General features: G+C 42.2%; 2 protein-coding genes and 2 long non-coding RNA genes across 10 annotated transcripts; 1 reads left to right on the forward strand and 3 right to left on the reverse strand.

Annotated features, from left to right (window-relative positions):
• Nucleotides 1-135,655: 135,655 nt before the first annotated feature.
• Nucleotides 135,656-136,251, reverse strand: LOC126469781 (uncharacterized). The gene is made up of 3 exons (XR_007586076.1): nucleotides 136,118-136,251; nucleotides 135,952-136,018; nucleotides 135,656-135,866 (listed from the first exon to the last, which is right to left on the reverse strand). It is a non-coding gene; the product is annotated as an uncharacterized LOC126469781 (long non-coding RNA).
• A 124,770-nt stretch (nucleotides 136,252-261,021) lies between these two features.
• LOC126469780 (uncharacterized) lies at nucleotides 261,022-266,454 on the forward strand. Of its 2 annotated transcripts, none has more exons than XR_007586075.1 (3): nucleotides 261,022-261,163; nucleotides 264,114-264,231; nucleotides 264,712-266,454. It is a non-coding gene; the product is annotated as an uncharacterized LOC126469780 (long non-coding RNA). The 2 variants fall into 2 exon arrangements; XR_007586074.1 differs by lacking the exon at nucleotides 261,022-261,163 and adding an exon at nucleotides 261,618-261,892.
• Nucleotides 266,455-285,403: 18,949 nt separating this feature from the next.
• LOC126470705 (uncharacterized) lies at nucleotides 285,404-331,739 on the reverse strand. Its single transcript, XM_050098707.1, has 4 exons — nucleotides 331,661-331,739; nucleotides 297,518-297,687; nucleotides 294,922-294,984; nucleotides 285,404-285,598 (listed from the first exon to the last, which is right to left on the reverse strand). Exons 1-4 carry the CDS (start codon nucleotides 331,737-331,739, stop codon nucleotides 285,404-285,406), a joined length of 507 nt encoding a protein of 168 aa, XP_049954664.1.
• A 23,280-nt stretch (nucleotides 331,740-355,019) lies between these two features.
• Nucleotides 355,020-865,528, reverse strand: LOC126469782 (uncharacterized). 6 transcript variants are annotated; one of them, XM_050097021.1, is made up of 20 exons: nucleotides 865,486-865,528; nucleotides 767,532-767,576; nucleotides 634,194-634,229; nucleotides 476,987-477,121; nucleotides 444,391-444,576; nucleotides 433,816-433,958; nucleotides 425,746-425,878; nucleotides 422,697-425,180; nucleotides 414,295-414,666; nucleotides 411,588-411,737; nucleotides 407,898-408,012; nucleotides 397,432-397,670; nucleotides 397,121-397,253; nucleotides 387,232-387,383; nucleotides 369,150-369,475; nucleotides 368,519-368,738; nucleotides 367,553-367,755; nucleotides 359,828-359,982; nucleotides 357,789-357,953; nucleotides 355,020-355,718 (listed from the first exon to the last, which is right to left on the reverse strand). In XM_050097021.1, the coding sequence occupies exons 4-20, from the start codon at nucleotides 477,095-477,097 to the stop codon at nucleotides 355,696-355,698; spliced, it is 5,310 nt and encodes a 1,769-aa protein (XP_049952978.1). In that variant the 5' UTR covers nucleotides 477,098-477,121; nucleotides 634,194-634,229; nucleotides 767,532-767,576; nucleotides 865,486-865,528; the 3' UTR covers nucleotides 355,020-355,695. The 6 variants fall into 6 exon arrangements, with proteins under 6 accessions (XP_049952978.1, XP_049952975.1, XP_049952980.1 ...); XM_050097018.1 differs by having other exon boundaries at nucleotides 444,391-444,585; nucleotides 865,486-865,527; XM_050097023.1 differs by having other exon boundaries at nucleotides 423,744-425,180; nucleotides 444,391-444,585; nucleotides 865,486-865,501.
• Nucleotides 865,529-1,153,433: the final 287,905 nt, after the last annotated feature.

The following is a 1,153,433-nucleotide window of genomic DNA, read 5'->3' on the forward strand; positions in this document are numbered from 1 at the left end:
TGACACTTCAACACGAAAAGTAGTGTACTTCGCATATTTTCATACGCTTATGTCATATGGTATTATTTTTGGGGTAATTCTTCTGATTCAAAAAGGGTATTTTTGGCTCAAAAACGGGCTGTTCGAGCTATATGTGGTGTAAGTTCGAGAACCGCTTGTCGACCCCTATTCAATAGTCTGGGAATTCTGACATTGCCCTCACAGTATATATTTTCTTTAATGTCGTTTGTTGTTAGCAAATATTAGCCTATTCCAAGAGTTAGCAGCTTTCACTCAGTTAATACTAGGCAGAAATCCAATCTGCATGTGGAATGCACTTCCTTGACTCTTGTGCAGAAAGGAGAGCAGTATTCTGCTGCATCCATTTTCAATAAGCTACCACAAGAACTCAAAAATCTTAGCAGTAGCCCAAACTCTTTTAAGTCTAAACTGAAGAGTTTCCTTATGGCTCACTCCTTCTATTCTGTCGAGGAGCTCCTGGAAGAGCTAAAAAATTAAGCAAATTCCAGTGTTACATTGTTGATTTTCTTTATTTAAACTTACGACTTGTCCCCTGAATATGTTTTTTTATATTTCATTTTATCTGTTTCTAATATCGTGTTATAAATTCATGTATTGACTCGTTCCATGACCATGGAGACTTCTCCTTAATTTGGTCCCATGGAACAATAAATAAATAAATAAATAAATAAAAAAGTTGATGGGGCAGCTTTAGTGCCTACTTGTCAACAGGGGACAAAAACACTAAGCTTGCTTGAGTGCTTATTTCAATCAAAATCCTCACCTTTCTCCTTTGTATCTTACCCTTCACAATCACACTATCCATCTCCTCTAAACCTCAGTAATTAATGAGGTTTACTGTTCCTGCTAGAGGTTAGATTTAGTTGCTGCACGTGGCCCCCATCCACTTCTCTGATTCGGTCTCTGATTGCCTCTGTAAATCTGGGAGCTATCCCAGCCACAATTTGCTCTATTTCATGGCTGAGGGCAAATTGCACCCACATGTCCTACTTCTCTGCATTAAGGTAGTATGGAGACAACACCTCTCAGCAGTATGTCCTGCCCATCTACAATGTCTGCAGATAGCTTCATTTGTGAACATTTGTCATGGCTCATTATTGCCTAAAGCGTAAAAATGAATCTCATTGTTGCTTCATGTAACAGTTCTAAGTGAATCACTTCATGTAAAGATGTTGGTAAACCTATCTTGACTTTGCTGGCAATTTGTGGGTTAATTATCCAGGTAAAGGCATTCACTGCTCATGCTTCAGCCTCCTCCAATGGTACTTGATTTCAAGTTGTATCCCTACCAAGGGTGTTGGTCCAACAGAAGATAGTTCTGACCTGATCAGCAAACATCTCAAAATCTTCTCTCAACATCTGTCTGAAGGTAGATAGCTTGTTGTGGTAATAATTGACTCCCCTCTTATCAGACTAGCACTCTGCTAAGCCCTTCATCAGGGTTTCAAATATTTTTGCATTTTTCAGTGCATCAGCTGATTCAATATAACTGAAAAAGTCTCTTGGCATGTTCAGTCATGGCACATTCACTAGAAAACCATCTGGCTACGAGCAAATGTGATCCATGTCACAGAATTTATGCAAAAATTTGTTCACATTTTCATTAGATCTCCCTAAAAAGATGGGATAAATGTAACTGTTGGAAAGCTGCTCAGAATAGCAGATGGTGAGACAGCCACAGTAGCTTCAGCTGTCTTAAGGTCATCAGGAGTGACTTGAACATTTGAATCTGACCTTTGTGCAGCTGATTCTATTTGCAGTTGACAAATGCTTGTCTAACTCCTTATTTTTAATTCTGAGCTTACAAACTTGCTCTTTCAAAGCTCCAACAGAGTCTTTGCTACTGTCATCAGCAGTACCTTTGTGCTGGGAGCATGTCAGAAGCATCATCACAAGCAAAAGGAGGTCTAGAACGTAGCAGTTAACAAAAGTACAATGAATGTGAAAGAAAGAACTGATGACTATGGGGAGTGTAGTTAGCAATCTTTTGTACTGCTCAGCTGGCACAAACTTTTGCTGGAAGATCAGTGACAGGAGACAAAAGGCACACATTAGCAACACTCACATTAGCTGCAACATACAGTGATAGTGACAGCAGTGGCACAACATGACAGACTGAAAGTCATGACTTTCGGCTAGCCCACAGTGCAGCAACTGTGATAATGAGACAGAGATGATCCCAGTGATAATATCTGGCCATCATGATGGCGACAGGAACAGCAGCTAGTGGCAAGGAGAGCAGCCAAACATCAGGCAATAGACTGCCAGCTGGCAGAAAGGAAGCCCATCACCAGCAGGACCTCAGCATGGCCCGTGCCCATGGTAGCTAGTTCAGTTGCATTCCCTTACACCTGTGTGATTGCGCCAGGCTATTGACATAAGTAGGATGTGCCAGATGGCACAGACAAGTTCCATGTCTACAGCGCTGGCTGACACAAGTCAGAGGCAGCTACAGGGCATCCATTGACAGAATTTTTGTTGTGGCATCAAGCTCCAAAATGTTAACTATTACTGGACCAAAAGGTTGGAACAATTCTTCTGTGGTGACACTTGATGTAGAGAATGAGGCAGGTAAGATGTCCATCCATCAGCAGTCCTTACCATGAGAACCTTGCTGAGCCCAGCATCACACCCCAGGACAGTGAACAGACTGCGAGAATGGTCTTTCAACAAACAGCAGACTTCAAGCATAGAAATCAATAGAGAATTAAAATTTTGATTAATTGTTCTTAATCCCTCCAAACAGATGGCTCCTTGTACACACTTATAGTTGGTAGTGACTTCAATTGACCCTTGATATGTTGACAAAAATATGGGTTTAAAGTTGAGTGGTAGGCATAAAAAAACATCTGAAACTGTATTAAATGCTTTACCTGAAAATTAGTTTGAGCAATTAGTTTAGGAGACCACTTGAAGTGTAAAAGGTTGCAATAATATCAGCACAAATAGTTCTGACTGCTTCACTGATTTGTGGATGAAGGGTGACAGTGTCATTGACTGGTGTTGTGTATGTGTTGTTCTTGATGCAACCACACAAAAATAAATCTAATGGAGTGACACTCGGAGAGTGGGGTGGCCATGCAATGAGACCATCATGGCCCATTCGCCTCTCAGTAAATGTGTCATTCTATGCATTAGGCACACAAAATATTAAGCTTTGGGCCATCACAGATGTGCATTGTGTGGATATTTGGAGTCATAAATGTGGAATATTCATTCATATAATAACAGGCCCTTTTCAGGTAGTCACTGTCAGCATCTGTGGTGGAGAGAATGGAGCACGCAAATGCGTACTCCAGAGGATAAGCCTTTGGCTGTAGTGCTTGGACCATTGACATTTTGTATACAAAAAAGGACAACCACTTATGTAACAATTTGTGGTAAATTTATCTTGCTTCCTGCAATTCACGTGATGCAGGATGAACTGACTTCTGGGGGCTGAACTGAAATGCAGCTTACACTCTGTCAACATGTGCTTAAGACACAGGTTGATGTCAATTTGAGAAAAGTCTTTCACTCTACCTCTCTTTAAAGATTTTGAACTACACTGTTACACTTGTCCTGCCCTCAAAAACTGTTATTGATATTTCCGCAGCGTCATTGTTACAGATTTGGATTCTGCATATCAGATGACACATTGCACCTTCTCCTGGTCTGTCACCACTGTGATGCACTCTGAGTCAAGCGTGCAACAAATGTCAAATGGAGAAAAAATCTGAAAGATGCTGAATGTCTTACAACAAAACATGATTCTCTATCTCTAATAGTTTCCAAGTTATGATTTTCTGAAGTGATGTTCAGACATCATGGACACCCTGTACATCAGTAGCAAGACATAATTAATACTTTCACTGGAGGATTGTAATGGTAATTTTACCAATGATAGCACCACTGAAGTGGTGTTACTAAATGTAGTTTGCTGAAGTTCTTTGCCAAAGAAGATGCAGTAACTATCCCAGAATTCAAGTCAAGAACAGCTTTCAAGATGTGTAACTTAGTAATAATAAGCTCAGTGTAGTAAATCAACTTAAGCCACTTAACAAAAGCAAGTCTCTCAGTCCAGATTGAATACCAGTTAGGTTCCTCTCAGAGTACAGTGATGTAACAGCTCCAAATTTAGCAGTCATTTACAACTATGCCCATGACAAAATATCCCTATCTAAGGGCTACCGAGTGAGGAAGTACAATGGTTAGCACACAGGACTCTCATTTGGGAGGATGATGGTTCAAACCCACATCCGGCTGTTTTGATTTGGGTTTTCTGTGATTTCTCTAAATCACTTCAAACAAATGTCAGGATGGTTCCTTTGAAAGGACAAGGGTGACTTCCTTCCTGCTCCTTCCCTAATCCGGTGGGACCAATGACCTCACTGTTTGGTCCCCTCCCCTGAATCAAACAACCAACCTAAGGGCTGCAAAGTTGCTTGGGTCAGACTAATACACAAGAAAGGAAATAACAGTAATCCAGTGAATTATAGACCCATATCACTGACCTTCAGTTTGCAAGAGCACTTTGGAAAAATTCTGTGATTGAACATTACAAAATACCTAGTGAAAGAAAATCTGTGAAGTTATGGCTCCAAATTTTTAATGTGACAATTCTTAAAGCTTTTTAATTAAAACAAACATTATTAACATTGTACATCTTTATTCTTCATATCTACATATTTGCAACCCTCCACTGCTACAGGGCTCTGAATTGTTGGGTGTGACATGGTAGTGTGTAACGTAACTGTCGGTGCTTCAGTAACAGTGCACTGTAATCAACTATTGAATTTGAAGAGTTCATCCCCACATGGAGCATCCTTTCCTTCAGTATGACAATGCCAGACCACACCTGAGCACTGCCACATCTATAACAATCTGACACACTGGGTTCACTGTCATCAATCATCTTCCCTACAGTCCTGACTAGGCCCCATTCGATTTTCTTAGGTTTCCAAAACTTGGAGAACATCTTCAAGGACTTTGCTTTCATAGTGGTGAAGCAGTGCAAGCAGAGGTGAGGTTGTGACTCCATCAACAAATTCAAACATTCTACAGTGAAGATATTAACAAACAGGTCTCTTGTTAGGAGACATGTGTTTGTCACTGGGATGACTATGTTCAGAAATAAATATGTAGATAAGAAAAGTAAAGATACAGAATGTTAATAATGTTTGTTTTAGTTAAAAAGCTTTAAGAGTTTTCACATTAAAAAATCTGGAATCATTACTTTTCACTGACTCTTTATTCACATCAGATAATCATTGCTGTCATTAGGGGATTTCAGATTGTTTCCATATTGTCTTGTCGAAACTACAATCAAGTCAAAATCTGAAGGCATGGTTGTCAATGAAGTACAACACTCAGAACTAATGGTTCAAATGGCTCTGAGCACTATGGGACTCAACTGCTGTGGTCATCAGTCCCCTAGAACTTAGAACTACTTAAACCTAACTAACCTAAGGACATCACACACATCCATGCCCGAGGCAGGATTCGAACCTGCGACCGTAGCAGTCGCACGGTTCCGGACTGCGCGCCTAGAACCGCGAGACCACCGCGGCCGGCCACTCAGAACTGACAGCACATTTAGTTGAAATAAGTGGTTCATGTAATGTTAAAACAACAGCTGATTCCTCAAACTGGGGGGCTATCAAGTACGGGGTCCCACAGGGTTCGGTCTTAGGTCCTTTACTGTTACTGATATACATTAATGACTTACCATTCCCCACTGATAAAGGTGCAAAGTTAGTTCTTTTTGCTGATGATACGAGTATAGTAATAACATCCAAAAACCAAGAACTAAGTGATGTAATTGTAAATGATGTTTTTCACAAAATTATTAAGTGGTTCTCAGCAAAGGGACTCTCTTTAAATTTTGATAAAACACAGTATATACAGTTCCGTACAGTAAATGGTACAACTCCAGTAATAAATATAGACTTTGAACAGAAGTCTGTAGCTAAGGTAGAATTTTCAAAATTTTTAGGTGTGTCCATTGATGAGGGGTTAAACTGGAAGCAACACATTGATGGTCTGCTGAAACGTCTGAGTTCAGTTACGTATGCTATTAGGGTTATTGCAAATTTTGGTGATAAGAATCTCAGTAAATTAGCTTACTCTGCCTACTTTCATTCACTGCTTTCGTATGGCATCATATTCTGGGGTAATTCATCATTGAGTAGAAAAGTATTCATTGCTCAAAAACGTGTAATCATAATAATTGCTGGAGCCCACCCACAGTCATGCTGCAGACATCTATTTAAGCATCTAGCGATCCTCACAGTAACCTCACAGTATATATATATTCACTTATGAAATTTGTTGTTAATAATCCAACCCACTTCAAAAGTAATAGCAGTGTGCATAGCTATAACACCAGGAGAAAGGATGATCTTCTCTATGCAGGGTTAAATCTGACTTTGGCACAGAAAGGGGTAAATTATGCTGCCACAAAAGTCTTTGGTCACCTACCAAACAGCATCAAGAGCCTGACAGATAGCCAACCAAAATTTAAAAATGAATTAAAAGTATTTCTAGATGACAACTCCTTCTACTATTTGGCTGAATTTTTAGATATAAATTAAGGGAGAGGAAAAAAACCAACCTAAACATTGGTGTCATGCAATATTTTGTGTAATGTAATATCTTGTACAGACATCTTTTATTAACCTGACACATTCCACATCATTATATTCATGATTTATGGAATAAGTATTAATCTAATCTAATCTAATCTAATCCCTAATCTAACAGACATCAAAATACAGCCAGAAAAAACTGATGTCCAAGACAGAGTGTGCAGCTACTTATAAAAAAAATTGAATGTCCTAGACTGCTAGTACTTAAACAATCATAAAATATTTCCAATCTACAGACATTACAAAAATAAGATATTTCAAGAAATTTTCAGAAATGATTAATATGTAGTAACAAATAATTGCTCATTGTTGGGTTTGAACCAGTGACACCAACCACTACACAACACTCCATGCATGAGACTTTTCTGCGTTACTCCATCTTCTGGAGAAACAGTGACTTGTTGTTTTGATTGTCCTAGGTGGAGGTGACTACATCACCCAGGATCTAAATCTCATTAATGTTCCTCTGTGTGGTGGCACTGTATGTGTTGCTACATACTCTTCACTATGATGAAAATTGAAGGTCTCCTCTGCCATTGAAGCTTTTCAATGGTTTGTCTACAGTTTCCTTGAAACTTCTGTCACTGATCTGCACCTCTAGTCTATAGTACAGTTTCATATGGCTGACATGGATGATGTCTCTGAACTTTTGTCTTCTTGATGAAGGGTCATAATCATTGACTTCATACATGATTCTCAACAAGTGACAAAGGATGTGATACTACCTGAAGTAGATCTTCAATAACTTTTCAGAGAGTCTCAGTTTCTGCACAGGAGTGAAAACAGGTCTCCTGAGCTGTATCTCACTGGCCAGTGTTAACGCTTTACAGCACTCTTGTTCTTTCTCCTGGGTGTCTACAGTGCCTATGCAAGCCAGCTGCATTGCTTATTGAGTCCTGGTGATGAGGTGTTTGACATAGTCATCCTGAGTATCATACATTTGAAAAGGGAACAATGTGTCCATTGTTTCTGCTCGTGTTGTTATCATGGAGCAGAAAGAACAGTGTGAAGCCTGTAGTGTCTTGCTTTGCAGTTTTGTATGTGAATGTCAAAATGAACAGTATTATATTGCAGTCTCTCTGTTGGACAACATACACAGAGAACACATTTTCCAATGCCTTGTTAATGCATTCTGTGAGGTCATTCATCCGTGGAATGTTTGCAGTTGTAATCCTGTGCATGATGTTGCAATGTGAAATTACATCTGATACTAGTCTCGACTGGAAACTTTTACCTGATCAGAGACCACCACAAGGGATGTGCCATGCTTCAAAATGATGTCTTCTAGAAGTAACTTTGCAATTTCCAGATCTTTGCCAGTCAGCACAGCTACAGTGACACCGTAGTGAGTGAAGTAGTGAGGCAGACTATCATCCGACGATTCTAATTTGTCGACTTCGGGAACATTGCAATGAGGTTTATCCAAATTTTGTGGAATGATGCTGCTGCAGCCAGGATTGGTACCAGATGCACCAGAGGTAATTGCAGCATGTGCTTCCATTGTTGTCATTCTTTACAATGATTTGCATAGGGTTTAAAGGATTTGTAGAGACCTGACTAATGATACCGGCATTTAATTCAGACTACAGTCTTCATGAATCCCAGGGACCAGATGTTGGAATATCTTGGATATACCTGAGGATCACTGGGCACAGATGTGCTGGGATGATGAGCTCCCATTCCTCCCCATTGGATCTTAGATCCTCTTATATAGTGTTCTGTTTATTAATTGAAGTCCTCATTTTTCATGGTTTCTATGATTTTCAGTTATACTGGCTTTTCCTTCTGTTCAGAATCAGTGTTGTTTAATGCAGAAATAATTGACATTTTGTTCACACTGCTGTTTTCCACCAAAGGATTACTTGAAAGGCAATCAGTGTCCTTATGTTTGCTTCCATTTTTATATACCACTGTGATGTACACCTGAAGCATCATAGCTCATCTTGCCAGTCAATCCAATAGATCCTTCAGGCTTGTCAGCCAGCTCAGAGAATGGTGATCTATCACTACAGTGAATGTTCTGTCAAATAAATACTGCCAGAACTTTTTGATCACCACCACAACTGCAAGGCACTCTTTCTCAGTTGTAGAATAGTTCACCTCAGACTTGGAGAGTACTCTGGAAGCATAAGCTATCATCTTTTTGGCACCTTCCTGAATGTGTGATAAAACAGCCCCTATCCAAAAACAGCAAACAACAGTGTGAGATTCTGTCTTAGCATTACCATCGTACTTTGTCAAAGCTGGAGAAGATTTTAGTGTCACTTTAAGGACAAGGAAATATCTTTCTTGCACCTCATTCCAGGAAAATTTAGCATCTCCCTGAAATATTTCTTGCAAGGAATATGCCTTGATATAGATCTCCATTATCAACTGCCAGTAGTAGGCACACTCTCTGAGAAAATGTCTCACATCATGAATATGCTGAGTTGAGAAATCTGACTGATCTTTTATTCTCTGGATTGGAACAGACTCCACCATCATTCATCTACATCTACATCTACATCTACATGGATACTCTGCAAATCTCATTTAAGTAACAGGCAGGCGGTTTGTCAAACCAGCTTCACAATTCTCTATTATTTCAATCTTGTATAGCGTGCAGAGTAAATGAACAACAAAATCTTTCTGTGCGAGCTCTGATGTCCCTTATTTTATTATGGTGATTGTTTCTCCCTATGTAGGTCGGTGTCAACAAAATATTTGTGTATTCAGAGGAGAAAGTTTGCATGAGTAGAATCTGTCACAATGTTTTAATGATATCCACCTCAAATCCTGCATCATTTCAGTGACAGTCTCTCCCCTATTTCATGATAATACAAAACGTACTGCCTTTCTTTGAACTTTTTTGATGTACTCCACCAATCCTATCTGGTAAGAATCCCACACCACACAGCAGTATTCTAAAACAGAATGGACAAGCGTAGTGTAGGCAGTCTGTTTAGTAGATCTGTTACATTTTCTAAGTATCCTGCCAATAAAATTCAGTCTTTGATTAGCCTTCCCCACAACATTGTCTGTGTGTTCCTTCCAATTTAAGTTGTTCGTAATTGATATGTAATTGAATTTATGGCCTTTAGTTCTGACTAGTTTATTGTGTAACCAAAGTTTAATTGATTCCTTTTAGCGCTTATGTGGATGACCTCACAATTTTCATTATTTAGGGTCAATTTCCAATTTTTGTACCATACAGATATCTTTTCCAAAACGTTTTGCAATTTGTTTTATCTTCTTATGACTTAACTATTTGATAAACAACAACATTATCTGCAACAACCTAAGGCAGCTGCTCAGGTTGTCTCCCAAATCATTTATGTAGATGAAGAACAGCAAAGGACCTATGACACAACCTTGGGGAACACCAGAAATCATTTCTGTTTTACTTGATGACTTTCCATCAGTTACTGTAAACTGTGACCTCTCTGACAGGAAATCATGAATCCAGTCACATAACTGAAATGATATTCCATAAGCACACAATTTCACTACAAACCGCTTGTGTGGTACAGTGTCAAAAGCCTTCGAGAAATCTAGAAATATGGAATCAATTTGAAATCCCTTATCAGTAGCATCCAACACTTCATGCGAGTAAAGAACTAGTTGTGTTTCACAAAAACAATGTTTTCTAAATCCGTGTTGACTGTGTGTCAATAGACGGTTTTCTTTGAGGTAATTCATAATGTTCAAACATAATACATGCTCCAAAATCTTGCAGCATATCAATGTTAATGAGATGGGCCTGTAATTTAGTGGATTAGTCCTACTACCTTTCTTGAATATGAGTGTGACCTGTATAATTTTCCAGTCTTTGAGTATGGATCATTTGTTGAGCAAACCAGTGTATATGACTACCGAGGTACGCCAAGAATTTTATTTCTTGGGCAACAAAGAGACAATTCTGCAGATTCAGGTGAAGGCCTGCAGTCTGAAGACACTTCAACATGGTTGTCAGGCATCTTTGATGATCTTTAAATGTCTTCAAAAAAGGAAAAATAAAAATGTCATCCACATATCAAGGACATACCCCCCATTTAATGTTCAAAGCAGGTTTTCCATCATATGTTCAAAAGGTACTGGAGCATAACATAGTCCAAATTGTATAACTCTGAACTCATAGTGCCCATCAGGAGTTAAGAAGACAGTCTCTTCCTGGTCAGCCTCATTAACTTCCATTTGCCAGTAGACATAGCTGAGACATATTTTGTTCCTTTTAAGAAGTCCAGGGTGTCATTAATCCATGGTCATGAATACACTTGGATAGACATCTATATTCATGATTTTGTTCAGTTATCAGTTGAGGATGCAGAAATACAATGTGTGGCTCTTCTTCTTCATAAGGATATACAGAGTGGATCAAGGTCTGCAGGTTGACTGATGTCATCTTGACGTATCTTCTCCACTTTTTCCTGGATTATCCAATGGTCATCCAGCATCACTCCATATGAGTGCTGACTAATTGGTGGATTGTCCTCAGTATTGCTACAGTATTTTATCATTGACCACTTCGTCTGTCTTTCCTCCTGTCCAGACTAGTGTCATCAGTGTTGTTCCTCAGTCAAGCCAGATCCTATTGGAAATTTGATAACAGCTTCCTCCCCTGCATTGCCTGTGGTTGTAGTTTTAGCAGATCACAATTCTTCATTGACGACACTAAGTTGCCCTTCCTAGACTGGTTCAGTTGTCATTACACACATTAATTTAAGGATGAGTTATGTCTGCATGTGACAGTTAGTGATTCAAAGTTCTCCTTGGCTACCCATACTGTTTATAATCATTTTTGGTGTGTAGATTTCTTTTGTGAGCCTGAGCTGCTCTGTACCATCGACAAAGGATTCACATTTTAGCTGTCCATCTTGGTTTGCTACTGGAACATGTCTCATTGATGGTGGTGGTGTAACAATAACAACTGCAAACAACCACCCATATGAGTCTTTGTTATGTATGCTTGTTGGAATAGCTTCTTCAGTATGGGGCTCTGATCTTCCAAAGGCTATTACTGCTTTTTATGTCTGCAAGAAGTTTCATCTGAGTGCCTACATACTGCCTACATACTGTTAAAATGACAATCCTGTTGGCTGGACACATTTCCCATTTATGACCACCAGCACACTCACTTTCATATTGTAGAATGTAGTCTTCTTTTGCTGCTGATGATAAGCATTAAACATTACAGAAAAAGAAGCCATTGAGGCATATAGTGCCTGGACTGGTTGGCCATCAGTGATGATGTCAAGGAGATATCCTGTCATCTTGGAAACTGTCATCCATGGAGTACTTTCATCTGTTGTATTTGGTGACTTTGTCAAATTCTTTCAGTCATTTTGTCAGTGTTTCCAAAAAATACTGATGGATAACTGATGCATAGTTGACTTACTGCTGATTTTGAGTCTATTTGTTTGCTGAATATGTGGATCTTAGGAAGAATCTACTGCTTGTGTATTCCAGTTCCTGTCTGTGTAGACAATGGTTTTTAGGCTGCCTGATTGACACCATGGTGCTGAAGATGTTTTGAAGTACCTAGCCCCTCCACCAAACCATGTCATGTTGTAACCACAATCAAGTCCAAATCTGAAGGCTGGGTCATCATTGAAGTACAAACCCTGAGAACTGAAAACGTGTTTATTACTGAACCAACATACAACCAGAACTGACTTCAGGACAGAGAAAGCAGTTCTTTACACAAAAACATTGAATATTCCAGAGTGCAAGTATTTATAGAGTCATCAAAAATTCCAGATTTACAAATATTACAAGCATAAGATATTTCAAGAATGTTGCAGAAATGGCAAATAAAAATTAATAAATAATTGCTTGTGGCTATGTTTGAACCAGTGGCCTGCAGCATGCCAGCGAATAATGCTTACTACTACACTGCAATGCATGTATGAAAGCTTGTGGCAATATTTCTAGGTTTCCACAAGATTTTTGACACTGTTCCTCCCAAGTGGCTTCTAATCAAGTTGTGGGGCTTATGAAGCATTGTCGCAGTTGTTAGAATGGATTTGTAATTTTCTGTAAGAAATTCACAGTTCATAATAAGCAGCAATAGTGGGCCATACAGAGAATGAGCCCATTCTGTACTGTTGGCAGACTTCTCAAATGTCAAGTGTGAAGGTTGCATTGTTGCCAGATACTACAACCAAGGGTCAACATCATCTCTGGCTCAAGGTGTCCATTATTCTCTACAAGTGAGCCACTTAAAGTATCAATTTTACTAATGATCTGTAACTATTGTTTATTAACCAACTAATGACTTGTCACCATTATTTATTGCTGAATTATAATTATTTATGTCCTAAAAATGACTACCAAGGATTTTACACCAATTGCCATAAGTGAAAATAGCAGGAAATTCGAGGGTGAGTAGTCTCACCAGTTATTACCCAATTATCCTTCTACAATTTAATACTCAAAAAGTGGCTGCCATTTATTTTCCCCTCCTTTATTTCATCAATTTTACACTCATGTCATTTAAATACTCATAACTTGCACCTTTCTTATATATATTTATACGCATTACAACAGTGCTGACTTTTTTATTTGTTTATTTTTATTTTGAGGATTGAAAGTGTTCTTTGAATAAAATCAAGGAAATAGAGCAAAAAATTCATTTACAGTATTTTTATTTTTATTTTATACAATAGGTGCTTGTTTACAATGTTAGAGACACTCAGATTTTAAAATACTTTCTGGCAGCAATTTTTTTTTTACAGGGATACTTTTTATTGTAATAGTAACTTATAGTATACAATTCAACATGTTTGCAATGGAAGCATTTACAGTTAATATTCTTTCTCACTTACTGCAATGGAATTTTTTTTTTTTACAATTCAGTTATTGCAATATCATTTGTTATGCATTTATTGTAATGGAAAAAGATTTTGGTGTTGTAAGGACATACCTAGCATGGGAAATACATTACATTAAAAACTAAAGATTTTGTTGGCTATGCAGTACACACACACACACACACACACACACACACACACACACACACACATACACACACACACACACACACACCATCATCAGACATGTACACAAAATATACAAGATTAGTTAATTAGTTAGTTGGGTTCATGTTTCATGGATCATTTGCACAATAAATCATAATGATGCGGAACAGGTCATTTTACAAAAATGAGTGAATAAATATACTGCGAGCAGCAGTTAGAATGCCCAACACATTAAACAGATATTTACAAGATGATCATAAGTGAGCGCCATAGTTTGTTCTTACAGCACATTTTTGAAGAATAAAGACTTTCTTTCTTTATGAGCTACCTCTGAACATTATTCCATATGAGATTATTGAATGAAAATATGCAAACTTACTGATTTGTCTCTCCACAAGATTTGCAGTGATTCTAAGTGCAAATGTGGCTGAACTGAGTTATTTTGGAGTTCCAAAATTTGTTTTTTTCTTGTTCCAGTTCTCATCAATATTGACCACAAAATTTTTTGACATTTTCTCCCTAGTCATTATTCCTCATTCTCTCCGTCCCCCATGTGTTACATCCCTAGTTGTTGTGAACTGAATATGTTGTATCTTTTTGAAATTGGAGGTGAGACTGTACACAGAAAACTACTCATAATACTTTTAAGAACATTATTGACCATTTCTTCTGTTTCTGTATGTATGCTTGGATGATTACAATGCTCGTGTCATCTGCAAAAAGAACTAATTCTATTTGTTTTATATTAGACGGAAGTCACTTTACATGTATGAGGAACAATAGTGTACATAAGATTGAGCCTTGCAGAAGCACATACATGATTTCTCCCCAGTCATAAGAATTTCCCCTGATTATATTGATTGAATTACTAAGTACAAATTTCTCCATGCATTTGCTTAGCTATGACGTTGTCCATTGGTTGGCTATACCATCAGCGCAATAAAACCTCAGTTTATCTAGGAGAATATTGTGATTCACAGTAAAATGCCTTAGATAGGTCACAGGACATAGTAATTGCTGCTACTTACTTGTGCTGTTTTTTCTATTTAATGCTTCTAAAATTTGGTGAGTGAACATGTAAATGTCACTTTCAGTAGAGCAACTCTCTTGAAAGCTACACTGTTGCTTGCTGAGGATATCATTATCACTCAAGTCAGATACTGTTCTAGAATACATCACCTTCTCAAAAATTTTGGAAAATGATGTCTGCAGTGAAACAAGTGTGTAGTTATTGATATCTCTCCTGTCATGTTGCTTAAAGACAGGTTCAACAACGGTATATTTCAGTCTCTCTGGAAAAATGCCTTGAATCAGTGATGCATTACATACTTCAGATAAGACAGTACCTATTACAGGGGAATAAATCTTTATTACTTTATTGGAAACACCATCAAAATCAGATGAGTTTTTATGTTTGAGAGAAAGTATAATTTTCTTAATTGCAGAAGGAGAAGCTTGTGATACATATACATGACTGAATTTTATGACAGTTGCTTTTTCAGTGTACTGCTTTTGTTTCTCTCTTGAACTGTTTATCCCTCTAATTTCTACTATATTTAAGAAATGATTATTAAATATACACTGATGGAAAAAAGGCAACACGAAGAAGAAGTTGTGTGACATAAACAAATGTTGGTAGGTGTGTTTCTGCATCTGAAAATTAATCTCTATTCTAATTTTGAACCAGTTACTTAAGAGTGGCTCTAGTAGTGCCACTCTGAGGATGCAAATCAGGTTTGCTTTAAACATACACTGTAAAAGTCATGAGTGTCAATTACCTTTGGGATTGGTCAAGTGAGTTGATATTAGCCAAGAATGCCTTTAAGGTGACAAAGATGCCATTGTCAGCACCTCACTGTGTTTGAACAAGGTTGTGTAATAGGGCTACAAGAAGTTGGATGTTCCTTCTGTGATACTGCAGAAAGACTTGGCAGGAATGTAGCCATTGCACATGATTGCTGACAGTGGTGGACACGAGAATGTATGGACACAAGAAGACTGGGCCCTGGACAGTAACATGACTTAACCAAGAGGGAAGACCACTGCATTCAGCATTGTAATATGTCTGTAGTAGCAATTTGAGCAGCAGTTGGCATCATAGAGGCACAGTGAACTGTTACAAATTGGTTACTTCAAGGATAGCTCCAAGCCAGATGCCCCTTATCATGTATTCAACTTACCATATACCACTGCCATATGGGAGTTCAGTTGTGTCAAGCAAGAGCTCATTGCAGGGTAGGTTGGAGGTCTGTTGTATTTTCTGTTGAAGGTTGGGTCTACCTCAGTGTCAATAATGGCTGTGTGTTGGTTAGAATGCCGGTCGAAGTGGCCGTGCGGTTCTAGGCGCTGCAGTCTGGAACCGTGAGACCGCTACGGTCGCAGGCTCAAATCCTGCCTCAGGCATGGATGTGTGTGATGTCCTTAGGCTAGTTAGGTTTAAGTATCTGCAATCCACCTGTTTGTTTGCTAGACACACTAGATCTACTCCCAGATGTATAGTCTATGACAGAAGGAGCACTCTCATAGTTATCCCGTGCACCCTGATTGCTAATTTGTATGTCAGTCTGGTGATTCAACATGTTGTGCTACCATTCATGCACAGCATTCCATGGGGTGTTTTCCAACTTGATAATTCTCACCCACATATTGCTGTTGTAGCCCAACATGCTCTACAGAGTACTGACATGGTGCCTTGGCCTGCTTGATCACCAGAGCTGTCTCCAATTGAGCACATATGGGACATTGTTTGATGACAATTCTAGCCTCATCCACAAACAGCAAACTGTCCATGTATTGCCCTGTATTGACTGACCAAGTGCAACAGGTGTGGAACTCCATCCCACAAACTGATATCCAGCACCTGTACAACAAAATGTATGCACATTTGTATGCTCGCATTCAACATTGTAGCAGTACCACTGGTTGCTAATGTACCAGCATTTCACATTTGCAATTGCTTTTCTTGTGCTTACCACAAACTGTGATGTTGTAATGTTAATTGTGTAAATATGTTACCTAGACAAATGTATATCAGAAATTTCATTACTCTACATTAATTAATTTTTGGTGCTGTGATTCCTTTTCTTTCAGTGAATTTGCTACCTGTGACCCATAATTTATATCCCTTCAATGCAGTTCAGTAGTGATGTTATCACATTCTGTGACTGGTAGTCCTGTCTCTTGTTTCACTGTATTACACACAGCCTTAAGTCTATTGTCATAATTACTGATTTCTGACATTATATGCATATTCCTTGACTTTTTAATACTTTTTATTAGTAATTTTGAATAGTGTTTGTAGTGTGCAGCTACTGCAGGAGCTCTACTTGTTCTTGCCAACAGATACATTTCCCTTTTCCTTTCACAAGATATTTTAATCCCTCTAGTGATCCCATAGTTTTGTATATGGCTGTTTAATGTCCATCTGATTGGCTTATGCAGAAAGCTGTTTTCAAATAATGATATGAACTGATCATGAAATAGATTAAATTTTATGTTAGACTTTGATTCATTATAAATTCCATCCTAGATCATCTCTTGTAAACTATTATTTAAAATAATTGTCATGGAGACATTAATATTATTGTAAGTGATTTCCAGTGAGGAGTATCCATACTGTAACACTCTATTTTATTTATCTTAAATAAGTGTGCATCATCATCAGAGAGAGAGAGCATTTGGTAGTGGGTAAATGGTTAGATTCTTGCTTTGAGCTTCATCAAAGAAAACATTATCAATTACACATCTACTGTCTTCATCCATCTGTGTTGGAAGGTTGATTACTGATATCAAATTGTAGGATCCCAGTAAGATTTCCGGCTTTTCATAAACAGTTCAAAATTTCACAGTGGGGATCTATAAACATTTACAATTAAATGTGAACTATTTTTCAGCATTAATAAACAAGCACACACTTCTATGTGCTGATCACTACATAATCTACTTGTCTCTATGTTTTTGAACATGTGATCTCTCTTAATATATGTAACAACTCTTCCTTATCCCATGCTAGTTCTGCATGTGTAAAATGTGTAACTTATCTAACTCTGTGATTTTGTTGTGCTCAGATAGGCACAGGATGTCTATCTTTTCAGATCTCTCTAAATTTTTGAAACAGACAAGAAGTGCTTCTGCCTTATTACTCAATCCTCTAATATTTTGATGAAAAAAGTTAACATTACTTTTCTGTGCAGTCTTAAGTGTTTTGTGGGGCTCTTCTGTTATTGTGATTTCTTACAAAACAGGGTTCCTTAGTTGTGATTCTAACCTAAAAAAAACTACCTCTCTGACAAAAGTAATCACAGGAAACTTGCCTTTTGCGATTGCGGTTCCCCATACATTTTCTGCAAGAAGCTCACCCAACCTATCTTTCCCTCTCTGATTCAGGTGTAGGCCATGTCTAGTACATCCCCATCTCTCAACTGTAGTAAGAGGCATTGCACTCATATGAGGTTTCATTACAGTCAGCAGCAGGCTGTTCAACTCAGTGTACACATGGCTCCCAGCATCATTAACCCAGGTCGTTAACCACCTCCACAAATCTTACATTTGTGTATAGTTACTACTGATATTTCATCCAGGTCACCCCTCATTCTATAATTACTGTCCTTAGCTAGGCTGTTCCTCATTACACCTACTAAAATAATGTGATCCTCTGTGATGGCTAAGGCCAACACTTGGCTACATAATACCTGTGGCTCGGTACCCTTTCCTAACTTGTCCTGTACCATCTGGCCTACACTACTTCCATGGCTACTACCTAGCAGCAAGACTCTTTTTTTTATTTCCCTACTCTCTTTTGGTACTGAACTACACTTAGATTCCTTGCTAGAAGTTTGCTGCACCCTACTGTAACCTATACTTGGATGAGGTTCTTCCCTTCCTACGTCAGATAACAAGTCAAAATTATTCGATACTGTAAGCTCAAATGTTGAAGAGCTGTTCCCCTTTCCCCCTTCTTTACCCAGTTCCCATGATCTTTTCCTCCCTTCGGCCTATTTACACTACTGGCCATTAAAATTGCTACACCATGAAGATGATGTGCTACAGACGCAAAATTTAACCGACAGGAAGAAGATGCTGTGATATGCAAATGATTAGCTTTTCAGAGCATTCACACAAGGTTGGTGCTGGTGGTGACACCTACAATGTGCTGACATGAAGAAAGTTTCCAACCAATTTCTCATACACAAACAGCAATTGACCGGCGTTGCCTGGTGAAACATTGTTGTGATGTCTCGTGTAAGGAGGAGAAATGTGTACCATCACGTTTCTGACTTTGATGAAGGTTAGATTGTAGCCTATCACAATTGCGGTTTATGGTATCGTGACATTGCTGCTCGCGTTGGTCGAGATCCAATGACTGTTAGCAGAATATGGAATCGGTGGGTTCAGGAGGGTAATACGGAACGCCGTGCTGGATCCCAATGGCCTTGTATTACTAGCAGTTGAGATGACAGGCACCTTATCCGCATGGCTGCAACGGATTGTGCAGCCACGTCTCCATCCCTGAGTCAACAGATGGGGACGTTTGCAAGACAACAACCATCTGCACAAACAGTTGAATGACGTTTGCAGCAGCACGTACTATCAGCTCACAGACCATGGCTGCATTTACCCTTGTTACTGCATCAAGGACAGGAGCGCCTGTGATGGTGTACTCAATGACGAACCTGGGTGTACGAATGGCAAATCATCATTTTTTCAGATGAATCCAGGTTCTGTTTACATATCATGATGGTCGCATCCGTGTTTTGCGACATCGTGGTGAACACACATTGGAAGCGTGTATTTGTCATCGCCATACTGGCGTATCACTTGGCGTGATGGTATGGGGTGCCACTGGTTACACGTCTTGGTCACCTCTTGTTTGCATTGACGGCACTTTGAACAGTGGAAGTTACATTTCAGATGTGTTACGACCCGTGGCTCTACCCTTCATTCGATCCCTGCAAAACCCTACATTTCAGCAGGATAATACACGACCGCATGTTGCAGGTCCTGTACGGGCCTTTCTGGATACAGAAAATGTGTGACTGCTGCCCTGGTCAGCACATTCTCCAGATCTTTCACCAATTGAAAATATCTGGTCAATGGTGGCCGAGCAACTGGCTTGTCGCAATACACCAGTCACTACTCTTGATGAACTGTGGTATCGTGTTGAAGCTGCATGGGCAGCTGTACATGTACAAGCCATCGAAGCTCTGTTTGACTCAATGCCCAGGCATATTAAGGCCATTATTACGGTGGTTGTTCTAGGTACTGATTTCTCAGGATCTATGCACCCAAATTGCGTGAAAATGTAATCACATGTCAGTTCTCGTATAATATTTTTGTCCAATGAATACCCGTTTATCATCTGCATTTCTTCTTGGTGTAGCAATTTTAATGGCCAGTAGTGTAGTTCGAATTTCATATGTTGTAATTCAGCCTGGAGGACACTAATCTTTGCCATCTGTTCAGTTTTTTTTTTATATTTTTATTTTTTCCCCCACAGCCTACATGCAGTACTTCCTCTCTGTCTATACTACAGTAATATCCACTCTTATCACACATTACAACACACATTACATGCTTGAAAATGGAATCATATTGCTTAACACACTTAACACTACAAAATTTTTGTTACATTATGTACATAACGCAAAAATTGGGCCTGCAATCTATTGCTTCAGGTGTATGATCTAATGAAAAAAGTTAATTATTTCTGCTTGCAACAAGAACTCAGACTCATTTGACTGAAGCATCTATTAATTAACAAATTCACTATAGAATGTAGATTTTAATGTAACTTCAATGTGAGTAAACTGCATGTAAGCAAACTACTAGTGTAAAAGTTTCTAGATCAAACAACTTATGATTTACACTAAGCACCTACTTCCCAGAAATTTAACTTCATAATGAATGGACATGCTCTTCTTAAGTTTCTGAAAAAAAAAAAAAAAAAAAAAATTAAAGAGGATTCTCTAAGTTAACTGCACCAAAATGTAGACAGAAATATGATTATTTATTTATTTTGATCCTCTGAATCATACATTGCACAGAAATGCACATCATGATATAGGACAGGTCATTTGATACATATTAGGCATTTATAAGAAGAGGTACATGTCCATGAATCTATAAAATGATTACATATTTATATCACATGTGTAATGTACTTAGGTCTTATATTTATCCTGTACCAGAATTTAGCATTTATAATAATAAAACTTACATTAAGTTATGTTACATAAGGTCAATAGTTTGGGATCCATTATCTGATGTTTTTGTTGAGCAGTTCCTTATAGCAGGTTGTTTTCGAGGAATTCCTGTATGCTGTAGAGGCAGTGTTTAATTAGGAGTGACCGTAGTTTTACTTTAAAATCCTTCACTTATGTAATGTTCTTCACTTCTGGGTGGTGGTGATTAGTGTTTAACATCCCGTCGACAACAAGGTCATTAGAGATGGAGCGCAAGCTCGGGTTAGGGAAGGATTGGGAAGGAAATCGGCTGTGCCCTTTCAAAGGAACCATCCCGGCATTTGCCTGAAATGATTTAGGGAAATCACGGAAAACCTAAATCAGGATGGCTGGAGATGGGATTGAATCGTCGTCCTCCCGAATGCGAGTCCAGTGTGCTAACCACTGCGCCACCTCGCTCGGTCTCCACTTCTATTGGGAGATGACTGAAGAGGTTTACTGCCATATATTTGAAATCTTTACTGTATAGTTTTGTTGAATGGGGAATTACTCATAGAGAGTTCTTTGGCCTTGTATCATGTTGGTGCCAGTTTGAGTTTATACCTAAGTTGCTAATATTTTTCTTGGAGAAACATAGTAGGTCCAGTATGTACTGACATGGGAGGGGTAATATGTTCAGATTCTGGAACAGTGGTTTACAAGATTCTTTCTGCTGTTTCAATAATATTATTCTAACTAGTTTTTCTTTTTTGGAGTTTAAACAGCCTCACTGCTACTGCACTGTGGCCCCAAAAGATAATTCCTTAGCTTAATACAGAGTGGAAAAGAGCATAGTACATTGATGTGAGGGTGGTGGTATTAACAATATTCCTTATTTGTCGAATCATGACACATAATTTACTCAATTTGGTGCAGGTTATATCAATATGCACAACTTAATCATAGCTAACATTTGGTTCAAGGATCATAAAAGAAGGTTGTATACATGGAAGAAGCCTGGAGATACTGACAGGTTTCAGATAGATTATATAATGGCAAGACAGAGATTTAGGAACTGGGTTTTAAATTTTAAGACATTTCCAGGGGCAGATGTGGACTCTGACCACAATCTATTAGTTATGAACTGTACATTAAAACTGAAGAAACTGCAAAAACGTGGGATTTTAAGGAGATGGGATCTGGATAAACTGACTAAACCAGAGGTTGCACAGAATTTCAGGTAGAGCATAAGGGAACAATTGACAGGAATGGGGGAAAGAAATACAGTAGAAGAAGAATGGGTAGCTTTGAGGGATGAAGTAGTGAAGGCAGCAGAGGATCAAGTAGGTAAAAAGACGAGGGTTAGTAGAAATACTTGGGTAACAGAAGAAATATTGAATTTAATTGATGAAATGAGAAAATATAAAAATGCAGTAAATGAAGCAGGCAAAAAGGAATACAAACGTCTCAAAAATGAGATTGACAGGAAGTGCAAAATGGCTAAGCAGACATGGCTAGAGGACAAATGTAAGGATGTAGAGGCTGCTCTCACTGGGGGTAAGATAGATACTGCCTACAGGAAAATTAAAGAGACCTTTGGAGGAAAGAGAACCACTTGTATGAACATCAAGAGCTCAGATGTAAACCCAGTTCGAAGCAAAGAAGGGAAAGCAGAAAGGTGGAAGGAGTATATAGAGGGTCTATACGAGGGCGGTGTACTTGAGGACAATATTATGGAAATGGACGAGGATGTAGATGAAGATGAAATGGGAGATATGATTCTGTGTGAAGAGTTTGACAGAGCACTGAAAGACCTATGTCGAAACAAGAGAACCACTTGTATGAACATCAAGAGCTCAGATGTAAACCCAGTTCGAAGCAAAGAAGGGAAAGCAGAAAGGTGGAAGGAGTATATAGAGGGTCTATACAAGGGCAGTGTACTTGAGGACAATATTATGGAAATGGACGAGGATGTAGATGAAGATGAAATGGGAGATATGATTCTGTGTGAAGAGTTTGACAGAGCACTGAAAGACCTATGTCGAAACAAGGCCTCGGGAGTAGACAACAGTCCCTTAGAACTACTGACAGCCTTGGGAGCGCCAGTCCTGACAAAACTCTACCATTTGGTGAGCAAGAGGTATGAGACAGGTGAAATACCCTCAGACTTCAAGAAGAACATAATAATTCCAATCCCAAAGAAATCAGGTGTTGACAGATGTGAAAATTACCAAACTATCAGTTTAATAAGTCACTGCTGCAAAATACTAACGTGAATTCTTTACAGAATGGAAAAACTAGTAGAAGCTGACCTCGGGGAAGATCAGTTTGGATTCCATGAAAATATTGGAACACGTGAGGCAATACTGACCCTACGACTTATCTTAGAAGCTAGATTAAGGAAAGGCAAACCTACGTTTCTAGAATTTGTAGACTTAGAGAAAGCTTTTGACAATGTTGACTGGAACACTCTCTTTCAAATTCTGAAGGTGGCAGGGGTAAAATACAAGGAGTGAAAGGCTATTTACAATTTGTACAGAAACCAGATGGCAGTTATAAGAGTCGAGGGACATGAAAGGGAAGCAGTGGTTGGGAAGGGAGTGAGACAGGGTTGTAGCCTCTCCCCGATGTTATTCAATCTGTATATTGAGCAAGCAGTGAAGGAAACAAAAGAAAAATTCAGAGTAGGAATTAAAATCCATGGAGAAGAAATTAAAACTTTGAGATTTGCCGATGACATTGTAATTCTGTCAGAGACAGCAAAGGACTTGGAAGAGCAGTTGAACGAAATGGATAGTGTCTTGAAGGGAGGATATAAGATGAACATCAACAAAATCAAAACTAGGATAATGGAATGTAGTGGAATTAAGTCAGGAGATGCTGAGGGAATTAGATTAGGAAATGAGACACTCAAAGTAGTAAAGAGTTTTGCTATTTGGGGAGCAAAATAACTGATGATGGTCAAAGTAGAGAGGATATAAAATGTAGACTGGCAATGGCAAGGAAAGCCTTTCTGAGGACGAGAAATTTTTTAACATCGAGTATAGATTTAAGTGTCAGGAGTTCGTTTCTGAAAGTATTTGTATGGAGTGTAGCCATGTACGGAAGTGAAACATGGACGATAAATAGTTTAGACAAGAAGGGAATAGAAGCTTTTGAAATGTGGTGTTACAGAAGAATGCTGAATATTAGATGGGTAGATCACATAACTAATGAGGAGGTATTGAATAGGATTGGGGAGAAGAGAAGTTTGTGGCTCAACATGACTAGAAGAAGGGATCGGTTGGTAGGACATGTTCTGAGGCATCAAGGGGTCACCATTTTAGTATTGGAGGGCAATGTGGAGGGTAAAAGTCATAGAGGGAGACCAAGAGATGAATACACTAAGCAGATTCAGAAGGATGTAGGTTGCAGTAGGTACTGGGAGATGAAAAAACTTTCACAGGATAGAGTAGCTTGGAGATCTGCATCAAACCAGTCTCAGGACTGAAGACCACAACAACAACAAGAAGTCAATATGACTTTTCCATGTAAGTGTGACAGTAATGGTAACCCCCAAAAATTTGGTTTCCTTTACATAGTTGGTTTTATCATCACTCAGTGATATATTTGGTACTGGTGGGTTTTTATTTTGGACTGTGTGAAAAGTAATACCAGCTGTCTTTTTTATATTTAGGAGTAGTCTGTTTGAATTAAACCATGAGTTTAGTTGTGCTGTGCTCCTTTTTATTGCATCTTGAAGATGTTCATTTGAGTTGGATATCATAATTGTGGTATCATCAGCAAAGAGGAAGGTTCTGTTATTGTGTAAATTTAAGGGTAGGCCATTTATATAAAGTAGGAATAATAAGGTCCCAACACTGAGCCTTGGGGAACTCCATGTAATTTGGGTAGATAACTGTACAGTATTAGCAATTCCTGGTCGATTGGTTACATTCATTTGGACATAATAGTTTCTGTCTTTGAGGTAGCTTTCAAACCAGTCATGACCAGTGCCCCTTATTCCATGGGAATACATTTTTTATTTTGCGATTGACCATATCAAATGCCTTTGTTAGGTCAATAAAATGCCTGTGACTGGAAGCTTCTTGTCTACTAGTGTTAAGGTGTACTCCAGAAGTTGCTGTATTGAGTCAGTCATGGTTTTTCCTCCTTGGAAACCAAACCGAGTAGCTGATATGACTTTTCTTTTTTTCAGAAATGAATTTAGTCTGTCTTCCATAGTATATTCAAATATTTTGCTGAAAACTGAGAGTACTGCTACTGGCCTGTAATTGTTGATATCATCTTTACTTCTTTTTTTATGAATGGGTATGATTTTTGTGGTCTTGAGTTTATTAGGAAATATGCCATTGAGGAATGAGGAGTTTATTATGTGGGACAGTGATTTACTTATGAAGCTGCTGCAGTTATTTGTGCATCTGTTGTTGGTAATAATAACAGCATGTCAGTTCAGTCGTTTTGTTCTAAGTTTGGGAGACGGTTATTTTTAAAGTGGTCTGTGAGACTTTCAACATTTTTAATAAAATATGAGTTAAATTCATCTGCTATTTCTTTTTCGTTTGTGATTGATTTCCCATATATTTCTAGGTTCATGTAACTTACAACTTTTTCATGTTTTCTGGAAAAGATACATAAAGAAAAGTGATACATTTAATAGCAAGTTTAAAAACTCACTAATACATGTATTTAATGAGTAAACTATACTAAACTAACTTTTATTACAATCTTAATTAATTTTCTTTACAGGAACACAAGAACTTAAACGTGTTGCCGGGTGCAGTGCTGCCAACTTTAAAAAGTAATTTTACAAACCTTTGGAACAGGTTCCTTACACCTAAAAAAGAAAAGAGGTTAACATAAACATGTGTCACAAAATACTTTGTTTTTGAGTTATTAATGAAATCTTACAATATAAGTGGTTGGAGCTCATCAACACATTAACTCAAAATAAACACTCAAAATAAAAATCGCTTGATACGGGCAAGTCTTCAATTCCAGATTGTATACCGATTGGATTCCTTTCAGATTATGCTGATACAATAGCTCCCTACTTAGCAATCATATACAACCACTCGCTCACCGATAGATCTGTACCTACAGATTGGAAAATTGTGCAGGTCGCACCAGTGTTTAAGAAGGGTAGTAGGAGTAATCCATCAAACTACAGACCTATATCATTCACGGCGGTTTGCAGTAGGGTTTTGGAGCATATATTTTATTCAAACATTATGAATCACCTCAAAGGGAACGATCTATTGATACGTGATCAGCATGGTTTCAGAAAACATCGTTCTTGTGCAACGCAGCTAGCTCTTTATTCGCACAAAGTAATGGCTGCTATCAACAGGGGATCTCAAGTTGATTCCGTATTTCTAGATTTCCAGAAAGCTTTTGACACCATTCCTCACAAGCGACTTCTAATCAAGCTGCAGGCCTATGGGGTATCGTCTCAGTTGTGCGACTGGATTTGTGATTTCCTGGCAGGAAAGTCGCAGTTTGTAGTAATAGACAGCAAATCATCGAGTAAAACTGAAGTGATATCAGGTGTTCCCCAGGGAAGCATCCTGGGACCTCTGCTGTTCCTGATCTATATAAACGACCTGGGAGACAATCTGAGCAGTTCTCTTAGGTTGTTCGCAGATGATGCTGTAATTTAGCGTCTAGTAAGGTCATCCGAAGACCAGTATCAGTTGCAAAGCGATTTAGAAAAGATTGCTGTATGATGTGGCAGGTGGCAGTTGATGCTAAATAACGAAAAGTGTGAGGTGATCCACATGAGTTCCAAAAGAAATCCATTGGAATTCGATTACTCGATAAATAGCACAATTCTCAAGGCTGTCAATTCAACTAAGTACCTGGGTGGTAAAATTACGAACAACTTCAGTTGGAAAGACCACATAGATAATATTGTGGGGAAGGCGAGCCAAAGGTTGCATTTCATTGGCAGGACACTTATAAGATGCAACAAGTCTACTAAAGAGACAGCTTACACTACACTCGTTCGTCCTCTGTTAGAATATTGCTGCGTGGTGTGGGATCCTTACCAGGTGGGATTGACAGAGGACATCGAAAGGGTGCAAAAAAGGGCCGCTCTTTTTGTATTATCACGTAATAGGGGAGAGAGTGTGGCAGATATGATACGCGAGTTGGGATGGAAGTCATTAAAGCAAAGACATTTTTCGTCGTGGTGAGATCTATTTACGAAATTTCAGTCACCAACTTTCTCTTCCGAATGCGAAAATATTTTGTTGAGCCCAACCTACATAGGTAGGAATATTCATCAAAATAAAATAAGAGAAATCAGAGCTCGAACAGAAAGATTTAGGTGTTCATTTTTCCCGCGCGCTGTTCGGGAGTGGAATGGTCGAGAGATAGTATGATTGTGGTTCGATGAACCCTCTGCCAAGCACTTAAATGTGAATTGCAGAGTAATCATGTAGAAGTAGATGTAGATGTAGATGTAGAATGTCCTCCTATTGCTTCTAAATGTGCAAGAAATTGTTGAATCATGGACTGTTGTACCATTTCAAATATTCCCTGGTAGTTTTGAATGGTTTCACTGGCTGCCACGATACGTTGATAAAGAGTTTCCACACCCGAGTTATCTGCTGCATAGACCAGTTGTTTAAGGTGCCCTCAGGGATAACTATCCAAAGGACTTATGTTGGCAGAATGTGCATGCCAAGGAACTAGCCCTTCTCTACTGTCATGATAGATACTAGCCAGTGCATCTCAGCACTGTACCTGAAATGTGTAGGAGCTTCATCATGCATAAACTGCATGTTTCCTTTTATTTGCAGGAGCACAACTTCTATTAGGTCTTTGGGGTATTCTGAATATAGTGCCTGTAGACAGCACTTGTAAGATGTGCTGGGAGAACATATGGTCCTACTGGACAGTCCTGCTGTTCCAGCCCCAGAATAATCAAGATGCAGCCGGTTATCATGTCCTAATGCTCTAGAGCACACTGTAAATATCACACTTAAATGTTGCCATTTCTCTTCAAATATAAGCTAGAAATTGCATTAAAATTACACCATTTATCTTTAAATGCGTTCTAGTATGCAAACAAAATGGACAGAAATGTATTTTATAGTGCCATCTCCATGATAACTAGAAACCAATGTCAAGTGCTGAAATGATGGTCAGCCATGCTTCAATGAACTCAGAGAAGTGACACAGCTGTGTGCTTTCTATTGTTCATTCTCAGATGTGGTGTCATCCTTTCCAGCACTACAAGCATTACATTGCTCACAGCACCAGGTCAGTATTTGTCTTTGAAACTGCATGTAATGTATCATGCAGTATGAGGGATTATTTAAGTAGTATTGTCAAGGCTCCACTGTAGGTGAGTGGTCTAAACCATAAACTGCTATTTTGCAGACCTGTGTTTGATTTCCACAGATGCCAACTATTTTCCATTTTATTTTGTTCTGCACAAGTTAAAGTATCAATTATATAATTTCATTATATTTAAACAGTTCAATTTGTGAATGTAAGATTAACATATTCAATTTAGTGCTGATTAAGCCCATTGCAAGACAAAAGGCTATGGGTCACCACATTGTAGCGCATTGGTATAACTTTGCACAAGCCACCACTGCATTTATCTTAAATAGATGCTAATGTCTAGCCTGTAGTGTAGCATGAAGATTGTGATTGACCCATATGTGTTGGTTGTGGAAATTGGTAAATGTTGCCTCATTTGTAAACAAAACTGAAGAGACAAACAATGGATTGATAGTTTGTGAAACAAACCATACAAAAAAGGTCTTCCATGATGGGTGATTGGTTGGCATAAGGTCCTGTGCAAGTTGAAGAAATTACAGATGCATGAGTTGCTGGATGAATTATCCTCCATCCTGAACTTGGAGATGTACCCCATACCAGGACTACTTGTCTTGCTCTTCTTCAACAAACCATAGAACATGCTCTTTCTGGTCAGGCATACAAGCAACACATGGCCTTCCTTGATCAATAGTCTGTTGTGCTACAAATCCTGTATCAGCAATGTATCCACAGAAATAAATTCTGGATGATTCCACTGTCTGCAAATGGTGTATGATACAGTCATGCAGCCTCATGTCCATTACCACTCATGTAGCTGTACACTAAAATTATGTCTGCCTGCTCACAAAATGAATATCCTGCCATGCTTGAATGAAGTACTTTCAGTTAACTCATTACTGTAGCAGATGTACACAATTGACAAACTGAAGACAGACGAATGCACGTAACAAGTCTCCCTGGCAACACAACACCATCTAGGATAAAATGAGTCAAGTGGGTGCATGGAAAAGTTGCTCTGTTGGGTTGTGCCTGGAAAGGCATTTTACATCAACTTTCACTAATAACTCTAAAACAAATGATTTTTGGACATATCTTTATATGAATTTTTTTCTTGTTAGGGTATAAGGAATATATACCCAAAGTTTTTAAAAGTATTTCTGGAAAACACTCTAACAGTAGACACACACACACACACACACACACACACACACACACACACAATATGTGCAATCATCCCATTGACACATGCACCTATTTTCACTATGATATGCAGTCTGTACTGTTTCACACACACATATACACTATTTACAAATAAACATATCCACTCCCTTATTATCACCTGAGTGAGTAGTATGAGTATGTGAGCATCTTGATTTCATCCCCACAAATGAGCCATTTGTCATTATGGCATGATACACTGACTTTCAGTTCCAATACAGTGTTTACTTAATGATCTCACAATCGATTGCTTACTTGGTGCACTATATGTGGGGTAGTGTCAACACCACCGAGCAGGCACTCCTTTTAATTAATCATGAGTGCCATTGAGGCAACATGATGTACATCCTTTCTCCGCTTTTGAGTGGCATCTGTATCTGGTCAGTATGATACATTTTTTATCTGAGCCCTACAAACTCCACGATCTGCAACCCATGTGTCTCATCTTATACTAATAATCTTACTGTTTACAGGTATTATGCAATAAGGAGTATCAGCCACCTATCCAGATGTTTCAAATCTGTCAGGATGGTACCTTATTACTTCATCTGGATTGCAAACCTTCATGCAATAGATGAAATTGTCCATATACATACCAGCAGTGATGGCTCACGCAGCATTTATCTACAACTTGGGATGTGAAACCCTGAACATTAGTTACCATATTCTTCTCAATCCTTCTGCCTAACCACACCCTCAGAATTCACAACATGTTCAGATAAAATGGCCAAATATTTGTGACAATGAAGAATACAAATGTTATTGCTGATCCCAGAATCTATTACAAATGGGAAGAAGGAAAAAAACAATGTCAGCATTCAACAGGATGTGAACCTACTTCCTTCAGTTTCATACTCGGTGTCTCCAACCACATAGACATACTGAATACATGCAACCAAGAACAATATTATTGTTTATATTAGGATCTTCCCTATGAGTGCATCATTAACTGACATTTAATTGTAAGAAATCATATCAAAGGTGACATGTTTGTGATAAGTCTTCAATGCACCTAAACCAACATTAGTAATATAAACCTGCACATGGGTGAAACATAGCACTTTTCAACTAGCCTTCCAGTTCCAGCTTTTAATTAGTTGCTTGGTTAGGGCTCAGACAGAATGGTGGGGATATTGACCCCCCCTTGTTATTTCTGTCCTTGCCTCTATTTATTTGGTGCTGTGAGGCTTGTAGCACAGTTAGTGCCAGCTGAGGGGCCATCTGCTGGAACTTGTAAGACCTACAGTGTCCCACACTATGTCTTTCTCTAGGGCCTTGTGTCTGTAGGAATGATGTCACATCAGAGCATGTGCAGTAGCACACAGACATCTGCATCTCTTCTCTGACAAGGAAACATTACCATCTCGACTTTGTATTTTGAGGCGAAGAAAGCACATGTACAAGATAAGAGCCCCAACAATCAATCCTGTGTAAAAATTTGAGCCATTATTCTGACAGTGTACAGTTATGGCCTGAAAGTGCAGCTTTGAAACACACATGCGCATTACTTGTTTGTCATTTTCTCCATCCCACTGTGCCCACTTAATCCTAGATCACTAAACCTTCACAAAATTTGTGTTTGCAGTAGGGTATAAAATAGGTCATTTTACACTTAATTTGGTATGTAACATACCACTGGAGATGTAATAATTGTAATTAACTAATACATAACCTATAAATTATGATTTGCTTTGAATGAAATTTGGAGTAGTACATTTTCTGATGATTTAGTAGCAACGTAACATTTCCCCTCTTTAGTGTTCTAGGGTTAATGCCCAAGTATGAAGTACTGTACGGTGGAGTGACAACCAGAGCCCTCCTATTGAATAACAGCACAGCTCCTGCAGATGTACTTCACTATAACATTGACAGGTTTACAGTCAAAAGAAAATAATGCACAACAGCAATGTTAGTAATTAAACAGTGCTGCACTACTTCTTTAATTACACACTCTTTTCTTTCATTCATTTATACTGTATTAGTGAATGGCAACATAAAAATTTTCAAAATGAAGAGGGCTGCTCTGCCACCAACTACATGTTAGAAACCACACACTTTGACACAATGATCGAGGCATGTTTCCAAAGTATTGCCAGTCCAGGGAGTAAAACAAAAAACGAACTCTTCAAATGCATTTTGTATTTGTTTTGTATATGACATACCATTAGAGACCTTATAATTGTAATTAACATCCAACTGGATGTTCAAAGCTATCTGTCTAGTCAGTGGTGTAGCCACTTTGATACCAAGTGTTCTGGACAACTGGCCAATATTCTGGTGCACATAATTATCAGTAAAGAATAGACTGCATTTGAAGGAACTTGTAGCACTGGCTGAAGTTCATATTGACACTCAGAAGTTACATTGAGTTGGTAAACATGTGGACAAAACCTTGAAATATGTGAAAGCCAAAAACATCCAGAGCTTGACAGTAATTTTTTCTGCCTGGTGGTATTGTCAATATAAAAACTGCAGTGTCTTTTCTACATTCTCTACATTTATTGACAAGCTTCTGTGGCCAGAAAATGAATCTATAATCAATCCTAGATTACAAAACCCTTGTAATACTTACAGTTGCAGTTGGTACCAAACAGAGGTTCCTGACAATTTGGTATTGCCAGTCCAGGGAGTAAAACAAAAAACGAACTCTTCAAATGCATTTTGTATTTGTTTTGTATATGACATACCATTAGAGACCTTATAATTGTAATTAACTAGTGCATAAACTATAAACTATGCCAAAGTTTTAAGGCTTTCATGGCTAATTGATGATAAATTTCCTGTTGGCTTCTGTCTAGAGTTCTTAGCCTGATATCTGTTTGATCATTCTCCTGATGTTTTGCCAGTATGAGTGGCTTGCATTCTAAAAGTTTCTCCGTCCATTGCTGGTGGTGAACTAGAGTTGAGCTCTTGGCTGCAGATTATATATACCTGGAACACCAATGTCCAAGTGGTTTTCTGTTGTCATTTTTCCCCTTGCTACATGTAATGAACATTCACTGCAGCATGGGAATCCAGGATCTATTCACCTTGAGGTTTTCTTCTTTCTTTCTGAAGCTACTGTCATGTTTGTGCATTTTTATAGATTCCCTGAAGAAGTGGGTGTGATAGCTCTTCTCTACAGCAAGAACTTACATGACAGCTTATTTTACTATATGGTCAGTCTCACATGACACCTGCTCTGCCACAATGATTTTTCCATCTGCCCCAACCTGCAATGGCACATATGATTGGTGATTGTGGTGCTGATTGATTGTCAAGTCATTCTGACATAGATTTTTCCACATGCACATGGTATGCACTTTATTACCATGATTGGTGATTGTGGTGCTGATTGATTGTCAAGTCATTCTGACATAGATTTTTCCACATGCACATGGTATGCACTTTATTACCAACTTTGCAAGGGGGTCCCTTTTCTCTTTTGCTGATCTGAGACACTTTTTAACCTTCTTTTTCGGTTTATAAATAGTCTCATTTTTCCAATGTGTCTTTTTGCTGAGTGTTTGATTCTGTGACACTTATTATGGAACTGGTAGAGTACCCACTGCTCCTCAGAACCCTTTCTAGGTGTTAAACTTCCCATATGAAGCGCTGTGGCTCACCTATTCATCTTGCTCATGTTGTGAGTGCAATCCCTCTTTTCTGGCTCAGATGGTTATTTGACAGTTTGTGCAGGTGTTGGTGCTTGTGTGTCAGCTTTCAATACACCTCAAAACCTGGGACACAGCATGTGCATCTTCAGATATTGTTGGCATTATTGTGTAGCTGTGCATCATGTTATTGACAGACATGATTTCTAAATTAAAACTGCTGTGATCCATATTTTACACATCATGTCTACTGACAATTTCCATGAGGACTCTGGTGTTAACGACGAACTTTTCAAAGCATTATGTGATCATCTCATTACCACCTGTTAGGTAAGTGGTCTGGCTAATCAGTGCATACTCCTCTGTTATACACAGGGACAAAGTGGTATCTGACAATATGAAATCTTCATAGCAGGTTTAATCATCACTTACTTTCTTGTTTTCACATCCCCTTTCCATTGTATCAATAACTGTTGTAGAAAGGGCAGCCTCATTATCATCATAGCCGTCCTCTAGCAAATAAGCATTGTTTTGCTCTATATCTAGCAGGTGTTCCTTCATGAAGATGTCTATTACTTCTACAATGAAATTGAATGTAAAAATAATAGCACAATACAAGCTCCATATGCTTTTGTTTGCCTTGTTTAAATATTATGTGGCAGTTCCTCCTGCTTTAATTATTTTGTTTGTTGTTTGTACTTGGTGTCGTCGTACTGGCTGAAATATGGGGTTTGTAATTCCAACACTCACTACTGGCCTCTTCTATTAGTAGACTTGCCTCTTCTAGTGAAGACCTAGATCCTGTTTTCTCCACAACATTTAAAAAATGATTATTGAAAATATTTTCAATTTATGATTGTTTGTTAGTACACTTGTCATTCAGTTTTATGGCACTTAAGTCTTCCTGTGCTCTTGGTTGCCCTGTTTCCCTTTCAATAATATTCCAAATTGCTTTAATTTTATTATCAGAGTTACTGATCTCAGACATGACACACATGCTTCTGGACTTTTTAATAACTTTTCTTAGTACTGCACAATAGTTTTTATAATACTGAACAATTTTGGGGTCAGTACTCCCTCTTGCTATTTGATACAGTTCTCTTTTACGGTTGCAAGATATTCTTATTCCTTTAGTTAGCCAAGGTTTTTTATATGTTTTCTTGGAATTATGTTTAACTATTTTCTTGGGAAAACAATTTTCAAATACCCTTAAAAATGTATCATGAAATAAGTTATATTTCAAGTTTGCATCGGGTTCCTTATACACTTCATCCCAGTCTAGCTGTTGTAGGCTTTCCCTAAAGTTTGCAATATTTATATTGTTAATTGAACACACTGCTTTGAAAGTCTGATTTGATATACTGCATGCAGCTATGTCATGTACTGTAACTAGCTGTGCACCATGATCTGAAAGACCATTCTCAACAGGATAAGCATTTATGTCCTTAAACTTATCTTGGTCTATAAAAAAGTTATCTATCAATGTACTGCTGAGTAATACTACAAGGTCATTCTTCCTATTACACTCTTTCAGGGAATCAACATTGAAATCCCCACAAATGATAATTTGCTTCCCCCTGTCTGACTGATAGCACAACAAAGCATCCAAGTTTTCTAGAATTAGCTGGAAATTCCCTGAGGGGGACCTATACACTGTTGCAATTATGAAAGTGTCATCATTTAGTTTAAGTTCAGTGGCACATGCTTCCATATGTTGCTCTACACAAAATTTTTTAGTTTCTAAATTTTTTACACTGTGGAAGCTATTGACATATATGGCAACTCCTCCTCTCATCATATTATCTCTACTTACATGTGCAGCTAATTTGTACCCATTGATGCTAACCTTTTGCATATCAGTGACAATGTGATGCTCAGACAGGCATAGTACATCTATTACATTCTCAGTTTCTATATCTTCTAAACAAAGCAGAAGCTCATCAATTTTATTTTCAATCCCCCAATATTTTGATGAAATATACTAACATTATTTTTCACTTTACTTTTGTGAGTATCTTGAACTTTTTTAACATCTTTAGTACTTGCCTGGCTGAGTTTCCCACTGGACACTGACCTTACACCAAAAAAGAGTTTCCTCCATGAGATGTAGTTCTTCCCCCCTTTAAATTTCCTGCTATTAGCCCAGCCAGTTTACCCTTCCCTTTCTTGTTGAGGTGTAGGCCATGTCTAGTATAGTCCCACCTACAGAGTGAATCAACAGGAACCACACCAATGTGTGACTCTGCACCAGATTCAAGTAGCCGTTCCAACTCCAAATTAACTCTCCTGAGAGTTCAAATGAGGTCGGTCGTGGCGCTCCAGAACTGACACAAACCCAACACTGGTATGACTCGATGTTGATGCAATCTTTGCCAGGTCACACTCTATGGTGTACCCCGGATCTCTGTCTATACTGTTGCCCAGCCCACCCACAATAACCACAGTATCTTCCTTAGTAAAGCCTCTACATAGTGAACCTAAATCGTCTGTAACCTGCCCCAGTCCAGCACTAGGTTTGAAAAAACTTGTTATCTGGTATTCTGACCCTAATTCATCCTGCAGAAGTTGGCCCACACCCCTAGCATGCGAACTACCTAGCAACAAGCCTTTCTTTCTCTTTGCAGACTTCCCTACATTCTTATTCAATTTGCTGCTGAAAGCTTGTAGAGCCCTGTCTACATCTACTTCTGTGAGAGGCTCATCAGTTTCTGACTGAGGCAACAGGTCAAACCTATTTTGTACATTAATAACGAAGCTGTCAGAAGAATTTCTTGGCCTGTTCCTTATGCCTGTTGCCACTTACCACCCCTGTTTACCCTTCTCCCCCCTTAACCTGGCCAGTTCTCGCCTAGCCTCATTTAACTCAGCCTGAAGGGCAGCAATTTTCCCCTCCTGTTCCTTAATCTTTCTATCTCTACTGCATAGCCTGCAGAACCACTGATGAGTCTCGCTCATTTTCCCAATTCCCACGCCACTACAATCGCCCCAATGAAAAAAGTTACTACATCCATCACACCAGACCCTGGAGCTAACGATTCTACAGCATGTCAGGTACTTTACACTCATGGTACAAATCGATTTTAGTGGCAGAAAGACAATTAAGTTATCGGAAAACAATGAAAATACGTGTACGAAAAATTAGGCCTACTTGAGACTATGTAAACAGTGGTTCAGAAGTGTTTTACTGGAAATTACTTAAGAGATGACGATACTCTACAGATATAAAGGGGCAGAAAACGTATTTAGCACACTAAACTATCAGTAAATGCACTTAAAATTGCGTTATGAAGTTTAATCTGAAAGCTCAAAAGTTCGGCCTGGCCGTGATATGTAAACAAAATGAACTTTACATGATTACTGTGAAAATACATGAGTAAGACAAAAACCTTAAATGGTACGCTTGAAGAGCACTATAATTAACGTAATAAATTAGTTTAAAGTGTTAAAATCAGTTTATTACTACTTAAATTACTTATATTGTACGAGAGCTGTGACTCAGACGTCCATATAGCAGTCCATAGTTCTTGAAGAACAATCAGGTACATATGGAGCAGTCACTGTTATTGGTTTTTACACACAGCCTAATTGTTTAACACTTATTTCACAGTTAAATTGAAGTATTGCTGTTGTTCTAACCAGCACAGGTTACTCGTCTGAAACTTGGCCATGGACTGACTGTCTCATGACCAAACATTGGGTCCTTATATATCATCACAACAATAGGTGCTGAAACTACACATTGTTTAAAGTTAAATTTACAGAAATTACAATTAAAACTTGACTCAGTTAACTGAATACATCAAAAAATTGCGTCTTTTTAACAATTTCTTCTACTACGATGTTTAGGTTTAATTATTTGTTTAAATCATGAAATTAACAAATATAGTTATGCAAACAATACTTTTGACAAAACTGTTAATTACTTTGGAATTAATTAAGGGCTGGCTTTGCTAACATGTTTTCAAAGAGACCCAAATAGATTCTTTAAGATTACTAGTATTTTGTCTTCCAAATGTTTATAATTAGTACAGAATTTATATTTGTTTATATGTTAACAATAGACTTTAAGTTATGAAACGATCACTGATTTTGCTCTATAACAAAAGATACTAATTAAGAGTAGTCAAAATAAATTAGAAAATCAATTACATACATAAAACTAAGCACAGAATTAGGTCTGGTGTTATTTACTTCAAAACTGAGGGCCAATCTTTCTCTTTTATGGAAATGCAGATTCTATTCACATACGTTAATGGTAATTAGTTAAAATTGAAAAATGAATTTTAAGGAGGCAGATGGCAAAACAAAAGGGGAATTAATATTATCCCTGAATGAGATTTTCACTCTGCAGCGGAGTGTGCGCTGATATGAAACTTCCAGGCAGATTAAAACTGTGTGCCCGACCGAGACTCAAACTCGGGACCTTTGCCTTTCGCGGGCAAGTGCTCTACCAACTGAGCTACTGAAGCACGACTCACGCCCGGTACTCACAGCATCACTTCTGCCAGTACCTCGTCTCCTACCTTCCAAACTTTACAGAAGCTCTCCTGCGAACCTTGCAGAACTAGCACTCCTGAAAGAAAGGATATGCGGAGACATGGCTTAGCCACAGCCTGGGGGATGTTTCCAGAATGAGATTTTCACTCTGCAGCAGAGTGTGCGCTGATATGAAACTTCCTGGCAGATTAAAACTGTGTGCCCGACCGAGACTCGAACTCGGGACCTTTGCCTTTCGTGGGCAAGTGCTCTACCAACTGAGCTACCGAAGCACGACTCACGCCCGGTACTCACAGCTCCACTTCTGCCAGTACCTCGTCTCCTACCTTCCAAACTTTACAGAAGCTCTCCTGCGAACCTTGCAGAACTAGCACTCCTGAAAGAAAGGATATGCGGAGACATGGCTTAGCCACAGCCTGGGGGATGTTTCCAGAATGAGATTTTCACTCTGCAGCGGAGTGTGCGCTGATATGAAACTTCCTGGCAGATTAAAACTGTGTGCCCGACTGAGACTCGAACTCGGGACCTTTGCCTTTCGCGGGCAAGTGCTCTACCAACTGAGCTACCGAAGCACGACTCACGCCCGGTACTCACAGCTCCACTTCTGCCAGTACCTCGTCTCCTACCTTCCAAACTTTACAGAAGCTCTCCTGCGAACCTTGCAGAACTAGCACTCCTGAAAGAAAGGATATGCGGAGACATGGCTTAGCCACAGCCTGGGGGATGTTTCCAGAATGAGATTTTCACTCTGCAGCAGAGTGTGCGCTGATATGAAACTTCCTGGCAGATTAAAACTGTGTGCCCGACCGAGACTCGAACTCGGGACCTTTGCCTTTCGCGGGCAAGTGCTCTACCAACTGAGCTACCGAAGCACGACTCACGCCCGGTACTCACAGCATCACTTCTGCCAGTACCTCGTCTCCTACCTTCCAAACTTTACAGAAGCTCTCCTGCAAACCTTGCAGAACTAGCACTCCTGAAAGAAAGGATATGCGGAGACATGGCTTAGCCACAGCCTGGGGGATGTTTCCAGAATGAGATTTTCACTCTGCAGCGAAGTGTGCACTGATATGAAACTTCCTGGCAGATTAAAACTGTGTGCCCGACCGAGACTCGAACTCGGGACCTTTGCCTTTCGCGGGCAAGTGCTCTACCAATTGAGCTACCGAAGCACGACTCACGCCCGGTACTCACAGCTCCACTTCTGCCAGTACCTCGTCTCCTACCTTCCAAACTTTACAGAAGCTCTCCTGCGAACCTTGCAGAACTAGCACTCCTGAAAGAAAGGATATGCGGAGACATGGCTTAGCCACAGCCTGGGGGATGTTTCCAGAATGAGATTTTCACTCTGCAGCGGAGTGTGCGCTGATATGAAACTTCCTGGCAGATTAAAACTGTGTGCCCGACCGAGACTCGAACTCGGGACCTTTGCCTTTCGTGGGCAAGTGCTCTACCAACTGAGCTACCGAAGCACGACTCACGCCCGGTACTCACAGCTCCACTTCTGCCAGTACCTCGTCTCCTACCTTCCAAACTTTACAGAAGCTCTCCTGCGAACCTTGCAGAACTAGCACTCCTGAAAGAAAGGATATGCGGAGACATGGCTTAGCCACAGCCTGGGGGATGTTTCCAGAATGAGATTTTCACTCTGCAGCGGAGTGTGCGCTGATATGAAACTTCCTGGCAGATTAAAACTGTGTGCCCGACTGAGACTCGAACTCAGGACCTTTGCCTTTCGCGGGCAAGTGCTCTACCAACTGAGCTACCGAAGCACGACTCACGCCCGGTACTCACAGCTCCACTTCTGCCAGTACCTCGTCTCCTACCTTCCAAACTTTACAGAAGCTCTCCTGCGAACCTTGCAGAACTAGCACTCCTGAAAGAAAGGATATGCGGAGACATGGCTTAGCCACAGCCTGGGGGATGTTTCCAGAATGAGATTTTCACTCTGCAGCAGAGTGTGCGCTGATATGAAACTTCCTGGCAGATTAAAACTGTGTGCCCGACCGAGACTCGAACTCGGGACCTTTGCCTTTCGCGGGCAAGTGCTCTACCAACTGAGCTACCGAAGCACGACTCACGCCCGGTACTCACAGCATCACTTCTGCCAGTACCTCGTCTCCTACCTTCCAAACTTTACAGAAGCTCTCCTGCGAACCTTGCAGAACTAGCACTCCTGAAAGAAAGGATATGCGGAGACATGGCTTAGCCACAGCCTGGGGGATGTTTCCAGAATGAGATTTTCACTCTGCAGCGAAGTGTGCACTGATATGAAACTTCCTGGCAGATTAAAACTGTGTGCCCGACCGAGACTCGAACTCGGGACCTTTGCCTTTCGCGGGCAAGTGCTCTACCAATTGAGCTACCGAAGCACGACTCACGCCCGGTACTCACAGCTCCACTTCTGCCAGTACCTCGTCTCCTACCTTCCAAACTTTACAGAAGCTCTCCTGCGAACCTTGCAGAACTAGCACTCCTGAAAGAAAGGATATGCGGAGACATGGCTTAGCCACAGCCTGGGGGATGTTTCCAGAATGAGATTTTCACTCTGCAGCGGAGTGTGCGCTGATATGAAACTTCCTGGCTGATTAAAACTGTGTGCCCGACCGAGACTCGAACTCAGGACCTTTGCCTTTCGTGGGCAAGTGCTCTACCAATTGAGATACCGAAGCACGACTCACGCCCGGTACTCACAGCTCCACTTCTGCCAGTACCTCGTCTCCTACCTTCCAAACTTTACAGAAGCTCTCCTGCGAACCTAGCAGAACTAGCACTCCTGAAAGAAAGGATATGCGGAGACATGGCTTAGCCACAGCCTGGGGGATGTTTCCAGAATGAGATTTTCACTCTGCAGCGGAGTGTGCGCTGATATGAAACTTCCAGGCAGATTAAAACTGTGTGCCCGACCGAGACTCGAACTCGGGACCTTTGCCTTTCGTGGGCAAGTGCTCTACCAACTGAGCTACCGAAGCACGACTCACGCCCGGTACTCACAGCTCCACTTCTGCCAGTACCTCATCTCCTACCTTCCAAACTTTACAGAAGCTCTCCTGCGAACCTTGCAGAACTAGCACTCCTGAAAGAAAGGATATGCGGAGACATGGCTTAGCCACAGCCTGGGGGATGTTTCCAGAATGAGATTTTCACTCTGCAGCGGAGTGTGCGCTGATATGAAACTTCCTGGCAGATTAAAACTGTGTGCCCGACTCAGACTCGAACTCGGGACCTTTGCCTTTCGCGGGCAAGTGCTCTACCAACTGAGCTACCGAAGCACGACTCACGCCCGGTACTCACAGCTCCACTTCTGCCAGTACCTCGTCTCCTACCTTCCAAACTTTACAGAAGCTCTCCTGCGATCTTGCAGAACTAGCACTCCTGAAAGAAAGGATATGCGGAGACATGGCTTAGCCACAGCCTGGGGGATGTTTCCAGAATGAGATTTTCACTCTGCAGCAGAGTGTGCGCTGATATGAAACTTCCTGGCAGATTAAAACTGTGTGCCCGACCGAGACTCGAACTCGGGACCTTTGCCTTTCGCGGGCAAGTGCTCTACCAACTGAGCTACCGAAGCACGACTCACGCCCGGTACTCACAGCTCCACTTCTGCCAGTACCTCGTCTCCTGCCTTCCAAACTTTACAGAAGCTCTCCTGCGAACCTTGCAGAACTAGCACTCCTGAAAGAAAGGATATGCGGAGACATGGCTTAGCCACAGCCTGGGGGATGTTTCCAGAATGAGATTTTCACTCTGCAGCAGAGTGTGCGCTGATATGAAACTTCCTGGCAGATTAAAACTGTGTGCCCGACCGAGACTCGAACTCGGGACCTTTGCCTTTCGCGGGCAAGTGCTCTACCAACTGAGCTACCGAAGCACGACTCACGCCCGGTACTCACAGCATCACTTCTGCCAGTACCTCGTCTCCTACCTTCCAAACTTTACAGAAGCTCTCCTGCGAACCTTGCAGAACTAGCACTCCTGAAAGAAAGGATATGCGGAGACATGGCTTAGCCACAGCCTGGGGGATGTTTCCAGAATGAGATTTTCACTCTGCAGCGAAGTGTGCACTGATATGAAACTTCCTGGCAGATTAAAACTGTGTGCCCGACCGAGACTCGAACTCGGGACCTTTGCCTTTCGCGGGCAAGTGCTCTACCAATTGAGCTACCGAAGCACGACTCACGCCCGGTACTCACAGCTCCACTTCTGCCAGTACCTCGTCTCCTACCTTCCAAACTTTACAGAAGCTCTCCTGCGAACCTTGCAGAACTAGCACTCCTGAAAGAAAGGATATGCGGAGACATGGCTTAGCCACAGCCTGGGGGATGTTTCCAGAATGAGATTTTCACTCTGCAGCGGAGTGTGCGCTGATATGAAACTTCCTGGCTGATTAAAACTGTGTGCCCGACCGAGACTCGAACTCAGGACCTTTGCCTTTCGTGGGCAAGTGCTCTACCAATTGAGATACCGAAGCACGACTCACGCCCGGTACTCACAGCTCCACTTCTGCCAGTACCTCGTCTCCTACCTTCCAAACTTTACAGAAGCTCTCCTGCGAACCTAGCAGAACTAGCACTCCTGAAAGAAAGGATATGCGGAGACATGGCTTAGCCACAGCCTGGGGGATGTTTCCAGAATGAGATTTTCACTCTGCAGCGGAGTGTGCGCTGATATGAAACTTCCAGGCAGATTAAAACTGTGTGCCCGACCGAGACTCGAACTCGGGACCTTTGCCTTTCGTGGGCAAGTGCTCTACCAACTGAGCTACCGAAGCACGACTCACGCCCGGTACTCACAGCTCCACTTCTGCCAGTACCTCATCTCCTACCTTCCAAACTTTACAGAAGCTCTCCTGCGAACCTTGCAGAACTAGCACTCCTGAAAGAAAGGATATGCGGAGACATGGCTTAGCCACAGCCTGGGGGATGTTTCCAGAATGAGATTTTCACTCTGCAGCGGAGTGTGCGCTGATATGAAACTTCCTGGCAGATTAAAACTGTGTGCCCGACCGAGACTCGAACTCGGGACCTTTGCCTTTCGTGGGCAAGTGCTCTACCAATTGAGCTACCGAAGCACGACTCACGCCCGGTACTCACAGCTCCACTTCTGCCAGTACCTCGTCTCCTACCTTCCAAACTTTACAGAAGCTCTCCTGCGATCTTGCAGAACTAGCACTCCTGAAAGAAAGGATATGCGGAGACATGACTTAGCCACAGCCTGGGGGATGTTTCCAGAATGAGATTTTCACTCTGCAGCAGAGTGTGCGCTGATATGAAACTTCCTGGCAGATTAAAACTGTGTGCCCGACCGAGACTCGAACTCGGGACCTTTGCCTTTCGCGGGCAAGTGCTCTACCAACTGAGCTACCGATGCACGACTCACGCCCGGTACTCACAGCTCCACTTCTGCCAGTACCTCATCTCCTACCTTCCAAACTTTACAGAAGCTCTCCTGCGAACCTTGCAGAACTAGCACTCCTGAAAGAATGGATATGTGGAGACATGGCTTAGCCAAAGCCTGGGGGATGTTTTCAGAATGAGATTTTCACTCTGCAGCGGAGTGTGCACTGATATGAAACTTCCTGGCAGATTAAAACTGTGTGCCCGACCGAGACTCGAACTCGGGACCTTTGCCTTTCGCGGGCAAGTGCTCTACCAACTGAGCTACCGAAGCACGACTCACGCCCGGTACTCACAGCTCCACTTCTGCCAGTACCTCGTCTCCTACCTTCCAAACTTTACAGAAGCTCTCCTGCGAACCTTGCAGAACTAGCACTCCTGAAAGCGTTTGCAGCAACACTTCTTGGCTTTCGGCGTTGTCAATGCTCCTATGTGTAAGTCGTTATTTCTATATTGGATTTCCCCACGGATCTATCAGCTGCTATCTCAGTTAGCCCCTCTGCAGGAACCTGCCTCTCTGTCCTTCCAAGAAATGTGTGACTTATTGTCTAACTATTACCGAAAAAACACCCACGTCGTTTCCGCCCGCATGGCGTTCTACCGGTGTCGTAAACAGCCCCATCAATATTACTGGGCTTGGGCGGGATGCTATTCTACGGCTTGCTCCTGATAAAGAAGTTTGGCAACGTGCCCTACAACTGCCAAACCTGTCATTGTCGGAAGATCTAAGCATCGCTCAATCCTTTGAAGTGGCTCACGTTGCTGGCACGCAAATAGATGCGTGGTGTGATGTAGGCGCTGTACAGCCAACTTTCGACACGGAGAATTTGCTTGTTTTACATGAGAACGAAGATGTGGCGGCGGTTCACTCGTGTAAACAATGTTGCGTTGGGCTGCAATGCTCGCAGCAAAAACAGCAACCACAGAAGCAGGTTCATTCCGCACTTCCTTCTTGTCCATGTTGTTTCATACAGCATGACAGGGCCGTGTGTCCAAAATGTTGGCCCACATGTAATTCATGTAGGATAAAAGGCCACATTGCTTCTGTGTGTCAGTCCCCTAAAGTTCCTGTCGACGAGGACGAGGCATCGGACATGGATGTTAACTGTGTGCTTTCTCAAACAAATAAGTTGTTTGTTACTGTTTGTGTTCTGGATAAAGACATTTGCATGCAAGTAGACACTGGCTCTGCAGTAACTCTAATTAATTCTCGCACGTATTTGGACTTGGGCTCCCCTCCCTTGTCTCAAGTTACGTGAAATCTGAGAACTTATAATAAACAGAAAATTCCTATCATTGGCCAGTTTGATGCTTCCACTGCCTACAAGTCTGTTGTTAGGCCCCTCACATTTTATGTGGTGGATCATGCAGGCACTGAAAACCTGTTCGGTTATGATGCTTTCCAGTTGTTCGGGTTCTCCATTGATGATGATGTGCACCTCATATCCGAGGATATTCCGTATCAACAGCTGGATGGATTGTGTTCTGAATTTTTGTCCGTGTTCTCTGCTGGTCTGGATCGTGCCAAGGATTCTGAAGCCCACATTACTCTTAAACCTACAGCTTGCCCTATTTCGGTGACATTGCGTGCACCTGTCAAGGATGAGATAGACAGGTTAACAGCTTCAGGGATTCTCCTTCCTGTTACCTCCAGCGAATGGGCATAGCCAATCATGGTGGTTTCTAAAACAAACGGGAATGTGTGATTGTGTGGTGATTTTAAAGCCACTGTCAACGCTCAGAGCCTCATTGACACTTATCCTCTTCCCCATCCTGAGGAGTTATTTACCAAGCTCGCTGGGGCCAGTTCTTTTCCAAACTTGACTTATCGGAGGCATACCATCAGTTGTTGTTGAATGCTTCTTCCAAGGAATTTCTCGTCATCAACACTCCTTGTAGGTTGTATCAGTACCAGCCGTTACCATTTGGCGTCGCAAGGGCGCCGGCCATTTTTCAGCGGTTTTTGGAACAGCTCACGGCTTCCGTTCCCAGCTGCATAAACTATCTGGATGACATTGTTGTCACGGGGGCCTCCACTGAGGAGCACCTTCGCAATTTGCGTTCACTGTTTCAGGTTTTGCATTCGGCTGGGTTGAGGTGCAATCTGGCCAAGTCACAGTTCTTCCAACCCTCCATTGTGTATTTTGGTTTCCACTTGTCACGTGAGGGTATATGTCCTCTACGTCAGCATGTTTCGGCCATTAACGCTCCACCCCGGCCGTCTACAGTCAAAGAACTTCAGGCTTTTCTAGGCAAGATTGCTTATTATCACAAATTCATTCCCTCCGCGGCGGCGGTAGCTCATCCTCTGCATCAGCTGTTACGCAAAAACGCCACTTTCTGTTGGTCCAACGAGTGTGAGCAGGCTTTTGTCTGCCTGAAGGCTCATTTGCAGTCAGCGCCTTGTCTTGCCACATTCTGTCCAGGTCAGCACTTGGTTCTGGCGACTGATGCATCACAGTATGGCCTAGGGGCTGTTCTCGCCCATCGGTATGAGGATGGGTCGGAACGACCCATCACCTATGCTTCCGAGACCCTCAACGATGTGCAACGGCGTTACTCTCAAATCGAAAAGGAGGTGCTCGCTATCATTTATGCTCTAAAAATGTTCAGCATTTTTTTGTATGGTTCTAAGCTGCTGGTCTCTCTGTTCAGCTAATCGGTGTCGATTCCGGATAAGGCAGCTCACCGGCTGCAACGTTGGGCCTTACACTTGTCTTGTTTTCACTATGAGATTCACTATCGTCCCAGGGCCCAGCATGCCAATGCTGACGCATTGTCGCAATTGCCGATGGGCCCCGACCCGGTTTTTGATTGTGATGAATTACTCCGTTTCCACATTGATGAGGAAGAACTTCGTGCGGTCGAGGGTTTTGCACTTACAGGTTCGCAGGTTGCGTCAGCTACTGCGCGGGACCCGGTCCTGCGTCAGGTGATCGGTTTTGTTCAACGGGGTTGGCCGGACAGGACCAAGGGCCGGACATCGGATCCCCTTCGCAACTAGCATGCCTTGCACCTTCGTCTGTCTGTTCGTGATGGTGTTGTTCTTCTGGCCACGGATGGCGCATCTCCATGGGTCGTAGTGCCAGCCTCTCTTCGCAAAGATGTTCTCAAACTGTTGCATGAAGGTCGTTGGGGTATTTCTGGGACTAAGTCCCTGGCCCGCTGGCATGTTTATTGGCCCGGTATTGATTCGGACATCGCCCACATGGTTGCTGCGTGTGGTCAGTGTGCTCAACAACCGGCTGCACCTCGTACAATGCCCTCTCCGTGGCCTGATCCGGCGCAGCCATGGGAACGGGTGCACGCTGACTTTGCCGGCCCCTTCCTCGGTACTTATTGGCTACTGTTCATTGACGTCTTCTCGAAGTTTCCATTTGTTGTTTGATGTCTGTCGCCCACCACTGTGGCAACGATGTTGGCTTTGTCCAAAATCTTTGCGCTAGAAGGTCTTCCATCCATGATCGTCACGGACAATGGCCCTCAGTTCCCTTCGCAGGCCTTCCGTGATTTTTGTACAGGACAAGGGATTCATCATGTTACAGCACCGCCCTTCCATCCGCAATCGAATGGGGAGGTTGAGCGCCTTGTCCCCACTTTCAAAAGCCAGATGAAAAAATTCCATAGTGATTTTTCCACAGATGACGCTCTGCTGCAATTTCTGAGTTCTTATCGCTTCACGCCTCTGGGTGATTGCAGCCCTGCTGAACTCTTGCATGGCCGCCAACCGTGCACTCTACTGCACCTGCTTCACCTTGTCAGGCCTTGTGCTGTGTCCCCTAGTGCGGGAAAATACTTGGTGGGCGCCAGTGTGTGGGCACGAGTGTGTGGATCTTGCCCTAAATGGATTCCAGGGGTGATTAAGGCTCTTCGCGGCCGCGGGCTTTGTGAAATACGTACGGACGACAGCATGGTTGTTCGCCATTATGGCCAGATGCGCCCACGAGTGGTGGCCACGCTGGTGCCACCGCCCCTTCCTTCGCCTCCACCAGCCCGAGAAGCCAGTCCTGTCGCTGACGCCGATCTACCGTACGTGTTGATGCAGCCGACGTCGCTACCGCTTCTGAGTACGCTGGAACTGGCCCCAGTCGCAACGCTACCTTCTCCGGGACCCATGTTGCTGGAGCACACCCCCAGGTCCACGACACCTATGGATGCTGCTCCGGAGTTTTCATCCATCGTCTCGTCCAGGAAGCACGTTCCACGCACGAGCTTCTGTCCTGGACATTTGCGGCCATACTCTCGTGTCTCTCCGCGGGATCTTCTTGGGGTGTCACAAGAGGCCATGGATGTCTCCACACTGTCCATGTCTCCAAGGAAATGAGTGTTTTTTTTTCAAGGGGGGAAAAGTGTTGTGACAGTGCCACGACATTTAACAGTGCCGCGATGACAGTACGCGCAAACGGCGATAGAGGCGGTCCGCAACTCGGCTGAGTGCGGGAGCGCTACCTAGCTACGAACGGCGCCTTCCACATGTCACGGCACGGCAGTCGAATAAGAGATACTGAGTTGTTATCATGTAATGAGCTATTGTTTCTAAGTGAGTGTGTTTGAATATCCACGCAATTATTGGTGATTAAAGGTTATAAAATTAGGTGCATTGTCTCACTCGCATTCAAAGAGAAATGACATAATTTTAGTGCAATATTTACAGTGTGCTGTAGAATGTTAGCACATGGTCACTGGCCACCATTGCATACAAAGTTTGCAAACTCATAATGAAACGGCTACATGTGGAGTTTGATTAGGTCCAATATACACATACCTTTCAAAACCTTAGTTATCTCCAAAGTGCCACAACCCTAATTGAAAATAGTGACTTGTTTGAAGTTTGGACTGGTGATATAATTCCTGCCACATAATGCTGCTTCCAGTAGTGAACTATGTAAATTTCACAATGGTTTCTCCAATTCTCCATTGTCTTTCTGAAAACTACATTATTCACTATATTAAATAATCTTTTTCAAAGTCACAATTTGTTGTAAGCCCTCTTTTCAGTGCTATCATCTACAGTCTATACTCTTTCAACCAGTGTGACTAGTTAAAGGAGATAGAGGAGGAGACTCTAATCAGTTTCATTTTCAAACTGACTTACTACTGGAGGTTTCTGTAGTGCATTATGTATCTCCTCTTATCCTCTAGCTTCATCATCAGCTGAGGGACAGAATTGTTGGGACAGAATTGTTGCATGGTACTAGGTGCTCTGGATATAGATGTAAATCACTGTGCACATAATGCAAACTATTAAGCTATGCAATTTCTGTCTCTATGACATATCCTACATCAGAATTAGCAGCCACATCTGAAAATTTACCTAATCCAACAATTTCTTCATTGGACAGCCATCAAAACCCTCCAGTTAGCAGAGCTTATTATATGACATGTCTGTGCAAGTTATTTACATCCGGGTATAGGATGTAACTAAATCGTTGGATGCACTGAACTCCTATCCTATTTGTGGATTATCTGCCTCAGTGTGCCTCTGCACACACTGGCAAAGTCCGCTGTAAATATAACGTTTGAAAAAGACAGCATGTCGACGCCAGCCAATAGTTCAATGTTGACACAAGTCTTATTCAACATGGCATCCCATGAAAGCACTGATGCTGTGTAATAGATGGCAGGATACAGTATATAGGAGATCATACACACACTCCAGTATTTCCCAAAAATATCCCCAAGTAAGCATATATTGATGTTCATACTGATTCCATATTTCTGGATTTCAAGAAAGCTTTTGATATCATTCCTGACAAGTGGTTTATAATCAGGCTGCATGCCTATAGAGTATTGTCTTAGCTGTGCAACTGGATTTCCTGTCACAAAGATCACAGTTCATAGTAAGTGAAGGAAAGTCATTGAGTAAAAGAGAAGTGATATTTGGCATTCCTCGAGGAAGTGTTATAGGCCCTCTGCTGCTTCTAATCTATATAAATGATTTAGGAGACAACTTTAACAGAATTATTATATTTTGTGTAGATAGTGCTGTCATTTACTGTCTCATAAAGTCATCAGAAGACTGAAACCAATTGCAATATGATAGTCAAAAGATATCTGTATGGTGTGAAAAGTGGCAATTACAAGGAATCTGCTAAATTTCAGTTACATGATAAATCGCACAAATCACCTAAATATGTTGGGACTATAGTCACAAATAGATGAAATTGCAATAGTCACAAAAGATAATGTGGGAAAAGAACCAAAGACTGTGTTTTATTGCCAGAACACTAACAAGGTGGAACAGGTATACTACACTTGTCCATCTTCTTTTGGAGTATTGCAGTGTGGAACGGGATACGCATCAGTTAGGTCTGTCAGAGAACATCATAAAAGTTTATAGAAGGGCAGTTTCTTTTGCATTATCACTAAATAGGGGAAAGGGTGTCACAGATATGACACACAAGTTAGGGTGGTGATCATTAAAGCAAAGACCTTTTTCCATTGAGGGACGATCTTCCTACAAATTTTTGATCACCAGCATCCTACTCTAGATATGAAAATATTTTGTTTGTGTCCTCCTACATAGGGAGGAATGATCATCATAATCAACCACATGAAATCAGAGCTCACATGGAAAGATTTGTGTTAGTTTTTCCTGGGGTTTTAGAGAGTGGAACGGTAGGGAAATAGCTTTGCCAGGCACTTAATTATGAATTGCAGAAGATATAAAGTTATAAAGTTGCATAACCCCCCCCCTTCCTCCATTAGAGATGCTGTGAATTCCTGCCAAACATTCACTGCATGCCCATACTCCACATCCATTATGGCATTACCTTTAAGGTTACTGGCAAATGCGTTTCATTGGAACTTTACATAAAATCCAGATATTTGTATGGGAGGACCCTTTTCTTTATCACAAGCTGAAACTTTGAATAATCATAATATTCAGCTCTAGTCAGGCACATGTCCCCTTGGTGTATTGTCTCAGTGAGCTTCTGAAGTAGAGCATGCATGTACTGAAGTGAGTCAAGGAAGTGGAGCATAATGTTCTTCATGCGAGATGTACTTTTCATTGCTCTCAAGCAAGACACTACCTTCTCATTTCTCAAGCCAAAGTCAGCCAAGTGCTTGTCAAGTAAGTGAGCGTCATACCTGCTCAAATTGTGGAAGAAAATGGCTATATGTCATGGTAGCTGGTAATTCAAGTTGCATTCGTTGTGAGTTACCATGCAGAACCTCCCCGTTCGATGACAGTGGACTCTGCATGGAGTTTCCACATTTCTATTCAACAGGAACCCATAGATATGACAGTTAATTCTGTCTTTGTATAAATCATCATTCTGCTGTGAATTGGTCATGGAAAAGTTGGTGCCATAAATACGATCAACATTCTGTGGAAGTTGCTCAAGCTCCAAGAGCAATCATCTTGCAGGATGAATTGAAATGGTTATGACTAGTCACATTTGCGTACAACTTAATATGCTGCCACATACGATATGCACCACTCTGTGAAGGTACTATGAGAGGCAGTAGGATTACCTCCACAGCATGTCACAGGATCTAGGAGGCACTCAAATTGAGCATATATTTCAACGGGGCACCACTATTGGTGGTGGGCTTTCTTAAACTCTAAAAACTTGGCTGCTTAGGTAGCCAATTCCACATTTACTGGTTCCTGTGCAGAACAATCTGTTAGATTTGCTGCTAAATTCTTATTCATAGAAAATGGGTTGAGACATCAAGGACAGTAATGTCATCCACCATTACGTTTACTTGATTGGCAGGAAAGTAAGTGGGACACACTTTTTATCCATATGTAGCACTGATTCTTCCCCTCAGAGGATAGCAACAAATCTACATGTTTGGGTTGTTGACAGGCTACCTTGGGAAAATAAAGGAGTCCAATGACTATGCTTGACCTCATTATCCAGCATGTTGTGCTCTTGTTGTGGCTTGCTTTCTTCATTCTTCATCAGGCTGTAAACTGTGAATATGCAGGTTATTTTTGCTGTATCATTACCAGTCTGATTGCAGCAATGACCACCCATGGAATCCATTTAGGGCGAGATCCATACCCTCGTGCCCACACGACGGCACCCACCGAGTATTTCCCGCACTAGGGGACACAGCACAAGGCCTGACAGGGTGAAGCAGATGCAGTAGAGTGCGCGGTTGGCGGCCATGCAAGAGTTCAGCAGGGCTGCGATCACCCAGAGGCGTGAAGCGATAAGAACTCAGAAATTGCAGCAGAGCGTCATCTGTGGAAAAATCACTAAGGAATTTTTTCATCTGGCTTTTGAAAGTGGGGACAAGGTGCTCGACCTCCCCATTCGATTGCGGATGGAAGGGCGGTGCTGTAACATGATGAATCCCTTGTCCAGTACAAAAATCACGGAAGGCCTGCGAAGAGAACTGAGGGCCATTGTCCGTGACGATCATGGATGAAAGACCTTCTAGCGCAAAGACTTTGGACAAAGCCAACATCGTCGCTGCAGTGGTGGGCGACAGACATCAAACAACAAATGGAAACTTCGAGAAGACGTCAATGAACAGTAGCCAATAAGTACCGAGGAAGGGGCCGGCAAAGTCAGCGTGCACCCGTTCCCATGGCTGCGCCGGATCAGGCCACGGAGAGGGCATTGTACGAGGTGCAGCCGGTTGTTGAGCACACTGACCACACGCAGCAACCATGTGGGCGATGTCTGAATCAATACCGGGCCAATAAACATGCCTGCGGGCCAGGGACTAAGTCCGAGAAATACCCCAACGACCTTCATGCAACAGTTTGAGAATATCTTTGCGAAGAGAGGCTGGCACTACGACCCATGGAGATGCGCCATCCGTGGCCAGAAGAACAACACCATCACGAACAGACAGACGAAGGCGCAAGGCATGCTAGTTGCGAAGGGGATCCGATGTCCGGCCCTTGGTCCTGTCCGGCCAACCCCGTAGAACATAACCGATCACCAGACGCAGGACCGGGTCCCGCGCAGTAGCCGACGCAACCTGCGAACCTGTAAGTGGAAATCCCCCGATTGCACGAAGTTCTTCCTCATCAATGTGGAAACAGAGTAGTTCATCATGATCGAAAACCAGGTTGGGGTGAACTGCCTTATCCGGAAGCGACGCCGATGGGCTGAACAGAGAGACCAGCGGCTTGTGGTCGGTGATGAGGTGAAACTTAGAACCATACAAAAAAACGCTGAACTTTTTTAGGGCATAAATGATCGTGAGCACCTCCTTTTCGATTTGAGAGTAACGCCGTTGTGCATCGTTGAGGGTCTTGGAAGCATAGGCGATGGGTCGTTCCGACCCATCCTCATACCGATGGGTGAGAACAGCCCCTAGGCCATACTGTGACGCATCAGTCGCCAGAACCAAGTGCTGACCCGGACGGAATGTGGCAAGACAAGGCGCTGACTGCAATTGAGCCTTCAGGTGGACAAAAGCCTGCTCACACTCGTTGGACCAACAGAAAGGGACGTTTATGCGTAACAGCTGATGCAGAGGATGAGCTGCCGCCATCATGGAGGGAATGAACTTGTGATAATAAGCAATCTTGCCTAGAAAAGTCTGAAGTTCTTTGACTGTAGACGGCCGGGGTGGAGTGTTAATGGCCGAAACGTGCTGACGTAGAGGACATATACCCTCACGTGACAAGTGGAAACCAAAATACACAATGGAGGGTTGGAAGAACTGTGACTTGGCCAGATTGCACCTCAACCCAGCCGAATGCAAAACCCGAAACAGTGAACGCAAATTGCGAAGGTGCTCCTCAGTGGAGGCCCCCGTGACAACAATGTCATCCAGATAGTTTATGCAGCCGGGAGCGGAAGCCGTGAGCTGTACCAAAAACTGCTGAAAAATGGCCGGCGCACTAGCGACGCCAAATGGTAACCGCTGGTACTGATACAACCGACAAGGAGTGTTGATGACGAGAAATTCCTCGGGAGAAGCATCCAACGGCAACTGATGGTACGCCTCCGATAAGTCAAGTTTGGAAAAGAACTGGCCCCAGCGAGCTTGGTAAATAACTCCTCAGGACAGGGAAGAGGATAAGTGTCAATGAGGCTCTGAGCATTGACAGTGACTTTAAAATCACCACACAATCACACACTCCCGTTTGGTTTAGAAACCACCATGATTGGCTATGCCCATTCGCTGGAGGTAACAGGAAGGAGAATCCCTGAAGCTGTTAACCTGTCTGCCTCAGCCTTGACAGGTGCACGCAATGCCACCGGAATAGGGCGTGCCTGGAAAAACTTAGTGCAAGCTGTAGGTTTAAGAGTAATGTGGGCTTCAAAATCTTTGGCACGACCCAGACCAGCAGAGAACATGGACAAAAATTCAGAACACAATCCATCCAGCTGTTGATACGGAATATCCTCAGATATGAGTTCCACATCATCATCAATGGAGAACCCGAATAACTGGAAAGCATCATAACCGAACAGGTTTTCAGTGCCCGCATGATCCACCACATAAAATGTGAGGGGCCTAACAACAGACTTGTAGGCAGTGGAAGCATCAAACTGGCCAATGATAGGAATTTTCTGTTTATTATAAGTTCTCAGGTTTCCCGTAACTTGGGACAAGGGAGGGGAGCCCAAGTCCAAATACGTGCGAGAATTAATTAGAGTTACTGCAGAGCCAGTGTCCACTTGCATGCGAATGTCTTTATCCAGAACACGAACAGTAACAAACAACTTATTTGTTTGAGAAAGCACACAGTTAACATCCATGTCCGATGCCTCGTCCTCGTCGACAGGAACTTTAGGGGACTGACACACAGAAGCAATGTGGACTTTTTTCCTACATGAATTACAGGTGGCCTAACATTTTGGACACACGGCCCTGTCATGCTGTATGAAACAATGTGGACAAGAAGGAAGTGCGGAACGGACCTGCTTCTGTGGTTGCTGTTTTCGCTGCACGCATTGCGGCCCAACGCGACGTTGTTCACGTGAGTGAACCGCAGCCACATCTTCGTTCTCCTGTGAAACAGGCAAATTGTCTGTGTCGAAAGTTGACTGTACAGCACCTACATCACACCACGCATCTATTTGCGCGCCAGCAGCATGAGACACTTAAAAGAATTGAGCGATGCTTAGAACTTCCGACAACGGAAGGTTTGGCAGTTGTAGGGCACGTTGCCAAACTTCTTTATCAGGAGCAAGCTGTAGAATAGCATCCCTAACCATTGAATCAGCATAAGACTCATGATGAGTGTCCGTGACAAACTGAAATTTCCTACTCAGACCGCAGTAGTTCTGCCGCCCAAGCCCAGTAATATTGATGGGGCTGTTTACAATACCGGTAGAACGCCACGCGGGTGGCAACGACGTGGGTGTTTTTTCGGTAATAGTTAGACAATAAGTCACACATTTCTTGGAAGGACAGAGAGGCAGGTTCCCACAGAGGGGCTAACTGAGATAGCAGCTGATAGATCCGTGGGGAAATCCAAGATAGAAATAACGACTTACACATAGGAGCATCGACAACGCCGAAAGCCAAGAAGTGTTGCCGCAAACACTTCTCATAATCCTCCCAATCTTCAGCGGCCTTGTTGTAAGGAGGGAATGGAGGCGGAGTAGAGGAAGACAGATGATGAGTAAGCAATGTCGATAACGCCTGAATAGCAGCCGTCAGCTGTGTTTGTTGTTCAATGAGCGCTTGCATAAGCAGTTCCATGCCTGCCCCGTCATGAACACACAAATCCACAATGCAGTGAAAATATCCGACCTCGTCACCAAAAAGTATTATAACCTTTAATCACCAATAATTGCGTGGATATTCAAACACACTCACTTAGAAACAATAGCTCATTACATGATAACAACTCAGTACCTCTTATTCTACTCCCATGCTTTGACATGCGGCCGGCGCCGTTCGTAGCTAGGTGGTGCTCCCGCACTCAGCCGAGTTGCGGAGCGCCTCTATCGCCGTTTGTGCGTACTGTCGTGGTAGCAAAGTTAAATGTCGTGGCACTGTCACAACAGTAAGTAGCAGAACTTTCTTAGCAATTTAAGTATTATGTACTACCAATACATGGAATTGTTCTTTAAGTAACGTTCAAGTTTGTTTGAAACTGTGAAATGTGTGTATTTGTTTGTTTTCTGTTTCATAATGGGGTACAACAACTAAGTCATAGCCAAAGATGATTTTCACCTTTATATGAAATGCTGACATTTCTAGACTTTATCATGATGCGGGCAATAGGGAGCAACAAGATGATTGACACTACCCAAAACTGCACGCACCTGGAATCTCAGTGTCAGTACACACAGCTGGTCTCAAAGACCTCAGCAGTTTCCATCACTTTGAATTTGCATTGTTATATATATTATGGAGGGAAGTGTTAGTAAATGAAGTAGTATCATTGTAAATCATTTTAATGTATCTATTTAAAAGAACAATTTTATATTTTGGTCAAAAGAATTTTAAAAAAATGGACATGTATAGAAATGAGCTGCTATGAAAGTAGTTCATTTATTCAGTGGGATATTTTGTCTTGGTGCACAGTAACAGAATGTTCACGGCAAATTTATTTCTTGCAGTTTTTTTTAAACATGTCCTGTTTTCATATTTTTGCCTTTTTAACCCAGACACCATCTTCATGAGCTCACAGTTGCTTTCACTTCAGAGATTTTTCACACCCCAAAGCTCTCCAGTTCTCTCAGTTACCACCTATGACAAAGTTTTTGACATTAACATTTGCTTAAGATGGTCTTGCAAAAGAAATCTGCCTCAAGAGTTCTCTTCTTCTCAATTGTTCTTGTTTTAATTGTGTTGAACATAATAATTGCATATAATTCTCTCCTCTTCTACCTTGTAAGAATATGCCACAATGCAGTTAGAATACTTACAAGATACTAAAATAAGGCACCAAACAAGGAAGGTCTGTCAAACACTAAACAAATCCAATACTGCATACATTAATGCACAGGAATAATTTAAATGGAGCTAGCAATAAACTGACACCAGTGCACACAACTGTTATGTGATACCCAAGAACTGTTTGTTGTAAGCTAACCAGAAGTGCTATTGTTAAAATACCAAGTACACCACACTAAATTACTCCTATTATGGTCACTTAAATGTACTGAGAAGATAGTTTCTTGGAAGCAATTGTCAGAAATTGTATTAATGTGAAAATATTCTCTGTCATCTCACAGACCACCTGCAAGTACTTACAACTCTGAAGAAAATATGATATGTAACAATGTGTTTTCAGTACTGATTGAACTTTGTATTGGGACGAACTTTTGTGTTTCCACCTGAATGTTGCCGAGCAGCGGGTTTTGGACGAGTTTCCCATTACCGGGGACTGGCTGGTGGCTGCTACGGGTCCAAATCCTACCCTCTCCTGGGTTTTATGCTGTATTCAGAAGGGTTGGCCAGATCGTCTGTCCACTAAGACTTCTGATCCGTTGTGGAACTACTACGCCTTGTGTTACCGCATCACGGCTAGGGATGGTGTTATCCTCCTTTCCACCGACAATGTTTCACCGTAGGTTGTGGTACCTGCATCTTTGCATGCTTCGGTCTTGTGCCTCCTTCACCAAGGGCACTGGGGTGTCTCATGCACAAAATCTTTGGCGCGCCGTCATGTGTACTGTCCCAGCATCGACTCAGAAATCACACACATGGTTCTCACCGTGGCCTTCGCCTGAGAAGCCCTGGGAGCGTATTCATGCTGACTTCGTGGGACCTTTTTTAGGTACTTATTGGCTACTCGTAATTGACACTACTCTTATTTTCTTTTCATTGGCCGTTGCATGTCGCCTACCATCACAGCAACCACAAGTGCTCTAACTCGCATTTTTTCTTTGGAAGGCCTTCCCTCTACTCTTGTTACTGATAATGGTCCGCAATTTGCCTCTTCCAAATTTGTGGATTTTTGTGCTCATCATGGCATCATGCATGTCACGGCCCCTCCATTCCATCCACAATCAAACAGTGAGGCTGAATGACTGGTCCGTACCTTTAAGGCTCAGATGAGGAAACTCCTGACTTCTTCTGCTGCTGATGATGCACTTCTCCAATTTCTGGCTTCTTACCATGTCACCACTATGGGCGACCACTGCCCGGCTGAGCTCTTACTTGGCCGACAGCCCCACACGCTACTTCATCTTCTGCAGCTTTCAACCTCACAGCCGCGGGTGCCTTCGCTTGGCCAGTTCACCGCCGGCGACCTTGTATGGGTACGGGGATACGGCAGGTGGCCAAAATGGAGTCCTGGCCACATCTTACGACACTGTGGGCGACGCCTGTATGAAATCCAGATGGACACGGGTGTTGCAGTGCGTCATTCGGACCAGCTTCGGCCTTGTGTGCCGGCACCGCCTGTTCCAAATGCTGCTACACCACCTTTGGCTCTACCTGATGCTTGTGATCTTGGCATCTCTCATTACTCACAATGCAGCCCTCTCACCATCATCTTGGTGCCAGCACAAGAACGGACGCTACCAGGAGACACGCCCATGCAGGAACCGGATGACCATCATCTGTTGGAGCAACTCTACTCGCCTCCTTTTCCTATGGACACCGACACATCGCCCATGTCTCCTGTTATAACAACTGGACTTGCCGCAATGGGCAGATTGGTGCACGGGGCCCCAGCAGATTCGACCCCTATGTCTCCTGTCATCTCGACCCGTTATCATCGGGGACACTTCCGTCCGTACGGGAAGCCACCTCCTCGAGACTTTATGGCCAGTCAAACAACACCTATGGACATTAGCCATCTACAGGCCACCTCCATCAAGACCAGTGCAAACAATTCAAAGGGGGGAAAAGTGTTGTGACTCGCTGATCTTTCAAAGTGCTGCCGTGCAGTTACGCGTGTCCTATACACGCGGCGCTGTCTGCCAGCCATGCAGCAGCTGCACCACCTAAGCGGCCAGCCAGCCAGTGGCCGCTAGACTTGGACTCAGTGCTGATTTGAATGTTACCGTGTACACATGTCTTACTTTGTCTACTTGCTCTGTGACTTACATGTGTTGTGTCATTTTTTGGAATATATGTGTTCAACTTGACGTTATAACAGTAATTCACTTCAAACAATGAGTGAATGGAGTTTCACAAATTGTTCAGCATGGGCTGGACCTTGCGAAAGGTCAAAGGCACATCAATTCTGTCATCTGTATTTGATGAACCTCATAGACAACATATCCAGATGAAGTTGCATGTATGCCAAGAATAAATCCCTATCTGTACATGTAGAGCAACTTCTTCAACCCTATGGAGGAGGATGGACTGAATAAATAATAACACATCATATTTTTATTAAAAAGTAATTTATTCATCACTCAACTGAAGCACACATAAAATGATTTTCTTCTCCATAGTTCTTCTTCAGCTGTCAGAGGGAAGACAACCCATATGATTTGAATTTCCATTGCATTCTTCTAGATATTATGCATCCATGGATGTCTTCTCACTGCCTTTGGCATAGATGATTGTGTCTTTGTGGGCAAATGTTTGAAGGGATATCACCCAATCTTTGTCAGATATGTCTGAGTGGTCCCTCACACCGGATACTAAAAATATGTTCACCATGATACAGTTCACATCCTTGAAAGCTATCACGAAGTGACATGGATGGATAATGTCATTGCATATCCTCTGTTCGTGAACACAGTAAATGCCATATGCTTAAACATAAACAGTCCACATTCATTGTAGAAGCATTGAGTGTCTATAACAGTGTTCACACTTTCAGGTGTCATCCTGAAAAGCTTTAGATGCGACACAACACTTGTCCATTTATACAACTCATTTCACAATTCCCATGAGCAGTGAGCAGTTAGTTACATGGTCATGCAGTTCTAAAATATAAGCTGTGGTGCCAGATAGGAAATCTGTTGAGGATTTTGAATTCTATTCAGACATTTATCACTCCCAATTTAATTATTTCATTCTGCTTTGAGCAATCTATCACAATTACTGGTGTTAAGTCTCTAAATTTCTGTTGGTTGAGCAGACATCCTTCCTCTTATTTAATGTTCTCATAGTAAGAATGGCATAACCTTGTATATATAATGTATGGTAGACTGTATATTTTGTGAATGTGCCCTAGCAGTAAGTTGTCATATGAAAAGATCCTGAGTTAAAACAGACTTTAGCACTAGTTAAATTAATGTTGTTGTACACAGTAGAATTCTTTCTCAGGTTTCCCTTCCTTATGGTTTGGAATGCTAGTCTAATGAAATGTGGTGTTTCTATTTGCATGGAAGTTTTAATAGCCCAAGTTTGCTTGGATGTGGTTAGTAGCATGGGATATGCAGAGAGCTCTCATGAATGGAAAGTTAAGGGCAGATGTATACCTGCATACAGAACTTTCAGAAGTCTCAAGTATTCCTCGTATGTTACAGTAATGTGGAGAATTTTCCATATTATTTTATCAATGATAATCTCATTTTATTTAGCACCTCAATTGATATGAATTATTATCAGGTGCACTTAATACCAGAACAACTTCCTGGTTAGCATTCATAATAATGTTTTTCATGTCTTCAAAGAATCACATCAAAAGCGTAAGATGTATCCATGCACTAAATCATCTTTACTCCACTATTGTTCTGTTCATCAGTTCATCTATGAACCATCATGCATTTTCTAATCCTATGAAGTCCAAGGCTGATGCAGAAACATATGTTTTAAGGGTTGATGTTATGCCTACATCGTTTGTGGAGTCAATCTCAATCCCATTCAGTTAATTCCTTATTTCCTCAAACAGAAATGCTAAAATGATAGGGTAGTGTATGCTTTGATGTCACTACTGCATCACCATCCTCTTTCCAAAATTTCCCATAGAGGTATAAGAAACTCTTGCAGGGAATGATTAAAGCATCCTCATACTTGATAACAACCCGCATTACAGCATTTTTATCAAGCACTGTCATAGCATAGGGCTTGTGTGAACAGTATTCCTGATGCATAATACAATCACCATATTCTACAGGAGGTGTTATGTAAACCAATGTCATTATGAGGTTTCAAGCCCAGAGATTTAAGGAACTGATAGTTCTTCTGTGTTATCATGTTATATCACTGCTGCAAAGAGGGTCACTGACTGCTGTGTGTGCGGGTTGTATACCGTATGCCTGTGCTGCTTTCAGTGATAAGGTATCAAGATTTCCTTATCGTGAAAATTGACTAGGCACCTGTCTTGGACCACAATACACAACTTGAGATGGTATAGTGCCTGGATAGTCACTGACAGGTATACAGGATTGGTGAGCATCTCAACAATCTTATATCCTGGACTGAATGCAGAAAAGAATCCGTAAATTGTATGAATCAATTTTTTGTAAAGCTATGCATTCATTGCAATACCACACTCAATAAGAATTGTACTGACTGTTGGTATATATAGTGGCTGAGCTGTTTCACAAAATTTATCAGAACCTTTCCCAAAATTTGACATTTTACAAAACCTATTAGTGATCTTACTGAACCTTCATGTCTAAAGTCTGTTGTCACCTGTGCTGTCCTTATTTCCAATTTAAGCATTCTGATTATTGCACATAGCAGAATTCCTTTTACTTACTGTTTTAAAAATGTGTTTAAATTATCAATATTGTGTGCACCAGGTGGTATTTCCACAACTTTTCTTATCATTAGCTTCTAGGTGCAGTTTATTATTTGCCTCAGTGATATTAGGAATGCTAGTTTACATCTCCAGTGCTACCAATATGATATTCCAATCCCCATTGCTTAAATTGATTGATGGAAAATACTCGCATGTAGGACTGACAATCATTCTTTTAAAGTTATAGTGTAAGACATCACATCTCTACCTCAACTGAGGTAGTAGTATGCATGGTGCTTGTTTTTATGCACTTGTCAGGAAGAACATGATGCAAAAATGGTCAACCAGTTTTGGTGGCACCAAAAATTGTAGAACACAAACTTGTTGGTTAAGTATCAGAGTATTTCTTCTGGAGGCCATAAGTCACCAAATAAATTGAAATAGTGTATATTATTACGGTTAACATATACAACCCTGTGAATTACAAGTCCTCCTGCAAACACTAAATTCACAATCCCACATTTTTTAGATTTCCATATAGTCTTGTGGAACATATTCCACACAAACATTCCACAGAATCTTGGACTGTAGAATTCTTTGATGAATTTAAGCAGATCGATATTTGTAAGTACTCTCTCCTCTCTCTCTCTCTCTCTTTCTTTTTTTAAATAGTCTAACACCTTTGCCATGTTGTTTTCAATCAAGTGCCTTTCTGATAGCCACTGATTCCATTATCCTGTTGCAAATTTTTGGCTCATCAAGCTGTTCCAGGGCACTTTTTGCATTTTTGACTGTTCTGGCAGTAACTACTGCTCCTCTGACCAAAGAGCCAATCACTGAAAGGCTTGTCAGTGCAGTAATTACAAATGGAATATTTACACCAGATGTCTTAGGTATTTTTTGAACTCTAGGCATTTTAATCGACCCTCCAGTTCCTATTTTTACTACTTTCTGCTTCAGGATGCTTTTAGCAGCTCACAGCATTATTTCAATCCTATTTTTTAAACATATGTTACTCCGTTGCCAAGGTAGCCCCTGCAGGCCGGCAACACATCTAACACGACACAGGACCGAAGTTGTCAATGCCCAAAGGCATAAGCAATGGTAAACATTGGCTGTTTTGGAAACAGACATTCCATGTACTACTTCCTGCAGAGGGAGTTCGAGATGGCCTGCAGGAAGCATTACTACACCAACATCTGATTGGCTGACCAGTACTATTTAAAGGCTAGAACCAGCACCGGACATCAGTTCACACTGAATACCAACCAGAAGGACGTCTCCACAGAAGACTGTGTCTTTGCCATTGGAATAGGACTTGGAATTAAGTGTATGTGTGTTACAACAGACTCTTGTGGGAAACTTAGAAGTTACCTTTTGTTGCCTCTAGTAGGAAATTCTTACTGGCTTTGTGACTGTGACTTTTCGTTGTTATTCAGTCATTTCCATGTAGACTCACATAAATAAAATTTGTGTTGTAAAAACATTTGAATTGTCTGTCACAACACAAGTGGCTATGAGTTTGTGCCTGTGGGTGTCTTCATCATGATGGAAATGGTGCTTCAGCAGCTGATCCAAAGTGTGCACGACTTATTACGAGGTTTTCATCAGTTTTGCCAGAAATCTCAGGATACACAGGAACATTTCTTTACAGAACTCTTGAGAAACCAACTGGTTCCACCACCCCTGCCGTTTCTCACTTTCAGTGAGGATACTGAAGACTGGGAAACATACGAGAAGCGGCTCCTGCAGCATTTTCACTTCCACCACGTTGTCCAGGAGGCTGCTCATCATTCCTACTTTTTGTCCTGGAACCAGTCCAAGGTGTACGTTCTCTTGATGAAACTACAACCTCGACCTCCAGATTCTTTGACTTTCTCTCAGATTTGAGAGATTCTCGTGGCTTACTACCGATGAAGGTTCCACATGTTGGCTGCCTGGGTCGCATTCTACCAGTGTCACAAGAAGCCAGGCCAATCCTATCACCAATGGGCAGCGGAGCTGCAAGGTCTCAGCCAGAGGTGTCAGTTCAGCACACAGGTCTACAAAGAATCCTATACGGATGAGATGGTCCGCGACCACCTCATTCGGGCTGCCCCTGTTGCGGCTTTTTGACGCGACACCCTCAGACCCGACGATCCTACTCTGGACCAGATCATTGATTTGGCATTCGAGTACAAAGTCTCTATGGCAGCCGACAAGCATTTGAAATCCTGGGCAGAAGTGGCGTCCCTCCATGACCATGATGCCTCGGAGCCTGTCGCATTGCTGGCGGAGGTCAAAGACGTTGCCGCCATCCGATGACCGGCACGGCCACCAGTTTCAGCACAGCGTCAGCAGGGCAGCCACCCTGACCAGGACTTCGCACCCTCGGCCTGCTCCACAGGTCTGTCACGGACGGTCAGTGCAGCACAGAGGCCCCCGAACCCTCACCAGCACCGTCAGCCCATCTGGTTGCCGTCCTGCACAGGATGCTTTCAGAACCATGCACGGGAAGACTGCCCTGACAGGTGGGCATATTTTACAGTGTGTACCATTAACGGATGTCAGTTTGGTCCGCCGTGCTTGGCAGCCTCCTCCTCCTCCTCTTCCTCTTCCTCTGGCCACTGACCGTTGGGGGTGCTACCCATGGATGCCAATCAGGTGCAGTCTTCGGCATCTTCCAAGCTGATGATCAACGTTCAGGTCAATGGTCGGCCATTGCAGATGCAGGTGGATTTCAGAGCAGCGATCTCACTGATCAACTATTGCTCTTATGTGAAGATTGGGGCGTCCAACCCCCCCCCCCCCCTGGAGCCCACACCTCAGTGCCTACTTACTTATAATAAGCAAGCGATCACTCTCTTGGGTTTGCCAGGAAGTTACCTTCCTTGCGGTCAACAATGCAGCCACCGCAGACCTCTTTGGGTTGGATGCCCTCTGTGCCTTTGGCTTCGCCATCAACGACAATGTTAATCTAGTGTCTTCCCAGGTTCTGTTTCCGGCAGTTGATTCCTTGTGCACGGAATTCCAAGACCTCTTCACACTGGGCATTGGCTGTGGTCAAGATTTTCAGGTGTTGCTCCAGCTGAAACCGTCTGCCCACCCGAAGTACTTCCAGGCTTGGCAGTTCCCCCTCGCCCTGCATCTTCCTCTTAAACAGGAACTGAACCAAACAACATGGAGGTAGTTGTCACTCCAGTCCATTACAGTTCATGGGCAACACCCTTGGTTGTCCTCAAGAGACCAGATGGGCGTCTTTGGGTTTGTGGCGACTTCAAGGCTACACTAAACCCTCAGCTACAGGTTGAAGACTATCCCCTTCCCCATCCCCAGGACATGTTCTCCAAGCTCACTGGCGGGCAATTTTTTACGAAGATCGATTTTGCCGAGGCCTACCTCCAAATACCTTTTGATGAGCCTTCTACTCCTTTGGCCATCGTCAACACACCGTTTGGGCTGTTCCAGTTGAACTGCCTCATGTATGGCATCGCTAGTGCACCGGCCATCTTTCAGCGTTACTTGGGACAGCTCTTGCAGGATGTGCCCAGGTGTATCAACTACCTCGATGACATCGTCGTCACTGGCCATACCGCGGATGAACATCTCAGTCAGCTGCGACACTTGTTCCTGTGCCTGTGGACTGCAGGCCTATAATGCAACTTTGTTAAGTGCTCCTTTTTTTCAACCTGTTATTTCCTACCTGGGTGACCCAGGTCATTTCCCACAATGGCATATCGCCTATCTCCTCCCACATCACAGTTATAGCAGCCCTCCCTCATCCGTGTGATGTCTACCAATTGCGGTCTTTCCTGAGTAAAATTTCTTACTATCGAAAGTTCATGCCCTCCACCACCCACATTGCAGCGCCCCTCCATCACCTATGCTGAAAGAATGTGACTTTTCATTGGTCCCTGGCTTGTGAATAGGCTTTCCAAACCTTAAAGCAGAGGTTGCACTCTGTGTAGTGTCTCATGCCATATAACCCCTCTCTTTCTCTCCTCTTGGCTACAGACACCTCAGACTATGGTGTTGGAGCTGTCCTTTCGCACTGTCTACCCGATGGATTGGAATGCCTGGTAGCGTACATATCTAAATCCCTTACCAAGGCCCAATGCAAATACTTTCAATTTGAGAAGGATGCCCTAGCCATCATGTTTGCCTGTACCAAATTCCTCCTGTACCTTTATGACAGGTCTTTTCGCTTAATGACTGACCATAAGCCCCTTGTGGCCTTATTTTCTCCATCAGCCCAGTTACTCATGAAGACTTCCCACCACTTGCAGCGATGGGCACTATTCCTTTCACATTTTAGGTACACCATCCATTTCTAGCCCACCTCCCAGCATGCCAACGCCAATGCTTTGTCTCGGCTTCCCTCCAGCCAGGATTTGGCACTGGATCATCGGACCTCCTAATTTTTCAGGTCGATGACAACATACAGGATGTGTTGGCTGCATTTACAGTCACAACTGAGAGGGTGGCTGCAGCAATGACCGCCGATCCGCTCCTCCAACTGGTGCGCTGCTATGTTCCCCATGGCTCACCGACGCTTAATCCGCCTCACGCCCAGGCTGCCCTCTGATTCTTCTTCTCCATCTGCTATCAACTGGTGGCCATCAATGGGGTGCTCCTCCATGCAGAACATGATACCAATCCACGAGTCATTGTACCAACTTCTCTGCAGTCCCGGATTCTCAACGTCTTACATCAAAGTCACTGGGGTATTGCCAGATGAAAACCCTTGCATGTCGCCTTGTCTTCTGGGTGAGCATGATGGCAGACATGGAGCGCATAGTCCGGGGTTGTCAGCAGTTTACCGAGGCCCTTCCCGCTCCATGCCGGTCCTTCAATCCTGGCTGGCCACTCCCCTCCCATGGGAACGCATTCATGTGGATTTTGCGGGTCCCTTCCTTGGCACTTACTGGTTAGTCATCACAGAGGACTACTGCCACTTCCCTTTCATTGTCTGATGCTCCTCTATTACCACAGAGTCTACTATCATGGCCGTGTCCAAATTATTTTCCATTGAAGGCCTTCCCGTCACCTTGGTCACTGATAACGTCCCGCAATTTTGCAGTCAAGAGTTCGCCAAATTCTGCCACAATAATGGTATCCACTATGTCTTTACCCTGCCTTTCCATCCACAATCCAATGGCAGGGCAGAGCACCTTGTTTGCACATTTAAAACTCAGATGCAGAAGTACAAGGAGGACCGTTCTCCAGAAGACGCTCTTATGTTATTTCTCAGTTCCTACAGGACCACGCTGGTGGGTGCCAAGAGTCCAGCTGAAATGCTCCATGGTCGCCAGCCTTGGACCCTGCTTCCATCTCCTCCCACCACGATTAGCACTTTGCACCCTGTCCAACGCTTCCAGATATTCATCTGGCTCTACAGTGTGGGTGTGCGGTTTTGGGTCCCAGCCCTGCTGGCTGCCGCGGGTCATTCTCGGGCCCTGTGGTCGACAACTGTTCAACATCCGCCTGGACGACAGGGTGGTTTTGCATCACCACAACCAACTCTGTCCTCATTTCCTCAACCAGCTGCATCCCCAAACACCGGCTTCTCTCTCTCTCCCATTGCTGGCCCCTTCCGTGATGCCTATGTTGTTGCCCTCTCCTCAGTTAGTGGGAAATCTTACAGGAAATGGCCAACAGCCACCGGCTGCTAGCCCCATGCCACCGCCTCCACCTCCTCCAACCCTGGGGCAACCCCAGGACCTTCCCCATGCTGCTCCAGCTCTTCCAAGTGGGGAGGGGTGTTATGCCATCACCAAGGTAGCTCCTGCAGGCCGGCAACACGTCTTACATGACACAGGACTGAGGTTGCCTATGCCCAAAGGCGTAAGCCATGGTAAACATCGGCTGTTTTGGAAACAGACATTCCATGTACTACTTCCTGCAGGAGTTGTTCAAGATGGCTTGCATGAAGTATTACTACACCAACATCTGATTGGCTGACCAATACTATTTAAAGGCTAGAAGCAGCACCGGATGTCAGTTCACGCTGAATACCGACCTCAAGGATGTCTCCACAGAAGACTACGTCTTCACCATAGGAATAGGACTTGGAATTAAGTGTATGTGTGTTACAACAGACTCTTGTGGGAAACTTAGAAGTTATCTTTTGTTGCCTCTAGTAGGAAATTTTTACTGACTTTGTGATTGTGACGTTTCGTTGTTATACAGATATTTCCATGTAGACTCTCGTAAATAAAAGTTATGTTGTAAAAATGTTCGAATTGTCAGTCACAACAACATCCTATAGGTTTTTTCATCTTTCTCTTTAGCATATGATGAGAAGTATTCGTAACTTGTAAGTTTATCCCCATACGTAATTTAAGTTTCATGCACATTGTTGTGTCAAGTGCAAACACTGCAGTATGTTCCCCAATGCTGATGTCTCTCCATCTGTGTATTCCTCTAATTTTATTATCTAAAATTATATCTACAACATGATGGTCTGCTAAACCTTTTTTTGTTGCATATGGAATATCGTCTTCCTTGCACACCTCGCGTACACATCATCCAATAGATTAATTCCCTTAGCACCATGCAAAAATTCATTTTTCAAGCTTTGCTCCCAGTCTACAGTAATTATATAGTCAGATTATATGTAGGAATATTCAGTTCCATTGGTAGAATACTGCAACCACCTCCGATGCAGTTCCTACCACTCATCTTACGCTACTGTGCAGTATGAAGTTTGCACGCGCTGTTATATATCAAATCATGGATATTTACCAAACTGTTGTGTGATAATGGGAAGCCAAGTCATGTAATGAAAGCCCTGTTCCATCAACATCCTATGACACATTCTATGATAAAAACCTCTGGTTCAGTAAGTTCTAAGGTTGTGTTCCCTGCACTGTGGAAACTATAAATATCTCTGTTGCCCAGTTCAGTAGGTGGGATTTCTCAAATACCATTTTATACTTTGAAATACATACGTAATCATCTACATTAAATTTCTGCATATGTAGATCCACCATTTTAATATGACTGTGTACTGTATTTAGAAGCTCAGTATCATGAACATCAATTGCTTTCATTTTCATAATATGAATCTTATTTCAGTTATTTTACTCAGTTATTTGTGGATAATATCTAACCATTTGTATGATCTTTGAAAAAAATATTCAGTGCCTTAGAAATAAATCACTAGAACTTGAGGTAGCAATGAATGGTGCAAACATTGACTGCATGTACATCATGGAGCATTGGTGCAGAACTTTTGAAATAAGTATCATTGATATTCATCATATAAGTTGGCAAGTCAGTATTGTAGAAAAAAAAATGCCAAAAACTGAGGTTGTTGTCTGTGGGGATTTCAGTATAAATCTTATGAACGAAAGTAGGCTAAAAAATCAATTCCTAAATCTATTATGTAGTTTCAATCTGTTTCCATGCGCACACAAACCCATAAGAATAACATATAATACAAACAGTCTTATAGATAATATATTTTCAAATGTACAATTCACAGAAGTAGAAGTAACAAATACTGATTTGGGATTATCAGACCATAAGGCTCTTGTCCTCAAAATTCCTTCAATGTCACTGCAAGATAAAAAAGTGTACTTCATGTATAAAAGAAAATTTTCCACTGAAAACTGTTTAGAATTTACAAATATCTTGACTAGTGAGTCATGGGCAGATGTGCTGTCCCTGACAAATACAGATGATTCATATAACACTTTTTCTTCACTTTTCATGTGATATTTTGAAATGTGCTTTCCAAAGAAGCTGTCAAGAATCACATCACAATACAAAGCCAAGTTCTTGGATCACAGTTGGCATCAAAACTTCTTGTGGAACTCTAAAGAGACTAAATTTAAAACTGAAGACATCTACAGATCCACAGTTTATAGAATATGTTAAGAATTACAAGAGGGCATAGCAAAAAGTAATTGCCAAGGCAAAATTTATGAGTAATGACAGCTTAGTAAGACAGTCTGATAACAAATCAAAAGCCATATGACGTATTGTGAAGACTGAAACAGGAAAGAGATGTGAAGACCATGATACTCTAAAAAACACAGAAAATGTCAATATCAAAAAACAAGATTTGCCAAATTACATCAACTATTATGTCATAAATGCAATGACTTCATTAAGCTCGAAATTTACAAACCAAGAAAAACCTGAATTTCCAAAAGCTGCTTGTAGCATGAGGATAGATCCAACAGATGAACATGAAGTGTTCAAACTAATAAAAAGCTTGAAACCTAAAATGTCAGCAGGAGTAGATGAGGTGCCTGTTTATATAGTAACAGTGACAGCTGCACAAATCACAAGGCCCCTGGCATACATAGCCAACTTATCATTTAGTGAAGGACTGTTCCCAGAAAGGATGAAAATGTCAAAAGTGAAGCTATTATGCAAAAACGGTGACAAGAGTAAGGTAGAAAACTATCAGTGAATATCCCTCCTTCCAGCATTTTGCAAAATAATAGAAAAATCAATGAAGCACAGAATCAACAAGTATCTAAATGACTATAAGTTATTAAATAGAAATCAGCATGGCTTCCATGCAGGTAAAAATACAGAAACAGTACTAATGTACTACACTGAAAAAGTAATAAAAAATCTAGAAAAAGACAACAGTGTAGTAAGAATAAATTTAGATCACTCCAAAGCATTTGACACTGTCAATCATGGCATTCTTTTAGAAAAACTGGATGCATTAGGTATTCATGGGACAGGGAAAAAGTGGTTTGAATCAAACTTACAAAACAGAACACAGATTGTAGGCATGATGTCAGGTTACTCCACCCACAAAATAAATTTAGTATCAGATGCAAAAAAAAAAAAAAAAAAAAAAAAAAAAAAAAAAAAAAAAAAAAAAAAAAAAAAAAAAAAAAAAGTGGAAATGGGGGTGCCGCAAAGCATTATTCTAGGTTTCTTATTGTCCTCATCTACATAAATGACTTTCACACCTTAGATGGAGCAGCAAAGGCCATACTATTCACAGACAACACTAGTATGATAATAGGTGCACCAAAGCAAATTCTGCAAACAACTACTGATCAAGAAATAAAGAATGTCCACACTTGGTTCAGTGCAAACTGGTTGACATTAAATGGAAATAAAACAAATTATATGCAGTTTGGGAAAATATGTCAAAATGTAAATCTTGATCTATTGTTGGGTGATAAGGTCATAGACAGATTGGCATCAACAAAATTGCTGGGGATTCGTGTAGATGAAAATCTTAATTTTAATGATCATGTAATTGAACTTGTGCAGAAACTTAACTCAGCTTGTTTTGCTCTTAGAATTACTGCAAATATTTGTACTGCAGAGGGTGCCAGGATAGCACTTTTAAATCTTAAATGGAAACACCAATTTTTTTTATTGCAGATTCGGATTCTCCATAAAAAAGTAATCAAGTTTTGTCTGAAACATTTTTTTAAACCATTGACAGATGGCACTGAAATCAAGAAAATAGTAGAACTGGGGAAGGACTCTGATTTATTTAGAAATATCCTAGAAAGAGCATCAAATTGATAAAAAATGTGCACCAATTCTTTTGTTATGCCAAATTAAGCTATTTTTGTGCAAAATGTACTGTAGCCTACTTTTAGCGCTACCCAGGAGCAACGACATGGATGTTGTGGAATGATGTTCCAATGGGGTGCTTCATTAGTGTGAGTCCCCTTGCATCTCACATGTTGGAGTGCTTCATTAGTGTGAGTCCCCTTGCCTCTCACAATTTGTGGTGCTTAATTAATGAAATTAGCCATGAAGAAATTGTTCAAAATTATACCCATTTGCTTCAATGCATAAAGTCAATCATCTGCGAAAGTTGTCCACAGTTTTGAGCAGCACATCCCGTGGTATGGTTGTACATGCTCTTCAAATGCATTGCTCCATATCGTTTTGGGCGTGAGCTGTCTTTCATAAACAATATTTTTTAAATAACTCCACAAGAGAAAATCAGGAGATGTTAGGTATGGTGAGCGTGGAGGCCACTGAATTGGTCCACTGTGTCCCATCCACCAACCGGGGTACCATAAATTTAAAATGTTCCACACATTTTTAGCATAATGGGGAGCTGCTCCATCCTGTTGGGACCACATTTGTTGCCTAGTTTCTAAATCAACATCTTCCATTATCTCCAACAAATCATAGCAGAGAAGTTGTAAATAAGATTCCCCAGTAACATTTTGGTCAAAACAATATGGTCCTATCAAGTAACCATTTAAAATTCCACACCAGACCATTAACGACCTTTTGTGCTGATTGTCAACTGGTCTGTGCCAGTGTGGATTGACAGGGGACCAATAATGACCATCATGACGATTTAATTCACCATTGTTTTTGAATGTGGCTTCATCAGTGAACATAACTTATCTAAAAAAATCATTGTTACCTCTTATCATTACCTAGGCCCATTGGCAGAAATACGCGTGTATTTGCATATCTTTTGGTGTTAATGGCTGTGTCAGTGTGATATGGTACTCATGATTTTTATGTGTCTTCAAAATCCTCAAAACAGTTGAATTCAGTGTTCCAGTTTGTCTCTGAATCACATGACAACTCATTCTGGGATCCAGTTGAACACAGGTGAGCATAATTTTCATTGTATTTGCAATGACGAGGTGGATGGTGCATGTATCCATTTCAAGCTCGTTGAGTGCAATTTCGAATAATGTTTTCACATGGGTGTTGTCTGTTTGGGAAACTATCTGCATACATCTGTGCAGCTGCAGCGTAATTGTTATGACACTCACCTAAAATTAACATCATATCAACAATCTCTGTAGGAGGATAGTGAGCCATGTTTTGCTAAAGAATAATTTACTTCCATGAGTTGATGTATACGGTTCACAATCTGAAAGTGAAGGGACGTCTGATCGCATTACACAGACTTTTATACTAACCCATAGTTTGCAGTTTGGCCATGGTAGCATCACAGTTGGGTGAGTAATGCAATTGTGAAGATATCTCTAACAAGATTTTAATACCATTCCACCTTCCTCCATCAAAAACTGTGGTGGGTAGAATACATTTTGTAAAAAAAAAAAAAAATAGCTTGATTTGGTGTAATGAAAGAATTGGTGCACATTTTGTAAAGTTTGGAAGGTAGGAGACGAGGTACTGGCAGAAGTAAAGCTGTGAGTACCAGGCGTGAGTCGTGCTTCGGTAGCTCAGATGGTAGAGCACTTGCCCGTGAAAGGCAAAGGTCCCAAGTTCGAGTCTCGGTCGGGCACACAGTTTTAATCTGCCAGAAAGTTTCGTACTATCTTGTTTGATTGTGATAATAAGAATATGTCTGGCTAAAATAAGTAATCAACTCACATATGATGGCCAAAACAGAAATGTTTATATATTTGAGCCTCGTCCTCCACTGTAACATCATCAAATAACACAAAGTGTTCAACTTTACTCTTCCAGGTGACAGAATATAACTGCTTTTACTGAATGTTGTGTATGTTCCACCACTGATGCCATGCAGTATCTCTCCTAATAGCTGGTATTTGGGCTGAATTAATGTTTTTGAAAATACATGCACATGTTTTAAGTGGATCTTCTTATTCTTCTCCTTCTTCTTCATTTTCTCCTCCTCCTCCTCATCTTCAGTAGTCATGTAGGACTCATCAGTTACTATGAAGTCCTTGTGATGAGGATGTTTTGCCTACTTAGCCATGGTGATGTCTGTATGATGACATTAGCATGCAAGGAGTTTTATAGAGAAATTAAAAACAAAACACAGATGTAATTCTTACGTAAACTCATACACATATTAGGGTATATGAACATCATTAAATGAGGTTCTGTGTGTACATCTGGCAAGGTAGATTCAAATATATTTGTATGTATTGAAGCACAACACCTGCTGCAAAGTTGAGCAACAGTTTCTTCTGTAACATGCAGAGTTTGAAAAACTAATTCAGCGGAATTTCTCATAATAATTTATCTAGAGCATGATGGATTGCATAATTTGCTTACATTAAATTTTTAAATGTGTGCTCTTGCAAGTAAGTGTTAAAAAGTTTAACTATTTGTGGAAAGTCCCCTGCAGTGATCATGCAATTGCCTAATATCACTGAGGGTCCTTGAGCAATTCTTTTGAACATAGCAGAAATTTGGATTTAGGTACCACATAGATGAATCCACTCACTCAAGGATAATATTGCTTTTTGCCACTGTATCATGGGGTTTCAAAAACAGTCAGTGGGTAAAACTCTTGATCTAATATCATTCCCACACTAATGTGTTTACTTTCACTGCTGTTTCAACCACATATTGTATTAAACAGTACTTTTTGGTGGTGGTGGTGGTGGTGGTGGTGGTGGTGGTTGTGGTGGTTGTGATGCCGATGCCGGTGGTAGTTGTGATGATGCCTCTGCCTCACCTACATGATGATGAAAAGAAAATGAGTTACACACATATTTATAACTGCAATCTAAAAATCATCATCATTCTCACTACTACTTACATAATGGATGCATTTAGGATGTCAGTGGCGATACTGCTGCTAATGCTGCCACTGCTCCTGCTACTATGCATTTTGACATTTTCACCCTTTGGGAGTTCTTACTCAACTGGAAGAGAACATTTCTCCAACTAGTGTTAATAATAATCATTCGTAACAGTGTATGCAACTTTTAAAAAATGTATAGTTATATATCATCTTTGCTTTTTGGTATATAAGAGAAAATAAGCTGGACTGTACACTCAGTTCATTGCTATCACTTGTGTCATCATATATTCTGTTGAAAATAACTAAGGTTATGATACTTTATCCTAAACTTGAGAAACAGAGGGTGATAGTACTAGTTGTTAACTGAAGTGAATGTAAACTACAAGTTCTGAATACTGAAGTATCTGCCTGTACATTGAATGCATCCATTAACTCACTGCTAAAGGGGAATGACAGCTGTGTGACAATAGCATAGTCAAAAAATCTGCTAAGCTCAGATATCATGAAGATTATGGAACTAATTATTCCTGAATAATATTAAAAGACAGTCCTAGGTTGCACAATGCACAAGGGATTGGAATAAATTTTATTCCTGAATATGTCACATATGTGCAGTTGTAAGACTATGGATTCAATAAAAGAAGAAGGATGAGAGTGCTACTACATACTACAAGTTTGGGTGCCTCAATAGAAAAATGAGTGCAAGCAATTTCTGAAATCTGTAAGAAACTTACAGAGAGATGTCTTAGTTTGAACACAACTATTATCTGTTTCCTAAAGAACTGGTACAACTGTTGTATGTTATTTGAAATAGCTTTCACTGGCTACCACCAGTGTTTCAGAGTGAGTGTTTATTTCTAAGTATGAACCTTCTTGTAAACATTATGGTTTGATTGTACAATGCCAATTTGATGGACCTCCTCCTATTATACTGCACTGTCAGGATTGTAGAATGAGAACAAGGGAAGTCGTTTTTCATATATACGTTCTTTTTCTTTTTAAAAAAATATGCACAGTTGCTGTAGTTTAGCAAGTTGGTTAGAGGATGGTAATGCCTCTATTACTGTATAAACCTCAGTTTAACAAACACATGCATTACCCACTGAGCTACAGTGTCTGCACATCTTTATAAACTCTTAAGTTACATTAAATGAAGTGATGCAGTAGGGAAAAATAAAATCAATTTTGTAACAAAATATTATTTCATTGTATATTTTCATATACAATTATTCACAATCATCAAATAATGTTATTATCTCTTTTGCTCTCTTATAGCATTCACACTGCAGCATCTCTCAAGTAATAATTTCTTTTATGCTTTAAATTCACACTGTACCACAGTCAAACAGATGGGAGCAACAAAAAACCCACGTGTCCCATCCACAAATGAATCAGTCTAAAACAATGAATGTAGTATTTCAGACCAAGCATAGTGAAAATTATAATATAAATGTTAATATAAATGGAAAGACTATTAAAGAAGTAACCAGCACAAATTTTCTAGGAACTATAATAGACAAACATTTGGCATGGGGGGAGCACATAGATGCACTGTGTAAAAAGATAAACAAACAGATCTTCATCATGCATAAAACAGCTAAGACTGTGGATGATAAAGTCCTCAGATCAATGTATTATGGACTTGTCTTCCCACATTTGTCTTATTCAGTTCATATATGGGGAAATGCACAAGCTGGCTACCTAAAAAGAATATTCACAATTCAGAAAAGGGCAGTGAGATGCATTGCAAAAATACCACCAAGACAGACCTGTAGGCAAGCTTTTGTACACTATAATATTATGACAATATATTCACTGTATATATACCAAAGCATAATGGTGGTAAGGTCAAGTGATAAACACCTCCTAAATAAAGATGTACACAAACACGGTACAAGAGGAAATGAAAATTACTACATGATAATTAGATATCTAAAACTGTCTATGACTGTCCCAGAAGAAGCAGGCAAAAGGTTTTTTAATAAACTCCCCAAAATCATTAAAAAAGAAACAGATCTAAAATGTTTTAAAATCATTTGAAACTATATCTCACAGAGAAATGTATATACAGTTTGAGTGAATACTAAGATGGTGTTTAAATATATCATTACTGAAATGTACCTGTAAAAATTATAATTTCTGTATGTTTTTTTGATTTGTGTGTACGTATAATGTGAAACATGTAAAACCTTTGTACGATTATGGACTATTTCTGTTTAATCATTTGTTTCATTTATATATACACTCCTGGAAGTTGAAATAAGAACACCGTGAATTCATTGTCCCAGGAAGGGGAAACTTTATTGACACATTCCTGGGGTCAGATACATCACATGATCACACTGACAGAACCACAGGCACATAGACACAGGCAACAGAGCATGCACAATGTCGGCACTAGTACAGTGTATATCCACCTTTCGCAGCAATGCAGGCTGCTATTCTCCCATGGAGACGATCGTAGAGATGCTGGATGTAGTCCTGTGGAACGGCTTGCCATGCCATTTCCACCTGGCGCCTCAGTTGGACCAGCGTTCGTGCTGGACGTGCAGACCGCGTGAGATGACGCTTTATCCAGTCCCAAACATGCTCAATGGGGGACAGATCCGGAGATCTTGCTGGCCAGGGTAGTTGACTTACACCTTCTAGAGCATGTTGGGTGGCACGGGATACATGCGGACGTGCATTGTCCTGTTGGAACAGCAAGTTCCCTTGCCGGTCTAGGAATGGTAGAACGATGGGTTCGATGACGGTTTGGATGTACCGTGCACTATTCAGTGTCCCCTCGACGATCACCAGTGGTGTACGGCCAGTGTAGGAGATCGCTCCCCACACCATGATGCCGGGTGTTGGCCCTGTGTGCCTCGGTCGTATGCAGTCCTGATTGTGGCGCTCACCTGCACGGCGCCAAACACGCATACGACCATCATTGGCACCAAGGCAGAAGTGACTCTCATCGCTGAAGACGACACGTCTCCATTCGTCCCTCCATTCACGCCTGTCGCGACACCACTGGAGGCGGGCTGCACGAAGTTGGGGCATGAGCGGAAGACGGCCTAACGGTGTGCGGGACCGTAGCCCAGCTTCATGGAGACGGTTGCGAATGGTCCTCGCCGATACCCCAGGAGCAACAGTGTCCCTAATTTGCTGGGAAGTGGTGGTGCGGTCCCCTACGGCACTGCGTAGGATCCTACGGTCTTGGCGTGCATCCGTGCGTCGCTGCGGTCCGGTCCCAGGTCGACGGGTACGTGCACCTTCCGCCGACCACTGGCGACAACATCGATGTACTGTGGAGACCTCACGCCCCACGTGTTGAGCAATTCGGCGGTACGTCCACCCGGCCTCCCGCATGCCCACTATACGCCCTCGCTCAAAGTCCGTCAACTGCACATACGGTTCACGTCCACGCTGTCGCGGCATGCTACCAGTGTTAAAGACTGCGATGGAGCTCCGTATGCCACGGCAAACTGGCTGACACTGACGGCGGCGGTGCACAAATGCTGCGCAGCTAGCGCCATTCGACGGCCAACACCGCGGTTCCTGGTGTGTCCGCTGTGCCGTGCGTGTGATCATTGCTTGTACAGCCCTCTCGCAGTGTCCGGAGCAAGTATGGTGGGTCTGACACACCGGTGTCAATGTGTTCCTTTTTCCATTTCCAGGAGTGTATATTGAAATCAAGTTTGATGTTAATAGGCTATTGTATGACACACCCAATACTCTCAGCTGGATTTTCAGCTGGAGTCCATGGGCAAAGAATAAATAAATAAATTCTGCTTATATGGATTTATACAAGTGACAGAAGCTGACTTTGGTACTGTGTGATATAATGAATCCAGTCCTGCTGGAAGTTTTGCTCAATTAATGAGCTGTACAATACCACCTAAATTCTTATCAGAGTTGAACTGGTTTTCCTATGTAAATTACATATTTCATATTTATTTATTTTTTCATGCAGCAAATCTCTACAGATTGTGGGATGTCATCTGCATGTCTCACACACACACACACACACACACACACACACACACACACACACACACACACACACACACATACATACAGGTTACATATAACTTCAAAATTTATTTTAATAGTACAATAAATTCATCATATTTGATCTTGCTTTAGCAGCAGTAGTAGTTTTTGCATATTCTTGCTTCATATCTGTTGTACTTCACATGGTTTAAGAATTCTGTTACTGAATAGAAGCAGTAGTCTAATAAGAATGCCCTTAGCAATTTGTAAAACAGAGGAAATGAAGAAATAACTTTAATTTTATGTGGCAGACTACTGTACATTTGTATTGCACTATTTGTATTGTAGGTTTTAAAGGCTGTTGTCCTTACTGACTAAACATGGAGTTGGTCTTTTTGCCTAGTATTATGTTCATGTATATTAAATTTTTTTATTTATTTCTTTGATACTTTTCCTCACATATATGCAATTTTCTAGAATAAAAAGACAGGGGAGAGGGAGGATGGAAGACCTCTGAAAGAGGGGCCTACATGAGTCAGTCTGCTTTGCATGGGGCACCACTCTTACAGCTCTTTTTTGGGTCTGGAAGATTACTGAGCTAGCAGCTGTGCTACCCTATAATATAAATCCATACTGTAGAATACTGTGGAACTGGGCGAAGTATGCAATTCTAACAGTGTGGAAGCTTGCTTTGTGTGTAAGCAAGCATAGGCTGTAGTATACTTTTTTCAGTGTCATATTCATTTTTTGTTATATGTGCCTGTCGTTTAAAATCATTTTTAAGCCATCTGCCTAAGTTTCCAGTGAGGGTGTAATTCCACTGGTGTTTATTGTCACAAAGTGTTGCAGGCTTCCCCTTTCAAAAGACATTAGGCACCATTGTTTTGGAAGTGTTTTCTATTAGTTTATTTCCTCCAGACCAATCATTTAGCTGGTCTGTAGCTTTATTTATTGTTTCTTGTAGCTGTGTTTGTGTATCCCCTGTAAGAAAGATGCTTGTGTCGTCTGCAAACAAAATATTTAGTTGTGATTCTATGCTTACATCTAGGTCATTTATATATAGAAGGAAAAGAATAGACCCGAGAATGGATCTTTGAGGGACTCCAGTTTTAATTATTCCTGAATCTGAAAAATATGTTCTAGTGCTGTAATTTAGTTCATATGTTATTACTACTTTTTATTTCCAATTTGTCAGGTATGAGGAGAACTTTTTTAATATGGTGCCTCTAATGCCATACTTTTAGAGTTTTTTCAACAAGATTCTGTGGTCCAAAATGTCAAAAGCTTTGCTCACATCTAAGAAAATACCAGCAGCATTTTATTTATTACCCATTGCTTCTAGAGCATTTTGTAAGAAATTATATATAGCACTGATTGTAGATTTATTTTTCTGAAAACCATGTCGGGCATCAGCGAGGATTTTGTTCTTATCCAGAAATTCAATCAATCTGTTATACATGATTCTTTCAATGAGTTTGGCAAAAACTGACAATAATCGGACTAGTCTATAGTTTTCCAAATTTGCAATTTTAAGACAGTCAGGAAAGGTTCCAGTTGAGAAAGATGAGTTGATTATCTCTGCAAGGGGTGTTGCAATGTTTATAATACATTCCTTTCTGATGAAGTCTGGAATACCATCAATTCCTAAGGACATGTTTCTGAAGGTTTTCAATACGTGAATGATTTCATTCGGGGTGTGTCATAGAGATAGATTGAGTGGAGGCAAGATCTTACTTTATTATGTTGGTTAATTGGGCTATCTTTCTTATTATTAATTATTAGGTTTTTTTATTGTCTTCATAGTACTGCCTGAAAAGATTTGCAATCTGCTGTGGGTCAGTAATTCTCTTGTTGTCACAGTTCAGTGTGATATTTTCCTTTTTACTATTTCCTTCCTGCTTTATTACTTTCCAGATTGCTTTGCTTGTATTTCCTGACTCTGATATGAACTTATCATTGGCCATTATTTTTGCCTGATGTGTGACTTTTTTGTATACCTGAATGCATTTTGTGGTACATATGTTGTGGTCTTTTCTGTAACTGAGCAATTTTCTTTTTATGTTGATTGAGACTTTTATGCCACTTTTCATCCATGACCTTTCTTTTAGATTTGTGTTCCTTAACACCTGTGTTTTGAGAGGAAATACTGTTTCAAAATAATAGTTGAAGATGTCAAAGAACTTTTCAAAATTTTTGTTGGTGTCATGCAACTGAGAAACTTCTTCCCACCTTTCTCTGATAACAGGTGATTGGATGTTTCTATGCTTTGTGTGTTGAAACTTCTTGCAGTCACAGTCCTTTTATGGTTTTTTCTGGGTAGTAAACAGTCTGAGGGGGCTACCACATAAGCTTCATGATCACTAAAATTTACACATTTTGCAGTATAGGGTGTGTTAACAAGTATCTGGTCTACAGTAGTGGCAGAAGTTTTTGTAATTCTTGTCAGGGGTTGTAGTTGTTTGTCGTTTTTCCTACTCATTGCAAGAAAGTCAGTGTTGAAATGCCCACACAGTACTACCGATTTCTTGCCTACATGTATCCTATTTAGTAATGTTTCAAGTTTATTGATAAATATCTCAAAGTTCCGATTTGGAGTGATAAATACACATAACAACTGTTTTTGTACCAATGATTTCTACAAAAGTTGCTTCAAAGTCTCTTTCTGTATTGAGCCACTGAAAACTATCAATAGTTTTGAATTTCAACTCACTTTTAATAAAAATAGCAGTGCCTTGATTTTTGTATTTTCTTCTACAGAAGTAGCTTGCAAGTGTGTAGCCTGGTATTGTAAATGAAGCAATCTGATCCCCCTTTAACCAGTGTTCTGAGAAACATAGAACACTGACAAAATGCAGTGTAGTGTTTAGAAAAACCTCAACATCTGAAACCTTATTTGTGACTGACTGAACATTCTGGTGGTATATGAAGAGACACTTTCCACTGCAATTCATTTGTCTACTAGATTTTAAATTAACATCCAAATTTCCTAAGGTCATTATTATTACATCACTTACCTCAGTTTTGTTTGGAAGGATTCTGTCCATAAAGAATCATCAGCGCAGGTGCTTAGAGTCTTCTTTTGTCTCCTTGACTTCCGAATGCTTTCTGCTCCTGAGATGTTCATCCATGTGGCTGTCTCTTTAGTGATGCTGTTGTTAGCTGCTTGCAGCCCATCATTTCCGCAGAGTTTCCTAGCTTGCTCAGACTCGTTGGCTGCTTCCATTTGATGGTTTTCTGTCTCATCTGGCACAGAGATAAATGGTCCACTTCCAGCCTTGAGAGGTGCCACTTCTGTTTCCACACACTTTGTATTTATAGAATTAGACACAACACATTTGTCATTGAGAGGTATGGCTACCCAGATATCCTGCTTCAGGTATAATTTCTAACCTACTATTTCTGAAATCTTGTAAATAATGAATTTCTTTCCCACTCTGTTGATATGGAGACCGTGATTAGTGTGGAATCTTCTTCCAGGTCTACTTAGATCCAAGAATGTTGCATTTTTAAACTTTCTGCAGATATTTTTAATATCTTTGTTTGCTTTCCATACCTCTTCATTTACACAGGGACAGTTTGGTAGGTCACAGCAATGTGCAAGTGAGAAAACAATCTCATTTGTGTTTCAGGACTCAAGCAATCTTCGCTTAAGAGAAATCATGAGTTCTTTGCTATGTCATATGTTCCAGTGAGGGAAACAGAGAAATCATTTGTGATCAGTTCCCATACTTTTTCACGACTTACTGCAGTCACAGATTTAAAATTGGCACCTGGTTTCACAACGGCATTGATTTTGTAAGTACATCTATTACTTAATTTGGTGACTATTCCTCATCCTTGACTATCTGTAAACAGATCAATTTTAGTTGTGTTATGCTTTCTTTTGAACTAGTCCCCTTGATCATTTTTCCTATGGGATATTGTGTGTATGTTCCTATAGTCTTCTTATTTTTCCTTAAATATAATTTTCCATTTCTATATTGATATAGTCTCACAATTTGATCTTACATTGTGAAAATTAGTCAGCAAATAATTAACAGAAAATACTCTAAAACTAATCTACGTTTTTTTCAATTTTTTGCCATTCAGTTTTAAATGCAGATAATGCATATATTTCTACCTAAATTAATAGCTATTTTACTATTTATATGTAAATGATATAGCACCATAACAGGAAGTTTCCAGTTTTTATATTTACACATTTTGTAATGTTTGTTATCAGATAATATTACTTCAAATGACATTCCATAAACTAAATCTGACATATAACCAGAAAAACAGAACTTATCTTAACATTATTGCGGTTGATAGTATGTTCTGGAGTGTTCTAGAATAAATTACTTGTCTTGTATTATGTTTTCATGGCACCAATTGCATCAGATTGTTTTTCAGTTCAGTAGGGTTCAGATATATATTGTGTTTAACTTGGCTTGAGTTAACACCCACAGAAACTCTTTCAAATTCATGATGAGCTCTAAGTTTTCTGTTTTGATTTTTACTTGTGGCATTTTGGAAACTTGTGTGAAATGCAAACAGTTAATGAGACAAAAGAACTATTATGTCCATGCCAAGTCATTTCAAACCCTAGTCATTAAATTGGATATTATAGAACACCTTTTCACCACAGAACACTGACTCCTTCTCAAAGAGGAGCAAATCTCCAAGGTCATGGAATGTGTCAGTACATGAACTTACAACATAAAAGTAATAACAGATAAAAATAAATGTTCATGAACCCGAAAGAAAATCAGTCCATAAGTTTAAGCAAAAGCTATCAGCAATACAATGAGAATCAGTTTAATTTTTCAAGGAACTCCTCGACAGAATAGAAGGAGTGACCCATGAGGAAACTCTTCAGTTTCGATTTGAAAGTGCGTGGATTACTGCTAAGATTTTTGAATTCAAGTGGCAGCTCATTGAATATGGATGCAGCAGTATACTGCACACCTTTTTGCACAAGAGTTAAGGAAGTCCGATCCAAATGGAGGTTTGATTTCTGCCGAGTATTAACCGAGTGAAAGCTTCTTATTCTAGGAAATAAACTAATATTGGTAACAAGAAACGACAATAAGGAATATACATATTGAGAGGCCAATTTCAAAATACCCAGACTCGTGAACAGAGGTCGACAAGAAGTTCGTGAACTCACACCACTTATTGCCCGAACCGCCCATTTCTGAGCCAAAAATATCCTTCTAGAATGGGAAGAGTTACCCCAAAACATAATACCATATGACATAAGTGAATGGAAATAAGCAAAGTAGACTAATTTACATGTCAAAGTATCACTCACTTTCGATGCCGTTCGAATAGTGAAAATGGCAGTATTGAGTCTTTGGACAACATCCTGAATGTGGGCTTTCCACGACAGCTTACTATCTATCTGAACACCTAAGAATTTGAACTGTTCAGTTTCACTAATCATATGCCCGTTCTGTGAGATTAAAACGTCAGGTTTTGTTGAATTGTGTGTTAGAAACTGTAAAAACTAAGTCTTACTGTGATTTAATGTTAGTTTATTTTCTACAAGCCATGAACTGAGGTCATGTACTGCACTACTTGAAGCCGAGTCAATGTTGCACACAACATCCTTTACTATCAAGCTAGTGTCATCAGCAAACAGAAATATTTTAGAGTTACCCATAATACTAGAGGGCATATCATTTATATAAAGAAGGAACAGGAGCGGCCCCAACACTGATCCCTGGGGCACCCCCGACTTGACAGTACCCCACTCAGACACCACATCACAGCCGTTATCAACATTGTGAATAATGACCTTTTGCTGCCTGTTGCTAAAGTAAGAGGTGAACCAATTGTGAGCTACTCCCCTTATTCTGTAATGGTCCAACTTCTGGAGCAATATTGTGAGATCAACACAGTCAAATGCCTTTGTTAAATCAAAAAATATGCCAAGCGTTCGAAACTTTTTGTTTAGCCCATCCAGCACCTCACAGAGAAAAGAGAATATAGCATTTTCAGTTGTCAAATGACTTCTAAAGCCGAACTGTACATTTGATAGCAAATCGTGTGATGTAAAATGATCAATTAACCTTACATACACAGCCTTTTCGATAACTTTTGCAAACACTGATGGCATAGAAATAGGTCTAAAATTATCTGCATTCTCCCTTTCTCCATTTTTATAAAGTGGTTTTACTACTGAGTACTTTAATCGCTCAGGAAACTGACCATTCCCAAAGGAAAAATTACAAATATGGCTAAATACAGGGCTAACATGTGCAGCACAGTACTTTAATATTCTACTAGACACTCCATCATAACCATGAGAGTCCTTAGTCTACAGTGATTTAATTATTGACTCAATCTCCCTCTTGTCTGTATCACAGAGGAGTATTTCAGATGCCAATCTCGGTAAGGCATTTGCTAAGAAATTTATATAATTTCCTGTAGAAACTAAATTTTTATTTAATTCACCAGCAATGCTCAGAAAATGGTTGTTAAATACTGTACACATATCTGATTTATCAGTAACAGAAATATTATTACTGCGAACTGACTTTATATCATCAACCTTGTGCTGCTGACCAGACACTTCCTTCACAACTGACCATATGGCTTTAATTTTATTCTGTAACTGTAAAATTTTTACCATGAGTGTAAAGTGTGGGCTCTGTCATAGGTTTGTGAGTAGTGGATTATGGTGTGGGATTTGTTCAAAGTATTTTCAATGGGGGGAATGCAGTGGGGAAGCCAGTGGACATTTTAGGGAGATCCTCTCCTGGGAATGTAGAATCTGTAGTAGAAACAAGTTAATAGAGGAGCAGGAGCATAAGATCTTGCCCTTCAGGTGCAGTTACAATGCGCAAAGGAGGAACTAGATAGGTTGAGGAGGGTGAAGGGTGGTGGGGAATGGGAACTGGCAGTTGGCAAGAAGGTAGCTAGGAAGAGGAGGTATTCAGACAGTTTTACTTTGCATACATGCAATAGATACGACCAACTGTCAGAATTGAGTGGAGAGGAGCCTCGTGTAGCTGTAGATGTAGGTAACTTGCAGCAGTCCTCAGCAATTAGGAGGCCTAGGTTAGTTGCAAAGTCTAGCAGAAAAAAGGTTCTGCTGATAGGTAGTTCCCACGGTAGAGGTGTGGGCCAGCAGTTTCAGGAAGTGTTGGGGAGTGAGTACCAGGTCACCAGCATTGTGAAGCCAAGTGCAGGATTGGCTCAGGTGACTGAAAGCATAGGGGAGTTATGTAAGAATTTTACGAAAGAGGATCAGGTAGTGATAGTGGGTGGAGCAGGGAACAGTCTCGATAGGGACGGGGAATATGATGTCAGTGGTGACTTGGTTAAGATAGCTACTCAAACTGGTAGCACTAATGTGCATTTCGTGCAACTGTTTCAGCGTCATGATCAGCCTCACCTTAATGCAGCGGTTAGGTGCATTAATATGGGGCTGGGGAGGGCACTGATGGTGGAGGGTGTGGATCACATCTCAGTGGTGTCAGTTGTGTCTATCAGTAGATGGTGTACGGGAAGGGGAGGCTGGCTAAGCTTATAGGTGACAGTGTAGTGGGTGGTGGTGGTGGTGGTAGTGGTATCACTCATGGAAAAATTCCTGTACCAGTTGGTGTTAGAGCTGCACCTTTTTTAGACTGAAGTCAGCTGATAGGTATAGCTGCTTAAAGGAAGTGCCTCTAACTAAGGGCTCACCTCCAGAGGATGTAATTTTTCGAAGAAGAGAAGGAATTAGCATATTTCATCAAAATATAAGAGGTATTAGAGATAAAGTTAGTGAACTGCTAATAGATGTTAACTCTGAAATTATTGGTATATCAGAGCACCACTTAAATAATTTGATAATTCAGAGGCTTCCTTTACCAGGCTACAGATTAGCTGGCTGTTTCTCAAGGAGTTCCTTGCGGGGTGGGGGAGAGGCTCTGTACGTAAAAAACAGTATTTCATTTGAGTACATAGACGTATCACGACACTGCACTGAACAGATATTTGAAAGTTGTGCAGCATTAGTTGAATTTAGTGAAACTAAACTTCTAATTGCTGTTGTTTATAGGTCCCCTAACTCCGACTTCAGAGCATTTTTGCTTAAGCTAGAGAGTGTTCTTGATTCACTTTGTAGGAAGTACCAGAAAGTAGTTATATGTGGTGACTTCGATATTAATTTTGTACATGATTGTGCAAGAAAAAGGATGTTGGTAGATCTCCTAAATTCATATGATCTGATGCAAACTGTGTTTTTTCCAACTAGGGTGCAGGGGAACATTAGCACAGTCTTAGACAATATTTTTATTCATTCTTCATTACTAGATGGGCATTCTGTTAGTAAAAGGGTCAATGGCCTTTCAGACCATGTGCACAACTTTTAACATTAAAAGGTTTTTGTACTCAAACCAACGTCATATTTAATTACAAACTACATAGGAAAGTTAATCCAACAGCAATAGAGAGTTTTTAAAAACTTGTCAAGGAACAAGAGTGGCAAGATGTTTATAGTGCCAATAATATAGACGATAAATACAATGCTAGGCTAGATGAGCAATGGCACAGCATATACGTGTACGTCTTGTTCCAACATATCAGCTAGTGCTGCACTGGGGTGCTGTTGCACAGTTGAAAAAAGAAAAATTGTAAGTACTTCCAAAATTACACACATACCCAATGATTAATGCAAGTGTAGTTGGTTAATACCTACATGTCAGGTTTCCTCCCTTATTTCGCCTCATAGCAAATCTCTGATGCTGATGCTTCATGATACTCTCACTGCTGTAAATAGACCACATGTGATACACAAGTACCCTAGAGGTGGAAGGGGAGGAAGAGGGGGTAGGAATGAGGGAAGGGAGGGGGAAGGAGGGGAGAGAGATTGACATTGAAGCTAAGGAGGGCATTGACTCTTTAGTGAAGTTCTGACAACAATGCAGCCTTGAACTTTGACCTTTTGGAGATCTGGTTGCAATGCAGAGTGGGCACATTCTCTCTTTCATCCACCGACTAATGATGTAGGAGATAATCTGAGCAGCTCTCTTACATTGTTAGCAGATGGCATTGTCATTTACTATCTAGTAAAGTCACCAAATCCAACTGCAGATCGTTTTGGACAGAATATCTGTATGCCACAAAAAGTGGCAATTGGCCCTCAACAACAAAAAGTGTCAGGTCCTCCACACAGATACTAAAAGGACAATCAATCACTCAAATATTGCACCAACACCCTTTCTAGTAGACTTCAGAATCTGAGGCCAAGCAGGCCAGCTTACTATCTATGAAATTCCGCTGCTAGGGCCAGAATGGTACCGGGGCAGCGTGGTGCAAGACAACAGCCTGGCGCTGTGGCAAGGGAGGTTATCTCATGCAACACTGTGAGATACCACTGACTCGGCCACTCTACATGACCAGAAGTGGTGCCTTGCTATAACAGAACAGAGCAGAGAGAGAATAAATATTAGCCATTCCAGCCTAACAGGATCAGTTTTCGGCTGCTGCCTATGCCGAGAATTTCTCCACACCAGCTACTGGCGCAATGTGGATCACCCAGTCTCCTGTAAAACTAGCTGCCACCTTCTCTATCTGCTGGTCTGTGTGCTGCTTGTAGACATGATGCTGCTGGTGCCTGAAACAGTTGGGGTCTCCTCCAGACTATCATCAACTGCCTCCTCTCCCATGGGATCCAGGATGTGCAGCCTAAACCCTGGTGCACCTTGTCGCTGACCTATTGCCACTAGCTTCTGGCAACCACCAATACATGCTTCACTGCTGGTGGAACGCCTGATGCAGCCACATGTTGCAAAACTTGCCCACCAACCTGAGACAACCATCCTGGTGCTAACAGAACTATCACCCCATCACAATTGGTGCTGGAAGAGCCAGTGACATCAAGCAATAACATGAGTTGGCCTAAAGAATTGTCATCACAGTGTGCTAAGTGAAGACAAACATTTTTTCTCCTTTCCATCCTTGAAATTTGCAATGACTGAACACACAGACTGGAGAGCTGGTTTTAAAGTTCGGTTCATCAAAGTTGACTAAGGTACAGATTTGATCAAATTTATAGAAACATCAGAGAGAAATATGGGAGTATGCACCCAGTTAGCTGTACACAATGTAATCTTCTGGGGAGTAATGCCCCCTTGTGTGTAGCCATCAAGAGCAATTTGTTTTATGTGTAGAAAACCTAGGCATTATATCAGAGAATACTTTGAGTGTGTGTGATTGGTGCTCAGGGGTAAAAGATTAAGTAGTGTTGAAAAAGTGTTACTGTGTTCAGAATGAGATTTTCACTCTGCAGCGGAGTGGGCTGATATGAAACTTCCTGGCAGATTAAAACTGTGTGCCCAACTGAGACTCGAACTCGGGACCTTTGCCTTTCGCGGGCAAGTGCTCTACCAACTGAGCCACCGAAGCACGACTCACGCCCGGTACTCACAGCTTTACTTCTGCCAGTACCTCGTCTCCTACCTTCCAAACTTTACAGAAGCTCTCCTGCGAAACTTGCAGAACTAGCACTCCTGAAAGAAAGGATATTGCGGAGACATGGCTTAGCCACAGCCTGGGGGATGTTTCCAGAATGAGATTTTCACTCTGCAGCGGAGAGCTTCTGTAAAGTTTGGAAGGTAGGAGACGAGGTACTGGCAGAAGTAAAGCTGTGAGTACCGGGCGTGAGTCGTGCTTCGGTGGCTCAGTTGGTAGAGTACTTGCCCGCGAAAGGCAAAGGTCCCGAGTTCGAGTCTCGGTCGGGCACACAGTTTTAATCTGCCAGGAAGTTTTTGTTACTGTGTTTTTAATGTGAAATGTTTACCTATGTTTGTCCTGTAGTCTTTCCAATGGGTAAATCAGGAGAACATGTAGTCACCATTCCAGAAGTGCTTCAATCTTTATTAGACCAAGTGTCTCAGATGCAGTCACATAATATAGACTTGCAGTTAGATACTTTGAAAGAAGGCAGATGCTCATGTAGTTTGTCAGTACTCATCCTAGATGCTAGTACCACTAGTTGATCTGTTTTTGGTAAAACAGGAGAGGATGCATTAAAGTTTGTGGATCATTTGTTAACACCCACAAAACTGGTTTTTTTTTGCCAGAGTTGTTACATATGGCCAAACCACATTTGGTAGGAGATGTAAAAATATACATGATGTACCCTGAGGACCTAAAAATGCTCAAACATTTGAAGTGCTGAGGAATGGCTTAATACACTGGTACAGAAGAAAGAGCAGTTGTAGATATTATTTGGAGCAGTTACCTGGTGTGTCACAAAGGTATGATAAGGAAACTCAGTGTCAATAATAAGGTTCTTCTGTAGGAAGCAAAGCAGAGGAATTACACACACGTTATAGGGATTAGTACCCACCATTTCCAGAAAACTACAGACACCATTTCCTAAGGACTTAACTGGAGTCATAGGAATGGCAATGGTTTTTCAAGGAGTATGCAATAAGTAATACAACCCATTTTTTTTCTAAAAGCAGCTTGATTTCGTTTAGGATTCTAATACGCCATATTATTCCCCACTCTTTGACTACAAAACCCCATTTTACACATAATCACAATCCAATGTGATAGCGTTAACCACCTTACTGGGAAGGCCTGTATGCCTGCATGGTACCACCCTACCATTTGACATTGGGGCCAATGTTTTGCTGCATCAGTAATCTCCCCATCATCCACATACTGCTTCCCATGGTGTGCAACCTTCCTTGAGCTGAACAGATGGAAGTGGGAAGGTGTGAGATATGGGCTGTAGGCTAGGTGAGGGAGAAGAGTCTGATGAAGTTTTGTGAGCTCCTCTCAGGTGTGCAGGCTTGTATGAGGCCTTGTGTTGTCATGGGGGAGGAGAAATTCGCTTGCATTTGTGTGGTAACAAACATGCTGAAGTTGTTTCTTCAATTTCCTGAAGGCAACACAGTACACTTTAGAGCTGACCATTGCACCCTGAGGGTGGTCATCAAACAGAATAACCCATTCAAAGTCCCAGAAGGTCATTGCCGCGACTTTACCAACTGAGGGTGTGGCTTTAAACTTTTCTTTGGGTGGGAGGCGATGAGGCACCACTCCATAGATTACCAATTTGCTTCTGACTTGAGATGATGAACCTATCTTTCATTGACTGTGATGATATTTGACAAAAAATTGTCACAATCAGCCCCATAATGTGCAATAAATTCTGCACAGGTGACCCCTTGTTTCTCTTTATGGTCTTCTGTTAGGCAGCAAGGGATCCAGTGGGCCCCCACCTCTGAGTACCCAAACTGGTGAACAACTGTATCAGATTGATTGATTGATTGTTGATTGATTGACTGAAGGGGGTTATGGGACCAAACAGTGAGGTCATCAGTCCCACAATTCAAAAGATACGTTTGCAAGTGGCATCTGCGAAAAGTAGTTGTATTCAGTTAGTGGAGTCAAACTACAAAGTGAGGAGTCTAAATCATACACAATAGAAAGGATAAAACAGTAGGCTAAATCTAAAATCTGGGGAACAGAGGGATAAAAGAGCAGCCTTTGCATGCAGGAGTGGTCATGGGTCTCAGACCCAGAAAACGCAAAGAGTGGCCCTGACCACAACCACCCTTCCCCCTGCTCCAGGTAGAAAGCAAAAACTCATAACTGAAAATAAAAACCACTTTCACGAGGGAAACTGAAGACCAGTTCAGACATCTGTAAATTGTCCACTAATATTATAGGCAAGGAATTTGGAAGGCCATACTTAGTATGAAGTGCCAAAAGAAGGGGACATTCCACCAGTATATGGGATCCATCAACCTAGCTCCACAACCACATCATGGTGGTGGCTCATTATGCAAGAGAAAAGAATGGGTGAGCCTAGTATGACCGATACATAGATGGCATACCACAGTAGACTCCTTCTGAGAGGGGCGGAAGAAAGAGCACTAAACTGCAGTAGTCTCCTTGATTGTGCAGAGTTTATTACTGAGAGCAGCAGTGCACCAAATGTCATTCCACTTTTGGGCAAAAAGAGATTTGATGTGAATCTGGATATTGGCACCTGGAATCCTGAAAGAGAATGGGGGGTAAGTATCTGCCTATCTAGTCAAACGGTCAGCCAGATCATTCCCTGGGATGCCCGCATGACTTGGGACCCAGAGAAAGGCAACTGAGCAGGTGCCACAGCCAAGGGCAGAGAGAAGCTCACGGATATTAGGGACCAAAAGGCAATGAGAGTAGCATTGGTCTATAGCCTGCAAGCTGCTCATTATGTCAGTACATATTAAAACACTGTGCAGGGAGGCCTAGGTAACAAAATGGAGGGCCCTGTTAACAGCTGGCCACACTGCTGTGAACAGGCTACATGATATTAGCAATAAATCGCATTCCATGTCAGTAGGAGTTGCTGAACAGCCAAGCAACTGAATTCCCCTTTCAGGAAAATATGTAGCCCTAATAGTACTAAAGGCAGTACGTCCAATGAGACTTCCATACAGCAAGCCAATACCACCTCCAATGTGCTGTACATACGCTCTGCTACCCTGTTACTGGCAGGATGACAGCTTGTGGTTTGAATATATTTGCAACTGCACATTCTCAGAGCTCTCTGAACAGTAGGCTCTCAAATTGCTACTCCTGTCTGTGGTAATGGCCTGGGTGAAAGAGACTGACACCTTTTGTACCTCTCTGCCATAGTCAGCAAAATTGAAATCCATTGGTCTGGGTGATGCGACCTTACCCATCTTGTCGTGTTCTGTGACCTTCTATAAACTATTCTGCACGCACCCATTGCACTGCCTAAACACTTGGTCCTATATGAGCAGCAATTTCCCAGATGGATGCATCACATTCTCTCATGCCAATAATGCGCCCTCTTTCAAACACACTGATTTGATGGTACAGTTCGTGCATACATCTGTGAGGCATCCTGCACATCCGCTCAAGTCACATTGATCCATTACCTTTGGTTTATAATTATAAAGAGATGCGCAAGCACATTCTACCAGTGGATGGTGTTGCGCCATGATATCGGTGTTGGCCTCGAACCCACGGACCAATGTGTTTCAAATGGTAATCATTTCTGCAGAACATACTAATTTACAAGTCTTGTGAATATGTACGTCCCACCTCGTTCAAGGTGTACTGTTTTTTTCTGACCATGAATATACCTCAGCAAAATGTAGCAAGTGTCACCTATAATAGTTCAAAATTCCAAGAAATCATCTATGGCCTTTAAATGTTGGAGTCAAGAGGCATCTGCACATTATTGTTGACCTTCTCAGGAAGAGGTGAAATGCCCATGAGAAAGGCTGCACAGTCGAGAAACTGTACCTCCTCCCAAGCAAGGACACAATTTTTCAAATTAACCATGACTGCATAGCACTCCAGCCTATATGTAAATGCCTGAAGTGCTCCTGTTTGGTTTTAGAAAATACCAAGATATTGTCCATGTAGCACTTCAAGCTTAAAACACTGTCAAGTCTGGGCAGCATTTCTTAGTCCGGAAGGCCTTGTGTTATGATCGAAGAGCCCAAAGAGGATTGTCACTGCAGTTTTATGCTCATCGTTTTGAGGTATGGGGATTTGTGAGAAAGCCCTTGCACAATCTATTATGCTAAAAAAACACAAATGTCCGCCACACTGTTGTTACATTTGGCAACATGGGAACCAGGTATCTGCCTGGAATGGTGCAAGCATTTAAGCCCCTATAATTGCCACACATTCTTCATGAGCTATCCTTATTCTGTACCATCTGTGAGATTGTGTCACATATCCATTAGAAATCACCTTCTCGAACTCAAATTGTGCAGCATGCAACTTATTGGAATTAACCACCGAGGTCTGGCAGTGTCCAGTTGCCCTGGTGCTGTTAAGATATGGTGATGAGTTGTATGGCTTCTTTTGCTCTTCACTAATAACTGTGTCCATTAGCACTGGGAAATATTGCAGCAGCTGTTGGCCAAGGTCATCACCCACATTTGCCATGATGTTGGGGGCAGTAGTATGGGTAGCCACATGGTTCCGGTCTCCTGAAGTAGCAGTGAAGTGTAAGTGTCGTAACAGCTCAAGTGTTATGTTCAACTCGTTATGATTAGACACTTCCCTCTTCAGTTCAGAACTGCTATCTTGTAATATGTTATGATGAATTACTCCTCAGCACATAACACATTAACTTCACATATCTTTGCATTAAGTACCTTCCAGGCCTCTCAGCTCTGAAGCTTCCATGAGTTCACACAATGTAGAATGTGCAATCTTCTCACATAAAGCTGATGTGTGTTTTCTACATTTAGGCAATTGCAACACCGAGACTTCTACACCCGGCATGGAAGACACAGACAGCCCAAAAGTTTTCACAAGATGCTCACCAGCACTATCGTGCAATGCATGGCCTAATGTGGTAGAGAAGAGAGGAGAGAGACACATTTTGATCAAGCAACTGTTTAATAGGCCCAGCATCAAAGAAATTTAAACTAGAACAGTGTATTAATCCCTGATTTATCCAGTGTTAAAGGTTATAAGTGTTGAGCTTGTAACTATAAAATCAGTAGATGGGGAATTTATTGACTGAATACCTATGTATTTTGTGACTCCTGCAGGCCTGAATATGATTCAAGCTGAATTTAAGGCATATAGAAAGTAATTATTGACTAAATGTTTCAGAATAAAGATGATGTGACTTACCAAACGAAAGCGCTGGCAGGTCGATAGACACACAAACAAACACAAACATACACACAAAATTCAAGCTTTCGCAACCAACGGTTGTTTCATCAGGAAAGAGGGAAGGAGAGGGAAAGACGAAAGGATGTGGGTTTTAAGGGAGAGGGTAAGGAGTCATTCCAATCCCGGGAGCGGAAAGACTTACCTTAGGGGGAAAAAAGGACAGGTATACACTCGCACACACACCCATATCCAACTGCACATACACAGACACAAGTAGACATTTGACATTGTCAAATGTCTACTTGTGTCTGTGTATGTGCGGTTGGATATGGCTGTGTGTGCGAGTGTATACCTGTCCTTTTCCCCCCCTAAGGTACGTCTTTCCACCCCCCCCCCCCCCCCCCACACACACACACTGAGAAATGAATGAATGTATTGAATTGCTAATCCCATACTACCATAGTACTCAAAGCTTATTTATAAGTGTTCTGTGGTTTACCATGTCAACAGTTTTAGTTAAATCTAAAAATACACCTGCTGTTTTTCATCAATGGCTTTTAAAACAGTGGTTATATGTTCGTCGATTACCATCTTACTTGATTTCTTACTTTGCAAACCATACTGAGGACAGGCTAATAATCCATTTTTGTTTATAAACTGTATTAACTTAATGTACATTATTTTCCTAATACTTTTGAAAAACAAGCTGTTAATGTAATGGGGCAACAGTTTATCACTTTATGTTTGCCAGTAACTTTGCGAATTGGAATCATTTTGGATGTTGTTAGCTGATCAGGAAAGATGCCTGTCTGTAATGAGAAGTTGCATAATAAGTGACAGGGGTCAGTAATATTTGGCAGGAAGAACCGCAAGTTTCTGCTGGGTATGCCATCAACTCCTGCTAGCTTGACTGTATCTTCCCTGCTTACATGATCCACAAACACTGATAATTTACAGCTGTTGATCTTTTTTTCTGTTGGCCACTCGATAACCACACAGTATGTGTTAGTAACTACCTGAGCACGATGGAATACTGACGAGTGCAATTAGCATATTCAACAAAATGGTGAAATATATTAACATAAGCTACTTTGACATTAAATTGTGTGGTTGAATTGCTAGTAAGTAAGGCAGAAGACTTCAATATATTCGATACAAGGCATGGCACTGCTTGTAAATACACACACTTCCATTCTGAGATGTATAAGTAAATACGATATCGTAAAATATTCTGAAAAAAGTGGTGGTAAATATTGTGTGGTATATCCCCATATCCCACATTAATCAAATAACAGACTAAAACCAATATATAGGTACTAAGTACACATTATTGGTGTGTGTGATGTCTTATAAGGTTGACCGCGGTATCTCCGTAAGTAACGATGGAGAAACCCAAATAAAATAACCACAGACTTTCAAACTTTTGCAGATCACATGGCATTAATTACTGACTCACTAGATAGTGCCCAAGAACAAATCACAGAACTACAGACAGAAGCAGGCAAAATAGGGCTAAAGTATCATATGAAAAAATACACTTCATGAAAAACATCAATGATACCATTCCACATCTTAATTCATCACAACACAACATCTAAAACAAACTTCTTTAAATACCAGTATCTAGGAGAACTGATAACAAGCAGTACAAAAGGAAAGATACCATGGAAAGCAGAGTATCGTATATAAAATAGTAAGGGCATTCCAAATGACAAAAAATATATATAACTATAAATAGCTCTATTTGAAAGTGGAAATGCTAATTGATGTGATGAGGAAAAGAAGATTACAATTTTATGGGCACATATACCGAATGGATACTAAGAGACCAACGAAGCAGGTCTTCAACTTACTAACCAGCTACAAATCCAAACCTACACTGTTCACTGAAATTGACAATGATATGAAATACACTGGACTTAGAATGAACGTAATAGATAACAGAATACTTCTTAGGGAAGCAATAATAGATAACAGAATACTTCTTAGGGAAGCAACCCAAAAGGCAGAATCTCATGGGAAAAAAGATGAGGTCTGCAATTGGAAGAAAGTGGACTCAGGAAGAAATGGAATAACAATCTGGAAGGATGAAGGAAGTCTGGAAGTAACGAAAATTAACACAAAGAAGCTGTTGACATTGATTTCCTTGAAGAATCTGCTTGAAAGTCCCAATTAGTAAATTTAATGATGTCATTCAACTTAAATATGAAAGTTATATGTCCTACGAGATTAAACAGCTGTCTTGATCAGGTTGCTACTAACACTGATTGCACAGTAAAAATTATAAATGTTGGTTTTTCAGATCACAGTGCACTAACAATATATTTTAATCCACCATTCAATGTACTCCCATCAGGAGAAACAGTTATTAAATGTAGAAGTTATAGTGATAGCAACATAAACAACTTTGTACTTAGCTTAGAGAAAGAAGACTGGCAAAGTGTATTTACTTCCTCAACAACAAATGAAAAATATGACAATTTTCTGCAGATATTTGAATATTACTTTAATTGCCATTTCCCAGAGAAAACAAAGACTATCACTAACAAAAAACAGAATGCTTGGGTCACAAAAGGTATTAAAACTTTATCAGAAAAGATGAGGCTGCTGCAGAGACTTAGCAAACTCGACAGTGGCAAATCCAAAGAGTTCAAGGTATACTATAAAAATTACAAAAACACATACAGGAGATTTATAAAATGTGCTAAAAAAGCTCATAATGATAAAACAATTAGGTGCTCTTCCAACAAATGTTGGAAGAGCACCTAATTATTTTATCATTATGAGCTTTTTTAGTGCATCTGGGGTATAATAAATGAACAGACTGGTAGAAAGTTAAGGATAGAGGATAAAATCACACTAAATATAGAAGGACAAAAGACTGAAAATGGACATAAAATTGCCAATAAATTCAACTGCTATTTTTCAGAAAGTTTCACAAATCTCCTAACCAACTCTTTACATACTGTTCACTCTCCTCTGACAAATCTCCTGACTAACTCTCCAATCACTGCACAGTCTTGTCTCAAAAATAATACTCCTCTGAACTCCTTTCTCCTATCTCCTACAACACCACATGAAATTGAAGATATTATTAAAAAAAGAGTCAAAAAGATTTATTCTGCAGGGCATGATTTGATACCCTGCTTCTTACTTCATAAGTGTTCAAATTACATCAGTGGACCCCTGTCAAATATCATAAATACCTCATTTCTAGAGGGAACATTTCCAGACCAGCTAAAACTTGCTACAATTATACCTCTCTACAAGAAGGGAGAGAAAACGGACGTGACAAACAATAGGCCAATTGCTATACTATATGCCTTGTCAAAAATATTTGACTACTGTATGTTAACTAGATTAGAAATATGTTTAAATTCTAACAACATAATCACATCTTTCCAACACGGATTTTGGAAAAATAGGTCCACCACACATGTTCTGTATGCATTTCTAGAAAAGTGCTCAAGTTTCGTTGACCATAAACAACCTGCTGTCTGTATATTTCTTGATAAGTCCAAGGCCTTTGATATGGTCGACCACAAGCTGCTGCTTATGAAACTCCATAAGACCATAAGTATGGGATTAGAGGTGTAGTCCACAATTGGCTCCATAGCTACCTTAGTCAAAGAAAGCAATATGTAGAAATAAGAAAATCATAGACATTCAGGCACTGCAGGTCAGATATACTACATACAACAAATGGCGTCTCTCAGGGATCTGTCCCTGCCCTGTTCTTTTCATATTGTTCATAAGTGATCTCCCAGAACACATACCAAATGCCAGTTCCTTTCTGTATGCGGACGACACAAATATCCTGATAACCAGTAGAGGTGACACACTGCAAGATGCAGTTAATGAAACTACTTGTCATTTACAATCGTGGTTTGAAGCAAATAGACTACTCATAAATACTCAAAAAACTGTAAGTATGAACTTTCATACTAGACAAAATAAAACCCCCTTCAATGCAGTTATAGTTATCGGCAATGATGACATTATGAACAGGCAGGTCACCAAATTTCTTGGACTTACCATCAGTAACACACTAAGTTGGAAACCACATACTGAGTCATTGTCACAAAAGCTTAGTAAAACCTGCTATTTATTACGATCATTAAAAGACACAGCCATTGTAGATACCTTGAAGCTGGTGTACCATGCCCTGTATGAGTCTGTCTTGATCTATGGCCTAATCTTCTGGGGAAAGAGCTCTGAGTCTCTCACAGTTTTCAAGTTACAAAAACAGGTAGTAAGAATAATGAAATGTAAAAAAAAGAACTGAACACTGTAAACCACTATTTCAACAGCCAAAAATCCTGCCACTGCCATGCCCTTATATATTGGAACTAGCTTGTTTTACAGTACAGCACTTGGATGCCCTCGACAGAAATGCAGACCGCCACACGCATGACACCAGAAACAAAACACAGTTACAAATTATAGCCCACAACACAAAATTATATGCGAATGGGGTTAAATGTATGGGCATTAAAATATACAACCACCTCCCAACAGACATAAAAACAAGCAAAAACCCAGAAATAATGAGAATTAAATTAAGGAAATTGCTACTAAATCACTGTTTCTATTCCGTACATGAATTTCTTGAAACAAAATTTTAATTACTTGCAATAAGCTGTTTATTCAGTTGTAGATGTTTCTACTTAGTAAAATAATTTAATTATTGTATCTTATCTATATTCTGTCTGTATCTCATATATGTATTCTGCTATGTGAACTAAGTACCACAATATTTTAATTACCGATACTTGTAATAAGCTGTATATTCACTTGTAGATATTTCTACTTCGTAAGATAATTTAATTATTGTTTGTCACTCATATTCTGTCTGTATCTCATATGTATTCTGCTATGTGAAGTATGCACCACCGTCATCTCTTCATCACACACCACCTTTTTTATATTTTGTCTATGTATCCTATATGTATTCCGCTATGTGAGTTACGTACCACTAATGTCATCTCTCGTCGTGTACCATCTTAACATAATTTTTCAAATTGACTTGTCCTATATCATGATGTGCTTTGCTGTACAAATTGTATGATCTACAGGACCAATAAAAAATCAATCAAATCAAATCAAATCAGTCCATTTATCGTATCCTCAAGGAGGGCTATTCGTGCATATAAATAAATAATAAAAAGGCAAACAGAAAAATTTGCTGGACGTGTTCAGTGATTCTTGTCTTTGCGTTTCATCTGGACGGACATTTATTTAAAAGATGTAAATATCCTGAAATTCGATGAGCTCCGCGAAAATATATTTGTACCACAGACGTACATTACGTCTGCTAGTCAGTGATCTCTATACTATGGAGATCCAGATCACTGCTGCTAGTGTCAGAGATAGAGGATACTCGTGCTGCCATCTCGTGCAGACGTTACGAAACACGTAGTAACGAGTGCTTGCTGAGCTGTTTTACGTGTCATTGTAAAATTTTATTAAACTACTGAAGTACCACACTATGTCTGTAGAAAAATTAAGACAAAAAATAAATTATTTATGCCAGGAACTGCTACCGTTACGCCCACAGGAATAAAAGAGCAATAAATTTCATTGCATTGGTTCCACACTCGTTTGTCTCGGCATTCTTTCTCCTTTAAATCTCCGACTCTGTACCTCACGCACTTTGAGAGAGAGAAATTTAAATAGAGAATGATAATTACAATACAAAGCTGCGTTATCTTTGTTATGCGTAATGATAAATGGTTGTTAACCCCCTTTAACTCCGCCTGCAGCTTCTGTACAGTGAGTTGAGTATATTTGCGGAAGCTGTTGCCGGTCCCAAGCCCGGATAAAGGAGGAGGGTTGGCCATTAAAGAAAGCTGTAAAAGGGATGACTCAAGTTGTTTAGGGACTGATTTTGCGAGGGGAAGGTTGTAAGCAGTCATTGCCGCAACCATGGCTGCAGTATAGTTATAAAATTTAGAATTTAATAAGCAGCCAGCCACAATTATGGTTCAAAAACGTTTATTGAAATCAAACCATCTCCGATTTCGGATTTATTACAAATCCGTGTAAGATGGCGCCTACAGATTTTCTTACTTTCCTGCTAGGGCCTCGTTTCGCAGTGTACATTTTCTGCCCTAAAATTAAAAGTTCTTCATTCGAAATCCGATTAACTGGGAAGAGAATTTTTTTCATTATAAGCTACATATAAACAAATGGAATGATATTAAGTTAAATAAAGCATGCAATGTGCCGAAAACTTACGCACACCAAGTATGTTTTCGATATATTTCATGTTTTATTTTACTTTACGGTCATGTCTTGTGTGTTCCTATTACGGTTAAAAAGAAAAAAAATCTGTTGAAAGTTCACAAATACAAAACGATTTGTTTATAGTGGTGCGCAATAACGATTGCAGAACGAAGCGATAGCAGAAAAGCAATAAAATCTTTCACAGATATCGTAATATGGAATTGTGACAAATCCAAACCGGCATTGATGTGCTTTAAATAACATTCTTTAAATTATGCGTGTGGCTGGTATCTGTTTTAAATAATAAACCGTATAATTAACAGAGGCATCCTCTAAGACTCGGTACCATAATGAGATCGTTTACATTTGATTATCCCACTCATCTTCAGCTTAGGAGCATGGTGGAAACCTTCGCAAATAAAGCATCTACACAGCCCCACAGCGGTGATAGCTATATGGAAATCGCGAATCAACTTGTGTGGTTTCCTTTTGTTTCTTTAAATACGACTGATGTGTCATCAACAGTTGTTTCTAGTGAATGTAGTAAGGAATTTTGCGTCTTTCAGAATAATCCACTCAAGAAATTGACGTTGAATACTAATATAAATTCCGGGGTTTTTCATCTGCATGTTACGTAGGTTAAATGGAGAAAGTTAACAATATGTATTTCTACAGATTTCCAAGACGAACTAAAGAGTTCCATCTGATGTGGAGTAGTCCTTGTAAGCTGTGAAGGCGGAGGGAGTTTTGGCTAGTGGAGTTTCAAAAGCAGACTTAAGACTCAGATAATCGAAAAAGTCCAAGATTCATAGGAATGCTTTAACAGGGCTACCAGAACTTAAAACAAAGCTACATCATGGGAAAAATGAATGAAAACCGCTTAAAGCTTTGTACGATAGCAGCAACAAGAGCTAGGTAATGGACATACGAAGACAAGGTATTTGCTCTGTCCTTATGCAAGCAAAACCCTTGCCCATACAGGTATTTGTTAGTTCATTTTTGCCTTCCTTCTGTGACTCATAGGAAACCTCTGTTGTGTGTTGCACCTTCCAAGCCAGGATTGAGTCCTGCAGTGATGAATGTAATAAAAGCAGAAGCCAAGGCAGTGCACAACAATGATAAATATTTTGCTTTGTTCCTTGAGGAAGTGTCTTTGGAGACAATTTTTTATTATGATGTGAATAAGCAGCAAATCAGTGGGTTTCACGATATAAGAAGGGCAAATATATGTGCAGACCATGATGTGTTGGTAGTCTGGTCAGAGGCATATGCAAAATTTGGAGGCAGGTAGCCGCATATCTCTTCACTCAGAGCTCAGTTCTAGGTACTACTTTAAAAGTTCTTATTATCTATGTTATAAGCAACTGCAAATAGAGCTGATGGCAGTTCATACAATTTGTCATCAGAGTGCAGCCAACCGGGGAGCACTGAAGGGACTCTGCAGTCAGTAAACAAGTGAATTCAGTCCATTTCATTTTTTACCTATTGCAGTCATTTATGATGTCCCACACCTATTAAAGTATACTAGAAATACTCAACTAGAAATAAAATTCAGTTTGGGTTTAAAAAGGAGGCCAGTTTTGAATTTATTCAGAGGACTTTTCTTCTGCATCAGGACAAAATGTTTAAGACTTGCCAAAATTGCAGAAGAGTCATTTTGACTTTAAGGATTCTTTTACTAAAATGGAAGTTATGACACATGCAGCCCAGCTTAGTTAGAATTGCTGCTGTTATTGAGACCTATGTAGCATTTAATATTTTACCTGCAGATGTTAATATACACTGCACAATTTGTTGAAAAGATAGATTGCCTGTTCAATTCACTAGACAGCTCCCATTATTATCCACAAGGTATTAAATTTTGTAAGCGTGCCCTCTCTCCAGGGGCACCACATACTGAAATGTGGTACAGTGTATTAAAGGAATTGGATAAATAGAAAGTGTTACAGTTAGGAACAGGGAGAGGCAAGACAAAATGTCCAGTTTCATAAGTGGGTGGCAAACTACAATAATCACTGATGTTCATTTAGTGCAGATTTTTTTTAATGGCTTCAATTTTTTAAGTATGAGGACCTTTAATCAAGACCCACTGGAGAATGTTTTCTGTAGTATGAGGCAACACGGTGTTTCAAACACCATCCCAACCTGCCTTCAGTCCGTAGCAACACTGAAAACAGTTACAAACAATTACTTATCCTTACCTATAAATTCATTACATAATTGTGAATATGTTAGTTGTATGCCATTATGCAATTTAAGGCAATTACATGACAGCTTTCTAGACTCCAGAAAAGATGTTTTCATAACTGATGAAAATGTTTTATATAGTGTCCTTGCTGATAATGCAGCAGTGGTGTCAGTGATGGTGAAGAGGCTGATGTAAGCAATGACAGACAAGCATTAACGTATGTAGCTGATTACATTTTGCAAAACATGGGAGGAATACCTGAAATCAACTGTGATGACTGTAAAACAACTGTTTTCATCAGCAATCACAGAGGATCACGTATTTAAAAATTTCTGGGCATCTGATACCTTAAACATAAAATTATTGTGTGGAAGTGGCAGCCCGATATCCTTTTTAACAGATGTCCACAGTCACTTGTATGCATTTTTAGTGGACAACCAGAAAAATTGGAATACAAATTCTATTCACTGTCTTGATTTCCAGAAGGGATAACAATTTGTAAAGCCCACTTTTCTGAACAGTGTATATTAAGTAAATTTGCACCAATTTTGATTTACATGTATCTCAAAAATTGAAAACAGACTATCTGTACTAAAAGAATAAATGTGGTTAAGGAGAAATTGAAGAACAAGTTTAAAGCTGTTTGACAGTTCAGAGATCAATTTTGCTGTGTACTTCGAAAACAAAAAATGTAGAAGTCAATGTTTGTCTTTATTAATTGCTGTTACCCCCATTTACTATCTGTGATACTTCTCTCTCAATCTTGATGTTGTATCTGCTATTGTGTTGAAGCATTTACTCTCCTTTTATGTAGGAACATTTTAGAGGAAGTCAGTTATTAAATAATGCAAGTTACCTAAAATAGGCCTACAGTTGTGAAAAATATTTGATAACACGTAGGTCTACATGCTTTGCCCACTTCTACTGGAAAGCTATAATAATCCTTGTGATTTTCCAGATGCAGTTCCCTCCGTGTCTAAGTATCTACGTTACCTGGGAGAGAACATCCTGTAGACGTAGATTGTAGGGAATGCCTGAGTAGGCATACTCTGTTTAAAACAGCGATAACTTGAAGCATAAGTATTCAAAGTGATTGTGAGTATCTGAACTCGAGTTGCCAATGTGATCTGAGAGAGATTATAGATAATGTTTTGCGTTACTTGTTCTGGTAATGAAAATTCTATTTGTCTTGTGAAACATATACAATCCCACAAAATCTTATGGCTTGTAGTAATTAGTAATGATTTCCTTATATGTGGTTGTAGATGTAGTAGATGCATTAAGACTGATTACATCCAGTCAGATGTATATCTAGATGTGTTGAGGTTGATTAGGTGCAAGGAAGAGAGTGGGATTTACAGATATTCCAGTTAAAAATTTGACAATTTGTATATTATGTTAGCTGAAGTGTAGGCCTAATACTTGAGGATATATTTAAAAAGTTTAGCTGTACAATTGGTTGTAATATTGAAGAAAATATCTTTCTTGGAAGTACTTTAGTGCAATAAATTTCATTGCAACTGCAGGTAAATAAGTTTGGGTAAAACTTCTTGCAGGTAAGACTGGCGCACTGAACTGCTGCAGAAACAAAGCGATGTATAGATGTCAGATGATAATCTTGTGTTCATCATCAAAATGAAAGTTGTAACACACTCAGGAAATGAGCACAGGAGAGCAGATGTAGGAATCAAGTGTCACTGCACTCGGTGAGGTTGTAATGGAGTTGGTTTGCGGTAGGATGAAACCCAGTGCTGGTCCATGGGCCTACTGTTCTCAAAAAGTACGTTGCGGCTGCTGAGCTCAACTCTAAATCTGAAGAACAGAAAGTGTCACATGCCTTCACATCAAGAGACAGTGTAAGAAGGTACAAATGTAATCCAGGACATTAGCGCAAAATGTGATCACGAACTTTACGCCATCACCTCTCATCCCTTTGTCACCCAAATACTGGCATTGAAAATTTTCCACCACCAGGATGACTTGCATCCAAGCTGAGAGCCACCACACAGAACTTTGTTAGCAACCTTGGTTATGAAGATGGGGCCATCTCACCACAATCGTAGAAATTTCAAAGCAATAGGCCTACTGCTGTGTTAACATTGCCAAGTTCTGTAAACATTCTCCTGTTTGTTTTTACCCCAAATGTCATATAAGAGTGGGATCCAACACACTCTCTACATCATTTGTCCACTAAATTCAAATGGTCGGTGGAGGAAAGATGTTTGTTTATGTTCATCCATAAATAAACATTTATTTGCACTCAATGTCATCAAGATTAAAGCTGATAACTGAAGATCTAGCTGAAGCCTCTTCAAGCTTCTTATACTTAAATGCCAATACACATATTCCCTAACGGTATTTGTGGACAACAGAAACTTTTATGAACTTGGCAATTCACAACCACAGTACTACAGGTAGAAATAATTTACTTCTCATGGTTTAAAAGGGAGTTTTAAATTCTGGTGCAAAAGATTGTAACAGGTGGACTGTAGAAAAGAAACTAAACATTCCCACCCATCCATATAAACGGCAAGTTGACATATCCTGAGCATGTGAATTTGTTGAAAACAAGTGACCAGTCAGTGTGTAAAAAAGAGTCGAGCTAAGACACTAAAAGTAAGTTGTCAGTCAGTGTGTGAAAATAATCAAGCTATATACGGAAAAAAAGAGGAAGTATCCAGTCTATGTGTGAAAGCAAACAAGCTACTGCATGTTTGTTTTGCTTCACAATTGCTAAATATGTATGGGAATTGGACATACATCCTAATCTCCTTCTCCCCTACCTTTCTGTTTCCTCCTGTCGCCTACCATCTCCTTCCCCCTCTCTCTGTCCATCTCCTCCTCTGCCCTCTCTATAGCCATTTCTTCCCTCCCTGCCAATGGCCATCTCTTCTCTCCCCCTTCTCTCTCTGAGCTTGAGCCTAGCTTGTTATTACAATTTTAGTTTCCATAGTAGTATTCTAATCATAAACCATAAATACAATGTTCCTGTTTCCTGTGAAAACAGACTGCAAGGAATAAAACAAAACAGTATAGTTTTGTGTTTACAGTTTGCATTTAAAATATATATAATGAGGTAGAACATATATGGAAGAAATAATTTGTCTAGCAGTTTAAGTGCCCAGCTATCATAATTGAAACTGATTGTGAGAAAGAAAACAAAACTATACATTTTCACAGCAGAGCATGGCAAACATTTTCTTTGGCACAGTCAGTTTTAACAGAAAACTGGTAGTTGGTCTTCAAAAGAATATATGGCCTGTGTCTCTCTGAATGTTTATAAAGGTATCATGTAAAAATTTGAAATAAATTGGTCAAGACCTTTTTGAGTTTCTGCTAACAGTGTTTCCCATTACCATATACAATTTAAAAAATGTAGCCTATATCCATCTAAGCATTTATTAGGGTATTGTGCAAACATTTCAAGTAAATCAGTCAAGTACATTTCCAGATTTGTCTTTTTACAGTAATATAGATTAATGAACACTGGGCAAGCGAATATCAATTGCAGTTATAATTATGTACAACCAGTGTTTGACTTAATAATAGTTTACTGTAGATGGATACAAAACTGTGAAAAGGGGGTGGGGGTGGGGGGGGGGGGGGGGGGGGAGTGCTCAGTGTATGTTAGTAGTGGCATAGACTTGCATTGCAGTGCCCTTGCTGTGTATGATTACTGTACAGAAAATTTACTGGAAACGGTAGTGTTGTTCTGTCAATGTAAAATCTTACAATTGTACGTGTATAACTGCACAACAGATAGTGATATTGGTATATCTGTGCAGGTTACAGAAACTGATTGTACACTTTGAGAAATGGCCTAAATATACAATTTTAATTTTTGGTGGCTTGAGTACTGATACAAGACTAAGGACACATACACATTAACCTACTCAGTATGCTATGATCACATGACCTGTTCTGTATTAACGATCACTTGACAAGACAAACTGCTTGCCTTGACAATGTAATTACTAATGTTGATACAAATCAGTTATCAAGTAGGGTTGTTCAATACACATTATATCAGTGCATAAAGGTGTTCAGTTAAATTAAATACTAAAAAGTCTATATCTGATTCCAGTGAAATTAAGTCCAGAACCTGGCTAAAGACAACAAACTGGAATGGCATTCTGCTTGGAAGCAGGCCTACTCACATTGAAAATGCATTTACATTAACTGTCAGTGCACTGTCAGATACATTTAAAACTAATTGCCCTAAAGTAGTGAGAAAAAATAAGGGAACTGACAGGATATATGGTCTCACATCTGTGCATTACCGGTTCACACACTATCTACGTAAGCTATTAACTTTGTTAATAATTTCCTATGACAAATCAAGGGATAGTGGAGCAGAAAGAGCAAGCCACATATAGTTAAAGAACAAATATAAGGCAGAAATCAGTCAGATTAAGCAAGTGCAATGTTAATGACGTTTATATTAATAAGTTGCAAAATAAATGTAAAGTAGCCTGAATTGTTGTCAGGACTTATGTGGGCAGAAGTAAAGATATCAGCAAAAATAATTCCTGTGATGCTGGTATCACACCAGATGATTTCAACACATTCTTTGTTCATGCTGGCAGTATGAATAACACTGCTGCAGCTGAACACAATCGTAAATATGACAACATCCATGACTCAAAACATGAAAACTCTTTTCCTACAAAATATTGAAGATTTAGTTCCTGGCACTAAAAGATAAGAGGTAAAAGTAACCAATAATAAAAGTGCAATAGCAAAACTAAGTTACTCAAAATCAGAAGACATTTATGGACTCTCTATTTTCGAGAGAAAAAAACTGAGGATATAATAGCACATCCATTAAATTCTCTTATAAACTGGATGTTTGTTAGTGGTTGTTTCCCTATATCCTTAAAAATAACAGTCATTACTTTTCTGCTAAAAAATTTATCGTGTTTTGTTCTAATACTTACTGCCCAACCTGTGTTGCACCCATCCTTTTTTTCTTTCTGCATGACTGTGTGTGTAAGCGTACTAATTACCAGATTTGCAGAAAACTATGACTTTTTAAACCTTGTGTGTGTGAAACATAGTAATAAGATGAAATGTGATGTCAAGTTATGTTTGTGGTCCCAAAAATGGATCTATTGCAAATGTTTAAATACCTTAGAAGAGAGAAACATAATCCGTGACTGTGGAAATGTGCACTGCAATTTTCATGATATTCTATGTTTGCAACAGGAATACCGAGAGGAAAGTGTGACTGCCTTATTAAAATATGGTATATTAGTTATGCTGTAGTCTGATAAAGTAACAGAAGACTATTCAGAGTGTAGTGAAATTGTCATAACCGAACAAAATGATAACTTCATTAGGCCCAAAAAGTTCCATCGTGCTAATCGTAATGATAACAACACTAGTCTGCCAATAGCAAATAATTTTGCACTTTTAACGTGTTATGAATCAAAAGATGTGAAAATAGTCATATCAACTAAGTACTCTCGCCATACTTGCACTGTACTTGCTTGAGCACTGTCCTGCAAAATGATGGTCAGGTCCCGCAGAAAGTGTCATTACTTCTGTCTGTAAGCTGGTCAAAGGTTGTGTTCCAAAAACAAACAGCACAGAGACAGAAGTGATGACACTTGATGCAGGACCTGACCATCATTTTGCAGGACAATGCTCAAGCACGTACAGTTCAAGCTGTTACTGATTTCTTTGACTGATGGGGCTGCTAAGTGCTATACCACCTACTGCACTCCCCTGACTTAAGCCCTCATAAGTTCAACTCAATTTCTAAACTGAAAACACTTCACAGCATTTGCTTCAGAACTGCTACAAATTTGTTGGGCAATAGACCGTGCCGCTCGAACGGTCAACACAACTGGCACTGCTAAGAGTATCCTACAACTTCCACATCATTGGCAATGGGTTATGCACAATGCTGGTGACGACTTTGAAGGCCAGTAAAACTTTGAAACACGTATCTATTTTGTACGTGCTGTAAATAAATAGTTGCCAGCATTAAAGTTCCAACCCTTGTATGTAGTTCTATAATGGAAAACGTTATAAGACCATTCAACAATCTCTGGTGGCTTCTGATGTTTACCTGCTTAAGAGCTCTCGAAATCCCTAAATATATTTAAAACAGTTACTGTACAAGACAAGATACCGAGCAGAAAGCTGGGCAGTTATAGGTGAGCTGGTGCATTACCAAACTCTTCCCTCTTGGGACTGAACTGTATCCCCCTGTTGACATTGCTGGACAGGAATTGTAATGTAGACACAATTGCCACATATGAAGACACATACTGGATGTGGTCACAGGAAACACAAGAGAAAAGCTGGAGGCAAAAACAACAAATGTTATTTTGCTGATTAATGCAGATTCTTAGGTATTCTTGTGGATAATTAACTGAAATGGAAAAAACATATTAATGATGTCTGTAAGAAACTGAGCTCTGTCATATTCTTAATGATGCAGCTATCACAGTATTCAGACAAGAACCTTCTGTGTACAGTGTATCATGGACTTTTCGAACCATACTTACAGTATGGAGTGACTGTGTGGGGAAACTCAAACAAACAAGAGACAAAACGAGTGTTCACATTACAAAAAAAAAAAGCAATTAGGACCATTTTAAGAAGAAAGACCTCTGAAACGTGCAGAAACTGTTTCAAGAATTTAGGTATCTTAACTTTTTCATCGTTGTATATATACAAAACAATAATGTACATCACAAAAGGTAGTGAGGACTGGATTACAAATGCTAGTGTACACACCCACAATACAAGAAGGAAGAATGAAGTACGGAGCATACCCCACCGACTGGCAATGCTAGAAAAAGGACCCCAGTACTCTGGTATCAGACTACTAAGAAGTCTGTCCAAAAACATGCAAGATAGTGTACTTCATAATGACTGTCCAAAAAATTTAAAGGCTATCTCATTGAAAAAGAGTTTTACAGTGTTGCAAAATACTTATGCCATTAAATTTGTATATATTGTTACTCATTATCAGTGATGTAAAAATGTAAGCTAAAGGTGTAGAAAAATAAGTGATAAAGAATGTTAATACTTTGACATGTCCTATACTACATGTACATTTACTGTACACAATGTAATCTTACAGGATCAAATAAAATTCAATTCAATTCAATTCAACAGAAGCTGTGCACAATATAACCTACTTACTACTGCTGGAGAGCTAGTCCCAAACAATAAATCCTACCACTAAAGTAGGAGGAATTTCAATTTGCTGGTGCCATGTGTGTTAATATTTTGGTCTATACTTTAACAAGAAAATTATTGTTTTATTATTCAAGTAAAGTAACTAAGAAAACTTGCAAAACTGTGTATGAGGTAGCTCAGACTGAAATTGACATGAACTATCAATTCCAGTGAAAAGATTATATAGTAGCGCCATTGCTGTATTTGCAGCAAACATGCGGGCCAAACAGTTGCACAGTGATCATGCAAAAGGACACCTTGGACATATGCAGAGAGATGTGCTTCTAAAACTAACTGTAGCATTGGAACTACATCAGCAAAAGCATTATTAGTAACTTATTGTTGTTTTCTTTATATGATAACTTTAGACAACAGAAATATACTACATTAGTGGAACATCAAATATGAGGAAATTGAAGAGGTTGCATTTCACATGGACATCGTACTTTAATTCTATCAAATTCCACAAAAACAATGCATCATACAGATGATAAAACAAAAAAGAAAAGCAAGTTATGAACCACAAAGTATGTGCCAAGACTGTAGTTTTTCTGAGGCCAGCATAAAACCAGAGGACACTAGTGTTCAAGTTCATAGATGATGAAGGCTTGTACAAGGTGATTAGAAACAGTCTGAAAAGCTTGTAATGGTGTTTTAGTGCAGGTTGTGCTGAGAAATAATTTTTAAGAAAAAAATTCAATATGTTGTGCCACTTCAAAGTTAAATAGCACTGAGGTTAGCCAATCAAGGCATCATGCATGAAAATTCAAGCAGTCCACCAGTTACAATTAGTGTCAGTTGTTCCCAGAGTGCAGCTGATAGTGAATGTGACTGCTCAGCCTTTGGTTTGGGTTCAATCCTTACTACCATCCCATTTCCAATTTTTGTAAAGCTCTCTAGTTTGGTTTGGGGAAACCAAATGAAGAACATATTTTGTGACACCATCTCTGGTGGGCCACTTGAATTTGCACATGCAACAGCCTGATTGGCTAACTTCAATACTAATTAACTAGGAAACAGTGCAACACACAGAATTTTTTCCTTAATAATTATTTCTCAGCACAACCTATCCTGGGACACCCTGCAAGCTTTTCAGACTGTTTCTGACCATCCTCTGTATATTATATTTGAACATGTTTTTGTATTTTTAGAAATGTATTTACATTTTTATACTTTTATATTATGCTGAAAAAATTAGAAAAATTGTCAATGTAATATGGCATCTGTTATACAGAGTGATTATAATTAAACTTCCAAGTACAAAAAGTTGTAGAAAAAAAAAAGGACCAGTGCTTGGAAAGACGTCAAATTTGAACAGAATATTATTAAAGGAGGATGAAATGTTATGGAAAAAAAAATCTGAACGAAAATTTTACCACTATGTGTCACAGTAAGCAGCAGAATATGCAAAATAAAAGATGGGAGGTATACAGCTGTTCCCCAGTTCGTATCTGAGATGCTCTGCATGACTCTCAATGCAGGATCGTTTGCTGCTGGTAAAGCTCTTTTGTGACTGACCGTACACCAGTAGTTCTGCAGAAACTTCAGGCACTCAAGGGTATGAAAAAAAGGTGCAGGTCCAATGTCTGCCAAGGATGTGGAGAATATGATTGCCAAATTCATAAAGATAGGTTTGCTTGAACTGCAGTTTGCAACAGGGAGGAAAACAATTGATCCAACATCAGTAGAAGGTGTGGCCACAACATTGCAGGAGGGGTCGAGAAGTGGTGTGAAAATATGCAGTGCACAGGGAATTGCCCAAACTCTGGACATGCCTTTGAGCATGGTGCATGAAATTCTTCGATACTTCCTGCATTGCTATACAAAATTACTCACGTTCAGGAGTTGTTTCATACTGACCTGGCAGTAAGACACATGTTTGTTCTAGAATTTCTTACTTGCATGGAAGTGGACAATGAATGACTATGGAACATTCTGTGGACAGATGAAGCCCATTTCCGCTTCTAAGGACGTGTCAGTACACAGAACTGCAGAAAATGGTCAGTGGAAAATCTGCTCCCACATCAGCTGGCATCTCTTTATTCTGCAAAGTGAACAGTATGGTGCAGGTTGACAGCATTGTTTACATAGGACTGTATTTTTCTGAGGAGATGGGTTGTGGAGGTCCTGTTACCTGTACCATCACTGGCAAATTTCATTATGTCTCTAAGTTTGTCATCAAATATGTGAAGTCCAGGAATCCTACTCAGTTCACTAGAAAAACAATTCAAACAAATCATATTAATGAGTTTTATTACAAAAAATTAAAAGACAATACTTAAATCTGACAATTACACAGATGTGTCACAAGCAAAGAGTGACATACAAAATAAGCAATTTCTTCAGTATAACAGTTCCCATGTCTGTGTTACATAGAGTGTACAAGCAAAGTAATGAGCACTGCCACTTCTATCCAGCCGCTGGTCGTGAAGTGGCTATTCAACTGGAGCACCACCAGTCAGTCACGGCACTTATGTCCTCTTCACATAGGGGCTGCTGTTGTCTTGTAGTCTTCCTGGAGAGGGGTCAATCAGCGTGCGACTGGCTGACGTCTTCTCACAGCCACCTCTTTTCTATCATTCCCAAATAGCATGCTGGTGCTTGACTTTATGCCGTTACATTGCTCCCCACCAAGGTGATGGACTGTCATTGTATATGGAGCACGAAAACAGTGGGGGAGGCAGCAGGGTGGACACACTAATGGACTGGAAGCTGTGGCTGCAGGGGACATGAGACTTCCAGTCATACCCCACTATCTGGCCTGTGCACTGGTGGAAATGTCCCCCGGAAGACATCCAGAAGGGTACATGTCCACCTCCTGAGGCCCATACCACAATGTAGAAGGCGTTGGCTACTGCGGCATTTGTGGGTCCAGCTCCATTGGTAGAACGAGAGCTGGCAGAGGCGGCAAAGGCTCCATCTGGATGAGGTTGTCCTGTGGTGTTGTGATGACACCTTCTGGCAACTGCTGTGGCCACACTGTCCTCGGGATCTGTGAATCTGGGGGAAGAGATACAGAAGGATAACTATGCACATGGCAGTGGCGAATTTTATTGTGATGTCGGTGCTGCAATCCGTCTGGGTCTGAAATGAGATACATGCATAGGCCAATTCGACAAAGGATCTCGCCTTGCACCCACCATCTGCTGCTGCTAAAAACCCCGTAAAACACAAAATCATGCAGTTCGAAGCGATACTTCCAACCTTCTTTTGATTCTCATAAAATGTTCCACTTCACAGTTCGACTGTGGATGGAATGGTGCACTAGTTAGGTGCTGTATGCCATTCATTCTGTATTCACAGAATGATTCAAATTCATTTGATGTGAACTGAGAACCATTGTCCAACACTATGAGTTTAGGCAAATCTTCAAAGGAAACAATTGAGGACAACACCTAAAAAGTGCTATGTGACGTCGTTGAGTTCACTGGCACAGCAAAAGGAAACTTGCTATAAAAGTCAACCCAATCAACCAACGAGTGTTCCAAAAAGATCCCGCAAAGTCTATGTGCACACATTGCCATGATGATTGTGACTTAGGCCAAGCAGAAAACATTTGTGGCTGAGCAAACTGATTTTCAACACATGCATGGCACTGTGACATAATTTGTTCTATTTGGGTGTCCATACCCAGCCAAGTGCAGTGTCGACATACTAACTGTGTCATACAAACAATCCCCAGTGTCCTTGGTGAAGTAACTGCAATACTTCTTTTTGCAAAGCTTTGGGGATCAGCACATGTGACTGTCCACTGTCATTTTGAACAAGAATCACTCCTTTCTGTATAGCGAGGCTATGCCGACATGCAAAGTATCAGCGCGCTACTGCAATGAGTCAGGCCAAGATGTGCGAATATATTTTAGCAAAATGTTCAAATTTGAATGAGCTTCCATGGCCTGAGAAATTTTCCTATAATTCAGAGGAAATGACTGAAGCAATTCAGAATTGTGAGCATTGATGTGACAACAAGATGCAGCAGAAGCATCAAAGTCTGTATCAGGGTCAATCAGAAGACGTGAAAGTGCATTTGCATTACCATGTCGAGCTGTTGGACGATACACTCTCTCATATTGTTATTGAGACAACAACAAAGGCCATCTTTACAATTTTTGGACAGTTTGTACAGGAACCAGCTTCATTGGATAAAACGAGGACTGCAGTGGCTTGTGATCCATTTACTAAGTAGAATTTTCTGCCATACTAATAGAAGTGGAATTTGGTGACACCATACACAATAGCCAATCTTTCTCTATTTGTGAATAGTTACACTGAGATCTGGACAGCACTTTTGATGCAAAAGCAATATGCCTGTCTTTATCACCAAATCTGTGCAAAAGCACTGCACCATTTCCATAGCACTGCACCATTTCCATAAGCGGAAGCGTCAACTTGCAACACAACAGGTAGGTCAAGATAAAAGTGTATCACTGAGAAATACATCTTTATATTTTTTAAAAGTTTCTTGGCGCTCATCTATCCAAACAAAGGGGATGTTCTTACGATGAAATTGATGCAATGGAGCTGCGATTTGTGTAGCATTTGATATGAACTGAACATAATAGTTCATTTTCCCTAAGACTGACTGCAATTCTGTGACGTTGTGAGGAACTGGCAGGTCCTGTATGGCTAACAAATGTGACTAAAGAGGATGTACAGCTTGACTGTTTATGACATGACCAAGATACTGCAACTCAGGTTTAAAACTGTCACACTTGTCCAGTGTACACTCTAGTCCTGCATCAGATAACACACGAAACAAACTACACAAATTTTCAGTGTGTTCTTCAGGTGTATGACCTGCTACAACAGTATCATCCAAATAGTTTGAGCAGTTTGGTACTTGAGCAGTCAGCTGTTCCAAATACTGTTGGAAAATGGTGGGTGCAGAAGCACTGCCAAAAGGCAAATGCAAATATTTAAAAAAGTCCAAATGAATGTTCACGACACATGTTTTGAGATGCTTCGTCTACTAGTATTTGAAGATAGGCATCGCGCAAATCAATTTTTGAAAAGTAATGACCAGTGCCTAATCCATTCGTGAGATCCTCTGGGGTGGCAATGGATAATTATCAATCACGGTTTGTAGGATGACTGTAGATTTAAAGTCAACACAGAGGCGAATGTGAGCTGAAGGTTTGGGGAGCAAAACCAGTGGACTTGCCCATTGACTAGCTTGTATGGGCGCAATAGCTCCACTATCTTGCAATTCTTTAAGTTCAGTGGACACTTTGTCCCATAATGCAATGGGAACAGTTCTGCCCAGCAAAATTTCGGCTGAGCATTGTCTTTCATAGTAATATGTGCAATAAAATAACAAAATTGTTAGCCTTGAATAAAGCTTCAGAAAAAGTTCAGGGAATTTTTTCAGCAAGCTACCTACACTGTCTTTGGCACTGAATGCAGTCATTGACAACAGTGTTTCCTGAATGTTAACACCAAAAAAATAAAATAAATCAAGGCCAAATATGTTCTCACAATCGCATGATTGTAACACATGAAAGTCATAGTTTGCGTACACAAGTGATACATGGCAGGCAAAGTACATTTTCTGAGAACAGGGATGACTTGTCTATTATAAGCTGTGAGGTGTGTGCTACTTTTAGAAAGGTGTGGGGAGCCTAACAGTTCATATGTGTCACGATTCAGCAATGTAACAGAGGCACTCATGTCCAACTGAAATTTCACATGCTTCCCACTTATATGCAATTGAACAAAAAGTTTGTTGGACTGGCATAGCACTGAAGAAAGTGTTTGCTTGCTAGTTTTGCTAATGACTGCAGCAGGCTTTGAATACACTGCATTGATTACGTGAGTGGGCAGAATTCTTTTGTTTGTTCCGTTGCAAACATACGGATTGTACGTGACCTTTCTTGCTCCAAGTGCAACACTGTGCTTGTCTGGGTGGGCAGTCTTGGCATTTGTGCCACGAATAGCACCGAAGGTATGACTTAATTCTATTTGCCAGGTTGGTTGGTTAGTTTAAAAGAGAGGGGAAGGACGAAACTGCTAGGTCATTGATCCCTTGTTCCAAATAAAACAATGCCACAAGAATGAGAATAAAACAAGCGAGACTGACAACACAAAACGAAGAGAAAGGAAAAACCACAAGGATGAACAAAGGGTGACAAACACTTAAATGGACAAAAGGGGACAAGAAAACCACAGAAACACAATAAATAGGTAGAAGATATTAAAACGACAAAGCAGATTACGAGATGCCAGCCACTCTGCAGCACATTAAAACCTCCACCCTAAGAGCACTAGGGTGGAGGACACAGAGGGACAAAGGACATGCGCTAAAACTTAGATCAAATGATAAAACCCACCCTCAGGTATAAAAAGTATAATTAAATCACCCGATAAGGCATTGTCAGATAAAATAAGTGGCAACGAGTCCGGTAACCGAAGATTTCGTCACAGGGCAGTCAAAGTGGAACAGTGCACCAGAATATGGGCCACTGTCAACCGGGTGCCGCACTGACACTGAGGCAGGCCTTCATGGTGCAGGAGGTAGTTGTGCCCAAGCATGGCCCATGTGGAGCCAGCATAGAACCACAGAGTCCCTGTGATAGGCCCGCATGGAGGACTGCCACACATTCGTAGTCTCCTTAATGACACACAGTTTTATGTGGTTACTAAGACTATGCCATTCCGTCTCCCAAAGCCGGAAAACCTGGTGGCACAAAAACAAACGCAGGTCAGTAATTGGAATGCCAATCTCCATAAGTGGTTTCCGTGTAGCCTGTTTGGCCAGCCTGTCAGCAAGTTCATTGCCTCCGATTCCGACATGTCCTGGGGTCCACACAAACACCACTGAACGACTGGACTGTTCCAGGGCATAGATGGACTCCTGCATGGTTGCTGCCAGAGGATGATGAGGTTAGCACTGGTCGATAGCTTGTAGGCTGCTCAAGGGGTCAGTACACAGAAGAAATGACTCCCCAGGGCCTGAACAGATGTGCTCAGGAACACGAGATATAGCCATCAGCTCTGTAGTGAAAACACTGCAGCCATTGGGCAGGAATGCTGTTGAATATGTCCTCCATGGACATATGCAAAGCCGACGTGACCATCAGCCATCAAGCCATCGGTGTAAACCCCTTCATTGCCTCGGTACATGTCAAGAATCGAGAGGAAGTGACAGTGGAGATCTGCGGGGTGAACTGAGTCCTATGGGCCGTGCGAAAGGTCCAGGCAAAGCTGCGGCCTGGGTGTAAACCATGGAGATGTATGTGAATGGACCTTGCGTATAGGTGGTAAAGGCAAGGACTCCAGTTCAGACAGAAGGGATTGGACGCGAACTGCAATTGTAAGCCCTGACCTGGGCTGCCGATGCGGGAGATGAACCACCATTTGTGGGAAAAGGAGATGGTAATTTGGTTGAGCAGGAGAACTACAAACGTGTGCAACGTAACTGGCGAGCAGTTGCGCATGCCTGACCTGCAATAGAGGGACACCAGCCTCTGACAGGACGCTGGTCACCAGACTCGTCCTAAAAGCTCCCACCACTAGTCGAACGCCACAGTGGTGCACTGGCTCGAGTATACACAATGCTGAGGGCGCCGCCAAATCATAAACCAGACTCCCATAGTCACGGCAGAATTGAACAAGGGCTCTCAGAGCTGCAGCAGCATACAGTGGTCTGCACCCCAGTTGGTGTTCCTCAGGCAGCGGAGGTGCTGCCAGCACTTCCGCTTAAGCTGGCGAAGGAGAGGAATCCAAGTTAATTAGGAATCGAAAACCAGTCCTAAAAATTGATATGTCTCCACTACAGTGAGGGAATCATCAGTAAGGTAGAGTTCTGGTTCCGGATGAAAGGTACAACGCCGACAGAAGTGCATAAAACATGACTTTGTGGCTGAAAACTGGAAGCCATGGGCTAGAGTCCATGACTGTGCCTTGTAGATGGGTCCCTGTAGGCACCTCTCAGCAACACCAGTACCGGATGGAGCAGTACGAAATGCACAAGTCGTCTGCATACAGAGAGGGTGAGACGGATGGCCCTACAGCTGCTGCTAGACTGTTAATGGCCACTAAAAATAGAGATATACTCAATACAGAGACCTGCAGGACCCCATTCTCCAGGATATGGGGGGGGGGGGGGGGGAGGGGGACTATGGGAGGCGCCAACTTGGACACGGAAAGTACGAAGCGACAGGAAATTCTGGATAAAAATCGGAAGCGGGCACCGGAGACACCACTCGCATAATGTGGCAAGGATACGATGTCGCCAGGTGGTGTCATATGCTTTTCGTAAATCAAAAATGACGGTAACAAGGTACTGGCGTTCGATGGCGGACTCGAGGGACACAAGATTATCAGTGGTACAGCGACCCAGGCGGAAACAGCCCTGGCATGAAGCCAGTAGGCCACGTGACTCCAGGACCCAAACCAACCATTGACACACCATACATTCCAACAGCTTACAAAGAACATTGGTGAGGCTGATGGGCTGATAGCAGTCCAAATCAAGCAGGTTTTGGCCGGGTTCGGGGACTGGTATTATTATGGTGCTCTCCCGTCAGTGCAAGGGAAAGATGCCATCGCACCAGATCCAGTTGAAGATCACAAGATGTCGCTTGTAGTCAGATGAGAGATGTTTAATCATCTGACTGTGAATCTGATCTGGCCCAGGAACTATGTCAGGGGAATGTCCAAGGGCACTGAGGAGCTCCCACTCTGTAAATGGGGCATTATTGGGTTCACTGTGGCGTGTAGTGAACAAGAGGACTTTCCCTTCCATCCATAGTTTGAGAGTGCAAAAGGCTGGGGAGGGGGGAGGGTGTAATTCTCCAACGCAGAGGCACGAGCACAGCGCTCAGCAAAGTGCTCAGCAATCGCGTTTATGTTGGAAGATAACACGCCATTTATGTTGACACTGGGAACACCTGTTTGGGTCTGGTACCCAAAAACTCGTTTGATCTTTTCCCAGACTTGGGAAGGTGACACTCCTGTTTCTGTCTTTTGATAAGCTGGCAAATGTGGGACCAAAGCTGTTTAAAGTCTATGATGTGCTCCAGGGAATGGTGTCGCTTATGCCTCTGTAGAGCTCTCTGATGCTCCTCAATTGCCTCAGCGACTTCCGGTGACCACCAATGGACTGTCTTTTGCCGGGGGCACCCTGAAGAATGAGGGATCATGTTTTCCGCCGCAGAAATGATCATTGTAGTTATCTGCTCAACCACCACATTGATGTTACCATGTGGGGGAGATTCAGCGGTGACAGCACAGGTGAACGCATCCCAGTCTGTCTTGTTTAAAGGCCATCTGTGCAGTCATCTGTGGGCCTGACGCTGGAGCAGTGACAGGAAGATGGGGAAGTGGTCACTACAACACAGCTCGTCATGTGCTCTCCAGTGGATAGATGGGAGAAGGCCAGGACTGCAAACCGAGAGATCAATGGCCGAATATGTGCCATGTGCCACACTGAAATGTGTGGGGGGCACCTGTATTTAAAAGGCAGAGGTCGAGTTGTGACAGTAAATTTTCGACATCTCTGCCTTGACCAGCAAGCACGGTACCACCCCACAAGGGGTTATGAGCGTTAAAATCTCCCAAAAGTAGGAAAGGCTTAGGGACTTGATGAATCAGTGCAGCCAATGCATTCAGGGGTACTGCACCATATGGAGGAAGGTATACGTCTCAGACAGTCATTTCCTGTGTCATCCTTATCCTGGCAGCCACAGCTTCAGGAAGGATTTGAAGTGGCACAGGTTCACTGCATATTGAGTTCAGGACATAGACACGAACTCCACCTGACACTCTGTTATAGTCGCTATGGTTCTTGTAATGCTGGGGACCAGATTTCCTGGGAGGCATTGCAGAAAGCAGACGTAAAGCTTAAGAGTTGCTGTAGCTCAGCCAGGTGGTGGAAGAAACCGCTGCAATTCCAATGAAAGATGATTTTATAGTCAGGCTGGGAAGGCATGAAGAGCGCAAGGAGGCAGGTTATGTCTCAGGGTCACCTACTGCCACCAATTGTGTATTTGTAGCCATTGTGATGGTGGATGAGGTGTCAGTGAGATCCAGGTCCACAGGGGATGCTAAGATCTCCACTGCATCCTCAGATGCAGAATTGATAGGGAGTGGTGGTGCTGCGGCCACCAGAGAGTCCTGTTTCTTAGCAAACTTCTTCTTAGTTTGCTTGCTGTCTCGCTTCCCTTTAGGAGTTTGCTGGAAAGCTGTCTCCAAAGCAGCTTTAGGCACGGAGGAAGACCATGAAGCTCTTCATTCAGCAGCTTTTGGCTCCTTGAGCCACTGGCGAGTGTCCGTCGTGGCACAATTGGAGACCTTGGGAGAGAGGGCCCCATGGGACCCCTTCTGCACAACACAAGAGGAGCCGAAGGAGGCTGTTGCTTCTCTGGCAGGGGGGAAGAGACCGATATCCCCTGCGTTCAGGGGGGCCTTGATCCCGAAGTAGGTGCTTTGGGAGCAATGGAGGAAGATTTGCCTCCTACCACAAAGGGGGCAGATGTATTCTGGTGGCTTAGAGGGCCCACTGTTCGTGGCACAGAGTGAGGAACCACTGGCACTTGGGATAGCAATGGTGATGTAGCTGCAGCATATGTTGACATCAGCTGAATGGGGTGTAATCTTTCAAATTTACGTTAAACCTCTGTGTAAGTCAACCGGTCCAGGGTCTTGTACTCCATAATTTTCCAGTCCTTTTGGAGTACTGGTCAGTCTGGTGAGCAGGGAGAGTGGTGCTCTCCACAGTTGATGAAAGTGGGAGGAGGCGCACATGGAGTACGTGGGTGCAGTGGACATCCGCAGTCTCGACATGTGGCACTGGAAGTGCAGCGGGAAGACATGTGCCTGAACTTCCAGCACTTAAAGCACTGCACAGGCGGAGGGGCATATGGCTTAACATCACAGCAGTAAACCATCAACTTGACCTTTTCATGCAATGAATCACCCTCAAAGGCCAAGATGAAGGCACCGGTAGCAACCCTGTTGTCTTTGGATCCCCTGTAAATGCGCCAGGTGAAATGAACACCCCACCACTCTAAATTGATGTGGACTCATTGTCAGACTGCAAGAGGAGATCGCAATGGAAAATGATCCCGTGGACCATGTTGAGGCTTTTATGGGAAGTGATGGAAACAGGAATATCACCCAGCATGTCACAGGCGAGTAATACTCGGGATTGGGGTGGGGATGCTGTCTGATTCACAACTGAACTGTTTTGAACCTTGGACAGTGCTATCACTTCTCAAAACTTATCCTCAAGGTGTTCAATGAAAAATTGAGGCTTCATAGGTAGAAAGGAGACCCCATCAGTTCTGCTCCAGACTAAAAACCGAGACGAATATGGCTCTGTCCGTTCTGTAGCCCTACGTTCTTCCCATGATATAGTGAGGGAGGGAAACGATTTAGGGTGATACCTGTTGGCACTGTACTCAACCCTGCCCTTCTCAGAGACTGCTGGGGCCATATGGTCACCAGCAAGAAATGACTTAGTCCACTTCACTGGGGGTCATCCACCCTGATGCCACCCACTCTGATCAGGGGCTCTCCCCACAGGCACCACCCAGCCACAGCAAAGGCTAACTGGCATGATGGCCATTGCCGGGAGTCCTGATGCCCCAGGAAGGCAGGCATCTACTCCTCAGCATACATAGGGAGTTTACAGCTCAGGCATCAGCAGTGTGATCCCTCTGTTGTTAGAAGGCTACCACCAAATGGGTAAATGACAGCCTCACCACAATGGACTGGCTACCATGCTGGATATTGGGTGCAGAGAAATCCAATATTGTTACAGGGTGAAAGAGGACAGGAGACAATGGAAGAAGATGACATACTCCGGACAGTGTCCACACCCAAATAGTTGAATCGCTGGTGGAGATGCAAAGCCATGACAAGAGATTCAGGAGATCGAATCTAAGGGCACTATGGATAACTCATGCACCACATAAGGCATCATTCCTCATATGGCCTGCACTTTGTAGAATTTTGAAAGTGGCTGGTCAAACTATAGAAAGGGACCTCAACTCATAGGGCCGAAAAGTGAGAGACTCCTTTTAGTCACTTCTTATGACAGGTAGAAATACCTCGGGCCTATTCTCACCCCCAGACCCACAGGGGATCTATTAACCTGTTTAGAGAGCTGTTTACATGGCATGGTGCACATGAACTGTTTCTGCCTAAAGAGCCAGTCACGAGCAAGGGACGACTCAACCTGGCTGCTCAAATTTATCAGCAAACACGGTACCTGAATCATACTCATCTTGTATTTGCATGTGTTGAAATGATGGATATGAGTGTTTCAAAATCTGTTCTCTAAGTCTGACATCAGTTACATTGTACACGATCGCATCACATAACATAACATCAGAATATAAAGCACCACAAGCACATTTGAATTTGCATTTCTTTGTCATACCCATCAAATCTGTTACACACTGACGATAAGTTTTTTCTGACCTTTTCTTGTAATGAAAGAATGGTACCTAGCTGCCACTACATTCACTTGTTGGTCATAATACTTAGAGAATCTACAACTTGATCATAGGAAAGTTTACTCAGAGTGGCCTTAGGGAACAATTTCTGAATGAAGCAAAAAACTGCGCTTCCTACTGTTGGTAAAAAGTAATGTAGTTTCACAGTAACTGGTACTTTCGTCTCTGTGGCAATTTCAAAGCCACTGTAAATGCTCAATGCCTTATCGACACTTACCCTATGCCTCGACCTGAAGAATTGTTCACTAAACTTGCTGGAGGCCAGTATTTTTCTAAACTTGACCTGTCAGAAGCTTATCATCAACTTCCTCTCGACGCTGCTTCCCGGCAGTTTCTGGTCCTTAACACGCCTTTCGGCCTCTATCAATACCAACGATTGCCATTCGGGGTTGCCAGCGCCCCTGCTTTCTTTCAGCGATTCTTGGAACAATTATTGTTCACTGTCCTTGGGTGTATAAATTACCAGGACGACATTGTTGTCACTGGCTCCACCACTGACGAACATCTTCAAAATCTCCGCACACTTTTTCATGTCTTAGAGACAGCCGGTCTTAAGTGTAATCTTCAGAAATCAAAATTTTTTCAGGCATCTATCACGTACTTGGGGTTTCAACTCTCTCGGGATGGTATTCATCCGCTTCAGCAAACTGTCGCTGCGATTGATGCTTTTCCTCGCCCTACATCTGTTAAGGAACTGCAGGCCTTCTTAGGGAAAACAGCATACTATCACAGGTTTTCACCGTCTGCTGCTTCGGTGGCTCAGCCGTTGCATTGCCTGTTGCATAAAAACATGCCTTTTCACTGGTCCTCGCCATGCGATGTGGCTTTCCAGAAATTGAAGACTATGCTGAAACAGGCCTCGTGCCTGGCTGCTTATCGACCTGGCCAACATCTTGTTCTTGCCACGAACGCCTCTCAATACGGGGTTGGTGCAGTCCTTGCGCACTGTTTTTCTGACGGTTCTGAACAACCCATTGCTTATGCCTCCAAAATGCTCACGGATGCCCAACAAAAGTATTCTCATATTGAAAAAGAAGCTTTGGCCATTATTTATGCTCTTCATAAGTTTGGTGTTTTTCTCTATGGATCCAAATTTCATCTTGTTACGGATCACAAACCACTTGTTTCCTTGTTTCATCCATCAACATCACTTCCTGACAAGGCTGCACACCGCCTCCAGCGTTAGGCTCTTTACTTGTCTCGTTGTAATTATGAGATTCATTTCCAGTTGACGGCTCAACATGCGAATGCTGATGCACTGTCTCGCCTTCTCATGGGTCCTGATCTGGCATTTGATAGGGACGAACTTTTGTGTTTCCACCTGGATGTTGCCAAGCAGCGGGTTGTGGATGGATTCCCCATCACTGGGGACCGGCTGGTGGCTGCTACGGGTTCTGACCTTACCCTCTCCCGGGTTTTACGCTGTATTCAGAAGTGGTGGCCAGATCATCCATCCGCTAAGACTTCTGATCTTGCGGAACTACTACACTTTGCGTTACTGCCTCACGGCTAGGGATGGTGTTATCCTCCTTTCCACCGAAAATGCTTCTCCGTGTGTTGTGGTACCTGCGTCTTTGCGTGCTTCGGTCTTGCGCCTCCTTCACCAAGGGCACTGGGGTCTCTCTCACAGAAAATTTCTGGCGCGCCGTCATGTGTACTGGCCCAGCATCGACTCTGAAATTGCACACATGGTTGCTGCCTGCGGCCCTTGTGAGTCACAGGCCACCACCCTGAAGTCATCTTTGTCACTGTGGCCTTCGCCTGAGAAGCCCTGGGAGCGTATTCATGCTGACTTCGCGGGACCTTTTTAGGTACACCTACTCTAACTTTCCTTTCATTGTCCGTTGCACGTCGCCTACCACCGCAGCAACCACCAATGCCATAGCTCGCATTTTCTCTTTGGAAGGCCTTCCCTCTACTCTTGTCACTGATAATGGTCCACAATTTGCCTCTTCCGATTTTTCGGATTTTTGTGCCCGTCATGGCGTCATGCATGTCACGGCCCCTCCGTTCCATCCACAGTCAAACAGTGAGGCTGAATGACTGTTCACACATTTAAAGCTCAGATGAGGAAACTCCTGACTTCTTCTGCTGCTGATGATGCCCTTCTCCAATTTCTGGCTTCTTACCGTTTCACCCCCATGGGCGACCACAGCCCGGCTGCGCTCTTACACAGCCGACAGCCATGCACGCTACTTCATATTCTGCGGTCTTCCACTTCACGTCTGCGGGGGCCTTTGCTTGACCGGTTCACCGCAAGCTACCTTGTATGGGTATGGGGATATGGCAGGCGGCAAAAATGGAGTCCTGGCCGCATCTTACGACATCGTGGCCGACGCCTGTATGAAATCCAGACGGACACGGGTGTTGCAGTGCGTCATTCGGACCAGCTTCAGCCTCGTGTGCCGACAACGCCTGTTCCGGATGCCACTACACCACCATTGGCTCTACCTGACGCTCGGGATCCTGGAATCTCTCATTGCTCACAACGCAGTCCTCTCACCATCATATCGGTGCCAGCATAAGAACTGACGCCAACAGGAGACATGCCCATGCAGGAACCAGATGACCATCATCTGTCGGAGCAACGCTACTCGCCTCCTTCTTCCACGGACGCGGACACATCACCCACGTCTCCTGTTATAACAACCGGACTTGCCGCAATGGGCAGATTGGTGCACGGGGCCCCAGCAGATTCGACCCCCACGTCTCCTGTCATCTCGACCCGTTATCATTGGGGACACTTCCGTCCGTACGGGAAGCCTCCTCCTCAAGAATTTACGGCCAGTCAAACAACACCTATGTACGTTAGCAATCTACGGGCCACCTCCATCAAGACCTGTGCAAAAACTTCAAAGGGGGGGAAAGTGTTGTGACTCGCCGATCTTTCAAAGTGCCACTGTGCAGTTACGCACCTCCTCTACACACGGTGCCGTCTGTCAGCCATGAAGCAGCAGTGCCACCTAAGCGGCCAGCCAGCCAGCGGCCACTAGACTCGGACTCAGTTTATGATTTGACTGTTAAAGTGACACACGTATTACTCTGTTTACTTGATCTGTGACTTTCATGTATTGCGTCGTCCTTGAAATATATTTGTTCAACTTGAAGTTATAACACGATGCCTCACATGGTTCCATTGCTAGCAGTTATCTTTGCAGACATGTACAGCTGTGCCTGCTGTAATAAAAGAAGTGATGATTGACATAGATCAGCATATGAATCCTCTTCTGCTACATCTACATCTACATCTACATTTATACTCCGCAAGCCACCCAACGGTGTGTGGCGGAGGGCACTTTATGTGCCACTGTCATTACCTCCCTTTCCTGTTCCAGTCGCGTATGGTTCGCGGGAAGAACGACTGTCTGAAAGCCTCCATGCGCGCTCTAATCTCTCTAATTTTACATTCGTAATCTCCTCGGGAGGTATAAGTAGGGGGAAGCAATATATTCGATACCTCATCCAGAAACGCACCATCTCGAAACCTGGACAGCTAGCTACACCGCGATGCAGAGCGCCTCTCTTGCAGAGTCTGCCACTTGAGTTTGTTAAACATCTCCGTAACACTATCACGGTTACCAAATAACCCTGTGACGAAACGCGCCGCTCTTCTTTGGATCTTCTCTATCTCCTCCAACAAACCGATCTGGTACGGATCCCACACTGATGAGCAATACTCAAGTATAGGTCGAACGAGTGTTTTGTAAGCCACATCCTTTGTTGATGGACTACATTTTCTAAGGACTCTCCCAATGAATCTCAACGTGGCACCCGCTTTACCAACAATTAATTTTATATGATCATTCCACTTCAAATCGTTCCGCACGCATACTCCCAGATATTTTACAGAAGTAACTGCTATCAGTGTTTGTTCCGCTATCATATAATCATACAATAAAGGATCCTTCTTTCTATGTATTTGCAATACATTACATTTGTCTATGTTAAGGGTCAGTTGCCACTCCCTGCACCAAGTGCCTATCCGCTGCGGATCTTCCTGCATTTCGCTACAATTTTCTAATGCTGCAACTTCTCTGTATACTACAGCATCATCCGCGAAAAGCCGCATGGAACTTCCGACACTATCTACTAGGTCATTTATATATATTGTGAAAAGCAATGGTCCCATAACACTCCCCTGTGGCACGCCAGAGGTTACTTTAACGTCTGTAGACGTCTCTCCATTGATAACAACATGCTGTGTTCTGTTTGCTAAAAACTCTTCAATCCAGCCACACAGCTGGTTTGATATTCTGTAGGCTCTTACTTTGTTTATCAGGCGACAGTGCAGGACTGTATCGAACGCCTTCCGGAAGTCAAGAAAAATAGCATCTACCTGGGAGCCTGTATCTAATATTTTCTGGGTCTCATGAACAAATAAAGCGAGTTGGGTCTCACATGATCGCTGTTTCCGGAATCCATGTTGATTCCTACATAGTAGATTCTGGGTTTCCAAAAACGACATGATACTCGAGCAAAAAACATGTTCCAAAATTCTACAACAGATCGACGTCAGACATATAGGTCTATAGTTTTGCGCATCTGCTTGACGACCCTTCTTGAAGACTGGGACTATCTGTGCTCTTTTCCAATCATTTGGAACCCTCCGTTCCTCTAGAGACTTGCGGTACACGGCTGTTAGAAGGGGGGCAAGTTCTTTTGCGTACTCTGTGTAGAATCGAATTGGTATCCCATCAGGTCCAGTGGACTTTCCTCTATTGAGTGATTCCAGTTGCTTTTCTATTCCTTGGACACTTATTTCGATGTCAGCCATTTTTTCGTTTGTGCGAGTATTTAGAGAAGGAACTGCAGTGCGGTCTTCCTCTGTGAAACAGCTTTGGAAAAAGGTGTTTAGTATTTCAGCTTTACGCGTGTCATCCTCTATTTCAATGCCATCATCATCCCGTAGTGTCTGGATATGCTGTTTCGAGCCACTTACTGATTTAACGTAAGACCAGAACTTCCTAGGATTTTCTGTCAAGTCGGTACATAGAATTTTACTTTCGAATTCACTGAAAGCTTCACGCATAGCCCTCCTTACGCTAACTTTGACATAGTTTAGCTTCTGTTTGTCTGAGAGGTTTTGGCTGCGTTTAAACTTGGAGTGGAGCTCTCTTTGCTTTCGCAGTAGTTTCCTAACTTTGTTGTTGTACCACGGTGGGTTTTTCCCGTCCCTCACAGTTTTACTCGGCACGTACCTGTCTAAAACGCATTTTACGATTGCCTTGAACTTTTTCCATAAACACTCAACACTGTCAGTGTCGGAACAGAAATTTTCGTTTTGATCTGTTAGGTAGTCTGAAATCTGCCTTCTATTACTCTTGCTAAACAGATAAACCTTCCTCCCTTTTTTCATATTCCTATTAACTTCCATATTCAGGGATGCTGCAATGGCCTTATGATCACTGATTCCCTGTTCTGTACATACAGAGTCGAAAAGTTCGGGTCTGTTTGTTATCAGTAGGTCCAAGATGTTATCTCCACGAGTCGGTTCTCTGTTTAATTGCTCGAGGTAATTTTCGGATAGTGCACCCAGTATAATGTCACTCGATGCTCTGTCCCTACCACCCGTCCTAAACATCTGAGTGTCCCAGTCTATATCTGGTAAATTGAAATCTCCACCTAAGACTATAACATGCTGAGAAAATTTATGTGTGTCTTCATCTAAACTTGTGTCATGTACATAATTATCATCTTCATCAGTGAAGTCAATTTCCAATTCAACTTCATAATTTTCTTTGTTTTCCACTTACTGTGTCTAATGTTTGCTGTAATCTGTCATTATAACCACATATGTGTAATGCAAACATGGAATATTACTTTAGTATGATTGACTGCTTTAATACTACCTATGTATATATTGTTTACTGACACACTCTATACCCTCATGAGTTTGTCACACTTGGATCAATGAAGTAAGAAATAAATAAATAAGAGATGTAACACTTTTTCATCAGAAAGTCTACGCTGATGACACATGTTCGAAAACGTGCTTTGTGGACAAAAAAGATATAAACTATGGTTGACTGGAATTTCCATGTGCCAAATTGCAACACTGAGAAGCAAATGCGCTGCATAACTGCTGACTGTTGCCACTCCATTGTTGGATTATCTACATACATTAAAAAAGGAAATTACAGTGGGTTCGAATTGACCCCTTCCGCCATTCTAGGTATATTGAATGAAATGTTGAAAAAAATATAAGTATTCTGCAAATCCTAATACAAGACTGCAAAGAGGAGAAAAAAATTAGGAAAATTCATTTGATTTTGTTAATGAAGTAAATAAATCAGATACGACAATGAAGGAAAAAATATGACAGATGTCTTTTGACCACTTTCACTGTTTTACTGTCAAATGCCACACTGCACAGTACAGTTGGTTCAATGTGGAACTCACACCATAGCTATCATATTGCAATTATTTTGTAATTTGTAGCTGAATCCATTTACGTTATGACATTTTCAGCACCATATAGTGGGAAAATTTTCACAAATTTTTATTGTTTCCATCACATTTCTGTAATAACTTCAAGTTGAACAAATATATTTCAAGGAAGACGCAATACATGAAAGTCACAGATCAAGTAAACAGAGTAAGACGTGTGTACACTTTAACAGTCAAATCATAACTGAGTCCAAATCAGGCGGTCGCTGGCTGGTTGGCTGCTTAGGTGGCACTGCTGCTGCATGGCTGGCAGACAGCGCCGCATGTAGAGGAGGTGCGTAACTGCGTGGCGGCACTTTGAAAGATGCAACAGGTGATGCAACAGCTGAGCCACCGAAGCAGCAGATGGTGAAAACCTGTGATAGTATGCTATTTTCCCCAAGAAGGCCTGCAGTTCCTTAACAGATGTAGGGCAAGGAAGAGCATTGATCGCATTGACAGTTTGCTGAAGCGGATGAATACCATCCCGAGAGAGTTGAAACCCCAAGTACGTGATAGATGCCTGAAAAAATTTTGATTTCTGAAGATTACACTTAAGACCGGCTGTCTCTAAGACATGAAAAAGTGTGCGGAGATTTTGAAGATGTTCGTCAGTGGTGGAGCCAGTGACAACAATGTCGTCCTGGTAATTTATACACCCAGGGACAGTGAGCAATAATGGTTCCAAGAATCGCTGAAAGAAAGCAGGGGTGCTGGCAACCCCGAATGGCAATCGTTGGTATTGATAGAGGCCGAAAGGCGTGTTAAGGACCAGAAACTGCCGGGAAGCAGCGTCAAGAGGAAGTTGATGATAAGCTTCTGACAGGTCAAGTTTAGAAAAATACTGGCCTCCAGCAAGTTTAGTGAACAATTCTTCAGGTCGAGGCATAGGGTAAGTGTCGATAAGGCATTGAGCATTTACAGTGGCTTTGAAATCGCCACAGAGACGAATATCACCATTTGGCTTAGCAACGAAAATGACAGGAGAGGACCACTCACTGGAAGTGACAGGAAGCAAGACCCCTGAAGCAGTGAGACAATCCAGCTCCCGTTTGACCTGATCACGAAGGGCCACAGGAATGGGTCAAGCCCAAAAAAACTTAGGCCGAGCAGTGGGTTTGAGCGTGATATGAGCTTCAAAGTCGTTTGCATGGCCTAACCCAGGACAAAAAAGGGACGACAATGTCGTCAACAAGGAATCCAGTTGAGAATAAGGAATAGCATCAGAGATGATATTGACAGAGTCATCTATGGAGAACCCAAAAACACGAAAGGCATCGAAACCAAAAAGATTCTCCGTGTTACTATGGTCGACCACAAATATGGGAACAGTGCGAACAACAGATTTGTAAGATACCTCAGCATCAAATTGTCCCAAGAGAGAAATCTTCTGTTTATTGTAAGTCCGTAATTGCTTAGTGACAGGTGACAGGATTGGACAACCCAACTGAAGATACGTCTGAGAATTGATGATAGTGGCAGCAGAACCAGTATCCACCTGCATGCGAACATCTTGACCAAGTATTTGGACAGTGAGGAATAACTTCCCTGAAAGGGAAGAAGTACAATTGACAGACAACACAGAATCAGAATCAGTGTCATGTTCATGAACATCATATATGCGGTCGCATTTGCAAATGGATGACACATGACCCCTTTTTTTTGCATTTGTGACACACGGCCCAACATTGTGGACAATCTTCTCGTGAATGTTTCGTAAAACACCACGGACATGAAGGAAGTTGCCGTGGGTTTTGCTGTAGTTTCTTAGAGGTTTGTTTACGGTTAGGCCGAGGCTGCGCTTGGGAGCATACTGCGGCCATGTCGGCCGGCGGGGACACGCCACACGCTTCGTCAACAGTGCACAGAGGTTGTATTCCCCCAACGTCACCCCAGGCCTCTATTTGCGCTCCAGCAATGCGAGGAATTTCAAAAGACTGAGCGATGGATAGGACTTCATCTAGAGTCGGATTTGCCAACTGAAGGCACGTTGCCAAACTTCTATGTCGGGCGCCGATCGGATAATAGCATCCCGTGCCATGGAATCGGTGTAGGACTCTTTGTGAAATTCAGTAACAAATTGACACTTTCTACTGAGGCCGTGAAGTTCAGCAACCCAAGTGCGATAGGATTGATTTGGTAGTTTTTGACAACGATAAAAGGCAACACGAGAGGCTACCACATGCGTATGCTTTTGAAAATAGGCGGACAGAAGTGAGCACATTTCAGCAAAGGACAAAGACGCAGGATCTTTCAAAGGAGCCGATTGCGACAACAACCGATACATTTTAAGTGAAATCCATTAAACGAACAGATACTTACAAGTTTGTTTGTCCGCGACATGAAATGCCAAGAAGTGCTGTCAAAGACGTTTTTCGTAATCAGACCAGTCTGCCGCCATCTCGTCGTAAGGAGGAAAAGTAGGTAGAGACAACGGCGAGAGACGCACCGCATTTGATGCCGCGACGAAATCACGAATCGCATTTGTGAGAAGCGTTTGCTGTTCTGTAAGACCTAGCAATAGTTGCTCTAAAGTAGCCATGGAAACATGTGGATCAATGATGGAAAAGAAAAATCACTACCTCATCACCAATTGTAATAACTTCAAGTTGAACAAATATATTTCAAGGAAGACGCAATACATGAAAGTCACAGATCAAGTAAACAGAGTAAGACGTGTGTAAACTTTAACAGTCAAATCATAACTGAGTCCAAATCTAGCGGTCGCTGGCTGGTTGGCCGCTTAGGTGGCGCTGCTGCTGCATGGTTGGCAGACAGCACCACATGTAGAGGACGCGCGTAACTGCGCGGTGGCACTTTGAAAGATCAGTGAGTCACAACAATTTCCCATTTCTTTGATAATATTCCATTCAAATTTGACATCGTTCTGAGTAGCTATTCTTTTTTTATGGCATTTTGAACCTGGAACTTTAATTATAATCAACCTGTTGTATGAAAATAAACATAAGTCTGATATGACCTGCTGATGACAAAAAGGGAAGAGGACACATACTTTCATAGGGCCAATCCACAGAACAACTTATAGGAAGCTACAGTGAGCATACTGTTACCTTCTCATAAACATGTATAATGAGTGAAATTGTTTGCAAATCTGTGATGAGGAGAACAAGTAAGACATGATGTTCATCACTTTATTAATAAAGGTATTACCTAACCAGGTAGCTGAGCATATTAAAGCAGCCCTTCTGGGATGTGAGGTGGTGAGCTTGATCCAGATTTAATCTGACTTGTGGATTAATGATGAGGGCTGCTGAGTAGGCCAGACAGGATGTGGTTTTTAGACTGTTTCCCACATCCAACGAGGTAAATGCTGGTCTGGTATGCACATTCTGCCTCAGCTACATGCTATGCAAACTTTTAGCAAACATTCTTACACTTGAACATAAATCTAGATGCAGGTGGTAGGTGGGGTACACCAATTCTATCTTGGTTGGGGGGGGGGGGGCATTTGGAAGGGCATCTGGCCAACACTTACCACTAACATTGCTCAAACACTTATAAATACTGACCCTGTAGAAGAAATGTGTAAAGGGAAAAGAAGAAGAACAAGAAAAGTAAAGCTATTAACCCTTTAACAGCTCTCTTGTAAGTAAGTTAATCCTTTTTTGTGGATGGTGTAAACACTCTCCACAGGAGTGTTGCAATACATCTCTTTTAGACAAATGCAAGGAGATTTTACCTGCATTTGTATCCTCGCTCCTTCCATATGGATCTCGATCCTGTTCGTGTTCAACGGTAACACTGGAACAATCTTATTAATGTAGTCTAGGTATCATTCTCCCCTTTACTTTGTGCTTAGGAACCTGTTGCAGTTGGGGGAGGAATTTGCACAACTCTTAAGAGATTTCTAGGAAACCTCTAAAGCCATTCAACTTGTATTTATATAACTGTGTTCAGCATATGGTAAAACCTCAATTCTGCAATTGCACAATTTATGCCCTGGTCTCTTTGAAGTACCTTTCTACAATTTTAAGCTCTTTCATAGTTGACTGTTTATTTCTAGATGGGAACACACTGTTTTATATCATTCATGTGATAGTGGAGGAATTTGCACAGTTTTATTTTGCTCAACATTTTATTGGAGAAGATAGAGTTCTTTCAATGGATACATATTTTGTTACTATATGTACATATTTTACTACTCAATCCAGAATACTCTGTATTGTTGAATTCAATGTGGAAGACTGTACCTTATAATTCCTTTTCATGTGCACTTTGATGGGTAAGTTTTACCTCTTTCATCTTCTGCCTTACAATATAAAACAACTATCCAATTAAAATCACTATCTCTACTTTACACTGTTAATTACTTGGACAGTTAAAACAAGTAAGCTACGTTCTCTTCTATATTTATGTAGGAATATACTGTATTTACTTGACGCTGCATGTCAAGACAATATGGTCACTGAGCTAGAACAGTTTGTCGTAATACAAGCACAGAAGAAACAGGCACCAACAGATGACACATGAAATTAATATAAAGGGAAAAAGTGCAAGTACTAAGACTGGTTGCTTACAGGCAGAATAGAATAAAATGCAAAAGAATGAATGGGAGATCGAAATAGTAGTAATTGTTCCCTGTCACTCAAGGAGAAGAAGGCTAACGCAAAACAAGGAGATGATATAAATAAGAAAAAAGAAGTGAAGATTAGGTTTTAACATCCCATTGATGACCATAAAGAAGGATAATGTCTGGGGAAGAAACAAAGTATGAAGACGAAAATATAAGAAAGAATTCTGTAAAAATTCAGATGGCAGTAATCACATCAACAAAGAGTCTAAAACACAGTATGCATCTGCTAAACATTTTAAAAATGTAGGAAACCTCAAGTACGCAGCTGGGATGTTCAACAGAAAGTAAGCAATTCAGTAGACATTAGAGGAGGTCTGAAGGAATAAGCGCAGACGGAAATATGGAAGCATCTGATCCTGCCCGTCTGCTTTGACCCATGACGTCACAAATATGGCGGAAACGACCATAAACCACGATTCCAATATGGCGCATATAAAGTAGTTACGTACACATTATGAGGACGAAAATACATCGAAAAGCAAACATACACACATTCCACAAAAAGTCTGACACTAACGGGACAGGCGCGGGAAATATGGGGTTTCTGGGTGGGGACAAACTAAATATAAACAAATTTAGACACCCACACCCATACAAAACCACGCAAAACGAGGAAAAAAACCAACATCACAAAACTCCCCAAATACCACTAAACACAATATTATCTGGAATCGGACACTTCCCTTGACCTATATTGCTCAACAGCAGGTCCCGATCTCATAAATTAGGACCTAACACTTCCCTTGACCTATCTAGCTCAAAAACATCTCCCGATACCAAAACCAACATTCCCAGCCACACATTGGGATCGAACACTTCCCTTGACCTGTTATCCTTACAACATCTCCACATACAGCCGTTCCTAGTCCGAGACGCCGGAACTTTAAGTAAGCCTCATTTCTTCACAGCATACCGAACACTTCACGACTTCATTCAAAAATCCGAATAGTTGAAGAAATTTTATTAGAGACAACGCACTGTCCCCCATCGTAGCTGACAACCAAAAACTGTTGACCCTGTCAGTCATATCCATACCTACCAAAGACATAAAAAAGCAATTTACCAAAATTCACACGATGCCACACTCGCAAACTAAACCAAAAACATCACCTAACACACCACCAGAGAGCACCACCGATCGCATCAAAACGACACCTACAAACACGCCACTCTCACTAACTAAATTCCGCGCCATCGTGACGTCATACACAACAACAGCCTTATGTCACAGGTCAAAGCCGACGGGTGGGATTGGACGCTTCAGTCAACTCGCACAGACTGGTAAATCATGATTCATGGAGTTACAAATTTCTTGATAGTAATTAAAGCACCGATTGTATGAGACAGCATGTCACATTAGTAAAAATGCATCACTTGCTGACAAGATAGAAGAGGACAAACCATTCCATCCAGCTAAATGTCAAAAAACTAATTGAGACTCTTGCTGTCTCAGAGTAATGCTTGTAGTATGTGTGACTACATACTGGTGTGACTGTGCTATAAAGAGTAGTTTATAAACAAAAGTGAAATTTTATAAACTTTATTTATTTGTGTAGTCAGACCACATTGGACTACTGCAGCATTGGAAGACCTAGTGACAGGAACAACCAAATGAAAAAACAATTGATTCAGTTGGTTACTGGAAAACAGTCATCTAATTTGGTTGTAGTTTCACGTGTCAGCAGAATTATTCATTCATTATTTTGAGCAAAACTACTCTATGTGAGCAAACAAATGAAAACAATTTAATCAGTCGGTTGTAGCTTTACGAATTGATTGGACTAAACATTCAGTCTTTTGAGTGAAACCAGTATGTGGGAGCAACCAAATGAAAACCGTCAATGCAGACCAGCATATTCAGTTCTGAGCAGACACATTCAATCAATTTGCCATTGTTAAAGCATTATTGTTGTGTTGTACCCTGATGGAGGTTGCAACATACATACATGAATCCCTCAGTTAGACAGCAAGTGGTGTGGGATTTTTCAGATCCACCAATGCTTTGGCACACTACAGGCTTCATGCAAAGGAATAAGTTGACAACAGGGTTCAGGGTTTAGCTGAAGTTTATCAGGTCTCTATGGTTGGAGACAGCATACAAACTCGGGTATAAGGCTAGGGAGGTACAAATGAAGAAATGAGCTTCTGGTTTGGTACCTTGGTCTGAATTTATTGCTTCTTCCTGAGCTTACGTGAACATGCTGAAGAGCACAGTCACTGGGTCACAATTTTAATGAGTGGAGAACATAGATGAGGCTTACTAGACACTCAAATTACCAGAACAAATAGCCTGCCTGCCCTATCACTTAGACTAGAATCATGAAAGGGAGCCAGTTTCTTATTGCTCAAATTGAACCCTCAGGTCCTGTATACATCACACTGTAAATGACAATAGTCATAGCTAGAAGTAAGCCATGATAGACAAACTACCCACAGATACGTACAGGCAAGAATGCAAGTCTTTCTTAGGGGACAAGCTTAATTGAATACACGTATTTCCCTTGCATAATTCTCTGCTGTCAGTTGATGGTCACCCAAGACTCATCTGCTGTCAGGAACTCTTGAATCAACTCCGTCCTGCTCGTCAACTGGTGGCATCTTTATACTGTGTTGTGGTTGTTTGCTTATAGCTGGTACGTGATCATGTCACATTTTTACCCACAATTTGCAACCAGCCAGCTTGAAATTATTGGTTTCTTAATGCTCGTCACCTCATACTGATATCGCTAAAGTTTCAAGCACTGTACATCTCTGCCTAGGTTTCCAGACTGTAATTGTTAAAATTGTTACCAAGATGACTTTTTTGCTGGGAATCCTTTCATGATTTAGTCATTACTCATTTCTTAATGCTTGTGACCTCATATTTGTCTGATGAAAGCATTAAGCCCGATACATCTCCATCTAGGTTTCCAGGCTTTCCTTGTTAAAATTCTTACCCAGACAACTTATTATATTTTTGTTGATCATCCCTCTATGAGTCGGTTATTAGTTGACTGAACTCTGTTATTGCCTCACACACACACACAGGATTTAACTTTTACAAGCTTTCGGGGCCAGTGGCTCCATTTTCTGGCAGAAGAGTTGAAGAGGAAGGAAGAGGGGTGAAGGGAAAGGACTGCAGAGATGTAGGGAAACGGGTATAGTTCAGAAAAGTCACCCAGAACCTCGGGTCAGGGTAGACTTACAGGACGTGATGAGAAAGAAAGACTGATTGTTGGGGACTGTAACGGGCAAGATTTGAAAATCTGGGAGCTTAAAGATGGAAGACAGGGTAATACACAAGACAGAGGTTACTATGAAAACATCATGCATGCCTTAACAAAAGTGAAAAGCTAAGTGCATTGTATGTAACAGAGGTGGCAGGCAGGACAGCAAAAAATAAACAAGCCAGAAAATCGAAGATGTAGAAAACTAAAATGGAGTGAAGAAAGGACAAGTTACAGGAAAGAAATGCTGAGATGGAAGGAATTAATGTAAATTAAGGCCAGGTGGGTCGCGACAACCAAGGACATGTACTGCTAGTTCCCACCTGTGGAGTTCTGAGAAACTGGTACCTGTGTGGTGCAACAGGCGCAGAGATCACAACTGTCATGTTGTACAGCACACTCTGCAACAGGATATTGTTTGTTGCCTGTATACACCCTCTGCCTGTGTCTATTCATCCTGACTGAAAACTGCGTAGTAGTCATGCCACTGTATAAGGCTGAAGAGTGTTTAAACAACATCTGGTATATGAGATGTGTTGTTTCACAGGTGGCTCGCCCTGTGATAGTATATTTTTGCCAGTTACATGGTGGGAATAGGTGGTGGTAGGAGGGTGCATAGGGCAAATCGTGCAGCGGGGACAGTCACAGGAGTAGGAGCCACAGACCAGGTGATGAAAAGCTATTCTAGGTGTGGCTGGCAAAATCTCACACAGAATGGATCACACTTCAGTCCATGATTTTAGGAAGTCATGGCCTTGGCGAAGAAGCTGATTGATACATTCAAGACCAGGATAATACTGGGTGACAAGTGGAGTGTTCCAAAGTGTGACATACAGTATTTGCAAGGATGATTCATATTATGAAACTATATTAACTAAAAAAATTCAAAGAAAATTAATTAATGATGAAACATTTTTCTTGCTAAGAAAATACTTCCAATAAGTTACAGTATATGGTTTAAAAGCAAGTGAGTAAATCACTAAACAATTAAAAAAATGTATCTTATATGATTTGTCCTCATGTCACCTCAGCATTACCAAAATAGAATTATCGGTGGTGGGTGTAAACCAACAGGAAAAGGAGAAGAGCTTCAATAAATTTAAACAGAAAAGTAATTTTTAATTTATTTAAACATAGATTTATAATGTAGTACCAATTACTAAGCTCTTTTAAAAAGTCCCAATTGATTGAAAGTAGAATGAAAAAGTCATATCTATCTTTGGTTTGCAGCTCCTTGTATTGGCCGTGTTTGCAGTTAACATTTTTGGGATTTGAGGTCCGCCTGTTACGCAAAACACCGTTTTTCTCAGTACCCAAACATGTTTCGGCACCACTGTGCCATCATCTGTGGGTTTTCGTTTTTATTTATTCTGCAATGTGAACATTTTTGTTACATGATTATAAAATTAAGTGCATTTTTAGTTCAAACAACAGATCGTTTCTTTTTGTAAATACCTTTACATTTGGTGAGCATGAATTTACTGGACCACTCTTGCGTTAATTATTACAGGTAGCTTGTCATCTGCAACCAAACCATGTTGATGAGAAAGTTTTTTGCTGAGAGTTAACCTATATTCTAGAGTGTAATTTAGTTTTTCGCGTCTACTTTCGATTTACTTACGTTTTCGTGTGACAAGCACTTCCATTCTCCGCATCATGCTGAGATGTTGTGATGCATACGTAACTATAGCAAGTATTTTTCACAAATTACGTAGTAAAACGCTTTTCACTACACCAGAACACAGTGTGATTGTGTTTTGTTGTGTGTCCCAGCCCAGTCAGTGTTCATTTGTTTTCCAGAGAGTTTGGCGCCAAATTTGAATTTTATTTGCATTTTATCTTTGTGTGTGTTTCTTAGCTGTCCTTGTTGTCTTTTATATGGTATTCCTATTTGTGTGCAAATGGTGCGTCTTTGCAGATTTTAGTGTATTTATTTTTCGTACGTGTGTGTGTGTGTGTGTGTGTGTGTGTGTGTGTGTGTGTGTGTGTGTGTGTGTGTGTGTGTGTGTGTGTGTGTAGGCTCTATCTGTTTGTGCTGTTTTCATTTGTAAAGTTCCTTTTAATGTGTTAAATAGTGTGCCCTTGCAGAGTGTAGTGTATTCGTTTAAGACCTGTTTTCCTTCCACTATTGCCTTCTTTATATGGAAGTTTTCCTCAATGGTCAGTTTGCTGTATAGGCTGTGGCTGGGTTTTAGCATTCTAAGTCTGTTTCTATTGTGGTTGTTGGCTATAAGGTGGTCAGCAAATGTGCTATGGGAGCTGTTGCTTTTTAAAGCTCTGAGATGTTCTGAATATCTTGTTTTGAAGTATCTGCATGTTTGTCCTATGTATACTGACTGGCAAGTGTTGCATGTGAGTTCATATATTCCTGACCTGTTAAATTTATCCAGGGGTGTTTCTTGTGTTCTGGTCTTTTTCTGTCTTGTGTTCTCCATCCGGTATCCTATTTGGAGTCCCTGTTTCTTTAATATGTTGCCTATTCTGTGAACAATCTTGTTATTGTAGGTGAGTATGTGCCATTTTGTTTTGTGTGTGTGTTGTTGCTCTTTTGTGGCTTGTATGTGGTCATTGTTTGTGTTTTGTGTTGTTCTGTGCTGGGTAAGGATTTGTGTGTGTGTGTGGTGGGTTCATTTTTGTACTGTTTGCATGTTTTTGGTTTAACTTGCCTACCATATGGGTAGTGTAATCATTTTCTACTGCTATTTGTTTTTTTGTGTTTAGTTCTTGTGTTCATGCAGGCGATGGCGTGATGAACCATCCCTGTTTCTTCTTCTCTTCCTAGCAAATCTATTCATCAAGAATCAGCAACATTAGTGGCCATGGGTCCCTTTGAAGTAAAATATTCCGGAGGTAAACTAGGTTCCCATTCGGATCTCCGGGCAGAACCTACTTCAAAGAGATTCAGGCCGAAATGAACTTTCAGGTTGGGAACATGGAACGTTAAAAGTTTGAACAGGCCAGGAAGATTCCAGACATTAGACGAATTAGATAGATATGATGTAGACATTACAGCTATTCAAGAAACTCGGTGGCAGGAGGCGGGTAGCATAAAGAGGGGTAACTATACATTTTTCTATAGAGGTGCGGAAGCTCACAGTTTTGGAACAGGTTTCGCAATACAGGGAAAAGTGCTTCACGCAATCAGAGATATAAGGTTCATTAGTGACCAACTATCAGTTATAGTGTTGTCCGGCAGGTGGAATAGTCTAGTAGTAATTAATGTACACGCACCAACGGAGGACACTGAAGAGGTTGTTAAAGACAGCTTTTATGAAGAACTAGATCAACTGTGGGATGAGTTCTCCTTGTATGATACAAAATTAATCTTAGGTGATTTTAATGCGAAGATAAGGAAGGAGGAAGCATTCCGGCCTACAATTGGGAAAGAAAGTTTGCATAACATTTCGAATGATAATGGCACAAGGGTGGTTAATTTTGCTGTTTCAAAAGACATGATTGTTGAGAACACATATTTCAAGAGGAAGGACATTCATAAAGCAACTTGGGTCTCTCCTGATGAACACACCCGAAACCAAATTGATCATGTTCTTGTAGATCGGAGATGGCACACTAGTATAGAAAATGTTAGGACTTTCAGGGGAGCAGACTGTGATTCTGATCATTTTCTTGTAGTTGCCAAAGTTCACCAATGGCTATCTACAGCAACATCAAGGTGTCACAATGCAGAACTTGTTAGGTTTGACACTGACAAGCTAAATGATGAAAACTTTAGAAGAAGGTACATGGTAGAAATTACAAAAAGGTTTGATGCTCTCAGGACACACGAAGATCAAGACGAGGATGTAAATAAACAGTGGATCACTGTGAGGAATAATATCAAAGAGGCAGCGAAGGTCACAATAGGTAAAATTAAGAAGAACAGGAGGAAACCGTGGTTTGATGAGGAAAGCAAGAAATTGGTAGAGGAAAGGAGAAAAGCGCGATTAGATTGGGATAGAATGGGAGACAGAAAATGAGAGGAGTTCTTGAACTTGAGAAGGGAAGTTGGTCGTAGGCTACAGGCAAAGAAGAAGGATTATTTGAACAATCAAGTTACAAAAATGGAAACAAACAGTAAAACAAAAAACATTAGGGAACTTTACCTGGACATAAATGGGTATAGGAAGGGCTTCAAGGCCTTTGGTGGAAGTAGTTCACAAAGTGCTAACTAAAGTATGGAACTCAGAGATGGTACCTGAAGAGTGGCAGGAGTTGATTCTGATCCCAATTTTTAAGAAAGGTGGCAAATTGGATTGTAGTAATTATACAGGGATATCGCTATTACCAGTATGTTCCAAAATTTTCTCGAATATTCTGCTAAGCAGCCTTACACCATATGCAGATGAAATTGTGTGGGATTACCAAGCCGGCTTTCGGAGGAACAGATCAACTATAGACCAAATATTCACCCTGCGTCAAATTTTGGAAAAGAAATGAGAATACAATAAACCAGTTCATAATCACTTCATAGATTTTACAAAAGCATATGATTCAGTATTTCAGTCAAAATTGTACCAAATTCTTTTGGAACTTGGAATACCAAAGAAGTATGTTAGACTTATAGAAGCGAGCTTGAAAAACACAAAAGGTAGAGTACACATGGGGAAATTGAAGTCAGAAGAATTTGTAATAAAGAACGGACTTAAGCAGGGAGATGCCCTGTCTCCGCTACTTTTTAATTTAGTCCTAGAATATATTGTACGAATGGCAGCAGATAATTCAGAGGGTGTGGAGTTAAATGGAAATATTAAGATATTAGGATATGCAGATGATCTAAACATCATTAGCGATAGGAAAGAATCTGTAACAGCAAATGCGAATGCGTTAAACAAGGCTAGTGAAGATGTAGGTCTAAGGATAAGTAAAGACAAAACTAAATACCTGGTTACTACTAGAATGCCAACAGCAGTAGATCAGGAAACGTTAAGAGTTGGAGACATGCAGTTTGAAAAAGTGAACACATTTAAGTATCTAGGCGTGGACATCACTGTGAGAAATGAGATTGAATCCGAACTGAAGAAGAGATTACGGGCGGGAAATGCGTGCTACTTCTCACTGAATAGATCACTTTCATCACGGATATTGTCTAGGAATTTAAAGATTAGAATATACAAAACTATTATTCTACCAGTTATGCTGTATGGGTGTGAGACTTGGTCTCTCACTGTGCAAAATGAAAAGCCATTTCGAGTATTTGAAAACAAAATTTTGAGGAAAATTTTTGGAGCAAAAAGGGGTGGCATTAGCGGAGAGTGGCGAAAACTGCATAACGAAGAGGTTCACGAACTCTATTCAAGCCCTGACATAATCAGTATTATTAAATCACGTAGGCTGCGATGGGCGGGTCACGTAGCTCGAATGGATGAGGGCAGGGCAGCGCGCAGAGTACTGGTAGGGCAGCTAGAAGGAAAACGTGCTGTGGGGAGACTGAGGCGTAGATGGGAGGAAAATGTGAAGGCTGATTTGAAGAGCCTAGGTATTGAAGGTGAATGGAAGGAAATAGCCCAAGACAGGGACAGATGGCGAAAATACGTTGCTGCAGTAATGGACTCTCGAGTCCGGTATGACCAGTGAGTAAGTAAGCAAGTAAGTAAGTGAGACAAGATGGTCAATGCCTTCATGGAAAAGTGTTTGCAGTTGTCTACAGAAGTGTGATTGTACCAAGGAGTTCACCTCTTCAAGCTAAACAAAGTGGTAGCCACAAATGTCTTTCTTCAGGGCTCCAAAATTATGAAAATTGCATGAGGAAAGGACAGGACTGTAAGGAGGACATGTAACTTCTAAGCAAAACTTCTGAAGCATAGTCAGAACAACCTCAATAACAAGTGAGTAGGCCCACATGTTGCCAAGGTTGTTTTGACTTCACTGCAGAAGTTTTGCTGGGAAGCCATTACACATCCTCAGTTCAGCCCCAGTCTCTTCCCATGTGATCCCCATATTTTTGGAGCCCAGAAGAAAGGCATTTATGGCCATTGATTTGCTTCTGTTGAAGAGGTGCACACCTGGTTACAATCATGGTTCCACACACAACTGCAAATATGTTTAAATGAAGGCATTTACCATGTTGTACTACAGTGGAATAAATGTATTAACAGTTATGTTGATTATTTTTGAAATAATAAACAGTTCACGTACTTTTTCCATCTCTCTCATTTTCATTTGACTGCCCTTTACATGAAAAATGCAGATAGGTTTAGCCAACCTTCAGTGAAACAGACGATTATTTGTACCATAATATTCAGACACATGTTCAGAATTATATCAGTGTATGCAGAGTATTAAAAACATAACACAGAATTGACTTTGACACAGTGCAGGTATCCAGGTTAATGTAACCATTTGCTGGTGTTCACAGTAAACAAATGAAAACACAAGGAAAATGTATACTGGTTATTCAGTCCAATTTATCTTGACCACCTCAAGTGAGCTGCATTTTTATCTTCTATTAGCTGGTGTACACTCAGGCAAGCTTACAACTGGAAATGGTTGACTGAATGATCAGTGTGTATTTCCTTTGCGTTTCCATTTGTTTTCTGTAAAAACTGTGTGCTAGTACAGAAAAGTAATAGTTTTAGATTATTTTTAATACTGTCATGTTTAAGGAGTGGTACACTCTGATACATTTTTAAGTAGGTCTTGAGTAGAGAAATTGGAGTACTGAATACAAAATGTACAGAAGTACTTCTGTTTATATCTTTGTAACATACAAAGTTAGAAGACAGTTCATCACACTGGTTAATGTCTCACTGGTAACTAAACAACATTTGCTTGATATGATTATTTTTTCTTTTGAACAAAAAGTTGTGTGGGCTTGTCAAAACAAATAGAACACCCTGTATATTTGTTGCAATCACATCTTCGCCTGTAAGGTTTTTCAAGGAAAAGAGGTATATTTATACAAACATCTTCTTCATACTGGGCACTGCAGCCATAAATTCATTAAATGACAGAGAAATCAAACAATCAGAAGACCAGTTTGGTATATCAACAATATTATGAAAAGGATAGATTGCTACTCACCATAAGGATGACACATCACGTTGCAGATAGGCACGAAGAAAAGATATTTACAGATTGAGCTTTTTGCCAAGCCTTCTTTGGAAATAAAGGAAAATACACACACAATCATACAAGCAGGCCACTCTGGCCAGAGACAGCAGTCATTGTTGTTGTAACTGCTGTCTGCTTCACATCTGCTGTACAGCAAACTACGTAAATTTAAGTATTAACTGTGTTTTTCTTAGTTGTCACTTCTTTTTCTGTGTGTTTTTTTCTTTTAGGAAGCTTTAATTTTCGAGTACTAATAATAGTGTTCCATAGATTTCATGTTTGTTTTGAACACACTCCAGAGACAGGTACTGCTTATTTTCATTGTTTCCAACATGAAGTGTCTAGTAACCAAAATTCAGTCTGCTAGCAGCTGCCTTTAGTGAATTAGCCATCTAGTTAAAAGTTGATTATCTCTATACAGTGAATTGTTGATTTCTTAGGATGGATAGGATGTGTGACTGCTGTGTATGGATGCAGGAGGAGCTGGCCACTGTTCACGAACAGCTGAATGTGTTGATGGCTGTGATCAGCCATCTTCAGGGTGCTGCCTTGGAGTATTTGAAACAGTTAATGCAGAACAGGGAATCAGCAATCATAAAGTGGTTACTGCATTGATGATTTCAGCCATAAATAGAAATATTAAAAAAGGTAGGAAGATTTTTCTGTTTAGCAGGTTTCAGAGTACTTGATGGCTCAACACAAAAGTTTAGTCTCAAGTACAGATAGTGTTGAGGATCAGCAGACAAAGTTCAAAACCATTGTACAATATGCATTAGATAAGTATGTGCCAAGCAAGATCATAAGAGATGGAAAAGAGTCACCGTGGTACAACAACCGAGTTAGGAAACTGCTGCAGAAGGAAAGGGAACTTCACAGAAAACATAAACATAGCCAAAGACTTGCAGACAAACAAAAATTACACGAAGTGAAATGTAGTGTGAGGAGGGCTATGCGAGAAGCATTCAGTGAATTCGAAAGTAAAGTTCTATGTACTGACTTGGCAGAAAATTTTAAGAAATTTTGGTCTGATGTCAAAGTGGTAGGTGTATCAAAACAAAATGTCCAGATGCTCTGTGACCAAAATGGTACTGAAACAGAGGATGACAGACTAAAGGCCAAAATACTAAATGTCTTTTTCCAAAGCTGTTTCACAGAGGAAGACTGCACTGTAGTTCCTTCTCTTGATTGTCGCACAGATGACAAAATGGTAGATATCAAAATAGATGATAGTTGAGAGTTGCTTTCCGTTAGAACATTCTAAATGGGGCACTAGCAGTAATGGGAAGCCTGGGTGGCTGACTAGTGGGATAAGGATAATGTAGAACAAAGTGGGAATTATATCAGAATGTTAGAAGTAGTCACACTCAAGCTACAGTAGCCCATTGCAAACAGTATTGTAAGGTGCTTAAAAATGCTATCAGGAAGGAAAGAGTATGTGGTATGAAAATAGAATAGCTAATTCACAGGATAAAATTAAAACCATATGATCAGTTGTGAAGGAAGTGTCAGGTCAGCAGCACAAGGTCGACGATATAAAGTGAATTTGCAGTAAAAACATTTCTGTTACTGATAAGTCAGATATACAGGGTTATTACAAATGATTGAAGCGATTTCACAGCTCTACAATAACTTTATTATTTGACATATTTTCACAATGCTTTGCACACACATACAAAAACTCAAAAAGTTTTTTTAGGCATTCTCAAATGTTCGATATGCGCCCCTTTAGTGATTCAGCAGACATCAAGCCGATAATCAAGTTCCTCCCACACTCAGCGCAGCATGTCCCCATCAATGAGTTCAAAAGCATCGTTGATGCAAGCTCGCAGTTCTGGCACGTTTCTTGGTAGAGGAGGTTTAAACACTGAATCTTTCACATAACCCCACAGAAAGAAATTGCATGGGGTTAAGTTGGGAGAGCATGGAGGCCATGACATGAATTGCTGATCATGATCTCCACCACGACCGATCCATCGGTTTTCCAATCTCCTGTTTAAGAAATGCCGAACATCATGATGGAAGTGCGATGGAGCACCATCCTGTTGAAAGATGAAGTCGGCGCTGTCGGTCTCCAGTTGTGGCATGAGTCAATTTTCCAGCATGTCCAGATACACGTGTCCTGTAACGTTTTTTTTGCAGAAGAAAAAGGGGCCATAAACTTTAAACCGTGGGATTGCACAAAACACGTTAACTTTTGGTGAATTGTGAATTTGCTGCACGAATGCGTGAGGATTCTCTACCGCCCAGATTCGCACATTGTGTTTGTTCACTTCACCATTAAGAAAAAATGTTGCTTCATCACTGAAAACAAGTTTCGCACTGAATGCATCCTCTTCCATGAGCTGTTGCAACCGCGCCGAAAATTCAAAGCGTTTGACTTTGTCATCAGGTGTCAGGGCTTGTAGCAATTGTAAACGGTAAGGCTTCTGCTTTAGCTTTTTCCGTAAGATTTTCCAAACCATCGGCTGTGGTACGTTTAGCTCCCTAATTGCTTTATTCGTCGACTTCCGCGGGCTCGCGTGAAACTTGCCCGCACACGTTCAACTGTTTCTTCGCTCACTGCAGGCCGACCCGTTGATTTCCCCTTACAGAGGCATCCAGAAGCTTTAAACAGTGCATACCATCGCCAAATGGAGTTAGCAGTTGGTGGATCTTTGTTGAACTTTGTCCTGAAGTGTCGTTGCACTGTTATGACTGACTGATGTGAGTGCATTTCAAGCACGACATACACTTTCTCAGCTCCTGTCGCCATTTTGTCTCACTGCGCTCTCGAGCGCTCTGGCAGCAGAAACCTGAAGTGCGGCTTCAGCTGAACAAAACTTTATGAGTTTTTCTACATATCTGTAGTGTGTCGTGACCATATGTCAATAAATGGAGCTACAGTGAACTTATGAAATCGCTTCAATCATGTGTAATAGACCTGTATGTACATCATTTAACAATCATTTTCTGAGCATTGCTGGTGAATTAAATAAAAATTTAGTTTCTACAGGAAATCATATAACTTTCTTGGCAAATGCCTTTCCGAGATTGATGTCTGAAATACTCCTCTGTGATTCAGATGAGAGGGAAATTGAGTCAATAATTAAATGACTGAAGATTAAGGACTCTCATGGTTATGATGGAGTGTCTAGCATCTAGCAGAATATTAAAGTACTGTGCTGCACATGTTAGCCCTGTATTTAGCCATATTTGTAATTTTTCCTTTAGGAATGGTCAGTTTCCTGAATGATTAAAGTACTCAGTAATATAGCCACTTTATAAAAAGGGAGAAAGGGATAATGCAGGTAATTTTAGACCTATTTCTATGCCATCAGTGTTTGCAAAAGTTATTGAAAATGCTATGTATGTGAGGATAATTGCTCAGTTTATATCACACGATTTGCTATCAAATGTACAGTTCGGCTTTAGAAGTCGTTTAACAACTGAAAATGATATATTCTCTTATCTCTGTGAGGTACTGGATGGGTTAAACAAAAGGTTTCAAATGCTTGGAATATTTTTTGATTTAACTATGGCATTTGATTGTGTTGATCACAAAATACTGCGCTAGAAGTTGGACCATTACGGAATACGGGGTAGCTCACAATTGGTTCACCTCTTACTTTAGCAACAGGTAGCAAAAGGTCATTATTCACAATGTTGAAAATGGCTGTGATGTGAGGTCTGAGTGGAGTACTGTCAAGTGGGGGGCGCCCCAGGGATCAGTATTGGGGCCACTCCTGTTCCTTATGTGTATATATATACACTCCTGGAAATTGAAATAAGAACACCGTGAATTCATTGTCCCAGGAAGGGGAAACTTTATTGACACATTCCTGGGGTCAGATACATCACATGATCACACTGACAGAACCACAGGCACATAGCCACAGGCAACAGAGCATGCACAATGTCGGCACTAGTACAGTGTATATCCACCTTTCGCAGCAATGCAGGCTGCTATTCTCCCATGGAGACGATCGTAGAGATGCTGGATGTAGTCCTGTGGAACGGCCTGCCATGGCATTTCCACCTGGCGCCTCAGTTGGACCAGCGTTCGTGCTGGACGTGCAGACCGCGTGAGACGACGCTTCATCCAGTCCCAAACATGCTCAATGGGGGACAGATCCGGAGATCTTGCTGGCCAGGGTAGTTGACTTACACCTTCTAGAGCACGTTGGGTGGCACGGGATACATGCGGACGTGCATTGTCCTGTTGGAACAGCAAGTTCCCTTGCCGGTCTAGGAATGGTAGAACGATGGGTTCGATGATGGTTTGGATGTACCGTGCACTATTCAGTGTCCCCTCGATGATCACCAGTGGTGTACGGCCAGTGTAGGAGATCGCTCTCCACACCATGATGCCGGGTGTTGGTCCTGTGTGCCTCGGTCGTATGCAGTCCTGAATGTGGCGCTCACCTGCACGGCGCCAAACACGAAAACGACCATCATTGGCACCAAGGCAGAAGCGACTCTCATCGCTGAAGACGACACGTCTCCATTCGTCCCTCCATTCACGCCTGTCGCGACACCACTGGAGGCGTGCTGCACGATGTTGGGGTGTGAGCGGAAGACGGCCTGACGGTGTGCGGGACCGTAGCCCAGCTTCATGGAGACAGGTGCGAATGGTCCTCGCCGATACCCCAGGAGCAACAGTGTCCCTAATTTGCTGGGAAGTGGCGGTGCGGTCCCCTATGGCACTGCGTAGGATCCTACGGTCTTGGCGTGCATCCGTGCGTCGCTGCGGTCCGGTCCCAGGTCGACGGGCACGTGCACCTTCCGCCGACCACTGGGGACAACATCGATGTACTGTGGAGATCTCATGCCCCACGTGTTGAGCAATTCGGCGGTACGTTTACCCGGCCTCCCGCATGCCCACTATACGCACTCGCTCAAAGTCCGTCAACTGCACATACGGTTCACGTCCACGCTGTCGCGGAATGCTACCAGTGTTAAAGACTGCGATGGAGCTCCGTATGCCACGGCAAACTGGCTGACACTGACGGCGGCGGTGCACAAATGCTGCGCAGCTAGCGCCATTCGACAGCCAACACCGCGGTTCCTGGTGTGTCCGCTGTGCCGTGCGTGTGATCATTGCTTGTACAGCCCTCTCGCAGTGTCCGGAGCAAGTATGGTGGGTCTGACACACCGGTGTCAATGTGTTCTTTTTTCCATTTCCGTATATATATATATGCCCTCTAGTATTATGGGTAACAATAAAATATTTCTGTTTGCTGATGACACTAGCTTGGTAGTAAAGGCTGTTGTGTGCAGCACTGGCTCTGTTTCAAATAGTGCAGTACACGACCTCAATTCATGGCTTGTAGAAAATAAACTAACGCTAAATCACAGTAAGACTCAGTTTTTACAGTTTATAACACACAATTCAACCAAACCGGACTTTTAATTTCACAGAATGGGCGTATGATTAGTGAAACTGAACAGTTCAAATTTCTAGGTGTTCAGATAGATAGCAAGCTGTTGTGGAAAGCCCACATTCGGGATATTGTTCAAAGACTTAATACTGGCATTTTTACTATTTGAATGGTATCAGAAGTGAGTGATCGTTTGACACAAAAATTAGTCTACTATGCTTATTTTCATTCACTATTGGCATACAATATTATATTTTGGGGTAACTCTTCTCATTCTAAAAGGATATTTTTTTCTCAGAAATGGGCGGTTTGGGCAATAAGTGGTGTTAGTTCATGAACCTCTTGTTGACCTCTATTCACGAATCTGGGTATTTTGACATTGGCCTCTCCATATGTATATTCCTTATTGTTGTTTCTTGTTACCAATATTAGTTTATTCCCAAGAATAAGCAGCTTTCACTTGGTTAATACGCGGCAGAAATCAAATCTGCATTTGGATCGGACTTCCTTAACTCTTGTGCAAAAAGATGTGCAGTATACTGCTGCATCCATTTTCAAAAAGCTGCCACTCGAAGTCAAACATCTTACAAGGTAACCTCCCCATCGCACCCCCCCCCCCTCCCACCCCCCCAGATTTAGTTATAACTTGGCACAGTGGATAGGCCCTGAAAAACTGAACACAGATCAATTGAGAAAACAGGAAGAAGTTGTGTGGAACTATGAAAAAAATAAGCAAAATATACAAACTGAGTAGTCCATGGCAAGATAGGCAACATCAAGGATAGTGGGAGCTCAGGAGCATAAGAGATTGTCAGATACTAATTGTCTGAAAATAAAAGATTAAGCTATTCACTCGAGGGAAGACCTGAACCAAGCACCTCTCGCTCCGCAGCTGCTCACGCTAACCACGGGACCATGGCGCTCCTGAGCTCCCACTATCCTTGGTGTTGCCTATCTTGCCATGGACTACTCAGTTTGTATATTTTGCTTATTTTTTTCATAGTTCCACACAACTTCTTCCTGTTTTCTCGATTGATCTGTGTTCAGTTTTTCAAGGCCTATCCACTGTACCAACTTATAACTAAATCTGAGGGGGGTGCGATGGGGAGGTTCCCTTGTTAGAAGTAATCCACACACTTTCAAATCAAATGTGAAGAGATTCCTCATGGGTCACTTCTTCTATTCTGTCAAGGAGTTCCTTGAAAAATTAAGCTAATTTTTATTGTATCGCTGATAGTGTTTACTTAAACTTATGGACTGACTTTTTTAAGGCTCATGAACATTTATTTTTATCTGTTGTTAGGTTTATGTTGTAATTTCATGTACTGACAAGTTCCATGGCCTTGGAGATTTGCTCCTAAATTTGGTCCTATGGAACTTGATGAGTAAATAAATCAATAAATAAATAATGACAGAGGGATAGAAAAACAATTAAAATCACTCAAGAGAGGAAAGGCCGCTGGGCCTGATGGGATACCTGTTTGATTTTACACAGAGCATGTGAAGGAACTTGCCTCCCTTCTTGCAGCATAGTGTTCCAAAAATTGGAAAAGGGAACAGGTCCTCCTCGTTTTCAAGAAGGGACGTCGAACAGATGTGCAGAACTATAGACCTATATCTCTAACGTTGATCAGTTGTAGAACTTTGGAACACATATTATGTTTGAGTATAATGACTTTTCTGGAGACTAGAAATCCACTCTGTAGGAATCAGCATGGGTTTCGAAAGAGACGGTCGTGTGAAACCCAGCTCGCGCTATTCAGCCACGAGACTCAGAGGGCCATAGACACGGTTCCCAGGTAGATGCCGTGTTTCTTGACTTCTGCAAGGCATTTGATACAGTTCCCCACAGTCGTTTAATGAACAAAGTAAGAGCATACAGACTATCAGACCAATTGTGTGATTGGATTGAAGAGTTCCTAGATAACAGAATGCAGCATGTCATTCTCAATGGAGAGAAGTCTTCCAAAGTATGAGTGATTTCAGGTGTGCTGCAGTGGTGTGTCATAGGACTGTTGCTAATCACAATATACATGAATGACCTTGTGGATAACATCGGAAGTTCACTGAGGCTTTTTGCAAATGATGCTGTAGTATATCGAGAGGTTGTAACAATGGAAAATTGTACTGAAATGCTGCAGTATCTGCAACGAATTGACACATGGTGCAGGGAATGGCAATTGAATGTCAATGCAGACAAATGTAATGTGCTGCGAATACATTGAAAGAAAGATCCTTTATCATTTAGCTACAATATAGCAGGTCAGCAACTGGAATCAGTTAATTCCATACATTATCTGGGAGTAGGCATTAGGAATGATTTAAAATGGAATGAGAATATAAAATTAATCATCGGTAAAGCAGATGCCAGACTGAGATTCATTGGAAGAATGCTAAGGAAATGCAATCCGAAAACAAAGGGAGTAGGTTACATTACACTTGTTCGCCCACTGCTTGAATACTGCTCACCAGTGTGGGATCCATACCAAATAGGGTTGATAGAAGAGATTGAGAAGTTCTAACAGAGAGCAGCGCACTTCATTACAGGATCATTTAGTAATTGCTAAAGCATTACAGAGATGATAGATAAACCCAGTGGAATACTCTGCAAGAGAGATGCTCAGTTGCTCAGTACGGGCTTTTGTTGAAGTTTCGAGAACACACCTTCACCGAGGAGTCACGCAGTATTTTGCTCCCTCCTACGTATGTCTCATGAAGAGACCATGAGGATACAATCAGAGAGATTAGAGCCCACACAGAGACATACCGACAATCTTTCTTTCCATGAACAACACAAGACTGGAGCAGAAGAAAGAACCGATAGAGGTACTCAAAGTACCCTCCCCCACGCGCCATCAGGTGGCTTGCAGAGTATGGATGTAGATGTAGATGTAGATTGGTGCATGAGGGGTGCCTTCTTGTGTGAATGTGTGTGTTTTTTCTTTTATTTCCAAAGAAGGCTTTGGTTGAAAGCTCAGTGTGTAACAGTCTTTTCATTGCACCTGTCTGCAACTCATCTTGCCCTCTTTATGGTGAGCAAGAATCTATCCTTTTCATAACATAGTTAAATAAAGGTGATTTATTTTCACCAATACTCTAAATTTCATTAGGATCTCATTTGGTTATGTCATATATAAACATCTAGTTTCAGCTTCTGCAGCTGTTTTCAAGTGTAAACACGTTGCAAATACAATGTAAACACAAAAAATTGAATAGAATGGCAGTTGCAATCAACTGTTACAGGAAATTAGAAATATAACAACATACATAAATGTGGATAAAATGTGACAATGACGGTTAACATATTTACAATGTGCAACCATTCATGATGATTTAAAACTGACAGTGGGCTTTGAGTAGCTATGCATATTGTCAATGCATTTTGAGCAGCTGTGAATATTTCACACGGCCAACAACATGTTTGAATAAAATTTGCAACATTGGAGGATAAATGGTGCCTCCATTGAAGATTTATTCAAGTTAAGGGTTGGGGTTGTTTTGGGGGAAGAGACCAAATAGTGAGGTCATCGGTCTCATCGGATTAGGGAAGGATGGGGAAGGAAGTCGGCCGTGCCCTTTCAAAGGAACCATCCCAGCATTTTCCTGGGGCAATTGAGGGAAATCATGGAAAATCTAAATGAGGATGGCCAGATGTGGGATTGAACCATCGTCCTCCTGAATGAGAGTCCAGTGTGCTAACGACTGTGCCACCTTGCTTGGTATTCAAGTTAAGGTTTCAGAAAAATATGGCTGTGTGACAGGACAGGAATTTGGTAAGGTCACTATTGGGGCAAATTTTCCACCTATACACTAGAAGTTTCTCATTATAATGACTTTTTTCTTTATCATTTGCTTCAAATGTGTGGGGACTACAATTCCTGCATGTAAAAAGGCTTCATGGATATTTACACCTTTAAAATTCTTCATTGCCCTCTCATCTGCAACTTCTCATCTAACGTACATCTTTGAAATGCCAGACTACACTATTATTACCACTCACTCACCTCACTGCTTTTTTTAAATGTACAGTCACAAGAAACAAATCTACAGTTACCTCTCCACATGAAAAAAAGCCTGTTGAGATGTAAAATAATTACAAACTTAGCCAAATTGCCATTTATACAAAGAATATCCTCAGATATGCTCCAGCTCTAGAACTGATAAATGCATGAAATTGAAGCAATGTATTGTGGTGCTTTAATGTCAGAGCAGGGCAGAAAAATCATTATGTGAGACAAGATACAACAAAAGACCGGAAAATATTTAAACTGCAGACTTGCTGCACACTTTGATTTATTGCACTGGACAGCACACATATAGCCTATTGTGAATTGTGAATTGCAATTTATTAGTCTCATAACATACACTTACAAATCATGTGATTATGGTACCTTACTAATGTATGTTTTAAATAAAAGTAATGACAAAAGATTAATAATGTTTTTTAAATTATATCAGGAGAAATATCACTTGTTTATCTATTCTTCTGAATTGCCTGTTTAAAAATTTTGGATGAAATGTGTTCTGTTAAAAACAAAGGAAGTACAGAAGGTGGACAAAAATATGGAAGCATCACATACACAACACATTGCAATGCCTAATACAGTGTAGGCAGATTTCTGGAATTCAAAACAGCTTCCAGTCATCTGAGAATGGTTAAATACAGCTCCTATATAGTTTTCAAGAGAATCTTATACCATTCTTCCTGCAAAATTGTGGCAAGTTCAAGTAATGATAATAGATGTAGATAGTGATCACGCACCCTTCCCTGCAAAGTAGACCACAAAGACTCAATACTATTGAGATCTGGTGACCATGGTGGTTAGTGGGAAGTCAACAGTTCATCTTTGTGCACAGGAAGCCAGTCCTGGGTGATTTGAGCTGTGTGAAGAGGGACTCTGTCATCTTCAAAGAAAGAATCACCATTGGGGAGCAAACATTGTACCATGGGATGGACCTGATCAGCTACAATGATTACATAATCCTTAGCAGTAATGTGATCTTGCAGAGTAACCATGGTGCCCATAGGATACTATAACATGGCTGCTAGAATCAACACTGAACCCTGCCATGTTTCTGTCTTGGGATTGAGCAGCATATCATTTACTAATTCAGTGCTGGAAAGGAATAGGTAGTGAGATGCCATACTGTACAGAACCATCTTTTTGCCCCATATCAGCACTTCTACACATTACGTGTTATGTAGCACAGATGTTAGCACCATTATCATTTGATGCTCAAAGGATGGGAGAAGTTTGCCTGGGCTGAAGTGCCACATGGTGACATCGGGTGATGAGTTTACAACCTGACAAGGTGACACATCTGGGCGCTGTTCAAGTAAGAGACACCAGTATGCCCATGTGAATGATGTTCACAGGGAATCAAATGGGGCCAATCATACACTAAAGTGCCAAGGAAACTGGTATAGGCATGCATATTCAAGTACAAAGATATGTAAGCAGTCAGGATGTGGCACTGTGGTCAGCAATGCCTATATAAGACAACAAGCGTCTGGTGCAGTTGTTAGATCAGATACTGCTGCTACAATGGCAGGTTATCAAGATTTAAGTGAGTCTGAATGTGGTGTTATAGTTGGTGCATGAGCGATGGGACACAGCATCTCCCCAGTAGTGATGAAGTTTGTATTTTCCTGTACAGCCATTTCATGAATGTACTGTGAATATCAGGAATCTGCTAAAACATCAAATCTCTGACATCACTGTGGCTGGAAAAAGATGGTGCAAGAACAAGACCAACAAGGACAGAAGAGAATTGTTAAAAGTGACAGAAAGCAACCCTTCCACAAATTGCTGCAGATTTCAATGGTGAGCCATCAGCAAGTGTCAGGGCATGAACCATTCAATGAAACATCATTGATATGGGCTTTTGGAGCTGAAAACCCACTCATGTACCCCTGATGACTGCATGACACAAAGAATTACGCCTTGCCTGCACACATCAACACTGACATTGTAGTGTTGATGACTGGAAACATGTTGCCAGGTCAGACAAGTTTTGTTTCAAATTGTATTGAGTGGATGGATGTGTACGGGTATGGGAACAACCTCATGAATCCATGGATGCTGCATGTCAGCAGGGGATTGTTCAAGCTGGTGGAAGCTCTGCAATGGTGTGGGGCATGTGCAGTTGGAGTGATATGGGAACCCTGATACATCTAGAATTACTCTGACAGACGACATGTACACATCGTGTCAGATCACCTGCATCCATTCATGTCCATTGTGTATTCTGACAGACTTGGGCAATTCCAGCAGGGCACTGACACTCCACACTTACAGAATTGCTACAGACTGGATCCAGGAACACTCCTCCTAGTTTAAACACTTCCACTGACCACCAAACTCCCCAGACATGAACATTATTGAGCATATCTGCGCTGCCTTGCAATGAGATGTTCAGAATAGATCACCATTTATGGAGAGCCTTGCAGGATTCATGATGTCAATTCCCTCCAGCACTACTTCAGACATTGGTTGAGTCCATGTCACATCATGCTGTGCCACTTCTGCATGCTGACAGGGGCTCTACACGATATTAGGCTGATGTACCAGTTTGTTTGGCTCTTTGGTGTATATCTACCATTGTCTCCCATCTGTGAACAACACAGAAACCTCCATATTTGACCATGTTCATCCATTTTATGGGCTACAGCATCTTATAGGTGCTCTGTAGTTCCAGCTAGATAATATACCATTGTATTACTCCATAATTAGGCCAGAATTGTTCGAAGAGCTCTCCAAGTCTTTGAGGGAGCTGGGGTTATGCTACAAATCACTTGACATCAGCCCTAATGAGCACATCTGAGATATCATCAACCAAAATGTGCTCTCCTTAGACTAAGCTCTGACAAGTTTCTATGTCTTCTGGGTGGAAATTGAGTAATCATATAATAGAATGGATTCCCAATGCTTTCAAGTGGTCATGAGGTCCATTCCATGTCATATCACTCATGTAACCAGCATGAAGTGGGCTCCCCACCAAATAAAATTAAAGTATCCTCTCTTTCAAGTTCTGAACTCTTCTTGTGTATATATTTGGCTGTTTTCATCCAGACAGTGTCATACTTTGGCAAGCTGACTTGTTTTCATCCTCATGTAATTATGATGACTGATTGACTTCTGTTGGGTGTTGCCTGTATACCGCTCCTTTATAAAATGACAGCCCTCTGGGCTATTCACAAAAGTGTGTGTGTAATTGGAGTCTACATCTACATCTACATCTACATTCATACTCTGCAAGCCACCTGATGGTGTGTGGCGGAGGTTACCTTGAGTACCTCTATTAGTTCTCCCTTCTATTCCAGTCTCGTATAGTTTGTGGAAAGAGGGATTGTCGGTATGCTTCTGTGTGGGCTCTAATCTCTCGGATTTTATCCTCATGGTCTCTTCACGAGACATACGTAGGAGGGAGCAAAATACTGAGTGACTCCTCGGTGAAGGTATGTTCTCGAAACTTCAACAAAAGCCCATACCAAGCTACTGAGTGTCTCTCCTGCAGAGTCTTCCACTGGAGTTTATCTATCATCTCCATAACGCTTTCACGATTACTAAATGATCCTGTAACTAAGCGCGCTGCTCTCCATTGGATCTTCTCTATCTCTTCTATCAACCCTATCTGGTACAGATCCCACACTGCTGAGCAGTATTCAAGCAGTGGGTGAACAAGTGTAATGTAACCTACTCCCTTTGTTTTCGGATTGCATTTCCTTAGGATTCTTCCAATGAATATCAGTCTGGCATCTGCTTTATCGATGATTAATTTTATGTGGTCATTCCATTTTAAATCATTCCTAATCCCTACTCCCAGATAATGTATGGAATTAACTGCTTCCAGTTGCTGACCTGCTATATTGTAGCTAAATGATAAAGGATTTTTCTTTCTATGTATTCGCAGCACATTACACTTGTCTGCATTGAGATTCAATTGCCATTCCCTGCACCATGTGTCAATTTGTTGCAGATACTGCTGCATTTCAGTACAATTTTCCATTGTTACAACCTCTTGATACACCACAGCATCATCCACAAAAAGCCTCAGTGAACTTCTGATGTTATCCACAAGGTCATTTATGTATATTGTGAATAGCAACAGTCCTATGACACTCCCCTGCAGCACACCTGAAATCACTCATACTTTGGAAGACTTCTCTCCATTGAGAATGACATGCTGTGTTTTGTTATCTAGGAACTCTTCAATCCAATCACACAATTGGTCTAATAGTCCATATGCTCTTACTTTGTTCATTAAACGACTGTGGGGAACTGTATCGAACGCCTTGCGGAAGTCAAGAAACAAGGCATCTACCTGGGAACCCGTGTCTATGGCCCTCTGAGTCTCGTGGCTGAATAGCGCAAGCTGGGTTTCACACGACCGTCTCTTTCGAAACCCATGCTGATTCCTACAGAGTAGATTTCTAGTCTCCAGAAAAGTCATTATACTCGAACATAATACGCATTCAAAAATTCTACAACTGATCGACGTTAGAGATATAGGTCTATAGTTCTGCACATATGTTCGACGTCCCTTCTTGAAAACAGGGATGACCTGTTCCCTTTTCCAATCTTTTGGAACGCTACACTCTTCTAGAGACCTATGGTACACCGCTGCAAGAATGGGGGCAAGTTCCTTCGCGTACTCTGTGTAAAATTGAACTGGTATCCCATCAGGTCCAGCGGCCTCCCTCTTTTGAGCAATTTTAATTGTTTCTCTATCCCTCTGTCATCTGTTTCAATATCAACCATTTTGTCATCTGTGCGACAATCTAGAGAAGGAACTACAGTGCAGTCTCCCTCTGTGAAACAGCTTTGGAAAAAGACATTTAGTATTTTGGCCTTTAGTCTGTCATCCTCTGTTTCAGTACCATTTTGGTCACAGAGTGTCTGGACGTTTTGTTTTGATCCACCTACCGCTTTGACATAAGACTAAAATTTCTTAGGATTTTCTGCCAAGTCAGTACATAGAACTTTACTTTGGAATTCATTGAATGCCTCTGTCCAAGAGAGGGGAGTGTGTGGCAATGCATGGGAACATCTGACAGTTAGTAAAAAATAATAGTGAGGAGGTGGCTGCAATGAAAACTGCAGGCAATAAGACCTCTCTTGTGTCTGTCTAAAATGAAGAGCAGACAACCAAACCAACTGAGATAGGTGGTCAGCTTCAGTTGTAAGTGACCGATATTCCTGTGGGACATATCTGGACCATGTTCCCTGTCCTGGCTTGGTCCCATGGACATTAAGAAATCACCAGTCACAAATTAAGAAAGCACTAGTTACAAAATAAATACAGTTCAATGATAGTATATTACTCATGGAAAGATCTCAGAGAGACAACTAGACCTAGGATACGCTGTAAATGATAGCACAATTTGTTCAGAAGTTGCAAAACATCAGAGAAAGATGGAAAATCATAAAGTGAATGAGGTGGCACAGTGCTTATCACAATGGACTCACGTTTGGGAGGACAATGGTTTAAACCCACATCCAGCTATCTAGATTAAGATTTTCCATGATTTCCGTAAGTCACTTCAGTCAAACACCAGGTTGGTTCCTTTAAAAGGGCATGGCTGACTTTCTTCCCCAACCTTCCCTAATTTGATGGGACTGATGACCTCGCTGTTTGGTACCCTTCCCAAAATAAATCAATCAAAATCATAAATATAGAAAATTTATCACTTTCTATACAAAAGCCAAATGTATCTGAGCAGTAGACCATTTTCAAAGATAGTTTGATGTAGATTTTGAATCCAGTTGCAGTACATTATTTTTTAATCAATATTGTGAATATCTTGTACTACCTTGGTATGTGTTTAAAAATTATAGTTAGATAACATTAATATGGAAAATCCTGATACAGCAAAAGAAATTACAGTAAGACAAAGTAATGGATGTGCCACATGATGTAGTGCATTCAATTGTGCCTGAAAAATTGGCATTTTGCCAGTTCAAAAAAGTATGGAGAAGACAGTCCCAGTATTAGACACCATGTGAAAGGCGGTGCTCTGAACAGTCACACATCGAAATTAAGCTTGCTTTTTTGTGCACTACCTTATAAAGCAAAAAAAGGTTCAATTTATTTAAAATTATGTAAATACCTTTGCTTGTGTCAAAATTCTGGAAGCCTAGCCAGATGGAAAAATGATGTCAATTGACTTGCAACATGGCCATGTTTTGTGTGACAGATTCAAATAAGTAACAAAAATGCAACTTTTATGGCTATTTGCAGTGGTATTCATATGATCCTTCACTACATATGGGCAACACAGAGTAAACAGTGTTGTGCAAGAGCTCCTAGTGAGAGGGCAGTCTTTATTTTTTTTGTAGCAGTTGCTTCATTGGTATATGTGGCACAATAGTTGCACAGTTTAGACTGTGAATAATTTTTGTGTAATTTGGATACCAGATATTTTGAGGACAGTTTAGACTTAGTTTATTTTGCTCACCATTGAACTTCATTTATTTTGTACAGATGTACAGTGTGAGCAGCAGTCTGCAGCTGTTCGCTGATGATGCTGTGGTGTATGGAATGGTGTCATTGTTGGTTGCCTCTAGGAGTATACAAGATGACATAGACAAAATTTCTGGTTGGTGTGGTGATTGGACAATCCCATAACATTCAAAGACAGCATTAGTAGCGTACTGCTTGACACAATCATGTCAATTAGATTCCTAGTTATAATGCTGCAAAGCAGTATACAATGGAATGAGCATATCATGTTAGTAACGGGGAAGACTAATGGCAGACTTTGTTTTATTGGGAGAATTGTAAGAAAAAGTGGTTCATCTGTTAAGGAGACCATGTGTAGAACACTGCTGTGACCCATTCTTGAGTACTGCTTGAGTGTTTGGGACCACTGCTTGGTGAAGTTAAAGGAAGACACTGAAGCAATTTAGAGGTGGCTATTAGGTTTGTTACCAGTAGTTCTGATCAACATGAGAGTATTACAGGAATGCTTTGGAAACTTGAGTGGGAATCTGTGGAGGGAAGAGAACATCCTTTCTGTGCAACACTACTGAGAAAATTTAGAGAACTGGCATTTGGAGCTGACTGCAGAATGATTCTGCTGGTGCCAACATACATCTCTAAGAATGGAAGAATGAGTGGAAGAGGAACGGACAGCAATTGCATAAGAAACCAGAAGCTGGGGCTGCCGAACAGAAAAGGGGGGGGGGGGGGATCCCAGCTTCAACCAGGAGACTATCAACAGGGCTAGTAGGGAATGCACCGGTGGCCAAACGGATACCATGATGGTAGACCGGATCTAGGAGATGCAGTGTGGAAGGAGCAGCCAAACCATAAACTTGACAACCATAGTCCGAGACAGTACTAAAGCCCGATAATGGCGGAGAAGGATGGAGCGGTCCGCACCCCAAGAGGTGTGGGTAAGGAAGCGAAGGACATTGAGTTTACGGAAACGTCCTACCTTCAGAAGTCTGATATGGGGCAGCCAGGCGAGCTTGTTGTCGAGAAGAAGACCCAGTAAACGAAACTATGGGACCACAGGTAATAGTTTTGCATCGAGATAGAGCTCCGGATCAGGGTGGATCATAGTACGGCGACAGAAGTGGACCACCTACGATTTTAAAGGAGAGAATTGAAACCCATGTGAGAGGGTCCATGCAGAGGCACACCAACAGTTCCCTGGAGCTGCCGCTCTGCAGAGGCCATAGAAGAGGAACTAACCCAAATGCAGAAAACATCCACATACAGAGCAAGGGTGACCAAAGGACCGACAGAGGCCAGGAAAAGAAGTACACTTAATACAGAACCCTGTGGGATGCCATTCTCCTAGGTACATGGAGAACAAAAAACAGTACCAACCCAAACCCTGAATGACTGATGGAACAGGAACTGATGGATAAAAATTTGGAGTGGGCCCCGAAGACCCCACTGATCAAGTGTAAGATGTGATAGCACCAAGCCGTGTCGTAGGCCTCGCGAAGGTCGAAAAATACTGCAACCAAATGGCGGCGCTGGGAAAAAGCCTGCCAAACTGCGGATTCCAGGTGAAGTAAATGATTGATCGGAGACCATCCCAATTGAGCCGAAGAGCTACCATCCATTCAAGTAACTTGCAAACAACATTTGTCAGACTAATTGGCTGATAGCTTTCGACAAACAGGGGGTTCTTACCAGGCTTAAGGACAGGAACCACGATGCTATCCCTCCACTGAGAAGGGAAGTCACCCTGGAGCCAAATATGGCTAAACACCCTGAGAAGATGTTGCCGTTGTGGAGCACTGAGATGTTGAAGTAGTTGGTTATGAATGGAGTCTGGGCCAGGGGCCATATCATGAGAAGAAGAAAGTGCGGAAAGAAGTTCCCATTCAGTAAAGATTCTGACTGACAAGGGGTAAAACATATGGCGGAAGCTTCGGCCCACTGTTTCTGGTGAAGGAAAGTAGCCGGATAGGAGGCTGATGTTGATGCTGTTGCAAAATGGGCCGCACGATGTTCCGCGATAAACAAAGGATCCGTGCAAAGGCCATCCGGGAGGTGAAGGCCCGGGAGGGTAGACTGTCGATGGCAACCTTGGAGAGAGCGAAGTGTAGCCCATACCTGTGACATAGGGACAATAGAACCGAGGGAAGAAACAAAGCTTTCCCAACACATCCGTTTGCTCTGTTTGATAACGGGCTTTAGCATGAAGGCGTTTAAAGGCAATAAGGTTGGCAACGGATGGGTGCCTCTTAAGGTGTTGAAAAGCTCAACGGCAATCATGGATGGCAATGGAAATGGCCGTACTCCAGCATGGGACTTGTCGGTGGCGAAATGGTCCAGATGAGCATGGTACTCCAAGGCTAGCAGCATGAACAATCGTGTCAGACACGTCACATAGGACATCATTAATACAACCCCACAAAGAGAGAGAAAAAACGACCTGTGCAGTATATAGAGGCCAATCGGCATGTTGGAAAGACCAATGAGGTAACCTGTCCATCGGGGAGCGGGAAGGGAGTGAGAGAATCAATGGGAAGTGGTCACAGGACAGCTTGTGGCGACCAGTGTAATGAAAGGAGGAGGGAGGGAGAAGAAAGAGAAAGATCAATGGCAGAAAAGGTACCATGACTGGCACTGAAATGAGTAGGGGAGCCATCATTAAGAAGGCACAAGTCGTGGTCTGCAAGAAACTGGTCTATGAGAAGACCCCAATTAGATGGAAATCCACTGCCCCACAAGGGATGATGAGCATTAAAATCCCCAAGAAGGAGGAAGAGGGGAGGAAGTTGCTGAAGAAGGGCAGTTAAGGAAGTAGGTGTAAGAGTCCTGTCAGGAGGGAGATAAAGATTGCAAACCATGACCTCAGAGTCCGGGTGGACCCTAACAGCAACCGCTTCCAATGTAGTTTGAAGAGGAATCCACGTGCTAGCAACGTCCATACGGACCAACGTACAAATGCCACCAGAGGCCTGCAGGGGGCTGACCCGATTTTGAAAGAAAACACGGAACCCACAGAGGGTTGTTGAGTGATCATCAGTAAAATGAGATTCCTGCAGAACCACACAAGCTGCAGAGTAAGACAAAATAAGGGATTTCAACTCCGGAAGGTGACGGTAATATCCATTACAATTCCATTGGATAACCAGTCATGCTGCCGGGTCACTACCCGCCACCGGCAAGGAGGGGGCGACATCCATGAACAACAGGTCAGAATCAGGTTACAAAGGTGGGGATGGGACCTCTGGGGACACCAGAGGCTCCTTGTCCCGGGTCTTATGTTTCTTCTTCTTTTCCATTTCAGATCGGGAGATGCTGCAGCAAGATCAGGAACAGAAAGATTGGGTGACCTGGGGGCCCACAGACCGTGGTTCTCACAGTCGTCATATGGTAGCAGACCTTTGGCATGGAAGGTGCCGGGAAGGAGTATCCTGGGAGGGGCGCCCTTGACCGGCAGATGCTGAAGAAGTGGGACACTTCTCCGGCTAGGAAGGGGGAACAGTGCCTGGAGTGGAGGGTGTGGGAGCCGCAGGGGAGGGGGGGGAGGAGAGGGGTTTGGGACTAGGGTAAGAGGGGAGGAAGAGGAGAAGATGTAACTAAAGCATAGCTAGATGTCATGGACACAGAGTGAAGACGTGCATACTTCTTACTAGCCTCAGTGTAGGTTACACGATCAAGGGACTTATACTCCTGTATCTCCTTTTCCTTCTTATAAACTGGGCAATCTGGTGAACATGGGGAATGATTGCCATGACAATTAACACACACAGGAGGGGGAACACAGGAACTCCTCTCATGGAGTGAACGTCCACAGTCACCACAGAGAGGGGCCTGCGAACAGCGGGAAGACGTGTCCAAAACGCAAACACTTGAAACATCTCATAGGTGGTGGGATGTATGGCTTCACGTCACATTGATAAACCATAACCTTTACTTTCTCAGGAAGCGTATCCCCTTCAAAGGCCAGGATAAAGGCACCAGTATCAATGTGATTGTCTTTTGGACCCTTCTGAACACGCTGAACAAAGTGAACGCCCCGGCATCCGAAATTGTCTCACAGTTCATCATCAGTTTGAAGGATGAGGTCCCTGTGAAGAATCACACTTTGAACCATATTCAGAGAGTGGTGGGGGGTTATGGACACAGGAATTGTGCCAAGATGCTTACAGGTACAAAGGGCTGCAGACTGGGCAGCTGAAGCAGTTTTAATCAACAACGAACCTGACCACATCTTGCTCAGAGAGTCCACTTTGCCAAACTTGTCTTCAATGTGTTCCACAAAAAATAAAGGTTTGATATTGGTGAAAGTATCCCCATCAGTTCTGGTGCAAACCAGATAGCGGGGTAAAGGTTTCGCCCCTAGCCGACGAGCCTGACTCTCCTCCCAGGGGTAGCCATGGATGGGAAGGCAAAAGGGGCAGAAGAAGCAGCCCTAAAAAAATCTGATCCATGCAGAGAGATGGCCGCAGAAGAACGGCCAGAGTTCTGGACCCATATGCATTTCATTTGCATAGTGTCTGCCCTGATACCACCCACTCTGATCAGGGGCTCTCCCCAAGTGTGCCGCCCAGCCACAGCAGGAGCCGTCTGGCATGGCAGCTATTGCCGGGAGTTCTGATGCTTCACGACAACAAGCAACCACTCCTAGGCTTACATGAGGAGGACACAGCTCAGGTATCAGAAGTGTGATCCCTGTGTTTTCAACCAAAAGGGGACAAAGCGACCCCACCACATGGGCTGGCTACCATGCTGGCTATGCACTCTAGCATCAGACAACAACGTGAAGGAAAAGGTGGAATGAACTAGGAGGGCACACGTCGGAGACACTAGGTAAGGTGCTCTTTCCCAAATGGCTCACACTATGGAATATAAATTTAGTAATGAAGGTCAAACCCCAGAGGTGGACTAGGGAATGCCAAAAGCATGAGGTGATTATGCAACAAAACCAAATTGCACGGCCAACAAACCAGGAGGATAGCAGGGCCAAATCAAACAAGGACACCAAGAGAGGGAGAGGAGAGGGTGAAGGGGAAGAAGCAAGGAGAGGAGAGGAAACGAGGGGAAGGGCAAGGAAATACAGCCCTGGAAAGAAGGAAGGCTGCAATAGCTCGGGGCCCAGTGCTCGCCATGCATGTACTCACGAAACGACCGTGAGCCCCCTGTGGGGAAAGGTGATGGTGCAAAGTTCCTGACCATCAGTCTTTATGCCAATCTCCTGGATTAGATTCCATAGCTTCTCACTGTGTCTCATGATCTGAGGGCACATGACACTGTCTGTTTGTTGGATGGGGAGTGAAGCTCAGTGGCTCCCTCGGTGCTATCTGGGAGGAGTAGGCTGTGTGGTGCCCACACCAGGTTTCACCCTCTCGCTTTTCTTCGTCCTTAAAAACATAAACCCAGCACTACACTGTACATGTTATAGTCAAAGTCATTCACACAACACTGATACATACTTGACACTTTGTTACAGGTCAGAGGAAGACAAAAGCAGACCATCTCCATTACAACCTCACCAAGAACAGCAACACAGGAATCCTACATCTGCTCCCCTGTGCTCAGTTCCTGAGTATGGGACTACTTTCACTTTGATGGTGAAATGGAGTGAAGCAACAAACACAAGATTATCATCTCAAATGTATACATTGCTCTATTACTGCAGCAGTTTAGTGAGCTAATCTTTCCTGCAAGGAGTTTTGCTCAAGCTTATTTACCTGGCAGTTGCAGTTAAATTTATTGCAATAAAGTATTTCCAAGAAAGATATTTTCTTCAATATTAAAACCAATTGTTCATCTAAACTTTTTATATGTTTTCTTAATTACTATGCCTGCACTTCACCATACATAATACATAAATTTTCAACTTTTTAACTGGAAGATCTGTAATTCCCACTCTCTTCACTTCCATATAATCAACCTCAACACATCTACATATACATCTACTTGGATGTAATCAGTCTTATTGCATCTACATATGCAACCACACATGAAGAAGTCATTACCAATAACTACAAGGCATAAGATTTTGCATGATGGTATGTGTTGCACAAGACAAACAGAATTTTCATTATTCAGAACAAATGACCCACAACATGTTACATAATTATTTATCACCTCTCTCAGATCAAATGACAACTGGAGTTCAAATACTCACAATCAAATTGAATACTTATGCTTCAAGCTATAGCAATTTTAAACAGAGCAGGCCTACTCCAGGCACTGCCAACAATCTACATCTACAGGATGTTCTCTTCCAGATGATGTAGATACATAGATGCGGAGGGCAGCCAGGCACCTGAGTGGGAACTGCATCTTGAAAATCACAATGATTATTATAGCTTTCATCTGTTATTGTTAATATCAATGTTCATTTTAGTTTAAGGCCGTGATTTTTTCCACCAATAAGAGGAGTTGAGAGGGCAGTTATTCCATAACACTTGCAATCCTCAGTAAGCTCACTCGTAAACTAGAAAACAAACTTTTCTTCAGACATGTATGGTATAAGAGACTAATTTACTACAGTTTTGATATCAGTGACTCACTGAATTCTTTCTGTGCCATGTTACTTAAAATGTAGTTGAGGCACCTGTAAACATAGAAAAGAGACTGGAAATCATATTCCAAAGACAAACCCACACAGTCATAATGAACTTTGTGGTAGTTTATGATTCTCATCACCACCTAAAATATCAGTTTTACACTTTTCCCATTAGACCTACTATAAATTTAAAGCACAAGAGAAGAATTCTAATTAACAGTGTCAATGGACTGTTTCATTGAGATGAAAATTTCTCTGTGAACCAAACATGTCAATATTTTCTCAATTTGGAACCGATCATATTAACAAACAACTAAGTTCTTTTACGTGACACATTTTCTCTCCCACATGCCTATTGGTAACAGTTTGTGAAACTCTCTTAGTATGCATTTGTCACCAAGTGCAAAAAATGTAATCTACCATACAATACAATAGTAACTGTGGTATAAATAGCTGATTTTTTTATGACTGACAGCCTGCAGGTGCATGATTTTCCCAACTGACTGACATCACAGTAGTAATTACAAAAAAAAAAAAACTCAGGATATACCAACAGCAGTATTACCCTCCGAATGACTTTCACTTTGATGATTAGAATTTCTATACTACCACCAACAAAATGGTACCATCTATTCCATGCCTAGCTACTATGTCATCAGGAGAAGTGGGCGAAGCCTGTAGGCCTACTTGTTATCTAAAATTTGTCAAAACTGTAGGCATATTTCATGAAATTTGCATTATTAACCATTAACTTCCTTTAAAATGGTCCTACATCTTAAATGAAGAGTAAATGCTTCAACACAAAAGCACATACATCAACATTAAAAGAGAAGGACCACGGGTAGGAAATGGGGATAAAAGCAGTTAACTGAAAACAAAAACTAATTACTACATTATTACTATTATTATTTAAGCAAACAGCAGAATTTCTCTCTGAACTGTCAAACAGCTTTAAACTTTATCTTCAATTTCTCCTAAACCACATTCATTCTTTTATTACAGATGGTGTGTTTCCAATCTCTGACATATTTGTAAATCAAAATTGCCCACTAAAAATGCATATGACTGACTGGACTTTAGTTAAAAAGAACACTAGGCTGTCACTTCCATACAATAATTGTGTGTTTAAGGTATCAGATTCTCTTAAACTTGTAAGTAAATGATCCTCTGTGGGTGTTGGAGAAAACAAATGTTTTACAGTCATTACAGTTGATCTCAGGTTTTCCACCAATGTTTCACAGGCTGTGACCAGCTACAAATGTCAATCCTTGTCTGTCATTACCTACATCAGCTTCCCCACCATCACTGTCACCATTGCAAGCTGCATTACCAGCAAGGACACTGATAAATCATTGTTGTCAATTATGCAATTATCTTTTCTGGAGTCAAGAAAGCTGTCATTATGAGATCCGTGTAATTGCCTTAAATTTCTTAATGGCATACAACTATCATCCTCATAATTACCTAATGTACTTATAGATAGGGATATGTTATTGATTATAATTTTTTCAGTGCTGCTACAGACTGAAAGCAGGCTGGGTTGGTGTTGGAAACACCATGTTGCTTCACATGGTAAAAAACATTCTCCAGTAGGCCTTCATTGAAGGCCCTCATGCTTAAAAAATTGAAGTCTTTTTTTTTTAATCTGTCCAATTCACATCAATGATATTATTGTAGTTTGCCACCCACTTATGAAATTAGACATTTTTGTCTTATCTCCCCTTGTTCCTAGTTGCAACTCTTTCCAGTTTTCAATTTCCTTTAATGTACTGTACCACATTTCAGTATGTGGTGACCCTGGAGAGAGGGCACACTTACAAGATTTACCATCTTGTGGATGATGACGAGTGCTGTTTTGTGAATCTAAGAGGTAATCTGTCTTCTCAACAAATTCTGCAAAGTATATTGACTCTGCAGGTAAAATCAACTGTATGACTAAGCTGGGCTGCATCTACCGTAACTTTCATTTTAATAAAAGAATCCTTAAAGTCAAAACGACTCCTCTGTAATTTTTGCGAGTCGTAAACATCTTCTGCTGATGCAGAAGAAAAGTCCTCATTCAAATTCAAGACTGGCCTTTTTTTTTAAGCCCAAACTGCATTTTGTTTCTAGTCAATTATTAATAGCATTCTTTAATACGTAGGTGTGGGACGTCACAAATCACAGCAATACATAAAAAATTAAATTGGACTGGATTCACTGGATTTCTCACTAGGTAGTCCCTTCAGTGCTCTCTGATTGGTTGTACCCTGCTAACAAGCTGTAAAACCTATCTTCAGCTCTGAAAATTCCTGGAAGATTAAAACTGTGTGCTGGACCAACACCTGAACTCAAGACCTTTGCCTTTCGCTGGCAAGCGCTCTACCATCTGAGCTACCCAAGCACGACTCATGCCCCATCCTCACAGCTTCACTTCTGTCAGTACCTCGTCTCCTACCTTCCCAACTTTACAGAAGTTCTCCTGTGAACCTTGCAGAACTAGCACTCCTGAAAGAAAGGATATTGCAGAGACATGGCTTAGCCACAGCCTGGGGGATGTTTCCAGAATGAGATTTTCACTCTGCAGTGGGGTGTATGCTGATATGAAACTTCCTGGCAGATTAAAACTGTGTGCCAGACTGAGACTCGAACTCTCATTCTGGAAACATCCCCCAGGCTGTGGCTAAGCCATGTCCCCACAATATCCTTTCTATCAGTAGAGTTAGTTCTGCAAAGTTCACAGGAGAGCTTCTGTAAAGTTAGGAAGGTAAGAGACGAGGTACTGGCAGAAGTAAAGCTGTGAGGATGGGGCGTGACTTGTGCTTGGGTAGCTCAGATGGTGGAGCACTTGCCTACGAAAGGCAAAGGTCCCAAGTTTGAGTCTCGGTCCAGCACACAGGTTTAATCTGCCAGGAAGTTTCAGATGCCTCACAGAAGGAAGGGAAAAATGAACTGACAGATACTTGTATAGGCAAGGAGTTGCTTATATAAGGACAGAGCAAATGCCTTGTCGTCAGATGTCCATTGCCTAGTATTTGCTGGTTGATGGCAGTTCCTTAATTGGCTGTTAATGAAATCTCTGGCAACAGAATTGAAATTGTTTTCTGTGAAAAAAGAAACATTGCTATCATACAAATCTTTGAGTGTTATAGTTCATTTTTCCCATGATGTGGCTTTGCTTCTGGTAGCCTTGTTAAGGCATTCCTAAGAATCTTAGACATTTTAGATCTTCTGGGACTTAAGTCTGCTTTTGAAACTCCACTACACACAACTCCACTTTCCTCATTAAAAGATGTGTCAGCTAAGCATGTATACCCCTTATCTGTGGATTAATTTTGAGAGGAAACAAAATTTATGAAGTGTACCACTCAAAGAATTACACAGATCAGTGCAACTAGTGCTTGGTAATCCACTAATAATATTTTCACTTCTTGTACTAACAGCTGTAGAATAAACACTTGCCACAGCATAGCTAATGCTTGGTAACTCACTTAACACCTGTTTCACATGATCCACTTCTGATATTTGCAACTACATAATGAACACTTGGCAGGTGTTTTGGGAACACGTGTTGAACCTACGTAATATTGAAATGAACAGCTTGGGAATTTATAGGAGTATTTCAAGGTCAATTTTTTTGTATGGAATATTCTGAAAAACACAAAATTATTTACTGCATTCACAAGAAACAACTGTTAATAACTCATCAATCTTATTCAAATAAACAAACGGAAACCACACATCTTAATTCATGATTTCCATATAGCTTTCACTGCTGTAGGGTGGAGTAGTTGCTTTATTTGCAAATGCTTCCAACATGCTGCTAAGTTAAAGATGTGTAAGATACTAGAATGTAAACGATCTTTTTATTACAACTATGGTACCAAACTTTAGAGGTTGCTTCTTCTCTAATTATAGGGTCTATAATTTAAAACAGCTACCAGCCACACGTATTGTTTGAAAAAGATAATTTAAAGCAAATCATTACTGTTTTCAGTTTTTTAAAAATCCACATTCTGATGTCTCTAAAGGATTTTATTCCTTTCCTGCTACATCTCGTTTTATAGTCGTTACTTTTTTGTTTTAAATTAGTAAACTTACGAGAGATGCTTTTTTTTTTTTAACCGTAATAGAAACATACAAGACTACCGTAAAGTAAATAAGACATGAAATTTGTCGAAATCTTACCTGGTTTACACAAGTTTTTGGCACATTTGATGCTTCACTTAACTTAATATCACTGCATTTGTTTATATGAAGGTTGAAAAAAAAATCTCTGCCCAGTTAACCGAATTTTAAACAGAAAACTTGTAATCTTAGTTCACAAAATTACAAGTTTTCTGTTAAAAATTCGGTTAACTGGGCAGAGATTTTTTTTTTTTTTATTAGTTCACAAAAAGTGGTGTAAGGCTAGTTCACGTCCGTAGTAGAATACTACATGCGCACCCTGGGTAACGCTAAATGAACTAGCACTAAAGGCAACCAGATAATCCAGATAATCCTGTGCTGGATCTCCTGGTAAACACATCATGAAAGATACCGACCAAATGAACAATGAAGAATTGACTAGAGCACTCGGACCGTGCCTCCGAGTCTGCCACCTAAACATTGAAGGCATAAGTAGGAGCAAATGTGAATTTCTCCAGAGAGTTCTCACTCAGAACAAAATCGACGTAGTCGCGATACAAGAGACTCATGCGGAAAACATAGATCTGCTGGCCTCTAGAGGAAAAATCCCTGGATTTGAGATACTGGGAGCCACCTATCACCGCAATTACGGCGTGGCAACCTACATACAAAATAAGATAGAAAATGCTTCCCTGTGTAAGATATCTACAGACAACAACATACATGAAGTTGCTGTCAAAATTGGCGAGACCACTATAGTTAACATCTATAAGCCTCCCGGCTGTCCATGGCCTCCAGAAGTACTCCAAGAATATCCCCACCCTGCTATCTACGTAGGAGACTTTAATAGTCACCATGAGAACTGGAAGCACGCACGAAACGACCAGAACGGTGAATCCCTGATGAGCTGGAGTGAGGAGACTAACACCCACCTGATTTTCGACGCCAAGGACCGCGGAACATTTCTATCAGCAGCATGGAGACGAGATTATAACCCTGATTTATGTTTTGTCACTAAAAACAAAAACAACCAACCGCTAGCCGCAACTCGTGAAGTCCTGTCTGATTTCCCACATAGCCAGCATCGCCCTGTTATCTTAAAAGTCGGAATTAACATCCCAATCATAAAATCCTTTCCTCGCCCACGATGGAATTTCCAGAAGGCAGACTGGGCCTCCTTTGCAGAAAACCTTGACAAGTGTCTAGGTTGGATACCCCCGACTAGGGACAACTATGACAGATTTGTGGGAGCAGTCATCGCCACGGCTAAGAGGAATGTACCCAGAGGCTACCGGAAAGAGTACATCCCTGGCTGGAATGAGGGATGCGAAGACCTGTACCAGGAATTTACAGAAACCAACAACTAAGAAATCGTGGACGAACTGTTGCACAGCTTAGACGCAGCTCGACGGGAAAAATGGATGGACAACGTGGAGAATCTAGATTTCACTAAATCCAGTAGGCAAGCATGGACCCTACTCCGTAACCTGGGAGGCAGTAAACATAAAATAAAAGACACCCACCCGATAACCCCTAACAATGTGGCTGCACACATAGTTAGAACCTCAAGAGCACCAAGGGACAGAACACACACCACGACCGTCAAACGTGAATTAAGATTCTTAAAACAAAGGCCATCGCCTACCTCCGAATTTTCCCAGCCTATCACAGCGGAAGAAGTTGCAGCAGCCTTGTCAAAAATCAAAAGTGGCAAGGCTCCCGGCTTCGATGGCATCCACCCGGAACTCCTACTTCACTGTGGAAAATGTACTAGAACATGGCTCGCAAACTTCTTAACAGATATTTTAGAATTGGGTAATATCCCACACCAGCTTAAACGAGCAAAGATTATAGCAATACTAAAGCCAGGCAAACCTAATGACATGCCCCAAAACTACTGCCCTATCGCTCTGCTGAACTGTGTCTATAAGCTGTTGGAACGTATCATCTACAATAGAATAGGCGGAAAAATTCTTGAAGTGGTACCGATTGAACAGGCAGGTTTTCGACCCAACCGCAGTTGCACCGACCAGATCCTCTCCCTAGCAACTCATATAGAGGCGAGCTTTCAGAAAAAACTCAAAACATCAGTAGCCTTTATTGGCCTATCAGCCGCTTATGATACCGTTTGGCGACAAGGTCTGATATTTAAGTTGCTGCGGGTCATACCATGTAATAAGCTGGCCAACCTCATTGATAACATGCTCACAGATAGAAGTTTCAGAGTCATAATGGGTGACTTAAAAAGTGACCAAATGAAGCTCAACAATGGTTTACCACAAGGCTCCGTTCTGGCGCCATTGATGTTTAACCTCTACATATCTGACTTACCTGAAACCACTTCTCAAAAATTCGGATATGCCGACGACTGGGCAATAGCTGTAAGAGGCAGATCAATGGAGGCAACAGAAAACACATTAACTGCGGATCTAACAAAGCTGGGAGATTACTTCCGAAGGTGGAGATTACGGCCAAACGCGACAAAAACGGAGGTGACATGCTTTCATCTCGACAATGCCCAAGCAAAAAGAAAGCTCAACGTTCATTTCGAAAACAGGCAGCTAAACCATAATAATTACCCCAGATATCTAGGCGTCACCTTTGACAGAACCCTAACATTCAAGGAACACCTACGTAATACAGCCGCAAAACTTAAAACTCAAAATAATATCATACAGAAGCTATGTGGGACCACGTGGGGCTCTTCCGCGGCTGTACTGAGATCTTTGGCTCTGGGACTTGTCTACACAACAGCAGAATATGCCGCACCGGTATGGCTAAACAGTAAACACACAGGCTTGATCGATGCTCAACTAAACTACACAATGAGGATGATATCAGGAACAATAAAGCCAACGCCTTTACACTGGCTACCTATACTGTGCAACATTCCCCCACCGGACCTGCGCAGAGAGAACGCTCTCTTACGCGAGTATGGAAAAGTGCTGAACAACGAGAAACTGCCAATCCATAAGGATGTTCCTGCCCTGGAGATGAACAGATTGCGCTCAAGACACCCCTCTTTAAAAAAGGCAAAAAATACGCATCCTCTCAACCCGGATTATGGCAACCTCTGGAAAATGCGGTGGAGAGAATCTGTGCCCCAAAACCTGCAGAATATGCCATGCATCAATGTCCAACCACCAGGATTCAATTTGCCAAGGAAAACTTGGACGACCCTGAATCGAATTCGGACAAATAACAGCAGATGTGCAGACAGCCTCCACAGGTGGGGTAAAATCACCACCCCGAGATGTGACTGCGGTGCGGACCGGCAGACGATTCGTCACATCGTGGAAGACTGCCCTCTGAGACGTTTTGCAGGAGACCCCAATGAGTTTCTGACCGCGACTGAAAGCGCAATAGACTATGTCACAAATCTGGATGTTTGTTTGTGAACTTTTGTTTATTATATACACTACTTTTAAACACTTTTATATCTACAACAATATGTTACACACTGTGACTACTCTTTATTTCTGTGTCTTATGATTTTTATGTCTTTTCTATATGATGTGTTATATGCCATAAGCTAAATAAATAAATAAATAAAATAAGTTCACAAAATCTATGGCTACGAAACGAAGCCTTAGCGGGAAAATAACAAAATCTGTAGGTGCCATCTAAGATGGATTTGTAATAAATCTGAAGCCGGTGATGGTTTGATTTAAATAAACTTTTTTGAACCATACTTCCAGCTAGTCGCTGTTTTACATTCTAAATTTTATAACTGTACTGCAGCCAAGCTTCCTGCAATAGCTCCTTCTAACTTTCCCTAACAAAAACAGTCTCGAAGTAATTTGTATCCACCATTTTACGGCCTCCTTAAGTGGCCAACCCTCCTCCTTTATCCGGTCTTGGGACCGCCAACAGCATCTGCAGAGGTACTCAACTCACTCTACTGAAGCTGCAGGTGCAGTTAAAGGTGTTACCACCCAGAAACGATTAATTCACACTTTAATTTACAGTGTACTAAGAACAAAAGAAGTTTTCATTTATGTTGCAATCATCACTTCGGACTCAAACCAGAATGTAATTTATACGTTGAGAGAATGTCAGTACGTACGAGCGTGGAACCACTACAGTGAAATATATCAGTCTTTTGTTTCTGTGAGTGCACCGATAGCATATCTTGAATCAGATTTTTTATTTTATGTCTCAGTTTCATAGATAAATAATGTGGCACATCAATGGTTTAATAAACTAGTACAAGTACAGGCACCTACAACAGCTTACCAATCAGCCGATACGTAGTGTTTCTTAACTTCTAAACGAGATGGCACCACATCTATTCTATATCTCTGATGTAAACGACGGCATGCACGCGACACATGTGGCTCAACTCTCTGCAGCTCACTTCATTACTGTCGCTCATGCACGCCAATGCCACTAGCCAACCCCATGCCGAGGAGTAGGAATGGATTAAGAGGCAAGATTGCTGCTACTGTTGAGCTCCTGTTAAATGCAGTCAGGAGCAACGGTTGTGGCAACAAGAAGAAGAAGTGGAAGCCTGTGGCACAATTACAGTGCTATAAGTGCCAAAAGCTGGGACATATAGCCAGGGAATGCGACGGCATGGTTGCGTGTGTTAAGTGCAGGCAACCGCACGACACACGGAACTGCACCAAACCAAGAGGTACTGCAGCAGCGTGCATAAATTGCGGGGGCTCGCACACCGCAAACGCAAGCAGCTGCAGCTATCTGAAGATGTGGAAGCAGTGGAAGTTGGCCACCACATACGTAGAGGTGGCCCAACATGAAGAAAAGGTGGACACCCTGCCCTCCGACCTTAGTAGGGAAAGCGGGCTGCGCCATCAAGATGACGTGGACGCCATCCGCCAAGCGCTGCGGGAAGCCAACAAGGACTCAATCACCGTGCTCAAATCTGCCATGGCAGAGGAGAGAGTGGCCCTGAGAGCAGAACTAGAAGAGATGCGTCAGGAGGTGACTCAACTAAGGGTCGCCTTGTACCTCGCGTACCGCATGATGCCGGATGCGGCACCAACCCCCACCAGTACAAGGCTAGACACAGCAACACAAACGACCACCTCCCTGGTCGACGCGGCAACGCAGGTTGCTAGGGAGGTGGTCATGCAGTCGGGGAAAACCACCAACAACAAGGAGACGGCCCCCACGGAAGCAGTCATCACTCCTGTCTCTGCGGAAACGAGTGCCAATGGAGACCAAGGGAAAAGAAGAAAACGAGCTGTTTGAGTGCCTCCCCTTCACCAACAAGAACTGTGTGAGGGAGGTGCTCACCAAGATCACAGATTCCCTGCGCGACGGTAGCTACCCCCATCATGATCATCCTTACCCTTTCACGGTAGATAACATCCCTCCCCTTCCTCATAAACCTTATCCGTTCCACTGGGGGTGCAAACCCTTGAACCAGAAGCTGAACAGGAGGGAACTCGTCAGGCGTGGAGATCTGGAGCTAATAAACAAACACCCGATCTTCACTGATGAGGACTGGCTGTACATGACTGAGCAAGCAGTCATGTACATCCAGCAACAGACGCCGCCAGTGGACTTCTCCCGCCTGAAGAAAATAGAATTCGGGCAGCCAGGAAGCAGTAAGAAGAAGAAGAAGAAGAAGAAGAAGAAGAAGAAGAAGCCGCCGGAATCAGCCGGCAGATAAATTTCTGCATCCACAGAAACCAGAGGCCAATCCAACACATGAAGAAAAAACATTCCCAACAGAGAGGACTTCAGGAGGAACAGCTCAACCAGCTTAAACTCCTTACCTCTGGCCAAGGCAGGCCCGTCAGTATAGTGAGTGTGTGAGTGAGTGAGTGAGTGAGTGGCAACCTCAAGGTTAAGTGCCATGGAGGTATACCTGTAAGCAGCTCAATTGACATAAGTGATGTCATTACCTGTTGGCCACAGCATTTATACAGACCTGCTCTCAGCTGTTATTTTGACCGTCAAGTCAATACAGATTGCTTGAATGAAGCCTCCATTATGAGAATTAAATGTACAAACAAGGCTCGAATGTGAATAATCTCGATTATGGTGACATACTAATCCGTAGCGTTGTCATAGTTACACAGATAAGGGTCATACGTGATGGACTTACACCAATTGATTAAGAATTATTAGTTGAATGGCAGAGTGATTTATAGTATAACATATATTACGCCTTCAGAACAATGTCTCTAAATGCTTTTTAACATATTAAGTGCAGCTTATTAATGAACTACCACTCAGATGTTGGCAGTACAAATTTGTTTTTGCACCCATACCAGTAGTAACAAATGCGGAAAAACGAATCAAAGATGGTAAAAGATACGCAGTGGAATGCCCCTTGCATTTTTCCAGTTTGTGTACGGTATCTGTCCGTAATATGCATGTGTATGGTGCATGGTGGAGAGTACCTTGTATATAAATCATTTCCTTTCCTGTCCCCCTCGCAAATAGAGTGAGATAAGAAAGACTATCAATATGTCCCCATAAGAGCCCTGATTCCTTATATCTTCTAAATTTTCTCATTAGTGTACTACAAAAAGAACATTGTCTTTCCTCCAGGTATTCTCATATGAGTTTGCCAAACTTATTCATAATACTTGCACATTGTTTGAACCTACTGGTAACCTATCTAGCAGTCCACCTCTGAGTCACTTGAATGTATTGGCTTAATCTGACCTGGTGGGGATCTCAAACGCTGAAGCAGTACTCATGAATGAGTCACCCAAGTGTTCTACATGAGTGGTCTAAGTGATGTCTCCCTCACTCCCAATCTTGCAAACCATATCCATCTTCCCAGAGGATGTAATGAATGGTCCTGAAAGCTAAAAATAGTTTTTTGTTCACGTTCTGTTTTTATCATATACTTTATACAAAGCATTTCGTAATTGTACAAAGAGTACTGTCAGCCTTACATATAACAGTAACATTAAAATTCTATTTAAATCGAACCTTAGTGTTAAACAGCATATGCATCCTTGAGTCAAAACATTATGCTTGTTATAATTAATTATAGAAGGAGAAGCTAATAAGATAATTTTTTACATTGTATTTCTTTAATATCTTAGGATTTCCAGTTTTCTGCCTGATGTCTAGCAGCACCTGTTACAGACTTTTGTATCAGAATGTGAAATTCCATTATGAATCATAGGCAGAGATGCACAGTCTACATGGACATTATTTTTACTTCCAGTATTTTGCAAGTTCATTTCACTGAACATAGTAAATTTACCCCTATTGTTAACAACAAGTATTATTAGGGAGTAAATATATTGACATGTAAGTCTAAGACTTCCAAGGACCCTGAAGAGTTTTTGTAAGATGCTGAGCTATTAGTTTTACACAATAACTTTACTCACATGGCCAAAAATTTCTGTTAACTTGTCACATCAAATTTGTATAAAATCCAAAGCTTTTCATAACAGCCTCCATCACCATATGGCATATGCTAATGTGACGTTCTCTGCATTCGTAGGCTATATTTGTGTTGCTGTCCAACATAGCTTGCAGCACCATCACTCATATCAGATGATGAATATCATACAGAATAGGTATGCAGATATATGAGTGGTTTGAAGACTTCTTAAGTAACAGAACCCAGTACATTGTCAACGATGGCGAGTATTCATCAGAGACAGGGGTATCATCAGGAGTGCCCCATGGAAGTGTGATAGGACTGCTATTATTCTCTGTGTATGTAAATGATCTGACAGACAAGGTGAACAGCAATTTGCAGCTGTTTGTTGATGATGCTGTGGTGTATGGGAAGGTGTCTTTGTTGAGTGACCTTAGGAGGATACAAGACAAATTAGACAAAGTTTCTAGTTGGTGTGATGAATGGCAGCTAGCTCTAATGTAGAAAAACATATGTAATGCAGGTGAGTTGGAAAAACAATTGTGTTATGTTCAAAATATAGCATTACAGTTATAGTGTTTAAATATCTTGGCATAATGTAGCAAAACAATATGAAATGGAACGGGGATGTAAGGGTAGTAGTACATAAGGTATTAACGGTTGACTTTGGTTTATTGGGAGAGTTTTGGAAAAGTGTAGTTCATCAGTAAAGGACTCTGCACATAGGACACTAGTGCAACACATACTTGAGTACTGCTAGAGTGTTTGGGATCCCCACCAGGATTAAAGGAAAACGCTGAAACAATTCAGAGGTGGGCTGCTAGATTTGTTACTGGTAGTTTTGAACAGTGTGCAAGTGCTATGGAGATGCTTTGGGAACTCAAATGGGAATCCCTGGAGGGAGAGCAATGTTTGTTTTGAGGAACACTGTTGGGAAAATTTAGAGAATTGTCATTTGAAGCTGACTGCAGAACGATTTTACTGCCACTAATGTACATTTAACGTAAGGTCCACATGGATAAGGTGAGAGAAATTAGGGCTCATATGGAGGCATTTAGACAGTCATTTTCCCCTCTCTCTATGTGTGACTGGAACAGGAAAGGAAATGAATAAAATCTTGGTTTTCAAGCCATGTCAATTTGAAAACTCCAAGAAAACAAAATGACTAGTAGTGGTCCAAGATACCCTCTGCCACACTACACATGGTGGCTTGCAGAGTATGTGTGTAGATATAGAAATATATAAAGTTTTCCTCTGCAATATTTCTTTCTCAAGTGAATTGCTTTAGTTATACTACTTAATTTGAATTTTTCAAAAATATGTTTATATTCATATATATTAAATTATGTGTGGCATTTGATCTGTTCTTGTATCTAGCTAAGCCTAAAAAAGACAGTAAACAAATAAATAAATTGCTAAGTGCTTTACCAGTGTCTCTTGAAGTTGCAGCCATACAGTCTAATTTCTACTGCTTCCCTAATCGCAGACACCCAACAGTTGGAATAATGTGCCTGAATCCTTGTCTGTACAGACAGTCTTCTGTTTCTTCATTAGACTGTTCTTGGGAACTGCTGTTTTTAGTGTTTCTGTATTTAAGGTGGCAATGTTCAACACAGCAATTAGCAACAGTCTGTATAGACTCCCCTACATAACAGATGCTGCACTTGCAAAGAATGTTATAAATCTCCGGTACTCTGAGGCTGAGAGTATTTTTGACAGATCATGTTTCTTTAATTTTCCTGGTTGGCTAGAAGAGCGGTCTGATTCCTTGGCCAGTTTAGACTCTACTCATCTTACTCATTGTTACACCACAGAATGAAAGTTGTTCTATGTGCTAGACCACATGGGTTGGTTGAATCGTATCAGGCCTTGGTTTCCTTGGCAGATTTGACCTAATCACACAGTGCATTAGGGTGGGGGTGGGGATGGGTTGGATTTTGCATGAGTAATGAAAAGGTGAGCAGGCATGGGCAAGGGAAGAACTAAGCTAAATAGGAAATAAAGGGGTGAGGGTGAGGGCTTGGGGTGATGAGGTGTTCAAAGCCATAGTAGATAATATCACAATATTATGATAACACTGCGGACCACATGTCCTAATGCATAACTGCAATTTTTATAGCAGTGTACTTTATGAATTAATAGCAAGCCTGCTTTCATCTGGTAATTTGTTAGATAGCCAATATATATATTACATATTATCTCAAAGAATTCAAACATTACAAACAATCTCATGCTTGGCTGAATATGCAAACACATACAACATTTCATTAATACTCCATGAAGATAAAAAAATAAGTCATTAATTATACACAACAGTAAACAATATCCAAATACAGGGAGAAAACAGAAAGCCTTCACCTGACTGCAAAACCACAGGGCAGATTGGTTTCACAAAGACCATATTACTGCAGCCAGCACCTAATGACTATCAACACCAGTCATTATAAGATGGCATCTACATTTACTTGTTAGTGTTGGCATTTGCAGTCACCAGTACCAGGAACAGTAAAATGGTGTCTGTCTGGCCTGTGGTTCCACAATCAAATGAAGGTACCATTCCCTTCTGCCCTTGTTTCATGTGCCTCCCTGTGCTAAGTCCCTCTCTCCCCTTTCCTCCCATAGCTTAAGTTTAATTTATTTTCAATTTATGTCTTCCTTTGATCATGCATGGTCACTTTCCATTTAATCATGCACAATCAACTCCACCTTTTTTCCTTCCTCCCCCCCCCCCCCCCCCTCCTCTCCCCTGTGCATCCCACAAGTAATCATTGTAAAAATAAACTGACGTGGTGTTTTTTAACCACTGACAGAATATATGATTTCTTAGTAAATATGAAAAACAGTACTATAATTTTATTGCTATTCATGGCGTATTCAAACACATGTCATTTTCCTACATTTAATGGTGCTGTACATGATCCCTTCTAAGGCCTGGTGAACACTATTGCTGCTCTTCATTGCATTTTTGGTGTTTGTAAATTTTAAGATATTTTATTGTACTATGATTTTGTTAGTGCAGTGGCATTATAAGTCAATAAAGATAAATTTTCTGAGTGCCCTATGCTTCTCCACAATCCTCCTACCCATTCCAGAGTGTATCCACCCATGCTTCTTCAAATTCCGACTTACTCATCGATTGTAAATAATATTACCGAGCGAGGTGGCACAGTGGTTAGCACACTCGACTCGCATTTGGGAGGATGATGGTTCAAACTCATGTCTGACCATCCTGATTTAGGTTTTCTTTGATTTCTCTAAATCGCTTCAGGCAAATGCCGGGATGGTTTCCATGAAAGGGCACAGCCGATTTCCTGGCCCATCCTTCTCTAATCTGAGCTTGTGCTCCGTCTCTAATGACCTCATTGTCATTGGGACGTTAAACACTAATCTCCTCCCTGTAATTAATATTATATGGAATACATTACCTGCTCACATATATACAGCTGCAATAATTTAATCACTTTTCCCTTATTATGTGTTTCTGCAACATCTAAAGACTTACAGTAGGTCTCCCTTCCATATTTTAAGTTTGCCAATGCTGGCTGTCATTTATATAACCTGCAATTATTTTATACTCATCCCACTGTGTCTCTCTTGTCCTCCTTTCCTTCCCTTCCCTTCCCTTCCCACCCCATCATCCCTTGCTCATACTACATGTATCAATTGATGAATGTTTGTTTGAATGTGATCTTTCGCACTTTTATGATTCTTAGTTTTCATAAAGGAAAAAAAAAAAACATTTATCATGGTTTACAGTTATTTTATGGTTTTATAGTTGATTTTGCTAACAACTGTCCATCAAAATTTGACATAATATCCCAGCATCCCTACAATAATACTAGCTAGTGGTATGTTATGATAGCTAATTTTGTAATGGCATAGCACTTCAATTGAGCACCAGTGTTACAGTACATAATATTTGACATGATATTCTGAAGTAAGGTTTTTCTGTGGTATGTCGACTTGTTTGTTGATGAACCTGTATGTGTCATACATAATTTGCACTCGTTTGGCAGCTGTGATGTTTTCTGACAGATACTCTGAAGATGGGCATTGCCTGAAATGCATTAATAAGAAAGTTTCAATAACAATTGTTTCAATTTTTACTTTTTTAAATTGAATAATTTTATAATTTTTTGCTATCTTTAGTGTACTTAAAAATACGTAGCAGATGATTCATACAAGCCATTGAAATATTAAAGAGTTTAGTCACAGCGCTCCCAGAAATTCTATGGACTGAGTTAATACTGTGGTTACGATCACTTTACAGAGAACTCTCAAAACAAACATGTTTTACATATATGAGCTATTGCATGTATGTGTCCACATAGCATGAAACTGGTTACAGTTGTGACACACCCATCACTAACATTATAATTTGAAATTGCTGAAAGACTGAAACTGGCCAGTAATGCAATAAAGGCATCTTCCATGATAAAACAGACAACCTACAGTGATTTTTCAAAATGCTTTCATCATTTAGAAATGTGACATTGGATAACAGGTTCCCTTCAATAACAATTATAATTATAATAATGACAAGAACTTTACTCAGCTTCATACGATACAAGGATCATTCTGCTGAATTTGTCAGTTCATAATAAAAGGCTACACATATGTACATTTTTTAAAACAAACTGTGAGACAGTAGGGCACACAGGTCTACAAGTAATTTAGTTATAGATCAGGCTTTATTTGAAGGGAGAGAGCATTTCCCCTTAGCAGCTAAGATCTGTATCAACAATATAAGGAGAAGATAGATTACTAGTCACTGTATATGTCATGTTCTGTTACAGAGAGGTCAGGCATAATGAAAGGACACTTTAAACCAAAGCCTTTTTTAAAAAAAAAGAAAAGAAAATGTGTGTGTGTGTGTGTGTGTGTGTGTGTGTGTGTGTGGTATGTAGAGGCTTTGGCAGGAAGATAATGTTCATTTATTGTGCCTGTCTGCAACTCAATGTATTACCTTTATGGTGAGCAGCACTCTATTTTTTCCTTATATTGTTGATATTCCAACCTGGAGTTTTCATGTTTGATTTCAACTAAGATCTATTTTAGATTAGTTAGTTAAGAAATAATTTAAAATTGGATGATAAAGCATTTATGTTAAATGATGCTAAACATACATAATGAAGCCTATAAGAAATTGCCTTTATTCTGTGCAAAACAGAAATACTCATCTATTGGTTAATATGGGCTAGCAATAAATATTATTTTTGGTTCGGCTTTAAATTTTGGAGTGGGGAGTGATTTACTGAAGTCTCTAATGAATTGACAAGTGCCAATCCTGCATATAGTACATTTCTCTGATAAAGTGCAGTTCAGTGGCTTATGAGATGAAACAGATCTATGTTTCTGCTATTCTGTTTGTTCAGGTCAGAGTTTACATTTAGATTAAGTGCTTGGGCAACATAATCAGTTTAAAAATTTACATTGATCAACCAGAACATTATGATCACTGACCTACTACCAATATAAACCCATCCAGGCAATAGAAGCGTCACCTGGTGAGGAATGACTGCTATTCAGACACACTCATGGTGCATTGTAGTATCAGTGAGAAAGCTGTCCGTATGTAGGATGGAGAAGGCGCATAATCTGTCTGAGTTTGACCAATTCAGATAGTGATGGCCCAGAGGCTCAAGTTGAGCATTTCAGAAACTACACGACTTGTTGGGTGTTCGAGGAGTGCTGTGGTGAGTGTCTTCAACATGTGGCGAAACCAAGTCTAGATGTCATAGGGTTGGGCAGCCACCCCCAGTAGTACAGAAGTCGAACATTGTAGTCTGGGTAGACTGGTAAAACAGGACAGGTGGCAAACTGGCAGAACAAACATCAGACTTTAATTCTGGGCAGAGTGTGAGTTTCTCTGAACACACAGTACACCAAACACATTTAATGACGGGCCACCGCAGCTGATCACCCGTGCATGTGGCGATGCTGACACCATGACATTAGCAACTGCAACTCAAATGGGCATGTGACCATTGGCACCAAAAATTAGTGCACTGGCGGAACATTGCATGGTCTGATGAATTCTGATACATTCGTCATGTTGATGGGAGGGTGCAAATCTGTCGTCCTCCAGGGGAACAGTCCTTGATACCTGTCCTGTGGGATGCAGACAAGCTGGCAGCAGCTCCATTATGCTCCGTAGAACATCCACATGGGCATCCATAGGTCCAGTGGAGCTCGTGCAAGGCACCCTGATGGCCAAGGAGTATCGTACACTGGTTGCACACATGCACCCCTTCATGACAATCATGTTTCCCAATGGTAGAGGCACTTTTCAACAAGATAATGCATCATGTCACAACACTGGGAGTGTGATGGAGTGTTTCAAGGAACACAGTGATGAGTGCCAATTGTTGTGCTGGCCCCTAACTAGCCAAATCTGAACCTGACTGAATATATATGGGATGTGGTTAAATGAGGTATCAGAGCACATAGAACCCCACCCCCACCCCCTGGGAATTGGGTGACTTGTGGGTGTGCATGTGTGGTGGCAACTCCCTCCAGTGACCCACCAATGGCTCATTGCTTCCATATCATGATGCGTTGCCCCTGTTACCTGTGCCAAAGGCGACCATACGGGGTGTTAGGTAGGTGGTCATAATGTTCTGGCTGATCAGTGTACATATTTATAAAGTTAATATACCAACTTCAGGGAAGGACACAATATGAGTCTCTTGGTTTTGCACCACAAATTATTCTTACAGCCTTTTTCTGTAACTTTAAAAGCTTATGAAGATTTGCTTGTGTTGTGGCATTGAATACTTCTATTCTGTAGTTTATACTAGAACACATTGACATATGATAAGCAGCCTGTAGTACATGGGTATTTGTTTAAATATTTGATTGAAAATATATTTTAAGCCAGTTTGCTTGCCAAAGAGTGAACATGCGTATCCCAGCATTGTTATTCCCAGAATTTTTATGTACCAGATGGCTATAATTAAACTTTCCCTATTTAACTTGTTATAACACGGAAAATAATTACTGTATGAGTACCAAACTTGGTAGCATTAACATCCAAAGTATGGGGCGTATGATTTCCATGAGTCACAGTGCCACAGTCTGGTTTCAACTATGGCCACCAGGTGCCATGATCAGTCATCGTGATTCATAGTCTCACACATGTTGCCAATCGCAGTGCATCAACATGAGCTTGGACAAAAGGAGCAGGGCATTATTGGTGAAGCTCTATTATCAAAACAACAGTAATGCTATAGCTGTACTTTGAGAATATACCTGGCTGAAAGGATTACAGAAGGGTCCTCTTTCTCCACCTGCTGCACGGAGCATAATGAAGAAGTTCAAATCAACTGGAGAAATGGGTGTCACTCCAGGAAGAGGCTGATGACCAGTTGCAACACAGGTGGTTGATGAAATTACTGTTGCTATGGCAGACAATGCTGCACACAATTCTCGATCATCAGGCAGTGCACGTGCTGTGTCATGACAGGTGAACATCCCATGATCCACCGTATGGAAGGTGCTTTGAATCATTCTCAAATGGGAGCCATACAAGATACACATCACATAGCAACTTGCACCACAGGATGCACAATAACATGTTAACATTGTTCTCCACTTTCTCGCAAGAACTGTCCATCATATGGACAGATGAAGCTCATTTTTCTCTGACAGGTGAGGTGAACACACAGAATTGCCAAGTGTGGGGATCTTCACCTCCAGCCTCTGTGCAGGAAGTTCCTCTGTATGGTGAATGTGTCACCGTGTGGTGTGGCATTACGGTTACATTCACCACTGGCCCATTCTTTTTTGAACAGATTGATGCTCAAGGACCAAAGACGTGCCAACATTACTGGGATGTGCTTCACCAACATGTCATACCCACCCTACAGGAGAGAGACGCATTGAACTCAACAGTTTTCATTCAAGATAGGGTCCCACCACACACAGCACGTGAAGTTCACCTGCCTCTCCGAAACACACTTCGAAACGATCAAATTATCAGCCAATCATTTCCAAATGCTTGGCTAGCATGATCACCTGATCTCACTCCTTGTGATTTCTGGTTGTGGGGCTACCTGAAGGACAAGGTTTACCAGGGAACATCTACACATTTGCTGATGTGAAGTGCAGCAGCATATCAAGAGAGGTAGCCAGCATAAATACTTTCAGTTGAATTAATTCTGCATTACTTCTCTTCCCCATGTCCTTGATGTTAATGCTACCATGTTTGGTTCTCATACAGTAATTAGTTGCCATGTTATAATGTGTTAAATATAGAAAGTTTAATTATAACCACCCGGCCCCCCTGTGGGCTCAGGTGTTAGAATAGGCCCGCAGTATTCCTGCCCGTCGTAAGAGGTGACTAAAAGGAGTCTCAATCGTTTCGACCTTATGTGATGGTCCCCTGTTGGGTTTGAGCCCGATATCTCAAAATTTTTCCGAAGAGCGAGCCGACTGGGGAAGGGCGCCTTACTTGGTGCATTGTGTCCATCTTGCGTTGAGAACTTTCGCCAGCTTATTCGTCATTGCATTGCAGTCCTGCCTGCTCTCCATCTCTTGGGCACGGATACGTTACTGCGTGCACTTTCCGCTATGCACTGTGCAGTGCCACTTTCTGCAGTGATGGCGACCATGGCCTACATCTCACCTAAAATCCAGCATGGTAGCCAGTCCATTGTGGTGGGGCCACCGTGTACCCTGTCGGTTGTAGCCCCCTGACAACACAGGGATCGCTCTACTGATGCCTGCGCCATTAACTCCCCACGTATGCCAAGGAGTAGATGCCCATCTCCCTAGGGCATCTGGACTCGCGGCAATGGCCATCCTGCCAGGTGGCCTTTGCCATGGCTGGGTGGCACCCGTGGGGAGGGCCCTTGGTCGGAGTAGGTGGCATCAGGGTGGATGACACGCAATGAAGCATGGCACATCTTCTCTTACTGGTGGCCAGCCACCAGCAGTCTCTAAGCGTTTAAAAGCTCACTTTAAGGCTAATGTGTATGACCCCAAATTGTTCCCCTCCCTGGCCACACCATGGGAGGAACGAAAGGCTATGAATGACAGTGAAACGTATTCGCCCTGGCATCTCGTCTGTACCAGAACTGAGGGGGAATCCTTTGTGTCCGTGAAGCCTCAATTCTTTGTAGAATGGTGCCTTCATCTTGGCCTTCGAGGGTGATACATTACCTGAGAAGGTCAAGGTGATGGTTTACTGTTGTGATGCCAAGCCATACATCCCTCCCCCAACGCGGTGCTTCAAGTGTTGGAAGTTCGGCCATATGTCTTCTCGCTGTGCTTCCAGCCTCATATGTCACAATTGTGGTCGACCATCCCATCCTGATACTCCATGTGCCCCGCCTCCCATCTGTGTCAACTGCGGAGAGCACCATTCCCCTTGCTTGCCGGACTGTAAGATACTACAGAAGGAACAGAAAATAATGGAATACAAGACCCTGGATAGACTGACCTACACTGAGGCTAAGTGGAAATTTGAACGGCTTCATCCCGTGTGCATGATATCATCTTATGCCGCCACTGTCACTCCTGCTCCAGCTCCATCAGCTGCACCACATACAGTCAGCTCTCAGAGTCAGAGGACCTCACCTGCCTCCTTGACGATGGGGGCCACTTCTCTTGCTGTTGCTCCCACACCACCTACCTCGGGAGCAGCACCCCCTCAACCACCGGGAACACCAGTCCCCACTTCTAAGCCGGAGAAGCGTAAGTCTTCTTCGGCTTCTCTCACTCGGAAGGGATCCCTTGGGTCACTCCCTTCCCAGGTTCCTACCAGCGGCACAGCAGACGCCCACCAGTGGCTGAAGAAGCCACAGGCTGCTGGTCATCGAGCTTCGCGATCATCTTCGGTCCCGGAGACTGACTCCAATAAGCCCTCCCAGCAATGGTAACCAAAGGAACAGCAAGAGAAAATGACATTAAAGACCCGTAAGACCAAGGCACCTGCGGTGGCACCTACTCCACCGCTACTTACAAGCTCTGTGTCTGAGGATGAGGTGGAGATTCTTGCGTCCACTGAGGACCGCAATCTCCATGGTCCCTCAGACGCAATGGATAGCACTTGCACAGGTGCTCCATCAGAGGCAGCAGGTGACCCAGCGGCGTAATCTGCATCCCCAGTCCCTTCACGCCTTTCTCAGCCATGGACAATACCATCCTCCAGTGGAACTGCGTCGGCTTCTTCCACCATCTTCCTGAGCTCCGACAACTTCTCAGCCTTCACCCTTTCTTCTGCATTGCTCTTCAAGAAACTTGGTTTCTGGCAATGCGAACCCCCACCCTCTGTGGCTATCGGGGTTATTATAAGAACTGGGCAGCTTATGAAAGGGTGTCTGGTGGCGTCTGCATCTATGACCTTCACTCTCTTCACAGCGAGTCTGTTCCTCTACAAACACCTTTAGAGGCTGTCGCTGTTCGGGTGTGGACGCCACAGGCTGTTACCGTCTGCAGTCTCTATCTTCCACCGGATGATGATGTCTTGCAGCATGTCCTGGCGGCGCTGATAGCCCAATTGCCGCCACCTTTCCTGTTACTGGGCGACTTTAACGCCCATAACCTCTGTGGGGTTGGTCAGTGGCAACAGGTCGAGGTGCCACCATTGAGAAAGTATTGGCACAGCTCGACCTCTCCCTTTTAAACGATGGTGCCTTCACACATTTCATTGTGGCACATGGCACGTACTCCGCCATCAACCTTTCGATCTGCAGCCCTAGCCTCTTACCATCTGTCCAATGGAGTGTACATGATGACCTGTGTGGTAGTGACCACTTTCCAATCTTTCTGTCACTGCCACAGCGTCACTCATCTGGGCACCCTTGCAGATGGGCTATGAATAAGGCTGACTGGGTCTTGTTCTCCTCCATGGCCTCTATTGCGCCTCTTTCTAATGACGCCGTTGATGAGGTGGTTCACTCGGTCACCACCGTCATTGTTACTGCCGCAGAATCTGCTATTCCCCGTTCTTCTGGGTCCCCTCGGCGGAGGATTGTGCCTTGGTGGTCGCCAGGGATCGCCGAGGCAATTAAAGATCACAGGCGGGTGCTCCAGCATCACAAGCGGCATCCATCTTTAGAAAATCTCGTCGCCTTTAAACGGCTCCGTGCGCAGGCCAGCCACATCATTCACCAACACAAGCAGGAGTGCTGGGACTGGTATGTTTCCACCATTGGCCTCCATGCCTCTCCATCACAGGTATGGGCAAAGATTAGACGCCTTTGTCGCTATCGGACCCCTGTCAGTGTCCCTGCGCTGTCACTGAATGGGGAAATTTGTACTGACTCCGACATATTTGCCAACCGTTTAGCAGACCAGGTTGCTCTCAGTTCCACATCTGTGAATTACCCACTGGCTTTCCGCTCCATTAAAGAGCGGTTGGAACATTGGAGCCTTTCATTTCACACCCACCATCCTGAATCCTACAATGTCCCATTCACTGAGTGGGAATTCCGCAATGCCCTAGCTGCTTGCCCTGATACAGCTCCCGGGTCAGATCGCATTCACTGTCAGATGCTGAAACACCTCTCAGTGGACTGCCAGCGACGCCTCCTCGATCTTTACAACCGAATGTGGGTCGAGGGTGAGTTTCCATCGCAATGGCGGGAAAGCATTGTTATCCCCATTTTGAAACCTGGCAAGAACCCATTGGAGGTGGACAGCTACCGCCCCATTAGCCTCACAAACGTTCTGTGCAAGTTGCTCGAACGCATGGTGAGCCGGCGGTTAAGTTGGGTGCTCGAGTCTCGGGGCCTTCTGGCTCCATCTCAGGGTGGTTCCGTAAAGGTCGCTCTGCCGCCAACAATTTGGTGAGCCTGGAGTCAGCCATCCGTATGGCCTTTACCCACTGTCAGCACCTCGTCGCTGTCTTTTTCGACATGTGGAAGGCGTATAATATGACATGGCGCCATCACATCCTCTCTACGCTTCATGGTTGGGGTCTTCAGGATCCACTGCCGATTTTCTTCCGAAATTTTCTGTCGCACCAAACCTTCCACGTGCAAGTCACGGCCTCCCATAGTTCCTCCCGAGTTCAGGAGAACGGGGTACCACAGGGATCTGTTTTAAGTGTCTGCCTGTTTTTAATTGCAATTAACAGGCCCGCTGTGGCAGTGGGAACGTCTGTCTCAGCGTCTTTGTATGCTGACGACTTCTGCCTCTACTATAGCTCCATTGTCATTGCAGCTGCTGAACGTCAGCTGCAGGGCGCTATCTGTAAGCTGCAGTCTTGGGGTGTAGTGCATGGCTTCCAGTTTTCGGCTGCCAAGACCTGCGTTATGCATTTCTGCCGGCGACGAACAGTTCACCCGGAGCCCCAGCTTTATCTTGCCGACGAACTTCTTGCTGTGGTGGAGGCACATCGCTTTTTCAGCAGCTTAAGCAGATGTGTTGGTGGCATCTTAATGCTCTGCGATGCTTGAGCCACACCAGCTTGGGCACCGACCACTCTATCCTCTTACCAGGCATTAATCCAGTCCCGTCTGGATTATGGGAGCCTGGCTTATGGTTCAGCATCCCCATGTGCATTGCGGGTGCTGGACCCAATCCTCCACAGCAGAATCTGACTTACCACTGATGCTTTCCAGACCAGCCCTGTGGACAGCATACTTGTGGAGGCAGGGGTCCCTCCATTGTGGTTACGGCGCCAATGTTTACTGGCCGCTTATGCTACACATGTCTGTAGTTTGCCCGAGCATCCTAATTATCATCTCCTGTTCCCGCAGTCGGTCGTCCATCTCCCAGAACGTCGGCCCCGGTCAGGTTGTACAATCGCGGTCTGCGTCAGAGAGCTTCTCTCTGGGCTTTGGGTTTTCCCTCTTCCACCTCCTTTCCGGGCAACTCTGCATACACCCCCATGGTGTATGCCACGCCCTTGCCTTCAGCTCGAATTGGCACAGGGCCCGAAGGACTCAGTCAATCCGGAGGCCTTCCGCCGCCACTTTCTTTCCATCCTCGCCATGTATCAGGGCTCTAGCGTTGATGACACTGATGGTTCGATGGTTGCTGGTCGTGTCGGTTATGCTCTGTCTCTAGGAGACCATTACGAACAATATTCATTGCCGGCTGGCTGCAGCATTTTCACTGCTGAGCTGGTTGCCATCTTTTGTGCCCTAGAGTATGTCCGCTCCTGCTCAGGTGAGTCCTTCGTTATCTGTAGCGACTCCCTGAGCAGTTTACAAGCTATCGACCAGTGCTTCCCTCGCTCTCGTCTGGTGATGGTTGTCCAGGAGTCCCTCCATATTCTTGCCCGCTGCGGTCGCTCTGTGGTCTTTGTGTGGACCCCGGGCAATGTTGGGATACCCGGCAATGAACATGTTGACAGCCTGGCCAAACAGGCCACCAGTAAACCATCTCTGGACATTGGCCTCCCGGAGACTGATTTGCGAGTGATCTTACGCCGCAAAGTTTTTGAACTTTGGGACGCTGAATGGTGCGATCTGCCCACACCCAATAAACTCCATGGTATCAAGGAGATGATGACTGTGTGGTGGTCATCCATGTGAGCCACTCGCAGAGACTCAGTTGTCCTTTGTCGGCTCCGCATTGGCCACATCCGGCTGACACATAGTTATTTACTGCATCGTGAGGACCCGCCTCTTTGTCGCTGTGGGGTGGCCTTGACGTTGGTCCACATTTTGTTGGCCTGTACAGTTTTATCTGTGGTCAGGCAGACATTTGCACTGCCTGATACGCTCCCTGCCCCTTTAACAGATAACACTGCCATGACAGGCTTAGTTTTGCGTTTTATTCAGGCAGGGGGCTTTTATCATTTAATCTAAGTGTTTGTCCTTTTATGTGTTGAGTCTGGCCTTTCACCTACAATTTTAGACTGAGTTTTTAATGTGTCTCTCGGTGGTTGGCCTTCCCCTTTTTGTCGGCCAACCACTGTCACACTCTGTGTGATTTTAATTTCTTTTGTCTGGTCTCTGTCTAAGTCTTCCTTGACCTGTGTCATCTGTCGTCTTTTCCATTGTTTGTTTTTTTTTTTTATTCTGTGTGTGTGTTTGAAAGTTTGGAACAAGGGACCGATGACCGTAGCAGTCTGGTCCCTTTAAATCCCCCCAAACCAACCAAACAACTTATAACCACCCGGTAGTTTTTTTTTTATGGCAATATCAGTTCCAGTGGGCAACTGAATGTCTTGTGGGGTTAAAATCCATTACTGCTGTTATCTTAGTGCTCATAATGAGATGACTTTCATTGGAGTTCAGCATTATTTCATTTGTAATACAGTTTCTTAGTATTTGTAGTTGCCTACGATCTCTATGCTTGTGCACAGTAGATGTAGCACCAGCATACGGAACTATTTTTGAATTTGGGATGCAGTATTTTAAGTCATTTACATAAATCAAGAAAAGAAGGCATCCCAGAACAGAGCCCTGGGTACCCTGTATTACGTATCAGCAATGTTAGATCTGTGTGTGCCACTCACCATTTTACCAGTAAAAATTGATTCCTGTTAGATAAGATTAGACCATGAACAATTATCAGCATATTTACCCAGCCATTTTCCTAGAGTATTTACTATCTCTCTACAAGCAATTGATAGAGATTAGCTAAAAAATATCTATACTCACAGATGGAGGTCTATCTATATCCAAAATTATGTTTTCTTTCCCATCTATAGTTTATTGCATAAAGTTCAGTGACACCTTCAACACTTAAAGAACTTACATCTTTGGGGCACTAATTATTACCACTTTTTGCAAATATTGAAACATCACCATAAGGCTTTATCTCCCTACTGAAAGATAAGCAGATATTCTTTGTTAATGGGTGCATAATAAGCTTATTCTTTGGTATACCAGTGCTCAGTAATAACTGAAACATCTGGTTTATCAATACATGCCATGACGTCCAAATCATTGTACTTATTTCCTAGGATTGTAAAGTTTGGTGGATAATCTTGAAACTGTATTTGGATTCATGGATCATATCTACAGATTTAATTCCAACCTGTGTATTAACTAAGTTTGCAGGTTGCATTGTCACCACATTTTTTTTTTTCTTTTTTTGCTTGAAGCCATAAATATCCTCATCTCATTAAGTAAAGCAGATGTACTTGTCAAACTAGTGAGAGGACACAAAAAGGCCATGCATGCAAAAAATAAAATAAAATAAATTAAAAGGACAGATTCCAAGTGTGTTCCTGGCATCTGAATGTAAAACTTATTTGTTTTTGGAGATATTACTTATTTATCTCTTTCAACCAAAAACGTACGAAGTCTGTTAGTTTAGTGTCTTTAATGCATAATGCTAATTTCCTTTATCTCATCATAAACTTCTTCAATCTCTTCGTCATCTGTGGAGCTAGTTGGCATATAAACTTGTACTACTGTGGTAGTTGTGGACTTCATGTCTATCTTTGCTACAATATTGTGTTCACTATGCTGTTCATAGTAGCTTACTAGCACTCCTATTTTTTAATTCATTATTAAACCTGCTCCTGCATTACCCCTATTTGATTTTATATTTATAACCCTGTATTCACCTGACCAGAAGTCTTGTTCCTCCTGCCACTGAGCTTCACTAATTCCCACTATATCTAGCTTTAACCTATCCAATTCCCTTTTTAAATTTTCTAACCTACCTGCCCAATTAGGGGATCTGATATTCTATGCTCCGATCCATAGAGTGCCAGTTTTCTTTCTCCTGATAATGATGTCCTCCTGAATAGTCCCCATCAGGAGATCCAAATGGGGGACTATTTTACTTCCAGAATATTTTACCCAAGAGGATGCTATCATCATTTAACCATACAGCCCTCAGGAAAAATTAGGGCTTGCTTTTGGCCAATCACAGTACCAACACAGCAAGGCCGTTTTGGTTAATATTACAAGGCCATATCAGTCAATCATCCAGACCGTTGCCCCTGCAACTACTGAAAAGGCTGCATAAGTGCTCTCAAATTAGCCAAGATGTTGAAAGAAAACTGCAGTCATCCTGCAGGCACTTCATCATACCTTCCGTATTTGGCTCTATATAAACACACTAGGAAAAGTGCATGATACGAAGTTTTCTGTAACTGAAATGCTTTATCTCACATAAAAGACAAAATCCGCCATTATACATACACCCACAACACACAAGCCATCACCACAGAAATGCTTGGCTCAAAGAATAGCCATGGTTTGAAAACTACCAGAGATATTGGCTAGCGTGAGACAACATCATGATATGATATGACATCATGATTCCTCGGGGTCCGAGAGCCACATCACCTCAAGGTAGTTATTCCAACCTCCTTGGTGCAACTATATTTTATCCATAGACCATTTGTTATCTATGATTTTCATGTTGCTTATTGGATTTTGGTATTTTTATCACATCTCTTAATAAATGTATGCTGAGATAAAATGAAAATCAAGACATACTGCACATGTCAAGCAAGTTTTTGACTTTCTGCTTTATTTACTTATTTATTTATTGATGAGAATAAACCTTTTGTTGGGTATGATAAATCAGCATTGGATTTACTTCTTTGTGTTTAATTTTTGTCACTTTCAGAGTTCTTTTATTCTCCAAGAGTGTCGTTCCTTCTCTCCCACGGTCCACTTTCTTCCTTTTTCAGACTTCTTTCTTTCCTGAAAGTCTGCCTTTTGTGTTGCTTCTCTAAAACGTATTCTGTTATCTATTCAACATGCTTTTATTTCAGCCTTTTTTATGTCTTTTTCATTTTCGGTGAATCACATGGGTTCAGATTTGTAACTGTTCAGTAAGTTGAAGCCCGGCGTGCTTAGTCTGTCACTACCCATTCGGCATATGTGCCCATTGAACTAGTCTTCTTTTCCTCATTACGGGTTTCTGTTTTCTAATAGAACTCTGTGTTTTATCTTAATTTGTATTTTACATAACTATTACTTCTAGGTCCCAATATTTTCCTTAGAATTCCTCTTTCAACTATTTTCCAGTTTTTCTATCTCCCCAAGCCTTGTTAGTTTAAATGTTTTTTTTTTTTTTTTTTTTTTTTTTTTGCTATAATGTTTTTTGTAATTTGAAGTGCCCTTTCCATTTTATGCATTTTATGTAAGGTACTCTGCTTTCTATGGCTATCTTGCCTGTTTCATTGCTTGTTATCCATTTTCCTTGGTACTGGTATTTAAAACAGTTTGTTTTAGATATTGTGTTGTTATTAATTTTAAGATCTGGAGGGGCGTCATTGGTATTTCTCATGAAGTGTGTTTTTCCAAATGATATTTTTAACCTTGTTTTGCCTGCTTGTTTCTGTAGTTATGTGATTTGTTCTTTGCTGCTATCCAGTGAGTCAGTAACTAATGCCATATCAGCTGCAAAAGCCAGACAATCTATAGTGATTTTACTCAGGTTTCTCCATCATTTATCTACAATAATACTAGAGGCAAACTTATATGACATCACATACACTGATAATGTATACTTGGTACCGGTAATAACTGGTTGTAGTGTGTTACTTGTTTAACATACGATAGGTGTCTATTTGTTATGTTCATTTTTGCAGATTATACCATGGAATATCTACCACCACTTTCCAGCACTTCACATCCATACTTGCAGAGAATACTGTACATAGCAAAGGAGTACTGTGGTATAAGCATAGGTTACAGATAGATGACAGCGACTATTTCTCAATCCTTGCAAACCACAATATATGTATTCAAAGTTCATCACAAGATTATGACATCGCTTCTGGTTATGAATGCTAAAATTATAATATGTAACATTACTACTTTTAAGTCCACATTACATGATTGGGGAATATCATGTTGTCACTCATGATTCACCTAGAGGATTAACATTTTTGAACACTTTGCAGAATATGTTATGACATCTTATGTATTTATATATTCCAGAATGGAAGTGTGGGTATTTACAAGCAGTGCCATGCTTTGTAATGAATATGTTGTAGTCTTGTGCCTTACTTACTAGCAACTCAACCACATACTGTAATGTTAAAGTATCTTATGTCAATATTTATCATCATTTTGCAGAATATGCTAACTGCAAATGTCAGTCTTCCAGTTGTGCTTAGGTAGTCACCAATGAATACTGTGTGGTTATCAAGTGGCCAACAGAAAAAAAGATCAACAGCTGTAAGTTATCAGTGTTTGTGGATCATGAAAGCAGTGAGGATATAGTCAAGGCTGTTACAGATCTAAAAACAAGATGTGGTTCAGAGCAGGAGTTGCTAGCATACCCACCAGAATCTTACAGCTCTCCCCCCAAAATATTACCCACCCCATCATTCATTATGTAACTGCTCATTAGAGATGGGCATCTTTACTAATTAGCAAAAAGCATCTAAAGTTATTCCAATATTCAAAACTGGTGGCAAAGTTGAAGTGATTAACTGTCGCTCCATTACATTACATCCTGTTTTTCAAAAGTATTGGAAAAAATGATGTATAAAAAGTTAATAAACTATATAAACAAAACTGGTTCTCAACATGGTTTCCAAAGTAAGAAATCAACGAAGACAGTAATCCATGAATCCATAACCACTGTTTTATTTTGATGAAAAACAGAAAACAACAGGTATATTTTTAGACTTAAATAAAGCTGTCAACATGTTAAGCCACAGAACTCTTCTAAATAAGCTTGAGTACTATGGCATTACAGGATTATGAAATGGGTATATTTGTTCATTTCTCAGTAACCCCAAGAAAAAAGTGAGCATTAGACATGTAGATGAAAAAGGAAGAATACCTGTCAGAGGAAGATCCAGCCACTTGTGTGGTACCTCAAGTGTTAGTAATGGGAACTGTTCTTTACCTGAAATATATTGTTGTTCTGAATGTCCATGTTGAATCAGACAAAATAATTCAATTTGCTGATGACACAATTATATTAGTAAAAACAGCAGCAATGATGATATTCAACATGAAGTAAACTCTGTTACAAATCAAGAAAGTAAATGGTCAACAATGAACCAGCTTATAATAAACAACAGGAAAATATTAGCATTAAATTTCCAATACTCTCAAAACACCACCCTGCATTATCCAGATATCATCATCAATAAATAAATAAATAAAATAAATAAAGAAGTAACAACATTTCTTGGCATTTGAAATCAAAGTGACGTAAAATTGGACAAACATACTGAACACATTAATGCCAAGCAGAGTACAGGCTGCCATCTTTTAAGGTCTCTAAAAGAATACATAAATGAATAGACTCCAATATCTGCATATTATACATATTTTAATGCACATCTAAAAAAATATGGACTCATATTCTGAAGGAATTGACCAGCAGTTTTGGGGACGATCAGACTCCCCCCCTCCCAAAGAGAGAGAGAGAGAGAGATGTAAACTGATATTTAAAATACTGAAAGTGCTACCACTAGCAATCATGTTTATTCTTGACACACTAATTTATATTAATAAATTTAATTGGAAATGATATCAGTCCTAGAAAAAAAATGTGATTTTCATAATCACAACACCAGATTAAAAGGTAGCTTGCATTTATATAAAGCCCATACAAGTTTGTATCAGAAGGTTACATGCTACATGGAATAAAACTATTCAATAAGTTGCCAAATGATATACAGAGTGTTTGACTTAAAAGGGGCCCCATCTTTCATTAGTTTATATTGAATGAATATTGTTTTTGAAATGCATATATTGGAGATGGGTGAAATAGTGTTCATATTGTTGGTATGATTGAAGCTAGAGCAGAAGGGTTATTTTTTGCTTGCACGCTTAAGTTGAAAAAGTGATTGTTGAGGACTAGCTTTTGAACAAGGTTGTGTAATCATGTATGATGTTTCTTAAACTGCACTTAACTGTCAAGGAATGTGTACTTGTGATTGAAACTTCTTCTGTGATGAAATCTTGTTATGTGAGATTTGTAGTTAATAGAATATTATTGTTATTGCCCAGATAAATTTTGTAAAAATATTGTAAACAACCATGAATGAGAAGTGTTTGAGCTGCCATAGGAAAGTCATTTCTGGGGTTCTGTGCAGCTGTTGCAGCAGATGGTTACATTGGGTTGAATGTAGTGGCATGGGAATCAGGGAAGTAAATGGGTCTCTTCCATGGTACTACAGATTATGTTCAAGGGATAGGAAAATATTGGAACAGAAAGGGAAGATTAGAGCCCTTCAGGCTGAACTGGATAGTGCTAGGGAGGAACTAATGAGGTTAAGGGGGAAGAATGGTGAAGACAGGTGGGAAATGGTAGCAAGGAACAGAGGCCACAGAAAGAGAACAGTATATGACAGTTTCATCATTGGCACAAACAATAGATTTGCCTTCCTACCTCAGTCAACTAAGGAAGAGGCTCAAGTATGTAGATGTAAGTGTATTCAGCACTCAAGAGACTTTCACTAGGACACCAACTGTTGCAAAAAAGTAGAAAGTAGGAGGAAAGTTCTGTTGTTAGGTAGTAGCCATGGAAGAGGTGTGGGCTGGATCTTGCAGGAAAAATTAGGTGACAGGTACCAGGGCACAAGTATTTTCAAGTCCAGTGCACGTCTTAGCCAAGTGACAGAGGATGCAGGATCATTGTGCAAGGGTTTTACAAAGCTGGATCATGTTGTGATAGTGGGTGGAGCGGGAAACAGTATTGATAGGGATCAGGGCTACAATATTGAGCATGACCTTGTAAAAATAGCATCTGCAATGAACCATACAAATGTTGGCTTGGTTCCTGCTTTCATGCGGTATGATCGGCCCCAATTGAACAGCTCTGTCAGGAGGGTCAATATGGAGCTAGATCAGCTGCTTAGGGCGGCTACTTTGTCAGGCATAGGTTTGGTTCCTGTTGATGGTATTGATAGGTTGGACTTCACAAGACTTGGCCTGCATCTCAATAGGAAAGGTAAGGTTAAACTGGATGGGATGATAGCAAAATCTTTAAGGGGGAGGGGGGCACTGAAACTAAGATCAGTGTCCAATCATCATACATTGATTGAAATTAAGCTTAATGAGAACTTCAGAGGGGCAGGTACTAGAGATGTTAAAATATCACAAGATTCTCATAACAGTACAGTGAAAAATAATGTTAGTATGTCACAAGATTAACATAAAACCACAGTGAAAAATAATGTTAGTATATTGCATCAGAATATCAGGGGGATTAAAAAACAAAGTAGATGAGCTTCTTGTTTGTTTAGAAGATTTAGAAACTAAGGGTGGCATAGGTCTACTATGCCTGTCTGAACATCATATAGTCACGGGTATGGAAATGGTAAATGTAGGTGGATATAAGCTTTCAGCACATGTAAGTAGAGACACTATGGAGAGAGGAGGAATTACATATGTTAAAATCTGTCATAGTGTGAGAAATTTGGAAACTCAAAAATTTTGCATAGAGCAACATATAGAAGCATGTGCATGTGTGCTTAAACTAAATAATGGCAATTTTAGCTGTGTATAGGTCCCCATTGGGAAATTTTGAACTAATTTTGAAAAACTCAGATTCTTTGTTGTGCTATCTGTCAGACTGAAGAAAGCAAATTATTGTTTGTGTGGATTTCTATGTAGATTTTCTGAAAGAGTCTGATGGAAAGCTTGACTTTGAAGTATTACTTGGTTCTTTCAATTTGACATCAGTTATTGATTTTCCTACTTGGGTGGTACTGGAAAGCAGCACACTGATAGATAAAGCTTTCATAGACCAAGATAAATTTAATCAAATTAAAACTTTTCCTGTTAAGAATGGTCTGTCTGATCATGATGCACAACTAGTTACAGTATGAGATATAGCTCCATACATTAATGCAAAACAGTCCTCCAAAATAGTGCATTCAATTAACGATTTAACAATTCAAAATTTTAGGGAAAGCTTGCAACAGTTAGACTGGGATAAAGTGTACAGGGAACATGATGCTAATTTAAAATTTAACCTATATCATGATACCTTTGTGAGTAAATTTGAAAACAGTTTCCCTAAGAAAACAGTGAAATATAATTGTAAGAAATCATGTAAAAAGCCATGGCTTACTAAAGGGATAATAATATCTTGGAAACAGAAAAGGAAAATGTATCTTTTAGCTAGAAGGAGTAATGACTCCAAAATAGTGAAACATTATAAAAACTGCTGCACTGTATTAAGAAAAGTTATTAAAAAGTCCAGAAGTATGTGCATTATGTCTGAGATTAGCACATCTGATAATAAAATTAAGACAATTTGGAAAATTAATAAAAGGGAAACAGGGCAACCGACAGCACAAGAAGACTGTATTTCTATCAAAAACAATGAAAAGTTTGTTAACAAGAAGTCAGAAGTAGAAAACATTTTAATAACCATTTTAAATGTTGTAGAGAAAATAGGATCCAGCTATTCATTAGAAAATGCAAGGCAGTATACGGAAGAGGCAGTTTCTATGCAATTTGATAAAATTGAAATTCAACCCACCTCTCCTACTGAAATTAGGAAAATAATAAATTCACTCAAAAGTAAAAGCTCACATGGAATTGATGGCATTTCCAACAGAGTGCTAAAAGCTTGTTCTCAACAACTCAGCCACAAAAGTAGTAGCTCACTGAAACAGAGAATTTTTCCAGATAGACTGAAATACACTATTGTTAAACCATTGCATAAAAAAGAAGATAGGTCAGATGCTAACAGTTACTGCCCAATCTTACTTCTGACAGCTTTATTCAAAATTCTTGAAAAAGTAATGTATTCAAGAGTAGCATCACATATTTGTAAAAATGAAATACTAACAAAATGTCAATTTGGTTTTCAGAAAGACTTTTCAACAGAAAATGCTATACATGCTTTCACTGATCACATATTAAATGCATTGAATAACTGAACATCACCCATTGGGATATTTTGAGATCCCTCAAAAGCTTTTGATTGTGTGAATAATGAAATTCTTCTAGATAAGCTTAAGACTTGTAGTATGAGTGGGACAGTGCACATATGGTTTGATTCATACTTAACTGGAAAAATGCAGAAGGTTGAAATTAACAGTACAGATAGACTGCAAAAATCAGCAGAGTCCTCTAACTGGGGAAGTATCAAGAATGGTGTCACACAGGGTTCAGTCTTGGGTCCCTTATTGTTCTTATTATGTATTAACGACTTGCCACTCTATTTTCATTAAGATGCAAAACTAGTTCTTTTTACTGATGATACAAGTATAGTAATCACACCCAACAAGGAAGAATCACCTGAGCAAATTGAAATAATGTCTTTCAGAAAATTATTAAGTGGTTCTCTGCAAATGGACTCTCATTAAATTTTGAGAAAACACATTACATACAATTCTGTACAGTAAATGGCATAACACCACTGATAAATCTAGGCTACAAACAGAAGTCCGTTGCTAATGCAGAATACTCAAAATTTCTGGGCGTGTGCACTGATGAGAAATTGATTTGGAAGAAACACATTGATGATCTGCTGAAATGGTTAGGTTCAGCTATTTATGCTATTAGGGTTATTGCAAATTTTGGTGATATACATATCAGTAAATTAGCCTACTGTACCTATTTTCATTCACTGCTTTCATATGGCATCATTTTGGGGTGATTGATCATTAAGAGAGAAATTACTCATTGCACAAAAGCGTGTAATCAGAATAATAGCTGGAGCCTACCCAAGATCACCTTCCAGACATTTATTTAAGGAACTCGGGATATTTACAGTACCTTTGCAATACGTATATTCACTTATGAAATTTGTCATTAATAACCCATCCCAATTCAAAAATAACAGCAAAGTGCATAGCTGCAACACTATAAGAAAGGATGATCTTCACTATTCTGGATTAAATCTCACTTTGGCACAGAAAGGAGCGAATTATGCTGCCACAAAAATCTTTGGTCATTTACCAAATAGTATTAAAAGTCTGACAGATAGCCAACATACATTTAAAAGCAAATTAAAATAATTTCTGAATTACATCTCCTTCTACTCAATAGATGAATTCGTAAATATAACGTAGTAACTGTAAAAAATAAAAAATAAAAAAAGAAAAAAGAAAAAAATTAGTTAATTATTTTGTGTAAAGAAAACTTATGTTAAAGTGACATATTCCACATCATTACAAAATGTCACATTCATGACCTATGGAACAAAGATTAATTTGTGTGTGTGTGTGTGTGTAAGATTAATTTGTGTGTGTGTGTGTGTGTGTGTGTGTGTGTGTGTGTGTGTGTGTCAGTGAAAGTTCATGGAGAAATCTGAAAAGGAAGCACCAGTGGAAAGTGTTATTTAGAAATTTCGTGAAACAAGTTCAGTGTTCAACAAGAAAGGTGTTAGACAAAGGTCTGTTTTCATGATCCAGGTCATTAAGGATATTAAAGCAGCAGTTACAACATTTCCCTGTATATCTTTGTGTAAAGTAAGCCAGGGAAAGAATATTTCAATTGGTTCAGCCCACATTGCAGTGAGAAGAATACTGAAATGTTATGCATTCCACATGGAGGTTTTCCATGAGCTCAATAATGCTGATTATGTCAGAATTGTTCACTGCTGTCAATGGTTCAGGACCTTTATTAGAGGGAACATCGTCATTTTAGAACAAGAGTTTTTAACAAACAAAGCTTGGTTTCGTCTTGTTGGGTATGTTAATAGCCAGAACTACCAGACCTGGGGTACTGCCACCCCCTACACTTTCACTGAGTCTCCCCTACACCCACAAAAATTGGTGTCTGAAGTGTTATTTCAATGTGATGAACAACAGGAATTTTTTAAAACATCTGTGGATGCTGCCATCCATAAAGACATTATCCAACAATTCATATCCTTAGCGCAAGAGGATAAGTGTGACTGCTGCTGCAGCTTGTCAGCACTACATGCCATGGAGCTTGCTCTACTAAGGAGATACTACAGAATTTTTTTGGTGAAAGAATCATTTCAACACGATTGTGCCCACCATGATCTTAGTAGTCCAGACTTCTTTCTGATGGGCTACTTAAAAGATATTGTTTACAGGAGCAATCCACATACCCTGCAGGAATTAAAGACAAATATCACAAAAGCCATCAACAAAATTGACATTGTAAGGCTAACAAGAGTAGCCAGGAGCATAGTCAACTGTGTCCACAAGTGCATAGAAATGGATGGACAACATTTCAAACACAGGCTGCAATTTATACTAACTTAATATGTAAGTCTGCCAATAAAAATATTTCTTATAGAATAAAATAAGTCACGTAACCTCTTTTAAGCTGAACACACTGTAAAATATACAGGGTGGTCCATTGATAGTTACCGGGCCAAATATCTCATAAAATAAGTATCAAACGAAAAAACTACAAGAACGAAACTCATCTAGCTTGAAGGGGGAAACCAGATGGCGCTATGGTTGGCCCACTAGATGGCACTGTCATAGGTCAAACGGATATCAACTGCGTTTTTTTTAAATAGGAACTCCCATTTTTTATTACATATTCGTGTAGTACATAAAGAAATATGAATGTTTTAGTTGGACCACTTTTTTCGATTTGTGATAGATGGTGCTGTAATAGTCACAAATGTATGAGTATGTGGTATCATGTAACATTCCACTAGTGCGGACAGTATTTGCTTTGTGATAGATTACCCGTGTTAAAATGGACTGTTTACCAATTGCGGAAAAGGTTGATATTGTGTTGATGTATGGCTATTGTGATCAAAATGCCCAATGGGCATGTGCTATGTATGTATGCTGCTCGGTATCCTAGATGACATCATCCAAGTGTCCAGACCGTTCGCCGGATAGTTACATTATTGTAGGAAACAGGAAGTGTTCAGCCACATGTGAAATGTCAACCGTGGCCTGCAACAAATGATGATGCCCAAGTACGTGTTTTAGCTGCTGTCACAGCTAATCTGCACATCAGTAGCAGACAAAGGGCTCGAGAATCGGGAATCTCAAAAACATTGGTGTTGAGAATGCTACATCAACATCGATTGCACCCGTGCCATATTTCTATGCACCAGGAATTGCGTGGCGACAACTTCAAATGTCATGTACAGTTCTGCTACTGGGCACAAGAGAAATTACGGGATGTTCGATTTAGCAACGAAGCATCATTCACCAACAGCGGTAATGTAAACCGACATAATATGCACTATTAGGTAACGGAAAATCCATGATGGCTGTGGCAAGTGTAACATCAGCGACGTTGGCGGGTTAATGTATGGTGTGGCATTATGGGAGGAAGGATAATTGGCCCCCATTTTATCGATGGCAATCTAAATGGTGCAATGTATGCTGATTTCATATGTAATGTTCTACCGATGTTACTACAAGATGTTTCACTGCATGATAGAATGATGATGTACTTCCAACATGATGGATGTCCGGCAAAAAGCTCACGTGCGGTTGAAGTGGTATTGAATAGCATATTTCATGACAGGTGGATTGGTCGTCGAAGCACCATACGTTCACCGGATCTGACGTCCTTGGATTTCTTTCAGTGGGGAAAGTTAAAGGATATTTGCTATCGTGAACCACTGACAACCCCTGACAACATGCATCAATGCATTGTCAATGCATGTGCGAACATTAGGGAAGGCGAACTACTCGCTGTTAAGAGGAATGTCATTAGATGTATTGCTAAATGCACTGAGGTTGATGGACATCATTTTGAGCATTTATTGCATTAATGTGGTATTTACAGGTAATCACGCTGTAACAGGATGCATTCTCAGAAATGATAAGTTCACAAAGTTACATGTATCACATGGCACAACCAAAATAAAATGTTCAAACGTATCTACATTCTGTATTTTAATTTAAAAAACCTTCCTGTTACCAACTGTTCATCTAAAATTGTGAGCCATATGTTTGTGGCTATTACAGCGCCATCTATCACAAAGCAAAAAAAGTGGTCCAACTAAAACATTCATATTTCTTTACATACTACATGAATATGTAATAAAAAATAGGGGTTTCTATTTTAAAAAAAAAACGCAGTTTATATTCGTTTGACCTATGGCAGCACCATCTAGCGGGCCAACCATAGCGCCATCTGGTTTCCCCCTTCAAGCTAGACAATTTTCGTTCTTTGTAGTTTTTCATTTGACACTTATTTCATGAGATATTTGGCCCAGTCATGATCAATGGACCACCCTGTATACTAGAAGTTAATGCTTTTGAAAGAACTGTTTGAGAATATGTACAGCCCAATTGCTTCTTTTCAGTAATTGAATACTTGAACTGCAATAACTGTATAGATCTGCAACTTTTGTAATGTATAACATGTAGAACTATATATAATCTTGAAAACTGTTATCTGTAATGACTAGACGTAAGTCCAATATCATCTTGCACGTCATACTACATATGATCAAAGGACTAAATAAATAAACACAGAAGACATTTGACTGTTCCACATTGCACATATATATTTGAGAAATACTGAGATAATATACATCATTTATAGTGTGAAAGCATTGCATTCAGACTGTTGTATTGAGGATCTTCAATCCTTTTCTGCTGTGTTGAAGCCATAATCTGAGGATAAACATACAACCATATGCATTTAGATTTTATGTTATACAGAATAACCTCACCTTAATAGTCAAGATATGCCATTGTAGAGGTTTCAAATGTGATGCTGACATTGATGACAACAGCAGCTCAGTATTCAGAAACAGCAGCTTTATACCAGGTAGACCATCACTTTGCTGTAGTGTAGCTATTCACCAACTGCATTTTGTGATTTGGTAGTTAAAGTATGTTCTGTAGGCTGTTATCTGTTATTCATAGTAATAGTTTTAAGTCCTGCAGCATGCTTGTTGTCGAGCCTTGTTTTTTTGTGCATGTGACTTTGGAATAGTATGGAGAAAACAAATAGGTAAAATATTGTAAATATCAATGTGTACTATGTGAAAATACTCCAGTTTGCCATTGTTTATTATACTAAGGCAATGTTATAGTGACACCACACTAATGAAGTGAGGATAATATGGACACGATACACATTTCTTGCTAAATGATGCATAGCAGCATTTCCTAAACATTCAAGTATCTTATTTTATGTATGTGTTTTGGAATACTGGGCCGTGGTCATGATTTGTAATGCTTACAGAAAATTACATGACATCATTAGATTCTGATATAAGTTATTGCTATGTGAGAGGCATCAGCGACCATGTAGGCAAGGTTCTGTATCACGCAGGAATGAGACCTACATATCAGAGTGGTCGCAAGATTTGTTGACACCCACTAAGGATCCCGTGAATGCTCTCCTCATTGCACATGTGTATGAACTTTGGTGTGAATGCCACAAAATCTATGTTGGTGAAACCAGGAGACCCATTAACACTCCCATTTTCTAGCATGAAAGTTACATATGACTGGGACAGATTAACAAGTCAGCTGAAGTGGAACATCATTAGCAATGCGGCCATCCTACCAAGTTTCAAGAACCTTGCGTGCTTCCTCACCAGCTGTGTTTGCAGCAATGGAAAATAAGAGAGGCTACTGAAATAATTAAACATACTAACAACATGAACAGAGAGTACGGTTACAAGTTACCTGGGGTCTGGCTGCCAGCGATTCCAGCCCAGTGGATCATGTGTGTTCACTGGCCAGCGGCACCATTTGGCTGGGGTTTGGCAGTGTAGACAGCAACCGTGAGAGAACTGCCATGCAGCCATAAAACCTCACTGCAGGAAAACACCATTCCCTGGAAACAAGCTGCCGATTTGCTATTGCATTCCAACCACCAACAAGGGTTGCTGACCAATCATTACCAGAGTGGCACAGGTAACAGAAAACTGATACAGTCATCTCTACTAGAGTTGCCTTCCGGCATAGGCAATAGTGTACCATACAGCCACTGCCATAACAATCTCTTTAAATTGTCCAATGACATCACAGATATGAGACATTGGTAGCCACTAGATAACTGAAAATAACAGTATGTAAAGAAAGACATTCACCAGTATACAGCAGTGAACCACCCGGAAGAGGACTGCCGCAAGTCATTTGAAATATCGGCAAGTTAGCTGTTTTAGTAGTTACAATGTTGAGGCCCAATACCCAAAATTATTTTATCCAAAACACAGTAATTCTGTTGATAGGACAACATGCTTGGTTTTACACACACTAGTAATGTAGGGGTGATGCAGATGTGACATGTAGCAGGAGTTTATTTGTTTAAATATTGTGTTGTGGTAGGTTAATTGTACTTAAGGATCTTTTTAAGTCTGCCAGAGAGCACTGGCTGACATACTCTTCACTTACTGGTTTACACACACCAGTAAACATATCTCATATTAATGTTTGGACACTTGGATCATATACAGTTTATGTGATTTGCATCTTGCTAAAATGGAAGCATATTGTTGAATAACAACACTGCTGCACAGTGTGAAAAAGAAAACTGCAGTAGTCACCAAGAGACCAGCTGAGACTTTCATAATCTTATCTGGGGAGCAGGCACACTGCTGACGCATGTGTGTGCGGTACTTCAGTAGCGAGCCGAGGACGCATTATGCTGTGGCGTCGATCCATGGATCGATAGGCCAGAACATCATTTGTGTACTATGTCTTCGAGTTGAGCTTTGTTTTGTATACTTCCGGGACCTCAGTTCCAACCTAGTCTTCAACCTGTACGTTTGTCGTGTAATAAAAGTATTGATGATTAGAAGAGAGAACTGTGTCATTACCTTACCATTTTGATATCTCCTTCAGTGGTGACCCCGAAGTTCGAATAATCCGACAAACCGAGTACAAAGTGACTACCACACCGGCTTCCACGTTCCGCATCGACCTTTGTCCACTACACAATGGCCTTCTACAACACGCCACTGCCGCCCGGTTTTCACCAGCAACAGCAACTAAATTCAAGCGCACCAGCTGTAGTCAGTGCCCAACATGAATTTCCGCAGTCCTATAGCCTCGAGAACCCAGGGACCTCGTCAGGTGCAGTGGTTTTGAACATGACGCCAGCGGTCTCCAACTCCAGCTTTGTTAGCCCTGAAGTGCTTCAGTTTTCACCGCACAGCAGTACAAGAAACCACTACACACTGATACCGAACTTTAATGCAAGTACTGTAAATAGTGGGGAGCATAGTTTTCATATTGTGCCACAACAGGACACCTTTTTGAATGTGCAAGCTCCACATGTGTATCACTCCACGCCAGTTGAACACTATGTGAATGACATTCGCCAGCCTGTTACTCCGAGTGTTCATCAGTGCAGTAATCTGAGCGCGTCACGTTCCACCAAGCTCATCAGTGATTCTGTGAGGGACAATTTCGCTGCAGATGTGGAGGACCAGTTGCATAATAACCTGTCAAGCAACTGCCGTGACCACTTTGACCTTCCGTCGCAACAACCGGTCCTGCTTCACTACACGCTGGGCTTCCTGCTAACAGATTTCGCTTCCCCTCCAGCTACCATGAAAACAGCCGGCACGTCTGCTTCCTCTCTACCGCCCTCATGACGCAGAGTTAACTTTGACTTGCCTACTCCAGCGTCTGTGAGCAGCAGCCCGCATTCTTCGAGCACCAGTTCGTTGAATCTACCAAAACTTCTGGCATTCGAACCTGCTCACCCGGAATTCTGGTTCAACCTGGTCGAGCAAACTTTCAGTGTCTGTGCACTTGATGACAATGCCCGTTTCACATGCCTCACGAACCACCTCCACGACCGTGTCGACTTAATTTATGACCTGGTTAAGTCACCTCCTCCGAACGAGAAGTATGCTACAGCTAAACAAGCAATACTGGAACGTGTCTCCAAGACAAGAAGAGAAAACGTTCGACAGCTTGTCTATGAAGAATGCCTTGGCGACAGATCTCTGTCCCAGCTGTGGCGATGCCTTCGACTTCTCACCGATGAATGTGACATGCCAGACGCCATGCTCACTGAGATTTGGACAGAAAAGCTGCATCTGTCTGTTCAAACGGCCATCTCTGCCTATAAAGATAGACCAAATAGCGAATGCTTGCACGCCACCGGCTGAGCTTACTCCGCTCTACTACGTGAACGCCTTGCCCAGCAGTCCGGCAGCTACGCCAGTTTTCAACCACAACCATGGCCCCAACGTGGACGTCCCACTAAAACTAAGTCTGTCAACAACAGCATATCTGACTCTGTGGAAGATTCTGGGCTGCCTCCATCTGACCACTCGCAGGAGCAGACACCCGCCCATAAATACTGTTTCTTCCATGCAAAATTAGGGGAACAAGCACGAAATTGTAAACCGCCGTGCTCCTACCCAAACTTCATCTGCAGGTAGGCAGCGGTGCCACCTCCTGCGACGTAAACAACAGGCGCCGTATCACGCTCCATTCTGTGTCCAACACTAATGCTTCGAATGGACGAGTCTACATCCGCAACTTCAACTCTGGCATAAACTTTCTCATCGACAAGGGTGCAGATGTTTCCCTACTTCCATCTCGAATTGCTGTCGAAAAGATCATACTACACAAAACTGTCCTACGTGCTGTAAACTCATCTAGTTTGTCATGCTTAGGTTCTACTTCATATGCAGTGTCCCTCTCGCCTGAGTGCAACCTGAAGTGGTCCTTCCTGGTGGCTGACATCAACGATCCTATTTTGGGCATCGACTTTCTACGACACCACAAACTGTGGCCTGACCTCATCAAGAATACAGTGTTCTACCACCCTACTCAGGAACACATCCCGTGTGCTTCGTCGAGTGTCAATAGTACTGCTAAACAGGTTCACCTTGCTAGGAAGTGTAATAACCCCTCCTCCGAGCTCTTGTCATGGACCAATAACTGGCTCACGGAGCGTGTCGATACTACACACCTGCGCTTGGAACAACTTGAGCTACACCATCGCCCCAACAACTTAAGTAACGAGTTATCTTCGGCACAGCAGCAACTTGCAGCAGACGACGCCTCGGCAATACACAAGGTTAGTCGGTGCCACTACAGAGTTCTTGCGCCCGAGTGCATTTGTGACTTTGTGCCACATAAACTGTACAGTGTCCACGCTCCCGCCAGCTCTAACTGTGTTAATTCGAGCGCACATTCATCCCCCTCCTCGCTTGGGCAGCTAACTTCCCAGGTGCAGGTTAATGTTTATGATTTACCGCCATCAGCTGTTTATTCGCGCACCGCCCTCACCGAGCTACGGTTTCCCCACCCAACCGGCTCAGCATACCTCTCCGTTAGCAGGCGCCACTTACAAGCTGTCTACCCACATTCATCCTAATGACATTTGTGGTTTGTCTGTCATCGTTAGTGGTGATACCACATTAGTGCTGCTTGCGTGTGACAATTCGTGTAACTCGTTAGGTGGTATGTCACAATGTGTAGTGCAATGTTTCAAAATCTCTCGAAGTGCTACGTGTGGCAACCTACATGCTTACATTAGGCCAAGTGGAAAGGTGATCATTAGGTTCCCTGCCGATGACACCATTCCACACCAGCATCCTTACAATCATTCACTTCTGAAATATTTAGCTAGATATTACTTTCTATACTCCTTAAATCTGGCTTGAATCATATTCAGGCCTACAGGAGCCACATAATACATAGGAACTTAATCCTTAAATTCCCTTCTAGTGATTTTATAGTTAAAAGCTCAACACATCCCACTTTTGGCACTGGATGAATACAGGTATTTATACACTGTTCTGGTTGCCCCATATTTACACTATGCCTGGATACATATTCTACAAAATCATAGAATGCAGCTCCAACATATCAACACCAATGGCTTAGTCTCTTCAAAGTAATCATTAATACACAGCATAGATCATTCAAATTCACAACATCAGAATGTTTTATGTAAATGTATGTGTCCCTGATGTTAATTCAGGTACAGCTTCTCTATATGTATCAACTACTGAAACTTTACTCCCAAACATATGGATGTTGATATGTATATGGGATGGATCATACTCCACCACCATATTATTCACTGTATGCTCTATCATACTGCACAGATGATGACGATGATGATGAGTCCCATACTTCTTTACAGAGCGTAGGGGAGAGACGCGGGAGACCCGCGCCACCTTACTAGGCAAGGTCCTAGTGGAGATGGTTTGCCATTGCCTTCCTCCGACCGTAATGGAGATGAATGATGATGATGAAGACGACACAACACCCAGTCATCTTGAGGCAGGAAAAATCCCTGACCCCGACGGGAATCAAACCTGGGACCCCGTGCTCGGGAAGCGAGAATGCTACTGTGAGACCATGAGCTGTGGACACATAGATACATAGATACATAGACACATAGATAGTCCCATTCATATCACTAATACTGCACTGAAATCAAAATGTGTTGAATGTTTTCTACTTAAATTACTAGATCAAAGTCACTGTCAGGTGTTAGGCCAACATTCACACATTTTAGAGCCAGTGGCAGTCAAATTATATGTACTGGCAAATAGCAGTGTTCTGCTGGCACTTAACTGAGATTCAGCGAGTTGAGGAAGTTCCAGTAGTGTCAAGTGTGGTGGTGGTGGTGGTAGCAGGTCTGATAAATCTGGAAGACTGACTATGGACTCCTGTTTATATAGTGGTGTAGGCAACACTTGCAGTTCTGCTAGTTCTAGATCAGTTACTTATTGCATTGCTGGGAAAAATAACAAAACATAAGTATAGAGAAGTATATTAACAACAGCATTATTATTAATAACTGACAGACATATACTTACTTTCAAACAAAACAGTCTACCTATGTTTTTATTCTGGCCACGGGCAGGGGCTGGACCCTGCTAATAGCACTTTATCCTTTAACTATGATGTACAGACCTGGAATGAGAGGCAATTGGGTTTTAAGAAGGGGAGAGAGGGGAAACTCTGTTCCTATTGGCTGAGAGCATCTTTCATTTACATGGACTGATGTTGAACACAAATCAATTTACGTTGGTTCTATTACAGCTGGATTTGAGTGTTATCGAGCTTTTGGGTGAGGTTTTCCACCAACAGCCATATGTTGTTTTTAAAGAGGCAGTGCTCCACCATTTTATGTTACCACCAGAGTAGCAACTACACAGAATTATTGAAAGTGATCCTTTTACCAGTGGTTCTTCCTCATAAGTACATTGTTTACTGCAAATGCTGGTGACCTGTAAGCTCCTATCTAACTAGAGGATGAAGATTTTTTGTTTACAAACATTGCCCAAAATGTTAGTTCTATTCTATCCATCTTCACGGAGCGTCCTAGTGATGATTTGGTGCACAAGACACATGCTATCGCCATTGCATGTACAGGCAATAATTCTTGTGCAGCAGTTGAAGAGGTTATGCTGTGAGGCACAAAACTTCACATTCTGACACTTGCAGTGGCAAGGAGGCTGGACTCATGCATTGCTTTGCCACAAACGGAAGTGCTGGGGAAAGAGCCATGTATGAACAAGTTAGCTAGGATGAATGCCAGGCTACAGAGACAGGAAAATAACAACCATTTTCAAGCCTTTAATAGTAAATGACAGAATTTAAAATATTGTTGGCCTATTGATGCTTAGGTGAGGCAGAAAGACAATGCACAAGCCCATGTCTCTACCCAAACTCAACTGATGAATGCCAATAGGCACACGCAGTCATGCAGGCCACTCAAAACGTTTGAAGTGCAGCAGAAATGCAATACTGTCAGCAGTTGCAGGCTCATCTCGACTATTTGTAAAGGACAGGAAATCCAGTGACCTATTCTTAATTGATGCTGGGTCTGAGACAAGTGTGCATCCAAAGAGGCACATGTGCACCACTCCTCTATGACAGTTCCACTTCCCAGAGCTGCTAATAATTCGGCAGTTGAGACATTTGTAGCTAAAGAGATAGTCAGTAACAACACATGGACACTTATTCTTTTGCATATCAACAAATCTCTGTATGCACATATGGAAAACACAACAAAGGCAAAATTAGCTCAGGACACCCTAGAAAAATTGTTTGCTGATAAGAATAAAACCAGATGAATGGATCACTGGGATGCTAGGTGGGACACCTTATTATCTGCTTGTAAAGGAAATGGTCAGAATTAGGTTGCCCATATTCTGGATTTAGTCAAAAAAACTATGCAGCATGGGCAAGCCAGTTGATAATGGACTAATTATACACATTCTGTCGAGAGGTTTACCAAAAGTTTATCTGCCTTATTGGATGGGCATAGAATCCAGTACAGCAGATGAAAATTTCACACTGGAAAACACGAAATAAAAGCTGCTAAATGGAAGTGTGAAAGAATAGTTCAACTTGGACAAAGATGGTGGTGAGTGTGCTTCAGTCACAAAGGACTGTAAGAAATCAGAGCAGCAGTTTTCCAAAGACAAGAAATTAAAAAAATAAAATGTTTCAATCGCCTAAATTATGGTCAATTCAGATCATCAAAGAAGGTTCAAAAACGGATCAAATGGCTCAGAGCACTATGGGACTTAACTTCTGAGGTCATCAGTCCCCTAGATCGTAGAACTACTTAAACCTAACTAACCTAAGGACATCACACACATCCATGCCCGAGGCAGGACTCAAACCTGCAACTGTAGCGGTCATGCTGTTTTAGACTGTAGTGCCTAGAACTGCTCGGCCACCCCAGCTGGCGCATACTCAAAGAAGGATTCCAAGGAAGTTAACAAGTCATTGTTTTGTGCACTGTGTGTCAGATTTCAACGAGAAAGAGTGGATCGCTGACTTGACTTCAATAAAGGTGTGGTTTCGAGATTTTGTGCCAGAAAACTGCAAACAAAATATTGTAATGTGCTGATAATGTTTAACTAGTAAGTGAAGGGAAAGGAAATTCTATTGTCAGTTATGTTATTCTTGTCCCTGGCTTTTCCCAGAAATTTTTGTCAGTGTCGCCTTTGGTTAAGAGAGGCGTAAATATTGTTTTTGACAATAATACATGTAAGATGCTCATAAGGGGTGAGCTACTTTGTAGTTGATTGGAGTCCATGAACAAAGAAGGTGGCTTACAAAACACTCGTTCGACCTATACTTGAGTATTGCTCATCAGAGTGGGATCCGTGCCAGATCGGGTTGACGGAGGAGATAGAGAAGATCCAAAGAAGAGTGGCGCGTTTCGTCACAGGGTTATTTGGTAACCGTGATAGGGTTACGCAGATGTTTAACAAACACAAGTGGCAGACTCTGCAAGAGAGGCTCTCTGCATCGCGGTGTAGCTTGCTCGCCAGGTTTCGAGAGGGTGCGTTTCTGGATGAGGTATCGAATATATTGCTTCCCCCTACTCATACCTCCCAAGGAGATCACGAATGTAAAATTAGAGAGATTAGAGCGCACACGGAGGCTTTCAGACAGTCTTTCTTCCCACGAACCATATGGGACTGGAACAGGAAAGGGAGGTAATGACAGTGGCACGTAAAGTGCCCTCCGCCACACACCGTTGGGTGGCTTGCGGAGTATAAATGTAGATGTAGAAGTAGTCAAATGGCATCTATTAACTAAAAATGTTCAGCCTGTGTCAGTTGAGCATGCTCTGGCTGTTAGTAAATTTAGTAACTTCTTAGGATAGAGTACACTTGGTCATGTCAGAGTTGACACAGGACTTAAGTCATGTTTACGGAGTGGAGGCATCAAGTTGAAATGTTGTCCTTCTGACTTTTTGATAAGTGTAACTCATGTGTGCTTGACAATAATATTTTTTTTTTACCATTTAAAAGTATTTGGTTGTCGAGCCCTTATATCAAAATATAAGAGATTAGGAGACCAAGACTAACAGACTTACTTTTTTCGGTTATGGTGAAATGACCAAAAGTTACAGACTAACTGATCCACAGAGCCCCTAGAAAATAGTCAAAGGCAGAAATATTGTTTTTCCGGACGATACCAGGTCATCAGCTCAAAGTAAAGATTACTGTGTGTTTTGGACAAGTGAATGGCTTGCTGGATGGGGTGAGTCAGAGGAAGTATTGGAAGTCATCAATGGTGGGAGTGATACTGCAGACACTGATCAAGACCTGGACTGTACCCAAGGTGCTAAGTCACTGGCAGCCACAGAGAAGACTGAGATGGTGCTGATGGACCCCAATGCTCAGAAGATGATGGACAAATCAGAAGGTCAGTTCACATAAGCAAACTCAAGGAGTACCCACATTATTTCACCTATTTGTAAGTGATTCTTCTAGTTCAGGAGAAGATACTTTCAACCTGGGAAATGCCATGTTAAGGAGTGGCAGTAAAGAATGGATAAAGACCATGGAAGAGGAAATAAAGTGAGTCCAGAACAATGGTGGATCCACCAAAGAGTGGAGGTATAGAAAACAAATGTGTAAGTAAGTTGAAAAGGGGTGCAGATTGCGCAGCACGCTATCATGCTAGACTTGCTGCTAAAGGGATTTACTCAAATGTTTGGTATAGATTATGATGAAACATTTTCATCATTTGTAAGCTAAAGTACTCTTAGATCTCCCCGCAGTTTAGCGGTAAAGCCTGATCTTAAAATTAATCTTTTTTATCCTAAAACTCTTCTCACAAAACAACCAAATGGTTTTGTATGAAAAGGTAATAAAATATCTGAGATCACCTATGGTTTAAAATGGTCAGCTAGACAGTGGAATGAAAAGGCAAAAAGTGTACTTTTAGACCTAGCTAATGTGAATACTCATAAAAGTTGTTCATTCATTTAATGGTCAGGTAAAAATCTTAAAATTGTTGCTTTGCATCATGATGGTTTTTATGTCTTTTGTGATAACACTTTGATGAAAAACAAACTGTTATCAAGACTTAACTGAGCATTTTGAAGTTAATGTTGTAGATGGAGCAAAGTCCCCTCTAGGAATGAGTATAACTATAAACTAGAAAGTAAGTATTCTAGTTTAAAACTTGACAAAGAGTGTTATATCGCAAATGCTTCCATATCTTTGATTGCATTCCCATGGGAACATCAAGAAAGGCTGTATTAAAGCTTTGGGGTGTGCAGGGTGATGAGGTTTAAGTGCCATTTCAGGGATATTTGTTGTATATCAACACATCTTGTGCAGCAAATATTTTAAGACAATATATCTGTCAGTTCAATAATGTGCATTTGGGCGCAGCAAATGAGTAGGCCTACTTCATTATCTGAAGGGATCAAAATTATGTTCAGATGTTTCATAAAACGTGAGAAAATTTCAGTTTTTTCCAAAATATTTAGCAGGATATGCTTTTCACTAGTAGAAATAGTATGTACTACAAAACACTATATGCTATAGGTACCATAAATGTATTTTGAAAGACCTTTTGTTTACTGTAATGCAGACACCACTATTGGTGGGTAAGTGCCTAATACTACATCAACAACAAATGAATAACTGAAAACACAATATGGGAAGCCTCATAGGTCACTTACCACAAGTGGGAAGGAGAAACCTCCCAACCCAAAGGACTGAACATGATTTCCAATACAGAAAGGGTATTCAAACTGCAAAAGATATACAAACTGACATGGAATCTATGCAACAAATGACCAGTATTTCATAAATATAAAATTATGATACTGCAACATGAATGTTTCACCAGATCTCTTACATGTGGCAGAAACCACAGTAATTAGAGGAATGATAAAAATTCATGGCACTGAGAACAAGAACAGAAACATCCATGGCACTATTCCCAGAGACAGAATTTGAGTAAGTCAACCTACAAAGGAACTCTACAAAAATAAGACAACATCTGAGATAAGTTAAGGGAAAGATGCGTACAGTTCTACAGAGACCTATGTATGATGGATGAAAACAGACTTACTAAGAAAAATACTTCCAATATTTACAAACTGCAGAACACACTTCTTCAGGACATTCTTGTATACTTTCCTTACTTTCATTGTATTATATTGTACAGTATTATATTTTGGGGAGATTCTGTGCACTCACCAAGAATATTCCTAGCCCAGAAAAAGACTTATCTGAGGTACCAATTGTAAACTGGGTGTAACGAAAAATGGTATAACTATGTTAATGTACACAAACTGGCAACATCCATACACTTTAATATGTTTACAGATGACTAAAGAAATAAATAGATAAATAAATAAAAAGCTATTGTTCTGGTGTCTCAGAATTCTAACTCTGGCGTCCATGTACATGTATTCCATCATGAGACTTGTTGCTGCTAATAGTGACTCATTCAGAAAACATTGCAACATTCATTCAGTGAATGCTAGACAGAAAAATTATATGCACTTGAATAACACATCCTCAAGCAATGGACAGAAAGATGTGCACCATTTAGCAGGTTTCATTTTCAATAGGCTTCTCTCTATAATACTAAACACCAGGAATTTTACGAGGTGCATTCAAGTTCTAAGGCCTCCGATTTTTTTTGTAATTAACTACTCACCCAAAATCGATGAAACTGGCATTACTTCTCGACGTAATCGCCCTGCAGACGTACATATTTTTCACAACACTGACGCCATGATTCCATGGCAGCGGCGAAGGCTTCTTTAGGAGTCTGTTTCGACCACTGGAAAATCGCTGAGGCAGTAGCAGCATGGCTGGTGAATGTGCGGCCACGGAGAGTGTCTTTCATTGTTGGAAAAAGCCAAAAGTCACTAGGAGCCAGGTCAGGTGAGTAGGGAGCATGAGGAATCACTTCAAAGTTGTTATCACAAAGAAACTGTTGCGTAACGTTAGCTCGATGTGCGGGTGCGTTGTCTTGGTGAAACAGCACACGCGCAAACCTTCCCGGACGTTTTTGTTGCAGTGCAGGAAGGAATTTGTTCTTCAAAACATGTTACCGTAGTGCCCTTTGGAATGCAATGGGTAAGGATTACACCCTCGCTGTCCCAGAACATGGACACCATCATTTTTTCAGCACTGGCGGTTACCCAAAATTTTTTTGGTGGTGGTGAATCTGTGTGCTTCCATTGAGCTGACTGGCGCTTTGTTTCTGGATTGAAAAATGGCATCCACGTCTCATCCATTGTCACAACCGAGAAAAGAAAGTCCCATTCATGCTGTTGTTGCACGTCAACATTGCTTGGCAACATGCCACACGGGCAGCCATGTGGTCGTCCGTCAGCATTCGTGGCACCCACCTGGATGACACTTTTCCCATTTTCAGGTTGTCATGCAGGATTGTGTGCACAGAACCCATAGAAATGCCAACTCTGGAGGCAATCTGTTCAACAGTCATTCGGCGATCCCCCAAAAAAATTCTCTTGACTTTCTCGATCATGTCGTCAAACCGGCTTGTGCGAGCCCGAGGTTGTTTCAGTTTGTTGTCACACGATGTTCTGCCCTCATTAAACTGTTGCACCCACGAACGCACTTTTGACACATCCATAACTCCATCACCACAAGTCTCCTTCAACTGTTGATGAATTTCAATTGGTTTCACACCACGCAAATTCAGAAAACGAATGACTGCACGCTGTTCAAGTAAGGAAAACGTCGCCATTTTAAGTATTTAAAACAGTTCTCATTCTCGCCGCTGGCAGTAAAATTCCATCTGCCGTACAGTGCTGCCATCTCTGGGACGTATTGACAATGAACGCGGCCTCATTTTAAAACAATGCGTATGTTTCTATCTCTTTCCAGTCCCGAGAAAAAAAATCAGAGGCCTTAGAACTTGAATGCACCTCGTAACATGAGGTGGGATTTGCAAATACCTGACACTACAAAGAGTCACCTGCTGGATTTATCTTCTTCAGGGTTACTCCTCATTCATAATAATGACAAATAGAAAATTTTGCAACAAGTTCTGACATTGATTTCAATTGTCAGCTCAGTCACCACAATTAAATAAATGGAAGAAAGTATTAGAATCTTACCTAAAATGCAACAAATTCTACTAATTTGAAGAATTCTTAGGAATTAATTAATTAATAATGTTTTATGCTCATCAGTATAATCTCCATTCAAATGTTATTTCCGCATTTTACTTACTGTGTTCATGGATATATATGATTCAATTACAAAACTTTACACAACAAAATACTTCAATTTAGGTAATTGTTTGGAAAACACTGGAAGATCAATAAATATTTTGCTTATGCAATGTCATGCAACGTGAAAATTATTTAGCATGTGTGACCAGTTTTAGAGAAGAAAATATGGTGGTGAGAAAGGTAACATGAGAACTACCCACAGTAAACTTATAATTTAGTAAAAGAAGAATATGATATTTGTTTCAAGCTCATCAGTGTGGTCATAATTAAACTAATGTGTATGGAATTTGACTGATGACTGACCTGTTGAAGATTGTGTGGTATTCATCTCATAGCATTCATTTTATAGATAATCTGATTGTACTGTACAGGGCACATGTCAATTTTTGTCTTACGATATTGATAGTTACTTAATTCTCTACCATGGTTTTACAAGCACAGTTTTGTATGTAACACAATAATATTATTAAATAGTTTCTCTTATGATGTACCAGTACTTGGCATCTAAATTTGCCACACATTAATTTATAAATACAATATTAAACACTACACTATGATATTAAACAGGAAATTCCTCCACTGAGTAGTAGCATTTTCGACCAGAGGATCATGTATTTTTCTCTTCAGTGAACCTATCTCCATACTCAGATGTCCCCTTGTAGATTTTCAACCATGTATTGTTGTTCCTGTTGGTAGAGTTTTAAGAGGTGTTTTGAAAGCATGAAATTTTATTTTTGCCTAGTGTTGTACATTTGTTTGAAATGATTTTCTTCATTTAGTTTAGGATTACTGTGCAAAAAGATAATAATTTGAAGTACGTACAATGTAGAGATAGGGAAGATTTTAGGTACTTGAATAATGGGCAACAGGACACTCTTGGATGGGCACCACACATTTTCTAATGAGTTGTTTTTGAAATAGCAATATTCATGACATTGAATTCCCCTCAAAAATTAAACCATATCTAATCATGGATTCAAAGTAATGGTGACACACCACATTCCTGCTCTTTAAGAATGTTACCCCAGGTAGTATGTCCACTGCAAAACCAAGGCTGTTAAATTTAGTAGCCACACAATCTATTTGTATGTGTGCTCACCAGCTTAGATTTTGTCTAAGTTTAATCCAAGAATTTGATGTACTGAGCTTCTTTCATAACTTGATTTTTATGTATTGTATTGATTTTTGATTGTTTTGTTTTAAATTGTGAGAACAGTGTCTTTGAAATGTGAATGCTAAGACCATGTTGTTGGTACCATGATTTCAGGTTGTTTATTGTGTTCATGACACTATCCATGATTTATCTTGCATTTTCTTTTTCAATAAGTACTGAAGTATCATTGGTAACCATGACTAACTGAGCACTGATACTGAGACGTAAATCATTTTCGTAAAAGGTAAAAGAGATGGCCCTAAGACTGAGGCTTGAGGGACTCCTTGTAAAATTATGTTCCATTGAGATGCATGATATATAGCATTATATTTTATGATTATCCTTCGCTTCCTGTTTGTCAGGTAAGACTGGTGCCACTGCAGATCACTTTGTCTGATACCGTAGCAGTCTAGTTTATGAAGCAGCATGTGGTGATCCACCCAATCAAATACTTGTGTAAGGTCACTGAACATACCTGCCATTTCATTGTTTTGTGATAAAATTTATTATCTGTTATGCAGCTATTTTTCTCAAATACTTTGGATATGACTGGGAGGACAGGGATAGTATGGTAATTTCTCAGATCCTCTTTTCATTGAATTTCTGGTGCTGTTGAGTTACTAAGCTGGTTCCATGTCTGCTAGGTGGTTGCCCTCATCATGTACAAACTGATACATACATTGTTAACCAATGCACACACTGTTAAGTTCCAAAATTGTTCTCTCCCATTCTTTTCACAAGTGCAAGGAGGCTATGAAAGATTAATTTTTATTAACTCTGGTAGGAGAGCATAGGTGATGTGTTTCAACCTGATTTTAGGCAATAGTAAGGTGGGTACCTAAAAATCAGTAGAGGGTTTTAGTTGAGCATTGCCAGGTAAAGAAGGTGAGTGCCTTTTGTAGAGTCCATTGCTGATAGGCTCCAGCAACAGCAGATAAAGTCTAGCAGGTACAATCAACCACCAAACAGTGGTTGGAGTAAAACTGTAACATAACATGCATTGTACAACACAATATTCTTCTTGACCTATACTCACATTCCATCAAAGTAATCTCAATTAACTTTTTTGTGTGTAGTGCAGAACAATAGCATACTTACTTTTGTTATTAAAATGATTTTTTTGCTGTTCTATAAACTTGTTTGTAAAACTTAAGCATACAGCCATATTTAATTACTAATCATGTTAAACAGCCTGTAAACTGACTTTTACACTTCATATGACATATTATACTAATTATCCACACAAAACTACACAAACTAAACTGAACTAAGACAAACATAACACTACAAATGTTGTTCTCAGGAAATGGACAAGTTAATTTTTGTTTGTGAGCAGCTGTGAATTGCCCTAATTGCTGTCAACTGACTGAAACCTGCAGCAAATGAGTGTCTTGGGCAGGCTACTGAGAGGTGTATACAAGAGATACTAAAGGTACCTCAAGTAATATCTTCTCCCATGGGTACTGTCTGCTCTCCATGAAATACAGGATGTATCACCACTTGTCAGCTTGAGTGTGACTGGCAAGTCAGTGGTAGATTTGCAGGCCCTATTCATAAGAGACAGTGACCTGGTGGAACTCGGGGTACAACACGTAGTCACTTAACCAACAAGTCTTAGGTGCTGTGCCCCACAAAAACTGCTTCAGATATCATACTATAAGCCGCTGTCATATTATTCAGCTTGAACTGGTGACCATTAAATAGCTTTCAGTAAGGTAATCTCAGATCCCATGTTATCAACAATAGACACAGTGACTCCCTCAACAGATGCATCTAAGTCTTTGCACTGTTGCTAATATACTTTTTACATATGAACAACCTACACTTGCACTTCATTCCCCTATGTCTTTTTGTCCTGGAAAGATCTAAGTTCATATACTGAAATGGATACAGATTGTAGCCACTGCAGTATCGTAATGAAGGAGTAGGTTCATTTTCATGAACAGCTAGAAACCATGTTGGCCACTCTTGACCTGCTTCATATTGTGACATCGTAACCACAATCAAGTCCAAATCCAACAGCACAGTCGTCAATGAAGTACAACACTTAGTACTGAAAGCATATAATATAGACACAACAGAACTGCCTCATGAATGCAGGGCTCTGCTATATATAAGAATCTGAAATATTCCAGAAAATACAAACACTAAAAACATAAGAAATTTTGAAAACTTTCTAGGAATGATAAATGCTAAATAACAAATACCTGCTGGTGATCAGATTTTAAATGGTGAGTTGCTGCATGACTCCACTGTGCATGCAGCACAGCTCATAGCAAAATTACTGCAGCAAATTGTGACAGTTATGGAGTGACGGGGCTGGCTCCTGTTGCAAACAAGCCACAGAGTTTGCAAGTCACTTTTTTCCTGACATGGTCAGCATAAAACCATAGTCTGACACAATGAAGTCATCTGATGGTGACTGGGAGGACATGCCACAGTCTGTAGATAAATTGTGAGAATGGTTGTACATGTCAGAGCTGGCAGGTTGGAGTTGTTCTTTGAGAAAGTTTGTACATGTCTAGTGACCAAAAGTCTAGCACCTGTATCTCTAATGAGTGGGTTTGAGGCAGTGCAATCTCTTCAACAGTGTCACTGATGAGAGAGGGATCAGTGACCACTATATGACTACAGCACCATGGGAGTTGGAACAATTATTTTGGACTGTGCCCACATGCTTAGGTCAACCATTCTGATGTCATCAAAGATGTCACAGATTCCACACTTAGAACCATTCGTGTTGGTACCTGTAGGGTGACATCATATCATTACTCAGCTCAGTGGTTTACTCTCTTAGAATGTCTCATGTGAGTAACATGATAAATTTTCATAGCAGAGACTTCTACTGAAGTGGTCTGATAAATCTGAAGTAAATTGAGATGGCGTTTGGACTTTGATGAATTTATCTGAAGTAGGCAACTGAGCAGTGGAGGCTGCATAACATTTCATGCCATATATGTTACATCAAAATACAACATATCAAAATGTCTTCAAACTGTACCAAAATATCCAAAAACACACCCCAACTGTAGCAAAATACTTCCCAAACTACAGCTTTCATGATCGCCGTCAACACTCTCAGTACCACACAGGCATTCCATAGTGTACAGTGCTAGTTACTTGCTATTGTATCTCTTTATAGATCACCAGATGGAAGTCCATTAATATTTTTAGAAAAACCTGAGACTTTACTAAATTTCTTTCTTAGACCTCAGTGGAAGAAATATAGTATAGTGATTGGTGGTGACATCAATGCCACATTTGATGTAAACAAAGACATGCACACTGTAAAAGAATTTAAAAACCTGTTACAATAATTCAGCTTCATTTTATGAACTGCAAACCCACAAGACAGTATGCCTGTCTCGACAACATAATTACAAATGTAAATAGAGAGTTACTGTCTTCAGATGTGGTTGTCTTCGATTTCTCAGACCATGACTCAGTAAAATAGGTAATATGGACTATAAGGAGTTTAAAGAGCCTAAAATAGTCATCACAAGACCAATAACGCAAGAAAAATTGTCTAATTTGATGGTCTCAATCAGTAATTATGACTGGTCACATATGTTTAACAATAATGCTCAGGGCTCTGCCAATACATTGTTCAATAGATTTTTTTCATTCTTTCTTAAATATATTGGAGACCAACTGCCCTCAATGCAAATGTAAAGTTAACCTTAAAAGAAACAGTAATAGGCACAGGGATAAGAATCCATGGTATACTGCTCAACTGGCCAATATGAAAAGGAGGTGGTTGTTGTATAGAGATTCTTACAGACTTCAGAAAACTGATATGACTAAACAAAGGTACTCAAGAGCACAAAAGGAACATAAGTATGCTTTAAATGAGGCCAAAAAATGACGTAACGTAGTCAGCACTGAGTCATCAAAAAATAAATGCAAAAAAGCATGGACTATAATAAATTCAGTGACCAAAAGCAAGCAGAAAGCTGGGGTAGAAATTTCAGTAGATGAATTTAATTACTACTGTATAAAATCTGTTAACCAAATTAGGGAAAGCATTGGGAGGCCTCAAGAAACTGTAACTGATCTAATTAAATATCATAATGTAGACTACAACCTGAAAGATAAATTATTTTTAACAGAGGTCACACCAGATGTTGTTTTAATAATTGTAAATAATTTTAGGACCTCTGATAGTGAAAATATATATGGTATTTCTTGTAGTTGGTTGTTGGGTTGTTTGGGAGAAGACACCAAACAGCGACGTCATCGGTCTCATCGGATTATGGAAGGACGGGGAAGGAAGTCGGCTGTGCCATATCAAAGGAACCATCCCGGCATTTGCCTGGAGTGATTTAGGGAAATCACGGAAAACCTAAATCAGAATGGCCGGATGCGGGATTGAACTGTCGTCCTCCCGTATTTCTTGTAATATGTTAAAAAAGATAATTGGGCACATAGTATATCCTCTTACTAAATGTATAAACAGATGTCTAATTGAAGGAGTATTCCCAGATGCATTAAAATTATCCAGGGTGGTGCCCATTTACAAAAAGGAGACAAAAATTGCCCATCTAGCTATCGCTCAATATCTGTGACACCTATTTTATCTAAAGTTTTGGAATCCATCATCAACTCCCAGTTGTTTGATTATCTGACATGTAATAACATTATTACTGTGGTACAATTTGGCTTTAGGAAGGGAAAATCCACAGTCCATGCCATTGACTCCCTGATTAAAAAAGTACTTAATGCTTATGAACGAAAAAATTTTGCTCAGGCTACATTTTGTGATTTAAGCAAATCCTTCGATTGTGTGGAGCATATTTCACTCCTCAACAAACTAGTTTATTACAGAATCACAAACAGTGAAGTTGACGTCATTTTCAAATCTTTCCTCAGCAAATGCAAAGAAATTGTTTGTATTGGTAAACAGAGATCACAGCTAGCTGAAGTTAAGTGCGATGTGCCACAAGACTCAGTATTAGGACCTCTGCTATTTATCCTAATGACAAACGATCTACCATCTTACATAAATACTCACTCCATTCTCTATGCAGATGATACCACTTTTTTCAATATCAGCTCAGACAAATGTGGCAAATGACACAATATCACAGGCATCAGTATGGTTTCGAGCCAATTGGTTCCTGCTTAATGAGAGTAAAACTCAAAATACTGTATTTAGTTTAAGAGTTCTGCCAGTAGAAGACTTCATGGATAGTGTTAAGTTCTTAGGTATTGTCATAATAGTAAATTGACTTGGGAACCACATATTAAATACATTAGTGCAAGGCTGTCTAGAGTGGTGAATTTGTTAAGGAATATAAAAAACCATGTACCTGCGGCCTATGTAAGATCAGCCTATTTTGCTTTTTTTCAAAGCATTATATCTTATGGGCTTTTAATATGGGGCAATAGTTCACACCTTCAGGACAGTTTGGTACTTCAGAGGAAAGTAATTCGAATTATCACAAACAGTGATAAACAGGCCCACTGCAAACTACTCTTTATCAACTTAAAAATATTAACTGTTATAAACGCAGACACTCAACACATCCTTGTAATTCACTCTCAAATAATTGTCATCTAATGTATAACTACGAGGGCAGTTCAATAAGTAATGCAACACATTTTTTTTCTCGGCTAATTTTGGTTGAAAAAACCGGAAATTTCTTGTGGAATATTTTCAAACATTCCCGCTTTGTCTCGTATAGTTTCATTGACTTCCGACAGGTGGCAGCGCTGTACAGAGCTGTTAAAATGGCGTCTGTAACGGATGTGCGTTGCAAACAACGGGCAGTGATCGAGTTTCTTTTGGCGGAAAACCAGGGCATCTCAGATATTCATAGGCGCTTGCAGAATGTCTATGGTGATCTGGCAGTGGACAAAAACACGGTGAGTTGTTGGGCAAAGCGTGTGTCATCATCGCCGCAAGGTCAAGCAAGACTGTCTGATCTCCCGCGTGCGGGCCGGCCGTGCACAGCTGTGACTCCTGCAATGGCGGAGCGTGGGAACACCCTCGTTCGAGATGATCGACAGATCACCATCAAACAACTCAGTGCTCAATTTGACATCTCTGTTGGTAGTGCTGTCACAATTGTTCACCAGTTGGGATATTCAAAGGTTTGTTCCGGCTGGGTCCCTCGTTGTCTAACCGAACACCATAAAGAGCAAAGGAGAACCATCTGTGCGGAATTGCTTGCTCGTCATGTGGCTGAGGGTGACAATTTCTTGTCAAAGATTGTTACAGGTGATGAAACATGGGTTCATCACTTTGAACCTGAAACAAAACGGCAATCAATGGAGTGGCGCCACACCCACTCCCCGACCAAGAAAAAGTTTAAAGCCATACCCTCAGCCGGTAAAGTCATGGTTACAGTCTTCTGGGACGCTGGAGGGGTTATTCTGTTCGATGTCCTTCCCCATGGTCAAACGATCAACTCTGAAGTGTATTGTGCTACTCTTCAGAAATTGAAGAAACGACTTCAGCATGTTCATAGGCACAAAAATCTGAACGAACTTCTCCTTCTTCATGACAACGCAAGACCTCACACAAGTCTTCGCACCCGAGAGGAGCTCACAAAACTTCAGTGGACTGTTCTTCCTCATGCACCCTACAGCCCCGATCTCGCACCGTCGGATTTTCATATGTTTGGCCCAATGAAGGACGCAATCCGTGGGAGGCACTACGCGGATGATGAAGAAGTTATTGATGCAGTACAACGTTGGCTCCGACATCGACCAGTGGAATGGTACCGTGCAGGCATACAGGCCCTCATTTCAAGGTGGCGTAAGGCCGTAGCATTGAATGGAGATTACATTGAAAAATAGTGTTGTGTAGCTAAAAGATTGGGGAATAACCTGGTGTATTTCAATGCTGAATAAAACAACCCCTGTTTCAGAAAAAAATGTGTTGCATTACTTATTGAACTGCCCTCATATAATGGCTATTTTGCTGCAATAAATCGTTTATTAAAAATATTAAATGTTATAAACATGTATATTTACACTGCTCTACTGCATATAAAGAGCAACTTATCAGAGTACCATCATAGAAGAGATGTACACTCTCACGGAACCAGAAATAGTAGCCATCTCGACATACCTTACTACAGATTATCCAAGTCACTGAACAGCTACGGAGTGGTGGGTATGAAGATGTTTAACAAACTGCCACTAGAATGTGGTAGAAACTCAATTTGATTTATTTAAAGACAAATTATTCAGTTGATTAGGTGCAAATCCTTGCTACTCACTTCAGGAATTTTATTGCTGTAAAATATCATAGTGGTACCAGTTTGGAGAGTGCAGCATAATTTCTTTAACTGAGTGATTCATGGTGCAATGTTTTCATATTATTTCATTTTAAATATTGTATTTTACGGAAAACCAATAGTGACATATTGATCTTGAACACTTGTATATATGCTGTATAACTTGTATATGTGTAACTTAACTTTGTCAATTGCTGTAATAGCTAAATGACAATAAAATTTCATTCATTCATTCATAACAGCCTGTGAGTTCCACCAGTGCAATTGAGTCTTATATCAAGGTGGTCAAGTTGGCCAATATATTCTTGACAGTTAGTAGGGCTGGACGCTACGGCTGAGTGATGGAGATAAATCTGCCGGAAATGTTAAATGTACTATTTACAATGTAAAACACTTATAATTCATGTGAGGAACCACTTAAAAATATAGATGTTGTTTAACATTTTGTTTCCACCAATATCAAATTTACATTGCCATCCTATGATGAAAATCAGTGTTACTTAAAAATAATAATGTCAACCATCGAGATAGTGAGAGTCGCTGTGGTGCAGCTGGCTGAGAATCCTTCTGAATTTACCACTACACTTAGTTAAGAGCCTATTGCAATGCATAGTATGAATCTATAATACCGATTTGCCATGGGGTATACTGTTCGAATCTGTGGAATGATCTACTACTACTAATCTACAGCCACTAGTGTGGTGCTATACCAACTGAGTCAAAGCAACACATATGTCTGTATGAACTATTACAGCACATTTTCCTGTACAAGCACCATTACAATTCACCACAAAGGAGAGGTGTGATGTGCAGTTTCTGATGCGTGGTGTTAAATAATTTGATGTTGTTTCTGCTAATCCCTAAACCTTAAAGTAACAACAATGAATACTCTGCATGCCTGCATATAAGACATTGTGGAGAATATCTTACATCACTGCTAAGTTGGCCCCTTTTGTAATTCCACTTGCATAAGGAGCAATGGGAGAACAGATGTGGACCACTTTCAAGTAACTTTAAGCATTCAAGTGTGTTGAACCTGTGTGACTTGGACTCTTGAGATATGGATCCCTATGGAGATTCTCAGTGTGAGAGGGACGTTTCTTAACCTGCTTTGTGATTACATTGTCAACTATCTGTTGGAAAATAAGATTAGTGTTCCCGACTTCTGCTCAGCATTAAATCCAGGGTGTGCTGTGGACTAGTGTCGCACACTGGTGCCTGTTTTTGATGTTGAAATGTTGTGTTGCAATGTCTTACTCTTGTAAGATATCGCCGTGTCGTCACATACATTTACCATTGCTGACTGTCATTTTATAGGAATAATGTGAATGTACCATAATTTTCAAGTCATAATTGGATGTGGATTTCTACATCTACAACTACATCTACATTTAAGTGCCTGGCAAAGGGTTCATCGAACAACCTTCACAATTCTCTATTATTCCAATCTCGTATAGTGTGCGAAAAGAATGAACACCTGTATCTTTCTGTAAAAGCTCTAATTTCCCTTATTTTATGGTGGTGATCCTTTCTCCCTATGTAGGTCAGTGTCAGCAAAATATTTTTACACTTGGAGGAGAAAGTTGGTGATTGGAATTTCGTGAGAAGATTCCATCACAACATAAAACGCCTTTCTTTTAATGATGTCCTGCCCAAATCCTGTATCATTTCAGTGACACTCTCTCCCATAGTTCACAGTAGTACAAAATGTGCTGTCATTCTTTTAACTTTTTCGATGTACTCTGTCAATCTTATCTGGTAAGGATCCCACACCGTGCAGCAGTAGTCTAAAACAGGACAGATTAGCTTAGTGTAGGCAATCTCGTTAGTAGATCTGTTACATTTTCTAAGTGTCCTGCCAACAAAACACAGTCTTTGGTTAGCCTTCCCCACAACATTTTCTGTGTATGCCTTCCAATTTAAGTTGTTCAATTCCTAAATATTTAGTTGAATTTATGACCTTTAGATTTGACTGATTTATAGTGTAACTGAAGTTTATTGAGTTCCTTTTGCCACTCATGTGGATGAACTCACACTTTTCGTTATTTAGGGTCAACTGCCAATTTTCACACCTTTCAGATATCTTTTCTAAATCATTTTGCAATTTGTTTTGATCTTCTGATGACTTTATTAGTCGATAAACGACAGCATCATCTGGAAACCGACTTTCTGTTAATTACTACAAACTGTGACCTCTCTGACAGGAAATCACAAATCCAGTCACATAACTGAGATGATATTCCATAAGCACACAATTTTACTACAAGTTGCTTGTGTGGTACAGTGTCAAAAGCCAACGGGAAATGTTCATAATGTTTGAACACAATATATGTTCCAGGATCCTGCTGCATATCAATGTTAATGATATGTGCCTGTAATTTAGGGGATTACTCCAACTACCTTTCTTGAATATTGGTGTGACCTGTGAAACTTTCCAGTCTTTGGATTTGGATCTTTCGTTGAGCAAACAGTTGTATATGATTGTTAAATATGAAGCTAATGCATCAGCACACTCTAAAAGGAACCTAATTGGTATACAGTCTGGACCAGAAGACTTGCTTTTATTAAGTGATTTAAGTTGTTTCACTACTCCGAGGATATTTACTTCTGCGTTACTCATGTTGGCAGCTGTGCTTGATTCGAATTCTGGAATATTTACTTCATCTTCTCTTGTGAATGCATTTCGGAAGGCTGTGTTTAGTAACTCTGCTATGGAAGCACTATCTTCGATAGTATCTCCATTGCTATCGCGCAGAGAAGGCATTGATTGTGTCTTGCTGCTAACATACTTCACATGGGACCAGAATCTCTTTGGATTTTCTGCCAGGTTTTGAGGCAAAGTTTCATTGTGAAAACTGTTATAAGCATCTTGCATTTGAGCTTCTGTAGATCGCCAATGTTGGGGATTTTGCGTCTGTTTAAATTAGACATGTTTATTTTGTTGTTTCTGCAACAGTGTTCCGACCCATTTTGTGTACCAAGGAGGATCAGCTCCATCGTTTGTTAATTTATTTGGTATAAATCTCTCAATTGCTGCTGATACTATTTCTCTGAATTCAAGCCACACCTGGTCTACGCGTATATTGTTAATTTGGAATGAGTGGACATTGTCTCTCAGGAAGGTGTCAAGTGAATTTTTATCTGCTTTTTTAAATAGGTTTATTTTTGGGCGATTTGGGGGTTACAATATTCAATCTTGCTATGACAACCCTATGTTCACTAATCCTTGTATCCGTTTTGATGCTCATTATTAACCCACGATTATTTGTTGCTAAGAGGTCAAGTGTGTTTTCACAAACATTTACTATTCGTGTGGGCTCATGAACTAACTACTCAAAATAATTTTCAGAGAATGCATTTAGCACAATTTCGGATGATGTTTTGTGTGTACCTCTGGAATGAAACATGTATTTTCGCCAACATATCGAGGGTAAATTAAAGTCACCATCACCTATAATTGTATGAGTTGGGTACATGTTTGAAATCAAACTCAAGTTTTCCTTGAACCTTTCAGCAACTGTATCATGTGAATTGGGAGGTCAGTATAAGGATCCAATTATTATTTTATTCTGGTTGCCAAGAATGACCTCTGTCCGTACTAACTTACAGGAACTATCTACTTCAATTTTGCAACAAGATAAACTACTTCTAACAGCAACAAACATACCACCGCCAACTGTGTTTAGCCTATCCTTACGAAACACCTTTAGGTTCTTCGCAAAAATTTCGGTTGAGCTTATCTCTGACTTTAGCCAGCTTTCAGTGCCTATAATTATTTAAGCATCAGTGTTTTCTATTAGCACTTAGAGCTCTGGTACTTTCCCAGCACAACTATGACTAGTTACAACTGTTATGCCAATGGTTCCTGTATCTATATTCTTCCTGTGTTCGGCCTGCACCCTTTGTGACTGAAGCCCATGTGTTTTCCCAAGACCCTCTAACCTAAAAAACTGCCCAGTCCATGTTACACAGCCCCTGCTATCCATCTAGCTGCCTCCCGCGTATAGTGGATACCTGACCTATTCAGCAAAACCTGAAACCCAACCACCCTTTGGTGCAAGTTGAGGAATACACAGCCTACATAGTCACAGAACCGTCTGAGCCTCTGATTCAGACCCTCCACTTGGCTCTGTACCAGAGGTCCGCAATCGTTCCTGTTGACTATGCTGCAAATGGTCAGCTCTGCTTTCATCTTGCAAGCAAGTCTGGCAGCCTTTACCACTTCTGTTAGTCATTTGAAACCAGAGAAAATCTCTTCTGATCCAAAGTGAAACACATCGTAGGTACCGATGTGAGCAACCACCTGCAGTTGGGTGCACCCTGTGCTCTTGATGGCATCTGGGAGGACCCGTTCCACATCTAGAACGACACCACCTGGTATGCACACAGAGTGCACATTGGTTTTATTTCCCTTCTTGGCAGCCATGTCCCTAAGGTTCCCCATGACACGCCTAACATTGGAGCTCCCAATTATCAATAATCTCACCCTCTGTGATTGTGTGGATCTTTCAGGCTGAGAGGTTTCCTCTGAAACAGGACAGGCGATAGCATCTGGCTCAGTGACAGTGTCAGCCACAGACAGCACCTGGAACTTGTTTGTCAGAAAAATCGGGGAGGCCTTATGTGCAGCCACCTGGGAAGTCTTTCACTGCCTGGTACACCGCAGGGCGACCTTCCACTCGATCACAGGTAAAGGGTCAACTTCAGTGTGAGTAGTAACTGGGCTGGCCACCAGTAAGAACTGATTGGAGGAGTCAGATGTGCTGGACATCCGTTGGATTCCCACGGCCGGCCCACAAAAGTTGTACCCATCCACTGCAGCCTCAAGCTGTGTAACCAAAGCCATCACAGCCCGAAGCAGAGAGAGAAATGTCATTAACTTGGCTCGCATCAGCACTCAACAATCGCAGTCCCTGTCCATATCAAAGATCATGGAAAACTGAACCATGCAGATAAACAGACTATCGGCATGTGCTGTGCAACTCTACTGCAGACCCTGACAAAAACACAGGAATTGTGCCTAATAAATTAGATTTAATAAGTTACAGCTGCAAAATACTAACAGCTGCAAAATACTAACGTGAATTCTCTACAGACAAATGGAAAAACTGGTAGAAGCTGACCTCGGGGAAGATCAGTTTGGATTCCGTAGAAATGTTGCAACACGTGAGGCAATACTGACCTTACGACTTATCTTAGAAGAAAGATTAAGGAAAGGCAAACCTACGTTTCTAGCATTTGTAGACTTAGAGAAAGCTTTTGACAATGTTGACTGGAATACTCTCATTCAAATTCTAAAGGTGGCAGGCGTAAAATACAGGGCGCGAAAGGCTATTTAAAATTTGTACAGAAACCAGATGGCAGTTAAAAGAGTCGAGAGGCATGAAAGGGAAGCAGTGGTTGGGAAGGGAGTGAGACAGGGTTGTAGCCTCTCCCCGATGTTATTCAATCTGTATATTGAGCAAGCAGTAAAGGAAACAAAAGAGAAATTCGGAGTAGGTATTAAAATCCATGGAGAAGAAATATAAACTTTGAGGTTCGCCGATGACATTGTAATTCTGTCAGAGACAGCAAAGGACTTGGAAGAGCAGTTGAACGGAATGGACAGTGTCTTGAAATGAGAATATAAGATGAACATCAATAAAAGCAAAATGAGGATAATTGAATGTAGTCGAATTAAGTCGGGTGATGCTGAGTGAATTAGATTAGGATATGAGACACTTAAAGTAGTAAAGGAGTTCTGCTATTTGGGGAGCAAAATAACTGATGATGGTCGAAGTAGAGAGGATATAAAATATAGACTGGCAATGGCAAGAAAAGCATTTCCGAATAACAGAAATTTGTTAACATCGAGTATAAATTTAAGTGTCAGGAAGTCATTTCTGAAAGTATTTGTATGGAGTGTAGCCATGTATGGAACTAAAACGTGGATGATAAATAGTTTGGACAAGAAGAGAATAGAAGCTTTCGAAATGTGGTGCTACAGAAGAATGCTGAAGATTAGATGGGTAGATCACATAACTAATGAGGAGGTATTGAAAAGAATTGGGGAGAAGAGGAGTTTGTGGCACAATTTGACAAGAAGAAGGGACCGGTTGGTAGGACATGTTCTGAGGCATCAAGGGATCACAAATTTAGCATTGGAGGGCAGCGTGGAGGGTAAAAATCATAGAGGGAGACCAAGAGATGAATACACTAAGCAGATTCAGAAGGATGTAGGTTGCAGTAAGTACTGGGAGATGAAGAAGCTTCCACAGGATAGAGTAGCATGGAGAACTGCATCAAACCAGTCTCAGGACTGAAGACCACAACAACAACAGCAAATTAGATTAATATGCAGAGATTCAAAAACCTAACTACTGAAGCACTCAGGTGAAACTAAATAATTCGTCCCTGATTAGGAACTTGTAATATGCCACAAAATTGCTTTACTTTCCAATGCAAATGTAAACATGAGAACTGTGGCTATTAGATTTTACATAAACATGCAGAATCTCAAGAAACTAAACTATTAAAGCACACAGATGATATTATAAAATTCTCTCCTGGTTAGGAACTCGTAAAAGTCACAAAATCGGTTACATCCATGTTGCTGCTTGTGTCTCGGGCGGCTACTGCTGCCTAACTTTCATAAACAATTCTCTTTACATGCTTCCAGAAACCTATAAATGACTTGTATCACAGAGTTGCTGTTGTATTTGGTGACCAACATAGTAATTTCACCCTCTTAAAGTCTTTGACCATAGTGTGTGAAACATGCTAGCTGAATGTATGTTTAAGGAGTTTTAGGTAGCAATAAATCATCATCAATACATGTACACTGTGTATGTCTTGTGCTCTCACCTTGTGTGCATACATCTGATTCAGTAGGAAGCGTTTTCATCTGAATATATTTCACTGTAGAAAGAGGAAAAATTGTCTACCAGTTCAAAAATTATACAGCTGACCATATATTTGTACGGAATGTCCAGCTTCCAAGATGTGGTGGATTAGAGTCTGCAGTAGAAATGAGGAACCCTAAACATGATATTTCAATGGATAGTACTAAGACATGTGAGAACTACACCTGTTCTGTGAGTTCCAAGTTACAGCATAAATGTAAAATGTTCTGTGTGAAGTACCACCAAATTCATACATACAAACAAAGGTCGAAATCGCTATTGCTAATCAGATGTTCAGTTTTGGAAAATGTCTTATAGTCATTCTCGAGACTGATTAACAACCCAAAGGGCAGTGTACACACCAATGCCATACTTCTCTATTGATTTTACTTTAACATATGGATCCCGAGGACTGTTGGACGACGATAAATTATCATCAGCATATTCACACCTAGAAGACTGTACAATAAGAAAGCTGCTGCATATGTGGGATGTCCTATGTACAATTTGAAACACTTGTGGTTTTGGTGAGGTCCCATCTTAATATGATTTATTTAATTTAACTGATATTGGCTCTGAGTTGTGTATACATAGCCTGTCACTCTCATTATTGATTATTCTATTTGAATTATTTTAAGGTAGCTTCAATTTAATGAGATAAGTTGTAACATAGCTGCTGTATGCATGTGCTGTCAACTGCTTGCTTGACAGCTTTCTTCTTTTCTTTGTCTTTTCCTGCTGTGTGTGTGTGTGTGTGTGTGTGTGTGTGTGTGTGTGCGTGATTAAGTTCGGGTGCAAGACACTGAGACTTCCAGAGAACTGAAAGGTGGGTCAACAACTAAGTATGTAAACTCATGTACCAGAGAGATGTAGTATCGGTAAGCATGTGAAATTGCGTGAACCATATCAAACTGTTATGATTATGATCATCACAGTTAGAGTTGTGGCATTCTTTGGCTTCGTAAGTTACAGGAGAAGCAGGTGGAACATTTAAAGCTGTTATAACACTAGCACCAGTATTCATCACAAATGTGTGTAGAATACTGTTTCCTAGTTGTTGTGGTTTTGGATCTGGATCTGGCTCCAGATCTGTAGCAGAAATGGGAGTGGTGGACATACCTTGAGGAACACCACTGTCATTAATTCCGTATCAGATGAAGGCTGATTGCTTACTCGACAGGTACTTTGCAATGGCGCCCTTTGTTTCCTGTTAGCTAAGTAAGTCTCGAACCATTTTGCAGCACTGCCAGTGACACCGTAGTACAGGGTGCCCATAAAGTCCCTTTACAACTTCAAAATTTTATTGCAACAGCAGCTGTTGAAATATTTTAACAAAATTTCTTTTATTGTAATCACTGTTTACCAAAGTTTTTATATATACTAAAATTTTGTGTTTCTGGTACTCTGTAGATGGAAGGAACTGAACCTCTACAAAATGGCAACTCTTCAAGGCAAGGTACAATGTGTGTCCTGGTTAACTGAGACTCAATGAAATTTCAGAACGAAGTATGGAAGAGATCCACCACTGCGCCCTTCAATCTGTGCATGGCACAAAAAATTTATGGAGACAGGCACAGTGTTAGATAAAGGGAGGAGCGGGCGACCAAGAACATCTGAGAAAAACATCGATCACGTTTTAAACACTTTCACTCGTTCACCTACGAAGTCTATCTGCACTCCTGCTAGACAGTTGCAACTACCACGTTCAACAATGCATAAGGTCCTCCACAAGAACTTATGGTTGTACACTTACAAAGAGCAACTGTTACAGACACTTGAGCCAAATGATAAGCCAAAATGGACAGAGTTTTCACTCAACATGCTGGAATGCCTTTCAGAGGATGAAGCATTCCTCAAGTGAGTTAGTTTCAGTGATGAGGCAACTTTTCATGTTTCTGGGACATTAAACAGACACAATGTGAAAATCTGGGGATGAACACCCCTATGTGACTAGGGAGCTTCACTGGGATAGTCCAAAAGTGAATGTGTGGTGTGGAATCATGTGCAACCGAATAATTGGTCCATTTTTCTTCAATAAGTCAACAATTACTGCAGATGTTTACCTCGACCTTCTGACCGAATATGAAGCACCACAACTGACTGATTTAAAACCCACTACCATTTTCCAGCAAGATGGTGCACCACCATATTGGGGACTGCATGTTTGTCAGTTCCTCAATGAAACATTTCCAGGCAAATGGATTGGGATGGATGGGCCAATTCCTTGGCCACTACATTCACCAGATATCACTCCCTTGGACTTTTTTTTATGGGGGTATGCAAAAGATATCATGTATCAAACACGGATACGGGACATTGCTGACTTGAAGCAAACGATTCGTAATGCCATTGCCACCATTCATGACACTATGCTACAGCAAACATGGCAAGAAATTGAGTACTGTCCTGATGTGCTTCATGCAACTAAAGGTGCCCATATAGAGGGCTATTAAACACCGTGAAAAAAACTTTTATAAACACTGATTACAATAGAAGGAATGTTGTTAAAATATTTCTACAACTGCCGTTGTAATAAAATTTTGAATTTGTAAAGGAACTTAATGGGCACCCTGTATTCTAATTTACTTAAGGAAATGTTATGATTCATACAGTAAAAGGCTTTTGACAGGTTGCAGAAAATGCCAGCTGACTCTGAATTTTTATCTAATGAATTAAGTACATTCTCACTGTATGTGTAAATAGCCTTCTCTGTATTGGAACCCATAAGGAACTCAGACTGTGATGGGGATATATTATTTACTGTCAGTATATTGAGAAGATGCTTGCACACATCCTTTTCAAATATTTTTGAAAAAGCTGGCAAAAGTGAAAGTGATCAATAGTTTGCCCGTATCTCTTTATCCCTCATCTTGTAAAGAAGCTTAACTTCAGTGTATTTTAGCCAGTCTCGTAATTTTCAACTGATAAGAGACTGAGTACACAAATAACATAAGACAGCACTCAACTCAGATGAACACTCTTTGATTAACTTCATTGATATGTTATCATAATGACTACAGTACTTTGATTTTAACGATTTTATTATAGCTGTTACTTCTTCAGGAGAAGTGAGTGTCATTTCTATTTTAGTGAAGTTATTTGCAATGACTGGCGTCAGATATTCCATTGCACTGTTTACTGAACCTGATAACCCCAAGTTGTCAGTAACATAAACAAAGTACTTGCTTAAGAGGTTAGCAACATTACATCCATATTCAGAAGCCTACTGTACTTCATTTCATTGGAGTCAGACGTTTTAGTTTTTAATTGTAACTGAATACCTGTATGGTATGATAAAATGTGTATTGAACAACCCTGTTTCATACTGATTTGTCTCAACATTAGTAATTACATTATGAAGGCAACCATTTGGCCTCTTTAGTTATCATTAATATGGAACAGGGCATGTGATCTTAGCATACTGAGAAGGTTAAGTTGTTTAAGTGTCATTAGCCTTACATCAGTATTTACATCATCAAAAATTTTAAGTCCTTTATTTAGGACATTTCTCAGGTGTGTAATCATTTTCTGTAAAGCTTGCACAAATACTTCAATATCACAATCTGTTGAGCAGTATACAGACACAATTATAAGTTTGCAACTAACATGCGTTCATGTACTGTTCTGTTTATTTACATGTATATTCATTACTTCTTACAGGGAAAGGAGGAGGATGAATCTGATTACCAGGAAGTCATGATGCAGGTTTAGTTTACTTTACTTGTCCATAAGGTGACTCTGTTGTATCATACTTACATTGTCCCTTGAGAGAACGTGCTGTGAATCAACAACAGATTCATTCATTTCTCAGTGCTATACAGAGATGTACAGTACAATACGATGGAGCAGTACTGGTACAGTATATCCTGGTCACTGGATTGGAAAGGAAGGTACTGTTCTGTGGCCTGCAAGAGCACTTCACCTGAATCCCACTGATCATTTCCTATGGGGATATCTAAAGTCACCTATGTATGAGACCCCAGTCAATACAGAGATGGAATTAGTTTCCAGAATTGTAACTGCTTGTGATGTGATTCGAAACACACCGGAGATACTTGTCAGTGTGTGTCACAATCTTGTCATGCTTGCATTGAGGTTCATGGCCATCAGTTTTAGCACATTTTCTAAGATACATTACAAATGGTACATTCATTGTGTCAATGATGGCTTCTGCAGTTAACAAATGTAAGTAAAAACGTACACAGTAATGTAATTTTATTCCTATTACCTCCTTCAGCTGGCTCTTCTGACCCAAGGTTCCCCACCTCAAATTGTTCACTGGAGCATCTTCTATTTCCTGTTAAATTTTTGCGCGCTCTTATGAGAACACGCTGTATAAAGACAAGTCATCATTTAACATTGCTCCCAAAAATCTGGAAATGTACTTGACCGATTTACTTTGAATATTTGCACAACACTCTAATAAACACTTAGATGGAAAGAGGTTACAAACTTTTTTAATACATGTCATCAGGGGAAACAATGTTAGTAGAAATCTCAAAATGTTCTTCACTGATTTCCTTCAGACTTTTACATATTACTGTAATAAACATTTTCATGTATGTAGGCTAAATATTTTTAATATATAAATGACATACAAATATAATAGGGAAACATTGTTACCAAAAATCTCATGAAGTTCTTTTGTTTAGTTTATTTCAAATTCTGACATGGTACCGTAGTAAACATTTAGACAGTCATAGGCCATATATTCTTTTAAAGATCAACATACTAGTTTTCTGTTAAAATGGACTGTGAGAAAAAAAATGTTTGCTGTGTTCTGCCGTGAAAATGTACAGTTTTGTTTTCATTCTCACTGTTAGATGCACTGTTTCTTCCTTATACTGTGTTTCTCATTATATTCATTTTTAAACACAAATTGTATACACAGCAAAGTACTGTTTTGTTCCTTGCAGTCGGTTTTCACAGGAAACAAGAATGTTGTATTCATGGCTTCTAGGCTTATGAATAGAATACTACTATTCAATCTGAATTTTTAGTAACAAACAAAACTTGAGGTCAGAGAGAAATGGGGAGAGGAGATAGATATGGTGGGATGGGGTAAGTAGGGAGAAGATGAACAGAGAGGAGGGGGCGGAGGAAGGAGATTAGGATCCATATCCAATTCCCATACATGTTTAGGAATTATAAAACATTGCCAGGTTCACTAGTACATAATTTAGTTTATTCCTAACAAAACCCTGAGGTCATCAGTTTTACTTTTCAAGGGCTGATATTTATCTGTACAAATAATGAGTCATCCTCAAAGAGGAGTAGGTCTCGTTTGTTCTATAACAGAACATCAGTTTACTAACTTTGTTTGTACATTCTTCTTTCACTAGCAGATTACATGCTTACATCTGTGTCTAGCTTCTTGATCATACTGGACAGAAATGGCAGTGACAAAGTGATTTCCCCAGTGCCTGCCATAAAAAAATCACTGCTGCTCCTTGGAACTTTACTTGTTCTAAAATACAAATATACAGTAGCTTATTTGCTTTGACACATGTACTGGGTACTTGTAATTTTTTCTTTCACTTTCACTGTTTGATTATTTTCACATACTGACTGACCACTTACTTTTAGTGCCTTATCTCAACTATTTTTACACACTGACTGGTCACTTGCTTTTAAAAGCTCTACGTGGTCTGGATATGTCAACTTTCCATTTATATGGATACATGGGAATGTTCAGTTTTCTTCTTGCTGTCCACTGGCATCCTGTTGCAATCTTTTGCACTTGAATACAAATCTCCATTTTGAACCAAGAGGGAGAAATCATTTCCACTTGTAGTACTGTGGCCGTGAACTGCTAAGTTCATCCTAAACCTATTATTATCCACAAACACCATTTGGGAATACATATATTGACTTTTTTTGTTTATTTTTTGTCTTTTTTTGCATGTAGTCACCAACTGGTGACTTTTGCAAATGTCATAGCATTTTTATACAATTTTTGTACAAACAGTAGGAATTTGCAATTCACATGTACAAGAAGCCTTTTATGGGTGATGCACTTGGCAATATATGGTACACTACTTCATAATGCAACTTACAGTTGTTACATAGTATAGGTATTTGAATTTACAGAATGTTGTTACAAAAATAATATATATTACAATCACCTCAGAATAGTACATCGTATAAATGAAGAGTTAGGCCTACATTTAAGAATAGCTGCATTTTAATATCAGTATTCATTCTATGAGTACAAACATTTGAGAGTTAAGAATTATTTTAATTCCCTTTTGAATACTTTACCTCTGTGGCATCTTATAGCACTTGGCAGTTTGTCAAACCATATCTGGCCATTAATCCAAGGACTATGATCTGTTGTCTTTAGTTTAGTTCTGTTTCTGAAGAAGCAATCTTTTTGTCTTGTGTTATGGGTATGCACATCAGAGCACTTAGTTTCATTATTTTTATGGTCCACAAAGAATGTTATTAATTTGTACAGATACAAGGAATATATTATTAAGATATTTATGTTGTACAAAGGTTTCCCTACACGACTCTCTGTTTCCTAGTCGATGCATGGTCCTGATTGCTCTTTTCTGCAGTGTTAGGACTCTGTTCATGTGTCTATCAGCAGCACATCCCCATACCTCTATTCCATAGTTAATATATGAAAATATTGTCCATAATAAGCAGTTTTAATGTTTGTTCAGAGGCAAATTTTGATAATTTGCTAATTAAGTGCAGTGAACTGCTGATTTTATTGCATACAAAATCGATATAGTCTACCCATCTAAGATTTTTGTCTAGGTATATCCCCAAAAATTTACATTTGTCATTGTCTACTTTTTTGATGCCATTTATATTATCAATACAGGTTTGGTATGAATTACCAAGTTTAAATGGTAATAGCTGGGATTTGCTAATATTGACTTTTAGACCTTGATCATGGAAGTAAGAAGTTATTTGACTTAAGCCATCACTTGCAGCTAATGTCAAGTCATTCATTTGTTTGCAAAAGAACAAAAGTGAGGTATCATCTGCATAACTTACTAACCAGGGGTACAGAGGTGCCTCTAAATCATTAATGTAGACCAGGAAAAGGAAAGGGCCCATTACTGAGCCCTGAGGTACACTTTGTTTTACTGTTTCATAACTGGATTGGAAATGTTTAATCTGATCATTAATTTGATAACTCAGCTTTGTACACTGCTTATGATTGGTTAGATAAGTGATCAGTAGTTGTATGGATGTGGCATTTATATTGTAAGTTTCCAGTTTGCTTAGTAGTAGCTCATGATTCACTGAATCAAATGCTTTAGTAAGGTCTAGAAATATCCCTGCTGTCTGCATTTCCTCATCCACGGCATCATACACCTTGTAGAGAAATTCGGTAATTGCCGTAATGGTACTGTGATGCTTTCTGAAGCCATGCTGTGTTTCTGCTAGTAAATTATTCCTTGTGATATAATCAATAAGATGTGTCAACAAAACAATTTCAAATATTTTACCAAAAGTTGGTATTAGTGATATGGGCCTGAAGTTTGATAGCTCTTCTATCGATCCTTTTTTACGCACAGGTTGAACTGCACTTTTCTTCAATATAATACTACTGTTGATCATACAGGTAACTTTTCCGACTAATTTCTTATTGCATTTTTTAATTATAATACTACTCAGTCCATCCCAGCCAGATGAGGTCTTATTCTTTAAGTTATTTATTATTTTTCCTATTTCCTCCATACTCACTTCCTTAAATTCAAAAGCAGTAGCCAGCCTAGGGTAAGGCTTTACCATCCAAGACAGACCTGTGTTATTAACTGGATTCACAGCTGAAGATATAAAATATTCATTAAATATATTGCAGATTTTATCTGGATCATTAATAAGGTTTCCTTCATGTTGGATTCTGACAATTTGAGCCTCTAACTTGGTGGTGGCTTTGCAATATCTATTTATTATATTCCATGAAGTCTTCCATATATTTGTTGACTGAGCTATTTCCTTACCTAGGATCTGTTTTCTTAAATTTGAGAGTTGTTGCTGAAATTGTTTTTTAACTTGATTGTACTTATCCTTAAATATTTGCAATTTAGTTGACTTATGTAGCACACTTAGATCCTCAATATTTTGCTGAGTTTAATCATGTAAGCTGGAAGAGTCAGTCGTGTTTTTTACATTTTGGTTGTGAGTTACTATTTTCTTAATTTAAGTGTAATAATCTGCACATCACTGAAGAGGCTTCAATCACATGTTCAGTTGTCAGCTTTACTCCTGATGAAATTGACAGAAGTAAATGTTTATAAGTGGATGAAAATAAATAAACACCTTATCTCCACTGAGCATTTCAATTTTGTGGATAAATGATGTAGAAAGTATGTTTGATTCCACTATTACATGACATTTGGGGCAGAATTACTATACTGACAGGAGAATGTTTACAGGAATTGGCAATATTAACACTGCAGTAGGCATACCACGTAGAAATTTCTAGAACTGTGGTGAAATGACCCCATCTCCATACCCAAGGTTGCTAACACACTTCTGTGTGGTCGATTTTTACTTGGATGTGAGTCATTCCGGTGATGGAAAATTTTGACTGCCAGTATTCAGCTGGAAAAGGAATGATAGGTGGTGGCATAAAGTTCCTGATCACATTTTGTGCCAGTGTCCTGGATTAAATTCCATACCTTCTCACAGTGTCTATCGATGTGAGGGCACGTGACACTGTCTGTTCATCAGATGGGGATTTAAGCTCAGCAGCTTCCTCAGTGCAATTTGGGAGGAGTTGGCTGTGTGCCCGCATCAGGTTTCACCCTCTTGCTTCCCTTTGTCCATAAAAACACAAACTCAGCAGTACACTGTACATGTACTCATCAAAGTCATTCACACAACACAGATACATACTTGACACTTTGTTATAGGTCAAAGGAAGACAAAAGCAGACCATGACCAGCGCAACCTCACCAAGTGAAGCAATGTAGGATTGCTGCATCTGCTCCCCTGTGCTCAGTTCCTGAGTATGGGACTACTTTCACTTTGATGGTGAAATGGAATGAAGCAACAAACACAAGATCATCATGTTGAATGTATAAATTGCTCTTTCTACAGCAGTTCAGAGAGCTAATCTTACCTGTAAGATGTTTTACCCAAACTTATTTACCCGGCAGTGCTTCACAATTGCTAAATATGTACAGGGACTCTATCACCCCCTCCCCTCTGTCATCCACCAATGTATGTTAGTAGTGGCATAGACTTGCATTACTGTGAGTGATAACTGTATAGAAAATTTACTGGAAACAGTGGCATTGTCCTGCCCATGTAAAAACTCATAATTGTACCTATATAACTGCACAACAGATAGTGATATTTAAGTATCTGTGCAGGTTTTACAGAAACTGATTGTACACTTTGAGAAATGGCATAAATATAGGATTTTAATTTTTGGTGACTCGAGTATTGATATAAGACTAAGGATACAAACAAATTAACCTACACAGTATGCTACGAGCATGTGACCTGTTCTGTATTAATGATCACTTAACAAGACAAACTACTTGCCTTGACAATGTATTTACTAATGTTGAGACAAATCAGTTATCAAGTGGTGTTGTTCAATACACATTTTATCATCAGGTTACCTTCCATTCAGAAAGTGGGTTCACTCAGTGACTGTTATGTGGTTTATAAATTATACAGTGCAGCAATCAGTCATCCTAATTTTTGCAGGTTTTATTATGCAAAACCAGATTTTGGCTTGTGCTTAGCCATTATCAGTGAACTATTTTCTAATCTCGATGCATGTTAGTTCCCTGTTGTTTGGGCATCAGTCACAGTTCATTGAATACTACCAATTCAAAGAACTGTGACTGACGCCCAAACAACGGGGAACTACCATGCACCGAGATCAGAAATTAGTGCATTAATAATGGCTAGGCACTAGCCAAAATCTGATTTTGCATAATAAAAGCTGCAAAAAAAAGGACAACTGATTGCTGTGCTCTATAATTTATAAATCACATTTTATCAGTCCATAAAGGTGTTTCGTTAAATTAAATACTAAAAATCTGATTACAGTGAAATTAAGTGTAGAACATGGCTAAAGATGACAAACTTGAATGACATTCAGCTTGAAAGTAGGCGTATTCACATTGAAAATGCATTTACATTAACTGTCAGTGCACTGTCAGATACATTTAAAACTAATTGCCCTAAAGTAGTGAGAAAAAATAAGGTAACTGCCAGGATACATGGTCTCACATCTGTGCATTGCCGTTTCACACACTATCTACAAGAGCTTTTAAGTCTGTTAATAATTTCCTATGATAAATCAAGGGATAGTGAAGAAGAAAGAGCAAACCACATATGATTAAAGAAGAAATATAAGGCAGAAATCAGTCAGATTAAGCAAGTGCAATGTTAATGACGTTTATATTAATAAGTTGCAAAATAAATGTAAAGTAGCCTGGACTGTTGTCAGGACTCATCTGGGAAGAAGTAAAGATATTGGCAAAAATAATTCCTGTGATGCTGGTATCACACCAGATGATTTCAACACATACTTTGTTCATGCTGGCAGTATGAATAACACTGCTGCAGCTGAACACAATCGTAAATATGACAACATCCATGACTCAAAGCATGAAAACTCTTTTCCTCCAAAATTTTGAAGATCTAGTTCCTGTCTCTAAATGATAAGAGGTAAAAGTAACCAATAATAAAAGTGCAATAGCAATACTAACTTACTCAAAATCAGAAGACATTTATTGTCTATTCTTGAGAGAAAAAAACTGAGGATATAATAGCACATCCATTATGTCCTCTTATAAACTGAATGTTTGTTAGTGGTTGTTTCCCTGCATCCTTAAAAAATAACAGCGTTTACTTCTCTGCCCAAAAATGTAATGCATTTTGTTTTAATAATTACCACCCAGCCTGTGTTGTCCCCATCCTTTTTTACTTACTGCATTACTGTGTGTGTAAGCGTACTAACTACCAGATTTGCAGAAAACTATGACTTTTTAAACCTTGTGTGTGTGAAACATAGTAAGAAGGTGAAATGTGAAGTCAAGTTATGTCTGTGGTTACAACAATGTTTAAATACATTAGAAGAGAGAAATGTAATTTGTGATTGTGGAAATGTGCACTGCGATTTTCATGATATTCTATGTTTACAAAAGGAATACCAAGAGGACTGTGTGACTGCCGTATTAAAATATGATCTTATGTTAGCTAAACTGTATGTATAGAAACTTGAAAAAGTCATCGAACACTTCTCAGTGTGTAGTGAAACTGTCATAACCGAACAAAATGATAACTTCATTAGGCCTAAAAAGTTCCATCATGCTAATAGTAAAGAGAACACCACTAGTCTCCCAGTAGCAAATAATTTTGGACTTTTAACGTGTGGTGAGTCAAAAAATGTGAAAATGCTAGAACAAATGAAGTACTCCCACAAATGTATTGGCTAAAAATCACTCAGTTACGAAACGCTGTAATAACAAGCAAGGAAATAATAGATAATGCTGGGAACATGCAAACGTAACAATTATCGGTAAGAACAAAGAAGATATTTACATACTTTCAGGCAATCATGGAGAAGGTTTAGCTGACACCATGTCTAACATACAAGCTATGCTCAAAGTTGGTGGAGTAATGAAACCAGGTATCCCTTATGGGTAGTTCTGTGAAAATTTTCTGACTCCTGGAATCAACTGTGTAATAATAGGAGGCGCTAATGATGTTAATAGAAATGAAGATACACTTGTCATAAGAGCGCTAAGAAGTACATTACAGAAAATTACAAACGTTAACTTCTTCCTTGGTAGTACAGTGGAACCTTGCGTAGCGAGCATAATTTGTTCCAGGGCAGTATATGTACTTTATTATCCACTAAACATAATTAATTCTTTTTTACTAGGAAGCTATCTATAGTCATTCGTTTCTGCTAATGCTTCAACACTTGGAGAAATTGCGATACAGCATAATCGTCAAATAAATTTCTAGTGCACGTAGCCACTACTTTAATAGTGTGTTGATTTTCAGTGTACAATGCAACCGATTCCCATGCTTTCAGCATTTCTCTTATTGCATCAGAAGACTGCTGCTTTGCTGTTACTGCCTCCTCCTCCTCCTCCTTCTCGTCCTCCTCCTCTGAAGAACTCCTCTCCACAACATCCTGCTGTGAAACATGCTGCAACTCCATAAGCTCTTCAGTGGTCATTTCTTGGCTGTGATTTTCACAAGCTCATCAGTATCATTACTATCCACTTCTAGTACAATGCTTTTGGCCAAAGCCACAATCTCGTTGAATGCAGGCTTCACAGGTACTGCCTCAAATGCCTGTCACATTCAACAATACACTCCAGCCAAAGCTTCTTCCAAGCAGAAGTGAGAGTTCGCTTGGTAACCCCTTCCCACAACTTTTAGATTATCTTGACACAGGCAATGATGTTGAAGTGATATTACCAAAACTCACTGGAGTGAGATTGATAGCTTCAGTCAGCCCAAAGTAATTTCCAAGAGTGCTTTGGTGCAGAGCTCCTTAAAGTTGGAAATAATCTGCAGGTCCATAGACTGGAGTAACAGAGTGGTGTTGGGAGGCAGAAATTGGATCTTGACGAATTCAAATTCTTCAAGGAGTTGGACTCGTAGGCCTTGAGAATGGGCACGAGCATTGTCCATAACATGCAAGAATTGGGAATGGCAGATTCATCTCAAGCAAATATGTTTTCACCGAAGGACCAGATACTTCATTGATCCAATCACAAAAAAGATCACGTGACACCCAAAACTTGTAGTTGTTTGATCTCCGCATCACATTTAACCTCTTCTGGATTTTGCTCTTCTTGAAGGCTCATGGAGTTTCTGAATGGTAAACAAGCAGTGGTTTACATTTCAAATCGCCTCTTTCATTGGTACAGAATAGCAGAGAGAGCAAAAACCCATACTGCAATATGTAGTACTCCCGGCAGTGGCATATGAACAATGAGGCTAGAGCAATGCAAGTGAATGGAAAAAAAGAGAAAAATAATGGTCATGTCAGTGTATTGAACACCATAGTGACAAATTTTTTTAATTAATAAGCTTGAGGCACTGCTGAGCATCTCACATGATGAGAAATCATCAAGATTTATATGTGGGGACTTTAATGACAATGTGCCAACAGCCTTATCACAGTGGTAACATCGGTTCCCGTCAGATCATCGAAGTTAAGTGCTGTCAGGCTGGGCTAGCACTTGGATCGGTGACCATCCGGTCTGCCGAGCACTGTTGGCAAGTGGGGGTGCACTCAGCCCTTGTGAGGCAAACTGAGGAGCTATTTGATTGACAAGTAGCAGCTCCGGTCTCAGAAACTGACCTATGGCCAGGAGAGCGGTGTGCTGCCCACATGCCCCTTCATATCCCTGTCCAGTGACGCCTACAAGCTGAGAATTACACGGCGGCCAGTCAGTACTGTTGGGCCTTCGTAGCCTGTTCAGGAGGGTCCTTTTTTTTTTGGCCAATGTGTTGGCAAAAAGTCCAATTAAAATTCAGTTCCACAATACACAATATTTTACACAGTTTGAATTTGTATTCAAATTTAAATAACCTTAAAAGGCTAACAAATGCTTCAAAATGTCTCATAGCAAATTTATTTTGAAATATAGAAACCTCAGATAGAGAAGTTTTGAATATTGACCTAGGCATATCTGATCACAATGCACTCATTAAAGTTTTCACAGTTAAGATAAATACAAAAACAGTACATCATATGTACAAACCAATTTTCTCCACTGAAAACTGTAGCCAGTTTGCTATCACACTGTCTAACCAATCCTGAGATGCAGTATTGCTTCATACAATGTTTTCTCTTATCTTTTCATGACAGATTTTGAAATGTTCTTTCCAAAAAGATTAGTTAAAATCAACTCACATAGGCATAGACACAGAAATTCATGGATCACATCTGATATAAAAAATTCTTCCAAGACTCTGAAATGAAAGGTTGTACTGATTCTAATTAAAAAAAAGTAACAAACTACAAAAAGTGTATAGAAGGATAATTAATCTAGCAAAAATACTAAATAATGCTAGATTAATAAGGAAGTCGGCCAATAAATCAAGAACTCCATGAGAAATTGTTCAAAGAGAAATGAAAGAGACAGTAAGCAACAGGATATTGTACTTAAATCTAAAGATAACATAACAATAAAGATGGAAGCCTTGTCTGTCTTTATTTATTTATTTATTTATTTACATCCCAAGATCTTTTATGTACATATATTTTACCCTAGATATTGGACAAAATTTCATAAATTTCAATACTGTTATATCGAGTATTATTTGCTAGGGTCATTTTTATGATGTTTCTCTGAGCATAATTTGCAACAGAAAATTCTTTACTTGGGCATTTTACGTAATTTTCTTTAGTTAAGTGGGATATCTTTCACATATAATGCAATTTGGCACTTTTGCACTCTCATTTTTACAATACTTGTATGTACATATTTTTCAGGAGAGAGCTTCCTGGTATCAGATGTACAGTATATTTACAAATTCAGTTTTGAAGATACTGTGATACTGAGTAAAAACAGTTTTCCATAAGATATAAAGTTACACTAATAATTACTTTCCAAGTGTACCTGAGAAACTAAGCAAGAACTTTATCAAACAAGAGAAAATAACAACAATGAAGTAGTCAGCAGTTTGAGAATAAGTCCCACAGATGAACACGAAATGTTGAAAGTAAGTAATAGTCTGAAATCAAAAATGTCTGCAGGAATGGATGAAGTGCCAGTGTCACAAAAAAAAGTTGCCTCACAGAGTTTAAAACCACTGATAGATATTGCCAGTTTCTCATTCAGTGAAGGTGTGTTCCCCTAGAGGCTGAAAATCTTTCAGGTTAGACGACTATTCAAACATGGAGATGCATGTAAGGTAGGAAACTACAGACCTATATCCTTCCTTCAATCTTTTTCAAAAATATTTGAAAAACTGATAAAAATCCAACTCATAAGCTACCTTGACACCTTCGGTATTCTGAATTATTGCCAGCATATCTTTCAAACAGGTTACAACACAGAAACAGCTATGCAAGCCTATACAGAAGAGTATGTTATGAATTTACACAATAGCAAAAGTGTGGCGGGAATCAATCTAGAGCTTTCCAAGGCCTTTGATACAGTAAACCATCAAATTATACTTGACAAACTGGAGGCAATAGGCACTGGAGGAATTGGGAGGAAATTGTTTGAATCCTGTCTCCAAGATAGAACTTAAGTTGTGGAACTCACCTTAAAATAAGTAAAAATAAAGCATCACATGCTAAGAAAGTGGAAGCAGGTGTCCTGCAGGTTAGAGTTCTTGGCCCACTATTTTTCTTGATCTATATAATGACATTAAAATCCCAAACAGTTCATACAAAATTATGTTACTTGGAGATGACACAAACAAAATTATAAGTGATGACAGAAAATCTTTATTCACTACAGCTGAAAAAGTTCTGAATCATGTGCAACAGTGGTTTAATGCTAATAAGTTAGCACTTAATTTAAACAAAACAAATTGCATGCCAGTACAGTAAAGTAAATGAAAAGGATGACCATTTATTATTGGGTGACCAGGAACACAGAAAGTACAGTCTACAAAAATTTTGGCCATGTATATTGATCATGACTTGAGCTGGAAAGAGCATGTCATATGCATATCCTCAAAACTCAGTTCTGCTCGTTTTGCACTAAGAATAATTCCTCTTGTAGCACATATTTTGCAAGATAGTGCATTTTTTCTTATATCTGCTCTATTGTATCTTACGGAATAATGTTCTGGGGTGTAAAAAAATCTCATTTGAGAAACATTTTTAAATTACAGAAAAGAGCCATTAGAATTATTACACACAGCTCTCCACAAACACACTGCAGGCCCTCATTCATGCAGTTAAAAACACATACAGCACCATATTTGTATGTATTCAAAAGAGTACTATGCACAAGAACACACTTGAGTAGTTTACATATAAATTCAGATTTCCAAAATGATGATATATGTACCAGTAAGAATCTGCAGTAGAAACAGCAAGAAAAACAAAAACTGAAAAACATTTGAGTTTTTATGGAATAAATCTGTATAATGCTCTGCCAATTTGCATCAAGGGAATCGTAGAGGAGGGACAATTTAAGTCTGAAATTAGAAAGTTAACTGTTAAATAAATGTCTTTATAACATGGAGGGATATTTTGTATCCCTAAATCACCAACAGACACTTGTATTTTCTTCATTATCAGTACAATCATGCTGTTCTCATTGTAAATTTTATATTTCATTTGTTTACTCTTTTTACTGTAAATGATGTGATAAATGTGTGTTCTTGAAGTGTACTATATGTATGTCGAATCCTCATTTACTTGTTCAGAGAGGATGTTTAACTCCACTGCATTAGTTCATTGTGTCATTTTTAAAACATTGTAAAATAATAATTTTATATTTTGTTGTATTAATTTGAAGAATTGTGACAGTTCCCATATCACACAAGTGATGCAAAGTATGCTAATAAACTAAACTGAAAACTAAAAAAATTACATAAAGCTCCAAATCGGTCAAAGCTGTCTGTAAAAAATATTCTAAGTGACTCACAATATGGCTCCAAGTCCAGCCTGTCAACAGTAGAAGCAGTTGACAGTATTGTTTCATTTACACTACCGTCATTAGAATCTAGAGAATTTTTTAATGCTATGCCTGCGGATCTCAGTAAGGGATTTGACTCTATCAGTCATAGAATTCCATTAGAAACACTACTGTTACATTTTTAGAGGCTCAGAACTCCCTGATCAGATCCTTCCTGGGTGACAGTAAACAAATTGTGCAGTTCAATAATTTGAAGTTAAATCTCTTGAATATAAGGCAGGGAGTGCCACAAGGTACTGTGTTTGGACATTTACTCTTCATAATACATGTAAATCACTTGCCTTGTATTATGTTGTGTAAATCCATACCCTAGCACTTTTGTTACAGCTCGAAAAGACTTGGAAGCCAAAAAGATCAGATTGATATCAGTCGCTAGATTTAAGAAAGCTCAGGATAATTACAGACAATTGGGGGTTAAAATATTTAACTTGTTGCAGGCACATACTGTGTCACTGAGAATGTTTAGAAACACCACACTGAAATGGCTTAGAGAAAAAGCATTTTGTACAATCAAAGGGCTCAAAATATGGCCTGAAGATGATCTTAAGTACTAATTATAATTTCACTTACAATAAAGGAGATATAATTTCACTTAGACTAAACTTATATATTATGTTGAGTATATCATGCGTAGTATGATGGACAATTTCGTATCTTGACAGACAATAAGGATCTAAAATATCTGTTACACCACATATGTTATTTATGTAGGAGTGTGTGTGTGTGTGTGTGTGTGTGTGTGTGTGTGTGTACACAAAAGACATTTTTTTTTACTGCTTAAAAATGCATAATAAATAAAAAAGTATTAGTTAGTAACTTACATACCCTGTAGATAATTTAACATCTTGTATCAGAATGGCGTGAAATGAGTGAGTTTATGGGATACTTATACATGATTATTGTTAACATTAATCAACACATTGTTTTTTAGTCCTACTCATGCAACTACACTTTGAAAGACGGCTTTTTTCAGGCTGTCAGTTTTTACATCTACATGTACATGATTACTCATCAATTCAAAATCAAGTGCCTAACACTTAACACATCTATACCAGCGGTCATATAATGTCCAGAGAGGTAGATTTTGTCAGCTGGGCTTGATGACTGTGACTCATGAATGGAGATAATTAGTACATTAATTTTACTATTTAGTGCTCGAATATTTTGATGCCGTAAAGATAGCTGATATTCCCCACTGACTGAGTTGAAATTGGGTGGTAATAAAATTTCTGCTGACTGCTAAAAGTTTTGAAACAACAGCTGTTTGTGCTGATGCAATATGCCAGAATTACACTGACCAGCCAGAACATTATGACCATTGACCTACCATCGACATGAACCCATCCAGGTGAAGGCAGCATCACCTGATGAATGAATGCTAGTCAGAAATATGCACGGTGCATGTAGTATCCGTGATTGTGCTGTCTATGTGTAGAATGGGGAAGGTGTGCGATCTTCCTGAGATTGTCCGAGGGCAGATTGTTTTGGGCCAGAGGCTTGGCATGAGCATTTCAAAAACTGAAGGACTTGTCAGGTGTTTGAGGAGTGCTATGGTGAGTGTCTTCAATGTGTGGTGAAACCACATCCAGACTTGTGGGTTTGGGTAACTACTCCTCATTACAGATGTCAGAAGTCATAGGCTGGGGAGACTGGTCAAACAGGACAGGCAGTGAATTGTGGCAGCATTAACATCATAATTTAATGCTGTGCAGAGTACAAGTGTGTTTGAACACACAGTGCACCAAACACTCCTAATGATGGGCCTCTGCAGCCAATGACCCATGCATGTGCCATTGTTAATCACAACATTGGTAACTATGACTGCAATGGGCACATGACCATTGGTACTAAACATTGGAATAGTGACAGATTGTTGCATGGTCAGATGAATCCCAATACCTACTTCATCATGCTGATGGGAGGGTGCGAATTTGTAAACTTTTAGGGGAATATCTCCTTGACACCTATACTATGGGACAGAGACAATCTGACGGCAGCTCCATTGTGCTCTGGGGAACAATCATGTGGGCATCCATGGGTCTAGCGGAGCTTGTACAAGGCACCATGATGCCCAAGGAGTATCACACACTGGTTGCAGCCCATGTAGACCCCTTCATGACAGCCATGTTTCCCAACAGTAGTGGCATTTTTCGACACAATAACGTGCCATTTCACAAGGCCAGGAATGTGATGTAGTGGTTCAAGGAACACAGGGACGAGTTCCAGTTAATGTGCTGCCTCCCAGCTCACCAGATCTGGACCCAGTCAAACACATCTGGGATGTGATTGAACGTAGCATCAGAGCTCATTGCCCCCCCCCCCCTCCAGGAATTTGCAGGATTTATGTGACTTGTGCCTGCAGATGTGGTGCCAGCTCCTTCCAGCGATCTATGAAGCCCTCACTGCTTCCAAACAATGACATGTTGCTGCTGTTATACATACCAAAAGTTGACGTACCAGATTTTTGTTAGGTGGTCATAATGTTCTGACTGATCAGTGTATGTTGTTTGGTTTCTTTCTCAATCTGAAGCTTTGTTTCAATCTTAACCTCTCTTAACATTTGGTTTCTTGCTGTCCTCCCTACCCTTAAAATGCTGCTTTTTTTTTAACCCTGTAGCCACTGACATTTTATCACTCATTTAGTATACCAAGAAGAATTAATGAAAAGGGTAGACAGTTAGGTGTACATATTGATGGAAACATAAAGTGGGAAAACCACATAGTACACCAGCTGAAATGTTTAGTTCAGCTACCTTTGCCATAAAAATAATTGCAAAATTTGGTGATACACAAGTTATTAAGTTAACATATTTTTATTCAATGGGGTAATATTCTGGGGTAGCCCCTCACTTAGGCAAAAAGTGTTCATTGCACACAAGACATTAATGAGAATTATGTATAGGGTTTACAAACATACATCTTCCAGGTGTCTGTTCCAGCAGCTAGGAATATTACCCACAGCCTCCCAGCATATTTATTCACCTACAAAATTTTTTATCAACGGTCCATCTGTGTTTGAGAGTGACAAGATATCCACAAGTGCAACATTAAAAGGAAAATGATCTGCATTACCCTTTAAGGAATATAACTGTGGTGAAGAAGGAGGTGAAATATGCAGCTTAAAAAATCCTCAGCAATCTACCAATAGCAATAAAATGTATGGTGTAGGAGATTTTTTTTTCATGCAAATGCAGATTAAAGATGTTTCTCATATTTCTTGAATAGAAATAATCAGTCATTTATACAGAAAAAACATGTCAATTGCCAGCATACAGTGACATCTATAATTTTTCATGTTTTTCTAAATGTGTGAGTAGCAGGGCAGTGATGATTCAGGCAAGAAAATTGAGGACATTGTGGGAGTAGTTGATTCCATTTCAAATATGTACATGTTTTGTAAGTGATTAACACTTTATATAGATATTAAATACATTCTGCATAGGGCAAAATACCTTGTCAACACAACTAAATGTGATATATATACCACAGGAGAAATTTTATTTTAATATTTGCATTCAACCTTGGTAGGCTCTGTCTATCAAGGTCACCACATCAGCTGCTTTTGGAAAGCTGTGGCTCTTGTGGTCCTGCATCCCATCACAAATTTGACCAGCACAGTTCAACTCCCTAACCTGAAAGGAATTAGAAAACCCAGGAGCTCCTCTAACCAGAAGGTATCTACAGTATACCTACATGCTAGACTGTGCGAATACCACCTCGTTTCCTGAAGAATCTGGAACAGGCATGCATAATCTCACATGTGATGTGTCATGTAGTAAATTTTGTCACTGAGTTACAGTTCTGATGGGTCGCTCACTGCTGTAGACCGATTGTCTTGTGTGTAAGCAGGCTTGAGATGCTCATCAGATACAGTATCCCATTTACCACGCTTATCAATCACAAATGTTTTATCACTGTGGTCTATTACCTTAAAGGAGCCAGTATATTGTGATATTGTGGAGAGAGTAGTGATTTAACAGTGTCATCTCTCAGTCACACAAAATCATACCTGACTAAATCTCAATGGAAGAAAATGTGTCTGTCACAATGTCAGCCTGGATTCTTTGACAAGAGCTGTTGCATGTGCTAGAGCAGTTTATGCAAGAATGCATTGGACTGCCCAATCAATAGCTCATGGTCAGGTGTGGAGGAGAAAATTCACTTAGGACTAATAACTGCTCGCCATAGATTTGCTGAACAGCCAAGCAACTGAATTCCCCTTTCAGGAAAATATGTAGCCCTAATAGTACTAAAGGCAGTACGTCTAATGAGACTTCCATACAGCAAGCCAATACCACCTCCAATGTGCTGTACATACGCTCTGCTACCCTGTTACTGGCAGGATGACAGCTTGTGGTTTGAATATATTTGCAACTGCACATTCTCAGAGCTCTCTGAACAGTAGGCTCTCAAATTGCTACTCCTGTCTGTGGTAATGGCCTGGGTGAAAGAGACTGACACCTTTTGTACCTCTCTGCCATAGTCAGCAAAATTGAAATCCATTGGTCTGGGTGGTGCGATCTTACCCATCTCGTCGTGTTCTGTGACCTTCTATAAACTATTCTGCACGCACCCATTGCACTGCATAAACACTTGGTCCTATATGAGCAGCAATTTCCCAGATGGATGCATCACATTCTCTCATGCCAATAATGCGCCCTCGCCCTCTTTCAAACACACTGATTTGATGGTACAGTTTGTGCAAACATCTGTGAGGCATCCTGCACATCTGCTCAAGTCACATTGATCCATCACCTTCGGTTTATAATTACAAAGAGATGCGCAAGCACATTCTACCAGTGGATGGTGTTGCGCCATGATATCGGTGTTGGCCTCAAACCCACGGACCAATGTGTTTCAAATGGTAATCATTTCTGCAGAACATACTAATGTACAGGTCTTGTGAATATGTATGCCCTACCTCGTTCAAGGTGTACTGTTTTTTTCTGACCATGAATATACCTCAGCAAAATGTAACAAGTGTCACCTATAACAGTTCAAAATTCCAAGATATCATCTATGGCCTTTAAATGTTGGAGTCAAGAGGCATCTGCACATTATTGTTGACCTTCTCAGGAAGAGGTGAAATGCCCATGAGAAAGGCTGCACAGTCTAGAAACTGTACCTCCTCCGAAGCAAAGAGGATTGTCACTGCAGTTTTATGCTCATTGTTTTGAGGCATGGGGATTTGTGAGAAAGCCCTTGCACAATCTGTTATGCTAAAAAAAACACAAGTGTCCGCCACACTGTTGTTACATTTGGCAACATGGGAACCAGGTATCTGCCTGGAATGGTGCAAGCATTTAAGCCCCTATAATTGCCACACATTCTTCATGAGCTATCCTTATTCTGTACCATCTGTGAGATTGTGTCACATATCCATTAGAAATCACCTTCTCGAACTCAAATTGTGCAGCATGTAACTTATTGGGATTAACCACCGAGGTCTGGCAGTGTCCAGTTGCCCTGGTGCTGTTAAGATATGGTGATGAGTTGTATGGCTTCTTTTGCTCTTCGCTAATAACTGGGTCCATTAGCACTGGGAAATATTGCAGCAGCTGTTGGCCAAGGTCATCACCCACATTTGCCATGATGTTGGGGGCAGTAGTATGGGTAGCCACATGGTTCCGGTCTCCTGAAGTAGCAGTGAAGTGTAAGTGTTGTAACAGCTCAAGTGTTATGTTCAACTCGTTATGCTTAGACACTTCCCTCTTCAGTTCAGAACTGCTATCTTGTAATATGTTATGATGAATTACTCCTCAGCACATAACACATTAACTTCACATATCTTTGCATTAAGTACCTTCCAGGTCTCTCAGCTCTGAAGCTTCCATGAGTTCACACAATGTAGAATGTGCATTCTTCTCACATAAAGCTGATGTGTGTTTTCTACATTTAGGCAGTTGCAACACCGAGTATTCTACACCCGGCATGGAAGACACAGACAGCCCAAAAGTTTTCACTGCAATGCATGGCCTAATGTGGTAGAGAAGAGAGGAGAGGAGAGAGACACATTTTGATCAAGCAACCATTTAATAGGCCCAGCATCAAAGAAATTTAAACTAGAACAGTGTATTAATCCCTGATTTATCCAGTGTTAAAGGTTACAAGTGTTGAGCTTGTAACTATAAAATCAGTAGATGGGGAATTTATTGACTGAATACCTATGTATTTTGTGGCTCCTGCAGGCCTGAATATAATTCAAGCTGAATTTAAGGCATATAGAAAGTAATTATTGACAAAATGTTTCAGAATAAAGATGATATGACTTACCAAACGAAAGCGCTGGCAGGTCGATAGACACACAAACAAACACAAACATACACACAAAATTCAAGCTTTCGCAACCAACGGTTGTTTCATCAGGAAAGAGGGAAGGAGAGGGAAAGACGAAAGGATGTGGGTTTTAAGGGAGAGGGTATGGAGTCATTCCAATCCCGGGAGCGGAAAGACTTACCTTAGGGGGAAAAAAGGACAGGTATACACTCGCACACACACCCATATCCAACCGCACATACACAGACACAAGCAGACATTTGACATTTTACAAATGTCTGCTTGTGTCTGTGTATGTGCGGTTGGATATGGGTGTGTGTGCGAGTGTATACCTGTCCTTTTTTCCTCCTAAGGTAAGTCTTTCCGCTCCCGGGATTGGAATGACTCCTTACCCTCTCCCTTAAAACCCACATCCTTTCGTCTTTCCCTCTCCTTCCCCCTTTCCTGATGAGGCAACAGTTTGTTGTGAAAGCTTGAATTTCATGTGTATGTTTGTGTGTCTATCGACCTGCCAGCGCTTTCGTTTGGTAAGTCACATCATCTTTGTTTTTAGATATATTTTTCCCACGTGGAATGTTTCCCTCTACAAAAATTGTCCTTTTTTTGCAACCATATGAAAGTCCTATCAACAAAATGTTGTTTGGTCTATGCTCTGTAGTGAGAAGGTGAACCACAGAGTTATCCAGCCATAATTTATTGTTTAAAATACCCTTGAGGTACCACAAAGTTGACTGGGTGTTCTTCTGACAGGTATTCTTACTTTTCCATCTACATTTCTAATGCACACTTTTTTTTTTTTAGTCTCTGAGAAATGAATAAATGAATTGAATTGCTAATCCCATACTACCATAGTACTCAAAGCTTATTTATAAGTGTTCTGTGGTTTACCATGTCAACAGTTTTAGATAAATCTAAAAATACACCTGCTGTTTGTTGTTTTTCATCAATGGCTTTTAAAACAGTGGTTATATGTTCGTCGATTACCATCTTACTTGATTTCTTACTTTGCAAACCATAATGAGGACTGGCTAATAATCCATTTTTGTTTATAAACTGTATTAACTTAATGTACATTATTTTCCTAATACTTTTGAAAAACAGGCTGTTAATGTAATGGGGCGACAGTTTATCACTTTATGTTTGCCAGTAACTTTGAGAATTGGAATCACTTTGGATGTTGTTAGCTGATCAGGAAAGATGCCTGTCTGTAATGAGGAGTTGCATAATAAGTGACGGGGTCAGCAATATTTGGCAGGAAGAACCGCAAGTTTCTGCTGGGTATGCCATCAACTCCTGCTAGCTTGACTGTATCTTCCCTGCTTACATGATCCACAAACACTGATAATTTACAGCTGTTGATCTTGTTTTCTGTTGGCCACTCGGTAACCACACAGTATGTGTTAGTAACTACCTGAGCACGATGGAATACTGATGAGTGCAATTAGCATATTCAACAAAATGGTGAAATATATTAACATAAGCTACTTTGACATTAAAGTGTGTGGTTGAATTGCTAGTAAGTAAGGCAGAAGACTTCAATATATTCGATACAAGGCATGGCACTGCTTGTAAATACACACACTTCCATTCCGAGATGTATAAGTAAATACGATATCGTAAAATATTCTGAAAAAAGTGGTGATAAATATTGTGTGATATATCCCCATATCCCATGTTAATCAAATAACAGACTAAAACCAATATATAGGTACTAAGTACACATTATTGATGTGTGTGATGTCTTATAAGATTGACCGCGGTATCTCCGTAAATAAACGATGGAGAAACCCAAATAAAATAACCACAGACTTTATAACTTTTGCAGATCACATGGCATTAATTACTGACTCACTAGATAGTGCTAAAGAACAAATCACAGAACTACAGACAGAAGCAGGCAAAATAGGGCTAAAGTATCATATGAAAAAACACACTTCATGAAAAACATCAATGATACCCTTCCACATCTTAACTCATCACAACACAACATCTAAAACAAACTTCTTTAAATACCAGTACCTAGGAGAACTGATAACAAGCAGTACAAAAGGAAAGATACTATGGAAAGCAGAGTATTGTACATAAAATGACAAAAAATATATAGAACTATAAATAGCTCTATTTGAAAGTGGAAATGCTAATTGATGTGATGAGAAAAAGAAGATTACAATTTTATGGGCACATATACCGAATGGATACTAAGAGACCAATGAAGCAGGCCTTCAAGTTACTAACCAGCTACAAATCCAAACCTACACTGTTCACTGAAATTGACAATGATATGAAATACACTGGACTTAGAATGAATGTAATAGATAACAGAATACTTCTTAGGGAAGCAATAATAGATAACATAATACTTCTTAGGGAAGCAACCCAAAAGGCAGAATTTCATGGGAAAAAAGATGAGGTCTGCAATCGGAAGAAAGTGGACTCAGGAATAAATGGAATAACAATCTGGAAGGATGAAGGAAGTCTGGAAGTAACGAAAATTAACACAAAGAAGCTGTCGACATTGATTTCCTTGAAGAATCTGCTTGAAAGTCCCAATTAGTAAATTTAATGATGTCATTCAACTTAAATATGAAAGTTATATGTCCTACAAGATTAAACAGCTGTCTTGATCAGGTTGCTACTAACACTGATTGCACAGTAAAAATTATAAATGTTGGTTTTTCAGATCACAGTGCACTAACAATATATTTTAATCCACCATTCAATGTACTCCCATCAGGAGAAACAGTTATTAAATGTAGAAGTTATAGTGATAGCAACATAAACAACTTTGTACTTAGCTTAGAGAAAGAAGACTGGCAAAGTGTATTTACTTCCTCAACAACAAATGAAAAATATGACAATTTTCTGCAGATATTTGAATATTACTTTAATTGCCATTTCCCAGAGAAAACAAAGACTATCACTAACAAAAAACAGAATGTTTGGGTCACAAAAGGTATTAAAACTTTATCAGAAAAGATGAGGCTGCTGCAGAGACTTAGCAAACTCGACAGTGGCAAATCCAAAGAGTTCAAGGTATACTATAAAAAATACAAAAACACATACAGGAGATTTATAAAATGCGCTAAAAAAGCTCATAATGATAAAACAATTAGGTGCTCTTCCAATAAATGTTGGAAGAGCACCTAATTGTTTTAGCATTATGAGCTTTTTTAGTGCATCTGGGGTATAATAAATGAACAGACTGGTAGAAAGTTAAGGATAGAGGATAAAATCACACTAAATATAGAAGGACAAAAGACTGAAAATGCACATAAAATTGCCAATAAATTCAACTACTATTTTTCAGAAAGTTTCACAAATCTCCTAATCAACTCTTTACATACTGTTCACTCTCCTCCCACAAATCTCCTGACTAACTCTCCAAACACTGCACAGTCTTGTTTCAAAAATAATACTCCTCTGAACTCCTTTTTCCTATCTCCTACAACACCGCATGAAATTGAAGATATTATTAAAAAAAGAGTCAAAAAGATTTATTCTGCAGGGCATGATTTGATACCCTGCTTCTTACTTCATAAGTGTTCAAATTACATCAGTGGACCCCTGTCAAATATCATAAATACCTCATTTCTAGAGGGAACATTTCCAGACCAGCTAAAACTTGCTACAATTATACCTCTCTACAAGAAGGGAGAGAAAACGGACGTGACAAACAATAGGCCAATTGCTATACTATATGCCTTGTCAAAAATATTTGACTACTGTATGTTAACTAGATTACAAATATGTTTAAATTCTAACAACATAATCACATCTTCCCAACACAGATTTCGGAAAAATAGGTCCACCACACATGTTCTGTATGCATTTCTAGAAAAGTGCTCAAGTTTCATTGACCATAAACAACCTGCTGTCTGTATATTTCTTGATCAGTCCAAGGCCTTTGACATGGTCGACCACAAGCTGCTGCTTATGAAACTCCATAAGACCATATGTATGGGATTAGAGGTGTAGTCCACAATTAGCTCCATAGCTACCTTAGTCAAAGAAAGCAATATGTAGAAATAAGAAAATCAGAGACATTCAGGCACTGCAGGTCAGATATACTACATACAACAAATGGCGTCTCTCAGGGATCTGTCCTTGCCCTGTTCTTTTCATATTGTTCATAAGTGATCTCCCAGAACACATACCAAATGCCAGTTCCTTTCTGTATGCGGACGACACAAATATCCTGATAACCAGTAGAGGTGACACATTGCAAGATGCAGTTAATGAAACTACTTGTCATTTACAATCGTGGTTTGAAGCAAATAGACTACTCATAAATACTCAAAAAACTGTAAGTACGAACTTCCATACTAGACAAAATAAAACCCCCTTCAATGCAGTTATAGTTATCGGCAAAGATGACATTATGAACAGGCAGGACACCAAATTTCTTGGACTTACCATCAGTAACACACTAAATTGGAAACCACATATTGAGGCATTGTCACAAAAGCTTAGTAAAACCTGCTATCTATTATGATCATTAAAAGACACAGCCATTGTAGATACCTTGAAGCTGGTGTACCATGCCCTGTATGAGTCTGTCTTGATCTATGGCCTAATCTTCTGGGGAAAGAGCTCTGAGTCTCTCACAGTTTTCAAGTTACAAAAACAAGTAGTAAGAATAATGAAATGTAAAAAAAGAACTGAACATTGTAAACCACTATCTCAACACCTAAAAATCCTGCCACTGCCATGCCCTTATATATTGGAACTAGCTTGTTTTACAGTACAGCACTTGGATGCCCTCGACAGAAATGCAGACCGCCACACGCATGACATCAGAAACAAAACACAGTTACAAATTATAGCCCACAACACACAATTATATGCGAATGGGGTTAAATGTATGGGCATTAAAATATACAACCACCTCCCAACAGACATAAAAACAATCAAAAACCCAGAAATAATGAGAATTAAATTAAGGAAATTGCTACTAAATCAGTTTCTATTCCGTACATGAATTTCTTGAAACAAAATTTTAATTATTTGCAATAAGCTGTTTATTCAGTTGTAGATGTTTCTACTTAGTAAGATAATTTAATTATTGTTTGTCACTCATATTCTGTCTGTATCTCTTATATGTATTCTGCTATGTGAAGTATGCACCACCTTTTTTATATTTTGTCTATATATCCTATATGTATTCTACTATGTGAGTTACGTACCACTACTGTCATCTCTCGTCGTATACCTTCTTAACATAATTTTACAAATTGACTTGTCCTATATCATGATGTGCTTTGTTGTACAAATTGTATGACCTACAGGACCAATAATAAATCGACCAATAATAAATCAATCAAATCAAATCAGTCCATTTATCGTATCCTCAAGGAGGGCTATTCGTGCATATAAATAAATAATAAAAAGGCAAATAGAAAAATTTGCTGGACGTGTCCAGTGGTTCTTGTCTTTGCGTTTCATCTGGACGAACATTTATTTAAAAGATGTGGTAAATATCCTGAAATCCGATGAGCTCCGCGAAAATATAGTTGTACCACAGATGTACATTACGTCTGCTACTCAGTGATCTCTATACTATGGAGATCACTGCTGCTAGTTGTCAGAGATAGAGGATACTCGTGCTGCCATCTCGTGCAGACGTTACGAAACACGTAGTAACGAGTGCTTGCTGAGCTGTCATTGTAAAATTTTATTAAACTACTGAAGTACCACACTATTTCTGTAGAAAACTTGAGACAAAAAGTAAATTATTTATGCCAGGAACTGCTACCGTTACGCCCACAGGAATAAAAGAGCTATAAATTTCATTGCATTGGTTCCACACTCGTTTGTCTCGGCATTCTTTCTCCTTTAAATATCCGACTCTGTATCTCACGCACTTTGAGAGAGAGAAATTTAAATACAGAACGATAATTACAATACAAAGCCGCGTTATCTTTGTTATGCGTAATGATAAATGGTTGTTAACCCCCTTTAACTCCGCCTGCAGCTTCTGTACAGTGAGTTGAGTATATTTGCGGAAGCTGTTGCCGGTCCCAAGCCCGGATAAAGGAGGAGGGTTGGCCATTAAAGAAAGCTGTAAAAGGGATGACTCAAGTTGTTTAGGGACTGATTTTGCGAGGGGAAGGTTGTAAGTAGTCATTGCCGCAACCATGGCTGCAGTATAGTTATAAAATTTAGAATTTAATAAGCAGCCAGCCACAATTATGGTTCAGAAAAGTTTATTGGAATCAAACCATCACCGATTTCGGATTTATTACAAATCCGTGTAAGATGGCGCCTACAGATTTTCTTACTTTCCTGCTAGGGCCTCGTTTCGCAGTGTACATTTTCTGCCATAAAATTAAAAGTTCTTCATTCGAAATCCGATTAACTGGGAAGAGATTTTTTTTCATTTTAAGCTACATATAAACAAATGGAATGATATTAAGTTAAATAAAGCATGCAATGTGCCGAAAACTTACGCACACCAAGTATGTTTACGACATATTTCATGTTTTATTTTACTTTACGGTCATGTCTTGTGTGTTCCTATTACGTTTAAAAAGAAAAAAATCTGTTGAAAGTTCACAAATACAAAACGTTTTGTTTATAGTGGTGCGCAATAACGATTGCAGAACGAAGCGATAGCACAAATCCGTGTAAGATGGCGCCTACAGATTTTCTTACTTTCCTGCTAAGGCCTCGTTTCGCAGTGTACATTTTCTGCCCTAAAATTAAAATTTCTTCATTCGAAATCCGATTAACTGGGAAGAGAATTTTTTTCATTTTAAGCTACATATAAACAAATGGAATGATATTAAGTTAAATAAAGCATGCAGTGTGCCGAAAACTTACGCACACCAAGTATGTTTACGACATATTTCATGTTTTATTTTACTTTACGGTCATGTCTTGTGTGTTCCTATTACGGTTAAAAAGAAAAAAAATCTGTTGAAAGTTCACAAATGCAAAACGTTTTGTTTATAGTGGTACGCAATAACGATTGCAGAACGAAGCGATAGCAGAAAAGTAATAAAATCTTTCACAGACATCGTAATATGGAATTGTGACAAATCCAAACCGGCATTGATGTGCTTTAAATAACATTCTTTAAATTATGCGTGTGGCTGGTATCTGTTTTAAATAATAAACCGTATAATTAACAGAGGCATCCTCTAAGACTCGGTACCATAATGAGATCGTTTACATTTGATTATCCCACCCATCTTCAACTTAGGAGTATGGTGGAAACCTTCGCAAATAAAGCATCTACACAGCCCCACAGCGGTGATAGCTATATGGAAATCGCGAATCAACTTGTGTGGTTTCCTTTTGTTTCTTTAAATACGACTGATATGTCATCAACAGTTGTTTCTAGTGAATGTAGTAAGGAATTTTGCGTCTTTCAGAATAATCCACTCAAGAAATTGACGTTGAATACTACTATAAATTCCGGGGTTTTTCATCTGCATGTTACGTAGGTTAAATGGAGAAAGTTAACAATATGTATTTCTACAGATTTCCAAGACAAACTAAAGAGTTGCATCTGATGTGGAGTAGTCCTTGTAAGCTGTGAAGGCGGAGGGAGTTTTGGCTAGTGGAGTTTCAAAAGCAGACTTAAGACTCAGATAATCGAAAAAGTCCAAGATTAATAGGAATGCTTTAACAGGGCTACCAGAACTTAAAACAAAGCTACATCATGGGAAAAATGAATGAAAACCGCTTAAAGCTTTGTACGATAGCAGCAACAAGAGCTAGGTAATGGACATATGAAGACAAGGTATTTGCTCTGTCCTTATACAAGCAAAACCCTTGCCCATACAGGTATTTGTTAGTTCATTTTTGCCTTCCTTCTGTGACTCATATGAAACCTCTGTTGTGTGTTGCACCTTCCAAGCCAGGATTGAGTCCTGCAGTGATGAATGTAATAAAAGCAGAAGCCAAGGCAGTGCACAACAATGATAAATATTTTGCTTTGTTCCTTGATGAAGTGTCTTTGGAGACAATTTTTTATTATGATGTGAATAAGCAGCAAATCAGTGGGTTTCACGATATAAGAAGGGCAAATATATGTGCAGACCATGATGTGTTGGTAGTCTGGTCAGAGGCATATGCAAAATTTGGAGGCAGGTAGCCGCATATCTCTTCACTCAGAGCTCAGTTCTAGGTACTACTTTAAAAGTTCTTATTATCTATGTTATAAGCAACTGCAAATAGAGCTGATGGCAGTTCATACAATTTGTCATCAGAGTGCAGCCAACCGGGGAGCACTGAAGGGACTATGCAGTCAGTAAACAAGTGAATCCAGTCCATTTCATTTTTTACCTATTGCAGTCATTTATGATGTCCCACACCTATTAAAGTATACTAGAAATACTCAACTAGAAATAAAATTCAGTTTGGGTTTAAAAAGGAGGCCAGTTTTGAATTTATTCAGAGGACTTTTCTTCTGCATCAGGACAAAATGTTTAAGACTTGCCAAAATTGCAGAGGAGTCATTTTGACTTTAAGGATTCTTTTACTAAAATGGAAGTTACGACACATGCAGCCCAGCTTAGTTAGAATTGCTGTTGTTATTGAGACCTATGTAGCATTTAATATTTTACCTGCAGATGTTAATATACACTGCACAATTTGTTGAAAAGATAGATTGCCTGTTCAATTCACTAGACAGCTCCCATTATTATCCACAAGGTATTAAATTTTGTAAGCGTGCCCTCTCTCCAGGGGCACCACATACTGAAATGTGGTACAGTGTATTAAAGGAATTGGATAAATAGAAAGTGTTGCAGTTAGGAACAGGGAGAGGCAAGACAAAATGTCCAGTTTCATAAGTGGGTGGCAAACTACAATAATCACTGATGTTCATTTAGTGCAGATTTTTTTTAATGGCTTCAATTTTTTAAGTATGAGGACCTTTACTCAAGACCCACTGGAGAATGTTTTCTGTAGTATGAGGCAACACGGTGTTTCAAACACCATCCCAACCTGCCTTCAGTCCGTAGCAACACTGAAAACAGTTACTTATCCTTACCTATAAATTCATTACATAATTGTGAATATGTTAGTTGTATGCCATTATGCAATTTAAGGCAATTACATGACAGCTTTCTTGACTCCAGAAAAGATGTTTTCATAACTGATGAAAATGTTTTATATAGTGTCCTTGCTGATAATGCAGCAGTGGTGTCAGTGATGGTGAAGAGGCCGATGTAAGCAATGACAGACAAGCATTAACGTATGTAGCTGATTACATTTTGCAAAACATGGGAGGAATACCTGAAATCAACTGTGATGACTGTAAAACAACTGTTTTCATCAGCAATCACAGAGGATCACGTATTTAAAAATTTCTGGGCATCTGATACCTTAAACATAAAATTATTGTATGGAAGTGGCAGCCCGATATCCTTTTTAACAGATGTCCACAGTCACTTGTATGCATTTTTAGTGGACAACCAGACAAATTGGAATACAAATTCTATTCACTGTCTTGATTTCCAGAAGGGATAACAATTTGTAAAGCCCACTTTTCTGAACAGTGTATATTAAGTAAATTTGCACCAATTTTGATTTACATGTATCTCAAAAATTGAAAACAGACTATCTGTACTAAAAGAATAAATGTGGTTAAGGAGAAATTGAAGAACAAGTTTAAAGCTGTTTGACAGTTCAGAGATCAATTTTGCTGTGTACTTCGAAAACAAAAAATGTAGAAGTCAATGTTTGTCTTTATTAATTGCTGTTATCCCCATTTACTATCTGTGATACTTCTCTCTCAATCTTGATGTTGTATCTGCTATTGTGTTGAAGCATTTACTCTCCTTTTATGTAGGAACATTTTAGAGGAAGTCAGTGATTAAATAATGCAAGTTACCTGAAATAGGCCTACAGTTGTGAAAAATATTTGATAACACGTAGGTCTACATGCTTTGCCCACTTCTACTGGAAAGCTATAATAATCCTTGTGATTTTCCAGATGCAGTTCCCTCCGTGTCTAAGTATCTACATTACCTGGGAGAGAACATCCTGTAGACGTAGATTGTAGGGAATGCCTGAGTAGGCATACTCTGTTTAAAACAGCGATAACTTGAAGCGTAAGTATTCAAAGTGTTTGTGAGTATCTGAACTCGAGTTGCCAATGTGATCTGAGAGAGATTATAGATAATGTTTTGCGTTACTTGTTCTGGTAATGAAAATTCTATTTGTCTTGTGAAACATATACAATCCCACAAAATCTTATGCCTTGTAGTAATTAGTAATGATTTCCTTATATGTGGTTGTAGATGTAGTAGATGCATTAAGACTGATTACATCCAGTCAGATGTATATCTAGATGTGTTGAGGTTGATTAGGTGCAAGGAAGAGAGTGGGATTTACAGATATTCCAGTTAAAAATTTGACAATTTGTATATTATGTTAGCTGAAGTGTAGGCCTAATACTTGAGGATATATTTAAAAAGTTTAGCTGTACAATTGGTTGTAATATTGAAGAAAATATCTTTCTTGGAAGTACTTTAGTGCAGTAAATTTCATTGCAACTGCAGGTAAATAAGTTTGGGTAAAACTTCTTGCAGGTAAGACTGGCGACTGAACTGCTGCAGAAACAAAGCGATGTATAGATGTCAGATGATAATCTTGTGTTCATCATCAAAATGAAAGTTGTAACACACTCAGGAAATGAGCACAGGAGAGCAGATGTAGGAATCAAGTGTCACTGCACTCGGTGAGGTTGTAATGGAGTTGGTTTGCGGTAGGATGAAACCCAGTGCTGGTCCATGGGCCTACTGTTCTCAAAAAGTACGTTGCGGCTGCTGAGCTCAACTCTAAATCTGAAGAACATAAAGTGTCACATGCCTTCACATCAAGAGACAGTGTAAGAAGGTACAAATGTAATCCAGGACATTAGCGCAAAATGTGATCACGAACGTTACCCCATCACCTCTCATCCCTTTGTCACCCAAATACTGGCATTGAAAATTTTCCACCACCAGGATGACTTGCATCCAAGTTGAGAGCCACCACACAGAACTTTGTTAGCAACCTTGGTTATGAAGATGGGGCCATCTCACCACAATCGTAGAAATTTCAAAGCAATAGGCCTACTGCTGTGTTAACATTGCCAAGTTCTGTAAACATTCTCCTGTTTGTTTTTACCCCAAATGTCATATAAGAGTGGGATCCAACACACTCTCTACATCATTTGTCCACTAAATTCAAATGGTCGGTGGAGGAAAGATGTTTGTTTATGTTCATCCATAAATAAACATTTATTTGCACTCAATGTCATCAAGATTAAAGCTGATAACTGAAGATCTAGCTGAAGCCTCTTCAGGCTTCTTATACTTAAATGCCAATACACATATTCCCTAACGGTATTTGTGGACAACAGAAACTTTAATGAACTCGGCAATTCACAAACACAGTACTACAGGTAGAAATAATTTACTTCTCCTGGTTTAAAAGGGAGTTTTATATTCTGGTGCAAAAGATTGTAACAGGTGGACTGTAGAAAAGAAACTAAACATTCCCACCTATCCATATAAACGGCAAGTTGACATATCCTGAGCATGTGAATTTGTTGAAAACAAGTGACCAGTCAGTGTGTAAAAAAGAGTCGAGCTAAGACACTAAAAGTAAGTTGTCAGTCAGTGTGTGAAAATAATCAAGCTGTATACGGAAAAAAAAGAGGAAGTATCCAGTCTATGTGTGAAAGCAAACAAGCTACTGCATGTTTGTTTTGCTTCACAATTGCTAAATATGTATGGGAATTGGACATACATCCTAATCTCCTTCTCCCCTCCTGTCGCCTACCATCTCCTTTCCCCTCTCTCTGTCCATCTCCTCCTCTGTCCTCTCTATATCCATTTCTTCCCTCCCTGCCAATGGCCATCTCTTCTCTCCCCCTTCTCTCTCTGAGCTTGAGCCTTGCTTGTTATTACAATTTTAGTTTCCATAGTAGTATTCTAATCATAAACCATAAATACAATGTTCCTGTTTCCTGTGAAAACAGACTGCAAGGAATAAAACAAAACAGTATAGTTTTGTGTTTACAGTTTGCATTTAAAATATATATAATGAGGTAGAACATATATGGAAGAAATAATTTGTCTAGCAGTTTAAGTGCCCAGCTATCATAATTGAAACTGATTGTGAGAAAGAAAACAAAACTATACATTTTCACAGCAGAGCATGGCAAACATTTTCTTTGGCACAGTCAGTTTTAACAGAAAACTGGTAGTTGGTCTTTAAAAGAATATATGGCCTGTGTCTCTCTGAATGTTTATAAAGGTATCATGTAAAAATTTGAAATAAATTGGTCAAGACCTTTTTGAGATTTCTGCTAACAGTGTTTCCCATTACCATATACAATTTAAAAAATGTAGCCTATATGCATCTAAGCATTTATTAGGGTATTGTGCAAACATTTCAAGTAAATCAGTCAAGTACATTTCCAGATTTGTCTTTTTACAGTAATATAGATTAATGAACACTGGGCAAGTGAATATCAATTGCAGTTATAATTATGTACAACCAGTGTTTGACTTAATAATAGTTTACTGTAGATGGATACAAAACTGTGAAAAGGGGGGGGGGGGGGGAGTGCTCAGTGTATGTTAGTAGTGGCATAGACTTGCATTGCAGTGCCCTTGCTGTGTATGATTACTGTACAGAAAATTTACTGGAAACAGTAGTGTTGTTCTGTCAATGTAAAATCTTACAATTGTACGTGTATAACTGCACAACAGATAGTGATATTGGTATATCTGTGCAGGTTACAGAAACTGATTGTACACTTTGAGAAATGGCCTAAATATACAATTTTAATTTTTGGTGGCTTGAGTACTGATACAAGACTAAGGACACATACACATTAACCACTCAGTATGCTATGATCACATGACCTGTTCTGTATTAACGATCACTTGACAAGACAAACTGCTTGCCTTGACAATGTAATTACTAATGTTGATACAAATCAGTTATCAAGTAGGGTTGTTCAATACACATTATATCAGTGCATAAAGGTGTTCAGTTAAATTAAATACTAAAAAGTCTATATCTGATTCCAGTGAAATTAAGTCCAGAACCTGGCTAAAGACAACAAACTGGAATGGCATTCTGCTTGGAAGCAGGCCTACTCACATTGAAAATGCATTTACATTAACTGTCAGTGCACTGTCAGATATATTTAAAACTAATTGCCCTAAAGTAGTGAGAAAAAATAAGGGAACTGACAGGATATATGGTCTCACATCTGTGCGTTACCGGTTCACACACTATCTACGAAAGCTATTAACTTTGTTAATAATTTCCTATGACAAATCAAGGGATAGTGGAGCAGAAAGAGCAAGCCACATATAGTTAAAGAACAAATATAAGGCAGAAATCAGTCAGATTAAGCAAGTGCAATGTTAATGACGTTTATATTAATAAGTTGCAAAATAAATGTAAAGTAGCCTGAATTGTTGTCAGGACTTATGTGGGCAGAAGTAAAGATATCAGCAAAAATAATTCCTGTGATGCTGGTATCACACCAGATGATTTCAACACATTCTTTGTTCATGCTGGCAGTATGAATAACACTGCTGCAGCTGAACACAATCGTAAATATGACAACATCCATGACTCAAAACATGAAAACTCTTTTCCTACAAAATATTGAAGATTTAGTTCCTGGCACTAAAAGATAAGAGGTAAAAGTAACCAATAATAAAAGTGCAATAGCAATACTAACTTACTCAAAATCAGAAGACATTTATGGACTCTCTATTTTCGAGAGAAAAAAACTGAGGATATAATAGCACATCCATTAAATTCTCTTATAAACTGGATGTTTGTTAGTGGTTGTTTCCCTATATCCTTAAAAATAACACACATTACTTTTCTGCTAAAAAATTTATCGTGTTTTGTTCTAATTCTTACCGCCCAACCTGTGTTGCACCCATCCTTTTTTTCTTTCTGCATGACCGTGTGTGTAAGCGTACTAATTACCAGATTTGCAGAAAACTATGACTTTTTAAACCTTGTGTGTGTGAAACATAGTAATAAGATGAAATGTGATGTCAAGTTATGTTTGTGGTCCCAAAAATGGATCTATTGCAAATGTTTAAATACCTTAGAAGAGAGAAACATAATCCGTGACTGTGGAAATGTGCACTGCAATTTTCATGTTATTCTATGTTTGCAACAGGAATACCGAGAGGAAAGTGTGACTGCCTTATTAAAATATGGTATATTAGTTGTGCTGTAGTCTGATAAAGTAACAGAAGACTATTCAGAGTGTAGTGAAATTGTCATAACCGAACAAAATGATAACTTCATTAGGCCCAAAAAGTTCCATCGTGCTAATCGTAATGATAACAACACTAGTCTGCCAATAGCAAATAATTTTGCACTTTTAACGTGTTATGAATCAAAAGATGTGAAAATAGTCATATCAACTAAGTACTCTCGCCATACTTGCACTGTACATGCTTGAGCACTGTCCTGCAAAATGATGGTCAGGTCCTGCAGGAAGTGTCATTACTTCTGACTGGTCAAAGGTTGTGTTCCAAAAACGAACAGCACAGAGGCAGAAGTGATGACACTTGATGCAGGACCTGACCATCATTTTGCAGGACAATGCTCAAGCACGTACAGTTCAAGCTGTTACTGATTTCTTTGACTGATGGGGCTGCTAAGTGCTATACCACCTACTGCACTCCCCTGACTTAAGCCCTCATAAGTTCAACTCAATTTCTAAACTGAAAACACTTCACAGCATTTGCTTCAGAACTGCTACAAATTCGTTGGTCAACACAACTGGCACTGCTAAGAGTATCCTACAACTTCCACATCATTGGCAATGGGTTATGCACAATGCTGGTGACGACTTTGAAGGCCAGTAAAACTTTGAAACACGTATCTATTTTGTACGAGCTGTAAATAAATAGTTGCCAGCATTAAAGTTCCAACCCTTGTATGTAGTTCTATAATGGAAAACGTTGTAAGCCCATTCAACAATCTTTGGTGGCTTCTGATGTTTACCTGCTTAAGAGCTCTCGAAATCCCTAAATATATTTAAAACAGTTACTGTACAGGACAAGATACCGAGCAGAAAGCTGGGCAGTTATAGGTGAGCTGGTGCATTACCAAACTCTTCCCTCTTGGGACTGAACTGTATCCCCCTGTTGACATTGCTGGACAGGAATTGTAATGTAGCCACAATTGCCACATATGAAGACACATACTGGATGTGGTCACAGGAAACACAAGAGAAAAGCTGGAGGCAAAAACAACAAATGTTATTTTGCTGATTAATGCAGATTCTTAGGTATTCTTGTGGATAATTAACTGAAATGGAAAAAACGTATTAATAATGTCTGTAAGAACCTGAGCTCTGTCATATTCTTAATGATGCAGCTATCACAGTATTCAGACAAGAACCTTCTGTGTACAGTGTATCATGGACTTTTCGAACCATACTTACAGTATGGAGTGACTGTGTGGGGAAACTCAAACAAACAAGAGACAAAACGAGTGTTCACATTACAAAAAAAAAAAGCAATTAGGACCATTTTAAGAAGAAAGACCTCTGAAACGTGCAGAAACTGTTTCAAGAATTTAGGTATCTTAACTTTTTCATCGTTGTATATATACAAAACAATAATGTACATCACAAAAGGTGGTGAGGACTGGATTACAAATGCTAGTGTACACACCCACAATACAAGAAGGAAGAATGAAGTACGGAGCATACCCCACCGACTGGCAATGCTAGAAAAAGGACCCCAGTACTCTGGTATCAGACTACTAAGAAGTCTGTCCAAAAACATGCAAGATAGTGTACTTCATAATGACTGTCCAAAAAATTTAAAGGCTATCTCATTGAAAAAGAGTTTTACAGTGTTGCAGAATACTTATGCCATTAAATTTGTATATGTTGTTACTCATTATCAGTGATGTAAAAATGTAAGCTAAAGGTGTAGAAAAATAAGTGATAAAGAATGTTAATACTTTGACATGTCCTATACTACACATACATTTACTGTACACAATGTAATCTTACAGGGTCAAATAAAATTCAATTCAATTCAACAGAAGCTGCGCACAATATAACGTACTTACTACTGCTGGAGAGCTAGTCCCAAACAATAAATCCTACCACTAAAGTAGGAGGAATTTCAATTTGCTGGTGCCATGTGTGTTAATATTTTGGTCTATACTTTAACAAGAAAATTATTGTTTTATTATTCAAGTAAAGTAACTAAGAAAGCTTGCAAAACTGTGTATGAGGTAGCTCAGACTGAAATTGACATGAACTATCAATTCCAGTGAAAAGATTATATAGTAGCGCCATTGCTGTATTTGCAGCAAACATGCGGGCCAAACAGTTGCACAGTGATCATGCAAAAGGACACCTTGGACATATGCAGAGAGATGTGCTTCTAAAACTAACTGTAGCATTGGAACTACATCAGCAAAAGCATTATTAGTAACTTATTGTTGTTTTCTTTATATGATAACTTTAGACAACAGAAATATACTACATTAGTGGAACATCAAATATGAGGAAATTAAAGAGGTCGCATTTCACATGGACATCGTACTTTAATTCTATCAAATTCCACAAAAACAATGCATCATACAGATGATAAAACAAAAAAGAAAAGCAAGTTATGAACCACAAAGTATGTGCCAAGACTGTAGTTTTTCTGAGGCCAGCATAAAACCAGAGGACACTAGTGTTCAAGTTCATAGATGATGAAGGCTTGTACAAGGTGATTAGAAACAGTCTGAAAAGCTTGTAATGGTGTTTTAGTGCAGGTTGTGCTGAGAAATAATTTTTAAGAAAAAAATTCAATATGTTGTGCCACTTCAAAGTTAAATAGCACTGAGGTTAGCCAATCAAGGCATCATGCATGAAAATTCAAGCAGTCCACCAGTTACAATTAGTGTCAGTTGTTCCCAGAGTGCAGCTGATAGTGAATGTGACTGCTCAGCCTTTGGTTTGGGTTCAATCCTTACTACCATCCCATTTCCAATTTTTGTAAAGCTCTCTAGTTTGGTTTGGGGAAACCAAATGAAGAACATATTTTGTGACACCATCTCTGGTGGGCCACTTGAATTTGCACATGCAACAGCCTGATTGGCTAACTTCAATACTAATTAACTAGGAAACAGTGCAACACACAGAATTTTTTCCTTAATAATTATTTCTCAGCACAACCTATCCTGGGACACCCTGCAAGCTTTTCAGACTGTTTCTGACCATCCTCTGTATATTATATTTGAACATGTTTTTGTATTTTTAGAAATGTATTTACATTTTTATACTTTTATATTATGCTGAAAAAATTAGAAAAATTGTCAATGTAATATGGCATCTGTTATACAGAGTGATTATAATTAAACTTCCAAGTACAAAAAGTTGTAGAAAAAAAAAAGGACCAGTGCTTGGAAAGACGTCAAATTTGAACGGAATATTATTAAAGGAGGATGAAATGTTATGGAAAAAAAAATCTGAACGAAAATTTTACCACTGTGTGTCACAGTAAGCAGCAGAATATGCAAAATAAAAGATGGGAGGTATACAGCTGTTCCCCAGTTCGTATCTGAGATGCTCTGCATGACTCTCAATGCAGGATCGTTTGCTGCTGGTAAAGCTCTTTTGTGACTGACCGTACACCAGTAGTTCTGCAGAAACTTCAGGCACTCAAGGGTATGAAAAAAAGGTGCAGGTCCAATGTCTGCCAAGGATGTGGAGAATATGATTGCCAAATTCATAAAGATAGGTTTGCTTGAACTGCAGTTTGCAACAGGGAGGAAAACAATTGATCCAACATCAGTAGAAGGTGTGGCCACAACATTGCAGGAGGGGTCGAGAAGTGGTGTGAAAATATGCAGTGCACAGGGAATTGCCCAAACTCTGGACATGCCTTTGAGCATGGTGCATGAAATTCTTCGATACTTCCTGCATTGCTATACAAAATTACTCATGTTCAGGAGTTGTTTCATACTGACCTGGCAGTAAGACAAATGTTTGTTCTAGAATTTCTTACTTGCATGGAAGTGGACAATGAATGACTATGGTACATTCTGTGGACAGATGAAGCCCATTTCCGCTTCTAAGGACGTGTCAGTACACAGAACTGCAGAATATGGTCAGTGGAAAATCTGCTCCCACATCAGCCGGCATCTCTTTATTCTGCAAAGTGAACAGTATGGTGCAGGTTGATAGCATTGTTTACATAGGACTGTATTTTTCTGAGGAGATGGGTTGTGGAGGTCCTGTTACCTGTACCATCACTGGCAAATTTCATTATGTCTCTAAGTTTGTCATCAAATATGTGAAGTCCAGGAATCCTACTCAGTTCACTAGAAAAACAATTCAAACAAATCATATTAATGAGTTTTATTACAAAAAATTAAAAGACAATACTTAAATCTGACAATTACACAGATGTGTCACAAGCAAAGAGTGACATACAAAATAAGCAATTTCTTCAGTATAACAGTTCCCATGTCTGTGTTACATAGAGTGTACAAGCAAAGTAATGAGCACTGACACTTCTATCCAGCTGCTGGTCGTGAAGTGGCTATTCAACTGGAGCATCACCAGTCAGTCACGGCACTTATGTCCTCTTCACATAGGGCCTGCTATTGTCTTGTAGTCATCCTGGAGAGGGGTCAGTCAGCGTGCGACTGGCTGACGTCTTCTCACAGCCACCTCTTTTCTATCATTCCCAAATAGCATGCTGGTGCTTGACTTTATGCCGTTACATTGCTCCCCACCAAGGTGATGGACTGTCACTGTATATGGAGCACGAAAACAGTGGGGGAGGCAGCAGGGTGGACACACTAATGGACTGGAAGCTGTGGCTGCAGGGGACGTGAGACTTCCAGTCATACCCCACTATCTGGCCTGTGCACTGGTGGCAATGTCCCCCGGAAGACATCCAGAAGGGTACATGTCCACCTCCTGAGGCCCATACCACAATGTAGAAGGCGTTGGCTACTGCGGCATTTGTGGGTCCAGCTCCATTGGTAGGACGAGAGCAGGCAGAGGTGGCAAAGGCTCCATCTGGATGAGGTTGTCCTGTGGTGTTGTGATGACACCTTCTGGCAACTGCTGTGGCCACACTGTCCTCGGGATCTGTGAATCTGGGGGAAGAGATACAGAAGGATAACTATGCACATGGCAGTGGCGAATTTTATTGTGATGTCGGTGCTGCAATCCGTCTGGGCCTGAAATGAGATACATGCATAGGCCAATTCGACAAAGGATCTCGCCTTGCACCCACCATCTGCTGCTGCTAAAAACCCCATAAAACACAAAATCATGCAGTTCAAAGCGATACTTCCAGCCTTCTTTTGATTCTGATAAAATGTTCCACTTCACAGTTCGACTGTGGATGGAATGGTGCACTAGTTAGGTGCTGTATGCCATTCATTCTGTATTCACAGAATGATTCAAATTCATTTGATGTGAACTGAGAACCATTGTCCAACACTATGAGTTTAGGCAAATCTTCAAAGGAAACAATTGAGGACAACACCTAAAAAGTGCTATGTGACGTCGTCGAGTTCACTGGCACAGCAAAAGGAAACTTGCTATAAAAGTCAACCCAATCAACCAACGAGTGTTCCAAAAAGATCCCGCAAAGTCTATGTGCACACATTGCCATGATGATTGTGACTTAGGCCAAGCAGAAAACATTTGTGGCTGAGCAAACTGATTTTCAACACATGCATGGCACTGTGACATAATCTGTTCTATTTGGGTGTCCATACCCAGCCAAGTGCAGTGTCGACATACTAACTGTTTCATACAAACAATCCCCCAGTGTCCTTGGTGAAGTAACTGCAATACTTCTTTTTGCAAAGCTTTGGGGATCAGCACATGTGACTGTCCACTGTCATTTTGAACAAGAATCACTCCTTTCTGTATAGCGAGGCTATGCCGACATGCAAAGTATCAGCGCGCTACTGCAATGAGTCAGGCCAAGATGTGCGAATATATTTTAGCAAAATGTTCAAATTTGAATGAGCTTCCATGGCCTGAGAAATTTTCCTATAATTCAGAGGAAATGACTGAAGCAATTCAGAATTGTGAGCATTGATGTGACAACAAGATGCAGCAGAAGCATCAAAGTCTGTATCAGGGTCAATCAGAAGACGTGAAAGTGCATTTGCATTACCATGTCGAGCTGTTGGAAGATACACTCTCTCATATTGTTATTGAGACAACAACAAAGGCCATCTTTACAATTTTTGGACAGTTTGTGCAGGAACCAGCTTCATTGGATAAAACGAGGACTGCAGTGGCTTGTGATCCATTTACTAAGTAGAATTTTCTGCCATACAAATAGTGGTGGAATTTGGTGACACCATACACAATAGCCAATCTTTCTCTATTTGTGAATAGTTACACTGAGATCTGGACAGCACTTTTGATGCAAAAGCAATATGCCTGTCTTTATCACCAAATCTGTGCAAAAGCACTGCACCATTTCCATAGCACTGCACCATTTCCATAAGCGGAAGCGTCAACTTGCAACACAACAGGTAGGTCAAGATAAAAGTGTATCACTGAGAAATACATCTTTATATTTTTTAAAAGTTTCTTGGCGCTCATCTATCCAAACAAAGGGGATGTTCTTACGATGAAATTGATGCAATGGAGCTGCGATTTGTGTAGCATTTGATATGAACTGAACATAATAGTTCATTTTCCCTAAGACTGACTGCAATTCTGTGACGTTGTGAGGAACTGGCAGGTCCTGTATGGCTAACAAATGTGACTAAAGAGGATGTACACCTTGACTGTTTATGACATGACCAAGATACTGCAACTCAGGTTTAAAACTGTCACACTTGTCCAGTGTACACTCTAGTCCTGCATCAGATAACACACGAAACAAACTACACAAATTTTCAGTGTGTTCTTCAGGTGTATGACCTGCTACAACAGTATCATCCAAATAGTTTGAGCAGTTTGGTACTTGAGCAGTCAGCTGTTCCAAATACTGTTGGAAAATGGTGGGTGCAGAAGCACTGCCAAAAGGCAAATGCAAATATTTAAAAAAGCCCAAATGAATGTTCACGACACATGTTTTGAGATGCTTCGTCTACTAGTATTTGAAGATAGGCATCGCGCAAATCAATTTTTGAAAAGTAATGACCAGTGCCTAATCCATTCGTGAGATCCTCTGGGGTGGCAATGGATAATTATCAATCACGGTTTGTAGGATGACTGTAGATTTAAAGTCAACACAGAGGCGAATGTGAGCTGAAGGTTTGGGGAGCAAAACCAGTGGACTTGCTCATTGACTAGCTTGTATGGGCGCAATAGCTCCACTATCTTGCAATTCTTTAAGTTCAGTGGACACTTTGTCCCATAATGCAATGGGAACAGTTCTGCCCAGCAAAATTTCGGCTGAGCATTGTCTTTCATAGTAATATGTGCAATAAAATAACAAAATTGTTAGCCTTGAATAAAGCTTCAGAAAAACTTCAGGGAATTTTTTCAGCAAGCTACCTACACTGTCTTTGGCACTGAATGCAGTCATTGACAACAGTGTTTCCTGAATGTTAACACCAAAAAAATAAAATAAATCAAGGCCAAATATGTTCTCACAATCGCATGATTGTAGCACATGAAAGTCATAGTTTGCGTACACAAGTGATACATGGCAGGCAAAGTACATTTTCTGAGAACAGGGATGACTTGTCTATTATAAGCTGTGAGGTGTGTGCTACTTTTAGAAAGGTGTGGGGAGCCTAACAGTTCATATGTGTCACGATTCAGCAATGTAACAGAGGCACTCATGTCCAACTGAAATTTCACAAGCTTCCCACTTATATGCAATTGAACAAAAAGTTTGTTGGACTGGCATAGCACTGAAGAAAGTGTTTGCTTGCTAGTTTTGCTAATGACTGCAGCAGGCTTTGAATACACTGCATTGATTACGTGAGTGGGCAGAATTCTTTTGTTTGTTCCGTTGCAAACATACGGATTGTACGTGACCTTTCTTGCTCCAAGTGCAACACTGTGCTTGTCTGGGTGGGCAGTCTTGGCATTTGTGCCACGAATAGCACCAAAGGTATGACTTAATTCTATTTGCCAGGTTGGTTGGTTAGTTTAAAAGAGAGGGGAAGGACGAAACTGCTAGGTCATTGAGCCCTTGTTCCAAATAAAACAATGCCACAAGAATGAGAATAAAACAAGCGAGACTGACAACACAAAACGAAGAGAAAGGAAAAACCACAAGGATGAACAAAGGGCGACAAACACTTAAATGGACAAAAGGGGACAAGAAAACCACAGAAACACAATAAATAGGTAGAAGATATTAAAACGACAAAGCAGATTACGAGATGCCAGCCACTCTGCAGCACATTAAAACCTCCACCCTAAGAGCACTAGGGTGGAGGACACAGAGGGACAAAGGACATGCGCTAAAACTTAGATCAAATGATAAAACCCACCCTCAGGTATAAAAAGTATAATTAAATCACCCGATAAGTCATTGTCAGATAAAATAAGTGGCAACGAGTCCGGTAACCGAAGATTTCGTCACAGGGCAGTCAAAGTGGAACAGTGCACCAGAATATGGGCCACTGTCAACCGGGTGCCGCACTGACACTGAGGCAGGCCTTCACGGTGCAGGAGGTAGTTGTGCCCAAGCATGGCCCATGTGGAGCCAGCATAGAACCACAGAGTCCCTGTGATAGGCCCGCATGGAGGACTGCCACACATTCGTAGTCTCCTTAATGACACACAGTTTGATGTGGTTACTAAGACTATGCCATTCCGTCTCCCAAAGCCGGAAAACCTGGTGGCACAAAAACAAACGCAGGTCAGTAATTGGAATGCCAATCTCCATAAGTGGTTTCCGTGTAGCCTGTTTGGCCAGCCTGTCAGCAAGTTCATTGCCTGTGATTCCGACATGTCCTGGGGTCCACACAAACACCACTGAACGACCGGACTGTTCCAGGGCATAGATGGACTCCTGCATGGTTGCTGCCAGAGGATGATGAGGTTAGCACTGGTCGATAGCTTGTAGGCTGCTCAAGGGGTCAGTACACAGAAGAAATGACTCCCCAGGGCCTGAACAGATGTGCTCAGGAACACGAGATATAGCCATCAGCTCTGTAGTGAAAACACTGCAGCCATTGGGCAGGAATGCTGTTGAATATGTCCTCCATGGACATATGCAAAGCCGACGTGACCATCAGCCATCAAGCCATCGGTGTAAACCCCTTCATTGCCTCGGTACATGTCAAGAATCGAGAGGAAGTGACAGTGGAGATCTGCGGGGTGAACTGAGTCCTACGGGCCGTGCGAAAGGTCCAGGCAAAGCTGCGGCCTGGGTGTAAACCATGGAGATGTATGTGAATGGTTCTTGGGTATAGGTGGTAAAGGCAAGGACTCCAGTTCAGACAGAAGGGATTGGACGCGAACTGCAATTGTAAGCCCTAACCTGGGCTGCCGATGTGGGAGATGAACCACCATTTGTGGGAAAAGGAGATGGTAATTTGGTTGAGCAGGAGAACTACAAACGTGTGCAACGTAACTGGCGAGCAGTTGGGCATGCCTGACCTGCAATAGAGGGACACCAGCCTCTGCCAGGACGCTGGTCACCAGACTCGTCCTAAAAGCTCCCACCACTAGTCGAACGCCACAGTGGTGCACTGGCTCGAGTATACACAATGCTGATGGCGCCGCCAAATCATAAACCAGACTCCCATAGTCACGGCAGAATTGAACAAGGGCTCTCAGAGCTGCAGCAGCATACAGTGGTCTGCACCCCAGTTGGTGTTCCTCAGGCAGCGGAGGTGCTGCCAGCACTTCCGCTTAAGCTGGCGAAGGAGAGGAATCCAAGTTAATTAGGCGTCAAAAACCAGTCCTAAAAATTGATATGTCTCCACTACAGTGAGGGAATCATCAGTAAGGTAGAGTTCTGGTTCCGGATGAAAGGTACAACGCCGACAGAAGTGCATAAAACATGACTTTGTGGCTGAAAACTGGAAGCCATGGGCTAGAGTCCATGACTGTGCCTTGTAGGACCAAAGACGTGCCAACATTACTGGGATGTGCTTCACCAACATGTCATACCCACCCTACAGGAGAGAGACGCATTGAACTCAACAGTTTTCATTCAAGATAGGGTCCCACCACACACGGAGAAGGGGGAGGTGCGTTTATAGCGATAAGAAGTGCAATAGTATTGAATGAAATTGACGGAGATCCGAAATGTGAAATAATTTGAGTGAAGGTCACAGTTAAAGCAGCCTCAGACATGGTAATTGGATGTCTCTATAGGCCCCCTGGCTCAGCAGCTGTTGTGGCTGAGTACCTGAAGGATAATTTGGAAAATAATTCGAGTAGATTTCCCCACCATGTTATAGTTCTGGGTGGAGATTTTAATTTGCCGGATATAGACTGGGAGACTCAAACTTTCATAACGGGTGGCAGGGACAAAGACTGCAGTGAAATTCTTTTAAATGCTTTATCTGAAAACTACCTTGAACAGTTAAACAGAGACCCGACTCGTGGCAAAAACATATTAGACCTTCTGGTGACAAACAGACCCGAACTATTTGAAACAGTTAACGCAGAACAGGGAATCAGCGATCATAAAGCAGTTACTGCATCGATGATTTCAGCCATAAATAGAAATGTTAAAAAAGGTAGGAAGATTTTTCTGTTTAGCAAAAGTGACTAGAAGCACATTTCAGAGTACCTGATGGCTCAACACAAAAGTTTTGTCTCTAGTACAGATAATGTTGAGGATCAGTGGACAAAGTTCAAAACCATCATACAATATGCATTAGATGAGTATGTGCCAAGCAAGATCGTAAGAGATGGAAAAGAGCCACCGTGGTACAACAACTGAGTTAGAAAACTGCTGCCGAAGCAAAGGGAACTTCACAGCAAACATAAACATAGCCAAAGCCTTGCAGACAAACAAAAATTACACGAAGCGAAATGTAGTGTGAGGAGGGCTATGCGAGAGGCGTTCAATGAATTCGAAAGTAAAGTTCTATGTACTGATTTGGCAGAAAATCCTAAGAAATTTTGGTCTTATGTCAAAGCAGTAGGTGGATCAAAACAAAATGTCCAGACACTCTGTGACCAAAAAAGTACTGAAACAGAGGATGACAGACTAAACGCCGAAATACTAAATGTCTTTTTCCAAAGCTGTTTCACAGAGGAAGACTGCACTGTAGTTCCTTCTCTTGATTGTCACACAGATGACAAAATGGTAGATATCAAAATAGACGACAGAGGGATAGAGAAACAATTAAAATCGCTCAAAAGAGGAAAGGCCGCTGGACTTGATGGGATACCAGTTCGATTTTACACAGAGTACGCGAAGGAACTTGCCCCCCTTCTTGCAGCGGTGTACCATAGGGCTCTAGAAGAATGTAGCATTCCAAAGGATTGGAAAAGGGCACAGGCCATCCTCATTTTCAAGAAGGGACGTTGAACAGATGTGCAGAACTATAGACCTATATCTCTAATGTCGATCAGTTGTAGAATTTTGGAACAAGTATTATGTTCGAGTATAGTGACTTTTATGGAGACTAGAAATCTACTCTGTAGGAATCAGCACGCGTTTCGAAAAAGACAATTGTGTGAAACCCAGCTCACGCTATTCGTCCACGAGACTCAGAGGTCCATAGACACGGGTTCCCAGGTAGATACGGTGTTTCTTGACTTCTGCAAGGCATTCGATACAGTTCCCCACAGACATTTAATGAACAAAGTAAGAGCATATGGACTATCAGACCAATTGTGTGAATGGGTTGAAGAGTTCCTAGATAACAGAATGCAGCATGTCATTCTCAATGGAGAGAAGTCTTCCGAAGTAAGAGTGATTTCAGGTGTGCCACAGGGGAGTGTCGTAGGACTGTTGCTATTCACAATATACATAAATGACCTTGTGGATAACATCAGAAGTTCACTGAGGCTTTTTGCGGATGATGCTGTGATATATCGAGAGGTTGTAACAGTGGAAAATTGTACTGAAATGCAGAAGGATCTGTAGTGAATTGACGCATGGTGCAGGGAATGGCAATTGAATCTCAATGTAGACAAGTGTAATGTGCTGCGAATACATGGAAAGAAAGATCCCTTACCATTTAGCTACAATATAGCAGGTCAGCAACTGGAAGCAGTTAATTACATAAATTATCTGGGAGTACACAGTAGGAGTGATTTAAATTTGAATGATCATATAAAGTTGATCGTCGGTAAAGCAGATGCCAGACTGGGATTCATTGGAAGAATCCTAGGGAAATGCAATCCGAAAACAAAGGAAGTAAGTTACAGTACATTTGTTCGCCCACTGCTTGAATACTGCTCAGCCGTTTGGGATCCGTACCAGATAGGGTTGATAGAAGAGATAGAGAAGATCCAACAGAGATCAGTGCACTTTGTTACAGGATCGTTTAGTAATTGCGAAAGCTTTACAGAGATGATAGATAAACTCCAGTGGAAGATTCTGCAGGAGACACGCTCAGTAGCTCGGTACGGGCTTTTGTTAAAGTTTCGAGAACATACCTTCACCAAGGAGTCACGCAGTATACTGCTCCCTCCTACGTATATCTCGCGAAGAGACCATGAGGATAAAATCAGAGAGATTAGAGCCCACACAGAGGCATACCGACAATCCTTCTTTCCACGAACAATACGAGACTGGAATAGAAGGGAGAACTCAAGGTACCCTCCGCCACACACTGTTAGGTGGCTTGCAGAGTATGGATGCAGATGTAGATGTAGACTCTATGGATGCAGCATCTCATCATCATCTCCTGTCCACAAACTGACCAAACTGTATATATGACAGTTAACAGTAAAATCAATGTTATGCCTTTCTCATTGGTTCGGCTGTTCCTGTTCACATCCTGTTCTTAATCCATTACATATGGAAACATTCCTACATGCTTTTCTTGCATTCACAGTGCCAGACCTGCAACTGATGGCTAAAACTGAAACCAATTTTTTTCCAGTATAAATCATGTCCACATTAATGCATTAGAATATCTATCAAGTTTTTCTGCCACATGATAAATACAGAATACACTGGACCTTTTTAACTGCACTTTAATTATAACCACTCAGTAAACTGTGGAGGCAGATTTGAAGAAGAATGTAATCCAGTCAAGTTTCTCAGCCTTTTAAGAAACTGTAATTAATGACAGGGAATTCACATTCTATAAATTCATATATTTCTCTGCAAGTGGAATATGGCAATGTTTTTGTTATAAAATTTGAATGTAACTCATATAGCACTATATACTTCACCAGACTACCACTGAATATACATTTTAGAAAGATAATTTTGGTACTCTTATAATTGAAAACTCATCTGTCAGCAGAGTAATACATACACTATGTGAGCAAAAGTATCTGGACATCTGGCTCAAAATGACTTACAAGTTCGTGGTGCCTTCTATTGGTAATGCTGGAATTCAATACGGTGTTGGCCCACCCTTAGCCTTCATGACATTCAATCAGGTGCTAGAAGGTTTTTGGGGAATGGCAGCCCATTCTTCATGGACTGCTGCACTGAGGAGAGGTATCAATGTTGGTCGGTGAGGCCTGGCATGAAGTCGGCTTTCCAAAACTTCCCAAAGGTGTTCTACAGGATTCAGATCAGGACTCTGTGCATGCCAGTCGATTACAGGGATGTTATTGTCATGTAACCACTCTGCCACAGGTCTTGCATTATGAACAGGTGCTTGATTGTGTTGAACGAAGCAGTCACCATTCCCGAATTGCTCTTTAACAGTGGGAAGCAAGAAAGTGCTTAAAGCATCAGTGTAGGCCTGTGCTGTGATAGTGCCATGCAAAACAAGAAGGGATGCAAGCCCCCTCCATGAAAAACAACCAGACCATACCACCACTGCCTCCAAATTTTACTGTTGGCATTACATACATTGGCAGATGATGTTCATCGGGCATTTGCCATCCCACACCCTGCCATCAGATCACCACATTGTGTACCATGATTTGTCACTCCGCACAATGTTTCTCCACTGTTCAATCATCCAGTGTTTATGCTCCTTACACCAAGTGAGGCATCGTTTGGCATTTACCGACGTGATGTATGGCTTATGAGCAGCCACTCGACCATGAAGTCCAAGTTTTCTCACCTCCGGCCTAACTGTCATAGTACTTGCAGTGGATCCTGATGCAGTTTGGAATTCCTGTGTGATGGTCTGGATAGATGTCTGCCTATTACCCATTACGACCCTCTTCAACTGTTAGCGTTCTCTGCCAGTCAACAGATGAGGTCGGACTGTATGCTTTCATGCTGTATGTGTCCCTTCAAGTTTCCACTTCACTATCACATTGGAAACAGTGGACCTAGGGGTGTTTAGGAGTGTGGAAATCTCATGTACAGACATATGACACAAGTGACACCCAATCACCTGACCACATTCGAAGTCCATGAGTTCCACGGAGTGCCACATTCTGCTCTCTTATGATGTCTTAATGACTACTGAGATCACTGATATGGAGTACCTTGCAGTAAGTGGCAGCACAATGCACCTAATATGAAAAATGTATGTTTTTGGGGTGTCCGGATACTTTTAGTCACATAGTGTATACATTACACACAATGACTGCTTGATAATAACTTCAAAAAGTTGGTTGAACACTTTAGTCAATGAGACTGTCCAAATCCTGTGTAAATCTACATCTTCATCTACTTAGATACTCTGCAAGCCACTGTATGGTGCACAACAGAGGGTACTGTGTGCCACTACTGGTCATTTTCTTTCCTGTTCCACTTGGAGACAGAGTGAAGGGGTTCTAGGCGCTTCAGTTCGGAGCTGCGCTGCTGCTGCGGTTGCAGGTTCGAATCCTGCCTTGGGCATGGATGTGTGTGATGTCCTTAGGTTAGTTAGGTTTATGTAGTTCTAAGTTCTAGGGGACTGATGACCTCTGATGTTAAGTCCCATAGTGCTCAGAGCCATTTGAACCATTTAAACCAGAGTGAAGGAAAAACAACTGTTTATATGCCTCCGTATGAGCCTTAATTTTTCATATCTTAACTTCATTGTCATTATGTGCAACGTATGTTGGTGGCAGTTGAATCATTTGGCAGTAAGCTTCAAATGCCAAATGCCAGTTCTCTAAATTTTCTCTACAGTTTTCCTCAAAAAAAAAAAAAGAAAAAAAAAAAAAAATCACTTTCCCTCCAGGGATTCCCACTTGAGTTCCCGATGCATCTCCATAACACTTACATGTTGTTCAAACCTACTGGTAACGAACATAGCAGACTGCCTCCGAATTGCTTCAATGTCCTCCTTCAGTCTGACCTGGTACAGATCCCAAACACTTGAGCAGTATTCAGGAATAGGCCACACCCGTGTCCTATGTGCAGTCTACTTTACAGATAAACCCTACTTTCCTAAAATTCTCCCAATAAACTGAAGCTGATCATTTACCTTACCTACCACAGTTCTCACATGCTTGTTTGATTTCATATTGCTTTGCAATGTTACACTCATATATTTAAACGAGGTGACCGGGTCCAGCAGGACACTGCTAATGCTTTATCTGAATATCAAGTCTTTGTTGTTCCTACTCCTCCTCATTAACATAGTTTTTCTACAATCAGAGATACCTGGCATTCATCACACCAACTAGAAATTCTGTCTAAGTCATCTTGTATCCTCTTACAGTCATTCAACTTCAACACCTTACCATACACCACAGCATCATCAGCAAACAACCACAGATAGCTGCCCACCCCATCTGCTAAATCATTTACGTACATAGAGAAGTACAGCAGTCCTATCACACTTCCCTGAGGCACTCCTGACAATATCCTTGTATCTGGTGAACACTCATCATTGAGGACAATATACTGGTTTCTATTACTTAAGAAGTCTTCAAGCCACTCATTATTCATACCTTCATTAACAGCCTGGAATAGGCCACCATGTCAAGTGCTTTTTGGAAATCTAAAAATATGGACTCTCCCCTCTGCCTTTCTTCCATAATTCTCAGTATATCATGTGAGAAAAGGCCAAGCTGAGTTTTGCATGTGTGGTGCTTTCTAAAGCCATGCTGATTTGTGGACATGATCTTCTCAGCCTCAGGAAAATTTATTATATTTGAACTCAGAATATGTTCAAGGATTGTTGGAATAGTTTCCTCCCTCTGTCAGAAGGGCTGTTGCTGGCAATGTTGAGAGGGCAAAGCAGGTCAATGATATCCATCATCCACTGCATGATCATCAAGCTGCAGTCTGTCGATTGAAACTAGAAAGAGCTTCATCACTTGGACACAGCCACTCGAGCAAACACCCGAGTCTAGCTGTATCACCAGTTGAAAGAGCAATCTGCCACTGGATAACCCTGCAGAGGACGAGCTGGCCCCAGGAAATGATATGTTTGGAAATCACACAGTCATCTTAAGGTGGATGTTCCCCAATGACAGACGAAAATGTAAAAATGGGGCATCCTTCCAGGTGGTGGAGACATGCCCCGCAATAGCAGAACAACACAAGATCTGGATCACTTGCTCATATGCCCTCTGCTGGAACAACCTTGCACAATGCAAGACTTGATCAAGGCAAATATCAAGGCCATCAGAATTACTGTGTTCTGGAAATGCCAACTGGACACAGAAATGAATGAATCAGCAATCCCAAAATTTCCTATATAATACTTATATTAGCACTTATAAATGCAATATCATTTAAGATATTTATTCATTTTATAAGATTACATTTACAAATACTTTGACAAAGTAGCAAAAGTGAACTGTAGGAAATGCTGTAATTTTGGTTAGAAAATAAATCCCTTGTTTCTCAAGTATTTCATTTCTGTGGTAAGAGAGATGAAAATTTCAGTGCCAGTGTACTTAATACTTCTTTTAGATTCATAGTACATGTCATTCTTGTATGTGGTGGATATTTCTGGATACAGAACAAAGCACATGAGAGAAAACAAGCAATGGTATGCATCCCCAACTGCTGAAATAATTTGTTACAAGATATTCTTGGACTCAGTCTAACAATGATTCTACTCATTCTTTTCTGGATGATGCAGATTTTTTTGAACAAGAGAAGAGTCCCCCCCCCCCCCCCCCCCCCCCCTCAAAAAAAAAAAGTTTCACATAATGGACAATGTGTATACAAATAAACCTTAAGAATTAATTATATATCTTCTTAAACTCAAAAACCATTTAAAATTTTTTATTTAAGTTTAATAAAATATTACTCAATCAAATACAAAAAATTTAAAATATTGGATAAACTAAAGGAACTCACCCTCCTCCGTTTTGTCTGATGACTGTAGCAAAGCAGAATAGCATGTGCAGGTCTGTGTCTTTTGTGTGTACATACATTCACGTAGAGTTTGGAGCCTACTCATATGTATAACTGTTGTGCTAATGGTCACCACAATACACAGCACACCGCCAACAAAACAACATATCCCACACAGCTTGATCTAAAACAAGACAACAGTTTGTAAATTACAGATTGTATTTCATTATAAGAAAGGATACAACAGGTAGGAGAGGGCTGTTAGGGGACTCCTAAGGGTATAACAAAATGTATTACATTTTTTAACTCTCATATACCTTTCAGCAACAACTCTTTCAGCATACTGACTTCCATTTGTAAATGAAGTAATTCAAGATGTGCAATAACACACACTTAATAACAGCCACAGATAAAAGTATTTGTAAGTAACAATGATAAAAAAACTAAGTATTTATGTGTAGATTTTATCTATTATCATCATTTCAAATGTTTGTGGATCTCAAGTTTGAAGAGTTCAGTGATAGGGTTGTTGTCATCAGATTTGACAGCAAGCCAATGCCAACAGTGGTAGCTCCAGTGCACAAAGCAATGTCACAAGCCACAGATGAAGAGAGAGAGAGAGAAAGTATATGACGATTATGAATGGATAATTCATTAAGTAAAGGAAGATGAAAATCTGATAGTCCAGGGAGATTGGAAAGCAGTCGCAAGGGAAGAAACAGAAGAAATGGTTATGGGAGAATATGGGCTTGGCAGTAGGAATGAGAGAGGATAAAACCAATTGAGTACTGCAATAAATTTCAGTTCATAATAATGAATATTGTGTTCAAAAATCACAAGAGGAAGAGGTATACATGGAAAAGATTCAGAGAAATGGGAAGGTTCCAGCTGGATTATGTCATGGTCAGACCCAAAATTAGATGTTGGACTGTAAGGCATCACTGGGGGAAATGCCTACTCAAGTTGGTGTGTAGAATCTATGAAATTGGCAACATACCATCAGGTTTTCAGAAAATATCATTCACAAAGTGCCAAAGATATCAAGTGCAGATAAGTGCAAGAACTATCACACCATCACACTAACAGCTCATTTTTACAAGCTGCTGACAAGGACATTATGCAGAAGAATGGAAAAGAAAATCAAGTATTCATTATATGATGATCAATTTGGCTTTAAGAATGGTAAAGAAACCACAGAAGCCTTCTGACAGAGCAGTTGATAATGGAAGCAAGGCCAAAGAAAAATCAAGGCATGCTTATAGGGTCATCAATCTAGAAAATGGTGCAATATATTTACAATCCTGAGAAAAACAGGAGTAAGCTTTAGGGAAAGGTGGGTAATACACAGTATGTACAAGAACCAAGGGGGAACATTAAGACTGGAAGAAAATGGTGCAATATATTTACAATTCTGGCAAAAACAGGAGTAAGTCTTAGGGAAAGGTGGGTAATACACAGTATGTACAAGAACCAAGAGGGAAAATTAAGACTGGAAGACCAAGAACGAAGTGCTTGGATTAAAAATGGTGTAAGACAGATATGCAGGTATTAATCTATACAATGAAGAAGCAGTTATAGAAATAAAAGAAAAGATCAAGAGTTGGTTAAAATTAAGCATGAAATGTATCAATGATAAGATTCCCTGATGATATTTCTAGTCTCAATAAAAATGAAGAAAGATTACTGGATCTGTTGAACTCAATGAACAGTTTAATGAGTACAGAATATGGATTAAGAGTAAACCAGGAAAAGACAAAGGTAATGAGATGTAGCAGGAATGAGAATAGCATGAAACTTAACATCAAAATTGATGATCATGAAGTAGATGAAGTTAAGGAATTCTGCTATCTTGGAACCAAAATTAACCAACACAGACAAAACAAGGAAGACATAGGAAGCAGATTAGTACAGGCAAAGAGGGCATACCTGGCCAAGAGAAATCTACTGGTATCAAATATTGAGGAAGAAATTTCTGAGGATGTACATTTGGAGCACAGAATTGTATGGTAGAGAACTATGGGCAGTGGGAAAACCAGAACAGGAGAAAATCAAAGGATTTGAGATGTGGTGCTAGAGTGGACTGTTGAGAATTAGGTGGGCTGATAAAATAAAGAATGAGGAGGTTCTTCACAGAATCAGTGAAGGAAGGAACATATGGAAAACATTGACAAGAATAAGGGACACATCAGCAGGACATGTATTACAACATCAGGAAATAACCTTCATGGTACTAGAGGGAGCTGTAGAGGGTAAAAACTGTAGGGGAAGACAGAGATTTGAATACATCCAACAAATAATTGAGGACATAGGGTGCAAGTGTTAGCCTGATATCAAGAGATTAGTGAAGGATTGGAATCCCTCACAGGCTGCATCAAACCAATCAGAAGACTAACGACTCCAAAAAAATTTCAAAATTGGGTGTGAAGTCTTGTACTTAATTTGTGCCCATTATACTGCACTTTTGTATGAATTTCTTACAACTTTCTTTCAGGCCATTTATTATTTCATCATTTGCTTTTAGTACTGTGCTGTTGTGTTTATGATATTGCTTTTCCTACAGTCTTTGTACATTATTTCCCAGGTTGTTTTACAGACACAACTGGCAGTACTTATGTAACAAGCATATGGTAAATATAATTTTATAACAATCTAGGATAACACCAGGATCAGTGTCTGTCTTACTTTGTATGATGTGAGCTTTGATATAGTCCATCATTTTCTAGTGTACTATTTGCAGACTTTACAAAGCTCAGTTCAACATAAACTGTTATGAAGAGACAGACCATTAGGTTGTGGTTTTGCCTCCTAATGGTTATAATAGTGAATTGTCGGTGTGGATAATCCAGTTTTCAAAGACTATATGAGATTACTTTCTTAGTTGCGGCAAGTTATGACATAGAAAATTCGTAAAAAGGTTTTTATTCATGTTGCTTAATAATATTTGATCACCAACAACTTCCATGTAAAATAGTATTAGTGTTGGAAACTCTTTATAGTGAAATAACTGTGAATCATTCCATAAAGCATGTTCATTAGTAATTAGGAATACAGCAGTCATGTGGTCTGTCCATGAAATTGCTGTGTTTCCTTTGGATTTATGACATGTGAGCACTATTGTTACAGGTCCTTGCATTTTTGTTGCATGTGACAGCAGCCCCAGATCTAGTATATTTCAGAACAGGGCAAAAACTTGATAGTGGCACCCCCCCCCCCCCTCCCCCCTTTCCCCTCGAGTGTTTGAGATAGGACATCAAAATTTAACAAAAATTTGATTTTTCAAAAATATGTTCACTTTGTAGCCCACTTCTTCCTGAAGAGTTTGATGCATAAAACATATATGTTCAAGAAAATGGAAGATGTTATTTGGTCTTAAGTGTGCCAAAGTGCAGTGCTATGCCTCTTCACACAACATTCTTCTATCTCACATCACTGTATTTCACTCTGTGGAATTCAAGCATGTATATTTTGTAATGGAAGCCATGAAACCTATATTCAGGACAGTGGAAATTAAAATGTCCTATAGTGCCTCTCCTGCTCCCATTGACTGGTCTGACATTGTAACCCCCTTAAAAAAAACTAATAATTAATACTGGGTGGGATTATTTGTAACCAGGAGAGTAATAAATCTTCAGAAACTTTGCTTTCTTTATTGTCTGTTAGCTAACAACTTTCTGTTTTGAGTGCCATAAAATTTAGTATATGAGTGTTGCCCACAATGTAATGAACGGATTTTTTTTCTTCAACAATCCTTTATTGAATGTAATGAGAATTACACATATGAAAGAATGATGTTTTATCTACACATTCAATTTTCCCACGTAATCTCCTTCCCATTCTATAGCCTTTCTCGAGCGCAAAACAAGGGCATCTATGCCTTGTCGGTACCAATCCTTGTCCTGGTGTTGGAGCCTGTGCTTCACTGTGTGAATCACCTCCTCATCATCCTCAAAATGTCTTCCACAAATGGCAACCTTTAATGGCCAAAGCAAGTGGAAGCCCAAGGATTTGCAGCAATATGTCAGGTGTGATGGACGTGGATGGTCTCCCCAGCCATTGCAAATTGTGGGGCTCCGACAAACTGCCTTCTGATGATCTCAACCTCATGCCCAGTGACTAACTGTACTTCTGTCAACAGCAGATGCTCCATAGATTTTGCACAAGTGTTTGTGAATATTCCCCACAGTTTCTTTCTCTGCAGTGAGAACTTTAATGATGGCACATTGCTTGTAACATACATCACCTACAGATGCCATTTTGAAACTGTAGCAGCTTCACTATTTGTCAGTAGTGATGAAAACTTGGTCCACTCATTCAGGAGACTTTAAATAAGACATACATAATGTTTTGCATTTCTAGCATCGTTTTTGGGTGAGAAAAAAATGCAGTGTATTACTTCCTGGAAACCCTCATAGGAAAGATTAAACCAGCAAAGACAAGAGACAGGTAAGGCAGTAGACATTTTTTCAATCCTTATGTCCCAGCATTTTCTCTCTCTGTAATCTTGCTACAGCTTTATACAGCATGCTTTCCTTTCTGTGAAAGAACCTCTTATCTCATCAACATTTGTCAAACACTTTTCTACATGAAAAATCAAAATGTCATTGTCTAATACTGAAAAAGCTGTTAATACAAATAGTACCGAAGACTGGTGTGGTTTCTCAATTTGATTATGTCTATTTTCTCAGTGTTGCTAGATAAAATGAAGTAGGCCTTTCTAATATTGCAGCAATTGTAACACATGCCAAATAAGCGAAACTGTTTCAGAAGAAATGGTCATTTTTATCTACCGTATTTACATAAATAACATGATAGAATATAATTCATGAAGTACCAATATCAAATGCTTAATAGACCTACTACAAGCAAAAAGTTTTATGTTAGGAAACAGTTTCAGATTTCATTCATATGCTCCAGTTTATCAAGCATGAGATCAAAAAGTAGTAGTACAAAATTTTATATAAATTTGGAATTGTCATAATTCTTCCATACAATTTGTGTGATTCTGTAATATTCCTGCCATTGTCAAAACTTATTCTCTGGTTAGCTTCACTAACCCTGCCAGAATCACCAGTTTAGTTATCCTGCATTTATTCTCCATTTGTTTTAATTTTTTTTAATATGTGTTCATACAACACATTTCCATGCTATTCTGAGAATAGAACTTAAGTGGCTGCTAACCATGGACTGTATAACTGGGGCCTAGTAGTGTAGCAATCTGGCAAAAATTTTCTGTCAAAATTTCATTTCATATGTAATCTTTCTTAAATCTTAAAATTTCCATTCAGTAGTCTGAATCTATGGATTTCGCTAGTAATTATAGCAATGTTGATCATTCTCATACCCAATCAACCACATAAACAAACAGTGATTAGCATTCACCCATGCAGGTTTATTCAGCTCAGCTCTTATAGACCTGACCCCTTTTGTCTGTAGGAAAGTTTTTATTTCTAGATGCTATGGGGATTCCCTTGGCAGAGATGTCACATAAACTATGCACAAATTCAAAAATTAACTTATGATCTGTTCAGATAGTAACTTAGAATGTGTTCACAGATGTTCAAAATCCAATATGGATGCATTTGAATATCGTATGAACAACTGATAGACCAACATGTGCTAGATGCTAGGCGCTTTGCAAAAAAAGGTTTCTTTTTCTTCAAGAATATTAATTTGGCACCCCCTGAAATTGCTGCCCAGAGCAGATACCTTCGTTTGTGCCCCCCCCTCCCACCCCTCCAGATCTGGGTCGGTATAGCACGTGGCAGCAGTGAAAATGCAGAATTCTGAGAAAATACTGTAATTCTTTGACTGTGGTTGGCCAAGAGATCTGGTGGATGGCTTTCACTTTGTGAGGTAGTGGCAAGGAGCCAGACGGGAAAATATGATGGCCAGGAAAGTCCACTTGCGGTTGACTGAAGATCATTTTATCATGTTCAGTACCACCTCATACTGTTCTAGCCACCTGAATACCTCAACGATATGTTGACAGTGCTGTTCTAGTGAGACTGAAAATATCAGCATGTCATCTAAGTAGGCGAAACAAAAGGAGAGCCCTTGTAACATAGAACTGATGGATCTCTCCCAAGTTTGCATGACTTTCTGGAGGCAAAATATCATGAACTAGCTCTCAAATAGGCTGAACAAGGTTATTATGGCTGTCTTCAGAATATTTGTATGTAGGCCTTGGTGCACACTGTACAGGCAGGTGCCACTCATCACATGGTTGTAGTTGCAGAGTAATGGCACCGGGTCTCAATCTGGCACTGTATGGGCATTGAATGCTCTGTAATCACCATAAAGCTGCCATGGGCCACACTTCTTTGAACCAAATGCAATTAAAAACACTGCATGCCATATGTTGCTATGGAGAAACTGTTGATAACAGTTAGTCAGAACGACATTGGCTGCCTACAACGGCATATCATGGTACGCGGGTGTACAGGAGCAGATGCACAGATTGGACCCTGTGTCCACTAAATATTTCAAACCTGTCCGTTGGGCAGTTTTGAACAGATGCTGCAGCATAGATCAGATGAAGTACCTACATACAGTGGCACACCTGTTTTCCAAATTTACTATGATACCAACAAATTTTTGTTGTGGTTCAGTGACTGGTGCAGAAGTGGTGGAGCATCCTCAGTGACTTGGCCAGCCTCGATCACTACTTGCATCATACTGAGATAATTATTGACTCATGTGCTGGGTCAACACGTCCACTTTAGCTGTCAGTGCATCATAGTCTACACACGATGCAGTTGTTCATGTGCTTGTGCACTGTATGGTTACCATATTGATGGGCGCCGCAGACATAGCATCTTGTACTTTATCCACCAGGTCCACCACTGCATCTGGAGAGATATCTAACTCAGATGCTATAATCCCCTTAATTGGAGACAGCAAACAGATACTCCAAATAGTTCATAGCAGGCTGTCTGGATCTGTACCAGCATTGATCTTACTCTGCAGGTACTGGGATGGTTTGTGGTCCACAATGCCCTCTTGTGTTAAAACCTGATGGAGGCATTCTTCTAGTGAAGCTGATACTTTCTGATTAACTATGTCTTCAGCCAGTCATATGAATTGCTTTCAGGTGGTGTGGTAATAGTAGTAGTAGTAGTTTATTCATCCAGAGACAATTTACATTGCATGGATTTCGTCAAAAAATACATAGTATATATATATATATATATATATATATATATATATATATATATATATATATATATATATATATATATATATATATATATATAGGGTGAACAATACTATACAAAATACAGATGTGCATAGTGGACTACATAACATCAGACCACATTGAAATAGCATGTACAACTTTGATTATTTACATTGATGTATGAGAAAGACTTTTTACATGGAATACACAGTTGACATTTAGATATAACACATACAATTCTAGCACTTTTGTACATATTATTTATTTAGATCATAGCAACAGTCAGATAAAAATTACTATTGGCACAGAGTACATCAATATAGTTGTTTAGGATGAAACTATTCCAGGTATTCTTTTACACTATAATAGCAGTTGGTCATTAAAAATATGAATACTGCTTCTTTAAATGAAGACAATTTTTTTATTTCTTTTATCTTTACCAGTAGTTTGTTATACAATCTGCTTCCTTGTATGTTTGTTTGTTTCTGCGCCAAAGCCTTGTTAACTCTTTTTATATGAATGTCATTGCACTTTCTTGTGTTGTAAGTATGTAGATCCGAGTTGGATTGGAAATTGTTAATATTTCGTTTTACATTAATTACGCTTTTCTGTATATAGAGGCACGGTAGGGGTAGAATATTCAGCTGTTTAAATAATTTCCTTGAAGGAGTTAGCCTTGAACTGTTGGTTCTCCTGCACCTCAGTGACATAGCAGTGGTCGAGTTGACTTGACCAATGTGAACTTCACAGACTCCGCAGTGATACCCAAGTAGAAGAAGCTAGTTTCAACTTGTGTGAATCAGAGGGCTGGATTGTGAGACCAGAAGGGCAGCAATCGAGCTGTGTGTCTTAACACAGGGGGATTCATCACTACCAAGCATTCCATCATCTCACAAATTACCTTTGATAGTAACATGTCAAATTCATGCATTATGCAGGCAGATCATTTTGGGGTCATCACTTTAGCCATTGAGCTGTGATCCTGCCAATCCAACTGTAAATCTCACATAGAGTTATGATTAATTTGTACAAATGACACCTTCATTCTGAAGTAATAATAACTTTGTTCATTGTTGAATCTGGACAAAACAGTGAAACTCGTGAGCATCATGAATGCAGATATATGTGCTAGTCAGGAATGAACAAAACTGCTCTGTTTACCGTAACTAAAATGACCCAAGACAATGATAATTCTTTGTTGAAGAAAGAGTGTACACAAAACATAAAACTTATAGGCCTGAGAATAAACAGAACATAGGAAACATAATAGGAATTCTGCAGTCCTGGAAGCTAGCGCAAAAATTGTTTTAACAGCACAAAGTTTATAAACATAAAAATCACACCACACATGCATCACACTGCACAGACAGCGCTGACAGCCATGATAACTACACATCATAACTACGTAGTATCAAAACTATGGCCCAACTTTTTGCATGGGGTCAACTGCTCGGGGCTGATATCTTGCAGGGGCACTTTTTTCTCCACAAAATATGAGGCCATGTTCCCTTGTCAGTAGTATCATAAAGTTGGAATTTAAATTTATACTGTGTGTAGCTCACAATACAAATGAAGACAACAATGAGAGATTCCCCAGTTATTTAATTATTAGCATTTAAAGACAAATATTTTTTATTAGTACCAGTACTTCACATAGTGGCTACACTTGTTTGTGCATTCCCTATATCATCAATAAATTTCTGCAATAGCCTCTTTAGTTACCTACTCATGTATCCACATCACTAGCATTGCAAATACAATGGGAGCTGTCCATTATTGTTAAACTGAAGCAGAAATGACATGATTTTCGTAGAATTGTCAGAATTTGAAAGGCCACATTTTTTCCACTAGGAAATTCTTGTGGTTAAAAGACTTGATGAAACAATTATAATCATACACATTGTCACAATAACAGAAAACCAGGACGGGATACAAACAATTACAAATTATGTTATGGTGACAACTACTCATCTTTTAGTGAAACATATTAGTAATGGGAAGACCAGTACAAAATGCTGAACAATGTAACTCAAGTTTCCAACTTTCATTCTTATACAGAATGCAGCACACTCACATATAATGCAAATTAGATTTGGGTGAATGTGCTCATGCATACATGCATGTGCCTGCATGTGCACAGGCTCCATTTGTATGTTTGCAATCACTCACAGCTTTAGGCAGATCAATATAAATAATGTACATTTATAAGTACCTTTACGTACACTTAATAATATTCACTAAGTAGTTCTAAAGAGTTTCTAATACAAATAATTGGTGCTAAGGAGGAAAAGTTCCCTGCCATTTAAGGTACTTCAGTGCAGTGTTTTGCTTACCAGGTATTCGTAACGATTCTTCCTACTTGCCAAACACATCACAATTAATCCAGTGACAATGAGCTGGAAAGAAATAAGAGAGGAAGCTTGTTTTAGTTGTATTGCATTATGCATGAAGTGATATTCCTGTTATTTTAAATGTGATGTAACCAGTCACGTAAAATTTAATGAATTATTGTTCTCCACAGTGAAAGAACCTACCAACAAAAATAAACATCAAGAAATTGATGTATGATTGAATCAATACACACTTTCTGTGTGTACTTTCCACTAATCATAATCAAGTGACAAAAATGGTATAAATAAATTATCACTAAATTCTCAGTTCATATGAAAAAATAGCTCAATCTTAATTATATGTTTTGACCATGGACACTTGCAGCCACTACTAAAACATTAGGTTATCTAACAAAAAATAATTAAATCGTTTGCATAAAGAAACATAACTGTAGCCAGTATTTCAGATTATAGGTTCAATCTGCGAAATGTACCAAAAAATAATAACCTAGAAGTTTCTGAGACTTAATTTCTCATCTTATATTCTGTTTCTTTGTCTTTTCTCATGTTATTTAATCATTTTCACATGGAGAGATGTCCCACCTGAAGAATCTCAACTATACTGGTTATTGCAGTATAATACTTTTGGCAGCACTTCAGTTTGCTATCCATAAAAATTTTCCTTTAGTTGTCATCATAGTTTTTGAAAATGTATGTTAAAGCACTGAGTAATTTGCTTTTTGTTAGTGTTAAATACAAGGAAGGCATCTCATTGCAACTGAAGACTTGAAAAACAAGTTAATACGTTTTCCTGTTGTATGGGAACATCCAGCTGTCAAGACATAAGTAATGCTTACTATAATATGTTTTCCAAATAAAATCCCACCAGCAGAACATATTTAAGTGTTAAGATTCTTGTGTTGCTGCAAATAAATAATTCTGTGAAATGCTATGCTTTTGTAATATGCTTCTTCTTTATTTTGTAATGTTTGTCAAAAGAACTGCTCTCAGATCTCATACTATCAAAATAAAATGAGAACAAAAAGGAAAGGCCTAACTAGTTTTGGTAAATGATAAAAATCCAGGACATGTGGAATTAGTACTAAATAAAACAGGACCTCAGAATGTGGTGTGAATACATTGTGTGTTCACTAGTTACAAAAATTGTTCCTCAAAATGTGTTTTCCATGGAACTGCAGATGAACAAGGACATTCAACACTGTTGAGAATATCAAGATTTGAATTTTTAAAAAATTTTTTGTGAACTGAAGTGCCTAACATACACTGAGGTGACAAAATTCATGGGATAGCGACATGTACATATTCAGGTGGTGATAGTGTAATGTACACAAGGTATAAAAGGGTAGTGCATTGGCAGAGATGTCATTTGTACTCAGCTAATTCATGTGAAAAGGCTTCCCATGTCATTATGGCCATGAAACAGGAATTAGCAGACTTTGAACACAGAATGGTAATTGGACCTAGATGGATGGGATATTCCACTTTGGTATTCATTAAGAAATTCAACTTTCTGAGATTCACAGTGTCAACAGTGTGCCAAGAATACCAAATTTCAGGCATTACCTCTGACCATGGACAACACACAGTCCAACAGCCTTCACTTAATGACCAAGAGCAGCAGCACTTTCACAGAATTATCAGTTATTCACACAACACTGTGTGAAAAACCCACAGAAATCAATGTGGGACATATGACAAACTTAGCTGTTAGGACAGTGTGACAAAATTTGCTGTTAATGGGCTATGACAGCAGAAAACTGACACGACATGACATTTCCTGCACTGCCCCACCTCGGTTCATGACCATGTCATTGGACCCTTGATGACTGGAAAACTATGGCCTGGTCAGATGAGTTCCAATTTCAGTTGGTAAGAACTGATGATACAGTTTTGAGTGTGGTACAGACCCTTGACCACAGACCCAAGTTGCCAACAAGGCACTGTATGAGCTGGTGGTGACACTGTAATGGTTTGGACTGTATTTACATGGAATGGACTGGGTCCTCTAGTCCAACTGAGTGAATCATTGACTGGAAATGATTATGTTTGTCTACTAGGAGACCATTCACAGTCACTCATTGACTTCACATTCTCAAACAACAGTTTCATGTCACCAGGTCACAATTGTTTGTGATTGGTTTGGGGAACATTCTGGTCAATTTGAGTGAATGGTTTGACCACCCAGATCATCCAACATGAATACCATCAGTCATTTATGGGACATAATCGAGAGGTCACATTGTGCACATCATCCTGCAATGGCAACACTTTTACAATTATGTATGGCTGTAGAGGTTGCATGGCATAATATATCTGCAGGGAACTTCCAACAACTTGTTGAGTCCATGACACACTGAGCTGCTGCACTACACTGGGCAAAAGGAAATCCATCATGATAATAGGAGGTATCTCATGACTTTTGTCACCTCAGTCTAAATTGTCTCTACAAACTGTGTTCATATGTTATTTTTTAGTTTAAAATTTTATTTATTAGTGAAATTCTTCCACTCATATGTTATGATCAAACTGGAGCCATGTGACAGATAAAAATTTATATACACATTCAATTACATCTTACCATAGTTGCTGGTACATAAGTTGGTACAGTCTCAAAGTAATTCAGTGAAGAAGTGTATGATCGTAGCATGAAGTATACTGTGAGAAACAGTATTCCCAAGAGTACAGACAGTCCTCCACATGCTGTGCAGAGGAAAACATATTTTCGGAGCCAGCAGGAATGTGGCAGAGCTGAAACAGAGCAGAAAATATTTAGCTTTATTCATAGTTGTAAACTACAGAGATGAAGGCATTTAATTGACTATTTAAAATGTGAATGTAATGAAATTGTTTCTCAGTTTATCAATTTTCTCAGCTGACAATTTAAAAACAAATTTTATAATACATAGACATAAATGGAGCCTGTGATCCAATTCTTTCTCTATCCAAATACATCTAAATTAATTCTGGGCCTCCTTATCAACAAGACTGATGAATGACTTGACAGTGGGTTATGATCAGTGATATGACCCATACCACATGCCTCTAAGTTCTGTATAGTGTGAATCCCAATGACCTCACTGGTTATGGTCACTTCACAAATAATCATTACATTTTAGGCTAAGCAAGAATGTAAAATGTTGGAAACTCTGCAATTGATACTAGGTCATACGAATGATACAACATGAGAAGATGCCATTAGATCACAAGTGGCAGCTTGTTACCATTGACACAGTCTGGAAATCAGGCTGATTTTATGTCCTTTTGCCAACCTAATCAACTCATGGTGAACGGAATTCTGTTGTGAGGTATTAACACTTACAGATCCTATACTGGAAGATGTTTAATGTATAGTATCATCAGAGTCTCACAGGGTGCAAGCCTGCAGATGCTAGCTGCCACAGAAGTAGCTGAGGTCAAATCATGGCTTTCGCATTGTTTTGCCTATCTAACAACACTGTTCTCTACAATGGATGGCTCAGAAACTGAATCCCAGTGCAGTTTCCTACCAATGTGTAAGGACTATTTTACATTATGTCAAATTTTGTAGTGTTCCTTGTTAGGCCCACTTTGGGCAAGCCATTTATGAGATGATAGCTTTATTAAGCAGCCAAGGGAGATAATTTACATTAATTATATCTGTTCATTACAAACAGTGCACTAAAATGCAACAAACTGCACACAAGAAAAATAAAGGGTTAGGTGTGGTAGCTGCATGAAAGCAATTAAAGTACATGAATTACCAACTTTGGACCACAGCTAAGTTGATGGTATTGGTAGTGGTTGTTGTTTTGCAGTTGTCACTTCAAGGACAGGTTTGAGGCTTCATCCCACACCAATCTATCCTGTGCAAGGCTCTTCATCTGTGCACAACTACTGCAACTTACAACCATTTGAACCTCCTTGCTGTTGTCAAGCCTTAATACCCATCTAGAATTTTTACCCTCCACAATTCCCTCCATTACCAAACTGACGATTCCATGATACCTATCAAACTGATTCCCTATTTTAGTCAAGCTCTGTCATTTTTTTTCCCTCCCCAATTTCGTTCAGTATCTTCTCATCTAATCTTCAGCACTCCCCTGTTATACCACATTTCACTTTTTTTTTTAGACTGAACTGTTTATCATCCACACTTCACTTCCATACTAGGCTGCACTCCAGACAAATACCTCTAGAAAAGACCTCCTAACATTTATATTTGATTTTAACACATTTCACTTTTTCAGAAATGCTTTCCTTGCTATTGCCAGTTTGGACTTTATATCCTCCCTAATTTGGTCATCATTTGTTATTTTTCTGCACAAATAACAAAACTCACCTACTACTATTAGTGTCTCATTTACTAAAATAATTCCCTCACCATCACCTCATTTAATCTGACTATATTCCATTACGCTTGTTTTGCTTTTGTTCATGTTCATCTTATAACCTTTAACCAAAATGCTGCCTATTCTGTTCAGCTAGTCTTCCAAGGCATTTGCTGTCTCTGACAGGACTTCGTGTTATTGGTAAATCTCAAAATTTTAAATTCCTCTCCCTGAATTTTAAGTCCTGTTACAAATGTCTCCTTGGTTTCCTTCACAGCTTGCTCAATGTACACATCAAATAACGTCAGGCACAGTCTGCAGCCAGTAATAGAAAAAGGTGGATTATTCTCCATGATCTTATACCACTCTTGCTGCTAATATTAATTATTTTTTTCTTTTAGAAACCGTTTTCATTAATAATGCATATAGACACAGCAACGTATAGGGATCTACAGGAAATTACGAAATTTGCATTTCATTAAATTTTGTTATACACAGTATAATTTACAGTCTGTTGATGTCAATAGTGTAAGGAGTTCATACAGGAACATTTTATTTAAAGAAATAATCATCAAAATTCTATCCTGATGGAAATTGTTTTAAAATTGACTTCGTTTATTTGAAAGCTCTTATTCTTCTCATTCAAGCAAATGTTTTACAATTTCTAAAAACTTAATATTCCAAAAGTTACTCATATTCAAAATGTTTGTTTTCCAGAATATCCTGATTTTAAAAAACTTTCCAACATCCACTGGTATAATTTTGTAGCCCTGATTTTTCTACTTCAAAAAATGTATACTCTTATTGAAACAATCTGACAGTTTATAAATTATTCCACTTAGAAAATTTCACTAATGGCAGGCCTTGTCTGGAAAATGCTTGGCAAATCTTGGGAACCCCTGAGCATATTAAAACTTCCCTGTAGTAAAGTAGTACCATTTTTAAATTATACAGATTCTGATTAAATAAATCTATTGTATCTTTGAAACTTTCTCTTTGTCTGTTTTTTTATGTTAATGTCTGAAATTAAATGGTACAGTCCTTTCCCTTCTCAGAATTTCTGTAATATGTGCATCTTTTTATTCCTGGCATATAAGCAACATTGACACAGCTACTGTATAGTAGCAGCTTAAACTGACAACTGTAAACAACAAACGTGCATTAGACCAAGCAGCTTTGGGGATATAGAAGTATGTAAGTTACTATATTTTGCGTATTTTTGTTCACTGATGTCTTATGGGATAATATTGTATGGCAACTCCTCACTTAGGCTAAAAGTATTCATCACACAAAAGAAGATATTATGTGTGGAGTTCATACACATACATCTTGCAGGTGTCCCTCTAATCCTAGAACATTGCTACTAAACTATCATAAAGTTTGCTACTCCGCATTTTATTAAAGGTAGTCAATTTATTGGTTATTTGTTAGCTAATTACCAGTATGAGCGCTCCAAATTAAGAACAAAATGTCGTGTTACACTCTACTGCGTTTGTAAATTTTGTAAGGGTTTAATAATGAGGATTAAGCAGCTTGGAATATTAACCATGGCCTCACAGTACATTTATTCATTTATGTAATCTGTTATCAACAATCCATCTGAGTTTGAGAGTAATAAAGATATTCGTATTTACAGCACTAGAGGGAAAAATGATCTGCATTACCCTTTATTGAATCTAGCTCTGCCACAGAAAGCAACAAATATGCAGTTATTAAACTCTTTGACAATATACCCATGGACATAAAATGTCTGGCAGATAGCAAAAATATCTTCGAATGTAGATTAAAGGGTTTTCTGCTTAACAACTCCTTCTATACCATAGAAGAATTCTTGAGTAGAGATAATTACTTATGACAATACCATAAATGGCCAGTATGCAACAATATAATAATTATTGTTTATTTTTTACTTAGTTGCATATAAGTGTTCTATGTTTGTTCTGTTGACACATTCCACATCATAACATTTATCGTGAATTTGATCTATGGAACAAGTACTATAACTAAGTGACTGAGCAGGCAGCATTCAATATTGGATATGCAGCCACAATATGTCAACAATGTTGTATCACAAATTGCGATGGAGCAATGTCTATAAATCAAGTGCTCAATATATTCTTCAGAATGTTTTGAAGCAGAGAAAGATGTGCGCAAACTTTGACAGGCACACTTTGACTCCAAAACAAAAACAATGATGAATGGATGCCTGCCATGACTTGGCTAAATGCAAGATGTGAGCAACTCTATTCTGTAAAAAAGCATCACAGGTGACAAGACCTGGTGTTATCAACACCAACCTACCAAAGTATGACAAAGTGCAGAAGTTCACATGAAGCATCAATGCTTTGAAGTCATAACTGACATTGAAGCCAATGTGATATGCAAGTTGAACAGTATCCCTAAGAAGGACTTTTCTGACAGTTTCACATGGTGGTATGAATGTTCTGTTTGTTGTAGTCAACTGAGGGGAGACTACATAGAATGTCTAAAATGTTATAGTTGCCATCTTAACTGTTCTCTGTTTTTTCTATTAACCCAGTCCTGAAACTTTTTGGGTCAACTGGGGTTTTCAGACATCATCCATAAAACCACAGTCAGTGGCTAGCAAGCATTCAGTATGTAAAAATCATTTAGTTGTTGTAAGTCGTGATTGTGCAGTTATAGCGTAAAGTGTAGAGATTGGACTAAAAATATTGAAACACAGTGAGAAATGCATCCTTGAACATAAATGCAGATGCTAGCCAAGCCTGCATGTCATGCTGTTGTATTTGTCCATGAATGGCATCTGTGCAAGGCCCTCAATACACTGCAAGTGTCAATCATGGTCAGAACAGTGTTCTGTGTTATTGTCAGTACATTATGTCAGAGCTAAGTAAACTCAAACGTGGGAAAATAGTTGGTGATAGTATGATGAGTGTTTCTGTAACCAAGGGAGCTGGAGTGTTTGGTGTTTCAAGAGACACTGTATCAAAGTTTTATACTGCATAAAGGGCAAGCGGAAATAAATCATCTGCTAAGTCACAGTGAGGACAAAAGCGTGTGTTGAATGATCATGAGGGAAGATGATTGAAGGAGACTGTGGCGAATAGCTCAGGACTGGTTTTGTGAGCACGAAAATGAACTCTCACATCTCCCCTGGGCACCACAGTCACCAGATCTTTGTGGTCTACTTTAGAGAGAAGGGTGCACGATCGCTATTTAGCTTCATCATCACTGCCTAAAGTTGTCACTATTTTTCAGGACAAATGGTACGATATTCTCTTAAAAACCATACAGGACCTGTATTATCCATTCCGAGGTGACTGGAAGCTGTTTCGAATGCCAAGGGTTTTCCTATATGACAACAGGCATGGTAATGTGTTGTGGCTGTGGTGTTCGCATATTTTTGTCCACCTATTGAAGTATGCTACTTCACTGTGTTGCCATTTGAAAAATTGTGTTAAACTGCTCACAGATTATGTGAAGTGCTGACCTGTGAGTATTACAATTGCAAACTGTGTTTTGGTCTTAAGGTAGCATGATTGACTGCGTGCAAGTACCCTATTGTAGTCATCCAGTAAGTGAGAATGGCGACAACGGCCGTACCGCAGAGGTAACACCGGTTCCGGTTAGATTACCGAAGTTAAGCTCTATCACGCTGGGCTAGGGAGCTGGATGTGTGACCATCTGGTCTGCCAAGTGCTGTTGGCAAGCGGGGTGCACTCACTCCTTGTGAGGCAAACTGAGGAGCTACTTGACTGAAAGTAGCGGCGCTGGTCTCGTAAACTGACATACAGCTGGGAGAGTAGTGTGCTGACCACATGCCCCTCCATATGATGCATGTGGGCTGAGGATAACATGGCAGCCAGTCGGTATCACTGAGTCTTCATAATAATAATAATAATAATAATAATAGCTTTATTCAACACAAGACACAAATACAGACATTAGACCATTCTTGCATAGACCGCCAAATAACCCACAAATCGAAACAACAATAAAAACTATCAACACAATGATACACAACAAAATAAATGAAAACACAACTATGGAAAAGTTACAACTACTGGTTTATATAGGAGTACTCACTACACTAAATATACACACTAGGCAGAGATCAGAACCAACCAACACACAGAAGAAACCCACAAAACCAGCATGGCAACACAGGCTACAGATCAGAATAGAAAAACTGAGAAAAGACATCGGACAGCTAACACAATTTATAAGAAATGAAATGTCAGAAAGAAAACGAAAAAGGTTAGGTAGAATCTCACAACAAGAAGTGATAGAGCAATTAGATGAAAAGAAGCAGAAATTACAAGCATTGGCCAAACGACTTAGAAGATACAAAAAAAGTGAAAATAGAAGGAAACAAAACCAAACATTCAACACAAACCAAAAGAAATTTTACCAGACAATAGATAACACACACATTAAAATAGACAATCCACCAAACATAACAGACATGGAACACTTCTGGAGCAACATATGGTCAAACCTGGTACAACATAACAGGCATGCACGGTGGATACAAGCAGAAACAGATACATACAAGATGATACCACAAATGCCTGAAGTGATAATTTTGCAGCATGAAGTCACCCAAGCAATTAATTCTACTCACAATTGGAAAGCCCCTGGGAAAGATAAAATAGCAAATTTCTGGCTAAAGAAATTCACCTCAACACACTCACATCTAACTAAATTATTTAACAGTTACATTGCAGACCCATACACATTCCCTGATACACTTACACATGGAATAACTTATCTGAAACCTAAAGATCAAGCAGACACAGCAAACCAGCTAAATATCGCCCCATAACATGCCTACCAACAATATACAAAATATTAACTTCAGTCATTACACAGAAATTAATGACACATACAACACAGAACAAAATTATAAATGAAGAACAAAAAGGCTGTTGCAAAGGAGCACGAGGATGTAAAGAGCAACTGATAATAGATGCAGAGGTGACATATCAAGCTAAAACTAAACAAAGGTCACTACACTATGCATACATTGATTACCAAAAAGCTTTTGATAGTGTACCCCACTCATGGTTACTACAAATATTGGAAATATACGAAGTAGATCCTAAATTGATACAGTTCCTAAACATAGTAATGAAAAATTGGAAAACCACACTTAATATCCAAACAAATTCAAATAATATCACATCACAGCCAATACAGATTAAGCGTGGAATATACCAAAGAGACTCATTAAGTCCTTTCTGGTTCTGCCTTGCTCTGAACCCACTATCCAACATGCTAAATAATACAAATTATGGATACAATATTACTGGAACATACCCACACAAAATCACACATCTGCTATACATGGATGATCTAAAACTACTGGCAGCAACAAATCAACAATTCAACCAATTACTAAAGATAACAGAAGTATTCAGCAATGATATAAATATGGCTTTTGGAACAGACAAATGTAAGAAAAATAGCATAGTCAAGGGAAAACACACTAAACAAGAAGATTACATATTGGATAACCACAGCGACTGCATAGAAGCGATGGAAAAAACAGATGCCTATAAATATCTAGGATACAGACAAAAAATAGGAATAGATAATACAAATATTAAAGAAGAACTAAAAGAAAAATATAGACAAAGACTAACAAAAATACGGAAAACAGAATTGACAGCAAGAAACATGACAAAAGCTATAAATACTTATGCTATACCAATATTGACCTACTCATTTGGAGTAGTGAAATGGAGTAACACAGACCTAGAAGCACTCAATACACTTACACAATCACAATGCCGCAAATATAGAATACATCACATACATTCAGCAACTGAAAGATTCACTTTAAGCAGAAAGGAAGGAGGAAGGGGATTTATTGACATAAAAAACCTACATTATGGACAGGTAGACAATTTAAGAAAATTCTTTATAGAACGAACAGAAACTAGCAAAATACACAAAGCAATCACTCATATAAATACATCGGCTACACCACTGCAATTTCATAACCACTTCTACAACCCTTTAGATCACATAACATCAACAGATACGAAGAAAGTAAATTGGAAAAAGAAAACACTACATGGCTAGCACCCGTATCATCTAACACAGCCACACATAGATCAAGACACATCCAACACATGGCTAAGAAAAGGCAATATATACAGTGAGATGGAAGGATTCATGATTGCAATACAGGATCAAACAATAAACACCAGATATTACAGCAAGCATATTATTAAAGATACCAATACCACAACAGATAAATGCAGACTTTGCAAACAACAAATAGAAACAGTAGATCACATCACAAGTGGATGTACAATACTAGCAAATACAGAATACCCCAGAAGACATGACAATGTAGCAAAAATAATACATCAACAGCTTGCCTTACAACATAAACTTATAAAACAACATGTTCCCACATACAAGTATGCACCACAAAATGTACTGGAGAATGATGAATACAAATTATACTGGAACAGACCCATTATAACAGATAAAACAACACCACATAACAAACCTGACATCATACTCACCAATAAACAGAAGAAATTAACACAACTAATCGAAATATCCATACCCAATACAACAAATATACAAAAGAAAACAGGAGAAAAAATTGAAAAATACATCCAACTGGCTGAGGAAGTCAAGGACATGTGGCATCAGGATAAAGTTGACATTATACCAATTATACTATCAACTACAGGAGTCATACCACACAATATCCACCAGTACATCAATGCAATACAGCTACATACAAACTTACATATACAACTACAGAAATCTGTAATTATTGACACCTGTTCAATTACCCGAAAGTTCCTAAATGCAATGTAACATATACCATACAGTTAAAAGAAAGTCACGCTTGATCATGGTCCGCGTCACCTTCCATTTTTAACCAGACATAACGTCTGAGACAAGAAAGAAATAATAATAGCTTTATTCAACATCGAATGGTACACTGCACATGTACAAAGAAACAGTAATGATTAAAGTTATTTGTACAATACACAAGACACATTCTTCTGAATACGTCATTAATTTACAACAAAATTACAATAAGATGTTTACTAATTTCTACTCACACGATTTCACAAAGCATTTGTTGTTCTTCATATAAGTATGGTACCCTTCTAATGTGTAGAAAGGGTGTTTTACTAAACATTTCTTAAGCTGATGTTTCAGTTTAATTGTAGGAAGAGCCATGACTGCACTAGGCAGTGCATTAGCTAATTTTATACCTGCATACTGAGGCCCCTTTTCATAAAGTGCTGTTCTGTGGCTGCCAATGTAAAATCTTTCCTTATTTCTAGTATTGTATTGGTGGAAATATGAATAAGTGTTTGGGTGCAGTCTTTTCACAAGCAATATGGCTTTTAGAATGTATGTGTTTATAACAGTTAACACCTCTGTTTTTGGAAACAAGTTGCCACAAGATTCCCTATATTTTGCCCCACAGATTATTCTCACACCCCTTTTTTGAAGAATGAGTAGCTTATCTAGATTAGCTTCGGTTGTTGCCCCCCAAATTTCAATACTGTAGTTCAAGTGAGAGGAGAAAAGAGCATGGTATGCAATTTTTAGGACTACAGTGTCTTTATAGAACTTGTTAATAGTACTGATTGCAAATATATTTTTTGACAACTTAGTTGCTAGGAAGTCAATATGTGTGTCCAATTTCAGGCTGCTTTGGATTGTTACACCAAGGAATTTTACACTAGACTCTTTCTTTACCAATTCGTTGCCAATGTATAATTTAATTTCATTATTCAAACTACTTCTGTTAAACTCCATCAAACATGTTTTACTGGTGCTTACATTTAAGTGGCTTTCATTAAAAAACTGAACAATTTCTTTTGTCACATTTTTACACTTGGCCTCTAGTTCATTACATGATTCCTTTTTACACACAATGGACATGTCATTGGCATAAAGAACAATTTTGGAATTTATAGTACAGTATTTAATATCATTTACATAGATCAAGAACAGAAGGTGGCCCACCACCGAGCCCTGGCGCATGCCATATTTTATGCAAGTGATCCCTGATTTGGAGACACCACTTTCCGTTTTAAGCAGAACAAACTGTTTTCTATTGCTCACATAACACTTTATTAGGTCATAATCAGCGCCTCTAATGCCCATGTTCCATAGCTTGTCTCATAGCATGTCAACATTCACACAATCAAAGGCTTTTTCCAGGTCTAGGTATACACGTGCCACACGTTCCTTGCTTTCGATACCCCCTAACACCTCTTCAATTAGTTGAGCTGCTGCAGTGCTAGTTGATTTACCTTTTAGGAATCCATTTTGATTTTCAAACATCAGGTTGTGTTTGTTAAGAAAGTTTCTAATCCTGTTGTATATAACTATCTCAACTATTTTGGAAAAGACAGGAAGGATTGAGACTGGTCTGTAGTTTTCTATTTTTTTGTTGTCACTTTTCTTAAAAATGGGTGTTACCTGTGCTATTTTTAGTCTGTCTGGAAAGGTGCCTGATTCTATTATATTGCTGACTGCTACAAACAGAGGTACAGACACATTTGGCTACAGGCTTTTAAAACATTAATATTTAGGCCATCATGCCCAGCTGAATTAGAGGGTTTTAGAGAGCTAATGATGCCCATTATTCCTGCACAGTTTGTGGGGGCTAGATATCTACTATAGTCACATGTATTACCTTTAAAACTTTAGTGCATGTTTTTATGTTTGTCATTTATGGCTTCCCCTACAGAAGAAAAATATTCATTAAAAATATTTACAATTTCCAGTCGGTCTTTTGTCTTTTATGAGCATGCCATTGTGGTTAATAGTAAAGTCCATACAGGATTTGTCATTGAAGGTTCTAAAACTGTTTATGACTGCCCAGATGCCAGCAGTTACGTTGTGTGAGTTTTGAAGTTTATTTGCAACATAGTTGCTCCTGGTCTGTGTGACTAAGTCCTTATAGTGTGCTTGATATGTTTTGAAGGCTTCCTTTAGCTCAGGAATCTCTCTATTATTCAGCATTGCACTATGGAGTAGTTTTAATTTTTCCCTAGCTTTACCCAAATATTTTTGTTTATATTTTTTGTTTGTTTCATTTTTGTGATTACAACTGGGCATGTGGTATCAAGGCAGTAATAGAAGTCAGCAGCAAAGCTATCATATGAAAAGCTATTATTTTCAAACCATTTTATATGTGCTAGCATGCAGTTTAGTCTATTTATGTTGTCATTATACATTATTCTTTTAGTTCCAAACTGTTGCTTTGTGGTGACAGTGGGCGCCTCATGGAGCTCCAATTTAAGCTGTACTGCATGACCTGTTCTGGCAGAGTTTAGTTTTAGTAACTGAGAACCAGAGAGCTTAGCGACTTCCAAAAAACTGTACACATAGTACTGAATGCTTATGAAACTTTTTCTCACTGACATCCGCCGTAAAATGATGAAAGAAGTTTATCGCTTACTACATTTTCTCTGTTCATGCCGTGCGACTTTAGCATCAGACATGACGGAAAGTTATTACTTCTTTACTACCGTCTACACTCACAACACAATTTGTAGACAAGTACCACTAAATGTACCTGCAAAATTAAATCACCGTACGATATACAGTTCAGGAGATAGGACGTCATAGATATTTAGACGCGCGAAAACTAGCTTTTGCTTAGAAATAGTGCGCAGTAGAAGTTCAACATCAGGCATGACATTTTAATGTATTACTTCTTTACTGAAAACTCTATTGGCATCTCACTTTGCAGAAAGTATTCCACATATCAGTAAATGTACCTGAAAAATTATATCATTGTGTGACACGTAGTTAAGGAGATGTCACGTCATTAGCAATGAGCTCAGTGGAAAACTGCTTTTGCTTAAAATGGAGTGCAAATTACCCAGACCACATTCATCCAGTATTTCAAATTGAGAGTAGTTAGCGACTTCCAACGAACCTTAAGCATACTTTCAAAGCTTTTCTAAAGCTATCCTCACTTACACGCTTAAGGCCAAATATTTAATACATGAACTCATTTGTAAAGCAGTCAGACCTATGAAACTTTTTTATGCACGGGAGTTCGCTTCTTTACGGTATCGTGGGTTTACTGGTATCTTTCACTCCGTTAGATACCCTTTACAAAATTATATATTACATCTTGCTCTGAAGTGTGTAAACCAGACAATTAATATCCTTTCATCACAAACGTGTTTGAAAAACCATAACACACTACTGGCCATTAAAATTGCTACACCACGAAGATGACGTGCTACAGACGCGAAATTTAACTGACAGGAAGAAGATGCTGTGATATGCAAATGACTTAGCTTTCCAGAGCATCCACACAAAGTTGGTGCCGGTGGCGACACCTACAACGTGCTGACATGAGGGAAGTTTCCAACCGATTTCTCATACACAAACAGCAGCTGACTGGCGTTGCCTGGTGAAACGTTGTTGTAATGCCTCGTGTATGCAGGAGAAATGCGTACCATCACGTTTCCGACTTTGATAAAGGTCGGACTGTAGTCTATCGCGATTGCGGTTTATCGTATCGCGACAGCAGCTGGTCCCGGCGGAGGTTCGAGTCCTCCCTCAGGCATGGGTGTGTGTGTTTGTTCTTAGGATAATTTACATTTCAGCAGGATAATGCACGACCGCATATTGCAGGTCCTGTACGGGCCTTTCTGGATACAGAAAATGTTCGACTGCTGCGCTGGCCAACACATTCTCCAGATCTCTCACCAATTGAAAACGTCTGGTCAATGGTGGCCGAGCAACTGGCTCGTCACAATACGTCAGTCACTACTCATGATGAACTGCGGTATCGTGTTGAAGCTGCATGGGCAGCTGTACCTGTACACTCTATCCAAGCTCTGTTTGACTCAATGCCCAGGCGTATCAAGGCCGTTATCACGGCCAGAGGTGGTTGTTCTGGGTACTGATTTCTCAGGATCTATGCACCCAAATTGCGTGAAAATGTAATCACATGTCAGTTCTAGTATAATATAATTGTCCAATGAATACCCGTTTATCATCTGCATTTCTTCTTGGTGTAGGAATTTTAATGGCCAGTAGTGTATGTCCATTTACTTATTAATCATCCCAGGGTGGTTATCCAGTTACTTATTGACGACTGAGAGGCAAACAGTGCTTGTCTTTACCAGGTTGTGCGTGTCTGGTGTAGTGGTGTCAAGCGACTGTCGGCTTTCAAGCAGTCCACGTGAGACGGCTGCACCTCCACATGCTGGATGTTGCATGCATGTGGCTGGGTTGGTCCGGACCATGCGTTTGATACCAAAACTCTGTCATCACCGGCGAAGTACGTGACCCTACAGCAGGTGTTTAAGTGTCTATCATCAAGCATCACAACGAAATGTCTCCCAGTTGGAGCATACAGAAACTTCTTGTCTCCCCTAAGCTTCTACAAAATTTTGCCCTGGAGGTTTCTTTATTTTTGTTTGGTGAACTCATAACGTCGTGCCACCAATAGAATTATTTGGTAGTAACTTTCCTTGCTCCTGAGTAACGCTTTCTTTTGTCACACCATAAAACACACATTTTCCAATGATTGTTCCCCTTGCACTCTTTACAGAGCAGTCTTTAGTTTGCAGATCCTCCCTCAGTCATGCATACTGTTGGATCGTAATGTCAGTGGGCCCTGGAGTGTCCACTGTGCACTATCTTCGCTGACTTTGTGAAGCTCCAATGCGTAAGGTCACTCTCACAGGTACAGTGGCACATGGTGAGATGCACAGTGCGACCTTGTCTGGCAACGTACATTTTTTCATTGCATCTTAGGGCTTCCTATTCGACAGACTCATGAGGTCAATTGTTCACACTACCAAGAATTCTGTGTAAAATGTGGGCGACAATAGTGCCTTGCTGCTGTGTCATCATAGTTGTGCCCACTCTTATCAATTGACAACTCGCTTGGAACATGTGTAAGTCAATAGTACGAGGGTAATCCCAAAAGTAAGGTCTCCTATTTTTTATAAGTACATGGACCTGTTTATTTCTACAATGGTTTACATCAGTTTTCAGCTTGAACATTTAGATATTTTTCGACATAATCACCATTTCTGTCGATGCATTTTTGTAGAAGCTGTGGCATGTCATTCCAGCTCGCCGCCATGCTGTTCAGAAAGCTATGGACCTGAATGAGATTTTCACTCTGCAGCGGAGTATGCGCTGATATGAAACTTCCTGGCAGATTAAAACTGTGTGCCGGGCCGAGACTCGAACTCGGGACCTTTGCCTTTCACGGGCAAGGCAAAGGTCCCGAGTTCGAGTCTCGGTCCGGCACACAGTTTTAATCTGCCAGGAAGTTTCATATCAGCACACACTCCGCTGTAGAGTGAAAATCTCATTCTGGAAACATCCCCGAGGCTGTGGCTAAGCCATGTCTCCGCAATATCCTTTCTTCCAGGAGTGCTAGTTCTGCAAGGTTCGCAGAAGAGCTTCTGTGAAGTTTGGAAGGTAGGAGACGAGGTACTGGCAGTAGTGGAGCTGTGAGGACGGGGCGTGAGTCGTGCTTGGATAGCTCAGTTGGTAGAGCACTTGCCCGCGAAAGGCAAAGGTCCCGAGTTCCTGTCTCGGTCCGGCACACAGTTGTAATCTGCCAGGAAGTTTCAGTTATGAACCTCTTCTTTCACATCGCCGTCGGAGCTGAATCGCTTTGCGGCCAAATGTTCTGTTAACCTAGGGAACAGGTGATAGTCAATGGGCGCCAAATCAGGACTATAGGGTGCGTGGGTGATTGTGTTCCACTGAAACTGTTGCAGGAGAGCGTTGTCATGGAGAATGTGTACGCCGTTGCCCAACATTCCTCTTCTTCGGTTCTGAATTGCCGGTTTGAGTTTTTTCAGAGTCTCACAGTACCTGTCAGCGTTAATTGTGGTCCCAGTGGGCGTAAAGTCGACCAACAATACCCCTTTCCCATCCCAAAAAACTTTGTCATGACTTTACCGGCAGACTGTGTTTGTTTGAATTTCCGCGGCTTTGGCGAAGAAGGATGCCGCCAATGGCGTGATTGTTGCTTGGTCTCAGGTGTTAAGTTGTATGCCCAGGTTTCGTCACCCGTGACAACTGAGTCCAGAAACAGCATGGCGACGAGCTGGTATGGCTTGGGCATTCAAAAACTGCCACAGCGTCTACAAAAATGCATCGACAGAAGTGGTGATTATATCGAAAAATAACTAAATGTTCGAGCTGTAAACTGATGTAAACCATTGTAGAAATAAACAGATCTATGTACTTATAAAAAAATAGGAGACCTTACTTTTGGGATTACCCTCGTATTAGACCCAGGTAAACCATGCCTAGGTTGTTTTAAATTTGACTGTATGTGATACCAGTACATCAGCCACATTAATTAATATTGTCACCCACCATATTAGTTCCCTGTCATTGTCACAGGCCTTGGGAAAGTTAGTAGAATATAGATATCACCATATTCTGCTGAAGAGAGTCTTCTCAGTATACACCACCTACAAGCATGTTCAAAAATGGTTCAAATGGCTCTGAGCACTATGGGACTTAACATCTGAAGCACAAGCGTGTCTCCCAACAACAGGATATACACTATCTGATGACAAGTTTACGGACACCGTTACATAATGCAGAACTGACCACTAGGCGTCACGTGAGGTGGACTCGCCAGGGCAGTATTGTGTTGTCGGTATCCCACTGCCACCAGTGTACAGCATGGGTCGGTGTCTGACCTGATCCAGTATACATTTTATACAGTAGATATCCCCACAACACCACTGATGAATCTGGCCTTATACGCTGATGACACAGCCTTACGCACCAATAGCCTTAATGCATGGATACCGTAACGAGGAGTTCAGATGCACATAAATCAACTCGGCAGCTAGGCGACACAATGGTGACTAGCTTTCAACCCAAAAAAATGAAGGCCGTCATCATTATGAAATGGGTGGCGCCAGGATCTCTGCCACCGCCATCGTCAGAGGAACAGCCGTGAACCGGGCATCATCTGCCAGATACTTTGGCTTCGCGCCAGACAGACATCTACTTGGCGTCAACACAGGGCCGTTGGACGACTCAGGGACCTATATCCAACTCTCAGCCTACATTCGACGCTACCCTCTCACGCCGGTCTTGATATCTACAAATGCCTCATATGATCTTTCCTCGAATATGCAGTAGCTACTTGGGGCAGTGTTGCAGACACCCACGTCCGACGGCTGCAACAAATTCAGAGCAGGGATAGCGACTGACCCTCCACCTTCCTCAGGATTATCCACAGTACGAACTGCATCTGTTCGCTGATGTACCACGACTGAAAGAACGATATTGAGAAACTGCCAGAAAGTTTTACCAACAGACTGCCAAATCTGCAAACATACACATCAGAAACGCGGCCAACAATGGCAAGTACCGGCTCATTGAACAGTGGCCACAACACATTCGGGACTAGTACTGTGCGATAATTTAAAAAAAAACAACAAAAACTGAATAAATAAAGTAAAACACAAAGTGTTAAAACTTCATCTTAAACTGGGAGTGAAGAGTTTCCAGTGCTGAAGTTCACTTCTTCATCGCAACGACAGAATGGGTTGGTCATAAGAGCTCAGTGACTTCGAAGGTCATCGGATGTCATCTGAGTAACAGAACCATCAGAAACATTTCAACCCTTCTACAGCTGCCAAACGCGACTGTTTGTGACGTGATCGTGAAGTGTGAACGAAAAGAAACAGCCACAGCTATCCCGAGGACCAACCAGAAAACTTGTACTGACGGACAGGGATGGGGAACAATGGTCGAGTAGCTCGTCATACGCCACACATTTCTGTAGTCAATGCTAAGCAACGCTTGACGTGACTTAAAGAGCGTTGCCACTTGACAGTGTGGATGACTGGAAACGAGGGATTTGGTATGATGCGTTATGCTATACCATGTAGCAATCCGCTCGAAGGAAATGGGTTTGGCGAATGCATGGAGAACATTAGCTGCTATCGTGTGTAGTTGGGTTGATATGAGGGGAAGAGACCAAACAGCCGGGTCATCGGTCTCATCGGATTAGGGAAGGATGGGAGAGGAAGTAGGCCCTGCCCTTTCAAAGGCACCATCCCGGCATTTGCCTGAAGCGATTTAGGGAAATCACGGAAAACCCAAATAAGGATGGCCGGACGCGGGATTGAACCGTCGTCCTCTCGAATGCGAGTCCAATGTGCTAACCACTGCGCCACCTCGCTCAGTTATCGTGTGTAGTGCCAACAGTGAAGTATGGAGGAGGTGGTGTAATGGAATGGGGGTGTTCTTCACGGTTGGGGTGAGATCCCCCTGTTGCGCTTAAAAGTGCGAAATGCGGAAGGATAGGAAAACATGTTACAGTATTGTCTACTGCGTACAGTTGAAGAACAGTTCAGAGACGATGACTGTTCGTAGCAGCAGGGCAACGCCCCTTGTTATGAAACAGCATCTCTGAGGAAATGGTTTGTGGACAACAATATTCCTAAAATGGACTGGCATGCCCAGAGACCCGATCTGAACCCAGTGGAACACCTCTGGGGTGAATGAGAACGTCGACTTCACTCAAGATAGCAGTGTCCAACATCATTACCTTTTCTAGTTTTGGTTCTCGGTGAAGAATGGCCTGCCGTTCATTCACAAGCATTCACACACCTCACTGAATGTGTTCCAAGTAGAGTTCGATCCGCCACAACGGTGACGTGTGGACACACCTCATATTAATGACCACTATTAGATATTCGGATACCTTTTATCAAATAGTGTATTCACGTATTGTGAGTTAGAAAGAAGAACTGACTTTTAGGCAGTTCGGACTTGTGCTGCCAGAGAGTATAGGACCATTTTCGGACTTACAATTATTCCAGATGAGTGGCTAGATTAATCAAAAGACTTTGCACATTAAGTAAGATTTCCTTAAGATGTTCATCATCATCATCATCATCATGATCATCATCCAATTGACACACACTGCTGGATACAGTTCTCCTCTGGAAAATTTCCCATGCAATGCTCGCGTCACATATCAGTATACGAATAAACAGTATTGTCTAAGAACGATCTCAGGTTGATACTAGAACAATTACACTGTTGATCATTAAACTGCAACGACAGGAAAGGCAGTAAATAGCGAAATTTTGCTTATTATGTGTTAAACTGTAGAAGAAAGAATGCGCGATTAAATTTGGAGGTGATTTGCGGAGTATAGAGGATGCGAAATTTGGTACACAGAGCTGCCAGCAACTATAGCTCTAACCTGGCTACACATCAAGCTAAACTGAGCTTGGATGGCAGATACAGATACGTCATTCCAAACTACTTCAATGCTAAGCCAGAGCTCATCATTTGCAGTGGCTGGCGAGTGGTTGCATGACAGTTTCCCGGCAACCTGCGTCCAGATCGCGTAATTGGGTGAGAGCTTTGGAGAACATCTACATCTACATCTACATCTACATGGGTACTCTACAAATCACATTTAAGTCCCTGTCGGAGGGTTCATCGAACCACCTTCACAATTCTCTATTATTCCAATCTCGTACAGAGCGCGGAAAGAATGAACACCTATATCTTTCCGTACGAGCTCAGATTTCCTTTATTTTATCTTGGTGATCGTTCCTCCCTATGTAGGTCGGTTTCAACAAAATATTTTCGCATTCGGAGGAGAAAGTTGGTGATAGGAATTTTGTGAGAAGATTCCGTCGCAACGAAAGACGCCTTTCTTTTAATGATGTCCAGCCCAAATCCTGTATCATTTCTCTGACACTCTCTCACATATTTCGCGATGATACAAAATGTGCTGCCTTTCTTTGAACTTTTTCGATGTACTCCGTCAGTCCTATCTGGTAAGGATCCCACATCGCGCAGCAGTACTCTAAAAGAGGATCGACAAGCGTAGTGAAGGCAGTCTCCATAGTAGAACTGTTACATTTTCTAAGTGTCCTGCCAATAAAACGCAGTCTTTGGTTAGCCTTACCCACAATACATTCTATATGTTCCTTCCAATTTAAGTTGTTCGTAATTGTAATACCTAGGTATTTAGTTGAATTTACGGCTTTTAGATAAGACTGATTTGTTGTGTAACCGAAGTTTAACGAGTTACTTTTAGCACTCATGTGAATGACCTCACACTTTCGTTATTTAGAGTCAACTGCCACTTTTCGCACCATTCAGATATCTTTTCTAAATCGTCTTGCAGTTTGTTTTGGTCTTCTGATGACTTTATTAGTCGATAAACGACAGCGTCATCTGCAAAAAACTGAAAACGGCTGCTCAGATTGTCTCCAAAATCGTTAATATAGATAAGGAACAGCAAAGGGCCTATAACCCTACCTTGGGGAACGCCAGAAATCACTTCTGTTCTACTCGATGACTTTCCGTCAATTACTACGAACTGTGACCTCTCTGACAGGAAATCACAAATCCAGTCACATAAATGAGACGATATTTTATAAGCATGCAATTTCACTACGAGCCGCATGAGTGGAACAGTGTCAAAATCCTGCCGGAAATCCAGCAATGCGGAATCGATATGAAACCCCTTGTCAATATCACTCAAAACTGCATGTGAATAAAGAGATAGTTGTGTTTTCTAAACCCATGTTGACTGTGTGTCAATAGACCGTTTTCTTCGAGGTAATTCATAATGTTCGACACACAATATACACTACTGGCCATTAAAATTGCTACACCAAGAAGAAATGAGATGATAAACGGGTATTCATTGGACAAGTATATTATACTGAAACTGACATGTGATTAGATTTTCACGCAATTTGGGCGCATAGATCCTGAGAAATCAGTACCCAGAACAACCACCTCTGGCCATAATAACGGCCTTGATACGCCTGGGCATTGAGTCAAACAGAGCTTGGATGGCGTGTACAGGTACAGCTGCCCTTGCAGCTTCAACACGATACCACAGTTCATCACGAGTAGTGATTGGCGTATTGTGACGAGCCACTTGCTCGACCACCATTGACCAGGCGTTTTCAATTGGTGAGAGATCTGGAGAATGTGCTGGCCAGCGCAGCAGTCGAACATTTTCTGTATCCAGAAAGGCCCGTACAGGACCTGCAACATGCGGTAGTGCATTTTCCTGCTCAAATGTAGGGTTTCGCAGGGACCGAATGAAGGGTAGAGCCACATCTGAAATGTAACGTCCACTGTTCAAAGTGCCGTCAATGCGAAGAAGAAGCGACCGAGACGTGTAACTAATGTCACCCCATACCGTCACGCCAGGTGATAACGCCAGTATGGCGATGACGAATAAACTCTTCCAATGTGCGTTCACCGCGGTCGCCAAACACGGATGCAACCATCATGATGCTGTAAACAGAACCTGGATTCATCCGAAAAAATGACGTTTTGCCTTTCGTGCACCCAGGTTCGTCGTTGAGTACACCATCGCAGTCGCTCCTGTCTGTGATGCAGCGTCAAGGGTAACCGCAGCCATGGTCTCCGAGGTGATAGTCCATGCTGCTGCAAACGTCGTCGAACTGTTCGTGAAGATGGTTGTTGTCTTGCAAACGTCCCCATCTGTTGACTGAGGGATCGAGACGTGGCTGCAGGATCCGTTACAGCCATGTGGATAAGATGCCTGTCGTGTCGACTGCTAGTGATACGAGGCCGTTGGGATCCAGCACGCCGTTCCGTATTACCCTGCTGAACCCACCGATTCCATATTCTGCTAACAGTCATTGGATCTCGACCAACGCGAGCAGCAATGTCGCGATACGATAAACCGTAATCGCGATAGGCTACAATCCGACCTTTATCAAAGTCGGAAACGTGATGGTATACATTTCTCCTCCTTATACAAGGCATGACAACAACGTTTCACCAGGCAACGCCGGTGAACTGCTGTTTGTGTATGACAGATCGGTTGGAAACTTTCCTCATGTCAGCACGTTGTAGGTGTCGCCACCGGCGCCAACCTTGTGTGAATGCTCTGAAAAGCTAATCATTAGCATATCACAGCATCTTCTTCCTGTCGGTTAAATTTCCCGACTGTAGCACTTCATCTTCGTAGTGTAGCAATTTTTATGGCCAGTAGTGTATTTTCTAAAATCCTGCTGCACATCGACGTTAACGATATGGGCCTGTAATTTAGTGGATTACTCCTACTACCTTTCTTGAATATTGGTGCGACCTGTGCAACTTTCCAGTCATTGGGTTCCAATCTTTCGCCGGTCGAACGGTTGTATATGATTGTTTAGTATGAAGGATGCATCAGCATACTCCGAAAGGAACTTAATTGGTAAACAGTCTGGACCAGAAGACTTGCTTTTATTAAGTGATTTAAGTTGCTTCACTACTCCGAGGACATTTACTTCTACGTTACTCATGTTGGCAGCTGTTCTCGATTCAAATTCTCGAATATATACTTCGTCCTCTTTTGTGAAGGCAATTAGGAAGACTGTGTTGATTAACTTTGCTTTGGAAGCGCTGTCTTCGATAGTATCTCCATTGCTATCGTGCAGAGAAGGCATTGATTGTTTCTTGCCGGTAACATTCTTCAGATACGACCAGAATCTCTTTGCATTTTGTGCCAGGTTTCGAGACAAAGTTTCGTTGTGGAAACTGTTATAGGCATCTCGCATTGAAGTCCGCCCTAAATTTCGAGCTTCTGTAAAAGATCGCCAATCTTGGGGATTTTGCGTCTGTTTAAATTTGGCATGTTTATTTCGTTGTTTCTGCAACAGTTTTCTAACCCGTTTTGTGTACCAAGGCAGATCAGTCCGTCGTTTGTTAATTTATTTGGTATAAATCTCTCAATTGCTGCAGATACTATTTCTTTGAATTTAAGGCACATCTTGTCTACACTTATATAATTAATTTGGACTGAGTGGAGATTGTCTCTCAGGAAGGCGTCAAGTGAATTTTTATCTGCTTTTTCGAATTGGTATATTTTTCGCTTATTTTTCGAGGATTTGGGGATTACAGTACTCATACTGACCAGGGCAACGGACCAACACAGACAGAATGGGCAACATATATACTTCCGTTATCTGGTTGGAAGATAACGTCAGAGATCTCGAAAACACAGCGCAGCCATCGGCCTCAACAGTTATAAAGGTAAGTCCTGCTGTCTGAATTACTGGCTGAGTGAACCAGAGGTGATCGTTTTATGTACCCTGTGACACTCCATACACCAGGTGCTTGGCCTGTATTATGAGCATTGAGACATGTGTGTGTCCATTATGATCATGTGTACCAGACTCGATAGGCCGCCATCCTGTACCTGGTGTTGCCATTGGGTGCACCACTATTGGTGTGCTTCTCTCTTTGCTGCCACATCAAGGGAAGCTGTAACAATGGTTGCTGTGCTGACAGTCTATGGTGCTCCAGACATCATTGCACTGTCTGTGTGGATACTTGTCTTGCTGTAAGAAAGCCCATTTCCTGATTCAAGGTGCGCGACGTGCCTGCAAGATCCTACGCTGTTCTCTCAGGCGCTAGTCGCTCGGGCAGCTGATATCCTTTATGACATTGAGTATGGGCCTCCTGAACCCATCGGCTCCACATGCACATCGCTGTCGTGGGATCCAACCAGTGATCTCTGGATCCAACGAATGGGAGCAGCAATAGTACAGAACGACAAACTGCAGTTTCGATAAGCAGCGATTCTGCTGCTGTCGAATTTTGATATGTGCTGGTAAACTTTTCTCCTTTTAACATGAGGCATAACAGTATCTTCTCACAAACAAACAACACTCAAATGCGATTTGTGATTGAAAATCCCACTGAGTAGTCTTTTCTTATATACAAAATATTATTCCTACATCCTTTGTGTGGTTACCCGCTGGGGTAGCCGAGAGCGCTAATGCGCTGCTTCCTGGACTCGGGTAGGCGCGCCAGCTCCAGGTCGAATTCGCCTGGTGGATTACCGACGAGGGCCGGTATGCCGGCCAGCCTGGATGTCGATTTTAGGCGGTTTTCCACATCCCGCTAGGTGAATACCGGACTGGTCCCCACGTTTCGCCTCAGTTACACGACTCGCAGACATTTGAGCCCATTCGCACTATTCCATGGCTTACACTAGACACTGACAGCTGCAGTACACTCATTCTGTCCCAGGGGGTTCGGGGTGGCGGCAGCAAGGGCATCTGGCCACCCTCTGCAACTAACACTGCCAAATCAATAGTAATACGGCCGAACCCGCGTGACGCAGGACCAAGGCCCCAAGAAGGAAATCCTTTGTGTGGTTGTGTGTTGCTTATTCTAGCATGTAGTACACTTAATGCCAATTTTACGTTTATTACACGCCACCTTCCTCGTGTGGCAATGTTAACAGCCACCAGTGTGAATTGCCTAAAACTTGCACTGCATATATTGTGGAAATGGAAAGTGTTATCGATGTGCAGGTTTCACGGCATGGATTGGTAGTCAGGGACTCGTATTGTTAGCCAATCAACAGACTGTAATAACATTTAGGAAGCGCATTTCTGTGCAAATATACGCTTCCTTAAATGGAACAATGGCACATTAAAAATGGGGTAAATTAGAATGCCAGTGGCGTTTGTTGCAGGATTCTTGTGAGAGTCGTTACGGGATATCGTATTTAGAAAAGTTGCGACACTGACACTTGTTTGTGTCATTCAGCCTGCGTAGTTGCTAGGAACGATGTTGTTGTTTGCTTATAGTTTACTTGTGTGTTCCTTGAGTGCACTGCATGTTGCTAGTCAGCGTGTGACAGTTCAAGCAGTAGATCGTGAGTTGACTATGGGATTTACCAATGCAGAAGAAGCCAACATGCTCATAGTGTATGGAGAGGGAGGGTGTAAGAAGAAAGCAGTTCGTTCTTATGTGGTGTGTGCGGCAAGATAACTCAATAGATGTCAATCTTCTCCGCAATTGTTCATCAACCTCTTCAACCAGCTGTATGAAAGTGGTAATATAACACCTAGACAGCTTCACAGAAGGAAACAAGTGACGACAGAAGAGAGAGAAATTAATCTTCTTGTTGCTGTTGCGGTTGATCTGCACGTTAACTCCTGGGCAGTCGCATGAGGCAGTGGTATGAGTCAGGAAAGTGTCCTACACATTGTCCATTGACAAAGGTTCCGTCCCTATCACATCTCTCTCCATCAAGAGCTGCATGGAAATGATTATGAGAATCATGTTAACTTCTGTACTGAGGCATTAAGACAGGCTACTCCAGATGTATGAAGTATCTTGATAGTGATGAAGTCACATTTACCAATCATAGCCAGATAAACCGCCGAAACATGCACTGTTGATCTGTTGACAATCCCCGATGGATTCGTCAGGTGGAATGTCAGCGTCCATGGAATGTAAACGTGTGGTGTGGGATGGTGAACCATCAGCTCGTAGGCCGGATTTTCTTAGACGGAACACTGAATGCGCATATGTATCGCAGTCTTCTAACAGACCATCTTCCACGGATGCTAGAAGACGTTCCTCTGCAGACTAAGAGGAACCTATGGTACCAACATGATGGCGGTCCAGCCCACACTGCACGAAGTACTATAGTATGTTTTGACAAATTTTTTTCAAATCGTCGGATTTGACCCAGAGAATCTGTACCTTGGCCGGCCTGTTCCCCGGATTTGACGCCTGTAGACCTTTTCCTGTGGGGATAGCTGAAAGACGCTGTCTGCAAGATCATGCCAACTACACCCAATGATATACAATGACGTAGTACTGCAGCCTGCTCTTACATCTCGGCTGAAATGCTAGCACGTGTGCAGCAGTCGTTCCATACAAGACAGGAAGCATGTATTGCCGCTGTCAGTGGTTGTTTTGAACACAACCTGTTACGGGCAATTGTTTCGTTACTGGTCAGAATCCACGTAACTTGTGTTGTTATTTAGTGCGTATTACCACACGTATTGTGCAAGTGTTGGTGTGGGAACTTTTCAAAATACAATATCTAGTAAACAACTCGCCCAAGAATACTGCAACAAACACCACTGATACTCTAATTTACCCTAATTTTAGTTTCTTAATGTCAATAGGCATGGTTCCATTTAAAAAGTGTGTGTGTGCACAAAACATACACTTACTGAGTATTGTTACAATCTGTTGATTGGCTAACAATACCAGCTCCTGCCTTCCAATCTATGCTGTGAAAACCGCACATCAATAGCACTTTTCATTTCCGCAATATTTGTGGTACAAATTTTAGTTAATTCACCTGGTAATTCACCATGTATACAGGCTGATTCCGTTACAAACTTTGAGGGATGATGGAGAAGGGTAAACGTATGAATCTGAGGTAAAGGACCCTAGGCAAGAAACTATCGAGTTGAAATATATAAGAGAAACTCTACTCACGTTCCACCTTAATCTTCCGTAGTGCTCAGGCGAAAGACCCGAGCTTCCAAAAGCTGATCATGACGTACAAAATTCTCGTTGAATACTCTTCAAAACCCTCAGATAATTTCCCCTGTTGATAAATTAGTTATGGTGCACGTAACTAGATTCAGAGAGGCCAGAGCATGGATTGGTAGTCAGGGACTCGTATTGTTACGATACAGTAATAACGAATTCCATTTATCTACATAAGTTTCACAAGCCACTTCAATATCAATAGTTGTCCAAAATTGGCGTCCCCAAGCGTTAATGCAGGCATGGCATCGTAGCACATAGTTCTGTCGTACCCTTTCTAATAGCCCTGATGCCATCTGAACAGTGTTGCAGACAGCGAGAATTCTTCCCAGGAGATCCTCTTCGGTCTGGACAGGCGTCTCGTGCACGAGACTTTTCACATGGAACCAAGAAGAAATCAAGTGGTTTGAGAACAGATGAACGTGCTGGCCATCAAACAAGATCTCCTCCAGAATGAGATTTTCACTCTGCAGCGGAGTGTGCACTGATATGAAACTTCCTGGAAGATTAAAACTATGTGCCGGACAGAGACTTGAACTCGGGACCTTTGCCTTTCACGAGCAAGTGCTCTACGAACTTTTTTATAAAATCTCATTTTGTTCGCTTTTGTTCGTTGCATTAGCTCGGGGCGGACGTCGTACGACATCCGTTTAAGTTCGTTGTTGATCGATTAGCTCAGTTTTTTTTATTACAGAGGGTTGCTAACCCTCTGACCGAACACGCTGAGCTACCGTGCCGGCGCCAACTGACCTACCCAAGCACGACTCACGCTGCGTCCTCACAGCTTTGCTTCTGCCAGTACCTCGTCTCCTACCTTCCAAACTTTACAGAAGCTCTCCTGCGAACCTTGCAGAACTAGCAGTCCTGAAAGAAAGGGTATTGCGGAAACATGGCTTAGCCACAGCCTGGGGGATGTTTCCAGAATGAGATTTTCACTCTGCAGCGGAGTGTGCGCTGATATGAAACTTCCTGGCAGATTAAAACTGTGTGCCGGACCGAAACTAGAACTCGGGACCTTTGCCATTCGCGGGCAAGTGCTCTACCACTCCTTTCTTTCAGGAGTGCTAGTTCTGCAAGGTTCGCAGGAGAGCTTCTGTAAAGTTTGGAAGGCAGAACACGAGGTACTGGCAGAAGTAAAGCTGTGAGGACGGGGCGTGAGTCGTGCTTGGGTAGCTCAGTTGGTAGAGCACTTGTCCGCGAAAGGCAAACGTCCCGAGTTCGAGTCTCAGTCCGGCACACAATTTTAATCTGCCAGGAAGTTTCAAGATCTCCTCTGCCTGCCTACTTTTCAGAGAATGTCTGATCCAGGTGCTTACAAACCCTCAGTCGAAAGTGAGATGCGGCTCCATCACGTTGGATCCACATCCGTTCACGAATAGCAAGTCGGATATATTCCAGATGCCTGGGTCTTTGATACACACTATCGGAGGTAGTGGAACGATTTTCGCTCATGGCTTTTGACCCGGCCGTTTCCGGACCAGGGTCCCTTACCTAAAATTGATACATTTACCCTTCTCCATCATCCCTGAAAGTTTGTAACATCATCATGGAATCACTCTGTATAGTGTGAACAGAAACGGACCTATCACACGCCCGACACTACTTACTCTTTTCGCATTTCCTCTTCAATGAGACCTGTTGGGTTTTTCCTGTTAGTAAGATCCCGTTACAAATGGAGCCCGTTATTAGGTATGAACCTTTTTTTAAATTTTAAGTCCTATGTTTCGCAGTGTTTACGGAATCTTGCTGGGGGGGGGCTCAGGTGGCATAAAGGCTGAAACATTGTTATATGTATGTCGAAGGAAACGGCTTCAAATCCCCATCTGATAATCGAGTTTAACGTTTTATGTGGATTCCCAAAAACTATAACAGCTGATGCCAGGATGGTCACTTTCATCCATTTCATCCATATCTGCATCTACACGATTACTCTGCAATTCACACTAAGTGTTTGGCAGAGGGTTCATAAAACCGCTTTCAGACTATTTCTCTACCGTCCCACTCTGGAATAGCGCTTGGAAAAATGAACACCTGAATCTCCCCACACGAACACTGATTTGTCTTATTACGATGACAATTTCTCCATAAGTTGGTGGGAGTCAACAAAATATTTCGGCATTACGAAGCGAAAGCTGATGATTGAAATTTCGTGGAAAGGTTTTGTCTTAACGAAACTCACATTTGTCTTAATGATTGGAGCCGCATCTCACTTATCGCATCCGTGTCATTCGCTCCCCTATTTCGTGATGGTAAAAAAAACGAGCTGCAATTCTTTGAAATTTTCTCTTTCTCATCTTAGTTCAGTCCGAGCGGCATACGCCTTTTTCTACACTGCGCAACAGAATTAAAGGATTACTTTTTCGAATCCACGTAATTGTCTCCCACTGCGACATATAAGTTTGAAATTTGTCTCAAAGGTGTGTACGACCTTCCTTTCTAATGGTGTGAAATCGTGGCGCCCTGCGACGTCACCCTCGGGTTCGACGACGCTTTAAACAGCAAGGAGTCAATACGTGAGACAATAAGACCACAGCTCAGAACTTCATATGACGTGTAAGGTGGGTTAATGATCTTGCACTGGCGCGGAACTCGACCAAAATTCTGCCACACTGGATGGAGCACTTTTATCTGACCATCACCCACCTCCACTCCCCACCCTCGCCGCGCGGGATTAGCCGAACGGTCTCGGGCGCTGCAGTCATGGACTGTGCAGCTGGTCCCGGTGGAGGTTCGAGTCCTCCCTCGGGCATGGGTGTGTGTGTTTGTCCTTAGGACAATTTAGGTTAAGTAGTGTGTAAGCTTAGGGACTGATGACCTTAGCAGTCAAGTCCCATAAGATTTCACACACATTTTTGAACTCCCCACCCTCCGACCTGCCTCTGTGCCTGCCGTCTGCGCCCAGCACCTCCCCCCTCCCCCCCCCCCCAACCATCCCAACCCATTCCTTCCGTCGACATCGTTGCTCCGTCTACGGTTCGCACCCAGATATGCGTGCTGGCGGCGCCTCCGCTGTTCCTCCAACTGCATCTGAAGTCAGTCCGTTGTGGGATATCTCCTTCCTCTTCATAAACAGGCTAATTGTGTGTTTCCAGGCCTTACCAAGGGTGTAGCCACTACCGCGACTGATCAGCGGTTTTCTTACTCTAATCTCGGCAGATTATTTAATAATACCAGAAGTTAGACGTTTGTGTCCGAAACTTAGTATCGTAATCCATTCCTCGTAATCCTAATAGACACAGTTCTGCTACTGCCGACGCGTTATGGTGCTGCAGTCTGGTATGTCATTGACGTTCTCGGCAACGATCTCCGACAGTGCGCACCGTTTGACCAACACATGTCTTGCACATTGGCGAGGTGTCTGACCCCAGATTTCCGTAGTCCGAGGTCGTCTATGGCACTATCAAGCCGTGCCTCTGTTTTAGCTGGTGGGCGATAGACTGTCCTCAGTTGGTGTTTCTGGAGAATTCGTGCTATTTTCCGAATAATGCGCTACAAAAAGAAATAAACGCAATGACCGAATTTTCCTCAGGTTTCACTTCTGTTTTAGCCGGATGTACAGTGGATGTAGGACGTAGGGCTCTCCGAATTTTTGTAGCTGTTCTTCCGAAACCCCGTTCTTTGTTGAGACTTTCATTGTCAGGGAGGTTGCAGCCCAATGCATCAGTTCAAATGGTTCTGAGCACTATGGGACTTAACATCTGAGGTCATCAGTCCCCTAGAACTTAGAACTACTTAAACCTAACTAACCTAAGGACATCACACACATCCATGCCCGAGGCAGGATTCGAACCTGCGGCCGCAGCGGTCGCGCGGCTCCAGACTGTAGCGCCTAGAACCGCTCGGCCACTCCGGCCGGCCCCAATGTACCAGTGTTTGAGCACTCCATTCCTCGGGTGGTGGCGACTGTCCTCGCGTGTTTGTAAGTTGGTGCGCATATTCTTATGATACATACTATAGCTCAATGTGCCCTCCGTTCTCCTTTTTACCAGGGTATCCAGAAAGTGGAGCACTCCATCAGATTAGACGTCCACTGTAAAGCTGATGTTCTGGTATATGCAACTGAGATGTATGAGGAAGTCATTCAGCTTGATTCTTCCATATGCCGTCTACATACTGCAAAAAACACATGGGTTTAGCTTCCTCCTTGAAATCTTCCACATAGAGCGAATCGGAGGAAGATGGTAATCGGTGTATGACGCGTATTTGCTAGTGTTACTTCACTGTGTCAAGAGAGCGCAACACTCAGCCGTCCGCTGCTTCCTCGAGTCCAAGTTTCGAGTGGCTAGCGGTAGCTGCTGTTATAGCGGACATTTTTAGTCCCTGGGAACCAAAAAACTGTGCTATGTGTTAAAATCTACTCCGTAAAATAAAATCAGATATTTTTAAAAACAATAATAGTGATTTCTATACATTTGTAGCAATTCTAACAATAAGTTTATCACGTACTCTGTGTCTTGAACTATGTGTGCGTCCAGTTACGTCCCGTTTGCTGCCATAATGGAACCCGTGTTTCAACTTCCATCTCATCACGATACCTGGGAAATACGCCGTATTTTCCTTCGGATAAGATGGACACACGTAATACCTTTTTGCCACATTTACTTATTTTCAGGCAATGCCTTGAGATTACGCAGAAGCATTCTAAAAGAACCAACATTCTTGGTGGATATGACATCACAGCGCAACACTCCTAATGAATCCATAATTGCAGAAGTTGCATCTAATGCACGTGCTGCAGCTAAAGACTGGATCTCTACTTTATTTGAAAAGATTGCACCGATGCCAATTTCGGAAACACCAGAGAAAAGGAGGAAGAAAACTTTATGGCTGTTGACAGACCAGGAAATGCTACAAACTTTGAAAGCATCGCAACAGAAAAGGACTGGCAAAAAAAAAGTTCACCAACCACCAAACGAGGGAGAGAAGTAAATCCAATTTCTGAAGACAATGACTGTGTTGTGAGTAGAAGAAACTACTACGAAAAAACAGCCCTTAAGTGGACTGGATTCAGGGCATTTACTGTAAGAAGTGGCTTCATAAAACACGCACAGATGAAGCAGATATGTGAAACGACTGTGCTGTGATACAGTAAATATCAACCGTAGAATGGTCGGTAATTGCATTACCAGTTTTTGGTTTGTATTATTTGGCAATAAAATACCTGTATCTAATTAAATTGGTGATAAATTTTACCATCTTACCACGATCTTCTATAGTTCAACCTATAACAAAATTACTACGGGACGTGAAAGTTATGATTTTATCACATACATCTTGAAGAAACCTTGCAAACACGTGTCATCAACTTCGTTTTGAAAATCTCAAAATTCTTGTCATAATTTCATATAGAAGCAAATGGTATGGCACCTTCCCCTAGGTACTTTACATATTGGCGACAGCTGGTAAAAGTGGACTCCCAGTGGCTACTCCTTCCATCTGCTGGTTGTAGCCACGGTCGAAAAGAAATCATTTTGACGCCAAGATATGCAAGACATGCCGACTATAGCTAAACTTGGACAGCTGCCACCACTCGGTGCAGAAGAATGGGATGCTCAAAACATTGATACATACACTACTGGCTATTAAAATTGCTACACCAAGAAGAAATGCAGATGAGAAACGGGTATTCATTGGACAAATATATGATAGTAGAACTGACATGTGACTACATTTTCACGTAATTTGGATGCATAGATCCTGAGAAATCAGTACCCAGAACAACCACCTCTGGCCGTAATAACGGCCTTGATACGCCTGGGCATTGAGTCAAACAGAGCTTGGATGGCGTGTACAGGTACAGCTGCCCATGCAGCTTCAACACGATACCACAGTTCATCAAGAATAGTGACTGGCGTATTGTGACGAGCCAGTTGCTTGGCCACCATTGACCAGAAGTTTTCAATTGATGAGAAAATGTGCTGGCCAGGGCAGCAGGCGAACATTTTCTGTATCCAGAAAGGCCCGTACAGGACCTACAACATGCGGTCGTGCATTATCCTGTTGAAATGTAGGGTTTCGCAGAGATCGAATGAAGGGTGGAGCCACGGGTCGTAACACATCTGAAATGTAACGTCCACTGCTCAAAGTGCCGTGAATGCGAACAAGAGATGACCGAGACGTGTAACCAATGGCACCCCATACCATTACGCCGGGTGATACGCCAGTATGGCGATGACGAATACACGCTTCCAATGTGCGTTCACCGCAATGTCGCCAAACACGGATGCGACCATCATGATGCTGTAAACAGAACCTGGATTCATCCGAAAAAATGACGTTTGCCATTCGTGCACCCAGGTTCGTCGTTGAGTACACCATCGCAGGTGATGCAGCGTCAAGGGCAACCGCAGCCACGGTCTCCGAGCTGATAGTCCATGCTGCTGCAAACGTCGTCGAACTGTTCGTGCAGGTGGTTGTTGTCTTGCAAACGTCCCCATCTGTTGACTCAGGGATCGACACGTGGCTGCACGATCCGTTACAGCCATGCGGATAAGATGCCTGTCGTGTCGACTGCTAGTGATACGAGGCCGTTGGGATCCAGCACGGCGTTCCGTATTACCCTCCTGAACGCACCGATTCCATATTCTGCTAACAGTCACTGGATCTCGACCAACGCGAGCAGCAATGTCGCGATACGATAAACCGCAATCTCGATAGGCTAAAATCCGACCATTATCAAAGTCGGAAACGTGATGGTACGCATTTCTCCTCCTTACACGAGGCATCACAACAACGTTTCATCAGGCAACGCCGGTGAACTGCTGTTTGTGTATGACAGATCGGTTGGAAAGTTTCCTCATGTCAGCACGTTGTACGGCGCCACCATTGTGTGAATGCATATCACAACATCTTTTTCCTGTCGGTTAAATTTGGTGTCTGTAGCACGTCATCTTCGTGGTGTAGCAATTTAATGGCCAGTAGCGTAGCTTCCAAATGAACATTCATCCACCGGTCGTGGATTTAAGCGGATATACACTTGGCAGCACAAAAATTGACCGTCTGATCTGCCAACCCCGTAAGGCTCGGAAGTGTCTGGAAGAATTGTGGTCTTTTGCTCGAGCTGTTATAATGGTGTATCCGTGCGTGGTCTAATGGCAAACGTCGCGCAATATTGACTCAAAGTTGTGAGTTCGAGTTTAGTCCTTCTTTAATTTTTTAAACCTCATTTCGGCTGTCTGCTAAAGGTATCAGACTGATGTAACTCGAAAGATAATTTGCTTCACTTTTTGACCCACCAGTAACAGTAAAAACGTCCAACATCAAGGTCAGAACATCACTGTGCTCGAGAAGTTCCTCTTCCTACAGCGGCGAATGCCGGACATTTGCAACGCCGGACATTTGCCACACTTGCCCCTTCGCCAGGTAGCGATCCCTCAGGTAAGGGACGCCCTTCCTCGTACTTCTTCTGTCCGCTTTCAAACCGCCGTCTCCACATCTCACTCGATACAACCAGTACGTAAGGGTCCTTCTTCTTCGACATCATACAGAGCTTCTTTTCCGAAATCGAAATATTTATAACTTTTGGGAAACGAAAATAATACCGACGATTATGTCAGTATGTAATTAGTTCTGCCAAGTATAAATATAGATTCCTCTGTCTGTACGGTAGCTACCATTCACGCTTACTGATTGCGATAGAAACAGTCCATTGTCATGGGAGCAACAAGAAAGGAACAATGTAAAGAGAATGCGAATGTACGCTAATCATTTCTTTTTTAATCACTGCATTTGTGCCTACTTTAATTACTACAATTGCATGCCCAAAAGACAACAAGGAAAGAAGAAATGGGTATGTGAATGTTTGAAAAGAAGGACATCCTCCATATTAATTTACTCTCTAAAATGCGATTTCCCTTGCGGTGAAACATTAGTTAATAAAGTGTAGCCGGACAATGTTTGAAACATGACTGAAAATACGTTCACTAAATAGAGATAAGAACATCTATGATTGACATGTCATCTAAAGTCGACGTATAATTTTAAAATGTTAGAAATAAGGAAATGAAGTAATACAGAATGCTATGCTTGTAACGTACGTTGTTGTTCTATATTGTTTATCTCTGGTATTTACAGGGTCACAGAGAAAGCATCCTAGGTTTTGGAGGGAAAAGCCGTAATTGTAAAGATCTGCACTACAACAGAAACAAGAAGCACAACTTAAGGGAAAATAATGTAATGTGTGTTCTAGCTCACAAGCGACACTGAAGCAGATAGTTCCTGTGACTTAGTATGGGCAGAGGTCTCATCACAAATAGGTACCCTACTCATACAATTATAGTTGGCAGTGACTTCAATCTACCTTCCGTATGTTGACAAAAATACATTTTCAGACCCTATTGTAGATAGAAAACAACTTCCGTAATTGTTTTAAATGTTTTTTTAAATTATTTTGAAGAATGAGTTCACGAGGCCATTGATATTGTAAACGGTTACGAAAACACACTTGACCTCCTAGCCACCAATAATGCTGAGCATCACGACGGATACAGGGATTAATGAACACAGTCGTAGCGAGGCTCAATTCCGTAACAAAGAACTTCACCAAAACTAAACGCGAAATATATCTGTTTATAAAAGCAACTAAAAATTCGGTTGACGTCTTTCTAAGAGACAGTCTCCAATCCTTCCAAACTATGTAAGTGAAAACCATATGTGGCTTAACTTCAGTGAAATAGTATTAACAGCACTCGAGAGATTCATACTAAATAAATTAATAAGAGACGGAACTGATCCCCCATGGTGCACAAAACACGACAGAAAGGTGCTGCAGGAGCACCGAAAAAGGCAAGTATAATTTAGACGAACGCAAAATCACCAAGATGGGCGAAGTTTTACTTAGGCTCGAAATTTGGTGCGGATTTCAATGCGAGATGCACTTCATAGTTTCCACAACGAAACTCTCTCTAGACATGTGGCGGAAAATCCAAAGAGATTCTGGTTCTATGTTAAGTAAACCAGCGGAAAGGCTCAGTAAGCGATGGGGAGGATGAGGAGGAGGAGGAGGAGGAAACAAGGAACGCAACCCTTTGGAGCAAGTAAAATCGTGGCAAATGTCCGACGTGACAAATGTCCGCACATCACAGCGGCAACCGGCAACAGACTACCTGCCACCGGCAGCTTGACGGCGGCCGCCATCCCACCAGCTGAACATGGCGCATCTGAAGCATGTCTCTGCTCTCGCATTGGTAATCATAAACTTGTTGCTTATTAATCAAAATATCCACGGGTGTACTGCCGGTCTACAGTGTCCGACGGGCACAATATTTCAGCGATCGTACATGTCGCCATCATCAGGTGAACTGACGGACTGAGCTCCAGTGAGCTCAAGAATCACTTGTTGCTTATTGTAGTATGATTTTCCGCGCGAAATAATTTCGATAAACCAAGTGAACACCGTGTAGTTACACAGAATGCATAGGTTATTATGAGTGTATTTATCAGTTACCATTTTCTTATTTGAATTCCTAGTACTTGTCTTGCAGTTACGAATTGTATTTTTCATACTTCAGTCTTATGAACGTTGTTTAAGCGTTATAAAATAGTCACACGTGGGAAAGGTCTAATATTTGCGGCACATTGTTCATTTTGGGTTTAATAGAGAGGTGAAGGCAGCGGACACAGCTTGAAACATTTTATCGTGTGTTGGACGAATGTTATCGGAAAAATCAAATCAAGAAAGAATTTTCTTGTTTCAAGAAAGATCGTTCCTGCATGAGCGATTTTTTACATTCAGAAACTCTCGATAATTGACATATGTGATAAACTGCGACCATTTGACCTTCGTATGACAGTTTCATTCAACAGGCAATGTTCAGAAGTCGAGTGTAAGAATACTACATACTCTAACTCAAAGCAATGAAAATCAAACGTATGTCTATTACTGCATTTTGTTTGAATGTCATCGGTTCTCTCACTGAGCATCCTTTGCAATATTATCACTATTGACGCATTATGATGCCTTTACACTAACTACTCAAGAAGAAGTTAATGGCTGACACCTTATAAAAGACATCTCGTCGAGCAAAAGGCTGTGTCAACAGATAATGTTTTCTAAGATAGTCTCAACAGATAATACTTTGCAACTGGTGGCACAAAAATAGCGTTGCGCACTATAAACTCCTCCCCAGGGATGTGTCCATTACAGATGGATGTGAAAAGGGCTTATGTGGGAGTGCTACTCCACTTGCAGTTTCCTCCAGACAGAGAGGATCCGAAATACTAATGAATTTACCAAGCTCAGCGTGAGGCTGATTTTCTGTGCACCATCTCACAGTCAGCCCAGAGTTTATTAATTATTTATTATTTTTATTATTATTATTTAGTAATAATTAATTGTTAATTTATTTATTAGGCAACGACCTTGCCGCAGTGGCTACACCGGTTCCCGTGAGATCACCGAAGTTAAGCGCTTTCGGGCGTGTTCGGCACTTGGATGGGTGACCATCCAGGCCGTCATGCGCTGTTGCCATTTTTCGGGGTGCACTCAGCCTCGTGATGCCAATTCAGGAGCTACTCGACCGAATAGTAGCGGCTTCGGTCAAGAATACCATCATAACGACCGGGAGAGCGGTGTGCTGACCCCACGCACATCCTATCAGCATCCTCCACTGAGATCACTCGGCGATCTGATGGTCCCGGTAGTTCACTCGTGGCCTGAAGACGGAGTGCTTTTAATTTATTCATAAATTTAATCCCTGATGGTTTCATACGAAAGATGCATCTAATCTACCACAATATTCATATGAGAATTATCAAGGTGTAGTGCAACAGCATAGATGGGCAGACGGTCCTACAATTAGAAAAGAGTATCCTCAAGCTGTTGATTCATGACGCCTAACTAGCACTGCTTTAACAGTGGTCATTGTTAGCCAGATTACAGCATATTTGTGAATTACAGTGCAGTGCCTACCAATTCAAATAACTAACGGTCATTATATTTCAGGACAGTGGAAACAGGATTGCAGCGAGTATATTACTTAACTAAATTTAGCAAATAGAACCTGTGAACTGATGGCCATTTGTGCTGCATAGCAGACGATAATATTTGCTATGCAATTATCTGCAGAATTACAACAGTGAACTGTGTTGTCATTTATGTATCGTTTAGCAGTTCATGAATTGAGGACTACGTTCATTAAATCTGATTATCACGCTACAGATACACTACTGGCCATTAAAATTGCTACACCACAAAGATGACGTGCTACAGACGCGAAATTTAACCGACAGGAAGAAGATGCTGTGATATGCAAATGATTATCTTTTCAGAGCATTCACACAAGGTTGGCGCCGGTGGCGACACCTACAACGTGTTGACATGAGGAAAGTTTCCAAACGATTTCTCATACACAAACAGCTTTGACCGGCGTTGTCTGGTGAAAAGTTTTTGTGATGGTAGCCCGCATCTCGTGGTCGTGCGGTAGCGTTCTCGCTTCCCACGCCCGGGTTCCCGGGTTCGATTCCCGGCGGGGTCAGGAATTTTCTCTGCCTCGTGATGGCTGGGTGTTGTGTGCTGTCCTTAGGTTAGTTAGGTTTAATTAGTTCTAAGTTCTAGGCGACTGATGACCTCAGCAGTTGAGTCGCATAGTGCTCAGAGCCATTTCCTCAACCGCTCCCACTCTTGCGCTTCCTCGTCCGACTGAAACTGACTGTCTTTCTTGAGGTCGCCAAAGGTGTGTAAAGCACACGCTGATAGACCCGACCTGTACGGAGGATGGTTCAGCCTTTGTCAGATTGGCAGTATGGGGTCGGGCGTTATCGTGCAACGAGATGATTCCGTCAGACAGCGTTCCTGGGCAATTGAGCTTACGGCGCGTCGCAGTTTTGAACTCACATTGAGGTCTGGGTCAGAAAAACTGCCTATTCTGAACCTACTGGAACACACATCGGGCGCTAGCTACATGCCCACGAGCCACCATTCCGTAATTTGCAGGATTTACTTGACCTGTGTGTAGATACCTGGTGTCATACTCGTACTTCCGGAGTCCTGCCAAGGACTTGTAGAACCCATACCAAGCAGAATCACTGCTATATTGCGTTTGCATATTAAACCAACACGCTATTGAACAGGTCATAATGTTTTGGCTCATCGCTGTAATATCTTTACTAATAATCAGTGGCGGCTTGTGCAAAATTTTAGCTGAGTGCTAAAATGGAGTGACCCATACTCTTAAAAGGGTGTAATCATAACTAACTTGAATATATTAATTTTATCTGTGCTGCTAGTCCCGGCGGAGGTTCGAGTCTTCCCGCGGGCATGGGTGTGTGTGTGTGTGTGTGTATGTGTGTGTGTGTGTGTGTGTGTGTGTGTGTGTGTGTGTGTGTGTGTGTGTGTGTGTTTGTCTTTCGGATAATTTAGGTTAAGTAGTGTTTAAGCTTAGGGACTGATGACCTTAGCAGTTAAGTTCCATAAGATTTCACACATTAGAACATTATTAATTTTATGTATAGAAATTAAACTTTAAATATAATCAAATTTTATAATTAATAGTTTCACTGAGAGGAATAAAATATAATGAAAAAAAATGTTGGCAATATTAATCTAACCCAAACCGACAAGCCGCCAGTCATGCATTTGACCACTCGGCCGCAATGTTTTACAGCCAGTATGCCTAAAAAAATTCCTCAAACTCCACTCTTGCAGAATAAGTGACATGCACTATCAAAGAAAAATACTGACCTTGTCCTGTGAGCAACTTCAGCTCTCATAGCACAGGAAGGGATGATGTTTCATCAGAGCATGTGCAGTCGAAAACGGACAGCTCCATCCCTACTCTACGTTGATCGTAGTGAGGCTGACCATTATTTCAGCACTCGACACTGGTTTCCAGTTACCGCTGAGAGCGCGCTACAAAACACGTTCTCGTCCGTTTTATTTGCATAACAGCGCACATTCGAAGCGAAATGGCATAACCTGTGACATTTACAGTGTGCCGTAGCACATTAGTACATGACAACCAACCGCCAATGCTAATAAAAAATTGTAAAACTCTTGTCTGTCTGTTTTTGCGTTTGAACACGTCAATCTCCAAAACTACTGGACGAATTTTCATCGTGTTTTCGCAGGTAACTTGAGTGTAGCTTGGGATTACATATAGACTAGATTTCATCGTAATTGGAACACACGAAAGTGACACAGTAATTTAGAGTTTTACCTAAGATCGTCTGTTCAGCTTAGTAGTTTGGATGTTCAATCATCATGGTGTAGTACGTCATAGAACCAAAGTTTCAATGACAGAATTAAGCGCCACAATCTTATTTACGAGTGCAAACTAACAGCGAATGTACTTGGCTAACACACATGAATTTACTGAGTTCGCTATGTGTATTAAAAAATGAACACTGTTTTGCTTCTTTCGACAGGTTTTATTTATATTCTTCGCTAGGGAAAAAGGTCTGGAGTTTGCTTCATGATTTGGGTGCCTACTCATTAAATTTTAATTTCGTTTTGTCAACAAATAAAAATATCTAGAAAACAGTCTCTCTGAACACATCAGATTAGCTGGAAGACTGAGGACTGTGGGGTCTCAAAAATCCAATGACTATCATGAGGTGAGACTTGGTGTGGCTCGAGAAGATCAGGCTTTAACTCGTTCTTTGGAAACTACTTCTGAAAGTGAGGTATGACATAACTCTGACAGAGCATCATGCATTATGTCGTTCCTCACAACCGTTTACTTAGAACTTTTCTCCAACGTAACATCGTAGAGCGGAACTTTTGACTGAAGTGGCGCAGGGGAGCGAGCTATTTACACCCTGAATCGTGCTTATTCCTCAAAATATACCGTTTCTGTATAAATGTGTAAAATTCCCTGTGAGCTTATGTTACGACGCTGCGTGTTGCGGCCATGAACCTCGGAGCAGTCTGTGTATAAAGCAACTGACACCGTGTGGCTGTCTCTCATGTTAGTGAAACAACCAAGCTCCTCAGTCATGTCTCCAAACATACTACCAAACGTTGTATACAAAGAAGCTTTGTAGGAAAAAAAATAAATGCCACGCAAACGAAGTCTTGGGCAAGGCTATAAATAAATACCCGATCAGCGCCGGGTCTCTCAGCTTTTACTTTCAGAATTCGATGAAATTCTTGGCTGACGTTGCTATCTCTTGGCCGAGGGATTGATGACTTCGTCGTTTAGTCAACTAATCAATCCAAAGCTAGCAAGACGAGAAGAGCAGAAGCTGCTTAATGTAGTTCTTCGATCAGCTCAGTAATGTATTTCTTTCGTTACAAATTTTCACTAATATGTGCAGTAAAAATTTAGAGCACTCTAGGCTATTTACTGACTCTTACGTTATTGTAATGCGTGTATTTTTGGTGTTATTACATTCGTTGTACAGAAACTTCGTTTCTTCCCCTACATAATAAGGGGGAGTTCATTTTCAGAGAACCTCTAAATAATTCCTTGAAGTACATGGCCATCAAATGGCTCTGAGCACTATGCGACTTAACTTCTGAGGTTATCAGTCGCCTAGAACTTAGAACTAATTAAACCTAACTAACCTAAGCACAGCACACACATCCATGCCCGAGGCAGGATTCGAACCTGCGACCGTAACGATCGCTCGGTTCCAGACTGTAGCGCCTAGAACCGCACGGCCACTCCGGCCGGCACATGGCCATCAATTTGTTATTTTTTCGCCTCTGACAGGATTAATTATAATGATTTTATTACTTGCCAGAAGTATTAACTCATCTTGATGTACAGGGTGATTCCGTGATGATGCAAATTTTTAGGGATGATTGGAAGAGTAAATTTATCAGTTTGAGGTAAGGGACCCTGCTATAGAAACAACAGTCAAAAGTTGTCTTTTTGGTACATCTGATAGTGAAATTCATGTGCTGGTACTTCAGTTACTGAGATTGTAGGGTAAGCACTCTTCGGAGTTGGTAGTATGGACCAAAACAAAAAAAGTCTAGTAAACATGGCCTTTAAAATGCATACTTCAACAATTGTGAGGTATTCTTCGTCTTCGCTACTGTGAAACACCTCTCTTCAACTGGAAAAAGGTATAGTTCTTATGGTACACGTTTTAGAGCTCATGTTTACTTGGCATTTTTTTTCTTGCCTGGGTTCATACTAACATCTTCGAAGGTTGTCTACCCTACGATCTTAGTAGAAAATGTGCCGGTACACGCATTCCATGGCCGGAGGTATCGGAACGGTTTTCGCTTTAGACTCTGTCGTTTCGGGAGCATGATATCTTATTCCAAACTGATACGTTTTCCCTTCTCCATAATCCCTGCACGTTTGTATCATCATCACGGAATCACCATATATTTTACGTGGAAGGTCATCCACATAAATAAAGTGTAAAACTGTTGTCAAAATTGAATTAGACTCCGTAAGTGATTTCTCTCCAGTCACTAAAATTTCGTCTTTCCAGGCTTGATGAACTATTCATATCAGCCTTCTGCATTCTTTGAATCAGACTTAACAAAAACAACTATTTGTTTATCAAACAATGAATTGCACAAACCTTGAGCTTTTCTAAGAGAAATCGTGATCCACGCGAAGGTTCCTGGGCGGATCACAAGAAATACCAAATGTCAATGTTACTTTATTTAATGTTTGTAATATTTCATGAGAATAAATAGCGTTCTCAGTTGAGCAGTCTTTCTGGAATTCACACTACGGAGTGATAATAAAATTGTTTGTAGTTTGGTTTGACACCGCTCTTGAATACATCACTAGCTCGAATATTTTCTAAAATGAGGTCGGAAAGAAAACTGGATGAGTTATTTTGTACCTGTCTCGCACCTTTCTCATAAACATAGTTGACAGTGGCCTGCTTTTGATATCTGGAAAAAAATGGCAGATGTAGCGATGCATTATATGTACCGCTAAGGACATGAATTATTAAGATGAAATAACTATTCAGAATTGTATATGAAATTGTCTCAAAACAAAATAAACTTTTGTTTTTCAGAACATTTCTTTTCCTAAAGGCTCTTGGTGTACTTATGGTTGCTTAAATTTCTGTGGAATGTGATTTTGTAACATGCTCCCTTGCTTCGAATGAACAATTTGATCCTAGTTTAACTGATACATTTATGAAGTCAAGATTAAAATTACTTACCACTTGTGGTACATCAGTCACAATATATTCATTCAGTTTAGTTGTGATAGTATCTTTTTCACCGACCTGTTGTCTTGTGGAACTGCTGACCGTCCAAATCAATCGAAAGGCAACTTCACTCTTCTCTAAGAGGTTCCAAAGCAGAAGAGTTGTGGTGTGTGTATCCATGTCATTGATGGTGCAGTAACGAAACGATTTGACAGACCCTAAAGTGGGCTGCTACTGAGTGGCAATGTTTAGCTATCGTCCGTGTTAAGTTTTATGCTTCGTAGAGAGGTTGGACGTCGGAGAGACCGGCAGAAAACGTCGGACAGCTAACACAAGGACTGTTGCAAGAGGAATGCAAGACAGTGAACACCATCATGACCCGTGAAACGTTCTCTTGACATTCTGCAGGACCATTAGTTTAAGTGGGAAGCAGTCTCGGCCACTTTGGTTCAGAATCCATCGTCAGAATTCACGCTTGACAGTTCTTTTACTTTGGAAAGACAGCATCATTCATAAAGATAATGCGCCAATGGCTGGAAGGGGCTAATCAAGCCTTGAAACGTACCACACCTTGAGAACCCTTCCATATTCCTTTTCCCCGAGTCTAGTAACACAACAAGATAACCTGAAGAGCGTTCGTCGAGACTGAAAATGTAGGAGTGGGGCAATGTGGGACTTAAGTACTGAGAGGATCTGTGAACCTGCCATGTTGGAAATGCAGCGTTGCTGTTACCCCAGCTGATGAAATTATTCAGTGTGGCAGGTGTATGTGACAAATCTAGTCCTTCTAGTGGACTACTAAGTGATGGATTCCCTCTCCCTCCTCCCCCCCCCCCCCCCCACGTACATATTACATATGTATTTTACTCTATCTCGCTATTGTCTTTGAATGTAATCTTCCAGCTTTTTAGTCATAGCTTCGGCGTCATGAAAGATTTCGCGTGTCATGTGATACTTCTGATCGTCTGTACATAAATATTGGGAATATGTCGAAGTCTGGAAGACGCGTCTGGACTGTAGCGAGCGTAAGGTAGCACTTCTCAGCCGTATAAATGCAGCTTTTCGGTTACAGAATTCTCAGTTGCGGGCTAGTGTTATCACGAAGAAGAAATAGCTGCCATCGAGCAACTACCCGGGTTCGATTCCCGGCCGGATTGGGGATTTTCTCGGACTGGGTGTTCGTGGTTTCCTCGTCATTCAATCATCATTCGTGAAAGTTGCTGGATCGTACTGTGTAAAGATTGGGACTCTGTACGGGCGCTGATGACCGCGCAGTTGAGCGCCCCACAAACCAAACATCATCGAGCAGCTAAGGCAGAGTTTGCCCGCCCGGTTAGCCGTGTGGTCAACGCATTGCTTTCCGGCCGGCACGAGTCCTCCGGCGGATTAGTGTCGAGGTCCGGTGTGCCGGCAAGTCTGTAGATGGTTTTCAAGGCGGTTTTCCATCTGCCTCGGCGAATGCGGACTGGTTCCCTTATTCCGCCTCAGTTACACTATGTCGGCGGTTGCTGTGCAGACACTTTCTCCACGTACGACCATAATTAACATTGTGGTTACACTCGTCTGGTGCTCCGTCGTTTCTAGGTTCTCAGTTCCATACAGTACAATACAATCCAGTCGTATCTGTTCCTGCTCAGAAATAAACCATTAAGGGACATATCCTGCAGTTTTTTGTAGGAGAATTCGGAATGTTGCCGTTTATGAAATCCCTGTGATCTCAAAAGTTCTGCACGTGCTACACGACAATCTTCTTAAAGGGCGTTTGTCACTAGTTTTAAACATAAACCATCTGTATTTTGCTCTCCTGACCATGGCTAATCATGTACACTTCGACGATTAACACGGAAACGAGTAAGCAGGCACGAAATTGTAATGTTGTCTATTGTTAACTCACCGCAGAATTCGCACAAAATGGTGCGGATTTTTGTCTAGTTTTTACCACATAAAATTTAGGTTCTAGTGTATATTCTTTGATCGTCAACTAACATTGCTCGAAATCCGTACAGGCAGAAGTTCAGGCTCCCAGAACTTAAAATCCGAGGACACTGGACAAAAGGAAAAGTTTGCTTCTTCCTAAACTCTTCAACTGATATTGAGCAACGACTACTCCAGTCAATCCTTAGTGTGGTCAACATGTGTGTTTTTCACGAAATGCCTTCATAATGCAACACTTCAAAGTTGGCTAACATGGTAATCAGATAAATACAATGACACATCTTCTCTGTATCACGTATAGGCTCAAAATTATATCCACGGTAGGGGATTCTAAACGGAGTACTTGGAGATCAGGAAACGAAAATTTAGTTATTGATTGTTGTCAACTTACTTCTTGTAGAAAGAACCTATGCTCATAGCAACCGTTCAAAATGACACACTCCCGTTTCGCTTATCGCAAAACAACGTGATGCATTAACTGAACTGAACTTTGTGTTTAAAATAGTTTAGTCACATGAGCTGAAGACTGGTACTCACAACTCTCCTCTTCTCAAGCGTACATTTCATGGCAACGTGACTGTAGCTTATTAACGAATCTTATCAATTATTAGCTCTTCAAATTCTACTGTGCAACAAATAACCTGACAAGAATCTGTCAACCTTCTGTGACTTGAAGACCAATTTCTCCCAAGTTTCCGTCGACATCGATAAAATTCTTGCAATTTCGATTACACCTCTAGAGAAACATTCTTCCGTCTTTCCTGGTACTATTCTCTGCTGCACCACACACTAAACACATGCCTACATATTCATGTAAGGAATAATGCTCAATCTTCGATAACGTGTCACGAACAGCAAACTGCACCGTAGGTCCAGCACAGATGATATTGAATTTCTTTTAAAGGTAGCACCACCACCGTGACAGCGGTAGCCAGTTGTGAAACATGACAAGTTTACAACCACATGCGTGGCAGGATGTCAGGTAAACTGTGCCCAGGGAAGACTGAGGCTACACTAATCCCCTCGTCCGAACTCTGCATTTTGCCCGACATACAGAACAGACAAAGGCTCGCACGTGGTGTATCGATGAAGAGAACTAGATACTCGAACAAGAATTGTTACGCCATAATGTTTGCCATCCGAAGTGGCCATAATTCATTTTTCTATCTGACGGACGCGATCGGGAAACAGAGAACAATCCAGCACAGGATGAGGCGTTATGTGAATAGTGTAACATACATGTCGATGTTTCTGTTCACCTGCCTTCTAAACAATATCAAGCAAATAAAAAACATTAGTGCCTTCACCGATGTCTAACAACATTCACAATGCAAACAGAGATTTTTTTTTTAGGCACTTCAGTGCTGGTATGCTTCTCCAAGTTGAATTTATTATCAAGTTGTTATCCCATGAATTTAACACTATCAACATCTTCTATCTGCTTGTCATCGTACAATATTACAAGTTCTGAGCTGCATATAGTGTGTTTTTTTTAAGGTTTAGTGCCAAAGAACTGAAAATTGATTGTTAGAGTGGCAATCACGTGTAAACTCTCAGTAAAATGTATCTGCAAGAGCAGCAGAATATAATGACAGACTAATGTTGGAGAATGACCTAGAAATTGCTATTTAGTGCCTCAAATGCCTCGAATTCTAAATAATACATCTTCTCACTGTATAGGTGCCTGAATGACAAGGTACCTGAGGCAGGTGAAAACTGAGTTCCACAACACAGTACATGTATAAAACAACTGAACTATAAGTAAGGACAAAGTGATACCACAATAGGTCCTGCATGAACTTGTTCTTGGTTACCATCTGATGACAAGTGCACCAACATGCTGCATTACTGACAAGCCCAGTTATTTCAGTTGTGTCTGCTCGTGACCACATTGTAAGGTAGACAGGAGCAGTGCAGTATGTTTAATTAATCGATATAGTCACACTATCCTTAGCTATGTCACTACTTCATTCATCCTTTTGTAGCCTGTAAATTCTAACCAAAGGTACTTCTGAACACCTTAAACATATCTCCCTCAGACATAGACAAACAGGTCCTATCATTTGTTAGACACTTCAGTTCTCCCATACATATTTTGGACCCAACAACATTCCACTGGAATATGGCAACCACTCTTGGCAAGAATTTTTAAATATATTTTTTAAATTTTCTTTTGAGGTAGACTAAAAGGACTAGCTGATTCCTTTTCATTTGTGTCAACCTTTTCAATTGTACACTCACTCTCCTGGGTTGCTGGTAGCTGTACAGGGTGGCAGCCAGTCAAGGAATATTTTAGGGAATTGGTTTAAGAAATTTATTTCAAAGGCCCAGTCGAACCTTTAAAAGTTTTCTCCCAGAGTAATTCATGCCGTGTCTACGTGACACAAGTCACTTGCCTTTCAAAACCGAGGCGGTTCTGTCCAGTTAAAGCTGCTGACAGGAGACACCCTGAGCCCTCTGCTGCAACTGCTAGCAAATTCACGCCATTGATTTAGCCAATAGTGTGCGCGGGATACCGATCACGTGTGTGGAAACCAGAGCATCCTGAGGAGCAGAACACACTTGCTTCTCTCTCTTGTAATCCAGACCTCGAGCAGAACAGATGTCTTTTTGGAAGGCAGAGCTGGAGGCTCTGCCTTTCGTAACCGGCCATCAACGTAAGTTAACATGAACCACTTCCCCTTCCATTGCCCATTTTAATTAATTATTCGACCTCCTAAACTGGCCTAAACCTGCTAACTTCCAACCATAGGCACACTCTTTGTACTCCGTATATTGAAATATATCCTGCTCATTGTACTTAATTTCCTGTTTTGTCATTTAACAGCAGCCCTGGATGTCCACTATAAAATCCTGACTGCTTGACCTCCTGCACACTGCTGCCACAAGGCATATTTAACAGCCTTCTTCCCCTTCCCTGCCAAGCTATATATTAACATCAGTTGCAGAAGTCCCTCGTAACTTTCCCTAACTTTACATAGCTTTAGGTTTAGGGCATTTCAGCTTCAATTTATTCTTTCTACATTTGTGTGTTTTAAAACTTTTTCCTTTCTGAGAGAAAGCTGGAGCATCATCTGCTACTGACAGTAATGTTAATCTCATTATTGTAATCTCCTGCCGCAAAGCAACTGGAACCTCTGATAAGTTGACAGTGATAGTTAATGGTCTTTACAGGGGAATTATACTTTCCCTGTATAAAATTGTATTAGATACCAAGCTGCACCTGCAATTGTTAGTATTTGCTAAAAAAAGATTATTTGTAAATACAGTTACAAGAGTGTGACCAAATATTTGGCAATTAAATTGCCCCATTGGGTTTTGTATGTATATATGCACCTTGAAACAATAGTGGTTAACCTTGACATATTCAGATAAAACTGATGGAGTAAGTGATGAAACTGTACTTGCAGTATACATTATCAGAGCTATGCCCAGCTGACTGCTGGCTTGCCTCAGCCTGCCATTGCTGTCATGCCATGTTCCTTACAAGCTAGCTACTTGCTTGCCCATTAATATTCCTCTACCTGGGATCCCATACCACAGACAGAGATAACCAATATTGCCCAGTTAATCTAGATCTCAGAAGACCTGGCCAGGCTGAAAAAAAAATTCATCTGCACTAATATAAACCTTATTAATGACAGTAGGCTGAAACATTGATTCTTAAATCTGTTATGTACTTTTAACCTATTTTCTCACATTTATAACCTACAGGGGTAGAACTTGTAGGACCTACTTGTTAAAAGTAGGACCTGTAGAAGTGGAGATAAGAAATACTATCTTAGTGTTATCAGATTACAATGCTCCTTCAATGTCATTGAAAGAAACAAAAATACACTTCATGGAATAAAGAATTTTTCTACAGAAGGTTGTGTAGACCTCACAAATACCCTAAGTACTGAGTGTTGGACAGAAATGCTGTCTCAAACAAATACCAATGAGACAAATGGAAACATACACAAATTTACAGATTACATAATACAATAGGAGACAAAAGTCATGAGATACCTCCTAATATTGTGTTGTACCTCCTTTTGTCTGGTGTAGCGCAGCAACTCAACATGGCATTGACTCAACAAGTTGCTGCTAGTCCCTGCAAAAATACTGAACCGTGCTACCTCTATAGCTGTCCATAATAGCAAAAGTGTTGCAGGTGCAGGATTTTGTGCACAAACTTACCTCTCAATTATGTCCTTTAAATGTTTGATGGTATTTATGTCATGTGGTATGGCTGGCCAAATGACTCACTCAAATTGTACAAAATATTCATCAAACCAGTCTGGAACAATTGGGCTCCGTGACATGGCACATTGTCATGGAAAAATGAAGTCTGTGAATGACTGAAAATGCTCTCCAAGTAGCAGAACATAACCATTTCCAGTCAGTGGTCAGTTCAGTTTGACCAGAGGATCCACTCCAGATCACGTAAACACAGGCCACACCATTATGGAGCCACCACCAGCTTGGGTAGTTTCTTGTTGACAGATTGCGCCCATGGCTTCATGGGGTCTGTGCCACACTCAAACCCTATCAGCTCTTACCAACTGAAACTGGGACTCATCTGACCAGGCCACAGTTTCCCAGTCATCTAGGATCCAATCAATATCATCACAGTCCAAGGAGAGTCACTGCAGGTGATGTTGTGCTGTTAGGAAAGGGACTCTCACCGGTTGTCTGCTGCCATAGCTCATTAACACCAAATTTTGCCACACTGTGTTAAAATGTACATTCATCATATGTCCACATTGATTTCTGAGGTTACTTCAGGAAGCATTGCTTGTCTGTTAGCACTGACAAATCTACACAAACACCACTACTCTCAGTCATTAAGTGAAGGCCATGGGCCACTGTGATGTCTGTGATGCAAGGTAATGCCTGAAACGTGGCATTCTCAGCACACTCTTGACACTGTGGATCTCAGAACAACGAATTCCCTAACAATTTCTGAAATGGAATGTCCTATGTGTTTAGCTCCAACTACCATTTCATGTTCAATGTCTTAATTCTAGTCATGTGGCCATAATCACACGGGAAATTTATTCACAATAATCCCCCAAGTACAAATTTACATCTACATTTACATTTATAATCTGCAAGCCACCCAACGGTGTGTGGCGGAAGGCACTTTACGTTCCACTGTCAATACCTCCCTTTCCTGTTCCAGTCGCGTATGGTTCGCGGGAAGAACGACTGCCAGAAAGCCTCTGTGCATGCTCGAATCTCTCTAATTTTACATTCGTGATCTCCTCGGGAGGTATAAGTAGGGGGAAGCAATATATTCGATACCTCATCCAGAAACGCACCCTCTCGAAAGCTGGACAGCAAGCTACACCGCTATGCAGAGTGCATCTCTTGCAGAGTCTGCCACTTGAGTTTTCTAAACATCTCCGTAACACTATCACGCTTACCAAATAATCCTGTGATGAAACATGCCGCTCTTCTTTGGATCTTCTCTATTTCCTCTGTCGACCCGACCTGGTACGGATCCCACACTGATGAGCAATACTCAAGTATAGGTCGAACGAGTGTTTTGCAAGAAACCTCCTTTGTTGATGGACTACATTTTCTAAGGACTCTTCCAATGAATCTCAACCTGGCACCCGCCTTACCAACAATTAATTTTATATGACCATTCCACTTCAAATCGTTCTGTACGCATACTCCCAGATATTTTACAGAAGTAACAGCTACCAGTGTTTGTTCCACTATCGTATTATCATACAATAAAGGATCTTTCTTTCTATGTATTCACAATACATTACATTTGTCTATGTTAAGGGTCAGTTGCCACTCCCTGCACCAAGTGCCTATTCGCTGCAGACAGCTCTGCAAAGCATTGCCTTTTATACCTTGGTTATGAAATACTATCACCATCTGTAGATGTGCATTTTGCTATCCCATGACTCTTGTCAACTCAGTGTATGTTACGAACTACGAGGAATTGAGTGAGGTGGTGCAGTTGTTAGCACACTGGACTCTCATTCGGGAGGACGATGGTTCAAACCGGCGTCTGGCCATCCTGATTTACTTTTTCCGTGATTTCCCTAAATTGATTCAGGCAAATGCTGGGATGATTCCTTTGAAAGGGCTTGGCTGACTTCCTCCCACATCCTTCCCTAATTTGATGGGATTAATGACCTCACTGTTAGGTCCCTTCCCCCCAAATAAGTCAACCAACCAACCAACCAACCAACCGCAAGAGGGTATAATGAAAAGCAATCACTAAGGCTAAATTTCTTAATAATGACAGATCATCTGAAATTGAATCTTAAGTTATTTTGTGTACTATGAGTACTGGAGCAAGAATAATATGTGAAAAACATTAAAAAACAAAATTTGTAAAATAATACAATTATTTCACTGCTTGTTGCAGCAGCAAAATAATTGTATTATTTTGCAAATTCATTATGCTCGAAGTTCACAAAGCCAGGCAATCTAGAATGCTTAAGAGCTGCTTATAGCATGAACATACATCCAACATATGAACATGAAGTGTTAAAGTGATAAAAAGCTAGAAACATAAATTGTCATCATGAGTAAATAACGTGCTGCTGCATGTTATAATCAATTGGTGAAGCACTGAATCAACAAATATCTAAGTGACCTTAAGCTACTAAACAGTAATCAAAATTGCTCTCAAGCAGGTAAAAACACAGAAACAACAGTAATGTGCTATATCAACAAACAATAAAAAATCATGAAGGGAAAAAACCAATAGTATAATACACTGAAGAGCCAAAGAAACTGGTACACCTGCCTAATGTTGTGTAGGGCCCCCACAAGCATGCAGAAGTGCCACAACACGACATGGCATGGAATCAACTAATGTCTGAAGTAGTGCTGGAGGGAACTGACACCATTAATCCTGCAGGACTGTCCATAAGTTCATAAGAGTACGAGAAGGTGGAGATCTCTTCTGAACAGCACATTGCACGACATCGCAGATATGCTCAATAATGTTCAAATCTGGGGAGTATGGTCGCCAGCAGAAGTGTTTAATCTCAGAAGTGTGTTCCCGGAGCCACTCTGTAGCAATTCTGGACATGTTGGGTGTCGCATTGTCCTGCTGGAATTGCTTAAGTCTGTCGCGATGCACAATGGACATGAATGGATGCAGGCGATCAGACAGGATGCTTACATACGTGTCACCTGTCAGTCATGTCTAGACATGTCAGTGGTCCCATATCACTCTAACTGAACACACTCCACACCATTACAGCGCCTCCATCTGCTTGAACAATCCCCTACTGACATACAGGGTCCATGGATTCATGAGGTCGTCTCCATAACCGTACATGTCCATCTGCTCAATAGAATTTGAAACGAGACTCGTCCAACCAGGCAATATGTTTCCAGTCACCAACAGTCCAATGCTGGTGTTGATGGGCCCAGGTGAGGCATAAAGCTTTTTTTCATGCAGTCATCAAGGGTACACAAGTGGGCCTTCAGCTCTGAAAGCCCATATCAATGACATTTTGTTGAATGGTTCACAGGCTGACACTTGTTGATGGCCCAGCATTGAAATCTGCAGCAATCTGTGGAAGGGTTGCACTTCTGTCACATTGAATGATTCTCATCAGTTGTCATTGGTCCTGTTCTTGCAGGATCCTTTTCTGGCCACAGCAATGTCAGAAATTTGATGTTTTACTGGATTCCTGATAGTCACGGTACACTTGTGAAATGGTTGTACAGGAAAATCCCCACTTCATCGCTACCTTGGAGATGCTGTGTCTCATCACTCGTGCGCCAACTGTAACACCATGTTCATCTCACTTAAATGTTGGTAACCTGCCAGTGTAGCAGCAGTAACCGATCTAAAAATTGTGCCAGACACTTGTTGCCTTATATAGGCATTGCCAAGCAAAGCACCATATTCTGCCTGTTTTCACATCTTTGTTTTTGAATACACATTCCTATGCCAGTTTCTTTGGAATTTCAGTGTAGAAGTTGATTCAGACCTCTCCAAAGCATCTGATACTGTCAATTGTGACATTCTTTTAGATAAACTGGAAGCCCTAGGTATTCAAGAGTGTGGCAAAACGTGATCTGAATATGCATGTAATCTCACAGAGATTGTAGGGCTGATGTATAAATGAATATACAACCTACTTACAGCAGCTAATGTGACACTATAGAAAATGGCTATGTAGACCAATAACATTTACCTGGTAATATTTGTCTTAAGTCAAAACCAAATATATTGTCCTCTTTCCCCTCAACATTTTAACTGTATTTGCATACATAAAGGGCAGCTATTCTTCAATGTAAAACTGTTACTTAATCATTGCTGTATAAAAATATTTGCTATCTGAGGAAGATAAAAGTAAATATCTCTCAAGAACTGTCTATGAGTTTTAATGACAAAACTGTATATGGATATAAATTTGTATTATTTTGTATATCATCTTTGTCTTATATATTGTATGTATGTAATGCATGTCTTACTTTGTGTGTATATTTGGATGCCCCATTTCTTTGTAATGATTTCATGTAAAATTTTTATGTTCATTTGGACAGCATCTATACAGCATTTGCTATCTCTGGCTAGATAATAAAATACATATGTAAGTAAATAAATAAATTCAATGAGAAATAGTTAGAAATGTCTTTCAATTATAAAACTAATTAATAAACAAGTATTGTTCACATTACAGCTTTTAGCAGGAAGCTCAGATTTCTTTTAGCGTGTGTATATTGTGACCATTCTTAATGTATTGACTGCTGTGTGGCCACCAGCAGCCACAGAAAAACTGCTTGCTTGATGCCATGTACCCACCAGTAGCCACAGCAGAACCTCATAACTAACACTGTGGTCTGGTAAGGTGCTGAAAGGTCCGTCACTAAATGTGTGCCAGTCAATGTGTTAAAACAAGTTAATTATTTTTACTGTCATAAATATAATCACAAATATTAATCAGTTTTGGTAGGGCTAAATACTTGGTTTAAGTAAGATGTAATTTATATTTTGTGGAGTGGCTTTACTCCTCTTATTCTGCAACGACAATTCCTATGCAGCTGAAATTGGATTGCGCTGGAGAGCTAGTACTAGGAATGGTTAAAATGCGTTCAAGATGATTCAGTTTTGGAAGGCAGTGTTACTATAATTTCCCTAAGGAAAGCAACTGGGTTTGGTCCCCGCTGTCTGGCTTCCCTGTCATAACCAAGTCATTTCAGCTCAGATGTAGATGAGAATTACCCAAAAGTTACATGGAGGTTCTTAGTTGTGTCACTGTCAGAAATCTAAGGTAGGCCTGGTTATCATGGACACTGTGTCAACAAACAAAGTTGTCGCCAACATCAATTTAAGGAATTAAAATGAAAAATTCCTTCTAATGGTGTGCACTTTGGAGGAAAACAGGAAATGGATAAATTTCCCCTGCACTCATCATTTCAGTTTATCTTTCATTCAGTGGTTTTATATGCTCTAGGACAGGGGTTCCCAACAAAATTTTCTCGAGGATCCCCTCATCGAGCATGATTGGTACCTTATCATATCACAGTATCAAGTACCTAAAAAAGGCCAAATTAAGAGTCTTTTTATATGTTTTCTAGGTGTCAGTTGGTTCTAGGAAGACACTAAACACAGAAGTTAGCATTCGCTAAAGCTCTGCTCATGCAGGAAGCAGCCAAAACAAAAAACAAAAAATCTGTTATCATAAGTAATATATTTATTCTAATAGCATCTTGCGGACCCCTGGGAGTCTGCAGATCACCTGTTGGTAACCACTGCCCTAGGAGAACTCTTACGAGTAATGGAAACTTTCATTTTCCTTAAATAAACTTTTTTTGATCATCAACATCAACTTCATCCCTGTCAAAGTAATGCCCCAGATGTAACACACATGTTCCAGTTCTTTTTACAATCTTGTAAGCACTTCTGGAACTCCCTTTTCACTACAGTGTTCGGCTTCTTCAGAAATTCTGTTTTTATCTCATCAATGGTGGCAAAATGACATTCTTTCATGGTTGTCATTAGCCTTGGGAATAGAAACAAGTGACAGTGGGCCATGACTGCCATATATGGTGCCTGAGGCAACAAATTTTTTTCTTCCCTGTCATCATGCAATGTCCCAAAGTGGTTTTGCCACAATTCTTGTCATTTTCTTCTGAGTGCTTCATGTAAATGGCACATAACTTCCAGGTAGTATTCGTTAGGACCATAAGGCGAGAACTCATGATGCACTATAATCAAAGGAAACAGTGATAAGAACCTCACAAGTGTTCAAAATTGTGCATTTTATTTGTCTTGTGTCTTCAGGTAGTTTCCATTGGGACAAATGGGCCTTTGATTTTTATGTCATATCCATATACCCACCTTTTACAACGACCTTTAGAAGTTCTGCATCTTTGTCAACTTCACTCGGCAATTCTGGAGTGATGTTTATACAGTGCCTTTATTAGTTGAATTTCAATAATTTCTGAACAGACTTTGCTGCTACACTTTTCATGCCCCCAGAAAAAAAATAAAAATAAAAAATTGCTTGGCTTAAGGGAAAGGATATATGCCAACATCATCAGCAACCCCTTTGATGGTGATTCAATTTTCCAGAACCAGTTTCTTTGCGTCTTCCACACTTTCATCCATAACTGATGTGCTAGGGCATCCAGGACAGCCATTGTGTTCATCATCATCATCATCATCATCATCATCATCATCATCATCATCATGACCCTCTTTCAAATATTTATATCAGTCAAACTCTTGTCTTGTACATTCGCCAGAAGCCACAGACAACATTTTGAATATGGTGCTGCACTTGATTCCATTTTTCAAGCAAAATTTACTGAAAATTTTTCGAACCATCTTTTTGAAAGTAAAAATTCACCGAGCACTGACAACCACATACAACCTTTTCAACTATCAACAACAAACTAAATACTCAAAACAGCTGAAAATGCCAACATACATTGAGAACATGTGTACCAAGAAGATTAAAAAAAAATTTGAAAATTGATGTATAAATCCCATGAAATTAAAAAATTACCATTACTTTTTCATCACACCTTGTGTAAATTGCTAAACTACACTATTTTTTTTTTCCTTCTCCTCCTCCAAATTTCTTATACCAAAGCACAGCTGTACCACAACCAAATGTTTATCACTTTCTTCCAATTTATCTTACAGAATGCTTTTGGTCATTTCTGTATTTTTAGTCATACAGAAAGCCTAATCAAATGGTAAGTTAAACATAATTTTAACTAAAATTCTGATGTAGGTTCAGAGCACTTTGTCAACAGTTCAGTTCATAATAACGCATCACCATAAGTGGTATTGTTAAATGTTTCTTGGCTTTTAGATCTTCAATTACCTGTCTAAAGTTAACCAGAAATCTAGTCAAGTTTAGTGCCAATTCTTGCATCCCAGTTATTTTTAAATGCTGAAGATTAAACATTGTGATTTCTTTTAATCAAATTTGCGCTTTAATCGACCACATCCAGCAGCATTCCCTGCCAACTGTGTTCTACACTGTCTCCTTACCAAGGCTTTTAACACACATTCCAGTTCTTTTTAATACATTGACAGCCACATGCATGGTGATGAATGTTCAGCAGGTCTGACCAGGCACACAGTATTACATATGAGATATAAAGCTCTGCTGTGGCTGCTGGCAGGCACTGGCACATGACATCAGGTGTGAGGCTTTGCTGTGGCCAGCAGGGGCCTTGTGGCCATCACGATGTTAATATTGTACTGACAATATTGTTTAGCCACAAAGTAATTGTTAGTGTAGATACAGCTAAAGTTATGTATAAATCTCTACATGCATGCACACTTACTCCTCCAACTCAACTCTGAAATTATCCGATTTCTGAATTTGTGAGCATTCCACCTATTCATACAGTTTTTTTTTTTTTTTTTCCCCCTCTCTTAAGTTAACATGTGACATCTTCCAACATCTCCTGAATGTTTTGAAGAATATGTACTTTTTGACCGTGTTTTGAGGATGTTTTCCAATAAATATTGTAAATGTGCAGCAGCTTTTGATTTATTTCATTTTTTTTCTTTGGCTTATACTTACTGGTAATTTCATCTTCTCCCTCCCTCCCTTCCTTCCTCCCCACGTCAGACCATTTCAGTCACTAATAGATACCAGAATTTCAACCCCGTTACAAATATTTCACCCATACCACACATTTTGTTTTCTGCTTCCTCATTTTCTTGCACTACAAACTTCAGCCTTGCAGTAGTAGGTAGTATTACAAGCTAACCAACCAAAACAGACTATCCCCCTGATTACATAACCCCCCCCCCCCCCCCAAATCCTGGATTGGAAATACTTAAATCATTCCTCTGTCATGGATATCACAATCTTTCTTCATCCTCCAAAATGAAGAATGTACTCCCAAAAATGTTTTCTGCTTCACCCAAAGCAATAGTCTTCTGTCCATTTAATTTACGAAGAGTTCTGGGCCATCCTTCTCAGTACAACACTGTGTAGGGAAGCAGCCTACTCATGCCGTATAAAATTCACATCAGTATTTCCATTGTGTGCCAGCCAGTCCGCTGTAACTAGCTCTGACATCATAAATATTGCGCAATACTTTAAAAATCAAGTAAATAACCTGAAACGCTTCTAGCATGTCAGGAGTAATACTAAATCAATATGTGTTGAATATCAGTTCAATAAATTTAACCATTTTTGAAGTTTGGATTTTTTCTGTAAAAATCATAGGCGCAACAGAAAACAGCTAGAAACTTAAAAATTTATATTAGATTCCTTTTTCATAATAATTTAGTAGAAACAGTATTCTGGATCTCACAAATTAAAATTTTAGTTGAAATTAATGATTTTCTGGTTTTTGTCTTAAAAATTAAGGAAGCAAGATAGATTAAGTAGGTGAATAAATAAGGCTAGGATGTTTAAGTAGAAGGGAGATCCGCTATAATCATAAAGATGTGAGAAGTTTCAACTGAATAACTATAAAACTATAGCGATAGCGTATCTCCAAAGGGCAAGTTCAGAGCTCGTCTACTGCGTGTAGTGTAATTAAATTAATTCTCTCGTCCAAAATATTTGACTTAGCCACGTCAGACTTTTATTATGATTACTTACCTGTGTGCTGATTGCACATTTAAATTGAGAGCTTCATCGGACATCAGCAAAGGAAGCAATGATTTATTCAATAACTTAAAGTGGTGCATTACTAGCCCAGAGGCTAGTCGGGAGAGCGGATTTAATCAGGCGTTCCCTTAGCCGTCCGCACCGCGGCTTTATATATAAGAATTCTGCGTCAGGAAATAAGGCCCCAGTTCTCTCCAGACGCTGATTAGTGCACTACATGTGCCGGGAGTCGTGTCGTGTCGGTATCATTGCTTTAAACAGCCTCGGATGCCGTAATAAGTTACTCGGGATATGCGTAACCATGAAATTGTTTTCGAGTGAAGTGTTAGTTCTGGGATGACTTTAATGATCTATCTTCAGTTTGCATATGTCGTATTTTCACGTGCCGAAACGGGACAGACATTCTACCATTATTTAGCGTGGCATTTGATGAACATTATCATCAAATTATGGCGAGCATTCACTTAAACCTTTAATTTGAACAGTTATAGTTGCATCAGCGCATTAGACTCTAAACTGCTCTGGTAGTTGGATTGTGTGGATTCTTTTTTGGTCTGTGACTTTCAGAATATAGTGAACATTTTAAAGAGAATCGTTTTTGATTATGAATCCCAGACAATCTCCTAATTCCTCAGAGCTATAAGCTGTAGCTATAAGTGTATTTCTCAGATGAAGTGGGCACTAGGAATTCTAATTACAGGCTTCACGTTTTGCTAATCACTTTCTGGTTGCCAATATTGTAGTTAGAGAGCCAGTGTTGAGAACGGCAAACAACAGCATTAAATAAATAATAGGAACACATTACACATATAACAATATTCCACCCGCCGCCCCACAACTGTCAGCTATAATGTACGCTTTATTACGAGTGTCATCTGAATTCCTCCTGTTTTCCTTCAACACATGCTTCTGTGAATGAAGCAGAAGGTAACTGTCTATCCAATACATCCTCCACTCTCATTATCTTCCTGACCTCAATCTCTGAAAGTCCCTGTGCTTAAGTTACCTCTCTCTTCTCCAACGTCTTGCCACTGTTCCCTAACTATTTCCTGCTTCTCCTCACTCCCATATCAAGCTCCATACTACTGTTCATCTCTCATGTTGGTTATTTTTATGGGCTTATGTACCCATCTTACTTTCCTCTCAAGACTGCTTTTCAAATCAAATGTCTGCGACAATTCTGTATTAATTGTTTGTCCTCTTCCATACTATTTCCTCCTCACCAATATCCAATTGACAGTACACACCTGCACTTGTGAAAATTCCTCTGTAATCTAAGGTTATAATTTGTAATATCACTACCTTTAAACACCATATTAACCTCTACAAATACAAAGACATACTCAAAATAGAGCATTGGGTGAAAACACAAATTACTCACATAATAACAAAAAAATTTAACAAACCATTAATATAGTTCTTTTATGTTACAAATTTACAACAGTACTGTACAATTTAGTACAATGAAAACAACTGAGGTGACAAAAGTTAAAGCTAATTTTACTATATCTGTACACTCTCCATATAATACAAAATATTTTTTCACATGTTTAATGCATATTACAATTAGAAGAATGTTTTCCAGACATACTCCAAACAAAATATCAGGCTTGGTAACATCAGTATGTAATGGAAAAAAGTACTTTGACAATATACAACTCAGAAATTTCAATTTACAAAAATATTTCTCAAATATTTGGTGACTGAACTGCAAGAGAACCTAACGACAATAACAGTTTCAGAATATTATACTTTCATTTGGCATAGTCACTTGGATACATAGTTACATATGGCTAATATCACATTTCTGTATTCCAGTTTTGTAGCTTCTACAGTGTTAATATCATCACGACTACACACAAAAATAAAGACTTAACACTCTTCTTACAAGAAGAAAGAGAGGCTGCTTTGTTAACATTAACTTATTTGTGAACATGTACCATAATTTACATAGTGTACAATATAAACATGGTGAAGAAAATGCTGTACAAATTTGTGAATTTACATTATTTGTGATTTACAGGCCTCCCTTACATGAGGAAATACCAAAACTGATCACTGTTTGAAGCTTCTCATACACAGCTGAATTTCACACCTGCAAAATGATGAAAAAAAATCAATTCTTTTATCACTCATACAATGGGGATTTCATGAAATGTGATATACAAAATAATAATGAAATCCATGCTCTAAACTATGTATGACCTAGATCAAATTGGAGAGATTTCATTCACAAACTTGTGCTTTATCTTAAAATATCTTTATGTTAAATTGGTAGTTCTCACCACATTTTTCCCTATTCGCTTTTCGTTAAAATTAATATCACATTGTAAACTTTTATAATTTTACTAAAAAAGGGGTTTTAGTTTTGCTTTTCTTTTGAAACAGTGAAACAGATTATTTTATGAAAGCAACAGGTCTTTGTGTACATTAGAATAGAATAGAACAGAACAGAATATTCAGTATTTTTCATACAATTGGCTTCGTCAAAGTTTACATATGCTGCTAGTAATAATAATAATAATAATAAAAATAAAATAATAAAAATAAAATAATAATAATAAAATAACAATAATAATTTTATTATTATTATTATAATTATAATTGTGGGGCAGAGACACTGTATAAACCTGATTCAAAAGAACAGTATACTTTGTCATATTGTCACTTCGTATTTTGAATAAACCATTGAGGAGTAGAGGGGACCCAAAAATGAAATGTTTAAGTAGTTAATATAGTAGGTGAATGGAACCTTTAAGTGGCAAGAACTATAAACTGAAATAATATATGGTGAAATGAGCAACAATTATTTAAAAAAGGTCAAAATGAAACCTAATAAGATCCATAGGAACATTAAACAAAAATCATTGCATGTCAATGATGACACAATCAAATCTAAATTGCACTTGTAACCAAGTTAAAATTGTCTGAGCTGAAAAGAATATGTTTTGAACAACCACTGTGGCAGGGGTGAACCAAATTCATATTCTGATGCTCAAGTCTGAACATGCAATTTCAGAAAATGATAATGGATCAGTCTAAATTATAAACATAAGCTATTAAGAAAAATTATCTGAATAATTTGAATCTCTATATTTTCTGTCACATCACAACTGTCTCAAATTTTATTTTATTATTTGGGTTGATGTCTAAACAGGAAAAACAGGAAAAAAAGAGCAAACCTGGTCAGAAATTAATAGGCTGGAGAAAGGCGTTTTACCTTGCAAATAAAAATAACTAACATTTGATATTTAATATGAGGTTTTTGGTGGGTAAACTATAAAAAACTTTACCAATACTGCTGTGGGAAGTAAACTTTATGAAAAATGGTGTGTGTTAAACTGGTCGTGAACTAAAAGCTGCATTTACATGTTCTGCTTATGGCAGAATGAACATTCTTTAAAGCATTGAGATCCCTGGAGATGTACACATTGAGGAAGACAAATACAGCTGACAATACACAACTGATTTAATATAAACTGTGCAACTTTGAAAGTAAGCTATATATGGGAGTATGTGAAAATTATACCCATAAAAATTAAATAAGCAATATGATAAATATTTGGAAACAATGATGATGGGTTTCTGAAGGACTGAGATGAATATTAGTAAGGGTAGCACTCTTATCAGGAAAGGTATTATTCATATAATCTGTAAGAAAACAGATATTAACACAGAGTGTATAGTGCCAGAGATCACACTCCACGAGAGATCAGAGTGAAGATTAATGGCAACTGCTTTGACAAATTTAACATTCATTCACTAAGTGACTTGGAGAATTTTTTTAAAAAAAGGAAAACTTTGCACTTGGAAAATGCTCATGAAACACAGATTTTTTTCCCTCAGAAGGCCTGTTAATTTGTATTACTTTACTACATCTGAATTGTACCTTATAGAATTCAGCTACATCTTTGTTAGTTTGTTAGTTTTCAGTAGCTAATTAGGCCATTGATAACAATTCTCTGAATCACTGACAAGTACTATATTTTCAGGAGCAATTCACACAAACCAGTTTTCATTCACCAGACAGCAGGACACCAGAGAGAATCTCAAAAGAAAACTACCACTTTACTCATTGTTAAGAGTTTTCTTTTATTTCATTCCAGGTCACAAATTAACTGATGAACACAGTAACTTAATTCAACACTATATTACCAATACTTACCATCTTCACTGGAATAACAATTATGGCAGTGGAGTTTGTTATTGCGAACTCTGACATCTGTGCCCATAAGTCCATCACCAAGTTGGATGTGGCACACACAGCATTTAAAACAGTCAATGTGATAGAAAAGTCTCAAACTCTCTATGATCATTGCAGCTCCTCTGCCTGAAATTGAATGATCACAAAATCATCAAGAAGTTTAAGATATTGAAAATTTATGACAGGATTACTTTACATTGTATTTTCTCTGAAATTTCTGTTGTATGTGCTTAAATTTCTAAATTACATTAAATATAACATATAATCTGACATAAAATGATAGCATACATTTTGGAATATATCTTCAGTTCTTAAAGAAAAACTTCTTATAAAAAGTGGTATCTAGTCACAGAATGTTTTTCTGAAAACTAGGTTTGTTCCAATGATAATTTTAAAGATAATTGCAGCTTCATTCACTCATTTCACAGAAGTATCACACCAAAATGGAATAAATCAGATCATGTTCCCTATATAACTCCAAGATCAATGTACGTAAATGATAGTAATTTTAAGTAACCTACAATACCCATTAATACACTGCATTTAACTAAAAAATTTGAAGTAAAATGAGTACTTATTACTGACCTAACTGTTACTTTTTAGTATCCCATTTGTTTTTCTGTACCCCACTATCAGAATGATCTTTCATCTACACATCTCTGTACATCCAAGAAAATACTATCTAAAAATAAGTATTTGCAGTCCTGGATTCCAGTATATGAAACACTGATTCTTTAACTGCTCAATCCTCCACAGTTATGTACAATCAAAAATTTATTAGCTGGTGGTAATGTAGTAGTACTAATGTTGTTGTTGTTGTTGTTGTTGTTGTTGTTGTTGGTGGTGGTGGTGGTGGTTATTAAATTCAATCATGCCATCAAATATACACATACTTCTAATGCAAATTTTAATGCTCAGTATATGATTTTCCCCTCTCTCCCCTCTTTGAAATTCTGATGGTAGCAGGGGTATAATACAGGGAGCGAAAGGCTGTTTACAACTTGAGCAGAAACCAGACGGCAGTGTCAATGGGTCTGAAAGGGAAGAAGTGTTTGGAAAGGGTGTGAGACAGAGTTATAGTCTGCCCCCAAGTTAAAGAATCCAAAGAAAAATTTGGAGTAGGAATTAAGGTCCAGTGAAAATAAATAAAAATTTTGGGGTTTTTCGATGACATTGTAACTGTCAGAGGCAGCAAAGGACTTTGAAGAGCAGTTGAAAGGAATAGACGTTGGCTTGAAAGGCGTGTATAAGATGAACATAAACAAAAGCAACACGAGGATAATGGAATGTAGTTAATTTAAATCAGGTAATGTTGAAGGAATGAGATTAGGAAATGAGATACGTAAAGTAGTAGATGAGTTTTGCGATTTGGGCAGCAAAATAACTGATGTGGTCGAAGTAGATAGGATACAAAATGCAGACTGGTAATGGCAAGAAAAGTGTTTTTGAAAATGAGTAATTAATTAACATTGATTAAGATTTAACTGTTTGGATGTTCTTTGTCTAGGCATATGTCTGGAGTGTAGCCATGTATGGAAGTCAGATATGCATGATAAACAGTTTAGATAAGAAGAGAAGAAAAGCTTTTGAAATGTGGTGCTACAGAATAATGCTGAAGATTAGATGGTTAGATCATGTAACTAATGAGGAGGTACTGAACAGAATTGGAGCTGAGAGAAATTTGTGGCACAACCTGACTAGAAGAAGGGATTGATTGGTAGGACATATTCTGAGACATCAAGGGATCACCAGTTTAGTACTGGAGGGAAGTGTGGGGTGTAAAAATCGTAGATGGAGACCAAGAGATGACTACAGTAAGCAGATTGAGAAGGCTGTAGGTTGCAGTAGTTAATCAGAGATGATGAAGCTTGCACAGGATATAATAGCATGGAGACCTGGAGCAAACCAGTATCAGTGTCATTGTTTTAGTGTCATGGAAACATAATGTGTTGGTAAATGGGGATATCCTGCAATTTTGTCATTTGCGTTTAAGCACTCACCTAGTTCCTCTCCACAATGAGAACATTTTTTCTTTCCACTGACACTAAGCATTTTCTCAGTAGTTTGGTCAGAGTTCATTGTTACAGGATTACCATTAGGCCTGAGAATATTATGGTGACCAGCAATCTGCTCTCTGCTTTGGCTGTCTTGTGCCCTAGAAAAACAAACAATTCATATAGAGTTTTAAATGACACAAATGAAACAACAAAAAAAGTAACAGTGTAGATGTAGATACTTTCTTCATGGTGGTTTATCGCAGTGAAAATGGAAGTCCCTGCATGCCGATTAAAAATTCAAAAGTAGTTACAGAAAACCAACCTCTGATGCTCAGATGTCAGCTTCAGAGGTAAGATACTGAGGATGGTATTTATGTTGTTCTTCAACAAGAATCTAGGATAACTAATTTTTAGTTGTTACTTGCTATGGTGTGGAACATGGCGGTAGATGTATCTTGATGAAAATATGGCTACATACAGATTATTGTACTCTACACTATAATTTCATAAATGCTACCCAGCTACAGACATCTATAGAAATTTAGCTATACAAAAGTTGTTATCAAGCAGAAGAGATACCCATTTATTCCTGAAACTGTTTTAATTGGCTGTCAGAACATTTACTCAGAAGTGAGGCAGCCAAAAAGTTTGGTGTAGCATTTGGTCGTCGTCATCATCATCATCATCATCATCATCATCATCAAATGGCATTAACACAGAAATTCCACCACAGATAAGTACAGAAAATATTCCATGCACAGCTATTTTTAAACACTGAAATCAATAGTAAAACCAGAGAATATTTATACTGCTGAAGACTGCCCAAAGAGTAACACAATTTTAATGAAGTTTTTGTGATTACTGAACAGCATATCAAGAGAGTTGAACATGCCAAGACAAGAAACCTGTCTTGAGATGAAGATCATTTCACTCTTCAAAAAGAAAAGTAGTTGAATATGTGAACACCTTTGGAAAATTGTCCTTTGGCATTACCTCAGTTCATTACAGGGAAAATAGCTTATTATGCTGCCCAAAACAAAAACCTGGGTCTTAAGCACAATTAATATATTACCAGTCACTGGAAAATACTAGGTCTCTGGTTTTAAAAGGACAGATCCCAGAACAAGCTTAGGGAAAAAAATCAGTAGCAAGAGTCAATGGAGTTCTGGCTATCAATACATGTGAAGCTGACTTTTTCCAATTCTTACACCACTTTTGAAAAATATCTTTTCAACACAACAAGGATTTACTACCTGAAAAAATAAGCATATTCACAGTAAATGTGAGACCACAAATAAATGTCCACATATAAAATTTGAACAATCTGCCATGTTATACAGGAGACAATCATGTTAGAAAGTGTACAGTGGTGCTGGTGAAGATGATGAACACTTGCAATTCTGAGTACAACTGAAAGATTAGTACCTTCTTGGCAGTCAGCATAACAATGCACCCCCTAAAAATGCCCAAGTAACTGTTCTGCACGTCTCTGAATCACACACCTAGGAAAGGCATTTGATACTGTGAGATGAAGTCAAGAGGGGGAACAGTGGAAGATGATACATTGATGTTTCGATAGTTCATATACTATGTTCATAGGTCAGTATCATTGTCTACAGGCTGCAAAGTAACCATGTAATGGTAGGGTTTGTTATGAATCACACTTAGGGTATATTTTTGGTGCTATTGCATTTATCTGTTTAACCTGCAGAAAATATGGAATTAATGTTAGAAGTATTTGTAGTTTTGAGTAATACATTTTTGATAAATAAAAGGGAACAGAATGTGGTTTCTTTATCACTTAATATTTTGTTCAAAAGCCTCTAACTTCAATGACCATCAGCACACTGCAAGAAGGGAGTTAATGAAGTGCATAATAAATCCTACATTTTTTCCACCTCCTCCTAGACAGCTAAGCTGATGTTTTACAGACAACCAAGGATTTTTGGCATGTAATTAGCCCAACTTTCTCACATGGTCCATTTAATGTGTATATATAAATGGGACAGAAGTCTGGTGCAGGAGGCAGCCAGCTGAGAAAATAAACCCTTTCCTGTACTGAAAACCATTCCTGCATTATTGTTGACATTTGTATTGGAGACAGATTAAGTCCTTCAGAATAGCTGTTGCAATTACAATCATTTCATTACTCGTAATATGGGTATACTTGACACTATCAAGTTTATGATATATCATGTGAAATATTAAGTCCATAGGAACACAAATCTAACTCCATATTGCCATAGGATCTGGCTTCTACAAGACGACTCCTGGATATATTTTGGATTGCAACACACATCTAGCAGCCTATATAGTAATAAAAGACCATTATTTGCTGAGGCAAATACTAATACCAATTTGATGAGTAAAACAATGATTTGGCAAAACTATTATGTTCTGCCAGTCACAGCTTATATCATCCTTGAAGGATGCTAACTGTTTGAGTCCACATTCATCATGAAGCTTCTCCTTAATGGTTGCATGTTTGCTTTGTGGACTGGCCTCCAAAGCTGGAGCCAGATTAAATCTTACCAAACATGGAAACATAGTAGCAAGTTTTAATTGCGCCACTTACGACAAAATATTTTACTGTGACATGTTAATGCTTTTAGACAAGTATTATCACAGACAAGAGTCCAGTTCACACACACCTGCTACATTCTTAATTATCTCAATATTGTCTTACCCACAATCTCACAATATACTCAGGTAAACCATACAGACCCCAGCCTCTGAGGTCACTCTAATGCCATCACACTCCTTTCCTCCACAAGAGGTGCAACAGAGTCATGAATAGCCTGCTGACCAAGTGGCCTGGCCGATGAATCAACTGGTCCAACTATGTGAGGTGGTGCAGATATCTGAGCTTTCATTGGCTAATTTACAATGAATGTTGAGCTTTTAGACATGACTGTGCACACACACACAAATTTGCAATTTGCTAGCTTTTAGGATTTTAATCCTTTTGAGCCAGGGAACACATTCAAATATAGTCAGCATACCACCTCCCCCCTCCAACCCACTAGGTGTTACACCTTATATATTGCATTTTCCTTTGCCATATTGGATTGAACCTGTATTTTACTGCAATGCTGCTAGCCAGTCTTAAATAAATCTCAATCTAACTTAAAAAATGAATGAGCAATATAAAATTCCTACAAATTAGAACACAAAATTTGAGAAGACAAAGGTAAAATGTATATACAGCCAGTGTACTGAGACTGAATGATTTCAGGAAAGTTATATCTTTAATAAAATAATTTTTTGGTTGACAGATTGCAGTGGCAGGGCACAGCCAGGCATACTTGATAAGGTTCTGCATGCACCTACGAAACAGACAAAGACAATACAGTGAACATGTGGGTGCAGATGGACTACAATCTTGCAGATTCGTATTCTACACCATAAAACACCTAGGTTTTAACTGAAACATTTGTTTTCCATTCATGGTGGATGAGATTAATCAGCACAAGAATTACAGTGGCTGTATGAAAGAACACTCCAAAATAAGTCACCACGATGGTGAGATTTGAAGGGACACTATGCAATCAAGCATCCTGATGGTGTGGATAGACACCAAACTCGGTTGCGACGGGAAGAAAAAATGACATTACATTTAATGTAGTTGATTTGCCAGACATTTAAGTGTCTAAATGTGAAGGTTCTACTGTACAATCAAATGTACAAAACTAAATTAAGTTGTTAACAATAATATCTGCTGTTGTGAACAGAAAGTTTAAATTTTTATCAGAACTGTAAAACAGAATCAAGTGAGACTGTTCTTAATTCCAAAAACTAAAAAAATTGAATTTTGTGAAGTACAGCACCATATACCATGAATAGAAATAAATGGTTTCAGATGTATCCTCAGGACTTTTTGGCATAGAATCTAAATCTGCCATAAAAATGGCAATTTGAAAATGAAATGTTGACAGGTTTTCTTACAATTAGTTTCATATGATCATTTCAAATGTTTTACTCCTACATATTTTATAGTTGTTACTATTTCCAGGAACTGATCCGCAACAAAGCATTCTAGCAGTAATTGATGTAGTTAAATATACATTACGTATTTCTCATAAAGAGTTAAGTTCATTGTCAACTGCCTGTCCCTGCACCAATTATCCATCATTTGCAGGTCTCCCTCAGGTTTGATACAGTCTTCTGCCATTGAAAACAATACAAGTATGAAGAGTTTTGCATTTTCTGTCACCAGATTTTTATTGTGCGTTCTGACATCACATTGGCAACATTTCAGAGAATTTTTGCTTAGCTTGATAGTCCTCTTTTTCTCTCAAATAAACTATCTGATCAAAACTATTTGGACACCTATTAGTAGACATAAGTCTGGTATGTGACCACTCCTCACCTTTTTCACGACTAACTCTGCTGCGAATATTTTTAATAAGGTGTCTATGTCTGGAGAAATGGCAGCCCATTTTCCTCGGGAGCCAAAACCAGAGAAGGTAGTAATGTTGAACACCTGGGTCTTAGTGAAGTCCAAGTTCTAACTCATCCCAAACGTCTTACATTAGATTCTGATTGGGACTGGTAAGGTCAGTCTATTTTTGTCCACTGCTTTGCAACAGCACGCATTTTCACGATTACACTAAGTATCATTTTTAAACTGTTTGTCTGCGATACGCAGTACACAATACTATAAAATGTGTTCATATCCTCGATCATTCAGCATTTTCTGAAGTGCAGTAAGGGGACCACACACTAGCCAGAAAGAAGACCCCCATACACCAACATCACTCCCTCCAATCTGCACTGTTGGTACTACCCATGATGGCAGGTAATATTCTCCAGGCATTGACCAAACACAAACACTTCCATTGGAATGCCACGTGGTATAGTATGATCCTTCACTCCAAATCACTCATTTCCAGTCATCCACTGACCAGTGAGATTGCTCTTTACACCATCTCAAGCATCACTTAGCACTGACTACAGAAATGTGTGGCTTATGAGCAGCTGCTTGGCCACTCTACCTCATTCTTTCCAATTCCCTACGGAGAGTCACTGTGATAGCTGGACTGCTGGTATAACTTCAGAATACACAAGCGACTAATTGTGTTGATTTGTAATTTTTTACAACCACCCTCCACAGTCCTCAATGGCCTCTGTACATCGATGCATGTCATCTGCAAGGTCTTTGTTTCACTGAGGTTGTTCTTGGTGTTTCCACTTCACAATCACCAACAGTTGACTCTGACATCTTTAGAAGGTTTGAAATGTCCCTGATGTGTATTTTATTCAGGTGACATCCAAAGACTAGCCCACACTTGAAGTCACCAAGCTCTCCTCACAAAAACAGTCTACTGTTACTATTTCTCTACTGACACCACAACACTTCCCACCTCCTGTTATATAGGCAGTTCTTCCTCTCGTGACATCTAGTGAGCAAGTCCAATTACTTAGGTGTATCTGGATACTTTTGATCAGATAGTGTATTTGTCTTGCTCCATTTGAGATTTTATTAAAATTTACCTTCTTCATACCTGCTTCTCCTTTGGTGTTTGTTTAAGTATCTTTATTAAAAAATTGTCCTTTTTGTTAATATTTGTATAATCTTTGTTTTTTGAGATGTTGAACTTCATATATAATTTTATCTGAATATCTAACTGTTCTTAAATACATTCTTATTACCTCCATTTCTGACTAACTTCCTGAGGAATGGTTGGTTTCTTTCTTGCTTTGAACGTATTTTTACACTTCATCTTAACAGCCTATGATTACCTTATTTTTTAAAATGGTTGAGGACTGTCCTATTGTGTGCCATTTCTTCATTGCTGGTAACATTTAATTCACTTTATTTTTAGTTTCATCTGGTTCTTGTCAAATCACTTTTCCATTTGTTTTCATCTGCAAGCATGTGCATGATAAACATGTTTTCCTTCTCTGCAAAATATAGTAATGGTACCTGCCATTTCTGGTGCAAATATGAAGTTTCCCTGCAGAAGAAGTGTTCTGTACTTTTTGACCTCCTTCCAAATTAAAACTAACATCATTTTGTAATGGGATTTGTCTTAATTTTTTCCAATTTCTGTAACTCTAAGGTCTCCTATCTCTTCTTCAGAATGTGAGCATATTAGAGCATGGGTTTGAAAAATTTTCATGGCATGTTTATTGTCAATTTTTTTTACATACATCTTGCTGTTCTGTGTGATTTAATTTAAGTACTGCAATAACATTTAATTTTCTGTTGTACAACAAAGCCTACATTTAAATTCACTTCTGCTCTGTCGTTCTGTACTGATCAAGATAACCTAATTTTAATTATATTTGATCTTCACGTTTTGACATATTTCTGATGACTTTGCAATGTACCATTATGTCTTATCTAATTCCTCTTTTCACTTCAATAATCTATCTTTGCAAACTGATGTTCTGTAATTAATTAACACTAATTAGAAAAATGGAGGCTATGCTTTATTTCTTAGGTCTATGTTATTGTTTAGTTACCTGAACTTCCTGGAGTAAAGTGCAGGCAGATGCAGAAACAGCTGGGTATATCCCACAACCTACAACTATCACTGGGGGTCTCTCGGTCTACTACTCCCAATATTCTTTTATACTGCACTAACCTGCCAGGACCCAAAGAGGTTGCTGAGAGATGTGAATACTGCTAAGGATCAGTGTAACTATTCCCACAACAGATCTCCGAGTTTTACCTCTGAGAATGGACTCACATAACCACTTCACTTGCTGATCTCTTGCTGTAAGAGCCCTTGATTCATTATGGTCATTTAGTATTCTGTAACTAATAAGTCATTTTTCCTAAGGGGCTTTGGACAATGATTCCTTACAGTGTGAGTAGCTCATACATGATGGGGATCACCACCTTATGGATATTAACAGCTGCACAAAGAGTATCTAGACCATTGCTTATTAATCCTGGTTGATTTCTTCAACTCTCATCATAAATTAAGAGCTCTTCCCTCAGTGCTTAGCTGGGTGACATCATATACTTCCATTTATTTGTTCATTTCTTCATAATCCCATCAAGTGATACATCACCATTTCTTGCCATAGACTAACTCCCCTGTGACATTTACTCCCCTGGCACATTATTTCTACATGCTCTGTCTACATACCATTATCTGGTACTCCTAGTTTCGATGGCAAACAAACACCACCACCTCAGTTGCATCAGTGGTATACTAAGTCATCTACAAAAGGAGAACTAACAGCTTCCTGTTGTCATAGATATTCCATACAGTTTACTGCACCACCATTTACAAGTGTTGTTTCAATGAAGCAATTTAAACGACACTGGAGACTTAATGTTGCACAACTTGTAGCATTTTTCTTAAACCTTTGTGTGACAAAAGGGTTTTTCCAGCAAAACGATGAAAAATGTGTGAGCATGTACTATTTGGGAATAACAATGAATAAATCTACTCAATTTATTATGTAGTTTTATGTCTACCATGAGGTATGGGGTGGCAAACATTTATACCAATGAAGGAGAAGGAAAACTATTACACACAGTTATTTCAGTGGAATAGCAGTGGTGTATTTATATACTAGTTTCACTTTAAGTGTTAATTATCTTACCTAATACAAATTTAACCATGTAGTACGAATTAGTGTGAATCCTCTCTTTATGTGGATTTATTTAAAGAAACATAAAAATTTAAGATTCACGTCTTTCTTATGCAATAGCATACATGAAACAGAGAAAATGTAGGCTGAACATATTAGAACTGTACCAAATCTTACCGTGTTCTGTTCGGATATTTCTTGCTGTCTACTTTGTTCTGAACCCTCTGTGTCAGAGTGTTTATAACAGAATCAGGCAAAGGTTTTTTCTGCTGTGGTTGCTGATGCATCCAGAGCAGGGGCTGAGACAACTGAGATGGCATTTTCTGGGAAGCCATCGCATTTCTCTGTTGTTTTTCAGTGATCCTCCTTTGTTCTGCTTCCTATTAGAAAACAGACAGTTGTGAGTATGATTCAACACCATAGAGAGAGAGAGAGAGAGAGAGAGAGAGAGAGAGAGAGAGAGAGAGAGAGAGAGAGAGAGCGCAAGCTCACTGTGCATCAGGGCATCAGGTGAAAGCATCACAATACAATTTCTTGCTTTAAGGCAAGGCTTACATTGCACTGTTATCCATAGTTTTTCTAAGACTTTCTGAATTGTTTCACAAAATGAATAATTTTGACACATAAAATGTAAATTCAGACATTTTATTAATTCAAACAGGAATCATTTAACCAGGTTACATTCTTTCTACGTTAAGCACCTCAACATCAGGTTCTTCGAGTTAACAAGACATTTAACTCTGATGTTACTAGAGGTAGAGTAGTAACTCCACTGGAAAGAAGGAAAAACGCATTAGCCATAATTTAGTTTACGATCACTGTCAAAAATGTGATGATGCTTGCCAGCATGTTATGAATCCTTGTGCCTCTAATTCTCATAATTAACATAATGAGCAATACCTTTCACTCAACGATTTGTTATTTATTTATTATGATTGTATTTCCATGTATCACTACATCTACAACACCATTTACTGCTGTTAGCCACAGAATACCCAAAGAAACACATTCTCTGGTATAAACAGTTTGGCATGCAATACACTGTTCAGTGTAAGTTATAAAAAATTGAAAACCACCTCTTCCCCATAAAAAATAATAAGCTGCCACAAGAGATGCATGTTACAACAACAAGAAATCTCCTACCTGTATCAGCCAATGTTGACTGTTGAAAGTGCCACGTTTACTTTCTGGTTTCCTCTTTGCTTGTATCCAGTTGTCAGTCGGGATAAGCCGAGGGCGAGGCACAGCACTCAGTGCTTGCAAAGTCTGTCGTGTCATTTGTTGTCCCTGGATATGGTTGGTTCCTGAACTTTGGAAGTCTTTCTGTTGTGTGACAGGACTGAAGACTGGTGTCCAGCTGCTCCTTGAAAGATAAACCATTATGAATTAGAAATCAGTTTCAAACTTCACACAACTTGGATCCATTAATTTCATGTTGAATTTCAAACAACGTTTCCTAAAACAACACAGGACATTTTTAATATGTCATCACACTGAGTATAAATGTGTCAATTATTTTGATTCAGTTTACTGGGCTGTCATGAATTCAGCTTGATGTGTAACCAATTTTAACCTCATTCATTACATGCCAATCTTTAATTATTTTAGTTCATGTGCTTCATTTAGAGACATTTGTAATTATGACATTCACCTCATCAAATTATGAATATAAAATATTTAAATGAGTATAGTACTTCATTTCATAATAGGAAATTTAATGTACATGGTCACCCTGTGAATCAGTGACTGCAGCCACATACATACGATTTATTACCTGCTGTAATTCTCTTTTTCCTGCCAGTCTTGCTGTGCAGGTTGAGAATGATGGGTGGAGACCACCTTTGGTGGATTCTGTTGTTTCCATTCCTGTTCTGGTCGCTTTTGTTGAAGATCCGGCATGGATTGGCAGTGCTCTGGAAGCATGCTCCTGGGAGTAAACTGAGTTATGTTCTTTTGAGGCATGTGTCTCACTGCAGATATGTCCTGTAATGACAGGCGTCCTTTGTTTCCCCATTGTTGTGGTTGTGGTAATTTATCTTTATGCCTTGGAATGATTTCTGCTTCTCTCTCTAATCTCGTTCGTTCCATATGTAGCATGGCCTAAACAAAATAATGTTAACTCAGAGAACTGCAGAATTAATGTTCTAATTTTTTTTTCTATACATGTGTGTTTACTGCCTTATTAGCAGTTGCAAGAGTCCATAAAAATTGGTGAAGATATCAGTTCTGTTAGGTCAACTTTCACTACTACTACTACTACTACTACTACTACTACTACTACTACTAATAATAATAATAATAATGACAATAACGATGTTGTGATGAACACATATCGCTGTTGATTTCCTGCTGATGGATTTCCTTCATCACCATCATGTAAATGTAATTGACATAAAACAGAAAGAAAAAAATTGAAACCAAGCTAGTAACAGGAAGCTCTGTCAACACTTAGAACTGTCAACAGGGCTTTAAATTGTGAGAAAATACTAAGTAAAAATGAATAATTTAAATGAATTACATAAGTGTATCCTTTGTATATATAGTTTAGTGCTGGCATGTTCTGTAGAATGTAGAACACACACATTACATTCTCTCAAACAATCTAGTTTTATTTCTACTGCATATTTTTGGGATAATTAATTTATTGAATCATCCTAATAAATAGATGTAAATTTCTGATACACCAGCTTTATCAATCAGATTGGTATTTCCAGTATATGAATGTCTGTATCATGGGTCCCATGTAATGTTAATTTATGTGAACTCTTTATTTTCCCCAGATGTGTTATATTTAATCTTTATACAAATAGTAAGGTAATTCATTCATGACAACTAAATTAGAAAAGCTGATACAGTCACCCCTGACAGAACTGTCACTGACTTTTAGTAGTACATACATCCAATTGGTATGTTGCTACTCAACCTGTAGCTTGGCCAGGTGAAGTGTTCATGAAGGAAAAGAAAAACCACGCATTTTGGAAAGTCTTTAGATACACCATGTCTAGATGAATGATGTTCCCTATTGTTCTGTATATTTTCCATTCATACATTATTTGCAGTGCACTTTGTCCTTAGCAGATTAATAGTTTCATTTACTTTCCTTCGCAATACAGTAGAGCACAGTGCTGCCCTCATCACCAGGTACACACTTGGCTGGGGTATTTAAAGACAATATGAACACTAAATGCAATTCACAGATATGCGTGAACTGCAGCAGTTCTGATGTCCAACATACAACAAAGAGACATGTTTATAAAAATCTGCGACTGCAGTTAAATGTTGACTACATGGACTATGCTCCACAGTACTTGGGATCTCAATTATTTACTGTGGAATTACGCACAAGAAGAGAATTTATGTCAATTTGTATCCGATTATGCGAAGAGACTGGTCTGAAGATGACAACTTACCAATTAAGAAAAAAGCTGAACTTTAACTGCATGAACCTTGCAGGATATTTACAACATGATATAACAATAAAGGAAGATAAGGATTTAACATCTCAATGATAATGAGGTCATTAGGGATGGAGAACCTCAGATGGGGAAAGGTTGGGGAAGGACATCATCTGCGTCATTTTCAGATGACCCATTCTGGAATTTGCTTCAAGTTATTTAGGGAAGCCACAGAAAACCTAAATCTGGATATTATTAGAAATACAAAACAGCAGCACACATGCTCGTCACTGCATTCTGAATGTTTGAAGGGCTAGTGGCTGAGAGAATGATTTGGAACCTACCAGCCTGTAAATTAACATTGGGAGTACTTTCATACCAGTTTAAAATAATCTAAGGAAACGGTTGTTGAGATCTGCATCACCAGGCAATGAAACTATCATGAAAAATGCAGCAAATGAGAGATGTGACATTGTGACCGGAAAAGTGATAAATTTGTCTGTGCTCTATTGTTTTACAAATCTCATTCTCCACTCTCAATGTGTTGCCCTAATAAAATAGATTCAAACTGTTCCAGTAATAAAGATGAACACCATTACACCAAACACTGTGTAAACATCACTCTCACTTAAGCACTTTACAACGCAGTGTGACTTCTTTTTAGTTTAGTTTCTTTGTCCATAGATCATATTTTACAATGATATTGGACACCACATAATTCAAGTTTTGTATGCAATGAACAAAATTTCTTACTAACTTATCACCAACACATAAAAATATTTTTTTAATAATAATAATAATAATAATAATAATAATAATGCAACATGAAGTCACCCAAGCAATTAATTCTACTCACAATTGGAAAGCCCCTGGAAAAGATAAATTAGCAAATTTCTGGCTAAAGAAATTCACCTCAACACATTCACATCTAACTAAATTATTTAACATATCTAAAAACAAAGATGATGTGACTTACCAAACGAAAGCGCTGGCACGTCGATAGACACACAAACAAACACAAATATACACACAAAATTCTAGCTTTCGTACACAAAATTCTAGCTTTCGTAACCAACGGTTGCTTCGTCAGGAAAGAGGGAAGGAGAGGGAAAGATGAAAGGATGTGGGTTTTAAAGGAGAGGGTAAGGAGTCATTCCAATCCTGGGAGCGGAAAGACTTACCTTAGGGGGGGAAAAAAGGACGGGTATACACTAGCATACACACACATATCCATCCGCACATATACATAGGTCTGTATATGTGTGGCTGGATATGTGTGTATGTGCGTGCTAGTGTATACCGGTCCTTTTTTCCCCCCTAAGGTAAGTCTTTCCGCTCCCGGGATTGGAATGACTCCTTACCCTCTCCTTTAAAACCCACATCCTTTCGTCTTTCCCTCTCCTTCCCTCTTTCCTGACGAAGCAACCGTTTGTTGTGAAAGCTAGAATTTTGTGTGTATATTTGTGTTTGTTTGTGTGTCTATCGACATGCCAGCGCTTTCGTTTGGTAAGTCACATCATCTTTGTTTTTAGATATATTTTTCCCCACGTGGAATGTTTCCCTCTATTATATTAAATTATTTAACAGTTACATTGCAGACCCATACACATTCCCTGATACACTTACACATGGAATAACTTATCTGAAACCTGAAGACCAAGCAGACACAGCAAACCAGCTAAATATCGCCCCATAACATGCCTACCAACAATATACAAAATATTAACTTCAGTCATTACGCAGAAATTAATGACACATATAACACAGAACAAAATTATAAATGAAGAACAAAAAGGCTGTTGCAAAGGAGCACGAGGATGTAAAGAGCAACTGATAATAGATGCAGAGGTGACATATCAAGCTAAAACTAAACAAAGGTCGCTATACTATGCATACATTGATTACCGAAAAGCTTTTGATAGTGTACCCCACCCATGGTTACTACAAATATTGGAAATATACAAAGTAGATCCTAAACTGATACAGTTCCTAAACATAGTAATGAAAAATTGAAAAACCACACTTAATATCCAAACAAATTCAAATAACATCACATCACATCACAGCCAATACAGATTAAGCGTGGAATATACCAAGGAGACTCATTAAGTCCTTTCTGGTTCTGCCTTGCTCTGAACCCACTATCCAACATGCTAAATAATACAAATTATGGATACAATATTACTGGAACATACCCACACAAAATCACACATTTGCTATACATGGATGATCTAAAACTACTGGCAGCAACAAATCAACCAATTACTAAAGATAACAGAAGTATTTAGCAATGATATAAATATGGCTTTTGGAACAGACAAATGTAAGAAAAATAGCATAGTCAAGGGAAAACACACTAAACAAGAAGATTACATATTGGATAACCACAGCAACTGCTTAGAAGCAATGGAAAAAACAGATGCCTATAAATATCTAGGATACAGACAAAAAATAGGAATAGATAATACAAATATTAAAGAAGAACTAAAAGATAAATATAGACAAATACTAACAAAAATACTGCAAACAGAATTGACACCAAGAAACAAGACAAAAGCTATAAATACTTACGCAATATCAATATTGACCTACTCATTTGGAGTAGTGAAATGGAGTAACACAGACCTAGAAGCACTCAATACACCTACACGATCACAATGCCACAAATATAGAATACATCACATACATTCAGCAACTGAAAGATTCACATTAAGCAGAAAGGAAGGAGGAAGGGGATTTATCGACATAAAAAACCAACATTATGGACAGGTAGACAATTTAAGAAAATTCTTTATAGAACGAGCAGAAACTAGCAAAATACACAAAGCAATCACTCATATAAATACATCGGCTACACCACTGCAATTTCATAACCACTTCTACAACCCTTTAGATCACATAACATCAACAGATACGAAGAAAGTAAATTGGAAAAAGAAAACACTACATGGCAAGCACCCGTATCATCTAACACAGCCACACATCGATCAAGACGCATCCAACACATGGCTAAGAAAAGGCAATATATACAGTGAGACAGAAGGATTCATGATTGCAATACAGGATCAAACAATAAACACCAGATATTACAGCAAGTATATTATTAAAGATCCCAATACCACAACAGATAAATGCAGACTTTTCAAACAACAAATAGAAACAGTAGATCACATCACAAGCGAATGTACAATACTAGCAAATACAGAATACCCCAGAAGACATGACACTGTAGCAAAAATAATACATCAACAGCTTGCCTTACAACATAAACTTATGAAACAACATGTTCCCACACACAAGTATGCACCACAAAATGTACTGGAGAACGATGAATACAAAATATACTGGAACAGAACCATTATAACAGATAAAAACAACAACACATAACAAACCTGACATCATACTCACCAATAAAAAGAAGAAATTAACAACTAATCAAAATATCCATACCCAATACAACAAATATACAAAAGAAAACAGGAGAAAAAATTGAAAAATACATCCAACTGGCTGAGGAAGTCAAGGACATGTGGCATCAGGATAAAGTTGACATTATACCAATTATACTATCAACTACAGGAGTCATACCACACAATATCCACCAGCACATCAATGCAATACAGCTACATCCAAACTTATATATACAACTACAGAAATCTGTAATTATTGACACTTGTTCAATTACCCGAAAGTTCCTAAATGCAATGTAACATATACCGTACAATTAAAAGGAAGTCATGCTTGATCAAGGTCCACGTCACCTTCCATTTTTAACCAGACATAACATCTGAGACAAGAAAGAAATAATAATAATGTTATCATCATCACAGGTGAAGACACCATGGACTACGGCAAATATCGCAGCTTCAAAAGCAAAACGGACAGGTGCGTTCCCAAAGGTGTTCCACTACTGGGGATGGCCTTCATGGTTCAAAAGACCATAGTCAAATCCATAAAAGAAATTACACCTATTAACAACCGACTGATGACTATGCGGGTTCAGCGTGTCAACAAAAAGTACACACAGATCAAAGTACACGCCTCACCAACCAGAGTAATGAGAAAGACCCACAGTCTGCAGAACAATTCTGGTCAACCCTCAAGAAAGTGATGTCCAAAGTCCCCAGAGGTGATGTCAAACTCCACCTGGGCAACTTTAATGCACAGATCGGCAGAGAAAAACAACATAGGGAAACAGTCGGACATTATCCATTGCATAAATTTACTAACAAAAATGGCACATGGCTCATAGAACTCTGCCAACAGAACAACCTCAAGCTCATGTTGACATCCCTCTGAAAAGATCCCATAAAACAGAAAACCTGGCACTCACCAGTCCACCAGTTAGGTGACTTCCAAATTGGTCATGTGGCAATCTCGTACCCAGTACAGAAAGAGATCCACAACGTGCAGGTACACAGGGGAGCCAACATTGACTCTGATCATTACCTAACATGTGTAAAAGTCAAATTCTCCCCAAAGAGAACTTTCAGAAAACCCCCTTACCAAAATTTGTCACAAATAAGATTGCAGAAGAAAAGAACACATGAATGACCGGCAAAATTCCCACAGAAAAATCAAAGGAAAAGCACAAGCCCTCATTCCTCCAAAGAAGAACCCTTGGTGGGACACCGACTGCAAGAATGCATCATCACTAGGAAAGTTACATACCAGAAATACAACAGCAAAAAATCCCCAGAAAATTTACAGGCTTTCAACAAAACATGAAAAACAATAACAAAAATTATCAGACAAGCCAAGAGAAAATTCATGAAAGAACAGTTGGACTCCATAGAGGACAACTTCCATATCTACAACACAAGATATTTCTACAGGATGGTTGGTTGGTTGGTTTTGTTTGAAAGAGGGAGGGGAAGGGACCAAACTGCGAGGCCATCGGTCCCCTGTTCCCGGTAAAATAATTACACAAGGGAAAGAAGAAAAGAAAGGAGATGTACAACACAATAAAAGAAGAAAGGAAGAACCAGAAGAATGACAGGAGGACAACCAACACTACTATGGACAAAAAAGGAAAAGAAAACCACACAGAGAAGCAAGAAACAGGTGGAAGGGGCAAAAACAAGATAGCAGATGACAATGGCTGGCTGACCACAAGACTAAAAAGGAAAAGCTAGCCACTCTGCAACACATCAAAACATCCACCCTATAAGCATTAGAGTGGAGAACACAAAGGGATAAAGGACATGCGCTGAAACTTATATAGAATAATAAAACCCACCGTCGCGTATGAAACGTAAAACTAAATTAGCCAATGAGGCGTTATCAGCTAAAATTAATGGCAACAAGTCCGGTAACTGAAGAATCCAAAGCAGGGCAGCCAAAGAAGGACAGCTCACTGAGGTATGGGCCATTGTCAGCCCGGCGCTGCACCAACACTGAGGTGGGTCATCACGGCACAGGAGGCATCAGTGTGTCACCCAAGCGTGGCCAATGTGGAGCTGGCAGAGAACCACAGAGTCCCTGTGAGAGGCCTGCATGGAGGACTGCCACACATTCATAGTCCCCTTAATGGCACACAGTTTGTTGTGCGTGCTGAGGTTATGCCATTTCGTCTCCCAAGGCCGCAAAACCTTGTGGCATAGTACTGAACGCAGGTCAGTTGCAGAGAAGCTGATCCCCGTAAGTGGTTTCCATGTAGCCCATTTGGCCAGCCTGTCAGCAAGTTAATTGCCTGGGATTCCAACGTGACCTGAGGTCCAGACAAACACCACCGAATGACTGGACCATTCCAGGGCATAGATGGACACCTGGATGGTCGCTACCAAAAGATGAAAAGGGTAGCATTGGTCGATAGCTTGTAGGCTGCTCAAGGAGTCAGTACACAGAAGAAACAACTCCCCAGGGCACGAACAATGTGCTCAAGAACACGAGATATAGACACTAGCTTGGCAGTGAAAACACTGCAGCAGTCGGGCGAGGAATGCTGTTCAGTATGTCCTCCATGGACATACGTGAAGCTGACTTGTGCATCAGCCATAGAGCCGTAAGTGTAAACCACTTCGGGGCCTCGGTACATGCCAAGCATCGAGAGGAACTGGCAGTGGAGAGCCGCGGGGTTAACCAGGTACTTAGGGCCATCTGGAAGGTCCAGGCAACGCTGTGGCCAAGGTGTACACCATGGAGGTGTACGTGAATGGACCTCAAGTATAGGTGGTAAAGGCAAGGACTCTAGTTCAGAAAGACGGGATCTAACATGAACTGCAATAGGAAGCCCTGTCCTGGGCCACAAATGTGGGAGATGAACCAGTGTGGGTGGGAAAAGGAGATGGTGAATCAGATGCGCAGGAGAACTATGAATGTGTGCAAAGTAACTGGCCAACAGTTGAGCATGCCTAACCTGCAATGGAGGGACTCTGGCCTCCACAAGGAGGCTGGTCACCAGACTTGTCCTAAAAGCTCCTGTTGCAAGGTGAACACCACAATGGTGCACTGGGTTGAGCAAATGCAATGCTGAGGACACCGCCGAACCATAAATCAGACTCCCACAGTCAAGGTGGGATTGAAGAAAGACTCTGTAGAGCTGCAGCAGTGTACAGCGATCTGCACCCCAATTAGTGTTGCTCAGGCAGTGGAGGACATTGAGGTGCTGCCAGCACTTTGGCTTAAGCTGAAGAAGGTGAGGAAGCCAAGTCAGTTGGGTATCAAAAACCAGTCGTGAGAATCAATGTGTCTCCACTACAGTGAGTGGATCATCATTAAGGCAAAGTTCTAGTTCTGGATGGATGGTATGATTCTGATGGAAGTGCATAACACATGACTTTGTGGCCAAAAACTGGAAACTGTGAGCTATAGCCCCATGACTGTGCCTTGTGGATGGCTCCCTGTAGACGCTGCTCAGCAACACCGGTACTGGTGGAGGAGTACGAAATGCAGAAGTCGTCTGCATACAGAGAAGTTGAGACGGATGGCCCGACAACTGCTGCTAGAGCAGTAATGGCCACTAAAAATACAGAGCCCTGCAGGACCCCATTCTCCACACAAGTGCTCGCAAGTATACTAACCTCTTACAATTTACATCACTCCGTGGAAAAATTGATGACAGTGTTGAAAAACAGGATGTCAGCAGTACTCTTGTACAGCAACTGCTGAAGGCATGAAGAACTAACAGGCTTAAATGAACATTGTTTCTTTATTAATAACGTGGTACCTATGATTAGATCAACTTGTTCAGTAAGCCACTGCAGTGTTCAAACTACTATCTGCTATAATCAGTAATCCATATGAAAGTGAGACTAGACATTTTCCGTGGCAATATACTATTTCTAATACTAGAATAATTACATTTCCTGTAATAAAACAAAACACAATTTTTCTGCTCTATTTTAGAATTTATGCGACACAATTGAGAAATAACCATATGTTTACTTTCGAGGTTTAGATCTTGACAATTGTCCCTGAATGGAATCCATGCTGGTCTTCATCGAGAACTACTAGCAAGATTAGCTGGAGATAAAGAGTTTCTCCAGTATAGATTTAGACAAAATATATTTGAAGCTGCCACTATATGAAGCCTCACAAAGATACTGATAAGAAACATACTATACTGTCCACACCACTGTCTATATCACTACAAGCACTTCCCTTTTGGTGTAGCCAGTGCACTGATGGTGATCTAAAGATATTCATAAAAGCTTACACAAACCATTCTATCCTGCACTAATTACCCAAGAACAAATCACAGATTCTAGGATGCTATTTATTAAGTTGAAGCAAGAGGGTGTAATATGTAGCTTGCAGAAATTCATGTTGAATACTTAAGTCACACGTATAAAAATATTATTAAACTGACTAAATAGCATATTTTTGTTATTAAGCCAACAAAGGTACAAAACATTGCACTTCTTCAATTATTTTTGGGGAAAATCAATTACTATGGAAGGCTCATCTCACCCATAGCAGAATAAAAACAGTCATTAAGTAGGGTGTGAAGAAAGATGTTCTTTCTAAATGGACAGCAGAATATGACAAAGAATCTGAGGCACTTAAGATTAAATTTAGGTTGTTGTCATGTCTGACAACTTTTATTCCTGGGAAACAACTCGTTTTCGCAACTGATACCTTTGAGTACAATATGTGAGCTATATCAGCACACTAAAATGCCCACATGCCAGAGCATCTGATCACATTTGCCACCAAAACTTTAACATCTACACAACAAAACTATTCACAAAATTTTAACGAAGTAACAAATTTCAATTGATCACTGACCTTAAGCTATTATTGGTCTGCACCCATGGCTTTTAGAATAAACAATGCAAAGCACACAAAGTTGGGGCCCTCTTCTGAAGTGCATACCACTATGAGATAATTACAAATAAGCAGTATAACGCATGGACACACTTCCACTGCTGCCACTACTTCCCATGGACCCAGATCCAAACCCAGATTTCGGTATGACAGAAGTAGCATATTTTCAAACAGATATGGAAATACAAGAAAGCTTAGCGAATCTTCCAATTGCATTTTAAAATGTAGTTAGGGCCACATTGGAAAATGATATTCTTCAACAAGTAATGCACTACATGCAAAATGTTTGGCCTAAACTTCTGTCAATCAGAAAGGTTTCGTCATTTTTTTTTTTTTTTTTCCTTCTTACTTAATTGCAGGCTCATGAAGGTACACAGAATGTCACTGTTTGTTACTGACAGACTACCACCATGTAATAATTCACTTGTGTACCCAGTACACAGAGCAACAGGCAGCTGTCCCACAAAGGTTGTGACTGTGGCATCTCCAGGCAGTCCGAGGACCGCAACCACTTACGAACTGACAGTTGAACTACAACAAGTGATCATTACTGAGAACTTCTTACAGTGCATTTTGGCATGCTGTAAAAACTTCCATGGCTGAAATTGAATAAAAAAAAATTATGGTCCGTACCATTTCAGCCACAATTAAACAGTGAAGTAGAGCAGCTAGTGTACACTTCCAAAGACCATATGCAGATGTGTTTGGAGGAGACAACTTCAAAATCTGCAAATACATATAGGATCACATTCACCAACCGGATGAGCCTGGCTGTACTCTCATGGCTGGTAACCCTTCTGGTCCTTGCTGAATGGGTGGCAGGAAGGAGATAGGTGTAAAAACAATGAATGAACGAATACAACACATTGACACTACGTCACAGTCAGCAGTTTTCTGCTACTTCTTTCTGCATTTGGGTTCTTAATTCAGAAAAATGAACATCTGATATAAAATGATGTATGGCTTGAAACTTTGAAAGATATTGGTTGGGAATATTCAAAGTGATTTATTCCCCAATTTTATTTGGATTTTTTGTCTGAAGGCCATATTTCTGTTTTGCTACGTGACTTTGCAATTTTTTTCAGATTCATCACATGTCTCAATGTCTAAGGGATGAGGTAATGACCAAACCTTTGTGTCATATAATCACAGCCAGAACTTTGACCATGCCTTTAATGGTCATTCACAAAGGTAACAGTAAATTAAGACACGTTGCGAGTCTAAAGCATCAAGTAATTCTCATTTAGCAATCTTTTCACATTCTACAGCTCACATGTAAAATTCATTTCATTTACTTCACTGATATGGGGTGAGTACTTTTCACAGACTTGTCAGATGTTTGTTTAAAATATTATTAACTGTTGTTCAGCAACAAAGTGGTGCCACTCAAAGTGTGTAAGCATTTACATGTTTTTGCAGATAGTGACTCAGCAACTTTCCACATTTTCCTTAACAGCTAGTTTATTCCATACCATTCTGCAAAATTACTTGGTAGACAGAATGGTAACTTCATGCCAAGGACACTTGTTAAACATGCTGGTTTTATTTAGCGCACTACAAACAGCTGGCCTGAATAATAATCTACAACAAAGGGGTTCTTCAGTCTAGCACGTAATATTTAGAGTTTATCTTAACATGTTGACTGCTACATGATGTTATAAGGAAATCCCCGTCAGGCCACACCTGCTGCTTAGATGTGCACTGGCAAGGCATTGCTACTTGCTATGGCTATGACAAATGCACTTCTAACATTGACATTTGCTCAATGCATATTTGCAAACATATGTAGTATGTCCAATGCTTTTTTTTACCACAGCTACAATTAAAGATTTATGGGTATTCATTCAACATGCTAAACTTGAAGTCTGTTTTGTCTTGCTTATCATCCGGGTCACTATTTAAGATTTTGTCAAAAATCAGCTTGCTGTCAGGTATCTGTTTAGGTTATCACAAAGCAAAACAAACATTGTAGAACCATTTGACACATATGTTCATTCAGTTCTCTGTGGTTCTTGGTCCAGGGCAAACCAACATCTATCTTCAGCCTTGAACATGAAGATGTCGGTCTAAGAGTGTGAAAGTAACAGTGAAATCTTTAGTGCTAAAAATGGGGTAGAAAGCTGTGTTCTCGTCATCAGAGGAAGAAGAGGAGGAGAAAGTTTACAAATGGCATGATTCAAGATGTAATCAACCAAAGGAGGCACTTGGACAAATGGACAGTGACAAACAAAAGTGAAATAAAATGATTTTTGGACTAATTCTAGGGATGAGGTTGGTTAGACTACCATTCTTAGACTCATATTAGTCCCATGATGCTGCACATATGCAAACATTTCTGAAGGAAATCATATTCAGAAGTAAATTTGAAATATTGAGAATGATACATTTTGCAGACAACAGAGATAGTAACGGTTTCAATCATTTGTCCAAAGTACAGCCACTTCTAGACAGTATAAAAGTTTAGAATTAGTGAATAAATTTAGTGATAAAATATTATTTTACTGGGGACATTACATTCAAACTGACAGGGCAATTTGAGGCAAGTAGTCAAAAACAATGCAACCTGGTAGAGGAAGGAAATGAACTGATTTGACGTCAGTGGAAGCAGTGGCCACAGAAATGCAGGAAGAGACGAATGGTGGCGTGCAAACGTGTAGTGCAAGGAGAATTGCCCGAACATTGGACATGTGTGTGAGCACGGTGCGTAAAATCCTACTAAACATCCTTCTTTGCTATCCATTCAAAATTACCCATGTGCACAAGTTGCTTCCTGTTGACCGGCCAGCAGGAGAGACCTATGCTTTAGAATTTCTTGTTCGCATGGAAGTGGGCAATGACTGGCCATGGAAGATTCTGTAGACAGACAAAGCCCACTTCCATCTGACAGGATATGTCAGTGCACAGAATTGTCGAAAATGGGCAATGGAAAATCCACATGCAGATCAACCAGGACCACTTCATCCTGAAAAGGTCACCGAGTGGTGTGGGTTTATGGCATCAGTTATCATATGGCCATATTTTTCCGGAGAGACGGTTGCTTCCGATCCTGTTACCTGTACAGTCACTGGTAAGCACTACGAGTGTCTTTTGCATGATCACATCATTCCAATTCTCCAACAGCATGGATTGGATCATTTTTATGCAAGATGGCACACCTCCGCACATTGCAAATCCAGTTAAGCAGCTGCTGAAGCGCCATTTCGGAAATGCTAGAATTATCAGTCGCCATTTCCTAACAGCCTGGCTGTCCCAATCACCTGGTCTTAAATCCATGTGACTTCTGGCTGTGTGGCTATCTGAAAGATGTTGTGTTCAGTGTTCTGATTGCAAACTTATCTGCACTGAATGCACACATTGAGCAACACATTCTGAGCATGACCCCAGAAACACTTTGATCAGTTGTGGAACATGCTGTTTCTCATTTCAACTTGTTGCAGAAAATGGTGGACAGCATATTTAACATGTTTTGCACCAGTCACGTGGAAATTAATAATCCAAATTGATTTTAATTGATGCTTTTTATGTGGTTTTTGGCCTCAGGGCAATTAAAAACTGATTTTCCCCATCCGTTGTGATACGAACTTTCTGCGGTGGGTGGGCTTACATAACTAACAGTATCACAACTGTACTCCCATGCACACTGAGTAGTACTATTTGTTTAATGTCAAACATACTCCTTAGGTATTGTTATATGATTTGTCATTTGCAGACTACCACTATTAAATTATGATGCTTACAGCACCATCTATTGCTACATTTTGTAACTATTTATTTTTCTTCTGCCATACATTTTCCCCCTTCTCCGATAATATCCTGTTGTAATTTGATGTCATTCTCACCAGTGGTATTATTTCTACAGCGGTCTGTGTTTAACTTTAATTATAATCACCCTGTACATTTACTGTGCTTCAATAAATTCCACTAAAAGTTTTTGATTATTAAGTATTTACATGCATTAATGATACAATCCTGTAATAAAATTTATTCAAGTTTTACTTAATTTTTATTTAAATAATTCCTTAAAACAGTGTAATTTTTTTAGTTTTATATCATATTTTACACTGTCAGTCACTGGTGACTGCCATGACCTGAACAAAAAGATTAATGCCCGTCACTAATGACTGATATGCACTTAGCATGTTAAGCAAATAGAGCAGAACACTCTCACAGCAACATGTAGAGCTGATACACAAGTCGTCTTGGCCTTCCATCTTAAAATGGTTGTAATTGTTGCGAGTCAAGTCAACATCAGTCCAGCTCACCTACAGTATCAGCTACAAGAAAGGGGAAACATATTTTTGATCCTCTGAATGTGATCAAATTTTCCAACAGATGAAAAAGCAATTAAACTCTCACAACATCTTACCACGTAAATCCCTGGGAAGATGCTTATTTTTGCAACAGATTCACTTCTGCACAGCAAATGGGCCAATCTTTAGAACTAAAAGGTAATTCAGTGTATCTAATAGCCTATAAATTAATAAAATTATTTCCAGATTGAAAAAGAAGTACTGTTATTAGCTATAACTATTCATAGATTTCATTTATATCTCTATGGCACCAAGTCTCTCCGGGTGAGGCATTGTAATGTATTAATACATTTGTTCAGTGTAATCACACAACTGCCAGAAAAGATTGCACAATACTTAGAATAATGCACCTCTTTCTCAATTTATAGAATTATCTAATACTGTATATGGCAAAAAGCCAACACACAAAAGTAAATTCCTTTCAAAACTTCCTGTCTGTCCAGACTTGTTTCTGACTCTTGTGAAGTTATATGCTTCCACCTAAGTGATGAATGGCACAAATGGTTGAAGCAATACCATTCAATATGCCTTTCTTTAGCTCATGGCACATTTCATTTAATACGATGGAACAGGTGACATGCCAACCAATGTTGATCTGGCACTTCACACTGCTAACAGTCTGCACCATAAGATTGGGGAAATGGCATATGATACTGCACCTTAGAACATACCACACAGGGCATTGTGTCATCATTCTTCCACCAATTTTATACCCACATATTAGTGTTACTGCACATCAGTCATCGGGGTGTTATGCTGATGAATCACCATGCTCACTGCCACAAATATTGACTAGGAATAGTTGGAACTGTAACACCTGATCTTTTTGTCAGTACTGCAATCAGCAGCAAGTTGTTTCTCTGCCGTCTTACTCACCATCATTAGTTATGGCAATAACTGTATCTTAACACTGAAGGTATTCTTCCTTAATTTGACTGGCTCATTGTGGTCAATGCATGCTTTAAAATTTCTTTACCTCAAATATAGGATGCTCACAAAAACTGAGGCCACACATCCTAACAAAGATTTTTGTGATTGGAGGCTTACCCAGTAGTATTTTTCTTTTATGGCAGTCCCTCATTTACAGGCCAATATATTTCTTATTTCCATGGAAAAACGGCATTCAGTATTTGTTACTAGACCCATTTCACTCGCAATCACACAGTGAAGTGGGGCACAAGCTACACAGCTTTAGGGGAAACATGTTGCAAAAAGGGGCACTAACAAAGCACTACATGCAAAGCCATGAATATGGATATGGATAAAAATGGTCTAGTGGACATCTTGTATAGACAACAGTACCACACACTTCTGTGTTTCCACACTGTTGGAGCCTGCTGAACACTGCTGTTGTAGATTTAGGCCACATGCCCCTATCTGGGACAGCATATATGGTTACCAGCCCAAAGGGCGTAAGTCAAGAGATTCCACACTTACAGTTGCTGCTTTGATTCAGTTGACATTCAGGACACTTGTAGCTATTACCCCCAGAACCAACTACATCTCCACAGCCAGTAGTTTCCTTTTATGTCACTAGTGTCATTGTAGGCATTTTACAAATCACTGATATGTCAACCTGTCAACTACTACTGGCATCATGTTCATGTATGCAGTAGTGTTCCACTGGTAGCTCCAATAACAGAGCAGATGGAGATGATAACACTCCTGTGGGTGTCGAGACAGAGCCATTAATTTCTCTTCCTCCCCACAAAAGGTAGCACAAAATGAGTGTTTTTAAACTACAACAAATCTGGGAAGAAGGGGGTGGGGTATGTAGAATTCTTTGGATCCATTGATGATACCTCAGCTTGAGTACCCAGCATTTACTTGACATGGAGATTCTGTCCACAACAGCACATTCCCGCAAGTGTTCAACCACCATGAATCACATGAATATACCACATGTTCATTGTGGCTTACGTTAACATTACTAATGTAGTTCACATCAATTATGTCTCTACTGCATTCAGTCTCTTGTTTATCTGATTCAGTCATTATGGTGACGCATATATGCTGTTCTGGACTGTCAGGTTTGTGCATTTTATTATGATACTGCACACCTTTGGCAGTCTGCTTATGACTACTAACTACAGATTTGACCGTCATATTTTTGTGAACGGTAGTGAATGTTACAATACTTGTGACCCAAACATCCGTCTCTGGTTTGAAACTTCCTGGCAGAGTAAAGCCGTGTGCCAGACCAAGACTCAAACCTGGGACATTTGGACTTCACAGGCAAGCGTTCAGTCACCTGAGCTAATCAAGAATGACTCATGACCTGCCCTCACAGCTTTGCTTCTGGCAGCCTAACTTTTACCATGAAGTTGAAAATAAGCACATGCTCCACTGCAGAGTGAAAATTATTTCTGGAAGCAGGCCCCCAGGCTGTGGCAAACCATGCATGGTCAATTACTTTTCTTCCAGGAGTGCAAGTCCTGAAGGTATGAAGGGATACTTCTGTGAAGTTAGGTAGGTAGGAGATGAGGGACTAGAAAAAGTAAATCTGTGAGGAAAGGTAGTGAGTTACGCTCGGATAGCTCAGCTGGCACAGCACACTACCATGAAAGGCAAAGGTCCTATGTTCTGCCACAAAGTTTGAAAATCAGCCCACACACTGGTAGAGAGCGAAAACTCATTTTGGATCCAGCTTTGCTTACAGTTTTGGCTGCCTTCTTCTCAGGAACTGTGCTTAGTGCTGCAACAGTCTAACTGCACTATGGCATTCCCCCAGACCAATAAAGTTTGCTGTCCACACACACACACACACACACACACACACACACACACACACACACACACACACCAATTTGCCTGGTTGTCAAGCCTATGATTTTTGAACTACACAGCTGTGATGCAGCTACTATTTTAGAAGTACAGCTTTGGACCACTTACAGCAGCATACAGTACGAAGACCCTTTAGATGGTGATCAGCACAACAAAATGTTTCTCTAAAGATAAATACAAGCTACAGAGTAACTAACTGATACCAAACAGAAGGACACTGCACACTGTTACACAATTATAATGATTACCATCAGCAAAGGATGTGACTAATGGTAGCTTTTTGTCTACAAAATGTTCAGCGTACCATTATTTTGCATTTGCATCACTAAATCTGACTTGTCTGTAAAGGATATAAATTACTGCTAGTTTCTTGTTTGTGCACCCCATTTAAAGTCCTTCCCATACTGAAAGGAGTGACATGATACAAAACAACCACAACACACCGACCACTGTACAACAAAACTGTAGCTTGAACAGAACTGCATCACTAAACACACCCAACCATTTCCATTTAATATGATAATTGCCATGTATTTGTCACTGATTGGCTGTAGGCAAATTACATTGTGGTTGTTATCGAGGATATGTTGCCCAATTTAACATCCCATACACTACTCTGAACTTAATTTGTTTCAGTGTGGTCATTTGTTTTCATCATTCTGAATAATATTAAGCAGAGCTTTGGCATTTTTAGTTGAAAATATGTGAACTTTCTCAATGTTCATTTTAATCTAGTTGTAATGGCACACAGATGTGAGATGGCATAGAGAATCTGTTTACCCATATTCCTAAAGCGATCCTCCATTGAAGTTGATGGTTATGACAGTCTTGCAGTGCCAAGGGCCAGAATTGTTTCTCCGAATTATTCAGTAACTAATGAAGATACTTAATGAATGCAGCCTCTTAGCATGAAGCTTTAACAGTATCAGCTTCCAGTAACATACATAGAACTGAAATTTTAGTACCACTACAATACTTTTAATAAATTTTTTCCTACTGTATCTACATTATAAAATGTAACTTTTTGCTCAGTATACAAGGTGTATTGGAAGTTATTTAATTTAACATTAATCTTTAAATATGGACAACACACACTTACTTCATGTCGCTGAAATTCTCTCTCCTTCTGTCTCATTTCTTCCTCACGTCTTTGTACAGTCTCTTCCAATTCTCTCCTCTGTGCTTCTTTTTCCCACTCAAGCCTCAAATTGTCTTGTTCTAGTTGCCACAGCTTCTCTGTTAGTTCTTCTCCTGTTCAAGAACAACTTAATTTAATAACTGTGTGTTTTTCAACAGGATATTAGTTATTCTAAGACCCTTGAAAGTGCAATTATCCAATTTCTTCCAAGGTATACACCAAAATGACATGAACAAAAGACCATTTCATGGAGACTGCAGGTGGGGACTGATGTGGTTGGGTGACGCGCGAAATTAAAAGAAGCGCACACATGTGGACAGCCTGGCAGGCTGGGGGGGAATGGGGAGGGGGGGGGGGGGGAGGGGAGAGGAGAGACAAGAGAGAGACCGACCATAAAAGCCTTGGAGGAGGAAATAGTCAAATAAGAATTGTGGAACAGTGTATAAGAGGAAATATGATGCAATGGGGCAGAAATGGTTGATCATCATCCCAGCTCATTATAGCCATTTATGTTGAAGTATTTCCATGATGCTCCAACATCTGATCACCTAGGTTTTATGAAGACTACACAGAATGACACACATCCTACCTCCGGCCAAGCGACTGTATGGAAAGCCAGTGATCAATGCACATGTCACAATTATTTCTGGGCCATGTAATACCAATTCCACCTGCAGCAGCATCATTCTACTGGATTGGGATTCATCTCTTGGGGAGGTTTCCAGAGTCAACCAATGGAAATCAATGGATCATAGTCTGCACTGACCACCTTAGCTGCTATGCTGTTATTGAAGCTGTGGTAACTCCACAGCTCCAAAAACCGCAAGGTTTCTTGTGGATGACACCATTTTTAAACACAGAGCAACCTGTGTGATAATCATTGATCATAGAAATGTTTTCCAGTTGAAACTCGTATCAGAGGTACTTTCATATTGCAAAGTCTCCTACAGGGTGACAAATTCCTTACACTCACAGATGAATGGTCTCTCAGCACACTTTAAGTAGACACTGGCAGATATGCTCTTGATGGATGTTGATGTCAAACAGAGAGATTGGAATACAGTAGTGCCCATTGTGGTGCTCCTAATAACAGCAAAGTATGACACGACAGGCTTCATGCCATTCTTTCTGCTGCACAGCCTTGATGCTGAAATGACAATGGATACACTGTTCCTGTATCAACCAGATGATACTCAGGAAGACTATGTGAAATGTCTAATCACCAGAATCAAAGAAGCAGGACAGCTGACTCATATGGTCAATTAATGCCCAGGAGAAAGATGGAGTGCTGTAATGCCAAGTATGACCAGTGAGGTACACCCCAGGGGACTTGCTATGGATTTTTATGCCTGTCCAGAAAGTGATACTACAGGAAAAATTACTAAAATGCTACTTTGGGCAATATTGTATTCTTTCTTGCTTATCACATATTACATATGCAATTTAGGATTATGACCCTTCATCAAGAAGGTAAAAAGCTAAAAGGCATTATCCATGTCACCCTTATGAAGCCCTATTACTGTCCTGAGAGGGCTCAAAGGCATTTGACAACTGCTCAATCCCAAAGCTTCGACAAGAGGGGGCACCCTTTGATGCTCATGACAGTCAGGAGAATGTGAAATGATCTGAATGAGGAAACCCTCAAGCACTGCCATACAGAGGATCAATGGCAAGCTCTAGATCAAGGATGCTGTAGTCTGCTCCAATGAGAATTTCTGAAGCTGCAAAGGAGCAGCAATGTCACAAGCTCTGCTGCATGCAATGTGGAGTAGTGGTTAGATTCCCTAGATGGTGTGCTGTGGGTCATAAGTTCAAATCCTATCACCAGTAAATATTGGTTGTTTAGTATTTCTCATCCCTAGAAGCTTTTTGGAAATTCTTGTTTGTTATGTTTGTGTGTTCTGGAAATGTTTATATAAACATCAGCATTCTCTGCACAGGAGGCCATTGTGTCCTATCTGTTTGTTGTCATCCATAATAAATGTGCTTTCAGTGCATCACTGATGACCTTGCTTTTTGGTTTGGCCTTTACTGTGGTTACGACATGACAATGCGATTCATTTGCAGCTCAGACAGACAAATTCACATGATGCTTGTGCACTATAATGTAGAAGACTTAGGCAACAAAGTAGATGCTTTTGAATCATTTATTACAGGATTGGCTCCACGTGTGGAAGTTGCCGAACACAAGAAATACTGGGTATCAAATGAAGGAGTCCAATATCTCAAAAACTAAGCTTGACAGACAAAAGCAACAAATGATGAGCTTATTGTGAAAGCTTTCATAATTTTATAAAGAAGTTATGAAATACTTCAAAAAGCTGCTAACAGATGTCACTGTAATCACAATACTCAGTACCTATAAATAGTGCACCATAGCTCAGCAGGACAATTTCCACTGTTGAAATGTGGAAGGAGGTTTGTGTACTGAAGGAAGGAGTTAAATAATTTATTGCATTGAACAATTTGGTTTTCTGGTACTGGAACACCACCTGTTAGGTCACAGAGAATGAAGGGTTGGTGGCCACCCCTCCACCCACCCAGCCAATCAGCATGTTCATTAAGTGGGATACCCACATGGCTTAAAATGTTCCAGGCTGTGATGGTAATCACAAGTGGTGGTGGAAAATGGTTGCGCTCCACCAAGGAACTGGTCGGTGCAAAACAGGGCCCATTGAGCGAGGAATGGCAATGCCAGCAGCACGAATTATCTTGCTCAACAGATCACTAATGACTTCATAAACACAACCTGACAAAGGAGGTTTAAAACTGACCTGGTAGATGTACAGAGGACAATAAGCATGATGGTAAGCCTGGATGGGTAGCCTGGCGATTGGCAGGTGTGATGGGAATGAGAAAATTAACAGCAAGTGGTCACTGTTGCAGAGGTCATCATGTGATGATCAGCAGAAAGACATGGGTCCAAATTGCAAACACTGGAAACACCTCACTGGTGGTAGGATGTATGGCTTCACATGACTGATAGAACATCACCTTGACCTTCTCCAGGATGGTATCTCCTTCAAATGCCAGAATAGAGGTGCTGGTAGTGGTGCAATTTTCCGTACAATCTTTCTAAACACGCTGAACAAAATGAACACACTATTGTTCCAGATTGGTTTGAAGTTTCTCACTAGTTTGAAGGATAAGGTCCCTATGAAAAATGACTCCCTGAATCACATTCAGTGGCTGGTGAGGAGTAACGGACACCAGAATGTAGCCAAGATGGTCAAAAATATGGAGGGCTGCAGTTGGGTGGCAGATGTAGTTTCGATAAACAGTAAACCCGACCACAGCGTACTGAGAGATTCCACTTAGCCAAACTTGTTTTAAATATTTCTCACAAAAATAACTGCTTGGTGGTGGTAAAATGTCACTGTCAGTCCTAGTGCACACTAGGTAGTGTTGAAAGTGTTTCAGACCAAGCTGACGAGTCTGATCTTCCTCCCATGATGTAGGCAGGGAAGGGAAAGCTGCAGGTTCATAAGAAACAGCATTAAATGATTCACTGACAATCAAAAAGCTGGCCGAAGAAGAACAGCCAGTTTTTTGAGGCTTAATGTGTATCATATGCAAAGCACCTGCCCCAATACCACACACTCCAATTGGGGCTCTCTCCATGGGCACCGTCCAGCCACAGCAAGCGCCATCTGGCATGGTGGACATTGCCAGAAGTTCTGATGCTCCAGAATGACAAGCAACCAATGCGCGCGCGCGCGCACACACACACACACACACACACACACACACACACACACATTCAGTAACTGGAAGTGTGATCTCTGTGTTGTCAGGGGGCTCAGCCAGATGGGCACATAACAGCCCTATCACACAGGTTGGCTATCTGTGCTGGTGACCTAGTGGGACAGAGGGGGAGCCACAGTGGGAAAGGATGAGGGGAAGGAAGAGGGAAAGGAATCATGCTAGAGAGGGAGTTCTTCCCCAAGTAGCCAACACAATGGAGAGAAAATTTAAGCCAGGTCAACCTAAGTAAGGAAAACACACACACACACACACACACACACACACGAAAGAGAGAGAGAGAGAGTGAGAGTGAGAGTGAGAGAGAGAGAGAGAGAGAGAGAGAGGAAGGGGGCAGAGGGAATGAGGGAGGGACAGAGGGAGAGGTACAGGAAGGAAACGCAGTCCAGGAAGGAAGAATGGAATGCAGTAGCTCGGGGCTCCGTGTGCACCTTGTGCCAACTCATGAAAGAGCCACGAGCTCCCTGGGGGGACTGCGGAGTATGCACATAGATGTAGATGTACTTGTACCTACTACTACTACTACTACTACTACTACTACTACTACGGTCAATAATAAATGGAATGTTTTCATCTAAGTTCTGGTAGGATGCAAACAGTGTCACCTCATCATAAAAAGTGATGATCATAAAAATCAACCTCTTGAAGTTAATGGTATTTTTAATGATGTTGAGAAAGTGATGTCTGCATGAAACAGTATGTACAGTATACATGTGAAACTATTAGCAAACGGAAGTGCTGTACACTACTTGCAGTAGCCATTGATGATATTCTGTGGATTATTGCTAGCCTCAAACAAGTAATCACTAAGCTCAGATCAAATTTCTCCTTTTCTACTGATGAAATGTAAACCCGAGTTAGTGAAACCATTAGCATGTCTGATAAATTGTATTCCTGAAGAGATGTGTTTTGTGAATAGTTGGAACTGGCTGCAGTCAAATGTTTGCACAAAGAAGGGGAAAAAGAATGTTCGAAACTACAGATCTGCAGTCTGAATCTTAACTTTCTGCAAATGTATTGAGAAACTAGTGTTAAAAAGCATCTTAGAACATTACAGTAGTGATGCAACAGGCTGTTTAATGTATGGCTTCAGGAGTGGTCAGAGTATCATATCATCAGGAGTGCAGGCTCTCCACTACTTGAAAAAATAAACTGAAACAGCAAGAGTATTATTGGATGCCTCAAAGCTTTTGACAGAGTACATCATCATGCACTCCAATCAATATTTGTAATAGGTGGTGTTAGTGAAAAACTTGTGCTATCACTATAAACACGCTTAAAAGGTAGGAAACAGTGTACAAAAATGATTAACTGTTGAGCCAAAGCATTATGACCACCTGCTTGAAAGTGTATTGGTCCACCTTCAGAATGCACTACAGCACAACTCTGCATGGCATCGACTCAATAAATCCTTGGTAGATTTCCGAAGGCATGCAGACACCAAGTATCTATGCACAGGTCGGAAATTCCCATAATTTAGCGGCTGGTGGTTTGTGAGAACATAACTGGCACCACACAGCATCCAAGACTTGTTCCACTGGGTTCAGATCAGCTGAACTTTGTTATCAAGATGTCACTGTTGTGCTCCTCAGTATGCTGGCTGCTTGAAATGAGCACTGCACTGTGGATGCAGGCTGGTGGGACCATTGTTATGCTATGGCAGGTACTGAACTGGACTTCCATGGGACTTGGGGTAACAAAAGCACTATGACAGCTGAATATTATGTGAACATTATTGGATATATCCCACATTCCTTCATGTTTGTCCTCTCTGGCAGTGATGGAATCTTATAGCAGGATAACTGTCCATGTTGAAAAGCCAGAATTTTGCTACAGTGGTTTGAGGAGCACAATAGTGAATGCAATATTTCTTTACTACCAAATTCACTTGATCTGAACCTGATGGTCCACATCTGGGACACTATTTGGCACCAGTTAGCATCCCCACACACCACCTACCCATAATTTATGTGAACTGTGTGACCTGTGGATAGACATCTGATGCCACATACTCTCAGACATCTATGAAGGATCTGTTGAATGTATGTTGCACAAAATTGCTGCTGTAATGCTTTTCAGAGGTGGATCAACATGCTGTTAAGCAATTGGCCATTACATTTTAACTGATCAGTGTAGGTAGTGAATGCAACACACAATGTGAGGAATTTAATATTTTAGTTGGTAACCCTGAAGAGAGTTTTATTCATTGGCTCAATGAACATTTAGATAAACATAATGCCCAAGGGCTTAGTTACAATGATTTGTACACTCTGACAAAGTGTTTTTGAAGAACAGTGTTCAGTGATCCAATTCTTACTTTCAGGAAGTGTATAACTAACAGAAATATTCTCTCATACGAACAAAGAATAGAGAAGTAGTTGCAGGAACCATGTGGTTTTCGATACATGGGTAGTAAAGTTTAAAAGTGGGAGACATACATAACCTCCAGCACCACTATGGGCGACTGGTAGCAGTATCGACCTTGGATTTGCTAGTGTGTTTTGATTCATTTATTGAAGAATATCTATGACTTACAGTTAAGCAAAATGCTGAAATATGTTGACTAAGTGTTGGTGCAGCTCATTCCATCATTCATTCAAAACAAACTGAACTACCATCAGACTTTAGCAAGATGGATTCCCAGGGAGGTTACAGTTCATCACAAGGAACAAAGATTTCCCATTTCCAATTAACCCAAAAATCTTTTCTATAGCAAAAGTGATGCCTCTTTGAACAGGTTTTAATCTTGTGATGGAACTTTGATACATCGGTCTGCACTGGAGACTGAGCCATCAAAGCAAGCAGTGGAAAGACCCTGGATCTTCCGTCCGTAAGAAATTCTAAATGCAATCATCTGCTTGCAGCAGTAACACATGAACAATAGCCTATACTACTCAGGCATGAGTGTGAATGAAATCAAGCCCATGTTGAACAGGAAATGTACAGGATGGTAGAGGAACTGTGTATTTCTTCAAGAGAATGTTCGAACTCATACAGGACAACTGATTCCAGAAACTATTGACAAAGTGGGTTGTGAGGTCCTACCACCTCACGTTCACAGCTCTGCTGTTGCACCTTCAGATTTTTACATTTGGTCTGATGAAAGAGGCTTTGTATGGCATTAAGTTCCATGGGAATGGAAAGATAAAGGAAAAGTACAAAATTGGCTTTGAAATCAATGCAAAACATTTTTTCCCTCTTAAGAATATTGGGAAAGTGTGTAGAAAATGGAACAATAGATCAAAAAGCTGTACTGAATTAATAATCAATTTTTGCTATAAAGTTATTTTCTGTCTGATTACTGAATTACCCTCATATAACTACAAACCATTATGTCAGTGAAAGAAGACACGAAGGTCACAAATAGGAAGATGCAAATTCACAACCATGATATGGGGCACAAAACAGAATTTTTTATGACTATCAGAAGATTAATGTTAACAGGAAAAAACTTATGTCAAAGGAGCTATCTTTCATAATTTCCAACCACATGATCATAAGATGTTGAATGGAGACAATTTTAAAAATGCTGTCTCTTATTCTTAAATGCCCATATAACTTTGAACTAACCAGACTAATAATGTGACACTCCTGTCCTAGCAACAAATGTATTACAAAACTACATATAAAAACAATTCTTACACTATGACATCATTTATTGCCTACCCATATACACTCGTGTTCAGAAAAAAAACTGAACATCTTGAACAACTACAGGTAGGACTTTTATATTCACAGGACGCGTACATCAGTATGTACTGCAGAAATGATTAGCATTTGAACCATTTCAACCTGCAGGTTCAAGGTCAACATTGATATTGCAGCTCAACACCACCTACTGGTAAAATGTGCCTGCAGTCCTCATTGTCACTATGCAGATGCATGCACAAACTGGACCATCAAATCAGTGAATTTGAAAGAGGGCGCATTACTGGCATGAGAGAATGTGATGCATCCATCCATGAAACTGTTGCTTATGTGCAACAAAGTGTTTTGGCAGTGCAGCATGGTTCATGGAAGACCACGGAACATGACAAAATGGATCATGTCGCACCCCCTTCCCAGAGAAGATCGACATCTCATTCGCATGGCATTGCAGGACAGATCTGCATCTTCCTAAGCTTTGACGGAACAGTGTAACACAACGTATACTATCAGGGGTGACAGTCCATCACCATTTATTACAGTGTGGGTCACATGCACTTCATCCACTTCTCCATCTACCTTTAATGAATGTGCAGAAACATGTTAGACGGCAATCGTGTATGGAATGATGACACTAGGGACAAGAATGGCATCAGACTGTGTTTTCAGACGAACCCAGGTTTTGTCTATCTGAAAATGATGGCTTCGTTTTGGTTTGCCACACAGTGGTGGAGCAACATCACAGTGAAGGCATTCATACAAGACACGGTGCCAACTCAAGGTCTTATGGTGTGGAGTGCTTTGAGTACAACCACAAATCACACAGTTGGTGTGTGTTTAGGGCACTGTGACCTGTGTGACATATGTCAATGACATTCTGCAACCTGTAGTCATACCCTTTCTGTGTAACACCATAGATGCCATTTTTAGCAAGACAATGCATGACCACATGTTGCTGCACAAACACATTCCTCCTTGGTGTCACAGGATGTCCACCTTTTCCCTGGCCTTTCAGATAACCAGGCTTGTCGCCAACTGAAAATGTGAGGGATATGGCAAAACAACAGGTGCAGCATTGTGACCCAAATGCCAACCACCACAGATGAACTTGGAAACCAGGTGAATGCAGAGCAGATGGCTATATGACAAGACATCACTCCCGCCTCATATGCATTGATGCCATCATACATGGAAAAGTTATCAGGGCCCATGACAGACCCTGTGCCTACGAGACAACAGGACCCATGCAGAAATGAGGTGACTGAAATGTTTATCATTTCTGTAGAACATACTAATGTACATGTCCTTTGAATATGAACATCATATCTCTGGTCCTCAAGGTCTTCTAAACACAAGTTTAAATTAAATAATTGTACAATACTGTAAAAAAACTTATGTGTGCACAAATAATGCTGTGAACATATATTGTTGATACTCATCTTGAGGTTTAAGCTCTTCTGTCCATGTTTGCTTATGAAGAGATTTATTTATTTATTTATTGGGGATCTACCTTGAGAAAAACACTATTTTTATTCCCCTGGCATGTTTCATTGAAGTTTCAGCATTATCAGTAGGTTCTATTATTGTATTTCTATAAAACAGGAGCAAAGCTTTTTACTACTTGTACACACATAAATTTGAGTTTTTAAGACAGTATTTACATATTTGAAAAATAGACGAAGTTTTGTATATATACCTTGTTGCCGTATGTCGTGGAATTCCTGGATTTTAAGTTATTTAATGGAGTTTTTTTAATTTCACCGTGTCATCTACAACCATATAGAAATTACTGTAGAACAGTTATTTACTTCAAAATTTTACAAATGAAAAGCGGGCATACACGCACACACAATCTTCTACATAGTATTAGTTAATGGTAGGTACAACCATAATGTGCCCATTTGTAAAATTGGAAAGTAAAGGACTGTTCTACAATAAGTTCCATATGGAAGTAGACGACCAACTATGAAACAAAAAAACTGCATCCAGGAAATCCACAACATATAGCAACAAGACATATATACAGAACTTAGTCTCTTTTTTCAAATATATAAATACCGTCTTAAAAACTCGAAGTTTTGTGTGTACAAGTAGTAAAAAGCATTTTTCCTGTTTTACAGCAAGATGATAAAAAACTGATGATGCTGAAACTTCACGGAAACATGTCTGGGAAATTAAAATGAAAATAAAAATTGTGTTTTGCTTTAGATGAACCCTTTCCAAAAATGAACCTGTTGTTGATACTGCCCATGCCAACAGAATGGTGTGCTATGAACAGAAAATAATGGTACCGACAGTTTTGGTATTATGCCCTCGTACATTCAGAAATTTTTTCACCTATTTCTGAATATAGGTTATGATAGGGATAGAATTGCATGGGATTTTATGACACCAATTAAACAGAATTTAACAGAACAAGTAATATGCTTAAGTTGGCACAAACCAATATTCTCTTCATGATTATGCGGACTATGTCCGTGTTGCCATTGCTCTTCTTTTTCCAGAGTTTCTATTATTTCTCTTTCTTTTTTGGCTATTTCATCATCCTCTGAGGCAATACTTGCAGTTCCATAAATCTGAAATAAAATAACAAAATGAAATGTAGTAAATGCAAATGAGGTCTAACTGCATTAACAAATATCTTTGGGGGTTGGGATGGTGGGGTAGGAGGTGGGGGGAGAGGGAGAGGGGGGAGGGGGGAGGGGGGGGGGGAGGGAGAGAGAGAGAGAGAGAGAGAGAGAGAGAGAGACTAACCTCACTATTCTGACGGCTGTGTTCTAATGATAGAACATCAGGTGTTGATGATGGCTTCGGAACCCATATATCATCAGGATTTCCTTTCTCCAGCTCAACCCCAGAATCGCGACTGTCAGTGGTCTCACCAAGGTTTGAGTCTGATTCTGAACAGATTGATTGTCTGTATAGTTGTTTCTGTAGCCGCTGTTCCTCCATCAAAAATGTTGTCATATCTGGAGGTGGTGCAACTTTTAGTTCTGAAACAAAATTTTTGAGGTAAAATTTATGAAGAGAGAATATTTTGTAGAATTTGCAGCTCTAGTCTTGTGCACAATTACTCTCAATTTGTGTAATAAGTATTTAGAATACATGGCCAACTATCTATCCAGATTTCTCTCTTCCTACTGTCCTTGTAGAAGATCTTTAAATTTTGACCTAAAGCCTGTCATACTTTATATAAGACTCACTATATTGTTACAATAGTGGAAATGCATGGCAGTTGGTAGAATGCATTAAATAATTAAGAAAAGCAGTCACAGACCAGGAAAAAGCTTAACTGCGAAGCAGGAAGAAACTTTATTTTACTTAACACAATTTTAACTTTATCCCTTGTGCCTTGAAGAGGAAGAAACAGCAATAAAAATTTAATAGTACATACATAGAAAAAAATTTAAGTGTGAAAGAGACTATCCATGTGGGTTAAATTTAAAAAAGAAACCCCAGATCACAAAAGAAACCAAACCACAGAATGAAAAAGAAATACACAATCTTAGTGTGAAATAAGTTATCAGGAATGATGACAAAAAAGTGAAATTAATAGAGTGTGAACAGAAAAAGAGAAATGTGTGCACATGAATAATAAAGCCTAAATAAAGAACAAAGTTCTCAAAGCAACAGGCAGCAAATGGTTGTTATCACAAAGTCGAGTAAAAACTACTGAAGATAAGAGATGGTACACAGGGAATACTCAGGGTGGAGAAAAAAAGAAGTAAAACATACTGTACTACCAAGTAATGTTATGTTCTGAAAGTCACCAACAGGGTATAGTCAGAAAAAAATATAGCAATAGTAGCTGTGCCTCTCAGGTTATTTAAATATAGTCTGATAAAGTGTAGTGTTATTCAGAATGGTCAAAACAAAAAAAATTGTCCTTTCAAGGTGTGTGTGCCATGATTTGGACTTTAACAGTATAAATATATCTTATCTCCTTTTAACTACAGTGGAATGTTAAGAGACACAACACAGTACCCTTGACAAGTTGCTGTGAATGTCTTAACACTCGCCCATCTGTTGTGTGTTCCTTTTGAGAATTCTTCACTTCAGTAGCAAATCTGCTAGTATGTGGACAACATTTATTTGAAATTAGAAACATTGTTAGCATAGTTTGAAAGACATCCACAGTGAATTTTATTTTTAGCACAAGCTTTTCACTGACTAAAGTTTATTGTATTTTAAAAGGTGTTTATCTTTCAAATGATGCATACGAAGTCAGTTTTTACATTTAAAATCGTTTTTGTCCAGACATCCCTCAAGTTGCACAACCAAGGAACACTCTGCCTGTGCTTTTGTTTTTAGAAACAGGTGTAACACATCAAAATTGCAGGATGTACTGAAGAAAAATTTGGTTTCTCATTCCCTCAACTGAATGGTAACTGGGTGAAATGTGTTGACAACATAATTTCATCTACTCACAAAACTTTTAGAAAATCTGACAGATTAATGAGTCCTAATTATGAGCATGTTCTCTTATATACTGGGAAGTATTTTCCAAATATTCAAAATGTTGTATGACAGAAAGACTCTAGGAAAATTATGCTAATGCATAGATGCACTGTATTCTCAAAACAACATCTCGAAGAAGCCAGATACAGATTCAAACAAACATGGAATCAACCATCACCTTTTGTACCTTGTTCTGTGATTTAAAACAGGAGAAAATATTGAGAAAAATCAGTTATATTGGAAATCTGCTAGTACTATTAAAATTATTGAAATAACAACAACATATAATACACAAAAACCAAACACAGTGAAGCATTTAACTTGATCAATGCCAGTTTGAAATTTATAACAAAACATAAGATGGAAAATACATGTAGTGCACATAAATAGCATTCAGATAATGATTTTGAACCTTCTCAAAAGATGAATTACTGCGACAAGAAGTCCAGGCACTTTTTGTTTCAGGTTCCAAAACAAATATTTTGTGAAAGATACTGAAGTAATTGTCTATTTCTGATAGGAAACAATTCATATATAAACACAAAGTACACAGCTTAACATATTGGCTTTGAAGTTTTCCTATATACAAGTTACTGTGCCCACTTACAGGAAACACACTAGTACATTACTTATTTACTATGCTGACTTATAAATGTTTTAGTTTTGAAAGTGTTCTATGCATTAATTACTGTGCTAGCAGAATGACAGGAAAGTTTCAATATTTCAGATTTTATGGTATTTATTTTGTGGGGTACCTGAAAGAACAAAAACTTGAGCATCACAGCCAGAACTCCAGAAATAATCAGCACAGAAAGACGTTAGAATCTCTGGTAACTCAGTTGCAGACTGTGGTCTGTCTGGGTCACAGGAAGATATTTGAACCAAGCCAGTGTTTGATAAGCTACAGAACAAGATGATGAAAGTTTTGTCACCTTACAGTTTACACAAAGTGTGTGTTATAGATACTTAATGTGTGCTCATCCTGTGACTAAGCACTCCATCTGCTACAGTCTAAGGAACAAAGCTACTGAACAGGTAACATTCATTGGTTATTACTGTGGTTCACAGTGAATGCTGATGTGGTAAAGTAATGTAATATATTGCCTGTTTATCTTTTGCACTGTATGAAACACTAGAATGCTTTGCAGAACAACACAAAGTCCTGTCCCATCACAGCCAGCATCAGAAACACAATTATTTGCACAGTAGTCTATCATGAACCAAAAACTAGCCACATAACTATTAAAACATCTGTTTATTTCTTGAACTACAGCCCTTAGGAATAGACACAGAACAGTAAATTCTACAATTAGATATAAGAGAAAGAATAGTGAACAACTGAAATGATTTGGTGATTACAAATCACTTTCATAACAGGTTATTAAAATTGTGTAGGAAACTGCTAACGAACATATAATTCTTAGTGAAAAAAGTTTTAAGATCTATGAAGGTTCTCCAAAAACTGGTTACTGTAATGTCAAAACCAGAAGGTAAGGAATTAATGGTCTGAACATTTGTTATGAGCTGTGTATTTAGTTTTGTCTCAGCAGTTGCGAAACTCTAATGACAAGCGTAATCACTGCCTGCAGTAGAAAAGATATTCAGAGCTGAGAAAGAACGGCTGCTCAGCTAACTTTGTACCTAGTAATACTAGTAATAGCCTGCACACAAGACACTCTGCACAAGTGGCCCAAAATTGATAATGACAGAACTCAAGACAGCATGCAGCAGCTGCTTCTGCAGCAGTTAATTGGTTAAAAATATCCTAACAGAAGTACTTTGCTTTTCAATAAATAGCCTAAGACTAATGATTCAAACTAGAAAATGATCAAATGAATCACCCATTCAGCCATTCATTGGTTCATTTACCAGCTGTTGTTTATCTAGAAACTATGATAATGTAACACTTTAGACTCTCTCAGTGGATCTGTTGAATATATCAGAAACTACCAAAGGATAATGTATTATGAACAGTATGAGTAGCAGTTTATTTACAAAACTATGTTTACCTAGGTTCATGCACAGAAAGGAAACCGAAGACCTTGCTTCTGCATTGCAACATAATCACTACAGTAATTACAGCTTTTCTCTTGTATGCTCCCATAGAAAATGTTGAATGCACCAAGGTGCATGTGGGTAAATAATGTTTTAGTTCAGCACAACACTGGCACAGTGCACCGACCATCTTTTGTTGTGTACAGCCTCTCACAATATTCCCAGTACTCCACAATTTTATTTGAAATAAGATGGGAATTCTTATATTTCTATACCCACTACAGCAGACAAATGGAGCAAATAATTTTTCTGTCAATATTATGAACTAATTGTTGTAACCATGGGCTCCCTTTAAATTTTGATTAAGGACAATTGTTCTGTTTTGGTACTGTACAAATATATCATCTATAACAGTAGTATGCCCATAGAAAACAGTTAACGATGCAGTCAAGTGCCAGGTTTTGGGGATAGGTAGACCCACTATTGAGAACTTAAAATTGGATTGTCTAATTATGGATGGATGGATGGAAAATGATAAAACCCATCCTCACGAATAAAATGTAAAAATAAATCAGCCGATGAGGCGTTGTCAGATAAAACTGCAGCAACAAGTCGGGTAACCCAAGATTTCATCGTTGGGCAGTCAAAGTGGGCAGTGCACCAGAATATGGTCCACTGTCAACTGGGTGCCACACCGACACTCAGGTAGGTCTTCATGGCGCAGGAGGTAACCGTGGGTCGTCCAAACATGGCCAATGCGGAGCCAGCTGAGGACGACTGATTCCCTGTGAGATGCCTGCATGGAAGACTTCCACACATTCGTAGACTCCTTAATGACGCACTGTTGGTTGTGTGTACCGTTATGCCATGCCGTCTCCCAAAGCCGAAAAATCCTGTGGCAAAAGTCAGAACGCAGGTCAGGTTCAGAGATGCCCATCTCCAGAAATGGTTTCCGCATGGCCTGTTGGGCCAGCCTGTCAGCAAGTTCGTTGCCTGGGATGCCGATGTGTCCTGGGGCTCGCACAAACACGACTGAATGACGGGACCAGTCAAGTGCACAGATGGACTCCTGGATGGAGGCTACCAAAGGATGGCGAGGGTAGCACTGAACGATAGCTTGTAGGCTACTGAAGGAGTCAGTACACAGAAGAAATGATTGCCCGGGGCATGAACGGATATACTGAAGTGCACGAGAGATGGCCACCAGCTCTGCAGTTAATATATTGCAGCCATCAGGCAAGAAATGCTGTTCAAAATGGCCTCTGTGGACGTAGGCAAAGCCAACATGACCATCAGTCATAGAACTGTTGGTGTAAACCACTTCAGAGCCCCAGAACACGTCAAGAATCGAGAGGAAGTAACAGCAGGGAGTAGCAGGAGTAATTGAGTCCTTAGGGTCATGTGAAAGGTCCAGACGAATCTGCAGGCTAGGTGTACACCATGGAGGTGTATGTTGATGGAAATGGATGGGATCTGGTAAAGGGAAGGATTCCAGTTCAGACAGAAGGGATCACATGCGAACCGCAATCATTAGCCCTGACCTGAGCTGCTGATGCGGGAGATGAACTGCTGCAGGTGGAAAAAGGAGACGGTAATTCGGATGCTTAGGAGAACTACGAATGTGTCCAATGCAACTGGCAAACAGTTGCGTATGTTGGATCTGCAATGGAAGGACTCAGGACTCCGGCCTCCACCAGGGCACTGGTCACCGGACTCGTTCTAAAAGCTCCTGTCGCTAGGCGAACTCCACAATGGTGCACTGGGTTGAGTACACGCAACACTGAGGGCACCGCCGAATCATAGATCAGACTCCCATAGACAAAGCAGGATTGAACAAGGTCTTTGTAGAGCTGCAGCAGAGTAGAGCAATCTGTACCCCAATTGGTTTTGCTTAGGCAGTGGAGGGCATTGAGGTGCTGCCAACACATCTGCTTAAGCTGACGAAGGTGAGGTAGCCAAGTCAATCGGGCATCAAAAACCAGTCCTAAGAATCAATATGTCTCCACTACAGTGAGTGGATTGTCATGAAGGTAAAGTTCTGGTTCCGGATGAATGGTATGATGCTGACAGAAGTGCACGACACACGACTTAGTGGCCGGAAACTGGAAGCTGTGGGCGAGAGCCCATGACTGTGCCTTGTGGATGGCTCCCTGTAGGGACCGCTCACCAACACCAGTGCTTGTGGAACAGTATGAAATGCAGAAGGCATCTGCATACAGAGAGGGTGAGATGGACGGCCCTACAGCTGCTGCTGCTGCTGCTGCTGCTGCTGCTGCTAGACCATTAATGGCCACTAAAAATAGTGATACACTCAATACAGAGCCCTGCAGGACCCCATTCTCCTGGATATGGCGGGCACTATGGGAGGCACCAACTTTTGACATGGAAAGTACAGAGCGACAGGAAATTCTGGATAAAAAATCAGGAGCGGGCCTCAGAGACCCCACCCGTATAATTTGGCAAGGATATGACGTCACCAGGTGGTGTCATAAGCTTTGCATGGATCAAAAAAGATGCTAACAAAGTGTTGGCATCTGGAAAAGGCTGTTTGGATGGCAGACCCGAGGGACACAAGATCATCAGTGGTAGAGCAACCCTGGAGGAAGACACACTGACATGGAGTCAGTAGGCCACGGGACTCCAGGACCCAACTCAACCGTTGACATACCATACGTCCAGCAGCTTACAAACAATGTTGTTGAGACTGATGGGCTGATAGCTACCCACATCAAGTGAGTTTTTGATGGGTGTGAGCACCACAATGATGGTGTCCACCCGCCATTGTGATGCAAAGATGCCATTGCACCATATCCGGTTGAAGATGATGAGGATATAGTGCTTGTAGTCAGACAAGAGATGTTTGATCACCTGACTGTGGATCTGATCCAGCCCAGGAGCTGTGTCAGGGCAATGTGCAAGTGCACTGAGGAGACCCCACTCTGTAAATGGGGTGTTATAGAGTTCACTGTGGCATGCAGTGAACAAGAGAACTTTCCTTTCCATCCGCTGTTTGTGGGTGCAAAAGGCTGAGGGAGAGGGGGGTGGGGGGTAGTTCTCTGATGCAGAGGCTCAAGCATAGTGCTCAGCAAAGTGCTTGGCACTCACGTTTGCATCGGTACATAGCACGCCATTGATGGTAATGCCACGGACACCTGTTGGGGTCTGGTACCCAAATAGACATCTGATTTTTGTCCAGACTTTGGAGATGACATATGGCACCCAATGGTCGACACGTACCTCTCCCAACACTCCTGTCTCAGTCGTTTTATAAGCTGGCATTCACAGGGACAGAGCCGCTTAAAAGCTATCAGTTGCTCTAGAACAGGGTGTTGCGTATGTCACTGTACAGCTCACCGATAGTCTGTAATTGCCTCAGCGACTTCTGGCGACCACCAAGGGACTGTCTTTCGCTGGGGGCACCCTAAAGAGCAAGGGATCACATTTTCTGCTACGTAAACAATTGTGGTAGTCACCTGCTCAGCCATCACATCCATGTTACCATGTGGGGCAGAGTCAACGGTGACATCAGAGGTGAAAGTTTCCCAGTCTGCCTTGTTTAAAGTCCATCTGGGCAGGTGTCCATGGGCCTGACACTGGGGCAGTGACAGGAAGATGGGGAAGTGGTCACTATCACACAGGCCACCATGTGCTCTCCAGTGAATAGATGGGAAAAGTCCTGGGCAGCAAGTTGATAAATCAGTGGCCGAGTAACCACCCCAAGACACTGAAATGAGTGGCAGCCCCAGTATCTATGAGGAAGAGGTCGAAGTCGAACTGAGACAGTAAAATTTCGGCATCTTTGCCTCAACCAGTAAGCACAGCGTCACCCCACAAGAGGGTTACCGGCGTTAAAATCTCCCAGAAGTAGGAAAGGTTTAGGGAGTTGATCAATCAGTGCAGCTAATACATTCAGATGTACTGCACCATCCGGAGGAAGATATACATTGCAGACAGTTATTTCCTGCGTCGTCGACATTCTGACAGCCACAGCTCCAGGAGGGGGTTTGAAGAGGCACAGGTTCACTACAGACTGAGTTTAGTACATAAATGCAAACTCCACCTGACACTCAATTATAGTCATCACGGTTTCTGTAATATCCCTTATAGCCCTGGAGGGCATGGGTGCACATTGCCAGGAACCATGTCTCCTGGAGTGCAATGCAGAAAGCAAGTGTAGAGCATAACATTTGCCATAGCTTGGCCAGGCAATGGAAAAAACCGCCGCAATTCCACTGGAGGATGAAATCATCGTGAGACTGGGAAGGCACGGAAAATTCAATGAGGCAGTTTACACCTCAGGGTCACCTGCTGCCACTGACTTTTGCCTGAGCAGTTTATATCCATTGTGTCTGAGGGTTCGGCGAGATCCAGGTCCTCAGCGGATGACAGAATCTGTACCCCATCCTCAGACGCAGAGCTTGTAGGTAGTGGTGGTGTAAGTGTCACTGCAAGTTCCTTGTTCTTAGGGGTTTTCTTTTTCGATTTCTCGTGCTGTTCCTTGGGTGTCCCTGGCTGGGAGGACTTCACTGAATCAGTCTACAGGATGGAGGATGAGCACGAAGCCCTATGACAAGTTGCTTTTGGGCTCATCAGCCGCTGGCAGGTGTCATCTTTCTCGCTAGCAGTAACCTGGGAAGGGAGTGACCCAAGACACCCCTTCCTAGCGAGAGGAGCCAAAGAAGCCTTACACCTCTCTGGGTCAGAAGTGGGGACTGAAATCCTCAATGGTTGGGGGGCTGTTGCTCCTAAAGTAGGTGGTGCGGGAGCAACAAGGAAAGAACTGCCCCCCACCATCAAGGAGACAGGTGTAGTCTCGCAGTTCTGAGAGGCGACAGGAATTCCACGAATTGATGGGGTGAAAATTGTTCTCGTAGCAGTGGCACATAAGGAGGTCATAGCCACAGGATGTACGTGCTCAAATTTCCTCTTAGCCTCAGTGTAGGTCAGTCAGTCCAGGGTCTTATACTCCATGATTTTCCTTTCCTTCTGTAAAATCCTGCAATCTGGAGAGTAAGATGAATGATGCTCTCTACAGTTGATACAAATGGGAGGTGGGATGCATGGGGTGTTGGGATGTGATGGACGTCCACGATCTCGACATGTGACACTGCAAGTACAGCGGGAAGACATATGACCGAAATGCCAGCACTTAAAGCACTGCATCGGGAGAGGGATATATGGCTTGACATCACAGGGGTAGACCATCACCTTGACCTTCTCAGGCAATGTGTCACACTCTAAGGCCAAGATGAAGGCACCGGTGGCAACCTGGTTATCCCTCAGACCCCGATCGATGTGCCAGACAAAATAAACACCTCACCACTCTAAATTGGCATGCAGCGCGTCGCCAGACTGCAAAAGAAGGTCCTTGTGGAATATAATACCCTGGACCATATTTAAGCTCTTATGAGGCGTGATGGTAACAAACATCCAACAACTTGCCAAAAATGAGTAATGCCTGTGACTGGGCAGAGGATGCTGTTTTTATCAAAACTGACGCAGAGCACAGTTTGGACAGGCCCTCCACCTCCCCAAACTTGTCCTCCAAATGCTCCACAAAAAACTGAGGCTTCATGGACATTCCCCATCAACTCTCGTACATACGAGGAACTGGGGCGAATAAGCTTCACTGCCATCCTTAGCCTGGCGTTCCTCCCATGGTGTGGCCAGGGAGGGGAATGACTTGGGGTCATATTTCTTAGCATTGAAGTTAGACTTTGCCTGCTTAGAGACTGCTGGTGGTGGATGACCAGCAAGAGATGATGTACTACGCTTCATGGCGTGTCATCTGCCCTGATGCCACCCACTCTGGCCAGGGGCCCTCTCCACAGGCACCACCCAGCTTCAGCAAAGGCCACCTGGCAGGATGGCCATTCCCGGGAGTCCCAATGCTCCAGGGTGATGGGCATCTACTCCTTGGCATACATGGGGAGTTAATAGTGCAGACACCAGCAGAGCGACACCTGTGTTGTTGGGGGGGCTACAACCAACAGGGTACATGGTGGCCCCACCACAAGGGACTGGCTACCATACTGGATACGAGGTACAAAGAAGTCTATGGTCATCATCAGCACATAAAATGACACTGCATAGTGGGTGGAGGAACACACCCAGGAAGGTGTCCTTGCTCAAGAGATGAGCAGGACTGCAATGCCACGACGAGAATGTGGGCTACAAATCTCAATGCACGATGGATACTGTGCACCATGTAAGGCGCCCTTGCCCAATTGGCTCGCTCTTCGGGAAAATTTTGAAAAATGGACATCAAACCCTACAGGGGATGATCAGAAAGGCCGAAATGTGTGCGGGTCTTTTTAGTCACCTCTTACAACAGGCAGGAATACCTTGGGCCTATTCTTACCCCAGACCCAGAGGGGGGGGGGGGGGGGGGGTTGTCTTATTATGAATCTTCTTTTACCATAAGATAAAGTGTCAACACTGAGGGTACAAAATGTAGTAAATTAGGCATTTACCATGTTTTTATTGCGTAACATCCAATGCAGTAATATTTTGGCATATAATACATCACTGTGATGAACATAAATGTGTTAAGTTTTCGGAATTACAGTCAAGATCCTGATTTCCATTTTGTCAGAGCATTCTTGAGGTAAGAATACTTAATGCAAACTCCATTATATCTTTTTTGTAATGAAATGCTCACTTTAACATCTGCAACAATACATTTTTGCAACTTTTCTATCATTACTATGAATCAAGTGTAAGAAAGATATTCCGATATAAAATTGAGTAACTTAAGTGCTACCTACCTGGCTCCAAGTAACTGTCATCAGCATTCCCCTCAATACCCAAAAAATTGGTGCGTTTTCTTCTGATTTCTTTTTTTATTCTCTTAGTGGAGTCAATCCTCTGAAGCCCTCTGCCCTAGAAATGAACAAAAACGTAAAACTAGCTACATAAAATTTTTAACACTGAGTAAATTTTCACTTAGTCCATGTTACAAAGTAGATAACTTTACAGTGCACCTTTGTTGAATTAGAAGTGTGCTAAGTTCATGGAAGAGCAACTAATCAGTCAACATTTCAAATGGGTGCAGTGTGCAATCCATGTTCAAGTTTTGTTGCTATTTCCTCTTCAACCTATGATCCTAGCCTACACAGAAACAAATCACTAGACATTTGAGTATGCAAGCCGTCGACGTGTCATGTCATCTTTAATAATATGAACTTCATTATGTGTATTCAGAGATATTTCCATGATTTTATACGGTGTACTAAGGTGAAACTGTCTGGTTACTCTAGAATCTTCCTAAATTTGTATGGGATTTTTATGTAAAACTTCATCAGGTTACCCTCCATTCAGAGGCTGTTGCACGCAGTGACTGTTCTGTTAGTTCAGAATTCTGCCGTCACAAAAATACCGGCATCAACTTGATTAATGATCAGGTTGTTGTGAAAAATGCACGGTTCTGGGAGTTGTTTGAGGACTTACTGCTGGGAACTGTTGTAGGGTCTGAGCCAGGGGGAATGAGGTAACACCTACCGTCTTGTCAATATGTAGCAACCATTTGCATTATACTATACGAGTACAATGAGTATAATTCTGAACCAAACAGAACTTCTTCCATGGTATGTCAGGTGAGATGCATAAACAGTATTATTAACAGAAATTCCATATACTGGTTGTTTTACACTTACAAGGAAAATCGGCTTTAAGGAAGAAAGAGGTTAGCACCCTCTATGTCTATAGCGGAATAACCAAATTGTGACAACCATGCATCTGACTGATGTTTGGCGCCATCTACGAACTATTTACTAAATATGACTAACAATATACTTATTATGTTTTAATAAAGGGAGACATAATATAAAAATAAATATGGCTTAAATATATCAACCAATAGATGTATACAGCACGTGTCTTCCAGTGTTTCATAAATTTAAAAAATGTTTTTAAACATTAAAAAATGTTTTACCCACCTGATGTAATTTAAATGTCTTAATAATAATAATGGACTCACAAGGAGTGAACATGGAAATTTTATTACTTGATGATAAATAGGAAATAAGTCAGACAACAATGTAAGAATTTTACTTATGTTCCATTTTATGTAATTAAATTTGAAGTGGTTTACTTCCATTGAAGTTTATATGTAGCTCACACAGATGGCGCCATGTAACCAACCGAGGTGTTCTCCACACAGCCCACCTTCCACAAACATTAGTGTTCAGTTAACTGTGGATGAAGCCTGACCAACAGGCATTACATGCATTGATCAAAAATGATAGTGGTATGTAATATACAAACCATATGAGTTAAGCCATTAATTACAACTTTTTTATGACATCATCTAACTATGTATGTGTTGTAAAATGGTTCAAATGGCTCTGAGCACTATGGGACTCAACTGCTGAGGTCATTAGTCCCCTAGAACTTAGAACTAGTTAAACCTAACTAACCTAAGGACATCACAAACATCCATGCCCGAGGCAGGATTCGAACCTGCGACCGTAGCGGTCTTGCGGTTCCAGACTGCAGCGCCTTTAACCGCACGGCCACTTCGGCCGGCTGTATGTGTTGTATTCTTAGCATTGAGAATGGCTAGTTTCTAGCTGAAATCTACATCTGTCAATAAAATTTCAAAAGGACAACTGGTAGCTGAAATCTATTATTTACATGTAAAACTTCTGTCAAATGCGTTTGGCAACCTAAGCCCATGAAATTTTTTGTTGTTCAAAGACTCAAACTAAGTCAGATTCACCTTTCTGAGCTAAGGTACAAGAACTTTGTGCAGTTAATGATCTTGGCATTTTACTTTATGGCGGAACTTCTCAGAAATTTGGTTTCTTCATTCCACCATATGAAAATTTTTCTTCTACATGCCACATAAAAAATATTAGCAACAAACCTGTACAGTGAAGTATTTCAGCAAGACATTCTAAACATATACCTTTCAGCCATTATCTAGCAAACATAATGATCAGTCTCAAATTTCTCTTCATAACGACGATGGTACACTGCCAAAATATCAGTTGAAGAAATTCCAAATATGTAACTACTATGCAGCAACTTCTTCAAATTTCAAATTTGCTACGAGAACTTTATGTTTCTCATAACATTGCTGATTAAAGTTTGGAACCCATGCTGCTGCAGCATTATAAACTGTTAGAACATAAATATTGCAGTTCTTACTTAGCAATAAAAGTAATTTCAAACATTGATACAAGAGACTGGTACAGCATGTTTACATCATCATATAATATGGCAGGAGTGCACAGAAAAATACAGCGCAGTGCTTTTTGCCCTAATGGATGCCTCTTCATTCAACAAGAAGTTGATGTTCCTAAGTTGAAAACCACGATGAATTGTTACACCGATGGCTCCAGAGATGTGACGACATATGTAGCAGGCATGGACATCTAATACAGACCATTTTGAGCACAGCTGGGATGCTGTGCTAAGCAACATACACACTTTGAACCTTACTCATATTAGTATTCAGGTGATTACTGAATGCCCGTAGATGACCATTGCTACCTGCCACTGTACAGACTTGAGATAATGAATTGCCAATGTGACCTGATGAAGATGGTGGTAAAGATAATTACGGAAGTGCATCTAAATCATATTTCTGATCAATATAAACCATGCTGATAAAAGTTGAACAGAACATAATGAAGTTACAAGGCACCAGTGGTCAACAGAGTGAGTTAATTAAGCAATACAATAAACAGGGTCATAGATCTTCTGTTAACAAGCTCAAGTCAATCTTGGTTAGTTGGCTGTCTGCAATTGTTATCAGAGATAACCGTTTTAACACTCATCAACCGGTCCTGTGTGCCAGTTCTGCTGTAGACAAAAGCAAATATGCATTTGGTAACAATCCTAGTCATAATATGGTAAAATATAGCATGTCTTGTTGAAGAATATTTTAAAATTCAAACAGTTAATTAACAATTGCAAGTATAAAAGGAATACATCTAAAAGCAAGTTACACGTGCTTATATCAGAAGTGTGAACCTAGAGCTAAATGAAATTACAGAATCTTAGTATCTTGAACAAAGCAAATATGTGAGTTATATACTGAATATTAATTGCATCCAGGGGAAAAATTCAGCTGCAGAAACCATGAAATTACCAGTTGAAACCTTTATGTGCGTATCTTTTAATCGTGTGCCTGTAACTTAATGTTTCTTCTTTATAGTAAGTAGCAATCTATCTTTTCCTACATTATTTATATTTCTACCTGGAGTTTCCATTGCTGATTAAAATTACCATACAACAGAAACTCTGGCTAGTACTTACCTTAAGGAGGCAAAATGCTGAGTACTTGCTGAATGAAATACTTTGAAGTAGAGAAATACTGTACCAAGATTTCAGAACATCTTCCTTCTTCAGGAATACAAGAGGATTTTAAGTTGGAAAAGTTTTGAAAGAAGACAAAACAGATAATTAAAGACTCTGATCATTTTTACTATTAAGTATAGTTCACTACTCACTCTCTGTACATGTTCATCATCACTATCAGACTGAGGCGGCGGCGGGGGTGGAGGCTTTTCCTTTGGTGGTTCTGCTGCTGTTACAGGGCCAAGTGGAAACGTGAGACCAGCCACAATTTCAATTTCACTTGAAAGATTTAGTGGTGGAATCTGGTAGGAAAAAAAACTGATATTTAACTCAGACATTAAGTTCTTGTGTGTGTGTGTGTGTGTGTGTGTGTGTGTGTGTGTGTGTGTGTGTGTGTGTGTGTGTGTGTGTGACACACACACATTTGTTTAATAGTGATATGTGGATACAAAAGAGGATACTGAAATTTTCAAATCTTCATGATCTTTCTCCCTGAATTACACACGAAAGGAAACAGAAGAATGAAGAAAATTAGGCAGACACTATAAGTGTGGAAATGCTGGGTTAGAGAATGGGACAAGATGCCACCCAAAAAGGGTGAGAGGGTTGAGTATGGGATAGTCTTCTATCCCACACCACTCCTACTGCCAGATAGCCCACCCTTTCATCTCTTATGGCATGCCAATGTAGCCTGCATCCACATGAGGCCGGGCAAGATAATGACATTACCCCACTTGGACAGCAAATGAGTGGGTCCAGTGTTATCGCAAGCTGCAACAGTCAATTGCATGGATTCAGGGCATTAACACGTGTCACTTTACAGTTTACAGCCCATTGAGTCAGCGGCAGTTCTTCACTGGGCGGCAGGAACTATGAGCCAGAGTTTGTCGAGAGAGATTCTAGAATTCGAGCTTAGCAATAGTCTGAAGACAGCAGCTGCCTGTCTGGATTAAGCCACCTACAGTGAACAGTCCACAAGGATAGGAACTGCACATTTCTTGGAATAGTGTTGTTGATAACAGACTTTGTCTCTGGACAGGTGTACCTCTGGAAGTGACTTGTGTTATGGAACTTAGTTATTAGCCCGGGCAGATTCACGTATGTGAATAACCTGAACTAGATGATATGGTTTACATGTATGCTGCAATAAATAAGTGTTCTATTTCATTGTACTAATTAAACTGTGTAGTGGTGTTCCGGTACATTATCATGACTCAGGTGACTGACACAGTCAGTTTGATATCAAACTGCTATACATTAGATAGAATGAATGCCAGAACAGGTCAGGTAGGGGGGGGGGGGGGAGGGTGGAGGGGGGGGGAGGAGGGGAGGAGGGGAGGGGGCAAGGGAGAGGGGGGGGCTGTTTGTGTAACTAAGACGAAAGGAATCATTATTCTAGTTTATTATTTTGGATAATTACCCTGTTTTAGAGTTGCATTATTTGATTTATACGACCAACAGAACCACATCATATTTTAGTACTGTACACAAATTTGTGGAAGGTAACACGTTTGTGGAAGGTAACACGTTTGTGGAAGGTAACACGTTTGTGGAAGGTAACACGTTTGTGGAAGGTAACACGTTTGTGGAAGGTAACACGTTTGTGGAAGGTAACACGTTTGTGGAAGGTAACACGTTTGTGGAAGGTAACACGTTTGTGGAAGGTAACACGTTTAAGCTGTTTTTCAAATTTTATACGAATATTCAATATTCCTACCACATCAAATCTGAATAAAAACTCAAGCTCTTGATGGCAACAGTTTTCATCTTCATAAAGAACAACCAATCTTAGCATCCCAGCCAGAGAAGGCAAATGACATGATTTTTCAGCTGCCTAAGAAGATAAGAGTGTAGCTGAACTTCATTAATGACAGTCTTACCTCAGGATGCCTAGAATTTACAACACCTCTCCTCAGCATCAGAACAACTATACTGATCAATCCAGTTTGCATCCATTGCAGAATGCCAAATACATTAAAATCACTGATTTACAAAAATCAGTGATATCTGACCACATTCTTAGTCACATAAATGACCATAAAATTATGTTTAATTACACAAAATGTAGTTCTGAACACCATAGTACTGGGACATTGCCCACAGAAGAAGTCTTAACCAGGACAGCAGCCAAAAAATTAGTGGTGCATGGAAACAAGTTCTCAATACTGAGAGGCCACAGAGGAATTCTGTGAGTTGCTTACATTATAGCAGGTGCCACTAGCATCATGGACACTGACAAGATCTCTGGCAGCATAACAGCAGTTGTTCTTTATGAAGAAGGAGGTTACCATACAAAGCTTAAGTCTTTATTCTAATATTGTAGGTCACAAACTCAGAATATTTTACAGAAGGAGGTCAATGCAAAAAACACTGGTCCCAATTATTTTGATTTACTGGCTGTCTATATCTGGACAGGATCCTCCTCTTTACCAGCAAGTAAACAATTTGTCTTTCGCAGTAAAATAACTAGAATAAAATGAACTGTAATGAAATAAACAGGGAGTCTCAACATAGCAATATGTTGCATATTCAGAAGGAGAGGGGAGCTACAATCAAATTGTCCTTGGGTATAGTAATTTTTGATTCTGTGATTCAATAATAATCAGAGTGATTCAGGTGTTCTATGAACATGTTGAGAAACCGTACAATTTCATCAAAATATACAAATATATTTACTGTATCTGCTCAAATATCAAAAGAAGTTAACAACAGGCTATACACAACATTTGCTACAAATATTTTATTTACATTGGCCTTCAACACACTGAAGGTCATTCATATTTCTCTGCAAGCCATCCACATTTTTGAGTGGTTATTTATGCCAAATAAAAAACTGACAAGCAAAACGTTTTCACTCACCTGATGTATTATTTGAGATGTATCTGTAATAGGAGATTCTATCATTTTTTCTGTGGTACTGGCAAAAGACTCAGACTTTTTTTCAGGAGATTCTGACAGCCTTAAATTTTTTAAGTCTTTGGTAACTATTTCTGTTGTAAGAAAACTTTTGACAGGTTCTTCTTGCAAATCTGGTTGCTTCTGAGTTGGATGATCTTCATACACAACATTACTCAGTTCATTAAAAGATGCCACACATACTCTATCATTGAGCATAGTTTCAGCTATTTTATCATTTCTTTGCACGCCAGAAGTGAGGAATTTCTGGTTTTCATGACTGGCATCATCTTTCTGTCCTTCAGCATAACCACAAGCAGGATCCCTCATTTCCTCCTGTGGAAGATTACATGAAAAATAACGAGTAATGTTGATTGTTCCATCACTATAAACATCACATTCTACAACAGAGGAGTACATGTTGCAGGAGCAACTGAGATACTGACAGCAGGCAAGGTAGATCCTTATCATGTTATCACATATTTAAACACAAGAATTTTATCTAATCTCTGATAGTGTAGCTATCTCTGCATAGTAACCAAATAAGCTGCAGTTTTTGCACAGGCAAACGTGTATTTGGTTAATCAGTACAAAAAATTAGTATACAATCTGAGGTTCAAATGCTACAAATTTTTGAAAAATTTGTTTCATCAATCATTTATTTGTTGCTGGAGGCTAGTCACTTATAGTGATATCACAGACTCACATTGAGAGAAGATAAGAATATCCTCACCAGCTTAGAAATCAGTCTCAACTGAATTAGAAACACACTTCCTCTCTTACTTTGTGGTTAATTTTTTATTTCCAAAAGTTTTTCCATATTTTTTTTTACGTACACACACATACAGAAACTAATGTAGTGAGTATTTTTAAGCAAGGTATTACAATTTGCAGTAATAGCTAGCACACAAACATCATGCAAAGGCATAGGCACCATTAAGCTTATGAAAAGTTGCATTCCCCCAACGATCCAGTCATGCTATTAGAGAGAGAGAGAGAGAGAGAGAGAGAGAGAGAGAGAGAGAGGGGGGGGGGGGGGATGATGATGATGGGGAAATAAACAAGATGTTACATGGATTCAATAGATAAAAATTCAGATAAAATTAACTGTTAGAAAGAAAATAATCAGTCCCCCCCCCCCGATGTCCACCTTTTATGGTATATCAGGTCTGTTCTTCATTAACTTAAGATTTTTTGTAGAGACTTTCTGCCAATGACAACTAAAGAGAAAATTATCTTTAAGGATTAAAAGTCTGCATGGCAAAGTCTCCACAGCAGGAATATACTTTTATTCTCCAACCATTTTTGATTTTTATTCCAGTGGTAGTTTCTCTCATATTTACTATACAGCAGTTGCGTCTGAAGTTGGAAAGTCATTTTTTAACACTAAATGGGTTTTACCAACCAGAAAAGCATTTAATTTAACCTCACCAGCACCTACCATAGTGTATTAGTTTAGCATTATTTTACCATAGTTCCTCTAGCCAACTCATTCCCCATGTCACATTGTTACTCTGTTATGTTGGATTAAATAATCAATAACTGGAGAATTAATAAAAATACAAAATTGTACCCATGGCTTTCATCCAATAAAATATACAACCAAACTAAGAGTGCAATCCTAGTAAAGGGGCTCCCACTAAACTTCAAGGATACTGGCTGGCTTTACCAGAATGACAGGGAGAGATAATGCACAAAAAAGCAGTTTCGGTGTGGGTAGCAGTGGGCTGACTTGCTTTGTCTCCCTGTTTAAATCAAATTAAGATTAGAATGAAAAAGCAGTGGTACATTTAGACTGATGGATGGATGGATGGATGGATGGACAAGGAAATTGACCACATCCTTAGCAAAAATTTGTCATAAGGGATTTTGGGAAAATGTGAAAACCTAAATTAGAACTACAAGTCATGGATTTGAACCACTATTCTCCCAAAAGTGATTTCAGTGTTTCAACCACTGTGCCATCTCAGTAAGTCATTCTAACCCAGCCAGAACTCCGTCCTTTAAGCCAAAACACAACTATTGTATATTTTCTATGTGTTTTATCAACATGTCATGTTACAATAATTTTATTAAGAAATTAATTTCAGTTTCAAGCACCTCCTGCTCATACTCATTTGGTTTATGGAGTTTATGCAATGTTTTGTGCTACTGGTGCACTTTGTGGTAAACAGCGGGATAGCCCATTAATGTGGAGACCATGGAGCAAATGTAATGTAACTTTGGATCACCTGAAATATTAAAACTGGTCAAAACTTGTATTGAAACTATTCTCAAGTGATGTTCATAGTTAAATTGACCACAGGTACATAACATTTCACATATTACATTTAAGCATTATCAAACAGTGACCATCTATATGGGAAGCAATTTAAACACCATAAAACCATATGAAAAGGAGAAATTTTCCATAACAATGTGACCAGTATTTCAGTATAGTCAGAGTACCTCCAGCCCAGTTACTGATATTGATTTTTATCTCATCTATTCTTCCTTTGGTTTGTCTGTCTTGTTTTGTTTTGTAAAAACAACTAGTCATACACGCCCAAGTCAAAACTATAGAACACGAAGACAGAGAGGAGTTAAAAAATGACTATATGTCAAGTCCAACTGATGTAAGAAAAAGACAGCTAATAACAGGGACATCGACCAACGACTACAAGACACCATACAGAAATGGAGGTCCAAAGCTAAAAATTAAATGGCCTTCACCATATTACTTTGACGGATAAAAGTACAACACAGTCGACACCCCGCAAGACATTTGCTAAAATGGCTGATAACTCAGACGCCACACTCAAGCAACAATTAAAAAATGGGCATTCCATCAGGAAGTGGCAGACAGTTAAAACTTGGGCACAATGGCTACGAAGTGGTGAGGGAGTGCCACTTATAAAGTGACGATGGCTAAGAAGACAGTGCCCAATATGCAACCTAGTTAAAATGACCTCCTCCTGGCAGGAGGGCCGAGAAGAGGTCATCCAAGCTGCTGGGAGAAGCTTAATACTCCAGAGCTTATTCCCATGACAGGAGGACCAATGGCGATGCCGAAGGGACACCATCTCCTGACAGACGGCAAAATAGGTATCATTAGAGGGAATATGGGTATTAGTGGGCAGAGGGACAAGGACTGCAGCCTTGGCAAAAGTGTCCGCAGCCTCATTTCCTGGCAGACCGACATGACAAGGAACCCACATAAACATCACAGTGGCTCCACCAAGAGTGTGCAAGTGACAGTTTTCCTGGATCCATTGCACTAAGGGATGGGTGATGTACAGCGCACATAGACTTTGAAAGCCACTGAGAGAGTGAGCAGAGGACAAAATTGAAAAGTCTACATCACCAGATCTGCTCCGTGGCCTAATTCAGGGCAAAGAGCTTCGCTCTAAATACTGAGCAGTGTGCTGGAAGCCGATATCCAAGCCAATGATGGAGGCACACCCAACACCGTGATCAGTCTGAGAGCCATCAGTGTACACAAAGGTACTATCGCGAAGTTCCACGTGAAGGTTGTGAAGCTGAAGGCGATAGACTGAGGCTGGAGTAGTGTCCTTAGGAAGCCAATGAAGGCCAATGTTAACATGGGGCCCCTCACAAAGCCAAACTGGTGAAGGGTTCACACCCACCAGAAAAGTTGCAGGTAGTGTGAAGTTAAAGCCGCTAGAGCAAATGCCGAAAGTGGACCCCAGGAGGAATGTGCCCCATACTGCCGATCAAACGAATCATCAAAGAAAGAGGCATATGATGGGTGGCCACACACGGTAGACAAACAGCATGAATACCTGCTGAGGGGGAAGTCATAACAATATGACAGTGGTAGTTCAGCAGCATCAGCAAACAGACTCTAAACCGGGCTAGTTTAAGAGGCTCCAGTGGCCAAATGGATGCCATGATGGTGGATAGAGTTGAGATGGAGTAAGAGGGACAGATGTGCAGATGCATAAACATAGCACCCATAGTCTAGATCAGACAGACAAGGGACCAGTACAAACAGAGGAGGGTGGTTCGATCTGCACCCCAGGAAGTACAATTGAGGACACGTAGGACACAGAGGGTCCGTGTACATTGGGCTGCCAGTAAGACACATGGGAGGACTAAGAGCCCCAAAAATTTCATAGTTTCAACGAAAGGAACAGGCCCAAGGTGTAAAGATGGTGGGAGAAACCAACTGCAGTGCCAGAAATTCATACAGATGGTTTTGTCTGTGGAAAGACGAAATCCATTGTCAATGCTCCAGGAGTAAAAACAATCAAGACATCGCTGAAGATGACACTCAGTGAGACAGGTTCATGGAGAATTGCAATAGATAGCAGAATCGTCAATAAAAATGGAGCCAGAGATGCCCGGTGGGAGAAACGCCACTTTGCTGGATAAAGGTGTCCAACAAGGCAGAATTCACACACATCTTGAAGACTCAGCCTTTTAAGAATTCGTGAAACAAATAGGGCAGGCAGCTAGAAAAACCCCACATGTAAAAAGTACAGAGGATACCAGTTCTCCAGCAAGTGTTGTAGGCCTTCTCCAAATTGAAAAACAGGACCAAAGTCTGGGATTTCTGCAGAAAACGATTCATGACATGGGTGGATGAAGTACCAAGATGATCTCATGCAGAACACCACGCCCAAAATCCACACTGAGCAGCCGTAAGTAAATTGTGAGACTTGATTCACCATACCAGGTATGGATGAATTATACTTTCCATCACCTTGCAAACACAGCTGGTGAGAAAGAGATTGGGTGGTAGCTAGAAGGAAGATTTTTGTCCTTACTGGGCTCACGTATGGGTATGACAGTCATTTCATGCCAACATCCAGAAATGTTGCCCTCTGCCCAGATGCAGTTGTACGTATTAAGCAGAAAGTACTTGCCCATAAAAGAAGAGTGCTGCAACATCTGCATGTGGACAGTATCTGGCCCTGGGGTGGAGGATTGGGATGAACAGAGTATGACCTAGCTCCCTCATACTAAGGCGGCATTGTAGCACTCACAATTTTGAGAAGAGAAAGATATCACCTGAGCTGCCTATGCTCATTTCCAGTGGAGGAAGGCGGGGTGATAGTGGGAACAGCTCGAAATTTCCTCGAAATGGTGGCCCAAGGTGTTGGAGATAGCAACAGGATCCACACTATAAGGCCGGAAATTGGTGAATAGATCTTGGTTCCAGAGAGCCGTCAGAGGATGGCCCACATGACAGAGGAAGGGGTGGAATTGTTAGAAGAATAGTGAATGAAATCCAGCTAGCTTTTTTGCTATACCAGAGAACATGAAGACACTTTGCATGCATCTGTTTATAACGAATGCAGTTTGCCATCATGGGGGGACGGTTAAAAACCTCCCCGTGCACGAACTGCGTCATGGCATGCCTCAGTCCACCAATGGACTGGGACACGGTATGGCAAAGAGGAAGTGCGAGGAATGGAATGGTCTGCAGTAGAAAGGGTAATGTTTGTGCTATTTTCCGCCTGGTCATCACAACCAGGGAAATCTTGTTCTTCGAAGGTCACCAGGGAGGAGTAAATCTGCCAGTCAGCCTTAGTAAGCTGCCATTTGGGTGTCCACACATGTGGGGTAGGTGTCAGCAAATGGGAAATGGTCACTCGTGTAGGTGTCAGAAAGAACGGACCACTCAAGACAATGGGCATGCTGGGCAGTGCAGAAAGATAAGTCTAAGTGGGAATACGTGTATGAGGAGTCAGAAAGGAATGCAAGTGCTCCAGTGTTAAGGTAGAATAGGTTAAGAAGGTCAGCCAGGAGGACACCTGTCTAACAGGTTCTAGGAGAACCCCAAAGGGGATGATGTGCATTAAGGTCAATGAGTAGCAGAAATTGTGGAGATAGCTGCCCAATAAGCTAAAGGAAGTCTCCCCTGGTGACATCGATTGACTGAGGGATATAAATGGTACAGAGGGAAAAAGTCAGGTGAGGAAGGAAAAGGTGAACTGCAACAGCTTGAAGATGGGTAGTCAGGAAGATGGGTTGACTATGAACATCATCCCGTATGAGCAGCACGACATCCCCATGAGATGGAATGCTGACCTTAGGGGGAAGGTCAAAACAAACCAGGAAGAAATGTGAAAGTTCAAAGCAGTTTTGAGGACACAATTTTGTTTCCTGAAGGCAGAGTAAAAGGGGATGCTGTGGTGCTAAAAGCGGCCGTAAATCCTCTTTGTGGGACCGAAGGCCATGAATGTTCCATTGGAGGAGAGTCATGATGAGGAAGAAATGAAGGGGCGTCAACTCGGCAGCTGCGAAGTGACAGCCTGCGGAGATTCACTGGTACAGGGCACAGAAGCAGGAGGATCCTGCTCCACTGGGTCCACAGATACACTGACTTGCTTGTGCTGCTGTTGCTGTTTGGCTGGAGGGAAGCAGGAAGTCTTCACGGGGGTACTACTCCTGTCCTTTCTGGCCTACCGGTTGTGTAGCTGGTGGCTTCACCCCTTGAGGCAAGAGTTTGATGGCTTGATGCACTGCTGGACGGGGGTGGGGATTACGATGATGATCATGATGCCTTGACACTAGGTAATTTCACAACCCACAACCTCAGAGCTGAATTTGAGATCACATGTCTGTGTGACGACATCCTTCATGGAGTGAGAGGTAACAAGAACAGAACTATAAGTGCCAGACAGGAGAACGCAGGGTTTGCAACTAGCCAATAACCTGCGAGCGACTGGGTAAGGCACTTTTTCCTTTACCCTGATCTCCTGGGCAGCCTGTTCATCGAGATACATGGGACAATCCCGAGAGGATATGGCATGACTGCCATTGCAATTGATATAGTGGGGAGAAGGAAGAGGACAATCATCCCCATGTGCATCCCTACTGCACGTTACACATTTCGCTGGGTGTCGACAAGACATTCTAGTGTGGTTGAAACGATGACACTGATAGCAACACATCAGGTTCAGAATGTACGGTCAGATTGTGATAATCTCATAGCCTGCTTTGATCTTTGACAGAAGCACCACCCTATCAAAGGTGAGAAAAACGGTGCCAGTGGGCACTAAGGAGGAATCTACCTTTTTCATCGCCCAATGGATAGAAATGACACCCTGATCAGAGAGGTAAGATAGGATTTCAGCCTCAGTCAGGTCATCAAGCAGCCTAGTGTAAACAACACCGTGGGAAGAATTCAGAATTCTACGGGCCTTGACACAAACAGGATATCGTGGAGATGCAAGGCGGCAAGCAGTAGTTGTGTTTGAGAATCAGAAGTAGTCTCCCAAAGCAAAGTGCATTCCATAAATGAGAGCAGGATTTCACAGGGCCAGCAATGCCATTGACACCTTTCTGAATAATAAATGGATTTACCATTGCAAAGGACTGACTGTTTTCAGTACATGAAACCACGAGGAACCATGGTGCAGCTGGAAGGGTCTTTCGAATTGTCAGCCTCATTCCCATTCCGTTTACGTTTCGTAGATGTTGAGTGTGAAGATGGTTGGCTCATTGCAAGAAAATCCCCCATGACTCCCCACGACTGCCAGCATGTCCGATGGTGTGCTCCTTCCAACTGGGGCCCCCTTCACAAGGGAGCACACCCACCTTAGGTGATTGTTCACACCTCAGGTCACACCTCCCAAACACCTGACAGAGGGGCCAATCGACAATTTGGGAAGGTACCAGCTCAGGCAATTGCCCCTCCCTGGGCCTAGCTCGTACCAAAGGGTACATGCCAACCTCACCTATCAACCCGGGGATGGAAATTACTCGTTACCCAGTCACCTGTTATGAGTCAGACACATGGGCTGGTCGTCAGGGAGGAAGAAGAAAAAGAGGAACCTCTGATGCCAAAGTGGAGGAATGGGAGGAGAAGGGAAACAAAGAAAGGAAAAGGGAACGACAGACAATGGTGAGACTGTTCTTACGTCAATAATGACTGACAATGTGGAAAATTCCCAATAACACCCCAGACATGTTCCCCAGGGGAGGGGAAAAAGAATAGCAAGAGGATAGACATGTAGCATGGAAGGGAAAGGTGCTGCAAAGGCTGCAGCCCCATGGTGGCCAAGCACAAACCTGCCAAAGACTGGTGAGCCCCCTGGGGGGTGGGGGTGGGGAGTCTTCCTTTGGTGCTTAACTTCTTAACTTAAGTATTTCTCCTTTAACATACAATATTGATTGTGGTGGGGCAAATCATACAAGAAGAAGGTGGCAGTAGAAGTCTAAAACAGTCAAATGCCTTTACAAAAATAAATAAATTAATGCAGTGTTACCTTCATTTTTAAACAACATTGGAAGTCATGTAAGGATCAGATTACAGTGCGACAGAAGGTTTTAGACATTTTTCTAGCAAGAAAGTAAGTCTACTGTATAGGATAGAAAGAAAGAAATTTTAGTTTGCAGAAGCAAGCATTTCTAACCTTGGATTCTTTAGTGCCGATAGACGAGTCTTTGGTGCTGATACAGGCAGAAAGAGCAGCACTACATTTTCCATCACCATATTCTAATTCTACATCATTAGCTTCAATTTTCTGTACTAGCACCTCATCCTGCTCCTTTTCATCTTGCTCATTTTTCTGTTCTTCCGTTACTCTTGCAACAGCCACCACCGTATTACTACTGTCAGCATCTATAGCATTAGTATCAAGAAGGGAGTTTCTGTCAGAGGATTCTGTCAAAACATTAATTATCTCTTCTTGTTCCACATCATCAGCTTTTTCATGACATTGTTTACCATTAATTATATTTGGAAGTAGTATATTTTTGTCTGACACAGACATGTTCTCAGAAACACTTTCATCCTCAATACTTTTCAAACAAATTGTTTTTTGTTCTAAGTTAAATTGTGCTAAAGAACTTTGTGTGTGTTCATTATTAAGTTCATCAGATAATGTTTTGTTCACATTTGTATCTCCCTTCTCAGTACAACAAGTATCAGATGATTCTGTAAATTCCACTGGCAAGTGCATGCCTGAACTATCAGACTTCAGTAGGGTTGGAGGAAATTGTTCATGCTTCTGTATTTCCTGATCATTATCTTCTCCATTAGTTATGGGTTGAGCAACCTGTGTCAACACAGCTTTCGTTGATTCCTCAGTTTCATAACTAGGAATTTCTGATGAATTGATGCTAACTTTCATACTGTTTGTCTGTGGATCAAACAATACCATCTCACTTTCCTCACACTCTACAGTGGATTTTGCTAGTTGCATACCCCTTTCTTCTTTACCAGTATCTGACAAAAACTCCTCATCTTTGGCAGAGACAGTGGAGGGATTAGAAATTTCTTTACAGCTGTCAACATCTAACTGTAGCTTTTGAGGACAGTTATACCCATCACCCTTCACAATTTGAGTGCATATAGAGTTGTCATGCAATAACGAATAGTTTCCTGCATCTGTTTGTAAAACAGTGCTGTCAGAATTTTCCATACCACCCAGTGATTGAGAACTTACATCAGTACTCACATGTGACACCAAAACTTCCTCTCTTTCACAAGAAGTATAGGTTTCCAATGATATTCTTGATGTATCTGCAGTCCCATTTGGCTCTTGTGCACCAGATGCGGCAAAATGTGAAAATGCCTGCTCTTCAGCAACACACTTTACATCATGGTCATCAGAATTACCCGCAGTCTTATCTAACAATAAATGAGAGAAAGTATTTGAAATTTCTGCACTTGGATCTCCATACTCTGCAGCTTCATCTGTCTGACTGATAGAACAAGAGACATCTGCTGTGTGAATGCCACTGTCTTCACGATCAGTATCACCACCATTTGAAGAAGAGCCAAGCATTTCTATTGATGATGCTGACAGTGGATAATCTTTGACACTATTACAATGTTCTAAGCCTTCAAAACTTTGAACTCTTTCAAGCAGCTCAGAACCAACATCATCACAATATTTTTTGTCCAAACTGTCTAAAGAACGATGAAATTTTCGTCTGCTATGCTTGGTGTTATCTGACTGAATCCAACATTGCTCTGCATCATCTATAGTTCTTCTATTATCTGAAATATCAGCCTCATATCTGTAATAACCTTCATTTTTCGAGTGAGTATCTGCAATTATTTCAAATTTGTTATTTGTGCTTGCATCTGTAGCAGAATTCAGGGACCTCTCTTTCAGAGAATTATCTGAGTTATTACCATTCATATCATACGAATTCAGACCACTTCCACTCTCTTCTAAAAGTTCAGAATCACTTCTGTAGCACTTTTCTCCAAAATTGTTGTCACCATTTTGTTCAAGTTTGCCATCATCATTAACATTTATGTATGATTCGGATGGCTGTTTTCTAGGATTTTGCAACTGCAGCTGTCTAGATGTTTTTATTTCTGTTTCAGAACTTTTCTTCCTACTGCTCAGCCCAGAAGAATTTATTCCAAGAGATGACAATCTTTCTTTGACTGTTTTAGTATCAATTAATTCTGCTGGTTTGTTCTTTGAGGAATGATCTTTTGAAGTTGAAGATTTTTCAAAGACTTCCCTTCTTTTCAGAACATCTACTTGTGGCAATGATAATTTTCTGGTACTATCAGAAATGCAACCATTACCTTCAGCACCCAAGCTCTTTTTGTCTGTCATAGGAACTTCTGACTTTAATGAATACTTTCTAGGTTTTGGAGCCACAGGAGGTGGCGTTTTTTCTTTCTTTCCATCATCATTAAGTCTCTCTTCACTCCTCAAACTGCAGTTTGCTTCCTTCACTGAATGATGTTCATTTCTGGAACTATTCTTTGACTTAACTCTTGTCTCAGCAAAATTAACATAACCCTGAATTGCTTGCTCATATGTGAATTCTTGAGACTCTTGCGAAGTTAATGAAGTATCCTGCCCATCATTTGCATTGTTTGTTTGGATGGTGGCCCTCTGGGACTCTGCAGCATACTCTTTTCCGGGCTGAAAACCAAGAAAATACAGAAAAATCTTTAAAAATGCAGTAATGAATTGTTTTCTGTAAACAAGTGGACTTTTTTTTTAGAACTTACATCACACATTTATTTACATGCTGCCTAACAATACTTTTAGTTCTTATAATTAAATTTTCCCCGAGATATTTGAGTCATCTTATAGTATTTAACTGTCCTTATTGGTTTCTAATATTTACTAATTCACCTAAACAACAGCATCTAGCTTTATAAGGCCATATTGTTATTATGCTTCATTGCTACTATTACTCTTCCACCTTTTGTTCCTTCACAAGAGGTTTTGGACACATTATTTCTTCAATTTAATCTGATGTGCAATGCTGATAATTAGATTTCCCTCTCTTATGTCACTCTTTCCAAAATTTATAAAAATGTATATACATCTTAAATCACATGAACATTCTGCTAATTATACAGAAAAATCTTTATGAACATGTTTATTTTATTGTACTATACATTTTTCCTTGAATTATTTTCACAGAAACAAGTTATATGACAAAAAATATGTACCTATTTTCATTTAGTAAATAACTCACCATGCTTTGAATCTCACTATCATCACTGTCATTGTTTCTGCTGCCAGAATTTGCTCCAAGGCCCAAATCACTCAAGTCTTTATCATCATCATCTTTGTACACGACAAGACTTACTTTTCGCCCTCGATTAGTTCTGTGGGACAAAAGTGTGCTACATTGAGTTATTTAGACTATGCCAAGGTATGATCTAAACAGCTTTCAATTTAGTTGCATGAAATTCAGAGGACTACCACAGTTTTAGATAGTAATTTGAGTAATTACAATTAGAGTTTTTGTTGGAGATTCAGAGGTAACATGCAGTTACATTAAAGAAAAGCAGAATAAAATAATGGTGGCTACCTCATCGGAGACTTGCCAACAAAGTAGCTACCCTGTTTGATTATGGACTTCGTAATTGTGAATGTTTCTTAATTAGCATTCGTTCGCTCCTTATTATGAACAGACCTTAAGTTTTGGAAGCAAATAAAGGACTGTAGATGGCATCACAGATAAAAATGTCATTCAGTTTATATCCTGTTTCTTCTCTTTGAGGAAAAGTGACGTGTATTTTTTTAACGTTCAAATGGCTCGGAGCACTATGGGACTTAACATCTGAGGTCATCAGTCCCCTATAACTTAGAACTACTTAAATCTAACTAACCAAAGGACATCACACACATCCATGCCCGAGGCAGGATTCGAACCTGCGACCGTAGCAGTCACGCGGTTCCGGACTACAGTGCCTAGAACCGCATGGCCACCGCGGCCGGCTTTTTTAATGTATTTTTGTTGATATTTATCAGAATTTTCTGAACAGTTTTAAGTTTTTTTCTCTTTAAAATTTTTAATTTTCAGTTTCAACCAAACATTATGGGAATGTTAATTGTTTATGAACATTTTCTAGTTTTATTTCATAACTAACTGGGTATGCTGAATTTAATAATATGAGGACAGCATTTCAAATCATTGAATTTAAGTGATGCTATCCCTATTAATAATATGAACATATGCATAGGCATCTATATTGATGAGCATTTAAATTGGAAAAAGTACATTTTGGAACTCTTACGACAGCTTAATTCATCCAAATTTGCATTTAGAATCATTGCAAATCTTGGGGAGAGACAAATGAGTAAGTTGACACATTTTGTATATTTTCATTCAATAAGGTCATATGGAATAATGTACTGGGGTTGCTCATCTTTAAAAAAGGAACTCTTCATTACACAAAAATGTTCTCTAAGAATAATATGCGGTGCTCACCCACAATCAACTTTTAGACCTCTGTTTAAGGAATTGGGTATTCTGACTATGGCTTCACAGTATATTTATTCCCTCATGAAGTTTGTTGTAAATAATCCATTACAGTTCAAGAGAAACAATGAGGTACATAATTACAATACCAGAAGGAAAAATGACTTTCATTACTCCAGTTACGGTTGTCTTTAGCACAAAAAGGGACGCACAATGCTGCAACAAAAATTTTTGATTACTTACTTAGGGATATAAAATGTCTGACAGACTGCAAACTACAATTTGATAACAAACTGAGGAAGTTTCTCCTTGACAACTCTTCCTATCATGTAGAAAAATTTCTATTATGGTAATGTGTAAAAGGTGGTGGGTAGAAATTACCAACTCACATCTATATATAATTTTTGGTAATAATAATAATAATAATAATAATAATAATAATAATAATAATAATAATAATAATAATAACAATAATTAAAAATATAGAGCTTAGAAATGTTCAGAATATAGTGGTATGTAAAAATTAATTTACAATGTAAATGTAAAATGACTTGTTCCACATCATGACAATCTACTGAGTAAAATGATTCATGGAACATGTAACTAACTAGTAACTAACTAACAAATGTATACTATTGAAAAGTGCTTAAAGAAATCAAAGTGAACTACCTGAAAAGTAATGAGTGCATAACTAACAGGTGTTTGAGATGCAACACAATTTGTGTACTTCTTGCAGTCTGACTATTTTCAGACTTACCAAGTAAGTTCAATCAAACTGACAGTTCTAGAATCCAGTCCTCTTGTGTCAGTCAAGTTGTCCAGGATAAATTAACCTGGTAAGTGGAATGGAAAGTCTAGTACTACATGTGGAAATTTCAAAACATATCAAAGGTATTAGTGATTTGATAAAAAGTAGAATCCTGTGTGGAGATTTTGGCAGTAAAAATAGACATCACAAGGAGGTGAGAGAGTACTGGTATGAAGCACTTAACCTCAAAACATAAGTGAACAGTAAAACTAAAGTAATGCATAGTCCAAGTGTACACACTTTAAAGTAAAGACAGACTCCTTAATGAGCATATAAACACATCAAAAAACATTTTGCATCACCTCAGTTCTGAGAGTTCCGTAACCTGTACAGAGATCAACATAAACATCATTTCTGCCCTTTTTATTTCTCATGAAAACCACACATACAGCGAGACCTTCGGAAGTGGTGGTCCAGACTGCTGTACACACCAGTACCTTTAATACCCAGTAGCACGTCCTCTTGCATTGATACATGCCTGTATTTGTCGTGGCATACTACCCACAAGTTCATCAAGCCACTGTTGGTCCAGATTGTTCCACTCCTCAATGGCGATTCGGTGTAGATCCCTCAGAGTGGTTGGTGAGCCATGTCATCCATAAACAGCCCTTTTCAATCTATCCCAGGCATGTTCCATAGGTTTCATGTCTTGAGAACATGCTGGCCATTCTAGTTGAGCGATGTCATTATCCTGAAGGAAGTCATTCACAAGATATGCGTGCTGGAGGTGCAAATTGTCATCCATGAAGACAAATGCCTCACTAATATGCTACCGATATGGTTGCACTATCAGTCAGAGGATGGCATTCACTCATCGCACAGATGTTACGGCGCCTTCCATGACCACTAGCAGCATACGTCGGCCCCACAAATGCCACCCCAAAACAGCAGGGAACTTTTACCTTGCTGCACTCACTGGACAGTGTGTGTAAGGCATTCAGCCTGACCGGGTTGCCTCCAAAAACGTCTCCGACGATTGTCTGGTTCAAGGCATATGTGACACGCATCAGTGAAAAGAACATGATAGCAATCTTGAGATGTCCATTCAGCATGTTGTTGGGCCCATCTGTACCACTCTGCATGGTGTTGTGGTTGCAAACATGGACCTCGTCATGGATGTCGTGGGTGAAGTTGCTCATCATGCAGCCTATTATGCACAGTTTGAGTCATAACACGACGTCCTGTGGCTGCATAAAAAGCATTGTCAAACATGGTGGCATTGCTGTCAGGGTTCCTCCTAGCCATTATCCATAGGTAGCAGTCATCCACTGCAGTAGTAGCCCTTGGGCGCCTGAGTGAGGCATGTCATTTACAATTTCTGTCTCTCTGTATCTCCTCAATGTCCGAACAACATTGCTTTGGTTCACTCCAAGACATCTGGATACATCCATTGTTGAGAGCCCTTCCCGGCACAAAGTAACAATGCGGACATGATCGAACTGCAGTATTGACCATCTAGGCATGGTTGAACTACAGACAACACGAGCCATGTACCTGCTTCCTGATTGAATGACATGAACTGAACTGAACTGCTGTTGAACCCCCTCAGTCTAATAGGCACTGGCCAAAAAAGTTTGTTTACATCTTTGGGTGGGTTTAATGACATCTCTGAACAGTCGAAGGGACTGTGTCTGTGATACGATATCCACAGTCAACGTCTATCTTCAGGAGTTCTGGGAACCCAGGTGATGCAAAACCTGTTTTGATGTGTGTAGTACCAAGTCTGATTGATACATATAAATAAGGAAGTAGATTTCATAGTTATTATCTGCGTAGTGAAATGAAAACATACTTCCATAGTGGCAACTAGTTATTCACAACAATACGAGAGAGTCACATGTTTGCACTTGTCACTGTCCTTCAAAGTAGTCACCAGCGTTGTGTAGAACCCATTGCCAGCAATGTGGAAGGCGTAGTATACCGTTAGCACAGCCTGTTCTGTTGATGGTGTGAATGGAGCGGTCTACTGCCTGCCGAATCTCTGGAACAGTTCTGAAGCGAATGCCATGAAGTGGTTCCTTCATCTTTGGAATAAGATCAAAGTCACAAGGACTTAAGCTCGGGGAGTATGGTGGATGGTACAGTACTTCCCAGTCCCACTGACTGAACAGAATAGCCACAGCTTGCACTGTATGTGCCCATGCATTATCGAGCAAAATGATGGGTGGGTTGGGCGTGCCAGAGGAGCTTACAATTTGCAGTATAATACTCCGAATTTATCAGGACCCTTTCGTTTGGAGCTGAGTGGGCTCTCAACCAGAGGCTCCATTGATTGTGTGACAGTCTTGGCTGCAGATTTCAGGACCTGCATTATGAGGTCGAGAAGTATAGGATTCCCCTTAATAGGGTCAGTAGCATAATAACAGGAAGCAGCCACACTAGTAGGAGAGTACTTCTGAAGTACACCTTTTTTAAGGCTAATTTGAGGTTTGAGGTTGTCCGATGCCCAGCTGACACACACAATGAGTGAAATCAAGTCGCATACAAAATAAAGACACACTGAACATCAAAATTTTAACACTAACCTGCAAAGTATTTGTTTTTCAGTCTCTGAATTTACCACACTCCAGGAAATTTGTTGCACTAAAATTATAGTCTGAAGTGAGACCTGGATGAAACAAAGTATAAAACTGAAATATTTAATGAGGCATGGAACATATACTGAAAAAACAGATTAGATGCCATACGGAGAAGCCCATTCATAGCAATTAACAAAAATTGTGTCTCTATGGAGTTCGAAATTGACTCTGCATGTGAGTAATCAGCCTATGGGAACTCAAGTTAATAATCAGAGGTTTTTGCTGGCCATCTGACTATGCTGTAAGAGTTTCAGAATCTTTCACAGGAAGTCTATGCTCAGGAGTGTGAAAGTACCCTGAACATGCAATCTTACTCAGACGCAATTTCAGCCTACTGAGTATGAACTCTGGTATCGATAGATCCAGTGCAGGTGGTATGGACTGTCAACTGAAGCAGCTCTGGCCACTTTGACAGCTAGTTTCAAACCCACATGCAATTGAAATATTTTAGGCCTTGTCGCTACTAACAGGCCTTACCTTTCTGTCAATGTCAGCACATATACAAGGATTAGTGATTACGATATCATAGCGACAATGGTTATCGAAGTTAATAAATCCATCAAGGAGGCTAAGAGAATTTTTATGCTGGGAAGATCAGGTAAGTAGTTGTCAGCCTCTTACTTAGACAATGGATTGGCATCACTTAGTTGTAACTATTATGGACGCAGAGCAATCATGGGAGTTTTAACAGTGATGTTTGTGCCATGTAAGAGGATTAAGGATAGGGAAGAGCTGCCATAGTTTAATAATAAAATTTAAAATCCTGAGGAAACAGACTGTTTCACTCCTGGTTCACAAAAGAATGCAGAAATGTCGACAGGCAAGAGTTAGGAGACACTGGCGTGTGTATAAAAAAGTTATCTAACAAGCATAGAACAGCTTCCACTGTCACATGTTTGCGAAAGATCTCTTTGCATTTATTGTAAATATCTTGCACAGTACAGGCGATTCCTGTATGTAAAACTGGTGTCATTAACATGAGTTTGTTGCAGAATTCTTGAGCATATTCAACATTTAATCACAATAAATTTCACTGAGAGAGGAGAACTTCTATTCAAAAATTACTACAAACTTACACAGTGTCCAATCACATTAATTTAACCACCAGTCAAAAGCCCAAATACACCTTTTGCAGTGTGGATGTGCAGGAAGCGAGTCGGTGAGTGTCTGGAATGTACTGACAGGGATGTGCAGCTATGCCAACTCCAGTGCCGTGGCCAGCTGCACTACGTCTCTCTGTTGAGGATCCATATTGTTAACAGGCCGATCAAGAGTGTCGCACAGATTCTTGATTGGGTTTAAAGCCGGGGAGTCTGGGGGCCGGGGGACTTTGGTAAACTACCCCTGGCACACTATGAACCATGCACGGACACACAGAACTGTGTGATACGTTCCACTATCCTGCTGGTAGATGCCATCAACCTGAGGAAAAAGAAACTGCATGTGGGGGTGGACATGGCCCCCACGGATAGATGCACACTCGTGTTGAGCCACTGTATCTTCCAAAATTATGTAGTCACTGAGGGAATGCCACAAAAACATTCCCCAGACAGTAACACTCCCTCCTTCACCCTGGACCCTTCCAAAAGTTGTTGTAAGGTGTTTGGTTTCAGTCTGATGGAGCATAAAACATGATTCACCTGGAAAGGCCACCTGTTGCCACTAAGTGGATATCTACTTGTGGTACTGGCATGTAAATCCCAGCCTTCATCCCTGATAAACAGCAGTCAACATGGGTACATGAACCAGGTGCCTGCTGCAGAGGCCCATATGCAGCAACATCTGCTGAACAGTCATTGACGTGACACTGTTCGTAGCTTCTCGATTCATCTGGGCAGTCAGCTGTTCAACAGTTGGATATCTATTTGCATGTAGACACCTCTGCAGCTGTCTTTCATCTGTCACCTGTGGCCTGTGGTGCACCACAGTTGCTGTGGCACCAGTTTTTTATAGTGCTATTCTGCAATTCATAGTTTAGCGTAACCATGGTTGCACATGAACAGTTTAAAAACTTACCCATTTTGGAAATGCTTACACGCTTGGCCTGAATGCCAATGTTCATACCAGATAACGGCTTCATTTCTGGATTACAATGACTGCACTGTTTACTGGGTCTGTCTCTTTATATACCCTCCTCTGCTAGTGCTGCCACCTGTTGTCTGTGAGTGGTTATTGCACGCTGACATTGAATATTGGTAGCAGTCACAGTAATGTGCCTGGACTATGTAGAGAGCACTGCTCTTGTGAAACTTGACTTCCTCTTCTCTCACATGATATCCTTGAATAATGGTTGAAGGTTAGCAGACAGGCTCTATATTTGTAGATTTCTGGAAAGCATCCGACAAAATGCCCCCACAGTGAATTGTTAATGAAGACCTGAGTAAACTGATTAGGTTCTCAGACATCTGAAGGCTCCAAAGACTTCTTCAATAACAGAACACACTATGTTATCCTAGATGCTGAGTGTTTATCAGAGACAAGGGTACCATCGTGAGTGTCCCAGGGAAATGTGATATGACTGATTGATAGACAGGGTGAACAGGAATCTGCAACTGTTTGCTTATGATGCTGTAGTGTACAAGAAGGTTTCATTATCAAGTGACTGTAGGAGGATACAGGATGATTTGGACAGTTTCTATTTGGTATGGTGAATTGCAGCTTGCTCTAAATGTAGAAGAATTCAACTTAATACAGATGAGTAGGAAAAACAATCCTGTGATGTTTAAATACAGTATTAGTGTTGTACTGTTTGACACAATCACAATAGTTAAATTTTGAGGCATAATGTTGCAAAGTGATATGAAATGGTAAAGCGCAAGAGGTCGACTGTAAGGAAGGCAGATGGTCAACTCTGGTTGAAGGGGACATTTCTACTGAAGTGTAAAGGAGACTGTATACAGAATGTTAGTGTAACCTATTCTTGAGTACTGTTTGAGTGTTTAGGATCACCACCAGGCAGGATTCAAGAAGACAAAGCAATTCACAGACCTATTGCTGCATTTGTTACCGTATTTTTCATCAATACACTAGTTTGATGGAAATGCCTCGCAAATCAAATGCGAATACTTGGAAACAAGAAGACGTTCTTTTTGTGCAACACTATTTATACAGTTCGGAGAAGCTGCATCTGTGACTGACTGCTAAATTACTCTACAGTCACTAATGCAGATCTAACTTAAGGACTGTGAATACAAGATAAGAGAAGTTAGGGGGGGCAATACAGATGTTTCTAGAGTGATGTTTTCCCCTTGCTATGTATGTGAGTGGAACAGTAAAGGGAACAACTAGTGGTGATACAAGGTATCCCCCACCATGCATCGCATAGTGGCAATGCAGAGTATGTATGAATGATGTGAAAGTCAGTAATGATTAACTGTGGAAGATATTGTAAACACTATAAGTAATAAAAACACTCTGCTCAACAGAATGACAAGCTTGATATTTACTAACCGTTCTTCCATCATTTCATTGAAAGTTTTACTGCGTTTTCGATTTCGATCGTATTCTTCCAGCTCAAATTTCTTAACTTCTACCACTCTCTCAATAATATGTTCTTGGCGTTTTCTGCGGCTGTTCTTCCAGTTGTCAAGGTTCTGAAATTTAAGCAAGTATGTAATTTATTTCTGTAAACAGTGCCAAACAGTAAATAAGGAAACTAGATATTTCCAAGAGACTTTCAAAATCATGTTAGTTGGTTAAAGCAAATTATTGGTATGAGAATGATTAAAAATGTACATGATCTATGAAGAGCACCAGCATTGAGTTTGGGGGATGAATATGGACTGGGAGGGTAACACATGCTCCAGTGCTGAAATCTTATTTCAGTCTTTCACACAGCACCACCACCACCACCACCACCACCACCACCACCACCACCACCAAAAACACTGAGAATGAGAGTGTTATTCAAGATTTCATGTTTTATCACTAGTCTGACACTTTCCAAGTACTTTGAACTGCATGATGTGTCAGAGGATAATTCATGTAGACCCCAGAAGCAGTGTCTTGAGTCTGACAGATGGATGTTTTATCAGTGCCAATGGTTTTTAAGTGCCCACAAAGATCTTTTGGCAGTGCTATCAGTGTGCCGAGAACCACTGGAGCCACTTTCACTGGTTTATGCCAGAGTGGATGTAGTTTGATTTTCAAGTCCTTCTATATGACTAGTTTTTAAGTCATTTCTTGTCAGTTCAGCTCCCACTTACGATCACAATTTCAATGATCAACACACATTTCCTCCACAATTATGATGTCTGGCATATTGTGTTCCAACATTTGATGTGTCTCAAGTTTGAAGCTCTGTAGTAATTTACCATTCTCATTTTTGACAACTTTTTCTGGCTCGTTGTCCCACCAGTTATTTGCCCACAGCAAATGGTAATTTGGGCACAAGCTAAAGTGTTTAATTTGTGCCATAGTGTCATGCCTTTGCTTGTAATCAGTCTGAGTGAACGAACGGCTCAGTCATTCCGTCGGCTCCTTTGCATAGTATGCACTCTGAATCTTCTTCTGACTATTTAATTCTGGCTTTGATGGCATTAGTTCTGATGATGTGTTTCTTCACAGTAAAAGAAAGTCCTTCAGTTTCCTTCTTTACAGTTCCATTGATCAGCCAAGACTAAGTCTTTGCCATATCTGTTTTGTGTTTGGTCTCCTCGAAAACTCCCCATGCAGTGCTTTATTGCAGGAGCTGTCAATTTGGCACTGGATTGAAAGTGTCTGGTATTAATTCTTGGTCTGATATTCACTGAAGTCAACAACTGAAAGCTGAGTCTTTGCTATGTTTCCCACAGTCTGCTACTGCATGCTTACCTTCTTCCACACACTGCCTCATTTGCAAGAGTCCTCTTTCTTCTGTGTTTGCAGGCTAGTACAGCTTTTTTTTCTCACTGCAAGGCTGAATTGTGAATTATTGTACGTTTTCTTGTTTTCCTGGCCCAATTATTGAGCTGTAGTTTTGTCCAGTTCAAAATGCCTGCAATGTCTTTGGTGACTAATATAGTTAGAATATTGATTCCCTTGACAGTAGCTGTTTTTCTTCTTTCTTGTTTTTCCAGTGTTCAACAGAGTCAGTATTGTTATATGGGTTGAGGGATTGTTAGTGACAAGTGGTGGCTGCATGCCATTCCTGACACCACCACTTCCCCCAGGACGGAATCTGCATAGCTTATCTGTCAACATCTAGAGAAAACCTAATGTTCAAGTGTGAGAACATTTTCCTAATGTTTTCATAGCGTGTATCTGAGAGGGGGTCATGTGAACCTGCTCAGTATTTACCTAAATGGATGTTGGACACTGCCTAAAAACCACATCCAGGCAGTCAGCTCACTGCCCCTGATTGTTAATCCTCGAGATGGATTCGATTCAAGACAGGGTCGTCTCCATGAAGTGGCATGGTAACATGCTCAGCTATGCAGGCAGGCGTTTACTGCCTTGGTACTGTTTCCACCATGTAGTTTGCTTTTCAAAATGTATCTGATGCTTTGCATGTACTCTCTGCTGACCGTATTTTTTTCAAAACGCCGATGCTTCATGTTTTCCAATTCTTAAGCACTTATGCATTTGTAGGCTTCTGGCTGGTGTCACTTGTTGGGTGTCTCATCTGGCATTTCGATGCCTTCACCTTCTGAGATTGTGCCCTTCTTTAGTGTCAGTGTGGCGCATATGTCTAAGCTGAAATCCATGCTGACAATTCAGACTGTATTATTTAGAGGCTGTATTTCAATTTTACATCTTCCATAGAGTTTCAAGTCATCCATGTACAGCTGATGGGATATTATCTGAGAATTTTTCCCTGTCTGATAGCTCAGATTTGCTTTCTGTACAATAGTTGACAGTGGGATCACAGTGATCATTAACAGTACTAGGGACTGTGAGTCCCTGTGGAAAATGCCTCTCTTTATGTTAACTAGTCTGTGACTCATCACCGACGGGTACTACCGTTTTCTAGTGCTCCACAGCATGTTCTGGTTTTTTTTCTGATTTGTTCTGACCCTGAAGGTTTCCACGCATGTTATGATCCAACTGCGTGGCAGTGATCTAAGGTTTTTTTGTAGTCAATTCAGCTTCTAGTTAGATTTGTTTTCCAGCTTTTACAGTTTTCCAGACTAATTTTGTTTATCATATGCTGGTTTCTTGTGCTCCTGCTTCTTTGTTTGTTATCTTTTTGTTCAAGTAGTATGATGTTTTCTTCCAGAAATTCTGTTGCTGTCTGTGATGCCTCTCAGCAATTTTATCATTGTGAGCAGATGTGTTATTGTCGCTTTAGCTGTGTCATCATGTATTAAATACATTTTTATAGCTCTTAGCCATTCACTGACCTTTTTTGTCTGCAACATTATGTTAAACAGTTTGGCCATTTTCACCTGCAGACCTGTTAGGTACTTGAGCCAGTAACTGTGCAGTTGATCATTGTGAGGAGATGTCCTGTTCTTGACTTTAAGTCTTTTAGTTGCTCATTTCTGTTTTTATCTCTAGGTGTTGCAATCTGTTCTTAGAAAATTTCTTCTCTAAGTCCTTTGTTCTCTCTGTAGGTTTGTTGTGCTCTTTTTCAGTTCTACAGACATTTTTCCAGCACTGGGTTGCGGCCACTTCTCTGGTTTTCAATTTGTATATATGCTTGCTGATTAAGTCTCTGTAACAACTGCTCCTTGTTTGATTGGAAACTGCAGCTACTGGATGGTCCTGGTCTATGATCTTCCAATTTCTCTGGCTGTTGCTTCACAATTTCCAAAGCTTCAATTTTTTCTTGTATTCAGCCAGTACTTATTTTAAGATCCCCTTTGTTCTTTTTTCATTCAACTTATGCTCTTTCATGTTCTTCAAGTTGCTTACACGAGCTATCACACTTATTTTTCAGTCCCAGTTCGAGCTTCCACTTTGGTTTTAATTGTTTGGCAAGATTTCATTGCAGTGACCTTACTTGTTCTAGTTTTGTTGGTGCTTTATCATATGTGAGCCGTTTCACTTCTTCACTTACTCACTTACTGTTACTTGAATAACAGAAAGAGCAGCATTAATAGTGTTCAATGGAGCCAGCTGTTTTCTGTGGTCAGTTTGAGCTTTGGAGTTTTGTCCTTTCTGCATTAGATGACACATGGGACTGACTTTTGCCTCTAAGTTCTAGATGTCTTTGAGACAGTGTGATATGCTGTTTATGAATGATTTCTTAGTCTTCCTCAACCTGTATTATTCACCAATTTTCACCAGTTACAACAACAAATTTATTTATCACAACAGAAATTACAATAGTGGCTACAGCTAAGTCTACTCCAAGTTACTTCCAGCTTTCTCAAGAGTAGGTCTGGTGACTTGGCAATTTTAAAATACTTCATCCGAGAGATGGACTGTTCCAAAGAGTACTGTACCTAGTATTTCAGTGTCTTTACTGTGCTCTAGGGTTCTAAGACAAACTGCTCTTTGGGTTACGTAGTACTGATCCAAGAACATCAACGATACAGCTTGTGGTCTAGTGGCTAGTGTTGCTGCCTCTGGATCATGGGGTACCAGGTTCGATTCACAGCCGGGTTGGCGATTTTTCTCTACCTGGGGACCGGGCGTGTGTCGTCGTCATTATCATCATCCATCACACAGAATGGAAGCATCAACTAAGGGGCATGATCTTTTTATTTGGTTGATATACAACAATGTCAGGCTTATTAGCTGCTACCATTCAGTCAGTACATGTTTGTTGATCATGTGGATCAGTATTAAGGCCAGCTGTCTTAGCTGCTTCATACATGGTCATACCATTTGGTTGCGAGATCTGAGTATTTACTAATGACTGTATGAGCACAACTGATTGTGCCTCTAAGTATTCATTCTTCACAAAGATGGAACAGCCTGGTATCATGTGGCCTGTGGGATCAAAGTATATTCCACAAAGTTAACATTTATAATTTTGGGTGCTTTTCCTTATACATTCATCTTTTCTCCTCTTTAAGGACTGATCTTGTGCAACCACTATGAGAGCTTCTGACTCAGCTCTTAATCTTCTTCTTTTGCCACATGTGCATCTTATCTGTCAATATTTCAGTTCTCCAGGGTTTTTTGGTAAACAACATGCAGACCCAGGTTTTGTTTAGCTTATTCTCAGTTTCCATTTTGAGGTTACTTTGTGGGAATGAGCCAGTATGAGTACCTTCTGCATTCTGTTTGAATTCCCTTTCAGCATTCCGTAATCTAGGCAATGATACCTTTTCATTTGCCATGTCAGACTTTATTATTTGTGCATTAGTGCACCATGTATGTGCTGGATTTTATGCCTGACAAATCCAATTATAGCACTGTAATACACATTTATTTGCCTCAGACTTTGTCGTCCTTCCTTAAGTGTCACGTATCCTCTGTCAAGGTCAGCTATTCAGTGAAGTACACCATATACAGTAAGCAACTTTAGCATCTCAAAATAAATAATAATAATAATAATAATAATAATAATAATAATAATAATAATGTCTGATTAGGTGCCCAGCAAATTTTATACAAACATGTTTACAAATCTTTTCTTAGTGTGGTAGCTGATGTGATTGTTCAGCAGATGGTGGTGGTTCCTTTGGAAGATGCTCTTGGCCAGTGGTATTCCTCTATTTCACTGAGACATAGCTTGTTTTCTTCCGCATTGCTACTAAGGCAACAAAATTCTGCTACTTCCTTGAATTGCTCACTTCCTTTTCTCACGTGTCTTACCTCCACCTCCTTTCTTGTCTATAACTGTGACTTTTATCAAGCCAGTATATTTTTAGCTTAGTTATTTCTTTATTCAAGGCCTTAAGCATTTTATTTAGATGCTTCCCCGAGTCTGCCACTATTATAGTGTCACTGGTAAATCTGCTGCAAATTTATACAATTGCTTTTGATTCCAGTCTTATTTTCTTTCACTGTTGTTATTGTCTGCTCGATGAACATATTAAATAAGTAATATAGTAGAGGGCACCCCTGTCTCATTCTCCTTCTGATTTTATGCTTCTTTCTTGCTATCATTAATATGGGTCTATACAAGGGCGATGTACTTGAGGACAATATTATGGAAATGGAAGAGGATGTAGATGAAGATGAAATGGGAGATATGATACTGCGTGAAGAGTTTGACAGAGCACTGAAAGACCTGAGTCGAAACAAGGCCCCCGGAGTAGACAATATTCCATTGGAACTACTGACAGCCGTGGGAGAGCCAGTCCTGACAAAACTCTACCATCTGGTGAGCAAGATGTATGAAACAGGCGAAATACCCTCAGACTTCAAGAAGAATATAATAATTCCAATCCCAAAGAAATCAGGTGTTGACAGATGTGAAAATTACCGAACTATCAGCTTAATAAGTCACAGCTGCAAAATACTAACACGAATTCTTTACAGACGAATGGAAAAACTAGTAGAAGCCAACCTCGGGGAAGATCAGTTTGGATTCCGTAGAAACACTGGAACACGTGAGGCAATACTGACCTTACGACTTATCTTAGAAGAAAGATTAAGGATAGGCAAACCTACGTTTCTAGCATTTGTAGACTTAGAGAAAGCTTTTGACAATGTTGACTGGAATACTCTCTTTCAAATTCTAAAGGTGGCAGGGGTAAAATACAGGGAGCGAAAGGCTATTTACAATTTGTACAGAAACCAGATGGCAGTTATAAGAGTCGAGGAACATGAAAGGGAAGCAGTGGTTGGGAAGGGAGTAAGACAGGGTTGTAGCCTCTCCCCGATGTTGTTCAATCTGTATATTGAGCAAGCAGTAAAGGAAACAAAAGAAAAATTCGGAGTAGGTATTAAAATTCATGGAGAAGAAATAAAAACTTTGAGGTTCGCCGATGACATTGTAATTCTGTCAGAGACAGCAAAGGACTTGGAAGAGCAGTTGAATGGAATGGACAGTGTCTTGAAAGGAGGATATAAGATGAACATCAACAAAAGCAAAACAAGGATAATGGAATGTAGTCTAATTAAGTCGGGTGATGCTGAGGGAATTAGATTAGGAAATGAGGCACTTAAAGTAGTAAAGGAGTTTTGCTATTTGGGGAGCAAAATAACTGATGATGGTCGAAGTAGAAAGGATATAAAATGTAGGCTGGCAATGGCAAGGAAAGCGTTTCTGAAGAAGAGAAATTTGTTAACATCCAGTATAGATTTAAGTGTCAGGAAGTCATTTCTGAAAGTATTCGTATGGAGTGTAGCCATGTATGGAAGTGAAACATGGACGATAAATAGTTTGGACAAGAGAGAATAGAAGATTTCGAAATGTGGTGCTACAGAAGAATGCTGAAGATTAGATGGGTAGATCACATAACTAATGAGGAAGTATTGAATAGGATTGGGGAGAAGAGAAGTTTGTGGCACAACTTGACCAGAAGAAGGGATCGGTTGGTAGGACATGTTCTGAGGCATCAAGGGATCACCAATTTAGTATTGGAGGGCAGCGTGGAGGGTAAAAATCGTAGAGGGAGACCAAGAGATGAATACACTAAGCAGATTCAGAAGGATGTAGGTTGCAGTAGGTACTGGGAGATGATGAAGCTTGCACAGGATAGAGTAGCATGGAGAGCTGCATCAAACCAGTCTCAGGACTGAAGACCACAACACAAACAATATTCAATTCTTTACTTTGACTTTTGTACATGCTCTAAAGTACAATGACCCATCTTTACAGTCAAGTTCTACTTTGCACATCATTTTAAATATAAACTTACAATTAATCATATCAAATGCCATTTCCTGGTCAAGAAGTGGTGAATATGTTTTTCGGTTTCCTTCTAATCTTCTTCAGAAAGTGACATAGTGCCAATATTTCTTCGCTCATTCCTTGTGGTAATTTGAAGCCAAACTGATCATTGGCTAAGTTCCAATTTGTTTTTTTTAATCATCTCTTTAATCATTCACAGTAATACTTTTGATGCACATGACAGAACTTGTACTGTCTGCAACAGTTCTAAGAATTGTGAAGTCTGGTGGGGTACATATCCTCTTTGTAACATTTAGATACCAGGTTAAACAATTTGCTTTTAATGTTGACACTTATTTGCTGTAGGAGCTCTGCAGGGATGTAATGTACACTCATTGCTTCATTTGATTTTCATCTATTTACTGCAAGGAAATTTAGTGTTACTGTACATGTCTTCAATAAACTCTTCACATGTCATGTCACATCTGTGTCAAAAGACAGCTTACCATTTTTATCTGTCACAGAATTACTGTTGGTTCTCTGTCTATGCTGCAACAGTTTAACCTTTAAGTAAGCTTCATCCTGTTAACCATATTTAAAATGGCCACTCACTTCTTTGTTTAATTTTTCCCAGACTTTATTTTCTCTGAATGTCACATTGTTGGTATCTTGTTTCTGATAGTGTTACATTGATCAGGGCTCTCTTTTAGTCTACTCCTTTTGTCAACAAATTCCAATATTTCTGGGGTCATCCAATGTTTTCACCGTCCTAACTACCTAATTCCTAAAGTGTCTGTATTAGTTATATTTGACACCAAAGCATCCCAGCTCCTTTTGACCCTGTGAGATTCCATCGTTGCATGCTTTAATTCCTATGCAGCCTCTGTAACCTTCAATTTATATATTACCTTTCCCTTAGGTATTTCAGCTGGTGCTGCTTAAATCCTACATTGCATTTTGCCACAATATTTGTATGGCCCCTATCTCTATTAGCACCTGGGCAACTGTGAATATTTTACTTGGTTCCTGTACCTTTGCTTTACTATTATATAATCAATCACTTATCTCCCACTATCTCCACATGTAGCACCTTCTCTCTGGAGCTTCAGAATATGTGTTTGTTAAAATCATCTCATGATGTTCACAAAATTCTAAAAATTTCTTAACTCTTGAATTGATTCTTCCCAATCCAAACTTAACAGCATACTTGTAGTTATCTTATATGGGTACCAGTGCATTAAATCTCCCATGAGAATAACATTGTTTTTGATGCATCATTTCCATCAATTCTTCACTGGAGTCATGAATAATTCATATTTGTTAATCATTACTGTTTGTATATATATATTTGAGTTATTTTTATATCAACTGGGCTAGCTTTTACCTTTTCAATTTATATACTACCACTCACACAGTATGTGTTCATTAAATTATGCATCCACTTCTTTGTTAATATAACTGCAACTCCAGTCTCTCTTGACTCTTGTATCTGTTATAAATTACTCTACAATCTTCTGACGTAAAGTGATTATTTCTAGCCCAACTCCTCTCACATAGTTCTAAAATACTCAATTGGCACTTTTTCATAGTCTTTTTGACTTCATCTTGTTTACATATTTAGTAGTATTCACACATTCCATGTACCAATGTTCAATTTATCTTTCTCTTCTTTTTATAGTCTTCCTACTTCTTCTCTGCAAGGATTTCATTCAGTGATGACCTAATAAGCCTCACCATTCCTCCTGCCGGATGATGGGATCTGAAACCCACGTTCAGTAAAGATACATCATTGCTAGAAGTGGGATATCCAGGTGGATCTTTAATGTGGTAGTTTCCTGTTGCTTTTCCTCCATACCACTAACCTTGGTCACTCAGCAATCTTCATGGGTAGTTTTCCATCTTAAGGCAAAGTGGGTACCCTACCTCTTCTATCCACTCATCTTTCCTCCAAGCAGACCACTGGCACTTAACAGAGAATGGCTCCTTTTTCTGAGAGACAGTTGGTCCCAACCTACATTAGCTGCCTGAAGCATGGCCTCCACCACTTGAGGTTGAGGTTTTAGATCGAGTTTTTCCCTTCGTTCAGCAAATTACCAAATAAAATATCATATTGGGTTCAGTCTATCCTACAGCTGTAATTTGGTTTTTTGTTTTCAGTTCAGTTTGTAAGAGCAAATTTCCCCCCTGCAGTGTTCTTGAAATACTGTTTTTCTTCACTGTCTCTTTTGCAATCTAATTACATCCCACTGTACAGATTTCCCATTTAAATGGTTGGCAAAAGACTGTTACTGTAAATACAATGCTTCTGTTTGTTATAAAATAGTTTTTCTGCTGCCACTCATAGTTCTCTTATTTCTTATTTGATGCAACTAGATAAATTCTGTTTCTGAAGTGGAATCATTTCCCAGATGTATCATACAAGAAATAAACAAAAGAAAATCTTGTGAGACAGCAGAAAGTTATATTATAACAAAGTGAATTATTTTCCTCTATCAAAGGTTATTTTAAGTCTCCCCAGACTCTAGGTTTTCAATACTAAGATCTTCATCTAAATGAGTGTGGTCCGCCTTCACAAGTTTCCCCTCTGATCATGTTTACACTTGTCAGTGCCAATCTGCACACGAATATCATTCCATGGTCCTGCAGGAGGAATGGCGAGGCTTATTAGGTCATCACTGAATGAAATCCTTGCAGAGAAGAAGTAGGAAGACTATAAAAAGAAGAGAAAGATAAATTGAACATTGGTACATGGAATGTGCGAATACTATTAAATATGGAAACAAGATGAAGTCAAAAAGACTATGAAAAAGTGCCAAGTTTTAGAACTATGTGAGGAGGTGGGCTGGAAATAGTACTTTACATCAGAAGATTGTAGAGTAATTTATAACGGAAACAAGAGTCAAGAGAGAATGGAGTTGCTGTTCCTATTTTGTGTTAAGCTTTTTCTGTCTACTCCATTTTTATTTGTTTACTGTTAAATTTTTTTACTTTTTCATTGCATTGCCACCACACTGTCAAAGATGTTACTTAATGTATGTTTCTACTTCAATCTAGACGTGTAATTTCTTGACCAATGTTTGCAAACGTTGTAACTTCTTTGGTGACAATACTCAGTAAATGTCTGATACAGGCTTTGTAAGCCGAAAACCGATTAACACAATAAAAGTAATTCTGTAGAACAAAAGCAAACTGGTGCTTCTCATTTCTTACAATGTTTTCTACCAAGAACCGACGAAAGATTCCGTCAACATAAAAATTACTTTTCTAACAACATAAAACCACCTCTTCCAGATAGAAAGCATTTAATATATTAACAAATAATCTGAAACTAAGAATTTGAAAATGATAGTACTGTTTATCCTACAAGTTACCGATTGCCAATCCTCAGCTTCATCTCGCTTTTCCTTTATTTTCTTCACTTCTTCTACTTTTCGAATTTGCTCCTGCGCTGATCGATACAAGTCACAGGGACCAACTTTGATGAACTGAAGTGGATTAGCCGCTGGTTTTGAAGACGTCAGCTTTGGAAGTCGAGTCGGGATCGTCTCCACATGCTCCTGGAAACACTTAAAGCAATTTGAAATAAATTGTAAACATTATAATGGCAAGAACAACATTGAACTAAATCTGGCCGTACGTATGAATCGCCTAAACAAATTTGACACTCGACGCGATGGCTGATGGGAGCGACTGTGAATGGGAAATGCCTTTAGGGTCGCTCCCATCAGCCAGCGTTGCCAATTTAGCGACTTTGTCGCTAGAAATGGCGACTTTTGCCCTCGTCTTAGCGACAAAAAAAAAAAAAACGTTTTAGCGACAAAAATTATTTAGCGACTTATCTGGCGACTTTTGGAGTACTGACGACTCAAAACTATTTTGGGCCAGTATTTTCATTAACAAAACTAAGATTTTAACTATAGAAATTGTCTGAGTCAAGTTTGTCTGAAGAAAATAAAGTTTATTTGAAGAAGAGATGCATTCAGTTTAGCCTGAAACTAATAAAAGAAATTCAACAAAGACTGCCAAGTAAAGTTACGATCCTGAAGAAAATGTCAATGCTGAATGTTAAAGAAACACTAAAAGTGAATAAAAATAATGCTGTAGCGGATGTAGCCAAATAACTGGGTTTTAGTAGCGATTTCATAGACGGTATGCTGCAAGAATGGCATAATATCAACTTCATTAGGTGGAATAACTCTACTAACACTGTTTTATTTTGGAGTGAGGTTTTGCAGAATGAAAATACCGCAGGGGAGAATCCTTTTTCTTTGATTTCACAGCTAGCAATGACTGTTCTATGCCTACCGCATTAAAATGCAGAAATGGAAAGAATATTCAGTTCTATGAACATTATAAAAACTGAACAACGTAACAGATTATAGTTAAAGACAATTAATGCTTTGATCATATTGAGAGACCAGCTGAAGAAACAAAATAAAGATTGTGCATCTTTTGACATACCGTCAGACGTATTGGAGCTTGTTGGAACGAACAAAAGTTACCCTTTTGTGACAAAACCAGTCGAACTGCATCATCTGTTGAGCGACGTTCAACCCTCTACATCAACTACAGTTCTGTCAGAGCATGAAACAGAAGAGTTATTCGATCTTCTGAGTGACGACGATGAATAGCTGACATACCGGTATTTATATATTTTGTAACTTAATTTGTTTTCTTGCTTTCTTTTGTTAGAAATATAGTTGTATATTTCTAGTATATTTGACTACTGTGATTGAAACAACAATTTATGTGTTGCGTCAATTATGATAACAAATTTAATTAAACGTTAGCGTATTTTATATATATATATATATATATATATATATATATATGTTGTTGCAAGCGATGCGTCATTTAATTAAGACAATATAGCAATTACGTATGAGAGTTTTTATAAATATTTTATTCCCCCCCCCCTCCCCCACTGGCTTATTGCACCATTCACAGCACGAAATTTTCAGTACACCCCTAGTAAAATCAGTTTTAGCGACTTTCTAGCGACTTTTGATATTGAATCTAGCGACTCGGGTTTTTTAGAGTTGGCAACACTGCCATCAGCCACAGCGCCTTGTGGCAACTTCGTTTAGGCGTGTAGTACGACTGAGACTTATTATTCTGTTTTGTACTATTCTACACATTCCATGTATCAAAATAGCTGTGAGACTGTTCACATGAGTAAATTAATGAGAAAAACTAAGTGAAGAAAACAATTCTTTTTTGAAGCCATGTCTCCAATAATAGTGAATTTTTCTTTTTTTTCCACTACATGATTAAATTTTCACTGTATATGCTACAAAGGAGATACTTGAACCAAGTAGCTAGCTGGAACACATCGGCTGACTGATCACGATAGAATTTAGGCCTATACACAATGCAGCCTCAGCAAATATCCGAGATGGAAATTTGTTTCATGAGTTCATTCAGATTTGGCTTCCAGCAGTATGATCACTGTTACGTGAACGGATAGCAGTCTAAAGAACAGCTTCTGAAACTCCGTCTACATCCACAACGGTTATCTGCAAATCACACTTAAGTGCCCGGCAGAGGGTTCATCGAACCACCTACACACTAATTCTCTATTATTCCGATCTCTAACAGTGCGCGGAAAAAACAAACACTTGTATCTTTCCGTTTGAGTGTTGATTTTCCTTATTCTATTTTGATGAACGTTACCCCTATGTAAATCCGTGCCAATAAAAAAAAATTTTGAATTCGGAGGAGAAATTTGTGATTGAAATTTCGTGAGAAGATTCTGCAGCAACGAAAAACGCCTTTGTTTTAGTCATGTCCACCCTCAAATCCCGTACCATGTCCGTGACACACTAGGTCCTAGTTCGGAATAATACTAAATCTAACGTTATTTGAATTTTCTCGATGTACTACATCAATCCTATCCGGGAAGGATTCCACACTGAGCAGCGGAACTCCGAAAGAGGACGAACGAGAGTAATGTAGGCAGTCGCTTTAGTAGATATGTTACATTTTCTAAGTGGTCCGCGAATAAACAGCAAGCTTTGGTTTGTTTTCACCGCAACATTTACTATGTATTGTGTAAAATCTTACGGGACTTAACTGCTAAGGTAATCAGTCCCTTAGCTTACACACTACTTAACCTAAATTATCCTAAGGACAAACACACACACCCATGCCCGAGGGAGGACTAACTCCGCCGCGACCAGCCTACTATGTATTCTTTACATTTTAAGTTGTTCGTAATAGCAATGCCTAGGTATGTAGTTGAATTTACGGTCTTGAGATTTGAGTGATTTATCGTGTAATCGACTTGTAACGGATTCCTTTTAGCACTCATGGGGATGACCTCACACTTTTCATTATTTAAGGTCAACTGCCAATTTTCGCATCATACAGATGTCTTTTCTAAATCGGTTTTGCAATTCATTTTGATCTTCTGATTACTTGACAACAGACATAATCATCTTGGCGAATGCCAGAAATAACTTCTGTTTTACTCTATGAGTTCCCGTACATTACTACGAACTGTGACCTCTCCAACAGGAAATCACGATTCCAGTCACATGACAGACGATATTCCGTAAGCACGCAATTTCACTACAAGACGCTTGTGTGTTACAGTGTCTAAAGCCTCCTGGAAATCTAGAAATACGGAATCAATTTCAAGACCCTTGTCAATTGCACTCAACACTTCGTGTGAGTAAAAGAGTTAGTTGTGTTTCACAAGAACGATGTTTTCTTAGTCCGCGTTGACAGAGGTAGTTCATTATGTTTGAGCACAATATTTGTTCCAAAACCCTGTTGCATATCGATGAGCTAAAGGAGGATAACTAGGGTTTAGTGGGAACAAGCACACAGTTTTCATTAACACTTAAGAAACCAAACCGTTTACAAAGTGCGACAAACAATATGGAGCAGTTTAATTATGAGATGATAAAGAGAAAGAGAGAGAGAGAGAGAGAGAGAGAGAGAGAGAGAGAGAGAGAGAGCGACTTCATTTCTCCTCCCACTTGGGTCAACGACCATGTGAAATATGCGCAACAAAGTAATTTGACAAAGTCCCCATATCTTATCGACTTCATTATGGAAGGTGCTCAATATATACAGTTATGAACATGTGTTAAGTGGATAATAATTAGATGTTTGTGTGAAAGTTCAGCATTACGACCAGGCTCAGATTGCGAAGCAGTAAACTTGGAGAATTTATAGGTCGGCGATTTATGTCTGTGAATCGCTTCACTCTTGCAGTGTTGCTTGTGTTTTGTCTAGTATTTTGTGGCATTTGGGATAATACTGTCCACAGAATAAACTCTTCTGAAGGACCGCCAGTCTACCATGAAGCTCCAGCCAAGTTATACGTCGCTAAAGCAGCTACTGAACTATTAAACAGGGTAATGGGTGACCCTCATACAGTACATGGGCCTCATCCATCCACTTAATGTCTAAAAAGAGTTGCGCATGTAGTATGTGCAAGGATTACAGAGCACTAAACCCCCAAACAGTACCAGACAGAAATCCTATACCAAATAATGAGAACTTCAGTATTTAGTGTTATTAATTGTGAAAAGGTGTATCTACAGATCCCAATGGCAATGGAGGACATTTACAAGACTGCCATCATTACTCCTTTCGTATTAAGTGAATACTTGTACAAGCTTCGTGCATTAAAAATCTCTGACCAGATTTGGCAGCATTTTATCAGTATGGCTCTCAGTCACTTCCCGTTCTGTTTCCTATAACTAGACGATACACTGATTTTTTCCTCTTTGCCTGAACAACATGAAGAGTAGCTGCAGATGGTCTTCTGTGCACTGGAAGAATTTGGGATAGTAGTAAACAAGGACAAATGCCAGTTATGCAAGGAGACATTGTGACAAGATGGAATCAGACCAATGCAAGAATGTAAAGGACTCGTTACCTGAATTACCGAGGTTTTGTTCGTGTAATATTGCCTTCACTCTAGGAGGGACGTAGAGAATAGGGAAGAGCGACCAAGGATTTGAAGAATATTTTAAGATTCTGCCTTAAATATTCTATCTGATGAGAAGCATTTGGACACCCATATGACATGCGGAATTGACCACTGGATGTTACAAGAGACAAACCCGCCAATGTGGAAGGAGGCAGGGAGTGTTGTGTTGGCAGCAATGAAGCAGTGACAGTAGAATTGGTCGTTCAGGTGGGCACAATCACTTCAGGCGTGGACTAATCACTCGACGTCACCTGCGTATCAAATCCGTTACGGACATTCAACCCTCCTAAAGCTGTTCAAGTCGACTATTGGTAATGTAACTGAAGTGGAAACACGAAGGAACGACCTCAGATAAACCAAGTACAGGCAGGCCTCACGTACTGACGGAAAGGGAGCTTGGAGCTTTGCAAAGGATGGTTGTAAAAGTTCGCATGAAAACTGCCGAATAAATCACTCGTGAGCTCCGAAGAGCTACTAGCAGTCCAGATAGCATAATGACTGCGTAGAGAGTTAAAGAAAGAAAAGGTACAATAATCGTGCAGCTCCTCATAAGCTGCACGTTTCTGTACCTACTGCTATCTGATGCTCGAGGTGGTGTAATGATCGAATCCACTGGACCGTGGATGACTCTAAACGAGTGACTGGGAGGGATGAATGACGCTATACTTTGTGGCAATCCGATAGAACGATTTGGATACTGTCTGATTAATGTTACCCGTCATCATATGTAAAGCTAACAGTGAAATACAGAGGAGGAGGAGGAGGTGGTGGTGGTGCTGGTGGTGGTATGGTATGGTATGGTATGGTATGGTATGGTATGGTGGTGTTTTTTGAAGTTAGGGTTGGTCTCCTTGTGCTTAAAAAAGCTAAATGTGGAAGGATGTGTGCACAATTTACACCATTGTGTGCTCCGTACGATGGAGGAACAGTCGAGCACTATGGCTGTATGAGCATGTCAAAGCAGCTTGAGAGAGAGAGAGAATGATTTGTGGAAAGTAACTGTCCTGAAATGGACTGACCTGCCCAAAGTCCCTATCTAAACCTAACGTAACTATTTTTGGACGAGTTAAAATGTCGACTTCACTCCAGATGCCACCGGTCAACGTCACTGCTATTTCTCCTCGGACATTCAAACACTTCATTGAAAATATCCCCTGCATGGTTCAAGCTGTAAAAGAAGAATGGTGGAAATACCCTTAGTTAGTACTTGAGAAAATTCCGATTGAACGAGCTGGTTTTCGCCAAGAACGAACTTGTCCAGACCAGATAATGTCACCCACGACCTACATAGAAGCAAGCTTTTAAAAGAATTTAAAAACATCTGCTATATTTTTAGATCTCTTAGCAGCTTATGATATAGTATGGAGACACGGTCTTCTCTAAAAACTCATTCAAATAATCCCATGCAGAAAAACAGTCCAACTTATTAGCATCATGCTTGCTGGAAGGTCATTCCAGGTCGTACTGGGAAATTGGATAAGGTCTTCAAAGACACTAAATGATGGACTATCTCAGGAATCTGTCCTTGCCCCACTCCTGTTTAATCTGTGCATCTCAGACATATCTAAAACTGTACCTCTTCAGCCTGGATACGCCAGTAATTGGGTGCTGGCAGTGGAGCATCGAAATTTTGAATAAAATGAAGCCATCTTAACATCTGATCTTTTTTTTTTTTTTTTTTTTTTTGGTAGGGTTTAAGGGCGCTCAACTGCTGAGGTCATTAGCGCCCAGTCACTGGTGTTAGAGCACAAGGAACCTGCTAAAACTCAAGGGGATGGGGGGACATCAAAAGGACCGGACAAAGATGCAGATGAAATAAGTAAAAAGGTTAAATGTCTTTGGTCAAGCCAGTTAAAGTTATAAAACGCAGAAGACGAGCAGCTGCTCGAGCGTCATCAGCTAAAACATCCGGTAAGGTAGATGGCAGGGACAGGACAACACGAAATTGACTAAAACGGGGACACGACAATAAAACATGGCGCACCGTTAATGCCTGACCACAAGGGCACTGCGGGGCTGGGTCACCAGAGAGCAGGTAGCGGTGGCTAAACCGGCAATGCCCAATCCGCAACCTGGTCAGAAGGACCTCCTCGCGCCGAGATGGTCGGGAGGAAGTTGTCCAAGCAGTTGGGAGCGGTTTTACTGCCTAGAGCTTGTTTCCTTGGAGGGATGACCAAGCATCCCACCACAAGGACACAAGCCGCTTACAGACATCCCCACAAACGTCAGATGACGGGACACAATGGGAGGCTGGCCGAGGCTGGAGGACTGCAGCCTTGGCTGCAGCATCCGCAGCCTCATTCCCAGGCACTCCTACATGTCCGGGGACCCACAGAAAGCTGACAGAACCGCCATTATCAGCGAAACAATGGAGGGACTGCTGTATTCGTTGAATCAAGGGATGGACTGGATAGGGAGCCCCAAGGCTCTGAAGAGCACTGGGTGAGTCAGTGCAGAGGACATACGATGAATGACGGTGGCGGCGGGCATACTGAATGGCCTGATGGAGAGCAAAAAGCTCGGCCGTAAAGCTGGAACATTGGTCAAGGAGCCGGTATTTAAAGGTGGCGGTCCCGACGACAAAGGCACAGCCGACACCATCGTCAGTTTTGGAGCCATCGGTGTAAATAAAGGTGTGACCAGCAAGTCGAGCACGAAGTTCGACAAACCGGGAGCAATACACTGCAGCCGGAGTACCCTCCTTCGGGAGTGAGCTGAGGTCGAGATAAATACGAACCGGAGCCTGGAGCCAAGGTGGTGTCGGGCTCTCACCCTCTCTGAAGGTGGTAGGGAGGGCAAAATCCAATTGTCGAAGCAGGCGACGGAAGCGGACTCCGGGGGGCAGCAGGGCAGACACATATAACCCGTACTGACGGTCGAGAGAATCGGCGAAGAAGGACTTGTAAGAGGGGTGGTCGGGCATAGACAACAGCCGGCAGGCATACCGACACAGCAGTATGTCGCGCCGGTAGGTCAACGGTAACTCGGCAGCTTCAGCGTAAAGACTCTCGACAGGACTAGTGTAGAAGGCTCCAGTCGCAAGACGTATCCCCCGATGGTGGATGGAGTTGAGCCGGCGTAAGAGGGATGGCCGAGCGGACGAGTAGACGAAGCTCCCATAATCCAGCTTCGATCGGACAATGGACCGATACAAGCGAAGCAGGACAGTGCGATCCGCTCCCCAAGATGAACCGCTAAGAACTCTGAGGACATTAAGGGAACGTGTACAACGGGCCGCCAAGTAAGAGACATGTGGAGACCAACACAGTTTCCGGTCCAATGTGAGCCCTAGAAACTTAGTTGTGTCCACGAATGGGAGAACAACGGGACCGAGATGTAAGGATGGCGGAAGGAACGCTTTATATCGCCAAAAGTTGATACAAACCGTCTGCTCTTCAGAGAACCGGAAGCCATTTGCCACGCTCCATGAGTAGAGGCTGTCTAGACAACGCTGGAGGCAGCGCTCCAGGAGGCATGTTCTCTGGGCACTGCAGTAGATCGCGAAGTCATCGACAAAGAGAGAGCCTGAGACATTAGGTGGAATGCAATCCATAATTGGATTGATCGCGATGGCAAAAAGGGCTACGCTCAAGACGGAGCCCTGAGGCACTCCGTTCTCCTGGAGGAAGACGTCGGACAATACGGAACCCACACGTACCCTAAACTTTCGATCCGTTAAAAAGGAATCAATAAAAAGGGGCAGACGACCGCGTAGGCCCCACTTGTGCATAGTGCGGAGGATACCTCCTCTCCAACAGGTATCATAAGCCTTCTCCAAGTCGAAGAACACGGCTACCGTTTGGCGCCTTCGCAAAAAGTTGTTCATGATGAATGTCGACAAGGTCACAAGGTGGTCAACAGCGGAGCGGCGGCGACGAAAGCCGCATTGGACATTAGTAAGTAGTCGTCGAGATTCAAGAATCCAAACTAACCGAGCATTAACCATGCGCTCCATCACCTTACAGACACAGCTTGTAAGAGAAATGGGGCGGTAACTAGAAGGAAGGTGTCTATCCTTCCCGGGTTTGGGTATAGGAACAACAACAGCGTCACGCCAACGCATGGGGACCTGACCTTCGGTCCAGACGCGATTGTAGATACGAAGAAGGAAGCTTTTGCCCGCCGGAGAAAGGTGTGCCAGCATCTGAACGTGAATGGCATCTGGCCCCGGAGCAGAGGACCGGGACAGTGCAAGCGCACGTTCGAGTTCCCGCATAGTAAAGGGGGCATTGTAAGTCTCCAGATTCAGCGAGTGGAAGGAAGGTCGCCGAGCCTCGTCTGCCTCTTTCCTGGGAAGGAAGGCAGGATGGTAATGGGCGGAGCTTGAAACCTCCGCGAAAAAGCGGCCAAAGGCGTTGGAGACAGCCACAGGATCAACAAGGACCTCATTACCTGAGGTCAGGCCAGGTACTGAGGAGTGGGCCTTAATGCCCGACAGCCGGCGCAGGCTACCCCAAACAACGGAAGAGGGAGTAAAACTGGTAAAGGAGCTCGTGAAAGAGGCCCAGCAAGCTTTTTTGCTGTCTTTGATGACTCTACGGCATTGCGCTCGGAGTCGTTTGTATTCAATACAATTCGCCAACGTAGGATGGCGGCGAAAGGTGCGTAAAGCACGTCGTCGAGCACGGATAGCGTCCCTACAAGCCTCGTTCCACCAGGGGACGGAAACGCGACGTGAAGAAGAAGTAGTACGAGGTATGGAACGTTCGGCAGCATTGATAATAACAGCCGTGAGGTATTCGACCTGACTGTCACAACTGGAAAAATCGCGGTCCGGAAAGGTCGCCAGGGAGGAGTAAAGCCCCCAGTCAGCTTTCAGTATGTTCCAGCGCGAAGGACGTGGGGATGGGGTGTGGTGCAGGAGACGAACGACACAGGGGAAGTGGTCGCTCGAATAGGTGTCAGAAAGGACATACCACTCGAACCGACGGGCAAGAGTGGTAGAACAGATCGAGAGGTCCAAGTGGGAGTAGGTATGAGTAGAGTCCGAGAGGAAAGTCGGGGCGCCGGTATTGAGGCAGACAAGATTGAGATGGTTGAAGACATCCGCCAAGAGTGAGCCTCTTTGACAGGATGCAGGAGAGCCCCAAAGGGGATGATGGGCATTGAAGTCGCCAAACAATAAGAACGGCGGGGGAAGCTGATCGATCAGGTGCATCATGTCAGCCCGACTAACAGCAGATGACGGTGGAGTGTAGACGGTACAAACTGAAAAAGTAAAAGCAGAAAGAGTAATGCGGATAGCTATTGCTTGGAGTGGGGTGGTCAATGGGATGGGATGGTAATAGACATCGTCCCGAACGAGCAACATGACCCCACCATGAGCTGGGATACCGTCCACAGGGGTGAGGTCATACCGCTCTGAGGTATAGTGGGAAAAGGCAATACGGTCAGTCGGGCGCAACTTGGTTTCCTGGAGACCAAGGACGAGCGGACAGTGCAGGCGGAGGAGCAGTTGTAATTCCTCCCGATTAGGTCGAATACCTCTTATGTTCCAATGAAACAACGCCATTGCTAGTCAAAAAGTTGGGGGAACGAGACGGGGAAGAGCTGGTCACCTCGATGGCCGCGGAGGGCCAGGTTGCGAGGCAACAACGCTACAACTGACGGCAGGCGGATCCGGTTCCATCGACTCGTCGCCAGCTGCGGCCGCTGTCCCTGATTGTGTAGGAGGGGCCGCATCATTTGCCGACAAAAGGCCGGCGGAACGCCTGGCAGCAGAGCGTCCCGGCGAAACTGAGGACGGCCGGGAGCAGCGACTCACGGATGAAGCGTCAGATGAAACGCGCCGGGGTGGAGAGGGGGATAGAGATTTCTTCTTGGAGGCCTTCTTGGAAGGCCGAGGAGGCACAGGGATGGTGGGCTGGACCCGAAGAAGGTCCTCACGCGCGGGGTCCGTTTTGGAACGCCGGACCTCGGAAGCTGGGGTCCGGAACGTTTCCCCGATGGACGCCTGAGAAGAGGATCGCTTCTCAGGTGGCGTGGGGGGAGGAGGAGGAGGAAGGGTGGCCCCTGGTGCAGGGGGGGTGGGGGCCACGGGGGAGGAGGAGTTGGAAGGGAGGGATTTGGGAGGCGGAGGCAGAGCCCCCTGACGGGCAGAGGAGGCGGAGGGGGGACAGGATAGAGGTGAGGATACAGCGGAAGGAGTGGACACAACGGAGGCAAACGAAGTGGCCAGTGACACGGGATGAAGGCGGTCATACTTCTTCCTGGCCTCAGAATAAGAGAGCCGATCCAAAGTTTTGATTGCTTGTATTTTTTTCTCCTTCTGATAGGCGGGGCAGTCTGGGGACCTAGGCGAGTGGACGCCAGGACAATTAGGGCACCGAGGTGGTGGGGTGCAAGTATGTTCCTCACGAAGAGGACGTCCACAGTCGCCACAAAGGGGCTCAGCCTCACACCGGGACGACATGTGCCCAAAGCGCAAACACCTAAAACAGCGCATAGGAGGCGGGACGTAAGGTCGCACGTCGCACCGGTAGCACATCACCTTTACCTTCTCTGGGAGAACGTCCCCCTCGAAGGCGAGGATAAAGGCCCCGGTGTCGATGCGACGGTCTTTGGGGCCGCGCTGGACTCGCCGGACGAAAAGCACGCCGCGGCGCTCCAGGTTGGCCCTGAGCTCCTCATCAGATTGTAGCAGGAGGTCACGATGAAAAATGACCCCCTGCGTCCTATTTAGTGCCAGATGTGGGACAATGGAGACTGGGATGTCCCCTAGGCGGTCGCACGCCTGGAGTGCCGCCGATTGTGTGGCAGAGGTGGTCTTGATAAGAACGGACCCTGATCGCATCTTGCTGAGAGCCTCGATTTCCCCGAAGACGTCCTCAATGTGTTGAACAAAGAACATGGGCTTGGAGGTGGCGAACGTCCCCCCATCTGTTCGAGAACAGACCAAATAGCGGGGGAAGTACTTCGCCCCAAGCCGGCGGGCCTGTCCCTCCTCCCATGGAGTGGCCAAGGGGGAAAGGGCAGGAGAACCAGAACTAGAAATGGTACCTTTTCTTTTGGAAGACTCGGCCGCAGAGCGACCTGATACGTGTTGACGTTTCATGTGCGAAACGTCCGCCCCGATACCACCCACTCCGACCAGGGGCTCTCCCCACGGGCGCCACCCAGCCGCAGCAAGGGCCACCTGGCAGGATGACCATTGCCGGGAGTCCTGATGCCCCAAGGAGACGGGCATCTACTCCTTGGCCAACGTGGGGAGGGTGCAGCTCAGGTATCGGCAGTACGATCCCTGTGTTGTCAGGGGGCTACAACCTAGAGGGTACATGACGACCCCACCACAACGGGCTGGCTACCGTGCTGGATTTCTGGTGCCATGGAAAGTCCATCATGATCGCTGGTGCAGATGGAGATGCACTATGGGCGTAACTTGGACAACCCATCAGGCGTTTAGGCCCAATTTGAGGAATAATGGGGATGGTGACAACGCCGGTGCAATGCTGAGTGCCAAAGTCTTAGTGCACTTAGGACCAGTGGTACACCATGTAAGGTGTCCTTCCCCAAAAGGCTCGTACTTCTGTAGAATTTTGAAAAATGGAGGTCAAACCCCAAGGGGGACCATCACATTAAGGCCAAAACATTGGAGACTCCTTTTAGTCGCCTCTTACGACAGGCAGGAATACCGCGGGCCTATTCTCGCCCCCGAACCCGCAGGGGGACATCTGATCTGGCGATAACAGGAATACACTTTCGGAGGAGGAGATTGAAACCAAACCCCATTAAAACAGCGACGGCTTGCTTTCATTTATGCAACAGAGCGGCGAATAGACAGTTCCAGGTCTATTTTGGCGACAGATTGCTTCACCATAATCAGCACCCAAAATGTCTAGGGGTTACATTGGACTAGACACTATCACACAAGCAGCATCTGGAAATCACCATGCTAAGATACCAACTAGGATCATCATTCTACATAAGCTGTGTATGACAACCTGGGGCTCCGCTGCTGAAACTCTGCGGCCTCCAGAACTTGGGCGCTCCTGTATGGCGCACTCTAGACGCACAGTTGAACAACAAAATGAGAATTATCAGTGGTACACCAAGATCAACTCCCGGCGAACGGCTGTCCATACTTAGCCACATTCCGCCCGCTGGACTTCGACGAAAATCAGCTCTACTCCGTGAGTTTAAATACATACAAGGCAACCTGTAACTACATCTATAAAGATGTTATCCTACAAAGAAACCAGCTATGGTAAAAAAAATCTATGGAAACAGCAATTTAACTGCACAGTCTCAGGTCGACCCAACAGACCCATGAGAACGAGGCTGGTCAGAGGCTTGCCCTCCACGTTGCCAGAACTTGCCCTGCCTAACAAAGAAACCCCTTGCCTTTGACCACTCATGGAATGGACAAGGTTTAACAGAATATGCACCAATCATTCCACAGGCATGGCCTCTCCTCATAGCTGAGGTAAGGCTCCATCTCCAAACTGCGACTGTGGAGCAGCCAGGCAAACCGTTCATCACATAGTTACAGAATGTCCCAACAGGGCCTGTCGTACTTGCGACGATTTCCTGACGGCAACGAATAATGAAACTCATTAAACTAAAAATTTAGGTGTCTATCTATAAATTAAATGTGTTGTCAGTACTGTGTGTAATATTGTACTTAAATGACCATACAATAGATAAATAAATATCCACTAATAAGTTTCCGGATACTTTTCGTACCTCAGCAATGTCCCAATATAAGCCGGGTTTTATAAGAAGTATTTTTCGTACGAAAATTGCAAGCCAGCGCTGATAAAGTAGCTGTTCTTAAATTTCAGCTATTCTTCTCTACATGTTCATTGTACATTAGAGTGTTTGCTGGGCAAATAAACCCAAACTACCTGCCTAGTACATGGTCATCAGAGGACATACTACACGCCGTAGACTCTCTAAGTCCTCCCGATAAAGCCTATCTGCCTCCTTCCCAGTAGGTGTTGGCGAAGACGCGGGAGTTCTGAACTGGGACTGCGCTCCCTCCCTCCCCAACCTCACGCCTTCTTAACCCGCGAAAAAATTTAATTTAAAGATAAGGCGAAAACTGTCTGAAGCCTGCAGTGTGCTCTGCGTCTACGCTGCGGCGTCGTGTCCAGGAATAACTGGTTGCTCCTGCGGCCAGGATCTGGAAGGCAGCTTCGTTCACATCTGTGTTTGTATCTGCCGTTGCCCTCTGGACGAAAACGAAACAAAGACAGGAATAAAACTTCCCTCCCGACTGACTGACTGTTAAACATCCGAGAACACAACTGTACTGAATTCTTATTTCCTCTCTTCGGTGTTACCATAATCCTACCGAGTCGCGCAGACCACTGAAGCGAATTTTCATATATTTTGCACAGTAAGGGATAGTGGGCGGTCTTTCGGCAACTACACTACGTGACAAAATGTGTATTCTCCTGATGTTGGCACAGTTCAACTCCATAAACGTTCATTCTAGCAGAAGAAGTCGACAAAGTTATGTGAGAAACTTTCTCACAAGTTAAATCGAGGTCACCCGGATCCTGTCATCCGATGCGCAATGTTGTTCTACACTGAGATATCCGGACACAACTTACGGCTCCGCCCTGACAGCTTCCATTCTGAAAATACTCTCCTAAATTCCGCATCTACACAGATACTCCTAAAGCGACTGAAGTGCCTGACAAGGGTACTGTCGATCAATATAAACGATTTTCTGTGCTATTCCATCCGCGTAATGAGCACCGGGAAAATGCTGGTCTATATGCAGTTGCACAAACCCTAACCTTATTCTCACGAATTGTAGGGCGAGGTCTACGGCAACGCCGTTGCCTTTCTTCCAAATATTCCCATTTAAGTTTCCTGAGCATCTCTGTTAAACTTCCGCATGGGATATACTCACCTGTTAATAATTTTCCGTCCGGCGACACCATAGTGGTATCGTGCACCAAACGGCGGTCAACGCCCGGCGACGCCACAGTAGTGTCGTGAGCATGGTGTCGCGCTGTGGCCGGTGACAGCACTTAAGTATCTTTTTCATTCTGTTGGTGTTTTGTTTACGTAACAGTAAGTTACACTTCAAGTTTGTTTGTTTTTATAAGCACTTGCACACTTTCATTATGGCAGACTAAAGAGACGATACGATTATTTACGATGAATGCGCGGACGTCTTGTCTGGCATTCCGGACGACTTGGCCGATTGAGAAGAAGATATTGGATATAAAAAAAAAAAAAATGAAAATGAAGCATGATCGTCGGAAGATAGTGAAATACGTCCAAGAAGAATTCGGCAAACGCTACAGTTGCCAACCGATTCGGATGAATCGGACGAAGAAGACAGACTGAGGACCAATAATAAATTTGAAGGATCTCCGGGTGCACACATAATTCCCAAAGATACACAGAGGGTCGTGGATATCGTAGAATTATATGTTGGGAACGATCTATTTGAATATATTAGCAACGAAGCCCAACAAGCATTCCAAAAAAATTGCAATAGAAGGAAACTGGATAAAAAATGCAAAATTTGTCTATGTTACGGGACCCGAACTTACAAAATGGTTTGGGTTTGCTATCCTTATGGGAATCGTAAAAAAAAGCAAGGCTCGATGATTACTGTTCAACGAATCCGTTGATAGACACACCGATATTTCGCGAAACGATGTCTCGCAACCGATTCAGACAAAAACTATTATTTTTACATTTTTCCAACACCAACAATAAACTGGATAATGCCCACCGGCTTTTCAAAGTGCAATTCGTAACTGATTTTTTTTTTTTTCAAAAAGTTTAAAGAAACGTTTAATCTAAGTCGAAACATCTCAGTTGATGAAGGAATGATACCGTGGCGTGGACAGTAAAATTTAAAGTTTACAATCCGTCGAAAATGACTAAATATGGCATACTCATTCGGACGCTGTGCGATTCGAGTACGGGATACATTTCTCCATTCAAGATATATTCCGGCGCTGGACAACCTATAGCAAAAACAGTGATTGAACTATTGACATCATCTTATGGATGGTTCAAATGGCTCTGAGCACTATGGGACTCAACTTCTGAGGTCATAAGTCCCCTAGAACTTAGAACTACTTAAACCTAACTAACCTAAGGACATCACACACATCCATGCCCGAGGCAGGATTCGAACCTGCGACGTAGCAACAGCGCGGTTGCAGACTGAAGTGCCTAGAACCGTTCGGCCACCGCGGCCGGCCTTGTTATGGAAAGTGGCATCACCTCTACATGGATAATTATTATACCAGTGTAGAACTTGCAGAGAAGTTACTTGAAAAGAAAATTCGAGTTTGTAGAACGATACGGCAAAATAGAGGATATCCGGAAAAATTAAACGCGCAAAAGTCAATGTGTTTGAAGCTTGTCATCAGCGGAAAGGTGACAAGCGGCCGGTGACAAGCCAAGTAATTCGAATTAGCGCTGCCGGCGCCAAGCGAATAAATTTGGAAGAGACGTGCTGACGGCAAAGTGTTGAGATCCCACGACCAGTCCAAAAATTTAAACTTTCCATTCACCTCCCCTTCCAGATACTGTGTATTTTCCTTATTCCATACCGCTTTACATTATTACTCGTAAAGTTTATTACTAACCTTGTAAACAGACACTACTGTGTCTCCCTATTACTGGCGTTACCTTACACCTATCCGCATTTGCAAAGAACTGCCATGCATTACCCTTGAGCAGAAAGTACAGCCCACGCTTTCTATATTCCTTTACCATCGCCCAAGGATTAGACCTTCCTGCAGACAACACCATCGTCAGCAAACATAATAATGCTGTTATGTATCTGACAGTTTCTTTAAATTGCGTACCTTCCTGGTCCCATTACTCTTCTTAGATGCACGTCCGAAACCTGTTTAACATTCTGTTTCTAGTATACAGGGGTTGGGTAAAAATATGAAAACACCGCGACGAATACATGCTTGAACAGAAATGCAGGTGCTGGCCAGGTCTGCAGGTTGCGCTGTTGTATTTGATCACGAACGGCACTTGTCCAATGTCAATACTTTGCAAGTATTAGTCGTTGTCAGTATTATTCTGAGTAGTTGTGAATGTGTTACGTCAGAGTTAAGTGAATTCGAACGCGGGAAAACTGTTGCTCTTGTGGTGGGTAGCCAAAGTTTTTGGCATTTCCAGAGGCACTGTATCGAAGACAGAGAAAGCGGAAGAACATCACCCGCTAAATAACAACGTGAACGAAAGAATGTGTTTAGTGATCGTGACATACGGCCATTGAAGAGGGTTGTAACAAAAGGGAACGACAGTTTCAAACGTCACTCTAGAACTGAATGCCGCACTCGCGAACCCTGACAGCACCAAAACCAGGAGGGAGCTCCACAAGCTGGGAACTGCAGGGCAAGCTGTAATTCCACACCCAGTCATCAATGATGCTTATGTCCCTGACAGGAAAATTTCCTGCCGAAGCCATAAAGGCTGGACTGTGGAGCAATGGAAGAATGTCACTTGGTCGGATGTGTCTTGTTTCATACTGTTCCTAACTCAAGTTTACGTCCCAGAGTGTAACATGGCGGGGGGTTCGGTGATGAGATGGGCAGTCATATCGCGGTATTCCCACGGTTACTCAGCAAGTTCGCATTACTACTAAGAACTATATGACTCTCTTGGCTGGTCAGGTCCTTCCCATGGTACAATGTCTGTTCCCCGATGGTGATGCGGTGTTTCAAGACAACAGGACCCCTCTTGACACAGCTCGCAGCATTCAGGAATGGTTTTGGGAGCACAATGAAGAATTGTTACCCTTGCCACCAATCAGCAGATCTTAATATTATTGAACCTCTGTGATCTACTTTGGAGAGAAGGGTGCGTCATCGCTATCCACCTCCATCATCAGTACCTGAACTTGCCATTATTTTGCAGGAAGAGAGGTGTAAAATTTATTTTTAAGCCATACAGGACTTGCATTTATAAATTTCGAGGCCAGTGTATTCTATTTTGAATGCCAACAGTTTTCCTACGGGTTATTAGGTACGGTAATGTGGTGTGACTTTGTTGTTTCCATATTTTTGACTACACCTTTTAACTTATTAGCTTAGACTTGTCAGAAATTCAAATCAGTCATATATTTGTGGAGAAATCCGTGTGATCCTATCATCATGAGTCGACAATGTCTACAGCGTAATGCCAATCAGATATCTAAACAGACGGAATCCAATTAGTTTCGTGGATCATTTGCACCATAAAAGATTAATTACGTCTAAAGAGTCATTTCACATCGCAAATTAATCTGTAAATACGGCTAAGTCCTGAATATTTATCATCATCATCATAAATACACAGATGTGAGTTAGTAATTCCTATCCACCATCTTTCACGTATTACAGTAACAGAAATTCTTCTATGGAATAGGAGGAGTTGTCAGGGAGAAACTTTTTCAGTTTGTTTTCAAATTTAACTTTGCTATCTATCAGACATTTTATATCACTGGTTAAGTTATCAAAAATTTCAGTTACGGCATTGTCCACCCTTTTTTGTCCTGAAGACAACCTTAACGTGGACCAATGTGTGTCTTTTCCTTCTGCTGTTCTAATTATGTACAACGGTTTTTCCTTTTGAACTGCAGAAGATTGTTTATAACGAACCCCAGTAGGGTAAAATTACTGTGAAGCAGTGGTCAGAATGTCCAACTCTAACAGATGGGCGCAAGATGAGTGAGGGTGAGCATCATATCATATTCTTGCAGCATGTTTTTGCGTGATGAAGACTTACTTTGTTAAAGTTAAGTTATACCAGAACATTATTCCATATGACATTATTGAATGAAAATTTGCAAAATATGTCAACTTACTGATTTGTCTCTACCCAAGATTTGCAATCATCGTTAAGTGCAAATGTGGCTGAGCTATGTTGTTTTAGGAGTTCCAAAACGTGCTGTCTCCAGCTTAAATTCTCCATCAACATGAACACCTAAGAATTTTGAAGTTTCCAACCTATTTATTATTTTACCACCATGCGTTACACTTATCACTGTTGTTGTACCCCTAGATTCGCAAACTTCAATACGTTGTGTTTTTGAAATTTAGTGAGAAACCTTTCGCAGAAAGCTAGTCAATGATACTTTTAAGAAACCTGTTTACTGTTTCTTCTGTTGCTGTATGAATGTTTGGACTGATTACAATACTTGCGTCATCTGCGTAAAGAAATAATCCTGCTTAAGATAGTTTACATGTATGAAGTACAATAGACCGAGCCTTGGGAAACCAAATGCGTGATTTGTCCCCATTCTGAATGATGTTCCCCGATTGCATTGGCTGAATTACGAAGTAAAACTTTCTGCATTCTTTAGGTTGGATATTACAGCTGGTTGGCTATACCGTCAATCCCATAAAACTTCAGTTTATCTAGGAGAACATTGCGATTCACCGAGTAAAATGCCTTAGAGAGATCGTAAAAATGGTGAGTGAACATGTAAATAACATTCTCAGTAGAGCAACTCTTCCTGAATCCAAACTGTAACTTGCTGAGGATATTGTTGCTCAGATGGGATACTATTCTGGAATACATCACCTTCTCAGAAATTTTGGAAAATGTCAGCAGTGGGGCAGATCGGTAGCTATTGACACCTCTCCTATTACCCTTCTTAAAGAGGGGTTTAGTAACAGCGTATTTCGATCTCTCTGAAAAAAAAAGTCGTGAGTTAGTGATACATTACATATTTAAGGTTATGATATGGGAATCAATCTTTAGTATTCTGCTGGAAACACCATCAGAAACTGAGGGAACACAAAGTTTTCTTAACTTCACAATAAAAAATTGGTGATACTGCCATATGATTGAATTTATGAGAGTTGCTTTTTCAACATACTGCTGTTACTTTTCCTCTTTAAGTATTTATCCCTATATTTTCTACTGTAATTAATAGTCATTTGTTAATACATTTGCTACATGTGGCTCATCATTTATATCGCTTCCATTCAATTCAACGGGTATGTTACCCTGCTCTCAGCCCAGTTGTCTTGTCTCTCGTTTCACTACATCTCATATAGACGTGAGTCTGTCGACGGGCTTACTGATTTCTGGCAATGTCTATGTTCCTAGATTTGTTAATAACTCTTCTTAGTAATTTTGAGTAGTTTTTGTAGCGTGGAACTAGTGCAGCATCTCTAATTGTTCTGGTAATTTCCCTTTTCCTTTCGCAATATACTTTAATCCCTCTAATGATCCTTGGTATTTCACATGCCTGTTTAATATTCTTTCTGATTAGCGTATGTGGAAAGCTATTTTCAAATAATGATATTGATTTATCAAGGAGTAGATTAAGTTGTATGTTAGCATTTGGTTCATTAAAAATTTCATCTCAGTTCATCTCTTGTAAACTGTTCTTACAACATTTGTTCTGGAGACAACTACTCTGATTTCTACTGAGGAGTATCCATACTATAAAGCACTGTTATTTATCGTAACTAACTGTGCAGAGACAGCAATTGTTACTGCGTCAACAGTTATTTTCTTGCTTTGGGCTTCACTAAGGTTCAAATGGCTCTGAGCACTATGTGACTTAACATCTGAGGTCATCAGTCCCCTAGAACTTAGAACTACTTAAACCTAACTAACCTAAGGACATCACACACATCTATGCCCGAGGCAGGATTCGAACCTGCGACCATAGCGGTCGCGCGGTTCCGGACTGAAGCGCCTAGAACCGCTCGGCTAGCAGGGCCGGCCTTCACCAAGGAAAACCATCAGTTAGGGTTCTACTGTCTTTATAAAACTATGTTGGGAAGTTACTTATCGAGATTAAATTTTAGGATCGAAACAAGATTTCCAGATTATTTTTCCAATCAGAATCCTTTATAAAATCTACATTTAAGTCACTACAGATTATTAATTGTTTGTTGCTGTGTGACAGATACCATGGTAAGGAATCCATGTTCCCCATAGATAGTTTAAAGTTTCCCAGTGGGGAACTACGTACAGTTAGAACTAGAAGTTAACTATTTTTGAATATTAATTCAAAAGCATTCACTTCTATGTACTAATCACTACAAAATCTACTTGTGTCAATGTTTTTTAACTTGTGTTCTGTCTTAACATACGTAGCAACTCTTTTTTCTGTATTAGTTTTTCAGGGGTAAGTTGCTGGAGTGCAGTCTTTCATTTGTAACTTACCTGTGCCTGTAATATTTGCTATATTTGTTGTGTAATTAAAATAATTCGTGTTTCACGCGACTAGTCTTTGCTGAACATGTGATAATTCTTTTGGGAGAAGCTTACTTTCCTAAATAAGCGTCTTCGTAACTCAATGTAAAATATACTCAAAGGTCTTTCAGGTCGGCACGACTTCTATGACGTTTGTCAATTAGTTGAGAGGTGCAGGCGTAATATAAGCTGATAAAGTATGTCTTAAATGAGAAGTCGAGTCCCGGTGCGCCACACAACTGTAACTTTTCAAGAAGAAAAGAAGATTAGTATTTAACGCACCGCTGGCGACGAAGTCGTTACAGATTGAGCATTTACTCGTAGTAAACGGGGATGGGGAAGGTCAACCGCCGTGTCCTTCCATAGCGACCATGCCGTCATTTTCCATAAGCGATTTAGAGAACGGGGAGGGGAAAGTAACCTGGAAGGTCTAACGAAGGGTTGAACTCCGGTCCTTCCAATTGTGAATCCAGAATCCTACTGCTGCACCATCATGCTCAAGAAATACGAGACGGGGGCGAGGCTACAATTGGTCACCGGATTTGTCTTTTTTGAAATTCGCCCTGAAGTGTATTTGTAGTTAGTTACGTGCTCCATAGAGCATCTCCACGAGCTATGTGTACCTGAACATATTTTGAGTATGGGTACATACTGGCCATTTATAAGTTACTAAATAGCACACTGCCTTAAATTTAATGAGAATGAACTTATCCGTGTCTCATAGTACTCATGTAACAAGTGATATCGCACAATTAAGCAACTATGAAACCTAGGTTTATGACATTTTTCCGTTGATTTAAGGGACAGTAATAGCATCAAACTACATTTTAACACATTTCAGAGGGATCCACTGGACATGTCGCTGTTTTCAAAACTCTTGACTCTTGTTTGGAAAGAGTCAACTTCGAATCCTAGTTCTTTGATCGGAATTTAAGGTTTTCATGGGTTCCCGTAATCATTTCGGAAGAATTCTCTGATGGCTCCATAGCTAAAATGGTTCCTTCGACAAAGCCGTTGCCGATTTTCCTGTCTCATCTTCCTGCAAAATTTATGGCCTAAGATTGAATGAAATTACAAATTCAGATTTCTAGGTGCTCGAGTATCATTCGGCCCTATGATTTTTTAAAATAATTTACCACTTTTGTCGCCTCTAGCTATAATTTGTATTATGAATAACGGGATTTTGCACTCTGGTTCGGAAACAACTTTTTTCACTATGTACGACCTCGTTGATAGCGCCCGTGACGCTTTTCGCCCATAGAGCTGTTATATACAGATAAGTTACAACGTTAGAAAATCGCAGCTACATGCAGGAAGAACTGCGGACGATCTACGCTTGGTACGGGACTTTGTGGTTTACTCAGTATAAACAAATTTAACATATTGCGCAGAAAGAACCTGACTTATGATTACATACTGCGTAGCAATCACTGAAAGCAGTCATATCCATAAAAATCTCTGAGTAAATGTACGGAAAGAGTTGAAGTGTAATGACCACAAACCGTATCGCAGGTAAGGTACATGCCAGACATTCACTGGAACTGGAAGAATTGTCCAGAAATTTAGTCCAGCCACAAAAAGGTTAGTTCACAAAATCCTCGTTCGACCAACTCTTAAATACTGATTGTCCGTCTGGGATCCGTACGAGATATGACCGCTGGAGGAAACACACAATATCCTAAGCAAGAGCAGCGCATCTAGTTTACAGGTTAATTTAGTTCGCGAGAAGGCGTTGCGGAAATGCCCAGCCAACTCCTGTGACAGACTTTCCAAAAGATACGTCGAGCATCACGGTGTGGTTTAGGGTTTAAATTCAGAGTGCGTACGTTCCTAGAGGAGTCCACCGCTATTTTGCTTCCTCTTACGAGTATCTCGTGGAAAGTCCACGAAGGTAAAATTAAAGACATTCGAGCAGACGCGGAGGCTTATCAGCAATCATTGTTCCCTTGGAACATTCGCTACTGGATCAAGGAAGGAAAAGTGACAGTGGTACGCGAAGTGCCCCCCGCCACACACGGAAATATGGCTGCGGAGTACAGATGTAGCCTCTCCTTTCTCCAATGAGATTCAGATCGACCGCCTTAATCTTGTGCAGTAGTTTTTGGAACACACTTTTCCCTCAGCTAGTAAATCCAGTCTATAGGGAAATCATACAGTAGTTCTACTGAGGGGTAATTGTTTCTTGAAATATTCTGGAGGGAGAAAAAACAACTGTTTGCAATACTTGTGTTGAACGTCAGACGAAAATTTCACATACCCGCATTGGAACTGATTTAGTGCAGATTTCACGAGTCCGGCTCCTACCGACTTTAAACGGAGCGTGTTCACACATGTAGGTACATTTCGAAATAAATAATAAAAGATGCAGATCTTAGATGCTGTGCTACTGTCCGTGGAAGCTAATAAACAAGGTTAAGTCTTGGGACCTCAAGTCCAAATAAGCGTGTACGGCAACATACCGGCGTGTTTACGGCGGGTGCGATAGAGACGTGCTCAGTCGTTCACTTCTGCCTTGTTTACTCAGCGGGATCTTTTGATGTAGATTCCCAGAGCATCCTGGGGCACGACCCCGGCCGCTTCAGATGCCCGATAGTCGTCCTGTCCGTTTCATTCCAATTTCCTCTAAAAATCTGTCTGCGACGGAACAATGAACACATCTCAGGCTGAAAGTAATATTCTCTACTTCCCCATCTTCGCGTAGAAGATATTCGTTCATTTCTTTTTTAAAAAAAAATCCGCGTTTGCAGCCCTTCTTACAACTCAACTTCCCACTTCACAACAGCGTTTTGTTGGTGTAATGTAAAATTACACTGGCTCGGGTAAGAAGAAAGCACTATAAGCAAATGATCCGTTATGACAGTCGAGGTAGTCGAACTCACTTGACAACTTATCAGAAAGTGAGGATAAAAGCAGCTTTTCTTATCAATCTGTTCTAATAATGTAGTTAGATTTGTCTTATCACGATGTACGCATACAGTGACTTGAAAATTCGTGCTCTGATTTTCCTCGTGCAACAAGATCCATTTCACAGATTAGAGTCAACACACACACACACACACACACACACACACACACACACACACACACACACACTCTTCATGGACAACAATGCCCGTGCGAATCTAATCGCTCCGATGGATCAGTGTCCCACAGGGAAGCATTCCCCGTATATGGGGCAGAGGTATCCCCTGACAGCAGTCCTACATAGCACTTCTGAAATGCATTAGCGGCTCGTCAGCTGCCAGTAATGCCTCATCCTGATTTCTGAACGGTTCTTTCTGAGAGAACTATCAACTGCCAACATAAATCTAGAAAGTATGTTAAGTTACTGACAAGCATGTGTGGCGGCTCAGAGCTCCTCTTAAAAACTGCTTTAGAAAAAGGTGTCTTCGAGTTTGTTACATATTCAGGAATGTGTCTACGATTTCATATCTTTTCAAATTACATGTTTTGGACAATAAGTCAAATATCAAGTGATTACGCTGTTCTGTAACCCTTCCAACAGTTTGTTCAGGAAATACGCATCCATTTGTTGATTACGCTTAACTTTTAAAAACTAGTGTGGTGCACATAGAAAGGTTAGATCCTTTCTTGGCACAATACGTCGATCAACGATGCAGGTGGTCTCCCCTTGTGCGAGTAATTACATCTGCTCTCTTTGTGATCCACTCCAGAAGTACCAATGGCTCTGAGCACTCTGGGACTCAACATCTTAGGTCATCAGTCCCCCAGAACTTAGAACTACTTAAACCTAACTAACCTAAGGACATCACACACATCCATGCCCGAGGCAGGATTCGAACCTGCGACGGTAGCAGTCCCGCGGCTCCGGACTGCAGCGCCCAGAACCGCACGGCCACCGCGGCCGGCCCAGAAGTACCAGTCCCCATTTAGAGTTGTTAGCAACGCGCAGATACACCGAAAAAACGATTTGTGGTGACTCTGAATCAAGGACACACAGTGATTCTAGAGTGAAATTAGTTGTCAGAAATTGTATTCAAATGCGCGGTTCCAGATTGTAGCGCCTAGAACCGCTCGGCCACACCGGCTGGCCAGAAATTGTGTGTTCCTAATTTCAGTTCATTCACACATCAGTAAATTTCTTGGACAAAATAAATACATCCACTGTAACAGCTGAACCGTGTGCGCTGATGGATAAATTAAAGCACTAGAGTCTTATTACTGTGGTGCGGAATTCAGATCCCCTTCTGACCATGCACGTACTGGTTTTAGACACTTTTCCTAATCCAATTAAGGTGAATGATTGAGTGGTTGCCTTGGAATCCACATAGCTGATTTCCAGGGAAAGAGGAAGTCAAATGAAAACGAGACAGATGGGGAAAAAAGTAAATAAATTACTTACTACTGTAAAAGTGATCGCCGGAACTATCAATATATTTATCCCACTGTGAGGCAATACTGTCAATGCCTTCATGGAAAAATGATGCTGTCGCATGCCAACATGTTGCCAACGTTGTTTCGAGTACACTCCATAAGTTCCGCCGGGAAGCCCCGCACATCCTCCACATAGTCCCCATCCTCCACTTGCGATTTCCATATTTTTGGAGAAGAAAGACATCTCTGGCCGCCGATGTGCTTCGGACGAAGAAATGCACGCCTGGCTACAATCACGATTCTGAAGGCAACCGCAAACATTTTTCCATGAAGGTGTTGACAGTCTTGTCTCTCAGTGGGATAAATGTATTAAACGTTATGGCGATTACTTTTGAAATGGTAAATAGTTTACTTACACTTTTCCATCTGTCTGATTTTCTTTTGACTGCCCCTTATATTTCTCCAATCAGCTCTTGAGCTCCGTCACTAACAATCCCGTATTCGATGAGATTCATTCTTACAACCTCCTTTTTCCCGTAGACAGCATTAAGTTATCCACTTTAACATGAATTGAGGAATGTTACAGAAGGTGGTTTTTTTTTTTTTTTTTACATGTCAATGTTTCGATTTTCTTTGAACAGGATCGCATCGGCAGTCAGTTACACTACATACAAGACCAAACAACATCTCCAGCATAAATTATTCTAGCTTTATAACTTAAAAAAAAACTAAGTGTCAAAAGTAACAAGAATTCATGTCTGATCCTCCGATATATGAACTTGGGGGACAATGTTAGCAGCCGTCTTCGGTCGTTTACAGATGACGCTGTCGTTTATCGACTAATAAAGTCATCAGAAGATCAAAACAAACTGCAAAACGATTTAGAAAAAATATCTGAATGGTGCGAAAAGTGGCAGTTGACCCTAAATAACTAAAAGTGTGAGGTCATCCACAAGAGTGCTGAAAAGAATTCGTTACACTTCGGTTACACGATAAATCAGTCTAATCTAAAAGCCGTAAATTCAACTAAATACCTAGGTATTACAATTACGAACAACTTAAGTTGGAAGGAACACACAGAAAATGTTGTGGGGAAGGCTAACCAAAGGCTGCGTTTTACTGGCAGGACACTTAGAGAAAGTAACAGATCTCCTAAGGAGACTGCCTACACTACGCTTGTCCGTCCTCTTTTAGAATACCACTGCGCGGTGTGGGATGCTTACTAGATAGGACTGACGGAGTACATCGAAAAAGTTCGAAGGAGGGCAGCACGTTTTGTATTATCGCGAAATATGGGAGAGAGTGTCACAGAAATGATACAGGATTTGGGCTGGAAATCATTAAAAGAAAGGCGTTTCTCGTTGCGACGGAATCTTCTCACGAAATTCCAATCACCTACTTTCTCCTCCGAATGCGAAAATATTTTGTTGACACCGACCTACATAGGGAGGAACGATCACCACGATAAACTAAGGGAAATCAGAGCTCGTACGGAAAGATATAGGTGTTCATTCTTTCCGCGCGCTATACGAAATTGAAATAATAGAGAAATGTGAAGGTGGTTCGATGAACCCTCTGCCAGGCACTTAAATGTGATTTGCAGAGTATCCACGTAGATGTAGATGGATGTCAAGTTCGTTATTTGTCATTATATGCTACCAAAATGGTAACTAATATGCGTTCATAATGTCCCCCACCCACAGTAGCATTATTCTTGCCCACCTGCCAGCCAAAAATAAAGCCACTCAGATCCTATCATTGATGAGATCAGACAGAAATAAAAGTCGGAACAAGATGAATGTGAATGAAGCTTTAAGGAACTAATTTTGCACACACTTAATTATGAACCCCGCTTACACGGGCTGAATTAACAGAGCGTTCTGCTGAAAAAAAAAAAAAGATGCCTGTCGTGAAGACTTCAACCAAGGAAGTTTGTAGGTTGCCAGGAAGAACACTGTAACACCGTCAACTTTGAACGATGTCGTATACATTCAGCAACCTGACTTTACTATCAGTGAAGGCTATGAAATTCTCAAATGGACTAGTACGGTAATTCCTATAAAATATACGCAGTCTGCTTAATCTTGCTGCGAGCTCGTAATTTGTCTAGACAATTATTTTATATATTAAAAAAAAAAGGAATCAGTTCTGTGCTACGTTTTGTATTACATTTGCATATATAATTATTAACTACTAAGTCTACAATTTTGCTTCCACAGTTTTTTTCTCGAAGTTTGGGGCTTTATTGTGAAAACCTTACATAAAAAAATATGAGTCATAGTATTGCCCATCGCTGGCCACTACATTCTCCCATCTTTCGGAGAGCATACGAATCCCGTGGCGGAAGAACTAGGCGTCTTTTGTGGAGATCCATGAATCGATTCAATTTTGCACTTGTTTATATGATCGGAAGTACTGGTCAGCCAGACTGTATACCACTGATCGAAAAAGGTGGTAGTCAGACAGAGAGCAACGTATGGAGAATACGGCGGCTGGGTAGGACTTCTCATTTCAACGTTTCCTTGCATATTTTCACGGGTTTTGAGACATGGGGTCGAGCGCTGACCTGCTGCAAAATTACCTTTACGTGTCTATCGCTGTATTGTGGCCGTTTGTGTTTCAGTGCTGGGCTCCAACGCATCAACTGCGCCACACAAACTTGCTTTGGGCCACATTCATCCCGCGGGCCGCGGGTTGGACACGCTTACTCTAAATTGAAATTATCCACCACCTTTATTTCTTAAAGTTGCCTTCGTTAGTTGAAAACATTTAAAGTTTGCCGCTAATGCTTCTAATCCCACTACTGTCCCAGTTTCAAATAAATGAACCCTTCTCTCGCTTTTCCCTCGTCTTCTAATGCAGTTAATAACAGTCTGTTCTTAGTGCGACAGCGAGAGACTGCAGGAAATATTCGACTATGGTGTGCGATGTCAAGTCGATCACCTAGCTCTGTTAAATCTGCGGCACATTTCGGCCGCGAAACAGTCGCATCGGTGTGGAGAACTCTTTAATACTTAGTTGTCCAGAACTTTCATGACGCTCTCTGCGTCAGATGCCCAGATTGATGCCCTGCACACTACAATGTGGTAGCCATTAGACCTTGTCTTTAAGCGGGGAATGTGTGGAGTACATTCTCTCTTGGCATACCGCGTATCTTAACTCGATCACGGATGTGATGCAATGGAAAACGACCAGAACTACTTGTGTGCTGAACAGCCGCATATCCAATAACGTGCAATAAATGTTGTGTATCGTAACATTTGTGCAATCGATTGCAATGTATTCCAACTATAGCTTTACGGTACAGAAAAGCTTCCGACGTACATTGCCTTTGACGAGGTACGGACATCCAACGTTTTGTCTACCAGCAGTACATACGTTATCCGATCACTTACAATAAATTCTAGTAACAGCATGTTTACGGCCGACGTGTTTCGATTTTGCCACGATATTTATTTCCAGCTATCGTACCCTTGGTCACAACCCATTAAATCAGATTTCCCGATTCTCTGTATTCGTAACACCAGCCACACTGAAGTTTCTTTGTAAATTTGGTAGACAACTGCTTTACGATTCCGGACGAAACGAGTTTACTATTCCGAGTCACTATTTCCACAACGCGTTTCGAAGTGTGGATTAATGTGGATTACAATGACATGTTTATGTTGTGTTACGGTTCACATGGCTGTGAGCACTATGGGACTTAACATCTGAGGTCATCAGTCCCCTAGAACTTAGAACTACTTAAACCTAACTAACCTAAGGACATCACACACATCCATGCCCGAGGCAAGACTCTAACCTGCGCGGTTCCGGACTGAAGTGCCTAGAACCGCTCGGCCACAGTGGCCGGCTACTGCGAAGTGAGAGATCCGTAAACGGAACGCAAGAGTCATAACATGTGGTGCTGGTGTAGAAGAAGTAGGAGGTACGTACATCTGAAGGTCCCTTCCTTACACCTCACTGTTGCAAACGGGCGTTACACCACGACACAGACATCCATCTGAATACAGCGAACAGACACGTCAATGACCGGACGGAAAGTTCATAATTTTGTGAGGGGGAAAAAAATATTGCGTGGGGTACGAGGGAGATTCGTACACGGATCTACCCCTTCGCAAGACAACCCGTGACTACACAACAAAGACGCCGCAGCTCTAAGTTCGCATCGTAAGCTTGGACCGTTCACTTTTTCTGTTTTGTCTCTTCTTCAGCATATCTTCTGCCTCTTTCCATGTTCGATTTGCGTTTAGCTTTCGACGGGCTATCCACTGGGCCATCTTACCACTAAACCGCGGGGGGGAGGGGGGGGGGATGGAGAGTTTACCTTGTGAGAGATACTGTTGTGCTGTCGAAAGTTCCCTGGATCAATACCAGCCGTAACACGAAGTGTTCCAGAAAGTTCCCCCACACCACTACGCCAGCAGTAGAACATTGGCAGAATGGGACCCCTCTACAAATCACCATACTGACGATGGTTATTCAGGGTAGTTCAGAAACACTGCCGAGAATGCGATACCATTCATCGCAAGTCCATGCTTTCCGGTCTCGGCACCACTCCAGACGCTGCTGTTTGCTCGAAACAAATTCGCTAATGCTAACATCTTGGCTTCAGCCGTTTTATTCAATGATATACTATACTGCCTATTAGTGACATGATTATCTATGCCGGGACTCGAAGCCATGTTTCCCGCTTATCGCGAGCGGTCGCCTTAACCACTCCGGCTGCCCTTGTGCGCCAGCAGTATAATTCAGCGAGCATAAAATGATCAATGTAAGGTACTATGTAATAAGAATGGAGACAGCGTGATACACAGAATTTTGTGTCGGTCCGAGGGGCGTACAAAAATGGCTGAAGTGGTTAAGTCGACCGCTCGCGATAAGCCCGAAATCCGGGTTCGAGTCCCGATCGGGCACAAATTTTCAGATGTCACTAACAGGCAGTATGCCAACGCCTTATACAGCTGAAGCCAAGATATTCGCATTAGCAAATTTATTTTGAATAATTTCGTGCGGCTGTAGATCGACATTAAGGCCCGATTCTTTCAGACATGCAAAGTAAGCTGTAGTTTGTGTTGTGTTAAAGACAGCCTACGCAGGAGACGGTCATTCTCTAGTCCAGCTGCTCTTAGTTTCCGACCAATGGCGCAGGACGATACAGAACAATGCAGGGAGTCCATTACCTGTTCCCAGTTGGCAGGCGTAGATGTGTATGGCTTGCGATGTGCACAATACTACAATCTCCCTTATAGTCCTCAGACGTGATCGACCGGAACCTGGACGACGGGTACAACTATGCCTTCTCTCACGTCCGTATGAAGTCCATCATCGGGGCACTGTCACATCCGAATGCCCCACTGATCTGCATATTTCCCGATGTGACCAGCTGGCCAAATGGAGCCACACAATACGGCCAATTTCAGACCCTGTCAGGTGCTCGTAACACTGTCCCACGGGAGTAGACAGCATTTCCGTAATCACTGAACAAAGCTGTTATATACCTTACCAGGCTGGTAATAAACACTACAGTGCTCTGGTGGCCGTTCTAGCTGTCACAGAGAATTGCAACTCTGATTCACATACCCCCGACGGCGTGTACGTGTACCAAGTTATATTGACATTCGACCATGTCTTCTGGTGCTTCCCTTTTCTGTCAGACGGCTTATTTTATACGAAGAAGCAGACCCCCTTATAAAATAGTACCAAATTTAGGCGAGTTTTCGTTTAGTATAAACATTCCAAAAAGAATTCTAAAAAAAATGGTTCAAATGGCTCTAACAACTATGGGACTTAACATGTGAGGTCCTCAGTCCCCAAGACGTAGAACTTCTTAAGCCTAACTAACCTAAATACAGCACACACATCCATGCCCGAGGCAGAATTCGAACTTGCGATCGTAGCAGCAGCGCAGTACCGGACTGAAGCGCCTAGAACCGCTCGGCCACAACGGCCGGCAAAGAATTCTATTGCGCACTGAATTCTAATTTAGCCACTTTAATGAAATACATATAACACGACAGCTTTCCGAAAGCCGTATAAAAAAACTACACTACTGGCCATTAAAATTGCTACACCACGAAGATGACGTGATACAGACGCGAAATTTAACCGATAGGAAGAAGATGGTGTGATATGCAAATGATTAGCTTTTCAGAGCATTTACTCCGGTGGCGACACCTACAAGGTGCTGACATGAGGGAAGTTTCCAACCGATTTCTCATACACAGACAGCAGTTGACCGGCGTTGTCTGGTGAAACGTCGTTGTGATGCCTCATGTAAGGAGGAGAAATGCGTACCATCACGTTTCAGACTTTGATAAAGGTCGGATTGTAGCCTATCGCGATTGCGGTTTATCGTATCGCGACATTGTTGCTCGCGTTGGTCGAGATCCAATGACTGTTAGCAGAATATGGAATCGGTGGGTTCAGGAGAGTAATACGGAACACCGTGCTGGATCCCAACGGCCTCGTATCACTAGCAGTCGAGATGACAGGCATCTTATCCGCATGGCTGTAACGGATCGTGCCGCCTCGTCTCGATCCCTGAGTCAACAGATGGGGACGTTTGCGAGACAACAACCATCTGCACGAACAGTTCGACGACGTTTGCAGCAGCATGGACTATCAGCTCGGAGGCCATGGCTGCGGTCACCCTTGACGCTGCATCACAGACAGGAGCGCCTGCGATGGTGTACTTAACGACGAACCTGGGTGCACGAATGGCAAAACGTCATTTTTTCGGATGAATCCAGGTTCTGTTTACAGCCTCATGATGGTCGCATCCGTGTTTGGCGACATCGCGGTGAACGCACATTGGAAGCGCGTATTCGTCATCACCATACTGGCGTATCACCCGGCGTGATGGTATGGGGTGCCATCGGTTACACGTCTCGGTCACCTCTTGTTCGCACTGACGGCACTTTGAACAGTGGACGTTACATTTCAGATGTGTTACGACCCGTGGCTCTACCCTTCAATCGGTCCCTGCGAAACCCTACGTTTCAGCAGGATAATGCACTACCGCATGTTGCAGGTCCTGTACGGGCCTTTCTGGATACTGGAAATGTTCGACTGCTGTCCTGGCCAGCACATTCTCCAGATCTCTCACCAATTGGAAACGTCTGGTCAACGGTGGCCGAGCAACTGGCTCCTCGCAATACGCCAGTCACTACTCTTGATGAACTGTGGTATCGTGTTGAAGCTGCATGGGCAGCTGTACCTGTACACGCCGTCCACGCTCTGTTTGATTCAATGCCCAGGCGTATCAAGGCCTTTATTACGGGCAGAGGTGGTTGTTCTGGGTACTGATTTCTCCGGGTCTAAGAACCCAAATTGCTTGAAAATGTAATCACATGTCAGTTCTAGTATAATATATTTGTCCAATGAATACCCGTTTATCATCTGCATTTCTTCTTGGTGTAGCAATTTTAATGGCCACTAGTGTATTACGAAGAGGAAATTGATGCTTTACTTCAATGTCGCGCAACATACATCAACATGACAAATTTCGTTGACATATAGGCAACGTTTTTTCGAACGCAGAGGAGGGGACTCACCTGTCGGTCCCTGTCGGGCAGCGAGCAGTCGGAAGAGGCGCTGAGCCGGCGAGAGGTGTCCATGCCGCCCGCCACAGCCGAGGACCTGCGTTCGCTTCCCGTGGCCGGCATCTCGCGTCACGCTGCCGTCTGCCTCTGCAACACCCACATCACGCCGTCTTACAATAAAACACACTATCACAGAACAGTCAACTTACTCATAAAGTTGAATCGTGATGTAGTAGAAATTACGTCGACTTAGTGGCTTTATTATAGTCGCCATATTTCATTTCTCTGGAAATTTTAATTAGACCGGGTGATCAAAAAGTCCGTATACATTTGAAAACTTAATAAACCACGGAATAATGTAGACAGAGAGGTAAAAATTGACACACATGCTTGGAATGACATAGGGTTTCATGTGAGAGAGAGAGAGAGAGAGAGAGAGAGAGAGAGAGAGAGAGAGAGAGAGAGAGGAAGTAGGAAAAAACACCCCACATTGCTAGACGCGTGAAAGATCTCTCACGCGCGTCGTTTGGTCATGATCGTGTGCTCAGCCGCCACTTTCGTCACGCTTGGCCTCCCAGGTCCCCAGACCTCAGTCCGTGCAATTATTGGCTTTGGGGTTACCTGAAGTCGCAAGTGTATCGTGATCCACCGACATCTCTAGGGATGCTGAAAGACAACATCCGACGCCAATGCCTCACCATAACTCCGGACATGCTTTACAATGCTATTCACAACATCATTCTTCGACCACAGCTATTGTTGAGGAATGATGGTGGACGTATTGAGCATTTCCTGTAAAGATAATCATCTTTGCTTTGTCTTACGTTGTTATGCTAATTATTGCTATTCTGATCAGATGAAGCGCCATCTGTCGGACATTTTTTGAACATTTGTATTTTTTTGGTTCTAATAAAACCCTATGTCATTCCAAGCATGTATGTAAATTTGTACCTCTCTATCTACATTATTCCGTGATTTATTCAGTTTTCAAATTTATACTGACTTTTTGAACACCCAGTATTTTATAGCATTCATCTTTTAACTATCAGAAATGGTTCACTTTGTGTCGTCGTCGTCATTCCGAAGACAGGTTTGATGCAGCCCTCCATAACAGTCTATTCTGTGCAAGCGACCTACATCAACACCCTCTAAATGAAGGATGCTGCCTGCTTCCATTTAACCTGCTCACTGTAATCTAGTATTAGTTTCTCTCTTCGAAGCGCGTGCTCGCTCTTTCTTCTATTACCAAATTGAGATTCCTCTATGTCTTAAGATATGTCCACAAAATCTCCTTTTCCACAATTCGATTCGGTGTCTGTTCTTTAATAACTATCTACCCAACTAAGCTCCAGCACTATTCTGTAGCACCATGTTTCAAAATCTTCAGTTCTCTTCTTCTCTACCCTGTTTATCGTCCATGCTTGACTTTCGCTCAATGTGAAACTGCACAGATACCTTCATAGAAGCATTCCTAATATTTCAGTTTAAATCCGATGTTAACAAGTTGTTCTTTTCTCAGAAGCACTATTCTTGGTACTCCCAATGTGCATTTTATATCCTCTCTACGGTCCGCCCCCGGTAGCTGAGTGGTTTAGCCGGCACGGTAGCTCAGCGTGTTCGGTCAGAGAGCTGGTTGGCCTCTGTAATAAAAAACTGAGTGAAAGGATCAACAACGAACTTTAACGGATGTCATGTGACGTCCGCAACGACCAAACAACGATCAACAACGAACAAACTGAAAAAAAAATAAAAATAAAAAAGTAGTGGTCAGCGCGACATAATGTCGATCCTAAGGGCCCGGGTTCGATTCCCGGCTGGGTCGGAGATTTTCTCCGCTCAGGGATTGGGTGTTGTTTTCCTAATCATCATCATTTCATCCCCATCGACGCATCATCATTTCATCCCCATCGACGCGCAAGTCGACGAAGTGGCGTAAAATCGAAAGACTTGCACCCGGCGAACGGTCTGCCCGAAGGGAGGCCCTAGTCACACGACATTTTTTATCCTCTCTACTTCTCCCAAATGCTGTCCAAGTAACAAAGCTCATCGCTGCTTTTAATGTAGCACTTCCTAATTTGATTCAGTCAGCATCACCTGATTTAATTTAACTACGTGACATACCCTTATTTTTCTTTTGTCGGTGTTTTTGAAGATACTATCCAGTCAGTTCAACAAATCTTCCTAGTCCTTTGCCGTCAGAAACTGGGTTACTATGTGATTGGGAAACCGGTAGGTTTTCATTTCTTTTGCATGAACCTCAATTCTCTTCCCGAATTTCTCCTTGTTTTCTTCACTGCATGTACAGATTGAGTGAGATCGGGGATCGGTCATATTGCTGTCTCACTTTCTTCTCAGTTATTGCTTCCCTTCATTGTTCTGCAATTCTTAAAGCAAAGACTGGTTTCTATACAAGTTTTAGATAACCTTCCATTCTATGAAACTGTAACTGTAGCTGGGATAAAATACAAGAGTTTGTTCCAGTTACCATTATCAAAAGCAAATGTAGGGGTACTCCTGATATTTGGCTTGTCAGTTCAGTTGCTTTCGGTTCTGGTTCCGTTTGCAGTAATGTCCAGTTTCGTGCAGTGTCAGTCGTCTGGGAATCACCACAGTGCTTGGCAGAGGGTACTTTCTATGGCATCCTTTTTCTGCGTTTCATTCATGGATCGATCATGGGAAGAACTTCTTGGGCGAACTACTACTTGCGTCATTTTATCTGCGCGAGATCTGTGAGATGGATACGTAGGGGCCTCAGGAACATTCGTCTTTTCTGCCGTGAAAGGCGATCCTTGAAATATTCTAAAAGCGAGATGGACAGCGTGCTACTTCCAGTATCTGATGTTTAACGTTGTCTAAGAGATCTGTTGTACTGTCTTACCAGTCTTACAATTCTGTGACACTCCACACCGCCCTTCTTTTGGGTATACTCCTTGTCTCCTTGCTAGTCCGATATGAAATGTATCCTCGCAGTTGAGCAGTGTTGAAGTATGGACCATGTAAGATTTTTGTCAACAACAGTATTTTTAAGCAAACAGAAGTTTCTCACTGTCCTACCGCTGAATCGCAGCCTGTTGAGTTCCTTAATACTTCGCTTAGACAATTAAAAGCGCGCTCTAAAGCGTGGAAGATTCTAGAGCTGAAATGTGTCGGAAACTGAAGCTTAGGAAAATCGCAAGTAAGTCATTGGAGAATACTCTCCAACTTGACGTGATAACGTTATCTAAACTGCAAAAACTAAATCGACCTTTCAGTTCTGCCAGTATTTTTCAGTTTGAAAAATGATGATGGTTTCACCTTACACCTTAGTCTATATTCCACGAAGATTGTAATTCACGCCATAACTAACGAGAAGATGAGTCTTATGTGGAGAAAGGTCTTATCTAAGTAACGTTTGAGACGATTAAAGCGATGGAAATCTAAATGTAGTCATTAGCTTTAGTATACTTTCCACTCGTCTTAACTTCAAAGCTCCTCTTCGGATACACCGAGCGAGGTGGCGCAGTGGTTAGCACACTGGACTCGCATTCGGGAGAACGACGGTTCAATCCCGTCTCCAGCCATCCTGATTTAGGTTTTCCGTGATTTCCCTAAATCGCTCCAGGCAAATGCCGGGATGGTTCCTTTGAAAGGGCACGGCCGACTTCCTTTCCCATCCTTCCCTAATCCGATGAGACCGATGACCTCGCTGTTTGGTCTCTTCCCCCAAAACAACCCAACACAACTCTTCCGACACGAAGTCCGAAATTAACGCGAGAGGGAGAAGTACAGCGAAGGGCGTTGACTGTATCGACATTGTTTCATTATACTGTCATACTTGGTAATTTAAAACGATCGAGCTTGGTAACAAATAGATTTTCTCCTCTTATGAAAAAAAAATTACGTTTTGGACTCCAAAACCAAAGAAAAACAAAAAAGAAGACATTCTCCTCCCACCGTGGCGGCAGTTACTGGAAAATTTTCTAGATCTCCATGTGTGAAATGCGGCAATTTATTGACGTGAGTGACTGATAAAAGGGAAAGAGCTGGAAGCATTGTTAGTGTGGTATACCGTGAGAGTATCACTAACATGCAGGGTGAAGCAGAGCTTCACCGACATACTTTCAAAGGTTGTTCAGGGATACTTTGAGTATTCTGGTTTCATGTACCCACAGTTTCCGACGGGACATTACAGAGTTAATATACACTTCTGGAAATGGAAAAAAGAACACATTGACACCGGTGTGTCAGACCCACCATACTTGCTCCGGACACTGCGAGAGGGCTGTACAAGCAATGATCACACGCACGGCACAGCGGACACACCAGGAACCGCGGTGTTGGCCGTCGAATGGCGCTAGCTGCGCAGCATTTGTGCACCGCCGCCGTCAGTGTCAGCCAGTTTGCCGTGGCATACGGAGCTCCATCGCAGTCTTTAACACTGGTAGCATGCCGCGACAGCGTGGACGTGAACCGTATGTGCAGTTGACGGACTTTGAGCGAGGGCGTATAGTGGGCATGCGGGAGGCCGGGTGGACGTACCGCCGAATTGCTCAACACGTGGGGCGTGAGGTCTCCACAGTACATCGATGTTGTCGCCAGTGGTCGGCGGAAGGTGCACGTGCCCATGGACCTGGGACCGGACCACAGCAACGCACGGATGCACACCAAGACCATAGGATCCTACGCAGTGCCGTAGGGGATCGCACCGCCACTTCCCAGCAAATTAGGGACACTGTTGCTCCTGGGGTATCGGCGAGGACCATTCGCAACCGTCTCCATGAAGCTGGGCTATGGTCCCGCACACCGCTAGGCCGTCTTCCGCTCACGCCCCAACATCGTGCAGCCCGCCTCCAGTGGTGTCGCGACAGGCGTGAATGGAGGGACGAATGGAGACGTGTCGTCTTCAGCGATGAGAGTCGCTTCTGCCTTGGTGCCAATGATGGTCGTATGCGTGTTTGGCGCCGTGCAGGTGAGCGCCACAATCAGGACTGCATACGACCGAGGCACACAGGGCCAACACCCGAAATCATGGTGTGGGGAGCGATCTCCTACACTGGCCGTACGCCACTGGTGATCGTCGAGGGGACACTGAATAGTGCACGGTACACCCAAACCGTCATCGAACCCATCGTTCTACCATTCCTAGACCGGCAAGGGAACTTTCTGTTCCAACAGGACAATGCACGTCCGCATGTATCCCGTGCCACCCAACGTGCTCTAGAAGGTGTAAGTCAACTACCCTGGCCAGCAAGATCTCCGGATCTGTCCCCCATTGAGCATGTTTGGGACTGGATGAAGCGTCGTCTCACGCGGTCTGCACGTCCAGCACGAACGCTGGTCCAACTGAGGCGCCAGGTGGAAATGGCATGGCAAGCCGTTCCACAGGACTACATCCAGCATCTCTACGATCGTCTCCATGGGAGAATAGCAGCCTGCATTGCTGCGAAAGGTGGATATACACTGTACTAGTGCCGACATTGTGCATGCTCTGTTGCCTGTGTCTATGTGCCTGTGGTTCTGTCAGTGTGATCATGTGATGTATCTGACCGCAGGAATGTGTCAATAAAGTTTCCCCTTCCTGGGACAATGAATTCACGGTGTTCTTATTTCAGTTTCCAGGAGTGTATTTCGTTTGGATTGCCACCAATTAGCTTTGTATTCGTAATGCACTGAAAATAGTGCACAACAGTACAAACATCTACGGTAAGCGCAGTGTCTCTGGTTTCTGTTCGATCGCGGTGCCTGCCGTTGATAACAGTAATATGCTATCAAGTTTGCATTCAGTACTGCTCGGCTCTGTCAAGGGTTTTGTTTTCCGGAAGTGTTAGTTGTGCGTTAACAGTAATAAACAGCCGTATTAGTCTACCACAATATTATTGCACTTGCACTTTGGAGTGAGAGCGCTTCGGTCAACTTACCGTGAATTTATAGTCTTTCGGGACGTGCCCATACAGCTATCTTAAGAGTGTAAGATACGAATATAACACAACAATACCCAGTCCCCAAGCGGAGAAAATCTCAGATCCGGTCACGAAACGCAGCAGGGCCCCTTCGTTTAGGAATCTACATTGTGGGTCTTAGAATTAGTCTTTAGTATATGCGCAACTGACCTGAAAATACTGACAGTGCGATGTCTTTTTCCTTAGTCACCACTATATTTATTTGCTGTAATGTCAGCGCGTGTTCGGCCACGGGAGACCTAGTGCAATAATAGCGTTGGCGGTTAGTACTATGGGTAGATTTACTGATGAAGAGATGGCCAATATGCACCAATGGGTTAACTGAATACAATGGAAGAACACTGAGCTGACCCCGCACCGATAGGAACCACATCACAGCACTTTTGCAACCGAGGGTTGTGGTTTTACTCCGTGTTGTGTGTGATGCACGTTTTTTTCTTTTTTTTTCATTGAATATTACAGGTTTCAGAAATTACAGAAACAAGGGTGACTGCGGTAACAAGCCGAATAATCACAATTACACTATTTTGGTACAAGTGACCCACGGTCTCTGGCAGCCCGCTGCAGAGTAATACTCAGAAGGTATCCCTGTAGAACCTCTGAATGATGAGTGGAGTTCTGCTTCATCCTGTATATTAAACATTTAGATACGAAGGGAAATAAGTGTTATGGGTTAAAATTTTAATTAATAAGAGAGGTTAAACACTATATCGTGCGTCGCACACGAACGGAAATGAGTTCATTGGTTCAAGATAGAGAAAACACCAAGCTCATCGAAACATGGAAGACAAAAACAAAACGCAGGCGATGTTGAAAGTTTGAAACCCTAGTGCACAGCCAACATACTCTTAACACCATTCAGCGCTTGCTCTGTTGCGTTACCCCAGGACCCGTAACGAGATTTATTGGTTCCCCTGCGGAACATCCAATTTAGTTCTCAGTGGCGCTTCCATGGCAGGAATGAAATGTAGTCGTAGGCAGCCAGCTTTTACATTACCTAACAGATTTCGCCTTAGTGTCGTGTAGTTATTTGGTTATTAAGAAGGCTCGAAAGACAATGCAGTTTACTATCGAAAACAAAATAAAAACCAATGATATTTTATATATGTTGCATCTTATTAACTCCGCGGCCGTTAATGATAGTTGGTGAATAATGCAACTCGTCTCAAATGCGTTTTAATTATTTTTTTAAAATGGTATAACTGGTTTCGGGCTACCATGCCCGTCTTCAGATGGCTAATATTTTTCGTTACACAGATGTTTTGATCAACAGCATGTCGTCTGCTCCACAATACGTTCCAGTAGATGGCGATTTGTTTCGTTGAGGTCCATGTTGCTTTCTAGCTCGATGTGTATGTTCTTGAATTCCACACAGCACACATACTGTAAACGTCACAGGAATTTTTTTACACTACATATGCTGTTGATCAAAACACCTGTGTAATGAAAAATATTACTCATCTGAAGATGGGTATGGTAGCTCGAAATGGGCTAGGACACTAAAAACATTTAAAAAGTATTTGTGGCTGGTTGCACCCTTCACCAAATAAAAACCGCTTGCGAAGCGTTCTATATAGCTGGTACTTCGTACGCTCTTATGACTACGAAGAAACAACGCACATTTTATGACTGTACAACCAATAAGGGAACGCCTTGCTCCAGAAAAGTACGCTGAAATTTTGTGTTAGTGTGTCCAACTGCATTAAAATAAACCATACATCCAATACTTGCTAATGTTTCAAGGCGTTATCAGTGTGACAAAAGGGTGTCATACAGAATTTTTTTCTCTCAAATGGCTCGGGATCAAACATTCACTTCACTATGATAAGTCTGCGTCTGAAAGGGTGAGGGATCAGAGACATTATATAATGCAGTAGACGTCATCTAAATAAATGCGTGTATGAAGAGAGGCGTGTTGTAATGTAACGTCCCGACGACGTCAAGATCGCTTTGAACCTCACTGCTGCCTATTACGAGTGTTCTGTCCTAACCAGTGTGCCGCCAGGTGTAGCTTCAGCAGTTTTGTTTCGTGAGCATTTCTAACTCTTTGTACGTTATTTGTTAAGTTCGCTGTCACGAGGACAGATGATATTCAGTGCACACTAAACTGATTCTGATATAGTTCAGTGTACAACAGTTTGGAGTTGGGACACAGAATCCATTGAAATCGTTTCAGACAGCGAAGAAGTGACGATTCAAGCTGAATTACGAGAAGAGGTAGTCAAATGGGCTTGTGTATTATCAGCTGATAGGAACTAGAGAAGATCTTACTCTATTTCTTGCTCTTATATTTCAACGACTGAAATACCAAGGCACAGTCGCGGAGATTTGTGAGTGGACAAATATCTGACATGATAAATGACGCACTAAAAACCGATGATGAGTATTTGCCCGAAAGCGTGAGATGTCATGACTTTTCATGGAGACATAGGACTGGAAGATTATTGCGAGTAGACAATTGGACGCATTATAGAATGTGGAAAGAAAGCAAGAACGACGTTATGAGATATTTAGAATGTTACAGGGCTTATGCCTATAAATAAAGTGGATATCCTGACTGACTGACTCATCATCGCCAGCCGGCCACTGTGGCCTTGCGGTTCTAGGCGCTGCAGTCCGGAGCCGCGGGACTGCTACGGCCGCAGGTTCGAATCCTGCCTCGGGCATGGATGTGTGTGATGTCCTTAGGTTAGTTAGGTTTACGTAGTTCTAAGTTCTAGGGGACTGATGACCTAAGATGTTAAGTCCCATAGTGCTCAGAGCCATTTGAACCATTTTTTTCATCATCGCCCAGTCCAAACCGCTAAGAAAAGAAAATTGAAATTTGGAGAGGGTATTGATTTTCCACAGTACGCATCGTTTAAGAAGGATTTTTGCGAAATATGAGACGAAAATTTTAGTGAAAATGTTTTGTTACATTAAAACAATTTTAAAGTTAAATCTATGAAACACTGCATTTGACTTTTACAGATATATGTGGTAGGGGATAAAAGTTTCTTTTGAAGTACCAGAAGCACTCAAAAGGCAAGTTTAACATAGACCAACTATATCTGCCAGAATCGCTTTTTGGCCAGAAGTAAATTTGAAAAAAACCATACTTCTACGGCCGTAATTAGCGTGCAAAGTTTAGAAGACATTTCAGTTTGTGAACAACATAAAAGTTCGATTAAAAAAACTGTGCAGACCATACTGTCAACGCGAGCGAAGCAGTGGGCGAAAAGCTAGTAAGTTTTAAAACTAGCGGTAGCAATACATGTCACAGTACTTCACAGCACTCACCCCACTCTAGAAAGAAGTAACTTTTCCGAAAGTATAGAAGGATTGAAACTCAGAAAGTGATAATTCATCTAATAAGACAGAAAATCCGAAAGTACAATAATAATGGGAATAATGGGCAGAACTTCGTAAAAAGTGTTATAACAGTGTAATGGCAACAGGTGGCAAAATCAGAAACATTTGTAGCAAGTGGGAAGAACAATTCTGTCCAGATTACGGAAGAGCTTTGTACTCAGACAAATTATGAGGCCACGTAAAGTAGGAAAGTGTGTGAGGAGACATTCCTCACAGAGGAAACTACTCCATTTCTTATGTGTATTATTTGAGATTTACACTGAGGTCCACGATTTAATTGAGACGAACCGATAAATTACGCAAATCAAGCGTACAAGGCTTCAGACTGAAAGCCGTTAGTAGCGGTGTTACTCGAAGGGCAGTTTAGGCCGTTAAGTGGAAGGTTTCTAATCTTACGTCGGAAAGCTTCGTGCTTTCCATGTGGGATAATTTTGATGTACCGCAAAGCTACTACTTCAGTTCCCATAGTTGACACTAAGCAACTGGTATTTAGGTACAGGATGGAAGTGACACAGCGGACTGCGTTAAACAATGTCATCCTCATAGATTTGAAAAGACAGTCGTCCTTAATTTCTATGCCTAACTAATTTTGTTGTTAGATTTTCAACACGGCCGTTTTTCATGCGGAGAACAAAGTGACTATCCAAGTCTCGTTGGAATTTTCAGGTCAATCTACTGCGTAGTTTGAATTTACGTGTGTATCACCTGAACAGGAATCTAAGTTCGTTCTGCTTCTTCATAGTCCTAAACTCAGTTTTACGTTTTCCCTATGTAGTCTGTCATATGCTACCCGAGAGTCTATGAAAAGGAGGTAGGTCACCAAATGAGTTCATAGCCTCCGTCACACTTTTGTTTCAGAATGCAGATTTAGTTAAAAACTACGTCCTACATGGGAAGCACCCTGATAAACTACTTATCCATTCAAACACTTAATGCATTCTAGAAGATAGAGAACAATGCAGCAAACATTTAATATCGCTGTGTCATTGCCTATTATCTCTTTCTTGTAGAGAAATCAAGGTCCATACAGCTGTTAGTATTTTATCTCAATTTCATACATTCATTTATTGAATAATAGGCAATGGCCTTGATCTTCAAGACTCCTCAGAAATTTCTCTCTGCCTTGTCCTCTTGCATTTCATGATGTATTTTACGTAATAATGTTCTGTAGGTGACAGGCCTTTTACTCCTCATTCTTTACGTGTTCCTTGAAGTATTTATCACTTTTATGTGATTTGTCTTGTTGCATATGACGGATACATACTTCACGAAAAAATTTTACCGAAGTTTCAGAGAAAACGAGAAACCACCACTATAACATATTGTGACCGAAAGAGGTGGCGCAATTTGACACATTCTGGAAAAGCAGGGTTCAGATCTCCGTCCAGCAAACTTGAGTCAACTTTTCTGTAGCTTTCTTAAATCCTTTACGCTGAATTCAGGGGTGTTTCCTGGAAACATGGAACATCCAATCTCTTCCCCCTCCATTCTAAAAGTGAATTTGTCTACCATATTATCTCTCTGGCAGCAGGACATAAACATTACATTCCTTCAGTACTACGGTGTAAGGAACTGCGCGTACATTCTGATCAAGGCAGTTCGATAACAGTTAAGCTTATCCACGTTTAATTTAGTCCGCGACGTCTTCGGACAACAGAACAACAATATTTGCCAATGACGTGATCCTTATTGTAATGGAAGCTGTGTGCTTAATAATTAGAATTCATAGATGCTTAAGGTGTGGAACGACCTGGTATTCGACTAACTGAGCCCAGAAATGTCGAACCGATGCAGATGACGTTGCATTTATGAGATTGTACAAGTTTATGAAGGTTACTACCTATAGATCATGGGATCCCTCTTTTTATCAGCTCGGGTACTGTATAGTGTGTTATCATTCCATCATTATCGACGCGCAAGTCGCCGAAGCGGCGTTTAATAGAGCCACTTGGCGGCCAAACTACCCCACAGGGAGTCTCCCGACCAATAATGCCGTACATTGCTGCCTGCGGGGACTGACGACAACATACTACACCACACGCAGTAAATTAGACCTTAACACAAAGGAGAAGATACAAGCAAGAGCGACGTTTCTTCAGCATACAGTAAACATAGATCCGATTAAGAGAGAATACAAATCAAAATCTACAAGACTATGGTTCCCTTTAAATGTGGATAAATTTAAGTCATTACGGATGGTTAAGAGAAACAGCCTAATAATATTCGATGATTTTTTAATGGTAGAGTTCTTGAGAGTCACGGCGGTTTATTTATGCGCAACGTTGTTGAAAGACGTCAAATGGAACAATTACGTAAGGTCGTTTCCAGGGAAGGCATATAGTTTACTATCGTTTACTCTGCGAGTTCTGGGGAGATATAGCTCACGTACAAAGGAGACCGCATACAAACGTTTGCGCGACCCATTCTAGAATAGTGCTCCTGTGTTTGGTATCCTCACACGGTCAGATTAAACGGAAGCACCGAAGCAAGTGTGAGACGGTTATGGAAACTGTCTGTAAGCTTTGATCGGAATCTTTCCATGGAGGGGACCGTCTTTCCACGAAATGCTATTGAGAAAGTTTAGCCGACCAGAATTTTGGATGGACTGCACTTGCTTAAACACAAAATAATGGAGAGAACGACTTCTGGGAGGCACACGGCGGTCTGTTCTCTAGAAGCGGTATGAGGAGAATACTTGGATCTGACGAAGATGAGAGAAGCAGAAGGGTGAGAGCACAGAAACTAATGAAAGCACGTTGGCTGGAAATCAGAATATAAATAAGGAGGCGATCAAAAAGCTTCAGTCCGAAGTCCGTATAGGCCAGAATCAGTATGACAATCAGGCAAAATCGCGCGATCATTGGGGCAATCATCCCACTGACACACCAGGTGGAAGATACCCGTTTGATTGAACAATGTCCAGTTGCGTGAAGAAGTCCGTACCTGCCAGCTGCACATCCTCGTCCGACAGGAATCATCGATCTTTAAAGGCCTTTTTTTAAGGAACCGAAGGTGCGATAATCGCATGGGGAGGGATGAGGACTATAGGGTGGGTGCTGAGTGTCTCCCCCTTGAGTTGGCGTAACTCACGCGTTACGTCATTTGCGATACGGGGTCGTATATTAGCATGAAGTAGCAACAACCCCTGTCACAACTTTCCGTCCACAACGGTGGTTTTCGACACACATACTGCCGGTGCTTGCGCTTCGGCCGCCAAGAAAGGAATACAGCACGTTGAACCTGTTTGGACGCATTTGGTAATTATATCGTGAAGCATCCCCAACTCTTGTGGTTCCCTTTTTAGGTACTCCAAGTCGACGTCGGCTCGTAGATACGTATCGTCGGTAGGATTTCCGGCTTTACTTCCCGACGTCACAGCGACGACTCTCCGATGAAGTGCGGGCCTTGTGTTTTGCTATTACTGCGAGCCTTTATTTAGTAATTTGCCCGGCTACAACTCTCCCCTTTTATGATTAAGACAGCCTGCGCCACCTTTCGGAGGGAGTGGGGACGTCGAAGAGTAACGAAAGTTCATATTAAGCAGTCCGTAAAACACGTAAACGTTCACCTCAGTTAGCGTGTTAGTTAATGCCTACGCTTTCCGCTAGATGGTGCTGACTTACTGCTGAATAGCTTTGGTTCCGTAAAACCTTCACTCATTAGTACTAGGTAAATGAAATAAGTACAACACCCTTTTATTTCACTTTCACCCTATATTTAAGGATTAAGATGGTGATTGATGATGGTCTGTTTAAAAGGTTCCTAGCCTGGAGGAATCTAAATAGTCCACAAATGCCGATATGCACGCGCTCTACGTCCAGATTCGCAACTAACGGCACACGACACTTTCAAAAGTCCACACGTTAATATCTGAATACCGGTACCTCTGAATTCACTCTTATCAGCAGATAATTTGAGTTTCTGTCGTCTATATGTCCGTAAAGTTACAATCTAGCACTAAAGTCCTAAAATCCCCTTAATACTCCGTTGCTACCAACAGTCATAGATCGTACACTACATCACTTTTAATCTCCGTAATATTCTAACAGTTTATCGTGAATCTTAACACGATAAAGTCCAATCTAATTATTGTCTCGCTGACTGACGCGGGTTTCCCGCTCTTTAACGAAACACTCAAGGAAAAAAGGCGGCAATGACGATCAGGCCTTTTTATAGGTTTTTCATCACAAGAGTTTAACGTCACTGCCTTCTGACGGAGCTTCCATGGCTTTGCTGTACTTAGACGTCAAACTACTTGCTGATATACTATAATTTTGATCTGCAATTACCGAACTCTATTTTCCCCTCTAAAAATTCTATTCTTAATTTTAAATTATTCTTTCTATAGCTTTTATCACTGTAAACTGAGCCGAGGTGTTACAGTCGCCATAGTTCACGTTTCCCCATTTACCACAAGCACGTCTGACAGTCACGAATACCACTCTAATCCGTTGCCTACATGCTGGAGTCCCGCTACGTTGCATATACGCTGCAGCAACGCCCTGAAACGGAAACTTTTGGCCGCCATTATACATTTCGAGTAGGAAGTGCCTCTAGTGGCATGGTCATGTAGAAGGATGTCTGTAAAGGCGATGCTGAGGGGAGAACAGTAGAATGCGCGTCCCACTGGTAGACTAAGAATACAGGAACTGGAAAGGGGGCCGAATACACCTCAGTGCTCCAGGAGACAAAGGCAGCGACAGTAAATCAGTGGCTATAGAGAAAACTATCAAAAACAGGATGTGGTATTCAGGATATGCGATTGCTGGACGACCACAGGTAACAGCTTAAAATCCACATCGCATGAGCTCTAGCCGAGCTGGTGCCACGCGTAAAGGAATGCAGCTATCCACTTCCCAAATTCTTTTCCGAGGAGGAAAAGAATCTGTTGACACCGACCTGCATAGGGAGGAACGATCACCACGATAAAATAAGGGAAATCAGAGCTCGTACGGAAAGATACAGGTGTTCATTCTTTCCGCGCGCTGTACGAGATTGGAATAATAGAGAATCGTGAAGGTGGTTCGATGATCCCTCTGCCAGGCACTTAAATGTGATATGCGGAGTATCCATGTAGATGTACGTGTAGAAGGGGCTAACTTTGCATTCGAAACCGTTTCAGGTACAATAGTTCCAGGTAGCATGTACTCCTCACCGTTGTGCGACCTTTACCGGAAAAGAGAAATAATGCGCGCAGTGATCATTTCCCACTCGCGCTCCACCTCCCACCGAAGCAGAACTCGCCCCACACTGACGCAGCGATAACAAGCGCGGGGTGGTGGTGGTGCATAGCGCAGTGTGCGGTGTGCGGTTGTTGGCACAGCAGGCATGCAGCCAGCCGGGCGCTAAATAGCGCGCCGCAGGACCTTGCGCTGCCTTAGTCATCTGCGGGATGCGCGCGCCTATTCTTAGTTCCTCATGCCTGCGCGGAAGCTCTCCACAGCTGCCTCGATTTAACCACAACTTTTACAAGCCCGCCATTGTCTCCGCGGCCTCTTTTTACTCAGCCGCTCTTCCTCCTCGCGCAGGTATTTCAGCAGTCAATTTAGAAACCGATGGTGCTTAAAGAGGTGATCAGGGAAGGAGATTTAAACAGACCAAATTAGACACAAGATGGTCACACGTAACGGCTTTTAAGACTGACGCCTGTCGCAGGAGGTATCCTAACAGCGTTCTCACAAACAGGAGTTCCGCTCATTTCCAGAAAACTAATGGTCGTTGTTAACTAGAGCTTATTTTCGTAAGCTGACGAATAAGTGACGCACCGATAGTAAACCGTAGAGGTTAAGATGACTGTAAATCGAACACCTGGTTCAGCTCTTTTGATTTAGGGAAATTCCTAAACATTTGCATCTGAACAGCTAACGCGCGAGAGAGAGAGAGAGGGAGGGAGGGAGGGAGGGAGGGAGAGAGAGAGAGAGAGAGAGAGGAGAGAGAGAGAGAGAGAGAGAGAGAGAGAGAGAGAGAGAGAGAGAGAGAGAGAGAGAGAGGGGGGGGGGGGAGAGAGGGGGGGGGAGAGAGAGAGAGAGGCGGGGAGGGTAATGATCGACGGAGAAAGTGAGGGATAGGGGAAGGCGTTACGGGTAAACAAAATTTAGGCCTCCATCCAGACTGACTTCTAGATAAAAGTGAAGATTCTAGCGTTTCGTCGACATCAGAGATGGCGCTTGGTTGAAGAAGGGTATCGAAAAATGTCCTTCCGAAGGAACCATCCCGACATTTGCTTGAAATGCTCCAAGGTAAAAACGCAGAACTTAAATCAGAATGGCTGGACAGGGCCATGCTGACAAAAAGAGTGAAGCACCCACGAGACAGGGTCGAATGTCAAAGTAGCTTAGTTGGTTGGTTGCTTTTGGGGTTTGATGGGGGCTAAACATCAATCTCATCAGTCCCCAGTTCCAGACATACTTGTAAAAGGCCTATACAGTAAAAGCGTAGCCTCTTCACCCAGAGGGAGGGTACACCAAGGGGTACAGAGCTAAAATGAACACCGCAGTAACACAAAATAGAGGACACTTAAAAGGAGCAGAGCAAATAGTTGACTGGAGTAAAACAGACTACAGTGGTTGATGGGTCAGGTAAAAGGTCAACCACTCAACTACAAACGAAGACCCTCCAGCTGGTAAGTGTTGATAGAGGTACCAACACAACTTGTTATCATAAAAGACACTATTTTGGCATCCACGTGACAATTAAAAGTTGCTGGAGTGGGTGTAGCCTGAGAAATCATGCAAGAGCGCCCACACTAGAGCGAGTGATAAAACCCAGCGGCACGGATAAAACGTAAAACTGAGTCAGCTATACAGGCATCGTCACCATCAGAAGATGGACCACTGTCAGCCCTGCATCACAGCGACACTTGGGCGGGTTCTCACGACGACGGAGATAGCTGTGGGTCAACCGTGTATGTCCAGAGAACAACTCTACGGCAGAGAACAACTGAGTCCCTACGCGTACCCCTCAAGGATGAGTTCCATACGGCCGTGGACGACTTCAAAGTAGCTTAGTACATGTACACACCACCGTCGGGTCTGAGAATCATTGTTGCAATTATCTGTGACTACGGCCACCAGAGAGCCCGCCCGGTTGGCCGTGCGGGCTAACGCACGGCTTTCCGGACTGGAAGGAGCGCCGGTCCCCGGCACGAATCCGCCCGGCAGGTTTGTGTCGAGGTCCGGAGAGCCGGCTAGTCTATGGATGGTTTTAGGCGGTTTTCCATCTGCCTCGGCAAATGCGGGCTGGTTCCCCTTATTCCTCCTCAGCTACACTATGTCGGCTATTGCTGCGCAAACAAGTTCTCCACGTACGCGTACACCACCATTACTCTACCACGCAAACATAGGGGCTACACTAGTCTGGTGTCAGACGTTCCCTGGGGGGGGGGGGGGGGGGGGTCCACCGGGGGCCGAACCGCACAATAACCCTGGTTTCGGTGTGGGGTGGCGGAGGTGTGAAGTGGACTGCGGTAGTCGTCGTGGGGTTGCGGACCACTTCGGCTGCGGTGGGGACGGAGCCTCTCCGTCGTTTCTAGGTCTCCGGTTAACATAACGGCCCCCAGAGTGCAACAGCGTTTTTAGTGCTAATTACCAGACCTGGTAGGATATATAACGAGCATGAACAGCTTCAGATGTGTACTGATCACGGAAATACAGTTTGCTCCGGTGAGACAGAGTTATCGGCACCTGATGCGGTCGGAAATTGGCCTTATAGTGGGGCTCCTTTTCGTCGGCTGGCCACATCGTACAATATCCAGAACTGTGAGGCATTCGGATGTGACAGTGGCCCGATATTGGACTGCATGGAAGCGTGTGAGCAGGCACAGGTCCACTCGTCGCCAAAGTTCCTTTTTATCATGTATAACCACAAGGCAGGACCACCTTACTGCGCACGAAGCTCATATTAACCCCTTTACAAACGCTGCTGCTATCGTAGAACAAGTAATGGACTCCCTGCAACATTCTGTGTCTTCCTACACTATTGGTCGCAGAGTAGCAGCAGCCGGACCAAGGAATTAACGTCCCATGCATAGGCTGGCGTTATCACCACAAGACAAATAGCTGCGTTTGGAGTAATTCTGTGACCAGGAAGCATGGACTTGCATTGTGTTCAGCAATGAATCGTGGTTCTGCACTGTCCCAAATGATCATCGTCGGTGAGTACAGCGTGACCGGGCGACAGGTCCTCTTCTTCGAATGTTCTCGAGGGGCACTGCGGTATTGTTCCTGGCGTCGCGGAGTGGGGATCGGTTTGGTATAGCTGCAGGTCACTACTGATGATGGAGGGTACTAACGGCACACAGTACGTCTCTGACATCGTGCGGCCTCATGGGTTACCTCCAATGCGACAGTATCGACTTGACATTTTTCAGCAGGCAATGATTGTCGACGCATGGCACGTGTGTGTATGAACTGTCTCTGTCATTTTAAGATAGTCCTGTGGTCAGCAAGATCCCCACATCTATCTGAGATACAACATCTTAGTGTCAGTATCTCCAATACCGAGGATCGCTTACAACTGTTGTGCGCCATCTTGCCTCAGGAGAGAGTACAGGGCCTGTATGCACCCTTCCCAACAGAATCAGTGCATCCAAGCCAGATAGTGTGTGCAACGTCATACTGGTAATTGTGCACGTACTGCCAAACTCTTTGAAAATTCAACTCCTTGTTGTAATCCCTAACAACGTCACATACCGTCTCAACCTGTGAAGTTTCATAACATTTCTTGCTTGCCATCTTGGGACTCCACCTCCTTTCTGTGTCAGGCAGTGTATCTTGCCCATCCTGAATACGTGTGCAACGTTTTCAGCTCTCAGATTCCTTGATTACGAGTAGGGCTTACAGAAAATGCTTTTTTCGCCAAATGTCCTCTTTTCCAATGTGCACGGACTTGCCTTACGTTCTAAGTGTGTTTACAGAGCTTTCGGAAAGAAACTGACAATATCTCTGGTGGCAGCTTGAGAATATCTGCTACTCGCCGTAATGCAAAGAACTGGCAGCCTTTTAGCTACTTCCTGCACATACGAAGCACTTTTATGTAGCAAACCAGAAGCTGACGATGATGACATAGTGGATGCTGTAGGACCATTCACTGTACAGTTTTTTGTAACAATATCTCCTCTTCGTACGCACGTCTAAGGGACTGTGCGATGAATTTTTTCTTATTTCGTAAGGGAATTTCGTATTAATTACCCTACATCAGTGGACGTGATATCAAAAGCTGAATTTAACTGGTGCTGGGTAATTATTTACCAGTTTTTAGTAACGGCATGGAAGGATGACACTTATTCTATTACTGTTTGATTCAAAAATGCTATTACGATAACAATGAAGTGATGTAGTGACGTTCGCTTTGACAAACATGCAGAAACATACTTAGTCTGTTTCTCATTTAGCACCGGAATACACATCTAATTTGTTGCGATTAAAATACTATTGCCAATTACTGTATATCGTTTTTCAGAAAGTTTCTTGGAAACAAAGAACTTAGAGCGGAAGTTGACAAGCAGTGTTGAAATGACACATTATCAGTATACATGTTGACTGCGGCGTACACATGTGCAGATTGAAGCTTCCCGACGAAGCTATGCCCCGACAAAGCATTCGCCTTAATCGATTTAGGGAAACCGAAAACTAGATTTCGAACCATCTGATCCCGAATGAGAGTTCAATGTGTGAAACACACCTCTTTGGCAATAACATGGACTGTGAAACGTCTTTATCTGTCCGAGTAGGAGCTCACTTTTAATCTGTCCACAGGTTTCCCAACAGCGAGCGCTTATTTAAAAATTTCCCACAGTAGGTACGTTGTTGGCAATTTTTGTCGCAACAAATAATAGAAGCCACTGTGAAGTGGCGTTATTTCCTAGTACACACGAGAAGTTGGCAAAAACATTGGCGCGCGCGCCTGCCCACCTGTCGCTGTTTTCAATTAAGCGGTCTGCGCGAAGCAGTTAATCGCGACCCGGCTGGCGCGTCTGCAAGTATCCGGGGCGTTTAAGTTGCGAACAATTGCCGAGCGCCGCAACAACAGAAGTCGCGGCGCCACCGCCGGATGTGACGAAACCGAGTGGTCACGCCGGACTAATTCTCTGTGGTGCATTCTGAAATGAATCTCTTTGTTTCTAGGTACAGTTTCGTCATCGGCAACGGCTACGGCGCCAAGGCCGTATTTCAAATGTGTGGCCGTGCTTTCAGATGTCTTCGGCGCACAGGGCTGCGAACAAAATCATCGCAACGTACCAGTTAATGACGTATGCCAGTTTTAGAGCATGTATGCATTACGAACGTAAATAACTGGTACCTCCGAAATGAAACGTATCATGAATTTTACATGAACTAAATGCTGTTTCCTCTCCGAAACGAATTGAGGCTCACTGCGTATGTCGTGTCTATGAAGGTTGTTCAGTCATTCTGTTAACCACTGCTGTCGGCAATGTTTTTTAAAGTAATAAATTCACATCATCATACATCCAACTTTGTTTAGGAAAACCTTAACAGGGACACGGCAGCGTATATGGTATTTGGATAGTTTATATTCCACCCAGTCTTTTTTAATCATCTTTGGGCAGTTCATCACTGTATTTAGTAAACTGTACATCTACAAACAAAGTTCTCTCTTTGTTTTCTTATGTCTCTTCTGTATATATGTGTAAACTTGACAGCAAAACTATGGGCCGGTGGCAATGGCAGACAGTTGAACACTGGTACACCACGGGCATCAATGAAATGCAACATGCCTTATTTTTCTAACTGCCTTGCGAACGAGCTGAGGACAAAATATTACTTCAGAAATTACAGAAAACTGATCTCGACAGTATTCCAGACCTATTCCCAGAATGTAGTTCCATGCGGCTTTTCGCGGATGATGCTGTAGTATACAGAGAAGTTGCTGCATTAGAAAATTGTAGCGAAATACAGGAAGATCTGCAGCGGATAGGCACTTGGTGCAGGGAGTGGCAACTGACCCTTAACATAGACAAATGTAATGTATTGCGAATACATAGAAAGAAGGATCCTTTATTGTATGATTATATGATAGCGGAACAAACACTGGTAGCAGTTACTTCTGTAAAATATCTGGGAGTATGCGTACGGAACGATTTGAAGTGGAATGATCATATAAAACTAATTGTTGGTAAGGCGGGTACCAGGTTGAGATTCATTGGGAGAGTGCTTAGAAAATGTAGTCCATCAACAAAGGAGGTGGCTTACAAAACACTCGTTCGACCTATACTTGAGTATTGCTCATCAGTGTGGGATCCGTACCAGGTCGGGTTGACGGAGGAGATAGAGAGGATCCAAAGAAGAGCGGCGCGTTTCGTCACTGGGTTATTTGGTAACCGTGATAGCGTTACGGAGATGTTTAATAAACTCAAGTGGCAGACTCTGCAAGAGAGGCGCTCTGCATCGCGGTGTAGCTTGCTCGCCAGGTTTCGAGAGGGTGCGTTTCTGGATGAGGTATCGAATATATTGCTTCCCCCTACTTATACTTCCCGAGGAGATCACGAATGTAAAATTAGAGAGATTAGAGCGCGCACGGAGGCTTTCAGACAGTCGTTCTTCCCGCGAACCATACGCGACTGGAACAGGAAAGGGAGGTAATGACAGTGGCACGTAAAGTGCCCTCCGCCACACACCGTTGGGTGGCTTGCGGAATATCAATGTAGATGTAGATGTAGATGTAGATGTACATCTTTTCTGCTAACAGACAATACTGGTATTATCTGTATACATAACGCATGTTAACAGAATATATGTAAGTTCGTAAATGGTCACTGTACCTGAATAAACAACCAGCAGGATTCACATATAAGGTATCAAGTTCTAATCCATGAGACTATCATTTTGTCCCTGAGAGACATTTTTTGTGGCTCAACGCTTTGTTGTCGATGAGGCCTTTCATTGAATTATATGTAGTACATTTTTTGCAGCGGATTTTCCACGGAAGACAGTTCTGGTAGCGGGAAGGCGAATGCTCGACTTCGTTTTGTTGGGAAAATTTTGGGAAAGTGTATGTGATCTATAAAGGAGACGGCGTATACAACGCTAGTGCGACCAATTCTGAGTACTGCTGAACTGTTTGGGATCCCCACAAGGTCGGATTAAAGGAAGACATCGAAACAATTCAGAGGCGTGGGCTACCGGAAGATTGGATCCTCGACAGCCATCATGTAACATGTTTCCAAGTTAGGGAAGTATGAAAAAGCGGAGGTGAGACCACGGTTATTTCTTGGGGAAAAAAGACATTCTTGTGGTCCACGCATGACCACCGTGGTACGTTGGGAACAGCAATCGTTTACGTCCTATAGATTAGATATTAGGGTGAAACTTCTGGCAGATTGAAACTATGTGTCAGACAGACTAACTCTGGACTGTCTCCTTTCGCGCAATTGCTCTACCAATTGGGCTACCAAAGCACGACTCACGACCCTTTCTCACAATTTTACTTCCACCAGTACCTTGCCTGCTACCTTTCGAACTTCGCAGAAGAGAAAGGATACTGCCGGGACATGGCATAGCCAAAGCTTGGGGGATGTTTCCAGTATGAAATTTTCACTCTGCAGTGGAGTGTGCGATGATATGAAGCATCCCCGGCAGATTAAAACTGTGGGCCGGGCCGAGACTCGAACTCAGGACCTTTGTCTTTCGCGTAACAGTGCTCTACCACAGCACACTTCGCTGTAGAGTGAAAATTGCATTCTGTAAACATCACTAAGGCTGTGGATAAGCCATGTCTCTGCAACATCCTTTCTTCCAGGAGTGCTAGTTCTTCAAGTTACGCAAACTATTTCTGTGACGTTTGGAAAGTAGGAGACATAGTACTGGTGGAAGTGAAGTTGTGAGGAGGGGTTGAGAGTCGTACTTAGGGTTTCAGTCGGTAGAGCACTTATCCACGAAAGGCAAAGGTCGCGAGTTCGGGTCTTGGTCTGGCATACAGTTTTAATCTGCCAGGAAGTTTCATATCAGCGCACACACCACTGAAAAGTGAAAATATCATTCTGGATAGATGTGAGAGTTATCTGTGCTAGCGCCTGAGTAGACTCATACTTCTGACATGAACCCGAGATAAGTCGTGCAGTGCTGTCTGAGGGCAATAAACGAAGGTATCTAAAGCCTGTTCACTACGTTAACAGAGTCGAGAAGAGTTTCGTCTTACCATTTAGAATGAGCATTCGGAAATTCTGATGTTTATTGCAATCTTTGTAGTTTATTATTAAGATAGTGCCTTGTTGTGAGAAGATAATTTAATTTCGTTGTTTACTTCACTACATCATAAATCCCTACCTGTCGTGGGAAGTTTGAATCAATAATTTTAACGAAAGAGCCGACTAAGCTGGTGGCATAGTAGCGCAGTGAATCAAGATCAAAAAAGGTAAAATATGGAAATAATTGGTGTAGTCTCACGTTTCTGTACAGTGTTTGGAGGAATTGCCATGAATAATATTCTAAGAACCCTGATCGGTCAGGGATGAGCGTAGAGAGCGGGAGGGGGGAGTCGGGCTGTTTGCGTTTGGAGGTCACTTTTGTACTTTTTCTTTACTAGCTCGAAACCTGCGGCCTCTAGCGGAAACGTATCCCAGTACAAAATTGAATTAAATTTCCTAACGAAAGGGTCCGATTTATTTTTCTTTAGGACTATTAGTTTGTGCGAAGAGAGCGAGAGAATACTGAAAATCTCTCGCGACTTGTATAGGCTTAGTTGGTTTATTAAGGCCAATTTGAGGTGGCTTCCAGACCTCGTAGACCACTGGTATACTGTATCAAACTTTTCCTCTGGACTTCCTCTACATTAGTGTGACCCGTTGTAAACAGTTATCGTTTACCTCTGTATAGTGCTACACTTGGGAGTAGGTCACTTCACGTGTCTATTCCATTATTCGAATATGAACATTATTACCAACAAGGCTATGCTAAAATAATGTGGAAGCATTCCCTCTTCTTTCCTCAGTTTTGTATTAAATCTCTACCTGTGTTACTTGGATGGTGATGGTCTTTGCTGTAGAGTGATGTGATATGATGTGTGATTATGAACGTCAGGGACAGAGAAATAAATCTTACGTTCGTGTATACCTGACCTGTCTAACTGTACCGATGGTTTTTCGGATTTAATCTCTCATTCGACCAAATGGAGAAATCACGCTATATAGTATCACATGTTACCTATAGATTGAATTAATCGTCTAATTCGATGGCTGAAGAGGTCAATCTTCTTCTTTAGCGTTAATCTTTCCAAAAGGAACCCGAGTGACGCGGGACAGTAGTTATTGCTCTAGACTCTTATTCGGGAGGGGCGTTCAGATTTACACGTAGTCATGCCCATTTCGTTTGCCTTGGCTTTTTTTTTTTTTTTTTTTTTTTTTTTTTTTTTTTTTTTTTAAGGTCAGGGCCAATTTCCAGTCTCATCCGAGCTTGTGTACTGACTGACGACATCGTCGTCGGCAGGCACGTTCCATTGTTCACCATCAGACGGGGGAGGGGCGGCAGAGAGAGAGAGAGAGAGAGAGAGAGAGAGAGACCGTTGGGCCTTCATGGCTTGTTCGGGCGGAGTTTAGTTTTTTAAACGAACAAACCAGATAATGTATATTAGTCATCTTCATTTAACGTAGGATGATTGATGATACTCGTTGATCTGGGAAGATATCGACGGAATTTATCTGTGAAAACGGCTGACATCTCCAAGTTACCAGTCCAAATCACTTGGGCTAAAGAGTATTTAAATTATTTCTTGTATGATACTGGGTAAAGGGTATACATACACGATCATCTTTACGAGCCAGTAATCTATGACCACCAGGACCTCAGCAGGAAAATTCTTTAATGAGACGCACGGGTGTTTTCGTGTATTCTAGTGAATGCATCAGTCATAATTTTTTGTGCGGTTTGTTTGCACTGCTCGTTCTGCGTCGACAAGAACTGCTTCCACATATGATAAAACAGTAGACGACAAACATTAAGTCAGCGTGCAACTGCAGCTTGTCCTTTCAACAATAAAGGGGCTTGTGATTCTCTTCGATGCCTTGTAAAAACGAACTTCTAGTTTTACTGTCTTTTTCCAGAGACTGTTGCTTCCTTAATTCTATCAATCTGTTGTGTAGTTTGTCGTGCCGCTACCCATCATCCATATACAGTTCCAATGATTCTGTTCTTATAAAGAGAGAAAAATATTTCAGCAAACTCCTTACAGTTTGAAACTTCCTACCAGAGTAAAACTGTGTGCCAGACCGAGACTCTAACTCGGGACGTTTGCTGTTCGCAGACAAATGCTCTGTCAAATGAGCTATCCAAGCATGACTCACGACCCATCCTCACCGCTTTTCCGACAGAACCTCATCTCCTACTTTCCAAACTTCACAGAAGCTCTTCTGTGAAACTTGCGATACTGGCACTCCTGGAAGAAATGTTATTGCGAAGAAATTGCTTGGCCACAGTCTGCGCGATGTATTCAGAATGAAATTTTCACTCTGCAGCGGAGTGTGCGCTGATCTGAAACTTCCTGGCAAATTAAAACTGTGTGAGCGGGACCGAGACTCTGACACTAAATTGTGAGGACGGGAGTCGTGCTTGGGCAATTGAGTTGGTAGAGCACTTGCCCGCGAAAGCCAAAGGCCTAGAGTTTAAGTCTCAGTCCGGCACAAAGTTCTATCTTGCCAGGAAGTTAATATAACAGCGCGCACACTGCTGCAGAGTGAAAAATTTCATTCTGGCCTTACAATTTTACCGTTCACCCCGCGGTCGAGATAGATATCCTTTAAAAACTGACTCTTTTTTTATTCAACTTCAAACTGCAAGCCACCCCAGTTCAGCGAACGAACGTGACTGCTAGCTTTTTTCAGTTATTTCATTCACGAGCACAATTCTCTTCTGTATTAACACAATTATCCAGATTCCTTGAGTGGAGACCTAGCAAGTGTCAGAACTTCTTATCTATAGGCTTTTTCTAATTTCCAGTCACATCCAAGGAATGAACAGTCAAAATTTGGGAAATGAACTCGTTCGGAAGCTTACCGTTTTCAAGCTACAGGAAGATTTATTTATTTAAGATAGTCGTTCAAAGGAAGGAAGGAAGATTAGTGTTTAATGTCTTACCAACGGTGGGATAATAAGACTGGGCACAACCTCAGATTGGGGAAGGATAGGAAGAAAGTAGGCCGTGGCCTTTCACTGTAATCATCCTAGCTTTCACATGGATTTATGCACGAAAATTACGAAAAACTCCATCTTGATAGACAGGTGAGGATTTGATCCGCTATCCACCCGAATACGAAACCATTGTCGTACCACTGTCACGTTGTACGGTCTAAGTATTACATCTGCAACCAGCTATTTAAAGTGGAAAACATTTCCAATACGAAGAGCAAAATTCACGTGTCACTATGTACGTTTAGTCTCTCTTCGCCGACTCAGTAGTATCCTGTTAAAAACAATTCTACGTCAGTACTGCAACTGGCTATTGCCTTCTGTGCATTATTGATTAAAAGGTTGATCCTGAAATGTTTTTTTCTGATTAAGTCGATGTGTTACCGTTACTTCATAAGGTTTCAGTTGGCTTTTGCGCCCCGCTATGAGCGCATGCGTATGTGGGGATCGGAGCCGCCTCCCTGGCAACAGCCGGACATAGTGCTTTTTCCACCCGAAATTGAACGTTATTTTATAGCACCGTTATCTTTCTGAGGTGATTCATATTTCGGCCAGTAGTTAGCAGCATTCAACACTTATGTGAACTTCGTAGTCACAGACAGTGATAGTAGTTTCTCCTTGCCCTCAGCCGTTCCTAGTACCAGCACAGAAAGGCCACGTTGGTGGTCATCCAGACCGTTGCCACCGCAACTACTGAGAAGGCTGCTGCCCCTATTCAGGACCCACACATTTGTCTGGTGCCCAACAAATACCCCTCCGTTGTTGCACCTATAGTACGGCTATCTGTATCGTTGAGGCACGCAGGCCACCCAAACACAGAGAAGGCCATCGTTCATGGAGGGGGGGGGGGGGGGCGGGTAACAGTGTATGGTTGCTGTTTAACCTTTTTTAAAATAAATCGTTTTATCTTTACAGCCACTATCTCACCATACATCGATTTTCGACAAAACTGTTGTAATTCGACATTTGTCTGCAGATTTGTTATCTAAATACTGTAGCAATAATAAGCATCAACTGGTGTCTCCTGTCAACGAACACCTTGCCCATACTGCAGTTTCACTGTCGCTCTTTCGTTCATAGTTGTGTAATAACCTCTTAATTTTTTCGGGAAACGCCAATTGTCACGCTTCCAACTGGCGCGCAATCTGAAATCGTTCTGTTTACACATTTAAAAGAATGTTGCCTTTCAATCGCAATAACAGGAATGAATAAGTGACAGTAGCCAGTGTTAAGGTCTAAAATTGTTACAAAACCCAAATGAAAACGTTACGTACCCACCGTAAACGGCACGAAGTTTTGATACCCCTCTTCCCTGGCTTCCAGCCTCCCCTCCAACTGCGCCACCCTGCGGTTGCGCGGGAAGTCCCCCGAAGAAATCCTTATTTGAATGCAAGCTGCCTCATTTCCTGCTGCTTCCCTCCCATTGTGTTCCGACTACGCGAGAGGAATGAGCGTTTAACTGCGTCTTTCACCGAAATGTACGAGCTGCACACAGATTTGATCTTCGTTGTTATTTTCCATTTATCGTACGGTTTTGCGACGGATGTGGAATCGGCATGCAGTTACACGAAAACAAATCTGCACTGCCTTCTATGCTGAAGAAGTTGTGCCCTTCTCTTGTCGCGAGTTTCGTTAGACACTGCATGCAGTTTTTCAGTTGAGGAAGGTGGCTCCGTTCAGCGTTTTATGAACAAAGCCGTTGGATTCAGACTGAGATTTTCACTCTGCAGCGGAGTGTGCGCTGATGTGAAACTTCCTGGAAGATTAAAACTGTGTACCGCACCGAGACTCGAACTCGGGACCTTTGCCTTTCGCGGGCAACTGCTCTACCATTTGGGGTAGGAGACGAGGTACTGGCAGAAGTAAAGCTGTGAGGATGGGGCGTGAGTCGTGCACGGGTAGCTCAGATGGCAGAGCACTTACCCGCGAAAGGCAAAGGTCCCAAGTTCGAGTCTCGGTCCGGTACACAGTTTTAATCTGCCTGGAAGTTTCAAAGCCGTTGGATTTTGCTATATTAACAGTCAGTGTAGATTTTGTAATACTTGCAGATCGATTTGGTGGCCATGACATCTAAGTAACTTGTCTATCTGGCTCCTCAAATCACTGTAGCACCATTACGGCCTAGTGTCTCTGAAAGTTATCTCTGGAAGATGCCACTGTTGCCATGGAGACATCCAACATGAAGGTGATTAGCAAGAATGTTTGTGTAGTCCACAGGTTCCATGGAATCTCACGTGGAAGATCCCATAGCTTAATACCGCCCCCCACCGGCATGCATCTATGGCGTAGTGTATGTTCCGACCAGCCGTTCGCTGGATGACGGCGGATCCGGACACTACCAGCGATCTGGTGTTACACGAAAATTGATTCATTCGACCTGACGACATGTTTCCATTGGGCAATGGTCCAGTGTCTCGGATGCTGTGCCTAGTGCACTCTTAGCTGACGATGTCGCTGGGTCAACATGAGATCGTGCAGTGGTCGTCTGCTGTCGAGCCCCTTGTTCAATTATGTGCGTTGAACGGTGTGCGAAGAGAGACTCGTACCAGCACTAACATCGTACTGTATCAGCAGATCTGCCACCCGTCGCCGCATGTACTGCTTTACAGACCCGACAAGTCTCCGACCCCACCATTACATGATGAGGCGTCGACGTTCAACATCGTCGCCTACTGGCGGTTTCACCGTCATCCACTTTTCATCGATCCTTACGACAGTAGCACGCGAACAGTCTACCCGCTTCGTCTTTTTCGAGATGCTCGTTCGTAGGTACCGGGTCATAATTATCTGCCTTTTGTCGAAGACGCTTATGTTGGTGCTTTCCCCCAATGAGCAGCGTGTATCTTCACTAAAATGATTCCCCATTCGTTTCTGTTCCGCTTCTATACTTTCCTTACCGCGCCAGTAGACAGGGTAGAACATATTAATTTTTTGGGTGTACATATAGATGAGAATCTTAATTGGAAAATTAATATTTTGGATCTTCTAAAACGACTAGGTTCAGCAACTTTTGCAATCAGAATAATTGCCAATTTTGAGGATATAGAAATTAGTAAGCTAGCATACTTTGCATACTTTCACTCTCTGATGTCATACGGAATAATATTTTGGGGTACCTCAACATTTAGACAAAAAGTATTTACTGCTGAAATGAAAGTGCTTAGAAGAATGTGTGGGGTTCATAATCACACATCTTGTAGGCATCTTTTTAAAAGACAACAGCCTCACAGTACATTTACTCACTAATGGCTCAAATTTCTCTGAGCGCTATGGGACTTAACATCTGAGGTCATCAGTCCCGTAGAACTTAGAACTACTTAAACCTAACCAACCTAAGGACATCACACACATCCATGCCCGAGGCAGGATTCGAACCTGCGACCGTAGCAGTCGCGCGGTTCCAGACTGAAGCGCCTAGAATCGCTCGGCCTACTCAGTAATTAAATTTGTTCCCAACAACATGGACCAGTTTAAAAATAACAGTGACATTCATGATTGTAATACCAGAAAAAAGAAAGACAGTATCCTTTACTCAACCTATCTTTGGCACAGAAAGGGGTACAATATGCTGCTATAAAAATTTTCGGCAAATTACCAGACGAAATAAAATGTCTGACAGCAGTAATAGCTTCAAAAATAAATTGAAATCGTATCTTCTTGACAACTCCTCCTATACCATAGATGAATTCTTGAATAGGAATAAATAAATCTATAAATCTAGTATACGCATTTTGTGCCATTTAAGGGGATGGGGTAAACAATAGGCGTATTAATCTTTAACTCTGTATTATAATATATAATCTTGTTTCATATGTGCATTTCTTGTGCTCTTTACACGTTCCACATCGTAACGGCTACCGTACCGTGCGATTAATCAATGGAACGAACGAACAACCAACCAACCAACCAACCAACCAACCAACCAACCACCGGCAACGTCAACAGACGACTTTCAGTTTCGCGGTGGTACTGACCATAATTTTTTGCTTCCTGAATCTAAGAATCGCAGAAGAGTGAGCTCCTGAACAGTGTTTCTACATGCTAGTGATCAGCACGGCGCAATGAAATTCTGTTATAATCACGAGACCGGGAAATAGTCATGCAGTAGTTTTCAGACACATGAAAGTAATTGAAGTCCACGTTTATGGTCTGATATGAAGACGTAACATAACAAAGTGTGCTGTGTTTGAGAATCTTATTTGAGTAATTCATGGATGACTGAGGAGGAGCAAGAAGGATTTACATAGCGGAAACCAGAATCTCAACTTTCCAGAATGAGAGCCTCGGGCCCAGTTTCAGGAGAAAGTGCTATTGCCGAATGCGGCGGACAAGGATTTCACACTGACATCATTCTCTTGAAAATGTCTACAACCTACTCCACGTGTCTACAGCACCGCGTGTTCACAAGCGTAAGAACACAGCTAGCTAACAAGTTGCATAAAATCAGTTTTAATCTCTGACTAGGCAAAAAACGGTACATTAGTACATGGATGTTACGCAGGAGCCTTTTCGTTTAATAACTACGACCGGGCGCCACAAATATTTTAATAGCTATGTCTCATAACGCTCATTTAATGATAAGCTCGTTCTTCAGAGGACGGTATAGCTCCAACAAACGTGTAGCAAAAATACTCTGGGAACTCGCATATGAATTCTCCGCAAAAATACTACATATTTCTCGCGAAAACGTGTGCAGCCATTATGCTCCCTCCGTCGTACGTAGGCATCATCGTACAGAAGAAACACAGTCAAGTATCTCTCTCTCTCAGTAAATGAATGGGATAGGTCAAGGAATCGCTAATATTGGTGAAAGGTACCTGCTGTCATGCACTCTCCAGTGGCTTGCCGAGTATAGATGAGATTCATTGCTATTCTGGGCAGTAACACTTGTTTCACTAACCGCTATCTGCTGTCAGACATTTTATACACGTAATCAGACTTTTGTCCCAATTTAAAGAGACAGTGTAATTACTCTCATCGGTATAGGTGATGGTGTGTATAATTCGTATTCGCTCCTCAAATTTCCTTTTCGTGCATATAAAAAGGTGCGCATTTTATACATATTTGACGAGCAGGAAAGTAACGGTCTACAAGCTCATACGTCTATTAGATGATTAACGAAATGGACTGGTCTACGCGAGGAACACGGTTAAAATCCCTGTCCAGCTACAGTCTTTTAGATTTTCCGTGGTTGCTGTCTTCTAAAGGAGACTGCAAGAAACTACGTGGAACACGTTAAGTATGGAGCAGGATACCGGCTGCATACTATGGCCGAATCAACAATTGGCTTCGACTTGTGCCTCGTATTTCTGACAGCATGGGACGAACGGCCGTGTGCCACTATATAATGGACACAATTAATCGCCATCCGGTTGAAATACCGCCGATTAGTAGACCCGTGACACTTAACACTTGCTTTAATTTAGCATGCGATGTTTAAAGCTTTCAGAAGTAGTAGCCGTAGTAGTGACCACTGGTATAGAACTTTTAAGTGTTACAGGGTTTAGGTTAGCATCTCACTATTGTAGATCAGAAATGGAGAAAGGAGGAGTTGCCACATTCATCAGGAACTGTCATAAATTTAAGAACATAGACATTCATAAATTTTGCCTAGAACAGCATATGGAAGCATGTGCAACAGAATTAGATTTTCACAAAAAATCTTTCATAATATTAAGTGTATATCGAGCACCTGCAGGTAACTTTAATCTGTTTGTAAACCACCTTGAAGCTGTACTGGCCCATTTAACAACCAAAAACAAAGAAATAGTGGTTGCTGGTGATTTCAATGTAGATTTCCTTAAAGACTCTCCCAATAAGAACCTATTTGAGTTAGTAACACTATCATTCAACTTCATTCCCACAGTAAAGTTCCCCACTAGGATAACCACTTGCTCACAAACAGCCATTGATAATATCTTTATAGAAAAGTCAAATGAACAAAATTATATTACAAAACCAATAGTCAATGGCCTCTCAGACCATGACATGCAGTTCCTTCTGTTAAATGTTAATACTGAACAGGATATAAAATCTGTTAAATCTGAGCTCAAGAGGGTAATCAGTAAGCCAAAAATTGATTATTTTAGGACACTCCTCAGAGACATTCACTGGACTGATGTTTACAGTGCTCATGGCATGAATGAAAAATATAACATTTTTGCTAATAAAGTGCTTACCTTATTTGAACACTGCTTTCCCCCAAAACTTACCAAGGTTAGAGCAAAGTCTACAAAGAAGCCATGGATTACTCGAGGAATAGGGGTATCTTGTAAAACAAAAAGAAAACTGTATCTGTCAATCCGAAACATTTCCAATGTTGATGCTATAGCACATTATAAGAAATACTGCAAAATATTAAAGACTGTAATACGGATGTCAAAGCAAATATATTACAAGGAAAAGATAGTCATATCAGATAACAAAATAAAGACAATATGGGATATAGTGAAGGAGGAGACCGGTAGAACCAGACATGAAGAGGAACAAATAGCATTAAGAGTAAATGATGCATTGGTGACAGATGTGTATAGTGTTGCAGAACTTTTTAACAAACATTTTATAACTGTTACTGAAAAGATGGGGTTGTCAGGTTCGGTAGATGCTGCTATGGATTACCTTAGACCAGACATTTCAAGTAACTTCCATAATATGAATTTGACCCTCACTACCCCAACAGAAATAATGTCCATCATAAAATCTTTAAAATCAAAAACATCTAGTGGGTATGATGAAATATCAACAAAGTTAATTAAAGAATGTGATTCTGAGCTAAGTAACATATTAAGCTATCTGTGTAACCAGTCGTTTATCAGTGGAATATTTCCCGAATGGCTGAAATATGCTGAAGTTAAGCCACTGTTTAAGAAGGGAGATAAAGAAATAGCATCAAATTTCCGTCCAATTTCACTGTTGCCAGCATTCTCAAAAATTTTCGAAAAAGTAATGTACAGTCGTCTTTATAACCATCTTATCTCAAATAACATACTGTCAAAGTCACAGTTTGGATTTCTAAAAGGTTCTGATATTGAGAAGGCTATCTACACTTACAGTGAAAATGTACTTAATTCATTAGACAAAAAATTGCAGGCAACTGGTATATTTTGTGATCTGTCAAAGGCATTTGACTGTGTAAATCACAATATCCTTTTAAGTAAACTAGAATATTATAGTGTAACAGGAAATGCTGCAAAATGGTTCAAATCTTATATCTCTGGCAGGAAACAAAGGGTGTTATTAGGAAAGAGACATGTATCAAGCTATCAGGCATCATCCAACTGGGAACTAATTACATGTGGGGTCCCACAAGGTTCCATTTTGGGGCCCTTACTTTTTCTTGTGTATATCAATGACCTTTCATCAGTAACATTACCAGATGCCAAGTTTGTTTTGTTTGCTGATGATACAAACATTGCAATAAATAGCAAATCAAGTGTAGTCTTAGAAAGATCAGCCAATAAAATATTTGTAGACATTAATCACTGGTTCCTAGCCAATTCTTTGTCACTAAACTTTGAAAAAACACACTACATGCAGTTCAGAACTTGTAAGGGGTGTCCCAAGAGTATATGTCTAACATATGATGACAAGAAGATAGAAGAAGTGGACGGTGTTAAATTCTTGGGATTACAGCTTGATAATAAATTCAACTGGGAGGAGCACACCACAGGACTGCTGAAGCGTCTTAACAAATCTCTGTTTGCAATGCGAATTTTGTCAGACATAGGGGATATAAAAATGAAAAAGCTGGCATACTATGCTTACTTTCATTCCATAATGTCATATGGGATTATTTTCTGGGGTAATTCATCAAGCCAAGCTAAAGTTTTCCGGGCACAAAAACGTGCAGTAAGAATTATATATGGTGTGAACTCAAGAACATCCTGCAGAAGCCTGTTTAGGGAACTAGGGATACTAACTACAGCTTCCCAATATATTTATTCCTTAATGAAATTTGTCATTAAAAATATATCACTTTTTCAAACCAACAGCTCAATTCATGGAATCAATACTAGAAATAAGAATAATCTTCACAAGGATTTAAAGTCACTTAGTCTTGTACAAAAAGGTGTGCATTATTCAGGAACACACATTTTCAATAACTTGCCAGCAGCCATAAAAAGCTTAACAACCAATGAAATTCAGTTTAAGAGAAGCCTAAAGGATTTATTGGTGGCCAACTCCTTCTACTCCATTGATGAATTTCTGAGGAAAACCAACTGATTTGTATATAAGTACAACATAACTTCTGCACAATTTCAGTGCAGTAATGTGTTCACTGAAAATTTGTGTGTGTGTGTGTGTGTGTGTGTGTGTGTGTGTGTAAGTATAATCTAACTTCTGCACCATTTCAGTGCAGTAATGTGTTCATTGTAAATAAGTATTACAGTAGTTGTATTACATGTTTCTTACCTTATAAATAAATATAAAACTTTTTTATTTTAAATTCAGTGCAATAGTATTTGTAAAATGACTCTTAGTGTTCATTAAAAAATGACGATCATTCCACTTGGGACCTGTGGAATGGTACATTAGCTTATTTGTTTTAGTTTAAATATTTGTCATGTATTGTTGTTTTTCTGACATGTTCCACATCCTGGAGGACCTCCTCACTACGGATCAATTGGAATGAAAGTAAATCTAATCTAATCTAATCTAGTAAGAGGTCCCACTGGCTCAATCTTACTGTCAGTTTCAAAAAGCACATCGTATTTGTTGATAAGGGAAATAGCAATTTATATCCTGGGCTCTCTGCTTCCCTGTACAGAGTATGGAATCCTACCACCGACACGCCGCTAAGAATCAAGTAGATGAGCAGTTTGCAAGCCAGTCTACTGGGCAGGAAGAACCCTTGAGAGAGTTGACGGTATTTGTATTTCGAGTATCTCTGATACGTAATGCCAGGTAGTTTGCCCGAAACTAAGTTGAAAGAGCTTCCAATCGCTTGACGGTAATCAGGGTTGCTCAGTTCAAGGTCTGAAACGGCATACGCAATGGCACTTATGGTTCAAATGGCTCTGAGCACTATGGGACTCAACTGCTGTGGTCATAAGTCCCCTAGAACTTAGAACTACTTAAACCTAACTAACCTAAGGACATCACAAACATCCATGCCCGAGGCAGGATTCGAACCTGCGACCGTAGCGGTCGTGCGGTTCCAGACTGTAGCGCCTTAACCGCTCGGCCACTCCGGCCGGCAATGGCACTTATGTCCGTAAGTTGTTATAAACAAGAAACCCCTCTTAGAAACACCACAAGACAAAATCTGAAGCACACAAACAATCTAAATCTTACGGCACCGCGCGAGGCAGTGCACACTGGATACACACGTTTTAGTGAAACATGCCAAGGTTACTAAACGGTTTTAATCGTACGAGTCGTCAAGATTATGAACCTATTTGCGTGTGATTTGGTACACTTCAGTTCGTGACTAGACAACGAGCGATAAGAGGTAAAAACATAACGTTACTCATAAAAATGTATAATGACATTAAGTGAAAAAGATTTTCCGAACAAGATACTGCTTAAGAAATTTGTAGAATACGCAAATGAGCATTGTTTCGGAAGAGCAATAAGCAACAAAAATTGCTTTCAAATACGTGGTTTCTCCCTTTCAACATTTCGTGCTGTATCGCAGAAATTCGTTTGGTCAAAGGAGATGTCTGTCACTCTTGCCCATCACAGGAACACATTAACAGACACGATACTGGTGATGAAACATTGTAGGATAAAAACTGTAGCCGTTTTAAGAGGGTGTAGTTGCTCGAAATTGGCAATGGTAACGAAAGAAAAGCTTTTTTGAAAGAGTTTGGTTGGTTGGTTGGTTGTTTGTTTCCCTCCACAACAATGAACTATACGATGGCCATGGAATTCAATAAAATCAATCATTGATAAAATAACATGAATCAAGGATGTAACTGTCGATCTCATACGGATTATTTTATGCGTGGCACTCGTAAATGTTCAAAAACAGTGAATAACGAATAAATAAAAAAACTTTTTATTCATCCATTGAACTAGACTGGAGAGAGAGAGAGAGAGAGAGAGAGAGAGAGAGAGAGAGAGAGAGAAGTTTAAATTATACATGTGGTGGTGGTGGTGGTGGTGGTGGTGGTGATTGGTTTGTGGGGGGCTCAACTGCGCGGTCATCAGCGCCCGTACAAAATCCCAATTTTATCACACTCCAATTTTGTACACAGTCCGATCTATTCACTGTAACAAATGATGATGATGGTGAAATGATGAGGACAACACAAACACCCAACCCCCGGACAGAAAAATACGTAAGGTGATAAAAGTCAGTTAAATGCGTGTATAAGGAGAGAAACTGAATAATCATCCTTCTCGATCATGTACTAAGAAATTTCTGCACTTACTGTTACTGTGCTTTTTGCAGTGACTTATGTAAGTATGCGAGTATTTCATTGCAGCAGACATCATTCGAAACAGTTACATCGTGATTATAATCAAACCTTGCTAACTGCAACCATGAACTGAGACGAAATGACATGTCTGTGTTTAGTCGAGCGCACAAAATACTGTGAGCATGTGAAACGTCCGGAGAACAACTAGTGACAAGTTAGAACTATGAGGTCGTTTGTGATGCTTGCTTAGACACTTCAGTTGGCAGCTAACTACAGACAGATGGCAGTGATTATGGACACAAGCGTTTGATTACTGCAAGATTCTCTGTTATCTCTGGCTGCAAACATGTGCTTTCGAGTCTGAAATGAGGCCGTACAGGATAACGAAATGCGGAGAACAATGGTTCGAATACTAGCGGATTGCATACATTTAGCTTCATCAGATAATTCTGGGTGGTTACTAACGTGTTCCTTCAAGCAAGGGCACAAAATTCCTCTGAAAATCCGCTACGGTGAAATCAGTTAAGGCCGGATAAGAGTAACGTGCCACGAGCAGGAGTAACTGTCACCATATATCTAGAAGAATATTATTGCCTGCACACTTCAGGAACTCTGAATGAGAGGAGAAGCAAAAGGTCCCGGCGACACAGAGCAGAAAGGAATGTAATCCCTGTTTTTGTGGCTCTGAAGGGGTGTGACGGGACCTCAGGAAAGGGTAACCGTGCAGCCTCCCCAATGGAGCTCGGTCGACATTCTAGAATCTCCTGGCCATCATCTTAGTACTGGTTGAAAATTTCCAACTAACAAGGTCGACATCTGTGGACCACTGATTAGAACAAAATTTGTGGCCGATAATTTTAACAGAGGTAAATAAAAAAAGATACGTATTTCGGCTTTTAGCTCGACATTAAGTAATTTCGGAGGAACTCGATATAAAATCTTTCTGTGAAACTATAATTATAATGACTATATCCAATTGGTGAGCCGGTGCAGTGGTTGAATGGGGACAGTGTGACGCACAGAGTGATAATTTATTGAACGCGAAAACTGCATGATAGGGCAGAATTGGTTGGTGTCAATATGCTAGGTCTTAATGACCTTTTCGAACGCATTGTACACCTAGCTATCTTATGTTTTGTTTGATAACAGCTGATCACTGAAAGGTGGTTTTTTAATAATTTCACTGAGGACTGTTTTCCATAGACTGACTCCTATGGAATATTTCTCAATGTAAGCAGCATAATTTATCTGCTGCACTAAGTTCCATCGGAGCAGTTGCGAAGCGGACAATGAAAAATACGAAACTTAGTTATATTATTGCGCAGTGCAGTTTTTATTAATTACGAATTGCAAATGAAGTTTACTATAGCCTGCAATAGCGAAACTGCCGGTCAAATATCTGCGATTCTTTAAAAAATATTCTGCGTTTTCCAACATGATTAAAAAGATAAAAAATTCGTATAATATTGGAATACTGATTGTTTTGTGCCACACACTTTCTGCAGATAACAACGCTGTGTCAGAAATGGTACGAAATCTTAAGCATGAGTCCGCTAATTCGTAGTATGAATTTAGCATCATTCGCCTGCCAGAAAACATAGCCCAACCAATGACAGTATATAGGACTATAGCGACACACCAAACTTTGATTTCTCACAATCTACCTAAATGAAGAAATACTTCTCATTCAGTTACGAGAACCTGTGCAAAATTTCATCCAAATTCTTGAATCATAACCGGCAGCCTCATTTTCCAACATGAAATTGAATGTGTTGGTACCATGAATGAGGCTGCAATTTACACGAATTTTAATTTGTGTTCTAATTTATTTTACCAAATTGTGTTTTTTTACTTATGAGTACATGTGATCATATAAACTCAAAGATAGCTCTCAAACTGGAGTGTAGGCTCTTCTTCATTAAGAGCCATCTTCACTGGACAATACAGTAGCATAAACTACATGAAATGAATTCGCAATTGCATGTCCAAAAACCTTTGCATCGTAATCGGAACAACACAAGCACTGCAATACGGTATAATACAGTATCTTGCTGTACTGTTTTTATCGTAATTGTATTATACGTTTTATTGTCGCAGGTAATCTGTAGCTGCTTCTGCATTCTTGAGACCGAGAACCTTTACAAATAATAAAAAGTCACTTTCGTACCACGAAAGCCTTTGCTTCTAGGTCAAATATTTATGCTTGTACTGGGCAGGTCTTTGTATGTCATGTAATACATCTGAGTGTATTGCTGCCCGCATAGCGTAATGGTTGGAGCTGCGCATGAAGGTGGCCCTGACCAGTGTTGAACGCTTTCTCTGGCTAAACAGGCTTCTTTATATCCGATTCTTTCCTCACATTCTGTTTGTCAAGTACCATGCTGGTAGATCCCTACAGCTGCATCTGCATCTACTTCTACACTCTGCAAACCATTGGCTTAAAACTAAAGCCTCCGAATTTTTTATACTGTTCTCAATAACGGTTGAGGAATTTACGTGTCATGCACGCTGCTCGGTCGACCTTACCGCTTTGCTGACAAGTTGCAACCGTCTGCCGCTAGAGGGCTCCGGCGATGTGTAATGGAACTGTATCAGTGCGTGAAAAACAGTGTGCCGTGACTGAGTCTCTAAACCCAGAAAACGTGCCACCAATTGAAATCCATATACGAGTGAACGCTGGGTGCGGTGATGATTGTATCGACATCAGTAATGTGCGACGTTGCGTTGTTAGCGCATTTAATGAAGGAAATGATGGTGCTAACCTCAACGTGTGTGACAGAGCACTGAGTGGACAACCGCCTACGGAAACCAACGAGACTCATCGATATCGGTTTGATGAACTCAGAGTAAATCGTCGGATAACCTAAGACACAGCTCTCAGGAAATTGTGACATATCACGAGGGGGTGTGCACGCGAATATTGCAGAACTGCGTTACAGGAAATTGTGTGCACCGTGGGTGCCTCTAATGCTCTCAACTCCTGAATTGAAATACACGAGATTGGACATCTGTCAATTTCTTTTGTCTTTTGAACATGAGGGGGATGGGTTCCTTAACAATACTTCGAAAAGCAATGAAAGCTAGGTTCACCATTTTGATCCCAAAAACAAGAGAGCATCACTGGAGCTCCGCCACAAAAGGTCACAAAAAAAGTTCAAGACCATGCCATTAGCCGGCGAAATCATACTCTCAGTGTTCTGGGATGTTCAAGGTGTGGTGCATTTGGAATTCAAGCCTATAGGCACCACCACAAACTCTGTAAAGTACTCAGAGACCCTGAGAAAACCGAAAGCACGAATTCGAAGAGTTTGTCCACACATGTAGCACCCTCACTCTCAGCCCGAGAACGTTAGAACACACACGAGCACTGTGACATCTGCAACAACCTGACCCCTTGGGTTCACTGCCATCGATCGTCCTCAATACAGTCCCGACGTGGTCCCATCCGATTTTCATCTGTTTCCCGAACTTACAGAGCACCTTACGAGGACTTTACCCTGATAGTGATAAAGCTTTGCGAGCCAGAGGTGCAGTTGTGGCTCCGTAATGGAAGTCTAACTTTCTACTGTGCTGGTATCAACGAAATGGTCCCTCGATAGGAGAAATGTGTTCGTCGACAGGGTGACTGCTTTGAAATAATTATGAAGACATAAAGAATAAAGTTGCAGAATGTTAATAACGTTTGATTTTTTGATAAGCGGTCTTAGTTTTCACATTAAATTCGGAGGCATTACTTTTCAGCACGCCCTCGAATTCCCCATTCTACCACGTGTTAGTGTTTGTTGCTGTTCCTTTCATGTATGGAGCGCGGGGAGAAGCGTTGCGTAATTGCCACTGTGGACGCTGTAATCAGCCTAATCTTTGCTTCGCGGTCCCTACGGAGGCGGTAAGTAAGAGTTTGTAGCATGTTCACACAAAGTTGGTTTACGAATCTTGTAAACTGACTTGCACGGGATAGTTGGCGTCGTATATTCAAGCGTCTGCCTGTTTAGGCCTTTTAGCACTTCAGTGACGCCCTCTCGGAGGTAAAGCAATCCTGTCAGTATTCGTATGTATGAAAATCCCGTTACAGAAAGTAAAGGAAGGTGTGGCAGACGGTCGCAGCAACTTGTCTGATTCGCCACGCTGACAAACCGTAGCGCTTTGAAGAACTGACAAGATGATACTAAGCAATCGCTCTCATGGAGCGTAGGCTGACTGAGAAAAACCTAGACGGCTGACCGTTCCATCAGACCGGTCCGCTTTTGGTGTTTAGCGTCCCATGCAAGTCAAGTTCATTCGTTTGTGTACAAACTGGCTGAAAACGGGTGGGCAGGAATCATCCCATATTTACATGGAGTGACTGAGGAAATATACTGGACACCTAAATCAGGATAGGCAGCACCCCCGTCCCACTACCACAGAACCCCCCCCTCCGCCCCCCCCCCCCCCCCCCACACACACACACAAACAAACCCGATGCTCTGACAACGTGCACGACTCTCCTCCTCGTACATTAAGGTGATGTGGCCTCAGGAATGGCGTTCGGCTACAGAAATATATACAGGGTGGTCCGTTGATAGTGACCGGGCCAAAAATCTCCAGAAATAAGCGTCAAACGAAAAAACTACAAAGAACGAAACTAGTCTAGCTTGAAAGGGGGAACCAGATGGCGCTATGGTTGACCCACTAGATGGCGTTGCCATAGGTCAAACGGATATCAACTCCGTTTTTTAAATAGGAATCCCCATTTTTATTACATATTCGTGTACCGGTAGTACGTAAAGAAATATGAGTGTTTTAGTTGCACCACTTTTTTCGCTTTGTGATAGATGGCGCTGTAATAGTCACAAACATATGGCTCACAATTTTAGACGAACAGTTGGTAACAGGTAGGTTTTTTAAATTAAAATACCGAACGTTTTATTTCGGTTGTTCCAATATGATACATGTACCTTTGTGAACTTACCATTTCTGAGAACGCATGCTGTGATTACGTGTAAATACCACATTAATGCAATAAATGCTCAAAATGATGTCCGTCAACCTCAGTGCATTTGGCAATACGTGTAACGACATTCCTCTCAACGGCGAGTAGTTCGCCTTCCGTAATGTTCGCACATGCATTGACAATGCGCTGATGAATGTTGTCAGGCGTTGTCGGTGGATCACGGTAGCAAACAACCTTCAACTTTCCCCACAGAAAGAAATCCGGGGACGTCAGATCCTGTGAACGTGCGGGCCATGGTATGGTGCTTCGACGACCAATCCACCTGTCATGAAATATGCTATTCAATACCGCTTCAACCGCACGCGAGCTATTTGCCGGACCTCCATCATATTGGAAGTACATCGCCATTCTGTCATGCAGTGAAACATCTTGTAGTGATATCGGTAGATCATTACGTAGGAAATCAGCATACATTGCACCATTTAGACTGCAATCGATGAAATGTGGGCCAATTATCTTTCCTCCCATAATGCCGCACCATACATTAACCCGCCAAGGTCGCTGATGTTCCACTTGTCGCAGCCATCGTGGATTTTCGTTGCCCAATAGTGCATATTATGCCGGTTTACGATACCGCTGTTGGTGAATGACGCTTCGTCGCTAAATAGAACGCGTGCAAAAATCTGTCATCGTCCCGTAATTTCTCTTGTGCCCAGTGGCAGAACTGTACACGACGTTCAAAGTCGTCGCCATGCAATTCCTGGTGCACAGAAATATGGTACGGGTGCAATCGACGTTTATGTAGCATTCTCAACACCGACGTTTTTGAGATTCCCGATTCTCGCGCAATTTGTCTGCCACTGATGTGCGGATTAGCCGCGACAGCAGCTAAAACACCTACTTGGACATCATCGTTTATTGCAGATCGTGGTTGAAGTTTCACATGTGGCTGAACACTTCCTGTTTCCTTAAATAACGTAACTATCCGGCGAACGCTCCGGACACTAGGATGATGTCGTCCAGGATACTGAGCAGCATAGATAGCACACGCCCGTAGGGCATTTTGATCACAGTAGCCATACATCAACACGATATCGACCTTTTCCGCAATTGGTAAACGGTCCATTTTAACACGGGTAATGTATCACGAAGCAAATACCGTCCGCACTGTTGGAATGTTACGTGATACCACGTACTTATACGTTTGTGACTATTACAGCGCCATCTATCACAAAGCGAAAAAAGTGGTCCAACTATAACATTCATATTTCTTTACGTACTACACGAATATGGGGGTTACAGTGACGGATAACACGAGCTATGACGATGGTAAGACAACAGTTTCATGGTTTCTAAGGAAAAGTTTGTCAGTACTACTGTTAATCTAGGAACTTTGATCTCTTTCTTCTCATTTTGTAATTGTGTAACTGCCAATTTTTCCCTCTGGCATTATTTTAGTTTATAGTATTATATCCTTTTTCTTTGAGGCGTTTTACTTTCACTCAACCCATATTTTCGAGTTGTAGTCAATCTCTAATATCTCATCCTTCAACAAGCTTGCATAAGTTTAGTGGGTTGCTACGGATATTTATTAATAAAGGATACCATGTAGTTGTAGTAGTAGTAGTAGTAGTAGTAGTAGTAGTAGTAGTAGAAGTATTGCTAGAGATGCTCGTGGTAATGAGAAGATGCCAAGAGTGCTGGAAAATATCGGTAATGGAAAATTCCACACTTACCGAACGATGTCTGTGAGGGCACTAATATTTTCAACACTGTACGAGCGTAAATCTAGAGCAAAGCATTGATTTTCGCGACATAACACTTTTAGTTCCATTGCAGTAGCTACAGACTCTCAATAGCTGTTTAGTGTCCCGTATTTTCGGTATGATGGTGCCATAACGCTGAAGTGCAGATTTTTTCACCTCTAAACAAGATGACATGTTAGGTACTAATGCATCACAACAGCAAAGATATATCCTCTTCAATTTAAAACGAAATATGTAAGCAATGTGTTAATATTTGCCTTCCAGCTCTCAAATATGCTCAAAATTCAATATGCGTGATTCTGAATATGTAGGCCTATACTACAAAATATACTGATTGCTATATTCTCGTTTGCATACAATTTCTTCTTCAGCGAATCCGACACGAATCTACAGGGACATTTTCCTCTGCCCTTACAAAATTCTACACAAACTCTTGGTAATGTCTGTGTAAGTAATCTGGTTGTACAGAGCCGAAGAATTCACGTACTACTAACCACTTAATTAGCAAACACAGAAAGATTCAAGTAAGTCAAAGAAAAACTCTGGTACGCATCCAACAGACCAGCTATATTCATGAACTATATTCCTAAAGAAATAACAATGGGAAGAACACGCTGAATTAAACACGAATTCCACGTGGTAGTAAATATATTATTGACATAAAATATTTAAGCAAACCAATAAAATTTTCGCCAAGCATTCTTATGCCTTAAAAAAGATGTTTAAACCGTTACAAAGCATTATTCTAAAAATACTCGTCGCATGTACGTTGGTAATTGGACGACTTCAGTGAGTGTAGAAGCGCATAAGAATTTTGTTATGCCAGTATAATATGAAAAGGGAATAATATGAAAAGGGAATAATATGAAAAGGGAATAATATGAAAAGGGAATAATATGAAAAGGGAATAATATGAAAAGGGAATAATATGAAAAGGGAATAATATGAAAAGGGAATAATATGAAAAGGGAATAATATGAAAAGGGAATAATATGAAAAGGGAATAATATGAAAAGGGAATAATATGAAAAGGGAATAATATGAAAAGGGAATAATATGAAAAGGGAATAATATGAAAAGGGAATAATATGAAAAGGGAATAATATGAAAAGGGAATAATATGAAAAGGGAATAATATGAAAAGGGAATAATATGAAAAGGGAATAATATGAAAAGGGAATAATATGAAAAGGGAATAATATGAAAAGGGAATAATATGAAAAGGGAATAATATGAAAAGGGAATAATATGAAAAGGGAATAATATGAAAAGGGAATAATATGAAAAGGGAATAATATGAAAAGGGAATAATATGAAAAGGGAATAATATGAAAAGGGAATAATATGAAAAGGGAATAATATGAAAAGGGAATAATATGAAAAGGGAATAATATGAAAAGGGAATAATATGAAAAGGGAATAATATGAAAAGGGAATAATATGAAAAGGGAATAATATGAAAAGGGAATAATATGAAAAGGGAATAATATGAAAAGGGAATAATATGAAAAGGGAATAATATGAAAAGGGAATAATATGAAAAGGGAATAATATGAAAAGGGAATAATATGAAAAGGGAATAATATGAAAAGGGAATAATATGAAAAGGGAATAATATGAAAAGGGAATAATATGAAAAGGGAATAATATGAAAAGGGAATAATATGAAAAGGGAATAATATGAAAAGGGAATAATATGAAAAGGGAATAATATGAAAAGGGAATAATATGAAAAGGGAATAATATGAAAAAGGAATAATATGAAAAGGGAATAATATGAAAAGGGAATAATATGAAAAGGGAATAATATGAAAAGGGAATAATATGAAAAGGGAATAATATGAAAAGGGAATAATATGAAAAGGGAATAATATGAAAAGGGAATAATATGAAAAGGGAATAATATGAAAAGGGAATAATATGAAAAGGGAATAATATGAAAAGGGAATAATATGAAAAGGGAATAATATGAAAAGAGAATAATATGAAAAGAGAATAATATGAAAAGAGAATAATATGAAAAGAGAATAATATGAAAAGAGAATAATATGAAAAGAGAATAATATGGAAAGAGAATAATATGAAAAGAGAATAATATGAAAAGAGAATAATATGAAAAGAGAATAATATGAAAAGAGAATAATATGAAAAGAGAATAATATGAAAAGAGAATAATATGAAAAGAGAATAATATGAAATTCGTTAATTATACTAGAATGGATCATAGAATACTTGGTTATTAATTTTACGAAAGGTAGACACGCCACAAAGTGAAGAAATTTCTTGCAACTAAACTGATGTTTACCATTGTGTTCTCGCATTCTTTTCTTCACACTGGTTCCCGGTTTTATTCAAGTACTGGACAATTCAGATCATAGCTGCAGGGAAGCCAGTCATTTTCAGGTGCTGTTGATACGATCACTAGTGATTCATGAACGCCCGTCCTTGATCTCCGAACTACTCTGATCTGAAGTGCCGAGTACCGTAACGAAACAGATACTAGGAATGAAAACGAAAAGAGAAAGACTGCCAGGTTAGACTGCAATAAAAGATAGTTCAATAATAATTTTTGCCTTATTTAGTAGTTTTTTATATGTGCAGACAGAAACAGCAGCTGCTACTCTGAACACACACAGCGCATGTAAAAAAGTTTCATAAATCACGTAAAATATTTGACTTCACATAGCTGTACCCAAAATTCAATTTTACAGCTTTTCAGTTGCTACATATTGGTTACAGAGCTGCCAGAGCACAAAGAGAACGAATCAGATTCTAACACTGAACGTCTGATATGTAATTACTTTGTTTTTTCATTTAGTAATGCCCGAGCTCAAGTTTACAAGTCAACTGCAGTAAAATTTAGACTGATACGGAAGTAGCTTTGTGTGTTTTATGTCAAATAAGAAATTCTGCCGATATTTTTCACATAGTCATTGCGCTTGGTGGTTGTGTAAGTGTACGTAGATACCGCAGATCATTGCTGCTACAACTACTGTTACTGCACCTAACATGTTTCATACATTAACACAATTGTCCATTTATCATCAGTTTCTCTAGAGACGAAGTAGTTTCTAGATACGAACCGCATTCGGATATAGTGATTTTTTCCTTACATCGCACGAAACAAAACAAAAAACAGAAAATGTTGCTAACAATAGCTGCCTCCTCACAATAGGTTTTTACTGCGATTTCTGGGAGCTTTCAATAAAACAATCATATTTAAGGTAGTTGGGAATGCGTCAAAAAATTGCAATGTTTCTCAGGGATGCATAAAATGAAATTTTAATGTAACAGTTGTTTGTGGCCTTGCTCTATCCAAAACATCGTTATCTTTTGTCACATCTAGAAAGTATACCGCCATGATCATCCTGTTATTAGCTCACGTTCTTAGCATTAACTTACTGCAAGAAACTCAGTAACGTATTGTCGTGCAGTACATGCAAGGGAAGCAATAGCTGATAAGGGAGAGACACAGGGTTGTAGCCTATCCACGATGCTGTTCAGACCGAATATCGAGTAAGCAGTAACCGAAACCAAAGAGAAATATGGGAACAGAATTCATTTTTAGGAAGAAGAAACCAAGTCTGACAAAATTTTGCTTTCATAGGTAAAGAGACTTTGAAGATTAGTTGAATGGAAGGGAAAGTGTGTTAAAAAGAGATTATTTAAATAAATGACGACTGCCGAAGTAGAAAGTATATAAAATGCTGAATCGGCAAAAGCAAGAAATGTATTTCTGAAAAAAGACAAATCTTTTAAAATAGAGTATAAATTGAAATGTTATGTCTTTTATGAAGGTATTTGTCTGGAATGCAGCTTTCAACGAAAGCTATGTGTGGACGATAAAAAGCTCAGACAAGAATCATCTTCTGAAATGTGGTGCGACAGTAGAGTGCCGAGGATTACGTAGGTAGATCGGATTATTAATCAACGTGTACTGAATCGAATTGGTGTAAAAAATAAATTTATGCCAGAACCCTGTTAAAAGGAAGGTTCGACTGATCGACAGAGTCATCAAAGAATGATCTTCTTGGTAATGGAAGAAATTGTGTGGGTGGATAGAGACCACGGCTCGAATATTGTAAGCAGGTTCAAAGAGATGTAGGTTGTACTTGTTATGCAAAGACGTCTGCGAAGCATAGACTCGTTTGATGCATCTCTCCACCTAGTCTATGCACCAAAGAAAACCATCAACTACCGGTATCGGGACTAGATCAAAATGTTTCAACTGCATCCTGAAAAAACTATTCGTTTCTCTCACTGTTTCACGTCGATACTGAACTGATGTTGCCTGCGCCACAGTTCGCACCTTTTCCGCGGAAATCACTGGAGTCACCTGTTTAGTGTCCGGACACCTGCGGAGCGACAATGGAGGGAGACCAATGGAGCAGTAAATCGCTTCCTCCTCCCTCCCGGTGCGGGAAAAAGTGCGGCGTGCGCGGCGAGGCTGCTGCTGTACCTGATGGATGGAGCCGGCCGCGGCGCAGCGTCCGCGTCGCAGGCTGTCTTTGTACTGAGTCTAAATCTGGAGCAGCCCACTGAATCACACTCCTGCGACCTGCATCCCCGCCACGCCGCCACTTTTAGCTGAGCCATACAATATGCATTGACCAACTCCCTCCACCCCGAAATGCTCTCTAGCACTGCACATCCGCAGAGACAACTCTAATATACATTGGCATCTACATGGCTACTCTGGAAGTCACACTGAAGTGCTAAGCCGAGGGTTCATCGACCCACTTTCACACAAATTCTCTATTGTGCCACCCACTAACAGCATCCTGAAAATATACAGGGTGTTACAAAAAGGTACGGCCAAACTTTCAGGAAACATTCCTCACACACAAATAAAGAAAAGATGTTATGTGGACACGTGTCCGGAAACGCTTAATTTCCATGTTAGAGCTCGTTTTAGTTTCGTCAATATGTACTGTACTTCCTCGATTCACCGCCAGTTGGCCCAATTGAGGGAAGGTAATGTTGACATGCGACTCATTGCTCTACAGTACTAGCATAAAGCACATCAGTACGTAGCATCAACAGGTTGGTGTTCATCACGTACGTGGTTTTGCAGTCAGTGCAATGTTCACAAATGCGGAGTTGGCAGATGCCCATTTGATGTATGGATTAGCACGGGGCAATAGTCGGAGCGCGGTACGTTTGTATCGAGACAAATTTCCAGAACGAAGGTGTCCCGACAGGAAGACGTTCGAAGCAATTGATCGGCGTCTTAGGGAGCACGGAACATTCCAGCCTATGACTCGCGACTGGGGAAGACCTAGAACGACGAGGACACCTGCAATGGACGAGGCAATTCTTCGTGCAGTTGACGATAACCCTAATGTCAGCGTCAGAGAAGTTGCTGCTGTACAAGGTAACGTTGACCACGTCACTGTATGGAGAGTGCTACGGGAGAACCAGTTGTTTCCGTACCATGCTCAGCGTGTGCAGGCACTATCAGCGGCTGATTGGCCTCCACGGGTACACTTCTGCGAATGGTTCATGCAACAATGTCTCAATCCTCATTTCAGTGCAAATGTTCTCTTTACGGATGAGGCTTCATTCCAACGCGATCAAATTGTAAATTTTCACAATCAACATGTGTGGGCTGACGAAAATCCGCACGCAATTGTGCAATCACGTCAACAGATTTTCTGTGAACGTTTGGGCAGGCATTGTTGGTGATGTCTTGATTGGGCCCCATGTTCTTCCACCTACGCTCAATGGAGCACGTTATCATGATTTCATACGGGATACTCTACCTGTGCTGCTAGAACATGTGCCTTTACAAGTACGACACAACATGTGGTTCATGCACGATGGAGCTCCTGCATATTTCAGTCGAAGTGTTCGTACGCTTATCAACAGATTCGGTGACCGATGGATTGGTAGAGGCGGGCCAATTCCATGGCCTCCACGCTCTCCTGACCTCAACCCTCTTGACTTTCATTTATGGGGGCATTTTAAAGCTCTTGTCTACGCAACCCCGGTACCAAATGTAGAGACTCTTCGTGCTCGTATTGTGGACGGCTGTGATACAATACGCCATTCTCCAGGGCTGCATCAGCGCATCAGGGATTCCATGCGACGGAGGATGGATGCATGTATGTATTCTCGATAACGGAGGACATTTTGAACATTTCCTGTAAAAGTGTTTGAAGTCACGCTGGTACGTTCTGTTGCTGTGTATTTCCATTCCATGATAAATGTGATTTGAAGAGAAGTAATAAAATGAGCTCTAACATGGAAAGTAAGCGTTTCCGGATACATGTCCACATAACATATTTTCTTTCTTTGTGTGTGAGGAATGTTTCCTGAAAGTTTGGCCGTACCTTTTTGTAACACCCTGTTTAACAACTCTCATCTCTCCGTGCGAGCCATGATTTGTTATTTTATGAAGATAAAATACAGGGAGCGATGACTATTTACAATTTGTACAGAAACCAGATATCAGAGTCGAGGGGGCATGAAAGGGAAGCAGCAGTTGGAAAGGGAGGGAGACAGGGGTTTAGCCTATCCCCGATGTTATTCAATCTGTATATTGAGCAAGCAGTAAAGGAAACAAAAGAAAAATTCGGAGTAGGAATTAAAATTCATGTGGAAGAAATAAAAACTTAGAGGTTTGCCGATGACATTGTAATTCTCTCAGAGACAGCAAAGGACCTGGAAGAGCAGCTGAACGGAATGAAAAGTGTCTTGAAAGGATGATATAAGATGAACACCAACAAAACCAAAACGAGGATAATGGAATGTAGTCGAATTAAATCGGGTGATGCTGAGGGAATTAGATTAGGAAATGAGACGCTTAAAGTAGTAAATGAGCTTTGCTATTTGGAGAGCAAAATAACTGATGATGGTCGAAGTAAAGAGGATATAAAATGTAGACTGGCACTGGCAAGGAAAGCCTTTCTGAAGAAGAGAAATTTGTTAACATCGAGTATAGATTAAGTGTCAGGAAGTCGTTTCTGAAAGTATTTGTATGAAATATAGCCATGTATGGAAGTGAAAAGTGGACGATAAATAGTTTAGACAAGAAGAGAATAGAAGCTTTCGAAATGTGGTGCTACAGAAGAATGCTGAAGATTCGGTGGGTAGATCACCTAACTAATGAGGAGGTATTGAATTGGGGAGAAGAGAAATTTGTGGCACAACTTGACTAGAAGGAGGGATTGGTTGGTAGGACATATTCTGAGGCATCAAGGGATCACCAATTTAGTATTGAAGGGCAGTGTGGAGGGTAAAAATCATAGAGACAGAGCAAGAGATGAATACACTAAGCAGATTCAGAAGGATGTAGGTTGCAGCAGATATTGGGAGATTCAGTTTGCACAGGATAGAGTAGCATGGAGAGCTGCATCAAACCAGTCTCTGGACTGAAGACCACAACAACAGCCGGCCGAGGTGACCGAGCGGTTCTAGGTGCTACAGTCTGGACCCGCGCCACCGCTACGGCCGCAGGTTCGAATCCTGCCTCGGGCATACACACACATCTCGTAGGCAACCCTTAAGCAGCTGTGAATTTAACAACAATCGTATGGTACTTTTACTCAGTCATGGCCGGCCACTGTGACCGAGCGGTTCTAGGCGCTTCAGTCTGAAACCGCGCGACCGCTACGGTCGCCGGTTCGAATCCTGCCTCGGGCATGGATGTGTGTGATGTCCTTAGGTTAGTTAGGTTTACGTAGTTCTAAGTTCTAGGGGACTGATGACCTTAGAAGTTAAGTCCCATAGTGTTCAGAGCCATTTGAACCATTTTTGAACCACAACAACAACAACAACAACAACAAGTTTCTCCCTATATAGGTCGGCGTCGGCAATTGGTGAGATAAATTTCGTGCAAAGATCCACTGCAACAACAAACGCCTTCGTTTTAATGATTTCCACCCCAAATCCTGTATCATGACCGTGACACTCTCTTTTATTCCTCAATAATACAAAACGTACTGCCCTTCTTTGCACTTTCACGATGTGCTTCGTTAATTCTATCTGTTAATGATCCCACAGAACGCAGCAGCACTCCAGAAGAGGACGGACAAGCGTAGTGTAGGCAGTCTCTTTAGTAGATCTGTTGCATTTTCTAAGTGTTCTGTCAACAAAACAGTCTTTGGTTCACCTTCCCCACAAAATTTTCTTTGCGTTTTTGCCAGTTTAAGCTGTTCGTAATTGTAATTCCTAGGTATTTAGTTTCATTTACGGCTTTTAGATTTCACTGATTTATCGTGCAACCGAAGTTTAACGGAATCCTTTTAGCACTCATGTGGATGACCTCTCACTTTTCCATTATGTAGGGTCAGTTGCCAATTTTCGCACCACACAGGTATCTAAACCTTTTTACAATTCATTTTGATCATCTGAGGATTTTACTAGCAGAGAAACGAAAGCATCATCTTCAAGCAACCTAAGACGGCTGCTCAGATTGTCTCTCACACCATTTATATGGATAAGGAACAGAAGAGGGCCTGTAACACTACCTTGGGGAACAGCAGAAACCACTTCTGTTGTACTTTTTGGCTTTCCGGCAGTTACTAAGAGCTGTTACCTCTGACAGAAAATCACGAGTCAAGTCGTGTAACAGACGATATTCCATGAGCATATATTTTATTTCGAACCGCTTGTAAGGTTCGCTGTCAAATACCTTCTGGAAATCTAGAAATACGGGATCAATTTCAAAAACCATGTCGATAGCATTGAACACATCGTGTGAGTAATGACCTAGTTGTGTTTCACAAGAACGATGTTTTCTAAATCTGTGTCCCGTGTTTCTCTCTAACTGGTATCACTGTGGAACGACAAAAATTTCTTCCGAGAGAATTTTATACAGGATCATCATCATCATCATCATCATCATCATCATCATCATTATTTAAGACTGATTATGCCTTTCAGCGTTCAGTTTGGAGCATAGACCCCTTATAAAATTCCTCCATGATCCCCTATTCAGTGCTAACATTGGTGCCTCTTCTGATGTTAAACCTATTACTTCAAAATCATTCTTAACCGAATCCAGGTACCTTCTCCTTGGTCTGCCCCGACTCCTCCTACCCTCTACTGTTGAACCCATGAGTCTCTTGGGTAACCTTGCTTCTTCCATGCGTGTAACATGACCCCACCATCTAAGCCTGTTCGCCCTGACTGCTACATCTATAGAGTTCATTCCCAGTTTTTCTTTTATTTCCTCATTGTGGACACCCTCCTGCCATTGTTCCCATCTACTAGTACCTGCAATCATCCTAGCTACTTTCATGTCCGTAACCTCAACCTTGTTGATAATAGTCCTTACATTTCTGATCTAGCTCTAAAATATTACTTTGCAAACTTTCAATTGAATCTGCCATCACAACTAAGTCATCCGCATATGCAAGACTGCTTATTTTGTGTTCACATATCTTAATCTCACCCAGCCAGTCTATTGTTTTCAACATATGATCCATAAATGATATGAACAACAGTGGAGACAGGTTGCTGCCTTGTCTTACTCCTGAAACTACTCTGAACCATGAACTCAATTTACCGTCAACTCTAACTGCTGCCTGACTATCCATGTAAAGACCTTTAATTGCTAGCAAACGTTTGCCTCCTATTCCATAATCTCGTAGAACAGACAATAACTTCCTCCTAGGAACCCGGTCATATGCCTTTTCTAGATCTATAAAGCATAGATACAATTCCCTGTTCCACTCGTAACACTTCTCCATTATTTGCCGTAAGCTAAAGATCTGGTCCTGACAACCTCTATGAGGCCTAAACCCACACTGATTTTCATCCAATTGGTCCTCAACTAATACTCGCACTTTCCTTTCAACAATACCTGTGAAGATTTTACCCACAACGCTGATTAAAGAGATACCTCTGTAGTTGTTACAACCTTTTCTGTTTCCATGTTTAAAGATTGGTGTGATTACTGCTTTTGTCCAGTCTGATGGAACTTGCCCCGACTCCCAGGCCATTTCAATTATCCTGTGTAGCCATTTAAGACCTGACATTCCACTGTATTTGATGAGTTCCGACTTAATTTCATCCACCCCCGCTGCTTTATTGCACTGCAATCTATTGACCACTTTCTCCACTTCCTCAAATGTGATCCTATTTCCATCATTCCTATCCCATTCTACCTCGAAATCTGAAACATTACTGATCGTATTTTCACCTACATTGAGCAACTCTTCAAAATATTCCCTCCATCTGCCCAAGGCATCCACAGGATTCACCAGCAGTTTTCCTGACCTGTCCAAAATACTTGTCATTTCCTTCTTACCTCCCTTTCGAAGACTGCTAATTACACTCCAGAATGGTTTTCCAGCGGCTCGACCCATAGTCTCCAACCTGTTTCCAAAGTCTTCCCAAGATTTCTTCTTGGATGCTGCAATTATCTGTTTGGCTTTGTTTCTTTCTTCAACATAACTTTCTCTGTCTACCTGAGTTCTAGTATGTAGCCATTTTTGATACGCCTTCTTTTTCCTTTTACAGGCTGCCTTGACTGTGTCATTCCACCAAGCTGTTTGCTTCATCCTACTTTTACACACTACTGTTCCAAGACATTCTTTAGCCACTTCTAGTACTGTGTCCCTGTACCTTGTCCATTCCTTTTCCAATGACTGTAATTGACTACATTCAACTAACTGGTACCTTTCTGAGATCGCTGTTATGTACTTGTGCCTGATTTCCTTATCCTGAAGTTTCTCCACTCTTATCCTCCTACATATGGACCTGACCTCCTGCACTTTCGGCCTCACAATCCCAATTTCACTGCAGATTAAATAATGATCAGTATCATCAAAGAATCCCCTGAATACACGTGTGTCCCTCACAGCCTTCCTGAATTCCTGATCTGTTATTATGTAGTCAATGACAGATCTGGTTCCCCTGCCTTCCCAAGCATACCGGTGAATGTTCTTATGTTTAAAAAAGGAGTTTGTGATTACTAGGCCCATACTGGCACAGAAATCGAAGAGTTGTTTCCCGTTCCTGTTGGCCTCCATATCCTCTCTAAATTTACCCATAACCTTTTCATACCTTTCTGTTCGTTTTCCAATCCTGGCGTTAAAATCACCCATGAGCAGAACACTGTCCTTGTCCTTTACTCTAACAACTGCATCACTGAGTGACTCATAAAAACTATCCATCTTATCTTGATCTGTCCCTTCAAAATGCGAATATACTGACAACCCTAATTTTCTTGCTAGACACTGTCAAATCTATCCACATCAGTCATTCGTTTGCATACCTTATTGCAACTACGCTGGGTTCCATTTCTTTCCTGATGTAAAGCCCTACACCCCATTGTGCTATTCCTGCTTTGACTCCTGACAGGTAGACCTTGTATTCTCCCACTTCCTCTTCTTTCTCACCCCTTACCCGAATGTCACTAACAGATAAAAGAACAGGATGGAGAAAAAAAAAACAGCTTGACGAAAGCGCAGCGGGAGAGTGTACGAAACGTCGAATCGGGCAAAAATTTCCAGATAACTTAGCCGAATGCACCGTGGTGGATTTACAGCTATAAAACGTCAGGCAGTCAGCCGCGAGCGGGCGGACGTCTCTCCCGTATTTATTTGCGTCCAGCTGAATGCATTTGTCAGACTAAGCGATCAATGGCATTACGATACTGGACAAGCTTCATCCGAAGAATGTCACAGAAAATTCGCGTGTAAAGTTATAACGATGTCGAAAAGGAAGACATTGTTCTACGTAGGTTGTTCTGTTATTCACAAACTGCGTGCGTGCCGCGGTGTTACCCGCGGAACTGGCCGAGTACGTATTTATTCCGGTCTTGTATAAGTTTCTCCCCTCCACCCGCAATCTCTCTCCATCTCCTCCAGCCCATATCTCTATCCCTTACCTCTTCCCTTCTCTGCCTGTCTATCACCGCCTTCCCCCTTCTCTCTCCACACTATCACCCCCACCCTAGTAGGAGACTAGAGGTTCTTACTCCCACAGTATTTCTTTCCAGATCGTAACTAATGTCTGTAGCAGAATTGGCTGAAATTGTTCCAGTGGTTTAGAGTGAGCTGTTTAGCCGTGGCTTTGACCGCGTACACACGTCAAATATATTTCACATGTATTTAACACCGCGCGACCGCTACGGTCGCAGGTTCGAATCCTGCCTCGGGCATGGAAGTGTGTGAGGTCCTTAGGTTAGTTAGGTTTAAGTCTAGGGGACTGATGACCCCATATGTAAAGTCCCATAGTGCTCAGAGCCATTTGAACCATATTGTATTTAACACATTTCACACGTATTTGTATACATATTTCACCTGTGCCTTCAGCGAATTTTGCCCTACAGTTTCATGTTCACGAGGCTCATCTACATCATATTCCGCAAGCCACCTAATGCTTTGTGGCGGAGGATATTTTGGTATCACTAACTGATGCATTCGACCCGGTTCCACTCGCGAATAATGCGTGGGAAGAATGGTTGTCGGTAAGCCTCTGTATTGGTTCCAGTTTCTCGAAATTTCTCCTCGTGGTCATTAAACGAGACTTATGTGGAGGGAAGTAATATGTTCTCCGACTCTTCCTGGGAAGTGCTCTCTCGAAATTTAAATCGTGAATCTCTCCGTGATACACAACGCCTGTCTTTCAACGCCTGCCAGTGGACTTCATTGATCATCTGCGTAACGCTCTTGTGCCAGCTAAACGCTCCCGTGACGAAACGTACCGCTCTTCGTTGGATCTTCTCTGTATCTTGTATCAGCCCTATCTGGTAGGGATCCCAGATAGATTAACAATACTCGAGAGTAGGTCGGACAAACGCCTTATTAACACACACACACACACACACACACACACACACACACACACACACACACACACACACACAGACAGACAGACACACGATAAACACTTTATTTCATTGTGATTTGGAAGTTCCTGGTGGATTACAACTGCCTGTCGTATCAGGCATCGAACCTGGGACCCTTGCCTTTCGCGTGCAAGTGCGCTACCTGTGCCCTGTCTGTAGAGCACCGACCCGCGAAAGGCGAAGTTCCCAGGTACGAGTCCCGGTCTGGCACACATTTTTAAAGTGCCAGGAACTTCCATATCAGCACAATCTCTGCTGCAGAGTGAAAATTAATGCCATAAAGAAACTAAACAAATCACCTAGGCAATGGGTAAGGCATTATTTCGCAGTATCCTTCCTTCCGGTGGTGCTAGCCCCGCAAGGTATGCAGGACAACTGTCAAGTTTGGAAGGTAGGAAAAGAGGTACTGTGTTTATCATTTAGCAGTTAGCTAATTTTGCACTCTTTGACGTTATCTGTTTACATCATAATGAAGTATGTTACGTTTACATTGTGTTATATACCACGTATCAATGTGGGGGGGGGGGGGGGAAACAACATGTGGCTAATCCTTAGCAAGAGTTTCGCACAGCCATAATAGGTATGGGAACAACTATCAGATAGTAAGTCCGCATACAAAATATAGGAAAGTACAACTCTTATGTGGATTTTGAGACAGTACCACAGCACGTCCACCATTAACAAGTTAACCACGACATGCGTGTTTCCACTTCTGTGATTATGCTAACTTATTGTTGAAGAACAGCGCCCCCTCCCCCCGAAGAAAATGATTTTCTTTAAGAAATTTGCAGTGGCTTTGGATACATACATAGACTATCAAGTCATGGATAGTAATTTACAATTTTCCTAGCTTCGCCTTTTGTTGAAATTATTACCTTCAGCTAATTTCATTAGTCACTTTGCTCTTTACTGTTACGATTACTATCTGTGCCAAAATAGGCAAAATGTTAATCGTTGGTAAGGCGGGTGCCAGGTTGGGATTCATTGGGAGAGTCCTTAGAAAATGTAGTTTATCAACAAAGGAGGTGGCTTAGAAAATACTCGTTCGACCTATACGTGAGTATTGCTCATCAATGTGGGATCCGTACGAGGTCGTGTTGACAAAGGAGATAGAGAAGATCCAAAGATTTCGGCGCGTTTCGTCACAGGGTTATTTGGTAAGCGTGATAGCGTTACGGAGATGTTAAGCAAACTCAAATGGCAGACTCTGCAAGAGAGGCGCTCTGCATCGGGGTGTAGCTCGCTGTCCAGGTTTCGAGAGCGTGCGTTTCTGGATGAGTTGTCGAATATATTGCTTCCCCCTACTTATACCTCCCGAGGAGATCATAATTGTAAAATAAGAGATTCGAGCGCGCACGGAGGCTTTCCAGCTGTCGTTCTTCCCGCGAACCATACGCGACTGGAACAGGAAAGGGAGGTAATGACAGTGGCACGTAAAGTGCTCTCCGCCACACACAGTTGGGTGGCTTTCGGAGTATAGTTGTAGATGTAGTTTAAATGCACACACTTCAACGCTGTCGTTGTGATAACTCTCGTTTTATAGACATAGATCCCTAGCCAGGAGCTTATGGTTGTTTGGAAAATTTTGATTCAGCTTGCCCTTTTCTGTTCTGATAACATTTTTTTTTCCTCCGGCTTGAATATACAATAGACATTATTACATAGAGCGCTACTGTACATCTGTATCTGCACTCCATGAGCCTCCGGTGGAGGAAGGTAAGTAAATGTCAACACCACAACCCATTCACGGATTGTGTGCTGGAGAGTGTACCTCCGTTTGGGCCACAGACCATCACGTGACACCCAAGGAGGAAGTTTGATATTTGTTGAATTATTTTGCAAGGTGAACTCTACCCGATGCTTATTGTAATGTCTCATTATCGTTTACCATTTCCGTCACCTTCACACTATGACTAAAAAAACTATAACCAATCGTGCAGATTATCTTTTGAATCTTTCGTATCTCTTAGTTTAATAAAATTTCCTAAGGGTCCCAGATTGATAATACTGAAGAACTGGTAGAACGACCGTCTTGTAAGCGGTCTGTTTTGTGTTTAAATTACATTTCCTCGGGAGTTTTATAATAAAGCTGTGCCTAATCCTTACCTGCCTGCTTTAATTGCTAGGGCACAAACTCGCAGATAACAAAGTGGTGACTGATTCCAGCGGCGGTTTGTCGACTGCCTAGTCAAAAGATAACACGACCGTTTCATCTATTTACTGGCATTCATTACATTTATTCATGTTTAGAGTCGGCCGCCGATCTTTGCAACTGGCGTTGATCGCTTGCAGGCCACTCTGCATTTTTATAACATATTTATGACTGCTATAGGATGAACTTCGAGAGTTTATTCCTGAAAGAAGCAATAACGAAGTTCAGTTTAGCAAAGTAGGCAAAACGAGTATACCAACACAACACATTAGAATAGAACTTTATGGTGAAGACGTTGGCTACTGGGGATTGCAGTCTGTTTCTTCTGGTTCCACAGGTGACAAGACTGCAGCACAGGGCATGTACTGTATGCAATGTGTATTTTTTCGGTAATAAATCTTCCTTATCTACAGTAAATTAATTTATGTATTTACTTATTAAGTCGTAACCAGACTCATTATGAAATGGCCGTGGTGGTGGTGGTGTTGGTAGCGGCAGTGGTTGAGATTTGATTGCATTTTTGAACTGGTTATTGCACAATAAACGAAAACGTTATACTTAACTATGGAAGATTGGTTTCCTGAAACACTGTCAGTTGCGGATCCATGATAATTTCTTTGCAAGAATGGGCAATATTATATACAATTTTGAATTTTTTAATTTCTGGTATTTCACTGTTGCCATACAGCAGTTCATCAAAAACTTTGAACGCGGAATGATAGTTGAGCTATACTCATGAGAAATTCCATTTTGGCAATCTCTACGAAATTCAATAATACTCAGATGTCAACAGTGTCAAGAGTGTGCCGAGAACATCAAAGTTCAGGCATTACATCTCACCAAGGACAACGCTGTGGCCAATGGCTGTCACCTAACGACGAGAGCACCGGCGTTTGCGAAGACTTGTCAGTGCTAACAGAGGGGCAACACTGGGTGAAATGACAGCAGAAACAAATGTGCGACGTACCCGTAAGGACAGAGTGTCGAAATTTTGCGTTAATGGGCTATGGCAGCAGACGACCGACACAAGTGTTTTTGCTAACAGCACGGCATCACTTGCAGTGCCTCTCCTGGGATCGCGACCATATTGGTTGGACCCTTGACAAGTGAGAAACAGTAGTCTGGTCAGAGCTGACGGTAGGTTTCGAATGTGGCTCAGACTCCAAGCCATGGACCCAAGTTGTCAGCAAGGCAAAGTGCAAGCTGGTGGTGGCTCCATAATGGTGTGTTTACATGAAATAGGCTGGGTCCCTGGTTCAACTGAACCAATCATTGACTGGAAATGGATATTCATGAGGGTATTATTGATCCGTCGTTTCAGCTACAAAAATGCGTGATTTTTTCAACACGCGTTTCGCTTTATTGGGGTAAAGCATCATCAGTGGTCTGTAATTAAGCTTATTTACATTTTGATTAGCTTATTAGATCGACGAACAGTTCGTTAAGAATAGGTTGGTTTGTACTTGCGGTGATTTTTCGGCTGAATTCACGCTTACATCGGGAAATGCCGTCTGCTAGTACATCGTTGTGTTAGACACTGAATTTTCGTCTACTTCTTAGATGTTCTGCAGCACTATGCATTTCTCACAACACACTTTTATGCACACCACTGTATTCTGTTCGTTTTCGTTCTTTAAGTTGTGTTTTGTAGTGTTGCCAACATAACCTTTCCATTACTTTGTCTTGGACCTACAAATATAATTTTTAAATTACATTATTGTATGTGTGTAATTCTATTTAAGTAGGTTTGTGTGTTTATGTACAGTGTAGGAGTATAGAAGGAATAGCGATGGAGATTTTTTTTTTTTGGGGGGGGGGGAGTGGGGAATGGAGTGTGGGTTACCGGAGAAGGTAAGGAGCGAGGAGTGAAATGAAACTGAGTTGGGAGGGGGGGGGGGGGTTTGTGGGAGAGTGGGGGGAGGGGGGTGAAAGATGAAAAAGGCTCTTTTCTTTTTCATGTGATTTCATCAATTATTCTATAGAGAGTCTGGTTTCCAATATTTATCTGGTCATTGAGCAACTGTTTATGTTGTGTTAATGCTTTTTGTATGTGGAAATTTTCTTAGAAAGGAAGGAGGTGTCGGTCTTTACTGATTTTTATGATACTCATATCGTTTTCAATACTGCTTGGTCTATGGTGTTGTTCTTTTCGATGATCCGAGAATGTTGAATTATTTGTACCGTACTTGAATGCTCTGATGTGTTCTTTATATCTTGTGTCAAATGTCCTGCCCCTCATTCCAATGTATATCTTCTCACAGTCTCTGCAACTGAGCTGAAAGATACCACATAGTTGGTATCTGTCTAGTTTTGATTTTAGTTTTAGGATGTGCTTTTGTATGGAATTGTTTGTTTTGCAAGCAATGTTTATGTCTTGTTTTTTTGAATATGTTTCCTACTTTATGAGTGAATTTGTTGTGGTAGGTCACCGTTTGTCATTTCTTTTGTTGTAGTACAAGTTGTGAGAGTTAGTGTGGTTTGGTTAGTTTCTTCCTTATTTGTCCCTTTATTTTTTGTTTAGTCTGTCTACCATTGTTTCTTTGTGTCCTTTTTTAATGCCATTTGTTTTATAATGGCTAATTCTTTTTGGTAATTAGAAGTGTTTAGGGCGATCCTGTTCAGCCTGTTTAACATTTATCTGCTTGCTGCTTGTTTGTCGTTCTGTGAGTGGTTTGAAGTTTCATTTAAGATAATGACACTTATGGGTTTTCTGTGTCTGTTGAATGTGTGTTTAATACTGTCTTTTCTTGTGGTTATGTCTAAAAAATTGTGTTTTCTTGTTCTTCTTCTATTGTGAACTTGTGTTTTTGTACACAGTATTTATGTCTCTGTGTACTGTACACAGAAACAATAAAGCGAAATGCGTCTAGTGAAACAAAATCACGCATTTTTGTAGTTGCAACGACGGATCAAAAATACCCTCATGAATTATAAAGCAACTACGGACACTATGGCAACAAAAATGAAGAAAATGGTTATGTTCGGTTGCTTGGAGGCCATATGCAACCGTTCAATGATGGAATTTTTATCACTGATAGTGCGCCATGTCAACAGGCCACAAGTGTTCGCCAGTGGTTTGAAGAACATGCCGAACAATTCGAGCGAAAAATCTGGCCACCCAGATAGTCGGACATGAATTCCATCGAACTCCTATGGGACATAATCGAGAGGTCAGTTCGTGCTCAAAATCCTGCACTGCCAACACCATCGTAATTACGTACGGCTAGAGAGTCAGCCTGGCTCTGTATTTCTGCAGGGGACTTCCAACGATACGTTGTGTTCATACCTCGTCGAGATGCTCCACAACGCCGAGCAAAATCATGTCCGACACCATACTAGGAGGTATCTTATTACTTTAGTCCCATTAATTCTTTGAATCTGATCTCTATTTGAAACTTCCTGGCAGATTAAAACTGTGTGCCCGACCGAGACTCGAACTCGGGACCTTTGCCTTTCGCGGGCAAGTGCTCTACCAACTGAGCTACCGAAGCACGACTCACGCCCGGTTCGCAGGAGAGCTTCTGTAAAGTTTGGAAGGTAGGAGACGAGATACTGGCAGAAGTAAAGCTGTGAGGACCGGGCGTGAGTCGTGCTTCGGTAGCTCAGTTGGTAGAGCACTTGCCCGCGAAAGGCAAAGGTCCCGAGTTCGAGTCTCGGTCGGGCACACGGTTTTAATCTGCCAGGAAGTTTCATATCAGCGCACATTCCGCTGCAGAGTGAAAATCTCATTCTGATCTCTATTTTCTTGTAATCCAGTTTGGTAGAGCTCAAAATCCGAGAACCGTTGAGACGAGCGCTTTTTACGCTACCTCCGTCCAGATGGTTGCCAGAAGATATTGTTATGAGGTTTTCGTCGAATGATGAGACTAAGACGCTAGCTTAATGTTAAACAGACATCCTCCTTTTCTCTGTCGACTGATTTCAGTGATTGTGCGGCTGTAGTTGAATTATGTCGGCTCCTTTCACCTGTCTACGATATTTGCCTTGTTTTAGCTTGCATTAGGCGGACAGTGTGGCCGAGTGGTTCTAGGCGCTTCAGTCTGGAACCGCGCGACCGCTACGGTCGCAGGTTCGAATCCTGCCTCGGGCATGGATGTGTGTGATGTCCTTAGGTTAGCTAGGTTTAAGTAGTTCTAAGTTCTAGGGGACTGATGACCTCATATGTCAAGTCCCATAGTGCTCAGAGCCATTTTTTGCTTCCATTGAGGTCAACTACCAGTTGCGTTGGTTATCTGTGGAGTTCGCCTGTACTTCACCATTTTTTTTTCAAAGACTTAAAGAATGCCCCGTCTCCACATACCTGTTTTCCTAAATTAGTACTTTATTAAGCACTACTAGCTGGTCAAGAGCACAGCTCATTGTCAATTGTCCAACGGATGTGATGCATCACCGTCGGTACGTATAACAGAGTGTATAGTATGCAATTTCCGGTTCACATTACTTAGCAGTGCGATGTCCCCACATCCACTGTACACGTGAGTATGAACACACACTCGACACAGCTAATCGTACTTCAGTAAGTACTGTACTACTATAAACTGACAGTCTGGTGGAAACGCTTTCTTTAAATCTATGGCGGCTATTGTGTCCACACAGATGAAGTAATTCGAATTTTCTAAACCTAGCACTCTTCCTGTCCGCCTCATAGAACTAAAATATAGCGTATTTCTCAAAGCTCTGTTATAATCGCGGAACGATTTACGTAAATTAAACTTAGAACCCTATTTGCTGTCTTCCCACGACAGCAGTAATGTGAAATGTGACATTTGGGGAGCACGGTATTGGCGCCGAGGGTTGTTTTTATCCCTATGGGGCATTCAAGCTGTTTGTATAATAGTATGAAACAATGAGCGTATCAGGAGATGACATCATCGCAAGAATTTCCTTTGATGTTGGAACTATTCAGGACATCAGTGGTGCTTGGAGTGACAACTACACTTAGTACTCCGACGTTATTCTGTATGCACTGAAGCTGATGGTCTCTTCACCAACTGACAGCTTCATCCGTTCGCATCATCTCAACCTATCCTTCATACACTAATGTAAATTTTCTCTTAGCAGTACACAAGTTGACATCAGTGTTCATGTGACAGTATTACAACTGTGTTTCCACAGCTGTTCGCTCGGATTCATGTTTACGGTGGAGCACATAACAGTGTCTACATTACTTTAGCTGAGAGCCGGGACGGTTTTGCAATCAAGGCTACAGCCAATTTCCTTCCCCATTCTTGTTCAATTATAGCTTGCCCTCTGTAATCAACGGCAGCGATGTCGACAACTTCACAACATGAACTGAGAGTGGCCTTTGTATCACACAACAGCTGCGTCCACATACAGCGTAATGGAACTCTGTTAAATATTTTAGCCTCTTCCCGAATAGTTATACAATCAGCAGTACACTGTCCAAGTGTCTGAACTCTCACTCTAAAAGTAAAAGGAATTCGAAATAAATTCGCTGAATGTGAATAACTCTGCCTCACCGACACTACAATATGGTATAGGGATGTAGGCAATGTAACATGTGGCAGTTTGGGTCGGTCAGGGAGGCATGCACAGTTAGCCTAATGGTATAGGCGACTGCTCGCGATAAGCGGGAAATACGGCTTTTACTCACAGGCCGGCACAGATTTTCGTACGTCACTAATAGGTGGTAGAGCTATACCTAACACAGCTGAGGCCAAGTATTTCACATTCGGCGAATTTATTTCGAATTAATTTCGGACGGCTGTCTACCGTCATGAGTGTCTGTTCATCCAGACATTTAAGTAAAACGTCGAAGGGATTTAAAACTACAATTTAACAAGGAATTCAAACTCAGCGTTAAGTTATTGCCAGAAACAAATTGTAGGACCAACCTGGGAAACAATACCCAATACAATGAACTTAATATCTGATAACAAGCAATAATAGATTCTTTTGGTCCAGTACAGTTTGGTTCGCGATGCAAAGAGACGTACGATCAAATTAGTAATTATATAGGATATTGGTTGTCTGATTTAACACATCCGTCGATACTAGTCTGTCCTGGGCAAGTATTTTTCGTATCTGTGTGACTACTGCACCGTACGTCCATTTTTAACATTTTTGTCACGCCTGGAACAGCAGCTACAATATTCATCCCCACTTTGGCCTCCACTTCCAAATTCACTACTCCTTGTTGCCTCTGGGTGTGTCTTATCAAAGACTTCCTCACCAATTTGTATTTGATGTTTAAACATTTTTTCCAGGCATGCTTATTTTTTTATTTCCAATCTACATTTTGCATCTACTTTACTGTGCCCGCCGTCAGCTATTTTGAAGGCCGAATAATGAAACTCGTGTAATACTGTCACAGCGAGTCATTTCCTAGTTAAACTCCTTCAGCATCATTTGATTTAACTGGACTGCCTTCCATTGCTATTGTTTTGATTTTATTTATGTTCATCCAATAATGTCTTTTCAAGACACTACGCATTCCATCCAGTGGCTCGTCTACGTCTTTAGCCATCTGTAACAGAATTACTAAGAACTGACAATTTGCGAAGTTTTAAAGTTTTCTCTCTAAACTTTACTTCTTTTTCAAATTTTTCCTTGGTTTCATTTAACACTTGCTTCCTGTACCGTTTGAGAAACATAAGGATAAGTTGCAATCCTTACTGATTTGCTTCTCCATTACTGTCTCGCTTTCATATCGTATATATTGTTCCTAAAGAGGGACAACAGTCTGTCTAATTGAATAGTCTGACCTTTTAACAATAACCAACAAGGCCTTTGTATTCTGCTACTTTGGCAAGGCTGGAAGAGTGTAAACGACAGCCTGTATACACTTCATAAAAAGAAAAGAAAACCCGCACCACGGAGGAATTATGTTAATGGGACGGAAATCTGTAGATGTGATGTAGAAGTACAGAGAAACAATCACAATTTCAGAAAAAATGGATGATTTTTTCCAAAGCTTCACAAGTGCAAATGGTGCGTTAGATCTTCAAAATCCTAAGATAGTTGGATGGTCCTGCCCTTAATGCTCCAAACGTTGTCAACTGGGGGGAGTTGCGCGACCTTTCTGGCCAGAGTTCGGTTTGGCTAACACGAAGACTAGCGGTAGGAACTCTCGCAGTTTGCGGGCAGACATTCTCTCATGGATTTTGAAGTCCCGGATGGCTCGCCGTGAAGGGCAACAAAACGGGGCGTAGGATACAGTCGTCGTGCTGTAGGATGACAACCAAAGGGGTCCTGCTATGATAAGAAATCGAACCCCAGACCATCATTCCTGGTTGTCTGGCGGTATGTCGGTCGACTGTCAGGTTTATTTCCTACCGCTGTACGAGGCGTCTCCAGACACGTCATCGGCCTGGAATCTCATTGACTGGAACAAAATTGTCTTCAGTGACGAGTCCCGCTTCGGATGGCCAGTGAAGCCACGTCTGGAGACACCCCGGACAGCAGTGGGACACCACCCTACCTGTCACCCGCTATACTGCCCGACATCCTGGAGTGATTGTCTGGGCCACCATTTCGTTTCATAGCAGGACCACTTTGGTTGTCATCTACGACAACCTTACAGCAATGCGGTACACCGACGATATTCCACGCAGCGTTTTGTTAATTCTTATGGCAAGCCATCCTGGGCTTAGATTTCAGCAAGATAATACCCGCCTGTACACGCGAGAGTTTCTGCTGTTTGTTTTCGCACTTGGTCACCAAGGTCGCTGGACCTCTCCCCAGATGAGTACGTTTGGAGCATCATGTGCAGGGACCTCCAACTAGACGGGGCATTGACGATCTAACGCGCCAATTGGACAGAATTTGGCACGATATGCCTCAGAAGGACAGTCAACAACTATCAATCAATCTCAAGCTGAGTAACTGCTTGAAAAAGGGCTAGAGGTGGACTAATCTGTTACGGACTTGCTCAGTTTGCGAAACGCTCGATCTTTAACAGGTCATCCAATTTTTTCTGAAACTGATAATTTGTTTGCCTGCACATGTACATCATATCTACCGATTTCCGTCCCATTCGCGTAATTTCCTCGTGGTGCGTCTTTTTCTGTGTCTTAGAGTATTTCCCAATGTCATGCAACATTGCTAAATGATTCAATGATGCTGGAATCCTCTCCTCGGTAAATACCCAGTTTGTAAATACGAGGGTCACTCCAAAGAAATGCACACTATTTTTGTAAAAATATAGTTTTCCTTCTGCATGTGTGAAAGTTTTGTCGCGCGGGATTAGCCGAGCGGTCTTAGGCGCTGCAGTCATGGACTGTGCGGTTGGTCCCGGCGGAGGTTCGAGTCCTCCCTCGGGCATGGGTGTGTGTGTGTGTGTGTGTGTGTGTGTGTGTGTGTGTGTGTGTGTGTTTTTGTCCTTAGTATGATTTCGGTTAAGTAGTGTGTAAGTTTAGGGACTGATGACCTCAGCAGTAAAGTCCCATAAGATTTCACACATATTTGAACATTTTTTTTTTTTGGAAAGTTTTACAGTGTGTAGATACATCATTCCCGCTTGTTTTCAAACTTAGTTCAACCTGTTCCCGTGAGTGGCGCCGTCACAGCATGTCTTCAAGATGGCTGTTACACTTGACGTTCGTCAGAAGCAACGTGCTGTCATAAAACTCGTGTGCTGTGAAAACGAGACAGTGGGAAACGTCTACAAGAGGTTGAAAAAGGTGTATGGAGATGCTGCTGTCGATCGCAGTACAGTTAGTCGGTGGGCAAGAAGGTTACGTGATGAAAGCGGGCACGGCAATATTGAGGATTGTCCTCGCAGCGGCAGGCCTCGTACTGCACACAATCCAGACAAATGTGCGGTGTGTTCACGAATTGGTGACTGCTGACAGACGCATCACAGTGAACGAATTGTTACGCTACGTTGGGATAGGAGAGGAAGTGTTTGCAGAATACTGAAAGTGTTGGCGTTAAAAAAGGTTTGTGCCTGGTGGGTTCCCAGGATGTTGACAGTGACTCGCAAAGAAACAAGAAAAACGGTATGCAGCGCACTTTTGGAACTGTACGAGAATGGTGGAGATGAATTTCTTAGAAGAATTGTGACAGGTGATGAAACATGGCTCCATCATTTTGAAGATGATGACTCCCTTTGTGCACGCTGCCAAACACTGGCTCCAACAGGTTGGTCCAGAATTTTACCGTGCGGGTATACAGGCGCTGGTTCAAAGATAGCGAAGGCAGTTGAGAGAGATGGAAATTATGTGGAGAAATGAAAATATTTTTCCTAAAGGATGTATCTACGCACTGTAAAACTTTCAAACATGTAGAATAAAAGATGGATTTTAAAAAAAGTGTGCTTTTCTTTTGGAGTGACCCTCGTAGTTCCCCAGTCCGGTCTCCATAGTAGGTTATTTTAAAACATAGATTTGGCGTGTTACGTGTTGGACCGTGGAAAGTTAGATACCTTAATCGTGCAGGCAGGCTAAGATACCTTTATACGAGAAATAGATATGCTGCAGTTGGTATAGTGGAACTGATGATGTGCGGTAGGGAAGGAAGGAAGGAAGGAAGGAAGGAAGGTTAGCGTCTAAATTCACGGCTACGACGGAGTCATTAAGGATGCAGGACCTGCTCATATTAGGGAAGGAAACCGGCCGTGCCCATTCAAGGGAACCATCTATGCATCTGCGTTAAGCAATTTAGGGAAATCACGGAAAACCTAACGCTTCGTGGCCGTACGAGGATCTGCGCCTTCGTCCTTCCGAATGCGAGTCCAGTGAGCTGATCACTGCGCCACGTCGCTTGATAAGAGTGATAGCAGGAAGAACTTAATTCTGGTAACATGAGTACAGGGATATCAACTAAAGATGAGAGAAATAACGCACGAGTAGGATTTCTATTGCATAGGAAAACATATATGCGTGAACAGCTACAAACAGTACACTGAAGACTTCATCGTAGCCAAGATGCTCAGAAAAGCGACACACGCCACAATAGTGGATGTGTGTGTGCCTTCGAACTCCGCAGATGAAGATACTAATAAATGAATGAGAGGAAGGTGTACAGAAAACTGCAAGGTTTCGTTTTTCAGTGTTTCGTTGCCCCTGGCAATGCTGGGCATGTGCTTAACCGCGGAATGCCGCTATGAATGAAGCCAATGGAGTCTGTGAGTCATGCGGTGAGGGCTGACTGACAAGCGGAGGTGGTTCGGCGCCCACGGCCGGCCTATTCTGAGTGGCTGAGCCAACGGCTACAATGCCAGCGAAAGACGACACTCCCCTGACATTCCTTCTACCTACCTAGTCTGCAGTTTATGGGATCTCAGCACTTACATTCTCGTATTCTCAGTTACTTTTTCGAGCTCCCAGCTGACACTGGGAACACTGAACAGTATACTATCATTGTGCCACTTCCCTAAACACACGCAGAAGTACAGTATTTTAAATCCCTGGGCAACGACCGTTTAGAGATATTAACATGACTTATCGACTGAAGGTGCGCGTCACCACCAGTTAATGCGTCGTGACCAAGCGAGGTGGGGCAGTGGTTAGGAAACTCAGGTATTCGGCAAGGACGAAGCTTTAATTCCCATGTGGTCATTCTGATCATCTCAGTCTCTTTAGATGAATGCTGGAATACTTTTTTGTACTGTCCATGGCTCTCTTCTCCCGCAACCTTCTCGTTCCTACTTCGCGAGGACACCTTTTCTCTGTCTCACCGAAAGTTGTCTCTGAGGGACAAATTCCTAAACATTCATTAAAAGTATCTGCGGAGGTGTTGCAAGAATGCATGGCAAGTCCGAGGATTTTTTCGGTGACAGGTGAACCTGTGACTAGGTTAACACGTTTAAAAATGGTCGATTGTTGTTAACCGATGACCAGCATTCTGGACGGTGGTCAACTGGCACGGCGCCATAGAATGTTGTTGAAATGTAGATGGCTAACAGTGATCTCTTGTCGCGAAGTGGCTGGACCTCTCACACCGAACGCCGCCCCATTTTACGGATGATGCTTCTTTGCCTAGACTTCTTGGCCAATAACGTATGAGGTGACTGGGTCTCCCCTCTTGAGTGCCCAACTATTTGTTCGTTGCAGTGCTATGCATGGCTGAAATCGTGCAGTGTTTGAAGATAAATTGACAAATTTACACACACTACTCGAAAAAGAATTTATGCGAGGAGCGTTCAATAAGTAATGAAACACTTTTTTTCTGTCAATTTCGGTTCACAAAATGCTGAATTTTTTGTGGGAAATCGTGGAAAATTTTTGTTTCAGACCCTGTAGTTTCATGAAGTTCCAATACTTGGTGGTTCTATATATGGCCTTCGAAATTCCGTCTGTAAAGGAGGTGCGTTCAAAATGGTTCAAATGGCTCTGAGCACTATGGGACTTAACATCTGAGGTCATCAGTCCCCTAGACTTATGAACTACTTAAACCTACCTAACCTAAGGACAGCACACACATCCATGCCCGAGGCAGGATTCGAACCTACGACCGTAGCAGCAGCGCGGCTCGGGAAGGAAGCGCCTAGAACCGCTCGGTCACAACGGCCGTCGAGGTGCGTTCCAAGCAGACAACTGTCTGTGAGGTTTTTTTCTGCGGAAAACAAGAGCATCGCAGATATTCATAGGCGCTTACAGCATGTCTACGGAGACCTGACAGTGAAGGAAAGCACGGTGCGTCATTGGCGACGGGTCTGTCATCATCGAAACAAGGTCGTGCAGACCTGCCCGATCTCCCGCTTGTCGGTCGGCCGCTCAATGCTGTGACACCCCGTGAACACTTTTCGCCAGGCGGCAGGAATCGTCAGGCTGCTCTCTGTTCGCACCCTCTGGTCTAAGCATGCTTCGGACCCATTGAAAGTTTCAGTGGAATTCTCCTGTCGCACTCTATGACCCCCGGAGAGCCGCCGTTTAAGAGCGGGGCAGGCTTTAGCAGTTTTTTCTGTACCAGCTTGTGGACAACACGACAAACAGGATCTAAGCATGTTACAACGCACGAGATGGAGTAACAACAAAATATTCATTGTTTCTTACCAGCTATTTTGATTTCGTAGAGGTGCAGTTTCGAAAGGACTGCATTTTTTCGGTTACCGTTTTATTTTTATTTCACAGTAAACCTATTTTTATAAGGCTTATTCTTTCATTCCTAGTACCCTCGAGACTAAGCCATACAGGTTCGCAGATATTCAGGTCGGGCGAAGCGTTTTTTGAACGGTTTGTATTAGTCATACCCTGAGGCGAAGCTGCAACGGTTATAATTCTTTTATCCGCTCTTTCGAAATGTCTACGGTAGCGATAAACGGTGTAATCTCCATGCTGTGTGAGAAACTATAGCTTTTGAACTGAGTTGCATGGAAAAGAATGAAGTGATTATCAGCAGAACTTTCATTTTTTAACAACAGAAGGTGTCCTGAAAACAAGTCTTTCGTGAGAGTCTTAAATGTCTTAGTAGGACTCCGTTACAAGAGCGTCGCGTGAAACTCACGTCGAGATTACAGTGTCCTAGGCAGAAAAACGTGCACAAGAAGAAAGCGAGACTATCTGCTTCATCTTCAAAGCTATCTTCGTCGTGTCAGGGACGCTCTTGTCGCCTTGTCTCTAACATCTCATCTCCGCATTCTCCCTCCTGCCCTTCCCGCGAGCAGAAGCCACGATGTGTGCCGAGTTGCCCACCGTGGCGCAGCGACGGAGAAACTGTTGCGTGGCTGAAGAATGTTGCTTCGCTCGCCTGTCGCCCACTTATTGCTGGAAACAGCTTACACACGCAATGCCTTAGCCGTATGAATTCCCGTCTATTTCTTTGGGGCGCGAAGGTGCTGCAAGAGTACTTTCTGTTGTCCTGGTAAAAACTGAGATCTGGACCTTCGTTCTACAGTCTTCGCAGAACATAGTTTCACGCTGAGTGTATTACATCTATTGGTAACTTTGCGACATTTCAGCTTTTCTTAACAAACCGAAAAAAATACACTACTGGCCATTAAAATTGCTGAACCACGAGGATGACGTGCTACACACGCGAAATTTGACAGACAGGAAGAAGATGCTGTGATATGCAAATGATTAGCTTTTCAGAGCATTCACGTGCAAACATGAGGATAGTTTCAAAACCGATTTCTCATACACAAAAAGCAGTTGACCGGATTTGCCTGGTGAAACGTCGTTGTGATGCCTCGTGAGGAGGAGAAATGCGTACCACCACGTTTCCGACTTTGATAAAGGTCGGCTTGTATCTATCGCGATTTATCGTATCGCGACATTGCTGCTAGCGTTGGTCGAGATCCAATGACTGTTAGCAGAATATGGAATCGGTGGGTTTAGGAGGGTAATACGGAACGCCATGCTGGATCCCAACGGCCTCGTATCACTAGCAGTCGAGATGACATGCATCTTATCCGCATGGCTGTAACGGATCGTGCAGCCACGTCTCGATCCCTGAGTCAACCGATGGGGACGTTTGCAAGACAACAACCATCTGCACGAACGGTTCGACGACGTTTGCAGCAGCATGGACTATCAGCTCGGAGATCATGGCTGCGGTTACCCTTGACGCTGCATCACAGACAGGAGCGCCTGCGACGGTGTACTCAACGACGAACCCGGTTGCACGAATGGCAAAACGTCATTTTTTCGGATGAATCCAGGTTCTGTTTACAGCATCATGATGGTCACATCCGTGTTTGGCGACATCTCGGTGAACGCACATTGGAAGCGTGTATTCGTCATCGCCATACTGGCGTATCACCCGGCTTGATGGTATGGGGTGCCATCGGTTACACGTGTCGGTCACCTCTTGTTCATACTGACGGCACTTTGAACAGTGGACGATACATTTCAGATGTGTTACGACCCGTGGCTCTACCATTCATTCGATCCCTACGAAACCCTACATTTCAGCAGGATAATGTACGAGCGCATGTTGCAGGTCCTGTACGGGCCTTTCTGGATCCAGAAAATGTTCGACTGCTGGCCTGGCCAGCACATTCTCCAGATCTCTCTCCAATTGAAAACGTCTGGTCAGTGATGGTCGAGCAACAAACTCGGCACAATACGCCAGTCACTACTCTTGATGAAATAATATATTTGTCCAATCAATACCCGTTCATCATCTGCATTTCTTCTTGGTGTAGCAATTTTAATGGCCAGTAGTGTATTTAGGACAGAGTTAAAATGTAATTCATATCGCAGTAAATAACTCTGCATCCCTCCCCGGGCAAGTCTGGAGATGGTAATTAGTGCCACTCTCCTGATTTGAACAGGGTTCTCCAGGTGTAGAGTTATCTCTCTAGGGTGCTTTACGTAAATTTCTGCGACTTGCAGTCCGCCATATGGTGAGTGACGGAATGTATACAGCGAACGATTACCATCCCCTTCCGTCAAAATTCCGAATCTAGTCGCAGATGATTAATTACTTCCCTGTATGTCACAATATCTCTACATACGCCGTCATGGCGTCTCTCTCATGCAGGAAAGACTGTAAGACATATTAAAATAGTTATCTGCGTCAGTCATTTTTTATTAATGTCCACGATGCATTTAGACGGTTTGACCCCTCGTCCTCATGTGTTTATAGCGACTTGCATGTATGTTACTGTTTTCTTCAGCCGGCCGTCTGGTTTACGCTCTGTTTCGAAACAGATGATTGGTTGATCAGACAGTGACACACATACATGCATCTGACGACGAGGGTGCAAGCCCTCGAATCCCATCGCGTATATTAAAAAACGTTACTGACGCAATAACTATTACTTTCTATTGTATGCTACCTTGGTCATTGGAGAGGTTTGTCGAAGGAAGTAAGTTCTGTGCTTCGTCTTGCAACATTCCTTCTCGTAATTTTCAGAGTGAGCCTTTCCGTAAAATGCAGCATCATCTTGTTGCCGCTTTCACTGGTATTTCTTAAGCACTTACGTGGCGCTCCAGCGCTGGCTAAACGGATCCGTAACGATTGTGCTGCTTTTCTTCCTCCCCTTCTCTCTCTCTCTCTCTCTCTCTCTCTCTCTCTCTCTCTCTCTCTCTCTCTCTCTCTCCCCCCCCCCTTCCCTCCCCACTCCTGATCAGCACTCTTAAGAGTCCCACCCTGACAGTACTGAAGAATCGGTCGAACCATAACTGCTTTTTACCTTTTTTGTGAGCGACCTTCATCAATAGAGCATTTACCTTCCCCACTGTAACTGTTTCATATTAATTACGTCGAGTTTCTTATATCTAGACATTTCAGGTTGCGTCTGGGCCCAGTGACTGATGCGTTCAAAAACGAAGCCGGATTATTTTGGAAAATTTAGTGTCTTTGGCCATGGAGGCTGCAAGCGGAAGCACACAGTTTACTTAAAAGTTAAATATGTACACCTTAAATGACTCAGAGTACTCTTAAACCACTACGTTTATTACCATATAATAACTTCACATTCGTATTACGCGCGTGTAGTAATAATTAACACCAAATGAAAATTTCAATAAAAGTTTCGCGTCACGCCTATATGTAAAGACAGAAAGGAATGAAAAGCATTAATTACCATCAGGCACTGACATATATTACCCTTACTAGGCACATGCGCTGACTACTATGCCATCCAGACCCAGTGTTCACCACATGCCCGAAAGAACGAACACCATTTTGATCAGGCAGCCACTATGAATGAATCGAGGCACAAATCCCGGTGTAGTACAAATTTTTAACTTGCCTCATTGATATAAATCAATACCCACTGGCAGCAAAAGTCTTTAATTTCTCTGTCTTGATTCACAGCGGCTGCAGGATCGGAAAGTGTTTTTTTTTTTTTTTTTTTAGAAACATCTTAAAGTAGGTTGGTATGGGTTAATATCGACTAAATACCAATAGTTGCACATCGTGCTATAGATACAAAGTAGGAATTAATTACGTACTCCGTTGTCCGACTATTATGAAGTACTAACAAAGTTATTACAGAAGAAAAAAGTAATGTTTCCTGTCCTGCGGTAATACGAGTACCCTCGAGCAGTTTTTCCCCGATTGAACTAACAGCCCAGATCAGATAATACTCTTTTTATTGCGTGATCTGGAATAACAGCTCATACTCTTAGTAAACAAGTTGTTTTAAGGAAAGTTTTACAAAGCTGCTAACAACGATTTCGCGAACCTTCTGCAAGAATGTACAGTTTAGCTTCCGTTGAAGGAAATCTTAAAGGAAATTAGCGAAGAGTGAACGAAGTCTCATACACCGATGTCAGGTATATTTTAAGTGTGTGCAGCTATGCAGTGAGACTGAGAATGCTTCTCATTTTCTGCCTCTCGGCTTACGATGTTGTAGCAGAGTTAATACAACACGAGAAACCAGATACGTTTCTTCACGTCCTGCGTCAACGTTTCTGCTGCTACTGACTTCGAACCGCACTCTTTGCTGACAGACATAACAAATCTTGCTGAAGATTCTCTTCTAAGAAACAGACTCAGTTTAGAGCCTATATTTTTGAGCTGTGAAACAGACCGAGCGCATGCCAGTAGTAGATGCCATGTCAACAAGTACTTGTTTTGAAAACACCGGTTGTTTGCTTGGTAAACAGACAATGTATCTACACATAAGCTGTGTGATTTTTGGTTGATACAATTTGCACTTCTATGGTGCAAAATCTTTCTTGCGAAAGTTTTGTTAAGTCAGAGACTTAATAAACCGACTAATAACCACTCTACGACAGTTACTCGGAAAGATGCAAGTCTGACTGAGACTAAAGAAAAAGCTATTTCTTTGCTGTAGACTCGTCTGCATAATGTGCTGCTGAAAAGCCACATACTGGTGTTTGTCCACTGGTTTCTATACTGTACGAATAGTAGCGTTACTTGCAGTGATGGTTGGGGAAAGAACGGCTCTGAAAAGTTTTTCTCGTAAAATTTCCCCGCAGGACTGGCAGTGGATCTGTGCTGCTAGGGAATTCCTTGAGTGGTTCATTCTGACATATTCAGATAATTCTAGAAGTTTCCGAGCAGTGGAGCATCGTAGTGCACAATTTTACTATTGCCAATCCTATCGCATTTCCGGAGGCAACCTTTTGTGATATCTAAATCTCTCTTTTAACACCGCGCAAATTCTCCGTCCACTGCAAGTTATCAAAGCTGGCACGACGTTTGTAATCTGACGATTTGCAGAAAATGTGTGTTTTGGAAGGTTTTATGATCGCATAATGAGATACGTAGTTCTACTGGCTCTGTTACCCATCAGGTGACGCTGAATGCCAGATAACATGCATCAAAGGAAAGAAAAGGTCTATAGCTCAAGTTTTATAACATTTATATTAGATATCGTCGAGTTGGATCTATGAATAACCCAAGCAACTCAAATTCGACAGAACACGTTCTACTGTATAGGAAGATTTCAACCGACTGTACTTTCACACAATTCTTGAAACTCATCACCCTTCCTGAACAGGATATCTCGGCAAGACAGTTCAGCAGATTCATTTTCGGCTGCTGTTATATTTTATAAGCTTGTTTTCTAGTCGTAGTACCGACAGAATTTACCACAATTTATAGCACTGTCTTACACATGAGATTTAAATTTATGTCTCTGTTTTTCCTGTTCTAGCGTTGGAGCTTAGCGTGTCTCCTATGGACACAGCCGGGAGTCATATTTCGCCTCTGTCGTGTCATTTGCGAAAACACTGGTGCTACAATAACTACATGCAATTTTAAGTGACACCGTGTCGTGCAGGAATTTTATGCAGCAGTCCTAGAGGAAATCTGGGAAAACAAAGATCGGACAGATGTTAAGGGAATAAACCTGCACGACCTTCATTGAGCTGATGAACGTTTATGTTTGCGTCTAGTGCAAGCATCTGAAAGCAGGGTCTGAAATCAGTTACAATACCACTAAAATTGTGTATTCCACGACCGAGATGGTTATCTAATAGAAACCTGTGATATGAAATAATGCAAACCAGCTGTCAAGCACTTTAAATAACGAACCATCAGCTGTACCAACAGTTTTATTCCTCTACCGGTTTCGGTTCATAAAACCGCCATTACTAAAGGGAAAGGTAAACATAGATGATTTACACTTATATTTCGGTACAATGGCACTTTACTGTGATTTGCCACTGTCTTGGCTCATACAAAGTTTGAGTAGTAAAATTTGTATGAGCCAAGACGGGGGCAAGTTTTAGTGATATGCTAGTGTGTAGTTTTATCAACCAAATGTTTGATATTTTATACCGTTTACGAGATATTAGAAATGTACAGGTTACATCACACATCCGTTATCACGTAGCTTATTTGTTGAGGTTTGTTGTGAAGAGCTATATTCAAGTGCTGGACAATGCGAGCACAAATTTCTTCGTGTTTGCAACTAAGCACGCTGCATGATTAAGTTCGTTGCAACGCTGAGCATGCTGTAGTTACCCTGGATTAACCTAATCATGCCAGCGAATTCAGAAATGAGAGAGGCAACACTGATTATTCGATGTGTAGTGATTCGGAAGTTGACAATATGCACGCCACTGTTATATTATTCTGCAACAGGAAACAAAAAACCTCCAACTAAAAATTAAGCCCTACAAAATTTTAGTTGATGAAATTTTTAAAATCAGTGACGTCAATTTTCATTTTTATTTGTAAGAGCCATGTACTGTAGCAAAAGAAGCCTACTAATTTACAACGGACACAATTATACGCGTATTTGTTGGAAGTCAATATGTTTACTCAGAAAACAAGTTTCTGCTGCTCCAATCTATAGCAACTGTGAAGAAAACTGTCACACGCCTTAACGGGAAACATCTTAACGGGAAACCTCTGTGTCCTAGTGTTATTTTCCAGACGCCAGTCGGTCGCGAACAACAAAGCGTCCCTTGAGATTTGGGGTAGAAGGTAGAGGCTGTAAAGGTAAAGGGAGCCGCCAGGATTATGCCGAAAGCTCAGACGGACTCTGCGCCAGTCCCCCTGGGTGTTGGCCCAGAGAGGGTAGCGCGAAGACATCAAAGAAAGCGGAGGTCGGCAAATTAGTCAATGAACACCCACGAACAACAACAAACGGTAACGCACCGACGATGACATTGAGGCAACTAACTACTTGAACCACCAATTTATTGGTGTTACCGTTGCCGCGGAAGAGACGGACAAACCTGGTTTGTCAATGCCACGACTCTATCGTCACCAGGCCTCTCCAATACAGTTTAACTTCCTAGCACTTCTACAGTTCGTCCTCGCGAGGTAATTTTAATGTTTTATAACTGGCCTCAAGCAAAGACCTATACAGCCAGTTTAGATACAAAAATTTTGTGAAAGTGTAAAGAGGTGTCAGCCTCCGGTATTTTTGTTCAGACGCGAGCCAATGACGAAGCACACACTATCAATACAGTAGGTGTTATGTGAAACAATCGCAAAATTCTTGCTGTCACAATCACGCGACAAATTTATCGTTTGCTAAGACGAAAGTAAAACAAAGAAAGTACAATGCTGATCATGAAAACTACTGTAACACCCCAATTACTAACAGAACGGCTAGCGCTTTCGACCCTAATCAAGATCATTTTCAAGCTTGCAAAGGTACCTGAACAAATAGGGTATACTGGTTGTATCGAATTACAAGGAACACACTACGTTACACCATATGAATATGGTAACACTTTAAAATCTGCGGTACGCCCAGACTATAATTAAAAACCAGTAATTACTCAGTTGTTAAAAAGTAATTATTATTTGCCCTCTACTCTGAGCGTTTTTTAGAGCGAGAATTAGATCTCGATGAACGCTACTTTAACCGTTTATGAAATAAGGGCATCTACATTACACGGAAGAGACTGTATTTAACAACGGAACTTCATCAACTAGACCTCTTATTTTCTTGAGAGGGGGGAAAAAAACCACATGAGCTAGGTATCAACCCCAGTAATCGATCTCCCACGGAAATTCGGGCCATTAAGCACATACTACGCAGATATGGGCCCCCCTCAACGTACAGCTCGCAAACATTCAGGAGTTCGGGTTGTTTGTCACGCGCCTCGTTTCATTGCGGCCGCGTAATGCCCGAACGCGAAGTACCGTGGGAGGAGTTTTGTAAGACATTTGTGTTCGGGATGTCGGTGAACCCATGAACTGTCGTTGGACGCCTCCGGGAACGGTATGAAATGACTACTAAACTGCAACGATTACATGTCAAAGAACTAGAACTCTTCGAATTGGTGACCGGTAGGCATCAATATTTGCAGATATTGGACGAATTGGACGAAATTCTATACACGGCAAGCGAAAGCACGCCTTTATCCTTTTCCTGGTACCTCTCAACTTCGTTGCAGATATAATAGACAACGGCACTGGCGAAGACGTGCTAGACACAGAAGAAAATAGTGGGTTGACGTTCGGTGCATGTGTACAAGAGCATGACGACGGCGATAACGAAGCCGCCATTTCACAACCGTCACATTCATCGAACACACTCACTGCTTCAACGGGGCTGGGGCGTGCAACCTGCGACGTCAGTGATGGCTTTGACGATGTAAAATTGTCGAATGCCACTTTGCCCTTGGCCGTCACAGGAATATATGCAACGGGCCGTTCCCTTTCGGGAAAGTGGAAAGAAGAGAAATCGGTCTTTCATGACTATCAAAAAATGGTTCAAATGGCTCTGAGCACTATGGGACTCAACGTCTTATTAGGTCATAAGTCCCCTAGAACTTAGAACTACTTAAACCTAACTAACCTAAGGACATCACACACACCCATGCCCGAAGCAGGATTCGAACCTGCGACCGTAGCAGTTCCGCGGTTCCGGACTGCAGCGCCAGAACCGCACGGCCACCGCGGCCGGCTCATGACTATCAGTTAGAGCTTTAAATTATTAAAATAGAAAAGGGATCTGTATGCTTGGAATATATATGTTGAAAACCGTGGTACGCATCGATAAAAGCTTGCAAAAGTAAATACAATCAGTGTAGATAAGTTTTACAATGCGTACAGCGAGAACTTAGCGATCCGCGGCGTTAACGTACGGCAATGGGGCGTTCAACCGCAGTGGATGTGGGCCTGAATAATTTCAAGGCGTCTGCTGGGTGGATTGCAAGAAGAAATATGGTATTGTCTCACGAAAGATAAACCATGTTACAACTACGTAACGAACAGCTGTAATTACTGTGTGTGAAAAATTCGCCGTCGACACCAGAGCAGTTACGGAAGAGCTCGGGAAGCAGTATGTTTACAATATGGATCACAGTGGGTTTAATTTAAAAATGACATCAGGTCGAACTCTTGCGAAAAAAAAATGGACAAACTATGTAGACACAGTTGTGCAGTCCGTCAGTAACACGACTCATGGCTACACAATAATGCCCACGGTATCTGCAGATGGACACTTTCAACTACCTCTTATTGTTTTAAAGGAGCCGACCGGACCGTTTGGGCTGCATGTCAAAAAATTTGTTTCACGCGGCCAATACTGCAGTTGTCGCCTCATCTTCTAGGAAAGTGAAGAAGGAACAGTTACAGAAGTGACGAGAAGAGGTGTTTTATAAAATCATCCGATATAACAGTTTTAATAGTAGATTCGTTTTCTGGTCACATAAGTTTGTAAGTGCATGAAGGACATGGAGTAGAAGACCGAGCCTTTCCACATCGATAATACCACCAGTTGGCACAAGATACTGGTGAGTGCTAGACGTATTTGGATTCCGCATGTTCAACGCTTTGTCCAGAGGTTTACGAACACACTATGACTTCTGGGTGTAGAGGTAAATTTCGGTCAGCTGAACATCATCTTGCAAATGCAATCGCTTCTTCACAGGCAGTTACGCGAACCAGTGCTTAGGTCAGTCTTCCAACACGCGTGATATCGAATCGGCTACACTAGTGACCGGCCAGAAGGCTGAACGATCAGTGAAATATTGTTTTGGCACTGGTGATGTGTTATGTTCACTATGTCAAAGTGCGCGATTTCTAACGTGTGGCTGGTGTTAAAGATTTCTTTGCAGTGAACATTTTATATTCCCATTCATAACGGCAGTGGAAACGAATGAGACTTTTTTTTTTCAACAACTAATGTAGTGTAATTTAATTTTTAATATCGTCGATGCACGTTATTTTCTTTGACATGTAGAGCTGCCATTATCGAAGTGGAGTAAAGGGTTGGATTTCATCGTATTACTCCCTCCTTCGGTTCCCTAACTCTTCACATTTAGTATTTTGGGGAACTCGCTGTCGTCACTTCATTGCACAGTACTTCGCGTTCGGGCATTACGCGGCCGCGGTGAAGCTGTGCGCGTGACAAGAAACCTGACCGAGCGAAACCGTTCAAAAGCTGTACGTTGAGAAGCTAGTATCTGCGTAGTATCTGCATAATGGTCCAAATTTTCGAGTGAGATCGATTGCTGGTGTTGACATCTAGCTCATGTGTTTTTGTTTCTCCTCTAAAAATAACGAGATCGAGTTGATGAAGCTACGTATGAAAAATATGCTATACAACATAAAATTTATTAAACTGAGATTGATTATTATAAAAACTATTAGATCGATGAGTTCTAAATATTTAATCAGCGGTCTCATCAGTTATTCAGTCATACGTAATGCGGAACGTACCCTTGGCTGCTACCCTACTGTTATAAAGAATGTCACCATGAAAATTACAGTTAAAGTAAGACGATTCTGCAACATCCATCAAAGATGCAATTGTGATGTAGGCGACTCGGTATAATCGATATATACCACAACTGCAAGGACTTTTACATCTTTGATTTAACTGACACTGTAATAGTATTAAGGTTGCCCATAGAGGGCACAGCTATTACACATTGTGGTTTACCGTTTTTATCTAAAATACAAATAAGTTTTACACATACTAACTAACTGTTAATCAGACATTTTAAATGAATCAATTTTATATTATTAGTGTATTTTGTACTTTTATACTTTGACGATAGTGTCATATTATGATCGCTGATTGGCAGTTGTGAAGTGGTGTGAGAGGAAGTAGGCGGAGCCTCTGCTTATTTAAGCTCATGCTCAGCACTCATAACCATCAGTTGACTTCGTAGCAGCTGAGGAGAGCTCCGCCTACCAGCTTCCAAAAAAGCTACGGGTATAATAAGTTTTATTTTATCTTGTTAATAATTTTGTCTTCATTAGACACTTTTCATTTTATTTTAAGACTGGTCTCTAGTATTTTCTAAAATTAATTCACAGGTCTGAAGATGGTTATATAAATATAACCGAAACCGGTGACCTATGTTATCGAGACAGAAGTGTTGTGATGAAGACTTAACTTTAGTTGAAATATTCCCTTTTAAGGCTCTTCATAATTCGCAGTATGCGAGTATTCTAGCAATATATCAAGATTACGCGCCGTAGCATTCACCAATGGAACGTGCACAGTATCTCTGCTAATGTGTGTGTGTGTGTGTGTGTGTGTGTGTGTGTGTTCGAGTTGTTACTGCACCAAGTTTATGACTACAGTTTAAAGAGGATTGCGGTAGTTCAACATAAAGGTCATTTCTCAGTTCAGAGTCACGGGTTAGGAATGTGACATACTCAATTTATGCCATTGTTTAACAATCTTGTTGCTTCTTTCGCAATAACAGAGGAAGCCATCCGCAGCAGTAGCTGCGGGGCGTAGCGGAAGCGGACTGGGAGACAGCTAATGACGCGGCGAGAGGAAACTCTAATAACGGGTTTCCGTGAAAGTACCCGCCCGATTCGACGCTTCGGCTTGTTATTGTTTCGCTAACGCGTACTAAAAATTGTAGTCGTTTCCGACGCTTGTATTGTTGCGCGTAATCAAAATTCTTCCCTCCTACAAAGCTTTCGACGTAGCCGGTTTTCTCTCGTCGCCTTCAGTGCTCGCTCCAAGCGTAGTTCTCCACTCTCCAGCCGCTACGGTTTGTTAGCTTTATTTTCCATAGTACCCCGACACGTTCGCGTGCTCTGAACGGCGTTTCATTCTTAGAGGTACTTCACTGTAGTCCCCTGATAAAAGCTCTCCCGCCATAGCACCGTACATGCGTTTCACTCCCCTCCCCCCCCCCCCCCCCCTCCCCAACCTCCAGCACTGAGCCCATCCAGGACGTACCAATTGGCACCACTTCACTGGTAGCGCTGACGATGTCTTCGCAAGTTCAGGTCATACAGCAAATTACCAAAACCTGTTAGTGAAGTATTTGATATACGATTTAATACTAAATGAATTAACGAACGACGGAGCTGATCCTCCTTGGTACACAAAACGGGTTAAAACACTGTTGCAGACAACGAAATAAACATGCCAAATTTAAACAGACGCAAAATCCCCAAGATTAGCGATCTTTCACAGAAACTCGGAATTTAGCGCCGACTTCAATGCGAGATGCCTAAACAGTTTCCACAATGAAACGTTTTCTCGAAACCTGGCAGAAAATCCAGAGAGATTCTGGTCGTATGTGAAGTATGTTAGCGGCAAGAAACAATCAATGCCTTCTCTGCGCGACAGCAATGGAGATACTATCGAAGACAGTGCTGCCAAAGCAGAGTTACTAAACACAGTCTTCCGAAATGCCTTCACAAAAGACGACGAAGTAAATATTCCAGAAATCGAATCAAGAACAGCTGCCAACATGAGTAATGTACAAGTAAATATCCTCGGAGTAGTGAAGCAACTTAAATCACTTAATAAAAGCAAGTCTTCTGGTCCAGACTGTATACCAGTTAGGTTCCTTTCGGAGTAGGCTGATGCATTAGCTCCATAGTTAACAATCATATACAACCGTTCGCTCGACGAAAGACCCGTACCCAAAGACTGGAAAGTTGCACAGGTAACACCAATATTCAAGAAAGGTAGTGTGAGTAATCCACTAAATTACAGGCCCATATCGTTAACGTCGATATGCAGCAGGATTTTAAACATATATTGTGTTAGAACATTATGAATTACCTAGAAGGAAACGGTCTATTGACACACAGTCAACATGGGTTTAGAAAACATCGTTCCTGTGAAACACAACTAGCTCTTTATTGACATGAAGTGTTGAGTGCTATTGACAAGGGATTTCAGATCGATTCCGTATTTCTGGATTTCCGGAAGGCTTTTGACACTGTACCACACAAGCGGCTCGTATTGAAAATGCGTCCTTATGGAATATCGTCTCAGTTATGTGACTGGATTTGTGATTTCCTGTCACAGAGGTCACAGTTCGTAGTAATTGAGGGAAAGTCATCGTGTAAAACAGAAGTGATTTCTGACGTTCCCCAAGGTAATGGTATAGGCCCTTTGCCGTTCCTTATCTATACAAACGATTTGGGAGACAATCTGAGCAGCCGTCTTAGGTTGGTTGTAGATGACGTTGTCGTTTATCGACTAATAAAGTCATCAGAAGATCAAAACAACTGCAAAACGATTTAGAAAAAATATCTGAATGGTGCGAAAAGTGGCAGTTGACCCTGAATGACGAAAAGTGAGAGATCATCCACATGAGTTCTAAAAGGAACTCATTAAATTTCGGTTACATGATAAATCAGTCTAATGTAAAAGCCGTAAATTCAACTAAATACCTGGGTATTACAATTAAGAACTTAAATTGGAAGGAACACACAGAAAATGTTGTGGGGAGGGCTAAGCAAAAACTGCGTTTTATTGGCAGGACACTTAGAAAATGTAACAGACCTAAGGAGACTGCCTACACTACGCTTGTCCGTCCCTTTTTAGAGTACTGCTGCGCGATGTGGGATCCTTACCAGATAGGACTGACTGAGTATATCGAAAAAGTTCAAAGAAAGGCAGCACGCTTTGTATTGTCGCGAAATATGGGAGAGTGTGTCACAGAAATGGTACAAGATTTGGGCTGGAAATCGTTAAAAGAAAGGCGTTTTTCGTTGCGACGGAATCTTCTCACGAAATTCCAATCATCAGCTTTCTCCACCGAATGCGAAAATATTTTGTTGACACAGACCTACATAGGGAGGAACGATCACCACGATAAAATAAGGGAAATCAGAGCTCGTACGGAAAGATATAGATGTTCATTCTTTCCGCGCGCTATACAAGATTGGAATAATAGAGAATTGTGAATGTGGTTGGATGAACCCTCTGTCAGGCACTTAAATGTGATTTGCAGAGCATCCATGTAGTTGTAGATGTAATCCAAAACTACCTGAGCCCTTCAGATTGATTACATGTGATGTATCAGATGTTGCCTGCATTGCACAATAGCCTCTGGGTAACTAGTAAGAAGAAATTATTGACGGCACAAAATCGAGCAGCAGTCACATCCTACGCGCTACTTCAAGGAATTAGTCGCTGTAATTCCACTTTCGCAATGTTTATACATCCGATAATGAAATTAGTTATAATAGCACATTATAACTTGAGAAGAAGAACAGTGATGTCTACAGTTGCAACATGAAGAGAAAAACAATTACTCGTCACTAAAGTCGTCAGTGGCCCAGGAGTAGTTCAATATGCTACCTGAAAAATTTGATCGTATGCGCAACAAGACGTTTGACAGGTAGCGAAGCAAATTTTTTTGAATAAAACCTGAAATCATTTCTAATAGGCATCACATGTTCCATGGACAAATATTTAAAAACACTGATAGAATGTGTAACACAGTAACAAATTTGTTTACTTCGTGTTTAAACTCGAAGAGGTCAACAAGAATTCCTGTACGCAAATACGTATACACAGCCTGCACTCACTCACTCCAAATCATTTCCAATGAAATTGTGCAATGGTGTAAGGAACGTTCATACCTCTGCCCAACCACCAAGTAAATGTATTCAAAGAACTTTAAGATATTTAGTTGAATATTAGATATTAAGCACAACAGTGACTCCTGAATATCTAAACTGTCCTTTTTATTTCTCTTTTCACTTCGAAATACTGCCAATGGTCACAAACTGACACCTACAATAAAACAATCGACGTTGTGGGACGTGAAACGCCAAAGCACGTAGTTGATTTATAGAACATAAAAAGTATGCTCTTGTGTCGGAAGTTAAGCATTATATGGAAGCCTTCGTATTCATCTTACTGATATGACTTTTTCAGCCATGCAGGAAAGATTGTGCCCAGTGGAGGATGGTGCCGTCCTCTTTCATCAATGTCTATACCGCCAAATGAGAACTGCTTAAGGACTGGTTTAACAGGCTATACTTTCAATGTGAGCATGATGACCACTGAAAACCACGATACCTACACCCAGAACATTACCTGGTAGAAATATTGTTTTGCAATTTTAAGATTGCTTGGAGTACACGCTCCTCTTGTGATCTAGATTCGTAAGTACGTCATCTTATAGGACATCTGGATTTGTGCTGCTGTCACCACAAATATTTCTTCGTATCCACATCGTGTACAAGAAGTTTAACAAGAGCAGCTCCATTAAGCGCTTTTTGCTTGTGCCTTTTTCTGTAGACGCTGTGTTCTCTAGACGGAGATAACGCCCAATAGCCACTTTCGTGGGAGAGGTCGCCCCAGTAGAGATCTAAATATTTATTCTTCGCCCGTTTATCAGCTAATTAGATTTTTTGTTTCATTATTGTGCATAACAGCCCTTTACCCACATTAGCTCAGAACGTTATGACACTAGATGCAGTAGTTGTACACACCTCTAGTACACAGATGCACCAAGCTGACACCATAAATTTGTCCTCACTGGGATCGTGTGAAGTTCCGACATGACAATATGAATCCAAAAACATAACAACTGACAATTTGGCTTCACAGAACCCTTCCAGACGTGTTACAGTAGAAGTGCTATACACAGACGTTCACTTCCGTTTTCCAAAGTCAGGAAACAAGCTTCGCAAATGAGGTTTTCATACTATCATGTTCAGATTATTTAGAAAAACCTTTAAGGAAAAGCAGCAGCACGAACTTCCATACAAATTTATCCGTAAAAGGGACAGCCAAATTTATTAGGCAATACACAGTTGCATTTCGCTATACAGAAAGAGAATTTCAAGCGAAACCTTTTTCGAGTGTTCGAGGAATTTGACAATATACGAACATAAAAATGATAGATAGGTGCATTTCTTTTATTTTTAATGTTATTGAAGTAACTGAGATGATCAGGGAATATATGAGTATATGCGCTTCGTTTGTTTATCTACTTTATGCCGTATAATCTGACAGCAATATCGTCGTTCGTATCAGCTGCGAGTACTTCAGGAGTGACATGTTAGCTAGGTCTTCAAAACCAAATCATCAGACGTCGTCTTTGAGCAAGCATGTCTTCCCTTACAATACTTTCTTCAGCAGTATTATATACAAAGCAGGTCGATTTCCTACCGGACATATAGAACGTGTTTATGGGATCACATATTCTTCAAGGAGACAGTGCTAATCTACTTCTTAAGAAGTTTTAGTCAGTGATGCATTCACACTGTTTATCAGCAACCTTTTGCCACCTAGTGTAGAAATTTTCAATGACGTATCCATAAAATCAATTTGTTTTTGAGAAAAATAACTGAAGATGGCATTTTGGGCGTCATCAACATTTTCACAGTTCTTGCCGCGTATAATTTTTTTGTGACAGGAATGAATGGAAATCCGATGGAATAATACCTGGCGAGCGTGATATGTGAGGCAATACCTCACAGTCCAATTCATTTTTTTCTAGCGTTCGTCTTGCGCTGTGCCGTTTTGCATTATTGTGTCGCAGAGTAACACCTTTTCCTTTCACAATAGCTAGGTACGTTTCAATTAAAGATTGATTTACTTGATCCAATTGCATTCACGGTTTGTTGAGGTTTCATAACTTTGAACACTGAGCCAAACTCACAAATGCGCCTTTATTGGGATGTAAACCTGGCATAGTTGTGCTTTGGGCGATTCATTCGGAGAGAGCCACTGCCTTTTGCTCTTTGGATTATCACAGACGTCCTATTTTTAATCCCTAGTAATCAAGCAATCAAAATACGCTACTGTACTGTGCCGCTGAAGCAGAAAGTTGCATGCGGTGCAGCGGTTAGTTTTGTCTTTACCAATATGCTGTAGATGTTCTTGGATTATCGACCATAGTTGTTAAGTGTGTTTAACAGTTCCTGAATTTTCATGAACAGACTTGCTCCCACTTTCGCCCTTAACACGTCGTTGTATGAAGTTGGTCTTCCTGGTCGATACGAGTCGAAGGATCAAAATTACCGGAATTGAGGTTCGAAAACCACTTTCGGCATTTACGAACGTCTAGTGGAATCCAGTGAACATCGTAAATGATGACAGAGAATGTTGCGTTACTATTCTCGCGAAACTCTAAGCATACAGTGCCGGATATATACATATCTGGCATTTTCATCATGAAAACAGATTTAATTATTTACGCGTAACCATGTCAATAACTTTGAAATGTCTTTAGCACTACTCTAAAGTACACAATGAGCTGATAAATGACAAACGAATATCGACATGCACCAAAGAGACATTGCTTTCCGGTACCGCTAATCTATTCGGAAACAAAGACTTGAGTAAAATCAGTGAAAAAGGAGGTCTAGATAGCGATTATTATTTTATTAAAATGACTGGTTTCGGCCTAGTCTTAGGCCATCTGCAGACAGCATCATTAGCTGAAGTTCACAGACGTCCTATTTTCCATCCCTTGTAATCAAGCGACTGAGGTCACGTGACTGTTCTACACATCGTGAACTTCAGCTTATGGTGCTGTCTGAAGATGACAAGACTAGGCCGAAACCAGCCATTTTAATAAAGTAACAATCGCGATCTATACTTTTTCACTGATTTTATGTAGCTTACAAGATCGCTGTTTCCCAAAAATGTTACCAAAAATTTTAAATACTTGAGTAATCGGCTATACTACGCGACCACGACACTATTGCATTTGGCCTCCCGCGCCGCTATCTGGAACACGAAGTGACCTTACAGTGAACAAGTACAGTGGTGACTGAAAAAAGCGCATCGCATTATGAGTGATGTTAAGACAGTTGTGCATATATCATCAAGTTGTTCAACGCCAGCCGTTGTGGCCGAGCGGTTCTAGGCACTTCTGTCCGGAACCGTGCTGCTGCTACGGTCGCAGGTTCGAATCCTGCCTCGGGCATGGATGTGTGTGATGTCCTTAGGTTAGTTAGGTTTACGTAGTTCAACGTTCTAGGGGACTGATGACCTCAGATGTTAAGTCCCATAGTGTTTTGAACCATTTGTTCAGCGTGGCCTTGTTAAATATCAGAAAACTCATGATAAGCCGACCGAAGTGCCCTCTCTCCCAGGTGGTCGACTTATACTGTCCTATGATAGCCACATCCTTGTTGACACTGGGACTTGCCCAATGTGGTTACCAGTCATACACGCCTGGCTCTCCTTCGATTTGGTTACATGCATGGGACACACGCTACTGTACGTGTATACGTGGTCGATGGTTGCAAAGGATAGCAGCACCTTTAAACGCCCCTATAGGGGGCCGTGGTGAACCATGCTAGTGGTCAGTTATTTCAGATGGAAACTTCAAAACGATACGTACTGAATTACTGATGAAGGAGGAAGTTTACGTGCTACGACTGGTAATAGCATTAGCCAGAGCACTAACACAGAGACAAAACTTACAATAAGAAAGGAACCATGAACGGCATCATGATTAAAGCCTACACAACTGATTCCTGAAATTTCGACGCAAGTAAAATTATTGCCAAGCATATACAGGGTGTTACAAACAGGTACGGCCAAACTTTCACGAAACATTCCTCACACACAAAGAAAGAAAATATGTTATGTGGACATGTGTCCGCAAACGCTGACTTTCCTTGTTAGAGCTCATTTTATTACTTCTCTTCAAACCACATTAATCATGGAATGGAAACACACAGCAACAGAACGTACCAGCGTGACTTCAAACACTTTTACAGCAAATGTTCAAAATGTCCTCCGTTAGCGAGGATACATGCATCCACCCTCCGTCGCATGGAATCCCTGATGCGCTAATGCAGCCCTGGAGAATGGCGTATTGTATCACAGCCGTCCACAATACGAGCACGAAGAGTCTCCACATTTGGTACCGGGGTTGCGTAGACAAGAGCTTTCAAATGCCCCCATAAATGAAAGTCAAGAGGGTTGAGGTCAGGAGAGCGTGGAGACCATGGAATTGGTCCGCCCTACCAATCCATAGGTCACCGAATCTGTTGTTGAGAAGCATACGAACACTTCGACTGAAATGTGCAGGAGCTCCATCGTGCATGAACCACATGTTGTGTCGTACTTGTAAAGGCATATGTTCTAGCAGCACAGGTAGAGTATCCCGTATGAAATCATGATAACGTGCTCCATTGAGCGTAGGTGGAAGAACATAGGGCCCAATCAAGACATCACCAACAATGCCTGCCCAAACGTTCACAGAAAATCTGTGTTGATGACGTGATTGCACAATTGCGTGCGGATTTTCGTCAGCCCACACATGTTGATTGTGAAAATTTACAATTTGATCACGTTGGAATGAAGGCTCATCCGTAAAGAGAACATTTGCACTTAAATGAGGATTGACACATCGTTGGATGAACCATTCGCAGAAGTGTACCCGTGGAGGCCAATCAGCCGCTGATAGTGCCTGCACACGCTGTGCATGGTACGGAAACAACTGGTTCTCCCGTAGCACTCTCCATACAGTGACGTGGTTAACGTTACCTTGTACAGCAGCAACTTCTCTGACGCTGACATTAGGGTTATCGTCAACTGCACGAAGAATTGTCTCGTCCATTGCACGTGTCCTCGTCGTTCTAGGTCTTCCCCAGTCGCGAGTCATAGGCTGGAATGTTCCGTGCTCCCTAAGACGCCGATCAATTGCTTCGAACGTCTTCCTGTCGGGACACCTTCGTTCTGGAAATCTGTTTCGATACAAACGTACCGCGCCACGGCTATTGCCCCGTGCTAATCCAGACATCAAATGCGCATCTGCCAACTCCGCATTTGTGAACATTGCACTGACTGCAAAACCACGATCGTGATGAACACTAACCTGTTGATGCTACGTACTGATGTGCTTGATGCTAGTACTGTAGAGCAATGAGTCGCATGTCAACACAAGCACCGAAGTCAACATTACCTTCCTTCAATTGGGTCAACTGGCGGTGAATCGAGGAAGTACAGTACATACTGACGAAATTAAAATGAACTCTAACATGGAAATTAAGCGTTTCCGGACACATGTCCACATAACATCTTTTCTTTCTTTATGTGTGAGGAATTTTTCCTGAAAGTTTGGCCGTACCTTTTTGTAACACCCTGTATACTTTATCTGGTACATGTCTGGCATTTTCATCATGAAAACAGATTTAATTATTTACGAATAAACATTTCAATAACTATGAAATGTCTTTAGCACTACTCTAAAGTACACAATGTACCCAATGAGCTTATAAATGACAAACGAATATCGACATGCACCGAAAAGACATTACTTTCCGGTACCGCTAATCTATTTGGAAACAAAGACTTCAGTAAAATCAGTGAAAAAGAAAGTCTAGGTCGCTATTGTTATTTTATTAAAATGACTGGTTTCGGCCTAGTCTTAGGGCAGCTGCAGAAAGCAGCTGAAGCTCTCGATGTGTAGAACAGTCAATTGACCTCAGTCGCTGAAATCGAGCAGTTTCAGCTACTGAAGTCAAGTGAGTGTTATACACATCGTAAACTTCAGCTTATGGTGCTGTCTGAAGATGACAAGACTCGGCACAAACCAGTCATTTTAATAAAGTAACAACCTCGATCTAGACTTTTCCACTGATTTCATGTAGCTTACAAGATCGCTGTTTCCTAAAAATATTACCAAAGATTTTGAATACTTGAGTAATCGGCTATACTACGCGACCACGACATTATTGCATTTGGCCTCCGGAGCCGCTATCTGTAAGACGAAGTGACCATACAGTAAACAAATACAGCGGTGACTGAAAAAAGCGCATCGAACTGTGAGTGATTTTAAGACAGTTGTGTATGTATCATCAAGTTGTTTAGCGTGGCCTCGTTAAATATCAGAAAACTGTTAAGCCGACCGAAGCTCCCTTACTCCCAGGTGGTCGACTTATATTGTCCTATGATAGCCACATCCTTGTTGACAGTGGGACCTGCCCAATATGGCTACCAGTCATACACGCCTGGCTGTCCTTTGATTTGGTTACATGCATGGGACACACGCTACTGTAACGTGTATACGTTGTCGATGGTTGCAGAGGATAGCAGCGCCTCTAAACGCGCCTATAGCCAGTAATTTAAGAGACTGAGGCCGTGGTGAACCATGCTAGTGGTCTGTTATTTCAGATGGAAAGCCGCGGTGAGTATGTTCTACTTACATCACACGTAACTGTTGATGTCGTCTGCTAAATCTTAACGTAAGCCTAAGTCGGCCATTTTCAATATAGAACAATGTAACTCCATTTCACTGTCAACTTGTTTACACTCCACGGAACCATTTATCTTTCCCTGACGCCAGCACAACCTCAAAACGATACGTACTGAATTACTGATGAAGAAGGAAATTTTACGTGCTGCGACTGGCAATAGCATTAGCCAGAGCACTGACAAAGAGACAAAACTTAGAATAGGAAAGGAACCATGAACGGCATCAATATTAAAGCCTCCACAACTGATTACTGAGATTTTGACGCAAGTAAAATTATTGCCAATCATATATTTACAGCGCTTTCTGTCTAATTTTTGACCATTACTATCTCCAGTAAGGGACACCTTTTTTAATACACTGTGACCGATGTGGACGGTTCACTTTTGAATCAGACAAATCAACTTTATGTTGGTAGCAAGCGAATATGTGGAAAATAATGCGAGTGTCGGAATGACAGTCTGGTGAAAGGCGCGCGCTTTCTCCTTTCGCTTTCTTGGCAAGGCCGGCGATTCACACGCAGCTCGCGCCGCCACGTCACCTTCCTCGCCAAAATAATCCAATCTTGAGTAAAAAATGTGGCTTACCAAACTGGCGTGGCTAATCTTCAGTGTTTTTTGGGTGGAAATACTTTTAGACACCACATTTCCTAAAAGTTAGTTCTTTTAACGTTTTCATGCTATTTCTTCGTCTGACCAGAAATTCTCCAATCTCACTTACTATGGAGGAAAAAAATTGAGAAGTTGTGTGCTGTGCGCTAGTGTTATGGAAATTTCATCTAGAAAATAAAAAGTACGTCAGCAGTTTCGGGACAAAAACAGATGGCAGTATCGAGGCACGGAAATGTGAATATACATCCTGACGAAAATGGAGAGAGTTACATCACAATGCACCTGTCCTGCATTTAGCGAACTTTGGGAAATTCTCAAATGTCAAATACACACCTTTTGTATGAAGGAGTAATCTATATATATTTCCTTTTTAATCGTATCAGTTATCTTCTGTGATAAATCTCAATCAGATTACAGTTCTTCCAAACCAAGCTCAGGGTAATCGGCACGAAGACAATCTCGGAAGTTTTTTTTTTTTTCTTCTAACAACGACCAGAGAGAGTACTACAAAGAATACTTATGCGCTCATGGCATAGCTATTGTATGAACTACTTTTCGCATGGATTCTGCGAGTATGAAGATAGAAAATTAGTAAACGTCATTCAAGGGTAGAATTGTATCAGAATAATTCATCGAATATAAAGAGATATTACACTGCATTTATCGAACTTTGGGAAGATCTAAGTCACATAAAAATAAACCTTCATTCCACTTGGAACTAACGTCCATCAACGTGAACATCACGGGCACGATTACATCCAGTACTCATTGTACCGTGGAAGCAAACGGCCTCCGAATGTCATCTTAAATTTATTGGAAGGCGGAAAGGAATATTAGGGTTTAACGTCCCTTCGACAGCGAGGTCATCAGAGACAGAGCACGCGCTCTGAAGGTTTCGAAAATGGGCAAGGAAATCGGCGGTACCCTTTCTAAAGGAGCCATCTGAGCATTTGCCTTGTGCGATTTAGGGATATCCCGGAAACCCTAAACGTTCTTATAGAATGCGAGGGACCTGTACTGAATTTCTTGCTGTGCCTGAAAAAATGCTAGCTGGAGGCTGCTATGAAAGCATGTACCAGTCAAGTATCCGTACATGAATGTGCCTATGATCTGGAATGCAGTGTGAGGACTTGCATTATCCTGATGGAATAAGCGTTTTGGTACCGTGGTCATGAACGATATGAGAACAGGGCTTACTGATCTTGCCACATACTGGCGAGCATCCAAAATTTACAAACTCTGTCTTCTTGGTATAGCAAACAGCACTCCATGCAACGTTTCCAGGTGTTTAAGAGGTATGGGCCTCTAGAATCGTCGCTTTCGGTGACCTTTCATCAGGTCGTCTACGGACAGGTTGGCGTCGACCTGAGTGCCATAAACAGAAGCGAGACTCATCTCTGACCACCACTGAATGCCACTCAATCTGCCAACTGCCATCACGCAAGCGTCTGTTTTGTGTCAGCGGTAAAGGATGCATGGTAACTAGAGGTCATCCGTTCCTGTATTTCGTGATGACACTACCTGTGACCTCTACCCAGATTTGAACGGTTGTCATTTATTTATTTACTTCTGAGAGCAAACAAACAATGCTACCATTTTTGTCGTAGTGTAGTCACCCTGAAAGAAACCTTGTCTACTCGACTTGCCACACTGATGTCCTCATTCCATCTCTTCATCACTCTTTCTGTAGTCAACTGTCTCTGCGATCTGTTGGTATGATGGTCCCGCATCCCTCACGCTAATGATTCGACCTTTCTCTAAATCCGAAAAAAATGGCGGTAAGTTACACGTGCACGTCCTCTGGGCGAGCTGTGGTGCGACTCCACCTGGGAAGTGGACATAACCAACAGCCGTAAAAAAAATGGTTCAAATGGCTCTGAGCACTATGGGACTTAACGTCTGAGGTCATCAGTCCCTTAGAACTACTTAAACCTAATTAAACTAAGGACGTCACACCCATCCATGCCCGAGGCACGATTTGAAACTGCGACCGTGGTCGCACGGTTCCAGACTAAAGCGCCTAGAACCGCTCGGCCACAACGGCCAGCCACAGCCATCATATACTCAAAATTCATGATCTGCAGGAATGGCTGTTTTCTTTACTGTTATTACTGAAAATATGATCGACTAAGAATGAAATGTTAAACATCATATCTCAAAGGCATGCAATTACTGGAGTATCAGTCTGAAAGTGTTCAGTCAAGTTGTCAGTAGTTTAACGTGTCCCATTTACGTCAGTGGATTTTGAGAAATTGATACCGTACCAGTTAATGGTGAGCTTGGCAAATTGACAATTTATCTACAGAAATAAGTTAACTTGGCTGCGCATCAGAACAAAATCAAGTAAAATCGATCAGAAGAGATATGAAGGCGTTTTATCTTAGTAAAAAGGCAGTCCGTTTCGAGGACTGTTTTACTTACGGTATTTCAGCACTAGAGAAGTCACTTTAAACGTGGGCAGTCGTTGTGGATTATGATCATTTACTACATTACTTTACGCGAGCGTTACTCTTTAGGCAAATAAACATGCCTCAGTTTTCCCACACTGTGGTTTCGAACAGGATGCACTTAACTCCAGATCTCGCCAAGGCAGGTAAGTTTTTCCAGTCTGCGGTACACGCAGTACCCTTGCCATCTAAAAGTTGGCTTGTGGAATACAGATGTAAATGTAAATGAAAATGGGTAAGAACAACAGAATTTCGTCACATGGAACGAGCAACAAGACAAGAAGATGACACTTTTTAGAAACAAAATTTTACCAAATGGGGAAAATGTGACGATTCGTGTGCAAATTACTAAGAAGAATTAAAGACCAGCCTCTATGTATTTTCTGAGCAGCACGAAAAAATTGAGAGCTCCATTGAAGAGAAATTAACTGCCCAATTCTCAAATGCCGAACCAGCAAATTATCATGCGATAGAAGACCCCAGTAGCAAACTTTCAAAGGAAAAAGAAAAGCCATAGAGTGAGCCAAAAGCCACTCAATTCAAATTAATGCTATGAAGTCATGTGTTCAGCAATATGGTAAAACGAACCGAATGACAATGTTGGTTAAGCAGAAAATTTGCTAACAGACCTTGCAGATCTGCGTGCTGAACTAGAGCATGTATGTTACCTGTGATTAAATATGGGGGCGTAATTAGCTAGCCAAATCATCTTTGTCGAGTTTAGTATTCCGAGACACCGGCGGTTCTCAGATTTCAAGCCAAATAGAAAAGATCTTTGTAAAATAGTTTTGCAACTTTCTACCAGAGAAAGAGAGAGAGAGTGTGTGTAACTGATATGCACACTATTTGATACTATGGAAGCACTTACATGGATCCTGGCACAGTATCAGTTTAAAAAGCTAACGCTGAGTTTTGCAATACTCTACTGTCCCATTAGTTACGAGAGGAGCATGACAAAGCGTGAAGGTGGTAGCGTCCATGGGCAAAAAGTATGGCGCACTGCACACAATGAATAATGGAGAAGTGTTGTACAAATTGTTGCTGAATGTGGAGTTGGAACTTCAACTATATCAGACTGGAAGAATAACCAAAATGATTATTTCTGCTGACGAAATTATCTGTAACTATGACATCTTAAGTAACACATGTAGTGTGATTCATCTTAAGATAAACGTTTCGTGATAAAATATGTATGCTACATGGTGACTAGAAACACACACATAGGCCCTTAGATGATGTGATCAATATGCCTAAAATTGCTAACTCTTTTGTTCTGTGTCCCATGTTGTATCTCAGGGTATCTACATCTGCATCCATAATCCGCAAGCCACCTGACGGTGTGTGGCAGAGGGTACCTCGAGTACCTCTATCGGTTCTCCCTTCTATTCCAGTCTCGTATTGCTCGTAGAAAGAAAGATTGTCGGTATGCCTCTGTGTGGGCTCTAATCTCTTTGATTTTATCCTCGTGATCTCTTCGTGAGATATACGTAAGAGGGAGCAATATACTGCTTGACTTCCTCGGTGAAGGTATGTTCTCGAAACTTCAACAAAAGCCCATACTGAGCTACTGAGCGTCTCTCTTGCAGAGAGTTCCACTGGTGTTTATCTATCATCTCTGTAACGCTTTCGCGATTACCAAATGATCCTGTAACGAAGCGCGCTGCTCTCCGTTGGATCTTCTCTCTCTTCTGTCAACCCTATCTGCTACGGATCCCACACTGGTGAGCAGTATTCAAGCAGTGGACGAACAAGTGTACTGTAACCTACTTCCATTGTTTTCGGACTGCATTTCCTTAGGATTCTTCCAATGAATCTCAGTCTGGCATCTGCTTTACCGACGATTAATTTTATATGGCCATTCCATTTTAAGTCACTCCTAATGCCCACTCCCAGATAATTTATGGATCACAATTTGTGCTACTAATTAAATCTGTGGAACAAAACGCAAATTTATCTGAAGTTTTCATCAACAGTTGTCGTAATTATTTTTGTAACATGCCTGCCTGGTGACTCAGTGAAAGGTTTCTGAACCAGCTACTAATGCACGTGAATCGGCTCTCGCATCCAGTTTCACCAACTGCTTACATGTAGCTCAAAGCTGTGATGGAAACAAGAGTTAATCAAACACGTAAACCTGGTTGCGTTCAGTTAGTGACCGCAAGGTGCGGCCTGTTTTGCGTGTAAGGGTTAGGTGTGACGGAGGGGGGCGGGGGGGGGGGTGGGGGAAGAGAAGTGCGCTGATGCCCTCCTTTTAAAGCATCCTGTAGAGGTTCTCTACAGTGAGTCTGACCACTGCGTTGCTGACAGGAAATTAACTAGCAACTGTCGTTCAGTGCGCAGCATCTCGCGTAGTCTCCGCCAGGGCGAAAAACGGAGAAATCACACATTACAGTTTCCCACATGGACATTATAAGAACTAGCTTACAAACTTTCAATTATTCTTTGTTTGTTTCGTGCAATCGTGGTTAATGTTGAGAAGTTCCTGACATAGCATCGTTTCTGTAATTGTGAATCCCATGCCTGTTGACGGTGTGTATGGTGCCTAGGGAAGTCGCGACATACTCCTGCGCAAGATTCCGGACGTTTGTAACGTGTACTTCAGTCGATGAAGAGACTATGCACAATAAATTTCATTTACTCAAATGTCAATCACAAAAATGTTGGTGGTAGCTTCGTGTACACTGCATTCGAACTTGGGATCAAATACACTCCTGGAAATGGAAAAAAGAACACATTGACACCGGTGTGTCAGACCCACCATACTTGCTCCGGACACTGCGAGAGGGCTGTACAAGCAATGATCACACGCACGGCACAGCGGACACACCAGGAACCGCGGTGTTGGCCGTCGAATGGCGCTAGCTGCGCAGCATTTGTGCACCGCCGCCGTCAGTGTCAGCCAGTTTGCCGTGGCATACGGAGCTCCATCGCAGTCTTTAACACTGGTAGCATGCCGCGACAGCGTGGACGTGAACCGTATGTGCAGTTGATGGACTTTGAGCGAGGGCGTATAGTGGGCATGCGGGAGGCCGGGTGGACGTACCGCCGAATTGCTCAACACGTGGGGCGTGAGGTCTCCACAGTACATCGATGTTGTCGCCAGTGGTCGGCGGAAGGTGCACGTGCCCGTCGACCTGGGACCGGGCCGCAGCGACGCACGGATGCACGCCAAGACCGTAGGATCCTACGCAGTGCCGTAGGGGACCGCACCGCCACTTCCCAGCAAATTAGGGACACTGTTGCTCCTGGGGGATCGGCGAGGACCATTCGCAACCGTCTCCATGAAGCTGGGCTACGGTCCCGCACACCGTTAGGCCGTCTTCCGCTCACGCCCCAACATCGTGCAGCCCGCCTCCAGTGGTGTCGCGACAGGCGTGAATGGAGGGACGAATGGAGACGTGTCGTCTTCAGCGATGAGAGTCGCTTCTGCCTTGGTGCCAATGATGGTCGTATGCGTGTTTGGCGCCGTGCAGGTGAGCGCCACAATCAGGACTGCATACGACCGAGGCACACAGGGCCAACACCCGGCATCATGGTGTGGGGAGCGATCTCCTACACTGGCCGTACACCACTGGTGATCGTCGAGGGGACACTGAATAGTGCACGGTACATCCAAACCGTCATCGAACCCATCGTTCTACCATTCCTAGACCGGCAAGGGAACTTGCTGTTCCAACAGGACAATGCACGTCCGCATGTATCCCGTGCCACCCAACGTGCTCTAGAAGGTGTAAGTCAACTACCCTGGCCAGCAAGATCTCCGGATCTGTCCCCCATTGAGCATGTTTGGGACTGGATGAAGCGTCGTCTCACGCGGTCTGCACGTCCAGCACGAACGCTGGTCCAACTGAGGCGCCAGGTGGAAATGGCATGGCAAGCCGTTCCACAGGACTACATCCAGCATCTCTACGATCGTCTCCATGGGAGAATAGCAGCCTGCATTGCTGCGAAAGGTGGATATACGCTGTACTAGTGCCGACATTGTGCATGTTCTGTTGCCTGTGTCTATGTGCCTGTGGTTCTGTCAGTGTGATCATATGATGTATCTGACCCCAGGAATGTGTCAATAAAGTTTCCCCTTGCTGGGACAATGAATTCACGGTGTTCTTATTTCAATTTCCAGGAGTGTATATAGTCATTGTAAACGTAATTCTAACATTGTATTGTAAATCTCAGTAATACAGTACTAAGGTAAAACTGTTAGTGAGTAGAAGCGTTTTTAGGCGCTGCTAATACGAATAAGATTGGTCACTTACGCAGAGTACGTCGTTACGTATGCGGAACAAAACTACGTAATATTTTTTGCGACCACAACGACCACTTTTTTGGCGCAGTCGTCCTGTTCAGAATGCTTGTAGGTAGAAAAATACACTACTGGCCATTAAAATTGCTACGCCACGAAGATTACGTGCTACAGGTGCAAAATTTAACCGACATAAAGAATTTGCTGTGATATGCAAATGATTAGCTTTTCAGAACATTCACAGAAAGTTGGCGCCGGTGGCGACACCTACAACGTGTTGACATGAGGAAAGTTTCAAAATCAATTTCTCATACACAAACAGCAGTTGACCGGCGTTGTCTGGAGAAAAGTTGTTTTGATGCCTCGTGTAAGGAGGAGAAATGCGTGCCATCACGTTTCCGACTTTGATAAAGGTCGGATTGTAGACCATCGCGATTGCGGTTTATCGTATCGCGACATTGCTGCTCGCGTTGGCCGAGATCCAATGACTGTTAGTAGAATATGGGATCGGTGGGTTCAGGAGGGTAATACGGAACGCCGTGCTGGATCCCAACGGCCTCGTATTATTAGCAGTCGAGATGACAGGCATCTTATCCGCATGGCTGTGACGGATCGTGGAGCCACGTCTCGAGCCCTGAGTCAACAGATGGGGACGTTTGCAAGACAACAACCATCTGCACGAACAGTTCGACGACGTTTACAGCAGCATGGACAATAAGCTCGGAGACCATAGCTGCGGTTACCCTTGACGCTGCATCACAGACAGGAGCACCTGCGATGGTGTACTCAACGACGAACCTGAGTGCACGAATGGCAAAACGTCATTTTTTTCGGATGAATCCAGGTTGTGTTTACAGCATCATGATGGTCGCATCCGTGTTTGGCGACATCGCGGTGATCGCACATTGGAAGCCATACTGGCGTATCACCCGGCGTGATGGTATGGGGTGCCATCGGTTACACGTCTCGGTCACCTCTTGTTCGCACTGACGGCACTTTGAACAGTGGACGTTACATTTCAGATGTGTTACGACCAGTGGCTCTACCCTTCAATCGGTCCCTGCGAAACCCTACGTTTCAGCAGGATAATGCACTACTGCATGTTGCAGGTCCTGTATGGGCCTTTCTGGATACTGAAAATGTTCGACTGCTGCCCTGGCCAGCGCATTCTCCAGATATCTTACCAACTGAAAACGTCTGGTCAATGGTGGCCGAGCAACTGGCTCCTCGCAATACGCCAGTCACTACTCTTGATGAACTGTGGTATCGTGTTGAAGCTGCATGGACAGCTGTACCTGTACACGCCGTCCACGCTCTGTTTGATTCAATGCCCAGGCGTATCAAGGCCGTTATTACGGCCAGAGGTGGTTGTTCTGGGTACTGATTTCTGAGGATCTATGCACCCAAATTGCGTGAAAATGTAATCACATGCCTGTTTTAGTATAATATATTTGTCCAATGAATACCCGTTTATCATTTGCATTTCTTCTTGGTGTAGCAATATTAATGGCCAGTAGTGTACGTTAGGGTGTTGTTTCGAGCCTCTCCTCTGAACCGTTTACCAAGTCCATTACGGAAAGTGTAAAATTTATTGCGTTCTGTTTAACCCACCTTGAAGCTAAAGTCCTCGCCGATAGTGAGCAATTACTATCACTTAAATCATTACAGTGTCGTCGCTTTGCGCTGTCCAAAATATGGTGCGTCGGTATCTGGAAGTGACATTTATGCCGAGACACAGTTTCCTTAAACTCATCAGAGCGAACGTCTGTAGTGTACCGTTTTCAGTAGAGTTTGCTGTGTCCGTTTACCAGGTCATCTCGGATGATGCATAAAGAGAACAAAAGACAAGCAGTGGTCATACTTTTACCCACGCTCTTGTCGGAATCTTTAAATTGAGTCAAGATTTTGAGACACAGATGCAGTAATGCAAGCGTAGGAAATAAAATGCGCGTTAGTAAAAATGGCTACCACAAAATTTGACGTATTTGCTGCTGAGCGTCAGGCTAAACGGAGATACTTATAAGCGCGATCACAGCGAGTGCGAAGACCTTACTACATGCATAGTCAACCGTGCCGATCGCTTAACCACGTGACAGTGTGACTTTCCCTTTGTTGGTTGGTTGGTTTTGGGGAAGGAGACCAGACAGCGTGGTCATCGGTCTCATCGGATTAGGGAAGGATGGGGAAGGAAGTCGGCCGTGCCCTTTCAGAGGAACCATCCCGGCATTTGCCTGACTTTCCCTTTGTAATCCATTCTTTTTCCATTTGCTCCATCTTCTGTAAGACGTAGGAGAAGCGTCATTGTTCACCGTCATCTGCAGTCTAATGGCGCACATGGAATTTTGTACGCAGTTGCTGACACACGTGCGCACACGAACGCGCGCGCGTTTATTCTTTTTGAGCCTATTTCATTAAAAAAATGGAAATAAAATCGATGCGTTTAGGCGTCTAGTTTCAGTATTGCATTTAACGTCAGTGGTCTTACAAGAAACATACAAAAGCCGATTGTATCTTCAGTCACGCTGCGTGGCTAGTATGACGATGGCTGAATACAGTTAGGCTAATAATTTCCGGAAAGCGTTCGCTGTCCGCAAGGCAGACGGCTGTGAATGAGGAGAATGGCGAGGAAGGCATTTACTAAGGGCTCAAGGAAAACATTTTACGGGTATTTACGGCATGCACGACATCCTTACAGGAGTGTTTTTGTTCGGGCCTCTTACACCTCCGGTAAATTGGAGAATTGTTATTACTTTTAGATTAAGATCAAGTATGGGCATAAAGGAGACTTTATACAAAGCGTGCAGTCCAACAGTCGTAGCCAAACGTCTGATTTTCGCACAAAACCTTGCATAGCTTCGAGATTTACCGGCGTATTTAATGTCAGTACAGTGCGTTCGGTTCTATTATTCCGCCGATAAAGATATGTTTACTGTCGTTTCGGGCTCAATCAGAACATACTGAGATTAGTAACGCGAGAAAATTCTTTTCTGTGCAAAAACCTTTTATTGTCTGTACATTGCAGGAAACCCTCGTGTACAACTACTCCCACTGTTAGTAAGGCCACAGCAACTTGTAAGAACAGCTTTTAACGTCATTGTTCTTAGTTCCTCTATATCATTACCTCGAAGTCTGGTAGCAACTTCAAAAAGGCTGGAGACCGATTCCTTTCAATATCCTTACAATTTCAAACACTACCTAGCCTATGGCAAGAATGGCTGCCGAATAGTACTGAAATTCGCCTCAAAATGAGGTTTTGTTTTTCCGTGACCTGAATGTCAAATGATTCGACAGTTACACCAAGGAAACTTGTCAGCCACAAATGATTTCAAGGGAGTGAGGTGGAGTAGTGGCCAAGGCATTTGTCTGGCATTCTGAAGGATCACGGTACAAATCTCTTACCAGTCACGGAGAATTGATTTGTTTGCCGTTTCTTTAAATCACTTACGGCAAATGCGGCGATGATTTCTTTAGAAACAACATGGCCGATTTCCTTCCCCTTTCTTCTATCCATTTCTAATGACTTCAATGTCAAAGAGATTTTTAACCGTGAACTTTAGTCTTTTTTCATGGCCTCGTTTCTGTTGTGCCTAACTGAATTCTAATTTACTTGAGAGACTCATTCTAAAAACTAAATATATTTGGCAAGCTTTATTAAACTTTGTTGTTAAGTAGCAATGTGCACAACTAATGAAATGGTAGGTAAGTATTGCAAATAGCAACGATATTTGTTCACAGATTTGTTTTTGGATAGGTTCTGACCTGGGCAAACAATTTTTTTCCGTCGTTTTTACCTAGACATGTTACACTGTAGTAAGAATATCTTCAGTGGGTTCTTCTGTTTGTTTCTTACCAAGTAACGTGAAAAATTGCTTTTAATATCTCTACATACAGGATTTCGGTCTTAAAGTTTCACGGATTTGAAAAAAAAAATTAGAGCTCATTAACACAGGGTGCGTTTTCTGTAGTTTTCTGTACTTTGCATTGTAGTTGTTTTTCTTTTACGTTTTGACATCTGCAACCACAGAGCTCACAATATAGAGAAGTTATTTACATCGAAAATTATGCCTGGAGTTTTAAACCTTGGTGGTTTACATTATAGGTTTCCACATTGTGTTCAAAGTGAAACTGCACTTTAAAATATGCTCTATCTCACTTTTAACAAGATACGAAAATAAGATTAACAACTGAACGTGTTGAAGGCCCGAGTTCTGCATTTTCTTTTGTCCCTAAGTTTTCTGAGGTTTATTTGTGTAAGGTTTTCTGTGTTTGCTAATTTTCTTTAATTATTAGTTTCTGTGGGAGGTTGTTGCTGCATTTGAGAACATTTAGGTCAGTTTTGATGTCTTTTGGTCTGTGGCTCATACACACAACGTGTTCTGCGAATGTGGAACTATGGCTGGTTCTCTTTAGCGCTCTTCTGCGTTCTTTGTACTTAATACTGACATTTATGCTTGTCTAAGAGCGCATGCACAAGAGGAAACAAATACGAACAGTTTAGATGCACACTAATAAATGAAAATTAACAAAAAAACACTCTATAGCACTTCAGTAGTATTAATAACTGAAGTATATTTCTAAGTAGTAGAAACAATTAATTCATACATTTATTACTATCCACAAAAGTGTGACTGTATAGCCTATATTAGCTTTCTAGGTAATAGACTGCAATGTGAAGAACAAATTTCTGCTTGTCTGTCCAACACAAACTGAACTGCAGTTTTTACACGTGGGCTGATACATTTTGGTTGTACTTAGTTAAAAAATGAAAAAAATTGTTTGCTTCACCTGTCAAAAACAAATTTATTTGTAAGTCAGCTCTAGCAATAGTGGGCTTTAATCTCAAGATTACTGTTTATTCACGTCATTACCGCTTTCGAGAGATGCAGCCTATCAGCAGATGGCGTTTATTCATCATAATACAAATTAATTCACGTGTTTGTGGACGTCCGTATTTAGATGAATAATGTACGTAACGATCGTTGAATTTTGAAACTCAGGACAGGTGCCAAAGATAAACCATTTTGTGCTTGTAAGGCGATAAAACGTCCTGAAAGAAACTTGAGTTTTTAATTCAGATTTAACTGCAACAGTATTTTCATAATTAACTTGCTTAATGTGTCTTGTGAGTAACCTGTTTAAATTCTGTTCTATGCAACAAAAGGCAGGGACTCAGAGGAGCTCGAGTCTCAGAGCATAGTAAGTTCAAGCAGCAGCAGCTGATCGTTGGTAGGCAGTTAGTAAACATCGTTTAATTCAGTAGTATTCTTGTGCGCTTTTGAGTAGAAGTGAAGATTAGCTGTTTATTTAGCTGTTTTGGTGGTGCTATTTATTTTGTTGTTAGAGTTAGAAATTTTTTTGATTGGTTGTGTTTAATGAGTTCAACTTTTTGCGTTCGTCTTACGTGTGGTGTACGTTTGCAGAGAAAATTTTTTATCGTCCGTAAACAGCTGGATGCTGGGTTGGCCACGACCGACAGACATCGGGCTACTGTGACGTCGGTGCACCCGAGACAATTACTTTGGCACCTCCGCGGCCTATAGCATCGCCTTAAATTCCTAATGTCGCTGTTCCTTCTGATTTGCACGTTCCGGCCGGTCGACAATTACCTGATGGTGACTGGTGAACAGTGGTGGGTCGCGAATCTCTAGCCCCGAGGCGGAAGCGGATCCCGTACGCACCGTAATCCCCGTAAGTTTTAAGAACAGGTTTGAAGTATTGCCTACTGCTGAAAGTACATCTGAACCAAACATGGGAAGCATCGCTTATTGGACTGTGGCCGATCTTCCTGAGAGATTAAGACAAGAGTAGAGGTTGGGATTACTTGTCACTGGGAGCACTTGTTTTAGGCGGGTGATGGAGCACCTCGCGTAGATAGCGGGCAGGTCAGAAAAGAAGCCCAGTGTCCACTCTGCTTGCCAGGTGGGGGTCTCGTCCGAGATGTGGATGAGCCTATGCTGGCAGCGACTGAACGCACTGGGTGCACCCGCCTGCAAAACGTGGCTCGTGTCTGCACGCATGACGTCTGCCAATTGAGTTCAGAGGCCATCCTTGGTTGCTAGAGGTGGCTGGCCCATTTGGTGAGAGGCAGATGCAGAACTATTGTTTTGCTGCATCGTTCCCAGAACAGATCATGGTCCTCCGGTTTGGGGCACAGTGGAATGTCTAAATCAGAGGCTCAGACGATTCTGCGACGGTATCTGATGCAAGTTTCTCCACCTCCGCTATCAGGTGTAAAGTTGTAGAGTTCCTCTTAGGAGGTCAAGTAGCGTCTACCAGGGCAGCTGAGTAAGTGGGTTTTGTTAGGACAGAAGAAAGCTACAACCGGCCCGATAAGGTGCTTTCCGATACCAGAGAGGATAGCATTCGTTACAGCAGTTCGGAGAAAGAAAGTTTTAACATAATATTAGTTAACTGCAAGAGCGTCTGTAGGGAGGTCCCGGAACTAGTCTCACTTTTAAACGGAAACAATGCCCAAATAGTACTAGGGCCAGAAAGTTAGCTGAAACCGATGTTAACAGCAGTGAAACTTTAACATCCGACGGGAACATATAACGCAGAGGCAGGATGAACGTTGGTGGTGGAGGCGTGCTTATAGCAATGAAAAATACGATAGTATTTAGTGAGAAGTATAGATTCCGAATGTAAAATCATTTGGACGAAGACAGGCGTTATAGGTGGATCAAACATGATCATCTGATTTTTTATAGACCTCCACGTCAGAAGCAGTAGCGGCGTAACATTTGGGGGGAAACTTTAATATGTCACGTAAATTAACTGGTGGTGTTTCAGTATTAGGTGGAAATTTCAACTTACTGCCTACAGAGGGGAGACTCAGGTGATTACAGTGGGTAGTTGAGATACCCAATCTTAACATAATTTTTAATTTCTTATCCAAAAATTGGCGTGCGCAGTTAATCAGAGAAACGACTCTTGAAAGCAGCAGCCAGTGCCTGGCGGTGACATGTACATCTACATTTATACTCCGCAAGCCACCCGACGGTGGGTGGCGGAGGGCACTTTACGAGCCACTGTCATTACCTCCCTTTCCTGTTCCAGTCGCGTATGGTTCGCGGGAAGAACGACTGTCTGAAAGCCTCCGTGCGCGCTCTAATCTCTCTAATTTTACATTCGTGATCTCCTCGGGAGGTATAAGTAGGGGGAAGCAATATATTCGATACCTCATCCAGAAACGCACCCTCTCGAAACCTGGCGAGCAAGCTACACCGCGATGCAGAGCGCCTCTCTTGCAGAGTCTGCCTCTTGAGTTTATTAAACATCTCCGTAACGCTATCACGGTTACCAAATAACCCCGTGACGAAACGCGCCGCTCTTCTTTGGATCTTCTCTATCTCCTCCGTCAAACCGATCTGGTACGGATCCCACATTGATGAGCAATACTCAAGTATAGGTCGAACGAGTGTTTTGTAAGCCACCTCCTTTGTTGATGGACTACATTTTCTAAGCACTCTCCCAATGAATCTCAACCTGGTACCCGCCTTACCAACAATTAATTTTATATGATCATTCCACTTCAAATCGTTCCGCACGCATACTCCCAGATATTTTACAGAAGTAACTGCTACCAGTGTTTGTTCCGCTATCATATAATCATACAATAAAGGATCCTTCTTTCTATGTATTCGCAATACATTACATTTGTCTATGCTAAGGGACAGTTGCCACTCCCTGCACCAAGTGCCTATCCGCTGCAGATCTTCCTTCATTTCGCTACAATTTTATGCAACTTCTCTGTATACTACAGCATCATCCGCGAAAAGCCGCATGGAACTTCCGACACTATCTACTAGGTCATTTATATATATTGTGGAAAGCAATGGTCCCATAACACTCCCCTGCGGCACGCCAGAGGTCACTTTAACGTCTGTAGACGTCTCTCCATTGATAACAACATGCTGTGTTCTGTTTGCTAAAAACTCTTCAATCCAGCCACACAGCTGGTCTGATATTCCGTAGGCTCTTACTTTATCAGGCGACAGTGCGGAACTGTATCGAACGCCTTCCGGAAGTCAAGAAAAATAGCATCTACCTGGGAGCCTGTGTCTAATATTTTCTTAGTCTCGTGAACAAATAAAGCGAGTTGGGTCTCACACGATCGCTGTTTCCGGAATCCATGTTGATTCCTACATAGTAGATTCTGGGTTTCCAAAAACGACATGATACTCGAGCAAAAAACATGTTCTAAAATTGTACAACAGATCGACGTCAGAGATATAGGTCTATAGTTTTGCGCATCTGCTCGACGACCCTTCTTGAAGACTGGGACTACCTGTGCTCTTTTCCAATCATTTGGAACCCTCCGTTCCTCTAGAGACTTGCGGTACACGGCTGTTAGAAGGGGGGCAAGTTCTTTCGCGTACTCTGTGTAGAAAGACAGACCCGAACATTTCGACTCCGTCAGCAAAGAACAGGGAATCAATGATCGTAAGGCCGTTACTGCATGCACAGCATGGTAATGGCTGGATAACTGTTGCTATTGTACGGTACTATGGTAATACCGTTAAAGGTGTTTCTGGATTGGAGGCTTTCAATAACAGAGATGTTATTACCTTCCGTACATTTCGAGTTGGTGAGGTGTTCAATAGACATTGGAACATCTTATTTTACTAGCAACATGGCTTTTGTTTTGAGGACTCTCAATACAACAGTAAATAGGAATACAAAGGAAGGAAGGTACGTAGGAATATCTCTCTGCTTAGCAAGAGCTAAAAGAAACAGATTTCAGACTACCTGAGCGGTCAGCACTGAAACATCGTCTATAGCACTAACAACGTTGGGTATCAATGGATGAAGTTCAAGAGCATTGTACAATATGCCTTACAAACGTACGAAAGCAGAGAAAGCTTCACTGCAAATCTAAACATAGCCGAAGCCTCACAGACAAGCAAGAGCTTAACGAAGCCAACTTTGGCGTAAGGAGCGCTATGCGCGAAGCGTTCGACTAATTCTGAAGCAAATTTCTGTCCACAGACAGAGATATTGGTTTATGTTAACTCAGTGAACGGATCGAAGCCACCTGTTCAGACACACTAACCATAAATGCATTGAAACAGAATGACAAAGGAAAGCCGAAATACTAAACGTTATTTTCAGAAATTGTTTCATATACGCAGATTCCGTTCTAGTACCTCCTTTAAATCGTCACACGAACGACAAAATGGATGACATCGAAGTAAGACACTATGGAAAAGAAATGTATCTAAGATCTCTCAGAGGCAAGGCCATGGGGACCTGATGGGGTAACAGATTCGGCGTGAAATATCGTGAAGAATATGTCCCTCTTCTGGTAGCAGCTTACCGTATGTCTCTAGACGAGCGTAGTGTTCCTGAAGGTTGGAAAGAAGGCACAGGTCATTCCCACTTTGGAGAAAGGTCGTCGAACAGACGCACAAAACAATAGCCCTGTATCTCTGACCCTGGTTTGTTGCAGAATTCTGGTACATGTTTCATGCTCCCATATTATGACATTCAGGAGACCGAAAATATCTTTAGGAATCGACATGGGTTCCCACAACAATGATAGCTCCGTTCGTCCACGAGACCGAGAAGGCTACAGATACCAATGCCCAGGGAGATGCCGTGTTCGTTTACTTCCATAAGGCACTGAATGCAGTTTCACACTGCCGCCTAATAAACCAAATACGAGCGTACCGAATATCAGGCCAACTGCGTAATTGGACTGCAGAGTTTCTAGCAAAAATAACACAACTTGTGATTCTCAATGGAAGGAAGTTCTGAGACGTAACAGTGACATAGGGAATACCCCAAAGGAGGTATACACTGAAGCGCCAAAGAAACTGGTATAGGCATGCGTATTCTAATACAGAGATATAGAAACAGGCAGAATACGGCGCTGCGGTTGGCAACGCTATAAGACTACTAGTGTCTGCTGCAGTTGTTGGATCGCTTACTGCTGCAATGGCAGGTTATCAAGATTTAAACGAGTACGAACGTGGAGGTATAGTCGGCGCTCTAGTGATGGGACACAGCATCTCCAAGGTAGCGATGAAGTGGGGATTTTCCTGTACCACCACCTCACGAGTGTACAGTGAATATCAGAAATCCCGTAAAATATCAGATCTCCGACGTCGCTGCGGCCGGAAGAAGATCCTTCAAGAACGGGACCAATGAGGACTGAAGAGAATCTTTCAACTTGATAGAAGTGGAACCCTTCCGCAAACTGCAGCAGATTTCAATGCTGTCAGCGTGTGAACCACTCAACGAAACATCATCGATATGGGCTTTCAGAACCGAAGGCCCACTTGTGTATTCTTGATGACTGCATGACACAAAGCTTTATGCCTCACCTGGGCCTGTCAACACTGACGCTGGACTGTTGTTGACTGGAAACATGTTGCCTGGTCGTTCCAGTCTCGTTTCAAATTGCATCGAGCACATGATTGAATATGGGTATGGAGACAACCTTATGAATCCATGGACTCTGGATGTCAGCAGAGAACAGTTCAAGCTGGTGGAGGCTCTGTAATGGTGTGGAGCGTGTGCAGTTGGAGTGATATGAGACCCCTGATACATCTAGATACGACTGATAGGTGACACGTACGTATAAGCATCCCGTCTTATCACCTGTCCGTTGTGCATTCCGACAAACTTAAGCAATTCCAAATGGACAATGCGACATCCCACACGTCCAGAATTGCTACAGAGTGGCTAAAGGAACACTCATCTGACTTTAAACACTTCCGCTGACCACCAAACTTCCCAGACGAACATTATTGAGCATATCTGGGATGCCTTACAACGTGCTGTTCAGATGAGACCTCCACTCGCTGGTACTCTTAGGGATTTCTGGACAGTCATGTAGGATTCATGGTGTAAATTCCCTCCAGCACTACTTCAGACATTAGTCGAGTCCACGCCAGGCTGTGTTGCGGCACTTCTGCGTGCTCGCGGGGGTCCTATACGATATTAGGCACGTGTACCATTTTCGTGGGCTCTTCAGTGTATATAAATGACATAATAGACAACTTCCACAAGTTCTATGAGGCTTTTCGCGGATGATGCTCTTGCATAGAGGGAAGTCGCAACGCCAGAAAATTGTAATAGAATGTAGACAGAGGATCGACGCAGGGTGCTAGTTCGCTCTCAACATAAACAACTGTAACGCATTGCAAGGACATTGACAGAATGACCCATTATTACATGACTACACGATAGCAGATCACTGGAAGCAGTAATATACATAAAATAACTAGGAGTACGTACGGATCGATTTAAAGTGGAACGACCACATAAAACTAATCGCACGAAACGTAGATTCCACACACATTCATTGGAAGAATCCTGAGGAAATTTGGTCTGTCGACGAAGAAGTTAGTCTGCCGAACAGTCGTTCGACCAATACCAATAGGGTCCGTACCAGATAGGATTCATAAAGGAAATAAAGAAGGTCCTAAGAAGAGCAGCGCGTTTCGTAAGTACGAAAGCGTCACTGAGATTATCAACCAACTGCAGTGGCACACGCTACCTGAGGCGTTCTGCATTATGGGGTGCTTTACAGTTATAATTCCAGAGAGCGTATGTTCCTAAAAAAATTAAAAATTATATTGCTTAGTCTCACTAAAAGAACAAAATCAGAGAGACTCGAACCCACACGAAGGCTTGCCGGCAATCTTTCTTCCCGCGAATCATCCGCAACTGTAGCAGGAGAGATTGTCACTTACAATGTTCCAGAAAGTACCCTCCGCCACACACTCCACGGTAAGGAGAAGACACTCCCATGTATAGAGTTTTTGACGCACCACATGCACAAGCCGGTAATTAAACTATGCTACGTCAATGTTCGGATATTAAACTATTCATCCAATATTTCATTTTGGTTGTATGTAGAACGCATGCTATCTGATGAGATTCGCGTCTGGAAACCGGTGATGTTATTTAATGTAAGACTGATTTACTTACTTGTCAGCCTCTATTTTATTGCAGAACACGTTCTCAATAAATTGGAAAGGAAGAAGCTTTGAGTTAAAAGTCCTGTCAACGCCCGGATCATTGGAAAAGGACAAGCAGCTCTGACTGGACAGGATTAGAAAAGGACATCGTCCATTATTTAGTTTAAAAGAAACATACATAAGGACGGCCAGAAAGGGATCAGAAATTCGCTCCTCTTGAATCCAAGTCCAACGTTTTGAACACTGTGCCATGTCGCCAGAGTCGAAATACAGGCTGACTAGTACAGACGCTATTGGCTACAGTGGGAAAAAAATACCTTTACGCAAGTTTCTTTTATCGTGTGTACTTTTGATCATTGGCCGTGTGAGCTGCAGAGGAATACAGTTTCAGTCCAGTGTCTGTTCCATCATCTACATTGTATGTACCGCGCAAGACACTACACTGCGTGGTGTACAGGGTGGTTATAATTAAACTTTCGCTACTTGAGCCAGTGTAGATAGAACACTATTTACCATATCAGTACTCAACTTTATAGACATGATCAAACTGCGGGCAGCAGGATTTACGTCGTTAGTAATGTTAGCGTCATGACTCGCGTTTAGGCGCTAGTTCTGGTACGGCGACGTGAAGTTGAAACAAGCATCAGTGTGCATTACAGTTGCACACTGCCAAAATTGGTCTGGACAAGGTGAGAAGGACCTTACTCGTAAAGCTGTTTTATCAAAATAAAAGCCACAGCAAGTTGCGAGTATCCTCTTTCCTCACCGGGGTTGAACATTATTCGGAGATTCGAGTAAACTGGCAATTTAGGAAATGCTCCTGGGAGCAACCGACTGCCAATGGCGCCAAAAATTCATGAAGTTACTATTGCCATGGCTGAGAACGTTGGAAGCAATGTGCGATCTTCAAACAGTGCCCGTGTCATGTTACGATAGATGCACGTTCTATGGTCCACCTTAGTTTCGAGCAGCAATTAAGCACTCCATATTGCGGTTTCAGGCTGTCGTGGATGCAGGCAGTAGTCACATTTTGCGACGTTTGTAACCTGGAACGTAGACATGGTGCACAATTGACAAATGTTATCTGCTCATGTGGAAAATTCTTTCAATGGTTTATTCATTATTTCTCTTCCGCATGTCCTTATAAATACTTCCGCTAAGTTTCCTAGTGCCATGATCTCTCGTTTTTAACGGGGGCCTTTCACGTAGCGAAACTTTAGTTACAGCCACCCTGTATATTCCCACCCTGCACATTCCTCTGAACGCATCCTAATCGCTCTTATCGAATTATCACCATTCCTACACGAGATATGCGTTGGTGGCACAGTATCGCCGTAATGTGTTCCTCGAATACCGGTTCTACAAAATTCCCCAACAGGCTTGCGGGAGACCTACGCCGTCTTCCTTCGGAAGATTCCCATTTAAGCTCCCCGACCTTCTCTGTTACAGTTTTGCGCGGGTTATACCGAAGCGTTACAATCCAAACAGCATGTAAACTTAATTCATTCGATCCCTGCTGTCCTGCTTACTTGGTGAAGACTAGAATTGGTGACATTAGCTTCTTGTGTGCGATTCACTTTGTACACATAGTCTTCCATTCACTTTCCTTAATACTGGTTATGTGTTCGCCTAATTTCATATAGCTTCTTAGTACTACACGTAAGTATTTAAACGGTGTGACGTGCTTCACATGTTCGCCACTAATCGTATCAGACAGTCCAGGCACCTTTCTTTTTGTTCTACTCGTTACCTTGCATTTATACATATTTAAAAAGGTGCCATTACGCCAAGTGTAAATTTTGTCGAAACCATTCCGAATTTCCTTACGATATCTTCCCGTAGACAACAGCGTAGTCAGGGAAGTATTTAACGGTGCTGTCGACGCCAGCTGGTAAGTCTTTTGTGTGTGTGTGTGTGTGTGTGTGTGCGCGTCTTACTCCGAGAAGAATTTGACACAGCGCTAAGTCATAAGTGGAAACAAGGCCCCTGGAATAGACATCTGTTCACAGAATTACGGAGATCCTTGGGAGAGCCAACATGATAAAATTATTGCATCTGGTGCGCAAGGTACACCGGGTGATTCCACTTCTAGGGATGATGAGTAAATGTGTCAATTCTGGATAAGAGACCCTGGCTGGAAACGACCCAGTCCGAAGTCGTAAGCGAAAATCGTTCTGATATCTCTGACCGGTACTTTTTTCCGGTACTTTTTTTGCTAGTATTGCGTGGTAAGCAAACTTCAAAGGTGGTAGTACGGACCAAAGAAGGAAAAAAAGAAGTCATGGGGCTCTAAAATTCATAAGTTAAGATCTGTGAACACTTGTTCAATTTAAGAGAGACGTGTCACATTAGCAAAAATGAACAACACACAACTTTATTTGTAGGTCACCCCACAGCCGAAAAATTCAAGGATTTGAATAAACAAGACTGCTGCGACCGTTAGACTAACAGTCGTAGCGGCCGTGTTCCTTTAAATCATAGGAAATGAAGACGTGCGTATGTCTATTAAGTTATGCATTTTACAGTCCATGTTTATATACTTTTTTTATTGTTTTGGACCATTGTACAAGGGTTGGAGGAAAAGCGGTGTAAACATGGTTATAATTCATACCAGGCTTTATTGTAAGACTTTCACTGCTTTACATGGCCTAAATACACTCCTGGAAATGGAAAAAAGAACACATTGACACCGGTGTGTCAGACCCACCATACTTGATCCGGACACTGCGAGAGGGCAGTACAAGCAATGATCACACGCACGGCACAGCGGACACACCAGCAACCGCGGTGTTGGCCGTCGAATGGCGCTAGCTGCGCAGCATTTGTGCACCGCCGCCGTCAGTGTCAGCCAGTTTGCCGTGGCATACGGAGCTCCATCGCAGTCTTTAACACTGGTAGCATGCCGCGACAGCGTGGACGTGAACCGTATATGCAGTTGACGGACTTTGAGCGAGGGTGTATAGTGGGCATGCGGGAGGCCGGGTGGACGTACCGCCGAATTGCTCAACACGTGGGGCGTGAGGTCTCCACAGTACATCGATGTTGTCGCCAGTGGTCGGCGGAAGGTGCACGTGCCCGTCGACCTGGGACCGGACCGCAGCGACGCACGGATGCACGCCAAGACCGTAGGATCCTACGCAGTGCCGTAGGGGACCGCACCGCCACTTCCCAGCAAATTAGGGACACTGTTGCTCCTGGGGTATCGGCGAGGACCATTCGCAACCGTCTCCATGAAGCTGGGCTACGGTCCCGCACACCGTTAGGCCGTCTTCCGCTCACGCCCAACATCGTGCAGCCCGCCTCCAGTGGTGTCGCGACAGGCGTGAATGGAGGGACGAATGGAGACGTGTCGTCTTCAGCGATGAGAGTCGCTTCTGCCTTGGTGCCAATGATGGTCGTATGCGTGTTTGGCGCCGTGCAGGTGAGCGCCACAATCAGGACTGCATACGACCGAGGCACACAGGGCCAACACCCGGCATCATGGTGTGGGGAGCGATCTCCTACACTGGCCGTACACCACTGGTGATCGTCGAGGGGACACTGAATAGTGCACGGTACATCCAAACCGTCATCGAACCCATCGTTCTACCATTCCTAGACCGGCAAGGGAACTTGCTGTTCCAACAGGACAATGCACGTCCGCATGTATCCCGTGCCACCCAACGTGCTCTAGAAGGTGTAAGTCAACTACCCTGGCCAGCAAGATCTCCGGATCTGTCCCCCATTGAGCATGTTTGGGACTGGATGAAGCGTCGTCTCACGCGGTCTGCACGTCCAGCACGAACGCTGGTCCAGCTGAGGCGCCAGGTGGAAATGGCATGGCAAGCCGTTCCACAGGACTACATCCAGCATCTCTACGATCGTCTCCATGGGAGAATAGCAGCCTGCATTGCTGCGAAAGGTGGATATACACTGTACTAGTGCCGACATTGTGCATGCTCTGTTGCCTGTGTCTATGTGCCTGTGGTTCTGTCAGTGTGATCATGTGATGTATCTGACCCCAGGAATGTGTCAATAAAGTTTCCCCTTCCTGGGACAATGAATTCACGGTGTTCTTATTTCAATTTCCAGGAGTGTATAATTGCCCCGCATCGCGATCATCTTGCCCGACAGAGATGGAAGGCGTCGTACACCATCAGCGCATCATTCTCTGTAGATGTCTCGCACGGACCACCTTACGGCCCACGTGATGTCTTTTGTTGTAGCGCGTGCCACGAAGAGGTTACTTCATTTTGATGAACAAGTCTTAATCGCACGGACTCATATGGGGTGAATGTTCTAGTACCTCCCACGACCACGTATTCACTAGCTCCAGCACTGCGTTCATTAAGAATGATGAAATGCAGAGCCAGAAGGAAGCATCGTTGTGCGCGCTGACCGCATGCCACTTCAGTCTTCATCCACGCGCATGGTTCGTGTTTCCTACACATACTGTTGGAGCACTTTTACTGGTCTCCCGAACTTTCATACAGTACGCAAAGCAATTGGCTCAAAGCTGTCGCCGCTCACTGCACTACTTCATCTGGTCTTCTGCTATCAGCTAGAGACAGCAGGTATGCCATGTAAAGCACATCCAATCCAGCCCATGTATTGCTTCTGAAGTTTACCTTTCCTACAGTGCTAGCAACAACTGTAGCGATACATATATTCCACTGTCGGAGGTACCAGAACAATTTTCGCTTACAACTTTCGACTCTGTCGTCTCCACAGCAGGGTCTCTTACTCTTTTCCATCTTCCGTGAAAGTTGGAATCATCGGAAGACAGGCGTAATACCCTCATATCTCAGAAAGAAGGTAACAATCCCAATTACGAAGAACGCAGGTTCTGGCAGGTGTGAATACAACCGAACCCTTACTTGGGCTTGTGTCTTCTGTTTCAACAAAATCAACTTAAGGGGCTCCGGAAAGGCTCAAAATCATGAAAAGTTCAATTTTTACTTTTTTGCGTTTTCTGAATCTGCAGACTATTACCTTTCAATAGATGTATAATTTATTCAATTCCGAAGACTACAACTATTTTTAAATTTTTTTTGAAATGTGATCTACATGGGCGTGACCCACTGTGGCGCTGTTAAACTGCTGTTAAATGGTGTTATTATTAACGTCCGTGTTCATCAGGTACATTTTAGTGATGTGAGATAAAGTATGTGTTGTGGCCAACCTGTGATGGTTCAATATATATCGCTGGTGTGATTGTTGATTGTTTCATGTTTATTTACTCTGTCGTTATCTCGAAAATATTCGTAATTAATTCTGTTTCTTGAGTCTCTGTTTTGTTGAAGTATCATAATGAGTAAAAGTAAAGTTATTAGAAATCCTCTGAAGGCTTTTAAGAAAAGGAGGAATGTTGGAAAGCCAAAGGTATGTGTTATTACTATAAACAATAAAGACGATAACCATGTGAGTGAACCTAACCTCTCAAGTACACCTGCCCATAGCAGTCAAAGTGGGAAAGAAAATACTTCACAGAAGAAGCTTGGTTCAATGAGTGAAAACTATGAATATTTTATGGGCGAATCGGATGTGAATGAAATATTTGATATGTCGGTTCTCAAAGGAATTTTTTCAAACTGTGTAAGATGTATTCATTGTAGTGAAGTTGGTCTGGAACTCTCCATAATAAAGCACGTAGGACTTGCTAGTGAAATACAACTGAAATGTGATAAGTGTTCATACATGACCACCTTTTGGAACAGTGTTGCAGTAACTGCAACTGAAGAAAATGGTAGCAAAATCTACGAACACAACAACGAGCGATGCTTGCTTTAGACAAGGAACGCCTTCGGGCTGCAGACAGGGCTGTAAAGAGTCTAGAAATACAAGCAAGAGTAAACAGGAGGAGGAACAAGAGGAAGCTGGAGGAGGAGTTTGCAGAGGATGAAGATAATCCATCCTATGGACCTGGAATGCACTAAAAAGTTAATCCAATCTTTGTCGCTCGATTCCCAAAACTTTTATTTTCTCATACTAATTACATGTTTTCTAAGGATCTTCCAAACATATTTGTTTCAAACTTTCAGTAAATGTTACACAGTACCTTCTGCATAATTTAACACAGCCTTTTTCCAAAAAACTGTATATTTTGAATATATAAATAGAAAATTGCAAAAAAATGTTGTGAATTTTCATTACAATTGAAAAAAATCATCTTTAATAACTGAACTAAAATTTTGTAAAATCCCTGTGTTAAGTTGTAGCCCATACTCCAATAAATAATCTGTAAAAAGTTCAACTTCCTACCTCAAATACTTTGTGAGGAAAGATGTAATTTATAAGCGTTATTTTAACATTGCAAGTATAGGGCGTTCCGGAGCCCCTTAACTAAGGCGGAGACGATACAAAAGAGTGGAGAAGAAGCTCTTCGGTCATCGTCTCCCACATCATAGACGCAGACATTAGCGGGACAACCGACACTTAGAGATGGAAGAGTCTGCCACAGCTAGCACGCGCAAGAAGTTCCCATTCGCCAGCAGAAGTGTGCCGGTGGCTGTTACAATAGACGGGAAAGCCGCCGGCTCTACACGTGAATGAGCGTGAGATCCCGCCGCAGACTTTCCATGTTGCTTCATAAACAGAAGCGCCGCACGGAAACCGTCGCACAAGAACGAGCGCTTCTCAACATGCTTTCACAGAGCCAGAGTTCCTGTTTCTACACAAGTCAGCGCTTGTCGTCTTCATGACGAAATCGTCTGTCGTGTATAAATTTTGGTAAGCTGATTTTTCACGGAGTAGTGAAAGCTAAAAGATGTTGCCCATAACTTTTGCAACAGCTCAGCGTTCCACGAACAACAACAAATGATGTCAGCTTTCACACGCGTAAGAACGCCGCAATCTGACACAGGCCTCGAAGGCCCAACGCTACCGACCGGCAGTCGTGTCAACCTCAGCCCTTAGGCGTCACCGGATGCGCTTACGGAGAGAGTCACACGCGTCAAGAGGGGCAAAAATCGTTTCTAGCGATTTTGCAGAGTTTACAGGTGAAATCAAGCCTATTTTGTTTTTTTAAGATTGCTGGTGTCAGAAACAGTAAATGTTATACTGTTTCCTTAATCTGTAATTTAAACTGCTCAACGAAAATTTCAAAAAATTTAAACAAAATAGAAAACACGGGCAGAATTCGTTACATGGTATGAAAGAGATCTTCAGATATGAGAGGAAAAGCAATTTTTCTTCGTTTACTAGAGTCACTCATATAAACCCTTCCCGTGGTCTCCACTTCAGAAAACGCTTTTAATCACCATAGTTTACAATATTCATTATATACAACTCATGAGCAACATTGGAGTGAGACATATTTTAATGACATACGGAATTAAACTGAACCCATCGTGCAATCTGAAGAAAGTCCAAAGTACAGTATGTTTTCATGTCATTTCACTTTTCTTGGAACAGCTGCACTGTCAAGACAAAGTACTCTGCATATACTATCGGGTATGTTGAACTAAGCACTAGTCTCTCAACAGTTAGAATATTAGACAGAAATCTAAGTAGCCGGTATTGAGACTGATGTGCAGTTTTTGATCAGTTACTTAGAAGCCACCAGAGAAACTAGCTGGGATGTATGAGGGATGACATTTCTCAAACGTTTGTAGTCATCTTATTTCTGTATTCATATATTGTTGTAGCTATTGGTTGTACTCATTAGCGTATCAATGTACTTATATCGGGCGCACTACACGAAGCATATTAGCTACTACATTTCAACCAGTCTATGAGCGATGTTTTGCTATGCACTAGCTACTAACGCTTTGTCATCACTGATATTTAACAATTAGATAAATGCATAACATTGTGGCTAAGTAATGAAGGACAAATGAAAATTAACCCGCAGAAATAAAAATCAATGAAATGACGTTCCATAGTTTCCACGGGAGTCCTGAGATACTGTTTTTTCCTCTTGTACTGGTTCCTACTCTAAAATAGCTGCATTTCGATTGGTCTGTTGACTACCTAGATGGCTGATAAGCCTTTCAAATCACACTTTCTTGTACAGTCACCCTGTTTTCAACTGTTTTACCGTTTACTGATTCAATAAATAATACTATGTATGAGCTTCAAATCTCATGTTTCTTCCGCATGTATGCGAAGTTTCTATCAGTTGCGATAGATTGCAGAGCCACGGTGAACCATCAAAATGGCGTCTACGCAAGACACTCTTTACACGCAATCCGCTGTAAGTGAATTATTGTTTGCGGAAAAAGAAACCGTGGTGAACATCCAAGGACGTCTGTGTGCAGTGTATGGTAATGATGCAGTTGACAGTACTGTTGGTCAATGGGTAAAGAACTTGTAATGGTACTTGAATTACGTAACCATTACGGCACCTCATCTGAACCTCTCGATACCAGTAATATTCTACTGTTTTTCCGTAAAGTAGTTAACAAATTTCTGAGACAACATTCAGATTTGATTTGATTAATGTAGAGGTACTTTGATACATCGATATGTTTATATTGCAATGATATTATTCTTGTGTATTCTTTCTTTTGCCACTATGATCTTTGTCGTACTTGTAACTCTGATTTTTGGGCGCATAAGCGATTATTAGAGAGTTAGTTGTTAGAGAGTCGGACCTTGAAAAAGTCAAGTCTTGGACGTCATGTTGGAAAGACGCATATTGTAGCCAGTTATAAAATGTGAACTTGAACAGTGAGGAAGATGTTTTGAAGTATGTTTTGTATTGTGAAGTGATGTTTTGTGTGTTACGTGCCATTGCAACACAAGCAATAAAAAAGAAGTGTAACTTAAATTCGGAGTGCTGATTATTTTTTTTACATCACCATTGTGCTAAATTTGAAAGGTTTAATCTTCAAGAATGGTTTGTGAAGCGCATCTACAAAACTTTTGAATATAGCAGAGAAAAACCTAGGCCTTTTTGCATCCGAGCTTGGAATCATCACCACCTAGATTTTCGACGATTGAGCCATGATTTTACAACGAGACCAGCGTGAGAAACACGAAAAGATGAGTGCCTAGTTTATTCATTATTACATGAAATGACTTTATTAACTGTGCTCTAATGACACCTGCCACATAATATGACTGTTGTTGCCCGAAAATGTAGTATTTAGCAGCGTGAGCAACACCACAATCATTAAATTTTGACTTTTGTTGTGGTAGGGTTGTTAGAAACTGAAGTGTCAGTAATAGCAGAAATCGAGCTTCATGTTCGGCCACGTTCGAGACATCGTAATAGCCAGTACTTCCGGCATCATGAAATCACGCGGATGTCTTTATTCGTACAGACCGGTGCATCACACAATTGGCTCTGCAGCTATCGGTGAGCACTGGAAGAGCATGTGCAGTTATTGAGACTCATGGAGACTCAACGTTTGTCCAAGACAAGTTACATGAATGCTCAGAACAGACCACTAGATTCAAAGGAAAGCCATAACATTTTAACAGTTTGAGAGCGGGGGGCAATGGAAACGCCTGTCACGGATCGTTACAGGTAACGAAATCTGAGTGTATCACTTTGAGACGAACACAAGATGGTAGTCGCTGGAGTGGCACCGAACCACAAAAAGAAATTCAAATCAGTTCCCTCTGCTGTCAGTCATGCTGAGTTTGTGATCATTATGGTGTCATTCTTGTGGATGTGTTGGCAAAAGGGTCATCATTAGTTCATAAGTGCATGTGAAGACAAACTCAAGAACCGTTTTCACACATGTTCAGTCTGAAAATCCAAAGACAGTCTTGCTCCAACGCGAGAATGCAGGTCCACACAAAAGTATCAAAAGCCGGAAACACTCAGCCACAGTTGGACATTTTTGCTTCATCCACTCTAAGTGGCCAAGAACGCCAAGTCTGGGCTAAAGAGTCTCTACAAGAAAGACTAATAAGGATGAGAGCGAAATTCATGCAGTAAGAATATGGCTAAGAGCACAAGTCCACAGAAGTGGAACTCTTAATACTAAATATGTTTTCAGAAAAAAGGAATACAACGTTAGGCATCGTTCACAAAACGACCCTGTTACATATGTAGTGAAATTGTTACAAAAAAAACTGAGAAATAAACAAGTACGTTTGTTTTTCTGACTTTGTGCCGATAGGCGTCAATGAAGAAAAACTTCAGAATGCATTACTGAGGAAGAAATTAATTCAGAAATGCGACGTAAGAGGAAAACAAATATACTGAAACGTACCGAAGACGGGAATAGAATGACAATGTACGGATTGATAAGATGAAACTGCTGCAGAATTTCTTGAGTGTTCCAAAAAATTACGTGGGAGTCGACCAAATTCTAGAGTGACAAGCCAAGAACACCTTTTTCACAAAGATGAAATTGTTGACACCAGAGAATTTCTTTCTAAAGACACGATACGTGAGAAGTTACATTTGGTGCTTGAAAGAGCTATATCTGAAGGAAAGCAGAAGTAAACAGTATGGGGCTTCCGAAATTTGGCGCTGAAGACGAGGGCAGAAGAAGTGACAAACGTGGATGTACCTAAAAAAAAAAAAAAAAAAAAAAAAAAAGGTAAGCGAAACACAGGCACTCATATAAATATACTTTCAGGTGAAAAAAATTGTGGATCGTTTTTGTGAGAATCCAAAGTGTCATACTATGCAAACTAGAACAATCTGAGCAGGAAGTAGTCTATAGTGCAGGTTTACAGAGGAAACAAATTTTGCGGTACTGCCTTTTGTGAAGTAAATGAAACGTGTCTCCAGCGATGAGTTCAAGTGGTGCTGAATGCTGAAATGGTGGATCTTGTCTTGAGATGAGACAGTTCGAGTCCCGCCAATGAGAACAGTTGTCTTCGTGCGGAATTCCTATCAACAAACTGTTTCACAGGCCTGTGTTAAAAAGCCTTCCCGAAAGACTCATGCAGGTTCCCGGCTTACACACTTAACAGGATTCATCGGCCGCTTCCGGACGTTAAACCGAGCGGACCTGCACGTACTTTCCGGCAACAACAGGCTTCACTCTAGCGCTTGGCACCATTCTCCTTCGTTCCCGATCTCATCAGCAACAGAACTGCAACTGCGGAAGACAGGAGTGTATCTGTCAAATGGCTGACTAACTTTAATCACTTACATCAGCCAACAAGTACTCAACAACTGTGAGTTTCTAGTAATTTGTCACTACTTGTAAGTTTTGATTTAGTTGGGATGAACAGGCATAAAGAATCTATCTTGCGCGAGCAGTTTCCTATTCGCTAATGCCGTTGATGAAATTTACAATGACGGAGCAATTTCATGGACTAAGTGAATATGGCAAGTACGGGAGTGGTCTTAATAATTGCAGGCAGACAAAAGAGGTTCGTAATCAGTACGCTAAAAACCAGACAGCGATAATTACTAATGACGTCGTTGAACTAGTTCGATCCGTGTACTTAGAATAATTGAAAATAACGAGTGAATCGACAAGAAGAAATGAACACCAGACCAAAAACTGTTTCCAGTTAATTTGAGAAACAGAAATATTCTCAAATACATTCATGATGCGTCTAAGGCAATGTCTATAACCAACATGTACGACCAGCTGCGATCATTAACAGTGGTGCGCTGGAGGCGTGCAAATCTTTCACAGATTTAGATAGAATCGGACAGCGGATGGAACCATCTTGAGAATACAGGGAGACACATGTTATTTGGAGATGGGCGGCTTTACGACTTCACATAAAACGTGGAAGCTGACTTCGCATAACTCAATACTCTAAGGTTACACTACTGATGACAAAATACTGGGAACAGTAACACCCGTGAAGTACCTAGGAATAACCCTCCAGCGCGACCTAAAGTGGAATGACTACATAAAACGAACTGTAGGAAAAGCACATGTCAGGCTGAGAGTCATACGAAGAACCTTACGGAAATGTAAGTGATGCACGACATTCGCTCAATCAATTCCTGAGCTGATCAGCCTCTGGGCGTTACCAAGTAGTATTAGAATAAAGAGATGAAGATCCAACGAAGAGCTGCGCGTTTCGCTACAGGTTCACTTAAACTGCGCGAGAGCTTTAAGGAGATGTTCAACAAACTCCAACGACAGCTGCTACAACAGTGTCGCTATGCATCCCAGAGAGGTTTTACCATTAAATTCCGAGATAGCATATTCCGGGAAGAGTCTCTGACAACATTACTTCCTCGCAAATACGTCTCACGAAGGGAAAGAGGGGGGTAGGGGGGGGGGAAGACAGATAATGTTACCATTGTATCATCCGCTACGCACCATAGGGTGTGTAGGTGTAGATGTCTATATACGTGTGTATTAAACTAACCGCTAACAGTCTAAATTCATTGATACTGAGCTTAGTTTTCTATTAATGATATGCGTTTTGAAGGGAGAGTTATCACCTGAGAATTTTTGCAGTAAGTAATGAAGGGTGCTGAGGAACGCCAGAGAACAGATAGAAGCATAAAATGTCGAGCTGATACCTCGTTCATGGGTCTGCTGTTAAGATCAATGTTTAAGAGAGAATTGTATCAGTCAGAATTGGATGTCTTGTCCGTCACTGGACTGATTTAATTTCGGTGATGACCGTAGTCTTGTTTGATTCATTAGGAAACCAATGTCTATCGCATATATCCATGGAATTGTTATCGTTTATCTGACCGATATTCTGACTTTGTGCTCAAATTGTTTCATACGCATGTTGATGTTTTGTCGAGCACACATATTTACAATACACATCGTTGTATTAATTGTTGTGTGACAGGATCACTATGGCGAATAGTCTCACGAAGCGACATCGCATCTTCAGCGACCCAGGTAACCAGCTTCTGTTTATTACCCAAGTCGCTTCATTCACTGCAAAAACAAAAATTCAGATGTCCTTTGTCATTGTGACGAGAGGTTGTGATGACCAGGTCAGGGCCTCATGGCTGCCAACACAACGATAGATATAGTGTTTATGGCCCCTAACAGAAACATCGAAGTGTGCAAGACCCCTCCCCACAAATCATAGTCTTAGTGTCAGCATGTATTTACACTACTGGCCATTAAAATTGCTACACCACGAAGATGACGTGCTAAAGACGCGAAATTTAACCGACAGGAAGAAGATGCTGTGATATGCAAATGATTAGCTTTTCAGAGCACTCACACAAGGTTGGCGCCGGTGGCGACACCTACAACGTGCTGACATGAGGAAAGTTTCCAACCGATTTCTCATACACAAACAGCAGTTAACCGGCGTTGCCAGGTGAAACGTTGTTGTGATGCCTGGTGTAAGGAGAAGAAATGCGTACCATCACGTTTCCGACTTTGATAAAGGTCGGATTGTAGCCTATCGCGATTGCGGTTTATCGTACCACGACATTGCTGCTAGCGTTAGTCGAAATCCAATGACTGTTAACAGAATAAGGAATCAGTGGGTTCAGGAGGATAATACGGAACGCCGTGCTGGATCCCAACGGCCTTGTGTCACTAGCAGTTCAGATGACAGGCATCTTATCCGCATGGCTGTAACGGATCGTGCAAGCACGTCTCGATCCCTGAGTCAGCAGATGGGGACGTTTGCAAGACAACAACCATCTGCACGAACAGTTCGACGACGTTTGCAGCAGCATGGACTATCAGCTCTGAGACCATGGCTGCGGTTACCCTTGACGCTGCATCACAGACAGGAGCGCCTGCGATGGTGTACTAAAGGACGAACCTGGGTGCACGAATGGCAAAACGTCGTTTTTTCGGATGAATCCAGGTTCTGTTTTCGTAATCGACATACTGGCGTATCACCCGGCGTGATGGTATGGTGTGCCATTGGTTACACGTCTGTCACCTCTTGTTCGTACTGACGGCATTTTGAACAGTGGACGTTACATTTCAGATGTGTTACGACCCGTGGCTCTACCCTTCATTCGATCCGTGCGAAACCCTACATTTCAGCAGGATAATGTACGACCGCATGTTGCAGGTCCTGTACGGGTCTTTCTGGATACAGAAAATGTTCGACTGCTGCCCTGGCCAGCACTTTCTCCAGATCTCTCACCAATTGAAAATGTCTGGTCAATGGTGGCCGAGCAACTGGCTCCTCGCAATACGCCAGTCACTACTCTTGATGAACTGTGGTATCGTGTTGAAGCTGCATGGACAGCTGTACCTGTACACGCCGTCCACGCTCTGTTTGATTCAATGCCCAGGCGTATCAAGGCCGTTATTACGGCCAGAGGTGGTTGTTCTGGATACTGATTTCTCAGGATCAATGCACCCAAATTGCGTGAAAATGTAATCACATGTCAGTTCTAATATAATATATTTGTCCAATGAATACCCGTTTATAATCTGCATTTCTTCTTTATGTAGCAATATTAATGGCCAGTAGTATAATTCAGGTACCACTTCACGTAAAAATAAAAGTTTTTCTCCTCAGTGGCCATATTTTAAATGACCTCAAATGTGCAGACCTTTTTGACAGTTTATCGTCATATAAAACATCTTTTACTGTCAATCCATATACGTAGTCCTATAACCAATATAAACAATCTCGAGGAAATCTCCTGCGGTTTTTCCTATCGCACTTAGTGTCGTACCTACGGAAACACTATTCAAGCATTTTAGGTGAGACGAGATCTGCGGAAACGAATTAAGATTTACGTATTAGTAATTTGTTGCCGCAGAACTTTTCCGAGCTACATTGCTCTATGAAGTTCTGTTTGTTCAAAAAAATGGTTCAAATGGCTCTGAGCACTATGGGACTTAACATCTATGGTCATCAGTCCCCTAGAACTTAGAACTACTTAAACCTAACTAACCTACGGACATCACACAACACCCAGTCATCACGAAGCAGAGAAAATCCCTGACCCGCCGGGAATCGAATCCGGGAACCCGGGCGCGGGAAGCGAGAACGCTACCGCACGACCACGAGCTGCGGACTTCTGTTTCTAAATGTAGATTTTGTTATTTGCTTTTGTAGCAGAACAACTTTGTACATGCACCACCACTTTCACTTCTGGCATTACTACGAGCCCAATATATGGTGATGAAAATCGTCGTAGTCGTAGTAGTAGTAACTTTCTGTCAAACTGATTAACATCAAAGGAAAATATCCGCATTACCACCTGTTACAATTGCCTTAGCATAAACTGTACATCACTATTTTATGGAAATTGAATTCAAATGCGTAGTCGTCTAGCAGGCAAATACTGTTTTGCCCGAAAGCGATACCTACGCTGTAGAGCCACCTATTTCATCTCGATATGATTTCGTAACTTGCAGCGTAAAACTAATTAATTCGCAAGATTAGTGTCTTAGTCATAAAGAAAAACAAAAAGTCCAGAGCAACCTGCTGCATAACTAGTTTTCATTACGAGACATGCAAATATCCTGCGCAAGAATTCGGAGACTGCTGTGTGACTTTCTCCGTGGCGGCGGCCGGAATGCCTAAGACTAGAGCTCGGACGCTGCTACGCCGGCCACACGCAAGATGCGTGCGCTTTGTTGGCTTTCCCTGAGCCGTGTTCTGCCTCACTAATTGCTGTTTTCTCTTTCGCGATTCGCCGCAGGACTTTCCCCGTTCCTACAGACTCGCGTGTCCACCCGAACGACAGCGGTCCCGCCGAGTTTTTGTTGACAGCGATCAGACAACTGCTTGGAATGCAGCAAGGTGGGGGAGGGAAGGCAACCGGTAGCAATTTGTGATTCGCAAAAACACTGTAGAGCTGTCGAACCTGAAGTTGAGAACAACGTTATCTTGCACACCTCGCTGGAATTCATGGTCACGGTTACCCACATACTACTTTACTTCTTTGAGAAAATTATCACATCGCAGAAATTCGAGACTGATGCTGAAATCAGTTTCTGGAAGCAACCCATCGCATCCCTCACAATTGCCGCCCCCTCCCCCCAACATGGTACAAGAGAGCGTAACCAGCTACTTTTTTTTTCGGCGAGAATATTTTCGTTTAACGAAGTCAGCGCCATAGTCACCTAAATTTAAAACTGCACTGATAATAACGAAACGCAAATATTAATGGAAAACATTCATCTTTATCTAACTTTAAACGATGCTGACAATCTGTTTCTACTGCACTCTCATCAAAACGCACGCGCGCGCGCACACACACACACACACACACACACAGTTTTCCTAATTCCCCAGAGTAAGGGTTGTAGGCGGGGAGAACATTTCTGCATGTGTGTAGTCTGTCTTCTCAGCTTACTTTTCGCACTGTCTGAAGAACAAACCACAACTTTTCTCCTACAGGAATTTCAAGCCCATTAGCAGGATTTATTTTCTACTGGAGGCTCTCAGCAGTCGTTGGCAAGCCATTAAAGCAAATGCCTGCATATACATATTTACTCCACAGCTCACTAAAGTGTATGGGAGAGGGTATTTCATTGTATCACGCATTACCTTTCACTCCCTTTCCATTTACGAATGGAGACCGAGAACAGTAATTACTTAAATGTCTTTTCTCGATGTAATTAATCTTAGCTTTGCTGTTCTTACGAGAGTGGTAAGTAGGAGGCTGTTGTATACTTCTCGATTCCTCACTTAATATTGTTTCTTAAACTTTGTAAGTAGTCTTTGGCGGCCCGCTGCAGCTAAGCAATGCTAATTTCCAATTCAAATACGTTCGTGTTAACGCACATAATGTTCTGAGTCTGGCTTTCATGAAAAATAAAGTAGTACGTACCAATGGATTAAGAACATCAAAGCCCACAATAGAAATGCGTATTTACCGTTTTTCATTCGATGTTGTATAATCGATCCAATTGTAATGATGGCTACGATGTCTGCCGTTAACGAAAAGTTTTGAAGAGTCCTGCAACAAGTTATTGTTCTTGCAACTAAACAAAAAATCAGAAAGGACGCTAATCTATTCACAAGTGGCTGTGGATTCAATGTTGACATTACCATTTTTATCATTACAGATATCGTTGACACAGTATTTTCTAGCATAAAGAAAACATTTTCAATCAGTCTCTGAAAACTTACTCATTTACTTCTCCTTCTAAGCGCCGTGTAGAAGACATCTACATCAAATTACCGCTTGAAGTTGCATCAGTTTTTTCAGTTTTACTACTACGATACGAAACTCATGGTTTATAATTGAATATTACTTGAGAAATGACATATTTTACAAGTATGTATCAAATTTTCGGCATTAAAGAACGTCGATTACGGCGATAAAAATGTACTTATCGTATGAAACAGGCTATGGGTTGTCAAAATGGGTTTATGAAACTTCCAGATTTGAGTAAAACTTTCGTAAATTTCAGTTTCGTCATACTAATTGCAAAAACGTCCGCCGCGATAGCTGAGTGGTCAGAGTGACGAATTGCCGTCTTACGGGCCCGAGTTGGATTCCCGGCTGGGTCGGGGATTTTCTCCGCTCAGGGACTGGGTGTTGTGTTGTCTTCATCATCATTTCATCCCCATCCGGCGCCCAGGTCACCCAATGTGGCGCCGAATGTAATAAGACTTGCACCAAGGCGGCCAGACCTACCCCGTAAGGGGCCTCCCGGCCAATGACGCCAAACTCTCATTTCCATTTCAAAAACGAAATACGTACGTTTTAAGACACTTAAGTCGTTCACTGAAAATCAGCTTACAGGTAAACCGAAGAGCGCAACGTTTTAAAAAAGGAACGTCAAGAAGTTACGAATAGAAGGAATACTTTGAAGTCAAAATCCGAAAACAGATTTGACTTTGCTATAGGTGACTAACCTTTGAGCCTCTGTTTTTTATGTCTGAAACAACTATTTTATCAATTTCTTTTAAGTACCAGTGGTACACTGAGGTACTTTCACGAACGTACTGCATTATAGCAGTCACTTATAGCGTTCAAAGCAACAGTCCGCGAGGAGATTGTGCTAAATTATTGTGGGAGATTCCGACATCCGGCTTTTTTTTATAGTGGCCATATTGAGGAGATCATTGTCAGTGAAATTAAGTATATTTAAATTATTGTAATGTGAAATTGAGTTTGTACTACTGATTTTATGATTATTATCGAAATGAAACAACTAGAATCTTATCTATTTGTGATACAAAGTTTATTAAATTTTGGGTCCATTTTTGAGTTCAAAGTATTTAGGACTATAATTTTTTTTAGGCAGAATGAGTTCTTGTGATTTTCGTGATGTGGGATTGTGTTTAGGAAAAATGTGAATTTGCTTTGATACGTATCACATGAAATGGTGGGTGGATGAAAATTGATATCCCAGGAGATCCAAAGTGAAACCACCACCTTAAAACAACTGATTGTTTATTTTTAGCCAATTTCTTGTTGTATTCGTTCCTTACTATGACAATAAAGGTTAATTATGTGAAAAATTTTAAAATTGTATTGTTGGGAATCGAAATTCTGGATCGCTCGAATGCGGTTTTAACACCGTACCTCTGGAATTAAAGTGTATTGTCTTAAGCAAGTACCACATCACTCTGTCCGACATTTAACGTAATTGTGAGCTATATCTATGCACATTCAACGCCAAATTATAATTAAAAATAATGACCCAGTTTAATGCTCCACGTGTATAGCAGTATGTAGCAATCCGATGTAAGTAACCACAAAATGCACCACAAAAGTTTTTTTTTTTGGAAAGAATAAAAAAAGACGGTAGAATGTTTTGTGAAGTGATTTGTCTGAAAACAAGAAATAACATGGATTAGAGAAACATTTGATACGCCTTCGAATGATGCTCTGAACCATGTAAAGCAGCCGAGATGTTCATACGTTAGTAACTTAAGGAAACTACTGAGTGAAATTTCACCGGACACACTTCCTCTAGTACTCTACAAAATTCCAAGATCCTAACTTAATCATTGAACTTTAAATTCTGAAACAGCACCTCATTCGTTTTACATGATGATTTCGAGCATAATTCAAAGGCGTGTCAAATGGTTCTCCAATCTGTTTTATTTTTCACTCTTAAACAAATCATTTCAAAAAAAAAAGACTGTCAGGTGTTTTATTTTCAAAACTTTTTAAAAAAGTTTGAAGTATAATATATTTGAGAATCGATCTGTGTTCCGTTGTTATTGGGAGTATGTAGATCAATGCTGTGACTTTCTGTTTTTTGACATTTCATTTACATATCTAGAAGCAGTGCACGTGAAATATTCCCATTTTCCCCTCAAATAATTAATTTTTTCTTAATTACTATCATTATTTTCAACCAATTCGATCTTTTTTCACAAAACTAGATACTACGCTGGTCAATTTAATACCTCCATTTGTCTATTTTCCACACTTCGTTTGGCTATGAAAATTCGGACAAAAATCCGTTGTGTAATTTAAGAATATTATTTCGCTCCGCTGAAAAATTTGATACAAATTACCCCTTTACTTGTAGTGAAGGACGTAACCAAGCCATTATTAAGACTATTTTTTAAATTTTCATTACCATCTCCCGTTTCGCTCGATAGAAAGCGTGAATAACGTAACCGAATGCTTTGAGTTCATCAGACGCGTCAACTTCCGTTTTTCCAGCAGTCAAGTAATTCCCATCTTCATCACATTTAAATTGTTTTGCGCTGCAAGACACGACTTTCACTCACTCACTCACTCACTCACTCTTCAAACTGAGTCTCTGAGGAAGTACGCAGAAGAATAATCCATTCACATTACATATACGTTATTATAACGGAGGTAAATCTGTAAACCGTGTTAGTATCAGCCAAGGCTTAAAAGTTATCACTGTAAACTTGTTTAATCATTTTTAATTCCAGTCTTCGGGATTTTCAGTTCCACAAAATCCTATTCGTTGAAAACCAAGCACAGCATCTACCAGTGAGCAGTATCAACTATTATTTCCATACATCTACATTACATAGCAGCAATATAGAAAATACTTTGAGCAATTCTGTCAAGATAGCGATGAGTGAACGAACAGTAATAAATTGAGTCACATCTCAAAAAGACACTTTTTCAATGTTCCTGCTCGTTGTGCAGAATAAACAAGATACGAGCATACTGTTTCCAGAATCAATTTTTACTCTGCAGCAGACTGCGCTGATGTGGAAATTCCTGACAGATTAAAACTGTGCGCAGGCTCGAGATTCGGACTCTGAACCTTTTCCTTGCTTGGGCATGTGCTCTGCTAACTGACCATTACTCACGACCCGTCCTGTCAGCCTTACTTCCGCCAGGACCTCGTCTCCTACTTTTCAAACTGGTACTGGCGGAAGTACGCGGGCGTGTCAAAAAATAAAGCCTCCGAATTTTTTTCTATGAATAATCAGAGTTTTTGAATGAAACAAACGTTGTTAACATTCTGCGTCTTTACTCTCCATGACTACGTATATATTTTTTAGCATATCACCATGGCAACGAACGCATTTACCCAATGAGAGACCAGTTTGTTGATACCATTGCTGTAGAATGTTTGACTTTATGTCTCTGTCAGCTATCACACCCTTGCTTCGGAACTATCGAAGTTAATCCTTCGGAGGTGTTCACTAAGTTTTGGAAAGAGAGAGAAATGGGATGGGACCAAGTCGGGACTGTATGGAGAATGATCGATGACAGTGAAGCTAAGGTGTCGGAGTGTTGCAGATGTAGTAGAACCGTGTGTGATATTGCATTGTCATGCTGAAGAAGAGGGATTACATGTATGGAAGAACTCTCCCAGTTCTTAAATCTGTTACAGCACGCCGTTTCTCACGCACCGACATAGTTACATTACACACGGCCACGTTAAACGCTACAATTCGGAGCTCTCTAGTGATAGAGAATTGCAAATATTTGGACATGAAGAATAAAGATTTAGAATTCTAATAAAGTTTGTTTTGTTTAAAAACTAATAGTTTTCACATAAAAAATGAGGAATTAATGTTCAGCACGTCCTCGTAAAGCTACGAGGCGGAAGACAACGGACCCGGTGTCTAGTCCCGGTCAGACACAAGGGAGTTTCAGTACGCACAGTTGGTGACTAACGGAATGTACGTAGCATTTGTGACAGCCTTAAGGCACCACAGGAACCTAATGAACTGTCTTTCATGGAGACGACACCTCGAGCTTGGCCATGCATGTACGCCTCTCAAAGAAACTCTTAGTTTCCAGAATGAGATTTTTCACTCTGCAGCGGAGTGTGCGCTGATATGAAACTTCCTGGCAGATTAAAACTGTGTGTCGGACCGGGAATCGAACTCGGGACCTTTGCCTTTTGCGGGCAAGTGCTCTACCAACTGAGCTACCCAAGCACGACTCACGCCCCGTCCTCACAGCTTTACTTCTGCCAGTACCTCCTCCTGCGCAGGAGAGCTTCTGTAAAGTTTGGAAGGTAAGAGACGAGGTACTGGCAGAAGTAAAGCTGTGAGGACGGGGCGTCAGTCGTGCTTGGGTAGCTCAGTTGGTAGAGCACTTTCCCGCTAAAGGCAAAGGTCCCGAGTTCGAGTCTCGGCCCGGCACACACTTTTAATCTGCCAGGATGTTTCAAACTCGTAGTTCCAATGTGCCGCAGGATACTGTGGAAAATTTGTACTTGGTACGGCCTCAGTATTGCTACTGCGGCCACTGCCGATCTCAGAATCGGTCTGACTTTCACTTACCAGATGAATATACTCTGTTAAAAGCACAAGTTTTCATTTGAGGAACAACACGATTGCCACGAAATCGTGCATTTTTACCCAAGCGTTCGTTTAATTTCCTCGACAACAATGAGGAGCTAGAGTGAAACATCCTGGCAGATTAAAACTGTGTGCCGGGACAGAGACTCGAACTCGGGACCTTTGCCTGTCGTAGGCAAAGCTACCCGTGCACGACTCACGCCCCGTGCTCACAGCTTTACTTCTGCCAGTATCTCGTCTCCTACCTTCCAAACTTCACAGAAGCTCTCCTGCGAACCTTGCAGAACCAGCACTCCTGAAAGAAAGGCTATAGCGGAGACATGGCTTAGCCACAGCCTGGGGGATCTATCCAGAATGAGATATCACTCTACAGCGGAGTGTGCGCGCGAATCGTGCACGGGTAGCTCAGATGGTAGAGCACTTGGCCGCGAAAGGCAAAGGTCCCGAATTCGAGTCTCGGTCCCGCACACAGTTTTAATCTGCTAGGAAGTTTCATATCAGCGCACACTCCGCTGCAGAGTGCTATCTCATTCAGGAGCTAGAGTCTTCAACCCTTAGCAAGCTTCCAATATTTCACTTTAAGCTTCATCGTTCGGACAGCGTGGAAGTCACTGGGGCTGTTTCGGAGGACACCTATTACGCTGTATTTACACAGTCGTCAGCGCTATGTGGAAAAAACTACACGGGTAAAAGTAGCTTAATTTAACGCAGAATTATAACATTAGTCGCGAATCGAGCGTGGATGTTCTTCTTTTTCTGACGCGGAAGACTGGGCGCGCCTGGCCGCCGGCACACACGGCAGCCAGCGTCGCTGGCGCAACGGCTCCTGTTCGGGAAGAACCAGTTTTTAGTCCCAGTTCAGTCGCCTCGATTTACATTTCCTGCGAACTCTAAATCATTCCACGCCAACACCAGTACAGCTCCCTAGTGTCTCCTAACAATCCATAAATATAACTTCCACATTATAACGTTTCTCTCTCAGTCTCCGCTACATCTGTCCACCAACTCTTCCACTCTTCTCTAGATTTGACCTCTCGTTCTCACAACTTTATTGCCTTTATCGAATCTTCTGGTTTTGTGATATGCTCTACGGAATTCTGTATCAGGTGCAATTATTTAACCCATAAAAATAAAGGGTGTTACCCTTATGACGCAAACAATATATCCGGCGTTGTGTGGGAACCAGTACCGGAAATCGGGATCTAATAGCCGCATACCCAGCGGTCCGTGCCTCTGACTCGGGCAAGTACAGGGTGGCACACGAAATGTGTTACCAATTGTGTCTTTCACAATTTACGACGCACATTAGATACCCCGTTGGGATCTCTACAGCAGTACCAGCAGAGCTTGGAAAAACAAATGAGTTACGAAATGACGTGTAATAAACGGTACTGCCGCTCGGAGACTTACTACGACAATGGAAGACTGACGACACAGCAACGATCGGCAATTGTGTTATTTTTTCATGAAACGAAAAGCCTTGTTGTGACTCAGAGACGTTTTCGACAACAGTTTAACACACGATGGGTCCCTTGCAAGACGACCACCCATAGGTTGTACGATAAATTTGTACAGGAAGGAACAGTATTGGAAGCGAAGCGACCTCGACCTAAGCCTGTCTGTTCGCCAGAGAATATTGAAGCGGTACGAGTTGCTGTACAGAGAAGTCCCAGGAAATCGTGTAGAAAGGCAGCAGTGCAACTGGGAATATCCAGACGCTCCGTTCAACGCATTCTTAAAAGTGACCTCCATATGTACCCATACAAGATGACCTGTTCACAGAAGCTCACTGAAGAACAAAAGCAGCAGAGACTACTGTTTGCTCAGTGGGCGGAGGATAGGGAAGAAACTTTCAACAACTTTTGGTTTTCAGACAAGGCGCATTTTCATTTAGACGGTGTGGTTAACAAACGAAATGTACGCTTTTGGGCCACTGAAAACCCACAAGTGCTCCGACGATTACAGCGTGGGCAGCAATTTCCAGTCACGGACTTATTGGACCCTTTCTCTTTGAAGAAACTGTGAACAGCGAGCGTTATTTGAACATGCTTCGCAATAGCTTCATTCCACAGCTTCTTGCTACTGCCCTACCCTACAACACGCGGTGGTTCATGCAACATACTGCAAACACTGTGTTGGAGTTTTTACACGAGCATTTAGACATGCTAATCATTCCACTTAGGTTTCCAGGTCGCTTCAATGACGGACAGAATTGGCCCCTCAATAGTCCAGACCTCAATCCATGTGACTCTTCTTTTGGGGTACCTAGAGGAAAAAAATTTCCCCAAACGTCCACGTGATTTAATGTAGCTCAGAACACTTCTTCAAGACTGCAGTGAAATTACGGAAGACATGTGCCGTAAGGTAATCACTAACTTCCGTGTTAGTTTGAAGGAAGTTAGGAAACGAAATGGTGGATATATTGAGCATGTGCTGAGTTAGAACAAATCTCCATGGACTGCTCTTCATTGTAGTATAGGTTCCTTTCAGATTGTATTGACAATAAAGTTTTTGAATATAAACAAAATGGTAACACATTTAGTGCGCCACCCTGAATCATATCGGTTTGCGGTGGTCTAGCGGTTCTAGGCGCGCAGTCCGGAACCGCGCGACTGCTACGGTCGCAGGTTCGAATCCTGCCTCGGGCATGAATGTGTGTGATGTCCTTAGGTTAGTTAGGTTTAAGTAGTTCTAAGTTCTAGGGGACTGATGACCACAGTAGTTAAGTCCCATAGTGCTCAGAGCCATTTGAACCATTTTCATATCGGTTTTAGCCAAAGTAGACAAGCTGGACAGACGTTGCACGTTGCACCTGTTATCACACCCACGTATGATGCGCTAAACAACATTGTAACGCACCCCACATTCACCGCAATCCGTGGATTTTATTGTACAGAAGCGTTGGCTTTCACAACTAGTGTTGTGTGGTTACACGAGTTTTTTCAGAGTAGATATTTGGAAGAAGAGAAAGTAGTATACTTTGTAGATACTCTTGCTGGATATCTAATATTGATGCACCCCGTAATAATATCGCAGGCAAACACAAAAAATCGTTAAAGTTCTTCATTGATGATGCCAGAAATTAAGTTTCCTGAGTAAGGGTCTGGCAGACTGCCAGCTGGTCAGAAATGCTACGCCGATCGAGGTGAACGTGGAAGCGTTTGCGACATAAGGGACTGGCTAAGCACCCAAGTCTGAGACTTAAGTACAATGACATCATGGCTACAGAAAGATGCCGTCATACTGGCGACAGCAGTGTGTCACAAAAGGTCCAGATACAACGCAACAGTTACTATTCAGCCACTGACACAGCAAGGAAGATCGCATGAAAGATGAAGTTACGAAAGTCTTACATGTACGCCACCAGGAGAGCTGACCAAATGGGAAAACAGCACGATAGCGATGGAGGTACTATCGAAGAGAGTGCTGCCAAAGCAGAGTTACTAAACACAGTCTTCCGAAATGCCTTCACAAAAGAAGTAGTAAATATTCCAGAATTCAAATCGAGAACAGCTGCCAACATGAGTAACGTAGAAGTAAATATCCTCTGAGTAATGAAGCATCTTAGATCACTCAATAAAAGCAGATGATCTGGTCCAGATTATATACCAATTAGGTTCCTTTCGGAGTATACTGATGCATTAGCTCCATACTTAACAGTCATCTACATCTACATTTGTACTCTGCAAGCCTCCCAACGGTGTGTGGCGGAGGGCACTTTACGTGCCTCTGTCATTACCTCCCTTTCCTGTTCCAGTCGCGTATGGTTCGCGGGAAGAACGACTGTCTGAAAGCCTCCGTGCCCGCTCGAATCTCTCTAATTTTACATTCGTGATCTCCTCGGGAGGTATAAGTAGGGGGAAGCAATATATTCGATACCTCATCCAGAAACGCACCCTCTTGAAACCTGGCGAGCAAGCTACACCGCGATGCAGAGCGCCTCTCTTGCAGAGTCTGCCACTTGAATTTGCTAAACATCTCCGCAACGCTATCACGCTTACCAAATAACCCTGTGACGAAACGCGCCGCTCTTCTTTGGATCTTTTCTACCTCCTCTGTCAACCCGACCTGGTACGGATCCCACATTGATGAGCAATGCTCAAGTATAGGTCGAACGAGTGTTTTGTAAGCCACCTCCTTTGTTGATGGACTAAATTTTCTGAGGACTCTCGCAATGAATCTCAACCTGGTACCCGCCTTACCAACAATTAATTTTATATGATCATTCCACTTCAAATCGTTCCGCACGCATACTCCCAGATATTTTACAGAAGTAACTGCTACCAGTGTTTGTTCCGCTATCATATAATCATACAATAAAGGAGCCTTCTTTCTATGTATTCGCAATACATCACATTTGTCTATGTTAAGGGTCAGTTGCCACTCCCTGCACCAAGTGCCTATCCGCTGCAGATCTTCCTGCATTTCGCTACAATTTTCTAATGCTGCAACTTCTCTGTATACTACAGCATCATCCGCGAAAAGCCGCATGGAACTTCCTACACTATCTACAACCGTTCACTCGACGAAAGATCCGTACCCAAAGTCTGGAAAGTTGCACAGGTCACACCAATATTCAAGAAAGGTAGTGTGAGTAATCCACTAAATTACAGGCCCATATCGTTAACGTTGATATGCAGCAGGATTTTAAACATATATTGTGTTCGAACATTATGAATTACCTCGAAGGAAACGGTCTATTGACACACAGTCAACATGGGTTTAGGAAACATCGTTCCTGTGAAACACAACTAGCTCTTTATTCACATGAAGTGTTGAGTGCTATTGACAAGGGATTTCAGATCGGTTCCGTATTTCTGGATTTCCGGAAGGCTTTTGACACTGTACTACACAAGCGGCTCGTATTGAAAATGCGTGCTTATGGAATATCGTCTCAGTTATGTGACTGGATTTGTGATTTTCTGTCAGAGAGGTCACAGTTCGTAGTAATTGACGGAAAGTCATCGAATAAAACAGAAGTGATTTCTGGCATACCCCAAGTTAGTGTTATAGGCCAATTGCTATTTCTTATCTATATAAACGATTTGGGAGACAACCTGAGCAGCCGTCTTCGGTTGTTTGCAGATGACGCTGTCGTTTATCGACTAATAAAGTCATCAGAAGATCAAATCAAACAGCAAAACGATTTAGAAAAAATATCTGAATGGTGCGAAAAGTGGCAGTTGACCCTGAATAACGAAAGGTGAGAGATCATCCACATGGGTGCTAAAAGGAACTCAAATTTCGGTTACACGAGAAATCAGTCTAATCGAAAAGACGTAAATTCAACTAAATACCTAGGTATTACAATTACGAACAACTTAATTTGGAAGGAACGCACAGAAAATGTTGTGGGGAAGGCTAACCAAAGACTGCGTTTTATTGGCAGGACACTTAGAAAACTTAACAGATCTACTAAGGAAACTGCCTACACTACGCTTGTCTGTCGTCTTTTAGAATACTGCTGCGCGGTGTGGGATCCTTACCAGATAGGACTGACGGAGTACATCGAGAAAGTTCAAAGAAAGGCAGCACGTTTTGTATTATCGCGAAGTATGGGAGAGAGTGTCACAGAAATGATATAGGATTTGGGTTGGAAATCGTTAAAAGAAAGGGGTTTTTCGTTGCGACGTAACCTTCTCACGAAATTCCAATCACCAGCTTTCTCCTCCGAATGCGAAAATATTTTGTTGACACCGGCCTACATAGGAAGGAACAATCACCACGATAAAATAAGGGAAATCAGAGCTCGTACGGAAAGATATAGGTGTTCATTCTTTCCGTGCGCTATACGAGGTTGGAATAATAAAGAACTGTGAAGGTGGTTCGATGAACCCTCTGTCAGGCACTTAAATGTGATTTGCAGAGTATCCATGTAGATGTAGAACATTATGTTATTGGTATACCCACTGCAACAGAGCACAAAGGAAGTGCCAGCATTAAAATGACACCTTTCTTGATCAATGATCTCAGTCGCAACTGTCCTGTGGGAAGCGATGGGGTGAGGGGGGAGGCTACGTCAGCCTACCCTTTGTGCACATAGTAGTCCACAATCATCTAAGGAGCCCCAAGTCTCGCTGGAGAGACTGTCATCGCATGCTGGAGCACCAACTACTGGGGCATCACATCGAATTAAGTGTCCAAGGAATAGAAAAGCAACTGGAATCACTCAATAGAGGAAGTCCACTGGACCTGACGGGATACCAATTCGATTCTACACAGAGTACGCGAAAGAACTTGCCCCCCTTCTAACAGCCGTGTACCGCAAGTCTCTAGAGGAACGGAGGGTTCCAAATGATTGGAAAAGAGTACAGATAGTCCCAGTCTTCAAGAAGGGTCGTCGAGCAGATGCGCAAAACTATAGACCTATATCTCTGACGTCGATCTCTTGTAGAATTTTAGAACATGTTTTTTGCTCGCGTATCATGTCATTTCTGGAAATCCAGAATCTACTATGTAGGAATCAACATGGATTCCGGAAACAGCGATCGTGTGAGGCCCAACTCGCTTTATTTGTTCATGAGACCCAGAAAATATTAGATACAGGCTCCCAGGTATATGCTATTTTTCTTGACTTCCGGAAGGCGTTCGATACAGTTCCGCACTGTCGCCTGATAAACAAAGTAAGAGCCTGCGGAATATCAGACCAGCTGTGTGGCTGGATTGAAGAGTTTTTAGCAAACAGAACACAGCATGTTGTTATCAATGGAGAGACGTCTACAGACGTTGAAGTAACCTCTGGCGTGCCACAGGGGAGTGTTATGGGACCATTGCTTTTCACAATATATATAAATGACCTAGTAGATAGTGTCGGAAGTTCCATGCGGCTTTTCGCGGATGATGCTGTAGTATACAGAGAAGTTGCAGCATTAGAAAATTGTAGCGAAATGCAGGAAGATCTGCAGCGGATAGGCACTTGGTGCAGGGAGTGGCAACTGACCCTTAACATAGACAAATGTAATGTATTGCGAATACATAGAAAGAAGGATCCTTTATTGTATGATTATATGATAGCGGAACAAACACTGGTAGCAGTAACTTCTGTAAAATATCTCGGAGTATGCGTGCGGAACGATTTGAAGTGGAATGATCATATAAAATTAATTGTTGGTAAGGCGGGTACCAGGTTGAGATTCATTGGGAGAGTGCTTAGAAAATGTAGTCCATCAACAAAGGAGGTGGCTTACAAAACACTCGTTCGACCTATACTTGAGTATTGCTCATCAGTGTGGGATCCGTACCAGATCCGTCTTACGGAGGAGGTAGAGCAGATCCAAAGAAGAGCGGCGCGTTTCGTCACAGGGTTATTTGGTAACCGTGATAGCGTTACGGAGATGTTTAATAAACTGAAGTGGCAGACTCTGCACGAGAGGCGCTCTGCATCGCGGTGTAGCTTGCTCGCCAGGTTTCGAGAGGGTGCGTTTCTGGATGAGGTATCGAATATATTGCTTCCCCCTACTTATACCTGCCAAGGAGATCACGAATGTAAAATTAGAGAGATTAGAGCGCGCACGGAGGCTTTCAGACAGTCGTTCTTCCCGCGAACCATACGCGACTGGAACAGGAAAGGGAGGTAATGACAGTGGCACGTAAAGTGCCCTCCGCCACACACCGTTGGGTGGCTCGCGGAGTATCAATGTAGATGTAGATGTAGATGGGTTGCAGAGACCGTCATCAACCTGCTGACCTACTAGTGGTACGACCAACGAGGCCTAGAAGCTGTTCGCCATCCACAATCGTGAGGAGGAACCACTGTCGGTACTCGGCCAGACCCTGCAGCCGACACTGATGCTCCTGGTCTCAGTCTCCTCACTGGAGGCAGCAGGCTGAACTCTGCATGCCAACGTGTACCTCCGGCTGGACTGGAGGACAAGCCTCCTGGGTGATCATATTCAATGTCAACGAGTGCTCTTTGGAGGTGAGCTCGTAGAGCTGCTTTCCATTGTTGCCCAGAGGGGGTCGTGGCAGCTACAGCAAGGGGGTGCGGTTCACCGACCGACGGTGACGTAACGCCTCCACATGAGCAGTCCACTACGCAGCCGAACCACCAGGCAGACGTGTGCCTTCTACCGCTGACGGCGTCCGCACACCGTCAGCTTGACGGAGTTACCAGCGCCTTGGGAAGACAATTCTGTGTTTCTGAACAATAAATAAGTCACTGAATGTTTTCTTGACACACTCGAGCGTAAACAGATCCTCAGCGCCAGACACTGCTCGGCATCATACTGACGACTGTAGGGGGTCTTTGAGCGGGCCACTATAATATGTATCACAACTGGACGGTAAAGAAAGTGACTGACACCTGGTAGGATATCCCATACGAAAAATTTTCGTCTACAAAGGTTTGTTAACTTGAATATAAATTTAAACATGGAATATGGGAAAATCTAGATACGAAAGGAGAATACATGATATCTGCATTTACTTACGCAAAGTGATTACACTTTCGTGTACTTGCAGAAGAATGGTTTTGAGGGTGTTTACTACATTAAGGAATATATGACAAATCTGTTTATAAAACCCTTACTCCGATTCGGGTTTGTGTAAAGATGGGTAGTTTACATTGCATCGACATGTGCTGAACTGGACATTGTGCATAGTGTTATTCCACAGGTCTTTCAACGAGAAAACAGTATATCGAATAGGCTGAGGCTGATCCTTATTGAAGATATTTAATCGAAACCCTCAGCTGCTGACAGGCGTTGTTGATATACCTCAATGGGGACAGTTGAAAATGGGTGCCCCGACCGTGTCCTCGGTGGCTCAGATGGATATAGCGTCTGCCATGTAAGCAGGTCGGAGCACACATTTTCAGCTGTCCCTATTGAGGTATATCAACAACCCCTGTCAGCAGCTGTTTCGATTAAATATCATTTATTCTATAGAAGCTGCACGGTCATCAATGGTATCTGTTCTTTCAGGAAGAGGTACTATTCTTCATATACTTGTTGAAGATGCCTCTTAAGGGCAATTAATGTGGAAAATCTTTGGCGTAAACAATAATTATGAACTACTACTCCAACAACAACATATTGATGCCGATGTATAAACATGGCTTACATATTACTTTAAACCGAGTACATGGATAAAATGCAGATATGTATGGGGGTACCCAAGACATCTGCACTTACTGTAAATGCTAGTGAACGGTGATAACACGGTAGTGGACTTGTCGAGAATGATGGGCTCAATGACGTTTACTGCTACATTTTATGGTGTACGAACGATCCGTTTATAAGCCTCCATTCCAATTTGGAGCCGCTTAAAAAGGATGGTTATCCTGAATCAGAATTTGGTGGGATGGATGAATCTCATCTTGTTATTCCATAGGTCTCAAGATGAAAGCACCATAAACTGCTATTGTTCCCCCACAAATACAGTTATTCCATACAAGCTACGTAGACTTTTTTGGATATTCTGCGAAGTTTACACTGACTTAGAGATAGTCAAATCATATAGTAGAGTTAGCAAAATGCCCAACGGATATAGCTGTTTTTCGTTGAAGTAATATACTGAACATCAACGTTCTGGGTAGATAGATAGATAGATAGATAGATAGAGAGAGAGAGAGAGAGAGAGAGAGAGAGAGAGAGAGAGAGAGAGAGAGAGAGAGATAACATCTGGGAAGGTGAACTTTTAATAAGATGTCTACAATTTTATTTCCTTCGAAAACACTCCTCAGCATTAAAAAACCCGTGACTATAGTATCAAAACGTAAAATCAACAGACAATAGCGCTATTTGTCGACATAGGCAGTCTTCCTTAGGGTTAAGAAATTATTTACTGCTGAGTACTATTGTTTGAGATTTGTACTATACAGTTCCGCATCATCCTCAAGCGATTGCTTTGTGATATGGGAATCATGTCAGATGTAGCTCATACATTCTGCTAACCAGGTAACATAGTAAATACCTGAAGGCACAGCAGGAAGTACGCCTTGGTCAATTTCTTACTTCGTTACATAACAATTATAATTCGTTGCATAAATACATATTTTGTGTATGTACTACACAGTTCTGTGTCACCTGTTAGCAAGTGCTTTGCGATGTGGTAACAGTACTCCAGAGCCAACATATAGACTCTACTAAGGTAGTAGCAACTTGATGCTGTATCAGGGTCTACTGCATGGAGAAACAACCGGTTCTATCGCTGCACAAACCATCCATAATATACCAATTATCATTCATTGCCTACACCAGCATGTCATAAGCAGCAGTCAAATGAAAAAGAGGCAAATGCAAAAAGTAAGTAAACCTTATTTTGAAGTATGATGATGATGATGATGTGTGACGAGGGCCTCCCGTCGGGTAGACCGTTCGCCTGGTGCAAGTCTTTCGATTTGACGCCACTTCGGCGACTTATGCGTCGATGGGGATGAAATGATGATGATTAGGGCAACACAACACCCAGTCCGTGAGCGGAGAAAATCTCCGACCCAGCCGGGAATCGAACCCGGGCCCTTTGGATTGACACTCCGTAGCGCTGACCTCTCAGCTACCGGGGGCGGACTATTTTAAAGTAATCGCCATAGCTGTTAACACATTTAAATCCCACTCTGAGACAGATGGTCAATGCCTTCATGGCGGAATGGGGTAGCAGAGAATTGGGAGGAGGCGAGAACTTGAAAGAACAGTTTCTTTACATTAGGGTCAAATTACACTTGTGTCAGTATAACTTAAAGAGCACAATTGTGTGTTTTGTTTGCGTAAGGATCAAGGCGTCTGGCCACCGTTTTGTTTACATAAGGACATTAAGCCAAGTGACCTGTGTGTAGCCGGCCGAAGTGGCCGTGCGGTTAAAGGCGCTGCAGTCTGGAACCGCAAGACCGCTACGGTCGCAGGTTCGAATCCTGCCTCGGGCATGGATGTTTGTGATGTCCTTAGGTTAGTTAGGTTTAACTAGTTCTAAGTTCTAGGGGACTAATGACCTCAGCAGTTGAGTCCCATAGTGCTCAGAGCCATTTTTTTGACCTGTGTGTTTGCATTACTGCGTGGCCAAGTGACGACATGGCTTACATATGCCCACTGCTCCACTACTCAGGAAATTTTGATTGTTGTTAGTATTTTAAGCTTCAGCAACTGAGGTATCTAAGCAACTGCGTTTTTTAAAGAGTATAGTATAGTATACTTTAACGGCATATCAACGCTCTTTGTAAGCTACTGTGGTGTGAGCAGCACTATGCGGGGCCCTGCTCCCATGCTCCGTCGTTGAATGTAGCTGTCTGCAACTAGAACGCTAGTGAGCAGCACTGGCAACCAACACTGCAAACGATAGGGAGAGGGGAACTGCTATCCCGTGGTCTGCGGTATGTAGGCGGAAGCATCTACTGCCACAGCATCTGTGCTACACCAGCCTCTTTTATAGTAGCCTTCGTTTCATAGCTCGTTAGTGCAGTTGCGCTCGAGGCTGACGTTGTCTGTTTATGAGTCCTAGAAGCGAAACGAAACTGACATCACCATTATTAGGTGGTAAAGAGGACGAGAGGGTGGCTTGGAGCTCCTGATCACCAAGACTGTAGAGTAACCTAAGACAGTGACGCACAAACCTATCCACAGTTACACAGTGAAACTTCATGGCAGATTTTAGCTGTCTTTTGCGAACAATTGCTTTACAGACTGCGCTATCCAGTCGCTGTTCACGACACACCATCACAGCAGCATCTCAGAGAAAAGAAACTGACTGTTGACCATGGTCCACCATCCGGATGGACTCGCTAAATTAGGCGGCTGACTTGGAGCCATACGAGAGAACTGGGTCAAGTGCCGGCAAACGGTTCCACACACTTCTCTTCGTCAACAATACAAGCAATGAAGTGACTATACGAACATTCATCACACATCTAAAATAAATATGCACACTTCGGTCTGAATGTATCAAGAGAATATACTACTGCTGCAAAAAGTAGGAAAGCAATTCTGTGGCCCCCTAAATGTTACATATCGCATTCCTTAAGGCGAAGTACTTCTGAATTGATTTCAGTTTGAAACAATGTATAGGCTATATAATGCATGTATAAAGAAGGCATTTAGATTAACACCACCAAACGTTCACACTAAGGCTCGATACAGAGGATGTTAACGTCTACTTCCCTTCAAAACAATAGTTAATCAGGTCAGCATTATACAAACTTATTGGCATAAATTCGTGGGGGGGAGGGGGGGTATGGAGGACGGAGGAGGCGAGGATGGAGGATTTCTTCCTGTTCTACTGAATTGGTATAATTTCTATTTCCATCACGGCCCAGTCAACAAAGTCAGCAGCAAACGATAGGCACGCTCTTCAGTCCTTAATGTAAGTGATACTTCAAGGCTGCCGACATGTATTTCCTTTAAAAACATCAAAATTATGCAAAATTCGCGATATACATACTGGAATTGTCGTGTCTGCATTCCCAGCAATGGTTTCCTATTTAAGAGTCACACCACAGTTTCTTTAGCATAATAACATGGCCACGGACGCCTATGTTAAATCACTCAAATTTACGTATTATCAGCTATACGACTTGATACAATTTCCATGTTCGGAGTGTGATATGCCAGTAATAACTAGCACAAAACTGCCCAAAATTAACCGTTGTACAGTTCTTTCGTAAACTTAATTATACGCTGACAACGGAGGGTCCTCGTTGTATTCTGGTAGTACGCACTACAGGTATTACGTTGACTACAGAAGGGAGAAGATCGTGAAGATTAAGGATATTTACACTAAATTCTCACAGCTTAACTCTAAATCTTCAAAGTAGATTTCAGTCTTATCATCTGACCGAGAATTATCGCTCTGGCAAGCATTTGGAGCAGTATTACTTTAGCTCCAGGCCCATCTCTTACACCAAGACATACTGTGTCTAACCTGAATTTCGCATCTCTACCTGCATAACGTAAGTTGTAATTCAAATGTTCGTAATGTAACACGAACAAATTGTGGATAACGTCGTGTTTAATGCAGATTCTTAGCTCTTCCGCGCGATTAAAATGGTATTTTTGCGAAGGAGACAGAATTTGTTACGAAGTAAGGTATTGCAGTGCTAAAATACTGAAATATGGCCATTCAAATTTAAGCCTTCCGTGATTTCCCTAAATCGCTTAAGTCTAATGTTTGAACAGTTTCTTTGAAAATGCACGACCGATTTCCTTCACCAGTCTCCCCCCAATCTGAACTTGCGCTCCGTCACCAACGACTTTAAGCCCTAAACTTTCTTACTTCAATGACGTTAGCATTTCTCCTCTTAAGGGGGGTAGGACGTCAAACGGGCCGACTTTGAGTAGGAGAGGCATCTCAGGACATTTTAATTTCCAGTGTCTATACTTTTACAAATAAATTCATAAAACTTTGTCAGCATCACCAGGAAGGATTCAGGATTCACACCCATTGCAGTGGAAGTTCGAAAACATAGCAAAATAAATTTTTTTACGTGCGAAATTTCATCATTTTTTCACTTACTAATGGCTGAATTTGTTGCTATAGGTACACTTTTCTTCATAAGTTAGAGAGATTCTTCGATGAATTTTGTACAGCATACATACCATTCTCACAGGTGTATGAAACTCTAGAATTAACTTAATTTATGAAAAAAACGAATGAACTATTATATTTTAAACTTCATGTTTAGAAAAAACACATTTTATAGTTAATTACCTCAATTTTTACCACAGTTGTTAATAGATTTGGAAAATACTACAGTTTCATACACCTTTAAGTATGGTTTGTATGCTGTGCAAAATTCATCGAAGAATCTCTCTTACTTATGAAGAAAAATGTACCTATAGAAACAAATGCTGCCATTAGTAAGTGAAAAAATGAAGAAATTTCACACGTAAACTTCGTTATGTTTTAGAACTTCCACTGCTGTGAGTGTGAATTCTGAATCCTTCTTGGTCATGCTGACAAAGTTTTATGAATTTATTTGTAAAAGTGTAGACACTGGAAATTGAAATGTCCTGTGGTGCATCTCCTGCTCCAAGTCGGCCCGTTTGACGTCCTACCCCCCCTTAAGTGCGCCGACTGTTCGTAAACCCTCAAAAAGAGGAGCGTATCGTGTAAATTCTCTGCCACTTTCATGTCTATCGTACCCCGTACGGGAAAATACTGTAAAATACTTAAAAATGACTGTGTAAAATCTAAACTAATCGTCTGAGACTAGGTCTTAAATATTGTAACCTAGGTGGAAATAGGCTCCAGTCAAAAAATTCTTGGCTACAGTGTTAATTATGAAGAAGATGGTTCCTTTGGTCCTTGTAGAATCTGTGAGGGTGAACACAGGTAGGGGTCAGACGTACAGGGCGCTGAGTGACTCTCATCGGTGTTGTGCAGTGAACAGAAGACGAAAGTCTTACGGCGCAGTCGCGTGATAAGAAAATAAAACAGAAGTGACCTGGTTCGAGGCTATTACCCGGCGCTGCTTCCCGCTCTGTTTCGCTGGTAGAAAGTCCGCGCTCCGCGGTGGCAAAGAAGAGTGCTTCCTGCCGCTCAGCGTGCTGTGGACCTCGCGACAATCGCCCACTTTCACCTAATCACATACTATGCCCAAACTATCCGTCCGCGGGGATGACTTTACCAATTAAATCTAAATTTAGAGCACTTCTACTAGTTCTTAAGAGACAATAATCACTATTGATTGCGACCTACTGCCCTTTTTAATACAGCTATAACAAAATAAGCACCTGTGACTATCACGAGAAGTATGAAAATATTTATGTTATCTGGGATCCGAAACACAAACTGTGCTGCAGAGTGACTATCTATGAAGAGATACTTGTGGCGGTTGATGTGTCGTCAAGGCGATATGTTGTAAATTTCCTCCTGCAACCAGGCGGCATGTGTGCACAATTTCTGCGTGGCTCCTGAAATAAACCGTGCAACCGTCTATGTATGGCTGCCTGCAGTTCCTCCAGTGCATGAAAATTACTCTTTTTTATACCTGTCCCTTCGTGATCCCCAGATACGTAGAAAAATATGGGTGATGATGGTTGGGTGAGAAGGAGGGAGGGAGATGCAGCGATTCTGGTACACGTTGTCCGCCAGATTCAATGGCAGATTACACAATCATCGAAATATAGGTTCCGAAATATCGCTGTGAGGCGGTTTAAATATGAACAGTTTTTCGACTTTTTAGAACCAGCCATCTTGAATTTAAATTTCAGAACTGAAGTACTAATGTTCTACATCAAAGGTGTCGTAATGCACAATTGGCTCGATAACTCACTGCCAGTATGTTCTGTTCAGTGACGGTGGTAGCCTATTGACGTATTTTCGCCTAAATGAGTCCTGAATTTAATCTCTTCACCGATTTTAGATTGCCTCTAGCAATGGCGAATGGAGGAATATGACTATTCTGCAGAACAGTTTTCTCTTAACAGCCTGTGTGAGAGACTCATTGGTCCATGCTACACTGACAAGGGAACCTCCCTATCGCACCCCCCTCAGATTTAGTTATAATTTGGCACAGTGGATAGGCCTTGAAAAACTGAACACAGATCAGTCGAGAAAACAGGAAGAAGTTTTGTGGATTTTCATGGCCTATCCACTGTGCCAAATTATAACTAAATCTGAGGGGGGTGCGATGGGGAGGTTCCCTTGTGAGAATGTATTTTATTTAGGATGTTCAGCTTCACCACCTAACGACTGTTTATGCTTCAATTGCCACCCACACCGTAGGCGCGCAGCTCCCTTTGAGATTTGTTTTTCTTACCTAATAAGACACTCCTTCGCTGTTTGGACGGTGAAGCCATGAACTCCGCTTCTGATCACTTCAACGCTCCAATTGGCGCCCAACGGTGGTTACTAAATTACATATGAAGCTCATGGTTATGCTTATGCGGGACTGGTGGCGCTGGCTAGTCCTCAGCTAGTATTTCAAAATTCCGCTATGCTCCTAACGAACCATCATCATCTGAGCCCATGGGGTGATTATGGGAAGCGATCCATCGAAATTAAAGTGCTAGTAGCGAAACAGTTATAAACCATATGAATAAACTTTTAAGTATGGATCTTTGTTTCATTGTTATTTGTACTGTGTTAGAACTGGGGAATGTTTCAGCCTAGGTAGTAAATGACTTTGTCTAATTGCAACGTAATATGCATGCTGGTCACACATAGTCCCAGTGTCGTTATGCGAGTTTTCAGATACGGAATTAGAATTTCGAGGAGTGTTGTCTTTACACTTTCATACCTAATGCAAGTAAACAAGAAGATAATTTGTTTTGACGGAGTGTGTATGCTTTCTTCTCTCCCTCCCCTCACCCCTCCGAAAGTTTCTTCTATTCTAGAGTTAATTACACCTAGAGGCTGGAACAATTGTATCATTAACATTTCTCTCCCTCCATGCGAGTGTTTTCACCAGTTTTCTTTTCACTGTTATTTTTAATACCCAATCGTTTCAACTTTATTTACCCACTACTTTGCTAACCACTCCTATAGTATCAGATTTTAAATTCTTCCAGTTTACTCCACGATTTTCTGTGATGCATTTTTTCTTCTCATCACTGCTCAAGACCTATAGTTTTAGGATCTTTCAGCTCAGTTCCAAGTTCTATGCAGATTGAACTCTTTCACTACTTGTAACTCTACTATAAAGTCTCTGTTTCACTGACATGCAAGTAACAAAAAAATGGTTAAAATGACTGAGCACTAAGGGACTTAACATCTGAGGTCATCAGTCCCATAGAACTTAGAACTACTTAAACCTAACTAACCAAAGGACATCACACACATCCATGCCCGAGGCAGGATTCGAACCTGCGACCGTAGCAGTCGCGCGGTTCCGGACTGAGCGCCTTAACCGCGAGACCACCGCGGCCGGCTAAGGAAATTCGATGTAGCAGTCATACAACAGTCCAAGGGTCATCATCATATTTTGTAATAGTATTATTGTAAACACAAGCTGTAACTGGCATTCTATAATGTGTAATAGCTTTAAAAAATTTCATATACGTAACATTATTGTACCTCCTAGATCTAAGTTCTCTGACAACAGTGTGGCTCGAAACAGTTCTAGCTGTCATTTTTTTAATTTGTAATAGCTTTGAGTAATTTCATATATATGACAACATTGTACTTTCTAGATCTAAGTTTTCCGTCAAAAATGTGAACCAAAAAATTTCATAATGTGTGTCAAGAAACGTCGCAGTCTATAATAGCTTTTTAAATTTCTATATATGCAACACCTTTTCACTTCCTGTGGCTAAGTTCTTTGACCAGAACCTACGAGTTTCTGTGTGAGCAACATCTTTACATCTGCTAATCTAAGTTCTTTGACCACAGCCCACATGTTTGTATGTAAACATAGTGTATTTCACGAGTGCACATCATAATAGTGTAATATGGAGCAATACCTGATATATGGACGTGAAAATGACCATAAGCGTGTAACTAAGTGGCAAAACTATCATCACAGCTTAACTGTAATAATGGTGTTTCATCTTTTTGTAAGTACAGATATATTTTCGTCAAATGCTGCCTTACCACTTACAATTGTCCAACTCGTATTTGTGGAGTCACCAGCAAATAATAATTTTTTTGCATTTATACAGTGATATCCATACAAACATTTAAACGAATGTATAAACACCCGAAGATGGGCGCAAGCCCGAAACCGGTCGTGTGACGAATAAACAACCTTTTATTGTGACTGGTAGCGGATATTTTTCTACAACCCCATAAAGGAACAGTCACGGAGCTCGACAGCATCCACTATGGATAAAATTCATTACACATTTCATTGTTCCTTCGACATTCGTGTTGGGCAATAGCGGCAACAAGCTATAATCTAGTGTTACACCATTCTTAACCAGGATTTTTGTTCTTGGCTAAGCGTAGTAATATGTGAGTATGAAGCACGTAATACTCGACCTGACTTTGGGGGACCGACTTTCCTCGCAAGGTGTATTCATGGGCTGATCTTGCACGAGCAAATCCTTCGGGGGATCTGCAACGTGTACAGTTTCGTAAGAGGGAACGCAGTAAATAGCATAGCACAAAGGCTGGTGCAGGCTTATCGCCAAGCAAACGCATGACGAAAGAACAGCGTGAGCTTCAACAGCGAGCGAGGAAATTCTTTGGTGAGCGCAAACAAGTATCTGACAGCCATGGTAGCTGGCAGCTGTCAAGGAGTACGCATGTACAGTACCCTAGAGAGACGCAGTTTCCGAGTTGAATATTCAGGAGAAAAGCCAATGTTTTGCACATTAGGTTCTGTAGAGAGAGAGAGAGAGAGAGAGAGAGAGAGAGAGAGAGAGAGAGAGAGAGAGAGAGAGAGAGAGGAGGGGAGGGGGGGTGAGCAGATTCGGAATTCGTTTTCCTACCCCTATATCTTACGTTCGACTTTTAAGAAAAATCGAGAGCAGTCTTTTCTTCACGCTCTTTAGGCAAACCGGTTTTAAGCGAGGTACCCATCTCTATTCTCTTTCTACCGTGACTTCAGACGATGAAAAATCTTGCTGGCCAGACCGGATTTTGAGATGAAAATCTGATACAACTAGCAAATCTTTCCGAAGCGTTCACTATCATTTTTCACCGTTAATTTTAAAATTTCACAGGTTCGTCGTGTTCACAAGAATCTTAAAATGTCTCGGCCATGGATATCATCCCTAAACAAAGAGAGATTGGCGTGGAAACATAGCATATTGATGTGCACTAAAGGAAACAAGATAACCGGACGGGACATTCAATAGTTTGTAAAGTAATTTGAATTTAGTTTATCACACACAATGCATAGTTTTAGTTATAGTATAATATATTATGAAATATATTTATGAAAATCATTCTTATCTGTGTAACTGAAGAAAAGACAGGACACTTTTTCATAGTGGAGTAATCTACAAGAGATGTATGTTAAACGTTTTCTCCCAGTATGACATTTGGTCACCCCCTTACAGCAAAGAAAGTCTACTCCCCGTGTCTGCGCACTGAATACACTCGTCGTTTTGTCGTTTGTATATACTGATTTATACTGGAAATGCAGCTTTCCTCCTGTTAACTTCACTCAGTATCGTATGTGATGCTGGGCAATGTACTATTAAAAATTACCAATTCACCGATTTTATTATACAACATTCATTTCCTTAAACACGCAAGTATTGATACTGACACTATTAAAGAACACTTCAAACGATCTGTGTGCCATTACACAACAACCGTATGGATGACCTATCAGCTCTGCCTATACGCTACTGCCTCCACGTTCGGTCGCTCCACAACAATTACAATTTTTGCATAATCGATGCAAAGATCGTATGTAAAGGGTATTGTACCCTTACAGCAAGAACTACCTCGCAACTGCAGAACACTGATTCAACGTGATAACTAGTGATTTCATTAATATTCCTCAAGAAAGGATATTTTTTAGCCGTACGCTGCAGAGAGCAGAAAGAACATTTTAATTATCTTTGATCCTGGATTCTGTTGCTCAAAAGAATGTAACAGAACCAGGCTTACAGAATCTTCTTCCGCGAGAGCATTTAATTATGAAAATCCGAAGGTTCACTAATGATTTCATTTAACGCACATTATCCGCGAAAACAATACTAAGAGATTTAATTTCATGTTTCAGGTAAACGCAATTTTATGTCTTTGACTCTTTTCACTTTTCAAAGACATTGAAAAAGAAGTACATGAGTTGCTCCTACGAGAAATGTCCTGGGGTGGACGAGAAATAATAAAATCAGAATCAATCCCGTTAGCAAAATTCCTGCCTTCTGTCTGCAGATATAAGTCGTCAGATCCAAACGAAATCTGTTCTGTTTCAAAATTTTGTTTCTGTGGTTGGTGGACGATAGCTTTTCACAAAATTTATTTCACGCGTTGTTTTACTTTGTTCTTAAACCTAAAATAAAGTTTAAAAGACAAGCCCGCTGTCGGGTGTTGAGGAATCTACTACGTGGAGTTGTGCCCGAATATTCTATATCAGTCCTGAAGATTGATCAGACAACTAGCAAACAATGCTGAAATGGCCACTCCATGGCCAAGACCTTGTAAGACTATTTTCACTACGGAGCACTTCACATGTACTGCAGTACGAAACTTCTAGGCGAATAACTCAGCTACTGCAACGTCTACGTTCACTGGAGAGAACCGAGGCGGCAGACGTTTGAGGGTTTACAAGATTGGGGGGCGGGGGGGGGGGGGGCGAAGGGGGGGGGGGGGAGAGGCGCAGGACCCAAGCTCCCGTAAGCAGGATCCATGCCTCCCGAACAACTCTAGACCCCGAGACCTCCGTACCTTCTTGGAGTGCTACTTTGTAGGCCCATGTTTCTGTCAGCAGCCGATCACTTCATCGTCAACATTGCCTCCTACGCTGTTGCAGTTACTGTGAGTAGAACGGGAAAGAAAATGGTACTTCAGAAAGGTTACACTTTCAGATTCCAAAAATTGTTAAAATGTGGTGTAGCGCGGTGGACGTGCAACATTAGGAGTTACGAGAATTTTAATAAAACTGTCTCTATTGAAGACACTGAAGCGCTAGTGTGTCACGACGACCACAACCACGCAGATGGTGATAAAATTCAGAGACACAAAATAGTTTTGTGGTCTGAAGAGGAACGCGCCAATATATATATGAGACCATAGAAACTTATACAGCCTCGCGGGATTAGCCGGCCGATTAAAGGCGCTGCAGTCATGGACTGTGCGGCTGGTTCCGGCGGAGGTTCGAGTCCTCCCTCGGGCATGGGTGTGTGTGTTTGTCCTTAGGATAATTTAGGTTAAGTAGTGTGTAAGCTTAGGGACTGATGACCTTAGCAGTTAAGTTCCATAAGATTTCACACATAGTTGAACATTTGAAACTTATACAGAATATATAATCAAGTGGAAGGAGAACACACGGAAGAGAATCATTAAGAGTTTATACAGCTTTCGTAAACCCGTTTACAAACGTAGGCGGAAAACTCTACGAAAATTTCCTGCAGGTATTCAGGATTTTCATATTGTTCTGAGTACATTAAGTGTGGAACCCACAGATAGGGCTGATTTGTTGTTACATAATGACGCTGACAAATATGTGGTGATATTATGTGAAGCTGTAAACTTCAAAGTTCCATCAACACTGACTGTCACACACTATTTTGAAGTATTGCACAAAGTTTTTTGGAAGCTATTTACCATACATGGGTTTGTTAGTGGACATTATATTCCAATGGTTTTTCCTCTGTTGGACAATAGAACAACTTCCCTTCATCAGCAAGTCATTTCAACATATTAAATGTGATAATGCATGTCTGAAATTATCTCCAGCAACAATATTTTCAGAGTTTGAAGAAAGCATAATGAAAGCTGGAAGTTAAGTGGGGACTGAAGTAAGAATTCAACGTTATGTTTCATCTAATAGAGCTGGGGTCGAAAGACAGAAACGTTGGGACTTGCACATGACTACTATTCCAGAAATGAAGTCAGGATATTTCTTTCATATATCTTGTACAATGCTGGATCCTGATATGGTAGGTGACTTTTGTTGAAGACTTAACATCAGCGATGCCTGTGTGTGAAAAATTACAGAAGTTCTGCGACTATTTAGTAGATTATATATACAAATATGCACTCCTTCCCCTACCCATGAGGGCAGAACCAAGTTGCAACAGACAGAAACCGCTAATACTTGCGAAAGTTTCCACAGCAAGAACAATAGTCGGTTCTACTCCTCTAGCCAAAAGATACACATATTCATTGAGGTACTGCAGCAAAGTTTACTAGACACCAAAATTGCAATCAATTCCTCAAAAAATAGAAGTAAGTAAGGGCCTTTTCCAGATTTAAAGATCTGGAAGCAACAGGCGGCAAACTTCGAAGATGGAAAAACAACAACAATGAAACTCGTGAAATTAGTTTCCTATAACTTAAAACCATATACAGTTTACCAATTGATGGTGCACCCTGGATAACAGTAAACGAACTGGTACAAAAACCAGTAATTCATACTTGAGCAATAGCAGGATAAACAGTCTTTTCCTTATCATTTACGATAGAAATGTGTTTTATAGCTTCGACGACAAGTATGTATGTTACCACGTGCTTTGAAACGGAACTGGATCTCTGATCGTAGGAGATTTGGGTCCTGTGCCCCAGGCGAAGGGTCAGGGAGGCATGGGTCCTTTTTTTCTGTCCGCGGGAGGCTTGGGTCCGGCGCCCGATTAGCGAAAGGCTTGTGTGGATGGGTCGAGACCACCTAATCTCTCGAAACGTGTTTAAGGGATATGTGGAGCTCGGCAGGGGTCTAGGACGATGACCGACAACCGCCTAAGCCAGACAAAAGGGCGCTCGTCTACAATGCAGCGGTGTCCGCGAGGGCTAAGTGAGCAAAGTGGTTAGCGATGCCGTCCTAACAACGCGGAAACCATCAAACATACGTCAAATGCACTCACGCACCGCCTTTGTTCGTCTGGACGCACGCAGCACGCCAACAGGGTGGTCGAACCAGCTTTTCGCCTACATTGCCGAATTCGCGCCTAAAGAATTATACGAAAGACGTGGTATCGCGTGATTTAAAGAACAGACCCCGAATATGTTGTCGTAAATGGATTTTATTGCGAACCAAAGTTGCCAACAACGGATAAGAAGAGAAGAGCGTACGTTAAACACGGGAATGTAAACTGCTCTGTATGTAACACGCACCCTGGAAGCTACTGCAGGCCGTGTTCGACAATCATATTTATGGATTCTTCCATTAATTCTTGTTGTAAAGATTTCATATTTAAAGTTGAAAACTGAAATAGAATCCCTTTTTGCTGTACTAATGTTTGTTTATTCGAACCAGCTTTCGGCGTATTGGGCCGTCGTCAACACGAAGTTAGTAAAACCAAAATGCGTTGTTATTCAACCTTAAATTATATCATGCCATATAACAATGATTAAGCCAATTAGTAAGAGTTTACCGATAACTGTTGCTTAGCCCGCACAAATGATTACAGTTCTTATGCAGATAAATTTTAACTATTATTAGTGTTTTTTTTTACACTAAAAAGTCCCGAATCCTTAAACCTATTTACACTATGTAACTGTTACTTGAATTTACGTTTTAAGGAAAGGTGTAGAAAACGATGGGAAGAGGAGAGGTAGAAAAAGATCAGTGGAGAGATTAACGCAAACAACATAATTACACATTTAAAAAACTAAAAAAAAATTGTAACTAGGTTCAAAGGTGTGTGAAATCTTACAGGACTTAACTGTTAAGGTCATCAGTCCCTAAGCTTACACACTACTTAACCTAAATTATCCTAAGGAGAAACACACACACACCCATGCCCGAGGGAGGACTCGAACCTCCGCCGGGACCAGCCGCACAGTCCAGAACTGCAGCGCCTGAGACCGCTCGGCTAATCCCGCGCTGCTGCGTAACTAGCAAAAACGCAGTACCCGAGTGTTGTATCTCAATTCATGTACATTTGTATTTCGCAAGCCACCTCATATATATTTGTGATGTAAGATACATCGTTCACCAGAGTTTCTTTTAATGTCGCCCCGTTTTCCCTTGTGCGCGGAAAGAATGATTGTCAGCACTCCTTTGTGTAAACTCAAATTTTACCATTTTAATCACTAAGCGAGATTTATATTCGACGATGAAGGAGAGACACTAGCATATCTAAGGCAGGAGAATCTATACACAACCTTTTTTTTTGTAGTTCATTTGTTTCGCCGCAGATGGCATCTCCTTTCTCTGGCAGATGACGGGATGTTTTATCTATAATGAAGTTGCTTCTCCAGAGCACAAAAATTGCACACGTGAGCGGGCAACATTGATGCAATCGCGCTGTTCCTTTTGGAATCTTCAAATGGTTCAAATGGTTCTGAGCACTATGGGACTTAACATCTGAGGTCATCGGTCCCCTAGACTTAGAACTACTTAAACCTGACTAACCTAAGGACATCACACACATCCATGCCCGTGGCAGGATTCGAACCTGCGACCGTAGCGGTTGCGCTGTTCCAGACTGAAGCGCATAGAACCGTTCGGCCGCAACGGCCGGCTGGAATCTTCTCGTAATCCAACCACCTAACATCCTTGGTCCGACCAACAATACTCATTAGCAAACTCACTGTTTTTGTCAGCGACTTCCCCGGTGGATGGATTGCACATCCTCACGGTTTCTCAGATATCCGCCTCTCATCTGAAATCCTCACGCCTACATTTATGTGGTCATTCTACCTAAAAGAGTTAGAGACGAATAACGTTAGAGACTCGTTGTGACACATTCCAATACCGGGTAACCGATCTTGTAGTCAAATTATAACATGTTTTTCCCTCTATTTACGTACATTACGTTTATTAATGATATGGGTCAGCTGCTGTATTTGCAGGAAGTGCTTCTCCTATGAGAACCTTCCTATATTTCACAATAATTTTCAAAGGATAACACCAACTTTAACACAACCCGTCGTCTAAACAGCTCCAGAGTGTTACATTGTCTGTCAGACTATTTATACGCAGAAAGTTACAATAACTGTGACCCAACGGTCTTGCCGCAGTGGCTACACCGGTTCCTGTCAGATCACCGAAGTTAAGCGCTGTCCGGCTTTGCTGCACTTGCATGGGTAACCGTTCGGGTCTGCCGAGCGCTGTTCGCAAGTGGGGTGCACTCAGCCCTTGTTAGACCATATGAGGAGTTACCCGACTCAGAAATAGCGGTTCTGGTAGCGAGAACTGACAACGGCCGGGAGAGTGGTGTACTGACCACTTGTCCCTCCACATCCGCATCCAGTGGCGGCTATCTTCTGAGGGCGACACGACGGTCGGTCGATACCGTTGGGTCTTCCGAGGCCTGTTCGGACGGAGTTTAATTCCAATAACTGTCCTTACACAATACCCTCAGATACGTAGCTTAATACTTTCTCTTCTGACTTCTCACCATTAAGAACGACGTACTAAATTTAACTAGCTATCAAATCTTCATGTCTCATTAAACACCAGTTCCAGCATTACTTAAGCTGGTACTTTGCTTAGTAGACGAATGTGCTGATCTGTATCGAAGGTTTTCCGCAAGTCATGAAACAAGGCACCAATCTGGACACCGCTGTCCAGCCTTCTAGGTTTTACACGATCCGTACACGAGGGATCCGTGTTTATTAGAACAGAATTCTTGTTACATCTCAAAAAAAAAAAAAAAAAAAAAAAAAAAAAAATCACCCGGGAGCACAGAACACGTCAGTCATGAAATTCTGTATTTTACTGAATCGCACTGCGGCGTTAACAACAACAACATGCTTTAACTTATCACGAATACATAAAGAAATGTTTGTGAAACAACACACTGAATTATAAATGTTACGAAATGAAAATATATTCCACACTACTGCCATCCCAACTGGAACTACATACACATTCATTACTTCAAAAACGAGTACTAGGTCACAATGATTGCGTGAGGAACAGAGTAAATTAAGATTTTCGTGTGAATTAAGTCACTGAATGGTAAAGTAGCCGTAAAGAAGGAATGTGACTGTATTTTAAAATATATTTCCACTTCGTTGTGATATTACTTTAGATATGTAAATGTTTAGTGCAATGAAATTTATGTAACATTCATCAACAACTGCCAGCAAGGGAAAAGGAGGAAGAAGCTGCTTCTGAAATGATAGCGTCTGCGGCGCCGTTAGGTCGTTGCATGCTTCCCTTCGCGTTACGGAGACTGAGTTGCCTTTGATGTCCATCGCACCACATTGCAAGTAGATCTTGCTTTTCTTGTTAATTTTATTACATTCTACACATGCGTTTACTCTCATCCACAGTTTTGCAATTATGAAAATATAGCGCTGCTGAAAACAAGCTTAGGGACATGATAATTGCTTGTCTACGGAGAAAACATCGATTCTTTTGATAACTGAGTAAAGTTATAAGGATAATCTGCACTCAGAATACTTAAGTTGATATATAAAACCACATTCAGAGACTAAGGAAAGTGGACTTTTCTACTGTATCTTACCGCTGCAGTTAACTTCATCACGAACAACTGCTGCACCTGCAAACAAAGAAAAGGAATTTTGAGCTGCTGTATATGATGCACTTATTTTTTTAAATAAAAATGTATGTAAGCAATTTTAATCTTTTGCTCTCCCCCTGAAAATGGAATTTCATTGTCATGTGTAAAAGTGTGATAACACACATTCACTGCGACCGAATGTATGGCAGATCTTTGATTCTACACTGTCTCCTATAAGGTACAGGTTCTCTCTCTCTCTCTCTCTCTCTCTCTCTCTAAGAAAATGCTAGCATGTACACTAAATAAGCTACTCAGTACTATTTACACTTGTAAAATCATGCTCCATGACATACAGAACTTAGTACTTTAACAACAAAAAACTAAATATTGGCTCAGCTAAACAAAATGCCACAAGAACATGTAACGATCTTTTTCGATAGCTATTGCTTTTTGTCGCACAACAAAAATGAGGAAAACAGTTTTTCCGACAGACACATTTCTGAATGAGCACTCTAAATACCCTGTTCATTGTCATTCATGTGCTGGTACGGTTGCTGCTCTTCACGAACAGTGTTAAAAATTCGAGCGCACTAACGATATACTTTCCCCAGTTTACTGCAACCCTAGAAAGCCCAACACCGTACAAGAAATAAAACTTCCACAGTTACGAATCATTGAAAAACTTTATTGTGGAATCGGGAGTTGGTTCAATGCTGCGATATGACTGACCGTGTAGTAAGTTAAAATCCAAGACGGAGGCACTGCTGGTGCCGTATGTTGCTATTACTTCTTTCAGTCACCATGCTCGCGACTGCGGCGAGCTGACGACATCTCTGTATAAGGAAACGAATACCGCGCTGGTCTTAAGATGCAGCTCACGTGAAACACGAGAAACCTTGAACTGATGCGTTCCCTGCTGCAGGCGCTACGGAAGGGAATACGCCGGGGCTCCATGCTACCTGACGCTCTTCTGTACAGCACAAGGCGTCGCTCCATCATTCGGAAACGGATTACTACTTTGTATTCAGAATGGTATCTGTCCCTGAAGGTAGGAGAATTAAAGACAATGGGTACAAATAAAATAAAATTTACAGTACGGGCGATAAAATATTGGGGCGCGTAACTGTGTTTAATTATTTAAAGGTAACAATACGAAGCGATATGACGTGACGTGGGACCAACTCGTGAAATTTATGGTAGGGAAAATGAGTGCAAGAAATATCTGTTAGAGAATTTCTGGGGAGGCACAGTGAGACTATTAGGAAGCATGCATAGATGACGCTTGTGCTATTTTAGAACTCTGCTTCTTCAATTAGGAGTTTTGATCATGTAGACCTTGGAGCAGACGTCAAACAAATACACAGTCATGCTGCCTAGGTTCGTAAAAGAGTGGTATAGCTCATTGAATTTTAAGTGGTACAGTAATCATTGGAGAAAAATTACTACTTATGGTGAAACACTGCTTGGCACATTTAGAGAAGCAGTGTTTAAGGTAAACTGTCTAACAACAATTTTACTACTCCCGACGCATCTTCTGCAGGAGCCACAAGAGTAAAATGAGAGGATATAATAACCATACTGGGAAATATACACTATTTAATCTAAAGTATCCTGACAGCCCCAAAAACACACGTTTTCATATCAGGTGCATTGTGCTCCCACCTACTGCCAGGCACTCCATATCAGCGACCTCAGTAGCCATTACACATCGTGAGAGAGCAGACTGGGGCGCCCCCGCGGAAGTCGCGGACTTCGAACGTGGTCAGGTGATTGGGTGTCACTTGTGTCATACGTCTGTACGCGAGATTTCCACACTCCTAAACATCCCTAGATCCACTGCTTCCGATGTGACAGTGAAGTGGAAACGAGAAGGGACACGTACAGCATAAAAGCGTACTGGCCGGCCTCATCTGTTGACTGACAGAGACCGCCGACAGTTGAAGAGGGATATGCAGACATCAACCAGACTTTAACGCAGGAATTCCAAACTGTGTCATGATCAACTGAAAGTACTATGACAGTTAGGCGGTAGGTGAGAAAACTGATTTCATGGTCGAGCGGCTGCTCATAAGCCACACATCAGGCCGGTAAATGCCAAACGACGCCTCGCTTGGTGTAAGGAGCGTGAACACTGGACGATTGAGCAGTGGAAAAACGTTGTGTGGAGAGACGAACCACGGTACACAATGTCGCGATCCAATGGCAGGGTGTGGGTATGGCGAATGTCCGGTGAACGTCATCTGCCAGAGTATGTAGTGCCAACAGTAAAATTACATCTACATTTTTTCATCTACATTTATACTCCGCAAGTCACCCAACGGTGTGTGGCGGTGGTGTTATGGTCTGGTAGCGTTTCTCATGGGGCCGGCCGCGGTGGTCTAGTGGTTCTAGGCGCGCAGTCCGGAATCGCGGGACTGCTACGGTCGCAGGTTCGAATCCTGCCTCGGGCATGGATGTGTGTGATGTCCTTAGGTTAGTTAGGTTTAATTAGTTCTAAGTTCTAGGCGACTAATGACCTCAGAAGTTAAGTCGCATAGTGCTCAGAGCCATTTGAACGTTTCTCATGAAGGGGGCTTGCACCCCTTGTTTTACGTGGCACTATCACAGTACACGCCTACATTGATGTTTTAAGCACCTTCTTGCTTCTCACTGTTGAAGAGCAATTCGGGGATGGCGATTGAATCTTTTAACACGATCGAGCACCTGTTCATAATGCACGGCCTGTGGCGGAGTGGTTACACGACAATAACATCCCTGTAATGGGCTGGCCTGAACAGAGTCCTGACCTGAATCCTACAGAACTCCTTTTGGGATGTTTCGAACGCCGACTTCGCGCCAGGGCTCAGCGTGCTCTCAGTGCAGCACTCTGTGAAGAATGGGCCGCCATTCCCCAAGAAACCTTCCAGCACCTGATTGAACGTATGCCTGCGAGAGTGGCAGCTATCATCAAGGCTACGGGTGGGCCATTACCGTATTGAATTCCAGCATTACCGATCGAGGGCGCCACGAACTTGTCATTTTCAGCCAGGTGTCCGGGCACTTTTGATCACATAGTGTAGCCACTTTTCCTTCCCTCCAAACGCGATTGGAATGGGGCGAGCGACCAGTATTTGTATCAAATAACCACCATCAGACACTGTAAAGTTACTTGTGTAGAATAGATTTCACAAATCGTTGCATTTGAACTTTTCTCGGACGTAGAAATCCGAAGACTGAAGCGTTTTAGTACCTGTAGCATGTGGAATATTTTTATCTCACTTTAGCTCACACAAAGTATAGCTCCATTTGTTTCACTTCTGCAACAACTGTGTGTATCAGCTGACTCCCCATTGTGTCCCTTGCCTGAGCATATACCTTACGAACCTCTCTTCGTAATTCTTGAATTTACTTTTAAACTGAGGGGTAATCGACACGAAGGCCGGTCCGAACTTAACAGTTCATGATCAGAAACAGCCCTGCTACTGGTGCAATGCCCTGTTTGACCTCTGAAATGGCTTCTTCAGATTGTCACGAATGGGCTTACATTTTGGAATGGGATTCGAACCACAGTGCAACTTATAAAATTATTCTGTTCTGAACATTAGAAGTAAGAAGTGAAATGTAAACGGAGATTAAGATTCGTGACACCTCAGTAGACAATTCCAACTACAATCGTCAAGAAAGACGCACTACCATACCTGCGTGTTGTCAGTTTATATCTCACAGTGCAATGGCGCAACGTATCAATAGTGTGCTGGGTGACGAGCCTTTCTCTACTAATTGATACACTGACTGTGTTCGGATGAACACCGTAGCCTCTCCAGCAAGATTAGTCGTAACATCTACTATCTCTAATTGATACTTAACTCTCACTCAGCCATCAGTTCTGAGTGTGCTATGTTGTCGCATTACTGCGAGATAGTGAAAGTATTTTAAATGAACTAGCTGTCTCTGATCGTAATGCAATGTAGTTGATAAGAGGTAAAACATTCTCGCCTGTTATTTCAGAACTATGTTAGATCTGACTAATAATTCACTAGAAACTGTAAAAATAAATAATAATACAGAAAAAACTCCATGGGATGATTATATGTGAACTGTGGTTAGTGTCGTCTGACGCGCCAATTCCTTGGCTGTGTCAGTTGAATCGGATAGTGGTTTAGGTGCATCTGAGAATAAAAGGTATCTTAAGCGACTATCACAGGAAACGACTGCGTTGTTATCATGATGTGACGTAAATTGCAATTTAAACAATTGCAACAACGGCGCGAAAAATAGCGTAGAGGACTTTATAAGAATTACGGCTTTCTATCTGTATCAAAATTGTGCGGTGCTACGGTGCTATCACTTTTCCGAAGTGATCTTCAGTGCTATGATTGATAGTATTCGTGTATTTACCAAATGATACAGAGGCATAAAAATTGCCTCTTATCCTCAGCGATGCAATTACACGAAGAGTACTAAAATAATTGCACGTAAAGGCGTAGCACATACTTATAGCGCACTCGTTGCGACATTTTTATGGTAAGAATTGCTCTACCTACCATCATGGGACGGACTTGCTCTATCGTTAAAGCCAATGCAACAGTTTTTCCATTAGATTTTGTTTAACGTGCAAAATCAGTTATAATTCTCCCCATGAGATTCACTTATAATACTAAGCCAGTTTGCAGCTAACACGTTAACATTTACGAAGGTAATGGTAATGTCTCTGACAAACACATTAAAACTTGCGACACAGTGGATGGGCTGCTGTGAACGTACGAGTAAGTGGACGCTACCTTTAGTAGCCTAGCCAAGAGAGCCATGACATTTAAGACTTCAGATATGAAGGAAATCTGGAAGACCCACATAGTTCAGGAGCCTGTTAAAAACAATATATTTGCCCACGATAAAAGTAACAATTTTTTTCATTACAAAAACAGTGAATACTTAATTTAAGAAAACATCGCAAAAAACCTATAGCTTACATTTCTTCGTGACATTAGAGCCATTTTTTGTTTATCGTATGGCATACATCGAGATACCCAATCGTTATAGCAGGGGTAAAATAATTCACATGCATATTTACATATTATGTAATAAACATTAACAAATGAACAGCCAAGCAGCGAATATACATTGTCAAGCCATATTAATGTGACCACCTGTCAGAAGTCTGATAACAGCCTTTTGCAGCACGGACCACTGCGAAACGAGCAGGAAGGAGATCCTTGAGAGTCTGGGAAGTACAGAGAGGGATGCGGAGCCGCGCCGGCTCAAGTGCCACGGCCAGGTGCGCTAGATTTCTCGGCTGAGGTCCCACGGCGCGACGAGTCCGATCGAGATGGTGCCACATATTCCCGACTGGGTTTAAATCTGATGAGTTTGGTGCCCAGGGGAGTACGGTAAACTCACCCTGGTGCTCTTCGAACCACACACTTCCAGTGCGAGCTCTTCTGACCAGTGCAGTCTGCTGTTACTGCCACATTTGGGGTCAGTTCTGCTTTACATGCAGGTGTCCGGATACTTTTGATGAGGTAGTGTATTTTACTACGTCACAAGGATGAAAAGTATCTATAAGAGATTAAGGTGAGGGTAAACAGAGAAATGTGAAATAATGGTGTTCCGAAATGCAGCAACGATTTCAGTCAGCCACGCTTTATTGAAAATACAGGGATTTAACAAAATATGGAAACACCGCGAAGCCGGCCGCGGTGGCAGAGTGGTTCTAGGACCAGTCCGGAACCACGCAGGTTCAAATTCTGCCTCGGGCATGGATGTGTGTGATATCCGTAGGTTTACGTAGTTCGAAGTCTAGGGGACTGATGACCTCAGATGTTAAGTCGCATAGTGTTTAGAGCCATTTTGAAACACCGCGAAGGATGCAGCCTTGAACAGAAGAGCAGATGATAACGAAGCATGCAGGTGGTGTTGTTGTGTTAGACGACTGAAGGGACCTATGCAATGCCCTCGATACCTTAAAAGTGACAGTCGTGATCAGAGCAAGCCTTCTGCGTAGGTGGTTGTTGTTGTCTTCAGTCCTGAGACTCGTTTGATGCAGCTCTATGAGTAGATAATGTCAGAGCCAAGTGATCTCTGACGTGGGCAAAGTGTTTGTGCTCGTATTGTGGGCGCTTCCGTAACTAAGGTACCCAAAGTGTTTGGTGTTTTAAGGGGCACCGCATCGAAGATGTACCGGATGATCAAAGAGTCAGTATAAATTTGAAAACTGAATAAATCACGGAATAATGTAGATAGAGAGGTAAAAATTCACACACACGCTTGGAATGACATGGGGTTTTATTAGAACCAAAAAATACAAACGTTCAAAAAATGTCCGACAGATGGCGCTTCATCTGATCAGAATAGCAATAATTAGCATAACAAAGTAAGAAAGCAAAGATGATGATCTTTACAGGAAATGCTCAATATATCCACCATCATTCCTCAACAATAGCTGTAGTCGAGGAATAATGTCGTGAACAGCACTTTAAAGCATGTACGGAGCTATGGTGAGGTACTGGCGTCGGATGTTGTCTTTCAGCATCGCTAGAGATGTCGGTCGATCGCGATGCACTTGCGACTTCAGGTAACCCCAAAGCCAATAATCGCACGGACTGAGATCTGGGGACCTGGGAGGCCAAGCATGACGAAAGTGGCGGCTGAGCACACGATCACCACCAAACGACACGCGAAAGAGATCTTTCACGCGTCTAGCAATATGGGGTGGAGCGCCATCCTCCATAAACATCGTACGTTCCAGCAGGTGTTTATCAGCCAGGCTGGGGATGATGCGATTCTGTAACATATCGGCGTACCTCTCACTCGCCACGGTAGCAGTTTTGCTGTCCAGCGCCATCTGTTGGACATTTTGTGAACTTTTTTTGTTTCTAATGAAACTCCATGTCATTCCAAGCGTGTGTGTGAATTTTTACCTCTCTATCTACATTATTCCGTGGTTTATTAAGCTTTCAAATTTATACTGTCTTTTTGATCACCCTGTGCACTAAATACACGGAAACCGGAAGAACATTAACCGCTAAGTCACAACGTGAACGAAAAGGCGTGTTGAGTTATGGTGAGAGACGGCCACTGAAGAGGGTTGTTACAAAAAATAAGAGGACAACAGCTCCAAACGTCCCTGCAGAACTGAAGGTCGCAGTTGCGAACCCTGTGACCACCAGGACATGTCAGCACCAGCTCCATACTCTGCGAATTGCATGGCGAGCTGTAATTCGAAAACTACTCAGCAGCGATTCAAATAACCCTGACAGGAAAACATGGCACCGAAGATTTAAAACCTGGACTATGGACCAATGGAAGAGTCCTTTGATCTGATTTGTTTAGTTTCATATTATTTCTGGCCGAGTATACGTCCCACGAGTGAAACATGGCGTGTGTTCGTTAGTGATTTGGGCAGCCATATTGTGGTATTCCATGGGCCCGATGTGTACACGGCAAGGTCGCATCACTGCCAGGGACCTTTTGACTTACCAGATCAATCCCATGGTAAAATTTTAGTTCCCTAGTGGTGATGTGTTCCAAGAGAACACGGGCCCTGCTCGCACAGCACGCATCGTCCAGGACTAGTTATGCGAGCACGAGGATGAATTGACGCATCTCCCCTTAATTTTATTTAATAAGTAATTGCTACAGTACCTTCGTGAATGAGAAAAGTTTCAGCGGTACACTAAAATGTTTCGTCCACTGAATACTAATTACTCGTAGCGATATCTTGTCCTGTTCGCTAAATATTCTGGCTATTCACTTTACGTAGGTCATCTAGTATAAAGCTACTCTTTAAGCTTAGGAAACACGCGGATTAAAGACGGCAATATCCACGATGTATTAGACAGCCGTGACGTGCCGCAAGCAGCATACTATTCACACCTTCAGCGACTAATTACCCATCGCTTTAGAAACGTGCGTCAGTAGGCCATGCGAAGCACGGGTGGAGGTAGTTACGCAACCGTTGATGAGTAAACTCTAGTAGCTCCACGTAAATGAGGAATCCTGTAAAATAGAACTAGGTAAAGAAATGTCTGCAACTACACCGACCACCTAGCTTAGTGAAGCAGTGCGTTGGATATTCAGTGTTCCAGTGTGGATTGTGTCAACGTTGTTATTACATGACTTCACAGGACAGATGTAGAAATAATTCGATGACGTACATACATGAGCGTATCGAAATTATCTTTAAATAGATGGCATAAGTAATTGTCTTGATTATTCTATTAAGTACAAGGTCCAGTACATTGTGACCACCGCCTATGTTCGAAGACCACTTGCAATAACCACTCACAGACGGCAGGCGGCAGCACCAGCTGTGGAGGAGGTACATAAAGCGTGTCGGAGTGGACGATATACGGATAACAGTGCAGTCGTTGTCATAATGCAGAAACGGACAGTTTTATCTTTCGTCCAGAAGGGCATAACATTGACTTTCGTGCCACGAGTGGAAGAATTTCCGAAACTGCGAAGTTTGTGAACTGTCAGGGTGCTGCCGTGGTTAAAGAATACAGTGAATTGCAAAATAACGCTATCCAAAACCGACGCCGAGGCAACTGTTGAGCACCACGGGCCACAGATTACAGGCGTGAACGAAGACTGGGGAGATGCGTACGGGCGTATAGACGTGCAACTATTCCGTAACTAACCGATCAGATGAACCAAGGGACTACCAACAATGTCTCCGCAAAGACTGTTCAGCGAATGTTGTTGCGTATGGGCCTCCGCAGCAGGCACTTTGTTCACGCACCCACGCTGTCTGCGACAAAGGTTGGAATTTACACGCCCATACAGTAACTGAACGTCCACTGAGTGGCTACAGGTGGCCTTTCCAGACCAACTACATTTTATGCTCCATTGGACTGAAAGTGAACACTTGCAGCAACAGTCAAAAGGGTCCAGGCTGGAGGAGGGAGCGTTATGGTCTGGGGAATGTTTTCGTGGCATTCCTTGGGTGATCTCACCACTCGGGAATGCTCAATCGATCAACAAAAATATGCATATATCCGTGGGGGACCATGTCCACCCCTTCATGCAATTTTTTTTTTTTTTCCCTCAGCACGATTATCTGTACAATGAGAAATGAATGTCAGGCACATTCCCAACCAGCAGCAAAGTCGACTGTTGGCAATGTGACTGAAGGGGAAACTTTAAGGTACTACCACAGCCTAAACGACACCAGGTAGGATCACGTACTAACGGAGACCGTGGAGCATTGCGAAGGATGGTTGTGAAAAATCGCATGAAATTAGCGGAATCAATCGCTTTTGAGTTCCTAAGTGCTAACAGTAGTCCAGCTGGTACAATGACTGTGCTTAGAGAGTTAGAATGTGGTGCGTATGTCAAGCAGCTCCCAGTAAACCACACTTTGTTGTAGTCAGAGCTTAGTGAGGCATGAGGTCGTGTGAAGAGAGACGCCATTGGACAGTGGATGACTAGGAACGAGTGATTTGGAGTCAAGAATCACTTTTTACTCTGCGGTAATTAGATGAGGGTTTGCGAATGCTTGCATGTGTAGTTTTAAAAGTACGGAGGGTGTGCTGATACAGTATGGGGGAGGGGGGGTATTTTTCGTGGTTAATACATGGCCCACCTATTGCTATTAAGAAAACTCTAAATACGGAAGGATATGAATACCTCGTATAGCTTATCTACTGCGTACTGTAGAGAACCAGTTTGGAGAAGACCGTTATTGAGAGCGTGACAACGTGCCCTGTCTTAAAGCACTATTCGTGGGCAATGCCTTGTGGAAAACAACATTCGTGAAATGGACAAGCCTGCCCCGAGAACCGAACCGAGCGGAACGGTTTTGAGAGAACGTCGACTTGTCACCAGATCTCAGTGTGCATCATCATTACCTTCCCTCGTTTCGGCTCTTGAGGAAGATTGGGCTGCATTCCTACTCAGACACCTCACTGAAAAGTATCCCCACGGAGTGCACGGGGTCATAAAGGCGAAAGGCGGACACACCCCATATTGATGTCCGCTATTGGTGTCCGGATACTGTAAATCAGCTGGCGTAATTCTCTCACTCTCGAGCTGAAGCACTGATTGAAAATGCCGTACCTTTAGATGAACATTAGATTTAAATATAAAGTCTGCCTTTAATATAACTGGTGGAACATTTCGTTTAAGATCTTTGTTACCTGTCTCAGGTTGTCGAGACTATTAACTATAGCTACCAATAATATTTGTAACTACCCTTATAAGGAGCGAGAGTGATCGAACAAGGCACATCAGGAAACGGGTGATGATCCGTCAATCGGACGCACACCGTCTGTAAGTGCAGCTACACATTTTTTACCAAATAAATTAAGTTTTACAGTTGACTTGCGGTTGAGCGAGGAGGGTTTTTTTGGAAACTCAGTTGCAGCAACGATTTTATACATTTCTTTACATTGGAAATAATTGGAGGAAGCATAAGGTTATCCTGCTGCGAGTAGCTCCCTGTATTACAGTATCCAGAATCGAGTCGACGTGCATTTGTTAGCAGCACTGGTGCTTTCATGGCAGTGGGAAGCGTCTCATATGACGCGAAATATGCAGCTACAAGCTACACCGCAGACGCTTCACACAGTGATCTCTGCAGAAGAGAAGCTCTTTGGACTCTCGGCTCGGGTAATGGGAGCCGGCAGCGTTAAGGGTAGGCTCTGTCAGAAGGTTCAAAAGCGCCGTCGAACACTAAGAGGATTACGCTGAAAGCTCCACCGCCCGTTCTTGTTAAGAGTCCTCTCTGTGTGCGGCCGCAGGGGGAAAATGTCTGCGCTCATCTTACAGTCTTATTTAGCAACACTCTTCACACTAACAGTGTTGCACCAAATGTATTTCGCATCAATTTTCAGAAATTAAAATCTAGTATTTCTCAATGGTCTGGTCTGTTGTAATTTACCTCTGTTGTTGGTTATCACTAAACTAAAGCACGTAAGGTTGACGTATTTTGTGAAAATTTGTAACAGCGGACCGAATGTACAAGGGACATCAAAAAGTAATTTTGCATTATTATGACAGGCCAATAAACGTTCGCTGAAAGCATTTAAAATTGCGCAAGCATCACTATATTTTTCCGACACAGTCACCAAGTTTCCGTAGACAACGGTCGGAACGTTTTAGTTGCTAGGTCACGGAGGTATTCTATAACTGCCACGTAGACGTCCTTAATGTTTCAGAATCTTTTTTCCAAAGATGTTCTTTCAGCTTGCCGACAACATGGAAATCGCGTTGAGCGGGATCTGGATTGTATCGGCACAGTCCAAGTTTGTGCGGCCTTTGTCAAACTGTGTGCACCATTTCACTGTGGCTTGACGCGACATTTAATTTGGTACCTACAATCGTCATCATTTCATTTCACGGTGAACCTGTCAGCAATTTACACACTTTTCCCCACAAGAATCCTACAGTCCAGCGCACTTCGACTCTGCAGTACGTTTCTCGTTGCCGCGCCATTTCCTTCGCTCATCACTCGTGATGCACCAGTTATCCGCACCGCAGCGGAAGTCTGCAGGAAACACCCTTCTGCCAATGCGATACACTTATTGCGCAATGACCTTGTAGCTAAGTGGTTAACGAAATTTGTGAGCATTCTATTCAGTGAACTACCAATTGCTAGGTCCAGACCCTGATTATACATTTTGCTACTGAATGTGAAATAGTTGGGGGAGGACAGAAGCTGTAGTAATTTTGTTACTTCGCCGATTTCAGCTGTGAGTTTTTTGGTTTCTTAATTAACTATAATAAATTTTGTCTGTGGTTTCTTGAATAGGCATGCTGTTGTGTGAGTTGACTGTATCTAAGGGAAAAAAGCTTTGCATTGACTGAGATCTGAAAGTACTTTGATATCTTTAAATGCTTGATAGCCACATTGTTCTCTAAAAGTGGAGGATGAGATAAGGTAACATATCATTAACTACTGGGTGAAAATGGATGTAAGTGAGGAACTATGTTGCCAGAGGTCTCCCAGTCGTGCATAAAAAGCTGAACATCACATGGCGTGAGGTCATTGTGACAGCGTCAAATGGGGCTGTCCCCACGAGACGATGCCATTGAAGACACGGGAAAGAGACGTCAATCATCGATCAGTTACGATTTGCTGTGGTAGACTTCTTCATTACAACATGCCCCAGAGACAATATGTGGTTGACTCCAGAAGGGGAAGAATCATTGGGAAACTGGAAGGACGTAGTGTAGCCCAGGATTTTGCTGCTGCTCATAACATTGTTTCACGTGCTTTGTGAACGTTCCGAACTACAGGCACTGCTGCCCAAGGAGAGGTGACCGACCACGGTCAACGACAGCACCAGATGTGTGTCGCATTGTGCAACAGGTAAATAAGGCCCCACGTCAAACAGTGGTGCAATTGCAACCGCATTTAACAGAACTGCAAGACACGCAATGTCACGCTCCACTGTGCTACGGCGACTACACGGCAGCGTTTTTGACCAGTACGTCGTGTTGCGTTGACACCAGCACATCGGCGTCACAGTTCGCGATGGCGCGAAGAAGATAGCGACTGGACCATCGAGGAGTGAGGTCTTCTCGGATGAAACCAGCTAGTGATTCTGGTCGTATGGCCATAGGTGGGAACATGTGATACAACCAGGAAGATTGTTGGACAGTGTTGTGTTTGGAGATCCAGGCGGTGATGGGTTGGGAGGCATAATGTTGCATGGGAGTACTCACCTCCCTATCTTCCACTACGATACACTCACCGGTCAACGTTTTTACAACACTGTGCTCCTTCCCCAGGTGCGTCTTTTCAGGACTTTATTCGGCCCTGGTTTCATTTTTATGGATGACAGTGCGCGACTGCACCCAACAGCGCACTTGGAGCAGCTCTTGAAACGAGAGGATATTCGGCGAATGGACTGGGCTGCCCATTACCCCGACTTAAATCCTATCCATCACGGATGGAATGCGTTGCAGAGAAGTATTGCAACGCGCCCAAATGCACCCATGGCCATCCAGTAGTTGACAGCCTCAGTGTTTAAGTAATGAAATGCCCCACCACAAGAACTTTTCTACTTTGTGATCAGTATGGAAGCGCGCTGCAGAACACGTATTGTTCTCAGTGACCAAACACCCTTTTAAGAACCGTGACCTGCCTTTTATAACGTCCAGGGAGCGATCGTAAATCACGGTTTCTTTCGTGTAGTTAAAATCTGGTTTCTGAATACGGTCCGTTATTAGTTGTAATGTACACGTTATTTCCATGTAATTATTATTTTTGAACAGAAGTGTCATTTCCTTTCGGCTCATTGCGTACTCCTTTGTTACCTTCTGTCCTTTCTATGTGCGATAGGAGTTTCATCGAACTGTGTTACTTTGTAGTGCCATTGTGCGAAAGTTACTTTCGTCCTTGAGCTTTGCACACCACTGCATTTTTTACTAAATAAGAGGCTTGAAGTTCATATTTTTTAAAGATTGAATGTAGCTTTTTATCCGCATGGCCACAGGTCATGCCAAGACTGTAAAGAACAATTTACATATCCGTATGTACTTTTGTTAAATGTTTCCTGACTTGCATTTTAACCCGAAGATCAGATTTTTTCTTCGCAACATGTTACTTTATTGACTCATTTTGCCGGCCAGAGTGGTCGAGCGGTTCTGGGCGCTACAGTCTGGAACCGCGCGACCGCTACGGTCGCAGGTTCGAATCCTGCCTCGGGCATGGATGTGTGTGATGTCCTTAGGTTAGTTAGGTTTAAGTAGTTCTAAGTTCTAGGGGACTGATGACCTCAGAAGTTAAGTCCCATAGTGCTCAGAGCCATTTGAACCATTTGACTCATTTTATTTAATTCAACAAAAATTTCTGGCTGGTAACGATGAATGAAAACCTCAGTTAATTACAAGTCTGAACGGTGACATCACAGTTGGCCTTTTCTGTCAGAACCAAATGCCACACAGTCTACGTAGGATAAAAGATGTCCATCTTGCAGACACACTAAAGCGCGTACTAACGATTATAGTAGTCATTTGTCTTCAGCTAATGTGACCTACCTACATCCACTGCACAAAATTAACTTCATTCACAACTGGTGAATCCTTATAGCCACCAAAATTTCTTTTCGATCCAGGAACCGCGTATTGGGGACTCTGTTGAAGCGCGCGCCTAACGCCTTCGACACTACTAACTGTTGTCTCACTTCCGGGGGATATACAAGATAATATTCAGGTATTCAATTCACACAACAATCTACCACAGAAAGGAACATAAATGTTACGATATACTGCTCCTTAAATAGTTAGAAACTGCATGGTTGTTCTTCCATGCACACCGTTCGCTGCGCCAAAGTCCGCGCCCACAGTTTACCAATGAGCACTTGTTTACCACAGACAGTGGCATGTGGTGTTACATCCGCTTCAGGAGCCATTTTATGACGTCACACTATCTCAACTAAGCTGTTGCTTTACCTGTGATTTACAGTGTGTATACCCAGATTGTGATTTTCCACTCTTCCTCTTTCCAGCTGAGGGTACAGTGAAATGCGGTCACACGGCAGCATACAGGCCGCTATAAGAAAGAAAAAAAAATGTGTTTTCCATACCACAGAGTAACAAAATTATGGACAGGTAATTAGGGTTCAAAGTCCCGTCGACGTCGTGATCACTACGTATTAGGCGCAAGCTGATATCCAACAACGTTAGTGAAGTTGTAGCCTTTTCGGAAGTACCTTCTCGGCATTCGCCCAACGTCGTTTCGGGATTACATAAATGAAGTTTTAAAGCAGGGTTTCAAGTTCCAGCTAGCTCTTCCGAATATGAATAGCGAAATGACGGACTCAAAAACAATACGGCAAACATAGCAAGAAAGCACACTTAACACCGAAGACTTTATGTGAGTATTCGCTATGCGTTTCGACACACTGCAAATAGCGCTAGTAAGTTTCTACATTCACATCATACTCCGCAAGTCACCTAACGGTGTGTGGCGGAGGGTGCGTTCTGTACCACTTACTGAGCCCTCCATAACCCTGTCCCACTTGCGAATAGCGCGTGGGAAGTATGACTGTCGGTAAGCCTCTGTATTGGCTCTAACTTCTCGAATTTTCTCCTGGTGGTCATTAAGCGAGACGTATGTAGGAGGAAGTAAACTCTTCCCGGAAAGTGCTCTCTTGAAATTTAAACAGTAAATCTCTCCATGATGCACAACACCTATCTTGTAAAGTCTGCCAGTGGAGTTTGTTGAGTGTTTCCTCAACGCTCTCGTGCCGACTAAACGATCCCGTGATGAAACGTGCCGCTCTTCGTTGCATCTTCTCTCTCCCTTCAATCACTCCTATCTGGTAGGAATCCCTGGTAGAGGAACAGTACTCAATAATGGGTCGAACAAGCGTCTTATAAGCCACTTCTTTCGTGAATGAGTTCCATTTCCTTAAGATTCTACCTATGAATTTTAGTCTGGCATCTGCTTTTCCCACTTTTTTTTATATGGTCATTTCACTTAAGGTAGCTCCGGATAGTTACTCCTAGATTTTTACGGCAGATAGTGTTTCCAGCTGTTTGTCAATAATGTAGCTACACAGTAGTGTTATTTCTTTTCCTACGTATGTGCAATATATTAAAGTTATTTATGTTGAGGGTAAACTGCCAGAGCCTGCATCATTCATCAATTCTCTGGAGGTTATTCCGCAAATCTTTACTATCTTCTGGCGTTGCTACTTTGTTATGGACTACTGCATCATCTGCGAACAGCCTTAGAGAGCATCCGACGCTATATATAAAGATATTGTAAACAGTAACGGTGCTATCACACTTCCTTAGGATGCACCGGAAATTATCTTTACATCCGTTGATTTTGTTCCGTTAAGAGCGAAGTGGTTCTGTCTGCAAAAAGTCTTGAAACCAGTCGCAAATCTGCTCCGATACTCGGTAAGCTTATATTTTTTTCACTAAACGGCAGTGCGGGGTGGTGTCAAATGCCTTCCTGAAGTCTATTATAACTTCGTAAACCTAAATGCAAAAGACATAGGAAATAAAGAATCCAAGCGCGGAAATGAAGTAACGGCCTTCTTAACAATCGAGAAAGTGCTGAAGTAGATTCTTTTAAGAAGAATCAGTAAGCTTTTAATTCATTCCCCGTTTTAGTGAGTCTAATCCAAACCCCCCTCGCAAATTTAAGTGGTCAGTGTAATTTTATTTCTCGAAGAGACAACGCGGCAATCGAGTTTTTACAATTTTTTAAACTTATGGTGCGTGAATTTAAGAACTCTAATATCGATCAGCCCAAGTAGTCTATGCAACTCTCAAAAAGTTTCGAGAAAATCAATTTTTAAGATTTCCGAGCGCCTGTAATAGTCTAAAGCAAGGCTCTCTCTCCCTGACGAGCTGCGTGGCTCTGTGGTAGAATGATTGCTCACTACGTGGACGGTCTAGGTTGGATTCCCGACTGTGACAGATTTTTAAATGAAGGCGCGTATTCCATCATGGCATTTCCGTGAAGCGTAAAATACGAAAAGATGGAAAGCTTATTTGGCATTTTTTTAACTTTAATGGGTCTTTTATGAAAGAGTGGTAATGAAGAATTCATATTTGTAATGAAAACCGGGTTTTTGTGCGCGATATGTAATTAGAAACCAAAAGATGTGCATTTTCATAAAAATCAAAATTATGCTGTGTATTAATTAGCATATATTTGATGGTTTCTATGTTTAAATTTAAACCGAAGGGAAAAACGAAAAAAGTAAGGACCGAAACGAGAGACTAATCTGCGCTCCAGCGTTTACCAGTCGAACACTACTGAATTTTTGTTTCCATCTTTATGTATTCTACTCTGTAGGGCAATGCTTGTAGAATATATAACTTTGTCTAAAAATTTTCAGTTGTCAGGACCTGAATCTATGACCCCTACGTGGCAGGCGAGTTTTCTGCCACACGGACATGCTGCCTGGCGAAATAATCCGCCACATTTTCAGGCATTAAAAACGATCGGGAAATTTCGAAGTCTATTTCTTGAGAATTTTTCAGAGTTGTATCTACCTGCTTTGCGCATCCAAGTACTTCAGTTCTGAACTACTCGTACTTTGTCAGTGAGAAAGATCTTCATTATACTTTTTCCATCAGTCACGAAGTACAGAAGTCGACAGTCCATTGAAAACAAACGTCAGCTGATTCAGTAGGCAGTATATGAAACGACTTTGGTCAGAAAGTACCCAGCAGTGGCCTAGATTTTTGCACTTGTGATTAACTGAGAAATGTCTGGTCGATACATGCCCAAGTAACAGATACTGCAACTGAATTACTTATGTGACGCCAAGGAAGCTTCATTTAACCTCTTGTAATGTTCATTCGTGACATGACAGTAGCTTGACCGAAACTGGTTGACCATTAATATACGCGCGTCACACTTTCCGTGATGCCGTGGTTTATTTACAATGAAGTTGTGCACCACTGTTTATAGAAAATATTTGCGACCACCTTACTTGGTCATTTCTATCAAATACACGATGTTTACTGATAGCGACTGGGGTAAAAGCAATGCAAGCAAACTGGCTCTGCAGTTAGCCCGCGAGATGAACGGAGCACGACTCCGCAGCGTTTTGAAACTGTTGCAGGCTCGCGTGGAGATGGTGCCCCAGGCTCCACCGTGGGCAGACCACCGAGACAGCTGCTGCTCGTTTCTTGCTGCTTTTTCCAGATGCCTGCCCTTCCGGCGTCGCGTCCCGGAACTCTATGGAGGGATGGCGAATTTAGACAGTCAGCCTCTCGGCTGGATACCTTCCTCTCAAGCCACCACAAGGGGTATTCAGAGTTGGCAATTATCACCTCAGAAAAGAAGTATCACGCTATGTTTTCTCCACATAGGAGTGAAGAAGTAGTCACCTAGCTCCATGACATGATGTGGAGGGTGGGGAAAATTTTGATAGCCCAAAAAAGCAACATGTGTGACGGTCCTGTACAGAATGCGCTGGGGTGGTGTAGTGGAGCAAAAAACACCGTCTGACTCCCACCACGAGATTTCGGTAGTTTGATCCTGTGACTGTTCACCCATATACAAGCATAACCTGCTGACAAGACACCATAGCAGTCCCAAATATCACGCAGTATTTCCTGATCTGACAATGGTTGATCCTTCCAGTTTGTCTGCGGCAGTGAACTCACATGTTTCCACTACCTACTTTGTTCCTTTGTCTCGAGGTGATAGTAATAAAACCAGCACTCGGCCACGGTGATCAGGCAGCTTAAGAGGTCGTCTTTATTGGCCTGGCAGCTGTAACGTTTCCGCCGCTGCCATGGCTCGGTGAGCTTTTCGAATAGGTGAAAGCAGTCACGGAACCTATCGGGCGGCGACCGTAGTCATGTTTAAAATGTCGTGCAAGATGTTGAAAAATTATCCACCACTAATTCAAGTTTTTCCATTCAAAAAAATGTTCAAATGTGTGTGAATTCCTAAGGGACCAAACTGCTTAGGTCATCGGTCCCTAGACTTACACATTACTTAAACGAACTTATGCCAAGACCCGTGGTTAATTGAACGATGCAGAGGAATACCAGCTAATCTGCCATGAACAGGATAACGCCCTCTTTCCTTTAAGTGAAAAATCTCTCTTAAGAATCATTGAAACTTTCAGCATTGAGTCCCCAAGACCTGCCAACAGTAGTAACTCTGAAAGTCCCCACCAATAAAGAAGAAAGAACATAACACCTGATCTGGCTGCTTTGTCCACCTACAGCAAAATTATAGACAGGGAACTATTTCATTTGGACAAGGGAGAGAGAAATGCACACTGTTTGGCGGAATGAAGCGAAACTGAAGAATATCCAGAAGTATGTTTGCTTACAACATTCAGCAATAACTTCGTGGTTTCCAGAATTAATGAATCATGTACGAGGGGAAATAGTAGATTAAATGGCATACAGTATACGATCATAGCAGAAAGATATCTCTAAATGCAAAGATCCTTCGACATCAGGGTCTAGCAAAAAACTGTATACAAACGTAAAGCGCTACGCCGTAACCATGTTAGTTTCATCGTAGATGGCGCGGAAATCTGTAGATATTGGTAAAAATTTTGTAAATGGGCATCTCACGATTCCATAACAAAAGAAAATTTACTTTCACAATTTTTTCATTATGGTACAACATGTTGCAGTAATCTGTGAAAACATGGAACTTCATTTTTAATAGCACTTTTTAAAATCAACCGTTTTTCTTGCAGGGTTTGCACACTAATTTTGCTATTGGCACTTCCATGTGTGACTGATTCGTAGACTTTGCCTGTTTTCTGAGTTACTGCAGACCGGTGTTGTATAGTTTAGTTTGAGGAACAACTTTTAAGGACTTTCAAACACTGCTGCGAGGCTAAGTCAAAAACGTTTCTCTTACTTCGCGCGACCAAGCTGCCTGCAGCCAGCCAGCAGTCTACGGAGAGTCATTTGAACTCCGAGGCACGTGTGCGAAGCGTTCTCTCGCCTGCTGTTGGCATTGGGACACAAGACACGTCGTCTTCTAAGGCCAAACACTGGGTGTAAATACCTGCATTCCAGTCTCCCAACAGCTGCGGAGATCCGTCAAAGAATTTAGTGTTTGTGTAGGTCTTCATGTAGCAGCAGCACGCAAGCGGTGCAAGAACAATGCGCTAGTACGGCATGCATATCATTTAGCGCAGATAACAAACGCAAATAGAGCTTTAGCTCGCTAATTTGCTTGGTTTTCATTCCCGCGCTCAGACCACAGGCTCCTCCAGAAACAGAGCAACATTTAGAGACGAACTATGTAGCTTTCAATCAAGAAATATGGCCAGATTTTCAGAACACTTCGTTCACATGTTGTTGCTGTCGTCCTCTTTGTCAAGATGTGCCACGATCTTCTTTTCTCCCCAGTTTTATACATTACCATCTCGTTAATTACGTGATGATCTCATCAAATCTTCAACGTTCTTCTGTAGCACCACGTTTCGAAAGCTTTTATTCTCTTCTTGTCTAAACTGTTTATCGTCCATACATGGCTACACTCCAGACAAATACCTTCAGAAAAGACTTCTCAACACTTAAATCTATACTCTATGTGAACTAATTACTCTTTCAGAAAAACTTTTCTTGCCATTGCCAGTCTGCTTTTTAAACCATCTCTACTTCGGCCATCAGCTATTTTGTTGCCCAAATAGCATAACCTATCCACTACTGTGTCATTTCCTAACAATGCCTACAACATTCTCCAAGCTGGTACTGATCATACTGATTACACAGAACTGCGTTCCGGCCAACGAATGAAGGGTCATCCAGACGTGCACCTGGAGCTTTTTAACGAAACCGGCTTCTCTGATACAAATACAGTGTCTTGTCACAACCTTATGTCACGTTTCTGTTCCGCTGCTGGTTCCTTGTTCCGAAAACAGGAACACCCGTCTGTGTATGTATCAGGGCTCTACCAGTTAACCCAATTAGTGTTCTGCATTTCTCAGTAATGAATTACGAGAAATGTACTTCCGCTCTAACTTCATGTCTATCCTGCTACTCGTCACAGAGCTACAGAGGCAGCGAAGGACTTAATTATTGGGTATTCGAACGTGTCCAAGAAGCGCGCGGCACACAACATTCGCGGGTCATTACGTCTGAGATGTGAGAGAGACTTCCAAACATTTATTTTATGACTTCTAAACAAAATAAAGAGAATTCAAATGCTGAAACTTTTTGTTCCTATGTCTGTTTAACACAAAGTAAGGTTTGAACATTACGTTTCACTGTAGCATCAAAACTTCACATCGGATTTTTTTTTTTTTTTTTTTTTTTTTTTTTTTTTTTTTTTATAGATGGCCGTCTGAAGTGCTGTATGTTTTACGATTGTAGGAACGAGTATTGCTACAGCCGCTCAAATGTGTTAAGAAAGCGAGAAAAAGAACTTGAGCCTGCTTCTGCGGAACTGACATTTGAAAGCTTTCACTTGTAAAGCGAAAACTTGTCCACCTACGTGAACACGCAAAACTCACTTCTTTACACGTATTCAGAATGGCAGTGAGAAATACCAGATCCTGTACCGAAACTATGGAGTAACTCACATCGTGCTTATTACAGAGAAAATTATTCCCTGCTTATTTGCGTCCTTAGGGAGAGCAAGTTTTTCCACATTCACATGCAGTGTTGAAATATAAAGGTACCGGCAATAAAGCTTACAGGGTTCTGCCACCTCGTCATATTTCAACAAGGTTAAATTCATGTGAAGGATTAGATAAAATGAAAGAGGGGGGGGGGGGTAGAGCTGTGGACATCCATGACTAGTTACAACTTTCTTGCCACATGTTCCATTTTCGTTGCAGTTGACAGGGTTGGGGGCATATAGTTATCAAATTTAATTAACTGTATTGGTATAATACTGTTTCTTACTCCGCTCAATGAACACTTTTTGGTGAAACTTACTTTCTTATATGGAACAAAACACACATATTACGTCAGATTATGCGAAACTTAAGGAAGTATGCTGAAAACTTACTAAAAATGCTTACGAAGGGTGCAATGATATGTAAACTCCTAATTCTCAAGTACGTACAAGGATAAATCACTGGGCTCAAATATCAGCTACAACCAATCCGCTATTTCCAGTTTACAATATACATTATTAAATTAACAAATCCATCGATAATGTACCAAAGAGGATGATGAGGACCGTGTGCTAGTCCAATTGACAAATCATTGACAGTCTTAATTGCCTGACTGCGAATTCCTTGACATCAGCTGTGTCAGGTAGAGATTTCCTACCCAACAGTGACACATGACAATTTGTGCAGGATCGGGACTGGAACCCGGATATCCTGCATATCGAGAGCGGTCGCCTTGACCACTTTGGCTATCCGTGGACACTCCCCGGTCCGACCCAAACCCCAACGCGTCACACTGTCTGCATCCTATCGTAGACCACTAAATTCATCACCTAATACACCCGATGTCAAGAAATTCGCAGTCAGCGAATTAATTACGTACAGCTGTGGATCATCAACGGTGTGTTCTTTCATACATACATGCGTATATCACGCAATCTGTCTTTTAACTAACAGCTCATTTTGGTGTAGTTTCTAAGGTTTTCCATACAACTCTGAAACGTATAGTAATATTAAAGTAGCAACGAAATACTGCACGTCGTCTGCAGGGCATCAAAGCGAGAAGAGATTTACACAATTACATTATCGTCTTGGAGGTCAGTTTTAATGAATTTGTTTAGAAATCAACGACCGAATTTGGAAAGTGCCCAGGTACGCCAAACATCGACAGATCCAAACTTAAAGTCTGTAGGAAATCAATTTGGCTGCGCACCAAAAGCTGAAAGATGTAATATGAACACATCTAAAAACGTAATTTAGGGAAACTATATTTTCATGGGGGTACTGATACTGATGGTAGCAGCTTTTCAAAACCCAGTGTTTGTGCTTAAAACGTCTTATTCAACGAAGTTCCTATGTCCCCTTGAGAATTACGTTTGACTCGCTGGATCTATCAAAAAATTAGACGTTCCAGAACGCAGTCGAGCATAAAAAGTTGCGCAATTTACTGAATCTCAATTAAGTGTGTACTATGGGCCTCTGATGGTGTACAGATGGTCCGAGGAATTGGACGAGAGGTATCTCCACGTCAGTGGTGATTCTCGTGGTTCATGGGTGTGTGTATATGCTTTTCACACTGATTCCACACGGCAGTGAAATAAAGTTAAGAACCAGTATCACCACAATAGGGGCAGTCACTGGTGAGTGGCTGACGACCGCTGCACAAATTGTATTTACGTTGCACTGTGAGTCTTCCGGACAATCAGGAGAGATCGACCACTTGTTTCGAATGCGAGATGGATGAAGTATGATTAAGTTTATCTTCAAGGCTTGTGGAATAATCCGAGTGAAAGTGCCCACAGTCGTATACGACGTGTATTTGAATATGCGGTTGTGCCAACTGCCAACAAATCGAAGAGCAGAATCTCACACACAGGCCAACCAACCACTTCAAAACCCACCAGAACACCTAGTGATCCCAAGCACATAAAAAAAAGAGACGAGTTTCTGCACACGTCAAACTGCTTCACTGACAGCTTCGGACTCCACTCTTACAAAACCTAGCACCTCCAAGATGACCGCGTGAAAACTGTTTCCTATTAAGCTAACACAGGTAAAACTTATGGAACAAATATCATCTGTTCCTTATTTTGAGAAAAACCATGAATTTTAAGAGGGAGGCAGCAACTGTATCCCAAGAAGCTGAACCCTGCTGAAAATATTAAAACTATGAAGAGAAAGGCCACAAAAATCAAAGGGAAATGCTAGTGGAGAAAAAAAACAATGGAGAAGCTAAAAAAGAAAAATACGGCAAAAAGCTCGCCATGTTCGTCAGCTGCAGACATTTTAGAAGATCATGAAAATGGCTTTGATGAATGGGATAAAGATGAAAATGTGTTGGGTGTGGTGAAGTCTATTACGAAACAAAAATGTTGATTGGATTCAGTGTGTGTCACATGAATGTTGTGCAACATTTGGTAATAAGTGTAACCGCTGTGGTGACCAAAGACGGGCTAATGCTTGAACGAAGCCAAAAACTCATCAGAAAATACAGTATTCAATCAAGATTTATAGTAAACTGATAAAATTATTTCAGCCTAAAATATTTCACAGTATTCATTACAACAAATTCCAAACAAAAGAATGAAACTTTGAGTCTTTTGTTAATGTGTATCAATTTTTATATGGCCATATCTACCAGTACACTCGTCTTTCACATCCATACACCTATGGGTGAGATGGACAACCCTATTATATTTTAATTTTATCTCTTATGTCAAGTGCCAGTGTACGAGCATGCTGCTGGAAGTCAGAAAATTGAAAAACCCAAAAAATTTATGCCAAAAAAGAAGTGGTTCACAACTCACCCGACTTACCTTACATAGAACATACCTCGTCAACTTTTACTTCATTTACCATCCGCTGACTGTATATGAGATGATAGGGCTATGGAAGTACTACTTTTCTGACTGTCATATTTTAGTTCTCCTTTAATATACTGTTGGCTGTACAACCATGTTGATTGTCACTTTGGAAATATTTCTCCCCATCCACGCCCCTTTTAAGGCCTTTATAATATTTAGTAAATATGCTCCAAAATGATCGTTAGGCTGACATCGGGCAATTGTTGTGAATAACGTATCTTATCTGAATAATGCACATAAGTGGAAACATGTTAAAATACGTTAACACAATGTATTCCATGCCTTAAGATTAAAACTTGACGAGGAAACAAAGTTGTACGTTGCAGCAGTACAAAAAAATGATACCACGCATTAACATGTTTTGCATCGAATGAAACAGAGCATAAAAAGAAATCGGAGTTACAGGACGAACAATTTTAACCTAAAACGTTGAATGGTTAATATTTTTTAGGCTATGCATGACCCCGCCCGGAAAGGATTTTCACAGAATGAATGTTGGATAATGTGTATTTTCACATATTGAAAGTGACTGTCGAAATAGGTCCAGATAAGAACTGTCTTTCAACAAATCAGTATTCTCAGGCAGGTTGCACTGAAACCAAGAAGTGGATGCCATTAAAAGCTGCAAATCAGCTTAGGGCACAGCCTTAAACTCATTTTGATCCAGATGGTAACAGAAAGCATTTTAGAATGTCTCATCAGACAGCCTATTTTCTGCCGAAAGTGCGGTCTGAATGCAAATCGCTAAATCACTTCTCAGTTTTTGAGGGTATTTTGTTCTGCCGTTGCAACTACAAAAATGAGTTATTTTTTTCACCAGACACGTTTCGCTTATTGAGGTAAAGCACCATCAGTGGACTGTAATTAAGTTATTTACATTTTGATTTGCTTTTAGATCGAGAAACAGTTCATTAATACGATGATTTGTACTTAAGGTGATTATCGCTTGATTTCTCGCTTACATCGAGAAATGCGGCCTGCCAGCACATAGTTGTTTTTCTGCTTTAAACACTGATAATTTTGGTCTAATTTTTAATTGTTCTGCAGCACTATGCATTTCTTATGTTTTTTCACAACACACTTATGCACACCAGTGTATTCTGTTTGTTTTTGTACTTCTAAGTGTGTGTTGCGGTTGGTGTTTTGTAGTGTTGCCAACAATCTTTCCATTACTTTGTCTTTGATTAAAAAGTTATTATTATTACTATTTCTTTACTTTCTCAGACGTTAAGTCTGGTTAAAAAAATGGGACGTGACGCGGACCTTGATCAAGCGTCACTTCCTTTTAACTGTACGGTATATGTTACATTGCATTTAGGAACTTTCGGGTAATTGAACAAGTGTCAATAATTACAGCTTTCTGTAGTTGTATATGTAAGTTTGGATGTAGCTGTATTTGCATTGATGTACTGGTGGATATTGTGTGGTATGACTCCTGTAGTTGATAGTATAATTGGTATAATGTCAACTTTATCCTGATGCCACATGTCCTTGACTTCCTCAGCCAGTTGGATGTATTTTTCAATTTTTTCTCCTGTTTTCTTTTGTATATTTGTTGTATTGGGTATAGATATTTCGATTAGTTGTGTTAATTTCTTTTTATTGGTGAGTATGATGTCAGGTTTGTTATGTGGTGGTGTTTTATCTGTTATAATGGTTCTGTTCCAGTATAATTTGTATTCATCATTCTCCAGTACATTTTGTGGTGCATACTTGTATGTGGGAACACGTTGTTTTATAAGTTTATGTTGTAAGGCAAGCTGTTGATGTATTATTTTTGCTACATTGTCATGTCTTTTGGGGTATTCTGTATTTGCTAGTATTGTACATCCACTTGTGATGTGATCTACTGTTTCTATTTGTTGTTTACGAAGTCTGCATTTATCTGTTGTGGTATTGGGATCTTTAATAATATGCTTGCTGTAATATCTGGTGTTTATTGTTTGATCCTGTATTGCAATCATGAATCCTTCCGTCTCACTGTATATATTGCCTCTTCTTAGCCATGTGTTGGATGCGTCTTGATCGATGTGTGGCTGTGTTAAATGATACGGGTGCTTGCCATGTAGTGTTTTCTTTTTCCAATTTACTTTCTTTGTATCTGTTGATGTTATGTGATCTAAAGGGTTGTAGAGGTGGTTATGAAATTGTAGTGGTGTAGCCGATGTATTTATGTGGGTGATTGCTTTGTGTATTTTGCTAGTTTCTGCTCGTTCTAGAAAGAATTTTCTTAAATTGTCTACCTGTCCATAATGTTGGTTTTTTATGTCGATAAATCCCCTTCCTTTCTGCTTAATGTGAATCTTTCTGTTGCTGAATGTATGTGATGTATTCTATATTTGTGGCATTGTGATCGTGTAAGTGTATTGAGTGCTTCTAGGTCTGTGTTACTCCATTTCACTACTCCAAATGAGTAGGTTAATATTGGTATAGCATAGGTATTTATAGCTTTTATCTTGTTTCTTGCTGTCAATTCTGTTTTCAGTATTTTTGTTAGTCTTTGTCTATATTTTTCTTTTAGCTCTTCCTTAATATTTCTATCATCTATTCCTATTTTTTGTCTGTATCCTAGATATTTATAGGCATCTGTTTTTTTCCATCGCTTCTATGCAGTCGCTGTGGTTATCCAATATGTAATCTTCTTGTTTAGTGTGTTTTCCCTTGACTATGCTATTTTTCTTACATTTGTCTGTTCCAAAAGCCATATTTATATCATTGCTAAATACTTCTGTTATCTTTAGTAATTTGTTGATTTGTTGCTGCCAGTAGTTTTAGATCATCCATGTATAGCAAATGTGTGATTTTGTGTGGGTATGTTCCAGTAATATTGTAACCATAATTTGTATTATTTAGCATGTTGGATAGTGGGTTCAGAGCAAGGCAGAACCAGAAAGGACTTAATGAATCTCCTTGGTATATTCCACGCTTAATCTGTATTGGCTGTGATGTGATATTATTTGAATTTGTTTGGATATTAGTGTGGTTTTCCAGTTTTTCATTACTATGTTTAGGAACTGTATCAATTTAGGATCTACTTCGTATATTTCCAATATTTGTAGTAACCATGAGTGGGGTACACTATCAAAAGCTTTTTGGTAATCAATGTATGCATAGTGTAGTGACCTTTGTTTAGTTTTAGCTTGATATGTCACCTCTGCATCTATTATCAGTTGCTCTTTACATCCTCGTGCTCCTTTGCAACAGCCTTTTTGTTCTTCATTTATAATTTTGTTCTGTGTTGTATGTGTCATTAATTTCTGTGTAATGACTGAAGTTAATATTTTGTAGATTGTTGGTAGGCATGTTATGGGGCGATATTTAGCTGGGTTTGCTGTGTCTGCTTGATCTTTAGGTTTCAGATAGGTTATTCCATGTGCAAGTGTATCAGGGAATGTGTATGGGTCTGCAATGTAACTGTTAAATAATTTAGTTAGATGTGAATGTGTTGAGGTGAACTTCTTTAGCCAGTAATTTGCTATTTTATCATTTCCAGGGGCTTTCCAATTGTGAGTAGAATTAATTGCTTGGGTGACTTCATGTTGCAAAATTGTCACTTCAGGCATTTGTGGTATCATCTTGTATGTGTCTGTTTCTGCTTGTATCCACCGTGCATGCCCGTTATGTTGTACCGGGTTTGACCATATGTTGCTCCAGAAGTGTTCCATGTCTGTTATGTTTGGTGGATTGTTTATTTCAATGAGTGTGTTATCTATTGTCTGGTAAAATTTCTTTTGGTTTGTGTTGAATGTTTGGTTTTGTTTCCTTCTATTTTCACTTTTTTTTGTATCTTCTGAGTCGTTTGGCGAATGCTTGTAATTTCTGCTTCTTTTCGTCTAATTGCTCTGTCGCTTCTTGTTGTGAGATTTTACCTAACCTTTTTCGTTTTTTTTCCGAGATTTCATTTCTTATAAATTGTGTTAGCTGTCCGATGTCTTTTCTCAGTTTTTCTATTTTGATCTGTAGCCTGTGTTGCCATGCTGGTTTTGTGGGTTTCTTCTGTGTGTTGGTTGGTTCTGATCTCTGCCTAGTGTGTATATTTAGTGTAGTGAGTGCTCCTATATATACCAGTAGTTGTAACTCTTCCATAGTTGTGTTTTCATTTATTTTGTTGTGTATGATTGTGTTGATAGTTTTTATTGTTGTTTCGACTTGTGGGTTATTTGGTGGTCTATGCAAGAATGGTCTAATGTCTGTATTTGTGTCTTTGTATTCTATATATGTTAGCTGAAATTTTTCTTCTATATCTAATATCTGTGTCACTTTGTGTTCTATTTGTGCTTGTTCTGGTGGCTGCCTTAAGAATTCGTTTTCCTCTGATTGTTTAATTGGTGCGTGTTGTTCTTTGTTTGTTTGCTCTGGGATGTTTGAGTCCATTACTGTATTTTCTTCTTCTTCTGATTGCACATTATTTTGTTCCAGTATTTGTTGTACTTGTTGTTTGATGTTATCTAATTCTGACTGGGGTATCCTGTTATTTTTTATTATTACACGGATCTGATCAGCTAGTCGTTGTTCTGTTAAAAATTTTAATTCTGGGTATCTGGTAATAAATGTTGTGTATACTTGTGATCTGTATCCAGTTGTGTTGGTTCCTAGGTTTGTTGCTTGGTAATAACAGAACATGAGGTGTCGATTAACTTCATCTGACCATCTCATCCTCTGTCTTTGTTTTCCTTCTAGGGTGGTTGCAGGAAGCATATCCTGCAAAACACCTCTATTTGGATTTAAATCATTTTCCAGTTGGCTAGCAGTGTCGTTACCATTGTGGGCGGGCATAGGGTTCAAGCGTCGTCCCCGACCATGACGGCGCTTTTTTTTTTTTGTTTGTGGTTTTAGGGCGCAAAACTTCTATGGTCATTGGCGTCCAGCCCGTGACGTAGAAAACAGGAAAAAAACGAAATTTAAAATCAGCAGCAATGGGAACAAAGTCATAAAATTTGAGAAACTAAAGGCAGAAGGAATGCTTAAAAATCCACTATAGAAAGGGGTTGGTTGTCCCCAAAAAAAGCTTCAAATGACTGGCGTCATTTCACTGTCACTAATAAACTGTAGAACGCGGTCAGCTGAGCGCGTGTCATCTGCTAAAATCGACGATAGATCAGGCGATAGCTGTAGACGGGAGCGTAACGGATTAAAATAGGGGCATTCAATTAAAAGGTGTCTGACCGTCCACAGCTGAGAGCAGTGGTGACAGAGTGTGGGAGGATCACCGCTTAAAAGATGTCGATGACTAAAAAGACAGTGCCCTATCCGGAGTCTAGCTAAAATTACCTCCTCCCGACGACGCGTTCGGGAGGAAGAGGTCCAAGCGCAAGGAAGGGCTTTCACTTCCCGCAATTTATTATGGGGAAGTGTTGACCAATGCGCATGCCATAAATGAGCAACTTGGCGACATAAACCGCTCCGTAGATCGGTAGACGGAAGAGACTGAATAGCTGGCCGAGGAAGAGAGACTGCAGCCTTGGCCGCTATATCGGCCGCCTCATTCCCACAGATACCAGCGTGTCCCGGGAGCCAGAGGAACGCCACTGAGACGCCCCCCAGGTGGAGCAAGCGCAGACAGTCATGAATCCGGTGGACCAGAGGGTGCACAGGGTAAAGAGCTTGGAGACTTAGGAGAGAGCTGAGAGAATCTGAGCAGATTACGTATTGTATCCGCTGATGGCGGCGGATGTAGTGGACAGCCTGGAGAACAGCGTAAAGCTCCGCAGTATAAACCGAACACTGGTCGGGAAGCCGAAAGTGATTTGGGGTGTCGCCAACAATATAGGCACTCCCTACACCTAACGATGTTTTCGAGCCATCGGTGTAAATAAATGTGGCTTCCGTCATTTGTGCACATAGAGCAGCAAATGTCCGACGGTAAACAAATGTAGGGGTACCATCCTTGGGAAATTGACATAGGTCTCTGAGCAAGTCGATCCGGGGACGGAGCCAAGGCGGTGCTGTACCCCAAGTTGTCAAGAAGGTTTTAGGAAAGCGGAAGGAAAGAGAATGGAGCAGTTGCCGGAAGCGGACTCCCGGGGGTAGTAGGGAGGAGGAGCGGCCTGCATACCAGACATCAAAGGAGGCGTCGAAAAAAAGGTCAGACCATGACGGCGCTTGTCCGAGGCTTCATTAGTTCTGTCCTGAACCAACTAATCACACTAAAAGGGGGGTTAGCCCTATTAGTGGTTCTTTTCGTCGCCTTTTACGACTGGCAGAACATACCGGAGGCCTATTCTTTTCCCGGGCCTCCACGGGATTTATTATTATTATCTTTCCTTTCTCAGACCTTAGGTCTGGTTCGGAATGAAAGTGACGCGGACCTTGATCAAGCGTCACTTCCTTTTAACTGTACGGTATATGTTACATTGCGTTTAGGAACTTTCGGGTAATTGAACATGTATCAATAATTACGGATTTCTGAAGTTGTATATATAAGTTTGGATGTAGCTGTATTGCATTGATGTACTGGTGGATATTGCGTGGTATGACTCCTGTAGTTGAAAGTATAATTGGTATAATGTCAACTTTATCCTGATGCCACATGTCCTTGACTTCCTCAGCCAGTTGGATGTATTTTTCAATTTTTTCTCCTGTTTTCTTCTGTATATTTGCTGTATTGGGTATGGATATTTCAATTAGTTGTGTTAATTTCTTCTTTTTATTGGTGAGTATGATGTCAGGTTTGTTATGTGGCGTTGTTTTATCTGTTATAATGGTTCTGTTCCAGTATAATTTGTATTCATCATTCTCCAGTACATTTTGTGGTGTATACTTGTATGTAGGAACGTGTTGTTTTAAAAGTTTATGTTGTAAGGCAAGCTGTTGATGTATTATTTTTGCGACGTTGTCATGTCTTCTGGGGTATTCTGTATTTGCTAGTATTGTACATCCGCTTGTGATGTGATCTACTGTTTCTATTTGTTGTTTGCAAAGTCTGCATTTATCTGTTGTGGTATTGGGATCTTTAATAATATGCTTGCTGTAATATCTGGTGTTTATTGTTTGATCCTGTATTGCAATCATGAATCCTTCCGTCTCACTGTATATATTGCCTCTTCTTAGCCATGTGTTGGATGCGTCTTGATCGATGTGTGGCTGTGTTAAATGATACGGGTGCTTGCCATGTAGTGTTTTCTTTTTCCAATTTACTTTCTTTGTATCTGTTGATGTTATGTGATCTAAAGGGTTGTAGAGGTGGTTATGAAATTGTAGTGGTGTAGCCGATGTATTTATGTGGGTGATTGCTTTGTGTATTTTGCTAATTTCTGCTCGTTCTAGAAAGAATTTTCTTAAATTGTCTACCTGTCCATAATGTTGGTTTTTTATGTCGATAAATCCCCTTCCTTTCTGCTTAATGTGAATCTTTCTGTTGCTGAATGTATGTGATGTATTCTATATTTGTGGCATTGTGATCGTGTAAGTGTATTGAGTGCTTCTAGGTCTGTGTTACTCCATTTCCCTACTCTAAATGAGTAGGTCAATATTGGTATAGCATAGGTATTTATACCTTTTGTCTTGTTTCTTGCTGTCAATTCTGTTTTCAGTATTTTTGTTAGTCTTTGTCTATATTTTTCTTTTAGCTCTTCCTTAATATTTCTATCATCTATTCCTATTTTTTGTCTGTATCCTAGATATTTATAGGCATCTGTTTTTTCCATCGCTTCTATGCAGTCGCTGTGGTTATCCAATATGTAATCTTCTTGTTTAGTGTGTTTTCCCTTGACTATGCTATTTTTCTTACATTTGTCTGTTCCAAAAGCCATATTTATATCATTGCTAAATACTTCTGTTATCTTTAGTAATTGGTTGAGTTGTTGATTTGTTGCTGCCAGTAGTTTTAGATCATCCATGTATAGCAAATGTGTGATTATTATTATTATTATTATTATTATTATTATTATTATTATTTGTGTGTCTAATTCTATTTAATTATGTTTGTGTATTTATACACTGCTGGCAATTAAAATTGCTACACCACGAAGATGACGTGCTACAGACGCGAAATTTAACCGACAGGAAGAAGATGCTGTGATATGCAAATGATCAGCTTTTCAGAGCATTCACACAAGGTTGGCGCCGGTGGGGACACCTACAACGTGCTGACATGAGGAAAGTTTCCAACCGATTTCTACGACACAAACAGCAGTTGACCGGCGTTGCCCGGTGAAACGTTGTTGTGATGCCTCGTGTAAGGAGCAGAAATGCGTACCATCAGGTTTCCGGCTTTCATAAAGGTCGGATTGTAGCCTATCGCGATTGCGGTTTATCGTATCGTGACATTGCTGCTCGCGTTGGTCGAGTTCCAATGACTTTTAGCAGAAATGGAATCGGTGGGTTCAGGAGGGTAATACGGAACGCCGTGCTGGATCCCAACGGCCTCGGTATCACTAGCAGTTGAGATGACAGGCATCTTATCCGCATGGCTGTAACGAAACGTGCAGCCACGTTTCGATCCCTAAGTCAACAGATGGGGACGTTTGCAAGACAACAACCATATGCACGAACGGTTCGACGACGTTTGCAGCAGCATGGACTATCAGCTCCGACACCATGGCTGCGGTTACCCTTGACGCTGCGTCACAGACAGGAGCGCCTGCGATGGTGTACTCAACGACGAACCTGGGTGCAAGAATGGCAAAACGTCATTTTTTCGGATGAATCCAGGTTCTGTTCACAGCATCATGATGGTCGCATCCGTGTTTGGCGACATCGCGGTGAACGCACATTGGAAGCGTGTATTCGTCATCGCCATACTGGCGTATCACCCGGCGTGATGGTATGGAGTGCCATTGGTTACACGTCTCTGTCATATCTTGTTCGCATTGACGGCAGTGGACGTTGCATTTCAGATGTGTTACGACCCGTGGCTCTACCCTTCATTTGATCCGTGCGAAACCCTACATTTCATTTCAGTAGGATAATGCACGACCGCATGTTGCAGGTCCTGTACGGGCCTTTCTGTTTACAGAATATGTACGACTGCTGCCCTGGCCAGCACATTCTCCAGATCTCTCTCCAATTTAAAACGTCTGGTCAATGGTGGTCGAGCAACTGGCTCGTCACAATACGCCAGTCACTACTCTTGATGAACTGTGGTATCGCATTGAAGCTGCATGGGCAGCTGTACCTGTACACGCCATCCAAGCTCTGTTTGATTCAAAGCCCAGGCGTATGAAGGCCTTTATTACGGCCAGAGGTGGTTGTTCTGGGTACTGATTTCTCAGGATCTATGCACCCAAATTGCGTGAAAATGTAATCACATGTCAGTTCTAGTTTAATATATTTGTCCAATGAATATCCGTTTATCATCTGCATTTCTTTTTGGTGTAGCAATTTTAATGGCCAGTAGTGTATATTGTGTAGGAGTAGGGAAGGAATAGGGATTGAGGAAATTTTTTTCGGTGTAGGGGAGGGAGTAACCATGATGAGTGGACGGATGTGTATAGCAGTGTGATGGAGTGAGAGTTAGAGGAGAAGGAAAAAGAGGAAGAAGTGAAACGAAAATATGAGTTTGTTTTGGGGGTTGGGGGGGGGGTGAGGAGTGGGAGGACATGAAGGATGCGAAAGGCTCTTCTTTTTCATGTAATTTCATAAAACCGTTTAAACCACCAGATTACAATTGTTATTGAAACATAATGATCTTATAATGATTTACCTCCAGAAAGCGAAACGCGTCTGGTGTGGAAAAAAAATTATGCATTTTGATAGTTGCAACGACAGAACAAAAACACCCTCAAAAATTGTAGCAACTACAGACACTATGGGCACACTAGTGAAGACTCCTCCGTTTGTTGATTTTCTACGCCAAATTGTATTCTGGCGAGTAATCAGCTTCCACACTCGCTGAAGGTTCTAGTATCACTCGGGATTGGGCCACGTTGTAGGTGACACGGCGGACTCCCGTTCCGCAAGCTCCACTAAACGCAGGCGGCGCATCTGGCACAGCCGGCTGTGCGTGGCGCTTCCTGCGGGCGTCGCTGTGTTTACTGGTGTGTGGGCCTGCGCTTCCTGGCCGCGCCCGCTCCACCCACCACAGCCACGCCGCACCGCACCGCTCAAAAATGCAGTTTGTTGCCCCATCGCAGTTGCAGTGCATGTCGTTTCAGGAGCACCTTCTCGTCGGGTGCAAAAATGCTCTCTTCTAGCAGTCTTTGATAGTTTGACGCTGGAAGGATACCTGCCGACTGGAAAGAAGCACAGATCATTCCCGACTGCGATAGGAGTCGTAGGACAGACGCACAGAGTTTTACGTTTACATAGCTGACGTATTTCTGTTCCAAAATTGTGGAACATGTCCTGTGCTCACGTATCATGACTTTTTAGAGGCTGTAAATCATTAACGCGTATTCTGGACACATATTTTGTGAAAGTCAACTCGCCGCATTCGTCCATGACATGGAGAGCACCACACACATCTCCGCCTAGGTTGTTTTTGTTGTGTTGGCAGAAGAGCCAACACCGTGTTACTAGAGGAGGCCGAAATGCACGCGTTTTAGCTCACGCAGACTGGCTTGAGGAGGGAAGAACTATACTGACGTGAGGTCTGGAACATGACAAGGAATTAGAATTCAGAAAGCGGACATAATTAGTGTGATACTTAACTTTAATCCATTAATGATGAACGTCGCTCTTGACGGTACATGATTCACAATATTATCTGTTAAGAATACATTCGTAGTAACTGAATATGGCGCCTTGCTAGGTCGTAGCAAATGACGTAGCTGAAGGCTATGCTAAACTGTCGTCTCTGCAAATGAGAGCGTATGTAGGCAGTGAACCATCGCTAGCGAAGTCGGCTCTACAACTGGGGCGAGTGCTAGGGAGTCTCTACACTAGACCTGCCGTGTGGCGGCGCTCGGTCTGCAATCACTGATAGTGGCGACACCATGGTGCGACGTATACTAACGGACCGCGGCCGATTTAAAGGCTACCACCTAGCAAGTGTGGTGTCTGGCGGTGACACCAGTTTTCGTGTTTCCTGAGTACAGGAAGACGTCTCACACAAGTTCGACACCGTCGTTTGGTGGAAAACCTTAAGAATTCACACAGCATCGGACCAAATTTGTGTCTTGCACATGGAACACAACAATTAGTTCTTAATGGAACAAAAGCGAAAGATGTGAAGGTAACTTCAGAAATACCCGAAGGGAGTGTAATGGAGGCAGTTACTGTTTACAACGTACGCAGGGTGTATCGTAATGGCGTAAACGCATAGAGTTTAAAGTACACAGTTATACAAGCAAATAATTCTCAGTGAACATTTGCTCAAACGCGAACCTTAAGAGCTATGAGCACTTCATCTTCACTACTGTGAAACCTCTCTCTTCTAATGAAGTGCTCCAAGGTCTTAAGGTATGCATTTTGGTAGCCAATTTACTGAGACCTGCACTATCCACACACACTTCTGTGCCTCCCTCTCAAAAGCCTGAATAACCATCTGTTTCAGCGTGGACCGCTGCGAAATGTGCAGGAAGATAGTCATTGACGTTGTGGAAGGTACCGATAGGTATGTGACGTCACGTTAGCTCCAGTCCTACGGCCACTTGCGCTAAATTTCTCGGTTGGGGATCCATGGCGCTAACAACCTGATCGTGGTGGTGTCTCAGATTCTCGATTCAATTTAAATCCGGGGAGTTTGGCAGCCATGGGAGTTCAGTAAACTCACACTGGTGCTCTTCGAACGACGCACATACACTGCGACTGTGTAACACATTGCATTTTCATGCTGGTAGATACCATTGTGCCGAGGAGAAACAAACTGCATATAGGGGTGGACATGGTCCCCAAAGATAGATGTGTACTTTTGTTTATCCATTGTGCCATCCAAAATGACGCTATCACCCAGGGAATGCCCTCAGATCTGGACCCTTCCGACGATTGTTTGCGGAGTGTTTGCTTTCAGACGTTTCAGTCGTCATTTTACATGATATTTCAAGATATTTAAAGATTTCTGGCAACCCATCTTCAAATGTTTACATTTATTTGTGTCCCGTAAACATTGTTTTTTTTACTGACGACGTTGCAGAATTTTGCAACGGAACTTTGAGGGACTATTGTTAAGTCGTCGTAAGTGTAGAAGCGATGTTCACGACGTGTAAATAAATGTAAATATTTGAAAATGGGGATAAACGTAAAATGAACGTAGTTTAGAAAACAAGTGTTTTGAGACATAATTTACTGGCCTGATGTGTCGTAAAACGGGTACCATTCATAGGACTGCGTTACTCCATATGCATTATCGTCACCAACGCTACCGTTTTGAGTTTACGCGCAAAATGACGAGGCAGCCCGCGAAATTGAGTCAGTAATCACTTGAATCAGGCCCGTGGGTCACCGAAGAATCCCATACCTGGTTTAAACAGTTACTCATAAAATGGAGTTGTATTAAAAATGGACTTCCTTGTACAGAGACAAGAACTAGTAAATTGTTAAGGCGAGTCCGCGAAAAGCAAGAAACACGGATTTGAATCTTGGTATGGATTCAGTTTTGGTTCTTTACAACATATTTATTAAAATGCAGGTTTCGCGTTTCTGATCGGTTTTCGCAAATATTTCAGTATCGTTGCATCTTCACGAATTTCATGTACAGCGTCCTGCTTCCTATTCTCTCTCTCTCTCTCTCTCTCTCTCTCTCTCTCTCTCTCTCTCTCTCTCTCTCTCTCTCCCCCCTTCAGCATTCTATTTAGACAGTGTGTCCGTACCTAATTTTCCCATAACCAGTTTTGGGCATCAGAACGAAGTTCTTTATTACGACAGAATGTTATGGGTGCTACCATTTTGCTGTTTGATTAACGCGCCCCCGCTTATTATGCAGAGCTACTGAAGCAATTACGGGTAATGTAAAGGAATTGTATATTTTCTAACGGAAATCAATAGCTCGCGTTATCAGAAAAACAGCGATGCAGTGCGTATCAACGTTTTCAGTGAGACTTCGGAAAAAGAAACCTTAGGAACTAAGTCAATGTGATTCCATAATCTGCCGGCACTGCACAGTGGTAGATATATTTAAGAGGAAATTGCTTTTGCCTCTTATTCTTGTTGACCAATGATAAAAGTATTTACTTTAACACCATCTGGATGTAAGTTCGAGAAATTGTCACTTCTACAAATTACTGCTCCTCATTGGTGCCTTCGCGCCCACTACTGATCAGAAAAAAAGCAACCAGTTGCATGGGCGTGGCCGAGGGGCGTCGTCGTGGATGGGAGCCAAGTGCGACTTCGACTACAGAGTTTTGCGCCTCGTCTGGATGCGGCGGCTACGTAAGTACCGCTATAAGAGAAAAAAGGAAGCTTAGGATTTTACGTACTGCCGTCTGCTACGTCGCTTGAGACGGATCCTTAATTCCCAACGGAGGAGGATGGATAGGAAATTGCTTGTAAACTTTAAAAAGCAAACGTCCTGCGATTCACGTTAACTGATTTAAGAGGGCAATAGAAGACTTACTTGGATGAGTGAACACTTCTGTCGAATACGTGCCAAACACTGCGCCATCTTTCTCGGTGACGACTGTGCAGTGGAAATTTAGTGCGACGAATAATCTCTAGTCCAGCTGGAAAACGAGAAGCTCTACTCACCGCTTACGTCTGAATTGAAAATCAAGGAAAGTGGTTCGTATCAAGCGTCCGTCTACACATATTCAGCTACACGTTGTACCGTTCGTTCCCGTTATATGTCGATACCAACTTCGTTAATCATTCCTTTGAGTGAAGTGTTAGAAGTGACCCGGAGAAATAGATGTGGCTACTAGGTATAAACGGAAGATGAAAACTGACCAAAATTAGTCAATGTGAATTTGGATCTGATGGAAACTTCACGATAACTACAGGAATGCAGTTAATCAAAACATAGGTCATGCTCACCATCCCGCTGTAAGCTCTTCATGTTACGAAAGGAGAAAGATCAAGCACTCTCTCCGTGGACGTAAAGTTCGAGTGCGTGTACAAGCTTTGATTGGATAAGAATGGAGATGGGGACAGAATTCCATGGTTTTTCTTGTTTAAGAAACCATTTTTTCTCCCGGAGTGATTTAAACTAAACTACTCCCGGACAGGCCATGAAGGCCCAATGGCACCGACCGGCCGCCGTGTCATCCTCAGCCCACACGCCATGTCATCCTCAGCGGATATGGAGGGGCATGTGCTCAGTACACCGCTCTCCCGGCCGTGAGTGAGTTTCCGAGACCGGAACAGCTACTTCTCAAACAAGTAGCTCCTCAGTTTGCCTCACAAGGGCTGAGTGCACCCCAACTGCCAACAGCGCGCGGCAGACCGGATGGTCACCCATCCAAGTGCTAGCCCAGCCCGACAGTGCTTAACTTTGGTGATATGACGGGAACCGGTGTTACCACTGCGGCAAGGCCGTTGGCGAAGTGATTTAAGGAAACTGCGAAAAATTAAAACCTCTGTGATCGTATACCGATAAGATACCACATCATTCCGAATACGTTTCCCAGTAGCGTAACGTCGACACTTCACTCGGTGTCATTTGTCGAATTTTGCGCGAGTGGGTAGTGCATGTTTAACTTTGATAGTGAAACGCGTTCCTTCAGCAAGCACGAGAGCGTTACGGCGCTGCTCTTTAAACTGCAGTGGCATGCACTACAAGAGTGGCGTTGTGCATCACGGATAATTTTAGTGATGTATTTCCGAGAGTTTACGTACATCTTGCTTTCTGTTACGTATATCTCGCGACAGAACAATGAAGGTAAAATTGGACCTCATACGAGAGCTTGCAAACTGTCGTTCTTATCGTGCATCATTCGCGGCAAGAACATGAAAAGGGGGAATTCACGAAGGTACCTCAAGTATCCACGCTCACACCGGATACATCACGTTTTTTGTTACACCAGGTAGATGGTCGAGTCCGGATACTCGATCATTCAGGCTGCCCGAAATTCGCTCCGCGCCACAGACGTAGACTGGTGGGGACAGTAATGTGCTATGGGGGACATTCACCTGGGCTTCCATAGGATGAACGGTGGTAGCAACTCAAGACTCAGTAACAGCTATGAACTACATAAACATTACTGCGGAGCACCTGCATCCTTCCACGGCGACAGTATCTTTCAGCAGGATAACTATGTCAGGGTCAGAATCGTGCTACAGCGGATTGACGAGCATGATAGTGAACCCATGTTGATGTCTTGGCCACCAAATTCACCTGCTATGAACCTGGTGGACTACACCTAGGATGCTACGCCCACAAACCGACGGCCCATAATTTAAGGGAACTGCTTGGTCTGTAGTAGTTATCTGGTACCACACACTTCCAGAACAAACCGAGGACTTGTGTCCAATCCATGCCACGCAGAATCGCTGCAGTGCTGCTTTCCAAAGGTTGAAATGGTTCAAATGGCTCTGAGCACTATGGGACTTAACATCTGAGGTCATCAGTCCCCCAGAACTTAGAACTACTTAAATCTAACTAACCTAAGGCCATCACACACGTTCATGCCCGAGGCATCATTCGAACCTGCGACCGTAGCAGTCACGCGGTTCGTGACTGAAGCGCCTAGGACCGCTCGGCCACCGCCGCCGGCTTCCAAAGGTGAACCAAAACTAGTAATTGACGGAAAACGTGGCGGAATTGAAGTTATATATGGAGTTCCAAAGGGAGTGTTATAGGCCAACTGCTATTCGTAAAATACCGGATGGTTATAATTAACGTTTCCATATTTAACACGTTATAACACGGAAACTAATTACCATACGAGTACCAAACTTGGTAGCATTAATGTCCAGAGTAAGGGGTGCATGACTTCCATGCGTCACAGTGCCACCGTCCAGTTTCAACTATGGTTCAACCAGGTGCCGCGATCAATCGTCGTGATGCACAGTCACACACACCTGACCAGTCGTAGTGCGCTTGTTGACGAGTCAACAAGAGCTTGGACAAAAAGAGCAGGGCATTATTCGCGAAGCTGTATTATCAAAACAGTCATGCTGCAGCTGCACTTCGAGAATATCGCCGGCTGAAAGGATTACCGAAGGTTCCTCTTTCTCCACCTTCTGTGCGGAGCATAATGAAGTTCGAATCAACTGAGAACTGGGCGTCGCTCTGGGAAGAGGCCAACGACCGTTTGCGCCACATGTGGTTGATGAAATCGCTGTTGCTATGGCAGACAACGCTGCGCGCAGTTCCCGATTGTCAGGCAGTGCGCGTGCTGTGTCACAACAGTTGAACATCCCGTAGTCCCACTGTACGGAAGGTGCATCGAAGTATTCTGAAATGGTATCCGTACCAGATCCGTATCATACAGTAGCTTGCAGCACAGGACGCACAACGACGTGTTGACTTCGCTCTCCACTTTCTCGCAAGGATTGAAGTTGACCAGGGCTGGCCCTGGACCATCCTAGGATAGACGAAGCTCATTTTTCTCTGACGAGTGAGGTGAACACACACATTTGCCGAGAGTGGGGATCATCTCCAGTCACTGTGAATGAAGTTCCTCTGTATGGTGAACGTGTTACCGCATGGTGTGGCTTCGCGGCTACGTTCATCAGTGGCACATTCTTTTTTTTGAACAGGTTGGCGCTCAAGGATCAAAGACGTGCAGTGTGACTGCCCAGCGTTACTGTGATACGCTTCGTCAGCATGTCATACCCGCCTTGACATTAATGCTACCAAGTTTGGTACTCGTACCATAATTAAGTTTCCGTGTTATAACGTGTTAAATAGGGCAAGTTTAATTATAACCACTCGGTATATAAACACACGTGTGGCTGTAAAATAGCTGATTATGGTAAACTGTTCTCTTATTCTGTCTTGATGTTACTTACAGACCTGCACAAATCTTCCGTTCTCTATCCGCAACTTTTGAAACAATTGTCCTACTTTATCGTTACGTAATTTTGATATGCAGTCATTAATGTGGACTGAACTGAGAATATCTGAAGTGTTTACGAACGACGATTTAACATTTATTTTGTTAATAGCAGGGTCTTCATAGTATACTATCAGTAAATATCATGTGTTCCATTTTCGTCATTTTATCCACTCTTTTTCGTATACTGTGGTTGTAAATCATCTTTTATGTTACATCGTACTAATGTACGACTTAATGTCTACCCCCATGAATTGTCAAAGCCAATTGTAATATGGCACTTCCTGTGATTAGCTGGCTGAATGGGTAAGTTCCGAATGCCAATAAATTAAAAAAAAAAACTATATAAACTATGAAGGAGAGCGAAGCTGTGAGGAAGGATCGTGAGTCGTGCCTGGGTGACTCAGTCGCGAAAGGGGAAGGTCCCGTGTTCGTGTCTCGGTCCGGCACACAGTTTTAATCTGCCAGGAAGTTTCGTATCAGCGCACACTCGGCTGCAGAGTGAAAATTTCGTTCGATTTAGGAGACCATTTGAGCCGCCCTTTTAGAAATTTTTAGATGATGCTATCGTTTGAAAAACTGCTGAGGTCATCTGTCCCTAGGCTTACACGCTAATACTTAATCTAACTTTAACTTTCGCTAAGAAGAGCACACACACCCATGCCCGAAGGACTCTAACCTCCGACGGGGATAGCCGCGCGAACCCTACAGGACGCCCAAGACCTCGCGGCTGATACTATCGTTTGACGTCTAGTGAAGAGACCGGAAGACCAAAATCAGTTGAGAAATGATTTATTCAAGACATTCACATCTTGCTAAAACATATCCAACAGCCGTAAATTTATGGAATTATTTTATTACGATAGTAGTTTCGGTGCTCCAGTGGCACTATCTTCAGACCCCCTTACACGAAACGAAATAAGCCATCCAGTCGTTAGTGCTTACTAAAGGAATCACTATGTCCAACTTGTTTCCGTAGATATCTTCACAATAGACGTTAGAGTTGTGATGTGTGTACGTCTATTGCGAAGATCTGTACGGAAATCAGTTTGATGTAGTGGTTCCTTTAGTAAGCACTAACGACTGGATGGCTTATATCTTTTCGTATACGCGGGTCTGAAGACTGTCACTGGGGCACCTAAACTGGTAGCGTAATAAAATTATTCCATAAATTTATGGCTGTTGGATATCTGTTTCCTGCAAGTCAATGGCCAGCCGCAGTCCCATTCTTCAATTTATACAAGGTGAAATTACAGAAAATAGATGTGAATGTGGTGCGAAAAGTGTCGTTTCACCCTAAACAGGAAATAAGACGTCCTCCAGATGAGTACTAAAAAATCCGTTAAATTTCGATTACGCAAATTTGAAGGTTGTAGATTCAACTTAGACTAGAACCATAACATAGAAAATAATGTGGAGAAGACGAAACAAGAACTACGTTCTATTAACAGAACGTTTAGGAGATACAACAATTGTACTAAAGAGACTACCCACTCTACGATTGTCCGTCCTCTTCCGGAGTATTGAAGCGTTGTATGCATTCATTAACAGATGGGATTTACGGAGGGCATCTGAGAAGTTCGATGGATAAAACGTTTTGTTATCACGAAATAGTGGAGGAACGTCCTGGCTATGATACGAGAGTTGGAGTAGTAATCGCTAAAAGGCATTTTTCCTTAAAGTGAGATCTTTTCGCGAAATTTGAATGACCAACTTTCTGTTCCGAATGCGAAAATATTTTGTTGACTCCTATCTGCATAGGGAAAAATGACCATCGTAATCAAAGAAGAGAAATCAGAGATAGCCCGGAAAGATTTGTGTGGGGGTTTTGTCCACGTCGTATTCTAGAGTGGAACGGTCGATAAACAGTCCGAATGTGATTCTATGAACCATGTGCCAAACGCCAAACTGATAACTGCGCAGTACTCACTTAGATGTTGATGAAGCAGCTGGTCATAGTCTTTCAACTAATCACTGTATGAAATATATTTTTAACTACTGTGGCAGTGTGTATGTAAAAACCAGTAAAAAAATTATGTTCAATTCTGCACGAGGACACGGATTTGATCCACCGTCCTCCCGAATGCGAGTCCAACGTGGTACTACTACGCGTATCAGTTCGGTAGGAGGAAAGTCTACTAAAGAACGTAACTGGCTGTAAGTTTTCGGTAGAAAGGTATGTTACGTTCACATGATTTGGAAGAGATTCTCTCATGTTTTCAGCGTGATTACACACATTTTACGAAGTGTAAAAACGTAAATAATACGCAAATAATAAAACGTGTTCTAAGCGAGTGGGAAAGAACTTAATACGTACGTAGATGAAATGAACGGCCAGGGCGGCGTCTCGTGCGCGGACGCTCGGCCGGCCGTGTATTGGAAGGTTTCGCAACGCGCTCCAGTGGCGGTTGCCCTACTCCTACTGGATTCGAGGCCGCTGGCGGCGGCTTCAGGTTTCATCTGCGGCAGGACGCCCAGGCGTGCACCAACCACCCATCTCGCTCCGCTTGCAGAACAGCTGCGCTGTTTTAGCCCTGCATTGTGTTATACGAATTTGAACATCATTTCATGTACTTCCTACTGCCGAACTGCTATCTTACCCACCAACTCAAACATTATACAGGTGAAGTGTGCACCCTAGCTCAAATGGCTACAACGAAATAAAAATTTAATAAAAATGTGTTATCCTATTCACCAAGGTCATTCACGTGTTAAATGCTACATTAGTGTACAATTTATGTTTGGAGGTTGTTGGTGTTGTGGTCTTCAGTCCTGAGACTGGTTTGATGCAGCTCTCCATGCTACTCTATCCTGTGCAAGCCTCTTCATCTCCCAGTACCTACTGCAACGTACATCCTTCTGCATCTGCTTAGTGTATTCATCTCTTGGTCTCCCTCTACGATTTTTACCCTCCACGCTGCCCTCCAATACTAAATTGGTGATCCCTTGATGCCTCAGAACATGTCCTACCAACCGATCCCTTCTTCTAGTCAAGTTGTGCCACAAACTTCTCTTCTCCCCAATCCTGTTCAGTACCTCCTCATTAGTTATGTGATCTACCCATCTAATCTTCAGCATGCTTCTGTAGCACCACATTTTGAAAGCTTCTATTCTCTTCTTGTCTAAATTATTTATTGTCCATGTTTCATTTCCATACATGGCTACACGCCATACAAATACTTTCAGAAACGACTTACTGACACTTAAATCTATACTCGATGCCAACAAATTTCTCTTCTTCAGAAACGCTTTCCTTGCCATTGCCAGTCAACATTTGATATCCTCTCTACTTCGACCATCATCAGTAATTTTGCTCCCCAAATAGCAAAACTCCTTTACTACTTTAAGTGTCTCATCTCCTAATCTAATTCCCTCAGCATCACCTGATCTAATTAGACTACATTCCATTATCCTAGTTCTGCTTTTGTTTATGTTCATCTTATATCCTCCTTTCAAGACACTGTTAACGAAACATATTATAGACGCACCTGCCACTAAACAAATAATACCGTCTAACAGAAAGTTATCACTAGTGAATTCCAGGTACACTATTGAATCGAAAATATACAGACATCCTTATGTAATGCAGAACTGATCACTTGATGTAACGGGAGGCGGACCCGCAAGTATAAAAGAGGGCGGGGAATGTTGTTTTGTCAGAGAATCAGTAACAGCAGAATGGGCCGGTTATTGGAGCTCAGTGACTTTGATCGTGAACGAGTCATTGGATGTCACCGGAGGAACAACCATCAAGGACATTATTCAACCCTTCTAAACCTTCCCAGGTCGACTGTCGGTAATCTTATGGTGAAATGGAAATGCGAAGGAACAACCACAGCTAAACGAGGATCAAGCAGACCACCTGTAGGGACGGACAGGGACCGTCGAACATTCAGAGGGTGGTTGTAAAAATCTCATGTCGTCAGCGAAAGGGATCAATTGGCGATTTCAAAGCACTAACTGCACTCCTGCTAGCAGAATGACTGAGCATAAGGAGTCAAAAAGAGTGAGGTGCAGTGGTCGGCAACTCCTGATAAGCCAGAAATTTCTTAAGCCAAGCGATTAAGCAACGCTTGAGATGGCGTACAGAGCTGCGCCTCTGGACAGTGAATGCTTGAAAATGAGTGATTTGGAGTAATGAATCATGCTATACGCTGTCACAAGTCAATGAAAGAGAGTGGGTTTAGCGAATGCTATGAGGACGTCACCCGCAGTGCCAGCAGTGAAGTAGTGGTACCGTATGGGGTTGTTTTTCGTTGTTAGGTAGCGCTCATGGTGTTGCACAGTAGCGAAGACGAACGAGTGCTCACACAGTAGTGGAAATTAGTATGAAGGCAGGGTTCCTACGAAAGTAGTAGTACAATGTCTAAAGCATACATGTAATGAATTTGTTATGACAGTAGTAGATACAAATCAGACATAAGCAATTATGGCTGAATTACGTTGTTTCATACTTAACACGAGTAACAAAATAATGAGTTGCATTTCCTTGATGGAAATTGGTATAAAGGCACTCAGTGTCTTGCTGTGTTACTGTATTGTTGGTACTTTGTCCAACCTCCCTTCTTCCTTATTACCTCAACAATTCTCTTTAGCACTGATTTTGTTAGGACTTTTATAGTTCTTGCAGTGGAATTGTCACCCACTCTTCTCGTATCGCTATTTCAGTGTACATACGACGTCGAATTGCCTTCCATTGCAATAAACATGCCTTGCCAGTATTCCTCGAAGGTTTTCCATTGGGTTCAAATCCAGCCTACGAGCAGAACAGGGCAAGACATCGACACTTTATCTTAAAAAACTTTTTTGTCGTAGCAGAAACATGCGCCGATGCATTATCTTGCTGAAGCATTAGACTTTCGTCCTCTAGGTCCTCCTTATACATCCTAATCTATTCTGCCTTTCGTATCTCAGGGTACATGTTACATTTAATTCTAGTGTTCAGACAAGCAATGAGTGATTTATGCTTGGCGTAGAAGGATGTTTAAATAATCACTTCCACCACCAAAATTTCAGCTTTTCTTACCTGCTGCTCTGTTCTCTGATAATGCCAATAATACTGAAATCCGCCTGTCCCCTCTAAATTTAACTCATTCCCATCACTGAAGATCACTTTATCCCATTCCGAAGTCTATGGCATATGTTTTTCAGTAAACTCCAATCTGGTCAGTTTATATTTGGGTGTTACAACAGGTTACTACAGTAGTTTGTTGAATGCGAGATGTCTGTCATGTGACCAATTCCGTCGTACGCGTGTGGCAGTTACCGGCGACTGTAAACCAATAACAAATTGAGAAGACTAACTGTTGGCGGCCCTTACTTTGCCTCAGGTGACTTATCAGTCCCAGTATTTCAAGGGTTAACTTCTTGGCGATTTGACGATCAAATTTCTTCGTGACACAGCGATTTTTACTTATCATATGATAACTGTTTTCTGCGTGGCGTTATCAGAATCGTGATTTATGTACACAACACGCACTGCCACTAATGGGGTGCGTTTCCTTTCTGCAGTGAAGGCACGTATACACATACTGACGCCGCACAGAGCGAACTGCCCTTTATACCGAGTTCCACCCTCTGTCACCTGAATCGTTTATGTCTTTTTATACAGAGTGTTACAAAAAGGTACGGCCAAACTTTCAGGAAACATTCCTCACACACAAAGAAAGAAAATATGTTATGTGGACATGTGTCTGGAAACGCTTACTTTCCATGTTAGAGCTCATTTTATTACTTCTCTTCAAATCACATTTATCATGGAATGGAAATACACAGCAACAGTACGTACCAGCGTGACTTCAAACACTTTTACAGGAAATGTTCAAAATGTCCTCCGTTAGCGAGGATACATGCATCCACCCTCCGTCGCATGGAATCCCTGATGCGCTGATGCAGCCCAGGAGAATGGCGTATTGTATCACAGCCGTCCAGAAGTGTACCCGTGGAGGCCAATCAGCTGCTGATAGTGCCTGCACAAGCTGTACATGGTACGGAAACAACTGGTTATCCCGTAGCACTCTCCATACAGTGACATGGTCAACGTTACCTTGTACAACAGCAATTTCTCTGACGCTGACATTAGGGTTATCGTCAACTGCACGAAGAATTGCCTCGTCCATTGCAGGTGTCTTCGTCGTTCTAGGTCTTCCCCAGTCACGAGTCATAGGCTGGAATGTTCCGTGCTCCCTAAGACGCCGATCAATTGCTTCGAACGTCTTCCTGTCGGGACACCTTCGTTCTGGAAATCTGTCTCGATACAAACGTACCGCGCCACGGCTATTGCCCCGCGCTAATTCTTACATCAAATGGCCATCTGCCAACTCCGCATTTGTAAACATTGCACTAACTGCAAAACCACGTTCGTGATGAACACTAATCTGTTGATGCTAGTGCTGTAGAGCAATGAGTCGCATATCAACACAAGCACCGAATTCAACATTACCTTCCTTCAATTGGGACAACTGGCGGTGAATCGAGGAAATACAGTACATACTGACGAAACTAAAATGAGCTCTAACATGGAAATTAAGCGTTTCCGGACACATGTCCACATAACATCTTTTCTTTATTTATGTGTGAGGAATGTTTCCTGAAAGTTTGGCCGTACCTTTTTGTAACACCCTGTATACTGCACTACTATCATAACATGGGATACCGTTTGACTACGCTTGTTCGTAAACTGGATCTCATATTACACTATTCGAAACAACGACTTAATTTTCCTACAAATAAGCATGACTTTAACACTGATTCCCACTACTATAGCTCTTACTGCATGCGTTAGGGCCCATTTTTTCTGGTTATGTTTGATTTGTTTTGGTCCACACTTCCACCTCTCGAAATACGGAAAACCTTTTAACATCCCGCATAAAGTGTGAAAACGTATCAGCTCTTCTCTACCCTCGTGTAAACGCGTCGTTCAAAACCAGATTTTTCTAATAGTATACTGTGGTGACTAGCTGTGCGTTAGGATCCTGAAACCGTGACGTCTCTGTATTTGGTGGAACAAAGCTGTAAATCTTAGGCTTGAATAGTGCATTGGTCCAGAACCCTAAGTGCAAACTACTGGGTCTGGCACGCAATCGATCAATTCGTCAGTTTCGGACTGGATTCGCGGCCTTTACCACTGGCACTGAACATTTAATTCTTTGCCATGGTCTTGCGAGAGTATTATGAACGCTGGAAATATAGCTGGTGGGCCTGAATGTGTAAGCAGAAACTTGAGCCGTAGGTTTGACCTTGAGGGGCAGCAGGAGCTACCTGCCAAGGCCGCCTCGCAATTACCTTGATCACAGACAGATCGCGTCACCGGCGCAGTCTCCACACCTACATCGCTTGCATGTGCCAACAGTAACTGTACTCCGCGAGAAATAACAGTTCTCCATCATTCACCTTTTATTTTCCAACGTGGAGATATTTCCATTACTTTAAGATCACACTGTGCTACTTCCCGTCGGTTTAAAAGCCCAGCAAAGCAACAGCTCTTTAACGTACACGAACACTAAGCATTCGTTTCTCTGCACTGGTGAACAGGCGAAAACTTATTACGTTGCTATGATACATCGTTGACTCAACATCTGTGATCGTCGATACAGATTGAGAAAGCATTTTGTAGGGCACTCACAATCTTAAGCGTTTTGGTCGTAATACACAGAACGAAACCATAGGTTGTGTGTTCTTCATGCAGTGAAATACTTTTTCAAAAGAAGTCCTCTACACACAGCAGCATTGTCCGCGCTTTGCTTATGTCAACCACGCTTTACCTTACGTGGACGATCACATTTTCCATACATTATTGTCCTATGTGGGCATAGCTTGACCCCCATAATGAGCTGTTACATACAATTATAAAACCTTTTTCTGCTTCACCTATTTCTCACAGATTAATTTCGATCCGCCGTCAGATGATGAAATGTGCTGTTACTGCTCAGCCCCATCTAAATGGTTCAAAACTGTTTCGTGATACATGCTTAGTTCCTTACGCGTATCTGCTGAAATGTCAACGTTGGAGTGCAGGATGACTGTTTCTGTTCGACTACTGTTAGCCGAATTCGATCATCACGGTATATACGGGAGCGATATTTAGCGGACTGGGAAACATTCAAACCATTTGGCACCACAATTACTCTTACTTGAGGAAACATGTTTCCGCGATACATTTGGCGTTTTGTCATGAATATCTGGGAATTGTAATGTATCGACATTTTAGTAGCAGTCTTGTGCAGGGCAAACTAGCTGGTCATTTATACTGTCCCTTGCATACGACTGATGTCTTCAGTCAGTCAAATGCGATACACGTTTTGTAGGTACTTATGTTACACATACACAGCAATCTGACACTATTGTTCCTGTAAATTTAGGCCTTTAATTTTTTATACCTGTATCTATGCTGTAGTGAGCGTTCCGCTTAATATGATTATACAGTGTCATTTCTATGTGCCTGCGTTACGTGACTAATTGTGCTTTATTAATCGTATGTACTGAATTTGTAAGTTTTTACTATTACACTGCTCTGCAAAACTGAAGAACGAGACGGATAAAGTAACATTAACTAAGTGGTGGGAAAAAACGAAAGTGTGGGAGCATGTTACTAAGAGGCTTCTCAGTCGCGCACAGAAAGCTGGGCGTCATAGGCGTGTAGTCAGCGGGACTGTAGCCCCCCCTCCCACACTAACACGAGTAGCTTAAAAGGACGGTAAAAGAACGTGCTTCAATCAGCGAATACTTAGGGTGCATTGTGGTGGTGGCCTCCATTACAACACGGCTCGAAGCATTTCGAGGGGAAGAATTATCGGGAAACAGGAAAAAGAAAGGACTGTCAAGAGTGTAGCCGAAGAGTTAGGTATTGCTCCAAGCATTGTTCTGCGTACATGAGTTGCATTCTGAACCACTGGTACTGCTGCGTGAAGGAAAGTAAGTGGTGGACCACGGTCAACTACAACAGCAGATTATAGCGCAAGTTAAGAAGGGACCCACGCCAAATAGTGATGTAATTGTAATCACAGTTAACAAGACTACATGGCGCGCAATGTCACGGTCCGTAGCTGCACGGCGGCCACATACGGACGGCCTATTTGTCCGACGATCTGTAAGTTGTGTTCCCATGACAACAGCACATCGGCAGCACCGCTTGCGACGATTCCAAGAACATAGGGACTGGACAAGTGAGGATTTAGACTATATGCTCTCCTCGGATGATAGATTCAGTCTGAGTAATGATTTTGGAAGTTACGCCCATATGGTGAGAGGTTAGAGCACGTAATGCACCCAGGAACATTATCGAACAGTATCGTTTTGGCGCTCCAGGTCGTGTTGTGTGGGGAGGCATAATGTTGCATGGACGTACTGATCTCCAAATCATTGAACACAGAACACTCACCGGTCAACGTTACTGTGAAACTGTACTTCGCCATGTGCACGTTTTCAGAGGCGTATTCAGTCCTGATTTCATTTTTATGGATGACAATGAACGACCGCACCTCACAGTGCAGGTGGAAAAGCTCTTGGAACAAGAATCGTTCAGCGAATGAAATAGGCCCCTGTTCCTCCGATCTGAATCCCATGTAGCACGTATGAATTTCTTTGGAGAGACGTCTTACAGCACATCGACATGCACGAACGACCATGCAGTTTTCGACGCCGCTTCTGAACGAATGGAACGACAAGAATTCATTACCAACTTGTGGTCCTGATGGGATTACGTTGCAGAGCGTGCGCTGTCGTCCGTGGTGATCAGACACCCTATAAAAACTGTATCCCGCCTTTTATTATGTCTGGGGGACCATCACCAATCACGAAGGCTTCAGTGTAATCATTGTGATTGAATGAAAGTGTCATTCCTACATCTACAGCTACATTTACATCCATACTCCGCAAGCCACCTGACGGTGTGTGGCGGAGGGTACCTTGAGTACCTCTATCTGTTCTCTCCTCTATTCCAGACTCGTGTTGTTCGTGGAAAGAAAGATTGTCGGTATGCCTCTGTGTGGGCTCTAATCTCTCTGATTTTATCCTCATGGTCTCTTCGCGAGATATACGTAGGAGGGAACAATATACTGCTTGACTCCTCGGTGAAGGTATGTTCTCGAAACTTCAACAAAAGCCCGTGCCGAGCTACTGAGCGTCTCTCTTGCAAAGTCTTCCACTGGAGTTTATCTATCATCTCCGTAACGCTTTCACGATTACCAAATGATCCTGTAACGAAGCGCGCTGCTCTCCGTTGTATCTTCTCTATCTCTTCTGTCAACCCTATCTGCTACGGATCCCACACTGGTGAGCAGTATTCAAGCAGTGGGCGAACAAGCGTACTGTAACCTACTTCCTTTGTTTTCGGATTGCATTTCCTTAGATTCTTCCAATGAACCTTAGTCTGGCATCTGCTTTTCTGACTATTAATTTTATATGGTCATTCCATTTTACATCACTTCTAATGCCTACTCCCAGATAATGTATGGAATTAACTGCTTCCAGTTGCTGACCTGCTATATTGTAGCTAAATGATAAAGGATCTTACTTCCTATGTATTCGCAGTACATTACACTTGTCTACATTGAGATTCTGTTGCCATTCCCTGCACCATGCGACAATTCGTTGCAGATCCTCCTGCATTTCATTACAATTTTCATTGTTACAACCTCTCGATATACTACAGCATCATCCGCAAAAAGCCTCAGTGAACTTCCGATGCTATCCACAAGGTCATATACATATACATATATATATATTCTGAATAGCAACGGTCCTACGATACTACCCTGCGGCACACCTGAAATCACTCTTACTTCGGAAGACTTCTCTCCATTGATAATGACATGCTGCGTTCTGTTATCTAGGAACTATTCAATCCAATCACACAACTGGCCTGATAGTCCATATGCTATTACTTTGCTCATTAAACGACTATGGGGAACTGTATCAAACGCCTCGCGGAAGTCAAGAAACACGGCATCTACCTGGGAACCCGTGTCTATGGCCCTCTGAGTCTCGTGGACGAATAGCGCGAGCTGGGTTTCATTCCTATTCGTCTTTCTTTCAATTCCCTTCTGTACTATACTGCACAAGTTCTTTCCATGTATGCTCTGTCATTATCATTATACAACTTCGCCATGGATAACAGTAGATCTGAGGGAAGTTTGATACTGACGATAGTATCTGCCGTCTCAGCATTTTATTAACATTACCGATATCACACTTCCATGGGGCACAGCCGAAATTGCTTCCTTGTCTGTACATGACATTTCATCCTGAACAGCTTCTGAGTTCTGTCTCTAGAATAATTCTCTGCACTTACAGAACTAGCTAAACACTGTTTCAGTATGGAAACACACCGGACAAAAGGTGATTCACCCCAGGAGACATGACTAATTACATGTAACTCCGCTTCTTAAACGGTAAAGAGTTCAATTCGGCGAGAAACGTAGTCCACAATATCCTTCAGGAACGCTATTCCCATCTGAACCCATTCCTTGATGATCACCATCCCGTAGAGTCATCAAATTTTGGGAATTTTTATTGTGTGTGTCACCCGTTATTCCAAACAATCCAAGACATTTTCCGTGGGATTAAGATCCCATTATTTAGAGGGGCCACACGTTGTGCAATCGGGTGCCTGCATTCTTGAAGCCAGGAACGTTTACGTACAGCCCTGTCAAGACTGCTTTCGTCATCGTAGAAGACAGTAGAGCAACAGCATACCGATCAATTGCATGTAGAAAAGAAGGGCAACAACTGGCCACCGACAGTATTGAAGTAAACATCCAGGCTCATATTCACGGTAGCCTGAGAGATTAAATAATGGTACGAGAAACATGCCTAAATTATCACAGAACCACCTCCAGCATGAACTACACGCTCCACGAACTACGGGTTGAACATTTGGCCGTTGGTGCACTGTATGCCTTGCCCTACTTGCAAAGTGGCAAAATCGCCGCACTTCGTACCACATTACATGTCTCCATTTACCTCCCGTCCAGCTTCAGTATTGTGTGACCCCTTGAAACGTTGTAGCTTTATGTGCTGGTGTGAGCAGTGATCGCCGACCCCGGTGGCCACGTGGTTCTAGGCGCTGCAGTCCGGAACCGCGCGACTGCTATGGTTGGAGGTTCGAATCCTGCCTCGGGCATGGATGTATGTGATGTCCTTAGGTTAGTTAGGTTTAAGTAGTTCTAAGTTCTAGGGGACTGATGACCTCAGATGTTAGTCCCATAGTGCTCAGAGCCATTTGTACAATTTTTTTGAGCAGCGATCTTTTGCACGGCATCTGACACAAAAGGTCTGTTGCATGCAGTTTTCTTCTCAGCGCTCGCTCGGAAACCCATTAGATGGACATTGCATTTCCTGTCTTGTTTTGGCTCGACAGCCATCGACAAGGCTCGACAGCTGTATTATCCGTTCGATGTCTGAGAAAATCTTTCTGACCACTGTTATCAAGCCGGATTACATGGCTGCGAGTGGTAAGCTTTTCCTTGCACACCCGGTGGGCAGTCCGCTTTGATACGCCATCATCTTCATTCACAATAGCCCGCATCTTGTGGTCGTGCGGTAGCGTTCTCGCTTCCCACGCCCGGGTTCCCGGGTTCGATTCCCGGCGGGGTCAGGGATTTTCTCTGCCTCGTGATGGCTGGGTGTTGTGTGCTGTCCTTAGGTTAGTTAGGTTTAAGTAGTTCTAAGTTCTAGGGGACTGATGACCATAGCTGTTAAGTCCCATAGTGCTCAGAGCCATTTGAACCATTCACAATGTCGTCACGAGAACGTCAAAACACGATAGCTCCTTTTTGCCAGATCTGTATGTCTACCACTCTTAGTGTACTGATTCAGTGCACCCGACTGAACTTCGCTGCACGAACCAACCTCGGCGGTGGAGCTTAGTATGGTAACAGTTCTACGCCGTCTACTGCACTCCTAAGCGGTCAGTGTGCTGGTGAATGGAATGACTAATACGTCGTCCGACAAAATTATTTTCTTTAAGAATGTCTACAGTTATTGACTTTAAACATTTCCTTGAAAGGCCAGGGGCCTATAAACGAAAGGATAACATAGCACACGTGTATATGGTGTCCAGGCTAGGGGTATAAACAAATTCTGATAACGAAAGACCACATTTTATGTAGTTAGGTAAATACGCACTCGATAGTGGTTCTCACCATTATAGAAACAGCACCGAACCTTACGGCGCAACGCCCACATTCGCACACTGTGCAGCAGGCGGACGTACTTCTGACAGTCAACAAGTGGACGCCGCAACGAAAGGTGCAGTGTGCGCTATGGACACCAGAGTTACGATCTGTTGCTTGTGTTTAGGGGCGTGCAAGAGGAGAAAGAATCCTTCCACAAGTAAATCCATTTATCAGCGGGACATATTCTTCGTGAAATGCGAAGACTGACTTCAAATGTTGGAAAACATCCTAAATCGCACGGGAATGAAGAGACCGTGGAACCAGTGCGCAAAGCATTTGCTGGAAGCCCACGTGAATCCGTTGCACAAGCTAGTAGGGAACTAGCTGTTCCCAGTCGACTGTGCACGACATTGTACCAATCGTCTCCGATTCCGTGTTTACAAACTAAAACTTTTGCATCACATTAAACCTGAAGATCACCGCAGAATATCTGATTTTGCTGTTCAGTAATGAATCTACTTTCCTCGTCTGTGGCAAAGTTAACAGACAGAACTGTCGAAAATGGGGAAATGAGACATCAGAAGAAGTGACAGCACGGAAGGGACACACCAAAAGTTAATATGTGGTTATGATTCATAAACCTGGTGTGACTGGTCCACTTTTTATGCAGTCTGCAGTTACAGAGCTCACGTATCTCGACATGTTGGCATACTATGCAGTTCCACAGATGCATCCCGACGTTGGTTTGTAACAAGAAGGTGGCTCATCCCACTATGATGAGGATATTATTAGAATTCTCCAGGAGTAGTTTTCTGAGAGTTGGATCCAGAGGTGGGGGTGGGGGCTCACATTACCTGGCCCCTCGGCCTCCCGATCTGACTCCACTGAATTCCATTGCATGAGGGTTCATAAAGGACATTATTTAAAGAACTAAGGTTCGAGATCTCATATATTTGAGTCAACGGATCTACGCCGCAGTAGATGGCATAATACCCGTCACGCTTGTGCATGGGAAAAAGTGTAGTGCCGTTTCGGTATCTGTCGAGCTACAAACGATGCCCACATTTAACTGTACCGACATACATGTATCGAGCGAGGTGGCGCAGTGGCTAGCAAACTGGACTCTCATTCGGCAGAACGACGATTCAAACCCGCGTCCGGCCATCCTGTTTTAGGTTTTCCGTGATTTCTCTAAATCGCTGCAGGCAAATGCTGGGATGGTTCCTTTCAAAGGGCACGGCCAATTTCCTTCCCCATCCTTCCCACATCCGATGGGACCGATGACCTTGCTGTTTGAGTTCCTGTGTACAATGTTGGGCAAGAGTTATAAACCTTAATAGCTACTGCAATATAAACAAATATTTTTGTATACTTCTAGCCCGGGCCGGCCGGAGTTGCCGAGCCGTTCTAGGCGCTACAGTCTGGAACCACGCTACTGCTACGGTCGCAGGTTCGAATCCTGTCTCGGGCATGGATGTGTGTGATGCCTTTATGTTAGTTAGGTTTAAGTAGTTCTAAGTTCTAGGGGACTGATGACCACAGCAGTTAAGTCCCATAGTGCTCAGAGCCATTTGAACCATTTTGAACCATCCTTATCTTTCTTTAAACAAAAGCAGACCAAGCGAGGTGGCTCAGTGGTTGGCACATTGGACTCGCAATCCGGAGGACGACGGTTCAAACCCGCGTCCGGCCATCATGATTTAAGCTTTCCGTGATTTCCCTCAATCGCTTCAGACAACTGCCGGGATGATTCCTTTGAAAGGGCACGGCCAACTTCCTTTCCTAATCTAATGAGACTGATGACCTCGCTGTTTGGTCCCCTCTCCCGAATCAACCAACCAACTAACAAAAGCAGTGAAGATAAACTGGAAATGACATTAAGTAACAGTGTCTTATAGGCGGGGGGGGGGGGGGGGGGGAGAGAGAGAGAGAAAATAGCTGTTTTTATTTAAAATCCAAGTTATTTATTAAACCAATAATCCTTCAACCGTACAAAACAAACAATAAAGTCCTTTGTTATGCACAAAATAACTAGGACGGCGATAGGCCTAAGTATTAATTATATTGTACTATAGCATACGAAATTACTCTGGGAAATTCTAACACTGGACTGTCTTGGAGTTTTAATATCGCGTATCACTCCATCAAAATAGCGAGTCCCATAGTGCTCTAGCCCGGACATACCGTAAATTGGGATTGCGTGTGAAGAGCGCTGGTTGGGTTTCGCTGTTTCCTGGATCCTTCCAGGTTGCTCTCTTTTATCGCTAGGAGACCGTTACATTTGAATTTTGGTTTTATTCAAGAGGAGAGAGTTGAATGCTGGACAGAGTGGGCCGCACAGTGCGAGTGATGTGGCGCGGGCCGAGCACACGCGGCCCGACAGCGGCAGGAATGCCGCGGCGTGGAGGACGCGCCAGCTGGAGCGCGCTTCCTGCTATACGTGTGCACACAGCACACACACACTCCACGAGACACGATCGTTCACTTGACACACAAGTGGGCGCCCACTGATATGAAATAGAGAAAGGTGAAAGGAGGGAATGGACGGAAATTCGTAACTTCCAGTCGCACAAGGCATTGTGGTAAAGCAATGGCGAAAGCTGAAAATTTGTGCCGGGCCGGGACACGAACCAGAGCTTAGCGTTTCTCACGAGCGGTTACCGTAACCACTCCGGGCATCCGCACACGGTCCCTGAGCAAGGAAAACTTACTGCACGCTGCAATGCTCGTCCATTCTACATGTACATGGATACTTTGCAAAACACGTTTAAGTGCCTGGCAGAGGATTCATCGAACCACCTTCACAATTCTCTATTATTCCAATCTCGTATAGCGCGCGGAAAGAATGAACACCTAAATCTTTCCGTACGAGCTCTGATTTCCCTTATTTTATCGTGGTGATCGTTCCTCCCTATGTAGGTCTGTGTCAACAAAATATTTTCGCATTCGGAGAAGGAATTTGGTGATTGGAATTTCGTGAGAAGGTTACGTCGCAACGAAAAACCCCTTTCTTTTAATGATGTCCAGCCCAAATCCTGTATCATATCTGTGACACTCTCTCCCATATTTCGCGATAATACAAAACGTGCTGCCTTTCTTTGAACTTTCTCGATGTACTCCGTCAGTCTTATCTGGTAAGGATCCCACACCGCGCAGCAGTATTCTAAAAGATGACGGAGAAGCGTAGTGTAGGCAGTCTCCTTAGTAGGCCTGTTACATTTTCTAAGTGTCTTGCCAATAAAACGCAGTCTTTGGTTAGCCTTCCCCACAACATTTTCTATTTCTTTCTTCAAAAAATGGCTCTGAGCACTATGGAACTTAAAAATGTGTGTGAAATCTTATGGGACTTAACTGCTAAGGTCATCAGTCCCTAAGCTTACACACTACTTAACGTAAATTATCCTAAGGACAAACACACACACACACACACACACACACACACACACACACACACACACACACCCATACCCGAGGGAGGAATCCGACCTCTGCCGGGATTAGCCGCACAGTCCATGACTGCAGCGCCCTAGACCGCGCGGCGGAACTTAACATCTGAGGTCATCAGTCCCCTAGAAACCTAACTAACCGAAGGACATTACACACATCCATGCCCGAGGCAGGATTCGAACCGGCGACCGTAGCGGTCGCGTGGTTCCAGACTGAAGCGCCTAGTAACGCTCGGCCACACCGGCCGGCTATGTGTTCCTTCCAATTTAAGTTGTTCGTATTTGTAATACCCAGGTATTTAGTTGAATTTACGGCTTTTAGATTAGACTGATTTGTCGTGTAACCGAAGTTTAACGAGTTTCTTTTAGCACTCAAGTGGATGACCTAGGGTGAACTGCCACTGCCACTTTTCGCACCATTCTGATATCTTTTCAATATCGTTTTGCAATTTGTTTTGATCTTCTGGTGACTATTAGTCGCTAAACGACTGCGTCATCTGCAAACAACCGAAGACGGCTGCTCAGACTGTGTCCCAAATCGTTTATATGGTTAAGGACCAGCAAAGGGCCTTTAACACTACCTTGGGGAACACCAGGAATCAGTTCTGTTTTACTCGATGACTTTCCGTTACTTACTACGAACTGTGACCCCTCTGTATTTGTGATTTCCTGTCAGTCACATAACTGATACGATATTCCACAAGCACGCAATTTCACTACGAGCCGCTTGTGTGGTACAGCGTCAAAAGCCTTCTGAAAATCCAGAAATACGGAATCGATCTGAAATCTCTTGTCAATAGCACTCAATACTTCATGTGAATGAAGAGCTAGTTGTGTTTTCTAAACCCATGTTGACTGTGTGTCAATAGACGTTTTCTTCCATTAACCCCCTGCTCGCAAATTATTGAGTCCCGTAGAAACTCCGACAGTATTAGTGCAGTCGTACTAAAACGTCAAGGAGCCATCGCGCTTACAGAAATGTGTAAATGGCGATTCTTATTAACGTTTAAAAACACCCGAAACGACGTAGAAGCTGCTGCTATAAGTAATCTATCTAAAAGGCAATGTCCCGACTGACTGCCTAACCCATCATCGCCCAGGCCAAACCACTAAAGAGTAGAAACTTTAAATTTGCAGAGAACGTCGTTTAAAAATGGATTCTTCGATATTCCATCCCTAAGTAGATGGCAGGTTTTTTGAAAGTATGTCGCTGCTAAGGCAAGTTTGAAGATGGACCTACGGAAATTGGCATTTGTTTTTTTCGATAAGGAGTAAAGAAGTACGCGTTCCAGCATTTTTGAAAATTTAAGCAATATAGAGTAAAATAATGGGTAATTTTTTTTTTTTCTAAATTGAACTACTAAGGTGTTTTCAATGCTACCTCTCTGAGAATTGTTATTTGACTTCTCGTTTACAAATGAAAAAGTTACGTGTTTCAGAGTTTTTGGAAATTCAATCCAGAAGGGGGCGAAATATGGGGTGAAAAGTTTTATGAAAATATTTAATTGTTAAAGCATTTTAAAGTTAAATCTATGAAAACTGATATTTGGCTACTTTGGCTACTAAGTTAGAAAAGAAATGATACTTGTTTCACTGTTTCTGGAAATTCAACTCCCAAGCAGATGAAATAAGGGATGAAAGTCTTTAAGAAAATATTTCGTTATATTAAAATTTTTTAAGCTCAGTCTAGTAAATTGGTATTTCACTTTTCGGTTAGATAATGAAATTTGTGTCATGGGGCGAAAGTTTCTACGGAACTATCACCAGAAGAACGCAAAAGGTGTGAGTAACGAAAACCTTTGGTTCCAGCTACAAAAGCAGCTTTTTGGTTGCAAGTACATTCGGAAAAGACCATGTTTCTATGGTATTAATTAGCGTGAAATGTTTAGGGGATGTTGCACTTACTAAACAACAAAACAATTCGATTAAAGAAAAACAAAATCTGCAGACCATACAGTCTACACGAGCGAGGCAGAGGGCGCTAAGCTAGTTTCATATGAGACATGGGACCACAAATGTCGGGACATACCCCAAAAGTGAATGAGAGATGTTGAACACGTGACATTAGACGACGTACCTTGCCGCACCTGCAGCGATTGAGGTTGTCGACCAAACACATTACTGCACAACTGTCCATATTCTGAACATCTTTTGTAAATGTTAACTGTTGTAAACGTGGAAGTTACAGAATTACTGTGTTCGCTTTAACCAAGGAAAGGCTTATTTTTGTATTTCTTTCCTTTTGTCCCTTTTTGTTTACAGGCATTAGTCAGTAATGAAAACGGTGGTCACTTACTGGTAACGACGAAATTCTGTAGCTTATCGTCATTTACCTGTGACACAATATTATAGATTTTGTTGTGCGGTACTTCGCAGTAAACCAGCGGAGACGGCGAGACGGGCAAATAAAATAAGGGATCCCACCTTGATTTACACACACAACTGTAACGCACTGAAAAAAATTCTACTTGCCATACGCAAGACTCGAACTCTGAGTTACATGCGCTTAGAAAGTCGCGCAGGTAAGCGCGGGTCCACACCGACGCGAATACTTGAATTGGGATGATCCAGTGCGACAGACCGATAGGCTCAACCGCTGCACTTTCGGCACCGTACCTCACCTGGCAAAGTCAAATGTTCATCTGTCGTCCACTTTCGGGGTATTTTCCAACATTTGCGGCTCCATTTGTTTTACATTAAACTACTTGTCTCAGCGTCATCTACGTCGCGGCAAACTGGATTTTGGACTTTTCACCTGCCAAGAAGTATACTAACAGCGTGGACTTCGATGCAGGTTGAGAGACTCATTCTGAAACTACTCCCTAGGCCGAGAGACGCTATCTCTACGCATATCCACTCTTCCGCGAGACCTATCGCCTAAGGTGTTCAGAAAACTTCTGGTAAGTTCGGAATGTAGGGAAGAGGTGCCGGTGCCAGCTGAAGCAACGCAGTGAGGACCGGTGGCAATTTGTGCCTGGATAGCTCCGTCTGGAAGAGCACTGCCTGCGCTCTGCAAGCGCCCGGGTTCGTGGCCCGGTCCGGCACACAATTTTAAACTGCCAGGAAGTCTTACACACACCCCTCATTCAATGAGTCCCGCCTAACATTTGCATCCCTAATAATTCGCAAACTTAAATGAAATAACGAAAAATGGCTTTCGGTAATTGACTGTATACGAGGATAAAAGGATTTTGCTTCTTCCATTCACCAGTATCTATCTACGTATCTATCAGAAATTTTCAGTAAGCATCTCTCAATTGCTTGCAGTAAAATCACTTTTGGAATGGTTCATTAAAAATTTATGTCTCATTGGCATATATCAAACATTTAACTAATACTGATAGTTAAGTTTCCGGCTCAGAACAGAAAGCTTAGTTTTGAAAAACAATTTAGTTTATCAAAAGCACTCCGAGTCGTTTTAACCCCTCTGAAGCACTTTTCCTGTCTGCCCAATCACAGTATTCAACTACCCTAAATATAAAAACTCAGCTGGTTCTATGACTTAATTATTTATATTATTTTCTTTCCGATATGTTCATTGTACATTTGATTTTACTGTAATCCGTTTTCAATTCTACTTTCAAACTTACCCTACAAACTTCTTGCGTTACTTCACGTTTATCTGCACTAGATGTGACCAGTTCAAATGGTTCAAATGGCTCTGAGCACTATGGTCATCAGTCCCCTAGAACTTAGAACTACTTAAATCTAACTAAGCTAAGGACATCACACAACACCCAGCCATCACGAGGCAGAGAAAATCCCTGACCCCGCCGGGAATCGAACCCGGGAACCCGGGCGTGGGAAGCGAGAACGCTACCGCACGACCACGAGATGCGGGCGATGTGACCAGTGTCATCAGCTACACGAAAGAGGTTCAGTTATGTCTCGGTAACGCCTATGTCTCCTCAGTTTTCCCAGTTCCATGATATGAAAATTTCCTCTACGACTGCCGAGAACAGTGTAGCGAAAGCGAATTGTCGACTTGGTTAAGCTGGGAGAATTTTAGCGAAGAATATCTCGCACACAGCCCTTGTGACCCATTCTCGAGAACTCATCCAGCGTTTGGAATGTTCATCAGGTTTGAATAAAGGAAGACATCAAAGGAACTGAGACGTGAACAATTATATTTGTTATTGGTCAGCTCGATAAATAACAGTGTATTACGAAAATTCCTCGTGAATTTAAATGGGAATCAGTGCTGGTAATAAGATGTTCTTTTATCGAAACTACGCTTACTATTTGCTAAATACCGCAGGACGGGCGCACTACCTCCAGCGCAGTCACAAAGGAAAGTCAACTATGAAATGCTGAAACTCAATAAAGGTGATACTGACAACACCAACATGTGTTTTTAATTAATTCTGATGTGTTGGCATTGTGTGAGATAGTAACAGATACACTGGTTTCTATTTTACTGTGGAAGTTACACGTGAACACGACGCAAGAAAATAGAGATGAGTCCTGTGTGATTACGTTCCTTTTCTTAAAACTGAACTCAGTGAAACAAATTTATGATGATTTGTCTGGTACATTGGGTGGTAACTTCCCTTCTTACCCCACTCTCAAGAACTTGGTTGCTGCAGTTAAAACAGGACATTTCAGCACTGAGGACGAAGAGCGTCCTGGAAGGCCAACTGAAGGCACAACAACGGAAAGCGTGAACGCTGTTCATTCTGTGATCCTGGATGACCAGGGGATAACTGCTAAAACGGTAGCGGAGGCACTGGACGTATTCTGAGAACGTGTGGATCGTATTATTAGCTAGATTTTTGGACATGAGAATACTCTCAGCCAAGTGAGTTCGAAATGCACACTAAAAGCGTGAACGAGTGGTTGCTTCACAGTCCGTTTTGGTCGAATTTCGCCGGGATCCTGTGGGGTTTTTGAATCGTCTTGTCACTATGTATGAAACATCGATACGCACTTACAAACCTGAGACCACAAGCAATCCAAAGAATCTAAACACAGTGGTTCTTCACGTCCAAAAAAGTTCAAAACACACAGATCAGCAGACAAGTTGCTCACATCCGTCTTTTGGGATAAAGATGGTACAGCACTTGCCCGCGAAAGGCAAAGGTCCCGAGTTCTAGTCTCGGTCCGGCACACAGTTTTAATCTGCCAGGAAGTTTCATATCAGCGCACACTTCGCTGCAGAGTGAAATCTCATTATGGAATCATACTTACTGACTACTTAAAACACGGTAAAACCATCACGGTAAAGTAGTATGTTGAACTTCTCAACCAACTCAAGCAACAACTCTTCTCCGAACGTAGAGAAAACTTTAGACAAGAAATCCCGTTTCTACAAATCAATACCCCTCCTCACAAGGCGGCCACCGCGCAGCCAAAATTGGAAGATCTTATTTTTAAATCCCTAAACATTCACCCTACTCACCTGCCTTGGCCGCCTTGAAACTTACCTGTTCCCGAACCTTAAGAAAGATATCAAGGGAAGACTATTTCTGAACACTGTCGTAGCCAGAAAGGCTGCAGATGAGTGGTTAGCAGCACAATTTTTTAAAGTGTGTTAAAGAAGCGGGAACAAATATGCCATAAATGTGTTGAGTTAAAGGTAGAATACTGTGAGTAAATTTTTCAGATCCATAACACTTTCTTTATAGATCCAATGACTTTTCACCACCCCATCGCATGTACAGGACTTCAACAATAATGCCTGTGTCTTATGTCAATGCTTGAAACTATAAGTAGTGCTTCAGACGTAACATATCCGCCCCTGTTCTCCAAAATCTGCGTGTCCTGGATCTTCCTGGTAGGACGAACTGAATGGTGAATGATACACTGCCTGAATTCTACTCGAAAACGCCGATAGTAAGCTTCAGAACCTCAAATAGGGGGATAGATACAAACTTAGTATACTGGAAGTAGGCTCTTCAAGCAGTCGAAGTATAATCGTTTAAAACCAACAGCATTCAAAAACGAGAACATTATGATGGGAGGTCAGCTACACTGTTATGAACAGGTCTTCAGAGCAGCGTTTCTTACCGCGGCCGTTAACTATACGTATGTATGTATGTTAACTGGGGACCTAGAAACGACGGAGAGGCTCCGTCCCCGCTGCAGCCGCAGTGGTCCGCAACCCCACGACGACTACCGCAGTCCACTTCACCCCTCCGCCGCCCCACACCGAACCCAGGGTTATTGGGCGGTTCGGCCCCCTGTGGACGCCCCAGGGAACGTCTCACACCAGACGAGTGTAACCCCTTTGTTTGCGCAGCAATCGCCGACAGTGTAACTGAGGCAGAATAAGGGGAACCAGCCCGCATTCGCCGAGGCAGATGGAAAACCGCCTAAAAACCATCCACAGACTGGCCGGTTCACCGGACCTCGACACAAATCCGCCGGGCGGATTCGTGCCGGGGACCAGGCGCTCCTTCCCGCCCGGAAAGCCGTGTGTTAGACCGCACGGCCAACCGGGCGGGCTAACTATATGTAACTTGCAACTGATGCTTGATCACGTCAACGATCTCTACAAAAAAAAAATTCCTGGCAGATTGGAACTGTGTGCCGGACAGGGATTTTAACCTGGCCGTTTGTCTAATGTGGGCAAATGCTGTATCGACTGCGCTATGTAAGGATGACTCACGACCTGCCCACACAGCTCTACGAGGTGCATTCAAGTTATAAGGCCTCCGATTTTTTTTCTAATTAACTACTCATCCGAAATCGATGAAACTGGCGTTACTTCTCGACGTATTCGCCCTGCAGACATACACATTTTCACAACGCTGACGCCATGATTCCATGGCAGCGGCGAAGGCTTCTTTAGGAGTCTGTTTTGACCACTGGAACAATAGCAGCATGGCTGGTGAATGTGCGGCCACGGAGAGTGTCTTTCATTGTTGGAAAAAGCCAAAAGTCACTAGGAGCCAGGTCAGGTGAGTAGGGAGCATGAGGAATCACTTCAAAGTTGTTATCACGAAGAAACTGTTGCGTAATGTTAGCTTGATGTGCGGGTGCGTTGTCTTGGTGAAACAGCACACGCGCAGCCCTTCCCGGACGTTTTTGTTGTAGTGCAGGAAAGAATTTGTTCTTCAAAACATTTTCGTAGGATGCACCTGTTACCGTAGTGCCCTTTGGAACGCAATGGGTAAGGATTACTCCCTCGCTGTCCCAGAACATGGACACCATTATTTCAGCACTGGCGGTAACCCGAAATTTTTTTGGTGGCGGTGGCGGTGAATCTGTGCTTCCATTGGGCTGACTGGCGCTTTGTTTTTGGATTGAAAAATGGCATCCATGTCTCATCCATTGTCACAACCGACGAAAAGAAAGTCCCATTCATGGTGTCGTTGCAAGTCAATATTGCTTGGCGACATGCCACACGGGCAGCCATGTGGTCATCCGTCAGCATTCGTGGCACCCACCTGGATGACACTTTTCGCATTTTCAGGTCGTCATGCAGGATTGTGTGCACAGAACCCACAGAAATGCCTACTCTGGAGGCGATCTGTTCAACAGTCATTTGGCGATCCCCCAAAACAATTCTCTCCACTTTCTCGATCATGTCGTCAGACTGGCTTGTGCGAGCCCGAGGTTGTTTTGGATTGTTGTCACACGATGTTCTGCCTTCATTAAACTGTCGCACCCACGAACGCACTTTCGACACATCCATAACTCCATCACCACACGTCTCTTTCAACTGTCGAATTTCAATTGGTTTCACACCACGCAAATTCAGAAAACGAATGATTGCACGCTGTTCAAGTAAAGAAAACGTCGCCATTTTAAGTATTTAAAACAGTTCTCATTCTCGCCGCTGGCGGTAAAATTCCATCTGCCGTACGGTGCTGCCATCTCTGGGACGTATTGACAATGAACGCCGCCTCATTTTAAAACAATGCGCATGTTTCTATCTCTTTCCAGTCTGGATAATAAAAATCGGAGGCCTTAGAACTTGAATGCACCTCGTACTCCCACCGCCTCGTACCTTCCGAACTACACAGGTTCCAGGTACGAGTCTCGCTCCGACACATTGTTAATCTGCCAGTAAGTTTCGAATCAGCGCACACTCCGCTGCAGATGTAAATTTATTCTGGAGTCTAAGCGTGGATGGTAAGAATTCATCACCAGTGCCGTGAAGCTCGTGCGACTACGCTCAAAAGATGCTACGGCGCCGCCCGTTCTTCAGATCTGTTGTGCAACACCAGAATATTGCCCTTCCATGCTATGACCGAATGCCACATGGAAGCGTACCACGTCGGCCGGCCACACTAGCTTTATTTAGTCAAATGCTCTTAAGCTGTGATGAAATTTTGTAAGCGATGAAATTACTGCAATTAAACTTTAGAATTACGGGGTACCTACATACAAGACCCCATCTGTTCCCAGGAAGCAGAGTAGTGCTTTCTGGATGTAGCGGAACAGAGTGCTTGCAAGCACAGATTTGAGACAGGCTTCTGCAAGTCGTACATTGCGGGACTTTGAAACTACCTCATTTCCTTTAGCCTCGCTAGGAGAGAAGGAACAGTATACTTTGCTCAAAGGCTTGCTGTGCAGTTTCCATTACGGGAAGAACAGCCTGCTCTTTGTGGCGAGTATCTGGGGCTGTTTCAGATGTAGCGCTCTCTGCCAGGGCGCCATCCACTGCGTTGGTGTATGCACGCACGTGGTATTAGCAACGGCATGTTTCACAACTTCCGAATTAATCATTGACCTGGTTGGTTCTCCGGAATCATATTGGGCGGTCCTACGAAATCCACACAGCATGCCTATAGTCGGGAACGATTCTACAGAATATATTAACATCTGGAGCGAAACGATAATGACGACATAACAGTAGGTAAATAGCCACTTGTTAGCTGGTGTTACGCTCCCCCCCCCCCTCCCCCCCCTTTCCTGGCGACAGCAATTTAACAGTGATCATGAACTGACGTTCGACCCATAGTATCATACTTTTTAAAACTACAATTGTGTGCCGGATAAAGACTAACAGTAATTTTTCGTCGACTTCGGTCTCGATAGAAACTGTGAACTAGCAGCTGAAATTGGATGAGAACGCAGAAGAAAATCATTCAGACCTTTTTGAAGGAACTACTGATCCGATCTACGCATGGCTTTTACACCAATTTTGTACTAATTTCGAATCAGATTGCCATCTAGAGCAGGCGCAGCAGACGTGACGAAGCACATCTGAGCACAAATACGTGGAGAAGTCCCAATAGGTGCCCACTTATTATGCCACAAGAACGCAACTTTACGATACAGGAGTCGTGCAGTTAATACCAAACCACAAGTCACTGCTTATGACATTCAGTGAGGTGTAAAAAGAAAAAAGCTGCTACGGAAATGACTCTCCCGACACTGACGCACTGAACAGTGATATGACAGAGCGATACTCTGATTCAAGTAAATGGGAAACAACTCAGTCGTTAAGCAGATAGTGAATTAAAACAACTACTGCCATTTTGTAAGAATAAGAGACAACAGATACAAGAGACATGAAATGACGATCGACCGGAAAGTATCATACTTTCTTAGTATTAAACCTGTGCACCGTGTAGGTACCAACACGAATTTTTTTTTCCAAGGTGCTGTTTCAGTGGTGTCAAATACACGAAATTCTGTAGAGTTTTTTGTGGAGTCGTCCTTGTTCCTGTATAGTATTATAATTGCTTTACGTTAGAATTACTTCGCGACAAGTCGTTTCCTTGGTTTTGATGTGGTTTACACAAGACAGCAGACGTATCCACACAGCTTACCGCAGCTGCACAGCATAGAAACCATTCCTGGGCGCGAACTGAATGCATTTGAAATGAACAAAAAGGCATCTGCTCCACTAAGCGCCGCCAGTTCGCACGCTACGCAATGTACGCACGTTTCGTGTGAAACTTCGTGGATTGTGCGTTACGAACCTATAAAATTTAATGTTTTAAATCACTGTCTGTATCGCCGCGAGAATAGGCCCAAGCCCTTACAGAGTTCCTGGCATATAGTCTTTGCAATTCATTTAGCAGTGGCGTCTGTGACTTCCTCATGAATATTTTCGAATCCCACCTACGTGGTGTGTACTGGTCCTGATCTGACTGAAAACTCATGACTCACAGGACATTTGTTTTATCAAAACGACGGCGCCATAAAAATAATAAATGTTAACTGCACTTCAAAAGGTGAGAGATTATTTTGACACACACTGAACATGACCTACAACTAAATCGCTGGTGTGACCGTTTTCCGCAGCAAGGATATAAATGCATTTAATTTACAAAGCCAAAAGTTCCTTTCGTTATTTAGAGAAGTGTTTCATATTCATCATGCAACATGATGTAATCTGTTCTCTCTCTTTAGCGTCAAGTTAAAACTTATGGACGAGGATTCGAACGGGGATCGTCGACTTTCGCGGGAAATGTGCTATCAGTTAAGCTATCCGAGTACATCCCACGGATCGACTCAAAGCTTTAACTTGTAAGTAAGCGAAATGACTGACATCACGCATTCATACAACTGATTCGCCTCGATGGGCAACGTATCCATAACGTTCAATGCGGATTCACCCTTTGTCCGACCTCCAGCGAGAATCTACATCTACATGATTACTCTGCTATTCACAATAAAGTGCCTGGCAGAGCGTTCAATGAACCACCTTCGAGCTGTCTCTCTACCGTTCCCCTCTCGAACGGCACGCGGGAAAAAATAGCACTTAAATTTTTCTGTGCGAGCCCGCCGCAACGAAAAACGCCTTTGTTTTAATGACTGCCACTCCAATTCACGTATCATGTCTGTGACACTATCTCCTCTATTTCGCGGTAATACAAAACTAGCTGCCCTTCTTTGTACTTTTTCGATGTCGTCCGTCAGTCCCACCTGATGCGGATCCCACACCGCAAGCAATACTCCAGAGTAGGGCGGACAACCGTGGTGTAAGCAGTCTCTTTAGTAGACCTGTTGCACCTTTTACGTGTTCTGCCAATGAATCGCAAGCTTTTGTTTGCTCTACTTACAACATTATCTATGTGATCGTTCCAATTTAGGTTATTTGTAATTGTAATCTGTAAGTATTTAGTTGAATTTACAGCCTTCAGATTTTTGTGACTTACCGCGTAATCGAAATTTAGCTGATTTCTTTTAGTACTCATGTGAATAACTTCACACTTTTCTTTATTCAGGGTCAAATGCCACTTTTCGCACCATACAGATATCTTATCTAAGTCATTTTGCAAGTCGTTTTGATCATCTGATGACTATACAAGACGGTAAATGACAGCATCATCTGCAAAAAATCGAAGATGGCTACTCAGATCGTCTCCTATGGCGTTAATATAGATCAGGAACAATAGAGGGCCTGTAACACTTCCTTGGGGAACGCCGGATGTTATTCTATGACTTTCCGTCTATTACTACGAACTGTGACCTTCCTGACAGGAAATCACGAATCCAGTCGCACAATTGAGGCGATTTTCCGTAGGCACGCAGTTTGGTTAGAAGACTGCTTGTGAGGAACGGTGTCGAAAGCCTTCTGGAAATCTAAAAATATGGAATCAATTTGAAATCCCCGGTCGATAGCACTTATTACTTCATGAGTATAAAGAGCTAGTTGTGTTTCACAAGAACGATGTTTTCTGAAACCGTGCTATGTGTCAATAAATCGTTTTTTCGACGTACTTCATGATGATCGAATACAGCATACAGGGTGTTACAAAAAGGTACGGCCAAACTTTCAGGAAACATTCCTCACACACAAATAAAGAAAAGATGTTATGTGGACATGTGTCCGGAAACGCTTAATTTCCATGTTAGAGCTCATTTTATTTTCGTCAGTATGTACGCTCAATGGAGCACGTTATCATGATTTCATACGGGATACTCTACCTGTGCTGCTAGAACATGTGCCTTAACAAGTACGACACAACATGTGGTTCATGCACGATGGAGCTCCTGCACATTTCAGTCGAAGTGGTCGTACGCTTCTCAACAACAGATTCGGTGCCCGATGGATTGGTAGAGGCGGACCAATTCCCTGGCCTCCACGCTCTCCTGACCTCAACCCTCTTGACTTTCATTTATGGGGGCATTTGAAAGCTCTTGTCTACCCAACCCCGGTACCAAATGTAGAGACTCTTCGTGCTCGTACTGTGGACGGCTGTGATACAATACGCCATTCTCCAGGGCTGCATCAGCGCATCAGGGATTCCATGCGACGGAGGGTGATTGCATGTATCCCCGCTAACGGAAGACATTTTGAACATTTCCTGTAACAAAGTGTTTGAAGTCACGCTGGTACGTTCTGTTGCTGTGTGTTTCCATTCCATGATTAATGTGGTTTGAATAGAAGTAATAAAATGAGCTCTAACATGGAAAGTAAGCGTTTCCGGATACATGTCCACATAACATATTTTCTTTCTTTGTGTGTGAGGAATGTTTCCTGAAAGTTTGGCCGTACCTTTTTGTAACAGACTGTAATTCAGCGGATTACTCCTACTTCCCTTTTTGGGTAAAGGTGTGACTTGAGCAATTTTCCAGTTTTTCTGTGAGCGAGTGGTTGTATATAATTGCTGAATATGGAGCTATTGTATCAGCATTCTCTGAGGAACCTGATTGGTATACAATCTGGACCGGAGGCCTTGCCTTTTTTTAAGTGATTTAAGCTGTTTCTTTACTCCGAGGATATCTACTTCTATGTTTCTGATCTTGGCAGTTGTTCTTGATTGGATTTCAGGTATATTTACTTCGTCGTCTTTGTTGAAGGAGTTCCGCAAAACCGTGTTTAATAACTCTGTTTTAGTGGCATTGTCATCAGTGACTTCACCGTTGTTATCGCGCAGTGAGGGTATTGATTGCGTCTTGCCACTGGTGTGTTTTATGTATGGCCAGAATCTCTCTGGGTTTTCTGCCAGATTTCGAGAAAGAATTTCGTTGTGGAAATTATTAAAATCATCTAGCATTGAAGTACGCGCCATATTTCGAACTTCTGCAAACGTTTGCCAGTCTTGGGGATTTTGCGTTCTTTTAAATTTGGCATGCTTTTTTCAATCTAGAACATCGAGCGTGGAGGACTGCGGATAGGTGACGCTGGGTGGGAATGCTAGTCGGTTATGGAGCGTGCTGTGAGTGTCTGCACGTTTACGATTGTGGTGCCACCGCCAGAAGCCACTTGCTAGGTGGTAGCCTTTAAATCGGCCGCGGTCCGTTAGTATACGTCGGACCCGCGTGTCGCCACTGTCAGTGATTGCAGACCGAGCGCCGCTACACGGCAGGTGTAGAGAGACTCCCTAGCACTCGCCCCAGTTGTACAGCCGACTTTGCTAGCGATGGTTCACTGACAAATTACGCTCTCATTTGCCGAGACGATAGTTAGCATAGCCTTCAGCTACGTCATTTGCTACGACCTAGCAAGGCGCCAGTATCATTTGCTATTTTATCTTGTGATGCATGTACCGTCAGACCGATGTTCACTAATTATGGATTAAAGTTAAGTATTCCAGAAGCTACGTACTTTTTTTTACTAGACTCAACTCCTGTAACTGTTCCAGACCTCACGCCAGCCTGCGTGAGCTTAAACGCGTGCCTTTCGGCTACCTCACAGTGGCTTGGCTGTCTTGCCAAGTCACAACAACGATAAATACTGTGTCCGGATGGCGCAGTGGTTAACGCACCTGCCTAGTAAGCGGGAGATCCCTGGTTTGGGTCCCGATCCGATACGCATTTTCACTCGCCACCGCTGATTCCGCATGAAGTCCTGATGCAGCTGATATAATTAAATCCTTCCCTTTCCTTCGTCCCCCTCCACCTTCAATACCGTAAATCACCATTTCACTATCATGAAAGGGGCCGCCGCACTTGCCAGACGTACAGATCACCACCAGTAGTGTCGCAATACCTCATTACACGAGGCACTGTGCAAGCATTTGGATTTGAACCTAAGATGTAAGCACAAGAACTAGATACCGCTGAAATCCCTCTTTGCGGAGCAAATGCTCTATGAAAATTTCTCCAATCCCCTGGATTTGAACCACTGCGTCAGAGACGACAGCCACCGAACAAACGCTCTCAACAACGACCTCGGTTACGGAACCGTATTTCTCTACTGTATGTTGGTCCTGACAGACTCCTGCCGAGGGCAGTGTGTCTGTGGCCGGTTAACTCTGACTACGAGGAAATTTTGCAGCTTGTCTTGTTGTCAAATTGAGACACCGTTACGTCTCTTCATCCGCAGCTTTCAGACCCTTCACCAAACGCTGTTTCTAGTTATTACATAATGCAGCAATTTTCTCGGAGGCACGTCATGTTGCAATGTTCTCTCTCGCTACAGTGCGCTCGGTGAGGAGCGGAAGCCGGAGTTAGACATTGCGTTGTTCCTGCGTGTCGAAAAGCGAACTTTTAAGGGTGTGCAGGGATGGGCAGAGGTGGCTTGGCCGAGTTGTTTTTGCTCTCCTGAACAGCGGAACATTTCTTAATAACAACCGCGGGCCATCCGCCCCGCCTTAATGACAAAACCGGACGGCGAATTCCGCCGACCTGCTCCAACTGCAAACCTCCGTTCGCCTTGGCCTTTCTGTCTTCAGGCACAATGTTATGCCCTGGGAAGCGAGTTCGATTTTTCGATATACAGGGGACAGGAGAGGGTGTCATCACATTAATGCAAAATTAGCTACTAGGTTCAGAGTTCAGCTAAGTGAATAGGAACTAGGTAGCTATTATGATGAACCCATTTACACGCAGTCGATGACTGCTCTATTCATCAGCTGAGGCTGTTGGCATTTTCTTTCATATAGCTTTCTAAACTTGTATCTAAGAGAAGACGGTACACCAGCGGATTATTTCGTCTTGTTTTACTGTGGGTAGAAGTAGGCAGCAGTGAAATGACAAATACAGATCATTTAAGCTGACCAGGATTGCGTGGGACGGATACGGACGTGTAGGAAGTAGGAAGGATGGTGAACGATATGCAAGACGTGCAACAAAATTCACCAGAGGAGTCCTCAACCTAATTTGATGACTATCGGCACATGACAGCCTGGAGCGTGTAAAGGAGTGCACACCCAACCGTGGCAGACGGACTTGATAATACAGAGTCGAGTTTAGAGCTGCTTCGATCTAGATTACCGTGCTGCAAAGGCATTACGAAACGCATGCATACAGTTTCCGCTTGTCAGACAGGAAGCGGCCTCATCGCATCTTCTCCCAGAACAATCATCGCATCAGTCAGGTACATTGAATTGTGCGCGGGACAGCTCGTGATGCTGACGTCACCTCTTGGAAACACAATGTTGGCGGCACCGACAATCCCGACGACCGAGCAAAGCTTCTAACGATCCAGATCGAGCAAACTATCTCACGGAACACACATCAGTAGCAGAAGCCCACTATTGCATTATCAGTGTTGACTTCCGGGTCGTATATCAGAGTAAGTTTCCAAGCAAAGGCTACAACATTTTATACTCTAGCTGAATAGGTTAGTATGTTCCTGACAGTCACACAGCGAGGTCACATTAAACAGCAGCTAGTTCAGTAACATTTGAGTAGTAGCAGACGCAAAATGAGCACGGAATGGTCGAGTGTGCTACTTTTAACAGAGAAATTCGTATCAAACGAATGTTAACTAAATTTTACGACAAACATTACTATCCTTCGAAAGCTAAAAAGTTTTATGATTTTATACTACATTGAGGATTAACTGAACAGAAAGATTTTAGAAGTGTTTACGTAATAAACTTCACATTCTCTATAATGACAACTATATTATCTTTCACGCGATTTTCCGCTCTTTCATTCCTCTTTGGGCGGTGGGGCGGGAGGTAGCTATGATTAACCGCACATCCTCAAATTTCGCTCTGTCGGATCGTTAGAAGAATCTTAATAGAAGACTTCAGTTTTGAGCAGAGATCGAATCCAGCGATCGTTTAACAGAGCTGTGTCATACGTTGATCTAATTTGCATAAAATGAGGAATATTTTAGGTCTGCCAGGATAGGAGTTTCCTTATAATGTAATTGTGGTGTTTCACACATACACAGCAATACCGGACCATAAAGTGACGGGGCAGAAAAGAATCTGGGCAGTATGGGATTATTCCAGAATATTAGATTAGTATTCTGAGAGTCATTACGTTACTAAGCATAGTTACCATGCCTCAAACATTATATGTCTCAAACATTATAAAGTCCCTCCACCGTACGACACTTTTGGTATTCTGTACTCTAGTCGTGACGAATTTCATCGGCAGATTTTTTACGAATTCTGCCTTCATGCCTTTAGAAAGTTTTGGGGGAACAGTAAAATTACGATGCCATGTGCATTGACAATATAGAGTCTTAAATCGAAGTCGGCTCCACGTTCAGGAATTTAGGGTGGAAAGAGGAGGAGGTAGATTAAGTAATCCCGCATTGTCACTCTGTAGAAGCAAATGTGTTTTATGACTGAAGAGATATTTCGTTTAACTCAGGACATCGCCTATTCTCCCGCTCCTGATCAAATTCTGGTGTTCGAAATTATTTCCATCATCAGGATTCTAAGCGGCTACGTCTGAGTCCAGCGTTACCGCACATGTGCGTTAACGTCCTCTGCCACGGAAGCGATGGTGTCTAGTATCCTTGTTTTTGTCACAAAAAGCTGTACGTCCTAGTGCTTTATTTCACCGTTCATCGGCATTGATTGTAACGTCACAGACATTTATATTTTACTTGAATGAAGACTTCAGTGACAGAGAAAAACCTATAATGCTATTTGTCGGTCCCCGGGCTTTATGGAGTCTCATGGAACGTGGTTATGTCTCAAGTATAAAAACTTCAGAGCTTCAATAGCATTGGAAAAAATGTTATCCCCTAAGAATAAATTTATGTAATGTGAGATGTTTCGTACTTAGGATTATGACTATACCATATTTCCATTGCAGTCTTCTGTAGAATAAACGAAACTGTCAGTAACCTTTAGTGACTACATCTACATCTACATACATACTCCGCAATCCACCATACGGTGCGTGGCGGAGGGTACCTCGTACCACAACTAGCATCTTCTCTCCCTGTTCCACTCCCAAACAGAACGAGGGAAAAATGACTGTCTATATGCCTCTGTACGAGCTCTAATCTCTCTTATCTTTGTGGTCTTTTCTCGAAATGTAAGTTGGCGGCAGTAAAATTTTACTGCAGTCAGCCTCAAGTGCTGGTTCTCTAAATTTCCTCAGTAGCGATTCACGAAAAGAACGCCTCCTTTCCTCTAGAGACTCCCACCCGAGTTCCTGAAGCATTTTCGTAACACTCGCGTGATGATCAAACCTACCAGTAACAAATCTAGCAGCCCACCTCTGAACTGCTTCTATGTCCTCCCTCAATCTGACCTGATACGGATCCCAAACGCTCGAGCAGTACTCAAGAATAGGTCGTATTAGTGTTTTATAAGCGGTCTCCTTTACAGATGAACCACATCTTCCAAAAATTCTAACAATGAACCGAAGACTACTATCCGCCTTCCCCACAACTGCCATTACATGCTTGTCCCACTTCATTTCGCTCTCCAATGTTACGCCCAAATATTTAATCGACGTGACTGTGTCGAGCGCTACACTACTAATGGAGTATTCAAACATTACAGGATTCTTTTTCCTATTCATCTGCATTAATTTACATTTATCTATATTTAGATTTAGTTGCCATTCTTTACACCAATCACAAATCCTGTCCAAGTCATCTTGGATCCTCCTACAGTCACTCAACGACGACACCTTCCCGTACACCACAGCATCATCGGCAAACAGCCGCACATTGCTATCCACCCTATCCAAAAGATCATTTATGTAGATAGAAAATAATAGCGGACCTACCAAACTTCCCTGGGGCACTCCAGATGATACCCTCACCTCCGATGAACACTCACCATCGAGGAGAACGTACTGAGTTCTATTACTTAAGAAGTCTTCGAGCCACTCACATACTTGGGAACCAATCCCATATGCTCGTACCTTAGTTAGGAGTCTGCAGTGAGACACCGAGTCAAACGCTTTCCGGAAGTCAAGGAATATGGCATCCGTCTAATACCCTTCATCCATGGTTCGCAAGATACCATGTGAAAAAAGGGCGAGTTGCGTTTCACAGGAGCGATGCTTTCTAAAACCGTGCTGATGCATGGACAGCAACTAATCTGTCTCAAGGAAATTCATTATATTCGAACTGAGAATATGTTCGAGAATCCTGCAACAAAAAGATTTAAGGATATTGGTCTGTAATTTTGAGGATCCGTCCTTCTACCCTTCTTGTATACAGGCGTCACCTGCGCTTTTTTCCAGTCGCTCGGGACGTTACGTTTTCCGCTGCCGATCTTTTACTTTCCCCGACGAACTGTGGGACAAGCATCTCTCCAGCAGGAGGGGGAGAACAGAAAGTAATGAGTGCCTCTAATTAGCAGTCTTCTGTCAACGAGTTTTCTATAAGTTTTAAATCTTGGAAGAGTGAGTTGCATAAAAGACGACTGCAACGACAATGAAAGGCTACAGAGGTACGACGAAGGAAAAGGAACTGTTTATCAATATACCGGGTGATCAAAAAGTCAGTATAAATTTTTTTAAACTGAATAAATCACGGAATAATGTAGATAGAGAGGTACAAATTCACACACATGCTTGGAATGACATGAGGTTTGATTAGAACCAACAAAATACAAAAGTTCACAAAATGTCCGACAGATGGCGCTTCATCTGATCAGAATAGCAATAATTAGCATAACAAAGTAAGACAAAGCAAAGATGATGTTCTTTACAGGAAATGCTCAATATGTCCACCATCATTTCTCAACAATAGCTGTAGTCGAGGAATAATGTTGTGAACAACACTGTAAAGCATGTCCGGAGTTATGGTGAGGCATTGGCGTCGGATGTTGTCTTTCAGCATCGCTAGAGATGTCGGTCGATCACGATGCACTTGCGACTTCAGGTAACCCCAAAGCCAATAATCGCACGGACTGAGGTCTGGGGACCTGGGAGGCCAAGCATGACGAAAGTGGCGGCTGAGCACACGATCATCACCAAACGACACGCGCAAGAGATCTTTCACCCGTCTAGCAATTTTGTTTTTTTGTTCTAATAAAACCCAATGTCATCCCAAGCATGTGTGTCAATTTTTACCTCTCTATCTACATTATTCCGTGGTTTATTAAGTTTTCAAATGTATACGGACTTTTTGATCACCCGGTATAAGACTGGAAGTCTCACGGCATGGCTGGCTGATTAGTGCTCTCGACATCAAGGTCATTAGCACCTTTACTAAAATATTTTAAGATGAATTTGGTTACTGTGAACAGAAATCGGATATACCCGGTCTGCTTTCACTCATTCTCACACATCCCTACACCATCACTCAACATGTAGTAATTGCTTTAAACAGTGAAATCTCAGGTGATTTATTTTACTGCTCACCATTTCCGTTAAACCCACTGGAACACTAAAACCTTCTGCTTATTCATCTCTGGAACGGCAGGCTGAACCGCCGCAGCCTTCCGGGCCGCCACCGTCTGGCGAACACAAAGCCGCATTAGTTGGTCCGTGGAGAACTCTTCCCTCAAAGGGAAACCGTTTCACCGGAGCCATCCCTGCGCTGCGGTAGCTACATTTCCTGCGGCCGTGGCTTACGAAAACTGGCCTTTCATCACGCGCGTTTGCTGACACAGCTGGATTAATCGACAGGCAGTAAAGAGCCGCACAAACAAACTGGCACATCTCTGCAGCTAGGACTAAGCAAGATTGATGGCGGTAAACGAGGAAAGAAAACGCAAAGCCGTTAAGCATATGTAGTTCACTTCTCAGGAAGTATAGGAGAAAACAGACCTTATTCGCACCCTATTGTACACATCATTTCATCTGCCATTAATCTTAAATCGGCTGCGCACTTTTGACACTGACATTCAGATTGCCTCTGTTGGTTTGTTCCTTTGACATGTTCGCCGCATCTCTTTCTGCCATGACGATGTGGCAGTGTTTTCTTCATTTTGGTTAGTATTATGCTTTTTTCTTCGCATCCATTCTGTGCAGTATATCCCCATGGTTCCTTTCCGCACGTTTGAAGCGATAATAACGTCAATATTTCCATGAAGATGTGTCGAAATTTCTTTTGACATTTAATTGGTAGACAACAGATTTCAAGACCATATAATCTCATCGGATACAATAAGTGTGTCAAAAATCTAGTACCATGTGTATCACGATCGTTCAATGAAAACAGGAGTATACCGAAAGGAAATCACCGGTAGTGCCGTTCCACGTATCTATTCATAGAAGCAAAAACTCTAGTCGATTTTTACGCTTCCGACCTGACCAGAACTCTGATATCCATATTGTTAATTGCCTGGACTGTTGGCTTTTTCGTTCACTAAGGAGCAATTTCTTGTGTGACTGTAAAAATGGGGACTGTATTCTTTATAAGCGTTACACGATGACAGGATGTTCTACTAATGATTTTTGTACCAGTGTGACTCACTACCTGACAAGTTAAAAACGTATAATCCTTGGGTAACAGAAGAAATATTGAATTTAATTGATGAAAGGAGAAAATATAAAAATGCAGTAAGTGAAACAGGCAAAAAGGAATACAAACGTCTCAAAAATGAGATCGACAGGAAGTGCAAAATGGCTAAGCAGGGATGGCTAGAGGACAAATGTAAGGATGTAGAGGCTTATCTCACTAGGGGTAAGATAGATACCGCCTACAGGAAAATTAAAGAGACCTTTGGAGATAAGAGAACGACTTGTATGAATATCAAGAGCTCAGAAGGAAACCCAGTGCTAAGCAAAGAAGGGAAAGCAGAAAGGTGGAAGGAGTATATAGAGGGTCTATACAAGGGCGATGTACTTGAGGACAATATTATGGAAATGGAAGAGGATGTAGATGAAGATGAAATGGGAGATACGATACTGCGTGAAGAGTTTGACAGAGCACTGAAAGACCTGAGTCGAAACAAGGCCCCCGGAGTAGACAATATTCCATTGGAACTACTGACGGCCGTGGGAGAGCCAGTCCTGACAAAACTCTACCATCTGGTGAGCAAGATGTATGAAACAGGCGAAATACCCTCAGACTTCAAGAAGAATATAATAATTCCAGTCCCAAAGAAAGCAGGTGTTGACAGATGTGAAAATTACCGAACTATCAGCTTAATAAGTCACAGCTGCAAAATACTAACACGAATTCTTTACAGACGAATGGAAAAACTAGTAGAAGCCAACCTCGGGGAAGATCAGTTTGGATTCCGTAGAAACACTGGAACACGTGAGGCAATACTGACCTTACGACTTATCTTAGAAGAAAGATTAAGGAAAGGCAAACCTACGTTTCTAGCATTTGTAGACTTAGAGAAAGCTTTTGACAATGTTGACTGGAATACTCTCTTTCAAATTCTAAAGGTGGCAGGGGTAAAATACAGGGAACGAAAGGCTATTTACAATTTGTACAGAAACCAGATGGCAGTTATAAGAGTCGAGGGACATGAAAGGGAAGCAGTGGTTGGGAAGGGAGTAAGACAGGGTTGTAGCCTCTCCCCGATGTTGTTCAATCTGTATATTGAGCAAGCAGTAAAGGAAACAAAAGAAAAATTCGGAGTAGGTATTAAAATTCATGGAGAAGAAATAAAAACTTTGAGGTTCGCCGATGACATTGTAATCCTGTCAGAGACAGCAAAGGACTTGGAAGAGCAGTTGAATGGAATGGACAGTGTCTTGAAAGGAGGATATAAGATGAACATCAACAAAAGCAAAACAAGGATAATGGAATGTAGTCTAATTAAGTCGGGTGATGCTGAGGGAATTAGATTAGGAAATGAGGCACTTAAAGTAGTAAAGGAGTTTTGCTATTTGGGGAGCAAAATAACTGATGATGGTCGAAGTAGAGAGGATATAAAATGTAGACTGGCAATGGCAAGGAAAGCGTTTCTGAAGAAGAGAAATTTGTTAACATCCAGTATTGATTTAAGTGTCAGGAAGTCATTTCTGAAAGTATTCGTATGGAGTGTAGCCATGTATGGAAGTGAAACATGGACGATAAATAGTTTAGACAAGAAGAGAATAGAAGCTTTCGAAATGTGGTGCTACAGAAGAATGCTGAAGATTAGATGGGTAGATCATGTAACTAATGGGGAAGTATTGAATAGGATTGGGGAGAAGAGAAGTTTGTGGCACAACTTGACAAGAAGAAGGGATCGGTTGGTAGGGCATGTTCTGAGGCATCAAGGGATCACCAATTTAGTATTGGAGGGCAGCGTGGAGGGTAAAAATCGTAGAGGGAGACCACGAGATGAATACACTAAGCAGATTCAGAAGGATGTAGGTTGCAGTAGGTACTGGGAGATGAAAAAGCTTGCACAGGATAGAGTAGCATGGAGAGCTGCATCAAACCAGTCTCGGGACTGAGGACCACAACAACAACAACAAACAACACACTTATGAGCCACACATTATGAATGCCTATTTAATAGCGCGTTGGTCCACCTTTGGAACTCAATACAACAGTGATTCTGCGTTGCACGGGTTCGACAAGTCCTTGGTAGGTTTTCGGAGATATGTGACAATAGATGTCTACTCACAGGTGGCGCAATTCCCGTAAATTGTGAACGCTGAGCTGGCTCTCCAGATGTCTTCTATCGAGTTCAGATCAGTCAAATTTGGTGGCCAAGACAACAACGTGAGTTCGCTATCACGCTCCCCGAACCGCTGTAGCACGATTCAGACCATGTGACATTGAGAGTTTTCCTGCTGGAAGATGCCATCACCAGCGGGGAAGAATCAACCATGAAGTGGTGGTGGTGGTGGTGGTGGTGGTGGTGGTGTAGTGGGTAGTGTTGCTGGATTTAAAGGGACTAAACTACCTGGTTATCAATCCCTTGATTCACTGGAAAATAAAAAGGTATGAAACGAGAAGAGCAGACGTGTCAGCTCCAGGGTGTCATCGTGGTTTGAAACTAGCGTGACAGTAGATTTAAAAGGATATTTCAAAATGAGATAAAACCCAGTCAGCCACTAACTATAGCTGGATACTTAAGAATACTCCAAGAAATGTCGGAGTCATTACAACTACAACGGGTACAGAAACGAATATAGGGTGAGACAGTCCGAACTGTACAGACTAGTGACCAAATTAGCTTAAACAGATATAGAATACGACCACAAAAGTTTGAAAACGCATGACAGTGCTGAGGGAGAAAGTAGGCTGACTCGACTCCAGACACATACCGTAGCGAGTACTCCCGAACAACCATCTTTGACACTAAACGTGGACATGCATTAATTGTGCTATAAAATTCGCTTTCAGTCAGGAAACTTAGGACTTGGGTAGCTACTAACCCACTATCCGCAGGTATCTTAGATAGTGGTGTCGACAGGTTGACTGCTCGTCTCACATCGCAAGCAGCGCACACAAGGCGAGAATTTGAGCGATCGTGAGACGACTACCACAGCTGGATTGAAAGGAGTCTTCCTCACACGTAAGGAAATCATGGACAAGTGTGGTGTGGCCCATACGCAGTTGGTAGATTACAGGCCATGCCTTATTGCTCCCCTTGATTTTATACCACCTGAAGTGTCCTTCCCCAAAAGGTCGTCACTAATGTAAATTTTAGAAAAGTGGAGGTCATACCTTAAAAGGGGAACGAAAGACTGGGAAATAAGCGAAAACTGATGGGTGTCCTCAATGTCAGAGTCATCAAGCTTCACTACGTATGAGACTCCGTTTAATCGTATCTTACGACAGGCAAGGAAGAACCGCGGGTCTGTTCTAGACCCAAACACCGTAGGGGGAAGCCGTCATGATGCGTTCGACCACCACCACCACCACCACCACCACCACCACCACCACCAGTCCCACGGATGCCCAGGTGGCTGTCCCCAACGGAGTAATACTGGACCCACCAAACTGCATCTGTGGCGCAGTGCACGTTTCGTGCAGCCGTTCGCCTGGATGACGGCCTATCCGGACACGACCGTCGACCTGGGGTAACAAGAGATGAGATTCATCTGACCATGTGAAGTTTTCATTGATACGCGGTCCTATATGGATGATCCCGTGCCCAGTGCAATTGTTGTTTTCGTTGGCTCGACATGGGAATACGTGGGGATCGCCTGTTGTGGAGCCTTAGGTTCAATTTACACTAAACGGTGTGCAAAAGAACACTCGTACCAGTACCACATTTTTACTCTGTCATCAGACCAGCTACGAACCACTGCGTATCGAGCTTTACAGAGCTGAGATGCCTCCGACCTCAACATTCTTTGAGGGCAGTGGACGTCCAAAGCCTTGTCGCCTACGCATGGTTTCACCGTCCTTCAGCGAATTCACGTGAAGCTCACGACACCGGCACGCCCACAGCAACCAGCTTCGCCGCTTCCGAGATGCTCGTTCCCAGGCATTGAGCCACAACAGTTTGCCCATTGTCAAAGGCGCAATGCCGAATTTCCCTATTTGCGTCCCGTATCATCCCTAGAATAATCTCTCTGTTCCGCTTGTATTCCTTCCTTATCCCGTCACGTTCCCACAGAGCAATATGGCGTCATTCAATCTCACGGTGGGCAGTGGTCGTAATGTTTTAGCTCCTTTGTATATTTATGTGTAAGATTGCCTAATGAAGTAAATTATCGTCACACTGAAGTTTATTTTTCGTCGATTATTTGAGCGGACCGAAAATAGGCAGCCTAGAAATTACAAAATAGATTTTTGACCGAATATTCGTAGCCGAACGAAGCGTCTGGAATGGAAAATGGGGAATCAAATTGGTCAATGTCAGGTCTATTTCTCATAAAGATATAGATTTCATTGTTTGGAAGTTATCGGGATAATTTAGAAAAGTTTAGTGATACGAGGGAAAATTGTGAGTTGTTTCAAACAGCTGCCGATAGTTACCTGTATGAAGTGTCACAAAGTTCATCTTTTCCAGGTTTAGCTATTCTACGTATAAAAAGTTACATTGGTGTAGAAATTGTGAAATTCTTTCTTTCATCTTTAAAAAACTGAATATCAAATTACGGCATTAACTGAACTTCTCTGCTTTCTGTTGGTCTACACACCGAGGTGACAGAAGTCATTTGATAGCGATATGCACATGTGCAATTGATGGTAGTATCGCATACACGAGGTGTAAAAGGGCAGTGCTTTGGCAGAATTGTCAATTGTATTCCGGTAATCATCTGAAAAGTTTCCACGTGATTATGGCAACACGAGAAGAATTAACCGACTTTGAAAGCGTAATGGTAGTTGAAGCTAGATGCATGGGATATTCCATTACGGAAATTGTTAGAGATTTCAATATTCCGCGAACCACAATGCCAATAGTGTGCCGAGAATACCTAATTTTTGGCATTACTTCTCACCAAGGACAACGCAGTGGCCGACGGCGTTCACTTAACGACCGAGAACAGTGGCGTTTGCGTAGGGTTGTCAGGGCCAACAGACAAGCAACACTCCGTGAAGGAACAGTAGAAATCAATATAGGACGCGTACGACGAACTTACCCGTTAGAACAGTGCGGCGAAATTTGGCGTTAGTGGGCTATGGCAACAGACGACCGACGCGATTGTCTTTGCTAATAGCACGCGTCTCATCGCTTGCAACGCCTCTCCTGGTATCGTCCCAATACGGTTTGCCCCTGGACTACTGGGAAACTGTGGCCTTGTCAGATGAGTCCAGATTTCAGTTGTTAAATGCTGACGGTAGTGTTCCAATGTAGCGCCGACCCCACGAAGCCAGAAGTCATGGACCCAAGTTGTTAAGAAGGCAATGTGCAAGCTAGTGGTGGCTCCGTAATGATGTAGGCTGTGTTCGCATGGAACGGACTGGGTTCTCTGGATGTCCGGATACTTTGAGACGATTTGCAGCCATTCAATGACGACATGTTCCCACACAACGATGGAATTTTTTATGGATGACAATGTGCCATGTCACCAGGCCACACGTTTTCGCGACTGGTTTGAAGAACATTCTTGATCGTTCGTGCGAATGGTTTGGCCACCCATATCACCCGACATGAATCCCAGGTAGATGCCGTGTTTCTTGACTTCCGCAAGGCGTTCGATACAGTTCCCCACAGTCGTTTAATGAACAAAGTAAGAGCATATGGACTATCAGACCAATTGTGTGATTGGATTGAAGAGTTCCTAGATAACAGAACGCAGCATGTCCTTCTCAATGGAGAGAAGTCTTCCGAAGTAAGAGTGATTTCAGGTGCGCCGCAGGGGAGTGTCGTAGGACCGTTGCTATTCACAATATACATAAATGACCTTGTGGATGACATCGGAAGTTCACTGAGGCTTTTTACGGATGATGCTGTGGTATATCGAGAGGTTGTAACAATGCAAAATTGTACTTAAATGCAGGAGGATCTGCAGCGAATTGACGCATGGTGCAGGGAATAGCAATTGAATCTCAATGTAGACAAGTGTAATGTGCTGCGAATACATAGAAAGAAAGATCCCACATCATTTAGCTACAATATAGCAGATCAGCAACTGGAAGCAGTTAATTCCATCAATTATCTGGGAGGAATGATCATATAAAGTTGATCGTCGGTAAAGCACATGCCAGACAGATTCATTGGAAGAATCCTAAGGAAATGCAATCCGAAAACAAAGGAAGTAGGTTACAGTACGCTTGTTCGCCCACTGCTTGAATACTGCTCAGCAGTGTGGGATCCGTACCAGATAGGGTTCATAGAAGAGGTAGAGAAGATCCAACGGAGAGCAGCACGCTTCGTTACAGGATCATTTAGTAATCGCGAAAGCGTTACGGAGATGATAGATAAACTCCAGTGGAAGACTCTGCAAGAGAGACGCTCAGTAGCTCAGTACGGGCTTTAGTTGGAGTTTCGAGAACATACCTTTACCGAGGAGTCAAGCAGTATATTGCTCCCTCCTACGTATATCTCGCGAAGAGACCATGAGGATAAAATCAGAGAAATTAGAGCCCACACAGAGGCATACCGACAATCTTTCTTTCCACGAACAATACGAGACTGGAATAGAAGGGAGAACCGATAGAGGTACTCAAGGTACCCTCCGCCACACACCGTCAGGTGGCTTGCGGAGTATGGATGTAGATGGAACACATTGACATAATCGCGAGATCTGTACGTGCACAAAATCCGGTACCTGCAACACTTTCGCGATTATGGACGGCTATAGAGGCAGCATAGCTCTGTATTTCTGCCGAGGACTTCCAACGACTTCTTGAATGAATAATAATAATGATAATAATAATAATAATAATAATAATAATAATAATAATAAATCCCGTGGAGGCCCGGGAAAAGAATAGGCCTCCGGTATGTTCTGCCAGTCGTAAAAGGCGACGAAAAGAACAAACCACTAATAGGGCTAACCCCCCTTTTAGTGTGATTACTTGGTTCAGGACAGAACTAATGAAGCCTCGGACAAGCGCCGTCATGGTCGGGGACGACGCCTGAACCATATGCCCGCCCACAATGGTAACGACACTGCTAGCCAACTGGAAAATGATTTAAATCCAAATAGAGGTGTTTTGCAGGATATGCTTCCTGCAACCACCCTAGAAGGAAAACAAAGACAGAGGATGAGATGGTCAGATGAAGTTAATCGACACCTCATGTTCTGTTATTACCAAGCAACAAACCTAGGAACCAACACAACTGGATACAGATCACAAGTATACACAACATTTATTACCAGATACCCAGAATTAAAATTTTTAACAGAACAATGACTAGCTGATCAGATCCGTGTAATAATAAAAAATAACAGGATACCCCAGTCAGAATTAGATAACATCAAACAACAAGTACAACAAATACTGGAACAAAATAATGTGCAATCAGAAGAAGAAGAAAATACAGTAATGGACTCAAACATCCCAGAGCAAACAAACAAAGAACAACACGCACCAATTAAACAATCAGAGGAAAACGAAATCTTGAGGCAGCCACCAGAACAAGCACAAATAGAACACAAAGTGACACAGATATTAGATATAGAAGAAAAATTTCAGCTAACATATATAGAATACAAAGACACAAATACAGACATTAGACCATTCTTGCATAGACCACCAAATAACCCACAAGTCGAAACAACAATAAAAACTATCAACACAATCATACACAACAAAATAAATGAAAACACAACTATGGAAGAGTTACAACTACTGGTAGATATAGGAGCACTCACTACACTAAATATACACACTAGGCAGAGATCAGAACCAACCAACACACAGAAGAAACCCACAAAACCAGCATGGCAACACAGGCTACAGATCAAAATAGAAAAACTGAGAAAAGACATCGAACAGCTAACACAATTTATAAGAAATGAAATCTCGGAAAAAAAACGAAAAAGGTTAGGTAAAATCTCACAACAAGAAGCGACAGAGCAATTAGACGAAAAGAAGCAGAAATTACAAGCATTCGCCAAACGACTCAGAAGATACAAAAAAAAGTGAAAATAGAAGGAAACAAAACCAAACATTCAACACAAACCAAAAGAAATTTTACCAGACAATAGATAACACACACATTGAAATAAACAATCCACCAAACATAACAGACATGGAACACTTCTGGAGCAACATATGGTCAAACCCGGTACAACATAACAGGCATGCACGGTGGATACAAGCAGAAACAGACACATACAAGATGCTACCACAAATGCCTGAAGTGACAATTTTGCAACATGAAGTCACCCAAGCAATTAATTCTACTCACAATTGGAAAGCCCCTGGAATGATAAAATAGCAAATTTCTGGTTAAAGAAGTTCACCTCAACACATTCACATCTAACTAAATTATTTAACAGTTACATTGCAGACCCATACACATTCCCTGATACACTTACACATGGAATAACTTATCTGAAACCTAAAGATCAAGCAGACACAGCGAACCCAGCTAAATATCGCCCCATAACATGCCTACCGACAATATACAAAATATTAACTTCAGTCATTAAACAGAAACTAGTGACACATACAACACAGAACAAAATTATAAATGAAGAACAAAAAGGCTGTTGCAAAGGAGCACGAGGATGTAAAGAGCAACTGATAATAGATGCAGAGGTGACACATCAAGCTAAAACTAAACAAAGGTCGCTACACTACGCATACATCGATTACCAAAAAGCTTTTGATAGTGTACCCCACTCATGGTTACTACAAATATTGGAAATATATAAAGTAGATCCTAAATTGATACAGTTCCTAAACATAGTAATGAAAAACTGGAAAACCACAATATCCAAACAAATTCAAATAGTATCACATCACAGCCAATACAGATTAAGCGTGGAATATACCAAGGAGACTCATTAAGTCCTTTCTGGTTCTGCCTTGCTCTGAACCCACTATCCAACATGCTAAATAATACAAATTATGGATACAATATTACTGGAACATACCCACACAAAATCACACATCTGCTATACATGGATGATCTAAAACTACTGGCAGCAACATATCAACAACTCAACCAATTACTAAAGATAACAGAAATATTCAGCAATGATATAAATATGGCTTTTGGAACAGACAAATGTAAGAAAAATAGCATAGTCAAGAGAAAACATACTAAACAAGAAGATTACATATTGGATAACCACAGCGACTGCATAGAAGCGATGGAAAAAACAGATGCCTATAAATATCTAGGATACAGACAAAAAATAGGAATAGATAATACAAATATTAAAGAAGAACTAAAAGAAAATATAGACAAAGACTAACAAAAATACTGAAAACAGAATTGACAGCAAGAAACAAGACAAAAGCTATAAATACTTATGCCATACCAATATTGACCTACTCATTTGGAGTAGTGAAATGGAGTAACATAGACCTAGAAGCACTCAATACACTTACACGATCACAATGCCACAAATATAGAATACATCACATACATTCAGCAACTGAAAGATTCACATTAAGCAGAAAGGAAGGAGGAAGGGGATTTATCGACATAAAAAACCTACATTATGGACAGGTAGACAATTTAAGAAAATTCTTTCTAGAACGAGCAGAAACTAGCAAAATACACAAGGCAATCACTCATATAAATACATCGGCTACACCACTGCAATTTCATAACCACTTCTACAACCCTTTAGATCACATAACATCAACAGACATGAAGAAAGTAAATTGGAAAAAGAAAACACTACATGGCAAGCACCCGTATCATCTAACACAGCCACACATCGATCAAGACGCATCCAACACATGGCTAAGAAAAGGCAATATATACAGTGAGACAGAAGGATTCATGATTGCAATACAGGATCAAACAATAAACACCAGGTATTACAGCAAGCATATTATTAAAGATCCCAATACCACAACGGATAAATGTAGACTTTGTAAACAACAAATAGAAACAGTAGATCACATCACGAGCGGATGTACAATACTAGCAAATACAGAATACCCCAGAAGACATGACAATGTCGCAAAAATAATACATCAACAGCTTGCCTTACAACATAAACTTTTAAAACAACACATTCCTACATACAAGTATACACCACAAAATGTACTGGAGAATGATGAATACAAATTATACTGGAACAGAACCATTATAACAGATAAAACAACGCCACATAACAAACCTGACATCATACTCACCAATAAAAAGAAGAAATTAACACAACTAATCGAAATATCCATACCCAATACAACAAATATACAAAAGAAAACAGGAGAAAAAATTGAAAAATACATCCAACTGGCTGAGGAAGTCAAAGACATGTGGCATCAGGATAAAGTTGACATCATACCAATTATACTATCAACTACAGGAGTCATACCACACAATATCCACCAGTACATCAATGCAATACAGCTACATCCAAACATATATATACAGCTACAGAAATCCGTAATTATTGATACATGTTCAATTACCCGAAAGTTCCTAAATGCAATATAACACATACCTTACAGTTAAAAGGAAGTGACGCTTGATCAAGGTCCGCGTCACTCCATTTTTAACCGGACTTAACGTCTGAGAAAGTGAAGACAATAATAATAATAATAATAATAATAATAATAGAATACGAATTTAAATATATTTGATGCTTTCTGACCACCACTTGAAAAAAAAAATTGAAAACAAAAACCGGACTAACGGTTTGTGAATGATTTGTCTGAAAGTAAAAAATAAAATGGAGAAGATAAAACATTTGATGCATCTTCTTTGCTGTTCATTATCTAGTGCATCACTCAAAGGTGTGTGGATGTTTCTCTTATCAATTTTACTTCCTACTTTTATACAAATCATTTTTCTTTCGAAAACATCTTTTCTTTCGGATTAGAAGCACGATAACGTAGAACATGTGAATAATTTACGTAGCTTACTTTGGATTGCTTATCCTGTACATGAAATAACTGTGTGGTTCAATATCCGGGTGCAAGTCTTTCGATTCAACGCCACTTCGGCAACCTAGGTGTCCCTAACCTACCACCGTTATCAAATTAGGGAAAGGATACCTACAATTTAAACTGGAATGCGATTCACGAGTCGTTCCGGGTGGATTCTCATATCGTTGAGAACTGAAGGCAAACAAAAACCGGGACACTATCTCTGTTTCGAAGCAAGCGCTTTATCACTACACCACCAGGCCCGAAGTTTATCCTACCATTACTACGACTATTGGTTATCGCCTTGCCGAGCCTAAAAGGCTGTTGCCATTTTTCCGTACTAATTTTTTTTTTAACACCATCTTCTGCAAAAAGCAGTTTTCCATTTTATTATTCTTTACCTACCCATGCTTCGGTTTTGTGTTTTATCTTCAGTGAGTGTCTCTTTCTGAAAGTTTTACTTTCGATTGAATGGCTGGCCCGCTTTTGAGCGTGTTTTAGCCTTACGTCGTGTCATTTTTCGTCATATTGTACATTCTTTGTGTGTTTTGTTGATTTTAACTAGCCATATTGTTTTCTGAACTTTTTCCCACTTCATATTCTGAAGTTTTCCTATACAAAACTTAATTTTAATGAACTTATATCGCCACATTCATAGATATTAACAACTTAACCGTAAAGTTTTGTTTTCGGGGGGAGAGGTCTGTTGACCAGATACACAAACGTACTCATCGATCCGTTGTGGTAACAAACCAAAATATGGATAATTGAAGATTTTATCAGAACCACGACCTCGTTTACATTTAATTACGCAAATGTGTTGCCTGTAGGTGCGTGTCCGCTGCCATCCTTGCTCGCTACCGTTAATTCCGCTACGCGGCCACAATTACGCTTGGAACATGCCGCTTCGACTTTTCTCATTTCGTAAAAGCCTCGTGAACGATTAGTACATCTAAGTGCCGCAAACACTTAGGAAAGACAATTAGCGAACAGACTGCGAAACGAAACGAAGATCTAGAAAGTTTTAAGGGGATGCGCCAGATTTTTAAAAATTATTTTCATTCTCTTCTCATACCCTAATTTCCATTTTTGGACGTAGACGCACTCTGTCCTTTCTTCGGTCTTACTCCTGTCCAACTTGGGATACATTAATTTTGGACGGAAAACTATTCCTTTTTTCGTATGTTGTGTGGTAATTGTAAATCGCAAAACTTTGTTATAGATTCAGTCCATTACGCGGTCCTTCTTCGTGTCCTCGTCCTGCTTCAATAAACCTATGACTTTTTTCTGAAGTCGCTTAGTTTCAATGATAAGGACATCGATTTTTTTATCTACTTTTGTAACTTCGCTTTGAATGTTTGTTCTGCCTCATTTCTTGTTTCCTTCTTTGCCCTAAGTGATAACACATTGATGTTGCTCCTGTAGTTATCCGTATAATTTTTCAGATTTTTTGATTTAATTTTACTACCAATCATTTTGACAAGCGAATTTTTTGACGTAGGATTTCTCTTTTACATTATTTCCCTTATTCTTGAGTGAGATGAGTTGGTGGAAAATGGTGTTCTGTCATGAGAAAATTGTTAAATTTCGTACAGGGCGAATTTGGGGGGGGGGGGGGGAAGAATGAAAGAAACAGTGTGGATGTTCCTCCAAAGTATCTGATGAATTTATCATTCTTCATATTTTATACAATTGAGAACTGAACCTCGTCACAGACCATTTCATCCGAGGTGCACAAGACTGTGTGAATGTAGTGTAATAAACATTAGCACAAGTTGGAACTTCTTAGTCGGTTTTTAAGTTTACCAATCTGTTATTTCTATAGTTATAGAGTTATAATATAGTTTGTTAGTTCATCTATTAAGTTATAACACCTCTTCGAAATTGCTAAGGTAACTAAAATCTACTTATTAATTTGACGAGGATTTAAATTTTTGACTTTATAGAGCACATGCATGACTTAATTAATGGATTTTGATAAGTCAGGCATTGCAGAACATATGTACGACACAAATAAGAACTACTAACGACGGAAGAAACTGCGAAGAGTCCACCCGAAGATTCGATTATAAAGGACATAACATCTAGACGGTCGATTTTGTCCTGTTTTGTTCTCACGCCTAGGTGTGTTTTCTTTTTCTTTGCTTCCTCCAAAGTCCAATAGCTGAATTTGGTGAAACAATACAGAAAATACAATAGCTAACGAGGTAGCACGTACGAAACTAAAACATGGGAGACATCGCGTTTGACATTAGTGTCACCCCAAAACGAACGAGCTGGAGGCTGTAAAATGGAAACCGCTGAAGGGACCGTAATGCCATTGCCTATGGAAGCAGATGTGTTCCCTATAAGATTGCCGAAGCCGCGAAGTCGCTGCTAGAGGGACATGTACGAAAATCCAAGTAACGACAGAGCTAGCACGTGCACGCGCCGATCATCCACCGCACTCAGTCGTGCTGAAAACAGAAATGGAGGCTTCAAAAGAAGAGCGAACGGGTGTAGTGCATTTAATGACAGTGGAAGGCGTACCGACACCGGGAATTCATCAAAGAATGGCGCAAGCGTACGAAGAACTAAGTCCACTTCAAGGACAAAGTAAAGTCGTGTGGGATGAATGGCTAGAGGACCCCGAAGGGTAACTTCAACTACCTAAATGGGAAGGTTTTCCCTGTCCTTCGCGCCCGCAAGCACCTTTCCGTCGGGAAATGAGCTGTGTATGTAAGTGTAACTTGAGTGTAGGTGACGTGTTTGTATTGTGTAGTGTTGTGTTGTGTTGGAGATTGGAGAAGGGGAAAAAGGAGATTACACAAAGTGTCGGCACATAGTCTACTCTCCGCGAATAGCACCAAGGGGTACCGGACTTGACATCCCCATCCCACGTACAGATGACCATCAACCGTGTCACATGCCTTCAGTCCATGAGAGAGTGCGGAGAAGTTTGGCAGGACATTTGATCAACAACTCGACGCAACCACCCCACCTCCCTTTGCCAGTCAAATACTGGCAGTGAAAATTTCGTTCATTATCGGGATTCGAACCTGTTTACCTCTGAGTCGAACATCACCAGAGAAACGTGCATTGGCTACGCAGGCGGGTGTTGCAAGGGTCAAGTCGTGGCAGAAGAGAGTCAAGGAAGGACGGTTATCGTTGGTCGATGACGCACGATCTGGAACGCCACACCGCATTACCGATACCATTGTACAGCAGGTGGATGTCCTCATTATTGAATACCGGCGAGTTGGATGTCATCAATTACCCCAGGGGTCGGCATGAGCACCGGAATTGCAATGGACTACTGAGTATTCTCCAGACACTTGTGCCATTCTTCGATGAATTTTCTTTCCCCGCAATCCTTCCACTGTGAGGAAACGCACTACACCCCTTTGCTCTTCTTTTGAAGCCACGATTTCTGTTTTCAGCACTAATGAGTGCACTTAACTGTCGGCTCCTGCATGTGATCGCTCTGTAGTCATTAGGGTGACCAACATTTGAAATGGTTTGAAGGGAGATGGCAAACATTTGTCCACGATTTTAAGGGAGATCCATGCGCAATACATTTCAACTGTACAACTACATCGCATTTTCTCGAAATGGGTTCAAAAATGGCTCTGAGCACTATAGGACTTAACATCTAAGGTCATCAGTCCCCTAGAACTTAGAACTACTTAAACCTAACTAACCTAAGGACATCACACACATCCATGCCCGAGGCAGGATTCGAACCTGCGACCGTAGCGGTCGCGCGGTTCCAGACTGTAGCGCCTAGAACCACTCGGCCACTCTGGCCTCGAAATGGGTGACAGTGGGTATACAGATATAAAAAGACAGCCATCGATATATTCGGAGGTAATTCCACGAAGCAACAAAGTTTTTAGAGTGAAAAGCGTGTAATGAGACTCGTTTCTGATGTGCATTCAAGAATAGCATGCTGAAACCTTTTCAAAGAATTGGCTATAGTAACTACAGCTTCTTTGAATTACTGATAGTACTTCGTGGGATTAATATTTGTTATAGTGATTACTGACTAAATATATGAGAGAAAAAGGCAGTCAATAAGGGAGCCGGGAGGATTAAAAAATACTATAGTATGGAAGATCCCGGGAAATACAGGAGAGATTGCGGCGGCGCGGTTCCTTCCGTCCCTTTACGACTAACCTGCACCTACCTGTGAACATAGGCTCAGCATATCATCAGTAGGGAAGCCGAGCGAAACCTACTGTACTTCGACGTGAACCAGGCTGCAATTATTAACAGTCACTCACAATCCCTTTCACTCACGTTAGCAAGTTTCCCGAAAACTTAATAGTTACAAAAATACTGATTGTTTTTGATTGATAATGCTCGCCAAATATTAAGTCTGTCGGTACCAAATGCAGTCACAGTTTTTAGCCGCCGACCTGCTCAATACGCCACACGGAATGTGTGTCTTTTCTCGTTACAAAATCCACTTAAAAATTCCGAAATTTCTACACACCCATCGAAATAATTATGCCGTCACTTTACAACACTTTTTATGTATGAAACACTGCTAGATCGGGCAACTTATCGTTTCCATCGGAACTACTACTACACACGTCCGAACTGATTCATGGCTAGACTCCCACTCTTCTCTAGAATACTCTGTCTATCAGCAGAGAAAGGCGCGCGAAGAATATTGCTTTACCAATGGTCAGTTTACTCAACAGCCAATAGCAAAACAACATTCTCCCGCGTCAGTCCACGCTTTTCATCAATAACCAATCGCAAAATAGTAAACCTAACGACTGCTCTTTTTACCGACTTAATTATCTAATATGCTGAAGTTTTGCTTATGCATAAAGTTATTTACCATTGTTATTTACACCTGACTTAACTTTCCCTTTACCATAAACTTACTTTACAAATCTATTCTACAAAAATCCCCTTTGTCCATATCCATACTACTTCGAAACGTTCCCACACTAAATCCTACTACATAACTCTTAAAACAATTATCTTCATATTAACCTTAAACCACACTCACGCATCATTCATACTGCTAAAAACACATCTGTCACTATCCAGCTCTGAGACACATCTCCCAATTAACCGCCTCCACGGCAGGATCGTTATACGGCGCTACGCCTCAAGATGGTCACTCTCATCCTCACATGGCTGTGAGCTTATGTCCCTCTAAAGGCGACCTTGTAGCCGCGGCGCTCATGCAGGGACCACACCTTCTTCGACACCCAATGGTATTACGCTCTCTTCGCTGGTTTTCATTTTAAAGCATCAGGCTCGTTTCTTTTCGAATGACCCCAATATTTCTGCGATGATGCTAAAAGGTATATTAATATACAGTCTGTGAGGTAGGAGGATAAAGATATCGCCTTAGTTCTTTCACAACCCAACAAGGGAACGTTTGTCCTCGATGCAATGTCACGAATGCAGCTTACGCCTCGCTTTTATCGAAGATGTTTGATGCAGACTGCGAAACGTTGGTTCACTGACGAAAATTAGGATTGGATAATGCAAGACGATAATGACACATAGCACCGCAATAGGTTTAGCAGCGAATGGAAAACGGACAAAGATGTACAGGTACTGGATTGGTCCTCGCAGTCATCTGACGCTAATCGTATTGAAAATGTGAATTCTTCACCAAAAAAGTTGCAAGAGAAAATTATCTTCACTTCGAAACAGCTGTCAACGTAAATTCGGCGCATTTTGAGGTCTCTTCCACGTAAATACACGGGAAACTGTTTCAAGCATGCCTCGGCGATGCCAAGCAATTATCGACGCTGCGGGTGACTGGATGTATTATTAACTGTAATTGCATTTTCTTTTGTTCATATGATGTATTTATGTTTTAGTTTGTTGCCAAATACATTTTCCTACGGTTTAACCCGATCACGATCTACATCTACATGATTACTCTGCAATTCACATTTAAGTGCTTGGCAGAGGGTTCATCGAACCACAATCATACTATCTCTCTACCATTCCACTCATGAACAGCGCACGGGAAAAACGAACACCTAAACCTTTCTGTTCGAGCTCTGATTTCTCTTATTTTATTTTGATGATCATTCCTACCTATGTAGGTTGGGCTCAACAAAATATTTTCGCATTCGGAAGAGAAAGTTGGTGACTGAAATTTCGTAAATAGATCTCGCCGCGACGAAAAACGTCTTTGCTTTAAAGACTTCCATCCCAACTCGCCTATCATATCTGCCACACTCTCTCCCCTATTACGTGATAATACAAAACGAGCTGCCCTTTTTTTGCACCCTTTCGATGTCCTCCGTCAATCCCACCTGGTAAGGATCCCACACCGCGCAGCAATATTCTAACAGAGGACGAACGAGTGTAGTGTAAGCTGTCTCTTTAGTGGACTTGTTGCATCTTCTAAGTGTCCTGCCAATGAAACGCAACCTTTGGCTCGCCTTCCCCACAATATTATCTATGTGGTCTTTCCAACTGAAGTTGTTCGTAATTTTAACACCCAGGTACTTAGTTGAATTGACAGCCTTGAGAACTGTACTATTTATCGAGTGATCGAATTCCAACGGATTTCTTTTGGAACTCATGTGGATCACTTCACACTTTTCGTTATTTAGCGTCAACTGCCACCTGCCACACCATACAGGAATCTTTTCTAGATCGATTTGCAACTGATACTGGTCTTCGGATGACCTTACTAGACGATAAATTACAGCATCATCTGTGAACAACCTAAGAGAACTGCTCAGATTGTCACCCAGGTCATTTATATAGATCAGGAACAGCAGAGGTCCCAGAACGCTTCCCTGGGGAACTCCTGATATCATTTCAAATTTACTCGATGATTTGCCGTCTATTACTACGAACTGCGACCTTCCTGACAGGAAATCACGAATCCAGTCGCACAACTGAGACGATACCCCATAGGCCCGCAGCTTGATTAGACTGTAGCCTGATTAGACTGTAGCTTAAAATTTATGCAAAGGTAACTGCAGCAGGGTTTAGAAACTTGTGTGTCGGGTAACGTACCAGTAAACATTGGCCATTGCTAGTCAGTATCTTCAGTTTCAGTATTTACGTAGTGACGGAGAAATCTAAGAAAAATGAGCATTCCAGTTGCAGAAAGGCATACAAATTTTTTACTATTACCTATGACCAAGTAATTCTTGTCGAAGAACGATACATCTAACAGAAGATGAGAAAACTTATAAATAAAAATGTTTACCTTCTGGATTGGCAAGAAACATGACAGACGCATGACGGCTCAGAAGTAAATAGGTCAACAGTTTGCAACAATAGCTAGGAAACAAAGTAAGAATACAAGAACCTGTCTTTGGAAAGGAAAAGCTGTGACAAGACAGCTGGTTTACGTTTCGGGTATTTTCAGCATATAAAAAAACAAGGCAGACATAGTTCTTTAACTCATTTCTTGGAAAGTTAAAGGAGTGTGGCCATTAATAGCTCATTTCTTGGAAAGTTAAAGGAGTGTGGGCATTAAATAAAAATTGAAAGCATGAATAGATGTACCGACAGCAGCATTACATCACAAAATAAAAATCAGAATGAATTAATTTTGCAGAAGACTGTGAAAAAGACTGGTTCACTGACTAGAGAAAAAGCAGCTATAACGGCGTGGCCGCACGAAAGGATTACCTGAAGGAAGATTAAATGCAACGAAGAGCTTTGTGCAGGAACCCGACCAGAAAACCAATACATTTCTCGGGGAAAGGGCTTATTACATCGTATGAGCATGAGGAAAGTTCTCCTTACTCTTGAGTATCGGAATGAACGGCCCCTTCTCAGCTTCCTTATCGTCGAAAGAAACGTTCAGGCTTTATCAACGACCTGCACTTCATTGAAGAATCAAAACAGACACGACTGAGTGCTCTTGACTGATAACACTTGGGAATAGAATCTCAACAGTGCATCAAGTGGAAAAATAATTGACAATTATATGTTCGTTGGCGCACCAGATACTTATCTCCATAAACGTGTTCGTAGTGAGGTGATACATGTACCAGTAATATCATTACGATTTAACTGGCCTTAACGGAACTTTAAATTTATAGCTGTGTACAGAAATACTCCTGAGACAAGGAAGTCTTTTCTTGAAAGATGTTTTTAATTGTGACCATAAAACAGAGAGATTACATATCTGAAGCAATGTTGCCACAGTATATATACCTTTTACCGTATTACATTGGTCTCTGAGTATCCCTGGTGTCCGACATTATCTAAAAATTAACATCTCACTTGTCGTCGAGAAAGGAAACTAAGGCTATACAGTTACCAGAAGGCAGAAAAAATTAATGATGTCTTTCTCCAAGTCAATATGACGAAAATTTGTTCCAAAAATGGCTCTGAGCACTATGGGACTCAACTGCTGTGGTCATCAGTCCCCTAGAACTTAGAACTACTTAAACCTAACTAACCTAAGGGCATCACACACATCCATGCCCGAGGCAGGATTCGAACCTGCGACCGTAGCAGTCGCGCGGCTCCGGACTGAGCGCCTAGAACAAAAATTTGTAGTTTTACAAATAGCAGGGGTATTATTCTGAATAAACATCTGGAATTCATATACGACTACTTCTATGAATACCTCTTGAGTTGAGAAAAAACACTAAAAATTATCGAGCTTACCAGCAACTAATGTCCACAGAAAAATGTCCTCGCGTGTTTCGGCGCCTGACTGCACCTTTCTTATTTCCGTCCTTTCTAACGCGTATTTTTATCACAACCCCTCTAACTGTAGGCCACGAGAAACCCATAAAGTGGAAGCTCGAGTGTCTAGTAGCAATTTACTGCTAAGGCTAGTTTTATGTCTTTCTTGCTTGCTTCACTTCAAGAACGTCCTGAACGACCAATTAAGCCTCATCACCAGCCTTCCCATATTTAGTGCAACAGTCTAGCAGGCATACGCACTTGTGGTAAGATGAGACACTAAAATCATCAGCTTCAATTCGAATTTGGTCTGTTTTAATTAGCTGACTCACAGTTAAAGAACAAGCATTTTTATTATCTAGTTTGAACGATGATGCAAAGCTGTTTTGTTTTTCAAAGAACTTCTCCTGCATAACAACGCTACTTTCGTGTTTCGTTACGAATACGTATTTCGAAATTGTGTCATCTGCGCATCTCTTGTTTCTCGTTTTCGTTGATGTACTCTGGGCCTAAATCTATAACAAGCGTTTGTACTTTTTTGTTCTTGCTCAACTGAAGCTCTGATAATTTAAAGGCTGGTTGTACAGGATCAAGTGCTGTTACGTATTTTGAGATTTGACAGCATGCAACCTGCAAAGTAGTCCCAAAAATGTTTCTTTGCTCAGAAAGTAATTATTTTTGTATATTTTCTTCAGATGACAGCAGTGATGGATGACTACCGGCATCTGAAAAATTCTACAGAAACTACGTTTTAGGCCATTTAACCTAGCGTTTTCGATTATTGCTGACGACATGTCGTGTAAACAGCAGGCCACTCTGTATAACCCAAAATTTAAATTAATGAAGCTCCAGGGGATCTCTCAACAAAATAAATAGGCGAGTTTTAAATTTCAGCCTAAAACAATAAACCAAAATTGTGTACAAAATTTTACAGCAGTAAAAATTAGAGCCGTATAAAATGAAATGGGTGTCTAAACGGGTATGAGTAAATAAAAAGAAATAAAAGCAACACGTTTTGCGGTAGTTGGTGATTTTTCAGATGAAATATAATTCGCGAGCGAAGGAAAAAGGTTACAGGAGCAGACTCAGCCATATTCTGTACATAGTGTCACCGTCCTCTCCTCACGTTTCCCGCTTAACTTCTATCAAATTGTGTATCGTGAGCAACATTTTTCAACATCAGAGGCACTTTAATCCATAACTTGGATACCACATGAAATCATCGTGATAATGATACAGGTCACTCATCATACAAAGAAGAGATCATTTATTCAGTCAGGTTATACTGGTCACACTGTCTCAAGTTCGAGTTTAACGATAAATCATAGCGACATCGTACGTATAAGAGTCCTGCCACTAATGAAGACAGATCAGAATATAACGTCCTGACAACATCACGGTTGCTGGACACAGCAGTATCTAGTCAGGGATGTGGACTCTGAATGTATCCTAGTACGGAGGCACCACAGGGCTACAGCAGTCAGAATTTTCGCATATCTTGACGGGTTTTATATCTGGATAATAACGTACATTTAACATGTGTCTGTTGTATAAAAGCATCTGACGTTCGGAAAGAGAGGTCTATGTCAATCGTTGGGGTATCGGGAATCTAACTAAGGGCTTAGTTGGTGGGACGAACTGGAAGCCTTTTCTAACGGGCTATCTGTTCTTCACGTATTTTTTAGATTGATCGCCATGTGTGTATTTGTTAGATGGCTGTGATGCGGAGTAGTCTGACCTGGACTGATTGCAATGGCTTTAGGTGCTAACCTTGCTACTTTTCCCACATATCTCAGAACAATACAGAATTGCACCCTATATTATGTATATATACACGCAGCATAATAGGTTCTATTGAAGCAACAAGACTTGTTGAAACTCTTGAATCATGGAATTGAGGAACGCCCATTTGGAACATATCAGTTCGCACAAGTATGTTGGGTTATATGGATTCTAATCAAATCGTCCACCGAGTTATGCTAGTAAATTTCCCTTGATAGCACAGTACTTTAACTAAGGATAGGCCCGATTTTAGATGAGCTTCCCTGTTAGGATATTAGGTTTCTGTAGCACTGCGCCAACTCTTCGGCACCAAGTTGGTTCTCCAAGACAACTTCACACTGGAAATGTAGAAAGGATTAGGACGTATCTTACATACATGCTACGTGGTTTAATAACAGCTGATCGTGATCCTGTTTAAAGTTTTGACCTCAAATAGAAAAAAGATGGAGCATTACCCGCGAAAACTTGCAGCAATTTACAATGTATATAACTGTGCGAACAGGTACGAAGCCTTATGTTCAAGATCTTGAAATGGCATAGAATGAGCAGGCAAGAAAACTGGAGGAAGTGATTCATAACCCCCATTTCAAGAAATAATTTTGCTGATCCACTGGTCAACAGACACAAAAATCTTCACTTTATCTGTTCTCTAACGCGAATTCTTCACAGACTAATAGAAAACTGGTAGAAGCCGACCTCGGGGAAGATCAGTTTGGATTCCGTAGAAATATTGGAACACGTGAGGCAATACTGACCCTACGACTTATCTTAGAAGCTATATTAAGGAAAGGCAAGCGTACGCTTCTAGCATTTGTAGACTTAGAGAAAGCTTCTGACAATGTTGACTGGAATACTCTCTTCCAAATTCTGAAGGTGGCAGGGGTAAAATACAGGGAGCGAAAGGCTATTTACAATTTGTACAGAAAGCAGATGGCAGTAATACGAGTCGAGGGGTATGAAAGGGAAGCAGTGGCTGGAAAGGGAGTGAGACAGGGTTGTAACCTATCCCCGATGCTATTCAATCTGTATATTGAGCAAGCAATAAAGGAAACAAAAGAAAAGTTCGGAGTAGGTATTAAAATCCATGGAGAAGAAATAAAAACTTTGAGGTTCGCCGATGACATTGTAATTCTGTCAGAGACAGCAAAGGACTTTGAAGAGCAGTTGAACGGAATGGACAGTGTCTTGAAAGGAGGATATAAGATGAACATCAACGAAAGCAAAACGAGAGTAATGGAATGTAGTCGAATAAAATCGGGTGATGCTGAGGGAATTAGATTAGGAAATAAGACACTTAAAGTAGTAAAGGAGTTTTGCTATTTGGGGAGCAAAATACAGGGTTATTACAAATGATTGAAGCGATTTCACAGCTCTACAATAACTTTATTATTTGAGATATTTTCACAATGCTTTGCACACACATACAAAAACTCAAAGAGTTTTTTTAGGCATTCACAAATGTTCGATATGTGCCCCTTTAGTGATTCGGCAGACATCAAGCCGATAATCAAGTTCCTCCCACACTCGGCGCAGCATGTCCCCATCAATGAGTTCGAAAGCATCGTTGATGCGAGCTCGCAGTTCTGGCACGTTTCTTGGTAGAGGAGGTTTAAACACTTCACTATTAAGAAAAAATGTTGCTTCATCACTGAAAACATGTTTCGCACTGAACGCATCCTCTTCCATGAGCTGTTGCAACCGCGCCGAAAATTCAAAGCGTTTGACTTGGTCATCGGGTGTCAGGGCTTGTAGCAATTGTAAACGGTAAGGCTTCTGCTTTAGCCTTTTCCCTAAGATTTTCCAAACCGTCGGCTGTGGTACGTTTAGCTCCCTGCTTGCTTTATTCGTCGACTTCCGCGGGCTACGCGTGAAACTTGCCCGCACGCGTTCAACCGTTTCTTCGCTCACTGCAGGCCGACCCGTTGATTTCCCCTTACAGAGGCATCCAGAAGCTTTAAACTGCGCATACCATCGCCGAATGGCGTTAGCAGTTGGTGGATCTTTGTTGAACTTCGTCCTGAAGTGTCGTTGCACTGTTATGACTGACTGATGTGAGTGCATTTCGCCATTTTGTCTCACTGCACTCTCGAGCGCTCTGGCAGCAGACACCTGAAGTGCAGCTTCAGCCGAACAAAACTTTATGAGTTTTTCTACGTATCTGTGGCGTGTCGCGACCATATGTCAATGAATGGAGCTACAGTGAATTTATGAAATCGCTTCAATAATTTGTAATAGCCCTGTAACTAATAATGGTCGAAGTAGAGAGGATATAAAATGTAGACTGGCAATGGCAAGGAAAGCGTTTCTGAAGGAGAGAAATTTGTTAACATCGAGTATAGATTTAAGTGTCAGGAAGTCGTTTCTGGAAGTATTTGTATGGAGTGTAGCCATGTATGGAAGTGAAACATGGACGATAAATAGTTTGGACAAGAAGAGAATAGAAGCTTTCGAAATGTGGTGCTACAGAAGAATGCTGAAGATTAGCTGGGTAGATCACATAACTAATGAGGAGGTACTGAATAGGATTGGGGAGAAGAGAAGTTTGTGGCACAACTTGACTAGAAGAAGGGATCGGTTGGTAGGACATGTTCTGAGGCATCAAGGGATCACCAATTTAGTACTGTAGGACAGCGTGGAGGGTAAAAATCGTAGAGGGAGTCCAAGAGATGAATACACTAAACAGATACAGACGGATGTAGGTTGCAGTAGGTACTGGGAGATGAAGAAGCTTGCACAGGATAGAGAAGCATGGAGAGTTGCATCAAACCAGTCTCAGGACTGAAGACCACAACAAACAACAATAGTGGGGAAGTGCGACACTACAGGAGCAGACACTTTACCCCTCTGTAGCCGACCACAATTACAATCTGAGAATCAGGCAGATATTCAGTGATATTCCAATGCGGTCACTGGAACAGAGAACAGCTGCCGAAGAATCTTCGACGCATCCTGTTCGAGACGTATTCCACCAACTATTAAGTTGTCCCCCAGAACATCCCTCGTTTGGTGACACAGACAAGAGGACGGACGGTAGGGGGTTGGGAGGAGCCACCAACAGCACAATTTACTAGGACGTTTAATGGCAGCACAAAATTTATAGTATACGATTCTAAGTTTGTACTTCTCACTGAAACTGGCAGCGACCGCTCTGTACATGAGATGTTGAATCGGAATTGAAGTAAATGAATGGATGTGCAAATTTTCAGAAATAGTCGAGTAAAGAAAGTTAAGGTGCTGAACAGTGTGAGAGTTGGCAATATTCTTAGGATTTAAAGGTTGGCTACAGCGCGCATATACAAGCTCTGGAATCTAAGATATTATTGTTGCGCTTCGCAGCGCACGGATTAATGAGTGGAAGTTTGGAAGCCAGTGTAGGAGCCCGCCTGCTGTGGTGCGCACGTGTGTTGGGCGAGGGGTCGTCGCCGAGCTGCCGTACTACCGTGTCCGCCAGCGGCGACCAGGATTTGGTATTGAGCTGATATATTTTATAATTTGCAGCGCGCTTATTAATTTAAAGAAAAGGGTTTGTTTATGTGTGTAGCAGCAGATGGTAATTTTGATAATGACAGCGAGTTGAATTCTTAAGGGAAACCATTGTTAGGCGAATAGATTAAGTATTGATTTTCGTCATTGATTTATTTTGTAATTGTGAGGGAATTGTTTCACTATGTATTTAATTGAGAAGTATTTCAGTCTCTCTCAAGAGTTTGATTAATTTGTAATATTGCTTTACTGCCACTGGAGGCAGATTTACATACGAAGCGATTGTTCAAAGAGCTTCTAGCGTTTCGTTAACTGAATGAGAAAGAATCGATTTCAGAATATAGTTTTTGAAAAAAGGAATTACTTGTTTGGGTTCTCACTTATCGAGTTTAGATTTGACCAAACCCTTTCTCTTGAATTATATGTAGTAGTAGTAAGCAGCCGCAGCAACAGCAGGAGCCGCCATACAGAACATGCATTGCACTCAGCATGAATAATAGGTTTTTTTATGTTTTTGTTAAATAATGAAATGCAGCAGATCAAGCAGTGGCAGCAGAAAGACCAAGTAAGTTATTTATTGCGCACAGCACCAATTAAAAGAAAATAAAGTTTAGGCGATCTCTGTAATAGTAAAGTTAACAAGAGTACAAGCTCGACATTTTCAGTAGGAAACACGAGATAAGAAGATAGAGCTCGCGACTTTCAAGTGCAGTTCACCTTCACCTGAGGGCGGTGCCGCCAAACTTTTCTTCAACCAGATCATAATTAAAGCTCTGCATTTACAGGTTACAATACCAATATTTCTCGACACCAATTTCCAATAGGGGAGTTCTATAGCCTAGGGTCGTAATGAATCCATGAAATAGAATGAAGTAAATTTGTGCGTCTTTAGCTATGGAACTATCGCAGAGTCACTCTTTTAAAAATATACTGTCCAACACGAACGACGATTTCGCTCTTTAAGCGAAAATGTAGCGAACACCAAGCAGAGTTCCCGGCCCGTTATCTTTGAAGCTTAAACAGCCGAAGAATAAATCTCGTGCGCGAACACTACTAAGTTCTTCGTTAATAAGCGATTATCGTCGCGCTCATTTTGGTGAAATGAGTCGGGAGAAACCTCTGGGAGGTGTACAAGGCAGTGAACAGACGTAGTCATTACGACACTAACAGCAAAGCTGGTAATTTGTGGGCTTGACGTTCAATTACGGAAGTAGAAATTTTGCAGCATTTTCGTCATTACAAAGTTCGTCTTTCCAGGAGGCCCACGAGCTACCGCATAGCCGCCACCGTCTCATAATTGTGAATGCTGCTGCTGCTGCTGCTGCCGCCGCCGCCGCCGCCGCCGGCATGGTCAGTGCAGGCAAGTCCATTGAAGATAAAGTGGAAGACACCAGTATTCAGTGACTTAATGTGCACAAAAGATTCAGTGTCCAGACGGAGAAATCACATCTGTCTCTAAGTTTAAACATTTTATTCGCAGCAGTCTTCTTTTTATTGCCATATTCACCATATTTCACCCTCGTTTCCTGCGACGGATGCGAGATTTGCCTTTTTTTCGTTGTTGTGGTCTTCAATCCTGAGATTGTTTTGATGCAGCTCTCCATGCTACTCTATCCTGCGCAAGCTGCTTCATCTCCCAGTACCTACTGCAGCCTACATCCTTCTGCATCTGTTTAGTGTATTCATCTCTTGGTCTCCCTCTACGATTTTTACCCTCCACGCTGCCCTCCAATACCAAATTGATGATCCTTCGATGTCTCAGAACATGTCCTACCAACCGATCGCTTCTTCTAGCCAAGTTGTGCCACAAGCTCCTCTTCTCCCCAATTCTATTCAACATCTCATTAGTTATGTGATCTACCCATCTAATCTTTAGCATTCTTCTGTAGCACCACATTTCGAAAGCTTCTATTCTCTTCTTGTCTAAACTATTTATTGTCCACGTTTCACTTCCATACATGGCTATACTCCATACAAATACTTTCAGAAACGACTTCCCGACATTTAAATCTATACTCTATGTTAAACTTTTCTTCTTCAGAAACGCTTTCCTTGCCATTGCCAGTCTACATTTTATATACTCTCTACTTCGACCATCATCAGTTATTTTGCTCCCCAAATAGCAAAATTCCTTTACTACTTTAAGTGTCTCATTTCCTAATCTAATTCCCTCAGCATCACCCGACTTAATTCGACTACATTCCATTATCTTCGTTTTGCTTTTGTTGATGTTCATCTTATACCCTCCTTTCAAGACACTGTCCATTCCGTTCAACTGCTCTTCCAAGTCCTTTACTGTCTCTGACAGAATTACAATGTCATTGGCGAACCTCAGAGTTTTTATTTCTTCTCCATGGATTTCAATTTCTACTCCGAACTTTTCTTTTGTTTCCTTTATTGCTTGCTCAATACATAGATTGAATAACATCGGGGATAGGCTACAACCCTGTCTCACCCCCTTCCCAACCACTGCTTCCCTTTCATACCCTTCGACTCGTATGACTGCCATCTTCTTTCTGTACGAATTGTAAATAGCCTTTCGCTCCCTGTATTTTACCCCTGCCACCTTCAGAATTTGGAAGAGTATTCCAGTCAACATTCTCAAAAGCTTTCTGTAAGTCTACAAATGCTAGAAACGTAGGTTTGCCTTTCCTTAATCTTTCTTCTAAGCTAAGTCGTAGGGTCAGTATTGCCTCACGTGTTCCAACGTTTCTACGGAATCCAAACTGATCTTCCCCGAGGTCGGCTTCTATCAGTTTTTCCATTCGGCTGTAAAGAATTCTCGTTAGTATTTTGCAGCTGTGACTTCTTAAACTGATAGTTCGGTAATTTTCACATCTGTCAACATCTGCTTTCTTTCGAATTGGAATTATTATATTCTTCTTGAAGTTTGAGGCTATTTCGCCTGTCTCATACATCTTGCTCACCAGATGGTAGAGTTTTGTCAGGACTGGCTCTCCCAAGGCCGTCAGTAGTTCCAATGGAATGTTGTCTACTCCGGGGGCCTTGTTTCGACTCAGGTCCTTCAGTGCTCTGTCAAACTCTTCACGCAGTATCGTATCTCCCATTTCATCTTCATCTACATCCTTTTCCATTTCCATAATATTGTCCTCAAGAACATCCTTGTATAGACCCTCTATATACTCCTTCCACCTTTCTGCTTTCCCTTCTTTGCTTAGAACTGGGTTTCCGTCAAAGCTCTTGATATTCATGCAAGTGGTTCTCCTTTCTCCAAAGGTCTCTTTAATTTTCCTGTAGGCAGTATCTATCTTACCCCTAGTGAGATAAGCCTCTACATCCTTACATCTGTCCTCTAGCCATCCCTGCTTAGCCATTTTGCACTTCCTGTCGATCTCATTTTTGAGACGTTTGTATTCCTTTTTGCCTGCTTCATTTACTGCATTTTTATATTTTCTACTTTCATCAATTAAATTCACTATTTCTTCTGTTACCCAAGGGTTTCTACTAGCCCTCGTCTTTTTACCTATTTGATCCTCTGCTGCCTTCACTATTTCATCCCTCAAAGCTACCCATTCTTCTTCTACTGTATTTCTTTCCCCCCATTCCTGTCAATTGTTCCCTCATGCTCTCCCTGAAACTCTGTACAACCTCTGGTTTAGTCAGTTTATCCAGGTCCCATCTCCTTAAATTCCCACCTTTTTTTCGTTACTCATGGCAAAAACACGGGTATCATCCACACTCTTATTGTGAATTTTATCTGGCACAGACGTTTCACAGAATGATTGTACAAGGAAGAGCTGTCCACAAACACAGTGAGCAGCCGAATATGTTACTTATTTCTAGCTGTATGGTTTCTAGAAATATCGGCAATGACTACTAATGCTAAATAACATTACCCAAGGCAAGATACTTCGCCGCAGACCAAATGGGTCGTCGTTTAACACGTGTCACACAGAGCTGGAAAGCATGTTACTACTGCTGCGGTCGTTTCATAATATTTTTTCACAAGCAAGGTTTAAGTATCTTAAACGCTTACTTGTTTCTACTGTAATTAACAAGTGTCAGTATGACGTCAGTCTTTTAAGTATCTTCCGGGACTGTTTTATTTTGTCCATCCTGTACTCGTCAATATCTGTTACATTCGTATGAACTGTTAAGAAATTTCCTAAAGGAATGAAGATACTATGAAGCTACAGTTTATATTCGTAACTGCTTAAAGAGAAGCCTGCAAGATGTATGCGAATCCCACACACAATTTTAGTTATTTTCTTTTGCTCAACGAGCTTGTTTTTTCTAACGAGAAGTTATCCCGGAACATTATCCTGTAAAGCAACAGTGAACCAAAACATGCAAAAAACTCACCGACTTATTTATCCCTAATTTCATTAAATATTGTGATGGTAAAATTAGTTAAGCATTTTAGAAGGTCGAGTGCATGGATTTCCCCGTTTTGTTTCCATCAGTATGCCCAGATAAGAACTTTCTACCCTGTTAATTATATAGGATGATCAAAAGTTTCAATTCGGAGGCTGTATCGTCTAGAATCCGTATGCCGATTAGGCAAAATCGCTGTGAACACTGAGGCAATCATTCCACCGACGCACCAGGTGGAACATACCCGTTTGATAGAAAACGGTTTGTTGCTGCGTGAAGTCCGTAGTAGTTTGCTGCACATCCTCGTCCGACAAGAATCTTCGACGCTTCAAGGGCTTTTTTACGGGTCCAAGTGCGTGATAATCGCATAGGGAGACATTAGGCCAATAGAATCTGTGCTCGAGTTGCACTGTCCTTAACGGATGAGGTTGGCCTCCCGCATCGACCGGAGTTTTGTGTCGAATCGCGACCAGCACCGATCTTAGCACATCAGTTCCTCAACGGTGGTTTTCGACATATATGCTGCCCCTTACACATCCTTAATTCTCCGATGGATGTCTTCTGGTGTTTGTCCTTCAGTAGGCAAGGAAAGAATAACATCGTGTTGGTCCGGTTTGGACACGCATGGTAATAATGTCGCCATAGTTGCCGTTTCCGCACGTCGGAAAGATACAAATGCCACACTAATTTCTTATCTACATGTCGGTGACTACACAACCGCATCTGAGCATTGTTACGCTGCAGCAACGTCCTCAAACGGAAACACTTAAATCGTCGCTTATATTTGTTGGTATACTAGGTGGAAAATTTTAGAAAGTACATAACTGTATGAGCTGTGTTTTTCGAAGGTTAATGCTAGCCGGTTTGTGCAAAAGCAGTCAGTAACTTGCACTAAATAATCATTTATCATTTTATCTGTTGATGCTTCTTTGTTCGGCTTTGTAACACTGCTTGTACCATCTGTAAACGAAACTAATTCTACTTGTTGACTGAAGTGAAATGTAAATTCATTAACATGAAGCAAGGACAGCAGTGGGCCAATGATCGATCCCTATACGACACTCACAGTTACGTCTCTCCATGCCGCTGATACGGCGTCCCTCTGCCAGTGTCTGTTACTTAAGCCTAGGTAACCGTCAAAATTCGACGACGACGTAAAAATTAATCTATCTCTCTGGGAACACAGCTTTGTAATTCTGTACTGGGTAATATTACGTGATGCTATACTAATTTTTGTCGAGACGCAGGGTATCGTGGAATTCACTGAAGGGTCTGTCATATTCCGTTGTTGAAACGACAAAATCGTAACTTCTGTTCAAGACTAGGGTCCTTCACTGTAATTCAACCGTCTTTTATTGGAATTAATATACTCCGTATGCACATTTGGAGAAACAGTTCTCTTACAAATGAAATAACGTTTTGTGAAGAGAACTCTATGACATACACTGAAAAGCCAAAACATTTTGACCACTGACCAATGCGACTTGGTAACAGAAGAATGTAAGAGGAGCAGACACGGACGGGGGATAACCCAAGCTAAGATATGGGCTATAAACGGGGAAATCCATTGAGATATGCGACTTTTACAAACGCCAGATTATTATTACGCACAGCCTGTGAACGAGTACCTCGAAAACAGCGAAGCTGATCAAATGTTCACATGCTGCTGTCGTGAGCATCTGCGAAAAGAGGTAGGGCAGTGGAACTACCACTAGACGCTAAATGATTGGACGTTCACGACTCTTCACAGAACGAGGGATTCGAAGGCTTTTCTGCTCTGTAAAGTAGCACAGATGGTAATCTGTGGCATCTCTGTCCAGAGCGCAATGCTGGTGCACGCACAAGTGGTTCGGAGCAAGTCGTTTATCGTACATTGTTTTACATGGAGCTCCATCCCAGATCATCCCTGCGTGTTTACATGTTGACCAAACGACACTGTTGCAGTGGGCACGGAACCATTGGGATTCGAACGTCAGTCGATGGAAAGTATCACATTTTTCTACACTAAGTTGATTGTCGTCTCCATAAAAGCCGTCATCGAGGTGAGCGGCGGCTCGAAGCGCGCAGCGCTCCACACACGCAGGCTGGTGGGAGCAGTATTATGCTATGGGAGGCATTCTCCTGCTCTTGGTTAGGTTAGTATTTTCGTAACGTCCCGTCGACAACGAGGTCATTAGAGACGGAGCACAAGCTCGGGTTAGGGAAGGATGGGGAAGGAAATCGGCCGTGCCCTTTCAGAGGAACCATCCCAGCATTTGCCTGAAACGATTTAGGGAAATCACGGAAAACCTAAATCAGGATGGCTGGAGACGGGATTGAACCGTCGTCCTCCCGAATGCGAGTCCAGTGTGCTAACCACTGCGCCACCTCGCTCGGTCCTGCTCTTGTAATCGAAGACACACTGACTGCAGCGAACCACCTACATCACTTCACGCTTTGTGTGTACCACGATCTTGCAGCACTATAACTGTCCGTGTCTCTGAGCCAGAGCCGTGTTACAGTGGTTTGAGGAGCATTACAGTGCACTGACGTCGATATCTCGGCGACCAAATTCGCCTGACGTAAATACTATGGGACCCAGGGCGCCGTCACCGCGTACGAAAATCAGCGGCCCATTATTTACATGAATTACATGACCTGTGCGTAGGCATCTAAAGCCATGTATCTCCGCAAACCTACCAACAAACTGTCGGATTCCAGACGCGGATAATCTGTGATGTTTCGTATCAATGACGGAAAAACAAACTATTAAGCAAGTGATTAAGGTTTTGGCTCATCACTGTATATTGCTATTTTCGTTATTTATTAATCAATAAGAATAGGCTAATCTTTCACCCGCCAGGTTAGCCGAGCGCGCTAACGCGTTGCTTCCTGGACTCGGATAGGCGCACCGGCCCCGGATCGAATCCGCCCGGCGGCTTAACGACGAGGGCCGGTGTGCCGGCCAGCCTGAATGGGGTTTTTAGGCTGTTTTCCACATCCTCCTAGGTGATTACCGGGCTGGTCCCCACGTCCGGCCTCAGTTACACGGCTCGCAGACATCTGAACACTTTCGCACTATTCCATGGATTACACTAGTCACAGACAGTTGGGGTACACTAATTCCTTCCCGGGGGGTACGGGGTGGCGGCAGGAAGGGCATCCGGCCACCCCTTCAACTAACACTGCCACATCCGATTAACCACGCCGACCCTGCATATCTGCGGGAAAAACGGCACAAGCGAAAGAAAGAAAGAAAGAAAAGAATAAGCTAATCTTTGAAGTAAAATCAAGTATTTAATTAGAACTTTTAAATTATTTTAATGAAATTTGGAGGCGGCCGGAGTGGCCGAGCGGTTCTAGGCGCCACAGTCTGGAACCGCGAGACCGCTGCGGTCGCAGGTTCGAGTCCTGCCTCGGGCATGGATGTGTGTGAAGTCCCTAGGTTAGTTATGTTTAAGTAGTTGTAAGTTCTAGGTGACTGATGACCTCAGACGTTGAGTCCCATAGCGCTCAGAGCCATTTGAACCATTTTTGAACGTAATTTGGAATCATATGTACGCCATCACAATCACAGGATTTGTGAAATTATAATCCATGAAACGAAACCATAAATATTTGTTGTTCAATGACAAAGCACGATTAAACTGAAATATCTGAAATGTTCTCAAATCAATGATCTGTATACCTCTTATTTTTGGCGCCCACACTGCCCTGTGCATATCTGCGAAAGTTTATTTTTCAGCAGAACTCAATGCTAGAGATCGTTGTACAAAATTTTGTTAAGATATTAAAAATTGAGCTGAATACACTAAATCCGTCAATTATGAAATCTTTTAACGAATGGAAGGTGTATACAATTGGAATCCACTTTGAACATAATGAGAACCAAGTTCCTTGAATTTTTCAAAGTTCTACTAACGTTCATGGGACCGAGGCGAAGGGCTTTCAACGCTCATTGCAAGAATGCAGCTATATCAGGTAAGTATTGAAGCTAAAATGTTGAGCTTCCTGAAATTTTTATTTGAAAAAATTATTCTGCAAATGTGTTGAGCACACATGAAATTTTAGGTAGAACGCACCAGCAAGTTACAACTGGGAACGGTTTTATTACCGATTCTGGTCAGTTAATCTCTGTCCGTAATGCTGCGTAGTAGGTATGTGAACCCCGTTCCGAAGGTAGGCGGCCTAGTCACACACCCACTGCGCAATATTGCGTCCGCAGCCTAGGTCGTAGTTAAACATTTGTGTTCGGGAAGAGACAAGCGGGCAAGCATACGGCGTAGAGATCTGCGAGACAGCTACAGCCGCTGCGCAAATGACTGAAGCTGTGGGCGGGATCTCTGAGTTACCACATCTTCCGCATTCTGAGCACCGGGCAAACCGGTTCTGGCCACTACTTATCTGCTCGCGAGCGCTTCACCGCGGCCTGGAACGGCCTTTAGTAGCGTAAATAGAAAACCGTGGCGGCGTTAATGACGAGAAAACGCTCGTTTTGTGGTGCTACAGCTAGCAAGTGGAAACGGAACCTACTCGTATCAACTGTCGGGAGAGCGACGACAAAAAGAAAAACCAAATGACAATAACAGCTAAGCGAGACGCCGTGAACAGGGTTTTGACTAGCCGGACAAGGCAATGAGAAACCAAACAAAGGGAGAAAACGTTTAGCGGCTTGTGTACAGTTTGAACGATGCGGGTGGAGAACAACAAAAATCGGCCTTGCTTCTTTTCCTAAGGATTAACTCTATTCCTATGTTAGTGGCACAATTTGATGGCGCTCCTTCACTTAATTGTTAGAATTTTAGTTCAGTCGCTATTTATTAATCACGCTACTTGCATTTTTCTCCTTTATACCACATATATCGACAAACAAGGGACGTTTTAAATAGCGATTCCTCTCTGAATACCAATAGCAGCATCTACATAACGCGCCATGGACAAGAACTGCCAAGTATTTATGTTTTACTTGTAATATGGGTTGGTTAGACAGTTACATCAACTGCTTATCTTCAACTTTAATGTTTATTCGAAGTGCCATGTTACTATTATAGTACCCCATTTTTAGCACGAAAGTGGATGCAACATGTGTCCTGGGTTTCTACTGGACCATAAAATCTTTACTATCTTGACAGGCGTACCTGGCTTTCTCTCAGAAGAAGAAATATACGTATTTTCCAGAATGAATAATAAAAAGAATCTGGAGTAGAAACAGACTTCACAACTTTCACTCCACCATGGAGCTGAACTATGAACATTTAGCTTTTTCTACTATTCTGAAACACCATCTGTGCAGCATCTTTCCTTTAAAAAATTGGCACGAATGTCTCGAAGTAATAAAGTAAGTTGTGAACCAAATGTGTCTATTAACAGTCAGGTCTGATGACTGACTGCCAAATATATCTTTCGATCCAAATGTGACAAGACATCCGTGAAAGTAGTTCTTCGATTTTTCGGTGTACTTTTAGGTTATCTGCTACCACCACCATTCTGATTAACACATCGTAGCGTTGAGGTACCAGCCGAACAGGAGGCTTTGATAGTGATCCGCCCATCGGACAGCGACTTCAAACTGTACACCATCCCTTGGTGCTGTTAAAGACTTCAGCCTCACTCAACTGCTTACACGTATATGCTCACGTGTGCTTTTGTTACACTCAGGTTTCGCCTTTATCTATATTTTTGGTTCAAATGGCTCTGAGCACTATGGGACTCAACTGCTGAGGTTATTAGTCCCTAGAACTTAGAACTAGTTAAACCTAACTAACCTAAGGACATCACAAACATCCATGCCCGAGGCAGGATTCGAACCTGCGACCGTAGCGGTCTTGCGGTTCCAGACTGCAGCGCCTTTAACCGCACGGCCACTTCGGCCGGCTTATCTATATTTTTACTCTGTAACATTTATCAGCAATTTACTTTCGTCTGGCGTACAGCTCAGTTCAGAACGGAATTCATTTTTAAATCTTGAAGGTTATCGACCAAAGAATGCATTTTCTTATGTTTTGGGCAAACCTACACTATAAAATTAAATTGCACTTCATGGTCACCGACGTGTCGCCTTGTGACGATGTTATTTAACGGCTTATGGCTGCAGATTTGTCACATATACGTGCTTATACCTAGAGTAGCCACACCAGGCAAGTTCTGAACTGTTTGTATTTATGCTATGTCTAACAGCGTATGCTAAACAGATTTGGACATTGTCTACAGTTGAAAAAAAAAAATCAGCTTTCTTCGATTTGCAGTGTTACATATTTGAGAAGACAAATGCTGTGAACGACCATCAGCCGACTTCTCCGTTCTGACAGGTGGCGTAACAAGTTATTCCAGTGCAAGTAACTTCGCACCTGCCTGTAACTATTTCGTGGCGACTGTCTTAAAATACTTAAACTGGATATCGTTAAAAAGCTAATCTCACATTCACAAGGGGAAGACCTCAGACAGAGCCAACCGATACGGCTCAACGTGGTAGGTCGCTTGTGGAGAGTCTAAAGTGAAAGACAAATATATTTTGGCTCAATAAAAGCCCGTTTTGAGAAAACCACCCCAAATTTTATGACGCGCAATCGATTCAGAACTGAAGGGATCGATAGACATCTGAGAATTCACGATTTGTCATATATGGGTCCCCTTCTCAGGCTAAGAAGGTGTAGGACAAAATGAGGATTTCGTATTTCTGCCTTGGGAAAGGTTACACTAACAGGAGGTTGTTCAAGTTACCTTCCTCCAACCTGCTGCAAAGAGTATCTTCACTGTGTGGCTGCAACTGCGTGTGTGTACAGCATAGTGTTCGTATTATTGGTGAGTGTTAAATGAAAGGAGGGGAGAGTGAAGTCCGGTGCCAGAGAACTACTGTCGAATGGCAAACTACAGGTTCAACGTTAGCCGACTTTATTGTCCGCAAACGACGAGAAACTGCTCCATTTTGACGCAACAGGTGAAAGTGGTGCTGCACTCCTACACACCAACAATCTTACCACAGCACACCCTCATCGAGTGAGGTTGAGGTCAGTGTAGTGATTTTGGCCAGTATTTGTCTTATAGGACTACTGATATATCAACATCAATGGGATACGATATTGCAGTGACTGTGTTATCATGATTACGTTGCAAAGTTCCTTTGGACATGCATGTATGTCCAAAGGAACAGGCACTGTGGCAAAAACAGCCGTTACGAAACACATCAAATGAATTCGCAATTGCAAATAAGGACTACCGTCAGCTGTAGATTGGAATGACGTCAATGAAAATCTGTGCCCGATCGGGACCCGAACTGTGATTTCTCGCTTATCGCGAGTGGTCGCTGTACCATTTGGTTATCCGTGCGCGACTCACGGCCAGACCCAAACTTCCGTATGTCGTCAACAATGCGTCTACGAGCTGCACTCTTACACCCATTATGTATATTCCCGTACAGGTCAGACCTGTACCGAGCTTACACAAGGGGGAAAAAAAACCTAAGGCACCCAGAAGGCGAGGAGGAAATGAAATGGGAAGCAGCTTGTGTATGCGGTGTCATTTCAGTTATTACAAAATCGAGTCAAATTTACAAAGAACGTGGCATGATCAGTATGACTACATCTACACGACGTTGCACAACCTCTGGCCTCGATACAGCCGCAGATTCGGTTAGGAAGGGCGTCAAAGCCGTTATACCCTCTCCTGAAGCAAGGCGGCCCTCAAAAGTTGTTAATGGCCTAGGATCAAGACTGGTGTTAAACAGGGAGATCGATTGTCACCACTGTTGTTCAATATAGCACTGGACGAAGTGAACAGGCAGTGGAGAGCAATAAACGAGGAAATGGGAACACCAAAGACCCATGTGGGGGCCAAAAAGGACAACAGGGCTCAAGTGGACTGCCTAGCCTTTGCAGACGACATAGCAATATTAAGTAAGACGGAAGAAGACGCAAAGACAACTCGACAACTTAAGTAAGGTAGCCAGAAAGGTGGGACTGAGGATCGCCTATAACAAGACAAAGACATGAAATACCACTGCAGACTGGGAAACACCGGAAGGCACTGTGCAAATGGTGGACAAATTTAAATACCTGGGAGAATTTATAACAGGAAGGAACAGGAGCAAGGAGGGAATAACAGAGAGGATAAAGAAGATGAGGTCAGCCTCCTGCATGACGAGAGAGATATACAATAAAAAGAATATATCCACAGAGGCAAAGATACGCCACTACAAGGCAACGGTGAGGAATGCAGTATTATATGCTGCTGAGACGATGACACTAGGAAGAAATGGGGCAGAACAACTAGAGAAAGAAGAGAGAAAAATACTGAGAAAAATACTAGATCCCAAAAGATGTGGAGAGAGGTGGATGCGAAGACCTAAGGAAGAGTTGTACCGGAACATGTGAACAATATGCGGGGAAATCCGACTCAAAAGGGCAAGGTTTGCTGGGCATGTAGTTAGGATGAGTAAGGACAGAATGACGAAGAGTGTGTGGGAAACAACAGGGAGGACAAGGGGAAAGACAGGAACCAAGTGGGTTGTTGAACTTCGGAAGGACTGGTTGGAATTGGGGATCAAAGTCGAAGGAAAGGAAAATTGAGGGAACAAATATACACCGACCAATATGCCGGAGATCAATGACAGAGAAGAATACAGGGAAAGATTAGAGTGTCACCAGTGGAGCCGACAGGAGAAACGGAAACTGAAGATCACGTAAGAAGAGCGGGAGAGAAGAGAAAGAATGAAGAGGTTCTGGGAGAAGAAGAAAATGCAGTCCGCGAAGGGGCTACCGTGGTCCTACAGAGGCCGTAACGCAAGAAGAAGAAGGTATCTGGATCTTGGCACTGTGACGTCCGAGCATGCAAACTCATGGGTCTATGCCCCCTTGATGTAAAAATCAGGGAGCAGGCTGCATGGTATTGGGTAAAAAAGGGGAGAATAGAAAAAACCATGGATATAATGGGAGTCAGAGTGGGGGACAAAATTGCAATTAGAAGAAGGGGAATGGAACTTTGGCAGGAAATTTGGGATGGGGAAGAGACCGGAAGAAGAACATACCAACTATTACCAAATGTACAGGAAAGACTACAGATGAAACACTTCCAGCCAAGTAAGGGACTGCTGCACTTCCTCACTGGGCATGGCCCGTACCCGGCATATCTTTGCCGGTTCGGGAAAAGAGCGACACCGTCGTGTGACTGTGGTGCCGAACTGGGCACACCGGATCATGTGGTCTACGAGTGTCCGCTTTTCGACGACGTAGCAATGGATTTACGAAACTCACTGCCTAATACAGACACCTTCCATCTTATTAGGGACGCTACCACCTTCACCATCATAGATAAATTGGCTAGCGAGGTATCCGCCAAGATCCTAAGGAAATACAGAAGGGAGATTGAGTAGGTAGGATCCAAAATTTCTCTAGACATAACGCATCATCCCATTCCGCCAGGGTGCGTACTGGCCGACCGTCAACGACGATCGGGATCCGACGCATCCAGGAATAGGGGGAGGGTGCGACCATACCGGCTAGACTATAGCACACCAATTACGACAAATAATAATAATTATTACTATGGTTGTAGGAGTAGAGTGTAGAAAATTTTGTTTTAGACCTGCAGCGATTGTTGGAAGGCCAGCCCAGTGCCAGGGGCACGCCCACTGGGGTTAGCTCGGTGGGCATGGCCACAAAATAGTAGGTTTATATTACATACTGGCACACCTGTAACGCTGCAGGATGTAGATATCAGTAGCAAAGTAGCTTAGAGTTGGTAGTATGATTGCCTAATAGTAATCCACATAGATACCTGTAGATAATGTAGTTACCCATAGACTGAACTAACTTCCTGTAGCTAATAATAACAATATAATATAATAGATAAAAGTATATGCTGCTGAAATGTAATTATAGCTAAATTCGACCCACTAATGATTTTAGGTGGTGGGTTAATTATGTATGATTGGGTTTTTTAATAAAGAAAGATTTTTTTTTAAAAAAAAACCCCTTTCACGTTCTATTTGGGACAGGTCTTGGGACACTGTTGGTCATGGGCCTGCCGCAACATCACGAAGGCCGTTGATGGAGACATGTGTCATGTGAGTACGAGCACTATGGTACAAGATGTCCGTGACGTACTGTTGTGTCGTTAGAGCTGTTACCTGAAATCATACCTGAAGGCTCTCCACACCATGACGCCATCAGTAACGCAACTGTCCCACCCAGACACTGGAGCAACAGGAATTCTGTCCCTGTCGCTGCCATACTTGCCAACGATGGTCAACTTGGGAAATGCAGAACCGAGATTCATCGCAACTCAATGCTTCAGTGCGACGCCATTCATCAGCAGGCCATGCTTCCTAGTCGCAGCACGACTCCAAATGCAGCGTTTTGTTGTGTTATCGGCAGCCTTTGCATGGGGTGCTAATTCCCTAGTCTGGCTGCTACTAGGCTCTGGTGTGGGATGACACTATTGCAGGCAGCCATTACTTTTTCTCGGACGGCAGTTGCAGATGTGAAGGATTACGAAGTGCTTGGTGAACAACACGGCGATCCTCCTTCCTCGCGCTGAGACGTGATTGAGAAGAACTTCATGCCCATTCTATATCCTACGAGGCTTACAAGGGAACCTCCCCAGCGCACCCCCGTCAGATTTAGTTATAAGTTGGCACAGTGGATAGGCCTTGGAAAACTGAACACAGACCAATCGAGAAAACAGGAAGAAGTTGTGTGGAACTATGAAAAAAAAATAAGCAAAATATACAAACTGAGTAGTCCATGCGCAAGATAGGCAACATCAAGGATAATGTGAGCTCAGGAGCGCCGTGGTCCCGTGGTTAGCGTGAGCAGCTGCGGAACGAGAGGTCCTGGGTTCAAGTCTTCCCTCGAGTGAAAAGTTTACTTTTTTATTTTCGCAAAGTTACGATCTGTCCGTTCGTTCATTGACGTCTCTGCTCACTGTAATAAGTTTAGTGTCTGTGTTTTGCGACCACAACGCAAAACCGTGCGATTAATAGACGAATGGACGTGCCTCTCCAATGGGAACCGAAAACATTTGATCGCAAGGTCATAGGTCAACGGATTCCTCCACAGGACAACACGTCTCATATATTCTATACGACACTAGTGACGGCATGTGCGTCACATGACAGGAATATGTTGTCAACCCACCTAACTTGTACACTTGGCGAATGGGTAATAAGATTCTTCTACCTTGCCCGGTTTAGGTTTTGTTGTGGATGTGATAACCACTCCCAAAAATGTGACGAAAACATAAAAGTCTGTCAGATAATAATTGTCTGAAAATAAAAAAAACTTTTCACTCGAGGGAATATTTGAACCAAGGACCTCTCGTTCCGCAGCTGCTCACGCTAACCACGGGACCACGGCGCTCCTGAGCTCACACTATCCTTGATGTTGCCTGTCATACCATGGACTAATCAGTTTGCAAATTTTGCTTATTTTTTTCATAGTTCCACACTTCTTCCTGTTTTCTCGACTGACCTGTGTTCAGTTTTTCAAGGCCTATCCACTGTGCCAACTTATAACTAAATCTGAAGGGGGTGCGATGGGGAGGTTCCCTTGTTAGTAGCAGCACTGCACACGAACGCCAGAAATGAACTCTTGTAGCCGTCCTTCCTGTCGGAATTGGGACACTATTCATTTACATACCCACCGATGATGTGTACGTCTAATAAGTTACACTGACGTCCGACCATTCCTTCTGGGTGACTCACTTTGTCAGGAAATGTCAGTACGACGCTTGCCACCTAATCACAATATGGGGAGAACTACACGTCAACTAACGGATGTCCACATCCGTACCCTTCGTCTCCACACGACCTCGTGCGCCATACAAAATACGTTCCGTTAGTTGTCTTTGTACGCTGCGTTTACCGATAGTTCTCGAATTTAACACGGATGCTAGCAGCCTGAAAGGCAGATTTCCACATCTGGCCTTCACAATAACTGTCCGTGCGTCAGGACACAAGACAGCGATGTTCTGCGCCGTCACGCGTTAGCACCACAACACAACGAGTCGCCCGCAGCCCGGGCCGAAATAATCCGAACGATTAATGGCCCACGCTCTGCTTATAGCCTACGTCCCGTTCTTCCATTCGTCACTTCTAAGAAGTAGCAGGAGTTGCCAAACAAAAAGCTTCTTTTTCAGACTTATTCTCGGTGGCCATCAACATTTTTCTAGGGAAGTGATCAGAAAGCTCAGTCTAAGTATTATGTGCTCCTTTCTGTGCCTGAGTAGTTAGCAGAGCCGTCAAGAGTGGAGAACTTGCCGAACAGTTGTGGACAGAGCGCGGTCGATGTTTTGCATGCTCAGGAAATCCAGCAATACGTCTGACTTTTGCAGGACGAAGAACAAGTACAAAATAATGTATAATTCAGAAAGTGCTTTTACTGCTCAGTAAAATTATAAATCCAGGTATGTTTAACTAGACCGTATACCTGCTTTTCTAAAGACAGCTTCCTATGAATAGGTCACCTAAATATGAAGTATTTTCTCTAGAGCAACTATCAACTTTAGCATCACCGAAGCTCTGTAAACTAATTAAAGCCAATTTCAATTGTTAACGTTAAGGTAACTTTGCTAGTTTCTGTATAAACGGCTGGAGAAGAGCAAATGCTTAACCACAAAATGTAAATTAATTAATTGTGTGAAACTTACTGGCAGATTAAAACTGTGTGCCCGACCGAGACTTGCCTTTCGCGTGCAAGTGTTCTACCAACTGAGCTACCCAAGTTGGCAAGTTCCCGAGTTCGAGTCTCGGTCCGGCACACAGTTTTAATATGCCAGGAAGTTTAATATTAGCGCACACTCCGCTGCAGAGTGAAAATCTCATTCTGGAATTAATTGTGTGTTTGGCGTGGTCTCCGTTAAGAAGAACGTATAATGAAGAAACCATCGTGGTACCAGAGATTCTCCCTTCCTACATTCTATTTTCACATCTACTACAAAAAAATCTTAGTATTTCAGATTTTTCCTTAACCTCCTCGACGATACAATGACGTCATCTCTTGACTGGAAGACACTGTATTACGATTAAGATACTTTATATATGCAATCAGAAATCGGACGTAAGACTTATAAGATAACTACGTCGGTTACAGTTTAAGATACATTACACAACGATAAAATATCGAGCGACCTTCCTTGAATTATCACACGGCGACCTTGTGAAAGATAAGCAAATGCAACTTACGCGAACCTCACAGTAAAACAGCAGGAAAGAACTAAAACACGCAGTATGTAAAGCAGATAGTGTGTGTGTGTGTGTGTGTGTGTGTGTGTGTGTGTGTGTGTGTGTGTGTGTGTGTGTGTGGCAGTTTGACTCGCTGACGCACATCGAGGATGAAGTGCTTTCAACAAACCAAGCTGGAACGGTTGTTTAGTCCACTGAAATCTTATGTTTATAAAGCGCGCGCGTTTCGTATCCGCGCCCGTCTTAAGTAACGAAGCCACAGTCTATGTCTTTCCAATCCATATAACTGAAGTTCACCTCAGTTTATGATGGCCTCGACCCCAGCGGGCGTTATACTCAAATCCTGATTGCCTTGCAATATGGTTGGTTCAGTTTTCTTCTTGGCTGAAAAGTTGAGGTGATAATTGTCACTGCAGCTCCAGAAGTGGAAAGTGGTCAGCGTATTTCCTCTGCAATGTCCAAACTATTCTTTAATTGTAAAAAATCTGAAAATTTACGTGGAGAATTCTGTGCTTCCGACCACCAAGCACAATTTCACAGATTCCGGTTAAAGCAAATTAGCTAGTCTACATTAACATTATCTGATCAAAAATATTCCGACACTGCTATTTAATGTGGAACTAGTCACTATACGTCATGAGAGGCGGACCTGTCAGTATAAAATGGAGCGAGGAGTATCGTGTCGACAGTAAAGAAGCGTAACGACAGGATGGGTGTCGGAAGAGCTTCGTGACTTCGAGCGTGGTCTAGTCATTGGATGTCACCTGAGAAACAAATCCATGATTGTGATGGGCAAACACCTACTAGGCGTACTACGAATGTAGTGGTGTGGACGTGTTGGGAATGTGGGTCTCACGGGGAGCGTGCAAGGGATAAGTCCCTGCAGGCACACTATCCTCTGTGCGCACTGTGGCTCAGATGGACATAGCGTCTGCCATGTAAGCAAGAGATCCATGGTTCGGGTCCCGGTCGGGGCACACATTTTCATGTCCCCAATGATGTATATCAACGCCTGTTTGCAGCTAGGGCGTCGATTTAATTATCATCTAAATCCATGAGAGACAGCCCCATTGAAACCACCTAAGTGAACTGTCGGTGACGTGATTGTGAACTGGAAACGCAAAGTAACAACAAAAGGTAAGCCAAGACCAGGCAGGCCTCATGCATTGGCGGACAGGGACGTACTCTTTGGCAATCCGATGGAAAGGTTCGGGTTTGGCTAATGACTGGAGGACATCGCCTGCCACCGGGCGTAGTGTCTACAGTGAAGTGCGGAGGAAGTGGTGTCACGATATTGGGGTGTTTTTCGTGGTTAAGATGTCATCCCCTTATTGCGATTAAGAAAACGTTAAATGCGTAAGGATATGAACACATTTTACAGTATTGTGAATTGCGTACAGTGGAGTAACAGTTCGAGGACTACGAATATATAAGCGTGACAACGAACCGTATCATAAAGCAGCCTCTTCAAGGCAATGGTTTGTGGACATTAACATACCTGAAATGGACTGGCCTGCCCAGAGCCTGACAATCCAGTGGACCACCTTTGGGATGAGGTAGAATGCTCCATTTCGCTGCAAGACCATAGCGTCCAACCACCTTCTGTGGTTTCGGCTCTTGATGGGATAGACTGAGCTGCCATTCCCACACGTACACGTAACCATATTAATATTCACTAAGAGATGTCCGGATACTTTCGATAAGATAGTGTATTCTTTGTATATCATTGGACAGTGAGTGGTTGAGTGTACTATCAGTAGCGTCTATTTTCTGTCCTATTACATTGGTGTAATCAGCGAGGGAAAAATGACTCCACATAGCTCTGCGCGCTCTCTTATCGTATCCTCCCGAGACCTACGGCATATATACGATAGCGGCAGCAAACTTCTGCATTTTTCCTCGAATACTGGTTCTCTAAATTTAGCCACAGAGGTTTTGAGCCAACAACGTCATGTTTCGTTCTGAAGATACTCCAAGTTCTCTGAGCATTGTTACAGTTTCGAATGGACTATACCGACCTGTTTTATCCTACCAGTTTATGTCTGAATTTGTTATCTGCTGTTGTTCCTACAAACTAACGAATCTTTGGTCTTGAGGAATGCTCTATAATCGGTCGAAGTAGCGCCTCGTATACGATTTACTTTACAAATTCACTGTATTCTTACCAGCACGTTTCCAACCAGCATGTCATTTGATTTTATTGCTACTTATCTTAAGTTTTCATCCCAATTCAGAAATTTAAGAGAGATGAAGTGCACTAAATATTTCCCGCGAATCATGTAACCAAATACTATCTAGTTCATTATCTTTGCTATAGCTGGCATCTTGCATGTTCTGAGAACTGTCACTCATTATCCTTAAGTATATATTTAGTACAAGGATTTCTGAATTTGTTTCTGATCGGTCGACGAAAACAAGTTTCTGTGGACAACACAGACAACGAATTGACGCTGAATATCTGATAAAATCATCTATATATGTTGAGAACGTTAGTAGTTTTATTACGCTTCTCCGGGCACCGAGACGTTCTCTTTGTTTCTGTTAAACGTTCACCGTTTAGTATAACGTCTTTCGCCCTATCAAACATTCGTGGAGTCAACCGAATACCCGAAAATTTAACTGAAGAAGAGGTACTGGATCTAGCTGGGGAGGAAAGAAATTTATGCCACCACTTTAATAAAAGGAATTATTTGGGAGGACAAATCCTAAGACATCAAGGGATAGTCAGTCTGGTAATGGAGGGAAGTGAGATGGGAAGTGGGGAGGTAAAAATTTTAGGCAGAGACCAAAGATTGACTACAGTAAGAGAGCTGAAGTGGATGCAGGATGTGGTGGTTCTGTATAGGTTAAGGGGCTTGCACAGGATAAACGGATACGGAGAGCTGCGCCGAATCAGTCATTTGACTGAAGGCAGTGGTGACGACGACGTCGACTACAGCTGCAAACAATATCTTCGTGTAATCCAATCTTGGTTATTAGTCGATGGTGTGATACAGTAAAGAACACCGTTCTGAAATATTAGAAGGCGTATACACTGATTAGTTAAAACATTACGAACACTGCAGACCGCGATGCTGCATGCCGCCTTGTGGCGTTGCGGGCACGTGACGCAGTAACGGATGTACGCATATGTAAGCGGAGCAGACACGGAGGGGGGTTCACCCTAGCGAAGACATGGACTGCAAACGGTGACATCCATTGTAAGTGACTTCGACAAAGGCAGATTATTGTAGGCAGGGCGTGTGACGACTGTCGCGAAAACGGCGAAGCTGGTCGAATGTTCACGTGCTACTGTCGTGAGCATTTACGGAAAGAAGTAGAAGAGTGGAATTACCACTATGCGCTAAATGGTTGGAAGTCCACGACTCATCACAGAACGTAGGTTTCGGAGGCTTGTCTGCTCTGTAAAGTATGATAGATGGTGATCTGTGGTATCTTTGCCGAAAGAGCATGATGCTGGTGCATGCACAAGTTTTTCAGAGCACACCGTTCATCGAACATTGTTAAACATGGATCGCCGCAGCAGACCAGCCCTATGTGTTAACCCAACGACATCGTCAACTACGATTGCAGTGGGCGCGGGGCCATCAGGATTCGACCGTCGATCAATGGAAGCTTGTCGGCTCTTCGGGTGAATCACAGTTTTGCTTCATTTGGTCGACTGTTATCGACACAAACGTCGTCATCGATGTGAATAGTGGCTCGGCACGGACGCAGGCTAGTGGGAGCAGTACTATGTTGTGGAAGACATTCTCCTGCGCTTGCATGTGACCTGTAGTAGTAATCAAAGACGTGCCGACAGCTGTGAACCACCTGCATCCCTTCCATGTCGCCGGCCGAGGCGGCCGAGCTGTTCTAGGCGCTACAGTCTGGAACCGCAGGTTCGAATCTTGCCTCGGGCATGGGTGTGTGTGATGTCCTTAGGTTAGTTGGGTTTAAGTAGTTCTAAGCTCTAGGGGGCTGATGACCTCAGAAGTTAAGTCCCATAGTGCTCAGAACCATTTGAACCTTCCATGTCTTCCTCGACGGCGATATCTGTCAGCAGCATAGATGTCATTGTGTCTGAGGCAGAACAGTGCTACAGTGGTCTGCGGAGCATTATAGTGATCTCATGTTGATGTGCCTGCGACAAAATTCGCCTGATTTAAACCCTATGGAACCCAACTGGGTCGCTATCGGACGCCATCGCCGCATATGCAAATCAGAGGCCCGTTATTTACTCTAATTACATGACCTGTGCGTAGACATCTAATGCCACATACTTCCAAAAACCTAACAACAAATTATCGGATCCCTGATACGAAGAATCAGTGATGTATTTCGTTTTAAAGACGGACAAACTATTAATCAGGTGGGCATAATGTTTTGGCTCAGAGTATCTGTCCCACGGCGTTTAATATACTCTAAACTCGGCATAAGCCAACAGTTCACATTATGCTAAGAAGTGGAAGCACTTATGTCTATAATGAAGTTTTGGATAAACGCTTTATAACGAAAAGTTGCTATAATACTCCATGCAGAGGCCGAAGCGCGCTTGCCAAGCTAAGACTGAAGTCGTGACACAAGCGACAAAGTTTTTGCGCGTTCATCGGCGCCATGTAACGTGTAGATACCGGCTGACGCGATGCACGACCACACGCCGCGTTGTCAGCAGGTGACGGAAGCACTAACGCAAGCGGCCTTTGTCACTCCACAACCGAGCCCACTCCTCTGCTCTTCTTTTCTTCGAGATTCACTACCATTTGCATCTTGCATCTTTTATCTGAAACAATGAGACTTCGTAACACATTGCCACGTGAACTAAGTGCCCCAAGTTTCTATTCACTGATCATTAGCTACTACACCCAGTGGTTATACATAATTAGACGATTTCGAACGAAAAATTTCACCCAAGTTGGACACGAATACATGTTCTTTTGCATTTATCTTAGACGCATTCTGAGTGAGCTAAAAATCCGTCCGTGCAGCACGCTAATTCACGACAAGCCCACTCAAGCCCACGTTCGGACGCCAATGCATCGGGTATCAACTCGTTGAAAGATAACATGGCTTCCTGCTCCTCAAGTTGATATTAACCATTGTCTGCTGAATTAGATTCGCCTAAATGAAAAGAATTGATCGAATAAATGAAGACTGAACGACACCAAATGGTCTTTTATTCCCCCATACCCTGTGTGAGAATGTCACATGACAAAATTTCAATACAGTAAACAAACAGGTCACGATTAATCAAACGTTTGCCAGTTCATGACTCCCAACACGGATTTCCTGCTTTTTGTAAGTTGTCATCGTAGCGTTAGAGGTTATCTGAGCACATCTCCAGGCCCGACTGCAACAACTTTCATCAGATTAGATGTGTTTTTTCGTTCCATAAATACAGTGCGAAGATTCTCAGTCAAGAGTACACGTCGTGAAACAAGAATATATAATACATATTTACAAAAAATGTGTTAATGTACCTTTCACAGATCCCAAGTGAAATGGTCTTCATGGATGTGGAATAACTTTAAGAATCTTAAACGTACTTTAATGCAAGAGGTAAAAATCAATTTTTCACAAAACATGGAATGTACAACACAAAGGTACATACGATAATTCTTTGTCAGTTGCAGCCAGGATTTGTCGTAAGTGGCTCACTTAGTGCCGCCAAGTCTACAAGTGCCAGGAGTCCATGAATGGAAGAGACGTATGCAGTCTGCTAGGAACAATTATTGGTGAGAGAAGTGCAGTAACTTTCTAGCCATTCAGTAATTGAGGCGTTGACATGGGGAAGGGAGTTAGTCATGAAAAGCAAATTTAACAGGAGAAGCAAAACACTTTTTACGCAACGAAACACAAAGTTATGATAACAAAATGGTCACAGAAACTCCAAATAAACTTCTCAAATCTATTTACAACAAGCGCTCACATTTGTATAAGAAATGAAATTATGGTGTACACAGATTGTGGTAAAATGATGGGCCTTCGTCCAACTGGTGGTAGGGAACGACCCGAAGTTTGTTCTTGACAGATTTACCTAATTTCGAAATGTTGTACTCCCTCCACGGCTCCATTTCACTGAACGAATATTTCATTTCTATGGTGGGTAACTTGTCCTTCGCAATTCTAATCCAGGAAGAAGAACTGATTTTCACTGGTGCTGAATGCAGTTATGTATAGCATACCGAGGTGACTTCAAAGAAATCTTCCTCAGTCATCTTTACATCATTGAACGGTTGTACATTCTTTGTTTCTCTGCTCAAACCAGCCATTTCGTGAGGAGTCTATAGTTATGAAACCTCTCTTTCCTCTGTTATACCGCAATCTGTCTCAAGGCATGTACGAATGCCCCGCCACTTTAAATTTCAAACTTACATCATCAACCACAGCGTTTATCACTGCTTAGATTAAAGATGTTAAAACCATCCGGTTTTTATTATTTCCCGCGCAGTTGTCACACCACACAGAGTCAGTGAAAGATATTTGTCTTCTGCGGAAAGCAGGATCGTCGATATTACGCAGCCTTCTTTGTTTTATCTGACCTATGTTTTAAACCAATAAGAAAATTGCCGTGACCTATCCTATTTTGGTCCCAAAACGCTAGTGCAGCTTCCGTACGGCATTCTCTTCAAGACTATGGCAGTAATATTTGCGTTTACAAGCAGCCTGCAAAAAGGAAGTATGCAAATCTGTTATGGCATAATAAAATACGGAAGTACGCGTTACCACTGAAGGCAATCAAGTAAATTTCATGTTGTTGTTGTTTTCAGTCCTGAGACTGGTTTGATGCAGCTCTCGATGCTACTCTATCCTGTGCAAGCTTCTTCATCTCCCAGTACCTACTGCAACCTACATCCTTCTGAATCTGCTTAGTGTATTCATCTCTTGGTCTCCCTTTACGATTTTTACCCTCCACGCTGCCCTCCAATACTAAATTGGTGATCCCTTGATGCCTCAGAACATGTCCTACCAACTGATCCCTTCATCTGGTCAAGCTGTGCCACAAACTTCTCTTCTCCCCAATCCTATTCAGTACCTCCTCATTAGTTATGTGATCTACCCATCTAATCTTCAGCATTCTTCTGTAGCACCACATTTCGAAAGCTTCTATTCTCTTCTTGTCCAAACTGTTTATCGTCCATGTTTCACTTCCATACATGGCTACACTCCATACAAATACTTTGTAAATTTCATTGCAGTCGAAAAATGTGTGTTACCAGTTTGCATGGAACAGGTTTCCAAATAACATTACTCTCAAATCAGTAACAAAGCAACATAGGGTAAAAGCTATTAACTTAGTGGCATGTTGACTTGCAGTTAACGTTACGTTTCTACAAGCGCCATGTTGTGTCACAACCGCTCATAACCGACGACCATCCTCCCCCGGGGGTGACGCTGCACTGCGTCACCCGTGATTCGTGTGGCAAGCGGCAGAAGGATCGGTAAAACAATGTGAAATACCCTACAGTTGTTCTTTTGTGACGTATTACGGTGGAGAGAATGGGAAATTGCCTGGTCGCTCTTTATTTTGCAAATCTATGAAGTAACGAAATTTATGACAATTCTGTCACCTACCTTCCCTCACGCTTCTAAACTCTACTCCAGCTGTTCCACTCTGGTACATCCTCAGAACACAATTTATCCATTAATAAAGTTCTGCTGCACTTAGGTGTTGTACAAACATTTAATGTTTGTCCTTAACCTACGTTAATTAAGAATATACATTAATTTTATGGTACTGAAAATCTGTTTTTAATAATCTGCGATTTTTCCATCACCTGCAACGCGTAAACCATTAGTTCTCGCGTAAAAAATGAATAGGACCTTTGTCGTAGAAATTTTATGTAGTTTTTACTGGGCAGCACTTTCGCCGGAAGCAGCGGTTTGAGGTTTTTAAGAAACTTTTTAATTTGAGCTTTACACGCTTCGCACTCCCACACTCACAACCCACCGATCATGATTGTTAACATGTTTTTTATGACACTCCGCTACCACTGTACAACAATTTGCGACTACACCGATTTTTCCCCCCAGTCGACATTTTTTGGTTTTTATTGGCTGGGCTACCATCATGTATCGAGTTTCACTCAGACTATAATTTTTTTGTTCAGTGTGATATTCAAGAACAATTTTTGTTTTAATTTTTTTTCCCATGAGGAAAATTCTTAGTTAATTTCACGCTCTTTTCTGCTGTGTTACATAACAAATGTTTGTAGGAGGCGTTAAAGTCCTAGTGACGGGCTAACTCTTTTCACTTTTTAAACGCGAGACTCAGGAAGAGTGGAAATTTAGGGCTTAGTGTTCCGTCAACGAAGAGAGCTTTAGAAACTGCGCAAGTTCAAATAGGCTAAGAATGGGAAAGAAATAATTCTTGTTCTTTTCAAAGCAAGCAAAGATTTTTTTCTGAGAAGCAGAGGGGTTAAAGCTTTATCACGCTGTTGCTATTAACGTTATTAGATAGCATAAGCTCTGATTGGACAAAAATATTGATGTGGCATTGTTTAATAAACAGTCAACCGATTCGCCTCAGATGTTACACTAACAATTGGAGAACACTGAGAATACACCATTTGCATGGCCGGACGGATATCTGAGATATGATGCTCCCGAAAGGCCAGTACGTTAACCACAGTGTCACGTGTCTCAGGAGGTTTACTCTAGGAACAATGTAAAGAAATGTGTACAGCTACTGTTAAAACGAAGCAGGGAATGGAAGAAGGTAGAGTTTAACGAAGAAGCCATTAGAGATGGAGCAATGTATGGGATAAGACGACTAAGGGTGAAGGATTATCCTTATTGATGATAAGTAACAGATTTCGTCTGACTTAATTGACATCACGGAGAACAAATCGAATTTCCTAACGGGGTATTGAACCTTATTTTTCACAGTTAGGATACCGATAATATTTCCACTGAATCCACTGGCACGGAAGTTAAAGTAGAAGCCATCACCTGTAGCCTGTATTTCATGTTACACAAACATGTCTATCATTAAAAATGTTAATCTTACATCTAGCCAAAATCGTATTTGCTAGTAAATGAAGGTATGAAAAGCCCAGTTTTTAAAAGTCACCCGTGTTTTCCTGCAGGAAAGCGCTGCATTTGTCAGCAGACGATGTCACTGTAGTGTGTGAAAGATGTTGCTGTTCCAATCGCGCATTGAAGTCCCTATACTAACCACGAATGTATCATTACTTTTTCATTCTTCTATATTACATCACTGTGTTCTTCGCGTGTAACGTGATCTACGTCCTGTCAGATATAGCCTAGTATGATTCTAACAGCCCAATAACGGAACAATGTATCTCAATATTAATTTTTAAAAAGCGTAAAATTAATATACATTATGACTTCAGTAATGAGCTTCACAAGAACTAGATGGACAGCGCATGTTGGACCACAGAACAAGCAGAAAAAAATGCCGCAAACAGTAAATTTTATACGCGTGAGCAACATGCGACTAAGAGCGTATTGTGCAGACGTAACATATAGCCAAATACTGCAAACACTGAGCATATGAAGAAAGGAAGGATAACAAATGTTTTGGAGACTCTACTGTCGATGGAATTTTGCATTCATCATTTCAGCCTCTAACAGAGGCCGTTAGACTAAAGGGATATCTACCGGCCACTGTCTCATCCTCCACTTTGTGGCGTCATGCCGATGCGGTATGGAGGGCCATGTGGTCAGCACACCGCTTTTCCGGCCGTTTCGCAGACTTCCCAGAAAGTGGAGCGCTACTATTCGGTCAAGTACCTCATCAGTTTGCATCATGAGGCTGAGTGCACTCCGTACAGTCCAACCACCAAGCAAAAATACTCGGCATTTCCGGGAATAGAACCCCGATCGTGTGCACAGCAGCCATCTACGCTAACCACTCACCTATGGAGGCTGACACCTCGCGGTAACATATGGAATGAAATCTGATACCAGGATTACAAAGGCAATAACCGATTCCCTCCATTACATCTTAAGCGGTGTCCTAACCACAGAGCAATGTATGTTGGTCGAGAATCCAAGAGTCATGTACCAGAGATACCAAAGGTACCTCAAGTACTACTAGTGCGGATACGGACTCTTCTTCATGAAATACAGGTTAGATCACTACTCTGTCGCTTTAACATGTGCAGCGTCTCGATTATAGTACTAGGCTTCCTGTACAGTGGATAATGGCACCAAGTAGAGCCACCAAATTCAAGCTGTTGTCTTCCATTGAAGCTGAGCCAGTAAAATTAACGTCATCTGTTGGGAAATGCGAAGACTTGTGTGTCAAGGGAAGGAAAAAAAGAAAAAAGAAAAAAGAAAAATAGAAAAAAGAAAAAAGAAAAAGTGGGGTGTGTTAATCGTCGGGAGTTCAAACCTATTCCGAATAATGGTACCCTTTAGCGCAGGGATTCTCGAACTTTTCCTCTGAGGGAGCATTGGGAAATACTTTGATGAAACACCTTGTTTATTTTGAAGGTTAATAAAATTTAAAAAATAAGAAATTTTTTATTCAGTGATTACTTCAATTTTAAGTCCTAACTAACAAAATTTTTAAAAATTAGCATCGTCGAAATGCCAAAATGACCGCCATGTCACGAACAGTACTTCGCGGAACGTTCTTTCACTTACCGTGCAACAAAGATTAGGAAACCCTGTTTTAGGGAAATGTCAGCATGTGATGGGAAGAAACACCATGCCTGTCGTCTGGGAACCGAGATCATACTTTGACTATTCTAGTGACTGGCAGAAGTTCCGACAATGTTCTCAACCTGCAGCACTGGCTCCAGTAAACACTGTGGCTCCACGTTCTGAGCCGAGTGATATGCTTGGAGCAGAGAGTGCGAAGGATTTGTGCAAGCTACGCTGTGACTTCCTAGACTTGGGCCATAGATTTGGGAACTGTAAGGTCCCAACGAAATGAGTACAATGTGTACTAAAGATCAAAGGCTGCTACCCAGGTAGCTGGGTGTATGGGGATACACAAGTTTTTTTTTTTTTAGATTAGGTTACTCTCCATCCAGTTCAGATAAAATTACCTTTTGTAGATCCAGAAGTATCAGTGTAAGGTACAATGAAATTTACCCCAAAGGCGAGAGTACTAAAATTCTAATGGTTAACTGTCGAAGCATTCGCAACAGAGAATCAGAGTTTGAAGCTTTCCTAAAAAGTAGTGAATCTCACGCAATATTAGGTACAGAAAGGTTGTTATAGTCAAAGTTGAGATCAGTGAGACTTCTGGGGAAAATTTAAGCGTGTATCGAAAGGATACGTTAATGGGACATAGAGACGGTGTACATGGTGCAGTAGACACGAAGCTCAAATCGAAGAAGATAGAAATTGAAGCCGCACGCGAGATTATTTGGGCAAGACTCATCATCTGGGCTGGATATAGAACTGTAACTATCCTATCGACCACCAGACTCATCTCGCGATGTCACCGGAAACTTTAAAGAAAACCTCAGTTCGCTAACAGTAACTACCCAAATCGAACTGTAATCATCGGAGGTGACTTACTATCCAACAATAAATTGTGGTTTTACAGTTGTTAGTAGTGGGCGTGACAAGCCGTCTTGTGAAACATTACTACATGCCTTCTCTTGGAAACTACCTACAACAGATGGTTTCGAACCCCACTTATGATGAAAACATCGAAACTGGTATCAGTGACCATGAGACAGTTATAGGAACAATGATTACCAAAGTACAAAGGCCAGTTAAAACAAGCCGAAATATATTTTCAATATACTAGGTAAAGAAACAGTAGTGTCATACTTCAATGAGCAACTTGACACTTTTAGCTCAGTACAGGAGCATGTAGAGGAACTATGGTTTAAAGTTTGAAAGGAAAGTTGACCATGCACGGGAGAGGTATGCTTCCAGAAGAACTGATAGCGATGGGAGGAACCTTCCATGTTATACAGTCACTGCAAAGGAACTACTAAAGAAACACACTGCTACGTAATAGGTGTAACTATGGGCTATAAATAGAGATATGCTAAATGAAAAACGTTTTGCTGTGAAGAGAGCAATACGTGAACCCTTCAGTAACTCCCAAAGCAGAATATTTTCTGAAAGTCTTTTACATAATCCAAAGAAATTCTGGTCGTTTGTGAAGACTGTTAGTGTCATCAAAAAGAGTGTAGAATCTCTCACAGATGGGAGAAGACACCGAAATAGAGGGTAACAAAGTGAAAGCAGAAATGCTTAACTCAGTTGTCAAATGTTCCTTTACAAGGAGTTTAATTCTCATACTACTGGAAAGATGAGTACAGTAGATATTAGAGGGAGTGGCGTTGAGAAACCGCTGAAATCATTATAACTGAACAAAGCTCCAGGAGCTGATGGAATCCCTATCACATACTACACTGAATTTGTCGCTCAGTTAGTCTCCCTTTTAACTGTTACCTATCGTAGATCCCCGAACAACATGTGCTCAGTAGCTGGAATAAAACACAGATAACGCCCGTCTACGAGACGGGTAGCAGAAGAGATCCACGGAAATTATTATTTATTTGTTGCAGAGTCTTCGAACATATTTTGACCTCAAACGAAATGAAGTATCCCAAACAGAATGACCATGCCCAACAGCATAGATTCCGGAAACATCAATCATGTGAAACGCAACTCGCATTTTTGTCACAGGATATACTGAAAGCCATAGATCAAAGCAAGCAGGTAAATACAGTATTTCTTTATTTCCGAAAAGCATTTGACTCAGTACCACATCTACGCTTATTGTCCAAAATGTGATCGTCTGGGATATCAAGCGAAAGTTGTGACTGGATTGAGAATCTTTTGGTAGGCAGGACGCAACAAGTTATCTTCGATGGAGAGTCATCGACAGATGACGAGGTAGCTCCGGTTGTTCATACTGTGTATTAATGACCTCGCCTACAATATGCCGCAGCAGGCTACAGCAGTCCACTCACCCCACCGCCGCCCCACTCCGAACCCAGGGTTATTGTGCGGTTGCCCCCCCCCCCAAACAAACACACACACACACACACACACACACACACACACACACACACACACACGCGCGCGCGCGCGCGCGCGCGCGCGCGCGCGCACACTACGGTGCGGTGCCTGTTATTGAAGACACAAAGCGAAATAGTTGTGTGCACTTTAATGTGTTCCGGTGAACGATTTAGCAGCACCACTACCTACAAACCACCGCTGATATTCACATCTGTCCCATCAGCAGTCCCATATAACGACCAAAACTAATGAACTACTAGTACAGCAACCACAGGAGAGGGATTTCACATGTACAACGTAAAGCTACTTCGTGTTAACAAATGAATGAAATCTGAGTCAATGACTGAAATGATCCTCCTGCGAAAACTTTACACAGAATCAAGTGAACATTTAGAGCACAGCAAGATCATCATTCAAACGAATATATGAGACACTTGTCTATCTGCTGAACTGAAAATATGAAAAATTAAGGCTTTTACTTACTGTATGGAAAGAGGCTGACACTTCTCGTGAACGGAAGTCGAGCTCCTGAGAAAAAATAAAAGCAACTGTTAAGAAGAAAATATTTATACGAATTTTATTTCATGAAATGAGACTGTAACAAAAAACTGCAAACATTTCACAGTACTGTTACACATAATATAGTATCCCAGAACCACACTTATACTCTTAGGCTAGACATACAAGTGATGTTTATAACGATCTAACGGTCTTTCCTCTATTTACAAGGTAAGACCTTAACGACACGCTGGTATCAAAAGGGATTAACAAAGGGAGGAAGATTAGGGTTTAACACCCCGTCGACATCGAAGTCAATAGAGATGGGCTGCTATCAAGATCATTGGAACATCCTGATGAATCAAGCAACCATTAGTTTGGTAATGGAGGGCAGCGTGAGTGGTACAAACTGTAAAGTGAGACCTAGGCATAAATAAGGCAAGCAGATCGAGTGAATGTAGGTTGCCCTAGCTACACAGAGATGAAGAGGTTTACAGAGGATAGATTACCTTAAACCATGCAGGGAAATCGAAACCTTTGTATAGGAAATAACCTACCATTGAAAGATATTAAAGTAAAACAATACTGGATCAAGCGTACTCCGTCTTTCCACTAACAGAAGTCCAAAAGGATTTTGTTCAAAATTCCTGCATAACACAAGGAGCTGTAATATTTTGGAAGGAAAGTCGATCGAAAATAGTAAAGCTTTTCAAGTTTCAATTGCATTCTAGAGTTAAGCTCTTAAAAAATTTTAACATCTACTGCAACAGCATAAATTATACGGTTATTTTTCCTAATAACACAGGGTTTCCCATGAAGAATGGTCAGTATTCAGGGATATGACAGGAATCATCATTTGAAACAAAAGTGTCTAGTAAACAAACTGTAAAATGCGTATTTTAAGAGCTAGGAGCACTTTTTCATCTTCGACACCGTGAAACAAATCTCTTCTTCTGACGAATTTACCAGACTTTTTTGCTTCGAATGACAAACTGTCATCTTCAGTACAGACCATTCCTTCTGGTACACCTATAAAACAAGCGAAAGTATTTTCACCGCGTAGTTTCCTTAATATCGCCTGACAATACAAGTTGTGTGGCTTAAAGTCTGGATGCCAGTCTCTCAACTGGACGCCACTTCGGCGACTTCTGCGTGTCCCTAACCTACCCCAGTTCTCCTACCGCGGAAAAAGAACCCGCAGTTTAACGTGATGCAGCTCGTGGCTCGTGGCAACTCCTCACACCGTGAAGAGGTGAAGGTTAGGTTAAAACGCAGACTGAAAATATCCGTGGTCCGACAGGGATTCGATTGCGCGACCCCTCTGTTTCCAGGCACTTTCTTCGGCGCTAAACCACCTTGCCCGATAAATCGCATGAGGACTGCTTAGCAAAGTAAACGCGCAATTCCAAAATTAGTTTCTTCTTTTCAGAAACAGATGTAGCTATGCTCATTTACATAAACTTTTACTTGGGGTCAAAGGACAGCCGGCCGGAGTGGCCGTGCGGTTCTAGGCGCTACAGTCTGGAACCGAGCGACCGCTACGGTCGCAGGTTCGAATCCTGCCTCGGGCATGGATGTGTGTGATGTCCTTAGGTTAGTTAGGTTTAATTAGTTCTAAGTTCTAGGCGACTGATGACCTCAGAGGTTAAGTCCCATATTGCTCAGAGCCATTTGAACCATTTTTGACAAAGGACAGGGAACCCCACATTGTGAACAAGGGCACGCTAGACAATACACATCCAGGAACAGAGAACCGTATTACGTGCAACAGCCGAACCGCACGGCTGTAGTGTACTGTGTTTTCCCAACTACGCGGTACTCGCTGGAAAGTACTCTGTTCTGCTATGTACATTTGATTTCTTTCTGTTCTCGAAAAACTAGTTATCGATTCTGTCCGTCACTACTTTATGCCATTTTCGGAATCTTCCAACTAATAGGATGTACTCTCTGTGCGGCAGCAGCTTCCGTTTAAAGCAACTGTACCGTAATTTACCGGTAAGTCGAGCTCAGAAAAAAGAAACCAGACAAGTGGCAGACGTTAAGTAACCGGCAGCTCGGCAAGCAGGACAATGCGCTGTCCAGCCGGTGAATGTAAGAGCCCGTCGGTCCGGATAGAGGGCAGTGCGTCGTGTCCTGTTCGAGATAACGGCCGACTGAAAGCAAAATCTCTGCTCGTGTGCTAGACGCTAACCGGTAGCTGACTATCATTTGAGACCGCGTCAGCGATTACCATCAACCATTATTTTATCATGTGTTTTGGTGATGGGAATATTCTCCAGATACTTTCGCAGACGAATGGCATGCATCCTGTATGAAATAATAGTAGGGCTTTTCGTTAGCTGTTGATACTCAGAAAGTTGAATATTGTACACATAATTATTACAAGTCACGGTTTGGTGGATCCAGATCATTCCAATTGTGTGTGTTGCACTAACTGCAGAACACACACCTGTTTTCACATCACGCAAAGGGTCTCAACGTCACTGATGCCAATGTTCCGAACTCTAAAATGTAGACTGGTTTGCGAGTTCACATAACCTATAAAGGCAACCATGATCGCGAAAAAAGCATTTCAGGATTAACTTCATCACGCACAAACAGCAAAAGCCAGATCTATGGTTCGCAGGATATCGCGCGAGAAAACGGTAAGCCGAGTTTCGAAAGAGAGAAGTTTTCTCAATCCTGGCTTATTTATGGACAGAAGCTTGCCTCCTCAATGAACTGAGACTTAGTGCTGGGTGAGATGTTTGCGAGAAACGCAAGTCAAGGATGGGGTCATTTTGAAAGAGTACTCGGTACAATGAAATTGGGATTCCACCCGGACCTGGCGACTTATTTGTTTCCAACTCTCTTAGATCATTGAAGGCCAGAGATGCCTATTTCTACGTCTTCCATAAGGAAGTCTGTATTCGTATGACAGTGATTCGCCACTTAACACGAAAGAAATATTGGACCTCCTGTCCGGCAATAGCTTACCATAACGTGTCGTAGCTTAGCTGTTGGAAGTAATCATTCACGTGATCAACAAATTCAGTTATCTTCCTGCAGCATCTTTTATCCTATTTTCTTACGTTAAGTGCACATAGCTACTCATTCTGATTAGTGAGCATCGTACAATAGGCCACATGTAGGGTGAGATGGTGTTATGTCCCATTTGTAAGGGACAAGAGTAATTTCTTTCCAGCTTCCCATAATATTTACTCTGATTTTTGAAACTCTATCACCTTCCCCGTTCTTGTCCTATCTAAGCTTGTGCCGGGTCCTTAACCCCTCCTACCCATGTATTGTACACAGTTGCAGCAACAAATACAAGCTAAGTAAAAACTCAAATACCTGAACTGAACCACCACCACCACCACCACCACCACCACCACCACGAATGTGTACCATGACAATGTTTGCAATCATATGCCTAGCATTCACACTTGATTGCCCTGTACATTGTTCGGTTGTTCATAAGCACTGATACACTTTTGCAGCCGCTTCATCTTATGACGTCTTCCCCATCGACCTATTTTTCCTTCAGTGATCAGCTGCGGTAGCTGGTAATTCTAATCTCTCATTCGATGAGCCAAATAAACAGCGTTTCTTCTTTTCACTATAACTAACAACTCACTATTTTTTGTTTAATCGCTGCAGATCTTCATTTGTGACTTATGCTGCTCATGTAATTTTGAGAAGACGACAGCAGATCCACATTTCAGATGCCTCTGTTTTCCATTGAGACGGTTTTTAAACGTCCTACATTCCATTCTATTCAGCAGAACCAGCTGAATCGAAGACTGAGATCCAGGTTGCAGTCTTAGTTAAGAACCTGTTAAAACTTCATAAAGATATTTGGTAATTTGTCATATCCCATCTCCAGTCAACCGTGTACCAAGATACTTAAACTTTTTTCCTCGTTACGTTGATAGGCTTCAATGACAGTACCGCGTTTTATGTACCTAGATCACAGTTTTTACTATATTTACCCATAGCCTTAAGCAAACCACCTTGATAGTGCTTACCGTTTGCAATCAGTACATAATGTCTAGGATACATAAGACAATAATGGCTCCATTGACTTTTACACCCACTTCACTGTTACAAGAAATACTGAATAGTAAAGATGCACCCTTATCAGACCAAGAATGATCCTTTTTGGATGATTGACTAATTATCTGAGCAGTTTGTTTCTGATTTAACTTTATGTGTGAGAGTTTTCTGATGACTTTAGATTTTCTTAAGAATTTGAGTCATTTTATTATGTTCTGTCAATTTTATTCACAAGCAATGAAAGACATGCGTTTACACGCTTATCAGAGCCACATTCCAGCACCATCTATTAGAAATAATTTCGCGCTACGAATTTATGGAAGTAACGTACCTTGTCTTTATCAGTCCTGCCCACAGGGTTACTATACCAACGACAGCTTGTGTTTCATTGTCATCGCCATTTTGAAGAAACTAATCTCTAGGTACCAGATGTAATAATAGAGTCAGATTATACTGAGGTGTTGAATCTACTATTAACATTTTCGGCGCTGATGTAATCCAAAAATTTCAACAATAACCTGAAATAAGTCATTTCAACACGATCACTAGCCTCCTACAAATTACAGATGCGGCGTGACAAATCGCTACATTCTCCAAATCATGCTGGTGACGTTTGTCGGTCACCAGTCTTGCTTTATCTCCATCCATGGAAAGTTTACTGTGTGGAATGGACACTCGTGAGGCGGCGTACGCAGGCTAGAAACTCGACAAGTAATTGGTCCACTGCATTATACACTCCTGGAAATTGAAATAAGAACACCGTGAATTCATTGTCCCAGGAAGGGGAAACTTTATTGACACATTCCTGGGGTCAGATACATCACATGATCACACTGACAGAACCACAGGCACATAGACACAGGCAACAGAGCATGCACAATGTCGGCACTAGTACAGTGTATATCCACCTTTCGCAGCAATGCAGGCTGCTATTCTCCCATGGAGACGATCGTAGAGATGCTGGATGTAGTCCTGTGGAACGGCTTGCCATGCCATTTCCACCTGGCGCCTCAGTTGGACCAGCGTTCGTGCTGGACGTGCAGACCGCGTGAGACGATGCTTCATCCAGTCCCACAAACATGCTCAATGGGGGACAGATCCGGAGATCTTGCTGGCCAGGGTAGTTGACTTACACCTTCTAGAGCACGTTGGGTGGCACGGGATACATGCGGACGTGCATTGTCCTGTTGGAACAGCAAGTTCCCTTGCCGGTCTAGGGATGGTAGAACGATGGGTTCGATGACGGTTTGGATGTACCGTGCACTATTCAGTGTCCCCTCGACGATCACCAGAGGTGTACCGCCAGTGTAGGAGATCGCTCCCCACACCATGATGCTGGGTGTTGGCCCTGTGTGCCTCGGTCGTATGCAGTCCTGATTGTGGCGCTCACCTGCACGGCGCCAAACACCCATACGACCATCATTGGCACCAAAGCAGAAGCGACTCTCATCGCTGAAGACGACGCGTCTCCATTCACGCCTGTCGCGACACCACTGGAGGCGGGCTGCACGATGTTGGGGCGTGAGCGGAAGACGGCCTAACGGTGTGCGGGACCGTAGCCCAGCTTCATGGAGACGGTTGCGAATGGTCCTCGCCGATACCCCAGGAGCAACAGTGTCCCTAATTTGCTGGGAAGTGGCGGTGCGGTCCCCTACGGCACTGCGTAGGATCCTACGGTCTTGGCGTGCATCCGTGCGTCGCTGCGGTCCGGTCCCAGGTCGACGGGCACGTGCACCTTGCGCCGACCACTGGCGACAACATCGATGTACTGTGGAGACTTCACGCCCCACGTGTTGAGCAATTCGGCGGTACGTCCACCCGGCCTCCCGCATGCCCACTATACGCCCTCGCTCAAAGTCCATCAACTGCACATACGGTTCACGTCCACGCTGTCGCGGCATGCTACCAGTGTTAAAGACTGCGATGGAGCTCCGTATGCCACGGCAAACTGGCTGACACTGACGGCGGCGGTGCACAAATGCTGCGCAGCTAGCGCCATTCGACGGCCAACACCGCGGTTCCTGGTGTGTCCGCTGTGCCGTGCGTGTGATCATTGCTTGTACAGCCCTCTCGCAGTGTCCGGATCAAGTATGGTGGGTCTGACACACCGGTGTCAATGTGTTCTTTTTTCCATTTCCAGGAGTGTACATCCTGTCAAGCTGTCTTCAGTGCAAAGATTAGTTATTAAGCACAGTCCTGTCTGACGTGGTCGCCCTTTCTTTCCCGCAATCCGTCACCCAACTCTGCCAGCCAGTTTTAGGGCAACTACGTTTCAACGCGGAATACAAATCTCTACAAAACGTCTCATTCATGAAGCTTTGTTAAAGGCCCAAGCTACGTCAACTACAAGGAAAAAAAATTGAGCTCCGGGTTAAAAGGATGACCCGTAACCACCAAGGTACACCCGCTACTGAACAACAAGACGCTGAAGCGGTATTTCAAGGAGCTGTAGCTAGGAAGGGTAGAGGTTTTTTTATTGCTTTGGTTTTAGGGCGCAAAACTGCTATGGTCATTAGCGCCCGGTCCGTGACTTAGGAAACAGTAAAAATCGAAAATGGAAACCATCAGCAATGGGAACGAAACTCAAAAAATTGGAGAAACTAAAAGCAGAAGGAAGGCTTAAAAATCCACTACAGAAAGGGGTTGGTTGTCCCCAAAAAAAAAAAAAAATCTTCAAATGACTGACGTCATTTCACTGGCACTAATAAACTCGAGAACGCGATCGGCTGAGCGCGTGTCATCTGCTAAAATTGACGATATATCAGGCGACAGCTGTAGACGGGCGCGTAACGGAGTAAAATAGGGGCACTCAATTAAAAGATGTCTTACCGTCCAAAGCTGAGAGCAGTGGGGACAGAGTGCGGGAGGATCGCCGCTTAAAAGATGTCGATGGCTAAAAAGACAGTGCCCTATCCGGAGTCTAGTTAAAATTACCTCCTCCCGACGACGCGTTCGGGAGGAAGAGGTCCAAGCACAGGGAAGAGCTTTCACGTCCCGCAATTTATTATGGGGAAGTGTCGACCAATGTGCGTGCCATAAAAGAACAACACGACGACATAAAACGCTCCGTAGATCGGCGAAGGGAATCTATTGAATAGCTGGCCGAAGAAGAGAGACTGCAGCCTTGGCCGCAATATCGGCCGCCTCATTTCCACAGATACCAACGTGTCCCGGGAGCCAGAGGAACGCCACCGAGACGCCCCCCAGGTGGAGCAAGCGCAGACAGCCCTGAATCCGGTTGACCAGAGGGTGCACAGGGTAAAGAGCTTGGCGACTGAGGAGAGAGCTGAGAGAATCTGAGCAGATAACATACTGTATCCGCTGATGGCGGCGGATGTAGTGGGCAGCCTGGAGAACAGCGTAAAGCTCCGCAGTATAAACCGAACACTGGTCGGGAAGCCGAAATTGATTTGGGGTGTCGCCAACAATACAGGCACTCCCTACAGCTAACGATGTTTTCGAGCCATCAGTGTACATAAATGTGGCTTCCTTCATTTGTGCACAGAGCAGCAAATGCCCGACGATAAACAAGTGAAGGGGTACCATCCTTGGGAAATTGACAAAGGCCACGGAGCAGGCAGATCCGGGGACGGAGCCAAGGCGGTGCTGTACCCCAAGTTGTCAAGAAGGTTTTAGGAAAGCGGAAGGAAAGAGACTGGAGTAGTTGACGGAAGCGGACTCCCGGTGATAGTAGGAAGGAGGGGCGGCCTGCATACCCTACATCAAAGGAGGCGTCGAAAAACATGTCATGGGCTGGATTAGCAGACATGGAAGACAGATGGCTAGCATAACGACTCAGAAGGACTGCTCGCCGATTGGACAGCGGAGGTTCAGCAGTCTCAGCATAAAGGCTTTCCACAGGGCTGGTGTAAAACGCTCCAGACACTAAACGTAATCCACGGTGGCGGATAGAGTCGAGACGACGAAGAATAGACGGCCGAGCAGAGGAGTAAACTGTGCTTCCATAGTCCAATTTCGAGCGCACTAAGGCGCGATAGAGGCGGAGAAGGACCACTCGGTCCGCTCCCCAGGAGGTACCATTCAGGACACGGAGGGTGTTGAGCGATCGCAGACAGCGAGCCGAAAGATAGGAAACGTGGGAGGACCAGCACAGTTTTCTGTCAAACGTAAGACTCAAGAATTTAGCGACGTCCGAAAACGGAAGGTTGACAGGTCCTAGATGTAAGGAGGGTGGAAGAAACTCCTCACGTCGCCAAAAATTAACACACACGGTCTTACTGGGAGAAGAACGGAAGCCGGTTTCGGTGCTCCAAGAGTAGAGGCGATAGAGACATCCTTGAAGACGTCGTTCAAGAAGGCTGGTCCGTTGAGAGCTGTAGTAGATCGCAAAATCGTCCACAAAGAGGGAGCCCGAGACATCAGGAAGGAGACAATCCATAATTGGATTTATGGCAATAGCAAACAGTACAACACTTAGCACGGAGCCCTGGGGTACCCCGTTTTCTTGGGAGAAAGTACGGGAGAGAGTAGTGTTCACCCGCACTCTAAATGTGCGCTCTGCTATAAATTCGCGAAGAAAAAGGGGCAGCCGACCTCGAAAGCCCCAAGAGAACAGTGTGCGGAGGATGCCTGTCCTCCAACAGGTATCGTATGCTCTCTCCAGATCAAAAAATATTGCTACTGTTTGGCGTTTCCGGAGAAAATTGTTCATGATATAAGTGGAGAGAGAAACAAGATGGTGAACTGCAGAACGATGCTTTCGGAAACCGCATTGGGCAGGTGTTAAAAGACCGCGGGACCCCAGCCACCAAGCTAAACGGCAATTCACCATACGCTCCAAAACCTTACATACGCTACTCGTGAGAGAAATGGGGCGATAGCTAGAGGGGAGATGTTTGTCCTTTCCACGTTTCGGAACAGGAACGACGATAGCTTCCCGCCATCGTCTGGGAAAAGTACTGTCGGTCCAAATTCGATTATAAATACGAAGGAGGTAACGCAGACTATGGGTTGATACATGCAGTAACATTTGGATGTGGATACCATCCGGTCCTGGGGCGGAGGAGCGAGAAGAATAGAGTGCATGTTGGAGTTCCCGCAAGGGGAAAACAGTATTATAGCTTTCGCGATTTTGAGAGAAGAAAGCAAGAGGTTGCACTTCCGCTGCACGTTTCTTCGGGAGAAACACTGGCGGGTAATTTGAAGAGCTCGAAATCTCAGCAAAGTGTTTACCCAAGGAGTTAGAAATTGCGACGGGGTCCACTGACGTATCACGCGCGACAGTGACCCCAGAGACCGGGGAGAAACTAGGCGCGCCTGATAACCGTCGAATCCGACTCGAAACTTCCGAGGAGGGAGTGAAGGTGTTAAATGAGCTAATAAAGAATTTCCAGCTTGCCTTCTTGCTATCGCGGATGACGCGACGGCATCGCGCACGGAACTGCTTATAGCGGATACGGTTGCCGAAAGTAGGATGGTGGCGCAAAACGCGAAGAGCACGTCGCCGCTCACGTATTGCGTCACGGCATGTCTCGTTCCACCAAGGAACTAGGGGACGCCGGGGCAATTCGGAGGTGCGTGGTATTGAACGTTCCGCAGCTGTAAGAATAACGTCGGTAATGTGTGTGTCCTCATCGTCGACGCTAGGAAAGTGACGGTCATCGAATGTCGCTAGAGACGAAAAAAGTGTCCAATCGGCTTGGGCAAACTTCCAGCGTCGCGGGCGCATATATGGCAGTTGAGGCTGCAGTCTAAGGATACATGGAAAGTGGTCACTCGAGTGTGTATCCAAGGGCGAACCATTCGAAGCGCCGAGCTAGCGGAACAGTACCGACCGAAAGGTCCAAATGAGAGAAATTTGTCGTGGAGGCAGACAAAAATGTAGGGACCCCAGTGTTGAGGCAAACTAGATCCGCTTGGTGGAAGACGTCTAGCAATAGTGAGCCACGTGGACAAGGATGTGGAGATCCCTAGAGCGGGTGGTGGGCATTGAAGTCCCCAACCAGCAAATAGGGGGGTGGAAGCTGACCAAGAAGATGAAGGAGATCAGATCGTGCCATTGGTGTGGACGATGGAATGTATACAGTACAAAGAGAAAAGGTATATCGAGAAAGGGAAAGACGGACAGCGACAGCTTGGAAGGAAGTGTTTAAGTGGATTGGGTGATAATGGAGAGTATCATGGAGAAGAATCATGAGTCCTCCATGGGCTGCAGTGCCTTCAACAGAGGGGAGATGAAATCGGATGGACTGAAAATGGGGGAGAACAAAGCGGTCATGGGGATGCAGCTTTGTTTCCTGAAGACAGAAGATGACCGGCAAGTAGGATCGTAAGAGGATCGACAATTCATTCCGATTGGCTCGAATGCCGCGGATATTCCAGTGGATAATAGACATTGGGTGAACAGAAAATGGAGGAATGTGACCAAGGTTGCCGTCAACTCAACGACTGCTCAGAGCTTGCGACCGACAGCATGGAATGGCATTCAGCCGAAGGCAGAAGATCCTGATCCATAGGTTGTTCAGGAGCAGCTCCTGCCACCAGCGATCGGCCGCCAGCAGTGCGCCTCGGCGACACAGAAGATGGCCGAGGGCGATTTCCGCCAGGTGGTGCTGTAGATGAGACACGCCTTGGCGGAGAAAGAGATGAACTGGGTTTCTTATTAGCCTTCTTGGAAAAATGATGTTTAGATGAAGGAGGAACCGATGGTTGTGAAGTTGGGGTACGTAAAAAATCTTCACGAGTATGCTCTTTTTTCGAAGTCTTTGTGTCTGACTTTTGGGCTCGAGATTTAGCAGAACCGGGTGAGCCGTAGAGTGGGCAGGCAAAAGTGGTGAGGTTGAACGGGCGATCTTTGCGCTGGCCGATCTGACGACCGTGGCACTAAAGGTGAGGTCGCAAGTCTGCGTGGCCGCCTCCTTTGTTGGCCGAGGAGAAGCAAGGACAGTGCTGCATTTTGCTGTCTGAGGCACGGTGGGCTGTCGACTGGCGAATAATTTTCGAGCAGCAAAGGTCGACACCTTTTTCTTCACTCTGATTTCCTGGATGAGCTTTTCGTCTTTGAAAATGGGGCAATCTCGAGAGGAAGCAGCATGGTCACCCATACAGTTGATGCAGCGAGGGGATGGAGGTGGACAAGCACCCTCATGGGCATCCTTGCCACATGTAACACATTTGGCTGGCTTGGAACAGGACTGGCTGGTGTGATTGAACCGCTGACACCGATAGCAACACGTAGGGTTTGGGACATAATGGCGAACGGAAATTATCTCATAGCCTGCTTTGATTTTGGATGGCAGTCGAACTTTGTCAAATGTCAAGAAGACAGTGCGGGTTGGAATGATGTTCGTGTCAACCCTTTTCATAACTCTATGAACAGCCGTTATGCCCTGGTCAGACAGGTAGTGCTGAATTTCGTCGTCAGACAATCCATCGAGGGAGCGTGTATAAACAACTCCACACGAGGAGTTTAAAGTACGGTGCGGTTCCACACGCACAGGGAAGGTGTGGAGAAGTGAAGTACACAGCAATTTTTGTGCCTGGAGGGCACTGATGTTTGTAACAACAAGGTGCCATTCCGTAATCTGGAACAAGACTTTACAGGACCTGCAATTGCATCGACACCTTTCTGAATAATGAAAGGGTTGACCGTGGAGAAGTCGTGACCTTCATCAGACCGAGAAACAGCAAGGAACTGTGGCAACGATGGAAGAACTGTCTGTGGCTGAGACTCAGTGAACTTACGCTTGTGAACAGACATACTGGAAGGTGAGGAAACCATTGCGGAAGAATCCCACATGATTACCGGCGTCTCCGATGGCGCGCTCCTCCCTTGTGGGGGCCCTCTCTGAGGGCACTCCCGCCTTAGGTGATTGTTCACACCTCAGGTCACACCTCCTGACAAACGGATGAAGGGACCAATCGGCACTTTCGGAAGGTATCAGCTCAGGTAATCACCACTCCCTGGGCCTGGCCGTTAGCAGGGGGTACGTACGTGTCCTACCTGTCTACCCGGGGTGGGGAATTACGCGTTACCCTGTCACCGGCTACGCACGAAAATGTGTGGGTCGGCCTTCAGACACGCACAGGGAGGAAAAAAGAGGAAGGGAAAAACAAAGAAAGGGAAAGGAAAGAAGAGAGGTCTCAAACGCCGCAGCGGAGAAAAGGGTAAGGAGAAGAGGTAAGGAAAAGAGGTAAGGAAAAGAGAAGTACAAAGGAAGGATGAAGACATACAAGCAGAGAAGGCGAAGAATGCGTTAAATTTACGAGCGTCCGTCTCCGGACGTAGGCACAAACCATACTCCCAGAGGGGGAGAAAGGGAAGGAAAGAGCCAGAGGTGAGGGGAGGGGGGGGGCGAAGATGGGGGATAGGGAAGGATGCGGAAAAGGAAGGTATGCAGCCCGGAAAGGAAGGAGGGCCACATTAGCTCAGGGTCCCGTGCTCGCTCCGCACGTATCCACAAAAGAGTTGTGGACCCCCTGGGGGAGGGGGGGGGGGAGGGGAGGGAAGGGTAGAATGTTTGCCAGTTTTTCTCTGTACAGATTTATTTGAAGGTCAATCAACTGGTGATTGGTAGGACACTGAGAACTGCAGTTTGTTTACGAAAGAGTGCTTACTGAACAACTGTACGATATATACAGTAATTTCCACTCAAATGTATGGTTCTTCTGTCAGGTCGGACGAGCAGGGGATAATGATGACCTGCGCAGAAAGACAAAACCGAATGGCCTCAGGTTTGTCTCTCTCGCCAAACAGTGAAGGGAATGCCCAACAACCGGTTTCCAGGAGGAAACCTACGTATGTTCCTCAGACACCTGCGTATCACTTCTGGAAAGATGGCGAAGATGAAATGTCAACATTCGGCTTCTCTTCTTATCAATGCCAAGCCACTAAGGAACACCCTTACCGTGTTCCACGTGCTCTGGCTCTTCACGACACACGGGGTCCTGCTACGCAAGAAATTTCACTACTGTTGGCCAAGGAACTGTTAATCAGTGGACCAGCATCAATTTTTTGCATTTATATATTGGTGAACTATTTTAAGTTAAGCCAGCCTCGATACATCCCGCAAGACAAGGTGATAAATTCGTAACTCTCACAGTTTATCACAGCCCTGTAGCTCTTCAACTGTACTCAGCTAAATTTCAAAATTGATCAATGGCATGGAAGAAAGAGAGAGCCGAGCGGGGTGGCCGTGCGGTTCGCGCAGCTCCACCCCATCGGAAGTTCGAGTCCTCCCTCGGGCGTGTGTGTGTGTGTGTGTGTGTGTGTGTGTGTGTGTGTGTGTGTGTGTGTGTGTGTGTGTTGTACTTAGTGTAAGTTTGTTTCACTTAGATTAAGTAGTCTGTAAGCCTAGGGGCCGATGACTACAGCAGTTTGGTCCCATAGGAACTTAAACACAAATTTAAAAACAAAAGACCGCTAACAATGTATTTTTAACGTCACTCTGGTTCTCGGAAAAGTCTTTAGCAACCACAGGAGACAGAACAGAAAGAAACAACAGCCGATAGGCGTAAAGGCCAGACCAGAAGAACATAACCGAATCAAATCCTCAACCTTCAACGGAAACAATACATTTTATTCATACTTCTTACAGAAAGCTCCAATTGTAACTCTTCAGTTCTCCGAGCCATCACAAAGCCGTCATCGCATTGCCGATTGGCTATTGCCGCAGCAAAATCCGCAGCCTTAAAAATCACGTACACCTGTGCTAAGAGACTCCAGAAGTTTGTCCTACGTTTAGGATCCTTAGCTAATCAGTACTCTAGCTGCTGGCGCTCTTTCCTGCACACAGACGCTTTCATTAGTTCAGTCTTTTTTACCAGGCGCGGATCCAATCGTAGTGGGGGGGGGGAGGGGGGAGGGGGGGAGGGAGGAGGGAGAGAGGGGTAATTGGGGTGACCACCACCACCACCACCACCACCACCACCACCACCACCACCACCACCACCACCACTGTCAACAATTATGATTACATTTCAATATTTTCTATACGATTATTTTATCATTATTAAAGTCTTAGGCATTTGTAGCACAATGAAAGTAAGTGATTATATATATAAAGGGACACCAGTGGCCAGAAACTCGGGGAAAAAGTTTTGGTGGATTTCATTCTTCCTGACCCAAGATATGAAGGAACACCTCTAAAGGATTCCGAAGCTCTGGATTGCAACAGCAGCCCCATAATAGGGTAATTCTGCAACGATGATTATTTACTGTTGTACTGAATTGGAAGAACTTTTGATTTCAAGCAAAGAAAACTCACGAGACACTATGGTCACACTCCCCAACCCTTCATTAAAATGATCCCGCAAGGCTGCCTATCTATGCATTTCCTCTACAGTACCAACATGGAACGCTAAAGAATCGAACACTTGGTCTGCGCTTGCTATCTGCAGCTAATAACAGTATAGACTAGAAAAAAACTATAGACGGACTAGAAAATTTCTCGTGACCTCAAAGGAAACGTTCAGCATACCACAAGCAACGAAACTATTCCGAAGTGCGTGCCTATATTTGAGTAAAATTCTTACACCCATCTCTGGCTGCCGAGAAAAGGCTCTTCCAGCTCCTGTGCAGTTCTGAACGCCTTGTCAAAATCTACGACTACGGTGGTTTGCCGTGTCGTAAAAACTTCTCCGGGCTGAAACTCAGATCGAGTAATTACCCCGCTGACAAACTCTGACAGCATGGAAATAATACGTTACAAAATCACGCTGTTCAGAATTCAAGGAGAGGACTATAATCGACCATCATCCTCACGCTCATCCGTGAATCGAATGGAAAGATAGCCTGATATATTGTGTAAGGTGTCCATCAGAATGTTTCCGTTCGAGGGCGTTGCTGTAGCGTATATGCAACGTAGCGCGACTCCGATGCTGGTATATAAGCAGCGACATGTAGGCAAGGGATCAGTGCGCATCCGTGTCTTTCCGAAGTGCGTGCAGTTAGTGTGGAACCGTTGACGCTTGCGACGTTATTACCAAATGCGTTCAAGCAGGACCAACGTGCTGTTATCCTTTTCTTGGCTGCCGAAGGACAAACACACACTACTGGCCATTAAAATTTCTCCACCACGAGGATGACGTGCTACAGACGCGAAATTTAACCGACAGGAAGAAGATGCTGTGATATGGAAACTATTAGCTTTTCAGAGCACTCGCACAAGGTTGGCGCCGGTGGCGACACCTACAACGTGCTGACATGAGGAAAGTTTCCAACCGATTTCTCATACACAAACAGCAGTTGACCGCCGTTGCCTGGTGAAACGTTGTTGTGATGCTTCGTGCAAGGAGGAGAAATGCGTACCATCACGTTTCCGACTTTGATAAAGGTCGAATTATAGGCTATCGCGATTGCGGTTTATCGTATCGCGACATTGCTGCTTGCGTTGGTCGAGATCCAATGTCCGTTAGCAGAATATGGAATCGGTGGGTTCAGGAGGGTAAAACAGAACGCCGTGCAGGATCCCAACGGCCTCGTATCACTAGCAGTCGAGATGACAGGCACCTTATCCGCATGGCTGTAACGGATCGTGCAGCCACGTCTCGATCCCCGAGTCAACAGATGGGGACGTTTGCAAGACAACAACCATCTGCACGAACAGTTCGACGACGTTTACATCAGCTCCGAGACCATGGCTGCGGTTACCCTTGACGCTGCATCACAGACAGGAGCGCCTGCGATGGTGTACTCAACGACGAACCTGGGTGCACGAATGGTACAACATTTTATCGGATGAATCCAGGTTCTGTTCACAGCATCATGATGGTCGCATCCGTGTTTGGCGACATCTCGGTGAACGCACATTGGAATCATGTATTCGTCATCGCCATACTGGCGTATCACCCGGCGTGATGGTATGGGTTGCCTTTGGTTACACGTCTCTGTCACCTCTTGTTCGCATTGACGCCACTTTGAACAGTGGACGTTACATTTCAGATGTGTTACGAGCCGTGACTACCCTTCATTCGATACCTGCGAAACCCTACATTTCAGCAGGATAATGCACGACCACATGTTGCGGGTCCTGTATGAGCCTTTCTGGATACAGAGAATGTTCGAATGCTGCCCTGGCCAGCACATTCTCCAGCTCTCTCACCAATTGGAAACGTCTGGTCAATGGTGGCCGAGCAACTGGCTCGTCACAATACGCCAGTCACTACTCTTGATGAACTGTGGTATCGTGTTGATGCTGCATGGGCAGCTGTACCTGTACATGCCATCCAAGCTCTGTTTGACTCAATGCCGAGGCGTATCAAGGCCGTTATTACGGCGAGAGGTGGTTGTTCTGGGTACTGATTTCTCAGAATCTATGCACCCAAACTGCGTGAAAATGTAATCACATGTCAGTTCTAGTATAATATATTTGTCCAATGAATACCCGTTTATCATCTGCATTTCTTCTTGGTGTAGCAATTTTAATGGCCAGTAGTTTAGGTAGACATCCATCTGACAATAGTGAATCTGTATGGGGCAGCAAGTCTCTCAAAAAACAACGTTGTGGAATGTTGCGTCGAAGGATGCTGCTGGTTCATGCTAACGTTCGTCCCCTATCTGCAAATGTTAGAACACATAAGTCACGCTAACTCAACGGGGAGACACCCGAGCACGCACCCTACAGTTCTGATCTCCCCCATGCGATCACCACTCCTTCGGTCACTTAAAGGACTTGAAGGGTCGACGATTCTTGTCGGACGGTGATGTGCAGCAGGCACTGACGGCAGAACACGGTGTTTTACCACATGGGCATCTCCAACATGGTTCGCTGGTGGGATGATTGTCTCCATGCTCGTGGCGATTTGGCTTGAGTGGCATAAAGATTTTAGACTGTACGGCCTTTGAACGGAAACTATTTGATCGCCCCCTTATAAATTACAGAAATCTCTGCCATGAACTTTTAACTGGTTCAAAGAATTCAGATGTCATATTTTGTATGCCTGTCAGCGCAACTTACCGTGCTATTGCGTATAATAAGATAAGAGATCCATTATTGTACGATTTATCTTTTGACGATAAATCACTGGAAACAGATATAAGGAGAAAACCGTTGCACAAATCCGTGACTGGGCTACTGGCCTACTACAGGTAGAGAGCAACCTTTCTTCGCCGAGGCGTTAGGAGGGGCAGAGCGGCGAGCACTTCATTGAGACCGCCTTTTACCCACAGGAAATATGCCCGGTACTCATTTGATAGAAGGATGAATGGATCTACGTCCTTACTGGATGGACAAACTTTGAAAAATCCCCGTCCGTAACCGGGGATGAATCCGGTACCCCAAGGACCAAGCCCAGTGGTCTATCCGCTGACTACCACAACTGGAAACAGCCTGCGACTGTAAAATGCGGAGCGACTAAGTGAAATCGCATAAAATTAATTGTCGAAAGATCAGAGACCAGGCTGGGATTTAATGGAATAACCCTTAGGAAATTTATTTCATCGTGAGAAGAAATAGCTTGTGAAACACTCGTTCTACCGAATCTTGAGTACTGTTCACCAGTCTGTAACTGTTATCGGGTTGGATTATTATCCTGTAAAAAGCGGCGAGTTTAGTCACAGATTCGTTTCGGGAAATCTCTACAAACTCCAGTGGTTGACTCTACGACAGATGCTATGTACATTGCGGAGTGGTTTGCTGCTGATATTCCGAGAGTGTACGTTCCAATAAGAGTCCGTCAGCGTATTACTTCCTCTCGTGAAATGACCGCGACGAGGAAATAGAAATCTTCCTACGCATCACTCACAAATAGAACAGGGAGTGAAAATAACAAATACCTCGGCCACACAAAATGTTTTGCGTAGTATGAACGCTGATGTGAAGGTAGACTACATCTACATCTGTACTCTGCAAACCACTGAAGTGCATGGCAGATGGTACGTCCCACTGTACCACTTAGTAGGTTATTTTTCCCACTGCATTCACAAATGGAGCGCGGGAAGAATGATTGTTTAAACGCTGTAATTGGCCTCATCTTGTCCTCACGAGCCCGACGGGAGCGGTACGTAGGGTGTTTTTAGTATATTTTTAGAGTCATCGTTTAAAGTCAATTCTTGAAACTTTGTAAACAGGCTTTCTCGGGATAGTTTGTGTGCATCTTCAAAGTCTGCCAGTTGAGTTTCTTCAGGAACTCTGTGACACTCCACGGGTCAAACACATCTGTCATTCGGGCTACCAATCTCTGTATACATTCAATATCCCCCGTTAATTCTATTGGGTGTGACTCCCACACACTTTAGCAATATTCTAGGATGGTTCGCACGGATGTTTTGCATCCAGTTTCTTTTGAAGACAGACTGCACTTTCCTGGTATTTCACAAACGAACACCGCAGTCTTTCACGTGCTTTACTCGCGACCCAGTCTACGTGATAATTCTGTTTCATATCCCTAATAAAGCGTTACACCCAGGTATTTGTACGAGTTAACTGTTCCCAAATGTGGCTCATTGATAATATGGTCTGCGGATACTACGTTTCTTCGCAGTTTGAAGTGCACAATTTTACATTATATATACGGTCCTCCAGGACATCAAACACACTCCTGCTGCGATGGGGTCGAGATACGTATTGCATGAACCACGTCTTTGCTAAATCAGTATCACTTTGGATAATGGGGATGAAATCATCTTTCAAAATCTTCACGTCCTGTTCGGTAGTCACAGTGCCATCAAGGAATGTCACACCGATTATTCCGTGACTGGACATTGCACACCATACGGTCACCCATTGAGGGAGAAGAGACATACTGATCGCGAATTGCGGATTGCGGATTCTTAGACCCCCAAATGCGCCAATTTTGCTTATTGATGAAGCCGCCCAAATTAAAGTGGGCTTCGTCGCTAAACCAAACCATATCCACATCGAAGTCCCGTTCGTCAATTCTGTGGACAATAGTGTTGGCGAAACACAGCCGCTGTTACATGACCCTGGGGCTTAAATGGTTGATGGGTTTGAATTTTATATGGGAAGAGATGCCTGTCTTCAACAATTTGTCGCCGTGTCTCCCGATTGATTCCCACCTGTTGTGTAGCTCGTCTGATCGATTTCATGGATCTGGTTTGAAACACAGCGCGTGCCTTCTTGATTGTTTCAGACGTTTTCACCCTTTCTGAACGACCGACACTGCCAACACAGTGATCACGAACACTACTCGTTCTCTCAAACTTGCGAATCAAATTCTTGACTGTTAGCGCACTTGGACCGGTTGTCTTCAGCTTTAACTCTGTCGGAAACTTCCGTTGAGCAGAGTGGGGCTGCTAATTCTGGCATAGTAGGCCTTCACAAGCGCTATACGCTCAGGTACAGTACCGTGACATTTTCATGTGAAAATGGCCGACAACAACAAGGCGAGTGCACATACTAATTACCATCACGCTCCGCGGCCAACCGTGCAGTTTGAACGTCCTAACGCAAACTTTTCAGAAGTTATAACGAGTTAATTTCTTATATTTCAATAATTGTCACCCTGTACAATACGAACAGCAAGGGTCCCAACACGTTTCCTGGGCACACCCGGAGTTACTTCTCCGTTTGTCGATGACTGTCCAAGTTAACTTCTTGCGTCCTCCCTGCCAAAAAATCCTCAATCTAGTCACGAATTTCGCTTGATACCCCCGTAACATCGTACTTTTGGGAACTACCTGCGCTAGAAATTGCGCACCTCGTATATTAGCAATGGTTATGCAGGCTGTTTTAATGTTAGCAGGCACATTTGTAGAATTTTTAATGACGGTTTTGGGTCCACCTCTCGTGTTATTTAACAAGAGAAAGATTGTATCTTAAGCATTTCTGTACGCTGTTGGTTGAGTCTCTTGGCGAGACGGAACGTCGTCTCCTTGCATTTAACGAGAAACGGAATATTCGCTAACGCCTTTAAATGGCTATCCCACGCCTCAATCTCGGCCTTTCAGACGGTTATTCGAAAGCTCTGTCCTGGCGGCGGACTTTCTCCACCAAATGATACAGTTTTCACTTCTCCTCTACTCGAATAACAACCTGGCACTTATAAATCAGCAGGCGATTGTACGAGAGAACTGGCCACGCGCGCTTGGGACGTGTCCACTAGCATAAGCGAGCCAGCCAAGCTTTGCTCTGTGCGCACTGCAGGCTGGCGAAAAATGAAACAAGGCGAGAGCGGCGGTGACCTTGCGGATCGGCGCGCGCCCTGTCCGCTTCCTGTTCACAAACACGGCCCCCGCCCTGCCACCTGGTGACCGCACAGCGCACCACAGAGCATTCCTCTTACGGCACACGGGCCGCCAATTCTGTATTACTGTTAACCCACCAAGCTAACGATTGTAACATACTTCCTACAGTGGATATACGTATCCAGGAAACAGCCAACTCAACGTTAATATTAAGAGGGCGTAGATGAAGCACGGATAAGGTATATCGTAATGCCAGAAGAATTCCACGGAATTTGAACATGAAACCTGAAGTAAACGACAATCCCTCAAAATTTCGCAAATTCTCTGGAAAATGACAAAATTGTTGCATCTAATACGCAAGAAATACAAGACATGCGAAATTACGTCAAGCTTGAGGAAGAATCATAAATTCAATTTCCATAGAAATGCTGTGCTGACATGTGTGAATGTTGCCGTACCATCCGTTTACTAAGTCATAGTTACAAAATACCGACATGAATTATCAACGGAAGAATGGAAAAACTTTCAGAAGGTGACCTAGGGTGAAAATGAGTTTGGATCCTTGGGAAATATAGGAACACTGTAGTCAATACTGACCCTACGACCTCTTGGGAGGTAGGTATCAGAAAGGTAAACCCCCGCTTACAGCAGTTTTAGATTCAGGGAAAGCTTTTGTCGAAGCTAACTAGAATGTTCTCTCTGATACTGCGAATGTAGCAGGGATAAAATGCAGGGAGGGAAATTATCTACAGCTTGTAGCGAAACCAGATTCCTGTTATAAAAATTGGACATCGAAGGGAAGGAGTGGCTGACAAGGGATTGAGGAAGTTTTAGCCTACCCCCGATGTTCTTCAAACTGTACACTGAGCAAGCATTAAAGGTAACCAACGAAATTGTTTGGAAGGGGATTATGAAGTTCAGGGAAAAGAAGAGAAACTTACAGGTCTGCCGATGACATTGTAATTCTGACAGACGGCGGACACTGAAGAGCAGTCAACGCGATGGCCAGTGTCTTGAGAAGATGTTACAAAATGAGCATCAACAAAAGGAAGACAAAGATAATGGAACGCGGTCGAATTAAATCAGTCGATGCTGGGCGAATTAGATTATGGAATGACACACTAAGGTGGTAGAAGAGTTGGGTAATCAAAATACGTGAAGATGGCTGAAGTAGAGAGAATATAAAACCGCACTGGAAATAGTAAGGAAGTAGTTGAGCGAAAGAGTAACTTGCTAACATCGAACATGAATTTAAGTATTACTAACAAGGGAACCTCCCCATCGCACCCCCCTCAGATTTAGTTATAAGCTGGCACAGTGGATAGGCCTTGAAAAACTGAACACAGACCAATTGAGAAAACAGGAAGAAGTTGTGTGGAACTATGAAAAAAATAAGCAAAATATACAAACTGAGTAGTTCATGGCAAGATATGCAACATCAAGGACATTGGTAACGCAAGAGCGCCGTAGTCTCGTGATAACGTGAGCAGCTGCGGAACGAGAGGTCCTTCGTTCAAATCTTCCATCGGGTGAAAAGTTTAATTTTTTTATTTTCAGTTTATGTCACAAACTCTTATGTTTTCATCACTTTTTTGGGAGTGATTGTCACACCCACAAGAAAACCTAAATCGGGCAAGGTAGAAGAATCTTTTTACCCATTCGCCAAGTGTACAAGTTAGGTGGGTGGACAACATATTCCTGTCATGTGACGCACATGCCGTCACCAGTGTCGTATAGAATATATCAGATGTGTTTTCCTGTGGAGGAATCGGTTGACCTATGACCTTGCGATCAAATGTTTTCGGTTCCCATTGGAGAGGTACGTTCTTTCGTCAACTAATCGCACGGTTTTGCGATGCGGTCGCAAAACACAGACACTAAACTTATTACAGTGAACAGAGACGTCAATGAACGAACGGACAAATAATAACTATGCAAAAATAAAAAAGTAAACTTTTCACTCGAGGGAAGACTTGAACCAAGGACCTCTCGTTCTGCAGCTGCTCACGTTACCACGAGACCACGGCGCTCCTGCGTTTCTAGTGTCCTAGATGTTGTATATGTCGCCCATGGACTACTCAGTTTGTATATTTTGCTTATTTTTTCGCAGTTCCACATAACTTCTTCCTGTTTTCTCAACTGATCTGTGTTCAGTTTTTCAAGGCCTATCCACTGTGCCAACTTATAACTAAATCTGAGGGGGGTGCGATGGGGAGGTTCCCTTGTAAGTATTTTCTGAAGTTATTTGTGTGGTGTAAAGTTGTGTACGGAAGTGGGACAAGAGCGATGAACAGTTCAGACAAGATGATAATAGAACCTTCTCAAATGTGCTCCTATAGAGAAGTACACTGGAGGGTAGATCCACAGATTGGATAACTCATGACTAAGTACTGAATAGAATCGGGGAAAGATAAAGTTTATGACTGACTAAAAGAAGGTACCTGTCGATAAGGTATATCCTGAGGTATTAAACAGTTGTCAATCTGGTTATGGAGCAGAGGGTGGGGTGGGGTGGGGGCAGATTATCGGGGGGGGGGGGGGGGGAGACCTTTGTTTGCCTACGCGACGTAGAGGACAGACTAGACTGGAAAGTTGCTGTCGTCGAGGTATACTAATCAAATTATTTATGTTACTAATCTGTCGACTATATTACTGCTAAGAAGTTTCTTGTGGTGATCATTTTTCGCAGCAGCCGTATATAAGTTACAGTAGTTTTACAAGCTACATTAAAAATGTTAATATGTCGCACGAGAACGATTTTTCTTGTAAATTATTGCAATTTATACTACCGCTAATTTGTTAAGTTTCAGGGTGTTCATCAGGACCAGAACGTATGCCTCCCTATATAGAAATTTTAACCAAGTATGTATGGTATATTCTTTTTGCCGAATAGACGTATTGGCAGGTAAATCATTCATTTTCTGTCTTAAGCTTGCTATAACTAATTATTATATTTCATCAGACACGTTAAAATTTTTTTTTTATGAGGCATCTTCTGTGGTCACTGTTGGTTTTTGCTTTTTGTTAACCTATTCTGAAAACCATTGCTTTTTTCTTTGTTGCTATCAGATATTGAGGTCTAAGGAAACTTGTTGCGCATTCAGTTTTTGCAATTTCTCGTTCTTTCTGAATCTATTTTTCCTTACGCTGCATTGGTCGTTTTTCCACTTCAGTTTTGTGTAACTATAAAGGTAAGTGGCATAGCAGTTTCGTATGTTATGGCAAACCCCATCTGCTGAAAAAGTCTTTAATTCCAGAAACCAATAATTGTTAACAGCTGCTGCGGAATATGGCCATGCAAACAAGTTCATGATAAGTAAATTTTTTTCGTGATATCGTGGTGACGCACTGCATGTACACACTACTGACTGCTGTGGCAAGGCAACGAAGTAGCGATAACCCACTTAATAGTGCTAGTAACTTACGTACTACATAAGTAATTTGAATGCATTGATGGCTGATGAGCACTGATCGCTCGAAACGCGTTGCCAATGAAATAAGACTACACGATTAACAACTAAGTGATTGCGATAGTTACTTTTAACCTTGATTGTAACAAGCCACGGAAGAAGAATTTGCCAGTATGGTTAATTACACTGTCGGAAAAAAAAATTAGTACGCCCTTTTAGAGGCTTGCAGTTCACTCAGAATTGTTGTTGTAACAGCTCATGTGGAGAACACGAAATGATTACATTCACAGATAGATAGCAACAAGCGGTTCTGTGGTGCCAGGTATCGACATTATGAAACACACCCATATTAGTACGTGATGTAGACTCCTCGGGCGGCAATGTAGGTGCCGACCCCGACAGTCAATCGACCGTACAGATGGCTAATACTGTCCTCGGATATGTTATGCCACGCCAAGTCGACCTGTTCACGTAGTTCTGACGTAGCTGGTTGACGGGTCGGATGAGCTACTTCTCGTGTTATCATATCCCACACGTGCTGGATTGGAGGCAAGTCCGGAGATCGTGCTGGCCAGGGAAGTTGCTGCACGTCTTGCAGAGCACGTCGAATTGTAAGGGCAGAGTGTGGGCGAGCATTATCCTGTTGGAACAACACATCACCTTCCTGTTGCAAGAAGGGTTGAAGCACGGATCTAACAACATTGCGCATGCACTAAACGCTGGTTAGTGTCCCCTCCAGAACCTCAATACTGAACGGGAGTTGCAGCTTATCGTACTTTGGACCATTAGGACTTGGATGGGGCCAATGTGCTTGGATGAATGCCCTCTACAGGACAGCGTTCACCAGGTCTTCGTCGGCCAGAGTGGCCGAGCGGTTCTAGGCGCTTCAATCTGGAACCGCGCGACCGCTACGTCGCAGGTTCGAATCCTGCCTCGGGCATGGATGTGAGTAATGTCCTTAGGTTAGTTAGGTTTAAGTAGTTCTAAGTTCTAGGGGACTGATGACCTCAGAAGTTAAGTCCCATAGTGCTCAGAGCCATTTTTGAACCAGGTCTTCGTCGTACTGCGATTTCAAATTGATTCCACATTTCTAAATTTCCAGAAGGCTTTTGACACTGTAACATCCAAGTGGCCTGTAGTGAAATTGCGTGCTTATGGCATAGCGTCTCAGTTATGTGACTGGATTCGTAATTTCCTGTCAGAGAGGTCACAAGTCGTAGTAACTGACCAAATGTCGTCGAGTAAAACAAAAGCGATTTCTGGCTTTCTCCGAGGAATGTTATGGGCCCTTTGCTCTTTCTCATCTATACAAACAATTTAGGAGACAATCTAAGCAACCGTTTTAAGTTGTTTGCTGATAAAGCTGTCGTTACCGATTAGGATCAAAACAAATTGCAAAACTATTTAGAAAAGATATCTGTATAGTGCAAATTTGGATATTGACGATAAATAACAAAAAGTGTGTGGTCAACCACATGACTGCTAAAAGGAATCCGTTAAACTTCGGTTACACGATAAATCAGTCTAATCTAAAAGCCGTAAATTCAATTAAATACCTGGGAATTACAATTACGAACAACTTAAATTGGAAGGAACACACAGAAAATGTTGTGGCGAAGGTTAACCAAAGACTGCGTTTTATTGGCAGGACACTTAGAAAATGTAACAGATCTACTAAAAAGACGGCCTACACTACGCTTGTCCGTCCTCATTTAGAATATTGCTGCGCGATGTGGGATCGTTACCAGAGAGGATTGACGGAGTACATCGAGAAAATTCAAAGGAGGACAGCACGTTTTGTATTATCGTGAAACAGGGGAGAGAGTGTCACTGAAATGACAAGACTTGGGGTGGACATCATTAAAACAAAGACGTTTTTCGTTGCGACGGAATCTTCTTACGAAATTTCTATCACCAGCCTTCTCCTCCGAATGCGAAAATATTTTATTGACGCTTAGCTACATAGGGAGAATCCATCACCATAATAAAATCAGGGAAATGAGAGCTAGCACGGAAATATGTAGCTGTTCGCTTTTTTCGCACGCTGTACGAGATTGGAATAATAGAGAATTATTCTGAAGATGGTTCGATGAACCCTCTATCAGGCACTTAAATGTGATTTGCAGAGTACCCAAGTAAATGTAAATGAAAAAAAAAAACATCACTTGCGTGCAGGCAGAATGTGCTTCTATCGCTGAAGACCACGGCGCGCCATTCCATCTCCCAAGTGATGTAACGGCGCCAGTCGAGCCGTGCACGTCGATACTGTGGCATAAGGACCATCCAACGACTCGGTAGGCCACAATTTGACCTCTTTCAAATTTGCTCAATTCGCAGGAAGAAGCACGAGTGTCTCCGTGACATGGTTACCTGCTTGCTTCACACGTTTACGCTACAATGAGCCTTCTGGCCGTGAGTATTCCCTACTGAAGCGTAGACACAGATGGCGTTCTGGTAGCCATGCCACTACGCTATCTGTTGAGGCACGACATTGAAACCATTATCTACATCTACATCTATACTCCGCGAGCCACCTTACGGTGTGTGGCGGAGGGTACTTATTGTACCACTATCTGATCCCCCCTTCCCTGTTCCATTCACGAATTGTGCGTGGGAAGAACGACTGCTTGTAAGTCTCCGTATTTGCTCTAATTTCTCGGATCTTTTCGTTGTGATCATTACGCGAGATATATGTGGGCGGTAGTAATATGTTGCCCATCTCTTCCCGGAATGTGCTCTCTCGTAATTTCGATAATAAACCTCTCCGTATTGCGTAACGCCTTTCTTGAAGTGTCCGCCACTGGAGCTTGTTCAGCATCTCCATAACGCTCTCGCGCTGACTAAATGTCCCCATGACGAATCGCGCTGCTTTTCGCTGGATCATGTCTATCTCTTCTATTAATCCAACCTGGTAAGGGTCCCATACTGATGAGCAATACTCAAGAATCGGACGAACAAGCGTTTTGTAAGCTACTTCTTTCGTCGATGAGTCACATTTTCTTAGAATTCTTCCTATGAATCTCAACCTGGCGCCTGCTTTTCCCACTATTTGTTTTATGTGATCACTCCACTTCTGATCGCTCCGGATAGTAACTCCTAAGTATTTTACGGTCGTTACCGCTTCCAGGAGATTATCAGTACATATACTATCCCACAGGTGGCATATGCCATGAGATCAAATTCGCCGTCGTCTTTCGAAGTGCACTAATTTTTTTCCAGCGATGTATTATCCTACATTTAGGGTTCGGCTATCTGTATTTTCCACAGTGTTTGACCGAGCGAGGTGGCGCAATGGTTAGCACACTGGACTCGCATTCGGGAGGACGACGGTTCAATCCCGTCTCCGGCCATCCTGATTTAGGTTTTCCGTGATTTCCCTAAATCGTTTCAGGCAAATGCCGGGATGGTTCCTTTGAAAGGGCACGGCCGATTTCCTTCCAAATCCTTCCCTAACCCGAGCTTGCGCTCCGTCTCTAATGACCTCGTTGTCGACGGGACGTTAAACACTAACCACCACCACCACCACCACCACCACCACCACCACAGTGTTTGATTCACACGAATTGCGTACAGAGCCAAATACTTTATCCAAGACGACAATGAAACTTTCTGGCAGACTAAAACTGTGTGCCGGACAGAGACTACCTCAGGTCCCGAGTTCGAGTCTCAGTCCGGCGCACAGTTTTAATCTGCCAGGAGGATAAGCTCACACTCCGCTGCAGGGCGAAAATTTCATTCAAGGCGACAATCTTTCGTGGTTCACAAAGATCTCCGTATACAACCCGTGTCAAAGAAGTTCGCTATTAACACTTCAGAAATAATGTTGCTGTCACCAGCCCGAAGAATGGTTTGCTTCATGTTTCCGTCTTATATAAATAGCTCGCGGATAGGAGAGGATTTCGGTTTGCATCCTGGTTCAGTACACAGTTTGAATCCTTAGTATGTAATTTACTTTCCTATTTGTTTGGTATCCTGCAAATATCACCCATTTAGTCAGCTAAAGGGTACAGACGTAAGTAACTAACTCTTACGAAAGATATGACTAGATTGTCATAACATGAAATTAACAAAAACCCGATTCCTTGGCTGCTTCATCTTAGGAAAACTGATTAGGATGAAAAACAGTGGAAAAATAATCAAAATTTTATATCAGGACATTTAAGTAGAGTCTGACAAATTTTCCACGACTTTCCTAATGAACAGCTATCTTTCTTTCACTCATTAAAGCACCGCTTTCATGTGATTATTCCGCTTCATATCAAGTTGTGCCATTTTCAGAAATTTAATCTAAGCAACAGAATGCTGAAGCTTAGCGATAATCACGTAAAGCTACTATGGTGTTCGCCAACCATCTCGTTTTATGCGAATTGCCTAGCACTTAATCACATTTAAGACGGGCAGACATTTAAGATCACAAGCAGAACTTTTCTGGAACCTTGTTTGGAATTTCCTTAAGCTATCCAGCAACGCTACTCTGCTGTAGACAACCACCGTCCGAAGTTTACGTCAGAATGCTGGTACTGATGGCGTTCATTGTTACTTTGAGTTTTATCTAACTTCCTTCGGTCACACTTAACGTTGTTTCTGTTGCTGACGAATACTCGTCATCTAAGTTATGGCTTCCATTTCCCATTAATCATTCTTGTAGATCACATACTCAGGAATACGGTCACATAAATCCTGCATACGCTTTGTTGTACTGTATCCCAGTTCGTGCCCAGGACTCAGTGCGGACACTATAATTTCTCAGATGAGCTGCTCTAACGGTGAGGCCCTGACGGAACGTCTCACTAATAGCGCGATCGCGTGTACCAACCACTACGGCTTGTTAGGTTCACGCTGACACAGTTCTTGCGTCTTACACTGCAATGGCACCGCTAGGTGGAAACCAGCGGCAAAACAAGACGATATGAAGACCGACCACAGTGATCACGGAACCAACGTTCATTTCAAAGTCATTCTGGATAAAGGAAGAATGAAACACACATCTGCGAACGTCCACGTGACTGATGTCATCCCGAAGAGAGTACTCACGATATGTTGTTACGAAAATGATGTTGAAATGCCCAACAGTGACCAAAACTTTACGTGTTCAGTAGGATGAAACAGTAAGTTGGGAAGCAGCTTTATTGACGTGTTTCGTCTTTTTGAAGCATCTTCTGAATTTATACGTGAGAAAAATGCGTAAGAACAGATTGGGGGTATGGTCCTACCAAGCATGGGGTGGTAAAAACTTCTTTTTAAATACTATGAAACATCAGATTGAAAAGGGGGGTTTGGAATCAGATCTGTCCAAGCCACGAGTACGCACTGCCGACCTCTTGATCCAAAGGCTAATTCTGTGATTTCTACATACTTTCAAAGGCAAAAATTCCTGCTAAAAAATTCATGTTTATAAATTATATGACAATGTTGACCAATACATTCTCAATGATTGCAGGAAGATGTGTGTTGTGTGTTCACAGCTGAAAATCTGTCTTCGTGGTCCTCTTAAGCGGAAATTTGCTAATGAATTTATCTTGTTACTGTAAATACAGGGTTATTCATGTGAGGATTCAGAAGACACTGTGCGAAAGACGAAAATACTAAATTTTAGTAGAAGAGCAACTCTCCACGTTTCAGATCATAATATGCGCCGTGGCGTAGCTCTAGAGCCCACTTACAGGGAGGGAGTGGCCAATGCTCGTTAGACCATAGATATTATGCACATGCGGTCGCCATTTTTCTTTTGCCAGAATTCGGGGGAAAAATACTGTCGGCTGTTGCCTATCAGAAGACATGGATTTGACATATTATAGCAAAACTCTGGCTTCTTGTTTACAATGTGACTATCATACATTTAATTTAGAGTAAATTCAAGTGTTGTGTGGTACGGTGTATTAGGCATTCATTACAACGCTCCGAGGAAAACGAGAATTGATCACAAAAATGCGTTTCATTTGTATTATTTTCGAAGCTCTGAATGGGTTTCAGGTTTTCCTGCTTGGATAGTAAGTGTTCAAGTTTGTAGCCTCTAAAATTTATATAGTTTTTTATTCCCAGCTAATATATTTTAGATGAAATCATTGTGGGTTTAGAAACTATCTTATACCGGAAAAATTCAGAAGCCATAATTCTGTAATGATGTTTAGAAACGCTAAGGAACGAAAGCATGGTAAAGCAATTTCACAGTAGCTGATTTTCGAAAACAAAACTATTAGTAGTGATACTCGCAAAGTCATGCCATTAGTAATTAAATATGAAAATGTGATGATCCTGGATTCGTTAACTGACATTTCAATTCGATAAATGCAATTCAAATAAAAGTGAAGTAATTTGGTGAGAGGGAGAATCTAACTGCTACAGTATCGTTTACAAACTTTAATACAGGTTGAGCTACACGTGATGTTACAACAGACAGACTTAATGCATCTGTAGATGATAAGTTTAGCCGAAATTTTTACGAAGGACCTAACGGTGTTTAGAAAGGATAGGCTAAATACAGTTGGCAGTGGCGTGTTTGTTCCCGTTACAAGTAGTTTATCTCGTAGCAAAACTGAAGTAGATAGCTTCTGTGAATTAGTATGGGTAGAAGTCACTATTGGCAACAGGAATTGATAACTGGATCCTTTCACCGAGCCATGTCAGAAGATGCAATTGCCGAAAGGTACAAAGAAAACTTGAGCCTAATTTCAAACACATATCCGGCTTATACATTTATAGTTGGTGGTGACTTCAATTTAAACTCAGAATGTTGTCGAAAATACAAGTTTAAATCCAGAGATACGCATAAAACATCATCCGAAATTGTGCTAAGCGCATTCGCTGAAAATTATTTAGAGTCATTACTTCACGAGCCCACTGATAGTAAACGGTTGTGAAAACACACTTTACCTTTTCAGAACAAATAATCCTGAGCTAATAACGAGCGTCAAACTGGATATAGGGAATTATAACCACATGGTTGTCGTATCAAGACTGAATATTTTAACTCCCAAATTTTCCAAAAATAGACAAAAATATACCTATTCAAAAAGGTAGATAAAAATTCGTTTGACGCCTTCCTGAGAAACAATCTCCATTCCTTCCAGATTATCAATGTACCAGTAACTGTAGATCTGACGTGGCTTTAATTCAAAGAAATAGTATCGACAGGAATTGAGATTTACGCCAAATAAATTAACAAGCGACGGCGTTGATCCCCCTTGGTACACAAAACGGGTCAGAACACTGTTGTAGAAACAACGAAGAAAGCAGTAACTTCTTACTTAATCACACACAACAGCTCACTCCACGAAAGATCCGTACCGAAAGACTGGAAAGTTGCACAAGTCACACTAATATTGAAGAAAGACAATAGGAGTAATCCACTAAATTACAGGCCCACATCGTTATGCAGCAGGGTTTTTAACACATATTGCGTTCAAACATTATGAATTTCCTCCAAGAGAACCGTCTATTAACACTGTTAACACGGATTTAGAAAACATCGTTCCTGAGGAACATAACACCTCTTACTTACACGAAGTGCTGAGTGCTATCGACAAAGGATTTCAGATTGATTCCGTGTTTTTAGATTTCCAGAAGGCTTTTGACACCGTATCTCACAAGCGGTTGGTAATCAAATTGCGTGTTTTGAAATATCGTCTCAAGTATGTGACTGAATTCATGATTTTCTGTCAGATGTCACAGTTCGTAGTAACTGAGGGAAAGTCATCTAGTGAAATGTAAGTAATTTCTGGCGTTCCCCAAGTTAGTGTCATAGGCCGTCATTGTTTCTTATCTGTATAAACGGTTTAGGAGACAATCTGAGCAGCTGTCTTAGACTGTTCGAAGATGATGCTGTCCATTATCGTCGAGTAAGCTCATCAGGAGATCAAAGCCAGTTGAAAAACGATTTAGGTAGTATATCTGTATTGTGCGAAAATTGGCAATTGACCCTAAATAATGAAAAGTGTGAGGTCATCCACATGAGTTCTAAAAGGAATCCGTTAAACTTAGGTTACACGATAAATCAATAAAATCTGACATTCAATACCTAGGCATTATAATTACGAACTACTTAAATTAGAAAGAACACACAGAAAATTTGTGGAGAAGGCGAACCAAAGACTGCGTTTTATTGGCTGAACACTTAGAAGATGCATCATATCTGCTAAAGAGACTGTCTACTCTAAGCTTGTCCGTTCTCTTTTAGTGTACTGTTGCGCGGTGTGGGATACTTAACAGAAACTTCAAAAAAGGGGCAACGTGTTTTGTGTTATCGAGAAATAGGGGAGAGGGTGTCACGAACATGATATAGAATTTGGGGTGGACATCATTAAAGGGGGATCATCTCACAAAAGTTCAATCACCAGCTTCCTCCTCCGAATGAGAAAATATTTTGTTGACGCAGACCTACACAAGGAGAATCGATCATCGTAATAAAGTAAGGGAAATCAGAGCTTACACAAGAAGACTGAAGTGTTTCTTTTTCCCGCGTGCTGTTCGCCAGCGGCATTAACAGAATTATTGTGAAGGTGGTTCGATGAACGCTCCCTGCCAGGCACTTAAAACAGTTACTTGCAGATTAGCCATCTACATCCATACTCCGCAAGCCAGCTGACGGTGTGTGGCGGAGGGTACCTTGAGTACCTCTATCGGTTCTCCCTTCTATTCCAGTCTCGTATTGTTCGTGGAAAGAAGGGTTGTCAGTATGCTTCTGTGTGGGCTCTAATCTCTTTGATTTTATCCTCATGGTCTCTTCGCGAGATATACGTAGGAGGGAGCAATATACTGCTTGACTCCTCGGTGAAGGTATGTTCTCGAAACTTCAACAAAAGCCCGTACCGAGCTACTGAGCGTCTCTCTTGGAGAGTCTTCCACTGGAGTTTATCATCTCCGTAACGCTTTCGCGATTACTAAATGATCCTGTAACGAAGCGCGCTGCTCTCCGTTGGATCTTCTCTGTCTCTTCTATCAACCCCATCTGGTACGGATCCCACACGGTAGATGTAAATAGTGCCCAGAAATTTTCCAATCTATCTTTTTCTTCCAAAGACAAGAAATTGTAGACATATAATGCTACAGACAAAGTTTTCCAGAAGGCTTCAAAACAATAATCCAGATCTAGGAAGCACAGTGAACATACGACTAAAGAGATCCGTGGAAAAAAATGGCTTATTAGCCAATCACTTGCCATTTCACCAATGGCCACACACTGTACGCTTTAGTCATTTAGACCAGGGCTTCACAGGAAACTTGGTCCGCGAGCAGACAATGAACGTAGGCACATAACTTAAACCAACTTAAACTTATGCTAAGAACGACACATACACTTTTGCCAGAGGGAGGATTCGAACCTCCGGCGGGAGAGGCCGCGCTATCCGTGACATGGCACCTCTAACCGCACGGCCACTCCGCGCGGTACCAATGCACCAATCACATCAAGCTGCAGATCAGCGCAAATTCAGTATTAGAAGCTATTTCGTTTTCCCATTCAGTTGCGCTACGAATCCAGATTTTTTTTCTTCACAACATAACTGGCGCTCCGTCTGTAGATACACGAACTAATAAATTCAATGGCGAATCTATATTTCCCTACGCATTCTTGAAGGATACTACGAATGTGGCAGGTGTGTGCACACTTTTATAGAGTGCTGAATAATATACAACAGACTCTTTACAAAGATTTTGCAAGTTGGCTCTGAATGTCGTATACCATAAAGTGTGTAGGACGCGTGGTTGCCATGTTTGATAATGACAAAATGCAGAATTATTGCTTTTTAAGCGGAAATAAATTTCAGCTGCCACCACCATTTATTCTTTTATTGAATCACCATCCATGAAAGACCGCAAGGACTTTGTTGAAAGTAATGCAATTTTGTAGCTCAGCCTAACGGCAATTCTTCTTCTTCAGGGAGTTTTCTTCTCAATTTTAAAACCTCTTGCGCACAATGAGGCCTTCGTATTTTCTGTTTTCGCATTGGTTGACGTGGTACCTCCCTAGAAGTATTAAGCTTCTTCCGATACATTAAGAATTCTGCGAAGCCATCTTTTTGTGTGAAATGGTAAGGTTCCTCACACTGCGGACTGAAATGCTGAGACATTGGCGGTGCTACATAACGCCTACTCGCTATTGCTGTTATTACATGGCTCCGTTCTCAAAACTAACCATACCCCAGTTTCACAGCGCTTCTCTCGTGTTGTCGGAACCACACGATGCGAGCAGATTTCCCGCACTCGCTATCATGCCGCAGCTGCTCTGCTCGCGAGCAAGGGCGTGGGCGCTCATGCTCAAAATCAGCGAGTTGCGAAGACCTGATCTAGACAAACCATCTACTACGTATTGACGCAGCGAATTATTTCGCGCCTGCATATAGGCAACTCCGTAAACGAATGTCTGAAGGAAGTTGCTTCCTTGCTTTCCCGGAGAGCAATTAATTGCACGGACGTGCTCTTCTGCTCGCATTCACGTTTTCCGCATCACAAACGGGACCCACCTGTCCTGAGAATTAAGAAAGAAGAAGAGATGTTCTATCTACCGGGCGTATCTTCTGTAAGTCTTAGCTTTCGCACAGTTGTCTTCTGGAACTCCAGAGGTAGTTATTCATAACCCTGTATCTGAAATTACACGTAGGATGCCTTTTCTTCGATTTTCTTTGGTTATTATTGCGCTCGTCCGCTCATACTACAGGCAGTGACAATTTAGCATTCTATTACGCTTACATGCCTCAGTCATTGGCACAATCCTAAACGGTATACGAGCACACAGTGAAGAAGTCATAATACTACGCCTGACTGGCAACTGTCTAATACAATTTTCAACTTTTACTTCAATAATCATGTAATATCGTCATTACAATATGGACGTAAATTACGGATTCGTCGTCATGTTTAGAAAAAAATGTTAACAGCATTTAGGATTCCACTAAAGAGGTTCGTTAAACTGTAAAGAAATGTTCTCTAACCCATTGCCATGTATTTTAGACCTGTAACTGATGTGCTAGTTTATGTAAGACTAGCAACCTACCCCGCCTTCGCACGGGTTGCACGAAGTAGTTGCGGCCTGACGACTTCTCTGCATACACACAAACATTCCTCGTCAAGCAGGATCAGTGAAAAACGTACAAAATCCCTATAGTAGTTCCTGAGATTAACTATCGCAGACAGAGAGAAAAACGCGATGGAGATGGGAACGACCTTAATTTAGTTCAAAAATGGTTCAAATGGCTCTGAGCACTATGGGACTCAACTGCTGTGGTCATAAGTCCCCTAGAACTTAGAACTACTGAAACCTAACTAACCTAAGGACAGCACACAACACCCAGCCATCACGAGGCAGAGAAAATCCCTGACCCCACCGGGAATCGAACCCGGGAACCCGGGCGTGGGAAGCGAGAACGCTACCGCACGACCACGAGATGCGGGCTTTAATTTAGTGACATGTACAGATGTATCATACAGCATGGAATGCAGCGCACCGTCCTTATAAATACCAGTCATAACACCTTTTTAAAGGAATTAACATGTTCCAGTTTGGTCCTCCCACTACGCAGCTTAACGGAATTATTTAAGAGTTGCAGTCAAGGACACACTGTTGAGTGGTCAGTCCAGGCGTGCTCGACTTTCCTAATAGCTTTTAAAAGGCCGCACGCCTGGAGATTGTGATTTCCGTGATGGTAGATATCTCGCAAATTCTGAATATTTCTCTTCTTTTCTTTGTTGCAGAACAGGATGTAATGCGTCCATTCACCAGAACGCGCAAGCTTCAGTCAACACAAGCCGTAATATTAAGTTTGGCGCCGTAAGTGCAGTCGTGTTATGGATTCTTTCCACGGCACATTTTTACACCTCAAGAGACCGAACCTGGCGATAGTATTCAATCTACAATTAAGAAATGTCCGAAGGGACATAGCTGTCGTGACTTTATGAATTCGACCAAGTGACTTGGCCCTATCGCCGATTCTACGAGGGTCCAGCCCCTCAGTATGCCTCTCAGTCAGGAAAGGACAAATTCTGATCTGCAATCAACAGCTGTCACTGTGCAAAGCCCTGGCCTGTCAGACACGATGCTAAATCACTGCTAAAGGGTATTTTAACACTGCTGGCGCAAGCGCGATATTGCGTAATACATATGTGGACGCTCTGAGAAACTTTACTTTAGATGAGAGTAGAAGTACAGTGACGATTAGGTGAACGATTTATAATATTGGCAAGGAAACAGTACTTGCAACAGTCATTCATTTTGTTCCTCTTGCTCTTTCTTTGCCCGCGTTGGCGTTGGTCTTTTGCGCAACAGCACTGGTGAGACTATACGGGCAAAAGCTTGCCAACACCCAATGCAGTTCGTGCCAAAGACGCCAGCGATGTAACAGAGCACGTATGACCTCATTGTGCTACTATTAACAGATTGTAATCTGTTAACTCTTTCCATTAAGTTCTGACGCAATTAAAGCGGAACTTTTTTCCATTCTTCCTGAAGCACTTCCAACAGTAGTGGTGCAGGCAACTGAATTGGCAGCCCACCGACAAAACAGTATACTCCAAAAACGTCCAGTGCGGTTTAGGTCAGAGCCCTGAGCAGGTCAATCCAGCTGTTTTTTTTTTTTTTTTTTTTACGAACTACATCATATTATCAGGCTGACAGAATAAGGATTGAAACTCAAACTGCTGACCAAGGCAAACTTGACTTTGTCAGACATGTTTTCGTAAGGACGTGCTAGCATTTTGCAATCGGCCAAACCTTAGGGTGTGATCCTAACGCAGCAAAAAACAGACGAAAACCATCACGCCATAAAATCGCATTTCACTGTAGCAGCAACACGCGCGTGTGCGTATTACAAAACGACCGCTGGCCGTTGTGGCCGAGCGGTTCTAGGCGCTTCAGTCTGGAACCGCGCGACCGCTACGGTCGCAAGTTCGAATCCTGCCTCGGGCATGGATGTGTGTGATGTCCTTAGGTTAGTTAGGTTTAACGTGTTCTAAGTTCTAGGGGACAGATGACCTCACATGTTAAGTCCCATAATGCTCAGAGCCATTTGAACTATTTGAACAAAACGACCCTATCTCCTCCACACTTCAATGAAGGCACTGTTTGCACGTCTAATCAATTTCTGCGTCTAACTTCTTGGCTAACAGCAAAAATCTTACCTCTATCAGATCGTTCCGTCACTCACCTGCGTACCTGACATAGCTTAAGCGACACGCAATGGTTGACAAGAACCTCTAACAAAGAATTGTCATACCAGTTTAGGTTTTGGGAGTCCCTACAGCTTCATTTCGTAACTTACGAGAGTAGATGTAATTCCTTGGACGTATCTAATGTAATATGGGAGCTCTTAGATAAATGCAATACTGCTGTGCTGGATCTGAACTATTCCAATTAATCCATTCTGATAAGAAATATGTACATGATGTTGTCCCATTATATTTTTAAAGACATATTTTCGAATGCTTACGCGAGGAATGTCCATGACAACGTCCCGTCGACGACAGTGTCATTAAATATGCAGCAGAAGCATGGATAATGACAAGTATGGAACAGCAGTCCGCCGTGTCAGTTTTAAATCGTCCCGGCATTCGTCTTCATCGATTTAAGGACACTACGGGACACCTAAATCTGTGGAGCCACGTGGCGGTATGAACCCTACTCCTCCGGAATGTGAATCCAGTGTGCTATCAACAGCACCGCCCTCCCCTCCCATCATCCTTTCTCCCTGCCAGAAACTGTTGCATAGACTAATGTCACATCTACATGACTACTCGGCAATTCACATTAAAGTGTCTCGCAAAAGGCTCACAGAACCACTTTCAGACTATTTCTCTACCGTTCCACTCTCGAGTAGCACGTTGGAAAAGTGAACACCAAAATCTCTCCTCGAGAGTTCTGATTTTATCAAGATGTTAGATTCTAACCTCTGTAGGCAGAAGTCAAAGTATTTTATCATTCAGAGTAGAAAACTGATGACTGAACTTTCGTGAGAAGTTCTCGCCGTAACGGCAACCACCTTTGTTATAATGACTGCCACGCTAGCTCGATTTTACCTTATTTCGCGATAGTACAAAAAGAGCTGCCCTTCTTTGAACTCTATCAGTGTCCTCCGTCTATGTTCTCCGACACTGAAGGGATTACGCATGGCGTATAGACATATTTGATCTCTAACAGTAGCTACTGGAACTGTGTGAAGGTACACCCCGATACGGCTGAACGCAAAAAGTTTAAAAAGCAGACCGGCTGCGCGAGCGTCTTGCGACGGAGAAGGCAGTGCGACTGAGCGTATGTGTATTTGAGAGCGGAGGGGGAGTACCGGCCGTCCTCCCTTGTTGGCACCAACAGGAAGCCACGCCAGGATCGTGGCGCTTGCCATAGGTGGCACCGAGGCTTGTCACTTACCTCAGCAGACGCTTAAAAATTTCAGATTCACGTGGCTGATGGATATTGACAGTACGAGAAATACCATTGCTGCACGAGAGCAGCATGGAAACTGGTAATCCAGAACGTACCTGCGTCTCGCGGCTGCCAGAGAACGCGATGCAGGGTGGCTAACGTTGATGACGTCATAAGAAAGCTAGAAAATCTCTCGTGTTGACATGGCACTTAAGGAGCTCGACTGACATACGTTGTGTCAAACTTCCTGGCGGATTAAAACTGTGTGTCGGACCGAGACTCGAACTCGGGACCTTTGCCTTTCGCGGGCAAGTGGTCTACCATCTGAGCTACTCAAGCACGACTTACGCCCCGTCCTCACAGCTTTACTTCCGCCAGTACCTCATCTCCTACCTTCTAAACTATACAGAAGCTCTCCTGAACCGTTCAGTATTCGCGACTCAATTTTCGATCGTAATTTTCATCGCGCCACTTCCCCTTCCTCATACGATCCCAATGTATAAATGTATTTGGAGTATCTTGACACTAAAGCTACACAGTTACAACCTTACAAATTACCAAGAGTAACTGAATTTATTATTATCTAGCAACATTATTCGAGGACAGGAAATCTAACCGGAAGCCGAAAAGTTTTCAGATAGTTTATTTGTGTTGAAACTGAGCTGCTTAGTCGACATATTCGAGACTTAAATGCCTTTAATTTTCATCTGCAAATACACGTATTGGGAAACGAGTGAAAGTTAATGCTTTTGTAGAAAACAGACTATGCAGCTGGAACTCAAAGCAAAAGATCGTAGAAATCTAGATGGATGTGTTACAAATTGGAAGGCAGAAGAAAAACTTCCAAAAAATTGTTCTGTAACAACTGAACTACTCTGGAGAAGTATTTTAAAACTTCTTTTCTTGCTGACGAAAAACTTTCAAACTAATGTAGACTTCGGCCGGCCGGTTCGAGGCGCTTCAGTCTGTATATTGCCACAACCATGGCTTCAGAGGGAGGGGGGGGGTCCCAATATCATACACTAGGTCAAATCTGTGTTATGCTTAAATTTCGGTCGTCGTTATTGTGTAAATAAACAGCAATATGCGAATGCAATGTGCCTATCTCGTATTCGTATACGAAGTTTTTCAGATTACTGTTTATTTGTATGTGACATTTTGATAAACAGAACTGAATGAGGAATTAGTAAGAGGTCTAGCCAATACTGGCATTTCAAATTGTGAGCCTGTTATACACTATGTGATCAAAAGTATACGGACACCCACAGTCACATACGCTTTTCATATTAGGTGCATTGTGCTGCCACTTACTGCTACGTACTCCATATCAGCGACCTCAGTAGTTATTAGACATCGTGAGACAGCAGAATGGGGCGCTCCGCGGAATTCACAGACTTAGAACGTGGTCAGGTGATTGGGTGTCACTTGTGTCATACGTCTATACGCGAGATTTCCACACTCCTAAACATCCCTAGGTCCACTGTTTCAGATGTGATAGTGAAGTGGAAACGTGAAGGGACACGCACAGCACAAAAGCGTACAGGCCGACCTCGTCTGTTGACTGACAGACCGCCGACTGTTGAGTGTCGTGGTGTGTAATAGGCAGACATCTATCCAGACCATCACACAGGTATTCCAAATTGCATCAGGATCCACTGAAAGTACTATAACAATTAGGAGGGAGGTGAGAAAACTTTGCTTATGAGCGACTGCTCATAAGGCACCCATCATGCCGGTAAACTACTCCAAACGACGCCTCGCTTAATGTATTAAGTGTAAACATTGGACATTGAACAGTGGAAAAACGTTGTGTGGAGTGACAAATAACGGTACAGGATGTGGCGAGCCGATGGCGGGGTCTGGGTACGGAGAATGCCCGGTGAACGTAATGTGCCAGCGTGTGTAGTGCCAACAGTAAAATTCGGAGGCGGTGGTGTTATGGTGTGGTCGAGTTTTTCGTGGAGGGGGGGGCTTGCACCCGTTGTTTGGCGTGGCACTATCACAGCTCATGCCTACATTGATGTTTTAAGCAACTTTTTCCTTCCCGCTGTTGAAGAGCAATTCGGGGATGGCGATTGCATCTTTCAACACGATCGAGCACCTGTTCATAATGCACGGCCTGTGGAGGAGTGGTTACACGACAATAACATCCCTGTAATGGACTGGCCTGCACAGAGTCATGATCTGAATCCCACAGAACACCTCTGGGATGCTTTGGAAAGCACACTTCGTGCCAGGCCTCACTGACCGACATCGATACCTCTCCTCAGTGCAGCACTCCGTGAAGAATGGGCTGCCATTCCCCAAGAAACCTTCCAGCACCTGAGTGAACGTATGCCTGATAGAGTGGAAGCTGTCATCAAGCTTAAGGGATACTTTTGATCACTTCTGATGACGTAGTGTAGAAGCAAGTCGCTGATTTTCACAGTGTATCTGGGATATAAGGTGCAGTTTAATGTGGACCCAAACATCCGAAATAAAATTTTAGACTTACTAGTTGCAACTAATATGTTTTAATGTAGTAGATAATCGCAAATTCTCCCGTATTCTTCTGGAGGACATTTAAATACTAAGAAAAGTTTAGTCTAAGCACTTCCGCAAGTTCTATAGAACGTGTTAACTAAAGTATTCTGATTACTTTTCCGAAAACTTCCAAATCAGTCATTTAAACGCTTGCGCTTTATAGCTTATTACTGCATTGGTAGGATGAAGTTTCATTACTTACTGGAAAATTTCAGGCCTCGTGCGTGCATACAAACTTTTTCTTAGCTGAAACACACTATAGCACACGAAGCACTTCATGGAATTCGGCATTATGAAACTACAGGATGGGGCAAATAAAAGTGGCCAGGATGAGTGCATACATTTTGAAACCATTTGTGGCAGCATCAACGGAGGTAACGACCTTCAGTTACTTCCAACAGGATGGAGCAGAGGTCAGTGTGGTCGCGGCCATAGTTGGCCAACCAGGTAACGTGATCTATTAGTGTACAATTACTTTGTGTGAGGAGCCCTCTAGTCGAAGGTGTCTCGCAACAGCACTCCGAGTTCAAGACATGCAGTAGAACATTTCAGAAGACACTGCAGCAATTCCAGCAGTCCAGCTTCGATCCGCCTTCAGCAGCTTGCTGACCAAGGCCCAAAAGTGCCAAGAAATGAAGGGAGGTCACTTTCAGTATCTCCTACAGTCAGGTTATTACTGTATTTCCTTTCCTTTACCGTGTCCCCTTATACCCTAGAACACTGTTCTCCAGGGAACTTTTATTTGCCCCACCCTGTAGAACATACCAACATCATGATCGTTAGCCAATCAGCAAACCGAATTCGTTGTCAGCCTCGATGTGTAGTACCGGGACGTGGGATGGGAAAACCCTGTCGCCTTGGACACAGGAGTCGTGGTTTGTAGGGAGTAGGCCGCAATGGCGGAAATGAGAGACCACAGTAAACCCCCACACCCAACCGGCCAAATAAACTTACAGGCATCAAGAACTGATCCAGGACACTTACAAAAACCAAATACCACCTTCAGGAAAAAATCAAAATTAAGACAAGTGCTTGGGTGGAAATGCGCATTCTGTAAAATTAAAAGTATTTTGAGTCATTTATTAAATATTTTACATATAATAAAAAATTCAGAACTTAATATTTTTCAATGCCTTGGGCGATTTTTGTAAGCTAAGTTTACTCGGATAGATTTATATCAGAACATACCATAAGAATCTGTGTAAATAATATATACAGGCTGAATAGGGAGGAATGGTACATGCTTTGAGGAGTGACATTCTGAATGCCCTATGCCCTATCCCGGCTGGTTTCCGAGGTATAACACGTAATTGTACTTTTGTATGTTTCCTTTAGTAACTAAAACCGCACCCTCCAGCGAGAACGTGTTTCAGTAAGAAGATAAACTACATTAAATTTCCTCTAAGAAGGTCCTATTGATTGTTCTTTACAACTAATGGTGTGCGCGAAGTGAGCACGAAAATATTAAAAATCTTGCGCAAGGCGGATGCGCTGTAGCTATTATGTACTTTCCCGACTTTATAGACCATGAAGTGTGGTTTCAAATCGTTCGTCTCAATTTCCTCTACATTACTGTAGTACGTTGTAAGCAATGACAGTGTCAGAATACTACAGAAAATAAATAACATACATTAAATGTTTTCTATCTCTGAAACAATTCGCAATAGGACATACGTCCATATGTTTTTTGTTCAGAAACACTAATACTACCATCCACCTGAGTCTCCCTGTATTTTAAACTACATACAGGGATGTAAACTCCAAGCATAAAACGACAATTTTACACAAAATAGTGTGCAAATAATTGAAAGGAACCAAGTATTTCCAAATCCATGAATAGTTTAACCAGTATTTATTCATTCTTATTCCACAAACATAACAAACTGTTGTCGCTTATTCTATATATTCTTCCACTGTGGTCTATTAAGATACGACACAAGGAGAGTCTGCGACAATTGATACCAGAAGTACCGTAGACGTCTATCCGCATGAGCAACATCGCTGCGCGCAAACCAATCACTGCCCGCAAGAATAACGCCGCCCGGGCGCCTAAGTATCCGTGTACGAGCGGAAGTTATAAGGCAATCCGCGCCTTTCTATGGAGTTCCTGTAGACCGTTCGTCGTGTCTTCAAGTGAGACAGAAACAGTGGCCTTCAGCAGCAACAGAACAGTGAATAATCGTGTACTGACAGACCACCTGCCTAGAGATGTAATAGGGTACAGTTAGTTTGGAACTGTCCTTCGTAGAGCACATGGCTGAAGATTAGTTTTCTTCCGACTTTAGTTCAGAGAATATTATTTAGTTTGTGATAATAGAACTGTAGTTAACGCAGGACAGACAGGCTAAATCTGCATTCTACAATTGCTGTGACCAGCGTTACCAAAGTTGAGTAATATATTTTACTATTCACTATCACTAGTCTGCGTTACTTTCAGAGAGAGAGAGAGAGAGAGAGAGAGAGAGAGAGAGAGAGAGAGAGCGCCTACCCGTCTGTCTTATTAGGACACCTTTATCAATCTTTCTGCGGCAGCGAGATTTTCATCAAAGAGTCCACAACATACACGAAGTTCTTACAGATGTATACAACAGGACATACTGCGGAAGAAATCAGCAGTGTCTTCGTTGATGCAAATATCTTTACGTTTATCTGGTTTATTGAAACCATGGGAAACGCAAATTCGGATTGTCGGACAAGGGTTAGGAACCAGGTTCTGATTAGACGAGTCTTGAGTGCCGCGGCACCTCCACCTGTGGTAGAAATGATGGAAAGAGTAAAGAATATGGTTTGTACTGTCGACGGTGAGAACAATAAAGACTGAGCAGAAGCTCTCACTGGGGAAGCAAAGAGAACGAAATCTGTAGTGCTCATTTCAAGGAAACCATTCCGGAATTCACTTTAAGCGATTTTGTGAAACCATCGAAAACCTAAATCTGGACAGCCTGACAGAAATTCGAGCCGCCATACTCCGGAATGCGACTCCTGTGTGTTAGCACCGCGCCACATCGGACGGTGTGGCGATACGTCAGTTCGTTGTTTCGGCTACGAGTAAAAAGCTTTTGTTGGCTGTGCACGATTCGTGACATTAGTTTATAACAGCGCGAGGAACGAGACAGCCAGGCCGTGATTTGGTTTCCTAATACACGAATCTTTGTAATAGCAGGGATTCACCTTTGAATAAAGGTTCGTAAATGACGAGTCAATGGATCTGTGCCTCGTTTGTGGATGCAGTTGTCCAATTTAGAACGCGGCAAGGAGTATGATGAACAAGGCGCGGAATCGTCATAAGTGACAGACATCATTACAGAGACTAGGTGTTTCACTTCGACGACGTGAAAGTAACTAGCTGAATACCTCTCCAACAGCACATTTTTACGACAAGACAAAAACTGTCCTCAATCTTCGACTAGTATCTGAACAATGGAGCCAATTATGTAGTAACGTATTTGCATGTTCAATAAACACCATTGTACTGTCTCTGCAGCTACAAGTGTAGAAGTAAGGCAATCACAGACCGTGGTGGCGCAGTCATTAAATACTTGAATGCATTACCGAGCAGGTGGGTTGGAATCCCTGTCCTTTCAGTCTAACTTACGTTTTACATGGCTTCGTTAAAGTATCTCCAGGAAACTGCCAGGGTGCTTCCAGCACTAAAGCCAGTTCCCTTAACTATTCTTGCACGAATGTGCTTTTGTTTCCTCTCTAATGAATTTGCAATTGACAGAGCCTCAGTGCTATGAGACGGTCTCTTGCCATTCAGTGGGAATAACGTCCAACTGATCATTTCAGATACAAGAGCGGGAGGCATTAGGTTACCCTAGAGAAAAAAGGCATTTCCTTGTGGCGTTTATGGTGCTGAACAAGTAGATTCGAGAGCAATAATCTTTATGCTTTGGGAGACGGAATACAAATCGCGAACTCACTCCTCAGACAAGCAACAGAAACACTGTAAAAAATGATATCTTGGTCTGAAAGGAGCAAACAGCTTTTTGTCTTGCCGTACGGTAGCTCGTGAGGTGAAAGCAAGGGCAACAACGAAGCAGTAAATAGAAAAAAGCGCTGTCAGTTTCGAAGTCGCAGAAGCTAACTTAACAGCTGAGAGTTTTAGCCTTGCTATGACCACCGCCTTTACCAGTATAAACACACAGAATTAATCTGATGGAATTACTTCACTCAACGCTAAACAACTATGAGGGATTCAGTCAACAGCAATCGTTTTAAATCTAGCTCGCTCTCTCACCGCTCAGATTCTACAATTTCATAGGCAGCAGCTAATGTGTTGAAATTGTTATTCTGCCATTTTGGGAGTACAGCCTGTCAAAATTTTAAAGGAAGTACATCCTCACGAAATGCCATACAACCTTTATGTATGAACTGATGATTTCTAAATAGGTAGCGGTTAATGCGTTTTGTGAGCGAGAAGACGTAAGATACAAGTCGATAAAGCTTAACGTATCAAAAGATGTGTTTTGGGCGTGCCCATACACGTAAATGACTTTCCATATAATGAAAATAACTGATATTTTTCGAGGACAATACTATTGTTTACACGGAGGAAATATTCAGCGAAACAATTCGCAAAATCCACGAAGATTTGCACAGAAACACTGGTTGGCACGTTCATCGACAGGTAACACTACATGTAAACAAGTGCAGAAGAAACACGTTAAGTACCACACTAGTGTATCAGTCTCATGTGCTCAAAGATGTGGACAAACGCATATCGAAACCTTACAAAGTAAAGGTGGTCCATCGACTGACGAGTTCACATAGCCTACTATTAATTGACTTCAGTACTGGAACTAGCTAATGTAATGTGAACAAAATGAAGAAATTGATCCTGAAATGTTTTTTCTCGTCAAGGATGGCTGCATTTATCTACACTCATGCTCATAAATTAAGGATAATGCTAACACATGGTGAAACAACGCTCTGGTGGGCGGTTTGCGGGTTTAAATCACCTTTGAGTATGACCATGCGGTGCATTTGACCTGCGGTGGTCCCACGGTGGCGCTAGCAGCAGTCCACATACGCAGAAGTTTGTTGATGCATGTCAGGGTACCGTGCAGCAAGTGCGCAGACGTTTTCAGACGCGCTAATAGTGACTGTGTTGAAAATGGCTCAAAAGAACACATTCATGACGTTATGAGGGGTAGAATATTTGGGCGACTGGAGGCTGGTCAAACACAGCACGTCGTACCACGGGCCCTCCGTGTGCCACAAAATGTGATCTCACGATTGTGGCAACCATTCCAGCAGACAGGAAACGTGTCCAGGAACTACAGTACGGGACATCCACAGTGTAAAACACCACAAGAAGACCGATATCCCACCATCACTGCCCGCAGACGGCCACGGAGTACTGCAGGTAGCCTTGCTCGGGACATTACCGCAACCACTGGAACAGTTGTTTCCAGCCACACAGTCTACAGACGACTGAACAGACATGGTTTATTCGCCTGGAGACCTGAAAGGTGCATTCCACTAACCCCTGGTCACAGGAGAGCCCGTAAAGCCTGGTGTCAAGAACACAGTACATGGTCATTGGAACAGTGGTCCCAGGTTATGTTCACGAACGTTCAGGTATAGCCTGAACAGTGATTCTCCCCGGGTTTTCATCTGGCCTGAACCAGGAACTAGATACCAACCCCTTAATTTCCTTGAAAGGGACCTGTATGGAGGTCGTGGTTTGATGGTATGGGATGCGGTGGGATTATGATTGGTGCACGTACAGCCCTGCATGTCTTTGACAGAGGAACTGTAACAGGTCAGGTGTATAGGGACGTCATTTTGCACCAATATGTCCGCCTTTTATGGGGTGCAGTGGGTCCCACCTTCCTCCTGATGGATGATAACGCACGGCGCCACCGAGCTGCCATCGTGGAGGAGTACCTTGAAACAGAAGATATCAGGCGAATAGAGTAGCCTGCCTGTTCTCCAGACCTCAATGGGACGCTCTCGGTCGACGTATCTTTGCACGTTTTCAAACCCCTAGAATACTTCAGGAGCTTCGACAGGCACTGGTGCAAGAATGAGATGCTATACCCAAGCAGCTGCTCGACCACCTGATCCAGAGTATGCCAAACCCGTTGTGTGGCCTGTGTACGTGTGCAAGGTGATCATATCCCATATTGATGTCGGGGTACACGCACAGGAAACAGTGGCGTTTTGTAGGACATGTGTTTCGGGGCGGTTTTCTCAATTTATCACCAATACCATGGACTTACAGATCTGTGACGTGTGTTCCCTATGTGCATAAGCTATTAGCGCCAGTTTTGTGTAGTGCCACGTTGTGTGGCACCACATTCTGCAATTATCCTTAATTTATGAGCTTGAGTGCAGTATGGGGACTCAGAAGAATTGACGTTGCCGTTCTGTAAATTAACAGCTTGTGTATGATGTGAAAAAAAAGAGTTGCACAATTATTGCAAGGCTAATGCTGACCCTTTTCTTTTACGAAACCGTAACTTACGACCGGCATGTCCTGCAGTCCTCAGAATGCAACTGGACACGCAATCAATGCGCCTATGACAGTATTACGACGTTTTAAAAAATAGGAATAGCCTCTACATTCTGCTAGACATACATTGGCGATGTGCGCTTCTGTATGAAACTGCATTAAATGAATCCGTGACCCCAGTGGTACTATTCGTACATATTCTTTTGGGGTACCTCCGGTTGCAGTCTTTTCAGAAATCTTAGATGGGAACATCAGAGATAACTAGTTTGAGACAAACTAAGAATATGCTCGCATTGCAGGGTATCCGGCTTCGAGTTCCAATTTTCGCAAATTTTCGTTACTCATGACATATTTAGACCACCCTTCGCATCCACTGGATAACTGCAAGCTCATACAGAAGTCCGACTAGACAATTTATTTGGACGATCCGTGATAATATTCATGAAATCTTTGCTTTCATTCCAGTCTCCCTATTTTTTTCTTTCTTTTGTAGAAAGAGTGGGAAGTTTAAAACATAATTTAGTACATTTATTTTGTATTTAGAGAATGAAGGGTAAAGTAATGGAATAACGGCAGTTTAATTAATGTTCAGATGTTCAAGAAACCACAATAAAAATGCCTCTACAGATTGTGCAGTACGTATCTAAACATGTGTTAGTTTACTGTACCTTTCAGTAATCACTGTAGTGGATCGCGTGCGAAGACAAAGGAATAAATAGAACGTACGAGTAAGGCTCCATCTACACAACTTCTCTACACAGTGCTCCCGCTGGCCTTTCCTTAACCGGACGGAGCACTGTCAGTCCACCTCATGTTACTTCGCAAAGAGACGCCGTGAGTTAATGCGACAGTTGTGAAGAACAATCGTATCGTGATACAGTGTACTGAGACAAGCGCTCATGTTACGAATGCGGGAAGAGCAAGAGAGCCACGGCGCGCGGTAAATAAGACGACAGCAATAAGGGGAAGCGGCGAGCAGCAGGTATGCGCACCGGTGGATCGCCTTCCCAGAAAGCTATCGCTGCACCTGCGGCCACCAGTCCACCATATTCTTATTGCGAAACCGCGAGAACGAGTGGAGTTCCTCACAAGCAGTCGCGGACACTGCTCATCACTAGATCACACATGCAGAGGCTGGTGAAAATTCCAGCACAATATGTAATTTCCGGGGTGTTTTCGACTTACATATTACGAATGAAAGTGCGTGGACTGTCTGTACTTCGGTTCTTCGTGCTGTTATTTCCGATATGTATTTCAGAGCTAGAGCTCGACCGTCAGCTTTTCCAGGGTTCACCGGAGGTTTTTCACCATGATTTGTCGAAGCAGGTACAAAGGAGGGCGGTTACGTTATAGCAGTGGAGAAACTATGAGCGCTAGTAAGAAACAAAATTATACGTCTCGCAGTCCCTCGTCTCGGATACTTACCACGCTGAGCATCAGTTTCGCAAGAAGAATTACTTTATCTTGTTGTAAGACCAATAGACGCAATCATGAACAGCATCACCCGCCGGTTGTATACACTGCATTGCCATCCCGCGCAGTCTAAAACCGTATTGGTATTATTTGTACACTACTGGCCATTAAAATTTCTACACCACGAAGATCATGTGCCACAGACGCGAAATTTAACCAACAGGAAGAAGATGCTGTGATGTGCAAATGATTGGCTTTTCAGAGCATTCACGCAAGGTTGGCGCCGGTGGCGACACCTACAACGTGCTGACATGAGGTAAGTTTCCAACGGATTTCTCATACGCAAACAGCAATTGACCGGCGTTGCCTCGTGAAACGTCGTTGTGATGCCTCGTGTAAGGCGGAGAAATGCGTACCATCACGTTTCCGACTTTGAGAAAGGTCGGATTGTAGCCTATCGCGATTGCGGTTTATCGTATCGCGACATTGCTGCTCGCGATGATCGAGATCCAATGACTGTTAGCAGAATATGGAGTCAGGAGGGTAATACGGAACGCCGTGCTGGATCCCAACGGCCTCGTATCACTAGCAGTCGAGATGATTGGCATTTTATCCGCATGGCTGTAACGGATAGTACAGCCACGTCTCGATCCCTGAGTCAACAGATGGGGACGTTTGCAAGACAACAACCATCTGCACGAACAGTTCGACGACGTTTGCAGCAGCATGGACTACCAGCTCGGAGACCATGGCTGCGGTTACCCCTGACGCTGCATCACAGACAGGAGCGCCTGCGACGGTGTACTCAACGACGAACCTGGGTGTACGAATGGCAAAACATTTTTTTGGATGAATCCAGGTTCTGTTTGCAGCATCATGATGGTCGCATCCGTGTTTGGCGACATCGCGATGAACGTACATTGGAAGCGTGTATTCGTCATCGCCATACTGGCGTATCACCCGGCGTGATGGTATGGGGTGCCATTGGTTACACGTCTCGGCCACCTCTTGTTCGCATTGACGGCACTTTGAATAGTGGACGTTAAATTTCAGATGTGTTACGACCAGTGGCTCTACCCTTCATTCGATCCCTGCAAAATCCTACATTTCAGCAGGATAATGCACGACCTCATGTTACAGGTCCTGTATGGGCCTTTCTGGATGCAGAAAATGTTCGACTGCTGCCCTGGCCAGCACATTCTCCAAATCTCTCACCATTTGAAAACGTCTGGCCAATGGTGGCCGAGCATCTGGCTTGTCACAATACGCTAGTCACTACTCTTGATGAACTGTGGTATCGTGTTGAAGCTGCGTGGGCAGCTGTACCTGTACACGCCATCCAAGCTCTGTGACTCAATGCCCTGGCGTATCAAGGCCGTTATTACGGCCAGAGGTGGTTGTTCTGGGCACTGATTTCTCAGGATCTATGCACCCAAATTGCGTGAAAATGTAATCACATGTCAGTACTAGTATAATACATTTGTCCAATGAATACCCGTTTATCATCTGCATTTGTTCTTGGTATAGCAATTTTAATGGCCATTAGTGTACTTTAAGAGACATACTTGGAAAAAGAAATTTGTAGCTTTACATTGTATTTTTGTCTTATCTAATACTTTTCGGACTGTGTCAAATGTAATAAAACTCCACTGTTATATTTTGTACCACCGGGTAGTAGTAGTAGTTGCATAGTGCAGAACAGAAGAAAAACAATTACACCGCGGCGATCACACCTATTCTGACTATCTACTCCTGTATAAGCGTAGTGTGAAGTTCATCGGCTTGTTAGTATTATTCAAGTGTGATATTTACACGGACTACAAAAGTGTTGTACTGTGCTTAATGCTTTACAGTTTAATGGTTCACCTAGCAAACCAGTATGACTACTACGTCGACTGGAAGACAATATTATCGAAACTAGCAGCCAATAAATTATATAAAATTTCTTGGCAATCACGCCTTTTTTCCAATGAATTTTTGTTTGAGCGACTTTTCGGCTAATTACAGAAACCAATATTATATCGACACCATCCACCACTCGTGCATCAGAAAGCGCATTTCAGCAGCGCAAATTACCAGTATGGTTATGTGACTAGCTTTATCTCGACGTAGATAAGTCTGAACAGACTCTACACACACCCAAGTCAATTTTATTGTATTTTTTGTGACGTAGGAACATGACATCGCCAGCAAGGAAAGAGGCCAATTACAGTTTCCAGTCTGTTTTGGTAGTTTAAAAACTCATTCTGAGAGTTGACCGTTACCAAATAACTAGCTCCAAGCTATGCCTGCGTATGTTCCCAGCAGCAGTATTTTTACCGCGAGAGACCAATATTATGTTTCTATGGTCGACTCACTGTCCAGAAGACATACGCAAATAAAAACAAATGATGGGTGTCGCCTCCAACTTTCTGAGAAGCTACGCTGCAGGAACCATAGAAGATAGGTTACTTTTGTAATGTGGTGTTTCAACGGAAGGAGGTGATCCTTGAGAATGTTAACATACGGCATGACTGACCTGTGTAGTACCTACAGTAAATCTGCTGGTGAAGATGTATTTTGTAACCCTCTTTCTGGCCGAGATTGTTTAACTTTGTAGTTGTGTGTGGCAACAGCGCGAAAGAGGGTAAAGAACGTTATTCGTCGCAATCACTACGGTGCTTCACTAGATATGGGATTAGGATTGAAGACCAACCTTTGATGACAGTTCCAAATCAGCATCCCACAACTGTCTCTCTCTCTCACATATCCTTTCTGAGGAACTATTAACTTTTCTGAAACATAGTACTACCGAGAATATCACATTGAAAAAAGCTGAGTATGTTTTTCTATGGGAGGTACCTCTTTCATATCGCGCCCAGTCAGTTTCTGTGATATGTTTCTTTGAATCGTCACCTTCCGCAGTAGCTGTTGTACAACATTTGTTTTCGCACCCTGTCAAATGTATTGAAATTTAAGGAACTGTTACACTAGAGGCGTTGCACTTTTATTGTCAAGACACTTTTATCGCAAGACACTCATTGGTGTTTGGCTTCATTGGCAATCAATAGGTTTTCCTCCTCGTTAGCAGAGACTGTAGTCGAAAAAACTTTCACTCTCCATTTGCGTTTTTTTTCAGCTTTTAGGAACAATTTTCTTTATGCTGCATATTGATTCTTTGCACTTCACTTTAATTTTGTAAAACTTCGTACAAGTTCCCTTCATAAAAATTTTACTAGACTGAAGTAAAATGCAAAGAAACTATATGTAGCAAAATGAAAAGCCAGTTTCTGTAAGCCGAAAAAATTAATGATTTTTCTCACCAAGTTTTTTTACTACTACAACCTCTGCGCAACGAAGGAAAAATCTATTTACTTCAAAATATGTCAAAAGAACAATACCAGTCAGTCACCACCGACGATACTTTGTCAATAGAAGTAAACAGCGTTTCACAGCAGTGCGCTTAACACTAGAAAGTACCAGATGATTGAGTTTCACTGATATGTATTGAAATAAGTCTTTCGTGTTCAGTAATTTTTGTATTCTAAGCAGCAGAGTCAAAACTTACGTAGTAGCCCAAAAATGTTATCGCTTTGCACAGAAGAAAGTGAAGTTGTCGCGCTCGAAGCCTGATCAGTCCAAACTTGGCGAGCGGCGCGCCAGAAGGCAGAATGGGACCGAGGTCAGCGTGTTGGTCCTTTCACACGCTAACCACCGAACGCGCGCAAATGTTGTACAGCTGACTCCCACCTGCGAGCACATACTGTTTTTCTTTGCGGCTTCTGTTTGGCTCGACAGTCTGCATTAAGATGTAAACAGATCCGCAGTGCGTGTACTAAAGTGACTACTGGACATAGGCACAGCTGTGCGAGTATGATAAGGAACTGCGCACCATATTTCGATGTTGATACGACAGCGTCTTACTCTACACAGCATTCCTTGGTATGAAGCATATTTGTTAGCAATATGGCAGAAGTAAACTGCATCATCTATCCGGTTTCTCTGTGACTTGTGGTTCTTGCAATGTAGACAGTCGTCTTCAGCACAATTATGTGGAGAAAAAGAAATGCGCAAAGGAGCTAAGTGTTGTTTCTCCACCGCATAATATTTCGAAAACTAGTGTTTTCTACACTTTTGTATAAAAAGCTGCAACAGTTTATCTAACTTTTCATTTATACACGATGGCCGCTGCAGTTTATCTATTTGACATACACTGACATGTACACACGTATTAAGTCCTCGAGTTCGTTCGCCGTATTATTTAACACACCATTTAAGTGATCCACTAATTAGTTTGTCGAAGCGATGAACACCATTGTGCCTAAAGACTTATTCCCTAGCCCGGAAAGATGTCACCCTCAGCGAGAGATGAAACGATGCACAGAAAATGCTTACAATTATGGCATAAACCTCTGAAGTTAACTGTCCTGAACTCAACAATAACCGACAGAGAGAACAAAACTAAAAACCCGACAGTTCTAATATCGTTTAACTTTACTCGGTATTTGCAGCTAACAATAGGAAGTTACTTGCAAGGTTATTAAGGTATATTAAGCGGAATTCGAACTACGGAACTTAACTATGTTTCCCATACACAGTGTTTCGCCACAAAATAAATCTAAGAACGTCCACAGGTAGGACCTTTTGATTTAACCTTTCGTCAACCACAGGGTCAAGAGAGACGGCACGTAAGTTCTTACAGGGCAACGATGGAGAAGGAAATAAGGCGTAATCGTTTTCGAAGCAATTATCCTGGCATTCGTCTCTAAGGAAACCACGGTAAACCTGAATCAGGGTGCTCAGATGGGGATTGGAACTCAGTTACCGAATTCCAGTCCAGTGTCCTAACCATTGCGTGTCCCTACGCGGTAGGAATGGTCGAGGTTTGAATCCGCTACGTATACGTTAACTGTCCTAATATAAAACCGGATGAATAACCGATGTAATAAAGGATTTGAAAGACTGCTAGCATATTTGCCATTGCAGGCCCAATATCAATGCACTCATAGCAACGGCGCATGCAGCTCTGCCGCACTGTCGCAAAGATCCCGGGTGTCTGTTGTACACTGGAACAGGCAGCACGTGATAAACAGTGAACTACCCTGACCAATTGATTGTTCACGGTAAGGCCACATTCACACGTGATGGTGTTTTCAACAACTGCTACAGCCATGTCTGGAGTGAAGGCATTCCCCACGCCATCCACATGACTGGTCACCAGCACCCATTCTGTCAACGTATGGGCGGGCATTGTCCAGGATCACCTAACAGGACCTTATTTGCTGCCTCCCTGTTTGACCGGTCCCATTACTTCGTGTTCCTGCGAGATGTACTGCCACAGTTCTTTGAGACTGAATTCCTTGTTCTCCGTGAAACGATGTGGTTTAAACTCGACGGCGCACCAGCCCACTTCGATGTTTATGTCCGCGAACACCTTAACAAGACGTATCCTTACCAATGGATTGGAAGGGGTTGTCCTCATCCATGGACAGCGCGATCGCCTGATCTACTTTTCAACCTGGGGTTACGTCAAGACGTTGGTGTATTAAACTCCCATATAAACGGATGAAGATGCTAGGGTCCAAGCTGTCTATCTGCTGGTACAAAAGATACCCAGTATCATTGAGAGATTGCGGCAGAACTCCATCGCCACTGCCACGTATGCAGTGAGACTGGATGTCGTCATTGAACAATTACTATGAGCTACGTTGTTATGCGGTGTACGCTGTGTTTATCCGTAACACACACACACACACACACACACACACACACATGATCTGTTTTAGACCTACTATCATCTTTCAATTTGCCCCAAAATGTTTTTAATGAGACTGATGTGAAAAATGTTGCTTACCGTTTCAGTAAAGTTTAGTGTTGTCTCCTTCACAGTAGTTCCCTTTTGATTGCACACACTTTTTCCAGCGCTTCTGCCATTGATGGTAAAATTTCTGGAACTCATCTTCTGTAATATCCTCCGAGACCCTCGTCACAGCTTTTTGGACATCTTGTGTTGTTTGAAAATGGTGTCTTGACCGCCGTTTTGACTCTTGGAAATAGAAAAAAGTCGCACGGAGCGATATCTGGTGAATAAGGTGGCCGTGGTAGTACTGAAATTTGTTTTGAGGTTAAAAATTGCTGTACTGACAGCAGTATCGGATGGCGCATTATCATGATGCAGAATCCACATCTTTCTCACACAAAGATCTTCAGTTATTATTAGAAGAACCGTTTCTCGATTGATGTTCAGTTGTTCTGCAATCATTTTCACGGATAATCTTCGATCAGATCTTAGGATTTCACGCACCCTGGCCAAGTTGACATCCGCCCGTGAGGTTGATGGTCGCCCACTGCGATCTTCACCATTCGTTCTGCCTTCACTAAACATTTTAAGCAAACGAAAAACTTGAGCTCTTGACGTAACCACCTCTCCAAAAGCCTACTGAAGCTTATCGTAAGTTGTCGTCGCGTTTTTACCCAATTTGACGCAAAAAGAAATGGCTTACCGTTGCGCAATATTATGCGGTACCATTTCCGTGACGAGAGACACAAACACGTATTAACTTATTGCAGCACAACTCACGACTGAGTAATTGCATCCATGTGCCACTTGGACTAGAAGCAGCTTATAGACCAAGGTCAAAGATATTGTGCCTACGCAAGCCTGCGTGGTTGACACATCTTGCAAAGAAAATCAGTCTCATTAATTTATTTTCGCACCTCGTATATATATCTCGCAGAAAGTCTTCACATTAATGAACTTTATGACGAAACCAGAATTTTTATTTTTGGATTGACGATATCGTAACAGTCCGTAATACGGAAATACTAATGTATGTCATTAATACTTATAGTTCAACTACTGATCAACCTGCCACAGCAATAACGGCCGGATCGACTGCACCCGTCTATTACTGAGACTAGTACAATTGCCTCTACTTCGACTCAAAAAACAGTTACACAACAGAATTTACGCTAGCGAATTTTGCAGTCTGCAGCGGAATGTGCTCTGTGACTGGTACTTCCGTACAAATTAAAAATTTTCGGCCGACAGGGAATCTAATCCGGAACGTCGCCAACAGTGAGCAATTTTCTCATCGACTATTGTCCAGGCACGCCTGACAATCCCCCCGCCCCCCGCCCTCGCTCTTTTCTCGCAGCAATGCTAGACAAGCACGATATGCGGTGGGCCTCCAGTGAACTTTGGACAGTAGGAGAAAGCTACTGGCCAAATTCAAGCTGTGGGGGTGAAACGCAAGGTTCAGGGGTTAGAGTTCCGATCCGACACACAGCTTCGATCTGTTAAAAAGTTTCCCAGTTTTCGTTCCGCAGACAGATCTCTGCACCAGATTTCTAGTCCTCGATTCAGGTTAATTAGTGGCGCCAAATGTCATCTGGATGCATATCCACATCAGCCAAGATTGTTCAGTTCCAGACTCTAGAAACTCATAATACCAATGGGAAGGAACATACCGTTTGCTCACATGTTTGACCAAACTACCAATGTTGAGTTAAGATTCAGAGTCTGTTGGTGTAGCTGCATGCCTTAATTTCAGTTGAAATTGACAGGTAGATGTTCAAAACTAAACTTTATGGGATATTTAGTACATTCATAAGGTTGTCTCTATGAGCCAGCTACGCTGTTTGTAAAAAATTTGAGTGTAGTTTGCCCATCCACAAAGCCCTGCCCAACAGCGGTTAGTAACCGGTGCTCAGATCGTCGTTCTTACAAGGGAAACTTCCTATCGCCCCCCCTCCCCCCCCCCCCTGAGAATTAGTGGTAAGATGAAGATGGCCCAGTGGATAGCGCGTCAAAAACTGAACACAGGTCAAGCATGAAATCAGGGAGGTGTCCTGAACTTTGGAAAAAAGGGCAAAATAGAAAGAATGAACGGTCAAGGAACAAGACGTGCAATAAAGTGCAGCTTGAAACAGTAATGGTGTCGTGGGTAAGTGGTCATGGTGTTTGACTACCAAACGGGCGAGCAGTGTTCAAAGCTACCTTGTGCTTTTTTTTACTACATTGTTTTTACTACATTTAAATGTCAGGAAGTCGTTTCTGAAAGTATTTGTATGGAGTGTAGCCATGTACGGAAGTGAAACGTGGACGATAAATAGTTTAGACAAGAAGAGAATAGAAGCTTTCGAAATGTGGTGCTACAGAAGAATGCTGAAGATTAGATGGGTAGATCACATAACTAATGAGGGGGTATTAAATAGAATTGGGGGGAAGAGGAGCTTGTGGCACAACTTGACTAGAAGAAGGGATCGGTTGATAGGACATGTTCTGAGACATCGAGGGATCATCAGTTTAGTATTGGAGGGCAGCGTGGAGGGTAAAAATCGTAGAGGGAGACCAAGAGATGAATACGCTAAACAGATTCAGAAGGACGTAGGCTGCAGTAAGTACTGGGAGATGATGAAGCTTGCACAGGATAGAGTAGCGTGGAGAGGTGCATCAAACCAGTCTCAGGACTGAAGACCACAACAACAACAACAACATGAACTGCCCGCCCGGTCATTGAAATGTGTGTTCTCTTTCTGTAGTCTTGGCAATTGTCATATTATACATTGGTTCTGAAATACGTGCCATGTGGTAGGAATAAATTTCCGTCGCAAGCAAATGTGATGCATAATGAGAACAAGCGAGATACCATATAGACGTCTCACAGCGATGAAAACGAATAAACGGGTGTAAACTATGTTACAACAAAGGAATTCGAGAGTCAAGACTTCCAAAACGAAACGAAACTTCAAAAAACGTTAAAAACAAGTGTTTTGTCAGAGCACAGAGAAACTGTGTGTTGCGTTCATTGCAGCTTGTGTGACAAACTAGTATGTTTTCATAATTTCCTTGGGAGTGATCACATTCATACGACCACGTGTCGGGTAAGGAGGCATAACTAACTCACTCACCATCCGTACAAATTAGGTGCGTCGATAAGATTCCTTTCATATGACACACGTACTGTCACTAATGCCGTGTATGACACACGAGATGTGTTTTCCGGTGGAGGATTCGGTTGACTTGCCGCCTTGTCATCAAACGTTTGCGGTTTCCAATCGAAAGCCACTTCCTTTCGGCTGCTAAAATAATAGTTGTGCAGAATCAACTGTCATTATAGGTCCCTACCTTACACCTCGCTGTTGCAAACAGACGTTACGCCACGACACAGACAGATTTGAATACAACGAACAACAAAAGAAAAAAAAAAATTGGCACCAGGGAGGTTGGATCACGGTTCGCCAGCTTGGCAGTCCAACACCGTAATCACGACGCCATTTTGCTCTATATTGCACTTTTTCTTGGACCGTTCGTTGTTTCTATTTCGCTTTTTTTCAGTCCAGTACACCACCTTCCTGTTTTCATGCTTGATCTGTGTTTAGCTGTCCATTGAGCCCTAAATCAGAGGGGTGCGATGGTGAGTTTCCCTTAAGTGTAATGCATACGCCGGCCTTCTAATAAGTTCCGAGACTGGTTTCATTCCTGGCGTATAAGCAACGCCAGCGTTGTAACAACGGTGGCAGCTTGAATTAACGACTGAACAGCAGATGTGCAGTCAGTTGTGAGCATGCACTCCGAAATAGTGCACGTTTTGCCATAGTGTGTCAATGCTTGTGTCGCAAGTCGCAGTGGAGCAACATCTCTACATGAAGTGTTGAAGGCATCCTCAGAATATTCATTCTGAGGATGAGGAAAGTGTGCGCAAAGTCTTTTCCACTAACTTCGAATCCCGATTGAGGACATTGTCGCGTGGAAACTGGCCGCAACTTGACTGAAATGCACAACGCGGACATTTCTTTAACGGAAACAAAATCATCACGGGTGAAGAGCCTTTGTGTTATCTACCACAAAACGACAACGTGCAGAAACTGACATGGAGGGTCAGCGTTTTGCCATTACCGACATTCAAGGTACTGCGACGCCCGAGTTGAACAATATCCCCAAGGACTTTTCTGACAGTTTCACATCTTTATATGAACGTTGTGTGTTTTAATCAAGTGGAGGTAGACCATGTAGAACACAGTGCGGACGTAAATAGACGTACGGGGCAAGTAAATACTTCCAGCTAGACGTAGAAGTAACCTCACGCACAACACCCGATTAGGCGGAAGTGTCGTTCATCGGAACTAACTACACACCCTCACCGCCACTCTACATCGCTTCAAGCTACAATCCTATCAGTTCCTAGTAAGTCTCGAAATATTTCCTTCTCCCGTTCCTGCAGTACCGACAAGAGTACTCCATTCTGACTATCTCCTTAGAAACGAAACGCTGTCCCAGCTACGGCATCCACTACCCGAGCCGATATATCTAACTCCCATTGACGAAATCACTTCATCTATTTAGGAGTCCACCAACAAGCTAACCTCTCCAGAACTGCTACTTTTAGCTTATGATAACAGGCTTTAGGTGTGTTAGGACTCATTTCAATAATTTTCTATTGCCGTCGGCCTGTCGCGTTTTGCCATGCCGTGCTGACTACCGTCTTGAGGTACACGTTGTGAGCAATCTATTTTTTTATTACAAATCTGATGTTCTTTATACCTTGCTATCCAGTATATCCACTTCAATTATGGTCTCAGCTAGTGAACTGTAAATTACTGCAGGAACTTCTTTCCAGCAGCCTCTTCTATTGACTGGAGGAACGTCAAACTTCAGCTTTCGCTTTATTGTTATATAAATGGGACTGAACTAAATTTACACAATGTGTTTCGTGTTCCTTTCACTAGTTTGTGGTCCAAAGCTCGCTACATTGGCTCACGAAACTACAAATGGCTCTGAGCACTATGGGACTTAACATCTGTGGCCCTCAGGCCCCTAGAACTTAGAACTATTTAAACCTAACCAACCTAAGGACATCACACACATCCATGCCCGAGGCAGGATTCGAACCTGCGACCGTAGCGATCACGCGGTTTCAGACTGTAGCGCCTAGAACCGCTCGGCCACCCCGGCCGGCACACGAAACGATAGAATTTTAAGTTTAATATGTGTCATACGTGGTAGCTTAAGGGTATGACCTTTCTTTCCTTAATGCTATTGCTAACAAAAAAAGTTATTTTAATTGTGTTTTCTCTTAAAAGACGTTGATTTTCATTTTCTACATAGAATTTTTCGTATTAAATTTATTGTTACAGAGTTTTATTTACCTGCAATTTGTGTGGAGTCATCTTTTGATGTTCGTATGATGAGGTTATTATACAATAATATTATCACAGCTTTCTTAGCTGCATCTGTCATTTGGCGATTGCACATGGTATGTAATATCGCTGACAGACGACACCATTGACTATAGAGAGGCGTTTTTCTGGAGGTAGGGATTTGGCACTATTTCGGTCAGTGTTCACTTCCTCCAGTTACAAAGAGGGCAATGGAACTTCTAATTGGTGATTCGAAGGTACTGTCTTGGGCTTCAAATTTTTACATATTTCAGAAATTTTCATACAAGCGTGCTTAGAGAGATGAAAAATGGAGGAGTGTATTAAAGGTTGTAAAACACACAACTAGTTTGCTCTTTGGTACGATATACGCGAACATTTTTCAAGATAAGGAAATGCTAGAAGGATGTAGAAACAAACTGATCGCTATTGAATTCGAGCCAAAACAACACTGAAATTGGTTTCAGTCTGAAGATGAATGATAAACTGTCCGACGACAGGCAAAAAGCAAATTAGCAACGACATATATAACTGTATCTCTGACAGGAAAAAAGAATGTATCCGACCTGAGCAATTGCACCGAAAACATTTTACTGAAATTTTAGTAGAACTAGCTACTAAATAACTGCCGTTTCAGTTTAGAAAAATAATTTATCCAGTTTTGCCGGACTGCAGCAAGCTACATCTAACCCACAATAATTTACCCAAGGGAATATAGTCATTCGTCTTGGACAGTTGAGATTGCGACAGTAGAATAAGACATGGAATCACCATTTGGCACCTTGGTATGATTTTCATGTAAACATTTCGTAACTGGTTTGAGGCAGTCAGGGATTTTTAACGTACTAAAGCATACAAACTGTAAATCACAGCTGGCTGCACGGTTTGAGCAGATTTATCTTATTGTTTTTCAGGTAGCATTGCATTTCAGACATTAGTTTGGTATTTTGATCATGCTGAATACTCACCTGTAATAAAAAAATTGTAATTTTGAAACTGTTTCAGAAGTACACATTCTCAACAGACTACTTGAAGGATGCTAAATAAAATTTGGTACTTTGGACAGTCAAAGTTACATTAAAAATACATGTTTTAAGTAGACACCGTGAAATAGAAGTTATTTATAAGAAATTCCTGCAATTTGCTTGGGAGAGAAGTGTAGGTGTACAATCTTCTCCTGAAATGAAATAAATGCTGTTCATTTGTTAAAACGAGTTACATATGTATGTAAATCAAAATGTACGTATAGATGGTGTCCCAGGAGGAGTGGCCGATATTCAGGGACATGACAGGAACGATCATTTGAAGCAAAAACATCTAGTAAACACGGAATCTATAATTTATACATTAAGAGTTCTGAGCACTTTTCATCTCCACTACTGTGACATCTCTTCTGCTGAAGAAGTTCAAAAATGGTTCAAATGGCTCTGAGCACTATGGGACTTAACATCTGAAGTCATCAGTTCCCTAGAACTAAGAACTACTTAAACTTAACTAACCCAACGACATCACACACATCCATACCCGAGGCAGGATTCGAACCTGCGACAGTAGTGGTCGCGCGGTTCCAGACTGAAGCGCCTAGAGCCGCTTGGCCACTCCCGCCGGCTCTGAAGAAGTGCTCATAGCTCCTAAGATATGCATTTTATTGCCCATGTTTACTGCACTTTTTTGCTTCGAATGTTAGTTCCCGTGGTATTCCTGATTATTAATCATTACTCCTGAGACCTTGTATGTACAGACCGGTAAGAAACCGTGGTGCAACTGCCAAACTATTACGCGGAAGGAATCCATTACGTTCCTCAACCCGTGGTGTAGCGCTGCCTACATACGCTACTCGTAGCTTCGCATCGGTCCTCCGCCTTCATCTGCACATCTAAAAATTTGTTTCCCAGTTGAAATTGGAACAGTATTTTCATATTTTTCAGGACTTTTAAGTGAAGGGTTTCGTGAATGTTTTAAATTCAACGTACCTGTTACTCTGTGAGAGACGTGTGTCAGAATGTCAGAACACACTGTGCGCAAGCACATACGCTATCTTTGCTCATCACCACCTCACTGGCTGTAATATCACGAGTATCTTTTAGGACAATTAGAAGATCGTCAAACCTGCTATCCGGGAATACTTATTAGGAAGACATAAGGGCGTAGTGCATCTGTAAAAGGTAAGTGTGGTGTCACCGCCAGACACCACACTTGCTAGGTGGTAGCCTTTAAATCGGCCGCGGTCCGGTAGTATACGTCGGACCCGCGGGTCGCCACTATCAGTGATTGCAGACCGAGCGCCGCCACACGGCGGGTCTAGAGAGCCTTCCTAGCACTCGCCCCAGTTGTACAGCCGACTTTGCTAGCGATGGTTCACTGACAAATTACGTTCTCATTTGCAGAGACGATAGTTAGCATAGCCTTCAGCTACGTCATTTGCTACGACCTAGCAAGGCGCCATTATCATTTGCTATTTATCTTGTGATGCATGTACCGTCAGACCGATGTTCACCAATTACGGATTAAAGTTAAGTATTCCAGAAGCTACGTACCTTTTTTGCTAGTATAATTACTTTACCTGTTCTAGACCTCACGCCAGCCTGCGTGAGCTTAAACGCGTGCCTTTCGGCTACCTCTCCTAGTGGCTTGGCTGTCTTGCCAAGTCACAACAGTAAGTACGAGACCTGAAGAGTGATCAGGGGGGAGACAGCAGCCGCGCCCACACACACAATTCCCGGTCCTCTCTGGTGGGAAGAGGAGTGATTAAGGAACTGGAGCAGAGGTCGACGGCGCCTGCCCTATGCTCCGAGTTGACAGGGCCGGCGACTTCTGCCCGCACCATTTTAAGCGGTCGTCCTCTATGACTTCAGTGCCTTAAATAGGCCGACGGCGGCCGTTCTTTTGCAGTTTGTAGCCCATTACGTATTTTTTGAACCTTATATTCTCTCTGTTCCATTCTGTATCAAGGATTCATTTACTGGTGCACTCCAACTTACACATATTCACATCATACTACCATCACTGCGAAAAACTACGATTAAGTAAGAAATACTACCACAAAAAAATCCCGGGATCTATGTGCAGGCACGGTACCGGGAAGACTGTAGATAGAAACTGTTTCCGGAGTTAACAGATGGCAGCGAAACCGAACAAAGGGTTTCGGCTCATGTGCAGTTTCCATCACAGGAGTAATCGACGACTCAGTCTAATTTATTAACTTCCGCTAACAAATAGCGAGGGAACGCCAGATTCCGTGCTTTGCTATGCATATAACGATCTACGTCTCACTGAAGATGTAGAAACAAGTCGACAGAAGTTGGACAGTGAAAAGTTCCAACTGTGGTACTGTACCCCGTATGGGTCGCTTAAGGACTACCGACGATCCCAATCTGTTCCCTACCATTCTCTCATCTATACGGCTATTCTACGACTCACACGTAATTCCCCGGCACTTGTCATTTCATCTTTGCAGATAAAAACTGTTGGTAATATTGCACCTCGTGTCAGTTAACGACGTATGAAGATCGTATGTTTCCGAAAGCCAAGCTGACCGGCTATAATACCGATATGCATAGAGAAACTTGTCACTTAGCTAAATTGAGGCGCGGAAAACTTTTCGAAAGTGGAAATTTCATGTGGACAAAATAGTTATTTTGAGGTTGTTGGAAGCGGTGGGCGGGGGGGGGGGGGGGGGAAGAGGAGGTGTTTGTAGGTGTCTGCAGTAACGCGAGGGTTGTTCATTAAGATTCCGCTTGGGAAGAGAGAGTGATTGAGGAAAGTTACCTTGCCGTCGTCCACCACTTACGAGACGTCGTCAGAAGAAAAGCAAAGGAGAAGCTGACTAGGATTCTTCTTCTTCCATGGCAGAACATCACGCTGGTTATTAACAGTTAAACATTACGTCACCCAGAATGATGGTACTACACAGGAACGTACAGTCGATTCTTTCCGTATTTTCCGCTTGTAGATTACCAGGACTAACAACGAAACTACAGCTACTTTTTTGCAGGTACTGTGAAACAGTTATGAGAAATTGTACGCCGCAGGTAAAGGAACTTTCTGACAGGATTCCAGGACTGATAATGTGACTTCACAATAGGTTCCACTGTTCTTATATACGCTCTTATGATGTTCTGAGTACAGGAAGTACGAAAAATTTTAGTCAGAGCCTTACTGTGTACAGCACCGTGGCACGGTCTTTGTTGACTGGTGAGAAGCCTGATTTTCAAAACCCGTCGTGCCCATTTAATGTGGCTCGTTCAGAGATTATGAAATGCGCCTTTACCTTCTATAAAATCACTGCTTGATACCAATATGCGTAATCCTAAACCCTTTTTCCGCACTGTTTTCTGACAAAACACTATTCCGCAGCTTTAGCATTTTTGTAATTTTCTATTGTGATACTGGCATTTACAGTAAGATACGGGCTCACGCCACCTCTGACGAAATGAGTGCAACAGATGCAACCGCTAGCGGTACTGTAACAGTAAGACACGTAGCAAAAATTAAGTGTAATAGATAACTGACGACAGTGGCAATCAAACCGTCGATTTGTCAGCAGGACTTTTCAACATTCAACGGTCACTCAACATGAAGATGTTGAGTCTTTTGATAGCTTCACGCTATTAATGTTACGTAGTTTCTAAATTTCACTGTGAAATCAGCCTCAACTGACGTTTCTCAGTTCGATTATACCTTCCGCACGTACAAGCTATATCTGTGGTTATGTTGGACGTTCCACGAACTCCACAGAACGACAACGTTCGTACCTCTCGCGCTTCTTGGAACTGCAAATGATGCTCGTAGAAAGTCCCAAACATACAGACCACCAGCCGCATCACACAAGCGCATGTAAATTTCCCAATTTCTTCATTCACGTTACGACTTCTCCAAGATGGTAAGGCTGCACAGGCGACAAGCGGTATGCCCTAGCAGTATGCTTCCCCACCCAACCGCTTCCCCTTCCCGCCCTCTCCTTCTCAACTTAAGGTAAGAACGAAACTGAGCAGCTCAACGATACGCCTTCGAACTTTGAAAAGTGTAAACAGCCCTAACACTGCATTTTGATTAATTATTTCAGATATCTCGTTACCCGTATGTTTCATAAGATATCAGTGAAACGTGGTCAGCGTGATCATCCTGGTTCACATACATGCTGTTTGTCATGAAAATTGAAGTGTCGGCAGAAGTGCCAACACCTTGTTGTTTGAGGAAGCCGAAATGCACGCTATAAGTTCACGCAGGATGGCGTGAGGTCTGAAACAGGATACGTAATGAATGCTATAAAGAAAAGTACGTAGCTGCTGGAATACTTAACTTTAATCCACAATTGGTGAACATTGTTCTTGTTGATACTGTATGTGCGTCATTAGATACATAGCAAAGGATAATTGGCGCCTTGCTAGGTCGTAGCAATTGACTTAGCTGAAGGCTATGCTAACTATCGTCTCGGCAAATGAGAGAGTAATTCTCAGTGAACCTTTCCTAGCAACGTCGGCTGTACAACTGGGGCGAGTGCCAGGACGTCTCTAGACCTGCCGTGTGGTGGCGCTCGGTCTGCAATTACTGACAGTGGCGACACGCGGGTCCGGCGTATACTAATGGACCGCGGCCGATTTAAAGGCTACCACCTAGCAAGTGTGGTGTCTGGCGGTGACACCACAAAAATTAACAGGAGAGAGGTAGAAAATTTAGTCATTTTACGAAAAGCTATTTTAAACCTAGTACCTACGATCTCCCGTAGATTATTACTTAGACCCATAGGTTAGTTAGCCAGCTGCTAGTCACATTCGAAGACATATTAATGATGACTACACAGAGTCTTAAGGAGTTCAGCAGTTCATTGTGAAGAAGGGCTTCAGCTTCGTGTTTTTCGGACAAGTGATTAGTCAACGATTTGCGAAGTCACTCTCGTTTGGTTAAGATCATCCATAAGCGCTAAAATTTCTTCTGAATGAGATAAAAATGTGAAATAATAAAGAATACGGATTGCTGAAAAATCGAAAACCGTACATTAGACTACAAAAAATGAAAGGCTTTGAAATGCATGCTGTAGCTTGAAACGGTTACCCCATATATCTGAAGCTTCCCGGACCGCAGAAAGGCGTACACACCTGTGTCTACGATTTAATAGAAAGTTGTCCACGCCGCCTAGCCAGCGAGAAGCCTCCTCAAGACATTCTTCTAGTTAACAGGAAAAGTCCGACTTTCGTAGCCGACGTAGCTAACACTTGAGTAAAAAAGTAGTTGAAATTTTCACTGGCGTAATTGGCCACACAGTAACGTTTCATAACACAAGAACGTGGTGTTCTGTTACGAACGAGGTAAGTTCCAAAACTCCATCCAAGACTCATCGATTACCTGACACACACACACACACACACACACACACACACACACACACACACACACACACACACACACACTTCCCTTTAAGACTCGTCAGGTGCATCTTCTCTGGTGTTTCGGCAGGTATTTGCAATACGTAGGTGCTCATCACATCTTTCATACGACTGCCAGTGTCAACGGAAAATGTCGGGCAGTTTCTCGTTAAAACATTTATTTTTAAAGCGTAATAATTTTACGTTACCATTCGATGGAGCAGATACAGGTTAGAGCGATATTCGGTTCAGCGATCTGTATTAACAGGGGCAGTAGAAACACAGTATAACCAGTACTCCGCATCGCTGCTGCGTGGAAGTAGGCAGTGCGGAGCAAGGCTGCACGCGTGGCGAGGCAAGTTGTTCCGTGTTTCACCGTCCCTGTTAACACACATCGCTGAAACTAATATCGCATATCGCAGTGGAGTAATTTGGGACGGCTCAATCTAATGGACACGACAAATTTCGCTTTGAAAATAATTTTGTTTGTAACTGGAAACAAAGTGACGTTTTCCGTTGACACTGGGCGTCGCGTAAAAGACGTGATGGCCAGTATTTGTCTCTGCTGGCTAGCGACACATTACAGAAACGAAATTGTAAATATCTCGCGAAACACAGAAGATGCGTCTGACGAGTCTTACGAGACACACCAATTGTATATCGTCACGCTATATGCCCCTTGAGGGCACTAAGCTCGGTGGTGACCTGCGAGAAGGGTAGGCTATGTGCCAGCAGCAGGTTTCACCATTTCCCTTCTCGTAACAACCCCACCGCATGAAGTCACCCCTCCACTTCACAGGCACTCAATTTCGTCTACACTATACGGACACACTTGGAGACAATTCCCCTACTCCTCGAGATGGTGCGTCAACACAGGCGACAAGAAAACCTCTCCAATTAGGACGGCTGGATGTTGAACCCGCCACTCGAGGCCTCCCACCAATGACGTCACACACACCTTCGTTTAGCAGCAGTGTCTGCAGTCTACAGTACTCGAGCAAACGCAATAACTTTGTATACAGACGTCCTAACAGAGCTAGGGAATGTGTTTTCGAATAAAATTAAACTGCAAAGGCAATGGATGAGTTACATCGACTGTATTACAAAAGCATATACTCGTATTATCGACAGATTTTTTACTGCCGAGCACAGCGCCAACTTCGGAGTTTCATTTTACCAATGAGAGATCTTTAATGTGATGCCAACACAGTGAAGTGCTTAGAAGTGTCTGCGAGCAGTTTATATCTAATAGTTATTTGCATCTCTGCGTTCAATGCACAAGATACATACTGCTTTACAGACGTTGTTTACAGATCTTAAATCGATCACTACTTATGAACCGATTCTGTGTTGGAATTGACACGGAAAAGTACAATCATTTTCGTGCAGAAGCTTGGTGGCAGACCAAGAGCGAACCGATATTTTATATCTGGTACGGTCAGTGGCTATTATTAGTCCCTCTATATATATTCCACGAAAGACGACACACTATGAATTGTGAACATGCACTACCTTAAACTCAATCGTTTGATGTACCCTTGTTGGAGCTTACCCCCGTTTTCAGTTAATGACCGATCGTCGACGATTAAGCATTATTCGTTGCAGATATTTGGAAACAAGCATTTAATATACAGGGTTATAAAAAATGAGCAACGTCAAAAATTTACTCTCAATAGCTACAAAACATGGAAGTAGGAGTCCAATATTCCCGGACAGAGGAAGGCCCAATTCCAAAGCACGGACTACATGAGCACTGTGTGTTACACGGCAAACATCAGAAGGGTACCACATTTCCTGCCACAAATACATCAGCTAGCTTAAAGAGTAACAGGCATATAGGTCGAGCAAAACGCTGTCTTACGTTCCCCACAGACAAACCGCAGAAGGCGAGGGCTGGTGACAGTCTGGAACTGCACGACGCTACGGTCGCAGGTTCGAATCCTGCCTCGGGCATGGATGTGTGTGATGTCCTTAGGTTAGTTAGGTTTAATTATTTCTAAGTTCTAGGGGACTGATAACCTCAGCAGTTAAGTCCCATAGTGCTCAGAGCCATTTTTTCGAGGGCTGGTGACTTCGGAAGCCAACGACGATGATATTTGTATTTTACTCTTCATCTTCCATTCTAACGTCCTGGAATGGGGTTATACAGGTAACGTCGCTTGAGGTTGGAGAAGTGAGGTGCAGGGTTTACACCTTTTATCAAGTTACGGAAACCATTTTCTCAAGTTGCAGGAAATAGCCAAAATAGCCATTTCTCTGGCTTATCTGTATACGCGAGTCCGTGACAGTGGTGACAAAAAGAACGGTGCATAAATTAACGGTTTTTTTAAATTTGTGGCACAGAAAGCAATCTTTGGCGAATCTCTTTCTGTGTTCGGTAAATACCATAGGTTTTTCACATTCAGAATCTAAGATTACGTCGATTAACTGTACCAGTGTTGTGTGGAACTGAAGTGCGAGATTCATACCTTTTGGCGCGGTTGTCAGAATGCAGTGCTTTTAAGAAATGCAGTTCGTGCGACTTCTGCTACAAATGGATTTTCATAACTCACAGTACTGTCAGTTTAGCGATTCTAAGTTCATTAATTACTCGAGTTGTGAACTTCCTATTGTTCCCTTCATAAGATGCACGGATACGCTGCATATTTCCATCCAATGTGCGTGGGCGACCCGTGCTTTACCGTTTGCTGATGCAGTCGTCTATCTATTTTCCATGCCAGTGAAATTTTTTTATGACTAGAGGGCTCTGATTTTCGGCAAAATTCTCGTTGCACGTTAACTGCAGCGCACAGAACGATCGTTCTTGTAGAATCGCCATTTTTCTACAAACAAGCAATTGCACTACTGCGCATCTGAGGTCAACTTCTACGCGTAGTGTTCAAAATTTAAAATTTCTCTGGCTGTGGATTATGAGACAAATTCTTGAAATCTACTCCTCCTCGAATGACCCTATATGAGGCAGCAGGCTAGTGCCCGGCATGAAAAACCATTGTGCTAATAAAAATACAAACTTACGAGAAACCGTCGTCGTTAAAGCCACAGAGAGCTAGTTAAGGTTCTCGACGAACAACCAAACGCTCATCAGAATTTGAGGAAGCTGTGGTCCATCGTATGGGGAGCACTGATGGAGCAGCGTTTACACCCCCTGTCGTGAAGAAGAGTGCTACGAATGAGTCAAACGATTTTGAATCCAGAGTTCAGTTCTATCAATGGACCACGTTGCATTGCACGCTTTGAGATTGGCAGACGTCACTCTGAACAGTTAGATGTTAAAGTTCTTGCTGCAACTTTTAAGTGGTCTGTGTCGATAAAAAGTTTATTTCCTACCATTACTTCATCTCTAGTGTACTACACATATAATTTTGACCAAGCGTTTGGATTACCATGCGTATGGCATTTTACCCGGTCCCCAACCCCTTTCGCCTTTCAATGAGGGGGTATTTGTACATCCTCCAATTACCAATTCTGTGAGCAGTTACTGTTTTTTTTTTTTGGCATTGCATCATTTGCCTTAAGATGGGAACTCAACCCGTGAACGGCACTGCCTGTCGATTTTGTAAATTTTCTTCAGCTTTTTTCGTGTTTTAATCTTTTTTGCAGCTAATTGGGGATTGGTGAACTAGTCAGAGATTTGATTCAAGGCATACGATGAAACTGTATATGAACCTCATTCAACGCGTCCACTGTAGCAGACCAACCGTCACTGATCTGGTGTACAGATCTGATCTCTGTTTGGCTCCTCATATCTAGTAAGCTATCATTGGGCCACCCACGGTACCCAAAATTACTGCTCTCATTCCCCATCTTAAACACTGGTTACAAGGTATTGACGAAATAATCATCTATTCCTTCTTTCAGTCTGCAAGATTTGGATTGCAGGTTACAGTAAATTGCTCGGCAGTTTCCTTCGGTCTGGTTTTTCGCCTGAACAATTTGCGGCCATACGCTGAAGCGTGTGTTTTCTCTGTGAGCAGTCGTAAAGGAACTTTGCTACTGTGTAGCTCCATTAATTTGAGCCTTGGACCAGAACTGCTGTAAGTACCACACGGATACCTAGCACCAGGCGCGCAACAAATGAGAGTTGCGACAGGCGCTGCCCTTGTCTGCAGCTGCTCCAGTTCCTCCAGGTGCACGACTGACGCGACCACTAACATTGCCACACTAACAAAACTCCGAAGTATGGATCGGAGGACGAATCTACGTTCAACAAAATATAGTTACACTAAGAGAGCCGACTCCCATCAGTTCATCCGCGCATCCATCATCAATGGTTTATACAATCAAGGGAAAGGAACAGGATCAACTGGATTCTTGTATTCAGCACTGTGCAATCCACAGAGTTCCTGGCAATGTCTGCATCTACATCTATACTCCGCAAGCCACCTGACGGTGTGTGGTGGAGGGTACCTTGAGTACCTCTATCGGTTCTACCTTCTATTCCAGTCTCGTATTGTTCGTAGAAAGATTGTCGGTATGCCTCTGTGTGGGCTCTAATCTCTGATTTTATCCTCATGGACTCTTCGCGAGATATACGTATGAGGGAGCAATATACTACTTGACACCTCGGTGAAGGTATGTTCTCGAAACTTCAACAAAAGCCCGTACCGAGCTACTGAGCGTCTCTCTTGCAGAGTTTTCCACTGGAGTTTATCATCTCCGTAACGCTTTCGCGATTACTAAATGATCCTGTAACGAAGCGCGCTGCTCTCCCTTGGATTCTCTCTCTCTCTCTCTCTCTCTCTCTCTCTCTCTCTCTCTCTCTCTCTCTCTCTCTCTCTCTCTCCCCCCCCCCCCCCACCTATCAACCCTATCTGATACGGATTCCACACCGGTGAGCAGTATTCAAGCAGTGGACGAACAAGTTTACTCGGACCTACTTTCTTTGTTTTAGGACTGGATTTCCTTAGGATTCTTCCAATGAATCTCAGTCTGGCGTCTGCTTTACCGACAATCAACTTTATATGATCATTCCATTTTAAATCACTCCTAATGCGTACTCCCAGATAATTTATGGAATTAACTGCTTCCAGTTGCTGACCTGCTATATTGTAGCTAAATGATAACGGATCTTTCTATGTATTCGCAGCACATTACACTTGTCTACATTGAGATTCAATTGCCATTCCCTGCACCATGCGTCAATTCGCAGCAGATCCTCCTGCATTTCAGTACAATTTTCCATGGTTCCAACCTCTCGATATACCACAGCATCATCCGCAAAAGCCTCAGTGAATTTCCGATGTTATCATTTATATATACTGTGAATAGCGACAGTCCTACGACACTCCCCTGCGGCACAACTGAAATCACTCTTACTTTGGAAGACTTCTCTCCATTGAGAAGGACATGCTGCGTTCTGTTATCTAGGAACTCCTCAATCCAATCACACAATTGGTCTGATAGTCCATATGCTCTTAATTTGTTCATTAAACGACCGTGGAGGACTGTTCCAAACGCCTTACAGAAGTCAAGAAACACGGCATCTACCTGGGAACCCGTGTCTATGGTCCTTTGAGTCTCGCGGACGAATATAGCACAAGCTGTGTTTCACATAATCGTCTTTTTCTTTTTGTCATTCTCGCTCAGACACGAGGCGTGTCGATTCTGTAAAGGGATGACAGACGCGCAGTCTCGTGTTTTCGTGTTGTGTAAGTGATCGGAAAACAAAGTAGAGAGGATGAAACCTGCTGCTGGCATTCTCCCAGAAAGCATCAACGAGACCGCAAAGCTAAATACCTCCACCCGACTGACTGATCGCCATCAACAACATCTCAGTTCCTCTTTCCAGAAGAGACGTCTACGTGCATACTCCACAAGCCACCATGCTGTGCATGGACGAGGGTATTTTGTACCAGTCATTCCGTATCCTGTTCTACTCGTAAATATAGCTATTGTCTATGCGCCTTCGTAAGAGCTCAATTTATCTCAATTTCGCGATCCGTTCGCGAGGTGCGAGTTGGTAACAATAGAATGGTTCTGTTGTCTGTCGCAAATGCCGGTTCCCTGAACTTTCTCAATAGTGCTTCGCGAAAAGAACGTCGTCTTCCCTCCAGAGAATCCCATTTGACTTTACGAACTATCGCCGTAATGCTCGCGTGTTGATCGAACCTACAGCTAACAAATCTAGCAGCACGTTGCGGCTGGGCGGGGTTGGTGCGCTGCGTTGTGATTAAATTATTGTTGTCCACCTACCTCAGTATAGCGTCCATTCACCACCCGTTGCTCTGCATTTGTAGGTACTATGTAGACGATGAGAAAAGCAGCGTTGAAGAAAATCACAGTCTATACTTACGATTACAAAGTCCGCGTAACTCAAGTAACAAGATAAACTGTAAATCTCTATTAAAAACGGGCAAAGTGGATGCTTCCCTGCTTCATTGAAAATGTTTGTTTGTAGATACTGATGTTTTATTACGGTCCTTTTCATTTATTGCGTCACCAAGCGCACATTTACGTTGGTAGTACATCTACAAATAGTTCGTGCAGCTTATATCACACGTAAGACAGCCAGAAATGTGCTAAGTCCAACCCGAAATATTACGAGATTCACACACCAAGCGCACATTTACGTTGGTAGTACATCTACACCTAGATCGTGCAGCTTATATCACACGTAAGACAGCCAGAAATGTGCTAAGTCCAACCCGAAATATTACGAGATTCACACAGGCAACACACTGTTACAAAACGAGTTCACATTCGGTCGTTTTCAGTGGATTCTTCGAAAGAAGATGCTCGTCAAAATGTTCTGTACATGCATACGGAACACGCCACGCAGAATATTCACGAAGGCCGATAGTTTCACACGCGGTTTATTCTGCAACCAACATTCCAAAACCTCTCAAAACTTCACAGAAATGTCCGTAATTGCATCTGCTAGCACGGCGATATAAACCGAGCGCGATTTCACCGTCATTTCTTCATCTTACAGATAATTTTTTTGGACACATTTAACATGACCTTCTCGTCCGACAGCGAGTCCACGACTGACCGAATGCTGTCGCTCACAGGGCATATAACTCAATTACGCGGAAGAGACTTTTCTCTCATTGGTTGATCAAAACGATCATCCAGTCAGATTAACCTTTCATGATCAACTTCGCGCACAAACCGCTTTACCCCAATCAGCATTCCCACATGCATCTACGTCATTCCATATTGCAAAAATTCACAAAATGTTCCACAAAACCAAACGAAACAAAAATTAAAAGAAAACTATGCTTTAAATATACTTTAGAACTAAGTATCCTCTTACTATCCTTCTGGCTGCCTTATTACAAAAGCGAACGCTCCTAGACATACGTCATCCACTAGTTAGGGGGATTCACCGATTCAGGACATCCTGGTTATGTAATACTTGCTAGTTACGGGTGGTGTAATACGTTATAAAATTGAAATTTGACGTATGTCCCCACATACACACTCCCATTCACTCTCATCTACTCTCTTTAAGAAGGATTGGCTTACGAAGAATTTTTTGATACCTTTGCTAATATACTACGGCTGAAGAGAATGTGAAGCCTATTTAAGAGCTCCACGAAGCGAAATCGGCACGCTCGTAGCGAGTACATTGGAAACCGCAGAACTGGAACATTTACGTCTTTGAGTTCACTCTTGTTATGAATAAGACTAATTGCTTAAGTTCGATTAACTGAGCTCCTTCGATCGAAATGAAGACACTTGTGCAGTATACTACTTAAACATCATTAAGGCATTCTTCCCTTCCCACTGCTATTTTTTTTAGTGGTACTGCTTATCTCCTACGTAATTTTTACTTCCATTTCTTTACCGTATATGTGAAGTTTCGAATAGTGTGTCTACAATCATAACATTTAAAGATCAGCCAGGTAACTTCAACCATGTTTCTTGTAAGAAAATTCCACCGCACTTCTCGTTTCACGTCGACGCTCCTAGGCTTTTCTCGAGATGATTTTTTACCCTATGGACGAAATCTTTTGCGTGGATCTAAGGTTTGTAATTAAACAGTAGGCTGGACCCTTTACTCCAAAAGTGACGTTACGACAATCTTATCCTGCCTAATAAATGAGACAGCTCCACTGTCGACCCTGCGTTTGTAAATCACGTATGTGTACTACTCACATGCATTTTTTCTCGAATTTGAATGCGTGCTATGTATCAAAATATTTTCTGAACGTATTACAGCTCTGTAAAGCAATTAAAATATAGGAAAACTAACAGGAGAAAAAATTTAGTTCAGTGGTTAACATTCACTAAATCGGGATGTGTTCTCACAACACAACGCCCAGAGCGCTAGCATGACTTATGTGAGCCCCACACGAGCAACATCTGTATTTCTGATGACTGACAGTTGGTTTGACAGAAGTCCAGCCCAAACCGACGTTGACGTGGAGAGATTACCGTGCTCGTTACCCCACCGCACTCCGAACGTAAGACGACGTAAAATACGAAAAAATGCTTCACAGGCAGATGAACACAGCATTATTTTGTCTGGCTTTAATGACGTTGTGGCATTACGCAGGAAGGTCATTCCCACAGCAACTAGCACAAGAACTGTTAAAAAAAGGTGTGATGGGAGGTCTGAACTCATCCCGTCGACTTCGGGTCGTCTGAGACGAATGGGGAAAGAAACCAGCGGTGACTTTTCCAACAGAACCATTCGGGTGCTCACACAGCGTGCGCACACTTTACTCAATATGTAAACGTCACTATAGATGTTCGTATTTATGTTATGACGTGTTCGATATGCCTGCCATCCTCGGCGATGATGTGGCGCAGATAAATAGCGAAATTATGCATGACCCGCTGAAGTGTCGCAACATCGATGCTATCGATGAATTCCTGAATGGCTGTTTTGGGGTTATTGCTGTACACTTTGTAATATAGCACCATAAAAATGAGTCGCTTGTGTTCCAATCCGGAGAATATGGCGGCCAATCGAGGCCCATGCCAGTGGCCTCTCGGTACCCCAGAGCCAGAATGCTGCCCCAAAGTGCTCCTCCAGGACATCATACACTCTCCTGCTTCGATGGGGTCTAGCTCCGTCTTGCATGAACCACATCTTGGCTAAATCAGGGTCACTTTGGATAATGGGGACGAAATCATCTTCCAAAACCGTCACGCGTCACGTACCGTTCGGTAGTCACCATGCCATCAAGGAATATCGCACCGATTATTCCGTGAGTGGACATTGCACACCACAATCACCCGTTGAGGGTGAAGAGACTTCTCGATCGCGAAATGCGGATTCTCAGTCCCCCAAATGCGCCGATATTGCTTACTGACGAACCCAAACCATATTTACATCAACATCCTGTTCGTCAGTTCTGTGGACAATAGCGTTGGCGAAACACAACCGCCGTTCCATGGCGCTGGGACTTAATGTCTGATGGGTTTGAATTTAAGATATGCAGGTCTTCAACAATTTGTCTCCGTGTCTCTCTGTTGATTCCCACCTGTAGTGTAGCTCGTCTGATCGATTTCCTGGGGCTGTTCTGAAACACAGCGCATGTCTTCTCTATGTTTTCAGGCGTTTTCACCCGGTTTGGACGACCAACATTACCATCACTGTCATGACTTTCTCTCAAACTTGCGAATCAAATTCTTGATTGTTAGCACATTTTGACCGGCTGTCTTCAGTTTGAACTCTGTCGCAAACTTCCTTTGAGCCGCTGTTGGGCTGCAATAATAATAATGAGCGTAAGGCAGTGGTGACCGGGAGACCGCTCGCGGGGCGGTTTGGCCGCCGCTCCACAAGTTCTTTAACGCCACTACGGCGACTTGCGAGTAATTGAGGATGAAATGATGATGAAAGACACACAACACCCAGTCATCTCGAGGCAGAGAAAATCCCTGACCCCGCCGGGAATCGAACCCGGGACCCCGTGCGGGGGAAGCGAGAACGCTACCGAAAGACCACGAGCCGCGGACTGTTGGGCTGTTATTGCTCGCATTGTATGCCTTCACAAGCGCTATACGCTCACGCACATTGTACCGTGACATTTTCACGTGCAAATGGCCGACGACAATGCACATGCGAATCTTAATTCCCATCATGCACCGCTGCCAACAGAGCAGTTTGAACGTCCTAACGCAAACCGTTCAGAAGTTACGAGGATTCTACTTCATATAGTTCAAAAGTTTTCACCCTGTACGAGTGAAAGAAGCTAAGAAAATTTTACTGTAGATAAGCACGTGGAAATTAGTATTCCGTTGTTTCTAAATGCAAGACAGAGTCATTGGAAGGATCTACGGAGATTAAATTATGTGAATGATAATTAATGGAAATCCTCGGCTGCCGACAATAAAACTTTGTCAGCATGACCAGGAAGGATTCAGAATTCACACTAATAGCAGTGGAAATTCGAAAACATAACTAAATAATTTTCTTTACATGTGAAATTCCATCATTTTTTCACTTACTAACGGCAGCATTTGTTGCTATAGGTACACTTTTCTTCATAAGTAATAGAGATTCTTCGATGAATTTTGCACAGCATACAAACCATACTTAAAGGTGTATGAAACTCTAGAAGTTTCCAAATCTATTAAAAACTGTGGTAAAAATTGAGGTGATTAACTATGAAATTTGTTTTTTCTAAACATGAAGTTTAAAAGATAACAGCTCATTCATTTTTTCATAAATTAAATAAATTCTAGAGTTTAATACACCTGTAAGCTGGTATGTATGCTGTGCAAAATTCATCGAAGAATCTCTCTAACTTTGTACTTGTCTTCAGTCCTGAGACTGATTTGATGCAGCTCTCCATGCTACTCTATCCTGTGCAAGCCTCTTCATCTCCCAGTACGTACTGCAGCCTGCATCCTTCTGAATCTGCTTAGTGTATTCATCTCTTGGTCTCCCTCAACTATTTTTACCCTCCACGCTGCCCTCCAATACTAAATTGGTGATCCCTCGATGTCTCAGAACATCTCCTACCAACCGATCCCTTCTTCTAGTCAAGTTGTGTCACAAGCTCCTCTTCTCCCCAATTCTATTCAATACCTCCTCATTAGTTATGTGATCAACCCATCTAATCTCTCTAACTTATGAAGAAAAATGTACCTGTAGCAACAAAGGCAGCCATAAGTAAGTGAAAAAAATGATGAAATTTCACATGTAAAAAAAATTATTTTGTTATGTTTTCGAACATCCACTGAAATGAGTGTGAATCCTTCCTGGAGATGCTGACAAAGTTTTATGACTTTATTTGTAAAAGTAGAGAGACTGGAAATTAAAATGTCCTGTGATGCCTCTCCTGCTCCAAGTCGGCCCGTTTGACGTCCTGCCCCCCCCCCCCCCTTAACATCACAGTAATGTTTACTATTAAAATCCGGAGGGGGGTGGGGAGGCAGGAGATGGGATATGACAGTACCTCAAGTGCCTTTGCAGTGTATAGATGCAAAAACGCCAAAGGGAGACACTCAAAGAATACAGCAATTTTAGAACAAATTCTGATTTGTGAAAGCAATAAGGTCAATAAGGTTAAGAAGAGATTACTGGTTTGAATTCTTTTCCCGCACACCTTCAGATTGCTGTTCTTTTTATGGAGCCACAAATAACACAGGCTGTCGTTTTAGGGGAGGCGGCAGGGCCGAGCCGACAGGCAAGGAGGGCGGCACCGAACAGATGGGGCGTTGGAGCGTTCAGCCCTGGGAGTTAGTTCTACGTGGCTTACAGAAAACAAACGGCTCTGCGCTTCACTGCCCTCCCCGAGACTGCGGTATGCAGCGTAGTTGTCAGTTTTGATCAAAGCGCTCCAACTCGTCAACTTGGCCTTCAGTGGCGGCAATAGCACTTTTTGTGTTCACAGACGTGAAAACGTTTACTCTTAACAGTCGAACTAGCTCACCGCTACAACTCCGCGGAATACGGGACACAATGAGGAACGGATCACAAGATTAGAGGGAAGGTATCTCCAGTGACTTTCACAAAGTAATCGTTCCGGAATTCCGATGCAGTTAATCTAAAAAGCTAAAACCTCAGGGTAGCCACACCAGTATCTGAGCCAGGTAGATCCGGAATTTCAGCTCGCTATATTAACACTTCTGAGCCTGTTTTAAAGTGCACTAGTAGTGGACTTTTCGACTGGTCTGTTTCCGCGCTAAGTAAAAGACACCATGACAAGAATAATAACAAATTATTTCGGTCACCATTTTATTGCTGCACTTTATTAGCCTTGTGATTCTTTACTATTCGATCACTAACAGTTCTTTTTACAATATTTACGGTGACAGGCCCCGTAACAAACTGCTCCAGCAGCTTGCTTTGCTCACACGTGTGCAGGAAAGGTTTCGTCACACAGTAACCTTTTCACAGTATTAACGTCTTGCACTTTAATTATGGGCGTAATCTGAAGTTAGTTTATACTATTAACTAGCCTTTTCCTCGCGGCTTTCTTCGTTTATCCGTTCGACACATACGTTGAATAATCCTCCTCCTAATGTCGACCTCTTTCTCCCTCTGTCTGTCCGCCTCATCCTTCGACCTCTGTGGATCTCCCTCTCTCGTTGTCCATTTTCTCCAGCCCCTCTCCCTGCCCATCTCAACCAATCTCCCGACATTCCCACTCGCACAGTGCTGGTACTCGTAAGGCCTGCTGTTTCTGTGCCAAATTTTTTTGAAATCGATCCAGGGGTTTGGGAGGAGATCCCGGGACACACACGCACACACCTTTTTGTATATCACGGCACAAGTTCCTGTTGGCCATTGGTCACCACTGAGATTTAACTGCCTGCTTTGGTGCTACTAGACACTGGCGTATTCTGAGGTTGCTGTTTTCGGACCACTGCTTTCAGTGCTGCGGGAAATGCTTCTAAGGGCGGCTGTAATCTTATATTGCAACATCAAAGTACTTAAGGAGTAAAGTCTTCCACTATTGTTGTTGTTGTTGTTGTTTTCAGTTCTGAGACTGGTTTGATGCAGCTCTCCATGCTACTCTACTCTGTGCAAGCTTCATCATCTCCCAGTACTTACTGCAACCTACATCCTTCTGAATCTGTTTAGCGTATTCATCTCTTGGTCTCCCTCTACGATTTTTACTCTCCACGCTGCCGTCCAATGCTAAACTTACGATCCCTTGATGCCTCAGAACATGTCCTACCAACCGGCCCCTTCCTGTCAAGTTGTGCCACAAACTCCTCTTCTCCCCAATCCTATTCAATACCTCATTAGTTATGTGATCTACCCATCTAATCTTCAGCATTCTTCTGTAGCACCACATTTCGAAAGCTTCTATTCTCTTCTTGTCCAAACTATTTATCGTCCATGTTTCACTTCCGTACATGGCTACACTCCATATAAATACTTTCAGAAACGACTTACTAACACTTAAATCTATACTCGATGTTAACAAATTTCTCTTCTTCAGAAATGCTTTCCTTGCCATTGCCAGTCTACATTTTAAATCGTCTCTACTTCGACCATCATTAGTTATTTTGCTCCCCAAATAGCAAAACTCCTTTACTACTTTAAGCCTCTCATTTCCTAATCTAATTCCACTATTAGGCGCCACTAAAACAAATAAGTAAATAATCTGCGTAACGCTGTGGCCCCCGACGGTGACATAGCTCGTTCAATCGGAGTGACGCCATATATTTTCCATTGCTGAAAATCTGTTGGCAGAGGGAGAACAGTTGGCGATGAACAGTTTTTAACGGCAGACTTTCGGCCCGTTACAACCTTCTCCCTCGCCTCCTTCGTCTCACTACTTTTCCTCTGGTGGTACTTTTAAAGAAATATTTGGCAATGCACCACCAAAGTGTCATCACATGCGTTCCTTTCATCCACAATAAAAAAAATTAAACAATCTGAAGCGGGTAACAGCAAGCCGCTTCTATGAAGATGGTTGCGATTTTGTGCATTTGACAGCGCTGCGTTTTGCAGCAGAATGTGACAATCATTAAGCCAACCCCTCTGCAACACATTAAAATCGTCCTTAAGTAGGACACCAGGCAACGTACATCATCTTTAAACTCACACGATGTTCGTATAATTTCCAGTCGAAACAAACGGCAAATCGCCACATAAATTTACAGTTTTCTTCTATTTTGACTATAAAATGCAATGTTAAAAATGTCGCTTGGAGTGAAACTTAGGCGTCAAGCCCCACACTCAGCTGACTCCTGCATAAGTATGGAGGACATTGCCGTAAGCGGATACGAATAAGAGCAACTTGGCAACAGGAAGCAGATACGCCACAGGTAATAATTATCCCTCAACTGCTGCCCGTTCTTCTCCCCACTCACGTACGACTCATTCAGCAGCGAGATGGTTGCCTGCTTAAGTATGACACTGTGCCCTTGCCGCCTCCGTCAGCTTGCTTCTGCTCCCCCCCCCCCCCCCCCCTCTCCTCCTACTCAAGACCCCGAATTCCAACGTGTTCATAGCAGGAGAAGACGTCCTAAATATTTTGAGGCATTTTCCACATTTGTTTCAGCGTTTTCATACTATGAAGAGCAAGTAATATTTCTTCATCCGTCAATATCATCTGCTGCAGTTCGTTCTCAATAGCATAACGTTTAGCAATAACTTGTGTAAACCGTTAAAATGTCTAATCCTGCAAACACTATCGCCGGGGAATCCTTCCGAACAATGGACAGTCTTCTACTGTGATTAGGCTGGGCATTCAACGGTATAAAAGTGTCCCTTTCTTGAAAAGAAGTAACACATTAGGAAAGTATTCCTCTTTCCGCTATCACAAATACAGAATTACCCTGTGGTTTCTAATCATTCTGCGATCGTCTTTGCTCAGTGGAGTGGAATATCGATATATGCTGTGGTGCTATTACGTAATTCGGTTACTGGGAGATAAGCTTTCTTCTTGATGTGTCAATTCAACCAATGTAAAAATCTCTACGTTCTCCTTCCAGAGGCAAGGTCTTTGGCCACTGCCTTAATGATGCTTGAACTTTATTTTAGTTCCAGTTAAAATTAACAAAATGCATACCATGTAAACCAACATCCCCTTCCACAGACTTCAAATATGAAGGAAAAAGTGAAAGTTTTGCATAAGATTAAACTAATTCCAAAACTTATTTCACACATTATTTAACGCTCTTACTCTAAATGACGTCTCGAAATAACATTTTATGGGGAATGAAAGGAGGTTATTAATCTCTGAAAATGAAAGCATCGTACAGGGTAGTCTGCTTGGCCAATAGCTAGTAATCCCAAACTACACTGATGAGCCAAAACATTATGACCTTGTACTTAAAAGCGTGTTGGTCCACTTCTGGAATGCAATTCAGCAGTCTTTCTGTGTGCAAGTTGGGTTGCATCGGATTCACATAAGCTGAATTTGATGGTTTGGTTGGTTTAAAAGGGGGGGTGGGGGGGGTGGGGGAAGGGACCAAACTGCGAGTTTATCGGTCCCTTGTTCCCAGTGGAACAATTACCCAAGGGAAAGAACAAAAAGAAGACATACGGCACAATAGTAGGAGAAAGGAAGAACCAAAAGAACACAGGACAACAAACACTACAACGGACAAAACAGGACAAGAAAATCACACAGAGACGCGAGAAACAGGGAGGAGATTAAAAACAAGAAAGTAGATTACCATGGCTGGCTGACCGTGAGAATAAATAAGGAACATGCCACTATGCAGCACATTAAAATCTCCACCCTGGAAGCCCTAGGGTGGAGAACACAGAGGGACAAACGACATGTGCTGAAACTCAGATCAAATGATAAAACCCACCCTCACGAATAAAACTCGAAACTAAAGCTGCTGTTGAAGCATTGTCGCCCAACACCATAGGTAGGGTGCTACGACAGTTAAAAGTCCGCCGCGGAGCGGCTAAAAGTGGGAAGTTCAGCAAGAGGTGGACGACTGTCATTTTGGGAGCCACTGTGACACTGAGGTGGTTCCTAGAGACGGAAGAGGTAATCATATCTGAGCCACGTATGGCCAATGCGGAGCCGACAAAGGACAACTGATTCCCCGCGAGAAGCCCACAGGGAAGACTTCCATACGTTCGCCGTCTCCTTAATGACACGCAATTTGTTGTGCATACTGTTGTCACTCCTACTCCCAAAGCCAAACACCCTTGCGGAGTAATACAGAACGCAGGTCGGTTTCAGAGATGCCCGTCACTAGGAGCGGTTTCCGCGTATCCTGTGGGGCCAGCCTGTCAGCAAGTTCGTTGCCTGGGATTCCGACGTGTCCTGGGCTCCACACAACCACCACTGAACGACTGGACTGTTCCAGGGCAGAGATGGATCCCTGGATGGTCTCTATCAAACGATGGCGAGGGTAGCACTCGTCGATAACTCTTAAGCTGCTCAGGGAGTCACAACAGAGAAGAAACGACTCACCAGAACAGGAACGGATATGCTGAAGTGCACGAGATATGGCCACAAGCTCTGCAGTTAATACACTGCAGTCAGCGGGCAAGGAATGCTGTTCAATATGCTCTCTGTGGACATGAGCGAAGCCAACATTATCATCAGCCATCGAGCCGTCGGTGTAAACAGCTTCAGAGCCCTGGAACTCGTCAAGAATCGAGACGAAGTGACAGCGGAGAGCCGTGGGGTTAACGGAGTCCTTAGGGCCTTGCGAAAGGTCCAGACGAAGCTTCAGCCGAGGTGTACACAATGGAGGTGTACGTGAATGGACCTCAAGTAGAGGTGGTAAAGGGAAGGACTCCAGTTCGGAGAGAAGGGATCGCACGCGAAACGCAATCGTGAGCCCCGGTCTGGGCCGTCGATGCGGGAGATGGACTGCCGCAGATGGAAAAAGGAGACAGTAATTCGGATGCTCAGGAGAACTACGAATGTGTGCAACATAACTGGCTAGAAGTTGTGCACGTTGGATCCGCAACGGAGGGACTCTGGCCTCCACCAGGACACTGGTCACCGGACTCGTTCTAAAAGCTCCCGTCGCTAGGCGAACGCCACAATGGTGCACTGGGTCGAGGAAACGCAACGCTGAGGGCGCCACCGAGCTGTAAATAAGACTCCCATAGTCAAGGCGGGATTGAACAAGGGCTCTGTCGAGCTGCCGTAGTGTAGAGCGATCTGACCCCAGTTGGTGTTGCTCATGCAGCGGAGTGCATTGAGGTGCTGCCAGCACTACCGCTTAGCTGACGAAGGTGAGACAGCCAAGTCAATTGGGCGTCGAAAACCAGTCCTAAGGATCGATACGTCTCCACTACAGTGAGTGGATCGTCATTAAGATATAGTTCAGGTTCCGGATGAACGGTATGATGCCGACAGAAGTGCATGACACTCAACTTCGCGGCTGCAAACTGGAAGCCGTGTGCTAGAAACCATGACAGTGCCGTGTGAATGGCTCCCTGTAGGTGCCGCTCAGCAACAACAGTACTGGAGGAGCAATACGAAACGCAGGAGTTATCCGCATACAGAGAAGGGAAGACAGACGGCCCTACAGCTGCTGCTAGGCCGCTGATGGCTACTAAAAATAGATACCATCAATATGGAACCCTGCGGAACGCCATTCTCCTGAATACGGGGGGGGACTATGGCAGATACTAACTTGGACACGGAAAGTACAGAGCGACAGGAAGTTTTGGATAAAAATCGGGAGCAGGCCTCGGAGACCCAACTCATACATTGTGGCAGGGATATGATGTCGCCAGGTAGTGTCGTATGCTTTACGGAGGTAAAAAAAGACTGCAACCAGATGTTGGCGTCTGGAAATGGCTGTTCCGATGGCAGACTCGAGGGACAAGATTATCCGTGGTAGAGCGACACTGGAGGAAGCCGCCCTGACATGGAGCCAGTAGGACACGTGACTCCAGGACCAAACCCAACTGCTGACACACTTTACGTTCTAGCAGCTTACAAAGAACATTGGTGAGGCTAATGGGCCGATAGCTATCCACATCAAGCGGGTTCTTACCGGGTTTAAGTACCGGAATGATTGTGCTCTCTCGCCATTGCGATGGAAAGACGCCATCGCACCAGATCCAGTTGAAATTGAGAGATGTTTGATCATCTGACTGTGGATCAGATCCGACCCAGGAGCTGTGTCCGGGTAACGTGCAAGGGCGCTAAGGAGGTCCCACTCTGTAAATGGGGTGTTATAGGCTTCACTGTGGCGTTTAAGGGTGCGAAAGTTTGGAGGGTAGTTCTCCGAAGCAGAGGCTCGAGCATAGTGCTCAGCAAAGTGCTCGGCAATCACGTTTGCGTCGGTAGAAAGCACGCCATTGATGTTAACGCCAGGGACACCTGCTGGGGTCTGGTACCCAAAAAATACGTCTGGCCTTCGTCCAGACTCGGGAAGGTGATGTATGGCACCCAATGGTCGACACATACCACTCCCAACACTCCTGTTTCCGTCGTTCTATAAGCAGGCGAACGCGGGCAAGGAGCCGCTTAAAGGCTATTAGGTGCTCTGGGAAAGGTGCCACTTATGTCACTGTAGAGCTCGCCGACGCTCTTTAAAAACTTCAGCCACTTCCGGCGACCACCAACGGACTGTCTTTTGCAGGGGGCATCCTAGAGAACGAGGGATCGCGCTTTCCGCCGCAGAAATTATCGTTGTAGTGACCTGCTCAATCACTACATCGATGGCACCGTGTGGGGGAGATTCAGCAGTGACAGCAGAGGTGAAGGCTACCCAGTCTGCATTGTTTAATGCCCATCTGGGTAGACGTCCGTGGGTATGACGCTAAGGGAGTGACAGTAAGATGGGGACGTGGTCACCACCACATAGGTCGTCATGTGCTCTCCAGTGGATAGATGGGAGAAGTCCTGGGCTGCAAATTGATAAATCAGTGGCCGAGTAACTACCATGAGCCACAGTGAGATGTGTGGCGGCCCCAGTATTTAAAAGGCGGGGGTCGAGTTGGGACAGTAAATTTTCAATATCTCTGACACGGCCAGTAAGCATGGTGCTACCCCACAAGGGGGGTTATGGGCGTTAAAATCTCCCGAAACTAGGAAAGGTTTAGGGAGTTGATCACAGTGCAGCCAATACATTCAGGGGCACCACACCATCTGGAGGGAGATATACGTTGCACACAGTTATTTCCTGCGTCGTCCGTATCCTGACAGCCACAGCTTCAAGGCGACTTTAAAGTGGCACAGGTGAACTACATACCGAGTTCAGGACATAAACGCATACTCCACCTGACACTATTATATTCGCTACGGTTCTTGTAATATCTCCTGTAGCCGAGAAGGGCAGGGGTCCGCATTGCCGGGAACTAGGTTTCCTGGAGGGCAATGCAGAAAGCAGGTGTGAAGCTGAACAGTTGCAGTAGTTCAGCCAGGTGGTGGAAAAAATCGCTGCAGTTCCACTGGAGGATGACGTGATCGTGACACTGGGAAGGCATCAAACTCTCAATGAGGCAGTCTATACCTCAAGGTCACCTGCTGCCACCGACTTATTTCCTGAACAGGCTATATCCATTGTGTTGAGGGTCTGGCGAGATCTAGGTCCTCAGCGGACGCCAGAATCTTCACCTCATCCTCAGACGCAAAGCTTGTAGGCAGCAGTGGTGTAGGTGCCACCACAATTCCCTTGGTCTTGGGGGGTCTTCTTTCTGTATTTCTCTCATTGATCCTTGGGTTTCTCTGGCTGGGAGGGCTTCACTGACTCAGTCTCTGGGAGTGAGGATGATCGTGAAGCCCTACGGCCAGCTGCTTTTGGGCACTTCAGCCACATGCTGAAAAACATCCTTATAAACTTCCAGTATCTAGCCATATTTGCAAATTAATTTCGGAGGTGAGTGCAGAATGACTCGATCCACAATACGATTTATCGTGCATATGACAAATGGAACATGACACCAACCAACCCTTCTATTACCAAATTAGCTTTTCCTTGATGCCTAAGAATGTCCTATCAACCCACCCCTACAATTATACGAGTTGTATCAAAGCTTTTCTTCCTTCCCAAACCGATTAAGTACTACATTATTATCCGATTTACCCATCCAATCTCAATCATTCTTCTGTAGCAACGCATATCAAAAGCTTCTATTCTCTTCTGGTCTGTACAGCTTGTCACCCACGTTTCACTTCCACAGAATGATGAACTAAGACTCCCAGAAACAGCATTCCTAACACAAATTTATAACTGATAAATCTCTTTTCCAGGAAAAAATTGTATTGCCAGTCTGCATTATCTATCCTTAATCCTTTCTAGTTCAGCCATCGTCAGTTATTCCGCTTCCCAAATAGCAAAACGGTTCTATTGTAAGGAGTGGTCAAAAAGTTTCCGTTCAAAGGTCACACTAACCGCTAGCCTTGATGTTGTGCTTATATACCCGCATCGGAGTTGCCCTGGGTTCCATACACAATGCATCAAGACACTCCAGCGGAAACTTTTTGATAGTCCCTTGTACTTTTAATGTCTGATCTCCTCATCCAATTCCTCAGCGACACCTTAATTCGACTACATTACCATTTATGGTTGTTAGCTCGTCAAAATTTGCTACGACTATTGTCTTATTAACATTACTCAGGTTTTACTTTTGTTAATATTCATCTTATAAGCTATTTTCAAGACATTATCCATCGCCGAGACACTATCGCCTTACGTAGATATGCAGTTTACATATTTTGGCAATAAAATTAAAAATGTGTAGGTAACTAGTTGCAGCTATGAGGTTTATAGACACGCATTTTTATTTGTCATCAGGTGTATATATTACATTTATTCGTGACTGGTTTCAGTTAATTTAAGTATCATTAACTGGAAAAATAATCGTAACATATGTTGCTTTAAAAATGCATATTTCTCATAGATGACTGTTACATTTGGTATACGAAAATGTCTTCAATGAGAAATATGCATTTTTAAACCAACGTATGTTATGATTATTCTTCCAATTGAGGATGGTTACAATAACGGAAACCAGTCAATAAATATACACAACTGATGGCAAAAAATGTTTTTGTATAAATTTCGTCAATATCTGAGTCGTGAAGTCTGACGTATTGTAAAATATTCGGTAGAGTATATCCTAAAGTGACCACTGCCTATCTTGCTCAGCATGTGGTAGTTACTCGTGTGAACTATTACTTGGCCAAATTCTGGTGAACAGTTGATCGACAGTTCCACGAATGAATATATTGTCCAAAATTATCTCTGTTCCTCTAATATGCTATATAATGAGCAGTAATTGTCACATATCATGCGGAGCACCAGCTTCCACTTTCGTTCCAGGCGATGCCTACCCATTGAGAACCACAAACTGACAACGAGACCAATCGGCAATCTGATTTGTGCAATTTTTTACATTTATGGTACGTGAAGTTCAGAACTCAAGTATCTGTCAACCAAGGCAGTTACATTCGACTCTAAAGTATTACCGAGAAAACTGACTTTCTAGTTTTCGACGGAACAGTAATCACCAAAATTTAGGTGGCTCAAATGGCAGCATTGCAAAATAATAATCAGCTGGTCAATGGATCGTTAGTTCGAATCTCGTTATGATCTTTTATCGTTTTATTTCTTTTGTTCAGTTCGAATACCTACACATCAAATATAAAATTCATTATGTATATGCTAGTTAAGTGGTGCAGGTATTCGAACTGAACGGTATAAATAACGGCAAGAGACCATAGCAAGATTCGAACTGGCGATCCATTTGTCACCCGATGACCACCATCCAGTGATACCAAGTGAGACAGGCGACCTGTCGTGAAAATCACCTTAATTTGAATGAATTACTGTACCTCGAAAAACTTCGAAGTAGATTTTCCTCGACAATTATTGAGAACTGCATCGAATGCTTCTATTGAAAGATTTGACTTCTGATCTTCGCGTACCATAAATATGAAAATTTACAAAAACCTGATCACCGAACGGTCGCCATGTGAATACTGCTTCTTAACAAGCTTCAGTCGGACTGCATACCAGTCATACTCTGTAACCACATATTTTGTTTCCGCGGGGTCTAGTATTAAACAGAGTTGTTGCCGTATGAAAGGCCGTGATCCGTCCTTTCGTCTGAATGTTTAATGTCCGAGACACTATGCAGCTTTTGCCCGTCATCCACTGACGGTCTCCGACGGGTTTGCAGACCAGGCGTCAGCGTTCCCTAGCGGGTGCATGTAACCGAAACCCGTCCAGTGCAAGGCGCACCAGCGAGCAGTGCCGGGGTTTCCTGCCTCCCTTACCGCTCTGCCTTCTCCCTCCAACTGTCTCCCGTAACTTCAATCACATTTTATCAAATCCGTACTTTGGCAACACATCGCACACAATCTGAAAAAAAAAAATCAACTTTATTATCAACAGGCATTACTTATCTCGAGAGGTTTCCAAATCTAAGCATCTACAAGGCTTATTGTACCTAAAGCGTTTAGTTCTGTCGAGATATTTATATGATTGCGCGCGTGACACCGAATTTCAGTATCCGTGTGGAAAACGAGCTGAGATTAAAGATAGCATTTTTTCCAGTTATGAACAAAAAATGGAAAGATCAGAAAGCCTTCTCGTTGCGTCTCTTAAGTTGTGTCAACTTTATAGACTGACAATCCGCTATGATAATGGTGCCTCCAAGAACAGTTAGAAATGTCTATGGATTTTCTGAAACTTCAACACATGTGTTCTACTTTCTCTTGGATTAGACACGTGTAACAGATTTGGTATGTTTCACTTCGCTTTGAAAACAGACTACTTCACGATAAACAGCCCGTGTGGAGAAGATAGTATCATCAACTGCGAGTTAACATGTCCTTGTGAACACTTCCAGTTTTCTACATGTCAAATTCTGCTGCGACGCTGTCCGGTACGACTACCTTACGAAGGAGATTTATTAGGAAAACTGTAAATGTATCTATAATTTATAATTGTCATTTAATTCCACTGTTATCTTTTGATTAAGCTACTTTCCTCCGTGGCAATATCCTATTTGTTGTCCTAGAATAATCTTCATGCATCTGAAGATCTTAATTCCAACATCTACATCTACGTGATTACTCTGCCATTCACAATAAAGTGCCTAGCAGAGGGTTCAATGAACCACCTTCAAGCTGTCTCTCTACCGATCCACTCTCGAACGGCACGCGGGAAAAACGAGCACGTAAATTTTTCTGTGCGAGCCCCGATTTCTCTTATTTTATCGTGATGATCATTTCTCCCTATATAGGTGGGTGCCAACAGAATGTTTTCGCAATCGGACGAGAAAACTGGTGATTGAAACTTCATGAGAAGATCCCGTCGCAACGAAAAACGCCTCTGTTTTAATGATTGCCACTCCAATTCATGTATCATGTCTGTGACACTATCTCCCTTATTTCGCGGTAATACAAAACGAGCCGCCCTTCTTTGTACTTTTTCGGTGTCATCCGTCAGTCCCACCTGATGCGAATCCCACACCGCACAGCAGTACTCCAGAATAGGGCGGACAAGCGTTGTGTAAGCAGTCTCTTTAGTAGACCTGTTGCACCTTCTAAGTGTTCTGCCAATGAATCGCAGTCTTTGGTTTGCTCTACCCACGATATAATCTATGTGATCGTTCCAATTTAGTTTATTTGTAATTGTAATCCCTAAGTATTTAGTTGAATTTACAGCCTTCAGATATGTGTGACTTATCGCGTAATCGCAATTTAGCTGATTTCTTTTAGTACTCATGTGAATAACTTCACACTTTTTTTATTCAGGGTCAATTGCCACCTTTTGCACCATACAGATATATCTAAATCATTTTGCAAGTCGTTTTGATCATCTGATGACTATACAAGACGGTAAATGACAGCATCATCTGCAAACAATCTAAGACGGCTACTCAGATTGTCTCCTATGTCGTTAATATAGATCAGGAACAATAGAAGGCCTGTGACAGTTCCTTGGGGAAAGCCGGATATTACTTATGTTTTATTCGATGACTTTCCGTCTATTACTACGAACTGTGACCTTTCTGACAGGAAATCACGAATCCAGTCGCACAATTGAGGCGATACTCCGTAGGCACGCAGTTTGGTTAGAAGACGCTTGTGAGGAACTGTGTCTAAAGCCATTTGCAATCTAAAAATATGGAATCAATTTGACATCCCCTGTCGATAGTACTTATTACTTCATGAGTACAAAGAGCTAGTTGTGTTTCACAAGAACGATATTTTCTGAAACCGTGCTATGTGTCACTAAATCGTTTTCTTCGAGGTAGTTCACAATATTCGAATACAGTATATGTTCCAAAACACTACTGCAAATCAACGTTAGTGATATAGGCCCGTAATTCAGCGGATTACTCCTACTTCCTTTTTGGGTATTGGTGTGACTTGAGCAATTTTCCAGTCTTTAGATACGGATCTTTCTGTGAGCAAGTGGTTGTATATAATTGTTAAATATGGAGCTATTTTATCAGCATACTCTGAGAGGAACCTGACCGGTATACAGTCTTGCTTTAAGCTGCTTTGTTACACCGAGGATATCTGCTTCTATGTTTCATCTCGACAGTTGTTCTTGATTGGAATTCAGGAATATTTACTTCGTCATTCCAACATATCGAACCTTAAGTATAATGTTTGGGTGGTTAATTTGCCCTACAGTATTTGCGGGAGCACCTATCACGAAACATGTATGCAGAATTCTTGCAAACTGAGGTGAAAAGGTCCCAGAGACTTACAACAATGCTGCACCATTCGCCTGTACCAGCCACGTTCATTGGCCATCATTGTCCTGTATCTTGCTGCATTAGCGTTTTGTGTAGGCTCTGATGAAAGACGTAGGGACAGACTAAATATAACAGACAAATCAAGTGCTAGCATTGTGAGCTTCTGTGCAAGACTAACCCACAACAACATCAGAAGAGGTAGAAAATTACGAAACGCGTTAAACAGATGCGCTGTAGTTGATGGTAATTTTAAAAATATTTACTAAATATTTCTGATACTTATTGCTTTTTTCACCGTTTATTTTTCGTGTAACAAAGTAAGCTAAATACCGGAAGACAACGATCTCTTTACGCTACTCAAAATTGTCCATACTACCGTCTCCATGATGACATCGCCTCATATGCACCTACGCGTAGCTGGGACAGCTGCGTAATTTTGTCTTATATAGAAGGCAGTTTTCTGATAACGGCACCATTTAACGTATAGGCAAAACGCCATACACGATATCGTGCCTGAACTCAAACCAATGTACCACGTGATCAAAAAGTCAGTATAAATTTGAAAACTGAATAAATCACGGAATAATGTAGACAGAGAGGTAAAAACTGACACACATGCTTGGAATGACATGGGGTTTTATTAGAACCAAAACAATACAAAACTTCAAAAAATGTCCGACAGATGGCGCTTCATCTGATCAGAATATCAATAATTAGCATAACAAAGTAAGACAAAGCAAAGATGATGTTCTTTACAGGAAATGCTCACTATGTCCACCATCATTCCTCAACAATAGCTGTTGTCGAGGACTAATGTTGTGAACAGCACTGTAAAGCATGTCCGGAGTTATGGTGAGGCATTGGCGTCGGATGTTGTCTTTCAGCATCCCTAGAGATGTCGGTCGATCACGATACACTTGCGACTTCAGGTAACCCCAAAGCTAATAATCGCACGGACTGAGGTCTGGGGACCTGAGAGGCCAAGCATGACGAAAGTGGCGGCTGAGCACACGATCATCACCAAACGACGCGCGCAAGAGATCTTTCACGCGTCTAGCAATATGGTTTTTTTTCGGTTCTAATAAAACCCCATGTTATTCCAAGCAGGTGTGTCAATTTTTACCTCTCTATCTACATTATTCCGTGGTTTACTAAGTTTTCAAATTTATACTGACGTTTTGATAACCCGGTATATAGAACAGACATTTCTTTGCTTGACATACGGTTTACGAAATAACATGTGTATCTCGTTTTCAATGCCCTGATTTACGCGTTGTAATATGTTTACCAAAGGTTCTCAGAGACCCCACCCCAAACACAATATGTTTTATGAATGGGAAGACTGCTCTGCAATGAACGTTTACTTTTTTCGTATTAATGCTTTTCCAAATACTCCACAACTGAACGATTTTCTTAAGAGCCTTCTGATTGTTGCTGTATCAGCGAAACACTGTAACTTGCACGAATATCATCAGCTGTTGGACGAGAGCTGTTCCGCAACATGCAGAGTCAGTCCAAGAACAGATCCTTGGGGAACTCTTGCTACTCAGGACTATAAATCTGAGTCGACCTGCCCCCCGCCCGCCGTACCCTACAAATCTCAGGCCGGATTACAAGGCAACCGCTGCCGCAACCGCCCCACAGTAACAATGGTTATTTTTTAGGGCACTTTCATGATTGGTGCTGTGTGTAATAGTTAAGATTTGCCCCACAGAGTCATTAAAAATATTTCTACTTCGTACTGACATACGATTTAAAATATCTTGACGAAGAAATGTACCGACAACGAAATATCCTGGCATCTACTAGAAGTGCAGGGCTTTCTTTACGCTGCCGGCAAAAAGAACCTAACTTAGGGATACCATATTGCGACCGCACGCGATAAGCGTGAAATCCGGCTTCGAGTCCGATACAGCACACTTTCATTGTAGTCGTTCCATTATAAAGCTGATGGTTGACCATATTCGCAGTTGCAAATACATTTCACGGACGTTAGGAAAGTCGGTACGAGTAAGACATTCGACGATACTCGTGGTCCAGGCTTTTTGGTATAAAATTTCGTCAGGCACAATGGCTTCAGAGAAAGCGCGAAATTTTTAATTAGTTTTATCATTCAGTTTGTCACACACTACGTAAATTAGGCATTAGTCTAAACAGTTTCTATAGAAATTCTTCCAATCCACATGTGGCATACAGCAAACCAGTGCTTAACAGTATTGGTTAAAAACTGTCTTGGTTGCAGTTATGGATTTTTTTATTTTTTAACGACAAGTTTCGCCTTATTTAGGCATCCTCAGGTTCTAAGATAACCTAAAGATACCTAAATAAGGCGAAACGCGTCGTTGAAAGAAACTGTAACTGCAACCAAGACTGGTTTTAACCAATACTAAACAGTTTCTTTCTAAAATGTTGAGACATCGGGAAAACGAGATCTCAACTCATCCTCAGAGATTTCACTCTTCAGTCTGGTGAAAGTAGCTTCTAGTATATAAGGGGGCGGTCAAAAAGTTTCCGTCTGGAGGCCGTACAGTGCCGAATCGGTATGCCAATTAGGCAAATTCGCCTCTAGTACTGATGCAACCAACCCACTGACGAACTAGCTTGAAGCTACCCGTTTGGTAAAACACCGTATCCTGCTGCATGGAAAAGTCCATAACTGCCTGTTGCACATCTTTGTCAGACAGGAATCATCGACCCGCCAAGGCTTTTTTAAAGGGGCCGAAGGCGTGATAATAGCATTGGGGGGGGGGGGGGGGGGAGAGAGATCAGGACTATTGGGCGAATGATGGAGTATCTCCCGCTTGAATTGGCGTAACTTCTGCGTTACGAAATTTGCGATATGCGGACGTGCGGTATCATGAAGAAGCAGCACCCCTTAGTGCACTATTCCACGACGGTTGTCGACACACACACACACACACACACACACACACACACACACACACACACACACACTCTCTCTCTCTCTCTCTCTCTCTCTCTCTCTCTCTCTCTACTTTCCCCTATGGATGTCTACCGGTGTTTGTCCTTCGGCAACCAAGAACAGAACAGCACATCGGTCCAGTTCGGGCGCTTTTGGTAATAACGTCGCCATAGTTTACGTTTCTGGATTTACTCTACGCAAGCCGGGAAGACACCAATGGCACTCTAATCCCTTACTTACATGTCTGTGCTTACACGGCCGCATCAGAGTCTCTACGCTGCAGCAACTCCCTCAGACGGAAACTTCTCAGTCGCCCCTTACAGTATTTGTGACACACTGTATTTCCAATCAAGCTGGAACGATTTTTTAAATAAATTTCTTCTGAAATTCAAATGCGACCTTAAGAATCTAACTATACAGTTTATGACTTCCAACTGGATTGCGGCATATCCTCGTTGCTCATGGGAATAAGAAGGAATTATGAAGTGTTTTCAGTTGCAGAGTAAGCAAAATTAGACACCAATTCACTCGTAGGATACTGGGAAAGTTCAGTAAGTTCACGAAGACGATAGTGTACATAGCCCCTCGGCCAATATTGGAGTACTACTGAAGCGTTTGGGACACAAAAAAAAAATCAGGTTGGACTAAGAGGGCATATTTCGTATAAGAAAAGGATCGTAAGACTTATTTAACTGGCGAAAGAATACAGGAAGTCTGAAAATTCCAACCTGGAAGACGCTAAGAAACAGTCGTAACATCACACCTGCTTGGAAAAAACCAAAGCGGGAATCTAACATCTCCTTCGGATCTCTACACATTGTACCAGAAAGAAAGTGAAAATAACCTAGGTCGCTAACAGCCCACTCAACACTATACCATCAACAATGCATGGAACGGAAAAAATTTTAATGTTTGAGGCAATTAATAGTATCCTCCATCACGTACGTACTTTATAATAAGATTGTAAAGTGTAGAAATATACATTATAGGTGTGTGTAGATAAGATTGTAAAGTGTAGAAATATATATTATAGGTGTGTGTAGAAATTTGATTTCATAAATTCTAAGTCTGCACTACTGGAAGCATCATGGACGACCTTCAGCACACGAACACAAATGCACTTGTCCTTTGTGTTTGAACTGTACATATGTTCATTTATAATCCTGACATACCATGAAGTTCGTATCAAACAAATAAAAATTTCTCGTGAACTTTCTGATACGATCAAGCATACGTCAAAGAAAGAAGCAAAATAAAACCTAGTTTCGCTCTCAGTAACTCGCGTGCCTGGCGGTACTTACCGTTTAACAGTAGCAGCATCGGGACCAACAGAGTGTTTCTTATAGCAGGCGTCACTTCCTCAAAATTTACAAAATACGGAAGTGTCCTATGAGGTTTTGGCAGTAGTATGCCGGAATAAAATCTCTGGGTTTAAGTCACGCCGTTTTGAATAAGATTCTCGAACTGTCGGCAGTTAAAATATTTTTTCAAAATAACTTTCAAATCGAGAAGGCATTATTCGAAATTAATGTTGCCTGGTCTGGGCTTCAGGGGTGAGGCTAGAAAATATCCCGATTTTAGAGTCTGTAGGTGAATTAACGATTTTCATACTGTTTCTACAGCAGTCTCATCCATGTTTATCACACGCTGCCTGGACTCCCAACTGAACTGGACAAGTCGAAGTTTTGAAGGTAGGTCTACACTGAAGTCGGACGTCGATGGGATGAAAACAATATCACACCGGCGTTATGTGATTTAGGAACGTCGAGGAAAATGAATGACTTTACTCTGATTTGAATCCAGTTCCTCGAGTTGTAACTACGCCACCTCGCCAAGTGCCCTTCTGAGTTTTACTAGGCGAAGGTAGCGATTTCACATTTCCGTCCCTAGTTTCCTTCAGTGTGCCCTTAGATTATATGAGATGATATTAGAGCCTAGTGTACCTGTCCCACAGCTTATACATCCTGCTCTGACGAATTTTCGATGCTGCGAGTCACTTGCCAAGACGACTGAATTTTCGTCAGAACTATTACAGAGTATCTTCTACGTGTTGTGATCTTCAGTCTACTTCAAGACTGCTGGAGTATCTATAAGGGCTAGGAACTTTTCGTCCCTAAGAATTAAACAAAGCAGATTAAACTATGTCCACAATGTAGGAGATAAAACTACATTAAAAGAAGACCATGATCGTTTCTCATTTTTTGTTCAACATTATGTTAGAATGTAGACTTTAAAAATGAAACGTTCTACAGGAAATCCATTGAGCATAAATAGTGAGGCAGACTTTCTAAAAATACGACAGATACGGTTCACTTAACCAAGCTACGATGTCGGTACTGTAAAATTTCTAACAATGACTTTATAGTCTTTAAATATGTATGAATTATACGCAACAAATACAGCTATTTCCTGGATTTTTATAAATTAAGGTATATGTTGCCCACCGTGTCTTCCTATGGAAACGCAGGCCGCAGTGGCCGAGTGGCTCTAGGCCTTCAGTCCGGAACCGCGCGACCGCTACGGTCGCAGGTTCGAATCCTGCCTTGGGCATGGATGTGTGTGATGTTCTTAGGTTAGTTAGGTTTAAGTGGTTCTAAGTTCTAGGGGACTGATGACCTCAGATAAGTCCCATAGTGCTCAGAGACATTTGAACCTATGGAAACCAAACAATTCTATGAAGAGGAATACAACTATTTGAAAGACTTCACAATGTAATATGTCTTCAGTCGACAATAAGAGTAATTAGGATTCTACCAAGCTATTTGGCCAATGTATTGTTCCCCAGATTTCAATATATCGTCGTGGCAAAGCTGGTTAAGAGGCATGCCAGTACGCTTAAACACATTCGATGTTTATGTTTGCAAAGAGAAACACCGTATTGCCAGGTAAGAAGATCACGGGTACATCTTTCGATGGCGGCATGTAACATCGACAAGTAGGTACATTTTATATTTCCCAGTCTACAGAGAAATCAATATTATTCTGAAAATACACTCAGGCAGCTTACAGGAGAAATTCCTCGCTTCTAGTCAGAATTTCTTTACCTGCATTACAACGATGCATTAGCGATGTCGACTCTGTTGGAAAGTATTGAATATTTCCTCTTTGGCGACAACTGCGTGTGTTGAGATACATATTTTAAGTATGCTCGCTCTGCCTCTCAAACGAATACATGTAGTCAACACTTTATTTCCAAAAAGTAAATCCTATTTGTGATATCTTTGTTGCAGTCAACTGCGTAACCACGTTGCTCGATATTATTTGTTGGGGCAATATTTCAGCAGGAGACTATCCAGCCTAACGTCGCCATTAATAAATACTTACGAACTGCACTAAGACCGACTTTCTAAAAACTTCAAATCAGATTATGGTCTCATTAACAGTTCCCCAAATATTCGATCACTCGGCAATACTTTAATAAAAACAACTCTTAAAACAGTTTACAAGTAAGTCATCGTTGCTCACCTCCACTAGCATAACAACAACAACAACAACCTCCACCAAACGTTATGTCTTTCAGGAAGACACTGCCTAACATATTTAATCTCAGAAATTTCTGTTTTGTACCATCTGCCCCAACTTAAAGGAGCTGCTTATGAAGATGGCATGATATGTTTTAGCCAGACACATGTAAACAACATATGGGGACACTTTACAATACACTGTAAAAAGGTAACTCAGCAAACAACTCACCGTCGATGACTCTGAAGTGTTGATACTAATAAACTCAATATCAACTGCCTTTTACATTACGATTAATGTAATTACTGTTTACGGGTATAACTCAACCGACAGCGTATTCAGAACCGCGGCAAGAACCAAACAGTTTGTTTATATGTGTGTGTATAAGCTCAGACTGTGATGACAGAGTCACTTTACTCCAACGTAATGTGTAAGATGGAAGAACAACGCTGACTTGTGCTTCGCTCCAACGGTACCACCACCGACAGGCCTTCGGCCCCCTGGAAGGCGAGCGCCTAACAGCAAGAAAGACTAAAAAAGCTGAACCACTGTTGTTGCCTAAACATGATACACGGCCGGTAAGGCAGCTATGCACATGTAGCGCTGACCTCCGAGAACCGTTACCTCGCCTCATGAGCTCTTATTGCTGCTTTCCACAACGCTCCCGAACGGCTCATGCAACCAAATTCACATACACAATACTTTTATTTACTTAACCACTCTGTCATACTAGTTATATGCTTCTCTAAACACCAACACGACAGAAAATTCCATGTTCCGTTGCGGCGATCTTCATCTGCGGCTACCGATGCCAGTCTAGGGCCGCAGTACGCCCAAGGACGTATCGTAGTACTGTCAGTTTAAACCTAACTGAACGAGGGATGTTTCTTCCCTGAAAACGCCAATAAATAAGCAAATAGGTGGGCAACAGCGACCAGCGGTTCTGACCCAACGCACAACTAACGGTAAGAACGACAGGTTTGTACGAGTAAAATAGTGGTGGCGACTGCACCATCTGTCAAGCGTCATCCGATATGTTTTAACTATGCCCAGGAGTACTGCGTGCACTTTACTGGAGAAGAAAAAAAAAGGACACTGCCCCATTATTACATATCATTTTTACCGAAATGCGTCTTGAGCAGCGAGGCGCTGGACAGAAAAATTTAATAAACAAAGCTTAAACTAACATTTTCCATATGTTAACTTGAAATTAGCAAGCCACATTACTGTGTTGTTGGTACTTCACCTTTTGCGAAGAAAAGATGTAATCCTGAGCGACCGTGTAGTCTACTGCAGCCGTCTGCCCACAAGCGCGGAGAGCACTCCAACGTAACCCACGCTACTGCCTGACACACTAATGCTGGAACGGCCCTACCGCAGCCGATGCCCGACAACAGATGGCAGTCTCTTACGCGTCCCGACCCCGCGCGCTGGCGCAGGATCTCGGTCGACCGTCTAGGTTCTCCCGGCTGGGCAGTACCGCTACTGCTTCATTGCCCGTTAAATAAATCGTATTTATTTAGCGCTTACTTGGAAAACGAGTTTTAAACAGCTCATCTTAATACAATGGCGTTCTCGACTAAAAAAAAGCTGTCAAAAATTAATTTTTGTCTTGGTGAGCGGTTCACTAGTAAATAATAACTCGTAAACATTGTTCATTCATTGGCCGGCCGAAGTGGCCGTGCGGTTAAAGGCGCTGCAGTCTGGAACCGCAAGGCCGCTACGGTCGCAGGTTCGAATCCTGCCTCTGGCATGGATGTTTGTGATGTCCTTAGGTTAGTTAGGTTTAACTAGTTCTAAGTTCTAGGGGACTAATGACCTCAGCAGTTGAGTCCCATAGTGCTCAGAGCCATTTGAACCATTTAGTTCATTCATTACTCAATACCGATCACCGCACACACTACGCGCACTATACACTCATTATTTCATAACGTAACACTACATACACTATCAGCTGACATCAAGACCATGGCTAAGAGTTTGGTATCCATTGCGTGTACAGATACTTCCCATTAGCTGGCCTGAAAAACTGAGTCAGCTTCCGTTCATAATGGGTAAGATGCTTCGACCATAAATATAATAGACTGACCCTGACGTCATTTTCGTGGCTCCAACATCTCTGGGCTGAAGTCACTTGAATGTTGGCAAAACATGGTTGTTTCGTGTTGCGCTTATGGCTGTACTCGGCGTTTTGTCGGGGGAAATGGCATTACATTTCACGTGTAAGTGTTGCTATGATAGTGCAGATGCGTTTATTGAAATCTGCTGAAGTGACTTTTATATATTTTTTACACTTGAAATAGAGTATCACGTAAATTAAAGTGTTGAAAGTGATGCCTGTAAAGTCAGACTCATATTACATTTTGGAAAGTATCTGTGGTAATTCGGTTACAGAAGTAAGTATAATTGTTTCTCGTTCCTACTCATAGGTTCGCTAAGGATGGAAGCCGAAGGCAGCTTTGGATACAGGCCCTGAAACGGAAAAGCTTTAAGCCATCTGCACATACGCGCCTTTGCTCGAAGCACTTCGCGGAGAAGTGTTTTGATAGGTTAGTTATTAATTACAATGTATATTTATAATTTATATTTACAGTGTCTGTAATTTTTAAACCTAGGCTCCAAAATTATTTTCTGAAACTTCAAAGTCTCACCTTTCACCTAAAATATCATTTTTTTAAACTGATAGTTTAAAATTTTGTAAAAATAGTGGGAACTGAACCTTTGAAGTGCACCTAAAATTGATACTCTGAAATGGACCTGCTCCTAAAGTCGACAATTTTGGCACTTATAGTTGACATAATTTCCATATCCCATTTTCTTTTATAAGTGACTAGAGCTCAAAACGCGGCAAATCCAGTGTTTAAAGTTTTGACACGAGCCCACTCTTAGTGTTTAAAATAATTTTAACGACATTTTACTTTAATTGATAGTTTATAGTAATTTCGTCCCGCTGCCCACCAGAGTGGCGTTTGATGTATTTGTTAGATTTTATAAATGGTACTGTGAACAAATCCAGGTCAAATCTAGTTCTGGCATAATTTTTCGCAAATAAAAAAGTAATCTTTGTTGGAAGCGTTTGGCAGTCAATTGAGAAATGTGGGGAAAATACGATACAAACATAGGATGGCAGACCGCTGATTTGAAATCCCGCCACGTTTTGCCAACAGTCACGTGGTTTATGTTGGAGCCACACCAGCCCTATGGCTTCTGCACAGCAAGGCCAGTCTACTAGTATCTATGGTCGAAGGTAAGATGTTAAGCTCGCAAAGAGGATAAGATATTAATACTGGCCGTTACAGAGCTTTGTAGCAACATTTTCCAGAAAAAAAAACATTGTAATGCGAAAACGTGGTGAAATTACCGATGTGTTTTATTGTTATTATTGTTTACCTGTGTTTATTTATTTATTTTATCAGACTCCTTACGCAGCACCGAGCGAGATGACGCAGTGGTTAGCACAATGGACTTGCATTCGGAAGGACGACGGTTCAAGTCCGCATCCGGCCATCCTGATTTAGGTATTCCGAGATTTCTCTAAATTGTTTCAGGCAAATGCGGGATGGTACCTTTGAAAGGGCACGGCCGATTTCCTTGCCCATCCTTCCCTCATCCGATGGGAACGATGACCTCACTGCTTGGTTCCCTCCCCCATATCAACCAACCAACCTTACTCAGTGTTATCTAAGTAATCGTTCACTGTACTGAATGTATTGCTTAACAGATTCTTTTCAACTGCCTTTGTGAATAAGATAGCTCCAATCTTCTTTAATATTCGTGGGCAATTTATTAAACAATTTTCATCTTTGGAAGAAATGCTGTTTTGAATTTAATGTTCATTAATTCTTTGTGTATGTAAGATCTTACCACGAGCAATCGCCGTAACTAATTAGACTATCCCAGCATGCTTTCAAGATCGATGCAAACATTATGTGTCACTTTTTTTTATTTTTTACGAACAAGTCATCAGAGATTTCTCTTCAGGAACAGCACTTCCAGAGGAATGGATATGACTGTGTATCATGACTTACCCTGTAATGGGGATACACATCACCTGAATTAACTGCATCGAAACGATACGAACGGAATCAAGGGGCACGAAATCACATGAATATAACGAGATGGAGTGATATTAGTGAAACTCGTTCAGAAATTTTGACCCTATAGTGTAGTGAATATGTCGTGACAGATGACAATTTGTACCACGATCGGATTCTACCCCTGTTGTTGTTGTTGCTGCAGCTAGAGGGCGCTCAATATCGCCGTCATCAGCGCCCGTACACTGACTGTGTGACGCGGTTGGGGTTGTTGTTGTTGCTGTGGTCTTCAGTCCTATACCTCACAAAATGAGGATAGCCTAAAATACGACATAAGACCACATACGCTCCCTTGCACTCTTTTTTTACATGAACACACACGACTTCTCTGAACGGTACAATGAGTAAGAGAGCCAAGACAGATCACTACAAACAATATCTGTACAGTCCCTAAGAGGCAAGTCCAGAAAAGAAGCTTGGAGGACCATAAAGATAGTAACTGCATGAGCCAGTCGTTCTCTAACGTATTAAAAGCTTCGACCTAATGGCTTAGGCAGAAGGGAAGCCAAAATACAAAACTGTCAAACACGTGCCACATTCAGCTCATTATCACCTAGAATTCAGAGCAGGTCTGTCGGTAAACCAACTTGACCCCACTCATCATTATATAAAATGGAGCCGGTTAAAATGTGGCGATCAGTAATCAGCACACTACATGCATCACAAACAGGCGATTCTTCACGGCTCGGAAGGAAACCCTGGGTGAGGGGTTTGTGTCCTATTCGAAGTCGTGTTAAACAGACTTTGTCAATTCTAACTGGCCGGAAGGAGGTGCGCCATGGCCTCACAGCCCCTCTTATTCGCCACACTCGACCCAGGCTCTCCTCGGTATCACGACTGAAGCAGTTATGACATCAGATCACATCTTCAGGTCCAACCCAAACATTCATTGCCTCTTTTACGAATAAGCAACCACAGGTTCTCCCTTTGTGATTAGCAGCACCATTGATCAAGCTGATGGATATGAATAAGGTAGTGACATTTAATGTTCTGGTCGGTTCCGCAGGTATGTTTGGATTGCCTTGTTAGTTATGGCAACAGTTCACCTTAGTAGAATTTTTCATTTCTCACTACATATTTGTTGCATTACAGGTTCAAAATACATTGCAGTTTAACTATCATCTCCATCGATATCATTCGTTTACTTTCAGAGAATTTAATTCAACTAATTAATACTACATCTCTTCACCGGTATATTGTAAGTTACAGTAAAGTATGTTTACTTAATATGTGTATTACGACTCGCTATTTTGAAGAAGTGATACGCGATATTGAAACTCCAAAACAGTCCAAGGTTAGAATTTCCCGGAGTAATTTTGTATGCTATAGTACAATTGAATTAATGCTGATTAGGCCTATCGCAGTCGTAGTTATTTTGTACATAACAAGCGTCTTTATTGTTTGTTTTTTTACGGTTGAAGGATTATTCGCCGGCCGGAGTGGCCGAGCGGTTCTAGGCGCTACAGTCTGGAACTGCGCGACCGCTATGGTCGCAGGTTCGAATCATGCCTCGGGCATGGATGTGTGTGATGTCCTTAGGTTAGTTAGGTTTAAGTAGTTCTAAGTTCTAGGGGACTGATGACCACAGTAGTTAAGTCCCATAGTGCTCAGAGCCATTTGAACCATTTTTTAAAGGATTATTCGTTTGATAAATAACTTGGATTTTAAATAAAAACAGCTATTTTTTTAGCCCCCGCCTATATGAAACTGGTACTTAAAGTTATTTTTCTTTTCACATTTCCTGTTTATCTTCACTGCTTTTGTTGGTTGGTTGATTCGGGAGAGGGGACCATACAGCGAGGTCATCGGTCCCATTAGATTAGGAAAGGAAGTCGGCCGTGCCCTTTCAAAGGAACCATCTCGGCAGTTGTCTGACGCGATTTAGGGAAATCACGGAAAACCTAAATCATGATGGCCGGAAGCAGGTTTGAACCGTCGTCCTCCCGAATGCGAGTCCAGTGTGCTAGCCACTGCGCCACCTCGCTTGGTCTGCTTTTGTTTAAAGAAAAATAAGGATGCAAATGAAGCAATTTCACTTTGAAAATGAAAAGAGTAATAGCATATTGCTGAGTCCCAAGTATTTCTTTCAGAAAGTCATACCACAAAATTAGCTTCTACTTCTCCAAGGGATAGTCAAATGAAAACGAGACAGATGGAAAAAAGTGAGCGAACTGTTTATTATTTTAAAAGTATTAAAAAATAGGCGACCACGAATGTTTTTCTTCGAAGTTCCAAAAATATGTGTACCCGCCCACATGTAACCAACGTTGTTTGGATGGCGCTTCAGAAGTTTCTCTGGGAAGCCATTCCATTTCCTCCATACGATCCTGATCTCACCCTATGCGATTTCCATATTTTTGGATCCCTAAAGAAAGACATTCGTGGACATCGATTTGCTTCGTACGAAGAGGTGCCCGCCTGGGTACAATCATGTTACCTTAGGGAACACCAAACATTTTTCCATGAAGGCGCTGACCGTCTTATTTTACAGTGGGTAAATTTATTAACATTTATGGCGATTACTTTTAAAATAATAAACACTTACTTACTTTTTCGCCTCAGTTTAGTTTTCGTTTGAGTGCCTCTAATACACCTATATCTACAGACATATGCCGCAATGGCGGAGGTTACCTTGTACCACTACTAGTCACTTAGTTTCTCGTTCCACTTAGAAATAGAGCAAGGGAAAAACGACTATCTATATGCCTACGTACGAGCAGTAATTTCTGTCTTCGTAGTCCTAACGCGAAATGTACTTTGGCGGCAGTAGAATCGTTCTGCACTCAACTTCCAAATGCCGGTTCTCCAAATTCTCTCAACAGCGGTTGGCGAAAAGAGCATCGTCTTCCCTCCAAGGATTACCGTTTCATTTCACGAAGCATCTCTGGAACACTCGCATGGTTAACGAAGGTACCGGCTACAGAAATAGCAGCCCACCTCTGAATTGCTTCGTTGTCTTCCTTTAATCCGACCTATTGTGGATCCCAGGCACTCGATCCGTACTCAAGAATGGGTGGCACTAGTGTTGCATCCTAAAACTCTCCGAATAAAACCGAAGCCAACCATCCGGTCTCCCTACTATCGTCCGTACGTTCTTGTTCCATTTCATATCGCTTTGCAACGTTTCGCCGAGATATTTAATCGACGTGTCTGTGTTAAAAATGGTTCAAATGGGACATACCATCTGAGGTCATCAGTACCCTAGACTTAGAACTACTTAAACCTAACTAACCTAAGGACATCACACACATCTATGCCCGAGGCAGGATTTGAACCTGCGACCGTAGTAGCCGCGTCGTTGCGGAATGAAGCGCTTTGAACCGCTCGGTCACAGCAGCCGGGCGCGTCTGTGTCAAGCAGCACACTACTAATGCTGTATTCGGACATAACGGAATTGTTTTTCCTACTCATCTCCATTAACTTACGTTTTTCTACATTTAGAGCAAGCTTCAATTCATCACACCAACTGTAAATGGCATCTTGTATCCCCCTAGTCACTCGACGAAGACACATTCCCGAACGACACAGCGTCATCAGCAATCAGACTTTTGCCCACCTGTCCGTCAGAGCATATACCTATACAGAGAATATGAGGGGCCCGGTCACGCTTCCCTGGGGCGCTGCTGACGATATTCTTATATCTGATCAACACTTGCAGTCGAGAACAGCGTCCTGGGTTCTATTCCTTAAGAAGTTTTGAATCAGCTCACATATCTGGGAACCTATTATGTATGCTCGGAGCTTCGTTAAAAGTCTGTAGTGGGACAACACGTAAAACGTTTTTTCGGAAATGTAAGAATATGGAGTCTGCCTACTGCGCTTCATCCATGGCTCGAAGCACATTGTGCTAGAGAAGGGCAAGCTGAGCCTCGCACGAGCGTTGCTTTTAAAATCCGTGCTGATTTGTTGACAGAAGCACCCCAGTCTCAAGGAAATTTGTCATATTCGAAATGAGAATATATTCAAGAATTCTGCAGAAAACCGAGGTTAAGGATACTGGTCTATAATTTTGCGGGTCCGTTGTTTTTTCCTTCTTATACATGGGAGTCACCTGCGCTTTTTCTCAGTCCCTTGAGACTTTTAATTTGGCAGGGGATTTGCGATACATGCAAGCTAAGTAAGGGCCCAATGCCGTAGACTACTCTCTATAAAACAGAACTGGGATTCCATCAGGATCTGACAGTTTATTTTGTTAAGCTCTCTGAGTTGCATCTGTATGCCAGGGATGCCTATTACTATGTCCTCCATACGGAAGTCCGTCCGACAAACGACGGTACGTTTGTACTATCCTCCTGCTTGAATGACCTCTTAAAAAAACACATCTAAAAATTCAGCTTTGCTTTTGCTGTCTTCTGTTCCCACATCAGACTGGTAACGAGTGACTGGATAGAAGCCTTCGGCCCACTTAGCGATTTTATGTAGGACCAGGATTTCCTTGGATTCTCGGCAGGATCTTTTGCGAAGGTAAGACGATGGTAGTTGTATGTTTCGTGCATCTGTCTTTTTATAGAGGCACGAATTTCTACTTTGCCATTTACAATGGATTTCCACAGTATGAAAAGAAAATACTCTGAAAAGTAAAATTTCCGTTAGACGACTGGAAGAAAAGAAAAGAGGCCAAGAAAAATATCGTTACCCAACACTCCTATGACAACCAAAGATCGACATCTACATTTGCACATTACACCTAATCTTAGAGTGCATGGTAGATGGTATTTGTTATAGTACCATACCTTAAGTTTACGCCCAGTTCCGTTAACACAAGGAGTGTGGGAGTAATGTTTTTGCGAGCTATTGTTAGTCTGGTTTTATTTTTACGGCCCCTGCGAGAGTGATATGTTGTATTTGAAGAACATTCATGTATTTCCCGTCGAAATTCTGTTCTTGAAACTTTAAAAGTTATTTCATGCACAATGTTATACGTCTCTTTCCGAGTGTCTCTCAGTCAATAACCATTCACGCTGGACTTTGCATGTGCTCAGCGGTCCCTGTTAGTCGATACAGTTCCCACACACGTGCGAAGTTTTTCAGTATAGACTGTGGAAGTGTTTCGTAAACGATCTCTCTGTCAAACTGACTCCTAACTGCCGATATAACAGTGCAGATTCGTGCCCTGTTAGGTGCATTGCCTACAACTCTTTTTATAATATCACTTCTTATCATAACCATAGAGTTTTCACTCCTATGAATTCGTTTTTAATTACTAAATCTCATTATGAACCATTAATCGTGTAATTAAATAGCTTCATTCTATGTTTTTTTTCTGAAGTGTACAGCGTTACGTGTTTTTACAAGGGTACCCAGAGACCAAGCTTTACGAATGCGACTGAGCTCTATGTTGCTCTCCCATGGAGTGAAGCAAACAAGCTCTCCGTTCATGATCCGAATCATACTACTTCAGACGCTGTATACAAAGAAAATTTAGAAATCTAAAATAAATTTCACATGTGTGAAGTCTCGGGCACAGCTATGAATAAATTCCCGGGCAATGCCATGTTTCTGAACTGGTAATGAATAATAAAATAGGAATGGAGATAAGCTACTACGGAAAGCATAGCGAGTACATTCTTGTAGCCGAGATAGACACGATTCCCCCCTTCGCTGGTTTTGAGTCCTATAAAACGATACAATTTCATAGTTTTGTTGTTCCTCCAAGATTGCAAACGCCTCAAGATCTCCAGGAAAGGTGCGTGCAGGGTTAAAATCTTGGTGGTGCACAGAAGTTTTCATCGTGTCATTTCAAGCTGTAGTATGCGCACACCGGACTACAGGTGAAAAATAATTATGATTTATAACGTCTCTCCGTACGTTGACAACAATAACGATTGGTGCCGGTTTCGACTCTCATTCAGACACAGAACTTCTCGTCATATCATTTCAGGTTCAAATATGCCACTCCTAGTTAGTGCTGAAAAAGAATTCGATAGTTAATGCCTCTTCTTGTGTGGTCGACAATAATGATATGATTCATGGTTCGACTCCCATTCAGTGCAGAACTTTTCGTCGCGTTATCTCCAGCTCAGACATGTGCACATCTCGTTACTGGTGAAAGCGATTGCCGGCCTCGGTGATCGTGCGGTTCTAGCGCTGCAGTCTGGAACCGCGGGACTGCTACGGTCGCAGGTTCGAATCCTGCCTCGGGCATGGATGTGTGTGATGTCCTTAGGTTAGTTAGGTTTAAGTAGTTCTAAGTTCTAGGGGACTGATGACCTAAGATGTTAAGTCCCATGCTCAGAGCCATTTGAACCATTTTTGTGAAAGCGATATTTAACGCTTATTCGTGGCTGGCTAGAATCCCGGTAAGGCCAAACATTTTCGTCTCATCATTTCAGTTTCAGTCATCTTAGTACTAGTGAAAGATATTGATATCTTACATTTGATTGTGCTTAGTTAACAATCCTATTAGGTGCTAGGTTCGAATCGTCGTCCAAAACAAAATTTTACACCACGTCATTTTAAGGTAAACATGCACATATTTAAAATCTTTCGTGGGTAGTTAATACGGACAAATAGTTGCCGATTTGGAGTCCCGGATCCCGGCCCAGTACAAACATTTTCATCATATGATTTCAAGTTGAAACTTGCTTTTTGAAATTACGGTTATTGTAACAAATTTGAGTTTACTAGCGTTAAAGCTGTGTCACCTCTAATAAAGTGTTTTCTTATATTTGCATTATCGTGGTGTTAATTTGCATCTGAACTGACAGCCATACAGAACAGTTTTATCTAGTGGTCTCTTGTAGTAACGATTTGATATACTCAAACGACTGTATCGTAAAGAGTTCGGAGGAACTGTAAGACAGTCACGTAATGTGGATTGCATACAAATCAGACGGAACGAAATCCAGGTCGTTGGAAAACTATCGAGCGCGATAGTATACAGCGTGCGGCGCTTAAATCCGGACAAATTTCTATTTGAATTTCCCGCCATATCGTAGTTCCGCCGAAGGCCGCGATTGCCGTTCTTGAAAGCCATAGGCATCTACACTGAAGTGCCAAAGAAACTGGTCAGGGCTTGCATGTCCAAATGCAGAGATATATGAACAGGCAGAATACGGTGCTGCGGTCGGCAACGTCTATACGAATAAGACAACAAGTGTCTGGCGCAGTTGTCAGATCGGTTACTGCTGCTACAATGGCAGGTAATCAAGATTTAAGTGAATTTGAACATGGTGGTACAGTCGGCGCACGATCGATGGGGCACAGCATCTCCGATGTAGCGATGAAGTGGGGATTTCCCCGTACGACCATTTCACGAGTGTACCGTAAATATCAGGAATCCGGTAAAACATCACATCTCCGACATTCGTGCGGCCGGAAAAAGATCTTGCAAGAATGGGACCAATGACCACTGATCGTTCAACGTGACAGAAGTGCAACCCATCCGCAGATTGCTGCACATTTCAGTGTTGGCCATCAACAAGTGTCAGCGTGTGAACCATTCAACGAAACATCATCGAAATGGGCTTTCGGGGCCGAAGGTCCAGTCGTGTACCCTTGATGACTGCAAGACACAAAGCTTTATGCCTCGTCTGGGCCCGTCAGCACCGACACTGGACTGTTGATGACTGTAAATATGTTACCTGGTCGGGCGAGTCTCGTTTCAAATTGCATCGAGCGGATGGAAATGTACTGGTATAGAGACAACCTCATGAATCCATAGATCCTGCATGTCAGCAGGGGACTGTTCAAGCTGGTGGAGGCTCTGTAATGGTGTGGGGCGTGTGCAGTTGGAGTGATATGAGATCCCTGATTCGTCTAGATACGACTCTGACAGGGACACATACGTAAGCATCCTATCTAGTCACCTGGATCCATTCATGTCTATTGTGCATTCCGACGGATTTGAGCAATTCCAGAAGGACAATGCGACGTCCCACACGCCCGGAATTGCTACAGAGTTCTTCTGAGTTTAAACTCTTCCGCTGGTCACCAAAGTCCCCAGACATGAACACTATTAAGCATATCTGCGATGCTTTGCAACGCACTGTTCAGAAGAGATCTCCACCCCCTCGTACTCTTACGGATTTATGGACAGCCCTGCGGGATTCATGGTGTCGTTTCCCTCCAGCACTATTCAGACATTATTCGAGTCCATGCCACGTCGCGTTGCGGCACTTCTGCGTCCTCGTGGAGGAGTTACACGATATTAGGCAGGTGTACCACTATCTTTGGCTCTTCAGTGTAGTAAACAGTCAGAACCCAAAAATTTCCGAGATGTTACGGACAAGTACGGAGAACAACCGAAGAGCCGCGATTATCGAAAGTTTTCGCGCTGGGCGTTCTTCTAGTGAAATATTTCGATTCTTCGGTTACGCGAGGTCAACTATTTATGACATTGTTCCTACGGAGAAGTCTGGGGGAGGTTCCTCAAACCCAGCGAGGATGCCTTATTCGAGGAAAGGAACGTCACGAACTGCGACACTCATTGAAAAGGCTCAGGCGCTGATTTCGGAGGACCTGGGTAATCCCTGAGGCAATTGGCGTCAGTACTGAATGTCAGCGAGCGAACAATGCGTCGGATGGCAAAGGAGGACCATACGAGCCATTTAGTCCAAAACTAGCTCCCGGGTGACGTTGACATGTTCTGGTCACAGGAGTTCTGGCCCCCGAATAGACCGGATTTGAACCCCTTCGACTACTACGCTTGGAGCGTAGTCGATAGGGTTACTAACAAGACGAGGCACCCGAATGCTGTATCTCTACGCACCGCTATCAAACCAGCATTCGCGGAAATGGACAGTGCTGTTTTAAAGACTGCGTGCGATCGCTTCAGGACAAGATTGGAGGCGCTCATTGCGGCTGAAGGGTGTTACACTGAGTAATGCTACTCTTGAAAGATACTGCTACTTACGTGCAAAAGATTTTTTCATTTTCATTTGTATTTTATTTTAATAAATTTACTTTAACAAAATGTTTCATTTGTCTGGATTTAAGCGCCGCACCCTGTATGCAAGACATAGTGGTAACTATACAGTGTGTGAACGGTAACTGTTTACGACTTACTACTGTGGTGTAGGGGACGTCGAGACGAATAATTTTACCAGGTGCATTCAAGTTCTAAGGCCTCCGATTTTTTTTCTCCTGACTGGAAAGAGATGGAAACATGCACATTGTTTTAAAATGAGGCCGTGTTCATTGTCAATACGCCCCAGAGATGGCAGCACCGTACGGCAGATGGAATTTTACCGCCAGCGGTGAGAATGAGAACTGTTTTAAATACTTAAAAAAGCGACGTTTTCCTTACTTGAACAGCGTGCAATCATTCGTTTTCTGAATTTTCGTGGTGTGAAACCAATTGAAATTCATCGACAGTTGAAGGAGACATGTGGTGATGGAGTTATGGATGTGTCGAAAGTGCGTTCATGGGTGCGACAGTTTAATGAAAGCAGAACATCGTGTGACAACAAACCGAAACAACCTCGGGCTCGCACAAGCCGGTCTGACGACATGATCGAGAAAGTGGAGAAAATTGTTTTGGGGGATCGCCGAATGACTGTTGAACAGATCACCTCAAGAGTTGGCATTTCTGTGGGTTTTGTGCACACAATCCTGCATGACGACCTGAAAATGCGAAAAGTGTCATCCAGATGGGTGCCACGAACGCTGACGGACGACCACATGGCTGCTCGTGTGGCATGTTGCCAAGCAATGTTGACGCGCAACGACAGCATTAATGGGACATTCTTTTCGTCAGTTGTGACAATGGATGAGACGTGGATGCCATTTTTCAATCCAGAAACAAAGCGCCAGTCAGCTCAATGGATGCACACAGATTCACCGCCACCAAAAAAATTTCAGGTAACCGCCAGTGCTGAAAAAATGATGGTGTCCATGTTCTGGGACAGCGAGGGCGTAATCCTTACCCATTGCGTTCCAAAGGGCACTACGGTAACAGGTGCATCCTACGAAAATGTTTTGAAGAACAAATTCCTTCCTGCACTGCAACAAAAATGTCCGGGAAGGGCTGTGCATGTGCTGTTTCACCAAGACAACGCACCCGCACATCAAGCTAACATTACGCAACAGTTTCTTCGTGATAACAACTTTGAAGTGATTCCTCATGCTCCCTAATCACCTGACCTGGCTCCTAGTGACTTTTGGCTTTTTCCAACAATGAAAGACACTCTCCGTGGCCGCACGTTCACCAGCTGTGCTGCTATTGCCTCAGCGGTTTTCCAATGGTCAAAACAGACTCCTAAAGAAGCCTTCGCCGCTGCCATGGAATCATGGCGTCAGCGTTGTGAAAAATGTGTACGTCTCCAGGGCGATTACGTCGAGAAGTAACGCCAGTTTCATCGATTTCGGGTGAGTAGTTAATTAGAAAAAAAATCGGAGGCCTTAGAACTTGAATGCACCTCGTATTAGGACACTTTCGGTGCATCCAGTTGGGAAATTACCTCAAATTGACCTCCAAATGCCACCTAAGCTACAGCGTATGAGCATCTTGCGATGCTTCCTAACCCTTTCCCTGTCTTGCACCACCTGACCAGGTCAGGATTCTTTGACTGGTGTTTATTAATGGCCATAATTTCAAGTAACATTTCGTTAACATTATTAATTTAAACTATGTGGTGAAAGTAATGAAAGAGGAAAAGACTTCTGTAAACGTTGTGCAAAAAGTAATTACCTTTACAATTTGATATAAAGTTAACCCTCACATGCACAATAGTTTCGTAGTAGGAAGGCCGTCTAGACAAACCGATTTAATTGTTAGTCATATGCTGTTCAAATTCGCACTATTTTGAGGTAAAATTTACACAAGCGATAATTTTACGTATTAATAACTTTAATACAACGTATTAACGTTCTACAATGATATTTGTTAATTCGTTATGAACCGGTTTTCGGCTCCTTAGGCAACCGTCAGATAACTTAATGTTGAACAGATAGTCCACAAAACTTAAGCGAGAATTCAGAGCTGTACAAAGAACGCTGTACAAAGATATGTGGTGTTTTATGACTTTATCGATACAAAACATTAGCATGTTGTATTACCTAAAGAGGCACAGAACAAATAAATCTTACGTAACAGTTTATTCAAATATTAAAACTATGTGGGTACATAAAACAGAAATGTTCTACAAGCGAATAATGGCACAGGCTACTACGTGATATGCCCAAACTGGTGACGTTGATGAACAGACCGAATAAAAGAAGGGGAAAAGAGCTGTCTATGGAAAGTGGGTGTGGAACAGTTATAACAAGCTTATTAGCTAATGGAGAGAGGAAAAATAACTCGCTGCTACTTTAATAAGGGTGAGTAGTGGAACTGTGTTTGGTCATTAAGGACCAGGTCAGGATTCTTTGACTAGTGTTTATTAATGGCCAGAATTTCAAGTAATGTTAGTTTTCTCCCTTTAATTCCTTCATGGAGGACACCACATTTCATATCATATGAATGACATTCATTCAGAGCATGTTCAGCAAAGGTGAAATCTTCCTTTCTCAGTCTTCAACTCCTTTCATGCTCAGTTAATCTAGTGGTTATAGCCCTACCTGATTGACCTACATATAATTAGCAGGGAATTCTATAAATTCCACTCTGTTCTAAAGATGGAATCTTATCTTTACTATTGAACAGAAGGTGGGCAACAGAGAAACAGAGACTGAGAAAGAGAGATTCCACCTGCTTTTTTAAATTTCATATAGGATTTATAGACTGCAGAAATTTCGTCATGGACACTCCTCGTTTTGGACAGAGCAAGTTTAACTCCTAGGATGGGGGTGTAATGATGCCTTAATTTTGTCCAAGAATCAATAAATAATGTGCAAAAGTATTTAGGTTGATTGCTTCATTAGCTTTTTTCAAAAAGAGATCATAAATGTCGCATATATTATGTGCTGACTGATGGGAATGCAGGCTTAACTCATTCATCTCGAGTGACCCTTGATGTTAATCAAACATAGAGATGGGTATCTACATTCAATTTGTTCCTCGAGACGTGATCTATAATACCTCGTAATTTTCCTATGTCATTTTGAAGTATTCTTTGTTCTACTTTCCCTTTTCCAGTGAAAGTAGCAAGTATTTTTATCGAAAGATTGCGGACAACGATCAATTTTAACAACTAAGAAAACTGAGAACAAGACATTAACTATACTACCGTGAGACCAAGCACTCGTAGCTTTATGATTTATATACAATTCACAAGTGCTAATTGTGTCAGTGCATAGTACAGAAATTAAAATGGCATCTACTGAGAAAAAAGCTTCAACTGTTACGTCTTTCCTCACAGCGGCAGTATGACGTAGGAATATAATTTACTCCATTTAAGCTGAAGGACAATGCAATCTGCGGCTGGCATTGTTAAGGCGCAATTCCAAAATTACGTGGGCGATTTAGAGAAAGCATGGGAATGCTTCCTCAGAGGGCCTGGACTCCCCACCGCGCATAATATTCTCGCGCCTGGTCATACGTTGCACAACACACGGAGAGCTGCTTTGCGAAATACATCTCACAGTGCGTAGCTCATGTTTACTGCCTCATCACAAATGATAATTATATTAACTAGCACGAACTGATCATATTATCGCATAACAAACTATCCCCTCGTTTCACTTTTATATACGTCATGCACACAGTTGTAGATTCACTGGTATACTGATGCTGCGTAGCAGTGACAGCGTGGTAGACTTACGTCATTGAAACTCCTTGTTTGCGGTTATATACACAACACTAACACATTTAGGCTCACGTAAGTCAACTAAATGGTGAATGCTCCGCTGCATTAATACACCACTGAACCTAACAGTGTGTGTGTTTTGTATTCAAATGCAAAATAAGGTGTTAAATGTGACAGAATAATGGCCAGGTGCAGCGTTTGAAATGCACTCCGCAAAAACTCAATAATCATGATGGTCATCAGCATCATTATTATCATTGTACTGTTTCCCAAATATTGTGAATGAGCTCTTTCACTTCCTTATTTTCACGTAAAACCTGTCACGGAGGACATCACCCACTGTCCTTTCTCTGGCAGCGTGGTTATCCTTGATGATGTCCACCCAACGGGTTCTGGATCTTTCTACAGGACATTTTTCTTCCATCTCTCTTTCCAAGTTTATTCGGGCTATTCCTGTAAGCTCCAGCCTCACTAAAATGCCTGTACTACAGTAGTCTGAATGTGCCAATTCGTTCTAAAGGGATGGTATGGTTCCAGCTTTCTTTCTCATCTCCTCATTCTTTAATTTATCCGTCTTAGTGTTATGGAGAGTGGATATGAGAATTTTATTTCTGATGCCTGAAGTCTCGATGACTCTCTCTTTGTGAGAGTGCTTCCTTCCATGCCACCCATACCACAGGTAATATTGGCATGATATGGGTGTTGAACATAACTGATTTTGCTGTTTTGTTGGAATCATGTCGTCCCATAACAGGGGTTCTCACTTGTTGCTAACATTGAGAATCATTTTGCTTTCTGCTGATAATCTTCTGTCAAATCAAATTATCCCTGGGAATTGTACACTGGTGTGCAAAACTTAAAGACGGAAGTAACTTACGAATGATGCGTCACTGCGAAGAAACACAGTTCGATGTGTGTATGACTATCATGGAAGACCGTGTATGCTCCCAAGCTGGTCACGAGGTTTGTACAGAGTTCTTATGACTGGGCGTTCTATTTCTCCATCAGCGCGGTTGACAACTGCTTGATGGCCGGCCGTGGTGGCCGAGCGCTTCTAGGTGCTGCAGTTTGGAACCGCGCGATCGCCACGGTCGCAGGTTCGAATCCTGCCTCGGGCATGGATGTGTGTGATGTCCTTAGGGTAGTTAGGTTTAAGTAGTTCTAAGTTCTAGGGGACTGATGACCTCAGATGTTAAGTCCCATAGTGATCAGAGCCAACTGCTTGATGGCCGTTGGTCCATGTAGTTGTGCTCCAATACGTCTTGCCAACACATCCAACACGTGCTCGATGGAGTTTAAATCGGGTGAGTGGGCGTGCCAATACATTCGTCGAAAATGCTCTCATTCCAGGAGCTCCTCCACCTGCGACGTTCGATGCGTTCGCGCGTTGTCAACCATAAAACTGACGTCAGGGCCGAATGTACCTCTTAAAAGACGCACATTGAAAAGGAGTACACTGTTACAACAATGTTGACCGGTGTGTGTACCGCGTCAAAAGGTTTAGAGCTCCGTACATCCATGCAGTATTATGTCTCCCCACACCGTGACACCTGGACCACCGGAATGATCATGTTGGGCAGTGTTCCAGGGTACATTGCGTTATGGTAAACGTTCCACGCATTCTAGCTGGTGGTCTCTTTGTTTCACACTTGTAGGATGCACGTCTCTGTTGACTTTCATCACTATTATCGTGGTGTCACTGATGTGGGGGTCGTATTCCTCGAACTGGGATTTCCACACTTTGTATCTGGTCTGACGTTCCTCTTCTATTTCATCCCAGATCGTCAGCAAAGTCAAATTTTCGTTATGTTCTTTATTATATCTTTCATAAAAGCGATGAACGGTACTTAAGACGGTGCAACGCTTTGATGAGCTCCACTCTTGCTCTGAAACTATGAAGAACGTGCCTCTCACAGCTAGTACAGTCTTTGTGGAGTTTACTTGACAGTCCTTCAAAATCATTCCTTTTCCTCAGGCATTACAGATCTTCTCTCTTGCAACACTATCATACACCGTTTTTTACATCTAGCAACACAATTCACGGATTTCTTGTCTTTCTCCTAGTGTTTCTCCAACTGAAGATGGGTTCGTCTGCTAAACGCATCTTGGCGTAAATAATGTTGCATAAAAAGTGTCTCTTTTTTGTGTTCCTTCAAGTAAGGAAATGTACTTCACGACCGCGGAATGCAGCGTTTCTCGTGGTCGTGCGGTAGCGTTCTCGCTTCCCACGCCCGGGTTCCCGGGTTCGATTCCCGGCGGGGTCAGGGATTTTCACTGCCTCGTGATGGCTGGGTGTTGTGTGCTGTCCTTAGGTTAGTTAGGTTTAAGTAGTTCTAAGTTATAGGGGACTGATGACCATAGATGTTAAGTCCCATAGTGCTCAGAGCCATTTGAACCATTTTTTGAATGCAGCGTTGATGCTCCAGGACACATATCTAAGAAGTTGCCGCTGCTTCCCACTCCGTGAGTGCTGTTCTATGCCTGTTCTTGCAATACGAAAGAGCTGTCGATTGGTCAACCGCACTTACTTTCATCCAAATCACTGTTAAGTCTGTTTTTGCACCATTTAGTGGGTTTCCAAATGCACTACTGGCCATTAAAATTGCTACACCAAGAAGAAATGCAGATGATAAACGGGTATTCATTGCACGATTATATTATACTAGAACTGACAAGTGATTACATTTTCACGCAATTTAGGTGCATAGATCCTGAGAAATCAGTACCCAGACAACCACCTCTGCCCGTAATAACGGCCTTGATACGCCTGGGATTTGAGTCAAACAGAGCTTAGATGGCGTGTACAGGTACAGCTGCCCATGCAGCTTCAACACGATACCACAGTTCATCTAGAGTAGTGACTGGCGTATTGTGACGAGCCAGTTGCTCAGCCACCATTGACCAGACGTTTTCAGTTGGTGAGAGATCTGGAGAATGTGCTGGCCAGGGCAGCAGTCGAACATTTTCTGTATCCAAAAAGGCCCGTACACGACCTGCAACATGCGGTCGTGCATTATCCTGCTGAAATGTAGGGTTTCGCAGGAATCAAATGAAGGGTAAAGCCACGGGTCGTAACACATCTGAAATGTAACGTCCACTGTTCAAAGTGCCGTCAATGCGAACAAGAGGTCACCGAAACTTGTAACCAATGGTACCCCCATATCATCACGCTGGGTGATACGCCAGTATGGCGATGACGAACACACGCTTCCAATGTGCGTTCACCGCGATGTCGCCAAACACGGATGCGACCATCATGATGCTCTAAACAGAACCTGGATTCATCTGAAAAAATTACGTTTTGCCATTCGTGCACACGATTTCGTCGTTGAGTACACCATCGCAGGCGCTCCTGTCTGTGATGCAGCGTCAAGGGTAACCGCAGCCATGGTCTCCGAGCTGATAGTCCATGCTGCTCCAAACGTCGTCGAACTGTTCGTGCAGATGGTTGTTGTCTTGCAAACCTCCCCATCTGTTGACTAGGGGATCGAGACGTGGCTGCACGATCCGTTACAGCCAATGCGGATAAGATGCCTGTCATCTCGACTGCTAGTGATACGAGGCCGTTGGGATTCTCCTGAACCCACCGATTCCATATTCTGCTAACAGTCATTGGATGTCGACCAAGGCGAGCAGCAATGTCGCGATACGATAAAGCACAATCGCGATAGGCTACAATCCTACCTTTATCAAAGTCGGAAACGTGATGGTACGCATTTCTCCTCCTTACACGAGGCATCACAACAATGTTTCACCAGACAACGCAGGTCAACTGCTGTTTGTGTGTGAGAAATCGGTTGGGAACTTTCCTCATGTCAGCACGTTGTAGGTGTCGCCACCGGCGCCAACCTTATGTGAATACTCTGAAAAGCTAATCATTTGCATATCACAGCATCTTGTTCCTGTTGGTTAAATTTCGCGTCTGTGGTGTAGCAGTTTTAATGGCCAGTAGTGTTTGTTTCTTTTCTCATATGCTACCTCTTTAGATATCTAATAACTGTTACAGAATGTTTTTAATTGTGTCGTATAGAATGTTTCTATTGTTCTGCACTAATTGCAATATTCGCCGAAGATGAGAAACTTACCTGCAGAGTCAGCTGTTTTTGCACGTTTTGATCGCCTGAGAGCTGACGGCTGGGAATAACAGTTGCCAGTCCATTTTGTTACTGTGGATACCACTTGTTGTTGTTGTTGCGGTCTTCAGTCCTGAGTCTGGTTTGATGCAGCTCTCCATGCTACTCTATCCCGTGCAAGCTTTTTCATCTCCCAGTACCTACTGCAACCTACATCCTTCTGAATCTGCTTAGTGTATTCATTTGCTGGTCTCCCTCTACGATTTTTACCCTCCACGCTGCCCTCCAATACTAAATTGGTGATCCCTTGATGGCTCAGAACATGTCCTACCAACCGATCCCTTCTTCTGGTCAAGTTGTGCCACAAACTTCTCTTCTCCCCAATCCTATTCAATACTTCCTCATTAGTTATGTGATCTACCCATCTAATCTTCAGCATTCTTCTGTAGCACCACATTTCGAAAGCTTCTATTCTCTTCTTGTCCAAACTATTTATCGTCCATGTTTCACTTCCATACATGGCTACACTCCATACGAATACTTTCAGAAATGACTTCCTGACACTTAAATCAATACTGAATGTTAACAAATTTCTTTTCTTCAGAAACGCTTTCCTTGCCATTGCCAGCCTACATTTTATATCCTCTCTACTTCGACCATCATCAGTTATTTTGCTCCCCAAATAGCAAAACTCCTTTACTACTTTAAGTGCCTCATTTCCTAATCTAATTCCCTCAGCATCACCCGACTTAATTAGACTACATTCCATTATCCTTGTTTTGCTTTTGTTGATGTTCATCTTATATCCACTAACATACAATATTTGCTTCAACAGAAGCAGCCAGTAATGTTGCATTTCTTCCTGTTACTGTTTATGATCCCACTTCTGACACCAAATGTAAAGTATACGGGCACGCCTGACACCAATTGTAAATGTATATGATTCCACTTCTGGTACCAATTGTAAACGTATACAGGGTTTGGGAAATGGGGGAGGCGGTCGTTACATATGCCTCGTGACGACAGGGTGCAGAAGGTCGAGCGGTCGGGATTAGAGAGTGGGCATCCAGGGTTGCCGTTAAATAACAAATCGGGAAATTAGGTACAATAAAGAGGATGTATTTCAATGTACGGTGTACAAGGGGCGCGCTTAGGGTCGGAAGTTACCAGGTTTAGGCCAGTCTAGGAGGTCGAACAATTAATTGAAATGGGCAACGGCAGGGGGAGCGGTTCATGTTAACTTACGTTGGTGCCTTCCAAAAAGACGTCTGTTCTGCTCGAGGTCTGGATTACAAGAGAGAGAAGCAACTGTGTGCTGCACCGCAGGAATCTCCGGCGTCCACACACGTGATTCGTATCCCGCGCACGCTATGGCTAAATTCAATGGCTTGAATTCGCTAGCAGTTTCAGCTGAGTGCTCAGGGCGTCTCCTGTCAGCAGCTTTAATTGGACAGAACTGCCTCGGTTTTGAAAGACAAGCTACTTGTGCCACGTAGACACGGCGTGAATTACTCTGGGAGAAAACTTGTAAAGATTCCACTGGGCCTTTGAAATAAATTTCTTAAACCAATTCCTTAAAATATTCCTTGACTGGCTGCTATCCTGTACACTACTACAGATACTGATCAATAAGGAGGAGAACGTAAAGTATACAATGATTTGATCTTTCAAGTTTCTGTGATGAGCATGAAATGTAATAGAGGAGGCAGTTAGAGTAGTATATAACTGAATTAACAGCTGCGCGAACCTCATTTTTAGTAAAGGACTCTAGCTAGAGTTCAATTTACTTAAAGCGCACAGGAAAACGCATCGATGCTGTGTCGCTGCTCTTTAAAAAGGGGCTATTAACACGTATTTTGGTAGAATATATAGTATTACGACATATTTCCTCGTTTATAACTTCTTTTTGCTGTTTGGATTAGCCTTTGTTTAGTCTAAAATTTATGTTAAGCTGTTTTGTTCTTTAACGGCGCCGTGAAACAGTTGCTAGGGAGATGTTCAGTGCGTACTGTTCACAGTTTGGTTGGAACCTAAACAGGAGCAGCGAAATTTACGTTCGATACATTAGCAAGACAACTAGGGAATCCATCGACATAGCATGTAAAGAAATTGAGGAATCGTCTGAAAACTAGAAAACTACTAAATGTACGAAAACTGTCAATAATTAATCATTCACATCATATCACTTCCACTTTCCTTGCAAACGATGTTTTATTGTGTAGATATCGTGTACTTTTATTCTACCTCGCACTCGACATGCTATAATCAGGAACACTGCTGACATCATAAGTAACTAGCTTTTCAGTTTGTGAACTTATATGTCCTTACTGGTCGGCCGGAGTGGCCGTGCGGTTCTAGGCGCTACAGTCTGGAACCGCGTGACCGCTACGGTCGCAAGTTCGAATCCTGCCTCGGGCATGGATGTGTGTGATGTCCTTATGTTAGTTAGATTTAAGTAGTTCTAAGTTCTAGGGGACTGATGACCACACCAGTTAAGTCCCATAGTGCTCAGAGCCATTTGAACCATTTTTTGCCCTTACTGGATCTATTTCGTTACGAAATACATTTTTAGTACGATTTCCCTTCCTCAATAATTTTTTCAATTATTCTATAAGACTTCATCCCGGTTTCCATGAAAGAACGACAATATTGTTGGAAAACTTCGGGATTTCTTGAACATAGCTGTTATCATTTGCAAAATAGTAAACGCGCATGACACCATCGTTTTCACAATGTTTATGCTTTGGTAAGCTCGCCTTCGTGGTCGAGATTACTCAGACACGTTCGTGTGTCGGTACTTGGCTCGGGGATATTTCGCTACAAGGCTTCGAGGACTGCACGTTACCAACCAGCACTTCTGTCATCCGCTGTCTACGGCCGTATTGGACTTCTAGAAAAATACCGTCTCCGGAAACACATATTGTTACAGTGCAGCCATCCACTTGTCTTCTCCTTAACAGCACGATACGGCTAATCAAGTGTCTGCGCAGTTATACTGGCGAAATTGCTTCTGATTAGTGTAGTTTGTCTCCAATCACTGCCAGAGATTATGTTAAAATGGCATACAGGGTGATTATAATTAGCGCTAAACTTTCAAACCGCTGTAGAAATAACATTACAGGTCAGAATGACGTCAAATTGCAACGGAATATTATTGGAGAAAAGGGGAAACGTATGGCAGAAGAAAAATAAATAGTTACAAAATGTAGCTATAGATGCCGCTCTAAGCATCATAATTTAATAGTAGTCGACTACAAATGGCAAATGAATCATAGAAGGCCGGCCGGAGTGGCCGTGCGGTTCTAGGCGCTACAGTCTGGAACCGAGCGACCGTTACGGCCGCGGGTTCGAATCCTGCCTCGGGCATGGATGTATGTGGTGTCCTTAGGTTAGTTAGGTTTAATTAGTTCTAAGTTCTAGGCGACTGATGACCTCAGAAGTTAAGTCGCATAGTGCTCAGAGCCATTTGAACCAATTTTGAATCGTACAACAATGCCTAAGGTGTACGCTCTACGTCAAACAAACTGTACTACTCAGTGAGCATGGGTGTACAGATGTGATGGTGTTAGTTACGTAAGCTCATCCAGCACGGGAAGGTCATATCACATCGGATGGGAAAAATCGGTGTTTAATTGTCCTGAGGCGAAAAACCGCACAAAAGCACCACTAACATCAGTTTTTAATTGTCCTGAGGCCAAAACCCGCATAAAAAGCATCAATCAAAATCAAATCGGATTATTGATTTCCGTGTGACTGGCGCAAAACATGTTCAATATGCTGTCCACCGTTTTCTGCAACAAGTTGAAATCGAGAAACAGCATGTTCAACAACTGATCGAAGTATTTCCGGGGTCAAGTTCAGAATTTGTTGCGCAATGCGTGACTCTTCAATGTAGCTAAGTTTGTAAACAGAACACTGGACGCGACATTTTTCAGATAGCCCCACTGCCAGAAGATGAACGGATTAAGATCAGGTGATCAAGACGGCCAGGCTGTAGGGAAATGGCAGCTGATAATTCTAGCATTTTTGAAGTGGCGCTTCAGCAGCTGCTTAACTAGATTTGCAATGTGGGGAGGTGCGCCCTCTTGCATAAAAATGATCCCATCCACACATCCACGCTGTTGGAGAGGTGGAATGACGTGGTTCAAATGGTTCAAATGGCTCTGAGCACTATGGGACTCAACTGCTGAGGTCATTAGTCCCCTAGAACTTAGAACTAGTTAAACCTAACTAACCTAAGGACGTCACAAACATCCATGCCCGAGGCAGGATTCTAACCTGCGACCGTAGCGGTCTTGCGGTTCCAGACTGCAGCGCCTTTAACCGCACGGCCACTTCGGCCGGCAATGACGTGGTTGCGCGAAAGACACTCATAACGCTTTCCAGTGACGGTACAGGTAAAAGTACCAGAAGCACCTGTCTCTTCGAAAAAATATGGCCCTATGATAAATGATACCGTAAACCCGCACCATACAGTGACCTTTTCAGGACGAAGTGGTACTGGTTGATTTGCGTGTGGATTTTCCGTTCCCCGTATACGACAATTCTGTATATTGACATATCCTGTCATATGGGAGTGGGATTCGTCTGTCCACAAAATCTTCCATGGCCAATCATTGTCCACTTCCATGCGAGCAAGAAATTCTAAAGTAAAGGTCTCTCTTGCTGGCAGGTCAATAGGAAGCAGCTTGTGCAAACGGGTAATTTCGAATGGATCGCAAAGAAGGATGTTACGCACCGTGCTCGCGGGTATGTCCAATATTCGGGCAATTCTCCGTGCATTACAAGTTTGCACACCACCACTCGTCTCCTCTTGCATTGCCGTGGCCACTGCTTCTACTGACGTCGAATCAATTTGTTTCCTCCCTCTACTAGGTTGCACACCAAAAGAGCACGTCTTTTCGAATTTCCGAATCATTTTTGCCAGACCCACGGCAGTCGTTGGACCAAAGCCTTTTTTCAAACCCTTCAGTGTCTGGAACTTCTGCAGAGCAACGTGTGCACAGTCATCATTCCTGTAATAAAGCTTTACAAGCAGAGCGGGATCTTGCATTCGAACAGTCATGACGAACGTCGCAGATGGGAAAGGAGAAAAGTCGTGTACCCGGTGTTCAAAAATGTGTGAAATCTTATGAGACTTAACTGCTAAGGTCATCAGTCCCTAAGATTGCACACGACTTAACCTAAGTTATCCTAAGGACAAACACACACACCCATGCCCGAGGGAGGACTCGAACCTCCGCGGGGACCAGCCGCACAGCTCATGACTGCACCGCCCAGACGGCTCGGCTAATCCTGTGCTGCGTACCCGGTGTGTTTACACCAACTTCAATGGGTCGTGCGCATGACAGGTGTTTCATTTACTTATTCTGACACATACAGCACCATCTATTGATCAATTTTCACCCTATTTTTTTTCTTCTGCCATACGTTTTGCCCCTTCCCCGATAATATTCCGTTGCAATTTGACGTCATTCTGACCAGTGGTGTTATTTCTAAAGCGTTTTGAAAGTTTAACTTTAATTATAATCACCCTGTATATATATATATATATATATATATATATATATATATATATATATATATAATGGTTTTTTGAAATATGTGAATGATATATTTGAAAAATAAAAGAAAATAATAAAAGTTCTCACTTATGTACAACCGTGCAGAAATTAAATAGGAAAATGTAAAAAATAATGTTCATTGGTGTGTAAATTTAAAATACTATATGCGCAGTATAAGCAGCAAAAACATATATCGTTCCTCTAAGCTAGGAGACGCAAATTATAGTAACATCTGTGGTAAAGTTTGTAACCAGTAGATGTTTTAAGGTAAAATGCAGTACTCCGAAGGAAAGTATACAACGAGGATGCGTAAGACTGCTGGTATGTCTCGTCAGTTCCAAAACAGTTCTTATTAATCCACCAAAAGCATTCTCCAATTAACGTGATAAACTTAGAACATCCAAGGTATTTCGACATCGTTGTTTTCTCATGAGCAATGCATCCAAGCTAAGCACCGGAAATGCCATGTGATTATGAAGCAAAGTCCCCGAAACCCGTCGTAAATAAAAAAACTTAAAATTCAGGAACTGAATATGTTGTTCTTTCATTTATATTTTAAACAGAGATTCACAGCCTTCCAAACATGGGTTTTGAAAGATAAAGCCAATCTCGCGACTCTGGAAATATGGAGACAGAGACGGAGAGTGGTAGTGATATAATTGGTGTAGCAGGTGGTTTTACATTCAGCGCACGGCGATGGCCATTGGGTTTCTGCCACTGAAGCCTTCGTTATGCTGATTCACGATTAAAAATATTTCCATTGCGTGTTATTGTGTTTTTATAAGTTATTTATCCTATTTTTCCCCGTTTGAAGATACTACGGGCTTGCGTGAATTCTCCTGATAATTTTTACTATGTGTGTGATGAATGAGCCATTACAATCAGAACGATGAGATCCCATGGCACGGTCATTTTACTTTCAAATAGAAGACTGAGTTAAATTGTGGGCACCGCCTGCTGACAGGCACAATAGTACAGCAACTTGAGAATTATATACTGGTAGTATATAATTCGTTTAATGTTCTTTGCAGTGTTGATGATTCGGAGAAAATCAACAAATCGTTCAATTCACTGCTATTTATGTATACTCTCACCTGTCGACGATTGCTTAAAAATAAGATGAGAAGTACGAGGGTATCCTGAAAACTAATGCCATCGAATTTTTTTATCTGTTTTCAATGTCAATTGAGGCATTACAGGTCATGAATATTACTCAGTCGACTTTCCTGCTTCGCTGACGCTAGTTGCAATCATCTGCCGCTAGAGGGCTCCGAATTGTAGCCTGTAACAAGGCGGTGTGTAACGTAAGTAACCATGTCGGAACGTGAGACATAACGTGTCGTAATCGAGTTTCTAGCCGTAGAATACGTGCATCCAATTGAAACCCACTGAAGTATTAGAGCTGATGATGATTTTATCGATATCAGTAATGTGTGACCCTGGAGTGTTCGTCGTGCTCATAATGCAGGAAACGGTGATGCTACCCTCAACATGTGTGGCCGAGCTCGGAGCGGACGACTGTGAATGGCAACCGACAAGACTCATCGGAATCAGGTTGATGAACCGATCAGAGAAAATCATCGGATAACACAGACACAGCTCTCAGGCAGGTGTGCCATATCACGAAAGCGTGAACAGGCCATCGCTGCAGAACTGCGGTACAGAAAATGTTGTGTGAGGTAGGTGCCTCGGATGCTCACTCCTGGCAGGAAACGGAGGAGATTGGACATCTGTCAACAGTTTATTTTGAGTTTTGAGCGTCATGGTGGTGGGTTCATTAACAGAATTATGGCAGGTCATGAAAGCTGGGTACACCTGTTTGACCCTGAAGACTAGAGAGCATCAGTTGAATTCCGCCACAAAGTATCATCGACGCCAAGAGTGTTCAAGATCATGGCACTAGCAGGCAAAGTCATGCTCACACTGTTGTGGGATGTTCAAGGTGGGTTGCATTTGGAATTCGTGCCTACAGGCTCTACCACTAACTCTGCACGGTACTGTGAGACCCTCAAAAACCGAAATTACGAATTCGAATTGTTCGTCCACACGTGGAGCACCCTCCTCTTTAGCCTGACAATGCCAGGCGACACACGAACGTTGCGACATCTGCAACAATCCGACATCTTGGGTTCACTGTCAGCCAACATCCTGCGTATAGTCTCCACTTGGCCCCATCCGATTTTCATCTGTTTCCAAAACTTAAAGAACACCTTAGACGACCTCACTTTGATAGTCAGTCAGCGGTGAAGTGGAAGTGAGGTTATGGCTCCGTCAACAAAGTCAAATATTCTACAGTGACGCTATCAACAGAGTGGTCTGTCGTTGTTAGAAATGTGTCAAAAAAATGGGTTCAAATGGCTCTGAGCACTATGGGACTTAACTTCTGAGGTCATCAGTCCCCTAGAACTTAGAACTACTTAAACCTAACTAACCTAAGGACATCACACACATCCATGCCCGACGCAGGATTCGAACCTGCGACCGTAGCGGTCGCGCGGTTCCAGACTGTAGCGCCTAGAAACACTCGGCCACTCCGGCCGGCGGAAGAGGATCGCTTCAGCGTGGTACAAAAAATGTTCACACTACACTCGGGTTAATGAAAATCTTTGTAGAACAGGTGCAAGAAAGAACTGCAGGTTTCAGGTGTGTGGCGTAATAATTTCCCTGAACAACTCAAGCAAATTCGAAAGAAGATACCTTTATTCATCCTCAAATTTCGGCTCTCTACAAGGAAAATTGTTTTAATGGCGGCGTTCAGGACGACGAGAAGCTAGTGCGCAGTAGTTAACAGCTATTCTACGCTTTCTTCTCTTCTGCTTGTTTAGGAATTTTGCGAAACGGCAATAGGTCCATTATCACAGAGCTATTGGGTGGGGCGTACTGCCATAAACTTGAGTTCAAATGTTTCTGATGCTTCACTTTCTTCATGTCCCTCTCATTTCCAAGAGAATCGACATTGTGTCAGTGATTGTTACAGAAATTCCATCAAGCTATTGCTGCAATTCAGAAGAAGTATAAACGACAATGAAACCCATCAATGTTAGGCGTTGGCTGGGGGAGAATCAAAAGAGGCACTCCAGAGACAAGCTAAGGGAAAACGCTCAGCTTTAAACAGCAATAAATGTAGTTATTTAGTTATTTATTATGTACTTAGACCCTAGTTATGGTAATCTGTCAAACAAATTGACAATAAATGTGTGGAAAATTGTTGCGTAGTTCACCTTGAAACCATGAATATTTTCTTTTTTTAGTTTATTTATCACGTCTCCTACTTTAGATACTCGAAAATTTTGAAATTTGTGGTAAGTTCTATGGGACCAAACTGCTGAGTTCATCGGTCCCTAAGCTTATATACTACTTAATCTATCCTAAAAAAAGTACGCAAGGGACAACACACACACGCATGTCCGAGGGAGGACACGAACCTCCGACAGGAAGAGCCGCGCGAACCGTGACAAATCGCCTCAGACCGCGCGGCTAAATACTCGAGATAATCTTGTGATATGGTATACTCACTTCCCTTATGGACACTGAATACCATAACATCTACACCCACCAAAAAGAGAAACAAAACACACCTATTTTATTTAAAGAAAAGCAGATAGTAATTGGCTTGCTGCCTGCCTAAGAGACAGTCTCCACTGCTTCCAATCTGAATATATAATCGCAGAGCAGATGTGGTTTAAATTGAATGAAATAGGATTGACGCCAGTTTAGAGGTATGTACCAAATAAATTAATAAGAGATGGTACTGATCCCCCATAGTGCACAAAACAGATCATAAAAAAGCACACCAAATTTAAAGGAGCGAAAAACTCTCAAGATTGCTGAAGTTTTACAGAAGCTCGAAATTTAACGCAAACTTCAGTGCGAGATGCTTTTAACAGTTTCCACAACCAATCTCTCTCTCGAAATCTGGCAGAAAACCCAAAGAGATTCTGGTTGTATGTAAAGTATAGCAGCGGCAAGACGCAATCAATACCTTCACCGCGCGGTAACATTGGTGATGTTACTGATGACAGTGTCATTACAGCGAGGTTACGAAACTTCTTCCCCAGAGAAGGCGAAGTAAATATTCCACAATTCGAATCAAGAAGAAACTGCCAACATGAATAACTTGGAAGTAGATATCCTGGGTGTAGCGAAGCAGCTTAAATCACTTAATAGAGGCAAGGCCTCCGGTCCAGATTGTTTGCCAGTCAGGATACAACCGCTGACGTAGAAAACCCTTACTTAAAGACTTGAAAGTTGCACAAGTCACAGCAATGTTCAAAAAAGAAAATAGGAGTAATCCGCTGAATTACAGACCCATCACTAAAGTCTATTTGCAGTAGGATTTTGGAATATATACTGTGTTCGAAAATTATGAATTACCTCGATGAAAGCGATTTATTGGCAAGCAGCAAATACGGATTCAGAAAATATCGTTCTTGTGAAACACAACTGTCTCTTTAATCTCACAAAGTAATGAGTGCTGTCGACAGGAGGTATCAAATCGATTCCATATGTTTACATTTTGAGGAGGCTTTTGACACCGTTCCTCCCAAACGACTTCTAATCAGATTGCGTGCCTATGGAGCATCGTCTCAATTGCGCGACTGGATTCGTGATTTCCTGTCAGAAAGGTCACAATTCGTAGTAACTGACGGAAAGGCATCGAGAAAAACAGAACTAATATCTGACGTTCCCCAAGGAAGTGTAATAGGCCCTCTGCTGTTCCTTATCTAGGCGCAAGCGACATAGTAGACAATCTGAGCAGCTCTCTTAGAGTGTTTGCAGAAGATGGAGTCATTTACCGTCTTGTAAAGTCATCAAATGATCAAAACCAATTGCAAAATGATTTAGACAAGATACCTGTATGGTGCGAAAAGTGGTAACTGACTTTAAAGAATGAAAAGTGTGAAGTCATCTACATGAGTACTAAAAGAACTTCCTTAAATATTACTCAGACGATAAAACACACACATCTAAAGGCTGTAACTTCAACAAAATACTTAAGGATTAGAATTATGAAGAACTTACATTGGAACGATTACGAAGATAATGTTGTGGTAAAGCAAACCAAAGACTGTGATTTATTGGCAGAACACTTATAAAATGCAACAGGTCTACCTAAAGAGACTGCATACACCTCGCTTGTTCGCCCTCTGCTGGAGTATTTCTGTGTGGCGTGGGATCGGCATCAGCTGGGATTGACGGAGGATATCGAAATGTTCAAAGAATGACAGTTCATTTAGTATAATCGCGAAATAATTGAGATAGTGCCAGGATATGATACGCGAATTGGGGTGGCAGTTATTAAAGCAATGGCGTTTTTCGTTGTGGCAAGATCTTCTCAAGAAATTTCAATCACTATCTTTCTCCTCGGAGTGTTAAAATGTTTTGTTGTCGTCTAACGCCATAGGGAGAAATGACATCATAATAAAATAAGGAAATCAGAGCTCACACGGGAAGATTTAAGTGTTCGATTTTCCTGCGCTCTGTTCGAGAGTGGAACGGTAAAGAAATAGCTTGAAGGTGGTTCGATGAACCCTTTACCATGTACTTAATCGTGAATTGCAGAGGAATCATGCAGATGTAGGTGTAGATGTACGGATATTTAAATAACCTCATCTGAATTCGTTAAAGAAGACCTGATCAGAATTTGTTGAATAGTGTTACAAACCGAGGTGTGCAGCTGGATCACGGAAATGAATTCCTCAGATTGCTGCGATTGTCGCAGCCAGTCACAATGGAAGCAACTACGTCAGCTACGAAATAAAAACGTGGGGCGGTGTTGGCGGAGTAGAAGGCTGCCAGCCACGACCAACGGATTCGTGACACACGAGACAAACCTGGCAGTCCTTCTGAAAGCAACGCAGAGGCTCTGACAAAAGCACGTCCGTGTAATCAACTGGGTCTGAATGCGGGATCCCACATTGTGCCCTGCATTCTTAAGTACAGCCTGGAGCCACGCAGATGGTTAGTAGTAAGTTCCCTGGGTTTATGAAAGGCCTTGAGCAGCAGCAATTACTGATCGATTACGCACCAACCCACCACTCACGGCTGCTATGTAACCCAATCCATTTAGTTTCAACGAAGCACTATTCTCTTTCGTCATCTCTTTCTCTATCGATGGGGCGCTCGCATGAGCAAAATTTAATTATTTTTGCTGTCGAGTAATTTTCTTGCCACAAACGAAAGAAAGAGATTACTCTCTCTCTCTTCTCTGGTAGCTATGGTATCGAGTGGACGCAAATTGAGAAGCGCGCTCGCATTTATGTATGATTTCGCTCAAAATAAAGTGTCTGTGGTATTGTCAATATTATTTCAAATACCACATCTCATCCAATGTTATTGTATGTTACAGCAAATTAACCGCAAGCAGCCCAACAATCTGAAAAGTGAAAAAGAGTGGAAGGAAGTGGGATTATTTGTATTAGACTGATAAACGAAGATCCGACCATAATAAGGATCTTATCAGTTACACATTATGTGACTAGCTTAAAATATTCTGGTCGAATAGGGTCGTGTATGTTATCGTGGAGGGCATGGGCACCCTAATGAGATGTGATAGGACCGCTTATGATAGAAAAAAAAAACCGTTAAGCTGTCCACAACGGTAAGGATAGCTTGAACACCACATTGCTTTATTAGGAACCGACCTAGTGTCTGTGATACGTCCTCACCTTCTACAGACTTTTCAACTGACTTACCTAGTCCATTATAAGAGTGACTTACAGTTTAAGGCGGAATCCAAAGAATGGTGCAAGTTCGGATTTTTAACATTAACAAATCATTACCAGAGGTGAAGAAACTATGAGGGACTAAATAAATTCTAACACCCACTGAAGATCTAATCCCAGACCTTCTCATTAATATTATGGCATTTATACTCTGAGTCATTTTTACGAAGATTTTTTTATTTTACTGAAATACCGTGAATTACAACGTTTTGCAAATGTTGATGTGTAGCTTAACCATCATCAATATCTCCTTCAAATTATTTTCTTTAAGGTAGAAATTAAAAATAATAATAATGATGGTATTAACAATAATAATAATTCTGAGACCAGTTAAAGAGCGTAAACAACACAGAAGATGTCATAATAGTGAACTTGATACACCTACAGAAAAAAAATTCGGCATGATTAGGAAAATAATAGTTTCCTACGACCACATACAAAGGATGAAACCTAACAGACTGACATGAAGATTGTTCGCTTATTTCTGTAAATTAAAAATGGATAACACATGGTGCAAAGAAATCGGAAGAGACAGAGACGAACTCCGAATTCTTCAACTTTATGTAGTCTTGTCGTCCTCAGTTGCTTGTAATATTACAGTATGTTGTTGATTTTTTACTTTTGGACCGTCTAAATACAACTGCATGTAACAAAATTTTCGTGCCATACGCGTTCCGCCGTTATTTTTTGTCACTGTAGATGCTTTGCAAGAAATAAAGGCGAAACGAGTGTTGTGTTGTTGTTGTTGTTGTGGTCTTCAGTCCTGAGACTGGTTTGATGCAGCTCTCCATGCTACTCTATCCTGTGCAAGCTTCTTCATCTCCCAGTACCTACTGCAACCTACATCCTTCTGAATCTGCTTAGTGTATTCATCTCTTGGTCTCCCTCTACGAGTTTTACCCTCCACGCTGCCCTCCAATGTTAATTTGTGATCCCTTGATGCCTCAAAACATGTCCTACCAACCGATCCCTTCTTCTAGTCAAGTTGTGCCACAAACTTCTCTTCTCCCCAATCCTATTCAACATTTCCTCATTAGTTATGTGATCTACCCACCTTATCTTCAGCATTCTTCTGTAGCACCACATTTCGAAAGCTTCTATTCTCTTCTTGTCCAAACGAGTATGGAACAAAAATTGTGTTTCGTTCAGTTGTAGTTAGACGGCCAAGAGTAAAAATTGAGAACTCAGAATTACTCCACAAGATACTGAGGAATGACTGCTATACAGAAAGAAATGGTAAGACTTAAAAGATTTCCATGAAAAACTCAAGACAAAGAAAAAAGAGAGAAACATCGTGAAACGATGAAAGGAATGTGGAACAAAGTAGAGGAGAAACAGTTGAAATAAATGTAGTCCACAGTGGCCCATTCGTAAAATCGTAATTATAGTAATAATACATTTGTGTCCAACTTGCTGGACAGTATAAACTGACCTGAAGTACTTCTTGCAGAACATTTTCTTTATTATATGTTGATAAACTATATCAACTGCATTTAGTTGTAAATTAGAGAAATTAAATAGCAGATTTACAACAACTGCCACAGGATGTCACTATTTTTCCTAAAATGATAGTCCACCTGGATTACAGTAAAGTGAACATCTGATATTTTCGTTCAAATTTTTTGTAGGTGGACGTGATTTAAGCAAATGAACGTATGTGGCTCCACATACCTTATCAAGTCTCAATCAACTGATTTGTTCTGTTGTTTGTTAATTAAATTGTATACACAATAAAATTTGACTTGATATCCAAAAACATAAAAAGTTACACCAAACTTTGCTTTGTCTCTGTTCCACTCTCACATGTAGTCTCAAAACGGTCTGCATTTTAGTCTATTAGTTTTATGATTTTCCCAGCTGACTTGTGTTTCGTTTTAACTTTATAATCTCTGGAGAGCTAGCGCACATGAGTAAATAATTAACAAGCATAGGTGCCTTCAGATTTCGAAAGTATACGTAACTAATGACGCCTGTCGAGCATTGATTGACCCTTTGGAAATATCTGGATGATCTGATGTGTGAACAAATCTTTTGAATGTTCTATTGGAATTATGTACAATCTAATATGTACATATGTCATACCCGACGTATTGCACTGCTGTAATCAGTGCGTGGAAGCTGTTGGAAAACTATTTATATATTTTAACATTTTGTATTTTACGTCTTAATTAATATTGTTCCTTCTAATGCAGGTAATGGTTTGAAAATGTAAGCAAGCGTTCGAAAATAGTCACCAATAAAAGAAATTATATGCAACTTTGACAGAAACCTTAATAAATTGTAAACAGTAAGTTGCTGTCACATCTTGGAGCAAGTGAGCCAGGGATGTGATAATGAGAGCACATGTTAAGAGTGTCTTTTACTTACACGTCTGACATACTGATACCTAAATTTGGGTGAAACATCATTCTATGCTAACAGAAGGAACCACTGAAACTCCAGTCCAATATTTGCGACGCATATTAAAAATAGAAAAGAAAGGAAAAGTTGGTCAGTATAAACTACACATTTAACAGACAAGTAATTAATAATGAAAAATAAAACACTAAAACACGTTATAATTATAAATCATAATATTAGATTAGTGTTTCTATGGATCTGCAATGCAGAGAGCAAAGAAACCAGATGAAATGAGTCTTTCTACTGCTACGACGTTTACTACACCAGCTGACACAGGTAATAGGTTGGTATAGGTATATGTAACATCAGCAGCATGTGGGACAAAAGGAAATCAGTGCCAGGGGTAATGGAAGGCCAGAACATGAGAACAATTTCATGTGTTAGTAAAACAGTGCTGGCATGAGCTGATACATGGTTACAGTAAGGTACTTTTACACTTAGAGCAAAAATATAAGAAAAATGGTGATATTGATTTTAAAGAAATGAGTTAGAATAGCGTGTAAAAGGAAAAATAATTGAATTTTTCGCAGAAAAATGATAAGTATAGCAACAATATAATCTGTATTTACATTGTCTATTGTCAGGGTTTATGATGTTATATAACACCTTGCAGTGATCTCTCGGGAAGTTGCTCACACCTTCACGTTTATTGCGAAGGGAAACTTGCTACAATCTTCGGCACGGCTAACAGGACCAAGCACAACGCAAATCAACAAAACACTGTGGTCATACGTATATGTTAGTTATATGTTTTCCTTTACAAACAAAAATTAGAGTTTGGTTGGTTGATTGATGTAGGGGAGGGGAACAAACAGCGAGGTCATCGGTCCCATTGGATTAGGGAAGGATGGGTAAGGAAGTCGGCCGTTCCCCTTCACAGGAACCATCCAAGCATTTCCCTGAAGCGATTTTAGGGAAATCATGGAAAACCTAAATCAGGACGGCCGGACGTGGGTTTCAACCGTCGTCCTCCCGAACACGAGTCCTGTGTGCTAAGCAGTGCACCACCTCGTTCGATAAACAAGAGTTTGCTGTAGTTTCTAGGAAGCGAAGCATATATTATCTGGAAAATAAAAAATAGCTATTAAGTCGAATTGCTCTCGGCACTGACGATATTATTAAATAGAAGAAGGACGGAAAAAAGTAGCTGTTAAGTAACTGTTAGTAAATCCGCAACAATCGAAACAAAATTCTGCTTTATTTATTCAGTGAGAGCTCACACTGAATCGTCGCTGCCTGCCAAACAGAGTGAAGGACCCAGAAGACACGCTCGGATGTCTACACTATGTGATCAAAAGTATCCGGACACCTGGCTGAAAATGACTTACAAGTTCGTGGCGCCCTGCATCGGTAATGCTGGAATTCAATATGGTGTTGGCCTACCCTTAGCCTTGATGACAGCTTCCACTCTCGCAGGAAAACGTTCAGTCAGGTGCTGGAAGCTTTCTTGGGGAATGGCAGCCCATTCTTCACGCAATGGTGCACTGAGGAGAGGTATCGATATCTGTCAGTGAGGCCTGGCACGAAGTCGGCGTTCCAAAACATTCCAAAGGTGTTCTGTGGGATTAAGGCCAGGACTCTGTGCAGGCCAGTCCATAAAAGGGATGTTATTGTCGTGTAACCACTCCGCCACAGGCCGTGTATTATGAACAGGTGCTCGATCGTGTTGAAAGATGCAATCACCATCGCCGAATTGCTCTTCAACAGTGAGAAGCAAGAAGGTGCTTAAATCATCAGTGTAGACCTGTGCTGTGATAGTGCCACGCAAAACACCAAGGGGTGCAAGCCCCTTCATGAAAAACACGACCACACCATAACACCACCGCCTCCGAATTTTACTGTTGGCACTACACACGCTGGCAGATGACGTTCACCGGGCATTCGCCATACGTACACCCTGCCATCGGATCGCCGCATTGTGCACAGTGATTCGTCACTCCACACTACGTTTTTCCACCGTTCAATCGTCCAATGTTTACACTCTTTACATCAAGCGAGGCGTCGTTTGGCATTTACCGGCGTGATGTGTGGCTTATGAGCAGCCGCTCGAACACGAAGTTTTCTCACCTCCCGCCTTGTCATAGTACTTGCAGTGGATCCTGATGCAGTTTGGAATTCCTGTGTGATGGTCTGGATGGATGTCTTGCTATTACACATTACGACCCTCTTCAACTGTCGGCGGTCTCTGTCAGTCAACAGACGAGGTCGGCCTGTACGTTTTTGTGCTGTACCTGTCCCTTCACGTTTCCACTTCACCATCACATCGGAAACAGTGGAACTAGGGATGTTTAGGAATGTGGAAATATCGCGTATAGACGTATGCTACAAGTGACACCAAATCGCCTGACCATGTTCGAAGTCCGTGAGTTCCGCGGAGCGCCCCATTCTGCACCCTCACGATGTCTAATAACTACTGAGGTCGCTGATATGGGGTACCTGGCAGTAGGTGGCAGCACAATGCACCTAATATGGAAAATGTGTGTTTTTGGGTTGGTGTCCGGATATTTGATCACATAGTTTATATAACTTTATATACGTACATATCGTCGGGGTTATGCAAATGATTAGCCTTGCAGTACTCTGTGACAAGTAAAATGGCTACCAGAGAGCATTAGTCTTGTTCATTTTAGTGTTCTTACCAGGCCTGATAGGGTATCTAGGGAGTTGAACAGCTTCAGATGTTGAGCGATCACTGCAAAGGACACGGGCATGCCGCATACTTGCTTGAGACAGTCTTATCAGCACCTGTTAGAATTTGAAAGCGTCGTCATTGAGGGTCTCCATTTGGTTAGCTGGTCAAATAGTGCAAATATCCAGAAATGTGTGGCATTTGGATGTTCCAGGGACCCAATGTTGGACTGCACTGGAACGTGAGATGAGACATACTCTTCGTCGAGGTTTCGTTAGACCATATCTGACAATTACAATAGAGGTTCGTTGCATTGTGCACCATGCACATCATAATCCCTTCACCCCGAGAACAAGCAATGGTCCCCCTACCACATTCTCTGTCATACCGGACTTCAGCGTGACTTCAAACACTTTGTTACAGGAAATGTTCAAAATGTCATCCGTTAGCGAGGATACATGCATCCACCCTCCGTCGCATGGAATCCCTGATGCGCTGATGCAGCTCTGGAGAATGGCGTATTGTATCACAGCCGTCCGCAATACGAGCACGAAGAGTCTCTACATTTGGTACCGGGGGTGCGTAGACAAGAGCTTTCAAATGCCCCCATAAATGAAAGTCAAGAGGGTTGAGGTCAGGAAAGCGTGGAGGCCATGGAATTGGTCCGCTTCTACCAATCCATCGGTCACCGAATCTGTTGTTGAGAAGCGTACGAACACTTCGACTGAAATGTGCAGGAGCTCCATCGTGCATGAACCACATGTTGTGTCGTACTTGTCAAGGCACATGTTCTAGCAAAAAAATGGCTCTGAGCACTATGGGACTCAACTGCTGAGGTCATTAGTCCCCTAGAACTTAGAACTAGTTAAACCTAACTAACCTAAGGACATCACAAACATCCATGCCCGAGGCAGGATTCGAACCTGCGACCGTAGCGGCCTTGAGGTTCCAGACTGCAGCGCCTTTAACCGCACGGCCACTTCGGCCGGCCATGTTCTAGCAGCACAGGTAGAGTGTCCCGTATGAAATCATGATAACGTGCTCCATTGAGCGTAGGTGGAAGAACAAACTAAAATGAGCTCTAACATGGAAATTAAGCGTTTCCGGACACATGTCCACATAACATCTATTCTTTATTTGTGTGTGAGGAATGTTTCCTGAAAGTTTGGCCGTACCTTTTTGTAACACCCTGTATTGTTCGCGCGCCTGCCTGAGAGGCATATTTATTGGTCAGCTGAGTACATGGAATGAAATTCACAACGATTCTATGCCCTGGTATCGGCATGTCCCCTGTTTACTATTCTGGACAGCTGCGTGGTGAAGTTGCCCTGTGGCGTCACACATTCATCCATCGGCCGCCAAAGTTAACAATTTTACATTTTCCGTCGATACCTGTATAGATATCAATTTGTGACCTATTTGCATAGCTCCTTGACGATCCTTGTTCTTCTTTTCTTTGTGTTATACAGTCTGGACGGGTTGTGTGAATTATCGTAAGTTCCATTCGTGTAGTTCCTATGACCTCAAGGATAAAATTAGATTAATAAAACTCCCATAGTTCCACGTAAATTACGGTCCTTCTCATTTCCCATCCGTGTTATACCGAGTGTTTCAAAAGGATTCATCCGATTTCAAATGCGTATAACTTCTACATGAATGAAGACAGAAACTTGAGGTAAATTTCAATATATGCATCGAAACTAAAAGTTTACGTAGCCACTAGATGTAAATTTTGCGGTTCGTGTGGTTGCCGGAAGTGGCCTCCCTGGAGCAGTTAACTTGCCCGTTCATAATCCAACGTAGCAACAGAAGGCGTTTTGCAGTCTCAGTTATAGCAGGTACAATTCGGCTACACGTGCGCGGCGTGATTTTCGTTGAGAGCTCTGCACTTAACTTCTTACTGCTCAAAGCATTCAGTGATGGCATCAGCAGTTTCTAATCACTGGTTCCGTATGCAGGGGGAAATTCATAGGTCAACCCGTGCGCTCGTTCAAGGCGCATGGCATATACCTCACAAGCCTGCTTTCGTACCAGCCTAGATTTAGCCATTCCTCGTGTGTCTGTCTGCATAGGCACCTCCGTGTTTCAGTCCATACTACCAGCTCTCAAAACATGGATAAAAAACTTGCAGTAGAAGAGATTTGTTTCACAGTTTCGAAGATGGAGAAATGGTCACAGCTCTTTAAGGTATGTGTTTTAGAACCCATATTTACTAGACTTTTCTGCTACGAATGATCGTTCCTATAATATCCATGAACATTAACCATTCCTCCTGGGACAGACTGTATAAACCTAGCGATATGACAGTTCCCTCAGTACGTGAGAAGCTCGTGGCGACGTATCAGAACGAAATCGTAGTCACTTTAGTGTCCCTTCTTCAGCATAGACAGATAATTAGGCTTTCACTCCCAGTGCAAGTTGACAAGTTGAAATCTATAGAAAGGGAGCACTAGCTCTAACTGGATAAGGGTAGCGGTAGAACCTGTCATGGCTTTGTTGAAGGCATCACAAGTGTTCACATGAACAGGTTTCCGAAATCGACAGGTAATTCAGATCAGGATGGTTCTGACATCTACTCTTGCCTTCCTCGCTAAAGATAAGCGATCGAAGTGGCGCAATGGTTAGTACAACGAACTGATATTCAGGTGGAGTGGGTTTCAATTAAGCGTCCAAATATCCTGATACAGATTTCCCGTCGTTTCCTTAAATCACTTCTGGTGAATACCAGGTGACTTTTTATACAAAATGACGACCGATTTCTTTAAGAACGCGACCGTCATGGATTATTAAATTCGTTTCTGTATTGCTTGCTTGCGGTGTTCAGGAAATCGTGTTAGCAATTGCGCCAGCTGGAAGCTAGTGCACAGAGTAGAGGGTGTCTGGTTGTCTGGCTGCTTCGTACATATCCTTAGAAGTGTGAGGTTCTGGTCCTCCATCTGTACCCCAGAAATGCCACACACTAACAGTTAACACGAAAAGACATATAACGGCGTTTACACGATTTAAAGACAGGTGACGTGCACGATGTTCCTTATCTTAAGCTAAGGCAACGTTGTAGAGAAGACAATACCACTCGGCCACAGAAACAAACACACAATGAGTGGTCTCGTCAGGTGTGGGACACTGCCAGAAATAAACCTACGTGCAGTACCATTTGCCACAGGAAATGCCCTTTCATTTGTGTGTGGATGTGGTTCTCTTTCACTAAGTGTGGGATGGTTTTATTAATTTATTTCTGTGCAAGACATTAGCAGCCAGTTTGATCTTCGTCATTCGTCCTTGATTTTATGGAAAGGAGCTGCTGCTGCTTATCCTATTGGTTTTCCTAGGTCGCCAAAAATCAACGTACATTCGTACAATATTTACGAATAGTCTTCGGGCATTAGATCCCATTTGTTCCAAACACGTAGGCCGTATGATTATTACTATTTAGTACTGTTCAAATGTGTGTGAAATCTTAGGGGACTTAACTGCTAAGGTCATCAGTCCCTAAGCTTACACACTACTTAACCTAAATTAGCTTAAGGACAAACACACACACACCCATGCCCGAGGGAGGACTCGAACCTCCGCCGGGACCAGCCGCACAGTCCATGACTGCAGCGCCTAAGACCGCTCGGCTAATCCCGCGCGGCACCATTCAGTACTTCCTTTCGTTACTATTACAGCGTTAAGTATACGGTGAAGGCTCTCCACTAAGAGTCGAAGTAAATGTAATGTTGCGGTCTTGAACTTTAAGAATGATGTCAGTGTTAAACTCTTCTTAGCACTTCTAAAAAGTTACCGATTTGCTGTCGAAAGACGACCTATAAAGAGATCATAAAACGAAATTAAACAACGTAACGATTGAAAGAAGCATAGTAACAAGACAATCAGGTAAAAGCAAAGGTATCCACCACCAGAGGGTTGCTTTGTACACCGCAGTGATCCACAAACTATGATCCTTTTGGAGCTGCTATGCTGTTGCCTTCCTCCGACCTTCGAACTTCAATACACATTCCGCTATAGAGGGATCTACCGTTTAACGTGGACTCAGAACCACAGCGATGCTCAGCATTTGTCACACGCACAACTTACTGCCGTAAGTGAAAACAGCGATAAAAAAAATGGTTCAAACGGCTCTGAGCACTATGGGACGTAACATCGGAGGTCATCAGTCCCCTAGAACTTAGAACTACTTAAACCAAACTAACCTAAGGACATCACACACATCCATGCCCTAGGCAGGATTCGAACCTGTGACCGTAGCAGTCGCGCGGTTCCGGACTGAAGCGCCTAGAACCGCTCGCCGCCGCGGCCGGCAACAGCGATAAGAGACAGAAAATGTCCATAGGCCACCTGATTGAACGCTGAACCTTTAGATCTGTAGGCTGAACTATCGAGCCAGTTATATTCCTACTGGACACAGCAAGATCATACATCACATGCAGGATGGGATGAAAAATCAACAAAGGTTATGCATCAGCGTAGCAAACAGACAGCTGCAACTTCTACGGAGATCATACACGGTCCATTCACATTAATGCGACCACCGCCTATGTTCGACATCAACGTGCAGTAATCACTCTCAGACAGCTGGTGGCAGCACTAGCAGTGGAGGGTATATAAAGCATGTCCATGGCACGCGGAAAAAGTACTGTCATTGAAATGAGAAAACGGTGCGTTTTGTCTGATTTCCAAAAGGGCATGATAACTGGCTTCCTCGACAAGGGTGGAAGCATTTCTGAAACGGCAAAGTTTATAAACAATTCCCATGGCGCCGTGGTTAAAGTATACCGTGCATGGTAAAATGACGCTATCCAAGACTGGCACCGAGGGAAATAGATGACAGAGATGAACGATGGCTGCGAGATGTGTACGGACAGATAGACGTTCAACTGTTGAGCAACTAACCTCCCGGATGGAACCAGGCGCTACCAGCAGTGTCTTCTCAACGACAGTTTAGCGAAAGCTTCTGCTTATGGCCCTCGCGGCAGGCGCCTGGTTCAAGCACCCATGATGACTGTTATTCATCGGCAGTACGCAGATGGAAGTCAACTGAGTGGCGACAGGAGGCCTTTTCAAATGACACGTTTTATTCTCCATTATACAAATGGCCTATGCAGGGACAGGCGTGAAACGTCTGAAAGCAAACACCCTGCAACAATAGAGGAAGCGTTGTGGTCTGGGCATTGTCTCCGTGGCATTCTCTGGGTCATATCGTCATTCTGGAAGGCACAATGGATCGAAAAACGTATGTATCTATCCTTGGGGACTATGTCCACCTCATCATGCAGTTTGTTTTTTCTCAGCACAATGGCATCTACCAGGAGGACAATGCAATGTGTCACCCAGCTCGCAGTGTATGTTCTTGGTACGAAGAGAACTAGTATGAGTTTACCGTATTCCCCTGGGTACCAGACGCCCCGGATTTAAACTCAATCGAGAATCTGTGGGACCACCTCGATCGGGTTGTTCGCTCCTTGGATCCTCAACTGAGAAACCTGGCACAGCTGGCGACGGCATTGGAGTCAGCTTGGCTCCACATCTCTATAAGTACCTCGCAGAACATCACTGACTCTCTCCCTGCACGTCTCGCAGCAGTCCATGAGGTGGCCATATTAATGTGGCTGGACAGTGTAACGTTCCACTATCCAGTTTTGGGATACGATGCAAGTGTATAGGCCCAGTATCAACATGCGTAAGCGTGTAAAGACTTAATGTAGAACGGTTAACAGGTTATTTTCGACTATACTATCCTATGAATTGCAGGTGAAGCTGAAAATACGTCCATTGGACATCAGCAGGAAAAGAGGTACCAAGGTAGACAAGGGCGACAAAGCTCAAGTACATGGGACTCTAGCAGTAGAGGTCAGTACGAAAAGAAAGTGAACGTAACATCGCATTTCACAGCTATGGCAATATCTAAGGCCAGGTATAGGTTCCTTTGCAGAGTCGTTGCTTTTGGTCGACCTTAAGCAGGCCTATCAGGAACCATTCCTGTATTTTAGAAAAGCCATCAAAACCTTGAAATGACTCTTCGTGCCATATTTCACTTCGTTGAGACACTGTCTATGTTTCACCTACTTCAAGATGTGCAATGATTCCTTCCTATAGATCGTGTTACAGATGGCGCCTCTGTAGCATCGTGTGAAGTCTTCTCCAAATGAGTACATTTTTCTTAGAAACAAGAAATTATGAGTGTAATTCTCTCATTTTGTTGTCCTTCAACTACTTGACGAAGCGAAGCAGGGAATACTGCTTATCTACCCAAATAGCCATTTCCATTTTGGGAAGAAATCTTCGCTATCATTTGCAGAGATTACTGACCTTTCTCTTTCCATTTTCCACTTTATCAGATTATGCTATATGAGGCTGGAATAATAGAAAATTGTGAAGGTGGTTCGATGAACTCTCTGCCAGGCACTTAAATGAGATTTGCAAGGTACCCATATAGATGTAGATGTAGATATAGATGCTCAAATCTCGAACACTGGGGTACTTCACAGACTTTCCCGTAAGTCGTCAAGCAGGAAGGTGTCTCCGCGTTTATAATTTAAACTGATATGGAGAACATGAAGATAAATACAGCAAATATCTCAAAGCACGTGACACATACCGGTTTGAGGTAAATCAGTGCTGCCCCTCGTTCTATTCTGAACACCCCACAATGATCTCATCTAAACAATTGATTGAGAGTGAGAGGTGCGAGCTTCTTCCGTAAAAAGGCAAGAACGGTTTTAGGAAACAAAGATAAGCAACAGACAAGATGGCGAGTAAAACTGTGGAATTGTAGGATATTATTTTAGTTGTGACGTGTTTTACAATTTTTGTGAGTAAACTTTTAAATACAGCTCTATTATTCTATCATATTGTCATGTGGCCTGAGAAAGAAACTTGTATAGACATTTATACTTCTAATTATTGATTACAGTGATGTTATCCTGCAAGGTCTTTCTCAGGAAATCTCTCGGTATCTGGGACTGCTTATGAATTCCTGCGTTTGTTTTATATGCAATGTTCGAATGTTTGGTCATATTTCACAATCGTATGCACAGCTACCCTGGCTGCCTGCAGACAAGCGCAGAGGTTTCCATATCCTCTGTCTTCTCTACTGTCTTATCAACGAACACTGTACTTCATATCTTTCTCGATTTTAACGCTCTTATCTAAACAACATGGCAGAAACACCCATTCCCATCAGATCCAAATCCCTTCTGTTCCATTCCATACTTCAACTACTTTATCGAAGTCCTTCTCAGTAGCAGGAACCCGACTCTGAAATAACCTCCCCCATTATACACTCCTGGAAATTGAAATAAGAACACCGTGAATTCATTGTCCCAGGAAGGGGAAACTTTATTGACACATTCCTGGGGTCAGATACATCACATGATCACACTGACAGAACCACAGCCACATAGACACAGGCAACAGAGCATGCACAATGTCGGCACTAGTACAGTGTATATCCACCTTTCGCAGCAATGCAGGCTGCTATTCTCCCATGGAGACGATCGTAGAGATGCTGGATGTAGTCCTGTGGAACGGCTTGCCATGCCATTTCCACCTGGCGCCTCAGTTGGACCAGCGTTCGTGCTGGACGTGCAGACCGCGTGAGACGACGCTTCATCCAGTCCCAAACATGCTCAATGGGGGACAGATCCGGAGATCTTGCTGGCCAGGGTAGTTGACTTACACCTTCTAGAGCACGTTGGGTGGCACAGGATACATGCGGACGTGCATTGTCCTGTTGGAACAGCAAGTTCCCTTGCCGGTCTAGGAATGGTAGAACGATGGGTTCGATGACGGTTTGGATGTACCGTGCACTATTCAGTGTCCCCTCGACGATCACCAGTGGTGTACGGCCAGTGTAGGAGATCGCTCCCCACACCATGATGCCGGGTGTTGGCCCTGTGTGCCTCGGTCGTATGCAGTCCTGATTGTGGCGCTCACCTGCACGGCGCCAAACACGCATACGACCATCATTGGCACCAAGGCAGAAGCGACTCTCATCGCTGAAGACGACACGTCTCCATTCGTCCCTCCATTCACGCCTGTCGCGACACCACTGGAGGCGGGATGCACGATGTTGGGGCGTGAGCGGAAGACGGCCTAACGGTGTGCGGCACCGTAGCCCAGCATCATGGAGACGGTTGCGAATGGTCCTCGCCGATACCCTAGGAGCAACAGTGTCCCTAATTTGCTGGGAAGTGGCGGTGCGGTCCCCTACGGCACAGCGTAGGATCCTACGGTCTTGGCGTGCATCCGTGCGTCGCTGCGGTCCGGTCCCAGGTCGACGGGCACGTGCACCTTCCGCCGACCACTGGCGACAACATCGATGTACTGTGGAGACCTCACGCCCCACGTGTTGAGCAATTCGGCGGTACGTCCACCCGGCCTCCCGCATGCCCACTATACGCCCTCGCTCAAAGTCCGTCAACTGCACATACGGTTCACGTCCACGCTGTCGCGGCACGCTACCAGTGTTAAAGACTGCGATGGAGCTCCGTATGCCACGGCAAACTGGCTGACACTGACGGCGGCGGTGCACAAATGCTGCGCAGCTAGCGCCATTCGACGGCCAACACCGCGGTTCCTGGTGTGTCCGCTGTGCCGTGCGTGTGATCATTGCTTGTACAGCCCTCTCGCAGTGTCCGAAGCAAGTATGGTGGGTCTGACACACCGGTGTCAATGTGTTCTTTTTTCCATTTCCAGGAGTGTATTATAGAATTGAATAACATCTCTAGTTTCAGTAGACAGTTAATGACGTATCTATTAAAGAAACAAATGAGGTTACCATTGTCCCTGTACGCACTCGATACCCTTGTATATTCTTCTTCGTAACCAGATCTTCCTCTTTTCCCTGTATTCTTAGCTGATGCGATCTCCTTAAATTTTCTTTCCCAAGAACTCGCTGTATAAAAAGCATATATCTAGCACATCTATAAATTCTTTATACACTCTTGGAAATGGAAAAAAGAACACATTGACACCGGTGTGTCAGACCCACCATACTTGCTCCGGACACTGCGAGAGGGCTGTACAAGCAATGATCACACGCACGGCACAACGGACACACCAGGAACCGCGGTGTTGGCCGTCGAATGGCGCTAGCTGCGCAGCATTTGTGCACCGGCGCCGTCAGTGTCAGCCAGTTTGCCGTGGCATACGGAGCTCCATCGCAGTCTTTAACACTGGTAGCATGCCGCGACAGCGTGGACGTGAACCGTATGTGCAGTTGACGGACTTTGAGCGAGGGCGTATAGTGGGCATGCAGGAGGCCGGGTGGACGTGCCGCCGAATTGCTCAACACGTGGGGCGTGAGGTCTCCACAGTACATCGATGTTGTCGCCAGTGGTCGGCGGAAGGTGCACGTGCCCGTCGACCTGGGACCGGACCGCAGCGACGCACGGATGCACGCCAAGACCGTATGATCCTACGCAGTGCCGTAGGGGACCGCACCGCCACTTCCCAGCAAATTAGGGACACTGTTGCTCCTGGGGTATCGGCGAGGACCATTCGCAACCGTCTCCATGAAGCTGGGGTACGGTCCCGCACACCGTTAGGCCGTCTTCCGCTCACGCCCCAACATCGTGCAGCCCGCCTCCAGTGGTGTCGCGACAGGCGTGAATGGAGGGACGAATGGAGACGTGTCGTCTTCAGCGATGAGAGTCGCTTCTGCCTTGGTGCCAATGATGGTCGTATGCGTGTTTGGCGCCGTGCAGGTGAGCGCCACAATCAGGACTGCATACGACCGAGGCACACAGGGCCAACACCCGGCATCATGGTGTGGGGAGCGATCTCCTACACTGGCCGTACACCACTGGTGATCGTCGAGGGGACACTGACTAGTGCACGGTACATCCAAACCGTCATCGAACCCATCGCTCTACCATTCCTAGACCGGCAGGGAAATTGCTGTTCCAACAGGACAATGCACGTCCGCATGTATCCCGTGCCACCCAACGTGCTCTAGAAGGTGTAAGTCAACTACCCTGGCCAGCAAGATCTCCGGATCTGTCCCCCATTGAGCATGTTTGGGACTGGATGAAGCGTCGTCTCACGCGGTCTGCACGTCCAGCACGAACGCTGGTCCAACTGAGGCGCCAGGTGGAAATGGCATGGCAAGCTGTTCCACAGGACTACATCCAGCATCTCTACGATCGTCTCCATGGGAGAATAGCAGCCTGCATTGCTGCAAAAGGTGGATATACACTGTACTAGTGCCGACATTGTGCATGCTCTGTTGCCTGTGTCTATGTGGCTGTGGTTCTGTCAGTGTGATCATGTGATGTATCTGACCCCAGGAATGTGTCAATAAAGTTTCCCCTTCCTGGGACAATGAATTCACGGTGTTCTTATTTCAATTTCCAGGAGTGTATATCTGCCACTATCATTACTGTTATTATAGTCATTATTACTATTATTGCTTTTATCACAGCTATTAATATGCACAGCTAGTTACAGTATATGATATAGCTCCATACATTAATGCAAAACAGTCCTCCAAAATAGTGCGTTCAATTAACGATTTAACAAATCAAAATTTTAGGGAAAGCTTGCAACAGTTAGACTGGGATGAGGTGTACAGGGAACCACCTACGCGTTATGGTTCGGAGGAACCCTGACAGCAAAGCCATCATGTTGAATAATGCTTTTCGTGCAGCCACAGAACGTCGTGTTACGACTCAAACTGTGCGCAATAGGCTGCATTTTGCGCAACTTCACTCCCGACGTCCATGGTGAGAGCCATCTTTGCAACTACGACACTATGCAGCGCGGTAGAGATGGGCTCAACGACATGCCGCATGGACCGCCCAGGATTGGCATCACGTTCTCTTCACCGATGCGTGTTGCATATGCCTTCAACCAGACAATCGTCTGAGACGTGTTTGGAGGCAACCCGGTCAGGGTGAACGCCTTAGAGACACTGTCCAGCGAGTGCAGCAAGGTGGAGGTTCCCTGCTGTTTTGGGGTGACATTACGTGGGGCCGACGTACGCCACTGGTAGTCATGTAAGGCGCCGTGACCGCTGTACGATACTTGAATGCCATCCTCTGACCGATAGTGCAACCATGTCGGCAACATATTGGCTAGGCATTCCTCTTCATGGACAACTATTCGCGCCCCAATCGTGCATATCTTGTGAATGACTTCCTTCAGGATAACGACATCGCTCGACTAAAGTGGCCAGCATATTCTCCAGACATGAATCCTCTCGAACATGCCTGGGATAGTATGAAAAGGACTGTTTGTGGACGTCGTGACCCACCAACCACTATGAGGGATCTACACCGAATCGCCGTTGAGGAGTGGGACAATCTGGACCAACAGTGTCTTGATGAGCGTGTGGATAATATGCCACGACGAATACATGCATGCATCAAGGCAAGAGGACGTGCTACTGGGTATTAGAGGTACCGGTGTGTACAGCGATCTGGACCACCACCTCTGAAGGTCTCCCTGTATGATGGTACAATATGCAATGTGTGGTTTCCATGAGCAATAAAAAGGGCGGAAATGATGTTTACGTTTATCTATATTCCAATTTTCTGTACAGATTCCGGAACTCTCGGAACCGAAGTGATTGGTTGGTTGGTTGTTTTGGGGAAGGAGACCAGACATCAAGGTCATCGGTCTCATCGGATTAGGGAAGGACGGGGAAGGAAGTCGGCCGTGCCCTTTGAAAGGAACCAGCCGGCATTTGCCTGGAGCGATTTAGGGAAATCACGGAAAACCGAAATCAGGATGGCCGGACGCGGGATTGAACCGTCGTCCTCCCGAATGCAAGTCCAGTGTCTAATCACTGCGCCACCTCGCTCGAACCGAAGAGATGCAAAACTTTTTTGATGTGTATGTTGCCTCCGGCGACCTTATCATTTTCGCGCCTGTTGAGGTAAAAGGTTGGAAGAGCAGGTAGGTTTCTGGATTTTAGTTGCGGCAGAAATTTAATTCCTGTTGAGCCTGACACGATAGATGGTCGCACCATGGTGAATGCCGTGCGGGGTAGCCGCGCGGCCTGGGGCACCTTGAATCGGTTCGCGCGGCATTCGGAGGTTCGAGTCCCCCTTCGGGCATGGGTGTGTGTGTTGGCCTTAGCGTAAGTCAGTTTAAGTAGAATGTAAGCCAAGGGACCGATGAGCTCAGCAGTTTGGTCCGCCCCATAGGAACTTACCATCTCCATAGGGAAATGATGTCGGCTGTAGTAGTCGTAAGGGTTGGCGTCTCTAGGCTCTTCCACAGGTCACATTGGCTAATGGTTCGGCTTGATCTGCCAGCCTGCAGCTGATAAGTTGGTTTCTCCCTTAACTGCATGAAGTGAGCTGCATCGGGGTGTTGGGGGTGTCGGGGGGGGGGGGGGGGGGAGGGTTGGGTGGTAGGGCGTGGCTCAAAAGGCATACTGACTGAATGTTGTATACACATACTAGGATCGTGTAAGGATTGGAGAATTTCCTATGACGTCATATACTTTTGCAGTACCATTTAATTTAGAAGTAACTAGTGACCCGCAATGGATTCGCACAAATGGCACTAAGTATTTATGGTCGGATGACTAGTCTGGTGTAACAGTAATTTTGTTTAAAGGGCACTGTGTGGAGTCATGATGGAAATTCAGAGAACAACATTGGGTGGCTGAATAGCAGCACTTTCATATGACTTAAATGTTACAAGCAGCGAATAACAGGAAGGTTCTCAGAAGGCACGAATGTTATCTGTTACATATTTAATTGGCGCCTGGAGTGACATCTCGTGGCACTGATGCGAATTGCCGACCAGTCCGCCCGACTGCTGCGCTACTCGGACATGAGCTGCGGCCACTTTCTGGCTGCCTAAATCCAGCGTCAGTCTAGTGTGAGCTACTTTTGTCTGACTTTTTCCCTTTTTTCCCCTCACACCCCTTAAACATTAATTTCATACCAAAAATTCTGTTCTTATCAACATAATCCCTGTTACGTCCTGCACTGCAGGCTACTTAAGAAGTTTGCGGTAACGCGTACTGGCCTCCCGAAGTGGTGACCTTACGCCTGTCACTGCTAGATAGCAACGTCGTCGTTTTCACAGCGACGGAGGACTTACATTCATCATAGCCCAACCAATTAGCACGAAATATTTATAAATTATATACATAAACCCATCTCGTGAAGCAGTCTATCTTTTAGTGAAAACCATATGAAAACCTTAAATCTACACCAAAAAATAACTTCTTATCAACTTAATACCTGATACATACTGCATCATAAGTTGTTTAGGTAATCGGCAGTAACTCGCTCCAGCCCCCCGGTAGGCGTAGCTCGCCTGGCACTAGAGTCAGGTGACCTTGTGCCTATCACCACTAGATGGCAATAATATCGTATTCACATCATCAGGGGACCTTAATTCATCACAGTTCAGCCAGTTTATACGAAATATTTGTAATGTACATAATCCTTTCCCGTGAATCCATCTGTCTATTAGCAAAAACGATATCAAAATCCCATCTGTTCAAATGGTTCTGAGCACTATGGGACTTAATATCTGAGATCATCAGTCCCCTAGAACTTAGAACTACTTAAACCTGCCTAACCTAAGGACATCACACACATCCACGCCTCAGGCAGGATTCGAAACTGCGACCGTAGCGGTCGCGCGGTTCCAGACTGAAGCGCCTAGAACCCCTCGGCCACTCCGGCCGGCAAAATCCCATCTGTAGTTCGTGAGACCCCCCCATGAACCATGGACCTTGCCGTTGGTGGGGAGGCTTGCGTGCCTCAGCGATACAGATAGCCGTACCGTAGGTGCAACCACAACGGAGGGGTATCTGTTGAGAGGCCAGACAAACGTGTGGTTCCTGAAGAGGGGCAGCAGCCTTTTCAGTAGTTGCAAGGGCAACAGTCTGGATGATTGACTGATCTGGCCTTGTAACAATAACCAGAACAGCCTTGCTGTGCTGGTACTGCGAACGGCTGAAAGCAAAAGGAAACTACAGCCGTAATTTTTCCCGAGGGCATGCAGCTTTACTGTATGATTACATGATGATGGCGTCCTCTTGGGTAAAATATTCCGGAGGTAAAATAGTCCCCCATTCGGATCTCCGGGCGGGGACTACACAAGAGGATGTCGTTATCAGGAGAAAGAAAACTGGCGTTCTACGGATCGGAGCGTGGAATGTCAGATCCCTTAATCGGGCAGGTAGGTTAGAAAATTTAAAAAGGGAAATGGATAGGTTGAAGTTAGATATAGTGGGAATTAGTGAAGTTCGGTGGCAGGAGGAACAAGACTTCTGGTCAGGTGACTACAGGGTTATAAACACAAAATCAAATAGGGGTAATGCAGGAGTAGGTTTAATAATGAATAGGAAAATAGGAATGCGGGTAAGCTACTACAAACAGCATAGTGAACGCATTATTGTGGCCAAGATAGATACGAAGCCCACACCTACTACAGTAGTACAAGTTTATATGCCAACTAGCTCTGCAGATGACGAAGAAATTGAAGAAATGTATGATGAAATAAAAGAAATTATTCAGATTGTGAAGGGAGACGAAAATTTAATAGTCATGGGTGACTGGAATTCGAGTGTAGGAAAAGGGAGAGAAGGAAACATAGTAGGTGAATATGGATTGGGGGACAGAAATGAAAGAGGAAGCCGCCTGGTCGAATTTCGCACAGAGCACAACATAATCATAAATAACACTTGGTTTAAGAATCATGAAAGAAGGTTGTATACATGGAAGAACCCTGGAGATACTAAAAGGTATCAGATAGATTATATAATGGTAAGACAGAGATTTAGGAACCAGGTTTTAAATTGTAAGACATTTCCAGGGCCAGATGTGGACTCTGACCACAATCTATTGGTTATGAACTGTAGATTAAAACTGAAGAAACTGCAAAAAGGTGGGAATTTAAAGAGATGGGTCCTGGATAAACTGAAAGAACCAGAGGTTGTACAGAGTTTCAGGGAGAGCATAAGACAACAATTGACAGGAATGGGGGAAATAAATACAGTAGAAGAAGAATGGGTAGCTTTGAGGGATGAAGTAGTGAAGGCAGCAGAGGATCAAGTAGGTAAAAAGACGAGGGCTAGTAGAAATCCTTGGGTAACAGAAGAAATATTGAATTTAATTGATGAAAGGAGAAAATATAAAAATGCAGTAAGTGAAACAGGCAAAAAGGAATACAAACGTCTCAAAAATGAGATCGACAGGAAGTGCAAAATGGCTAAGCAGGGATGGCTAGAGGACAAATGTAAGGATGTAGAGGCCTATCTCACTAGGGGTAAGATAGATACCGCCTACAGGAAAATTAAAGAGACCTTTGGAGATAAGAGAACGACTTGTATGAATATCAAGAGCTCAGATGGAAACCCAGTTCTAAGCAAAGAAGGGAAAGCAGAAAGGTGGAAGGAGTATATGGAGGGTCTATACAAGGGCGATGTACTTGAGTACAATATTATGGAAATGGAAGAGGATGTAGATGAAGATGAAATGGGAGATATGATACTGCGTGAAGAGTTTGACAGAGCACTGAAAGACCTGAGTCGAAACAAGGCCCCCGGAGTAGACAATATTCCATTGGAACTACTGACGGCCGTGGGAGAGCCAGTCCTGACAAAACTCTACCATCTGGTGAGCAAGATGTATGAAACAGGCGAAATACCCTCAGACTTCAAGAAGAATATAATAATTCCAATCCCAAAGAAAGCAGGTGTTGACAGATGTGATAATTACCGAACTATCAGTTTAATAAGTCACAGCTGCAAAATACTAACACGAATTCTTTACAGACGAATGGAAAAACTAGTAGAAGCCAACCTCGGGGAAGATCAGTTTGGATTCCGTAGAAACACTGGAACACGTGAGGCAATACTGACCTTACGACTTATCTTAGAAGAAAGATTAAGGAAAGGCAAACCTACGTTTCTAGCATTTGTAGACTTAGAGAAAGCTTTTGACAATGTTGACTGGAATACTCTCTTTCAAATTCTAAAGGTGGCAGGGGTAAAATACAGGGAGCGAAAGGCTATTTACAATTTGTACAGAAACCAGATGGGAGTTATAAGAGTCGAGGGACATGAAAGGGAAGCAGTGGTTGGGAAGGGAGTAAGACAGGGTTGTAGCCTCTCCCCGATGTTGTTCAATCTGTATATTGAGCAAGCAGTAAAGGAAACAAAAGAAAAATTCGGAGTAGGTATTAAAATTCATGGAGAAGAAATAAAAACTTTGAGGTTCGCCGATGACATTGTAATTCTGTCAGAGACAGCAAAGGACTTGGAAGAGCAGTTGAATGGAATGGACAGTGTCTTGAAAGGAGGATATAAGATGAACATCAACAAAAGCAAAACAAGGATAATGGAATGTAGTCTAATTAAGTCGGGTGATGCTGAGGGAATTAGATTAGGAAATGAGGCACTTAAAGTAGTAAAGGAGTTTTGCTATTTGGGGAGCAAAATAACTGATGATGGTCGAAGTAGAGAGGATATAAAATGTAGGCTGGCAATGGCAAGGAAAGCGTTTCTGAAGAAGAGAAATTTGCTAACATCCAGTATTGATTTAAGTGTCAGGAAGTCATTTCTGAAAGTATTCGTATGGAGTGTAGCCATGTATGGAAGTGAAACATGGACGATAAATAGTTTGGACAAGAAGAGAATAGAAGCTTTCGAAATGTGGTGCTACAGAAGAATGCTGAAGATTAGATGGGTAGATCACATAACTAATGAGCAAGTATTGAATAGGATTGGGGAGAAGAGAAGTTTGTGGCACAACTTGACCAGAAGAAGGGATCGGTTGGTAGGACATGTTCTGAGGCATCAAGGGATCACCAATTTAGTATTGGAGGGCAGCGTGGAGGGTAAAAATCGTAGAGGGAGACCAAGAGATGAATAAACTAAGCAGATTCAGAAGGATGTAGGTTGCAGTAGGTACTGGGAGATGAAAAAGCTTGCACAGGATAGAGTAGCATGGAGAGCTGCATCAAACCAGTCTCAGGACTGAAGACCAGAACAGCAACAACAGTTCGTGAGATAAGCCTGAACGTACTGACAGACTGCCGATATTCTCCCAGTCAGGGTGATTCACTGAAAGCTCAATGTTAACGATATACGTTATCCAGTCCATAAGTCGGATACCAAAGTGTTCCTCAATGTAGTTACACCAGTCAGCCAGAACCTTATCACCACCTACCTAATAGTCGATATGTCTACCTTTGGCACGGAAAACAGCAGCGACGCATTGTGGCATGGAAGCAATAAAGCCTTGGTAGGTCGCTGAAGGAATTGGCACCACATCTACCCACAAAAGTTATCTAATTCCCGTAAATTCCTGGGAGGAGAGTGATGAGCTCTGACGCCAGGTTCAATCACATCCCAGATGTGTTCGAGAGGGTTCAGCTGTGGCGAGTTGAGGGGCCAGCCCACCAACTGGAACTCGCCACTGTGTTCCTTAAACCACTCCATCACACTCCTGGGATTGTGACATGGCGTATTATCTTGTTGAAAATTGCCTTTGCCGTCAGGAACGGTGATTGTTATGAAGAGGGGTACGTGGTCTGCAATCAGTGTACGATACTCCTTGGCCGTCAAGGTCCATTGCACGAGCTCCACTAGACCCATGGATGCCCACGTGAATGTTCCCCAGAGCATAATGGAGGTGCTGCCATCTTTTCTCCGTCCTGCATGTCGTGCTGTTAACATTGGTACACGCAAGGGCCGTCTGCTGCGGAGGCCCATCGTTAGGAGTGTTCGGTACACTGTGTCTTAAGACACACTTGTACTCTGTCCAGTATCAAAGTCATATGTTAGCTCCACCACAGTTCACCACCTGTCGTGTTTTACCAGTCTGCCCAGCCTACGACGTCAGACATCTGTGATGAGGGGTGGACGCCCAATCTCCACGACATCTGGACGTGATTTCACCTCGATTTCACTACGTGTTGAGGACACTAACCGCAGCACTCCTAGAACACCCGGCAAGTCGTGAAGTTTCCGACATGCTTGTGCCGAGCCTCCGGGCCATCACAATCTGACCTCGGTCAAACTCAGATAGATTGTGGGTCCTCTCTATTCTACACGCGGACAGCACACTTACTGATACTACTTGCACCGTACGTGCGTCTGACTACCAGTCATTCCTCACCAGGTGAGGCTGCTATTGACTGAATGGGTTTATAGCGATAGCAGTTCGGTGGTCATAATGTTCTGGCTGTTAAGTGTATATTGCTATAGGGCATTTATCATTGGTATTTTAGTTGAAAATGAAATGGCTCTGAGCACTATGGGACTTAACTTCTAAGGTCATCAGTCCCCTAAAACTTAGAACTACTTAAACCTAACTAACACACATCCATGCCCGAGGCACGATTCGAACCTACGATCGTAGCGCCTAGAACCGCTCGGCCACCCCGGCCGGCGTATTTTAGTTGTGCCGATTTTAACCTTATTAATTAATGAAAGGCCGTTCCAGTTGTTGATACATAGTTTACTTAAGTCCACGACCGGTTTCGGCCTTCATATCCTGGCCATTTTCAAATGGATCTTAACCCGACAACAGCAGTACAAATGGTTCAAATGGCTCTGAGCACTATAGGACTTAACATCTGAGGTCATCAGTCCCCTAGAGTTAGAACTAATTAAACCTAACTAACCTAAGGACATCACACACATCCAGGACCGAGGCAGGATTGTAACATGCGGCCGTAGCAGCAGCGCGGTTCCGGACTGAAGCGCCTAGAACCGCTCGGACACAGCGGCCGGCTACAGCAGTACACCAACATGGAGAAGCTAACAATTCTACTCTTCTTTGGCAGGTCAAAATGGGGCTGACGACTATTATTAAAACAGTTTCGTAAGTTTAGCAGTGCCGACAAATGATCCGAGTTCATTGATAAACGTCTGTTTGTTGATAAGTGGCGCAAAACGTCGCGTGATTTTTCTCGTGTACAATACATCGCTAAGAGTGCGTGGATTCCGACCGCGAAAGAGAGACTGCGCGATACCACGTCATCTCCCACGACGAATAAAAGGAATGTTTCAATAAATCTGTGTTGACGTGAAAGAGCACGGAAGTGAAAACAAGTATACAATTATTGCTCTAGTTGGAGGGTGGAGCAACTTGACGTTAAAAAAATTTGAATCTCTACCTCCTATATGATCGAAGTCTGACACTGATGAGTTACAGCATAATCTGTCTATGTATAGATAGATGCTCTACATGCTAAATCATATTACTCAGTAGTGAACGTAGTGAAATGTCAGGACAACTCACATTATTCGCCGCTCGGAGTGGCCGCGCGGTTAGAGCTGCCATGTCACGAATCGGGCGGCCACTCCTGCCGGAGGTTCAAGTCTTCCCTCGGGTATGAGAGTGTGTATGTGTGTTGTCTTCAGTGTAAGTTAGTTTAAGCAGTGTGTAAGTCTAGGGACCGATGACCTCAGCAGTTTGGTCCCATAGGAATTCACTCACACATTTGAACACATTGACATTGTTCCATACTCTCTTGGTAAATGTAAATGTCGTGTGACTAGGGCCTGCCGTCGGGTCGACCGTTCGCCGAGTGCAAGTCTTTCGATTTGACGCCACTTCGGCGACTTGCTCGTCGATGTGGATGAAATGATGATGATTGAGACAACACAAAACCCAGTCCCTGAGCCGAGAAAATCTCCGACACAGCCGGGAATCGACCCCGGGCCCTTAAGATTGACATTCTGTCGCGCTGACCATGCAGCTACCGGGACGGACACTCTCTTGGTGAATTTCTAGTGTAGATGGATTGTCATTATTTCCCCCCACCTGTAGACGTTTAAATGTGTCGTGCGGATTACAGGTGTGTGCTTGCACAGTATAGCGGTTTTTCTCCATGGAGTGGGGTGGAGTAATGGATCTTTTTGCCTGCACTCCACAAGATTTTGTTGATAGGTGCGTAGTGATACACAGTCTGATGATAGAGAATTAGTCCCTACAACATCTTCCCAAGACGGTCAAATACTGGTAATGAAAGTTCCGTCCACTGCCAGGATTATAAGTGGTGTTCAGCGAAGAATGCCACCGCACTATAGGTGATCACTGACAGTTGCAGTGGACCACAGATTCGCAAACCTACCTCAAACAGTAACGTGACGCGGTTTTGTACCGTCTCTATGGTAACCCCTCAGTATTGCCATAGCTCTGTACACGGCTACTATTTTCGTTTGTAGACGTGAGCATTTCGCAGCTGAAAGTGGGCAACAGCGCTTGCGAGCTGTCATTGGCATTTTGTTATGTGCGTGTGAAATGATAGAAATTCGTAAAAAATCAAAGCTTAAATCTATGATGTGTATTTATCCATGTTGGCTTGGGAACACACCTGCTATTTTCTGAAATATCACTGAAGGATAATATTGCAACCGGTCATACTTTTCGAACGAGTGATTTAGTTTCGGACCTAGGCAGTGAGGAGTTCTTACAAATTTCACATTTTTGTCTAATAACTTAACAGAATATCGGTAATTTTGTGGTTTAAAAAATCTTTTACATAATATGCAATGTCTACACATTCTGATTAATTGAGGAAAAGGTTTATTTTATATATTTCGACATGGAGGTAATTACTCAGCACTCCGCTTCTGGGATTCGCGTAGGCGCATCAGCGCTCTAATCGCATGCGCTCTGCGGATTAACAGTGAGAACTAGTGTACCGGCCTGCCTGGATATGGTTTTTAGGCGGTTTTGCACATGCAACTAGGTGAATACCGGGCTGGCACCCACGTTCCCGCCTCAGTTATACGATACGAAAACATTTCGAAGACGTGCTCACACATTCACGCAAGGCAATACTCGACGCAAACGGATGGGGTACAAAAATTACAGGAAGGCCATCTGGCCATCCTCTACTAACATAGTCAAATGCAGATTAACATGCCGATCCTGTGAAGATACAGGATAAGACCAGGAAAAGGAAGAAGATTACAACATAAAAGTTTGCTCTATTGATGTGACATGCTGAGACATGAACCAGGCTAGGACAACATGGTGAAGATACCTGTTTACGTGTTTTATGTTTACATCTGACGTAACGAAAGTGATTTGGTTGGCTATACCAAAGAACAAGATAGTTCAATTATAGAATACTTTTACAGTTATTTTATCTTCCGCTGAAAAGAGCCCTATTTCTATCACAGAACTTGAAGAAACTTATATATTTAATTTTTAAAACTAGTGAAAATGTACAGCACAGTTTGTTTGGCAAGAAAATATTTTTTGGTATTCTAACTTAAACAATGGCACTATACGTATTTTCTCCATCAGTACAAAATTAAAGGAGTTGGACGAAATTTTATAGGAAAATTTGGTTCCATAGCTCTGGTTGGTCATTCAGGCTGCAGTCAAGGTTGTTGTGAATGTGGCTCTGTATTGGTAACTCTTGCAACAAATTCATCTGTATTCATTTCTCAACACAATGTAGTACATGTAAATATTCTTCAGTGCTGTTCTCCATTTTTCCAAATGAGCAGCAAATGTTGGTTTAAGTTGTTAAACCCGAGTGGCATCCATCAGTTCACGTCTTCGCATGGTGAAATTCCAAACAGTTTGGTCAATAAAAAATTTTAGTTTCTAAATTCCAAATTTGTTTTTAAGTTTTGAATTAGTTTATCTTTCGTTTTATTATTTATAGAAAAACAATGTACTTTTAAAATATGATATGCCCCCATAAGCATCCTTTGTCTATGCTTTCCACCTCCAGCGAATCTAGAGCTCTCAAGATAAACATCTTCAGAGATGTGGTTGTTGATGGGGAGAAGCGGTGCGTGGGTGGACAAGTGAGTAAGAGGAGAAAGTGCTAGTGGTCGTTTAAGATGATTAATGAATTTGTGTGGTTTGCATTTCAACTTTTCTTTACTTTATGTGAACAATGCAGCCAGACAAATTCGGGAAAAATTAAACACTACGTCAAACAGTTATAAAGTTTCAATATTCTTCATGTTTTTATGCCATAAACACCTACTACGTGTTGCAGACGGTGCTGAGCAGTAAAAATACAAGACGACAAGCAATATTAACTTATTAAGTTTCAGCTTACTAAGCGAGGTAGCAAAGTACGTTTGGTCACACGCTGGACTGTTTATGGATGAGTAGGGTTCAAATGGCTCTGAGCACTATGGGACTTAACATCTATGGTCGTCAGTCCCCTAGAACTTAGAACTACTTAAACCTAACTAACCTAAGGACAGCACACAACACCCAGCCATCACGAGGCAGAGAAAATCCCTGACCCCGCCGGGAATCGAACCCGGGAAGATGAGTAGGGAGTCCTACCTGTAGGTTGGGAAAAAAGTCGTTAATGGGAAACCACATTTACATGATTGATAATCAGTGGAAAAAAGACATCGAAACATTACTTTTATCGCTTGTCTCCCGCTTACAACATCTTTCCAGTGACTGGCATCTGGACGTATTTGAAACAGTTATAACTATTATTGGTGTATTTGTCACAACAGCAGATGTTCGAATGGGATTGACAACCAGGGCGATTTCAGTGGTTCTCTGATTTTTTCGTTTCCTGTGAAAGGTGAAGTTTTTCTGGTGAAAATGTGAAATCCGTCATAACTTCATTTTTCGAGCCGCTTAAAAGGTGGAGGGAACTTCTTCTGGACGCTGTGTTATTTACCCTTGCGTCACCGGCATCAACACGACTGGCGCCCGCAACAGACGGGAGAAAGCAGCGGCTGCCGCCAGGAAAACTTCCGCGGCTGGGCGAGATTCCAGAGAAGACCTCGCGGTCTATCTGCGAGCGCAAGCCGCGAGCCACAGGGGACAGCGGCGAAAGTTGAGCGTTTCGCGCCAGCCCGGTAGGTGGTGGGGGGAAGGGGTGGGGGGAACCTCGCCGCATGCCGGTCCAGCGAAACCACTGCATTCGTCGTTGGCAGCCGTCTTTGGCGCTTACAGCTGTCGGCGAGAGTTATTTTTTGTCCATTGTTAGATAAACAAAGCTGCAGTCACTAGTATGGGAACGTCGACATTCCTGGATAAAACTTCTTTAGTTTACTGTCCACGTTAAGATAACCGATTCCTCTGTCGTCATCGTAAGCAAGCGACTGTCGTAACTGATGTTATGGTGGTATTTTATCTCTAATACTCTGCTAGATCACATCTTGATGGTGTCATTACAGAAACGACGGAATTTACGTATGCTACCACAGATTGTGTCTAAGGTTGTAATTAGCGATCTCTATCTGAAGTGCTACTGTCTGGCGTATCGACCGAAGATCTTCGCATTTCATTTCTTGACTAATTACGACATGACGGCAGCGAAATGTCATTGAAACGCAAAACAAAATACTTTCCAATTCTGCACCCACATGAGCCTGTTGCATAGTATGTTCCAGATTTCTGGAGAAGAACAACATGAGCTGTTTTAAACCTGGTGCAGGGATTAGTGACAGTTCTGGCGTTTCGTTTCGAAATTAGGGTGGTCCACACATTGAGAGCCCAGTAAGAAAATTGAATCTGCTTTATTTCATTTACTAGCGACCAGTACCGACTTCGCACGGGTAGCACTCAGGTTCTAGAGCCGGACGACTTGTCCGGTTCAAATGGCTCTCAGCACTATGGGACTTAACATCTGAGGTCATCAGTCCCCTAGACTTAGAACTACTTAAACCTGACTAACCTAAGGACATCACACACATCCATGCCCGAGGCAGGATTCGAACCTGCGACCGTAGGCGCAGCGCGGTTCCGGACTGAAACGCCTAGAACTGCTCCAACACAGCGGCCGGCACTTGTCCGGTGTATCAGTAATAAATTATATACGCAAAACTTTCCCCGTGAATCAGTCTATCAATTAGTGAAGACATAATCCCAATCCCGACAGTACTTCCTGAGATTAGCATTCTCATACAGAAAAACACGACGGAAACTTAAGTTAATAATACATTAACGTGACCACCGACTTTGCTGAACGTCAATGTGCAATGACCACTCACAGACAGGTGGCAGCACTAGCATTGGAGGGTATATGGTTCAAATGGCTCTGAGCACTATGGGACTTAACTTCGCAGGTCATCAGTCCCCTAGAACTTAGAACTACTTAAACCTAACTAACCTAAGGACATCACACACACCCATGCCCGTGGCAGGATTCGAACCTGCGACCGTAGCGGTCACGCGGTTCCAGACTGCAGCGCCGAGAACCGCTCGGCCACCCCGGCCGGCTTGGAGGGTATATAAAGGGTGTCATGAGGGACACTGAAAACAGTGCACTCGTTGTCGTGTTGCGAAAGCAGAGCGCTTTATCTGACGTTCAAAAGGGCATGATCATTGGCTTCCTGGGCAAGGGCCGAAGAATTTCAGAAATGGCTAAGTTTGTAAACAGTTCCCGTGCCGACCTGTTTAAAGTGTACCGTATATGGCAAAATGCTGCTATCCAAAGTGGGCGCCCACACAATCGTGGTGCACCACGGGCCATAGATGACAAGGGTGAACGATGGCTACAGAGATGTGTGCGGAGGAATAGACGTGCAGATATTGAGCGACTAAAACCTTAGATGAACCAAAGCGCTACAAGCCGTGTCTCCTCAACGATCGTTCAATGAACGTTGCAGCATAGGGGATTTCGTAGCAGGCGACTGGTTCATGCACCCATGCTCACTGCGATTCATCGGCGACTAAGGCTGGAATTTGCAACCCAGTACCGAAACAGGACGTCAGCTGAGTGGTGACAGGTGGCCTTTTCAAATGACTTACGTTTTGAGCTCCATTGGACAGATGGACGTTGGCGTGAAAGGTCTGAAAGCAAAAACCTACAGCAATACAGGGAGCGACATGGTCTGAGGATTGTTTTCGTGGCATTCCCTGGGTCACTTCATCATTCTGGAGGGCACAACGGATCAACACTGGTATGCATCTGATCCTGGGGACCATATCCATTCCCACAAGCAGTTTGTTTTTCCTCGGGACGATAGCATCTACCAGCAAGAAAGTGTAACGTGTCACACAGTTCGCAGTGCACATTCGTGGTCCGAGGAGCAAAAAGATTTGTTTACCGTACTCCCCTGGCCACCAGAACCCCCAAATTTAAACCAAATTGAAAAGCTTTGTGACCACCTCGATCGGGCTGTTGGCACCATGGATCCTCAATCGAGAACCAAGGGCTGGAGTCGGCACGGCTCCACATTCCTGTCGGCACCTTCCAGAACCTCATTGACTCCCTTCCTGCACGTTTCGGGGCGGCCCGCGCCGGAAAATGTGGTTAGTCAGGCTTCTGACAGGCGGTCACATCATATGTGACTACACAGTGTACGTGTTGATATGTATAGATTCTGGTCAAGCTTCGCTGCTTTATAGAGTTTGGGCGGCTGGTTACATCACTGCTTTTCCTTGCAGATACCGCCTCCTTTGTAATAGCTCCAATCATTGCCACGAGATGTCCAAACGTCTATTAAATATGGAACAGATAACAACACACATATTGCACAGTCATCCCTATTATAATTATAAACTATAATGATAAACCTTCCTTGTGAATCGCCGCGAGGGGTAGCCGTGCGGTCTTTGTGTCTTGCCACGGTTCGCGCGGCTCCCCCAACAGAGGTTCGAGTCCTCCCTCGGGCATGAGTGTGTGTATTGTCCTTAGCGTAAGTTAGTTTAAGTTAGATTAAGTAGCGTGTAAGCCTAGGGACCGATGACCTCAGCAGTTTGGTCCCTTAGAACTTACCAAAAATTTCCAAATATTTCCTAGTGAATCATTTTATCTACTAGTGGAAAAAAATATCAAAATCCCTACAGCAGTTCCTCAGATTAGCCTTCACATAGAGATAGAAAAACGCGTCGAGATGATGTATACATGCTTTACTTCTACATGCTGGAGTGCAAAAGAGGGTACCAGAGATCGATAAAGTAGGTGCTACATTAGTTCATCACTGAAGTGGTTGTAATTCGTAAAACCAACTGCCATAAACAATCCGGACGTCTCTTGAACGAAACATATTGTTTTCTCACACATTCTACTACTGTGATAAACTTTACTAATTAACTAATCAAGTACTCATTATGTACAAACTGATATTAAAATGGTCAAGGCATTTCGTTTTATATCTAAAGCGTGATAAACTTTTACATACCGGTACTTTGTATCTGAAGTGCTGCATTGCCTATCGCTGTTTGTGTGCTCTCACTCAGTACCACTGAGAGATATAATGCGAGTGTGACAATAAAGTTCTCTTATGAAGACGATAAATTATGGGTTTCCTGGAAGATTATCTGCATTTTGGGCCAATGCATTGGTCTATTTTAGCAATCGAGCTGCCTGTACGAGGTATCATAGTTGATTTCGAAAACAGTGTTACGAATAAGTTACTTGTCAGTTTCCTGCACGGTGTACGGTGCAAAGAGATGAAGTGCCTGAAATATTTCTGGAACTCTGAACTTCCTGTTATTATTTTCGGGAACAGACCACAATAGTGATTGTAAATTTCATGGCTTATGTGAAGGAAGGATCTAACTGGATATGTGGATGTCTTTTATTGAAGTATTACTATATTGTGCTGAACTGATATTTCCCTGCTTCGGACACCGTCACGGTAAATGACTTAAGGCTCACAATCTGAAATGCATAAATAATGCTTAATCGCGTACAGGCTGGTGGAAACTTTTTGCATAACAGCAAGGAGTGATGTTAGTGACGGAGACAAGTTTTTCTTTTTTTTGTTCGACCACTGAAGGAGAATAGCGATTTTTTATGCTCGGTTGGTCTCAAATTTCCTAGAAATATACGTCTCTTGTGAAGCAGCAATTATATTAGTTTATCAATATGCAGCGTCATAACGTTGTTCAGAACACGGACGTCACATTTAGTTTTGAGAGTTCAGCAAATCAGTGATTGCCACAAAAACAAGCATGAGAAAAAATACTCTTCCATACATCACCCTACAGGAATTTTACTCTCAAGCAAGCTGCTTAGATCGGAATCAGTAATAACAGATTTAACTGACGCAGATTCTATACCTTAGTGGTGCATGGAAGCGTGTGCTCGGAGAGGCTACAGAAAAACACGTTGGGTTGTTTGCTTTCAGATGGGATCGGAGGCCCTACCAGCATTGCAGACACTGAGATAGTCTCAGACAGGATACAGGGTGCCCTGAAACTATACAGACGGTAGAGGGTCCTAACCCTAGTATTTTGAGATAAGGTACTAATGAATGGAAATAAATATTGCACGCATTACGAGACTTTGAATGATCACTGCAAGTGCGGTGCGTTTTTGTTAATTTATTATGTTTCATAACAAACAGCTTTAGCTGTCAAAGCTGAAGTTTTACTCGTCGCAGGAAATTACAGAAATTCTTTCAATGTATGGTGCAGCAGATTGTGTTGCTCGAAAGCCGAGCGAGTGCACAGAGAAAGGATTCGCAACACGCGTCAACCTAACTGTAAGAATTTAAGGAACTAGGACGTCCAAGCAACACAGAGCTGGCAAAAATTCTCGACAAAGAATTGTTCGCATAGTAGAACCTGAGGAAATGGTGTTGGATCGTGCGGAAAAGGCTCTTCAGTTAGAATCCCTCAACATCCCTCAAAAATTACACCACTATAATAAACAATCTGCCACTATTAGATCCAAATGATTTTTAATCCAGAATTCAGTGCTGTCGAAGGATTATACATCACCCAAATTACTGAATAAACCAATAAACACTAAATAATTATGCTTTAAAAATGTGTCATCACTTAATACGCTTATACAAAAATATGTATTCGTAGTGTATGTACTAAAGCAGCAACTGAAATAAGTTTCATCTTAGCAGTTAAGTAGATTTGCAATTTAAATAACTGTATGTGAAAGTGGAAGACGAGCCAGATAAATGTATATCCAGCAAAAATGGCAAATTTCGTTCATAATCTCATTATCATACAAATAAAATAGACTCGTCACACTTCAAAGAGAATCATAAGTAAAAACTACTGCACGTGTAACTGTAAAACAACTGATAATAGCAGCGTGTAGCCGAAACGCGTCGTGCCAATATACACTCCTGGAAATTGAAATAAGAACACCGTGAATTCATTGTCCCAGGAAGGGGAAACTTTATTGACACATTCCTGGGGTCAGATACATCACATGATCACACTGACAGAACCACAGGCACATAGACACAGGCAACAGAGCATGCACAATGTCGGCACTAGTACAGTGTATATCCACCTTTCGCAGCAATGCAGGCTGCTATTCTCCCATGGAGACGATCGTAGAGATGCTGGATGTAGTCCTGTGGAACGGCTTGCCATGCCATTTCCACCTGGCGCCTCAGTTGGACCAGCGTTCGTGCTGGACGTGCAGACCGCGTGAGACGACGCTTCATCCAGTCCCAAACATGCTCAATGGGGGACAGATCCGGAGATCTTGCTGGCCAGGGTAGTTGACTTACACCTTCTAGAGCACGTTGGGTGGCACGGGATACATGCGGACGTGCATTGTCCTGTTGGAACAGCAAGTTCCCTTGCCGGTCTAGGAATGGTAGAACGATGGGTTCGATGACGGTTTGGATGTACCGTGCACTATTCAGTGTCCCCTCGACGATCACCAGTGGTGTACGGCCAGTGTAGGAGATCGCTCCCCACACAATGATGCCGGGTGTTGGCCCTGTGTGCCTCGGTCGTATGCAGTCCTGATTGTGGCGCTCACCTGCACGGCGCCAAACACGCATACGACCATCATTGGCACCAAGGCAGAAGCGACTCTCATCGCTGAAGACGACACGTCTCCATTCGTCCCTCCATTCACGCCTGTCGCGACACCACTGGAGGCGGGCTGCACGATGTTGGGGCGTGAGCGGGAAGACGGCCTAACGGTGTGCGGGACCGTAGCCCAGCTTCATGGAGACGGTTGCGAATGGTCCTCGCCGATACCCCAGGAGCAACAGTGTCCCTAATTTGCTGGGAAGTGGCGGTGCGGTCCCCTACGGCACTGCGTAGGATCCTACGGTCTTGGCGTGCATCCGTGCGTCGCTGCGGTCCGTTCCCAGGTCGACGGGCACGTGCATCTTCCGCCGACCACTGGCGACAACATCGATGTACTGTGGAGACCTCACGCCCCACGTGTTGAGCAATTCGGCGGTACGTCCACCCGGCCTCCCGCATGCCCACTATACGCCCTCGCTCAAAGTCCGTCAACTGCACATACGGTTCACGTCCACGCTGTCGCGGCATGCTACCAGTGTTAAAGACTGCGATGGAGCTCCGTATGCCACGGCAAACTGGCTGACACTGACGGCGGCGGTGCACAAATGCTGCGCAGCTAGCGCCATTCGACGGCCAACACCGCGGTTCCTGGTGTGTCCGCTGTGCCGTGCGTGTGATCATTGCTTGTACAGCCCTCTCGCAGTGTCCGGAGCAAGTATGGTGGGTCTGACATACCGGTGTCAATGTGTTCTTTTTTCCATTTCCAGGAGTGTACGTAGATTGGTAAAGAGTGACGGAAGCCGCGAAACTGTTTTATTAAACTTGTTCCAAAATTCTAGAACTGATCGACGTCAGCGATGTAGGCCTATAATTATGTACATCTGTCCCACAAACCTTCTTGAAAACGGGAAGGACCTCCGTTTTTTCCAGTCTCTATGCACCCTTCATTGCTAGATCAACTTATGATTAAGCGTTGTTGGAAGGGGAGCAAGTTCTTTCGCATAATATCTGTAGAACCTCAGAGATATCTCATCCGGCCAAGCTGCCCTTCCACTGCTCAACAGTTTTAGTCGATATTTTGTCCCGTGATCGCTTATCTTGATATCAGCCACTTCGGCGTTCGTACGGTGATTGAAAGGAGGGCCCTAATACGATCTTCCGTGGTGAAATTATTTCTATTCCTCTGTCATCTTCTGTTTCGGTGCCGATATGGTCACTGAGCGACTGAACAGATGATTTCGATACGCATGCCGACTTTCGTTTTTTTTGTCAGACCGTTTGACAAATTTTAATTTGAAATTGATTAAATGCTTCTTGCACTGCTTTCCTCACGGTCATTTTGAGTTCGTTCATCTTTTGTTTGTCAACTCGTCTTTCATTTCGCTTAAATATGAGGTGAAGCTCTCTTTGCTTCCGCAGCAATGTTGTAACAAGGCTACTGGATCACGGTGGATGTGTTTCAGCCCTGACAATTTTTCTCGATACATGGTTGTTGAAGTCATATTGTACAATGCTCTTAAGTCTTATCCATTTGTGCTCCACGTCTTCATCATCAAAGCTGAATATTTGATGTGGCTACTTAGATATTCTGCAATTTGTATCCTGTCCCTCTCGCTACTTTTTTTTCAACATTCCACGTGACACCTGCAGTCACTGATGCTATCACGGCATTATGATTACTGGTTCCCTCCTCAACGTTAAATGAATGGAAAATTTTGGATGTTTTTGTTGCTAGGAAGTACAAGACGTTGCCCTCGCCAGTCAGTTCTCTATCTGCTAGAAGTAATTTTCAAACAAGACGTTCAGGACTGCCACCCAGAAATCCGTGACCGTTTCGCTGTCCGCAATTCACACTTCGGTGAGAACAAACTGACCAGGCCAAGCACATCGGAAGGCGCAAAGGCGTCACGGATCCGAGCCGACGTCAGAGGCTCAGGGGTGCCACAGGCATTGTGGCCTCAGCAACGTGGAGCCTGTGCCTCGCTCTCAACAGAGCTCACAGTAGTTTGTGGACACCATTGATTCACCCTATAACCAACACAGTCCTATCTGTCGTTCACACAAAAGAATGTTCTGACCAGAACAACGTGAGTTATTTACGCTAAAAATCTGAACGCTAGCTTGTTTACCTGACCCACTGTCCTGCGATGTACAAATTACGCAGTTATGACAAAACTGACGGAACAAAATTACAGTACTACAATAAAAACTACAAAATATTTAACAGGAAAAGAAAATTGGTATCCGTGGACCGTATATGAAAAACTAAATAAAAAACACTCTCTGGAAATCTACACACAGTCTACAGACCGAGCACTTAGCACGTTGCCGAATTTTATTTTGACTTTTAACGGTACTGATATTTTCCAATCTTCCGCGCGTGTGAATTTAACTTCACTTTTGTGATTCTGTCATAGAAAATACAACTCGCATTCCAATAATCGTCTAACGCCGAGCAGCCATGTGTATGCTCGACCTCAGAACTTTGTGGTCACGGTTCCACTCTCAAATTGCGACTTTTCCCTAAGTCTCGCGGAATCTATGAACTCTCCCTTTATTCTTATTAGGTTTTCATTCCTTATATAGTAAAAGTTCGTCTCCCGGGATAAGATACAGGTTTCGAATGATCTGCAAACGGTTCTCACCAAACTCGTTCGACTACAAGTGTCATGGTCTATGTGGTGTTGAAGAAGCTGTCCTTTTGGTCCTTTAGGTAGTTGCTGGTAAACCTTTCGGGATGTGAGGTCGTGGTCCAAGAAACTCTTCTGTTCCTGACGTTTCGTTCAAGACTGCACTGGACATCCTCAGAAGCGCCCCTCCACTGAGTCTTGCCAACTGACGGGTCGGACGTCCGAGAGCGACATAAATACTGTAGGAAAGGGGGGTGGTCCAAGTAACACCTGATGGGCAGAGATAATCCTTGTGAGAAATGAAACTTAACTATCGATTGTTGTCTTGTCAAATATAAAACTGTCTAGCGATTCTGCAGAGCTACTGTCCATATGTCGCTAAGTCATGTACTCCGATCTGTGAAGGATAAACTCCCTCCTCGGTCGACATGTGGTGTATACAAAATTCGTGTACGTGAGGTAAAGTTTGTATTGGAACTACCAAGAAGATAGTAAATACACGGCTAAAAGAGCACAAAAGTCTTTGCCGACTAGGAAAAATAGAGAAATCAGCTGTAGCAGAGCATGCTCTTCAGTCAGGAAACCACGAAGTGAAGTTTTCTGAAACAGAAATTTTATTTACAATGTCAAATTATTATCCACGACTGTTTAGAGAAGCCATTGAAATTTATAAGCATCAGAATAATTTTAATAGGAAAGAGAAGGCACTGAAACTTAGCGGCATATGAACAGTAGCTCTGCAGAATCGCTAGACAGTTTTATCTTTGACAAGACGACAATCGATGGTTAAGTTTTATCTCTGACAAGGATTAATTCTGTCCGTCACGTGTTACTCTGACCACGCCCCTTTCCTACAGTATATATGTCGCTCTCGGACGTCCGACCGGTCAGTCGGCAAGACAAAGCGGAGGAGCGTCTCTGAGGATGTCCAGCGCAGTTCTGGACAAAACGTCAGGAACAGAAGAGTTTCTTGGACCACGACCTCACATCCTGAAAGGTTTACCAGCAGCTATGTCATCCGGTCGTGAAAGCCTTCCTTCTATGACCTTTAGGTAGTGCTCGCTCGTTGCTCATCCCGTATATAAAATTCTGAGGTTCTGCTCTTTCAGTACACCACTAAATCAAACGCACCAGTATCGTTCACAGCCTTGCACAACACACGTCACCTCGTCCAGTGCAGCACCGGATTCCCCGGAAATTGCCTCAGAGGGTCACAGGTAATCCGCGAAAGCAACTACCTGCTTTGTTTCTGTATCCTACTACAGTTCCTCTAGGAGGAGAAAATTATAGGCGACAGTTAGAGAGAGGTGTATAAACTGCAGGGCAAAAACGTAACACCCTCAAGGACAAGGTCATCTTATAGTTAAGTGATGAGAATGATGGTGTTTGGTTTGTGGGGCGCTCAACTGCGCGGTTATCAGCGCCCGTACAAATTCTCAACCTTTGCTCAGTCCAAACTCACCACTTTCAGGAATGATGATGAAATGATGGGGACACCACAAACACCCAGTCATCTCGAGGTAGGTCAGAATCCCTAACCCCACCGGGAATCGAACCCGGGACCCCGTGCTCGGGAAACGAGAACGCGACCACGAGCTGCGGACTATAGTTACGTGAGGTAACAGGCAGTCCATCATTGCAGGAGTATACGGTAAGAGTTCAGACCAAATGAAACATACATGTCACAGTAGAGGGTGTCTACGCAGTAGCACCAAGCCATAGTATAAGCCCCTCTGATGGCAACGCAGCTGTGTTCTCTCAGATGTAAACAATCACAAAGGTGCCGAATGGCATCCTGCGATAAATTGTCTCAAGCACTTTGTGCCTTTTTTTGGAATTCACCATTGGATTTTGCAGGCCCTGGGAATGAGTAAGTTCATGCTTCATCGTGTCCCATACATATTAAATCGGTAGAAGATCAGGTGATCTTGCTGAACAGAGCAGTTGTTGTACACCATGAAGACCACGTTGCGTCGTAGCAGCCGTATGTGGACGTGCGTTCTCCTGCTGGAAAAAGCACATCACCTTCCTGTCGAAGAAATGGCAGAAACAGGGGGATAACAACCTGTGCAATGTAACGGGCACCGGTGACTTTACCCGGCAAAAGCACAAAATATGGTCGTGACTTGTACCTGGTGGGCTGCCACACCATGAAGGCTGGTATGGGACCTGTGTGTCATGGTCGAATGCAGTCTGGGAAGGTAGCTCAACACGTCTACGCCATACACGTGTATGTCCATCACTCGCATACAGACAGATCACTGAAGAGAACAGAACGCCATTCCACTCCCCAGTCGACTCTTTCGCAGCACCAGAAGAACCATCATCAGTGGTGTCGTGATGTTAGCGGTAGTCTGGTCGGATTCACAAGTGTTCTTAGTCCTGCTACAAGTAGACGGTCCCCAATCGTCCCTGATGTCACAACAGTTACATGTGCCCCGATTGAGTCCCTGGATGATGTTTGGTCGGCCACCGCTGTTCGCACAATGCGTCGATCTTGACTTGCGTCTGTACATCATGGACGTCCAGAACCTGGTCTACAGTCACGGGAAAGTTCCACAGACCACTGTTAAAAGCAGCGACACACATCCGTTACATTGTACCCAAAATGTGCAACAGTCTATCGATATGTTTATCCAGCTTCCCACAGACCCACAATGGGAACCCTTTTAAATGGCGGAAACTGTTCAACAGAAGTAGGTTCTCGTCGGTGGAGCATGGTTGTACCTTAGAATGAATACTGCAAACACCGTTCATCTCTAAAGTCAGCACAGTTACTGCGTGCAGAGTCAAAACAGAGGGTGCACAGACATACCTGCTGAGCGCCATCGGATCGCCAATGACGGTGACAAATGAATCACACACACTACAGCTCTTCACTACGCACATACTTACCCTTGGAGCCATTGAACACAGTCCTTCAGGGTGTTGTATTTCTTTCTTTCCAGCAACATAGTTTCTTCATTATGAAACCTCCTCTTAGAAAAATTTATGAATTACTGTGCTGGTAAACCCCTTACGTTATTTGATTTTCAAACAGCTGAGCAGAACTGAACGTACTCAGACATTTCACTCTTTACTTATTCTGATCAACACTAAACTGACACACAATATTTTTAGCGCAACGCAATCTGACTTTCAATAATCCCTAGAAAAGAATGGCCCTGACTAACAATAACCTATACCTTTCATGAATCACTTACCTCACAAAAATCTTCGTTACTCGAACTACTGCAATACAGTGAGCGCCAATACTGCCAGCTAAATAAAGGATTCTAACTACTGAAGGCACTAACTACTGATAGGCATAGTTAGCAAATGAAAGATTTTGATAGAGAACAAACAATGTATTTACCTTAATAGTGTTGGCTCTGAGCACTATGGGACTCAACTGCTGTGGTCATAAGTCCCCTAGAACTTAGAACTACTTAAACCTAACTAACCTAAGGACAGCACACAACACCCAGCCATCACGAGGCAGAGAAAATCCCTGACCCCGCCGGGAATCGAACCCGGGAACCCGGGCGTGGGAAGCGAGAACGCTACCGCACGACCACGAGATGCGGGCCTTAATAGTGTTCAAAAGTCATAATAGATATATCAGTTCATGACATCCAGTCTTACAAATTTCGTTTTTCTGACGGACACACGTCCAGATCGTCAACTCTCAAAACTCTGCCATCTCTCTCCCCACATCCACCACTGCTGGCGGCTCACCTCCAACTGCGCAAGCCTACGCGCTGTTCACATTCAACTGCCCAACACTACAATGGCGAATATTCCAACAATGCCAACCTGCCACAGACTGCACATAGCAAAGCCAGTGATTTTCATACTGAGCGCTACGTGACGTTACCAACATAAAAACCTAAACAGCCTACTTACAATTAAACTCGGTAGCTCGGCCTCTACATTATTCCTTAATGCGGTATTGGACGAAGTGACGTACTTGGAGATCTTTCATTCGTATGAATTTTTCTACTCAGCAGAGGGAGTCGATGGCTCCTGTAATGTCTAACATTATAACCATCACTTATTTCTGCAACGAGTTATGTGACTAGTCGCATCATCACTGTATCTTCTTTCCTGAATCCCGTAGAGTGTCTAAGGCTATGCAGATACATACGTGCTTAGCGACGTTTACATATTAGTCCACTCCTAAATCTTAGCCAGGTGGCTGATTAGACTGTTTACCTTGACAATTCAGTCTCCGAGATCTTTATCTTCATTCTTTTGGATTGTAACTAACCTCTCAGATCTCCGATACTCTTCCCAGTTTTAAATTGTTATTCAGTAATTTCATTAAGAAAGGAATGATCTCTAGAGCAAATTCTTATTGTACGTCTGGATGGATATCATCGTACGGCTTTGCCTGTCTTTAATTTTGCTACAGTGACGAAATCTCCTCTTGCATTTTCCAAGTAACGAGTCTGAAAGACAGTTTTAAGGTACATACATTCTTCATATCTGTGACCAGAAGGAGTTTGTACATCATAAAATGTACTACATGCTTCTATGCCTTAGCTGTAGAACCAACATTCATCTGCATCGTGGATAACGCTATCAGTGTCTTAAACACTTCTGACAGGAGTTAAACAGTTTTCCTTGGGATGTCATGCTGTATCTTCCAGTTTAACTGCAGCTGTCGTTATTTACTCTTAAAAATTCTCTCTTAAAGACTTTCTTGTAAGTCTCGCACTATTACTGTCTTATTGCTTTACTAGTTACGAATCTATAATATATCCTAGTAAATCGCGTCCTTCTGGGTAGATACGTAAACTCTGGCAACCAACAGATCTTGGTTATCATTTGTTAACGGCCAGTAGTAATTGCCTCCTTCTATGCTCTTCGGATAGGTTCGTTAGAACACGACTGCTACAGTCTACGGTTTCGTGTAGTTGATCCAACGAGAAAGCTGAAACAACACAGCTTCATTCTGTGTGCTTTTCGCAGATTAAGCTTAGTCTTATATTCAGAGCCGCTGTTTATCAGTTGGAAGCTTCCGTGACCGATTTCAACATATGTAACGTGGTAGACGCTGCAGTTTAATTATTGTAGGTCCATCCGACTACAAATGGAAGTAAATTGTAGATGCTGCGAGCGAAGAGCCGGCCGCTGTGGCCAAGCGGTTCTAGGCGCTTCAGTCTGGAAACGGGCGATCGCTACGGTCGCAGGTTCGAATCCTGCCTCGGGCATGGACGTGTGTGGTGTCCTTAGGTTAGTTAGGTTTAAGTAGTTCTAAGTTCTAGGGGACTGATGACCTCAGATGTTAAGTCCCATAGTGCTCAGAGCCATTTGAACCATTTGCGAACGAAGAGCGCCGTATACTTTCTTAAGAGTTTGCACTGGCATGCTGCAATAGCTGTTGATACCTGGACCGTTCGGACAGATAACAGTAGGAAAAACTATCGCATGAATCTCTGTCTTTAAATGAACTCAAACAGCTCTCCTTATTTTTCAGGGCTAGACTGTTGTAGTCCTTGCTCGCAACGCATGTAAGTTCCTGTCAACTCTTTTGTATAATAAGTTTCTATCCCCCTGCATCGCATCCCTTGTTTATGACGTGTTGTAACTGTCTTAATTGTAAACTACGACAGACATGAGGCGAGACAGTTATTAACTGTGCTCTGTCAGAAAATCTTTCAGGAGACAAAAGAAATTTGGAAGTCAGCGCATTCTGAATCAGTGTACATTCAGAGTCCTTATATTACTAAACTTTCGCTAATTGAGCCAGTGTACTCTGCCTCGTGATGACTGGGTGTTGTGTGATGTCCTTAGGTTAGTTAGGCTTAAGTAGTTCTAAGTTCTAGCGGACTGATGACCATATATGTTAAGTCCCATAGTGCTCAGAGCCATTTGAACCATTTCTTTGAGCCAGTATAGACGGAAAACTATATACCGTACGGATACCCAACTTTGTAGGAATGATGTTCAGACAATGCTCTGCACGACTTGCATTGTTAGTAGTGTTAAGCCGTCGGCACACGCGACGGGGCAGCTAACCTTGACGTGCACGCAGATGAGATGTTCAGCGTCACAAGACACAGTGCAGTCGGCAAATGGCACGATCAGGTTAACATCACTTTGTGTTCTCAGCGCTCTCCAGCGGCAGTTGTTGGCTTTATTTGGCTCACAAACTATGCAGTTTGCTCTCGAAAACGGAAACGAATAAAATCTTCAATATCCGTGAATGTGTAACAGAACAAAAATGAAAGATATATGTCCACTTAGTAAGGACATCGGTTTATAAACATACAGATCAGCTTAGAAACAGCGTATATTCATAGGGGGTAACGTATAACATTATACCCACAGAATATAAGCTTCTACTGAACACAAAAAATACAGTATGGCGCCTTGCTTTCTGCTTGTGACATAGGGAGAGTTCTTGCTTCTATTGGTTCTACTTTGCACGGCACGTTGCCGAAATATTACAGAACTTATTTTGTGTTGCACTCAACGAGATATAGCAGGAAGTGACGCCACGTCAGTGTTAGCTAACTCGTCCCGTGTGCTGATAGCTTTAGTGTCCACTGACTTGCCGTTAGGCGCCGGTACTGGTACTGCGACGTAAGCATCAACGTGCATTAAAATTGCAAACATTCAACATTGGTCTGGACAAGGTGAGCAGTATTTTACAACGTAAAGCTGCTTTATCGAAACACCAGCAATACTGCTGCTGCTATTCGTGAGTATTGTCGCATTAAAGGAATACGGAGAGGTCCTTTTTCCAGACTGAGGTCGAAGAACGTGATTCGGAGGTTCGAATAAACTGGCGATTTGGGAATTGCTCCTGGGAGAGGCCGAAGGCAAATTGCGCCGCAAATTGTTGAAGAAGTTACTGTTGCCGTGACTGAAACCGCTGGAAGCAATGTGCGACCTTCAAGCAGCGCACGAGCTGCGTCACGACAGCTGAACATTCTATGGCTCGCCGTTGTTTCAGGCCGTAGTAGAGCAATGCCTAGGGCGACTACAGCATTTCGTGGATGCAGATGGTCGTCACACTTACCAACGTTTGTGATCTGGAACGTAAACATGGTACGCGGTTAACACATGTTTTACCTCCTCACGTGGAAATTAAAATACACTACTGGCCATTAAAATTGCTACACAACGAAGATAACGTGCTACAGACGCGAAATTTAACCGACAGGAAGAAGATATTGTGATGTGTAAATGATTAGCTTTTCAGAGCATTCACACAAGGTTGGCGCCGGTGGCGACACCTACAACGTGCTGACGTGAGGAAAGTTTCCAACCGATTTCTCATACAGAAACAGCAGTTGACCGGCGTTGCCTGGTAAAACGTTGTTGTGATGCCTCGTGGAAGGAGGAGAAATGCGTACCATCACGTTTCCGACTTTGATAAAGGTCGGATTGTAGCCTATCGCGATTACGGTTTATCGTATCGCGACATTGCTGCTCGCGTTGATCTAGATCCAATGATTGTTAGCAGAATATGGAATCGGTGGGCTCAGGAGGGTAATACGGAACGCCGTATTTGATCCCAACGGCCTCGTATCACTAGCAGTCGAGATGAGAGGCATCTTATCCGCATGGTTGTAACGGATCGTGCAGCCAAGTCTCGATCCCTGAGTCAACAGATGGGGACGTTTGCAAGACAACAACCATCTGCACGAACACTTTGATGATGTTTGCAGCAGCATGGACTATCAGCTCGGAGACCATGGCTGCGGTTACTCTTGACGCTGCATCACAGACAGGAGCGCCTGCGATGGTGTACTCAACGACGAACCTGGGTGCACGAATGGCAAAACGTCATTTTTTCGGACGAATCCAGGTTCTGTTTACAGCATCATGATGGTCGCATTCGTGTTTGGCGACATCGCGGTGAACGCACATTGGAAGCGTGTAATCGTCATCGCCATACTGGCGTATCACCCGGCTTGATGATATGGGGTGCCATTGGTTACACGTCTCTGTCTCCTCTTGTTCGCATTGATGGCACTTTGTACAGTGGACGTTACATTTCAGATGTGTTACGACACGTGGCTCTACGCTTCATTCGATCCCTGCCAAACTCTACATTTCAGCAGGATAATGCAAGATCGCATGTTGCAGGTCGTGTACGTGCCTTTATGTTCGAATGCTGCCCTGGCCAGCACATTCTCCAGATCTCTCACCTTTTGAAAACGTCTGGTCAATGGTGGCCGAGCACCTGGCTTGTCACAATACGCCAGTCACTATCTTGATGAACTGTGGTATCGTGTTGAAGCTGCATGGGCAGCTGTACCTATACACGCCATTCAAGCTCTGTTTGACTCAATGCCCAGGCGTATCAAGGCCGTTATTACGGCCAGGGGTGGTTGTTCTGGGTACTGATTTCTCAGGATCTATGCACCCAAATTGCGAGAAAATGTTATCACATGTCAGTTCTAGTATAACATATTTGTCCAATGAATACCCGTTTATCATCTGCATTTATTCTTGGTGTAGCAATTTTAATGGGCAGTAGTGTATGTTTCTTTCAATTGTTTATTCATTCCTTTTCCGCAAGTCATTACAAATGTTTCCATAAAGTTTCATTGTGCTATGTTCACACGTTTTTCATGGTGCTCTCTGAAGTAGTGAAAGTTTAATTATAACCACCCTATTCACCAAACTGTCCGCCTCTGGATAAGTGGTCAGAATGGATAGCTGCCGTGCAGAGGACACGGGTACGATTCCCGATACTGCCAAGGATTTTTTTGGGGGGGGGGGGAGGGTTGGGGAGGATTGGTACGGGGTGTTCTCTGCCTCGTAGTGTTGACTGAGGTTACTTGACCTAGTAATAGCGGATCCGCGCTCTGGGAAGCCTGCAAAACGGATGGCAGAGCGGTGTGGTGATCACATGCCCCTCATTAACGCATCCGCATGACGGCGAAAGGCAGAGGATGACACGGCGGCCAGCCGGCATCCCCTGTTCCTTCACAGTCTGGCGAGAAGCTCGGAATTTTTTGTTTTCGTTTTGTACACTAAACTGTGGACAACACTAATGGCTGCTGAGCACTTTAACCTGCTCGTACTCCACGTTTACAGCATTCTAAAGTTTTTCATCTGCTGATATTTAACGCGTGTTACATTCACCAGTCTTCAGGCTGCTGATTTTTTAACTTTTTATCACCTCTTTTTAAGTGCGCATGTCAAGTTTTAACAAGTAATGCAGACATAAATTACCTGTTGTTTACATAGCCTCTTGATATGCGTCATCTATATTTAACAGAATCTTATCTATGTTAACACCACTGCAGTACGAGTATAGACTTCCTCATAGCATTACTGAATGTCTGGCGTTCCTCACGGTAGTATTATAGGGCCTCTGTTGTTCCTTATCTACATACACGATTTAGGAGACAATCTGAGCAGCCGTCTAAGGTTGTAGTTTATCGCGTAGTAAAGTCATCAGAAGATCAAACCGATTTCAAAACGATTTATATAAGATACCCGTGCGGTGCGAAAATTGGCAATTGACCCTAAATAACTGAAAGTGTTAGGTCATCCACATGAGAGACTCTAAATGTTTCAAATGGCTCTGAGCACTATGGGACTTAACATCTGAGGTCATCAGCCCCCTAGAACTTAGAACTACTGAAACCTAACTAACCTACGGACATCACACACATCCATGCCCGATGCAGGATTCGAATCTGCGACCGTAGCGGTAGCGCGTTTCCAGACTGAAGCGCCTAGAACCGCTCGGCCACACCGGCCGACTCCACATAGACCTAAAAGGAATTCGTTAAATTTCGGTTACACGATATATCAACCAAATCTAAAGGCCCTAAATTCAACCAAATACCTAGGAATTACAGTTACGAAGAACTTAAATTGGGAAGGTCACACATAAACTGATGTGGGAAAGGCTGCGTTTTATTTGCAGAACACTCAGAAGATGCAACAGATCTACTAAAGAAACTGCCTACACTACGCTTGTTCGTCCTCTTTTGAAGTACTGCTGCGTCATATAGGTTTAACGGAGTAAATTGAGAGAGTTCAAAACAGGGCAGCACGTTTTGTATTATCGAGAAATAAGGGAGAGAGTGTTACGGACATGATACAGGTTTTGGGGTAGACATCATTAAACCAAAAGCGTTTCTCGTTGCGGCGGGATCTTCTCACAAAATTTCAATGACCAGCTTTCTCTTCCGAATGCGAAAATATTTTGTTGACGCCGACCTACATAGGGAGGATTAAATAAATAATAAATTAAGGGAAATCAGAGATAGCACGAAAAGATGTAGGTGTTCGTTTTTTCCGCGCGCTGTTCGAGAGTGGTATAACAGAGTATGATTGTGACGGTGGTTCGATGAATCCTCTGCCAGCCACTGAAGTGTGATTTGCGGATTGGCCTTGTAGCCGTAAATATAGATGTAGATATCGTGCAATTCTTCCAATACACAAACAAATTATCTTTTAAAAACTGATAGAATGATTATGGTTCGAAAGGTGGACGGAACTTTTCACTAACGTAAGTGAAACACATTTGTATACGCATACTAAGAAGCAATAAAAATATCGTTGCTTAAAACTCAACATGAAAACAATTAAGCAAACACAGCGGTCTCTACATTAAAACTAAACTAAACTGAACTAAACTCCGCCTGAACAGACTTCGAATGGTCCAACGGTACTGACTGACGAGAAAAAAAAATTATGACCACCCACTTTATAGCGTGCTGATACATCTTTATAGCGCAACACAGCTGCGATTCTGTGTGACTTGGATTCAAGAAGTCCTTGGTAATTTTCCGTAGGTCTGATGACACCAGATGTTACACACAGGCCAGGCAGCTCCCGTAAATTACGGGCCTGTTGTTTGTGGGCGCGGAGCTGGCGGCCGATAACGTCCCTGAGTCCCATCGCGTTCAGATCTGGCGAATATGGTGGCGAAGACAACAACCTGAGTCTATTATCATCCTCTTAAAACTACTGTCGCATGATTCTGGCCTTGTGACACTGCCAGTTATCACGCTGGAGGATGCCGTCGCAGTCGGGGAAGACATCAAGCATGAAGGGATGGAGCTGGTCTGCAGTAACGTTCGTCTAGCCCACCCTTGTCAAGGTGGCCCCAATTATCACGGCAGGTCCCAAGGAAGCCCATGCGAATGTTCTCTATAGCATAATATTGTCACCACCAGCCTGCATCCGTAGTGTGTTGCGTGTATCGAGCGGACGGCGCATCCGGATAGGAGCGTCCACCTGGTGTAATACGTAACGCGATTCCATCGATTCAAGGGTCGCGTTTCGATGAGCCCAAAGCCACTGTAATCGTAACTGATGACATCGTTTTGTCAACATCGGAACACGTAGGAGCTGTCTGCAACCGAACCCAGTGTTCAATAATGTGGTGCGCTGTACAATGTGCTTATGCTTTGAAACTTCTTGGCAGATTAAAACTGTGTGCCCGACCGAGACTCGAACTCGGGACCTTTGCCTTTCGCGAGCAAGTGCTCTACCAACTGAGCTACCGAAGCACGACTCACGTCCGGTACCCACAGCTTCACTTCTGCCAGTATCTCGTCTCCTACCTTCCAAATTATACAGAAGCTCTTCTGCGAACCATGCAGAACTAGCACTCCTGAAAGAAAGGATATAGCGGAGACATGGCTTAGCCACAGCCTGGGGGATGTTTCCAGAATGAGATTTTCACTCTGCAGCGGAGTGTGCGCTGATATGAAACTTCCTGGCAGATTAAAACTGTGTGCCCGACCGAGACTCGAGCTCGGGACCTTTGCCTTTCGCGGGCAAGCTGTGGGTACCGGACGTGAGTCGTGCTTCGGTAGCTCAGTTGGTAGAGCACTTGCCCGCGAAAGGCAAAGGTCCCGAGTTCGAGTCTCGGTCGGGCACACAGTTTTAATCTGCCAGGAAGTTTCGTATCAGCGCACACTACGCTGCAGAGTGAAAATCTCATTCTGCTTATGCTTTGCTTAGAACTGTGCTCTGCCGTCAGATCTGCCACCAGGCCGCCTGTCCTGCTTTAGGGCGGGCAAGCCTCCGACCTCCACGATCTGTAATGAGGCGTGGACGTACTCGTGGTTTCGACGTCCTTCAGCCACTTTTCATAGATGCTCACGACAGTCGCACGCAACAGCCGACCAACTACGTCGATTCTAAGAGGCGCCGGGCCGCAACAGTTTGCCTTTTGTCAGAGGCATTTATGTCTGTGGATTTTACGGCCCCTATCGTTGCTAGAATGATTGTCTCATTCGTCTCTGCTCGGCTTTTATACTTCCTGACGGCGTTACGTGCCCACAGCGACGTTAGGTGCCATTCAGTTTCGCGGTGGGCGGTGTTCACAATGTTTCCGCTTGCCAGTCTATATCAATGATACATTTATCAAAAATAAAAAATTACGTTATCAGAACATATTCGTTGAAATACTACCTAATCAATAGTTAAATAACAGATAAGAGACGATGGCAGACTTATCAGCAGACATATTTCACATCCCTCGTGTGAGACCAGCTCCACCATCTTCCTCAGCGGTCCCTCCTGGCAAGTGGGCTGTGCTGCCACAAATGGTGCTCTGAGCACTATGGGACTTAACTTCTGAGGTCATCAGTCCCATAGAACTACTTATTTATTTATTTTTTTATTTATTTATTTATTGTTCCGTGGGACCACATTTAGGAGAAGTCTCCATGGTCATGGAACGAGTCAATACATGAAATTATAACACGATTGTAGAAACAGATAAAATGAAATATAAGAAACATATTCAGGTGACAAGTCGTTAGTTTAAATAAAGAAAATCAAGAATGTAACACTGGAATTTGCTTAATTTTTTAGCTCTTCCAGGAGCTCCTCGACAGAATAGAAGGAGTGAGCCATGAGGAAACTCTTCAGTTTAGACTTAAAAGTGTTTGGGCTACTGCTAAGATTTTTGAGTTCTTGTGGTAGCATATTGAAAATTGATGCAGCAGAATACTGCACTCCTTTCTGCACAAGAGTCAAGGAAGTGCATTCCACATGCAGATTTGATTTCTGCCTAGTATTAACTGAGTGAAAGCTGCTAACTCTTGGGAATAAGCTAATATTGCTAACAACAAACGACATTAAAGAAAATACATACTGTGAGGGCAATGTCAAAATTCCCAGACTATTGAATAGGGGTCGACAAGAGGTTTTCGAACTTACACCATACATAGCTCGAATAGCCCGTTTTTGAGCCAAAAATACCCTTTTTGAATCAGAAGAATTACCCCAAAAAATAATACCATATGACATAAGCGTATGAAAATATGCGAAGTATACTACTTTTCGTGTTGAAATGTCACTTATTTCAGATACTGTTCTAATGGTAAATAAAGCGGCATTTAGTTTCTGAACAAGATCCTGAACATGGGCTTTCCACAACAGCTTACTATCTATCCGTACGCCTAGGAACTTGAACTGTTCCGTCTCGCTTATAACATGCCCATTCTGTCTGATTAAAATGTCAGTTCTTGTTGAATTGTGGGTTAGAAACTGTAAAAACTGAGTCTTACTGTGATTTAGCATCAAATTATTTTCCACAAGCCACGAACTTATATCATGAACTACATTACTTGATAATGTTTCAATATTACACACAAGATCCTTCACTACCAAGGTGGTGTCATCAGCAAACAGAAATATTTTTGAATCACCTGTAATACTAGAAGGCATATCATTTACATAAATAAGAAACAGCAGTGGCCCCAGCACCGACCCTTGGGGAACGCCCCATTTAACAGTGCCCCATTGGGACTGAACATCATTACCACTCTCAATACTGCGGAGGATTACCTTCTGCTTTCTGTTCTTAAAGTAGGAGGCGAACCAATTGTAAGCTACTCCCCTTACTCCATAATGTTCCAACTTCTGCAGTAGTATTTTGTGGTCAACACAGTCAAAAGCCTTCGTTAAATCAAAGAAAACACCTAACGTTCGCAACCTTTTATTTAATCCGTCCAAAACCTCACAGAGAAAAGAGACTATAGCATTTTCAGTTGTTAAGCCATTTCTAAAACCAAACTGTACATTTGACAGCAAATTATGTGAATTTAAATGCTGCAGTAACCTTGTATATACAACCCTCTCGATAACTTTAGCAAACACCGATGGCATAGAAATAGGTCTATAATTGTCAACATTATCCCTGTCTCCCTTTTTATAAAGTGGCTTCACTACCGAGTACTTTAATCGGTCAGGAAACCGACCACTCCTAAAGGAAAAGTTACAGATATGGCTAAGTACTGAGCTAACATATGTGGAACAATACTTCAGTATTCTGCTAGATACCCCGTCATATCCATGAGAGTTCTTGGTCTTTAGTGATTTAATTATTAACTCAATCTCCCTCTTGTCAGTATCATGGAGGAGCATTTCAGGTAACAGTCTCGGAACACTTTTTTCTAAGAGCGCTATATGATTCCCTGTTGGGACTAGGTTTCTATTTAGTTCACCTGCTATATTCAGAAAGTGATTATTAAGTACTGTACATATATGCGACTTATCAGTAACACAGACATCCCCACTACGCACTGATTCTATATTCTCGACCTGTCTCTGCAGACCAGCCACTTCCTTTACGACTGACCATATGGTTTTAATTTTATCCTGAGACTTAGCTATTCTATCTGCATACCACATACTTTTTGCCTTCCTAATAACTTTTTTAAGCACCTTACAATACTGTTTGTAATGGGCTGCTGTATTTAGATTTTGACTGTTTCTAACGTTTTGATATAATTGCCACTTTGTTCTACGAGATATTCTTATCCCTTTAGTCAGCCACCCAGGCTGCCTGTTTGTGCTAGTACCCTGTTTTGAACGTTCTAACGGAAAACAACTTTCAAAGAGCACGAGAAAAGTCTTGAGGAAAGCATTATATTTATCGTCTACTGTATCAGCACTATAAACATCTTGCCACTCTTGTTCCTTGATAAGGTTTACAAAAGTCTGTACAGCAACTGGATCAGCTTTCCTAAAAAGTTGGTAACTATCTTTAACATGTGTTGCAGCACAAAAATCTTTTAGACTTAAAATTTGTGCATCATGATCTGAAAGGCCATTCACCTTTTTGCTAACAGAATGCCCTTCTAATAATGACGAATGAACAAAAATATTGTCTATGGTTGTTCTACTGTTCCCTTGCACTCTCGTTGGAAAGAATACGGTTTGCATAAGATTATATGAATTAAGGAGGTCTACCAGCATCCTTTTCCTTGCACAATCACTTATACAATTAATATTGAAGTCACCACATATAACTAACTTTTTGTATTTCCCTAACTAATGTTAGGACATCACACACATCCATGGCCGAGACAGGATTCAAACCTGTGACCGTAGCGGTAGCACGATTCCAGACTGAAGCGCCTAGAACCGCTCAGCCACACCGGCCGGCTGTGCTGCCACATGTCACTTCCTATGTACTCATACTATGTCAGCAGGTGTGATACTCAGCCAGTTGTAATAAATGGTGGTTTCCAAATAACCGTGAACATGGGTACGACGGATTTAAATCCGCCTTCTCACAAGAACAAGCAAACTTAACATTAGCACTCAGTCATAAAGCTATCTCCACATGACATGTGTAGGCACCAGTCTGTATATCCATTTGTAAAAGTTGAGGCCCCTAGAATCAAGGGCTTCTCACATCAGTAAAACCAATCTCTTAAAATAACAATAAAATGGCTCTGAGCACTATGGGACTTAACTTCTGAGGTCATCAGTCCCCTAGAACTTAGAACTACTTAAACCTAACTAACCTAAGGACATCACACACATCCATGCCCGAGGCAGGATTCGAACCTGCGATCATAGCGATCGCGCGACTCCAGACTGTAGCGCCTAGAACTACTCGGCCCCTCCGGCCGGCTCTTAAAATAACAGACCATGTTGATAGCTGCAGGCATGACCATGTCATTAGCTATAACAATGTAGCTACTAACATAATCTCTTATTTTAAGAGACTGGTTTTACTAATGTGACAAGCCCTTGATTCTCGGGGCCTTCACTTTTACATATGCACATACAGACCGGTTCTGACACATGTCATGTGGAGATAGCTTTATGACTGATTGCTAATGTAAAGAGGAAAACGGGTTTAAATCCGTAGAAACTGTGGTAAACGTTATTTGAAAACCACCATTTATTGCAACTGGTTAGCTGTCTATCACACCTCCTGATCTGTAACCACTGCTGTAGTGCAGCAATGTTCAAAATATCAAACTATGTCATGTCCCAACATGCGCCGCGACTCATCAGTCCATTCCATCTTCAGGCCACGATTGGCCTACCGGGACCATCCGACCGCCGTGTCATCCTCAGACGAGGATGCGGATAGGAGGGGCGTGTGGTCAGCACACCGCTCTCCCGGTCGTTATGATGGTATTCTTGACCGAAGCCGCTACTACTCGGTCGAGTACTTGCTCAATTGGCATCACGAGGCTGAGTGCACCCCGAAAGATGGCAACAGCGAATGGCTACTGGATGGTCACCCATCCAAGTGCCGGCCACGCCCAACAGCGCTTAACTTCGGTGATCTCATGGGAACCGGTGTAACCACTGGCGCAAGGCCGTTGCCGACTCATCAGTCCAGGAGATAATTTTTCGTGCTTCGAGTGTTCGATAGCGGTGTTTTACAGTCTTATACTAATCTCTATGTCCTATGACTTAGGGTTAAGTTATTATGTTATTACATACCATTCCAGACGAATGATGTGTTGTTGTTGTTGTGGTCTTCAGTCCAGAGACTGGTTTGAGGCATCTCTCCATGCTACTCTATCCTGTGCAAGCTTCTTCATCTCCCAGTACCTACTGCAACCTACATCCCTCTGAATCTGTTTAGTGTGTTCATCTCTTGGTCTCCCTCTACGATTCTTACCCTCTACGCTGCCCTCCAGTACTAAATTGGTGATCCCTTGATGCCTCAGAACATGTCCTACCAACCGATCCCTTCTTCTAGTCAAGGTGTGCCACAAATTTCTCTTCTCCCTAATTCTGTTCAGTACCTCCTCATTAGTTATGTGATCTACCCATCTAATCCTCAGCATTCTTCTGTAGCACCACATTTCGAAAGCTTCTATTCTCTTCTTGTCTAAACAATTTATCGTCCACGTTTCACCTCCATACATGGCTACACTCCATACAAATACTTTCAGAAACGACTTCCTGACACTTAAATCTATACTCGATGTTAACAAATTTCTCTTCTTCAGAAACGCTTTCCTTGCCATTGCCAGTCTACATTTTATATCCTCTCTACTTTGACCATCATCAGTTATTTTGCTCCCCAAATAGCAAAACTCATCTACTATTTTAAGTCTCTCATTTCCTAGTATAATTCTCTTAGCATCACCTGATTTAATTCCACTACAATCCATTATCCTCGTTTTGCGTTTGTTGATGTTCATCTTATATCCTCCTTTCAAGACACTGTCCATTCCGTTCAACTGCTCTTCCGGGTCCTTTGCTGACAGAATTACAATGTCATCGGCGAACGTCAAAGTTTTTATTTCTTCTCAATGGATTTTAATTCCTACTCCGAATTTTTCTTTTGTTTCCTTTACTGCTTGCTCACTATACAGATTGAATAACATCTACATCTGCATCTACATGATTACTCTGCAATTCACATTTAAGTGCTTGGCAGAGGGTTCATCGAACCACAATCATACTATCTCTCTACCATTCCACTCCCGAACAGCGCGCGCCAAAAACGAACACCTAAACCTTTCTGTTCGAGCTCTGATTTCTCTTATTTTATTTTGATGATCATTCCTACCTATGTAGGTTGGGCTCAACAAAACATATTCGCATTCGGAAGAGAAAGTTGGTGACTGAAATTTCGTAAATACGAGGGCAGTTCAATAAGTAATGCAACACATTTTTTTTCTGAAACAGGGGTTGTTTTATTCAGCATTGAAATACACCAGGTTATTCCCCAATCTTTTAGCTACACAACACTATTTTTCAACGTAATCTCCATTCAATGCTACGGCCTTACGCCACCTTGAAATGAGGGCCTGTATGCCTGCACGGTACCATTCCACTGGTCGATGTCGGAGCCAACGTCGTACTGCATCAATAACTTCTTCATCATCCGCGTAGTGCCTCCCACGGATTGCGTCCTTCATTGGGCCAAACATATGGAAATCCGACGGTGCGAGATCGGGGCTGTAGGGTGCATGAGGAAGAACAGTCCACTGAAGTTTTGTGAGCTCCTCTCGGGTGCGAAGACTTGTGTGAGGTCTTGCGTTGTCATGAAGAAGGAGAAGTTCGTTCAGATTTTTGTGCCTACGAACACGCTGAAGTCGTTTCTTCAATTTCTGAAGAGCAGCACAATACACTTCAGAGTTGATCGTTTGACCATGGGGAAGGACATCGAACAGAATAACCCCTTCAGCGTCCCAGAAGACTGTAACCATGACTTTACCGGCTGAGGGTATGGCTTTAAACTTTTTCTTGGTAGGGGAGTGGGTGTGGCGCCACTCTATTGATTGCCGTTTTGTTTCAGGTTCGAAGTGATGAACCCATGTTTCATCGCCTGTAACAATCTTTGACAAGAAATTGTCACCCTCAGCCACATGACGAGCAAGCAATTCCGCACAGATGGTTCTCCTTTGCTCTTTATTGTGTTCGGTTAGACAACGAGGAACCCAGCGGGAACAAACCTTTGAATATCCCAGCTGGTGAACAATTGTGACAGCACTACCAACAGAGATGTCAAGTTGGGCACTGAGTTGTTTGATGGTGATCCGTCGATCATCTCGAACGAGTGTGTTCGCACGCTCCGTCATTGCAGGAGTCACAGCTGTGCACGGCCGGCCCGCACGCGGGAGATCAGACAGTCTTGCTTGACCTTGCGGCGATGATGACACACGCTTTGCCCAACGACTCACCGTGCTTTTGTCCACTGCCAGATCACCGTAGACATTCTGCAAGCGCCTATGAATATCTGAGATGCCCTGGTTTTCCGCCAAAAGAAACTCGATCACTGCCCGTTGTTTGCAACGCACATCCGTTACAGACGCCATTTTAACAGCTCGGTACAGCGCTGCCACCCGTCGGAAGTCAATGAAACTATACGAGACGAAGCGGGAATGTTTGAAAATATTCCACAAGAAATTTCCGGTTTTTTCAACCAAAATTGGCCGAGAAAAAAAATGTGTTGCATTACTTATTGAACTGCCCTCGTAGATCTCGCCGCGACGAGAAACGTCTTTGCTTTAATGACTTCCATTCCAACTCGCGTATCATATCTGCCACACTCTCTCCCCTATTACGTGATAATACAAAACGAGCTGCCCTTTTTTGCACCCTTTCGATGTCCTCCGTCAATCCCATCGGGGATAGGCTATAGCCCCGTCTCACTTCCTTCCCAACCACTGCTTCCCTTTCATGCCCCTCGACTCTTATAACTGTCATCTGGTTTCTGTACAAATTGCCTTTCGCTCCCTGTATTTTACCCCTGCCACCTTCAGAATTTGAAAGAGAATGATGTGTATTCTTACCAACAAATGTTATCAGCGAGTGAATACCATAAAACAAGCTGTCATAGCAGAGAGCTCAAATATTGGGCGGATTTGTTATTTTATTTGCACGTGGAGAACCATGCCGAGAGACGACGTGTTTTTCCAAGATGGGTCGGCGATCGTAGTTACTTCGCGAGGAAAAGTATTTTGCGCGGACGCTAATATACAAGGGTCTCCAATAAGTAATGCAACACATTTTTTTTCTCGGCCCATTTCGGCTGAAAAAAATGCGAAATTTGTTTTGGCACATCGCAGAATATTCTCGCTTCAGCTCCAATAGTTTCATGAAGTTCCAATAGGTGCCGGCGAGATACGTAGCCTTCAAAATGGCGTCTGTAACGGAAGTGCGTTCCAAGCAGAGAGCTGTCATTGAGTTGCTTTTGGCAGAGAAGCAGAGCATCGCAGATATTCACAGGGGCTTGCAGAATGTCTACGGGACCTGGCAGTGGACAAAACCACGATGAGCCGTTGGGTGAGGCGTCTGTCATTATCGCAACAACGTCGCGCTAACCTTTTCCATGTCCCGCTTGCCGGCCGGTGGCACACAGCTGTGACTCCTGCAGTGTTGGAACGTGCGGACACTCTCATTAGAGGTGACAACGGATCGTAATCAAACACCTCGCTGCACAACTGAACGTCGCTGTTGGTTACTGATGCAGCAAGGCGTTGGCTCCGACGTCGACTAGTAGACTGGTAACATACGGCATACAGGCCCTCTCAGTAAGGTGGCCTAAGGCCGTCGCATTGAGCGGAGATTATGTTGAAAAACAGGGTTTTGTAGCCAAAAAACTGGAAAATAATTTGGTGTATTAGAATCCTGAATAAAACGAACATGTTTTCAGAAAAAAATGTGTTGATTTGCTTAACGAATATCCATCGTATGAGTTGCTAGCATCGCTGGCCTACTTTGGAGAAGCGCGAAGTTCGCGGAGAATAAATAGCTCTGCAAAGGTTTTGACGGGACTCAAACAAATGAAATGTTAATAAAATTTCATTCTGATTCCATTACTCTTTCTTTAGATAGAACTTATATTTAGGGTTTTCGTGTTGGACATTCTGATTTGATGTTTGATGTTATCCAAAGGGTGTTGTATATGTTTGTGGACAATACACGGATCACTTAGGGTATCCAAGGAGGAATAGTCAATAGCCAGGGATATGGCAGGAACGAACTTTTGAAGCAAAACACTTCATGTGGACAAATACTCTATTCCGAATATTTTCAGAGACAGACCTCATTTAATGTACCTTCTTATTTATTTTCTGTATTATTCAGTACACTGTCGGGTTTACACATGTACAACAGTTAGTAAACATTACAACACGGATTTTATAAACTATCAGTTGAAAAATACATGTCTTCAATACATCCACCTCCAAGCATTATCGTACGTGTCGCATTACTGCTGTTCTACAGCTCACAATATATCTTTGAATATCCCCCAGTCAGCTTCAAAGCATTTGTGAACTCTTGTGGAAACGTCATGTGTTGCTTGTCTGGATGCCTCCGCAAGTTTCCTAATGCGGCCTGCAGCGTCCATGATGCGACTAGGCAGTTCATCCCGCGTATTCACCTTTTGTTTGTACACCTCAAACTCGTCCAACCCCATAAACAGAAATCTAACGGCTTAAGGCAGGCAATGTGGCCAGTTAACTGCGCAGTACTTCCACGACCAATCTAGTGATTAGGGTAAGTGCAGTTGAGATGTTCCCTCACACGTCTAGTAATATATGGAGGTGCTCCGTCATGCTGGAAATACAGTGTAGTCCGCATGGTCAAAGGAACGTCCACAAGGTGTTCAAAAAACGAATTTTCCAAAAAAATGCAAGTAATTCGGTCCCGTCACTCGCTCTTCTGAAATGAATGGGACTATAACACATGTTATCCATCGTGCCGTACCAAATATTGATCGAAAAACGAACTTGAAAATTGGTTTCCACTGTAGCGTGTGGATTTTCCTGCGAACATGAATGATTACTACATACGTTGTCGATCCTATTCAGGATAGACGTGGGTTCAACAGTGAACAGTATTAATGGAAGGAGATGACGATTTCCATTTAACTTGTACCAAAATTCAAGTCGTGTGCCGTTGTCACCATGTGAAGATCGTCGGCACAATGTATGCGAAATAGGTTCAAGTTTTCCGCGTGGAATGTTCGCCTACACGTGTTCGTGGGTTATTACCACGTGCAGCAAGTTTCTGTGTGCTGCAGTAGGATTACGCTGCGCCATTTAAACAATGTTTTGCTTTTGGCTCTGAGCACTATGGGACTTAACAGCTATGGTCATCAGTCCCCTAGAACTTAGAAGTACTTAAACCTAACTAACCTAAGGACAGCACACAACACACAGTCATCACGAGACATAGAAAATCCCTGACCCCGCCAGGAATCGAACCCGGGAACCCGGGCGTGGAAAGCGAGAACGCTACCGCACGACCACGAGCTGCGGACGTTTTGCTTTTCCTGCACAGTTTTTTGACTGCGCATTCGGAAGAAAAATTGTAACTTGCAAGAATACCTGTTTTACGAAATGTGCTGAAAACTCTGGGAAACACTCTACAGTCAGAAATTCGACGTGTCGGAAAACGCCGGCGGTATTCTTTGACAGAACCAGGAGTACTACCATCGCAGAAGACGTAATAGGTATGTAGCATTTTATCCAGCGCATTTCAAAACGAAGTTAACCCGTGCTTCTCGCTAATATACACTCAGTCCCTCGCACTACTGCACTCACAACACGTGACAACTGCGCGTTCAACGGGCTAGTTTAATGACGAAAGACATACCGAGTACGCAGGTTGAAAGCAACGAGGTAGGTTGGCCTAGAATAGTACGTCAGATGGGCTGGATGGTAAGACACATATGTTCGCACCATTAGCGCAAAAGCAAGCACGTTAAATGTGTTCTATATCGGAAACTATTCGGAGTAGCACATACTACAATAAGAAGTTTTTTGCTTCAAACGAGCGTTCCTGTCATACCTCTGAATATTGACCTTTCCTCCTGGGACACCCTGTAAGGAGTCTGCACACTTATTTAAGAAAAGTGGAAGTCGTAGTATTACATTTCCTTAAGCGAGAAGCAAGCAGGGAGGAGACGAATTTTTTCATCGTCTCATTGAAGGTAACGATAGAGCAAAGTAAGAGTTAACGAAGAACAATATTGAATATTTATTGATTAATTCAAGTCTAACCGGCACACTGCGTTGCACGTCCAAGCAGTGGCTTTTGTAAGCTCTTTGGAGAAAATATTAATCTCTCACCTGAAACTGTACGCTGGTCGTTTTGAAGCGCTGTAGATGTAGAGCAGGTACCGCACGCTCATTTGTCCCTCTACCGCTGACGTAAGTAACTGCACCAAAGTGACCTTGATGTGCCAGATGTGTCAGTCTGTTGTATAGACTCAGCCCAGCAAGTTGGGTCGACGTGGAGACGCTACAGAATGGCGGAAACGAGTTGTCGTATCTCAATGTGACCATGATCAAATCGTGAATAAAGTTGCCCATTTTATTGGTTTAACGACACTAACTGCCCAATGTGTCTACAAGGAACAGTATGCCATTTGAGGCCATGTAACATGGCTATGAACAGTCGTCGTAAAAAGATAGCAAGTGACAGTGGTTGGCCGCGCGGGATTAGCCTAGCGGTCTGCTGCGCTGCAGTCATGGACTGTGCGGCTGATCCCGGCGGAGGTTCGAGTCCTCCCTTGGGCATAGGTGTGTGTGTTTGTCCTTAGGATAATTTAGGTTAAGTAGTGTGTAAGCTTAGGGACTGATGACCTTAGCCGTTAAGTCCCATAAGATTTCACACACATTTGAACATTTTTGACAGTGGTCGATTCTGTCGGCGGCGATTTTATCCTAACCTAAATACTAACTTAGTACACTTGACAGCGTGGTACGTGATAAGCTTAGTGGCCGCGTAACCTTGCAGATCAAATTTGCCATGCGTCGGGCACCACTTATCTGGGCGCTATGGAATGCGTCTTGGCCGCGCGTGATTAGCCGAGCGGTCTGAGGCGCTGCAGTGATAGACTGTGCGGCTGATGCCGGCGGAAGTTCGAGTCCTCCCTCTGACATGGGTGTGTGTGTTTGTCCTTAGGATAATTTAGGTTAGGTAGTGTGTAAGCTTAGGGACTGATGACCTTAGCAGGTAAGTCCCATAAGATTTCACACGTATTTGAACATTTTTGAATGCGTCTTGCCCAGCATGTGCACTTCTGTCACCTAGACTGCCAGTACACGGTCCAACATCATTCCAGTCTCGAGCTACACTGAACGATTTCATTAGCATGTTCGTAATGAGTGCCCTTTCTACAGCAGAGGCAGCTAGCTCTTGCTCAGTTGCTCATGATTATATTATTCATCAAAAAGAACTTCCGAAAATGCAGATTATTCAGGTTAGGCGGCTGCAAAACCGACACTTTAGCGCTTGGACCTCATTAATCCATTGCTTTCGATTTGTACAAATTCATTTAGAGTTAAAGTACAAAGTAAGGACAGGTTTCTAAATGAATTCAATCATACAATAAATCATCGTCTGCACTAGGAGATAAGGGTGTCCATCCGGATCGCCAGATTCCCTTTTCCACAAGGTATTTCTATGACTGGTCTAGTCGCATGTATCAAGTACTGACCATTGTCGTGTGATTGTTGTTCAGGCAGCAAGTAACTCCACGCTCATACTCCCCCGCCCCACCTCACCAACTTCACGGAGACTTGTAGGTCACTAACCGAGAAACTGTTCACAAAAATCCGGAAATGTATCTTCTCTCAATCGCGACAGAAGTACCAGAGAAATTAGATTAAAAACTATATCAGCTTTTAACCTTCACTGTGCGGCTGGTCCCGGCGGAGGTTCGAGTCCTCCCTCGGGCATGGGTGTGTGTTTTTATTCTTAGGATAATTTAGGTTAGGTAGTGTGTAAGCTTAGGGACTGATAACCTTAGCACCTTAAGTCCCATACGATTTCACTCACATTTGAACATTTTTTAACCTTCCGTCAATTTCTTAGCACTGTAGATGCAGACCTCCGCTATACATTAAGAAACCCTGATTCCTGAGAAATTATAAATAGCATTGCCAACTAAATATCCCACAGGGTACTACCAAGATTCACTGCACAAAGGAATATACGTAGCTGATACGTGAAGTGTCGAGCACGCCTCAGGTTGCCTCAGTTATACAGGGTGTTACAAAAAGGTACGGCCAAAGTTTCAGGAAACATTCCTCACACACAAAGAAAGAAAATATGTTATGTGGACATGTGTCCGGAAACGCTTCCTTTCCATGTTAGAGCTCATTTTATTACTTCTCTTCAAATCACATTAATCGTGGAATGGAAACACACAGCAACAGAACGTACCAGCGTGACTTCAAACACTTTGTTACAGGAAATGTTCAAAATGCCCTCCGTTTGCGAGGATACATGCATCCACCCTCCGCCGCATGGAATCCCTGATGCGCTGATGCAGCCCTGGAGAATGGCGTATTGTATCACAGCCGTCCACAATACGAGTACGAAGAGTCTCTACATTTGGTACCGGGGTTGCGTAGACAAGAGCTTTCAAATGCCCCCGTAAATGAAAGTCAAGAGCGTTGAGGTCAGGAGAGCGTGGAGGCCATGGAATTGCTTCGCCTCTACCAATCCATCGGTCACCGAATCTGTTGTTGAGAAGCGTACGAACACTTCGACTGAAATGTGCAGGAGCTCCATCGTGCATGAACCACATGTTGTGTCGTACTTGTAAAGGCACATGTTCTAGCAGCACAGGTAGAGTATCCCGTATGAAATCATGATAACGTGCTCCTTCGAGTGTAGGTGGAAGAACATGGGGCCCAATCAAGACATCACCAACAATGCCTGCCCAAACGTTCACAGAAAATCCGTGTCCATGACGTGATTGCACAATTGCGTGCGGATTCTCGTCAGCCCGCACATGTTGATTGTGAAAATTTACAATTTGATCACGTTGGTCTGAAGCCTCATCCGTAAAGAGAACATTTGCACTGAAATGAGGATTGACACATTGTTGGATGAACCTTCGCAGAAGTGTGCCCGTGGAGGCCAATCAACTGCTGATAGTGCCTGCACACGCTGTACATGGTACGGAAACAAATGGTTCTCCCGTAGCACTCTCCATACAGTGATGTGGTCAACGTTACCTTGTACAGCAGCAACTTCTCTGACGCTGACATTAGGGTTTTCGTCAACTGCACGAAGAATTGCCTCGTCCATTGCAGGTGTCCTCGTCGTTCTAGGTCTTCCCCAGTCGCTAGTCATAGGCTGGAATGTTCCGTGCTCCCCAAGACGCCGATCAATTGCTTCGAACGTCTTCCTGTCGGGACACCTTCGTTCTGGAAATCTGTCTCGATACAAACGTACCGCGCCACGGCTATTGCCCCGTGCTAATCCATACATCAAGTGGGCATCTGCCAATTCCGCATTTGTAAACATTGCACTGACTGCAAAACCACGTTCGTGATGAACACTAACCTGTTGATGCTACGTACTGATGTGCTTGATGCTAGTACTGTAGAGCAATGAGTCGCATGTCAACACAAGCACCGAAGTCAACATTACCTTCCTTCAATTGGGCCAACTGGCGGTGAATCGAGGAAGTACAGTACATACTGATGAAACTAAAATGAGCTCTAACATGGAAATTAAGCGTTTCCGGACACATGTCCACATAACATCTTTTCTTTATTTGTGTGTGAAGAATGTTTCCTGAAAGTTTGGCCGTACCTTTTTGTAACACCCTGTATTTTCAGACGGTTAATACAATTATTGTTACCTAATATTTCAATTCATACATTTAACAGTTGTTTCTATTTTCTTTTTACCCTTGCATAATTGGTTCTAATTGCATTTGATATGGTATTTAGTGTTAGTTTGAACATACTGTTTATCGCAAAAGTAGTAATAGTAGATCCTATTTATAAAGGTATTGGACATATCATGGTATTAAAATTTAAGAACAACAAAAACAAAATAATTCAGATATAGAGACATTTCCATACTTACTGATATAGTTTGGCAAGGATGAGACTGCTAACACAGTTGCGGTACTCCAGCTCGAAAAATGGTTCAAATCGCTCTGAGCACTATGGGACTTAACTGCTGAGGTCATCAGTCCCTTAGAACTTAGAACTACTTAAACCTAACCAACCTAAGGACATCACACACATCCATGCCCGAGGCAGGATTCAAACCTGCGACCGTAGCGACTGTGGCGCTTCGAGTTCCAGAGAGTTCTACAAAACTGATGGGATTTATTCTTCTTCTTTCTCCTGTGCCTTCGTCCTGCATCGTCTTAGGGGTCGGCATAGTTGTTAACGGACTTGGCATGGTTAGTTTAAGAGGTGGGCAGATACCTTACCTGTCGCCACCCCATTACGGAATGTGTGTACCCCAACAGTTCGCATGTGGTGTTATTCATGTCAAAGTGAGCGAAAGGTTTCTAGACGTTTACGAAACGTGTTATTGAGGCGGTACTTGGGTACCAGCATATTATTTACCTATTTGGAAGTTGTAAACCACCTAAAAACCACTTCCAGGCTGATCGCCACACCAATTCACGTCGTTAATCTGCCAGGTGGATTTGATCGGGGGATGGTGCACCTTCCCATTTCAGAAGCGGTGCTTTTAACAAGCATGGCTGTCTGGGCAGGTAAAGCTATTGGGCTTTATCAGGCAATAGAAATCCCACACAACGGCTTACATATATTTTACATTTGGGACAGAAGTATAGAATTTAATTTTATTTGTAATCAGGATTTTTTGATTTTTTGGGTAGATTTTGTTCTTTTGTTATTACACTTTCTTTAAACAGGCAAACATCATAAGCTTTGAAAGGCGGTCACTTTATCGCGAGTTGCTTTCATACACGCGCACCAACGCTATGTGTGGATCACTTGTCGACTTACAGACGACCGGTCACCAGTCGTCCCTGTCCGAGGGAGTGGTACATCTTTGCCAAATAGGAGAGAGCTTTGATAGGTGCTGGTCAATCAGAGTACTGTATGCACATATTTCGACTGGATACCTCATGCAGTTTGCAGCACAAAAGCACTCCACAATGGCAGCATACTGGAGCAGAAGATCTCAGGCTCTTATCTTATGTACTGGATATGGGTGCATTCGACCAGCAACTTTCAACAGAATGAAATTTTCACTCTGCAGCGGAGTATGGGCTGACACGAAACCTCCTAGCAGATTAAAACTGAACGCCAAACCGAGACTCGAACTGGGGAGCTTTGCCTTTCGCGGGCAAGTGCTCTACCGATACTTAGTGGGTAGAGCACTTGCCTGCGAAGGGCAAAAGTCCCGAGTTCAAGTCTCGGTCCGGCACATAGTTTTAATCTGCCAGGAGATTGCGTATCACCGCACAGTTTACTGCAGAGTGAAAGTTTCATTCTGGAAAAATCCCCCAGGCTGTGGCTAAGTAATGTCCCTGCAATATTCTCTGTTAAGAGTGCTAGTCTTGCAAGATTTTTAGGAGAGCTTCTGTGAAGTTTGGAAGGTAGGAGATGAAGTACTGACGGAAGTAAAGCTCTGAGCAAGGTTCGTGAGTTGCGCTTGGGTAGCTCAGTAGATAGAGCATTTCCGAGCGAAATGCGAAAGTCCCGAGTTCGAATCTCTGTCCGATAAGCAGTTTTAACCTACTAGGAAGTTTAGATTTTAAACACAATTACGAGCTTGTAGCAATCTGCGAGTATTCGGGTTGCGTTGACATTACTGGAAAGTGCGATAGTGTTAATTTAGGTAAAATCGTGTCCTCTTCCCCGTTGTCTTTTCCACGTGAACCTGCCAAGCATAAGGTTGTGTCTTTTTTCTTGTGGTGACTGATATTTGTCTCTGAGTTAAACATCTGTAAGCTCAAGTAATTTACAAACAGATTTTCTCACTTGCATGGCTGCTTCTAAATAGCTTGAAAGATTTTACGTAATTTTTTGTCATAATGTTCTGAATAGATGTACACTTTCTGATTTAGTGTCTGTCCTTAACCATAACGATTGGTTTAGTGTATCAGGTATGTTGACGTTTTATACTGGCTTTTTCATATATTTGAGCTTCCCGAATTCATTAATTTGCACCTTCCCTTTGTTCACAGATTCTTTCGCGTATACCCTATCTCCAGGTTTGAATACTTAATAACTGTTTCATACAAAACTTGCTCCTTTCACTTCTATTGCAGTATGCTGTGGGGTTCAGCTATGCATGCTTGCACTGCTTATATTCATTTTCCGTAAGAATTTTTCATCAATCCGAGTACGACGACGCTGATGCACTTCTTCGAATAAAAACTCTCTATTTTCATGTTATGAAGTAGTGTGAGCAACAGATGACAAACATGTTAGTCCTGCACAAAGGCGATCCTGTAAGGCGCGATTGTAATACACTTTGAGGCCGTGTAGTATGACGTTTGCAGTTAATGTCCTAGTTCAATACCCAGTTGTGTTACCTCCTCCGAATAACAACCCTTTTGCTGAGCTTTACGTGAGTTTTCTCATCTCCGAACTCAACGTTCGAAGTCATATTGTGTTATTAATGGCTCATATTCAGCGGCTGGAGGTATATTTCAGGACATAAACCGGGTTCATAATTTTGTATAAACACTCAGATATACTCGTATTTTGGAAACGAGTGACACACTTAAAACTTTAAACATACCGTTATTATCATGTTACGTAAGGTTTGTTTATACGACATGTTTATGAAACTGTGGAAGAGCTCATGTAAACTGATGGCCTCAATAAATCCTCGCGTCAAGACAACACACACTCGCATCTGTCTTAGGAGCGGCACTGAAGGGATGAATACTTCAGGGCTGCATGAGAAATGATCCCCGCCTGTTCCATTCGTCAGATTGTAATCTGGCACTGCTTCGCCCTCCTTCGGTGCGTTTTCACTCTTGATGCTACGGTGTAGGACGCTCGGAACTTCCATGTAGTCCTCGAAATTTTCCGCTGAACATGAGAAAAGATGGCATAGCTTCCTGGGGTTCCATGCATTTGTAGGATGTGCCGTTCCGTGTCTAAATTAGTTCTGCTGCACACCTTTCTCTGGTGTCTCCACGAGACTTTCGTCGCTATCCTCTGACCCCACACAGAAAAAAATCTTCTCCCGTGGTCCAGGAACGCTGCTACCGTTTGCTGCACGCTTTCCCCTCTTGCCTACATGACTCTTTCGTTGTGGTTCCTGACCCTACAAAAACTGTTCTGCTCCCGAGTTACTACTACGAGCCTTTCCACAACATTCATTTCTCTCTGAAGGCGTTATCCACGCACAAATACAAGCACTTTCACCTTCACCGTCCCTCGTAACTGTTTCTGGTACAAGAATTATTAAATTTTCCGCACTCTAGTCCAACATCAGTATTTTCGAAAGCATGGGTAGACAACAAGATAGAAAAGAATTAAATGATCGTGTGGCGTTGTTGGCTGGGAGGCACCGTTCGAGGAAGTTCGTCCGCCGGGTGCATGTCTTATTTCAGGTGACGCCGCATTGGGCGACTTCCACGCGTCGGTGATGATGCGAGAATGATACAACACCCAGTCCACGGGCGGGAAAACTCTCCAACCCGGCCGGGAACCAAACCCGGGCACGCTGTGTGGTAGGCAAGCACGTTATTACGTTTTTTTTTTTATTAACTCATTTTGTTCGTTATTCTTGGCTGCATTTGTTCGGGCGGTCGTCCCAAGACACCCGTTGAAGTTAATCGTTGATCCAGTCACTCAGTTTTGTTTTTTACTACGCAGAGCAGCTAATCCTCTGACCGAACACACTGAGTACCGTGCTGACTAGTCTGTGACACAGGCGGACATCGTGATAGAGAAAGAGAGAGAGAGAGAGAGAGACAGAGAGAGAGAGAGAGAGATCAAAATGGTTCAAATGGGTCTAAGCACTATGGGACTTAACATCTGAGGTCTTCAGCCCCTAGAACTTAGAACTACTTAAACCTAACTAACCTAAGGACATCACACACATCCATGCCCGAGGCAGGATTCGAACCTGCGACCGTAGCGGTCGCGAGGTTCCAGACTGAAGCGCCTAGAATCGCTTGACCACAGCGGCAGGCAGAGAGAAAGAGAGAGAGAGAGAGAGAGAGAGAGAGAGAGGCAACATTCACCACTGAATCTGTCAATACTGTGGTCCTTCCTAGAAAACGGACTTCACTTTTTCGCGATCTGCATAGCCTGCTATGAATACATCTGCCCGCAGAAGTAAAATTTGAAAATATGAACGCCCTGACGGAAAAAGGGAAGATCTGAACCCCCTCCTGAATGCAAGTTCAGTGCGATCAACTGACATCTAGAGGAAATGGAATGGTTCCACAGCAGTGAAGTTCCATTTACTTATTACACACGTAAATTACACAAAATGGTTTTTCTAAATGGAGACAAAATGCAGGAAAAGGCGCAAAAAATATCACATGGATGTGTGGTCGGAAACGTGTTCCAGTGGAGGTACACAAACTTGAAGGGAGTGATAAAAAGTCTTTACAACGTAGGTTTCAGTGATTGCCTTGCCATCAGGCAAGTGGAAAAAATTCTGTCTGTATTAGTGTTTTATCTCCACACTCAAGAGGGCAGTGAGCTGGACCGCCGTCATGTAGTAGGCACATTACCCTTCGGCCGGCCGCTGTGGTCGAGCGATTCTAGGCGCTTCAGTCTGGAACAGCGCGACCGCTACGGTCGCAGGTTCGAATCCTGCCTCGTGCATGGATGTATGTGATGTCCTTACATTAGTTAGGTTTAAGTGGTTCTAAGTTCTAGGGAACTGATGACCGTAGATGTTAAGTCCAATTGTGTTCAGAGACATTTGAACATTACCGTTCGTATCGCATTCGGGAGGACGACGGTTCAATCCCGTCTCCGGCCATCCTGATTTAGGTTTTCCGTGATTTCCCTAAATCGTTTCAGGCAAATGCCGGGATGGTTCCTTTCAAAGGGCACGGCCGATTTCCTTCCCAATCCTTCCCTAACCTGAGCTTGCGCTCCGTCTCTAATGACCTCGTTGTCGACGGGACGTTAAACACTAACCACCACCACCACCATTACCCTTCGTAAGGCAGGGAGGGCGGGGTTATCCGCAAGAAGTGCAGAAATGCCCCGCATGTGAGGCGTTGAGGAAGGATGACTGCTCCCACGAGGCTGTCCTCAATAATGTCCTCTCACACAATGAGGCGGAACCTGTGCCGGAGATTCGCTGCCATCATGTTATCGGGATTCTCTGTAGCTCACAGGTGGGTGTAGTGATGGTTGGCGATACCGCTCCTCGTACAGGTAGCCTCAGCTGTGAATAGGATAGATGACAAATCCCAGCACCGTGGTGGCCTGTGCGACGAGCAAGTGACAAACCCGTCGCTGTGAGGCAAGTCCGTAGGTAAGAAGGCCTGTACGTGTTGTAAATGATACGGATAGTGGCGGTAGTCATGGAGAATGATTCACACGGTCGTCTGGCTAACACCATGCTGGCGGGCCACCTGCCTGGTGCTGATACCGTTGTCCCTTCAATGATCTTTTATCTCCACTCAGGTGGGGTGTACCTCCTTTGGGACGCATTTCCAGACATGTGTCCATATGACCTTTTGTCCTCCTTATCCTCTCAGGGGTCGTTTCCTGCAGTTTTGCCCCCATTTAGTAAAAACACCATGTATATGATTATGATCACAGCGTCTCAAACCTATGGAGCGATTGATTTGGAACAAGAGTTGTAAAACAGTGTGTTTCACGTACGATGCAAACGCTAAGTCCGACGTTATGCGGGAACCAAGAGTGGGGAGCAGTGTCCGATCGCCGCATACGCTCCGGGGTTAGAAAACATCGTTCCTGTAAAACACAACTAACTCTTTATTCACATGAAGTGTTGAGTGCTATTGACAAGGGATTACAGATCGATTCCGTATTTCTGGATTTCCGGAAGGCTTTTGACGCTGTACCACACAAGCGGCTCGTAGTGAAATTGCGTGTTTATGGAATATCGTCTCAGTTATGTGACTGGATTTGTGGTTTCCCGTCAGATAGGTCACAGTTCGTAGTAACTGACGGAAAGCCATCGAGTAACACAGAAGTGATTTCTGGCATTCCCCAAGGTAATGTTATAGGCCCTTTACTGTTCCTTATCTATATAAACGATTTGGGAGACAATCTGAGCAGCCGTCTGCGGTTGTTTGCAGATTACGCTGTCGTTTATCGACTGATAAAGTCATCAGAAGATCAAAACAAACTGCAAAACGATTTAGAAAACAATATCTGAATGATGCGTAAAGTGGCAGTTGATCCTAAATAACGAAAAGTGTTAGGTCATCAACATGAGTGCTAAAAGGAACTCGTTAAACTTCGGTTACACGATAAATCAGTCTAATCTAAAAGCCGTAAATTCAACTAAATACCTAGGTATTACAGTTACGAACAACTTAAGTTGGAAGGAACACATAGAAAATGTTGTGGGGAGGACTAACCAAAGGCTGCCTTTTACTGGCAGGACACTTAGAAAATGTAACAGACCTACTAAGGAGACTGCCTACACTACGCTTGTCCGTTCTCTTAGAATACTGCTCCGCGGTGTGGGATCCTTACCAGATAGGACTGACGGAGTACATCGAAAAAGTTCAAAGAAAGGCAGCACGTTTTGTATTATCGCAAAATATGGGAGAGAATGTCGCAGAAATGATGCAGGATTTGGGCTGGAAATCGTTAAAAGAAAAGGGTTTTTCGTTGCGCCGGAATCTTCTCACGAAATTCCAATCACCAACTTTCTCCTCCGAATCCGAAAATATTTTGTTGACACCGACCTACATAGGGAGGAACGATCACCACGATAAAATAAGGGAAATAAGAGCTCGTACGGAAAGATATAGGTGTTCATTCTTTCCGCGCGCTATACGAGATTGGAATAATAGAGAAACGTGAAGGTGTTTCGATGAACCCTCTGCCAGGCACTTAAATGTGATTTGCAGAATGTCCATGTAGATGCAGATGTTATCAGGAGTTTGGCAGGTGGCGCATCGGTTTTGGTGGAAATAAGACGTACTAGGTGCGGCCTTGAATAGAAATTTGAGAAAATCGTTTTGCCGTTTAGCACCGTAGATTGGTGTGAATCTGCTCACAGGACTGTGGTAAAACTCGAAAAGACACCTTACAAAGCAACGGTAGTACATCGACTGACCAGTCCGGATACTGTTGTTCGACGTTATGCTATTGCAGTCCTTGCGTGAAGGGAAGCTTCTGAAATTCTGTTTTTGCTTCTGATGAAACATGACTGCATTTATTGGGGCACATGAACTCGCAGGGTTCTGAAAGTCTTCATGAGTTACATCAAGAGCATCTCCACGCTGTGAAAACATGAGTATGGTTTGCAATAAGTGCAACGCGAACTATCGCACTGATCTTTTTCCATCAGACTGTAACATCCTATAGGTATGTCAACAGACTTATTTCAGAGAACTAACAACTAGCGAAAAGATCTATGGTTTTACGGAACAGTGTGAACGTTTGACAAGGAAAATGTATTGACACACTACGTCACTTTCGGTGTGAGTGCGCTGCAGTAGTCCACTAGCAAAAGCCGGTGTACTCACATTATCCAGATCTTTGCAACGAGTTGTTCTATTACGCTGTATTTTATTCACTTCTTTGAAACTCTACATTTGCACTTCGATGACAAATAAGGGAAAACAACACAGAAAGTTCTGTTTTAGGAAATATGGTTCTGTATGTGCTGTGTGTGTTAAAATATACTGCGTCAAGCAAGAATTTAGCCTTTTGGCAAGTAATACCTTATTTGTTATTGCCTGCTACAAGGTATGGTTTCTTCAGCCACTCGTGCTTGTGCAGTACTTCCTTAGATTCGTCAGCCTTCAAACATCGAATCTATACAAATGTGTAGTTTTAGACATAAATGACTTTGATCGGCGGAAGAACAGACACACTTCCGTACTCTGAAATCAGTTTTATTGAGCGGGGGCACTTCCCTTGTAAAGTGACCTAGGTCTTGTGTAAGAAGTGTGTTGCTCTATTTCCTTCCTGTTTTTCGTTGTTGGTCTATTTTCGTAAGACTCAAATCTGCTTAATTTGTGCTTGCCGCGAATCTGGCTTGCTTCAGCGATCGGCTAGCTTTCCTGACGTCAGAGCGTCGCCTTAATCTAAGGTTGCGAAAGTCATTTACATTGTTAATATCTGCAGCCATTCTTCCTCGGACACTAATTTGATGCACGTTGCCTTGTTGATCAGAATAACTAGTATTCCTCTTATGCAACTGACTTTTGTTTTTGTTTCTTAAGCAAACATACTTCAGCAGATTGTTTTAGGCATCTTCAGTGGTCTAAAAAGAAACTGTTTTTATAAAAATTTTGCTAAATTATTTAGTTTTCAGTCATTGGATTTAGGCATGCAGTATTTCATAGCAACAGATATAAATAACTGAAAAAAGAGTTAACCTACTAGTACTGCTTTTAAACACAAAATATCTAAACCAAATGACTTAAAACCAAAATTTTTAAACACTTAATTGTTGGTATAATAATTTCTTTTGCATACTACTGAGTATGCCTAAAACAATTACGTAAAATATTATTTTATTCATGCCTGTAATTTTCAGCAGCTGTAGTATTGTTTTTTTTTTTTCAGGATAAAATTCAACAATTAGTTGCAAATAAATTTTATCATGCTTTACTGGTTTCAACAAATTAATCTGACATCTTCAGAAGCCAACATAATTAAGGATACTATAAATCTTTACACCTTGGCTACACATTTATGTGAAGTATAAAAAGCATACTACAGAAACTTACCTAGTATTAGTTTAGCAGATGTCAATATCTTCTTCATAGAAGCATAGTGCCATGTACATATTATGTGTGATTTCTTTAAAAACTGACTGACAATTTGCAGACCTGAACCACATCTGCGTATCTGTTGTGCTAGCAGCAAAGAACATTTATAAAAGCGTATATAAAATTAGAACCAAGGTCTACAAAGAAGTTGTATACAATTCGTTTGTGCCAAGTTTTTTCAGTTGTGTTGTATATAACTTCTTTATGTATCTTGGCTACATTTTTAAAAGTTTTGGTACAATCGTAGTACTAGATACATTGCCGTGATCCGTAATTGCACAAAATATTTGTGTGCTCTCCTAGTTGCTACTGGCGCTTCTACTGCAAAAGTAAGAAACAAAACTGAGATACATTAAGATTTCTTACTTTAAAATGTGTTTGCAGATGTCTCAATTAACGTAAAATTTCTGTAGAGAGTATTGGCTGAGTTGCAGCTGGCACAGTGCATTTAAAACAGCCCTGTGTCTGAAAAGGACAGACAAACAAATTTAGTGTCCACGTATTCCGATTCACAGAACTTATACCGAAGTAATTTTATACAAAGATGGAAAAGAACTTAATATCCAGTATGATTTTTACCGTGAATGTTTGTCTCGATTCTGATTTCCCCTTTCTAAGTTAATATGATCATTTCAAATTAAATAACTCCAGATGCCTTTCCTTAGATGTTTTACGATAGTAACCGATTCAGTAAGTGTTCGTTAATATACATTACATTACCTTTGTTTGTGTCGAGAGTCAGCTGCCACTCGTTACACCAAGCGTGACTCACCTGCAGGTGTTTCTGTATTTCGCAACAATTTTCTTACTGTGTAACGGTTTTGCGTGCAACTACGTCGTCGTCAAGCAACACCAGAGAGCTACTGACCTTATCTACCGAGTCGTTTGGTGGAGATGATGATGGTTCCTGCAAACATTCAACTGATTCTGCTGCAGCCGCAGCGAATCAATCGTCGAGAGGTCATGTGTACTTGCAAGCGTTTATTATGCACTAGTTATTCTACCGACGGTATTCGGTGCCAATGTCTTTGGGAAAAATGGCTGGAAGTTTGCTGCTAAACCGGTGAGCTGCTTTGACTCAGCCTAAGCGCTATGAGACGTAGTGTCATTTCTGGACGATTGTAAAATTAGTTATTTTATTTTGAATAATTATCGTTTTTACCGATGTGCACCACATTTTTGTTTTTGGCACACATATGTCCTAAATAAGAACATGTATTGTAGCTTCGATCATTTTAAGGCCGAAATATATCTTCATGTTTGATGTTTTACGTGGCAAAATTAAATTTTGTGGCTTATCATTGTATCCTGAATTGTAACGACATACTCAAATGATTACTGATTGTAAATTGTATCTGCAATGTAGAGCAACGGTTGTAACCTAACTAATCAATATGTAAATGTTTAAATTTTCTTCAGTCTTATGATGGTGCTAAGCTCGTGGTCTCTGCAGTTACGAGGCTTATACGTCCATGCGCATTTCAGTAAGTTGTACCTTTCCACAATTAAATCTTTAGTAATCGTGATGACTGTTGAAATACATGTCTACTACAGACCACTGCATTAATCGTCTTTCCAACGAGCAAGCAACTCACTCTAAGAAATGTAAATAGCTCTATCTTTTACGCCTATAATTCAACTTCAACACGAAGCGATAGACGTGAGGCGGAAGAGAGCTCTTGTCGTGTGGAAATGACCGAAAAGTACATTTACTAGTTAAAATTCTGACGTGAGAAGTGAAACTTCAAACAAATCTATTCCGTAGACGTTGTCATCTTCTTTGTTTGCGTCTCGTGCGCGAATTACATGTCAACTCCTTGGCATCTTAACGAAGGTGAACACAGTCTGTGAAAGAAAGAAACATTTAAAAAGTTTTGTTTGCTGTAGACTGAAGAAGACAATAGACAGCAGCGTAGAAACTTTAAGATTTTGTTTAAGATTGACATGTAAAGTGGAATGATAAAATTTACATAATTTTATCGCAGTGAAAAATGTTTGAGCCCCTATTCAAAGATTTACAACAAAGTTCACATCAAGGAAAAATGATGTCTAGGTCAGTGACTGAACATCCTACAGTTTATATACAGCTTAACTCGAATATTCGTTATCCTATGAGCAGGTGGATGATCCACTATAGCATTTTATCGCTTTCACAGCACTTCAGCTGTATTGAGAAGGTCGGTAGTTGAGCTACTGGCCGCACATTAGGGAGTAGCAAGTTTCATATACCTGTCCGGCCAAAAAAATTTACGTTTTCAATTATTTTCTAAATCACTTGCAGGGATTGCTGGAATGATTCCTTTGAGAATGGAAGGATAGATTTTCTTCCCCATCATTTTCCAATGCCAGCTTGTGCCTTTCTATGATGAATCGTCGTCGACGTGACGTGAAACGCTAATCTTCCTTCCTTTTTCCTCCCATATTTGAATAAAGCCATCTCGAGACTGCACTGTAGAACATCAATAAAATAACTTCCTACTCCTTAAATATTGAGGATGATTATTCTTCAACACACATAAAAAAAAAGTTTGCATCACCCCGATTCCAAGAGCTCCTGAAGATAGACGTTGACTGTGGATATTGTATCACATACACAATCGCTTTGACTGTTCAGAGATGTCACTAAACCCGCCCTAAGATGTAAACAACCATGCATGAGCAGCGCCTAAAGACGAAAGGGGTCTGGCAGCCTATCAGACCCAGTCATTCCACCAGGAAGGAGGTACACGACTCGTGTTGTCTGTAGTTCAACCATGCCTAGACGGTCAATACCGCGGTTCGATCCCGTCCATATTGTTACTTCGTGCCTGGAAGGGCTCAACAAGGGAAATGTCCAGACGTCTCGGAGTGAATCAAAGCGATGCTGCTCGGACATGGAGGAGATACAGAGAGACAGGAACTGTCGATGACTTGCCTCTCTCAGGCCGCCCAAGGGCTACGACTGCAGTGGATGACCGCTACCTACGGATTATGGCTCGGAGGAACGCTGACAGCAACGCCACCATGTTGAATAACGCATTTCGTGCAGCCACAGGACGTCGTGTTACGACTCAAACTGTGCGCAATAGGCTGCATGATGCGCAACTTCACTCCCGACGCCCATAGAGAGGTCCACCTTTGCAATCACGACACCATGCAGCGCGATACAGATGGGCCCAACAACATGCCGAATGGACCGTTCTCTTCACCGACGAGTGTCGCATATTCCTTCAACCAGACAATCGTCGGTGACGTATTTGGAGGCAACACGGTCAGGCTGAACGCCTTAGACACATTGTCCAGCGAGTGCAGCAAGGAGGAGGTTCCTTGCTGTTTTGTGGTGGCGTTGTGTGGGGCCGACGGACGCCGCTGGTGGTCATGGAAGGCGCCGTTACGGCTGTACGATACGTGAATGCTATCCTCCGACCGCTAGTGCAACCATATCTGCAGCATATTGGCGAGGCATTCGGCTTCGTGGACGACAATTCGCGCTCCCATCGTGCACATATTGTGAATGACTTCCTTCAGGATAACGACATCGCTGCACAAGAGTGGCCAGCATGTTCTCCAGATATGAACCGTATCGAACATGCCTGGGATAGATTGAAAAGGGCTGTTTATGGACGACGTGACCCACCAACCACTCTGAGGGATCTACGCCGAATCGCCGTTGAGGAGTGGGACAATCTGGACCAACAGCGCCTTGATGGACTTGTGGATAGTATGCCACGACGAATACTGGCCTGTATCAATGCAAGAGTATGTACTACTAGGTATTAGAGGTACCCGTGTGTACAGCAATCTGGACCACCACCTCTGAAGGTATCGCTATATGGTGATACAACATGCAATGTGTAGCTTTCATGAGTAATAAAAAGGGCGGAAATGATGTTTATGTTGATCTCTATTACAATTTTCTGTACACGTTCTGGAACTCTTGGAAGCGAGATGATGCAAAACTTTTTTGATGTGTGTATGATATGCAGAGAAATGAAAGAGAAAATATGCTACCAGAACACAGTTTTAAGAACTAAAAGCTCGAAGTTGTAAATGTAGCTCCAAGCTTGATGGAGTTATTACGTCTCTATTTCCGAAGCCACCGTATAGTGAAAGGCAGAGGGTACGTAGCATACAAGTATAATTTTACTTGCTTCCTACTTCGCGTGATGAGGAATCTCGGTACAATTCCCACATTCCTGTTTGACCCTGATGATCATTACTTGAGATAATTGAGGGAGGAAATACATTTCTTTACTCGTTTTGGAACGTAAGCTCTCGGAATGTAACTCAAAGCCTGTACTTGATACTCAACATATTTCTCGTAGCATCTCCCACAGAAGCATATCTGCGACCTTCTTGCACTGACTAAACAACTCTTCTTTTAGTCTTTGTCTCTTCTGCTGACCTTACTTGTAAAATACCACACTAACTAACAGAAGCTGCTCAAGACACGATCGACTGAGAGATTCCTGAGTGAACATCTTCGTGGATGCATTAAACTCCCTAAGTATTCTTACATATTCTTACACTGTACGTCAATCTGGGATTTTCCTTCCTCACAACTTAGATCACTTTCATAAATTTGACGATCATCATCATCATCATCATCATTACAACTCGTTGTGCTCATTGCTGAGCGTCGTGACCCCATGAACTAAGCGTCTCCATTCGCGACGGTTCCCAGTTTCTCTCAGAGACTACCGAAGACGGAGATCTTTACTCGATCTGTCCACCTGCTCACTGCTCTTCCCCTCAGTCTCTTTCCCTCGATCTTCCTTCTGTGATTACTTTCTCTAGATTTTCTTTGCCCCTTCTCACAATATGGCCGAAGAATTCGAGAATATTTTGATTGACACGAGAAGAAAGGTGCCCGGAGAGAATGAGTTGCTCAGTAATGGACGCATTTATTCTCCTTCCGGTCCATTTTATGTTAGCTTAAGCGTGAGCACTTGATCGAAAAGGATACAGTTACTTCGAACTAATTCCTCTCTCTAAGCTACTAACAACACATAATAAACAAATACAGACATGAATTTTTCTAAGTTACTAAGAGAAGAGATCTATCAAGCGCTAAACGTTTACAAAAGGTTCAGTCAATATTTTTATACGTAGTATCAACAATACGGTAAAAGACTGTATTTGTGATAAATGTATCTGAGGAGGTTGTCGTATCTTTCTTGAGATCAGAACTTCAAATGTGAAGATATTAATATGATCAGCAAGTAACTGAAAATAACATTGGCTGAGGATATTTTATCGATCACGTCGGCATATTAAAAATGATGTACAAAGGCTTTTCTTCTTATGAATATCGCATGGAGACGAAAGACAGTGCATTCTTACATTAATACCAACATGTTGGAAATTACTTATGTTAGATTTATAAGTAGCTTTTAGTACCATACCTAACAGCTACATAATCAGGTCGTTGCTGATAGAACTAACAAAATACGAAAACATTTTCTCTAGATACAGCCACAAGCAAAATGTTATTATGGAACAGCTAGTTATCTGCCTATCCAATGATTAAGACATTCACAATGTAAGTTTCATAAAATTAGAAGAAAAGAATCAGCATCTGATCGGATGTAGAGATGACTCAACTTTAAAATTGTTAGAAAGGAGCCAACAACACCGTACATTAAATAATAGTTTCTTTTGTGTACTGTTTTCATTTGAGGGCTTTTGGTATCGTGATTTGAAATTATTAGGCTCACATCTTTTGGTGGATATGCGCTAGAGTTTCATTATAGGCGTAACGTGAAATTTTGAGTGGGTCACGGAAGCAGCCAGTGGAAATCAGGCTTGTATACTGAATAGTCTTACTATTGTGTAGTCCCTAGTGTTGGCTACACAAACACTTGAATAATTTCCGGCGACCAGTACACTCGATATTGGCTGCGACTGTATCATACGGCTTGCATATTGTGCTAACCGCTAGTTTGCCAACGAGTTTTACAGGATCTAGTTACTTATGCAGCTGGGACAGAGATGAACCTGCGAGGAAACTCCATGACTGAAGGTGAAGTTTCATGCTGCCTAATTTCGTTTGTAAGAGTTATTTTGTTGGTTAGGTACTTACGCTGTAGCCGTAAGCAGCATATACATGGAGGGAACTAATTTATACAAAGTACAGGATGGCAAAAAAAAAAAAAAAAAAGCTGCTCCGGGAAACGTTTTCGGCATTTTGTGACAACGTAGTGTAAACATATTTATGACAATTTTCTTGGCCGGTCTAATTTTGGTCACACTGTATTTGGATATGACTCTAATCTACTATTTGTAGCTTTAAACCGTGTATGGCATGGCAAAATACAGTTCCAATCTCTTTCCTTTTCAGTATTTCGACTCTAAAAATAACTATGCTTAAATAACTTGTAAATCGAACATATTTGAATAGTATTATTTATCAAATAAAATTAATTTTAACTTTTTGGACATACCCATACTGTAGGTATTTTATATTAACTGTACTGCGTAGATCTGTAGGGAACATTATAGCACCACGACTCAATCCTTTCTGAGCCAAATGGCGGTTCAGTAAATGTCAAATAAGAATATATTTCTTCTAATATTTTATTGTCGATTTCTAAATCGTATGCGAATAAGTGGTCACCGTGCGCGTTATGAGAAAATTAATATATCGGTGATCCGTTATTAATACGAATATTACCCGGAAAGAAAAAATTGTTCAAAATGCAAAACAAAACTGATAGTAATTTTTTTACACCTAGAAATGCTCATGGTTTCTCTACTGTCTTTATGCCCCATTCCATATCATTAGATTTCAGTATAGCATCGTTGTACTTGACAAGTGAACTCCCAATGGCCGTGTCGATTCCAAATATCACCAAGTGAGAAGCATGTAATGTGATGAAATAAGAAGGCGGATTTCCAGACTACATCGTAATGGAGGATCAAATGATGTAGCTCATCATACTTCTGGCAATAAGCGAACGTCTTTGAATTATTATTAGACACACTCATAAAAATTTCAACTCCAATGAAGATCTATTGAAATCACTCTTTACGAAAAACGTAAACCACTATTACCAGAGCTTTGACGTCTGGGGAACGCTACCAATGTTGAAGTTTACTCTGACATGTTACAAAAGTTACACTGGTCTGTTTAAAAGAGAGGGCGAGGAAAGCTGCCCCGTGGATTTTGTTTGCTACATTACTAAGCCCGTCCGTGCACTGAGCGCGTCCCATAGACGCTGTCATAATTATTTGAGGGATGAGCAGGCGGTGGACGCAGAGAGTTTCCGTTGTGACTTTTGTCCAGTACCCGCTCCACTGTCGCCACGTCAGGACCTTCATCTAAAGATAACGTGAGAAAAGATTACATCTGGAGTCTTTCAGAATTCGTTGACTATACTTTCCACGGTACTCTGTTAGCTGAGTGGCTACGAAAAAGGGCCACATGAATTGGGTGTTATTACGGCCAGAGGTGGTTGTTCTGGGTACTGATTTATCAGGATCTATGCACCGAAATTGCGTGAAAATGTAATCACATGTCAGTTCTAGTATAACATATTTGTCCAATGAATACCCGTTTATCATCTGCATTTCTTCTGGTGTAGCAATTTTCATGGCCAGGAGTGTAATTCTGTATCTACATACATCGTCTAGAGACGTCTGCAAAGTGTATGGCAGAGAATAATTCAAGTGTTATAAAGGGCGTTCGGAAATTCCCATTACAAACTTCTAGGATTTATAGAGGGGATTGAGTACATAATATTTTCAGTAGGAACCCATGTCCGGAGACGTACCGTTTCCGTTCTATGACGGGTTCAATTCAGATGTTTAGCTCATCCACTTCCGCTTGAGGAACTGAATTTGGAGTGACGCAGTATAATTATTAGGTAACAATTCAAAAGAAAATATAACGAAACATCCATTTATCACTTAACCAGATTTGTTTGTATTGACACTTAAATATTACATATTTACTTTATTGCAAAGAAAAGGGCCCAACGTATTGTACGTACAGAACAGTACTGATGCATTACATTAGCGGCTCGATGTGGGTACCAGAAACGTTGTTACAGACATTGTACCTACGACGCATGTTCTGGTACACTCTCTCCACCCACCTCGTGTCTTTTTAATTTCTACTGCAGCGGCCAGAACTCGTGCCATCAGATCTTCCTCTGTCTCTACAGGAGTCTTGCAACAAGGCAGACGTTAAGCAACGTCAGGTGACTCTCTGACGTAGTACACGTCATCCTCTCTAACCTACTGCATCAGGACACGCAACTCTCAGACTTTTATCTTTCCCTCAGCAGACGTGGACGCGTTACACGTTTTAAGTGAAACCATCGTAGAACGGATGATTTTCAACACTAACTTATGTTTTTTTTTTTTTTTTAAATGGGCACCTCGTGTTATTTCCTACGCAATCAATAACATGAAAAACGGCGTTCGTTGTACCACAATACGTCGATTACATCCTGAGAAATTGCAAAATGAAGTCGACCCTTGAAATAAACGAAACGTGCCGCTATTGCACATGCCGAGAAGCGAGTGTAAATCCCACGATGCTCGTAATCACGATGTGATTGACATACTAGGATGCAACAATCGCTGTACTTATTGTTATTTACACTTTTATTCAGTGGAATGAATTTATTTTATTTATCATGTCAAAAGTACAGAAATATATAATTTTACACAAAAGAAGACCAAAAATTGGACACTTCAAGTGCATTTGGTGTAGCTCTCATAAGGTCTTGCATGGTGCAGATGGTTGGTGAGCAGGAACACTGAAGGAAATGGCTGTTAGTCTGCTCAGCGCCACACTGGCAAAGAACTGAGTCCACAGAGAAACCTCAAGTCTGCAGATTGCTCTTGCATCTCGTGTTTGATCGTAATCTATTGAGAAACCTCCATATTGACCACTTCTCCGAATGTCCAGGTGGAAGTTCTTCCTTTGGAGCCATCCATTCTCCCAAACACCGACATTTCTCCCGCCATCGCGAGATCCTTGCTGTATGTGGATTCTCGATGAGAGCCTCAGTAGTTGTCAAGAGGCTCTTTCTTGATTTCAGCCTAGGATGTGCGGGTTGAGGACCATATAGTGGATGGGCTTCCTTCGTTGTGGCCTTAATTTTCTCATATCTCGCAGCTACCTCACGTCTGATTTCAGAAGGAGCTATGCCAGCGAGGCAATGGAGTTTGTCCACAGGAGTAGGTCTTAAGCAACCCGTGATAATCCAGCAAGCTCATTTAGAGCCATATCTACGTTCCTGGCATGACTGGACTTGTACCATACCGAACATGCATATTCAGTTTGAACGCACAGTGCATGGATTAGCACCCCTTGATGTACCTGTCAATTTTCGCACTATGTTATTTCTGGCTGCCACTTTCTGTTTGGTGTTTAGGCAATGCTTTTTATATGTTAGCGCGCGATCCAGAGTTACTCCAAGATATTTGGGATTAGGATTATGTTCGAGTACGATGCCTCCTCAGGATATATTTGAGGATCTATTTGCCTGTTTATTCTTCAGGTGGAAAGCGCAGGTCTGAGTCTTGAAAGGATTAGGTTTCAAGTAATTCCCATGATAGTAAACAGTGAGTTGTTCCTAAGATTTTGATAGCGTATCTTCTACAGTCTCAAGATAGTCAGCCTGAGTAGTGGTAGCGCAGTTATCAGCATAAATAAAGCTTCGAGTTCCTTCAGGGATAGGTTGATTGTTGGTACAGATGTTGAATAATAGCGTCACAAGCACACTGCCTTGTGGTAGCCCAATTTTCTGAGTTCTCCATCTACTTTTCTTACCCTGAAATGCCACAAAAAATCTGCGGTTCTGGAAAAGGTTTCCAATATTGCACATGAGTGTGAAGTCTTTAGTTATATCATAAACTTTATTCAGAATGAGCCGATGGTTGATCGTATCGTAAGCTGCCGATAGATCGATAAAGGCAGCACCTGTAATGAGCCGTTTCTCATATCCATCTTCGATATGTTAAGTTTAATATTTGAGACGTGCAACTTTTCCGTTCTCTGAAACCTGCTTGCTGTGGTATTAGAAGAGGCTCCACCTTTCTAATCATTCTCTGAAGTATGAGCCACTCCAGTATTTTGTAGATGTGACAGAGTAAGGAGATAGGTCTATAATTTTTGGGATCTTTCCTATCCTTTCCTGGTTTCGGTATGGCAATTACTCTTGCTTTTCGCCATACTTTAGGGATCTTGCATTCTCGAATACAGTTGTTCATAAACTCCAGTAACCAAAGCATTGTAGCAGGACCAAAATTCTTGATTTGTTCAGCTCTAATATCATCCAATCCTGCTGCTTTTCCCAATTTACATTTATTCAGGGCTGACTTGAATTCTTCAGGAGAGAAAGAAGGAGATAAGATACTATCCTCTTGATCCGCTTGCCTGAATAATTGTTTCCTCTCTATATTTCCGGGTTTAGTTGATTTGCCATTAATGAGGAGTTGGTGAGCAATTTGGTCTGGTTTAACATTAACATATGAGTTGACCTGAGTGTTATCATTACTCAGGTGACGTAACAGCCTCCAGGCCTTTTGGCTACTTTTACTCATGTCGCAGTAGACCATTAATTGTACCCATTCTTCTCTCTTAGAGTCAGATATTGAAGAGAGGACATTCTGTGTAAGGCTTGACGTGGCTTCCCTGAAAGGATCTTCTTCAAACTTCTTGTAGTATTCTTCAAGAAGAGTGGCCATTTCAGGTGTTATAGCCTTGATAGAGTTCATTCTGCATCCCATTGGAATTAATGCACGGGAGGATGCATTAACGATGTTAACAAAATTCTCATATTGATCTATCACAGGATCTATAGTTACAATTTTCTCATCTAATAATTTTGAAAATTTCTGCCAATTAGCTTTTTTGAAGTTGTACCTTCGTCTGAAAGGCATTGAATGAAAACAATACAGATGTCCAGTCACACAACAACATATAACTACCATTTACCCCTCTGTTAGATCCTTGACCAGCCATTAATTATGTTTACCCTGGCTGGTGATATTCGCTTTTTCGTTACCATTATGTCCATTCTAGTACTGTAGCAAAGATCAATAAAGCACGAACGAGTGAACCCTTTCCTTATTTTTCATTGTGTTTGACTGGATGTTTGTATTGTTTTCAGTCTACTTAATAACAGTGTAAATAGCAACAAGTATAGCGTTTGTTGCATCGCAGCACGTCATCACACCGCGATTACGAGCGACGTGGGGTTCGCGCTTGAATCTCAGGATATGCGATATCGATGCGTTTCGTTTATTTCAAGCGTCAACTTCGCTTCGCAATTTCTTGGGATGTAATTGACGTATTGCGATGCAACCAACGTCATTCTTATTTTTGATTTTTCATGTTACTGACTGCGTAAGAAATAATACGACCTGTCCATTTAAAAAGAAACCTAAGTTTGTGTTGGAAATAACATTTTATTACGTTTTAGAATGTCTCATAGTGTTTACTTTCATGAGCCTCTGCCGTATATTCATACCTGTGAAAGTCGTTTTTAAATATCTATTGTTGTTCCAGAGATATCTGCGCTTTATTTTTATTTAATCGTGTCCAAGCCATAGACAAACCACATATTACATATACACACAAATACAAATACAATACACTTATTTATAAATAAAACAAACCCAAAATGGGGAGTCACATTACAATATAAAGACAAACATAGTATATATATCATATCACGTCCCGCCAAAATTCAGCGCATTTAACTGCCACTACCGTAACGTTTGCCAGATCTTCTTTCCTGCACACTTCCCCCATGTTGCTGCATTCCAGGAGGTGGTCCATTGTTTGGGTCTGTCCGCACTGGCACGTGTCCGTCCCGTCTCGGTATCCCCATTTACACATGTTTACGTTGCATCTGCCCACCCCAGTTCGTAGGCGGTTGAGGGTTCTCCGTAATGGCTATTTTAGTTCATTTCCAGAGGCCAATTGTTCGTTGGGTGAGATTAGAGGTACCTGGTCTCCCGTAGGCAGTGTTGCTTGCCATTTTGACAATCTGGCCTTTTGTTTTGAGGTTTCGAGCGGTTGAACTGCTGAAACGTTTAAGTGGATCAACCCATATATCCCTTCTGACAGCCAAGGTCGCACACCGACTCCGTTGCCACACTGGTGCTTTTCGCAATATCCTGTCGGAGAACTTCTGGCTGTAGCGTTCTTAAGTCATAGGTGGAAACATTAGTAGCAATGACAGTGTGAGTCAGGTCTGGGAGTGTGCTCAAGCGGCCTAATGGTTAAGGCGACTGCTGGCACAGTAGGATATCCGGGCGCGAGTCCCAGTGTGACACAGATTTTCATTATTCACGACATATCCGTTTATAAGCGACGAGCAAAATAGAACTGGCCTGGGAAATATTACCAATAAGACTTAAGCTGGTTTGTTCCTTCTTAATGAGCATGACAGAAGATGCTGGAAATGGCCAACGTTGACCTCCGTGCAGTGCTGTGCTCGATTTATCAAACTGTGAGAAAGTCAGTGCGTGTTCTCTAAATTTTTCAAGAGATATTTCCAAATTTGAAATATAAGGGTTTATAATTCGTTGCAAATATGCCAAATTATGAGAACCCCAGATTCAATTGAGCTAAGATATTTTGAATCTAACTTATGGTAATAGTTTTTTTGAAAACTGACTACTGTTCCTTTTCCTGTTAAAAGGTTCCTGTCATTCGGTTTTGAAGAAACGGAGAAAATTCTGTGTGAAAATGGGACTGTTCGTATGGGCGAGACATTTGACAATTGTTCGAAACAGTTCAAACAAATGTACACAATATACGTCGATATCGGAAGCACAAGAGAGAAGACGAAGGTATTGCCTGCTTTATTTGCTTTGGTCTGAGTAAAATTCAAAATACATATAAAAGATTTTTTTCGGCCTGAATAATAAGATGTCTGGGTGGGCACCGGAAACTGCAATGTTAGACAACGAAATGGCTACAATTAAAGCTACGAAAACAGTCTTTCTCAAAACATCCCCTTATGGTTGCAATTTTCACTTCACTCAATATCTGTGGAAGAAAATTCAGCAACTATGATTAACAAAGGACTACCGCGTTTGAGAAGAAGTGCGATTGTTTTCCCGCATGTGTGCTGTAGCGGCATATGCTTACTAAACAGTGTTGATGAAGCGTGGATGGTAATAATGGAGGAAATGCCCAATGGAAAAAGGTCACGTTATTCGCAGACTGTATGGTCAATCAGTGGATGGAAAATCCTAGAATACCAATTGAAATGTGGAATGTTTTTAACCAGCGTCACAGGACTACGAACGCTGTCAAAGGTTGGCATAGAGAACTACACTCCTTCGTAAACCGAAAACATCCGAACGTCTACTTTCTGATAAATAACCCGAAGATAAAGCTTAGGACTTTATTGCAAGCATATTTTTTTAAGATCATTTGGCTGAAGGCAGCAATATAGCTACTGCCTGTGGCCAACACAAGGGGAGGGTGGAGGGAATGCTGCAACTAGACATGATTTGGCGTGAACACGGAGAAAATTTTATGTGTGGGTACTATCACGAGAAGTTCCTAGACCATATGAGCGACTGGATATTGAGCACCTAACTGAAACAGCTAGCCCATGAGCTCGTCTGTCAATCGAAATAGAAGGCGTTTTGGGAGGAAACGAACAATGTTAAGAGCAAGAAAGGAAAACTTATAATAAATGTATGCTTTATCCTCAGCAGTCTGTTCCCTTTATGAGTTATCTGCAATAAGAAACGTTTATTTGATTACAGTTCGTTTATTTTATAATTACAATCCTCAGAAAAGTAACATGCGTATTTCTACGGAATGTTCATCTACAATATGCACTGAGACAGGTTTAGGTAATAACTATTTGAAACTGTCCGCGATTGGAACGGTGCAGATATACTGATATAATAGCTCATTACTTGTTGAGTTTCTCTGTTAGCTTCTTTTCTTTGCGACTCACGTTAAAAATTTTACCACCAATCTCACCGATTTTGCGGTTCGTACAGGTAAACTTGGTACTGGTAATCGGAAGGAAGGAAAGGAGATCAAAAGTAAAGTCTTGCTGCTATCGAGGTCGTGAGATATACTGATATACGTAGAATATAAGGACGGATTAGATGTGAAGGTGCAGGGAATTGGCACCAATGCATTCACAGATACTGTCCCAACATTCGCGCCAAGTGATTTCGAGAAACCACCAAGAAGCTGAACTCGGATGACGATACCTCCGAATGATGATGTCTCAACTTGCATCTATCTAAACAATAAATTTTACAAGTGCAGGAGTCAGATAGAAGCCCTCATTGTCCAGGATCCTGCAGAAAGATTTTCTAGCCAGATGATGGTTACAGCGTGCACTTGCTGTATATGTAATCAAGATTAGATTAGATTAGATTTACTTTCATTCCAATTGATCCGTAGTGAGGAGGTCCTCCAGGATGTGGAACATGTCAGAAAAACAACATTACATGACAAATATTTAAACTAAAACAAATAAGCTAATGTACCATTCCACAGGTCCCAAGTGGAATGATCGTCATTTTTTAATGAACACTAAGAGTCATTTTACAAATACTATTGCACTGAATTTAAAATAAAAAAGTTTTATATTTATTTATAAGGTAAGAAACATGTAATACAACTACTGTAATACTTATTTACAATGAACACATTACTGCACTGAAATGGTGCAGAAGTTAGATTATACTTACACACACACACGCACACACACACAAATTTTCAGTGAACACATTACTGCACTGAAATTGTGCAGAAGTTATGTTGTACTTATATACAAATCAGTTGGTTTTCCTCAGAAATTCATCAATGGAGTAGAAGGAGTTGGCCACCAATAAATCCTTTAGGCTTCTCTTAAACTGAATTTCATTGGTTGTTAAGCTTTTTATGGCTGCTGGCAAGTTATTGAAAATGTGTGTTCCTGAATAATGCACACCTTTTTGTACAAGACTAAGTGACTTTAAATCCTTGTGAAGATTATTCTTATTTCTAGTATTGATTCCATGAATTGAGCTGTTGGTTTGAAAAAGTGATATATTTTTAATGACAAATTTCATTAAGGAATAAATATATTGGGAAGCTGTAGTTAGTATCCCTAGTTCCCTAAACAGGCTTCTGCAGGATGTTCTTGAGTTCACACCACATATAATTCTTACTGCACGTTTTTGTGCCCGGAAAACTTTAGCTTGGCTTGATGAATTACCCCAGAAAATAATCCCATATGACATTATGGAATGAAAGTAAGCATAGTATGCCAGCTTTTTCATTTTTATATCCCCTATGTCTGACAAAATTCGCATTGCAAACAGAGATTTGTTAAGACGCTTCAGCAGTTCTGTGGTGTGCTCCTCCCAGTTGAATTTATTATCAAGCTGTAATCCCAAGAATTTAACACCGTCCACTTCTTCTATCTTCTTGTCATCATATTTTAGACATATACTCTTGGGACACCCCTTACAAGTTCTGAACTGCATGTAGTGTGTTTTTTCAAAGTTTAGTGACAAAGAATTGGCTAGGAACCAGTGATTAATGTCTACAAATATTTTATTGGCTGATCTTTCTAAGACTACACTTGATTTGCTATTTATTGCAATGTTTGTATCATCAGCAAACAAAACAAACTTGGCATCTGGTAATGTTACTGATGAAAGGTCATTGATATACACAAGAAAAAGTAAGGGCCCCAAAATGGAACCTTGTGGGACCCCACATGTAATTAGTTCCCAGTTGGATGATGCCTGATAGCTTGATACATGTCTCTTTCCTAATAACACCCTTTGTTTCCTGCCAGAGATATAAGATTTGAACCATTTTGCAGCATTTCCTGTTACACTATAATATTCTAGTTTACTTAAAAGGATATTGTGATTTACACAGTCAAATGCCTTTGACAGATCACAAAATATACCAGTTGCCTGCAATTTTTTGTCTAATGAATTAAGTACATTTTCACTGTAAGTGTAGATAGCCTTCTCAATATCAGAACCTTTTAGAAATCCAAACTGTGACTTTGACAGTATGTTATTTGAGATAAGATGGTTATAAAGACGACTGTACATTACTTTTTCGAAAATTTTTGAGAATGCTGGCAACAGTGAAATTGGACGGAAATTTGATGCTATTTCTTTATCTCCCTGCTTAAACAGTGGCTTAACTTCAGCATATTTCAGCCATTCGGGAAATATTCCACTGATAAACGACTGGTTACACAGATAGCTTAATATGTTACTTAGCTCAGAATCACATTCTTTAATTAACTTTGTTGATATTTCATCATACCCACTAGATGTTTTTGATTTTAAAGATTTTATGATGGACATTATTTCTGTTGGGGTAGTGAGGGTCAAATTCATATTATGGAAGTTACTTGAAATGTCTGGTCTAAGGTAATCCATAGCAGCATCTACCGAACCTGACAACCCCATCTTTTCAGTAACAGTTATAAAATGTTTGTTAAAAAGTTCTGCAACACTATACACATCTGTCACCAATGCATCATTTACTCTTAATGCTATTTGTTCCTCTTCATGTCTGGTTCTACCGGTCTCCTCCTTCACTATATCCCATATTGTCTTTATTTTGTTATCTGATATGACTATCTTTTCCTTGTAATATATTTGCTTTGACATCCGTATTACAGTCTTTAATATTTTGCAGTATTTCTTATAATGTGCTATAGCATCAACATTGGAAATGTTTCGGATTGACAGATACAGTTTTCTTTTTGTTTTACAAGATACCCCTATTCCTCGAGTAATCCATGGCTTCTTTGTAGACTTTGCTCTAACCTTGGTAAGTTTTGGGGGAAAGCAGTGTTCAAATAAGGTAAGCACTTTATTAGCAAAAATGTTATATTTTTCATTCATGCCATGAGCACTGTAAACATCAGTCCAGTGAATGTCTCTGAGGAGTGTCCTAAAATAATCAATTTTTGGCTTACTGATTACCCTCTTGAGCTCAGATTTAACAGATTTTATATCCTGTTCAGTATTAACATTTAACAGAAGGAACTGCATGTCATGGTCTGAGAGGCCATTGACTATTGGTTTTGTAATATAATTTTGTTCATTTGACTTTTCTATAAAGATATTATCAATGGCTGTTTGTGAGCAAGTGGTTATCCTAGTGGGGAACTTTACTGTGGGAATTAAGTTGAATGATAGTGTTACTAACTCAAATAGGTTCTTATTGGGAGAGTCTTTAAGGAAATCTACATTGAAATCACCAGCAACCACTATTTCTTTGTTTTTGGTTGTTAAATGGGCCAGTACAGCTTCAAGGTGGTTTACAAACAGATTAAAGTTACCTGCAGGTGCTCGATATACACTTAATATTATGAAAGATTTTTTGTGAAAATCTAATTCTGTTGCACATGCTTCCATATGCTGTTCTAGGCAAAATTTATGAATGTCTATGTTCTTAAATTTATGACAGTTCCTGATGAATGTGGCAACTCCTCCTTTCTCCATTTCTGATCTACAATAGTGAGATGCTAACCTAAACCCTGTAACACTTAAAAGTTCTATACCAGTGGTCACATGATGTTCAGAGAGGCAGATTATGTCAGCTGGGTTTGAAGACTCTAATTCATCTATGCAGATAGTTAATTCATTAATTTTATTTCTCAGTCCTCGAATATTTTGATGCAATAAAGATAGCTGACATTTCACTTTGACTGACTTAAAATTGGATGGAGTTAAAATATCTGCTGACAGTTGAAAATTCTTAACCAATGGCTGTTTATGTTGATGTAATAAGCTGGAATTATGTTTTTTGATTTCTTTCTCAAACTGAAGGTTTGTCTCAGTTCTAACCTCTCTTAAAATTTGTTTTCTTTCTGTCCTCCCTACCCTAAAAAAGGGTCAACGGAAGTCCTACGATAGTTTAAATATATAACTGCAACAAAGTAACACTGAGATTCGGTGCTTGTAATTTTATCGTGCTGTCGGCCCGCAGTGTTGTCGAATTGTATTCTGTCGTGGTTACTTTTTCGTTTACTACTCCTGTTTTATATAAAGGTGCCTGGGTTCGTTACCACGCTGAAAATGCTTGTAATAGCATGCAATTCTTAAAGACATAGAAAGTACAATTAAAAAAGATGTGACATGAGTTTAGTATTTCGCATGTGTCCCATTTTTCTGTACCCTTCATCAAAAAAGGCTGTGTTATGACTATGTACTTCGGTATTAAGGTAAAAACAAGGAACCTCTTAACATTACCACGAATTAAAGCTAGTGTGGGTAATGAAGATTGCGCTTTAACTGCATCGGGTAAGAAATGTCTAGAACGTCATATTCCAGCTGGATGACACCCGATCTCACACAGCACGTGTTATTAGCCACTCCCACAGATATTTTCCTCCTATTTCGAAGATGTACCAGCGACTGACATCTTAGTGTGATGATGTGGCTAACTCAGGGAAATGCATATTCGTCGAGCAAACTTCAAGAATTATATACAGAGTGTAAACGATAAGTGTTTACAACGTACCACAGTGGTGCGGAGGAAGTCGAGACGAACAGTCTGATATAGAACACTTGCGCTCTATCAAGCCGGGAAACAACCTTAAATTGAGCTACAAAAGCCTCCTTAGCAACAGCGCATGCGCGCCGCGCGACATTCTTCTCGTTATCGCAAGGCCACCAGCTTAGTCGGCTATTTAGTTAACGCTAAAAATTTAAAATTTTCTGTGATCGTAATGGAAGAAAGAAAGAAATAATTTTGTAAATTTTATGCGAAAACTTTCTATAACCAAATCAAGGAAGTACTTACCCACACAAAACGTCACGAAATTGATGTACTAGTGACAGACTTCAACAACAAACTGAGAAATGGTAGAGGTGAAGATCCGGTAGGGCCTTTTGGTGTACGAGCACTAAATGAGACAGGAAATCTTCTACTGAAAATCACTCAAGAAGAAAACACGGAAGTCACTAATACTTGATTAGTTTACCACCTCGACGACTTTATACGTGGAAATTTCCAGCAGACAATCAAGACAACATATTTCGTAATTAGATTGACTGTCTTCTTCTCTGTTGGGTCTTCAGCTTGCGTAAGATCATTATATAACATCTTTTTCATTATTTTGACAAATTTAGTTGCAAATTGTTTATTTCTTGTTGATTACATAAGTTCAGGACATGCTTGTTTCGGCAAGTGGGCCGTTATCAGATGTTCCAGTTGACGTTAAATCTGTATATAATTTTATTCTACGTCTATGTAATGGCACTATGAGACAGATTTTATCTTATACAGGGTTATTACAAATGATTGAAGCGATTTCACAGCTCTACAATAACTTTATTATTTGAGATGTTTTCACAATGCTTTGCACACACATACAAAAACTCAAAAAGTTTTTTTAGGTATTCGCAAATGTTCGATATGTGCCCCTTTAGTGATTCGGCAGACATCAAGCCGATAATCAAGTTCCTCCCACACTAGGCGCAGCATGTCCCCATCAATGAGTTCGAAAGCATCGTTGATGCGAGCTCGCAGTTCTGGCACGTTTCTTGGTAGAGGAGGTTTAAACACTCAATCTTTCACGTAACCCCACAGAAAGAAATCGCATGGGGTTAAGTCGGGAGAGCGTGGAGGCCATGACATGAATTGCTAATCATGATCTCCACCACGACCGATCCATCGGTTTTCCAATCTCCTGTTTAAGAAATGCGGAACATCATGATGGAAGTGCGGTGGAACACCATCCTGTTGAAAGATGAAGTCGGTGCTGTCGGTCTCCAGTTGTGGCATGAGCCAATTTTCCAGCATGTCCAGATACACGTGTTCAACCGTTTCTTCGCTCACTGCAGGCCGACCCGTTGATTTCCCCTTACAGAGGCATCCAGAAGCTTTAAACTGCGCATACCAACGCCGAATGGAGTTAGCAGTTGGTGGATCTTTGTTGAACTTCGTCCTGAAGTGTCGTTGCACTGTTATGACTGACTGATGTGAGTGCATTTCAAGCACGACATACGCTTTCTCGGATCCTGTCGCCATTTTGTCTCACTGCGCTCTCGAGCGCTCTGGCGGCAGAAGCCTGAAGTGCGGCTTCAGCCGAACAAAACTTTATGAGTTTTTCTACGTATCTGTAGTGTGTCGTGACCATATGTCAATGAATGGAGATACAGTGAATTTATGCAATCGCTTCAATCATTTGTAATAGACCTGTATTTACGTCTAGATGGAATGACGTCCATAAATCATCTTGGAATGTAGGTTCTTTTCTTTATTATGTTGTCAACAAAGGTCACGTGTTTACTTACATATTATTTCATATTATTTCTGACTATTGTAAAATGATAGCCGGCCGGGTGGCCGAGCGGTTCTAGGCGCTACACTCTGGAACCGCGTGACCGCTACGGTCGCAGGTTCGAATCCTGCCCCGGGCATGGATGTGTGTGATGTCCTTAGATTAGTTAGGTTTAAGTAGTTCTAAGTTCTAGGGGACTGATGACCTCAGATGTTAAGTCCCATAGTGCTCAGAGCCATTTGAACCATTTGTAAAATGATAGATCGGTACAGTATTAATGTAATAATACTATGAGGTTTTATTTTGTATTATATTTATATCTGGGTGATGTGACGTCAATAAATCATTTTGGAACACCGAAAAAAATCAAAATCATGGAGTGAACATAATATTAAACACTATGAAAACTCTACATAGGATACCAAAAGATCAAACAATGAATATTTTGGAAGAAATGGAAATTTATGCACACACAAATGGATATCCGAATGACATACTAAACAAACAGGTGGGCCTCAAACGTAAAATTTACGCGAAAATCTTTATTGAAATAATAGAAAAGGAAAACGGATTCACACAACACTATAAACATAAAACAATAGACAACATTAAGATCGTACATCTACATACAGCACAATTCATCTGACAAAAAATATCTCTGACTACCTAAGATACAAATTACTCGTAAACATAAAGCTTAGTTGGAACGATCTTTCATTTTACAATCGTCAAAAAATAACACAAAATTTAACTATTATTTTTTTCTACAAAAAGTAAATACGAGGCCCATGTTAACAGCATAATACACTATGTGATCAGAAGTATCCGGAAACCCACAAAACATATATTTTTCATATTAGGTGCATTTTGCTGCCACCTATTGCCAGATACTCCATATCAGCTACCTCAGTATTCATTAGACATCGCGAGAGAGCAGAATGGGACGCTCCGCGGAACTCGCGGACTTCGAACATGGTCAGGTGACTGGGTGTCACTTGTATCATACGTCTATACGCGAGATTTCCTCACTCCCAAACATCGTAATGTGTAAAAGGCAGACATCTATCCAGACCATCACACAGGAATTCCAAACTTCATAAGGATCCACTGCAAGTACTATGACAGTTAGGCAGGAGGTGAGAAAACTTGTATTTCATGGTCGAGTAGTTGCTCATAAGCGACACATCACGCCGGTAAAAGCCAAACTACGCCTCGCTTGGTGTAAGGAGCTTAAACATTGGACGATTGAACAGTGGAAAAACGTTGTGTGGAGTGACGAATCACGGTACACAATCTGGCTATCCGATAGCAGGGTGTGGGTATGGCGAATGCCCGGTGAACGTCACCTGCCAGCGTGTGTAGTGCCAACAGCAAAATTCGGAGGTGGCGGTGTTACGGTGTGGTCGTGTTTTTCATGGAGGCGGCCTGCACCCCTAGTTGTTTTGCATGGCACTATCACAGCACAGGTCTATATTGATGTCTTAAGCACATTCTTGCTTCTCACTGTTTAAGAGCAATTAGGGGATGACGATTGCATCTCTCAACACGATCGAGCAGCTGTTCATAATGCACAGACTGTGGCGGAGTGGTTACACGACAATAACATCCCTGTAATGGGCTGGCCTGCACAGAGTACTGACCTGAATCCTACAGAACACCTCTGGGATGTTTTGGAGCGCCGACTTCGTGCCAGGTCTCTGCGACCGACATCGATACCTGTCCTCATTGCAGCACTCCGTGATGAAAGGTCTGCCATCCCCAAGAAACCTTCCAGCACATGATTGAACGTATGCCTGCGAGAGTGGAAGCTGTCATCAGGGCTAAGGGTGGGCCAACACCATACTCAATTCCAGCATTACCGATCGAGGGCGCCTCGCACTTGTAAGTCATTTTCAGCCAGCCGTCCGGATACTTTTGATCACATAGTGTACGTAAAACGACTTGAGTTCCAAGATGATTTGTGGATGTCACTCCATCCAGACGTAAGTATAGTACAAGACTAGAGGAAAAATACTCCCATGGAGCACAAAAAAGGTGAAATATGATCTTGTTTGAAAGATTCTAACTGAAAAGTGGGGTACCAGCAGCCTCATTCTACCTTCCTACTCTCAGTTCCACAAGCTCCCCTAATTGTAGCTTGTTCGTACTCACTGGTCCATCGCTGTTAGTCGCTCATACACATTCACTCCCACTTGCCTATTTTCACTCACTCATTCAGCCCAACTCATTGTCATTATCGTTTTGTGTCTCTCCGTCACTGCCTCCCGTCTCACAGCCATAGTCTCCTTCGTTCTGTCTTACTACCATTGTATCCTCACGCTGTCACTGCATACTCTCACTGCCACTGTCTCCCTGTTAGTTAGTTAAATGTTCCATAGATCACTTGAACGGTTCTTTTATCTAAATGATGCGGAACGAATCAGTTTTCAGGATATGCTCCCTCTTACTGCCACTATGTCATTCATTTCTTCTCACTGCTGCTGACGTCCGCCACTGATAGCTGAGTGGTCAGCGTGACGGATTGCCGTCCTACGGACCCGGGTTCGATTCCCGGCTGGGTCGGAGATTTTCTCCGCTCAGGGACTGGTTCAAAAATGGTTCAAATGGCTCTGAGCACTATGGGACTTAACATCTGTGGTCTTCAGTCCCCTAGAACTTAGAACTACTTAAACCTAACTAACCTAAGGACATCACACACATCCATGCCCGAGGCAGGATTCGAACCTGCGACCGTAGCGGTCACGCGGTTCCAGACTGTAGCGCCTAGAACCGCACGGCCACACCGGCCGGCTCAGGGACTGGGTGTTGTGTCTTCATCATCATTTCATCCCCACCCCGTGAGCAGGTCGCCCAATGTGGCGTCGAATGTAATAAGACCTGCACCAAGGCGAATAGACCTGCCCCGAATGTTCAAATGTGTGTGAAATCTTATGGAACTTAACTGAGTCCCTAAGCTTACACAGTACTTAACCTAAATTATCCTAAGGACAAACACACACACCCATACCCGAGGGAGAACTCGAACCTCCGCTGGGACCAGCCGCATAGTCCATGACTGCAGCGTCTTAGATCGCTCGGCTAGTCCCGCGCGACCTGCCCCGAAAGCGGCCTCGCGGCCAATGACGCCAAATGCTCATTTTCATTTCCACTACTCCTGACTCTTCTCACTATCTCTGTCTGTCACTATGTGTCTCTTCCTCGGTGTCATTGTCATAGACTCTCTCATTATCATTGACTCTCGCCCAGTTCTACTTTCTCCTTCTGTTTATTCCTGTCCCACTGCCATTGTCTCCTTCATCCTTTTCTTAGCACTGTTCTATCACTGTCAACTACACTCATGTTGAGAAAAAACAGAACATCTCGAACGACTAGAGATAGGACGTTCATATTCACAGGGCATGTAAATTAGTATGTTTGGCAAAAATTATTAGCAATGCAGTCACCTCGGTTCAGCATGAGTCCTGTTGCCTAGCAGGCACAGGGTCCGCTATGGGTCCTGATAACTTGCTCCATGCGTGATGGCATCGACGTGTATAATGCGCGAATGGCGCCTGTGGTATAGCCATCCATGCTACATTCAACATACGGGAAGAGGGCACTTGTAGATAAATGCCTGGAAAATCTAACATTAAAATTTTAGTACTTCTCTGTGGTTATTCTTTCTTCAGATTTCGCCTACACCGGATTTTACGTGCATATCTTACGTCTGCATGTAAAGTAATTTTGAATCTTCGTTTCTCGGAAACGGATAAAAAATTTTCAAGGTTGCTCGAAATCTGGATCTGAGGAGTATATCGTGAAATTTTCACCCCTTTAATGTGCATAGCTGTCTTTGAATCCGCGGCTCGGTTTTGGTACGAAAAAATAGTATAAAAACGCTTTTTTGGGGGTTACCTAAGGAACCGTCCGTGAACTAATAAAAATTTTTGGAAACGGGAAGATAACACCCCTAGATACATGCCTACAGAATATACCTGTAAAATTTGAGCAGTTTTGTGCGGTTATGTATTATTTAGATTTCTCCTCTTACCGGATCTTACCTGTAGAAATAGAGTAACTTTGAATCTTTCTATCTCAGAAACGGATAAAGGTATCAGTAAAAATCTTAAAGCTGCTTGACATCGGGATCTTAGGAATATATCTTAAAAATTTCAGCCGTTTCCTTTCCATAGCTGTCCTGGAATGCACGGCTGGGGTTTGGTACAAAACATTGTATGAAAACTTCTTTTTTAGGGGTTTTCTAAGGAACTACCCACAAACTAGTGGTGCCTCCATAAGCCCTTAAGGCCCACCGTAGATCACATCGAATACAAAAAGAACAAAGAATATGCTCCATGTGCCTAAGCAGGAGGAAGAGTGTAATATTCATACTTTTACGCTGTACTGTAGGATTGTGGCACTAAGACGCTGTTTCTGTTGGGTATACAAATGGTCCCTAGCCCAAGGCCTATCCACATTAGTTGGCCCTACCTTTCTCTCATCAAATAAAATCCGAGGTAAGAGCACCAGGAGAATCCCGTTTTTATGCGCGTCGTTTTGGAGTATGTTAGGTAGCGCATGTTGTCGCATGCGTACCTATATATATCCTGGAGCAAATGTATCATCTGACAATATACTACTTGTATCTTCCGTAAAAACGAAATTCGTAAAAAAAAAAAGAAACCTATTCAACGGAAGAAGATAGCTCTGAAAAAGTCACACAGCCTCAAATGAGAAGTAAAATGAGCGGGATGTCACCAGTAAATTAGTGACGACAATGACACCTCTGATGGATCAAGAAAACTGTCATAGCAAGGGAAGAGATGAAAAACATTATGATAACCACTGCTCAAGATGAAATAGGATATAAAACAAGAGATGAAAGAAAATATGACTGATGAAATACTTTCATTGGTGGATTAATGCCGAATACATAGAGCCCAGACTGATCTAACTAAATACAACAATATTTAGAAACTTAGAAGGTAAAAGATTAGAGCAGAAAAACCTAAATGGTTAAAGCACGAATGCAGACAATTAAAAGTTTGCGAGGTTCACATAATGGTTTTAACTTACGTAAAAAGCTAAAAGAAACCGCTGTAATATGTGGAAGAAGAACGGTCTCCTGGATAGTCGACAAAGGTAATGAAATAGTTCTTGATCCCACAGAGAAGAAAAAAAATGAAAAGTCTGTTTGAACAACCTCTTTTCGGGTAATAGAACAGATGTTGACGTTTCTGAGAACGATGATCTAATAGGACCTCCAATTACGGAAGAAGAAATCTGTAAGGTCATACAAAACTCCAAAATCAATCAAACAAAAGGACCAGACGAAATTCTGGCGGAGCTCGTTAAACTTCTTGATGAAGAAGGTCTCAGAGCCTTAAACAAACTTTTTGATGACATTTACGATACAGCTCATTACCCTTCCCAATGGCTTATTTTCAACTTTCATTCCCTTACCAAAAAAGGAGAATCGAGAAAATATGAAGAGCATAGACTCATCAGTCTTATGAGCTATTCCTTGGAAACATTTTCCAGAGTCATGCATCGTAGTTTATAATTATGTAAACTGTGAGAAATTCTTTGCTGAAACACCGTTTACTTTAGGAAACAAGAACCCTAAAAAGTTTTGGTCATATGTAAAATCGGTAAGCGGATCTAAATCCCCTATTCAGTCACTCGTTGACCACGATGGCACCGAAACAGAGGACGACCGAAGAAAGGCAGAAATACTGAATTCAGTGTTCCGAAACTGTTTCACTGCGGAAAATCGTAACACGGTCCCTGACTTCAGCCGTCGCACGGACGCCAAAATGGAAAATATTGAAATAAACGATATCGGAATTGAAAAACAACTGCTATCACTTAGTAGCGGAAAAGCATCCGGACCAGACGAGATACCCTTAAGATTCTACAGTGATTATGCTAAAGAACTTGCCCCCTTTCTATCAGCAATTTATCGTAGATCGCTGGAAGAACGTAAAGTACCTAGCGACTGGAAGAAAGCGCAGGTCGTTCCCATTTTCAAGAAGGGTCATAAATCAGATGCGAATAATTATAGGCCTATTTCGCTTACGTCAATCTGTTGTAGAATAATGGAACATGTTTTGTGTTCTCGTATTATGACGTTCTTAGATAATACAAATCTCCTTCATCATAACCAACATGGATTCCGCAAACAGAGATCGTGTGAAACTCAGCTCGCCCTATTTGCCCAAGAAATTCACAGTGCCGTAGACACTGGCGAGCAGATTGATGCCGTATTCCTGGACTTCAGGAAGGCATTTGATACGGTTCCGCACTTACGTTTAGTGAAAAAAATACGAGCTTACGGAATATCGGACCAGGTTTGTGATTGGATTCAGGATTTCCTAGAAGAAAGAACACAACATGTCATTCTTAACGGTTCAAAATCTGCAGATGTAGAGGTAATTTCGGGAGTACCGCAGGGAAGCGTGATAGGACCTTTATTGTTTATAATATACATAAATGACTTAGTTGACAACATCGGTAGCTCCGTGAGGCTATTTGCAGATGACACGGTTGTCTACAAGAAAGTAGCAACATCAGAAGACTCGTACGTACTCCAGGAGGACCTGCAGAGGATTAATGCATGGTGCGACAGCTGGCAGCTTTCCCTAAACGTAGATAAATGTAATATAATGCGCATACATAGGGGCAGAAATCCATTCCAGTACGATTATGCCATAGGTGGTAAATCACTGGAAGCGGTAACGACCGTAAAATACTTAGGAGTTACTATCCGGAGCGATCTGAAGTGGAATGATCACATAAAACAAATAGTGGGAAAAGCAGGCGCCAGGTTGAGATTCATAGGAAGAATTCTAAGAAAATGTGACTCATCGACGAAAGAAGTAGCTTACAAAACGCTTGTTCGTCCGATTCTTGAGTATTGCTCATCAGTATGGGACCCTTACCAGGTTGGATTAATAGAAGAGATAGACATGATCCAGCGAAAAGCAGCGCGATTCGTCATGGGGACATTTAGTCAGCGCGAGAGCGTTACGGAGATGCTGAACAAGCTCCAGTGGCGGACACTTCAAGAAAGGCGTTACGCAATACGGAGAGGTTTATTATCGAAATTACGAGAGAGCACATTCCGGGAAGAGATGGGCAACATATTACTACCACCCACATATATCTCGCGTAATGATCACAACGAAAAGATCCGAGAAATTAGAGCAAATACGGAGACTTACAAGCAGTCGTTCTTTCCACGCACAATTCGTGAATGGAACAGGGAAGGGGGGATCAGATAGTGGTACAATAAGTACCCTCCGCCACACACCGTAAGGTGGCTCGCGGAGTATAGATGTAGATGTAGATGTAGATAAGACCTGCACCAAGGCGAATGGACCTGCCCCGAATGTTCAAATGTGTGTGAAATCTTATGGGACTTAACTTAGTCCCTAAGCTTACACAGTACTTAACCTAAATTATCCTAAGGACAAACACACACACCCATGCCCGAGGGAGAACTCGAACCTCCGCTGGGACCAGCCGCACAGTCCATGACTGCAGCGTCTTAGATCGCTCGGCTAATCCCGCGCGACCTGCCCCAAAAGCGGCCTCCCGGCCAATGACGCCAAATGCTCATTTTCATTTCCACTACTGCTGACTCTTCTCACTATCTCTGTCTATCACTATGTGTCTCTTCCTCGGTGTCATTGTCATAGACTCTCTCATTATCACTGACTCTCGCCCAGTTCTACTTTCTCCTTCTGTTTATTCCTGTCCCACTGCCATTGTCTCCTTCATCCTTTTCTTAGCACTGTTCTATCACTGTCAACTACACTCATGTTGAGAAAAAACAGAACATCTCGAACGACTAGAGATAGGACGTTCATATTCACAGGGCATGTACATTAGTATGTTTGGCAAAAATTATTAGCAATGCAGTCACCTCGGTTCAGCTTGAGTCCTGTTGCCTAGGAGGCACAGGGTCCGCTATGGGTCCTGATAACTTGTTCCATGCGTGATGGCATCGACGTGTATAATGCGCGAATGGCGTCTGTGGTATAGCCATCCATGCTACATTCAACTGGTTCCAAAGTTCATCAGGTATGGTTCGCATTGGATCACAGCGCTGCACCCGTCGTTTTACCATGTCTCACACATTTTCGATTGGCGGCGGGTCTGGTGATCTGGCGGACCGGGGCAAAAGGCTGACATCCTTTGACACCAAGAAGGCGCGTGTTCGTGCAGCAACATGTGGTCATGCATTGTCTTGTTCAGAAATTGCATCTGGGGGTGTTGTGCAGAATGGGTGTGGCGATGGGACGCACGGTGTCATTCACGTAGGTCACACTGGTCACAGTGCACTGGACACGCACCAGCCGTGATTTGTGGTTGTACCGAAAGCACCCCACACCATAAGGCCTTGTGTTGGCGCTGTATGTCTTGTGCGAATGGCCGGCCGGTGTGACCGTGCGGTTCTAGGCGCTTCAGTCTGGAACCGCGTGACCGCTACGGTCGCAGGTTCGAATCCTGCCTCGGGCATGGATGTGTGTGATGTCCTTAGGTTAGTTAGGTTTAAGTAGTTCTAAGTTCTAGGGAACTGATGACCACAGATGTTAAGTCCTATAGTGCTCAGAGCCATTTGAACCATTTTTGTGCGAATGCAGTCACTGTGATGCCGCTCCCCCTGTCTGCGGCGAATCGAACTGCGGCCATCATTCTCAACCAAGCAGGCACAGGGTCCGTCGAAAAACACTACCTGATGCTATTCCTGTCCCCAGTGACTTCGATCCATACACCATTGCCGTCTAGCATGTTTCTGCACATTCGTCAAAGGTAGGTGGAGAAGTGGAAGACGCACACGTTCCCATGCCGTAATAAACTTTGGCAGATTGTCACCCCTGATAGTGTACGATGTGTTATACCGTTCTATTCTTGCGCGCAAGGACGCAGATCTGTCCTGCAATTCCGTTCGAATGAGGGTTCGATCTTTTAGGGGGAGGGGGGTCTGGGTGGTGCGACCTGGCCAATCTCGTCGTGTTCTACGACGTTTCGTGAACCCGTTGCACTGCCAAATAGTTAGTCCCACACCAGTAGCAGTTTCCGGGATGGATGCACCACATTATCTCATGCGAAGAATGCATCCTCTTTCAAACTCACTGGTTTGGCGGTACCGTTCGCGCATCGTCTGCGAGGCATCCTGCACGTCTGCTCAACTCACACTGTTGCGCTACCTTCACTTTATAGCGACAACGAGAGCCGCAGGAACATTTTACCAGTATGTGCTCTGCCCTGCCATAACGTTGTTGAACTTGAAGCCGCGGCCGACGTGGTTCAAATGCTAATCATTTCTGCAGAGTATGCCAATGTACATGTCCTGTGAATGTGAAATTCCTATCTCTAGTCGTTCGAGATGTTCTGTCTTTTTCTGCACATGAGTGTATGTTCCACTCCGACTGTGTCCCTCTCTTTCTCTCACATTGCCCTTGTATCCTTCGCTCTTTCTATACCACAGCCACTTCTATCTTCCAGTATTTATTAATTTTCTGTCTCTTTCTCACCGCTACTTTCTCCTTCTCTCTTTTAAACAGGAGCACATTCGCTTTTTTTGTGCTCCGATAGGAGCATTTTTCCGCTGATTGTCTTCTTTCCCTTGCCAAAGCAGGACATGTCGCTCATATGAAAACAGCTTTATAGGTCAGTAAAATTTTGATAGCTTACTTCTGTGAAACTGAAATAACGCAAAACTAATTTTACATCTCAGAACGGAATTTACGTGCACTAAAATTTTGGATGTGCTTTAGTACGTCAGCATGATGTTCCCAGAACGCTTCTGATGATAACGGGGACTCTTTATAGTATATTTCTCTGTGCTTCGTCACTTTATAAAGAATATTTCACAGTTGAACTTTTCTGTCTCGGAAACGGATAAAGACATCAAGAAAATTTTCGAGACTGTCCGAGGTCGGGATCTTAGCAATATATCAAAAAAATTACACTCATTTGTTGTGCATAGCTCTCTTGGAATATGTGCCTCGGTTTTCGTACCCAGGAACCATGTTTTTTTATGTTTCTCGATAACGGATAAAGATTTTTGTATACGGGAAGAGGGCACTTGTAGATAAAAGCCTGGAAAATCTAACATTAAAATTTTAGTACTTCTCTGTGGTTATTTATTCTTTAGATTTCGCCTACACCGGATTTTACGTGCATATCTTACGTCTGCATGTAAAGTAATTTTGAATCTTCGTTTCTCGGAAACGGATAAAAAATTTTCAAGGTTGCTCGAAATCTGGATCTGAGGAGTATATCGTGATATTTTCACCCCTTTAATGTGCATAGCTGTCTTTGAATCCGCGGCTCGGTTTTGGTACGAAAAAATAGTATAAAAACGCTTTTTTGGGGGTTACCTAAGGAACCGTCCGTGAACTAATAAAAATTTTTGGAAACGGGAAGATAACACCCCTAGATACATGCCTACAGAATATACCTGTAAAAATTGAACAGTTTTGTGCGGTTATGTATTATTTAGATTTCTCCTCATACCGGATCTTACGTGTAGAAGTAGAGTAACTTTGAATCTTTGCATCTCCGAAACGGATAAAGGTATCAATAAAAATTTTAAAGCTGCTTGACATCGGGATCTTAGGAATATATCTCAAAAATTTCAGCCGTTTCCTTTCCATAGCTGTCCTGGAATGCACGGCTCGGTTTTGGTACAAAACATTGTATGAAAACTTCTTTTTTAGGGGTTTTCTAAGGAACTACCCACAAACTAGTGGTGCCTCCATAAGCCCTTAAGGCCCACCGTAGATCACATCGAATACAAAAAGAACAAAGAATTTGCTCCATTTGCCTAAGCAGGAGGAAGAGTGTAATATTCATACTTTTACGCTGTACTGTAGGATTGTGGCACTAAGACGCTGTTTCTGTTGGGTATACAAATGGTCCCTAGCCCAAGGGCTATCCACATTAGTTGACCCTACCTTTCTCTCATCAATAAAATCCGAGGTAAGAGCCCCAGGAGAATCCCGTTTTTATGCGCGTCGTTTTGGAGTATGTTAGGTAGCGCATGTTGTCGCATGCGTACCTATATATATCCTGAGGCAAATGTATCATCTGACAATATACTACTTGTATCTTCCGTAAAAACGAAATTCGTAAAAAAAAACCTATTCAACGGAAGAAGATAGCTCTGAAAAAGTCACACAGCCTCAAATGAGAAGTAAAATGAGCGGGATGTCACCAGTAAATTAGTGACGACAATGACACCTCTGATGGATCAAGAAAACTGTCATAGCAAGGGAAGAGATGAAAAACATTATGATAACCACTGCTCAAAATGAAATAGGATATAAAACAAGAGATGAAAGAAAATATGACTGATGAAATACTTTCATTGGTGGATTAATGCCGAATACATAGAGCCCAGACTGATCTAACTAAATACAACAATATTTATAAACTTAGAAGGTAAAAGATTAGAGCAGCAAAACCTAAATGGTTAAAGCATGAATGCAGACAATTAAAAGTTTGCGAGGTTCACATAATGGTTTTAACTTACGTAAAAAGCTAAAAGAAACCGCTGTAATATGTGGAAGAAGAAAGGTCTCCTGGATAGTCGACAAAGGTAATGAAATAGTTCTTGATCCCACAGAGAAGAAAAAAATGAAAAGTCTATTTGAACAACCTCTTTTCAGGTAATAGAACAGATGTTGACGTTTCTGAGAACGATGATCTAATAGGACCTCCAATTACGGAAGAAGAAATCGATAAGGTCATACAAAACTCCAAAATCAATCAAACAAAAGGACCAGACGAAATTCTGGTGGAGCTCGTTAAACCTCTTGATGAAGAAGGTCTCAGAGCCTTAAACAAACTTTTTGATGAAATTTACGATGCAGCTCATTACCCTGCCCAATGGCTATTTTCAACTTTCATTCCCTTACCAAAAAAGGAGAATGCGAGAAAATATGAAGAGCATAGACTCATCAGTCTTATGAGCTATTCCTTGAAAACATTTTCGAGAGTCATGCATCGTAGTTTATAATTATGTAAACTGTGAGAAATTCTTTGCTGGAACACCGTTTACTTTAGGAAGGGTTTAGGTACAAGAGAAGCAATAGTTGCACTAGCTTTTATGATGTGAAACTGCTATGAGCAGGATAAAAATGTAGGCCTTTGTTTCATTGTTTACGAAAAAGCCTTCAATAGGCGACAACTTCATAAAATTATGGAAATTCTCAAAAGAGTGTATACATATCAGAAAGACATCGGCCGTATAGAAAATTTATATTGGATTCAGACAGCAGTTAAATTTGATAATGAGGTCATCGACTTGGTTAATATCTGTAGAGGAGTCCGAAAAGGATGCTTTCTGTCACCCCTGTTATTCAGTTTGTACTCAGAGAATATTTTTCACTCAGCTCTTGGTCGTATTGAAAAGGCAAAAAGTTTAATGAAATTTTCATTAACAACATTCGCTGTGCTGTTGATACAGTATTGACTGCTGATAATTTAGATAATCTTTAACAACTCATCAACAAAGCAGGAGCTTGCAGCAGTAATCTAGGTCTGAATATTAACAACAAAAAGACACATTTTATGATTGTCATTCAAAAGCTCGACTCCTTCAAAAATGCAAATCTGCGATTCAGTGACTTCTTCATACAAAGAGTAGACAAGTCTAAGTACCTGGGAACGTGGCTCTGTGAAGATTGGAGATTAGATATGGAGATATAACGTCGCATATGGAGCACACATAACGCTTTCATAAAATTTAAGAAAATTCTCACAATTCTACACCTATACATAAACCTTAGAGTTCGATTTGTAAGATGCTGCGTCAAGTTCGTACTTCTATGCGGTTCTGAGGAATAGACACTAACAGCAAAAATGATCGAGGTCTTCTAAATGCTTAAAATATCATGACCAGCACGAATATCTGACACCGATGCCTTGCAAAGAATACACAAACACCGAGAAATGTTATCAGTGTTTAAAAGAAGATAAACTGCATTCGCACGACATATCTTACGCAACATCTAATACATTCTTATTCAGTTTACAACACAAGAGAAGACTGATGATAAAAGAAGGAACGGGCGAATAAGAATAACTTGTTTGGATAACATAAAGCAGTGGACACGATTATCATGTGCAGATCAACTACTACATACTGTATTTCATAGAATAAAGATGCGTCGTGTGGTCGCCATCATCCATTAATGGACAGGCGGAAAAAGAAGGAGAATAATAAGAGGAAGAAGAAGAAGAAGAAAAGGTGGAAAACTGATTACGCTTACACTTCGATCCAAACTTAACCCTTACGGTAGTTTCGTAATAAGAACGATTTAATTGTTAATTTTTTGCTGTTAAAATTCACAATAATTTGAGGTCAATTGTGCCCAAACTCAATTTTACATTTTTTAAAGTGCAAGAACAGGGGATTTTTTAACATTCAGGAAAGGATTTAGCCAAAATGCACACGTGCGATAACTTAGGTGGCTTTTGTAGGTCAATTTGAAGCTGTTTCGCGGCTTGATAGACAAGTGTCTTGTATCAATCTGTATTTTGCCGTAACGTGTGGTGCATGTTAGTTAGTTTCACGTTCCGTGAATCATTTACACGATAAATCGTAATGAGGTGGAACGAGCCATTTTATATTCACATCAGAAAGTGCTGCTGATCGTTTACAAGTGTTGCTTCTTTCCTAATTAAAAAAATGTACAGAAGTGAGTTAGTAATTCCTGCCCATCCCCTTTCACACATTACAATAATAGAAATTCTTCTACGGAATAGAAGTTGTCAAGGAGAAACATGTCAGTTTTTTTTATTTTACTTTGTTCTTTATCAGACATTTGATATAACTTGATGAATAATCAGAAATAGTTGTTACACCTTTGTGCACCCCTTTTTGTGCTGAGGACAACATTAATGTGGCGTAGTGGACGTCACTTTTTTCTCTTGGTATTGGTATTATTCACATCATTGTGCTTCTGAACTCCAGTGGATTATTTACTGAATCGCCTAGAACTGCTCGGCCACAGCCGCCGGCCGTCAAACAACAATCCAGCACTCAACCAATGCAGGTACAGCTAACTCCTGCGCCAAGTAGAACGCCCACAGAAGTGACGGACAGAGTACAACACACCGCTGTGTTTCCACTGTGGAATCCCTGGATACATTGTACGCTACTGCACAGAAAGAAGACTAGATTCCGACGATTACTTCGCTGTTAGACGTCAAACTTCACATCAGTTCTGTTCGCGCCAGTTATCTGCAGACGATGGTAGTCGACCTGTGGGACGGATCCCATTGCCGAACCATGCACAAGGTCGCCTCGCAACACGCCGTAGCCGTTCTCCGTCGGCCTACAGATATGCCAGCCACTCGCGTAACCACCAGCTTCAGGAAGACTATTCGAGACGATCATCTCTGAAGGTCTTCCGTGGGCGACAGCCACCAAGATGTCAGTAAATCTCACTGTCATCATACTCGACCATCAGCCTGGCTGGGCGTTATACGACTCTAGTTTGCTTTTCTGTAATATGTGATGGTTATCGTCGCTAGCAAAAGAAGATCTTGTTCGGTGATCCGAAAGTGATTGTGCTGGAAGTCTCAAATAGAAAATATGTCCAGCCGACAGGAAAATGTATTGCAAGAGTAACTATCAGTGACAAAGCACAGCCTTCCAGATTTATCGTTTTAGCAGAATATAGCCATGATGTCATTCTTGGATGAGACTTCTTGCTAGCAACAAAAGTCGTCATAGATTGTGAAGGATTGGAGCTCCAGACTGACGAAGCTATTCCAAGAAGCACACATAACCAAGTTTGCTCTGGGCGGCTGTTTGCTGTTGAAGACGTTGTTATCACACCATCATCAACGAGACAATTTCCAGTTGTCAATCGAGATGCTCAGTTAAACTGTGAAGCTTTCTTCGACTGCAATAAGCTACTCAGCCTCACAAAGGTAATCTACATGCCAGCTACGATTACAATCATTGTAGGTGGTCAAAGAGGACTTTGGATCGGTAATTGTCACAAGTAGCACAACTCATCCCCATATTTATTTGGCGAACCATTCCCCATTGTTAAGAATCACCATTTCAATGCTGAGTGACTAGCCTGAAGGATCCCTCGAGTCGGCTGGCTAGATTGGCACTGAGGCTTCAGGAGTACGACATCACAGTGGTATATACAAAAACGGACGCAACCACAACGATGCTGACTGTCTTTCAAGGAAACCTTTAGCAGAGCACAACATCATGGACGAAATCTCAGTCATCGCTGCATTAAATGACACTGCTGCTGAACATAAGGAAGGTTTATGGAAACCCTAGCAGCCTTGAAGAATGAGAAACCGAGAAAAGGCGGATTCCAAATATAAACAGAACATTGTATAAGAGAAAGTATGATCCGACTGTGTATAAATTGTTGCGTCTCAACCGTTCATCCCTGGTCTGTGATCCTGAAACATGTCCACGACATTCCAACATGTGGTCACCCAAAAGTCGTGACTCCAGACTGAATCAGACGCAGGTCTTTCTGTCCGGGTCTCTGCCAACCCATTATACACTACATGTGCTACTTTAAGGAATGTGAGTGACGTAAGAATGTGCAACAACTACCATGTGGCACCAGCCCAACGTGCAGCAGCGTCATTCCATCGAATTGCAATTGACCTCTTGAGGTTCCCGAAGGCGACAAACGGGAATCTATGGATATAATCTACACGGCCTGCTCCCCCCGCTTTATTGTCACCAAAACTCTGTCGACTGCCGAAGCTCCGGAAACTGCCAATTTCCTTCTAGAAGACATCATTCTAAAGCATGCAGCACCTCGTGTGATGACCTTACAGAGGAAAATTTTCCAGTCGAGACCAGTAACCGAAGTAATTTCACATTACGACATCACCCACCGGATGACAACCGTTTACCACCTGCACATGAACAGCCTTACATAACACTTTAATAACAAGTTGGCAGAAATGCTCTCAATGTACGGTGACGTAGATCAGAGAGAATGAAATGCAATACTACTCGTCGTGACATTCGTGTACAACACAACGAAGGAAGACACTACAGGCTTTACACATTTTTTCTACTGCATGGTCGAGAGGCCGAAACGACAGTGGATACACTGTTTCCATTTCAACTGTGCAATACTCAGGATGACTATGTGTAGCACCTCATCACCAGGACCGAAGAAGCAAGGCAGCTGTATCGCATACGGACCATAGATGCCCAGGAGAATGGCCGAGCGCGTTACAACGCCAAGCACTGGCCAGTGAAAGAGAGCCCAGGAGACTTCATGTGGATTTTTTGGCCTGTGTGGAAAATGGAACTATCGGAAAAGTTACTAATGCACAGCTTTCGCCGTATCTTATCCTCCTTCGCTTGTCGGACGTCGCATATAGTTCAAATGGCTCTGAGCACTATGGGACTTAACATCTGAGGTCCTCAGTCCCCTAGAACTTAGAACTACTTAAACCTAACTAACTTAAGGACATCACACACATCCATGTCCGAGGCAGGATTCGAACCTGCGACCGTAGCGGTCGCTCGGTTCCAGACTATAGCGACTACAACCGCTCGACCACTCCGACCGGCGTCGCATATGAAGTCGAGGCTTATGATTCTCCATCAAGAAGACAATAGCACCGTGACACCGTAAATTTTCTCTGTATGAAGCACTACTACAGTCCAGAGATGCAGATCGACAATGGGAGGTATAAAGAAACCGAAGAGCCACTCAACGATTGCGAAGCTTCGATGGGAGAGTCTCTCTTTGATACTCATCATAGAGAAGAGGATGTAACAACAAGATCAGAAAGCGAGGATCCCCCAGCCCAAACAGAGGACCACTTACAAGATCTAGGTCCAGACTCCACTGAGAACTACTGAAACAGTGAGTCACTGTTTCTCTCGGATAAAGACAAATGCCGTTACTTATGGTACATCTATAGTGGTATGGTGTTTAGTGTCGCTGGCTGGCGGGCTGCAAGTCGCCAGTTCAAACCTGACCAATTACATTTATTTGTTATTTGGATTTCATCGCTTCTGGAAGGTTCTTGAAATATCTTATGTTTGCAATGTTAGTATATTCTGAAACATACGTTGTTTGTAGACGTTGTTGCATTTGTTCTAGAAGTTCAGTTCTGTTCTGGCTCTAGCCTGGTGATGGTAATTAACATGCTTTCAGTTCTAAGTGTTATACCTCAATGACAACACTGTTTACGGATTTGGACTTGACTTTGGTTTCGACGTATATATATGTAGGGCCTTAAAAAAGTATGCGATATTTTGGGAGGTGGTAGTAGAGTGAGGGTGTCCACCAGCCAATCGTCATGAAAAACCACCCAACGGCGCCGAAAACTTCGCCCAGTCCGGTTATGTCAAAAATGCTATGGCACATTACAAGAGTTCGGTGGAAAATTCCACATTTGCGCGTGGGTCTGACTGGCCAATCCCAATACAACTTTTAAAAAGAGCACTATAGATTCTAAGACTGCACATGCGCTTCCAAGTAACTATGCATTAATAGATCACAGAACTAACGGTGATTAGGTTTTTGGTGAGGGTAAGAAGTTGGTAGGCAAGGAGTGTTCTGGCGTGCTCTGTAATATTGCCAGATTTCCCTCTCCCCTTTACCAGCATGGCGTCACATACCGTTGCCAGATTTCTGATAGAGGTCAACTATCCTGCATATAAAATGGCAGGAAATTCAAATTTTGGCAGTAGGTCAAAATTGTTGGAAAAATTCGAAAACAGTTCAATTATGTTACAGGGATTTCCCCCCCCCCCCCCCCCCCCGCCCCACTCCTATAATGTGACTTTGGATTTGGAGCTGTTGGCCTAAGTATAAATTGGTAGGAACTTAAAAAATCCAAGATGGCGCATTTTCATGCAGGAATTAAAGATTTCTGACCAGGGATACTGACTGGCCCAGCCTGCATTGTTGTCAGATTTCCTCTCCATGAGACAACTTATTTTTTTCCGTGCAGGTCCAAGCCTTTGGTTCTGGAAAAAAGGGCAAACTCCCCCCCCCCTCCCCCCTCCCCCCCAACACCTCTTACACCAGTTCTATGTCAAAAGCTGTTTGTTTCCACTGCAGTTCCCAACCTGCTTGTTAGGAAAAGGGTGCCAGTCTACTGACGTACTTAACATGTTTTCCCTTGGTTATTTTTCACTCATAGGTGTCTGGTCATTTTTATAACAATTAGGCTACTTACAGAATTCCTGCATACTGCTTTCCCACTCCAGTTGCCCCAACTAAAATCAGGAGCCCATTTTTCCACTGAGTCCACTTGTGCTATGCTTAAACAATTTTCCCCCATCCCTCTGACGTCACAGAATTGTCATCCTAATTTTGCATTTGACTTGTCAGAGTTTAAGTTCACTTGCACTATGTTTCAACCACTGGCACCATTGCTGGGAGAGGATATTCAAAAAATTCAGTCATCCTAAATTTAAAATGGTGATATCCACTTACCCTAAATTTAAATTGATGGGGAACCGTCTGGTTGTCAGAATTAGAGCATTTATCTTAACTAAAAGCGTCGCTGATCCAGTCTGTATTGTTGCAAACGCTAGCCGTTGTCGTATGTGAACATGAATAGGAAAGGGGTGCTTTTGCGTCTTTATTTACACAGATACCACACCGGAGGGAGCGTCTTTTCCGTGCTGGACAGTGCCGGGGCGGGTCCCGCATGTCGGCGGAGGTTGGTCCACGCGGCTGGTACGAAGTCCCGCTGCTGCGGCTCCACTAACCGCCTCATCCGTGCAGGGTGAGACCGCGCCGTGCTGTGTTGCACTCCGTAGCTACTGTCAAACTGTCAAGCACCCGACTGCCGCAAGCGAGCATACAATGCACTGCTATAGTGCGGCTGCTTCTACCTGAGGGTTTGACCGGTCAGCGCCGCATCATTAGTGAGGAATGTGGGGAGTTGTTTGTCATGTATTGTACTCTACAGGTAGTGTACCCCTACCAAGGCGGACAACATTATTTCGCCCTTAAGAAATATAGGGCATCGTACTGTCTCCATGCCAGACCTCTGCTACTGGCTCAACCACAAAGTTCATTGCGCTCCTGTCTCCGCCCGTATTCACCCGGCACTATACCGTCACAATGTCTTTCTCTGGCATTTTCGGACATACAAGACCACACGAAACCACACCTTCACCATTTACTCCATTTACAGGTGAAATATGGAATTTCATTTCCCAAAACAATAATGTGAAATCTGACAGAAGATATAGTTGCGACGATAATTTAACACAATCTTACAGCCCTTAGATCCAGTTTTAAAGTAAAATCAGCCTTAATACAGACATATGTTGGAGACACTCCTAAAGAAATGCATGTAATTGTAAACTTCTCTCTATGTGAAGAGCAACACGCTATTTGCTAGTACGAGAGCGTGCTGAAAATTAATGCCTCTGAATGTTTTAAATGAAAACTCCTAAAGCTTTTTTAAAGAAAAGAAACGTTATCAACATTCTACACCTCAATGTGCAATACCCCCTACCCCCTGTGCGTGGATGGCGGGGGGCAACTTTGAAATCTTCAATGGGAACCTCCCTTTTTAATTGCAAATTACAATTCTACGGCGAATTCTACATATGTTTTGTCTAAAACATTTTCTTTGTCTCGCCCGAGATGGTGCTGTAATCAAAGGAATAGAACTGTACACACAGTCGTAATTTACGACACGCTACTCAATGGTCCTTGAATATCCAATGGCACGTAGGAGCCCATTTCCATGCTGCGTGGTAGGACAGGCCAGTATTTCATAATTTCTAATTGGTGACCCCATTCGTGATGTTACATTCCTCCAACATATCGAACAGGGTACTACTCGACACACCACTGTGGCCGTGGCTCGAGGCGAACGCTACTCTACTTTCCAATTAGAGTAAGTGCTCAATCGTAGTACCACCAACTTCGTTACACTTAGTGATCCGCTTTTCAAATGACCGTACACACGTCAGAAGCATATCTGCGGGAATGTCAGCACTGGCGTTTCTGATGCGGTCGACCATGTCTTCACGGCCTTTTGGCACTTGCTGGTACGCTTTATCTTTTAAATATCCCCACGGAAAGAAATAGGGAGACGTAAAATTCGGCAATCTAGCGGAGCAATTAATAGGGCCACTTCGGCCGATCCACCGACCAGTGCTTCAGTTACGAAATGTGCTGGGCAACCGTCATGCTGAAACCACATACGTCGTCGAACGTCCAGGGCAACATCCTGCAGGAGTCACGGTAGTTCTTGTTCCAAAAACGTTCCTTATTTGCGTCGATTCAACGTGCCGTCGATAAAATACAGACCAGTGAGTTTGTTCCCCATGATGCCGCACCATACGGTAATCGACCAAGGACGTCGATGACCAACTTGCCATAACCATTGAGTATTGTCTACAGTCTAGTAATGAATGTTACGCCACGTAACGCCATCATGGTTTATGAATATAGACACATTGGAAAATAGTATCCCAGCGAAGAAAGTGGGGTCGTTTGCATTTGTTGACCTGCCCATTCACAAAACACTACTTGGTTATAGAAATGAAGCCATGAAGTTCTTGATGCAGTGAAACGTGGTATGGATGATACTTATGACGATGCAGTATTGTGACACTATCACCTCCTGACATACCGGAATCGCGGTGTAATAGCAGGGCGCTTATTCGTGGGTTGTCGTGCACTGCCGCTAGTAGAGCTATTTCAGCGAGCTTTCTCTGGAAAACGCTCGGCCTACAGGGCAACAGCAGCCTCAACATTTCTTCTACATTTTCCTTTAATAGGGATCATTTCAATTTTTTTTCTTCAATAATTGTAACATTCATTGTCCACTTGCACATCTGTTCTCCAAATGATAGGTAGGTGTGCAGTCAATAAACACTGCGCAAGTAATGTAATTCTTAGAGCCGCTATCTGCTCTACGTCTGCACGATACGTGAGCTTCGGTCGCAGTGTACTGGTTCAAATGGTTCTGAGCACTATGGGACTTAACATCTGTGGTCATCAGTCCCCTAGAACTTAGAACTACTGAAACCTAACTAACCTAAGGACATCACACACATCCATGCCCGAGGCAGGATTCGAACCTGCGATCGAAGCAGTCGTGCGGTTCCGGACTGAGCGCCTAGAACCGCTAGACCACCGCGGCCGGCCCGCAGTGTACTGCCTGTTATGATACGTCGTAGTTCGCTACATGGCCACGGTGGCGCGTCGAGTAGCTCCCCATTCGATATGTCGAAGGAATATACAGGCTCTCTACCCCCGTTCGATACCTTGGAAGAATACAATGTTGAGAATGTGGTTTCCAATTAGAAGTTATGAAGTACTGGCCTGTCCTACCCTCACAGCATGGAGGTGGGGTCCCACATGCCATTGGATATTCAAGAGCCATTGAGTAGCATGTCGTAAATGTAGTAAAAAGTACAGTATGGCGATTTACTCGAACACAGTTGCGGATGGGGTAGTATAGCGCATTCGCTGTGAGGTATAGTATGGGACACTTCTCGAATGGGAAGGCAGGCATATATGGTCTGCATCTGGGTGACGCTCATGAGGAGCAAATGCCCTCCCTGCCACAAACATTTTGTGTGGTTCTTCCGTTCATACTTTAATTCTGATCTGTTAGATACACATAATTAAAGTTATGCATGGTTTTTATTCCTCATGTATTCTTGTTCTGTTCGAAAGTGTCTAACAGCCTTCAACTTCTTGGTAGGATGAATAGTCCAACTAACTTTAAAATGTATGTGGTACATTTAACAGGTGTGTACATGGTAAATTCTTCATCTCTGTGGTAGACAGCGTCAAAGTTGCAAACTATTTCTCCTACATGTGAGTGACAATGCTGTGATGGGAGCAGTACTCTGTAAAATCAGAGGGAAAGCATCTATAACAGCCATGATCATAGCATATAAATTGCTGTTGGCTGATGTTAAAATTGATGTTCTGATGGAACTACTGTCTGGGATGTTGCAGTAGCTCTTGGTTCTTCTTCGATGTACATGATAGACTGTAGGTTTGTAGGTCTGTTACTTAGTCTTACCACTTGTCAACCCAACCATCCTGGTTTTGAACTTATATTCCAATAGGTCCTTCTTCATGTTGTTTATACAATTCTTTCCTTATAATCTATCCTTATCTTTCATACAACTTCAAACATCTATTCGCTGCCTCGTCGGAAATTAACCCTATTGACAGTCGACTGTGTCTCAGACGCTTCCCACTCCTGTAGGAATGTGATGGAAAGATACCCAGTAATGGTCATATGTTGGAAGAAACTGCAGGAAGCCGTACCGAAAAATTTAACTCTTAGACCTTTCGTTTCATGACAACACATGTACCGCAACGTTTTGGGTATTACTTATGAAAATTCCTAAAGATAAGTTCTGTAACATTACAAGGATCACATGGGTGTACAACTAATCTGACTTACAAGTCAAAAGGTACTTGTCGGTGGCTGACTTATGCTGTCATTACAGTGACAATTCCGTCTCTACTGACTTCGTTGTCGACGGGACGTTAAAAAACACTAACCTGACCTAACCTAACCTACAGTGACAATTATAAGACCTTTTGATGATATAGGTCCATGTTGGCTAGTACATGTAACGTAGCATCACTGAAATACCGTTATACTGTTAAGTAGTTTGCTGTGTTATGTTCCAGGCGAATAAATAACATGTTTGCACAACTAAGTTTTCACTCTGTAGCGGAGTGTGCGTTGATAAAGAAACTTCCTGGCAGATTATAACTGTATTAGGGGCCGAGATTAGAACTCAGGACCTTTGAAAACCCATAAAGACTCTTTGACAGATGTAGAAGTAACTTCAGGCATACCCTGAAGAAGTCTGTGCTGTGTGTAGTGTGTGCGCTGTGTGGTGTTCAGTGTGTCGTTTGTGTGTGTTCTGTGGTGTGTTGTGGTAGGTGTTTGTATTGTGTGGTGTGTTTTATGTTGCAGTTTGTGCTATCATGTGGTTTGTGGTGTTTGTGTTTCGTGTTTTGTCATGTGTGCTGTGTGGTGTTTGGTGTGTGTTCTTGGGGATGAATGGTGCGTGTTGTCATGTGTATGGGTGCTGTCTCGTGTGATGTGTATGTTTTCATGTGGAGTGCAGTGTTGTGTAAATTGTGGTGTGTAGTATGACATTGTGATGTGATGTGGCATGTTGTGTGTGTGTGTGTGTGTGTGTGTGTGTGTGTGTGTGTGTGTGTGTGTGTGTGTGTGTGTGTGTGCAGAGTGGAGTATGCAGTGTGGTGTGGCTGGTGTGTGGTGTTATTTTGTGGTCTGTGTTGTCATGTAGAGTGCAGTGTTGTGCAATTTGTAGTATGTAGTATGTCATTGTAGTGTGTGTTTTGCAGTGTGTGTTGAGTGTTGTATGCACTGTGATGTGGCTGCTGTGTGGCATGCAGTGTGTATGGTGGGTGTTGTGCTCTGTGTGTGGTGTCTTGAATATCTGACATGTGGTATCTGGTGTCTTCTGTGTGTGGTATGTCATCTGTAATTTGTCATGTGGTGTGTAGTGCAGAACTGAAAAATTAAGTTGCGTCCTCTCTAAAAGTTAGAGAATGTATATGGAAGTGGGATGTAGTGACATAAACCATTCTCCTGGCACATTTTGTGTATATATCTAGTAGTTCAGTTTTATAGCGGTAGGGATTCTAAGTCAGTGACAGCAAATGGTGAGGTTCTCTCAGCTCTATGTATACGTTTCTCTAGACATTTGCTTGGCAGCTATTGTTAGTGTGATTGTGGTGTTCTGTTCTATTCTTCTTCACAGTATTAGAGGAGCATACTGTTTAATTTCAAATTTAGATGGCTTGTATCTGTTTATTTCCACCAATGAGCTTGCTTTCATTGTTTTGGCTAGTGTGATGTACACTTATAATACACAGTTTTTTTAACTATAACTGGCAATGGACAGTGAAAAGTTGGTAGTTTACTGCAAACAATGGTTAAAACCAAAGCATTGTTTGTAGCTGAGTTGAAGTACCATCCTCAAGAATAACTGGGATTTGAAAGACATATCATCAACGTATCTAATGCTATTTGGAGCGTAACGTTGTTGGTAATTCTCTTCAAAAACAAAACGTATCTCAATGGAATCAGGCAGGGGAAATACCACAGATATATTCTCACAGTGTCTGTCCTGAAAGTACTTATGTTCATCTTCCCTTGATGACAATGACGTCCTTGGCTTACACGCCTACATGATTTTAAACCACGGAAGACTATATCACAGAAATCCGCTGGAGGTGTTGGATGTTCTATGTACGATGTTAAACGCTTATAACTCATGTAAAGAATTATGTACGTGTGGGTTGGTTCAAATGGCTGCGAGCACTATGGGACTTAACTCCTGAGGTCATCAGTCCCCTAGAACTTAGAACTACTTAAACCTAACTAACCTAAGGACATCACACACATCCATGCCCGAGGCAGGATTCGAACCTGCGACCGTAGCAGTCGCGCGGTTCCAGACTGTAGCGCCTAGAACCGCTCGGCCACCCTGGCCGGCTTACGTGTGGGATCGCTTAAAGGCATCTGAAGACTAGATAGCTTTCTATTTACAGGAGGAATGATTAGAGTTCAACATTCCGCTAAACATGTGAAATTACCGTATTGTTCCAAGCTAAAGACTTCCACGCTGCTTCTGCTAAGCATCAAACCATAGAAACGCGACTATACAGGGTTTTCTGTAAGAGTGAGCAAAAATGTAACAGGACATAGCTGGAAAATAGTAATGCTAGACAAAGCGGTAGACAAGTTTACTTCCACACCTCCTTCAGCTGGCTTCCCTGACCCCAGGTTCACTATCTCAAATTTCTCAAATTGTTCAATGGAGCATCCTCTATGTCCTGTTAAATTTTTGCGCGCTCTTACGGAAACACCCTCTATTTACTCTGCAAGCCTTCATACAACCGCCGCGCGAGGTAGCCGAGCAGTCTCAGGCGCTTTGTTACGGTCCACGCGGCTCGCCCCCCTCCCTCCCTCCCCCCCCCCCGTCGTGTCCTCCCTCGGGCATAGTCCTGTGTGTCACAAAATACCAGAGAAAGACAGCATGACGGTACTGTGCCGGCTGAAAACTGGCGGAGACAGGAGCACGGGGAATGGCTTCTAGTCGCGGCACTTGCAGAGGTCAGGCACACAGCAGAGTACGATGTCTTACAATCCTTAAGTGCTGTTTGATTTGTTTCGTTTTAGGGCGTAAAAACATGTAGTCCGCTGTGGTGGGGATATACTACCTGTAGAGTACAATCGTGACAAACAACTGTCCTCCTACTTGCTGACGCGTCACTGACCGGTCAGGCCGGCAGATACGAGCAGCCTCTGTGTAGCAGTGCGTTGTGTCCTCGTTGGGTTATCAAGGACAGTTCGGCAGTAGCTGTGGAGTGCCACGCAGCACGGTGCCGTCTTGCCCTGCACAGACGAGGTGACTGGTAGAGCGGTAGTGGATGGACTGTGGCGTGGGCCGGTAGTATCCTCCGACACTCGGAAACTGCGAAACCCTGGCCCAGCGCTGTCCATCACGGGAAAGACGCCCCTCGATCCTCTCCCCCCCCCCCCTCCCCCAAACCACCACCCAGCGTGGCACTTGTGGAAATAAAGACGTAGATGCACCCCTTTCCCATTCCTACCACACACGACAGTGACGAGGGTTTCCCAGCCATACAGACTGTACCAGTGAACTATACTGTATAGTTCTAAAATTAGGATAGATGGTCTATTTGTGACGACCAGAGAGGTTCTCATCATTTTAAACGTAGGGAAAGTGAATTTCTCATCATTTTAAATTTTGGATGAGTGAATGTTTTGAATATCTCATCTGAGCAGTGATGACAGTTTAAACATAGTGCAAGTGAAAATAGGACAAATTAAATCCAAAGTTAACGACAGCAGCCCTACATCGACAGTGACGTCGTAGGAGTTGAGTGAAAGCCCTGCAGCACAGTTGGACTGTTTTTGAATTTCCCAACAAGTTTTCAATTTCCTTCCAAAATTTGAATTTCAGGCTGTTTTGTACATAAGGCATTTGGCCTTTGTCAGAAATCTGGCAGCAGTACGTGATGTCATGGGGGATGGGGAAATCTGGCAACAGTGCAGAGCATGCCTGGAACTCTCTTTGCCTACCTAGTGAAGTGCAGGTTGCTGATACGAGATAAAAAGAAATAATATCAATAAAGTTTGTTCCCTATGCAGCCTTTCTCTCAGGTACTGTTTTATGACAAGCAAATAGCAGAAAAGTAGTCTGCTGAACTAGGTGAAGTCAAGTTAACCATTAAATGTAGCACTTTAGTGAAAGGTGGCTGAGACAGGCGCCTTTCAACTGCATTCTGTAGGTCGTTTATAAAAGAATAGAGCTAGCAGTAGAAGATATGTGTTTCACCGTAGCGGAAATGAAAAAAAAAAAAATTCAAATGTGTGTGAAAACTTATGGGACTTAACCGCTAAGGTCATCAGTCCCTAAACTTACACACTACTTAACCTAAATTGTCCTAAGGACAAACACACACACCCATGCCCGAGGGAGGACTCGAACCTCCGCCGGGACCAGCCGCACAGTCTATGACTGCAGCGCCTTAGACCGCTCGGCGCGGAAATGAAGTGGTGCTCACAGCTCTTAAGGTATGCATTTTAGAGTCCATGTTTACTGGACATTTTTGTTTTGTTTTGGTCCATGCCTCTCAAAATACAGAATACTTTGTTTGTAACACCATACACATACGTTAACCCCTAGCTTACATTGCCCAGAGAACAGTTGTCAGTCTGTTGATTTCCGAAGCAACAGAAAAATCTGCCACAGCCGATGAAACTGCTATGGCAGGAGATTCCTCAGGAACACATTGGATTTCTCTGTGAGTGTGGTTCGCTAGCAGTCCCAGCTATCGTCACGCAAAAGACTATGTGAGACTGTACTGATGGCAGAATTAAGACTGAGGTAGCTGGAGTAACTTACAATTTATTTGTTTAATTTTTTAATTTATAACCCAAATTTGCTTGTCCTCGTTGCAGTGTTCATATAACCCCGTACGCGGTTTTTCTTTTAGGAGTTGGAGATTCAATACTTAACATTCCATTGAAGATGAGTCATTAGAGAGGGTGTTACGCCTTTTATATGAAACGTACTTGCAGACGGTATTACTTAAATTTACATTCCCTAACGATGTCAGTTCTTTTCTCTCAATGTGGCCATAGGTCGGAAGCATCAAGGTTATTAGCACTTTCGCCCTATTTGTGTGGAAAATTGTTCGTTTTGTTGTACTTTTAACTCTGTTCTGTATCCAAAGTATGACTACACTCATGAGCAGGTCACTAAATCACAAGTTTACCACGAATACTCTGGAAGTCATCATGACATGTAAAATTAACTGACACTCATTGAAGATGTCTTTCACACAAAAGATGATACGCGTATCGGGAAATGAATTATAAAACGTCAGTACGCAAAAGACTTCTCATTTACGAACGAATAGCTGACGCAGAAAAAAAACGCTTCGTTGAACTGGTGATTTAAATGTGTTTTGTAGATCCAAAGTAACAAATATTTCCATCCTAACCATACGGCACAAGAGAGGTTGAGTAGTGCTACGCAAATGGTAAATATTCATGTAAGGCACTGTCGAGATACCTGAAGATGACAGACGGTTGTCAAAACGCGCCGTGTCAATTTCATTAATACAATAAAACTGGAACAACAAAATGTGTTTGTCACTATAGCTCTGTCAGACTGTTGAAGCTGAATCTAGGCTTTTGGGGGCTTACATTGTGAGCATGTCTCTGATCTGTCTGACTTTCTCATCATACCCTCACTGTCGTTATTATATTAAATAAAGCAGATAAACTGAATGGAGGAAGGAAATAAAGAAGGAAGGTTGGAGTTTAACGTCCCATCGACGTTGAGTTAAACATAGTGAGAGAAGAAGCTTAGCTGATGAAGGACGGAGAAGGTTCAAATGGTTCTGAGCATATAGGACTTTACATCTGATGTCATCAGTCCCCTAGAACCTAGAACTACTTAAACCTAACTAACCTAAGGACATCACACTCACATCCATGCCCGAGGCAGGATTCGAACCTGCGACCGTAGCGATCGCGCGGTTCCAGACTGAAGAGCCTAGAACCCCTCGGCCGGCGGACGGAGAAGGAAATCGATGGCGGCCTTGTTTAACGAACCAGCTCGATCTTCACCTCAGGTTGTTTTGGGAAACCTACTAGACTATCAAACTGAGACAGAATGCGTCTCAGATGCCTAAAGAACTCCCAGTGCAAATTGTAGGTGAACATTCCCAGGAAATTACTTTACTGAGGGTCTCAGTTATAAAATAAACAAATTGAAATCATATAATCGTTTCTTACCGCAGATAATTCGTAAAGAACAATCGGCATAGCATACTTCAATGTTGACACGCTAGGCACTGACATTAGATTCCCAGAGCGTAGGCACAGGCGTACACACTGGCGTTGGTGAGTCACCGGCCCTTGACAATGGCGACACCTACGCGCGGAGTACGTGGCCTGCGTTACATGCGTACTAGTATGTCACCGGCCTTCTGCAGCAGAGCTGTTGCGCAGGCGCAGTACCTGCAGATACCGGAGATGGACGGCTCCCGCTTCCTACTCTCGCAATGTACAGCCAGCGAGCTCGTGAGCTAGCGCTTATGGTGCTAAGCATCTCGTTATAAATGTTGCGCTCCCGAAGACGTGATGCAACGAGCAGGTGCTTGACTCACAGGAAAGCTGGCTTTCAGTTCGCTGCCGACGTGGCCTCTCTCTTCAAACGACGCGCGTTAAAAGAATGACTGCTAAATCGGGTGCGCTCTGTGTTCCAGGAAAAGAATGATGATTTTAGGCGGTTTTTCAGTCCCCTGTAATAAGCGAATACGACACTACTGGCCATTAAAATTGCTACACCACGAAGATGACGTGCTACAGACGCGAAATTTGACCGACAGGAAGAAGATGCTGTGATATGCAAATGATTAGCTTTTCAGTGCATTCACACAAGGTTGGCGCCGGTGGCGACACCTACAACGTGCTGACATGAGGAAAGTTTCCAACCGATTTCTCATACACAAACAGCAGTTGACCGGCGTTGCCTGGTGAAACGTTGTTGTGATGCCTCGTGTAAGAAGGAGAAATGCGTACCATCACGTTTCCGACTTTGATAAAGGTCGGATTGTATCCTATTGCGACTGCGGCATTGCTGCTCGCGTTGGTCGAGATCCAATGACTGTTAGCAGAATATGGAATTAGTGGGTTCAGGAGGGTAATACGAACCACCGTGCTCGATCCCAACGGCCTCGTATCACTAGCAGGCGAGATGACAGGCATCTTATCTGCATGGCTGTAACGGATCGTGCAGCCACGTCTCGATCCCTGAGTCAACAGATGCGGACGTTTGCAAGACTACAACCATCTGCACTAACAGTTCGACGACGTTTGCAGCAGCATGGACTATCAGCTCAGAGACCGTGGCTGCGATTACCCTTGACGCTGCATCAAAGACAGAGGCGCCTGCGATGGTGGACTCAGCGACGAACCTGGGAGGACGAATGGCAAAACGTCATTTTTTCGGATGAATCCAGGTTCTGTTTACAGCACCCCATGTACTCACCAAGCCGCAGTGCAGCGCCGACGGAGAAAACTGCCGCCGTAAAAGCAGCCAATGACCGCAGCTGCAGAAGCGTGTGCCAGCCAGAGAGAGGCCAGCTGGCAGTGGACGACCTCCGACCCCAGGAGGGCCTTAGGCGTTTGAGTGCTATCGATGCCCCCAGAGCAAACACTCGTCGTTTTCAATCTTCTCAAATTTCCACAGAGTATACACGCGACACACGTATGTCTCGAAGGCAACTCAACGCAACTGGGTACAAGTTCACTATTCACCCACCCAGGGGGAACCGCGAGCCATATCGTCATAAGCCGAAAGCTTTCTTGGACTTTCTGAACTGGTGTACAAAGGATGGGCAAGCCCCATCTCAGAACAGCATCTCAGCAGACGCCTTTGTTTCGAGCTAGGGCTTGCCCATCCTTTGTACACCAGTTCAGAAAGTCCGAGAAAGCTTTTGGCTTATGTCGATTTGGCTGGCGGCTCCCCCTGGGTGGGTGAATAGTGGACAAGTACCCAGTTTGCATTGAGTTGCCTTCAGGACCACGTGTGTCACATGTAAACTCTGTGGAAATTTGAGAAGATTCAATACGATGAGTGTTTGTGCTGGGAGTATCGATAGCACTCGAATGCCTACCACTTAGGCCCTCCTGGGGCTGGAGGTCAGCCAAGACCGGCTGGCCTCTCTCTGGCTGACACACACTTCCACGGCTGCAGTCATTGGCCGCGTTTATGGAGGCAGTTTCCTCTGTCGGGGCTGCACTACGGCACGGTGAGTACGTTGGATGTATTTGACGATCTTTAGACCACTTCTGCGGGGTTTAACTGTCAGTGTGCTATGGCGATCTGTACAAAACAGTTTTTCCGCTGAAAGTCTCGTCTGCAGAAAACAATGGCGGACAGTGCTCCCACACCTGCAGCAGCAGCAGTTTGGCTAAAAATGGTTCAAATGGCTTTGAGCACTATGGGACTTAACTACTGAGATCATCAGCCCCCTAGAACTTAGAACTACTTACACCTAACTAACCTAAGGACATCACACACATCCATGCCCGAGGCAGGATTCGAACCTGCGACCGTAGCGATCACGCGGTTCCAAACTGACGCGCTTAGAACCGCACGGCCACACCGGCCGGCTAGCAGCAGTTTGACGGGTAAGTTCAGTAAGAGATGTGACGGACTGTCTGTCCCATTAGGACCATCAGGAAGAATACATTTGGTGTTATTCTGGGCTATTTTCGTAATCATGTCCTGTTAGGGCAAGAAGTTTCATGTAGACAAGCTGAGACATCATGAAAGCTCCTACAACCAAACAAGCGACCGTTAACTATTTCTGCGACACTTTACGATTTCCAAGAGGTAGACTTGGCTGTTACATACATAGACATGTGACGTCAGTATAACACTGACAAACCTTTAGCTCCGCCTGTGAGGGTGAGTTGTATACAAACATCTCGCTGAGGGTGATCCACTATGCGAACATCTCGCTTGACCGCAGGTGCAAATGGTATGCGTCATCGCACCAGCAACAGTGTCTAGGAAGATGCGTTTTGATGAGTGTGTCTCAGGTGTCAAGTATGAAAGGGATGCCGCCATGCATCCCCAGTCCTGGGAGCGTGTGCGGAGTTGACAGTGTCAGCATTGGGCGTTGGGTGGTGAGATGTGTTTTTTATTAGTGAACTTTTGTTTAAAGTATATTCCATCGATTTCCCCAACAATAGGATGCTGGGAATTAAAAAAACTACGCCATACATGTGAAGGATATCGATTTAATCAATTTGCGTAATTAATTTGCATAAGTTTTTTTATATCAACGTAGTGTTTGTGGTACAATAGCTAAGGGGAGGTTGTGGGTGGGTCACATGGAGCAGAACACCAGGTTAAGTGGAGAACACAAGGTTAATTGGCATAATTAATTTGCATAATTTTTATGTAAAATGTGGTACAATAGTTTAAAGGGGAGAGGGCGGGTGACAAAGAAGAGTGCACCAGAAATGGCGTTCAAAACCGTGTGAAATTCAAAGAGCGTACCAGAAAAGCGTGGGAGGACATAACTAATTCCTTAATTTGTATCAAAGGCGTTACAGTAGTTTATGGGGATGGGGCTGACATGGAACACCACTTAATAGAACAAAAGGTAAAGAGCCAACATAGATCCAAACATTAGTTTAAGACACCCAGAGTACAGTGCAGAACATTAGGTTACACCACATGTTTGGCCCATGTAATTACTTCTTACAAGACCTACATCTTTCTAAACAGCAGAAAATGATGAGCAAGAGATGGTTCAAATGGCTCTGAGCACTATGGGACTTAACATCTCAGGTCATCAGTCCCCTAGAACTTAGAACTACTTAAACCTAACTAACCTAAGGACATCACACACATCCATGCCCGAGGCAGGATTCGAACCTGCGACTAACGGCTGGCTGAGCAAGAGTAAGCCAAACCCTGCAAACTGAATTTTTTATAAATAAACAATATACCCTTTAGTTTCCTGTTTTGAGATCCTTCCTCTCCACTACAGAGCCACTAATTTCCACTGCCTTGAATCCATAAATTGTTTAAAAAAAGAATATTCCTCACATTTTCAAAATTGTTAAAACAATATTCCACACACTGCAATCGATTTCCTGACAGATTATTTAACTAACTAAATAAACTATATTCCATGCACTGCTATAAATAATTAAGCAATATTTTATACATTGTCTAAATTGTTTAAACAATATTCCATAAACTGCAATCAAATTCCCTCCAAATGACCAATCAACTGAGTCTTCTTCCCGCCAATTTCTGGGAGGGGGGTTTACCAGAGGGGGAGAGGTTAATTAATTGATCAAGTTAATTAAGTAGTCAGTCAAACTGATAAGACTGAGAGGGGCTATTCCAATAACTCAGACCTGAATGTGTACCTGTAGCAGCAAGGGGGGGGGGGGGGCTGGAGGTTTCCTGAGGGGTAGGTGGAGGTGGAGGGGGTGGGGGAACAATAGGTTAAGGACCTGTCAATCAGAAGGAAGGATCCTTTTAGCAGAACAATATGTTAAGGATCTGTCAATCAAAGGAGGAGAACAATAGGTTAATGACCTGTCAATCAAAGGAGAACAATAGGCTTACCCCTGAGTGCAGCATACCTGTCCTCGATATAGGCAACCCGCAATGTGGAGTGATGCCCCTGTTGCCCCACTACTTTCGATATCTACTGTCGTGCATTGTAGATAAAGACTTCAAACGCTGGAGAAATACTCTAGAAATGGTGGTGGCAGTGGCGTCTTGTATGCGATTTAATTTACGGATGTACTGTACTTTCTCAGAACCCCTCCAAAAATTAAGATTCCATGATTTTACTTTTTCGTTTTATCTAGTATCGTTTTTTAGATTTTCCCCTAAATATTTCGAAGCGTTGGCGTGCTCTAGATGTCGCTAATCTTGAAATCGGGTACTATTGGGCTCTTTTCACTGCCATTATTTTCTATTTATTCACTGTTAAAGAGACATGTCATTCTTTACTCCAAATGGATATTTTTTCCAAGTTTTGTCCAAAACGAAACATTTACTCTGGTAACATGTGGATTTCCCACGAAATCAGTTTGATTGTACACTACTGATGGTTACAAAGTGTGTGTTTGTCTGGTGCCTGTATCTTCACATTACAACGTCCTTCAGACATGCATGCATGAATGCGTGAAGAAACAGACATTGTCCTGACGGTTACAGCTGTGGTAAATTTTACGAAACTGATTCGTATTTTGTGAATTCGGATTGACGTCACCCGTTTGTGATGGATGAAAATTTGTGCTAGACTGGGTCTCGAACCGGATTTCCCGCTTATCGCAAACGTTCGCTTTAACAACTGCGGCTATTCGAGCACGCTTCCGAGACTGATCCGAACCTCCATATGTCACGTAGTCCACAGGCCTTAGCTCACACAAAATGGTTCAAATGGCTCTGAGCACTATGGGACTTAACTTCTGAGGTCATCAGTCCCCTAGAACTTAGAACTACTTAAACCTAACTAACCTAACGACATCACACACATCCATGCCCGAGGCAGGATTCGAACCTGCGACCGAAGCGGTCGCGCGGTTCCAGACATCTACATCTACATCTACATGACTACACTGCAATTCACATTTAAGTGCTTGGCAGAGGGTTCATCGAACCACAATCATACTATCTCTCTACCATTCCACTCCCGAACAGCGCGCGGGAAAAACGAACACCTAAACCTTTCTGTTCGAGCTCTGATTTCTCTTATTTCATTTTGATAATCATTCCTACCTATGTAGGTTGGACTCAACAAAATATTTTCGCATTCGGAAGAGAAAGTTGGTGACTGAAATTTCGTAAATAGATCTCGCCGCGACGAAAAACGTCTTTGCTTTAATGACTTCCATCCCACTTCGCGTATCATGTCTGCCACACTCTCTCCCCTATTACGTGATAATACAAAGCGAGCTGCCCTTTTTTACACCCTTTACATGTCCTCCGTCAATCCCACCTGGTAAGGATCCCACACCGCGCAGCAATATTCTAACAGAGGACGAACGAGTGTAGTGTAAGCTGTCTCTTTAGTGGACTTGTTACATCTTCTTCTAAGTGTCCTGCCAATGAAACGCAACCTTTGGCTCACCTTCCGCACAGTATTATTCTTGTGGTCTTTCCAACTGAAGTTGTTCGCAGTTTTAATACCCAGGTACTTAGTTGAATTGACAGCCTTGACAATTGTAGTATTTATCGAGTAATCGAATTCCAACGGATTTCTTTTGGAACTCATGCGGATCACCTCACATTTTTCGTTATTTAGCGTCAACTGCCACCTGCCACACCATACAGCAATCTTTTCTAAATCGCTTTGCAACTGATACTGGTCTTCGGATGACCTTACTAGACGGTAAATTACAGCATCATCTGCGAACAACCTAAGAGAACTGCTCAGATTGTCATTTACATAGATCAGGAAGAGCAGAGGTCCCAGGAAGCTTCCCTGGGGAACACCTGATATCACTTCAGTTTTACTCGATGATTTGCCGTCTATTACTACGAACTGCGACCTTCCTGACAGGAAACACGAATCCAGTCGCACAACTGAGACGATACCCCATAGGCCCGCAGCTTGATTAGAAGTCGCTTCTGAGGAACGGTGTCAAAAGCTTTCCGGAAATCTAGAAATACGGAATCAACTTGAGATCCCTGTCGATAGCGGCCATTACTTCGTGCGAATAAAGAGCTAGCTGCGTTGCACAAGAACGATGTTTTCTGAAAGCATGCTGATTACGTATCAATAGATCGTTCCCTTCGAGGTGATTCATAATGTTTGAATACAGTATATGCTCCAAAACCCTACTGCAAACCGACGTCAATGATATAGGTCTGCAGGTCGATGGATTACTCCTACTACCCTTCTTAAACACTGGTGCGACCTGCGCAATTTTCCAATCTGTAGGTACAGATCTATCGGTGAGCGAGCGGTTGTATATGATTGCTAAGTATGGAGCTATTGTATCAGAGTAATCTGAAAGGACTGTAGCGCCTACAACCGCTCAGCCACCCCGGCCGGCTTAGCTCACACATTTCGTGATTCCGCCACAGAGAGACAAATATTTTATCGTCATTTTAGCCCGTGAATTCAATGATACATTATTGATGGTTACAATGTGTGTGTTTATACATTGTCTCTATCTTCACATAACAATGTGCTTCACACATACGCGCATGTCTGTTCCGTCACATCTGTCTTACCGCAAGCAGTCACCTAAACCACATCAGCTATTCGATCAGCCTCCAATACCGACTCAAACTTCGTTATGACACTGAAATGTGACGATACAGACACTGTATAAACACTGATATTGTAACCATCAATGATGTATCCATACATCGACGGGCTAAAATGACGATAAAATATTTGTCTTTCCCTGTGCAGGAATAATGAAATGTGCGAGAGCAAGGATTGCGGACTCCGTGACATACGGAAGTTTGGTCGGTCCTGAAGGCGTGATTGCACAGCCGAAGTGGTTAAGGCGAACGCTCGCGATAAGCGGAAAATCCGGGTTTGAGTCCCGATCCGGCTCAAATTTTCATCCATCACAAACAGCTGATATCAGTCCGGATTCGCAAAATGCGAAAAGCAAATTCGTAAAATTTGATTCTAGCTGAATCGTTGATAACCAGTTTCAAAGAGCGGTGTTTATGCTGGTTGTTGTATCCCACACAGTTGGAAATTTTTTAATATTATGTGCACTGCCGCATCATGATAACTGTGTGGTGTTAGGTTTGATGCTGAACTCTGATTGGTGAAGGAAATCGGCCACACCCTTTTAACTGAAACGATCCCATATTTGCACCGGCCGGAGTGGCCGCACGGTTCTAGACGCTACAGTCTGGAGCCGAGCGACCGCTACGGTCGCAGGTTCGAATCCTGCCTCGGGCATGGATGTGTGTGATGTCCTTAGGTTAGTTAGCTTTAAGTAGTTCTAAGTTCTATGGGACTGATGACCTCAGAATTTAAGTCGCATAGTGCTCAGAGCCATTTAAACCATTTGATCCCATATTTGCGGCAGGGAAACTACGGGAAACCTAAATTACCAGAGTCAATCAATAATTAAAGAGACAAATTGGTCTGGAGAAAAAAGCGTTTATTTTTACAAAACCTTACTTTTTCTACTTTACAACCTAATCCCCTTGGACATTCATGCACTTGTTCCAACGGGCTACAGGATTTGTTATTCCGGTTGCAAAGAACTCTTTATCTTAATGTTGGAACAAATTTCGCACAAACTTTTTCACGTCCTCGTTGTCCTGGAACCCCTTCCCACGTAATGCCTCCTTCAGTGCACCAAACAAATGGAAATTACTAGGAGCTAAATTAGGATTATAAGGGATTTGCGGCAATACTTCCCAGCCCATTTTGTCGATGGTTTCACGGGTTAGTTGAACAATATGAGGACGTGCATGGTCTTGCTAGAGAATCACATCTCTCCTCTGAGATCCACGACGTCTCTCTCTTATGGTTGGCTTCACCTTCTTTAAAAGCAAATCCGAGTAGTACTGGCTGTTCATTGTACGCTGCTCTTCGAGATAATCACAAAAAAACTGGACCTTCAACATCCCAAAACACCGTCAACGTGACTTTTCCTGCTGATGCTTGGGTTATGAGTATTTTCTTGACAGGTGAATTGGTGTGCTTCCACTCCATGCTTATGTTTTTGATTCTGGCTCATAATAGTGAACCCAGGTTTCATCACAAGATAAAATTTTGTCGAGGAAGTGCTGACCTTCTCTTTCATAACATTCCTTTAGCTCTGTGCACTCTCTGAACCTTATTTCCTTGTGTAGCAGCGTCATCTCCTTTGGGACCCATATTGCACATGTTTTGCGGTACTTCAGCTTGTTACAGATATTGTTATGAACTGTACCAGTACTAACTTGAACCTTATCAACTATCGTTTCCAAAGTCACACGGCGGTCGACACGAATAATATCATCAATTAGACTTTCAAGTGAGGAAGTTAAAACTGCAACTGGTCGGCCAGAACGGTGTTCGTCAGTCACTGAGTCACAACCATTTTTGAACTGCTCTATCCACTTGTATATGATTCATATAACCTTCACCATAAACTTTAGACATTCTACAGTATATATCCACTGGTTTATCGCCTTCGGCAAGTAAAAACCGAATAATAGAACGTTGTTCAACTAATGTGGACGTTTCAAGCGGACTCACCATCTTAAAATGTATTTTTGAGGTTATAAGCAAAATAATGTTGATACATCAGCTGATAAGGGCTCATCCCAGTGATGCCAGCTTAAAGCCATAAAAGTACCAAAATTACCCTACTAACAGCTTTTCCCCAGAAAAATTTGTCTCTCTAATTATTGAATGACCCTCGGGGTTTTGTCCCGTCGTGGCACTGCGTCAGCCGACTCTGTGAGGCTGCGGGACAGGTTGGCAGACAAGCAGGCGGTGTAACCAGAGGCGCGAGGCCAGCAGTGATTGCGAGGTCGACACCGACTGCCTGAAATCCGAGCGCGTTTGCTAGCCGCGCGCCTTCGGACGTTCCTCGCTTGCTGGAGAACGCCCTCGTTTTAGCAGTTGCGAATGGCGTGCCTGCGTTGCAATTAGCACGTGACGAAGAGCGGCGGCCAGATTCCAGGCTGTGGTGCGTCCTTGTTACCTTCAACTCAGTCCGCGGTCACTTGGTTAATTACACGCTCCACGCCTCGTTTGCGTCGCACGAAGACGAGGAACGGTCAGTTTACAGTCTACTGACGTCAATCATCTGATCACTAGGCCGACGCTGTGAGATGGTCTAACACGCTAACGGATAATTGAACACAAGGTGTTAAAACAAGTATCTAATGTTTTGAGCGGTGGTAGTACCCTCCAATACAAGAAAAAAGTCCAATAAACATGTATCTCGAAACGCATACTTTCTGTGACCTGCACACACGTTCACAGCAGAAGTTCAATCGGACATCTATTCATGACACTTGTTATAGGAGGTGCTCAACGTGACATCCGTCCATGGCAGAGCATCCCTCTCCCCTTAGGCACAAGGAATAACGCACTTTTCGAAAGAGAAAAGAAACTGCACTGAACCATTCGTGTACAGGACAGTACAAACATCACAACAGTAAACATAACAATTAAGCCATTATTATAAGTATGTAGATACGATACTACGATACATAACCAGCGTTGCAAGTAATTTCCTGTACAATAACACACACTAACAAGACTATAAATACAGTAGCTACAATACAACGTGCTGGCCACTGTGGCCGAGCGGTTCTAGGCGCTTCAGTCCGGAACCGCGCGCCTGCTACGGTCGCAGGTTCGAATCCTGCCTCGCGCATGGACGTATGTGATGTTCTTAGATTAGTTAGGTTTAAGTAGCATCTAAGTCTAGGGGACTGATGACCTCAGATGTTAAGTCCCATAGTACTTAGAGCCATTTGAACCAATACAACGCAAAAACGTATTGCCTGTAAACTACCCAATGCACAGACTGACGTATATGCCAGAGTACGTCGATAAAGACAGAGTCACATATACAGTAGTGAACCCTGTTGACGTCTCACCGAAACAACGACGGTACCCATACAGGATTTCTTTCCTCGATGTTCACCTAGTCTGTCGCGGAGGCGGATATGTTCATAACTAAACGCCTTCAGCCACTGTCGAGAAGTGTAAAGATCTGAAAAAGTATTCGCCTTCAGGCACGTGTTTACTGGAATTTGTTTTTTTGTTTTGATGCTTACTACCACCTTTAAAAATATTCGACATTTTTATGAATACCCTGTATGAACAGCCTGGAGCAACGATTCCAAATGATCAGAAATTTCCTCGCATACGAAATATATAGCACGCTGTATATAATTAAAATCACATAATCATTCACCTATGGACAAATTTTTTTGGGTAACAATGTCAGTGCCTTGTATGAAGTCCTATAACTAGAACGCACGCCCACAGTCATCAAGAGAGACGAACATAGTGGTGTTTTGTGACACATACAAGAACATATTACACTGAAGCTCCAAAGAAACTGGTATAGGCATGTGTATTCAAATGCGCAGATATGTAAACAGGCAGAATACGCCGCTGCAGTCGGCAACGCCTATATAAGACAACAAGTGTCTGGCGCGCTTGTTAGATCGGTTACTGCTGCTATAATGGCAGGTTATCAAGGTTTATGTGAATTTGAACATGGTGTTACAGTCGGCGCACGAGTGATGGGACATAGCATCTCCGAGGCAGAGATGAAGTGGGGATTTTTCCGTATGACCATTTCACGAGTGTACCGCCAGTATCAGAAATCCTGTGAAACATCAAATCTCCGACATCGCTGTGGCCGGAAAAAGTTTCTACAAAAACGGGAACAACGACGACTGAAGAGAATAGTTCAACGTGACAGAAGTGCAAACCTTCCGCAAACCACTGCAGGTTTCAATGCTGAGCCATGAACAAGTGTCAGCGTGCGAGCCATTCAACAAAACATCATCGATATAGGCTTTCGGAGCCGAAGGCCCTCTCGTGTATGCTTGATGACTGCACGACACAAAGCTTTACGCCTCGCCTGGGCCCGTCAACACCGACATTGGACTACTAATGACATATTTCCTGGTCGGACAAGTCTCGTTTCAAATTGTATCGAGCGGATGGACGTGTACGGATATAGACACAATCTCATGAGTCCCTGGACCCTGAATGTCAGCAGGGGACTGTTCAAGCTGGTGCAGGTTCTGTAATGGTCTGGGGCGTGTAGAGTTGGAGTGATATGGGACCCCCGATACGTCTAGATAAGACTTTTGATAGGTGACACATAAGCATCCTGTCTGATCACATGCATCCATTCATATCCATTGTGCATTCCGACGGACTAGAGCAATTCCAGCAGGACAATGTGACACCCCACACCTCCAGAACTGCTACAGGGTGGCTCTAGGAACACTCTTCTGAGTTTAAACACGTCCGCTGGCCGCCAAACTCCCCAGACATGAACGTTATTGAGCGTATCTGGGACACCTTGCAACGTGCTGTTCAGAAGAGATCTCCACCCCTCGTACTTTTATTGATTTATGGACAACCCCGCAGTATGTGTCAGTTCCCTCCAGCACTACTTCAGATAGTATTCGAGACCATGCCACGTCGTGTTGCGGCACTTCTGCGTGCTCGCGGGGGCTCTACATGATATTAGGCAGGTGTACTAGTTTCTTTGACTCTTCAGTGTACACTACTGGCCATTAAAATTTCTACACCACGAAGATGACGTGCTACAGACGCGAAATTTAACCTACAGGAAGAAGATGCTGTGATATGCAAATGATTAGCTTTTCAGACCATTCCCACAAGGTTGACGACGGTGGCGACACCTACAATGTGCTGACATGAGGAAAGTTTCCAACCGATTTCTCATACACAAACAGCAGTTGTCCGGCGTTGCCTGGTGAAACGTTATTATGATGTTTCGTGTAAGGAGGAGAAATGCGTACCATCACGTTTCCGACTTTGATAAAGGTCGGATTGTACCCTATCGCGATTGCGGTTTATCGTATCGCGACATTGCTGCTCGCGTTGGTCGAGATCCAATGACTGTTAGCAGAATATGGAATCGGTGGGTTCAGGAGGGTAATACGAACCACCGTGCTCGATCCCAACGGCCTCGTATCACTAGCAGTCGAGATGACAGGCATCTTAGCCCCATGGCTGTAACGGGTCGTGCAGCCACGTCTCGACCCCTGAGTCAACAGATGGGGACGTTTGCACGATAACAACTATCTGCACGAACAGTTCGACGACGTTTGCAGCAGCATGGACTATCAGCTCGGAGACAATGGCTGTGATTACCCTAGACGCTGCATCACAGACAGGAGCGCCTGCGATGGTGTACTCGACGACGAACCTGGCTGCACGAATGGCAAAACGTCATTTTTTCGGATGAATCCAGGTTCTGTTTACAGCATCATGATGGTCGCACCCGTGTTCGGCGACATCGCGGTGGACGCACATTGGAAGCGTGTATTCGTCATCGCCATACTGGAGTATCACCCGGCGTGATGGTATGGGGTGCCATTGGTTACACATTCTCGGCCACCTCTTGTTCGCATTGACGGCACTTTGAACAGTGGACGTTACATTTCAGATGTATTACGCCCCGTGCTCTACCCTTCATTCGATCCCTGCGGATCCCTACATTTCAGCAGGATAATGCAAGACCGCATGTTGCAGGTCCTGTACGGGCCTTTCTGGATACAGAAAATGTTCGACTGCTGCCTTGGCCAGCACATTCTCCAGATCTCTCACCAATTGAAAACGTCCGGTCAATGGTGGCCGAGCAACTGGCTCGGCCTACACGCCAGTCACTACTCTTGATGAACTGTGGAATCGTGTTGAAGCTGCATGGGCAGCTGTACCTGTACACACCATCCAAGCTCTGTTTGACTCAATGCCCAGGCGTATCAAGGCCGTTATTACGGCCAGAGGTGGTTGTTCTGGGTACTGATTTCTCAGGATCTATGCACCCAAATTGCGTGAAAATGTAATCACATGTGAGTTCTAGTATAATATATTTGTCCAATGAATACGCGTTTATGAACTGCGTTTCTTCTTGGTGTAGCAGTTTTAATGGCCAGTAGTGTATATACACACGAAACATGTGAATTCTTTCGTTTAATGTGGAGAATAATCTATATCATTATTAGAAATAAACATTATTGTTTATATTTATTGTTTTAGTACCATTATCAGAAACAAAAATTATTGATTATATTTATTGTTATGGCAAAGAGCTTGTATAAATTACATAAGATTTGTAACATTCCGTATAACTTGACTGGTTAATGTTGAGTAATTACAATGTGGGACAGTAAAAGTGAAACATCCAGAAGGGCAGGACTAAACGAACTGACACTTCACAGGACCGAGTCAGATTTATTGGGTAATATGAGCGCACTTAATCTGTATGGCGTTGCGCCCCCTCTGTCCTGGATGCATTCACTGATTCGGTTGAGAAAAGTGTCATAACGCTGTTATATCTTCTCCTGAAGTAAGCTGGCACATAACCGTTCTAACCGTCCCTCGACATCCCGCATACTGGCACTGCAACAGAATTGACGTTCGATTTAGTCCCAGACACATTCTACCGGAGACAGACAAGGGGCCCTTGCTGGTCACGGGAGTACATCAACGTCACGCAGACAGTTCATAGAGACAGGTGTCATGTGTAGACGCGCATTGGCCTGCTGAAAAAGACACCACGATAGTGTCGCATGAGAGGTAACACGTGAGGACGCAGGTGTCCGTGACGTACCGCTGTGCTGCCAGACTTTCCTCAGTTACTACCTGCTGTGACCTGAAGTCACACCCCGTGGCTCCTCACACCGTACCACCGGAAATAACACCGCCGTGACTCTCCAAAATATTGGACGAATGCGACGTCCCACCAGGTCGCCGCCATACTCATCGACAATGGTCATCCGGTGTAGTTCAGAATCACGATTCATCTGCGAACACGGTGAGTAACCATTCATCAGCAGTCCACGCTTGCCAATCACTGCACCACTCCAGACGCAGCCGTTTCTACTGTGATGTTTAAGCCGTCGGATGGTTTTACGTTGTACAGCTGCTGCTGGTTTTCGACCAACAGTGCAGGATGACAGAGAAAGTTGCAGGGGCTTCGTTACTATCTTCTGTTCTCTAATGTCACTTGCAAATGTGAAGGTGTTACGATGTGCTCGGTGCACAGTACGGCGGTCCTCTCTTGTGGCCGTCACACGTGGTCGACTGGAACCTTGACGAGTGTACCTGCGCTCACGTTCCCATGCAGGCCAACATTGGGCCGCCGCCACATCTGAAGGCCCTACAAATCTGGATGCTGCACGATTCGATAGCAGGGCCCACAGTGAGCCAAGTTTCAAATTCTCTCAGTTGCTAATAACGCTGTCTCGCAGGTGTTTGTGGCATTAGTGTGTTCTCCACAGTGCTCACTCAACATCTGATGCTGTACACGCCTCTTATACAGGGTGTTACAAAAAGGTACGGCCAAACTTTCAGGAAGCATTCCTCACACTCAAAGAAAGAAAACATGTTATGTGGACATGTGTCCGGAAACGCTTACTTTCCATGTTAGAGCTCATTTTATTACTTCTCTTCAAATCACATTAATAATGGAATGGAAACACACAGCAACAGAACATTTGCACTGAAATGAGGATTGACACATTGTTGGATGAACCATTTGCAGAAGAGTACCCGTGGAGGCCAATCAGCTGCTGATAGTGCCTGCACACGCTGCACATGGTACGGAAACAACTGGTTCTCTCGTAGCACTCTCCATACAGTGACGTGGTCAACATTACCTTGTACAGCAGTAACTTCTCTGACTCTGACATTAGGGTTATCGTCAACTGAACGGAGAATTGCCCCGTCTATTGCAGGTCTCCTCGTCGTTCTAGGTCTTCCCCAGTCGCGAGTTATGGGCTGGAATGTTCCGTGCTCCCTAAGACGCCGATCAATTGCTTCGAACGTCTTCCTGTCGGGACACCTTCGTTCTGGAAATCTGTCTCGATACAAACGTACCGCCCCACGGCTATTGCCCCGTGCTAATCCATACATTAAATGGGCATCTGCCAACTCCGCATTTGTAAACATTGCACTGACTGCAAAATCACGTTCGTGATGAACACTAACCTGTTGACGCTACGTAATGATGTGCTTGATGCTAGTACTGTAGAGCAATCAGTCGCATGTCAACACAAGCACCGAAGTCAACATTACCTTCCTTCAATTGGGCCAACTGGCGGTGAATCGAGGAAGTACAGTGCATACTGACGAAACTAAAATGAGCTCTAACATGGAAATTAAGCGTTTCCGGACACATGTCCACATAACATCTTTTCTTTATTTGTGTGTGAGGAATGTTTCCTGAAAGTTTGGCCGTACCTTTTTGTAACACCCTGTATACACTACCAGGCCTGGTAACAACATTAAAGTAGAGCAACACTAACTAACCTTGGTGGCCGTTCTGTCTAACACAGAAACTGTGACTCGTCATTTACATCTACATCCATACTCCGCAAGCCACCTGACGGTGTGTGACTGAGGGTACCTTGAGTACCTCTATCGGTTCTCACTTCTACTCCAGTCTCGTGTTGTTCGTGGAAAGAAGGATTGTCGGTATGCCTCTGTGTGGGCTCTAATCCCTCTGATTTTATCCTCATGGTATCTTCGCGAGATATACGTAGGAGGTAGAATATACTGATGGACTCCTCGGTGAAGGTATGTTCTCGAAACTTCAGCAAAAGCCCGTACCCCCCGATTGGGTGTGTATGTGTGTGTCTTGTGGATTCTTCACGTCTTTATCAGCCAGGGTAATTATACAGGGTGTTACAAAAAGGTACGGCCAAACTTTCAGGAAACATTCCCCACACACAAAGAAAGAAAATATGTTATGTGGACATGTGTCCGGAAACGCTTACTTTCCATGTTAGAGCTCATTTTATTACTTCTCTTCAAATCACATTAATCACACAGCAACAGAACGTACCAGCGTGACTTCAAACACTTTGTTACAGGAAATGTTCAAAATGTCCTCCGTTAGCGAGGATAAATGCATCCACCCTCCGTCGCATGGAATCCCTGATGCGCTGATGCAGCCCTGGAGAATGGCGTATTGTATCACAGCCGTCCACAATACGAGCACGAAGAGTCTCTACATTTGTTATATTTAGATTAAAGTGCAGTCTTGATCACGTTATGTCTGTTTTAATGAGTAACCGGTTTCGGTTTTTTCTATAAAACCATCATCAGACCCATTGGCTCCCTTGGGTTGGTAGGTGGAGCTCTCCTTGCTGCTGTCCAGATCAGTTGACTGCACAGCAGCAAGGAGAGCTCCACCTACCAACCCAAGGGAGCCAATGGGTCTGATGATGGTTTTATAGAAAAAACCGAAACCGGTTACTCATTAAAACAGACATAACGTGATCAAGACTGAACTTTAATCTAAATATAACAATTAATTGATCACTGTATTCCAAAAATGTTTACCAAAATCTCTACATTTGGTACCGGGGTTGGGTAGACAAGAGCTTTCAAATGCCCCCATAAATGAAAGTCAAGAGGGTTGAGGTCAGGAGAGCGTGGAGACCATGGAATTGGTCCGCCTCTACCAATCCATCGGTCACCGAATCTGTTGTTGAGAACGGTACGAACACTTCGACTGAAATGTGCAGGAGCTCCATCGTGCATGAACCACATGTTGTGTCGTACTTGTAAAGGTACATGTTCTAACAACGCAGGTAGAGTATCCCGTATGAAATCATGATAACGTGCTCCATTGAGTGTAGGTGGAAGAACGAAACTAAAATGAGCTCTAACATGGAAATTTAGCGTTTCCGGACACATGTCCACATAACATCTTTTCTTTATTTGTGTGTGAGGAATGTTTCCTGAAAGTTTGGCCGTACCTTTTTGTAACACCCTGTGTATAGATAAACATGTGACCTAATGATCATGGTGTTTGGTTTGTGGGGCGCCGGCCGATGTGGCCGAGCGGTTCTAGGCGCTTCAGTCTGGAACGGCGCGACTGGTAAGGTAGCAGGTTCGAATCCAGCTTCGGGCGTGGATGTGTGTGATGCCCTTAGGTTAGTTAGGTTTAAGTAGTTCCAAGTTCTAGGGGACTGATGACCTCAGATGTTAAGTCCCATAGTGCTCAGAGCCATTTTGAACTATTTTGTGGGGCGGTCAACTGCGCGGTCATCAGCGGCCATACAAATTTCTAATTTATACACAGTATAATTTGTTCTCAGTCCAATCAGGCCACTGTCACGACTGATGATTATGATGAAATGATAAGGACAACACAAACACCCAGTCCCCGGGCATAGAAAATCCCCAACCCGGTCGGGAATCGAACCCGGGACCCTGTGATCCAGAGGCAGCAACGCTAGACACTAGACCATCTGCGGGCCTTAACGATGATAATACAATATAAGACTAAACAATCATAGCTGGGGAAAGCGCCTTCATTAGGGTTGAAAGCAGGCCGCAAAAAATGAACAAACGTGCGAACGAAAACAGGGGCAGTTACACAATGCAGACATAAACGGCATTGCCTCGGATGGGCGAGGGTATGCGTGTAAATAAAAGCTCGCTACTTCGGTTCCATATAATAGGCAGTAAAATGAAAACGAGACAGGTGCAAAAAGTAAGTAAACTGTTTATTACCGGTATTACAAAAGGAATCGCGATAACTGTCAATACATTTATTCCAATGTGAGACAAGACGGCCATTGCCTTCATGCAAAAATGTTTTTCGTTGATTACGGGACCATGATTGTACCAAGGCATGCACCACATGTTACCAAGGCTCTTTCGATTACGCTGCGGAAGTTTTGCAGAGAAGCCCTTAACGTCCTCCTTACAGTCCTGATCTCTCCCCATATGATTTTCGTATTTTTAGAGACCTGATGAAAGGCATTTATTACCTTGGATTTGCTTCGGACGCCTGGGTACAATCATGGTTCCATAGGCAACCACAAACATTTTTCCATGAAGGCATTGGCCGTCTTGTCTCATAGTAGAATAAATATGTTAACAGCTATGGCGATTATTTTCGAAATAATAAACAGTTTATTTTCTTTTTTCCATCTGTCTTGTTCTCATTTGACTGCCTCTTGTAGTTGTGAAGTCGTTGGATTAATAAATTCGGCAGGACTATACTTCCATCAACAATATGAACCAATCAACATTGTGTTTGAGTGGTTCATATGATGGGACGAAAGGACTACAGTACCAGCGATAACTCGTCGTCTCCTGCAACTCATCACCTCATTAAGGCAGCGCTTAAGCCTACATTAGTATCGTAACAGGACGTGGGCGAAAGAAAATATTAAGTTGTATAAATGTAATGACTAAATATTTATTGTGTGATTAATTTTGTTTATTCCGAAGAATGTTACCCATAGTAGGCTGATACAAAAGTGAACAGACTTCTGTGTCAAAGGCAATTACATTGCTGAAATTACAGTTTAAAGTACAACATTCCACAATATTAAAATTTCGAAGCTATATAATTAAGTTTTTGTGGCATTCTTAAATTCTTAAAATCTTGTATCAGTTCAGTTTCAAGAAGCAGACTCTTATATTAAGAAGTGGCTCGCTGTGTTGTCTGATTTGTAGGTATGGACAGCGCCTTGTTGAGCGTGACTGGTTGCACGCTGGCAACACTGCAACCTGTCAGTCACAAAGTAATTTTAATCGGAGTACAGCACCTACGGATTTTTATTCACATTTGTAACACTGCAAGAGCACACCAATCAAAACGCGGTTCATCTGAAATGACGATACTGATAGTAATGTAGAGTGTCATTCGATGGTATGGAACGAGGGTGAGCTGGGAGAAACTGCTTGCTCGGTGGAGATCAGTGCTAAAATCTGACTGATGCAGCAGTTGCTATTCAAATCCCCAACAGAACGCACGAGTCGAGATTTCGTGTGGTATCCAATGGCTATTAGTACGAGGGTGAGTCAAATAAAAACCTTAAATTTGTAATAACAAATCGAAATTTCGCTCCGTTATCCTGTAACTTGGTAAGCGTCCTACATACAGCGTGCAGAATGGCCTGTAGGTGGCAGCATAGTGTAGATGCACACATCAGTATAAAGATGGCCGTCCCACTTGCGACTTGCACCAGGGAAGAACAGTGTTCTGTTATTCGGTTTTTGCGTAGTGAAGGTGTTAAACCTATTGACATTCACCGACGAATGAAGGTTCAGTACGGTGATGCATGTTTGTCACAGCAGCAAGTCTACGAATGGAGTAGGAAGTTCGCAAATGGTGTGACTTCAGTAGAAGGTGCTCCTCGTCCAGGTCAGGAACAACGAGTTGTGACTCCACAGAACATTGCAGCAGTTGAAGCCATAGTGAAGGAAAACCACCGAGTGACACTGAATGACGTTGGAGCATGTCTACAGATTAGTCATGGGTCAGCACACTACATTGTGCATGATGTGCTTCAGTATCACAAAGTGTCTGCAAGATGGGTGCCACGGCATCCGACTCCTGAAATGGAGAACGACGTATTGATGCTTGTGAAGAACATCTTCGGTGCTTTGAACGAGAATGTGATGGTTCCCTTGCAAGAATCGTTACTGGGGACGAAACCTAGGTTCACCTCCACCAATCGGAAACGAAGAGAGCGAGCAAGGAATTGCGCCATTCCTCATCACCAAAACCAAAGAAGTTTAGAACAGGACCATCAGCACGGAAGGTTATGCTGAATCTCTTTTGGGGCGAAAAAGGCGTCATTTTGGAGCATTACATGCCTAGAGGGACCACTGTCACCAGTGCATCATATACAGATCTCCTAAAAAATCATCTGCGGCCTGCAATCAGATCAAAGCGACATGGATTGCTGTCAGCAGGTGTCCTTTTGCAACATGACAATGCAAGGCCCCACACTGCTCGTACAACAGTTTCAACAATCACAGACTTGCATTTTGAGTGTCTTCCTTATCCATCATACCCACCAGATCTTGCCCCAAGTGATTTCCGTATGTTTGGACCACTGAAAGACGCAGTGGGAGGAAAGAAGTTCCGTTCTGATGAAGAGGTACGCCACACGGTGCATGAATGGTTGCGCGGACTACCGAAAGAATTTTTTTCTAAAGGAATTTATGCACTTTGTAAGCGCTGGGGGACTTGCATTGAGCGTGGGGAGATTATGTTGAAAAGTGATATACCTTTGTACAACTTCTGCACAATAAATAATATTTTAAAAAATATTTAAGGCTTTCATTTGACTCACCCTCGTATTATCAACATTCAGGCAGGACAGTGGTGAGATGACCCAGGGAGGGAGGTACACGGCAGAATTGCTGATATACGAGTATAAGCTTCACCCTTGACGATGATCCACATCCTGACTAACCTGGACATGCGCAGTTACGAGCACAGCTGTAACCACAACACACGGCGGACACAGCTGTACGCCCATTCCCACAAGAGGAAGCCTCTTTGGGCGTCAAGAGGCTAAAAAGAAGAAGGCTTCTGGCCCTGGTAGAATTCATTCAGAAGTGTTACAACAGGTCGCACCGCACATCACCCCACACGTGACGAAACTTCTTAACATGCCTTCCGGTGGGGAAAACTACCTGCAGCCTGGAAGCTGGCGAAAGCAGTCGTAATTAAAAAAGTTCGTGGGAAAAATTCTGTTATAACCCAAACCTTATCGACCGAATTGACGAGTCCAGCAGTGTCTCCTTTGTGACCGCTTTCAGGCGCACAGGTTGAACAGGGTACTTAGCGCATTATCATTACATCATACATTCGACAGTTTATGGTGGTCCGCGATGTTTGCATGCCTTCCAGACCTGCAGTTACCGGTAGCCGTACACAATTGTCTTCTTAACTACTGCAGAAACAGTGTTGCCGAGTGGCGAGCGGGTAACCGCTAGGGGATGCTCACAGATGTGTATCTGCAGGTCCATTTTCTGGGGTGTTACCACTGAACTACTCCTAATATTTGTGGAAGGGAACGATCGCATAGAAGGAGTAGTCGGATAATATGACGACTTATTTCTTGTGATAGCGGCCAGATCGAGAGAGCAGCTTGGAGCGAAAACATCAGCAGTATTACAAACCATGAGTAACTGGTGTGCTATAAGTAGACTCATCATTACGTCAAATAAAACCCTCTCCATTATACTGAAAGGGAACTTATAACGGTATCCTACGGTTAGTCTGGATGAAGACAGCATAAAAAGAAACATGGTTACGAAATACTTAGGCATATACCTAGACCAGAAATTAAACTTAAATTGCCGCGCGGGATTAGCCGAGCGGCCTTAGGCGCTGCAGTCATAGACTGTGCGGCTGGTCCCGTCGGAGGTTCGAGTCCTCCCTTGGGCATAGGTGTGTGTGTTTGTCCTTAGGATAATTTAGGTTAAGTAGTGTGTAAGCTTAGGGACTGATGACATTAGCAGTTAAGTCCCATAAGATTTCACACACATTTGAACATTTTTTAAACTTGAATCAAAAAGGGCATGCAAATTATTGCAGAACTTGCCAGGATGAGCATAGTTCATTGCAAACTACCCACGACTGTAATAAGAAGACCCTCCCCTGCTCTCTTGAAATTAGAAGTATGTTTTGCTGCCAGCATGTGGGTTCAAATGGTTCAAATGGCTCTGACCACTATGGGACTTAACATCTGAGGTCATCAGTCCCCTAGAACTTAGAACTACTTAAACATAACTAACCTAAGGACATCAAACACATCCATGCTCGAGGCAGGATTCGAACCTGCGACCGTAGCGGTCGGGCGGTTCCAGACTGAAGCCCCTAGAACCGCTCGGCTACACCGGCCGGCCAGCATGTGGGCACAGAGATTCTGCACCACGGCTAACGGCATGGTGGTAAGGCATGGACAGAGGAGAGTGCTTCTGCGGCGATCAGGACCTTTCGGCACCTCTTCATTGGAGGCACAGCGCCTTGGTCTCTTCATAACTTTATAAACATAACTATTACGTATAGTGCGGCACCATTTTGGCAGAAAACGTGCTGAGCAGACACAGTGAGACATCTCTTAGGGGAGGAAATACAGATCTTGATAGAGTTCCAAACATGGAGCGTGAATTTGTAGCAAAGGGACAACTGCGAAGAGGCCCGGAGGGTATAATCATTCTTCCCTAACATGAAGAAATGACTGAGGAGGAAACATGTCAATCCTGGCAGGAACATGATTCATTTCTTAACCGGGCACGGGACGTGACCCACGTATTTGCTTCGTGTAAGACTCAGCGATGATTGTTCCTGTGGAGAGAGAGGGACGCCAAAACCAAAACACCAACTTCTGTACTTCGACCGTTGACCACAGGAAAGACGACTAAGACATTCACATGATAACATAACAGTTACTTAGAGACCAAACCTTTTAAAAAATTAAAAAAAGTACCATGAAGGAATTATCCGAATGGGGGCGGGAATCGGTCGTGATGTACATGTACAAACAAATTATTACAATTTCAGAAAAATTAGATAATTTATTCAAGAGAAAGAGTTTCACAATCTGAGCAAGTCAGTAACTCATTGGTGCATCTCTGGTCCTTATATGTGTGTGTGAAATCTTATGGGACTTAACTGCCAAGGTCATCAGCTCCTAAGCTTACACACTACTTAACCTAAATTATCCTAAGGACAAACACACACACCCATGCCAAAGGGAGGGCTCGAACCTCCGCCGGGATCAGCCGCACAATCCACGACTGCAGCGCCTAAGACTGCTCGGCTAATCCCGCGCGGCCGGCCCGTATCTAAGACGTTATTCGGCTTGGTATTGATTGATACAGTTTTTGGATGTCCTCTTGATGGGAATGATGCCAAATTCTATTCAACTTGTGCGTTAGATCGTCAAAAACCCGAGATTGCTGGAGGGTCCTGCCGGTAATGCTTCAAACTTGCTCAACTGGGAGAGATCCATCGACCCTGCTAGCCAAGGTAGGGTTTGGTAAGCACGAAGACAAGCAGTAGAAACTCTCGCCGTGTGCAGGCAGGCATTCTCTTGATGAAATGCAAACCCACGACTGCCTGCCGTGAAGGCCAAATAAACGGGGCGTAGAATATTGGTCGACGTACTGCTGTGCTGTAAGGATGCCACGGATGACAAATTCCTGGTTGTCGGACCGTAAGGTGGGCGACAGTCACGTTGGTATTCCACCGCTGTTCGCGACGTCTCTAGACACGTCTTCGGCCAGGAATCTCATTGAGTGGAGTGGAATTGGCTTCAGTGAAGAGTCCCGCTTCGAACTGAGTCCCGATGACCTTCGAAGACATTTCTAGGGACGCCTCGGACAGCGGTGGGCTACCAACCTGACTGTCGCCCGCCATACGACCTAACCACCAGGAGTGACGGTCTGGGGTGCCATTCGTTCTCATGGCATCACTCCTTTGGTTATCATCCGCGGCACCATTACAGCACAGCGCTACGTCGACGATGTTGTACGCCCCGTTTTGTGCCCTTCATGGTAAGCCATCCTGGGTTTACGAAAAATGGCTGACATCGAAATAAGTGTCCAAGTAATAGAAAAGCAACTGAAGTCACTCAACAGAGGGAAGTCCACTGGACCTGACGGGATACCAATTCGATTCTACACAGAGTACGTGAAAGAACTAACAGCCGTATACCGCAAGTCTCTAGAGGAACGGAAGGTTCCAAATGATTGGAAAAGAGCACAGGTAGTCCCAGTCTTCAAGAAGGATCGTCGAGTAGATGCGCAAAACTATAGACCTATATCTCTGACATCGATCTGTTGTAGAATTTTAGAACATGTTTTTTGCTCGCGTATCATGTCATTTCTGGAAACCCAGAATCTACTCTGTAGGAATCAACATGGATTCCGGAAACAGCGACCGTTTGAGACCCAACTCGCTTTATTTGTTCATGAGACCCAGAAAATATTAGATACAGGCTCCCAGGTAGATGCCATTTTCCTTGACTTCCGGAAGGCATTCGATACAGTTCCGCACTGTCGCCTGATAAACAAAGTATGAGCCTACGGAATATCAGACCAGCTGTGTGGCTGGATTGAAGAGTTTTTAGCAAACAGAACACAGCATGTTGTTCTCAATGGAGAGACGTCTACAGTCGTTAAAGTAACCTCTGGCGTGCCACAGGGGAGTGTTATGGGACCATTGCTTTTCACAATATATGTAAATGACCTAGTAGATAATGTCGAAAGTTCCGTGCGGCTTTTCGCGGATGATCTGTAGTATACAGAGAAGTTGCAGCATTAGAAAATTGTAGCGAAATGCAGGAAGATCTGCAGCGGATAGGCACTTGGTGCAGGGAGTGGCAACTGTCCCTTAACATAGACAAATGTAATGTATTGCGAATACATAGAAAGAAGGATCCTTTATTGTATGATTATATGATAGCGGAACAAGCACTGGTAGCAGTTACTTCTGTAAAATATCTGGGAGTATGCGTGCGGAACGATTTGAGTGGAATGATCATATAAAATTAATTGTTGGTAAGGCGGGTGCCAGGTTGAGATTCATTGGAAGAGTCCTTAGAAAATGTAGTCCATCAACAAAGGAGGTGGCTTACAAAACACTCGTCCGACCTATACTTGAGTATTGCTCATCAGTGTGGGATCCGTACCAGGTCGGGTTGACAGAGGAGATAAAGAAGATCCAAAGAAGAGCGGCGCGTTTCGTCACAGGGTTATTTCGTAAGAGTGATAGCGTTACGGAGATGTTTAGCAAACTCAAGTGGCAGACTCTGCACGAGAGGCGCTCTGCATCGCGGTGTAGCTTGCTGTCCAGGTTTCGAGAGGGTGCGTTTCTGGATCAGGTATTGAATATATTGATTCCCCCTACTTGTACCGTCCGAGGGGATCACGAATGTAAAATTAGAGAGATTCGAGAGCGCACGGATGCTGTCCGGCAGTCGTTCTTCCCGCGAACGAAACTCGCCTGGAACAGGAAAGGGAGGTAATGACAGTGGCACGTAAAGTGCCCTCCGCCACACACCATTGGGTGGCTTGCGTAGTATAAATGTAGATGTAGATGTAGACGTTCCAGCAAGATAATGCCAGACCGCCAATGGTGAGACTTTCTATTGCTTGTGTTGATGGTTGCCAGACCTTGTTTTGACCAGCTAGGTTGTCAGATATCTCCCCAATTGAGAAAGTGCGGAGCATTAATAACAGGCCCCTCCAACCATCTCGGGATTTTGACAATCTACCGCTTCAGGAAGACACCCAACAGCTCCATCAATAAGTGCCAAGCCAAATAACTGCTTGCATAGGGGCCAGAAACGGCCTTGCCGCAGTGGTAACACCGGTTCCCGTCAGATCACCCAAGTTAAGCGCTTTCGGGCTGGGCTAGCACTTGGCTGGGTGACTATCCGGTCTGCCGAGCGCTGTGGGCAAGCCGAGTGCACTCAGTGCAAATTGAGGAGCTACTTGATTGAGAAGTAGCGGCTCCGGTCTCGGAAACTGACATACGGCCGGGAGAGCGGTGTGCTGACCACATGCCCCTCCATATCCGCATCCGGTGACGCCTGTGGGCTGAGGATGACACGGCGGCCGGTCGGTACCTTTGGGCCTTCATGGCCTATTCGGGAGGAGTATAGTTTTAGTTTAATAAGGTCCAGAGGTGGACCAACGTTTTATTGCCCTACTCAGTTTGTGGAGCTCTTCCTCTTGAACAAATCATCTAATTTTTCTGAAATTGTAATCATCTGTTTGTCTGTACATATACATCGTATCTACCGATTTCCGTCCGCTTTAGGTAATTCTTTCGTGGTGTGTCGTTTTCTTTTTCTCTTAGAGTATATAAAAAACGCAATAACTTTATGAATTGACGTCGCGGGAGCATTCAATACTTTATGGTGGCCTTCCTTGTCTGCCCAGATGCGTGAACTACAGGTCCCTCAACGTCTATACTACGGCTTCATTGATTACTGAAGAGTTAGAGTTGTGGAATGGTCAGCTGGCACACGAAAAGTAATACAAAGAACTACCAAAGGGCGCCCACAGAGGGCCAGTATTTCGGAATTTGGCAACAGAACCTTTCTTGTGCCAGTTGGAACCAGATGATGAAATCGATGGGGTGGTGGCGTATTTCGATGCTGTCGTCGCTATTATGTCGGAGAACTCAGAAAAACAGATGCTAATTCCTTAAAGGTCAACTTTCATAACGTAGATACCCTACAGTTAAATTAGAAAGCATTTCTCTCACCAGACAGTCACACGATACAATGGAGTCCAAATGCGGCCGTTGCAGATATTGCTGTTTGTGGTGTACGAGCGATGGAGGTCGACGTAATGACATCTGTGCCACCAGCCAAGCCCGTGACAGATAGCGTTGAACCGCTTGCACAGGCACAGGTCCAGTCACATTGCAGCGGTTTGTACTGTGTTGGAAGCTGTCCGTTGGTTAACATGCAAATCGAGAGAAGACTGTCTGGTTCCCTGACTGACTACTGTTCACCCATGTACTGTACGTAGAAAGTCAACAAAACCAGTGCAGTGCTGAACAGTGTAAGGGGCCGCACGTCGTACAAAAAGTCGGTTTATAACAACTGTATCAAGGAACTAGCAGCAGTCGTACATTTCATTAGGAGAGAAGCAAAATTCGTAATGGATGTTCTTGAAAAAAGTCATATAATACAATAAATTTTACACATTGCTTGGATCTAAAAGAATAGGAAACGTACCATACAAATATTTGATAAATGGAAAAAATATGTACATACAAACACAATAAAAGTATTCAGAAGGCCGCGGTTAGTGTCTTTTTTGTTTATGATTTGCAATTTTTTTTTTACTGAACAACGAAAAAATTTTGTTTTCTCCCAAAATAGAACGGTCTGTGTAATTGTAGAAGTAATTTTCGGTTAAAAAGAAACATTTTTATCTCTTCATAAGCTTTGTAGGCGTTTTCTGTGTCCAGATAATTTTTCCCAGTCAGATATTCAGTCTCTTTTGTGGGAAAACATTCAAAGGGAAAAATATCAAGTCCTCATGCAGTCCTCGCAATAGGTCAAGAATACAAAGCAACCAACATAGTGAAGTGCGCTCCTATATCATGAATGAACGCATCGAGAATAGAATGATATCCGACGCGGGCACACAACGCCACTGTCAAAAATCAGTAGCCACCTTTAAGAACACCTACACACTGCGCACTGTCCTACTATCGTAGCATCGTGCTCAGCACGAGTCAAGGATTCTCGGCATGACAAACCCATTTGCCAGGTACTTATCATCCTACCACTCTCCGACTCCCTCATGTGCTAATATTGTGCCCTTTGACGTCGAGGAGGCGCACCTGCAGTTTGCTTATGAGTTCGACGTAATGCCGAGCTTTCCTGCCACGCAAGAGATAGCGCTACTGACCTATGCACACACTTATATTCTCCAATCCTTCTCATTTGTTACCGGAACAATATTCTGCGCATCCTCCGAATGTGTATTGATTTAGATCATTGTTTATAAGATAAAACGCGACGCGATGCTTCTGGAAGCGCGGGAACAGTTTATTCAATGTTGCCACCAGAAGGCTCTGTATTTTTACATTCTCTATTGGCATTTCTGTTTCATTGACATTAGTGTACGCTTTTGTGGATTAGAGGGGGGGGGGATGTCGTCATTTACATTTCAACTAATTAGTTTCAATACAGAGGAAGTATTATACAGGGTGGTCCATTGATAGTGACCAGGCCAAACATCTCACGAAATAAGCATCAAACGAAAAAACTACAAAGAACGAAACTCGTTTAGCTTGAAGGGGGAAACCAGATGGCGCTATTGTTGGCCCTCTAGATGGCGCTGCCATAGGTCAAACGGATATCAACTGCGTTTTTTTTTAAATAGGAACCCCCATTTTTTATTACATATTCGTGTAGTACGTAAAGAAATATGAATGGTTTAGTTGGACCATTTTTTTCGCTTTGTGATAGGTGGGGCTGTAATAGTCACAAACGTGTAAGTACGTGGTATCACGTCACATTCCGCCAGTGCGGACGGTATTTGCTTCGTGATGCATTACCCGTGTTAAAATGGAACGATTACCAGTTGCGGAAGAGGTCGATATCGTGTTGATGAATGGCTATTGTGATCACAATGCCCAACGGGCGCGTGCTCTGTACGCTGCTCGGTATCCTGGACGACATCATCCAAGTGTCCGGACCGTTCGCGGATAGTTACGTTATTTAAGGAAACAGGAAGTGTTCAGCCAAATGTGAAACGTCAACCACGACCTGCAACAAATGATGATGCCCAAGTAGGTGTTTTAGCTGCTGTCGCGGCTAATCCGCCCATCAGTAGCAGACAAATTGCGCGAGAATCGTGAATCTCAAATACGTCGGTGTTGAGAATGCTACATCAACATCGATTGCACCCGTACCATATTTCTATGCACCCAGAATTGCATGGCGACGACTTTGAACATTGTGTACAGTTCTGCCATTGGACACAAGAGAAATTACTGGACGATGACAGATTTTTTGCACGCGTTCTATTTAGCAACGAAGCGTCATTCACCAACAGCGGTAACGTAAACCGGCATAATATGCACTATTGGGCAACGGAAAATCCACGATGGAACATCAGCGACCTTGGCGGGTTAATGTATAGTGCGGCATTATGGGAGGAAGGATAATTGGCCCCCACTTTATCGATGGCAACCTAAATGGTGCAATGTATGCTGATTTCCTACTTAATGTTCTACCGATGTTACTACAGGATGTTTCACTGCATGACAGAATGGCGATGTACTTCCAACATGATGGATGTCCGGCACATAGCTCGCGTGCGGTTTGAAGTGGTATTGAATAGCATACTTCATGACAGGTGGACTGGTCGTCGAAGCATCATACCTTTGCCCGCACGTTCACCGGATGTGACGTCCCCGGATTTCTTTCTGTGGGGAAAGTTGAAGGATATTTGCTATCGTGATCCACCGACAACGCCTGACAACATGCGTCAGCGCATTGTCAATGCATGTGCGAACATTACGGAAGGCGAACTACTAGCTGTTGAGAGGAATGTCGTTACACGTATTGCCAAATGCATTCAGGTTGACGGACATCATTTTGAGCATTTATTGCATTAATGTGGTATTTACAAGTAATCACGCTGTAACAGCATGCGTTCTCAGAAATGATAGGTTCACAAAGATACATGTATCACATTGGAACAACTGAAATAAAATGTTCAAACGTATCTACGTTCTGTATTTTAATTTTAAAAATACCTTCCTGTTACCAACTGTTCGTCTAAACTTGTGAGCCATATGTTTGTGACTATTACAGCGGCACCTATGACAAAGGGAAAAAAGTCGTCCAACTACAACAGTCACATTTCTTTACGTACTACACGAATATGTAATAAAAATGGGGGGGTCCTATTCTAGAAAACGCAGTTGATATCCGTTTGACCTATGGCAGCGCCATCTAGCGGGCCAACCATAGCGCCATCTAGTTTCCCCCTTCAAGCTAGACAAGTTTCGTTCTTTGTAGTTTTTTCGTTTGACACTTATTTCGTGAGATATTAGGCCCGGTCACGATCAATGGACCACCCTGTATAAATAACACCACTCAAGTAAGTAATAGTCAGATAGCCATATTTTCAGCCACAAAATATATCATTTTTTCTGAACAAGCAGCAGGTCTTCTAACAGTAAGCTCTTTGGCAGACACTTTTTAACTTTCCTGCATATAAAGCTGTTTTGTCAGTAGTTGACATTACAAGGGCTCCTTGGTTGCATCGTAAGATATGCTATAAAGAAAGCTACCTATCACTAACCTAAAGACTTTTTGTTTAACACGTTTCATTGTTTCTTGCCATTCCCGATTTCTAACCTTTGTTCATCATCAGGTGGTTCATTACGGGACGAATTGTTTATTAGACGTTGGGTTATTTGCTGCCTTATAGTGAAAATATTTTGACTGATAAATATTCAGGAAGGAAATGAAGATAAACTTAAGTTCAGAAATTGCGTAATAGCTGTGTAGCACTTTTGGTGTCGTCCGAAGAACGAGGTCCCATGTCAAAGTTGGTATCTCACTGCGGAACCATAAGCAAGGGCAGTCACTGCCTGTCGCAGCAACGAATGAGAAACGTCAGCGAAGACACGCCCTGTGTGGCTGAGCGGTTCTAGGCGCTTCAGTCTGGAACCGCGCGACCGCTATGGTCGCAGGTTCGAATCCTGTCTCGGGCATTGATGTGTGTGATGTCCTTAGGTTAGCTAGATTTAAGTAGTTCTAAGTTCTAGGGGACTGATGACCTCAGATGTTAAGTCCCATAGTGCTCAGAGCCATTTTAACCATTTTTGAAGACACCCCCTCGAGAAATTCCATATGCCACCGCCGCCGGAAGGTTACTACGTCAGTGCCGCTCAGCCCCACTCTCTAGTCATCATCTTACATCATATACAGCACCGCGAGTTGTAGTAGAAGCCAGAACTGCATATCGACGTTTATAGTCAATTGCATTAGGTTGGTGCATACGTTCGTAGAGTTTTACCATAAGTTTAATAAACGCAACAGATACACATAACAGAGACTTTAGTCGTCAATAATATACCATTCTCCTTCATTATTTACAACAGTGTGCCAACGCTGTGTTAACTTTCAGATTTCGCGACTGCGGAAATCACGTGACTTTGAGGCGAACAATTCTCCAGCCATGTTCGGAACGCATTTTCAACCGGAAGGGAAGTTGCTTGAGGATTGTTCCATAGGGAGTGGTAAAGGTGAAAATCGGAGGGCGCGAGGTCAGGTGAATGATGTGGGTGCGGAATGATTTCCCAACCCATCTCCTGTATAGTGTTATTTGCCAGCAGCGGGCTTTATCGTGAAGTAGCATCACTTTACACGGTCTTCCTGGCCGCTGTTCTTGGAGTACGTATGCAAGACGTCCGAGTTGTTGACAATAAGTGCCAGCAGCAACGGTTATGCCTCGGGGAAGTAATCCACCAGATGCACAACATTATCTTTTGTGGAGGCGCGCAAGTCTTTGTACGGGGTGAGATTTTCACTCTCCAGCGGAGTGTGCGCTGATATGAAACTTCCTGGCAGGTTACAGCTGTGTGCCGGACCGAGACTCGAACTCGGGACCTTTGCCTTTCACGGGCAAGTGCTCTGCCAACTGAGCTACCCAAGCACGACTCACGCCCCGTCCTCACAGCTTTACTTCTGCCAGTACCTCGTCTCCTACGTTCCTTTCATATCAGTGCACACTCCGCTACAGAGTGAAAATCTCATTCTGGAAACATCCCCCAGGCTGTGGCTAAGCCATGTCTCCGCAATATCCTTTCTTTCAGGAGTGCTAGTTCTGCAAGGTTCGCAGGAGAGCTTCTGTAAAGTTTGGAAGGTAGGAGACGAAGTACTGGCAGAAGTAAAGCTGTGAGGACGGGGCGTGAGTCGTGCTTGGGTAGCTCAGTTGGTAGAGCACTTGACAGCTACAGGCAAAGGTCCCGAGTTCGAGTCTTGGTCCGGCACACAGTTTTAATCTGCCAGGAAGTTTTTTTGTACCGGGAGTTGCTGCTTTGTTTCGGTGCAACCAACCCTTTGTTTTCCTATCGTCAGCATCAAGTCATCATTTCTCGTTACCAGTAACGATACAGGACAGGAATGGTCGGTGTTGTTCACAAGCCAATTAATGACGAGGAAGGAGAGATTCACATATGGCCGCCGTCTTTTTTATGAATTTGACTTAGAGTATGGGGCACACATATACCCGATTGCATGTAAATGTCAGACTATTGTGGAATGATCACAGTTCATCACATCTACCAGTTCTCAAGTACACTGAGTGGATCATTGTGAATTAATGCGTTTAAACGATCTTCATCAAACCCCGAAAGTTTTCCTGAACTTGGAGAGTCATTAATGCCAAAAGGATCCTCTTTGAAACGAGAAAACTATTTTCTTGCCGTGCTCTGTCCTGTTGCATTGTTCCCATACACGGCGCAAATGTTTCTGGCTGCCTCCGTTGCTGGTACCCCTCTACTGAACTCAAACAGAAGAATATGTCGGAAACGTTCCGATTTCTCCACTTGACACTCCATCTTGTAGCGTCCACAGCTCCACTTACTATCTCCAAATGGCAAAGTGATAATATGTAAACTCAAACAACAGTGAACTACAAATAAAAAAGACAATCGCTTAATAAACCTATAGCAACTGGAATACCAATATGCAAAGCGAAAACGCTATGAGTTTATGCATCAACCTAATACATTTAGGTATGACAACCATACTGTTCTCTATCAAGTGACAAGTTACAGTGGAAGCGACAGTAACAAATACACAGACATTCCTATGGAAAGGGATTGTTTCCAGGTTAATAATTTTGTATTGTTCAGTCTTTAATAAAGTGATCTAATACTTTGTGCGTGTTGTAGTATACGCACGACCACCTCCAGGAGTACATCTAGGCTTGCTAGGATCCACTACAGTGTCGACTCGAATGTCTCAAGTGTTTCTTGTCCGGCAGTACAGCATAAGTACTTACAGTGAACATGTCCTGGTTGCTTTGAAGACTTGAATTTTTTTTTATTTTTCGTGTAACACGCAATATTATCACGGTAAAAGTATACCAATGTTATGCACAAAATCTCATAAACACAGAGTAAAAGGTGGGTCACCAGTAATACCTTTACATCGAACAATTTGATGTCGTTTTCGATGTAAAAGTGCTGATCGTGAGATAGCTTTTTCTCTGAGGTTTCGAGATTGTGTTTATAACACTGGAATATGTTTATCATGGCAATACTGCGTATTACACGAGAAATAATAAAAGTGCAAGCCACCGAAGCAATCAGAAAATGTTTACTGTAAGTACTTGTGCTATATAACTATCATGGAATTTCCAACTTTTATTTATCTTCATTTCTTTCTGACTATTTACCAGTTAAAATATTTTCATTATAGGGCCCCATGACACGCAAACCACCGAACATCTGATTAACATTGTCGTGTAATGCAGGAGATTGACACCGGTAAAGAGACGAAAAACAAAATATGTTAAACAAAAACTCTTTAAATTAATGGTTGGTAGCTATTTTTATAACATATCTTATTTCCCGCATATATTTATAAGCACAGGTACACTGACAGCAAAAAGTTGTGTACACCTGGTTTCTGGATAATTCATCCGAGGTTGCGCCTTTTGACAAACATGCCATTGCGTAATGTCCGTGGCATATGAATTTTATTATATACTAACGAAGATGAAGTTTCCATATTCATTTCAGCACTTGAAAATGGGCACTCACACGAAATTGCCAGTTATGCTTAATTAAGTACTTACTGAAACTAGCAGCCTGGCGTAAATGAAGTCATTTTGTAAAGGGCGACTCCAGTCAAACTTACACAAAACAGAGCTCACAGCGATACATCTTCATTATAAAGAGGCTCACAGGACGTTACATGTGCTATTTGATGGTACCCAACCTCTCTGTCCCAACCTCTCTGTAACCACTTCTCTAAATACACCAATGAAAAAAAAAATGCAGCTCAAAGGAGGAGTTGTGCAACATAAACGAAAGTTGACAGGCGTATTTCTATATCAGAAAGACGATGTCTGTTGAAATTTAGCGCCAGTCGCATAAGACCAGGTGGCTGTTTTTTAAGGAGTTCCTTGCGGAGTGGCCATGTACGTAAAAAACAGTATTCCGTTTGAGTCCATGGATGTATCCCGGCACTTCTCTGAACAGGTATTTGAATGTTGTGCAGGAGCAATTGAATTTATTGAAACTAAACTTCTGCCGGCCGGAGTGACTGAGCGGTTCTAGGCGCTTCAGTCTGGAACCGCGCGACCGCTGCGGTCGCAGGTTCGAATTCTGCTTCGGGCATGGATGTGTGTGATGTCCTTAGGTTAGTTAGGTTTAAGTAATTCTAAGTTCTAGGGGACTGATGACCTCAGATGTTAAGTCCCATAGTGCTCAGAGCCATTTGAACCATTTTTGAAACTAAACTTCTATTTGTTGTTGTTTATAGGTCCCCTAGCTATGGCTTCAGAGTATTTCTGCTCACGCTAGAAAGAGTTTTTGGTCACTTCATAGGAAGTACAAAAAATTAGTTATATATGGTGACTTCAATATTAATTTTGTATATGATTGTGCAAGAAAAAGGATGTAGGTAGATCTCCTAATCTCATATGGTCTGATACAGACTGTTTTTTTTTCCAACTAGGGTGCAGGGGAACAGTCGCACAGCCATACACCATATTTTTATTCATTCTTTGTTACTAGATGAGCATTCTGTTAGTAAAAGGGTCAATGGCCTTTCAGACCATGATGCACAAATTTTAACACTAAAAGGGTTTTGTACTCAAACAAATGTCACATATAATTAACAACTATGTAAGAAAGCTAATCCAACGGCAATAGAGTTTTTTAAACCTCGTTAAGGAACAACTGTTGCAAGATGTTTATAGTGCCTTAACACATCTCTCATGCTCTTTGAGAGTTGCTTTCCATTAGAACGTTCTAAACGGGGTACTAGCAGTAAGACAGCCTGGATAGCTGACTAGTCGGATAATGATGTCAAAATGTTAGAAGTAGTCTTTGCTTAAAAAAAATTATTAGTAAGGTAAAGAGCATGTGGTACATAAATAGAACAGCCAATTCACAGGATAAAACTAAAACCATATGGTCAGTTATGAAGGAAGTGTGGTCGACAGCACAAGGTCGACCATATAATGTCAGTTCGTAGTAAAAATATTTCTATTACTGATAAGTCAGATACATGTACAGTATTTGCCTTTCCGAGATTTATGTCTGAAATAATCAAAAAAATTGTTCAAATGGCTCTGAGCACTATGGGATATAACTTCTGAGGTCATCAGTCCCCTAGAACTTGGAATTACTTAAACCTAACTAACCTAAGGACATCACAAACATCCATGCCCGAGGCAGGATTCGAATCTGCAACCGTAGCGGTCGCGCGGTTCCAGACTGTAGCGCGTAGAACCGCTAAGCGACTTCGGGCGGCCTGAAATAATCCACTGTGATACTGACAAGGGGGAGATTGAGTCAATAATGAAATCACTGAAGACTAAGGACTCTCATGGATATGATGGAGTGCCTAGCAGAATATTAAAATACTGTGCTGCATATGTTAGCCCTGTACTTAGCCATATTTGTAACTTTTCCTTTAAGAGTGGTCAGTTTTCTGAACTGAAGTATTAAGTAGTAAAGCCGCTTTATAAAAAGGGAGAAAGGGATTGTGTAGACAGTTTTAGACCTATTTCTATGCCATCAGAGTTTGCTAAAGTTATTGAAAAGGCTGTGTATGTTAGGATAATTGATCATGTTATATTAACAGAATCTTCCGTCGGGGTTCTTGGTAGAACAACATTATAATAAATCAAAAGCACCAGTATGCTTTTGCTCTACAATATTACTTTTACTGCTAACCGGTTTTCGGCTTACAAGGCCATCTTCAGATATTTAATTTGCTATCGGCTTTAGAAGTCCTTTAACTTCTGAAAATGCTATATTCTCATTTCTCTGTGAGGTACTGGATGCATTAGACAAAATGTTTCGAATGCTAGGCATATTTTTTTATTTAACCAAGGTGTTTAATTGTGTTTATCACGAAATATTGCTCCAGAAGTTGGAGCATTACAGAATATGGCGAGCAGCTCGCAATTGTTTCACCTCTTACCTGAACAACAGACAGCAAAACAGCTGAGAGGGAAGACCATCACGTTCGGCATATGGTTCTGCCACATCGCATTGCATCTGCAGCAGCAATTCACAGTGTTGAGAATGGCTGTGACTTGGGTCAATTGGGAGGTGCCCCACGGATCAGTGTTGGCGCCACTCCTGTTCCTTATTTATATAAATGATATGCCCTCTGGTATTACGGGTAATTCTAAAACGTTTCTAGTTGCTGATGACACTAGCTTGGTAGTAAAAAATGTTGTGTGCAACTTTGGCTCGGTTTCAAACAGTGCAGTTCATGACATAAGTTCATGGCTTGTAGAAAATAAACTAACGCTAAATCACAGCAAGACTCAGTTTTTATAGTTTCTAACACACAATTCAACAAAACCTGACTTTTTAATTTCACAGAATGGGCATATGATTAGTGAAACAGAACAGTTCAAGTTTCTAGGTGTTCAGATAGATGGTAAACTGTCGTGGAAAGCCCACGTTCAGGATCTCGTTCAAAGATTTTTACTATTCGAACGGTATCTGAAGTAACTGATCTTTCGACACGAAAATTAGTCTACATCGCTTATTTTCGTTCGCTTATGTCGTATGGTATTATATTTTGGGGTAACTCTTTCCATTGTTAAAAGATATGTTTGTCTCAGAAGCTGGCAGTTCGGGCAATAAGTGGTGTAAGTTCGCGAACCTCTTTTGACCCCTGTTCGCTAGTATGGTTATTTTGACTTTGACCTCTCAATATATATATTCCTCACTGTCGTTTCTTGTTAACAATATCAGCTTACTCCCAAGAATTGGCAGCTTTGACTCAATTAATACTCGGCAGAAATTCAATCTGCTTTTGGATCGCACTTCCTTAACTCTTGTTCAGAAAGGTGTGCAGTATACCGCTGCATCCATTTTCAATAAGCTACCACAAGAATTCAAAAATCTTAGCAGTAATCCACGCTCTTTCAAATCGAAACTGAAGAGTTTCTTCATGGGACACTCCTTCCATTCTGTTATGGAGTTCCTTGAAAAATCAAGATGATTCTCATGTTATATTGTTGATTGCGTTTACTTAAACTTATGGCTTCACTTTTTTGAGTTCATAAACATTTCATTTTTTATCAGTTATTACTTTTATATTGTAATTTCATGTACTGACACTTTCCATGACCTTGCAGATTTGCTCCTCAATTTGGTCCTACGGAACTAGACCTGAAAATAAATAAATAAAATAGCAGCACCACCACGAGATTGTATATCAGGGTTGCTTTAAACAGACGCTGTAACGGTAGTAAACGCTAGTTACCTTTGAGATTGGACATGGTGAGCTGATGTTAGTCAGGAATGTCTTTAAAGCGACAAAGATGGCGTTATCAACATCTCACTGAGTTTGAACAAGGTCGTGTAATAGGGCTACGAGAAGCTAGATGTTCCTTCTGCGATAACGCAAAAATGCTTAGCAGCAATGTAGTCACTGTACATGATTGCTGGCAGCGGTGGACACGAGACTGTACGGCTGCAAGAAGACCGTGCTCCAGATGGTCACATGGCGCTACTGAGAGGGGAGACCATCGCGTTCGGCATATGGTTCTGCCGCATCATATTGCATCTGCATCAGCAATTTGAGCAGCAGTTGGCACCACAGTGACACAAAGAACTGTTACAAATCGCTTACTTCAAGAACAGCTCCGAGCCAGATTCCCTGTAGCGTGCATTCCACCGACCCCAAAACACCGCCATCTGCAACATCAATCGTATCAAGCGACATCTCACTGGAGGGCATGGTGGAGGTCTGTTGTGTTTTCTGATGAAAGCTGGTTCTGCCTCGGTGCCAGTGATGGCCGTGTCTTGGTTAGAAGGAGTCCAGTTGAGGACCTGCAACCAACCTGTCTGCATGCTAGACATACTGGACATAAACCTGGAGTTATGGTGTGGAGTGTAATTTCGTAGGACCGAAGAAGCACTCTCCTGGTTCTCCCACACACCCTGACTGCAAATTTGTATGTCAGTCTTTTGAATCGACGTATTGTGCTGCCATTCATGAACAGCATTCTACGGGTGTTTTCCAACAGGACAACGCTCGCCAAAATCCGCTGTTGTAATTCAACATGCTCTACAGAGCGTCGATATGTTACCTTGGCGCCGGCCGAAGTGGTCGTGCGGTTAAAGGCGCTGCAGTCTGGAACCGCAAGACCGCTACGGTCGCAGGTTCGAATCCTGCCTCGGGCATGGATGTTTGTGATGTCCTTCGGTTAGTTAGGTTTAACTAGTTCTAAGTTCTAGGGGACTAATGACCTCAGCAGTTGAGTCCCATAGTGCTCAGAGCCATTTGAACCATTTTGTTACCTTGGCCTGCTTGATCACCAGATCTGTCTCCAGTCGAACAAATGTGGGACGTCATCGGACGGCAGCTCCAGCGTAATCCACAACCAGCGTTAGCCATTCGTGTATTGACTGACAAAGTGCAACAGGCACGGAACTCCATCCGGCACCTGGAAAACACAATGTATGCAAGTTTCCATGCCTGAATTCAACATTCTGGCGTTACTACGGTTGTTAATGTACCAGAATTTCACATTTGCTATGTCTTAACTCGCACACATATTAACCTGTGATCTTGCAATGTTTATCACTTAAATATATTACGTTGTCAAATGTATTCCCGAAATTTCGTTGCTCTACGTTGTTTATTTGTTAGTTGTGTAATTTTTTCTGTCAGTGTATATTCCGTCATTTAAGCGGCACTACACGAACCTGTGAAAGAAACATGCGGCAGGAGTAAATCTACTCCACAAAATAGTAGAGTTACAGATACGACACGGTCTGCTGTAATTTCATCGGGTATTATCCTGCTGAACATTGTTCCATATATGGGGAAACAGCACACATACAAATAAGATACGCTGCTGGCCGTTAAAATATCACACCAGGAAAGACAGCAAATAATTAAATTTTGCTAGTTGTGGGTATACGAGAGTATTATAGGAAGACACATGATTAAATTTGTAGGTCATTTTGGGGAATGTAGCAGGTTTTCGCAAACTGTGTTCTGCAGAATAGTGGTGTTCTGTGGGGAGTGAGTAAGTGCTCCGTGAAAAATTATTTATAACATGGAGGTTTTTTTTTCGAACTTTCGACGATACTAATTATTTTCTTAAAATTTTATCATGATTTCTGTGCTATTAGTTACCATACAAAATTGAGTAATCACTGAATAAAACAAGTTTTTCTCATTTTTAAAGTGTTACTAACCTTCAAAATAAACAAGGTGTTCCATCAAAGTGCCAGAATTCTCAAAGTGTTCCGTAAGAGGAAATGTATGGGAACCTCTGGCATACAGGGTGCGAATTTTAGCACACAGAGCTGCCACCTCTGGGTGCAACTACAGCTCTGACCTTTCGGGGCATCGAGTCAAACTGAGCTTGGATGACAAATACGGGTACGATATTTCATGTTGCTTCATATCTATGCTAGAATTCGTCAACTGTAGTTGGTAACGAGTAGTGAGTTGCCAGTCTCCCAGCAACGCGTGGCCATATGTTTCCTGTGGTCAGAGACCTGGTCAGTGTGATGGCCAGGACAAAAGTCGCACACCCTCTGCATCGACGTATGTCAGCATAGGTACTTCGCGGTCTTGCGTTATCTTGTCGAAAGACAATGTCACTATGACCTCGAAATTAGGGCACACCCACCAGACTTAATACGACAGATGTGTAACGGCTGCTGTCTAAATTAACAACCAAGCGAACCAGAGGTGATCGTGTGGCGCATTCCATCGTTACACTACACGCAGAACCAAGACTCGTCTAAAAACACGGCATGATGCCTCTCTTGTGTCCAGTGTTGTCGTTGACCACAGCGATGTGTCGGCATGCCTCAGCTGCCGCATCAATGAAGCCGCAACAATGCTCGCCGTGCTGACAGTTCGTGATGCTTCATATGTCGTCACACTGTCCCTCTTGCTGAAAACAAGCCCATTTTTTGACCCTAGGCACGTCACGTGGTTGTACTGCCCTGCACTGTCGAAAGAAAAATAAGTATACCTTCTCGGGCGCTAGTCGCATGGGATCATTGAGATTCAGCATGCTGTTGAGTATGACCATATTTCCATATTCGGATGCAGTCGTGGGAATGCGAGCAGCAATGCTGCAGAACGATGAATGGCAGTCTTGATAAGTCACCATCCTCCCACTGCTGGATTCCGACACTTGTTTTGTAAGATGGCAAGAACTATGCCCCTTACATGAAGTCATTAAGGATCACCTAACTCACTTTGAGCAAACAGTAGGGCTGAACAAAAATGACTGACAAGGCACAATGCATCTTGCAGAGGGTATAGTATGGACGTATTGGAATAATTAATGTCTGGTGATGGTTTTAAAGTCATTCACACGACATGAAAACTTTGTGGAAACGTGTTGATTTACTGGAGGCTGGTTTATCCCAGGGAAGTATTCGAGTGACCGTGGCTGGCGGAGGAGTGGCGAAGGGAAGCGACAATAGGCAGCTTAGGGCAGCTCAAGCTCTGAGAAACAGAGCGTGGCCTCCAGCTGCCTTAAGATGAGTGACAGTGAGTGGGTGGTTGACCCCATGCAGGTGTACCGGGAAGCAGACAGAGAACTTGTACGCCTGTTGATAAATGTCCATCGTCCCGTTTTCAGTGAAACATGCGAGAAAGCTGCGCAAAGCTATGGTGGCGTGGTCAACAGAGGTCAAAATATGCGTGTTCGTAACTATAGCAACTTCACGCTGAATTCACGGTCCACAGAGTCTGAAGTAAATCAGGTGAAGAGTGACAGAATGAAATAAGCCGGCCTCCGATGGGAACGTAGGACCAAGGAATTTGAAGTACTCTCCTGGGAGTCAGAATTTCGGAAAAATTGGTGTGTGCAGACGCTAACCTTGATGAGTGGCCTGGGAGGAGCTATTTAAGCAGAAGTTGAGAGGAAGGGAAATTTTGTGGGAATTTGTTCACTTCCCAGAGCAGGCATTGGTCGGTGCTGGGAAGCGACGCATAATTAACGCGACTTGTGCTGCAATTGGCGTAAGTGATTTTGCTGGAGGGGAAACAGGCAAAGAGCGGACTGGGAGAAGTCTCCGTAGGGTCTTCCATTCCCAGCTTGCCTACAGTGCGGATGTGGCGTTCTTTACTCAGCTTACCTGAGAAAGAGTGAGCATCTCTGCAGTTTATGACTTAGCAAATGGAACAATTGAGCTTGGAGATAGGAAGTTTTGGTTCAGCTATGTACTGAGCAAGATAGCTAGGAGTGGATAGACGAGCGCAGCCTTGCAGCACCACGAGGTCGGCCGACGTCCACACAACGACGCTGCTCCGCCACGCTGTATTCGGTGATTTTGCGCCCGCCCCGGCCACTGATTAATTTGTTGGATCACGTGGACAATGTTTCCTCGAGGGTTTCATGGGCCGTGTATTGTAGAATTCTTCTCGCACTTCACATTACGCCTGGGTCAATAGATAGGAATTACTTTTGAGTTTACTCCACGCAAACGCAATTTATTACCACTGCCTGATTGGAGAGTCTTGTAATGTGATGATTGAAGATCGGGAGTTAAAATAAATTTGTGCTAATCGACTGCATCTGTTTTCAATCAAGTAGTTGAAATCCCAAGTCACTTTCTTAATTAATTTTATGTTCAACATTTGAATCTGGTGTTCAATAGCTGAATATAGCATCAATGTGCACCTGTTTTTAATTAAAAGTGATCAATTCTGAATCAATTAATGTCAACACTGCCACCGCAGTTCAATCGGGAGTCACAGGGCCTTATTACCTTTTTCTGCGTTAGCCGATATTGCGGCAGTTTTGCACTCTCTGTTGATCTGTTAGTCAATTAGCTGGGGCGAACACACACCAAAACCAAATAAGTGACGGGTGGGGTGTTACAGTTTGTAGGAGTTTTTCCTTCTGGCTCGAGGTATAACACAATCTTCTCACAAACAGTCAACATTCAAGTGCGATTTCTGAATGAGAAATACACTGTTTAATCTTTCGTAATGAAATACATAATGTACACGGTGCAACTCCTATCTTGAGCGGTTGCGCTGAAATACTGATCATCTGCATATCCAAGCATCTAGTGCACTTCGTGCCAGTTTGACGTATGTTGCCTGCCATCTACATGGTGCTGCAGTTTTAATGACAAACAGTGTGGATGTTTAGTGTTGGACAAAAATGTGGAAATACCGCGAGAAATGCATGTTTGAATACAAATGCGAATGCTAGCCAAGCCAGGATGTTGTCCTGTTGTATTTGACCACGAACGACAGCTGTGCAATGTCCTCAATCCGTTGCAAGGATCCGTCATGGTCAGAACACTGTTCTGTGTGGTAATGAGCGCATTATGTCGGAACTAAGTGAATGCGAATGTGGCCAAACTGTTGATGCTTGCTTGATGGTCGCTTACGTCACCGAGGTAGCCGAAGTGTTTGGTGTTTCAAGAGGCACCTACACAGCATGCAGGAAAAGTAGGAAAACATGATCCGCTAAAGTCACAATGGGAAGAGTATTGCGATGAAAAACAACAGGACGGCAGCTGAAAAAGTCACTGCAGAACTGAATATAATACTTGTGAATTCTGTCAGCACCAAAACGACACGAAGGGAACTCCACAAGCTGGGAATTTCAGGACGACCTGGAATTCCAAAACCACACATCAATGGTGTAAGCGCTCAGAACAAAAAACGTGGTGACGAATCGGTAAAACCTGGACTGTAGAAGAACGTCATTTGCTCGGATGAATATTGTTTCACACGTTTCCCAACTTCTGATCCAGTCTACAGTCCAAGAGTGAAACATGGCTGGGTTTGGTGATGATTTGAGCAGCAGCATCGTGGTACTCCATGGACCCCACGGTTACTCTGCAAGGTCGCATTACTGCAAAAGTTTATGTGACTGCTTTAGCTGATCAATTCCGCCCCATGGTACGCTGCTTGTTGATACTGTATTCCAAGACGACAGGGCCCTCTTTCGCACAGCTCGCAACGTCCAGGACCGGTTTTGTCAGCACCACAGTCAGCAGACCTCAATATTACTGAGCCTTTGTGATCTAATTTGGAGAGAAGGCTGCGTGATCACTATCCACCTCCATCATCGATACCTGAACTGGCCACAATTTTGCGGGAAGGATGATATATGAGTCCCTTAAAAACCATACGGGGTCCGTATTTATTCATTCTGTGACGACTGGAAGCTCTTTTGAAAGCCAAAGAGTTTTCTACGCTGTCCTAAGCATGGTAATGTATTAAGTTTGTGTTTTTCCAAACTTTTGTCCACCCCTTCTATGTCAGAATGAGGTCAGGCGAACAATTAGCGGCGCTATTAAACCAACTTCCATTCAGTGGTTGCGTCTTCTGTGCAATATTGCTCTACCAGATCTCAGAGGAAAAGCTGCTTACGAATACAGTTCTAAATACAGGGTGGCGCACGAAACGTGTTACCATTTTGTTTTTGAATATAAACTTTATTGTCAATACAATCTGAAAGGAACATATACTACAATGAAGAGCCGTCCATGGAGATTTGTTCTAACTCAGCACATGCTCAATATGTCCATCGTTTCGTTTCCTAACTTCCTTCAAACGAACACTGAAGTTAGTGATTACCCTACGGCACATGTCTTCCGTAATTTCACTGCAAGCTTGAAGAATAAGTCTCCTGAACTCCATTAAATCACATGGACGTTTCGGGAAAATTTTTTCCTTTAGGTACCCCAGAACAAAAAAGTCACATGGATTGAGGTCTGGACTATTGGGGGGCCAATTTTTTCCGTCATTGAAGCGACCTGGAAACCCGAGTAAAATGATCCGCATGTCGAAATGCTAGTGTAAAAACTCCAACACAGTGTTTGCAGTATGTGGCCTTGCTCCATCTTGCATGAACCACTGCGTGCTGAAGGGCAAGGCAGTAGCAAGAAGCTGTGGAATGAAGCTATTGCGAAGCATGTTCAAATAACGCTCGCTGTTCACAGTTTCTTCGAAGAAAAAGGGTCCATTAAGTCCGTGACTGGAAATTGCTGCCCACGCTGTAATCCTCGGAGCATAATGTTGTCGTTCATGAAACACTTGTGGGTTTTCAGTGGCCCAAAAGCGTACATTTTGTTTGTTAATCACACCGTCTAAATGAAAATGCGCCTCGTCTGAAAACCAAAAGTTGTTGAGAGTTTCTTCCCTATCCTCCGCCCACTGAACAAACAGTAGTCTCTGCTGCTTGTGTTCTTCAGTGAGCTTCTGTGCACAGGTCATCTTGTATGGGTACATATGGAGGTCACTTTTAAGAATGCGTTGAACGGAGCGTCTGGATATTCCCAAATGGTTCAAATGGCTCTGAGCACTATGGGACTCAACTGCTGTGGTCATAAGTCCCCTAGAACTTAGAACTACTTAAACCTAACTAACCTAAGGACATCACACACATCCATGCCCGAGGCAGGATTCGAACCTGCGACCGTAGCGGTCGTGCGGTTCCAGACTGTAGCGCCTTTAACCGCTCGGCCACTTCGGCCGGCGGATATTCCCAGTTGCACTGCTGCCTTTCTAGACGATTTCCCGGGACTTCTCTGTACAGCAACTCGTACCGCTTCAATATTCTCCGGCGAACAAACAGGCTTAGGCCGAGGTCGCTTCGCTTCCAATACTGTTCCTTCCTGTACAAATTTATCGTACAACCTATGGATGGTCTTCTTGCAAGGGACCCATCATGTGTTAAACTGTTGTCGAAAACGCCTCTGAGTCACAACAAGGCTTTTCGTTTCATGAAAAAGTAACACAAATGCCGATCGTTGCTGTGTCGTCAGTCTTCCATTGTCAGCCATTGCTGCATACTAGTCTCCTAGCGGCAGTATCGTGAATTACACGTCATTTCGTAACTCTTTTGTTTTTCCAAGCTCTGCTGGTACTGCTGTAGAGATCCCAGCGGGATATCTAATGTGCGTCGTAAATTGTGAAAGAAACAATTGGTAACACATTTCGTGCGCCATCCTGTAATTCTGTTCCCAACCCCCCAACCCACCAGCTGTGTGCCTGAAATCACAAACTACCTTTGGTCGGTCTTCAAGCGCAAACTTTTCGATACCACCGAGATGTGGAAAGAATTCAGGAAAGAACAATCATCATGCAGCGCCCACATAATTCAAAACCCAATGCAAAGGGTAGCAGGATTCTATATTCAGAGGAGAGCTGACCACATGTTGCAGATGTTGGGTTTCTGTGACAGCGCAGCATGTGACTTTTGAGCGGAGGAAAAATTAGATATCGTGTGGAGAGCGTACATTTAAAGGTGGTCTGAAAGACTTACATGAGGTAAGAGTACTGCCATCTCGTCGTAAAATTTAAACATAAACCTGCAAGTAAATTGCGTACTTAAATGTGTATTTTCGGTAATGATACACGATAATAATAACAACAGCTTCGAAAATCAACACACTGCATCAGCCTTTCCTGGCTTGTCATCCAAGAGTTGAACAACCTTTCCCGCTAGTTATTCATTTATTCAGCTATTATGCGCTGTTCCGCGTCACGGAGGAGACTTGAAGGACGCTATACGCAGCTGTCTCCTAACAGCACTGGATGCTCACAACCTATCCTGCTTGTATCTCTTTGACAAATGGCTCCGAGTAAAGAAGTAAGTCGTTGTCTTTTCGAAAACTGTAGTCCCATTTTCCGTTTTTGCTTATCATTAAATTTTCTGTCTAATGTTGGAGATTTTCAGAAGAGCTACTCACTCATACTCTATTTCCAACGGCACTCACGTTGACTACACTGTATGGCCACGGGACATCAGAAGTTTGTAGCACTGAGATACGTCTTTAGATTCTGTGCAGAGTACAGCATCGTTTTAACATACCGTTCACTTATGCAGTGAAACTCGGTCAGAAATTTAAGAACTTTCGTGCCAAAAGGCGTACATAATTTTAATGATTCTATTCATAGCTGTTCCCTGCTAACGAACAAACCTAGCTTTGTTGACGAAGATAATGACGTCTTCTTATTCGTATATGAGTCAGTATTGAACTTCAGAAAATGACAGGTTAATCTGTCGAAATCGGTTAAGTGCAATAACGTATTTCAGTTGGGCAATTGACGACTGAATTTTATACTGAAAAAAAGAAGACAATTTTAACGGTTGAAGAGAGGCTAATACACTCGTGTTTTCCGGAGGAGGGTCAAGATATAACGTACCGTCACTGTCGTGGTGTCTAGAGACGAAGCAACAGCATAGCTGCACAAAACTTAAGGCTGCAGCCTTGCTGATGGTCCCAGCTCGGCATTCGGCTGAAGCAATCTAACTAAAAAAAAACCTAAGTGAAGATGGTTCAACGACGATATGAACCAGAATGTGAGTCCAGGCCCTCAGCCACAGCGTCAGCTCACTCGCTGACTTGCGTTCAATGCATTAGATTATCAGAAACGCCAGTTTAATTCTTTGTGTTATGCCGGCCGCTGTGACCGAGTGATTCTAGGCGCTTCAGCCCGAAACCGCGCTGCTGCTAAGGTCACAGGTTCGAATCCTGCCTCGGGCATGGATGTGTGTGATGTTCTTAGGTTAGTTAGTTTTAAGTAGTTCTACGTCTAGGGGACTGATGACCTCAGATGTTAAGTCCCATAGTGCTTGAAGTCATTTGAACCTTGTGTTATCATATGATAGCTCTTATTTCATCTGCTTATAGATTCGGAAAATACAGTGTGGCGATATGTCGTACTGGATAAGAAACTCATATGATCGTTATTCAGTTTTTAGATCTGATTTATTCTCTCCCGATAGTTGGCTCAAACTGATGTAACACTTTCTCCAGCAGTCTAAAATATCTCTATTGCAGAAGTAATGGTAATGTACATTTTGTTTATGCACTGCTTTCATATCCTGCAGATGTGTTGCTGTTGCATTGTCAGGCCCGATATTTATGTCAGCTTCAAAATCGAGACTTTTCTCTTGAACGGTATTCACAGCTGCATAAATACATACGCTCCGGAACCCACAGAGAAATACATAGTGGAAGATGTTTCGCAACAATATTAACCACATTCTACACCGTTCCTTTCGTTTGTGGAGCGAAGAAAAATGAGAGCTTATATGCCTCTTCCACCTTATTCTTGCGTTCCTACTCGCAAATATATTATGGAGGCAGTAGAATTACTTCACAGTCTTTAACTTTTAAATTGACCAAAATTTGCAGGGTTTCAGTAAAACAAAACCCCCTCTTTTCCAAAGATTTCTAGTTTCATTTCATGAGAACGTCTGTTAAATGGCTGCATGGTCTGTACTGATGTGACATGATAGTGTTACCGCGTCTTTGAATCAGCTCTTTGACTACCATGATGATGATTCCAAATACTGGAGGAATGCTCTGAAATAGAACACGCTACCATCTTGTCTGTGTTTTCTTTTAGAAATGTACCGCATCTGCTGAGAAACCAAGAGAGAAATCCCATTCCACACTACTGATTTCAAATGTCCATTCAATTTCATTTTGCTTCCTTCTAGAAATTTCAATAACGTGACATGTTCAGGCCTTTACAAGTGATCTTGCAATCAGACATTGTCAGGTTCTTTGTGTTATGTCGTCACAGTTCATACTTACAGACCTGCCATTCAATACGTGAAGTGGAAATACTGTCTAATTACTTCTACATTTTCTTACCGTGATACTTGTCTGTAGGTTATAGCAGCCTCAAGTGTTCAGGAGAACACGTCATCCATACGGAACTGACTAGTGTACCATGCCATCCAGCGTTCATCCGGTGTGAGGATTCACTCCGGATGTGTGTCAACTACCTGTCTCGCAATTTGTCTTCTACGCAGTACGTTGTATGAAGAGATCATACAATTGAAGTGCCGTATATTGGACAGCTAAAAGTGAATAAAAATTATTTTAAAATACGGTGATGTGTATTTCCTACTGCCCATAAAGTCGTTTATCTATTAATCTCTGCATTTGTGTCCAGTCAACGTTTGAAGGTAAACGAATCCAGAGACTATAGATGCACAAGTCACTGAAGAGGCAACACCGTCTAACACACCAGCAGATTCTCAACAGTTTTTGAATAAGAGAAACGCTCTTAACACTTTATTCTTCATGTCTACATACACTATTGGCCATTAAAATTGCTACACCATGAAGATGACGTCCTACAGACGCGAAATTTAACCGACAGGAAGAAGATGCTGCGATATGCAAGCGATTAGCTTTTCAGAGCATTCACACAAGGTTGGCGCCGGTGGCGACACCTACAACGTGCTGACATGAGGAAAGTTTCCAACCGATTTCTCATACACAAACAGCAATTGACGGGCGTTGCCTGGTGAAACGTTGTTGTGATGCCTCGTGTAAGGAGGAGAATACGTACCATCACGTTTCCGACTTTGATAAAGGTCGGATTGTAGCCTATCGCGATTGCGGTTTATCGTATCGCGACATTGCTGCTCACGTTGGTCGAGATCCAATGACTGTTAGCAGAATGTGGAATCGGTGGGTGCAGGATGGTAATACGGAACGCCGTGATGGATCCCAACGGCCTCGTATCACTAGCAGTCGAGATGACAGGCATCTTAGCCGCATGGCTGTAACGGATCGTGCAGCCACGTCTCGATCCCTGAGTCAACAGATGGGGACGTTTGCAAGACAACAACCATCTGCACGAACAGTTCGACGACGTTTGCAGCAGCATTCACTATCAGCTCGGAGACCATGGCTGCGGTTACCCTTGACTCTGCATCACGGACAGGAGCGCCTGCGATGGTGTACTCAACGACGAACCTGGGTGCACGAATGGCAAAACGTCATTTTTTCGGATGAATCCAGGTTCTGTTTACAGCATCATGATGGTCGCATCCGTGTTTGGCGACATCTCGGTGAACGCACATTGGAAGCGTGTATTCGTCATCGCCATACTGGCGTATCACCCGGCGTGATGGTATGGGGTGCCATTGGTTACACGTCTCGGTCACCTCTTGTTCGCGTTGACGGCACTTTGAACAGTGGACGTTACGTTTCAGATGTGTTACGACCCGTGACTCTACCCTTCATTCGATCCCTGCGTAACCCTACATTTCAGCAGGATAATGCATGTTGCAGGTCCTGTACGAGCCTTTCTGCATACAGAAAATGTTCGACTGCTGCCCTGGCCAACACATTCTCCAGATCTCTCACCAATTGAAAACGTCTGGTCAATGGTGGCCGAGCAACTGGCTCGTCACAATACGCCGGTCACTACTCTTGATGAACTGTGGTATCGTGTTGAAGCTGCATGGGCAGCTGTACCTGTACACGCCATCCAAGCTCCGTTTGACTCAATGCCCAGGCGTATCAAGGCCGTTATTACAGCCAGAGGTGGTTGTTCTGGGTACTGATTTCTCAGGATCTATGCACCCAAATTGCGTGAAAATGTAATCACATGTGGGTTCTAGTATAATATATTTGTCCAATGAATACCCGTTTATCATCTGCATTTCTTCTTGGTGTAGCAATTTTAATGGCCAGTTGTGTATTTGCAGCCCTCTGCCGCTAGAGAGCTCCAAATTGTAGAGTGCAACGTGGCGGTGCGTGAGAAACAGAGTGCTGTAATCAAGTTTCGAATTTCTAAGAGTTAGTACACACACGGAGCACCCTCACATTCACCACGAGAATGCCAAACCACCCACGAGCGCTGAGAGATCTGCAGCAATCCGATATCTTGGGTTCATTCTCGTCGACCATTCTCTATATAGTCCCAGCTTGGCTCCGTCCGATTTCCGTCTATTTCCAAAACTGAAAGAAGACCTTCGACGACTTCACTTTGATAGTGATGAAGCGGTGCAAGCAGAGGTGAAGTTGTGGCTCCGTCAACAATGTCGAACAATCTACAGCTGCAGTATAAACGAACTGGACCCTCGTTGGGAGAAATGTGTACGTCGCCAGTGCAACTATGTTGAGAAACAAATGTGTAGGCATGAAGACTATAGACGCAGAATGTTAATAACGTTTGTTTTATTTGAATGGTCTTACGAGCTTTCACATAAAAAATCCGGAAGTAGTACTTTTCGGCACACCCTGGTATGTTGCCACATGCATGACTTGGAGAGTCATGTTTCTTTTGATGCACGTTTTTCTCTCATCCGTCATCTAAGTGCAGATGTGGGGTTTCAAGGACGCGAACAAAACAGCGGAATGGAATAGCGCGCACATCTGACAAGGGCAACATTTTCGGTGTATCCGCACAGTAGTTCTCAAATATCAAAAACCGCAGTGCTCACATTATCAAATGCTGCTACAGCAATTTCAGCTTCGTAACCAGATTTTTGTAATCGCTGCAGAAAGTTTGCTATAGCTATCAGAGTGATAAAGGGCTACGAAATATCGATCATGTAACGTGACCGGCGGCTTGTCAGTTTACAAGCGCACAAAATCAACAAGACGTCTGTTTTAGAGTTTGTACTTCCTAAAAAGATATAATTGTAAGTTGTACCTTATTGTTTCTTCATTGATTCTTTATCCTTCGAACACCGATTATATACAAGTTCGAAGATTTAGATATACATGATCTTGATACCTAGTAGAAGTCATTCTCTGTGATTTTAAAATCACGAAAAAAGCTCTAGCCGATGGTGTTGAGTTACTTCCCTAGTTAGAATCGGAGTGTTGTCTAACTTCGTGTCAGCAGTAGGAGAGCGGAGCGAATATCTGTCTTCTCAGCATTGCCCCAGACCTTCCACATGACTAGCCGTGCGAGGTTCGTGACGCTGGTAATGGCAGCGGAAAGCTGCGCGTGCAGTTTTACCTTAAGAGTCAGCCACGCGCCTCCGTTGGAGCGTTCCCTTTCCCTCTGCCATACACGGACTGCGCAGTACGAGCACCAACATAAGAACACAGACAAATGCACGCATGCAGGATGTAAGATTTGAACTTCAGAATGGGTACTTGCCGATATTTCTTTTTTGTGTTGCGTGTTTCTGTTTCCAACATAACGCTAACGTTCATATGAAAATGTTTCCACGCCAGTAATGTACCGCTGGTTGCTTGCTTCCTAACTGATTACACAAACCGATTTCGAGAATCTAATTTCTTTTTGTCATTTCACTAGGTATTCTCGAGCCTGGTATGTGAAACAATGAAGAAAGTTGCGATGCAACTAGCTATGGTTTATTGACATAAATATAGTAGTAATCAAGCAGCTGGGGCCATTACTGACATAAAATGACCTATGCTTTTCTGAAGCGTAAAAAAGGACCTCAATTTGTGAAAAATCCTAATCTCTTCATTAAACTTTATGGTGCTCTGCTAATTATTGTTTACTGACCACATGTTATTAAGTTGCTAGTTTCCAGCTGTGACACACTGTGATCACTACAGGAACTCAATGGCGGGACAAACCAAATTGCAGTATTGAAATACAATGCAAAAACGGTTCAAATGGCTCTGAGCACTATGGGACTTAACATCTGAGGTCATCAGTCCCCTAGAACTTAGAACTACTTAAACCTAACTAACCTAAGGACATCACACACATCCATGCCCTAGGCATGGTTTCGAACCTGCGACCGTAGCGGTCGCGAGGTTCCAGACTGAAGCGCCTAGAAATACAATGCACATTCATTGCAATTTACTGTCTTCATTATTACTCCATTCAAGTAAACTTTAGAAAGGTGCGTGCTAGTACAGTAGTCAATAGAGTAGCAATTTAAGTAGGAGCCATATTAACTATGATAATTATAATCAGTCTTTATACACTCGTTTATATTAAGTTGTTACTTGAGTCCGTGGTAGAAAGAGAAGGAAAGAAGATCAAGATAGAACGTCCGTTCGACTAAGAGGGCATTAGAGACGACGCGTAAGCTCGCACTGGGTGAAGGTGTGGGTGGAAAGTAGCCGTGTCCTTTTCAATGGAACCTTTCCGATGTTCTCCTTAGGCAATTCAAGGAAATTGCGCAAGACGTAAGTGTGTATGGTCGGACGGGGATTTGAACCTTCGTCCTACCGAATGCGTGTTCAGTGACCTACCACTGCGCCATCATCTCCACACGAAATTCCAAATTACTCACTGACAAGTAATAACGTAGTCTGTATCCACCGGGCAGAGGGAGACAGTCCAGTGTTTAAGATAATCGACCTGCAGTCTAAAGGGGCTGGGTTCAAACTCAGCTTCGTGCTGTTTAAAAGGGGTTAGGTTTTACCATGATATCGAATTAAACAAGCTAACTGTTACCAATTTATTTATTTCCACGACTCGTTTCAGAGGTTTAACCGTCCATCATGAAGTGGTTCAAAAAAATGGCTCTGAGCACCATGGGACTTAACTTCTGAGGTCATCAGTCCCCTAGAACTTAGAACTACTTAAACCTAACTAACCTAAGGACATCACACACATCCATACCTGAGGCAGGATTCGAACCTGCGACCGGAGCGGTCGCGCGGTTCCAGACTGTAGCGCCTAGAACCGCTCAGCCACTCCGGCCGGCATCATGAAGTGGATTTGTGTAGTTTAACATGACATGTAAACAATCTGGGTACCAACCAAAGGCTCCGTCAATTTCGTGACGGTCTTCGCTGCAGATATCTGCACCAGTAGTATAAGGTAGAGAATTGTAGATTAGAGATGTACTACACAAAGGAAGAAGCTACACGGGTAGCAGAGTACGTGCGGCGCGCACTAGTTTTTTTTTTTTTTTTTTTTTTCCTTAGGATAGGCGGTAATATGAAGTCCTCTGGTGAATGCTCTCCTGTCGATACGAAGAGAGGGAAATCAGACAGCGTGCAAAGTAAAGACCCTTCAACTGTCAAATATTTAACAATAAATTGTTGAAGTATTCGTAACAAAGTTCCTGAAATTACTCCCTTCAGGAAAATTGCCGAGCTAAAATTATTCTCGGAATCGAGTGTTGGCTGAAACCCAAAAGAGAAAGCCCTGAAATATTTATCGAAACATGGAAGGTGTACCGAAAAGACAGATTAGACACCGTAGGAGGCGGAGTGTTAATTGCAGCAGACAAAATATTTTCTCCATGGAGGTCTAAAATGAGTCTTTAAAGTTATCTTGACGCATGTAGCAAGTCTACAGACGCGCTCAAAAGTATTTCGCAGTTGCGGTGTTGTGTTGCCACCACTGCTCGTGTATAGTCACAACAATATATAACTGTCACAACTATATATAACTGTGTCTTTCCATCAATAGCTTCACATCGCTGTGGTTACATGTCAAGTAAACAAGCCAGTTCGCATAATGACAATGTAAGAATATATTCCTTCAGCTCAAACGTATTTTCTAATTTGCTTTGGGTATTCATGATATCTTATTTTGGCATTTAGACAGTGTTTGTTTACCTGTAGAGAGCACTAGAAGCATGCCAAAATACAAAGAACACTTGATTGATGTGAGACAAACTGTTTTGCGTGCCTTGAAGAAGTGAATGTCGCAGCCTAGTTTTCATAAAGACTATGGCATACCACGACAACTAATAAGCGTGTGGAGTCGGTGAAAAAAAAACAGGAAAGAACAGTAGCCAATAAGTCAAGGTCAAGTTATTCTCGCGATGTAAGGCGTCTTGGCACGGACCGGGCGGCTGCCGCCGTCGGAAGTTCGAGTCCTCCCTCGGGCATGGGTGTGTGTGTTGTCCTTAGCGTAAGTTAGTTTAAGTTAGATTAAGTAGTGCGTAAGCTTAGGCACCGATGACCTTAGCAGTTTGGTCCCGTAAGACCTTACCAAAAATTTAAAAAATACTGAGTTGTCCTCGAAAAACAACAAGGAAGGAGGAGAGAATGATTTGCAAGCAGTCGACTGCTAATCCAAGAAAATCGGCTCGACAAATTAGAACTGATCTGGAGCAGCATCATGAACTGCACCTACATATATATACTGATAAATTACAAAAAACAGGAAGGCCAGGATAGAATTTGCAAAGAAACATTAAAGATGGAATGCTACAGTGTGGTCTAAGGTTTTACGGAGTGGTGTAAATTCAAGGTTTATTCCTCTGATGGTGTGCAGTATACAGGTCGACCAAACAACCAAAGGGAAAACAAAAGTATCAGGTGCCGTTCATTAAGCATGGCGATGGCAACGCCATGATGTAGTGATGTTTTTCTAGACAAGGGGTTGTTCATCTAGTTCATACAGAAGTCAAAATGGATCGTTTCTTGTACAGCGACATTTTAGAAAAGAATATGGTCCCAGATAGAAGAAAGAATGAGCGACGTAATTGGATATTTCAGCAGGATGATTCAAAACACATCTATGGCCATTTAAAAAAATTGCAGATAAAAAAATGAAACTTTTGGAGTAGCCAAGCCACAGCCAGGATCTAGACCCAACTGAACACCTCTGGGATCCATTGGACGGATGTGTTCGTCGTAGATGGTACTCAAACAAGGACCAATTTGCTGCTGCCTTATTGGACGAATGCTCATAACTCCCACTCGACTTATTATAAAAGCTTGTGGATTCCATGCCAAACAGATGTGCAGCCGTAATCAAAGCTCATAGGTATACAATGAAATACTGCTTTGTTTTTCACATTCCAACATAGTTTTGTTTTATTCTTTCATACTTAGACCTACAAATTACTATAGAGCCAGAAGAATTGTTATTTCAGTTTTGATGTAAGTTAACTTTGTTTAAACTAAATTTTGTTTTGTACTAAATGGATTATAATAATATACTTTTCAATTATCCACTGGCAGTTTTTTCTATTACACACTTATCTTGATGTAATCGTAAATAATGCCTTCTACAAAGTACTTTTGAGCCCTACTGTAGGTGAACTCAAGTTACTTTCCGAATGTTTTTACCTGCCACCCTTTGCACAATCATTCAAAGGAAGTCTAGGATCAGCAGCGCGGGAATACCCAGATCAAGTAATATTAGCTGCAGGCAACTTTAATCTATCGAGAATAGACTGGGACGTCTATGGATTCATTGGTACGGACAGGCAGTCTTGTGAAGCACTTTTGAACACCTTTTCAGAAAACCGTCCTGCTCAGCTTGTTCGACAGCCCAAACGCAATCGAAATGTTTTAGTCCGAAACAGGCTTGACCTTGTCGACCGTGTCGATATAACGACAGGGATTGATGTTCATGATGTCATCACAGCGACGACGATTACTAACGTTAATAAATCCAACCAAGAAGACTAGGCAAACAGTTTTACTAGAGAGCAGATAAGAAGTTTTAGCACCCCACTTAGAAAGTGAATGGACATAATTTAGTTCCAGTATGATGAACGTAAAGGAATTATGGGCAAATTTTAAATGGACTGCAAATCGCGCCCTGGGTAAGTACATGCCGAATAGGTGATTAGGGCCAGAAAAGATCTGCAGTGGTTTAATAACAAAATTTGGAAAATACTAAGGAATAAGAGACTGTTGCACTTTCGGTTCAATAAAGAACGCACAGATGACGACAGGCAAATGTTAGCGAGAATTCTTGCTTCTGTAAGAAGATCGATGGGCGAAACATACAATTCCCACAGTCATACTTAGCAAAAAATATTGCCGAGAAGCCGAGATAATTCTGGTCCTACGTAAAATCACTAAGCAGGTCGAAGGCATCTACCCAGTCACTCGTTGACCAGTCAGGTGTGGCAATAGAAGGCAGCAAAAAGAAAATTGAAATTTTAAATCACGCGTTTAAGAAACCATTCACGCAGGAGAATCGTAAAAACATACCGTCGTCAAGCTGTCACACAGAATCTTTATGGAGGACATAGTAACAGGCACTCCTGGCGTAGAGAAGTAACTGAAAGGGCTGAAAACAAAGTCGACAGGTCTGGATGGAATCTTAACTCGGTTTTACAGGGAGTACTCTACGGCATTGGCCGCGTAATTAGATTGCGTTTATGACGATTCTCTCGCCCAGCTCCAAGTCCGAAGCGACTGGAAGAAAGCACAGGTGACTCCTATGAATAAGAAGGGTAAAAGAGCGGACCCGAAAAACTGTAGACGATATCCTTAATATCGATTTATTGCAGAATTCTTAAACATATTCTCACTTTGAATATAATACATTTCCTTGAAACCGAAGAGTTTCTGTCCACAAATCAGCACGGATTTGAAAGGAACCGCTCTTACGAAACTCAGCCTACCATTTACTCACAAAATATACTGCAAGCCATGGATGAAGGGCAACAGACAGATTCCATATTTCTAGGTTTCCGGAAAGCGTTTGCCACGGTGTCCCATTGTATGCTGTCAACGAAGGCAAGAGCAAATGGAATAGGTTCCCAGATATGTGAGTGACTTGAAGACTTCCTAAGTAATAGGACCCAGTACGTTGTTTCGAAAGCGAGTGTTCATCAGAGACAAGTGTATCGTAAGGAGTGCCCAAAAGGAGTATGATACGACCGCTCTAATTCCCAATAGCCTATACATAAATCATCTGAAAATGGCTCTAAGCACTATGGGACTTAACATCTGAGGTCATCAGTCCCCTAGACTTAGAACTACTTAAACCAAACTAACCTAAGGACATCACACACATCCATGCTCGAGGCTGGATTCGAACCTGCGACCGCAGCAGCAGCGCAGTTCCGGAAAAAAGCGCCTAGAACCGCTCGGCCACAGCGGCCGGCAAAATGATCTGACGGAGAGGGTGAAAAGCAATCTGCGGCGTTTGCTGATGATGCTGTAGTGAACGGGACGATGTCGTTTTTGAGTGACTGTAGGGAGATACAAGATGACATAGAGAAAATTTCTAGTTGGTGTGAAGAATGGCAGCTTGATCTAAAGGTAGAAAAATGTAAGTTAATGCCGGTAAGTATGAATATCAATACTATGATGTTCGAATGCCGCGATAGTATTGCACTGCTTTGACGGAGTTACGTTGATTAAATACACTATGTCTTCAAAAGTATCCGGACACCTGGCTGAAAATGAATTACAAGTTCGTGGCGCCCTCCATCGGTAATGCTGGAATTCAATATGGTGTTGGCCTACCCTTAGCCTTGATTACAGCTTCCACTGTCGCAGGCATACGTTCAATCAGGTGTTTGAAGGTTTCTTGGGGAATGGCAGACCTGCTGCACTGAGGAGAGGTATCGATGTCGGTCGGTGTGGCCTGGCACGAAGTCGGCATTACAAAACATCGCAAAGGCGTTCTGTAGGATTCACGTCGGGACTCTGTGCATGTCAGTCCATTACAGGGATGTTATTGCCTTGTAACCACTCCGCCACAGCCGTGCACTATGAACAGGTGCTCGATCGTGTTGAAAGATGCAATCGCCATCCCCGAATTGCTCTTCAACAGTGGGGCGCAAGAAGGTGCTTAAAGCATCAATGTAGGTCTTTGCTGTGATAGTGCCAAGCGAAACAACAAGGGGTGCAAGGCCTCTCCATGAGAAACACGACGGCAACATAATACCACCGCCTCAGAATTTTGCTGTTGGCACTACACACGCTGGCAGATGACTTTCATCGGACGTTCGCCATACCCACACTCTGCCATCGGATCGCCACATTGTGTACCGTGATTCATCACTCCACACAACGTTTTTCCACTGTTCAATCGTCCAATGTTTAAGCTCCTTACACCAAGCGAGGCGTCGTTTGGCATTTTCCGGCGTGATGTATGGCTTATGAGCAGCCGCTCGACCATGAAATCCAAGTTTCCTCACCTCCCGCTTAATTGTCATAGTACTTGCAGTGGATCCTGATGCAGTTTGGCATTGCTGTGTGATGGTTTGGATAGATGTCTGCCTATTACACATTACGACCCTCTTCAACTGTCGACGGTCTCTGTCAGTCAAGAGACGAGATCGGCCTGTACGCTTTTGTGCTGTGCGTGTCCCTTCACGTTTCCACTTCACTATTACATCGGAAGCAGTGGACCCAGGGATGTTTAGGGGTATGGAAATCTCGCGTACAGACGTATAACACAAGTGACACCCAATCACCTGACCACGCTCGAAGTCCGTGACTTCCGCGGAGCGCTCATTCTGCTCTCTCAAGATGTCTATGGACTACTGAGGTCGCTGATATGGAGTACCTGGCAATATGTGGTAGCACAATGCATCTAATATGAGAAACCTATGTATTTGGGGGTGTCCGGATACTTTAGATCACATAGTGTATCTTGGTGTAACACTGCAAAGCGATACGAAATGCAACGAGCACGTAGGAACGGTAGTAGAAAGAAGATTTATTGGGAGAACTTTAGGAAAGGGTGGTATCATATGTAAAGAAGGTCTCCTACAGAATACTAGTGCGATCCATTCCTGGGCACTGACTGAGTGTTTGAGATCCCCCGCTGTCAGATTATAGATAAACATCGAAGCAATTCAGAAAGGTCTGCTAGATTTGTTGCCGGTAGGGTCAGTCAGCACGCGAGTATTATGGAGATGTTTCGTGAACTCTAGTGGGAATCCATGGAGAGAAGACGACATTCTTTTCGGGAACACTTTTGAGAAAATTTAAAGAATCGTCATGTGAAGCTGATTGCAGAACAGTTCTACTGCTGCGAACGTACATTCCGAGTAAGGATCACAAAGATAACGTCAGGGAAATCACGGAGCGTACAGAAGCATATAGACAGTGGTTTTCCCCTATCCAGAAACCTCTTAATGGGCCTGTCCACCATGCGTCTCTATGACGGTTTTAACTCTGCTAGGGACACTTTCAGTTCGATGTCTGTATGCCTGTGGTTGAATAGCAGGCCATTTTTCCTCAAAAGCCGAAACGAGAGAAGGTGGTGATATTGGACACTGGGGTCTCCATCCACTGCGTTCAGGTCGGGACTCTGGGCACGTCAATCCATTTCCACAAACCATTGCCTCACAGATGCTGGTTTATGTTCAAATGTGTGTGAAATCTTATGGGACTTAACTGCTAAGGTCATCAGTCCCTAAGCTTACACACTACTTAACCTAAATTATCCTAAGGACAAACACACACACCCATGCCCGAGGGAGGCCTCGAACCTCCGCCAGGACCAGCCGTACAGTCCATGACTGCAGCACCTTAGACCGCGCTGGTTTATGACAATGTATATTGTCGTGGTGATACAAATACTCCGATCTGTTCCTCTGCTGCACACAATGGTGTAGAATATATTGGCTTCCTTTCGCATTTAATGTTTTCTTAAGCACACTAAGGGAACCACACCATGACTACGAAAAACATCCCCGCACCTTAACATCACCTCCTCCGTACTTCATTATTGGCCGCTACAAACGACGACAGGTATCGTTCTACAGGCATTCGCCAAACCCAGACCTTTCCACCGGATTGTTACAGAGTGTAGCGTACTCATCACTCCAAATCATTCGTTTCCAATCATCCTCTGTCCAGTGGTGTCGTTCTTTACACCAGTTCAAGCGTTGCTTAGCACTGACCATTCTTCTTAACTCCTTCGTGCTACCTGGATTGCTGGTAGCACATTGGAGATCATGAGCGACTCCTCCTGCGGATTTCATGTGATTTTTTACAACCACTCTCCACAGTTTCCAATGGTCCCTCTTCGTCAGTACATGATGTCTGCCTAGTCTTGCTTTAGCTATGGTTGTCCGTTAGCGTTTCTACTTCACACTCACATCACCAACAGCCGAGATGGACAGCTTTAGAAGTGTTGAAATATATGTGATGGATCTGTTACTCAGGTGACATCCAACGACCACTCCATGTTAGAAATTACTGAGCTCTTCTGACCGACCTATTCTGATGCTAATGTTTCTCTGCTGACAATACAATATTCCTCGCCTCATTTTATGAGGGTCCGCCTCTCTTAATATCTACCGGACAATTCTGCATTATATACGTGTGTCCGGATTCTTCTGATCAGATAGTGTATGCATTGTGTTACCATAGTACCCCTGGTATTGCCTTGTAGAAGGAGACAAAAACAAAACACTGTGTACTGAACATTAAAAGAAGTAGTTACATTCTTACAAGAGAGTAAAATTTGAAATCACTGTAGTTAGTTCTTGAAATCGTTTTACTGTAGCAGTATAACTTAAGTAATGTAAGTATGTAGTTTTTCGACTATTGTAAATTATTTTATTGTGAGTGAGAAATGTTGGCATCTTCGTAGGTTTGTGAGTAGTGGGTACTGGTGTGAGATTTATGCGAAGTATTTTCATTGTGGGGAGTGCAGTGGGGAAGCTATTGGGCATTCTAGTGACAGCCTCTCCTTGAATTGCAGGTATACACCAAAACTAAGTTAATAAAGGGGCGGGAGCGTAAGATCTGTGCTCTTCAGGCACAGTTAGAAATGTCAAGGATGAGGGAATGGGAACTGTCAGTTGGTAAGAAGGCTGCTAGGAGAAGGATACATTCAGATAGTTTCACTTCGTACATCACCAATAGATATGACCAACTAAAATAGTTTACCGGAGAGGAGTCCTTTATTACTGTAGCTGTAGGAAACATGCAGCAGACCTCAAATGTTAAAAAGCCAAAGTTAATTATAAACTCAAATAGAAAGATGAAAGTTATGCTATTACGTTGTTCTCATGGCAGAGGTGTAGGCCAACAGGTGAAGCAAGTGTTGGGGAGTGAGTCATCAGCATTGTGAAGCCTAGTGCAGAGTTAGCTCATGTGACTGATAAAATACGGATGTTCTGTAGGAAATTTACAAAAGAGGATCAGATAGTGGTTGTGGATAGAGCTGAGGGTATAGGGACAAGAGTAAGATATAGGTGGTGACCTGGAAAACATAACTTCTCAAACTTGTGGCATAAATGAGCGCCTTGTACAGCTGTTTCAGCGTCATGATTGGCCTCATCCTGATACGAATGTTGGGCGTATTAACATGGGGCTCGAGAAGGCACTAATGACGGAGGATATGACTCACACTGCAGTGGTGCCAGTTAAATCTATCGATAGATCCGGTTTCACTAGGCATAGCCTGCAACTTTATAGGTATAGGAAGGGGAGGTTGGCAATGTTAATAGATTACAGTGTAGTGGGCGCGATGAGATCATTTATGGCAAAATTGTTGTAGTAATTGGTGTTAGAGAAGCACCTTTTTACCTCGCTTTTATTAGGTCTTTTCTTGTCTGTCTGTCTGTCTGTTCGGTTCAAATTTTGCGACTGATTCTAAACTAACTTCCAGATGAGCTAGAGATTTGAAATTTTAAGCATAACTCAGAGTTGGATGATAATGAAGTATTAAGTAACTTTCTTGTCTGGTGGCGCAGGGTACTTTGTGTACCACTGACATTTTCCCCTTTTCCTGTTCCGGTCACGAACGGTTCGCGGGAGAACGATTCCTGATAAGCCTCTGTGCGAACTCGAGTCCCTCTAAATTTAACCTTCACAGCCTTTTTACGAGATATGTTTAGGAGGATGCAATATACTGGTTGAGTCAGGTATAGAGAAACTGAAATAAACCAAAAATTTACACATCTCACTAGGGGTAAGATAGATACCGCCTACAGGAAAATTAAAGAGACCTTTGGAGATAAGAGAACGACTTGTATGAATATCAGGAGCTCAGATGGAAACCCAGTTCTAAGCAAAGAAGGGAAAGCAGAAAGGTGGAAGGAGTATATAGAGGGTCTATACAAGGGCGATGTACTTGAGGACAGTATTATGGAAATGGAAAAGGATGTAGATGAAGATGAAATGGGAGATATGATACTGCGTGAAGAGTTTGACAGAGCACTGAAAGACCTGAGTCGAAACAAAGCCCCCGGAGTAGACAATATTCCATTGGAACTACTGACGGCCGTGGGAGAGCCAGTCCTGACAAAACTCTACCATCTGGTGAGGAAGATGTATGAGACAGGCGAAATACCCTCAGACTTCAAGAAGAATATAATAATTCCAATCCCAAAGAAAGCAGGTGTTGACAGATGTGAAAATTACCGAACTATCAGCTTAATAAGTCACAGCTGCAAAATACTGACACGAATTCTTTACAGACGAATGGAAAAACTAGTAGAAGCCAACCTCGGAGAAGATCAGTCTGGATTCCGTAGAAACACTGGAACACGTGAGGCAATACTGACCTTACGACTTATCTTAGAAGAAAGATTAAGGAAAGGCAAACCTACGTTTCTAGCATTTGTAGACTTAGAGAAAGCTTTTGACAATGTTGACTGGAATACTCTCTTTCAAATTCTGAAGGTGGCAGGGGTAAAATACAGGGAGCGAAAGGCTATTTACAATTTGTACAGAAACCAGATGGCAGTTATAAGAGTCGAGGGACATGAAAGGGAAGCAGTGGTTGGGAAGGGAGTAAGACAGGGTTGTAGCCTCTCCCCGATGTTGTTCAATCTGTATATTGAGCAAGCAGTAAAGGAAACAAAAGAAAAATTCGGAGTAGGTATTAAAATTCATGGAGAAGAAATAAAAACTTTGAGGTACGCCGATGACATTGTAATTCTGTCAGAGACAGCAAAGGACTTGGAAGAGCAGTTGAATGGAATGGACAGTGTCTTGAAAGGAGGATATAAGATGAACATCAACAAAAGCAAAACAAGGATAATGGAATGTAGTCTAATTAAGTCGGGTGATGCTGAGGGAATTAGATTAGGAAATGAGGCATTTAAAGTAGTAAAGGAGTTTTGCTATTTGGGGAGCAAAATAACTGATGATGGTCGAAGTAGAGAGGATATAAAATGTAGGCTGGCAATGGCAAGGAAAGCGTTTCTGAAGAAGAGAAATTTGTTAACATCCAGTATTGATTTAAGTGTCAGGAAGTCATTTCTGAAAGTATTTGTATGGAGTGTAGCCATGTATGGAAGTGAAACATGGACGATAAATAGTTTGGACAAGAAGAGAATAGAAGCTTTCGAAATGTGGTGCTACAGAAGAATGCTGAAGATTAGATGGGTAGATCACATAACTAATGAGGAAGTATTGAATAGGATTGGGGAGAAGAGAAGTTTGTGGCGCAACTTGACCAGAAGAAGGGATCGGTTGGTAGGACATGTTCTGAGGCATCAAGGGATCACCAATTTAGTATTGGAGGGGAGCGTGGAGGGTAAAAATCGTAGAGGGAGACCAAGAGATGAATACACTAAGCAGATTCAGAAGGATGTAGGTGCAGTAGGTACTGGGAGATGAAAAAGCTTGCACAGGATAGAGTAGCATGGAGAGCTGCATCAAACCAGTCTCAGGACTGAAGACCACAACAACAACAACTATTGCAATCTTATAAAAATGTTTGAAATCGACTGAAAAATTTCACACATACGAGACTAAAATTCAGAAATTAATAATTTAAATAAAAATTGATTTTTAATATAACATGTTTTTAAATTGGACTAAAAAGTATAAAATAATTCTGATAGCGCCATATAGATTCGTAACCCTATACAGATGGTCCTGAAAATTTGTGATTGTGAATTTTTAATAGCTATGAAAGTATTTGTAAGATTTCAAACGAGAAACGTGGTGTGCATGCAGTACACAGTTGATGCATGAATAGTTCACCTCTTTACTATTACACTACTATCTAATTGATGTATGAATACTTCACCTGTTTACTATTGCATTTGCCACACGTTTTTTGTTTTAAATCTTACAAGCATTTTCATAGCTATTAAAAATTCTCAACCACAAATTTTCAGGACTATCAGTATGGGTCTAGGAATCTATATGGAGCTAGGAGAAATTATTGTATACCTTTCGATCAGTTTTAAAAACCTGGTATATTAAAAATTCGTTTTATTTAAATTATTATTTTGGCTGAAGTCAGCTGTTATCCCTGCTTGAAGGAAGTCTCTCTAACGTAGAACCAACTTAAAAAGAAAGTAGGTATCCAAGTAATGAAGGGATTAGCATACGTCACCAAAATATAAGATGTATTAGAGAAAAGGCCAGTGATCCGTTTGTAGATGTTGACTCTAAATTTGTTAGTATGTCAGATCATCACTTAAATAACGTAACAATTCAGAAGCTTACTATACAGGATGCAGGTTAGCTGGCTATTTTACAAGGAGCTCTTCGCAGATTGAGGGAGTGGCCGTGTGCGTGAAAAACGGTATTCCATTTGAATCTATTGATATACCAAAACTTCACACTGAACAGGTCACTGAATGTTATACAGGAGCAACCGAATTTAGTGAAACTAAACTTTTAATCATAGTTAACTATAGGTCCCTTATCTCTGATATCAGGACATTTTTGTTCAAGCTAGAAAGAGTTTTTCGTTTGCTCTATGGAAAGTACCAAAAATTAGTTGTTCATGGTGACTTTAATACTAATTTTAGAAGTGATTGTGCAAGGGAAAATTTTGGAATATCTCCTAAATTTATATCATCTGAATCAGACTGCATTCTTCCAAGCAGAGTACAGGGGAACAGTAGCACAGCTATAGACATTTTTGTTCATTCTTAATTAGTAAAGGGGCATTCTGTTAGTACAAGGGTAAATGGATTTTCAGGCTGTGATGCACGGATTTTAACACGAAAAGGAATTTGTGAACACATAAATGTTGAATATAATTACAAACTATTTATAAATGTTAAACCAGTGGTAAAAGAGACTTTTTTAACGTCACTAAAGAACAAGAGCGAAGGGATGTTTATAGTGCTGATAACACGAACAATAAATATAATGCTTTCCTTAACAGATTTCCAATGCTCTTTGAGGGTTGTTTTCCATTAGAACGTGTAAAAGTAGGTACTAGTACCAACAAGTAACCAAGACGAGTGACTAGTGTAGAACAAAGTGGGAATTATGTCAAAACATTAGAAATAGTCGCAACTGAGCTGCAGTAGCCCATTACGAACAACACTGTGAAGTACTTTAAAATGTCATTAGGAGGGCAAAAAGCATGTGGTACGCAAATAGAACAGCTAATCCTCAGGACAAAATTAAAACCATATGGTCAGTCATGAAGGAAGTATCTGGCCAGTAGCACAAGGTTGACGATATAAAATCAATACATACTAAAAACGTTTTTGTTACTGATAAGTCAGATATATGTACAGTATTTCACAACCGCTTTCTGAATATAGCAGGTGAATTAAATAAAAACTTATTGTCTCTAGGGAATCATATAATTCTCTTAGGAAAGGCTTTTCCATGAGTGTTATCTCAAATGAATCTCCATGATACTGACAAAGGGGAAATTGAGTTAATAATTAAATCTAAAAAGCTCTGTGCTGCTCATGCCAACCGGCGGAGGTTCGAGACCTCCCTCGGGCATGGGTATGTGTGTTTGTCCTTAGGATAATTTAGGTTAAGTAGTGTGTAAGCTTAGGGACTGATCACCTTAGCAGTTAAGTCCCATAAGATTTCACACAGATTTGAACTTTTTTTTTTGCTCATGCCAACTCAGTATTTAGCCACATGTGTAATTTTTTCTCTCGGAATTGTCAGATGCCTGAACGATTAAAATACGCAGAAGTGACACCGCTTTATAAACAAGAAGAAAGTGACACTGTACACCGTTTGAGACGTATTTCAGTGCCATCAGTGTTTGCAAAAGTTATGCAACAGGATATACTCGTATATCAGTTTACATGGTTCAAATGGCTCTGAGCACGATGGGACTCAACTGCTGAGGTCATTAGTCCCCTAGAACTTAGAACTAGTTAAACCTAACTAACCTAAGGACATCACAAACATCCATGCCCGAGGCAGGATTCGAACCTGCGACCGTAGCGGTCTTAAGGTTCCAGACTGCAGCGCCTTTAACCGCACGGCCACTTCGGCCGGCTATCAGTTTACATAATTTGCTATAAACGTACAGACTGGTTTGAAATGGTTTAACAACTGAAAATGCTATATTCTGTTGTCTCTATGAAGCACAGAACAAAATAACAAAAAGTTGCCAGCACCAGGCATCTTCTTTGATTCAACTAAAGTGTTTGACCGTTTTTTGACACAAAATATTATTGCTGAAATTAGACCATTATGAGTAAGACGATTATCTCACAATTGGTTCCTCTTATACTTTAAAAACAGATGGCAAAGAATCATTCTCCACACTAATGCGAAGGGCTGTGAGGTGGCTTCTGATTGGGGCACAGTTAAGAGGGCAATGCGTCTGGGGTCAGTGTTTGGACCACTACTGTTTCTTATGCACTGACGAAAGAAAATCGTAGCACCAAAAAATGAGCGCGGGATTAGCCGAGCGGTCCCAAGCGCTGCAGTCATGGACTGTGCGGCTGGTCCCGGTTCGAGTCCTCCCTCGGGCGTGGGTGTGTGTGTTCGTCCTTAGGATAATTTAGGTTAAGTAGTGTGTAAGCTTAGGGACTGATGACCTTAGCAGTTTTAAGTCCCATAAGATTTCACACTCATTTGAACATTTGAACCAAAAAATGGGTAATGTAGAGGTAAAAAATTTAGGGAGTGCATTTGTCTAGGTAACATATTTAAGAGATTAACATTGCAGGTTCACATGTTACTGTAAGTGCAAGATGATCCATTGGAAACGTGAAATGCTGGTGCATTAATAACCGATGTAACAGCCATAATGTTGAATGCACGCATGCAAACGCATATGCAGTTTGTGGCATGGAGTTGCATGCCTGTTGAACTTGGTCGATCAACACAAGGATGGCTAATGCTGGTTGTGGATGACGCTAGAGTTATCGTCCGATGATATCCCACATCTGCTCGATTGGAAATAGCTCTCGTGACCGAGCAGGTCAAGGCAACATGTCGACGCACTGTAGTGCATGTTCGGTTACGACAGCGGTACGTGGTCGATCGTTATCTTGTTGGAAATCTACGGTCGCAGGTTCGAATCCTGCCTCGTTTATGGATGTGTGTGATGTCCTTAGGTTAGTTAGGTTTAAGTAGTTCTAAGTTCTAGGGGACTGATGACCTCAGCAGTTAAGTCCCATAGTGCTCAGAGCCATTTGAACCATTTGTTGGAAACACCCCCTAGAATGCTGTTCATGAATGGTAGAACAACAGGTCGAATTACCAAACTAACGTACAAATTTGCAGTTACGGTGCGTAGGACAACCACGAGAGTGCCCCTGCTGTCATACAAAATCACACCTCAGACCATAACTATAGAACCAATCTGTCTAGCAAGCAGATAGGCTGTTGGCAAGGCCTCAACTACACTCCTTCTAACCAACACACAGTCATCACTGGCACCGAGGCAGAACCAACTTTCGTCATACAACACAACAGAACTCCGGCCTGCCCTCCAGTGAGCTCTCCCTTGACAACAGTTCGTTGTGTCACCGTAGCGCCAACTGCTGGTGGAATTGCTGTTGCAGATGCAGTACAGTGCGCCATAGCCATACACCGAATACAATGTTCTTCCCTCCCGGCAGTGCTACGTGGCTGTCCAGAGCCCAGTCTCCTTGCGACCGTTACTACCGCTGCCAGCAGTCATGTACAGTGGCTACATTCCTGCCGAATTTTTCTGCAGGATCGCAGAAGCACCAACCAGCTTCTCGTAGCCCTATTACACAACCTCATACAAACCCATTCAGCTGTCTATAATTGGGTAATTGTTGCCTTAAACGCATTCTTGACTAACATCAACTCACCAGCTACAATCTCAAAGGTAACTAGCGCTCACGACCGTTACAAGTTGTGTTTCAAAAACATGGTTCAAATGGCTCTGAGCACTATGGGACTTAACTTCTGAGGTCATCAGTCCCCTAGAAGTTAGAACTACTTAAACGTAACTAACCTAAGGACATCGCACACATCCATGCCCGAGGCAGGATTCGAACCTGCGACCGTAGCTGTCGCGCGGTTCCAGACTGTAGCGCCTAGAACCGCTCGGCGACACTGGCCGGCCAGCGTATGTTTAAAGCAAATCTGAATTGCATCCTCATAGTGGCATGACTGGCGCGAAATTTCAGCAGACATCACCTTTCGGATGTAGAAACATGTCTAACAACTTCCGTTTACGCAACACTCCTTCCTGGTGTTGCGATTGCTGTTCCGACAGTCTCTCTCTCTCTCTCTCTCTCTCTCTCTCTCTCTCTCTCTCTCTATGACACTATGACAGGGTAATTCTAAAATATTTCGGTTTGCCGATGACACTAGCCTTAGAGTGAAGGATGTTAAATCCAACATTGGCAATGTATCAAATAATGCAACTCAAGACGTAAGTTCATGGCTTGTAGAAAATAAATTAATGCTAAATCACTGTAAGACTAAGTTTTTACAGTTTCTAACATACAATTCAACTAAAACTAACGTGGCGTCGATAGTTACGGTGCCACAACATAGGTGCACGCTCTCGTAAATTGACACTACGAGAGAAGACTAACCACGCCGACTACATCGCCCTCTGGCCGACGCTGTGGAGCTCAGCGAGTGCCGTCTTGTTTTCTGCCCATTTCATCAAGAGTAGATGACCTGGAAATATCGCTTCTACTACCGAGTGGGCTAGCTTGATATTGAGACTTTGACCCGACATGGACTACGGCTTCACACCTACGTGTCCATCCTAGCCAAAGTTATGTAAGCCTTTATTTACTTGTGTTTTTTGACTCTAGTAAAAGTATTAACGTTACATGCAGTAACGAAGTGCTCCACCTCTCCTGCTCCTACTCGCTTCCTTCACTCTCTGCCTATATTACAGAAGCAGTTCACAGGAGCAGACCCACGCGCCGCCTATCCAGGCGGGATAAAAAAACTAACATGTTAATTACACAGAACGGCCATATGATTAGTGAGTCTGAAAGATCCTAATTTCTAGGTGTTCAGATAGATGGGAAGCTTCCACAGAAAGCCTATGTTCAGGATCTTGTTCAAAAACTGGGAATACAATCCGATTCTGGATCAATAGAGGCCTTGAATGCAGTCGTTGACGTTCAAGATCGTTACGCCCCGATCAAGTGTTCATGAATGTCATGCATGACGTCACCAATGACTTGAACTCTTATCATGATTCTTATCAGTGATGTCATCATTCTTATAAGTAGGAAGCAGTGCGCTACAAGTTATTTTAAAAATTTCAGCTATCTTACTAATCGACAAATATGCAGCAACGACCTGCTTCCCCTTTTCAAAATCTTCTGCAGTCCATTTGAAACATAAAAAAATGTGTAAGGTTAGTTTACAGGATGAGCACGACAACTATGTGATACAAAATAGGACATACGCTCGGGTCCAATTCATTTCCACTCTTTAATCTGTATTGCAGTGTGCTAGCAGGTATTTTAAATTTCTCAGCAGCATTTGTATCCAGAAACCTGCAACAACAGCCTGTTTTACTTTTCTCATATCTTCTGCAGTCCGTTCGCTAGTCATCTGGAACACAAAGAAAATGGGCAGTACTATTACCCTGAATGCATGCTCTGATTTAACAACTATTTTATGCAAAATAGGAATTACTTTGGCGCTATGTTGTACGAGAAAATTGATTGTGGCATGAGCTAACACTGTTACTCTAAAAAATAAAAGTACTGACATCTACATGGTTACTCTGCGATTCACACTTAAGTGCCTGGCAGAGGGTTCATCGAACCATTTTTATACTACTTCTCTACCATTCCACTCTCGAATGGAGCGTGGGAAAAAGGAACACCTAAACCTTTCCGTTCGAGCTCTGATTTCTCTTATTTTATTATGATGATCATTTCTCCCTACGTATCAGGGTGTCATCAAAATATTTTCGCATTCGGAAGACAAAGTTGGTGATTGAAATCTCGTAAATAGATCTCGCCGCAAAGAAAACCTCCTTTGTTTCAGTGACTGCCACCCCAACTGGCGTATCATATCAGTGATACTCTCACCCCTACTGCGCGATAACAGGAAACGAGCTGCTCTTCTTTGCACTTTTTCGATGTCCTCAGTCAATCCTGCCTGCTAAGGATCCCATACCGCGCAGCAATATTCCAGCAGAGGACGGACAAGTGTGCTGTAGGCTGTGTCTTTAGTGGGTTTGTCGCATCTTCTAAGTGTTCTGTCAACAAAACGCAGTCTTTGTTTCGCTTTCCCCACAATTTTATCTATGTGGTCTTTCCACTTTAAGTTGCTCGTAATTGTAATTGTTAGGTATTAAGTCGAATTGACAGCCCTTACATTTGTGCGGTTTATCGTATACCCAAAATTTATCGGATTTCTTTTAGTACCCATGTGGATGACCTCGCACTTTTCTTTGTTTAGTGCCAATTGCACACTTTTCGCACCATACAGAAACTCTCTCTAGACCATTTCGTAACTGGAACTGATTGTCTGATGATTTTACTAGGAGGTAAATTACAGCGTCATCTGCAAACAATCTAAGGGGGCTGCTCAGATTATCGCCGAGATCATTTATGTAAATCAGGAACAGCAGAGGGCATATGATACTACCTTGCGGAACGCCAGATATCACTTCTGTTCTACTCGATGATTTACCATCTATCACTACGAACTGCGACCTCTCTGAGAGGAAATCACGAATCCAGTCACACAACTGAGACGATACTCCACATGCACGCAATTTGATTAACAGTCGCTTGTGAGCAACGGTATTAAAAGCCTTCTGGAAACCTAGAAATATGGAATCGATCTGAGATCCCTTGTCGACAGCACTCATTTCTTCATGAGAATAAAGGACTAGCTGCGTTGCACAAGAACGATATTTCCAGAATCCGTGTTGGTTATGTATCAATAAGTCATTTTCTTCAAGATGATTCACAATGTTCGAGTACAGTATATGCTCCAAAATCCTACTGCAAATTGAGGTCAGTGATATGGGTCTGTAATTCAATGGGTTACTCTTATTTCCTTTCTTGAATATTGGTGTGACCTGTGCTACTTTCCAGTCTTTAGGAACATACGTTTCATCAAGTGAGCGGTTGTATGTGATTGCTACGAAAGGCGCTATTTTGCTTGTATACTCTGAGAGGAACCTGACTGGTATACCATCTGGACCGGAAGACTTGCCTTTCTCAAGTGATTTGAGTTGTTTCGCAACACCTAAGATATCTACTTTTATGTCACTCATGCTAACAGCTGTTCTGGTTTCGAATTCTTGAATATTTACTTCGTCTTCTCTCGTGAAGGAATTACGAAACACTGTATTTAGTAGCTCCGCTTTAGTGGCACCATCATCGGTAACATTTCCATCGCTATCGCGCAGTGACGGTATTGACTGTTTTTTGCCACTAGTGTACTTTACATACGACCAGAATCTTTTTGGGTTTTCTACCATATTTTGAGATAATGTTCCTTTGTGGAAACTATTAAAAGCATCTCACATTGACGTCCGTGCTAAATTCCGAGCTTCCGTGAAACTTAGCCAGTCTTGGGGATATTTATATATTTATTCAATTGTAGCTGTTACCTGCAATTCAAACACTGGCTGTATTGATTCTTACACATATTCTTGCTCGATTTATACAATATACATTATTATCTCCTACACAATACTTTCTCCCATCACCATAAACATTTCAATTATTAACAGTAATAATAATAATAATAATTATTATTAGAAAAATTCTGTTTCTACTATAAATGAAAATACACCTATTACCACATCTAACTATGTCTGCTACCATAGTAATAATGTCAGTTCTTGTTCGTTATATTCCACAGTGCACTCAATCGCTCTCCGGTCCATAGGCATGCTCTGCCGATTCCTTGGGCGCTGTGGAGGGTGACGTGGTTGCTTCTGCCTCTTACATTGTTTATTGGATCCCTGGTTTTAGGGGTCGATTCCCCTGTTCCGAGGCAGCATCGATGTTGCTGGAAAGCAGCGTAGCCACACGCCGGCCCAGTTAACCTCAGTTGCCTTCGCTGCGTTGCTTCTTGACCTTGTGTAGCAACCTCTCGTAGTGCAGTACACGGAGCTGATTGATAAGATAATACCCCACCCAAGCCTCGGTAATGCTGTCCAAGATCTGCTGTTCTGCCTCGCAACATAGTATCTCCTTGACATCGAGTCTTCCGTGTCTCTTCAGTTTCTTACGATCAGTATCAACAACATCGGCATACAGCCGACATTCCCAGACAGTATGTTGTGGCTTTCCTTCTTCACCACAGGCATATTAGGAAGTTTGTCTCATACCAATTCAACACTTTAATTCGATGCCAGTATGCGGCGTGGGCCCCATTTTCAATCAAGAAGTGTGTCAGGGAAAACAAACGTGCGCATCGCGGTCTGGCCATCATCTCGTCATTTGAAGGATCTGATTGTAAATCTGCTGCTTACTTTTGGTATGTACTCTTATTAAACTGAGCACTACATAGTTCTGTTGTTTCTTCAACCAGTACATTGCCGCTTTCTTCCGTATCTGGAGATCGAGTAACCATATTCCAAGTATTACTTGCAACGCCTCAACTGATACAGTGCCAAAAGCTCCTGCCAGCCGAAGAAATATTCCACGTTGTATCCTTTGAAGTATCAGTGTTAGTTTTACGAGCAGAAGTCTCTTCGCCTAAGCGTTCGATCACTGTTCTATGATCGCAGTTAAGATAGTGCTATGATACGCTCTTATTGTTTGCATTGGCAGCTTATGATTGTAACAGGGAAGTAATAATTTTTCATGTTCCTGGCTCTCGTGCTCATTTCTTCAATATGCACAGAATAATTTTGTCGTTCGCTCAAGAAGACGAGTAAGTACCTGTCGCTTAATTTCACGATCAGATCCTTAAGATTCCCTTTTAACAGCATGTACGTGGTATTTTCAGGTGCAACAGAGAATTTGAATCATTGGCACCACGTATGTAATTATTGACGGACTATGTTACATCCACCTTCCAGACCAGGTTCTTCACAAAGATTATCAGGTCGTCGTCATACGTCACTACTCCTACGACCTCTTCATTATCCTGCAGATTCCTAATACCGGATCGAGTACCAGATCACAGTTCACTGCGATTATATGTTACCCTTTTAATAACGATATTAACTCTATTTTCGACAGACATCGTAAACTTCAGGCGATAATCGATACTTTGCGATTCTCCTCTTCAGAAGATAGTATTTTATTATCAAGTGACTTATTGCTTATCGCTTTCAAAGCTAGCAAGAATACTGATCGCTCTGAAAATTTATCTGCTTGTTGATCTCCATCTTCTTCTTCTCCGTTGACAAAACCTGACCTGATTTTCTTTTGTATCCATCATTAGGTACATCTGTGTTATCATCTGAACCAGCATTCTCTCCCATGCTGGAATGAATGTCATTGTCTCGCAGTAATAATCCACCAATTTTATCTAACGCAGTCTTAACGATATGCAACACATTTTTTCTTAAAGAAAATTTGTTTTGCTCACGATACCAATGTTGTTGTTGTTGTGGTCTTCAGTCCAGAGATTGGGTTGATGCAGCTCTCCATGCTACTCTATCCTATGCAAGCTTCTTCATCTCCCAGTACCTACTGCAACCTACATCCTTCTGAATCTGCTTAGTATTCATCTCTTGGGCTACCTCTACGATTTTTACCCTCCGCGCTGCACTTAAATACTAAATTGGTGATCCCTTCATGCCTCAGAACATGTCCTACCAACCGAGCCCTTCTTCTAGGCAAGTTGTGCCACAAATTTCTCTTCTCCCCAATTCTATTCAATACCTCCTCATTAATTATGTGGTCTACCCATCTAACGTTCAGCATTCTTCTGTAGCACCACGTTTCGAAACTTTCTATTCTCTTCTTGTCTAAACTATTTATCGTCCACGTTTCACTTCCATACATGGCTACACTCCACACAAATACTTTGAGAAACGATTTCCCGACATTTAAATCTATTCTCGATGTTAACAAATTTCTCTTCTTCAGAAATGCTTTCCTTGCAATTGCATGTCTCCATTCTATATCCTCTCTGCTTCGACCATCATCAGTTATTTTGCTCCCCAAATAGCAAAATTCATTTACTACTTTAAGTTGGTTCAAATGGCTCTGACCACTATGGGACTTAACATCTGAGGTTATCAGTCCCCTAGAACTTAGAACTACTTAAACCTAACTAACCTAAGGACATCACACACATCCATGCCCGAAACCTGCGACCGTAACGGCCGCGTGGTTCCAGACTGAAGCGCCTAGAACCGCTCGACCATTCCGCTACTTTAAGTGTCTCATTTCCTAATGTAATTCCCTCAGCATCACCCGATTTAATTCGACTACATTCCATTACCCTCGTTTTGATTTTGTTGATATTCATCTTATATCCTCCTTTCAAGACACTGTCCATTCCGTTCAGCTGCTCTTCCAGGTCCTTTGCTGTCTCTGACAGAATTACAATGTCATCGGCGAACCTCAAAGTTTTTATTTCTTCTTCATGGATTTTAATTCCTACTCCGAATTTTTATTTTGTTTCCTTTACTGCTTGCTCAATATACAGATTGAATAACATCGGGGATAGACTACAACCCTGTCTCAGTTCCTTCCCAACGACTGCTTCCCTTTCATGCCCCTCGACTCTTATAAATACCGTCCGGTTTCTGTACAAATTGTAAATAGCCTTTCGCTCCCTGTATTTGACCCCTGCCACCTTCAGAATTTGAAAGAGAGTATTCCAGTCCACATTGTAAAAAGCTTTCTCTAAATCTACAAATGCTAGGATCGTAGGTTTGCATTTCCTTAATCTATCCTCTAAGATAAGTCGTAGGGTCAGTATTGCCTACGTGTTCCAACATTTCTATGGAATCCAAACTGATCGTCCCCGAGGTCGGCTTCTATCAGTTTTTCCATTCGTCTGTAAAGAATTCGTGTTAGTATTTTGCATCCGTGACTTATTAAACTGATAGTTCGGTAATTTTCACAGCTGTCAACACCTGATTTCTTTGGGATTGGAATTATTATATTATTCTTGAAGCCTGAGGATGTTTGGCCTGTCTATATCTTTCTCACCAGATGATAGCGTTTTGTCACGGCTGGATCTCCCAAAGCTATCAGTAGTTCTAATGGAATGTTGTCTACTCCCGGGGCCTTGTTTCGTCTTAAGATGTACCATATTATTCTCCACCATTTTGGCTATAAAACCCCATTTTTCGGTATAATCTCCGTTCAATGCGACTGCCTTACGCCACCTTACTGGATGGGCCTGTGTGTCCGCATGGTACCAATCTGGTGATCGATGTTGGAGCCAAACTGCTTTCCGCAGAGTGCACCGTCCACTGGGCCAGACAAATGGAAGTCGGAAGACGCGATATCTGGGCTACAGGGTGGATTAAGAAGAACAGTCCATGGACTACTGTTTTGTTTCCGGTTCGCAGTGATAAAACCATGTTTCATCGTCTGTAACGATGTTCGGCAAACAATTGTCACTGTCAGCCTCGTAACGCGCAAGCATATCTGCACAGATGGTCCTTCATTGCTCTTTGTTGTCTTCTGTTAGACAGCAAGGAACCCAGCGGCTGACATCTTGGAGTACTCCAACTGGTGAGCGAGTATGTCAGCACTACCAACAGAGACGTGCAGCAAGTTGTTTCAGTGTGATCCGTCGATCACCTCTAATGAGAGTGTCCGCACGTCCGACATTGCAGGAGTCACAGTCGTGTGCTGCCGACACACGGGAGATCGGCCAGGTTTGCGCGATCCCGTTGGGACGATAACTGTCACCTTGTCCAACGACTCACCCTGATTTAGTTCACTGCCAAGTTTCTGTAAATATTCTGCAAGCGCCTATGAATATCTGCGATGCTCTACTTTTCCACCAAAAGGAACTCAGTGATAGTTCTCTGCTTGCTACGCACGTCCGTTACAGACGCCCTTTTGAAGGCTACATATATCACCGCCACTTATCGGAACATAGTGAAACTATAGCGGCTGAAGCGGGAAGTATCCACGGCGTCACACAAGTTCCGCATTTTTTTAACAGAAACTGGACGAAAAAAATATTTGTTGCATTACTTAAAGAACGCCCCTCGTATTTATAACCCTTGTTGGAATTTACTTGTCTGTCACACATAACTTTGCTTATGAGCATTGGTAGCCCTGAGAATTTTACCATAACTTTGAAGATCTTGTGTTGTAAAACTTTTCACGAGGTTAAACTTAAACAAAAATTATAATATCCTATCATTCCTGGGTATCTTACATTGTGAATTAGTAAATCATCTCTATCGACTTCTACCCGTGAATTACCAATCATTCACGCTTTTGATATCGATTCAAACACGACGCCGTATACAGAATTATGTGATTTGTCTGTTCGGCCAACAAAAAGCATGCTGCCAACTGAGCCTGTGTCTGTTTCTCATCTCCATCACCACCTTCCACATCATTTTCGTCGTCATCGACTTCTTCTTCTTGGTTCATCTTCTTTCAGTGTAGCTGTCCCAGTCTTTATAGCTGTCGAGAAACGGGTTTAAATACATTTTCCGGACTCTTCAGTTGTTTCAGCTTACCTTTTTTGCACTAATGCCTGTTTACTGAGGATATTTCCTTGAGATTTGAACACCTGGCTCTTCAGATTATTCTTACATCTAAGTGAATTGAAAAACATGTTGACAAGGGCAATGTTCAGTCACAACTGAACCGATTGTTAGCAAACGTCTCAATTTAAACCACTCCTCACAAGGTTAGGCGTTAGGTGTTGCTGGGTCTCAAATAGTAACCTAATGCCATGCCAATATCAACTATTGGATCTTGAATAGTATTCTAACACAATAAGGCTATCACCACTAGATCTTAAATAGCAATGGATCACTAGAAGCTGACAATGTGTATTTGCAGTGCATTTTAGCAACTATGTCTTAAATAGTATTGTACCACCAGAAGCTGATAGTGGGTGCTAGTTGCTGGATTTTAAGCCTGTAAGATCACTTAAATTGATTGTCAGATAAAGAGTGTGTTAGGTTACAGATATGTATCCGTGTGTATGCCATTTTACGTATGTAATGCATATCTTTGATCTTGGGGTCACTTTAATATTACTCCACAGGTATGTATGCGTACACAGTTTCGGATATTAGGCGTTAGGCTGTATGTATTAGGCATTAAGCGTTATGCATTAGGCGTTATTTGTGGTGTCGTAAGCACAGCACGCACCACAAGGCAGCACCACAGGCGTCGATAGGACGACAACCCACTCCAGAGACGGCGTATAGCCCAGCGATTGCCACACCAACAAGTCGCAGCGGTGGCGCCGTCACAGCAGAGCGGTAGGTTCCAAGTTAGCTCGACTACCGAGAAGACCGCCTTCTACTTGTGGACTTGTTTTATATTCTATCAATACAAGTGAATCTGCTTGTGAAGTTGAACCAGTTCATAAGAAAAGGAGGAGGAAAGGTATATGTCATCCTGAGCAGTACAAACGAAATGTAACCAAGACTGCTAAACAAAGGAATTTGAGCATACCAATAACCGAGGTAAGCTAATACCAACAAAATCTGTCGGACAACCTTGTACATGCAGTTCGAAGTGTAATCCATTAGTCAAGGTGAGCATTTATCAATTCTCACACATTTTCTGGATCTTAATAGTAAAGACAAACGAGATCTTTACCTTCAGAGCCCAATACAGGCAGAAAAAGTGAAACGACATAGACGAAGGGAAGGAAAAAGTCCAAGGGCAAATTCTTTCAAATATCATTGCATGACGGGAGCAAATCGTACCCAAATTTGCAGATAAACTTTTCTAAGGTTATTTGCAGCTGACCAAAACAGGGTGAGAAGAATAAGACAGCTACTTCTGCTTGGAAAAAGCCCTAAAGATGAACGAGGGAAGTCAAAGAGCGCCGTGCGGTCCCATGGATGTGTGTGTTATTCTCAGCATAAGTTAGTGTAAGTAGTGTGTACGTCTAGGGACCGATGACCTCAGCAGTTTGGTCCCTTAGGAATTCACACACATTTGAACATTTTGTCAAAGAGCGGTAATTCAGTATCAAAACTGGAAATTGCCGAAGTTCGTAAGCATACATCATCATTTCCGACGATTGAGTGTCATTACGCAAGTAAAGCATAGGCTACCTTACTAAAGAGTTGACTTGAATAGAAAGATCGTGTACGAGCTTTTCAAAGAAGTGAATCCCCTTTCTCCGATCAAATAAGAATACTATGTGAAAATATTTTCGCAGAATTTTGACCTTCATTTCGGCAGACCACAGGTAGATGTGTGTTGTGAATGTGTGCAATTAATGGTGAAAATTAAAAACAAAAGGTTGAATGAGACATTTTGACGGACTGCTGCTTGTGATTTAATGGCGCACAAGAGAAGAGCCAGTAAATTTTGTACTTTTTTGAATGTAACTGTAAAGCTGTGCAAAGGAAATAAACATATTTTGAGTCTGAGCTTTGATCTCATGCAGTATTTTCATCTACCAAGAGTATCGTGTTCAAGATCTATTTTATCCCCGGCAGCAGGCGGTTAATGTTTTCGCATTCACAATTTGAAAGACAACACGGCATTTCATTACCTTTATCAAGAAGGTGTCACCCACAAAGGTACACTTTCTTGTATCACTATTTCACCACGCGCATCCCCACGGACATAAAAATTGTTCATATGTTTTGTGATAACGGGCCAGCGCAAAACAAAAATCATTGTTTAATAAGCTTTCGTTGAAGCTGAAAAATTACAGAAAATAGAAGTATTCTTTTCTGTTTAGGGACTCTCTTTCTTACCGTCTGATAGATCTTTTGGCACAATCAAAAGATCACTGAGAGTATATACTACTCGTATTACGGATTACATTGAACTGATCATATCATCGAGTGCAAGAAGATATTTCTCTGTAAAGGGTATCTCAACAGATGACATCTTGGACTTCAAGTCGTATGGAGAAGACTTTACAAGAGAGCAACTCATTCACCAGAGACGAATGGACTTGAAAGTAGCATTCAGTGTTTCAAAATTTCATAATGGTTCAAATGGCTCTGAGCACTATGGGACTTAACATCTGAGGTCATCACTCCCCTAGAACCTAGAACTACTTAAACCTAACTAACCTAAGGACATCACACACATCCATGCCCGAGGCAGGATTCGAACCTGCGACCGTAGCAGTCGCACGGTTCCGGTCTAAAGCGCCTAGAACCGCTCGGCCACCGAAAATTTCATAATCCTGTCTTAAGTGATGAGGTATTAGGGACTGTAACAGCCTGCAGTATGATCGATGGTTTAAATACTCACATATTCAGTTAGGACTACCTGGATTTTATCGATCCATCGTAAACTAACCATCTGTTCGAGCCTATTCAGATGACTGCATTAATATCAACGCAAAGAAGATGATAGATATAAAGAAGTCGGCTGCTTACATAGTGCAGGAAGAACACATCATACAATTTTAAGCTCTATGTCCAAGAGGAATATTCAGCTCTGGTCAATACATAGAAACATTATTTGAGTATATAATAAGTCAGAATTTATGTTCATAGTGGTATCTCTTACAAGGTCACTGCAAACAATTAAGAAAATGCTCTGTAAAGTACTAAAACAATTCTTTCCACTTTTCTCAAAACAGTGTCAGGTGGACATAGACCCTTCTGAAACAAGCGGCCGCGCGGTTTGAGGCGATATGTCACGGTTTGCGCAGCCCCTTCCGCCGGTGGTTCGAGTCCTCCCTCTGGCATGGGTGTGTGTTGTTCTTATCATAAGTTAGTTAAGTAATGTGTAAGTCTAGGGACCGGTGACCTAAGCAGTTTGGTTCCTTAGGAATTCACAAACATTTGAACATTTTTAAAATAAGCGATTCATTTAAGTTTAATGTTAGACGAAGTCTTTCTTTAGGTTAGAGAGATACACAGGTAGTGGCAAATAAAAGTGGCCTGGAGAATAGAGTTCCAGGATCAACGAAATACAGCAGAGGGAAGGAAATATAGAACTGACCTGACGATAGTAGATGTTAGAAGTGACCACCACTCATCTCTTGCCACTTTTGGACCCTGGTTAGCAAATTGCTGAACGCGGATCGAAGCTGGACTCCTGGAATTTCTGCAGTCTGATCCGAAACGTTCTGCTGCAGTTATTGAAGACTATGAGAGCTGTTGCGATACACCTCGGACTTGAGGGCTTCCCACACAAAGTAATAGTACACTGGCAGATCAGGTGACCTGGGTAGCCAGCTAAGGCCACGACCAGGCTGCCCTTTGCTAACAGCTCTACCAGGTGTGAAGATTGTATAAACGTGCTCCACGGTTTGGCCGGCTGTATGAGCAGTTGCTCCATCCTGCTGGAAGTAACTGTAGGTCTTTTCCTTCTTGCTGTCACAGACGGTTCCAAATGTCGTCAACGTATCGTGCCGAAGTCTGGGCCACTTTTATTTGCGACACCCTGTACATGTGTATGCCGGTTTAGATACACTGATCAGCCAAAACATTGTGACCACTGCCCACCTCGACGTTGGATGCCGCCTGGTGGCGTTGCGGGCACGTGATGCGGTCATAAAAGTATGTGAGTGAAGCAGACACTGATGCGGGATCACTCTAGCGAAGATATGGGCTGCAAATGGAGAAATCCATTAAGATGAACGACTCTGACAAAGGGCAGATTATTATTACGCAGAGTCTGTGAACAAGTATCTCAAAAACGTCGAATCTGGTCGAATGTTTAGGTACTACGGTCGTGAGCATCTACGGAAAGAGGTAGAAGGAGAGTGAAACTACCACTAGGCGCTAAATACACTCCTGGAAATTGAAATAAGAACACCATGAATTCATTGTCCCAGGAAGGGGAAACTTTATTGACACATTCCTGGGGTCAGATGCATCACATGATCACACTGACAGAACCACAGGCACATAGACACAGGCAACAGAGCATGCACAATGTCGGCACTAGTACAGTGTATATCCACCTTTCGCAGCAATGCAGGCTGCTATTCTCCCATGGAGACGATCGTAGAGATGCTGGCTGTAGTCCTGTGGAACGGCTTGCAATGCCATTTCCACCTGGCGCCTCAGTTAGACCAGCGTTCGTGCTGGACGTGCAGACCGCGTGAGACGACGCTTGATCCAGTCCCAAACATGCTCAATGGGGGACAGATCCGGAGATCTTGCTGGCCAGGGTAGTTGACTTACACCTTCTAGAGCACGTTGGGTGGCACGGGATACATGCGGACGTGCATTGTCCTGTTGGAACAGCAAGTTCCCTTGCCGGTCTAGGAATGGTAGAACGATGGGTTCGATGACGGTTTGGATGTACCATGCACTATTCAGTGTCCCCTCGACGATCACCAGTGGTGTACGGCCAGTGTAGGAGATCGCTCCCCACACCATGATGCCGGGTGTTGGCCCTGTGTGCCTCGGTCGTATGCAGTCCTGATTGTGGCGCTCACCTGCACGGCGCCAAACACGCATACGACCATCATTGGCACCAAGCCAGAAGCGACTCTCATCTCTGAAGACGACACGTCTCCATTCGTCCCTCCATTCACGCCTGTCGCGACACCACTGGAGGCGGGCTGCACGATGTTGGGGCGTGAGCGGAAGACGGCCTAACGGTGTGCAGGACCGTAGCCCAGCTTCATGGAGACGGTTGCGAATGGTCCTCGCCGATACCCCAGGAGCAACAGTGTCCCTAATTTGCTGGGAAGTGGCGGTGCGGTCCCCTACGGCACTGCGTAGGATCCTACGGTCTTGGCGTGCATCCGTGCGTCGCTGCGGTCCGGTCCCAGGTCGACGGGCACGTGCACCTTCCGCCGACCACTGGCGACAACATCGATATACTGTGGAGACCTCACGCCCCACGTGTTGAGCAATTCGGCGGTACGTCCACCCGGCCTCCCGCATGCCCACTATACGCCCTCGCTCAAAGTCCGTCAACTGCACATACGGTTCACGTCCACGCTGTCGCGGCATGCTACCAGTGTTAAAGACTGCGATGGAGCTCCGTATGCCACGGCAAACTGGCTGACACTGACGGCGGCGGTGCACAAATGCTGCGCAGCTAGCGCCATTCGACGGCCAACACCGCGGTTCCTGGTGTGTCCGCTGTGCCGTGCGTGTGATCATTGCTTGTACAGCCCTCTCGCAGTGTCCGGAGCAAGTATGGTGGGTCTGACACACCGGTGTCAATGTGTTCTTTTTTCCATTTCCAGGAGTGTAGTTGGACATCAACGGCTCTTCACAGAACGTGGGGTTCTGAGGCTTGTCTGCTCTGTAAAGTAGGATAGATGGTGATCTGTAGCATCTCTGCTGAAAGAGCACAATGCTGGTGCACGCACAATTGTTCGGAGCACACCATTCACTATACATTGCTGAACATGGAGCTACGGAGGAGACCACCCCGACGTGTTCACATGTTGACCCCAACGACATGGTCAATTACGATTGCAACGAGCACAGGACCATTGGCATTCGACCGTCGGTCAATGGAAACGTGTCGGCTCTTCGGGTGAATCATATTTTTGATATACTAGGTCGACGGTCGTCTCCAAAAATGCCGTCATTGAAGTGAACAGTGCCTCGAATTGTGCTGCGCGCCACGGACACAGCCTGGTGGTAACAGTATTATGCTATGGGAGACATACTCCTGCACTTACATGGGATCTGTGGTACTTATCGAAGACACGCTGACAGCTGCAAACCACCTGCATCCCTTCATGCTTGATGTCTTCCACGACGGTGATGTCATCTTTCAGCAGTATAACTGTCCGTGTCTGGGAGTCAGAATCGTGCTACAGTGGTTTGAGGAGCTTTATAGTGATCTCACGTTAATGTTTCGGCGACCAAATTATCGTGATGTAAATTCTATGGAAGCCATCTGGGTCGCTATAGGGCGCCATCACCGTGTATGCAAATCAGCGGCCAGCTATTTACGCGACTTACATAACCCGTGCATAGACATATAATGCTACATAATTCCACAAACCTAAACATAAAGTGTCGGATCCCTGATACGCAGAATCAGTGATGTATTCCGTTCCACAGACGGACAAACAAGCTACACTCCTGGAAATTGAAATAAGAACACCGTGAATTCATTGTCCCAGGAAGGGGAAACTTTATTGACACATTCCTGGGGTCAGATACATCACATGATCACACTGACAGAACCACAGGCACATAGACACAGGCAACAGAGCATGCACAATGTCGGCACTAGTACAGTGTATATCCACCTTTCGCAGCAATGCAGGCTGCTATTCTCCCATGGAGACGATCGTAGAGATGCTGGATGTAGTCCTGTGGAACGGCTTGCCATGCCATTTCCACCTGGCGCCTCAGTTGGACCAGCGTTCGTGCTGGACGTGCAGACCGCGTGAGACGACGCTTCATCCAGTCCCAAACATGCTCAATGGGGGACAGATCCGGAGATCTTGCTGGCCAGGGTAGTTGACTTACACCTTCTAGAGCACGTTGGGTGGCACGGGATACATGCGGACGTGCATTGTCCTGTTGGAACAGCAAGTTCCCTTGCCGGTCTAGGAATGGTAGAACGATGGGTTCGATGACGGTTTGGATGTACCGTGCACTATTCAGTGTCCCCTCGACGATCACCAGTGGTGTACGGCCAGTGTAGAAGATCGCTCCCCACACCATGATGCCGGGTGTTGGCCCTGTGTGCCTCGGTCGTATGCAGTCCTGATTGTGGCGCTCACCTGCACGGCGCCAAACACGCATACGACCATCATTGGCACCAAGGCCGAAGCGACTCTCATCGCTGAAGACGACACGTCTCCATTCGTCCCTCCATTCACGCCTGTCGCGACACCACTGGAGGCGGGCTGCACGATGTTGGGGCGTGAGCGGAAGACGGCCTAACGGTGTGCGGGACCGTAGCCCAGCTTCATGGAGACGGTTGCGAATGGTCCTCGCCGATACCCCAGGAGCAACAGTGTCCCTAATTTGCTGGGAAGTGGCGGTGCGGTCCCCTACGGCACTGCGTAGGATCCTACGGTCTTGGCGTGCATCCGTGCGTCGCTGCGGTCCGGTCCCAGGTCGACGGGCACGTGCACCTTCCGCCGACCACTGGCGACAACATCGATGTACTGTGGAGACCTCACGCCCCACGTGTTGAACAATTCGGCGGTACGTCCACCCGGCCTCCCGCATGCCCACTATACGCCCTCGCTCAAAGTCCGTCAACTGCACATACGGTTCACGTCCACGCTGTCGCGGCATGCTACCAGTGTTAAAGACTGCGATGGAGCTCCGTATGCCACGGCAAACTGGCTGACACTGACGGCGGCGGTGCACAAATGCTGCGCAGCTAGCGCCATTCGACGGCCAACACCGCGGTTCCTGGTGTGTCCGCTGTGCCGTGCGTGTGATCATTGCTTGTACAGCCCTCTCGCAGTGTCCGGAGCAAGTATGGTGGGTCTGACACACCGGTGTCAATGTGTTCTTTTTTCCATTTCCAGGAGTGTATTAAGCAGGTGGTCGTAATGTTTTGGCTCATCAGTGTATATAATGCGTATCTTTGACCTTTGAGTCGTTTTAATATCACAGCAGAGGTACGTATGTGTATGTAAATAATGCATAACTTTGACCTTGGCGTCACTTTAACACCATGTCAGAGGTATGTATGTGGAGGTAAATAATGTAAATGGTTCAAATGGATCTGAGCACTATGCGACTTAACTTCTGAGGTCATCAGTCGCCCAGAACTTAGAACTAATTAAACCTAACTAACCTAAGGACATCACACACATCCATGCCCGAGGCAGGATTCGAACCTGCGACCGTAGCGGTCGCTCGGCTCCAGACTTTAGCATCTAGAACCGCACGGCCACTCTGGCCGGCTTAAATAATGTAACTTGACACCGTTTTCATGCAGTAAATAATGAATACCTTTGACTTTCAGAGTAATAATTAACATTTTTTAATATCAAGTTAAGGTTACATAATTTTTTTCTGCACATCTGGCGCCATATTTACATCTCGTTTTCATACTACGCTCTGATTCGCTGAAGATGGGAAGGAGATATGGGAGAGGGTGGTGACTTGATGTATATGTAAAATTCCTTTCGAATATAATGTAATTTGGGACAACTTTTGCACATCACTTTAATATTATGCTAGACGTATGTGACATCCACGGAAATAATAATGTATATCATTGACTTTCAAGTGAAGGTTACATAATTTTTTACTCTTAATTTTAACACTACACTCTGACTGGATAGAAAGAGAAGAGGGGGACTCCTTAAATTTCCTGCAAATACAATTGGGCGATTCCCACCATCATGAATATTTTATTTGGCTCTTTTATTTTTAATACTATGCTGTGATTGGTTGGAAGTAAGAAGAAAGTGGAGCTGGAGAGGGTTTTTAACTTCACATTGGGTAGGGTTGGTAGCTGAAGCAATGAATTAAATTTGTGCCATGACCAGGACTTGAACCCACTTCTCTTGCTTACTAGACAGATGTGCTAGCCATTACACAGTTGTAGCGTTGTGCATACTAGAGCTGCATGGACTACCTAAGTCCAGTGCCCTCCCTAACACAAACTTCACTTCAAACCTTCAGCCCACTTTCCCCTTCCTGTCAGGGATAAGTTTCCAACCTTATCGAAGATAAAATTGAGACTCATACGTCTCTGTAAAAATGTTTTCCCATCAGGACAATTGAGCTAGTTCCACAATCTTAAATTTTTAGTTGGTTCTTTCATTTTTAATACTTTGCTGTGGCTAGTTGGAGACAGAGGGGCCCCCACTCACTTGAACAATATTCTAGGAAGTGTCACATGAGCGTTTTGTGAGCATGTTCCTTTGCAGACTGATTACACTTTCTATTATCCTTTTTTTTCTTGTCTCTGAATTCATATTCCTGCACTGAGAACCGACAGGGCACGCCCACGATGACCTGTCTGGTACGATTTCAGACACATATCCAAACTCATGCAGTCAGAAGCTGCATTTGTTAGCTTGCTACGGATTTCATGCATGGTGAAGTTTACGACGTTCCCGAAGAAAATACCACTGTTGTATCACAGGCGTCGACAGCGCAGATGTGATGTCAACGCCCTAATTAGAGAACATCCGAATAAAAACACGGCTTTCTATTTTTAGTCAGAGGATAGTAACCACGATGAAAAATTTTATGACGCATTGTTACAGTGACTCGTATACAGATCTAGACACATTCTAAGATGTATGAATGATTAATGTGAGAAGATTCCTGTTTAACGTCTCCTTTTTAAACGAACTATACCGCAATTCGCATTAATCGATTTCGGGAAACCAAGGTAAACCTGAATGACGATGGCCCCCAAGGATGTGAACGCATTTCCTCACTGTTAAGAGCCGAATATATTAACGACTGTGTTCCATCATTCATTGTATTCTGTAAACGAAATTCGTTTCTGTCCGCAGAGGGTGTCTGCCTTCCATCCACGGAGCAAGACGCATCACGGGCTCCGTTTTTATTACTACAGCTGATTTTACGACTTCCTGTTTCAAGAAGGCAGTGGGAGTCCGGACGTAACGTTTTTGTGCTGATGAGGCGTGGTTCCATGTGAGGAGGTACATTAAAAACAAGCTGAATATTCGATTATGAAAGAATGAAATCGTTGCAAATTTAAGATAAGGTGTGGCCGAACATTTGTCGTTTGAATACTTATGGCTACGAAATTTTGAAATTTATACTAACATCCATTTTCTCTTCGTTCACGTGCTAATGGCACTTATATGCAACTGTTTTGTGTCTATTTTTACCTCTTCTGACAGAACGTGAAACCTGTGGGGAGATCCCTTGCAAGGCACCTCTCACAGTATTCTAAAGACTTGTGGTAAGTTCTTTACCTTTTGCATATTTCCAATTACACACCATATCGATTTGAAAAATAGTTTAGTAGCTCGGAGAGTTGCATACTGATACGTTTTGATGTGCCCACGCACATTTACAGTACGTATTCAAATGTACTACGTTGTTTTCTTTTCTTCAAGAAATTTTGAGCTGGACTCATCGAACACATTTTTATCCGAAGTTTTGCATAACTCAGAATAAAACAGCTGAGTCCCACACTGTTGACATCCGTAACTTTATAAAAATCATTCCTGTAAATGAAAGCTAGAAACTAGGTATTAGGATGCCGTGAACAGAACAACGGTAAAAGATCTATGAAAAATGTTCAGGAGGAGGGAATAAAACTGAGAATCTGTTTTAGCTCTGATCACATATACCTCTCTTAACATCTACATTCTCGCTTCCCACGCCCGGGTTCCCGGGTTCGATTCCCGGCGGGGTCAGGGATTTTCTCTGCCTCGTGATGGCTGGGCGTTGTGTGCTGTCCTTAGGTTAGTTAGGTTTAAGTAGTTCTAAGTTCTAGGTGACTGATGACCATAGATGTTAAGTCCCATAGTGCTCAGAGCTATTTGAACCACCTACCTAATTGCCGAGATGTCCAACTTTGGCAAGGATAACAGCGGCGACCCGTCGTGGTATGGAAGAAATGAGGCCTTGGTAGGTTGCTGGAGGGAGTTGGCACCACATATGCGCACACAAGTAACATAATTTCCGCAAATTCCGGGGTGGGGGGCGATGAACCCTGACGCTACGTTCAGTCACATCCCAGATGTGTTCGATCGGGTTCAGGTCTGGCGAGCAGGGAACCAGCACATCAATTGCAACTTGCCACTATATTCCTCGAATCACCCTCACACTCTTGGCTTTGTGACATGGCGTATTATCTTGTTGAAAAATGCCACTGCCGTCAGGAAACATGATCGTCATGAGGAGGTGTACGTGGCCTGCAACCAGTATATGATATTCCTTGACCGTCATGGTGCCTTGCATTAGAGCTCCACCGGACACATGGATGCCTACGTGAATGTTCCACAGAGCATAACGGAGCCGCCACCAGCCTGTCTCCGTTCCGCAGTACATGTATCAAGGAGCTGTTCCCCTGGAAGGCGACGGATTCGCGCCCTCCCATCGGCATGATCAAGAAGGTATCGGGATTCAACGCTCTGCCACTGCGCCAGCGGCCAGTGACGAATATCACGTGCCCATTTCAGGCGCAGTTGCCGATATCGTGATGTTAATATTGGCACATGCATGGGCCGTCGGCAGCGAAGGCCCATCGTTTGGAGTGTTCGGTGCACTGTGTTCAGACACACTTGTACTGCCGGCCGAAGTGGCCGAGCGGTTCTAGGCGCTACAGTCTTGAACCGCGCGACCGCTACGGTCGCAGGTTCGAATCCTGCCTCGGGCATGGATGTGTGTGATGTCCTTAGGTTAGTTAGGTTTAAGTAGTTCTAAGTTCTAGGGGACTTATGACCACAGCAGTTGAGTCCCATAGTGCTCAGAGCCATTTGAACCATTTGAACCACAATTGTACTCTGCCCAGAGTAAAAGTTTGATGTTAGTTCCGCCACAGTTAGCGCCTGCCGGGTTTTACTAGTCTGCTCAGCCTACGACTTCCGACATCTGTAATGAAGACTGGTCCCTCAACCCCACGACGTCTGGACGTGGTTTCACCTTGGTTTCTCCACGTGCTGATGACATTCACCTCGGCGCTCCCTGAACACCCGACAAGTTGTACAGTTTCCGAAATACTCGTGCCGAGCCTATGGGCCATCACAATCTGCCCTCGGTCTAATAGACAGATCGCACGCTTTCCCCATTGTACACATGGACAGGACGCTCACTGATACTGCATGCACCAAATGGCTCTAAGTACTATGGGACTTAACACCTGAGCTCATCAGTCCCCTAGACTTAGAACTACTTAAACCTAATAACCTAAGGACATCACACACATCCATGCCCGAGGCAGGATTCGAACCTGCGACCGTAGCAGCAGCGCGGTTCCGGACTGAAGCGCCTAGATCCTCTCGGCCACGGCGGCCGGCTTCAATGATATCTCTGAACAGCCGAAGGGACTGTCTGTGATACAATATCGACAGTCAATGTCTATCGTCAGGAGTTTTGGAAACTGGGGTGATGCAAAACTTTTTTTGATGTGTGTATCTGGAGCTGACCACTGTATGTCACTGTGGGCGGTACGGATCTGTAGAAACTGAATCTGAACAGAAGACCTGATTTCAGAAAGACACTGTGCTGCGAGACATCGCAAATCCTGGATAATATCACTGACGTCATTTCGAGGAAGGCTTTGGAAGCGCGATACCTTTCAGTCGAATCCCGTCTGCTGCCCCATGGGATGTTGTGGTGTTATACAATTATTTCTGAAATATCTCTCTTTATTTTTGTCTCTAACTGCAACATATTTTTTTGCAAGTCATGTGAGATGTGATCCCAGATGAATGGATGAATAAATCATATTTATCGGACTTCAGTTAACGAACCATGACATAGTCACCTCAAGCATTAACATAAATTTACCTAATTTCATTTGCGTTCGTCCATACAAATGAAAAAAAACACTTTTCTGAAAATTCCATAAGCTCACACTATACGATGCAGACGAATACATCTAAATTAACTCACGGTTCCTTTACTTACAATGAGCAGTACCGGTATGCACATTATCAAGCCGGTTGGTTCCAAAATGTTTTCATAATGCCAGTAGCCTTCACTGCCTTTGCGTGGCTTAATTCCATTGTTTTTTCTCTTCTAGTGGAACCTGTTCTGTTGTTAACTATTAAATATATTGAAAGAACTATTTATAAATTCCCAAACAGCTAGCAAGCTCTTGCCAAGAGCAAAAATGGCTATGAGCCGAACATAAGCCTTACACCACTTGGCCACCATCATAATTAGCAAAGGATTCCCTTCTCTGGCATATCTGCAAGGGATCAATCTCGAAATCTGTTAGACTACGGACGTGATGTGAACACACAAATTTAGTTGCGTTTAAACGTTCTAACGACTAAGCCTGTACCAACGAGAAAGCAGCGTCATGATCTTTGCACTGGACTTTTTTTCGAAACTAGAAAAGTGTTGCGAGTGACTCGAAGCTACTATCTCAAAGTTCGTCAAAGTCGGTGGATCGCAATGTCTGGCATCTCCTTTAAAGATGTCAAGCCAGTTGAAGACGAAATATATCTCGTTGTGACAATAGTTGTCTCGGGTGCTACGATGAAATATAGACTGGAGTGTAAGGGAGATATGTTGAAGGATCTCTGGTCTTTGGAATAGATGTATATTTTGCAAAAGAAAGATTAGGAAACAATATATCTTCAGCAATGGCAAAGGTGTGAAATGAATTATTGGGATGGTTGGGGGTTATCGGTGGGTCTGATGTGTATGTTAAGTTCTGGCTATACACTTCTCGGAAGACATGTGTGGGGATTGATCATAGCTGTTAGAAGTTGGAGAAGAGATGAAGAGTAAAGAGTCTCTCAATTATTTTCTTTATTGTTACTTCACCCCCTTCACCCCACATAGATGGTGAGGATGGAAGTGAAATTATAGCAGCAACACATTGACTCTTCGGCCTAAGAGATTAAAAACTATATAAAGTGATTTGAAAACAATGAAAGATATTAAATTGTATTACATTACATGATGTTTATAAGTTAAAAGGTATCGATGACTTTCTTGTGTTTTTCTTATCACCCAGATTATTTAAAATGTGTACATAATATGAAGCTAATGTCTTCCACTGCTGTGAGACATTACTGGTGATCGCGGTTGTGCCTGGTTTCGGCACAGTAAGGATTTGGTATGGATAGAAGCTGGAAGCTGTTGATTCTGAGGAGGAAGTGATCAACGAGTGATGAGATTTTGGTTAAAGAATGTTTCGAAACGAATAAGAGATGGAAATGGTGGTGAGGAGGAGGCGGTGAAGGCATATCAAGAGTGTAGAGGATAAATAGGAATGGAGGTCAGTCTGAACCTTAATAGTGATGCTGAGCCGATTCTGGCCCACTCTGCATTCCTTTTCACCCCAGTTTCCATGTGTACAAAATTGTGGGAAATTAAAAATTTGGCGGGAAATATAAAAGAGCCTAATTTCTTTATATACAAAATGATATGAAATTCAAAAATAGTGATAATTCCAAAAAAATATATAGCCTTCCCCATTCCCATAATGTCACAGCTAAGAGCCCAGTGTAAATTCGTATAAAATTCAAGATGGGGCTTCTCTTGCTGTTGCGAAAGTCAAAAAATCCAAGATGGCAATGGAAGATGGCTCACCTGAGGATACTGGTGCAGCCTGCGTAGTTGTCAGGTCACTTTTGCTATGTTTAGAATCCAAGATGTCTATCCAAGGTATCCACTGGCTTTTCCCCATCCGTGTAACATCAGAATGTAAGATGATGGACAAGGAGATCCTAGCCCAGTCTGCATGGTTGCCAGATTTTATGTGTTCTAAGTATAGAATCCAAGATGGCCATGGTGTTTTTGGCTCTGAGCACTATGGGACTTAACATCTGTGGTCATCAGTCCCCTAGAACTTAGAACTACTTAAACCTAACGAACCTAAGGACATCACACACATCCATGCCCGAGGCAGGATTCGAACCTGCGACCGTAGCAGTCGCGCGGTTCCAGACTGAGCGCCTAGAAGCCATGGTGTTTCTCCCCACACCTACCACGTTACAGTTCACTTGCCCTAATTTAAAAATTTTGCCATCCCAGCTGTCCAAAGCTTAAACAATTTCTCCTCAGAGATCACAATTTAAAAAATTTCCTCAGCCCTTCTAATGTGACGATTTAAACAACTGTCATCTTAGATATGAAACCATATAGTTGACTTGCACTAAGTTTACAACTATGTGCTGTGTATTAGGAATAGGACAGGAATGTTCCTGTCTTTATTTAAACAAATACTAGATCACGACACCCTCTGCTGCCCCAAAGCCACCCTTTGCATGTGAGAGAGGTTCCGGGAGCAATCCCTGCGTGCGGTGTTAGCAGCTGGAGAGCTGCTAATACACTCCTGGAAATGGAAAAAAGAACACATTGACACCGGTGTGTCAGACCCACCATACTTGCTCCGGACACTGCGAGAGGGCTGTACAAGCAATGATCACACGCACGGCACAGCGGACACACCAGGAACCGCGGTGTTGGCCGTCGAATGGCGCTAGCTGCGCAGCATTTGTGCACCGCCGCCGTCAGTGTCAGCATGTTTGCCGTGGCATACGGAGCTCCATCGCAGTCTTTAACACTGGTAGCATGCCGCGACAGCGTGGACGTGAACCGTATGTGCAGTTGACGGACTTTGAGCGAGGGTGTATAGTGGCCATGCGGGAGGCCGGGTGGACGTACCGCCGAATTGCTCAACACGTGGGGCGTGAGGTCTCCATAGTACATCGATGTTGTCGCCAGTGGTCGGCGGAAGGTGCACGTGCCCGTCGACCTGGGACCGGACCGCAGCGAAGCACGGATGCACGCCAAGACCGTAGGATCCTACGCAGTGCCGTAGGGGACCGCACCGCCACTTCCCAGCAAATTAGGGACACTGTTGCTCCTGGGGTATCGTCGAGGACCATTCGCAACCGTCTCCATGAAGCTGGGCTACGGTCCCGCACACCGTTAGGCCGTCTTCCGCTCACGCCCCAACATCGTGCAGCCCGCCTCCAGTGGTGTCGCGACAGGCGTGAATGGAGGGACGAATGGAGACGTGTCGTCTTCAACGATGAGAGTCGCTTCTGGCTTGGTGCCAATGATGGTCGTATGCGTGTTTGGCGCCGTGCAGGTGAGCGCCACAATCAGGACTGCATACGACCGAGGCACACAGGGCCAACACCCGGCATCATGGTTTGGGGAGCGATCTCCTACACTGGCCATACACCACTGGTGATCGTCGAGGGGACACTGAATAGTGCACGGTACATCCAAACCGTCATCGAACCCATCGTTCTACCATTCCTAGACCGGCAAGGGAACTTGCTGTTCCAACAGGACAATGCACGTCCGCATGTATCCCGTGCCACCCAACGTGCTCTAGAAGGTGTAAGTCAACTACCCTGGCCAGCAAGATCTCCGGATCTGTCCCCCATTGAGCATGTTTGGGACTGGATGAAGCGGCGTCTCACGCGGTCTGCACGTCTAGCACGAACGCTGGTCCAACTGAGGCGCCAGGTGGAAATGACATGGCAAGCCGTTCCACAGGACTACATCCAGCATCTCTACGATCGTCTCCATGGGAGAATAGCAGCCTGCATTGCTGCGAAAGGTGGATATACACTGTACTAGTGCCGACATTGTGCATGCTCTGTTGCCTGTGTCTATGTGCCTGTGGTTTGTGTCAGTGTGATCATGTGATGTATCTGACCCCAGGAATGTGTCAATAAAGTTTCCCCTTCCTGGGACAATGAATTAACGGTGTTCTTATTTCAATTTCCAGGAGTGTATGAAGGCGCCCGTTCTTATCGAAGAGTCATGTGCAGTGCAGAAGTACGTGCTCATTGTACGCTGAACACTTTATAGAGATGTGTGTCTGGTTACTGTAAAATTGAGCGGGTTAATGAAGATTAATGCATATCTTCTTACAGAAAATGCTGCGTGAAATGCTGATGTAACTACGCACTGTAAACAGTTTTTCGGGATGAGTCAAGTAAAGCGTAACACCCCTTTTATTTCGTGAACGGTGACACAGATCGAAAAGCGGTTTTCGGCAAATGTTGGAGCGTCGAGGGGCACGTATGTTTTTGTCTGGTTAATGTTTTTAGCGCTGGTATCGACGGAGATATTGAAGCAAGTACGTTTTTTTAAACTGATCCGTATACTTTTTATAACTGCATTCGATAGCTCTTGAGAAGTCGATTACAGTGATATAGCGTTTGTTAATGTTCACGTTGAAACCTGTCGCAAAAAAAAAAAAACGAGAAATGTCCTGGAATGTGAGACCACGGTGGCCGGAAACGGCATTTGCGGTGCAAATACTGCCAAGCAGGTGTCTCGGACCAGGCTCGTAAGTAAGCCTGTTCTACGAGAATAAATCTTTATTTCCCCTTGAACCAACCTCCGACGTAGATGCAGGTTCACCTACGAGTGTTGTATACAGAAATACGACATAGGCTAGAATCTAACGTATCACAATGGGCTTGGAAAAACTGTTTCATATTTGCGCATTCCCCCAGATTTATGTGAGCTGAAACAGAGACATCAACTGTTCATTCTTCAAAAATAAAGAGGTCTTATACGCTGCAAAAAGCAACTACCGAATTAAATATCTAAATGTTAGAAGGAAGATTTGATCTATCTTTTCCTGTACGTGGCTGTGTGCTTTTTAGAGGTAAAACACATGCCACTTCACTGTATTCCCTAACTTGTTCTCCGTCTTTAATGAGCTCGACGTTAGCGGAACATTCAACTCTCATCTGTTTCCCTGCGTATAAAATGCTTCCGTTACTGTTGCAGTTTTCCCGAAGAGGCGATGACATACTGCAAGCGTCAATGTCGTATTTCGAAACAAGAACGAACGTAGCTGTCGCGCCACATCCTCTACAGGAGTAGTTCGAATAACACAGTGCAGACTTCCATAATTTCACGTGGAACTTGAAGTTCAGCGCATCTCGATCCTGTATAGACATCCTGGCACGTCACATCGCACCTCTCGTCCTTCCCCGCGGTCCGCGCTGAAGGGAAAGGACTGACTGTTCGCCGTACTAACTGGCCCCTGTCCACGGAAGAGACAGAAATGTATTTTTCGGCTATATACTCTTTCGTCGAGATTGTATGACCAAGAGAATGTTGTAAGAACGCAAAATCCCCAAGACTGGCTAAGTTTCACGGAAGCTGGAAATTTAGTGCGGACGTCAATGCGAGATGCTTTTAACTGTTTCCACAATGAAACATTGTCTCAAAATATGGTAGAAAACCCACAGAGATTCTGGTCGTTTGTAAAGTACACCAGTGTCAAAAAACAGTCAATACCGTCACTGCGCGATGCGATGGAAATGTTACCGATGACGGTGTCACTAAAGCGGAGTTACTAAATACAGGTTTCCGTAATTCCTTCACGAAAGAAGACGAAGTAAATATTTCAGAGTTCGAAACCAGAACAGCTGTTAGCATGAGTGCCATAAAAGTAGATATCTTAGGTGTTGCGAAACAGCTCAAATCACTTAAGAAAGACAAGTCTTCCGGTCCAGATGGTATACCAATCAGGTTCCTTTCAGAGTATGCAGACACAATAGTGCCTTTCTTAGCAATCATATAAAACCGCTCACTTGACGAAACGTCTGTTCCTAAAGACTGGAAAGTAGCACAGGTCACACCAATATTCAAGAAAGGAAATAGGAATAACCCATTGAGTTACAGACCCATATCACTGAAATTGCACTAGGATTTTGGAGCATATACTGTACTCGAACACCTTCAAGAAAATGACTTATTGATACATAACCAACACGGATTCAGAAAATATCGTTCTTGTGCAACACAGCTAGCTCTTTATTCCCATGAAGTAATGAATGCTGTCGACAAGGGATTTCAGATCGATCCCATATTCCTAGATTTCCCGAAGGCTTTTGATACCGTTCCTCACAAGCGACTATTAATCAAATTGCGTGCATATGGAGTATCGTCTCAGTTGTGAAACTGGCAGAAGTAAAGCTGTGAGGACCGGGCGTGAGTCGTGCTTCGCTAGCTCAGATGGTAGAGCACTTGCCCGCGAAAGGCAAAGGTCCCGAGTTCGAGTCTCGGTCGGGCACACAGTTTTAATCTGCCAGGAAGTTTCATATCAGCGCACACTCCGCTGCAGAGTGAAAATCTCATTCTGGAAACATCCCCCAGGCTGTGGCTAAGCCATGTCTCCACAATACCCTTTCTTTCAGGAGTGCTAGTTCGGTAAGGTTCGCTGGAGAGCTTCTGTAAAGTCTGGAAGGTAGGAGACGAGATACTAGCAGAAGTACAGCTGTGAGAACCGGGCGTGAGTCGTGCTTCGGTAGTTCAGATGGTAGAGCACTTGCACGCGAAGGGCAAAGGTCCCGAGTTCGAGTCTCGGTCGGGCACACAGTTTTAATCTGCCAGGAAGTTTCATATCAGCGCACACTCCGCTGCAGAGTGAAAATCTCATTCTGGAAACATCCCCCAGGCTGTGGCTAAGCCATGTCTCCACAATATCCTTTCTTTCAGGAGTGCTAGTTCTGTAAGGTTCGCTGGAGAGCTTCTGAAAAGTCTGGAAGGTAGGAGACGAGATACTGGCAGAAGTAAAGTTGTGAGGACCGGGCGTGAGTCGTGCTTCGCTAGCTCATATGGTAGAGCACTTGCCCGCGAAAGGCAAAGGTCCCGAGTTCGAGTCTCGGTCGGGCACACAGTTTTAATCTGCCAGGAAGTTTCATATCAGCGCACACTCCGCTGCAGAGTGAAAATCTCATTCTGGAAACATCCCCGAGGTTGTGGCTAAGCCATGTCTCCACAATATCCTTTCTTTCAGGAGTGCTAGTTCTGTAAGGTTCGCAGGAGAGCTTCTGTAAGTTCTGGAAGGTAGGAGACGAGATACTGGCAGAAGTAAAGCTGTGAGGACCGGGCGTGTGTCGTGCTTCGGTAACTCAGATGGTAGAGCACTTGCCCGCGAAAGGCAAAGCTCCCGAGTTCGAGTCTCGGTCGGGCACACAGTTTTAATCTACCAGGAAGTTTCATATCAGCGCACACTCCGCTGCAGAGTGAAAATCTCATTTTGGAAACATCCCCCAGGCTGTGGTCAAGCCATGTCTCCACAATATCCTTTCTTTCAGGAGTGCTAGTTCTGTAAGATTCGCAGGAGAGCTTCTGTAAAGTCTGGAAGGTAGGAGACGAGATACTGGCAGAAGTAAAGCTATGAGGACCACGCGTGAGTCGTGCTTCGCTAGCTCAGATGGTAGAGTACTTGCCCGCGAAAGGCAAAGGTCCCGAGTTCGAGTCTCGGTCGGGCACAAAGTTTTAATCTGCCAGGAAGTTTCATATCAGCGCACACTCCGCTGCGGAGTGAAAATCTCATTCTGGAAACATCCCCCAGGCTGTGGCTAAGCCATGTCTCCACAATATCCTTTCTTTCAGGAGTGCTAGTTCTGTAAGGTTCGCAGGAGAGCCTCTGTAAAGTCTGGAAGATAGGAGACGAGATACTAACAGAAGTAAAGCTGTGAGGAACGGGCGTAAGTCGTGCTTCGGTAGGGCACTTGCCCACGAAAAGCAAAGGTCCCGAGTTCGAGTCTCGGTCAGGCACACAGTTTTAATCTGCCAGGAAGTTTCATATCAGCGCACACTCCGCTGCAGAGTGCAAATCTCATTCTGGAAACATCCCCCAGGCTGTGGCTAAGCCATATCTCCACAATATCCTTTCTTTCGGGAGTGCTAGATCTGTGAGGTTCGCAGGAGAGTTTCTGTAAAGTCTGGAAGGTAGGAGACGAGATACTGGCAGAAGTAAAGCTGTGATGACCGGGCGTCAGTCGTGCTTCGCTAGCTCAGATGGTAGAGCACTTGCCCGCTAAAGGCAAAGGTCCCGAGTTTGAGTCTCGGTCGGGCACACAGTTTTAATCTACCAGGAAGTTTCATATCAGCGCACACTCCGCTGCAGAGTGAAAATCTCATTCTGGAAACATCCCCCAGGCTGTGGCTAAGCCATGTCTCCACAATATCCTTACTTTCAGGAGTGCTAGTTCTGTAAGATTCGCAGGAGAGCTCTTATAAGTCTGGAAGGTAGGAGTGAGATACTGGCTGAAGTAAAGCTGTGAGAACCGGGCGTGAGTCGTGCTTCGGTAGTTCAGATGGTAGAGCGCTTGCCCGCGAGAGCCAAAGGTCCCGAGTTCGAGTCTCGGTCGGGCACACAGTTTTAATCTGCCAGGAAATTTCATATCAGCGCACACTCCGCTGCAGAGTGAAAATCTCATTCTGGAAACATCCCCCAGGCTGTGGTCAAGCCATGTCTCCACAATATCCTTTCTTTCAGGAGTGCTAGTTCTGTAGGATTCGCAGGAGAGCTTCTGTAAAGTCTGGAAGGTAGGAGACGAGATACTGGCAGAAGTAAAGCTATGAGGACCAGGCGTGAGTCGTGCTTCGCTAGCTCAGATGGTAGAGCACTTGCCCGCGAAAGGCAAAGATCCCGAGTTCGAGTCTCGGTCGGCACAAAGTTTTAATCTGCCAGGAAGTTTCATATCAGCGCACACTCCGCTGCGGAGTGAAAATCTCATTCTGGAAACATCCCCCAGGCTGTGGCTAAGCCATGTCTCCACAATATCATTTCTTTCAGGAGTGCTAGTTCTGTAAGGTTCGCAGGAGAGCCTCTGTAAAGTCTGGAAGGTAGGTGACGAGATACTGGCAGAAGTAAAGCTGTGAGGACCGGGCGTGAGTCGTGCTTCGGTAGCTCACATGGTAGAGCACTTGCCCGCGAAAGGCAAAGGTCCCGAGTTCGAGTCTCGTCGGGCACACAGTTTTAATCTGCCAGGAAGTTTCATATCAGCGCACACTCCGCTGCAGAATGAAAATCTTATTCTGGGTCCTTAGGTTAGTTAGGTTTAAGTATTTCTAAGTTCTAGGGCACTGATGACCTCAGATGTTAAGTCCCATAGTGCTCAGAGCCATTTGAACCTTTGTTTCTGGCTGGCCCTCGTACGATCTGTCAAACTACGGGCATTGTGTGTTGCCTGATTATGCAAGCAATGAAATATTATTGTTGGCCAAACATTTTTCGGTACGTTTGGGTCATGATCAGTGGGTCATATTTTATTCATCTCTTAAGTCTGTAGAAGGTAATAATTTGTAGGACCTTCATTAAATGGTCCGACGAAGCCTAAATCTTCTAGAGACTAAGACTACAATTAAACATGATGGTATTAATGCGCCGAAACATGTTTGACGAATAAGAAGTTTTTATAGCTTACATAATCAGGCAGAATCCGATACCCATAATTTTGTCTGCAAACGCTGCAGCTGTTAGATTATCAAAAATGAAATGATATTATCTGTCCACCTGGCTGCACGTCCCGCCCACACAGATTTCACTTCCACTAGGGCCATCAATATGTCTTCCGCTCCACTGTGTTCCCTGACTCTTTGTTTGTATTCCTCTCTCTTGCTTGAGGATTTCCAACATACATCTCTGCATTCATCGCTGCACAAATCTCAGGTTTTGAATGGTTTACTCTTTAAATGTTAGTTTCCCGCTGAAGTAAAAAATGGTAGAATAAATAAGAAAGTAAGGAAGTCCGACCAAGAAACGGGATCAATAGTTTAGTAGAGACATACTTTTCCGTTGTGATGATAATGGCATAGCGGAAGCTGTAGTGTGAATCTGGAACGTATGAACAAAGACATCGGAGGGAGAAGAAGTAGGTCTACCTGTCCAAGACGTATTATTTATTTATTTATTTATTTTACCTGGCAAGATTTAGCCCTTCAGACCCTCTCTTACATCTAACCAGCCTTCCTCTAGGGGTAAACATGGCAATTTGTATAATACACATGCAATACAATAACAGTAGTAATAATAATAATAGTAATGATGATAGCAATATGTGAAGTAATGAATATGTGGAATTTAAGAAATGTCAGTTTTACTAACCTTAAGCAATTTCCTCATTACATTCTTGTCCAGTGTGAGTAGTCAAATCTGACAGAAACGTATGATAACAGCACAGAAGGAATCAGTGAAGAAAAGAATTTGACAGGTTATAGTAGGAGTGAGAAATAATAAGGTGAGCTTATCAGACGGAATGGAAAGAAGAAAACCGAAATGGAAAGGGATTAGAAAAAGCATTGAGATGGGAGCTACGTCGATAGTGAAAGGTAAAACTTCAATGTCCTCTTGAATGCAGAGAGTTTCGGATAAGACGCAATCACAGGGTAATTTGCTCCAAAGTCGTATGGTTGAAATCGAGAACGAGATAGAGAAAGATTTAGTGCTATGCAAAGGTACAGCCAAGATGCTGAACGTATACACTGTGTTACTGGAGTTGTGGGATGATGATGAGTACTGGATATGTGAGAACAGGTACTGAGGCCACCAATGACTAATAAATCGATGAAATAAAGAGAGCATGTGAAAATCACATCGCATATCCGGTCGCATCCTACCTACCTGACAAGGGAAACTCTGCATGCGCACTCCCGTCAGATGTAGTGGGAAGGTGGCCCAGTGGATAGCCCGTCAAAAACTGGACACAGATTAACCATGAAAATAGTAAGAAGAAGTACTGAACTGTAAAACAAAAAGCAAAATAGAAACAGTGAACCGTCCATCCTTAACAAGTGCTACGTTGAGTAAACAGAAGAGCCACGACGTAGGGGCTAAGTGGTCAGCCGGCACGGCAGCTCAGCGTGGGTGGTTGGTTGGTTGGTTTGGGGAAGGAGACCAGACAGCGTGGTCATCGGTCTCATCGGATTAGGGAAGGATGGGGAAAGAAGTCGGCCGTGCCCTTTCAGAGGAACCATCCCGGCATTTGCCTGGAGTGATTTAGGGAAATCACGGAAAACCTAAATCAGAGTGGCCGGACGCGGGATTGAACCGTCGTCCTTCCGAATGCGAGTCCAGTGTCTAACCACTGCGCCACCTCGCTCGGTAGCTCAGCGTGTTCGGTCAGAAGGTTAGTTGCCCTCTGTAATAATAATAATAATAATAATAATAATAATAAAGAACCTGAGTGAACGGATCACAGAGGATCTGGAACGGGTGTCATGGGACGTCTGCCCGAACAAATGCAACGAACATAATCAAATCAAAAGATATTAATCTGCAAAACAGAGAAGCCGTGTTCAAAATTCCCTAGTGTCATCCATATTTTTTTTTCACAACGTTATGAACTGTCGGTCCGGTCACTGAAATGTTTGTTCTGTTTCTGTAGTCTTGGCAGTTGAGAGCAGACGAGATACCACATAAACGTCTCACAGAAAAGAAAACAACAAATAAACGTGTGTGAACTACGTTACAACAAAGGAATTCAACAGCCAAAACGGAACGCAGCTTGAAAAACGTTATAAACATATGTTTTGACAGAGCACAGAGAAACTGTGTGATGATGAAATTGTTGCGTTCATTCGTTGCAGCTTATGTGACAAACTATTGTGTGTTCATCATTTCCTTGCGAGCGATCACATTCACATTCATACGAACACTCAAATCGGGCAAGGAGGCATATCTCATTCATCAGGCGCACGAATTAGGTGCGTCGATAAGAGATTCCTATCATATGACACACGTACTGTCACTAATGCCTTGTATGACACACCAGAAGTGTTTTCCGGTGGAGGATTCGGTTGACTTCCCACCTTGTCATTAAACGTTTGCGGTTCCCATTCGAAAGCCACTTCCTTTCGGCTGCTGATGGAGTAGTTGTGCAAAATTAACTTTCACTGTACGTCCCTTTCTTACACGTCGCTATCGAAAATGGAAGTTAGGCCACGAAACAGACACAAATTTGAATACAGCGAACAGAAAAAAAGTACGGCTCATCTTTGAACACGGCTCTCCCCCTTCCTATATGCAGATCGTGACCACTTACCCTCGACGCCATGGCTCTGTTATTCTCCTTTATGTCCCACTTCTTCTGATTGAACCATTTACTATTTCTATTTTGCTTTTTTTTCACAGTCCAGTACACCTTCTTCAGTTTTCATGCTTGACCTGTGTTCAGTTTTTGACGGGCTGTCTACTGGGCCCTCTTACCATTAAATCTAAGTGGGGTGACATGGGGAATTTCCCTTGTGAGTAAGGACAGGACTGGTATGATCAAACAACAGAATGTTGCTCACATATATCACGCAAGCGTTCATCGTTAGTTCTAGTGGGCTGGAGTTTTCCCTATTTGTACCGTGCTGAAATATAGGGTGGTTGTAACTAATCTTCTGCTACTACAGAGGGCCCTTATGGAAAACGAGTGATCGTAGGACAGTGAAACTTTGTGGAAACATTTGTACGGACATGCGAAAGAGAACTAACGAATAAACCATCGAAATAAATATATTTTAATTTCCACATGAGTGGATAACATTTTTTAATTGCGTTCTGTTGTGTCTAGGCAAGACAGCCTAGACACAATGCGAGGAAGCCGAAAGGCACGCGCTTAAACTCACACAGGATGGCGTGAGGTCTGCAACAGGATACGTAATGAATGCTATAAAGAAAAGTACGTAGCTGCTGGAATACTTAACTTTAATCCATCCTTTGTGTACATCGTTCTTGATGAGACTCTTTAGATACAAGCTATGTAAGGCTAATGGCGCCTTGCTAGGTCGTAGCCATTGACTTAGCTGAAGGCTATTCTAACTATCTGCTCTGCAAATGAGCGAGGCTTCGACAGTGTGCATCGCTAGCTACGTCGTCCGTACAACTGGGGCGAGTGCTAGTACGTCTCTCTAGACCTGCCGTGTGGTGGCGCTCGGTCTGCTATCACTGAAAGTGGCGACACGCGGGTCCGACACGTACTAATGGACCGCGGCCGATTTAAAGCTACCACCTAGCAAGTGTGGTGTCTGGCGGTGACACCACATGTTCCATGTTTACTTTCCAGGCTACAAACATTGCTCAGTGTGACGACAGCTTGGGACCGCACTAAAGATTGCTATGCCGTTGCCCAAAGCAAGGGCGGGCGTCGGGATGTTCAACTGTCGTGACACAGCTCGTGCACTGCTTGAAGGTCGCACATTGTGTCCAGCGTTCTGAGCCATGGCAACAGTAACTTCTTCAACAATACGTGGCGCAATTGGCCGTCGGCCTCTCCCAGGAGCAATTCCCAAATCGCCAGTTAATTCGAACTTCTGAATCACGTTCTTCAACACCCATGCAAAAAAGAGGACCTCACCGTATTTATTTAATGGGTCAATACTCGCTAAAAGCAGCAGCACTATTACTGTTGTTGCCGGCCGCAGTGGCCGAGCGGTTCTAGTCGCTTCAGTCTGGAAGCGCGCGACCGCTACGGTCGCAGGTTCGAATCCTGCCTCGGGCATGGATGTGTGTGATGTCCTTAGGTTAGTTATGTTTAAGTAGTTCTAAGTTCTAGGGGACTGATGACCTCAGATGTTAAGTCCCATAGTGCTCAAAGCCATATTACTGTTGTTTTGATGAGCGGTTCTGGCGCTACAGTCTGGAACCGCGCGACTGCTATGGTCGCAGGTTCGAATCCTGCCTCGGGCATGGATGTGTGTGTTGTCCTTAGGTTAGTTAGGTTTAAGTAGTTCTAAGTTCTAGGGGACTTATGAACTCAGCAGTTGAGTCCCATAGTGCTCAGAGCCATTTGAACCATTTTGAAATGTTGTTTTGATAAAACAGCTTTATGAGCAAAGCTCTGCTCTCCTTGTCCAGACCCATGTTGACTGTTTGCCACTGTAATGCACACTGATGCTTGTGTTTCAGCCTTACAATCGCACCAAAAAGTATTGGCACACGAGTGCATTTATCTTTGCTGGTTACAAACGCCGCACCTTCCGGTACACAGCACATGTACGTGCTACCTCACATACCAGACATTACACTTCTACCCACAGTGCCTCCAATTAACAAAGAACTGCAGTGTTAAGGTCAAACATGTATCTCCTCTGCACACAATTGTATTGGCACAGAGCGTGGCTTCTCGGTATATTGCTGGGTTTTCAGGTACAGGAACGCCATCTGCTGACGCAATAGACACTGCCTGTTGTTGATGGTCCAGTCGTTAGTATGTTGCTGTATTGCGCGATAGTGGTCAGCATGGGGTCGAAGAAGAAGGGACATTCAGTGGCGTAGCGTGAGAGAATGGTATTGCTCCATTCACAAGGGAGGAGCTATCAACAAATCGGAGCAGAGGTGTCTGTTAGCTACACCACTGTACGAGCCATCATTCATAAATACAAAGAGACTGGAACAACAGGGAATAAGTGTCGTCCTGGACGTCCAAAAGTGCTTACAACCCGAGAGCGTCGCCGTATCATCGCACTTGCTCGGAAGGAACCTGCTACAAGTGCAGCAACTATTGCTGAGGTTGTTCAGACAACGTCCGACAAGACGGTTACTGTTCAAACTATACGAAATGTGTTGAATGAGACTGACATGCATGGACGTTCTCCCAGGAAAAAGCCATACATATCGGAAATTAACCGGCAAAAACGCCCGCAGTTTGCCAAGGACTACATCAGCAAGCCGATGGAGTTTTGGAACACTGTGATATTTAGCGACGAATCGAAGTTCAATGTGTCCGGATTTGATGCAAGAAAGAAAGTTTGGCGCAAGCCGAATACGCACCTCGACATCAAACACAAGCATCCCACAGTCAAACACGGTGGGGGCGGTATCATGGTCTGGGGCTGTATGGCGGCATTCGGCGTTGAAAATCGCTGTAATCCACGGTACAATGGATCATATGAGATACATCGACGTGTTGCGAGGTAATTTACACGCTAGTGCACAAACATTGGGTCTTACTGGGGTGTTTCATTTCCAGCAAAACAGCGACCTAAAACATACCGCCATGAAACCGCGGGAGTGATTACTCTACAATGCCCCCAGAAGGGTTCTAACACCACCTCAGAGCCCTGATTTGAACTCCATTGAGAACCTGTGGGCTCATCTTGACACACAAGTCAGAAAAAGGCGTCCGTCCGGTAAAAACGACTTGGAGAAAGTGCTCCTGGAGGAATGGTCGAAAATTATCTCCGATATCACCCGGAATTTAATACAAAGCATTCCTAGGCCTTTACGTGCTGTTATGGATGCTAAAGGGATGCACACTAGCTATTAGAAGATGAACATCGATGAAGAAAACGAACACACTGTCCGATTCATACGCGTGTGCCAATACGTTTTTGGATGCAGAAGAAGCGATGTTTATTTTCATAACACTGTATGTTACTTTACGGACAGGTGATTTGGACATACACTCCTGGAAATTGAAATAAGAACACCGTGAATTCATTGTCCCAGGAAGGGGAAACTTTATTGACACATTCCTGGGGTCAGATACATCACATGATCACACTGACCGAACCACAGGCACATAGACACAGGCAACAGAGCATGCACAATGTCGGCACTAGTACAGTGTATATCCACCTTTCGCAGCAATGCAGGCTGCTATTCTCCCATGGAGACGATCGTAGAGATGCTGGATGTAGTCCTGTGGAACGGCTTGCCATGCCATTTCCACCTGGCGCCTCAGTTGGACCAGCGTTCGTGCTGGACGTGCAGACCGCGTGAGACGACGCTTCATCCAGTCCCAAACATGCTCAATGGGGGACAGATCCGGAGATCTTGCTGGCCAGGGTAGTTGACTTACACCTTCTAGAGCACGTTGGGTGGCACGGGATACATGCGGACGTGCATTGTCCTGTTGGAACAGCAAGTTCCCTTGCCGGTCTAGGAATGGTAGAACGATGGGTTCGATGGCGGTTTGGATGTACCGTGCACTATTCAGTGTCCCCTCGACGATCACCAGTGGTGTACGGCCAGTGTAGGAGATCGCTCCCCACACCATGATGCCGGGTGTTGGCCCTGTGTGCCCCGGTCGTATGCAGTCCTGATTGTGGCGCTCACCTGCACGGCGCCAAACACGCATACGACCATCATTGGCACCAAGGCAGAAGCGACTCTCATCGCTGAAGACGACACGTCTCCATTCGTCCCTCCATTCACGCCTGTCGCGACACCACTGGAGGCGGGCTGCACGATGTTGGGGCGTGAGCGGAAGACGGCCTAACGGTGTGCGGGACCGTAGCCCAGCTTCATGGAGACGGTTGCGAATGGTCCTCGCCGATACCCCAGGAGCAACAGTGTCCCTAATTTGCTGGGAAGTGGCGGTGCGGTCCCCTACGGCACTGCGTAGGATCCTAAGGTCTTGGCGTGCATCCGTGCGTCGCTGCGGTCCGGTCCCAGGTCGACGGGCACGTGCACCTTCCGCCGACCACTGGCGACAACATCGATGTACTGTGGAGACCTCACGCCCCACGTGTTGAGCAATTCGGCGGTACGTCCACCCGGCCTCCCGCATGCCCACTATACGCCCTCGCTCAAAGTCCGTCAACTGCACATACGGTTCACGTCCACGCTGTCGCGGCATGCTACCAGTGTTAAAGACTGCGATGGAGCTCCGTATGCCACGGCAAACTGGCTGACACTGACGGCGGCGGTGCACAAATGCTGCGCAGCTAGCGCCATTCGACGGCCAACACCGCGGTTCCTGGTGTGTCCGCTGTGCCGTGCGTGTGATCATTGCTTGTACAGCCCTCTCGCAGTGTCCGGAGCAAGTATGGTGGGTCTGACACACCGGTGTCAATGTGTTCTTTTTTCCATTTCCAGGAGTGTATTTGTAACCTATGTAATGTAAGGTGGCAAGTGTCTGGGTTCTGTTCTGAAACATATGTTTCGTTTAACCTACAACCACTGAAATGTAACTGTGCCAATACTTCTTGGTGCGATTGTACGTCACCGTACCAGTACCGGTGTCTAACGGCACTACACTACACCACAATACACTACTATCACTACTAACAACCCAAATCCTGCAGCGCGCAGTCTGAACATCGTCCCTATAAAACTGGTCGTAAATACTTTACCGTCTACACTGGCTCAAGTAGCGAAAGTTTAATTATAACCATCCTGTACGCAACAGTAGTAAAGATTTGACAGGACTGTGGACTGTATTCTTATATTACATGTAGGCAGGAGAGAGGTTTGCTGCATGCTGCAACAGTTTGACCTTCACAATTTGGATGCTCATCCAAGATTATGAAAAGATCTTTTACTGCTTTTGAAACGGTAACTGAATATTATTCAGAAGTAATGGGAGGACTATTCCGCAGGGTTTTATGAGATATGAGGGTCACTTTTGACTTCTTAGGGTTTAGTTTAAGACCCAGAGTTGGAGCCCAGGCGATACTGAACAAAGATCGTCATTCACGTCATACCGCACGTCCGCAGTAACTTCTAAACTAAAAGCCACTGATTTTTGTAGTATTAAATAGACAGGTAAATCAGTTTTTGATGATTTAAACACAAAAAACCAAGCCCAGAAAACTGTGCACCAACTGAAGAACGAATATAGCCTCTGACACTCGCTACACTCAACTTTAAAGATTCATTTGTTACGTTTCGACATTTTCTTCGGTATCTATTAGATATAATAGCCTCATACGCAATTTTTTTTAAATTTTGGTAGAGCTTTTGCGTGGGATCACATCTCCGTATTCCAGCCTCCGTGATGTGTACATGTAATTACAGAATCCACTACAGCCAACGTTGTGGTGACAGTATCGTCTACTTTAACTACTCGGATTAAGATGTAATAAATGGGACAACAGAAGGAAAGTCGTAATTCTGATTACGAAACAGAAAGTTCGTAATCGTATCAGTAAGCACTCGTACTTGACAAAGCACGCGTTAGGTAGTGAGTGTTATGTCGTGCAGCACCATCGCGAATGAAACAGTAAATCTACTGCTGTGCTCTGTAATTATAAAAACACCTAGAAATCTGAACGATTCACCTTCCGAAAATGAAAAAGTAAATCCGAGCTCTGTTATGTACCTCGTTTAATGCGATTCACACGCTGTGAGCTACGCGGCATAGCTCTCGGAGTGAGAAGAAAGAGTGCGACAGATCGGGAAAAGAAGCACGTCCTCCACAGGGAAACCGAGGCGTCTGCTATAAAGTGCGTCCAAACTTTCGCGCTGTCAATGACTGGGAGTGGCATTCGCTTTCGCTGGACACTGGACAGTCATCGTGGGAGACGGAAGGCTGGACACGTGTCGGGCAGGACGCGTGAGAGGCGTGCTAAATATAACGCCGCGCACCGCTCACATTTCTCACTATTTCTGACTACAGCTCCGAGCTGTTTCACATTTCGCTTCTTTCCTCCGTTCAATCTTCGACCATTTTGTCGGCAAACTGCTGTATTCAAAGCGAATTATCTAATGCAATCCTTATTAAGGCGCCTGGGTGCCAATAACAACATTTCTGCTTTAATTAATGTCTCCAGACATAAAGAATAGAAGCTGTATTTTTCTATCTTGTAGCGGACTACACGCATCAGTGAACCTTTTTAACTACTTAAAATTGCTGGAGAACCCTTTAGAGCTTGAAAGGCGCAGAAGGAAACAAGTTATAAGTTAGCAATTTTAGCCTGTCCATCAGCACAAATAGTGCGTAATTCTCAGGGCACTGCCCGTAAAACAAAGGAATCTCAGCCTGGAACACGGTTTTAACTTCTCACGTACGTTCAATATAAAACATAATTGCAAGGAAAGTGTTTATCGCATACGTAGAGGATCGCTAGATGCACTACCTTATGAATGCAGGAATAGAAGACTGCAGCACTTGATGGACCTATGATTGCAGTTAGCAATTTTTGAGACTTAAGTCTGAAATTGTTGAAACTCCATAAATATTTTTTTGTGATTTGCGCCACAGAATCTACAAACCTTCTCATACAACTAAGTTTATGTTACTGTGCTACATTATCTAATGGGTCTTTGAGTTTGAAATATACAATATTTTATACGCGCTGATCCAACCTAACTGGTTGACGTCAGATATTTGCTGAACCATTTAAGGCATCGTTATTTACTGAATGAATTACGAAAGAGTTCTCATAAAATTATATTTAGTCTCTTTTTACAGCTACATTAATTACAGAGATGTCGGTATCTATTTCGCTTTTTCAAATGTAACTATAACAATTTCTGCTACTAGTGTGGTACTTTTGAAGTTCAACAGAGTTTCACTCTTCAAAATGCAATTAGAAGTTTCAGAGTAAAAACGTTATTTAGAACTTAGGATTTATCTGTTTTGAACGTGAAACCGATTGTTGTCCTCTGTTGTTATACAGAACTACTGCGTCAGGTCGATGGGGCGTTCCAACTAGATGCAGTTAAGACAATCTACTTACCAAAGTGGCTGCATATGGTTGGTCCAACACACCACCTAGAAGGCAAAAGACGTGGCATCTAAGGATGAGGTAACGATAATGCTTCTGCTCCTATTTCTGCCGGAGCCTTGAAAGAAAGGTACAAGTCAAACATTAAATGTGCGTGTGGAAAAGGGAATCGATGTATAAAGATATAAAGACTGTTAAATAATAACTTCGCGTCATGAGTTTATTCTCAAGATACACACTTACATTGCTACATTACATCAGCAACAACAACAAAAGGATGTTGTCATAAGAACTTCCTTAAAATTAAATGTATGTCATCAGGTGTTCGAAATGCCCACTGTCTTCTGCATTACAGGTTTGCAGTCGCTGGTGCAAGGACTTTTGGGCAGAATGAAGCGATTTCTTCGATATCATTGCACCTCCTGCAACATTGCGATGTTTGAAAACGTCTTGCGACCTCGGAACTTGTGTATATTCCTCATCCTTGAGTTACCCTGGAGAAAATAGTCCAGTGGCATCAGATCAGGTGAACGTGCCGGTCAACTGATAACAGCTTCAGATACTGTCTACCGACCAGCAAAGGGACGGGTGAGCGCTTTGCTAGCCATAAGCGAGTAGTGGGTCTAGCGCCCATCGTACTCGAACCGCATACATCTACTTATTTCAAGGAATACTTCCTCTAGCATAGCCGGTAGCACTCTGGAGAGAAATTGTGCGCATCTTTTATAGTTAATGTTTCTCCAGAGAAGTAAAGACCAATCACTTTGTCTCCAATAACTCTGTCCAAAACTTGTAAACTCCATTTTTCCTGATGTTCAACATGCGTCAGCCAGTGCAGATTCTCAGCGGCCCAGTAATTCATATTTCTTACATTCATCTCTCTATGCTTTGTAAATGTAGCTCCATCGGGAAACAGAATTGTCCTATACCGTATAAGAACCGAGCGCCACTATTTCATGCCTCTTCCGTAATCCCGCTGGTTAATCTGCTGTTGAAGTGACGCATGATACAGATAGGCATAACTTGCTCGCAAAATGTGAGCAACGCTGGGCTGAATTATTCCAGAGGCACTCGCAATGTTTTTTGGAGCTAACATGTGGATTATGAGCAACAGTTGGCAGAACATGATTTCGTTCTCTCCGCTCGTTATAGGCTTGCTCCTCCACCATATGCGTAGGATCGCAGTGACTTTTAAGTACCAATTTTTTTCACATGAATTCTCATTCTTGCTGGACATCGTCTTTCGGGATAACTTTTTGCATACGAATCAACTGCTCTCTTTGGGTGTTGTGTGCTGTCCTTAGGTTAGTTAGGTTTAAGTAGTTCTAAGTTCTAGGGGACTGATGACCATAGATGTTAAGTCCCATAGTGCTCAGAGCCATTTGAACCATTTGAACTGCTCTCTTTGCGTTCCTTCTTCATTCTCAGTAAAGAATTAGCTTATCTAGTTCCTCTTGGCTTGTGAAAGACAATTATGTTTTCAAACAAATCAGCACTCGACACACGTGAACATCATAGACAGAATTAAAACTACATTTCTTCTGTTTCCCTGTTATACTGGTATCGCTGCGGTGCAAGACACTGTTTCCTCCTCCTTATCTGACCTGACGTCCGTATTTCGGTACGAATTCAAGAACCTCCACATAAGACAGCAAACAGTTTCATGTTCAAAACAGATAAATCCTAAGTTCTAGACACTGTAATTTCTCCGAAACTGCTAATCTAGTTTTGAAGAGTGAAGCGCCGTTCAATTCGCCTCTTTTAAAACTACGATACTAACAGCAGAAATCAATACATTGAATGCAGTCATTCCACATGTAGCTGTTAAAAGTATTCATTGTGATTACGCTTTCGATTCTTAGTCATTGTCAAGCATTAGGCATGTTAAAGCCCACTCTACAACTTTAAGTTGTGACACGATGGAACATACCTCCCAGCGGTCTGGAACCAAATGCATGTGGTGGTGGTATAAGTCTACCCAAACCATGTGAACACACATCATGCAACTAGTGCAATAACAGTGATCAGCTAGGATAAAAGTAAAAAGCACATCCACATTATACACCGAAATACAACGCTCGCGTAGCCAAAGTGGTGGTCGATTACAATAACGGCAACTTTTAATATATTTACAGGTGTGAGTTAATAATTGGCGCCCGCGAGCAGTGGCCGCGCGGTCTGTGGCGCCATGTCACGGATTGCGTGGCCCTCCCGCGAGAGGTTCGAGTCCTCCCTCGGACATGGGTGTGTGTATTGTTCTTAGCATAAGTTAGTTTAAGTAGTGTGTAAGTCTAGGGACCGATGACCTAAGCAGATTGGTCCCTTAGGAATTCACACACATTTGAATATTTAATAATTCCGGTTGACCACCTTCTACTGATTACTACAACAGAAATACTTCCACACAATAGAAAGAATTGTCAGGGAGCAACTTTTCCAGTATGGTTTCAAATTTCACTCTGCTATCTGTCGACATTTTATACCACTGACTAAGTGATAAAATATTTTAGTTGCAGCACTGTGCATTTTAGTTGCAGCATTCTGCATTACGCACATCATTGTTCCTTTTGAACTGCAGTGGATTATTTACAACAAACTTCATGAGAAAATAAATATACTGTGAAGCTGTAGTCGAAATGCCTAACTCCTTAAACAGATGTCTACAAGATGATAGTAGGTGACCATCATGTATTATTTTTACAGCACGTATTTGAGCAGTGAAGACTTTTTTCTTAAAGCTCAGTTATCCCAGAACATTATTCCATATGACATTATTGAATGAAAATATGCAAAAATGTCAGCTTACTGATTTGCTTTTCCTCAACATTTGCGATTATTCTAATTGCAAATATGACTGAATTTTAGGATTTACAAAATGGGCTTTTTCCAGTTTCAATTCTCATCAGTATGGATACTTAAAATTTTCAAATTTTCACCCTATTTATTGTTTCCTCATTATGTGTTAACGCTTGTCATTGGTGTAGTACCTGTAGATGTGCAGAACTGAATATTTTGTATCTTTTTGAAATTGAGAGTAAGACCAGTCACAGAAAACTGGTCAATTACTCTTTAAAGAACACTGATTACCATTTCTTTTGTTGTTGTTGTATGCTTGGATTGCTTACACCACTAATGCCATCCAGAAGAGGAATAAATTGTATATTAGATGGAAGATCGTTTACATATATGAGGAACAATGGCGGACCTAAGATTGAGCCTTGGGGACCCATACGTGATTTTTCCCCCAGTCAGAACTTGATTACATTGGCTGAATTAGTAAGTACAACTTTCTACGTTCTTTTGGTTAGATATGACATTTTCCATTGGTTGGCCATTCATCAGTCCCATAAAACCCCAGTTTATCTTTGAGAATTTTGTGATTCACGCAGTCTAATGCCTTAGATAGGTCATAGAATATACCAGCTGGTCCTATTTCGTTAGTTAATGCTTGTAAATTTTCGTGAGTGAACGCGTAAATGGTGTTCGCAGTAGAGCAACTCTTCTGAAATCCAAACGGTGGTTTACTGAGGATGATACTGCTGCTCAGTTGGGATACTATTCTAGAATACATCGCCATCCCAAAAATTTTCGGAATGATGTCAGTAGTGAAATAGGTCAATAGTTATTAACAGCTTTATCACCTCTCTTACTGAGGTGTTTAACAACGGCGAACTTCAATTTCTCTGGGAACATGTCTTGCGTTAGTGATGCATATATATGTATATTCCAGATAGAACTGTGTTTATTATAAGGGTACATATCTTTAGTTCTCTTTTCGAAACACCATCAAATGCAGGTCAGCTTTTATTTATGAGAGAGTATATAATTTGCTTAATATCAGAGGGAGAATTTGGTGATAACTTTATATGGCTGAATTTTATGAGAGTTACTGTTTCAACGTACTACTGTGGTTTCTCCTCTTGACCTTTTCTTCCCTATATTTTCTAGTATATTTAAGAAATGATTATTGAACACATTTGCTACCTTTGACTGATCATTTATAGCCCTTCCATTTAATTCAGTACTAATTTTATACTGTTCTTTAGTCGGATGTCCTGTCTCTCTTTTCACTACAGTCCATATAGCCTTAAGTCTCTTGTCGCAATTACTGATTTTTTACATAATGTACATGTTTCTTGATTTTTAACAGCTTTTTTCAGTAATTTGAGTAGTTTTTTTAGTGCAATAACAGAGACTCTCTACTTGTGCTTGCCAACTGTTACATTTCCTTTTTCCTTCCACACAATACTTTTATCCCTCCAGTGATCCATGGTTTCCACATGGCTATTTAATGTCCGTTTTGATTAGCTGATGCAGAAAGCTATTTTCAAACAATGATATGAATTTATCATGAAACAGATTAATTTTTATTTCAGCATTTGGTTCATTATAAATTTCATCCCAGGTCATCTCTTGTAAACTATTATTAAAAACATTTGTTCTGGAATAATGAAGTATTCTGATTTCCACCGAGGTGTATCATTACTGTAAGGTATCATTTTATTTATCGTACCTAACTGTGCATCATGATTATGGAGAGCATTTTTTACTCTGTACGCATTTATTTTCTTGTTCTGAGCTTCATCAAAGAAAATATTATCAGTATGGTTCCTACTGTCTTTATTACAGACTTGTTGAAAAGTAAATTACTGATATTAAATTTTAGGATCCAGTTAAGTTTTCCAGATCATTTATCCTGTCAGAATCCTTTAGAAAATCTACACTAAAATCACCATTGATTATTAGCCTCTTGCTGCTGTCTGATAAACAGCGTAGTAAGGAATCCAAATTGCCCATAAAAATTTATCTAAAGGGATTTATATACAGTTGCAATTAAAAGTGGTCATTTTCACTGTTTATCCACATGCTGATCATTACAAAATCTGTTTTCTCAATGTTTTTGCATTTGTGTTCTATCTTAATACATGCAACAACTCCTTCTTTTCCCATATTACCTCTCTATGAATAAGAGGCTAGAGCGTACGATGCGACTGCATTTCCTGGGCGTATCTGTTGTGTGCGGAAATCGCTCTGTCAGACAGTAATTGTGCTCAGAACGTAAATCACAAGCGATCTTACAGTAGGCACCAAAGTGTCGCACCTAATGCCTCAGAGGAAAGTCTCTCTAGTACGAGTACTGCTGTTAGCATTCAGTCAGATTTGTTCTGGGCATTGGCCAGCTAGGGTTCGTTGTCTCATCAAACGAATTATTTGTTAGCCGTTTCTGTTGATGTTGCAGAATATCCTCTATTCGCAGATTAGTCTCATGCTTGCCAAGTTCCTTCTTAAAAGCATTCCCCTTGTGAATTGCTGTTTTCCACAAACCTTGGTGTCCTCTCGAATAGTCCTTTCAACCATCTCCTCCATCATGCACTGACCTACGTATTACACAAGCAATGGATGGCTCTCTGATCTGTCGGGGCAGTACAATAGCGTCTTGGTCGTCTGGAGTATCATTGTCTCAGGAAACGCTTTCTCTCACTGTCTTTCCAGTCCATCTCTCATACAGACACACTACTTTTTCTTGCAATGTAGTATCGGTGCATCAAATGTCTTGGTAGAACTAAAAGCAGCAACATGTCTCCAAAGATCATCTCAGATACGTTATACGGAATTCATACTGGGAGATTGAGCTGGACACTCCGTGTACTGAAATTTTTTGCTGTAGTTGATATTTGTCTTTGAAACCAGCCATTTGTGGCTGAGTAACTTCGTCTTGTAGTGTGATATTATCAACTACTGTACAAGAATAATTGTATGTACAAGCATCAGGCATGCCATCTCTACAGACCTGTGCAGCCTAGGTTCCGTACAGAAAGGAATGGAAAACACTGAAAGATGTGCTATCCTACACAACGATAATGCCTCATCTCAAACCCCTAACGATTCATTGATAAATAATAACAGGTTTCACCTTCTCTCAGTTCAAAGAATGTCTGCTATTATTTTGCAAGCTGAACCAGGAGCGTTCTGCGGTCTTCAGAATACATATCAGCAACAGGCACCCCTCTTGTGTCGTACGAGAAGCAGTATACACGTCGCTAATTAGTTTGTATACATGACTTCTGTACCCAGTACTCCATTTTCGGCGGACCATAATTGGTGAGGAGAGTGGGGGGGGGGGAGGGGGGGAGAGCGGGAGGGGCTCTTCTACACCTTCGAGAGAATAGGAGAGAACAGCAACAAATCGCGGTCCTCAGTTCGCATCGCAGCTTTTGGTTGAACTTTCCAAATGTTGACCCTGATGTTAGGAACTGATGCGACAACTTTTGCAAAACAAAACGATTAATACACTGCTGGCCATTAAAATTGCTACACCAAGAAGAAATGCAGATGATAAACGGGTATTCATTGGACAATTATATTATACTAGAACTGACATGAGATTATATTTTCACGCAATTTGGGTGCATAGATCCTGAGAAATCAGTACCCAGAACAACCACCTCTCGCCGTATTAACGACCTTGATACGCCTGGGCATTGAGTCAAACAGAGCTTGGATGGCGTGTACAGCTACAGCTGTCCATGTAGCTTCAACACGATACCACAGTTCATCAAGAGTAGTGACTGGCGTATTGTGACAAGCCAGTTGCTCGGCCACCATTGACCAAACGTTTTCAATTGGCGAGAGATCTGGAGAATGTGCTGGCCAGGGCAGCAGTCGAACATTTTCTGTATCCAGAAAGGACCGTACAGGATCTGCAACATGCGGCCTTGCATTATCCTGCTTAAATGTAGGGTTTCGCAGGGATGGAATGAAGGGTAGAGCCACGGGTCGTAACACATCTGAAACGTAAAGTCCACTGTTCAAATTGCCGTCAGTGCGAACAAGAGGTGACTGAGACGTGTAACCAATGGCACCCCATACCATCAAGCCGGGTGATGCGCCAGTATGGCGATGACGAATACACGCTTCCAATTTGCGTTCACCGCGATGCCGCCAAACACGGATGCGACCATCATGATGCTATAAACAGAACCTGGATTCATCCGAAAAAATGACGTTTTGCCATTCTTGCACCCAGATTCGTCGTTGAGCACACCATCGCAGGCGCTCCTGTCTGTGATGGAGCGTCAAGGGTACCCAAGCCATGGTCTCCGAGCTGATAGTCCATGCTGCTGCAAACGTCGTCGCACTGTTCGTGCAGATTGCTGTAGTCTTGCAAACGTCCCCATCTGTTGACTCAGGGATCGAGACGTGATTGCACGATCCGTTACAGCCATGCGGATAAGATGCCTGTCTTCTGGACTGCTAGTGATAGGAGGCCGTTGGGATCCATCACGGCGTTCCGTATTACCATCCTGAACCCACCGATTCCATATTCTGCTAACAGTCATTGGATCTCAAGCAACGCGAGCAGCAATGTCGCGATACGATAAACCGCAATCGCGATAGGCTACAATCCGACCTTTATCAAAGTCGGAAACGTGATGGTACGCATTTCTCCTCCTTACACGAGGCACCACAACAACGTTTCACGGGGCAACGCCGGTCAACTGGTATTTGTGTATGAGAAATCGGTTGGAAACTTTCCTCATGTCAGCACGTTGTAGGTGTCGCCACCGGCGCCAACCTTGTGTGAATGCTCTGAAAAGCTAATCATTTGCATATCACAGCATCTTCTTCCTGTCGGTTAAATTTCGCGTCATCTTCGTGGTGTAGCAATTTTAATGCCCAGTAGTGTATGAAATCTCCTGATAGCCTATGTCATTGTCCAATATACTTCCAAGCGGCCAACAGCCCTCCGTCCGGTAAATAAAGCCTCGTCGCCATCTGTTCTACTATACTCAGTGCTAATTGCAATCAGTGTGTCAGACATGTAAACCTAGCTGTCTGTTAAACGCATATGGCGTAAGCGGATTGAAGTCCCATTGGTTTGTCATGTGGTTAGCAATATTACTCATGAAAATAAGTACATGGTGAGTATTTGAGGAGAATAGCTTAACTAAATCACGCTATAATCAGAATAATTAATGTGGGGCAAATGTAAGGCACCTGAGAATGGCAACAGGCTTCCGAAACTTATCGGGCTAATTTCTTTAGCGAGTAGTAATTGAAATACTAAATTGCGTTTATTTTAACGTAATTTATCGAATCAATCATCATCACAAACATTTCCATCCACATGATGGCGAAAGTAAAGCCATACTGTAAGGGTTTCGGTTTTCCGTTTTGCTTGAATTTAGCACCCATACACCAAATCCTTAGTAATAAATCAATGATGCAATGGTGAAAACCATCTCTAGTGTTTGTGAGCATCTATGAATATTTTCAACTGCATTATGTCCACAGTTTACGATAGCTTAATGTGTCAGCCTAAAATTTCAACAATGTTGCCTTGAAACTTCTAGAAATTCTATGCCAACGCCGCTGACATTAAAGCGATTATTGTCTCTCGCCTTTGCGTAACTTCGCTCGTGGAAGTGTCCAGTCTTTATTGTACATAGACATGACGCCGCTTCTCCTCCTTGTAGACGTTATGAACTCTTTTTCCTGAATTTGAGACACCAATTCCACAGTCCTTCACTGTTTGCTGTTGGATGTCCATACTTTTCGCGAACTTGACAGGGAATGTCAAATGTCCTTAAGCTGAGAAGTCAAATTATTAAGATATTTAACGAACTATTGTATCCGAAACTGGCGTCGCAGCATATTTACTCCCCTCTGAGATTTCTAGTTGATAATATGAATTTGTTTAAATTGAAGGAAGATTATGGTTTAATTTTCCACTACCAATGCGATCGTTAGAAACCTAGCACAGACTCGGTTATGGGAGGGATGGTGAATGAAAATGGCTGAGTCCTTATCGAGAGAACCATCCTCTCATTTAGAGAAACCATGGAAAACCTAAATCAGAGTTGTCCAGTGTCTTACCGCCGGCCCAAACCATTCGGTTGGTTAGAATGAACAGCAGCATTCATTCAGAGAGCACAAGACAGAGGAATGATTGTTAAGTTACGAGATCACCATTAACTACTTTCTGAATAATACTGATCCCGTGACAAACCTCAAATTTTGGGATCCAATTTGAAGGCAATTATTCAGGCACAAGCTTTCTGGTCCCCACAGAACTGCTTTAGTTTTCACACTGTTGTGATAGGAATATAACTGTTTTTTTTTTAAATGATTGGCATATTAGACCACACTCCTCGCATTTGAGAACTTTGTACGTATACACTGGACAATACGAAACCTGTTTCTGTAAAGAGTCTATTTTACCTGAGCTAGCCACCCTGACTTGGATTTTCCCGGCTTTCCTAAACGATTTCTGTTGAAATCCAGGATAGCTGTTACTAATGAACTACAGTGAACAACTTCAGAAGCATTTTGAAGACTGCTTGCATTCCTAAAGAGTTGAAGCAAATAGAAATAATCACAATACCTAAACCAGAAAAACCAATAGATAAAGCAGAAACCTAACACCCTAAATCTCTCCTTAGTTCTCACTATAAATCACTGGAAAGAATAATCTTAAAGCGAATTCGTGGCAAAATTATGGTACACATCCCAATTAAACAAGATAGTTTTCGAACAGGGAGCAGTTTTACAGATCAAGTCCTCCGTTCCGTTTCATAACTTTTATTGAAGGAGGCTTTCAAGGTGGCTTGCAAGCATCATTATCATTTGATAATTTAACTACTGCTTATAATACCTTGTGGAGAGAGGGGGCATCCCTTAAGTTCATATTATGCCTAAGACTTGATTAACATAGATTTATAATGCCGGTGGGGTATAATTATAGCAAACATTTTGTACCTAAAGGAGTGGATACCGATGAGGTTTCTCTGACCCGTTTCTTGTGAAGCAGAAGAATTAAAACATTGCTCCAATGTGGGTTATTATCTTCCTTTGCATACATTCTTTAAATAATTTTCCAGTACCCTTGTGTGCTACTTTTCCTCTTGCAATTGTTTCTTTTACTATAGCCCTCATTACACTGTCAAAGTTCTTTGGCAAATATTTTATAAAAGCTAGGACTTCGTTCTAACTTTTATATAAGATGTAATAAAGGTACCCCAGTACATCGTCAAAGATATTATAAAACGTCATTTATAAAAGATATTTCATAGAGATTTTTTGCAGTGTGATACGGACCTTAGCTCTCAAGACAGTTTCTCACATCCTTTGAAGATGTCCCCGTCTAGCTTTGTTTAATTAAATTTTGTCAGTCACGTTACTATCAGCATTTATTAGACACTCTCGCATTCTCTTTAATAGCTGCCTTACACAATCTGCGATTTTCATTCATTTGCTTCTTTTTATCTGCAGCTTTGTTTTTGTTCTTTACCGTGGAACGTTCGTTAAATAATGGCCCTTTCGCCTTTGTGTGTAACGTAAGTTCTATAAGACCCCGAAACTTTTGATTAACTTAATCTGGTATATCTCTTCGTTCTTAGAAAAATTCTCATGTTTTACATATGTTACACCCTGCCTGTTTCTTTCTACCAATTTTTACTCTGCATCTTACGAGTCAGGCATTACCTGCAATCCTGAAGTGGCCTAGGAGTGTCACATAGTGCCTAATTTCTTTGGTATGTGACTGAATATAATTAATTTAATTTTTAGTCCCACTGGGTCGTAGCCAAGCCCATTTTCTATTTGCTTTTCTTTAAAAAATCTGTCAGACATAAACATGTTGTTCTTGGCAAATTCTATTCATTTATCTTCTCCGCCCTTTCTGGTATCATGTGCGAAGTTTCCCACGAAAGAATTGTTCTTTGCTTTTTATCATACAAATTCTCTCTCAGCATTTTTAGTGACATAAAATGGCTCTAAGCACTATGGGACTTAACATCTGAGGTCATCAGTTCCCTAGACTCAGAACTACTTAAACCTAACTAACCTAAGAACATCACAGACATCCATGCCCGAGGCAGGATTCGAACCTGCGACCGTAGCAGCAGCGCGGTTCCGGACTGAAGCGCCTAGAACCTCTCGGCCACAGCGTTCAGCTTAGTAACATATGTAAGTTTGTATATCTCTTCAGAGAAATGTTCCTTCTCATCAGAAAAATGAGTACGTTGGTGTAGAGGTTTGAACAATTTTTTTGGAATATATTTTTGTTTATTATTAAAACGATTCTTGCTATTCTTTCTGTGTTCCCCTCAGTGTTTATACCATACTTCTTTTTATTTTCTTATTCACAATAATGCCTGCCTCTGTATTTTCCGCTCCTCTGTAGTAAAATATACTCCTCCATTCTAATCTTTAATTTTTTAGCCATATATCTGATAACTCCACTAGACACCGTCTGACCCAATTTGACTCTCCTTCCCACTTCATTAGCCGACCTACGGATTTTGTCTTGTCAGTAAAAAAAAAAAATATTGGAAGTAGTAGGTGTAAGGTAGACGCTGTTGTCCGTTTACTCATACTTCGCGCAGCAAGATGTAGACACAGGCGTACTTTGGCGTGCCCCTTGGCCTGAAGCCAATGCTTGAGCCGTCTGAGTCCACTTGTATATGACATGCACGTTCAAGTTTGACAGACGGGAGACAAGCGAGCGGCGTTCCTCAGCGGGTGGCACGTCGGAAGTATCAGATCTGGGTAGTCGACAACTGAGACACAGCTGTTGGCTGCACGTACTGTCCACTGAGGAAATGCGGCTTTCAGGAGGGCAACAGGTAAACCGAAAGGTTGCTGCAGGTGGAATTCTCAACCGAGTGGTCATCTAAAGGCGGTGTATGGCGAGAAGGGCACAATGTTGGGAACCACAGCTAACAGTGATTTATTTCGTTTCAGGTGCACTAATAAAACCAGAAGTAATAAAGTTATGAAATACGCAATAGCACCACGTGAAAGAGAAAACGAGATGAGGAATCACATTTAAGGATCCATTCTGTAGGTGTAACTGTATGTAAACTAGAGACGATGACAGGCGTAGAACTACATTACTTCTTCAAAAACCAATAACTACCAAACGCCTTTACCAATTGAAACAAACTAAAGGTCCACCCACTGGACCAGCGCTATATGAGGAAAAACAGATTTTTCACTATCAAAATACAGTTTGAGTAATAAGCTGAAACACTGCCTCCGATGTTTAAAAAACTAATTTAAACAAATATAATGTGGAATAAGTAGTAGAGGAAAATGTTATATGAAATCAGTATATTTAGATACACAATTTTCTTAGTTTTATAGAGTTAATTAAGAATAATGCTAATCTGGACTGATTAGTCACAATAATATGCAAATAAATCCAACACAAAGTTCCTCAGCAGAAACCAAGCTGGTTCATTTCTCGTCCAGATTAACATACAGCACGTGTGACAGTAATAAATTCTAATACAGTTTGTATTCATGAAAAAAAGTCGGCACGTAATGGACGAAAGATACTAACGTTCAAAAACTACACAAGTTTACACGTACAAATATCGCTTGTAATGTCAATCACTGTGGACCTATTGATGACCACGAAACCAATCCGATGTATGAAAAGTCGTGGTTTGTTAAATACAGTGATCATTAAAATAATGATTACATAAATAAAGCCGGCCGCGGTGGTCTAGCGGTTCTGGCGCTGCAGTCCGGAACCGCGGGACTGCTACGGTCGCAGGTTCGAATCCAGCCTCGGGCATGGGTGTGTGTGATGTCCTTAGGTTGGTTAGGTTTAATAGTTCTAAGTTCTAGGGGACTTATGACCTAAGATGTTGAGTCCCATAGTGCTCAGAGCCATTTGAACCATTTGAACATAAATAAAATAAAAATCACTGTAACTCGTCATTGACATCAAAAATCTTATTTTAATGAACAGTCGAACTTCACGGGCATCTGTTGATTTCATGGTTTCTCTATTTTAGTGGCATTCGGATTAGATTTAAATGCTGTATTTCGTATCAAATATTCTCGACAAAAGTGAGAAAATAACGCCAAGGGAGTCTTACCGTCCAGGCTGTTGCCACAATCAGAGGAGGCTTGGTTTGTCGAAAAGGCAGGTTGGTAACCAAACGTGCAGTGTTTTCCCAGGTTGGGCAAACATCTAGAGACAGAAGTTGAAATGCCATGTTCAATAAAGAACTCATGAAATGTGACACGTGTTGAAGATAGAGCTGCAACATCACTATGGAAACGGCAGCAACAAGACAAGTAAACGTAATTGTTTCACTACTATAGTGCTGATAGCAGAAGCAATTGCTGCTATCTTCGTTTATACTGTCGTCTAAACACCTTCAACGTCGCTGTCAGATTCAGGTGACTACACAGGCAAACGCTTGGGTTTCGTGCTCTCCAAAGAAGTAAGTGGCAGCTCAGTGTCAAAATAATTGGAAGAAACATTACACTCCAAGTCTGTAGCAATAGAATCTCATTACTGCAGACATACCTCCTCTGAAAACCTCTTCATTTTATTGCAATTCAGTGAAGTAGTAATCTCTCTCTCTCTCTCTCTCTCTCTCTCTCTCTCTCTCTCACACACACACACACACACACACACACACACACAAAGTTCCACAACTCTCAGATAACGTATGTACAGTATTCATCATTGTGAACATATGCATGGTAATCATTACTGTGAACCGCTAAAAAACAAACAATGATCGAATATGTCTGACCTGAGAAATAAATGAGACTCCTATTCACTATTCAGAAAACATCAGAATGTAGGAAACACTAGTCTATTTGCGAAATTATTGAAAAAATGGCAAATACTTCTAAATAATTATACGCCAGGTACAAAAATACATGCTGTCCACGAAATAATGTACTCAGTTGTAAAAAATGAAGTTTTACAATTTAACATTACAATATCATTTAGTACATACTTAAGACAGTACGCGGAGCGCAGGCAAGTTAACCACTGTGTTCCTACGAACAGTGTTTAGAATGTGTTAGGGCTAATCAAAAGTAATAACAGAGCAACATTTCCCATTTTTAAGGTGTTCATTATTTTTAACGGCTGTCCTAAGCGTAATACTGAAACTTAGTTCATGGCTTTCCCTAGAACGTTTTCTAACTGCAGGAATGTACTGTATATCTTGTTTATTGTGCTCTTGTCAAAGTATCGATATATATTTTTTATTGGTACAGTCTCATAAGCTTTTTCTAATCTATGAAACTTATATGTATGTCTCTTCCCCTGGCTTTTCTTTTTACAGCTGCTTTTTATTGTAAATATATCATCATGTTTTCAATTTTTAAAAAATTGTAAATGTTTCACCTTCACTTATATAGCTTCGACCTTGCAAATTTTAAATCTCTTGGCTGAAGTGCAAGATGTTTGAACCGATGGTAACACATTTTGCGCGAGTGACGAGGAAGATGAAGAAAATAAATAATAAAAGAGACGTTGTTCTCGCGTTATCCTGTTGGACAAATATATTGAATCAGTATTCAAGGAAGCCTATGCGACATATCTACTGTCACAATCTTACAGATCACCTAAGGGGACTTAGGCAAGGGCGTGTGAAGTGGCATAAAGGTCGTTTTTCCCTCGCTCTATTCTCAAATAGGATAGGACGAAAAAAATTAATAGTGGTATTAAGTACCCTCCATCATGCACAGTACCGTAGCTTGAAGCGTCTAAATAATTTATGTTCTTTTAACTGGCCATGGAAACTTACTTTTCGGGTAATTTCGTTGTTTGAGAAACGTATGTTGTGGTGGGGCTCAACTGCTAACGGGGTCCATGTTGTCAAATGTCAATCCGTTGTATTGACACACGAGAGAGACACCTGGAGCGCCGGCCAGCTTGCACGACGGGCAGGTTCTAGAAGCAGTCATTTGTGGCGCTAAGTCTTCGTAGCGAACTTGACTCATCCTCTGTACTACTCATTAATAATCGCGACAGGTACAAATGCCAACGTGTCACTTGGCAATAGAGTTGGCGCCAGGATGAAACGTTAGTAATGTCCGTTGGAAGGGCGCGGCGCGTCCTTTGGCGGGCGACCGTCTGTTCTTCATGCGCTGCCTCAGTTGGAACGCCGCCTCATTCAACCCTGGTCGACGGCCACGCCAGAACTGCTTGCGACTTGGCAGCACGGCGGCCAACTACTCTGTCATCGTCTGTAACTCTTTCACGTCTCACTTACTTCTCGCCAGAAAATTAATTTTGTCGTCTCTAGCTGCACGTAAGAAAAGGGGCAATGACTAACCCAAGCAAAGCATTGATCAGTTAATCGGTTTCTGAAGTAACTGTCCCTGTGCACGTGTGGCATGCTAATGCGAAGGTATTAAAATATATTTGCGACATAAAAAAATGTTCTAAGAAACTCTTTCGAAAAAAAATAAAGAAAGAGCAACTTTAAATTTCAGTCTTAGAGAATGGCCCTTGTTCGGACTGAACAAGGATAGAGAGATAGAGAGTGAAAAATCCAACCTGCAATCTGCGTCAAGTGTTTTAGAGACACCTAACATCAGGATGGTCGGATTTGAACCCAGTTCACTCCAGAATGCGTGTTTAGTGTCGTAACCTCTCTGCTGTGTCACTCAATGAAAATTTTTTACTGCCATATGCGACGATACCGAAATACGATATTACAGACAGGAAATATTAATCCTCTGTCCTATTCATCAATTTTTCTCCCAAGACATTTCTTTGTAACACACTTGACACTTTTACCATTAACATTTCAGTATTACTTCACTTGGGAACTTATTTTGGAAACCTCTTTCTCTTTAATAGATACCATCAAATGTGTGTACAGTAGAACTTACTTAATGCCATGTCCACACACATAACAAACCAAAATACGGGGCAAAAACACATGATAAACTTCAGAGAACGAGAATTAACGTTCTTGCCTTCACGTGGTAGCCGGTTGAAGTGGCCGAGCGGTTCTAGGCGCTACAGTCTGGAGCCGCGCGACCGCTACGGTCGCAGGTTCGAATCCTGCCTCGGGCGTGGATGTGTGTGATGTCCTAAGGTTAGTTAGGTTTAAGTAGTTCTAAGTTCTAGATAACTGATGACCTTAGCAGTTAAGTCCCATAGCGCTCAGAGCCACTTGAACCGTTTTTTTTTTTCACATGGTATTTACTGTAAGCAACCTATGTTCCATTCAGTCTTCATTTCGTTCTAGTACTGTACTCATATTTAATTTGTAACTGTAGAGGTCTCAGAGATAATGTAACTTCTGTGGAAGTTTTGCGTTTTCAGTTTTGCATTTAGTCTCAATATTTTGCTCAGGAGATTTATGATTCTTGTCTATTTCAAAAGATAGTACTTCTAATAACACTATTCTCAAATAAACTGTCATGTCGAAATATGCATTCATTGATCTCTCATTTTAGGATCTTATAGATTATGATGAAGAACTTCGAAGTGAGCCACATGGTTGATTAAATTTCATCATTATACCATCTTTTTAACAAATAATTAATTTTGAGAGTTCACCTAGCGCCCTCAAATGTCACAGAGCTCACTTGTTGTGAAGCCATTAAGAAAAAACATGAAAAGCCATTGCTGTACAGAAACCAAGTAGAACGTGTGTACTACTTGCATTCTCATTCATTAGCACTGAAATTTGGTTCTTTCTGTTTCCTTTTTACGGCTACTGATCTGTACGGTTACCACGGCTATAAATTTTGTCACTTTAATATGTGCTTGGACCATTATGTGTGTTCGCTATCTGTAGTTAGCATTTGCTCTACCTAGAGGTTTCTGCACAGAAATGGTTTTTCATGTTTCCATTTCTTAATGGCTTCACAACCAGTGATATTTGTATCTTTTGAGAGCGAGAGATGAATTCTCTTAGCTAATTACGCAATATGTATCTGGTATAATGGTGGCTCTTCGCAGATATCAAGTTTCCAGGTTTCTCATTTATAACTTTATTCTGTTACCGGTGTTAGCCTAGTTTCAATAAAAACTATTATGTACGCCCGCGTTCTTCAGCTTCCAATGACAGTCTATTAGCGTTACAGACAAATGACTGTGATTGGAAGATTAGTAAGATAGACAAGCAGTTGAAATACGGTCACTCATAGAACAAAGTTTACACAATTCACAGACAGGCGGCGCACACGACTTCTCTACCTTAGCTTAAAGTGATGACAGGTAGGGCGCCCAACTGCAAAGTTAATTAAATAAATTTCTCATAACTTGAGTACAGCGAAGACCAGGGTAAAAGCTCACGAAAAAGAAGAAGAGGCCTGATTGGAAAGATGTTTGAGTTAAATAGTGTCATTTTCTTGGATCTGGTTTCAACAAAAAATGGTTCAAATGGCTCTGAGCACCATGGGACTTAACTTCTAAGGTCATCAGTCCCCTAGAACTTAGAACTACTTAAACCTAACTAACCTAAGGACATCACGTACATCCATGCCTGAGGCAGGATTCAAACCTGCAATCGTAGCGGTCGCGCGGTTCCAGACTGTAGGGCCTAGAACCGCTCGCCGGCCTGGTTTCAACATGCTGGAGCTTCTTTAGCTAGGTTTGTCTAGGTTGGATAGATATATGCCGAATCTAAAAATACTCATACGTGTTCCGTATGAGAGTAGACACTTCTTGCCCGTCTGTCTTGACTCTTTACGGCTTCTTCAGACAATCGACCGTTCGCGGGGGAGCGAATTCTCTCCCACTTCAAATCCTCAATTCAATGCTGATTTAGTGACCCGGAAATGTATGAGAATATATAACTAAACTAATTTTTTTAAATATCTACCTTGAATTGGATAAAATGTCAACGTGGTGCAGAGCCTGGTAGTTAAGTCTTAATTCAGAGAAAAATGAAGTTGTGCACACTACAGCTAGTGAGCCACATACGCAGTCAATCATATACCTAAAGGCACGATACGAAGTGGAACAAACACATAGGCTTGCAAGGGGAGTCCAGCAATTGCAAGCCATGGATTTGGATGAATTTTGAAGAGATGTTCTTTGAGACTGATTGAGACAGAATAGTTTTTGCGAAACTCGAAATATAAGATTCCGGTGTTGTCTAACAAGGGCACCAACAGACCTGTTAATCACGGATTTTGATGAGTCTTAGGTATATTTCAGAGGCACCTATCCTGAGTATCTAGCTAGCGGCTTTTCATGTGGTCGTCCATAGTTTCAGGGATAATAGATGTTCAAGTTTAATGCGTACTTTCTATATCCGTAAGATAAGACACATTTCAACCAAGTGAGCGTAGCACAGCAGCTACAGCCCCTTCTACACAATCGACTTCTTTGTCTGAACTGATTACTCGAGACAAGTGAGTCTACTGCAGCGCCCCTGGAGTTTTATTCCTGTATTAAGTCTCGTCTGTTTCTAGTGATCGTTTTTGTTTACGCGTCTGCGCCAAAATTTAGTGTGTTGTGATCTCTCTGCTAGGCAGTTTTGCATCTGAACGGTGAAAGTGAGGTTGTGAGGGACTACCCTTTTTAAGAAAAAAAAAATCGAAATTTAATAACAAAATGTGGGAACAAGCAATGATAATAGAGATTATGAATAACCAAAGCAGAATTCATGGTGGAAGTTCCTGTCAAAGATCGCTTGGTAAAGTTTTTACACTCCTGATCACTGAAAGAATAGCAAAAGTGACATCCACACGTCTTGAGAACAGAAACATGTACATGCTCGAGAAAATATATACTTGCAAACACATCAAACAATATCTAGAATGCAGTAAACAGCGCCTTTTTTGCTTTACCTTTTGTATATTATTTTCTTCTTACGTGCCAAATAACATAGAAAATTATTTTTCTCGTCAAATAATTCTGACTTTTTCACTGTTGAGATAATTTTCATTAAAACATGTTTATCTGTTTACGTTCTTATTTATGCACGATGTAGTCTTTTTCTCTGTAAAAAACAAAATAACTTTTTCTGAGATATTTCGTATCTCTCGTAGGAGGACACTAGTAGGAAAAAAATACCAAGATCTTGTGTAACTTTTCAGTGTGTCACAAAAACAAAGGAAACAATGCAATAAAGATTAAGAAGATACGAAGGAACAAACGTCAACAGCAATTTTCTCGGAAGCTTAGGGCCGTCACTTGAAAAGCCGGTCTTCAGCTCCGTTGTCCGATTTTAAGAAAACGTTTTCCCTTGTATGAAACAAATTTTCTGCATTTAAATAAAATCATTCCAAAAGACTTGTGCGATCTATACTTCAGTACTTCTTAAATGTTTGAGACCTATATCACAGAAGACTCGTTCACATACGAAGGGCACCACGAAAAGTTACGCCTCGAGGTACAACGTGACACAAATGCTGAAAAATCTCAGCTACCGGACACGCAAAGAAAGATGCCGAAGTCTCACGTAGACTTACACAGGAAACCAAATATCGGGTTTTAGTGCGAATATATTTTTAAATTCAAGCCCGTTTCCATAAATACCATTAGGATAAATTCACCTAATAGTACCACGCACGGAAGCACATAATCAGGCATACTTTCCATGCCCAATCGTTAAAGAAAACGGAAAACATCCCTAACACTAAAATATTATTCTGTAAAAAACAACTCTCCACGGGCCTTGTAATTATCCACAGCGTCGAAGTGTATGTGTATCCGGTGACAATGTGAGAAAGTGTCTGCTCCATCGGAACACCGTAAGGAACACTACTTTCCTGAACTCATTAGGAGGAGGAGGGCAGAATCTCGGAAGCCAGATATTAATTCCAAAGTCTTAAGCGCCTGGTTACACTCCTAACCCTTTCGGCGTTTTGTATTATTCTCTCCCCCCTCCCCTTTCCCTCCCTCACTCTCATACACACACACACACACACACACACACACACACACACACACACACTTCAGTCCGGAACCACGCGACTGCTACGGTCGCAGGTTCGAATCCTGCCTCGGGCATGGATGTGTGTGATGTCCTTAGGTTAGTTAGGTTTAGGTAGTTCTAAGTTCTAGGGGACTGATGACCTCAGATGTTAAGTCCCATAGTGCTCAGAGCCATTTTTGAACACACACACACACATTGTCTTTCAATCCCGTTCGAGCTCTACAACAGTCCTTCGAACGTTTCAAGTGCCGATAATTAACAGATGTCCACTAGTGCCAGCTCGCTCACTGTACGGTTCTACTTTCCAGTGGGAGAGATGTGTGGCTCTGTTTCAAGTTAGTTACCAATGTGAACCCGTTGGAAAGACGTATGCTTGTCTTGGCGGGACTCTCGTTACACGTCTGCGACTGAGACACAACCCACAATCGGGCGGACGACCCGTTTCTGGGAAGGAAACTATTCGCGGAAGAATAAATGCCTGGCATGAAGCTGCCTCTGGTATGCCGTCACGCTGCCTATCTGCAGGAGCTTTCAGCCATAGCAACTGTCAGCTACTCTCCCACGATGCCAGCATACCTCGGGCCTGGGAACGGCATTTTAAATGGATATTCGTGTGACATACTTTTACACTTATTATTTCACGCAAACACATGAAAAACAAAAAAAAAAAGAAAAGTCAACACACAGCTTCATTGCATTACCATCATGTTCACACATTTTTTTAAAAATTTTTTACTAAACGGTCAGCTCTGTAATAAACGGTGAACGCCAGACAAACTTTCTGCAGACAACCTTGTAGGTAGGGCAACCACAGCTATAAGTAGTTACCTTGGGTATTATTAAACCGCATCAGCTGTATTTAATCTTTTGTTACTGGATCACTATCGGTTTCGAGGCACTAAAAGCCACATCTTCAGGTGAACAATAACAATACAATAAATACAAAAGATATAACAATCGTCAGATATACACTGGTAAAATCACTTTAAGATTTTGAGAATATTTTAAAAACCATCAAAAACATTTGCATGAGAATATCAAAATGTTAATACTCACATAACTAAAACATCAGAGCCGAGAAGCTCGGAGTTTTGTACCCAACATTCGTTGACCGCCAGAACAAAACACTGCTAAAATGCGGTACGTCACAGAATAAAACAGCCGGATTCCAGTATAGTGCACGGTTCCTAAACAAATCATACCATATGGTTCATTGGTAAGCTGAAAATAAATGAAAAACTATTAGGACTGAAGCGGTTTGTTTATTGATACGGAAGAATTTAATGTTCATTCTTCATATACAGATAGCCCTACCGTAGGACCAACCACAACGGAGCGATATCTGTGGAGAGTCCGGACAAACATGTGCTTCCTGACGAATGGCTGCAGGTCTTGCAGTAGTTACAGAGGCTATAGTACCGAGAATACCAAATTTCACGCATTACCTCTCACCACGGAGAGGCCGACGGCTTCCACTTAATAACCGAGTGCAGTGGTGTTTGCGAAGAATTGTCAGTGCTAACAGACAAGCAACGCTGAGAGAAATAACCGCAGAAACCAATGTGGGACGTATGGCAAACGTATCCGTTTGGACAGTGAGACGAAATTTGGCGTTAATGGCAATGGCAGCAAACGGCCGCTGTGAGTGCCTTTGCTAACTTCACGACTTCGTCTGCAGCGCCTCTCCTGGGCTCGTGACCATATCGGTTGGACCCTAGACGACTGGAAAACTGCGGCCTGGTCAGATATGTCCCCATGCCACTTGGTAAGAGCTGATGGAAGGGTTTGAGTGTGGAGCAGATCCCGTGAGCCATGGACCAAGTTGTCAACAACGCACTGTGCAAGCTGGTAGTGGCTCCGTAAAGGCGTGTGTTGTGTTTACATGGATTGGACTCGGTCCTCTGGTCCAACTGAACCGATTACTGACTGGAAATGGTTATGTTCGGCTACTTGGAGACAACTTAAAGCCATTCATGAACTTCATCTTCCCAAATAACATTGGAATTTTTATGGATGATAATGCTCCATGTCAGAACATTCTGGACAGTTCCAGCGAATGATTTGGCCACCCACATGGCCCGACATGAATCGCATCGAACATTTATGAGAGATAATAGATAGGTCAGTTCCAGGCCCGGATCTAGGGCGGAGGGGGGGGGGGGGGGGGGACGGGGGGTGCAACCTGGGTATCTGTCCCGGGTGGCAATTTCAGTGGGCGCCAAATTCATATTCTTGACGAAAAAGACCTTGTTTCACAAAGCACCTAGCATTCGGCGCACGTTGGTCTATCGATTATCCATATAACTTTGAAATGCATCCCAGTTGGTTTTTGAACATTTTTGAACACATTCTAAGGTGATTTCTGAGCAAATCATAAGATGATTTTTGAATGCGTGAATACTGTACGTGATTTTTCTGCCAGGGGACTCTCCGCCGCATCTAGAAATAAAAAACTATCCCGCAGACAAAAGGGGACGGGGCTATACGAGCTGAGCTGAATAAACTCGAACGCGTGAATGCAAATCGCTGTTTGGTTATATGGTTGATTGGATGTGAGAATGATCACCGTTGTTATAATTACTAGCGAAATTCATGGGTTCAGACTACCAGAGCGGAAATGAACGACTACCAGGAATAACTGGTACGAACGGTTACATATTCTCGGTGTATCCAAGAAAATGAAATTTTGACAGAAAATTTTTGCCAGATCGCTACACTACAAGTTGTACAATCCCCAGTTAGCAGTCGCTTTAAGTTCTATTCTCGGAATAACGCGGGAAACGTGTTGTACGAACACATAATAACGCCTAACCGGAGAATAAACGCGAGTTAACTGAACCGGTGATTCTGGCAGGATTAGTGAAGTTAACCGGAGAATAAGTTTTGACAATGGCACGAATAGTTACAGAATTAGTGATGACAAGATTGTTTGTTAGAACGAGGAAGCAGAAGAACGGGGACATCACACAAATTATGTAGAAGAATATGAAGATGCCAAATACATATAAAAACTTCGTACTACTACTTTTCGAACTCGTGCTTGAGAAACTGGAGCATATGAATGGAATGTGAAACTATTTCCTAACATAATACTTTTTGCTCTGCGGTAGGCGTAATAGACATTTGATTTTGGTACTTCGTGAACTTTGTTCCTTCGTGTTATTTATGTAAATGAGGTACGTAAAAATGACCATCTGTACCAGAAAAGTCTCACATATTTGGCGCGTGTTACAGTTGCTGCAATATTAGAAAGACCTGTTTCGTTTTATCTAGCAGACAGTGACAAAATAGACGGAATCAAATCGAGAAACCACACCAGTCTTGGGTACTAATTGTATTAACAACTCTTTCACTATTAGACAACGATATTTTGACTTTTCGTGTAACAAAGCATTTGACAAACTTTTATGAGGTAATAGATTATTTCGCAGGAAGGAAAGCACGCCGTGTAGAGTTGTGGCAAGATTAGATAGAAAAAAATGCTGGAATCTAAGGATTGAAGAAATGTATACTGTCTTGCTTGTATCTTGTCTTTACTGGTTAAATATTTCCTATGTTTAATTTTATGTCGTACAAAAGAGAAATTTATTAGCAAATAGGCAATAAAGAGTGTAAATTTTCTGAAGAGTTCTTATTCTCCCGGTCACAAATAATCCCTCCCAGTATTAATTGTGTGTTTTTTGTAAGGGGGTTAGGATGTCAAACCGGCTGACTGGGAGCACTAGAGGCACCACGGGACGTTTTAATTTCCACTGTCCTGAATATAGGTTTAATAGCTTCCATTTCAAAATATACACGTTTGAATTCCAAAGAGCAAAATGCAGTGACGTGTGATAGAAGAATGCCGTGTGAAAAGGCGTGGCATTGCACTTTGGCACACTTAATACCGAATAACATGTCTTAAATTTCCTCGAATGTATGCATGTTTCATATATCAAACTCTTCAGAAAGATGTGAGCTGCAAAATAAACAAATTTGTGAAAACTCGATTTTTTAAATTTTTTTTCGTCCTATTTCAAACGATTGGGGAGGGGGAGAGGGGGGGAGGGGGGAGGGGGGACAATCAAGGTTTTTTTTTTTTCTCCGGTTCGGAAATATCATAGAAGCAGGGCTGGTCAGTTCGTGCACAAAATCCTGCACCGGCAACACTTTTGCGATTACGCACGGCCATAGAGGCAGTATGGCTCAGTACTTCTGCAGTGGACTTCCATCGACTTATTGAGCCCATGTCCGCGGCTCGTGGTCTTGTGGTGGCGTTCTCGCTGCCCGCGCACGGGGTCCGGGGTTCGATTCCCGGCGGGGTCAGGGATTTTCTCTGCCTCGAGATGACTGGGTGTTGTGTGTATTTCATCCTCATTCACTTGCAAGTCGCCGTAGTGGCGTTAAAGAACTTGTGGAGCGGCGGCCGAACCGCCCCGCGTGGGGTCTCCCGGCACATCAAGTTGCTGCATTTCGCCGGGCAAAAGAAGGTCTGACACGATATTAGGAGGCATCCCATGGCTTTTGTCAAATCAGTGTAATTTAATCATCGTTTACACTTGGTTTAAGAATCATGAAAGAAGTCTGTATACGTGGAGGAGACGTGGAGATACTGAGATAATGGAAGTTTTCAGGTGGATTATATGATGGTAAAATAGAGATTTCATATTTTAAACTGTAAGACATTTCAAGGCGCAGATGTGGACTCCGAACATAATTTGTTGGTTATGAACTGAAGAACAAACTGAAAAAAATTGCAAAAATGTAAAAAATTAAGGAGATGGGACTTGGATAAGTTGAAAGAACCGGAGACTGTTGAGAGTTTCAAAGAGAACATTAGGCAACGATTGACTGAAACAAGGGAAAGGAATGCAGTAGAAGACGAATGGGTAGATTTGAGAGATGAAATAGCAAAGGCAGCAATGGATCAAATAGGCAAAAAGACAACGCCCAGTAGAAATCCATTAATATCACAGGAGATACTGAATTTAGTTGTCCAAAGTAGATAATACAAAAATTCAGCAAATGAAGCAGGCGAAAAGGGATAAAAAGGTCTAAAAACTGAGACTGACAGGAAATGCAAAGTGGCTAGGCAGAAATGGTAAGAGGACAAATCTATGTCTATGGAAGCGTATATAGCTAGGGAAAGGATAGCTGCCACCTACAGTAAAATTTAATAGGGTTTTGGAGAACAAAGAAGCTGCTGTGTGAATATCAAGAGCTCAGGTGGAAGACCAGTACGAAGCAAAGAAGGGAAAGTTGAAAGGCGCAAGGAATATGCTAGTATACATAGGGGCTATGCAAGGAAAATTAACTTGAAGGCAGTATTACCGAAAGGGAAGAGGAAGTAGATAAAGACGACGTATGAGATATGATACGGCTAGAAGAATTTGACATAGTGCTGAAAGACCTAAATCGAAACAAGACCTCTGGAGTAGACGACATTCCTTCACGACTGCTGATGTCATTGTGAGAGCTAGCCATGACAAAACTGTTTCAGTCGGTGTGCAAGAGACTGGGGAAACACTTCCAGATTTCAAGCAGTAATTCCAATTCAGAAGAAAGAGAGTGCTGACAAGCGTGAATATTACCAAACCATTAGTTTCATAAGTTATGGTTGCAAAATACTGACACGAATTATTTACAGAAGAATGGAAAAACTGGTAGAAGCCGACCACAGGGCAGATCAGTTTGGTTTCCGGAGAAATGTTGGAACACATGAGGCAACACCGACCCTACGTCTTTTCTTAGACGATAGCTTAAAGAAAGGTAAACCTACGTTTATAGCTTTTGTAGACTAGAAGAAAGCTTTTGACAATAGCGACTGGAATACATTGTTTGACGTTCTGAAGATATCGCAGGGATAAAATAAAGAGATCAAAATATTACATGCTAATTATAAAAGAATCAGACGCAGTTGTAAGAGTCGAGAGGCATTAAAGGGAAGAAATGGTTGGAGTGAGACAGGGTTGTAGCCTATCCCCGATCTTACTGAATCTGTACATTGAGCAAGCAGTAAATGAAGCCAAAGAAAAAAACTTTGAGGTTAGCCGATGACATTGTAATTCTGTAAGAGATAGCAAAGGACTTGGAAGAGCAGCTGAGTAGAATGGGCATTGTCTTGAAAGGAGGATGTAAGATGAACGTCAACAAAAGCAAAACAAAGGTAATATAATGTGGCCGAATTAAGTCGGGCGAAGCTGACGGAATTTGATTAGGGAACGAGATACTAAAAACAGTATGAGTTTTCTTCATTGGGCAGTAAACTAACTGATGGCGGCCGAAGTACAGAGGTTGTAAAATGTAAACTGCCAAAGGCAAAAACAGCATTTCTGAAGAAGAGAAGTTTGTTAAAATCGAATGTAAATGTAAGTGATAGGAAGTCTTTTCTAAAGGCACTTGTCTGGAGTGTAGCCTTATACAGAAGTGAAACGTGGACAATAAGCAATTCATATAAGAAGAAAATAGAAGCTTTTGACATGTGGTTCTACAGAAGAATACCGAATATTAGAAGGGTTGATCACGTAACTCAAAAAATGTTCAAATGTGTGTGAAATCTTATGGGACTTAACTGCTAAGGTCATCAGTCCCTAAGCTTACACACTACTTAACCTAAATTATCCTAAGGACAAACACACACACACCCATGCCCGAGGGAGGACTCGAACCTCCGCCGGGACCAGCCGCACAGTCCATGACTGTAGCGCCTTGGACCGCTCGGCTAATCCCGCGCGGCGATCACATAACTAATGTGGAGGTCGTAAACAGAACTGGTGAGAAAATAAATTTGTGGTGTAAACAGATTAAAAGAAGGAACAGTTGATAAGGACATATTCTGAGAAATTAAGGATCGTCAGTCTAGTATTGGAGGTAAGTGGAGCGGAAGCGTGGAGAGCTGCATCACAACAGTCTTCGAACTGAGAACTGCTGGTTGTCCATAAATGTTTACCCTGATAACAGAACAACGTCAGTCGCGACTGGTTACAGTAAATGAAACATACGTTATACCACATATGTCTCTACTCATTAAATTTCTAACCTTACCTAAACAGTTAATACTTAAACATTTAAATCACTTAAAGATGTGCACCCCTGGTAACACTCAGCATTTCATGTCGAAATTCAATCTATTGTCTTCGACATGTCTGGTGTGATTGCGCCAATGGCGTCTCTGATGCGTTGTTGCAGTGTCACAATACCAGGAACTGCTGTTTTGCACACAATATCTTTCACATAACAACAAAGAAGGAACTCACACTTTAACTCACACCACAAACTGACCTTTGGACTGTCGCGAATGTGTTCTCGTACGACATGAGGAATTTCTGATCCCCAGATCCATACATTATGGCGGTTATCTGAGCTCCAAACGTGAACTGTAGCAGCATCGGAAACACATTCACACTTCAAAAGATCATTAAGATCATAGTCCTCCTCCAAACGGTTTAGCATGTCCACTGCAAATTGTTCACGTTTTGGGCGATCATCTGGTCGTAATGCCTGAACAATTTGGACCTTGTACTAATACAGTTTAAGACATTTTGCGAACTACTTTGTGCATTGCACTTTTGGCACTTAGAGCTCCCGCGAAACTTTTGTAATCGATTTCTGTGCCGCCTCGTGAATGCAAACTGAACTGCCTGCACAGTCTCCGCCGAAACAGCCTGCCGCTGTTTGTCTGTTTCTGAGCCGACTCTGTTGTTAAAAAAGTTTCCATCCATGTTTTGACTAACTCGACATCAGGTGCTCTCTTTCCACAATGGGGTACAAACTTTTGCTGCACAATAATCGATAATTTGATTCCTGCCAGCCACATAACACATTGAGCTTTCTCCTGGGAGCAAGCCATTTTTACGATACAGCTCACACAGCGCTCCTTGTGGCGAAAGTGTCGAATGTGAGGTAGCAGTACAGAAACTTCACGGGTTCCCTAGTAGACTTGTAACAAAAAATGTACGTTGCCATCATAAATAAAATTCATATTTAATCTTGAAATCAGAGTAAACATTTATGGACACATCAGCAACATAATTTATGATGTTAAGTCACTGT

This window comes from Schistocerca serialis, chromosome 3 (genome assembly GCF_023864345.2).
Source record: "Schistocerca serialis cubense isolate TAMUIC-IGC-003099 chromosome 3, iqSchSeri2.2, whole genome shotgun sequence".
NCBI classification, from domain to species: domain Eukaryota; kingdom Metazoa; phylum Arthropoda; class Insecta; order Orthoptera; family Acrididae; genus Schistocerca; species Schistocerca serialis.

Bases quoted from the DNA above. Each gene is read 5' to 3' on its own strand.
- LOC126469782 (XM_050097018.1), bottom strand. From the start codon at position 477,097: ATGCCGGCCACGGGAAGCGAACGCAGGTCCTCGGCTGTGGCGGGCGGC. The intron at 397,671-407,897 runs GTAGGTAGCACT...ATTTTGTTTCAG, and splicing joins TGACAGTTACTTGGAGCCAG to AACTAAAAGTTGCACCACCT. The intron at 387,384-397,120 runs GTTTGTGCCAAC...GTTCTTGAACAG, and splicing joins TAATCATGAAGAGAATATTG to GAGAAGAACTAACAGAGAAG.
- LOC126470705 (XM_050098707.1), bottom strand. From the start codon at position 331,739: ATGCGAGAGCAGAGACATGCTTCAGATGCGCCATGTTCAGCTGGTGGG. The intron at 297,688-331,660 runs GTAGTCTGTTGC...GCTCTGTTTCAG, and splicing joins CGTCAAGCTGCCGGTGGCAG to CTCTGCCACATTCCTGCTGG. The intron at 294,985-297,517 runs GTAAGATGTAAT...ATTTCTTTCCAG, and splicing joins CTTATGTACCAGCAACTATG to CTCATTGTCACTGGATTAAT.